Below are 1,153,433 nucleotides of genomic sequence, written 5' to 3'. Positions count from 1 at the left end.
TCTTCATAACACGGTGCTTAATTAAACACAAGGACATCTTTACTTCTACCAACTTGTATAACACGCAACAAATGCGAAGACAAATGATTGACGTCGTACCAAGGCTTGACGCACTGAATTGTAAATGATGTTGTCCACATTTGACATATGAAAATTCGAGGATGGAATTTTTAAAATGATGTTGATTTCGCTTTATTAAAACCCTTTATATGCACATATCCTGTTGCTAATTAGAGTATACCATTTAAAACCAAACCCAACAACATTTACGTACTACGGTGCACGAATTACATCTAAAGCGTGTATCAGCGTCCTCCGTTACACTGAAGTCAAGCTGTTCGTGAAGCGTTTAGCAATGCGCGTCCTTGCAAGGAAGTACCGAGTTAGACCGTGCTCCGATTTGTAACAAAATTTGGACGCAGGTGTATTTGTGACGGATATTCATCGAGCGACAAAACAGCTAAAATTCCGTCCGTGCCAATTTCAGGCAGCTCATCAGCTGCAACAACAGGATACGTCTGCAAGAATTCAGTATTGCCATTATTTAGTCTTTTGTGCGTGAAGGGATTCATGTGTATGAGTTAAGGTTGCGTTTTATATAAGAGTGTCCTCACGTATTTCCTCTCTTCGTGATACGGGGTAGGCTGACGCGTATTTTTAGCACACTTTCCTTTTCCTGTGAGGAATTCTCAGTACTTTTTCTCCATTCTGGGGACTCAGAGCGTAAAATGGGCCCATAGTGCAGAGATGTTACTTATACGTTCGTCGACATCTTTCATCTCACAAGCAGAATTGATAAAATTTGTATCGGAGGTCGACACGAAATTTGTACATATTTAATTTTGAACCATGTCTGTCCACTGTATAAGCCCTATTTTACATGAAGGCTGACAAACTGTCAACGTTTTCTCGTGATACAAAGTACAAGCGTAGATTCGTCTTGAAGCTTCGCGTTTTATTACCAGATATTTGGTTAAGTATTCCGATACGGGTAAAATTATTATTTTATTGTACGATTTCAATATAAAATTTAATCTGAATGCTTGCAGTGAACCGGTAACAATAGCGAACTGACGTAGGAGGTTTTGTAAAACAAATATTTGGAGCGAGGCATTACATGCTTTATCCAGTGCTTATCGGCTTTATGGTTCTTTTAGCGTCACACACACACACATACACGAGTAGATTACATGTTTGTTTCTCTGTCCGCTGTATGTGCCTGCAGAAAACTGCTGGTTGCCATGTATTTTGTTTTGAGGCAAATGGTCATTGCGTTATATTTGTGCCGCTAATATTTAATCTCGGTCACTAGATTAGGCTTTCAGAAAATCCGCATTTTCTGTTTGCGTGATGCAATCTTTGCGCGAAGTGTGCAGAAAGAATGTTTGATGGGAAGTTGCGTCGGTTCGAATGTTTTGACAAAATTTGTTATTGGAGCTTTACACTTGAAGTTGTCGGTCGATTTTTTTGTGGCCCATATCGATCCGTTTACACTTTACGTGAAGCTATTTCCTATTTTATAAAATTGATCTGTGAAAGTATACCGTAACACTAATAGGTACAGTACATGAGGCGAGTGTTGAAATCGGCCAGAGATGGGCTATAACAGCGTCGCATAGGGAAATGTCACCCGCACCCTAATCTGCATGGCTGTATCTCCCCCCTCCAAGTCACTATCCTGCGTGACCGGTTTCAAGACTGGCCTCACGTACTGGTTGTGATCTGTAACTGTCGAGCATTTTGGTATATTTATTCAACGGAATGCAAAGAAAAGTAATGTCTGTATGGTGGTCTTGATTAGCTTTGTCATCATTCACATTTGTGAGTTAGTGGCTGTTAATTAACTGCATCACAGCATGTCTTTATCGGCAGTAAACGAACATCCGGAATTAATAAAGATTGGAAATAAGTAGATAGATCTTTTTCCATTCTTGTTGAGCGCAGATACAAATCAGGCCTCTGAAAAAGAAATTCGTGAAATTGTTCACTGTGTTATTTCATTTTTAAAACCTCAGTTCTCTTTTTATTAATGTATGATATATGTCGACAACGGCCCTGCCAAAATCCTGACCATTGGACACCCTGCAATAACGCCGTGGTCGAGTTTAGTAGAATTTCGCTGCCACCATCTTGTCCAAACTTTGCTAGACATTCTGTACTAGCCCGGGCATGTTCAACTTGTATTCGGCCCAACCTATGTCTGTGTAACCTTCTCCGGAATCTGGGGCCGGGCAGGGCAGGGCTCGTCAAGACAGAGTTGCTATCTTACGTAACTGACTCATGATACACACTACATATGGAACAAGATAAACGGTACAGTAATATTTAAAATACTGCTTGGTTACTTTATCCTAACTTTACGTCATCTCTCACTATGCCCTGTGCCTACACTTCTAACCTGATTATCTAATCCAAAATCATTATAAATTCGGTGGTCATGGCTTGTAATTAATTATCTAATGATCTCAACAATCGTACCAAGTTCAGTGTTATAAATTATTAAGAGCACATCGTTTCTACGTGAAGTCATCGCAGTACGGCACATGAGAGGGACACGATTTACTATTTCCGACTTTTGGACTGAATTCCCGTGATTCTGGTCCATAGCGCCAGACTGGCGGGGCCTAGTCGGTTTTTCTCTTAACCACGTGAGATTCATGGCGGTCAAGACTATATTAAACCCTCCCTCTAATCCAAGTTTTTAATTAAACGTCGATTGGCTACACTTAAAATTTTTCATTGTCAGGACTTTTTCCATCGTATTTTCTTTAAATACACCGTCGTCAAAACCCTTTAGAACTGAGTCGATTGACTAGTTCAGCAGCTATAAATTTTAAATTGCATAAAATTAAAATAATGCGTCTTTAAACAACGAGTACTGTTTTCTGAGATGTTCCATCTTTAGAGTAGGGTTGAAGTCAACGTTACTGTAAAACGTTTATAACCACCTAAAAGGCTATATAGCATCACAACCCACGGGGTCATAATCGACAGTTGTATTTTTCTCCGTAAACTTACATAAATAGGTACGAACTTATTCTTTCACTCTGACGAACGAACAGAGATTGAGGCTTTGATTGGAAAGCTTCAAATGTTAATCGCAATTCGAAGACGTGTGATACGATAATGTTAGAATAAACGTTAGAGGGACAGGTTGCAAAGATGTTAATTGGATTTGACTGGTGATGGGATAGAATTGTGATCTTTCGAATACGATAGACTTAATTAGCCATCAGAAGTTAGGAATTCTTGACTAGCTGAGCAGCGACTGCTCAAGGAACCCTCTGCATCGTGCTTGTAGTGCCTGTAGAAGTGTATGTAACATGTAGTTTCGCATTGAAACGTTAATGAATGGTAAATATGATATCCTGTTCAGATATTTATAGTTGTGTTTCTGATCTAACTCTTGTCTCGGAGGATAGAATGAATCGTCCATGTTATTTGGAACAGTGAGCAATGCAGTGCTCTCTGCAAGTACTCATATATTAGCCACTTATGCAAATTAAATGTTTATCAATTATCAGAAAAATGATTTATCGTGTACGAAAACTCTGCACAACGTAAAAACCTTATGGATCTCCAGATAGAATGTTTGCTTTTATTAGCTGAAACTGAACACTGCTACTGTGTTACCTTTTTAATAACTACTTCCAGTTTGATAAAACTGTGTCGCATTACGTTCACGGACAACGTCCCTTATAACGAGGCATGGGAAAGCGAACGAAAAGACTCCTTAGTTCATATTGTACGCATGAGGAATGTGCCACGTTGGTTTACATACTTTTCAGCCCATGTATTCCTCACTTTATACCATTGATTGTCTGTTATTAGTTATAATTTTTGGTACATTTCAAATACGCAAGGCCGCGACTTCGACATAATGCTTGATGTTTGGGCTCACAGTAGTTCTCAAATGTCTTTTTTAACCTAAAATACTGTTTAAGTGGAGCGTGGTCTTCCGGGTTATGACACCGTGCACTCTTCTTGGTAGTTATCATTGTTACAGAAGAACCTGTCACTTCCTTCTTCAGGGTTATGTAGATGGATGGAGGTGAAAAGTTACTTCATCGAAACGTTAGAAACAACCAGGCAGCAGTTCATATTTTCACCACCGTTAAAACCTTAAATCATCGCCCCGATGATGGAGGCAGTATGACCTCTGAAGCGTTGGTTAAAATCGACCAGACTACACAGCGCAACAACCCAGAAGACAGAAATCTTCACCTTAAATCTCGTTTGTTTTAAAGTGATGTTTCGCGCATTATTATATAATTGTTTGCCAAATTCCAAGTCAAATAATGTGGTAATCATCTACTGTTGTACGTATCTCAGGGCCTGGATATTCATAGGTTTTAACCCTGTTTTCTTTCCTTATTCTTTATTTCTGTCTGTTTTTCTTCTGATATTTTTTCCCATTCTTTACTTCCTGTGTCAGTCTGTCTCACTCAGAGCTGTAGTATCTGCTCGAGGTTCTGTCGTCTTTGTCGGATGTCTACCGAGTCCCTTTAGCTGTAAGCTGTTTCTTTTTTGAGTGATGAAATCCTGAATCGAATGTACTCTAAAACGTCGTTCAGAAGTCCTTTGTCACTATGAGAGAGGTTAATTTCTGCCAAGTGTTTATGAGCGATACAAACATAACCAGTTGTGTACTGTGTCACATACCCCTAAATACATGTTTCCAGTGCAATTCTTTTACTCAGGGGTTGTGTTCGCTTCGTCTAAAAGGAATGAGAGATATTATATCTGCTTGTGTAACGCGTAATGACATGAATGCAAGAAAGACACTTCGTTGTTGTTTAGTACAAGTGAAGGATTGTCGTCACGCGAAATACAGTCGTTCTGATAAAACAATTTCTGTAATGAAATTACTGTTGAGCTTCACACTAACATTTCGCCTCCAGTTATCATGGCTACAGTCAAGGCAGTTTATTTCATAATGATAAATGAAGTTCAGGATTTTAAATAGTTTTATAGAAATAAGATGTGGTAACTTAGGAGTAATAAAGTTGTCAAGTACAGAGGTTATATAACGAATAGGTTCGTGTGTGTCAACCAAGGATAATAGTCGTCTGGCCAGAAACTAAACTGTTTATTCAACAGAACGCGTTGATGTACGACCTAGCCATTTAGTCATTAGCCAAAGTCTTTAAAAACTCACACGCAGGGCAACCACTGGCCTTTATCATGTACATTGCAGTAATGCTGTAAACTTGTATGCAGGAAGTACACTTTAATACCCAGATTTTTATTTTATCTCTAAATTAATAATGATCTCCAATGCAAATTTTAATCAAAAACGAAAAAGATTTACGGTTTTCAGAAATGCGCAGTACACTCTGATCATAAAACGGAGAGGAAGATGTGAGTTAAATAATGCAAACGTCGGCTAGAAACTGAACTAAAATACATTGAACCCGGAAAATGAAAAGGCTGAAAGCAAACTAAATTTACTGTCTCGTCGTCTTGGGCACTTCCTCTGCAGAACGGCCTGGGAGGGAAATTCGGCCAGTCTATGCGATTGATAAATCGACAAACGGACTTAACTAACCTTCCTTGCGAAATAAAGAAGGTTCGCTGAAAGTCATAACACAGACAACTTTATTATAACTAATAAAGTTAGCGCTTATTAGGAAAGCATAGGGATGCAGGGCGAATTGGTTAAGGATAGGTAATAGAAATCATTTGAAATGTCGTGAAATTCTTCTGCTTGAAAATAACAGCAACAAACCAGAATTATATTCATTGTACAATTACAGTAGATTAAATTTGGGATATGATGCAACAATTCACTTCAGAGCTGGTTCACCTCCATGCCCTGTTTTAAAACCTAAAGCTGATATATACAAAACTGTAATTTTGCATGGTCTTACTCCGAGGTGGAAGAACGTTTGTCGAGAGTGTTTGACAGCAGTGTTGAAGAGAATATTTGAACCTGAAAATAGTAATTACGTAACTGGAGGATGGAGTGTATTGCATAATAAGGAGCTTCATAATGTGTGCTTTTTACCAAATATTATTAGGGTGATTACTTGAAAAATCGTGATGTAGCACGAACGAGGAAGATGAGAAGTGTGTACCTGTTATTTAATGGGAGAAACTCGAGATCAGAAGCCACATCGGAGACGATTTTTTTGTTGGGAGAATTGTATTAATATGGGTCTTAGAAAAATAGATATGGTACAGTGTCGGGATTTTGTGAATACATGATGAAATTTATTAACCGGCTGAGTAGATACCACATTTCAAGACAGACCAGGTGACACAGGGTTAGATTGTTAATTATGGCCTTCTTCGTGGTATGACTACAAATTTAAGTAAGCCAATCACAACAGCCGATAGATTCCCTCCCCTTTCCGTCCCGTTACCAAGTTCTGGTTCTGTATTATTGCCTTCCTTTCATAAGTAATTGGGATCTGTCATTATAGTGAGATTGAATGTAGCAGGCGCCCACAGCATTTCTTACTGGTTTCAGTGGCATGTAACCTGTAGGTCAGTGTAAAAGGTGAAATAAATTTTGTTGCCAGTCTCTGTTGTTGCCACAGTCTGTATAGTTGTAAACCTCCAGCACTAGCGCCTTATTAATTGCCTCCACCATTAGCAGCTAGCTACCTTCATAATCAATCTTCAGTCGCAGCCACTACTGCTTCCGTGATTCAGACACCCAGAAAGTGCCTTTAAGTTTTCAACGCCTTACGTGCTTCGATGTTTGAGAAGATTGCTTTTATTGAATAGTGTTTTGTGTTCAGAATCTGTTCTTCTAATAAGCATAAAATGTGGTGCTTACAAACTGTGATCTCACTTATTTTAAACACTTCAAGGCGCAAACTTTATTTTTTAAGTGCATGATGGTTCAGTGAGAGTGTATGTGTTGAAAACACCCAAAATGGGTTTAACAGAGAGCTCGCCTATCGACCCTCCACCGGAATATACAAGTTTTAGTAAAACGCGTACTTACCGTCCTGTAAGGAACAATGCAGTCGAATTGTCAAGATCTTCATCCGCTCCAGCTGGCGTACTAACAACGCAGTCATCAAAATGTGGTACCACAAATTCTAAGATCGTTTCTTCGTCGTTGGCCGTAAAGTCACAGCTGTCGCAAGTAGCAAACGATGAAACAGCAAGAGTGGCTGTGTTAGCTGATGGTTCCTGCGCTTTCTTCAAAGTACAACGGAAGTTGCAATATACCAAACAAGGCTCGTCTGCGCAGAAAAGACTTCATCATCCGTCGATGCCATCGCCGTCCGATAAAGGTAGTGTACTGTCCTATTTTATAGACGTGCCCCGTGCCAACTAATTACGCAGTGGGTTTAATCGAAACCAATAACAAGAGGGTAGGGGTTAAAGGAACGTGTGGTTCAGTCAAGCAGGGACTGTGAGCCTAGTTCTTTACAGTCTGTACAGACTACAGATCTTTTAGGCTATTACCTCCAATGGCGAAGACATTTTCCGTCGCTCTTGTCTTCATTGTAACTACGTTGCTTGTGTGAGAAGATAGTACAAGCAATTTGTAGTTTATCTGTTTAGTTAAAAGAAATATTAATACAAATATGGCTGCCTTCTACGGTGTTACGGCGTGTAGTCTGGTAGAAGCTTCCTGACATTTCAACTGCTCACCATCCTGATGATGTAGTTAGCAGGAAACTATGAAACGTCGATAAACTTCTACTAGATTGCACGATGTAACATCCCAGAAGAAGCCCTCTTCAGATTCGTCGCCGGGACAACCTCAGATGTTGCTTAATAATAATTTTACTGGGTTCCGTTTGATAAGCGTAATAGCCTACTGCTGGAAGGTCGCCCTTGGGTCGTGATATCATTTGGGCTTGTGGGTCGGTATCAATATGGTGGATGAACATACTGCTTCCATCTCCAGCCCTGAAGATGGAGGCAGCACTTACCTTCAAAATGTTAGTACTCACCTAAATCCCTCATGGCGACGACCATCGATGTTTTCGCCACATGAGAACCCCAGAGCTTGTAACAACCTACTCACTGTTGCCTGTGAAGTGCCATAACGCATGTTGGTTAGTTTATTTCACTCCAAAAGATTATAAATGAAATGCATTGTTAATTTTTGTGCTAGCGTGCTGTAAAGATGTGGGTGTGTATTAGCCGGGTGTCCTGATAGTATCCTACCAGGAATTTGTACATTTTGATTTGTTCTTTCTTCCATTTCGTCATTACTCCAGGTGTTTATTTGCGCTTTCGTGTGATGGTCTCACCGCTTACGCAGGGTATGGAGTTTTAAATACTCTAAAGCGTCAGCGTAGCTGTAATACACATGGGGGGCTGCAAACTTCTGCTTCCAGAAACACGAACCTGACATTGTTGGTTAAGTAACTAGGAATAATTTAAAATTAATTTGGGCTCCGATTCATCTGTTGGCCTCATATCACATCGTATCGTGTTACGAACGTTTCATATTTATTTCTCAGAAACACTTCGTCAGAGCACAGAGATATGTGCAGCATGAAATGTAATTCCTTATTTTCGTTGTCGCTTAAAAGCGCCTGGATGTTGGACTCACCCGCCAAACTAACGTGCCAGAGAAGTTGTCGAATACGCACGGCGCATTGAAATCCGTCGTACCAAATGCCACAGCACGCGACTTCAGCCATCATGAAAGCTAACTTATTAGAAAGGCCAGTCTGTCGTTGTGCACTCTCAAACTGAAGAACAAAGAGGGAATATAATTTACTTACAAATGTCGATTATGAGATTTGAGATTTCAAGGCGGTGAAGATGATGTTGAAGATGGCTGTCATATGTGACACTGCGCCGTTTAGTCTGGCAGACGTTTGCCGACGTTTCAGCGTTGTACTCACCGTCGTGAGGACCTGAAATGTCATCGTATTTATATTGGTCTTCCGGGTGCATTACAGGGACGTTTTTACAATTTACCTCAGGTATCACTGTTCACTTGGATCTGATTGCAAACCGTAAGATGGAACTGCTCTGGTTCATAATCCCGCGAGGGACGTCATCTGCTTGGCTATTTTCACGTGTGGCCTCCCTGATTCAGAGGCAGTAGCACAGCTGTTGCTATATATGTTGTTTGTGTGTGTGACGAATGCAGCGAACAGACTACTTTATCCGAACTAAATCCTGTTACCAGTTCCTATAGATCTACATAAAATGTAATTATGTTGAAATATTAATTCAGGTGGTTCTGATGAAGGGAGGATAAAGATATTTTAGCGTGATGTGAAAATGGCCGAGTGTATAGCATTAAGACTTGGAGGTGGGGAGAACTATTTTGGTGTGACGCGGAGGGACACTAGTGCCAGTCCGAGCTAATGTTGGGCAGAGAGAACACAACGTTTGTAAAATTTGTAAGTGAAAGTCCATTGTTCATATTTTATAATGTTTCGTTCCTCGGCCGTTCTTCGTCTTTCAAAACCAAGTACGTGTGTGTATCTAGCGTACTGCCCAAGAGATCGTTGCTTCAAGGTGGCCTGCATTGTGGAGGGTATGTCAAGATTTGAGTTGATTTTTGCAGAGGAAACGTTCTGGGATATCGTCCATGTTGAAGCTGTCACTCAAACTTCCAGTACTACTGATTTTGATAATTACAATTTTAGATCCTTGATGTACGTATAAGATTTATACCGTAACAAGAACTTCGTCGCTTTTTCTTAATGCTGTATATGGAATGTGGTTTATAACAGAGTGGTCAGTAAGATTTGGCCATATTTCCAACATGGACATAAAATCTTGCACATTTTTTGTACTACCTTAGCATAAGGTATAACATTATTTTGAAACTGTGCTCCGTGTGGTGCAATTTTAGAATCACATAGACGTAGATGATTCGTTAAATTGACAGGATACGGACTGTGCCACCGGCGTTTGATTCCTGGGGGAATCGTTGTCTTTTGTTTTCTCTTTGTCAGCGCGTCCAGAACAGCTCTGGGGTCCACTCAGCTTCCTTTCGAGGGAGTGGCAGTGGTTTCCCCAGTTGCTGCCGGCCGAAGCGTGATGTTTCACTATCTATTGCCAAGGTGGATGTTACCTCTGTGCCCCTCTACACCCGTGTTTTTATACTGCAATTGCAATATCTCCACAGTGCGTTAATTTCAAACGCCTCGTGCACTACGTGCCCAGAGAAAAGTTACATCGGCTTCAGGAAGAAACAGTTCTGCTACATTCATACAGGTGGCACATTTTGTTCATTAAGTCGTGAGTAGCATGTGTGTGTGGAAATTTTTTGTCTCTCCGTTATATATAAATAGATGCAGGCATCATGACCGACGTTTCAGAGGTTGTAACTGCTCCCATCACCATCGCGGTCGTCATGATGATGGAAGCAGTAAGCAGCTCTGAAATGTCTCGATTCCTACCAGACTCCACGGCGCAATATCCCAGACGACAGTCATATTCATTCTCGCCGTGACAACCTGAAATGTTTCGAACGTATCCGCGTGCGTAAGGACGTTCGTATGCTGCTGTATATAAACACGTATCTCCAGAACGCTTCATTGCCGGATAGGTATCTCGCATAATGAAAATTTGAAGTCCAGCGTGATTTCCGCATGTACAAAAATGGGCGCAAGCGACGTCAGAGTTCGAGGATTCTAAATATAGGCACGAAGACACATGCCAGATGCTCTTCGTCTTTAATCTGACAGTACAGCTATCGCTGCAGAGAGCAAGGCCCTTAAGCCGTGGTGCTACGCTTCGAGAGGGAATGTTTAAAAAAAATATGCAACTTGCGTTGTGATAGTTTATTTCGGCTCAGGGTGTTTTGTGAAAGGAGTGCTGAAGAGTATGTTTGGTCCTAAGAAAGAGGAACTAACTCGGAGGATGGAGAAAGTTATACAACGAGGAGTCACGAAACTTCGCGATCGAGTGGTTAGCACTAACGTTTCATAGTCGGAGGTACCGGGTTGCAATGTCGTCTATGCTGGTTGAGGATTCTCATGTATTTCTTCAGTCCCTCCAGGAAAATTTCGGGATAGTACCTTCAACAAGGTCACGACCTCTTCCTTTCATATGTATATATATTGTTGGCTACCAACGGCGTCGTTAAATAAACCGTTAAGAAATTAATCATGAAGTTTAATAATTTATGCACTTTTTCCTCTCTGACTAAGGTGATTAAATGAAGGAAGGAAAGATTGACGGGAGACAAGAAATTCATACATAATTTTGATGTGCGATTTCGATTTTCGGGGATAAGCCGCGTCGAATGTTGAAGGTTGTCCAGCGTAATGTAAAATATTGCAGTCTTCTGCATTTTGGATGTTATTGGTTGGATGTTTTTGGATGCCCGAGGCCTCTTTTGAGAAAATGGTGGGTGGCGAGTGGAATGTGACAAAACATCTAGCGGAGTTTAGAAAGAAGCTTCCGTGTAATCGGTGACGAGCAGGTGGCTGAGGAAAGGAGGTGATACAAGAGTTTTCAAAGAGTCACGTGGTTGCGAGAAGATGTAATAGAGAACTATCTTTTTGAGGACTGAATGGTAGGAGACGAGGTGATGAAAGATATTTTGGTGATCCCTCTGAATTTGAAAGGTGTGGTGAGAAAGGTTTCGCGCTCAAAGTTTTAGACGCCTGTCCCATATAAGGCTTCTAAAGACACCCAACCAGTATATACAGTTGTCTTGATTTCCCATACTGTGGTGAGAATAAAATCATAAAATCCGTGTAAATGTTGCACCGATTGAAATTCGTACGTCACGTCACGCTGAAGAATGACTCGAAAATTGTGCAGCAAAATATCTCACTTGTAACTATATTCATTGTCATGTTTTAGACTGACTTGGCTATGGAAACAGATTTTGTTGACAGATATTGCTGTCATCATTTCATGCGACGAATTTGGTGTGGGGAGAAACCCCATGTTTTCGACTGTATTCTTGGAATTTGTTGGATTCTAAAATTCAGTACACATGCACTGTAATATGATCGTGTACGTGGATGATTTGAAGAAAAAGAGGACAAAGTATATTCGGAGTTTGGCACGGTAGCTGTACTTGAGCGACGACGAATAAACGGTTCGTATTTTGGATTGACAATGAGAAGGTTAATAATACCTGTAAGATCTAATCTTTCGGAACTTTAAAATATACCACACGACCGGCGAGTGCTTGTATGTGAATGTCGAGCCAGCTGAGCTCCGCGCCCATTGATAATTTCTATTTACGTGTTTGTGCCCCTGTTCCTGGCAACTTGTGCGTACTGATTTTTGCAGTGCTTACATTCACTGCGTGCGTCTGGCTGGAGCTTGCTAACGATGCATTTTATTTGTTCGATTCTGCTGTATTCCGATATATGAAGTACCATTAAACCTTGAAAGTAAGACAAGGTTTTTTTGTTGTGTTTTTCAACGTGTTAGCCAGGCTATCACGGTTAACATGAACATTATGCCCCTTGTTTATACGTATGTACGCGAAAACATCTCGTAAACGCACTGTCTTTATGTCCGTTTCTTGTCTTTGCATCTTCCGTAAGTCGATTAGACGTAGTTTGTTTTAAACATAAAAAGCTATATCTGCTTATAAGTATTCCGCCCACAGCAAGCAGATAAAATGTCGAATTAGCCATGTATCGAAATACCATGTCATGAACCTATATCGCAGTGTCTCCAAAACGTCGGTTTGGCATAATATTATGCTTAAATCTAAGTATGGCAAAGCGTTAACGCTAGAGGTTTATATTTTGTTAGTTGATTAGAATCTCATCAGATTATCGGCTATCCTGAGAGGTTCTTGGTGGGTTTCCTTAGTCTGTCTAGACGAACTCCTTTATAGTAATTTTGAGTAGGCCACGGTTGCCTCTTTCCATATTATTACGTCACCTCTCATGATTATTGTCTCTTCTTTCATGCTATATGATTTCTATAGTTTAAATAACACAAGAATTATCGATAAGTAGATATTTTTCATCTTGAAGAACATTCCCCACGTTTTAACCTAGTCGTCACTTTTAGAGCCAGATACAAATATTTTCATTGCATGACTTTAAGGCATCTTGAATTTCTGTTCTTATTTTGAAGTTAATTCCTTTTAATTTTACAGATGCTTTAATTAATATTTATGAGCACCTTTTGTTACTCCGTTTTCCTTTGTAGTGAGGCCCGATGTAACTTCATGTAATTTATCTTAGTGCGTAATGTGGGTTATGAAATGCACTCTTAGTCTCCTGTGCCCTGAATTCATTGTTCTACCCAGTATTATGGCCAAGATCACATTACGTTTTATGCGAAGTATATATAAAAGTGGGTGTGACTGACGGAACCTTGCGTAATGTAGTGTCCGGATACAGTCACTGACTTCGCTTAAAAATAAGAAGTTTCTAGGGGTTTATAAGTGAACGAAACCAAAATGGAATAACCGAACAGGTTGGAAGACGTAGCCGATTATAACGACGCCTGACCTATAGTCAAAACAGATTACTTGATGTCCTCCAACCGAATCCCAGGTGTTTTCAAACGGCACACGACCGCTTCCTTCCATTTCCTTGCTTCTTCATCATTCATTGGTATCACCTTGTCTTTTTAGATGTATGAACTGTGCACTTGAAACAGACTAAATGAAACAGGATTTGAGACTTTCGCAGCGAGTACAATAAATAATATCTTATCGGGCAATCAGCAGCGTTAGCTGGTTACCGTAGTAAACCGACGTTTCGGGAACAAACTCTGTCCCCATCTTCAGGCGACTTCGAGGATCCAGTCACATCAGAACCCTGAAGATGGGGACAGAGTTTGTTCCCGAAACGTCGGTTTACTACGGTAACCAGCTAACGCGGCTGATTGCCCGATGAGACTAAATGAAGCCGGATATCTCGACGTGTTGGTGCTCTCGTGTAATACGTATGTCAGGCGGCCAAGCCACAACATTTGAATGAGATTTGTCAAACGTTTGTCACGTAGAAGTTTTTTATTATTCAGTTCACATTTTTGAGTTCAGTGAGATGTTAAAGGGTTTTTCGATTTGTTTCTAATAGGTATTCGGGATCTATAGCGACGGAAAGAGGAGTTATATTCCATGAACCGTAGTCTGCTGACATTTCGTTGGCATTGCAGCATCCATTTTCATCTCCACGTGGAGATGATCTCCTTTATCTTCAGATGTAAACATATTTTAGGTAAATATAGTGATAGATTCTTTGTTTATTTAATGAAGCCCTGTTGATGGCATACATCACTGTCGTGCAGTACAGAGGGTGTATGAATTAGGAAGGATATGGGTGTGGCCTTGGCCTCTGTAGGCTTGTTCGCAACTAAAAGTTATGAAAATAAGTAGGATTTGAGGTTCTCGCGGCGGTGAGTATTAAGATGGCTGTCTTACATGTTGTAGTGCCGTGTAGTCTGGCAGAAGTCGTCCTGATGACGGAGGTAACAAGGGCCTTTGAAACGTTGGTAAATTTCTACCGGACTGCACGGCGCTACAGTCCAGAAGACAACCAACTTAGTTGTAAAAATGTTCGTATTAAATTTTCCGGCGTGTCTGTCTGTAATAACTCGAGAACGACAAGGGATTTTCACGAAGTTTCGTATTATGGAGTTTTACTAAAATTTGTCTGAACATTCTGATGTTTGTTAAAGTCAGACATCAATAATAGGCATTTTACATGAAGCCCACCTGCGTTTCTGCGCGGAATGGTGCCCGTGTTGACGGCATAACACATGCCGCAACAGTTAATAACGAACTAACAAGACATTCCACTATTGTTATATTTTACCATCGTTACCAAGATATGAACAGCGTTCTTTCAGTACTTTATGTAACAAAATTAAATCCTGGCTAACGCTCCGTATTTATCACACTATGCTTACATTCTATATGTTTTATTTAACGATGCTTCTTGAACTATATGTTATTTGGCATTGAATGAGACGTGACAGTTACGAAGATATTACCAAGCTTTGTTTTGTACCTTTCAACTTGACCTTTGCGCTCATATGTAACAAGCCTACGTATTGTAGGCTATATAATTGCATAGATTGGTACATGTAAGTATGCAATTTTATAAAATTCCTGTGAATTATAAATACATTTCTTACTTACGTTTAATCCGCTTGACAGGCACCCCTATAGCCTTCCTAATTCCCAACTTGTAATTAAACGCCGTTTACAGTGTTTAACCTCAATACAAGCCTTTCCGACGTAACTTGATTCCTATAACCTGTTACCAAACAGTGTTTATAAGATTTACAGACTGCTTAGTTCTCGAAGGCATTTGTTTACTATTTAGGAATTTTATAAAATGGCTGACCTGCAGACATTTCCCGTAAAATGTATTTGATTTTCATACACTAAAGCTTAGCTAAAGTTTCTTTGGACCAGCTGTTTTGTTTCAGCCCACTGTCACGCAGTTTAAAATGTTCATACCGAAATTTATTTATGTTTTATTATGTGATCGTATTTGGACGTAAATACGAAATGAAAGGAGGGTGTTGCAGCTTAAGTTAATGTACGAACCTGGCACATAATGCGTAGGCTTCGGTATTTAAATGTTAATTTCGCCTATTTAATTCGTGAACCTGCCAAACACAGACGACGGAGAAGTTGCCGCACAATCTAGGCGTTACAGAACTAAATCATATCTTCCTGACGGATTGAGGTCCGCCCAGCGTCATATCCAGTTGCTACTGGAAATTATTTTACTTGGGTGAAATGCCCGGACCGTAATTCTGTCACTAAACTCCAAATAATGTAGACATTAAGAATGCGTGGAGGTACCTTCACGTGCCTGTGCTTAAGAATGGAGCAACTTCACCTTCACCGCGTAAGAAAGCATCCCGCTTTGGTTTACGTCTTGCTCAGTGATCACGTAATTCCGTTAAATAGTGATGCAGTTATCTGTCGTTAATGAAACAGTAAGCTGAGTACGGACAGGAAAACCCTGAGTATAAATTTAAAGTAAACGGACATCTGAATCCCTTATTCCGTTGCCAATGACGTACGCTGCCAGATGGCGACACTGTAGACAAAGATGTCGCTGTGGGCAAGTGCATAACATTCTTGGTAAAGTGCCCGTACAGAATACCGTTTCTGCCAAGCATTGGACTTTCCTGAGGCTACTAAGTTCGTGTTGTTACAGTTTTAATCACTTGATGTTTCCTCTTTTTCTTCTCCTTCCAACAGGACTTTATTCAAACATGCATATTATGAAACTTCAGTTATACCTTTGTGATTTATCTGTAACCACAGAATTTGTGTTTTCGCATCTGCCGTTTATACTCGTTGGTTCCATGGGTTCAAGAGCTCATCTGTATGTGCTATCGTTAGCGTTGCTAAATAAATAATAACAAGATGGGTGAACCATTTAGAAGAAATGAGAATACACGATGCATGTGTGAAGTGTTATAAACATATGAACTGTTAGGATTAATACGATTAAAACCTATAAGGTATAGTTCTTCGAAACCGTAATAGTCACCACGCCAACAATGATTGCTTTCGTTAAGCATGCGAGAAGAATAATGTAATTGTTCGCGAAACTGGAATGTACATCTTATTTTATGTAGACAGCTGAGTTTTAGTTGCATAGGAACATGGTCCAGTGCATTATCAGATTGTTGGAAATCATGGATTCCGTGAGTAAATTTGCTGATACGTACGATGCAATGAGTATAGACACACTGACGATCATAAAACACTAGCTATTAAGTAAATTACTGGAGAGATTAGTGTCCATTCATAAATCAAGTTGCGTACCAGTAAAAGCTCTGCGTAATTAATTAATTAATTAATTAACCGTTAACATTTCCTGGCATATAGCTTTGCAGTCATGACCTCTTCTGTTACCTACATCTGATCTCACTCCTACATTCTGTCTCTCCTGTCGCGCGACATAGAGACGCCATAAAATAATATGACGGTGCTTGGCCCCGAAAAAAAGATACAGAGATTACTTTTGGTCAGAATCTTTTATCGATGTTTGTTCAACGTTCAGCAAAGCACATACAGGCGAATGCACATTCAATTGCTGCACACAGATATATGTGGTGCATTGATTATTGGTGCTTAACGACACTATATTAGTTTAAGAAATTATAGAAGCTGTTGTACTGGCTGTGAAGGTCATTTAGCTTTGGATGATCACGTACTGTGAAATTGAATGTATTAGGAAGGTTTTTTTTTTACTTGTTTAAAGGCATTATTCCATGACTGAATTGAAGGAACTGAGGAAAACTTCATTCAGGATAGCCGGTGTTCCAGCCGAGGATCGAATTGGGCACTTCTTATGTACAAGTGGGAAGCATTACCAATTCAACCAAATTGCTTGGAGGAGAAAATAGTATATTTTTTTTCAGTCATTGAGGGGTGGTCACATTTGGAGGCTTTAGAGATAAACTGTCCTCACAAAAAGTTTGTTATGGCTTTTTACAGCCCCTTTGTCCAGTGCTAGAAGAGAACATGAAAATACGCCATGAACACTTCTTTCTGCTTTATCTTTCGTTCATTATTCTTAATCATCCCACTGTTTCTCATTACATGTTGGTACTAATAGTAGCTGAACATGAAATCTGTGTGTAATCCAGTGATAGAAATTTACTTATGATACACACGCATGCACGTAAAAATAGGTCTTGTTGTGTCTGTGCCATGCATTCCAAATCTTGGCAGTAAATAGTAAATGTTCAGTTTCAGAATCTTGTAGCAATCCCTGGTATTCATGGGATAAGAAGCATGGTATGCTTCAAACCTTGGCAAGTTATGGTGGCAAGGAGAAAATCTGTTTCCTTATTAGGAATCAAATCCATGTCCACTCTGTAGCTAGTTACTTTACTAACCTAGCTATCCTGGTTTTCCAACATACACACACACACGTACACATGAATATACATGTGTACACCTCCGTAATGAAGTGGATGGAAATTATGAAGATTTCTGTCTTCTGGGCTGTTGCGCCGTGTAGTCTGGTCGATGTTTACCAACGTTTCAGAGGTCATACTGCCTCCGTCATCAGGGCGATTCTTAGTATGAAGAGTTCTGTCTTCTGGGTTGTTGCGCCGTGTAGTATGGTAGATGTTTACCAACGTTTCGGAGATCATACTGCCTCCGTCATCAGGGCGATGAGTATGAAGATTTCTGTCTTCTGGGTTGTTGCGCTGTGTAGTCTGGTCGATGTTAACCAACGTTTCAGAGGTCATACTGCCTCCGTCATCAGGGCGATGAGTATGAAGATTTCTGTCTTCTGGGTTGTTGCGCCGTGTAGTATGGTAGATGTTTACCAACGTTTCGGAGATCATACTGCCTCCGTCATCAGGGCGATGAGTATGAAGATTTCTGTCTTCTGGGTTGTTGCGCTGTGTAGTCTGGTCGATGTTAACCAACGTTTCAGAGGTCATACTGCCTCCGTCATCAGGACGATTCGCCCTGAATACGGAGGCAGTATGACCTCTGAAACGTTGGTAAACATCGACCAGACTACACAGCACAACAACCCAGAAGACAGAAATCTTCACACTCACCGCTGTGAAAACCTCAAATCTTACAATGGAAAGTATCCTAACAACTTGATTATCCACACAGGCGTATGTTGTCTTATGAATTGAAATTGTAATGGTACGTAGCATCAAGAAACGTTTCTTATTAGTGGCTAGATATTGATTGAGCACAGTAAAGTTAGAGCAGAGAATGCAGATATTTAATGGGGTGTGCTGAAAATTTATGTAAAATCTGCATTTATATGTTAAGTTTAAGTAACTGCTCCCTGCCCCAAGAGATAATGGACCCAGCTACATTCCATTGCCAAGAAGAAGATAAACAAAACTTGTTCATACATTTCTGTTTTCAGAATAAAGTTTTTCAACATTGGAAATTTTTATGATTCCATAATATGCATAAATGTAAGTTAGTATAAGTTTAAAGTTTTCTTTGTTATTAATTTTAGACAAAAGTAGATTTTACTCGTTTTACATTAATACGCTTCCCATTTGTTTTCATGGGTTTTATGACTTATAATATGAATTACATGTGTGAAGTTTATCATTTCAGACTGTCATTATACCTGTCATCCTCATTGTCAAAATTTGGTAAAGCTTGACTGCCGTGGCGAAAATGATGGCGAAACAGGAGGTGCCGCTTTACCAGATCCAGAATTGGAAAGTGTGGAACATGTGGTTCAGCTTGAGGAGATTTCCAATCCAAGTCTAGAACCTTTACTTCAGGAAGTTTCTTCAGAGGTGAATAGTGTCCCGAAATTTTTCAAGAAGGATATTTGGTTTCAGTAAATTCTTACCAGATTCTAAACCATGTCATCTTGGTAGCATAAAGAACCATTGTTTTGAAAACTCTGTTCTCATCTTCAGAGGTAATACATTTGAAATGCGATTTTCATATGTCAAATCATTTAGCGGTATTAGGATCTTAAGTGTTTAGACAGAAAACTTTTTGTTTCCATTAATACTAGAGAGAGAGAAAGTTTGTTTACATCACTGCAAAGAGAATTCATTACCATATTTAAATACCGAATTTTTGTTCCATGAGAATACCACAAAAGAGCCAGCTTTGCTCCTAGCAAACCATCTTAACGTCAACGAGTACTTTATATTCTTTCGTATTGGTGGGAGAAGTTCCCCGTGTTCATGTTTTAATATTTTTAAAAGACTAGTATTTATAACTATAACCACTTCACCACTTTAAAATTAGTTAACTACGTAAACTTGTAAAGTCACTCTTGTGTATTAGCACTGTATCACGGAAGTCTGTCTGTGTGACGCACTAGCATACTGCTGAACAGTTACCCTTGAAGCTAAAGTTTGGCCTACGGTGTGGGGGATTTAATCCCCTATTCTCATTGGATAAAGGTTAAGGTACAGAAGATAAAACTCCTTGCAGTCACAGGCCTCAAGAGCAATAATTAGGAAGGCCAGCTTCATACCCAGTCCATGGTGAAACAGGTCCCGATTGTTTATTGGGTTTGTATTATATCATTTCAGTTTTAGAGTTTTACTCATCTAAACTATTGGCAATTATTTATTGATTGTTTATGTAGGAGGATTCTGGATTAAACTTGAGAGTTAGCCACGAACATCTACAACATCTAATCACGGAATATAATGCTGCCAACCCTTCAGGTCCTGATATGACATTGGTAAGTAGTATCTGTTGTTTGAGCAATATTTAGCATCTATTTCGTAACAGAATTTACGTTTTCATGTCTTTATACTTTTCATTACCTCTAAATATGATGATAATGACTGCAATACATTTTTATCAAAGTCTTCACACCTGTTATCTCACATGTAATGCAGTTTGTTGTTAACACTATGTTTGAGTGAAATGTGTTTAGAATAGTCATTTAGTGAAAGTTTTTAATTCTCCGAAATATTGATTAAACATTATTCGTGTATATTTGTTTGTGTTGAGCAAAAAATTAAACCACATCCTCAGGTTGAGGATGGAGAAAATTACCTCTATATAAGAACATGGCTAAAAATATATTTAATAAACATCCCTCAGGTATTACCGCCCTAATGATCAAATCAAAACTAACTGTTGACAGGATACAATCTAATCGGGACCAACTCCTGACAAAATCCATTCTAAACAAGACCTATCGTACTCTTGGCTAGATTCTATCGAAACGAGACGTAGGTCCTGATATTCTCAAGTCGATATTTAATCGAAACGAACCCCCAACTCTGAACGGGATTCTGTCGAAACAAGACTGACTCTTGGCTGTGTTTAGTCTGATCGAAACTAACTCGCACAAGATCCAGTTTAAATGGGCGCAACTGCTGAAAAGATTCGAAAGTTTCTCTTGACAGGATCAGATTGAAATTGTTAATAACTCCGTACAAGATCCGATCTATTCGAAACTGGTTTTTGATAAGATCTAATTAAAACGGGCCTGGTTCGATACAAGATCTGATCATAACGGTTCGAATTTCGTCGTTGGCACCAGCTGTGACTAGTGGCTTCTTGAGATATTTTTCCTGGTTTTCCAAATGTATACCTCGTAATATAGCTTAATCGCTTTTATTCCAGTCGTTTCCCGTCCAAGTATATAATTATTCTTTCAGCGTAGCCGTTGACGATGTGGTTTGAAAATTAGGAGGTCGAGATCAAATGAAATCAATACAATTGCTGCACGAACAGTGGTACATGCTTGCAGAAAACCTTAAAATTGTTTTACAGGTCGTTAAAGAAATAGCTAGGCGTCGTTGCCTTTTAACATGGCCGTTGTACTGCGGTTATCAGTAACCGGAAGAGGATGCAGATGTGGCTTCATACCCTTCCGTTGTTTGTTAATGGCTTACGGAGGTGTACCACAGAACTTAATAAGGTTCAGTGCAATTTAACGCTAGATTAAGAGTGGGTCTGCGTCGGCTGTGTAGATGCGTGGTACTATCTTTCTTCTGCGTCTGACTGCTGGACATATCTACTGTCAGCGTAATTAATTCACAAAGTTAAGAAGAAGTATGTCACTTTTAAAGGCAGCGCTTTTGGAGAGAGGTTTAACTGTGCAGGATCTTCCGGACAATTTGTTTCTTGGAGACTGGGTGAGAATCAGTTCCGTATATATGATTTTATTTCCTGAAGTACTTTAAAATTAATAAAATAAAGATACTTTTTATTGTGTGGTTCAGTGGCTGATGTTGTGGCCGTAATGATGAAACTTAGAGTTTATAACGTGTAATTTCATAAGCAGCTGAATAACATCACGCACTTAAGGAAGATCTTGTACCATATAGTTAGTTACGTACATTTACAGATGAACGTCTAATCTCATCACCATAAACATGTATTTATAATAAATATTGTAAGGGGCCGTGTCTGTGGTCCCTCGACAAACAGAAACTTTGCATGGTATACAAGTCGGACAGAACTTATTTCCGACCCGTGCTTTCCTTAAGCTGTTTATCGTTAAGTTCTGCACTTGAGAATATAAATCTCTCATTAAAAAGGCAACTTATCGTGGTACATGTGGTCAATTTCTTTCAACCTGGAAATGCCTGTTTAACAGTTCCGGTATTTTTATTTGTAGGGCTCTATGTCTCTTAGAGGATTGTTTTATAACATGTTACGGAATTTAAAATAGAAAATGCTTTTTATATATATTTCATTCAGTTCTATAATAAAAGCTCCTTTTTGGGCAAAATTTGATTCCTGAGCCATGGTCAGGAATGCAACAAACATGAAGTTCGATATAGGACGGGGTTTCGAGAAACGCATTGCGTCTTAAAGGCGTCATCTGCATGTATATAGGTGGTGGAAAATTGTACACTGCATGAACAGTGTTATACAGCTGTCCCATTAGTCTGAAAGCATAGCCAGTGTTGGAATTTTGACACAGCTGTTGACGAAAGACACCTATTGCTCAATATATCCACCAGCTTCTGAAATTTATCGCCGACTGCGACCACCACACACTATAATTACTTCCACTTACACATCTTTACTCGGTGCCAGTAGTCAAAACCATAGATACCGTACTGAACTCAAAACTGTGACAAAGAGAAACCCTATATTGCCTATGGTTCCACTTTTATGGGATACTCTGTATAGAAGCACACATTGTAATAGAATACACACAATTGAATTTCACGAAACTAAATACGTAATGCTGTAAGCCTAATACGTGAAGAGACTCCAATGTATATGAATACATATGCATATGATGAACCCTGTTAGACGTTAAAATACTCTGCAGTCTTCCCGTTAGGAACACACACTTAGATCAATAAATTCCTGCATCTCGAAAACATGCAAATAAAGATTAATTTTTCTGTCTCCTATTCTCGCTGTCGTTCTTCACGGAAACATTTCCTCCCCGGATATTAGCCAACGAATTGCCGGTTAGCCACATACCGCTGAAAGAGACTATTTTTAGCGACCCTGTTTCTCCATACTTCTTAATACTTGTTTCTCAGTCTACTTAATGCCACTTTCTTATTTGTAGATAAATTCTAAAGCCCGTCTGTTACCTGTGGCAAGTCTTTACAGGGAATGAGATGCAGATGATAAGTTTAGCGCCATTTTAATTACACGAACAGTATCACGTAACGAATATAAATTGTGAAGCTAATCATTGTGTACTTTTCTCTCTTTTGTTTACTACAATCAGGTATTATTGGCAGATGCCTCAAAAATGAATAGTTAAATAGATACATTGGTTTGTATATCGTTACCTACATCATTGTCTTTGGAGTTGTTTTATTTCATCAGTTGAAATGCAATTGTCAAAAGAGATATTCAGAAAATAACTAGACGATTCAGTTCTTTTATTTGTTGTGTCTGCTTACAGGAAGAAGATGGCTCCACATTCCGAGGGTTTATCCGAGTACACATGAATTTGTGTCGGCCAATCAGTGTTGTGGCTGGTACACGCCCACCTTCCATTTATGATATTCTTAAAGATGATGAAACTCTGGAGAAAACCCTTACATCTTTCTATCTACCACGTGATACAGTGAAGGCTCTTCATGTTACAAGGTACTTTGGGTTATTCATCTTCTTCTTCTATGGCTCTGGTCCGTATTCGGTCCATGGCCTCCTCAATTCTCCTCTGTCCGAGGCTTTGATCGAGGTTTCGAAACATCTTCATTTTTACGGTTCAAGGTTGTTAGCCTTGCAACCAACCCCCAACCTGGAGGACCAGGGTACCAACCAACCAACCAAAAAGCTAACTGAGGGCGGAGGCCTGCGCAAGCGCAAGCATCGTCCCTACCTAGGTGACACCATTCCTGCGCTCAAGGCGCATTGCTGGAAATGGTAAACGGTCTTAATATAAAAAACGGAAATTTTGCTGACGCTAACTGGGTCCAGGGTACCTGTCGTAGTCTGACCTCTCCCCCTCAACCAATTTGGCTAGGGAGACCCTACCAGTAGCTATGCTACCGCCAGCATAGCTCTTGGGATCACTGTACCATTAAGTGAGGGGTTATTCATCTGTACTGTGCATTTGCGGACTTCTGTATCTATGTAAAGGTTAATTGTTGTAATCCAGCAAGTATTAACATATTACAACAAAATCGTTGTTCTTAGGCTCTAAGAAAAATGTTTGGATGCAGCGAAAATGAAGTTGCAGGAGAGTGGAGACAACTAAGTAACTAGGAGCTTAATGTATACTCTTCACTTAACATTGTTAGCATGGTTAAATCAAGAAGGATTAAGTGGGAAGGGCATATAACATGCATGGAAGAAAAGATAAATGTATAGAAAACTGCGAATGGAAATCCTCAGAGTAAGAGACCATTTGGTGAACTTTGTCATAGGTGGGAGAATAATATTAAAATAGGACTTCGAGAAATAGGTTGTGATGTAGGGTATAATGGTGTGAACTCAAATTAACTGTTTGTAGTTAGGGTCCATTGATAGGCCTTAAAACCTAAAATCAGTGCCATATATATAGTAAGTTGGTTGCTTGTTCTTATGTACTGATTGCTCAACCTTTCCATTACAAACCCTGATTGTATTCATTGCCTTAGTTGTCCTGAATTGATTGTTTCTTTCTTTTAGTGAAACAACCACACATGAAGTGATCAAAGCACTTCTAAAGAAATTCAAGGTGGTTGACAATCCCCGGAAATTTGCTTTGTATGAACGGCACTATGAACAAGGAGAAACTGCAAAAGGTGAGCAGCATTCCGAGGTTGCTACAAGATTTTAAATTTGTTATGAAATGTATTTCCACTCTATAATGATTAAAAATATATCTGTATTGTATGTATTTCTGGTATTTTTAATATCTCTATGTACATATGGAATCATATTTCAGCTCATTATGTGTCTCACAAATATATAAGTACGTAATAGTTTTGAAATATATTAATATTTCCATCTGTCTGCATGTAATGACAAGGATGACCACTGATTAAATATCATATTGTAATAATATGTCAGTCTTTAACTTGGTTCTTTGTCAAATATGGATTTATTACTCCCATGATAATTACAAATAATTATTCTCTATAAAACAGTTCTTTACAGTTATGGATTATAAATGTTGCTCATTCACTCTTCCACCTAGATTCTACTCTGACATTAAACATTCTGTTCTCATACACATACTGCTTCTGGTTGTTCGTCACGCAAATTTATTAAACTGCCTGTTCTTTTTGCCATCATGCTGTCAACTCATGACTCAGTCAATACTTGATTTACAACTGAACAAACGCAACCAACTTACTTGCTGATTTGTATAGTGGTCCTACTTGACTGAGACAGTTCGCAAATCTTCCACTGTTAGCTGAGAGAATTTTTGAATTTGCTGGAAGCAACCTACTGTGGGTGCAAAACTTCTTGCACAGGCCCAGGTGATGTAATGACAACTGGCTGATGCAGTCTGCAGCCTCCATAATGAATGTTTGCAAGAGTATTTTGTGTTCTGACTGAAATTTATTACTTAGTTGTAATTCTCATCTGAATTTGTAAATGTTTTTTATCATTTGACATGAAGGCCTTAAAATATTTACCACTGTCATAAACTGTTCACTAAAATTTGTAGCCCTTAATATTTTTATGTTAATTTAATTTTATTCATACAATGTTTTTTTTCTGTAGTGAGCGGATTTGAGGAATGTATTGGAGCACATTCACACTTCTGCTATTCGTTATATACTACTTTTTTAACTTACTCTTCACTCTAGTAAAGAGTGTGTGAAAATTGAAGGTTTCATCCTTCCATCTGTTTACATGTTTTCTTATCTCTAAAAGTACTCTGTGAAATTTAGTACTGAAAAAGTCCAAATTAATTCAGGATCCAGTTATTAATGATGGGAATCTTGTCAAAGTGTTGTAAAGATGCTGGGAATTTTTGACTCTTTATTAAAGACTGAGCACAGAAATGTTAATTAATAATGTAATGCAGAAGTAAACATTATAGAAATATCATAACATTTGCAAACAAGATAACTTACATTTGGCCCCTTGTCATTTATCATTTTGATTAAGATACTTCTTAAAGAGAACTTATTATGCAGTTGTTTGATATCTGAAACTGATTGCTAAATAATTTGTCATGGAAACAGTAGAAGTGAGATTAAATTTGTTTAGTTCCAAGAATAGACTAATATTTTTTCTGTTATTTTTCAGTCAAAATGCGTCGAATCGCTGAAAGTGAAAAGCCACTTGTTCTTGCACTTCGATGGAGTAGAGAAGAAAATTGCAACAAGATGTTTGTCCTTCAGGAAAATGAAACTGGTGACATATTGGTAATAGTTTTGCAGAATTTTACCCTTTTTTTCCTCAAGAACTGCTTGCTACATACATTCATAACAACATTTTATGGATTGTAAATGATAGCAAAAAACATTCACCAAATTTTAAAAGTACTGAACTGTGACTGCATAGACCACAACTTGCTAACATATTTTACTTCCACATAATGTTGAAAGTTCTTGTAGAATTATGTAGGTCTGTTATTTTTTTATTTCAAGTAATTGCAGTGGATTCCTTCATATTGTTATTTCAGTGGGAAGCATTTACTCTGCCAGAACTGAACAACTTTTTGCGCATCCTGGACCGGGAAGAAGAGGAGTACAAGAATATTGTGCGAAAGAAATATCAGTTTTTGGGAAGTAAAATTCAGGAAGCAATGGATAGACTGCAGTCAGTACAACAGCGGCACCGGGTCTCAAAGGTTCAAGGGGTTGGGGAAGGAAGTGGGGGCTCTTGAACATAGGCTGAAATACTTTTGCAATAGGATTTTCTTCTAGGCTGTTATCTACAAAGTAGGTAAATGTACCTACAAACACAATAGCTGACAAGCAATGTAACAATAGTGAGAAAATTTTAGTATTTTTAGCAAAGTGTAGGCAAGGGTACAAAGTCAGCAAATGTCAACATTTTATTATTTTGATATGACTAAGATGTAATGACCAATATTATTATACTGTGTTATATGTGGAAACTTTTCACATAAGAAGAAATTTTATATATATATTAGGAGAACATAATTTGTGCTGTTCATGTAATTTGTATTGCACACTCAAAGGCTAAAAGACTGGGTACTTTATTATTGTTACTGTGTTTGGAGAAACGCGACTTTTATTTAAAAGTGCGCACGTCTTGGAAATTTTGAAGCACCTGTTGATAATTTGTGTTCTTCCAGTGTATGTAGTAATCCTTTTTCCTTTGCTCACGTATAACATGTATGTTTGTTTACATCACTTAGATTTTGTTTCTTCAGGTTAGTGAAGTTCATTTGGATGTAATATAATTTCCCAATGCTTTTATATCTTTGAGTCACTGTTTGTGAAGGGAGAGTAGTTAGAAAAAATTTAATTGGGTTTTATTTTGTTAGCTTCCATTGTTGATAAATTCTTGTTGAAAACCAGATATAGTTTAGTAAGATGACTCATTAATAACAAAACTGTTGTCAATCGTGATACTTCCTAAAATTTGAATAGATGGTATGATTTAAATTCTTATTTACATACAAAATCCAGTTTTAACCATGTGATATCAAATTTATTTTTATTTCTTGTAGAACTAGGCCTTAAAATTCACTATAAGTTACGTTTATGTGTAAATTTTATTGGTTTGTGTGACCATTTGTGGTTGTCCATTGTTGTAACAATTTATTTTGCTTGTTGTAATTGTGTCAAGGTTTCATACAATTTGCATACTTTAAGAGATAAACCAGATTATGTGAATAACCAGAAAATAACAGGAAAATTCCTTCCCTGATTATTCACAATCCAAAATTAGTGAGATGAAATGAAGCGAATGGATTTGTTGTTTTTTGTTTCAGATCCTCTAACTCACTGTGAATAGTTTTGACATTTTCATTGTTTTGTATGTGAGATGAATGTATACTGGTCCTTCTTGTTTGTAAAAAAGTATTATTTTTTTAGGGAATGTAGACATTTGTACATTGTTAATCTATTTAGTGAATCATGTTATCTATATGGAGTTACATTAAATGGGATGTTGTGAAGGCTTTTTCCCTCAGATATACAATGCTGTTGAACAGATTAATCTATAATCAATGTTGACTTTTTTCCCCCATTGGTGTCAAGTACTAAAAGTTCCTATTGTGCATTCTTATCGTGGTTTCAAGTCATAAAATCAAGAGCACTGTGTTAAATTACTAGTAGTTTTATGAGAGAATATTTTGTGTCATTGTTTCAGCTGAGCATGCCTGCACCATGCAATGGGTTTCTGAAGGAAATACTGTGTTGTACCACATCTAAGACCCAATCTTACAGCATTGGCATGCATGATTTTATGTAGTGGCATAAATAACAGAAATACAAGGTAGGTCATTCTTGAATATGGGCCAATGCTGTAACTTAAAGACCCTCAGTGCTGTTCTAAAAGCAATATTTCATTTCTGTTTCTGTATAAATTTGAAAGGTAAGTTTAAAGGTCTAAAGTACTTGAAAGGCACTTTTTTATTTTGAAGGTTATCATTAAGTAATTGTATTTTAAAATATGCCATAATTAATTATACTCTTAAGTCTCACATTGTTGTCCATTGGCCTTGATAGCTGATGAGTAAGTAGTGCACAAATTAGGCTAGTGCCTTGAATATTGCCTAATAAAATGTTCCCTTTAGAAACGGTTTTAAATGGATGACTTTACATGTTCTCTGTTGTTAAATGACAAACTAGAAAGGAAAACTTCTCCGTAAGTGAACTGTTGTCAATTTTTTGATCATGAGTAATTCCTTGGACTCATCATTGCTAGATTTTAAAAAGTTTAGCATTTGTCTGAGTTTTCAGTGAAACCTGACTTCAGAAGCAATAATATAATATTGCTTATACAAGTTATAGGAAAGAACCAAAAGCTCAATAAATTTAGCCTTCTTGAAGATAAAAATCTTTTATTTTATGAATTTAGCGGTATAATGAGGGTAATTTTCCTTGTTACTGAGAGACAATTGGAACTTTATTTCATCTTCAGTCTGCAGAACTGGCAAATTTGGTTCTGTTCCCAGTTGTCATATCGTTTCCTCCCTCTCCTATATTCCTCTTATCTTCCCCTTTCAGATAATTTTTTATGTTGCTTGTAGCATTAAAACTGTTTACCACATATTACATTATCATCCTATTACATGCATTTCGATGTCTGAAGGATAGAAAACTCCATCATATAATGCAGCAATTTTTTATTTACTTACTGATATTAAGAGCGTACTCCGCAACAAGGAGTTCTGGCCAAAACTTACGAAACCCATTTTCCTTCTGCATAGACTCCCAGTGCTACAAATAATATTGGTTTGTTATTGTTATACTCATTTGCATAATGTAAGTTACCAGCATCTAACTTTCATCATTCTTTTGCTTTGATTGCAGGATGGATTTACCAAGTATTTCTGTTTCCTTTATTTATGGGTTAGTTAAGCAACAGAACAACACTGTGTCATTGATGTTCCATCTCCAACTCGTCTCCCTCTGTCATGGCTCTTATTGGCCAATCATCCAGCGCTGTCTGACCCAGTCCTCTATCTATCACTATATCATTTATCAACATCCTAACCACAGCCATTTATATTCTGAAGATGGGAGGAAGTATGTTCTTCCAGAATGTTAGTAGACCACTGCAAGACTATATACAATGCAACAATTCATATTCTTACCCAACTGTGTAATTTATATGAGTGATATTCCTTGATAATTCTTGCAGTCGGCTATATTGCCACTTTTATAAATAAGTGTGCAATAGACTCCTGATTACCCGGGAGCAGATTAACTGGGGTATATCTGGTTGAAATGAAAATTATAAATTAATTTAGAAAAATCTGTTTTAAAAGTTGGAACATTTAAAAAGAAAGGAATAAACAACATTGACATTATTCAACTTATTATCATAAGTCAATTGTCGCTAAGAACCTGAAGTTTTCGCAACCAACCCTGATAGTTGGGAGTCTACTGTAATGCAATAATGCGCTACTTCGATGGTGCAGCAATTCTTCCTTCCTTCTGACAGTTGATAGATTTGCAGACTTTTTATCTTCTCCTTTGGATCAGTTCTGCCAAAATCTGAGAGCACTTGGATACTTTCCGTTGTATCTCACCAAGTTGCTGGTAATTCCACACAGGTGTAATCAATTAGACCTACAATGTATATAAACATACTAAATAAGGGAAGTTAATGAAAAGGATATTGGCAAGGGTGTGGGAGTTTGTGGGGAGATGTATTTCAGACCAACATCAAAACATAAATAATCCAGTGATGAATAATTTACCAGTTGAAATCATATGTTTTAGTGTTCAGTATTTCTACTGGTATTGGGTAAAGGTGTCATCTAATCTTTGTGTGCACAAGAGACAATGGAAAGGTGCTCTCTTTTGGAGTACATTGTCTTTCTAAAAGTACCACATCATGGGAGATTGACACCAGCAACCAAAGGAGTAACAAATACCACAATCATACAAGGTACCTAATTATATATTAGGGCATTGTTGCATTAATGTGATCTGAAGTAATTGTTGAATAGCTATAACAAAATCAATAAGAATGAGAGTAGGAATGGCTATAACAATATGAATAATACAATAAAATAGCAATGATCTGTGGGCCCACTGTTTTTTTAAATGCAATAGACATACATACAAAGGTGGGCTTTTTAAGTATTCTTTGTCCAAATTAGAGCACAAACACTTAGAAAGCAGTAACAGTTTTGTTTATGGGTTAGGGGATAAGAATATAAAATAATAGTATGCACAGAAGTTGGTCGGTTTTTCCCATCGGTTGTCAGCGAGACTGATTAAAATATTGATTTAGTATGTCCCCAAAATGCTGACTCACAAAGGCTTGAACAGCTTTAGATTATTTATTTGCTTATATTTTGTACTGCTCTGAATGTAATCAGACCTGGGGGGGGGGGGGGTGTATACTGTGTATTTACTGTGTGGATTGAGCAATAGTTAAGTATCCCCATACGAGTTTCATATCTAGCTCGCTGAAGGTAGCAGCAAAGTGGTTAGCGCCTCTGGTTAGTATTCGGGGTCAAATGTCGGCTATTCTGACAGGTATTTCGAAGTTTCTTCAGTCTTTTCTGACATGCAGGTTACGCCAAACCGCTTCTTTCCATACCCTTTCCAACTCCTTGTATACCCTATCATTCGACGCTATATAATCTGAGCTACTGACAGCGTCCTTAATTTAAAAAAAAACTACATAAATATTCCAACCGACATCAATCTATGGAAAAAGGTTCTTGGATTGAAAGCGCCCCTTTCGTTCACGCAATCCTTGCCGAGGAGGTACATAATCTGTGCACAGCATCCAGTTCAGTTCGGTATTGTCCGTAGGTTCTGTTGGTAAGGAGCATGCGTCAAGTTGTTTTCAAAAAAGCACGATTGTGAAGTGGAAACGCCGTGTGTATTGCCTTGTTTTTAAATGTTTCAGACCAGGCCCACTTTCATAGAAAATATCCTGTGTTCATTCTTATTGAGTGGTTGATATTCGCGCTACCTACGCCAACCAATTACGTAAGTTCAGCCACTACATTTGATGTATTAGGTAGAGAGGAGTGCAGGCCTATGTGTTCTGTTTGAGGGGAAGATCAAGATTGATGTATGCGCTCCCCCCTCCCCCAATGCCCGCAATAAACAACCGAGCGATATATGAATACGCATAAAACAAAAATTTAGCTTATTCCAACCCAATTTATGTCCCCATTGGAAGTGGTTATAAACGTCACGACCTTTTCTTTCGGCCTAAGTAATTTTATGATGAAAAGGATCGTTTTGGTTAGGGTTGAAGTTTTCTTTCGCTTGTAACGAAGCAATATTAGAGTTTCAGAATCTTTCTGTTCCTCAAATACTTGTTAAATATGTGCTCAGTGGTTCACAACTTTTAGCCTTGTGATGGCATTGCCACACATTCCTGTTGCTTTTGTTTTTGATGTTGAAATTCTGAAGTTGTATTTATTGCATTTATATTTAAATGTTGTGCCAAAGTCTGAAATATGCATTTAAATTGTCAAATGGGTCAAGACTCCCTAGAAAAGGTTGGAAAGTATGTGTATCTTGCTGTTCTTATGAGTCAGGCAGTGTTTTTTTACAAAAGCTGTGGTAACAGAATCCTGCTGTTCAGCACTGATAACAGCAAAGTCATGATCGTGATATACGTAGTTCATATCGTCACAGCATTCTTTTAGTCATCCACTCATCTTGGTCTCTGAAGTTGGTGCTTTCCAAGAGATTTACTCCTACTGTAACTGCAAAATCATTTCTTGTTTCTTCCATCCATTCTGCGTGTTCAGAACATTTGTATCAAATGTTCCTCTCTTATAGATACAGAAGAGGAAAATGCTGGGATATATATTTCTTCTGGTACTTCTTGGCATACTTCATTTGCAAGGTGATGGTTAAACGTTTTATATATATATTTGTTGTTGTTAATTCTGTGAAGAATGGAAGATGTCCAAGGACCTTTGTAATTTGTACAGTATATAAATGTTGGGTAACTTAAATCAAGGATGTTAGAATGGGTATGCATGTAGCTCCGTTGGGAAGCATTAGTTATTTGAAAAAGCAAGAAACAGATTGCATATAACATTAAGAATTAAAAATGGATCTTAAAAAGTTCTAGGTGATGGGGATGTGAAGTAGACTGAATTTGAATTGGCTCAAGATAAGAATTGCCATTATTAGTAACTCTGTATAATTTAGGTCACCGATTTACTCTTTAAAATAAAGATGTCATGACTACAGTTTAAGGTGACTGAACTTTAAATCTGCAGGTTCTCAAGCCGTAAACTGCTACACATGTTCCTCATATAATGGAAGTGATGTGAACTGTGAAGACCCGTACAATCCCGCTATGTCGACATACACTGAAAAATGCATGGTACCTAAACAGGGCCACATAGGCACATTCCCAGCTAACTTCTGCATCAAAATTGTGGGAAAGAATGGTAAGTTAACCCTTTAATGTCTAATGAGGACAAGTCTTCAGGCTTTCACAATGGTTTGTACCTAATTTTTTTACCATTGTTGGGTGGACTTAGCAGTGTTGTGGTGGTTTTTCCACTATTCTGTAGCAAGGAACTATAAATATTGACATTAGGCCACTGTTTAGTCAGTTTGCCTCAAAGGAGAGTCACATTCTCTGAAGCGTTACCCAAGCAGTCCAATATGACACAATGTTCTCATCCAAAAATGGAGACAGGACTAAGATTAAATGATTTAACTGCTGACAAAGAGTAAAATAGTAGTTTTTCAGAACTATAGCCAATAATGATATAATAATATTTATTTGAGTGAGTCTTTCCGGTATAACAGTCGAGCAGCTCTCATGCCATGGATGCATTTTGTTCAGCTAAATTTCATCTAGGTTCTACTGTATCTTGACTACATTACAGTGGACACGTGGGAACTGATGGTGATTCGTGCCTGTGTCATGAAGACAATGGACACCCAATGTGGAGTGTTTCGCTATCAGGACTATACAATGACAGGCTGCATCCTTACTTGTGACTATGATGGTTGCAATATGGGGAGTCATGTTGGCCCTCACCTGCCACTTCTTGGGACTACAGTTATCTGGTTAATATTTAAATATTACACATAAGAAACTGTTCTCAGAGTTGAATCCCAGTGATTTTTACTGTTTTATTAAACTGTTCTTTTAATCACTTCTATGATACAGGATACTTTTTTTTAAATTATGGATATAATTGTTGTATAAAAACAGAGGTAAGTTGCCTTTTATTGTAGCTAAGAACCATTTGGTGTCATGTCCTTTTGAGTAACATATTCACATCAAAACATGTAAGCTATTAACAAACTTATACCAACACACAGTTGTACTGCAGTAGGTCTTGATGACATTTGTGATTGCAGTGATTCCCCCCCCCCCCCCCCCCCCATTTTTAATTAGACTGGTAAAGTAAATTTGTCCCTCATGCTTAACTAAGCACCACACTGTGCGGGGGAATGGAGGTATAGCTCCACTATTTCTTGACATCAGCACTAGATGGAGATTAGTAATCAGCTTCAGTCCACTTTGCCCCAGGGAAAGAACTCCCAGTTCCCACTGGATGGAAGGCTAGGTGGGTCCCAGACACAGTAACTAAGGGAAAAATTCTTTCTCCTGCTGGGAATCAAACTCTGGTTGTCAAGACTGTAGCCTAGTCATTGTTCTAATTGAGATTGCACTACTTTAAGAAGTATTTCACAGTATGTGTTGAAATGTATTTGTTTTGATAGTTCATTCTTTTCTCTCTATTCATGTTTGTAATTTCCTTCACAAATCTTCAGATAAAATAGATTAGACATATATTCATAACAGTTTTGTAATAGGTCAAACAAAATCTTGAATATGTAGGATTTGAGTTTTTCACGGCAGTGACTATGAAGATTGTTGTGCCGTGTAGTCTGGTAGAAGTTCACCAACGTTTCAGAGGTCCTTGCTGCCTCCACCATCAAGGTGATGTGTCATGGTGGTTATCACTTCTTCTTCTTATTCATGGAGTCTTGGGTTTGAGTCTTGAACCAGAGGGTGGCTGTCTTGATTGAGGACTCTCTTTGTTTTTCTTAGTCTACACCACACAAAATTCCATGGAACACAGTTCTATCCCATCAGCCAAACACTGTTTTGATCAACAACAAACATCGTAATCCTATCACTCAGGTAAGTGAAAGGATGGTATCTGTGAGAAAATTTTAAAATTCACTAAACATTTCTTCATGAGGCACTTCTTAAGATTGCAATAATTTACTTAAAACTCTGCATCCAAGCAGTAATAATAACATTTTGGTGGCTGTACTTTTACACACAAAAATTGCACTTCATGACATTCATTCCACTATTTGAGATGATTACTTTTAAAATAATTATGTTGGAATCACTGCTTAAGTGGTTAGTTTTAGTAGTTTAGTGTTATTATGAGATAATTTTCTTTGGACACTGCCCATTGTTTGCAGTTAACATTATGGTTATCTTGCATTTATAGGGTTGCCAACTACATTGTGTACATAAATATATATTTGTATATTATCCCATGTTTATAGTTTTTCTTGTGTGTTATATGAAATTTCAACATGTTAAGCCTTAAATCGTTTCATAAAGTTATATTATGTGAGAATGTAAACTGGACTGATATGAAATTTGAAGTTTTAATGGCTGTGAGGATGTTGATGATGTCCTTCTGGGTTTTGGCACCATGACTCAGGATTATGTAGATTAATTTAAGTAGGAAAGAATCTTCAGGTCAGACAGTCCTGTCCACAGCAAATAATATTCTGAACCAGAAGATCTGGCAGCCCCATGCATTCACATTTGTGCACGTAACCCATTCCTACATAGTTGTGAACATTAATTGTGCTATCACGACCTGTAATACAGCCTGGTTTCCAAGTATTTTGACCGTGTGCAGGAATGTGTAGAATGTATCAGACTGAGATCTGGACAGGTGGCTTTAAAATATCAGTATTCATATATGTAATTATGTATGTATTATATACCACTAGTTTCATAATGTTAATTTATATATTACTGTTATTTACATTTTTTCTTCGGGTGTTTTACAGTAATTACATGAATAATAGATTATCATACCAAATGTAAAACATTCCAGAATTACATTTCAAAGTCTGAGATACCAGTATAATTTTGTTTATACAATATATATTTGAAAAATATGGTTTATTACAGTTTTAAAACAGTATAACAAAATAACTTAAGTTGCATGGTTCTATATATATATAAAAACTACACAAGCACAGGATGATTGCAACAGTTGATGTACCACTTCAAAACAGCCATAAGAATATAAATTGGCTCCTTGTTCCCAATACTGACTGAGCACATTGGTTGGTAGAATAGATTATGTGGATTATGTATGTGTGTGTGTGTGTGTGTGTGTGTGTGTGTGTGTATATATATATATATATATATATATATATATATATATATATGCATGGATGCAAGTGCATGCATGCATGCACACACACACATACACACACACACACGTGCACGCTAATAGGCATTGCTGCTTACAGTTATCACAGTAAACTTATATTTAAGTTCCAACAAAGTAATCATCCCAAATCAGTGGTTTACATATATACATTTTTTTCAAAACTTTCATTGTTAATCAATTTTCATCCCATAAGTTGTCTCCTTATGACAGGAATATTACAGACCCACTATGGTCATAATGGCATCAGATGTGTTAACCTGTATAATAGAATACAGGATTTAAAGGCCCATATGATGGGGCTGCTAACTGGACTATAAATCCAGGGTTTAAAGGTTTAGCAGAATGCTGCAGTGACACATGGCCATTTGGACTGCCCATAAGCCATTGTGTGCAGCTGATAAAGTTTAAACTTGCAGAAAATTTTTAATTGTTTTACCCTTCAGTGTCATCCAATGTACATAGGATGCCTGTTGTTTTTTCACATGTTCATATCCATTATACACAGCAAATAAAGCACAGCTATAACTTCCATTTAATCTCTTGTAGTCACATAATTTTAATGGTTATTTTTGTTATAATACTTCAAAGAGTAAAATGTAGGGTTATGATTCATGTATGGCTAGTTGTTGTACATAGATCAATGAAATCATCTGATTCTCAGAGGCATTTACTATTTCATATGTTTGGTGGGACCATACATCAATTATTTATAGATTTCAAAAAAACCTATGACTCTGTGAAGAGAGAAGTGTTATATAATATTCTTATTGAATTTGGTATACCAAATAAGCTAGTGAGTCTAATAAAAATGTGCTTAAATGAAACCTGTAGCAAAATTCGAGTAGGTAAATATTTATCTGAGACATTCTTCATCAAGAACGGTCTAAAACAAGGAGATGATTTGTCTCCCTTGCTCTTTAACTTTGCGCTAGAATATGCTATCAGGAAAGTCCAAGATAGGCAGGAGGGTTTGCAATTGAACGGGACACATCAGCTATTGGCATATGCTGATGATGTTAATTTATTGGGGGATGATATGAATACAATAAAGAGGAATGCAGAAGTTTTACTAGAGGCTAGTAGACAGGAGGGGCTAGAAGTAAATTCAGAAAAAACTAAGTACATGTTAGTATCTCGTCATCAGAAGACAGGCAGGCAAAATTATCTTAGGGTAGCTAATAAGTCCTTTGAAAGGGTTACAAAGTTCAAATATCTGGGAACAGCAATAACAAATGAAAATGACACTCATGAGGAAGTTAGGAGGAGATTAAATTCTGGAAATGCTTGCTACTTCTCAGTTCAAAATATTTTGTCTTCCCATCTGATTTCTAAGAACCTGAAAATTAAAGTGTACAAAACAATACCAATCTTACCTGTTGTTTTGTATGGGTGTGAAACATGGTCTCTCACTCAGAGGAAGGAACACAGATTGCAGGTGTTTGAGAATAAGGTGTTGAGGAGGATATTTGGGCCTAGGAGAGAATATGATGGGGCATGGAGAAAACTGCATAATGATGAACTTAAAAATCTGTACTCCTCCCCGAGTATTGTCAGGGTGATTAAATCGAGAAGAATGAGATGGGCTGGGCATGTAGCGCGCATGGATGTGACAAGAGGTGTGCACCGGGTACTGGTTGGGAAACCTGAAGGGAAGAGACCGCTGGGGAGACCTAGACGTAGATGGGAGGATAATCTCAGGCGGGATCTATGGGAGATAGGAGTTGAAGGAAACTGGATTTTGTTTCCCAGGACAGGGTCCGGTGGAGGCCTTTGGGTTCGGTAAGCCATCTAGTTAGTTAGTTATATGTTTGGTCCACAGTTTTATGCTTTTGTGATGGTATTACCAATTACTAGAGGACTTTGTTATAATTATAAAATTTAAATCCCATACAGCATTGAAAGGTTAACAATTAATGTTATAAATAAAGTATTTCTGCAATTGATTGTCAGAGTTAAGTTTCTTCATTATTATGACACAGGATAAAGGTTTGGATTTTGGTAAGGCCAGTCACTGAGCATATTTATGTTTTGTGACATGAAATCTCTCACAGCCCAGAAACACAGAAGACATGAATACTGAAAATATTTAATGTCTACTGAATGGATAAGTTCTATTCAGTTCATACTAAGGTATTTCTAAATTTAGAAACCAATAAATATGTATAAAAATTGTCTTTGTAGTTCAGATGCAATTTGATATTACTTGCATTTTGTCTTTCCATCAAGCAGTTTTTTCCACAGATCAAACTGTTCATGAAACTTCACCATGTGTATACTTATTCCCTTTTGAATATTGCAGGCATTCATAGCTACACGTTTGTTTAGGAACTCATTTACATGTGTCCGTTTAATTTTCACATCCTGAGCCACTATTCCTGTTATGAAAACATCTTCCAGCTTGAGGTATGTCTTACCTAAGGCAGCGGTGTATAAATCGTGAATCACATCACCAGTCATGAGATATGCTGGGCCTGTGGTGAAGTCAGGGAAAGTGGCTGGTTGATATTGGTTGGGTGAAATATAATACTTGGATTTCTTGTTTCGGATAGGCTTCCACCTTTTCGCAAGGCGTCCAAAAATGGTTCGCTTATCCTTGGCATGTTTCTCTATGAAACTCAGCAGTTTAGGTATGTTTATGAACATGTCATCGTCTGTCTTAAGAATGAAGTTAATGTGATTGCAGTAATTGTCGACCCATTCCAGTAAGGACACTGTTTTAAGGGTTAGGTTGTTGTAGGAATCGAGGAAATGGCCACTTATCAGATCACCATAAAGTCTGTTTTCATCCCTCAGCTCCTGAACAAGCTGTGAATCCTTGCTAGAACCAAGAAGGAATGCTATGTTGAGATCACTGCGCTGCCTGTAGTGACCCCACGTCTGTCTGATGGCCATACGAGCATCTTTGTGACTGGGAGCAGATGTAATGGCTACTAGTAGTTGCATGTTTTTGCCCAGATCTGGGCAAAGTTCAACATTTGAGATATCATAACCAGACTCATATAAGTATTTGGTCAAGATCCCTTGTTCTGCTCGATCTGATGAGGTGGCGTTGCTGTTATTGGAAGCCGCGATGCTTGGAACCTGCTCCTTGGATGAGATTTTCTGAATTACTTGGTGGACTACTTGGTGAACTACTTGGTGAGTGGTCGTGTTGTTTGAGGGAGCCTCAGAAGCCACAGAGACAGCAGCTACACCAGGTACATATGCTGTGGTGTTTGCACCTTGTGTTGGTGCTGAAGAAATTGTCTCATTCCCTGCAGCAGGTACACTTTCAGAAGATGTTGCCAAATGTAACGTCATGAATGTACGTGCCGGAGCTGCAAACAAATTGTATGCAATTGAATTTAAATTTTTTTGTATAAATATCACAAAATTGTAGAATACTAATATTAGCATACAAAGTTGTCTGCTTTGGAATGGATTCCCTGTTAACAGTCATTGACTCGTAGACTTAGTCCTTTTGCAGAGAAATGTTCCTTTTCGTAAGAAAAGCATTCTGTTAATTTTCTTCCCATATTATTTTTAAATACTGGATTAAAATAAAGATTGATAGATTTATTTCATTACAGTTTTAGTTTTAGTCCACTTTTTGATGAATTTATGTTGATTCTTGCTTCTGTAAACAGGATACATTTATTGAAATTTGAACAGTAGATCTAGAAACAGGGACCGTGTCACTACACATTACAAAATGAGCAGATTTTGCTAGCAAAACTACATATTCATTCATGCATTAAAAAAATCCACATTATTAAATTGGTCTTGTGACAAAAATGGATAGATTTTGTGCTGTAGGAAATTGAAAGGTACGTGCCACTGACTGAATTCTGTTATCCATCTTACGTGGAGATTTGTTCTGCTTGAAAATGTTAAGTTTTGTTTCTGTCTATCATAGGGCCACAATTTTGAAATAGGCTTGTGCACAAAAAGAAAGTCTAGTTCAGTTTGTAATCTGAACACACAAGCCATTGCTTTTAGTTATATTTTCTGTGCATCACCTATAGTCAGGAATCTGTAAATAATTTTGAAAACTTTTTTCCCGCGACTGACAGAATTTATTATTATTATTCCCATATACGTATTCTCCTAATGTAAATTTTGTTGAAGTTTTTAGACAGAGTGACAACAATTACGTTTGATATTTCAGTAAATAAAAAAAGAAGAAAAATAGTATACTTTCACACTACCTGTATCAACTACATACATTAAACATTTATCATTGCTGCCTTAAGAGAAAAAGGCAGCTAGAAATGTTTGAAGATTACATTTGAAATTAAGGGTTTTGCCACCACTGCATGGGACATCCTCTGGTTGCGTGTGAAGGAGAAGGTTAGCCACAAATCTACTGAATAACCAGCCATGGACAGCTGACAAGGGGTGGTCATCTGGACTCACTGTCTCTTCGTACATGGTATATTGAATGTAGTAATGAACCTTCTGGCTGCATGAGAATCTGACCACTTGATGGTATGGCATGGTGCATAAGCATAAAGACAGACTTCCCTCTTTTTAAACAGTCTACATGAAAAATAACTGAAGATTTTATGACCATAAATTTTAAAATCCTAATTCAATATACTGTTAGAACATTTTGAGTAAGAAGAGACCCTAACTATGAGCCTATACTGATGACGAAACTTTCTGAAATTATGTTATTTGAAATATTAAATATAGATTTGTAACAGTCTGCAAAATATACATATCTTGGATGAGCTTCCCCAACATCTTCCTGCCTTGCTCTCTTAAATGTGGTCACTGCAGTTTGTGTTACCACACAATCATTATCATGTCAGTGCAGTTCCCTTGCCAGGGGAGGGACTTGATACTAATAAATCAGGATACGACTTCTAAGTTAAGTGTGGCATAATAAAAATTAAAAGTCGTCCGTTGACATTAAACATGCAAATACTAGCAGAGTACCGGCAGTGTTACAGCGGGGAAATTCGAGAAATTAATATATTTTGTATCAATATTTATTGCCCGAAAGCTCTCCATATGTCTGATCATTAGATACATATGCTGAATATCACAGAAAATTATTATTATTACTATCATCGTCATATCTAAACGCGACATCTTTAACGGGAATCGAATCAAGGAAAGTTTCTCGAGGGCGTGACCTTTGTTTCCTCGAATCAAACAACTTTGGTCCTAGCACCGTTCTTCTGTCATGCTAATTTCCAAATTACAGAAACCATCTTTACCGGGAATCGGACCTAGAACAGTTTTCTATTTTACTCTTTTTCTGTAATCTTCTCTTCGGAAAAGACATCTTTGGTCTTGGTGCCGTTCTGCTATCGTGCTTATTTTTTGAGTTACAGGAACCGCCCTCTCGAACTCAGGACGCTCTTCCGGCCTTTCTGTATTGTCTTCCTGGTCTCAAAGAATAAGCATGTCACGTTTGGTGCAAATCGGTTTATCCGTTCTCGAGCTGGAAGTGAACATACATACAAACCCACAATTTCAATTGGTATATATGTATGCAGAATGCAAAATAATACGTTCAGTCTGCATGGATATTTTATCATCAAAAATTGAACAATGAATCGATTTCAAGGACCACTAATCCGCACCTACGGATGATTTTTTTATATGCAGAGATTCGAACTGCTATTATGAACGCGCTTACAGAATTATCTCGTAATATTGACCTTATTTACTTTATCGAAAACAAAACTATCGATGCCCATTGACGATATATATCGATATGAGCTGTCTGAAGAATGATTAACGAAGCGTCTGTTCAGGAAGGAAGACGTGTTGAATTTTGTGATGTGCTTCAACCTTCAGATTATCGTATTAAGGATTGTCTCGGTAAGCAAAATCGAATAACGGTATATAGTTTGTAGATGTTTCAGTGAAACCACAATGGCTGCATTTTGTTTAAGGTCCTGTAAATGTCATTTAGTAAACTTTTCAGGAAAAAATTCTAATATCCCATAATACTAGTTACTTTTTAGTTTCTGTCTGCGAACTATGCAGTTAGGTGGTAACTACAGCTTCTTCGCATTCGGAAAGTATTGTATTCTAATCAATGAAGAACCCAATTAAATGCCAAGAAATAATGTTGACATTTTCGCATGTCTTAGTAGCATGAGCTTGGACACGATGAATAGATTCACTTTGTTAGCAGCATCAATATCGAAAAGGCAACCACGCGAATTTACAGAGCCATTTAGTGCAGGATACTGCAGGAAACATTAGACTTTTGTTAAGCTCGTTTTTCTTAAAAGGTTTAGAATATCAATAAAATTGTTTACGAATTTCCGTATCATGACGATAACTTACTGTGTCTGAACTATACTGTTGTGACATTGCTTAAACATAGGCCTGTATAAAAATTATGCTTGAAACATTTTTCATGTTAATTACAAATAATGATGACAAGAATAACATTGGAGTTTGTCAACTTCCAGAGAATTAGAATTGATTTTAGCTGAAATTCTGCATTAAGAACTAATAATATCTTACACTTATTTCTTTGTGATTGATGAGTGGACTGAAAATACACTTGGGTTCGTGTTTTTACACAGGCCTACATAGCAAAGTTACTGCACTATTTATTCTGTTTCGTGATGGGAAGTGTGTTGTTGCCTTAACCTCTAATAGCGTCTTGACTGCATTTCTAGAAAATGTTAACATTTGTTTGTTATTTATCTGTGGGAAATTATCGGAAGTAATTACTGCGACTCGGGGAGTTTTCCTCGTGTTGTAACGTGGAAATTCCAGTGAGACAGCTAAGGCAAACGTGTTCAACAGAAATGGGCTTGTAAATTTACCGTGTTTATACGTGTGCCCCGGACCTATTGACAGAAGTAATAATGGATGCGTAAATTCAAATGGGGCACTTCAAGAAACACTGAAGGCCCTTCATCTATATTGAAAGGAACATATGCAAGAGGAGTTACAAATACAGAATGGTTAAGCCACTCATGTAAGACGTAACAGCGTGTTTAAATCTGTACTGTGATTGCTATTCGATTACCACCCAACCGTTATAAATCTCTCTCCTGCAAATACTTCTCGAGTCCACGTTAAAATGTTGACTGCACTTTAACACGTGCAGTCAACATTAAAAAGCAGATAAATTCTTACCAGAGTAAGACTCAAAGAATAAAATGTTGGGAGGAAGTCAGGAGTGAGATCAAATGGATAAGGATATCATGAATCCTAATAATCCTAACGGAGACAAAGAAGAAAACCATTGTTCTTAGAAGACAGAGGGATGGGTTATTTAACAGACATCCGGTAACATTATGTCCTTAACATCATATATATAATGTAAAAGATCGCCATATGGTTAGCACCATTGCTTCGTATTGAGAAGCTCTGGGGTTCGATTCTAGGTCCAGAGGTCTTGACTGAGGTGGATTATAATTTTGCTCGGTAAAACACTCGCGGCGAGCGTAAGCCTCAAGTATCTGGCTAACAAAGCCTGGATGCATTTTATCTGATCGATTCTGCTGTGTTCCATTGTATGGAGTACCACTGAACCGCGAAAGAAATACAGTACTTTTTATTTTTCGTTTTTCAGTGTCAGCCGTGCTAACACGGTTAACATGAACGCTTTACCCCTATAGGCGGAAATATTAAGAGACAATTCGCAAAATTCGTAATTAAATACGACAGATGTGTTCACATTACGATTTGTTACAGATATGAAGACGAGTTTACATTAGACATTTCTGCCTCTGAAATTCACTTGCGAAAGTATGAATGGTAAACAAATAATGTTTTATAAGCAAATGGAATTTGCATTCTATGCGTGTGAAATGTTGCTTAAAACAAATCAGTACCCATGTTAATAATTGACAAGTTGGCGTTTTCGCTGGTAACACTCATGAAACATATGTACGATTAACCAACTAGCATATACTCATTCATGTATCTACAAGAATAACTAACAGTAAATTCCTTTATTGTGGGATTTTACTGCCTACGTTCATAGCAACAGGTCTTTAATTTTGTGAACGATATATCCCTTGGCCAACGTTACAGAAATTACCACTCACATACTTGTAGCTGAAATACTTGAATCTACTGCACTGCCACCAGTTAGAAAGTTAGTTGTGTGCCACGGTTTCTGATCTGTATAAGCCTTTTGGTACATATGTTGCTCAACGACTTATTTCATTACGACTACGTAGGCTTAAGCGTTATCGTATCATAATTTAAATTTTTAAAGCTAGTAATGGTAAGTTCGTATCTCGAAAATACCACGATTTACCATTACAAAAATTAACTGGTTAACGCTGTGGAAAGTAATACTAACTGTTTACGACGAGAATCATACGAAACCCATACATACAAAATGCTGTGATACTTGTGAAAGCAGATGGTATACATATAGTTATAACTCTGCTTTTCAGGATTAAATCTGTCGGATAACTAGGAGCCATATTTTAATCAGAATTCCTGGTTTAGGTCATCAAACCCAGAGTGTGTGTATTTCCATGGTGTTATGTAAGGATCCAAACTGTACGTACATCTCATATTGGAATAAACTACCATGTACAAAGACTTCAATGGCCTGCATATATTTAGAAGCCCTTCTTCGGTATGGTAACTGAAGTAAAAGTGTCATAAAATATTGGTGCTCTATTGTAGAGGCCTACCGGATGCTGCATTTAGCTGCAGGCTAATGTCCCCTTCACTGACCAACCCCATCTTCACTGATCGTGAGGTATACCCAGCCCACATGGTTGTCTGGATCTCGCGTTACGCTGTAGGCCCCCTTTACCAGTCATCTTCATCTAGAGCAGGGGTTCTCACTCTTTTTCGCTGGCGTACCACTAATTCTAATTTAACACGTTAAATATACCACTAACCAAATGCGTCCAGGGAAAATTTATTTCTGTTAATATTACCTTTTGATTTTCTTATTTAGTTCGCGTACCAATCAACATTGGCTCGCGTGCCATAGGTTGATAAACTCTGATCTAAGAGGCATAGCCTAAGCCACGCGCACAAACAGGACAGACATTTTAATGTAAAAGCGAAATTAACTGGAAATGTTAATAGCCGAAGACGTTCATTGACAGTTCTTGTCCAGTCCCCTATATCGGCCCTTTCGTTTCGTCTACGTCACTACCTTGGGGGATGGAACGAAAACGCATATACTACGTAAGCCAAAAACATTACCGACACAGGAACTGAGACAGTTCATAAGATATACTGCTGCTGGGAAATAATGCTTGCACTATGGACAGTGTATCTTTTTTGCCTTATAATTATAACGGACGTGGAACACGTAGATTCGTCCTGCATCGATATACCTGCATCCTCCCAGGCATTTCACATGGATGGGATGGACTCAGCCGTCCGCTCAGTTATTCTTTCGGCTCCATTGTTTGATTGTGCCTTATTATGTTAGTCATCCACTAATCAGTGACGTGTGATGCATTGAATAACGATAAAGAATAAGACTGGGAATTTTAATGAACTCTTTCCGCTTGTGTTTATGACATGCAGCTGACACTTCTGCACGCGATTATTTGAACATTATATAAATTATACTTAAGTCAGAACTGAAGTGTAAATCGATTAATCTTATAATAGGAAGCAATTATTTATTATAGTAATCGCATAAAGTTAGACATATCTATGACGTGCATCTTGCAACGTGTTAGAATCAAGTCGGGGGAAAAATAACAAACAAAATGCGTTTACTATGCATGGGATATGCAGTCGGTTAAGAGAATAATGTTTCGTGCAGCTCTTGTGCTTCATTATGACACTTCATATCGGATTTTATAGGTTAATGATATTCGTATATTGGTTTCTTGTTCAGTAACCACGTGTGGTTTTAATAAGTATGTTAAGCGTAAATCTTACGTTTACATCATTACTCGTTACCAAGACTCGTGATGCCTGGTTTCTTCTAAGGAAGATATTTAAATAAATTTAATCTGGTGGGTAGACTATCCGCATTGCATTTTCAGTAAAATCTCTTCGACAGAATGACAGGATAGTACATTTAAATAAACCGCGGTAATTTCAGTCCATATCCCTTTTGATTCATCATTCATTATCTCAGCTTATTTGAGGCTAAATTAATGAACTCCACGTAAAAGGTAATTCTTGAAAGATCGATAGTTATTCAGCTTAAACCAATGCTGGCGGATAATACTAAGATGTATATTGCACAAATAGGTCCTAATAACGGGCTTTGTGACCACTGTGTTTAACCTTCGTGTTCAGTAAAAGCAGGGATTTCTTTACCAGCTGAATAACTACCATCTGCTTAAGAAAATCTTCTACCGTAGAGTTAGTTACTTAGAGAATGAGAGGATAAATTTGAATTAAAATCTGAAAGGGATATGAAAGCAGTCGAATCGTATTTTAGGACACTAGTCCCGCATTTGCCAGCAGGTACTGATGAAACGCGTTGGGTTTTGCTAAGACGATTCTGTTCCAAAGAAAGATACATCATCCTGATAATTAATATAAAAATCACCTTTAAAACGTCTACCAGACTACACGACACAACTCAGAAGACAGCCAACTCCCGAGAATCACTGCAGTAGGTTGGGGCCTCATTTTCAACATTCCTAAATGTAGGACTGTTAGAAGGAAACACGTGGCAAGTCTGGCCAGACGAAACTAGCGCTGCTGTATAACATGGAAAATCTCTTCATGTCATCAGAACCGGATGTCCTTTAATAAAAGCTTGTTACGATAAGAGACGCAGCTCTAGACTCCGTCGCTTTGCGGAAGTGTTTGTTGGAAGGTCCAGGTTGAGATCTATAGGCTATTGGTTTCTGGGAAAAGAATGCACGACATGCTTCAGAAGGAGCTGGTTTCAAACCCACCCGATCCACTTGTAGGTGTCGTTGGTCACTGCACAGAGTCTTGGTGTGATATTAGATCCCATTCTATTGAAAGACTTTTTTGGACATTAGAAATAGTAGGACGGAAAATACTACGAAATAGGTAATAACAAGAGAATAGAGAAAAATCTGAGGAGGATCTTCAATATTTGTTTCGCCCAAATATTATTGCAGTGTCTGATCGAGAAAGATGTGCGGGGCATGTAGCACGTACGGGGGAATGATAAATGTTTTCAGGATTTTGAAAATGTCAGCCCTAAATGTAGAAGCAGTACGTTTCTCCTCTGATATATACTGCAAGCCCTCACGGCGTTACGATCCAGAAGAATAACAATTCTTTTTATGTAGTACGAATGTGTTACCTGGCGCCGTGGACTGGAACATTGTCGACGAGGCGTAGAATAAAGAGTATACCACTAAACACACCAACAAAGCTGCACACGCCAGAGGACGGAACACGCGCACCTGGTACGCCATGGGCTGAAAAATAAGGAAGATGTTGTATCGATATATATGATTATTCTGTATGAACCCCTTTGATGCTAGTTCTTAATTAACCTCTTGAAGTCGAAGTCAGTCTACATAATATGTAAGAACTAAGTCCGTACCTCAAAGAGAACACAAGACTTTACCATTACAATGATCAGCTTGTTAATGCTGTTTAAGGAAATGATCCCTGTTTACACTGAGAATTATACGAAACATACAAATGCAATATACAGTTACTGGTTGTTAAAGAAGCTGCTACCACTGGGATTTAAATGGTTAAAGAACTCTCTTCGGTTAGCATATTTATTTTCATGGTAACGTGTAATTTATATAGTTCAAAATCTATGGATAATAAATAAATGGCTCTCACTTCTCTTACAAACGCAAAATAAATCCGCACATCTACTCAGTTGACTCACGTCATCCTTTGTAAAAGTTCCAGCGCTCTGCATTGACGTCTTCTTAAAATAACCGGTGATCATTTTATAAAATCATGCACTGTCTTACACTGTCGGGACACTCGAACTGTAATCTTGAATTCCGCTGTTTTTATCCCCTTTGATGTCCTGTAATTACGTCTTACGGTTAACAGATGCCCCTTATCAGGAATTCTATTACATGTCTTAAAGATTAAATATCTCATAACCAAATCTGCGTCAGAATGTACTACTGGAACTAAATAGTAAAATAATAGGGATTTATAATAATTACAATAAATATTTTTGTGATAGGTGTGTTCCAGTTTGGCTTTCGTTACACCTAGAGCAACGAAAGACTTCCTTCATTTCATATTGTCAAAGTTATATAATCAAAGAAGGGATAGTATCTTGAAACAGGCCACGACATTTTCCTCTGCAGTATTCTACAATTACGTTTTCATCTCGCACTACATTAGAAATTTCTGAAATTGACTTTAAAATCTCTGACCACTAATCAACTAGTATTATTATCTACTGTGAAGAGGATGACTAATTTACTATAGAAATTCTGAAATTTTGGTTCTTAGAAATAATAAGTTCTGGAGGATACTTTATGCCAATTTAAAAATTACGTTTTTTAAACACTGTAATTTTTTATTTGTAGCCTGTTTCGCACAGTGCAGATGCACTGCATTTCGTTCCTTCCAGGAAGGAAATGATTTATGAAACGGCATTTAGAAGTCTAAATACTTGTACAAGAGGCAAAAAGGAGCGCCTGGAAGGAATATGCAAAGTGGAAAATCTGTAAAAGAATTGAGCATTTACGTTCGTGAATTCAGATTTTTTTGCATTATTTGTAACTGCACATTTTCAACACGAAAAGTTTCCATCTCCTTAGAGGCCGTCTTCCTCTCGGTTTCCTTCCTCTTAAATTATTTAACTACAGTTTTTCATCTTCATAAGTCAGTCTGCACAGTGTCCAATGGTAGGGAGGCTGTGAATAATGAATTGGAAAGGATGTGCATGGAAAGGAAATGCCGTGAAAAATTGATGTGCCATCAATGCATTTTCCTCGAAGGACTGGGGAAACTCGGTCAGACAGTCGACCTTCGGATCTGAAATTGAAACCCAGGCCTCCAGAATACGAAGTAGATCCCACCTGACCGCAACTTTCTATGACCTGTTAGAGTGGTTAAGTTTTTAAACGCCTAGTCTGGCACATCACAATAATTTAAAATGGTGATGCTGATATAATGGAACATTATGCAGATGTAAGAGAATGTATAGCGCGATCTGAGCTCTTGAAAGTCACCTCTGTATAAATAAAACCTTCAAAATACTAATCAACTGCAGGTTAACCTCGTCACTCAGACGTACTGACATAGAAACACACACCGAACATGTAATAGACGTGTGACGTAGTCTAAGTCAAGAAGACGTTTCACAAATCATTTAAAAGTAAATATATGCAATAATTAACAAACCTATCAATTAAGCTGTTTACGAGGTGCGATCGGAAAGTTTCAAGACTGCGCGTATAAAAACCCGTACACTTATCTCAGGTATTAAATTCATCCATCACCCTCGAAGTAGTTCCCCTGGAAGTGAACACAACGATCCCAGCGCCGCTGCCAAGCCTGGAAGCATCCCTGGAAATCTTTCTTTGTAAGCCTGTCAAGCACCATCTGCGATTCTGCCTGAATCTCTTGCCAAAGACTCGCCAAAACGGCTACGGAAACCTATGAAATGCTAAAGCAAGCATTTGGGGAGTCCGCAATGGGTCGTGCACATACTTTTGTGTGGCATTCACGTTTTAAAAATGGCCGAACCTCTGTCGATGATGACGAGCGTTCTGGACGACCATCTTCGAGCACAACGCCCGAAAATGTTACGAAGATTCGGCAGGCCATTCACGAAGATCGACGTTGTACCATCAACGACTTGTGCGACATTGTTGGGATAGGCTATGGGACCTGTCAGCTGATTCTAAAGGACGGAAGCGGCCGTCAAAGTGGCGCAACCACAACTGGCTGCTGCATCATGACAACGCGCCAGCGCACACCGCCCTCAAAGTTCGGCAGTTTTTGGCCTCAAACACCATGGCCGTCATCCCGCACCCTCCTTAGCTCCGTGTGACTTCTTCCTCTTCCCAAAGATGAAAATTCAGCTAAAGGGAAGGAGATTTGAGACGATAGAAGAGATTCAGGCAGAATCGCAGATGGTGCTTGACAGGCTGACAAAGAAAGATTTCCAGGGATGCTTCCAGGCTTGGCAGCGGCGCTGGGATCGTTGTGTTCACTCCCAGGGGAACTACTTCGAGGGTGATGGATGAATTTAATACCTGAGATAAGTGTACGGGTTTTTATACGCGCAGACTGGAAACTTTCCGATCGCACCTCGTATTTAAGCCACTGGCACTCGTAATGGAATAGGAAGATCTAGCCCCCTCCCCCCCCAAAAAAAAAAACGAAATTAATTTCAGTACCCTGTAGTCCTGTATGAAAACTTGGCTCAGATGTAGAGAATTGTAATTTTGCCTGTTTTGTGTGCTTTTGAAATTTGATCTCTCACTGTAATGAAATAATGTAACCTTAATTGATAATGTTACCGTAATAAAATTCAGATGAGTTAACTGCAGTGATTTGTCTTAATAAAGCACAGTATAGTTTTAATTAAACTGAAAGGAAGTTTTCGATTCATTTGTAACCATTCATTCTGAGAAGCATTTGCTCAACAGTTATAAGAAATGAATGTTTGCTCAGCTACGTGTAAGTTCACCTCTTTCCATTGGAACGTGCGAACAAGTTTAACTAGCTGACGTGTTATTAGTAGTATTAATTATCAGTCAGCGACATGATTGAGCCTGCTTCTTTCCACTTGTTAGTGATAAGAGGTCTCTATTTACATTTTGTTGTCATTGAGATTCTTCATTTAATGCAATTAAAGTACAACACGAGGAATGTCCTAATTTATATGAAGCTTCTAATTTTGTCTCATATATTGTGGTAGAAAAAAAATTGACAGTGGAACCACGGCTCCGGAGAATCTGACGTAAATACGTCTCTGTATTTAAATTATATTTAAGCAATAAATACAATGCAAGGAAGGTAGCTGAATGTAATGAAATGTAATGTCAAAATTATCTAGTCTACGACGCACTTCTTCTACAAGCGATTCACAGCTCAGCTCTTTCCGCAATAACGAAAGCGGATCGTTGACGGCAGTAATGTAACACAACAATGCCGAGTAAACAGATGACGTTTCCTAGGTAACATAACAATGCACGCAAGCTGACCTATGTTGTCGGTCCATATTTACACATTGTTGATATGGATCTTACACGTTAGGTAACAACAATGCCGAGTAAACACGACGTTCCATAGGTAACCATTGTTGTCGATTTGTTGATACTGATCTTACACATTTTCGTTCCACGTTTTCCTTTCACTTTTTTGCCGAATGACCCTTCCGTATAGACGTATTTACGTCAAAAGAAAGAAACGATGCTGGGAATAATGTTTAATTAAGTAATAAAATGCTACCGGCAAAGAATTTTCGTACTGTTCAGTATACAATTTGATAACAAAGAACTCGTAAAGACAATCATTGTTACAAGCACATTTGTGTGTAATTAGTGTAGCGTATAATTTTATGGAGATCTTAGATTACAGATGACGCTTCACTTCCCCTTTTTGGATGAATTTCTATGCAGGATGGAATAACAGGAAGAATGGAGTGGTTGCATGACATGGATAACGAGGGACAAAGCGTCCATGTTGATTGTGTTAGACCTGCTAATCTTTGAAAAACGAAGAATTAAGTCTTACTTTCGTGGTTTATTCTTACTTCAGAGAAGCAGAAGCGATCAGATGAAATGCATCATTATCCAGCTCGAGCAAGCCAAGTTTTGTCAGCTAGATGAGATTTAAGCTCTTAGCGAAGTGACAGTTTATTTTGCAAAAAAGTTATAAGACTGCGACGTTGCGAGAACCACCTGAAGTTGTTACCTGTTGTAATACTAATAATATCGTGCAACCAATCATACTATACTAGAGCAAAACGCTCCTTTCGGAGCTCTTTCTTGTTGAATAAGTTTTTCTACGTGTGTTGTTAATATGTTCTGGTTTATCAATGTAAGTCTTCCTTCGCTTTTCTTTACTTGTTAAATAGTTCTGATGTTTTAGTTCTTTACGTCGCTGTTCAGAGGCCAACTGTTCTTGGTCAGTCAACTTTCTACGTCCAGCTCCACCCTTGCAAATCTTCGTCTTAAAATCGATCATAAAGTCAGTTTTCGTAATCGTAATATATCGAATGAGTAGTATGACTTGAATGAGTAGTATGACTTGAATGAGTAGTATTGTTAGTATCAGTTTACCTTGTTGGTCTTGGTCTTCTTTCACTTTTCTTCACGTTCTTTACGTCGCAGTTCGGAGGCCAACTGTCAGTCAAATCTTCATTTTCAAAAATGCGATACGCTGCTTGTGGAGCAGTGATCGTGCGATTTGTAGTTGGTGATCTCGTCGTTGTGAAGCGTTATTTGATGACGTCATTTCTTGACGACAAATTTTTTGACGACGACAAATCACAAATTTTATAGTATATAAAAAAGAAGAAAGATAGGTGTATATGTGTGTATATACTCATATGTTATTGGTATTGGGTAAGAAAGACTTTGTCAATAAGAATCACGTACGAATTATAAGCCCTTCACACAGAACACCAAATATAGGTCTGTATTGCCATGTATGTATTCCGGTTAGATTGTCATTTACCATACATAGGTTTCTTCGTGTAAGCCATATACCACATATCTGAACAATGCAACTTTGAAACCGAATGCACGCGCAATCGGAGGGGAACAGTCCTGATAGCAGAGCCTGATTGACAACTATCTCGTTCAGCAAACATCATATGACATTCAGCGCTACGGAGGGTCTGATTTTTGGAATATATCAAGATGGTGCTCAGTGACGGGACGCTAGCAGTGTTACACTTTCGAATTTTATTGCCATATGTCTAGCATTATAATGTGTGTGTGTGTGTGTGAGAGAGAGAGAGAGAGAGAGAGATATGAAGCAATTGATCAGCTCAGTCACTAAAGTAAGGACTTGCCAATTCGATGGCTGGGGTTCGATTTCTAATACGGATGATGGAACCTTTCTCTTCAACACGTCCACAACGACCCTGGGATATTCTCAGTCTCCCATCCAGTGTGTACCATGAGTTATCTTTCCGGGGATAAATATGATCAGAGTTCTAGAAAAGTTAATATTCTCTCAGCTGCACGAGAATTACTTGCTATTTATGGAACGTGAAGGTGCACTACAGTATTCATGCGGGCTCGCCACAAGCCCCTGTCACGTGCCAGCTTAATCCAATCCACACGGTCATATCCTGTGTCTTTTAAGAAGTGCAAGGCCATCAAAGAGGACGCCTAACTCAATGTCGAAGCTTTATACACGTATAAAACAAATACAATTACATTTTTCGTAAGTGTTAATTTTTACATTTTTAGATAGAACACAGGACGGCAAGCGTTTCTGAACGGAACGCATTCTTCGAATTTAGTCTGTTCCTTAAATCTTTAGTGTATGTGGCTTTGATTTGTTACCGCCATTTGCAAATGTTTGAAGACACATTTATGACGAATTTTAACTATTTTTTTATTATCACTTCGTCCTGTGATGTCAGCGTTTATGTTTAGACCAATTTTCTTACAAGGCCAATGTCTTCCAGGCGATATTTTTTCTCCAAATAAATCATCATCAAATACGTTATATTTAGTTCCAAACCATTTGCATTGTCCGTCAGCTCATAAGTATTTGTATGAGTACTGAATGATTACGCGACTTTGCACTCCTTAATTTACACTACACTACTAGCCTCGTCCATTGCAGCTGCTAATTTGAATTCCCGTCTGGTTGAACAGAGCTCGGTCTTGCACAGATTTATTCCGTCACTGTCCACTTCCTGCAATTATAACTCCACTGACATATCGCAATGTCGTAACTGTGAAACGCAATCCACAAGATTTCTCAGGATACTCTGCCCCGGACATGTCGAACTCTTGTTTACTAATGGCCGCTTCGAAATGGGGCTTCTGTTCCGGTGGCCAACACTTTCACTAATTCCAAGCCTAAACTTAGGAAATCTATTTTTCGCTCCTCTATTGTCCCATAAAAGTAAAGTAAAGCTGTCCCACTATACGTCATGTAGCCGCTTGAGGGGAGAGGTGGTATCTATTATCCCACAAGCACGCGCAAATATGAGTTTAATTGAAACACATTTCCACTTCATTTAATAAAACATAAGACATTAATTTAAATTAAATATAAAAATCCGTAGGGTCCACGCAAATCGGGTCGGAAAAAACGTAGAGGGCCTCATGCGGATCGCGAGCCGCGAGTTTGGCATTCAATCTCTGTACGGATCTGACCACATTTGTTTGTTAGTGTATTGCTACTCGTTTCTTGTCTTTTTTACATTTTTTAAAGGAATGCTTTGCAAACAGTCTCATCATAAAATGATTAGTTATGTGTGGGGATTTGGAAAGTATGTGGAAGAAATTTGCCCGAAATTAACGAAGATGGAAACACGAAATGTCTCGAATACAAACCAGGCGTTTTAACCACTACCTCCAGTTAACTGTGGCAAATACGCCTATACTTCGAGTAATGGCTGCGAACTCCGACTGTGGTTTTCCGTGGTTAATCTCTCTAAACGCGAATGTCGAATTAGTAAGCCAAACTGAGCCACTGCAATTTCCTCTCCATCACATACATCATATTCGACGCCGCTGAATTTGTGCAATTGATAATAGCATGAGGAAATAAGGAGGAGACTAAATTCCGGAAATGCTCGCTACTCCTCAGTTCAGAATATTTTGATTTCTAAGACCTGAAGATAAAACATACAAAACAATAATTCTGCCTGTTGTTTTGTATGGGTGTGAAACATGGTCTCTCACTCTGAGGAAGGAACACAGATTGCAGCTGTTTGAGAACAGGGTATTGAGGAGGATATTTGGGCCCAGGAGAGAAGACGATGGGGCATGGTGAAAACTGCATAATGATGAGCTTAAAATTTGTATTCCTACCCCAGTATTGTTAGGGTGATTAAGTCGAGAAGAAAGATGGGCGGGCATGTAGCGCGCATAGATAGGACAAGAGGTGTGCCCCGGGTACTGGTTGGGAAACCTGAAGGGAAGAGACCGCTGGGGAGACCTAGACGTAGATGAGAGGATAATCTCAGACGGGATCTATGGGAGATAGGAGTTGAAGGAGACTGGATTTTGTTGGCCCATGACAGGGTCCGGTGGAGGGCTTTTGTTAATTCGGTGATGAACCTTCGGGTTCCGTAAGCCATCTAGTTAGTTAGTTAGATTATGGAGTTGTTAAAATGCTAATCAAGCCTGCTACAAGAGTATTTGTATCTCAGTCCGTGGACCTGCTACTGATGACTAACGGTTTCGTGGTTCTCATCAGGTTCTGCAAGAGTTTGCTTGAGTAAGATATTTAACAGGCCATGCCAGTTAAATTACACGATTTTCTCAATCCTGCCATTCGATGCTGTAGAATTATTTGATTAATAAAACATCATTACATATATAAAAAAAACAAATTCCTTGTTTCCCCACAGAGCAATGCAGCTTATCATTACCGTGGAATTTCTATTTCCACGGTCAACTACAGTGACTGGAGTCCGTTGTGGTTTTACCCAATTCGCACAGAACATTTGCATACCAGTTAAGAAGTCGTCTATTACGCAGTGTATTTCTATATGCGTCACCGGAACTTTGGATCCACGTTTAATAACAGGTAAGGATGAACAGCTGACAGTTGCTAATTGTATTTAGATATGTGAAAAGAAATCTGAATCAAATAAAATTCTAGTATCATAATTTTAGTACCACCAAGAAAAAGTAGTCACAACTTAATGGCTAAAAATGTCGCCTAGAAAATAAAATTGCAATTGACGTTAAAATAACAGAGCAAATGAGCGAGTTCAGTTTCCTTGCCTGTTGTATGTCTTGTTTATTGATAAAGATATCGAAAACATAGTTCCAAGACTTTAACCATAACTTAAACTCATTTTTAAAGGAAGCACATACTAAATTTTATAAATCAATGGCCTTCCTAACGCGTATATATGGATCTAAAACAAGTCAATCATGCCTTCGTATTCTGACATTATAAAAGCATGCATGAAACTTTAACTGGACTGAATCCTACTCTTTCACATTATCTTACGGCATACATTGTTATTTTCTATCCATTACCCTCTTTTCTGTGCCCGGGCATCCCAAGTGATCTTTTCCCTTGAGGATTTTCCGACAGATCCTTTGTAGACATTCGTAACCTTTCCCATCCGTGCCACGTACCCCGCCAATCATATCCCCCTTGAGTTGATCATCCTAATAATCGGTGAAGAGCTTCTCAATATTCAGTTTTCTCGAGTCTCCTAGCACTTCATTCTTCTTAGATCGAAACTTTCTCGTACGCACCCTCGTCTCAAATATCTGAGTTTGTGCCTTTCATTAAAGGACAGACACAAAGTTTTATATTCATACTGAACAACAGGTAAAGTATGGTTACCTTTACCTTAATATTTACGTTTTTATGAGACGGGGAGTATTCTGTTGACAAAACACAAACATACTGTTTTCTCTGTGTTTGCTTCCAGACAAACATTTGAACTAGCGTCTAAGAAAATTTTTTTCTATATGGTTATGTTTTAATTCAATAAATCAACACCAGATGTGTCCGATTCATACACGGTCCTTTCTGATTTTCTTGGATCGTCCTAAATGCGTGCTCTAAAGCAGTGGTATTCAACCTTTTTTTTGTTCGCGTACCCCCAGATATAATTCTCTTCAACTTTGTACCCCCAAAGTTGTTGGTGTATAATTCAAGTCATACATAGTATATAATCTACATCTAAAATCAATTAAATAAATTACATTAATGATTATTCAGTGTTTATCATAAAATACTATATATATTTTTAAATTTCACGTACCCCCTAAGATGTCTTCGCGTTCCCCCAGGGGTACGCGTACCCGAGGTTGAACACCACTGTTCTAAAGCAAAGCTAGGCAGCAATGACGATAATACACGTCATCCTTCCGGACCAGTCTGATTAGAAAAAGAATCAGACACAAATGTATATTTAATGTGTAAGTTACGAGCGTCACATTCATTCAAACACATTTTGATTGTCGTTCTACATTTTGACGACAGTGGTATATTTTCATTGTTATGGCGATTTATTTGGATTTTATCTTCTGTGGTTTAAAATGATGCATAAAACTCCGTCCTCGGGTAAGATAAGGTAAAATAAAGTTTTTTTTAGTGCTTCGTAACTAACCACTACGGGATATAAAACGAAGATCGAGAAAAAATCACCATTCGAACAGGATGCAGAGGTATGCGTGGTAGAAGTGAAGCTCCGAACAGTCTTAACCTCGGTATCAGATGGATGTAAAACATTTAAAGACCCATTAGATCAGTATTAAATGTTATATCACAGACAGATATGTCCAAATAAAATGTCATGACATTTAAATTAACCTAATCAGTTTCACGGGCTACCAACTAAATGAGAACGTGGTACAATTCATCTCTCCCGAGTCACTGGCTTTCTGGAAGTATTACCGAAAATTCCCGAAATCCGTCTAAACCAGTTTATCCTGTGAAAGACTTGAATTATTACTGAAACTTAAAGTAACAACATAAGAGCGACTGGTGTTTGTTAAGACCTAAACATTACTAAAGCAACAGTAGTCGCTGTCAGTCTAGATTACGTTACTTAGGTTATGCTTTAGTAATAATTACTACTTATAGTTTTGCCTAGGACGAAGCAGTTTGACGGATTTCGGGGTTATTTCCGGCAACACGCACAGACAGCAGACAGGGGCATTTCCCCACTGTACGAGGTGCGATCGGAAAGTTTCAAGACTGTGTCAATATCGTGTGAACCGATGATGATGACGAGCGTTCTGGACGACCATCTTCGAGCACAACGCCCGAAAATGTTACGAAGATTCGGCAGGCCATTCACGAAGATCGATGTCGTACCATCAACGACTTGTGCGACATTGTTGGGATAGGCTATGGGACCTGTCAGCTGATTCTAAAGGAAGAACTCCACATGCGACGCATCATGACAACGCGCCAGCGCACACCGCCCTCAAAGTTCAGCAGGTTTTGGCCTCAAACACCATGGCCGTCATCCCGCACCCTCCTAATTCGCCGTGTGACTTCTTCCTCTTCCCAAAGATGAAAATTCAGCTAAATGGAAGGAGATTTGAGGCGATAGAAGAGATTCAGGCAGAATCGCAGATGGTGCTTGACAGGCTGACAAAGAAAGATTTCCAGGGATGCTTCCAGGCTTTGCAGCGGCGCTGCGATCGTTGTGTTCACTCCCAGGGGAACTACTTCCAGGGTGATGGATGAATTTAATACCTGAGATAAGTGTACGGGTTTTTATAGGCGCAGTCTAGAAACTTTCCGATCGCACCTCGTACTGTAGTTCTTTCTCCAAAATCTGATAAATGCAGAATATGTGGTCACTAGCTGGTCACAGCGTGTAGTCTGGTAGATGATTCACAAGTACTTGCTGGTTCCATCATCCGGGCGCCCTGATGATGTAGACCTCAAGCAAATATGAAACATCGGTAAACTTTACCAGACCTACACGGCGTAACAACGCACAAAAGAGACATCTTCGGTAGTTGTTCTGTTACGTCGCAATTCACATTCAACACATCCAATAATTTTATCTGACGACAAGGAAAGGATACAAACTTAGTATGAACTTTACCTTTTGTATTTCGTAAAAAGTCCTTCTAGTTCATAACATACTGTGTTAAAAAATAATTGCAGAGTTTATTCGCCTTTCGGGCTTAAATCTTTTGAGATTTTTTTTATGTGTATGACCTAAAGGCTTCCTAGGTCGTTGCTTCTTGCATCTTCCTCTCTTTGCTTTGGTAATTCCGCTTAATGACTTGAATAACATGTTGATTCTTAATTCTTTTCACTGAATACTGTCAACATTTAACTCGACATTAAATTGCTTGCTAGAGGAAACAAACGGAAAAATGGCTTCAAATTTGCATGCCGATATGCTCACTTGAACACTTACATGCGCCTTCCAGTAAAAGGCTGACGCACTTGCTTGGAAAATTTACCGCGATATAGCCCGCCTATTCTTAGAACAGAATACAAACGAGCTTACCAGTGGCCTGAAACATAATTTGGTTTCAAGATGACTGACTTAGGAGATGTTGAGCCGTATAGACTTGTAGAAATTTACCGACTTTTCAGAGATGTTTGCTGCCCTGATGATGGAGGCAGCAAGCAGTGAACGTCGGTAAACTACCAGACAACACGGTGAAACTTCTTAGAGACAGTCATCTTCGTACTCGCCGATGTGAGAACCTGAAATCTCACAATTTGGTTTGTATGCCCAGTGGACGTTTTTCTTTTTTTGGGAAGGGGGGCAACTATTGTCGCGCTCCACTACCCGAGTCTGGACGAAATGCCGTCACTCCTCTTGTAGAAAACACGAGCACACGAGAAGAGTCGAACACAACATACCAACTAAGGATTTAAGCTTTTCCGTGTTGAATTTTAAAGGATATATTTTAAAATTTGTGTACAATTCCATTTTGTACGAAACGCTGTAAGATGACGGGTTATTTTTCAGCAACAGTGACACTTCTCGCTTGTAGGGTTCGAAATGTGAAGGGTTTTTAGACCGAGCCCAACTATGTCATGAGTTATATCTTAATTGCGTCATGCTTGTGTTCTTCAATACAATAATTTTATTCACCGTCTTTACACAAGCTTATAGATTGTTAAAATCACATAAAATTATAACATTTCAACATTTGATATTGTTACATTTTAAAATGACGACATGTTTCGATGTTCATTCCATCATCGTCAGGTCTATCAATCAAGATTAAAAACTGTTGCATCTGCTGCTCTGCGTATACTGATTTTGTTCTATCCGTTAGATTTTATTTGTTTAACCTCCAGGCTTCTTCCATTTAATTTTGAGGGCTGCGCCTGGATGCCTTAAATCTGCAAAATCTACCGTTCCGTAATATCGGACACGCACCTCACACACAACCCGGTATGTTATAATACTTTAAATATTTTGTGATTACTTTTCTTTTGCTTGTATTACGATATATTAAGTAATTCTTTAAAATTATTCCATTTCCTATGTCAGTAGCCAGGATCACGATATGAAAATTGATTTTGCAGATTTAAGGCATCCAGGCGCAGCCCTCAAAATTAAATGGAAGAAGCCTGGAGGTTAAACAAATAAAATCTAACGGATAGAACAAAATCAGTATACGCAGAGCAGCAGATGCAACAGTTTTTAATCTTGATTGATAGACCTGACGATGATGGAATGAACATCGAAACATGTCGTCATTTTAAAATGTAACAATATCAAATGTTGAAATGTTATAATTTTATGTGATTTTAACAATCTATAAGCTTGTGTAAAGACGGTGAATAAAATTATTGTATGTCATGAGTATAAGATGAGTGCAATTATAAATAACTTTTCTTTTGAAAAAAGAATGGCCGACGACGGATGGATGGCGAATTCTTCGTAATGTAATTTCCTCCGGTCAATTCATTGTATGGATTCGCAAATCCTTTCACATCCAAGACATTTGTGAGATTCCTTGAAATAGTTGACGGTTAACCTATCCTAAAACGTGGAAAATAACTCCGTTTTAATTTTCCACTTCTCAAGGTAAACTGCTGTAAGTTTGGAGACGGCCTTCAGCTCCGCGCACACAGCCGTGTCCAACTTACGAGCACAACGCATTGTCAACATCTGCGCACAAGAGGTCATGCGTTTTCTTACAATGATACACATAAACGCTTAATAAGAATAAGCCTACTGTTACCTCATTTTGGAATAGCTCAGGACTTAGAACCCTCTCTTCTAGTGGTCCTAGTATCCTCTTCCGCCATTGCAAATTCAGAATCATCATGTCCGATGAGCGCGAACCGGAGAAGCTATGTGTTATTCACGTTGTGTGCGGGCAGATGTAGGCCCCGTGTAATGCATTCACATTTGCTGCTAGATCGTTGGAATGGAGGTCACACACCTCTCTCCTACGCGTCCATTTATAAGCTTTGTAGAAAACACACCTTTCAATTAATTTTACTTTCTTATACAAGTTGCCAGTACGTAGAACGGAGTAAGAATTTTCATCCTATAAAAATCTACATCCCTTTTGAGGAACGATCACTATTTTATACACTCACAAACCCGAAATATAAATCCAATTTTCGAATGGTGTCCATTTATCACACCTGAAACTTCTAAATGGTTTAGAGTTCATCCATCCATCGGAACTGTGATCACGAGAAATTTACGACAAAATTTTCTCCGACACTTTCTAGAGGAACCATATGTTACATGATTCACACAAAAAACTTTAATTAAAATCAATGACCGTCTTCTGGGATGTTGGGTCGTGTAGTCTGGTAAAAGCTTACCGAAGTTTGAGAGGTGCTCACTGCTTCCATCATCAGGGCGATGAATATGATGACGGAGGCAGTATGACCTCTAAAACGTTGGTAAACATCTACCAGACTACACGGCGCAACAACCCAGAAGACAGAAATCTTCAAAATCATACTGTTATATGTTGCCAAATCCGGAGAGTTGTTTATGAACGTCCTGGTGTTACCGTAACGCTTTATGTGTGTATTCTGGTTGTACACGGTTCAAATCCCGATCGGTTTATCGGTTATCCAGATCAATGGTTTTCGTAGCTTTCTCCAGTCATCCGAAGTGAATGCTGGGATAGTACTTTCAAATAATCCCCGACAGGGTGCATCCAAACCCTTCGATTCAGATGATGTAATACAACCCGGATTGTTGGATTTTTTGAACCTATTTATTGTCTGATGTTTTATGACACGAATCCAGATCCAAAATGCTTGTCTACTCATTCTTTGTACGCTATATAACAACGGAAATTGAAATAACTTCGTTAAATAGCATGAGAATCAATCAAATGCAAGTTTCAAAGCTGCTTTGTGTTGAATACTGCTGATTAAAAAAAATAACTCCCCCCTCCCTTAAGTAAAATTCTAGATACGCTAGTGAGCAACTTTATTGTAACAAACGTTTACAGGCAGCTGCTGGCTGTGACAAGTTCACCTGCCAGGTAAATTATTGTTCTGGTTTTGTTTAGTCTGGAACCCGAGACAGGTGTGCCTTTGTGCGCAACTCTGCTGTGTTTTGGATAAACAGAATGTATTGGGATTACAGAAAATTAGGAATATCCTGTCTACTTCCTGCATTACGTAATGGACATGGCGAAAACGAAATGTTTACTCTTACTTTCTTACTTTCTGTCAATCAAATGTCCGGCAGAGGGAAATCCACAGTTGCACTGCCATTATACAACCTCGATTTACTAATCCTGAACGACACTTCTACTCTGTTGTTTATTTAATGACGATTTGTACAACTTCACGTAGTTTGTAGCTTCGAGTTTTGGATGACGATAACTTATGAAACTGTGGAATGAAACGGTCATAGTGTGTGTTGAGGCCAAATGAGAGTGAATAAAAAAATTAAAATAAATTAAGAATATATTCAAATTTCTTGAAATGCTTCTCTCCTTTTAAATGCTAATGGCACTAGCACACCTTCCTTTGGAGGGCCGCGATCCGCCGCAGAATGTGCGACAGAATCGGCGCATGCAAACGCACTTCATTGTTTTTTACCACCTGTTGGTACCTTTTATATATATGTACTTGCAGACGTACTAACGTTTAATTTTCTAAAAGAACGTCGTGCGGTGCATGATCGTATGACCTAGTTTAAAAGTAAATACGCCTTATCGTGGACCTGTATAACGACAACATTTGACTTCCTACCTTGAACACGTAGGTCGCATGCTTTCCGAAGAACAGCTGCAACGCTTTAAGCGCCACAGTAAAATCTGATGCGAAACTTCCCCTGTAATTTCAGAACTCTGAGCTTCCATATTGTTTATATAGGCTCTGCCATCGGGAAGGGTGTGGATTCTTTCCCTAGACGCCATTGGTTCTGGTCCGCCAGCCTGCTTGTTTGGTGGGCATCAGCGGCTGTTTCATCGGGGGCAAGGCTGCCACAGCTTTAAGCTGAAGAATCATCTACGTTCAAAATGCGCGACACGAACGACGGCGCTGAGATTTGACCGCTAATGCGCATCTATTGCCACGTGCCCTCGTCAGCCAATCAACAGTCACTTGCTGTACTCTCGCTTGGGTGGTCGGTATATAAAGTATCCAGTTACTCAGCGTGAAGCTGACTCCATCTTGTCAGTCCACGATGTTGCCAAAACGCAAGAACAAACTGTGGAATCGTGCGATATAAGCGTTGGAAATGTGGACAGAATTAGCAAGGACAACGTCGCAATTTGTCTCTCTCTCTCTCTCTCTCCCTTTCTCTGCGCGCCGCCCGACTTCGTTCGCGTCGGTAACTTTGATGCCGGAGGTTAAGAATGAGTGGAGCTTTCCCCCCTCCCGCTGTCTCAATTATAGCGTTGTACTTAGTCACAGAAGCAGCTGTACCGTTACCTAAAACCGACAGTTTCTATTACAGGAATTCCGTTTCTATATACCACAAGAACGGTAGCATACAAGTTGGAGTGTCGATAGCCATTCCTTTTGTCTGTGAATGAAATACTTGGGACAAAATCGTGCGCTTCGCCTACGCCAAAAGCTTACAGGTAGAAGAAAAACAAACGCATATTCTATGTGAACCAAAGACATAACTGACATAGGAACTGAGACAGCAAACTACAAAATACTGCGACTGGAAAGTAACGTTTGTAGTATGGACAGCATTTGCTTTCTTGTTTGCTATCTCTCCACCCTTCTGAAGCAAGACTAAAATGAGCGAGAAATCAGTTGGAAGACTGGTGTAAATGGGAGGAAAATACTAAAATTATTCTCGAGGAAATAAGTTAATTAATTAGTCTTGTGAATATGGTTAGAAACTTTTTGTTTCCATAAATACGGGAGCTGAGGGGCCATTAACTCTCTAGGAAGACTGTCCTCCACGGAGCTGATTACGTAGTTATCTCAGCCAATCCATTAGTTAGTTTATCAGGCCCTAACATTTTAGTGTTGCGATTAATCCTGTTAGAAAAATACATACTTCGAAACACAGTCTCGTTTCCAATTCAGCTTCGCCTGAAATGTATTCTCATTTATTTAATTCAGTTATACAAACAGAAAACTCGTGTCGCAGTAGCCCTACATACACTTAAAAGTAAGCGCTGGTATGAGTCACTGTAGCTCAGTCAGGAAAGCGGCTAACTACGGGCTTGAAGGCAGAAGGTTTCCTCTCTGCAGGAGTGGGGTCGTTTTATCACGTCCAGACCAGGTCTGGCGCTCAACCAGTCCTTCACGGTGCGCTGCGCGGACTCAGGGGCAACGTCTTACTTTTCTGTGCAGACTTCCATTAAATTCCGACGAATGGTTCATGACTTAAAAGACTCGACCGACGGTCAGATAGAAATGCGTGCCCCAAGGAGTTTTTAATTTTTGGATTGGCTAGAGTGAAATAAATATAAAATCTGCATTAATATTACGGATTATGAATTAAAGAGATGACGTTTCTACAGTGTGGCCCAATATAAAGCAGCTTAAAAGACGATAGTATCTCTGAATGAACATGAGGAGAATTACGGTGTTACTGCATCAACATTGTTAACATTCTTATGCTTGTTTTTCAGTTAATAGGATGCAAAACTGCGATGAATGAGTCTAAAAATGCTTCTATTGAGAGTCTCTGAAGTACAGCATTTTTCGAGGCTTTCAACAAACAAAATGTGTAGGATGTACGCGAATCATCACACGTAAATTTTAAAACATACTATGCTGCATTGTTTTGAAGCATAAGAAGTTGCTTTTAGTTTAAATTTCTCAAATGTATTATTATTATTATGGCATTTTTGGGGTAAAAAATGTAATTTTACAACTGTTCTGTATCCTACTTCAAGCTGTTTTATTCTGGGCCATATTCTGTATATGTCAACCTACATGTGCATTGTGTTATGCAAAGTAGAAAGCAATTTAGTATGTCGAAGTGAATGGTACTTAGCGAAATAAATCATTACAGGCGACTGAACTGGTGTTCGGTTAGTGATTCGAATGCAAAGTGTACAATAAATAAATGTTAATTAAATTGGGCAAGTTGATACAGGAAATTGAGAACAGTACAGGATATTGATAATTAAAGATAGTCGAAAGCTGTTATGAATTTGTCTTCACTGAACAAGGAGAAAGCAAGGTGGCCACGTATTCGGCAAAGGAAGCTGTAAAGATGACCAGAATGTTAATGCCAGACATCTGGAACACAGAACAGGTTCAGATGCTTGACAACATGTGAACGAATCGCAATATAAAATAGATTAGTTAATCAGATACGAAATTTCCTGTTTTAATACATTTCGTCAGAACGATAACTGAGTATGCGTTTTTATGTTCTTTCAGTTGATTTTTATGGTTGTAATACTTCTCCTTCTGTATGAAGAATAACGAATGGATATCCTCGTAAACTAATTTCTAAAACGAATATTTCGACTTAAGAGAGATTTAACTAATAAGTACAAAAGAAAATTGCAAAATTCTAAAATTCAAAATGTGTACACTTCAGCCATATTTATGTGGTGAATCGAAATATATCAGCAAGGTACAGACATACAACTTTTATTGCTTATCATAGAAGCATAATCACCAGGGGAAAGCGACACGCATGGCAGAATACTAAACGGATATTAACAAACACAGATAATACCAACATACAAAATAGTTCAGGGTTGTGTTAAATGGAGGACATTTGTGTTATGGTAACGAGCCTTCTGTCTTTATAACAACAAAAAATTAATGAATGTTGATTACCTGTCTATTATTGATCTTTACATTAAATTATTTTACACATGTTAGGTACCACACTCATTTTTCCACTAGTTTCTAACTGTATCAGTGCTGTCAATCATTTTATTGCTTCCTGTAAAAACATGACGCCTTTTCATACAAAGTCGGCGGCGTCAGATATGTGACAGCAGTGACGAAGCGTTCATGTCAACCGTGTTAGCCTGGCTAACACGGTTAACTCCCCTGGTTGACAGCATTTCCATTGAACTTTTTTTTCGAGGCAGTGCACAACGTTTAAATTAACGTTCGATCTTTGTCTAAGCACCAGGCTAAGCTAAATCTTAACATTGGCGCTAAATTCAGATGAATGGCCGGGTTCACGCTCCGGTTATTTTTCTCACGCGAATAAAACATCGAGTTCTAGACTGGGTCGGTTCCAGAGCCGATCTGGTCAAGGTGGCGAAGAATTACTGTCTCTGTTAGCAACCGACCGTCAGTCGCCCATTTAAGTGCATCAGGTAACTAATCTGAATTTTATTAAGTTACAACGGCCTTGTTGTTTATGCAGATGTAATGAGAGTTAACTCTACGTACATCCATAAAGGTGGCATCCAGGGCCTTAGGAAACCAAAGAAAGATGGAAACATACCAATAGAATTTATAAGAAATGTAAATTTAACCATATTACTTAACTCTGACATAATGAAGAGCTCCATAAGCTGTACTCACCAAATATAATTAAACATATCAAGTAAAGGAGGATGAGATGGGCAAGGCATGTAGCCTGCATGGGATAGAACAGGAATGTATATAGAGTTTTGGTGAACAAACCAGAAGAAAAGAGACCATTAGAAAGACCTAAACGTTGGTGAGAGGATAATATTAAAATTAATCTTAGATAAATATGACGGGGTGATATGGACTGGATTCTTTTAGCTCAGGACAGGAACCAATGGCGGGCTCTTGTGAACACGGTAATGAACATTCGGGTTCCATAAAATGTTGGGAATTTCTTAAGTGTCTGAGCGACTGTTGGCTTCTCAAGAAGGATTCGGCTCCATAGAGTAAGTACCTGACTGTAATTAATAAGATTTAGTAATATTTACATCCGCGGATGAAATGAGAGTGTGTGTTCTTTTGAAAAGAGGGTCTGGAAAACGAAAAAAAAGTTATCCAAAGCCATGACATAGCTTAAATTGTTGTACGCCATTGTAACGTAAGTTAACGCTTCTGTGGTGTATGAAAGCGTTGTTTGGATTTTATGATCAAGCAATCCGCACCACAGGTAGCCGAAGCTCTTGGGGCCTTGACCCTTGAGGAGGGGCCATGGACGACAGAGCTTGGCGTCTCTTTCTCAGGAAGAATTCCTAGACTGATAACTGACAGCTAAACAGTCTGTGAGCCATGTCCGAACGTGATTTCAACAAGTCAATAAACATCAGATAAGCGGAAGTAAGCACAGATATCGTACTTAAGGCATGCTCATAGAGAAGAGTTCAATAATATCATATCCTTTAAGATAGCAACAACGTGTGTAGAAACGTGCATTAACACCAACAGCGGTTGTGAACAAAACTGAATGCGTTCACTATCGATGTTTTTGTCAGCAGTGTTGACGAAACGAACACTCTACGTCCAAAACCACTTCTTTCATGCGAATTTGTTTGGTCCATATTAGTTGCAAGCTTCGGACACAATTTCAATTATATGATGAAAACGTCGGCAAACTTCTACCAGAGCGCTCCGCGCTGTAACCGGGAAGACAGGCATCTTTATACTCGCTGCCGTGAGAACCTGTAATCTCACGGAGGAAAAGAAGTTTGTTGCACACAATGTTTGCGTTCGCCTTGATCTGTACACAACTTTAAAAGTAATCTATCTTACTACGAGACCAGCAAGTGCCGGTCAGAAATGAAGCCCGACGTAGAACTGAGAGTTTGATATGTGCTGCTTTGTCAGTCTATCGCACACCTCATAGGGTGGTGAATGATGGGTTCGGAGCAAAGGTGTGATGATGCTGAACAAGGACGAACCGAAGAACTAGGACAAAACTCTCCAATAGTGCCAATTTGTCCACCACGAAACTCAAGTTAAGTCACCCGGGATTGAATCCTGGTCTCCACGGTGATGAACCAGCGTCTAAGCTACCTTCAACCACCCCAGAATTATACAAAAACTAGTGGAATACTGGCAGTTGCTTTATGTTGTAACGAACTTCGGTTGAGATTTTGGATTCTCACGGCGACGAGTATGAAGATGGCTGTCTTCTGGGTTGTTGCGCCGTGTAGTTTGATAGATATTTCTCGACGTCATCATCACTCTGATAATCTAGGCAGCAAGCTCCTCTGAAACGTCTGTCAATTTGTGTCAGACTACACGGAATACCATTCCAGAAGACAGCCATCTTCAAGAACGAATTCCTCATAACGTGAAAGCACCGAAATGTGAGAAGGAAAAATGAATGTTAATGTCAAAGTATAGACGTAGTTAACAAGCCACGAAATCTAATTACATGATTCATTAACTATTTAGTGGCTTCTGCTTGTGGGTGGAACAGCCATTATGGCTGCGTCTCAACTACTCGTGTGTTGAATGAATACGAAATAAGCGCAAGAACAAGTAGGTAATTGTTTGTCTCAAGAATGCGGGTTCGAATCCTGTCTGGCGTTAAAATTTTCAGTGTTAATATCGACAGGAGAGAAGATCTGTCAAAATATTGTGCCCCAAGATGCAGTGACTAACTCATATAAGCCTGTTCTAATTTTAACTAAACTTTACGTTGATCCTCAGATATTCGGATAAATTCCTCTGACAGTGTTCCATTTTGATTCATGCAAGAATTTCTTTACGCACTGTTCATTACATGGATGCAAAATGAATGTCTTCAGGCAGAAGGAAAAGATAGTTATTACATTTTCTTCTTCTAACTGTCTTGACAGAAAACTCACACAGAAATGTTAAAAGAAATAAGAATTTTTATTCGCAGATTGCTCAATTCGAGGGACGAAGCTTTAAACCCGTTTTAAAGATTAGATGAATAGTGATGACGTTTCGACGAGAAACTTAATTTAAGACCATGACAACAGAAGTCCTTACCGCCATGATTCAAGCAAGGTCTGCTTGAAAGGTTGTTACTCAACCTGTCAAGGAATTCCCAGCCATTTATGAAACCCGAAAGTTTATTGCCGCGAGATTCCACGTTCTCACGACGAAGAGTGAGAAGACTGTCTTCTGGTATGTTGTGGCGGGTAGTCTGGTAATCGCCCTGATGATGGAAGCCGTAAGCACCTTTAAAACATCGGTCAGTTTCAACATCCAACAAGACGGCTATAGCCATAAATTAAGTTCTTTTGCGTTAATTTTGGAGTTCTGTATGTCAAAAGAACATTTGCAGAGGGTAAATCATCATCATAAAATAACTACTTCTTTCTAGTTCTACTTTTGACCTTTGTGAAAGCGTTTTTCCCCAACAGAACGAATACAACAGTGCCCGTGAACAGTGGCTTCGTAATGACAAAATAACTCTTCTCGCCCTGATACTTCCGCAGAAATTTCTCTCTGAAAAGCGTTGTTCTTCGAGTTAAACTTATCGTGACAAAGAAACCAGCAGAATAAATGTATCAAACAAATAGCTATATAGAAGACAAACATAAAACAGATCTGCCATAGAACTGCAATTCCGTCATTAAGTTTTGGATTAATTACAACTTGTGTAACCGAAGGGTTGATAACCTGTGAGACCTGGGCGTGGTTGGGAGAGGAATGTCGAAATACATCTTGGGGAATGAAGGTGTGAAGTCTGGGAATGGATTAAATTTTACACCTCCATCATATTCTTAGTTGTTAAACCCATGATTTCAGGCAAAATTTTGGAATTTTACTTTATACATATGAAAAAGAAATCCTTTGTCTCTTTCTCAGTTTGAGAATCAGAAGCATTCTCTACCTATTGTCGACTTCATGTGAACCCTCAGCAAGTCGCTAAATTCTCCGCCTTTTATAGAACCAGAAGATTCATGAGACCTGCCACCAATCCCAGTCCTGATCCAGGTGAATCCAGTCTACACCCTCCAATCCTATTTCGCTACGTTCTGTTTTAATATAAACCTCACATCTGCTTCTAGGTCTTCCGGGTGTGTGGTGCCTCCAGGCTTCACAAACAGAATTTTATATTCATTTTTACCCCCCCCCCCCCCCCCCCCCCCCAATACGCGTTGTACTCCTCGTTATGCAGTTGTTTCAAGCCTCCTAACTCTTCATTCCTGTTCGGTGCAAATATTCTTCTAAGGACAATGTTCTCAAACCCCCTCAATCTGTGTTCTGCACTTAACGTCAGAGACAAGGTTTCTCACTAACTCAAAACAAGTAAAAATAAAATTAAATAGAAGGTTTCTTTAAAGAAATATTAGGATGGAAGTGGTTAAGCAAATTAATCATAGCAATTTCCGATGCATTACATTAAAATAAATTATCCAAAGGTACATCGATAATATGCAATATTATTCGGGTATACTATTAAAGTTTCCTTGTAAAACTAACTGGCAGCACAGTCGGTAACTTCGCGGAAAAGCACCACGTCCTAAACCGGTTCTCGTCACCCGCTCGACGATCAGCCATTCTCTGCTCCAACCAATTAAATGTTAGAAAAGTTGTATTTGCTTGAACAGCTTAAGATTTTTACAGATCGACCACTGCCATCTATCAATTGGAGCAATACGGGCTGCCTTTCGTAACAATGGATGCGCCAAGTTAATGTATCACTCTGCGAAACAGCTATTGCTCCAGACCTTTGCGTTCTGTGTTCATTCTCCAGCAGTGAGACTACGTTTCGTCCAGTCCTCAAAACTGTCTCCATTATTTCTGCTACCTCATAACTGTAGGTTACTTCTAGCGAGTTTAAAGTCAAGAAACAACAAAGAATTAATTAAAACAAGCGCAGGTGTTCATGTTGTGACGCTCCTATCTGTACTTACATTGACAGTTTGGTTATCCTGCACACTCTGAACCTGTCTCCATGCCTGCTAGCAGCCTGGCGAGCAAAGCATTCATCCTTCGTCCAGGTTCCTTGCGTTCATGTTATATCCTGTTCCTTCTTTCATATAAATACATTAGCACATAATATAGATTACTCCGAGACAAGGGATCAGTCCTTCCACTGCAAGTTCTGAGTCCCGCTAACATGCACACTGCCAGCCCAGCTTACACATCACTTCTCGCCAGCTAGCCAACAGCAACAGTAGGATGTAGCGGTTCGACTGCATGGTGGAGGGGACTAGGCAGAGGGGGAGTACGAGTTTCAAAAGGGCACTAGGAAGGAGTAGCCACAGCATGCAAGGCCATCTATCCAACTCCGAGAACACGTCAAGAATACAGGGGTATTAACCTTCTGTTCCATGAGGATTCCAACGTGAGGGGTGCTGTATCATGTGCGGACGAGGTTATTCCATCAAGGGCAGTAATGTTAAGACGTCGAAGGTATTTCACGGTTTCTTTAACACTTAAGTAAAAAAAAAAGTCTTGCATCGGTATTATGATGAAAATCTAATCTTCATTGGCATTTAAAGGATTTGATGTGACGATCTACGATATTTTTCTTCCCAAAACGAAACAAATGTTTGTGTTCGGTAGTTTACAGGAAAGAGTGGGGCAGCGGTAGCGAGGAACAGCATAAATTTAAATAATGGTGTCTTGTGTCGTAACTGAGATGCTCGACAACAAAATGGAATGAATGTGGAGTATAAAACACGGTATTTGTGAATACTAGGCCTATGTGGTAGTATTTTACCAACTTGTGTATTATTTGTGAAGTGCAATTACGCATACGTATGTATACTTACGAACCAAGCCTTCCGAGAATTAGTGAGTTGTGTAAATGTTAAATAATCATTACCACCTCTCGTAGAAAAAAGCTTCTTAAACTTTACTTTACTCGCTTTGTGAGATTTGAGGTTCTCTCGGCGGTGAGTATGGAGATGGCTGTCGTCTGTTGCGTCATATAGTCTGGTAGAAGTTTACCGACGTTCCAAGAGGTGTTTGATGCCTCAATTATCATTGTCCTGATGATGGAAGAAGCAAGCACCTCTGAAACGTCAGCAAACTTCCACCAGACTACACGGCGCTATATACAACCCAGAAGATGTATAAATTGTCTTCTTGCAAAGAACTTGCGTTGCTTTTATCGTTTCTTTAAATGTTGCTGTCATTTGTATTATTTTTGCCGAACTACGTCAATAGTAAACTTTAGTAGAAGGCTCTGTCTGCATTTTTAATTTGGTGACGCGGTCTGAGATCATAGTGAACCTTAATTTATTGGCCCACAATACAGTATATAGTCGAAGGAAAACATGATTACGAATTCTTACATTTCGCAGTGTGACATCTGCTGTAAATTACTTAGTTTCTTGAATCCGCTGTAAAGTGATCAAAATGCTTGAAATGATACTCGCTCTGTAGTTGCGTTGGTGTGGACAATGAGTTACCCAAGGAATGCAGCTGAATTTCAACGGACAAGTACCTAATCGCATGCTTAATATTAAAGTGCACGATCGTTTCATTGTCAGTTGAGTCTAACAAATATTTCTTTCATATATCTTCTATCCTACTTTCGACTTTGCAAATGACTTCGAACACTGACGAGGACAACCAAACATATTTATTAAGTGAGACTTTATTTTCTCACGTCAGCGATTATAAAAATTGCTGTCTTTTGGGTTGTTGAGCCGTGTAGGCTGGGAGGAGTTTGCCGACGTTTCAGAGGTGCTTGCTGCCTCCATAATCAGGGTGCGCCCTGAGACCGCAAGCACCACTGAAACGTCGGGTAAACTTCTCCCAGCCTACACGGCTCAACAACCCAAAAGACAGCTGTATTCAAACACATTTATAACGTCGCAGCATAGTTGGTTATCAGTCCTGTTTAATATTAGAGATGTTTTGATTTAGAATCTCTGTCCAAAAATTGGCTGTCCTTTCATAAGTTTCCTGAGATAAAATATAACGCAACGCCTTCCTCCCGAAAGTAAGGCTTTGAAAAATGAAGTTATTTCAGTGTTTCTCACACAGTCTGAGAAACACTGAAACATGTTGAATTATTTAATTTGCATTACTTAAATGTAGCCCATAATCTTCATTTAGTAATAACGCCCACACATTCTAAAGTAATTTTGACAATGATTTTCAATTAAAGTCTATTAACAGAAAATCACTCCTTTAAATATATGAACTTTATAAGTGAGATACAGCTTAAGATTAATAGTAATATTGGCGGTAAATTTGTCTCTGGTAAGAAACTCAGAAGTTTGGTTGTACTGGTATTCCTTAGAGGTGCTTCAAACTGTAAGTGTGAAAAGACGGGTAGTGACATTAGCTGAAGTGAACGTTCGAGTTATGTCATCGGATAGATGGTTTTCTGGTTTTACGTAGATCTATAATGTCAGACTCTTTACTTAAAAATGTAGTCTATCCTGGTGAACAAGGAAAATATGTTCAGTAGTTTATCAGTAATCTACATAAAATTTAATAATACCTTAACACTGTGAAGACAGTGGTATTTGTTCGCTGTAGTATGACTGTGTTGTGATTAACAAACAAATGGGTATTCAAGAACCTGTAGTCCACTGTTAGATGTTTATCAGTTATATCTTTGGATAATCTTCCATTAATTACATTAAATTATTTAGCTATGCTGTCATCAGCACAATAGAACCATGACAGTCAATAGTTACTCGCAAAATAAATTACAGTTGTATTAATTACGCGATCATTTACCAAGTAAAGAACGCATTTCTTCGTATTTCAAGCATCAGATGTTGTCCATGGCGCCAGTATGTATAAAGAAAAGTGAAGAAGAAAAAAAGGAAAACTCGTAATATATTGTCCTTCACTAAGGTAACCGGTTCTCGGGACGACGATGAAAGTATCTTTAATTAGAAGGAACTTCATAAACATTACAGTAAGAATATCCGGCCTCTTTAATGCTTCTAAGAACAAAGTTAGTTGAACTTGAATTCTAGATTCTGTTAGTTAATAGATACCTACTACCATAATCAGGTAGAGTAGTCCCCCAGTTAACGATAATAATAGGTTCCACAGAACCATCGTTAATTGAAATTATCATTAATCGAATATAGGATTATAGGGGTAGGAGAGAATTAATTTTCAGGGAGAGTGGAGATTGAGGTTTTATTAGAGGTGCTGGCTTCAGATATCGCTGGCTCATAAAATGTATCGCTGATTGGCTCAGGCCTGCTGACTCCATCAAGAAGCGCTCCGATTGGCCGAAATTGGAGGCCTTGTGATATCATGCACGTGTCGCTAATCGGAAATTTATCGCTAATACGTTAGAGTGGGGCCCTATGGGAGGGGATCGTTAATCGATGGCATCGTAAAATGCGAACCCGCTGCACTACTCTAATTTTGTTGTAAACCATCAGTTCAACATTAGTCCTTCAGGTGTTTCTTCGATAGATGCAATCTGCAGAAACACTGACGTCCTCAACAAAGACCGTCTGTCGCTTACTGATTTTTTTCTGTTGACATTTTATACACTTTCATTTAATTAATAAATAAACATTCTTTTATCCAGATTCTTTAGATGTTATTTTATCTACTTGGCCTCTGCATTTGTGTTATCTTTAGTTCTTATTGTACTCTGCCGTTCTATTTGTATTTTATTATATCTCGTCTCCTTTTATGCCTTCGTCAGGCTCATAAACAATGGAAATGTGTAATGCACTACGTACTTAAGTCTCCGTTAGTGTAAATAAAGAATTACTACACAGATAAAAATGAACGAACAAGTGGTTGCTCAGTTATTCTTTTTTCCACCTTAAAGAGAAAGATATCGCCTCCATCTTTACGGTGTAGCATCAAAACGTTGGTATTCAACCAAATGTAATTGGGAACCACCGGTTTACACTCAAGGAGTCCTCAAAAGTGCATATACTAACACGCTTTGCTGATGTGTCAGAGAAGTTGCCTACTACGGAAGGCGCTAACAATATAAACTGGATGAAACATCGGTTTTTAGACTAGCAGGGCGATTTCGCCCTGATGACGGCGGTAGTATGACCTCTGAAACGTCGGTAAACATCGACCAGACTACACAGCGCAACAACCCAGAAGACAGAAATCTTCATACTCACCGCTGTGAAAACCTCAAATCTTACAGAATATGCTTGCCTTACACAACATAACTTACGTCATATGACAGGACCTTGGATACCGACGCAGAGAGTCGTCACTCCTGTTGCCTTGTCGCCGGTTAGGGAATTCCACGTGATATTCAACGATACGTATCGAACGACCGGGCTTATTATTAGCTTTTGGGCAATAACAGTTGACATGAAATGCAAGAATTTGTTGAATTTCGCCGCTGTAACACTGTGGCACTCTGATATTAAACTTTACATCTTATAAATTACGAAACTGTTCTTTACGCGCTATGAAAAATTATTCCTTAACACATCCTCTTAGTTTTAGACATTTTCCTGGTTGTGAAAAGATCGGAAATTTCAAGTAAACTGTTTTCTCCCATCAGCAAATACTTGCGGAATTCAAAATTCCTCTTCAGAACCAATTGAAATGTTTAAAATTAAATGCCTCAAAATTATCAATAAACTTTATGCAGATTTTATTCTTGTTTTGTCAACTAACTATCCGACGATGATTGAGAGCCGTAAAAATATGCCAATGGCTTATACACATGAGAAACTTATATGTAGAATATAATATTGGACGTACATACAACGGAATAAATTTCTCTTGGCAACACAAAATTTCGAATTACAATCTCAGGTTACGACAACTTCCTGCCATTTACAATTTCGTGAGTAAATTTAGCTACTAATGAGCTGACAGAAACATTAAACTCAGATTTGTTGACTACTGTAATGAAAAGAGCTCCGAACTTGTCACCTTATATCAGGAAACTTTGGAAGTTTTCTTAGATAATTGAAGTTATCACAAGAACATTACCATGGGCGGGGAATTCATCGTCTTGTGGTACCCGACTTGGATCTAGACTATTATGACAGTTATTTTATGGTTCATTTTACCCATTCGATATCTCAAGCCTCAGCGATTCTGTTGACACGTCTCTGTCTGGACACTATTTATCCTTTTTTGTTTCGTTACGGTTAAGTTAGATTAGATTAGGTTAGATTAGACAAGGCAAAATTTCTTTGTCCCTCCAGACAAATTACTCTTAGTATTAATATAAGGCCATTACCACTTTGCGTTAAGTCTTTTCTTTTTCAACGTTAGAATGTAGCCTAATACACTCTTTTCATTCGATTTTGGATAAAATTCGCCAGTAGAGCGTCACTATATGACGTACGAATCGACCGACTTCAAAAATGTTATTTTAAAATGAAACCTTTCCTCCAGTCCACCGTAACGTTACGTGACCTGAATACATGATTTTCAATGCAGTTTCATTAAATTACCCAAATATTTTCCTGGACACTGAATATCAATGACTTGCATTTTTAGCCTTTCATAAGTGACGTGAATGTGTAAATTATAGCTTATACGTATTTTAGTCTTGTTAAACAATGTGGTATTTTTATTTCAAGTTTGCGCAAATGTTTAATCACAGTATCTCAGTGACACTTTCTTCAAAGCCTCAGATGTTTGGCTAATGAAGCATTCAGTATTGTTTTCCGCTTTCAACGATGGTCATGTAAGACACTTGATTATCATCACCTTTGCTTCTTAGTGTGTTCAGAGTCGATATTTGAACTGCGTCCTCTAATGAGAGGTTGCCTGTGAATGGTATGAAAGTAAACGGTCGTATACTGTTTTAAGGGGAGGCCAAGGTAAACTACGATTAGTGTATTGATAGCCGGACTACAGGACGAGAAGCGACATCAGGTTCTTCAGGGCACTAAGCAGCAATGCCATCAACTTAACAACTACATTCTTTGTATCTGTTTTACTGAGTTAAATTAGCCTAAAGGTATTAGCTATATTGTGTCTATCCAAAAAAAAATGTTATCTAATGGAACAATAAATTATATCTACGAAAAAATCGCTTCAACATTCTTCAGGGCAATCATTTAGATACGTACTTCAACTGTACAGTTCTTCAAAATAAATTGATCGAAATTACGGTAATTTCCCATCAACTATCTTCGTCTACTGCTTACGTGTCATGTGCAAAAAGTCTGGATCCATATAAACGTAATCAAGAAATTTAATGGTATTGTAAAATATAGATAAATTAAACCCATAAATCAGTTCTAAATTACACTGAAGTTTCATCGGTTTAAAATCCTGAGAATGTGTGCTGTAATAAGGAAAGAATGTTTAAGCCACTTAAACGGAATGCCATATAGATTGAGATTTCTATTTCATATACAGCGAAGCAACGCAGTACAAGTCTTGCAAATGATGATGCATATACTTTAATCATAGAATTGAAAACAAAAGTTTTATAAGCATGTTAAAAAAGTCATTTGGTAGTTTTAGTCTGTGTTGAGTTTCACTGTTTAAAAGAGTTGTAAAATTTTACAATTGATTAGACGGATGAAATGTTTATCCATGTCTTAAACTGAGCAATTTCTTTTATTTTTTGCCAATTTCTCAAAGAAAGAAAACTTACAAAAAATTATACCTGTTTAGTTTTAAGGAATTCTTGTCTTTGTTTCGTAATTTATTTAACATTAGCGTTTTGTTTTCGTGTAACTACGCATTCGATTAATACCAACAACTCATAATGGGTCTGTATTGTCTGTGTTCAAATGTGCGTCCGTTCCTATGACTATGTTACTTGTCTTTCAACTCCTGATATCTATTCCAAATTAATTTAATTTCATATGAGATACTTACATAAGAACATGTTAAGTCAACATCAACTATTTACTGATCGGCCAGTTAAAGCTGACACTTCACGCCTAAACCCAAATTATATACTCCATCTCCCTCTCTCATACATTAAAACTAACCGTACGCGTATATATCCTAAATTTAATTACCGATGTTAAATTTGACAAACGTATAGTCCCTGGTGCGGAAATGTAATAAATGTTTTGTGTTGCTTAAAAACATGTTTGGTGGATGTCTGTGGAACAACATTTAAAAATAGAGACAACAAATTATTAATACGTGAACTAATCCCATTGACGTAAACAAACGCATCACGCTACAAATACTTTCCGGATTACACTCGCGATTTCGTAAATGCGAGGATGTTCAAACAAAACAAGTAAAAACTAAGTGAAAGGTAAAGCAAGCAACACAACGAATCAGAAATACTGGATAGGAAGATACAAGGACGAAGGATGCTTTGTGTCATCGCATAAAATCCGAGAATGACTAGTAAAATGAACCAGCTCGTTTCTCAACAATTCGCAGCCATACGTTTTATGATGCAAGAAGCATTGACGAAATCTCTTAACCATGTTCACAATCATATTATGATGATCGTATGAGGTAAGAGTGAGGTCACATGTTAGCCTTAATTTCTTATAAGTAATATCACTGTTCCCTGTGCGTGAAGGACGTCGGGTTTTTGATAATCGCAGCTATTTCAAGATCACCTAAAAGTTTTTTGTTTTAGCGAAGGTGTACTAAAAGCTCACAGCAGTTCTTCGGGATTGTGTTCCTTACTGTCATAGAAATATAAGGATACTTTATGACGGCCATTCATTTACTGCAAAAAAGTGTGTGAACGAGGCTTGTTTCTTACCGACTATCGAAAAACTGTGGTTATCAAGAAGTTCATTATTTATTGTTTCTTACTTTCCAGTTACTCCTTTTGACTTCATTATATCCGTTTTGTGTTTAGGTTATTTGCTATTTGGATTTCTTATTCTTTCCATCATTGCTTTTTTGACATCTGTATAACTTTCTACCTTCTTAATCCCTTGTTTGTGAAAATTGTGTTCGCGTTTTATTCGTTTTTGGTTTATTTTTTATTTTAATTTGTGAATGTTTTATTGACAATATTTTACTTCCTTGGCATTTTCGGTCTTTTTTTATTTTGTAATTGTTTGTTTTATTTTTATGTTTTTGAATTTTTGTACATTATACATTTCTGATTTATTTTATTGTGCTATATTTATTCTATGTATTTAGGTGCTTTCTGTATGGGTGCAAATCTTGATATCTTGCGCTAAAGGAAGGGGTTTTCAAGATCATAATGATGAAATGAATATTTGAAACGAACAGACTGGAGGTAACTGTGAAATAATTTATAATTTTAAAGTATATAGAATGTGTGTTTTCTCTTTACTAAATATTATTAAGGTTATCAAATGAAGGGCATGTTGCACATAAGATAAAAGCACAATGGCTCTTAGTCAGAAAATCTGAATACGAAGAAAGAGCATCTGGGAGAGTAAGGCATAGATGGGAGTGGAACTTTCAAGAGACAGCGTCTGGGGTATATGTACTTGACTCATCTGGCTCAGAATAGACTCCAGTGGTGGTCTATTGTCAATACGGTAACACGCCTTCGTGTACCATAAAAGGTGGGAAAAGTATTTACGACCTGAGCAATTATTAGCTTCTCATGAAAGATTACGTTCCACAACGTTAGCTGTTTAGTGTTTTTGTGTGTCTGTCTCTTTGTTCAGAATAGGCAGTGGCTATTCAAAAGTCATCTAAGAAATTTCGTCTCCCTCAAGAAGAGTCAGAAATTTAAAAAATGCAATAAGAGTTCAAAAGTTATAACATCAAAAATATCAAGTAATAACAAGAAGTTGCATTCTTATATATTAAAGAAATCGAGACCAAGTTATACAATTTAAAATTAATTATATAAATAAAAACTTAAAAAGCAAATTTAATAAATCTAAGAAAATATAAAAACGTATTGCAGATTGCAGTTTTACTGACTGAGTCGCACTCCGATTGTCATCTGCAAAAGCCTGAATAGGATTTAGAAAATAGCTGTAGTCAGAAGGCGTAATGGCTATAATCGGTCGGTCTCTTGGGCAAGAATAACGAGAATGGGGGTTGGCATACGTTTTCATTCGTCTGATGAAATGTTTCGCTATCACGTACTAATTCTGGCCTTCCAATACATTTACACGTAATACCAATGACGATGGGTGATGGACGAATGTTAATTAAACCCTCGATGACGTCATAATTATAGATTCAGTCGTCTTGCAGAGAATACATCCTGTAATCACTGTAACGACAGTTCATGCAGGCATAAGACTATTTTCTTGACTTCATTTCCTGCTTTCCGAATCTATTTTTGGTTTTTTCTTGTTACCTTTATCTTCTCCCTTTCTCACTACTTTTCTGCGTCATTTCACAGGCGCCACGATTTAATGGTCCTTGGTCCCGTCTGCATGTGACGTTGGAAGCCCCAGTTCAGGCGTAAGAACGTAGCGTAGTTGCTAGCTCTTCTCTTGGACTGCAAACGTCGAAGCTTGCTATCGCAGGTTTGTGATGGTCAGAGATACACCAGCACTTCTAGCCGTGGTGTAATAACGGCAGGTGATCCATTCTCAAGCAGAGTTTTTGGCGATGTGCCTGTCAAACTGGAAAACACGCGAATGTCGGCCAATACTCTTTTAGGGGATTATAGGGATTATCAAACTACGACCCGACCATAGTTGTGAGTATTGCTGTTTTAACATTTTAGCATGAATTAACACATTTTATTCACTCGAAGTTGCATTTTTGGTTCTGTGCCAACAAGGAACAACAGAATTTCCTCAGCGTCCAGTTTTATCCGAAAAGTGTGGTCGGAGATGTTACGATATTTTATGTATTCTTGCGCCTTCAATTTAGATCATTAGCAACGTTTGGGTGCTGAGATCTTCAGAAATCTGCGTAGATTCACGTGAGGCAAATTCTGCATTGTCATAGTTCATGTACGAATTCTTCAAACCGTGTTGACTATCCAAATGTCTCCCAGAACATCTTTCTACATTTAAGCTATTACAGCGATTGCATGAGTATTTGCTGTTTCTTAAACAAATAACTGCAATTTTACTGCGAAAGCAAAAGCTTCCTTTTCAGCCACCATAGTTTCTCTGTGGCGTAGGATCTTGACACACATCGCTGTTAATTCTTGCGTTGAATTGTTAGAGGCACTGCCCATTTCTTGCTTATTTCCCGGTGCGCTGAAAATTCTGCTTCGAAACACTATAATAAACTAATTACCTAAAAGTTGCATGATTAAAAACCTTTCACTGTTACGTTATCAGAAATCACGGTCGAATGTTTAGCAGTGCCGCTTTGTATTAAGGAGATAACGGGTTCCAATCTCGGTACGTATATCGACTGTCATGGCCGAGGGTTCTGTGGTTTTACCCAGTCCATCCAGGAAAGTACTGAGATCGTTTGTTAAAACTGATCACAATTGTACACTTTTCAATTAAAATTTTACAGCCACCGTAACAATTATTATTCGATGCTATAATTGTGAACTGTGCAGATAAGAAAGCCTCATAACATGAGGGTTATTATGATCAGAATAAAATATTTCACCCTTTAAAAGAACATTGACAAGACCTCAAAACCAGATATTTTCTCAAGTATTGATATGGGAATTCAAGTGTTGAATTTGGCGTAATAATGTATATTTTTAATGGGAAAGTTATATTTTTAACAAATTAATTTAACCGGTGTCTCTCGCTATATAATAAAATCAATGTCTTGTACTGCAAATCGTAATGTTGATAGCAGGATATTTAAGAGGAATAAATTAACAACAGACTGGAGAAAACTGCACAGTCAGAAGCTCCGCGTGTTTCACTCTTCGTCAAATATTATTAGGATAATCAAATCAAGGAGAATGAGATGGGCAGGGCATACAGCGCGCATCAGGCAGTTGGGAAAGTCTGGAGAGAAGAAACAAATAGGAAGACCTGGGCGTATATTGGGGGATAATATTAAAATGGTTCTTAGAGTCGAAGGGTTTGGGAATGTAGATTGAATTCATCTGACTCAGAATAGAGATCGGAGGCGGGGTCATGTGAACACGGTAATGAATCTTTTGGTTCCAGAAAAGTCTGAGAATTTCTTGATTAGTTGAGCGTACCAATAGGTAGATCCTCAAGAAAGACGCTACTGCTGCGCCGTCCATTTCAGCGCCGGAAACCGTCTGGTCTGTCCAGCGGGTACTGAAACATGACATATAAAAGAGTTCTTCAATATTTTCATTTACTGGATTAGTTTACTTTCTAATTGTGTTCCGCTTCTCAGCTGGGCCAATCAAGCTCGTGTATGCTCCCAGTCCAGTCTTATAATTTGACCTTGTGGTCCAATTGCATCGTGACAGGAAGGTGGGGGACTGTTCGGTATAGAAAACTATTGGAAGTTTTATCACGTAACATATAATTTATTGCAGGGGGTGCAAAGTAGACCTACCTCCTTGTGGTGCACCCTGAGCAACGTCTCTGACGGCAAAGTGGTCTACAAGCTTGGCAAAAAAGGGCCAAAGATGAAATTCTATGTACCTGCCATTTGACATAAATAAATAAATAATTTATTGCAGTTGTTTAATTTGGTATATTTATGATTCATTGCATTTGCCTGAGTACATTTCTCGTTTTTTCCCTCTAAATAACTGCCAGTACCGAAAACATGTCTCCATTTCAGACTGATATTAAATTACTGAAAATGTTTAACATGGCATCTGTTTACTATATTTTTAAAGTATTAAGTCAATTTTGTTCAGATACACTTTTTCACTTGTAGGCAAAACCTTTCAAAATCTGGGCGCGCTCTATTGGATAGCGCACCAAACTGGGGCAAACACGAGAAAGTAATCCCATTCTGAACAAACACTATTTAGATATTTCAAGTTGAAATACAGTAGATTCCGGCTAATTAGGCCATCGGTTAATCTGGATAGCCGTTTATTTGGAACAAATCTTAAAGTACAAACCTTTTAAACTCTTTCGTATAATACCGGAATCCACTGTACTTAAAATGTGGCAGAAACATCCTGTAATATGCCTCGGGCTGCATAACGTGATACTGGTACCAAATACGGCCGCGTGTCGTCAAAACTGAGTTGGCCTTCCCGAGTCATTATTGGCCTTTACAAGTCTGAGCGCGTGTCTGTAAGTTTGAGATGTAATTAAGACCCTGAATGCGTCTTGTATGTCACCGAGAAGATTATCTCAGCAGCAGTGTGTGAACGTGCTTCGGTACTTCGAAACTTGTCTTAACTTTATTCTTTTCGTGGAAATCCCCAGTCCTTAGAGACGAATGATTGGATATAACCTTTAAACAGGCCACGATCTCCCTTTCTCTCATTCCAATGCATACATCGTAATCATCCCTAACACTGTGAACTTGGAGCTTGTCTAAATAATATTAAAGAATTCAGTCCGTACTGGAAAGAAAACGCAACACTTCATCGTAAGCATCTGCCCACTTCGTTCAACGTTGTGTAGAATCTGTACATTTGAAACGGCGGCAACAACATTCTTCGACAGGAATTCTTACCATGATTGCATCAGACATGAGGAAAAGAGTAGAATGCATTCATCGCTGAAGGCGGTTGACATTTCCAACGTTTAATATAACTTTTTTTTTGCAGGTTTCAATGTAATTAATTTTTTGACAAACAGGATATGTGTTAGGAGTGGGTTGCGTAACTTCTCGATAATCCTGTGTTCTGATATTTACTTAGTGATGGGGTTGGAAATAGAGATTAATTAAGATGAGCGGTCCACGACGTCACATTCTCGTCACAGTTGGTCTATTGCTTGGAATACATCAATTCGTTTGTACAGATTGAAATGACTGCTATGTCGACACTGCTTGTTGAAGTGAAACTCCATGATCACCGACGTACAAGTCACTGATTCGTACTTGGCTTGTGAAATGAGAGAAAAAAAGAGGAAAATAAATTGTTAGCGAATGACGAGGTGAAGGCGAGAGATGCGTGGAAGAGCCACGGGTAACCACACTGGTACGCGTATTACGTGTTCATGAAAACCTTCGAAGCTTGACCTTGTCTGTGGCCTTCAAATATTTCCTCAAAACAATGGCAGTTTGTGCGATCAGGCCTAACAAGCATCACATTCTGCCTCTCACAATCTCCGTCTTTCCAACTACTGAATTCTGCAGAGAATTAATATCACTTGCATTCAGATATTGGTTATATTTATCGAAACTTCATTTGGTTTGGGCGAAAGTAATTACTTCACGTCATTCGAAAAATCAGAGCCAAAAACTTTTTCTGAAAATTTCCCCATATGATTAAAAACCGTAAAAAACCAAACATCTAGGATACTGTCTTCTATGTCAGTGGTATTCAACCTGGGGTACGCGAATACATCTTAAGGGGTACGTGAAATTTAAAAAAATATATTATTTTATGATAAACACTGAATAATCAGTAATATAATTTATTTAATTTATTTTAGATGTAGATTATATACTATGTATAACTTGAATTATACACCAACAACTTTGGGGGTACAAAGTTGAAGAGAAATTTTATCTGGGGGTACGCGAACGAAAAAGGTTGAATACCACTGGTATACGTAGGTTGTAGCGTCATGTAGTTTGGTAGAGTTTACCGCCTTTTCAGAGGACCTTGTCGCATCATCTCTGACTACAACCAAGAAGACAGTCATCTTTATACTCAACGGCGTGAAAACATCAAACCCTACTCAAACAATCTATAGCATGCGTCTAGCAGAGGGTTGCAGGGATTTTTGTCTTTAATCTATCAGTCTATCCAGGCCGTCTCTAGGGTGTACTCAGACTCTAATACAAATGGATGCCGGATATAAAAATAAAGTAACGTGGAGCTATCATTCACCTTTGTTTAGTGCTGATGCTAAAACATTGAGAACTATATTATCCACTCCCCCGTACATTTCAAGAAGTGATGCTTGAGCATAGGAAAGACTGTGTCTCCTTTAATGTGTAATTGTGTAACTAAGTACTGAGATCATTAAAAAATATCGATGTTTCAACTCTGTATATGGTACCATAAAGAGAGATGTAAATACATTTTGATAGGTTACACAGATACACTTGTATATGCGTATGAACATTGTGTATGATTAGAGAAAAGTGGTGAAAAGATAATTACACTTTATGAAATTAGTTTTTGAGAATGTTGAAAGGTTGAGGTTATAAGACGAAAGAGCAAACTGAACGCACAGGAGAAAGAATAAGTACTTTCAGTTGAATAAGAGGACAGAAAATACGAAGAAGAATTGGACTGGCCGCATTCGAAAATGAAAGATCAAATTAATTAATGGGCTATTTATAGACGCTGTCAGTAACTCAGATTACAGATAGAACTTACAATGATGGGATGCTTTACGACCAGAGAATTGTGAAGAATGTGAAAGGAAGTCGTCGCGGCCTAATTTAAGGTATTTTCCCAGTATTTTCCTGGAGTGATTAAGGAAAATCACGTAAATAATGACAGAATAGCCTGTCTCCGGACCGAGATTGAAACCCCGGACCGCCCGAATACGAAACAGGATTGCTAGCTGCTGTAACTTCAGGTACGTTCACCCCAAAAGATGTATTTTAAGCTTTAGATAATATTAAAATATTATAAGTGATTAATGCCTTAACTATCGCCCGATTGCTGTAAATATGCATAAACATATCCGTAAGGGCCCCAAGTACAAAACACTGCTTATTTATAGACATTAACATATCAGATAATTATGACACTTTTCGTAAACACGGAGAGAAGAACTGATATATGACGGCCCACTTATAGTTGAAAGAATGTGGTATATCGGAAAGTAAATAATTGATTTCTTAACGTACGTAAATGTTGTGTTGTGGAAGTGAGGCTGTAGCTTTCTGTTCCGGTGGCAGGTGGTTCAAATCTCGACAACGTTACTGGCAGTTCTAAAGTTTTTTCGTGATTTTTCACATCTTGTTCAGATAAATTCCGCGACAGTATTTTGAAATGAGATACGATCGCCTCTTTCCGAATCCCTGTCTACTCATCAATTGTGGTTATTATCCTAGCACATTCCGCAGTTAAAAAACCGTCATTAAATAACCTACGAGCCGATGAAACAACATAGAACTGATGAAAATTAGTACTGGAGATGTGAAAGTCGACGTTACCCGATTTGAGTTCCCATAACCCAGTAGTAAAACGCATTAAAAATAAATAGAACAAGATAGGCTACAAATGTATGTAAAAAGGGGCTTATGACGTGAGAACATGCGCTGTTAATATTCCTTCATAATAAAAAGGTCAGCATCTAGCTAGATCAAGAAATATTAAACAGCTGGTCCAGAAAAGCAAATAGAAGCTGTTCTCAGCGGTTCAAGAGCGGCTGCTGAGAACAGAAGAAAGCCCTGACTTCGAACGGTCGCTGCAGGGCAGTGCGTATTGACAAGGGGTAGGCTACTATGCCTTTATTTATACATTTATTTAATTATTAATATGTATTTGCGTAGTCGGAACAGCTGAGTCAGTGACTCGACGAATAGCGTTCGATGCATATGAGCTGTAGAGATCTTCTCTGGGTCCCACTTATGAATGATCCTCTCCAATAAGTTCAGATTACTTTATACCTGGGAGTAAGTAAGCTGGAGACTTAAAGTGATCACTCACCTTGCATAGGCCTATCCGTAGTGTTAGTTCATCTGAAGCACACGAACTGCGTCTTGTAAGTTTAATAGTCTTTTCTTTTTTCATTACAAAACTTTGGGCTGCGAAACCTATTTCGAGATTCAAAATTTAAGTTGGCCTTCGCATATACTTCAGGAACTTATTCTATTTCTTTTTACTCCTGAAACACACGTGTCTACTTTTGCGGATGTCAGTCTGTAATATATATTATTATATTTAATTTGTCATACAGGCTATGTTCCTAAATAGTCTGCGGAAGGTGTATAACTACTTAGTAATGTATACTGACGATCTAAGGGAATTGTTATCAATATGACACTTTCAAAGTGCGTATCGAAAATACTGACTCCTTAAGAATACAACCTACTTCTGAGTTACAAGTCTCTCCTACTGCTCGCTAGCGCCAGATGGGGTGGGGGGCAGAGGGGAAGGAGAAGAATTTAAATTGCATATATGAAACTACTTACATTACTACTGGAAATAACTTTTTGAGAGAGACCACAAAGAGGGCAAATGAGGCGAAAATTGCAAACTAAGGATGTTTAACGAAATTAGTATCACTTAAAAGTCAAAGAGTGAAGGTACGCAGAATGCAAGAACATTGCACGCAATTTATTATAACTATTAACAATTTCCCCCAGTTTTGTTGAGATATTTTGTTTTTAATTCCACTCTCCTCCCACGTTTGTCTGGCTGAATCATTATTGATTTGGGAACAGATCTCTTGTAGGCCGACAGGAAAAACATTTAAATAAGGGATTTTCTATTTGACAAACTAATCCGAAAATGCCACAGATATGTTGTGAATCAGCTATATAGTAGCGAAGGAACTAATTAAAATTCCCAATTTATATAAACTACTTGGATTGTATCTAGCATACTTCAATTCAAACATTCCAATGTTATTACTTCGTTGCCCTGTTTAGCCGATTAGATCTCCGTATTTCACGTTGACCCCCATCAGCGCCATCGTGTTGAGTGGGCATTGTAAGCATCTTGGGGGGTGAACTTGGAGTATTATCGTTTCACCCGTGTTCGTGCCATGGGGGCCTCCATTCTCATGTGCACTGGTCGCATGTTTGCAAATGTGGTTTGAAGTGTGAGAGGTGGTGGTGTTACATTCCTCATGCGATAAAGTCCGTGCGCTTGTGCTAAGTTCTGCTGTAATAAGAAAGAATGTTTTATATGAATATTTCGTTCTTCAATATGGCGCAAAGCGAAACTGGGTTGTGGTGTCATGGGAGCTTGATATACTTGTCAAAGGCGTAGTCTTCATTATGTGAGTGTGACTGTTCAGTATTACGACATTTTCCTGTATTTTACGGGTATAGCTCATAAATATTTCCTGTTAATGTAGAAACCATGAGATTGTTATTATTTAATGTAGGCATTCTTGAGGTTAGGATGGGTTCATTTGATTTGCACCATGGACTATAGAAATTTCCTGCAGTTTCCATTGCTAACATTTAATGAACAGTGTAACTCTTATTGTATTTTATGTATTCAACGTTGCTATGAATGTGTACACATGTAATTTGCGCAATATGTTTTGATTTTATAAAGTCGTGTTTAGTTTTTTTCTGTTTCTTTACTGTTGTCACTCGGTTGATAGCTATCGTACTGAAATATGAACAAGGATCAGTTTTTGTTTGTTTCAATAGGCAAAACAGTAAAAGTACCATTGATTTTTTTTGTGATTTACGTATTGACGATGTCAGTAACCCAGACTATACAGTATCGAATGATTAAATGACTATTGAATTGTAAAGAATATGGTAGGAAGGGGTACTAATTTTAGGTACTACAGCGTCATTTTCCTGGAGGGGCAGTAGTTCATTATGTATAATTCCCCTTGTGAGAGGTGAATGAGAGAGTGGCATGTAGAAGAACCTGCACTGGATGTGTCAGGTCAAAAACCTAAAGCCATCTTTATTGATGGATAGTGCCTTAACCATAGAACCAAGACCTCTAGTAGTGAAGAACAAGATTCTGAGAATTACAGATTGAGTTGAATCTTTGGAGTTTTTTTACCATTTATTTGGTTATATATTATTTCTGATAAAATTAAATGTTATGTTCAAATTTCTCAGAACATACTAGTGCTTAATAGTTTTAAGGTAAATTTTCTGGATTGCTAAGTGTCTGTTAATTGATCCTAGGTGTTATGAGATTAGAAACTTGGACATCAGATTGTTGCAGCAACGAATGGAGTGTATGTTTCCTAGAAGAATGACATGAAATGGGTTGAAATATGGCAAGAAAAAGTAGTAAAATGCGTTCGTTTAATGTCGCTGTGGTGGGGCTGTCAGGCACTGAGAAGGATAAGGGCCAAGCAGGCGTGGGAAAATCCTGCCTGTGCAACAGGTTCATGGCAGCTCTAGCTGATGACTACAGCGTGGATCACATATCAGTTCTAAGTCAGGTAAGAAGTTGGGCTTCAGAGGGTTAAGATAAGTATAAATGGTTTACCTGGTCTAAAACCTGCTTGTTCTCTTTCAGACTGATTTCAGTGGCAGGGTTGTAAATAACGACCACTTTCTCTACTGGGGTGAAATTGCAAAGACATCAGAAGATGGCATGGAGTTTCTGTTTCAAGTAATAGAACAATCAGAATTTATAGATGATGCAACTTTTCAGCCTTTTAAAGGTTAGTAATAGATATTTTTGCTGTTCAGGTTATTTTTACTTACAGGGATTTTTTGTTGAGCAGTTGATAGTCATTTGATCAAGGAACTTTCTGGGTTTTTTTCCCTTTTTTGCAGAAGGTTCACCACAATGTTTTATTAGGTGTGTTCTATCTTCATGGACAACTTACATTTCTGCACCACATATTGAATATCTTGTAACTTGTAGCATACAACATAACACATTCTCATTTATTGTTTACTTACTTATTTAACAAGATTGGAAAGGCATTCTCTTTGGAGGTGTTCTTCATGCCTCATCATGTAGGTAATTGTTGCAATAATGCACAATGCAAGGTCACTTTGCAGCAGTGTTCAGTTGTCGACATTGTGCCATTGTTGCACTAACAAGTGTGAAGGCCACTGTTGAACAACAATATGATCCAATAAGGGTACCTTACTTTTCAATATTGCATATGTTTCGACAGTGGGACCCAAGGCACCGTTTTGCACAGAAGTGACGTCTTATCATTTTGGTTGCTACTGCCCCAGAAAATATGCTAGGCAGACAGACAGAGAGCCAGACATGGAGTCTTCACATCTCATTATATTTGAATTACTGAATTTCTGGACTTTCTCCATTATCTGGTATTCAAAAATTTATGAAAACTGGTTCTGTTTGTACGGTCAGGTGTAAGGATCTAATTTTAAAAATGCATGTTGTTTTAGAATATCTAGACAATGGACAAACTCCATTAAGTCAGTAATCTAGATTGCAATACACCATTGTCAAAAAACTTTATAATTGATTTCATTATTTTTTACAGGCAGTAAAATGGAACCATATGCAAAAAGATGTAGTGCAACAAAAATTACTTCTGCAGAGAAGCTTATGTATATCTGTAAAAATCAACTTGGTAAGTACGTAAATTCTCATATCCGTAATGGTTTTCAGATTTTATAGTTAAGTCATTGAGTTAATTTTGTAGCTGTTAATTGAAGTAAAGCAGTCATTATGAAGATTCACATTATGAAATTTTGCTGGTATGAACTTCTATAATGAGGTGTGCATCACCTAGTCAGTCGGTGAAACCAGGGAAAGTACACGAGTCAATTCACCCTACAGTTTGCTTGGATGTGCATTTTTGGAAAGATTTTTTTAGCAGTTTTGTTGTACTCTGTTAATCATGGCTGATAACAGGAAAAGTTCTTCAATTGTGGTTACTAAAGGAATGCTCTAGGAAGCCTATGACATGGAAATGAAGACTGAAATAATAACATATAATGGTGGTGGAATGTAAAATTGTGATATCAAATTCTCCTTCAAAAGGTCCTTCCAAATCCCACCCAATATGACCCTCCTCTCTGGTGAAGATGTAGATGATCTTGACAATCCTGGTGACCCCACAGTTCCATCACCATCATCTTCTCTTAAATTCCCATAAAATGTACTTCATTCCACCTCTTTGCCCTTGAATCACTAAAGCCAATGGAAGGCAAGGAGAATGTTTATTTTTCATTTGTTTACAGACCATATTTATATTTAAAAAGTTGTTTATTTTGTGTAGCATACATAATGTTCTGAAATGTTTCCATTGCTTTTATGTTTCATTTCAGGCAATGAAATTGTTGTTTTCTAATTTTTATGATCATTTTTTGTTATGTGGTAACGTAAGTGCAGGGGAATAGTGACTCGCTCTATGAACTTTTGCTTTACAAACTCACTTCAAGAACATAACTATTTTAATAGCAAGGACTACACGTATTTTATTGACTGATGATGTATCAAATGCATAGATTATATAGCGCAGAATGAGAGGTGAATTTGAAGCTTGCATACATGGATTGAAGTAAGTCAATTGCGCTTGATAATTATTTTTTATCATTAGTGAATATCGTTCCTTATGATTGCAGGTATCGAAAGAGAATATGAACAGAAACTCTTGCCAGATGGAAAGATAAGCATTGATGGATTTCTGTGTGTGTTCGATGTCAGTTCAGTACCTTCTAGAACTATAGAGAAACAAGTAGAAGCTGTCACAGCCATATTGAACAATCTAACAAAAACCAAGAAGCCAATTGTTCTCATCACTACCAAAAATGATGATGCAAATGAAACATATGTGAAAGAAGCTGAGAAACTTGTTGGTAAGAAAGAGTACAAAGGAGGAATACTATTGGTTGAAACCTCAGCCCATGAGAACATTAATGTAGATGTAGCCTTTATAGTGCTGGCTCAGTTGATTGATCGTACCAGAGGAAGAGCAAGGATTTTGCCATTTATTGAAGCAGCAAGGGTGAGGAAAGAGGTTTTAGACCACTCAACAGAAGCATTACAGTCATTGATACGTACTCAAGTGTCTGATTACAGAGCAACATGGAGTCTGACATCAAAGAAATTTTTCCAGCACAAAGAGTTCATGCACTTTGTTGAATTGTTTGGAATGGATAGCTCACAGAGGCTGTTCAAGAGACATCTGAAGAAACTACAGGATGAACATATTGCTAAAAAAATTCAAGCTTATATGGCTTTGCTTCCTGACATTCTTCAGGAGATGTTCCCTGATGTAACAGCACTGAGAGATTTGTAAGTTCTGTTTCTTCTTTGGGTTTCACCCATTTGTATATTCAGTAACTGTTGATTGTTCTAGTCACCTCCTTTAGATGTTTGCTTATTGATTTGTGAATTCATTCTAAATGCTCTCTTTGTCACCCCTTAGTATGTCACTTGTTCTGTGCATTATTACAATAATATTTATTCTCCCATTATTTGCATGTCTCCATACCACATGCTGACCACTCACCCCCATCTAGTGCCGAGGTCAAGAATGTGTATTAGCTATATCTCCACTCCCCCCAAGCGCCTACATGGCGTATAGTGGGACAGCTTTACTTTTTACTTTTACTCCATACCATCACATTTTATTTGATACCTTGTGCACAATGTTTCTTTTGTTTCCATTCATACTGTGCTTCATTTTGGGTGTGATTTATTTTTAACACTGAAATACAATAAGCAACTATTTTTGTTCAGGAGTTTTGGTAGAAGATGTGTTGTGACATTATATGTTGTTTAATTTATAAACTTGCACCTTTCTTTCTAGAAAGGCAGCATCAGTCAACTGTAATAATCACCTCCACTGAATAGAGGAAGTTAAATTTTGAAGTTACATTAAAGGCAAAGTTTCATTTTCTTTGTGTTTAAAAAATGTCTTTTTGTGTGTTCCCAGTTAAGCCCATTAATCTATGAAATAAATAAAAATGTGTGTAGCAATTTATATCTGTAATAGTGTTTACATTCTTAAGCACTTATTCTACCTGTTGTATAAATGAGTTCACCATAAAAGCTTTGTTCTGAAGATTAACAGCATTGCCTTTATTTTCAAATGCTTTGTGCAGGAAGACATAGTGCTTCATGTATAAGTTTAAGTTAACCATAAATTTCATTCCATTTCTGTAACCACAATTGTTTGTGTCATCTTACTGCCATTTCGATGTGTGAAAGTCTCACATATTTCACAGGTAAGTTTAGATGGGTTCATTTTTAGGTTTACATTCTACCATCAATCAGTTCAATTAAATATTTTTTCAGAGATTGGTCATCAGTTCAGTTGCGTATCAAAGAACACCCTGAGTTCATCCAGTATTTCTTTGAATGTCCTGAAGATGTTCCATGGACAGAATATGATCTTGATGAAGGGAATGAAACAAGAATTCCATATGAAGTTCTGGATACAAGTGAAGCAGAAAAGACATATAAAAGCCATGTTAGTGGTTTGCAGCAGGAACAGAAGAGATTAGAGTAAGTTTTATCATTAATTAACATTTTCATAATGAATTTTGAATAAAATATTGTCTTAACAGTTGACTTTCCTGTTGCTCACTTTCTTATATTTTTAAGCACTTAATTTAGTGCAAGGTTAGTTGTGATAATCCATTGTTGCTGATTTAACTTTTCATTGTCAAAACGCTGTAGTAACATAAATTTGCTAAAAAAAATTATTTCTGTATTGGAAATATAAGTATATGTAGTGTAATGAATCTAGAATTAACAGTTGTATATCTTATTTTCCTATTTGCTGCAGGTTACCTCAAAGGTATGTACAGGTTAAAATGTGTGGTTATTGTGAATATATACTACTTACTTTATTTCATATACTGTGAATTCTGGCAAAACTGTTTGTTATTAAATGTTCTCAAGTTGTTTAATTTATGCATGGACTAGTATTAATTATGGAGTGAAACCTTATTATGATATTCCCACTTACATAAAAACAATTATTATCATCATATGATTTTTCACGTTTATAAGTAATGATCATGCCTTTAGTTTTTAAAGTTTCTGTTTCAACCACCACTTTTTATAGACATGTAGGAGCACCTCCAAACATTTTGTGTTGCAGTGAACTAGCATTTATGCTAGGAAACAATTTTTCTCTCATAGTATTCAGAATTTATGGTCTCTAATGATAGTTCATTATAAAGGATGTTTACTAATGTTAAAGATCCATGAAAATTATATAAATTGGAAACAGAATTTGAAAAGCTTTGTAAAATTAATTAAATAAAATATACAGTATCATCTGGTACAGGGCATTGGGTGGTGGGCTGTTGTGAACATTGTAATGTATCTTCATGTTCTTTGAAAGGTTGGTTTTTTCATGACTAGTTGAGCATACTGTTTGCTTAAGAAGGACTCAGGTCATGGAGATAGTTAAGTTATATGTTGGCAGCATATATGCATACAAATTTCCCAGAAGTAATATGAGATTGTGACGTTGACGTAAATTAGTAATTGAAGTTATCTGACCACTGAAAATTGTAATTTATTATAGAGAATTTTGTGATCGAAGATTTGAACCGTCTAAGATAAGTTAAAAGTCTGTAGCACAGAATCCAGTTCAATTAAATTAAATTTGCATGCATGTATAAGTATGTCCATGACATGTTAAAATTCAGGCATATAAGTCCTTCCTTATTTTTATGACAAATTTTATTATTTTAGGGAAGAGTTTTTATATGTTTCAATATTAATAAAACTTTTCTTCTACATTCAGGTGGAAAAAGCAGTTCAAACAACTTTTGGAAGATACAGGTTATGTAACTCCTGGCAAAGCTTTATCAGAAGTTAGAGTTCTCTTCATGGGGAGGGAATGTTTTGAAGCCTTGTCAGAAATGGACTGTCAACAGATTTATGACCAGCATCAGAAGGATATAATAGACAAGGCAAAACATAATTTTCAGGTTAGTCAGATATGGAGTACAGTCTCACTTATTAACAGTTATTTTCTCTAGGTAGAGGTTTTGTTCAGGCGTCAAGACTGCTTTTCATAGCACTAAGCAAGTCAGTGTAATGTACTTCAGAACTGGGCATTTCACTGTGAGTGAAAATATACATGTCTTGGCTGTGCATTGGTTAATGTGTTCAAATGTGTATAAATGTTTTTAATCATGCATGATTGTGATACCGTTGATCAAGGTGACTACGTAAAATAAATTTCCCACAGGTAAGTCTCACTGGAACTATAGTTATTCAAAATTCAGTGAATTTCTCATTTTTAATTGGAACTTTTCATAGGATAGAGGACATAGACTGGTTTACAACTTCTTTGGGCAATAGTCTGATTATTATATGCATTCAACATTATGTAAAAATCTTTATAATTTTTATTTTATTTTGAATTATTGTTGGTTAATGTTGTTCTCTCACAATTAAAGATTTGTTAAATGGTACAGAAATATTTTGTTCTTATACAGGAATTATTATTGGAACATGCTGATCTGTTCTATCACTTCAAGAGCATTGCCCCTGAAGGTACAATAACACAGGATGATATTAAGGAGATAACAGATGCTTTGCAAGATGATTCAAGGTAAGTATTGTGATGTATTCTGATACTTGCATTTTGATACAACTTATTTCCATACTGAGTGAAGTGTATGCTATTCAATATGGCAATGGATGAGGTAATGAGAAGAATAACAGAAGGAGATAAGAAAATGGTGTGCCAGAAATTTCAAAGTGTAGTTAGAAGCTCTCAGACTTTTGGTCTGGTCAAGTCCTTTGGCTTTCCAGTCCATCCACTTACATGAAGTCAAAATGTCATGTGTGGCAAATATCAGTCCCTCGCAATGGTTCCAAGACTACAGATCCCTTCTGCTACACATAATCTTCTGCTATAAATAGTGGAATCTTTCTCATGGATATGTATACCTCAGAAATTATAGACAGGAGGCAGAAGTGACCAAAGTATGCACTACAAACAGTGATAATCATTAAACTGCCTATTTAAGATTCAGAGACAGTTTGCCATCTTAAAATGTTTATGCTAAGAAAATAAAAGATGCATCTCATAATGATATACATTTATTAAGCCTCACTGTAGCTGTTCTTTTTTTCCTTTTTCTTTCAGGTACAAGGCACTGGACAGAATAGATCAGGACAGAAAGCTCATGCTCTTCCAGCATTTGGGATTTGTCCACTGCCCGATAAGAGAACATTGTCCAGCTTTTCCCAACTGCATGGATGCACTCATTGAGCGAATACTACGCACAAGGGTTCACAGGTATGTTGATATTGAATAATATACTACAACTTAACATATTATTTATTGTAGGTATACTGATTGAGAAAACTTTGAAAGAAAGCATTCAGAGGGAGAAAATAAGATTTATAATCTGATGGCAGTGTTATTTTCTAAAATTTAATTTAATAAATACATTTTAGGAAGGGATTCAATAAATTTGAGCCACTGGATGCTATTTTAATTTAGCTTTCAAATAACATGATATTGTTTGTTATGTTCTTTTCAGGCCAAATTCATGGAATCATAACAGTCAATGGCGACTGAATTCTGACAATAATCGGTTGAATTTAGTTATCTTAGGAATTGATGGTCTTGCAGATGAATTAGCAAGTGAAATTCGGGTATGTATGTGTTTGACTTCGTTTCATTGCTACCAGCACCATTCAGCACTACACTCATTAACACAGTGTTTGAGTTTTATACTGAAAATATACAATATTAATTTACATATTTCAAAAATAAATGCTACAACATTATCATAAAATTTCCAAGTTGGTGCAGTAAGTAAACTTTGTTTTAATTTGATGATTTTTCACAGCTGTCAGTGTAGCTGACACCACATGAACAGGTAGATGTCCCACAGCCGTTAAAATATACAGATGGGTTGTTTGGTTAATTTGTATTACTACAACAGTACTTCAATATATGGTCAGGTGATATAACAAATTGTGGGATTTGAGGTTCTCACGGCAGTGAGTTTGAAGATGGATGTCTTCTGAGTTGTAGGGCCATGTGGTCCGATAGAAGTTTACCAATGTTTCATTGCCCTTATGATGGATGCAGCAAGAACATCTGAAATGCTGGTAAACGTCTATCAGACAACATGGCACTACAACCGAGAAGACAACCATCTTCACGATAAATTGTTTTATGTCCTCTTTTACAACTAACTCAGGTCTGAGTTATAGTATAATATTAAACTTTGTCTGGATTAATCTCTCTAAAGATAATGATGGCTGCAGCGACAAGGCCTGTCCTTTAGGAAATGATGATGATGAAAGATAATGACTAGTGACAGGTGCTTGTGAACATTGTATTGAACCTTGGAGTCCCATAAAAGGCAGAGAATTGCTTGACTAGCTGAGCAACTACTGTCTTGTCAAAAAAGGCTCTGCTCATTACAGTTACTTAAGATCTTCAAAACATTCCAATTAAGAATGTGTTAGTCACGCATATTCTATTTCTACATGGTTTCCTCCACTTCCTCACTCGTATAGTCATCAGTAGTCCATTCAGCTGCGTAAATTGTATTTTCAGGTTCAGTGTGATGAAGATGAATATGAATTAGACTGCCATCTCTATTCTCTTGACTACAGAATTATTGATGGAGATGTCAGTTTACCAGAAAATTCATTTAAAGGGACAGACTTTTTGCCAAATGGTGAGTTGATTTTGTTCTTGGTACTTAAAAAAAATTGAATAACTGACATTCTGAAAGGATTGGTACTGACAACTGAGATGAGATTGAAAATCATAGTATTTCATAAAATATTAAGAAATTATACATCATTAATTTGATTTTTTACTTGTTATTGTTTCCCTGAATGAAAAGACAGTTTTTTAGTAGGATTTGAGGTTCTCATGGCAGTGAGTATGAAGATAACTAAATGTTTTCTGGGTTGTAGTGGAGTGTAGTCTGGTATAAGCTTACAAGCATTTCACAGGTCCTTGTTGCCTCCGCAGTCCAGAAGGCAGCTATCTACATAGTTGTTTCGCCAAAGTTAATATCTTCCTTTTGATTTGTTCACAGGCTGTTTTTGTGTATATTCAAATCCAGAAGCATTTGAATATGTGAGAGATAGTCTTGAGAAAACATTATTGTCTAATTTAGAACAGGATGACAGATTACCTTTCCAAGGGTTACCTATTGTGATCTTGTTTCTCCCTGATCCATCTGTTGATGAAAGTGAGGTACTAAGACTTCGTGAGGAGGGACAGAGTCTGTCTGACAGGTATGTTGTACATTTTGACTGAAGACTGATAATATGTTGTACAAATTTGTACCTTAATACCCCATGACACGCATATGAAAAAAATTGTGATAATTCTACTTTAATTTCTGAAAGCTGGAATTGGAACAATATAATTAAATCACAGAGTTGTAGAAAAAATAAAATTTCCAATTGAGAAAAAATACATTTTTGTTTCCATATTTAACACTAAGCAGTTGTATAAAATGAAGAGCATTCAGTTTATGTACTAACATCTATCTACTAATTGCCATTCTCTTAAAAACTATAAATGTGCATGTTTATTAAAGTTTGTTACCTAGTTTTATCACAGCTGTCTTTTTAATTATGTTTAAATTCTACAATATACTCATTAGTCATGCTTATTTAATATGTAAATCGGGTAATTTAAACCTCAGGCATCGGATAGAATGTTTGTGTATACACATATACATATGTTACTAAATATTGCAGTCCAGTCAGGTCAGCATATCCTTGTGGCCAACTTTCAGCCCTGTTGTGTTTATTTCTTTGTATAACCTTTGAAAATTTCCTCTGTAGATTTTATGGTTGCAGACCTGAATGCAAAGAAACTCTTGGGTTTGACGCTCTTGTTATGGAAGGCCTTCTGGTGTGTTTGACCATGTTTCACTCACCTGGGGTGACTGACTATTTAACAAATACATTGTTTTTCTCTACTCTTTGTAAGGGACAAATCAGCACAAAGGAGGTCTGCTGATGAGCAGCAGTGGCTCAGTCATTTCAGAAGCATTGGCATCCAAACTTCATTGTTGCAAGTTTTCAGATTCCTTGCTAGTGTTGTAACCTCATTTCCTAATGGAGAAGAAAGGCTGGATTTGTATAGATAAGCTTGCAAATTAATATACATTATTCACGAGAAATTGATTCTTTGCCTGCAGATACATTTAATAAAACAATTCTCATTCACTGGAAACCAAAGTTCCACAGTGCCATATTTGGCAACACCATATTTTCTGTTTCCTTGATTCCTCCTGAAAAACACTTAGCAGCCAGCAGCATTTGAGTTCTGACGTGCATATCATTTCACAAATTTCAAGTTATTAGTTTACATATGCAAACTTTTACTTGAAGTTTAATGAAAAAGAACAAACGTGTTACATATTCACATGTGGCACCCAGCTGAGGAATTTATGGCATAATAGTTACATTTATACACTGAAGATAGTATGACTAGTAAGTGCATATGTTACATGCAGTCAGTGCATGTATATTTTATTTTTAAAAAAAATATTTTTAGTTTGCAGTGTCCCTTCATTGATGTCTCACTGGAAGATATTATTGATCCTGGACAGCGATTTTCATCAGCCTTAATAGCTGAAGCTATGGGACAGCTCATTCAGTGTATTCATCATCGGGCTGTTTTTCTTAATGTGAATCAGCCATATGTGGGCTCTGAACCAGACATTAGGTGAGATTATTTTTATGATTTTCAAGGGAAGAATCTCTATTTCTGGCCCTTTAAGATGAATAGCTGTTTGGTGACCATAACTAGATCTTGGCCATTGCCACATTTATGTTTAGTTCTATAGATCTCTAGATCAAAACCAGACAAAATATAATTCAAAATTTAATTGGAAAATACATTTTAAGAAATATCACCATTCTTTCTCTTATGGGTCCAGAAAATTTGTTCTTTGCAAGCAGCGATTTTGAGAGAGAATAATGTTACATTGAGTGTAGTGTACACAAGGGCAAAAAATGTTTGTGTAGAAAAATTACTGTTGGTATTTCTAATAATATTAACAATCTAATATTTTTATTTTAAAGTATCACACTATAATTGTCATATTAATGTCCAGTAATCAGTTGGCAATTTGTGTCTAACATTATTTTTGGTTGAATTAGATATACTTCTCAGAATTCTTGTGTGAATGTCTTTGGTAATGGCCTTACATTAGTACTTTTTTGTTTTTGGACTTTATCCATTGTCTTTTTTAGATCCTTAAAAATCTACTTTTTTTAATGATGGATCTCCCTTCAACTTCATGTGAAATGGCAAGACATTGAGTTCAGATTCAGTCACTTGACTCACCTATCCATGTTCTACCATGTCTGATGAAATATTATGATTTTGTTGTAGGATTATTATGTGTATGTTCTGTGGGGACCCATATTCTGTAGAAAATGTTTTGGGTCCTTTAATAAGTCACCAGTGTTGTTTCTTGAGTGGAGACCGAAGTATCATTCTGGAAACATTCCTTGATGACTCAAAGCGAAAGGTAGAAGTGATTGTCTCATCATTTCATGGTGCTAACGCTTTCCGAGAAGAATTGGTACATGGATTCATATTGGTGTATTCAGCCAAAAGAAGAGCATCACTTGCCACCCTGAAGTAAGTGTATTGTATCAGGGACAAAATGCAGTAGAACGTAGTTAAATTAAATGTTTCCTGCCATGCTTACTGTACTGTAATGTAATGATAAATACTTCTACAGTAAAACTGAAAATTGTTGGTAACCATTGATAGTCAGTACTAATGTTTTGTTAAAGTGTAATTTATATATAATTGTTGGAATGAAATAAATAATTATTTCTAGCTGCTATGTATTGACAATCATGCCATCCAACTTATGTAGCTCATTACTTGAATTGTTATAAAGAGCATTGGATATTCTATATGCATGAGCAACTTCTAAGCCAAACAAGATTTTTAATCCACTGTCCTGGTTTAAGAACACAGTTCAGAAATTTGTCATGCAAGTTGGAGTTTATGCATATTGTCATCAAGGATGATTGACAAGTAACTTCATCAAATGAATTTTCATATTAAGAGAATCATCAAATTACAGAGAAATTAATGGTATTTTAATTTTGTAAACAAAGTGTTTCAAACATGTCCAGCAGACTTAAATAATCTCAGGCTTGTGTATATTTTAAAATGATGAATAAACACTGCCCACCTGTATGTGTGTATGATTTTCACTGTACTCCATTAGGTAAGATATTTCTTAAAGAAATAAGGTGGGGGTGGAAGAAGAACTCTTGTTCATGAAATTGGTTGGTTCATTTTCACATACCCAACATGTGTTTTCCAAGAGTGATATTTGTTTTATGTGATTATTTTTCAGTGCATTTTCAATGAACATTCCTAATTTACCAATCCAAGTGTTGGCAGTGACAGACACAGGAGGTGCAAATGCTTTCTTCAGTAATGACTTGAGTCATCTTCTTATAACAGAAGGAAATGCCACAGCAGATCGCTTGAAAGCACATTTCATGACATCTGTATCATCATGTCAGCAGAAGAGTAAGTGCTGTGAGCAAGCAGTAATATATCTGGTGATGTCTGATGGTTTTTTTTATATACAAATCTTATTTAATAACACTCTTCTACAACTTATCTTTAATTCCTAATTGTAACATATACTACACATTCAGGTGCTTGAGCTGTGTCAAGGAGATAAAGCCTCTTAACTTTTATCATATCACACACTGATCGATTTTATGGGAAACTTCAGAGATATTGTTCTTACAAGGGGACCCAGTCATTTGTTACCCTGTGACTTCTTCTTGTTCTATGGCTCTCCGGTCCATATTCGGTCCATGGCCTCCTCAATTCTCCTTTGTCCGAGGCTTTGATTGAGGTTTCGAAACATCTTCCTTTTTACGGTGCAAGGTTGTTAGCCTTGAGACCAACCCCCAACCTGGAGGACCAGGGTACCTGTCTTAGTCTGACCTCTCCCCCTCAACCAATCTGGCTAGGGAGGCCCTACCAGTAGCTATGCTACCACCAGCATAGCTCTTGGGATCACTGAGGTACTCAAGCCCCACCACCATGACAAGGTGCAGGTACCATTAAGTGGGGGTTACCCTGTGACTTCCTAGCTAAAATATTAGGTGTTAGTTAACACTCCACTGTTTCTTTTTAATACACAATTTTGTCAGTTTCTTCACTGTTATTATGTAAGTCTCATGAAAGAAGTCATCTTTGGTTGTCTATGATAGCTCAGTTCACACATTTTCAGAATGTCAGTTCATATATGCAAATCTGTTTATTGATTTGGAAAACTGGAATCTACTTTTCTTTTGTAGCTGCATTTTACACACCTTTTTTCAAAGAAGTGTGGGAAAAAAAACCAGAAATAGAGCAAGCATTTCACATGGAAGAACCTATCAGTTTCAATACTTCTGGGAAGAGTACACTAGAAATGCCTGCACGACAACCAAGGCCACCTCCAAGGCATGAAAGTTATCATATAAAAGCAGGATCAAATGACGGGTAAGAGCTTTGAGGATGTTTCTGTTTTAAGGATTATGAAAAGGGAACTTTGTTCTTTCATAATCCTGTTATCAAGTGCATGTGTCTGTCTATCCCATGAATCAGTTACAGATATCACATTATATAAATTAATTAACAGATTTTCGTTAAAGTCTATATGATAATCATGCAGTTGTAAATCTTCACATCTATCCACATAAAACTTGTGAGGTATAAACAATACCTAGTGTGGTTCAGTGTAGGATCTTTAAATGTTGTATGGTGTTCCATTTATCACTGTATACAGCATTTAGTAGGATGTTTGTTTTAAAGTCAAGAATGATCTGAACTTAACTTACACAAGAACATACTCTTGTATCTGCTTAATAATAATGGCTGTACCTTCATCTCATGGGTCCCATAATAAATGCCCTTTCCTTTTATATGTAATAGAGACAGAGACAGCCACTTCTTCTTTATTATGCTGTCTCCTTTACAGGAGGTTGGTGACATATTATGAAGAGAAACCTTCCATCCTTTTATCTGACTGGGACCTGTTCATATGTGTTTTTAGGCAGGTGATACAGAAGTGGTTTGCCATTGCTTTCTTCTGTGTGTATGGCGTATGGAGTAATTGTTGGGATGCCACGGAGAAACTGGGGAAGCCCCGGAGGAAAACTCCGTATAGACAGCCACTTACATGACTTAAATGTTTCTGATCAGAGAGTAGACACTGAAGAAAATTCTTTGTTAAACCATTTTTGCAAGCCTTAAGGAAACCAACAGTGATGTATATTTTTAATCAGAAAATATTTACATTTCATTTTCAGTATTCTGCAGATTTGACATTTACTTGTGTTGAATTATTGCATTCTAGTAGTGGATCAGAAATTTATGATATCCAACCACATGATAGTCTTCTTGATGACATGGCTGAACTTCTGACAGCAACAATTCCTGAAGACAGGCTAACTAGCTCCAGTGATGAGAGCTATATTTACTCTGATGTGGAACTGAATGGTGATGACAACAGTGAACCACTAGTTAAACCAAGTGAAATAAAATCTAACAACAAATTGCATCATGGTAAGTATTTCAGATGTAGAATTTCATACAGAATTATATCTACATTGCTGTGATCTATAGATGTAATATTTACTGTACTTATCTGTCTTGACAGTAAAGAGAGGACGCAGAAGGAGAGTCAGGAATTAAAGAAGATGGTGAAAAGCAACAGAATGTGTTGTGGAAGCAGTTGAATTTGAATGACTGCTTGATTGTGGTTTATTCATTAAGATGTAACTTAGGATGAACCTGGGAAGCTCTGTTGAGTAAATCTGTATGCTAGTCCCACAAGGAACCATACTAAAAGGGCACCTTTAAAATATTTTTAAGTATGCTTCATACCATTGATACCCCAATTTTCGTACACTGATATTTGGACATTTTTGTCCTACAGTTTTTATTAAATAAAATTTTTTCATACTGCTTTGCTGTGATCTAAGTAGGTGTAGTTTTAACATATAAGTTTATTTAAAATGTGTACATTGTACATAAATTAGAGTCTAAAAGAGTTTTAACTTTTCCTTAGTGAGATATTTGTATTTCTGTTCAGTCATTAGATTCCTATAAATTGAGTGATGCAGACACTGTCACAGAACTGTGGGGTCTAGCAGGGATTACAAGAGTTATGGCAAATTCTCATTGGTGTTTAGAGTCAAAACTCATATGATTTTTCTAGTGAGTGTATAGCACAAAACCAGACATTGTTATGTGTAAACTTTTACTGCTGGAATGATGTTTATAGAATGGAATTCTGAGTCCTGGCTACAGCATTAGTCTACACACAGTGCCAGCTGGTCATGGCCAAAAATTGGCAACATAGTAGAATTTAGAGGAATGGCAAGTAAGTGTTCTCTTCACAACACAAGATGGAATCAACAAGAGCTGTGCTATAATAGTTTAATGTTTGTAGAGATGTCTTAATCCTGCAATAGCAATACCTTCCTAAGCCTATCTATTGACTGCTCTAGAATCTCTGTTGCTTTGAGTCCAATTATATGAATCAGACTGATTGCTTATCTTCAAGGTGATTAGTATCTTGTAATCTGTATATTTGTTACAGTTTATGAATCTCTGTGAAACAAAATACAGTTGCCATTAAAATTTCTAAACTTCTGTATACAAGTCTGTTACCAGAATGATGCTTCTTCATTAGGTAAATAGGTTTGCTTGTGTCTTTCACTTTATTTATGGATCTCAGGTGAAATTATGAAGTAATAATTAGATATCACTTAGCTAGTATCAAAAATCTGTGCTTTGTGCATGTGCTGCCACAAGATGTAAAGTTGTGCAGCATTCATTTACATGTGAATAATTCAGATACTTTTCACTAATTTTGGATGTAAATCAGTGTAACTACTGACTTTTAAGGCCGAAGTTTGCTTTTTGATGTTGTACTAGCACCATTTGTGGTTATTACTATGAAACGAGGACGTTCTAAAACATTTTTTGAGCATACATTTTACATTTGATCTCAGTGTGGACTTCATTACAGTGTCCCTGATTTGAATGTATTTGCACATAATAGTACTTTTATTTCCACATATCCGGAAGTACACACTCTCAATTACATTTTTCAAAACTATGTGGTATGTCTAAAATTATCAGTCAGTAATTTTGTTTCTTGTAATAATTGTAATGTTAATAGCTACAATTAAACAGTAGAATGACAATATGTAACTGAAAATTATAGTAATGTGATTGGGCTAAATTCCCGCTTTTTGTGAACCCAAGACATGGCATCCATCACTCATTACAGGTACAAGCATTTTTTTATATTACTGCCTTCACCCTGAGATGCATTGTACTCAAAGCTGTTTACTCCAGTGAATTAACTTTACCTGTGCCAGACTTAATTCTTGATGCCTGATAATGACTGTCCCATCATGATGTACAGAATTACCAGTGCTGTGTCCATACTTTGAGAAAGAAAATACCTAACAGCTTAAGTATGTCTATTTCACTGTAAGCTAGTATGCATGGATTACAGTTAACATGATACCTGTTTTATAAGAATTATGGCAAATGTTATATTTGTTAGTGTCATACACAATTTAAAATAAAGGTATTGAACTCCGGAGACTCAGTAATTTGTATATCCAGTATCCATTCACTGCCGTATAATATAAAAAATGTATTTTGTGTGAGTTTGGCACTCTTCTATTATTAAATGCTTTAAGATTGATTTCCTTGAAATATTTTTAGTGTCTCCTCCCCAAGACATTCTCACTTTATGTTGGTCATCAGATAACGAAGTCTCTTCATCTACCTTTATTTCGCCATAGCTTCTTCTCATAAATTCTTACTACATTCTTCCTTCTGTGTGACATCTTTCCTAACTTGTTCCCATCTTAATCTTGACCCCCCACATGGGCATTTCCCCTTTACTTTCATGTTCAATACCTTCTTTTAGAATTATCTCTTAATTCATTCTTACATGTCCATACCAACTGTCTTCAGACTTTATTTTCATAACTACACATTTATCTTTTACCATTTTGAAATTTGTGTTGCTTTGATTCAGCTCCCGCAAAACTGTTATCTGCGTGCTGCATTTTTGGTATGACACTTGCCCTTTAATCTTCATATCATTTTGTCCTTTAGCAGCATAAAGCAAAACACTCTAAACACCTGGAAACTTCCCAAGTTAGTCTGCTGCTCATGACCACACTGTTTTCACATCTGTTACATATGTTCTTCATTCCCTCTATTAGCATAATTTTACAGATTATATAACAGTTACAGAAGTACATAATAGCATATGTTAATAAGGTTAAAAGTTGTGTAGCTCATATCAATTAGATTGGTTGAAAATCAGTTGCTGTGAACTGCTAATGTAACTATTTGTACTGGTACGGATGAAAGCTATGGCAACTATGGCAATCAGATAATACAAATGTTTCACACCTGTAGCATATGTTGCAGTCACCATTTTATTTTAATATGTAAGTAATTAAGTGGTGTAAAACATGGAGATCCTTAGGGTTCCATACTTGGTTGTCTTCTTTTCATCTTCTATGTCAATGATCTGCCCCAAAGCATTAATTCTTAATCCACAGCCACACATTATACTGACTTTGAAACCAACAGTGCTAACATTTTTTATTCGAAAAGAATCAAACTGCCATCTGAACTCGTCTATTCTCTTCCCTGAATACTGATAAAAAAGTTATTCTGTCCCCTGCATTTATGAACTCCAGCATTCTCTGTACAATGTGCTAAAGTAAAGTAAAGTAAAGTTTGTCCCTCTATGTGCCATACAGGCGCTTGGGGTGAGAGGAGGTATAGCTCCTCTCTTTCTTGACCTCTGCACTAGATGGGGGTGAGTGGTCAGCATCACGCCCTGGCCGGCTTTACCCCCAGGAAAGGACCCCCGTTACCCATTGTAGAGGAGGCTAATGTATATTCATATTGTTACTGAGGACGATGTGGCAAATATCAACCAAATATCCGACTACCTTTGCAGTCTTGCGATACGAGCACGCAACCACCTGCACCTGTCTCACATTGCCCTTATTCAGCAATGTTATACTTTCCACCGTTTCTTAAGGCCTAAGGATAAGTTACCTTGTTCTTTATGTGACTACACGATTCGACGGAGCGGCCTGCGCGCGGAGGAGCCGTCCGCGTGGTCCTTCCGTCTCCGCGTCAGTTAATTCCATTGAACAACTTGTAACTTGCATAGTCAAGCGGACAACGTGCGACAGATCATTTCATTTGTGAAGAGTGCACTGTTCAGTCAACATGAATGTGAATATCGACACTTAATTGTTAATTATGGAGGTCGAATTTGGATTCCAGCTTTCCTATGAGTTCATCAAAGGATTTAATTGACATGCGAAAATAGTTAAATAACTTATCACTATCTTCACGCAAATCCATGTTTAATGTCGTGAAAGCACCTTTCAAACTTCTTTGAGCAATTATAGGATGTACATAATATCTTCTATTTTTCCGTTGTTTTTTCATTTTATATATGTGGTACACAGCGATTACTTTCAGTCTGTATCCATCCATTTTCTACGACAAATTGATGAACCTCCGCGGCACTGTGTAAACTTGACTATCCGCATGCGGAGAGCGGAGGACGGAGCGTCCGCTCGACTATGTAACGGGCCTAAAACTATTCACGACCGCCCTTGAATCTATGATGGCACCAGCATCTGCGCCATTTCTATTGGTGATTTTTACAGTTCATGGCGAAATATTGTGTTAGGCCCACTGCTCAACGAGTTACATGTACTTGTTTTGAAATAACTCACGTACTGAGCGCTGTTCTGTGATTTATCTTAAACCTTAAGCTTATAGTACAGAAGGCTTGAACTAACGACAACAATGAATAATCTCGCTGTAAGGGGCGTGTATGCCTTGACTTACAGGAGCAGGCTTCTGTTTACATATGATAAAATCGCTGTATTCATTTGGGCCGGAACTTTTTGAATCTATTTATTTTCATATATGTTTTAATTGAATGTAGTATGAGCAATTACAGCAAATATGGTGATGTGTAAATCAGTAATTACCTCATTCTAGTCAATAAAACAACCTTGGTTCCGAAGATTTCCGAATGGTACATGACGGTAATAATCTACAAGATTCAATCTTCTTATTTAGTAACCTTGGCGCTGCCCAGACAAAATGGCTGACTGTCGGCAATGTTGTTCGTTGGTTATATGAAAACTGTGCAGCTTCCATTGTGTCAAGTGTAAGTAGAAATAGAAGTATGTATGTTAATGGGGTTCAACGTTTTTGTTTTAATGATTGGACAAGGACACTTTTTAATATTAAATTATATTATTAATATCAATATTTTGGAACTGTGTATTAGGAAGGGTGATATTTTGTGGCACATATTGGAATTACTCAAATCTAGTTGACCAACCTTCTGGTCATTCTGTTTCATATTTTCCCGAATTGTTGCAACGGCCGTGGTTTTACATCGAGGTGTATGTCTAGTAGCAGTAAAGAGAACTTGATATTGTGTGCTTCACAAGCAGCAAGAGTATTATGTTTCATGTGTTTGGTTATGTAGCGTTATTACATTTGTAAACAGTGAGCAAGCGTATGGAGTATAAATTAATGGCATAAAGTTTTGTATTCGGTGTGTGTGTGTGTGCATGTGAGTGTTTTTTATTTTTTCAAGGATTTTGGCCATCTGTCAATTTCCAAAAAAGAATTGTTTGGTGTGATTGAGAGAGAGCATATTTTCTCCAGCAAAATTATTTAGATTTGTGATCAGAATACATAAAATACCTCTGACGTCGAATATATTTTTAAATACAAGAAATTATGAGTTTGTTGTAACTAATTTTTGTGCAATGTATGATTGCTTAATACAGTTACATGAGACTGCTATGATTTCTGGCTTTAAAATTAACAATTTTGCTTTTGTGTTACTTAAAAATTCTTTATAGTTTATGGTATTATGTAGCATGTTTATGCACATTTCTTATAAATGCAGAACACTTAATGAATGATTCATTTTGAGTCAGAAATATTGGAGGTTTGTTGCTGGTTATTCTAATTCGAGCAAAACCTTACTTCCATGTAAGCTCAAATAACCCATTGTCTCACAGACTAGAAGTAATAAGGTTGTGGGCTATTGCTAGTCTTGGAATTACAGACCTCCATGTTACAGTTCAGAAACTGCTCATATGAGGATCAATATTTTAACATGGAGGGAGTTTGGAAAGGTGCTACATGGTATGGTAATTTTCAGTGTCTGTTGTATATAGAGAAATGTTGTTTTGCATTGTATAGAAAATTAGTTTGACCAAAGTTGACTTTTTTAATGTCTGTAGCTACACAAAATTTCATATCATTACATTAATAACACTAATGTAATTTAATACAGGGATCTTAAATGACAGTTTTGAAAACAGTTGATATTATTAGCAATAAATTACAAAGTTGAGGTGGTATTATGTTTATAACAAATTTCATGAAAATTTGTCATTGTGGTTTGAAAGTACTCAAGTGACCCTCAGATATATGACATGCAATAAGCTTCCTCATAAAATAATGAAAGTAAGTTAAGCCAAATGGAATTGATGTTTCCTGTGCAGGGTGAATGGCATCATCAGGAGAGGTGGGAAGCTGTGACTGGGCTGCTCCACCAGCAAGAAGCTCAAGTCTTGTGTAGTTCAACAATCAAAGGTTTTCTAGGTAAGTTCAAAATGCTGTTTGTCTGACCCTTATCATTTTAACATTGTCTGTTACATGGAAATTCTAATTTTTATGTAGGAAGTACTGAATGGATGAGCTATTAGGCAGTGTTGATGTTAATTTTAATGTTATGTTGACATAAATACTATAAAAGATAAACTAAAACTAATAAAAACAGAAGCAAGTATATGTTTACAATACACTACAAAATTGTAGTAGAAGGTGAATATGAAATTTATTCTTATAGAATTTTATAAAGTACACACACTTGAGAATAACAGTAAAAGTAGCCTACTGGGAAAGACTAACAATGAGGAGTTTTCCTATTTTGTGTCTTTGCCTGATAATCATAGGGTGTGTAAGTCAAGGAGGATGAGATGCTAATGATGCCACGAAAGAAATCACAAATTTTTATAATAGATTATTGGTTTCTTTGTGCTTTCTGTCCTGGTCAGAATGAACTATTTAATACTATGTTTCCCATGCTGAAAGTTGTAATCATTATATGAGTAATTGTTTGGATTCAGATGGTCGTGGTGAGTGGTGGTTGGGTCAAATCTGTGGTCTATCCCAATTGTGGAGATGTGATAGCTACTACTAAGATGGCTGCCAAGGCTGTTCTCATCTGTCGGCCCAATTCTCATCCATTTCAGGTAATTAGTCCAATGTTAAAGTTTATTTTATAACTTGTTTGTGGTGTCTGTTGAAGATTTATAATACTCATATCAAGTAAATGTTGATCTTTTATGCATTTTTCAATTTCTTCCAGACATCTTATGGCAACATGTATCATCCTCACTGTTTTCTTGCAGATTAGTTCATGTACCATCAGCAGCTCATGCACAGAATATTTAATATCCTGCCTATGGCAAGTCTTACCTGCTGTAGTTAAGTAATGAAATACATTTCGTATAGTATGAATATTTCTTTCTGAGAGCCTCCATGCAATAAAATATTTTTTTTCTTAGACTCTATTTGTTCTAAGTACATCAGTCTTGTCCTTGGACTAACTTGACTGGGGTTACACATGTTGTTATGGGTTTTTTCATATCAGTTTTCTATAAAAAAGAAGTTGTAAATTGTTTTTATTGCTATGAGAAAAGTTATGAGATGCAGAAAACCAATAAGTATATATGCACAAAATTTTATGACAGTAGAATCTGTAGATGTTTAGAAAAAGAAAAATGTTTCTGAATATGACAAAATTAACATTGTGGAGATAGGGTTTACCAGCTCCCCATAATTGAAAACACTTATAAAATGGATGAAGTCTAACAGTGGGTCACACCATTATCAGAAACCTTCAAACTTCATGGATTGAGATGTTTGAAAAAAGAGTGGTGAGGAGAATATTTGGAACAAAGAGAGAAGAAGGGACACAAGGTTGCAGAAAATTGCATAATGAGGAAGTCCATAATTTGTAAGCCTGATAGAATGTTATTAAGAGGATTAAATAAAGGATAGTGAGATTAGTGGAACATATATATTGTAGAAATGGGAATTTTATACAGGATTTTGTCAGAAATACTGAAGGGAAAAGACCATTTGGGAGACCTAGGCATTGATGGGAAGATTATAATAAAGTTCGAAACAGGGTACTAAGGTATGTACTGGATTCATGTTAAGATGCAGTGGTGGGCTCCTGCAAACACTAATGAAACTTGTTTCCATAAAAGGTGTGCAATTTCTGGTTAAATTTTTCAAGAGGGAGTGTGCTCCATTGAATTAATCTGTTAGGAAATTTAAGTGCTTGTGGTTTACCTTCAGTGGAGTATATCAATACAGACCAGATTATCTGACCTAAACAGGACTGAAGGATGGCCAGGTGATTAAAAATGTTGGAGAATGTGGAAAACTAATGAAAAATATGAGGGAAAATATCAGCTCAATACTATTAATTTATGAAGAAAATATGACACAGTATCTAATGAAAAAATCTCACAAACAAAAATAATATTTAACATAATGTAAATTTGCAAATGAAAGCTTTTTTTTAAAGAAATTGGTAATGGGTATTTGTGTGGCACGTCAGATAATTTGGACTCTTCTGTATAAACTTGAAGTTGTATCTGCTTTGAATAAAAGTCCATTTAGAATATTCTGCTTTTTATCATTCATTCTCATTTTTGTTTTGCAGGAACGGTCACTGACTTTGGACCAGCCAGTAAAAATTGGACGTTCAGTGGCTCGGGCTCGAGCTGCTCCTAATAATGCCATCTTTGACTGCAAAGTGCTATCCCGTAACCATGCTTTGTTGTGGTACGAGAATGGAAAGGTATTAATTAAACTTAATTATTATGCAAATTTAGATATTCATTCCTTTGTATGTTTATATCCACTGTAAAGTAATAAAATTACTAAACCTGCCATGCATGGGTTGTAGTTAATGAAGGACAAATCTCACAGATAAAGTTGAGTTACCTCTATGCCAAAGTACGTGATCATGTAAGGGATCTGGATGCAAACCTTGATAGATTTTAGATTTTATGAGGTGGAAGTGAGTTAGCACATTTATTGCCTGGTTGGTATTGCCCTTGGGTAATAAAATCCAGGTTACGATTGATTATGAAGCTGAGGTGGCATGAGTATGTTTGTAAACGTTTCATAGGAGATGAAATTCTTTGCCTCTGCCAAATATTGAACTGTGATCATTTAGCTCATACCCACCCACTTCACTAACTGAGCTGATGCACTCATACTCATTATATGCTTTTAAGAAGTGAAGACCGTTGATTACTCTGGAAATGATTGAATGTCATGAGTGAGCAGTAAGCACTCGGTTTCATGTTTGATGTACAAATCTTGGTCTAGAGACTGGCTATCCTTACTGAGGTTTCTCCTCCCCCCCCCCCCCCCCCCCATGATTTTTCTCATTTCCTCCATGCAAATGTGCGGGTGATATCTTAGGCTATAACTGCTTCCTTTCATATTCTTTCCAGTTCATTATTTATTAAACATACTACCATTCGGAGTTGTATGTGGTATGAGCTGCTGACAGTGTTGTTAAATAAACCATAAATAAATCCTTAAAATGGGCAGTAAAATGGCATGTTCTGATGCACAAAATTTGAATTGTTTTTCCCGTGTTTTAAAAAATCTTTAATTGTTTTCTGATGCTCTTTGACTTTCTTGCGAAGATAAATTCTGTTTTCAGTGGAGATATTTGCAGTGCATTCGAATGACATCTAAATGACCTGAACTCCAGTCACTTTAAAATATTTTCCTTCTGCAAATGACAACAATACTTCCATTGTGACAATTAAATGGTTGCTTAAAATATATATATATATATATATATATATGTATAATACATATCAATGACTGTGGTCTGTGTATGAGTAGTATTGTTTATGGCTATATTTTATGATTGATACTTTGATTATGCCAACTACTGTGATATCTCTTAGTATTGTTTACCTTTTTCATTATCTATTAGTTCTTTTTTAGCTAGATACATTGTATAGTGTTGAATGTTAGTATGATTGCAAATTATAAATTGAAAAGGATGTGGAGGGAGTTGTGGTCAATTTTAAGGTACTGTGAAGGCATTTGCCTTAAGGGACTGAGGAAAATTTCATTGAGGATAGACAGCATTTGGGGCAAAATTCAAACCTAGGATTTTTCGAATATGAAGCAAGAGTGCTAATCATGTGATCACAGTGCTGCTGTTGTATTTCACATCATATGATCTGAAAGTATCAGACATGGATTATTTTATTTCGTCAGGTGTAAGTGGAAAATGTTTGACTGTACTGAAGCCTCTAACTTTACATTAAAGTCAAATACACATTAAGTTTCAAATGGTGTTTTGTTTGCATTATTTGGTCATTTAAAATATTATGTTAGAATACAGATTGTGGCAAGTACCTTATGGTTACTGTAGCATATTGTGCTAACAGTTTTACTTACAGGATACAAAAAGTAGCAATGGCACATTTGTCAACAATCAGCGGCTCAGTAAAGGGGCAGAAGAGTCACCACCTCGGGAAGTCTGTTCTGGAGATATTGTTCAGTTTGGAGTTGATGTTATGGAGAATTCGAGGAAAGGTGAGTTTGTACCTACGAAATGTGTGATAATGATTACAATTAAATTGTAGTTATACGCAGGTTATTTGTGGTTTTATGTTGCTGTTATTATTTGGTTGTTATTCTTTAAATTTTTTATAATGCTTGCCTGTGCTGGGCTTACTACTTTTGTCAAGCACTTGAATAAATAAAAGTAATGATGGTGGTGGTATTGTAGTAACCATAATATTATTGTTGTCATCACTATATCACATTTAAAACTTGCCAAGGCATGTGGTTATTGTTGAGAAACAGAATTAACACATTGATTATGCTCTATATATGGTGTCGTCTGCTTCTAGGAAGTATGTTCGCAGTTCATGCAGTAGTGGATGTGAAGACAAGCAAGGGTATAAGTGAATGTATTGAACATATTGTATACCAAATGATAAGTTTTATGATAAAGAAGAAGAGGTATTAATTTTTGTTAGGAGGGTGACAAAAGAATCTGCAGTCCATACTCAGTCAATTGATAAAACAATTTTTAAAATAAAATAGGGGCTAAATTTAGAAGAATATGTACATAAAATATCATCATTTAGACAAGACAGAAGTATAAGTAGCAGAACATTTTTTGGAATACCATGAATTTCAAATGCTTTTCCTGTAATTAATAAATAAAATGCATTTTGGTGTTCTTGTTGGCATATTTTTAGTGATAGGTGATCAAGAATGAACTGGTTTTGCTTTTATTATCATTATATCCAGACTATACTTTCAAAGTCATTTTGTTGAAGAATAGACGTCGGCCTTCTCACATTCTAAGTAGCCACTGCCAAAATGTCACAGGCAAATGCTTCATAATTTGAAGGTCCCAAATTCAGATCTAGACTGGCTACCTCAACTGTAGTTGTTGTGGTTTCCTCAGTCCTTCCAGGCACATGTCAGGATAATATCTTAAATTAAGACACGACTGCTTTTTTCACATCTTTTCCAGCTCAGTCATTCATTAGTCCTTTTACCATTTAATTCTATATAATCAAAGCTATTGACAGTTACTATGTAAACTGTGAATAATGTAAAATGAACATTCTTGTCGATTGACTTGTAATATTTATTGTAGTTATGTTTTACATAATTTTATTCTTAAGGTTTTATCCTTTTTTATTGTAGGTATATAAAAGTATCAATACAGGGTGTCAGAAACAGATAATCAGTTTTGTGACATAGTTATCATACCCCAAATTGCTACCCATTAACCAGCAAGGTGGGCTTACAATAACACTTGACTTTTGTTCATGAGGTTCCTATTTTTGACCTTGGCTGTGGCACCATTTATCTCGACTTAGTTGTGTTCTTTGGCCTTCATTTTTAATTCTTTGCTTGATTTATTTCCAATTTTACAAATCAAAGAATGAACAGACTTGTAAGGACAATATGAGTTTAAGAAGGCAGTCATCTTTATCCTGAATGACAAACAGAAAATAATGTTTCAGGTCATATTTGTTACTTATTGTTATGTAGTTTATAATAATGAAACAAATGTGAAAGAGCGTGGTAACAGTTCAGGAAGTTCTTGTTTCAGTGACACATGGCTGCATTGTTGCCACACTGAAGTTATATTTACCAGATGGCAAAGAAGCAAAGGCAAGGTAAGTCATGACATGTTTTTGTTGATGGAATTCAATGATTAATGTAGGTACATTCAATAATAGAAATCGGTGACAGAAATTCTCCTATTTTATGGAAAATGCAGTATTTCCCAATCTTTTTATACCTGTAACATACTTCTTATAGTTTTAAAATGGGAAGGTCTAGAAGGGTGTGGACCACCCCTCAAATGGCTATGTGGGTCTGAGGGTACATCCCCAGGAAAAGATGCTTATTAAGCCATATGAACAAGAACTGTATTTGGGATGAAATAACCAGGCTGACTTCATATATCATGACAATAAAAAGATCTGATAATATCCTACTTATATGTTGTTTATTAATGTTACTTTATGAGGAATAGTAATTGCAAAATATGTGGTTAATATTAAGTACATAGTAAAAAATGGCATGAGGGCATTGACAGCTTTGTTCCCAATAACGATACATTTTTGTCACAGAATAACATACAAATAAATTGCGTGACACACTTCTACTGTTCTCACTGCACACCAGTGTTCTTTGGTACACACTTTGGGAACCATTGTGTTTTTATGGGTATTACATGGAAATGGATGATTACACAGTTGTGGAGGGCTGATTTTAAGTGACTGACAATATGCACACTGTAATCATCTGAAACTGAAAGTGGTAGTCAAACCACTGTGAAGAGTTTGTAGGTTTTGCATGGAGGAAATTTCATATATGCATCATATTTGTTGTTGAATTTTCTCTCAGGCACTAACCCATATAAAATATGAAGAATTCCAATAGGGTAAATAATCAGCATTAGTGGTGTATTCAGTACGGATGACCAATGGAAGGTATACTGAAAGGTGTTTGATGTTTGTGTGTCTGAAATTTTAATAATTTCTTATATCTATGTTATATTCTTTTATTGACCGCAGGAAACAATGCAGTTGGAAATATTTGTCCTTGGAGAACATTAATTTTAAAAAATTCTAATTTAAAACTTAACAAAACCTACTGAATGTATTTATGTTGGGAATAGTACTATTGCTTTGAATTCAGGAGGCATGGATTTTGAGTCTCAGTTTGGAGATTGGCAATCCAGACTTTGAGGGGGATAGAGTGGTTTTCTTGAATTGAACTTGGGCAAATCCTAGTTTTTTAAAGTAAGTTGCAGCTATTTTCATGTTGTTTCTTATTTATAATCATCCTGGCATATGTGACCTCTGAAGTTAAATGAGCAATGTTAAGAAAACCAGTAAACCAAAGTTAGGATGGAAACCTATCTGAGCTGTGGTTAAATTAAGTAATCTCATTTGTAAAAGGTGAACTTTGCTTATCAAACATTTGCTGAAAGTGATTGTATGTGTTACAGTCCTTCCACATCTGTTGTCAGCTCAGTTGGGATGGTGCCATTAGAAGACCTGTATCAGCTGAACCAGTATCTGCAGGTAAGGAAGAGGCTGCTAGTGCTTGCCTGCACAATTGCTGTTCGGTTGTCTTCTAGCAATTCATATTCTGTATCTTAAATCCATCTTGATAAAAGAAGCTTAAGTTATCGTGTGTCAATTTCCCATGTGAATGATGTACTCAAATGAAAGCTTGTGAAGCAGTGTACATATTTGTGGCTTATATAACATTTCTTTATTGTGCACAGATTGAGTGCTTGTCCTGTATTTTTGTATGATGTAGGAGTAATGGATTATTTTAGTTTTCCAACTTGGGAACAGAATGTACATGAGTGGAAAGGTGTATTGCAGTGAAAGTTTCATATTTTTTAATTGTGTTCTTGTTAATTTATTGTAGATAAGTCTGTTGGTGCTGTCTTAATTGCACTACAAATGTAACATTACTAAGACTCAGAAATTATTTCCCTGTATTTCATTAAATATAAAATTGAAAATTATTTTAAATAAAAATTATAGATATTTCCAGTAACTGTATCTGTAGTTTGTGTCATGTACCAATTTTGTATGTGATCTTTCTTTTTTCTTATTCATCCCTCTTTTTTTAAATAAAGTTGGATTTGAGCTGAATATAAATTAAGGGTTGTATTGAGCTGAAACAAACTAATATTAAATTCACTTGGTGACTGACGTTTAATGTATCTCCCCCAGTACAAATTTAATTGAAAGCTGTTCATAATTTTGAGGTAAAATTTGTAATTACATGAATGGATGTACACATCATCCCATATATGCACTGTTTGTGTGAAGAATGTGTCATTATTTATAGACTGAGTATATTCTGTAGAACCGATAAAGAGAAGCTTGATACTTGAAGATGGTACTGTGTGTAGTGTGATGGCATGTATATTGAAATTATATCTGAACTTCATTACTTTTTTTTCCCGCGTGGTAAGTGACAGCTTGGATTATGTATTTAAATATGTCACTCATCCTGTGATGTCAGAGTGTGACTTATGCTAAGTAACAGTAGTATCTAATTGGAAGCAAAGTACACACTAAAGTGTAATCATTAGTTAGTTTTTAGGAACATGGTTTCTAGGTGTTGTTGGAAAAATTATGATTGTTATTGATGATTAGGTTAGTTCAACTGTGCTGGTTATTATAAGTGTCAACATACCAGAAGAATCAAAACTTGAAGTAACATAACCTAAATTCTGGTAGTTAAATTTTCTCCACACCAGATGAGTGTTTTATGTTGCAGTGATTTGATCAAATGCAGTGACTTAGTGGCATTTTTTTTTCCACACCAGACTGAATTGTCACATTTCCATGATTTGGTCACCAAGGTGTCTTTCAGAGAAATGGTGCAGTACATGGAAGTGAGGTTCCATTTCCACAGTTATGAAATGGGTCCTTGGCTCAGTGAATTCGTGGAACAAATAATAGTGCTGAATTTTAATATCTGTGGACGTTTTCCTTTAATTGAGTTATATGCTGTTGATTGTTGGAAGTGATTTTGAATCAACATCATTGAAGAGTGATTTCTATTTTGGGCTGAAGTCTTGAAAGCAGGAAGCGAAGTGTTCAGGAGTTATGAGGAGAAGAATGATCTTGACTACATGACATTTTCTTTTCTGTACCATATTTTTGGGCTTTTTTTGTATAGTATAAAATTTCTTTTTTTGTATAATGCCACATTATATGTGGAAGTGAGCCCCAGCTATAGATGTGATATTTATGTCACTCAGCCTTGCTCCTTTGCAGAGATGAGTGAAGATTTGAATGAAACATTTGGCTCTCACTGCGGATGTATGAAACCACAGATGAAACTAACCATGGAAGCTGAAATGGCCATTGGTGGTTGAAAGGTTAAATAGTGTTTACACTGATAATGCACCTGCTTTTACAGGTAGACATTCTGGCTGTGTATGTCTTCTGGAGAAATTTCTTTGCATCATGCTGATGAAATATTTTATAAACTACCAAGAAAACTTGTATGGTAAGTCTCTGGATATATACATGTTACATGAATGTAAATACAACAAGGAATCAACTTGAACTTCAAAACACTGTACTGCATTGGAATGAAACATACTGTGGAGGACTATATGTACAGTTCTGCTCCTGACTCTGAGTATTTGTCAGTGGTATATATTGTGTATGGAAACTACAACTGTCAGATTCTTATAAAAAGGAAATTACTCCAGGATGATGACGTTAGTGATGGAAGTGAAGGAATGCAAGAGAAAATGCTATTAAAATCTTTATGCTAGCACTCTTTTACTGAATCTGAAGATCTCTATTTCCAAGATAAACCAAAGATTATATGACAGAACTCTTGATGCATTTTGTGCAAGTGGAGATGCAGTTAAATGATTTGTTGTTATGTTGATAGGACAAAATATATAATTTGTCAGACACCATGGATCGAAGCCTTCAAATGAATCTGTGATTTTAATTGTTACAAGATTTGATTCGTTGATTTGTATTAATGAGGCCTGTTTTCCTTCATCAGAAGCAAGTGGCATACATTTTAACAATGCTGGCTGTACTAAACTGTATTTCCTTGTCTTGTTCAAAATACAAGGGGCAAGCAGTCTTCATGGCCCTTTGCATTTTATATGTATTTTCATGTGTAGTTCAATAGCTGTAATTGTAATATTTAATGAGTCCAGGCTTGTTTAGCAGATTATGAAGTATCTGATTTTGTTTTTGTTGAATGTGAAACAGTCACTGTGAGGGAAGAACAAATTTTGAAGATATTTAAAGGTTGAATGCTGAGGAGAATATTTGAACCCATGAGAGATAACTCACAGGAGATTGGAGGAAAGAGATGAGGAACTTCACAATTTGTGTGCTTCATCTAGTATAAGCAAGCAGTTTGTGATGGACAAGCATGTTGCATATATAAAGAAACAAGAAATGAACACAAAGTCTTTACTGAAAGAGATGCCTTAGTGGCCAGATGGTTAGAGAAGGGTCTTCTTTATTTTTTGTAATAACAATGAAGATAATTTAGATTTTGTAGCAAAGTTTTTTGAACAGTTGAATGTCTAACAATAACAAATTCATGTTTTTTTGTATGTATAACTGACATATTGGGAATCAGATAATTAGATCAGGGGTTTTCAACCTTTTCCAGATCTAAGGCTGTATTTATTCTTGATTATTGACTCACATGCCAAAAGGTTATAAATGAGGTAAATATTGGGTTGGTGCATAAGATCGTGGCATTTTTTCACATTTGAAAAACTTTTATTTTTTCCAAACAAATTCCACAAATCAATCAATTATGTATTCTCCGTCATTGTTCACGACCTCTTCCCAATATTTGACCACTTTTTCGATCTCACGCTTGAAGAAATCCTCTGGTTTGGCTGCAAAGAATTTATCCAGCCAATTTCAATTGATATATACATTGTGTAACTGTTCTAAATGTGTTCTTGCAGGAAGCCTTACAGAGAGAGCAGCTTCTGGAAAACAAACTGGCTACATTGCAGCGATTAGTTGAAACTACTCGTCAGGCATCAGATCTTGGTTGGAAAGCTCTTATAGATGAAGATCGTCTTTTATCACGTGTTGAAATTCTGGAAAATCAGTTACAGATGTATTCAAAAGTAAGATGAAATTGTATTGTTAGTCCTCTCCTTTTGACTGCACAGTACATACATTATGTGCATGTATGTGAAAACTCTTCATGAAACATGGTTTCATCAAATGGAAATAATTGCTGGGCTTGTAATCCTGGGATCCCGGGTTCGATTCCCGGTGGTGCCTGGATTTATAACTTGTGTTGGGCAAGGCCGTGGTCCAGGTATCAAGGAGTTTTCCTCCGGGGCTTTCCCGGTTTCTCCGTGGCATCCCAACAATTACTCCATTTTCATCATCATTAGGTACTAAGCACACAGAAGAAGGCAACGGCAAACCACTTCTACATCACTTGCCTAGGAAACATATGAACAGGTCCCAATCAGAGGGATCTTGTTCATAATGTCACCAGGGGTCGGCTCCGACCTGATGGTACAAAAGAAAATGTGAAAACTCTTCATGAAACATTGTTTCATCAAATGGAAATAAATAGAGAACTAATGATAAATTGTGAAATTAATTTCTTAATGCTAGTTTATTTTTCAAAAGAAATTCAATATTTTGGATTAAATTATATTCTACTTCACCTACAACCAGGATTTAATACTTTTGTATGTGACTCCTATACAGCTGACAATCCCACATTGGGTTTTGCAGTGTATTGAAAATATATCTTCAAATCCTCTTGAAATTTCAATACAGGTTTCGCATGTATGTAGACTGAACTGATTTGTTTGATACAAAGTAGTACCATAAGCTTTAACAGCATAATAGTTTTTTACTATGTGTTATTTCTGGAAACAAAACATAGCACACACAGTCTTGCAACTACTGCTGCTGGTTCTTTTTTTGGGTGGGGGGGGTAATAAATTCGTCTTTTGATAAAATTTAGTAACTAGTAGATTGACTGGTCATCTGGTTTGTGATGCCATGTTGAGTAGAACCTGATGATGGAGGCAGTGGGGTTTTCTAAAGCATTTCTAATTACCTGCAAGACCACACAGTGCTGCAACCCAGGAGACAACAGTTGACCTCTTCTCTGTCTTGAGAACCTCAAATCTCAGTTTTGAGCTAGTAGTTTGTAGCCAGAAAATGACAGGAGCTCTCCCTGCTATTGTTGTATTCATAGTTTTAATGGTTGTTTATAGTTGTAGTTCATTGCAGTATCTAGGTTAGGTTCTCTTTTAATCTTTGTCTCCCCTCCCTCCAAATTCACTGTAACCCAGAAATAGAATTAAAGGATTTGTTCACAAGTATTTCTTGCTGTTTTCTGAACCTTCAGTAAATTCACCAAGTTATAAAATTTAAGGGGAAGGTAAAAAATGTACAGATACTTTGCTAACTGAATAATTAACACACACATAATTCAGACAAAAATGTATGAACTTCCACATAAATTAAATAGTCTGCTCTAAAGTTCTGTGTATTTTTCTTTGAACCATATTATAGCACAGATGCAAATTAATGTTTAGAACTTTTTTTATGCTACTTAAATCTGATAGGGGATGTTCTAAGGCACACGTTTCTCTTCAGAACTTTGCAGAGGACAAGCTGCGAGAGGAGTTACGGAAATTACAGGAAGATAAGAGTCAGTACCAGGGTACTGCCAAGGAATCTCTTCGCAAGATGCTGCAAGAAAAGCTGGAAGCAGTACAGAAGATGCAGGATATTGAACGGTACTGACATTATGCCTATTATTTTATTGTAATTTCTTTCTAGAAGGTCATTTTGTCTTATTGACACAAAATTATGAATTACTGGATCATAAACTGAACAGTGAAGGAGGTGACCAGTCAGTTGGTGCAATGGTAATGAAAGAAAGTGTTGTCTTACTCAGAGAATTAGAATATAAGTAAGACATTTTATTCCAGATCTGACCTGTTGTCTGATGCATAAGTTTTTTATGTGTCTAGATGGTTCTTGCTAAATGCAGGAATATGTTTCTGTAGAACACAGTGGGCAAGCTTAGAATGTGTGGGTAGAGAAATTGGAAATGAATTTTGTGTATAAGATTTCATAAGGCAGTTTATTTTATGCATTTGACATAAATATGTTACGAACAATAATATGACTGGTAAAGTTAATTTTTTACTGTTAAAAGTGAGAAGTGCTGGTAGTTGCTGAAGAAGATGAAGTAAGAGAAGCAGAGGTAGGCTTATAGGAAATTGCTGCCAGTGGACTTGAAGCTACTTGACTAGACTGTTGCTGGCACCAACAGTATATAAGATAATATTTCCTATTTTTGTGTATACAAAGGTGATGGAGAGTAATACAGCATATAGTCAAAATTGTTTTGCACAGTTCCACATTAGGCAGTGATTAAAAGTCAGTGAGTGTGTTTGTCTTTGAAGATAAGTATGTTGGGGGGGGGGGGGAATTATAAAAGTATATCATGCAAAAAAGAACAGTGAACAAAGAGTTTTTTGAAAACAATTAATGATTAATAGAACTATTCAAAATGTTTTTATTAAAATTATTTTGCACAGTATGGGCTGCAGTGCCATTTCCTTTTCAGTTGTGGTCTGCAAATAGTCAAATACTTCTTATAAACTGATAGAAATGCTGCTTTCAGATCCAGATTTTTGATTTAGTTGTAATGGATGTATGAAACATGCTGTTTCCTCCTGTAGAAAGTTTGTGAATAGCTGCTCTCATCTATGTTATAGCATAACGTAAATTCATTATTATAGCAGTTGGGAATGGCTTAAAGTTGGTGTTTTACTGCTGTTAGACTTTTACTATGGCAGAATTATGGCAATGAAGTAATCTAATGTGCATTTTTTGTGAATACTGCGGTAGGACTCTGAGCAACACAGAGGATGAGTGTGCACACCTCAAGGAGCTGTGTGAGCGCAGCCAGCAGGACTTACAAGATCTTGCATTAAAATATAGTCTGCAGTTGCAGAAAGTAGAGGAACTCTCATCTAAACTACAGGTGAGTAGGTCGAAATGTTTGTCTTTATTTGAACTATTACATCCAGTATGCACATATATACTCAGGCATAAAGTAATATTTATAACAGCATTCCTGAAAGGTGGCTCTGCAGATAATATCGGTACCTTTTGTACAAGCAACACAGTCATCATCAGTTGATACTGCATGCTCATTTAACATTGTTGTAGGAAACAGAAGATCAGCATCGTGAAGTTTGTGAACGCTTAGAACAAGAAAAGCAAGAATTGCAGGCTAGATTACAAGAACAGCTGGAGGCAGAACGAGCATTGCAACTGCGTTTGGAAGCATTGCAGGTCGATGGAGATGTCACACAAAAACAACTGGCAGCCCTGCAGTCACATATCCATTCTCTGCAACCCAGTAATAATATTGACTCCAAAGTAGATCTTGACAGCTTTAAATCTACAGATTCAACAGGTGAGTTTCCTTTTTCAGCACTCCAGCTCTCCTAACCTCTCAGGCTTAACGGTGCTTTTTGTCACATTATTCTCTGATAGTGCACTGATTAAAGTAGCTCTGATTTCACTTTCAAGACAGAATAGTATAGTCAGTAAGTAAGTAGTCAGTAACTGACTATAAGCTGAATGATTGGTACATCGGTTTCTTCCAGGGACATAGAAACTATGATGCACTGTGTATTTCAATAATATTGTCATTTTCAGTTGCGTTTGTCCATACTGAGAGATCATGCTTGCATAATATTTAACTCTTCTTTGCAAAAAGATTAACTCTCTTTTAACTGGGTTGTGAAATAAAACCTATCACGTCTCAATCTGATAAATTGAATTTTGTCACTATAGCATTGAAATCTGTACTACTACAGTGAAACCTCGATGCATCGTTTTCGGCGGGGGTGGGAAATAAAAACGATAGATGCGGGAAAACGATAGATGCGGGAAAGCATTAAAAATTTAAAAAAAAAACAATGTTTCTCTTTCAAAGTTACTTCTTTTTACCAAAAAAGTCTTTAATGGACAACTGGTTTGTCGAAACTTTACGTTTTAGACCAAACAGAGTACTTTCCACGTTCAAAATGTTTTCCTCGTCACGTTCGCTAATATTATGGGCATAAAAGAACGACTTCACTTTTGCCAATGCAGCGTGTGCTTCGGCAAAACTCGGCACAGCTTCGGGCTCGCATTCGTCGTCTTCCTCACCGCTCCCACCCCCTTCGCGATCGTCACACAACTTATCAATCGTGTCGACTCCGCATGTAGCAAGCTCGCTGTCTACTGCCGCGTAGTCACCAAATTTAACCACGTCTTTCACGGCGCCAAATCTATTCCAGTCTTCGTGAAAGCCATCATGCTCATCCACACTGACGTTAGAGTCTGCTTCTGTGCGAAGTTCACACCCGTAGCCACCTTTGTGAAAACAATTCAGAACAGTTGGTTGGGAGACATGCCGCCAAGCTGCCACTGTGAAATGAATTGCTTGTAGCACGTCAATTTTCATGTTGACATCCTTCCCAGCATCCATTGCACATACAGCTGTTTGCACAAGGCGCTTTCTATACAACTGCTTGAAAGATTTTATGATGCCCAAATCAAGCGGTTGCAAGACGCTCGTGCAATTTGCTGGATACTGCACGACTTTCACATTTCGTAGAAATGTCGTGTCCTTCGGATGAGCGGCACAATTATCAACAAACAGCAAAATCTTTCTGCCTTGTGCGCCCATGGAGGCATCCAGAGAACTTAAAAACGCCGTAAAGATGTCTGTTGTCATCCAAGCCTTTTTGTTGGCGTGATATTTCACCGGAAGTTTTTTCATGTTTTTGAAACAACGCGGTTTTCGTGATTTTCCAACTACAATCGGAACCCGTTTGTCACTACCGTCACTGTTAACACACAGAAGAACAGTAATTCGGTGTTTTGCACGTATTCCCCCGTGGCAAGATTCACCTTTCAATGCCAGAGTCCTATCCGGGAGGGCGTTGTAGAAAAGTCCGGTCTCATCCGCATTATAAATGTCCCGCGGCTCATATCCCTCCAGCAGTGTTGGCAGTCTCTCGAGCCACAGCTCCGTTATTTCCACATCCACAGCAGCACTTTCGCCGGCTAACTTCTTGTAGACCATACCATGTCGTTCTTTAAACCTACTAATCCAGCCATTCGACGCTGAAAAATTTTCAATATTCAGTCTTGCGGCTATTGTCTTGGCTTTTCCCCGCAAGATGTTGCCATCAACAGGAATTCCTGAGGCCCGCGATTGCTGGTACCAAGTGAAGAGGACACTTTCTAGCTCACTGAAAGTTGATTTTCTTCCGGATTTCCTTTTTTTGCATGAATTACCGCACTTGTCAGTTTGTTTTCGGATTTCTTTCTTCTTTGCAACTATTGAATTTAAAGTAGATGGTGCTAATCCAAGGCGTTTAGCAATGTCGATTCTTTTTTCAAATGGATTCTTCTCCACTTCTTCTATGATTTTTAATCTTTCTTGAAGAGTTCTGACTTGCTTTAGTGGGCGAGACATGGTACAGGAATAATAACAAAATAATTAACAGGAGTAAGAGGAATAACAAAATATTTACGGGAACAACAACAAAAGTATAGACTGGAACAATAACAGGAAGAATGGAAGTACTGTTACTGCCGAACACGACGAAACGTAGCCGTAGAAGACACTGAACCACTGGAAACGAGATGAACCAGAAGAATGAAAAGTGCCGCCAGCCTTTCCTTTGTACTTGTAATAAAAGCATTTGTGAAGAAATTCACAGTGCACATGCCATTTGGCATCGCTGGAACGAAATATGAGTGCACCCTAATTAAAATCGTAAAATTTCTGACAATGAGCACCGCCATTCACTCCAACTATCACCCCTGCACCGCTGACCCCTCATTCCAAAAGGATCTGTGCTGGTTGGGCGACATAACAGGTTACCGCTACTGTGTATTCCAAAAACATTGTGCGTCTTTCGGTATTAATTTATCTCAAAACCCAGCATTTTAATTTCTCAGAAACGATCATTGCGGGAAAATTGTTGGCCGGGACTAAGATTTTTGAACGATCGATGCGATAAAACGATAGTTCGAGGAACGATAGAAGCGGGAAAATGTAACATTATTTTATATGGGATGTATTCGGGACCGAACAAAACGGACGATGCATCCGGGAAAACGATATTTCCGGGAACGATAGATAGAGGTTTCACTGTAATGTGAAAATAGTTTGATTGTGAGTTATCAGTTGTTTATAAGAACGTGCTTCAATAATATAATGCTTATGTACTTTACCAGAGACTCCTCTCTTGCTTTACATAGAAATAAATGTGATTCATGTCTGTAGTGAAAACTGGACTTGGGATGTACATGAAAATGGTTTTTCACTCCTTACAGCCACCCAGGTGGATATTATCTTGGAGCGAATTGAACCAGACAACATGAAAGAGGCTTTACAAAATACCCAAGATGAGATTGAGAATCTTCGATCTTTACTGAAGAAGTCTGAGGAGGAAATAAAGGAGAGTCATGCAAGAGTGGATGAACTCCACAGTGAGTGAAATCTGTTGTGTGCTTTTTGCATGGATTTCTTGCATTATTTAAGAGGAATGCAGCTGTAGACACTCCTGAATTAACGTGACTTTCTGAAACCAAAGTTGTAGGATTAACCAACTCCAATGAGCAAAGTTCTTCTTGAGAAGCTAATAGTTGCACATGCAGTTAAATTTCAGGTGTTTTATGGGCTCTTGACATATTTCTGTGTTCACCAGCATTCCCTTTGGTCCAGAATTATCTTTCTTAATATGTTGCAATAGGGTCTTCAGAATTTTAATTTATTTCTGTAATGTTTGTATTTATGTGCTGATATGTTAGTTTATGATGATTTATTATGACTCTTGGTTCATTAACCTTCATCTTACTAGCGTTCCCTGTCTGGGACGTAAGTTGTGTACTCAGCCCTACGAACGTTCCCGGTGCGGAACTCAAAACTTGCAACATTGTAAGTAGACTTGGCTACGTCTTTTGGCCTCTTTTAGGGGCTGCAAATATTGAATCACTCTCTCTAGGGTTCTGACAAGTTCAACATGAGCTGTCAACCCGGGAACTATAACCATAAACAGCAATAAACATTGTTATTGTCAAGTGGGTTTTGGCTTCATTTTCAGCCCCCCTAATCAAAGCTTCTCACATTCCTCGACATGATCTGTGAAAAGAATATGTATCCACTGAAGTGGGGGAAACAAATTTTTCTGTGTGGTCATTAGTTCACAACCATGGCTTCTACCATGTCTAATGAGCTTCCAAAGAAGAAAGTAATGTTACTAAGGCCTATATAGGCAATTATGATATTAACTGCATTTTTAAAAAACCCTATGTATTCTCTGTTCTATTCGAATAAATATGGCTTTTATTTCGTCAATTTATCATGTTTACTTTAGATAATATTAAAGTTTTCCGTAGAGCGTGCACAAAAGTTTAGAAACCTGCAAAAAACTCTGTAGGGCTACTACCACTTTGCCATTTAAATCCGCGTCGTTTAAAGGTTAAAAAATATTCAGATTAGGATCTATTATTTTTTATTGAAAAGAACTGGTTGGATGAATGCATAAGTGTTCAGGTGTCTGAATCGTTTATTGTATTGGTCTATGAACTGAAGGAGTTTGTTCTTGAGGTTTATCCTACTGACATTTATCCCTTATATTATATCTGTTTAGAAATCTGTCTATTCAGTTCAGGTTCTCACAGTGCTGACGATGTTGGTCTTCTGTGCGGCATTGCCATGTTTGCTTGTAGGTAGGTAACAAGCAGTCCCCACAGTGTTTGTACCAAGAAGATTAATACCAACAAACAATTTCTGATGTTAGTTGAAGAGAGATAGTGGCAGATTACCTACATATTTGGTGAGAAACACCCTTTTATTACCATGAGACACAGCACTGATATAGCATTACACAAGATTTTTATATCGTTCCACTGTATTTCATAACTAGAATCTTGAAACTTGACCTGCCTTACACAAACCCATCAGCAAACTGACCCCGATATTCCCTGAACTGTATGTCTGTAGGTGGTTTTTAATGAAAACTGAAAAATGGATAGACTACACGTGATGGGAGGAATGCTTTGCAAGTACTGTAGTGTAATTGGGATTATAAGTACCTGCATAACCAATTTTAGACATAATTATTTTGTGACATAATTCAGGTTAACACTTTTTGTAGTAAGTCTAGTACAGTAGATATGGCACTAAAGTGTTCAAATTCAATTAACTAAGTTTGTCAGTTTGGTAACATGTGACAATCTATTTCAGCACAACTTGAAGAATCCCGGAAGCAAGAAGACTCAAACTCTGAGCAAATTCGTGTGCTCCAAGAGCGATTAGAAGGACTAGAATTAGATTTGGAATTGGATCGAGTAGAGAATTGTCATGAAAATGGAGAATGTGATAGGAAACATGTAAGTTTCTTTTCTTTTTTCTTTCCCCCCCTTTTTTTCTTTCTTTTTTTGCAATGAACAATTAATTAGTAGCATGGTTAAAATTTCTTATTCATGTATTTGGTGTTTGGGATCCCCTCCATCTTCAGGGTAGAAGTAATATTTATTTATTTGTTTATTTAGGTAGTATCACATCTTATTTTTGCTGCTTGTGATTTACCAGTGCTTCACTTGTTTGAATGTGCACAGTTTTGTTTTGTGGATTGCATAGGATGATAGATGACACACAGAAACCAATTGTAAGTATTGTCACCACACAGAACACTCCACACTTGACCAGTCTCATACAAGAAGACTGTCGGCAAGCTAATGCACGTACCCTCTGAGGGACAAGTTTGAGAGAGTGCAATTGTTCAAGTTTCCATCACATCTGAAACTTGGTAGCATCTATAAGAAGATGGAAGAGTGTAATGTCACCGAATGATTTACATAACCACCTGCTTCTGGATCACCAATCCACATTAACAAACTTGGTGGGAATACTATAATGACATTTTTTTATTGCAGGTGTCCCTTGAGGCAGATTCCAATCATGCGAAGAAGCTGAAAGCTGACATTGCTAAACTGGAAGGTGAGGTTTATGAACCACTCCAAAATCAAAATGCATGATTATGGGTTTTAGCTGCTTTCTGGAAATAAGTGTAACCTTGTGGATACATTATGCTAGTGATTCTCAAGCATATGCCAACTAATTTCTAGTTACATAGAAGCTTGCGTGGAAGCATTGTCTGCAATTTGACATATGTGTATAAAGGCGTGTAATTTATAACAATTTATTTTTTTAAACTTTATGTTTAGAGTTATCTGAGGGACACATTAATTTAAATATAACTGACTGGAGGGCTTGGGGAACCCGAAGGTTCATCACCGAATTAACCAGAGCCCTCTACCAGTCCCTGTCCGGGGCCAGCAAAATCCAGTCGCCTTCAACTCCTATCTTTCATAGAATCTGCCTGATATTATCCTCCCATCTACATCTGTGTCTCCCCTCAGGCTTCCCAACTAATACCCAGTGCGCACCTTTTGCCCCATCCATGCATGCTCATCTCATTCTTCTTGACTTACTATTAAAGCAAAATTAAATTAAATCCTCATTTAGTGTTCCTTGGATTAAATTATTTTTCTCTTCATTAGCATTCAGTTTGTGTGGTTCCACTCCACATTGTCCTATATTACATTTTTCTCATTTTGATGATTTCTTCTGCTAGCCGTGTCAGGTAGCTGAATGGGGAAAACAGTGTTTCAAGAACAATCTTTGTCCATGTCCTTCGGTACCCTGATGGTTCTCAAAACGGTGTTTTCTCCATTCAACCACCTGACACAGCTGGTAGCCCAAGAAGAATTCATCATACTTAGTTGCCATGAAAGCTTTATAGACCATACTTTCCTCATTTTATTGTTCAAATCCACTGTCCCCTGGAAAAGTCCTGAAATTGTTATTTCTGCAAACAGATTTTGAAAATGTTTACACATTTATTTCTCACTGCATCCTTGTTCTGTTAGCAGAGATATTAATGTGGCACAGATGTCTGTGAATTGAAATGTAACCTAAAATTTCAACTGCAGTTACAATTTTTGGGATTGATGTAGCATGTTTTTCAAATCACTGTATACATATACAGTTTATTCAGAACTTTTCTTTGAAAATTAGAAAATTTGATTGTATAGCATTTTCATAATCAGCCTGCTGTGACTTGATAGAATACCATGGAGAATTGCTATAATTCCAGTTTTTTTGTTTTAAAAAGTATTATAAGTAATACAACAGTACTACAAAGTCTGATTACATGGATGATTAAAAGAATTAGCCCTGAAATGATTAAGAACAATGCAATTTTAATAATAATTATTAACAATGCTAATGATCCTTTTTGGAATCTGCTTCATGGGACATCTTCCCCACAACATGTAGATGCTGTAAGTTTTAAAGATTTATAAATCGTAATTTGTTATGTACCACCATAGTTCTAAAATCATTAAATATATTTATAACATTTCAATTAGAAGTATGATTGCTTACTTTCACCATAAAGCTTTTGTTGCTATGTTTGAGAATTGCTGGCTATAGTTTTTTGTTTTAGTTATACTCCTAGTTCTATGCCAAAGGTGGTGGGATATGCAATAACTTATGCATCCTCGCATTAGTTGGTTGAATGATTTTGAATCATGCTTGAAGTTTAGCAGTATGTTGGTTAAATTTTAATTTCAAGTCATTTCTTTCTGTAACACATTATTTATAAATATGTTTGAAATATTGTGCAAGTATTGCCCTGGTAGTAATCTGATTTGCCTGCAGTCTTTAGCAAGCTGTCATTGTAAACATTCCCTCATGTTACATTAACCAAAAATTATATTCTTGTTTACTGTCATCAGTTTACTCACATCAGTTTTACAATACATTTCTATGTCTGCCTTTTGTGGTTTTATTAGTACTGTTTTTAATAGGCTGCTTCCTCATCATTGGCATTTATTTTTTGTATTTGTATTATGTGGTGTGTTCCGGTATTGTTGCTACATTTTCAGCAGCTTCTACATCTATACATAACGTTTACAGTTGACTATCACTGACCCATATATTACTGCTTAAAACTTTGCATCTGGCCATTTGATTATCTAAATTAAATTCCTATTTCCAGGACAATGTCATTGGCTTTCTCCTATTCTTCTGACACATTCTAGTTTTTTGTTTAGGTTTACAGAGTTGACTGTGTAGTTCAATATGCTTCAATAATTTCTTCTTAATTGTAAAACTCTCCAATGTCAATTACCATAAATTTGTTTGGCTATTCTTGAAGTGTTTACTGCATACAGACAGGGTCAATATAATAGGCACATTTTTATATCTCTAAGTTGCAAATGTATCTAAATATTTTGACAAGCCTTTGTTGTGTTCATTATGTTTGTCTATACTGCTTTAATAAATGCATATTGTAATTTATACAGACTTTACTATCCTGGTCTTTGTTGTAAGTGTAATTCAAAACAAGTTCAAGCTGAGTCAGAATTATTTTTTTAATTAACTTGATAAAGAATTTACTTTTATGGACAGAGAAGTAAACTGCTGGTACATTTTTTTTCTGCCTGCATAGTGACACTCTTTAGATAAGTTGTATTAGCAGTAAAAATATTGTGTGACTTGAAATTAAACACTTCTTTATATTTGATATATAACTTAACAGTGCTGCATTGTGTAATGTGCTTGGTTGTGCATTAATATTGTTTGTATCTTTTGTAGAAACTCGTCATGAGTTGGAATTGTCTGTAGAGCATTACGTCTGCATGGTGATTATTTTAAAAGGTTTGGTTACATCACTCATGTTTGATCATGCTTTTGCTTTGTGCACAGAAAATTCACAGCTTTTAATTATAGGGGTGTGGGTACATTATATTTATATTCTCGATATAAGTTCCTATGTTGAAATGATAATTGATGGAAACACCTTTTTTTATTCATTCACTCATGGCCATTTTAGTGATTCATAATTTTTTATATTACTTTTTTTGCTAATTGTTACAGTATTCTGCATTCATTGTTCAAACATTTTCACAACAAAAGTATTTAATCAGTTTGTACAGTCTCTTGGATATAATTCTTTATTGTTGCATCATTCAGCATACAAAGAAGAAGTTTTGTGATTGTATCTTAACCTTTATTATATGGAAATTGTTGATTAAATCCCTGTATTATGGGACTATCAGCCAGACTGTAACTCTGGGGTTTAACATTTAGCTGGAGGCTGTTGCAGTATGTGGCACTGGACCACACATTAACCATTGTGCATGGTGGCTGATGAAAGTTATCCTTTCCTGTTTGTGCATTTCTGACATCACTTCTGCCAGATATAAAGTGAAAAAAGGGACACTTTTATATGCTTATGCATATAAACTTCTGCTTTCTACTGCATAAGAATTACTTAAAGAAATGTTAAATATTGTAAATAGCATTTAACACAATCATAATGTGGTAGACAATTTGGCAGTAAAAGACTTCCAGTGTAGGACCTGTACCAGAAAATGTGAATGTCTGAAACCTTCCGACAGAGCTTGAGAAATGGTTAACTTTGCAATCAGTTAATGAAAGGTAAGGTAACCAGTTTTTAGCATGAAATAAATTAATGCTTTGCTTGGTTTTTTCAGTTCCTAATATTTTAATGCATGTTATCGAAAATAGTACTACTTGAACAGGTGGTAGAATTGTTTAAATGTATATGTTCATTTGTAGTTTAATCAGTAAATGTTTATATTATTATGCATATCTATCTCTATTTCAGCCATGTCTCTGTTTAATATAAGTACTTATAGGTAAAAATATGTTGAACAGTGTATCCCATGTTTTATGTATTTATGGTCCTATTATAAGCCAGAAATTCATGCAACATGTGCACACTGCATTGTTACTTAGCAGTATACATTTTTCGTTTCCCTTTACTCCCTCCTTTTTAATTTACTCTTCCTAGCAGTCTTTTAAAGAATTCTGTTCACATTTTGTTGATGGTTGGCCTAGGTCAGTTATTTATCATTGAATTAATTCTCCATAGATACTTACCAGAAAGCACAGTATGTAACAAAATTATATGAAGAGAAACACATATGCAGACAAAATATTTTCTTGTAAAGTTATTTTTTGATTTGTACTTCTTTACTAAGCACTGTTTGCTTTTAGAGATTACTTTTCATTGGTTTTCATTCCATTTTCATGACAGAAGAACTTTTCCTGTAATAGCAGGTTTCCTTTTGTATGAGTTGTACTGTAATTAGATTAGAGTACTGACTGGGACTTTGATTATTTTCTTCATTTTATATCTTTGTGTTGTTGGTTCAGAAAGCTGTAAAACTAACAAAGTTACTACATTTATTAAAATAAGTTATTATTGATGTATAAATTGAACCTGCATTTCCATAAATAATGACATGATATAGTTGTGATGCATAGAATTGCTTGCGGAGTCTCGTGGCAAGAAGCGTGATGTTGAGGTCAAGCAGCAGCATTACCAACATGAATTAGATTGTGCCAAACTCAAAGTGAAGAAGACAACAGAGGAAGCTAACATGTTGAAGCAGCAGTTGCAGGTAAGTTGTTTTGGTTTATAAGATTTGGTTCTGAAATACTGTCTTCCCAATCACTTGTATTAGGCATTGCCAACTCTCAATCTTTCTTTCAAATGAATACATTTGTATTATGAAATGATATTTATTTTATTTTATTAAATATGCCATACAAAATATGAAATACCATGATCTTAGTTGCTATAGATGTAAATGGTTTGAATTTGTTGTAAGAATTACATTTGTAGTACTGTAGAAATAAATACAGTAGCCATCTTGTGTTAAAGGCTGCCCAGAAACAGATGCAGGAGAAGTCTGAATCAGTGACAAAATTACACGAACAAATGCACTGGCTTGAAACATCAGCAGATGAGGTGAAGTTTCAAGTATTACAGCTGCAAGAACGACTCCGAGACGAACAACAACGCTGTATTCAACATTCTGAGGAAGCTGAAGTATTACGGAGTATGTTGGTTTTCTGTTTAGTTATGGTTACAAAAAACATGTAACTTCTATGGAAACAAACATGAATGCATTCTGCCATCATCAGCTGATATGACAGGCTACATGCTCTGACTCTTTTCAATCTAGTTAAGTTGGCAAGAGCAAAATTCATTCAGTTTTTCCCAGATGTTAAACTGCGAGTGTGTTAAGTAGATGGTACCGACGACAATATCTGGACCTAAGAGGAAGTAAGTAACCAGTGGACAGGGCAAGAAGTGTGCATGTGATACTTTTATGCAAAAATACATAAGACTTGGAAGACTTAGACACAGAATAATAACATTAAACTGGATCTTATAAATATGGTTTGAAGTTGTGGAGTCTTCATTGTGCTACATCCTAGAAGACAGCCATCTTCCTTCTTATTTTAATATAAATTGATGAGAAAAATTTAATGGTTAGTAGCTGTGTTTGCTCAGTATAAATCTTGATTTTCAGATCAACTGATGGAAGCTCAACAGAGTGCGAAACAAAGCCGTAATGAAGCTGAGCAGATGAAAGATAGACTGAAAGCCATTCAAGAGGAACTGAAACGTCATTCTGGTAGTGAAGATAATAGAAGTCGCGAAGAATTGATCCAGATTAGAAAACGATGTGAAACACTGGTGGAAGATAATGCCAGGTGCACATCATTTTATTCTATGGTTTATTATTAGTGAACCTTATTGCATCTGGTTGAATGTCTTAAGTCAGTACCATATGCAATCATTTGTTGTGTATCAAGTGTGAATGTGTATTTTGGATCTTTGATTCTGAGTGTTACATGAAGTCAATCTGACTAGTTTCACATCTTAGATTGGGTCCTTCATGCGCTGAAATTTAGCCTTCTAATGTGGAGCACGTTCTGTCAATTCATTATCTGTTCTGCTTTAATTTGTTAACAGTAATTTATCCTGCTTTAACTTATAGCAACATTTGACTGCATTAGTTGAACTTTTTATGTTCTGAATTGTTGGCAGTGTAAATTTTTTCAAATTCTAAAGCTACAAACCTTCTTTTTTTAACCTAATAGTATTCTTTAATGTGTACATATCATTCTTTCTCTGAATAAATCTTTCTGTACCAAATTTATTTTCTCCATTTACATAGTGAAAGTTAATACTTTATTTGCAGTCACTGAATGCCAGTGTTACAGTCCCTATATAAGATCAGACATTACTGATTTGTGAACATTGTGTATATTAATACATGATCAGCATTCAAAGTCTAGCTGTACTTATGTTTCTTCATGACATGGGAATCAGTTATGATGTTTGACATTAATGTGGCAAAATTCAATACTTTGGAAAAGAGGTAGTTATGTAAAACATTTGTATCCCCATTCAGAGTAATTAAGGAACATGATCTCATAGTGAGGAACTTTGCATTTTACACTCATGTAATAGTCTTAGGATAGTTAAAGTGAAAACCTTAGGATAAGGGTTGATGTATGACTTAGGTGGGTAAGACAAGAAATGCATACCAAATTTTTATGAGGAAACTTATTAAAAAGCATTAACTTGGAGACAGGTTTGGGTGTGGGAGTATAATGTCAGTTTGAGAGTTCAGGAGATTGTAAAGCAAGTAATTTTCATAGGTGTCTTAGACTTGTTTTGTTAATAGAAGTATATTACCAGTGCCCAACCATATTCATCTGTTCGTTGTCAGTCTTGAAGTATTACAAGGTTTTCACTGTTCTGGGAAGACATAGTCCCTAGATATCACAGTGTGTCATTCCACATGTTACAGAGCTTGGATAATCGCAAAATGTTAGTGAAACTAAAATTACTGTTTTATTGTGTTGGTATTAAAAATAAAAAAAACTCTGTACTTTGCTTACTTAATACATTTATCTATGTGGAAGGGAACTGTGCAAAGTCAGACTTTCATGTGTAGGCTCCTTTGTTTCTTTATAGACCCTTAACAATCAGATCAAACATTTTGATTATAATGTTTATTTTTTACAGGCTAAAGGAGGAATACCATGCACTTGAGGAGCGGAACTTCATTCTAAATCGCAATTTGGAAGCTCGTATATTACAGGGTGACTCTGAAAGTACATCTTTAGAATTGAGTGAGTGCAGGATACAACGTGACCAAATTTTTCAGAATGTAAGTTGATGTTCTTGTATGTATTGTTTAATTTTTATGTTCAGTTTTGTGTACAGCATTATCATTTTGCCAGATATGAAGACTTTTAAAAGATATTGGATATTTTTTATAGGAAACCATATTATTTGTCATAAATAATACACATGCCCAAAATGTTGTGGAATTGATGTGTAGCTGCTAACATACAACACACAAAATTAATCCATTTTATTCTCGTTTTTTCTGAACTAAATTAAAGTCCCTTTAATGCCTTCAAAGTGTCTGGTTAGAATTGAAGTCCAAAATAATTATCAAAGTTTTAATTGTGTTCTATTTGGTCAGAATACTATCAAAGCTTGTCATTGATTCAATTACAGATTCCATTTTAATACTCTTGCCCCATCTCCTCAGATTTTGTAATAGCAGCTTTCCAAAAGATTTCTCAGCAAAGTACTTACTTTACCACTCAGGTGGTATTATAGAATATCATTGGTAATATTTAGAAGGAAGTCTTACTCTCTGCCAAAATTCTGACATGCACTGTCCTTAACAGTATAAATAAGAAGCTGGTGTCTCGTATCTTAGGTTGGTGTGCAGCTTTTTTGCATTCTTTGCACAAAGTGGATAAAATGAATTTATTGTGAGGAGGTTGTTTGTTCATTTGCATGTTTTGTATACATTCATTAATATGATTTACTTTCACTTAATACCTAGGTTAAAAATTCAAGGAGCTTTGGTTCTGTGCTCACTGTATGTCTCTTCTTTGTGTGTTATTTAAGCACATTTAATTTTGAATCTCTGATTATTCTTATAGTTTCTGTTGCCATGCTGGATAGTACATGGTAAAGTAGCACTTAATGCTTGTGTCAAGTATTATGACGAGTTTGGTAAATGCAGAATTTGTAACTTGGGTGTTTATTTTACAGCTTCATCATTTACAAGAAGAAATGGTGATTGTCAAAGAGTGTTATTCCCAGTGTAATGAAGCAAAAACACAGCTGACACAAGATTTGGTCTCATTGCAACAGGAATATTCCAATCTCATGAGCAGTTCTAGTATAGTAAGTAATAGCATTATTCATCTCCTCGAACATTACTTAATTTTTTAGAAACTTTTCTTTATGAAGGTAACAGGGATGTCTATGTGTTTATTTGGTATGCTGATATGAACCCTCGTCACAGTCGTAACAGAAATCTCATTGTACCATTGTGGTGTGTTCCACATGTGGCACAACTGGCTGGCTGTCAGATTTAAAAATACTTCTTCCATATCCTGTTTTACATATTTAAAAGATGATTACAACAGTTTATTCCACTGGTAAATTTGTACTTTTCATGTAGTCACCCATAATAAAGTCTTTGTGGATCAGGGTGTCTATTCCAGACATGCACATTGTGTCCAGTAACTGATTTTAAGTTTTCATGTTGATCCTACTTTTACGTGCTTGCATCATGTGGAAGTGGGCAGTGTTGCTGATGTTTCAAAGGAACATTCTATCTCATCATCAGGAGGATATGAGTGTTATGTATCTATTATTACTCACACAACATTCCACATATTAGCCCTGGTGATGAAGGCAGTATGTTCCTCTGAAACATCAACAATGTGATCCACTTCTATTTGATGCAACCTCCCAGAAGCACAATCAACTACATATTCACTGTCACTTCCACACCATCTTTAACCATAAGTTGTTACAAAATATGGTACTTTCTTGAACCTTCAAAGAGATGCTAATAAACAGTCCCCAATATCTCTTTACTTAACCTGCAAATTATTGATTACCACCTTTTTGGACTCAAAATGCTTAAGAGTAAGGGAATGAAAATTTAACTAGAAAAGAAGAAAATCTGTTATGAACAAGCTGAGTATTGTTATTTTCTCATGTTGAATAAATGATTTCCTTACTTTTCTTGCAGTACCATCCACTTTACGAGATCTGATAAATCAAGTTCCACTACTATACAAATGACACTTTCTCGTGTACACTGCACAGCCTTAGCAAATGCTCACATGGCCGTGTTTATTTTTATTATTATTATTATATTTTCTTATGTTCTGATTTTTATTGTTTCTCTTCCCAGGTACGTGTTAACTATGTTATACCCTTGTTTCTCGTTGCCCTGGCTGTGTGGTTGGCTTTGGTCCACTACACTTAACTTGTGGAATATCCTGTGCTTTTCTGTTGTTTCTTTTGATTGTTTTCAACAGTACTGCATTATAAATCTATCTTGAGATTTACTAGATGAAATCCCAAAGAAGGTAAATATTACCCAACAAGTATATGTACATTAAGGGCTGTGGTGAATGAAAGGGTGGTCCTCTAACACAGTTAAACTGCATGCACTTGATTAATTTATATTGCCTGAAAAGCACCTCTTGCATTGAACTATTGTCCTTGTTTAATGACTTGATACTGAGATTGATGGAAGTACGTTGAACTCTTCATTAGCACAGCTCTCAAGGAGTCAGAAAAATCTTAACTACAGAAGTATACAAAGTGTAAAACTAATTTGGCATATTTACTTGCTGTTCCTCTGTGTGGAAGCAGAAGTCTTTCTTAAATTCTAATCATATTGTTGATTTATATTGATTATTTTCAGGTTGTTCATGGATGTTGTGCAGTGAAATCTTGTCTTGTTAAGGCATATTAAACAGTATTAACTGTACTTTGTAATATTAAAGTTTCCTTTTTATATGGTTGAGGATTGTACTAAAATTTTTTGACTGTGTATTGAACATTTTAAAATTTTATTTCTTACAATTCTTTTTTTGGAATTATTATGTTCATTCACTCTCACTGTTAGTAAAAGTAAAGTTCACGCTGCCTTGAAGATGTTTGAGGCAATAAGGGTGTAGTTCCATACATAACCTCAGCACCAGAGTTGTATGTTCAACTTTATGTCCTGACCACTTTTCCTCCTAGGAAAGATTCCCAGATAACATTAGAATAAGGGGTTGGGTGCGCCCCACAGCAGGTCTGGGTGTGGTGGCAAACAGAAGAATCTCACCCCCTGCCAGAAATTGAACCCCAGTTGTCCAGCATTTGTGTGGTCACAATACTGACTGAGCTACCCTTCTTCCTTCTGGAATAAAGTAGTAGTGTATGTAGTCTCTTTGAGGTCTCGCATTAGTATTTTCCTTATGCTTTTCAGTGATATCCTCATCAATATCTTTATTCATACCTCTCACTTTGTAGTCTTGTGTGTTTATAGAAAAATTGTTATATGCAGTGTCCTGTGTGCAGTATGTAGTTCTTGCAAAAGGGACAGAAACTAAATCATTAAACTGAAGTACTTGACATAGAACTGATATATTAATATCTTGGATAGTTTAGTTCCTTCAGGTGAGGGGTGTGACAATATGAAACATATTATCAGGGTTATTTGGTTTTTGGACTCTTGTCCATTTTCCAAGGTTAAAATGCACATGGCGATTCAAAACGGTCTGTTTTCATCTTCAGGTGTATGGGGCAGGGGCACCTACTCTGTTGGGTCTGATAGAGAGGTAGTCTCAATCACTGGTGTTTAAGAGTTGCATTATGACCTTGCATCATGTAAGTGCATGCAGTAAAATTTATTTGAGGATATTAGTTTCTTTTTATATTTTGTTTACATTGGAAGGGTGCCATTTTGAATTTATATTCCTTTTCTAGAATAAACTTCTCCAAGTTCTTCATTTTATTTTTCCCTTCCAAGTTTAAGCCACACTTTACTTTTGTGTTGCAAATAGAGGATATTGTTTAGAATGAGAACATTGATTATAGATATACCATAGTAAACAACATTACAGTATGCCTGAAAAATGAGCAGGTGGTAACCAGTGTTTAAAGAAGATAACCATGTCAAGTTAAATGATTTTCAACTTCATACACAAAAAATGTGAGTTGAAAAATTAAAGTTGTCACCCCCTGTGCTATACATATGATAGGTCCAGTGGTAATTTTCTTTGGCCATCTTCAGTGTTGTTCAGTTCTTGCCCCAAAGAAAACAACTTGCCCCCTTCAGAAAAATCAGGTAGTTAATGGTGTTGAAGGAAATAATCACTGTTTATTTTTTCGATCATACAAAACCCATAAATACACACTGTGTGCTAAATGCATTCAGTGAATGTTGAATCTTGTGATATGCATAGGTATCATTGTATTGGAAAGGGTTACATTTTCGTGGCTAGTATCTTTCCAGTCTAAACCACAACCTATGAGAAATGAAATGAGTATCGTTACATCGTAGAGATAAGTGCAAAGTATGTTTAATTTGCATCCTGTTAACATATACAAGAAAACAAAGGGACTATATACAGCATATTCAGAGTGTTAAAAAACATTCTAAATATGTAGTAGAAAAATCATCAAGACATTCATAGACTTCAGTTTGAAAGCCAAGTGTCCCAAGTGCCAAGAGCAAGTAAAATTTTGTAACAAAACAGAGTGATTTATCTATAAGGAATGTTTTGTGTGTCTGAAGCATTGGTTTAAGGAGTAATTTTAGAACAGGATATCATGCACCAGCTACAGTGACTGTACTTTATTGTCTGAAGTCTTGTTTTATTTTGTTATCTGTTTCCTGTTCATTCAGATTTTGACTAAGTAACTTAAATGGTGCACGCCATGTAGGAGACTAGGGTTTGTTTACGTTGGATCTCAAATAAATATGTAGTGAACATATGAACTGGCCCAGGGAAGAGTCCAGTGATAGGATTTCTTTGATCATTATGATGGACATTAAGTTCCTTAAATAATTTTTTATTGTATTTTCAGTGAATATGTTTGTTGATATTTGGACCTAAGAGGGATTAAGTTGCAGGAGTCTGGAGAGAAATGCACTGTGAACAATTCTGTTATTTATACAATGCACCAGGTGTTATTAGGATGAACAACTCGTTTCATGCATGGGGAAGATGAGAAATGTGTACAAAATTTTGGCTGTAAAATCCGAGGGAAGAGATCACTTGGAACACCTAGGCATAGATTGGAGGGCAATATTAAAATGGGTCTTCAGGAAACGAAGCTTGAGGGTGTGGACTGGATTCTTCTGGCTCAGGATATTAACTGTTGGTATGCTTTTGTGGAAATGGTAATGGACCTTTGGGTTCTGTAAAAGGCAACGGTATTTCTTAGGTAGCTAAAGGCTGTGGTCTTCTTAAGAAGAACTCTGCTGCATGATGTTAAGTAGTTAGATTTTTAGTACAGGCATAGTCTGAAACACAAAGCTTAGTATTTGTGGAAGTAATGCAGTGTTATTAATCTGGTCTAGGTGATATGTTCTAATTTCCAGATGTAACAGCTTCACTTTGTCATTCATTGGTATTTTCAATAAAAAGTTTAGTTTGCAATCTTAACCAGCTTGATTTTTCAAAATACAACATATTCTTTAACACATTTGCATTAAAGATTTGTTTAGACACCAGTGTAGTACACTTCTCAGGATGCAGCATACAGTTAATACCACCATTTCTATTTGGAGAAGAAATCCTTATTGACAAACGATATGACTTTTTAAGTAGATTAGAATATGTTTAAAATATTTTCTTGATGATGTGTTAGGTAATTACTTGCCACTTTTTGTAATACAGAAACGTAATTTATTTCTAATTTTGTAAAAATGCCATGCTTCTGTATGGGTGCTGCAGGAATTTGAACTGCTGTATTTTAATTCTAATTTAATTTAAACATGCTTTAATATCTTTTAATAATACAAAAACATACTACTACTGGCTTTAGGAGCCAGGGTAGCTCAGTCAGTATTGTGTTTAATCATGGACTGAATGACTACATTTTGATCCTTGCTAGGGGCAAAGGATTTTTCTTCTAGCCTCTACATCCAGATCTGCTATTGGACCCACCCAGCCTCATATCCATTGGGTAGCAGGGGTCCTTTTCCCGGGGGTAAAATGCGGCTGTGGCATGACACTGACCACTCACCGCCTTACCCAAGGTCATGAATGAGTAGGAGCTGCACTTCCTGTCCTCCTAAGTGCCTTCATGGCATGAAAACTAACTTTAAAACTAAGGATTTGTAGGCCCATATTTATATGACCTTATATAATTAGTTTTGGGTGTTCACCTCACTGCTAAAATTTGTATGTCTAACATCAAATCACTCTGTATATTGGAAACACACCAAACTTCTTTTGATTTTTGGAGGAATAGATATGATAGGTATTGTGGACTCTAAAATTAAAAGTATCATTTATGCATGACCTGGTCATATAGCAGAATGTTGAGGTTCTAAACTCTGAAGAACAAGAGTTCATGTCTAGATAATGATGGAGAATTAAGTAAATATTGTCATGGATTAAAAACATTTTGGTGATCCACGTTATTTATCATTGTTGTGTCTTCTCAGCCTTCTTTGAACTTCATGAAACATTGAAAAACTTGTCTTTCAAAGATCCTCATCACCATAGGCTAGGATCTTTATAATTTCTTTTCCAAGTAATTTCTTAGCTAAGTGGTTAGCACTCTGTTTCATAATTAGGAGATCCCAGGTTTAAATCTTGGCCTGGAGACCAATTGTCATGACTAAGGTTTTTATGGATTTACTCATTTCCTCCAGGCAAATGCTGGGTTTATACATTAAATTAGACCATGACTGCTTTCTTACATATGTTTTCCAATGTATTATTTGTTAATAATCCCATTATTTGATGCTATATACTTTGAGCCACTGACGACAATGTTAAATGAATCATAAAAAAATAGACACAAAATTTAAGAAAAATTCTCACTTCTGAAATTCCTGTATATTTTTACAGCTACTGCACAAATAATAACAAATGCCACCACACAAAAACTTCAAACATTATTGCAAACTCTACAGTTCAATTGATCCATAGGTACATTTTCCATGGTCAACAGGTTACCAACACTGCCACACGACTTTAAACAGACTTAAAACACTTCAATCAGGATAAATATTGAATTTGAGTCTTATAACATTAATAAGGTTTTGTTGTGACTGGTGACAGAGTTAAACAGTTTATTAATTATAAATGAAAATATTTCTGTGTTTGTAATGATACAAACTGTTGTATTCTGGTAACGGCTATAAATCAAGGTTCAACAACTCAAGTAAGAAGAAAAGTCCTTGTTCCAATTTAATTAAATTTGCAACACATTCTAACCTTTTGCTTTAAGTAAAGAGCAGATAACAAACCAAAATTTGAAGTATGGAAAACTTCTGTGGGGCCATGTATCGTGGGCTTCGAGTCTTTCACATAGTAAAAAGAAACAGTGACAGGTTCTAGAATCACCTTTGTTTTTTTGGAGGTAAGAATGAACTTGGCTTTGAGGAAAAGCATATCTAAATCTATGTGAGTTTTGGTGCTTGTGCTCCTAATGTATATATACAGTTTTGAAAAATGTCAGTAGTGGGAAATGAAAATTAAAAATTTGGAAAAAGAAAATATTTGGAGAATTGCATTGCATGAAGACATCAGTAATGATGAGGTGATGAGTCATTTTTATATTGTAAGCATCACACTATTTAGTGAGTACAAGAAATTGACTCACTGCCACCTAGTGTATGAATGTATGGAGCATTGTCTCTACAATTCTTGATGTGAAGCTCATATTTTAAATTCTTGGCACTTAATGCAGGCCAGTGGTCAGCTTCTCTCTTTCAGGGATAGTGACGTGTGGTTCATGGGCTATGGGTTGCTGACATTTGCTTTTAATAGAGACATATTTCTTAACTTGCAGCAGTTGCGATACATGGGTAAAGTCATGCCAAACCCATGAAATTGAACAGATTCTCATATTTAATATGAAACTAATTAGTGTCAAGTTTTGCACTTCAGATGATTTTTCATCTGCCCAAGCCTCTTTTATTTCCATAGTTTTTCTGTATTTGAGTTTGTTTGTAACAGTGTACTACTGCTGATATCAACAGTGCAATCTCTTTCAGGTTTTATGGTGCTGTTTGGTGCCCTTAATCATCGTGTTCTTGGGAATAATAGTGATGTTTTATCCATCATTAGCCTTCATTACCGGTACTTCTGAGTCAGAACAGCCTCAGTGATTGAAAGTAATCCTGGTGAGAAGCTCGGTTTGTGTCAGTGTAATTTTGTTTCTCTCTCGAGTGATTTAAAATAAAAAGAAGTTCTACTGAAGATGAAAACTACAGGAATAAACAATCGGTCCATGCATGGGGATACTATGCCACTGAACTTGAATATATTATTTGTTGCTACAGTTTTCACATATTTATTGAGATTTTTCATTGTTATTGTTTATATAATGTAGAAATAACTTTTAATTTTTATATTTGTATAATAGTGAAGTGTCAAGTTCTCATGATGTAGTCATCCCACTGTGGTGGACCTTGATTATGAATATGGTGCAAGTAATGTGACTAAGATATAAATTACTGTGTGTGTTTATCATTCTGGATGTGAGATAATATTTTTTTAATTGTTACATACCAGGAGATGTCTGTTCAGGTTACCATTCTTTTTGTTACAGCAAGTAGCTCTGCTAATGTCGATTGTGGACAATCAACATTTTCACCACTGAAAGAACCTTAAATATCATGTAGCTGTACTAATATTCATTAGAGAAAGAAGCCAAAAGTAAAGGAGGGACAAATTGAAACACTTTCCAGAATGAAGATATTTTCTGAACAAGCCTATAGTTATGTTCTAAAACATTACAAACGGTCATATAAAGACTTCATTCTGGCAAGACTTTGAAACGTGTTTTTGTTGGTTTTTAATTCTTAAACCTTTCAGTTCCTGTATCACAGCTGATATGGCATTTAATTTATGCCTGCTCAGATGTCAAAACATATCTGACTTTCTAGTTTTCACTTTGCTCTAAAACTGTGCTATTTGTTTAGGAACATTTGAACTCTTAAGACTACCATACTCTCACCCAGCACATCCTTTGCATTGTAACAAAACCTACCCTGCATTTGTCAGTCATTTTATACTATTCTGAGTAAATGGTAGTGTTAAACAAAACTATTTTCCCTCCATATTGATACAGACTAAACAAAGTTTGGAAGTAAGTTGGTGTGGAAAGGGTCAATTTTATTAATTTTCTGTAATTTTGACCACCTGAGACCTGATTTGATTTCTCTACAGCTAGTGAAAATGGGTCTTGTTACTGTATTGCTTTCCAATATAATTGGCAGTGGAGCTTCAGTTTGACTGAAACTGGGGTGTTTCAATAAAAAAAAATATTTATTTTGTTTATTTATTGCTTGTTAACTTAGAGTTTTATAGCTTTTAATATTTTCATAATGTGTAATTTCAAATGCCAGATGCACTTGTGATGTTTTGTTAGAAGGCCTTCTCACAACTCATAGCATTAGGTGCTTAATGTAGGAATTAGAGAGATTATTCTATAATTAATAATGCCAAATTGATTAGTGATGCTAGATCTAATAATTTTTGCAGATGTTATAGGAATAATAGAGCATTCTTTTGTTGTGTGATGTTTTATGACTTGTCTTTTTTTTCCCCCATTCCTCCATACCAAATTTTTACAGCATCATATAATCTGTAGGAGTTTGTCTGTATAAGCTGTGCCTGAAATGGTAGTTGCTAGATGCAGTGGTACAATCCTCACTGTTTTAAATGGTAAACATTGTCGGATTAAAGTAATTTCTGCATCGAACAACTCAGCAACCTGTAGGAATAAATTTTCTTTATACATTGCCATCTGCAGGTAAGCTTCAGTGACATGCCACTGTAATAAAGTTCTTGGTGGCAGTATGTAAAGTTCAGCCATACAGTTCACACAAGAAACTGGTATAAGAAGCAATATTTTTGTGTCAGTTAAAATGTTTATTTCCTTTTTTGTGAAAGACATTGCACTGGACAAAATCTAGTTATCAGTTTATTGTTATGTGAATAATTCCAGGCACTGTACCTCCCAACAGTATTAGGTTTAAGGCCTAGCTAATTCACGTGGATGAAGTGTCACTGTGACAGATTTCCTCAGCATTTCCCTTTTATTTTTTTCTGTCACTACTGTTTTATATAATGTCCTTAGTTGCCTTACAGTGTCACCGAAAAGTATGTTGATGTCTCACCTTCCAAGCATTTACTAATTCTGATTCCCACATTTCTGCTTAATTTATTTCTTTACTAAGAAGCCTTTTAATCTTCTGTTCTGATAGTGTGGTACTTTGCAAATGAATAATATTTTATTGCATGTAATTATAATTATAGAATCACATGTACTTCTATTTGCTGTTCACATTAACTTTTCTTTTTCATTGTTAATAACTAACTGCATGGAGCAGAGTCCTTGAATAGTATATAGTTGCTCAACTGGTGAGGAAATTGCCCATCACTTAATGGAACCTGAAGGTTTTGTGTTCACAACACTACCCATTTTTTCATTTCTAAATGGAATTTGCAGACACTCAGCAAGATGAGTACCTGATATTCTTGCCATATTCAAGCATCTGTATCTTATAGGATGTAATTATTTAATTTATTCATTCATTTTGTTCAAGGGACCACTTACAATTATATATATCCTGGGCCAAAGTAAATATAAGAAGGCACAGGAATCATTGAAACTACAAAGTAAGCAAGTTCCTGCCTGTTACAGCACTGAGACACATTTAATAACTCCAGTTTTGAATAACACTGTCTTCTGGGATCCCAAACAAGGACACATTAAAAAGGTCTTATTACTTGTAAATATCTATTATTCTGTTGCTCATATTTTTCACAATAATATCCAAGGATTGTTAAAAGAAATTAAATATAAATATCAAAATAAGTTTCCTTTCTAGTTACATGATTCCATGTGCCCTCAGAAATTTATGCTGATTGCATGTATGAGACATACAAACCTCAAAGGATGCATTTTATATACAATGTTTATGGCAGTTAACTTTAAGGCATGCTACTAGTTTTCTTGTTAGGTGGTGTATAATATTAGAAAGCGACATTGTAAGGAAGGTGTTGTTAAACACTTGATTGTGTTCATAACAAGACAAGTGTATTCAAGTTTTTTTTATGGCTCTCCAGTCTGTATTCAGTCCATGGCCTCCTCAATTCTCCTCTTCCATTTGGCCCTCTGTTAGGTCCATCTGTCCGAGGCTTTGATTGAGGTTTCAAAACAAATTCCTTTTCGGTGCAAGATTGTTAGCCTTGCGACCAAATCCCAACCTGGAGGACCAGGGTACCTGTCTTAGTCTGACCTCTCCCCTTCGACCAATTTAGCTAGAGAGGCCCTACCAGTAGCTATGCTGCCGCCAGCATAGCTCTTGGGATCACTGAGTTACTCTAGCCCCACGGCCACAACAAGGTGCAGGTACCATTAAGTAGCGTATTCAACTACTGGTAATATTATCCATTTATCTTTACCAACATTTGAGTAATTGTCATAAAGAAGAATGTCAAATGCTGTTGTTTTCTGTAGTCACTGATTCACTCCCACCCCCCCTTCCTCTTTGTTTTTAACACCTGTGAAATCTTGTTCTTAGTTCAGATGTAGCAGTAGCAGTATATAACATTGAGTGAAGTCTTCTTGGGCAATCAACCATGTCAGGTGGACATAAAAAAGTGATGTTTTGGGAACTGTCTTGGTCCACATCATCAGGGGTCTGATCTGATGTGGACCAAGATGGTTCTTGAAACATCAATATTTTGGAACCACCTGATGTGGCTGATTGATTGCCCGAGAAGATTTCATAGGATTTAGTCACTGCAAAAGCTATGAATATATGGCATTTTTACATCTATTGGCAGTTTATGGCATTTTTGTTATACATTACATATCTTGAGTTTCATGTATGACAGTGCCATAATTGCTATTTATTGCAGCACACTTTGTCAGATATGAACAACCATGATCACACTTTGTCAACTTAGCTAGTGTCCGGGGGTAACAAAAACTGAAACTGTTGGTGATTATCACTCTCAGTATTGAGATTTCTGATAGTGTAGTGTGATATTTTCATTATTATAAATTCAGCATATTTACAGGAAATAGACCAGAATAACTTCTATTTTTTGTTTATGGAGAAAGTAAATATACAAGTAGTAAATTTACTTCGCACACACACACACACATACAAACCTTTTGCTGCAATATTCCTGTCCATACAGGAATACTTGAATAGACAATTTGACCTCTGTTTCCAGATAAAAACCCATGGTATAGACTTGCATTAAAATTGTTGTGTTTATTTTTTACATTTTGTGGACACCTGGATTAATATGTCATTGGTATGGGGTGAAGGGGTAAAAGGAAAATATTTGCTGTTGAAGTGTAGTTGCTTTAGATATCGATGTATTACCTGTAATTCAGCAAAACTAACACTTTAGCCTCAAGTTCATGTCCAAGTTGTGTATTTATACACACTTTAAAAAAAATTAAGTTATCCTGAGTTGTGAGGACTTCATGAAATTGTTTTTGATTTAGTGAACATTATGGCATATACCTCCATTTCATGGTACCCACAAATTTTGACATGCATTTTTTAAACATTTTACCTCAAAATCTCAGTATTTTAATTGATCATATTTAATTTTCTTGCATACTTTAGTGTGATTATATCTCTGAATTATGATGCATCTCATACATTAAGTGCCTTGTGTTAGGTTTTGTTGTGGCTGGCCTTTATGTTGGCTTGACTGTAAAGTAATATAAACAGTCTGTAGTGGCAATAACAAAGAATTTTAAGGGTAACCAGACATCGTATTTGTTACTGTGTGGCTGAGGAGTATCTGTTATGTTTGAAAATAATTTAAATATGCTCAATGAATTTGCCATATTTATTTTAATCTGAAGTTAATATTTGTTTGTATGATTTGTACGTTTCTGTTTCAGATATTTTATTTATTCATTTAACCTTGTGTATGACATTGTAATTAATTGTAATAATGTGTAAGCATGAACCAGTATACGTACAATAGGTGTCATTGAAATTGAAGAAAATATTTGTAACTTGAAGGAAAGGTGGTCATATTGGATCTGAGCTTTTAGTTTATACAGATTTCATCATAAGTCTGTGTTTAACATGATTTCAGGTTAAATGGGCAATATCAAGGCAGACAGCATATGCAGTCTTATGTGCAAATCTTAATGGGTTTTATGAGATTTGTTGATTTTGGAGCATACGTATTACATTTTTTATTGTATGTATTTCCATAAATATGAAAAAGATACAGAGAAAGATCATGGTGATTTCCAAGAAAACTGATTGCTATTATGTCATGTTTTGATCTCTCATAGTAATTTATACTTGAGAAGCATTGTTCTAATATGACCCTTTCTGCAGTTGAGACATAATGAATAAGTTTGTTTGTTGTTTGATTTACCAGTCTTTTTTTTTGGCTTGATTTATGTTAGATTACTAGGAAGTGGAGTTTTAATAAATGAACGGATTCTAGTCCTGAGGAAAATGGAATTTTATTGATAGGATATCTTGTCTAATATAAATAACCTACAATTTTCAGCCATACTATGATAATATATTAAACTATTAATCCCTTCTGTAATCACAAAAGGGACATTTTGTACATTTGTGTAATATAATTAAATGAATTAATGGTGTTATTTATTATGTTTTTTATGCTTGTTAACTGACCTTAGAACTGAGACCTTCTTGAGAAGATGCTACTTGTTCTACTAATTACAAAATTCTCCACGTTTTATGTATCCCGATGCTTTGTTACCGTGTTCATTGAGCCTTTTGCTTGATAAATGTCCCAAAGTAAAATAATATCCTTTGCTGTTTAACTATTTTTTGACATGCATTTAGAGATCTTCCTCAGTAGAAATAGTGTTGTGTAATGTAAATTATCTTTTGGCCTTGGTGGTCATCTAGGTTGTGATGTTACGGACTTCTAAGTCAGTGCCAACATTTTGGAGGAACATTCTGCCTGTTTTTTCATGGCATCTCATTTGTACAAGTTCATGTGTCATACAACATAAAGACCACCATGGACATATCCACTACCATAAGAACCTTGTAAAAATATTTATGAAGTGCTCACTAAACAAGGATCCCATTCATTTATAAAATATAAATTATGGTACTCTTATTCTGTATCCAGAAATTAAGAATGTCATTTGGGAAAGTTAATGGACCTGATTCATTCAGGAATATTTTTGAAGTTTTCTAGAAGTGTTGATTGGAAAATTGTGCAAAGATGACTATCGTCAATCAAGTTTTAGTAGACATGACCTTGATATACATTTTGCTTGTATTATGATCCATTTCCATAAATTTGTTAGCACTTTAGCACAAAGTCATAGTTCTTCAAGACAACGCATGCTGTTATGTACCCAGCACCAGTTCACTGACTGCATTGGAAGGCACTGTAACAGCTGGAGAGTCTGATTGTTCATATCTTAAGGCCTGTGAAGAAGGTGTTCCTGAGATGCTGATTTCAAACATTGAAATGTAGCAGGCTATGAGCAATGTGGAAATGTGTGTTACGGAAGATGGATTTGATGGATGGGTAGATGTAGGATTGACTAGTCATTGCCATGGAAGGGGCTATTAGGGAAATATCCATTCTTGTAGCATGAAAAGGAAGGTTGGGACAGGAGAGAGTACAGTGGTCTTACACAATCAGAAGACCAATGTTTTTGACAGCATGACGAAGACAGTTACTAATTACATTATATACTGGGCATCCCCCTTAAATGGTATGCTGTAAGATGTACGTGATTTGCTATTCATCATCTGTAATGCAACCATAACACTACATAATCATAGTAGTTGATACGGAGTCGTATAACCGAATGACAAACCAACCATAGCGAATGGAATTATTCCAGCATACAACTACTTTTAGCCCAGGATTTATTTGTCAAAAAAGTGTCCCGGTGCACTTGGATAAGCGTCAAACCACGAAAGGAAGTTGCGGTTCGCAATCTGCAAGCCAAAGTTCCTGTCAGTTGTGAGTACAGTGAATCAAGATCTGACAGTCAAAGCGTTCACATGCGAATTAGAATTCTTACGTATAACAATTCTGCCTTGTCAAATATGCGGCCCACTTAAGAGATCGGAAAATGTATTTTGCAGATCTCTCGCATCGAAACAAACTTTTTAAACACCTACCGAAAAACCAAATGAAGTTAACACGACATTCTTGCATAATTTTCTTGAATATTTCATTGCAAAAGACTAACATGTAGGTCTTATGAGTCCTCCCACGTTTGACATTGCCACAGTTAAATTAATAATTTTAAATTGCAAACAATACAAATTATTAACTCATCCTTGTCATATGACCAGGTTATTAGAATTCGTTGAAAAGGGGTATAAAAAAACTTACACAACAGCCAAGGAAAAGAAAATTGGCAATCTTCAAATCATTTGGACCTTGAACTGCCGATATTGCCAGTAGCCAAACTGATGACAGCATATTGCCAGCTGCAAAAGTAGGTATGTTGTCTACGATTTAGGCTATAGACCTGCTTGAATGATATGGTCTTCCAGTCACAGGTAACCTTACAGCATTCTGGCTTATCGCTCAACAAAGCATTTGACTTTTAGACCATTTTGGCAAAAGTGTGCTATATGATCCGTTTGGTGCAGTTCAAGCTTATTTATAGGTATCTGTGATGTTGGAAGTTTACCCGAGGCAGGATCTCATATTTTGTTCTGTTTGACCCTGTTGTTTAAAACAAATGCCTTTGGGGTTTTGCACACGGTCTCTGCTTTTCAGACATGATTTACACCGCAACTGATATGTTGAGCAGATTCCTGTAGCAGTAACGTATGAGACTTATTCAATAGGTGCAAGGTCCTTCAGGTAGATAATTTTGTTTTATCGATGTTGGTATTCTAGATTGTAATACCGCTTGGACTTGTAGGTAGACAGAAACAAACCCCGAAGTTGTAAGCAGTTCTTCCGAAACGTTGGATCAACCTATGGCGTCAGAAGATCAACATCGACAAACTTCAAATCTCGTTTAATTTTATTTGGATTACATCAGCAACACTCTGATTCTGTGGCATAGCCGGTACGTAATTTATGTAACTGTGTTACATTTCCAGTCCTGTTGAGACGTAGTGGGCGAAGTTTGCAGGTGATAATTTGCTCCAAACCTCGTTCACGCATGATTTTCTTTTACGATTCTTGGTAGTGTTTAAAATGTTTTCAAAGATAATATTATAGGCTACATTTTCAAATCCGTAGTGTATCATCCAGGTGTGTTATGTTAATTCTTGGTTTTTCTTGTTCGTCTCTTCACTAGTGGAAAGGAAAAGCAAGAATTACAGGCTACAGTGGAATAAGCTCATAATGTAATAAGTAAATGAAGGGCAAATAATTAGTGCATAAAGTAAATAAGTTTTAATTCTTTCTTACAGAGGCTGCTCATTAGTGATAAGTATATATATATATATATATATATATATGTGTGTGTGTGTGTGTGTGTGTGTGTGTGTGTGTGTTGATAGAAATTGTAATCGCAGCCTACATTGCGTCTTTAAAGAAGATGCTACTGCTCTCAGTACATCTTAGTAGAAGAAGTTGCCGAACAACAAGGAGAACCGCTGTATTCTGCCTGTAACTGCTGAGAGCAAGAATTTGGTGTTCAGCGTCTCCATTAGTCTTTATGAACATAATTAATGTACAAAACGTGTTAGTTGATAAGTAAATATTTCATTTCACAAACAACAAATTTTGCATTTACGATTTCCATATACGATAGTAATTTCACTCCTAGTCAAACATATTGATTGTTGTCTTCCTATCACATGGCTATCTGATCTGATACGGCACAGTAAACCCACTTAATTTCATGTTTCAATTTAGTGTCGCGTGGGTCTGGACCTCACTTCGTCAGAATACTTCTGTGTGTGCTTCCGACATTCTGGTTTCGAAGTTGTGAGAATAAATCTTATTTCATCACAGTGACAGGAAGTTTTGTGGTCACAGTACTCGATTTTCTCTAGGCTTCGCGACTTTGATTGCATACACTAACGAATTTGTACGAAAAACAGTTTCATCTTCTTTAATATCCACGCTTCACTGATAAATTCGCAGCCATATTTATTTTACACCTTGTCTGAGTAATCTGGTTCTTCCGCAAAAAATAAATGACGACATATAGCACCATAAGTGATGAGAAAGCGGACAATGTTCAGGATCTTTATAGGGATTTAGTTCCTCACACATTGCCATTTACGTATTAGTCGAGCCTATAATAATGAAACGTTTACTCGTTATTAAATAGAAAACGGGGCTCTTGATGCCTGCAGTCACAGATGTGAGATGACTTCGAAGACCAGTGTTTGTTTGACCTCTCAAAATTTAAAGTAAAACATCATTACATTTTGAATATTTATTTACACAGTAGCGTAGCATACTCCATACGTAAATGCACTCAGTAGGCATTTTAACAGAAAGTTTGTGGATAGATGTAGGAATTTCTCAGTTAATTTATAAACTTTCGATCTATAGTTTTAAGTCCCCATGGAGTAGCCAGTAATCATACTATTTTCGTAGTAGAGAGCTATTTACTTACACACATTTATTTTCTCTGATGCCTCGGTTGGTCTCTGCTCTGGAAACCACCCTACAGAATTCATTAAACAAAATTATTAACTGCCACCCAATTGTATGAGCCCCTAATTGGGACAGTTATTGGCCATGAAGTTCGTGCACAAACGTACATATCCTAGGCTTATTTCGCACGAAATGAGCTTGTAGATGCCACATTTCTTTTACATTATTCGCTTATATTCTTGTTAATGATGCCTATGAATTACTGAGAACCTGCATAACTGGACCTAAAGGTTACTCCTAAAACATAATAAATCTCATAAAGGTTTCTTCTTATTTCTTGCGTACCTCAATTCACATCAATGGTAAATATTATGTTACAAGAGACAAATTTATAGCACATGTTTAGAAATGTGAAAATTTATGAAACATAACTTAATTGATTACTCTTCATGTACAGGCATGAACCTGGGTTATTTAGTCTAATGCATCAAACAAAATCTTATAGCCCTATTACGCTGTGCCGCACTAGTCTAAGCATTCGATTTATATTCAGCAAGTCCGCACTAATTCCACTAGAGCTTGATTGGCCACTTTCATTTTTAGTGTCTTCCACTCCACCTCTTAGGGCCTAGGAATGTCAAATGGGCCAAACACGTTCCCTTATTATGGCTCATCGTTCCGTTACCAGAGAGAGGTTTACAAGCTTCACAGCTTTTTAAGTGTTTCGATAAACAGAATACGTATCACTATCATGTCATATTATTACTTTGATTTGTCAGTCGTCTGTTCTCTACGTATGTAAAATATTTACAGTATTGTGTTTAATTTGTATTGAACGATAAATTGATCAATATGTATTGACATAATATTGTTTCCTAGGAGTTTTTGCCAACGGTGACAGTTACCTACAGAGACCTATTATTCCATTCCGATGGTCATATTTATTTCTTTACCATTGTTGTTTCCTGGACCAGGTGGATGTTTCAGAATAATTTTACTCATCTCACCTTTATTGAACACACATATGCACATGATGTCAAGTTCGTAACACAAACGATGGCTATGCAGCTGAAGTAATGTCTTTATCTGAAACTTTGTCAATGAATAATTCCTACACCGAAGTGCTTACCATACATGGAATAAGAACCAGCCGCAAGTGAAAGCTGGCATTACTCACATGGGAGCAGACTGTCAGTTTTTCAGATACGAGCTTCAATTCCTTATTGGGACGTATTACTCGAAGAGGGGGTATATAGAATTAGGACATATGTACTCAGCGATCAAAGGCCGATTCACAGCACAAAGCATACGTAAATTAAATATTTCAGAACAGTTCGTATCGTGACATTAAAGAACATTCACAACACTCTGTGTACTTCATAAAAATAAAATGCTCTTTGATAACATCTGTTATAAAAATTATTGTTTCTGGTACCATAAATAAAAGATTAATTATTTTTATGATATCGAATTAGCTGAAACATATTTAATAATCATCTCAAAAGTAGTGGTACTGTAATTTCAGTGTTATGAAGTTTATTTCTGAATTAAAATTATCAAAAAGCAGTAACTGAAAATCTCTTTAAATGAGATCGCAAAGAAATATTGTCTCGCTTAAAGTTGTAATTTTCTTAATGCAATGGAGTTTTTAGAACATGAAAAGTTCTCGGAAGGTAACATTCCCTTTACTACGAAAGTTGTGAACCGACCTTAAAGAAGCAAAACACCCCCTCCACTTCTGTACTCTCTTGAAGGGGGGAAAACATTCTAGCTATTCTTAGCACAGACTGATCGGTGTAGCTCAGTCGAAAGCAAGACGGTGAGGGAGCAAGTTCAATAAGTATTGTTGTGAAAAAATAAATATACTCAAGTTTCATATCTAAGGCGCAATATTAAAGTGTTTGAATTTGTGCTTGATTTGCTGGTTGTATACTCTTCGGGCGCAGCAGACAGTAATTGTTGGATATCCTCACCAGGTTGCGTTTTTATCACTGCCGGAGATGTTGCGCATGAATGTCGTTTCACTAGGTCATAATTACGTAGGTCCGCTTAAAAGAAACGCGAGACATGGCTTCTTACATGGAATACAATGCTGCAATCTGAGAACAATAAATACCTTATGGGTTTTAATGCATTTTTTAGAAAATTATTTATTTTGTAGATATCTGAAATTCTATAAGTGAAATATTTTTAGAAAACGAGCTCCTGTTCGAGTGAATGATTCAGATTTTAGTATAGGCACTGTATCTTGGAAGAAGGATTTAATTGCGGAGTAGTATCCGAATTACACATTTATCATTGTCAGTTTAAGTTCAGGGTTTGAATTCCTTTCTGTTCTTTTTCATCATGTTCTTTCCAGTCTAGTAATACGCCAAGTAGTAGTAACAGCAATGCTATGAAGGTGGTTAAATTTCGTGCTTGTTGCATATTCTACAGGCGCAGCGCAGTGTGGTTCTTGGATTTCCTCACCAGGTGGAGTTTTTATCACACGTACATAATGAATAATAATAATGAAGCAGGAACAGAAAGTTGCAGTACAGATGATCAAGACGAGATGGTTGCTACGGAGCGTGAACTAGCAGAAGACGCGCAATGGAAACGTATTCAACAAAATACCTTTACTCGGTGGGCAAACGAGCATTTAAAAACGGTCAACAAGCACATCGGCAATTTGGAAACGGATCTATGTGACGGCTTACGACTTATAACCCTCATTGAAGTGTTATCAGGCAAAAGGCTACCAAAACATAATAAAAGGCCAACTTTCCGGTCACAAAAACTCGAGAATGTCTCCGTAGCACTAAAGTTCCTGGAGGATGATGAGTCTATACGAATCGTGAATATCGGTGAGTACACATGATATTGATCTTGACATTTCATGCAGCGCCAAGTAGGTTCCGATGCCGCGGTTTGCAAGCCACGTGGTCAGAAAGGTGGGGTCGGCAAAGTACCAAATACTGTAGAAGTGGCGCCTATTTTTGTAATGTTTTTGGTATCCTGCCATTGTTCTGGCAGGAGGCTAGTCGTGACTAAGCTGTAAGTTCTTACGGTTAGGGTAAGTGCCCCATTTTGGCAGGTCATTGGTTCGAATCTTAGGTTGTGTCCAACTGCTTAGCATATTTTGTAATTTGTACTGACACTCTTAATGGGCTCATGAAGTAAAATAATCGATATCCCACTTCTGATTTTTTTTTAAAATTTTTGCCACTGGCTTGTGACAGTACAAGTAAATACTTGAGGGCGTGGCTTTATGACCGTAGAGCATGTGATCGTTGTAACCGAAGTTGAAGCTTGGGGTAAATGATGTGTCGTTGTGCAGATAGCTTCATGTTTTTGCAATGCATGTCTTATTCGTTTGCTGCATGTAAACCAGAAACATTAATCGTGTTTCCCGGGATGTGTCTACTCACGCCGTATAAGAATTCACCTTCACTATATTACATTGTGATCTTATTATCTGCATTGTAGGTTATTAAATACAGGTTAGTTAAATATTCAAGGAAACTGGCTGGAGCCTGGAAAAGTACTCATGTATTTAAGAGCTTGCGTGTGAAGTTAAGCGTCGAATGGTAGTTTGTGTTCAAACTAATTTAGGATTTGCGTATAGCACTGAATGAACCGTTTTAATTTTGTTTGAAAAAGGTAATTTAATTCCGGTTTACTCTTAGTATGTCTTACAGTTACATAGTTTGGAGTTGCATACCACTGTTAACCTTACTTCTGGCATGTTACTGCCCCAGTGTCATAAGCTGTGCGTTGGTAGCTGGAGAGTTCTTTAGATATCGGTTTGAGTTATACTTGTGACCCGCTTTTTCGCGTTACTTCTTCCTGTAACATTGCCCAATCTCAAGCTGGCATAAATAGAAATTACACTACAATAAGGCAGCATTTTTTTTCAGGCACCAGTGGGTGTGATTTATTTTAAGGTTATGTTCACATTACTGGACTTTGGAGAGATTTGAACGAGTTGAAAGTGGGTGTAACCCTTGTGTGTAGTTTAAAAACTTAAAAATATAAAAGGGACTATTGAAAATGTGCAGTTGGAATCAATCGTTCAAGAGTTTACTGGGCAGCAGATTCTGTGACATTTAGTAGAACTACCCAACTGTAATTAAGCCATTAATTGAATATCCTAGCAACTTCTTTGTGGTGTATTCTATGGTTTAATTACCCATACGTATTTCCGAATGAATTATGTTATATTTTTTCTGTAATTCTTTGAAATTAACAAAATTATTTGTACATTGTTAGAAAAGAGATTAATGTGTGGGAAGAAGGGAATTTATGACAGAAGTACAGGGAGCTTTACAGTTGCATGCATTGTGTTGCCTGCTGGTAATTTGATTGAGATATACAGAATGCATTCTGATTTTCTCGTACAAGGTCTTCGTGTATAATATAACTGACAAGTTCCACAAATACCTTATGCCATTCACAAAACAAAGATAAACTGATTCACAAATATAATCTTTAAAACCGTTTGAAGCAGGTAAAATGTCACATTGGGTATTCAATAACAGTTACTCTTGTCAGTGGTGGTTCTTGTTTTTTGAGTTACTGCTTACAATTTTCTGTAAAGCAAACATGGCCATTTCTGCAAACTTTTCACAGGTTCATGCCAAATACTTCTTTACACATCTACCATTATTTTTCTAAGAACTCATAACCAAATTGGTCATGAATGTTTGAAAATGTTTCGTGAAAGTGTGGAGGGAAACTGTTAGAATTGAAGATGAGATGGGATGTGTTAGAAATTGCCTCCCATCATCAGGGTCTTGTGCCTCTACATTGTTGGTCAGTTTGTACCAGACTGCACGTTGCAATATCGCACAATACAGTCATCTTTATACTTGTCATGAGAACCTGAGATCTTACTAAATATTAGAAGGGTTTTCAGTCTCCATTAAAATGTTGGTATAATGCTGTAAGAAATTTGCAGACAACACTTTCCCCATTCTGTATTAAGCAGGATATAAAACACCTGACTCACAGTTTTGGAGTTTCCCACTTTGAATCATGACCAGGGGCAACCTTTTCCTTTTCTGGTTTTCCTTGTTTCTTTCAGGCAAATGCTGTGATAGTACTATATAATAGGCCACAGCAGCTTCCCTTCCTACCCATCATAGTCTGCCATTGCCTGCCATATCTTATCTGAAACTCTTAAATGTCAGCTGTTGGTATATTCTCATAAAGCAGGTACTTAATTGACCATAACAGTCTCTTAAATTTTTGCCATTTCATAATTTTGTCTTTTGCAGTAAGTGTGTGCACATGAAACTATAAGTGTAATTGATTAAATAATGAATTATTGTAGATTTAACTGTAAGAAAAAAATGTTAATATAAAAACGAATAGCAATTTATATTTCACCATACAAAATACACTGAAGATTCAAGACTTTAGGTTACTCTTGTTTTTTATGCTTGTATGAATATGGGTGTAGTGTATGTAGGTTAAATATTGTAACTCAGATTTATAACTATCTATCTAGATGGCTTACCGAACCCGGAGGTTCATCACCAAGCTCACCAAAGCCCTCCACAGGACCCTGTCCTGGGCAAACAAAATCCAGTCGCCTTCAACTCCTATCTCCCATAGATCCCGCCTGACATTATCCTCCCATCTACATCTAGGTCTCCCCAGTGGTCTCTTCCCCTCAGGCTTCCCAACCAATACCCGGTGCACACCTCTTGTCCCATACATGCACGCTACATGCCCCGCCCATCTAATCCTTCTCGACTTAATCACCCTGACAATATTGGGGGAGGAATACAAATTTTTAAGTTCATCATTATGCAGTGTTCTTCATACCCTAATGTCTTCTGTCCTAGGCCCAAATATCCTCCTCAACACCCTGTTCTCAAACACCTGCGATCTATATTCCTCGCTCAGAGTGAGAGACCATGTTTTACACCCATACAAAACAACAGGCAGAATTATTGTTTCCTATGTTTTATCTTCAGGTTCTTAGAAATCAGATGGGAAGACGGAATAAACTCAGTTTTGTACTTGATTTAATAGTAGCAGTTTACAGGCACAGGTTGATTTCTCCGCTGAGTCTGCATATTGTTGTTTGGGACTTTCATGTATCAACTGTAGTTTCGAGTTGTCATTGCGGAGGTCACATGACTATGTTTTTCACTATTGATACATATTTTCTAGTGGAAACACAATACTGTATGTGTGACAAGTTAATTCTCTGAAGCTCGTCTAAATAATATATAAGAATTCACCGCGTACTGTAAAGAAAACACAACACTTCACTATTACTCAGATCAACTGGTTAATGCTGTTTAGGGAAATTCAGTTTGGATTAAAATGATGCCAGTCTAAATTTGAACAGAATTAAATGTGTGATAACTGCAGGAAACAGTTAAACTGTAAATGTAGCTGACTTTGATAGATAAGATAAGATATATAACAGCAGCAGAGGTGACAGAAGGACTGTCAGGATTTTAGAATCAGAGCATTAGCACCTTAAAACAGGTCATGACTGCTTCTCTCCACTCCTTTCCCAATTCATGGTTGTTAAATATACCTCAGACAGTGGACAAATCTGACATAATGAGACAGGTGTAATATCAAATGTCAAAACGTTATTAACATTAATGTACATATTTCCCATCATTGTACAGGATGAATTGTAATGAACCTGTTTAATCTGGATCACCAGGTGTTTGGACAGATCTTAAGAGTTTGGCTCTTTTATACAGTTTTGTGTTATGACCTCACACCCCCTCATCCACCCCAGTGCCAACCCTAAATACACAAGAAATGCTGACTTGTGTGTTTTCAAGAATTTGAATTTAAAAAATCTCGTTGATGACCATGAAATTATTATTTTTTATTTGTAGATTTTATCTTCATGATTGAGATGTAGATGACATGATGACAAAATTAATAATATTTACAGTTAAATTTGGCTTTTCTGCAGATAGAATGGGTTTACCCTCAGACTGTTGGGGCGCAGGCATGACTCTGCCCTCCTTTGCCACAGTACAGTGTTGCCAGTTTGACTGTTGTGTGCATCCACTTGATGATTTTATGAAATTATATATTTTAGTCAACTGAGTTATTAATGTACATTCAGGTTAATGGCAACTGTGAAGAAGAATGTTTCAAATACGTAGTTGATTAGTACAGTTTGTCTTGGATTATATTTGGAATGAGCCAGGATAGTGCAGTAACATGATTGTCTATGGACTTGACAGTTTGATTCTTAGCAGTGGAAGGGATTTTCTTTTTACCATTACATTGAGATTGGCGTCTCCCTCTCCTCAAGGCGAAAGCATCTGGATAATGGAGTTGTCCATTCAGCTCCATCTGGTGTTAAGGTTAATGTGTGTGGCTTTGCTGCCACTTCTTAATGTGTCCTCGAGGTATGTTGCTCAAGCACAGTGCCAGCTGTAATTTTCTGTTTTCTTATTATTGAAACCTTGGCCTTCTAAGAACCTTCTTTATTAAAGTTGAATCTGAATACCACAGACGATGTTGTTATTATTATTACAATATTAGTTTCTTTGAATGTTACATTTCAGAAACTGAAATTTTCTGTTCCTGAACCACCTGATAGTTGAAACGCCATGTTTAAGAAAAACCTAAGGCAGTGGGCAACGTCCAGAATAGTAATTGTTTTAAAAAATTATGACACTTATCATTGGCATTCAGTTTGAAATCCTCCATCATTTCACAAAACTTAATGAATCTTAATTTGTTTCTGTTATTCACGTTCATATCAATGGAGTCAGACCATCCGCTCTCTATAAATTTCTGTGGAATTTGATATTGGACTTTAATATTAACCCTCAATCTGTATTTATGAGAAATGCATACAAAATTTTTGCTGGGAAGCCTGAAGGGAAGAGACCTCTCAAAATACGTAGGCGTGGATAGAACGATAATATTAACATTTATAAAAGGGGTGGGAGGGTGTGGACTGGATTCGTCCGGACTAGTGATCTCTTGCGAATACGTTAGTGAATCTTCTGGTTCCATAAAAACTGGGACATCTATTGAATAGCCGAGCGAACTGTGTTTTTTTGCTGTTCAGTTAGTTTTTCACAAAACCCACCTTTTGCATATTGAATCTGAAGTTTCGTTTGTTACAAGTGGAGGCTGTGTGGTGTAATACAGTCTCAAGGCTGTTGGGTTGGGACGGGTGTGATGCATTGCATGCCTGTGGATACACGCACGCGCTTTCACTCTGTCTGCATCAACTTCCCAATGCATTCAGTTGGTACAGGTCTGCATAAGTAGTGATATTTGAGGTACTTCTCGGCGTTGAAGATAATCTGATGTGGGTCTTCTCGGTTCCTGGGTTGTAACGCAGTGGGAGACTTACAGCGTTTAGGAAGGATATACTGTCTACCTCTCTGAGGCTGAAGTTCTGAAGATGGAGGCAATTTATTCGTCCAAAACTATGTGATCTATTTACAAATCCTCGCTCTGTTGCAACTACAGCTATAGTGACCTGGTACTGATATTGTTTGAATGAAATACTTTTGCTGTTATCAGGCGATAACCTTCAAGATTTTGTGCTGGAGTCTCTCGCCAATTCGCGTAGTTGTTCGCCGAAAAGGTATCTCAGTCGTTGAACTTCGCTGTGTCTTTCCAAATTAGAATTTATTATTAAAGGTTGTAAGAAAAATTAAAGTCGTTTTCTCACGAACATGATATATATCCGTATATTTGCCTGACTAATGCTTATATTTCTCCATAGTTTCCCCAACCAATAGTTAAGATACTTAGATGGCTGTCTTCTGGGTTGTAGCGCCGTGCATTAGCACTGTTAAAACGGAACCATGCCTTGTGCATGCCAGTGTTAATACTTTTTTTCTTTGCTTGGATAATAAATTGATGGAACTGATGTATTCATTCACGACAGTGGTCTTCATACTTTGTAGTTGCAGAACCCTGTCGGTCTCAAAAGCTAATGGTGATTATCATATTTTGTGATCATCTTGTTAAATTCACTCCGAAAGGCGTTCATATTAAGGTCACCGAATACAGCTAGTTTATATTTTTACACCATGAGTCGTTCGCTTGTCATGCCACCTATCACAACAAAACAAAAGAATTGCTTTGCCTTCAGTAATTGCAAAATTCTCCTAAAATGTATTTGCCTATCAATTTTAGTAAGATCGTTATTGCGTTATTGTTACATAAAATGAAATGACTTGTGAATTTTAGTCTTTCTTGCCTAGTTGATTATCAAATCGAAATTCCTTTTACAGCTGCAGGGTTTAATGAGGACTTCTATATTGAAGAAGACGTTAACGAGACGTTGGGTTAACTTATGAATGTGCCCAACATAAAAGAAGCGACGTTAACATATCTTGCCATGTAAGGAAACAGAGAAGCAAGGGCAATATACCCAGTTGTGTTTTATAAAATTTCAGGATATATGTAAAACGTGAAAATTTATAAAGTGGCGGGTGAAATGTTTTTAACTGCAGTGCATCCAAATGCAAATAGACCTGTTACAGTATCTGCAAGGTCAACACATTCTGCAAAGATCCCACATAAATCACTGACATCAAGAGAGCTAAGTGGGTACCATTATTTGTAGAACTTTTATAAATGTGTTTGTCAAACTGTCGTTTACCTTCCAGAGTACTAAGAACCGAGATATTTTTTCCAGTTGAGCGTTCTTCACGCTCTGTCGTGAGCGAAAACACCTTTGAGCCCGTCCTTGTCTGTCTATTGCGTTTTTCCTAGAAACTAGAAATTATGAATAGTTTAGAAATATGCAGGTGTGATAAATATTTACAAATGTGGCTTTGAAGACGTCACAAGCAGATAGAATTACTTGACATTACTGTCCGTAAGCTGTTAAGATTACTTTACAAATTTAACCACTTTTGACGTAATTAAAAGGGTACTCACTTTAGCCGTAACACAAATGACAAGTTAAACATAAACATAAACATAAACATGGTGTATTCCTGGTGTTCTAAATCTGTATCAGCCAGTCTGTCTTGTGTTTCTTGCCTGCAGCTTCTTTTAACGTATGCAATGAGAATGATTACCAGACATTTGAAAATATTTTAATGTCGTCGATGTTTGGCAGTACGTGTCTCTGTGAGGAACTGTCCAACTTAATGAAGAACTTCAAATCAAGCACTACAACACACTGACGAACACTTAAAGGGATGCATTCGAATTGCAGCAAGAGAAATTACACCTGATATTTAAATATTATTTAGTCATTAGTGGTGTAAAATGTCACACAAATGACGGATACTGTTAAAAAAGATTGTTGAGCAGGGCATGGATCTCTGTTTGCAAATATTACGCTTGATTACATAGAATTTAAGCAAACCGTTTCAAGTAGTTGTCCTTCTGTATAACCTTATGGCCCTCGAGTTTATAATAAAGGATGAGTGTGACCTCAGGTCTGGGCCATTTCATTGTTCCTTAGCCGCTCTGCACATTTCATAATAGGCAAAACCCTGCGTTTGTTATAAAATAATTCTCTGCAGATTCCAGGTCCTTTATTTTTATATTATATAGAAATATGTGGTGTGTGTATACACACATTAATTTTGAATTTCATATTCACAGCTATGATTAATGTTGATGGTCGAGATTCAAATCTCGGACCTTCCGAGTGGTAACATAACAACCGCCATCGTTGTCCCTTTGTTTCTTCACGTTGAACATAAGAGTATTACTTCAGAGCATGATCAATTCGCCACTAAGTTATTACTGTAGTAAATGAAACGTATTTTGTTTATGAATATTGAAATATCCCTTGCCCTGCTGAGTGTTTGAAATGGCACTGTGACGTAATTGGGTTAGGCCTATATAGTTCTGTACAAACTGGCAGACCCTTGGTACTTTTAATATGGCGTAGGTCTATAGATCAGTGTTCCGTTTCAAATGCCCTTTGATATACAGGTTTAGCTCGCTAGCCAGGGTTCATATTTAGCAAACGGACTTGGCCTTCGCCTCGGTTGTCTGTCATATGTCTCCCTGTCTGCACTCCAGACTGTTCATTTGTGATGCAGTGGTACAGTTCACTTTTTGACCTGAAGACCAGCGTGCATTTTAGGATACGTCTACCTCTAAATATGAACAAGAGGGCGAATGAAGATACTAATTATCACCACTTCCAGGGTATTGTTGTTGTTCAGATTATAAACAATTCTAAATTTTGATAAATATACAGTTGATTTCATTTGTGCTTATGTTCTGCTTATACATTGTTTCTGAAAATCGTATGAAAATTGCGATGAAAACAGTATTTTCTGTCCCGAAGCGTTTGCAAGTTTCTCAGAACTTCTACGTTTCTAATCGTGTCTACTTCTGCATTCATGCCCTAACTGGCATGCTGTGTAATGATGCTGCGCTCCTTACTTTTCTTCGGGGCGTCGGTGTACTCGGTACGAATGTCTGCCGGGTTACCCGAGTGAGGATGTTCGTGATTTTCTTCTTTCTCCAGACAAAACCCAGAATTATACCTTCAAATAAGCCGCGAACACTTCCTCCCACTTTTATATCTTATCGTTCATGTTCCTGTCATTGGACTTAAAAACATGAAAATGCACCGATTAAAAGATCTCAAAGTCATCAATTGCGTCGCCATCTTTGATGATTAGTGTTGTCTGTATCTTACTTAGATGGTAGAACTCCCTACATGGGGGATCAGTCAGTTGCAAGTTTTTTCTGCGTGAGAAGGGCAACGTAGAATTACGCGGAGAAAGTGCATGAAACGAATTAATGTGTGGAAAATTTAACCCAAATAATTTACCGGTTACGAGTCGTTATCATCGTAGAAAGGAGGGGAAGGACAACAGACATATTAGAATGGATTTCTGACAAATGGGGTGAATAGGTGCTTATTGGATTAAACTGGCCTAGCGCGTGCTTTTTTGATCATGGTGAGGAACACACAGGTTTCATGGTATAACATTTCTCCTGAGTAACTGTGGGCATGGCCTTTTGCACCTCGCTCGGCCAAAACTTGTTTTGGATTGCTTGAAAGGCGGGGGAGAGGTGCGAGGTGTATGTTATCTCTGTTCCAAAAATATCCACTGCCTGCGGACCCCCGTGTTTGTTTTTCATTCCGTGTTTCCAGTGGGTCAGGTACGGTACACACACAAGGCTTTGTCACGCGTGGTATACCACGGTAATAAGAAACGTTTCCTAAAATTGGATATTTTACCATTTTGATGAAGGAGGCAGTAAGTTCCTCAGAATAGTCGGTCAGTATTTACCAAACTACATGATGCAGCATTCAAGAAAACTGCTATTTCCTGACCAAAGTGCATGTGTCTAAGCAGACTTGTGGATGGAAACGACAAGGCTTCTCAGTTTTCTGGATTTGTTTTCCAGTGTGCACCTAAGATAAAACATTCTTATTTCTTATGCACGCAAGTTACCATAAAACGTTAATTACCGTTGCATAACTTTATGTATATTTCTGATCTGTTAATCGTTGTTTCAATGTATCCGTTTCGCAGTTTGTGTTAATTTTAGTGTACGTGTCAGTTTCTAAGTATGGAATCTTATTTATATCGTCACACTGCAGACACAGGCTCACTGTCTCGCAAATGACGAAACATTCAACAGCGACTAGCAGAGTGCAACGTATAAACTAGACTTCACTTTTCTGCGTGTTGTGTAACGTGGTTATTTCCTGGGCCGTACGGCATTTTCAATACACACATCTCTACGTTCGTACATTCGTCGAAAATCTTGAGTTATACATAGTTTATGTAAACTTTAGGTCATGTGCAGTTATTTCTAGGGGGCATATCGCTATACCGAATTATTTGGAATATGGAAGTAAAGGAACGATTTTAACAAATCGTAATTTCATTCACGATGAATGTAATAAGGTCGGTCTGAATTAAAGGAACGTTTGCCGTGTAAAAACGTGAATGTTAAAATGTACGGAACTATAATTTTACCTGTTAGTTTGTATGAGCATGAAACCCGGTTTTTCACGTTGAGGAAAGAACGAAAATTGAGGATATGTGAGAACAGAGTGTTTAGGAGAATGTCTGACCCTAAGAGCGATGCAGTGACAAGTGTGGAGAAAATTGCATAACCAGGACTCCATAATTTATTCTTTTCGCAGATATCATTAGTTATTAAATCAAGGAAGATCAGACAGGCGTACGTAGTTAGAGATCAGAAATGCATACAAAATTTTGGGTACGTGGTCTGAAGAAGAGTGACCACTCGGTAGGCCTGGGTGTATGATAGGATAATGGATCATAAAAAAACATGGTGGAAGGTTGTGGACTGGATTTATTTGTCTGGGGAAGGGGACGCTTGGTGGGTCCTTGTGAACAGGATAATGAACTTTCTGGTGTCATGAAGGTCAAGGAATTACTCGACTAGCTGATAGTACGTATTATCGCTTCAGAAGAGGAAGTCATGCAGTTCCTATCGAAGGTAAGCGGAAAGTCGAGGAGAGTGAGTGTTCGGTAGACTATTGTAGGTTGTTGAACGTAATAGGATGACTGTAAAATTTGTTCTCGTCTCCGTTTAGTTTAAATCAGTGGCTCCCAGACTTTCTTTACCCGAAACACTTTAAAATTTCCGAGGGTCCTGCTGGGCCACTTCGATATTCCTGTCTGTTTAAAAACTGCGAAGCTCTCGGCTATAGTAGATTCTAATTATGACGACGTATTTGGTAAAGTTCTAAATGTATTCCTCAAGTATCAATTGCTTGTTTGTGTATTTAGATATATGTGTTTCACAATTGTTTATATTCCCTGTTCCACAGACCACTGGTGGCTCGCGGGCCAGACTTTGGGAGTCTGTTGTTTGAAACATCCAGTAATTGAATGTGAGCGAAATAAGTATAGTTAGTTGTGAACTAATAATGCAATTATTACTATGACTAGAATAGGATCATCGAAGTTACGTGCTTTGATAGGTGGAATGTTGAGGCAAACACTGTTCTGAAACTGTCGATCGTATTAGCACAATAAATATCGTGTGTTGTATATTATAATGCCGTGAAAATCTCGTATGTGACCAAGTCAAAGTTTGTTACGTGTAAATGTATTGTGCTGCATTTCAGAATATAATTATCGACGTATATAATTCATTATCTTGCAGAAATTGAGAATAAATTTAACGTACTTAGTATCGGAATTATCTATGGCCGCTGCCTTTATTACAGCCGTCTGTGCAGTTATTCCAGAATGTCAATATAGTCAGCACCTGCGTTACGTAGATGAAGCCTCACCTTTGTTATACTCTGCTTTAATATCCTTAGTTATGTCGTCATGAATTCTTCTTCACAGCATATGACTCAGAAGAAATATTGTCGCTCGTTGTCACAGCTTCTATGGAATGCGTGCTCATGGCACGAAGAGATATACACTGCTTGATGTGTTAAGTACTAGTAATGACGATTCCTTCTGTCGTTAAGCTTACAGTTAAAAATTAAACGTAAAACTGAATTCGACGTCAATTACCTGTCCTCAGCTGACCAAGAAATTAACAGTTTTTAAGGTTCATTATATTTTTCATAATAGCCCGCCATTGGACACTGTTTCGGCCAAAGAGTCTTCAAGTCTAAGACCATTTGTGACGTGTCATTACTAGGCTTCATCAGCTGTGGGGGGATGGTTATCCCCGCACCTAAACCCCAAGCTGGAGGGTCTATCTTTCTATCAGATTTCCGTGGTTGTTTGTTTATTAATCATATTCGTAGCTACTTTCATATATGAAGGCCGTCTCTATTCACAGTATACCCCATGTAGTTTAAAAGTGTTATCAAACAAATCAGTTATCAGACTCATTTGGTTACCAGAACTTAATGCTATATTGGCTCTACTTTCTTTCATAAAGATATTTTCATGAAAGAATAACTTCTAGACGTGGTCTTTGTAACATTTGTTACACATGGAACATTTCTTGTATTTTGTCGTTACGTAAGCAATTAGCTTAATTTATCACCTGTCACTTAGCAATGCAGACGTTAAAGCTACAGTAATATTCGCATGTGGGTGCGAACCGTTGAATCATCCCCTGCAGAGTGCGTACACTCACTCACGGTAGGTCCTACTCTTGTGGCCAGAAACTCCTACTCCTCCATGGTTTTGTTACATTGAACCTCGTTACATTGCAGTCTTGGGAGCCGTGACTGAACTGCGTTTGACTGAACTGGTTTCTTGCACGTCTTGGGGTCATAGTGATGGGTGTGAGCAACCATCCGTGCCCCAAGCGGGATTGAAACACGCGTCCGATTTGGCGGAGACACGCATGAATGCGTGGGTGAACGGCAACCACAACAGTAACACTCTAATTTGATTTTTGTTGCCCTATTTATTGATTTGTGCCCGCTGATGTTGAACTGTGGTCTGAAACTACGTTTATTTATTAGTATATCTTTGAAGCCATTCAGAATTAAACCAATGAATCAGAGTTATTTATGGGAAGTCGAGTTAATCCATTATCAAAAAATTCCGTTTCCATCTATGCCCGCCTTTAGGCTGTATCCCGTCAGTTAAATTCAATCCGCACGCGTTATACTACATTAAGATCCATTTTAGCCTAACTCGGAAGTTCTTCTAAATATTTAATTCAGCCCAAACCTCAAAGAAAACACAACGTCACCGTAAAAAGATCATCTGGTTAATGCTGTTTAGGGAAATAATCGCTATTTACAGTGAGAATCATACAAAACCCATGCACACAGAACAAAAGAAATATCGTTAAAGTAACTGGTACATTTGGTTACCATAAGGTTGCAAGTTGTAAATATTACCCTCCCATCTACCCCGCAAGTTACGTCAACCCTTTTAGCTCCCCGACTATCTCTTCACCCCGTCTGTTCTAAAAGCCCCGCCCATTGCATCCTTCGTGATTTAATCTTCTTAATAATATTTGGCGAAGAGGAGGAATCATAAATCGATTCGTTGTGAAGTTTTCACCGTAATGTTATTTCTTTTGTCTTCAGTATTGTGTCGTAGTATCTGTTCTTTGTTTACATTTTCTCGAAGACGCAAGGTTTAACATCTTTCTATACCAGGTACTGTTTTGTGCAGTCTAATCACTGCGTTTTCGCACAGGAGACGGGAAGATATAAATATGATGAACATGTCCCGAATTTAATCTGCTCATAATTTTTGTGCGTACTTCCAGACTGAACTCCTTACCGGAGTTTGATAACATTTTCTGTGTTTGTCTTATTGTATCTTTTACTGTCAGTACTTTCATGAATTATCATCAGCACAAATTAACGGCACTTAATTTTTGTTCTGTTCGGGAGTTTGTTTCTTTTTTCTCTCTTTGTGCACAACCATGTTGACAAGTTTCCTGACGTGCATAATACAGTAATTAAAGTGTTGACGTGATACCGTTTGTCGTCATCGTCTGAATTAGCGTTCTTCCAACGTGATTATTTCATGGAGTGATTCACTTGGCTACTGACGTAATAGAATGTAATGCAGTTTTAAATGCCATGCCATTGCATACAATTTTCATTATTATTTTTACAGTTATTAGATATGAAATTTCTGGGTAGGGTTGCCATGTGTCATTACGCTCTCCCCAGGTATTACCAAGCGAAATGACAAGGCATCTCATCCTAAAGTGCTAACAGCTGTCTGTCACTTCCTGTATATTAGTCGTTTTTGTTAGGCATATACACAAAATGCCTTTATCTCCCCCCTCCCATTTTAAAATTTCCTTTTATGTTTAGTTCCGTTGTCTTCTTACTTTTGTTAGCGGGTTTATCTCCCTCAGCGTAATATCCTTTTGGTTTTTTTGCATTGCTGCTTTTATAATTTGTTTTTGTTCTCTCTTGTTTCTTCTTTTTATTTGTTTTGATTGGAACCACTAAAGGGATCTTAACAAAACTCACAAAGTGCATCCGGGCAGACTTTTATGTGCGGAAGCAACAACGTTGGTTATGTGAGGGGTTTGAAATGTTTGAATTTTGGTCTTCGAAAATTCAAAAGTTGGTGGCACGAGTCACAGATAGCCCCTGATTTACTGTTTTATTTGTTTCGGTAACCTATGCAAGTGGAGTAATTGTATGACGAGGAATTACGAGCGTGTTCTTGTTGGAACGTAGACTTCTTTTTCATTTCGCAGTTCTTGATTTTACAAAAAATATGGGCAAGTCTTTCAGATTTGTAAGTCACTTCATGATAAATTTAAGTACGTATGTGTTTACTATAATTGTCTTCTGATATTTATACGTCGGAATATTTGAAGTATTAAGTACGTTAGATTGCATGAGACTTAATTTTTTTCGACTCTCTTTGTGGAGTTAGGGACCGAAAGTTGTTATCACTTCTTCCCCCTGAATGTTAATAATAAATTATTCAATATATTTTGCAACGGTGTGAAATATGAAACTCAACGTTATTATTTGTGACTGAGTATATTTTGTAATTAGTTCAAGCATAAGATGAAACTTATATTTGAAACTTGGAAACAGAAATTAGTGACATTGGTAATAGCGATGGTGGTGGTTGTGATGATGATGCTGCTGATGATGTTATAGCAGTGTATATGAGGGTATCTCACCCCACTCCTTGTCGCAAATGAATTCGTACGGACTCCGTTTGTTGACTGAATCTGCCATGAACAATGAATCTCCGTTTGTGTATACAAGATTGTGTCGTCGTTCACTTCTTACACATGTAGTGACGAGTGTAGTATCTTTTGTTGGGCACAGTTTCCGTCGAAAATAGTATTATTACAAACAGATGAAAACGTGCAAAAGAAATAGGTGTACTGTTATTATAAATCTTATTTCCATATTGAAGTTCTAAAATGCCAAAAAAGAAAATTACAAATGTTGAGAACCTCTGGCTTAGAGGGACTGAGGGGAAGTTCCCCGCCCTGCGAATCAACTAGGTAGATTACACTCCGTGTTTCGTAAGTTTTTATATCCGCTGAGCGATTGTTTCATTATGCGAAAAGACTGCTTTCGTATTCCTCAATCTGCATTGGAATATTTCTCGTAGACTCACAGAAAGCTTCTTACGCCGCGATTCAAAGTAGCATGTGAATGTTCTGCTTCGGGCCTTCCAGGCCCGTGTAATTGTTCTCTGAGCATCACTCAACCTGCTGGCTCTAAGTTGTGTGTTCCATGTTAACATCTTGTGGCTTTTACCGTCTTCAGACAAAAGTGCCAATATCGAATCGGCGAATTGTGGCGTAAGCACAAAAATGTTAATGTAATTGCTCAACCTTTTGGTTCATTTCTGTCTTCTGGCCTCAGAATATTCCATTTATGCGGAAAACTCGGTTTAGTTCACTAAGAAATTGCGGCATTGTGCGTTAAACGAATCTCGTTTCTGATTGTTATACAAGTGTTATTGATGGGTGATAAGTAAATAAGGAGATACATTTGTCATTCACCTGAGATATAATTTGACTTGTCTATTACGGAAACCTGCCTCTGTAATCAGGTATTTTAAATCGATTTCTTTATCTAATTTATGGACTTGTTTCACAGATATTTTTAGTTATCTCATTTCTCTGTGGTTTCAGTTTTAATTGATGTAGTTACTTTCTGTGATAATGGATGATAGGGCGGGGTTATTGATGTCAGATCAACTTTACTCGGGTGAGCTTTTGGGTTCTCACGGCGACAAGTATGAAGATAATGCGTTGTGTATTCTAGCAGATATCCGACGTTTCAGAGGTGCTTACTGCCTTCATCATCAGGTCTACATTTTTTAAAATTTAAATTTCTCTCTTTTTATTTAATTTCTTTTACAAGTCATTTTTATTTGTTTAATCCCCCACTTTGTTCTTTAATTTGGTGTACTACGCGTTTCTGAGAAAACAAATGCAAAAGGCCTGTAGAAGAAACATTGGTCTTCTCAGACATTAATAAGGTTGTAGGAAACTGAATATATTCATGTCTCATCACCAGAGTGCAGGCCAAAGTCATAATATAAAATATTTTAAAGTTGTTATCTCACCCTGAAAGGGAAGAACGTGGGTATCAGAGACCAATGCGGTGAGGGGAATATTTGGACGTAGGGGGGAGGACGTAACGGGACGAACAAAGACGTTACATGGCGAGAATCTTCATCAGATAGGCCTAATATTGAATTGATTAGGCCAGTGACGATGACAGGGGTGTGGAACGAAGCCCCGCACATCGACACACAAGCTTTCAGTTGGAAACCTGAAAAAGAATACACCATTTGGGGTCATAGTTGGTAAGTTTGGCAAAATAATTGTTTTTAAATAGGGTTTGAGGATGTGGAGTAGATTAAAGTGGCAGGATAAGGTTAAGGTCCGGTGCTTTTGTGAAAATGGCAATGAACCTTCGAATTCATAAAATGCAGCGAAATGTTTGAGCAGCTGAGCGACTGTAAACTTCGCAAGGACTTTAATCATGAAGTTAATTAGTACACTCTTCTGGGCCAGAGTCGTAACTGGTCCCTTAGTCCCGTGAGTTTTGTACCGTATGCAGTTCTAGTACTGGAACGGGCAACATTGAAAGTGCAACCATTCCAGGAAGTGGTATTTCTTTTATCAGATGTTTAACAACTATTTCTTTTATTGACGCTGCCTTATCTACAAGATTTCAGGAAAGCGCGGTTTATTTCCTTGTCACTTCCAAGGTTGTTTCACCAGGAAACATTGTTTCATTTCGCTGGTCCTGATCTTCACAGGTCCCTGGAGCTTTTCTGATTTGCTTTCACTTTTACTTGCGCTTTAATCCTTCTATTTAAAGTGTTTCGTCAAATTAATTGTTGGGACTGAAGATGTGAAAGTAAATTTTCTGGCGATGAGGACATTTAATTTGATATTTGCAGTCGCACGTATTTTTAGATAATTATTTTGGGTTTTCTGAATTTTCAGTGGTTTGCGATAAGAAAGTGTTTAATAACAACTGAGAAATGATATTAAAACGGCGTCTTGTTCAAGGCTCCAGCTAGCCAAGCACTCTTCGTGAGCGTAAGCCACAACTAACTGGCTAACAATGCCTGGCTGACTGGATGTGGCTAACGATGCATTTTATCTGATCGATTCTGCTGTGTTTTAGTGTATGGGTATCACTGAACCACGAAAATAAGACTTATTTTTCGCTTTTCAATGTGTTAACCGGGATAACACGGCTAACGTGGTACTTTATATACAGGCAGAAACAAACTTAGCTGTTATTCCATTACATTTTTACACTGGTTAAATATCCAGAATTGGAATAGAATTAATTGAAACATATCATAATCCTCACAGTAGAAATAATTTCGCCTGGTCTTCGGAACGTTCACTTCCCGACTTTTATAAATGACCCATGTGTTGAGTGGCGTAAGGGGAAATAATATTTTTGAGTCCTGAAACGAATCCGGAGTTCATTTTGGGAAAGTGACCCATGGATTACTTAAAATATAGAGTCACTATCGTAGAACGAATAATTGCAACATTTTGAGAAAAACAATTTCAAAACACTGGTAAAACATTGATATCTCTGCCAATTGTACAAGCACGCCAAACACTTGAGCAATATGTGCAGCATTGCAGCATCCTTGGGTTAAAAATTGAAGAGAGGATGTTGACAGTACAGTACATTGACTTCTTGTGGAGGCCATGCACCCCACATTTATTTAGGCATTTTATGCATATCAGCACAAGGGTACACTTTATATCTTGTTCGTCCGTTGTCACAAGGTACAGAAATTTCTTTACCGATTAGCACCAAATCGTGTACATATTAGCGAACACTAGCCTTCCCCCATCCTGCAACTTTTCAGTATACCTCAAGGTCAGACGTCAGATGTTCACCATTACGAGTGAATGTTATCACATCTGTTTTTAGCTCATATATAGTGCACCACATAAGTCATCAGAGTCGCCAACGCAGTAAAACAATTTAAAATTACATAAATAAAATTGAATAGCTTGCATCAGACTATTTGTATGTACTCATACAGGATGTTAACAGTCTCATACCGTAGATAAATAGTTGCAAGTCTACAACATGCAGAGATTGGCAATATTATTATTTTTTGTGTAGATTGGTAGCACAGATTCATGACATTTAAATTGCTATTTACATGGTCTTAAATGAAAAATGGTGTTGTGTCCAGTACGTTTTGTCAGTTAGCATAAATTGAGGTAAATGTTTTGTTTTCTACTACATAAAACTTTTGGAACACTGTATAAAGATAAGACGTTTGTTCGTGGACCATAGAATTTAGATTTTTACATAGTTATGATAATAGGCTAAGGATGAGGTCTTCCCGTCAGGTTTTCTGACAAAAATTATGTACGCATTTCCCATCTCCCCCATGCGCGTTGTATGGCCCACCTGTTATCATTCAGATTGAAAAACTTTTCATTCCTTCTCTTCTTGTAGACACTAAAGCTAATATAATATGCAAATTTTATAATTTTAACTTCTACCAGACTACGTGGCACTGCAACCCAGAAGACAGCCATCTTTATATTCACCGCCGTGTAAGTTTTTTACACACTGAGAGACTGTGATTTGCAGAGATCACATAGTATTTTGTTAGGACAGTGATGAACTCAAGGACATTATGATCTTAAGGAAGTAGGTTGTTTTGGTGAGACGTGGCTGGACCTGGTGCAGAATTGTATCCGGTGACGGACTTTGGTATTAACGGCGTTGAACAATTTTCTGCTACCACAGGTTTAGTTTCACACTTTGAACACTGGAACGGGGTGAGTCGTCTGATGAATCAGGTCGATCACCGTGTCATTAGTTTAGAATACAAGAGTTGCGTATTTTAACTTTAGAGCACGTGTGTTGTGATATATATAACTGGAATTGGCACGCAACGACATACCGAACCCCCAAGTTCGTTACGTAATCAAGTTTGTATATTTGTTAGCGCTCTTGGATTTGATTCTTCTGTTTTTTCATCTCTAGTAAGGGGTGTCTTGTGATGTTAAGAAATTTCCACTCGTTTCTTTCGAGAAACTTTTCTCATACCGGTGTACGTACTCGCTGATGGCTCTGGATATGAATGGCTAGCTTCACGCACCTTTACCGTAGGAAAGAGGACCCCCCTCCATACAGTTAATAGATAATAGTAACCGTGGTGATGAATGGTATTTAACCAGATTTCTGTTTTGGTATTTTTTCCGCGCGTCCCCAAAATCACGCATTTTCAAGGTTAATTTATTTAGCAAAAAACCGTTTGGTTATGAACTTGCGTGGTTGTAAAGAGTTCGATGGACAGAGCGTGGCATTGACTTTATTTGCACAGTGACAAGGATGGGTAGCATGAGTCTGTGAATGTTATGTTGTAAACGACGGAGGCCTAGAGAAATCTTAATCGTAAATTACCGTAGTAAACCGACGTTTCGGGAACCAACTCTGTCCCCATCATACATACATCTTTATTACATTCCATGGATCCATAAGTTAGTCAGATGACAATAGGATGTAGAATAAGTCATAATAATACAATACATGTTATACAAATACAAGTAATATAAATGTCACAAAAATACAAACAAAGGATTCATATGAAGTAGAGATAAGTTACAAATAAATCCACCCATTATATACAATAGATAAATTAGGGTTCAGATGTGACTGGCTACCTCGGTAGTCGACGGGGAATTGTCTTGTCTTATATAAAGACAGTATTGCAACATTAATCCGAATGGACTGAGGAATACCACGAACTCTGTCAAGATGGCTGTTCCCCAGACAAGATTGTAACCAGATACGCTACTGACACGATTTACCATTGTGACATTTGATGGAATAATTAATTCCATTGAGACTCGAAGTTCTGAAGGCGGTGAAAGTGCCTATTATGCTCTTTTTGGATGTGACGCTGTGTAGTCTTGTAGGTTTTATCCAACGTTTCGGAGGAACGTTTCGCCTTTGTCTTCAGGGTGAAATTTATTATTGCTGGTTTAGAACGCTGTGGTAATTTTTGTGGCCAGTTACAAAAGGAATAACAAGGAATGTTTGTGATGTCATCAGCACACAGCATAGAATCGAAGTATTCCTATTTATACTTGAGTTTTATAAACTGCTTCTTTCAAAAGAAATAAATCATCTTCTGAGACACGACAATGCACTGTTTTGTGCCAATTATTCAGAAGTACAGTAGCATACTGCCTTCAAATTAGCAGCCTCAGGGTGACGTCACTAAGGGGACGTGGTAAGATAGGGGAATGTTCTGGTAGCTTATTTCCGTGCTGTGCGCACCATATCAAAAACATTTTTCTGCGGTCCATCGGACTAAACGTTTATATTTTGGATAGTGTTACTGTTTTTGGACTCACTGTATAAACAAACGAAGCCTTCCAAATCAAACCTGAGGACAGACAGCCTTACGGACGAGCGGTGAGTAAAGAATTCCCATCGATAGCAGAATGAACGTTTGTGACCTTATATGGCAGATAACACACAAATTTTGCGGACATTTGCAACAATTGATATAACAGTACGTTTTTATGATTTTAACGTAATTTATTTATTTTACAAATGGAATATGCGTCTGGAATGGGTTGCGTTACTTTTTGGTCACCTCTGTGTAAACTGTAGTGTGAACCAGTAGGTTAATAATACAGTAAATACATAAATGAGCACTTGCATTAGTAAATAAGAAGCAACGAAAGTGTTTGGTATGAAGGTATCTCATCTCATGAAAATTAAAATGGTAGCCAGTTGAGTTAACATCTCAAATATGACTGCATCCTTGGAATACTTGTGTGATGATGTGGTTATCAGAAGGACTTTGGAAAGTATTACACTAAAACGTAACCAAATAGAGTCTCGTTGTAAAGAGTGAAAAGCAGCATAAACCTTTGATAAAAGAATGCTGACAATTATTAGATCAAAGAAAGAAAGCTTGAGGTGGCTTCAGGATCGAAGCCAGATGAATGGAGATTATCTGAACAATAGAAAATGAGGAACTTCAGTAACAGAAATGGAAACATCTGTAAGAGCTTGAAATAAACGGCGATAACACGAATATGTACCTCGTATGAAGTCATAAATCAATTTAAGAAGGGCTAACAAAGCTCAGTCGGTATAGTGACTAGCTACGGGCTGGACGACCGGGGTTCGATCCCCGACGGGGGGCAGAGGATTTTTCCTCTAGCCTCTGCGTCCAGACCGGCTCTGGGGCCCACCCAGCCTCCTCTACAATGGGTACCGGGGTCCTTTCCCGGGGGTAAAGCCGGCCGGGTCGTGACGCTGACCACTCACCCCCATCTAGTGCCGAGGTCAAGAATGAGTAGGAGCTATACCTCCACTCACCCCAAGCGCCTACATAGCGTATAGTGGGACAAACTTTACTTTTTTTAACAACGTAGAACTAAGTTGTAAAAGATGATGCGATCTACTTCTAACTTATTTCGTCAATATTTTGAACCTGTAGAGTCACTTCAGTCGGCACGAGACGAACCATTTCAGACTGAAATACACCCAGCTGATCCGGCTGGCTAATTATTTAGGGGTTCGTATTGCTATTGAAAAGCTGAAGGACTCTGTTCCATGAAGTTTATACGAGTTCGTAAGTTACACATTGTGTTTAAGCACTTCTTATTCCAATCCGAGGTTTTTACATCCTGTTCGTACACATGGCAGGACTCACTACGTGAAAAGTTAGCAGTAAAATCTTTGCGTCCACAGAAGGACAACACAGAAAATTGCAGACTTCCATGTCTCGAGCAGACTCAAGCTGGTGATGTCGGTGTTCTACGTGATCGGAGACCACGCGCGCCTTGTACCCCACGGCTACCGATATAGAAGACTGCCACAGCAGATTTCAGTCCGATTTAGTATTCAGGCGAAGTAAGAATCTAATCCACCTTTGGGGTATATGTTACCTTGTTTCCGGAGTTCGTGAAAGTTCGTTCAGGTAACGCTCGTCTTCCATATGCCAAAATCTTTGGAATTCTGGATTGATGCTTCTGGAATGTGTAATGTGCTTAGTGCGCCAACAGGGTGAAAGTTGGCAGACTCTTGAACGTAAGGACAATGAATGACTGTAGATGCCTCCATCATCACAAAGTATTTTGCGGGGCGAGTATATTTAGCAAGAAGGAAGTTCTGATTTCCTGTCGGAGTAGAAAGAACGCCCACTGGAAGCAGGTGTGTTTAAAAAGTAATACATATACAACATTTCGTTGAATGGGAGAGGAACTAATTTTCTCCGTTGCAGTGTTGCGTCGCGTTCCATATGGCGTGACCGTGAATACATGTTTTAACCTTCCGGCTTTTTGCAAATGGCGCGTTTGCAGTGCGAAATAAATTTTATATATCGATCGGTTTTAAACTCAGAAAGTGGTTTATACGCAATAAATGTACGCTATTTTGTTATTCGAGACACCGTAGAAGTTTTCGTAACAAACAGAGCAAACTTCGTTAGTTATGGCGTGCATAAAATACGGTTCGTGGCCTTGAAGTGGCGAGAGAAATTCTTTCTGCCAGAAGCGGTTGTTATTTAATATCCATAAAGGAACCCGTTATCAATTTTTACTTTCTCGTACATAGTATCAAGAAGATATTGTAGTCGCACAAGCTAATAGTTACTCAGCAAGTGAAGAAACTTTGAAGATTGCTGTCTTCTGGGTTGTTGCGCCGTGTAGTCTGGTAGAAGTTTACCGACGTTTCACGATGAGTGATCGCCCTGATGTAGACAGCAAGGACGTCTGAAACGTCGGTAAACTTCTACCAGACTACATCGCGCAACAACCCAGAAGACAGCAATCTTCAGGCTTATCGTCGTGAAAACCTCAAGTCATACTGAAGAAACCTTAATTTTAAAACCCGGTGTTAGACGGACACAGTCTTCAGAGAACTAGAATGAATGAAAGTGAGTGAAGAGAAACCCAGCATTTTATGGAACCTCTAAGTCCTTTACCCTGTAAACATATACCCGCTCGGAAACTTTATACACATAAATATTTGGGGAATTACGTTTTATGAACAATATTTACGACGCTCCTTTCGAAAGTGAGTCCTGGCCGATGGTATATCACCCCCACTTCGGTTTCAATCTTTGGCCGGAGAACGGCTTAGGTTTTTGGTTGTTTTCCTCAGTCCCTTCACGTAAATATCACGATAATACCTTAAATTAGACTAGACCTCTTCCTTCCATATCCTTTCCAATTAAGAATTCATGAATCATATTATTCGACAGCGCCGTTGCATAAAACACAAATGAACCTTCACCCATATTTCTCTGTTGTCGAAACTCGTATGTTTTATATTCGAGACATGAGGTTCTTACAGAGATGGTGATATCGACTGTGGTCTTATAGGTGGTAACCAACATTCTGAGGAACGTGTCATCTTCATCATCGGTGAAGACAGTTGACATGTTTCATATTCATTTAGGTATTTGGTTTTATAGTGGTGGAAACAGTCAGAGAAAAAGTAACCTGTAGAAGTTGGCTGCCTGGCGCCTGGTTGGTTATACGTGGACACTCCGAGCCAGCCAGCCATTCCTGCAGACTAGTTACGGCGGTTGCAAGCAGTTCTTCGAACCCGAAGGAAGGCGCGGTAAAATGTAAAATGACGTAATGGACGTGACGTAACCTCATTCCTCTGCTTCAAGTGGCTGCGAGGCATGTTTGTCCGTTGCGTCGAAATACCGCCATTGTATTCCTTCAAAATTAAGATTCTGAACTGTAACATTTGTCACGGTAATGATAATCTGCTTCTTTATCAGATCCGTTAACATGAATTTGGAAACACGTGATTACCAAAAATGTGATGTCTGTGGCGGTGTAGTAGCTCGGGCGGCGAGACGCGGAGACCTTGGGCCAGTCCCGGTTAACGTCAAGTGAGATTTCAGTTTTATCTGGTTTTAAGTTATAGTTGATGTGAATGCGATGCTGTTGGAGTCCACGTGACGTTCGTAATTGTTATCCGTTCATTGTAATATTGCTCAATGAAAATATCAAATTGTGAATTTCCCACACTGTGCAGTTTCCTTCTGCCTCCTCTCAGTTCATTCCTCGTAGGTCCGAATATTGTCCTCGCCACCATGTTCTCAAACACCCTCAATCTGTGTTCGTTCTTGCTGATGTTTGTGTCTTCACGTAGCCATGTTGTTCCCTTAAAATGTTAAAGCGTTCTTGGGAAAATGTCTTAGAAGTCAGAACATGACCTGCATTCCTTTTACGTCTTGTGTCTTGCCATTCATCTTGATTTGGCAACGTGGTGCGGTTGCGGTAATATGTCTGACGTGTATCCGGGAGGTAGCCGGTTGTAATCTCGGCTGAGAGACCAGTTACTTTTTTTCCCCCCCACGATTACTTGAGGCCGCCATAATCTTGTCGTTTCCTTTGACTCCGGGAATTTCTGTAGTTGATTAATGGAGATTCGAACCAAGTGTTTCCGAGTACAAGTCTTGAATCGTTAGCGCTACTATAACCTTATCGATCAAAGTTTTCCTTTGTCGATCAGCCCAGTACCAAATTTTGTCACCAATAACATAACGCAACAAGGGGTTCAGAGGTTTGGCGAACGCCCGCCTTGCTCCGCCGGCATAACGTAATATCCTTTGACGTTCGCTGAAAAACCGAACAGGAGCAGAACAGGAGCAAATGCTACAGCAACATCGTCCACACGTGCGCATACGTTGTTACATTCCGGCAGAATGCTTAATGTGTGACTTGCCCAGACAAAAATAAGTGAATCAGGAGTTTGTAAATAGGCTAATATTTGTTTACCTTAGAAATTGTGTGAGAATGTGACAATGCCACTTTGAAATTTACAAAATGTAAATGTAAAATATTCCCTATGTGGACGTACTATTTATAAATGGACGCATCGTCTGGGAATCGTTCTGTTAAGTGTAGGGATCGAACATCGAGTTTGAGGTTCTGATCGTTTTCATTTGCCCAGGAAAATAGTGTGGTAGGAGTTAAAATTGTTGAAATAGCCTTTTTTGTCATTATTAAAAATTGAGCATTCACGGTCACAATTACTTTATCCTACTGGCCTGTACAGTTTAGAAAATGCCATTAAATAGAGTAATGAACTATTACGGCCTTTGGATCGAATACAGCGTGGATTAATTCGGCGAGTCCAGGCGACTGCGAGGTAAATTTGTACCCATTTCTGCTCTGGTCCTTCACTATACAAGGAATTTCCTTGTAATGGAACCGAAATATGCTTGATCGTAACCAAAGAAACCTATCATTAGCGTCTGTTTTGAATTACTCAAATTCACATCCGAACAGTCTGTTTATTTAAAGATCTGCTTTTATATTATCTTGTAGTCCAGCCCATACATTGGTTTCTCGAATGACGTATATGTTCCAAGGAAAATGTTATGTGAATTCCTTGTTTCTTCGTTAGATTCTGTATTACCCGGCCCATCTCATCACAGTTGATTACCGAACCAGTATTAGGTGGAGGTTATATCATATATGACATTCTTGAAAATGGCTGTCTCTGGGTTCTTTCGCCGTGTAGTCTGGTAGAAATTTACCGACGTCACAGAGGTGCTTTCTGCATCCATTATCCTCTGAAACGTCAGCTAACTTCTACCAGACTACACGGTGCAGTAACCCAGAAGACGACTATCTTCATACTCGCCGCCGTGAGAACCTCGAATCACATGTTATTTATTGGTGGTTATTCACTTCTTGCATAGCTCCTTTGTATGGCTGTAGGAATTTTCTCACCGCTGAAAGTCCCTCTCAAGTTGTTAGAACCGGAAAATTAGCACAGTCGAAATCACTGATCAAGTTCAATTCGAATTTTTTCTCAGTTTTATATAGCGTAGGTATTTTGAGTATATAAAATCAAGCAATATGCCAATATGCCATTAAGTGTAACCAGTTTGCGAGGTTCGTCGTCTTCCGGTTTCGGTTACGTCAAGTGATTTTGACGTTATGAAACGTCACTGGATGAAATTCTAAATAATTTATTTATTGGGCAGATACATATAGTTTATGCATAAGGAATTTTGTGGTACCTGTATTAAGGTAAGGTATTTATTCTTCAGTCTTAAAATAAATCCTGTATTGGTATTTGATTATGCTTACAGTATGCCACTGGGTAAAGAAACATTAAACATTGGGTTGTGCTGCCAATAAGTCAGCGGTACATAATCACAGAAACTGACACAGCTTAGTAAGAAATGAGTATCAAGAACGCGTAAAACTGGCCGGTGGAACCAGACTACTCTGGAGTCTCTGAGGAATGTAGTGTCTTGTGCTGAGGAGCACGAATTAAACCTGAATCGGCAGGTCTGGTAACCGTTCCGCTGGCAAAACACTTGTATGTATAGGATTGCTAGATAACTTGAGTTAGTTCTCAGGGACAACACGGTCTCCTTTTAGACTCTGTTTAATTAAAAATACAATATAAAATTAATCCCTGAATTCGACAACGTGATCTTTGGTCTTCTGTATCTGTTACCTTCAGCCTTCCTTCTGATGGCTGTCTTCTGGGTTGTTGAGCCGTGTGGTCTGGTAGACGTTTACCGACGTTTCAGAGGTACTTATTGCCCCCCATTTGGGCAATGAGGAGGAAATGTGAAGTAAAGATGAAATGGGTAGCTGTGAACGAAATTATACTTTGGAATTATGCGAACGTTGTGTTAAACTGCATTTCATTGTGTTTTTTCTACTACTATGCGTTCATTTTATGCATTTTTATCTGGGGAACTCTCCTGTAATATATTCATCTCGTCGTCCAGATGTAGGAACTCCATTTCAAAAAAGAGTACTCCAAATAGGAGCCAAGTGATGACGTTGCTTTGTTTCCATGGGTAGGCGTTGTACAGGTTTGGACACATTTCGTTGCTTTCAGTCTCTGCAGTTTCTCGTTACACCGTTTATATTTACAAATTTCTGAAGCTAAAGCCATGCTTTCAGTTTCAGCTGTGTGTAACTTAAGAAGAATGAACTCTTTGTTATAATACAATATTGACGATGTCACGTGATCCACTTTTACCGCGCTATTTTTAAGATCGCTAACGCAACCGACTCCGAAATCTCAAGGGCGGCTGCTTGCTGATGCTGTGGTTCCCGTGGGGGGGGGGAGGGGGGGGAAAGGTAGGAATTGTACCTGTGCGGAACAGTTGTCCTTCACATGAAATGGTGTCTTCATCCTAACCTAATTTCATATTGCAGCAGTGTGCAACCAAACCGTTTGGTTGGCCACTAGTGTAAATTCAGAAAACTTGACAGTACTTGGCGATCTTTACTGTTGTTAGTTAACCTTTGGCCCAAAGTACACAGTGAGAATGTATTCTTGTTACAGAATATTTGTGCCAAGAAACTGTGTATAATTTGAATCATGCCCAGAGCCATATTGGCTATCCCATACTTGTCTGACCGTTCGACGGTCATGATGTTTCATCGCCGAAACGATTCCACGGATATTTTGAAGTTGTCGATGTTCTGGGTTGTGACGCCGTGTGGACTTACAAGATTCACTTCGGTCCTAAAGATGGAAACAGTACGTTTCTCCGAAACGTTGGTATCTACCTGCAAGTCCACACGGATGTTTGGCTATAGGGCCTGAGGAAAGCCACGAAAAACCTCAGTTCGGAGAAAGCCGGTCTCCGGGTCGAGGACCTCCCGAATACGAGGCGATAGTTGTGTACACTCTGCCGCTACTTTCGGTGTATTTGCTTCCACGTCCCTTCTCAGTCATAATCCTATAGTTATCCTCACTGATCTCGTTTTATTTCATCAGTCGACACGGAATAGTCTAGTAACCAACCACGACAAGCAGACAACCGCGCCGCGTTTGTGCTGTGGTGACTGAGATGTGGAATCTAGTGAAGTTGGTCACGGGAGAGGGAGGGGTAATTTACTTAAGTCTCGTTTTATTACGGTCAGCGTTCCAAAAAAGGTCTAGGAGCTGATTTAATGCGAGCGATGAAACATCAGAACAACCATGTTAGAATGTCATTGAGCAACATAGCCTGATGCCCGGCAATGAAACAAAATGACGTTATCACAAAGGTGAGGTTTCTTAAACCCAAGAAAATATATTCATATTTGCAGCACTTCAGACTACGCTGTTAATGCCATGAACATGTGTTTCTAAACGTTTTGCACTTGGCACAAGAAAATAGTTAAGCCTACTATCTCACAACGTAAAAGGATACACAATTAAAATTTTACAAAGGAATATCCGCTCCTGTTTTGTTACATGGATGTGAGAATTGGGCATTTCAACAGAGCAGGGGGGAAAAATCAAACGACCGAAATTAAATTTCTAAGAAACGTTGCTGGTCGCACCCTACGAGATGAAATAATCTCGCCATTAGAAATGAACTACGGATATTCTGTAGGCGTGTAGGGGAGTGATTCGCAGACTGGAAACAGATGGACATGAATGAATTTACCCCGAGCAAGCTATGACTTGCAAATCTGTTTGGCGCAGAGTCGTGGAACAGCCTAGGAGAGGATGGTAGAGTGACTGCAGATTCATACATGATCGGAACAGACCTAGACGACGACGACGTCTCATGGCGTATCAGGTCACGGTGTGTTACAATGTTCTGTGTCCACGAGCGCGCACTCGCGTTATGTATGCATAGAAGAGGCGAAGGTTTACCGTCACTGTCTGGCTCTTCTTCAAACAGAGGAAGCATGAATTCCCTCCGGTCTTGGTTCGATGGCTGTGCGCACGGATAGATCTGCAATTCGCAAAGTAGGCTAATTAAAAAGGTGTTGGTTCCCAAACGAAATACAGCAATTCAATGACGTAAGAATCAACATTTATATTCTGAAAGACGTGGACTATGATGCAGTTTCCACACCCTGTTGCCTGCTATTAAACCTTGCAGTTCACTGAAAGCGAACAGGTCAAATCTCCTTCGTTCGAGAAGAGGTCTTTGAGCAGAGCCTCTCTGCAAACTGCTACTGTAATATGGTGCAGGAAAAACAATGCCATTTATGGCGAAGTAAGTACTGGAAGTAGGACATGCCGTGAAAGTGAGCCATGCTTGGCCTTGTATGGGAGATAACATGACTTAAGTGCGAAACGTGAGAAACTCACTGGGGCTGCTAGTCATTGAAACCTCTATTTTGGGGCAATGTCATGCATATTTCGAATTAGTGGTTCTTGGTTTGGTTCAGTTGCCGGTGATAGTTTAATTAGTGGGTTATGTAGTGTCAAATCCTAAGATAGTGCAGTGCCTAGTGAAATTTAGATTGGAGGGGATGTAGGATGCGATTGTAGCTGTGGCGAACGCTCCTGTCCAGAAGTGTTCCGCCAGACAGATAAAACTGGAGGAATGTAAAAGACGTGTTGTGCCATGTAACACAACAGGGCCGTAATGATAATAATATACATTAGGCATTAAAACAACAGAAAACTGGTACACACACTTACCTAAGTCGCTATGTGAACATGAAGATATAATAGTTCTGTGAAATTAAGTAGTACAGATGGGGAAATTATGGCAAGTAGGCCAGACGTAATAATTAAAAACAGGAACGGTAAAATATGTTTGCTGACAGGTGTATTAATACCATTGGATAGGAATGCACTACAGAAGGAGTCCGAAAATACATTAAAATGTAAAAATCTATGTATGGAAATTCAGAGAATGCGAAACGAAATCGTCATACTAGTAACCACAGGAATTATTAAGCAAAGGACTAAATAAAAGTCTGGAAATGATACCAGGAAAGAAGATGGCTGTCTGCTGGGTTGTAGCTCCGTCTAGTCTGGTAGATGTTTACCAGTATTTCGGAGGTCTTCTCTTTCTCCATCATCAGGGTGATGACTTCTGCCAGGCTACACGGCGCTGCTACCCAGAAGACAGCCATCTTCGTACGCACCGTCGTGCGAACCTCAAATCCTACTTCATAGCAGGAAAGCATTCAATAGATTGTGTTTAGGAAAACGCAGTAGGGACATTACACATAATAGGGAAAATGCTACAGGAACTTGAAGCGTGGGTGGTGGGGTTCGCCATTGGTTGAAGAGGAAAAGTACCAGGAAAACTGTGAAAAGAGAAGTAACTTTAGGACACCTGGAGAGTTGTGTGGTGAGATTATTGGGGAGATTTATTCGTATTGCATTTCCACACGACGTGGCATCAAGATCAGGATTCACCACTGGTAGTGAAGGTAAATCTCCACAGATTTAAACTTCGACACTAAATGAAGGTGAAAGGCCAGCTTCATTCTCCGGCCACTTACCCCAAGGGAAGGAGCCTTCGTTACTCACCTATTGGACCACAGAGCGGTCTATACAGATGGCGCAAAATTAATTATCCCATTTGAAATACCTACATATTTAATCTGTTCCTTTTGTTTTTTCGGAAATAAAGTAGAGGCTTCAGAAATTATGAACCCGTAAAACAGTCGTGACCCTGAAACGCCTTCGACTCAGAAGTTACGTGGCGGGATTTACGTACAACATAGCTCAATGAGGGTTTTATAGAAGCAACATTTTGTACAGCACTGAAAATATAACCACCACGTTAATTGAAATTTGTGTTTGTCTGGTTAGGTCTTTCCAGATCACTACTAGCCTATATCCTTCCAAATTTATGATTAATTATACTCTTTTTCTGCAAGTCTTTCGCAATAAACTGATACAATATGTATATTTCTGAAGCTGAAACTTTACAGAGGAGAATTTAAAGTGAAGAATTCGTGCTCTTCGCATGTTTGTATCTGTTTTTATGTGCACGCGTGCAGTTTTTGTGCTTGCACGTGTGGTAGATGCAACCAGTGAGCACGTTTTATGTCTGTGCACGTACATGTGTTTTTGTTCGTGTCTGTGTAATATAGGCTTCCGACTAATTGTATGCACGCAGGAAATGCTTTTTACTACGCGTAAATCAAACCTCGAAAGATACACCGGGGATTGCAGCCCCTTCCCCAGATCACTGGGTCTTTTGGTCCGGAAGCTATAGTTTTATTTTGTTTTGTGTGTACAAATAAAAACCTGGTGTGCATAAAATCAGTTACCCCGGAGTGTGATAAAGTGAAACAGTGCCCTAATCAGTGTCTACCATCAAACAAATGCAGGATTTTCACTGACTGTAATGATGGGCGATTGGAACCAAGACTGTGCAGATCGGTTCGTTTCCATTTCGTGGTTTGATGTCTCTCGACCGATCTTGAGAGCTTCGCGTTTGTACGCTTGTAGGTCTCGGATGTTGGAGAAGAAGACATGTATAATTAGAAACCAAAGTTATCTAAGTTTGATATCCGACGTTAGCTTTTATTGATTATTATTTTTTAAAACTGAGAGGTCAAGCGACATTGTATTTATTAATCAGTTTGCAACATAAAGTCAAGGCCCTCTGAGGTGGTTGTAATCTGAACAATCAGTTTCCGATAAAAAGATTAATTGGTAGGTAGTTCCTAAACGTGTCCACAGAATATATCATAATCTACTCTCTGGAAATACTTAAGTGTCTCGAGCGAAACCATTTCCCATCAGTGATTAGTGCGGGGACAGAGGTTCAATTTCGTTACCTCCAAACCAATGCAAAATTCCCGTTACCGCAGGATTCTCCTAGAATAAAAGGATGCAGACGCATTTTCAAGATTAACCACTGAAGTAGGTTTGAGATCCATTTTTTTTGCATGGGGGAAAATATTTACCGTTATTCATATATTAGTATTGTTAGTGCTTCTTCATAAATGGGACATCGTAATTTCGGACTCTGGGCTGGAGACCGGCAACTCTGGCGAAGGTTTCTTCTTGTGGTTTTCCTGTGCTGATAAAAAAAATTGTACCAACTAACTCCATGGAACAGAGTCCTTCTTGATAAGTTCGACTTGTCAAGAATTACCCCACATTGTATGGAACCGTTCGTTACCATATTCACAAGAGCCTGAACACAAGTCTCTGTCGTGAGCCAGATGGTTCCAGTCCATACCCCAAAACCTGATTTTTCAAGATCCATTTTAATATCATCTTCACCTATGCCTGGGTCTTCTGAGGGCCCTCCTCCCATCAAATCTTCCATCCAGAATTTTGCACGCATTTCTTATCTCTGTGCACGCTACATGCTCCACCCATCACATTCCTGCATATGATCATTCTGATATTTGTCAAAGAGTACACAATTTTAATGATGGTCCACCTTTGGAAACTTTTTCCAGTCTCAGCCTCCTGTCAATGTATCATCCAAATATTGTCCTAATCATCTCATTGTCAAACACCTTCAATTGGCCACCCCCGCACCACATAATGTGAGAGATCAGATTTCACACCCGCACAAAGCAACTCTTTGTTTTTATAGGGCAGATGGGAAACAAATGATTCTGAACTGCATGGTAGCGAGCATTTCCTGAATTTAATCTGATTGTAATTTCAGCATGAATGCAATTCCGATCTGTTAATGTCTTTCTAAAGTATTTGAACTTTGCAATATTTTCAAAGGATTAAGTAGCTGCCCTTATATATAGATTTTGTCGTTGTTTAGTGATGAGATGTGAATATGTTTCTAGTTTCCTCTGCATCTATTGCCAGACCAACTTACTAGCATCTGATCAAGCTTCTAAGTTTCTCTCTGTCATATTTATGTTTTCACCCAGTAAATTAACAGTATAAGCTTCTATCTTTATTTTCTTGGACCTTCCTGGTTACATATTCTAAAGCAAAGTTGTTTATTTATTTATTTATTTATTTCGTATCCAAATACACACCATTCAAAGTAGAAATCATTAAATAGAGTAATATTAATAACATAGAATCTAAGATTGGGCAAGCCAGGAGGTGATCCATTGTCTGTGTTTAAAGCAAAGTTAATAAGTCCGGATATAGTACCAGTACCTTAAAATAGACAAAATTGTTTCCATGTTCTTAGTTCATCATTCACAACCATCCTGCCATTTGATGCTACGTAATGTGTATATTTCGTTAAATAAATAAAAACATAAAAATATGTATAATGAATTGAAACATAATTTGATTTTTGCTTAGCTCTATGTGGATTTACATTTAATGTCGTGCATTTCATATTTCAGATTCAACAGATATTGTGGACTGCAAGTTAAAACTAATCCTTGGCCTGATATGGACTCTTATACTTCATTATTCCATTTCTATGCCCATGTGGGAGGGAGAAGATGAACCTCCATATGGTGAAGGAAAGGGTCCTACACCCAAACAGAGGTGGTTATTGTTAGAATTTTTAAGCCATTTCTATTATAGATATGCTTCTGTAGAGTGATAATGTTATGGAACGTTTATAGCCTTAAAACGATATAATTTGATGCTTTGAATCCCAATAAGTAAAGCTGTCCCGCTACACACCATGTAGGCGCTTGGGGGGAGTTGAGGTATAGCTCCTACTCTTTCTTGACCTCGGCACTAGATGGGGGTGAGTGGTCAGCATCACGCCCTGGCCGTGCTTTACCCCCGGGAAAGGACCCCGGTACCCATTGTAGAGGAGGCTGGGTGGGCCCCAGAGCCGGTCTGGACGCAGAGGCTAGAGGAAAAATCCTCTGCCCTGTCGGGGATCGAACCCCGATCGCCCAGCCCATAGCTAGTCACTATACTGACTGAGCTATCCCGGCTCTTGCTTTGAATCCCAATGGTAACTTTTTATCACACATGCTTCAACAATTAATAACTCTTCTTTTTGTGTTTATTGGTTTTGTATGAATCACTGCAGACAGGTGTTCCTAACTTAACATTAACTAGCTGATCTTTGTAATGATGAAGTGTTATATTTTCTTTGAAGTATGACTAAATCTATAAATATTTAGATGATCTGTGGCGTCAAAGGGTTAATGTGATTTTGGAATGAAAAATTGGAGGAAATTATTTCTGATGAAATGAAGTTTTTGTAATGACTAATGTTTTCTATATAGGAACACATTTCAGAACATTTGGGTAAATTAAAGAAATTAAAAAGAAAGAGAAGCAGATAAAAGATGAGCATGATGCAGAGTGGCATGTAAGGATCAGAGAAACTGTGATTTTATAAAATAATGAGAGATTAAGATAATAAGTGTTGTTTAAATGTTATTGTGTGTTTAGATTACTACATTGGATCCAAAGCAAAGTTCCGGATCTTCCCATTACAAACTTCACATCAGACTGGAATGATGGCAAAGCTGTTGGAGCATTGGTTGATGCTGTTGCACCAGGTATGAGATGGTTCTCTGTTTGTACCTCTCGCATTGCAAGCAATTCTGTAGTTACAGTTCCAGCAACATGCACTGCATGATCCTTCAATAAATTTGACACCATTTTTTCAACTCTGTAGCTGCATATGCTTTCTGCTTGTTCAGTAGGAGCTTGGTTATTCACTTTGAAGGGGGCGTTTAATCAGCGATTGCAAATATTTAAATTTTTGCTTGTAACAATACTGATAGAAGAGTTCTGTTGCAAGAAACAATGTATAATCATATTTTTACCAACTTCCCACAGGGAAATAATTGTTATTTTGTGTTAGAGATTTCCTTTATGTTGATTTGCATAGAAATGGTGCACATGCTTTTATGGAATATTTATCAGGCAGGTGCATAAGTGTGTGCTTTCTGCTAGGCTGATGTGGCCTGTTCTTCTTTATAATACAGTTTTATGCGTAATTGGAAATTTAATTACTGGTACACATGCTTAAGGTTTTTGATTTTATTTTTATGCTATTGCTTCATTAACCTTTTGGTTTGGAATTTAGAAGTCGCATCACTCAGGTCAGCCTCATGATCGTTACTGAGCTACTAGGTGATTATTTCTCTGGAGTGAATGTTTTACCAAGTTAACTGAAAATAGAGATGGAAGAAATGCAGTTTGTTCACTGATGTCCAAGTTTGATTTCCTAATTAATTTTTGTTTATTTTGAGTTAACACTTTGTTTAATCTTTGATAGGGCTTTGCCCAGATTGGCAAGACTGGAATCCAAAAGACTCTGTCCAAAATGCATCAGAGGCCATGGGTCTGGCAGATGATTGGTTGAACGTTAGACAGGTGAGGAATGAGATATCCCGAACCTTACAAACTCCTGCTGAAGAAGTTTATAGTTAGATTAATATTATACTTCTTTTCTCTTAATTATGCATTTTCTTTTATCCACACCCATAATTGTGACTTCTGTACACAGACTTAAAATCAGTATGTATTTCAATGTGTGTATCTGTAGTGCACTGCCTATTATTTCCATGTAATTTCTTTAGTTTTACTGCGTGTATAATAATATTGGAGGGTAATTATAAAACATACTTCATTGGATAACATGCAGCAGGATGGGAAATTTAAACTTTTTTATACTTATGAGGAAATTAATCTGGAATGGACTGAAATAGAATGCTTGTTCATTGTTAGCATGTTTTACATAGCACTGGTACACAGTTTTGTGTGTACATATTTGTATGATCTATTACAGTAGGTCCTCATGTTGGCACTTCTGTTTTATAAATTGCAGATGTAAACCAGTATTTTAGGTCAGCTATCTTAAAAAATCTCTTGAGTAGAAGGAAGATTGAATCAGGTCACTGAATTTTGTGAACAGTACAATTTGCAATGGAAAATTTAAGTTACTGAGTCTTAGAGTTGGAGTTCTTAATATTCGGTCTTAAAATTTTATGCATTAGACATGCCATTTGTATTCAGATCTTAAGCTTGAAATTCTGCTGTGGTGTGTGTTTGTCAGCTTTACTCCATTGAATGAAGTCATACAGTCTGTTCTTTTCTTATAGATCCTTTCACAGGCCAGAGATAAATTGTGGGGATTACTTTAATTTTGGTTATGTGTGATGAATGAACATAAAAAATATGTGAAAAAGTACATTAAAAACCATCAGCAGATTTTGTTAAACCCAAATATGAAGTTGTGAATCTGCAACAATCTGGTTTTTTGGGTCGTAAAAAGCACTGCTGCTGTTGAAATAGAAAATTCTCAGTTTAAAGTGCAGGTGTGTTTTGTGTTTTAAAAGACCAAAATTTTCTTTTTATGCATCTGACTTAATATTATTGAGACAATATTTCTGACTTCATTACTGTATCTATTTACAGTATCCATCGAATAAAATAAGTACATTTTGAATTCATACTTAATGTGTATAATAATGCTGACAGAAGAGATTTTATTGTAACAGTAGTATGTGTACCATAGGTTGAGAAACGCTGGTTTAGAATATACCATTACGAATGCACAAGAGAATGAAGAAGAACCAGAAGTGAATGGCCTGATTCAGATACATTAGTGGATTTTAGGGATGAGGAATTAGTGATTGAACTGGCTTAGAATAGGATCCATAGTTTGGCTTTTGTTGTGGATGAACCAATGGGTTCCATAATAGGTACAGTATTTAGTTTTGTGATGTGAAGAGTTCTGCAAAAATTATATGAGGATCAACAGTGAATTTAAAGTTGAAAAGTATATTCAATTCACTTTATTTTACAGACTTGTAGGCTTCCTTGAAACCTCCATTTCATTTGAAATCCTACAATTCAACCATCTGTTTGTGTGTAATTAATTTAGATTCATACTTCATTCAGGAGCTTTTATATGCTTTGGTTTTTAGTTAATCAAACCAGAAGAAATGGTGAATCCAAACATGGATGAAATGTCAATGATGACATACCTTTCTCAGTATCCAAGTGCAAAGTTGAAGCCTGGAGCACCCTTGCGACCTCGCACTAACCCCAACAGGTAAACTTTTAGTCCACATGTATGCTCTGAATTGTAATATTAATCTTATTTGGCATTACATAAACATGATAAAAGTTATGTAGGGGGAAGCATATTGTAAATAGGGGCTATTTGAGGAAGGTAATTATGTACAAGTTTCTAGTAATGCCATGTCCTCTTTTAATAGCCTCTGAAATTGTAAAATCAATGTAGTTCTGTCATATTTATGTATTGCAACATTGCTTTAATTACTGTTATACATTTACAGTCCCCTTTCCAGTTCTTTTTTATGATGACACCATTACTTATGTTTCAGATACTTTTTTATAATTTACATTGGTTGAATGTAAGACTGATTAGTATTATTTTATAACCAGTTATCAACTATACAAGGGTTTCGATGTTAACATTGTTGTGGATAGTAGTCACATACTGATAAAAAGATCTTCCATTTTAAAACTGTCGAGTCCTAAAAGTCAGATACATGAAGTATGAAAATTGTTATTTATAATTTTTGGAATAAATCACCTATGTGCTGGGTGATTTGATGTCTGTAATGGTAAGTGTTTAGATGTCCATTCAAAAGGCACTTGGATAAAATATTAACTGGGCTACCATCTATACTGACTAAAGATTTTTTAAGATTTTCTAAGATTTTCTACAGTGTACTTTTAAATCAGTGAAAACATACATATTATGTACTGAAGAGTCATGTTTTGGGTTAACACACCTTTAATTCACAAGTTTATTTATGTTAATTTGGAATGTCAGGTTTTCAGCATAACTAAATTCCTATCAGATTTGTATTTATGTGAAACACAGTATTTTGAAAATGCTGTGATTTGCAATATCTGTGTAGGTCTTCCCAGTAATGTAATACCACATGATCTTGAGTAAAATAAAATTGTTCCTGGACTTAAACTTTTACCCATGTTAGCACTTACACTGTCAGTGTTGTAATAAAATGTTGGTATTGAAAGAGAACCTTAGTTATTTTCACATAATTTCCATGTTGTTGATACTGAAATATAACTTGCTGTTGTTTCTTTTGCAATCCTGAACTGCAGCATTCCTCCACCTCGGTAAGTCAGCGCATGTTGTTGTGCTTATTGTAGGGATGGTGTGTAGGAACAGCGTCATTTGAATAACAATGTAGTTTCAATAAGTGTATGCAGTCAAGCTATATGTTTTGAACTGCCACTGCTTGACAACAAGAACAGTTGGCATTTCAGCTTTCTACCTTTAATATAAAATTGAATAATTCCCAAAATAAAACTTAATGTCTCAGTTTAATAGGACAGTTGTAAAATTTCTCTACATTGATCTTAACTCTCTTATAAAAACAAAAATGTTTTAAAAATATACTGCAATATAATTGGCAAAATTTGATATGAGTTTCAAAAATACATGATCAGTTGTAAATTAGTATTGAGAATTTATTTACTGCTGTAAAGATTTAGTTTGGATAGAATTTGGTAGGCACAGCTGTTGAGTAGGTACTTGAGACTCTTTCTGTCAGGACAAAGAAACTGGGATGTGAGAGGTCCCTTGACTCCATCTAGTATTCAGATTAAGAATGAATGGTATTTTACCTTCATGCCCTTATACACCTTTCTACCCTATTTAAAACCTCGTGAATCTCATTTGGAAGTGACAAGACGAGATGACGACACCCTGTTTTCTGTGTTCAGATTGGGGGGGGGGGGGGGGGAGATTAGGCTCTGGGATTATCGGGATGAGAAAGGAAGGGACTAAGCAGCATGCATTTTGCCTCATATTTCTACCCTTTCTTTTTTCCTTGCACAATAAATGCTTTATTTGGACTGACTTTATTTAATTCTGTTAAAAGATGTTAGCTGTGGTTCATATGATGTTTTAAAAGCTGCAGAGAATGTATATAGCATATTGAAGTTCTGAAGGACAATCAGAAGTGTGAGAATTAAAACTTTCTTCAAACTGATTTATTAGCAGTTTGATTGCTTCTTACACAGTTTTCATACCTGACGATAAAGTTGATATTTTTCTCTTAAATATTGGCGATCTGTCATGGTTCTTGTAAGGCAGCACTTCAGAATTTTAAGACGTGTTTGTTACAGATTAGTTTTAGGTGTGCATTGTGAAGCCAAATGGAATATGTGAATATGTGTGTGTGTTGTGGAGCCTCAGTGAATAACTTTGTTCCCTGTTTCATTGCTGGTTTCGCATATATGTTGGCTGTTTGAAACTGATGGTCATGAAACAAACATTTTTTTTCTAACACATTGTGCCAAAGTTTAGTTTTCATGCTCACATATATAATGCTTTGTGTAGCAAATATAAATTGCTGTTAGTATAGTCTCTTATATAAAAGACTGATATTGAATGTCCTTTATTCATGAAGTTTTAAATTTGTATCTTTAATACTGAGGTAGAAGAGGTAGTATTTGTGATGGTCAGTAACACGTGATCTGGGTTTATTACTCCGTTCTTGACTCTTGCCTTACTTCTAATCATACAAAATTTCTGTTTGGAATCTAATAGTTTATGTTACCTGAACTGTTTTGTTTGCATGGAAGGGACAGACCATTGTAGTACCTCCAGAGCCAGGTGAAATTTAATTTCAAATCAGTTGGTTAAATCTGCATATCATGAAAATTTGAGTTGCTTTTTGTTTAATTCAAATAGAGTTATCTAATCCAATTTTCTTGGAGAAATTTTGTTTTTTTTACATCATATCATTTAATTAACAATCAAGTGTAATTTAATCTAACAACTAACAGACTTGCCAAACAGCATATGTAATCTGCTGGAAGTTTTGAATTCCTTTCATGAATACTTTCTTCATTGAGTTGAAGGTTGAAAACATAACAATGCTGTTGTAATAGTGTAAAACAAGTGATGACTTTTTTTATGTTTTAATGTGGAACAGACTTGACAGCAGAGACTGAATATGCCCTAAATACTTTTACCATAGCTGCACTGACAGATACAGTGATTCATTCTTACTACCTACCGTTTATGGATTCCCCATATTTCTTTCAGTGACTTGATTTTATTGCTGCAGTTTGAGTTCAAGGTTAAATCTTTCCAGGACAGTATTGAATTATTACTTTAAAACAGTTTATTCTTATCTCTTCCTTAATCCTTCTAAATTTAATTTTTTTATATATGTCTTTTCATAAGAGGTGGTTTGCACCTTGTAGTAATATGGTTCATGGAAAGATTAATTATTTTATCTGTTTTCAAAATGTTTAGTAGAATGATAATATATAGGAAATAATATTTTAGAGATTTCCACTGCAAGAACAAGAACAAGAACTATAACAACAATGTTATGATGATGATGATACTTTCACATTAAAAATGTGATTTCTGTTGCATTTATTATGATGTCTGTGTACATCTTCCTTATATAGGTAATATGTATGTGGGTTCTCCTGGAGTTAGAACTTCTTTGTTTGTCTCTTATTTAACTTTTGATATGTCTAAAATATTTTTGTTATTTTTTGTTATTTGCCACTGAACACACCTATTTCTGTAATGCTGCAATAGGGTACGAGCATATGGTCCTGGAATTGAACCATCTGGCCCTGTGGTTGGAGCACCAGCAAACTTCACTGTTGAAACTTTTTCAGCTGGTAAAGGCAAAATTGATGTCACTGTGGAAAACCCTAATGGACAGCTGGAGCCTGTGAGTGCCTGTGATTAAATATTTTTTGTTTTGTACTCAATTTATTCTTATTTCTTCACCAAGTTGTTCTTTCTGTCACACTCATGTTTCTCACAAAACACCATGTCCTCTCATTTGCATTATATATATAAAGAATCACAATGTCATGCCCTTTTGTATTCACATCACAAATATTTCTATCTGGTATCTCGTTTCAGGTTACAGTGAAAAAGAATAATTGTGGGATGAAATTCATATTTCCCATACTTGGACTATGTGGTACACGATATTATTAGATAAATAGAGAACAGAAAAATTATAGTTTCCGTGTTCTGTTCACTATGTTTTTGGGATAGGCTGACAGAGACTTCAAACATGTAACTTAAAATTTTGATAAAAGGAGTTGAAATGTATTGCCATAATATTTATTCAGTATTTACTTCGGGAGATGTGGGAAATTGTTAATCCAACTGAGAATAAGTTATGTTATAACATGGAGGACATGTCATATCTAGATGCAGGTTGTGGAAGGTTAATATGTGATGAATAAAATGAAGTAAAATAATATGTGAAAGAGAGAAGTTTGTCTTGGAATGTAATTTTGAACATGCCTTTACATCATGAATTAACTTCAGAGTTATAATCAAAAATGTTATACATTCATTAGTCATATAGCTCTGATGTATTGTTCCATCTTAGCACATTTTCAATCCTTGAATTAATAGTCACAGTGGTATAATTTGATTGCTTTGTTTTAAGCATGGCCTATGTTGGGTGTAAGGAATTCTGTGGACTTTGTATTGTATGCCATTTTGTTGTCTGTCACATATTGTGTCAAATTATCAACAGAGTTTACAAAAAGTAATTGCTCTTTGAAAATGTTCTGTTTGTATAAAGTTTTCTGTAAGCAAAGAAAGAATATAGTAAGGAAAGGAAGGTATCAGTATTCCATTCCCATAACAGTTTATAACTAAGTTAATAAGGCACTGGTATTTGGTGACAATTTTAAAACTACTATAATGAGGCTTCCGCTTTAACTGTCTGTAGTTAATGTAGTGTTGATGTTAGTGTTAATACATGCTGATTTACTTTCAGGTTGATATTCGTTTCAATAAGGATCGTAATTTGACGTACAGTGTGTCATATGTTCCTCGTTTGGAAGGGAATCACAAAGTGTCTATAAAATTTGCTGGACGTGAAATACCGAAGTCACCTTATACTGTGTCTGTGGAAGGTCATGCAGGTGATCCAACCAAGGTTACAGCCTCAGGACCTGGTTTGCAGCCTGATGGTGTGATGATAAACCGGCCAACATACTTTGACATATCTACCAAGGGTAGGTAGTATTTGCAATTAAATGAAAGGTTCATGTTTGGCATCAGACATATTTATGATACATGTGTGTAATATTCCTTACGTGTTAGGGCGGTTTTGTTGAGAGTGACTACTGTGAAATAGCAAAGAATGATGATATTAATTCTCCCACAAAGGAGACTAATTTCATGTAGGTGTTATTGCTTTCAACTCCATTTACAGTGGCTTTGTTCCCCGAATTATTTTATGCTGGTTCTGTAGCTTGTGTTTGAAAGAATATTTTAGTCTGTCATGTAAACTGTCACAAGAAAGGACAAAATCAGTTGAAAAAACAAATTTGTCTTCAATTTTGCTTTACATATTTTAGTTTTTAACTTTTTCAGTGAAAATTTGATTTTATAACAATCTAGTAATATTAAGTGTGGGATTGCTAAAATTGTGTTCTGATATATTTTGTTGGCAGATGCTGGCCGTGGCGTTCCAGAAGTAATTATTCTTGACCCATCGGGTCACAAAAACACTGTGCCAGTGAAAGTGCGCCCTATTTCTCAAGATGTGTGGCGGTGTGAATATGTGTCCCCAGCCATTGGTTTGCATTCTGTGAATGTCTTCTTTGCAGGACAACCTATACCCAACAGTCCTTATGGTGTGCGAGTAGCTCCAGGTGTGTTTGATGAATTTATATTGTATTTCGGTGCTAAAATTAGAAACTTTAAGGTCAAACTGAATAAATATTGAGTTGTGAGTGTTGTCACACTTTGTTGGTCATAGTATATTCTCAGATGCTGCATAGCATTTTTTTAATGCCTAATATAAAGTCAATAATTTTTGTATGAAGCATTTTGTTTCGTATAGGTGAAACAAATATCTAGTGAAATAAAAAAATATCTGACTGTGACATTAAGCTTTCACGCCAGTTTTATTAATGGTAATGAAACTGAACTTGGGTGCTTCTACCATATAGAAATCAGTTAGCTGCTGGCTGACCTTTTAGGGGACCATACTGCTTCTATTATCAGTGCTGAACTGTAGACATTGTGACCTTCTCACTTCAGCCCTGATGTTAGAAGCATTATGGTCCCTTGATAGGTTGCCAACAAGCCAACTTCTACATAGTCAGTCACCAAATACAGGTTCAATAAATATATGAAACATTTTACTGTAATGCCTGTGGTGTGATTAGTTGATTAGTTTTGAAACAATAGAATTTGTGTGCAATGAATGAACATTAAGGTTTGTAAGGAATGCAGTTATGCAAAATATGTTTTTTCCATGGAATACATACTACACTACTCTTTCTGTTTCTCTTATGTTTAACAAAATGATGGTAACAAGCATTCACTTTATTAATGCATGGATCAATGCAGCTGGCTTTTTTGTTGAATTATAATATGGAAAGAGTTAATATCATTTGAAATTGATTATTTGATGGTGGTTTAGTTTTTGGCAATATTTGTTGCATTAAATTATATTTTTTGTCACATAATTATTTAAAACTAATTAGTAAAGCACATTGTAGGTGTATACATCGTGATAGAGCATGTCGTAAATCCAGAGCATTCTGTATAATGACTGTTTTGTGTCCCTAATGTACATAACATTTGTGTATTTCCTAATATGGCTGTCTTTTGGGTTGTAGTGCTATGTAGTCTGGTAGAAGTTTGGTGCTACAAGGCACTAGAATCCAGAAGACAGCCATATTTGTACTAACTGCCATGAGAGCCTCAAATTCTGCTGTGTATTTCCAGTTTGTTAACTCTTGCCTACTTGCACATTGGTTGGTGTTGGTCTCATATGCTTTAAGGACATATAATTACTTCTTGGGTTGATTATGCTGTGTTTTGTTGCTAGTATCGGATGCTAAGAAGGTTAGGGCCTCAGGCCGAGGTCTGCAACCCAGTGGAGTGCGAGTTGGTGATGTTGCTGATTTTAAGATTTACACAGAAGGAGCAGGAGAAGGCAGCCCAGAAGTTCGTGTTATTGGACCAGGTACATGCAGAGTGTGTTAAGTTTTGTAAAAGAAGCATTCAGTGTTGTCCAGATTGGTGCATACCATTTTGATGACAATTTCATCAGAAGGCAGCATTTCATGTACAAAGAAATTTTTATGAAGAAACATTCTTTTTTCTGTCACCAACTCATTCATTGAGATGTAGAGTTGCTGATAAAAGATCCTTCACTTTTTATTGTCAAAATAATTTACTTTATTTGTTGACTTATCACTCACCATCAAGAAGTGGGTAAGGTTTGAGAAAGTATATATTGATGTACTAGGATACTATGAAACCATTTAAAACTTTTTTTACTTTGAGTCTAGTCGAGTACCATTTCAATTCTTAAAGCTGTCCCATTATACACCATGTTGATGCTTGGGGGAGGTGGTGTAGCTCCTACTCATTATTAACAGCACTAGGTAGAGGTGAGTGGTCAGGGTCACACCCCGCCTGCGCTTTACTCCTGGGAATGGACCCTGGTACCCACAGGAGGCTGTGTGGGCCCCAGAGCTGGTCTGGTTCAAACTTTATATGTATTTCATTGAAGATAGATCAGATAAAAATGTTATATTGAAACTGATATTGTGTGTGATATATTTGTTTTTCATACTGTAGGCCTTTTTAAAGGCACTTAGTATATATTTATGAACATAAATAAACTTGAATGGACTGTCATCCATTCTTGTTAGCATTACTTGTTAATGCTTAGTCTTTATTGTCAAGTGGTCATATAAGTGACAGAATGAACTGTCTGGCGATGTGATTGGCAGGTCAGTAACATTATGTTTTACATCTTAACTGGCTGGTCTAGGTGGGGTGAATGAACCAGTGAAGGTTCGCAAGGTGGATGGTACAACATATGAAGCAGTCTACCATCCTCGCAAGGAAGGGCGGCATGTTGTGATGGTGACATTTGCTGGGCAGGAGATTCCACGATCACCATTTGATGTAAATGTAGGTCCCTACAAACAGACCAGGATTCGTGCATATGGACCAGGCTTGGCTGGTGGTGTAGTGGGTTACCCTGCACTCTTCACTGTAGAAACAAATGGAGAAACTGGAGCTCTTGGTATGTGGTGTCCTTATTCCCCAGCCTTTTTCTGAATTTTGTACTGCAATATTCTTATTTATTTTTTTCTTTTCCAATCTTTGGTCCTTTATATTTGCCATAAGATTCAAGGTAATGCTCTTTTTTTCAACCATGAACTGGCTCTTGAAAACAGAGGCACTTGATAATACGCTAGGTATGTTGAGAGAATAGACATACAACAGTAAACGCAGTGAACGAGCAACAAGGAAACACAAGACTAATGAGTGATTAAACATTTTGCAGATTTGAGTTTTATTTATGCCATACCATGCTGATGTATGTATAGAACTTTCATTGCTGTGACTGCTTGACATTGTCAGGACACTGCTAAGTCTTTTCTTCAGGCTTAGTCATAGTATATTGTGCAGAAAATTTTATTGAAATTATGGTGAGTAAAGTTCATTTAATGTTCGATACCCATCAAACTAAACAAATTGTTTTCAAACACTTGCAGTTTATATTATTTTTGACTTTGAAAGTAAATACTGAGCAACTGAAGTTGAAGTTAAATTCTGTTGACAGGATTTAGTATTGAGGGTCCATCACAAGCAAAGATTGACTGTCATGACAATGGTGATGGCTCTGCTGATGTGAGATATTATCCAACTGCACCTGGGGAGTATGCTGTGCACATCCTGTGTGACAATGAGGATATTCCAAAATCACCATACATATCTCAAATTCTTCCAAGTACAGACTACTACCCTGATAAGGTATGGTAGATGAAAATTAAAAAACTCATGTATTTCACATAATCCTTCATGCATGTAAGATGCTGTCAGGCTCATAATTAAAATTTTATTTAGCAAGTGCCATCTCAATGTGGTCATTTTTTTTATCTCAGTGTTCATTGTATGACATGGGAAATGAAGTAACATAGTATTCAAAATGTAAGTTTCCAAACTCACAGGAATTGAATACCTCAGTTTCACATTCTGGAATTATATTGTGGATATCATAGTAAATACTGAGGTTAGGGTTTAAAAGTTCAGTTATAAGAGCAATTAATATAAGGATCTCTTTGGTGCTTACTGGAACATATGTTTATATTTATATTAAGCACTTGCATATGCTACAAACAATCTTGTTGCGTTTTTCACAGGAATTTCCTTCTTTGCCTTTTATAAAAATGATACCATCTTGTGCTATTACTAAAGATTAAATTATAAGTATTGGACATAATCAGTGTTTAGGAATACAGGATTGTAAACATAAGTTTCATTTTGTTGATACTTACATATGATGTAGTTTTGATAGCTAGTGACTCACTCCACGGAGCATTGTCCTTGAGAAGTTAACATTTGCTCACATGGTTAATTCTCCACTTTTGTAGAATCTGTAGGTTTATTGTTGTTGTCATCATCATCATCATGAGAGCTGCCACTGGAACCCCTAGATGAAAATGTTTTAACTCAATGTTATCAATTTATGCTTGTAATTTTGGCTATCTATAAAGCTGCTTATAATTAATTACGTGCTATATACAAATTTATGTTCACAAAAGAGAAAATCAAATCTTCTTTTAACAGTTTTTTAATTACAAGAGATTTTGTGTGTTCATCATGTTTGTATTTTCCCAGACTAAAATATTTCCACATTGATACAGGTTGAGTGCTTTGGTCCTGGTGTGCAACGTGATGGAGTGAGCAAGGGCCAGCGAGCACAGTTTACAATCGACACACGGCATGCAGGATCAGCTCCTCTTGATGTCCAAGTCCTTGATGCCAATTGCAACAACATTGATGTGAATGTTCGTAGTAATGGTGATGGCACATATACTGCAGAGTACATTCCCAAGACTGGCTCACGACATACAGTGCAGGTAAATACAAATTTGTTCCCCTTCATATGCCTTGTCTTGTAACTGCAGGTCTAGTCATTGATAATTTTGGTGAGGAAACTTTATGGAGTGATGCAGCTTTTAAGACATGCGCATTTATATATATATATAGGTTAATTTGTTCTGCTTTTTCTGCCAGTCCAAAAGTACTGATTTTTAGCTTGTTTTCTTCACACTATATGTGAATGCAGTTGTATTATATGCTTTATGAATTTATAAATTTACCATAATCATTTTGAAAGATCATTAGCAGACAGATTAGTAGGCCTTGTGTGTTAAATTGGGATTTCCATTTAGAGTAATTTCTGAAATATCTAACCACTTCCTTGTGTGGTTAACACAACCTTTAAATAGTACATGAAGAATGTTAAAAATAAAATAAAAGTTATTCCAGTACTTAATTAAGCACATGCTATGAAAACATGAGGGAGTGGAAATATTCCTAATCATTTAAGCCGTGATATTAGAGTATTATAGAATGTTCAGATTATTTTGAATGACTTGAACTGCTATTACAGTGAATTTCTTTTAACTTAAAAAATGTATTTCTTAAACAAAATTTTGCTAAGATAGAAAATAGGTAGAAATGGATGTCTTATCATATGTAAATTATATTTCAAGATATCATCGCCATTATCTTCAACCACCTGAATCACTTATACTCTTTTTTTGGTTTTTATAAGAGTATAGTCACTTTTGAAGAAAACCCTATACTGTAATCACTGTGAAGTTTTAGTCTCTTTTCTCCCTAAATGTCACACCTAGAATATGCATCTTACTCTGTTTACGTATTCTCTGCCATTCCCTCTTTCTCTGACACAAGTCCCTCTACTGTTGATGTATCCTATTTTCTGCTGCAAATCAGCTGATCTTGTGCTGTACCATATTTGAAAGCTTATAGTTCATTTATTTGAGAAATTGATAACTTGTGAATGTGTAGAAAGCTGACGTTTTAGGCCTCATAACATGATAGACCTTTCTTCAGTTCCTATCACACTTGGGGGTTCAGTTCTGTGTAGGAGCCTCCAGCTGTCTCTGTCTGCCCATTCTTGCATTTTGTCTACCCTCCTCCAGTTATATCCTCTCCTGTCTGCAGCTGTCTTAACTTGGTCTGTCTGTCATGTACATAGTCTGCCCCTGGGTCTCCTGCCAATAATATTTTTGGTATTCTGTGCACATTCATTTTTTTAACATGTCCAAAGCATCTCAGTCTCCTTGTCAGCTTGTTTCTGTATTTTACTCATTTTTAGCTCTCCTCTAATGTGTGAGTTTCTAATTATATCTCTCATGGCTTTCCCTACTGTTATATTCAGGAATTTATCTCAGCTGCTTATAATATTTTATCATCCTCCCTCTTAGTACATGTTCATGTCTCTACTACATGTAATACTATCTTAGGCCTCATAACAAGGGCACATGCAACAAGTTAAATGAGAATCAATGTAAAGAAAATTTCATTGCTTAACTCTACAAAGCAGTTTGGTGGCTAGGAGAGTAGCTAAAATTGCTCTCCATGAAGGGAGTGTACAATTTGGCATCATTGAAATATGGGCATTGAAAATGTGAACAAAATCCAGTAGGATAACATGCTATGTTGGTTTAAAAAATTACATTGTAATGCTGTGTTTATTGTTAAAGAGTGGTCATTTGGTGTGTGGGGGGGGGGGGGGTGCAGTTTATGTAGGTAACTTAACCTTCAGGAAAACAGTATGTGATGATGATATCTCAGATTTGCTTTGTGTAAGATAAATAATGAATCTTTGGCTTCGAAAATATCAGTAAGTTGTTTGTTTCCCATAATTTAATTTTGGTCCATTCTATATGTTCTGTTAACATGTTCTGGTTCTCAAATGCAGGTGAATTATGGTGGTGTAGCAACGCACAACAGCCCACATCGAGTCTTTGTGTCAGAACCAGCTAATGCTGCGCAGGTACACATCTTTGGTCCAGGAGTGGAGAAAGGTGTGAAGTGCAATACAGAAACACACTTCAACATTGACTGCAGAGATGCAGGACAAGGTATATTATATTATGTGTGTGTGAGACCTCATTCTACCCTCCTTTGTCTTATACTGTGTATTTGATCACTTTCTTGCTCCAATCTCTCATTCCTTCTTCTCTTGCAACAACTAATGTATTATTATACTACACAAAGCATTTTTATATCTTCTTGAATAATTTTGTTAATAAGGTGACATCCAGATAGCACTGACTAATGAAAAGGGAACAGATGTTCCTCTTGCTGTCACTGACAATGAGGATGGAACGTTCACAGTTGACTACTGTGCACCAGCGCCTGGAAACTATACGCTGAATGTTTTGTATGGGGGAGTCACTGTACCTCGTTGTCCACTCAGAGTGTCTGTTCAGCCTCACGTTGATGTTTCTAAGATAAAGGTGGATGGCTTGGAACCAAGTAAGTTTCTTATAAATTATAATAATAATAATTGGATGGTTTGGCCTCTAGTCCTTGCAGTGATGCAGTTAGTACAGAACATTTAAAATATTCAATTAAAAGATTATCATTAAATTGTAAAAATATAATTTATGTAATATTACAATTGTACTTCATGTTGTGCTGAAAAGCTGCTGGAGACGGATTTCAGAAATTGTGTCTTAGATATCGGCCTGATGCTCGTTGTGTAGTTTAACAACAGGTTGTAAGCACTGATGTCTGTTACTTTTCTTGCAGTTTCTGTTTCTGAATTTTTTGAATTGTAGTTTATTTAATCTTTAGTCTCCTGTGGACTGTTACTTTGTAATTACAGTGTTGTCAAATAGAATATGCAAGGCACATTTAGTAAATTTATATATAATGATGCTACTTAGTAATGTGCTGTCATGTTGAAAAATAGTAATGTTTTGTACAGGGTTCAAAGTAATAATGTGGCTCAGTATAGTAGGTCTGGTTATACCTTGAAATTCTCACTTTTTATTGATGTGGGCTGGAGGAAATATTTAGCCAGCTAAGACAGCAGTGGTTTGTGAGCAAGGTTTTACTGAGTTTGATACCCAGAACAACAGAATGCTAGCTGTGGGATTGAGAATCTCTTCCTTTGTTCCTCATTAGTGTTCTAAGGGTGAAGTTTGAATGTGTTTGTAACAACTCATAAATTACTAAATTATGCATTTATAAATGTAAGTTGTGTTGCGTGATTTATGATTTGCCCAGTGATACATGGGACATAATATTTGTACTAGTATAATTATATGTCATAATTTTAGCTGGATTTTGGTGTTCTGTCCATTGGCACTGATGGAAATCTTGTTTGTAACTTATTCTTAAACAATATTATCTTCCTGTACATATAGTAGAATATCTATAGGATGAATCTTAGATATAATAATTTTTTTATATCAGATTTTATTTTGATCCCTTTTCAGTCACAGGCTTATTAAATACCAGATTTACAACTTCATAGTGTGTGTGTGTGTGTGTGTATACACACACACACACACACACACACACACACACACACACACACACACACACACATACATACATACATACACACACACACACACACACACACACACATATTTGATTCCCTGTGCTTTTACAATTTACCACACCATTTTCATGGGTACTGTAATAAATTATTAAGATATTTGAACATATTTCAAGTTGGAGAAAAGTTATTTGTGTAAGGTCTTTAAATGAAGAGTCTAATAGAAATGTTTGGTGATTGGCTGAGAAATTGTAAATTGCAGCTTTTAAATCTCTCCTGACATTTGGTGGTGAGAGTGTCATAAGTAGTACAGAGCAGGGTGAAAGATAGTTTGTTAATGAAGTTGTAATTTCATAGCTTGTGCAACTGCTAGTGCCTTAAATCTAAAATACTGAATATTCAGAAGACACATTAGTGGTTCAACTGATGACTAATGCAGACAGGTTACACTAGAGAAAACTCTTCAATTTATACAACTTTTTAATTTTTTTGAGAAATAATTTTTCAGTGTAGGTAACCCAGAGTAGTGCATGAAACTCTCCTAGTCAGTGATAGTATGTGGATGTGATTCCTAATTGTCACAGCCACATTAGTAAAGTGGCTTGTTTTGCATAGCGGCCCCCGTCAACAGTTTGCAGCAATTCCGAGTGATCACACAAGGTGCTGGTAAGGCAGATTTTGCTGTTGCAATAACTAGTCCTTCAGGAAGTCAAGTAAAGGCACATGTGATTCCAACACATGAAGGATTTCTGGTGAACTTTACACCCACGGAACTTGGTGAATACCTTCTCAGTATATCATTTGGTGGAGAGCCAGTGTCTCCAACGCCTTATCGTCTTGCGTGTACAACTGGCAGTGAACCTGGCAAAGTACATGCTTCAGGACCAGGATTAGCCCATGGCATTGTGGGTAAACCTGCAGAATTCCGCATTGACACAAGAGGTGCAGGACAAGGTGGTCTTGGTGTTACGGTGGAAGGACCGTGTGAAGCTGCCATAAACTGCAGAGACAATGGGGATGGGACATGTTCTGTTGCTTACCTGCCCACCGAGCCCGGAGACTATGGTATCAACATTACCTTCAATGAATGTCATATTCCGGGCTCACCGTTCCAGGCATTGGTGGTGCCAGACACAGATTTGAAGCGCATCAAAGTGTCTGGCAATGGCATTCAACCCCATGGTAATGATCACTGTGTGGCATGAAGAGTTTTTTTATTAACTGCCCACTGCTTGATCTGAATGCTAACAATGCTTCCATCTGCAGTGGTATTTGTGTTGTTTCATTTGTACACTCGTGAATTGTCTAAATTCTGACACATTGCACTCCATCCTAACAGCAGTCATAGCCAACGCCTAGCCTTCTCCCAATATACTTCATTTGTAGTATTGTTGGTGTCTGTACCTTTCCAAAATGAAAACATAAATCATTGAAACTGGCATTACAGTTTTTTTACATTTACACTTACTTTGTATTAATAAGTGTGTTTAGTGTATAGTTTGCCACTATCCAACATTTTTGGGGTGAGTGGCAAGTCACCCTTATGCATTTTGAATTAGGCATGTGTGTGAAATGAACTGATGGCTGATCACAGCATTGTGAAGTGTTTATAAGTTATCCAGAACCTCTAATGTAAGTTTTCTTTTACCCAAACTGTAGACATCTTGTACCCTATAGACTTATAATTTAGTTTCTGAGGTGACTAGACAAAATAATATTTTGGAACAGTTTTAGTTCTAGCATGAGAATAAATTTTTGCATTTTGGCATATGACTAATGAAATAACCACTTATTTATGACTTTGAAACCATTCACATGACTACAAGGAAGCAGATGTTGAATGAAGTATAGGCCTATCATTTTGTGTTCACTTGTGAACTTTAGCAGTAGCTACAGTATTATTATTATTATTATTATTATAAGTGCATATTTTAATCTAGTATTTCAGGCTGAAGTTGTGATTTTGAGAAGTAGCTACAGAATTTTTCCCTTTAATTTACACCTTTGCCCTAGTTTTGTAATATCTCGACTGAAAGTTGAAGTTAATTATCTTTAGTAATATTTGCAGGATTATTCAGTGTATTCCATTCTTGAATTTCTTGTAAGGTAGCCTTTGGCAGGTATTGTAAAATCTTGACTGAATGCTGAGACTATGTTACCTTTCAGCATAAAATACAGGGGTCACATAATTGGTCTTACAGCTGAAGCATAATCATCTTGTTCTGTGAATCAAGGACATTGCACTGTTGGTATAGTGTTTTCTGAAGCACTGGTGGTGAATCTAGGTTCAATACTTGAAGAATATTTGGCAGGTAGTACATGTTTGGAGCAGGGCTTTAATTCCATAGTCATTAATTTTGTCATTCAGTTTATTATTGTCCCAAATTGATTTGAAACAAAACCCTTGAATGATTCTTAGTGCTATTTGTTATGTGTTTTTGACTAGCATGGAAAAAGTTACATAACATTCCTCAATTCATTTTTATGTGTGTTTGCATCTTTGCATAGCATCTATTAAAATTGCTACAACCATTCATCCAACCATTCAGTCTTCACACTTTACTGAAACGAGTTGAGAATATCTGAATGAATTTTTATGAAATTTGATATTGGGGAATTTTAGTAAAATTTGCTTACACATTAGAATTTTGGCTAAAATCAGAATGCAATAATAGGCATTTGAAGACTGCATGAATTTCTTCATGCCAAAGTGACTGGGTAGGGAATCTTCAGGTTGAATGAAATGTATTGAATGACTGCTTTCTATCCATTTAAAAACTTAATTTGTGGGTGGATGATGAAATGGCTATTATGCTGTTTGAGAAATCGGGTGTTGTATTTATTATGTGATCTCAACTCTTATGACATTTGTTTTCATAAAACAGGGATGGCTATCTTCTTTGTATGTTAGGGATAATTTATCTGAACTGCAGTCAGAGGTCTGGGACTGAGTGAAGTAGTAGAATAAGGATACTGGCTCTTAGGTTTAGAGGTTTGTGCCCTCTTTCCTGCAAGGAAGAGGACGTTTGACATATGCAGCACCTAAGTGAAGAAGAAGCTGAAGGGAAAAATGTTAATTAGAGATAGTATTAGAAGAAAGTAAAAATAAATAGCAACCAGAACAGGTGAACTTACTTCAGAATTGTTTCAATATTTATCTAGTAAATTAAAATAGTGGCTAGTGGACAATTTTAATCAGTGTTCAGCCACAAGAATGGCGAACAGTATAATATTATCAATACTGAAAAAAGGAGATATAAATAAATGTGAGAATTATAGAGGCATCTGTCTTCTCAATATTACTTGTCACAAAATGCTAAAGTCATTATTACAAGTCTCTGAAGTATTGCAGAACACATCCTTGTGGATGAACAGATGGGCTTTAGGAAAGACAGATTGTGCAGTGACAATGTTTTTATACTAAAATTATTGAAAACCACTAAGACTCCCAAAAGGAAACGCATTCTATATGTAGAATATCTGAAAGCTTTTGATAAGGTTTGGAGAGAAAAATTGGTCGAAGTGTTTGAGGTCAGAGTACTTCACTACATTTAATTAGCCATAATGAATATGTACAAAGATTAAAACATACAAATCAAGAATAATCCATAATAAGATATATTAATTCAAGATTAATACAAGAGTGCAGTTTGTCATTTTTACTGTTTGACTTGTTTATTGATAATGTTAGACGATAAAAATGGGTTTTGAGTATTACAGGGACATTATGGCAGGGAGAGGTGATTGGTTGTAGTAAGTGGCATTTGAATTCTGCCCTCCTTTTCTATACCAATTGGCTCAATGTGAATAAGCTTTCCATGTTTATTGTTACCTGAAGCCTTGTTCAGGTTTTTATCTACTTCATAAATATATGTAATATATTGGAGAAAGTAAATTCACACATATAAGATTTATATTTTGTTCTATGCCATGTATCTGTTTTTATCTCGAAGTTATTCTCCTTTGTCTTGTTTTATGCCCGTTTTTACCTTTCAGACTTGTGGTTTTCATTCACATTTGACAAACAATCAGTAGCCCTCGAAAGCTGTAAGAGTTGGCTATCCTAGGATTAGTATATTACCATGCTTTGGCATGTGTTGACAGTGGTTTGTTTACTTAGGGTTAGAAATTACATTTTTGTCATGGCAAATTTCAGTTTTACTTTTGCATTAAATGAATGGCATGGAGTTGGAGTGTTGCTGATAGTAACAACTTTGCTGTGTGTTTGTGTATATTTCCACAAAACAAATGTCATTTATTTGTGTGTTGTTAATGCAAAGCAACTATTTCAAATTATATTTATGGACATTGTAACACTTCTTATGCATGCAGAGAATTATGATGTAGGGTTACATGACTGTTTATTTTGGCTCATATCAGGTTATCTTGTAACTATATTTTCATTTAGCTGTGAGTATTATAAATTTTAGGTTTTCTGTATAAAAGCTGAACAGATTTAATTGTGAAAACAAACTGCACTACTAGTATTGAATACTGAATCCGGAATGTAGGTTTATTTGTTTTTTATTTATGTATTGATGCTGTCAGTAGGTCAGAGTATATACTTTAAAATTTTATAATTAGCGAATAATTGATCGGAAAGTTGTGGAAGTGATCATGGCCAAATGTAACATACTTTCTTGGCATCTGTTTGGAGGGTCTGACCTCCCAAATATGAAACTGGAGTGCTAACCAGATAAGCCTGGTGTGTAATAATATGACAATATTAGAAACTTTTGTGTTGTCATTATCATTAAATAATGAATACTCAGTTTGTTATGTATCCAAATTTGCTCTTCAGGCTACTGCGTCTCTAAATCTGTAACTCCTATGTATGTACATGAATGTGTATAGCGGCTGGGAAAATGAACATATTAGCAGATGCTTTCCCACAACTTGAACCGTGAGGAACAGGGTTTAGGACTATGATCAAGGTTTTGCTAAAACGAAAGTGGAAATAGATGTTAAAATGTTGAGTGTGCCTGGAAGTAAATTATTTGTATAGATATTTTATTAGTCTGTGTGATTTATTGTCTTTCTATATATATTTCATTATATTTGCAAAAATTGGCTTCTGCCATGTTCAGTGCATATGAAAGCTCAATGTTAAGAGTGCAGTTTACATGGTGACCTTTCAGTTCTGTTGGGTCGTGTGTGAATATGAAGAACACTTGAGAATACTTCTCACCTGCACTGATGTAATGCAATGATATTGTTTATAGTGTATTTATATTTTGTGATTTAGTGCAATTTTTTGAGACCTGATTAGACCTTTCAGTTTCTGTGGTGCATGTTCTTATGTTTCTGTTATTAAGAATACTTTTGAAACGTTCATGTATAAGACAAGTGCATTTATTCTCTTTTCTCTGCTATATGCCTTCCCAGATCTGACATATTTTGAGGTCTCATATTCAGTTTGAAAATACCATATCAGCATTTTTGCATATTATGTAATGACAAATGAAACTTTACTGCCTGTCATTTTTTTATTATTGTTAATATGTACTATTAATACTACATTCACTAGGATTGTAATTAATTATGTAATGGTTACAGGTGTGTATGTTGATTCCCCCACGGACTTCGTTGTTGATTCACGTGCCATTGCCAAACGTGATGATGGAAAAGTTACATGTACCATTACTAATCCATCTGGAACCAAGACTGAAAATCTCATTACACCATTAGCAGATGGCACATACCGAATAAGTTACACTCCATTTGAAGAAGGTACGCATGCTTTTTTATTCAGGGAGATCTCTCATGGTGCAGGGATTGCATTTCTGGAAAACAGTATATGTTATGCAGTGTATTTATTCTGGGTTAAATACTATGTAGTATCTGAACACATGACCATATTATTTTGGAAACTTTTGAGAAACAATCCTGCTTCTACACCGAGAACACAAAACACAGCTCCTTATTTAGTTGGTCATGAAAGCCTATTATACATATATTGAAGGAATGGAATGGAATATTATTTTACCAAAAAATGTAACTTCCTCTGTTTATGAATTCATTTTGTTTAGTTATTTTCATGTTACTTGGATGAATGGAATAATTGTTTTGTCTTTCATTGTCTTAATTTCACGCTCTTAATATTATCTGTATAAATTAATTTGTGGTTAGGACGGCACACAATTGACATCTTGTATGATGGACTTCCAATTCCTGGCTCACCATTTGTGGTAAATGTGCGCAGAGGTTGTGATCCTAGCAAATGCAGGGCATTTGGTCCTGGTTTGGAGCATGGTTTGGTGGATCAAGCAAATGTGTTCACTGTTGAAACAAAAGGTGAGAATCAACAAAGGAATTTTATTGTCTTGAACTTTTTAATATCTGAATTAAGTTAAAGAATTGCATTAAAGATAAAGTATTCTTGACATGGACTATTAAATGGCACATTTATTTTCATGATGCCAGTAATACATCCTTAGATCATAATTTTTATTAGAAACACCATTAAACAGACTAGTAATATGAACTGGATGCCTACAGTGACACAAGGTTAATTAAAACACTACAGTGTAAAGAGATAATTAAGTGGAGAAAAAAAAAACAAAAAAACAAAAACAAACAGGCTCTGGCTGTTAGAACCTGAAATGTCTGTTAATTCCCCACATCCATAAAAAATTCGGATATACCAGATGGTGTCCGTTAAGTCCGAAATCCTTGAATTGAGGTCCATTAAATTGAGGGTTTACTGTATAAGTAAATTACTAGATGGATGGTTATGAATTGTGCTTTTATATTTACATTAGAGAACTTAGATTTGGATGTTTCTTTTATATTCTGGAATTTGCCTGGAGGGACAGAGAAAACAAGTACCTTGGTCAAGATAGTTAGGCTGTTGTCAAGATTTGAACAAGAGAAATCCAGATGTAAAATAGGAATACAACTCACTATACAGTGGCTTTTGAAGGTACAATTGATAAAATGTTTAAAATAGGTGCTGGCACTGGAGGTTTGGGTTTAGCTATTGAGGGTCCATCTGAGGCAAAAATGACATGCAAAGACAACCGTGATGGATCCTGCTCAGTGGAATATATTCCCACAGAACCAGGAGATTATGATGTCAGCATAAAGTTTGCTGATCAGCACATCCCCGGCTCTCCATTTAAGGTAAGGTATATCTATTAGGGATGTTGACCTCAACAACTTAGGCATGAATTTAACTTAATTTTAGTAAAATATGATATGCTATCTTTTCCGTTGTGTGTTTGGGATCAATCTTCTTATGGGTTGTAATGCCATGTAGTCTGTTAGATGTTTACTGTTTCAGAGGTCCTTGCTGTCTTATCATTATTGCACTGATGATGGAGGCAGTGAGGACCTCTAAAATGTTGGTAAACTTCTACCAAACTACATAGCACTACAACCCAGAAGACATCTTTAAGGATACAATATTATGGACATGTTGTGCATGGACAACAGTAAGATTTTTTTGAGTACATTAGTGGTGAAGGTAGCAAGTAAAGGCTGTCAGATCAAGAACTATGTGGATAGTCCAAATGAAGGTCTACAAAGTAGGTTGTTCATTAAGATTTATGAAAGAATATTTTGTTGGAATTTGTATGTAACATGATAGTATGCATTAACATTATGATTGGTGATATTATTTCAGGTTCCTGTGGATAAAACAGTGGATGCTTCTTCAGTCAAAGCATATGGACCTGGTTTGGATCCCAAGAAGTGTCGTGCAGGTACACCTGTAGCATTCAAAGTTGATGCAACTAAGTCTGGGAAGGCTGCATTGGGTGTTAATATTCAAACAGACAGAGGTATGTGAACACAGCTAGAAACTTTTTTTATATATTTCTTGTTTTGTGGTTGGAAGTTTGAACTGATATAATGTACATTGCACCTTCTCATGTAAAACATTTTACAACCACCACAATTATGCATAATCTAAATTAGCATTCAGTTATCAAATATGCAGTGATTGCTACATTTCAAATGCCATGTTTGTTTCCAGTATTCTGCTTGTCAAAGTTTTGACTTGTCTCTTACCCACACAGTTTCATAGGAAACATTGAAAGCAAAGTACACCATTTGAATCATAATGGGAAGACGCATATGTCATGAAAAGCTCTGTATGTCCATGTCAGGACAATGAGAAAGTTCACAGAATGGATGATTATCTAATATCTTCTGTCCCACTCTAAGCAGCTGACTGACTAGGTGGCATAGGGAACCCGAAGGTTCATAACCAGATTAACCAAAGCCCTCCACCGGTCCTTGTTCTGGTCCAGCAAAACCCATTTGCCTTCAACTCCTGTCTCCCATAGATCCTGTTTGATATACTCCCATCTTTGTCTAAGCAACTCTTTTCTCAATAATCTAGTTAAATTAACCAAGTTTAATTTGAAAACTACAAAAATACCAGTAGGCAGAATATGTGAATAGAAAGAATTTTTTAAATATTTTATATTTTCAGAATTTATGCATTTCTCTCTCACAGTACTCTTGTAACTCTCTGCTGGTACCAAAGTCTACCGTTGAAATCCAAGTCAGATCCATCCACTTCCCAGCCTCACAATGTGTTTCCCAAAAGGTAATCTTAATATTGTCCTTCCATCTCTGCCTCAGTCTCCCAAGTGGATGCGTTCAGTAGACTTCATCACCAGTATTCTACATACTTCTCTTGCCTCCCCTGTCCAAGGTACACATCCAGCCTATTTTGACTACTTTTACTTTATCACTTAAAGGTACCATATATGTATGTCCTGGAGATTTTCATTCTGTAATATTCTAAATTGTTCATTTCATTGCTCTCAGATCCATGTATTTTCCTGAGAGTTTTGTTTTACTTTCCTTTATGTATCAGTGTAACAACACTAATAACTGAGATTTTTCCAGTTATCTGTCATTTCTTTACATTGCGCAGACTTACCATTTAAGTTTAATGGTTTAGTTTTCTCAGTTCATGTGAGTTTATGTTGTGAACATTTGAAAACAAGGTGTGATATATTTTGCTTATCAGGGACTTTGGCACCAGAGGTCCGTGATAATGGTGATGGAACTTACGATGTCACCTATGTGCCACCTTCAGAGGGCAGCAGTGTCAAAGCAAAAATAACGTGGGATGGGAAGGATATCCCAAACAGGTATGTACTTAAGTTTCTTATCGCAGGATGCCCAGAATCTTGACACCTTTGCAATTTAATGTTATAAAAATAAAGTAATAGTGGGGTTTAATAAAACAATTTTGAAATGATATATGCATGTATCATTTGTAGATAGGTATTAAAGAAACATGGCTTTGAGGTGACCATAAGTCATCAGCTTGGTGAGAATTCTGCTGGTTGTACATTATGTAGACATTTTTTATGTTAGCATCATACCTTAAATCTGTTCTTAATACTTGTGTCCACAAACAGCATCTGGTATTATTCTGGGTACACAAATTTTGATATGTGATACATTGCCAGTTGTCTGTTTTTCCAAAAATTACTGAACCACACATTCTTACACCTTTTTTGTTTATATGAAAATATGAGCTGATTATTTTTGAATGAAAATAAGAGTAAATCAACTCTGTCTTATTGTTGGTAAAAACCATAAAAGAATATTATTATTTCACTTATGTGAATTGGATTTTTGATGTAAACATTGTCAAGATTTGTTAGGTAAATGAAACTAAACTTATTAATCAAGAAGATTAATGATCCTGACAACCAATTTTGAAACTTTGTTTACCTCAGGCTTTCATATTGTTAGAAAGGTTACAGTAGAGGTTTTAAGAAGTATGGCAATTTTCATTTGACAGCGTATATGCAGTTAAATTATTTTTTGTAAGAATTTGTCCCCCTTCTGTTCCAGCCCTTACCAACTGAAAGTCCGTCCAAGGGTGGAACCAGATCAGGTTAAAGTTGAGGGACCTGGTGTGTCAGGCAAGGGTGTTCCTGCATCCCTGCCTGCAGAATTCACCATTGACACAAGTCAGGCAGGCTATGGTGACCTTGAGGTTCAGGTGAAGGTGAGTAAATGGATTAAAATGTAGGTTTTGATATTTTCACAGCAATGAATAAGTGCACAAAAATATAATTTGTAGTGAAAAAGGTAATACAGTGAAACCTCGATGCATCGTTTTCGGCGGGGGTGGGAAATAAAAACGATGAATGCGGGAAAACGATAGATGCGGGAAAGCATTAAAAATTTAAAAAAAACAATGTTTCTCTTTCAAAGTTACTTCTTTTTACCAAAAAAGTCTTTAGTGGACAACTGGTTTGTCGAAACTTTACGTTTTAGACCAAACAGAGCACTTTCCACGTTCAAAGTGTTTTCCTCGTCACGTTCACTAATATTAAGCGCATAAAAGAACGACTTCACTTTCGCCAATGCAGCGTGTGCTTCGGCAAAACTCGGCAAAGCTTCGGGCTCGCATTCGTCGTCTCCCTCTTCCTCACCACTCCAACCCCCTTTGCGGACAATAACAGGAAGAATGGAAATACTATTACTGCCGAACTCAACGAAACGTAGCTGTAGAAGACCCTGAACCGCTGGAAACGAGATGAACCAGAAGAATGAAAAGTGCCGCCAGCCTTTCCTTTGTACTTGTAATAAAAGCATTTGTGAAGAAATTCACACTGCACATGCCATCTGGCATCGCTGGAACGAAATATGAGTGCACCCTAATTAAAATCGTAAAATTTCTGACAATGAGCACCGCCATTCACTCCAATATCACCCCTGCACCGCTGACCCTCATTCCAAAAGAATGTGCTGGTTGGGCGACATAACAGGTTACCGCTACTGCGTATTCCAAAAACATTGTGCGTCTTTCGGTATTAATTTATCTCAAAACCCAGCATTTTAATTTCTCAGAAACGATCATTGCGGGAAAATTGTGGGCCGGGACTAAGATTTTTGAACGATCGATGCGATAAAACGATAGTTCGAGGAACGATAGAAGCGGGAAAATGTAACATTATTTTATATGGGATGTATTCGGGACCGAACAAAACGGACGATGCATCCGGGAAAACGATAGTTCCGGGAATGATGGATAGAGGTTTCACTGTATTTGTGTTTGTGAAAACAATTAATATTTTTCAGGAATTTAATTTGTGGAATTAGGGACATTTTGTATATATTTTAAAAAGGAGTTTTATTATTAAACATAAATATACATATATTTTGGTTATGAAAACAGAATTACACAAATTGGATAATCTTATTCAGGGTCCTGATGGTTATCCCAGGAAAGTAAAGGTAGCGGACAATGGTGATGGAACATTTAAAGCTACCTACATTCCTGATGACTGTGGGCGATACAAAGTTAGTGTCAAGTATGGTGGAAAAGAAGTGCCACATTCTCCATTCCAGGTTCAAGCATTTGCAACTGGCAGTGTGAGTAAAATTTATACATATTTTTTTATATTTTATAAAGTTGTCTCTACTTCTTTTGAAGATCAGTGGTTTTGTTTGTGGATTTAGAATTCTCCATTGAAGAGAAAGCAAAGGAATTATTAAGACTTGTCATGTGTACTATGAAGTTAAAAAAACACTAGTATGGTATTTGGACAAATCTTATTGAAACTGATGTGTACAGAAGCTCATTGTGTTCCTAAACTAACATTATAATGGTCAGGATTTTCTCAATCATTTATGTCACCATCTCTTTGTTGGAGGTTAGTACTTGCTTCTTAATTTACTTCTATAATTTAAACTTTTGTTCTCAGAAGTCAGAATGGTCACTTAAAAATACCAAAATAATTCAAAGTATTTGTGAAATATAATATTTCTCCTCAACAGAGTTTTGTAAAATAACTAGTGTGAATCATTTGGAGTACCAGTATGTCATCTGTCATTGTTTAGAATGGCAGTGTTGGTAATGGCAATCAATATGTCTTCATGGCATGGTATGTAAGCACAGACACAATTGTATCTTACCTTTACATCAACATCTTCAGTTACATGATAAAGTTTACAGAACTCTTACAGATAGCAGAGAAAATTAGTTTCAAATAACAATCGTCTGTCTACTCCTAATATAATAGCTGATGTCATTACGCTTGTGTTTAAATAAATGTAACTGTTACATGGTAATACTGTTAAGCAGTTGTTAGTCTTAGGTTTGCATTAGTGACCATAAAACTGTATCTATTACGCATGGCTAACAATTGTTATGAACCAATGAACCACAGCGGCCCCCCCCCCCCCCATGTAGTTCTTGATGATTATTGCTGGTACCTGCACCTTGTTGTGGTGGTGGGGCTTGAGTACCTCAGTGACCCCAAGAGCTATGCTGGCGGTAGCATAGCTACTGGTAGGGCCTCCCTAGCCAGATTGGTTGAGGGGGAGAGGTCAGACTAAGACTGGTACCCTGGTCCTCCAGGTTGGGGGTTGGTCGCAAGGCTAACAACCTTGCACAGTAAAAAGGAAGATGTTTCGAAACCTCAACCTCGGACAGATGGACCTAACAGAAGGACCGAATGGAAGAGGAGAATTGAGGAGGCCATGGACCGAATACGGACCGGAGAGCCATAGAAGAAGAAGAAGAAAACGTGTCCAACAGGCCAGGATAATTATTATGAATGGTGAATAGGTAAGAATATGGCAGGGGATTGTTGTTGCCTGTTTCAGCTTTCTGTCCCTGGAAAGACGTAAGAAAATGACAAAAACCTCAGTCGAGATAGCTCCGAAGTTCAGAGTCCCACTGAAATTTGTATGTCGTGCTTTTAATTGTAAAGTGTCATATGGAAAGTATAGAAGCATGAAATGGAATGAATTGCTTTGCAGGCAGAGAAATGTCAGATCACAGAGGGTATTCAGCAAGCACTGACAAGTGGGGAAGAATACTGCATCACTGTGAACGCCAAGAATGCAGGCTACGGAGCAGTCACGTGCTGTATTCGTTCTACATCAGGAAGGTAAGTTTACCGATACCCGTAAATACAGACTGCGTGTTACCGAGTGTTTAGTATCTTGGATTCTGTTGACATGAAAAGAGAAACTGTCTTGATCAGGATATTGGGCGCTTGCTGAAGTTGAAAAAGTTAATTGTAACTTATAGGCGGCTCAGACTTGAGACTTAAAAACTACTACTCATGAAACAGTCAGGTTTTAAAGGCATCATGACACAATAAAGTCCTAATTATATGATTAAAACAATCCCTTATCATTCTCAGTTATGCCAACTGCATTTTTCAAGTATCCGCAGTTTCTCATGTATACCTAGTTTTGCCAACTCTGTCTACTATCTACTGTTGAAAAATTCTGGGGAAGTATGTGTTCTGGTCACTAAAAATGTTTTGATAATTTGTTTTGTCTCATTCTCAGTCCCCCAAGACAAATCCTAACGATACCACAAAATAGATGTGATTGCTTTCAGAGTTCCACGGTTCATAAAATTGTCATTTTGACATTGTTTAGAAGTGGAGAGACAAGCAGGATGACTTGTATGATGTTATTAAAACCAGATATTTTATTGTGTTTGCTATGGAGGATAAAGAGAAAACTTGGAGATTTTGGTGCGTAATACTTCCCCGTAACACTAACACCAGCACTGTGTGATGTGATGTCTGTGTTACTTGTGCTAAAATAAACGCTATTGGCTAGATGCCAGTTTTTTTGAACCCATGAAGTGTAGCATTCTCTGTCATAACTGGCGCCTTTCTTTTTTAATATCTCTCATGAACAGAATTTTTATGACTAAAAATAGCATAGCACTAGATCATGAAGTTGCTGTGGAGTGAACCTAAGCTTACTTCTAAGCGTAGGAGATTTTTTTCAGGATTTATGTCTTGGTATGTCTGGGTGTTAAGGAAAGTTGAGAGAATGATAAAGGATTTTTACAGATTGTGTGAAAGTACTTTTCTAGTCGCAGGATTCTCTTTTGAATACAAGTTGAAAATTTTTTGACCAGCTGGATAGCCTCAGTATTTGAAGGATTGTCTTCGTTAGTTAGTGTGAAGCTAAGTTGAAGTACTTTAGAATGGAAGCTATTGTAACTATCATTCATGATTGAATTGACAACAGATTCAATTTTGTCTAGATTATGTACTTGTTTTCTCTGAAGAAATTTAAAAACTGCTTTGATATTGTCTAGAAGTATAACAGCATGCGAGTCGACTAATGATGATGTTAAAACCAGCGTATGGGTAGGTCATATCGACTTCGTAATAAGACTAGTTTGTGTATGACAGACCTCCTTTTACCTGCAGACAGACAGAGTACCCTCCTACAGGCTGTACATACATTTCTTTTACCCAGATAATAGACTGTTCAAAAAAAATCTTCACATTACAGATGATGAATTTAAACCTTTTACTTTAAACACCAGAGCACTTACTGAGGAAGTAAAGGTGAAGCTTTGACCATATTACCATGGTGAGATACCGCCTTATATCCACAGACATGCTCAGAATCAAAGTCTGGTTGTACCGCATAATCAGTCACATTACTGACTGAGACAGTGGATAGTGTTCAGAGAACAGTTTCCCACAATGACAACCGAACATTGTCACAAACCTCCAGAACTTATGGGAATAGATTTCATTTTTTTTTTCGTGTCCAGTACACACCATTCAGCATGGTGTGCATTGGTGGTTAGCAGGATTCACGACCCATCAGTACATGGGTTCGATCGGGACCGCGACATTTAACGCTCCTGCTGTGACCCCCCTTTTTGCGAGATGATGAAAGTGGAGCAATTGTTGGGATGCGATGGAGAAACCGGGGAAACCCCGGAGGAAAAAACTGTGTTGCCTAGACCACGGCCTTGCCCAACACAAGTTGTAAATCTGAGCACCGCCGGGAATCGAACCCGGGACCCCGGTATTACAAGCCCAGCATTCTAACCGCTAGACCACCGTGGCGGTTAGAGCTTTCATGAACATGGCAATGAACAGTCAGGCCATTTTTTTGATTAGCTCATTAATTACCAACTGTTGAAGGATGGCTTTGCTGCATGGAGTTGCAGCAGCTGCAAATCTCTGAGACAGACAGATAAAGAGGGAGAAACCCAATTCTGACTGTGAAGACAACTGTAAATTAAATATAGGACACGTCACAGGAACCAGATTTACTTATAAAGTTGAGAATCTCTGTCACTCTACATGGAATTTGCTGGGCAAGTGTAACAGAATATTGCGACATCTGGCAACTGCGCAGGGAAAGCGCAAAGTGCATGGTTTGAAAGATAAATTTGATGTCTTTCAAACCGAAGAGTTTGGAAAGCCCATTTTCATCGCACAGTTGCCAAATGTTGTGATATTTATGTACAAGCATCTAAAGCTAAAGGGAACTGGTTTTAAAAATGGAACTGGTTGCTTGGGAAAAGTTGTACTGATGGGAACAGAGATTCCATCCGTACATTGGCGACGCTGATGGCGATTGTGGTTCTTCCACCATGTGCCAATTAAGTAGCCACTGTGTGTAACAAAGTCAACAACAATTCAGTTCAATTCTTTATTATAATGAGCTGACTGACAGGAGCCAATTACAGGTCAGAAAAGAAATAATGATGACTGTGATAACAACAACAACAACAAGTACAGAGGTGGTAGTACTGTCATTGGACTACTCAGCCATCAGCTGATAACTAATGATGGTGAAACTTAATTACTCCTTTGGATACAGATGATGATGGTGATAAATATTGGGAAACGGTAGTCAGTAGAAAATCTTTGATCTGTTGTGTGATTTATGTGTCTATAGAGACGTGCATAATGACATATATCTTTGAGACCCCCCTTCTTATGTTGCGTAATTGTTCAGATTACATTTGAGTTAAAAAGACCATTAAATCTAGGTTTCATAATATTTTTGCCGTGAAGTAGCGAAAATGTAGATGTATTGTGATTTAAGACCACATTACACAGTGTCTGAGAAGTAGATGAAACTGTACTGAAGACAAGGATTCAGTCATCATTGCCACAATAAACACAGCAGAAGAATGTCTGGAGTAAAAACTCCTGAACTGATGAGTCTTTTATAATACCGAATTAAAAGTTAATGTAAATTCTTATAGGTTTGAATAATTTCTTAAAACCAGGCCGCCACTGGCATAATAAGGGCGACGAGGTATAAAGATTGAGACGACCCCAGGCACTACCAAGATAGCAGCTCCTCGATCCCACGCCATGCTTCTCTTGCCTATTTATAATTCCACCGTTTCCCAGGCTTCCAAGAAATTTCTCTCCGTGTTCCATCGTGTGTGGGTGATTCGTAAGCGCGTTTCATGTGTATATAACGTATTCGTCTTGCTACTTATATACAGTAATGGAAATAATTTTGGTTGCGTTGAAAGTAATATGAAATACGCAGAGCGCGTGGACATACCAGAATTATTACAGAGTTTTATGCGGGACGCGGACTGATTTCAAAAGTCAAAATTCATCACTTTTCTCCGTTGTGTGCCTTTTAAAATTTGGGTGAACCGACCGGTTTGTACGATCACAGGTAATTTAATTGCGCTGAAGCAATTGTACTTGTTATTTCACACAAAATTTTCTGAGAGGATGATTTTGTGCTGTGAACTGGAGAGGACGGGAAGGCTTTGGTCCTGGTCTGTTCCTAGGAATTTTCGCTTGAAAGGAAGATAGTTGCAACGACTCGGAAGACAGTATTTTGATCTCTTAGACCAACTGTTCTGACTTTTGCTATTGGAATTTTCCCGCATTTCCTCAAGACTTGTGCCAGATAATTAAGGTACACTGTCTCTGTGCGTAAGCATCACGACAGAAGGCGTATGATGGAGTTGAGGCATTCTAGATCTCGGCACTAGATGGAGGTGCATAATCAGCGTCTCTTCCGGTATCCGTTGAATAAGAAACTGAAGGAGCCTAGAACCAGTTCGATCGTAGAGAAAAGTTCCTCCCTTGAATGAATTCTAACTCTGGTCGTCCAGCCCATAGTTAATTATTATTTTGGGTTGTTGTGCCTTGTAGTCTGGTAGATACCGACAGACGTTTCCTTGGATCTTACTGCCTCCATCATCAGGGTGATTCAGTCATCTTCATAAGGCCGTTTTGTTAACCGTAGGATGTGGAATCTGTGTTTGTCACACTTATTGTCAGTCTTCGGTTCTGAAGGAATAGTTATTTCTTGGAACCCTGCTACTGAGGTGCCAGTGTCTGTCTATCCCCCAGAGACTATTTGGCCGTTCTTCGTGATACGTTAGAGACTACGCCAACTGTATTTTTCTTATTTTCATGTCTTTTGCATTTCCAACATGGTGGCCTCAAGTGGAGACAACACTAGCGCGAGTAGCCTGAACGTTGGGTCTTTAAATTATGATGGCAGATATTGGTTGAAAAATATGCAGTTTCTGTTGACGTGTTTTTTTTAGGAAAACAGGAAATACCAATATGACGACCACGGAAAAATGTTATTTCAGCGACGATACTCGATAGACTGAAACAACATTCGGCTGAAAGCCCTTCATATAGACGTTGGTTTCTGTATTTCAACTGGAAATCAGCTTAGGACGTGTCATTGTCTAGATTAGGTCTAATAACAACGGATCGTTAAAGAATTGGCAAGGTGAGTTGTTAGACGGATTAATTTGCCTACAATTTCTTGTGCTGTTTTCTTGTTCTTTTTATGACAGTTAGTTGGTAAATCACCCGTATTCAGAAAGTGCCTGGTTTATGCCTCGATCCATGCCAGTTGCCCTTTCCGAGGTTTTCATGGTTGTTTTCAGTCGCCCTCAAAATCTTGAATATCATTGTAACGTAAAAGAATTGCAGACACTTGGATTGCCTTTCCTTTCCCATTTATCGTCATTGCATCACCCCATTATCTCACTTCGTCATCAGGTTATGGTGAATTTGTCATCAATTTAGACTTCCGACTGACTGGTTTAGTAATAGGGCCCTTTGTCATTGTCTCCGCTTAGACTATGGCCCGAGTTCTGACCGTGGCCCCATTTTGGCTGCAGTACTGATGGACAGATAGGTTTTCACCAGTGCCGTGTTCGTGCTGTTGGTCAGACCAGCCAGCATGGTCCTTGCTTGGGGATTCATCCACGATCCGCATTTCGTTGAACTGAAATAAGTAGTAGCTAAAACTGTAAAGTGCTCTAACGGTGGTGTTATATTGCTGGTTTTGTGGCCTTCACCCATCGTTTAATATTCCAAAACAAGACCTCGCGTTTCGCTATTAGGACGAGGGCGTTCAGAATAGGATTTTCACGTGAAGACGGGAGCAGAACCATCCCCCGAAACTTTGTATGTTGTTTTAGAATACTAAACGATGGGCGAAGTCCAGACAACCAACAGTGTTGAAAATAAGGTGGCTACTTTAATTGAAAATTTGTAACTTCAATCCCTGTTTTGAAATAATGTTTATTATTCTATAAAGACCTGTCTGATGTCGACTGAAGATTATTTTCCTTGAGTGTACCTCAACAGTTTCTGTGTGGCGCTGTTTAATTATAACTTGTATAGAACTCCCATTGTTGATGAGTTAGAAGTATTTCCAAGACGTGGTCTGGCTTAGGGTGGGCAATTATATACACAGGAGTTGGCACATCTTGGATTAAAACAACAGGTACGGTAGGGGTATTGTTGTTGCCAAATTTTAAAATCAGGTCCAAGCTACAAATCACTTTCGGGTCGTACCTCTTTTTTCTTGTCGTAACAGACATTTCAACTGGTAGCTCTGCGGTCTTAAAATACAGATGGGGGCGCATTTGTCCGCGATGGAAGCTGTGCCGAATAAACTAATCAGACCCCCCATTTTGTTTCGAAATCCGTAGGTTAGTAATGCTTCTAAAACATGTTTACTTCGGAACCACTTGGCGTAAAAACTACGCCACTACTCCGAAATGCGAGTAATCGCCCTGACGAAGAAGGCAGTAAGTACCTCTGAAACGTTGGCAAACTTCTGCCAAATTACACGGAGTTGCAACCCAGACTACAGTTATCTTCAGGATAAAACAAATACAGCACACATTAATGTCATCTGTGTGACGCTGAAACCAATCAGCAAATAAAATCTCATGCATGCACCAGTAATTGAAAATATCACTGAACGTTTTGTATGGGGACCAATTCAGAAAGCTGGAAACCGTGTTAGGCCGTTTATTTAAAATACACTGAAACGAATATATTATAGAATACGCTCATATATTATGTTCTAATTTAATGATTCGTGCTAATGATACGATGAAAAATACCTGAATTTTCTTATGGCTTGGAGTTTTAATTTTACGATTAGAATGCTTCAGAATCTTGCCACAAACTTCTCATCGTTCCGAGTATTTGTAAATGTTAAATTAGGTCTCGTGGTACATCGGCAAATCGGGTTTGTCAAGTCCGTCGTGTTATTCACCGGCACTGCTAATCGTATGGGAAGAATTTATCCTAATGTTAACTTTAAACGTGGACATTTTCTTGGTGTTCTTTGGCTGTTTATAATATTCAAATTATGTCAGCGCTTTAATCAGTTAATTATGCTATAAAAGCACATGCACTTCGGTTCTGTAGATCGTGTCCATGCCACTTTCCGTTAATTGCACACGTATGTTTTATGTATGTCTTTTGGATGTTGTGCCGTGTAGTCTGGTTGGAGTTTACTGACGTTTCAGAGGTGCTTGCTGCCTCCATCATTAGGCAGATCTGTACCTTCCCGTTGCGAACTCTGTGGTACGTAGCACGGTTGGGAAAGGGACACGGACGGATAAAGGAAGGGGCGAGAGATGAAGATAACACATCGTCATTCCCCTTTCAATCATACTGCCCCCTTAACACTAGTTAATGACTCACACTAGATTCAGTACACTAACGGAAACAGTTGTAGTCGAGAAGGACCATTAAATGTGCACAGTTGTTACTGTGTCAGTATTGCGAGTTATGTAATGTACAAATTAGAGGCCATGTCACTTGAAGTGATTGGACGAAATTATTCTGTAAATCAGGATTTTTGTGTGTTCGATACACTTGTCACGAACAGGAAGAACTGGCTTGTCTGCGTGTTTTAAGTAGAACTTTATCTCCCCTGAGTTTTTAAACAGAGGAAAACTGGCTGTGTGCACTGCTTTGTTCCCGACTGACATGTTTACAAATACTTAGAAGTCAGGGGTACTCTGTTATACGTACAGTGGGCTATCTCCACGGCTATCCACAATCCAACAGGAAGAAGTGAAGAATTTGTGATAAACGGCAATAAGAATGGGATTATGGCAGTTTTATTTTCAGAAGAAAAATGCTTTTATAATAAAGAGAAGTGAATTTGATGAAATAGTTTAAGATCATTAGTAGAAATGGTTAATTTTTGTGTTAATTTTATTGTTTGAATAATTCGAATTATATCTGCAGCTGAAAATATTGAAAACAAGTTAACTGTTTTATTTTCTTTAAAGTTGCTGTTAATCCTTTCGTGGGTTAAGTAATTTCGTCTCATCTTTTATGCCCCAAGGACACTTTGAAGTACCATCCTTTCATAACACCCATAGCATACTTATTACTCGTGGCGTGACTTATTTTAAGTGGATTCGTAAATATGTAGAATGTGTTCTGTTTCATTTTCTCTTTTATATTAAATTAAGGTAACAGAGTAATGAAATTAGCATTCAGAAGTTCCAAAAAAAGGGCCAGAGTATATTGCAGCGTGCTACTAGAGTGGCATATTAAGCTATACAGTAATCCCTCGGTTTACATGCAATCGATTAACGATTAACGATATTAATGCTTACATATTTATTTATTAAAATTGTGTGTTTATATGTTATAAACTATGTTTTTAGGGTGAAAAAATGCTAATTTCCTATCGTCTTGGAACGAATTTAGCAGATAACATGTATTTTCTATATTCATTTAACGATAATTTAAATTAATTATGGTTTTTGTGGAATCTTATCGTTAACCGAGGGACCATTTTTTTCTCTCGACTCTCATGTTTTGGTACAGTCGTAGTGGGATACACGCCTTTGCAGCGTAGAGCGACAGAGTATGGGATATAAACGGCGCTGGACAAATGTATGGAGAATATTCTTTCCAATAACAGTGAAAAGGCTGTGGGATGTTTATGGTAATTAATGATTGTAGCAGGTTTTCTGATGTTGATGTACCAGGTAGTGGGGTTCAAGGCGTGAGTATCGCGTTTCTGAACCAAATTTAAAACTAATTTAACAGCAACAATGCTTTGTCCTCCAACTTTAATGTAATTTTATATTATATTTATATACTTTCGCGAGGAATGTCGTCGTTCTTCACAACTTTACTGGAGGACCAAAGGTTGCGAATTGTGCACGCCAGTGAACGATAATTATCCACTCTTCAGAAAAACGAAGTTCCATCAGCTCACAAACTTTCTTACATAGACAGTATATTATTTTCATGTAGGCAAAACATAAGCTTATTTCTGTATCTGCTCATATTTCAACGCCTTTTAAGGCCTGGTAGAGAGTTTGTCATTGAGGTGCAGGATATTTTAAGACACACCTTTCATTACCTTTACAATGTCCCATAAATACTTACGTACTTCACTTATTGTTTAATTCTTGGTGTGTTTAACGACACTTTATGGGATACATGGTTTACATAGCGTCGGATGAGTGGAAGATTATAAAATGATTTGTGGGCAAAGAAGTGACTATGCCCTGTTTTTGCATAATATCACCTTCAACACATGTCTGAAACAGGAGTAATGTGTTCCGTGAAGAGGTTCGCCGTGACGCTTCGGCAACTTCTCCAACCCATTTGTCAAGCGTGTTGCATAACCGGTATCCGTTGGGGGTTTGTCAGAAGCAAGAACAATACACAACTACTACAATATAGATGCGAATCACATGTAGATTTCTAAGAAACTACTTTCGGAAGAATCCCAAATGTATTAGTCAGTATTTTAAGAACTGATACAGCTACTCTGTGCTTTGCAATTTTGAAGCATCTGCAGAAGTTTATATTTCGTGTGTGACAAAATTGTAGAATGCGATCTTCAGACAGCGTCGTCAAATCAGCCATAAATAAATAAGTATGCATTAAAAATATGCCGGTTACACAATTCGATACCACATGAGGAGGTTGGTACTGCGGTAACGGGTTGTATCCAAATAAATACAGACTGGAATAGGCCACGGCCGCAACATTCCCAGTTTGAGGTGTAATCTTTGGAGTACACTTAAATTCAAAAGGCGTTCTTTACGCCTCAGACGGACGGTGAAGTCAGCAAGTTGCTTCTTTGATAACCGCTGTTCAAAAAACTGTGGACTTATTTCACTCTCACTCGAAATGAATAAGAAATAGTGCAATGGTATAAAAGTGAACAGTGAATCCAAGGATCTCCCGCGATTACCACCTCGTCGCTGTGGGACGGTTTAGTACTCGATGAACCAGACGTCCATGCTAGGGAAGTCTCGTCAGTGACCAGCTTGCTAGCTAGCAGTCGGTTCTTAAAAATTACAGTGAACTGTGTTATAACCAAGTACAGTTTAGTTCTTAAGCGTATAGCTGATGGTCGGCGTGTTTTATTGGGCTACGAGGCAATACGTGTATTTGCCTACCAACCCAGAGCCTTTCTTTTAAGCTGCCAGCAGATGAAGTGCTTGGTTTTATGCCAGATTTCTGTGTGTCTGTTGACAAAACTTTCCATCCCGCTCATGTGACTATTATCCTCACTCGATTGGATTGAGGGACACTTACACTGCTCTGAGTCAGCGAATATCACGAACAGTCTGCTGAACGTTCCCCGAGTCCGTGTACACGAATTATATACTAATTCGATTTTAAGAGTAGATTATACGAAAAGGGTAGGGATAAATGTACTTGTGTATAGAGGGAAAAGTTTGTATTTGTTAGACCTGTTGGGATAATGTGATTCATGAGTCACTTTATATTCTCATGGCACCGAACCAAACAGAAGATGCGTTGGGAGTTTACCGCAAGTGACAGACAGTAAATTCGTGCACAATTATCAGAGGCAGACCTAACAGCTTTTAAGGCATAGAAGGTAATGGGAAGACGATATGAAGCTGGGTGTTAGGGAAGTAGGATGTAAGGATAGAAGGTGGCTGGAGCTGGCTCACGAAAAAGCGGTGTTGAATCTTTGTGTTGTCGTTGGTTAGCCACTCCGTAGACATAATGTTGTGTACAGTTTCCCTGATTTGGATTTTTTGTTACCTTCGGAGTATATAGCATCGAATGCGAAGTTTATTTGTTCGTAGATGTTTAATGATGGTGTATGGACTGCAGAGACGTGCGTGTTTTCGGATATACGGAAACCATATTTACCGGGGCCCGAACACAGGATAGATTATTCTGGATTGTGGCATTTGTCCCCGTAATCTCCTCTCCGAAACAAAAATTTTGTATTGGCTCTCTTGTTTTATCTTTACCGGGACTCGAATTCCAGGACAGATTTTTCGGGGTCATGAACTTCGTTCCTATAATCTCCTTGTCGAAGCAAGCAATTTTTGTCTTGGCGCCGTTGATCTCTCATGCCAAATTTCCGAGCTACAGAAATCACCCTCTCTGGGACTCGAACCCAGGACTCTTTTTCGGAGTTTTGACCGTACTAAAATCTCTTCTTGGTTTTAATAAATGCCAAGTTTGATGCAAATTGGTTTGTCCGTTCAAGAGCTTTAAGCGAAAGAAAACACACACACGTACAATTACATTTGTTCAAAGCTTTCAGAAGAAAGAGGGGAAACAGTCTGTGCAATGTCTGGTAGTTTCTTTGGGCATTTAGGACATGACATGGTATAATTTATTGACTGGTCGAAAATGAAGGACATGTTTTAATAGACTTTAAGGACACATAACAAAATTACGACTTTGTGATTGATTATATCGTGTATAATCTAATTAGAGTAAGCAGTAAAATATTCCAGCTTTGTGCAGATGCATCTACTAATATTTGTTTCAGTGATTTGGACATCGATATTGAAGACAATGGAGATGGAACGTTCAGCATCTATTACACAGTAAAGGACGCAGGTGACTACACCCTGAGTGTGAAATTTGGCGGCCAACCGGTACCCGGCGGCTTCTATATGTTCACTGTAAGTAGTGATTGCATTTACTATTCTTGTAGCGTACTCTGTGCTCAATTCAAGTGGAGCTTCTCAGCTGCTTGACTCATCAGTGCACATAATTTAAAAATTAAGGTGAAATTGGCCCCGTTGCTTATTCGACAGTTTCGCACCCATTCCGCTTTACCCTTGGGATAGAGGCCTCCTGGTTTCCATTGGATAGGAGTCTGGGTGGGTCCCAGAACCAGTCTGGACGCTGTGGCAAAGAGACGTGTGTCCCAGCCGACAATCGACTCAGGTCTATCAAATCGTAGCCTAGTCATGATGCTGACTGAGCTTCCCGGTTCCCATTTATGACTTAGATTTCCATGGTTTTTGTATTTAGTTTGTATTAACGAATCTGTCGAGAGTACAATTTACATCTTTATATGAAATACGAGTTCTATCTGATACATCTGAACCAGAATTAAATTAATTAAAATAATTTCAGAGTAAGCCTCTTGTACCAAGTCTGATCCAAATTCATTTAATTGTTCTGAAGATGAAACTTGGGAACGATCTGATGACCGAGGAACAAGAGGGAGTGCGCGATCTCGATATAATGCGAGATTTCAGGTTGTCATGGCGGCGAGTATGAAGATGACTGTCTTCTGTCATCAACCTGGTGATGGAGGCAGCAATCACCTCTGAAACGCCAGTAAATGGCTGCCATATACACGGCGCAACATCATGTAAAACGTTCTTCATTTCAGGTTAAGCATATACAGAGATTATCTTACTGTTTTAAGATTTTCTAAAGAAAATTAGGACTAATTGAAAACGACTTGAATTTCCTTAGTTTATTTGATGATATTACTAACCTTTACTGGTTATACAGCGTTGAATCTAAAACGTTATGAAGATGGTTCTTCTAGGTTGTAGCGCCGTGTAGTCTGGTAGAAGTTTACCAACGTTTCAGAGGCCCTTGCTGCTTCCATCATTAGGGCGATGAGTCTGATAGATGTAGCAAAGACGTCTTGAAACAGGATTTCAGACTTTCGCGGCAATCAGCCGCGTTAAATGGTTACCGTAGTAAACCGACGTTTCGGGAACAAATTCTGCCCCCTTCTTCAGGGTTCTGATGTGACTGGATCCTCGGAAGTCGCCTGTGTGACTGCCTGCTCGGCGGCTGATTACCCGAGAAGATTTTATTGACGTCTTGAAACGTTGGCAAACTTCTGCCAGACTACACGGCGTTACAACTCAAAATGGACTCAACGCCGTGAAAACTTCAAATCCTACTAAAACGTAATGGTTTTTGTACGATGAACGAATACGGATTTGAAAGGAAGCAACCGTGTCTGACGATGACGGAGGCAGTAAGACCTCTGAAACATCTGAAACGTTGGTTAACATCGACCAGACTACACAGCGCAACAGCCCAGAAGACAGAAATCTTCATACTCACCGCCGTGAAAACCTCAAATCTTACAAGCGACCCTGTCGTTTGCGTGAGGGACAAGAAACTAAAATGATTCGGGATGGACGGCATCTGTACCGAGATTCGAAACCAGTGCATTTCGAATTCGAAACAGGAGTGCTCTCAGTGGGATAACGTGAACGACCAAGTTAAATTTAGTTATATCTGAAGAAAAGAGATGTGTCCTTTTCGGTGTAGATTCTCGGAACTCCGCCTTGATTGGCAAGAAGAGTTTAATTTTGTGGGCGCTCTTGATGTTGCGCGTTTCATATGCCACAAAGTGTTTGAGGCGTAATTTTGTAATTAATGGGCCTTATGCATTTGGCCTAATTATAATGAACTCGCGTAAATTGATAGTGGTTTGTGAGAGGGGTACATAAATTTCAAGTGGCATGTTACAGTTGCTCTCAATCTGACCACGTGTGTGTCTTCCATTCACGCGTTAACGGGTGGAGGGGACGCGTCTGAGCCTAGGGTGGCCGGTTCATCGCGACGCCACGCCCCTGCAAGCGTCCCTGCCAGATTCCTTGCGCATATAAGGAGGGGGCTGCAGACGACGTATTCTCTCACACCCTCGTTCTGCCCCTTCTTTAATTCTTTTGTTGTCTTACCGGAAAAATTAAGGCGGGGGCCGTGTTGATTGTTGAGCAAGTAGTTGAACTTAGTTGATGTTGGATCCATGGTGGAAGAAGACAGTGAGTGGTGAACGACGAGAGATTTGACCCGATCATCGTTCCAGCGTTGAAGTAAGTAAAATGGACTGATTTCGAGTGTAGCATATAAATTTCCCGCCCCCCACTCTTCAGCCTTGCCACCGCCCTCCTGTCAGCAAGCTCATTTTAATAATGTAATTGACGGGCTGTGGCACAGCGTCCAACAGCCCACATAAATTTGATTATTTCGGTTTGTTTGCATAACGCTTCTGCTCTAAGCCTTCAGGTATTATGTTTTGTGTTACAGAATAGTAGTTGTGAATTGTTGACGATTTGGGAGTAACTTATCGTGGTGCTTGGGGTGCACTCGGTGTTGTTCTGGCTAGTAACCCCATGTGGACTTGTAGGTAGGGGTATTAACTTTTCAGACAAATATTTTGTCTCCATCTTCAACCTTGAAGATGGAGACGGATGATTGTATGCACCTACAAGCCCACACAGCGGTACTACGCAGAAGACCAACATCGATATTGTGATCTGTTAACATTTACTTGGATGGGTTGTGGAATATGACGGTACACTCGGTCAGGATGATGAGAATTTGCTCGTTCTCCGAGCTTTTAAGCTGACGGCGTAGTGCTTTGAACGGTAGAATTACAAGGAAACTGCACTGTAAGGTATATATTTGAAACGCTTAGCTCTGTTTGGTTTGTATATGTAGGTTTTATTTGGAAATTAGCTGACATTTCTTCGATAACCTTTTAGCCATGATTCTGTATTCGACCATATGGGCAGGGCTTAACAAACCCACGACAAATTAAGATCAGCGGGTGAAAACATTACGCACTTTCTTCTCTCAGCACATGTCGATCAGATTTGTATAACTGGCCTTGATGTAATAACCTCTGTTAATGCTACAGTAACGTATCTGAACGCGGGGATGTAGAAAAAAGATTTCTAGCAAAATACAATTCACTGGTTCTTGCACGTCACTGTGCAAATGGTCAGTCTTATTTTGAATGTTTCGACACGTGTTAAGTTTCCTCTCCACTGTGGGTGTCGGTTGTCAGTTGTTTATCGAAAACAGTTTTCTGCAATGAGAGTGTTGAGATTCTCACGCCGGTGAGGATGACGACGTCCTTCTGGGCTGTATCGTCATGTAGACTCGTAGTAACATGTTCTTCTGAAACTCTGCTAACTACCTACGAGTCTACACGGTGTCACAACCCAGAACAACTTCATCAGTAATCCATTATTTTTTCATGTATTGTGATGGTTAGGAGGTTTGTACGGAACGAACAGAAGTGGATACATGTGAAGGGAATGTCTTGGCGAATTGAGTCAAGATTTATTCGGGGGGGGGGGGATATGACAAAGTTCATTGTGTTACTGCTATTCCATCATCTCCCGTTGGTATAAAAGGTGTGGGATATTAAACCGAATGAAGAATGTACGGAGCAAAGCCACAGGCAGTGTTACGTAAGGAAACAGCACTTCAGACAAGCAGCAGGGACTGAAGGCAAACGAAAAATGAAATATGACCCACGTAGTCGTCAAACAGCCTGACGGCTCTGCCAAATTAAAGAACTCATTTTTACTCAGCGTGCCATAGTGAGTCCTTTGGCTCCACAAGAATTTGCAGGCAATTTTCTTTCCAACAGTTGCCTCTCTTTCCTTTCATGTCCTTTGACATTTACTATTTTTCATAATCTGATCTCTCGACGCTAATACACCGAGCTACTGATAGCATTGTTAAATAAACGCAAATAAATCAGGATCATATTCATGTACTTATTATTAGGATTTTTAGAAGAACCAGTAGACTATAATACGTAGGTGCAAATAACCTTTGAAGCGACGCGCCTTTAAGCCTACAAACAAGAAGAAATTGCTGATACACTGGAGCAGCGCATGCTTTCTTGTGTCCCATAAGAGTTTTAACAGATAATCTTCACGCCTTTTACCTTTTAGTTAACTATACCGAGTTACTCTTTTGCACATGCGACGGGAAACTTTCAACATGCGAAAGGCTTATCGCAAAGCCTGTATCTACGCATGGAAGTTGAATGAGGAAATACACCGACAGATATCCTTCATCTGACGGGTTTTGAAGCCAGGAAACCAATGATCGGGCGGTGAAAGACTGAGGCCTCTTACACCATAGTTTTAACTCTGGGTTAAAATTGATGGCCGGCATCATGGCATTTGACGATACCCGTCTTCTGGATTGTTACGCTATCATGATTGAGGCAGCAAGCACCCCTGAAACGTCGGTATACTTCTACCAGACTACACGGCCCAACAACCGACAAGGCAGACATCTTCGTAATCGCCCCTATGAGAACCTGAAGTCTCATCTTGACATTTCTCCACGGGTCGAAGTTGGACATCAACGTTTTTATAAATTTGTGTAATTCAGTAGTCACTCTGTCTCTTCATTTCTCAAAGCAAAACTGTGGCGTTGTAAAAGAAGGCCTGGTCGTTAAATTACGCGAAGTTGTGTATTTATAGGGCTGCGTAACTGGCCCTGTGATTTCCGCCAGACGTCTCGCCATGCGGGCTGGAGTTTGTGACCCTGTAATTCCAACTGGACAAAGTGCATTACTTTCCTCATACTTACCGTTGTTTACTAAGACCGAGAAATAATGCATGTTGCCCCATATTTCAGAGCTACCAGCCAGTCTTATGAGGATTTTTCACGTTTTGATTAACCGGAGTACGAACGGTATCTTAAAGTAAAAAATAGACCACGCCATAACATTCCTGATCCACAGTTTGAGTATATAATTTCTGAACGTTTGTAGTTGCAGCCGTTCATTCTACTAATGCACCACGGAGATGAATTTTCAAATCATAGTTGATTTTTCAGTATCAGCATACAGGCTACGCGTGGTGTAGCATGTGTTTAAAAGACGTAAACTTTGTAGTCTAATGAATTCATTTCCAGGAGGTGTTGATTATTTTGCTTCGAGATGTTGGATACAGAATCGCACCATACACATGCCTACTGACGCCATTTCAGAAATGCGAAAATTGTGGAGGAAAATGTGTATTATCTGCATTCTAAGGAAAACGTGTGTCGAGATACGCTTCGGTTAATGGAATCGAAGGTTTCCTAGTGTTGCGGTTAGCAAAAAGTGTGGGTCCACATTAGCTGTGTCATCTGCAGTGTGGCAGAGTAAAGAATGGTTTGAGTTCAAAGAATGCTGTAATGAGGATCGGATGAAATCGATAGATTAAGTGTAATTGAAGAATTGGGACTCACAAAGAACAGTCAGCGGAACAGAATAAAGATCACGTAATTAACCAAATGCAGTAACTAATGATTTACTTTGAAAGTAACACATTCTTATTCTTTAGAAAAGTGTGATATATTTTAAATAATTTAATTTGTAGTGCGTAAAAATCAGCTAATTGCAAATCGTAATAAACTCTTATTGTGTTGTTGAATGCCAGAAAGTCGTAGAATTAAGATTCTGTGATGTAATATTTTTAAACAATAGCTGTCTTGCAGTTGGGGTCTGAGTACTGCCACATTCCTTGTCTGTCCCTGTTCGTCACTTAGCTGCAGATTTATTATTACTCATTTCCTATTTTTGAAGTTGCAAGCGAATTGGCATTAGTTTTTCCGAAAACACTTCGTTGCAGTTGATGTTTGCGTAGGTTGCTTGTCTGGCACTGTTTCTGGTACTGCAACTCTCATTTTCTTTTGTCGTGTTTGGCGGATGAACCTGGGCGGATATCTCACCTTGGTTTATTCCAGCACAAACAGCCACTGTGATCAGTTTCAGAACAGGGTCAAATTTGTATTCCACTGAAATCACGATTTTTGATAGCAAAGCAAATTTTTATTAGTATATGAGGACGTTAAAGGGCACATCCTGATTAAACGAAATCATACCTGTAATCTTGTTTAATACAGGACGTTTTCTTGTCTATTATCAGGCTGAAGTTTATTTGTTTTTATTATTTTAAGTGGTTTTGTCTGTTGCCAATGAAACTTTTGCCAAGCGTTCTTTACCTTCATTTGCATCCTTTGTATTTTCTTCTCAAGATATTTGGCTGTAATTTGGCACGAATGAAGTCCTAATCTGAATTTACCTAAAGACTCTTTATCATTTACATAGGTTGGCCTATACAGCGTCGAATGATAGGGTGATTATGAACGATGGGTGGGGAAGTGGTCGTTGCATATTTTAAGGAAGCAACAGAAAAGTGTAAAGGCTGTCAGGATAGCCGAAATGTTTGAACATAATGCAGGAATGTTAATCAGTACACTACACTTTGTAAAATCTAATAGCCTAATCTTTTGAAAGTTTCGGTGTCTCGAGTTGTATTCCTCTCAGTATAACTACGGCGATTAGACTCGGCTTCTTATTGCGGGTCTTAGATTAAGTATAGAGCAGTCTATTTGGAATTTAAAGTGGATGATGTCGCTTTCCCCAGTGCTCCATACCATCGCCAGTGGGTTTTGCGATAGGCCGAATTAGCCAATACGTTATCACATCCTTCGCTTTTCAAAATTTATCATCGTGTTTTATATAGCCTATGTAGTTGGTAACGCGTCATTGAAGAACAAACGTATAATAAATTCTTCTCGGGCTACCAGCCGTGTTTTGGTGTTTTGTTCATTAAGCCACCTTACACGGCTGGTAGCTCGAGAAGAATTTATTATACATAGTCGCCGTGAAAGCTTCAGATCATACAAACCTCAGACGTGTAAACATATTGTTAAAAAATAATATTAAGTGATAAAACCTTAACTAAAACGTGCATGGTTATGAGAAGTTGTTACATGTGACTTGGAAGTGGTTGCCGACTTCTTAGACATGCTCATGATGTAGCTGTTGTCGCTATATTCGGGAACAGGATACTGATGGTTGTGCGTTATGAATCGCTCACCGAAATCTCTTAGCGCTACGTGGCAGAATGTTCTGTTTTGCGGGTGCTGTACTGTTAGGCAGCTTTTAGAGGTACTTCTAAAATTACGGAAGGAATAGAGGAAAGGAAGAACGGTGGTAAGAGGCGAAGGTACGAGAAACGTAATTATCAGTTGAATCTGTTTCGGTGTTTTCAGCAAGTTAAAAATATTTTCAGCGCATAAAATCGAAACATTCCGGAAGGAAGAGTGTTATAAAGCAGCTGGTAATTAATATTCTAGTGATTATGAAATGCTTTAAGTTGAATTTCAGTTTAGTTCAGAAAAGATATACGAGGTGCGATCGGAAAGTTTCAAGACTGCGTGTATAAAAACCCGTACACTTATCTCAGGTATTAAATTCATCCATCACCCTCGAAGTAGTTCCCCTGGGAGTGAACACAACGATCCCAGCGCCGCTGCCAAGCCTGGAAGCATCCCTGGAAATCTTTCTTTGTCAGCCTGTCAAGCACCATCTGCGATTCTGCCTGAATCTCTTCTGTCGTCTCAAATCTCCTTCCCTTTAGCTGAATTTTCATCTTTGGGAAGAGGAAGAAGTCACACGGAGCTTAGAAAGGAAGTTGAGGTCGGTTCTTGCAAGATCTTTGAGCTCCTGACAAACGAGAAGTCGATTCTGCTTCTGGTCCTCATACAGGATGCGTCGCATGTGGAGTTCTTCCTTTAGAATCAGCTGACAGGTCCCATAGCCTATCCCAACAATGTCGCACAAGTCGTTGATGGTACGACGTCGATCTTCGTGAATGGCCTGCCGAATCTTCGTAACATTTTCGGGCGTTGTGCTCGAAGATGGTCGTCCAGAACGCTCGTCATCATCGACAGAGGTTCGGCCATTTTTAAAACGTGAATGCCACACAAAAGTTTGTGCACGACCCATTGCGGACTCCCCAAATGCTTGCTTTAGCATTTCATAGGTTTCCGTAACCGTTTTGGCGAGTCTTTGGCAAAATTTGATGCACACGCCATTCCGAAATCGCAGGAGGGTCGGTGTAATGCACTACCAAAACGCCCGTAACTAAGAAACAAATGCTAATTCGATGATGCTGGCTGGCACACTGATTCACTATGAATGTAGGCCGCACCCCCTAGCGGCAGAAGCTCGTACTACATCCGGTTCGCCCTCTATTGACACAGTCTTGAAACTTTCCGATCGCACCTCGTATAACTGTACGATTAGATTTGTTGTTATATTTTCGCAGTTTTAGAGTGTCAACATTTATTTGTGGTTGAAATGTGAAAGATTCTGCCGCGTAAGTATTTCGCACTCTTGATACTAGCATTAGCACTGAGAATTCAATGGGAATACAAAGGTGCATTAATCTGGCAATCAAATTGGTCCATAACCAACCTGCCAACCTTTTTCCCCGGTTTAAAACATAATCTAAAAGAGTTGCATTCTCGCCAACAAAAATTACACATCACACAATATTTAGAGTTTTCGCTATTGAACGGTTTATGAATATACATAGTTTTCGTTTTAGGGACATGTTATTTTAGGTATGCTCGCGGGCATAATCTGCCAAAGGCAATGATAGGAATCTACCTTTCAGATGGAGTAATTCATACGGCACATTTTCTCCTACATCCCTGCAATAGGTGAACAGAGGGGCCCCTGGAATTTGACGTTAATTATTTGTTTTTATACAGTGTTGGGATTCGTTTGATAACATGAAACGTTATGACATAAGTAAATTGTGGCTAACAAGGCCCAGTGTTGAAAAATACAGAAATAAGAATAGGCCCTATTTAAAGTGTGGTGCGGTTACAAGAAGAGCGTTTATGGAAGGAGAGAAAAAATGGATAAGGCTTTGTTATGACAACCTACCCTAGTGAAATGATATATTTATTTCTGAATGATTAGGCCTACGCAAATTGTCATCTACACTATAATGGCGAGAACCATTGTTTTCGTTGGCAGACACAATCAAGCGAGATGAAATAAATAACATTTCGTATATGTGTTACCCGGGAATAGACACCTCTTGGTTTGTGCTGACATCTGACATTTTGATGCGATTCTACTGGAAACAAATTTAACACTCTTGACCTCGTCTGAATTTTATAGATGTAACGGTCAGATACGAATATGTGAGAGAGGTTTTGCGCATGGTCGAATTGAAACTTAAGTTACAGATGTTTCGGGATATTCCCGCTAGGGCATCACAACCCTCCTACTAACACTGTTGCTGGCGTCGTTTCTGCCATGAATGCGTCTCCCCCCCCTCAAAGGAGTATAACATAAACACATTGCACCGAGGACACGTTCGTCTGTACATTTATCCAAAATTACGTAACCGAATCAGATTACATTGTATTACGGCGTGCGACCGAATTTCTTACCCAATCGCTCCAATGTAAATCTTGTTTTACACGAAGCTCTGTTCAAATCTACAGTAAACTTTCTCTGAAACTTAGTAGTACAAACAGTTAATGCCTTGAAATAGGCTATGAACCCACTAAATACGAAAAGTTATAAGTGAAATTTTATTTCTGGTTAGTGTTACCAGATTTCTAGATGGACCGTCTGTAAACCACTACCAGATTACACGGCCCACCAAGGCAGAAGGCGGCCATCTTCGTATTCTCCGCCGTGAGAACCTAGAATATCATTCGTGTTATGCAGTTGGACAGTGTGTCGGATAAATTCGACATGGCGGAACAAACTGTTCTAGAACCTGGCACGAGATAGTAGCTGGTAATAGCAATTCAGTTGTGTGTCTTCTCACCGCAACATTAGTCTTGTCTCTTCTGTTATTTTTAAAAAAGCACCTGTATTTCTTAAAGTTTCTTTCTCCGTCTTTAAAAATTGCTGGCAGCTGACATTTTCAATGCCGTGGTAGATTTTCTGGAGAATTGTATCATAGGTATATGTATCACACATGCATAGTTGTCCTGGCTCATACGATTTCTTGTACAGGGCACACATGGCATTGAAGAAAGTTGAATCCAGAATGCTTACTTTACTGATGGATTCAGTATTGAGCAGGCTAACTTCAGCGGAATTTATGATGTGCCCGGTTCGAAGCAAAGTGCTTCATTGTCTGTACTGTTTGCCATATATTATTAAGATGATCAGATTGAAGACGAAACGGGCAAGATTCAGAGGACGAATGGGAAGGTGAGAAGTGCATACAACGTTGTTGTTGTTGTTGTTGTTCTGGATTTTTGCGCCGTGTGGATTTGTAGGTAAATGCCATTGTTTAGTCCCTGAAGATGGAGACAGTATGTTTCTTCGAAACGACATTTACGCATCTGCTTAAGAGTCTATACTCCCCCAAAACCCAGAAAAAAAACTTCAAATCTCTCACAATGCGTACAATATTTTGGTCAGAAAAGCTCAAGGGACTGGGCATAGATTCCATGGTAATATTAAAATGTGTGTTGAGTACATCGGGTGTGAAAGGGTGGACTGAATTAAACAAGCTGAAGACTATAAGTGACAGGAGTGCTGAATCACACAGTCATGCTATTCAAGACGTGCTAACTCGTCAGCGTTACCAGTACATGCGTAAAACATCTGATGGCTATTTATCAGATTAACCAACTCCATGGATGAGAATCCCTCTTGGGAAGCCAATAATACTCTCAGATAGTGAAGAAATTCCCCGAATTTTATGGATCCAGAGAAAGATGAACCCAATCCACACTCTCTAAACCTACTTCCCTACGATCAATTTTAATATTATCTTCCATGTACGCCTAGATATTCTGAGTGGTCTCTCTTTTCAGGATTTCCAACCAAAATATTGTACTCATTTTTAATTTCCGAACTACATGTCCTGCCCATCGTATCCTCTTTGATTTTGTCATAATATTAGTCGACGTTTCAGAGGTCCTTACATCATTGGACGTACTGTTTTCGAAAAGCCTGACGTGTGGATACTCCGGACATTGCGTATTCTTATCAGGAAAATAGAGAAAGAGAAGTGTGGCCTTTGGTAGGTGTTGAATCTTGCATTTCCGAACCCTAGATAAACGAAGAAACTAAGAAGCGTCTAAGGATAGTCGGTGTTCGGGCCGAGATTCGAATGGAGTTTTTCTTTGACACTGTGACTGGTCTGTCACCTCAATGCAATTTTCATGTTAATATCTGCGTTGTGCCAAGCGGGCGGGTTACTCGCGTCATTGCTAGTAGTGCACTGTCCCACTTGGATATATTAGCTGGTCTGGTGAGTAATAATATTTTTGCCTGTAAAATGTGCATACACTGAGATTTCGGTGTTGTTGGAAGTGTGCCGCGTGCTTACAAGGACTAATTCGCCGGTTTCAGGTTAAAGGGGCATAAGTCTTGGAAATTGAGGAAACGATAAACAGCTTTTGGGAAGTTCTCACAAACCATGCTTATTAAAGTTTTATTTATTTTAGAAATTATTATACAGTTTACACTAGACCATGAAACTGAACTGATGGTCTTGCTGAATTACAGGTAATATGAAATGCAGGCTGTAAAGAAGCAGCAGTTTTAGTTTTAGGTCTTAACCCCTTTATCCTGACACCGATGAGTTGTTGACAATATTTGCGTTGCTGTATTTTCGTGCAAGGTTTGACGTATGTCCTTTAATATCAAAGGTACAGTAATAAGAGTATCTTATTTTAGCTCATGTTGTACTTTTTTCTAATCAAGGTTGAGCAAAGCATACAACGCGGTTTATATAATGTGTTTCTCTCTAAGATTACGAGACGGAGGGTAAAATACTAAATTGTAAACAGTTTTGACTTTGCCATAGATAGATCTAATTTATAATATGTCGTGTAATTTATCTACGCCTTTCCACCTTCACGGAAGCATATGGAAGACGTGTCGTGGTCTGTTTTAAAGCACTGCTTTCCAAAGACGAAGCAGAAGTGCTAACCACGGTGCCATGACCCTTTCCCTAATTGTGCCCATGCACATAACTTGAGTGGATTGTGAAAGAAAGGCTAGGCAATGTAACCGTTCTTAAACTAAGTCGTGATAGTACGCAATTCGTGTTGTAGTCTGTTGAATGTTCTGCGTGTTTACAGCAACGCCTTCCAATCGCGGCAACTTCTCTTACACGTATGCAATGCGTGTAGTCTAAATATATGCGTGTTACTCTCTTATCTGCGGAACGTATGTGTTATTGTGAATTTTTGTTGTTCGTAACAAGCATAAAATTTAATTTTGTTAAGTCTAAATTCTGTATAGTTTTTCTACAGTAAATCCATTAGTATTTTATATCAGGATGAACTCCGGCAAGACCTGTTATAAATTACTTACATACTTCGCTCTTTGCATGCAAAGAGGGATCGACATGCCATTGATTTTTGTAGCGAAGTTTTTGAGTGGCGTGTGTTTAAAAGAATCGGGAGGGTATGAAGACATGTCTGGGCTTTACTTTGATTGCCAAGTCGGAACAAATGGGTTTAAGGGCAGAGCGCACAGGAATGTTGCATGGTTATTTAAACCATGGTCTTCTGGCTCGTTTTATGAGAAACGTTTCAAGGATTCTTTGTTGTTCAGTGAGAGTGATTAAGTCTTGGATTATGTAACTAGTGTTTTTCACCTTCACCATTTGTTTAATGTCGAATGGTATGATGAATGAATTGGTAAAGAAGAGGAGGGAAGCGGTCTTGGCGTATTTTATGTTATTTCAGCATATAAGCCTACTTAGAGAGACTGTGGTAGACCGCAAAAAAATATCAGGATAACCGGTCTCCGGGCTGAGATTGGAGTCTCAGTCCTTTCGAATACGAAGCAGTAATGTTAGTTTTATCATTAGTTGCCGTTCCACACACGAGTGCCGTACCAGTCGCATTTCCTAGGATAGAGGGACAGAGAATACGAAGTTTTTTTTGCGTGATTCTTGTTCTTAACCTAATGTTACTTAATGTAGTAAGTAAACTACATAGCCTTTATTGGTGTAAAATGGCAAGAATATGCCATATTATATACTAAGGAAGGATGTCAATCGACATAGGTTTATAGCGCTACATATTTATCGATTTATTTATGTTTTAAGATTATTTAAATCTAAATTTAGTTTATATATTTGGATGATTATTTAGTAATGGTTTGAAGCTGTGCGTGGGTCACTGAGAACAATTATTAAAGTCTTTTAACTGAAGTGCAGCAAAATTATTGAAGAGCTTGGTTTATCTGTTGGAAGAACATACAGGCGTAGATGATAACATATCGATCGGAATAAGGAAGCACACGATGAGTGGCTTCAGAATTTGCACCCGTCTCTTAATATTGTTTGAGTGACTGCATTGAGGAGAATGAGATGCACGAGAAATGTAACTGAAATAAATGGGAAGACGACGTTTGTACAACATTCGGATTGATATCCTGAGGGAAGAGACCTGCGCGTAGATGGAGTACAATTAAAATTTATCTTAGGGACGTAGATGCTGAAGGCACAGATGAAGATGACTGTCTTCTGGGTCGTTTCTCCGTGTAGTCTGGCAGAAGTTTACCGACGTTTCAGAGGTGCTTACTTTCTCATCACGGCGATCGTCCTGTTATGTGCAGTTTGTAGGTGCGTTTTGCAACTTTCGGTTTTGAACGCCTAAAATGTAAACACCTTTTAAGATTTTTGTAAAGGGCTCCAAAGTCCGGATGCGAGAGATGGAAGTGATTTTGACGTAAGAACTCAGGAAAAGATCTGGATTTTAGAGGATTGAAGTTGGAAATAAAGTAATTGAATGACGAAAAACCGCGTTGTGATTTGTACAGATCACGTGTTATTAACACAGTCAGCTGGAAATGGGTTGTGCTCAATACGCAGGTCGGATGGGGGAGACAGGAAATGCGCACAGAATTTTGGTGGGGCTGTAAAATCGGTCGTTTTCAAGTCGGGGGAGACTACAGTACTGGATTTTGGGAACTGTGATGAGAGGAAGGGACATGGTTCAGACTTGTGCTCAATAGTAGGCTTTAGTATTGGCGGTGTTTCCAGGTCGGTAGAGGGTTCTCAAGAAGGCAGGAAGATATCGGATGATCCAGGCATCGGGATGTGGAGGCGTCTCTTTCTGGTTATTACGGTGTCTGCTGCTTCCTGGGATGAACGAGACGCGCCACTACACTAATAATAATAAAATTTGTGTGTCGCTGTGAGTCATAAGTAGGTTATTAGCCTGTTCCTGGCGAGAGTGCTCCAGGACTTCAAACAGTCGCAGGAATTTTCTTATAGTAACTTACAGGCCTACTATTTAAATCACTGTTGGCTATTTCTCTACAGTTCAGTTTGTGATCTTTGGGATGTAACAACGTGTAGTCTTGTAGGTAGTTACCGACTTTTGGAGTAACATGCTGTCTCGTCTAAGCGTGGATGTATTATATCAACGAATAGGCCTATTCGTTAGGTGCAACATCTTGCATGCATGATGGAAACAAGAAAACAGTACACAGTTTTAGTTTATAGACTCCAAGGGAAGATGTCACTTGGGATATCCAGGCGTAGGTATGAGAATAATTTTAAAATGGATCCTGGAAAATAGAATATGAACTGAATCAAAATACCTCAGTGTAAAACATTAATTTCTCTAAGAACTCTGACCCATGGAAGTATTTATGTATATTAATAGTTTATGTATAGATCTAACAAACGCATTAAACTTTTTTCCGAACAGTACAAAATACTAGAAGGATATAATAAAATTAGAACATTGTCGTGTTATTGAAAGCATTTGTTTCCAGAATTGTTACATTGTCCAAAAGAAGTCGTCCTTGTCACGTATGGCCGCACAGATTTTGATGTAGTGTCTGGTAGGGATCACGGATATCCAAGTCATTAAACTCGTCTTGTGATGTAGACTGTGTCACATCATGAGTCGAAATGCCCCCCCTCACCACCGGACGATATTACTTACCCGAGCAACATTGCCAGGTGCATGCCAAGTTGAATGTTAATCGCGCAACCATGTAGAGAATGTTTGTGAGGAATGCTGGCCAAGTAGCCGTCCGTGTTCTGATTAATCGCAGTTTCAGTAGGAGAGCAGGTGGGATCATCGTAGGCGTCCGACCATATTTCCGCCCGAGCATCGGGTTTAAACCTTAATACTTAATGTCCCTTGGAGTTATTTTTAGGTCAGAAGGAAAAGCCAAGAATAGCGACCTCTCTAGTTTCCTCAGCTTGGTGCTAGAAGCTTACACTGGCGTCATAGTTGTTAGATATCAGGTCACGATATTTGTTAATAAACATTGTGACCAGCGGGTCAATTTATTTGTGTGCGTAGAAAGGAAAGGTCAAGGACACGAAGCTATGTACTCACCTTATAGTGACAGAATTAAGAAACACCACTCAGAAGGCGTAGGCCGGAACATGTATTAAAACGGATCTTGGTAGGGTAATGGGGTTGAAGGGTGTGAATTACATTCGTCTGGCTCAGGATAGAGATTGGAGGCGAGGACTTAACCGTAGTTGGTGTGTGCTAGTGACGGTGACTGAACGTGAAAATTAAATAAGACGTTTGTTTGTTCGATAATGATTAATTGCGAGACATAACCTTTGCTTGGACCAATGCTGTTTTCAAATTTATATGCTGGAATTATGAAATCAGAGCCTGAATGCTCTTAGAGTTAACATTCTTCATGTGAAATTTGAGGTTTTCATAACGGTGGCCATGTTTTTGATGTTCTTTTGGGTTCTGGCGCCGTGTGGAGTGGCCGGTAGATGTCATCGTTTCGGATAAGCGTACTGGCATCATCTTCAGGGCTGCAGCCCTGAAGATTAAATTAAAATTATAAATTCTCATCCTACGACAAACCATTCAAGAGGCATCATTTTATCGGACCGTAGTAAACCGAAGCATGCTAATGTTATTCCGGGTTTTGGCGCCGTGTTCACCCATCGGTACATGCCAGCGTTTTGGAGAAACATACTGTCTCCATCTTCAGAGCTTCAGCCCAGAAGATGGAGACATTGCGGTTCTCCGAAACGTTGGCATCTGCCGGCTAGTCCACACGGCGCCAGAACAAATAAGAACATAATTAATATACTTCTGAGCCTCATTGTTCGTCGGCTGTAGAGTTAGTTTTCACCCAGGGATTCGTTTGCTATTGAGACTGCCTAAATGGTTAGCAAAGTCAGCGATGGATCATTTAGAATAATCAGATCGAGAAAACGCAATACCCAATGTAGTGACATAGAAGCAGGGAATTGAACCTGATGATGGCCTCGTTGGACCGAAACATGTCGTTGAAGTTATTGCACATTCAACTGAGCATATGGTGTTCATGCTTTTCGATAATGTTCCGGCGTTCTTTGCTTTGGATCACGGATGTCTGTTAAGCAGCTCGTAATTAAAGAATTATGGCCTCCATGTGTTGGTTTTGGCTAAAGCCATTTGACCTCTGGCCTCATTAAATGGATTTTTTATATTTTGGAGTAGTTTAGTAAATTTATATTTATTTATTTTTCTCTATGTTTGGGGAGGTGCCTAGAAAATTATAAAGTTTAGTTGATTTAAACTGCAGAGAATGTGCCCATGACCTATTTTAAGATACTGTTCCGCAATTCACTTGGAGCGACGGAGGATGCCGCTGCCATATTTGGGGGAGGGGGAAGGCAAGGTTTAGAAGACTTCCCGAAATATTGTGAAACGTGGAAGAAGTTACGAAATTTGTTTAGAAGGGAGGTGTTGGGTGAGGTGTCAGGAATTTAGTTTATTTCGGATTCTTGGTACTGGCATTTATTTGTACCTTGACTTTTTGCCCTTAGTACCTCGCAATTCTTCTGGAGGACACAAGTCGTGTGCATCATTTATGGATGACGATTTAGATTATAGTGCTAAAGAACCTCATAAATCCTGATTGTAAAATACTATCGAACTGTAGACAGAGGAACTTAAGAGAGGATAAATCAAGTTCCTCATCTGATTTTTTCGATTATCCCCTTATTTCCTAAATTTAACTTGAATTTTGTAACTATGTAACATCCAGTATTAAAATTGTCACCATGGGCGCATAAATAGTTATAAGTATATTTGAGTTTGACAGTTTACTTTCTTCATAAACATATTAATTCCGCCATAATAGCAACCATGGATGGAACGTTACTGAGAGATGTATTGTAACATCGGGCTGGTTTTAGGATAGTACATTTACATTTTACACGTCACTTTATACCCAGGCTACCGTAACAGTAACTCATATCAAACCATTCCTCACTGCCTCCGCTGAAAAGTCGAACACGAAGTATAAAAGTAATTAGTTGTTGAGTGATTAATTTCAAGCCCCGGCTGAAGGATGCATCGCAGAAGACACCCGGGACTGAAATACAGAAGGGCTGGCTACTCATGTAAACATTGTTCGATGACAGACTTGTGGATGTGAACGATGGACATAGGTGGTGGGTAGGGTGTTAGCTGATTTGTTAATGGAATTATAGGTGCTCAATATAGTGTCTTTATCTCTATAAAATAAATATTAGACAGCAGGTCGTTATCATTTTAACCGTGTTAGCCACTTTAGCCTGGATAACACTTTCGGAAACGAAGATTACAAGATCTTGTGTCTTAATTTCGTGGTACAGTGGTACTCCTTACACTGGAACACAGCAGAACCAATCAGACAAAATGCATCGTTAGCCCGCTCTAGCCGGCTGGAGATCAGAGATCTAGCCTAATAGAATTAAACGTGAATCTGTTCAGTATGGATCAGGTTGACTGACATGAACATTAGCAGTCTCGTTATTATACACCAACTCGAAATTTAGACAAGTATTTCGTCTGTTGCATCTCTTCACTTTTATTCTTCTGTTTTATTTTTATATAATTATTTATGTGCACTCTTGTTTTCTTCTACATTTCTTGATTTTTTTATTCTTTAATTTCTCGTTTTTTTCTTTCTATCTGTTTTTACATCACGCTAACCACATTAATGTTTTGAGATTGGCAACTAAGTGTGCTGACAGCTTTCATCTGTCGGGTAGTCATTGTTCAGAGAATAGGCTTTTGTGAACGTTTTGTAGATCTTAGTAGTCCAAGTAGAATTCTCCTGCTGCTGCCATAGCAAAATTGGGCCTGAATTTGGCTACCCCTGGTCTAAGTATTTGACACTTAAGCTCAAACGGAAGTTTACGTGGTGTAACTTCATAACAGTCATAAAATGGCTTTGTACTAAAATTTACCAAAACTTTTAAAGCGTTGTATCATTTGCTTGGAAGAGACGCATTGTTTACGTCATACTTCCGTCACTCATAGGAGAGATCTCGACCCGCGTAAGCAGTAGAAAGCCACTGAATAATCAAGAAATAAACATGCTGATTATGCACAAAGATTAGAAGTAAAGTGAAACGGATCGTCAGCCGCTTATAGATTTAAAAATAAAGTAATTTCAACATGTTAGAATAAACTGGAATTTGTGACTGATGAGACAGTCGCAAGACACAACAGTACGAAGTAGGCATATTTTCCCGAACGTGATTCGGTGTGTGGTTTATGTTTGTATTCAAACTTAAAGGTATGTGAATACACAGACGAAATTTTGTTTTTATGATGTTGCGAGTTTATTCGGATATCGTAGTCCGAATTAGAAAGAGGAAATGTCTGATGGGAGACATTGCCATACTAGCAGATGGTGAAGGTGGAAATTGAAAATGCAAGAGTCTTACGATGAATCTTCAGCGTGCGTGAAGTAAACAGGTGATGAGTAATTGTTGAAGCATCTGGAAACGCATCAAAATAATTTGAAAAACATGAGGACTGCATCAGTGTTGTGTAGGAACTGTGGGTTGCATTTAGCTGTTTCTCTACGCGTGTGAGAGACGAGAGAACTTTCTAACTCAACAGCTACAGGAGCCGATTAAGGAAATAAAATAATACATCTCTTATTACATTCAATTCCTTCGAACCTATTTGTAATTTAGAATGAATACTGTTAATATCATTAATAGCTGTATCCGGTGATATTATGAAATATATCAAAGATTGAGGCCAGTAAATAACGAAAGACTGAAAAGTGTATTAACAACGCGCTACTACGAAGCTCTCGTAGCTTAGAATAAGATGTGAAGATAAATATTTGCAGTATATTTAGTTAGGATGGATAGATGAAGCTTACTTAGGGTTTTCCAGAATCTGCAGGTGTGTCTGAAACGGAATTCTGGAGGCATTTCGATAGTGATTATCATAGCAAATGAGTGTAATCGGTTATTGTCGTTATTATTAAATTTAATTTTAAAAGTGTTAAAAGCTGCAACTTTTTGAAGAATGTTTCGTCTTTTGTCTTCTGGTAGGGAGGGGGACATCTGTTCTGTCCGGTAGACCAAGTTACCGGACTCAACAGAGTAGGTTTCTCCTGCTTTACCTGAAGACTAAGGATTTTTTATGCATAAGACTTTTAAAAAGCTTTCAACGGACGACGAATAAAGCCCAAGATAAAGAAGCTAGTAATATATTACCATAGCCAAAGATATTCAGAGAAGAACTTTGATAAAGTGGAATTTGAGGAACGTGGCGTATTAAGACAGCAACAGGGGCTACGTCATAAAGTATGCCAGCAGAAGTCGGCACTAAAAAGCCGTTTGAAGAGGTTTACAGGAGACGATGCTGCCTGCAATTGGTCACATACCTAACTAGGAATAAGTTAATGGCTTACTGTGGACAGACCCAGAAGTGGTAGAATTATCTTGCTCGATTTAAACGTATATTATTATACTTATACATACATATCAACCGGTGATGTTGGAAGGTACTGATGGATACTACGACGACGACGACAACAACAACCACAACAATATTTATCACACGCCTGGAGTAGCTTCATGGTGCAGGCAATATCTTCCTTGGAATGTTAGCAGCTACAGAAGCTGGAGATAAGTCTTCTGGGTTGTTTCGCGTAATTGTGTTGTAGAAGTTTACTGACGTTTCAGAGGTGCTGCTGCCTCCATCAGCTTGGCGATGATCGCCCTGATGATAACATTTGCACAGTTTATGCTTTTTTTCTTTGTGGTATTTATTTTTTCCCGCAATAATTTAACATCGACGTTAGCATTTTGGTTCCCACCTTGGTTGCTTCTTGAAAATTCTTCAGCATGAGAGGACTTGCACTGTAAGAAATTGTGGTGATGCTGTGTGTTAGAAAAGTAGGTCTATTGACAAAGGCGTGTTATGATCTCCCCCCTTTCCATTGACGTATGGCGTATCAAAACAGCCTGGTGTTGCAGGCCGTACAGAACAGTCTCTTCTCGGTTGCCATGTTCAGCACTAGTGTTTTAATGATGAGCCGCGTCTTGGAGCCAAGCTTCCCGTGGAAGGGCCCCCCAAAACCGTTGTGCTGGAATTGCAAGGTTGGTTCTTTGTTAATTTGGCGAAGAATTAATGTGTAACGTTGATCTTGCGTTGTGTTAATGAAACAAAAATTTGGTTAGTTTAGCAAAGTTCATGAACTTTTGTGCCGCGTCGTGGCTTTGGAGTCTGTATTGTGTGTACGAAATAAACGTAGAGGAAATATGTGGGTTTATAGTTAAAGTTAATGCCTGAACGCAGTGTTATGAAGGCGTAGGGGAGGTGTGAGGGTTAACGCTCCAAGCTCTGCGGACCTCGACACTAGACTGGGTGAGTAGTCAGTCACCTTCGTGATTCACCCGCTTTATTCTCCCATTTACCCATTGGACTGGAAACAGAAACAGAAAGCTCTAGAGCTGGTCTAGACGTTGTAGCCGAAAACTGAAAGGCGGCATGCAGCTCGTAGCCAGTCTCCTATTGACTGATGCATTCTGGCTGCGGTATCAGGAAAACTATGTAACTTACTACATAGTTCTGTGTAGTGGTGATTATATTTTTTGGTTTTGTAGTAGTATATATATGTATGCATATATATACACATATAATTATGATTTAAATAACCTGCATTGCACTAAGATAATCTTATGTACACAGACATCAGATATAGTGTATATGGATCCTGTATTACACAAATCTTTCTCGTTTTTTTATATTCGTGTAGTTCATAAAGAAAGGGATATTTTTATTTCCTCCTTTTTTACATTTTCTTAGCACATTATTATATCCAAGAATATTCAGAGTTACGACTTAAAGCAGTCATGTGTGTGCCGATGTTCCTTCATTGTGCGTAAGCATAAATACAAAAAGAAAAAAAAATACAAACTATTCTATTAGATTTAGCAAAGAATCATATCTGAAGTTAATTTTTGCATGTGGAAGAATTAAAATTGGTAAACATATAGGCCTGAAATTGTTTATAATCTGATATACCGGCACTGAAGATTAGTTACAGCAAATAAGTATCGGAAAGGCTGGTGTTAGCTGCTGGTTTTATGATTAACATTTTGTACTAAAAGCTGATATCTGCAATAGTTTTTTGATTACCGAATAATTTCAGGTAGGATGGTTTTAGATTTATTGTTTACGTGAGACTTTCAAAAGAGAAGTAGCATACAGCAAGGCCTTCGAGAAAACTAATTATACCACGTTTTGTAATGAATAAATATCTATATGGAAGCCAAACAACCTTACAAATGAGCATCAAGCTCAGTTATTATTATCCTGAAATATATCTGCATGAAATACCCGAGCTTAAAAGTGAAATGTTGAAAATGGTCAGTTACATTTTAACAGATGAAGATATCTGTCCTGTGTGTTGCTGCACCGTAGTAGGTGTTGGCCGATGTTTCAGAGGAGCTTACTGCCTTCATCATCAGGGGGACTTATTACCTTGGTAATGGAGGCATAGATATTTATGTGTTAACGCTTCGCAGCTACCCTAATTAAACAAATATTTAGTAATGTTTCTTTTATTTTTATATACTGTTTTGTAACATTGTTTAATAAAATGTGTTTCAAGCGCTATAGATTTTCGCGAATATTCATGACGGGAAATGTGCTGGTATAATGTACAATAACTATAAAATAAGTGGAGGGAAACGACTTGGCACTGACGCATTCGTATTTTTGGACTCATTCACAAGCACTGAAATTTCTTTTTCGTTTGAATGCCGCGCCGTGTTAATCGTAACGTCAATGCAAACGATGAACTGAGACGATTTCAGAAGTCAGTGAACTTTGGATTATCCGAGGCATTTATGATGCTTCGTTAGATCGTCGACTTGGTCTACTTACCGCTGCACAAACAGAGTTTACTTGTATCATCCTGACACCAATGGTAAGAAGTGCAGTAAAATAAATTACGCGAGTGCGAACTAAAATATTTCTCACAATTTAAGGGCTAGAAAGTGCTGCGAGAATTTTAATATCCCACAACGAAGAAATAAAATGGTTTAATCCAGAATCCTGAGTCATTCGTGTTTCTGATTGAAGGAATGTGGTTAGTTTTTTTTAAAATTTAATTTGTAAAATTGTATTTGTTGAAGTGTGTTTACTCTCCATCACCCATTTGCTCTCAGAAGTTAAGATTCTGTTCAGAAACTTTTTCTCATATTGCCAACCGCGGCAATGAAATTGTTTAGCCAAGTGGAGTTCGTAGAATAGTCAGGAACGTAACCAGTATTTATTGATGCTTTGTTTATTAAATGACTTTTTCTGGTTAATTAATTCTGTAGCATCAGTTGAAAGACGATTGTGAATGAAGAGCTGGAGAAATGTGGAAAGAAGCGATCTTGGCTTTTTTGAAGGTGTTACTATCCTTGCAGTTTGTGGGAAGGATTAATGGAAATTATTAAAAACTATTGGGCTCTTACCACTCAGCTGCGACCTTTGATATCACCATTCTTATGGAAATTCATAAACTGTATTTTGGTAAGAGTCAATATATAAATCACTTTATAATAACATGCAGTTTGTTCGAGCTTTTTAACTTCAGAAAACTTTACGTTTATTGAAAGTTTTACGAAGAGCCACCTCTAAAGTCCCATTAATGGTGAGCGGGGACTTCACTTCTTCACACCTAATTTTATTCCCAGCCACATAATTACTAGTACGAAGACACTCGGCGGTTCGCCAGAAAAGCTTGGAAACCACTGCCTTACATGACAGCTTGTCTCAAAAGTCTCGTTTACACATTCTATTTTTATGACTTGAGAAAACACGGGAAAGAACACTCACTCGTCATAAGTGCAGAAGTTTTTTGTACTTGCATTGGGAACGAGTAATTATGGGAAATGCAACAGTGCAGATAAATGGATTAATGAGCCTCTTACTGAAATTAATATAATAGGACTCTCTTCTGGGTTGTAACTCCGTGTAGTCTAGTAGAAGTTTATGGACGTTTCAGAGGTGCTTGCTGTCTACATCATCAGGGTTATCTCCCACACTACACGACGCAACAACCCAGAAGGCAGACATTATCCTCGTAACCTTGAGAACCTGAAACAACGTTTCTCAGTTTCAAAGATTATTTGGTTTATGCTGTTTATTCTTCTGAGAATCATACGATACCACATGAGCAAAATACAGTTTATAAAATGGCGGTACATATATTTACCACTAGTTTAAAAGGGTTGAGATGGAATAGATTTTTATAGTTGTGGGTCGTTGGATTAGTCGAAAGGAGCCAAAGTCCAGCCTCGTATGATAGACTTGACAGCACTGAGCTTCTCTTTATGGGAAATTTGTTAAAGAAGAAGTGTCTCAGCCATGGTGTTCAAGAAATGTGAACAAACTGAAAGACATGATGGTGTCTAAAGCCATCAGAAACTCTAATCGATATGTTACTTCTTGTGTAAGTAAGAGTTAATGTTGACAGAATGAACACCCGGGAGCCACAGCGAAATGTAACTATAAAACTTTGGTTTTATCGCGGTGATGTGTAATTAATTATCGGTTCTTCAATGTCTTCTGATTTCCAATCACCACTCTATGTCATCTATCCTCCGTTCTTTCAGCCCTGAAGTTGGAGACAGTATGTTTCTCCGAAATGTTTGTATTACTTGCAAGTCCTTACGGCGTCAAGTCCTGGAACACCAGCATCAACATCTTCACTGCCGGGATAACCTGAAATCTCTTAATGTATTCTATGGATGTGTTCTATGTTGTTGCGCCGTGTAGTCCGGTAGAAGTTTACTGACGTTTCAGAGGTCCTTACTACCCCCATCTTCAGGACGATGACGGCGCAACAACCCAGAAGACAGCCATCTTCGGACTCATCGCCATGAAAACCTCAAATCCTACTTTTTCTACGTTTGATCGCTTGCTTTACTTATGTCGCGATGTGTATGCGAATTCTTGTTGTTAAATAAGAAATGAAGAGTTTTTAAGAGGAAGTGCTCGTTCTTAGTTGTGTGTAGGAATACCGAGTCTCGATTTACAGGGGACTGCGATGTGTAGTTTGTCTGGAGCTGACTCACTCCCATTCCGAGAACAGGCCCACGTGTTTATTATCTTTGGAATGCTGTACAGATCCCTGAAAATGCCGAAGTCCGTATATAACTTCCAAATCGTCTACTCATAGAAATGAACTGGTCTATAATGGTTCATTGACCTCTGGTGACTTAGTGTACGAATTATATACACGCGCGCACTCGCACACACCATATACACCGCTAAAATTAGGGAATTTGTGTGTGGACCTTCGGAATTTAATACCCATATTTTGTTTTTTGTATCCGTTTATCTCCCAGTTACATTATATGTGTAATTAACAATTAATTTACAAGCTTTAATGTTCACTGATTAAGTATATATCCAGTTACAAAAGCAACAAACTGTAGTGTAGGGAAGATGGTGTCCGTACAGTTGATTTAGAAATTTCTTGCTTATACGGAACCCGAAGTTTCACATAATCTTGCAGTTAGACTGTTCACTATCACAGAAGGCCTGAAGTCAATTTTTCTGTAGATGGCTTCCTCAATCATCAGGACGATCGCCCTGATGTTAGACGCAGCAAGGACATCTGTTACGTTGGTAAACTACATGGCGCTACAACACGGAAGACGGCCATCTTCGGACTTACCGCCGTGAAAACCTCAGATTCTACTTAATTCTTTTTAGTCCTCGCATTTACCCATAGGTCTCCCGTGACGTTCATAATAGTTCAAAATACCACATCTTAGTGTTTTCTTCCAAACTTTAATGAGAACGCGAGATTTCGGGTTTTCACGGCGGCGAGTATGAAGGAGCTGTCTTGTGGGTTGTTGCGTCGTGTAGTCTGGGCTTACTCATCGCCCTGATGATGGATGCAGCAAGCACTTCTGAAACGTCTGTGAACTTCTACTGGACTGCACGGCACAGTAACCAAGAAGACAGCTATTTTGAGTGAAAACGTTTAGAAAAACTTGTTTAACATGTAGGATATTTGCAGCCACCGAGATGAGTGTTCTTTAGGTATTCCTGGTTGGGCCCTCTAATCTCTGTGTTCGTAATGCATCGTGTTATGCGTTTGGATGCATCTGCTCCTAAACGCTTTTTCAATACACCGTTGTGTATTTATCCTGCGGGACGAATGTCAAGGAATGCTAAACGCGTGTCAACACAGTGACAGTGGATGGAGGTCGGTTTATCCCCCTCTGAAGCTCAGAACTTCTTGTTGAATGTAGACAATGTTAGCCGCTTCAGAGGTAGATGTATTGAAATTCCAAGAGTGCGCTTTTGTCTTAAATAACTTTTCGTTTTTGTTAAACAAAATAGATATGTGACAGTTGGCAAAGGTTTGAGGTGCTAATTACTGTCTGTTTTACATCGCTTAAAATCTGCACATTGTCTGTGGCTGATTGATTGCTTGCCAACTTTCATTCATTCTGTAACACATCACAATTTACACCCATCTTTTCTTGGCAGTTGTTGCGTCCTAGGTCCATTCATCTCTCTGGTCTTTGTCTTACGCAATATACAAAAAAGGCGTTTTTGTTGAGGTAGTTATTTCTTTGTTTATTGTGTCCCATTCGACTGTCTCTGTACCTTCTGAGATCTGAGTCTCTGACAGCGGTAAAGATGACGATGTTGTTTGAGGTTGTGACTCCGTGTAGACTCGTAGGTAGATAACCAACGATTCAGAGAAACATGGGAGATGCTGCCTCCATCTTCAGGGCTTTAACCAAAAGAGCATCATCGTCATCTCTGTGCCTTCACTGCTCAGACACCATTTAGTGATTAATTGAAGATTTCTGTCTTCTGGGTTGTGTGTCTGGTAGATATTTACCAACGTTTCAGAGGTCTTACTGAATCGCCCTGATGACGGAGGCAGTATGATCTCTGAAACGTTGATAAACATCTACCATGCAGCGCAACAACCCAGAAGACAGAAATCTTCATACTTACTGCTGTGAAAACCTCAAATCATACATAGTGATTAATTGTTGGTCCGACATGGATGGCGGTAAGTGTGCTTGAATAACAGAAACTTTAGAATGGAATTCAGTCTTGATTTTAGTACTTACGTTGTTTGGTCGGTTAATATAATTATTGGCGAAATATTTTATGTGTTCACATCGAACAAATATTTGCATCGGAAACGGATTTCACTTACGTTGAGGTCTCCGGTTTGAATCTTCGCGAGAATACAGGTTGCATTGACATGGTGATTTTCGTGACATTTTAACGTTTTGTCTTCATGCTGCCCATAATTTAATTCGATTCACACACCCCCACAGATATGTTTAGAAAAAGAGGTTTCTTTTAGGCGATGTTCTCTGAATTTGATTGCTAACAGGAAACTAGAACCGAAGTTGAAACACTTAATTTAGTAACATGACAAAATAAATAGAAACCACGCTGTCGAATGGATTGTCAGTATTGCATCGAACAGGAATTATGGAGCACCCTTTTCAATCCCGGTCAGGAACCGTATCAAATATATTTTAGTGGTTTTGTCCCTCAGCAATGAAAGTGCAAGGGTGTCTTTTTCACAAGCGAAACGACTTCATTGTCTAACACTACCTGGAATCACGTTCTTATTTAACTTTCCAGAATGAGTTTGGGGGTATATTTCCCGATTCTCTTGTGTCAAAGAAATCGACGGTATATCGTCCGGTAAACAAACTCTTTACCGGGTAAGAGTGAATGCATGCATCGCTGATCGCAGTGGACGTTTTCAACACTTCATATTTTTTTTCTGATTTCAATGTAATTTATTTTTTGACAAATAGAACATGTGCCAGGAATGGATTTCGTGAATTTTGATTATCCTGTACGTTAAACGCAGTGCAGAAAATTTAGTGACAGCATTCAACCGGTTTGGGCACCTTTACCTTCTGGTAATTCAGTGGTCTTTCAGGACGAAACTCACGTTTTGTTTACAGGCTGGATCAGAGGAATACGTGAAGCAGACGACAGTTACCAAGGATACGCGACACCCTGGTCAGCATCAGTACCGCCCAGTACAGTTGAATAACATCCCTCTACCTACCACCGGAGGACACGTCACGGGCAAGTAGTGATTTTAGCTTCCTCAACCTGTACAAACGTTTGCATGCACTTTGTACTTTCCCATGTTACACACATCGTAAATATCTTGCGTATTGACATGTAATGATATGTAATATTCAGCAGAGTCTGAAAATACTGAAGACTAACGAAAAAGACGAGGGTAAGTATCATATCAAGATATAACTCATTTTGCAGTATTGATAAATTACGAGGAAAATACAGTACTGAATCAAATTAACAAATCTCACAAAGAAAAATGACATTTTACATAATGTAAATTTATGCATGAAAGAGTTTTTTAAAAGAAATTAGTTATGGTAATTTGCTACTGAGTCTCATTCCTTTTCTTTGCGGCAAGGTGTCGGCAGCGCCTGAGCATTAGTAAGTCTGTGGCAATTGAGTACATAAAATGTAGAAGGCGCTTGATGTGGGAGTATGATTCATTCCCCTGCGTGCTGAGTTGACTGTTGATAAAGGGAGCGTTCCGACACGGCACGTCGGATAAAATTGAATATTTTTGTCAAATTTACTCAATCCAAATGGCGCGAAGTCTAATAATTTTCTGTCCTTTCGAATTTGCCCAACAGTATTATGCAGTCCCGCAGCTCACGCAAATGAGGAACACCAGCCGTAATAGGCCAGCAAATTATCATGCGAAGTAATGGATCATTGGGTCCATTTCAGCTAAACATCACAGTTAGCTGAAACACGTTTCACTGAATTTGACACCACGCGGTCAGAGTTTCTGCCTCACCATCAAGCCAGATATTTGCGGTTTTCCTCAGTCGTTCTTTCATATCATGAAACGCTCACTTGGCACTGCTTATTGACGATAACATTATCTGAGTTACGAACGAAACAGAGTCTATTAACAAATCTATCACAATTGGAGATATTTGAGGATAAATTTCGAAAGCGAACACAGGAAGCGTATGTTAAAATCAAAAGGAACAGAAATTTTGCTTTCCGTGGATTGTCTGAATTCGTTTTCACGAGTTACTCAGATAGCCATTAGTTCCCAGAATCGTTTCTCCGGGATTCCATAAACATCAGATACTTACGTGAATGGAGGCCAACCTATTTCATAACTCCCAATTTTTGGGGAGGATGGGGGAGGATGATGATGTCACGATTACGCAGGTCCCAGCGTGTGGCTGAAACGTCTGCCGTTATGGCTGAAGTGGCTGCCGGTCTGATTCAAATATTTCCCACACATTTTCTCACCGAGACAATTACAGCAGTAGATTAGGACATATTTTGGTAACATTTAAATCAGTTAGTTCGAAATGTTCATCGCAAGAATTATGCCCCCCCCCCCAAAAAAAAAACATCTCGTGTTGTTTTTGTTTATCTGATTAAATTGCGTTGCGCGAAGTACTGGATATTTTCGTTTCTCGTCGTAACACGTGAGATGCACTACGGGGAGACGTAAATAGTTGGACGTGAATGTTAAAGAGACGTTTCTCAATGCGCTGTAAACACCGACATTGATTCACCGTTCATTGATCAATCTCTGTACAAATGGCTGATTAATATTTGAACTCAGTCAATTTTTATGACTTTCATTAGTTTCTGGAATCGACATAGCACAGTATGAACATGGCTGGCTACGGTTTGGACGACAGTTCGATTCCCGTTGGGGATTTCTAGCCGCGTTCGCAACGTTGCAAAGCATCTATTACAATCGGTCTGTCTGTCTACGCGAACGCACCAGAACTGTTACGCTGTGCTTGCATTTCCTAACGTCTTCTCATCACTTCGAGATCGGGGTGTAGGTCCGTCCCCGGTGGCCACTGGAGGCTGTGCGAAGCGGATAGACCTGATTTTCATCAAGTGCCTTGGTTAAGAATGCATGGAGCTTTGTTCCATTATCCCCACACACACCTTTAGGGCGTGGCTCGTAACCACGGGTACAAATTTAGTTTGTTTTTTAAACTTCTTTTTGCATTGAATTGATTTTCATAACGCTATTTTCTTCTCTGTGGAAGTATGCTCCGTTACAGTTCACGTCTATAACATCAGATACACAGTTTCCGAAAATGCGTTTTTGTAGGCCAACCTCACTTTCGAAGGGCCCCAACGTATTAGACTCGCGGGTGAAGTGCGTTTAATGAAGATTGAAAAAGAACGGGGACTGCCTGATTTGAGGACCACAGGAAAGGGTGACTCACCAGAAAACCTCGTACAGGAAGTGAAGTGTCCATGAATCCGGGCCACATAAATCGGTTGCTGTCCCCGACACTTCTTCCTTCACTCCATGGGGTGGGAGGGGCTACGCGAGATCAGTAGGCAGGATGAGGTTGTGAGGTACGCTGGCGGCGTCGGTCAGTCCACGATGTACGGTTGGGACGAAACGAAAGGGCAACCACAAGCCTCGTGGAACGAGCTTAGTGGCCTCTACCGCGCCTTCCTCAAGACAGTGACAGTGAGTGAAGTAGATCGTGAAGAGAGACCTGTGTGTTACGTGTGTGTGCCCAGTAACGCCTCGGTAGTAGAGAAGACCATATTAGACTTTGTTCCAATTACTTTCCTTAGCTGCTTCTTTATCCAGACTCCTAAAGGTAATGCCAGTCGTCAGGGTGGTACATTCTGCATTGCTGTATCACTCTTTAGGCATGGCACCTTCGTTTTAGAACAGTGTAAAAATAATGGTTTCTGATAATGATAACATGAAACTCCCACATTTTATCATTCTGTGTCTCATAATAGCCTGCCTGTATTGCAAAGCCACTATATCCGTGTGCATTACACACTTTTGTTTCATGTGGCATTTTAGCATTTTGAAACTGCTGGATTAATGTATATAATTGACTATTGCTTTGAATAACTAAATACGTTCTAAGATTTGATTATGGTAACAGTAGAAAAGATGTGGAAATTTGGCAGAATTCAAGCTCTTGAAAACAGCAGTAATAATCGAAAGTCTTTTTATAATGAAAATGAAATGTTAAATTCGGGAAATGCTTGCTAATATTTAGTTCGTAAAATAAAATCATTGTCTTGTAATTTCACTTGTTGACCTGTATAAACTTGAAACATTCTGTCTCACTCAAAGAGAAGAACGTAAATTTAGGGTGTTTTCATAACAGAGTACTGCAGAGAAATATTTGGACTTACGTGAGATGAATTAACAAGGACTGGAGAGAACATTACCCTATTGGGACTTTCTTATCTTGTCTTCTTCATCTGATACTTTTGGTGTGGTTAAATCAAGAAAAGTGAGATGGGCAGGACATGTAGCACAGAGGGAGGAAATTGGAAGCCTATACCGGTACTGTATAAATTGTTGGGAAGCCTCTTTTGAGATCTGTATGTAGGAATAGTATTAAAATATATTATGGAGAAACAGGGTTTAAAAATCGTTTCGTACTTCTTAAATTGGGAGTCGCGGCCCCCAAGGAGCCGCCAGATATTTAAATATTTAAGAAAAATAAACTAGCTTGTTAAAAAATAGAATACAGTGGTATAGATAAACCAGTATAGAAATTCCCCATCTGTTTTGTTGCGACAGAAGATATTTTGATCGCCTTGCATTATCGGAGTTGCATCATTTTTACATGAAAAGGATTTGGTTTGATTTATTAATATTCAATAAACATGTTTGTTGTATATAATGAATAAATGTCTGTTGCTATCGAGTCCTAACTAGAATTTTTGTTATTGGGTCTGCAAAGCCTTAAAAAAATTTTGATCGGATTTGGGAATCCGCGGAATGAAAAAGTTCGAGCACTGGTTTTTTAATCAAGTATTTTCCATAAAAATCCTTTAATAATGAAGACCATATGTTTTTCAACACGGAAACACAGTGTGGTTTATGTGGAATTTCTAAACGTATTATATTCATTTAATTTGAGCCGAGTTAAAATCTTATTTCGCACTGTGGAACATTTCTCAGTAAAACGTTTAAGCCCCCTGAGAGTGATAGTTACTACCACTTCGCATCCCCTCCACCCCTCTCTCTGCAATATATTATTCTTCTTATTCCGGTTTAACAATGTTTCTACATTTTCCGGTACCCTTTACGGGTCCCCAACTTTTTATTAGTTGGTTTGATCTATAAACATTTTGGTAGGACTCCTTGGACGAGGGATCGGCCCGTCGCAAGGCCTCTACCTGTACACAGGACAGCACAACACAGAAAAACATTCATGGCTTGAGTGGGATTCGAACCCACCGTCCCCGCGACCAAGCGGCACAAGGCCTCTCTGCAATATCTAGTAACTAAAAAAATGTATATTTTGTACCGCGCCTCTTCATTGGCAGAGTCTGAATTCAAGGCAAAGAGCGTAACATTAAATGTCTTCAGCCAGAAACAGGGAGGTGAGTTTTATTTCTTGACTGTGATCCAGTTCCAAGTGCGTGCCTCATTTGTCGTAGCTCATAACGTTTCTGACGTCGGGTCGAATCTCGAAATCTCTCCTCTCGATTTTGTTTTTCATTCAAACAACTTGAGTGCAGGAATTCTGCATATTAGACACGATCATATTCTCAGTTTCACTCGTTTGCTGTTAATCTTCTGTGTGTTTATACATCTTTCATCACGTCCCCACGTAGTCGATGCCAGCGAGTTTGCCAGTACGGAGATCCACAGGCGTATTTTTCATATTATTATTTTCACGAAAATAAGTCGGTTATGGCCTATCAAGTTTATGCGAGGCCTCGTGTTTGATTCAGAAGACGGACAGACTGTCACATGTTACGAAGATGGACTGATTTCTTTCGGAATCTTGAAGGGATTCCAGAAAAAAAACATGAATGTAAATGTCCTTCGTGCGGGCAGATTTTTGCAGAACTGTGCTGAAAACTGTGTGTATGCTGTGGTTATTTTTTTTTATATAGGCCTGTATAATCCAAACGTACTTTCTTGCTCGCAGCAGGAAACACTTTTGTAAACTTAGTTACAATGAATCACTCAGAATGCGACTTTTGATAGATTCCCTCGGTGAACATAAACATCTTCTGTGCCTGGATTTATATAAACACAGACTTGGCTTTAGATTTGTCTTTGCCTGAAAGAGCTACAATGAAAAATTAAACTAACTGGGTGAAAAATTTAAGCGATTTCAGTTCGGTTTCATTTGGACGGTCTTAAAATATTCAGGGTTTTCCCACTTAATGAAATTTATGTTTTGCATCTAACATATTCTTATTCCTACCATACTTCAGAGGTGCCTTGATCGCTCAGTCATTACATTGGCTACGGACTAGAGGACGGGACTTAGAATCTCGACAAGGAGATTAGGACATTCCTCCTCATAAGAATCTAATTCATAGTGGCTGTGGGGCCCATATAACTCTTATACAAAATGAAGATGGCTGTCTTCTGGAAAGTCGCACTGTGTTGTTGTATGCGGATGGCAGGTTGGTATGTTGAAACAGACCACGACTGCCTCCTTCCAAATCCTTACGTACTCACAATTTATGATCATCTTGCCATATAATTTGGCGTGATTTACCCTCCACAGTTGAATAAGAGTCGTTACATTTAATATTAATACACTTCTCATGAAGCGACATTTCAAGAGCTTACCTTACCTGCCCGTCCAAGTGGCCATTACCGATATGTGAGATTTTCAAGACTGTGTGGATGATGATTTTCCTGTCACCAGTACGTCACTTATTTCCATAAAAACACGATTTATATTCCAGACACACAAGAGAGGCCCATATTTCGAAAGTTATTACTTTTCTTGAGTATCAACATGTTATAAACAGTAGTAACTATCATAACCACAGCAGATAACCTTCATGTCGTTTGAATGTTGTCATCTTGGGCATTAAAATTCATGGCTACATTTTTTGTGGAATTTATGGCACGAAGACGCTGAGTTAATTTTATCCCAGAATTTTAGACGGCGAAGACTACAAAAAATTCTTTTACGTTTTGTAAACTTACAGGTATATAGACACTTTTAACAACGCTTTCAAATATAACGTTTAGGAATTGAACGAAATGACTAGATGAAGTCAGATATATTTAATATATCTGGCGATACAGGCATAGTTCTGCCCTTGGACTAGGCCCTGGTATGTGAAACCTAAGTGCAAGTTCTAGCTGAGAGTTCACGTGATTCTGTTCCGAATTCTCTGGGTTTGGTTCAATATTTTATGAACGACGAGCATTATTTGTTACGCAGTGCACTAATAATGTCATAGTTCAGCAAACTAATTCATAGTCTTTGACATTTAATAATGCACAACGTTTCTGAAGCTGGCTCTACTTCCGTCATAAGATTAAACCATCCAAAGTAATGACCGGGGTCCATTGACAAGAACCATTTTCAAACTTTTATTTTCGAATTCGTCATTATAATGTACAGTTACTTAGTTAAGTCGAAATTCGCCAGCTTTTATGTTGCAAGGTCTTTCTTCAAAAGTTTATAGTTGCCTAATAAATCCAATAAAGTATCCATTTTATGGAACCCGAAAACACGGCACCATGTTTACAAAAGCCCATTGTATCATATCGTATGCCAGTTTAGCCCAGTCCACACCCTTATATCTTATTTCATGACTATCCATTCTAATATTGTCTTTTTGTGTCAGGTTCGTTGTATATTAATTTCTGGGTTTCCGGCTAATAATATGTGTGCATTCCTCATCATCCTGATGAGTGCTGAATTCCGTGACCGTCTCATCGTAACTGATTTAATCGCCCTAACAATATAGGCCTACCTGAAGTTTTTAAATGTGTAATTTTGTCATTCTCGTTCTGTGGTCCAAATTTTCTCAGGACTTCGTTCTCAAAGATTAACATTCCATGTTATTTCCTTATAGTTAGACATAACATATAAAGTAGTATGTAAAAGTTTCCGTGAAATCAACTACACTGGTCCTCTAATCCCCTCTGGACTCTCAGTGACACCCGGAAATCAGGAGAAAGCCATTTGAGTCACTGTTATATACCGCATGTGTACGTGCATTGGACTGAGAAAGTAGTCTCATATTGATGGGGGAACAGTATTTTCCGGCAGTTTTAGGAACCTCGATTTTGTGCTCTGTGCACTGCGAACATTAGTTTCATGTAACATATTCAGTTCCGCCTGTTGAATGAGCGGAATGACATTTGAGAATTTACACTGCTTAACAGTAATTGATGTTTAAAGCTAATGGGTTTTTTGTAGTAGTAGTATGTTTTAAAAGAGAGTTTACAATTTGGAACCCTAAGTGAGCCGCGTGTCTGCCCATCTGTCTACCACGTTATTGATCTATAAGCTTAGACTACAGATTAATTAACCGGTGAACGCGCGATCGTGTGTAAATGTCTACCTGCGTTACTACTGACAGTACCTTTCCTGTCTGTTGCGTGTTACTGATGAAGGAGGCTACAGTGGTAACTCTCTACACTTAGACATGGAAGTTTTATTTTGGTCCATACGAGTTTAAACATTGGAGCATAACGTGAAATATAAATCCGACCAAGGACAGCAGCGTTTGTTTTAAAACGTTATTGAGTGGTGTGAAAAAAAAAACGACTGCACGTCTTGGTATCCGTATTGTGATTTGACATGCAATAAATGAACAGTTGGCATAAGCTGGATCCTAAGGAATGAATTTGTAAAATATTTGTAGTCTGCTCTGAATAACGTTACCCACTTCCATCCAGTCTTGTGCTTGTTAAGTTATAATGTATAAAATCAGAATTTGCCTTTGTAGAAGCGATTTCGTTTTATTCTTTTAGATTTGTTTCGAAATTTCGTAATTGGGGTGAGGGGGATTCATTCACTCATCCAGCACCAACAAATTTCCAGACCTACTGCAAGGAGTACGTTTTGCCCCTACTTTAACAGCGGGACGTTACATGGTCTTGAGCTACTGAGAACCGTTAAGTAAATCACAAACAAACAAAAACTGTAAGATTTGAAGTTGTCACGGCGATGATTTGTTGTTGTTGTTGCGCCGCGTAGTCTGGTAGGGGTTTACCGACGTTTCAGAGCTATTTGTTACTTCCATCATCAGGGCGATTTGTAAGCCGGGCGCAAGGAATTGGTTTGAGACAGGATTGAACGTTGGCCAGGGTTCTGCCTTGTCCGATTGGTTTCCGTGATGGATGCTGCAAGCATCTTTGAAACGTCGGTAAACTGTAGGAGACTACAGAGCTCAATAAACCAGAAGACAGTCAACTTTTACATGTAGGATTTGAGGTTTTCACGACAGTGAGTCTGAAGATTGCTGTCTTCTGGAGGACAGCAGTCATCTTTTACATGCATTGTTTGTTTCCCCATTAATGCCATGCATCCACACCTTCCCACAGTGTTTTATATTAGTCGCCCTATCAATATTTGGTGTCCCCGTACTTCGATTGATATGAAGTTTATACAAGTACTGATGTGTAATAAGAGACTTTCACGATTTCAGAGTGCCATAGAGCCGAATTTTTCACATTTTTGCTAGAACTACAGGTTAGATTAGGCTAGAATTTGAGGGTATATTCTATTCCTGTGCAGTCGTTCTGCTCTTAATTATCTACATTTTTTTTCGGAACAGAAATATAACAGCAGGCCCTAATTAATTTTGAAATATAGTGTTATTTCTCAGTGGTAGATCTTCAACAGTTTGTTTAGAGTGAGTGATTTCAAGTGCAGTGCACTTGTACCTATGGTGTGAATTATTTAGACTATTCTTGAGTAAGAGGTGTCTTAGTAATATTATTGTTACTTTGTTCTGTTTATTGAACTTTCGTGCACAAAGTAGACCGCTGTTCTGGGCAGACAGAAATCCATTCAGGATTCCCCTTACTCTGTTCTCTGAGTTCACGTAAAGTTTAAACGCGACAGTCGGAGGAATAAAATTTGAGAATAAGTATAGGCGGGATAAAGTATTCCCTGGCACTTAACTAAGCGAGCACCACATCATGAAGATGTGGGGAATTATTAACCTCAGCACTGGACGATGACTGGTCAGCTTTACTCTCAGGGAAAGAGCCCCGTTAAATACTGGGTGGGCTCAAGGACCTGTCGTGACGCGGTAGTCACGAGAAGAACATCTGCCCTTGCCGTGAATCGAACCTCTGTCATCCATCCCACGGCTTATGCCGACTAAGATGGCTGCATCTTAAGACGGCCATCTTCGTACTAATCACCGTGATAACATCAGATCCTACTTCTCCAAACTAAATTTGTACACAGGCCTTTTGCAAATCAGACGAAGCAGTGTATCAGTTTGCAAACACTCGCTTCGGTTTGGCGCCACTCTGAAAACGTCAGTGAGTCGGGAGCATCTTCATGCCGCAGCTGCGGGTGGATGGATATTATGTACAAAGTAAACCTCATCGCGTTTTGCAAGTGGTGGTTGAACTGCGCTCGATGGATCCGGTCCAAGGAGCGGATTCAACGAGTCTTCGTCTCTTGGTGATTTACCAAAGAAAACAAACTAGCTGCAGGTTTGTCACAGAGACATGTAGCAACTGTGAAACGTCTCACTAATGAAATTGCATGCTCAGCCACGTTCCCTGTCGACAGGTCCTCGGATCAGATGTTGAGTCACCGGGAGGACTGGAACAGAGATATCGCCTCTGACGAGGTTTTCGTCTGTCTCTCCAGGAAAATTCCCCGAATATTAATACCGAAGAAGGTTCTGTAACTTGGCAAGTGTTTGTTTGGTTTGTGGTGACTTAGGCATTGTAGAATTATTTTCTTGGGATTTGTCCGTCGTCTAAACAATAAAACGTTTTTCAACATTCGAAAGCTGAATTCTGATTTCCTCGAAGTTCGAAGGTTTCTGATGATGTGTTATATTGTGTAAGATTTTTCTTTTGGCTTTGCTTTCGTGGAAAGCAGAATGCAGCTTTCGAAACGCTGTGAATTTTATAATTTAGACTGTGGACGAAGTCGAAATGAATCATTTTGTACAGTATATTGCGCTAGAAGATCTTATTTTCACCGATACGAGTATTATCAAACAATAAAGATATTCAGAACAGAAGTAATTGTTTTCCTAAACGATGTATCTCGTTCGTAGTATCCAAAGGACAAAAAGGGTTGCAGACAATTGCAATAAACGACAACACACTACGAATGTCCGGCCTGGTAACTTTCGTGAATTAATTAATTTGGCGTGTATAGCGTCATACCTTGGTCTCGTCACTCGCAGTTTTCAGTATCAGACTTTCAGCATGTGTACACAACGCAATGTCTGAGATTTGGAGTTGAGTGATGACTTAGACAAGCGAGTTGCAGGACCATGATCAAAGCTTATCCGTCAGATGATTTGTTTTGTAGGCTTAAGGCATTTTTTGGTCCGCAAACGAAGTGATGTCTGCTGGGTAAATTAGGCTTCTTGGTCCTTGGTAAAATTTACTTTTTGAGATTGTTTGGATTTTGCGAATTTCCGACTACAAAAGCAAACAGTCTCTTTTCTTTCGTGGTTTAGTGGAAGTCACACACAGCAAAACCGATAAGGTAAAGTACAATTTTAGCCAGCTGCTGGCATCCAGGCCTTGTTAGCCAGCTGATTGAGGCTTACACTCTTGTCGTTTAGATAAAAAGATTGTGTGACCCAGTAAGAGCTTGCATGTCTTCTGGAGTCACACCAGAATCCACGTGACTGCCCTGCGCCTGAATTCCTGTAGCCAGTTCTGGTGCAGACACTGAACCGCGTGTTTGGACCGCGGCCAAATTCTTGCATCTGATTTATGGCACTTATTGAAAGATGGTATGGATGGGAGCCTGTCGAACTGGAATGCAGTTTTCCTGCGTGCCGAGTTACGTACGACTCTTGGTGAAACGGAACAGTCCCTCATGACACTGCTTTGTTCCCAGCGGGTTAGCGCAACGGTGATACAGACTGTAGGCCGCGGATAGGCCATTCTGACTGAAGAGGATGTAGAATGTGTCAGTTCTTATAGGCAAACGCTAGGACAGTAGACCTATCTTCAAATAGACCATGATTGCTTCCTTCCACATCCTTCCCAGTTTATAATTTACAGTGAACTTACAATTACTCGGCAGTGCACAAATTTCAGCGGTTGATAGTGACTTAAATTAAGCTGATCAAATAAAAAAACCTTGTGACAAACGATTGTTTCAGTGGCCTTTAAAATTTTTTTAGGTTGTATAAACATTATGATCCTAGTACTTCCTGATACAGGCCTTATATATCCTATTATTGTAACGATTATGTTAGTAGGTTTAACAGTAATTAAATTCAGTTCAGTTCCTTTGTTGCAGTGTGCCTGTTACAAACACTGGTAGAAATATAAAACACCAATAAAATTACATAAGAAACAAATTGAAACCAAATTAAACCAATAAAACAGGCCTAATCAATCTCGACACTTTAACTAAAAACTTATTTTTGTAAAATTCCGAAGCCACTTTTTATGTAGTGATAGATTACAAATGTGCCTACGAATTTACTGCGAAATGTTTTAGTTACGATGAGTACGATTCTCGACAGGTGTCATTCTGTTATTTATCTAATAAGTACCGGAGGATTTTTCGGTGGTTTAAAGTGGTCGGAGCGTGATGCTGTTCACTCATTTCCCTTCTTCCGATGAACAGAATGCGTGGAACCACTATCTTCCCTACCTAAGCCTGACTTACAGTTGGAAGTAGTGTGCGTTGTAAGAGTTAGAATCCCTAATGGCGTGAGCAGGCAGCCTGCATGGTGTTCACAACATGAATCATTGTATAACATTTCCATTACACAGATGTGAGTGGCCTGTTGCCATTTTCATGCCTTCGATACGCAGTTAATCGATGGCCCCAGCGCCCGTGTGGACGTGGGCGAGAGAAATCTAAACGCCCTACATGGGCGAGATTTCATTTTTTCACGGCGACGTTTATGAAGATGGCTGTCTTTTGGGATATTGAGCCGTGTAATCTTCCTGATGATGGAAGCATTAAGCACCTGTGAAGGGTCGGCAAATTTATACAAGAGTACACGGCCAGCATCCCAGAACAGACATCTTTGCCCTTAGGAATCTGCTCCCAGCCGCCCACTCCGTAGATTGTTACTTTACTGGGGTAAAAGTATGAGTGCATATATTGACACTGTAAATGCTACGAACAAGATATATCGATTTGTGTGACATGAAAACAAACCTATTCCCTGACATTCTTAAGCTTACAATTTGTAGCATCCGACAAAATGAATTTTCAAGCTAGCATGCAAGTGTAAAACAAAAGGATACTACTTCCTGCTGGAAGTCTCAGCACGAGAAGGGTTAACCAAACACTTGGATGTCAGCATGACGATAACCAAACATTCCTCCCGTTAATCTGTTTTCATCACACCTTATTCATAGCAATAAGTTTACGAGGGCGCCCAACGGAGTGCTTACCAGAACAGTTTTCTTGCCACGTAGTTGCAGATATCAAGTTGAAACACATTGCCTGAAAATTTGAAGCGGTTTGCGTCTTTTACTCTCAACTGAGAAGTCCAGGCCACTGTAATAAAAAATACCTTCGCATTCATGCAGTGTTTTGTGCAAACTGCTGACCAATTGCAAGGTGTTCAGGGGAACTGAACTTATTCTTTTATTCCATAGACTTTACTAGGTGCATGGTATTGGAAAATATTGACCTAATATTATATTTCACGCACTATGAACTCTTTAATAAAGTTATTATTTCTTCTACTAGTGAAATGAAAATTGGCTGTATAGTCTTTTTAATTCTGGTGTTAGGCCTGCGCGTCGTTCATTAACAGGTGTTAAAACGCAACAGTGTAGTGAGAGTTTAGGTTCTCATGGCGGCGAGTATGAAGATGGACGTGTTCTAAGTTGTTGCGCCATGTAGTCTTGTAAAATATGCCTACGTTTCGGAGGTATCGCCCTGATGGAGGCAACAAACTCCTCTGAAACGCCGGTAAACTTCTACCAGACTACACGGTGCACCAACCCAGAAGAACCACTGTTTTTTGAGATGGTGATGGGTGAAAACTTGTACTTGAAGGAGACACGTGTTAAAGGCATACGTTTTATCGGTTAATCGATTCGTATGTTACTAACGACGCTGTATCAGCTGCAGAGTTGTTGCCTCCGTGGACACCAGCGAAAAGCGGTCGTGGCTTACTTCAGTGCATTGCATCGATACTCAATTGGAGGGACTGAGGAAGGCAAAACTTCAGTCAGGGTAGAATTGTCTTGGCAAGTCGCGAACAAGGAGTTAAATTTTTTGGCATTTGACATGGAGGAAAGAAACCAAGAATGACATGGAGCGCTCTTAATCAGAAGCTCCGAGGCGTATCACGATCCCTTAAAAAAAGATCCCCCACTTTTTAGTCTTATATAAACAACCCCCGATGTGTAAATCGATAACCCTTTTTTGTTGATATATTTTTGCCTTACGGAGATGATAGTTCCATTTCGTCTGGTGTAATTTCTGGTGAGTTCATTTGCACTTTGCTGAGGACAGGTTTGTGTCCTCCTTTAACCCAGTGTACTAAATTTAAACTTTGATAATGCTTTCGTCATGTGTAGCGATTTAAGTAAAGCAAAATCTCTTGATTATTTTTTTTTTAAATTTGACAGTTTTAATGCAAGCATTGGTCCCCCATTCATTAGCTAGCTAGTCAAAGAGGGCGTGCTGCAACTGTCAGTAAAAGTAAGAAATATGGCCCGTGGAGCATTAGTAGGCCTACATAAGACCATCGTCCCAAAATAACTATGATTTAAAAAGGAAAATAAATTTCGACGGGATTATGGGTTGGGTTGCTTCAGACTGGGGTAAGTTAGGAGGAACGAAGTAATTACTGTTTTTGCCAACGGCTTGCAGTGATGTCACAGTATATTTTCTGTTATCCCTACCTAAACAGATGAGACACATGATGCTTAATGTTCCAGAGTAAAAGTAACACACTCAGTCTGTGAAGCTGGCATTAATGTGGGAACATTGTATCATACAGTAATTGCAAGAGGGTCTCAGTGTTGTAGCACTGTGTAGTATGGTTGATATTGAGAGACGTTTCAGAGGAGCTTACTACCTCCATCATCAGTGTGATGAATCACCGGAATTTGCCCATAGAGACTGAAGAAATCCCCGAGAACTAGTCAGGATAGCGTGTGTCCGGCTAGATTTTAACCCGTGACCTCCCGAATATGAGGCAGTAATACTTATCACTCTGCCGTTACATTTCATACTTGTTTTGAAAGACGCAAAATAAATTCAGACAGTTTTTTCATCCATTTATTGTTTTCTAATAAAAATCCGAATGAAAATCTTCTTTTGTTTAATGTGCTTAGAGGAACTATAGCATCCTAAGGCTACTTGGCTCTTGTCTAAAACTTAAAAAAATGTACGTTGATGGTCATTGGATGTTTATCAGCTCGTAAACGTAGCACATTTGTCAGACCGAAGGAAACATAGTACATTAGTCATAAAATTGAGGAGACAACTTAGGTCATCTGTGTCCCATAGTATGCGTGCGTCATTCGATAGTGCGTATCGCTACGGCCACCGTTGTGGAGTGGTAAAAGTTTACCAGCGTTTCAGAGGCCCTTGCTGCCTCTATCATCAGGGCAATCAGAACAGCTTGTGCTGCAATTTATTACGGTGAAAAATTGTAAAAAAAAATTCGACACTCCTTTAACTTTGTTGACAAAAACCACTTTAATTCTGATTAGCTAAGTCATTATTTGTTTGTGAAAGGGTTGTAATTCGTCATTATTTTAAGATTTGTTTCTCTGAGAAATGACATCATATGATATAATAAACTCTCATATTAGGTAGAAACCAATTGGCCTGAAAAATAGATGAATAATCTGCTACAAACAGAGCAGCATAAATCATTAATATAAAGATGAGTTTAAAATTTACTATTTTGTGAGACTTCGGAGGGGGAATTTACAATTACTGGATTCAGTTATTATCCATTTTGGTATGTGATTTTAGTTTACAAACGGCCATAATACATATTTGTATTTTAACGCTGTTGTATGCACTATCCAACTTATGACTGCTTTATTTTGCAGCTGAAATAAAAATGCCAAGTGGAAACATAGATAAGCCAATCATTGAAGACAACCGGGATGGGACAGTAAGTGTCAAGTACGAGCCAAGAGAAGAAGGCCTGCATGAACTCTCAGTGAAATACAATGGGGAACATGTTCAAGGTGAGTTGAACCTTCCCAAGTGTTTGAGAGTGGACAAATGTGGTCTGTTACCATTCACTTCAAATGGCGAAACCAAGTAAGCATATCTGCTTCTGTTGAGGTTTTCATGATGATGAAGGCGTTAATTGTGGTGTTCTGGGTTGCAATGGATGCCACCTAGACTCTCTTGGAAGTTGCCTTTTTTATGGCTTGTCAGTCATCTTTCTTCCTTTATCTTCACTCTGCCTTTTGTTGAGTACTTGTACTAGTGCACATTTAGACAGAAGAGAGTGTGTGGTCTTGAAGTCATTTCAGGCATCCACATTAATTTTTTTATACTTATTTAATTTATGTGATAAAAATGTGTCTCTGTGCGCAGTAGGATGTTATGGTCAAAGAATGAGAACACAAGTCAAAGACACATATTGTTATATTTTGTGGTACATATGCAAATAAGAAAAATATTGTTGGACATTTTAAAATATCTTAATGCTTATGTTTGTAATAGGTTCACCATTCAAGTTTCATGTGGATTCCCTCAGTAGTGGCTATGTGACGGCATATGGACCAGGTCTTACTCATGGTGTTTGCGGTGAACCGTCCAACTTTACTATCTCAACGAAGGGGGCAGGAGCAGGTACCTATTAGCACATTCAAAATATTTAACACTCTTTTATGACATAATAGATTTCACAGTTGTCATTATTCTCCATCTGTTAGTGACCCATATTATAAAGAATAGTGTTAGTTTCAGTGAGATTTGTATAGGCCATATATGAAGGAAAAAGAGCCTAATATATAAATACACACACTCAGGCCTGTAATTTTTATGTGTTTGAAACTTCCTTATACTCCGGGAAGAATATACATTGAAGGTGTTGAGGACAGAGGGGTGATATGGGGCCCTTTTAATTGAAAATTGACCTTAAAACTTTGCATACCGTGTATTGTATTAGAATATAAAATAAGCAAACAAACGAACTATTAAACATTATAAAAAAGACACTAGTGCCATACACGTTTCAACCTCAAGAGGTCATCATCAGTGGCAACAGGGAAATTAATTCATTTAATCAAAATGGTTTAAAATTGGTCGAAACCATATTTAGACCAATTTTAAACCATTTCGATTAAATGAACTAATTTTCGTTGCCACTGATGATGACCTCTTGAGGTTGAAACGCAAATGACACTAGTGTCTTTTTTATAGTGTTAATAGTTTGTTTGTTTGCTTATTTTATATTAAAATTGATGATTATGAAATTATTGGAACCCCAGGATTTTATAGAAATAAGTTTGGAATCAGTGATCTAGAGTACTGAAATATGTTGCTGTTTCTTGGGATGTGGTTGCCAGAAATTTTTTTTTACTTTTTTTAGGTGGTTTGTCCCTGGCAGTTGAAGGTCCAAGCAAAGCAGAGATCAGCTGCCATGACAACAAAGATGGTACAGTATCAGTATCATATTTGCCAACAGCCCCTGGAGAATACAAAATCTCTGTCAAGTTTGGTGACAAGCATATTAAAGGCAGTCCTTACAATGCGAAGATAACAGGTAAGTTTTTAGTGTCTATGTCGTGTAAATTTGCACTAAATCAGCTCTTCAGATATGTGAGTTATTTGTACATATATCCTTTTGGTGCTTATAACTTTCATGTAAATTTCCATAGCTTTGGTGAATAGACACAGGAGAAAAAAATTGAATGTGTTTTTGAAGACAATTACTGGTTATATGCAAGTTTATCCAATCAAAGCTTCTATATCGTATGTATGTCGTTCACACCACAAAAATTAGTGTATAAATATCTCATGTCGCATGTTTGACTCATATTACCATCATCAGACATCATCATTTAACTTGTAAGATTTGAGGTTTTCACAGCGGTGAGTATGAAGATTTCTGTCTTCTGGGTTGTTGCGCTATATAGTCTGGTCGATGTTAACCAACGTTTCAGAGATCATACTGCCTCCGTCATCAGGGCGATGAATCGTTGGTTAACATCGACCAGACTACACAGCGCAACAACCCAGAAGACAGAAATCTTCATGATTTAACTTGTCAGTCAAGTATGTTAGCACATATTATAATTTTTGTTATTTACATACATAATTTGTCAAAGTCAGTACAGTTTTCTGTGTGGATAACTTTGTCAATTTTTTGGCTAAAAGTCTGCTGTGTATATATGTTCATCCTCATCATTGTTCCTAACATTTTCAATGCAGAGAACAGTGGTTTGTTATTGTGGTTGTCTTGATGTAAGTGCGTAGTCTCTGTTGCATGATTAAGTGAGGAAATCTTCATTTAAACAGGAGAAGGAAGGAAGAGGAACCAGATTTCAGTTGGCTCCTGCAGTGAAGTGTCATTCCCGGGAAAGGTTTCAGATGCAGACATCAGGTCACTGAATGCCTCAATCCAAGCACCAAGTGGACTAGAAGAGCCATGCTTCTTGAAACGGCTTCCAAATGGCAATATTGGTAACTCCATATTAAGCTATTTATGGTTTTATATTGTATGCACATTTGAATGTTAAATGAACATTTCTGGGAAGAAATATTACATCTGCTTTGCTTTAATTTAATACTCCATATTGTTGCTTTAAACAAGATATAGTGGAATTCTAGTACACCAAGAATTTACTCAACAGCTTGTAACCGTTTCTCTTCTTCTCTTGGGCGGCCTTGGGTCTGCGGCGATTTATAACCATCTCTTCTTCTGCTCTTGAGTAAAACGAGACATGAGACTCTTATGCTGGGTTTACAGGGTTAAATTAAAGATCGCCTCAACTGTGTCTTTTGGTATTTATTTGCAGGTGATTGTTGAATTAATTCCTCCGCAAGATATTAGCAGATGATGCAATTTTGTTTGTGAACAAAGTAGAGTGAATACACATATGCGTCCATGATAACCGACTAAGAATTTATATTGTTACAATTCGAGGACAAGCTTATACCAACTGATAACTGACAACTAACAACTTACAACTGCAACTCATCACTACCTAAAAGAAGTTTGTCTCTCAAATATATTAATTTCTCCCACTCATTCCAAAATCTGAATTTTGTAACATCATTGGTTCGACTTCCCGCTAAGTCAAAATAACCTTTGTCTGATTGGTTGGTTCAATATCCGAGGCCAACTGTGACAGTTTAGATTGCGTTGTGACGCTAGGTCACTTTTGCATAAACCAAATTAATGGGGGCTGACCTCCTAGGGGTGAAATACTGCAATGGCATGTCAAAGTATCCAGTTACAAGAAGTTTTGAACTTCTTGAATGTAGAATTTTCAAAAGGACAGCTGACAGTGATAAATATAGGCCTGTATTCCGCTGACCCTTCGCGACATGTGGAGGTGTGAATGTATTGAAAACGGAAACATTACTTCATCCTTGATGGGTGGTCATAGCCCAAGCCCGACCTCATGACTAGACGATTACATGCTTAAAAATTTTATACTATAACAAATAAAACCCAGAAGTATCATCCGTATTAACATAACTCTTTCTGTGGCTGTGTATTCTAGTGCTGTGTTGTGATTTCATTTTGAAATCTTGAAGTGAAAAACAACACAATACATAGCATGCACAATGAGAAGTGCTGCTGCTTTGTGAGTAGTTGTAACTAGAGGCTGGTTGAGAGGGATGGAAGACCCAGGGCAAGGAATGGTGCAGCTGTGCCAGGTTTTGCGTGGATTGCATATCTTTTGGAGACAAGACTAACTAAGACATCGTCATTGCTGGGAGAGCATACATACTTGGGTGATGAATTGTCTCGTTAGTAGTGAATACATGAAGCTGTCTTGACTACTGATGCTTGATTTCCACTCTGTTATTCAGGAATCTCATTTACTCCACGTGAGGTTGGAGAACACACTGTGTCTGTGAAGCGCCTTGGTAAACACATTGCCAACTCACCTTTCAAGATAAATGTTGGAGAAAGAGAGGTTGGAGATGCCAAGAAGGTGAAGGTGTCAGGATCAGCTCTGAAGGAAGGCAGTACACATGTTGACAACACATTCACTGTGGACACCCGAAATGCAGGTAGGTCATTCTAATACATATTTTATGGTGTACAATGTGTCCTGTTTAAGGTCACATATTTTCTCTTCATAGTAATCCAAAATATAACACGGTAAACATAAGCTACATGCTACTTCATTCAAGTGAAAAAATAAAACCACAGAGTGTTTTTCAAATTAGTTGCTTCCTGACCTGACATATTCATTCTGCTCACTTTATTTTCAGTTCTTTTCCATCCAATTTTGTCATTAAAGTATATTTATTTTCCCTGTTCTTTCTGTTCACTGAAATATCATGATGAGATTTACTGTTTTTTCTCAATCTCTAAAGGAAAATTCAAGGATGATATCTTCAGATAGGCTATAATTGCTTCCTCTTGCATCTTTCTGAAATTGTTATTCATAGTCATTACATAAATTATCATTTAGAACTATGTAACCAATTCATTTGTCACAGCACACATTATTGTTATACAAACGAAGAACTGAAGTAACATGCCTCTGTGCTTTATATTTTGCTGAAAGCTTTGGAACAGAATTCAAAGATCTCAAATTATAGTGAATCCTGTGTTTTGTTTTGCAGTGGATTTCCTAAATTAAGTGTGGATGTAAAATAAAGGATATAATTTTTAAATGCATATAGTATAACATTTGAATTGGTACCAGGGTTTTACAAAAGAGTGGAATGTGTAAGGTGGTACACTCTACGATAATTGAAGTTTTATAGAATGAGCAAGTAAAACCTCTGTATAATGAAGCTCTCTGAAACAAAATCTGTCTTATAAAGGTGATAACCAAGGTTTCTGAGAAAGATTATAACCTTTTTGCATAGAAATGCCTTAAGAATTGTTTAAAAGTTTGGGTTCTTGAATTTTGAACTGTCAAAATTTTATTGCACATACTAATTAAAGTCTTTGTTTGCTAAATGTTGATCATATGCTCCACCTGTTAATTCTTGGAATGCAGGTTATGGTGGTCTATCCCTTTCAATTGAGGGTCCTAGCAAGGCAGAGATCCAGTGCAAGGATAATGAAGATGGAACTCTGAACATCTCATATAAGCCCACAGAACCTGGTTACTACATTGTGAATCTCAAGTTTGCTGACCATCATGTTGATGGTTCACCCTACACTGTGAAGGTAGGCACTGATCTGTTTTGGCCAATAATAAACATTTTTGACTTATTTCCTTCACTTTAGCCTATTCATAAGCATAATATAAGACAGCTACAAAATGGAGGTTGGGCAAAAAACAACAACAGGAAAGTATTATGACATTGCAGTGATACAACAGAATGACTGCTAAAATAAACGTTGTGTGACCAGGTTGGTGGCGAAGGCTCAAACAGGCAACGGGAGAAAATCCAGCGTCAAAGAGAAGCTGTACCCATCACAGAAGTTGGCAGTGAGTGCAAGCTGACCTTCAAGATGCCAGGCAAGTGAACAGACTTTGACTTAGCATATAATATCCCTTAATGAATCACATGCTGTACATTCAAGGTAGGGCACTGCTCTTCAGATGAGTGAAAAATTGTACCTCTTGAGCAGGTCTCGTACTAAAGAGAATCTTTTGTCTTATTTGGATGACAACATTGTTAGCATGTTTCAGGAAAGTCTAAGCATTTGAAAAGATGTAGGTCTTTCAAATGAAGTTTTAAAATTATATCTGTGCTGTAAAACTGTTACAATAATTGGAAAAGGATGCTTAACAGTGAAAATTGGGTATATTTGTTATTAAATTATTTTTCCCCTCCCCTTTAGGAATCACATCATTTGACCTTTCTGCCACGGTGACATCGCCTGGAGGAGTGACTGAGGATGCTGAGATCAATGAGGTTGAAGATGGATTGTATGCTGTTCACTTTGTTCCAAAGGAACTGGGTGTTCACACAGTGTCAGTTAAATATAAGGAAGTGCATATACCAGGTACATGAACAGATAATCAGTTAATGTTTAATTTTAGTACAGTGGTAACTTAGATATGATTAGATTGATATTTATTCAGTGATGAAATTATTCTTGATAGAAATTGTAGGGGCTGCATGTCCAGCCCATTGTAACCTTCCTGAATACACTACAACCAAAATTTTGTATGCATTATTGGGAAACAAGACATATACAGTCTGTGTTGAAAACTTGATAGAAATGAGACTCCCAAGTTATAGACAGGAAGATAATGCAAAACTGCACATTGAGGAAGTAGCTCATGAGGACATAGTCTGGACTGCCTCGGTCATGTTCTGTGATGACTGATGGACGTTGTTTCCAAAGCAGCAAGTAATTGTTTGACCATTTATATTCCTGTTGACCATTCAAGGAATACTCTGTATCATGGGATTTGTTATGCAATTGAGACAGATCAGTTTTTGATGTGACTATTTGCAGGGTCGCCGTTCCAGTTCACTGTCGGTCCTCTTAAAGACGGGGGTGCACACCGTGTGCATGCGGGTGGTCCAGGTCTTGAACGGGGTGAACAGGGCCAACCCTGCGAATTCAATGTTTGGACTCGTGAGGCAGGAGCTGGTTCCCTTGCCATATCTGTTGAGGGTCCTAGCAAAGCAGGAATAGACTTCAAGGACCGAAAAGATGGTTCTTGCTACGTCAGTTACGTTGTCTCAGAGCCAGGTAAGTTTGCTCTTCTTACCTTCAGATTGTCCTTTAAAATCTTTGTTTGTCTTCTGTGTGTCTTTGTGTATGTGTGAGACATTATGAAATGTGATGCGTGATATTTCTATTTCTGAGGAAATTGGATTGGATTAAATAAGATCAGATTAGACAAGATTAGACTAAAGTAACAGAAAGTTAGGAGTATGTTTGATTGAACTGTCAAATTCAATTTTCCTGCAAATGTACGGGTAATTTAGTATTTTGGAATGTTAGTTTAATTTAGATGCCCTGTTCTTGTTGCACTGAACACTCATAAAAGATGTGGCAATTCAGACTTGTTGAAATGAAGTCACAGAATCTATGTATGGGGAAAGCATAGCTAAGGAGTCATCATACCCCTACTTAAACCTACCAGGTGATGAACGTCACTGTACGTAAAGTGTATCTGCATATTCGCTGTCATGCTTGAAACACAGCCTGATGCACCACCATGTTCAGTGTGACATGCACTGAAGCATTTGTGGGGTAATGGTGGTGTACAACAGCACACGGCATGTATGTACAGATCCACAGTGGGAAGTTTAGTAGGGAGACAGTGACTTCTAGGCCAGCCTGTATATGATAACTCCATTCAAAATAACTGTAAACTAGACATAAATGAAAGTTGAACAGATAGCGATAAAATGCTGCCACATTAGTCAAAACTGTTGTTCTGGGTGTTCTGGAACTTTTGCCACAAAGAAAGATTCTCAAGGAGAGTTGGAGGGTGTCACTTGGTAGCATGTATGATATAGTATATTTATACAAATCCACTGGTGAGTTAAGCTGCCTCATAAAATCAGACCCAAGGAAACAAACAATTGTAAGTGATACTGATCTGAAGATTAAAACTGCCATTTGGAGAAAGGTGCATAGTTTATATTTCAGCACTTCAGTACCAACAATTGCCAAAATTCTGGCTGCTGTTAATAATGATCTTGATATTCTAGTTTTATGAAGAATAACTTTTTATGAACTGATAAAGAGCCTAAATTTAAAATTTAATAAAATAAAAAGGAATAGCTATCGCCAAGAAAGAAATGGGAATGTGTTTTGGCATAGAAACTGTTTTTGAGACCTCAAACAGTGTTGCACATAAGGTTAAACTACCAGTTATTCAGACAAAACATAGGTTATGCAGGCCATATAATGGTAGATTTGGCAAGCCCTGGTGATAAACTCTTCTAAGAATTTGTCCTTCAGAGAACTTTTGACAGGTTCGAAAAATTTATCTGGGAAAGTAAACCAGTTAATTGTAGCTCACATTGGATGTGAACAGGGTTTGTTGTTCCGTATGTGTATGAATCACTTTTCATGAGTGATTTTAAAAGTGTCATCTGAACTTTGCTGGTAACTAAACTATAATGAAATGTGAAGGTGAAGAAATTGTTAAAAACGAATGAGCTCATATAGTCTCATTTAAAAGTTACATGGCTACAAAGACATTACATTTTAAAACTGGAATAAATGAAGGAGCTTCTGGAGAGAGCATTGTGTTGTTGAAACAGAAGAACCATTGATGATAGGGCAAGAAACAACTATTAGTCATCAGTGTTTGAGATGCTGATTCATTAAGTGATTGCATATAAAGACATAAAATTAATAATTAGATCAAACTTGATTCTATCCTTTAAATCCCCATAGACATATTCCTTCCTCTCTTGGCCAGTTTGTATGTAACTGGACAACACTGAAAGTCTTGTTACTGCTCGTACACAACGTCTCTATAATTATAAAGGGTTCTGATGAAGAAATAATACAATTTGTATTGCTGGATTTCTGGACTTTGTCTGTTGTCTGGTATTCCACATAGAACATAACATTTTGGAAAGTGGATGTCTTTCCACTCAGTAGTGTTGTGACCTGTTTGAAATGCTAAATGATGGTCAAGGTCCAGAAATCTGGTAATACAGATAATTTCTGTTTTGCTTTGCTAGCTGTAGGAGGTAGTAAGTAACACATTGGAATTTCATAACTATCACAGATATTGGTTCATTGTGAACTAAACTTTCAACTTATCAGACATGCTTCTACTTCTGTATTTACAATCAACCCATAGTTATTCCAAATAAAGCATAGTCAGACTATTTTAGCCACTGTCCATAGGACACTGGTTGAAATTAGCTCAATATTACTATTAATGTGAGTTCATAAAGTATCTTCATCATTGACAAGTTTCACACCCATACAAAACAACAGATTTTATATATTTTATTCTTTATATTTTTTAGGTAGGGGATGGGAACTGAATGTAATTTTCCAAATTTAATCTGCCTTTAATTTCTTCATAAATATAATTTTAAATTGTTAATGTCATTCCCAAATATTTGAATTTTGGGGGATTTCAATTCAATTCAATTCAATTAGTATGGAGGACGTTAATACACAAGAAAATTGCAACTAAATATATTATCATATTTGTAAAAATAATTTAAATCAATTAAGTAAATTATACTTTTATAGAATGTGAAGAAGTGTGACAATTTTCGTTTCAAATATATCCAAGCCCCTCCACACGACATTAGCAGCTGATGCGCATCTAGCAGAAGGACTGTTTTTGGTCAAAGGGCTAAAACTGAACATAGAAAAATCTCACAGATTCTGAGCAGGGATGCGGAGACCGACAGCTTCCAGAAGGGAAGCACAGCATTTAAAGCCGCAGTAAACCTGCACAAGGAACAGTGCATCACTACAATGCCTTCTCTTACGCAGGGTATGGAGTTTTAAATACTCTAAAGCGTCAGCTTAGCTGTAATGCACTTGGGGGAGGAAACGATAGTAGCAAAGGGCTGCAAACTTCTGCTGGATACATTCCAGTTTGTTTGCATCAGTAGTCATAATAGAATTCCAAGCGACCGAGGCATACTTGAGCTTGGATCTAACTAAGGTTACATATAACATATACAGGCAATTAGGAGGAGAGAACAAAAAGTTTAATGTGTGAACAAGACCCAGCAACTTAATACAGTGTGAAATTACGTGGTCAGCATGGTTGTGAAATCGGAGCTTAGAGTCGATAAATATTCCCAGGTCTTTAATAGTGTCGGTATGTGTTATAGAGGACTGAAAAAGTTTGTAATCAAAGATTAAAGTAGTGGTTTTCCTGAAAAAAGAAATTACTGTAGTTTTACTAATATTGAGTTTCATGAAGTTAACAGTGCACCAACTTTGTACAGAGTCAATGTTATTTTGAAGTTGATTGCATTCGTTAGGAGATTTAATGGCACAAAATATTTTGATATCATCAGCGAAAATGATTAATTACTTGGCATATGTCGTAAATAAACAAGTTGAAAAGTAGAGGACCCAAAACAGATCCCTGTGGAACTCCAGAGAGGACTACAAAAGGAGACGAAAGAGTTCCTTCTGTACTGACCTCCTTCCTAGTTCACTGAAGGAAGTCTTCTTCGGCAATCAGCCAACATTTTGAGAACTGTCTTGGTCTTCATCTTCATAGGTCCTTCATAGTGTCTAAAAGAGTGTTTTTACTGTGTGATATTATATTATTGTCTGATATTTTGGGAAATTCAAAATTAACAACATGGTATGCAAATATTATGATTTTATGAATATAACTGATGCATCATTTAACTTGACCTGAAAAATGTGTACAGTAACATGTTTCAGACATATTTGATTACAGTATAAGTGGTATTAAAAATCGTGCAAGTTTTGATTTTTGAAATTCCTAGTCTACCACACCAGTAATGAGTGTTTTTGTTACCTTTTCTAATACAGCTTGACCAAATCTGTCATATATGTTTACATTTCCTGATTATTCTTGAAATAGGCTGCAGTCTTTTCCTCCTGAATTGTTCTTAGTTCAATACATACCAGTCATCCAGCCATCTTAACTCATACTAAATAACCTCAGTGTTTTGTAATTTTCTCAGACAGTAACCCAGTTTCTTGTTGTCTTGAAGCCTCTGTCACATTTGTTCAAGTTCAATGAAGATGGCTTTCTCTTGACAGCTGTCTTGTATGCCGGTTGTCATCCTTTTAGTTAACATTGTCTTACATGTGTCCCAGTCTGTTTTTTTTAAATTTTTTTTACACTTAGTTGACTGTCGGCCAAGTAACGATCTGGACCCAGGAAGCAAGTAATTTTTTTATTGTGCTTCCGATATATGCCGTCAGTACCAATGGAAGGTTCCATTCCCAAAATACTAGTAGTTTTTCAAGACATTACTGCAGTTTAAGTAAGGGCTCCGAAATAGTTTCAACAGTGAGATTTAAATTACCACATATTGGACTAAAGACTCTACTGCCCAGCCTCGTCTAGAGAGTACTAGGTCTCTTTCCTGGGGTTAAAGCAGCCAGTACATGAAGCTCACCACTCACCTCCATGTACAAAGCATATAAAGAGGGTCAACTTTTATATTTAACCTGGTTTTGGGTGCTTGCACTGCTGATGATAGAGGCAGTATGGTCCCTGGAAAAATTGGCAGCAAGTGAACTTTAGCACCCCAAAATCTCCAGAATCTCCCAGAAATCTCTTAATATCTAATTGTAAATGAAATTCTAAAGTTCTGAATATGAAAATATTTAAAACCAAAGTTCTTGGTTTAGGGAACCTGTACCCCTTTGTGTATCTCCCCCCCCCCCCCCCCCCGCCAACTCTGTTAATACAGCTTTGTCATTGACACCTTATGTACAAACATTAAAAATAACGCAGAATTGTCCTCAATATTATTTACACAGTTCTGAGCAGGAGTTAATGGTGTGATACATTATGGTAAATGAACCCAATAAACTAACAAACATTTCATCTCATCAGATACCACAGACAGACCAGAATAACATTTTAATATAAACAGAGTGTGGGCTTGTTTATAAGGAGTTTCTGCGATTGTAGGAACTCAGGAGGGGGTGATTTGTCCTTGAATCCAGCAGCTTTATTTTAGCCTCAAACTTGATCTCACGTAATATTTTTTTTGTTTGGTTCAGGTAGTGTTAATGTGAGGGGTAAAGTTCCTTTCAGATTTTTTTTTAACTTTCATGGCACAGAGCCAAAAATTTAGCATACGCAATATTGTCAAAAAAGAAACTGTGCCAAGAATAATTTTCTCCAGTTTCTATATTTACATGCATGAGGATGGAGGTAAGTTGGCTATGAGCAGACAGTTGCCACACGAGTCGTGTGATGGGTGAGTGCAACAAAGCTCAGCCTTTCCGCACGTACAAAGTATGTCAGGAGATCCAGCTGGATAATACTCAGCCTCAAGGTAAATTTGTTTCTATTTCTGCTATTTGGATGTTGAAGGGTTGTTTTCATCCTGTGCAGTGCCTGTTTTCAATCAGTTTATCTCCCTGTGTGTCTGTATGTATGAAAGAACTGTAGAATGGCTGAGCAGATTTTCATATCTGATTTTATGGTGTTTTACCAACATTTGTTGACAAATTCTAATTTCAGTTAGAATTGGACAACAATAAGCAGCATTTTTTTACCTGAAGACATACATTTCTTTGTAATATCCAGGTGCCTTGGTTACCATGGTTACTTTGGTTAAAGGTAAAATACTCGTGAATATGCTAGACTTGTTCAGACTTATCTTGAATTTGGGCTTCACACTGCCTTAGTCCACTATTGTTTTACACATTTACTCATTGGATGCCCTCAGTGAAGGTCCTGAGGTGTGAGAAGATTGGGGAACTAGGACACAATAATGAACCAAATTGTATTAACTTGCTGTTTGTGTATGTCAATTGCACCTATGTGTGTGTATGACTATGAGTGAATATTTATATGTATTTGCAAAAGAAAATCACTTAAATTCCATATGGAATTGATTGTTAATTTCTCAAGGAAACTTGGTGGTGACAGAGCTGAAGTTTGGTACTAGATAAAATTCTAATATAAAATGATAATTTTTATCATATGTATATGTGTGTATCTTAATTTGTGACACAGTTATTTTAATGAGAATTAACATTAACGATAATGTGCAATAATAAAGCACAATAAACTGTGGCATATGTTGAAGGAAATGTGATACAGAAGAATAATAACTAACTAACTAACTAACTAGATGGCTTACCGAACCCGAAGGTTCATCACCGAATTAACCAAAGCCCTCCACCGGACCCTGTCCTGGGCCAACAAAATCCAGTTTCCTTCAACTCCTATCTCCCATAGATCCCGCCTGAGATTATCCTCCCATCTACGTCTAGGTCTCCCCAGCGGTCTCTTCCCTTCAGGTTTCCCAACCAGTACCCGGTGCACACCTCTTGTCCCATCCATGCGCGCTACATGTCCCGCCCATCTCACTCTTCTCGACTTAATCACCCTCACAATACTGGGGGAGCAGTACAGATTTTTAAGCTCGTCATTGTGCAGTTTTCTCCACGCCCCATCGTCTTCCCTCTTAGGCCCAAATATCCTCCTCAACACCCGATTCTCAAACACCTGCAATCTGTGTTCCTCCCTCTGAGTGAGAGACCATGTTTCGCACCCATACAAAACAACAGGCAAGATTATTGTTTTGTATACTTTAATTTTCAGGTTCTTAGAAATCAGACGGGAAGACAAAATATTTTGGACTGAGAAGTAGCAAGCATTTCCGGAATTTAGTCTCCTCCTAACTTCCTCACAAGTATCATTTTGATTTGTTATTGTTGTTCCCAAATATTTGAACTTTGTAACCCTTTCAAAGGATTTATTAGCTACCCTAAGATAATTTTGCCCGCCTGTCTTCTGATGACGAGATACTAACATGTACTTAGTTTTTTCTGAATTTACTTCCAGCCCCACTTGTCTACCAGCCTCTAGTAAAACTTCTGCGTTCCTCTTTATTGTATTTATATCGTCCCCCAATAAATTAACATCATCAGCATATGCCAATAGCTGATGTGTCCCGTTCAATTGCAAACCCTCCTGCCTACCTTGGACCTTCCTGATGGCGTATTCTAGCGCAAAGTTAAAGAGCAAGGGAGACAAAGCATCTCCTTGTTTTAGACCGTTCTTGATGAGGAATGTCTCAGATACATATTTACCTACTCGAATTTTGCTGCAGGTTTCATTTAAGCACATTTTTATTAGACCCACTAGCTTCTTTGGTATACCAAATTCAATAAGAATATTATATAGCACTTCTCTCTTCACAGAGTCATAGGCTTTTTTGAAATCTATAAATAACTGATGTTACAAAAATTAATTAATTTAATCATATCAAGGATAACATTTCACACTTTTAAATGTTTATGTTCTTTAACATTTTATTGGCTGTACATCACAACTTAAGCATGGTTACGTTGACCATGTGACTGTTACTGTTCAACCTCCCACTGCCAGTGGTCCCCATAGTACAGGGATTTAAATCCCTTATTCCTGAGTGATTATCCTTTTGAAGTGTAGTGGTAACTATATGTCCCACCTGGTTTAACAGTCAATAAGTTAGCATTTTTTATTTGTTTTTGTGTGATTCTCACTGTAAACATTAACAAAACTTAACACTTTGGAAGTATGTTTTGAAGTTTTTTAAAATGAAATTTAAAGAATTATACGACGGTCGCTCATTAAGTAATGCCCCACATTTTTTTCCTCAGAACATATTTATTCAAGATGGCTCAAATTTAGTGACAATATAAATCAATGTTTCCTTTACACATACTATTTTTCCACATAGTCCCCATCAACTTGTACGGTTTTACGCCAGCGTGGAACAAGAGCATGCATGCCTTGCCGGTACCAGCTCTTGTCCTGTTCACGTAGCCATGTCCTCACTGCTTGAATAACGCTCTCGTCATCTTCAAACCTTGTTCCGCGGATAGCATCTTTAAGTGGCCCAAAGAGATGGAGTCGGAGGGTGGATGGGGCAGCACCGTTCAACCAAATTTCGTGATTTCTTCCCGGGTTCTCGGACTTGTGTGAGGGCGTGCATTGTCGTGCAGGAGCAAAATTTCTGCTGGATGCTTGTGAGGCCGAACTCGTCGGAAACGCTTCTTGAGGGTTTCCAGGGTCATAATGTACGCGTCTGAATTGATGGTCGCACCTCTTGGCATCACATCCACAAGAATGACCCCATCACTGTCCCAAAAGACAGTCATCATGACTTTTCCGGCGGAGGGAGTTGTCTTGAATTTCTTCTTTCTCGGTGATTGAGGATGATGCCACTCCATTGACTGCCTCTTTGTCTCCGGCTCAAAGTGGTGTATCCAGGTTTCGTCACCTGTAATGATCCGGGACAGAAAGATCTCTCCCTCAGCATCAAAACGCTCCAACAATTCAGAAGAAATCGTTTTCCTTTGAATCCTGTGGTCTGCTGTGAGACTTCGTGGAACCCATCTTGCGCACACCTTCGAATATGCAAGATCCCGGATAATTGCAATTACACTTCCATTGCTGACTGAAAGCTGTTGGGCCAATTGTCGAATTGTGACGCGCCGATCCTCACGAATAATGGCATCCGCGCGGTTCAACATGTCTGGAGTGGTGGCTGTGGCAGGACGCCCAGAGCGCGGCAGATCACGGAACTCGGTTTCTTCACTTCCTGAAGCTTTAACTCTCTTAGCCCAGCGACCAACGGTGCTCCTATCGACTGCACAGCTTCCATACACAGCACACAAACGTTTATGAATGTTCACCACCGTTTCTTTTTCAGCAACAAAGAATTCAATTACAGCTCGTTGTTTGTAACGAGAGTCGTTCACAGACGCCATTTTAACAGTTCACTACAGCTCCGCTATCGGTTGGAATCATTTGAAACTCCGTACACGAACGCGGGAAACATCAAATCTCAAGCATGTAAAAGTGCACTTTTCTATCTTCATTATTGGCTGAGAAAAAAAATGTGGGGCATTACTTAATGAGCGACCCTCGTATATGAACCCAGAGAAGTTTTAACAGCCTGATCCATGATGGTGGTGATGATGTTTATATTTAGTATGAGAAACTTTCTTCCAAATGGCCAGGGTTTTTTTTCCCCCAGTTTTGGCTTGCTATCAGATGTAAAACTTTAAAAACAAATCTATTATTAGATAATTACTTTATTGGGACTAACCAAGGACTGGATAAGGACTTACGCACTGACATTTTGCTTTGAGTCAGTTTTTGCAGTACAAAGTTAGAGGTAGTGTGGGTGGACTGGCACTTGGCTGTCCATTGCATGGATATATGCACAGTTATTTTGGTCATGTGCTTCACTCTGGTTATTTATATCCCTGCTGTTACTCCACTGGAGAAAAAAAAATTGAAAGTGGCAAGTAGAACTGCAAAGCCAACAATAGAACTCAACAGTAAAGTAGAATAACTTAAAATTTGCATTCATTAGTGTTCCATTGACTGAAAGCTTTGCCTCGAATAGTCATCACTACTTGATGCACAAAGCACACATTAAGGTTTATGCATTGTTATGAGACAAAATCTTAGATGAATCCATATGAATGTTTGTGCATTGGTATTAGACAGAATCAGTAAACTGAGGGATTTATAAGTTACAATACTGTTATGATGATGTAATGGAATAGGAAGGAAATTGTACTTGGAAGAAAGAATTTTAATTTTTGTATGTAATTTATTTATAATCATATTTCTCCCATACAGACAACATTGTTTAGAATATTCATCATATCTTACATATTGGACAGCATGAACAAAGATGATTATAAATTGAATTGAGGTTGTTTTAAAACTATAGTAGTGCAGTATAAAATGTGCCTTTAGCGCTTTTGAAGTTTAGTGCTAGAACTGAAAGAGGTGTGACGGGATATGGAATTCATAGTTTATCCCCACAGGGAGACAAGGAATTGAAAGCAGTCCAGTGTTTTAGCTGGAAATATAATACACTATCATGTTGAATGACCTGTTTGTTGGAATTTTGAAACAGTGAAGTAGCAACTTAGTTCAAGTTATTTTTATCATTCTGCTGGAATTGCATAGAAAATGTGAAATATCTAGGATTTAACAGTCTTAAGCCAAAGCTTTCTAAATAATGTTTAAGAGAACAGTCCATACCTCAAAGAAAACAAAACACTTCTCCATTACAAAGATCAGTAAATTAATGTTGTGTAAGTAAATAATAATTTATTCTGACACTCATTTGAAACCAGTACATACACTCTGTGATAAAAATGTGGATTTTCTTCTTACTAAAGCAGATAGTAATTCGCTGATGCAGGATAGTGTTAATTAGGCAGTTTGGTTAGTATTTTGACCTATTGTGAGAAAACATTGGCCTATTTGAGATAGTACACACACACACACACACACACATGTGTTTACACATTCATTCCATGGATCCAGATGTTAGTCAGGCTGACTGTAGGATGTGAAATAAGCCATAAAATACAAAAAATACAAATCATTACGATTTAAAATATCGATTAGGTTTCACAAACGGTAAATGTTTAACATAAAATTATTAAAATGTTACATTAAATCCATATAAATGAAATGTCTGTTTCAGGTGAATATCGTGTGGGAATCAAATTCAATGACCAGCACATTCCCGACTCTCCTTACAAACTATTCATTTCCCCAGCAATGGGGGATGCACACAAACTGGAAGTGTTCCAGTTCCCAAATTCAGGTGTGCAAGCAGACAAGCCTGCAGCCTTCCTTGTGCGAAAGAATGGAGCTAAGGGAGAATTGGATGCTAAGGTACACATAATGGTTTAAAATGGAGAAAGTAGTTTTTAATTAAGCTAACCACTTCCCATGTTAATTATAGTTTTATCATCAAACGTTTGTTAATTAATATGAGGCCACATGTGTGTTACTGTGCCTGAAGTCAGTCTTTAGTTACACCTGGGTCAGAGACTTTTTTCAGAATTTGATATGGCAGCAGCACCAGATATTCCCTATCTAGCCTGCTTCAATTTGTAAAGGATATTTTGAAAGGATTCACACTCCTGGATTAAACTTCAAAGTGCTGTATAATATTTAAACTTTCATTGTACATGGCTGTTATAAAATCCTCTTGGGTGTTTGTCCATGTCAGTATTAAGTTGAAAAATATTTTGGAGACTAGCTCTCTGAAACTAGTCAAGATAGGAACAACATGTTAAGAAAGATGTCACACAGGTGAAGGAAGACCATGGGAATATACTGAGAAGAGGGGGTGGGAGTATGTGTGAAAAGACAAATATAGGTTGTCAGATGACCCACATAAAGTGGAAATGTTTTAGGAAGAAGAAATATAACTAATTGATTAATCAGTTATATTAAAACATTTACAATTTAAAGCTGATACTAATTTTTTGTTAAATGAATATTAAATGTGTTAGTTTAGTGAAAGTACTAAATATGTCCGCGTCTTTTGATCCAAAAATATGCTGTATATCATTAGATAAATTCAGATTGAAGTGCAAGTTTAAATGTATTGATCACCCAGATGATGAGATTTATTTTTATTATCACTTTGTGAAAAGTGGGAATAATGTGTATAGATGGCATGATGCGCTTCTGCCATAGGAAACATTTTCAGTTGGGCAGCATAGACAAAGACTGATTGGACTGTTGTTCTTTTGGATAGGACTTGGGGTAAAAATGTGAAATTATGACCACTGCAGAAAGTAGAAGTGACATAATTGAGTACAATTCTAACATATAATTTGTTTTGCTTTGTTTAGATTGTTTCACCATCTGGAATTGAGGATGATTGCTTCATCCAGTCGATAGATTCTGACACATACTCAGTACGGTTTATGCCTCGAGATAATGGTGTCAACAACATTTATGTTAAATTCAATGGTGTCCACATCCCGGGCTCACCATTCCGCATCAAGGTCGGCAAAGAGGACGCAGACCCAGCGGCAGTCAACGCACATGGAAATGGGTTGGGTGATGTGAAGACAGGTGAGTGGAAGAGGCACATTTCTTTAATGTATTTTTATATATTTGATCATAACAAACTGAAAATTCTACCTTTGAAGACTGTGGCTGAATATTCTCCAATTATAGTTGCTGCTGAATGAGCCCACTTTGTGCAGATCAGATATATCTTCCCCAATATGTAGGTCTACATTATTCTGCCAAGTTTTCTAGCAATTTGTAAAGTAAATAGCTCACCCAGTTTTAATTCAGTCCAGTATAATTAGTCTAGATTCACCAGCTTGAAAAGAATAATCTCTAGTTTACACATCTGTGATAATTAATGTGGTGATATTAATGAAAAGCTGCTAACAGAATGTGCTTACATTTGATGTGTTTTTACCTGCAGGTCAGAAGACAGATTTCCTGGTTGACACTTGTAATGCTGGTGCTGGAACACTGGCAGTGACAATTGATGGTCCGTCTAAGGTGTCAATGGATTGTACAGAAGTTGAGGAAGGGTATAAGGTGCGCTACACCCCTCTTGTGCCAGGAGACTACTTCATCAGTATCAAATACAATGGCTACCACATTGTGGGCTCACCTTTCAAGGTTTCCTGTACAGGTAAGATTTGCAAAATTAGTGCCATCACAGGCTGAATCTTACCTTCAGAACTCTGCCTAATTTTGTGGCTCAGTAAGAATGCAGAGTGATACCTAACACTTATGAGAATGCCATTGATAACAATTCTCAAATAGTTTGCCTTGTGTGTGCCATTCTGTATTGTGGCACCCTCATGGGTAAAGTTTATTAGTAAAGATATATAGGGCATACTTTGCAATTTTTTTGTAAATGATTAATTTTAGAGAATGAGGAGTCTGCATAAAGTTTTGTTTCTGAAACACATTACATGTAAAGCTACTTTGATCTCTGCTAATTCAGATATTAAATTACTGTTGGTGATCCTGATTTTCAAGAAACATAGATGAAATCATTCCTGTAGCTCTCTTCCATTACCTTCACACCTTATCTTGCTCTCTCCTTGCCCCACACCCCATATCCTATTTTCTGCCCCTCCCCATATCTCCCTGTATCTTTCTCAGTTACTCCTCTCCTTCTTCCTCTAGTCCTTTCACTTTTTCTAACTATATTTTCCTTTCTTTAGTAGCTCTGATGTCCTCCCCTCCTCTCACTGTCCAACACTCCCATCTGTTTCTATCTCTCCTAACTCTGTGTGTGAGTGTTTTTCCCCGTGCCTTCTTCACAGTCTTCATCCACCTTTCTCTTAGTCTCTGTCTCTCTTTCTCTGCACCTTACCAGCCATCTTAATCATGTTATACTCCACCTTCCCTTCTCTCAGAATTTCTTATCTGTCCCCGTCTATTCTTTCCCACATCTCCCCTTTCCCTTCTTCTTGCCCTCCCATCTCCCTGACTCCTTTATCTTACCTATTGTACTCTGTGTGCCCTTCTCATTCTTTCTTCCTGAATTCCTGTTTCTCAGCCTTTCCACCTATCTGTTCCCTATACAGGTTTTTGTCCCTTCTCCCTTACCCCTTTCCCATGACCCTCAGTGCCTCTGCCCTTTGCCTCCTCTCCCTCACCCTCACCCTATATCTTCTCCTAGATCCATTCTGTATCCTATGTAAATCTCCATTTCTCTCTTTCCACACATCATTCTCTCATCTTTCCCTACCTGTCAGTTTCCTCTTCCTTTATAAGAATTTTGTCAACCTATTATGTGGTTTTACAGGAGACGATCTGGCAGAGAGAGGAGCTCAAGAAACTTCATCTGTTGTCGTAGAAACTGTACAAAAGGTTTCCAAGAGCAAACAGGTAGGGCCTGTGCTTCCATTGTTCAAGTCAGATGCTTCAAAAGTGTCTAGCAAAGGCATGGGTCTCAAGAAGGCCTACCTCCAAAAGCAGAATATGTTCACCGTTCATGCAGGAGATGCCGGTAAGCTGTTATCACTGTATTGTGTGTATCATCTTCCTGTTTTGTAGATACTTATGGTGTTCCCTGCATATCTGGTCCCTGGATAGCATACCTTGCATCTATCCCAGAGATGCTACAGACAGGTTCGCATCTTACAAATGGGAGCCCTTTTTAGCTAGCTGGTCTGCAATTTCATTGCTATAAATCCCCATATGTCCAAGCACCTACAACAAATATACTTTGTTTCATTCAGCCAGTATCATCAGGGATTGATGGCAATCCCAGACCAATCTTTAGCTATTCCTGCAATTGGCAAGTGTTCTGATTGCAGCTTGACTGTCTGCTTAAAAAGGAACATAGGCCCTTCTAATATTCTCAGCAATACATGCCTGAAATACCTTAGTGTACCACTCTAGGCTGAAGCTAAATCTCTGCCTCATGCCATGGCCATACACTCCATTGGAGACTTAGACCCATGAATACACTAGATAAGCCTTCCTTTTCCTGTGGGTACAATGCCCCTTTCCTATTCACTTCTGTCAGGTAATTGGACTATGAATGGTATAAGGAATGCATATCACAGTACCATTCCTCATCTGTAAGTTGGGTTCCCTTGTCATTTCCCAAGGTTTGCTTATATGTCCATATCATAATGATTGCAGCCTCCATTGTTCTTTGCAACTGAATCTGTAGATTCCAGCCCAGGCATCATTCCACCTTAAAATGAAGAGAAGGGAGCCCCAGGAGGACCTCAGTTGCAGCAGTAGTAACCATATTCATGCAATTTTCTTAGCTTGGCCTGACTTATCTTAAGTTTCAGTCTTGGCCACCAAACAATGTCGGTATAAGTGACTGTCAGTCCCTTGTTCAACATCAGTTCAAAGTACTTGACTTCTGAGAACATTTATTTTGACTGATCAAAGACAGTTGGTTCCTTGAGAGTCTTCAGAACTCTCTTTTTGCTGATAAGTATTTCTCATACCTGCTACTCCAATGGCTTTTAAAATTGGTGGTGAATCTAAATGTATAAATTAATAAACTGAAATGCAAACAAATAACATTTGAAAACTATAATATAGGTATCTTACTACAGCCAGTTACTCATTGTTTACAGGAAACAACATTCTGTATGTGGGTGTGTATGGTCCCAAGAGCCCATGTGAAGAGGTGTTCATCAAACATATGGGACGCAACAATTATCAAGTAAACTATGTTGTGCGGGATCGAGGTGAATACATCGTCATTGTTAAGTGGGGAGATGATCATATCCCAGGCTCACCATTTAAAGTGGAGGTGTGATTTCCATCCATAGCATTTCCTACATTTTGACTAAGCAACAATATTAGCATCTTTATAGGATTTTGCATTAAAGGAAGGATTCCAGAGTATCACAGAAACTCAAATGGAAAAATGTAATTGTGGATTACACATAAGTTGGTGTTTTGAAGGAGTAGTATTTCATTTCAATATTTCAGCCACAATTTAGAGGAGTAGAAGTACTTGAAGGACTTTACTCATTTACATTCAAAACAACATTAAACAGTTCTTAGTTATGAAGTCCTGAGGGCCCTTTACTAGATAACAGATATCTGGCATCTTAAACTAGTCAGATTATATGAAGTGTAGCTGTGTGTTATATTTCTTTACTGTTATCCTGCTGTAAATTTAATGCCTTTCAAGGAACCTTGTTTGACCCTGTTTTAAAATTTTGTGCTACACAGTACATTAATTTAGTTTTCCAAACAATGGAATAAAGTGGCCAAAGAAACTATTTAGGTGTTCACCATTGGTAACTGAGTGCTGCATGTGTGACTTTTCCATGATATGTGAACTTGCAAGTATTGAATTTGAAACCACAGCGTGGCTTAGAATATGCTGATTTATTTTTGAACAGTTAACTGCAGAAACACAGAACATAACCAGACATTTGCAACAGTTTCTTAAGAAAGTCTTCCATGCATGAACTCGAAATCATTCCAAGGACCAACACTTGCCAGTTCCCAGCATGCGTTGAAGTAGAGACAGATCATTCCACCTGAGTTTCTGTGATATGCCATCCTGTTGTTTTAATATGATAAAAAGTGCCTTAAATTATTGATATAGTCATTTCCTGATAATCTGCAGCCAGAGTTGTCCTTGGCAAACATACACATGACATCCACCAATGAACTGATCATTTAACCGTAGTGCCTTGCAGCCAGCCTGTGCAGAATCTGTACAGTTCTCTTGGGCAGCATCAGTGGATATTTAAGGACCAGAAATCCTAGGTTCCTAGTGAATGGGAGTTTTAAATTTGAGTGACTTAAAGAAAAGTGAATTTATATTTTAAACTGCTTAACACTTGTTTTATCAAACCATACTGCATATAATTTGGACAGGTATTTTTATTACAAGTTGCTCAATATTTGTTATATAATACTCTGACAAAATTTACCTAATAAAAATATTGTGCTAGTGACTGGAAGGTATACACAAAAATAAGGCTTTAACTACAAGCAACTAATCACAGCAATGTGTAAAGTGAATAGCATTGCCCTTTTGGTTGGTCCAAAATACAGGTAGGTGCCATAAAATTTGCATGTTTGAGATATGTATATGCACTCTTTAATTGTTATACATTGAAGTACTATACAAGCACTGTTATCATTATGGAGTTGCAGGTATTGTGGTCATTTCATGTAGTCATGTGCATGCACCTGAGACAGACACAGAGAGACTTTTTTCCTCAATTTTATACAAATTATTTTTCATTATTTTCATTTGCTTGTTCGTGCTATCCAATTTCTTGCAGAGTCTGTTTTTGTTAGCAGTGGCGACATGGGAGTAACATCATATTATTAATTTGTGTGTCACTGTTAGGATCACATTGCCATATATTTAATTTACACTGCCCATACTAAAATTCTTTAAGAACATTTAAAATCATTCAGAATGATTGCTGAGTAATAAGCCTTATTTGTAATAAATGTATATGTAGGTTGAGTTCCATTTAACAAGTTAAGATTGCAAAATTTGTATGATTAAAACATGTGTAAGAAGCTACATTCATGCTCCAGATTCGAATGACAAGTAAAGTGTCATTTCCAGTCATTTTGAAATGTATTTTAATATAACTTTACTTTCTCAATTTTCTTGATGGAAGGGGGGAGGGGGGAAGTACCCAATCACCAGTCGCCACTGATTGTTACATATATTTTGTAGTTAGTATGATTCATGACAATTGTATTAGATGAGACCAATTTAAACTGTAGCTTGAAGCTTTTAACTGCAGAATTTATGTTAAAGTAAATAGCAAGTGCCTTACACTATGACAAAAGAAGTAAGTAATTCTGAGCAAAATTTTTATTAGATTGCAAGAAACTTGTAATTTTTCCTTTGTGGCTGTAGTTTATAATTAGTGTAATGTATTATAAAATAAATCCTGTACATATTTTCATTCATATGTTATTTTCTTACTTTGTGTTCTTCAGAGGTGCATAGTGCACAATCAACACTACTTTAGATTAGATTGAGGTTTTCATAGCAGTGAAAATGTTGATTTTGGTCTTCTGGGTAGTAATGCCATGTAGACTTGTAGGTAGATACCAACATTGTGGAGGAACATACTGTGTTTATCTTCAGGGTATTACAACCTAGAAAACCACATTGAAACTTTTCTATGATATAAACCAACAGAGCAACAGCATTGTTGTCCCCTTATTTTAAGAAAGTAACACACGGAAACATTTCACTAAAATTCACATTTTCTGCATTTTATAGTGATTTATGGCTTTCAGGTATTGGACGGGCCTACCCATTATTATGAGCAGAACAGATTGGTTGTATAGAACTGTGAGGACAGAACTTTTTCACCAACTATATACAGATTGCTGTCACCTAATTTCTTTATTTTGTTAACAAGTCATTTCAAAGGCAAAAACAAAAATTATTGCATATATGTGTCTACATACTGACAAATGGCGGAATATTGGCTATGCACAGCTGCCTAATACAGTGTTTTCTTTTCAATGAGTGGAACTATTTTATGTTGTAAAATCCTCCAAGTTTTCTTATGCCGGTGGCAGGCAGCATGTCCATAGTTGGCAGCCAACAGCAGCAGTTGATGGATTTCTGTCCCTGTCATTCCTTCAGACACAAATAAATGCACTATTGTGTGTCACCCTGTCCATGGTGCAAATCTCTAGTTGAGAGTCATCTTTATGCTATGTTCCCTAGGCACAGATGGACTACAACTGAACCACACTTGCAGCATGTTACCATCTAGCTTTGGACATGAACATGAGAAAGCCTCAGCATTGTTGCCAGTGATACAATAGAAATGTTCCAGTCTTGCCTTTGTGTTTTGAATCTCCTGTAGTTGACTGTAATTAATTAGTTTGTTTCATTTAATATGTATGGGGGTGGGGGATCCCCCCACAGAGTGGAATATTTCCTGTAGTGACTTGTAAACACACACATTACTTTCCTGTTTAGAAGCCAAAGAAAAATTTCCATTGGTGACTTTTACCTTAATGTACATTCACACACTAGCTGCTGTTCAGGATCAGCACCAGTATGCAGGCCACAAGCTGTACTCCTGCCCTTAACCGTTCTGCACTTGCTGCAAATACAGTAAAGAATGTACTGATCAAACATCATGGCATAGTGATTAGTACTCCTGTTTCAGGAACTCCCAGTAGACAGTTTTTCTCTGTTACTCCAGGCAGTTGCATATAATCAGCTGATAAAGTGTCATCATATAAGTAAAAGCCAAGAAATAAATCTAATTCTCAAAATTCAGTCCAGTTAATGTTATGTTTTATTTATATTGGATTTCATTTTGTTTGATGATCCTTTTGTTAATAACAAAAGCTATATTGTATAATAGGATGCTTATGATAAGGGAATAGAAGTAATGCCACTGTGCCCTGCTTTAAGCACAGAACATTAGAAATATGTGAAGCAGAATGTATTATGAGAGACGCTGAATAGTGTTGCAGTTTTCTGTTCCCACACTACTGTACTGTCAAAAGCCATTATGAATTGTACCTCCTGCTGCACTGATCAAATAAGGATTAATATATCTTGGAAGTATTATGCCATATCACAATCCAAATATAAAATTTGCAAAATTAATTGCTGTGCGATGAATTTACCTTGCATGAAGTGGATTTTTTTTGTGTGTGTGTTAATTGGTCACTGTATATTGCAAATATCACATCTAATCCTTTCACAGTTACAATGTCCTGACTGTTGGCCCATTTAAAAAATTCTTGCACTTCTTTTATGTCGTACTGGAGGGATAATTACAGCCGTAGAACCCAACACATCTTGTCTGCGTTTTAAACTAATAATACAAAGTCTTTAAAACTAATTTTTGTAAAAACCAATATAATGCAGCTAGAATTGTTTTATTTCCTACTTATCTACATCTGTTGTGTACCTTGTAGCAGAGGCATTAGAATTTTAATTTTGGCTGATGGATTCATCTGCTATAAGCTGTTTAGTAATAAAATGGTTGTGAAATGGTTAATAATCCCACAAAGAAAATTGACAACACATTTGAAGAAAGAGTGGTAAAAGCTACTATGTTATGTTAATTTGCCATTTTGGAAAAATGAAATATTGTTTATGAGGAATAGCTACAGTCAACAGCACTTCCATTAATCTGGATGAAGAGAGACTCACCAGGAGCAGGCACATCATAACGGATAAGGAAGGTCCAACGTTGTTGTTCCCACTGCTGAGAACCAAGCCTGGCCATGCATCGAAGTTTGAGCATCCTGTTGGGGAATGTGGTTTGAGTGGCAGGCATTCTAATCCCGGTAATGGCAACATCTAGGTTTGTAGATTTATCTTGGTTCAACCTTGCTTCCAATTCAGTAACAGCATAGTGTACAAGCCACTCTGCAGTCACCTGTAAGAATAATAATCATCTCATCACATTTTTTGTAAGATTTTATGACCAAACTTCTGATATAAAAATATCAGAATTAAATTTCAGAGGTATTCCTCTAAAGCAGTTACATTCAGTTAAAACAATAAACTAAAACAAAGAATAAAGAAAAATGTAAAAAAAAATTTATTTCTTGCAAAACAAGAAATAATTCAACATTAACATTTAGCTACAAAGGAAATATTATTAATGCAACCATCTGTAGTAGGTAAGAATGCAAAATGTTGTTCAAGGTAGATCACACACTATATGTGGACATTGTGTACTCCCTGTACAAGCTATTATTCTGGTCAAGGTATAGCCCTCCATACAAACTATTGAGAAGGGTGTCATTCTGGCTATAGAATAGACCTGCGTAAACGATAGTAAAGTGGCAATCTCTTCGGCAAGCTATAAAGGAGACTATCATACTGCCCATTCTATCGGACTGTGTGCGAGTTATGTAGCTTATAATTCTGGACATGGTATAGCACACTATAAGAACTGTTGGGGGGGGATCATTGTGATCATTGTTATAAAAAGTAAAGTGAAGGTAAAGGTAAAGGTATCCCTAGTCTTGAGAAGTCACTTGTCCCAAATCTTGAGAAGTTCTTGTCCCAAGTCTTGAGAAATACTTGTCCCAAGTCGTGAGAAGTCACTCGTCCCAAGTCTTGAGAGGTCACTCGTCCCAAGTCTTGAGAAGTCACTCGTCCCAAGTCTTGAGAAGTTCTTATCCCAAGTCTTGAGAAGTCACTTGTCCCAAGTCTTGAGAAGTTCTTATCCCAAGTCTTGAGAAGTCACTTGTCCCAAGTCTTGAGAAGTCACTCGTCCCAAGTCTTGAGAACTCACTCGTCCCAAGTTTTGAGAAGTTCTTGTCCAAAGTCTTGAGAAGTCACTTGTCCGAAGTCTTGAGAAGTTCTTGTCCCAAGTCTTGAGAAGTTCTTGCCCCAAGTCTTGAGAAGTCACTCGTCCCAAGTCTTGAGAAGTCACTCGTCCCAAGTCTTGAGAAGTTCTTGTCCCAAGTCTTGAGAAGTCACTTGTCCCAAGTCTTGAGAAGTTCTTGTCCCAAGTCTTGAGAAGTCACTCGTCCCAAGTCTTGAGAAGTCACTCGTCCCAAGTCTTGAGAAGTCACTTGTCCCAAGCCTTGAGAAGTTCTTGTCCCAAGTCTTTTCTGCTTGTTTAGGGCTGTGCCTCACTCGTCTTTGCTGAATTCAAAATTTTTTCGAAAATTCTTAGTTTTCATGGCGTTTCACGCCATTTGCAGCCGTTTTTAATTTTTTTAAAATTTCGAAAAATTTTGAAAATTTTCAAATGGGTACCCCTTTGAGAAATTTCAATTTTTTCGAAAAATCTAAAAACGTTGCAAATCGTCCAAAAAGCGCACAAAACTAAGATTTTTTGAAAATTTTCAACTTTTAATTTTTTTCCAAATTTTCCGAAAATTTTTGGTTTTGTGCGCATATCAGAAGGTTTGCAGCGTTTTTTGATTTTTCGAAAAATGTGAAAAATTTTCCTTCTAAATTTGACCTGTCCCATCCCTATCAGGACTAGACTCCCAAGTCTTGAGAAGTCACTTTTCCCAAGTATTGAGAAGTCCTTGTCCCAAGTCTTGAGAAGTTCTTGTCCCAAGTCTTGAGAAGTCACTTGTCCCAAGTCTTGAGAAGTCACTCGTCCCAAGTCTTGAGAAGTCACTCGTCCCAAGTTTTGAGAAGTTCTTGTCCCAAGTCTTGAGAAGTCACTTGTCCCAAGTCTTGAGAAGTTCTTGTCCCAAGTCTTGAGAAGTTCTTGTCCCAAGTCTTGAGAAGTCACTCGTCCCAAGTCTTGAGAAGTTCTTGTCCCAAGTCTTGAGAAGCCACTTGTCCCAAGTCTTGAGAAGTTCTTGTCCCAAGTCTGGAGAAGTTCTTGTCCCAAGTCTTGAGAAGTCACTCGTCCCAAGTCTTGAGAGGTCACTCGTCCAAAGTCTTGAGAAGTCACTCGTCCCAAGTCTTGTGAAGTTCTTGTCCCAAGTCTTGAGAAGTCACTTGTCCCAAGTCTTGAGAAGTTCTATTCCGAAGTCTTGAGAAATCACTTGTCCCAAGTATTGAGAAGTCACTCGTCCCAAGACTTGAGAAGTCACTTGTCCCAAGTCTTGAGAAGTTCTTGTCCCAAGTCTTGAGAAGTTCTTGTCCCGAGTCTTGAGAAGTCATTCGTCCCAAGTCTTGAGAAATCACTTGTCCCAAGACTTGAGAAGTCAATCGTCCCAAGTTTTGAGAAGTTCTTGTCCCAAGTCTTGAGAAGTCACTTGTCCCAAGTCTTGAGAAGTTCTTGTCCCAAGTCTTGAGAAGTTCTTGTCCCAAGTCTTGAGAAGTTCTTGTCCCAAGACTTGAGAAGTTCTTGTCCAGAGTCTTGAGAAGTCATTCGTCCCAAGTATTGAGAAGTCACTTGTCCCAAGTATTGAGAAGTCACTCGTCCCAAGACTTGAGAAGTCACTTGTCCCAAGTATTGAGAAGTTCTTGTAACACGTCTTGAGAAGTTCTTGTCCCAAGTATTGAGAAGTCACTCGTCCCAAGTCTTGAGAAGCGACTTGTCCCAAGTCTTGAGAAGTTCTTGTCCCAAGCATTGAGAAATCACTTGTCCCAAGTCTTGAGACGTTCTTGTCCCAAGTCTTGAGAAGTTCTTGACCCAAGTCTTGAGAAGTCACTCATCCCAAGTCTTGAGAGGTCACTCTTCCCAAGTCTTGAGAAGTCACTCGTCCCAAGTCTTGAGAAGTTCTTGTCCCAAGTCTTGAGAAGTAACTTGTCCCAAGTTTTGAGAATTCTTATCCCAAGTCTTGAGAAGTCACTTGTCCCAAGTCTTGAGAAGTCACTCTTCCCAAGTCTTGAGAAGTCACTTGTCCCAAGTCTTGAGAAGTTCTTGTCCCAAGTCTTGAGAAGTCACTCGTCCCAAGTCTTGAGAAATCACTCGTCCCAAGTCTTGAGTAGTTCTTGTCCCAAGTCTTGAGAAGTCACTTGTCCCAAGTCTTGAGAAGTTCTTGTCCCAAGTCTTGAGAAGTTCTTGTCTCAAGTCTTGAGAAGTCACTCGTCCCATGTCTTGAGAAGTCACTCGTCCCAAGTCTTGAGAAGTCACTCGTCCCAAGTCTTGAGAAGTCACTTGTCCCAAGTCTTGAGAAGTTCTTGTCTCAAGTCTTCTCTGCTTGTTTAGGGCTGTGCCTCACCCGTCTTTGCTGAATTCAAAATTCTTTCGAAAATTTCAAAAATTCTTTGTTTTCTTCGCGTTTCACGCCATTTGCAGACGTTTTTAATTTTTTTAAAATTTCGAAATACTTTGAAAATTCTCAAAGAAAAATTTCGATTTTTTCGAAAAATTTCGAAAAATCTAAAAACGTTGCAAATCGTCCAAAACGCGCACAAAACTAAGAATTTTTGAAAAATTTCAACTTTTGATTTTTTCCGAATTTTCCGAAAAATTTTGGTTTTGTGCGCATTTCAGAAGGTTTGCAGCGTTTTTTGATTTTTCGAAAAATTTGAAAATTTTTCGTTCTAAATTTGACCTGTCCTATCCCTATCAGGACTGCACGCCCAAGTATTGAGATGTCACTTGTCCCAAGTTTTGAGAAGTTCTTGTCTCAAGTCTTGAGAAGTCACTTGCCCAATTCTTGAGAAGTTTTTGTCCCAAGTCTTGAGAAGTCACTTGTCCCAAGTCTTGAGAAGGTCTTGTCCCAAGTCTTGAGAAGTTCTTGTCCCAAGTCTTGAGAAGTCACTCGTCCCAAGTCTTGAGAAGTCACTTGTCCCAAGTCTTGAGAAGTGCGTGTCCCAAGTCTTGAGAAGTTCTTGCCCCAAGTCTTGAGAAGTGCGTGTCCCAGGTCTTGAGAAGTGCGTGTCCCAAGTCTTGAGAAGTGCGTGTCCCAAGAATTGAGAAGTTCTAGTCCCAAGTCTTGAGAAGTTCTTGTCCCAGGTCTTGAGAAGTTCTTGTCCCAAGTCTTGAGAATTCACTCATCCCAAGTCTTCAGAAGTCACTCGTCCCAAGTCTTGAGAAATTCTTGTCCCAAGTCTTGTTAAGTCACTTGTCCCAAGTCTTGAGAAGTTCTTGTCCCAAGTCTTGAGAAGTTCTTGTCCCAAGTCTTGAGAAGTCACTCGTCCCAAGTCTTGAGAAGTCACTCGTCCCAAGTCTTGAGAAGTCACTCGTCACAAGTCTTGAGAAGTCACTTGTCCCAAGTCTAGAGAAGTTCTTGTCCCAAGTCTTCTCTGCTTGTTTAGGGCTGTGCCTCACCCGTCTTTGCTGAATTCAAAATGTTTTCGAATATTTCGAAAATTCTTTGTTTTCTTCGCGTTTCACGCCATTTGCAGACGTTTTTAATTTTTTTAAAATTTCGAAAAATTTTGAAAATTCTCAGAGGGGTACCCCTTTGAGAAATTTCAATTTTTTCGAAAAATTTCGAAAAATCTAAAAACGTTGCAAATCGTCCAAAAAGCGCAAAAAACTAGGAATTTTTGAAAAATTTCAACTTTTAATTTTTTTCCGAATTTTCCGAAAATTTTTGGTTTTGTGCGCATTTCAGAAGGTTTGCAGGGTTTTTTGATTTTTCGAAAAATTTGAAAATTTTTCCTTCTAAATTTGACCTGTCCTATCCCTATCAGGACTGGACGCCCAAGTCTTGAGATGTCACTTGTCCCAAGTCTTGAGAAGTTCTTGTCCCAAGTCTTGAGAAGTCACTCGTCCCAAGTCTTGAGAAATCACTCGTCCCAAGTCTTGAGAAATCACTCGTCCCAAGTCTTGAGAAGTCACTCGTCCCAAGTCTTGAGAAGTCACTTGTACCAAGTGTTGAGAAGTGCGTGTCCCATGTCTTGAGAAGTGCGTGTCCCAAGTCTTGAGAAGTGCGTGTCCCAAGTTTTGAGAAGTCACTTGTCGCAAGTCTTGAGAAGTCACTCGTCCCAAGTCTTGAGAAATCACTCGTCCCAAGTCTTGAAAAGTCACTCGTCCCAAGTCTTGAGAAGTCACTCGTCCCAAGTCTTGAGAAGTCACTCGTCCCAAGTCTTGAGAAGTCACTTGTCCCAAGTGTTGAGAAGTGCGTGTCCCAAGTCTTGAGAAGAGCGTGTCCCAAGTCTTGAGAAGTTCTTTTCCCAAGTCTTGAGAAGTTCTTGTCCCAAGTCTTGAGAAGTGCGTGTCCCATGTCTTGAGAAGTGCGTGTCCCAAGTCTTGAGAAATGCGTGTCCCAAGTCTTGAGAACTTCTTGTCCCAAGTCTTGAGAAGTTCTTGTCCCAAGTCTTGAGAAATCACTCGTCCCAAGTCTTGAGAAGTCACTCGTCTCAAGTCTTGAGAAGTCACTCGTCCCAAGTCTTGAGAAGTCACTCGTCCCAAGTCTTGAGAAGTTCTTGTCCCAAGTCTTGAAAAGTCGCTTGTCCCAAGTCTTGAGAAGTTCTTGTCCCAAGTCTTGAGAAGTCACTCGTCCCAAGTCTTGAGAAGTCACTTGTCCCAAGTCTTGAGAAGTTCTTGTCTCAAGTTTTCTCTGCTTCTTTAGGTTGTGCCTCAAACGTCTTTGCTGAATTCAAAATGTTTTCGAAAATTCTTTGTTTTCTTCGCGTTTCACGCCATTTGCAGAAGTTTTTAATTTTTTTAAAATTTCGAAAAATTTTGAAAATTCTCAGAGGGGTACCCCTTTGAGAAATTTCAATTTTTTCGAAAAATTTCGAAAAATCTAAAAACGTTGCAAATCGTCCAAAAAGCGCACAAAACTAAAAATATTTGAAAATTTTCAACTTTTAATTTTTTTCCGAATTTTCCGAAAATTTTTGGTTTTGTGCGCATTTCAGAAGGTTTGCAGCTTTTTTTGATTTTTCGAAAAATTTGAAAATTTTTCCTCCTAAATTTGACCTGTCCTATCCCTATCAGGACAGGACTCCCAAGTCTTGAGATGTCACTTGTCCCAAGTCTTGAGGAGTTCTTGTCGCAAGTCTTGAGAAGTCACTTGTCCCAAGTCTTGAGAAGTCACTCGACCCAAGTCTTGAGAAGTCACTCGTCCCAAGTCTTGAGAAGTTCTTGTCCCAAGTCTTATAAAGTCACTTGTCCCAAGTCTTGAGAAGTTCTTGTCCCAAGTCTTGAGAAGTCACTCGTCTCAAGTCTTGAGAAGTCACTCGTCCCAAGTCTTGAGAAGTCACTCGTCCGAAGTCTTGAGATTTCACTAGTCCCAAGTGTTGAGAAGTGCGTAACCCATGTCTTGAGAAGTGTGTGTTCCAAGTCTTGAGAAGTGCGTGTCCCAAGGCTTGAGAAGTTCTTGTCCCAAGTCTTGAGAAGTTCTATTCCCAAGTCTTGAGAAATCACTTGTCCCAAGTATTGAGAAGTCACTCGTCCCAAGACTTGAGAAGTCACTTGTCCCAAGTCTTGAGAAGTTCTTGTCCCAAGACTTGAGAAGTTCTTGTCCAGAGTCTTGAGAAGTCATTCGTCCCAAGTATTGAGAAGTCACTTGTCCCAAGTATTGAGAAGTCACTCGTCCCAAGACTTGAGAAGTCACTTGTCCCAAGTATTGAGAAGTTCTTGTAACAAGTCTTGAGAAGTTCTTGTCCCAAGTATTGAGAAGTCACTCGTCCCAAGTCTTGAGAAGCGACTTGTCCCAAGTCTTGAGAAGTTCTTGTCCCAAGCATTGAGAAGTCACTTGTCCCAAGTCTTGAGACGTTCTTGTCCCAAGTCTTGAGAAGTTCTTGACCCAAGTCTTGAGAAGTCACTCATCCCAAGTCTTGAGAGGTCACTCTTCCCAAGTCTTGAGAAGTCACTCGTCCCAAGTCTTGAGAAGTTCTTGTCCCAAGTCTTGAGAAGTAACTTGTCCCAAGTTTTGAGAATTCTTATCCCAAGTCTTGAGAAGTCACTTGTCCCAAGTCTTGAGAAGTCACTCTTCCCAAGTCTTGAGAAGTCACTTGTCCCAAGTCTTGAGAAGTTCTTGTCCCAAGTCTTGAGAAGTCACTCGTCCCAAGTCTTGAGAAATCACTCGTCCCAAGTCTTGAGAAGTTCTTGTCCCAAGTCTTGAGAAGTCACTTGTCCCAAGTCTTGAGAAGTTCTTGTCCCAAGTCTTGAGAAGTTCTTGTCCCAAGTCTTATAAAGTCACTTGTCCCAAGTCTTGAGAAGTTCTTGTCCCAAGTCTTGAGAAGTCACTCGTCTCAAGTCTTGAGAAGTCACTCGTCCCAAGTCTTGAGAAGTCACTCGTCCGAAGTCTTGAGATTTCACTAGTCCCAAGTGTTGAGAAGTGCGTATCCCATGTCTTGAGAAGTGTGTATCCCAAGTCTTGAGAAGTGCGTGTCCCAAGGCTTGAGAAGTTCTTGTCCCAAGTCTTGAGAAGTTCTTGTCCCAAGTCTTGAAAAGTGCATGTCCCATGTCTTGAGAAGTGCGTGTACCAAGTCTTGAGAAGTGCGTGTCCCAAGTCTTGAGAAGTTCTTGTCCCAAGTCTTGAAAAGTCGCTTGTCCCAAGTCTTGAGAAGTTCTTGTCCCAAGTCTTGAGAAGTCACTCGTCCCAAGTCTTGAGAAGTCACTCGTCCCAAGTCTTGAGAAGTCACTTGTCCCAAGTCTTGAGAAGTTCTTGTCTCAAGTTTTCTCTGCTTCTTTAGGTTGTGCCTCAAACGTCTTTGCTGAATTCAAAATGTTTTCGAAAATTTCGAAAATTCTTTGTTTTCTTCGCGTTTCACGCCATTTGCAGAAGTTTTTAATTTTTTTAAAATTTCGAAAAAATTTGAAAATTCTCAAAGGGGTACCCCTTTGAGAAATTTCAATTTTTTCGAAAAATTTCGAAAAATCTAAAAACGTTGCAAATCGTCCAAAAAGCGCACAAAACTAAGAATATTTGAAAATATTCAACTTTTAATTTTTTTCCGAATTTTCGGAAAATTTTTGGTTTTGTGCGCTTTTCTGAATGTTTGCAGCTTTTTTTGATTTTTCGAAAAATTTGAAAATTTTTCCTTCTAAATTTGACCTGTCCTATCCCTATCAGGACAGGAATCCCAAGTCTTGAGATGTCACTTGTCCCAAGTCTTAAGGAGTTCTTGTCGCAAGTCTTGAGAAGTCACTTGTCCCAAGTCTTGAGAGGTAACTCGTCCCAAGTCTTGAGAAGTCACTCGTCCCAAGTCTTGAGAAGTTCTTGTCCCAAGTCTTAAAAAGTCACTTGTCCCAAGTCTTGAGAAGTTCTTGTCCCAAGTCTTGACAAGTCACTCGTCTCAAGTCTTGAGAAGTCACTCGTCCCAAGTCTTGAGAAGTCACTCGTCCGAAGTCTTGAGATTTCACTAGTCCCAAGTGTTGAGAAGTGCGTATCCCATGTCTTGAGAAGTGCGTGTCCCAAGTCTTGAGAAGTGCGTGTCCCAAGGCTTGAGAAGTTCTTGTCCCAAGTCTTGAGAAGTTCTTGTCCCAAGTCTTGAAAAGTGTATGTCCCATGTCTTGAGAAGTGCGTGTCCCAAGTCTTGAGAAGTGCGTGTCCCAAGTCTTGAGAAGTTCTTGTCCCAAGTCTTGAGAATTTCTTGTCCCAAGTCTTAAGATGTCACTCGTCCCAAGTCTTGAGAAGTCACTCGTCCCAAGTCTTGAGAAGTCACTCGTCCCAAGTCTTGAGAAGTTCTTGTCCCAAGTCTTGAAAAGTCACTTGTCCCAAGTCTTGAGAAGTTCTTGTCCCAAGTCTTGAGAAGTCACTTGTCCCAAGTCTTGAGAAGTCACTCGTCCCAAGTCTTGAGAAATCACTCGTCCCAAGTCTTGAGAAGTCACTCGTCCCAAGTCTTGAGAAGTCACTCGTCCCAAGTCTTGAGAAGTCACTTGTCCCAAGTGTTAAGAAGTGCGTGTCCCATGTCTTGAGAAGTGCGTGTCCCAAGTCTTGAGAAGTGCGTGTCCCAAGTCTTGAGAAATGCGTGTCCCAAGTCTTGAGAACTTCTTGTCCCAAGTCTTGAGAAGTTCTTGTCCCAAGTCTTGAGAAGTCACTCGTCCCAAGTCTTGAGAAGTCACTCGTCTCAAGTCTTGAGAAGTCACTCGTCCCAAGTCTTGAGAAGTCACTCGTCTCAAGTCTTGAGAAGTTCTTGTCCCAAGTCTTGAGAAGTCACATGTCCCAAGTCTTGAGAAGTCACTCGTCTCAAGTCTTGAGAAGTCACTCGTCCCAAGTCTTGAGAAGTCACTCGTCCGAAGTCTTGAGATTTCACTAGTCCCAAGTGTTGAGAATTGCGTATCCCATGTCTTGAGAAGTGCGTGTCCCAAGTCTTGAGAAGTGCGTGTCCCAAGGCTTGAGAAGTTCTTGTCCCAAGTCTTGAGACGTTCTTGTCCCAAGTCTTGAAATGTGCATGACCCATGTCTTGAGAAGTGCGTGTCCCAAGTCTTGAGAAGTGCGTGTCCCAAGTCTTGAGAAGTTCTTGTCCCAAGTCTTGAGAATTTCTTGTCCCAAGTCTTAAGAAATCACTCGTCCCAAGTCTTGAGAAGTCACTCGTCCCATGTCTTGAGAAGTCACTTGTCCCAAGTCTTGAGAAGTCACTCGTCCCAAGTCTTGAGAAATAACTCGTCCCAAGTCTTGAGAAATCCCCCGTCCCAAGTCTTGAGAAGTCACTCGTCCCAAGCCTTGAGAAGTCACTTGTCCCAAGTGTTAAGAAGTGCGTGTCCCATGTCTTGAGAAGTGCGTGTCCCAAGTCTTGAGAAGTGCGTGTCCCAAGTCTTGAGAAGTTCTTTTCCCAAGTCTTGAGAAGTTCTTGTCCCAAGTCTTGAGAAGTGCGTGTGCCATGTCTTGAGAAGTGCGTGTCCCAAGTCTTGAGAAATGCGTGTCCCAAGTCTTGAGAATTCTTGTCCCAAGTCTTGAGAAGTCACTCGTCCCAAGTCTTGAGAAGTCACTCGTCCCAAGTCTTGAGAAGTCACTCGTCCCAAGTCTTGAGAAGTCACTCGTCTCAAGTCTTGAGAAGTTCTTGTCCCAAGTCTTGAAAAGTCGCTTGTCCCAAGTCTTGAGAAGTTCTTGTCCCAAGTCTTGAGAAGTCACTCGTCCCAAGTCTTGAGAAGTCACTCGTCCCAAGTCTTGAGAAGTCACTTGTCCCAAGTCTTGAGAAGTTCTTGTCTCAAGTTTTCTCTGCTTCTTTAGGGCTGTGCCTCAAACGTCTTTGCTGAATTCAAAATGTTTTCGAAATGTTTGAGAAATTTCAATTTTTTCGAAAAATTTCGAAAAATCTAAAAACGTTGCAAATCGTCCAAAAAGCGCACAAAACTAAGAATATTTGAAAATTTTCAACTTTTAATTTTTTTCCGAATTTTCCGAAAATTTTTGGTTTTGTGCGCATTTCAGAAGGTTTGCAGCTTTTTTTGATTTTTCGAAAAATTTGAAAATTTTTCCTTCTAAATTTGACCTGTCCTATCCCTATCAGGACAGGACTCCCAAGTCTTGAGATGTCACTTGTCCCAAGTCTTGAGGAGTTCTTGTCGCAAGTCTTGGGAAGTCACTTGTCCGAAGACTTGAGAGGTCACTCGTCCCAAGTCTTGAGAAGTCACTCGTCTCAAGTCTTGAGAAGTTCTTGTCCCAAGTCTTGAAAAGTCACTTGTCCCAAGTCTTGAGAAGTTCTTGTCCCAAGTCTTGAGAAGTCACTCTTCCCAAGTCTTGAGAAGTCACTCGTCTCAAGTCTTGAGAAGTTCTTGTCCCAAGTCTTGAAAAGTCACTTGTCCCAAGTGTTGAGAAGTGCGTATCCCATGTCTTGAGAAGTGCGTGTCCCAAGTCTTGAGAAGTGCGTGTCCCAAGGCTTGAGATGTTCTTGTCTCAAGTCTTGAGAAGTTCTTGTCCCAAGTCTTGAAAAGTGCATATCCCATGTCTTGAGAAGTGCGTGTCCCAAGTCTTGATAAGTGCGTGTCCCAAGTCTTGAGAAGTTCTTGTCCCAAGTCTTGAGAATTTCTTGTCCCAAGTCTTAAGAAGTCACTCGTCCCAAGTTTTGAGAAGTCACTCGTCCCAAGTCTTGAGAAGTCACTCGTCCCAAGTCTTGAGTTCTTGTCCCAAGTCTTGAAAAGTCACTTGTCCCAAGTCTTGAGAAGTTCTTGTCCCAAGTCTTGAGAAGTCACTTGTCCCAAGTCTTGAGAAGTCACTCGTCCAAAGTCTTGAGAAGTCACTTGTCCCAAGTCTTGAGAAGTTCTTGTCCTAAGTCTTGAGAAGTCACTTGTCCCAAGTCTTGAGAAGTCACTCGTCCCAAGTCTTGAGAAGTCACTCGTCCCAAGTCTTGAGAAGTCACTTGTCCCAAGTCTTGAGAAGTTCTTGTCCCAAGTCTTGAGAAATTCTTGTCCCAAGTCTTGAGAAGTCACTCGTCACAAGTCTTGAGAAGTCACTTGTCCCAAATCTTGAGAAGTTCTTGTCCCAAGTCTTGAGATGTCTCTTGTCCCAAGTTTTGAGTAGTTCTTGTCCCAAGTCTTTAGAAGTTCTTGTCCCAAGTCTTGAGAAGTCACTCGTCCCAAGCTTTGAGAAGTCACTCGTCCCAAGTCTTGAGAAGTCACTCGTCCCAAGTCTTGAGAAGTTCTTGTCCCAAGTCTTGAGAAGTCACTTCCCAAGTCTTGAGACGTTCTTGTCCCAAGTCTTGAGAAGTTCTTGCCCCAAGTCTTGAGAAGTCACTCGTCCCAAGTCTTGAGTACTTCTTGTCCCAAGTCTTGAGAAGTCACTCGTCCCAAGTCTTGAGACGTTCTTGTCCCAAGTCTTAAAAAGTCACTTGTCCCAAGTCTTGAGAAGTTCTTGTCCCAAGTCTTGAGAAGTCACTCGTCTCAAGTCTTGAGAAGTCACTCGTCCCAAGTCTTGAGAAGTCACTCGTCCGAAGTCTTGAGATTTCACTAGCCCCAAGTGTTGAGAAGTGCGTAACCCATGTCTTGAGAAGTGCGTGTCCCATGTCTTGAGAAGTGCGTATCCCAAGGCTTGAGAAGTTCTTGTCCCAATTTTTGAGAATTTCTTGTCCCAAGTCTTGAAAAGTGCATGTCCCATGTCTTGAGAAGTGCGTGTCCCAAGTCTTGAGAAGTGCGTGTCCCAAGTCTTGAGAATTTCTTGTCCCAAGTCTTGAGAATTTCTTGTCCCAAGTCTTAAGAAGTCACTCGTCCCAAGTCTTGAGAAGTCACTCGTCCCAAGTCTTGAGAAGTCACTCGTCTCAAGTCTTGAGAAGTTCTTGTCCCAAGTCTTGGAAAGTCACTTGTCCCAAGTCTTGAGAAGTTCTTGTCCCAAGTCTTGAGAAGTCACTTGTCCCAAGTCTTAAGAAGTCACTCGTCCCAAGTCTTGAGAAGTCACTCGTCCCAAGTCTTGAGAAATCACTTGTCCCAAGTCTTGAAAAGTCACTCGTCCCAAGTCTTGAGAAATCACTCGTCCCAAGTCTTGAGAAGTCACTCGTCCCAAGTCTTGAGAAGTCACTCGTCCCAAGTCTTGAGAAGTCACTTGTCCCAAGTGTTAAGAAGTGCGTGTCCCATGTCTTGAGAAGTGCGTGTCCCAAGTCTTGAGAAGTTCTTTTCCCAAGTCTTGAGAAGTTCTTGTCCCAAGTCTGAGAAGTGCGTGTCCCATGTCTTGAGAAGTGCGTGTCCCAAGTCTTGAGAAATGCGTGTCCCAAGTCTTGAGAAGTTCTTGTTCCAAGTCTTGAGAAGTTCTTGTCCCAAGTCTTGAGAAGTCACTCGTCCCAAGTCTTGAGAAGTCACTCGTCTCAAGTCTTTAGAAGTCACTCGTCCCAAGTCTTGAGAAGTCACTCGTCTCAAGTCTTGAGAAGTTCTTGTCCCAAGTCTTGAAAAGTCGCTTGTCCCAAGTCTTGAGAAGTTCTTGTCCCAAGTCTTGAGAAGTCACTCGTCCCAAGTCTTGAGAAGTCACTCGTCCCAAGTCTTGAGAAGTCACTTGTCCCAAGTCTTGAGAAGTTCTTGTCTCAAGTTTTCTCTGCTTCTTTAGGGCTGTGCCTCAAACGTCTTTGCTGAATTCAAAATGTTTTCGAAATGTTTGAGAAATTTCAATTTTTTCGAAAAATTTCGTAAAATCTAAAAACGTTGCAAATTTTCCAAAAAGCGCACAAAACTAAGAATATTTGAAAATTTTCAACTTTTAATTTTTTCCGAATTTTCCGAAAATTTTTGGTTTTGTGCGCATTTCAGAAGGTTTGCAGCATTTTTTGATTTTTCGAAAAATTTGAAAATTTTTCCTTCTAAATTTGACCTGTCCTATCGCTATCAGGACAGGACTCCCAAGTCTTGAGATGTCACTTGTCCCAAGTCTTGAGGAGTTCTTGTCGCAAGTATTGAGAAGTCACTTGTCCCAAGTCTTGAGAGGTCACTCGTCCCAAGTCTTGAGAAGTCACTCGTCCCAAGACTTGAGAAGTTCTTGTCCCAAGTCTTGAAAAGTCACTTGTCCCAACTCTTGAGAAATTCTTGTCCCAAGTCTTGAGAAGTCACTCGTCCCAAGTCTTGAGAAGTCACTCGTCCCAAGTCTTGAGAAGTCACTCGTCCGAAGTCTTGAGATTTCACTAGTCCCAAGTGTTCAGAAGTGCGTATCCCATGTCTTGAGAAGTGCGTGTCACAAGTCTTGAGAAGTGCGTGTCCCAAGGCTTGAGATGTTCTTGTCCCAAGTCTTGAGAAGTTCTTGTCCCAAGTCTTGAAAAGTGCATGTCCCATGTCTTGAGAAGTGCGTGTCCCAAGTCTTGATAAGTGCGTGTCCCAAGTCTTGAGAAGTTCTTGTCCCAAGTCTTGACAATTTCTTGTCCCAAGTCTTAAGAAGTCACTCGTCCCAAGTTTTGAGAAGTCACTCGTCCCAAGTCTTGAGAAGTCACTCGTCCCAAGTCTTGAGTTCTTGTCCCAAGTCTTGAAAAGTCACTTGTCCCAAGTCTTGAGAAGTTCTTGTCCCAAGTCTTGAGAAGTCACTTGTCCCAAGTCTTGAGAAGTCACTCGTCCAAAGTCTTGAGAAGTCACTTGTCCCAAGTCTTGAGAAGTTCTTGTCCTAAGTCTTGAGAAGTCACTTGTCCCAAGTCTTGAGAAGTCACTCGTCCCAAGTCTTGAGAAGTCACTTGTCCCAAGTCTTGAGAAGTCACTTGTCCCAAGTCTTGAGAAGTTCATGTCCCAAGTCTTCAGAAATTCTTGTCCCAAGTCTTGAGAAGTCACTCGTCACAAGTCTTGAGAAGTCACTTGTCCCAAGTCTTGAGAAGTTCTTGTCCCAAGTCTTGGGACGAGTGACTTCTCAAGACTTGGGACGAGTGACTTCTCAAGACTTGGGACCAGTGACTTTTCAAGACTTGGGACAAGAACTTCTCAAGACTTGCGACAAGTGACTTCTCAAGACATGGGACGAGTGACTTATCAAGACATGGGACAAGTGATTTCTCAAGACTTCGGACAAGAACTTCTCAAGACTTGGGACAAGTTACTTCTCAAGACTTGGGACAAGAACTTCTTAAGACTTGGGACGAGTGACTTCTCAAGACTTGGGACGAATGACTTCTCAAGGCTTGGACCAAGAACTTCTCAAGACTCTGGACAAGAACTTCTTAAGACTTGGGACAAGTGACTTCTCAAGACTTGGGACAAGAACTTCTCAAGACTTGGGACGATTGACTTCTCAAGACTTGGGACGAGTGACTTCTCAAGACTTGGGACGAGTGACTTCTCAAGACTTGGGACAAGAACTTCTCAAGACTTGGGACAAGAACTTCTCAAGACTTGAGACAAGTGACTTCTCAAGACTTGGGACAAGAACTTCTCAAGACTTGGGACAAGGATTTCTCAAGACTTGGGGCAAGTGACTTCTCAAGACTTGGGACGAGAACTTCTCAAGACTTGGGACGAGTGACTTCTCAAGACTTGAGACGAGTGACTTCTCAAGACTTGTGACGATTGACTTCTCAAGAATTGGGACGAGTGACTTCTCAAGACTTGGGAAAAGAACTTCTCAAGACTTGGGACAAGAACTTCTCAAGACTTGGGACAAGTGACTTCTCAAAACTTGGGACGAGTGACTTCTCAAGACTTGGGACAAGTGACTTCTAGAGACTTGGGAAAAGAACTTCTCAAGACTTGGGACAAGTGACTTCTCAAGACTTGGGACAAGAACTTCTCAAGACTTGGGACGAGAGACTTCTCAAGACTTGAGACGAGTGACCTCTCAAGACTTGGGACGAATCACTACTCAAGACTTGGGACAAGAACTTCTCAAGACTTGGGACAAGAACTTCTCAAGACTTGGGACAAGTTACTTCTCAAGACTTGGGGCAAGAACTTCTCAAGACTTGGGACGAGTGACTTCTCAAGGCTTGGGACAAGAACTTCTCAAGACTTGGGACAAGTGACTTCTCAAGACTTGGGACAAGAACTTCTCAAGACTTGGGACAAGAACTTCTCAAAACTTGGGACGATTGACTTCTCAAGACTTGGGACGAGTGACTTCTCAAGACTTGGGACAAGTGACTTCTCAGGGCTTGGGACATGAACTTCTCAAGACTTGGGACAACGACTTCTTAAGACTTGGGAAAAGAGACTTCTCAAGACTTGGGAGTCTAGTCCTGATAGGGATGGGACAGGTCAAATTTAGAAGAAAAATTTTTCAAATTTTTCGAAAAATCAAAAAACGCTGCAAACCTGAAAAGCGCACAAAACCAAAAAATTTCGGAAAATTCGGAAAAAATTAAAGTTGGAAATTTTCAAACATTCTTAGTTTTGTGCGCTTTTGGACGATTTGCAACGTTTTTAGATTTTTCGAAAAAATTGAAATTTCTCAAAATTTTCCGAAATTTTAAGAAAATTAAAAACGGTTGTAAGTGGCGTGAAAATCTAAGAAACTAAGAATTTTAGAAATTTTCGAAAAAATTTTGAATTCAGCAAAGACGGGTGAATCACAGCCCTAAACAAGCAGAGAAGACTTGGGACAGGAACTTCTCACGACTTGGGACAAGTGAATTCTCAAGAGTTAGGACGAGTGACTTCTCAAGACGTGGGACGAGTGACTTCTCAAGACTTGGGACGAGTGACTTCTCAAGACTTGGGACAAGAACTTCTGAAGACTTGGGACGAGTGACTTCTCAATACTTGGGACGAGTGACCTCTCAAGACTTGAGACGTGTGACTTCTCAAGACTTGGGACAAGAACTTTTCAAGACTTGGGACACGTACTTCTCAATACTTGGGACACGCACTTCTCAAGATATGGGACACGCACTTCTCAAGACTTGGGACAAGAACTTCTCAAGACTTGGGACAAGAACTTCTCAAGACTTGGGACACGCACTTCTCAAGACATGGGACACGCACTTCTCAAGACTTGGGAAAAGTGACTTCTCAAGACTTGGGACGAGTGACTTCTCAAGACTTGGGACGAGTGACTTCTCAAGACTTGGGACAAGAACTTCTCAAGACTTCGGACAAGTGACTTCTCAAGACTTGGGACGAGTGACATCTCAAGTCTTGGGACAAGTGACTTCTCAAGACTTGGGACAAATGACTATTCAAGACTTGGGACAATAACTTCTGAAGATTTGGGACGAGTGACTTCTCAAGACTTGAAACGAGTGACCTCTCAAGGCTTGGGACGAGTGACTTCTCAAGACTTGGGACAAGAACTTATCAAGACTTGGGACAAGAACTTCTCAAGACTTGGGAAAATTGACGTCTCATGACTTGGGACAAGAACTTCTCAAGACTTGGGACGAGTGACTTCTCAAGATTCGGGACGAATAATTTCTCAAGACTTGGGACAAGTGACTTCTGAAGACTTGGGACAAGTGACTTCTCAAGACTTGGGACAAGAACTTCTCAAGACTTGGGACAACTTCTCAAGACTTGGGACAAGTGACTTCTCATGACTTGGGAAAATTGACTTCTCAAGACTTGGGACAAGAAATTCTCAATACTTGGGACGAGTGACTTCACAAGATTTGGGACGAATAAATTCTCAAGACTTGGGAAAAGTGACTTCTCAAGACTTCGGACAAGTGACTTCTCAAGACTTGGGACAAGAACTTCTCAAGACATGGGACAAGATCTTCTCAAGACTTGGGACAAGAACTTCTCAAAATTTGGGACAATTGACTTCTCAAGACTTGGGACAAGAACTTCTCAAGACTTGGGACGAGTGACTTCTCAAGTCTTGAGACGAGTGACTTCTCAAGACTTTTGACGAGTGACTTATCAATACTTGGGACGAGTGACTTCTCAAGACTTGGGACAAGAACTTCTCAAGATTTGGGACAAGAACTTCTCAAGACTTGGGACAAGTGACTTCTCAAGACTTGGGACGAGTGACTTCTCAAGACTTGGGACAAGTGTCTTCTCAAGACTTGGGACAAGAACTTCTCAAGACTTGGGAGAAGTGACTTCTCAAGACTTGGGACAAGAACTTCTCAAGACTTGGGACAATTGACTTTTCAAGACTTGGGACAAGAACTTCTCAAGACTTGGGACGAGTGGCTTCTCAAGACTTTTGATAAGAACTTCTCAAGACTTGGGACATAAGCTTCTCAAGACTTGGGACAAGTGACTTTTCATGACTTGCGACAAGAACTTCTCAAGACGTGGGACAAGAACTTCTCAAGACTTGGGACAAGTGACTTCTCAAGACTTGGGACAAGAACTTCTCAAAACTTGGGACGAGTGACTTCTCAAGAATTGGGACAATTGACTTCTCAAGACTTGGGACAAGAACGTCTCAAGACTTGGGACAAGTGACTCCTCAAGACTTGGGACAAGAACTTCTGAAGACTTGGGACGAGTGACTTCTCAATACTTGGGACGAGTGACCTCTCAAGACTTGAGACGAGTGACTTCTCAAGACTTGGGACAAGAACTTCTCAAGACTTGGGAAAAGTGATTTCTCAAGACTTGGGACAAGAACTTCTCAAGACTTGGGACGTGTGACTTCTCAAGACTTGGGGCGATTGACTTCTCAAGACTTGGGACAATAACTTCTCAAGACTTGGGACAAGTGACGTCTCAAGACTTTGGACAAGAACTTCTCAAGACTTGGGACAAGAACTTCTCAAGACTTGGGACGAGTGACTTCTCAAGACTTGAAACGAGTGACTTCTCAAGACTTGGGACGAGTGACTTCTCAAGACTTGGGACGAGTGACTTCTCAAGACTTGGGACGTGTGACTTCTCAAGACTTGGGACAAGAACTTCTCAAGACTTGGGACAAGTGACTTCTCAAGACTTGGGACGAGTGACTTCTCAAGACTTTGGACATGTGACTTCTCAAGACTTGGGACAAGTGACTTCTCAAGCCGTGGGACAAGAACTTCTCAAGACTTGGGACGAGTGACCTCTCAAGACTTGGGACGAGTGACTTCTCAAGACTTGGGACAAGAACTTCTCAAGACTTGGGACAAGAACTTCTCAAGACTTGGGACAAGTGACTTCTCAAGACTAGGGTCAAGAACTTCTCAAGACTTGGGACGAGTGACTACTGAAGTCTTGGGACAAGTGACTTGTCAAGACTTGTGACAAGAACTTCTCAAGACTTGGGACAAGTGACTTCTCAAGACTTGGAACAAGAACTTCTCAAGACTTGAGACAATAGATTTCTCAAGACTTCGGACAAGAACTTCTCAAGACTTGGGACACGCACTTCTCAAGACATGGGACACGCACTTCTCAAGACTTGGGACAAGTGACTTCTCAAGACTTGGGACAAGTGACTTCTCAATACCTGGGTCAAGTGACTTCTCAAGACTTGGGACAACTGACTTCTCAAGACTTGAGACAAGTGACTTCTCAAGACTTGGGACAAGTGACTTTTCAAGACTTGTGACAAATGACTTCTCAAGACTTGGGATAAGTGACTTCTCAAGACTTGGGGCAAGTGACTTCTCAAGACTTGGGACAAATGACTTCTGACGACTTGAGACAAGTGACTTCTCAAGACTTGGGACGAGTGACTTCTCAAGACTTTTGATAAGAACTTCTCAAGACTTGGGACAAAAACTTCTCAAGACTTGGGACAAGTGACTTTTCATGACTTGGGACAAGAACTTCTCAAGACGTGAGACAAGAACTTCTCAAGACTTGGGACAAGTGACTTCTCAAGACTTGGGACAAGAACTTCTCAAAACTTGGGACGAGTGACTTCTCAAGACTTGGGACAAGTGACTTCTCAAGACTTGGGACAAGAACTTCTCAAGACTTGGGAAAAGTGACTTCTCAAGACTTGGGACAAGAACTTCTCAAGACTTGGGAAAAGTGATTTCTCAAGACTTGGGACAAGAACTTCTCAAGACTTGGGACGAGTGACTTCTCAAGACTTGGGGCGATTGACTTCTCAAGACTTGGGACAATAACTTCTCAAGACTTGGGACAAGTGACGTCTCAAAACTTTGGACAAGAACTTCTCAAGACTTGGGACAAGAACTTCTCAAGACTTGGGACGAGTGACTTCTCAAGACTTGAGACGAGTGACTTCTCAAGACTTGGGACGAGTGACTTCTCAAGACTTGGGACGAGTGACTTCTCAAGACTTGGGACGTGTGACTTCTCAAGACTTGGGACAAGAACTTCTCAAGACTTGGGACAAGTGACTTCTCAAGACTTGGGACGAGTGACTTCTCAAGACTTTGGACATGTGACTTCTCAAGACTTGGGACAAGTGACTTCTCAAGCCGTGGGACAAGAACTTCTCAAGACTTGGGACGAGTGACCTCTCAAGACTTGGGACGAGTGACTTCTCAAGACTTGGGACAAGAACTTCTCAAGACTTGGGACAAGAACTTCTCAAGACTTGGGACAAGTGACTTCTCAAGACTAGGGTCAAGAACTTCTCAAGACTTGGGACGAGTGACTTCTGAAGTCTTGGGACAAGTGACTTGTCAAGACTTGTGACAAGAACTTCTCAAGACTTGGGACAAGTGACTTCTCAAGACTTGGAACAAGAACTTCTCAAGACTTGAGACAATAGATTTCTCAAGACTTCGGACAAGAACTTCTCAAGACTTGGGACACGCACTTCTCAAGACATGGGACACGCACTTCTCAAGACTTGGGACAAGTGACTTCTCAAGACTTGGGACAAGTGACTTCTCAATACCTGGGTCAAGTGACTTCTCAAGACTTGGGACAACTGACTTCTCAAGACTTGAGACAAGTGACTTCTCAAGACTTGGGACAAGTGACTTTTCAAGACTTGTGACAAATGACTTCTCAAGACTTGGGATAAGTGACTTCTCAAGACTTGGGGCAAGTGACTTCTCAAGACTTGGGACAAATGACTTCTGACGACTTGAGACAAGTGACTTCTCAAGACTTGGGACGAGTGACTTCTCAAGACTTTTGATAAGAACTTCTCAAGACTTGGGACAAAAACTTCTCAAGACTTGGGACAAGTGACTTTTCATGACTTGGGACAAGAACTTCTCAAGACGTGAGACAAGAACTTCTCAAGACTTGGGACAAGTGACTTCTCAAGACTTGGGACAAGAACTTCTCAAAACTTGGGACGAGTGACTTCTCAAGACTTGGGACAAGTGACTTCTCAAGACTTGGGACAAGAACTTCTCAAGACTTGGGACAAGTGACTTCTCAAGACTTGGGACAAGAACTTCTCAAGTCTTGGGACGAGTGACTTCTCAATACTTGGGACGAGTGACCTCTCAAGACTTGGGACGAGTGACTTTTCAAGACTTGAGACAAGAACTTCTCAAGACTTGGGACAAGAACTTCTCAAGACTTGGGACAAGAACTTCTCAAGACTTGGGAAAAGTGACTTCTCAAGACGTGTTACAAGAACTTCTCAAGACTTGGGACGAGTGACTTCTCAAGACTTGGGACGATTGACTTCTCAAGACTTGGGACAAGGAATTCTCAAGACTTGGGACAAGTGACGTCTCAAGACTTGGGACAAGAACTTCTCAAGACTTGGGACAAGAACTTCTCAAGACTTGGGACAAGTGACTTCTCAAGGCTTGGGACAAGAACTTCTCAAGACTTGGGACGAGTGACTTCTCAAGACTTGAGACGAGTGACTTCTCAAGACTTGGGACGAGTGACTTCTCAAGACTTGGGACGAGTGGCTTCTCAAGACTTGGGACGAGTGACTTCTCAAGATTTGGGACAAGAACTTCTCAAGACTTGGGACAAGTGACTTCTCAAGACTTGGGACGAGTGACTTCTCAAGACTTGGGACATGTGACTTCTCAAGACTTGGGACAAGTGACTTCTCAAGCCGTGGGACAAGAACTTCTCAAGACTTGGGACGAGTGACCTCTCAAGACTTGGGACGAGTGACTTCTCAAGACTTGGGACAAGAACTTCTCAAGTCTTGGGACAAGAACTTCTCAAGACTTGGGACAAGTGACGTCTCAAGACTTGGGACAAGAACTTCTCAAGACTTGGGACAAGTGACTTGTCAGGGCTTGGGACGAGTGACTTCTCAAGACTTGAGACGAGGGACTTCTCAAGACTTGGGACGAGTGACTTCTCAAGACTTGGTACGAGTGACTTCTCAAGACTTGGGACGAGTGACTTCACAAGACATGGGACAGGAACTTCTCAAGACTTCGGACAAGTGACTTCTCAAGACTTGGGACGAGTGACTTCTCAAGACTTGGGACAAGTGACTTCTCAAGACTTGGGAGAAGAACTTCTCAAGACTTGGGACAAGTGACTTTTCAAGACTTGGGACAACAACTTCTGAAGATTTGGGACGAGTGACTTCTCAAGACTTGGGACGAGTGACCGCTGAAGGCTTGGGACGAGTGACATCTCAAGACTTGGGACAAGAACTTCTCAAGACTTGGGACAAGAACTTCTCAAGACTTGGGAAAATTGACGTCTCATGACTTGGGACAAGAACTTCTCAAGACTTGGGACGAGTGACTTCTCAAGATTTGGGACGAGTAACTTCTCAAGACTTGGGACAAGTGACTTCTCAAGACTTGGGACAAGTGACTTCTCAAGACTTGGGACAAGAACTTCTCAAGAATTGGGACAACAACTTCTCAAGACTTGGGACAAGTGACTTCTCAAGTCTTGGGTCAAGAACTTCTCAAGACTTGGGAAAATTGACTTCTCATGACTTGGGACAAGAACTTCTCAAGACTTGGGACGAGTGACTTCTCAAGATTTGGGACGAATAACTTCTCAAGACTTGGGACAAGTGACTTCTCAATACTTGGGACAAGTGACTTCTCAAGACTTGGGACAAGATCTTCTCAAGACTTGGGACAAGAACTTCTCAAGACTTGGGACAATTGACTTCTCAAGACTTGGGACAAGAACTTCTCAAGACTTGGGACGAGTGACTTCTCAAGTCTTGAGACGAGTGACTTCTCAAGACTTTTGACGAGTGACTTATCAATACTTGGGACGAGTGACTTCTCAAGACTTGGGACAAGAACTTCTCAAGACTTGGGACAAGAACTTCTCAAGACTTGGGACGAGTAACTTCTCAAGTCTTGAGACGAGAGACTTCTCAAGTCTTGGGTCAAGAACTTCTCAAGACTTAGGAAAATTGACTTCTCATGACTTGGGACAAGAACTTCTCAAGACTTGGGACGAGTGACTTCTCAAGATTTGGGACGAATAACTTCTCAAGACTTGGGACAAGTGACTTCTCAATACTTGGGACAAGTGACTTCTCAAGACTTGGGACAAGATCTTCTCAAGACTTGGGACAAGAACTTCTCAAGACTTGGGACAATTGACTTCTCAAGACTTGGGACAAGAACTTCTCAAGACTTGGGACGAGTGACTTCTCAAGTCTTGAGACGAGTGACTTCTCAAGACTTTTGACGAGTGACTTATCAATACTTGGGACGAGTGACTTCTCAAGACTTGGGACAAGAACTTCTCAAGACTTGGGACAAGAACTTCTCAAGACTTGGGACGAGTAACTTCTCAAGTCTTGAGACGAGAGACTTCTCAAGACTTTTGACGAGTGACTTATCAATACTTGGGACGAGTGACTTCTCAAGACTTGGGACAAGAACTTCTCAAGACTTGGGACAAGAACTTCTCAAGACTTGGGACAAGTGACTTCTCAAGACTTGGGACAAGAACTTCTCAAGACTTGGGACGAGTGACTTCTCAAGACTTGGGTCGAGTGACCTCTCAAGACTTGGGACGAGTGACTTCTCAAGACTTTTGATAAGAACATCTCAAGACGTGAGACAAGAACTTCTCAAGACTTGGGACAAGTGACTTCTCAAGACTTGGGACAAGAACTTCTCAAAACTTGGGACGAGTGACTTCTCAAGACTTGGGACAAGTGACTTCTCAAGACTTGGGACAAGAACTTCTCAAGACTTGGGACAAGTGACTTCTCAAGACTTGAAACAAGAACTTCTGAAGACTTGGGACGAGTGACTTCTCAATACTTGGGACGAGTGACCTCTCAAGACTTGGGACGAGTGACTTCTCAAGACTTGAGTCAAGAACTTCTCAAGACTTGGGACAAGAACTTCTCAAGACTTGGGACAAGAACTTCTCAAAACTTGGGAAAAGTGACTTCTCAAGACTTGGGACAAGAACTTCTCAAGACTTGGGACGACTGACTTCTCAAGACTTGGGACGATTGACTTCTCAAGACTTGGGACAAGAACTTCTCAAGACTTGGGACAAGTGACGTCTCAAGACTTGGGACAAGAACTTCTCAAGACTTGGGACAGGAACTTCTCAAGACTTGGGACAAGTGACTTCTCAAGGCTTGGGTCAAGAACTTCTCAAGACTTGGGACGAGTGACTTCTCAAGACTTGAGACTAGGTACTTCTCAAGACTTGGGACGAGTGACTTCTCAAGACTTGGGACGAGTGACTTCTTAAGACTTGGGACATGTGACTTCTCAAGACTTGGGACAAGTGACTTCTCAAGCCGTGGGACAAGAACTTCTCAAGACTTGGGACGAGTGACCTCTCAAGACTTGGGACGAGTGACTTCTCAAGACTTGGGACAAGAACTTCTCAAGTCTTGGGACAAGAACTTCTCAAGACTTGGGACAAGTGACTTCTCAAGACTAGGGTCAAGAACTTCTCAATACTTGGGACGAGTGACTTCTGAAGTCTTGGGACAAGTGACTTCTCAAGACTTGGGACAAGAACTTCTCAAGACTTGGGACAAGTGACTTCTCAAGACTTGGGACAAGAACTTCTCAAGACTTGGGACGAGTGACTTCTCAAGACTTGGGACAAGTGACTTCTCAAGACTTGGGACAAGAACTTCTCAAGACTTGGGACAAGTGACTTCTCAAGTCTTGGGACAAGAACTTCTGAAGACTTGGGACGAGTGACTTCTCAATACTTGGGACGAGTGACCTCTCAAGACTTGGGACGAGTGACTTCTCAAGACTTGAGACAAGAACTTCTCAAGACTTGGGACAAGAACTTCTCAAGACTTGGGACAAGAACTTCTCAAGACTTGGGAAAAGTGACTTCTCAAGACTTGGGACAAGAACTTCTCAAGTCTTGAGACGAGGGACTTCTCAAGACTTGGGACGAGTGACTTCTCAAGACTTGGGACGAGTGACTTCTCAAGACTTGGGACGAGTGACTTCTCAAGACTTGGGACAAGAACTTCTCAAGACTTGGGACAAGTGACTTCTCAAGACTTGGGACGAGTGACTTCTCAAGACTTGGGACATGTGTCTTCTCAAGACTTGGGACAAATGACTTCTCAAGCCGTGGGACAAGAACGTCTCAAGACTTGGGACGAGTGACCTCTCAAGACTTCGGACGAGTGACTTCTCAAGACTTGGGACAAGAACTTCTCAAGTCTTGGGACAAGAACTTCTCAAGACTTGGGACAAGTGACTTCTCAAGTCTAGGGTCAAGAACTTCTCAATACTTGGGACGAGTGACTTCTGAAGTCTTGGGACAAGTGACTTCTCAAGACTTGTGACAAGAACTTCTCAAGACTTGGGACAAGTGACTTCTCAAGACTTGGAACAAGAACTTCTCAAGACTTGTGACAATAGACTTCTCAAGACTTCGGACAAGAACTTCTCAAGACTTGGGACAAGAACTTCTCAAGACTTGGGACAAGTGACTTCTCAAGACTTGGGACAAGAACTTCTCAAGATTTTTTGACAAGAACTTCTCAAGACTTGGGACAAGTGACTTCTCAAGACTTGGGACAAGTGACTTCTCAATACCTGGGTCAAGTGACTTCTCAAGACTTGGGACAAGTGACTTCTCAAGACTTGAGACAAGTGACTTCTCAAGACTTGGGACAAGCGACTTTTCAAGACTTGTGACAAATGACTTCTCAAGACTTGGGACAAGTGACTTCTCAAGACTTGGGGCAAGTGACTTCTCAAGACTTGGGACAAATGACTTCTCACGACTTGGGAAAAGTGACTTCTCAAGACTTGGGACAAGTGACTTCTCAAGACTTGGGACAAGTGACTTCTCAAGACTTGGAACACGCACTTCTCAAGACTTGGGACAAGTGACTTCTGAAGTCATGGGACACTAACTTCTCAAGACTTGGAACAAGTGATTTCTCAAGACTTGGGACACGCATTTCTCAAGACTTGGGACAAGTGACTTCTGAAGACTTGGGACAAGTGACTTCTCAAGACTTGGGACTAGTGACTTCTCAAGACTTGTGACAAATGACTTCTCAAGACTTGGTACAAGTGACTTCTCAAAACTTGGGACTAGTGAGATCTCAAGTCTTGGGACACGCATTTCCCCAAGACTTGGGACAAGTGATTTCTCAAGACTTGGGACAAGTTACTTCTCAAGACTTTGGACAAGAACTTCTCAAGACTTGGGAAAAGTGATTTCTAAAGACTTGGGACAAGTGACTTCTCAAGACTTGGGACAAGTGACTTCTCAAGACTTGATACAAGTGACTACTCAAGACTTGGGAAACGTGACTTCTCAAGACTTTGGGACACGTGACTTCTCAAGACTTGGTACATGTGTCTTCTGAAGACTTGGGACATGTGACTTCTCAAGACTTGGGACATGTGACTTCTCAAGACTTGGGACAAGTGACATCTCAAAACTTGGGACACGAACTTCTCAGGACTTGGGACAAGTGACTTCTCAAGACTTGGAATACGCACTTCTCAAGACTTGGGACAATTGACTTCTCAAGACTTGGGACACGCACTTCTCAAGTCTTGGGACAAGTGACTTCTCAAGACTTGGGACAAGTGACTTCTCAAGACTTGGGACAAGTGACTTCTCAAGACTTGGGAAACGTGACTTCTCAAGACTTTGGGACACGTGACTTCTCAAGACTTGGTACAAGTGACTTCTGAAGACTTGGGACAAGTGACTTCTCAAGACTTGGGACATGTGACTTCTCAAGACTTGGGACAAGTGACTTCTCAAAACTTGTTACACGAACTTCTCAAGACTTGGGACAAGTGACTTCTCAAGACTTGGGACACGCACTTCTCAAGTCTTGGGACAAGTGACTTTTCAAGCCTTGGGACAAGTGACTTCTCAAGACTTGGTACAAGTGACTTCTCAAGACTTGTGACACGCACTTCTCAAGACTTGGGACAAGTGACTTCTCAAGTCTTGGGACAAGTGACTTCTCAAACTTGGGACATGTGACTTTCAGACAATTTCCAGCAATTTGTAATTTTTTGAAAATTTTGAATAAATTCAACATATTTTTTCTAAACACACTCCAATACATGCCTGCTAAACTCGGTGAATGTCTAACCTTGTCTCTGCCGGACTTGGCCTCTATCTCGCCCGGTTGCTGCCTGCCTCTGTGTCTGCACCAACCGTCCTCTGCAGGATTCGGACTCTGCCTTACGCGTTGTCTGCCACACCAGTGTTCTTAGAGGAGGCACGTAAGAGCCCTTCATGCAGAGACCGGTCCGTGCAGAGACCGAGTTAGGCACACACTGCATCCTTCAGAGACACTGTACGTCAGAAACTGTCCGACACAGACCGGTCCTACAAGGCATCAGGTGGTGGAAATTTTTGAAAAGTTTCAAAAATTTTAAAAAATCGAAGAATGCCTGAAAATGTTCAAAAAGCGCACAAACCCAAAAAAATTGAAAAATTTCAATTTCAAAATTTTCAAGTAATTTTGGTTTTGTGCGTTTTTCAGACAATTTCCAGCATTTTTTATTTTTCGAAAATTTTGAAAAAATTCAATATTTTCTTCTAAACACCGGGATGGTCACCAATCGTTCGAGATATAGGCCGAGTCCGGCAGAGACAGGATGACGCATTCACCGAGGCTGGCATGCAACTCTTGGGGAGAGTTTTGAAGAATAGTTGAAAATTTTTAAAATTTTAGAAATATCAATAAAATCTGGAGATTTTCTGAAAAGCGCACAAAACAATTTTTTTTAAATATTTGAAAAAAATTTATGTGGAATTTCTTAAAGAAAATGTGCGCTTTTTGGGAAATTTCCAGCTTTTTTCCCAACCAGTCCCTTCCAGAATCGGTCTCTGTCGAACACATTCTGTGCAATACCGTGTATCTGACGGACCCCGCCACTGCAACACTGCTATAAATTCTCTCTGTATGATACGAACTCTGCCGGTCCCTACTTGCAAAGCCCGAGCCCTCCAGTGACCGTGTGGCAGAAACCGAGTCCAGCTTAGATCGTATGAGGATGACACTAAGTGCGGCAGAGGCTGGGTGAGGTAGAGACCGAGACATGCAGAGACCAGGTGTGGTTTATCTGGGTCCCGTAGAGTTCGGTTCTGCTAGACATCGGTTAGGAAAATTATGAAATTTTTTCAAATTTTTCAAAAATAAAAAATTGTTAGAAACTGTCTGAATTGCGCTCAAAACAAAATAAAATCGAAAAATTTTGAAGTTGATATTTTTCAATTTTTTTAGTTTTTTGTGCTTTTTGGACAATTTACAGCATTTTTTAATTTTTCGAAAATTTTGAATTTTTTTCAAAAGTTTCCCTAACCGATATCTAGCAGAACCGAACTCTGCGAGACCCGGCTCTACCACACCTGGTCTCTACCTCACCCGGTCTTTGCCGGATTCAGTCTTATCGTTACACGATCTACACCGAACTCGGTTTCTGCCTCATACGGTCTCTGACGGGCTCGGTCTTTACAAGGAGGGCCCGACAGAGTTCGTGTCACAGAGAGAATACCTAGCAGAAACACTTCAAATTTTTCAAAAAATCAAAAGTTGCTGGAAACTGTCTGAACGGCGCACAAAACCAAATGGGGAGAATTTTGAAAATAAAATGAAATTTTTCAAAATTTTCAAAAAATCATAAAATGCTGCAAATTGTCCAAAACGGGCACAAAACCAAAAACTGTTGAAAATTTTCAACTTGTAAAAATTTCCATTATTTTCCTAAATTTCTGGTTTTATGCGCATTTTAGACAATTTCCAGAATTTTTTGATTTTTCGAAAATTTTTAAACAATTTTCAAAATTGCCCCATACGATCATCAGCAGAACACGTCTCTGGTTGTCTCTGTCCTGCCACAACCGGTCTATGCTAGACCCACAATCGGCCACATCCGGAGTATGCAAACATCGGTCTCTGCATCACCCGCACTTTGTCGGTCGCAGTCTGCATCACAACGACTCTGTCGGACTCGATGTCTGCCTCACCCGGTCTCTGCTGTACTAGTTCATCACAGAGAAGATCCCTCAGGGACACGGTAATACAGAGATCATATCGTGCAGAGACGGTTCCTTCAGAGAGAGGATGCGTGAGACACCGTGTCCAGCAAGTGTTCCGGGACAGAGCCTAGCAGGTTACGGTAGGAAAAGCACGTTCAGGCAGGGGACGGATGGGGAGAAATTTGAAAAATATTTGATATTTTTTAAAATTTTCAAAAAATCAAAAATCGCTGCAAATTGTCCAAAATGGGTACAAAACTGATAATTTTCAACTTGAAGAAAATGTCCATAATTTTCAAACAATTTTGGTTTTGTGCGCTTTTTAGACAATTTCCGGTATTTTTTTATTTTTCGAAAATTTTGAAAAATTTGAAGTTTTTTTCAAAATTATCCGGGTGTGGGAGAGGACGGGTATCGGCGAGGCCGTGTCATGGCGAGGCCGGGTCTCGGCGAGCCCGGTTCTTTGCACGGAGTTGTTCCGGTGGAGACCGAGTGCGGAGAATTTTGAAGAAAGTTTTCAAAATTTTCAAAATTTTCTAAAAATCAAAAATGTTGGCAAATGTTCAAAAAGCGCATAAAACTAAAAAATTAAAAATTGGAACTTCAATTTTTTTTTAAAAAAAATCAATATTTTACTTATTTTCGTTTCTGGGATGATATCAATAAGGCTAGGCAGGGAATGTGGCTCAGGTGGGGTGAACAAGGCGTTTGATGTGCTGAGCTGGGCATGTAGCTGGGTATTGAGCTGAACTTGACTGGGCATGGTGACAGCTGGGCATTGGGCTGGACCGGGCTAGGATAATATGGGGCTGGGGGTGTACTGGGCGAGGCAACTTGGTTCATTCAGAGAATGAAAATAGTACTGAACATAAGAAAGTTCTCTGATATTGGTTATAAGAAGGCCTACAACTGTCCATGAGACTCTGCAATGGTCCTTAAACTACTGCCTAACTTTCCTGTGACTTACCTGTTTGTCATTCATGTACCAAGTAATATTTGTTACTGGGTTTGAAGGAGGTGATGTACAGTTAGCTTCCACCATATCACCCTCCATGTATAATCCTCTCAGTCCCCTGATGTTTGGCTCGCCTGTAAGTCCGGTAGCTGAAATTTGAGAAAAGTTGGATTACCTGGGGTGCAGTGACATTGCTGCTCCAGGGGCAGGCAGTTAAGGGGTCTGTGGCTCAACCCAAATATTATGAAGCAAGTAATAGGAAATATCGTAACACATCAATGAAAAATTATTCATTCCCTTGTTAACAAAAACAGAAATGTTTCCTGTGATATGTATTTGCAATACATCTTAACAATATTATCAACTTTGTATATATACAAGAACATAAGCTCATGTATCTAAAATGCATTTCTAATTGTCGGACACCCATGTGTATTTGAATTGTCCACTTTAAGGGTTGGGTTTGCTTACTAACAATATCCTAAAAGCTACCAAATCTTGAATGTTTAAAATTATCTCCAAGCAGTCATTCTTTCTTTTTGTCCCACAAAATTTCAAAATATGAAAGAAATATCCAAAGAAACTCTAAAAACACTTCAGCTTATTTCCTCACTCCAAATACGAACCACAGTACCTCAGGGTTATTACTTCATCAAGATATTCCTAAAAAAAGATAAAATTATTAGTACTATTCCTCCGGGGGCTTCCCCGGTTTCTCCGTGGCATCCCAACAATTACTCCACTCACACACAGAAGAAGGCAATGGCAAACCACTTCTGATCATCTCTGCCAAGAATGTATATATGTATGAGCAGGTCCCTGTCAACCTGAAGAGGTTGGAAGGATCCTGTTCATAATATATGGACCTGTCGTCAGACAGAACACTACAAAAAAAATAAAAATACTATAACAGTATCAGTACTGTTTACATTTGTGTGTTCCACTTATTCCAGCTTAGTGTCTGACAGTCTTCAGAAATTCAGCGTGGTACAATACAATTAGAAGAGGACCTCTAAAAATACAAGCTAATATCCCGTATTACTTGAATCTTCTTCGTCGTACTGCCTCATGACTGAGACGTCGTGACCTCGTATTGCAGGGCCCGACGAATCTCCTGCCGCCATTCTTCCCTGTCCAGTGCTTTTGTAGTGGCGTCTCGGAGCGAATTTCCAGTGAGCACGCTCACTTGATCTATCCATCTCCCTGGGCATCTTCCTCTTGGCCTCTTACCCTGGACTTTGCCTTCCACGACCAGTTCTTCTAGGCCACTTTCTCTTCGCATAATGTGCCCCAAAAAAGCGCAGGATTCGGTCATAGATCTTGGAAGACCAGTGATGCTCTATTCTGAGCTCATTCAATATCGAGATGTTAGTTCGACGGGCAGTCCAGGGTATTGATAGTAATCTTCTCCAACACCACATTCTAAAGGCGTCTATGGGATCGCGGTCTTTTTATGCAGTCCACGACTCATCTCCATAATTAAATATTGAAAAGATCAAAGAGTCGACCAAGCGTTTTTTGGAGTTAATCATGATGCCTTTGTCTCTCCAGATCTTTGCCAGTTTGACCATGGATGTTTTGGCTATTATGATCCGCCTTTTAATTTCATCGGTGGAGCCACCTTTGTGAGCCCAAATATAAGAATTTCGAGACCACTTCGCAACCTGCGATGTGGCCTATTTCAGGTCTATTATTGTTTTGACGGTCTACAATCATGATTTTTGTTTTCCGTCTATTTAGGCGTAATCCTACGAGGTGCGATCAGAAAGTTTCAAGACTGTGTCAATAGAGGGCTAACCGGATGTAGTACGAGCTTCTGCCGCTAAGCGGTTGGGCCTATATTCATAGTGAATCAGTGTGCCAGCCGGCATCATCGAATTAGCATTTGTTTCTTAGTTACGGGCGTTTTGGTAGTGCATTACACCGACCCTCCTGCGATTTCGGAATGGCGGATTTTCATGAACAAATCAAATTTTGCCAAAGACTCGCCAAAACGGCTACGGAAACCTATGAAATACTAAAGCAAGCATTTGGGGAGTCCGCAATGGGTCGTGCACAAACTTTTGTGTGGCATTCACGTTTTAAAAATGGCCGAACCTCTGTCGATGTTGACGAGCGTTCTGGACGACCATCTTCGAGCACAACGCCCGAAAATGTTACGAAGATTCGGCAGGCCATTCACGAAGATCGACGTCGTACCATCAACGACTTGTGCGACATTGTTGGGATAGGCTATGGGACCTGTCAGCTGATTCTAAAGGAAGAACTCCACATGCGACGCATCGCAGCCAAGTTTGTGCCAAGGCTCCTGTCTGAGGACCAGAAGCAGAATCGACTTCTCGTTTGTCAGGAGCTCAAAGATCTTGCAAGAACCGACCCCAACTTCCTTTCTAAGGTTTCCTCTTCCCAAAGATGAAAATTCAGCTAAAGGGAAGGAGATTTGAGACGATAGAAGAGATTCAGGCAGAATCGCAGATGGTGCTTGACAGGCTGACAAAGAATGATTTACAGGGATGCTTCCAGGCTTGGCAGCGGCGCTGGGATCGTTGTGTTCACTCCCAGGGGAACTACTTCGAGGGTGATGGATGAATTTAATACCTGAGATAAGTGTACGGGTTTTTATAGGCGCAGTCTTGAAACTTTCTGATCGCACCTCGTACGTCATGACACTCGCTCTCCACCCTCTCCATCAATTCCACCAGATTCTCCATGGATATTGCTAACAACGTAGTGTCATCAGCGTATAGCAGATTGTTTATTTTGCTACCACCAATTAAAACGCCATTATCCCATCCATCCAGGATGATCCTCATAACATATTCACCGTATTTGTTAAACAACAACGGGGACAGGATACATCCCTGACGAACGCCGGCTTTGACTCAGAATGTTTTCGAGATCTTATCCTGTATTTTTACTACGGCCGCATTTGAATCTTATCAGTTTCGACAGGTGAGGAGAGAGACCCATGTACTCGTAAGCAAATATTCGCCAGAGATGGCTCCACTTCACGCAATCGAAGGCCTTTTCATAGTCCAAAAAGCACTGATAAACCGGAGTATTAAATTCCCTGGCCTTCTCGACTATTTGCCTTACATTTAAAAGTTGTTCTCTTATGCCTTTGCCTTTAACAAATCAGGTATCTGATGGTCTAAAAAGGTTTTTAAACAATTATGTAAGATCTGGAGCATGACTCCACTGGCGTGCGATATTAACGCTATTAAACTATAGTTCTCACACTTCCTCTTCGATCCTTTTTTATATATTGGAACAAAGATGGATTTTGTCCAATCTTCAGGTCATTTTCCTGTAATCCATATATTTTGGCATATTTTTAGGTTGATATCTATTCCTTTTAGCGATTTTGAAATGGCCACATTGATCACAAATTTTTCCAGGACAATATTACTTACCAATGACTGTCAGGGCTCCATGACTGGATACAGTGTAGAAAAAAGGTGCCTCTGTTGAAATTTCACACAAGTACATTCCAGAGCTGACCATCTGCACAGACTGAAGCAGGACCTCGTGGACATCTGAATGCGACAACTGCAACAAATTGTTATAAAAGATAAGATAGGCAGCGATGTTTGGGACAGAAACTGATTAATGATATCTGCATGCTTCTATTATTACTACTCAGCTTAAGGTGGTGTTAAGTTTTGACCAATATGGTCAAAATCACTTGGTAACTTTCCTGTAGGTACAGAACTCGTCTTTGTCGTAACAGCAACAGTTAACTACAGTTTTCATTGCTTTTGTCAGTCCCTCCAGAATAACAATTTTTATAGAACCATAATTGCTTCATTCCACAGACTCATGCTTCTCACAGTTAATAATCATGTCATTTTTTGTCCAAAAGTGTACGATCAATGCTGTTGATAAAGCATCATTAACCAGACTGAAAAGTTAATATTTCATCATTAAATAATATAATTGTTGTTTTCAAAATGAATGTATGAAAGGGTATGTGTTAAAATTATTACAGACTTGCATTAATAAGTTAATTTACTTGTTTATTTGTTTAATTAGCCGGGATAGCTCGGTCAGTATAGTGACTAGCTACGGGCTGGACGACCGGGGTTCGATCCCCGACGGGGGCAGAGGATTTTTCCTCTAGCCTCTGCGTCCAGACCGGCTCTGGGGCCCACCCAGCCTCCTCTACAATGGGTACCGGGGTCCTTTCCCGGGGGTAAAGCCGGCCGGGGCGTGATGCTGACCACTCACCCCCATCTAGTGCCGAGGTCAAGGAAGAGAGGAGCTATACCTCCACTCACCCCAAACGCCTACATGGCATATAGTGGGACAAACTTTACTTTTTATTTGTTTAATTAGTACCCTCTAGAAAATGAGACAGAAAAGAATTTTATGTTTAAAAAATAAAAGTATGAACATACTTTCCATATGAATGTCTTGATTTTTTTAAATGAATTAAGAAGTAAAACTGTTTCAAAGTACGCTGGACAACACAGCATATAAATTACGTAAAAAAGTCACCCTTAACAGTTTAGCAATCCAACCTCATAGTTAATGTGATGGATGAAATCACTCAGTTTTGTAGTTTCACGTTTAAAAGAAACAATATTATTTGGTATTTGTTTTAAAATTTAATCTCGGCAGGAAACAGAACATTTTTGTCTTGTCATTTTATCATCCAAACACTGGTATAAATAAAGAAAGGTGTAGCTACTTTTATACAATTTTAGACTGTCAGTGAATTACTGTCATACCATAAAAGTGTAATGAAACTTATTATTCAGAGAAAAATAATGGAGAATAGGAATTAAAATCAGTCAGAAATAGAATACTTACATTAACAGTAACTCCAGGCAGGGGAAAAGCCTGTGCAGGTGGAGTTTCCCCAGGAAGGTAGCGATAGAACTCTGATCCATCTTTGTACCACTTGACGGAATACAAAATAGCTGGAGGATGGAGCTCAAAATTGCATTTGAGTAAAACGTCTCTGTTTATTACTTCCTGTGCTGGGACATGCACTCCTACCAGTTCTATAAACTGACTTGGACCTGAAAGAAGAAAGAATGGAAATAACTAACACTAAGGAGCAGAATTTTTCTTGAGAAGCTGATTTTCTCTCAGCTAGAAAATAAATTCCCTGCACTGTATTAAACGTGAAGGTTCATCACCATGCCCAAGAGACCCCACTAGCAGTCCCTATTCTAAAATTCTGCATTTATAATATCAGACTGACTGTACAAAATACAGGAGAATAACACGACAGGGGTACTAAATGTATACTTTCATTATTATACACATTTCACAAAACGTGTACTAAAAGAACCTCGAAAGGAGGCACATATAAAGAAAAAGTACTGAAGAGAAACAAACCAGCAGCAGTTATACACTGACAGGGCCCATTATTCACGAGGCAATCTGTTCAGAAAAGAGCCGATTGATCAAATTGTCGACTTCAGTGCATATACGTCAAGTATTTAATACAATACAAAATATCGCTGGCGACGGCACGTTACAAAGTCGCGAACACACTTTTTCCTTCTATCATCTCCCTGGAAGCTTATTATATTTTATTTTGCGTTATTTTTCTAGTTTTTTCCTTCATTGTTTTTGCCCCAACCCCCGAATTTTGTAGTGGTTAAACCGACGATGATCATTGCAGCAGCTTCAATTTTGCGTATTTTCAACTAATGATAATAACAACTTACTTTATAAGGTACGACCTGCGGTCATGATGAAGGTTGCGCATGCCTGGTTTACACTATCTGTCTGCGTATTTCCATACTTTGACGTCAAGCTTCATTTAACACACTCCAGATATCTTTTAAATATTTTCGGTATTACACGCTAAAATGTCTTCTACCATTTTATGTGCATTTCCTGAGATGTTTATTGTTTAATTTTGCACGTATGCTAAAAGTGTAAATCTGTCATTAACGCCGAGAGCAACTTCATGATCCATAGTAATTTATTTCAAATTTTAATTTCTTATCAAACCGCCCAGGTACTTTTACTTTTAGCACTAACCTCTGGAAATTACTGCTGAAAAATATGGCAAAAATAGTGCTTCGCTTTCTCTACATGCATAATAATTGCTTTAATATAAAAAAACATAAATGTGACGTGCAAAACAGTTTTATTTCTGCTACGTTCTAGTGTAATACAGATTTTTAGTAAAAGTAGTTTCAATAAATTAAATTATATTAAATTGGACATGAAAACTTGCTACCAGCGGGTAACCAAAATCACAACAGGCATTGTTTCACATGTTTTGTATTTAAATTTATAGAAAATTAAACACGGTACCAAATGGTAACGAAATACATTTGGCTTTCAGCGGGTGTCTTGAGTTTTAAACATTTCTAACATAACTAATTTGATAAATACATAATTTTGAATTTCAGAGACTTGGCTAATAACAAATAACAACAAAATACTAATATTCATACTAATTTTAGATTCCTGAACTTTTGGATTCTATTTCAAAATCTCCGAGCGATAACTGCATGAACTACAAAAACTGAATGAACGACTGACTGGCCTATCAAGAGTAAATGAATGAGAGGTATCAACACGTTTTTCGTCATATTTAACTTGATTATCAAGATACATGTTTCCAACAAGTGGCAGAGTATTTAAAATCTAGACAAGAAAAGACGCTGGACATCTCTGGCCTGTATCTTTTCACTGACACTTTCGGATGATATTTACCTGTGGCGCAGTTTGCAGTGCATATTATCAATAACGAAATCAACAAATTCCTCTTCATATATTCACACGATATTAATCCGCGTTTAAAAATAAAGTTTGGCATTTCAATGCAGACAACTTATTTCAGCCATCACTATTAATTAAATCAACGCCAAAGATGCTTCAATTTTTGTAATAGAATTACATTCTCCCGAAATTATGGAAAGTTAAAATATAATCAAAAGATGCAATCCAATCACATCGAAGTAAATAAGAATAAAAGAATCTTAACCAAGAAAATTAGTAAAGAAATGTACAAGTTAACTTTAAATTCTAGCGTTAATGTTGAAAACACTTCCAGTTACACCTTTTTTGTTACATACGACACAGACGTCTGAACACTTCAATAAACACAACGTATGCAAATTGCATTTGACATGGGAAAAGGATGAAGAACTAATGCCATTTACAGATATAGCAAATTGGCTCTCTGCGCAGCTGCAACTCCGATAGGTTATACCGCAATACAGAGGCAGTCTTAAGTAATAGAACCACAAACTGTACTGATACTATATATAGGGCCTGTAGGAACCAAATGGGCCATTGTACTCGATTTATATGAACACAGAACTCTAAATATTACTGAGACTTTCGTTTTATTTATCTTAGTAAAGAATGTTCAGGAATCATGTGATAACAGCGGTGTACAGTAATATTCTCTTCATGTACAGTCTACTAGAGCAGAACATATACGTTTCAGACTATGCCTACTAAATGTAGTGCCTTCCTGAAACATCTTTCAACAATTCACATTTACTGTTCTTTTTGATTGGTGATTTTATTATCTAAGATTTGAATCCTCTTTTGCTAGCAGATAAGACTTCGGTTTGCCTGCGTGTGTGACACAGCGCACTGTATAAATATATTCCATTCTTCATTCAATATGTAACAAGTATTTGCTTCTGAGACAAGTCAAAGGCTTATTAGCTATGGCGATAAAATAACTAGAGAACTCCCTGATGATGGAGGCAGCAAGGACCTCTGAAACGATGGTAAACTTCTACCAGACTACACGGCGCTACATACCAAAAGACAAGCTATCTCGCCGCCATGAGAACCTCATGTCCTACTAAGAATAAGGTAAATTACAGGGGGTGGGTTTCTTATATCATTCGTCTGAACAACTAAGAAAAAAAAGGATAATTTGGCGAAATATGATTTTAATAAATGTGAAATACTCCAGAAGTGGCAATCTTCACACTGGCGTTCAAATCGGGACAGACGTTTTTATATTTATCACACAAAATTATAATTATAAACTATAAATTATAATTGGGGTGTAAGTAAAATGGCGTTGTGTGAGTGGAAAATGGTAACACGTTCCGTGAGTACGAGGTGCTAAAGGTAAGTAACCTGTTCTAGAGGGATGAATCACAGAGTACTACATAATTCCTCATCCGCTACTCTGGATATGTCACTATTACGGAACACTTTGTGAAAGTCGAGCACCTAGAGAAAAGGATTTTAAGTCTCCTTAATGAGAGATGACACGTTCTGAGTTATGAACAAGTTATAGCCTATAGACATCAATACAACTTGAATGGATATGAAGAGAAGCTGCAGTGGCTTATTTTAGAGTACTTTATAAAATAAAATAGCACAGTATAAGCAGTCTCAAAATTCGAACCAGGTACTGACTGAATTATACCATTCATTTAACCTGCTCGGTAAGTAATGAAAATTGTGTCTGTATTTACGTCGAGTTCTATATGCTCCTGGCCTTAATTTGATTAAAGAACTACCGGCATGTTAGGGCCCCACATTGCATGTGGTTTGTAAGGTTTCCATCGATTTCCACCCCCACCCGAAACTTTTTCCCAAACCTTCAACTTATTCCAACTGAACGTTACAGCAAACTAACTAGTTAGCACTTATTAGTATTCTCGTAGCTCAGGGTTCGAATCTTGTACCGCAGACAAACAAACCTGATATATCATGTATCAACTATATTTTATTAGTATCATGTCAAGAAGAGTATTGAGAATTTCCAAAAATTTAACCAACTAAGGCTACTGACTTTTAAGCTAACCTGCTCAGAATACTGATAAATCAAATATTGTTGGTTCAATAGATCACCAGCAGAAATCATTTAGTATAAAATGCAGTCATAGGATGATAATGAATGCTGAACTGGAAAGGCTGTTTATTTCATGACACTTTGTCAACTGCGTAAGTTCCAAATGGATACGACAAGATGATTAGGAATGATGTGGAATGAAGTAGCCATGGCCAATTTTAGGTAATATCCCAGCCTTCAAGGGCTGAGGAAAACCACAACAAATTGAATCAGGATATCTAGTCTTGGGGCTGAGGTTTACAGAATGAACTTTCCCAGTACAACTGAAATGCAATGCACAGTACAGTACACTGGCAAGGATGCACTGGGATGTGTTATTCTGTATGGGTATGAAACCTGGTCATCCTAACGGTAGAACAAAGACTGATATTGGTGTTGGAGAACAGGGTGATGAGAATATATGGACCTGAGAGAAAATAACAAGGGAATGGAGATAATTTCATAATTACAAGCTTCATAATTTGTAATCTTCACCAAATAGTATCAACGTGATGACATCCATGATTATGAGATGGGTGGGCATGCAATGATGCATGTTAGAGACGAAACATATTACAGTTTTCATTGGAAAACCTAAAGGGCAGGGACCATTTCATATCGCAAGGCACAGATGAGGGTATAAAATGAAGATCGATCTTAAGGAAAAATAAGGTAAGAGTATTTGGACTACATTTATATTGCTCAAGAAAAGGTCCGGTGATGGGATCTTGTGAACATAGTGATTAAACTTTGGGTTCCATAACAATAGTAGATTTTTTGACTGCGTGACTATTTGCTTCTTAAGGAGGACTCTGATCCATGGAGTCAGTATTGATGTAACTGATAATACTAGCATATAAATGTAACTTCAATATCACTATATAACCAAACAAATACAAATTAGATGTACAATTTAAGTTTTGGGGGATCAGCCACATCAAATGTTGAAAATTATCCAACTCACCCTAAAGATGACAACTGCAATATCTATCAAAATGTTTAAGAATTTTCAACTCTGTACATGGCTTATCCCCAAAAGCTGAAGTTTTACATTCCAGCCACAAAAACCTAATAACACAAAATACAAATTGGATTTGAACCCAAGCTACAGTAAATTTCAACAAATTGTCTCTGTAAACAAGTTGCTAGTACTGAGCAACTAAATCAACGAGAGTCGTGGCTAATGCCTCTAGACATGTTATTACCAACTTTTCTGACTACTCACCTCTGTAACGGTGAAGGAATCCAGTACTGTGTGGGGGTTCGTATGATGAGAACTCAGCTTTCTTCATGGTAGGATGATAATGGCTGAAAAAGAGAACCTACAGCTGAACATAATATAAGCCTTGTATTCCTTTCAATGACAAACTTTATGAACTGAAGGGAGAGAAAGGAACATGGAAAAATCTATACCAGATCACAATGGTCTGAAATCCAAGACCTCTGGCACAGGTCTTAAGAGATTTATAATCAAGTTACCCCATATACACTAGTGCAGTGGTCCCCAACGTGGCGCCCGCCAAGGCTTTTTTTGGGTGCCCGCGTTGTTACAGAAAGAGGTTATACTGAATAATGAAGGCCGTTCAACCATGAACATTATAAAATTAAAGCACAGATCTCGACTTACTGACGCCCATCTTGACGATTGTTTGCGAGCAGCAACATCATCCTACACTCCCAAATTTGAAAAACTGGCCGATGAAATGCAGTGTCAAACATCACACTAACTTCCCAATTGAGTAATAATAATTTTACTTATAAAACTACGTATTTTTGATTGCGTTGTTTCTTGTATCATTAAATGTTGTGTTGTTTTGTGTATTATTTGGTGTCCATATCTTATTTGTCCAGAGAAAAGAAAATTTGGCTTTGTTAATTGGTTGGTGCCCGCCACGATCTCATAAACTCTCAAATGTGCCCGTAGGCACAAAAAGGTTGGGGACCACTGCACTAGTGTATTAAGAATGTCAACCAAAGGTAGCATAAATATGATTTATTATTCCTAATATTTGGAACAATATCATATAACTGAAGCTATATAATAATGAAAACATTCTTGTAACTGATGGCAAAACTTCCATAAATTAAAGCTATCTGTTGTGAAAAATAATGTATTAAGGTATATAAGTTGTATATTATTTTAAAATGCAATTATTGAAATATATTACAATTCTTATACATCATACAGTAACTTACTACAGCAAAAGCAAAGTCTATAAAAATGTTCTACATGTTAGCCTTATCTTTTTACATGTCATTATTCTACCTCACAAAAGCATAAATCTAATAGTAATAGATGCCATCAGTTCAAGAAGTTGACACTTCTAAAAATATGTTGTTGCTTTTTTTAATTTCTAAAGTTGGACGGAGACAGACAAAATATAAGCATCTTTCTTATATGGATCAGTTATGGTGAATCATGCTTGAGCATTATCATCATTCTTGTTGCTGTTGTTTCTTAATTACTAAAGACATAACCTTAAAGTATATTATTCTCACCTGATTGTACAGGAAAATGTGCTCTGTAGGTAATTAAATTTACGAGAGAGAGACAAGGTATTTATGAAGCAAGAAAGCCTGGTCTAGTATTGTCAGTTCATAATAGAAGTTATCCTCACCATACATATTATAAAATAAAACACAAAGAAAAAAATTTGTGGTCAATTTTTATTTTTGTTAACTTTTTATGAACTCATGATTTCTTTGCATTTCACCATCACTGATTCATTATTAATATATAGCAAGTTATTGTAAATACATTCTATAAGCAATGTATCTCTGTTTTAAGCAAAAAAACAGTGTCACCAACTTTTGTTACCTCCATTTTAAACACAAAATTCCACCAGCTCTTCCTCTAAAATAAACCTTTAATAAAACTTTGAAATTTCAGTATATATATATATATATTTCACAATAAATTAAATAACTATTGCTAAATGAAGCAATAAATAAGAATTTTCAAATATTTATTTTAATAATCTATTGGTGACATAATTCATAATTTCATTCTGTCTTTTGTGTTCCTTATTTAAAATTCTTACATTATTTCATTTCATAAATTGTCAAGCGTCCCACAATCTATCTACATGGAAGTCTATTACACAATTAAATGGAAGTTCTTATATTGTTATGTGGCACAACTTCATGTGCCTCTTAATGTAGTTTGTAAATAATGTTATTTATATCGTGGGTGTGTGCATAAACAGTTAATAATGTAGAAATATAACTTTGTAGAAAATAAGGCGTAGCGTGAGCAGTTTTAGGCCAGCATAGTTTATCTTAATAGCTCTAATAAAGAGAATAAATAACATCTTCATTAAAGAAGAAAAGGCCAGAAATTGCATAGAGTAAAATACTGCCACTCAGAATCCTCAATCTGTCATGTATTGCTCTCAACATATAATACAGTAAATTAAGCTTCAAACTTGTCATATTTTCTTAATTATTTATTATGTCAGAAAATGTTGCTTTATTAGGTTTTTTGTCCTATAACTTACATGACACCTGTCACAAAAGATAGCAACCAGTATAAATTTTTGTATTGGCATAAACAAGCTATTTGCATTTCTTTTTTTCTTGTATTTCCTTTTCTATTTCAGAAAATACAACTGTAATTATTTAAATGTAATAACTATAATTATTTAACTTTTGAAAAGCAGACATTTAAATGGACAAGACAGTGATTGAGAATTTCAAGGACTCTAGACAAAAATGTCAGAATAAGAGTTAATGACTTACTTGCTAAAGGACTAGGCTGATTCATTTCACCTTTTATAGAGTAGATCTTCTGACCTGTTCCAATTCAGAATTACTCCTTAAATTATGAATCTGTTTTGTCATACGGTAGGACACCTTGGACAAGTGATCGGCCCAATGCAAGGCCTCCACTTATATGGGACAGCACACCACAGATGCGGACAGACATCCAAGCCTCAAATGGAATTTTAACCCATAATCCAAGTGTTCAAGCAATCAAAGCCCAAAACCTTAGACCACACAGCCACCACGATTGGAAATATCTTTACAGCATTAGTTGTTCCTGCCTAGGATAAGAAAATTTTATACAATTTTCACTACCAACTAATCTTTCTCTCCCACCTTACTGGTCTTGCAGTAGACCAGTCCTTAATTCATTCAAATGTATATCAGGCCACATTAATAATTGGAGTACTACTTCCAGAGTAGTGGGGTGACCTAGTTCAACAAGAAAACACTCTGGTAATAAAAAGTAAAAATTTCTGTCTTCCTCTTTTCATATAATTTTGTTGTAAAAATAATTACAGGCCTACTACAATATGTCCAAGATTTCTCTATGTTTTTTTTTTTCCATAAACAGTTGTTAACCCAGTTATTGATCTTTCTAACCTCCTGAATTACATAATATAAAATTGTTTCAGTGTGTCATGACTAATGTTTCCAAGCATAAATATTCTGTAATAGCATTTTTTCTGCAATGATCCTTCTCTCATATAAAAAATTTGCATAGAATTGTCCATTTCACATACTTTTGTTACAAAGGTTCAATGTATGTCCAATGGTTTTGTAATTTAAAGTTTGAAAACAACTTTTCCCCTTTAAATATATTAAAATAATATTTTACTGCAATTACAATTAATTTATTTTGTTACGGTCAATTTATGCAACAGCTACTCCAAGTTTGTCTTTCTTTGTGTTTGTTGCCTATTTTATTCCTTCCTATTGTCCATTTTATTTCATTCTGTTAATCTTCTCACAGAGACAAACACACAAAGATTCATGTGTATATGGTATCTGGCACATTATAACAAAACTGACTGTTACTGGGGTGGAAACATTACCACACCTCCCTTAATGCACATATTGGAGAGAAAATAATGGCAACAGATTTTAACTTTTTCTACTATATTTCCAACTATTATACCAGTTTGAAGTCTTTGTCAACAGGCAATGCTAAAAATCATGATGTCAGAAGTGTGGAAAATCTGAATTTTCACCAAAAATATAATTTTGTCATTAACCTGTGAGAAATACCATGATAGAACACAAATATGTGAACATGAAAAGGTAAGCTGTTTAGTAGGAAACCTGTTAAAAGAGTAAGCAGGATTCTATCTCCCTCCCCTGTGTGACCATGTTCAATCTGTCCATGTGTCTTGTATTCTTCTTCATTCTCAGGTCATCTTTGTATATAAGATACATACTTACCAATCCTCTCTAGATAAAACACCAGCATAATTTATAACAGCACTAATAAATCCACAGCAATTCTTCCTGCTGCCCACATCTATAATGGCAGGAACTTAATTCCTAGGCACTGTATGGGTAATGGGGTCATGTGCTATGTTGAGTTGCGTTTGTAGAATTTGTACAGATGGATCGGTATCCGGTCCCATCCACGCTTTTCCAGCATCCGGTCCAGGTCAAAGATTACTGCATCCAGAATCCTGTGTAGTTTCTCAGAGAATGGGTCCCTGTGACATGAAGATCAAGATTATCTTAACTAGCATAAAAACATATTTCTAAAATTCACTCTTTCATTATGTATGTGCTAAATAAATTGTACAAAACTTCATTGCTTATATGCAATATGCTATATGCTTATAGGCTGGATGACCAGGGTTCACTTATTGGCAAGTGTAGGACTTTTCTCTGAACCAATTGATACTGGAGGCTCCTTCTCCTGTGGTAAGGTGGCCAGAGTGTGAAGCTAGAAAACTCACGACAATCTAGTTTTGAAATTACAAATATATGGACTCTACTCCCACTCCTACTATACACCTTCATGGCATAATACTCAGACAAGTTTATCAATTTATAAACAAAAATATGTAGGCATTTATACTTTCAAATAATGGAAAAATATAGGGCAACTGGCAACTGTAAACATGTCCATTATAACAATGTCTAGAAAGTCATTTAATATGCTTTTGATTTCTGGAAAACAAAGGTAGGATGGTCACATCCTTCCACCCTACTTCCTTAAAATCAATTTTAATATTGTCCTTCTACCTAAGCCTATGTTTTCCAATCAAATTCCTGTTCACCTCTCATCTCCCCCATGCATACCATATGCCTTAGCCATCTAACCATCCTTAATTTGATCATCTTCATAATATTAAGTGAAGGATATAGATTACAAAACTAAAAACACCTGTACTTTGAGGTTAGCCAAGTTACAGGTCACAGATAAAGCCCATAATTAAAGACTGAGAGAATGAAATGTGCTGCTCTGTCAGGTTATCACACACCTTGTGGGGCAGTGACAAATAAATATAGAGTATGGTGAAATGATAATTAGGTAGGGGAAAACAGAGAACACTGCGAATTTGTACACCTGAATCTTACTTCAAGTCAGATGTGTATCAGATAGATACTAGATTTGAACAAATTCTTGGATGCCCTGCTTAGCAATATGAACGTCTATAGTAATCCTTAATATACACTATTTGATTAGTACTTTTTTCATACTTTGCTTTTTTCCTACTGTCTGTTTATCATTTGATATAAGTTTCGAGAACTACACTTTTATCAAGAAAGTTTTTTGTAATATAACAATATTCTTCTTAGTTATTGATGTTGTGGCTAATTCCTCCAGTTACACTCAATCCTCCAGGCCTTTTGCCTGCTTTGGTAATTGTGATCTGGGAAGAGTCCATTTCTGAAATTCGGTAATATATGAAGTAGATTGCACAAAAAGGCATATAGAAAAGTCTAAACTAAAACTGGCCAATCTCAAACCCAATATCACAGGCAGAGAATTCCAGTGCTTTACCCCTACAAAGAAGACCCCTGCCTAGCTCCTAATCCCCACATTTTAGTTGTTTTTAACTACCTGGTTTTGAAGAGTATTTGCTGTGAAGACTGTGGCCGCTTAAATGGGCCATCTATGTGATTCATGACACAGCCAATCCTCTGTTCATCCACAGAAATGCCTAAATAATCCAACAGCCTGCTAAGGTCATGATGTGGGTAAAGATGAAGCTTCTCAAAATGTAGGACCATGGCTTCATGCCCCCTGGTATAGTTAATCCATGTAGCAGCCAACTCCTTCCATACTACTGCCAACTGAGTAGCAAATCTCTCCCATTCTGTAGCAACAATATAGAAAGAATTGGAAATATGTTTCATTGTCTTATTTCATGCTAAGACATACAGTTTACGGTTGAAAAATTGCAGTTTATTCATTAACCATTTAACAAGTTGAATTTTGGAGTCATAATAAATATTATGTATAATCCCAATCTTTCACTGCGACTAAGTACAATAAATTCTTCTCAGGCTACCAGCCGTGTAAGGTGGCTTAATGAAGAAAACACTAACCATCTTCATCCTCGTCCTCAGAATAGCGGTAGAAGATCTCGTCGGTGCCTAATGTCTACCTGACCCAGTTTTATGTTATAGGCTGGATGTTAGCCAATAACACAAAACTGTGTCAGGTAGATACTGAGCACGGCAAACCAAAACACCTCCAACAGAAATCCCCACCAGACTGAGCAGCCAGTCCAATGTTCTTTGAAAAATTCAAGTTTTTAAACTAACTTCCTTCAAAAATATCCGGCTACATTACGAAACATGCTGCAGTAAACTGGATTTCTTAGAAAGTAATGGTTTCCTCTAAGATTTCAACATACACCATACTCCTGCCATCTCCAAGAATATTATAACATTACATAGCGCACAGCGCAATTACATAATGCAAGCCAACAAACATGCAAATATCAAACTGGCATTTATTCAATACTGATGCAAATAAAAGTTATGTGCCTAGCAGTGTGTCTCAGCTAGCAAGTTTACAAAAAAGCATGAAGAAGGACAAGATTCTGTTGAGAGATATCTAAAATTAAAGGACTCCAACATGAAACATCTTACTGTGCAACGTAAGTGATTCACTGAAAATTCTTGCATTGATATTGTTCTCACATATGACACACAGTAGTCTCTGTGAGTGTTACCTGGTCCTCTGAATCGACTGTGGGGAGCGAAACCTGTGTGACCTCCATATAAGAAATTTCGGTAGGATAGAAGAGCCTCATATGGGTTTCTCAGAAGTAGTATGCCCCGACCTTGAAACAGTTTCATTTCTGCTGTACGCTGAGCTAATCCTGCAGGAACCAAGCCGTCTAATGCAAAACCATGTGTCTTCTGCACCACTGTGCAGCCACAGTCTGGGGGGACAGCTTCGCCATAGAAACCTGTTGCAAATGCAAGAGAGATTCCAGCCAGTTACACAGGATGTGTATTAGTACTTTGTATTCAGTAGCACTGTACAAATTAACTATTCATCTATCAAATGTGTCTTGCAAATTAATGATGCAATTATGAATAAATTGTGAAAACTTTCTGGGATGTTATGTATTTTATGCTGGGCCACCTTCTTATGAATTTCTCGTAGCATTTAAACTCACTGCATGCCACATTTGACGTCAATCCATCCATCCATCCATTCACAAATTTCATGCATGGCCTGAAAGTCTAATTGAAGCTTTATGAGACATTGAAATATTATTTATTGTATTCCTTCAAATACTGCATGACAGATGCTTGAACTGTATCTTGAAATCTTCTTTAATTTCTGTAACACAAAGCAGATATGGTATTATGACATTCATTTATAGATGACAGTGACCTGTTAAGGACTTGCAGCATGCTGAAACACAAAACTTGGTTTTCAAATTAATCTAATTTTATTACGTTAGCTTAAGGAGTTTTTTACTTTACTGCTTTGGTTGTTCATCAATACAGATTTGCCAAAAATTAAAATCATGGTTGTCTTCACCATAGTTGTCAAAAGGAACAAGAAATATGTACAGCTACGTACCATTTGCTGACAAAATTTCTACTTTTAATTGTATAAGTAACTCTTTAAATATATTTTCACATGAAGAAAAACTGACATTCTGTAGAATGTTTCTTGCACCGCGTGAATCATGTAATGAACAGATAAACATTCTAAGACTACATTTCATATCCCCTTTCCATATCCGTTATGAAAGGTACAAGATAGGCATGCTTTCTGTGGCAGCCAGGCTCACCCTTAGCAAGAATTCATTCCTTTTTAAGAGGACTGGCATCCCAAAATGGCTGTATGTAACCAAAAACAAAAGTGTCCATATTGAATCATCAGCCATTATTCCTTAAAATATTGAAGAAAATGAAGTTTCTAAATGTTATAATTTGACGTTAATAAATGTTTTTTCTTTGTTCCCGTGAACACCTAGTCAGTGAAACCATGGTTTGACTTTGCCTGCATACCTTTACTTATAATCCTCCGATCAATGTAAACACTTCCAGTGAATATGCCAGATGCTGTTTCCAGAAGATAGCGTACCCAAGTGTTACCACTTCCAGGGAAGGAGACTAAAGCAGTCATGGGCAGTGATTTCTGTCTTGCAAAGTGGATGCGATAGCGACCGCATTCTTCAGAGTAAGGCCATGGAATGAACGTCTTTCTGTTTCTATCAACTTCTATGCCCACAGATAAACCTGCACATGTGAAACATCTCCAGTAATATTTTGTGTTAGAGTAGCCATTAGTCTGGTTTTTGTAATGGAGAATCTCCCATAATTATACAGACTGAAAATGCTAATATTACCTTAATTCACAAAGTAAAGATAAAAACACCTTGAAAGTCCTTCATTAAGTAGAAATTTTATAATTGAAAACAAATTTTGTATCAATTGAAAGGAAATAATTATAGATTCTGTGATCTTAGACAATAAACAAAAATATAAATACTAATAAAGGAAAGTAAATATATAGTAAGGATGTATACATTAATGTACTTAATTTAATTAATAATATTTAGCATAAGATGGAAAAGCTCATTAAAACAAGCATGAGAGAATTAGTTTAGTTTCTGGTAGGCCTATTACTTTCAATCACATATCTTTTTGTTCTTATGGTCAGGAAGCAAATGACATGTTACAATCAAGCAAACCTGGTATGTGTGGGTCCAACTGTGAATTGACGGTGTTGACGTCATTGTGTGTTGGCACTCTGAAATAAAATAAAATGTCTTAACATAATTTGTATTAAATTTTCATTCATCATCCAATGTATCGCTGTTGTTCTTAAGGGTTGCAACACTATGTGGTAATATTGGTTCATATGGAGAAACTGTCATCTTCTCCTTTTTCTTCAGGAAAATAATATATTTCTCAGAAATGTCAAGTATTTACCTGCAATTTCACACAGTTACAACCAAGAAGACCAACATCAATATCACCACTGTTAGATCTCAAATCTCACAAGATCAAATACCATGTATGGAGGCATCAAATGCCTCGACAACAGAATCATCAGACAGCCTTATCATACGGAAACAGGGGGTTTAATACCCATACTGCCCTTCCCGATCGGGCTGCCCGCCAGACTTTAATTGGGGGGTTAAGGGAGGTGTCAAAATGTACAAAAAAGAAAAGGCCACTTATGACGAAAACATTTGAGAAAGTTGTACAGCAAAACTTCTAGTCTGTCATTATTTTCTTGTGTTAGATAGAACTCTGTATGATGATCACGAAGCCATGTTACACGATGTGATGCGTGCTCCACAATGGCCCGCTAATGACATTACTGCCGTGGCTTAAAGGTCACATAGGGTCTTAAAGGTTAATTGATACTACTCCTACGCGCAACCAGCTGGACGGCGTACGAAGCGAAGAGCGGACGTAATTGTCAATTCGGCCACCATATACGTATATTATCATGAATAAATAAATACAAGACAGCCAGATTAAATTTGTTTCGAAGCTCTGTTACAAACTTTGAACATATTTAAAATTGAAAACTTCTTTCGCCCTAATTAAACGGATATAATGTCCCAAGAATTTTTCTATTTTAATAATATACCATCGTCATAAACCTTCAGATTTAATAGGGAAATAAATTTATTTCATATCCTGAATAAACTGCTTCCACATATTACTTTACAAATCCAACTACTAAAACTTCTTGCGTATTTTTTTAAAACACCCATATAAGAATGTTACTTACAACTGAGTGTGGCCAAGGCAACATTTTCCTCGCAATGTGGGCACAATAATTATCAATGCGACCAAGACTTCTATTTCTTGTATGCAGCCACACCAAACTTTTCTTGTTGATGTTTTGTTTTGCCATGACAGCAGCCACGATGACAAATCGCTGTCCTGTCCATACAAGCTGTCACGAAAACTTTTCACCTGAGAACCGCTCATCAAAATCTAGGTTCGATTAGATTAGAAGCGTTTGGTAGAGACAACTGTTAGATTTCAATGGCTGAAACTTTAAAATACATTTTACAAAAATCACGTTTATACGATAAACTAAATGTAAAGTTGTCCCTGAGCTTAAATAAACACCACGAAGACGTACGGGAAGTGTAGTACATGCGGTTGAATAGGTGCGAAGTTAGCTTCACGTCCCGGTTGCTTTACGTCCGAGGAAAGAGACCCAAATCGTTAGTCAACAAAGCCGACTACGACTGTTTTAGCCTTCATTAAATTTCGACCACTGCACATAAAATTCTGATAAGTTAAACTACATCGAGTCAAATGTTTGAAAACGCTTTTCCCTACGCAGTACGTATTAACGGATACGTCCAGGAGCACTCACCTGTAGTGTGGGGTAGTGTAGTGTCTAACAGCCCTCAGCATGGTTTCCTCCAGGTCAGGTGTTACCAACAACAGTACCAACATTCCCAGTACTGTTGCTGTCATCATAAGGAACAGCTGCATCACCTTCAGGAATGGACTCATGATGGCTGACAAAACATACGCGTGCATTAGTATGATCATTCATTCATAACATTCTTGGCATATATTTTTGCCTGCGTGTTTAAAGCTCCTGACCTCAACTCTATGCGTGGAACTGTGTTGAAATTATTTATTTATTTAACGAAGCGTTTTCAGTAGCTCAGATTACATAGCGTCGAATGTTGAAATTAAACAAGGTTAAAATATTATAGACGTCATCACACTAGGGTTGTTGTTGTTGTTATCATTATAATTATCGCTATCACCACTGCCATCATAATCACAACATTCTGCAAACTGCACGATTTAAACAGGTTAAGAGATTATTAAGAATCTTCCTAACAACATTATATGTTTAAAAATCACATCATTTTGAACCTAGTTCTGTGTTTTGCGTACAGAAGTATGTCACTTTCCTTGCTTAGGCGTTTTGTGTCAGTCCGTTTGCAAAAGAAAACCACACACCCGCCTTTAACGTTTCAAAGTAACCCGCTACTAACCTCTGTTTAAAATCCATTTTAATAATATCCTCTCATCGACATCTCAATTTCCCAAATAGTCTTCTGAATTGAAGATTTCGACTAGAATTTTGTACGAATTTCTCATCTCAAACGCGTGCTACTTGTCTCGCCCAGCACATCTTACTTCGTTTACATTGCACTATACCCAGTGACACTGACTGGATTGGGGTCCATGAGTCGAGTTGGACTGACAGCGCACACAGAGATAATTCCCTGTTCTTCCGAGAAACCAACTTCTATCTTCCACCCACAGTCACATCACTGATCGAACTGCCATAACTCTTCGATAAATAATGGAGAATGTTATATACTTTACACAGTGTTTAATTTAGAAGTTACATCCTTTAATGAAACTAATATATTACGTTAGACATATTTCCCTCAAACGACATACTTTTCACTAAATGAAGACAAATTGGGAGCAGGCATATGTCAGTATACCGTGCTAGATGACTGGGGTTCGATTTTCGGTAGTTGGAAAACTCCTACAGTCATGTATTATGGGCACTGATTACAAAATTAAGAGAATGTCGTTATTGTTGTTATTATTATTATTATTATTATTGATGCAGCACTCTAATAAAAAGAATTGAATTAAATTACCATTATCATCAAAATCTTTTCCATCCTGGCGATCAGACCCACATCTGCTACAAAATAACTGTTATGTAACATAAGTAAAAAACATTTTAGACTGCAGTTTTTTAACATTAAACTTTTTTAAAGCATTGTGATGTTCCGGGTTGTGACGCCGTGTGGATTGTCGATAACACCAATGTTTCGGATAAACGTGCTGTTTCCATCTTCACGGCTGTAGCATTTTTCGATATGGTGCGTATTTAAATAATTGTAAGGAAAGATTACTTACAAATATATCCATGCAGTAATAAGCCAATGAGGTATACAAAATTGCGAAATAAAGAATTTTGGAAAATAAAAAAAAGTCTGAGACAGGAGAAACACATCTTATACATATTGTAATTAAATTTAAAGTTAGAACTGTAGATTTTAAAATGTATTTTTTGTTGTTGCCCTTCAAAGTCCTTGAAATAAATATTTTTAAATTGGTTTATACATAATACTACATAAAACACACTTCGAATTTGTAATCAAAACACATATGTGGCGGTATTGTGGCTGTCCTCGGTAAAATATATTGTGTTTAACAACGAACCTCTTTTCTTAGAAATTCAGAGCTGACAAAATCAATAATTCCACATGCTGCTAACTGAAAGTGATTTATTCTCACGCCAAGCGAATACGTCACAACTGGGCGCAAAGAGTTAGCAAGCTGATCTCGACTGTATTAAGGAACTGGGAAGCAGCTACAAGAATACGGGACACACGCTGGCATACCAACATGTAGCACCTAGCATTTTGTATATTGAACAAATTCAGCGTTTGCTTTGTTCGTATAAATTAAGCAGACCATTGCGTTAGACAAGTGTGTGCAAATATTACGAGGAATCGCCTTTTATGTGGTGCATTCAGGATTCCGAAAGATCGCACATCAGTTTTCATTCTCCAACAACAGTCGACCCTAAGCCGAAACAAAATGACAAAAAACTGAGTCTAGACCTCGGAACAAAATTGTTAGCTTCATGATCCGACCTACTTTACCCCCCGAATAAGAGACCTCAGTACCCGTAAAACAGGAGTACTGTTGGCCACATGGAGGTCCCAGACGTGAACAAAAACCAACCAGCCAGCCCAGATAGTAGACAGTGAGTTATCCCGAATCATGTTTATATGACGTCACCAAACAGACTACATTTAACATTTCAAGTTACAATGATTCAGCATCAGGGGCAGAGCGTTTATGTTAACCGTGTTAGCTCGGCTAACACTATGAAAAATGAAAAATAAAGTCTTCAGTGTTATTTTAGTTTTTCAGTGATACTCCATACACACTGGAACACAGCAGAACCGATCGGATAAAGTGCATCGTTAGCCAGCTAGTTGAGGTTTACGCTCGACGCGAGCGTAAGAACGCTAACTACGCCTGGCTGGCTGTAACTGGCTAACGATGCACTTTATCCGATCGGTTCTGCTGTGTTGTTTTGTATGGAGTACATACCACTGGACCATGAAAGTTGATTTGTTATTTTACGTTTTCCAAAATGTTAGCAGGACTAACACGGTTAACATAAACGCTTCGCCCTTCTTCAGTATGTATTATCACCAAATCAAAATATTTCATGTGGCGGTCGTTTTTCTCAAAAGGCTTTAATAACAGTTTTTTTTCAATATCTATGGTCATACACATAGCCAACAAGTGTGACGCTAGACTCTTCCCTCTTCCCATGCAGCCTACACACTATGATGATGCAGACTGATGACAGCCAAGAGTTCCAGAACTGCGTATCCTTCCATGTAACGTCGTTGAAGAAAACGGGTCAATTGCTTTCAACAAAAAAACGTATTGATGCCCGTAACTGAATCATAGAACGGAGACCTCTTTAATTGAGTTTCGAAGGAGGAAATCAGCTCCTTCGGAATCCTAAAGTGGCTTGCCCTACTTGAAATAGTTTTCTACTCCTCAAATGTAACAAATTCTTTGACACGTATTCAAGTGTATGTAGTCTGAAGTCATTTAACCACGGAAACGCATATCACAACGTCTGTGTGATGTCAATGTATCGTTAAAGAGGCAACGCGTTCATTACGTATTATTTTCATAAACGTGATGATTTACAAATACAGAGTGTCCCAAAAATATTTACACACAACAGCAATTTTGGTAACTGCTTGTCTGTCAGTTTCTCACCGCTGTTAATTTAACTCGCGCAGTTAACGGAGATCATTGTGAACACCTACACTATATTCGCTAATACAATGAATGCCAATGCTGACGTATGATGATTTCGTTTATTAAAATGTCCTTATTTCATTCAACGAATATGTGTACATGTATATCTTTTTGGAACACTATAAACTTTTGTAGTAGGATTTAAGGTTCTCACGGTGGTGGGTATGAAGATGGCTGTCTTCCGGGTTGTAGCGCCGTGTAGTCTAGCAGAAGTTTACCGACGTTTCAGAGATGCTTACTGCCTCAATCATCAGAACTATCATATTGTCTCGTGAGTTTTCATGTGTCAGCGTTAGACTTACGAGCCAGTTCCGTACGTCTGCTTCGACGTTTTATACACTTCATTCTTAGATGACATTTGTTATTTAATTCCAAAACACTGTAGCACACACAGAGTGCCCGGTTTATCTGCGCTCTGAGAGCCGTAGAGCTGATATAAGAAAATGACTGTATATCTAGTTGTCAGTCAAATGGGATAATTTATATACGAGACTGAGTATAAGAAAAAGAAACAATATGAACGGATGGGATGACATAATAATTCGTGGAAGTTTACGTATCATCTAATGAATACACAATACACCATAACTCATACAAAAAAAACACGTATTTTTCTTCAGAAAATGTGTTCACGCGCTCATGTTCTCCATTATTCGGTGACAAACTTCGATATTATACACGATGTAAGGTTTTCACGGCGCTGTAAACTTAGATAGTGGTCTTCTGCGCAGTTGTTCAGCGCAGGCTTATAGATACGTATATACCAAAATTTCGGGCAAACATGCTACCTCACTCATTAAGGCTGAATTGAGGAGGATTAAGCCATCCTTCCTGGTTCTGCATTTAACCCTGTTACCAACCTATCAACATGCTAACCCTCCTCAGTTCAACCCTGCGCAATATCTCCTAAGGCTGCCATCTTCATGTAAGTATTATGTTCTCCGAAACGTTATTATAGAACGGGACGACACGGTGTAATAATCCAGAACCACTAACTAAACTCCCACAATTGTTCTGTGAGAGCAAATGCTATAACATAGCTTATGAATGCCGCAGAAACATGAGGCTAATGTACCGTCTCATATATGGAAAGTTTGAACTAGATGCTATAAATCCTCGTGGTTGCTATGCAGATTTCTTCAGTCATTTGTTCTAATACTCACAAATCTCACTTCCACTTCAAGAAACAGACTTTAATTCGGCAGAATGTGGTTCAGTTCCACCAGATTTTTTTGACAATCACGACTAAAGTCTTCAGTTATATTCGTCGGAACCTCTGAAAAGAATTTCATGTTTATAAATACACAAGAGAGTAGACGGACGCTTAATCGCTACATTACAAGAAAATGTTTTGATATGTGGGAGATTAAGTCGCTGGGAGATTGTACAAGTCATTTTGATATTTTAGGGCACCGGTAGTGAATCTCAAGAGTTTAAGATTGGCTGGACATATAACACGGATGGATGCGAAAATAAATAGGCACAGACTTTTGATAGAGAAACCTGTAGGAATGTTACCAGTTGGAAGACCAAAAATGCGATGCATGAATAATATTAAATGTATACTAAGTAAATCTATTCCGAGAATGGGAAGTGGATTAAGGTGGTCCAGAATCGTGTCGAGTGGTGGATTATGCGTTGGTGTTGAATCTTGGGAGTTTACTGATAGAGGGTTGCTTAATTAGATTAAACTGAAATTGAATTTATATTGGTTAATTGTAATTAATGTTGAGACAAAGTTACACAATTATAAACATAAAGGCCTCCATATATATCTGACTCTGTGGAATAATTTAAGGGAATTTAATAGTCGACTATTAGGCCTTAAAAGCATTCTGTCAATCTTAGCAGCGTTCAATTTAACAACATATACGGTCTCAACAAATAATTTCCATGTAATTATAATCTAAATATATATATTCTGAGTGTAAACATCACAAATGTTGATATATTCATATAACTGAGCCTAGATACTCATTAAACCTGATCGTAATTTTAAAATGTAAAATACATCACACAAATTTTAAACGCTTATACATATGATAAACATTATGAAATATTCACCAAATAACAAGGTTCAGCAATAAAACTGCCCTTTCTACCACATGATGCACATCATCCTCCATTGTACGACGGCAAAAATTTACGCTTGTGATACGAAACCAAAAACGCCATTAAACTTGAACACAAGATTCTACTCACTGTGATGCTGCTACGTGAGGGACCCTGAAACCATTGTTGTACCACGTGCGCCTGGACTGACGTACCTTACTCTGATGATGCGAGGGTTGTGCCAGGGGGCGCTCTGCCGCAATGCTCCCCCCCTCTCACCCTACTCCATCCCTCTACCCTCTTGGCAGGAACTTTGCTTTTGCTACTTTCTATTGATTCAGAAGCGACCCTCGCTGTACTATGGCCACGCAAACACAATTTCTCACTCCTTCTGCTGTTTCTTTATAACAGATTAACACAACACACGATCCACACATAACATTAGAATGTAATCTTAAGATACTGGAACCTTCGTTTAACGAAACCTTACGTTGTCATGGAGGCAAATGACGGCGGCAGTCATGCGTTATTCCGTTAGCCCATGTATAAAAGTTCATGTGTCATGATAAAGACTTCGTATTTTTTCGAATTAAAGCTGCAGATATCTGATTAGACACTTATTTCAGTAATGAATCAGATCACAGAGACAGAAAGTCTTCGATCCTTACACCGAGCAGGTTAATGTAGCGGTAACACTCTAGAACTGTATTTGGAAAAGTGCCCAGTTCGAATCTCGGCCAGACTGCCTCCTATCCTAATTGCATACTTTGTTATCTCTGTCTGTCTGTCTGTCTAGGAGAACGCCGGAACAGGGACTGCAAATAGGTCACAACTGCTTCTTTCAAAATCCTTACCTACATAGCATCCACATTTTTTTATTTCATTCAACGCAGTTTCATCTATGCAGATTAAAAAGAGTCGCTAAACAAATGATCAATATATCCTGCTATAAATAAATACTACACGAAGTGTGGTATGCAATGTTGCAAAATAAACTGATGGCACAAAGCGTATTAATACAACTGTTGGCTAAAACGCCCGACTTGCATTCAAAAGGTATTCGTATGGGCAATCAAATACACTGACAGGCGTTCGTTGGCTTTCTCACTCACTGAAGGAACAGTACATTCAAAAGGGTTAAAATCGCCACTTTCCGTACATTTTTAATAATCTTCCCGTATCATTCAATACTTAATTACATTTGCAGTTGCAACAACTTCGTCCAAAAGCCCGAGATCTACTAACATAGGCCATACACTAAGGAATAAATGTACCAACAGCAGCATTAAGCAGTGTTAATAACACAAACAAATGGAATGTGCAGGGTCTTTATTGAGGTTATAGCTGTTCAGCTTATACAGCATAACAACCCAGGATGTCATCTTCTTGTACACACCGACATAAGTTCAACTACTTTCCTTAACAGTTTGTTCTTAAACACCTCGAATAAACACTCTTCCCTCATTGTGAAAGACGAAGTTTCACATCCACACAAGCCAAATTATAAAATCTACAGAATAACTGTAACTTACGCCATCGAAGATAAGGTCAATTTTGCCTTTGAAGATACGATGGAATCCTAGCCTTCTGAAAGCACAGGAAACACGTTCTCTTGTGTCACCATGCTCTTAGACGCTTTCATTACCCCTTCCGTAAACATAATTATCATTTACATAGGTTTCTTGCTCCAATAAAAAAATACTACTTTCAAAATAAATTGTTCACACTCATTCCTTTCAAAACGATATTAATATCCCCACACCAGAATAAGCGTAGCAAGTTTTAGGCTGTAGAACAGTACTTTATTGACTGAAAAGTGAATGTTCCGTCAAATAAGTTGCAAGAATGATAATTTATGAAAGGGTAAGGTGGAAGATACTGTAAACAGCTACTACCGTGATTATAACTCATGCTTCCAGCTTCTCTCTTACCTTCATCTTCGGCCACCTGACATCAACCACACTATCAACTCGAACATGGTATTCACTGTACTATAACAGGCCTTATTAATCTTCACTTTCTCATGTCAAAGTTGTGGCTGAATGGTTATCACTCCATACTTCATTTCTGAGTCTCAGGTTTGAATCTAGATTCTGAGACCAGTTATCTTGAGCGATATATTTTTTCCCACGACCAATTATTTTGACTGAGGTACGTAGTTGTTTCCTCAAGTTCGTGTAGGCAAATACTTGGTTATTTCTTTAAAATAGGCTACGGCTTTTTCCATACACCTTTCCAATTCTTCGACCAATCAAAGCTATATAAATTTTGTAGTTGAACAGTGTCATAAAATAACACAAGAATCAAACTGCTCCCTGCTTTAGTACTGACCAAATATGAAGGAGTTCTAATCACATTTTGACACGTTTAATACCTCCACATCTAAGTTTCGAGTAGTGTCAGTTGTATAAATATTAGGGTAATCACGGATTATTTATGATGGCCCTTGGCTGGCACAAGTGCAGAAGGAAAGACAAAGAAGAGAAGGGGGAAATTAACACCAAGTTTCGATGCCAGTATCAAGTGTTACTCCTGGATAATATAATTCCTTCGAGAGCATAAACAAATTAAAATGGGTGAATAAATTGCAAGATGATAAGACAACACACAGAGGTTGTCACAAGACTACCGACCCTGGAAAAAACTATGATGAGAAATCAAGCGGGGCAAAATACAGGAAGTACAAATTTTATGCCAGACATATAGTCCGCAACTGTAATCTTGAGACCTGCGGGGTGAGGAAGTGGGGTGAAGGAGGAAAGATGGCATCTGCCTTTAACGCTACGGACTTACTGCATTCCTTGCAGGTCTTAAGATTACAAGACGATATTCCCCAGACTGTGCAACATTTTATTTATTATATTACACTGTACACAATATCCAATTCAACTAAACTTTATTTATAGCCACATTTAAATAGAAATGTGACTAATAAATAACAAGTTTTTACCACGGCTTCAATCAATACTGAACGCCAAGGACGTTCACGCTCCGGTTCGAAAGCGTGATTCCGATTTTCAACGGATACTTCGTAAGACTTTTCCACATAAATTTGACTTGATTTATAGACACAGCAGAATTTTTTTCATTCACCAGTGCTCCTCACATACAGAAATTTAGAAAACAATTAACAGTTTTCAAAGTTTGTGTAACAAAATATTCCGAACTTAGCTACTCAAATTAAGCAGTTCCTGCATGAGTTGAAAAAGACTTCTTTGGCTGAATTTCCACCTTGATTTTACTTCCACGAGCGAGCAAGCTGTGTTTAAAGATGAACGTGAAATCACATCCTGCGATAATCATCCCTGTCTGTTATAATATCCATAATCTCAAAAACCTACAACAGTCTAAAGTTAAAACATGTGGAATTACCTAAATTTAATCTATTTCAAAGGTATGATTCAATTTACTGCTCTTTGGCCGCTAGTTTTCGTTTTAGTGACTCTGGCATCTCAGGTGGTGGGGGTCGTGGCATACGCAGCCACACTTTCACCGCGTCATATATGAACCACTGAGCGGCTGTCAGAGTGCCGATCATAATGATCCTGGGAGCAAGACCCTTCCACAGACCTGTAAAATAAATAAAAGTAAATTACAATACATTACTTCAATTGCTTTTACGTTCAAAGCTCTGCCTATCATTTCTACAATATATTTATAGGTTTAATTTGTTTCTTCTCAATAAAGAGTATATATTTTCCAAATGATCATTTTGTAATGGTGACATGGTGTAGTTTTCTATCATTCAGATGATGAGTTTTGCCCTTGGAAGATGCCCACATTAATAATTTTCCAACAAAATTTAGCTTTCAGATTTTGAATAAAAAATTCAGTCAAGCTTCCTGGAGCTCTGATGGTCTTTCACTATGTGGGTGCAGCGAATCTTCACAGATCTGATGGGGCAATTCCAATTTTACAGTAAATGTCCTCTGTCCCAACTCATTTGAACAACTAAGTGACTAAAAATACAGAACAAAGAACTGCATAATAATTCAAGAGTTCCACATCTTACACGGTTGTTGCGGAGACATTGAGATCATTGTCAATCAACTACTACACAGTTTTTACACACATGAATTAAGAAAAATCAAATTACTCGGGGATTAATTTCGTAATTAAGCGGCAAGGACGGCCAAGCTCACAGCTGATAAATTCAAATTGGAAAAGTGAAGAATGGGTGTGGGAATGGAATAATATACAACTTTACAAATGTAAAATGTCATCTTACCAGCAAAGCCAAGTTTCTTTGCAGCCTCAAGAGCAGTAGAACCCTTCTCCTGGTTCAGTTTCGATACAACTGTGTCTGCAGGATGAGAAACAATCGCACAGAATACTCCAGCTATGTAGCCAGCAGCAAATGTTACCACTAGCTGTTCTGCCTTGCTACACTCATTACGGGGCTTTGGTACGACATACCTAAAAACAGAGGTTTCAATTTAAAGGATGTTAAATGGCAAAAATGTAAACTCTGCGATGCTTCCAACACGTGGTTAATGTAACACGAGTCATACGTAAATGATATGACGCACGATGAAATCTCTCATTTAATTTATTAACTTCCACAGAATATGCACTTTCTCTTATGTACCACATAGTGCAATGTATAGAATAAACTTCTGCCTGCTTTGCAAAAGTATCTTTATTGTGCAACCTTTTCATTTGAAATATTTTCTGGCCATCTAATTTTTAGAAGAAACCTTAGACATATGTTGATATAACTTTGTAATTTTTGCATTAGCTCTTTAGTGACTTTCCAAGTCTCACAGAAAGATTTTACGTTAGTATTGAAAATTCTCAATTTAGTATTTAGAGAGAATGAGTTTGATTTCCAAACAGATTTCAACTGGGCAAAAGCTCCTTTTGCCTTTTTAATTCTGTTTATATCTCATTTATAGTATAAAATATTAAAATGGTGAAAGACAAGCAGTATATTTGGCCCACAACATATATTAGCTGTACATGCGCAAATAACATACCTGTACAGTAACTCTACCGTCTTCTCAAAGCACGCAAACTTCATCATGGTGTAGGGAATCTGCCTCATCCAAAGGGGAACAAGTCCTTTGTAGAATCCATTCAGACCCTCATCTTTGTAAATTATTGGCATGGCAGCCCGTAGCGTACTAGCAAACCCAGGCTGCGTCTGAATTCGTACCTTAACAGCGATAACACAGACACTTAGTCACTAAAGAACTGACTTCCCAATGTCAATTCAACAGTGAAGATGGAGAGAGTATGCTTCTCTAAAAGTTGGCTTCGACCAGCCAGTCCGCATACTACAGCCAATAAAGAAGTTGGAACAGTCCTGTTTTCTGGGACAAGAACAGTAACAGTGAAAAATATTCCCTGCAGAAGAGAGCCACAAACAACAAAATGTAGCAAATGTTTTAAGAACACTCTGAAGATGGTGGCTAAAACAGAGGAGACTGCTATCCAAGTGCACCTGCTTGCAGCAAGAACACAGCCTACACCTGCCTACTCATCAGACCTCACGCCATGCAACTACGTAACCATCTCCCTGGAATGTTAACACTGGCGAATAACCGGAATACACAGCGACAAAAGGACTATGTTGAGACATGTTATTTGTACTATAAAGATACACACATTTTACAGGAAAAAGAAATGATTCAATTTGAATTACTTCTGTGCATATAAAACAAGTATCATATGCAATAGTTTCCTAAATTTTGATTTTTTGTGCGTGCGTCCAATACGTACCTTCGCTGCCTCCATGGGACTCAGGGCGATGTCTGCAAAGAATTCAGCGGATGCAGAAGCTGCTAGGTAAAGTGTTGTCCGCCATACGTATGAATTCTCCTCTCCCAGCAAATTAGAATAGAAAACTTTGAAGACCTCGTATAGACCAAACTTGAAAAGACCCTAAAACACGAAACGTAATATCAGATTTACCAATGCATAAGAATCTTTCTCATACATGCTAACTGAACTGTCATCTGTAATGCACATATTAAATGTCATGCAACAATACAGGTCCTTGGCCTGAACAAGTGGTTTGCTAATGCATTGGGGCTGGGGGGGTAAAACACTGTAATTCCACTATAGCCTTTATATAATTATTTACATCAAGACACTGACAGATACGAACTAATTTCTTATGTTAAGCGACATCCAGCTACAAAAAATGCAATCCTAATTAATCTGTCAATCAGTATTTATTCTATCCATAACTGAATCATGGGGTAGGACAGATAGAAGGTGTTGTAAACTAAGCATTTGTTTATAACTGTACTTTCACTGAATATCAGTTTTGTTAAGATTTATTGTGTGTCCCCAAACCTGCATAGAGTAGCCATAGAATGTTGGTGCCCATCCTTTAGCCAGGCCACGTGTTCCATCCTCCTGAATTGTTACCTGAAGAGCAAAGAAAAAGCAAACCTGTATTCTCAACAAAATTATTTACAATACATAAGCTCTGACAACTGCTTTTGTACTCATTTTTCCATCATCATTATCATCTACTACAGGGATTGGGCCTATTGGCCCATTCCGGGACAGTTGCTCAAGGCAACTTGTCCGTGTTAGTCTTGTAAGGTGCATTTGAGTAGTGCACAATTTCTGCTCAATCCTGATTTGACTGCCAGAGCCATCTAGCAGTGAATCAGGAGAGACTTGAGTGAGAAATGGCTGCTGAATTTTGCTTACGAAACATCTCGTATCATGCTTGTAAGGTTCTCTTACATGCCGTAAATCTGAAGGAAGTTGTGCTACAGATTTTTATCACCCATCCATCGACCTCAGCCGGGATCGAACCCGCGAATCTTGGGTCCAGTGGTGAGCATGCTAACCACTAGTCCACCGAGATCCTAAATGTTTAGTTTCCCTTACATTTCTCATGCCAAATGAGTTCAATCAGCATACAAATAGATGACTATTACCTGGTATATCCATTGTTATTTAAGTTTACATAAAAAAGAATGTTTATCATGAAAGCTGGTCAATGTCATGTGACCTCTTTCATTCATAGGCACTACCTTATCATCAAAAACTATAAAATGATTGGCATCCAGACCTATGATATAATACGGCATCAGTTTGTGCAGCCCTAAGATTTATAAAGAAATTCTGACCAAACTTGTGTAACACAGGTCATAATTTACAGCTGTAGGAAATTACTCAAGAATCATTCTTATTTATGAGGCAGAAGACCAAACTGTTTTGGAGACACTGTCCCACAGCTATTAATGGTTAGATTACAAATTTTAAACTAAACTTTACCTCAAAACTAACAAGTTACAATTAACTGACAACAGGAATTTTCAAAATTGATCTCTATCAAAATCTTTTTTCTTTCTCTGCTAATGTAACCTGAAGCACACTGTCAAATTATAAAATCATTCTGGAAGCATACAAATTGATGATTGCCACCACATCCACAAGACACTGTGCATCACACACAAAATAAAATCACACATTTCTTATAATACTAAAAACGTATCTAATTTAAACTTCCTCCTACCTACAGCTTATTTTGTTTCATGTTCTTGCAGTTTGAAGAAACAGGGAGAAAAAATCCATGCAGTAAACTGTGGGAATTAAAGATGTAAAAAAATGATTCTAGGATTATTTTATGAATTTCAACTACACTAAACAAAATGGAGAGAGAAACTATGAGCAGGGAAGGGTTCAGAAGGTGATAGTTATGGCGTATTTGAAAGTACTCTAAAGGTGCTTCAAAAACAGAGAAAAAAAATGAACTGAAAACAATGTCTCCAGTAAACATATGCACAGTTAATGCATCCAAGTGCAGACTGCAGTATCTGTTCACTGGGAAAGTTTCTCTAACACACCTATGACTCACAACTTCTGATGTACACAAACTAATTTGCCGAGCCCAAGAGCTCCAGAAGCGGATCTTATGATGTGTATCATGGCAAGTGTGGCTTGTGATAATAACAAACAAGTCATCACTAACCATCATATTAAAGCTACAGCAAAACCTCCATCTGGTACAACTTAAAACATTCAGATCTGGTTAATATTGTTCTAGAAACCTGGGTACATTCGGCAAAGGAGCACACCCAGTATCACTACATGCAAGTCTTTCACTCATTCCATCACACATTTCACAAATCATCTGACAGCAATGATGATTCTTAAGCCAAGTTTCCATGAATAATTCCCGTTATGTTACAATTAAGAATGATGTCTGACGTGTGCTATTTTCACCTCTGTCTACACTTAACAGATGGCACCACAGTACCTAATTCACAAAGTGGCAATGCTAATGCATGTAATGGTTTGGTTTTCAATTACTGTCAGGTTGATTAAGTCGAGAAGAATGAGATGGGCGGGGCACGTGGCGCGCATGGATGGGACAAGAGGTGTGCACTGGGTATTGGTTGGGAAGCCTGAGGGGAAGAGACCGCTGGGGAGACCTAGATGTAGATGGGAGGATAATGTCAGGCAGGATCTATGGGAGATAGGAGTTGAAGGCGACTGGATTTTGTTTGCCCAGGACAGGGTCCTGTGGAGGGCTTTGGTTAACTCGGTGATGAACCTTCGGGTTCGGTAAGCCATCTAGTTAGTTAGTTATCTTTCTGGGACACCTGTATAACAGCAATAATGAAGGTACTGAAAACTACATTCCCTTTTCTATGAATGCAGGCAGACGTTGAATCTCGGCTGGCCCTACTGCCATGTACACAGCAGTACAAATGTGGGCTCGACGTGCTGTACATGATTTGGCAACGTCTAAAAATATTCTGCTGTGCACAAAAGGTACATTATAAAACTCTTGTGCTGTACTTTAACACAATTCAAATGAAGAGAATGCATCAGAATAATTATGGAATGCTGTTAGCATAATGAGGATCCATTCTGGAGACATCATAATTGAGCACATGGTACTTGGGCACAAAAATCTATGAAGGCATGACGTAGTGTGAATACTTTCAACTGTTTTACATGTAATTTCTTTATAAAATGAAAATGTTAAAGAATGATCACATAATAGCAAAACTGATGATCAAAGAATTCATATCGGAGATCACAAATGTTTCTGAGAGAGATATTATGTTCTTTGCCCTAAAAGGGCCACACAGCAAAGAATATACTTACATATCTAAACTGATTCTTGACAACAGAATACCAAGTCTTTCTTTTTATTGCACCATTTCAGATGTCTTAATTTGATAAACCATAAATGAAATAGCAAGCTTTTCCAAATTTAGATAAGGATGAATATAAATTTCAAGTGGGAATTAATATAGGAGGCAGGGGTCTTGGCCAGATTTTATCTGATCAATAAAAGCCTTCAGGACAGCTTGTTCCTCAAACAGGAGACCTCTCATATATGAAGCAGGAAGTTGCAGACGGAGGTTTTGCCATTTACATTCACTATACTGCACACACAAACTCAGGAGAAAGTTTATACCTGGTCAAAATTACAACTATTCTTTATAAAATAGAAAATCAGTGACAACTCACCCTGAATCCCGTTACAATAGATCTGTACTTGGCAGGGTTAACCTGAATCCTGCATTTGACCAAATCTAGAGGGACAATGGCCGTATGAGTAATTCCACAGGAGAGAATTCCTCCCAGACCACATAGCGCAAAGTACTTTCTGGAGCCAAATTCACAGCTGTCTGAAAATAAATTTGTTAGGAAGAAATGAATAATATAAAATATTCATAAAAATAACCCCACACCTCAATCTTTAAGATGTTATCTACTATAAGACACATCTTGATTTAGTGATAGGTTTTCCGGAAGAAATGCATATATTGCAATAGGAATTATAAATATTCAAACATAATTATTTGTATTAATACTTTCAAAATCTTCTTTGTGTTTACTGCCCCATTATTTGTGTTATGGACAAGAAGACTTTCCTTGTGCTTTAGTCACACAACACAAATTTTCTATCATTGATTCATAGATGTCATCAAATGTGAGCTGCAACCCAATTTCTGAAATTTTAAAATGTGAAAAAAAGTGTCTTAAAATCAAGGAAATACGGTAATAAACATTTTTCCGTAAATGGTTCACCATACAAAATGTGAACAGGGGCACAAGAAGGAAGAGTTCTTCCAGTTCTGTTGGTTATAACATATAACCTGCTTTTCTGAAACAAAGCCAAATACTGCACTTAACAATGGCTACTGCAAATATTTTTACATTTTAAATGCTTCAAATGCATCAGTAAACAGAAAAGCCTAATTCTAAACTATTATGAAAGGCCCGACATAGACGAACAAATATGTTAAGTGGGCTAAAATTCTAAAAATTGGTCCAACAGCATATTAGGGCATTAAACAGATGGATTATATGTTCACAGTCCTCTTATTTCTTAACAGCATAAGGATTTTAAAGCACAAACTGAAGTCCACAAACATTCCCTTTTATTTTATTATTAATTGTGCAATATCAAAAGCCATGCGAGGGCAGTTACGAACAGACACTTCAAAAGATGGGAAATAAACAACCTTGGCATATAATTTACAGCTTTTGCACAACTGAATTATATAGTCTTCACATTCATGCAGCCAACTGCCCATAAAGCCTTAACAGAACCATGGCCTTTTTTAATTTACTAATCCATCAAGTGCCTTGAACAAAATAAGAAACCTCTCGGAACAGGCAGTTCCAACACTAGGATTACACCAAGGTATAACTGGCATATGAATTAGACATGCTCACCTGGTCTGTATTTCAACGAAACAAGTGGATAGCACCAAGCTATTACAATTTAATTCTTCTTAGTATACATTTGTTCCCATAGTCAAATCAGTGTCACAAAGGACCATGAAGAAACTGTGGAAGTATGTTTATATAGCACATTTTGACTCACCCATCATTGGTTCAATATCACAGTTCTGGGTTTAAGGAATGTGCATATTTTAGGATAGACTAGACCTATGACTGTACAGGAGCATTATGTTGTCTGTAAGTTTATTAATGCATATCTTTATACAAGATACAAATATTTCTTCACGACATATATGTAACATGTATTTATCGCCCTGATGACGGAGGCAGTATCACCTCTGAAACGTTGGTTAACATCAACTACATGGCGCAACAATCCAGAAGACAGAAATCTTCATATAGAGTAGAGTAGAGTTTATTTACATTCCATAGATCCTTCTTAGGACTCAACCAAAGGATGTAGAACATGTCATTTCATACAATATACATACACTTCAGAACTTTCAACACAAGTACAAGAACGTATTTCACATATCAATGTACATAAATTTCAGATTCTGCAATACAAGTATGAAAAATAATTTTACAAATTAATATACATAAACCTCAGTATTTTAAATATAAATACAAAACTTGCTTTACATATACGTAGTTTATGGATATAAAGCTTAAACATTTTCAGCAGAGATGAAATCATCTACAGAATAGGAGTGAGTAAAGAGGTAATCTTTCAATGCAGGCTTGAATACCTTATAATTTAGACTTTTAATTGTTGGTGGAAGATTATTAAATAACTTGATACCTGTATAGTACACTCCTTTCTGATATTTAGTAAAGTTAGCATTTGGCACATATAGATCATGTTTACATCTTGTATTTAAATTATGTACATCTGCATTTCTTTTAAATTTATCCATGTTTTCCACCACAAATGATAGCAAGCATAGTATAAATTCACTTGCAAGTGGAAGTATATTAAATTTACGAAATAATTTTCTACAAGATACCCTGTTTTTGACACCGGCCATTATTCTAATTATTTTCTTTTGCGTGTAAAAAACTTTATTACTGTCTGTTGAATTTCCCCAAAAGATTAATCCATATGACAATACAGAGTGAAAGTAAGCAAAGTAAACTAGCTTTAAAGTATCTATTGTCATGAGTGGTACGACTGTTCTCATGGCAAAGCATACAGAGCTTAATTTGGGAATAATATACTCAATGTGTTTCTTCCAATTTAAGGTATATATGTAACACATCACTACATGTTTGTGGCTGATTACACCATCTTCAGGAATTCATTTCTCACGCACTAATAATACACTCCTGAATACGCTGGGTAGTGGTTTCAATAAATTAGATTGCAATTACAATGTTTATTGTTTCTTCTTTTGTTAAAAGTCAAATGTTAAAACTAAAATGTTGATAAAGGTGAGATTAATGTAGCCAAAAGCACACAAGCTAAGTAATGAACGTAGGCATAAATCTCACATTAAAAAAATAATACCGTGCAGAAAATGGAAACCGAACATACCGCTCGAATTCCTTCAAATAAAATACCACGAAGCTCACTGCGTTATAGCTCTAAAACTACATACAAATTACTTTTTAGTAATCATCTACTAACCTCCTTTTTCAGTAGTAGCAGCAGCGGCCAATATACTTCTACCAGGCACCAAATTCTTATCCGAAGAGGACTCGCAATAAGCTACATGGAATGGATTTCCAAATGGATTGTTTTTAGCTGTTTCTAACATGGACTGCCACATTTTATACAGAATATAACCTGAAAAGTTTAAATATCATGATATATACATTATGAAACATTTAGAATGTACATACGTTATGTTCTCACGTTAAAAATCAAGACACTTCTCACCTACCTGCCCAATATGGCGAACAACCTTGGGAAAGGAAGACCTACTGGTTATGCCAGAACAGACCACTACAGTCATTTTCTTAAGCCAAGACCACTAAATACAATCACAGAAGAAAGTGCTGCCACCTACTTTCATACCTACGTTGACCATGTACTCTGTAAACGAATAACATGCAAATAGTGCGCAATTACTCCTCATCAAAAATTTCTATGAACTGAAAACGTTATATATATAATAATCCAAAGTCCATCTGTATCTCAGCGTTCTTGAATGACATCCTCATTGCAACTGGGTTGTTGCGCCATCTAGTTGAAGTTTATCGACGTTTCAGAGGTGCTTGCTGCCTCCATCATCACAGAACAAACCAGAAGAATCTTCGAACTCGCCGTTGTGAGAACCTCAGATCTAACAAGAAATACATAACAATCATTTAGTTACAAACTATGATATAGTCACCCTGTCCCTAGCAAATGTAGAGATAAAAGTGTGAAACTGCATGCGAATACAAATAAAAAAACTGATGGCCTACATGAAACAAAAATTCGATCGGATTATGCATTGCAAATCCGTTAGATGTAAAACCGCATATATTTGTAATACGCAGTTGGTGAGGGGTTGCTATACTGGACAGCAGAAGTTTAAAAAAATTCCGTCGTTATTTAGAGTAAAACAGTCAAACAATTTGTAAATATTATACAAAATTTGAAAGATCTATCTTCCCTTTCTGCAAACTTTCCTTTATGCCATCAATTGTTACTGTAATGAATAGAGTATACTTTACTTACATTCCACATATCCTTCATTGCACCAAGGCAAGGATATGGAACATTTCACAACAAAAATACAATTAATGCCAGAGGTCACATAGCAGGAAGGCACATTCAGACAAATTATGGTTTGTCTACATTTGCTCTCATTGTAGTATGATTCACTCCAATCAACTTCCATATGCTCAAATCTCATTAGACTGAATAATTATTAGGAATTTTGTTGGTGTAACAAGTCTTAAAAATACATACAAAACTACTGTTGATGATTATTTGCAAAAAATAAGACAGTTAAATCACTCAAAATGAAAATGTAAAATAAAGTGATGCAATGCATATTAAAAGGTCAGTTACATATTTTCTCAAATCTCAATTGTTTTGAATAATATGCAACACATGTACACCAAAATCTGATAATTGATGCAAAGATTTATGTTATTGTGGGAGTGCTGAAGTAACATCATGGTGACAACCACCATGTGTTGTATATACTGGACATAGTTATTACTTCTGTTAGGTACAATATCTTTTCATCTTTACTATATTAACTGACAGGGATCATAATCTGAGAATATATATACACTGGAATGTGAAAATGTTTAGGTTTCATCTTTCCTTGATGTTATAAAGACAGAGTGTGTACTTATAATATTCGAATGATAATTAGTATATACGTATAATGATGACAGACCATATTTAAACAAAGAAACTTGGTGTATGAATTATATTCATGTTGTTATAATGAAATGTAATTAACATTATTATAATTACTACTACTACTACTGTACAGCTTACCCATGCTTAATGAAATGTCACTATTATAAAATTAAATAAATGAGGTTATGTGTAGAGAAAAAACCAAGTGTCTCTTTATGCATACCAGCCGATTAATTCTGTCAAACAAAGAACAAAGATGACTGTGAAGTGTTAACAGGCACAGATTTCTAAGGTAATTGTGACTTACTTCAAAACACTGTTCTGGCAGTCATCTGGAGAGACTTGAGAAAGCAATAATAATAATAATAATTTATTTAATGAAAAACCTGTCACGATATAGAGTAGCCAACCCAATGTACACAATGCATTTCCCGAATACAAGTCTATGGCATCAATACTATATCAGCCTGTTAGATGCACTATAGTTGTAACTGCATAAGGCCTTATAATTACTGTAAAATACGGTTAACTGAACAGTTAATAATTGTTAATGCAGTTCTGTAAATGAAAGTAAAAGGTAAATCACGAAATATGGTGCAAACACATGGAAACATCTGTTTCTGTAATAATTATCACAGAATAACACAAGTTTTATAACACTTCATTTCAAAACAAAACTCTGTATTTAACTTCCATACAAACAAGTAAAATAGTTTTAAACACAATTCAAACAGTACAAATTATAAAATACAAAGTTAAAAAAATGGGAACTTATTACATAGTACAAGGAGTGAAACAAATAATTCATTAAATATAAGATGAGGAAGCCATCAAAAGATGACAACTGTGTGATGAACACAAATCACAATGAATTTGAAAGAAAATATATGACAAAAGAGTCCCCAAGATACGGGTGGTATTGCTTTTGTGGAAAATTGGGTGGAACATTTTATGTATCAAACAAAACAACAAATTAATGAAATATATAAACACAAACATGCAATAAAACTGCGGGGGGGGGGGGGGGGGGGAGCAAAACTGCTCCAGGAACTGTGTTGTGACATGAGGTGTATATAGGGGGTTAGCACTGCTGTGAAAATGCCAAGGAGTTTCATTTGGATAGCTTCCTGATAATGCAGTGTTGTGCAATAGTGATCTATATTTACAGCTGCCCCAAGTTCCAGAACCCAAGGAAAATGTCCTGAACATCCCAAACTGCTGTCATGCAGCCCTTCATACCAGGGTGAAGTGATGAACCCATGTTTCATCACTGATGACGGAACTAAGAAACTTTAAACATGGCAGCAGTAGCTATGGAATTTGTTAGAATGATGCACAAATTACACAAGTGAATGTTGTGTCCTGTGTGGAAGGCCAGATATGTGACAGCGTCAGGTTCCTGTGAGCACAAACATCTTCACTTGGTACACTACATCATATCATTCATGATATGCTGGGATATCACAAAATTGTTAGCAAGATGAGTACCTAAGCAAATGAGTGCAGAGCAGGTGTTGCAAATGGAACTCTCTACCACACACACCTTCAATGCCACTTGCATCATGGTCATTAAGGAAATTGTTATAGATATTTTGGGATGCAAAGGACATTCTCCTCATTCCAATTTCTTGAACCACAGGACAACTGATTGCAGAGTGCTACTAAGGCACATAAAGGAAGTCATCTGGAGAAAAGGATCTGTTTTTCTCATAGAGGAATTGATCCTGTTCTGTGACAATTACTCACAACACAACTCCTGGAGCAGTTTCATTGGCAGTGTTTTGCTCATCCACTATGCAGCTCAAACCTTGCACAGTAAATTCTACCTCTTTGAACCACCAAAGAAGCACTTCAGAGCAAAACATTATTGGTGTGATATGATGTAAACACCAGAGTATTCCAACATATTCAAATGCAAAGCCCTGATTTCTTCTCGGTGAAAACTGAAGAGGTGGCATATCACTGGGACAAATGTTTGAAGTGCTCCACAGTAAATATAGTATGTGGTAGGAGGGAGGATTTTCATATACTGTTCCTTCTCTTTTCAATGTCTATGTTGAAATAAAAAATGAGTGTAACACACTCTATGTTACCTACTGAACACCTGGCACTGTTGTCACATTACACGTTAACATTTTAGTTATACTTCATTGTTCTCTAATCAGCAATCCTGAGCTGTCACAGTCCTAAATATTAGGAACTATAAAAAAAATCCTTAATTTCAATAATATTAATAGTGTCTTTTTTAAATAATAAAACTCTTTATCTTTTTTTATGCTTTAGTATGCTTTCTGAACTTATTATCTTTCATAAGAAGGATGGATCAGACATGAGGTTTGAGTACAGAAATTTGAACACCCTAGGATAAATTTAATAACCCTTGTCAAAGGTTTCCGACACATTCTGCATCATCGGAACTGCACAAATACTGTTTCCTGCCGGTGCAGTCCTAAATCTTTCACTGCAATGGTCCCATCCATATCAGAGAGAACACGCCGTGGGAAGTTTATAACCATTTCATAATCTTTCTTGCAGAAGCCTTTGGAAGCAACATATAATGTGAGAGCCTGAAACAACAACGCATGATATTTTATTACAAAACAAGAACACTAAATTATTTAAAGTTCCATGCTAATTCCAATAACATACAGGATGTTTTGGAAATATGTACCTTCTTGCATGGAGTGGCATAAGGATGCCAGACACGGCTGAAAAATCTTAGCCAACCTCTGCCTGGAAATGCTTCATTATGGAGCTACAGCCATCTCATTTTCTAAGATAAGCAAGAATGAAACGAAATGTCGCAGGTTCGAATCCCAGCCTGGAGGCCAGCCATCATGAGGTTCTTTGATTTCCTCAGTCCCTTTAGGCAAATGTTGGAGTCAGTACCTTAAAATAGGCCATGACCAGTATATCTTTCCCAATTTATCACTCACAGTCATCAAACCATTAATGCAAAATTACATATGCAATTAAGAAAGCATTGTTAACAAACTGAGTACCAGCTACCTGACTCAACTATTCTGTCTGCTGCTCCAAGCCACATTTAACCCTTCAGTACTGGCTTCCATACCTGGTACAGAACTCAGTTTTGTCACATGATGCCAAACTCTATACATGGTAAATACCAGGAATACAGGGTTCAAATATCCAATGTCCACAGGTATGACATAATTTAAATAGTTGCCATCACTGAAGGGTTAAAGGGAAAACAACATTTTATCCCCCCCCCCAAAGGATAGGTGAACTCTTCATTATATAAGTTAATGTTTTCCATTCACCTGCTACTCAATCTGTCCTATGTTAAAATATTGTACTCAACACTCTTCTTCTTCTACTCATTCCTTTAGACTGACTGATAAAATTGCATGCCATAGGAAACAATAGATAAAATTATAACATAAAACTATGCCCATCAGAGTTCAGTGGTGTTGTATTCTGAAGGTGTTCTACTATTTTGGCAAACATTTCAATTGTCATCTTCAGAGTGAATGACCATGGAAGGGAAAGGGATCCCTTACATAGGTCTGTTTTTGTTGTGTCAAGTATTTGAACTCTGCCATAACTGCAAAGGATTTTTTACAGTTGTCTTGTACCATAATTCTGGTAATGAGACATGAATACATATTCAGTATTTTTGAACTCTATCAAATCATTTCAATTAAAACTTAAAAACAAATTTAATAAATGGTGTTTATTTATAGTTTGGAAGATATTTAAATATGAAGATAACAAAGTCACAAGTTGCTTCTCTCTACTGGAATTTAATGTAGGATTTTATGATTTTGTTTATTTAGTGATAATCCACGTAACAGAGTTATGCTATATAGACAATTATTATCTACCTTTATTACTTTGCTAATGCTGTATCATGATGTGTAATAATTTGTAAAGTCAATGGAATACATTATTTCTGAATACAAGAATGTTTATGCTGTGTATGTTACACTGATGATTTTATACCCTGACAAATCTCCAAAGTCTTCTCATTAAGCACAAGCAGCTCTGTTTTACTAAATGTTATATATATATATATATACACACACACACACACACACACACAAAGCTATTCTCACCCTAATTTGAGCAGATTCTGGAATAACTAGTTGTTCTCTTGTCCCATCAGGATAACGAAGAAGGAAGCTCATCTTCACTTCTGAAAAGATAATTAGCATAAGTAGACTTTGCATATGCTCACTGTTATTTGTGGACTTCAGATAACAGTATTACAATTTTTGAAGAAGCAAATGTAATATACATTATATTAATACATATATTTATTTTTCCAGTCTATACACAAAACTTGTTTTAAAATAATGTTAAAATTATTTATAACATTTACAATATAAATTGCATTATGTTATATTTTATGGCGCTTTTCTGTGTCGTATAATATTACATTTATCACAGCGCAATTAAGATACAAATACATTATATTGTTTATTTTATGATGCTGTAGGCAGATCACGCATTATCAAATCAAAAACCAATGCATTTGCCTGGAAGAAATGAATTAGAAACTCCAGGATTCATATCAGTCATATTAGAGAAGAAAGTGACTACTATACTAAGATCCAATCTTCAAAGATCCTTTATGCGCAAAAAATTATGTCAATTTTATTTTAGTTCCAGATGTTAATCTTTAAGATGAAATGGTTTAACTGCTATATAGTTTTCATCTTTGAAACATATTGCTGACACTGCTGCAAACCCAAGAACAAAGTTTCAAGATGCACACTCAAGGGTCAGCTACCTTACCAGTACTAATATTCCCCACAACAAGCTTTTAAAAGGAAGCTGTTAAATTTGTAAAGTGTCATAACTCATAAATGTTCAAATAATGTATGTTCTCTATCAATATATGGTGCCAGTAAATGATCATTTAATTAACTCAAGGGTTCTCTATATACTGGGTGCGGCAGAGGAAACGCATGTTTTTCGAATAGCTAGTACTAGGCGAGGAGGAGGGTGGGGGATTTCTGCCCCTTGCTAGTAGACAGCTTAGATGATGCAGTTTCAGTAGCCATGGCAACATGGACCCGCGAGCATCGGGTGTTTGTCGTTGAAAATTATATCAAAAGTAGTGAATCCGTAATTGCTGTTCATCTCCTCTTTCAGTGATATCCCTTGGCCGACTATTTTTTGTGGAGTTACCTCAAATCAAAGGTCTACAGAAACAAACCACGCAACATCCAGGAACTGAAAGATTCCATTCGCCAGGAAATCACTACTGTGGGGGAAGAAATGTTGGGAAGAGCAATGCAGAATTTTGAGGAGAGGCTGCAAGTGTGTACAGAAGGAAGGTGTCACCTGACAGACGTTATTTTTCGGAAGTGATTCAAAAATGTTCAACAAAAACTGCATTGTAAAACCTTTCTTTTTATGTAATTAAAATTTTTTAAGTTGAAAATCAACTGAGTTATTGTTATTTGAAAAACATGCATTTCCTCTGCCGCACCCGGTATTTAGTCTGTTAAGGACAGGTTATTGTGGTTTCAAAACACAAATCATGTAATAAATTTTCACTCATTCATTTAAATTAAGTACTTACCATCACCAGTCCCAAGGTATGACTTCCAACTTTCATCAGCAGTAGTTTTATCTTCATCTAAACTTGAACAGTCAACTTGATTTTTAATGGACTTATTGGACTTATCACTACTAGCTGAATCAGTTCCATTGACAATTTTCTCTACTAGTGATGCTTTAATTGCTGCTGCAATTTGATCATCCTCATTTGCATCCAACATGGATTTCTAAAATACAAATAAATTTAAATAACACTAAAATTTCGCAAAACCTACCACATTTATACAACTTAGTTCTTTAACACTTTCGCTGCCACCTATCTACGTGGATGGTTGATCCCAGGGTCAATTTGTGCCATGGAAATAGTTAAATGTTAAACAAGAGAAGAATACAATTCCTATGTAGCTGATTAATTTCTTCAGTTAAAATAATTTAATTTAGTTCACACTTTCCTCTGAGTTTCCTCCTTTCCATTCACCATTACTATTTGAGATTTTATCCCATGCTAATGTAACATTTTTTGCTCACAATTAGCCAAATCTGGAAGATATTTCACTGGACAGTCTGCATATAGTATAAATCAGTGGTATTCAACCTGGGGTACGCAAAGACATCTTAGGGGTATGTGAAATTTAAAAAAATATTATTTTATGATAAGCACTGAATAATCAGGGCCACATTTAATACATTATTTTGGATGTAATTTATTTAATTTATTTTAGATGTAGATTATATACTATGTATAACTTGAATTATACACCAAAACAACTTTGGGGGTACAAAGTTGAAGAGAAATTATATCTGGGGGTACTCGAACAAAAAAAGGTTGAATACCACTGGTATAAATTATATATTCTGCATTCACTACCTACATATTTTAGCATAAGATAAATGATATACACACGGCTAAGTCACAGTTCCAAGCTGAATGTAAATGGGTCATTAACTGTCACTACAGCAGCTAACCACACAATGGTACAAACATATAACAACGATAAATTTTAATAGGCATCTTGATATGTTACATGTAATGCTTAAAGTGGGGGTTTACTGAAACTTTCATAGAGCCTTTAGGTATCCTACAATATGAACTATTAAACCTATAACACACATTATATTTCAAGAAGTATAATTATTTCCAACTCTCTAAGTTAACATTATTTTGCAATATTGTACTTATTTGTACTATCTGAACATGTTCAGGCCCAAATTAAAATTCATCAGACTATTCCCACAGCCAAGCCAGGGAGTGCATGCAACATTTTTGAAATACAAATATCCCAATAAGACTTATTTTATATGTTGCCTTAAGTATTCTATTTCAATATTTGAACACTGAGCGCCATCCACTGACTGTGGAAAACAACAAGATTAAAAGCTAAATCCTACACCACACTGTAAATATACAACTGCAGGCATTTAACACAGAAAATTGCATTGGAAGTCTACTATGGGTCTGAATGTGTTGAAATCATCTATTTGTAAGAAGAGAACAGACTTACAGAATCTGAAGCAGGCACATCATATTCTGCTGGCGTGTGGGTAGCTGGTACAGAAGTAAAAGTCTCAGTCTTACAAATATTCTGAGAATTGGCAGTGTGTTTTAATGGCAGTGTTGCACTAGTGGAGGGTGAAGATGCCTGCCAGCAAAAAAAGCAATAACGTAGGTAAGTACACAAAATAAAATAACCCGAGAAAATAAAAAATGTATCGACTGAAGAATGTGTGGATGAAAACGGCGAAGACAATAAGAACTGTGAAGCATACAGTCCAGTCAACAAACACAGTTCTAGTAATTTCCCTTATTAAACTTTATCATCCATGCAGCACAATGAGAAACAGCTTACGTGTGGTCCAGCTGGAAGAGTGACAAACTAGTGTGCCTGTAAAACAACCCTTTACTTGAAGCCAGCCTCTAGACAGCTACGGCACTGGAATCTTTTCCACTGTCAATGTTGGTCTTCTGGGTTGTAACACCAGGGCTACAGCCCTGGAAATGGAGAAAGTATGTTTCTTCAAAATGCTGGTATCTACATAAAAGTCCACATGGTGTTGCAACGCAGATGACCAACATCAACATCTTCACCGCTGTGAGAACCCAAAATGTCCAATACACTAGAGAATTTAAAATACTTATGCATCAAAATTTCAAGACATTGTTTTAAAAATACAATAATTTATGCATATTACAAAATGAGAATGTATCACTGATATAGCACTTTGATCTTTAAACTTGTACTCTAGCAAAACAGCATGTCAAATGTGCAGCCAGATAAATGATTAAATAAAAAGAAGGAAATGTGTAGTACTTATTTAAACATGCAAAAAATAAAATGAAAGTGAATAACATATTTCCCATGTTAACAGCAGGGTTAACAGACATTTACACAAAGCATCAACAGAAGCAGAGTGGAAACCAAGAATCTGCCAGGTAGACAGTTACAAAACAGAAACAAAGATTAATCCACCTTGATTTTCAGAACTCAAATACTATAAGGGTTTTTAAAGAAGTGCCATACTACAGAATGCACTACAAGAAACCAGCACAAAGAAAGCTGGGATGTCATGGTTACACTGTACAGAGTATTTAGAAAAATAGAGAAGTTTGAAATGCACACCACTATGGAATGACTAGTGAGAAAAGACTAGGTCATCACCACTTTCTTCCACATCCTTTCTAATTTACTGTTCATATTCATCCTATTGCTAGACACTACAATCTGAGCTAATGACAATGATCTTAAATAAATCAAAATAAAAACAAATAACTTAAATTTTGCAGTGATACAGCTAATATCTTAGCTTTGAAACAACAGAGTTGTATATGCAATAAATGAACATACAAGCCAATGAGAAGTAACAAAGAACACACCATATTTACTCAATTTTATGACAACATTGACTGTGAGGCACACCCTTGATTTAATATTAGATTTTCAGGAAAACAATTTGTATATCACAACAGAAATTGCCAATATTCAACATAAAACTTCTTTGTATTAAAACTTTCACAATCTTTTTTGTTGCTGTCATTTGTTTATATAGGATTTGAGGCTTTCACAGTGGTGAGCCTGAAGATTACTGTCTTCTGGGTTATTGTGCGGTGTAGTCTGGTAGATTTCCACTGTTTCAGAGGTCATACTGTCTCCGTCATCAGGACGCCCTGATGACAGAGATAGTATGACCTCTGAAACGGTGGAAATCTACCAGACTACACGGTGCAACCCAGAAGACAGCAATCTTTTGTTTACTGTCCCATGACAATGTTGTGTTATGGACATGAAGATTTTCCTTGTGCTTTGGTCAAAGCATATAAATTTTTGATATAAATTCTTAGCCACCATCAAATGTAAGATGCACTCCATTTTCAGAAATTTTAAAATGTGAAAAAAGTCTCAATCAAGAAATTATACTACATTGGAGTGTTGATAGTGGTCTCTTGGGGTGCCATGTGGACTTGAAGGTAAGTACCCAACCCGTGCACAAGTCCAAACGGTTTCACAACTGAAGATTACAATCAACACCTTCACTGAAATTACAACCTCGAATCTCATACATTGGAGTAATTTTCTGCCTTTCAATCCCATGCAAAAAGTATAACAAATGTTTTAGGCAAACAGTGTATGATGTGAAAAGAATACTTTTACTATCTGAATTTCTTACCAAACCAGAAACAGATGGCTTATTTACAAGAGCCAATGGAATAGCATGGCTTGGTGGAGTTGAGTCAGTTTCAGTTTCTGCAGTGGTGGTCCCCGAAGGAGGTGAGATTTCAGGTACATTAACATGCCTAGATGATGTATGAACTAAGCCATTTGGAGCATCCTGAAAAGGATTTTAAAACTGAATTTGAGTAATCATCTGAAGAATTTCTTTACAATCAAATATCTCTTTTCAGCCATATTTCAAAACACAGTTGTCAATCAAATGTGCAGTAAACTCCCAATTATACAGGTTAATTATGTGGAGAAGACACACGAATAACTGAAAATAATTAATAATCTAAAATATTTTGTTTGGTGCTTTCACAGAACTACGCAAATTACTTTACTTCTTTTTTAACATAAATGGCATTTATTTTGAGAAATATTTTGTAGCAGTTGCTCTGAACTGTTTACACTCCTCACAGCAGTACAAATTTTATTCTCATCTTCTCCTGCCCTCTTCATCTCACTTTTGTTTTGCAGCATCACTGGCTGACTGTCATGCGGTGGAAGGCCACTTCACATGCATCACTTTGTAGTCATTATATCCTTGGGGTCAATATCATCAGGCTAGTCACTGGCTGGCAAGGGCACAGACAGAGCAGAGTAGGTGTGCTTCATGGAATAATTTGCATAAGTTGAGACTTGTGTAACCAGGTGAGAATCTGCATTGTTCGAACATACATTCTGTAGACCTCCCACAACAACCCAACCCCCCTCCAAATATGGCAGTAGAGCATGGAAATATGTAAAAAATTGCTTCACATCTGCATTTACGGGGGGGATTGTACACAGGTAATCTGCACATGAATAATCAGAAGTTTACTGAATTTAATACTGTTAGTTTAAATCTTAAATGACTAACCCCAAGAAGTCAAGCTTTTTGTCATATCAGTTATGTTCCACTAGAAGTAATAAGCAATAATGTTATTAGTAATTTATAAACAATATGATTATAACTAGTTCATACGTTGACTGTTAATAAGTACAATTTAAGTAAGTGTCTAGTCCTTCTAAAACTAAATATAAAATCTCAATAAATAAAACAAACCTCAGCTGCCAATGGAGAGACAGAGAGTTTGGCTCTCTTTTGGGGGTTTCTCATTGACTGTTGCCGACAAAGAAATTCCAGTAGAGTATCACAAAATGAAGACCCATCTATTTTATTCCACACTCTTAGACTTTCCCCTGTGCGTGGGTCTATAATTGCTACATATGGCCAATCTGACACACTGTAGAAAGCAGCATACCGTTGACCCTCAGCACTGTCTAAATATACCTGAAAAATCACACCCCTCTTCTAAAAGTCTCATATAATATATAATTTGAAACAAGGACATAACATTGAAAAAGTATACTTAATTAAGCAAGAAAACGAAATTGAAGACAATGAATTTAAGAAGCTTACCTGCCAAAAAATAAAATGCTCTTTGATGACAGTTTTGACGGCTTTGTTTGACCATATGTCACGATTTAGAATCTGACATGAGAACTCCAATACATTCTGCACATTGACCATGAGCCACTTCTGATGGGCTACTCCAGCATCTCTAGCCTGAAAATATTGAATGATCACTGGCATCTTCAAATGCATTCTCTGCATAAAATGCATACAACTAAAGCATAATATGGAGTCACATTTGTATGTCGATCCATATGACTTACCTCTGAAATTACCTAAAATAATCTGATGAACTCTGTTATTGTAGGTTTACACCACTGTTATTAGTAACATTTACTTTCGTTCATCTCAGTGCAATATACCTACTTTACATGAAACTTATAAATTATACAAAAATAGATATACGATAGAAAATAAAGTATTCTTAAGCTATTTGAAACATTTTTGTATGGTGTATTGCTAATAAAAATAAAAACAAAGTTACACATTCCTACATTACTAATTTGTAGAGTATTTGCTGCAAATATGACTCAATAATTCAGACAAAATGGAGAAGGCAAAATAAATTTAGAAAAATATTATATCTCAAATAATTTAATAAGAGCATAGTAGACAGAAATTCACAAAGAAATCATTTGAAAAATATTTTTATTCCTTTTCAGTACACATTTTCAGCCTTCTTCACATACGTGAACCTTACCTCCCATTATTGACAAAATTGACAGACTATGAGTATATCTGCAAATAGACTTCAGGGACATTGTTTTCAGCAATATTGTGGCAACATAGTGTAATTTTTGCATATTTACCTTGTAAACTATGACATAAAAGTAGGAAACATTATGTTCTTGCAGACTCTCATATCCTGTAGCACTTTTCCACATTTATGTACGAACTTGAATTAGCTCACTTCATCCTCATACAGTAAGTTCATTTTTAAGGGTTCACTTTTTGAAATATACAGTATCTGAAAATATGTACTAAACTAAAACCATTCTATTTTTAAATTCAAAAATTGGTCTTTTCACCCAAGGAATGTATCTCACATTTTGGAATGTTCCATGAAACATGAGATCCAATGGAGGACGGAACAAGTCTTCCAAACTTCTCTTCATTGGTGACACATTAGATCCTGTCATCATTTCTTCTTGCCGACCTACAAAAATAACAGAATTCCTTAAATACTCTCCACTATTACTCAGCACATAATATACAAATCTATCATTTGTCACTAAAACTTTGAAAGAACACACAAAATTATTCAAAATACATCTTCCAGTCATGAGGTTCTTGAGGACTGCTGCAGTTTACAGAACACAATCCTTTGACACCTACCAACAAGCATCAGCAATTACACATAATAAACTGACTACTCACTGGTTAGATAACAAATTATTTCCCATCTAGTGAACAGTCTTCAAGCATAATTGATCTGATAAAATAGTGTACATTTATTCTATAGAATGGTAAATTTATCGCATCCTGGAGTATCTAAGTTGTCGTATATGCATTACAGCACAGGAAGCCAGCAGGTGCCAGGAATTTAGAATCCATTTTTCCCTTCAAGTAAACTTACCTTATTTTGTACAAGACTCAAAGTGCTAACTCCCTGCCTCTAAAAATATTTCTCAACAAAATGGAGCTCTTGTTCTGAAATACCATCAATTTATCTTCAAATACTTTCTTTCGGCTCTTGCAATAAATGTGGCTTGTCAACGTGAATTTTGTCTTTTAGTGTCCCATATATACAAAAATCATGTGGCTTCAGATCCAGAGATCTAGGAAGACAAAATCAAAGACTTATAAACTGTTTGCCAAATACCACTTTCAGTACAGTCATTAAGAAATTTGCTGTGTGGGCCATAGCACTGTCTTGCATAAAGTAACAATACATTTTGTCTTCTTCAGTTAATTCACAAAAGAATGGTGTCAGAATTGAATATTTCTTTGAAAAACATGAGTCCTATACCAGACTCCAACTTTTAGGTAACACAAAGGAACTTCATAAACTGTAAACAGATTTTTGGCATACCAATATCTGTTATTCTAGCTGTTTACATTCCCATTTAAGGTAAACTATGCCTCACTAGAGGAAAACACAACTTCCAGATACAGAAAACCTGCTGAATACCAATTCTAGAAACCACATGCAATATCAGTTTCTTACTTCCCAGTCTTCAGTGAAGAGATCTTGCATCACACTAATTTCTCTTCAGTTAGAACATGGTGTTTTGTATTTTCCTTTGTCCAGCCTCTCATTCAAAATTTTTCTATTATTCTGTATATTGTTCAATTACATGACACTGTTGATGGAGTATATTTTTTACTAAACTTTCAACAACACTTTTTCCACATTACACACTCTGCAAAAGTATTGCAAATAAACACTCTCTTCAACTGAATGCATTTCACAAGCATACTAAAACTATGTGCTCTCTACAACAAATAAACAATGACAAAGCACAAGCCATTAATTTATATTCTGAGGCTTGGGAACACAATAATCTACTGCTTTGCAGCTGTAACAAGAATAAATGATAGGGAAATATGTCAGGAGGCACGAAATATTAAAATAACCCATGCACCTTTCGTGTACCACTGTGATTTTTAGAAACACTTATATAATGGACTCCATAATTTATACTCTTCACCAAACATTATGATGATGAGGTGAAGGAAGATTAAATGGAATACAGCAAGAATTCAAGATCAAAGGTCAACTTTGGTGACCTTGAAGCCAAAGTATGTTAAACTTATGCATAGGAAACATCATTGGACACTACATTTAATTCACTTTCACATGAACCAAAACTAAGTTCTCTAGCTCAAACACAGCCAAACATTTTCTTACCTTTAATCACTGGTCCTTATTGACTGAGTATGATGTTCTGAAATGCCTGTTTCTTTTAAGGCACAATATTTATACTCCCATTATTCATGGTTCATAACTGTATGCTTTGATTAAAAAAGAAAAACACACAAAGCTTTAAATATTTCATCTGTTTACGTATATTATAAACTTACGTGTTTCAACTTGGAAATCTCGGAATGAGTCAAACACAGAATGGACTGCTCTTTTTGTTCTGCTAGAGTTTCCCTGAAATCCTGCTGTGTCAACAAGTACCTCCTGCTGGGGTGGAATTGGGTCCCGAACATGACTAGAAGAAGATGCTCCATCTTGGTCCTCCAAGAACATGTTGACGGCCATTTCAACATTACCATTGTAAACTTCCAACATCTGTTCTGCAGCTTCCTTTGACGCCCCTATGAAAATAGTTGGACAAATATAAAAAACTGGGCCCTTTTATTACAACTACCTATCAAGAAGTTGTAAATAATATATTAATCACATCTTACACAAAACAAATTGTTTTATTAATTAAACTGGTAGCAACTACATAGTTACAAAATTAGTTATAAGCAACATGTTTTGACATAATAAATAAGGTACAAGCAATAACAAATTTTCTACTTTAACAAGATATATTGTAGGGCAGCCTAATTATGATATTATGCTGACACATGGTGCTCATAAATAATTCTGTTTATTTTAACTATACAAATATATTTACAGTTAAATAAAATTATTATATAGTAGTACATAAAATGTGATTAATGTATTATATGTAATATATAAGCCCATACCACAACAGAAAACTTCAAATTTAATACTAACTTTGTTACTTTTGAGTATTATGATATGTTTATAAGCACTCAGAAAATCCCTAATGTGCATACACCTTGGGAGGAAAATGGTGAATTCTCATAAATACATATGGCTTTCAATTGCCAATAGACGAATGGGTACATAGGTCTTGGTTATAAAGCTCAAAAATTTTAGATTATGACTGTAGGCCTCAGTCAGAGTAGTAGTGCCCTCAATGAGCCTTCATGGTTTTCCTTAGTCCCTCCAATTGCTTTCTGATAAACCACTTCTTTAATCATCCCTTCCATTCTGTCTTAATCAACCTGTCACTTAATTGTATTCATGTATGTAGTTAATAAAGCACTAATAAGCTAACTAAGGAAAAAAACTTCTTTTCTTCACCCCACACCTCTCTAAAAGAAAGTCAGTTGTTAAACATCACACTTCAATATTCAGCAAGGGGTCATAACATCGCAGAGCCACCATCCTTATCTAGTATGTGTTAACCTTATCATAGCACAGTGTAACACATTAATACTTTACAAATGAGGGGTGACTGTATGTACCAACTATATGAGATTTATGGTTTTCCTCAGCAACTCCAGGCAAATTCCAGGTAAGTACCTTAAATCAGGCCACAACCACTCTTACATCAATCCCAGTTTACCATTCACTATCATCCTCTCATTTGACACTATATATTCTTAGCTAAATATAGTATAAACAAATACAGGAACATTCAATAATTGAATACTGTCCACGGCGTATTTGTGGGTTTCATATGATTGAATAAACAGCAATACTTCTCTGAATAGCATTAATCAATTAATATTGGTAATGAAGACGTTGGTTTTTCTCTGAGGTATTAACAAAGTTTTAGAAATATTTAGAAGAGCTTCTGGCTTCAAACCGTTCAATCAGTAACCTCCTATGAAAATGTACAACGAAAACTAACATTACTATAAATGAAATTGGGAAGGATAAAAACAAATATTTAAATAGTCACGTTCCAAACATCATTAACTCGTTCACACGTTTGTTTATAAAATCATAAATCCAAATCGTTCATGCGGCAAAGTAACAATAGCAGTTGATGCAATCCATGTCAATGCAGCACGTAATATAATTCTTACCTGTTACAGTACAGAACTGTTCTATTGCAGTCTTTGATGGCTTCGAGCTTTTCGTGCTCGTAGCCATCTCGCTTTCGAAAACCGTGTATTTAATTCAAGCTGCCAAGCACTTACTACCAAAACATACACACACCGCCATGACACAACCTTCTTTACTCACATTAAATTCAACTACGCTTTCATGCTTTGTACTGAATTCATCGTGAATAGAACTCCGACTATTAGGTTACATAAATCGACGCTAGCGCTAAAGTGACAATTTTCGCATCTTTCAGTCCATGGAAAAAGTATCTGCATCTATCCCTTTAAAGACATTTTAAATGTACAGCAATCCCTTGTCAACGAACTTCATGGGTGAAGTTTCTGGAAACAATGGGGAAGGCAGGATTAGAGCTTCATGATAAATCTGAAAATAATGGAATAGTGGCAGCTGTTAACACTTTATAAAACATAAATTACCTGTTCCTAAACTAAACATATAAATAATAACATGCTTAATAATTATACCTGTACACGATAAGTACATTTATTACAATAAAGCAATCGCCAGCTTTTCAAATTTACGTGAGAGACATTAGATTGCTGGAACTTAATTCCGTGATGATGATCACGGCACAGACAGACGATACGGATGGTTGTACTAACCATTAGTGCAGGAGTCAGGTGGATACAGTAAACCGCAGTGGGTTGCAAAACGTATACAGCTGGGATACTACGAATAGCTGGAATCCGCAATTAACAGAACACCCACTGACGACCGGTTTCTCTTTTCGCAGTTTCAAATTTCACCACAGAACCATTGACATATCCTTGACTCGAGTGTGAAACCTTGTCCCTCTATTTCAATTCCTCATCACTGCTATTGGCAATCTGCAGTCCTTGGGCAGTATGTAGGCTTCACATTTTTTCTCTCTTCACTATTAAATATATCCTGTGCATGGTAACACTAGATACATTAGCCATCACATAAGGTAAAAAAATAAATAAAAGCAAATGAAATACTATAGCAATTAAATGGTATTACAGGCTTCAGTAGTAATGCATCAATGTAATGAAATGTTCTCTGCTTTTGAACATATCTACATCCTTAACAAAAATCTGTAACCTATTCTTACATTTTATCACTGTCACAACACAAGACTTTTGTTGCACCTAAACACACGAATTTTACAGTGTAATAAAACACCACTTTCATTTAAACAAATTCCAAAACAATGAATTCTAGTCTTAAATTTCAACAAAATATATTCACAATACTAGAGAGGAATGGATTCCTGAAATGTTAAGCAAAATAAATGTTTAAAATATTACACAAGAATATTCATAAATATCCTTACAAAAATAATATAGGTATGTTCTAGAAGTGGGGCTCCTAATGTTTATATTACAATGAAAAGACCACTTTTGAAACCAAGATGTCTTCAGGGTCACATTCTATTTTGTGTATGTGAAAGAGAATATTACATCACATAATGCAACAGACTTAAAACTGTAGGTAAAATACAGAGTTTTTATTGTGTGATTTGTACAGTATTTAACCTGAGCTAAAAACCCAATGATGCAGAGGATGACAATAAAAAGATTATCATCTTTTGTAGAACTTCAACTTCAGGTTACAGCTGTCACAAAGTATCTGACAAAATGTAAATGAAAATCACAATTTATATACTCCTGCTCAATGCCAGTGGTAGTAAGGGTGTCCAATGCAGCACCACCTATAGTACATAATTTTATACAAACTATTGCTAACTAGCAAGATTTCAGAATTTCAGTTTTATTCATCATTACAAATAAAAAAAGATTTTTCGCAAATACATCAGAAAATGTCAATCCATTGCCATGAGGCACAGAGCATTTGATTTGGGTCACACTTTGAAAACCCAGAGCTAGAAGAGACATTAAATGCAGAGAAATACAAATAATATGGGCTTATCTATGGAGATTACAATCAATGCATCCCATGTCTCAGTATATTATTTTTTTAAAATCACTTAATAAGGAAGCATTTTATGAGTCATCTTCAGTGGCTTCTCTCAATCCCTGATTCTCAACTTCCTGTAAGAGATATACACATAATTATTTTACTTAGTGTATAATATATCAAATATCTAAACACGCAAGATGGGTCTTATTTTTGAACGAAGAAATTTCATTGCAGGGCATTATTCTGCTAGGAAATCATTTACATTGTGGTTACAAGTTTTAAAGAAGTGTTTCTAAACACGTCAGTGTCAAAGTAACAGTCAATTGCCTAATCAGGATGTTCCATGAGACTAGCAATGTGTTGAACTGGAAAATACAATCATAGGTGCATGATTCTTAGCAAAAACAAGCTGGAAGAGACGAGGCTTGGTTTCCTGCAATCCCCTTCTCCTAAATCACCATGAAAACTGTCATATATTATAAAGTCGGGTTGCATTTTAATATGAACATCAAGTATAACTATGGAATATTAATTCATAACACATGAATATAATACTTCAAAAAGTGCCTTAACTGTTACAAATTTATGTGTAAATTCTATGATTATGAAATCTGCTACATTTCTAATTTCCATTCATGTGATAGCATAATTAACATACAAGGAAAAATTTGTTTGTATACATTACTAATGTGCATTAACTTTAAAAGCCAAAATGTGTCATATCCTGAATATCAAACATGCATTTATGGTAAGCAAAAACATTTAATTTCAGCACATGGTAATATGACAGTACTGAAGAATAGGTTAAACATCATTTGAATAAACAATTAAGAAAAGGGCATTGGACAGTAGGCAATAAAGAAGGAACAGAGGAAGTGTATGATTAGTTGTAAGAGAGGATGAACAGAAATTAAGATAGAATACAGGATGGATGAACACAGAGGAATAGAGAAAGTGGGGCAACATGGCAAAGAACTACTAAGGAAAATAACAAGTAGAGGAAAAATATTTTTCTTTATTAGGCTTTCTCTCAAACAAATGATCAAAAGTATCCATAATGCTGACTCATTGCCAAGATAATGGAGGCAGTAACTACCTCTGAAACATCAATCAGTATCTACCAGACTATACAATGCTCCATCCTAGAAGACAGCCAAGCCATCCTCACCACTGTTTTCCAAACGCAATGAAGATGAATGAATGAGCATTTACTGGAGCCCTGTTCTAGTTGGGAGAATCGCAGCTAGGAAGGTGAACCTACACCTTGATGAGACTCTGAACAATGGTGGTATTCATCATATTTAGAAATGTATTTTGCTTTATGAGAGGTCAGAGAAGGGAAAATTCCAAAAAGTCCAAATTGAGCCAGCCATCCTAAAACCCAACATCTTTTGCGTGGAGGTCATTTACCTTACTTTTAAAATGCCTGGAACCCTTCAATATTTAAAATAACAATTCTGATTTATTCAGACAGAATTTCACTCACCTCAACAACGCAGTCCATTACAGACGAATCATTTCCATCCGCACGCATACTAATGAAGTCCTGAGGAATACCATAATGAGCATGTGGATTTGGCAGGATTCCTGGATCTTCACCAAGAATCCGAAATTCTATTGTTGGAATCTCTGCATTCAGATTTCTTTCCTTTGCACACAGATCTCCCCAAGTGAAGAGCAGTGGCATTGTCCTTTTTGGGTTAAATAGACCAAAATCTATTATCTGTATTTTGTTGCTAGAATGTCTAACAACATCAAAAGTGTCTGAAAAACAGGTAGAGACATGTCACAACACATTCATTTAAATAAGCATATATATTAAATACAAAGTAGTTCAAACTACAATTTACAAGATACAGAGATATTGACTAATAAACTCGTTTAACATCAACACAAATCATTAATGCAGTTGCAGTGACAATTTCTAACTTAACAAACTGAACTGAAACTTGGAAACTAAACTCTAAATAACTTAACATAAATGTTAGTAGTGGCATTTCTTTGCACCAGAAGATATGCTTGTTATCATGACTTGGTATCTAGAGCCTTTCTGGGGAAAATTGGAGCTGGATATCCAACAAACAGCAAACATTCTTACTGCAACTTTCTTGTTATTTACCAATGCTTTCTAAACTGTTGCGATGTATGGTACAAATAGGAAACTTTGTAAGGTATTGACAATATGCCATACGTAACATAACTAACAAACTAACTAGAAGGATTACGGAATCCGAAGGTTCATCACCGAATAAACCAAAGCCCTCCACCGGACCCTGTCCTGGGCCAACAAAATCCAGTCACCTTCAACTCTTATCTCCCACAGATCCCGCCTTATATTATCCTCCTATCTATGTCTAGGTCTCCCCAGCACTCTCTTCCCCTCAGGCTTCTCAACCAATACCCGGTGCAACACCTCTTGCCCCATCCATGCACACTACATGCTCCACCCATCTCATTCTTCTTGACTTAATCACCCTCACAATATTGGGGGGGAGGGGGGGCATATAAATTTTTGAGCTCATCATTATGCAGTTTCCTCCATACCTCATCCTCATCTCTCCTAAACCAAAATATCCTCCTCAACACCCTATTCTAAAACATCTGCAATCTGTGTTCCTCCCTCTGAGTGAGAGACCATATTTTGCACCCATTCAAAACAACAGGCAAAATTATTGTTGTGTATATTTTAATCTTCAGATTCTTAGAAATAAGACAGGAAGAATAAATATTTTGAACTGAGAAGTAGCAAGCATTTCCAGAATTTTGTCTTCTCCTAACTTCCTCATGAATATGATTTTAATTTGTTATTGTTGTTCCCAAATATCAGAACTTTGTCACACTTTCAAAGGATTTATTAGTCACCCTAATATGATTTTGCCAGCCTGTCTGCTGATGGGATACAAAGACATACTTAGTTCTTTTCTGAATTTATTTCTAGCTCCACCTTTCTACAAGCTTGAACTAAAACTTCTTTATTGTATTTATATCGTTATCCAATAAATTAACATCATCAGCATATGCCAATAGCTGATGTATCCCATTCAATTGCAAACCCTCCTGCCTATCTTGGACTTTCCTGATGGTGTATTCTAGCGCAAAGTTAAAGAGCAATGCAGACAAAGCATCTCCTTGTTTTAGACCGTTCTTGATGGAAAATGAGTCAGATAAATATTTACCTACACAAATTTTAATACAGGTTTCATTTAAGCATACTTTTATTGGACTCACTAGCTTTTTTGGTATATCAAATTCAATAAGAATATTGTATAACACTTCTCTCTTATAGAGGCATAGGCTTTTTTGAAATGTATAAACAACTGATGTACTCCCATTTTTTCCCTAGTATCTGACGGATGCAAAAGATCTGATCAGCTGTTGATCTGTCATGTCTGAACCCACATTGATGATCCCCAATAATTTCATTCACATATGGAGTTAATCTCACCAGAAGAATGTGTGATAGAATTTTGTGAGGTCGATAGTAGAGAAATTCCTCGATAATTACCACACTCAGTATTGTCCCCCTTCTTATGAATAGGAATAATTATGGATTCCTTCAGTTGTGGTATGTCTTCCTTATCCCAAATTAACTGAATAAGCTTATGGATTCTCATATACAACTTTTTGCCACCTGCTGTAATTAATTCTGCCATCCGTAACACAACAGAACACAGTAAATTTAAAATGCTGCTAATAATTTCACTGCATATACAACATGTTAATATATTACAGCTCAACATATAGTTTGCAGCACAGAATTGGATTCAACACATTATTACTTACAGTTAGGTACAGGGAAATTTCCACTTATCTTTTCCTTGAAAAACTTGGCAATTTCTTCCATTATCTGGTATTTACTTTGAGCTAAGTGAACATAATATACTTTGTAGTCACGCTGAGAAATAGCTGTTAACAAAAGAAGACGCAAACATATACAGCTAATTATACCAACAGAGTTAATGTAAAAGTAAATAACAATTTCCAAATACATAGTACATAACTAATATAAACCCTAAGAACAAGCCATCAGTAAAAAATTGTTTTTACAGGTATGAAACCTAATCTTTTACTTTGGGGGAAGAACGTAAATTGTAAGTGTTTGGAAACAAAATGCTTAAGGAAATATTTGAAACCAACTAGGCTGAAGAAAGCAGAAAATTGTGTACATTACATTATAAGAAGACTCACATTTATGTAGATCATCTAGTGTATTCATAACAGTAAAATGTAGGGGACTACAGTGGTCTGAATTTTGGTGGAAAGACCTCTACAAGGACAGCCACTTTAAAAACTAAAAAGAAGATGGAAGGATAACATTAAGATACTGCTTCAGGAAATAGGCTAGGAGGGCAAAATGAGGGCACATAATTAATTTGGAATGTGTCCAACGGCAACAGTGGTTATTAGCAGTGTTGAACATTCACATTCAAAGAGCTGGTTGGCTACAGTACTGTAACACATCACTGAAAAGTACATATTCATCGTACCAATCAATTGCTGCTTGCATACAAAACAACGGAATTCATTTCCTGGGTCCATATTTTGCCATTTCCTGAGAACAATGCAGCTGTTCACACTTCTTGGAGGCTGCTGCTGCTGCGAAAGTGAAAGAAAAAGAATATATATTTCTGAGTACATACATAACTCGGAACACCTCTGATTGAAGTACAACTGGCATTAAATGTTTAACAGAATACTTACCATACTACACATCAAATCCTTTACAAGTAAATCAGAGCTCTTTAAGAGAAGATAAATATCCTCAATTGTCGTGCATTTCAAGGACTTTGTAGGTGTTATCCATGCAGCATCCTGTTAAAAAATGCAATGTAATGTGTTACAGAGATGCATAGATATGAATCATGATCATGAAATGATCAATATACAGGTTAAGTGAGATTTGAGGTTCTCACGGCGCTGATTATGAAGAGGACTTTCTTCTCGAATATTCCACCATGTAGACTGGTAGAAGTTTACAGGCATTTCAAAGGTGCTTGCAGCTTCCATCATCAAGGACATAAGTAATCATCAGCCTGATAATAGCGACAGAATAAACCTTTGTAACATTGGTAAACATCTATCAGACTTTATGGTTCAACAAATCAGACAACAGCCATCTTACCAAACATCACGGTAGAGTGGTTAACACTCCTGCTTCATATCTGGGAGGACGCGGATCAAAAAACCAACCCAGTTTTTTGTAGTTTTCCTCAGTCCCTCAAGGAAAATTCTGGGATATTACCTTAAATTAGGCCACAACCTCTTCTTTCCACATTCTTTCCAATTCATTATTCACCAACATTCTCTCATTCAACATTATATAGTCTGAGCTTCTGAAAAAGTGTCGTTAAATAAACTATAAATCAATAATAATAAATTAACAGCCATCTTAATACATGTTACTCAACAATATAACAACAGTAAGAGGGATTAAATAATAGGAATGAACTGTTAACAATGGTCTTGGAAGATAAATACGTAAGAATTTCGAGACATTCCATCATTTGCCTTGACAGACTGAGAAAAATTATGAAGTATCTCAGGATAGTAAGTAATGCAACTAATATTTCATCCCAGCACATCTAAATACAGAGCCAGGATAGCTCAGTCAGTATAGTGACTAGGTACGGGCCAGATGACTGGGGTTTGATCCCTGCATCCAGCACCCAGACTGGCTCTGGGGCCCTTCCAGCCTATCGAATGGGTACCAGGGTCCTTTCCCGGGCATAAAGGGTGGCCGGCGCATGATGCTGACCACTCACCCCCATCTAGTGCCAAGGTCAAGAAAGAGTAGAAGCTATACCACCACTCCGCGTGTAGCGGGATGGCTTTACTGCTTAGTATATTTCACTTATACGGTGAGATTATTTAATGGCTGTAAAACAATGTAACCAATGTGGTGACAATACATAGCAGAAAGGATATTCCATGTCACCAGCATGGCTGCAAATATCATCATTGCAGTATGAAAAAGAGGTTAAATGTGAAATTTCCTGTCATACCACTGGGGCACTCCAATTCAGCTTCATGAAAACTTCACCTCCAAGTTGGTTGATACCATCCTTCAGAGCTTTGCTGAATGCAGGAAAACTAGGTTGCTAAAATGGAAAAAGGAAAGTACAAGAGGTTAATAAAGAAGAGTGGACAAGTATACATGAAATAAAGAATGCATGCATAAATATATTCTTTAACTTTCCTTTGGCTAGGATGCACACGAACTTACAAGTGAATTTTGTTGAAGGATATCTGTTAGATTATCTTTTCATTTGGTAAAACTGAATTTTCCAGTAACAAATAAACCAAACCTGGCTATCAACAATTATTGCTGTTACAACAGCAGGAAGGAAATATGGGAGTACTGATACTCAAAAATGGATAAGATTCTAGCCATTATGGAATAGTCTGATGATGGGGTGAATTGGATGACAGGTTATAGATTTACTTTGATACTGCTTCCTAAAAATGTAGGAAAGCGAAAAAATTCAGTCTTTGGTATCCAGCAGAGAACAAAGAACGAATTAAAGAGTTAAGAACATAAATTATTATTTACCTTTACTTCAGAGGGAGCTTCTTCATCATGGTCAAAGTCCAGACAATCACCTTCATGATCAGAATATTTGTTTGAAGTACTACTACAGACTTCTACCGGAAGAACAAGAGTTGAGTCTTCTAACAAATAGCTGACAACATCTTTGCAGATTGAAATTATAATCGAATTTATAGTATGATCCTTGAAGACGGGATACCAGTTTTGAAATGAACATGCTTCCAAATCAGATGTCTGTATCAGCTGCAACAGTAAATATTAACTTCATGAATATGCTAAATATATGAAGCTGATAAAAGGGTGATTCTTCAGAAAATATTAGTTTTATTCTGCCACTTTATAAATTAAGCAAACTTGTCAAAGTGCCATAGGTTGAAGGTGTACGAGGTAAATCCCCTCATATTCTTAACCTTGACACTATGTTTCATGCTCTGGCTACTTTGCCACAGGGAATGAGATTACCAGTACACTACCATGTCTAGATTAATCCTTTCCATTCAAGAGAAGGCAATTTAAACCCTGTACTGCAAGACAGACTGACAGGCTTGAACTTCATGGTGAATGGTATGCAATATGGAACACATGTAAAGCTGCACTGCATATAAGATGCAATGCAAAGACAATAAAGATTAATTCTACTGCCTTACTAAAGGGTCCACAGACCTCTTTCTCAGGACATACTGAAAAAATATCTCACACTTTACAAGCATCATTTTTTAAATTCATATCAATACACCTCATAACTCATACCAAAATATGGTAAAACTTGTATAGAAATACAAAATCTGAACCATGATATAAAGAAATTTAAGCCTGCACTTAAAGCATATCTCCTATCTCACTCCTTCTCATCCACAGAAAAATTTATCTCGACCAAAAATTCTCAGCCATTAGAAATACATGTTCGCAATAGTGGATATGCTTTATTGAGTTATTATTTTTGTGGTAATACTGTAGTTGACTATAATTACTGTCATAACGATGTAATTTATATCTATCTTAGAAACAAGTATTGTATTTGTGCTATGACATATTCTACATCATTGGCTTGGGCCTATGAAGGATCCATGGAATGAAAATAAATTCTATTCTATTCTAATGATGTTTGTATGTTGTTCAGTATATATCAAGCACAGACACTACTAAATTCTTTGATATATTGCTATAAAACGTGTGTAACTGTGTCTGGGGATTCTCAATATATAAACAGGTTATAGAGCCACCTTTTGGTTAAATGGTAAAAACCATGACGATGATCATATATGTAACAGGTTACTGAATTTTACCATCAAATGATGGTAAATAAATGTCAGTAATTTTTTGTCCGTATTCCCTTCCATTTACGACTGTCAAAAGTTTCATTATCATACCAAATATCTTGATGTTACGTAGTTTAATTTTGAAAGTAACGGGTCAGAATCTTGACCAGAATAAAATTTTCGTGCATCTCAGTATCTAAACATACATCAATGCCGCTATTTTGATATCCTTTTCAACTCGTTTGAATTATCTACGCTACATAACCTATGCACATAACACAGCGAAACGTTCACATCTACAGCTTCCACCAGAACATCTCAATATAAAACAAAGAAATGTTATTCGACTATAAACTAAAACTGACATACGGACGTAATTGTAATCATTCCGGTTAATTTACCAATATGTAGCACGTACGCGTTATTTTAAAACGACGCTTGGTATGTCAATCTCTGAATTTACCATTTTGAAGTCTCACTATATGCACTCAAACAGCAATGACAACAGTTCACCACGGCATGCGAAATTTGGCTGAACGTATTAATCCTGTTTCCACTACTCAGCCTAGCTGGATCAACTGAAGAAACAATGTGCTAATGATACACTGCAAGAACTCAACTTCTAACTCGAGACGTCTGTGTCGATTTAATCGGCATCAGAACCCATAGCACAGGACGACAATAGGCAGCAATGCAGGTATACTGCGTTCCAGCGTTTTTGGCCGCTAAACTTTGTGAATTCGAACCTCGGAGCGAGTCATTTACCAGAAGTTTACTAGAAGGGATGGCAGCAGTCCGCGTACAGTACACACCAAATAAAATATCAACACGGTATGTAACACATGAAAGTCGATTTCACTACACTACACATCACTAGAAAATTAACACTGCAGAGAGTATTAAAAAATGTTATCTTCTTCATAACTCTTCGGTCCTCTTTCAATTCTTCCACTCATCCCAGACTACCGCTTTCTAACCTAACCTAACCTGCCGCAACATCATCTAACCTAGTTTTAAGTAACATAACGCAAACGTGCCGGAAAGTGACTTAATGACCACGAGTTCCCAAGCGTGACAAACAGTGACTGGCCGAGACGTAATGTATTGGCGTGATAAGATTTGGTCTTATCTGTCGAAATGTGACGGAGACTTAGAAAGCGTGACTAAGCGTGACAACGCGTAACTAAGGGTAACGTAATGTAACGGAGTGACGAGTTGTGGCCATAAGAGTCGAAACGTCACAAAAATTATCAAAACGTTACCTAACTTAAAAAAATGCACTAAAAAACTTAGTGACCACGCGTGACCAAGAGTGTCATTCTTAGACTTCGTGACCACCATGTATGTCGAAACGTGACGAAGATTTACAAAGCGTGAGTAGGCGTAACCAAATATAAAGGCGTGACGAGAGGTCACCATAAGCGTTAAAATACGACAAAGATTTGAAAACTGTGCCTAAGCGTGACCAAGTATGAGGCTTCTACACTGCTGCACTGACCGACGGAAACTCCTTCCTTCCTTCATTGAGTGGTCCGCATAATGGGCACTTCCTACAAGGTCAGTGGCCATAATCGGTAGATCCAGTTCTATTCACCATTACCAAAACATTCTACGCTCCATTAGATATCAACAAGAGTCGAAATTTTAGAATTTCGCCCGCCCGGCCCATTCCAACGGCTATTTGGCCTAAGCTCTAAGTTTAAGCTTCAAAAATGTTACCTATATCTTATAAGAACAACTTCCTTTTATTCGAAACGAATGAGACCAGCCTGTTTGAGTGTAAACCATTCCTTTGCAGAAAAAAATAAACTCCGCAAATGCTTGAAACGTTCTACAGTTTGAATGCCATCATTTGAACTATGCCCGAGCCTGAATGTTATCTGTGCTCCCAGGCTCGTGGGGACCTCTGCATTCATGTAGTTCTAGGAGGTTGTGACACCATGTCTTATAACGCTTCAGAGAAACATGGTCTCATTCTTCAGGGTTCAAGTGTATGTTTCCCCAAAATGATGTTGCGTACCTACAAGTCCACATGACATCACAACCCAGGACACTGACAACTTGACCACCATGAGAACCTCAAATCTCATTGCTCATACTGTTCAAACAACAGAAATGTTGATGTTCTTTTGGCAGTAAACATGTATATGGTGGTCTTTTGGCAAGAAATGCCCAGAAAATGGAGGCAACATGCTCCTCCAAAACTCAACATTGCATTACTGACCAGATGAACACCAATGGAGAAATATTTTAATAGCAGTACTGAGCAATGCATGCCAAGTTAAATGACAATACCAAAACCTGCTAAACAATGTGACACCTTTGCTCATACAGGTGGATCCTCTGAGACCCATCACACTATGTTGTGAGAACCTCAATCATGGATAGTCTACAGAGTATTCAGACTGTCAAGCAGCACAGAAACATAAAATCCATGGTGAAAGAGCATCCTTGTTTGACAATTCTGATTAGGAAATGCATGTTTAGATATATGAACAATCCTTCTTGAGAAGCTAACAGTGTGGTCAACTAGTCAAGAAATTCCAATTTATGGAACCCAAAAATTCATTACTGTCACAACAGCCCAACACTGATCCTTATCTTGAGCTAGATAAATCTAGTTCACACCCTTCAAATCAATTTCCCAAGGACAAATCTTAGTACTCATATTATCTCCTATATAAGTCTAGGTCTTCCGAGTGGTCTCTTCCCCTCAAGCTTTCCAACCAAAATGTTTTATGCATCTCATCTTCAAATGTATGCTATATGCCCAGCCATCTCACTTCTTGATTTGACCATTCTAATATTTGGTGGCAAGTACAAATTATGGAGTTCTTCATTATGACATAACCTCAATGCTCCCATTACACCAATCCTTTTACTAAAACGTTCTGTTATGCACTGTTCTCAAATATTCTTTAATATATGTTCATCCCTTAACATTGTGAGTACAGGTTTCATTCTCAAACAAAACATGTAAAATTACAGCTTTCTACACTTTAAACTTCACATATTTAGACATATGGAAAGACAACTGCGTGGTAAAAAGCATTCCCTAAATTAGCCTGCTCTTTCAATTTATTTGTAAATGCAATACTTATCATTGTTCGTAAATATTTAACCTCTGCAATATTTTCAAAGGATTTGCTACTTAGATTTCTCTAACAGTGATTCAATTTTTATATTTGTTTCTACCCAATAAAGTAACTTCAGTATAGACCAGAAGTTAATGTTTCATTCAACTCAAACACCTTTTTGTTTTCTTGGATCTTCCTGATGGCATATTCTAAAGCAAAGTTAGCAATGGTGATAAAACACCTCCCCCTTCCAAGGCAATCTAAATATGAAATGAATCAAACGCTTATGTGGCCTTACTGTATATACTTAAACATACCTTAATTAGCCAAATTCAGTTATGGGCTTTCCTGGTCTACATTAGCCTATGTGCTGTCCCATTAGTCATTTTAAAGGCACCCCACGGATCCTATTCTAAATGAACCAAGGATCAGATTTTACCTTTCCCACCATTAATTATACCTCTTTAGTATCTTCCCATTTTCAAATCAGAATTTTGTTACCAATCCAACTTTATTTAATAACTACCATAACAAAGGTAATGTTTCCTTTGCATTCCATTGGGGTCCAGTCATAAGTATTTATAGAGACCAAAAAATTAAGGTTATGAAAGAACAGATAATATAGTACAGGCCTCTAGACTTAGACACAGTTCTCTACGACAGTAACATTTATCTGCATGAAACTACTATACAGTCAAATGGACTTTTCTAAGTTTCTCAATTTCAATGTTCTGCATTTTAAAATGAAATCAATATAAATGCCATGGATCTTGACCCAGATTTACATTTCAATCAAGAACTACTTCATTCATGTATTTTGTTAAACATATGCTTACCTGTCTCCCTTGTTAAAAACTGATCAATTAAAAAAAAAAAAATGTTCTGAAAGAGATTACAAAAGGAAAATATGAGGTATCACTCAGCTGATGCACATGTTCTTCAGAGACAAAACTGAAGAAGATAGAAGTCATAAAGAAGAATAAAATACAGCACACCAACTCTTAAATAATTTATTTGCAAACTTCTGTGCAAGTTCATGATTCAGTACTTGACAAGTTTAGCAGTCTTTGAGAGCCAGCCAGTCCATCCCATGCACATCATGGCAACATCACAGATATATGACACATTTATTGGGCCACATCATGAACTGCTGCAGTAGCAAAGTAACCACAGTCCAACATGTACAAAGCACTTATTTACATTATGTACACAAAACACTCGTAGAATTTTGATAAACTGTGCTTTAGATAAGGCATTACGAGGTTATGGTTCAAGCAGCAAACCAAGGGTATCTACACGATTCTGGCAGCTCATTAAATGGACATACGGGCCATTTCACAGTTAATCGTAAGACAAACAGCTGGGGACAAGAAACATGCTGCATTCTGCATGGCTACCACTTTAATCTATTGTGAATGTTCTTCCACTCATTCTGATAAAATTAACATTCACTATATGGTGGCAAAACCACTGTTCTGGAATTATAAGGATCATGGTGATCTGGCTGCTGGAGATGACACACCACTGTCTCGCCATCCAGTACAGCCACTGTGCGGGCATTCTCACTAGAATATAAATAAGTGTTGGGGTTGGAAGGATGCCTGGAAATGTCAGTTGGCACTGGAAAACCAGCTGGGGATAGGCAATTGAAATCTACCTCTTCCAGGTCCCTATCCAGACCTGGGTGATAACGGGCATGGTCCTTGAGGCGGTGCTTGAATGCTGCATCCAAGTATGAATGGAAGTTCCGGTCAGTGACAGGACTGTAAGGAATAAGGGGATGATTATCCCCATAGCTACGTGATGACTGTCGACTCACATCACTCTGTCTCTTTCCATCTTCATCACTCATGTCAGATACCTGAATCTCACTCTGTTCAATCTCCTCGTACACTGGATCATCTTCTGGAGGCCCTGTGGGCAGAGCATCTGGGTGAGGATGAGAGTGGACATGTGCAAGAACATGTCCATGACCCTGTGGCCTTCCTTCTCGTATCTCAGTATAAGTGTGATTCCAAGGGCTGGTAGAACGTAGAAAATTGTTTGCCTTTTTGGCTGTGCGTGTTCCATGCTGTTGTGGTGCTGAACTCTCCCCATTCTGGCCCACTGAGGGATGTTCCTGTTCATGGTCCCGACAATAATGAGTCACACATTCACTGCCACTCAGGCCTACTCCTTTTTCTGTGACTGAGAGATCATTGGTGATGCCCTGTTGGTAATCTGGAGGCATGTAGGGCTGACGCCGCATGTCTTTGCTATTGTTCAGGCTCCGCAGATTATTTAGACTGTTCAGGGTGGTTGTATTGTGAGAACGTGGGGAATCCTCCTGCTCAGAACCTCCATGACCTGAATCTCGGCTGTATGACTTAAACGAAATGTTCTATAGGGAAAAAACAAAAAAATCCCATTAAACATATGCTGAAAATTATGTCTTGTAGCTAAACTACATCAACACACAAACATTTAGTACTTTATTAATTCTTTGACCTTACACAATTCATGTTTGTTCTTGGAAGTATTAATACCTAGTTCATATCAAAGTAGAAGTGTCTGTAAGGAGCACCTCATTATGGATTTTGTGAAAAATCTTTGTGGTAGGATCATGCAATGGCAGGAACTGCAATAAAAGTTTGTTACATACATCCATATTGATCTAGTCAGTAAACAAACAACTGCCACATTGTAGCAAGAATGAATGCATTTGTTTCCAATAATGGTGCAGAGAATTTCATATTGCTCTTTAACATTCATATTGTAACTATTTTTATGTCAGTATTATGCTGATCACAGCCTATGTAAAACATATTTATAGGCTGAAATTAAAATTTCTCAAGCCTCTGCAACGTACATCACAATTTAATAAATTTTCTACGCTCATTATGTTTAAAATTCGCACTCTGTGCTAGACTCATATGCAAGTGGCACCACTGTCAACAATCTTCTCATTGCTAGTAGAAGGAAGCTTGCTTAGTTGTTCTTGTTTAGTCAGTGGACATCATAAGTTGAGGGCTTTTATGTGTTTTATAGATGATGAAGTTGAGAGCACCCCAGATTTCAGAGGTTCTTTATTTTTCATTAAAAACAAATTGTGGATTATACAGAAAGTACACCACAGCACAAAATTTTAATTGTTTAATTTAATCAAAGGAGAGTTCCACTTTAATATGAGAAACACACCATAATCATAAGATAAGGCAACTAAGACCTGACTGTGAAAAGGAGACTGTTTTGACAGATAAGACTATGCTGAAGTGGACTGTCAGTTATTCATCAGCTGAGTATTACAAATTCTGAGGAGCAAATGGCTTTCATCTGCCATTTCTAGGGGTAACTTTATCTTATCTTCAAGGAAGCCTAGCCAATTAAAAAACTCTCAAACTGTGGGAGAAATAGCAATGAATGTGAATGATACCTGGCAGTGCCATGTTTTAAATTATGTAGTTAAAGTCCCACATGTTCTGTACTGTACTCTTTCCTTTGCACGTTATCTTGACAGAAACAAACAAGGTACAGTCCTTTCACTCTTGAGCAATTTTGCCACACAGAAACTCCTTAATCTATAAACATTACAACAAGAATGGAAGGCTGGGGCATGAGGACATAAAGTTGATGGACAGAAGATAGGAGGGAAGATGGATGAGACAGCTGAGAAGCAAGAAGTATATATTTAAATAAGTACAATTTAAGTATTTTAAGGTTGTGCTACACTGAAGAAAAACCCTACGTTGATAAGTAAAGTAACATACACACAGTCAGTAACAGTAGCAGAAAACAGGGTATGGCAATGAACGACAGTCTAACCTCCTTAAGCAACAGATTCATTTTGAAAATTACGTTTTGTTTCACAAACTGCTACAAATTTCTAACATGAATAACTTCAAATCTTGAACCACGAGCCACGTACAAACTATTCTGAAGTTTTTAAAAATCAATTAAGATGCAAAATTGTTCTTAATAATATACAAGTTCTTTCTTCATTCATTTAATAACACCATGCCAACTGCTTAGTTTATACAACACAGAATTATAAATGACAAGAGATTTTGTGTATGGTGAATCTGAAAGGAGTGGAAGGCAGCAACTGTGACCTCTTTTAAGGCAATGTCTTGGAATTAGTCTGGTTGCACTATATAAAACATGAAATATGCGAGTCAAGACATGACTATTATCTGAAACTTGAACATCCTGAACGAATAGCATGCATGCTAACCACTACTGTGAAGTTTGGTTCATGAATATATACTGTGCAACTTAAAGGTCTAGCACTATGTATGGATGAGTACCATAATATTAAAAAATGTAAGACCTTCATATGAAAATGGGTCCAAAAAAACCTCCTGTTCAAGTTGAAGCACTATATACTTCTGCTGCTTTTCATCTACATTGGTCAGAAGAGGCAACGAAGAAAGAGAGGTGTGGTGTGTTAAGACCATATGGCATACATAAACTCTCAGCAATATACTTCAGTATAAATACCACCAATGCTGTTTGTGGATTTGCTTTAAAGAATAAAAATTATAAATGTCATTTATTTGTATTAATGGCATCCAATGGAAATATTAAAAATAATGATAATATTAACAGACTACCTGCACTGGTACTGGAAATCAAATATACTTGGAAAGAATACAGTTTTACAAGTTTTAGTAGTATCATGTCTTTTACGTGAGAGTGAATGCTGAATTTTAACTAAAACACACCTCCAACAAACTGATTCTTCTGAAATGAGATTCCTGAGATCAGTGACAGATTGCAGAGGAATGGATACAAAGAGATACACAGATGTCTGACAAGAACTAAACATATCCATTCTAAGAGACAATGTAAAAGAATACCAACAGAACTACTTAGAACATATTTTAAGAATGCTAACTTATTGAATTCCTCAGCAGACATTTAACACCACCCTGAAGGAAGGAGAGAGGCTGACCATCAGAGAGATGGAAGGATCAATATGACTAATATGGAGATCTGAACAGGTCGAAAGACCTAAACCTTGCAGCTGATGATAATGAATGTTTATTCAGTCCAAGAATGGGCAGACATGCATATGTTTGATGAGAGCGTAAATTACAACAAAAAGGTCACAAGCATTTGGAGGGCATTTTAAGCACTTGTTATGACGCATATACAGAAACAAACAAAAGCAGACAACACATCAAAAATTTTGGAAAGGTAAAGAGGGCTGTAATTCACAAACTAAGAAAAAAATTCAGCAGGTCCAAATAACAAGTCTCATTACAGTTATATATTTTCTGGTTCATGTTGAATATGTGACTACCGAAGACCTTACAAATGACAAGCCTGAAACATATGACAGTACATGTTCTTTGTAATTTGTTTTATGTTAGATTCTGTTCTTGCAAAGCTAGGGATTAAATGGATTTTCCTACTAAACAGTTTAAACTAAAAGCTTAAGAATTGTAACAGACACACATTTTGGTGACAAAGAATATATACAAACAAATACACACAAAGTTACATTTCAAGAATGAACTCAGTATTTCATTATGACTAAAAGACAGAAATATAGGCTACAATAATTAGAATTCTAAAGCCAAGCATTACACAGGGCAAGGCATGTTCTATGGGAAGTATCAGAATGTATAACATTACATGAATCCAAGATTCTTATCTTTCATGCTTCTAGTTAACTGCCTATTTGGATAATTAATTTGTTTTGCTGTACCAGGATGAAGGATGATAATATTTATGATAGTACAGTAAAATCCCTCAAGTTGGACACTTTTAATTGAAACTAGCAAATATCCTATAATTTTACATGTCCTCAATACCCTATATCTTGGACACCCTTTTATCCTGGAACTTGGAAATCCCTTTTGTTGTAAGTTGGACAGGTTCATGCACTTCCCTTCAATACTTTTCAGGGAAATGTTTACAGTTATTTTGTTGTTTTGAATTTCTGACTGAGGAATGCCTTGTATCTGGAGTATTAGCTCAGGGTTGAGGGTGGGAGACATTGAACCCATCACTGGAATGCAGAGAGTGTGTTTAGTTATTCTTCTGTGAACCCTTCACTGGACTACAGTATTGCAGATACAATTCTAACTCCATCAGTACTATGCTTCCATATGAGTTCAAACTGTGTTTCCATTTGAGTTCAAACTGTGGTAACAGAAATGGGAAAATTTATGGAATTAACTTTAGAAAATTTCATTGATGTTGGAGTGTAATGTGCACTGCATTGGAGTGGGTTTCAAAATATTATTATAATTATCATCATCAATTCTTAATTCAAGTAAGCCTACAGTAGTTGGTTTATGTAAGTAAATGGATTACATTGTCATTACACCACAATCTGAAAGGATGATTTTTCCCTTAATCTTGGACACCTCTGTACGTTGGACAAATTTTTGTGGAAATGTAAGTGTCCAACTTAGAGAGGTTTTTACTGTATATGAAGAATGAAGTAAATGAGCAATGCAAGAACGTAACCACAATTATGATATGCACTGTAAAATACAAAATGATGCTACATGGTAGTCGATGAGCAGAAATTAACTCATGAAAGTCAAGTGTGTCTTATAGCCTGTTAGAGCATGTGAGAAGCACATTACAAGGCAAACTGATATGGTAAACCCAACCTAGCAAGGTTTCACACTAGAAAATGATACCTTACTAAACATGTTTACAATGCTCAATCATATCAGATTTGCTATGTGTAACTAAAGTAAAGATAATAAAAAAGAAAAACAATTTTGCACTTTGAATTGTACTGTACATACTCCATCCTGAAAATCTGGCACAGTAGTCTAAATACAAGCTGGTTCTGAGGTTAACACCATTGGCATTTTTATCACGGTTCATGAAGAGTGATAAAATTAACTGATGGTTGTAACTACATACATGGACTGAATCACCTTATAATTTGGTATTTCTTTCTGGAATCGAGACTAAAACCTGATGTGACAGTTTTATACTTTCCCTTCAGAATTCAGAATGCATCATCTAAAACTTCTACTGATCTCTAGAATCTTGTTGTGGCACTTACATAAAAAAACTAGATTAAGAAGTTATCCCCATATCTAAGGATGCCACTAATTCCCCACACAATAATACTGATTATCGATAACTTTGGTTATTTTTAATGTGGTGGTACTTGCAAGTTTTTCACAGATGTGTTATTATCCCACTGCATGTTATAAAATTAGGCTCTTATTATCTATTAAAATGGATCACATATTTAACCTATAAACTACGGGGATTTAAATGGCATAGTGGTAGCAGCCCTACAGAGTTTCTTTGCAGGTTTTTAAAATCTTGTGAACGCTCTACGGAAAACTTTAATATTATCTAAAGTAAACATGATAAATTGACAAAATAAAAGCCATATTGATTCGAATAGAACAGAGAATACATAGAGTTCTTTAAAAATGCAGTTAATATCTTAATTGCCTAAATAGGCCTTAGTAACTTTACTTTGTTCTTTTGAAGCTCATTCGATGTGGTTGTGAACTAATGATCACACAGAAAAATTTGTCTTCCCTACTTCAGTGGATACACATTATTCTCACCCATCATGCCGAGGAATGTGAGAAGCTTTGATTAGGGGCCTGAAAACAAAGCTGAAACCCACTTGACAATAACAATGTTTATTGCTGTTTATGGTTATACTTGACAGCTCAGGCTGACCTTGTAAAAACCCTAGAGAAAGTGATTCAATATTTGCAGCCCCTAAAATAGGCCAAAAGACATAGCCAAGTCTTCTTACAATGTTGCAAGTTTTGAGGTCCCCTCCGGGAATGTTCGTAGGACTGACTACAAAACTTACATTCCCAGGCTGGGAACGCTAGTAAGATAAAGGTTAACAAGCATTTGTATTGAAACACAAAATTTGTTTCATGCATTGAAGCAAGCAGTAGAATTCTAACCTACAAATTTCATTTCAACTCACTATTTGAAAGACTGAGTGATTATTACAGATTTTAGATTCAAGGCATTGTACACAATGTCTGAAAAAGAACTCTGGGGTTTCGATTGTAAATGGTTATTTACTGCATTAACACAGAATGTTGCATGTGATGAAGACTATTAAGGAAACTCATCAATGAAATTAAAAGAGAGCACTACTGACTGCCCTGCAGAAATAGTAATAATAATCCACTTTAGTGTACACTTGAGTCAGCATATCCAGAGGCATAGCAGCTATAGCCACTGTAATCCATCATCACAAGTTGATAACACACTGCATGTTTTCTTTATAGACAACTGGCACTAAAACTCTCAAAGCACCATCTAGCCGTTTACTTTTGTGTTTCCCCAGACGATGGCTTCATTTTCCAACAGGATGGCACTCGACCACATACCACAGAGTCCTGACTTAACACACATGGATTTTTTTGCCCTTCTGGGGCTTTTTGAAAGACACTGTCCACACAGAATAAGTGTAAAGTGTAGTCACTTTGCAATGACAGATTACTGAGGTAATCACTGGTGTAATTCTGGATATGCAAGTTCATGTGTGGACTGAAGTGGACTATAATTAGCAAGGCAGTGAACAAAGTTCACAATAAACTGCAACAAATCAACTCTTAAATTAGATAAGTTTCCCTAATAGTTTTTATCACATGTAACATTCTGCATTAATGCAGTAAATAAATATCTAAGACTGAAACCTCAGAGTTCTTTAAAAAGGACTAGGTTGATGATGACACAAGCTTTTACATTAGCACAATAATACAATATGTCCCATGAATGTATGACCCAATCTACCATCATTACCTCCCTCAGTAAAATTTACTGCTATAAATTCTACCTAGTTTCTGAATGTGTATTTGTAATTCCTCCATGTTTGTGGGAGTATCCAGAAATAGGGCATGAATTTTTCATTACCACAACCCATGTGATTCATTCATTATTTAAATCATCCTACCACAAATTATTTGACATGTAATCTTAAAAGATGATGCAGAATCATATAATAAATAAATATTTATTTCTTCTATTAGAAATTTATCCTGATGAATGTTTTGAATTATCATCATGTTATAAATATGTGGAATAATGAAAACATCGGCATATCTTCTATACAGACTGCAATACATTATACCGGGAGAAAAAACATTCAATAGTTATGAGAATGAATTAAATAATATTGTAGATGTTTATGTGGAACAGAGTCAGGGCAACACTATTTAACAAGCAATCACTTCAAAGTGTTACCAGTCCTGGTCAAATTATGTACAGAGTGTCAAACCGATTATAGACTAGGAATTCAATTCATGCACACATGAAGACGTTGTGTTTCCTCTAATTCTGAGTGTGCTAACTATATGGCAGCTTCAAGTAAATCATATTCTACTGGAAAAACAGAACACCACATGTATGTGCAGGAATCTCTGCCTACTGAAAGCATCATACACTACCTGAAACTGTCTAAAATATTTCATTACTAGCTGAAATTTTCCAGAGAGACAAAAATACATACTTTCTCATACTGCTTGTAGGTAAAATTCTTAAACTACCATCCTCTAAATCAGGGGTTCTTACCCTTTTTTGCTGGCATACCACTAATTCTAATTTAACAAAATAAATGTACCACTAACCAAATGCATTCAGGGACAATTTATTTATGTTAATATTATATTTTGATGCTCTTACTTAGTTCGCGTATCACTCAACATTGGCTCACGTACCACCAGTAGTATGTGCACCATAGGTTCAGAAACGCTGCATTAAATGATGCACATGAAATCTGAATTATATTACACCACAAGTGTAGCAGAAATCAACAAAGCCCAAATTGCCACCAATTATAATGTCACAGGAAAATTCAATTCAATAAATCCACACAGATTTCTTTAAACTCAAACTCACATCATAGAAATGGTCTTCCTGATCAAAAGCAGCATGAATGATCACTTCAGATATTCAGAATGGTCATACACACTGCAGTGATAACCTTGACCACACCAAGCCACAACCATCAGGAACATGCAGTGCCAACAGGCAGACAGCTAGCAAGCAGATGACGAAAGGAGCCAGGGTCTAATTAACAGGCAAGAGGCTGCGTTAATCCATAGGCTCACCTTCCAAATTAAAGGCTTATGAAGCGGTCCCCAGGTGGTAGCAGATTTGGGAAGGTTAGGGGGAGGTATACCGCGCCCACGGATATAAGGCAAGGTGGCAACACACACCTCGACTTCCTGGTCGGAGGGATTGGAGGTGGCGGTGCGACTACTAGTGCTAGTGCGATGGTTGGCTCGGATGAGCCCGGGGGCAGGCGCGGTGACCTGGCTGGATTTTCCGTGGCTGCTGCGTGAGCTCCACCCCCGCTGGAGGAAATACTGCAACAGCCAGACACACTCTGTCGTGACCTGTCATGACCCTCCACTACCTCTTCCGTTTTTCAATGGGTGCATGAAACATTCACCTCCCCAACATTCAGAACCAAAGCTCATGTTATTTTGTTAATGATGAAGCTAAGCAATCATATATTGTCTGATTCCAACAGCATACCTGACTGTTTCTTAGTATGACATGATGATAATATTATGTACAAAAATGAATTGAAGAAAAGGTAATCAATAAACCAAACCTTAGATTCTGAGCACAAATACTCTACATTAGTACTGCGTTACTGCAAGCCAGAGTGTGACTATCTATCATGCACGGCCACACAACGTTCACATGTCAATATGGTAGGATGAAGTGACTTTCCTTTATGGCAGGTGGTCTGTTAAGTTGTAAGGAAAGTCATGCATCCAAATAATCCTCCTGAGCACACTTCCTGGGAGGCAGAAGTTTGTTGTGATGAACACCATTGTTATGCAGTCCCATTTAGATTATTACTTATAATCACAACTCTTCTCCAGGATATACAATCCAACAAATATATGAACAAATAACAAAATTAACTAATGAACAGAATAAACAAATGTACTGTTAGATGACTAGGAAAGAAAGTGCTTAACCAATGGCTTAGCTAAAGCTATGTTAAGTGCTTCTACAAATAAGCCCCACCACACCAGAAAGGCAGGTTTGGACTGAGCTGGACTACCAGACCAGCTGCAGCCCAACATATGCCACGCCACCACACCTCAGCACCTGCACCTGCTGCAAAAGCCACACCACGTGTTAGTCAAAGCGAGCAAAAGGGTGAATAACCTGACTGTGTTCAGACCATCCAGAGCCCGACTGCTCTGCTTGCCAGAGACCAGAACGGCCGGATAACGGGATGCAGAATTACTTTTTGGCTCTACTATTCGTGTGTCACTGTCACTACTGTATGTTGCCGTAGCAAAAGTTAAATGACCACAATTGCCTTCAGAACATTTTGAGCTGTGATCTGGTTAACAATATCATATTATCGACACGTCTGAGTCACGCAATCAGCCATCATCGATGCTTTCCCCATCCGTCCGTTACAGGTGTACATTTTTGGAGTTTTGCATGCTTCATCCCCACACTGCTGGGCAGCATGGTCCTAGTACCTTGTGAAACTGTGTGTACCGAGCTAGTGATGGCCAGAGCTGGTGCCGGTGCATGTGGCTGTCGGTGGTGGTGTGTGAGGGGAGGACCCAGGGTCAAGCCTGGGGCTGCACAGCTGGTACCCACACTTGTCCCATGAGGTGAGAGAGCGGAGCTGTCTGTACTGTGGGAGTTGGGGGCAGAGGGATTCCCGTTGGAGCCCGCATACATACTCGAACGCCTCTCTTTGCCGTTCGAGTGTTTTGAACATCTCAGGCATTTAGGTAACCATGCATGCCTTCGGATAAATTTTCTATATTCTTTGCGAACCTAAAAAGAAAAGAAAAAGGAAAATAATAGCAAACTCAAACTGAAAGGAAAATAAAATGTAAATGCAAAATAAGGTAAGATCAAAAAACCATTCTGAGGGGTTGCAAATGGTAACCAAACATTCCCTGAGATAAATATCCAACAAACCAAGGAGGGAATTGGGTACTCCAGGCAAAATAGGAGAAAATCAAGTCTGGATTCCAACGGAAAATGATACTCACTTGGTAAAGAACAGTCATCTCAGGGAAGTTACAGTGTGCAACTGTTTTATTTACCATCATATTAAAATCTACAGTACAATGCAATGACTATCATTTACAAAATACTATAGTTTGATTTCTTTTGAAATGTGTTTTAGCTATTTACATTATATTTTCCTCTCCAACATATAAAGTTACAAGAGAGTTGTTGTATGTTCCAGGCCTAGAAGTCTTCTTACCTTCTCGTTCTGAACACAATGGAAAACAAAGATAAACAGTCCCTGCAAGCTATTCAACACAGTAAATATGTAAGCCATAATGACTGATTCTTCATTCAGATAGAGCAGACCGAATGTCCAGGTGAGTCCAAGCAGGAACACAAGTACAATGGCTCCCCTCAACCAAGCCCTGTAAACAAAAGCAAATACCAACCAATTAACATCAAAATGGCATACATAAATTGTCTTAGAATTAATTTCACATTGGCAGGAAACATTAATCAGCTCCACTGATTCAAGAATGCATTTTGGCTGTATTATCTGCAATTGTTAAATATCCATATTAGGGCCCATAAAATTCTTCCACTGTGATTTCTTATACAAATTCATGTATCAGTTATACACTCAATTTTCAATAACAGTAAAAAGTTGCAAACAAATATTAAATAATTTTTCAGTAGATAATATATGCATAAAAGACAATGCTTGAGTTTAATGATGATGGATAAAATTCACAATTTATAGCAATATTTATGTTTATTTGTAGTGAGGTAGTAGTCATGAGACTGAGGTTCCAAACAAAATAACTGAATCAGTGGAGCTTTCGTCAAATTTCTTGCCACATCTGTTCCTAAATATCAATATATGCTATTTATTGTTATAGTTCTGTGTCCACACTTTTTAGTTCACGAGTGACAACAGAAAATATGATGTGTTACCACGTTAATTCCCCTCGCCCCTCTTTTCCATCTAACTTCATACATATTTATCTAAGTCATATACTTATTTATAAGCTCCTTGAAGTAATATTATAAATGACCTACATCTTCACTTAGCCAAGCAGAAATATATTTAACCATTCCAAGCTGAAGCCCATCTAAGTAATATTTCAGAACTTAGCCTGTATCTCAAAGAAAACTCAATACTTCATCATTACAAAGATCAACTGGTTAACATGCTTTAAGGAAATAATCAGTTTACAGTGAGGATCATACAAAACCCATAAATACAAAATGAAGAGTTACTGAATGCTATTGCAGTGGGATATATAGTCACCATAAGATTTTAAAGGGTTATCATCCAGAACTGAGATTGCATAAAACTGAGTGGAGAACATGGTGACTGTAATAGATGCACTATTATGATATTCACATGTAAGTCATTAATTTTTACATAAGAAGTACAATATTCATCTGGCTCAATGAAATAACCAAACTATAGCAAACATCACTCACAATGTTGTATATTTTGCCAATCAAAATTACCACCAATTTATCACAGCATTTACTAGGCGTGTCATCAGAAGTAAGAGTCTTTTCCAAAGAACATTTTAAAAATATCGAAAAATTCTTTATGCTTCTTGGCGAGATGGACTGAAGTAACTCATCAGAGGAGAGTGACAAAAATGCAAGAAAAGTGGTACCAAATAATTTATCAATGAAAACTGGGTGGGAAAGTTAATCTTTAGTATCAGAACAAAAAAATTTCAACATAAACCCATTCCCTAAACCATATTCACAACCAGTTTACATTACAATACATTACTTCTGAAAGGGCCATTACAATATACCCTCCACCTTAGCCTTGCCGTTGGCCGGTATTCAGTATGCACTTTGGTTTCAGCCATCAAAACGTTTGTGCAGATCATAAAGTTTTAATGATACTAAAAGAACAGTATAAATCACGAGTTCCTAATTACACAATTTTCTTCATTCACCACTTCCTGAAGAGGAGTTAAAGTATGTTTCAAAATGGGCAAAGTTTCACTACAAGTTTAATTATATCATTCCTATTCCCATTCTTCATGAAAAAAATAATATATCTTCTCTAAATGTAACTGTATTATTAGAAATAATGTGGCAAAATTTAATAAATATTTTAAACAAACCTAAGAAGTGAAACTACTGAAAAACAAGTAGGCACCCATTTCCTACATATTTATCTTTGCAGCATTGAAAAAGAAAAAAAAATATCCATGCATAGAGACCATGATTTTATAAATAAAACTAAAACTTTAAGTAACGTAATAAAAGCAGAGAAATTAAACAATTTTCATAATTCAGTGTAAAAGAAACTTCACTAGTCAAAGGTGTGTAACACTACTGCAACACTTTCAAGTGTAAATTTGCATCATTTATACATGTAAAGGCAGACATCGACATCTAAGATTCAAGCAAACAAGCAAACAAAAATGTACTCAATTCAAATCTGTCATCTTAAAAAGTAATTTAAAATACTGATGCAGGTAAAGATGGAAACAAATGTAAAATTCCTGTTTAATATCAAGTAGCAATTTTTTGTTTCAAAGAAATTGCATCATGTCTTGTTGAATACAAAATCGTGGACTCTACCCATGCAGAACAAGTAGGAATCATGCACTGTAATAATTCCTCTTGTATAAAGAATTTGTTATTTAATTATTACAGCTGTTCTATTTACTAATGACTAACTACAAACTAAGTGAAGAAGAATAAAGTAATCTTACAGGTGTGACTGTAATTTGTTCTGAAGAGCATTTTCTTCCTTCCCACTATGCCATGCAAGAGAAGAAAAACAAAGAGTGTGTTATAAAAACCAGAACCCAGACCTCCATCACCACTGGATGTGACTGCTTGCGACAGATCAAACAATTACCATATTAAAACACAGGTCACACAGTTGCAATGGAGCATTAAACTAAGCACAAAAGTATTGAAACAAAAAACAATCACCACAAGGTAAATCACAACTTCATGGAAGTAATATAAAAAACAGAAGTGAAGGTCTGTGAAAGTGCAGTTGAACAGACAAGGCTGCGTCTCTTACAACAAAAATCACAATGTTAAAATTAGAATCAAGAATAAATTAACTGTGACTGCAACACATGAAAAAATGCTATCTGTTGAACTAGCAAACCAATACCAACCAACATCCGTAATGTTAACAAAATGTTACATTGAAAGTCAATCTGTTATTGCTACAACCTCATGCCCAGTAACAAAATAAAAGAAAAAATATATAAAAACACTTAAGGCACTTGCAATTTTAAAACAATTGAGAAACAGAAAATGTATTAGAAGTACACACAATGTGGAATACTTACCTAGCACTAGCAAGGCGGGAATGTTCCTTGCTTTTCATTGATGCTGATGCATTAGCATGACGACACATCATGTAAATTGCCATGCTCAAGAAGACTAGATTGGCCTGCAACATGAACATTAAATAATCATAACCCACAAAACAAACAAAGTCAACCTGTTTTGAGCTACAAGATACAAGCTTCTGATAAACAATTCCAAAATCACTGTTTGAACTTCTATTAATCTATTTTTACCTAAAAAATGCAATCTGAACCTCGTGTAAAATTATTGTTCATATATGTGAAAAGCATTATTATGTTTTTTCCCAGATTAACAGATCAAGAAAGGCCATGTTTATAAGAGAAAACTTTCCCGCAACAATACTTTCAAACACAGACTTATGCTCGGCCCATCATAACAGTCATTTCAACTGTGAAATGTTACTATGTGAACTGCAGCTTTTAAACAAGTTACCACTGCTACAAATGAAGTAATCAGTGCAGTGGTTAACATACCAGCAAAAGTGGTTATGAAGATTCCTGTCTTCTGGGTTGTTGCGCTGTGTAGTCTGGTTGATGTTAGCCAACGTTTCAGAGGTCATACTGCCCTGATGACGGAGGCAGTATGACCTCTGAAATGTTGGCTAACATCAACCGGACTACACAGCGCAACGACCCAGAAGACAGGAATCTTCATACTCACCGCTGTGAAAACCTCAAATCTTACAAAAGTGGTTATAGTAACAAAAAGAAGGTAATGGTGACATTTTCTAAACAAAAAGATGACAACCTTCCGGGATCTTGTACCTTGTTAATCTTGCAGAAGTTGACGAACATTCCAGAAGTGCATATGACCACCATCAGAATGCTTTAATTTTACCGAAGTTAAGCACACTATTTCACAATATGGTCCTTCATTATAGCCAGATACTCTTATGTTAAATGTAAATTTTGTATACAATTCTCTGTGTATAAGTACGGAAGTGTCTTACATTTGTATAATTTTATATTTGAACAGTGAACCAAGTATAGTCCATGACTGTAATCTTGAGACTTGCAAGGAATGCAGGAAGTCCGTAGCGTTAAAGACAGACGCTATATTTCCTCCTTCCTCCTTCACCCCACTTCCTTACCCTGCAAGTCTCAAGATTACAGTCTTGGACTGTTTGTAGATTATTAAGGGTTTTATTAACAATGATGCCAGTGGCTCACACTACATAGCACCAAATGACAGGATAACTAACAGATAACAATTTGGAGAAGATATGGAAGCAAGCAGCAGTTCTATTTTTACGACTGGAAACACCTGATAAATATTACAATCTTTTACATACCCTCATAACTCCTCAAATTAAGGAAATTTATTTAACTTGTCCTGCTAGTTGATTACTGGCTGTTGGCACCATGAACATTTAACATTTCATAGAAACAAGGTTTTATTTGAGGCCTATATAAATAAACTTACAAGTATCACAGCAATGACTGGTCCCACAAAACTAAATATGAAGAAGTTATCTGCTCGCAACCAACAGTATCGGTGAGTGCCGTAGCTGAACGGATCGACAACACAGGACACTGCTACAATTATGAGTGGTGCACCATAGGCGAAGATGTAGTACCATCGGATTCTTGACTTTTCTGCTTCAAACACTTCAATCAGCATCACGTAAAGCTGGAAGCCTGAAGCAAACTTTCACTGTTAGCAACATGCCTAAACAAGCTCATTAACTGTGGCAACAAGGTTATAATGGCCTTCGGAATGCTTCTTTTCCTGGATTAACTCTGGCAGAACACTGCACAGAAATACGTTAATTACTACAAAAACATCCTGCTTTTATCAGTTTATTTTAACTAATGGGACTACATAATCTGAGAAAAGGAAGTGTCACACATACCTTCTAGAAACATCCAAGCAAATGCACACAGGAAAAAGAAATGTAGCAGGCCAGCAACTATGCCACACACAATGGGCTTATCTGTCTGGCTGATGCCTGCAAGGAACAATACTTCTGCAACCAGCAGACATACACAAAGATTTTTGTGGATTGTCGTGCGATCAGACTGTAAAAAAGAAAAATAAAATCACACGGTAACTACATTAACTCAAAGTAGTTCAGAGCAAATTTGTTGCCAATTGCAAATGTGTTGATAGAACATAAAAGTATATTTTATACTGTTCTTTTTCTTTCTTCAGCATAACTACCTTAATCATAAATTAATTCTCAAAATTCAAGTAAATATTCATAAGTATTTAAAATAAGAAAGTATGTAATATGTGCTTTCAATAATTTACAGATGATTCACAGTCCTACTCGTGTGAAGAGAACAATTTTTTTTTTAAAAATCTTTCTCCGTTATCTATAAAAATGCATCCGTGCAAAAATTTACATATTCCATGAATTTGTCTGCTGGTCTGTATTTTTACACAAAATGGATTGGTACTCTTAGGGTGTAGTCTCAGTTAATAACTCAAAATATGTCGATTGTGAACTTTTTGATTGTGACACCATATTAACTTGTAGCTGGATGCCAACTTATAGTGGAAGATTGAGGCATGTTCAACTGAAACATAGGTCCCCATGTACAAATTAATACTGAGGAACATCAACCATCAACTTCTTCACTCCTGTCAGAACCTCAAATCTCTCATACTTAAAACGGAAGTTTAATAATACAAACTCCTCACTCACCTTCAAACTTCTGAACAACTGGAATGTGACAACGGCTAACAGAAGGCATACAACGGAAATGATGCAGCCAATGTATGTAATGATCTGCAGAGCCATCTGATGGGAAGGAGGGAGATATGTTGCATGGACGTCCATAAGTACGGCAAAATTAGTTAAATGGTCACACAAGCAGGTTGTATGAGTATGGTTTGTCATTTCTACATGGCAACCTTCATCTGACCACGCACTGCAAAAATATAACCAAAATGTGTTATTATGGCATCATACACTTTTAATTAAACTTGTCACATCAAAATGTCAGCCCTAAAGTTTGAAACATCAGCACCGCCATTCCATCCCTTACCTCATAGTATAGTCCCAGAAAACACAGGCAGGATTGCTAACATTCTCCGTGCGTAGATGACGAAGAGATAGACGGACGGGTTCAGAGAGTTGGATGTGCCTGCCCTTGCCAAGGGAGGCAGAGATCACTTTACTGTTCAATACTCGGGTCATGTTACGTGAAGGGCGGACCCCCGTAGTCACTTCACCATTCTCACCAACCACTACCACTGTTGATGGATCTGCCTGAGGCTGCAGGATTTCCTCCAGGCGGTCGAATGCCACAAACACAAGGCGAACAAATCCACCTTCACTATTCTCAAGTAGAGCTCCACGAGGAAGCTGCAGCCAATCCTGGCTCACTGGCCACTGTTCCAAAGTGGAAGATGAAGGGAACTGTTCCACTGCTACGTTGTGGGTCTCAACCACACGAACACTTAACACTGTAACAAATCATGCTCATTACTGCCGTCTTATAAAGAAAATCATAGGTATTCAAACAATATTTAAATGCATATACTGTACAAATTTAATTATTTCCGAACATCAGTCATTCTGGCATTGTTAATTATAGGTAAAACTCATCTGCAAAAGAATTGAAACAGTCACGAGCATTACATGCATATACACATAAACGCCTAATTTCTGTAGGAGTCCAAGGTGTAACTGAAGTCAGAAAGCTGAAATAAATAAAATTGATTCACTATGGAAGTGAAACCATTCATTTGCAAGAATACTTTGTAATACCACAAAGTGTAAAACAAATGTGGCAATATGACATCAACTTACATGTGCTGCACCTTGTTCCTCTGCTCTCCAATGTGCAAAATATTGAACTCTTTCTTGTCCTTTTGAATCATGAAATAAGATTCTATAATGAAGTCTCTACAACCAAATTATTATTCTTACCAAGCATGTTCTTTCAATCTATATTTCTTATTCTGTACAATCTGTACAGGCAGACCAGGTAAAATCTTAATTAATACACTTAAACTGTTATTAACGCACATTTTGCTGTTGGCAACACTTAAATAAATGAATTGAATTTATCTATACAATACTCTTCACCTGTGCAGGTGATCCAAGTATAAACTTCATTATTAGCAACAATTTGCATTAATCTTCTAGAATGTCTTCCAAATTTACTTTACTTCATTTGTATACGAGGCTGGCTTTCAAACAGTTCGTCTTTGTACGCAATTTCCTGTTGCGTTGCATTTCATTCTATTTCTAGCACTTTGAGGCAGTGAACAATTCTGAACCAGATGATTGGGAATAACGGGGCGAATGGTTTTGAAAGACAGCTGAGTGTTATCTGATTACCCTGGTCCTCCTGGTGGGGGGTTGGTCGCAAGGCTAACAACATTGCACCGTAAAAAGGAAGATGTTTCGAAACCTCAATCAAAGCTTCAGACAGACCGAATGGAAGAGGAGAACTGAGGAGGCCATGGACCGAAGAGCCATAGAAGAAGAAGAAAAATAATTCTGAAGGAAGGGTACTGCACAATGTGGCAACAGCAAACAAATGTTTATTACTTACGTATATTCCTCACAGCCTGAGTGACAGTCTTCTCCCTGATCACTGTGTCGGCCAAGAGGAACGCATTTTCCTCCAGACCCATCAGAAGTGAGGTAGCTACCCTCATCTGTTCTTTGTAACTTAAGTCTCTCCATGATGGATGCTGAGATTCATCAAGTAAATTACTCCCTGTTTTCACAACACCATACAATAGTTCTGTCACAATAGCCTCTCTTTGTCTTGGATCTGGGAATGTTTCTATATCAACAGACATCTTCTGTGCCATCTTCTTGATGATCTTCGTTGTTGTCATCATGTCTCCGCCGTACAGAGTCTTGCTACTGGTCACCTGGGACAAGTCATTGGCAATGCTGATTATGGAGTCTCCCTCTTCGACGCGAGACTCGAGACTGGTAAGCCACACTGAACGACACTCACTCAGGTCAGGCGAGTGTGGCAACCAGACAGGTGGAAGAGAGGTAGAGGACATGGACCCAGAACCTGATGCGGGAGCAGACAAACGTCCTGGTGATTGAGTCACACAGCGCCACCTTGCCAGACCTGTAGCACCACCAGGACATGGCTGAACATTTACTTCTCCTGCTCGTGTCCAGTTCCAATATAAATTTCTAGCCAACATGGGACTGCACAGCTGAAGAAAATCATTTTCTTGAAACCACGTCACGCTTGGTGACGGCACGTATTCAAATACCGCTGTGCTGGACGCTGTGGAGTGAAGAATGCCAGTTTTTTTAAAAAGAATGATGCTATAACAATTCAAATGTCAAGAAGTCCTTCCTGATACGTAACTGTAAATATTCATAAAAAGCAGTTGACATAAATTTTTGTAATAATTTTTTTATCATAGAAAGTGAGAGGTAAAGTTTGAGAGAATGAATGTGGTGAGAGAAAATACCTTCAAGTATTAACAGATGCAAATATATCTGAGAAATATGAAAAAGACAAAAGCAAGAAATGAGAAGTATCTGTAACAGCATGTGATGTACCTGTTGTCCTGTGGGTTGTCTTCCAGGCTAGGGTTACTGTAGATGCAGTTACAGTAGTCATGCCCCCCAGAGGTGGTGGTTGTGTTTCTGTGACAGCCTGTCTGGATGCGCCTTCTGATGCTACTACAGGAAGTGGAACCCTCGTGCTAGATGATCCAGGTGCCTGTGTGGCAACACTACTTGTTGCTGTAGTAGTGACGGGTGGACCGTCTAGGGTGCTGGGTGATTTTTGTGGTGGCGGTGGCCGAAGAGTGGCTGACTTGCCTGTGCTCCACACACTTGGCTGAGAAGTGGTCAGCCACGGTGGACTTGGACGACTGGTTGTTGTGGTCGATGATGCTGCAATGATGTTAAAGTAAACTTTTCTTCATTATCTACAATTAGTTTTGACATTCAATATAACCAATCAATTATAAAAGAAATTAATATTCCCAAGTGCAGAAGAATAACAAGATATTAACAGCCACTTGAATATCACTCTCCTTTCACCAATTAACAAGCCCCTTGAATACAAGCAGAATACAGATCTAATTAAGTTTGTTTGTTCCAAATTAGAAATTTAAATTCGATACTTCTATTTTTCTTCCATATGTTAAAATAGTGTAGTTGCGTCATATTGTGATTTATTAAATTAAAATAATAACAATTTTACACCTGATGATGGTTTAATAAAACCGAAACATGTTGTAAATCGATTATTCGATATGGAACACAATTATATTTTAATTATTTTAATTATCTTATTTTAAATACATTGTGATTTGACGGAATAACCAAATAATTTAATTTTAATTCCATATGTTAAAAATCCAGAACTCTTGTACAAAACCATCCAAAGTATCTGCATGCCACAGAACCCGCCAAGGCAAAATTTTGATTTTAGTAACTGGGTGACTGTGTGGTTTGCCAAACAGAGCATAATCCAGTGGCCACAAGAAACCAAGAGATTTTAAAGTGCAGGCCAGAAACATACAAACTCTGAAAAATTAATTAACTATTACAAAGCTGAAGAACCTGAATCTTCACTTAATAATAACAGAAATTACAAACAGATTTACAGGTGGTTTGAGACATGAAACTATACAGTCAGAAAGTAAATACTGAAAATTCTGTTTGCCATAACACAGCATCAAAAAAAATTTAATCTAATTTTATTAACACTGCAGTGATAACATGAATATTTACAAATCTTTGCAAAATGACCATAAAAATACACATTGAAATTATATTGATTTTAGACATTTTCAAAACCAAAGTCATGTTATTCCACCATTTTAACATTTCATTTACCCAAACTGATAACATGCTGGCCATGCTTTTCTTCCACAGAAATGCAACAATTTCAAATGTCCCAGAATAAATACCAACGTCACGACCCATCAGTACATGGGTTCGACAGGGACCGCGACATTTAACGCTCCTGCTGTGACCCCCTTTTTTTACGCGATGATGATGAAAGTGAAGTAATTATTGGGATGCCACGGAGAAACCCCGGAGGAAAACTCCGTGATGCCTGGACCACGGCCTTGTCCAACACCAGTTGTAAATCTGAGCACCGCCGGGAATCGAACCCGGGACGTTATTAATGTTCACTAGTAAGGTTGTTGGGGGGGAAAAGTTATTAAAGTTTCACAGTGATATTCTTTAGTATTTAAACATTTTTGGTAGTTTTTGGCCGGTGGAGAAGCTGGCGGACGGGCCTACTCTGTGTACCTGAGGTGGCACGGTCAGCGTATTTCTTTTGTTTGGGCGTTCAGTCCGAGACTCGCTCCTAGCCTTCCCCTTGAAAATTCCACCGGCCAAAAACTACTTCGCCGACTATACTTCTATACCGATATACCTCATAAAATTGGGTTTTTCGCTTTGAAATTGTTGCTGTGTAGTACATGTTCTATGGCCCTTCAGTCTTTGCGCTTTTCACAGATCCATTCACGTGATATTGCATTAACAGACAACATGCCATGCCCTTGTTTGTTGACCCACACTGATTAAGCAACCTCATTTTCATTACCATACTGAAAGATTAACCATACCTGGCATACATTGATAGTGTGCCTCTAAATATTTAAGAGTGCCCGGGCATGGATCACCAAACAAACTTGTGCTCGCAAGAATGCTGCAATTCTGCTGCTGGCTACATCTGGTAATAAAAATAGAAAACACTAATCCTATGAATATTTCACACCAATTGCACCAAACGCAATGATGTGCCCTGGTTGTGGACTAGGTTCGGGAACCGTCTAGCAGCAATTTCTCATTTAGGAGACAGTCTTGTTTTCACTGTGGGAACTACAAAACAAAACACACTGCAGAGCAGTACATTTCTGAAAAATTAACTTGACCATTAAGCACAAGAACACAAATCAGAATGCGTTTTAGTCGTTGTTTTGAGCATGTCTTAATAGAAGAGAAAGAATAAGAACAGGCCAAAATTAATGGCTGCCCTTGTGCCACAAAGGTTTATAAGCAGGACCCCTCAACTCAACCTCAGTGCAATACTGAGCAAAGTGGTCAGATCCATGCTTCGGCTATTTCTGTCTTACACAAGTCCGGGTTAGGTCCTACAGCTATCTGGATATTGTGATCAGAAAAAATTCCTGCCATCTCTTTACTGAAATATTGCATCTACTTGCCTATTGGTAGAGAAACTTAAAAATGTAATTTCACAATCAAATGGCCCTAATCTTGGCTAATTGCGCGTGAAGGTTGTGGTTAGGTACCTGAAGAAACTGCAGACTATGGAGTTCGCAAATCTGTGCTGTTATTATTATGTCTATCAATTTGGTAAATACCACTTTAAAAAGGTCAAAAATGTGAGAGATGATACACGAAAAAAAATTTAGTTTGCTGCTAGGGGTCATACCGAACTCATTCTACACCATAATTTGAAGTCGCGCCATATCGCAAAAGTTCACAAAATGTTTCTCACAGTGCGCCGATTTGCCGAGTGTGTCGCTTCTCCGCTGGACAGTGCTGCCACCTGGCAAGTGTTTCAACATTACAGCGACATTGTCAAACAGCATCATATTGCAAGCTGTCCGGGTCAAGAAGCGAGCTAGTATGGAGAGCGACACAAGGAACAAAGGAGTTTGGTAGCAGCCGCTATCTAGCGGCAAACCCACGAAACGAAGGCCAGGTTTTAGGTGCATTGTTCCCCTGGTGATGCCTGATCTCACCCTCTCTGCCCTAGGCATGGTATAGTGCAATGCAACAGCTGGCGTCTCTAGGACGCTCAAGCAACTAGTTTTCTGGTCCACAGGACCGGAAAAGGAATGCAAAAAGTAAAAGGGTGCAATCGGCATTATCGAGAAATAAAAAGGCAATAATCGACTTTGTATCGAAACATGAGAAACATGGCGACATGACACACTTCGCGTCGACTTATGTATCTTAAATTGGAGGACCAACCTAGCATGCAGTTATAATGCACTTCAATGTATTTGTGAGTGTCGGGACACGCATCCTCGAAAACTGCACTGCTGACAGGCACACTGCAGTTGGACATTGAACCACATCTGAAATAAAAATGGAAATTTTCTCCAACTAAAAAATAGAAAGAAAACAAAAAAAAACTATATACAAAAAACCGTATGCAGGTTTGGTGGTACACTGCACAATTTCGGAACTTCGGGGGTTGAAATTAAAGAAAAAAAATAAGTACGTTTATTTGGCTTTTCTTGGGGGGTGGGGGGGAGAAGAACGCATAGTATTCCTTATTGTGGTAGCTGTGTATTTACATCCAAGGCCAGAACTCAATCCAAGTGCTATAGTTTCAGGCAATATGCTAGTGGATTAATCGTTGTGTGCGCACAGCAACTATTTTACTTCAATATTTCTTTAAAAATATACAGTTAATAACAATAGTGATTATTTATCTACTGTTAATTTAAAAGAATAACAAATTATTATTAATCTACGTAAATTTAAAACAATACGATAATACTGTAAATCCTGACACGTGTATTTACTACACTCCCACAATATTATTTTATCTCCTACTGTTTAATTTACGTCTTTCTGAACCACTTTCTCCGAAATTATGAGTTGGCATATGCCGACATGCACAGCTTAAATTTCACGTGCACAGTTGGAGAATAAGCAAAGATGCATGGCCGAGTTAAGGAAAGCTCCAACCGTATTAATAGAAACACACATTTCTCTACAATGAATGCTAACCCTTCTAAAACGCATCATGTGAAACGAAGTGTCACTATGACGCCTTCCCGTTAGTAACAACGGCAAAACACAAGTTCTCATAGAGGAATGCACACATTAAAAAGAAAGAGGTCTCAAACACAAGACAAAACAGAGAAGCCAAAGAAACATTCAGGTAAACGCAAGAGCGGATGAGCGAGACAAGAACAAATTCAAAGTTGGGGGAAAAAATAAATAAAATAAAGGTCTTTACAAAGTCCCCACGTCGTCTTGACAACGACTCGTACTTCCATGTCCACTGCAATATTTGCCCTTCGAGGATTCGTGTCTTATGCACTGCACAAACTTACATTTATATCTGTAGATGCCAAGCAGGGCACATCATTGATTCGCAATTGATAACAAGAATAAATATTAATATATTACACTTGCTGTAACATAATAAAAATTCACTGATTAAAACACAATGGATTCGACCTTGCTTTCCGTGTTCTATTGCTGTTGTACTTTGTTTCCACTGTAAATGCAATTGCAATCATTCAGGAAGAACGTTTCACGTGTGGGTAACACACAAACCCGCTCTCTCTAACCCCAACTACTTTCAGCTGCAGGTTGACATGAATTTTAATATCTGTGGGGAGCACTGCACTGAAATATTACTTCGGGCCATCGTTAAATCGAATGCACAAGCTTCTATCGTAAGTTATGGAGAAAAACATAATTAAGGCGTTACAAAATGCATTACAGAACATTTGAGGTCTCAAACCACAGTTCGAAAGCTCTTACACAATAGTAGAGCACTGGGATAAACAATCACAGTGGAAACAATGTATGGTCGATACAATAAGGGACCAGGGATATATAGGGCTTCAGTCATGCATTCAGTACTATCAATTATCAAAGTCAAAGCACACAATACATGTTACACTACACACAAGCACAAAACGCAAAGTACAGTTTCAGCTAAGAGGTCAGCACAGGAAATGACAGAATCGAAAATAAACAAAACACAGTGAAAAGGGTCCAAAGTAACGTTTAAAATTGTAAATCCCGGAAGAACGTAGAGGTAACAAACATTTACACGGGATTCCGCCAAATTTAACCACGCGGATACGCGCAGCTCTAGTATGGTTTACGAATGAAATGGACTTTGTAACCAGCCTCCAAATATTAAACTGGATCACCTTGATATTGAAGGCAATAAGTACCTCTGAAACGTTGCTCAATTTATAATACACTACACGACGCAGCATCCGAAATGAGAACCATCTAAACGTTTAACTGCATCTTCGGGACGTTTCATATCTCATTCTTCTGCTGTCACAAAAGTTGTAATAAATACGAATTTGAATACATTCAGTTTTTACTGAATTGTACCAGTTCTACACCTAGAACATAACAAACACTACAAGTTAAATGCGAGATACTACAGCCTTTGCAGTTTTGATTATATACGATGCGACTGGAGTTTTTAAAATACAAATTAATTTTAAATATAACCCTTATATGAGTGTGTTAACTCAGGATGAACACATCTGATACAGCGAGAGAATTTCCTACAAAGGCGCGTGAGAGGCTTCCCTTCACTGACACAATTAACCCTTTAAAGCCTAGTGGTAATTACTTGTACCAGTGAACAATCACTAAATCTTCATTTTGTATTTACAGGTTTCGTATGATTCTCAGCGTAAACAGAGATTATTTCCTCAAACAGCATTAATCAGTTTATCTTGCAATGGTGAAGTGTTGTCTTTGCGGTATGACTTAGCTCCTAAATATTTACACGAGCTTCGGTTTCAAAGGAAGCTGCAAGAACACTCTTTTAAATCACATGTCCCTTTTTTTATAATTTAAAATAGGGGTTGTGACCTTTCTCCAGACTCACTATTACTTACAGAATGCCGGGTTGCAATGTTATGAATGAGGGCAATTTATTGAAACACCATAGCAATTTTTACACGTGATACTAAACAGACCCACTACTGCGAACAGGTGCCCATATTACTCAGATATTTTAAAAAATATTCAGTCATTAGTTACATATTTAATACTGCTTTTCTTTAGCAATCCTCCAAGGATTCGCATGCAGTCCATTCCAAGTGTCCATCAATGAAACACGTAATAAGCGCTGGACAGATGCCCACTGGGATGGATATTGCTAAATGCTACATGGTTTCTGCCAAATACTGACGACACTGACAAGACGTCTTTCCTCGCAGGTCATCAGGTAACTATTTTTCATCACACAGCAACACATTACAAAAATTTAAGCGGACCGCACGTGGTTCTTGGGTTGAAAATCTCTGATTTAAAGACCTACATGTGTACTCATACAACCTGATTATCAGGCAAGTTAACAACGCTCTGTCAGATACTAAGTGTTATTTATTTATAATTTATATAACGACGATTTTTCAGTAACTCGGACTATACAGCGTCGCGATAGTGAATAATGAACTGTAAAGGATAAGGAAGGAAGCGGCTGTAGTCTAATTTAAGGTACTATCGCAGTATTTGCCTAGAGGGACTGAGAAAAAAACCAAAACAACACGAGTCCGGATATCCAGGCCGAAATTTGAACCCGGGACTTCCCGAATACGGTGTAGTACTGTTAACCACGTGACCAAGACGTTCGGTTTTCAGGGAGTGAGTGCACCCTGCATAAATTCATGTAGTCCACACACAGTACATTAATGTTGAGACCCTACAGGGCCTTAGAAGGCGTTGCATTGGCTGAAACGGGTGACAGGCACTAGGGGGCTCAAAAACCAATGCAGAATTTGGAATGGAAACAACAAAAACTGTTGATACGGCACGATGGGGGTGGTTCTTATTCCTCCTCTGTTTCGCATAATCCACAAAGTTCATTAGCCTCATTTTAACATAAAAATTATCTCATCTATTATTAACGAATTCTTAAAAATAATGAACATTTTTTTCTTGGTATTCATCGCAAAATGGCGCCACATCACGCTTAGGATTATCATTTGCTGCAATCTAAATATTATCCTATGAGAAAACCACAGCGAGGCGGAATGTCTGTAATAACAAAAGGCTCGGGCCCTAGTTGCGCCCTTAGGGACGCATGTGAAATTAATCTCATCACCGAGGATGGAAGGGCTGAACCACTTTTCCTCCATAACGAAAACTCCAACTGCATGCAAAATAACTCACGTCTCTTCACTGCTCTGTGGATAGAAATAAAAGTTTTCAGCTGATTTCTGCTGATTCGAATGTCACAGAAAAAAAATACAGAAAAGGACGGGAAGACACATAATAATCATACGAAATTTTCAACTGCATCCAAGAATATCACAGTATTTAATCACACACCGTTCCTTCTGAAACTTGCTTATAAGTTAGGGGGACGAAGTTATCATACGGTGAAATGATCAAGCTGTAAGATGCCTGATTTTTATTTGGAACACCCTGATACCGAATTCTGGGACTTGCTAAACTGATATAGTTTTGCTCTTTTACTAAAAGCCTTATTACCTCTTCAAAGGCAGAGAGCGGGACACATTTTCAATGCCTTATTAGTAAATTCACTCGTAAGCTGTGCCTATGAAATGCCTACAGAGTTACACCGGGCATCGGTCAAGTTAACTATTATGATCACTCCGTTTAACATACCATTTTTTTTCAGTACGTATATACGGATCTGAAGAAAATGGAATAATAAATGTATTTGAACATTACAGTTCGTATTTCGCAAACGCCAGCATATCGTTATTTTCTGTCCTTTTCAGCAACTGTCACACCGCTCAAAGTATCCATTACCCACAATGCGTCTGTATCTTTTTAAACAGCGTGTTTGGCAGACGGCGTATAATAGAATTTTCACGTTCAGCAAAATTGATCACATTTATTTCGACGCGTATAATCGAATCCGCGTTGGGGAAAAAAAACCTGCGTCGGAGTAAGGTTTACTGTAGTTCAAATCGTATAATAACGTTAATCATCTGCTTTCAAAGTAACAGTACATTGAGATGTGTCACGTGACCTGGACCGTGTGCCGCATAAGACAATGCACGAATTCGGTTCAAAGTCACTACTTCCGCGTCACGAAACTACACCTCGCTCACTGGTGGTGCCAGCAGATCAAGAGGATTCCTCCTGGCTAACTGCGGTGAACAAGAAGCTTTGAACCCAATACGAAGCCCTTTACAGAGACCACGCAGGCTACGATAATTTAACAACAGATGCCTCTTGCAACACCATTCAACGACTACAGACGTAGTTTCCATGTCAGTGTTTTAAGCACGTTGCTTATGGAAATTACAAGTACAGATGTATCACCAGAGTCTAAATTATGACAACTCGACCACCGGACAATAACGAAATGTTATCCTTAAAAACAGCAAAGCAGCCCCTGCTAAGAAAATATTTTTCATGCTTACTAATGAGGAATGCTTTTTTCCATGATTTCTATTTTCTCTTGAGGCATCTGTTGCTTATAAGGTCGTGTACCATACCTGAACCGAGTTACAGGCGAAGCCAACATTACAGACACACCATGTCAGTAAGTTCCAACTCTCAATTCATCTCTGGTCCGGTTTTTATTAAATTTTGTACAACAGCCTTACTGAAAATTACAGACATAAAAACTGGGATCCTATGTGCCCGCTGGAACTCAAGACTTTGAGGCTTGAGTAAATATTTTTATCTACGTCGTCTGTTCAAACATATTTCAGTTACAGTTACAGATTTAGAAATAAACATTTCAAGTTCTGCACATATTTTACGTACAATGTGAAAATTATAAAGATAAGCACCGACAACAGTGATGAATTATGGTAAATGAGCACGTTTACACTTGACTTATATAATATCGTATAATTATTATCCAAATATCATGTCATTTTACTCGGTGTTTAAATTCTGCGTTAGAATCAAACTTAACGCATCCTACGACTGATTGCTGGGGACGATAAATTTTATTATTACTTTAAACGTTTTTTTTTCTAAATATATACTTATTGCCATCATTATCAAGACTTCAGTAGTTCGTAAACGGCCGAAAAGCCTGGAGAAGTGTTTGTTTACAAACAAAGGGGTAAAACTCCTTAGTAAACTGACAGTTACAAAACAGCTGACTAACTTTAGAAAATAAAAATAAATTACAACGTGCCGCCATTTTCGTCATCACATGATGTATTTAGTATATACAAAATGGATACCAGCAAGCCCTAACAAATGCAGGAACAAAATCCACAACTCGTACACCATAACAACATAAATAGGACATTTACAATAAATCAACCAATCCTATAAGCCAATATCGTATTAAACAGAACACAAAGGGCATGAAAGTAACATATAAAATATCAGAAAGGGAAATTATATAAAATAGTACACTACAATACAGATATTGCATTTAATCTGCACATTGCATGCTTAATTTTAATTCTAATCCGTAAAAGGGTATACGTTCATAAAAATATCGCTAGAATTATGAAAAGCTAATGACTTTTATATTTAATTGACATGATTAATTAAATATATAAAATATTTATAAACTAAAAATAACGACAGCTTAAATCAACAGGAAATTGTAAATATGAACGTGGTCTCATGACCTACTAAATTTTTAAATTTACAGAATTACGAGGCATCGAAACTTGCTGCTTCGCGTTAAAGCTCGGAAGTGGCTTTCGTAACGAATGTATAATAGTTTAAATTTTGAGAATCAAGTAAACAGAAAGGACTGACCTTCCTAATTGTAATAAGAAAGTGCAAAAATCCAGAATAGTACAGGGTACAAAACGTCTGCCTCCAGTATTTGGTACAGCATCCGCCACACCGAAAAAGAAGTCTTAAAAAAAGATCCTCGTAAACGCGTGTAGTCAAAGTCGTACCGACGTAAACCGAAAACGCCCGTACTTTGAACACCACTAGTAAACCTAAAAGGAATGAGGGCAAAATTTGCTCCTAGTGAACACTTCGGGGGCCAACAGACGGTACCTGCTGTGAAGAACCCGCAGTGATTTTGGAGACATGCAGTTGACACTCCAGTCCGTGTTGCCGTGATCGTTGCAGATCGTGATCGAAAAGCGTCCGTAGTTGGCACGTATCAGGTGGATCAGCTCGCCATCATTGCACTCGATCTTCAAAGTCTTGCCCTCGCAGGCATACACTGTATCGTAGCGCGGTTGTTCTGCAACATAAAACAAACTCGGAGTGAGTGTGGTGCCATCGTGTGGCTTAAGGCACAAGTAGGCCTATACGGGCGAAACAAGAGCGTCAAATTGTGCAGCCTAAATAAACTTGTAATTATACTATTCTATGACACTGTATAAACTGATAATTAGCCTACAGGCCACATCAAATGACGGGCCAGAGTGACTAGAAATTAATAATTACAGAAGAACAACGATTTATGTTTGTAAAGCTCTGTTAAAATACAGAATTTGGCAACAGCCATCCGGCTTTAGTACCTTGTAAGAGGATGACAAATTTCGTAATGTTAAGTTAGGTTAAAAACTTAAAATTGGGGAGATGTGACAGATACAGAAATTGCTGCGGTCCATACTTCAAGACTCATCTGTCTGTATATAATAAGTGTCTGTTGGTGATCATTTCCTGTTAAGGGACGTTTGTTCCTTATGTCCACGAGGTGCGATCGGAAAGTTTCCAGACTGTGTCAATAGCGGGCGAACCGGAGCGATCGGAAAGTTTCCAGACTGTGTCAATAGAGGGCGAACCGGATGTAGTACGAGCTTCTGCCGCTATGGGGTGCGGCCTACATTCATAGTGAATCAGTGTGCCAGCCGGCATCATCGAATTAGCATTTGTTTCTTAGTTACGGGCGTTTTGGTAGTGCATTACACCGACCCTCCTGCGATTTCGGAATGGCGGATTTTCATGAACAAATCAAATTTTGCCAAAGACTCGCCAAAACGGCTACGGAAACCTATTAAATGCTAAAGCAAGCATTTGGGGAGTCCGCAATGGGTCGTGCACAAACTTTTGTGAGGCATTCACGTTTTAAAAATGGCCGAACCTCTGTCGATGATGACGAGCGTTCTGGACGACCATCTTCGAGCACAACGCCCGAAAATGTTACGAAGATTCGGCAGGCCATTCACGAAGATCGACGTCGTACCATCAACGACTTGTGCGACATTGGTGGGATAGGCTATGGGACCTGTCAGCTGATTCTAAAGGAAGAACTCCACATGCGACGCATCATGACAACGCGCCAGCGCACACCGCCCTCAAAGTTCGGCAGTTTTTGGCCTCAAACACCATGGCCGTCATCCCGCACCCTCCTTATTCGCCGTGTGACTTCTTCCTCTTCCCAAAGATGAAAATTCAGCTAAAGGGAAGGAGATTTGAGACGATAGAAGAGATTCAGGCAGAATCTCAGATGGTGCTTGACAGGCTGACAAAGAAAGATTTCCAGGGATGCTTCCAGGCTTGGCAGCGGCGCTGGGATCGTTGTGTTCACTCCCAGGGGAACTACTTCGAGGGTGATGGATGAATTTAATACCTGAGATAAGTGTACGGGTTTTTATAGGCGCAGTCTAGAAACTTTCCGATCGCACCTCGTATGTATGTATTCACTTATTCAGATTTCCCCCGTCATACTCGACAAGCAATTTACAGGTTTTTCTATAAAATACGGAGATAAGTAAAGGGGTCTTACCTCAAGGAATGCTATAAATACTTTTTGCCACGACTGATTAGATCGAAGCTAAAAGTACATAAGTGCCAGCGTCGATTATATCGATCCATCGTACCAGACATGGCGCCATTTTGAACTGTTACTTGCAACTAGTCTTGGTGGTATGGGTAAGAACGTTCAAATCAAAACGACACTTACAAGTTAATAAAACCCTCTCGGGCTGTCAGCCGTCCCAATTACCATGGATATGGAATCAGATGATGTGGGCGGAATGGTTCTCGAAACGTTTGTTTCTTTCGACTACCTGACGTGGCTGACGATTAGAGAGGATTTTATTGACTCAGGTCGTCGCGAAAGCTTCAATACTTCCTTTAACATTCAGAGTCTCGGTATGATGGCACTAAACAGCGAAGTAATACGGAATAGTTTGTCTTTGTATCATTACTACAATGTGTTGCAAATTTACATTTAAAAAATACACCAGGCACGCAATACTGTAATTTAAAAGGGTTGGTTCAATTAAATTCAACGCAGGTGAAAGCAACGAAACATAACCTGAATTCGGCCTCACATAAGCAAAGGGTGATGAAAAATTATTACGGACTCAGCAATACAAACATAGCTATGTTATACCTTAAGCACTGTATTCGTTTTGATGACAACACTTCAAGCTCTTTCCTCGTGGATGTGGGTCGCTTCAACCACAATTATAAATAATGCTCCAAACGCGAGCCACTACTAATTTGTGGGTGGTTGTGAACTCCTACGCATGAAATTATACCTGACACTGGTATGCATACTGTAGGCAGTTCAAATTTTGCTTTAGCTTCCGGTAATGGTGGTATTTCTATTGCAGACGGCAAAAACTCTTTGAAGCTACTCACTGTGGAATTTTCCAGAAACATACTGTACAAAAATATAGTTTTTGTAAATTTATTATTATCAACTGACACGTAGTTTTTATATTAATCTGTTAACATAAACATAATTACAAATGTATTTAATTATTTGCAGCCAATGTAAATACGCTGTCCGTAACTTGGACTACAAAACTGAAAATGTAAAAGAGGGTGGTTAAATATGCTTTGTAAGTTGCAATCAAATAACCACCAAGACCAGTCTTCAGATTGGAAGTTCGAAATCGAACGGGCCAAAGTGGCACGTAGCAAAGAAACGAGTACTTCCCGAACATATTAATCGGCCGAATAAATAAGTAAACAAGCAGAGTGGTCAGTCAAATGGCAGTGATAATTTCGTGGGAAATTGTTTTTGGTTCATAAAAATCGGGATGTTTAAAAATAAGACAACTATTCCGTTTCAAAATACGACTTCCGACACGTCGTTACGTGAGGTTAACTATGTTTGATAGCAATTTGTTTGGCCGTCAATGGATTGACGTTCTTTTCGACATTCATGTAGCTTAATCAAATCATTCAAAAGATGTTGCCGGGAGTCACAGACAAATATATTACAATCCCAAGGGAAATTATTTCAGATTCTGAGCGGCATTCATTCCATAATCCGTGTCTCTCTTTTTCTGGTCCGAACATCAAGAGACATGAATCAACATTTCTGTCTTCTGGGTTGTTGCGCTGTGTAGTCTGGTCGATGTCTACCAACGTTTCAGAGGTCATACTGCCTCCGTCATCAGGGCGATGAGTATGAAGATTTCTGTCTTCTGGGTTGTTGCGATGATTCGCCCTGATGACGGAGGCAGTATGGCCTCTGAAACGTTGGTAGACATCGACCAGACTACACAGCGCAACAACCCAGAAGACAGGAATCTTCATACTCACCGCTGCGAAAACCTCAAATCATACATAGACATGGATCAGTTTTACAAATTACTCCGATATGGAAGTACGAGGCGGTGATTACAGGAAGACGCAGTCTGGCTGCTTAATCCATCGGCCTGTGACGCACACGGGGCTGAGGAAAATGAAATGGATGTTCGGCGATGTGTGCATGAGTCACTAAACGGCCGAATTCGATGACGCGTCAGCACGTCACTGTGCACGAATGAGTGCATAAGCTAATGTATGGCAAACTCACACTTCCTTGTAATTTGAATTCCATTTTAAGGTTATTTTCACCCTGGAAAATGTTGCGCACGAATGGATTAATGACACCATTACCAAATGCTATATTTGGAGCAATACTGGCCTACAAAGTGGGAGGGAACGGGGTTCCCACCCACTCATCTCTCGAGAGTTAACGCTAATATTAACATTTACTCAACACTCTCAATCCAAGTTCTTGCGAGTAGCTTTAATACCAAGACATATCTGACATCACAGTAATATTGTTAATTCTGATTTAAGTACTTTTCTTCTCTGATGTACATTAGTAGCCGTAATGGATTTTGTCTGTTGGGTTGAGTAAACTAATTGTCTTCAGTGCTGGGTCCTCAAGAAACTCAAGCTTTTGGCAATATTACATTTCCATTAAAGTGATTGTTTCTGGAAAGGCGTCCTATCAGATAAAAGAGAAAAGAAAACCAGTCCCTCCTCGCCTAATATATTCACCAGATTGCCTGGCAAGGATGTTATCGTGGTTTTCCTCTGAACGTTCGACGAATGCCCGGATTAAAATAGCCTATGAAAAATCCCTCCTACATCATTCAAAGATCAACGGATGAGACGAAGAGTTATAACGTACTGCAAAGGACTGGGCTCACTGGCATCTTCGAAGTTACTGTTCCACTGTTCGCCTAGCACTGAAGAAAACCACGCAAAGTCGGGGTAGCCAATCTCAAGTACACCTGCGTGCTTCCCAAATGTGTCAATTCCGTTACCACGAAGATAACTTGCTCGATCATTTGGCCGTTAATGTCAGAGACTGCGTGCACAAAATAACATGTCTTACCACTTCCTGGACTCGGCCAACACGTCCAGGGAACATAAAACCACGGTAATTTCGCCATCAGAAGCATCACAACACAATCGAATTTCCCAATTGGCCTAACTAGGCTCTCCACTCGGCTTCCAGTAATATTACGATGTAATTAACATCGTCAAACGACTAATTGAATGAGAACATGCAATGCGTTCATCATGTAGCGTACGCCCTAAGGAGAGAAGGATGTGGTTTTAGAATACAGGTAATCATTTTATGGCGGCAAAGCCGGTTTCTTTAAAAAAAATTTAGCCAGGCTACTCGATGACTATTTTTTTTTAATATTTACATTATCCAAATGTAACAGAAATGATGAACAAGAAATACGCCTAATATTGTATGCGAGCGTCACATCGTGGATTTAGTAATGGTGTCTCCACACTACAAGAAGTACAATTTACAAATCAATACATTCATTTAATTTCACACTATTGGGAGATATAATATGTTGGTAGATGTTTGAAGAACGAAATGAGTTATTTTGGAATATCTAACTGTCTTTGAAACAATTCAACACTTTAACTGTGCCTTCAAAAGCCATGTTGTCCTTCATGCTAAAACTGGCACGCATCTGTCTCATTTTGAGTTTCTTCCTGATATGTTAAACCTGTCCTGCACATGTCAGAACTACGAAGCGATATTTGGACGTAACTGGCGGATTTGTAGTAAAGAAAAAAATAAAAAAATTTGCACGTCTGTCCAAGACTGATCATTTGAGGGCAGCATTACCGCTTCATTTAAAACTTCAAAAGATTAATGTGTATCACTCAATATTTACATTGCACCTGAGAATTCGTTCATCCAGTTTAAAATATTTTATATACATACCAGAAATAAAGAGCATAAATAAAACATGTATAAAACAATTTAAACAGAAAATGATAAGTAATCCCGTTTCCTTACGTACAAATTCATGAATTCTGAAACTCTCGTTTCCTTCTGACTAGAATCCTGCAACAGCTTGAAGTGCACCACTGGTCGACATCTTGAGGCCTGCGTACTTGATACAAAGAAATGTTTAGTATGCAAAGTAGCTACTTTCTTTTCAAGGCTCCATTTGTTCTGAGGAAGATGTAGGAGAAGAATAGAACAGAAATAAAGAAAGAAGGAAGATAATAATGAGAAACCCATCTTCATAAAGCCAAGAACAACACCCCAGGTCCCATTTATGACAACTCAACACGCCTTAGCCTATAATCATCCCTTAGACCTCAGAATGACACGTACATAAAAGAAAATAAAAATTAATTTACATATTTCAGTTTCTGGGGCTTAGAAGGGACACTTGGCAATAGAAGACTATGAAATGAATAAAATAGGCAGTTACGGAAATGTTTAATCTTGCTTTCATAATGAATGTTACTTACGAACCTCACTGTTGTTCAAAACTGCCTGAACTTTGAAGATGGCTGTCTTCCGAGAAGTTGTACTCTGTTGTAGGGTAGAAGTTTACCGAAGCCGCGCAGCGGCTAATTCATCACCCTGATAATGGAGGCAGCAAGCACCTCTAGAAAGTCAGGAAACTTATACCAGACTACACGGCGCGACATCCCAAAAGACATTCATCTTCATACTGGCTGCCGTGAGGCCCAGAAATCTCACTTGCTTGAACTTCAATTTTCACGCATTCCTTACGCCTACATGCCTATGTTACCGGTTGTAATTTTATCCTGTCTTTGGTAACGCGATATGAACATATACTTGGTTTCTCTGCGTTTATTTCTAGACAATCGCTCCATGTTTTCCCTCTTGTTACACACGCGCATATATCGTTTGTTTAACGACACAGGAACTACATAGCGTCATAACGCGGGTTATTAGAAATTGTGTGGAAGGGAGAGTTAGTTTGTCTGCTGGAACCGAGGAAAACACCAAAGTCTGCCTACTGTAGCTAGGTCATGCACGAATATTAAAGGCGGTATCCATTACACTGCGACGTTAGTTTGCTGGGTGTTCCTCACGCTTTAGCGCGAGCGAAGAACACCTTATGGGCCCGTCCATCCCTGCATCTCTGTTCGTCTACCGCATTTTTCCTAGGGGGTATGCAACCTGGATGATTATGAGTCACTGCTGCGTAACAAAGTGAACATGATGTTATTGATTTCCTGGCATTGGCTTTGCCGGGTTAAAAACCCTTTGCCTCTACCTTCCGAGGTTAGATGATCCAGGCCTCGAGAGGATCTGGACTGCCCTCGAGCGGGTTTGTAAACCACAAGGCTAGGCCGCTTTCAGGGCACCCCCAGGTAATGCCCCAACGCCTAATCCAAACCAAGATTATTTAACCCCTGGGCTTTACTACCCAGGCCCATAGTTGGTGACCCCAGCGATTTGCCCCATGGGCAACCTCTCCCCTACCTTGGCCACGAAGTTTGGGCAACCTATGCTTCCACTATTCTGGCTGCAATATTACTGCAAGAAAGACTGTTGCGGAACAATGGCCTTGGATCACATCAGTGCAACAGTAATCTACGTGATGTGGCGTGAAGGATACCTTTGGAATGACAGTGTACTAAAAAAAGCACACCTTTCCAACCTTGCTTCTTATATCCTGCTCTTTAAACCATCTGATTTATTGCACTTTTATAATAATGCTATTTTGTTTGAAATGTATTTTAGTAACATGTCTCGGAAATTAATTCCATCCCGATTTCATTGAGTTAGTTCTAATCCATTCCGACCAAAATTATACTTTATGATGGTAAACTAAAATCAATCTTTTTACCCACAAGAAATATCAGAGACAATTCCCGAAGGCTGGTACACAGGGCTGCCAACGAATCTAAAACCCCGGAAATATTTATACCTGAGTGAAGATTCTTTTTCATCTCTGATTTTGGAAGGTATCTTCTTTACTTCTAATAGGCCGCACGCCACTACGGCAGTCTAAATTAACGTTATTATGGAAAGCAGTGCATTAAAGCTATTCAAAATGGAGAAACCACAATGCGTCTGCAGTGAAAAATGAAACTATCATACGATTCAATGTGACTACGAGATAGCAACTCAGATTATCCGAGCAATACGTCACTTTCTTACTGGAAAAGGGCGGTGGGCAGATTGCCTATCTGCGAGAAGTGAGACAACGCACTGACCCCTTCTGGAGACATTCGCTGGACGCTCGACTTACCGCCTGCAGAGTGCAGTCGTTTGTTTTCATCAAAGGATCGCCCTGTAATTGAAAGTTAGTGCTTTTTGTGTTTTTAATGCGTGGGTTGGTGATATATTTATTTATTTAGAATTTGGTAGCTGGTTAATCCGAAGAAAGATCAAATAAATTTGTTGCATTTTTCTTAAAACATTCCCGCAATGCAGCGGGCATATACAGAAATACGGATTATTTAAGTGTCCAGTACGTAACCGCCGATACTAAGATTGTTCATGTTGAGCTGCAGAATTTCCAGAGTACCAAATTTCAGATACTTCTGTTAAAGAATTCTAAGCTAACACAAGACTTGCATATTGAATGCACTCGAAGCTTAAGTAAAGTTGCAGAAAGAAATAATATTAATAACAACCATAACAAGAAAGTGGTTTGTCAGATGAACGCGGTTTAGCGAATTAGACGGACGAAAACCGACATCAAAACCAGGAATCGAACTCCTAAATCCCCGCTGAAGCCTAGTTAATGTATATGCGTCATGGCTGAGTGGATATATGTATGTTCAATTAGGTCGCTAATGTAACGGAATGGACTAAAAGGCTTCTGAAATAATCGATACAAGTAAACAAACTTATAGTCTCATATTACTAGTTATAGGGCAAACAGGTTTGGTGGGAAATTGATACGTGTGTTAAAAATCAAGTTCCAAGCGTCGTTGGACCCTGCAGGTTAATTGGTAAGCGACAGATAAGAAATGACAGAATTCTAACGATGTAGCGGAGTCCTGACAACTGAAATAAATTGCAACAATTTACTTCTTAATTCTTACGACAGAGAAAAAAAGAAAGGAATGTGACAAAGTACTGGCCAATTCATTGACGAATATTTAAAATAACTATAAGCTACTACAGATAATTATTGTCTAGCGGTTAGAACGCTGGCCTTGTATTCCTGGAGTCTCGAATTCGATTCCCGGCGGTGCCCGAATTTATAACTTGTGTTGGGCAAGGCCGTGGTCTAGGCAACACGGAGTTTTCCTCCGGGGGCTTCCCCGGTTTCTCCGTGGCATCCCAACAATTACTCCATTCACACACAGAAGAAGGCAATGGCAAACCACTTCTGGATCATCTGCTAAGAACGTATATGAACAGGTCCCAGTCCCAGTCCGAGAAAAGGATGGAATTATCCTGTTCATATGGACCTGTCGTCAGACAGAACACTAAATAATAACACCGAAGAGATAAAACGTAGTAAGGAATGGCAGGAAAACCTTTGCCATTTTCACGATAGTGATCATTTCCTGAGCGCGTGATGATTGAGATGCAACGGGATCTTACTACGTTATGACTGAATGATTATTAATATTAATAATATTAATGATAAGTGAATAAAATCTTCTCGGGCAATCAGCCGCGGTAACCAGTTAACGCGGCTGATTGTCCGAGAAGATTTTATTAATTGTACTGGCCGCGAAATTCTCAAATCCTATAATTATAAGTGATTAGTGATGCGGGGGGGGGGGGGGGAGACAAGTGACATGCCTGAGGAAAACAAGCGGAGATACGAACGCGATCTGAATCAGCAGAACGAAGCCGTGGCCCATTTCACGTTTCTAACCTTCCACCTGAGAGCCCAATGGGCAGCAGAAATAGAAGTTGTGGCAATGAATGGTACTGCAATGGGTAAAGTTCTTGACGTACATTCGATAATTAAACCATTCGAATATCGGCCGAGTTGCTAGATATTTGTAAAATTCCTCAGTCTCGCCCTGTGAATGACTACACACAGGCTGCATCATTATTGCGTATTAATTGGTCTGCGTTACTTAACCTGTGCAGTCGAAACAGCGATGTGAAGAAACTTGTGAATCAACTCAGTTAATCTCTGAAGTTTGTTGCCTAAGATTTAGAAAGAAAAGATCATTTCAACAAATACTGAACCTTTTATCGACTACTTACTTATCTTCCGCGCTGCTGCTTACCAAAAAGTTTTCTCGAAAGTCTGACATGAAGTTAGTCACGGCAAACGATATCGTACAACTGAGATGGCCAAGTTCGTGTGTTCGAGGGTCGTTTCATACAGATTAAAATTTGTAACTGCATTAAGATGGCTGTCTTCTGGGGTTGAAACACCGTGCAGAAGTTTACAGGCGTTACAACCCAGAAGACTGCCATCTTCGTACTCGCTGCCATGAGAACCTCAAATCCTACATTGTAATTGCGGTGCTCGAATTTTAGTACAACACTAAAACCATGGATTTCGCGGGGTGGGGACGGGCGTAGTAGTATGATAGAAACAGAGCAGGATGTGTGCTGAAAATCTAACTTATGCCTGTCTACACACAACCACTGATAAGAATGATAACTTATCTCCTTTAAAACCCCTGCTTCATAAACTCACATATCCCACTGTTCCGAATCTACTGCTCATTTAATTTGATACCGGCTACGATAAAAAAATCTTCATTTTGCACGGCATTAAATGTATGATGACTGAATTTCTGTTAAGCTAGGGCAAATCACAACATTGCAGCAATATGAAGTGTTTTCGTGTGATGTTGATTTGGGACAAAACACACTGTAGGGTAGCATGTAGTTAATGTTGAGTAAATTAATACTGAAACATACAAGGTCTGATCTATCGGAACCCTGGACGCACCAAGCAGTGCGTGATGCTACACGTGACTGGGATGCACTTAAAAAACTCGGGCACCCAAAGTTCTCCTCAGAACGTCTTGTGTGCAGATTTCTGCAGTCCACAGGGAAGCACGCAACTATTTATGTCGAGGTTAAACGTCACGAACGGTCCAGCCGGCAACAGGAGAGGTGCAGTGGGGAGGCGGTTTAGCCATATAAAGTTAACATGGTTGCTACTAACGCTATTACGATGTTAAAATAACAACCGGCCCATTTTAATGTCTGTTACGCGTTAAAACTGAATAAGCTGTAAGCGATATGCAACCAACCTACAAAATTTGAGCCACTGCTACAACAAAATTAAGATTTCTTCTTCCTAATAAATATTCAGTGTAAACTTCCGCAGCTCAACGCATATAACATGTCGGTGGACTCTTCCAAATTATGAATATTTTAAAATATTTAGATGGCATAGATTAGACGCCCAGACCACACTTTCTTACAACGAAGTTCTCGTTTCAATCCTTGGACAATCCGTAAGAAGGATCTGAGGTTTTCACGGCGGTGAGTTTGAAGATGGCTGTCTTCTGGGTTGTATCGCCGTGTAGTCTGGTAGAAGTTTATTGGAGTTTCATAGGTCCTTGCTGCCTCCATCATCAGAATCGCCCTAATGAAGGAAATGTTTCCAACAAACGTATTTCAAAATGTGTCAGTGCACTGGCATACATTTTCTACAGTCACAATGTGGATATTTAAATTTTATTTTACTTTGTGCCCTACACTGTGTCGTATTAGTTTGGAGACGTAAACGGTAGGTACTGGAACCTACTACTTCCATCTTCAGAGCTTCTACCCTACGTGCACTCTCTGTAGACAAACGAGGACCTGACTAAATTAACACGATACAGAGGTTATTTATTAACTTGACATCTATAATTTTATGGCGATTGGTCCCTGGGTTATTTAACGATGTTGTACAACTGCAATGGTTACTTAGCGTCAAATAAGATGAAAGGGCGTTTATGTATGGAGGCTAAGGCTGTGAGGAAGCGGTCAATGCCCCCTCAAACCAATCACGATAATTGGTGTCAATACTGGGATACAAACTGAATACCCCTTAAAATACAAGCCAAACTTTTTGAGCAGAACGGATTTTCAAACCCCAGAGCGTTACTTCCCTTGAAAACTTGGAATTATAATCTATTGTGTAGAATGATTCTAATATTATAGGAGATCTTTAACACCTGTCTGGGAGAAAACATTTCAGGTCTCTGACTTCATTTTGCCTGTTTTACGAGATGGTTCCAAGTAAAAGAGATTCTTTGAAAGTGACAACGTAATAAGACCAATTCACCTTCTACAATAGTCAATATTTTCTTCAGGCTATCCGATACGAGAAAGGTGGAAATTTTATGAAACAGAAGAGTACAGAACTCGTAACAAACGATGATGATATGGCTGAAAAGTGAAAACGATATTCGCTGCCTATCCTATTGCAATTTTTTCAAGTAATTGAGTTTCTTAACCGAGACTAGTACAACTGAAAGGTTTAAAAGAGCTTAATCGGGTTAAGTTGCGCGTATGGTTACTGAATTTCTAGAGACACTAATAGTGACGGTTACAGATCTGCAGACAGCCTGTAAAAGACCTGCGTTGTAACGAAACCAGCTCTTAGCTTAATTACCAACTAATTACCATAAAACATTTAACACTAAGGCTATAGCAGTACAAGAAGATACCGAAAGAACGATTAGATTTCTTATAAACCAGAACAGAAATAACCAGGGGCAGAGACTTTACTCCAAACTATAATTATAACAGAAGACAGCGACTGAAGCTAGGGGGAACGATTTTAAAATAACAAAACTGTTACATCAGATGAGAGAACTTGGTGTATTTAACGATGTTTAGGAAACTGAATTGACCGGACTGCGAATGATAAACTGTGAACGATGCGGACAGAAGCGGTTATGGCTGGACGGTACAAGGAAAAACCACGAACACAATACAGAAAAGTGTTCACGGGACGGAAATGGAGCCCAGGAAATCTCGACTACAAGCACGATGCTAACTTTAACATCGTGATAACTGGCTTATTAATGCACCTGACTATTCTCGGCGGTTAAACCAATAATAAAACAGACACAATACATAGTAAGAAACTCACTCCTGGTACAGATATCATTCTACTGGTTGGTTCTATACAGGTGGCCACACAACAGCCCGCCATTACACCCTATGCTTAGATGAGTCCACTTCATGCCCGAGAAAACCATTTCTTTACAATACATTTTAATATTACCCTTTCATTTGCGTCTTGTCTCCCGAAGGTTCCATCAAAATTATGCATACAATTCATGTTTTTTTCATCAATAAGCCTCCTCCATGTCAGGCACATCACAATCCACTTGATTTAATCGTTCTATAAATATTAGAAATTACATTAAGGGGCGCAAATAATTAAAATTTTACACATTATAAATGGACTTTCTCGTGGAACTAATCCCTATATATGACCACATAAAACACATTTATGACGTAGGAACTTGCTAGTCCTACACCTTACACGCAAAGAATGTCCACTTCGTCCCCTCCCATATTTAATGAGTTAAATAAGAAGACACGAATGAAATAAAGCCGAATAGTTATTAATCACATTTAGAAAATGACTCAAAATTAACGAAGAGGAGACTTTATGTTTAAAAAAAGAGTGTAAATCTTCATTCCAATGAAGTTCGCATTAGATTCCACATACGTTCTTCGTTACTTTGCATATATAATATCCTCATGTCCACGTATATTACACACTACGCATATAATGCAACTGCAACTCAATTATTATAAAGTCGGCCACACTATACAGATAAGAAAGAAATTTTTTAATTAAATATTCACCGTAATGAAAAATCTTTCAATGAACAATTTTAGATTTTATGGAGGCAACTAACTGTTGTAAGATAGGTCCCTTCTTTTTAGAAATATATAAAAACTACGTTCCCACAGACCGTTCGGTTTTTGCAAGATAATTAAGCTTAAAATAACAAGAAAACGAAAGAAATTAATTACACATAGACCTTAAATTAAGAATCGTAACAGGAGTTGTACATGATATTCCATCACAATGATTCCTTTGAAACCGAAGCACATCTAGTATCTGAATTCAGTTCGTACCTCAAAGAAAACACAGCTCTTCATCATTACATCAATTTGTTAATGCCGTTTTAGAAAACCCTGTTTTCACCAAGAATCATAAATATAAAATGCACAGTTACTAACTGTTAATCAGGCAGTACATACAGTTACCGCAGGGTATTAAAGAGTTAGAATCAAAGTAGAATTTCTTGAATAGACGCTAGGGTTGCGTCACGTCGGTTCATGTATATATGATTCAAAAAGAGACTATGACAAATTTCGGAAGTTGTAGTTATGACTTAAGGCCTGGGACTAGTGGCTACAATGACGTAGCTTGGGGGGGGGGGGGGGGGCTGCCTGGACGACGAGAAACCTGAGAATTTGCATTTTGATAGCCTATAAATCGCAGTCGGGTACGCCGACACCTGGAAATGACATCTGTAGGGCGGTCTCGGTACCGACACCTCCTGGCCACCCCCCCTTCACACACACATATGAAAACATGGCATGTGTATGAATGAGGTAGCTTCCTTCACAAAAATTTAATATAAGAAAACTTGAATCCTTATGTATTGTAAAGCCTGTAGAAGTAGGTTCATATGAAAAGGGTATCCGATCATAAAGGCGTCTGAAGATGCCTTCTTCTTATCTCGGCGGCACACAATCATGACGTATTGGGAAGGAAACTAATTTAACAAAATAGTCCCATCAGACTGCCGCTCAGTCAATACAGTGACTAGACACAATTCTGGACCCACTTAGCCTCCAATCCAGTGGATGCAAGGGATTGTTTCCCCGGGGTAAAGCGAACGGAACGTGAAGCTAGCCATTCGCCTGCATCTTGTCCAATTGATATTTACAGCTGCTCACAGGAGGTGCACATATTTCATGAACAGCCTTCTGGCATAAAGACCCGGACATCCAACGTTACTCACAACGAATACAGTAAGAAAGAAGCTTTCCAATGTTACCTATAAAAATTGCCTCAAATATTCCATAGTGTCATCTCACGTTATCAGTGACTGGCTATGTGTTTGGACGACTGGAGTTCGATTCCCATCAGGGGCAGGGCCAACGCGTCTAGACTGGTTCTGGGGCCAATCCAGCCGGGGGCTCTTGCTCAGAGTTAAAGCAACTGGCCTCAATCTACTGTCGAGATTAAGAACAAGTGAAACAATACCTCCACTCGCCTAAACGTCTTCATGGCGTAAAACTGAACACAGCACATGGACGACCACCATTTTGTAATGTTACAAATCTTCTGCAATCAGCATGGAGTAAGCTACTACTGAAAGCAATGGACGTTGGGTTCAAATAAACATGAAATAAAGAATTTTCTTGGATGCTGGGCCGTGTAGTCTGGTAGAAATTAACCGACGATTCAGGGGTGCCTACTGCCCTGATGATGAAGGAGATAAGTACCTCTAAACCGCAAGTCAATTTCTATCAGACTACAAGGTGCAACATCACAGAAGACAGTCATCTGCATAGACGTCGCTGTGAGAACTCTGAAATGATTTCAGAGATCCAAAATAACAGTGGTCGTTCAAGGCACTACACTAGTACTGGGGTTCGCGTTTTCCCATGTTATGTTAATAATGGCGGACGCCTTACAACGAGCTACCGTCCGTTAAGTTCTTAAAAAAACAGGAACACTTCTAATCCAATGTGATAAAATTATTTTTGGGAAAAGGCTAAAATCAAATCAAAAATTTCAACTCTGTTCCTACATAGGCCTAAGCTTGTCAGAAAAGGATAGATTGTCATAATACTCACTAGCAGACGCACGCTTATAATATGCCCTTACATAAATATCAAGCATAAATTAATACATCGATTAGTTAATTAACCATATCAAAAAAATTATCACCTGGTATTATTTTACGCAAAAATGTCTTAATAATATTATATAATTTTGAAATCATACGTTAGAAACCAATTCACTTGACGCCAGTTTTGTTCTCAACTCACAAGTTCGTACGATTTCTGGGTTTCCAGTGTTCAATACATAATGCACAAAGCACAAAGGTAGCGAAATACACAACGGTATGACATTCATACAGTTTCATAAATACTATTCAGTTAACGTGTAGGTACAGTATGAACGTCAACATCTGCATCATGGGCGAACAAACAAGGTTCGGCTTTAAGGTGTTCAAAGAAAATACCTTTATCCCTCGGGGTTCCATTTAACAAATTTGGCCTCCTGCCTTACATTTGGCAACGATCATAATGTACAATAAACTACTACGAACCAAAGTAATAATGAACAAATATCAACAATTCTGATAAAAAGCTGATAAGCAATAATAATCTATAAATATTAAACAGAATTATTCCATAAGATGGCTGCCTTCTGTGTTGTAGCACCGTGTAGTTTGGTAGAAGTATGCCAACGTTTCAGAGGCCCTGGAGGCAGCAAAAACCTCTGAAACGTTGGTAAACGTCTACCACATTACACAAGGGCTACCACCCAGGAAATAGCCATCTTCGTACACACCTCAAACCTTCCTAGAATTATTCCTTTTTGATTGTGCTATTACGCTTCAGAAATTAATGCTATCAGGCGTCATGAAGCCGAGTTATGTAAGTAGGCAGCATCATTTTAGTCCATTACATTGCTAACGCACAATTCCCTGCTATTAGCTGGCTGAATTTTAAGCAGCACTTAGTCTAATAGAAAACAAAAAAATAGCAACTCTTGCAATAATCCCCCTCCCATCATCAAAAACTTTTTGGACTGGAGAAGCTAACGAGGGAACGCGCAATTACAATTACAAAGTTACATTTTAAAAGATGGCTTCATTTTTGGTTCAGCTTTTCAAACGAAACTGTAGAGGCGAAGTGTATTCTAAAACGTAGGGCAGATATTTTCCAGATGCGACACTCATTAGTCACGATTACACATTGCAGATACAACTCTACAGCTGCAGTGTTTATCATATTACAAATATCACACTGCGTAGTCCAATATGCTTCCTTGCATTTCATAAAATATTAACTACGTCAAAAAATATGTTATTATGAGAGTCTTAGATTTTCACGAGATACACAGCGCGTCCACTGACAAAGTTAAACGCAACTGCCACTTCCCGGCTCTTGGCAAGAACTGTATGATTCACCGACAATAGGTAGCAGCGATTACCGCTAAAATTATTCACACAACTATACAGCTACGTCTTACATCGTGTTAAGGACTAGTTATTGTTGTGTGTGGGAGTACGGATCGATACACTGTTGAACACTGTTTTTTCCTGTATTAATGATATGAGAAATGTTATGCTAGAAGGTTTAGAAGAAAATTTCGTGTATATTGAGTCACTTCTGGATAAGAAACTTGCTAAGAAACGCTCTGTGCTTATTTATTATTTAGTGTTCTGTCTGACGACAGGTCCATATGAACAGGATCCTTCCATCCTTTTCTCGGACTGGGACCTGTTCATATACGTTCTTGGCAGATGATCCAGAAGTGGTTTGCCATTGCCTTCTTCTGTGTGTATGGAGTATGTAGTAATTGTTGGGATGCCACGGAGAAACCGGGGAAGCCCCAGGAGGAAAACTCCGTGTTGCCTAGACCACGGCCTTGCCCAACACAAGTTATAAATTCGGGCACCGCCGGGAATCGAACCCGAGACCCCAGGATTACAAGGCCAGCGTTCTAGCCGCTAGACCACCGTGGCAGTTGCTCTGTGCTTACTGAAGAAAAATTAAAAGGGGGCAGGATATAAAAACGTCAAAGCGACCGATAAATTTCAAACTTCGGCTGTACAAGGAGACTGCAGTTCACGCCTTGCAACCACGTCTAGCAGGATTAATTTCTGCAACTCCGTTTTTGCAGTCAGTTCATGACGACGAAGTTGGCACTAATTTTATTTCTGTTATTTGCCGATGAAGCCTGGTTTTTCCTGTACGAACATATTTCATTCCTAAATAATCGGTACTGCAGTTCAATGCACGAAGTTACTATTCATGACGTATTTCAGCCTATCTAAACGATATAGGAAGAGGGTGTTGTAAGGAGCCAGCGTTTTCAGAACACTTACAGGAAAGTTTTTTTTTCATGGTGCAATAATTGAATAGTATCGGGAAAGTCTTGTAGCGCTTGGCAGTGAGTCATACAATTCCTGCCGGAAGCCAGGAAGTGATATTTACGTTTAACTTTGTCAGTGGACGCACTATAAATTATATGTTTTGAAATGTCACGGAACTTTAAAAGCAATGTCACCGGTTTATTTAGTAATTGCCGAGATGGAACGGAAATGCAGACGCAACCTCACAAATCGCCCTCATGATGGAAGCAGCAAGGACCTCAGTAAATTTCTACTAGACCACACGGCGCAAGAACCCAGAAACACTTAAAATCCACACATTTTGGGGCGCCCACCTCCGTCAAGATACCAACAACAAAGAAACAAGTCAACGAACAGAATTAATTTTGGAGCCAGTGGAAAAGTCGTGTAGTTATGATCCAACGACTTACGTAAGCCACAAATACACTTCCTAGCCCACTTGGGAATATCGAACCTAGAAACTAGGGGTATTATTTTGACCATTTCCATCGGTCAGTAAGTCTACGAGCACAAATGAAATTTATAGGCCTCTGAAGAACGCGTACGTTCAGCAAGTAAACCGTGAAACACTCGTTAGCTAAGAGTCCTGTTCCTTTACTCTCTTTTCAGCTTCTTCAGAGAGTTTTTGAAAAGCTGAGCGAACGAGTCATCCAAATAAAATGAAAGTAAATAAGGCGTGACTCTTGTTAGGTTTCGTTCCTTAAAACCAGGTCAATGGCACCTGTGGGCCTTCCAGCTCGTGCCCCTTCGTTTCAAGCTGGAATACGAAAACACACTAACAAACGGAATCTGTCTGCATAATAACCAGGTGTTGGTTGGTGATCATTTGCATTTGTTAAGGGATTTTGGGCCTTATGGAATAATATTCTTGAATATGTCTGCTGTCACAACCGTTGTCATAGTAATGCTGTTAGGTGATTTTGGGCCTTACGAGATGACACTTAAGACTCCGTGTTTTTACTACTTTAGGGTTTCCCGACATTACTGAGGGAACAATTAGTAGCAAATTAAAATATTTAATGCTTCCCGAGATGTTTTCATGCCCAATTTCATACTTAAAGTTCAAATGCACTTCCAACTGGGAGGAATCATGTGAATGATGTCGACTGTACACTGAAACAATCGTGGCGTATCTTAAGGTGTCGTTCCTACATTCGCACACGGGAGAAATTTCATCACGACATCCAGCACTCTGATTCAAAATCGAACCAAGGACCTCCAGAATACGGGACAGTAATACTAGCTACAGGATCACGATGAGCTATGCTTGGTCCTCTCAACGCACTTGGTGATACAGGACGATCGAAAAGTCACGCAACCCATTCCTGACGCATGTCACATTTGTCAAAAACGAATTATATTGAAATCAAAAGAAAAAAGTTACATTAAGTATAGGAAACGTCAACAGCGTCCAACGATGCATGCATTCACTCTTTTCCTCATGTTTAATTTCATCCAGTGAATAGTTCCTATGTCACAGATAATGTTCACCAGATGAAATACTGTCAATTTGTTGTCACAGGATAATCGGGAAACGTATTCCTAAACTCATTTTGGCGCGTAAAGCAGGCCGCTATACCAGGCAGTGTTCGAGAATGAATACTCCATGTACTTGTGAAAAAGACATCCCTGCACTTCGACTGCAAGACAACTGATAGACAGGCGCGAGCAGGTCACAACATGTCGTGACCTGGTGGGCTTTGTAGTCACAGCTAAGTGTTTAATAATCAAATCGATTTGTGTTGAATTACAACCACCAATAAATACTTTAACATGGGTTGTGTGAATTTTCTATCATCCTGTAGTATACTCTACATTTCTGTTGCCACCTGTATGCAGATAAAGAATATTATGAACTTGACATTGTACTGAACGATTACTATCCATCGGGGGTAGGAAGTTACACGCGTAAGCGCTCCATAGAAAACGAAATCTAAATAGGAATGATAAAAGTTAGACTCGACCCGCAACCTACAAGGCCCACGCAACTAGCAAAGTACTGAGAAAAGTCCACTGAGACTGGGAGGGTAAGTGGGAACTCGTCAAAGTTCAGAGTTCTTTCGGCGGCGTGTTAAAAAACTGAAAAGTCCGTAGGAAGAACGCAAAACAAAATCACATGGCTGCTTCACCCTCCACTGCAGCTCGCAGAATACAACTGACAGAAGAAAGCCTACAAATAATCCATAATAAGGATTCATTTGCAGCAAGCAACCCTATTAAAGATGAAACGGATATTTCTATATTCAACCGCACCCCACATGTTTCTTTCAGTCCCACCACAAAAGCCCCGCGTTGGACGCCGTATCCAGTGACTTTTCATTAGTTCGAAGCATCATCGTTCGCCATATGCCGTCAATGCCGGGAAGCGCCACAAATTCTACCCGACATTCCAAATTACTCTAGCATGACGCATTCAACGCGCCATCCTACGAGATGATGCGATAAAATTTAGCGAGTTTTCCAGACTGCTACATAATGTGAAAAACTACTATCAATAATACCTATTCGTTCTTATCGTCCCGTAGTTAACATCCGTCTTTTTACGGCAGAACTCAATGCTACGGAGTTCCGATATTCACTTGGCCAAGTAATTCGGTGTTTCATCTCTGCCAACACAGAAGTCCAGAACTGGACTCTATACCACCTCAAAATTACCTTGCGTTGCTCGGAAGTCAAGCGAAACTTCGCCATTTTGTATCACGATCTGAATCATGCGTGAGGGATTAAAGTTTTTAAATACGACCAACACCATCTGTTACGCGCATGCCACACTTTAAATTCGAGTTCCACTATGAATACGTTAACAGATATTCTTTATTAAAATATGTATACATGAAAAAATACGTATGTTTTTCTTTGGGGTTACATATGGAACCACCCCGTTACGAAGTAGTTACCGCTACTTTTAACACTGGTGTTCCAAGTTCTAAAAGGAATTCACGTAAGCCTGCACTGAATGTTGGTGGGCAAGTCACTCGGGTTATCACATTCATCCCTCTTCAAGTGGTGCGTAGTGATAGATGCCAGTGGCCCTCATATTTCATTCTGAAACAAGCTCAGCGAGAGAGAGAGAGAGAGTATATGGAACAGCGTGAAGCGAGATTCGGGATGGAATGTAAGAGGGTTGAGTAGACACACAGAAAGGCTAAATTCGGGTGCAAGTCATAAAGAGAGAATAAAATAATGAGAGTGGAATGCGAAAAGTAATACAGGTCTATGACTCAGTACTTACATGGAGACTAATGGAGACAATGCGAAGGGAAATATCGAACATTATACCAATGTTCGATTCGAAATACGGAGTAATGGGTGTGTGGGGAGGGATAATAGGGGAAATGAATATTATGGAGTTTTTCCATTGCGCATATGCAGGATGAGTCACAATTAGGTCCCGATATGAACAAATTATAACTCTTAAATGAAATTCCGACAGTCGTACTGAGCACAAATATGATGTGCTTCGTATCAAACCCAAGTTTTGTTAATTCCAGTTACGGTTTCTTTAAATCAAGATCTAATTATAGCTCATTCTGTAGTATATTTCTATTCTCTGGAGAGAGAAAAACCACGCTGGAAATCCCAGCACTGAATTTTGGCGAGGCAATGACTTATGTAAATACCGCGCTCCCGAAATCCTAGGTCGGTATGACGAAAAGGTTAATGGCCCACTGTGTACTAATGGCAGGACTGACTCCTGGGCGCAAGAAGGACGAATGGAGGTTTATCCAATGAGCACATTCAAGGAATTATCCCCGTTGTACAGGAAATGCGGTGTCCTGGGAGAAATTCGTCTGTCCGACGTTGGTCTTCTGAGTGAGCACTGACGCCACGTGAACTTGTAGGGCGATGTCAACGTTCCGGAGGAATATACGAACTACTTCGATCTTGACGGAACTAATAGAGATAGTACTTTCATCTGAAATGTTGGCAATTCAGTGTTACAACCCAAAATATCAATATCAGGATCTTCAACGTCACGAAAACCTCAAATATGAAGGCACGAACAAGTCCTTGGCCCTTCCTCCCCCTTACCAAATACGAAATCCGTGGCTCAGAAACATCTACTTACGCTCTGTACACCCCTGGTGTTTGATAACACGCCGTCGTTGTGAGAAAATGTAAAATCAGTTATTATAAATTGAGTTGATGTTTAAGCTCGTCTTTTGTTTTTAGCCGGCCGAACAATCCGGTATTTTCTGTTACGTGACCGTCCTTCGGCCCAATTTAGGGCGGATCATAATCTGGTATCTATATACAATTTATTTTACAAGTGTTGCAGTAAGGATACAACCAGAATGCTATGAAATAGATTAACAATTATGAATCTCTTCACCGTGTAACTTTCCCCGAGTCCTTAGTTACGTCAACTCCAAATACTTCCTAAGCATACAGCGACTCTTTTTTATTTACCTTATGACAGTTTAAATACGGCAAAAAAGAAGAAAAAAGGAAAGAAAATCGAAATGCAAGCCACAACTAATTTCCCGATTAAAATGCCTTTACTGTCCGTTACTACGACACTGCAGGCACCCGACACGATAAAAAGGAGCAGGAGGAGGGCTCGTTGGTCAATAGCATCGCTGCTGGTGAAGGAGAGAGAGGGGGGACTCGAAACTTCCTTGGAAGACCCGCACGGACGACCCTAACCGAATATGCATCACGATCGTTTCACTCCACGAACTTCTTTCTTGCTTTCAGGTATGTTTTTCCTTTCGTGCCTCTTCTATTTTTGTACCTCGCCTTTCCTTCCTTGTTTTCTGTGCCATTTTCTTTTGCAATGCAAAAGACTTTTACACGGTCTTTCCAGTGATGCATGAAAATTCAGTTGGGAGAACGAAGGTGCCGGTAGGTGTCTGACCCGGAAGCTACAAGAGAAATACACAACATTTACACATGAGTAGGTGTCGCCCGTTAAACACATCTGTAGGTGTGGGCAATGGGAATGGAGGAATTGGTGTAGAACTTCCTTCCCGATGCCTGCCTACACAAAGCCACCTTCTTCAGAGACTTAACAGGCCGCTATAGTGTAATATCAAATGCTCAATAAATATTGCGCAAATATGTTTTTATAATAGCGACTTCTACGGATAACCACGCTCGAAAACGGGTGCCAGAAGGGCATGGTTAGGTATTCTGGCGTTAACTGTTGGTGCTAAAAAAAGATAAGAAAATGTGGATGAAAAAGGCCATTCCCGCTAAGCAAACACTTCCTGATTTTCTTTTTGCAACTAGGCAAGCATTTCAACATCTGAAATTTAACACCACAGCGGTACTTGAAACAATGAGCGGAACACCCCTGTTCTCTTGATGTGCCCGCCATGATGAGACTTACAACCGATGAGATGATGCAAAATATTCCCATTCGACAATGAGAAAAAAACTTATGCAAGTCTATTTTCACTATATATTTCAAACTCATCAGCGTTTCTTCAGCCATTTTGCAAATCTTAAACACTGCTACTACTTCACTAATTTTAACTGCGCAAATCCAAATATTCTACAATTAATAATGATTGTGTAGGTGCGCCTTTACAGGTCCTCGTCCTTATTTGACAGGGATCTGCAGTAATAATAAGCCTTATTAAGCAAGCATCACGCTGTGCTGTTCACTAACATTATCGTCTTCGGATGGGTACGACCGCGCTGAGAGGTTAAGAGTATTCGCGAAGACATCTGGCGCCAAAATCGGCGCGTGGAAAGTCTCCAATTCGCATTCGCCTGATAAGACTGAGAAAAACCATAAATTAGTGTGTCATGCATTCTAAATTAATCTGTTCGAATCTATATTTAAAGTCCTTTATGTTTTCTTCAAAACGTCAAAGTTAAATTGTGAGTAGCTGGTTATAAGGTTACGTTGGACGTTATACCAGCTGAGCAGCAAATTATGTATGGCAGGATTATAATTGAGAAGGCAGATATATTGAAAGAAGCAAGAATGAGAAATGTTTCAACTGTGAACTACGAGTCAATGGCGATGCCTACTATTATGCGTTCTTTGCATATGGGGAGTTCAATGAAATTTTGAATTCGATGTCCACACTAAAAGTTGTCTGCAAATTTAACCTAATATCTTTCGGCTTCTCTACAACCCAAACTGGTTCCTAAGATCTCTCTACAAAATTCCACAGTGACATAAAACATATATCCCACTCAGATAGATTATTAAGGACAGCTTCCGCTGTGATGGATATTTAAATACAGAAAACTGCAGTGTGAGTAGCTCTACAAGAAAATGTTACATAAGGCATAAAAACCAGAAAAGAACTAATTTCGAAAATATGTTGCCTATATCTTAAAAAAAACAATGTACAATAAAAATGTAAACCAAAAGTCAAATACAATACTTTTGTTAGTCCAGTACAAAACTCGCACTGCAGTTTCGCAGCTTCTGGGTGGTACTAATTCCAGACGGCGGGCGAGCACCTATTTGGCCAAGTTCGTTTTTTCTAACAACCTCAACACAACCGTTTCACAACTACTCAGAAATGAGACCACCAATCTCGCCAAGAATGACCCGACTTCTAATCCATTTTTTATCGGCCGGGCACAAACTCAAGATTGTTTCCATATCTAGCGCTGAAGTTTAAACTAACACATGCCTTCTCATACCATTAAAAGCAAAAGGACTCTTCATCATCCATCACGAAGTTTACAAAGAAATTTCTTTTCCTTCGAATGCTTAAATATCTATGAAGACGTCAGAAGAAATTACACAATTCAGAGATATATTTATATGCAAACGGCGTAACCACATACGAAATTTGCAAAAATGCAGGGGATGTGTAATGTCCCGTCACGGGATCTTCATGTAAAGAATTTATTCTTATTTATTATTTCCTCAAATGACTGCACTCCGGTTGCTATTTTTAAAATCCAGTGACACGGAGAATCGACCCACATTCCTTCACTACTAATGATTCATCTCAAAAACGCCATTTTGTATGATATCATTGAAGCAATATACACGGAATGATTCCCATATGTAAAATGGAAAAGCCCGACAGAGACGCCCACTCTCTGTGATAAACATGGCTGCTGTCGCAATGACTAATTTAATTTCAGTTCACAAGATGGCAGAGTAGATCAAATCAGGTTATGTTGCTACCTACGAACAACTATGGTATTTGCGAGGATATAGCTAGCAATAAACGTAATCTATAAACAGAAAACAATTTCCCATTTTCAACGTTTGTATCAATTGAATGTCTTCGGCAACTGTTCTATGTTTGCTGGTTGAAAGTTTTCAGATTTAAGGATGACTAAGTTCACTTACCAAATCAGAGAAGTTGATAAATTGTTTCCTTTCTACCAGTTTAACCCTGTTCACATCATCAAAACCTAATAGTCACTTTACAATAATTAGGCACTAAAATTTGTTTATAATTTCTTTCTCCTTAATTTCATCTCTGAAGGCAAAGCATATTCTTTAAACTGCATGAGTGGTATCGTCATGTGAGTGTCGAAGATTTTGGTTTGCAGCAAGTTCTCTTTAACTGATAGGTTATTCTGTAAGAGATGAGGTTACAGGTTCAACTCCCCTTGAAATAACTGGAACAAGGCAAGACGTGAACTTCGTTATTAAAGGAATTGAGAAGACTGAGAAGAATGCAGAAGGACAATATTAAAAATGGATTTCTGTGAATGGGAAGAGGATAGTACTGGAGATTGCAGTCTTCTGGGTTATTGCGCCCTGATGATGGAGGTAGAAAATACCTCTGAAACGTCGGTAAACTTCTACCAGACTACACGGCGCAACAACGAGAAGACAGCAATCTTCAGACTCACCGCCGTGAAAACCTAAAATCCTACAGGATAGTACTCGCTACGAAATCTACGGCTAAGCTAATAGGAAATTACATGCAGTTTCACTTAAAAGCACCCTTCATTAATTCAGTTTGAGACTTACTACAAAGTATAACTGTACTCCACTGTCTGCAAAAAACGGCTGCACATTTCCAAATCCCGAATTAAAGGATTCCATTATCCTTCATTCGATGTTACAGCATATCCAAGATAGCTGAGACTTACCTGAAACAAAATAAAATAAATGTTAGCAACGAGGAATTCAGGCAATCAGCATCACACAGTTATTCGATACATAAATGCTGGGAGTTTATGACCTCATGTGCCTTACGCTATTTGCTAGGAATGTCATGTCGCTGACGATAACAGACCGTAATGCATATTCAGTTATAAAAGAAACTTCCTGTACATCAGTTCTGATGATTCATGCTGAAATCATGGACTAATATATTGTATTAACAAACTGCTGTCATTGCAAAACGTCCAGTCCTAGACAACAAAATGCAGATTTAACAGAAGCGTGGTCTAAAACATTAACAGACTCATGCGAGAAAGCTTTACACGGCGGTCAGGAATGTGATGCCTTCTCTTCCTCCAAACCTATATAACCCCCCTCCTGGCATAGCCAATCCAGTCCTGAAGATGGAGACCGTATGTTTCTCCGAAACGTTAACTACTGACGACTCCAAAGCACAGAATGTCACCGCCATGCACAGTATTTGGCCCCCTCACACCTTGATTTTAGGGTTCGATCCGCGTCCGGCTGTAGATTTTGTCAGTAGCTTTCGTGCAATTTTGTGCATGTAGAGACGTTAAGGCAAGCTGATTCTGTCAGTCTAAGCAAGGAAGGAACCGTATGGATCAGGCCGTTGAACCACAGAGAAATAAGAAGAAGGCATACAACCAGAATGCATGTTTAGAAACGTGTTTTCATCATGTCACTTAACAAATTGAAGTACATTTTTAGAGAAGTTCTGACCAACTACGTGGCAAAGAATCTCTCCTGAACCGCTTTCAGCTATCCAGATGTTCAAGCAAATCCCTGCTTTCTATGGAACTTGAAGTTTCATCACAATATTTACAATGTAACATCGTAATTCAGTAGCAGAACTAATTTTATGTAAATTAAAGTACACGAGAAACTAAAAAATCAACACCCAAATTAAATGCCGTTTAACGAAAATGAATTTGCCAAAAAGAAAAAGAGAATGTAACATGTTATGAATCAGCGTTGTGGCCCCGTGCAATGCCTTTATAAAAGACAACAAATCTTAAATCTCGGCCCGGAGACCAGCTATCCTAAGCTTCGTCGTATTTTTCTCTGTCCCGCCAGGAAAACGCCGTGATAGTACCTTAAATTAGACCACGGCCGCTTCCTACCACATACTTTCCAATTCATTATTCACAATCAACCTCTCATTCGACGAACTGTAAATAAATACTTATACGTCTACGCCACGATGCACAAAGCAACTATAATTATTCGGCAAATAGCCGATTACTGGCTTACTTAACGGCGCCTAGGTCATTAGAGTTGAAGAGCAGAATTATTTATGAACAGTGGGTTAATAGGATGTTGAAACAAGCTATCGTGGCATATTTTAAAGTATCATCCTTGTATGAAAGGGCTGAGGAAACTGGAGAAAACATCAAGAGTATACCCTGCTTCGGACCTTCCAAATGCGGGGTCTTAACCACTCAACTTCGGTACATAACTCAGCTGGTGAGTGGATTAACTGGTTACTGATTATTTTCATCTACCGAGTAATCTTGTAAGGCGCGCTAATTTATTCGAGTAACAAAATTACCAAAATATACTACAGGGCCTTCTTCTTTATTACGCTGTCTCCTTTACAGGAGGTTGGCGACATATTGTGAACAGGATCCTTCCATCCTTTTCTCGGACTGGGACCTGTTCATATACGTTCTTGGCAGATGATCCAGAAGTGGTTTGCCATTGCCTTCTTCTGTGTGTGAATGGAGTAATTGTTGGGATGCCACGGAGAAACCGGGGAAGCCCCCGGAGGAAAACTCCGTGTTGCCTAGACCACGGCCTTGCCCAACACAAGTTATAAATTCGGGCACCGCCGGGAATCGAACCCGAGACCCCAGGATTACAAGGCCAGCGTGGCGGTACTACAGGCATAGAAACTTCGTCCTTCGAGATCAGCCAGTGCTGGGTCAAAGCCCCTAACCGAGGACGGAGGGTCCTGCTTGATCAGGAAAATCGCACACCTCACGGGGATGTGATAGACGAGTATGGAGCCGTGGTGGAATTACGATTAACTGAGGGAAACCGAAGAAATCGGACAAAACCTGTCCCCGTGCCACTACAACGAATCGCCTTGAAGTCACTCGGGTATAATGCCGGGTCTCCGTGGTTGAAAAGCCAGCACTAGGCGCATCGCCGCTATATACGACTAATCAGGTATTTTTCAATATCTTATTTCCATTAATTACAACCCAGCTATTTTAATTCTTCCGTCGATAACTTCCATTGTCGGTCTCTTTTCGTTCTGCGCAATTCAAAATCACCTTCAAGCAATTCTCCTACTTTCAAACTTGCAAAACTTATTTATTAATCACTAGGCCCATGCCAGGAGCTGTTTAGATCTCTTTGTATAACTTACTTTGTGAATTGCAATGTCGATTAAACCTAGCCAACAGGGCCTAATATGCGGGTCTATTTATGTCAGAACTCCTAGTTCGCAACAACAGAACGCGAACGACTGTTTGTAGCGTGCCAGCGAGCAACTGAATGCATATGATTTACCATGACCTCTCACCTTATGGTCGCAATAATTTGTGACCTCAGAGCGACAGAAACTAAGCAAATGTAATATTAACAATGCATATCCAAGTCTCTGTTAAAGCTGTCATTTACCAAATTCCCAAAAGAGTGTGCATGACTTCCAGATCATCCTTAGCTACAGTATGATATACATTTTTAACGTGAATTCACTACTGTAACTCCACATACAAACCGCTTCAGACTTTACAACACTTTTATATTGCCTCTCCATCTTTTTAACAGGTCTCAGAGGTAGTTTGGTGAATAAAACAAAGAAGTCTTCCAGAACAAAGGGTAGGTGCAAGACTCTCTTCTTACAGCACAATGCAATCAGTCTGTTGGGTTTGTTCTGGAAGAAATTCAAATCAAACAACGAAAACTTCATTCCACTGAGAAAAGAACTATTCTATTCCAACTGGAGGCCAGAAAGAGGTCTGCTCTGTTCGCACAGAGTCGGCTTTAGCCCTATTTTATTTCTGTTTCAGCCAAAAGCCAAGGTTTCTTTCCAGTCGGTCAAAGTGAATGACTGAATAATACACTCTTCTTTCCACAACACTCACATTATATCGTACGTAACAATCTTCTCGCGTCATCAGACTCTTAAACAATTTCGACAGCTGATGCGGTGTAATAGCGTGGCGTATTACCTTCACCATGCACAGATGTTAATACGAAAGTATTTTAATTCTTCATGAGGCGAAGTGAGTAATTGTGGAAATCTGAGAAGCTTCCCCTGTTCCGCCAAACGAGCTCCTGGGCGTTATCTATACTACTCCTGATTTCAATAGTTACTATGTAAGAACTGCCAGAAATTAACTAATCCTTTCAGTCTGACACACAAATTACATTGCAACAGCTCACTTACCCCATTACGGCAATTATTTGGTGTCAATTTGAAAACTTGCAATTTATTTAGCATTTACCCAAGTAAAATTTATAATGATGTAAGCCGGTAGATGAGTAGACAAGAATTAATATGAGTTTCTGAGTGTTTAACAATAGCCAGGGCAGACGAGGTCTTAAGCACTTCGATTAACACCCACATGAAAACCCCCCTAAACGTTTACTCTACATACGAGGTGCGATCGGAAAGTTTCTAGACTGCGCGTATAAAAACCCGTACACTTATCTCAGGTATTAAATTCATCCATCACCCTCGAAGTAATTCCCCTGGGAGTGAACACAACGATCCCAGCGCCGCTGCCAAGCCTGGAAGCATCCCTGGAAATCTTTCTTTGTCAGCCTGTCAAGCACCATCTGCGATTCTGCCTGAATCTCTTCTATCGTCTCAAATCTCTTTCCCTTTAGCTGAATTTTCATCTTTGGGAAGAGGAAGAAGTCACACGGAGCTTAGAAAGGAAGTTGGGGTCGGTTCTTGCAAGATCTTTGAGCTCCTGACAAACGAGAAGTCGATTCTGCTTCTGGTCCTCAGACAGGAGCCTTGGCACAAACTTGGCTGCGATGCGTCGCATGTGGAGTTCTTCCTTTAGAATCAGCTGACAGGTCCCATAGCCTATCCCAACAATGTCGCACAAGTCGTTGATGGTACGACGTCGATCTTCGTGAATGGCCTGCCGAATCTTCGTAACATTTTCGGGCGTTGTGCTCGAAGATGGTCGTCCAGAACGCTCGTCATCATCGACAGAGGTTCGGAGATTTTTAAAACGTGAATGCCACACAAAAGTTTGTGCACGACCCATTGCGGACTCCCCAAATGCTTGCTTTAGCATTTCATAGGTTTCCGTAGCCGTTTTGGCGAGTCTTTGGCAAAATTTGATGCACACGCCATTCCGAAATCGCAGGAGGGTCGGTGTAATGCACTACCAAAACGCCCGTAACTAAGAAACAAATGCTAATTCGATGATACCGGCTGGCACACTGATTCACTATGAATGTAGGCCGCACCCTCTAGCGGCAAAAGCTCGTACTACATCCGGTTCGCCCTCTATTGACACAGTCTCGAAACTTTCCGATCGCACCTCGTATATGTGCTCCTTGGACACTCTTCAACACGATCTCATACCAAAATCTGGAAAGTGTGGAGCTGTACCTCCGCGGCAATACGTGATATTTTGGTACAGGGTCAACTTATCGAGTAAAGGCGACAAACCTTAAGGCTGAATATATAAACCCATGAAAAGGACTATTTTGTACGTTTCAAGGGACTGGCGTGAGCCAGTGCTATACCACACCGCAGACGAATGCAGGCTTCTGAGCATATACTCGATAATAAACACATTCATCTCTATCAGCAGGGGGAAGAGAGGGTATTTAATGTGGGACTACGAGGGTTGAGGGTATATGCGATGGTGGAGTATTGGAGAATGGGGGTAAATGAGCTGGATATTGTAGTCGTTTACAGACGGAGATGGAAAACTACTATTATGGCTGCAAATGCATTGTGCATAATAAATAAAATCCTGTCAAATGCTTTTACATGTAGACTACTTTCTGGCTTCAACGATAGTCCTTCTAAGCTGCAAGAAAAGATGAGGCGACAGAGCGATTTATTAATCGCGGGGCTTGACACTTCACCTCTCGATTTCCTCCAGTCGAAAGTGACGACAATTTCATCAAACGAATTATGTAGTTTAAACGCCATGACAAGTTGCACTTGAAGGTTCTACTGTGTGATCTTAATAGTCAGTCTCTGTAGGCATTCTGTTCGTTGTTCGATTATCAATGAATCTGTGTCAACTACCGTGATATTTGTAACATAGAATAAGGCACGGTACGATGACAAGCGAATGACGAGCTGCGGGAAATGTGAAAAGAACAGACAGCTTTGAATCTTGTCTAAATGATACTTAAGAATGGAGTTCGTAACCCAAAGAAAACACTTCATAGTTTCAAAAAAAAAAATTGTTATAGAATGTTAATTCAACTGGTGGTGAAGGTGCTACCACAGGCCCCGACATTTTCTTCGACAGACTGAGAAAAACCATGATAACCTCATTAACTAGTCCTCGACTTTCCGTTGTTAAACTTTTACTTCTCAAAAAGCTATGAACGCGTATCGCATTCATCAGACACTGTATGGAAACACGAGGGCACCTAACGCTGGCTGCATTTGAAATAAGGCAAAGATAACATGGAAGAGTTAACTATAATGGAAAGTGTAGAACCTATTGAAAAATTTGGCATCCAGAATACCGAAGCCTACTTCATAAACGTGGCCTGCAAATGTGTAGTATGTAGTGAATTGTTTTTAGATAAACTCAAATGGTGGGTTTTGTGCTGGTAACAAACATTCAGTTTCCATAGCGATAAAAAGTACTGAAAAGTAGAGCATGGTCTTGTTAAATACCCTCTAGTATGGAGTTGTGGAATAAAAACAAAACAAATAGGTAGCAGTAATGTGTGTACGTTATTTGAATGTGAATTCATGAACAAATCTTGCAGATTCTTTTTTTGTGATTTATGAAATCTGGAACGTTAGGCCAGGTATTTTCTGCAGACCTAGAAATACACTAATTAGGAGCCAGGAAGAAATTCGAAAGGATTAAAAATATGGTTAAACGCCGTGGTCCATATTACACACGGGCGCATCACGTCTTGTGAATAAGGACTGGCAGATCGCGGCGTGTTCGTTCATGTTAATCAGGACGCGATACGTTATCGATTTTAAACAGGCTTCGACTTCTTTGTGAAGACCCAATTCATCGTTCAGCACAAGTGTGTGAAAAAGTGTTGCAACGACTGTCATAAAGGGAGCCTACACGATGGTTTCACATTACCAATTACGCCAATGTAAATTTTCCATACTTTTCTACCTGTGACCGGAGTAGTTTCCGGTTTAGCCGTTAGATGAAGTTGAAATCTACGAATCATAACTGCAAGCTGCGAATCTGGAAAAATTGTCATACAGGAACACGAAATGGAAAAGTTTCAGAACAATACTCGGCGCCACTTTGAAACTGTATTGCAATGGCGACCCACTGCCCAAAGAACATGCAGCCTCGTGTACACAAACCCTCGCCAATCGCGGACTTCAAAAATCCACGGTTTTACATTTGTTATCAGTTATGACATCCGTGGTGTTTGATTATAAGTATCTGCGGTTTTTATTTGTGTACACACGGAAAGAAAAGGTTGCTTAGTACCAAGAGATGCTGGAGGAATGCCAATAATGGCATCCAAAATCAATTCTATCGCTTCCAGGTTACTACTAGATCAGTCTTTTTATGAAGTCTTTTATGTTTCATGTTAATGTTATTTGGCCTGCATATTTCTTTGCCTTTGCTGAACGACGGAGGCAGTATGACCTCTGAAACGTTGGTAGACATCGACCAGACTACACAGCGCAACAACCCAGAAGGCAGAAATCTACACACTCACCGCTGTGAAAACCTCAAATCTTACAAACTGATGGCTGTTAACAGCGGTCGAGGTGTCCATTGCGCTCAATTTCCCATAAGGCCTTGGTCTTGCCAATTGCGGTATTTTTAAGCAACGAAACCACCGCTGTTGCGACAAATTTCTGCAACTTAAAATATATGAACGATTCTATGAGCACGTTATCAATCAGAGTTAAGCAAAAGTACCAGAAACTGTAGAAACATCACCACTAATAATCATTTCCTTGTGGTTAGAAAAAGTATTACAAAATGTTCAGATAATACCAGAAAAAGCAGTTACCCTGAGTTCGGGTCCAACTGTCCGATCACGGATAGTAATATGTTGCATGAATCGATTACCGCATAGCATCCGTCCAGCTTCATTCGATAAATGGCTTTATCTTGTGCTGATGAACAGATGGCTGACACTGACATTTAGATGGTCTATCTACCCATGCAATATCCTGACCCCTGACACAGCTTGCACGCTGGGCCGCAAGCCCGTTCCATCTCCATTTACAGTTTTCTGTATTCTGACCCACACAATAAAAAAGTTGGCTATATTGCGCTTTCGTGACAAATGAGTTTCAATTCTTGCCCGTAGGTTTTAGCGGCTGGAGTTCAATGTATTAACGCCGGCTTTAGGGTGAAAGTAGCATCGAATGTTTGGTGTTAACCAACGTTTCGACAAAATGAATTCCAACTTTACAATGAGCTTTATTCTCATATTCATTTCATTAATAGCCTCTAAACACATAGACGCGGTGAAATACGTTTAGGGGCATTTGTAAAAATGCCCAAGCCTCGTCTGTTTGTCCACTTTTATTAATATTTTCATGTTCAACTTCATCTCCACATAGCTTTCCCACTGATGTCGGTTTTTCAAGCAATTTTAGAGACAGGAGTAAGCTATGCCAAGAATTGTCGGTTTAAATTCAAGTCTCCGCACTTCAACGGATATATTTCCTACGCAATAAAATAATATAAAGGACAATTCAGAGTGGATACAGCGACGTATTCAGGAGCGACAATGTAGCTTCAAGAATGATGATTTAAAATGTACTCAGACGTGTCGGTTTCTGGTGACATAATTAGGCCCCCCTACTTCCAATATGTACGGCACACTAGAAGAGTGGGACCGCTTTGAACACCACCTACGGCCAAATTGCAGGGCAGCAGGCTCCAAATTCGAAACTTTTAACGATTGTGAGAATGTCGAGGAGCAAGAGAGTAAGGGGCTGACGGAATATTCCGGAGGAACGATAGAACGGGGGATCCGGGAGAATTATAAGAATGCACTGGGGCGGGGGGGGAAGCTCCCAAAAGAACGACAGAGTGGGAGATCCTGAGGATTATAAGATTGGATTATGGGGGGGAGGGGGGGGTTGCTACCCAAAAGAACGAAAGTGTCAGGGATCCGGGAGAATTATAAAAATGGACTGGGGAGTACCTAAACGAACGACAGAGCGGGGGGATCATGAAGAATTATAAGCTTGTATTATGGGGGGTTACCCATAAGAATGACAGAGAGGGGGAAGAGTGTAATAATTGAGAGGCGATCCTGTAGGTACCCAAAAGAACAAATGGGAGTTTCGGGAGAATGATAAGAAGAAGGAGCGTCATAACAACGGCATTTTATAAAGTACGGGAATGTTCGAGAGAGCATGAGGTCATGAAGCGTTCATAAAGGACAATGAGTGGAAATCGGAAACAAAACTGTCATGGGGGAGGGTAATAATGAAACAGAACGTCGGTGTTAGGAAAAACATGGCTACCTTAAACTGCGTTCAAAATAGCAGCTGTACTGCTAGATATGAAAACAAATCACGTAGCAGAGCAATACCTGATTAAATACATGGAAAAGTAAATGATATATAATAAGGATCTAATAGCATAATACTTGCTGATATAATAGACATAATATGTAGCAGGTGTGTGTATAATAAGGGGAGTTGGCCTGGACGGAGCACAGAACTGAGTCACTCAGATGATTCATGACGTTCAAGTGGTACAGATGCAATTACTATGATCAGGAGACAGATGCAGTCAACAAGTTCACAGTTCTCAATTGGAGTCAAACGACAGGATCATGCAAAGGAGTCCGGCGAGCACAACAACCTTTTACATAAAACGACTTTACTCACACTGGCGACTGATCGACAGCTCATGAACCAACGCAATGTCCTCTCACTTAACGCTGATGGTTGATACTTCATATTCTACGTGTACCCAGTTCGAACTCTGTAACTGGGTTAACACTGGTAATCTTTAGTGTGGATTTAGGCAATAGGAACAGCTCCTTTACAGTACCTGCTTACCCGTCACGTAGCTACCACAAACACTTAACAGTCTAAACCATAAATACGAGCCCATTTATTCGCCCATACATCAATCAACCCATCTCATTCATCGCGCCTGACGTGAAAGTTTACAGTTTATCTTAGCATGTTCAACGTTGATGGAAGAGAACACGTGTGCCTCCCTCTCTTAAAAATATCAATGCTCTTTACTTCAGGTCTGCTCAGTTATTTTCGTTCCGTGGAATGATTACTAGTAGGAAGACGGGTGTGTGCTTAATGTCCCGATCAGAACTATGGATGCATATCCGCGCTTCTACACGTTAGTGGTCAACGGGAGAAGGGAATAGGGATAGGTTGTTGAAACGTAGCAAATACGAGTGGTCTAATTAACAATTTATTAATATAACAGCAACAAGGGTTTCATTCAATCAGTGCTCATAAATGGAAAATATGAACCAGAAAATGATTGTTACGAGGCGTCTCATTTTAGCACTTAAAGGGCTGATGCCTACAGTGATGTTAAGAAATATGGTAAAATTATCAGTTGCGTTGATGAGACACTTCAGCTTACTAACACCCACAATCTTAAATTCGGACACTGGGCTTATAAACATTGGCGACGGGAATATGAGGGCCTAATTTGGATGAGACGTACGGAATATACGAACACCACGAACAAACGTTTTATTGTTTCATTTCAATTATAATTAGAAACGGCAGGGTTCGTGATTAAGGAAACACTTGCATGGTTTGTCTACATGCATAATGAAATTTAACTTTCCTAGCGTTTTTAATCAAGCCGAGAAATGAAATTCTGAATATTCTAATGGCCGGAAGAAACAGCTGAAGGCTGAGTAGTGGCTCAGTTAGTTAAAGCAAATTTCTGCGGTACTCCAATTCAGAAAGACCCAGCTTTTGCACTTGCATGAGTTTGATATTATCAATTACTACTGCATTGTTCGCAACGTGTACGATTGTCAACACTACGTACAGAATAAGACAGTGAGATGTACTTGCATTTCTCTGCTTCTCTTCGCTACTTGGGCAAGAAATTAACTCCTCTGTTTCCTTTCTACACCTTTTTACGACACAGCACATTTAATCGGGTCCTTGAAACCAACTGCAGGAAAGCCTAAGATTTTATACCACAAAAAACTTCTCTACTGGACTTCGTCTTAGATACCAGAACCCAAATCATCATCATAATTTTGCTGCAGGGTTTCTTCTTGGACATCGCCCATTGTCAAAACCAAAAAATATAATTACATTTACAGTTCGGTTCACGTTCATAAATTCACAGAGCCCACTGCATGCTAAAATACCTTCACCGTCGACTCTGAACCAAAAAACAAAACGACATCTATGGACTATGGCTTCTAAGAACCAAATGCGCCAACCCCTATCATAAAGATGACACAGAGTACGAAGCTTTGGTAACATAATAATTGTTAAGCAAAAACATAAGTATTTCGAAGAGAAAAACCTGCCCCAGTGCCATTTTACCAATCAGAAATCTCACATTGACTGACGTTGCACCTCCACAAAAAGTTACCTCCTGACCAGTCGAACGGAGCAGATCGTAACAAGGTTATCTACAATGCTAGTTTAACGCTACCTCTAATCCTATTTCCCTAGTCTTTGGTTAGGGTGTACGTAATGAACCGAATAAACACAAAGACCGATACACAACGCGTTAAACAAAGGCAGTGTGCAACTGCTTCCTTCGCAATCCTCTCCTACTTACTTACCTTCAATTATTATTGCACAGTCTCATTCGAAAGTGAAAGCGTCGTTAAATAACCAAAGAAATGATACATTCAGACATAATATTTATAAATGTGTTCAGCATTTTTATTTTAGTGATCAAGTTAATATAAGATAAATTCAAAACTTCAGACTTCGGAGGTGAGGCGCGTCAAATATGGGAAGTTGTCCAACATTTCGGCAAACATTTCAATCGCCATCTTCAGGGTGAGTATGTAGGTGGGCGTTTTCTTAAGCCTTATATAGGGCAGGCAATACTGCATGTTTTATACACTGAACTCCAGCCAAGAAAACCTAAGGACAAGAACAAAAACGCAAGCATTTGCTGCTTTTTAACTCGAATTATTTCAATTAACTGGTTTCTGAACCAGAACCTAATAAAATATCACTAAAGTACCGTACAGCAAAAACTAATTTTCGCTTCCTGGTGTTTTTTCCCTTCTTTTTCCCTGAAGATAGATGCAACATTGTTCATTCGGCGAAACAAATTAAGAATAAACAAATACTGGAAACAACCGTTCAATTCATCTAGCAAAAAAAGATTAAAAATGGAGCAATATACTTGCAAAAGCATTCAGTGTCAACAAGTGAAGAATCCATATTTACACGATCAACAGCGAGTAATTGGCTTCAAAACGCACATGTCAGAAGGGGCAGCTGCGTAGTTCAATGCGATAACGTAATAACATTCAATTAATGGTCCAAGAAACCGCAATGAAGCACGGCTTTGCGCCGAGCATGTCCAACTCGAGAAATCAATTCCCTTCCTGTCGTTTATCCAGTCACTCTCTCCATTCGTATCCTGCCACAGTACTTTAAAGAGGGGGGGGGGGGGGGGGGGCTTACAGTGCGCTTCGAACTGTAATTAATGCTGGAGCATGTTTATGTCTTTGTTTAAAGTGATAAACCGTATGTGGCCACCCTATCGTAACGATGCAAACTATAAAATGTTTGACACACACACAGTTCTGCATAAATCCCAGTGGCCAGGTTCCCATGGCGCCTAAATTTGTCGTCAGAGAGCCCTGAATGTCTGCATATTACGTATAACAGTTTTGTATATTTGTGTATTAGTACATAACATTTTCAAATTCGTGTAATGGAGGAACATTCATAATATGGTTTTAGTCTTATCTGCGAAAACAACGGCGATTTCATGACATAATATTTCAAAAATATTACTTCCACCAAAAAACTGCCCGCATAAAATAATATAAAAACATTTTACCGAAGTGGAAGAACGTAGCATAAAAATTAAAATCATTAACTTATCTTCGCTTAATCACGAAAACTGGTAACTTTGAATTATACTTTTATCTGCATTGAATTATTAATAATTTATTCCACATCTTATTGTCAGCAGACTAACTTATCTACACACGGAATGTAATAAAGAAATATATATGCATGAATGTTAGCAATTAAATACGCGGTATAGAAGTAAATATAAAAAGATGGATATGGACGAATAAACAGTCGTTTGTTTCAGAGCATTGTTTCCACAAAGCATCACATAAACATACAAATTGAGGAATGTTGAGTAACAAAAAATTAATATCATTACTTGTCTTCGTCTAATTAAAGAATATGATACTGACACTATTTTATGTACCAGAAACTCAAATATGAATTTATCTCCAGATTATAACAACAAAATACACTTTTCTTAACAGCTTTGAAAAAGCAACAACTCTTATAATACTATGCCTTAAAGCCCAAAACCCCTTACAGCAAATAATCACCACACCATGGCGCCGGTTAAAATAATACACATTTATAAATATTACCACATAAGGCCCGAAATACCTTAACAACAGTAAATGTGCACCAACAGGTAGTAACATCACAAAAGAAAAGTGACTGAAATTGACAAAATTATGTAAGGCACAAGAATTCACAATAAAGCAGCAAATGCATTTCAAGGTTGTGCAAAAATGAATTTACTCCCCTCGTACTTGCACAAAGCATAATCAATCAGACATGCAGAGCGTAAACGATTGTATTCGCAGTACTTCGCATACAAACGCGTTCCAAATGACTTTTTAAATCAAATGGCAAGCCCGCTGCACACGCGGTTATGCAAAGAGTGCGTATAAATCGAACGGCACTATACGCATGCACGCACAGCCTAGAAATAGGCCTATACATACATGAGCGAATATAGTATTTTATTTCGGATGAGTGTTCCTTCAATAATCAGCTGACAAAGATTACTTACATTATATTAGGACTACACATCAGCTCACAAACAAAATGTTGATGTAAGTGATTGATAAATTCATCAAAAAATCAATATTTTCTAAATGAATTTCTATCAAACGAAGCTTCTCACTCAAACAACAAATGTAATGAGACCTTCACACAGCCCTCTCCCCGACTTCGAAGTACGGCCCTTATCATTTTATACGAAGCGTTGGAATTCAAAGCACAACACCTCACAAACTTACACACGAAACATCAAAATTCGGTGCAGAAAACACACACACATACACCTGACCTGGGTATTACAGAGAACGGGCTAGTTCTTTGAATTATTCCTCTTGTCAGTTCGTATTACAAAATTCAGTATTAACACAACAGACAGATTACATATGTGTATTTTGGATGTGATATAACTTATTTAAAAAGGCAGCCACATCCTTCCATTTTGCTCGTCATTTTTCTCGCTGTTTATGGCGAAGTCGTGCTGAAATATTGCACTGTATCCGGGTGCACTTCCTTCTTCAACTTCCCTGTCCAACCCCATTAATAATTCCACCACCAAACTTACTCTTCTGTGTGGCAACATCTACATTTCATGCAAACACGGAGCTCAGTCTGTAAATGTTCGCTAAAAAATAAGAAGAACGGTCTGGCATAACTGTAACTTTATTTCCATCACTGTATTCTGCGAATATATAGTCCAACAACTCACGAGCCTAGTTTCCATTTCTCTCTCACTATGTGTAAAAATTTGCATAAACTTTCGGTGAACTGGGGCGTCTCTACATATTCTTTCATCTTCTACTTATCAGGACGCGACTAATCAGTAAGTAAAACAACCAATTTACCACCAAAATGACTAAGACTCCACTTAACGCGGAAGACGACGTTAGATAAAAAGTTATCTTTAATACGAAATCAAAAGACTGGCATATCAAGAGGAGGAAAGCAACGTTTACAGACGCATCTGAATCAACAGCGCCATAATGCATCAACTTCATGCGGGTCTCATGTGTAACCGATTAACCAACTCCCTGATGATGAAAACCAAAGACTCATCATTAAGAATAAAGCCGGAAGATCCTGAAATATTAGAATCCAGTCCACATCCTCAAACAATGTTTATACAAGATCAATTTTAATATTGTCATCTATCACTTTACCGGTTTCCTAGGACACCGCTTACCAACAAGTTACGCAGAAAAAAATATTGTGCGCATTTCTTGTTTAACCCATCGTACAGACAAAGAAAACATATCATCATAATTCGTTCAGCTATCCTAACAATACAAATCTATTTCAAATTCTTAGTTTAAATGTTTCAAACACTGTAATTTACGTTCTGCTTCAACAGAAGTCTTGTATAAAAATAGTACTGGAGCAGTTATTTTGTATTAATCACTGATGTTGCGAGACGTAGACTGGATGAAAACATTCTGTATTGTGCAACTCCTGAGCAGTCCTAGATTTATATTTTATTTATTAATCGCATGAACATTTAATACTGTTTTTACCAAGTGTTTACATCATGAAGCACTATAAATAGGGTCAGATGATACACGCCCACAAGCGCAAATTAACCCAGCACTCGACACACGTTCTAGTCTGACGTGTTCAAAATCTGCCGATGTGAAATACCTTCACTTACAAGGTTCGGCTAATGCAACAAAAAAAGCTTTTGTTGGTTCAACAATGGCGGACTACGCAGGTTTTGTTTCAGGATCCATAGAACGAATGCCACACAGTTCTCCGTGTTCTCCGTCGTATTGGTTTTGTTTGGAAGGAGGAAATAGAAGATAGCCATGAATCAGCCCACAACAATGGGAGAAATTACATTCTCACGGCCATGCTACTCTCCGACATCCGGGGCAACGAACACTTTGCTCGCATTACAATTCCTAAATCAATATCTGATACTGTCTCCATTTTACCTCAAATCTACAACTAAAGTTACAGAAAGACCCAACCAAAACACAACACATACAAACGGGGCACTATCAGAACGTCAGACAGTCGTATTCGTTCCTTGCTATTCTTCTGAATTACCACTTCCGAATTTATAACTTGTGTTGGGCAAGGCCGTGGTCTAGGCAACACGGAGTTTTCCTCCGGGGGCTTCCCCGGTTTCTCCGTGGCATCCCAATAATTACTCCATTCACACACAGAAGAAGGCAATGGCAAACCACTTCTGGATCATCTGCCAAGAACGTACATGAACAGGTCCCAGTCCGAGAAAAGGATGGAAGGATCCTGTTCATATGGACTTGTCGTCAGACAGAACACTAAATAAAAAAATAAATACACAATCCTTACCAATTCACAAACGCTATCAGTCTCTCGTGAAAGATGTTTCTGCAAGTGACACTACACCCATCTACCTGACACAGTTTCAAGCACAAAAATTCACTCGTGAAGCAACTATACCTTTGGTTTTTGAACATTTACATTTTTCACGCCTACATACAATTCAAGTTTTCACTGGCTACAAATAATCATGTGACAATTCAGATTATTCAACAAACAAAAAATAAGGTACATGATTATCCGGATGCAAACACCACATGAAAATAAAATCATCTATCGGATTAATAATTCCATTCACTGACAGTTGTTAAAGGTTATAAAACCAAGGGTCTACATTTAGACTGTTCCCGTTACAACGATATCTTTATTCGTAGCTTGGCATACCTACAACAAAAATAATGCTAAGAATTTTATGCAATTTTGTACACAGGCCAAATTAAACATCACACCATTCTGTAAATATTAGCAACTAATCTCATTAATAATTTATTCCTTTATAAATGTGAAAAACTGAAACTAAACACCGGTAATTTCGTATCATACGCAGACCTCAACGTGTGACGTGTTAAAAATTATTTTTCACGAGATACCAATATGGCGAACGCGCGAAAGTATAAATGCTCGTTATATTTATAGCCTCATAATAAAACAAAACACAAGGAAATATATAAGTTTCGAAGATAATGTTAGGCCGTACGGGAAATAAACGGAACACTAGAGAGAATTACAGAATTAGAAATCATACAATTTAAATTCTCTTCGCTCATAAGTCCTAAGTAATTAAATACGGAAGGATGAGATTACTGGGACACCTGACACGCACTGGGGAACAACACAAATACAATTTCTGCTGGAAACCAGCCACCCCAGAACAGACATTACTCAAACCTGGAAAATGACGAGTGTGTTTAAATAAAAGCCACAGAAATAATATGGATGTGGAACGAAACATAATTCAAAATGTCCAATGATGGTATTCTGCGAAGATTCTGACTGCCTTTCGGGATCTGCGAGAGCACAACAGTTCTTGACTGGTTGTACACCCTCGGTTACAAACATCTTTTTTCATCCAGTTTATCTTCGTGGGTTTCCACTGTGGAAACAGCCACATGTGATCTCGTGGCCTCGCTGAGATCACACCCATCTGGCCAACAAAGATAACATGTTATCTCTAGTTCTCTCGCACGCAACAGCTCAGCTGTTAACCGTCAAAGGACGAAAATTATAATGCACTTTTTGTGGGAATAAACTGTCTTTCGTGAAAACTGCCTGTTCTTGTGCGTATGTTAGCCCCGCGCTGGGCATAATTTATAATACGGTCAAATTTTTCTAAGGAAGTTGCGAGATGCGACAGGCGGAAATGCGCAGTGCGCGGAAACCAGTAACGCGTGCAAGATTTCAATTAAGGTGGATGGAGCTGGTGTGTTGAAAACATTGAAAAACATACATCTGACTTCACACATTCACAAACAAACTACGCTGTTGTCCGTTCGTAACTAGATCATAATTCTTTAATTACGTGTTAATATACGTATTTTTCGTAGTCCTTGTGGCGAGAACATTGGTCCATAACGCTATTCTCTCTAAATACGACAGCGGTCACATTTCTGAGATGTTAAAATATCAAACTTCTTCAAACGTTCACCTCATCACGCTCTGTGCAAACCGGAAGACGACAGCTACTCCACTCCATGAAGGCTTGTGGAGGACATGAACGTATAACTATACAAACTGTCAAATTCGAGTCTACTAGACAGCGGCCCTTTAGGCAAGAAGATAGTTCACTTATCGCTTTCCGTGCAAATATCTTAATTGGTTTGTGTACCTATAAATGTTACGGCATAAGGAAAATGTTGCAATACTATTTTCACACGTTTTGTTTAAAAAAAATTAATAGACAACTCAGAACGTGATGTTGCACAAGAATCTTATAACGGAATACCAAGTAAAACACAGGTCACGGTCACAACTCAATACAGAGATACTTTCAAGCCCAAATACAAGCCGTTATTAATTTAAAAAATAATAATCTAGCTTCTGTCAACTAATTACAAATGAAAATAATTGGCCGGCACCTAAAAACATACACAGCATCTTACTTAAACATATCTTGCCCGCTGTAACATTCGCAGAGAGGGTATTCGGGGGGGGGGGGGCATTTATATCTGTTGTCATGTGCCAATAGAACTGCGGGTATTAACGAATAGGCTTAGTGCATTAGTAGTGATAGGGACACCCTCTGACAGGTACCCTAATTCATTTTCATTTAGCGAATGCAACAAAATTTGACACAGAAAACACAACAGCAAATAATATGTGACTATAACATCCACTGAAATTCCCCTGCACAGATTCACTGTCATAAATTTTGTACTAAAAACGTACAAGAACCAACAGTAATCTCACAAACTACAGCAGATACGCGACAAATCGAACATAGCTATGATGTTAACATAACGCAGGAATGAAATGCGCAGATATAATCAAATAAAAGCCATTAAAATGTGTCAGATATTCTGTTATGTACGGAAGCATAAATAACGAATACCCCTTCTTTCTCTGAACACATAAATAACAGCTGTACCCTTTAGCCATATGGCTGTGGGTATGTCCCGGGTCTGGGTCTGAGGGGGGAAACAGCAAAAAGAGAGAATGTGCCTGAAAGGAGGCACTGATGAACCAAAATAGTGCTTGAACCATTTTGTGAAGACCTTTTAACACAGAGTGGGGTTCTATTTAAAACATCTTATTTAGCATGAAACATGGCAATTCAAAAACTTGAAGTGTTAACAGCAAAAAGGTCTATTGTTACCTTCGGTGGAACCACACTTAACCAGATGGCTGGCTGGCCTTTCATCCAAGAACGGCGATAAGTATGCAGTCATACGGAAAGTTATTATTTATATATTATCCGGTGTTTTGTATGACTACAAGACTAGGTCTTTTTATCCTTCGTGAAGTTTACTCACTGCAAGGATTTGAACAGAAAGAGTTACTGAACTACCGAGACCTATGAGCGATTAACGAACACGTGGTTACATTAATCAAACAAATGAAGTTACAATGCAATTTGGTTTTTTTTCCCCGTTTTAATTTTTTTTGTGGGAATGCACCACGAAATATGGATACATCAAAATGGGTCTTATGGACGTGGCTGCGGTAAGGTGGGTTTGTTCTGAATTGGCCCGAAATTTGGTTTAGCTGACTTTGGCTCCACGTTCTAATTAAAAATTGCCTAATTATTCAATAATTTAGACCACTTATTTTTCCAAAAAAATTCAGATTTCGAAATTAAAACCGCACAAAACTTAATCCAACTTCTACATCTCCGCTTCATCCAACCGCCACATCTCCTGTGATGATCACGACCATGATGGTAACACCGAGCAGACTGGAGTGACGGTGACGTTCTAAGACTATTTTCAACAGAAATCTCGGCCGAGTTTCTTCGTGGTTTCCCTCAGTCCGGATGTCATAAAGCAGGCAGCGACTGCTCCTTCCCATTCCTGACCATCGTCCAACGTCACATGAAACTACATAACTTACGTACGCCCGCAGACACCTTGGTGCCCTCGGAAGCGTTTTCGGGTGCCCCAGAAACTCTAAGATTGGCAAACCTTGATTTATGTAGCTGAAAAGCTGTCGTAAGCACCATTACAACAACAAAGGGTGGAGAAAGCTCGTGTCTAAAGTTTGCAAATGCATGTGACATATTTGCTGTACTGAAACATGTTTCACTTGCACATTCTTTAGCGGGGGGAAATTCTATTCATTTCTGGTACGCAAACGATCACAGTCTGCAGCACTTATGGATATACTGCAGTACTTGAAGTTGTAGGCCAATAGAAACTTTCTACAATGATGAAGAAGAAGAAGCAGAAGGGGGCGGGGGAAGAAACTTTTACTGGCGCATGAATCGTTCACAACCAAAGACGAAAGCAAACTAGCAAGAAAAAAGTCGTTGTGCTGAATTTTAAAGTCGTTTAAAACTGTGCAGAATGCGGCAGTAAAACGTTCAACAACACGGCCGGAGTGGAACATTATATTTCCACCAGCTGTAATTAGCTCAACTTCAATAGCAATCACCAAAAAAACTGGCCTATGCGTTAAAACAAGTAGGATATTCCGCCACTGACATGACTTTACACTCCCATAAGATGTCCCATAGATTCATTATCAGCAAGTATGATTTCAGACATCCCATCTACGTCTAGGTCTACCGAACGATCCCTTCCCTTCGGGTTTTCTAACCAAATTCTTTGGCAAAGGAATGATTACATACCGGATATTGGCCTCGCGCAAAGATTCTAGTACCAACATCTTCGAAATGCTTTTCCAATCCGTCCAGTGTTTACTGGCACCAACAGAGTGAACCCACTGAGACATTATAAAGTTTGGAATTACTCCACCAACACTTGAAATAATTGTAAAATTTTCCCACAATTTACTAACTTTAACTACGCAACGTCACACCTCTACGCAATCCAGGCTTCGATATGTAAAGATGAAAACAGAAACACTCAACCCTGCTCGCCCAAGAAACCAGGTAGAGACAGAGCTTTCATTTCATGTAGTAAAAAGTCCAACAGTCGTCAAGGGTAACGGGTTTGGCCAATCACGTTGATTCAATATGGGGGAAACGTACGAGACTCCCTATCCCTAGTGATTACTCCGCAAACTGGTTGCGCGATGTGTTTGCTGTACGAATTACACGGTCCAACACTGGCAGGTCGCTCCTGGTTGCCTCTTAACACAGGAATTCCAAATATTGTTTCCACTTACTTTCCAAAAGTAAATGTTGTAATATAATGCCTTAAACCTTCACTAATGCAGGTTTTAAATTTTGGCATGGGCTCCACCTGATCAGAACACAGAAACTGCAATAGCGCTCCGAGCTTAAATTGGAAAAAAATTATAATTAAATGTTTTAATCAAATTCCAGCAAATTTAATTCTAAGCTTACACAGATGAATATTCACTTCGCTACCTGTACTAAATATATAGGCGTTGGGTGTGTGTCGCTTGTCTGACTAGGATTCCCCTACGCGTATGTGCGAGACTGGTTGGGGATTCTCCATACCGATTCCTCAATTGAGATTAGCCACTTGATGATTCTCCACCAAGTCACGCGTGCAGAAATACCCGTGGGCCTCCCTTTGAAGTTACCGTCATTTTTGTCCGATTTAAACTAAAGTTGTGTTACGATATACGTTTGTTAAACCTCCCAACGTGAATTAAAATCAGTTCAGCCGTTCTCGGGAAGTTAAAGACGGGCAGAAATACAAACATGAAAAGCAAAACCCCGATTTGCAAAACCTTAGTCTGTACAGGCTTCTTGAAATTAGAAACCTTTATTTCAGTTTCGCCTACCCACAGACGAAACACACGCTACACGATGACAAAAAATGGAAGGGAACCTAAGTATTGTCTTCTAACGTGCCATCTTAGAAGCCGAAACGACGATGAAGTAAAATGAAATGTCAAACAACGCAAGTTAATCCACTACAATGTAAATAATTTCAGACAAAAACTGTACATCGTAATTATAGCCTAACTAAGTTTGAAATTATAATGCGTCAGTAAACATTTACAAGAACCTTGGGGAGGTAACACTAACTGGAACCAGCATGGTTTTCTGTGGTCCTTTGAGGTTGCTATAGCAGTCAGACAACCACGAACTGACCACTTGCCAGGATTGAGGCGCGCCCTTTGGGTCGGGAGCCCAAACTCTGTTCTTAATCGGGTTTGTCACACCAACAGCCAAGGCTCGTCTTGTATTCATCTATTCAAATGAGCAGGACACTGCAGATGTTGGTGGCATGCGCAAAACCACGAGGGAACTCTACCCCCTAATCAAGAGTTTCAAACTATCCCACACTTTAGCAGCAGACATGCAAAATGCCGCAAGGCTTCTCAGAAATGGCCAACGGCCTACTTGTTTCCAGCATCTAGATATACAACGTAAGCACACCACCAAGAGCACACCTGTCGATTTCGGACTACTTTCCTTCGTTGACCATGTGACACTAATAAATTTCTTTAACCAATTCAATTGCTCTCAAAAAATATGCTGTTCTCGCGGCGGGAAAGAAGTTGATGTTAGTCTTCTGGGTTTTAACGCCGTGTGAACTTCAAGACTGATACCAACGTTTCGGAGGAATACACCTCCTCCAACTTCTCAGCACTGAAGATCGCGGCAGAACGTTCCTGCAAAACGCTGGTATCAACCTGGAAGTATACAAGGCGTTACAACCCAGATGAAAATTCCTTGGCACGATTCGCTGTCTTGTGTGTGCGTTTTTGCTACAACTAGGCGACCCCTGCGACCCGACATCACTGCTGGAACGCAAACCGAGGTCTAATGCTAAAACGCAATGTTACAAAAATGTGAACCTAGGTCACTGCTGCAACATTGGCCATGAATACTGTTGTTGCATTTACTGTTCCCATGGTTTCCATGCTGACGTCAACCCCAATGAAGTATTTCGGTGTACTCCGAGGCGTACGCAGTTCCAACCAAAGTTACTGCTGTAATGACGAACGGATCCTTCCCCATCTCTTCTTATTCACTGTAATTATCAGTCAGTCACTGGACGCCACATAATCTCTGCAGCACGTGAAGCTCACTAACGCCAAACGTATTACGTGCAACATCACCATCACACCCTTTCGCTGGCTGACCACTACAGCTTCCGTAACTGACATTCCCTGCGCCGTCTTGTACTTCAGGCAGTTCACTTCATGCCATTGGCGCACAGCTGTTTCAGTTTGTGTGATGCCCCCGGAAACAAGAGAGTAGCTAAGAAGACTCCAGTCTCCATCACAGCCACGTAAGTTAACTGGCGGAAATTAATAAAACCAGAGTGAAGGGGAGAGAAACATAAACTACACTACAATTCTGCTACGTCATCCGACATCCTACGACGGCATGAGTCTGGCAGCATTAAGAGCTTGAAACCGGCTCTCTTATATTCTAGCATTATCTACGTCTACGAACTGTAACTTTTGTAAAATTTTCTTTTGTTAACCCTATCTCACAGAGTAGTTACTAGGAATATTACTTTATATTCAGTTGGTCCAGGGTTCCAATCTTGGCCGTGGAAGCTGTTGTCCAAACTGGGGTATTTTGTTACTTCCTTTCTTTTAGATCAGTATTCTGAAGTTGGCAACGGTAGGCTGTTTCCCATCTACATCCTTCCCACTTCAGAAACCACATCACGTGTTTCGACTCTCTACACCTTACTTTAACCAATTTAGAACGCGTCACTAAACAAATCAACAGACTGAATAAAAATATCTACTACTCGTGGACTATCATTAATTAACTCCATGGAGCACAGCCCTTGATAATCAAATAGTGTACACAGCCAGTCAAGTTCCCCGCCTTTCGCGAAAGGCGAAAGTTCATTATCGTATTCACAAAAGCCCGCCAACTATATCTTCCTGTAGCTGATAAATCCAACCCTATTTCTTGAGGATTCATTTTAATATTTTCCATCTACGCTTAGGTTTTCGGAGTAGGCTCTTCCCTTGAGGCTTTTCAACTAAAATTTTGTAAGCATTTTACATCTCCCCCACGTGCGATACACACCCCACACGTCCCGCCTTCCTGGATTTGACCATCCTAATATTATTTGGTGGAGAGTACGAATTATGGAGCTCCTCGACACGTAGGTTTCTTCAACTCCCGTCAATTCACTCCTCTTAGGTCCAAACATTTTCGTAACATCCTGTTCTCAAGACCTTGCCTTAGAGAAGAAGAGGTCAAACCAGCCTTACTCAAACCCTGCGTGCAGTTCTGCCTAATTCCAAATCATTCCCCAAAGTTGTAGTCTTTATTTAAGCAGGGATTCATTTCTACATGCATGAAGGGCAGACCGATCAGACACCGTAACATTTTTACTTCAGAATTTTCTAGCTAAGTCACAGGTAACGATTTCAAAGGCATTACGTGATGGCTCCAATGCCACCAGTTTTCCTCAGCCCCGTCAGTAAAGAGTTCGGATTATTTGCTGCTTATTTAACGACGCTGTCAGCACCGCAGATGAATGATGTCGAATGACAGGATTATAAATTAATAGGGAATTACAAGCTTTATGGTAATGTCGGCTACTGGTGCAGCGTTTGACTAGAGGAACGGAGGAAATTCATGAAAATCTGTGAGCATAGGCGGTCTCGGTGTCTAGATTCAAACCTAGAACCTCCGGAAGAAGATGGAGGAAAAATGTAGTGTAGTAACGTCAACGCAGTTTCAGTTACTGGGAACGGAAACCAGTCTCATTTGATGAGCGCGATTTACAACGTTTGAGTCGTACACATTCCAGTTTTGACGAAGGCCCGGTGACATATTTCTTCTTGCCAAAGAAACGACAGATGGGGTCTGATTTCCAGGCGTAAGAGAATATGCTCAAATGCTCGCATTACACGTGTTCTATCGCCTTTTTCCTGTAGACGGAAGCCGTAGCGTTCTTTTTACGGTGGCGGCAAACACCAAGCTTATTATTTTATGTATTATAGTGCTATAATCACATAATAAGAGTAGTTTTAAATATCATTACGCCATGTGGTTGTAAAAATCGATTCAACAAAAGCGTCGCTTTCTTTACCTCCAATCTATACGGCAGACGCCAGCCGCCATTCTTTGAAATTACATACACCATTCAATTTAATTCCACTTTCGTTAAGGTAGGCCTAAATGGCTTGATGGTTGTGCCGGTGTACAGCTAAAATAAAGCCCATCATGATTCTTTACCACTAGAAACCGGTGTTTTCAAACACTTGCGGTTGGGAGGATCGGGGGTGAGGGGCACGGCGAGGTGAAATAAGCCCGCGGCAGGCCCGCTCGCTTTCTGTTCCTACCACTCAATTATGGCTCCCCCTTGCTAATCTATGTAGGCGAGCGAGAGAGGAACATGGCCGAACAATGACGACCAAACTCGAGCAGCCAATGAGAAGAACAAGCTCAGGTGTGAATGCCGGCCGGTCAACCCCAGCTGCCACCAGTGTTGCCACAACACACATTCCGGTGAGGTCACCCGACGTGGTATTTGTGCACGAAGATCGCAGTGCACTCGTCAACAAAGACATCAACTGCACAGTTCTCAATGGAATGTCGTCTCCAACAGCAACAATGGAATGTAGCAGACATTTCTGGGGCCGAACGCCATGTAACCTGGGGAAAGAATTCAACCAATGGAACGGCGACTTGACCCACGAATTGTAAACCACATTAACACAGTTGTTGAAGACCTCAACACGTTTTAACAAGCAATGTGACAACAGCTGGAAGACAAACTAGCAAAGAAAATGTAATCTTCATTCTGCAACTCCGACAGGTGGAATGTACGTTTAGCAATTAGAACAGACACTGGTATGTTGATTTTTCAATTCGAACACTTAACAGAATGTTCACTCTGAAAGTCGAACACAGATGATGGAATTCCCGCTCTGAAACCCAAACAGACAACTGAATATACGTACGTATCCTCACATATACAGCAAAACCTCGCTAGGTTGGACACTTACAGATCAACAAAAATGTGTCCAACTTACAGAGGTGTCCAATTTAAAGGGAGAAATCGTCCTTTCAGATTGTGGTGTAATGAAAATGTAATCTATTTACTTACATAAACCAACTACTGTAAGCTTACTTGAATTAAGAGATGATGATGATGATAATAATCATCATCATCATCTTTTGAAACCCACTCCCATGCACTGCACATTACATTCCAACCACAATTAAATTATCTAAAGTTAATTCCATAAATTTTCCCATTTCTCTCAACGCAGTTAGAACTCAAATGGAAGCATAGTAGTGATGGAGTTAAGTGAGTCCGAACCGAAGATGATTGTCTTCTAGATTGTAGTCTGCAGAAGTTTGCCAACGTTTCAGCGGCCCTTGCAGTGGTGATAGTGATGATGGTTGTGGAAACAGAAGGTGATCGATTTACCTTCAACAAAATTTATTATTTGTGAATTCAAGCCGCGACTAAGCTTACAATGCCACGTTGTCTAAAAGTGCCGTACCAGGGTACAGTGTAGGCCTAAGTTTGAGTTTGTTTTGAGAAATAAACAAGAATTGCATTTTATTACTGGCATTCGTAAATATTCTGCGAACGTCGTTGCAATCCTCTTCTGGAACTGCCTTACAAATATTAAAGAGCGCATATGTGAGGATTTTGTGTTTGCGGCAAACAGTTAAACGCGATGCTGGACATGTCTTGCAAAATGCTCTCATAGGCCATCTGTTTTCCTAATCGTGAAACGGTAGTTTAATAAGCTAATGAAACATTCTCTGAAATGCAAATCAGTTATCCGTAAACACGCGCATGTATATATGCTGACTGCCACGATGCGTAACGGAAAAAAAAAAGACTTACGAGCGTAAATTAAAAACCGAAAAATTGATTCTTTGCGCAAAAACTTTTTGGGTTCCGTAAGCCGTTCTTACAAGTTTGGCAATACTTAACATCTCTTATGAAGGGCTTCAAATGTGACTTCTTGGACCTAACTACAAATGTCTTTTTTAAGCTTATGTCATACATGTGATTACTACGCGAACCAAAAAAACTGTGTGAGAAAAAGGTCCTGAGGAATACGTTTGGGTCTAGGACTGAATCTCTTCCCCTAATACTGGCATGGCAATTACATAAAGACGGCTGAATTTGGGGAGACATACTGCATAAAAAAGAAATCATGGTACACATACAGGATTCTTGTCGTGGAACACACTGGCGCAGACAGAGCACGCAATCAAAGTAGAGAAAAGGGTGTGTGGAGACGAGCTAGAATCAACTGGCTTAATAAAGAAAACAATGAAGAGATTTTGTGAATTTTGTTGCCGCTCTCTGGGTTCTATAAATCAAGACATTTCTTGGCTAACTTTTAATAAAAAAAATCCTATACCAGAGTCAACTGACTTACTGAATAACAGATGAATTCTAGTACGAAAATATCCCAGTATTTCCGTCAAGCACAATAAAGACAATTATTATTTTAACATGCGGTCATAATAAGTGTATTTATACGTTAGGAAGCGACATGTTTCAGCCTAGTGTGTGACAAATCTCAAAAAATGACGAAACTATACAAATTTCGTTGTGGCTGCAGTAAAACCTAGAAGAATGTCGTCAGCATACAACGATCTATGGGGTTAAAATGCATTTAAAATAACACGTTACATATTACGATAAAAGGCTGGATCCAAGTTACATCTTTCACAGTACAGATAATAATTTCTCTTGCAGTAGGTCTATATTTCCGCCTGACCACTTGATTCAACACAAAAAACATCTCTTTCACTGCCTATTCTACTATCATGCCATTTTTACATCGAATTTAAGTTTCTTTCGAATGCCACGCTAAAAAGCGTTTCGGTTTGGTCTGGTGTTCAGGCAGTGTTCGTGAACGGCAAAATCAATTCGCAGATAAAATTTGAGTTATCAGTAAAAAAAATAGTTACATTCACAGTCCTGTTTATGACGTTTTGACAAACATATGATTGATTTTTTTGTCTATAAAGCTTCATAAACAGTTGGGCCTATACTGCTCCATCGCTGTTGGTTCAAACCCTCACACGACAAGTGAAGGTGACACACAGTGGTCTCGGGGATCACAAACACGTGACTCCCGTGGGATTCCTAATGAGTACGGTTGGTAACTGAATCATTATTTATTCCGGTACTGAAGACTCATCATATTTTTGGTTCCAATGAGCAGTTTGGCACAGGGTACCAGGATGTATCAGCTGCCCGCAAACCGAATCAATGGTCCCAAGCACCGCACAACGACGTCGTATGGTGAAGTGGATGAATATTTCCACGCATTTATAAACTCTGCGCTAGATGGAGGGGAGTGATCGACTTTGTGCTCACGGTACCCACTGGAAGGTATGAGGCCGGCTGGACCCCAGAACCGGTCCGGATGTTCTGACGAAGAGAAAAAACCCTACCCCGTCAGTTCACAGCCTAGTATCCATCCTCGCCGAAGTACAAGAATAAACTCTTGCAGTTGATACAGTGTCGATATGGAGTTGTTCTACGGACACACAGAACGCAATGATATCGTTCTTCTAACGTGGAACACATTGGTAAGAGTGTTCCATTTCGTTTCAGAGCGGGGCTTATCAAATTGTATTCAAGCAGCGGACAGCGACCGGGTCCCGGATTGCTTTATGCGTAAACTATTTCATATGCTACATCTTCTAATTGCCTATTTGTCGCTTTTAAGCACAGCTTCACTAGGCAGGTCAATCACGGACTTTTATTTTGAATAAGTATAATTTTTGCCAATTTAAACTGTTTCATACGCCTTTGTCCAAAACCTTTACTTTCGGATCTTCAATATAAGTGACATAAGTATCTCCGATTTTAATGGCGTTAAATGCAAAACTAACTGAATACGTGATACTGTCCACGCCATTTATCTCGGTGTCTTAATAAATTGGGGGGGGGGGCGAGGAGGGAGGGAAATTAGTATGAGACGCTGTGCAGATGCTCTGCTCAGTACTATCGTTAAAATTAATACTCATCCGGGGAAGCGTACAAATGTAATGGAGCGAACACCACTGCAGAGAATATTATTTGATTGATCGACAAATACCCGCCTTGCCGTCCCATTGTACTATAAACCAAGCCGTAAGGAGTTCATCCAAAATCGCTGATATGGCGTGCAAGCGCCGAGTAAACTCCCCCAAAACATTCTGATGTTTTACCTGACTATAAAGTAAATAACTGAGAACATCTAACAGCTGCTTTTCAGAATTGGTCATAAAGACTGAAATTCCAGATACTTAAAAAAGGGGTAATACAAATTTCGCCACAACGTTAAACTCATATAAACCAAATATAGGGCAAGCAATTTAGGAAAGCCTGATGAGACTTCACTTAAACGACTACCTATGCATTACAAATTCATTCCGCGTGCTAGTCACAGTCTGGTGCAAAGCCAGAACAAGAGAACTCTTCGCTGTAAGCTGCGCCAAAGTCTAGCGTACAAGAGGAAATTGAAGTGAGGGAGAAATTTTACTATGGATAAAAATGTATCCTGCATCATATCGCTCCTTCTTTATTCCCACGAGATGGCAGGCAGATCGTCCTACCCTCCCTCAAACCCCATGAGACTGTGCTATGAATCAGCATCTCCTCCCTCTACCATCCCGTCATGGTACCAACCCCAGACTTCACCACGGATTATAGCTCCTCTTTTCCAACTTCCAATAATTGATAACTTGGGGTTTCACTTTATTACCATCATCCACCCTGGGATCAACAGAATCTAACTGGACTTGCCACTACGAAAAATTTACAACCAAACTATCTGAAAAGATTCCACGTCTGGTTTATGTGCTTGTTTATTCGGGTTACTTAAAGACATTACGACCAACTGTCGGTGTCTTCAAGACACTGCGACCAACTGGCGGCATTTTTTCTAATGGGTACCGAGGGACTAATTCTTCGGGCATCACGCCGAAGCGTGAAGCTGACTGACCATTCACATCCTTACATCGTTGAAGTCTACAATTTGTGCAGTCGTAGTTCATGCTCCCTGCAAGCTTCTGCAGACACAGAGGAAGATTTACCTACCTTCACCTTACCGGGAAGGGCGACGCTGAAATGCTGTAGTACAGCCCTCTTATCAACTTTTACCTTCTCATACATGAACATGGAAAGCGTGCTATGATCACAAGAAACAAAAGAATAAGCACGTACGAAAAGATAAACACTCTGACGAAAATACGTTCTGGGGCCAGTAATACATGCAGACACAGAACTGCTTCTTCAAGATCTAAAGCTGAATGTGGCCCACTCCAAATTTAATTTCATGTGCGCCTTACCTTCCTGAGGAAAACAATCTGAGATTGCATATAGACTATATGGGGGCCGAGAACAAACAAGCACAACGAAAGATTAACCCTTCAAAAGCCAGTCGTGGTTACAAAAACCATCTGTTTTAATGTTCAATAACCCCTCTGTGTGTATTTCTGGGTTTTGTATAGTTCTCGGAATAAACAGTGATGGTTTCCCTACACAAACCACTTCATCTTAGTATGGACAGGGGTTGTTTTCTTTGCGGTACGGACTAAATTCTTGAATATTTATACGAGCTTCGGCTTCAAAGGGTTAGATTTTCCGAAAATCCATCAGATATGGGGGTAACTGCAAACACAGCTTTGCTGCCTCCGTCATCAGGGCGATTCTCCCAGATGATGGAGGCAGCAAGCACCTCTCAAACGTCAGCATACTTCCACCAGACTACATGGCGGATTAACCCGAAAGACAACGCCTTCTCAGGAACACCCGTTCAGAACAGAATACTCTGGATCCAAGAATCGAAACATGTACCACCCTGATTCGAGGTGGGAGTGCTAACCACTACAGACTTAATACGCGATGACATTTTTCATTGTAACGTCTGTATTCATCAATATAAATGATCCAGATATTCCTGGCTAAAATCAAGGTGAGGTGGTGAGGCAACTAATTGCAGATAACATTACAGCTAACGGCAAGTTTGAGGTGCTTCGTTTATAATTCACGCAAATTAGCTTGGGCTTTCAAAGTTGAAGTCTCAGTGCTTCTGAAACTGCTTTGCATGCAATTAGAGTTATTACTGCTTTTCCAAAACTTTTTGCCGGGGTGTTATTATTTAAATCTAGTACGAAGCACAAAACGTAAGACGGGTACCGTGTCGCAGAGATGGCAGCATTACTGCGTATCTCCTCACAACGATTGAACCGCTTAGGAGGTCCGATTACGTCTGTTCCTTCTTCATCGCTTGGCCGCAGCAGCCATGTTGCAGCGAGCGAGAGAACTCCTAAGAACCGGTTCGTTCCTTCCTTCGTGTACACAACAACTGTGAAATCCATCTCCAACGTTGCCATCAAGATGTTTCCTCCCAGTCAGAAAAATAACCATCCGACGTTGTTGCCGTGATCAACTCACAAAGTCATCCAACTCGGCTGGTTTTATACATCTGTAATTCAAACTCTGGAATCCAACTGGAAACGAGTACATTGCTGTTACAGCAGACACTTTTGATGATCGAAACTACGCTCAGTGTTTTTGACTTCGTGGTTTTCGCGGCTGGATTTCATACGCAACTCCGGCTTTCGGTGATGAGCCACGTCGAATGTTGAAACTTATCCAACGTTTCGGCAAACGATGCAGTTTCCATCTTCAAGGTACATATACACTAGCAAAGCGTTTTTAAAAGCCTGATACAGGGCAAGTAATAGACGAGAGGGCTGTTCGCTCTTCCACTCTACCAAACATACGTCACATTCCTACTCGCGTCTGTCACATGCAAAAAGCTTGGAAACGTGGGGGTTATACAGGCTTCATCTAGCACAGGGGTTGACAACCTTTTCATCAGCGCTATTCATGTTACGGCAGCAGAGAAAAAAAGTCTTGGACAGTTGGCAAAACTTAACCAACTTAAAGATCACAGTTGGTATTCACCTGAAAACTGACATCAGCTGTATTACTCCATACAACTGAGTTTGGTGTAAAGGCATCTGTTCACTTTGACACAGTATTGATTTCAAGTCAGTGTTAAATTTTATAAAACTACAGTTATAAATAACACAGCAATTTTCATATGGTTTGAACAACAGAACAATCTATTATACGAGGGTCGCTCATTAAGTAATGCCCCACATTTTTTTTCTCAGCCAATAATGAAGATAGAAAAGTGTACTTTTACATGCTTGAGATTTGATGTTTCCCGCGTTCGTGTACGGAGTTTCAAATGATTCCAACCGATAGCGGAGCTGTAGTGAACTGTTAAAATGGCGTCTGTGAACGACTCTCGTTACAAGCAACGAGCTGTAATTGAATTCCTTGTTGCTGAAAAAGAAACGGTGGTGAACATTCATAAACGTTTGTGTGCTGTGTATGGAAGCTGTGCAGTCGATAGGAGCACCGTTGGTCGCTGGGCTAAGAGAGTTAAAGCTTCAGGAAGTGAAGAAACCGAGCTCCGTGATCTGCCGCGCTCTGGGCGTCCTGCCACAGCCACCACTCCAGACATGTTGAACCGCGCGGATGCCATTATTCGTGAGGATCGGCGCATCACAACTCGACAATTGGCCCAACAGCTTTCAGTCAGCAATGGAAGTGTGATTGCAATTATCCAGGCTCTCGCATATTCGAAGGTGTGCGCAAGATGGGTTCCACGAAGTCTCACAGCAGACCACAGGATTCAAAGGAAAACGATTTCTTCTGAATTGTTGGAGCGTTTTGATGCTGAGGGAGAGGTCTTTCTGTCCCGGATCATTACAGGTGACGAAACCTGGATACACCATTTTGAGCCAGAGACAAAAAGGCAGTCAATGGAGTGGCATCATCCTCAATCACCGAGAAAGAAGAAATTCAAGACAACTCCCTCCGCCGGAAAAGTCATGATGACTGTCTTTTGGGACAGTGATGGGGTCATTCTTGTGGATGTGATGCCAAGAGGTGCGACCATCAATTCAGACGCGTACATCAGGACCCTGAAAACCCTCAAGAAGCGTTTTCGACGAGTTCGGCCTCACAAGCATCCAGCAGAAATTTTGCTCCTGCACGACAATGCACGCCCTCACACAAGTCTGAGAACCCGGGAAGAAATCACCAAATTGGGTTGGACGGTGCTGCCCCATCCACCCTCCGACTTTCATCTCTTTGGGCCACTCAAAGATGCTATCCGCGGAACAAGATTTGAAGATGACGAGAGCGTGATTCAAGCAGTGAGGACATGGCTACGTGCACAGGACAAGAGCTGGAACCGGCAAGGCATGCACGCACTTGTTCCACGATGGCGTAAAGCCGTACAAGTTGATGGGGACTATGTGGAAAAATAGTATGTGTAAAGGAAACATTGATTTATATTGTCACTAAATTTGAGCCATCTTGAATAAATATGTTCTGAGGAAAAAAATGTGGGGCATTACTTAATGAGCGACCCTCGTACTTTTATGAAAAGGTTCCAAGGGCCACAGGTTGCCGGCCTCTCGTGTAGTCAACACGAACACCAAATTTCTTGCATGACAGCCAAATTCTTTTAATGGTTCGTCACAGTGAAACGATAATGTTGAGTACCGACTACAGCTGGTTGGTCTCAAAATTAATGCTTTATTTTTAATTTCTGGATTACAGCGTGTCTTTCGAGATCGTCTGCAACAGACCTAATTTATAAGTACGATTAAACAGTCCCCAGAACATTACCGTGCCGAGGCCAACCCTGATAGGTGGACCAAGACAATTTATACCGCATTTAAACAAGCTGAATTACCATGTGATGTTACTTACGGCCAAAAAATGGGTAGGATGACCATAAAAGGCGAGATGGAAAAGATGAGTGACGAAACAATCGTGTCCCGGCAAGTGCTTGGAAAGACAGAGGAATCCTCCAGTCAGCCATAGATGGAATTCGAACTAGGTGCCTCTTGAATACGAGTCACGAGCGTTACTGCTACTCCAACTGGCCCTGAGACCAAGTCAGATATGCACGCAGAAGTTAAAGTGCTCAGCTTCACGTTCTGTTCGCCTTTACTACTGGATACAGTTAAGTGGGTCCGGGAATTTGCTGTCGAAATGCGTCTCCGAGGAACAGGACAACGAAATTGTCTAAACCTTGAAAACTCCGGCCAGGATAACGGTTACAGACCAATGTACATTTCGTCCTTCGAGGATGTGCCGCGTCGAATTCCGTACTTTTCCATCGTTTTGGCAAACACTGCAGTTACCATCTTCAGCGAAAACATATACTGGGGGCTTTTAGGAAGCCTCACAGAGCAGGCAGGAGGTGACGGGTGGGTGTGAAGGGCCTTACCACGTGGCCCAATTTCTTTCATCGCCTCTCTTCTTCAACCGCGTGCGAGTTATCGATTGGACACCACCCGGATCCTCTGTCCCACCAATCAGGTCCTTCGCATAACACTGGCCACCTACTGCTTTATAAGGCTTCCTACAACCTCCTATATACATTCACCCTGAAGATGGCGACAGCAATGTTTACCAAAACCTGCAACTGATCCCCGAAAGCCGAAACTGCACACCGATACAGAACAATTACACCATGCTTCTAATTCTATTCACAATTCCTAACGCATTTACCTATGCATGAAAAGCCTCAGACCCAATCTGGACAAGTCGTCTTCTTTCATGAAACAGAACGAGGTTCGCTAACCCTCCGGCCGGAATTACCCACTACACAGAGACCTACTTTCGTAAAGCTATCTAGGATTTCCAGTCAACAATCCAACTCCTGTCGTGATAGGTGCATTGGTAATTCTCTTTCAAAATGATAACACATGGGGAGCTCAATGTAGCCTGTAATTAGAGTAGGCATTCACATGGCACGACACGGCTTATAAACCTCCTCCCTGGATAGCATTTTCCTTTTAGAACCGAGCGGTTTGATTGAGTAGTAATGCGCCTGACTAATTCGAGAAAAACCCGGTTTGAACCCGGCCAAAGACCGGGTACCGGAATAAATCTTCCTCATTCCCTATACGTACTCTGCGAATGACGATCTAATTCTTCTCCTGATGTAACAGCCAATGTCCGTCACGCTTGACTGTACATGTGCCATTCGTGCAAGGCGGAATAAAAAACTAAAATGAAGTTCTGATGGTGGCGTCTATGGTGAAGTCTAACGGAGTCTGCGTTTGGCGAAAGTTTGGTTTCAATTGGACTATATTATGCGTGAATTTTATAAATGTACTTGCAATACGATTTTCAAATACAATTGTGCAATAAACTGCATTATTATCCAACATTAGAAAGGTCAATTCCGGTAAACTTTGAGGGGTCAAACTCAATAGTCTTGAAATAAACAATGACGGTATTCTTCCATGTCTTAACCCGTCTCACTGTTCATTATTTGTTCATTACTTTGAGCCCAACTTCACGGCATGGGTTCAAACATCGGCTTCGTATTCCACAGCTCCCTGAAAACAAATTAGCGAAAAGTGCCGCAATGAATTAAAAATGACTTAAACCACGCCACATACACTAACTTTCACATTCCCTCCAATATATTGTTCATTTTTGCTAGATACAATAACGCACGTCCTTCACAAAGCACGCCATTAAGTACATAAATAGAAAACATGCCTGCAGAAGCTAGAGAACTGCAAAAATATGTTAATCCTTTTAAACACGAAACTAATCTAAATATACGAGGCGCGTCCACAAAGTAAGTTTCCCACTCGTCCCACAGCTAGCAAACCTTATATTGCGCGAAGCGACTGTGCGTACGTGATAGAGCAAAGACGTAGCATGGCGCATGCACTAACGGCACTTCCCGCGTTCTCACAGTAGCATCGTTGCAGCTGTTGAAGATGGAGGTTCTTATTTCAGCTCCCGCCGACTGTGAAGTGCGGTCAGTGATAACGCTAGGCCGCACACCGCTCGACGGACAGCAAGTCTCCTGCAGGAGTTCAGCTGGGAGGTGTTTAATCATCCACCCTACAGCCCGGACCTCGCTCCCAGTGATTTCCATCTTTTCCTACACCTCAAGAAATTCCTGTCCGGTCAGCGTCAGCGTTTTGAGAATGACAGAGAGGCGGAGATGGTTGTCACACAGTGGTTCCAATCCCAGGCGGCAGACTTCTACGACACAGGTATTCAAAAGTTGGTCCCACGGTATGACCAATGTCTCAATTCCGGTGGCGAATATGTTGAAAAATAGCTGGACACTTGCTGTATCTGTTGCAATAAATATTTACATGAAATTGTGTTTTGTTTCTGTAAACGGCCCCAGGGAAACTTACTTTGTGGACGAGCCTCGTATAAAAAACTAAGTTCCTACCGCAAAGAAAACATAACGCGTCTCCATAACAAAGATCAATTTCATCATGCTGTTTCGGGAAACAACAGCGTTTATTTCTAAAATCATACTAAATCTAATAACACATACGCTGGAAACAAAATACAGAGATAATGATTCGTAAACCCAGTGGTACACGAGCTTTGAACGGTTAAAATAGGCCCATATATCTTCCTGCCGCATTCCTTCACATTCATTCACAATCATCCGATAACTCAAGCCTGTCAATATCGAAACAATTTTATAATATAAACTTGTATGAGGCGCATTACTAAAGGGACAACAGACGAGTAATTGGTTATCACAGAGTACGAAACGAAGACATTTTACTACAATTACAACTCATATTTAAGGAGATAATTATTGTTATCGACTTTAATCAATTGACTCAAACTAAGAACATGGATTGCAGGGCCCACGTGCAATATTCTGACCTTCCGACTCTAAAATGATTTCTAAAAATTATAAAAGGGAATTCTGTGGTTTTTCGTAGGTCTGTTAACATTTATTAACTCCGTACAACGTGGAATTTTTTAATAATCAAGGGGGGTGTACGACACAGCGGACTTGGCGGACCTTTTGTTCAAACAACCCTCGCTTAACTCAATCGCCGATGCAAACCTCAAAGCTTGAAACATGGTGCTAAAATAACAGCACACGAAGAAGAAAGCGCTTCAGAATCTGTGCTCGCTCCACGGTTGAGGCGGCTTGCATTCCAACGGCGCTGCTACCTTTGTTCCGAGCTGACTTTACTATCAAGTTTACCTTCCAACATGAACCAGTCGGGTCTTCGTTCCGTCCTACCAGACAGCAACCTTGACAGGGGGAGAGGGGACACAGAAACATCATGAAGGCAAGGAAGAATGTTACTTGCGCCATCTTGAATCCAGTTTCACTTCAGTTTTACTTCAATCAAAACAAAGCGGATAACAGGCATGCGGGTCCAAACCTGTGTAGACATTCACAGGGATGTATTTTGCTGCTGGTCTTTTGTCTTTGTGGCACAAAGATTTAACAGAATATGTTTTAGAATGTGTACTAAGTAATTAACGTTGAATTCATGCATTCTGTTGCGAGTACATAAATATAAATACTGTTTTCGTCAGATTGTTCGACTGAATATAACCTTGTAAGATTTGTTTTCACAGCGGTGAGTATGAAGATTCCTGTCTTCTGGGTTGTTGCGATTCATCGCCCTGATGACGGATGCAGTATGATCTCCGAAACGTTGGTAAACAACTACCATACTACACGGCGCAATAACCCAGAAGACAGAAATCTGAATATTCATCGCCCTGATGACGGATGCAGTATGATCTCCGAAACGTTGGTAAACAACTACCATACTACACGGCGCAACAACCCAGAAGATAGAAATCTGAATATTCATCGCCCTGATGACGGAGGCAGTATGATCTCCGAAACGTTGGTAAACCAACTACCATACTACACGGCGCAACAACCCAGAAGACAGAAATCTTCATACTAAGAATCGCCCTGATGACGGAGGCAGTATGATCTCCGAAACGTTGGTAAACAACTACCATACTACACGGCGCAACAACCCAGAAGACAGAAATCTTCATACTAAGAATCGCCTTGATGACGGAGGCAGTATGATCTTCGAAACGTTGGTAAACAACTACCATACTACACGGCGCAACAACCCAGAAGACAGAAATCTGAATATAACCTTATTTTTATGGGCCACATGTTTTAGTCACTGACCATCTTCATGCTGTAATTATACGGAAAATTATACGGAACATTATAACCAAACGTAGCATGCACGTTTACGTCAAAATACAGGTAGTAGTTTCTGGTTCAGATTATTTCATTTATAAATGTTTTTAATTTAACTACCTCCACAATTTTACATTCTGTTGTGGGCATTGTTTATGTATGTGCAGATAACTGTTATATTTCCATCATACATAACAAATATATCAATTTATCGACAAACTGGCACATCCACGTAAAAAAACATGTGGTTATGTCAATAAATCGAACAAATTGCAGTGTGCCATGGAAATATAATTACTTGTGTATTGCGAGACAGATGATGTGCCAGCAATGCCATCCAGACACTTTGAACTACATTTCGATTTGCGTTCAGTTGCAACAACTTCAGCCCTGAAAATGAAAACCACGTTTCTCCACAAAGATAGGATCTACCTACAAGTCTATATGGTGTCAAAACTAAGATCATCATTCTCATCGCCGTAAAAACCTAAAATCCGACAAAATTTTGTTATAAAATACTTAGTTGTGTAGGAACTAACATTTGTTTCGGAACACAATTGACTTATTTTTCCTTTGCTTCGTTCAATTATTGTGTCTATTGCAGAAGAAGTTTTAACTGCGTACACTTCAGGTATTTCATCCGTAGGCCCTATGTGGTTGTGATTGTATTGTTTATACGTAGTTTCATTTCTGGAAAAACTTCCTGCAGGCCTATTCCTGTCCTTCGCGACGTAAGAGAAAGGCAAGCATCTCATTGCAAAACAATGATCAGTGACCATGCCAATGAGTTTATATCACCGACAGAAGCAAAAGTGAAAGGCACACTTCACGTGTGAGTCAATGCTTCTTATGGTAATAAGCGGCTTCTTTTATGCACTTCTAGATTCCTACAATCTCAACAACCTTGCATAGTCAAGCCATAAAATATCTAATCGCAACGCAAGAGGTTTTCCTGTCCCTACATTCTAATTTAATACCTTGAAAATGCCCCCAGCGGACGACAGTGCGTCGGATCACGAAGGAGAAAATTCTATGTCCTTTGGCTGTGGGGCGAGATAATCCTTTCAGTTTCTGCAACGTAAGCCAAGCGTGTTACTACGCTGTCCGCCTCTTGTACCCTGTGTTTCAAAACCACACAAATGGAAGAAACATTGCTGAAACCATAGTCTTGTCTATACACAGTGAAGCAATCTTCATGATGTCATCCGAACGTAAAAGCCGACAAGGAATTTGTGGTGGGAACACAATCAGGACAGTACAACAAAACCTCGTCTAATATCTACGTAGGTATGATTTTGAAACTGTTCAAATTTCTCTGGGGTTTGAGAATCTCACGGCGGTGAAGAAGTCGATATTTTGTCAGTGTTTAAACGCCGTGTGGATCTGTGGGTAGATACCATCGGAGGAAAACGGGGCTGACGATGGGAGCAGTATTTTCCTCCGAAACGTTGGTATCCAGACATAAGTCCACACGGCGTTGAAATGCAGAAGACCAACATTGTTGGAACTTTTATTTTGTAGATTAAACATTACCTACTGTGCCACAATAGATAACACATTGTCGTTTGCAAAGTAGACCTACCTGAGAACTCTGAATATTCAGAAATGGAATTCACGATGAATAATAATGAAATCAATACCGAGTTAATAAATTCGAGAAATGACTGTTATATTCCTGTCCTATGGATTTCGGGGGGCTCTTTCTTGGCGAGTAAAATGGCCGAGGGTGCAGGATGAGTGGCATTTCTATTTTCACATCAGCTACTTGCCTTCATGTCGTCACGTTCAACTTACGTAGTTCATAGGTCCTCGTTATAGAAAGTAAATGCTTCAAGAGTTCTGTCTTCTGGGTTGTTGCGCTGTGTAGTCTGGTCGATGTTAACCAACGTTTCAGAGGTCATACTGCCTCCGTCATCAGGGCGTTGGTTAACATCGACCAGACTACACAGCGCAACAACCCTGAAGACCGAAATCTTCATACTCACCGCTGTGAAAACCTCAAATCGTACAAGTAAACGCTTATAAATACTCTACACCATGAACATCTGATAAATCGTCCAGCATGTACAGGACTGTAAGAGTGTATTTTTCTTTTTAAAAATCTTCGGGGCTCGCCAGAACATGAGAAATATTTTTCGTTACAAGTAACATTTCGTCTCAGCTGATGCACAAACCAAAGTGATTTACCCCAAACCCTGATGCTAATTAAAAGTTCGTTCAAGTCCAACACATAGCAAACATAACTTGTTTTCAAATAAGCATTAACGCAATGTCGTTAAGGAATTTACGAACTAACCAGGACATCATCAACTTCAGAACATGTTCCTCCGGAGCGTTGCTAACCACGTACAGAGCTATATGGTGTCAGAAACCACAATCCACATAATATGTAAAATTGTTCTTTTGACCTCTGCCCATCATATAAATTATAACATAACAAAACTATAACGTGTGGGGTGCTGGATTCTGCGGAAGCAGACGTTGTAGTGTTATTATTTTATAATTCAGACAATGGACAGAGTAGAAAAAACAAATTTACACGTAACACACAGTATACAAAAAACCTTCAGACTTCCACAATCCACATGTTCGCCATGAAGAAGTTAAACCTCAGTAACAGCTTTGTTATCCAATGTTCGTAACAAAAAGTGGACTAGGTGTTTCGAAATTCGATTCTGGTCACTGACGTAGATGTACTGCAGTACAAGCCAATGGAATTCTGTTGTTAAATCCCACAGCTTCAAGACCTGTCAGCTGCTGCCCGCAAGATGTACTCTGTCGTTTGGGTTGGCGTACCTAGCTTGGAATTCGTCCAACGTCTACATAAAAATCAATACAGATTTATCTATCGTGAGCTTCGGAATTTTTATTTTAATTCGTGTCTTGACTGGGACCAGTCTAAAGAATGAATTTCTCTACACCGGTCCCTCTCGCGTGCGGAAGGCAGCAAAGAGAAATACGAACTTCCAAACAGGCCATCAAATTCTTTGTCTGCATGAATGCTGTTTCTAAACATACAACTGAATTTCACGCATTAAAACATTCCATTTTTCTTTGGGGGCTACAAACAGGCTTCATAAATCGTGAAATAACAAGAAATACACGAAGTGAAGTCTACATTAAAGCAGGCATATCAGAGCTGAGATTTTCAGACTCAATGATTGCTGAAAACTAATGAGAACACTGATAAAGGAATAAGAAAATACAAAAATTTTCTTATAAAACTGTGACCAAAGACAACACAACCTGACATAAAATAAGAAACAGCGCTACTTTGGCTTTACACAAATACTGCAACCGGTATAAATGTTACACAGCTGTTCACATCTTCGTCCGAAACGTCGGCAGCCATACTCCATCAGAGAAATATAACACTGCAGGTTATCAGAATATTACGGCCAGGAACGATGATTCCAGTCAACAAATTCAAAGTTGAAGAAGAATATGTTTGTGCAAGATTTACAGCCATCTCCGAGCCTTGACCTTTCTGGAATCTTCTGCAAGATATTTTAGCCTTTTACGACATTTGGCAGGACTCCTTAGGCGTGGAAGGGGGAGGAGAGGTGTCGGTCCTTCGAGAGACCTCTTCTCAACTTTCGTTAATAGCTTCTGCGTATTTATATCTAAAGAATGGAAACTGTATGTTGATTGTTCGTTTAAGTACAAGTTACTGCCTCTGTGGCAAAGTACTTTGTCGGTTAATTCAAAGATTAAGTCCATTGAGCGATTAAACAACTGAGTTCAAGAACCCTACCGTATACTCAAAGGAAAAAAGTAAATGGCCAACAAACCGCCAGCTACTTTTCATATTTACTTCAAAATTAAAAATAAGTGCTGAATACAATGAATTCAGATGACTTCAAAGACTGTTTAGTAGTGATATCTGATTACTGTTACAAACGATCAGATTCCATAACAGGGAATTTAACGATTAGTTGAAAAGTTATCAACTGTCAAGGAAGATTTTTGTCTGAGAGATTTAAGGTTCTCACGTCGACGAGTATGAAGAGCGAAATGACCCTGATGATGGAGGCAATAAGCATTTCTCAAACATCGGCCAATATCTAGCAAGACTGAAGTTGACAGCCATCTTCAACATTATGTCTGTACCATAGAGCCTCTTGTCTTCAACTTTAAGAGACGCGTTGCAGCGTATTGGGACAGGCCCAACTGCGGGCAACTAAGGCTCTGAATGAAGTCTTTGGGGTGCGCATCACACTGTCTCTTCTGTCTGTTCAAGAAACCTCACCTTTTACTTTTTTCCATCTCTTTATCCTACTACGAAGATCCTGCCAAATGTCTGTTTGCCGTTCAGTCAAGCGAATCGCCCGCAAGGTACACTCATGTTCGCGTTAAAGCTGCTATGCGGCCGTCAATAAGTGAACGGAATAATTAGCATCTCGAAATCGAAAGGAAATGAACCCATGTTTCAATTCATGGCAATCTATCGTGCCTCTAAATTAGTATTAAAGCAACCTCTTTGAATTTCTGTGAAGCAAATAACTTTTCAAACACGGGTATGTTTTTTGTGAAAGGATTATTATTAATCCATTACGAGTAAATTGTTCATTCTTCCCACACACACAAAAGCCTGTTTCAATGTCATAATTATATTCACACACACAACCTCTGTACCTAAACATTGCGTTTTGATCGAGAACTGCTTTCGATTGCACATGCTTTTTGTGCATCCTTTTCACCAAGTGCGTGAAGTGAATGTATAATGGAGAGGTTGTGTTACTTCGTCTGCATTTTTAATCTCCGAAACCACTTAACAGCTTTCGATTACACTTCGCACAAATGTTGTAGGGTTTCTATCTGTACACTAAAGCCACTTCTTCACATAAATTCAAACTGCTGACTTACTTACGCTAACCAGATTTCTGCAAAATGGTTAGTCACATAAAAGAAAAAGAATCTAATTAAAAAAGTTTACCTGTGATTGAAAATGAGCTGGGATAGCTCAGTCAGTATAGTGACTAGCTACGGGCTGGACGGCCGGGGTTCGATCCCCGACGGGGGCAGAGGATTTTTCCTCTAGCCTCTGCGTCCAGATCGGTTCTGGGGCCCACCCAGCCTCCTCTACAATGGGTACCGGGGTCCTTTCCCGGGGGTAAAGCCGGCCGGGGCTTGATGCCGACCACTCACCCCCATCTAGTGCCGAGGTCAAAGAAGAGAGGAGCTATACTTCCACTCACCCCAAACGCCTCCATGGCGTATAGTGGGACAAACTTTACTTTACCTGTGATTGAAATATATTTCAATGTAATATGTATGCAAAAATAAACACAGAGGTAAAGAGGAAAGCATACGAAATTTAGTCGAAAATCTCCCAAGAGAAGGCACTATCAGCGAGGCTTGTGCCTAGATATAAGGATAATATTAAAAATGGAGCTGAAAGGAATATGTCAAGATATGTGATACACTCCTGTCGGTGAACAAAGTAATAAGCATTCGGGTCCTTTTCTGACTAGCTAAGCGACTGAAAGTTTCTCAAGGTCTGCTCAGTGGAGTTAATGTAAGTTTCTCAGGTCGTGGAGGGAGTAGCAAATATAACAACATGCACAACTGCGAGAATAAGACATGGTTTGGACCGAAATGGTAGATTTCAGGTACTGTGTCTTAACCCTTTGCAGTCCCTTTCAAATACCACCACGGCTCTCTGCTGGTCTATTTAAATGCCACTACGCTGTATACATTCAACTACTATTATGAACTGTTTTGATTTTCTATTTAACTTGTATAAAACGGAAGAAACTTAGCTAAATATGGTGAAAATATGTTCTGACAGGATCACAGTTCCTCTTGTTTGAATACAGACCGTGTGAAATATTTTTCACGGACTGTACCACTGTCTCCAGCAGTTGTGTAATAAGTGTTTCCTTTCTGCTTCCTGTCGTTCGGTAATAAAGCAAGTCCGTCAGTAGATATGACAATGGCGACGTCTAAACATCTTATTGCATGCAGATATACGATATGCAAGCATTGGATTTCATATTATCAGAGCTATGTTTCCTTTCTAATTGTGTCCGAAAGATCAAGACCACGTTCAACACCAGGAAAGTGAATCCCAACACGAAGTGCAAACGATGAAGTCACTACACATAAAAAATGCTTGATAAGAAGACGCATATGTCAGTGGTAGATTGCTCTATGCGCCAAAAATAATTTAAAAATATAATTTTCAACTGGGAATATGGGATATTTGTTTAATAACTTTGTCAGATATAAAATACTTCTATTCTAAGTAAATATGACAAAACACTTGGTACGGAATCCTGGCTTCCTTCGACACGTGTCAGAATAAAACGACTTTTCTCTCCGGCCTCCTTTCAGTATTATAAGGTACACAAATCTTAACAGAAAAACTAGGATAGAACTAGTACACAGAAGAATGCTAGAACGAAATGCAGACATTGTTTGCTAGCCTCAGTTTGACACCAGATCACGTAGAGAAATTCTTAATATACGTGGCGGACTCAGTCCGCAGTCTGACCGGAACTCGGATATTTAAATGTCGGACTCATCCGACAAAGACCGCAAAGGGTTAATGTAAGTTGGGCTTGTTGCCATGACTACTGAATGAAATCCGTCTGACGGGGATGAATTGTGGGACAGCGCATTTAACACGCGGTTCCGTTGATCGTTTGCGCCACTAAATACTTCGCTTCAGTCGAGATCTGTGATAAATCTGTCAAAGCAACTACAGAAGTTCCGCATTTTCTTGTGGTGTAGTCTGGTATGAGTCTTGCTTTATCTCGGATCTCTCCACAGTAGCCGCTCTATTTCCGCACCAACTGGCGCGCAGATGTTACTATACGCATAACACACTGCTTTGTCGAAAGCAACCGGTCCTAGAGCTGGGACGAATGAGACAGATCTAAACAACTTCATCTACACAGAATCTTTATACTATTTCATGTCTCCAAAATGGGGTCCTATAATTGGTGCTGTGTTTAGCAAGCGCCATTTGCTTTAGGGTTTATAAAAAGCAATCCTCTACCAACTTACATCTCGCACCGGGAACAGTATGCTTGCCTAACATCAGTGAAATCACCAAGATACACAAGTGGTCACATTTGGGTTTTCGCGGCGGCGAACTTGAGTCATTTTCTTCTGGACGTTGGCGCCGTGTAGACAAGTATAGGTAGATGTCAACGTTTCGGGGAAACATATTGTCTCCAACTTAGTATTTGATGTTATCAGGGCGGAGAGTAAGATGATAGCCGTCTCCTGTGCTGTACCGACGTGCAGTCTGCTAGTTTACCAGCGTTTAAGAGGTCCTTGCTGCCTCCATCATCAAGGCGATGGAGGCAAGTAAACTTCTACAGGAGTACACGACGCTACAACTCAGAAGACAGCCATCAAAAGAAGCAAGCTGAAAACAAACTACGAAATACCATTTAAAATTCAGTGTGTGAACGTGTGAGAAACATATTAGAACTCTCATGATCGACTGTTAATCAGTACGCGTGATCGATTAATCAGATTAGATGCACACTCATAGATCATTGGGTCTGAACATAGAATGCGATACTTTGATCGAACAGTACGCACACGTGCCATGACCATGGTACGAATGGGAATGTAGTCATAAAATCTATCAGCAGATGTTTACGACGTCTGATTGGAAAGCGTCTTCCAATAAATTTTACACGAGACCTCTGTGTTTGTGGGCGGGTGAGTCTTACGTTATGGCGGAAATGGTTGCCAGTCAGATTAAAATAAAACAAGAAATAATGAGCAACCAATGGGGCTGTATTATCGTTCGCAACAGACACTTCACACGAACACCTATATACCTTGAAAATATCTGTCTTCTGGGTTGTTGCGCTGTGTGGTCGATGTACACGGCGCAACAACTCAGAAGACAGAAATCTTCAAATCTTGCCCTATATACCTTCCTGGGAGTATCTCCCGCACACCTCAAAAACTATCACAAACAAACACTGCAGAGAATAAAGAAACGCATATTTTATTCCCAGTCACTTTTTTCCGAGTAACTTATGTTTTAGAGACAACTAAACAAAAGGAAATGTGTTACCTAACTTTATATAACTAGGGAACCTTAGTGCTGGTTCGGATTAAATTTGATATTTTAGGTCCTTGCTCGTCGCGCCATCTGTTTCGCTGCATTCATAACACAACATTAAAAGTTAGCAATCACGAATTGAAAATGTAGAAGCAGAACAAAGCGAGCACGCCACAAATGTTACGCTACGCATACATTTACTACCATGTTTAATATCCCGAAATGATTCCCGATGGGCTATTATTTCAAATAGTAATAGAATATTTCATATAATAATAGTTGTATATCGGAAACTTGTAATCCCTCTATCTGTAGAAGCAACTTTAGGGTCAGCTGGCTACTTCCATAGCGCGTATAATCGATTCCTGTTGTTTCATCGTCTACTCTCCCCTCATGCAATGTGAAAGTAATTAAGGTTATCTTTGAACACGCATATTACCACTATATGCCCTAATCTAAGTCTTGCAATCACCCGTGTAATACAGGACAACACTTTATACCATGCTCACGAAGTGGGACCGCATGCTGTATACGAACCATGAATCGTGGGATGTCGACCAGAAGCCCTCGGGCCGCATCTGCACGTCGTTGTCGTTTCAGCGACCTACGTACATCCGTTATATATACGTCGCCATAAATAACTACTATATCAATAATTTGGGAATCTACAAATCGTCTATGAAGGCGAATACAATCCTCTTCTAGGCCTTCCTCAGATAGGGAAAGCGGATAAGAATCTGTATATTCAGATATACATTTGTGATCCAACTGTCCTGACACTACCCTTTCATGTATCCAAATTTAAGAAACGCATTTACAACGTAAGATGTCAACTGACAGACAAGCGGCCACAAAAATTGCTGGTGTGTATACATCATTTTGGGGCATACACTATTTACTGATCCAATCCCGACCCGAAAACCGACAGCGTTTATCTGGAGGACTACAGATATTTCAGACAATTCAGACACTCGCTAAAGACCCAAACATTCTCAACGCTAAACTTTTTGCCGTGCGAGAGTATCGAGGTTCTACAGACAGCTTAAGAACGTAAAACAAAAAGGGCATATCGCCCAATACACAAATACTAAGTACCAAATATATGGCTTACGAAAGTGTTTCTACGAGTAAAAGAAACATCAACAGGAATAGCGGCCGTAAGTAACCTTAACTTGTAACAATCAATTTGATGTAATGATAAGGAATCCGGTGCCATATTCCAGGTTAAGGTGCCGTGAAATCATATAAGTAGTTACCGACGTTTCTGAGAAACCTGAAGATTGAGGGCAACCTGAGAGGTACCCTACAGATGTAGGCAGAATGTTCCAGCGAAACGTTTGTAACCACCTGCATGACTACCACAATAAGGCAATGTAAAGTTTCACAACACTGAAAGGCACTGGTTTTTGGTACAGAGACTGTGATTAGTTCAGAAATGTTCTTAAGAACAATAATTAAAATATAAGAAATAGACTATGCTGAATGCTAAAATTTAAACTACTTTCCATTACGAGTACAAACAACGATAATCATAAAATTTATATCTTCAGTACCGAATGGTCGCTCACCGGGGTTCGATCCCCAACGGGAGCAGAGGATTTTTCCTCTGGCCTTTGCGTCCAGACCGGCTCTGGGGCCCACCCAGCCTCCTATCCAAAGGCTACCGGGGGTCCTTCCCCCAGGGGTAAAGCGCGGCCGGGGCGTGACGTGACTGCTCATCCCCATCTAGCTCCGAGGTCAAGAACGAACACTGCCCCAAGGTGACTTCACGGTGTGTACCTGAGGAAGCTCTACTTTTTACTTAAAAATAACCAATTCTACTTTTTAAATATAGTTATTCTTCTAGTCCTGTACGGAAATAAAATCTTTCAGATCAGTTGCACGGGTACATTTTTTTCCCCGGTTTTATTTCGAGCCGAAAACGGAACATTTTCTATATTTAAATGCATCATAAAATCATTGTCAGCTTGATTTTTATGCATAGAACTTTTCGAAGTGGAAAATATAAATCGTTCAAAATTATGTCGGTTTACTCAATTTTAAAAAGTATGTATTCTAATAAAGTTTACATTCAAGACGCCTACTTTAAGTCGCAGGATATGGACTTAATGCGTTACCAATTTTGCATCTATACAAGAACACAAGGGGAAAATTTTTCCAAAGCATATTCCTCTTTCAGTTCGTGGGGACATCTGACGGAGACACGTGGTAACAAAATGCCATCGAAATAATTATTCTCTGAAACAGGCTTAAACTGCGGGCCATTCGGTTCTCAACACTTTTATAGCCAATCCTTCCGTTTTCAAGCATAAGTAACATTAGCTGCGTAGTAATTAAACTAATTCGTGTTCATTAGTACGACGAAGTCGGCAAGTACAACGGACAAATTCTACGGCACTGGAATAACTCTCTGATTAAGCGTTACAAATTAACTGTTTGAAGGACGCCTGTTGCAAAAGTAATTAATTCAATGTATAAAATAAGACTAAGTTGCATGTTCTCGCACTGATAAAAAGAACAGCTAAAATTACTTGCTACGCGACTACAAAAGTCGTTGAAATTTTAAAGGAAAGTTCTTGAATTCAGTCCGACCAAATACACGCTAATCGGGAGATACGCAATTCAATGACACGAACTTGGCATCACTGAAAGGTTTCATATGCATTGTAATGTAGTATAGGCCTATAGTCCTGTAACTGCGACTAGAAACAAGAGGTCAAGTCGTCTTGTCACATTCAACACTGAACACCACTAACACGGCTCCATATTTTGAAGAATTGTCGGACATTGAAATGAGCTAATCGCTAATCACCTGGGGGTATAATCTTTGGTTTATCTGCAGTTCTGGAAACTACCCGAGCATCCAGTCTTTCGGTTTGTGTGCAGTTTAAACTGAATCAATTACAAACAGGGCTTTGAGATGAAGTGGCCGGCCGTGGCTTTGGAGGTAGAAGTTCAGTCTTGGAAGGACCAAACAAACACTTGAGGCAGGTCAGCGGAAGATTTGAAGTGCATACCTCCCTAACATAAGCGAGACACGTTCCGCTGAAATAACCTGCATGATTCAGATCAATGTTTCGTTTTATTTGTGTAGACATGTCTGAACTGACCAATCCGAGTCATGTAATAAGAAACATGAAGGGGCAGACGAACAAAAGGTAAAGAGAACCTCATTAAAATGAAGCCACGAATGGCTAATTGATTTCTGCTCGGTATCCAATGGCGTGTTGCTTTTAATTTCATGTTCAATGCAGTCAAAAGTTCCGAACCAGTGTACTGATATAGGTCATCAACGTTCCAACGCTAATTATAGACTAATCAAACTTCGTCACCATTTCACCATGATTAAAGTAGTTATAAATACAATAATAAAATACTCGCCTCGAACCTAATGAATTATCTAACTCAGTTACACCAACTAATAGCAACTACGCTTTCCGATCTGGTATTAGTACTACTACAAAAAAGAACGCCGCGTAATGCGAACTTAATGAAAAGTCACAAGCTTGCTTCGGAACTTTCAAAAGGCTGGTTGGTGTGTGCAGCCTAAACATTCCACCTCTCCAGATTTAAACCTAAATTTATTTAACATGATGCAGAAAAAATATTACAGAGTGTTAAAGGCCAAAAGTCATCTTAACAGATGTACCTGACGAAACCACTCTTTTATAACATGCAACGTATTACAGGTGAACATGCAATAGGCCATCTTCTGACATGGGAAGAAACGGCGAACTTTCCGTAAAACGCATGCTTCTTTTCCTCCAAAATGAAATTAAATACTTCCATAGAAAATCACGACACATCATCTATATTATTCCTGATACAGAGGAATCTAACAAATTATTGAACGTAAATGTGAAACAAGGTCGCGCTGCAATTAGGGACAGGGTATTCTAAACGTTTGTTTTAATAAAAACTGTCTGCGATTTCGGGCGTAAATTTCGCCGCTTTAGAATACATCACTGCAAGAGAAAAACATGCTTATAAGAAAAAAACACAACACAACAGAGTACTGATTATACGGATAATCGAGAAACACGGTTAATGCAAATTATATTTTATAAAAACTATCATCACCCATGTAAGAAAAAACTTACACATATCTGTACATAGAAACACACGCATTCACACTGAAAAATATGTCTAAAATACTAAACATTCTTTCTCGAAGTCATTTTATGAGAAAATCAGCAATTTTTGTTTTATTTGTCTACTTTTTGTTCATTTATTTTTCATACGTACCCATAAATTTGTAGGCGCTCAACATAATCAACGTCGTCTTGGTTTTCGATGAAGTAATGTTTCAATAGCTCAGCCGAAAAAAAAAACGAGTTTTGCATATTAGAGACAAGCTGAGACCACGGATAATCGACGCTCTACAGTATAACCATCTAAAACGTTGTTTAAGGGCTTTCATATTGTCATCTGGGTTGCGACACCGTGCAGTCAAACAGAAGCTGTAAAATGTTTTAATTAAAGGAAAGAAAATAACACGGTTAAAAAGAATATAAAATAAGCAAACAAACTATTTATTTTATATTCTAATACACTACACGGTTAAAAAGGCTGATGTTTAAAAAATTGGTAGAAAAAATAACTGTGTCAAAATCACCCCCAGGCGCCAAAGTACTCTGAATATACAACACGGGCCTGAATTACTTGTTTGAATGGTTTTCAATTCCAATGTACAGCTTTCAGTGAAACAGCTGTGAGGGTTAGGGGGTGAGTCGGGTGAACACAATTTGTCCCTGTGTTTAAAATGCAGTTTCAAAAGAAAACAACCCTTTCATGGGTCTACTTGCCAACAAACCCGAACAACTCCATAACATTCACGGAGGTTATAATCAAAACTCTGTCAAATGTATGAAAGCAAACGCCGTTAAACATAATTTAATCAATTTAGATAATCGCTGCAGCTATAATCCCGGTTTTATGACGCCAAAAATGGAGTAAGGTTGCAACCAAACGAGACGAACATTGTTAGCATTACTTTGGGATAATATGGAAACTTTTTCATGCTCTCTTGTCCTTATGACAGAGATATGTTTGGTTCGGAATGCATCAGACGTCATGACATCTTGTCCACTTGCATTCCTCTGGTGAACAAAAACAGCTGTTGTACTTCAAAACTGTACAAGAATCCAGTACATACAAAAACACCTTACATATGTCGTGTAGTCAGACATAAGATACTCTTGAGTACTGAATTTGTCAGGAGGTCATGATTTGTAACAACCATCTATCAAATTAAAACGATGTAACAAAACAATTACAAATCTTAAGACGTATTTCACATAAGCGATCACATGCTGTCGTCCATTCTTAGCTATTGAGTAATTCTAATCGTCCCACGACTACGGTAATGCACGGTCCAATACAATATACACGGTTGGGTGACTCTGGACTTATTAATAGGGGATGAAGAGGTAAACTATTGTGGCCTATTTCAGTTAATTATCCTGCTATTTTGCTCAACAGATTGAGAGAAACCAAGACATATTTTACGACAGTCGGCTCCAAGCTGGGAATCAAATATATTAAAATTGTTCAAGTATAAATCAGTCCAAATTACACTGCTGTGTACGTATAATTGGCCTCAAAATAACTCAAAACTTGAAGACCGTCTTAAAAACATACGTGGGAGAGAGGGGAAAACCACGAAGCGACAGCACATCTTTGTATACTATCGGACGTGAAATTATAACGTTTAGTCTGTAGAAGTAGCGCGTTCTGGTTAAGTAGTGTTCCTATATTGCTAGCATTTTATAGTTCCTTTAATTCATAAAATACGACGTACTGCAAGTCAGTGTATCATATTACCACCGACTGCGTTGAAATTAAAGGCGAGAAAAAAAATTTCAGTTACACTGTACATTCTCAGACCGACGTCTGGCTTGTTGCTCCCTCCTACCCTGTCCATATTCCCTTCCAATTTTCTGCGACGTAGTCCAAGCTCGGAGTTATTTTGCGTCCACTCCACCACAATAGCAAAGCAGTTCCACATTTAATAATACCAATATAAACTTTCCTTACTTCAAATTCGAAGCTGGCTGTACGACTTCATTAAAATTAAACACGAGGTGAAAAAGAAATGTTCTGATCTGTCCACAGACGCGTCCTAACTCTTATCGAGCAGGTGGTTATCCGGATTCGTGTAAGAGAGTTACTCCATCTCCTCCTGGTGCACGGAATGGATTCTAAGGTGCCTCTAAAGGGTCTGTACTATCAAGTGTCACTTGTTTCACCTTCCGTCTCCTACACCATAAAGCGTTATGCTAATGAACGGTGGTACTTATACTCCAGTGTGGATGTACTTGTTTTAAACAAACAAAATCTGAGTTACACTCACAACAAGACCTGCATGTCTTACCAGCAACGAGATTCGCACATTTTTTACGACAGTACAGCCACAACAAACTCGTAACATTATGAGTGCTTCTTATAAGAGGCATTATGATTATTGCATCACAAATACTTTAACTACTCCCGTCACGGTAAGCTGAGAAAATCGAGAAACTTCTAGCTGTCTCTCTCTCACACACACAAATATTCGTACGTGGATACCAATAATCTGTCATTAGTACGATCCTGATTAGTTCCATTAGTACTAACTAGTGCCCTAAGATTTACCTTAATGTTATCGTCCGATGTTAATCTCGGTCTTACAAGTAGCGTGTTCTCTCCCTCTAAGAGCTTTCCCAACAAAAAATTCGTCTTTCCTTTCTCACCATCCTTGCTGCATAACCAACATAACGCAACCATCTCGATACTACAGATCTAACATCAGGTGACGAAGTTCGTCGGAAGTATTGTCCTCAGTTCCCTAATTACTTCAGCCCTCTTAGGCCCATATATTATATAACGCGCCTGTGTGAATTGAAGACTTAGATGTCTCAGACACTGAGGCAGAATTATAAATGACGGGTGCTTTAACACAGGATGATACTGACTTCTAGGATTAACACCCCAAAACATGGGTACTGAAATAAGAATGTTAATTACAGATTTCAATTTGTGCAACTAGACGAACAAATAAATGCAGAGAGCTGACTTGCTATCGTTAGCCACGACGTAAAACGCCAATACCTGTTTCTCAGTGCAATTCCCCTTCCCCGTTTTAACTTTACATCCAATTTCTTATTCCCCTGAATAGTAATGCTTTGACTTGAGTTGCGTGTTTCGACGTCACAGTAGCATCGATTTTATATTCCACCTTGGGACACGGTTTTCCACCACCTCTGAATTTCTCGCCTTACCTTCCTCTTTGATGTATCAATGAGTCACCATGTAAATGTAAATGGTGAATGGAACAGAAGCAGCCGAAATAAAGAGGGTTCATTTTTTAAAGTGATTTTTGTTGTATGAATTTTAAAAGTGATTTTTTTGTATGAATATGAGACTTGTCACCTGCAACAGATCAATGGAAAACGATATAATTACTGAAACCGGCTTTCATTTGGGACGACGGAGGGAGACAGTCAAATCTGAGGTTAGGTATCATGTCTCGGAAATTCGGAGTTTCCTTCTACACCTACCACAGTCACTATAAACCTCAGACTCGACAGCAACACGTAGGCAAATAATATTCCTGTGTAAATGGTTTAGCACCAGTTTCGAACACAATACGGATCATAAAACAACAAAATCACAAACAAAAATGGCGGTTCTTTTAAGCAGGCAGACACACAGTCAACATTTTCGTAATGTATTAAATGCGTGAAAATTGTTCTTCCATTTCGCGGTGTGCGTCTGTGTTTATACGGTACAGTTCACTTCCCATTATCTAGCGCCATCTTGTTAAGCAGTTAATCAATTAATACATAATTCACGGAGCCACTAGAATTACCAGCTGCTCTGTGCCAGTCTCTGTAAGGAAAACATACACACTTCTCCAAGAAAATATCGCGCCATCAACGAGACAAATGACATAACAATTTAGAAACTCATTGTATGGCATGTAAAACTGTTTCCACAAGTTGTCAAGCGTATCTAGAAATATCAATACCATGCGTGTGCAAATGGGTATGGAGATAAATCATAACAAGCCTAAAAATCTTATTATACCTCATTTGTCAAAATTTATATAAGTAGGCCCATGGTACCGATGTGAACCTCCAGCGCTATGAATATGGCTGTCTTCTGGGCTAAAGCGCCGTATATTCAGTCTAATAGACGTTTACCATCGTTTCAGAGTTCCTCGTTACCTTCATCAACAGGGCGATGGAGGCAGCAAGGACCTCTGACACGTTATTAAACTTCTACCAGAATATATGGCACTACAACCCAGAAGACAGCCATATTCGTACTCACAGCCGCGAGAACATCAAATTCTACCTCCAGCGCTAAATCTGATAACTTTCATATGATGAAAATGTATAGTTAATATAGATCCCTCAACTGCATATTGCAAATTTAATTTGAAGACATATAGTACGTAAAACGGAATTCCTCTACTGGCGAAAATATTCAACTCCCATCTCGATTAATATTATCGATACAGTTTCTCAGTATCTAAATTTACGACAATTCGCGCAAGTTAAAAAATCCACACACAGGGTTTGAACTCAAAAATAACAAATAATAACCTTTTCCGCTGCTGCTGTTAAAGTATTTTGGGCCTTATATATTAATATTTATGAATGTGTGTGTTTTCATTACAGTTACCATTGTAACCGTTAAGGGATTTTGGTCTTTATGGGATAATATTATTACAGTTGCCATGGTAATGCTGTTTTGGGAGCCCCGCTATGAGCACGTATTACAACACAGCACAGTTATTATACATAACCTCAATATAAGATCATATTTAAGACTGCGGTATATAAAATTGGATTATATTATTGAATTAAGCACTGGTAGGTAATGTGATTTTTGTTTCATACCACTTAGTTTTAATTCTGATACGCTGCTTTGTGGGGGAAAAATACAATGAAACAAAGACCTTTCATTCGTCCATGGTCTACTAGGACCTACATATACAAAAAACAGCAAGACAGTTTCCTACGTGTTAACGCTTCGCAGCTTTCGTAATTAAGGACAGATAACTGATTATTTCTAATTTTTATTCGCTGTTTTCTTACAGTCTTTAATACAAATGTGTTTTAAGTACTACAATATTTTAGATTTGCCGTCATTCTTGACGGTAAAATTTCTAATCTCTACATGACTTATTACGTTTGCGAAATGGCACTTTTCAAATTGGTATTACTTGTTCTACGGCTGATTAACATTCACATTCTGCATTTAAAGCTATTTGTCCGGGTGAATTTAAAATTGTTTACTGACAACCGACTCACGAAATAGTTTTATGCCCGGGAATTCTCGTTACGAATACCGAACACTAAAAATGCAGTGCGCATTTTTATTTGAGTAATTTTGTTTCCCTTCCAAAACTAAAGCAAAATCTCTGATTCAAGACTGGCACGCAAATTCGACATAAATATCGACAATTGCGTCTTGCTCTCGGCCGTGTGCCAACTCGGGCCATTTAGCAGTCCGATGAGATTGTCTTGTGAAGTCATTAGCGTTGGCTGCGTCATATTGTGAACACAGAAAAGAGGCTACGTTCCAAGGAAATGCAGAACTATTCACTGTATCACGCGCAAATTAGTGTGATTTAAGATCTCTTCATCACAAAGATATGTCTGAATTCACTCCGACTGATTAAATAAATATAAAAAAATACCTACGAAAGTCTTTCTTGGAACGTCAAATATCTAGTCAATTTATAACTTCAATCAATAATAAACCTAAATTAGTGTATTTAAAACTAATAAATATTTTCGTATACTTTTAAAAATAGTTCCGTAAAAAATTTGTGGTAAGAATAAATTTCTGGACTTAAATCGAAAAATAAAACGACAAAAGGCATAGTTTTCAAAGAAACAAGTCAAAGCACAGAGGAGTCCTGGCCGAAATATCGGCGGGTCTTTTAGACACGGTCGTAATGGTGATCCAAATCGAAAGAAACGACCCGCGAGAGTGGACTGTAGTGCCCACACCAAGAGTCCTCAAGAATATCTTGATAAAGAATTGCAGATGCTACCACAACAGTTGTAAACGGAACGATCCAGTTCGTCGATTCGGGTCGGAAATGGTACAAATGCTTGTGGGGGTACACGGGACCGACTAAACCGCCCAGTGGGGATTCAAACCGATTTGACAAAACCAACCAGTTTTGGAAGATAAAACGAACACAGAAAAACTTTCAAATCTGATCAATTTCTCCACCATGAAACCTCCATCTTCTGGACCCGTTCGTTCGCGAACGACGCACGTCCAGTGACTAAACTTGTATTTTGTTTAGACGCCAAGCCTTACGTCTACGTCGGCGAAAATGCGTACGTTTAAAGGTGTTTGAAACGCAGTACAATGTTCTGAAGATAAATCGGAACAGCTGTCAACAAAACATTGAATTTGTCATTTTGACTCATGTCTGAAAGCGTCATATCTCCGAATCGAAGAACAAGGAACTTTAAAATGTAATGGGCGTCTGAAAGATAATATTCTACTGCTCCAAATGAAAAAAAAAATTGCATATCAACAGCACTATCAACTCGACGGTCGAGGACGCTCCCTGATCTCAAAGCTTCCATCACTATAGTTCCATATTTACAGTACACGGCATCGTTAATTGATTAGGTTCGGTTCCTAAGTACACAATGACACGCATTAAAGCAAGCATATGACAGACAATGGATGAGTTAACTTCCATAATTCTTCTATTTAAAATACGCCATATCAAAGAGTAATTTACATGATTGATTGACGTCATTAAGGGTATAAAATTCAAGCCACGACTAAGGAATGAAGGGAGACGGACAATTCTCGGTTTGTCAGTGATATATGGAGCTGTGATGAGAAATCGCTAAGTTTGTGGATACGTTCTGCATAGTAGGAGGAGTAAGGGGATATTAGCATGACAACATGTCGCCGTTCGCACATTCCAAGCAGTTCCGTGATCTTGGTAAGAACGTGTTTCAACTTCACTGCTGTACTTTGCAACTGCTACACGCAGGAAGTTATAACATAAACATGCTTTCTGCGGAACACTTATTCTGCCCCTGCCTAAGACACCCCACACGACGTGGTGACGAACAGCCCTGCACTATGCGAGAGATAAGGTTTCTTCGGCAGAGAGTTTTTCTGGAACATATGCCTTTAATGAAGTTCTCACGGCAACGAGAATGGAGATGACTGTCTTATGGGATGCAATACCGTGTAGTCTGGCTGAAATTAAAGGACGTTTCAGAGGAGGCAGTAATCTGCTCTGAAACGTCGGTCGATGACTAGCACATGGCATCCCAGAAGAGAGCCATCTTTACCTTCCTTGTGTCTTTAAAATGCACATAGTGTATTAATATCCTGACGCTACATCGTCAATCAATATGTGACAGGCACTTACCTAGATTTCTGGCGACAGCAATGACCGTGGTGAGACCCAGAAGCAGCAGAAGTGTAGTGTACTGGGAGGTGTGCAGCTCCATGTCGGCTGCCTTCGTCACCGCCCTGCCTCCACTCACAGCTCCCCTATGAACGGAAAAGAAACATCGAATTGTACATCTTCATCAACATTTCCGCGGTCACTGTGCAGATATCTGAGTCTGTGTATGGTGTCTGACATCGGGACACTACCACGCCTCTGAACGATAGTGCGAATCGAACTGATAAAACATCTTTTGACAAAAATGTGAACTACAATTCTAATACCACTTTTAGGGCAGTGCTATTCAACCTTTTTTGTTCGCGTACCCCCAAAGTTGTTGGTGTATAATTCAAGTTACAAATAGTATATAATCTACATCTAAAATAAATTACATAAATTATATTACTGATTGTTCAGTGTTTATCTTTTTTTTTTTCATTTCACGTACCCCCTAAGATGTCTTCGCGTACCCCAGGTTGAAAACCACTGTTCTAGGGTGTTGCACCGTGTTGTATGCTAAATACGCACCACGTTTCAGAAGAGATCACAACCTCTATCACAGTGACGATGAGAAAACATCGACATCATGATGGATGCAGTAAGAACCTCTGAAATGTCGGCCAATATCTACGGTACTGCACAGTGCAACATCCCCGAAGACAGCCGAGTTCATATTTGTCGCCGTGAGAACCTGATATCTTCACAAATTCGAAGTCTTCGTCAACAGATGGCATTAATACCTTGACACAAATACATCGCCCTAGAGAGCAAGAATTGTCATATTTTCAATTAACTGGCCATGACATTCGTAGCGCGCAGGAAATAAGATTTCTTCGCTAAGATCAGTGTGGAACACCATGCAGAAACGCAAATAGCTACTTGAACGAGAATGTAGTAAGACATTTGTTTTGTTTTTTTTAATTTAAATATGTTGTAAAATCCTGGCGCTTGGGGAGGGGGGACAGCAAAGTGAAAGGGTTAAAACTCACTGCGTGAACTTCACATTAAAACCCTCAATAAACTCGGACAAAGCAAGAAGTGTATAGGACAAAGTACTTAGGTCACCGATCATGCAGTGTAATATAACTTCTGGTATTATGAAATCAGCTGAAATGTAATTATTTACAAGTTTGTGAAAACAGCTGATTCATTGTGGCAGGCAACAGCTGATTCATTGTGGCAGTAATTCGTTCAAAATTAAATCATATATAAATATTTGTAAAAGTACGTAATTACATGTAAGATTTGAGGTTTTCACAGCGGTGAGTATAAAGATTTCTGTCTTCTGGGTTGTTGCGCTGTGCAGTCTGGTCGATGTTTACCAACGTTTCAGAGGTCATACTGCCTCCGTCATCAGGGTGATTCTGCCCTGATGACGGAGGCAGTATGACCTCTGAAACGTTGGTAAACATCGACCAGACTACACGGCGCAACAACCCAGAAGACAAAAATCTTCATGCTCATCGCCCTGATGACGGAGGCAGTATGACCTCTGAAACATTGGTTAACATCGACCAGACTACACAGCGCAACAACCCAGAAGACAGAAATCTTCATACTCATCGCCCTGATGACGGAGGCAGTATGACCTCTGAAACGTTGGTAAACATCGACCAGACTACACAGCGCAACAACCCAGAAGACAGAAATCTTCATACGTAATTACAGTTGACTGTCATACATTCACTGAACCATTTACTCCCCTATCTGTATTAGCGCCGGAACATAAACAAATAATGAATTGTTAAGGACAGGGACTATTACAGCATTTTACCGCGATGACTGACGTCACGAATCACCTGTCAACACATTCTGGATCTCGGTATCGGGATTCAAATCTCGAACCTTCTCCAAACGAAGCAATAGCATTGACCACTACGCTGCAACGCTCAGTACAGGCCTATAATTTTTATTCGCATTACGTTGTATCGAAGACGCACGAGTAAATGATTAACAAATATGTACTAAAACTACCGATTACAGAACAAGTTTCGCCGCATATTTTTCAGTGTGTATCAGGCTTAGACGTAATTTAATTAAAAGTGTATTTCTGTAACCATCGACATTCATCGACTCGCATACCTATAACACTTACACAGTACGTGACACTGACGCTTTAAAGCCGCGTATTTTCAACCTTAATTACCTAGTTTCCAGACAAGCCAGTGCTGGAAGAACGTTTCTGTCTACGTGTAATATGCTTAAAATTCTTTTATACACTCAAGCTAGTATAAAATTATATATTAGCATAAACAGTATACATTTCCAGTTCATATCTACCCATTTAACTAAATTACAAAATGTATATTTTAGTGCGATATAACCATCTATCCGACTAATAACTTACGCATTCAATGATACCATTCGGCACCATCTCAGCCAGCTATTTTATACCTTAAACGTGTTTCGGATCCATATTATTACAAGCATCTCACCTACTAGCAAATTTATTTAGTACTAACTTTCAAGTAAGTTTTCTACAAATATTTTTCATACAAGGTGCCAGAAGAAAAAAAGGTCTTCTTTGTCAGAGATATTCCGAAAAAGCTGCGAAAATCCAGACAGCTAGTTCATCACATTTTTTGGAACTTGTGAATTAATATTATACAAAGCAGAAATTAGTCAAATAAATCGATTGGAGAAAAATTTGGCCTACTGATCTCCAAGGACCGCGACAGTAGGGAAACATATAACACCCTCCCCAGAGTAATCAACTGAATTAGTTGAAGATTTCTGTCTTCTGGGTCGTTGCGCTTTGTAGTCTGGTCGATGTTAACCAACGTTTCAGAGGTCATACTGCCTCCGTCATCTGGGCGTTGGTTAACATCGACCAGACTACACAGCGCAACAACCCAGAAGACGGAAATCTTCATACTCTGATGACGGAGGCAGTATGACCTCTGAAACGTTGGTAAACATCGACCAGACTACACAGCGCAACAACCCAGAAGACAGAAATCTTCATACTCATCGCCCTGATGACGGAGGCAGTATGACCTGTGAAACGTTGGTAAACATCGACCAGACTACACAGCGCAACAACACAGAAGAAAGAAATCTTCATACTCACAGCTGTGAAAACCTCAAATCTTACAACTGAATTATAACAGTTGCTACATTTCCCTTGATATTTTACCTCTAGTACGTTCCTTTGTTCTGAGCGTTTAACCGAAATTTGTTCTCCCAAAAAATTAAAAGACATTCCACACAAAGTAACCAATAGTCAGTTGTATTCAGTTCTAAAAGTCAATTTTAATATTTCTGTGAAGACGAATTCTGTGATAATTTGCTCTGACTGAAACGTTTGCAGGGAGTGGCGCAAACTTTGCGTTCATAACAACTTAGTACTTTGCCGTATTCCTTAATACTGCCGTGTTAAAATGTTCTTCAAACAATTTTAAAAGAATTATTTTACGAGTCTGTCCCCGACTTGACACAAGTTATTCAGATACTATGAATTACTTCTGTGCCGTGGCCACGATAAAGAAAAACGCTGTTTTAATTGCACTATCTGATGTTCCAGTCGTGTCCACTGCGTTGAGCACGAGGACAAACTGACAGAAATTGTGGGTCTGTATTACTGGAACAGCGTTAAGTCTGAAGTGAGATTAAGAGAATACGAGCGTAGCAATGCAACCGAAAAACATCGCTCGTTCAAATTCACACGCCCCTTTAAAGCCCAACGTTTCTCGGTCGATTAAATTAAATTCACAGCACATGCAGTTCACATCTAAAGAACACATGGCAATGTACGATGAAATTGGGCTATTTTAACCCTTTAAATCAGAGTTGTAAGTAAATGTACCAGCTGCTTTAACGACCAAAACTCTGAATTTTGTATATGTGTGTTTTGTGTCGTTCTCACTCTGTACACGGAATATTTCCTTAAACAGCATTAAAAAACTGGATGTCTACAATGGTGAAATGTTTTATTTGGTTTCTAAGAGGCGATTGACAAAATTATACAAGGGCCCTACACTATGTGTTAATCAATGCCTGCGTTTCAAGGAATGAAACTAAAAATCTGCAATTTTCATAAAGTACACTTCAAGGCCCAATAACACCCGCTCAACATTCCCATAACACATGAAGCAAAGCTGTTCAGCTGTGCAGACCTCCCACCGAGTGGAAGAAGGTTCAAGAATACCAGAAACAGTGTGGAATTCTATCTGGGGCTGGTTCTTCCAGCTCTGCCGGAGATTCCTACTTCCTGACTCATCAACATTCACTATACAGACTCAGTAGCCTATAACATTGTGTCGTTGTCTGTACGCGTGTTATCTCGGTTTATTTAACGACCCTCTGTCAATAAGCTGCTTCACAGAATCGAATGGTGTGTGAGTGATGAGGAATAAAACTGATACGGCTATCTTCTGGGTTGTTGCGCGGCGTAGTCTGGTGACGTTTACCACTGTTTCAGAGTTGCTTGCCGCCACTATCATCTGGGCGATGAGCAGGCTATGCGAGGGCTTACTCATCACCCTGATGACGGAAGCAACAATAGCCTCTGAAACGGCAGTAACTGTCTACCAACCTAGAAGGCAGCCATCGCCTTTAAGGGTAAAAGACAGAAGTACAACGTAAAACGGTAATTTGCATCCACAGCAATAAAACATGGAAGCAATATACATTGTTTGTAATAAATAATCTAATTTGCTACCTACGGAATTTAAAAATACCGAAACAGCTTCAGCAGTCGATATGAATATGTTATCACTACAACGATGTCTTGGGTATGAACACGGAAGTCGATATCGATTGGCATCCTGTCGGACTTGAACCAATTACAGCCGTACCGTATCAAAAAAATTTGTGGTTGGGGGGGGATCCTCCAGTCACAACTATCTGGAAAATTTCCTTTCATTTCATCCCGATAATTTCAGGTCGTAAATGTTGCTTTGGATTACAGCGTACGTTTGGGAGAATCTGTTTTTGTCCGCCATTCCACTGCCAAAACAATGTGACCAACTGCACAGCACGCGCAAACTTCAAGCTGCTGTAGCCATCTCTGGTTTTATTTCTACGCATGCAGCACAAAAAAGGATTCGAACATTTCAAACGACTGTATCGACTAGAACAATCGCGACTCTGATTTCTGAGCTCAGTAGCATACTAGCTTATCCTTTCCACTCATTCAATCCTCTTATTTCCTTTCCCAACGTTTCTTCAGCTCTTTCTTTAAACATTCCATTGCTTCGTTATATGACATGCCTTTCAGTAAGCCCAGTTCTTTATATTCGTAGTCTAAAAAGAAACACGAAGATTATATTACTCTCCGGATGGGTTTCTTAGCTCTTTTACACAAAGGTAGTGACTAAATAACAGAATTTTGAAAGTTTTCTGCTAATTCTCTTTTGTCTCTTACAAATTCGACTTGCCCCTCGCTGGCACGCGGCTCATTTACGGCATGTTACATAAATAGTTTTGCTACCCCTACACTAGCTCCTGGTTGGGCCCAATCTGATTGCATGGTAAGGTAGTATTAATCACCCCAACTTGACGGTTTCAATCCCACCCCTCCAGCACACTCCACCAACCGCAACTTCTGCGTCTCCTCATTGGCTGTCGATTCAAAAGAAAATTAAAAAGTAATAATATAAGCGGACGGGACTAAAGACGATCGATTGTGTGTACGAATGTGGGCATCATTCGAGAGAATACAAACTTAAAATCAGACACACATTCAATTTACATTTCTTATTCAGATTATTCAGAGTATTTCAATGCGTGATGCAAACAATATGGACAATGAACTATGAAAATCGCAGGCCTCGAAGTGATTGTGAGCAACATACCCTTTAGAAGATTTCTGAATGAATCGCCCTGATGACGGAGGCAGTATGACCTCTGAAACGTTGGTTAACATCGACCAGATTACACGGCGCAACAACCCAGAAGACAGAAATCTTCATACTCACCGCTGTGAAAACCTCAAAACACACCCTTTGCTTCTTGAATTATGGAAACCAAGAGCATATCTATAAGATTAGGAATTGCAGTTTCGTCCTCTCGTGCTTTTTGTGGTGAAAATTAGAAATCCTCAAAATTCTCAAGGTCTGTTGAAATGAGCTCCTAATTCCCTAACACAAAGCCGTTGTATGCTAATTAAAGCACAGCGTTTTTCTCACAAGCCTTATGGATGCTCGAACATAAGTTTCGCATACTGCGTCTAGAGATTTATATAAAGAAAGGCATTCCAAACTGACGCTCCCAAGTACGAAGTTTGCACAGCCGAAGTGTCAACATTTTTTGTAGGGAATCAGGAAGTACGACCTGTGAAACATTCGCCAATGACACAATCCTGGCAAAACGTTTCATGCAAATTCAACCATTATTCAAAGGCTAGCACAGAAAAGTACGAAAGTGCGTAACAATACAACAAGGCTCCAAGTTATATAACTCCACGTACCAGGATCTTCCTTGATAAAACGTCATTCAGATCGCTAATAAATTCATCATGCCTCTTAGTGAACCCGAAGGTTCATAGACTTATTTACAGGAAATTGTCATTAAACTCTTGAGTCAGATAAATTCATTCCACATTCTTAAACGCTATTTCTTCAAATTAATTCTGGTATTTATCAAAGGCTCCCAAAAGGTAATTGCCTTCAGGTTTACCGATTAAAATTGTGTACGTATTTTACATCGTTCTCGCATGCCAATTCATCTCATCAGCCTTTGTTTTGTCGCCCTATTAATATTTACCTACTTATAAATAAGGACAGCGTGCTCTTAATGCAGAATGAACCATTCAAATCGCACCCTAACAACGTACTACGGCACAAAAATATCAGAAGCAGTATCAACCCCGTGTAACAGACTCTGCCAACCTCTCCCGCGACGTGAATCAAGGTCTCCCTTATTGTTAGGCCGCTGCTCACGCCAATTGCGCAAAACCTCTGTAGGTACGAACAAGGTATATTCACGAGCAGAACGTGTGTTCATTCTCGAAAGTTAACTTGCATCGCAATCTTTTGCTACTGTTTGTGAAGCAATTAACAGTGCGTGGCCTGTAACAGAGGTGCCATATAAGTCGACAATACACCAACTGGTAACAATATTTTCGGGCACGGGAAATGTTTCTCTGTGACAATTGTTCATCGAACGATAAAACACTTATATTAAGGATGTTCGTGCAGTATTTAGGGCCGTGTTTTATATAAAACGTTCTGTATTACCTAAGAATGCAACTGCATCGCGATCCATACAGTTTCACGGCTCATAACTCAAAGTCCCTTCGAGAAACACGGGTTTACAGTCTGCATAAGAACGTAGTTCCATTGCCCACATGCGAGACTGCACCCTGAACTTTTGACTAATGTAAAGGCGACACACTACTGTATGGGGCAGGACAAAACAGTTCCAAATGTGAAAGACAAACTATTTCTTCCACAAAGTCCATTCACAACCGACGTTTGCGATTTTTTTTTCCCACGGCGAAACAATGGAAGTCATTTATACGGGATGGGGGAGACCCAGCAGCTCACAAGCGAAGAAGAAAGAGAGACTGCATCAATCAGACTCACGTACAGGGACGAAAATGGGGGTCGCATCCCCAGTCTCAAAAAGGGGAGAGTACTTAAGGACACTCAGCACCCAAAAAATAAGCAACTACAAAGTTTTAATAAGCTCCTTGAAAACAGAGTGAGAACAGTGCATATGTATAATTTTCTACACGTATAATTATTTCATATCATATATATAAAATTTTATTCTGGTGGAATATATCCAGACACAAAATATTTGCAGGCCAGTGTCATATATGTCTCCAAAGTATAACATTTTAATAACGGAAATTCATTGCCAGTTCAAATGGAACTTTGGACACGATTATGAAGAATATCAAACGACGTATTCAGAGAAAATTGGGTTTACAAACTTCTATTTTGGATTACATGAAAATGAAACAATTATAAGACATGGTCATGTCGCATAAACGGCGGACAACTGATGTCCGAGACAAGTGCAGAAGTGTTTACCACCAAGGAGGGCAAAAGGAAGGCCGAGAGATAAGTGAAAGGAGGGAATCCACAATCCAGCGACAGAGAGAAAGAAAGAAAGAGGAACGAGTGGAAACATATACAATAAAACGCGACAAATTTACTTGCAATTCTTTCACTCCTGCACAGAAATACGAAAGTAACCGAAACAAGAAACTTACGATGAAAAATTTGGAGCGTATCGAGACACACGATTTCAGCGGAAAAGTTTTTCAAACATAACAATGACCAGCTTTTGAACCAGTAGAATGTATTCGCACTAATGCTGATTTGTAAGAAAAATATACGATCCAGTCATCGCTAGGTAGAAGTATGTAGGCCTACAATATTACTGAAGCCATCACAGATATTACACCCGGCTCCTGATATCCCATGTACTGAAACATCATGACCCTGATGATGGAGGCAGCAAGCTTCTCTAAAACGTCGGTGAACTTCAATTATGTATGATTTGAGGTTATCACAGCGGTGAGTATGAAGATTTCTGTCTTCTTGGTTGTTGCGCCGTGTAGTATGGTAGATGTTTACCAACATATTATACTACACGACTACACAACCCTGAAGACAGACATCTTCGGATTCGCCTCCGAGAGAACCTGAAATCTCGCATGGTATGAAAACGTGACAGAAAAAAGGGCAGACATGATGCCCTGAAGCTAAAGCAAAAGTGCAAAGGAAACAGTACCATCAACCTTCCTTCGTAAGTTTATCCAAATAAGAAGCTACAGTGCTTGAAAGACGGTCCACAGTTCTCCTGGCCGTAGTTCAGCCTTTAGACACCCTGATGGAAAGAATCGGGATTCGAATCGCGTGATCGAAGCCACCTTCCGGTCGATGGACTGATGAAGTGGTTACGAGGATTATGGAGTGAGAGTTGTAGCGCTCATCACATTAACACGAGCGCCACGTACTATGAGCTGACGCCATGTTCAATTTCTCTAATGCACCTGCAACGATTTTCACTTCACCTAATAAATAAAGTGTGAGTTAACAGGACACACTCAAAATTGGACGAATGTAATAACAGGTCCACCACAATTTTTCTGCAAACACTTCGCCATGTGTTCTAGGCAGTCTGACACTAAACATAACCACCGTGGATCATCGGGAGCTGAGATTTTCAACATTTAATGCAAATTACCACATACAATCCCCGCAACGAAACTACGCACTTCAGCTACGTCAATGAAAGAGGAAAGGGAAGATGGAAAGTGGTAGAAAGACGGCGAAAAGTCCGTCTGAAAATGTTCAGTGTTAACTGAAAACATATTTTCCCCCTTTTAATTTCGACATGATCTGTGGTATTTTTACGCACTGTCCTTAACACTACACTGTATTTTGTGAACCAAAAGAACTACAAAACAAGAAATGCAGGCACACACCTTAACTCGCGCGCGCTACTTCTACACCCTGAACGTAATAATTTCACATCGGATGGCATACAAAGAAGGATTGAGTTTATCTCTCCTCGTGTGTTATCGCCTCGCGATCATCCCCTTCCAACCACCCGTCATCCTGGCTAGGAGTCAAGTTGCGGACACTGCACCAACCGTCACGTAGAACTACTTTCTCCTCATATAAAACTGCACACGCACGATACATTAGATTCCTTTTCGTGTACGTCCAGACGGACCGCCACCCTCGTCCCTGCCACCCCCACCTGGCTGGAAGTGCTCAGTCATTGATAATCATGTATTTACCACACTAATCCAATGGTAACACACTTCTTTTACAGATAGGTGATGTAGGATATCTATGAATATTTGGTAAAGGCGTGAACACATCAAAATTGTATTCACGAGAGACCAAATTCAAAGAATGCTTGGTATCACACAGCTCAGTCTACCGTCTTCCGGTCTGCTATAGGATGCTTAAGAAAACACTTTATCCTAAGACGGATGAAATGATAGGCTGGGGAAAACTGCATAATTCGTATTCTTCGCCAAATACTGTATTATTGGGGTGATGAAATCAAGGATGAGATGGGTGAGACATGTAGCGCACACGGGAGAGTTGAGAAATGCGTACAAAATTCTGACTGGAAGACCTAGACGTAGGTGGAAGGAAAACATCAAAACAGATACAAAAATGATTTGGGGTGTGGAGTGGATCCATCTGGCTGATGATCTAGACCAGTGACGGGCTCTAGTGAACATGATAATGGAGCTCAGGGTATCATAAAAAGCGAAGAATTTCTTGACTAGCTGAGCACACAACTATCTTATAAAAAAGGACTCTGTTCCATGGATTTAGTCCATTTATCTATGTATGTATGTATGTGGGCTTCAACGTGTACGAATCCTGCAAACAGAAACGCTGAGAAATGGACACTAAAGATACTTATGACAAAGCACGACATGAAGAGCAGTCAAATGCTCCTGTTTCAATATCAAATGTTCGTCAGAGAGCAAGGGATCCCAAACAGACCGAATCACACAGCGAACAGCAAGCGGTTTTTAAATGGCAGAATGAAGGTAACGAACAGAACTAGGAAACTCAGAATGAAGTCTTACAGTGTGATTTCAGAAGTAGGAAAATTGAACGTACGATTACATATCCTCCACTGAATGCCTCCCAGCATCTCTGAAACACAGTGAAACAACAGACTGTAACTGATAACGGTGTTATGTCAGAGAGGATTTCGAGTGTAAAACACGAACACAGGCACCTAGCAACTCCCTTCTAGCCCACGTGTGATCCCTAGGTCACTTCATACCGAGCTAGTTCGCCCCCACACCTGTGCATCAGCATTCCTTTAGTCTGGATCCGTACACGTAAAGGAGCTTGTCGTACACTCCGTTCTTAAGCCCCTGACCAGATTGAAGACACTAGCAGAACCGTTGTGAACACACAGCTGGACAGAATTCAGTATGATTCTCTACATCAGGGGTTGTCAACTTTTCCCAGACCTGGGAATACATTAACTCTTTCTTATCGGCCCGCGGGGAGTTAGTTTATAAATACAACGATTTATTGAAAGACTATGCAAGTTCGTTAAAAACAGCCTACTTCTATTATTGCAGATAGGTTCAGATTTTTCTAAACAATTATTCTTTAGTAAGATCAGGCATTATTTAGAGATTTGACGCTGTTTTTGCTTACGTGATCTTTCAGTATGAAGTTAACTTCGGTTGCTGTCACTGGCTTGTCTGTCAATACAGACGCATAGCAGTTCTTGATTTAACGTCATTCATTAAACTAAACGGTTGATCACAGCGATGGGTACTTCCAAATACTGACATTAACAAGACATGTTTTCTGATAATCAAGTAACTATATTTCATCACACGGAAAGACAGTCCTTAAAAATCCACTCAGGTCGCACAGGGGAAGACGTTAAACATTTCCTGCACGCTGCTCAGTCAATAGCCAAACTTCGAGTGACTGCAGACGATACAAATTACAAGTAAATCTATTCCAAAAGTAAAACAAGAGTATTATTTGTGCTTTACGTTTCAAGAACTAAAAGATAAAACATGTAATGAGGTGGTTTAATTTCTTTTCATCACATAGCATAAAAAACTAAACTTCACTTCTTCAGTTTCCTAAACCAGTGGTGTTCAACCTGGGGTACACGAAGACATCTTAAGGGGTACGTGAAATTTAAAAAATATATATTATTTTATGATAAACACTGAATAATCAGTAATTTACTTTATTTTAGATGTAGATTATATACTATGTATGACTTGAATTATACACCAACAACTTTGGGGGTACAAAAGTTGAAGAGAAATTATACCTGGGGGTATTTTATTTATTTATTTAGTGTTCTGTCTGACGACAGGTCCATATGAACAGGATCCTTCCATCCTTTTCTCGGACTGGGACCTGTTCATGTACGTTCTTGGCAGATGATGCAGAAGTGGTTTGCCATTGCCTTCTTCTGTGTGTGAATGAAGTAATTGTTGGGATGCCACGGAGAAACCGGGGAAGCCCCCGGAGGAAAACTCCGTGTTGCCTAGACCACGGCCTTGCCCAAAAGTAGTTATAAATTCGGGCACCGCCGGGAATCGAACCCGAGACCCCAGGATTACAAGGCCAGCGTTCTAACCGCTAGACCACCGTGGCTATCTGGGGGTACGCGAACAAAAGAGGTTGAATACCACTGTCCTAATCCATAACTGGGTAATGTCTACGCGTAGTACACTGTAAACAAATAAATGAAAAGGGCTACCTACTCAGAATGTTTACCAAGAACAGAAACTGACACTGCGATATATATTTTAATCATCAATTTCGCCACTGTTGGAGAACAGTGAACTTCAACTGTAAATATTCATCACAACGCAACATTCCAGCAAAAACTACGTACATACCGATTCCATATTACACGTATGAGGACTGAGAATTGTACAGTAAATTTAATTTGGTAACTCGTCTACATGTACTACTGACACTGCAGTCAATTAACACAGCAATAAACTACAGACATTTTATACGTTTCTTTGTAATGCTGTATGTTTAGTGAGTCGGCATGTTATATGATTGTGCGCTCACGCAAAACAGATTTGAGCATTCAACTGATTCAAGACCCAGGCTACTGATATGACAGACTGCAGGGTGTCCCACTTAACATGGGATTCGCCAGAACAGAAGGCCACAGCAGCAGCGAGGGAACTGACGGGAAATGTGACAGTCGCGGCGCAAGACAGCCGTTGCATGCTAGTGGATGCGTTCCGACTTACGTGGGACTCCCTGTTCTAGCTGCAGGCACAGCGATCTATCAACTGGCACTTACAAAAGTAATAACAGGACATTCTAACCCGACTATTTTTGTGACGGTAACTCCGCCTTCAGCACGTAGGAATGTATCTTCTACTCAAATCACAAGTACAGGTGATTCCCGTTCCAAGTCTTATTACGAAAAGCATAATCTACAACGGAAAACAGGAAATCAGGAGAATGGATAGACGCATCACATAAAAATGAGATGCTGGAGTATGGAACAACAAACATACTCACGGAAGGAAAGCATACATACAAGTGTGTGAAAGTACCATTCAAAAATGTCTCGGTCTACACATCAGGTATGCAGGGAAAATAACTGTAATGCTACACGATAAAACTGTGGCAAACCGTGTAGAATTTGACAGAGGACCAAATGTTAATCTCCAAACGAGTCGCTAGAACTCATGACGCAGGCATACTTTACAATGTCACTTGCCGTTTACGTGCTTAGTATACGAGGTAAGAAACTGTAAGCATAGATAAAAAAATTTGGTGCGTTCTTCTGAATTTGATCCTCGCCTTTTGCAAACGGGTACAATGGCCAGACCTGTCTGGAGTCAACGACCTTTGCGGGACGGGGTTCCTGACGCCGGTCAGGATGAGCCACGACGTTACGACAAAATTTCCGTCGCGGTTACCCACGATCGGCCGAGGATTCCCAGCTACTGTCAACCATGGCGACCAAACAACATGAGGATCCCCCACCTACTTCCTATAGCGCAGAACATGCATGTAGGTCTTCAACCAAAGTGCCAGTTTTTGTTGTCCGACTCGAACTTTTTAGATTTCATGAAAATTACTTCAGATTGCATGGGTGAGTTTTTGGACCTTGTCAATTATCTAATGTTATAAAAAAGGCAACGTTTCGATGGCCAGATCTGTCCTCGTCTTCAGGTGTAGTGAAGGGGGCACCTACTCTCCGGGGCCCGCAGACGATGGACAAGGTACAAAAACCCAACAATCCTGACTGTATTACATCATGGACAGACCCTTCAGAATCGATTTCAGACGTTCTCGAGTTGTGACGACACGTGGGCGGACGGACAGCGAGGAACAGAAAGACACACAGGCAAGCAGGCACACAGACTAGTGAACCTAACAGGCGTACATTTGCAATTTCAAAGTGCGGACTGCTTTTATGTGCCCAGATGCACGTCACTGCCCTATTAACGGGTGTGATCATCTTCACACTACTGCTTACGCATAAATCCCCTCGTCTCCGTCATATACCAAGCCTGAAATCATTTTGCGGAGGTCCTTACAGAACTCGTCAGCACACTTCTTCAAGCGAATCAAAATTTAATAACTGAGAGTTACATTTCTTCCACAATATAAGCAGTTGCATCAGACCAAATACGGAGTGTACAGCACATTTTCCAATGTTGCTAGCACTGTTTACATTTTGTGGAAAAAATCGTACCGTTAAATCGCAAAATCGACCAAAAATTTCGTCTTGTCTTTCATTCCCGACATTTCCCCTTTCGTTTTGTTCAACGATGACCTGGACTATCACACTAGAGATCTGGTATTTTGTTTCAGAGTCGTACTGAAACACCCAAATCTCAGCATCAGCTATAATTTTCTTGAAACTATCTAATTGTTCAAAGTCCCATATTTGCGATCGAGCACTCGGCCAAACAAAGCATATATTAACAACCACAAAACGAAGTTAACCCCAACGAATATTTGACATAGCTGCTGAGTCATACCATTATGGGATACAGCACGTGCCAACTTACCAGTGATGCCAACTGCTCAACATAAACAACACCAGTCTGCAGAGGAAATGGGCAAAAGTACAGTACACATGCTGAAAGAACATGGAGCGGCGACAATATATATATCACGTCACATCAAAAATGTTAAACCGACACACACGATTTATCCGCAACGCAATCTCAACGTTTATTCAAGCGTCAAACTAATTTCCAAGAGTTCTACTGTTCGAACCTAGAACAGGCTAGCTTTACGCCCATCATCGTTTATGTGTCTCCAAGGTCTCAAAGACTATCATACCTAACGTCGCTGCTTTGTAGTCTGGAGGTCCCAGACTTTATCATCGACCCCGAGGCCTGCTACCCAGAGGCTTTCGTGGTTTTCCTTATTCCCTCCATATGATATACACAAATACATAAAACACACATCACTGATCAGCGGTATACCCCCTCCCCCAGCTGTCTGTGTTTCGCAACATATGTTACAAGATAATGACACATATGACCAAGGATCATCGTAAATGTAAACGGAAAGGAAGCAGTAACAACACTAACCTATTTGACAATAAAGCCAAGCCCACTTGGTACCTTTAAAACGTCAACGTTCTTTCACTTTCAAGCTGAGTCTATGCTACACCGTTCACTTAGGAAATTTTCAAGTACGTCGGAATGAAACGCTTACAAAAACCTGAGGGGAAGACGAAAAATGTTTCAATTAAACACAAAACAACCTTCTCTAATGATTCGAAGGCAAATTTACACTTAATTTACATAAAACTGTCAAATGTGTCAGTAGTTTTAAATTATTTAGCAACTAATTCTAGTTAATAACCAACAAATGCCTTAAACGTCCAATTATTTTGCTTTCCTGTGGGTGATAATGACCACAGGAGACAAAAAGTTACCTCAACATGTCGTCGATACCGATAGGATACATCACCAGCATTTAATCAACATATTTTCGGAGGGATAAAGCAGAATAACTGAGGAATTTTTTACATAACCCGAAAGAAATTTCATTCTAAAAATGAGACGAGAGTCCTTACGCACCTAACCTAAAAGGATTCACAGCTGCTGCTACAGCGAAACGAAAGAATACCGCTTAGCAAATCGAACTGCTAGACACGAACCATGAGAACGAGGGGAAGACGATGAGGAAGAAGTCAAATTCACTCTGGAATAGAAATAGTGCAAGCTGTATATACGGGGAGATGGTGAGTTTACGAAAACGAAGCGTGAAGTGTGACACCTAATATTTATTTACCTGCTGCGTCGTAACAAGCAAGTCACAGGGCGTGTCGTACGTATTGTTCCTCCTACACTGGGCGTCTATCCACGTTTCAAATTCCCCTTTAAAACACAATTCCATTCCATCGTGTAACGAGTTGGATTTCAGAGTCGTGTCCTTACAATGCCACATGGGTGACTGGTCAATAATGTCAACTTCACACATGGAAGTAAATAACAACTTCACTTCCCAATCAGAAATTCTGCAATACTAAAAGTACACGAGTCAGTCGAGGTTAGGACACCTGTCTTCAAACAGGCCTACCAACTCCCGGCCAAGACACTACTACGTACGGTCTTCACAATAAAATAATTATTTCAACACACCTGAGGAAAATCATAGGACTCGTATAATTTCCTTCGCCACATCATATCAGTATTTGAGATCGTAATACTAATTATTTACAGGCCTTGGCCGTTCCTCTGTTGATAGTGTTACTATTCGCGACAAAAAAACTATTTACCTTCCTGCGATATCAATAATACCTTTACAAAGTCAAAGTACTCCAAAGTTACAATTAACTGTAACTGATTGTAACTATGTAAGTTTCAACATCGTTCTGTCTAATAATTTTCTTCCCCTGATGATGCAATCCGGGCCAAAATAGCTCGACTATGAGTGTCCGGCCATTCGATAGCACCAGTCCCACCTTGAAATAGAGAACACGGCTCCAAAATGCTATATTCAGTCCTTTCGTTACGAAGATCTGCTCATACTTTTACAATAAAGCTCATACCTTCTCCTTCGCTCGTCCGAAATCTTCCGAGCAAAATCGAACACGTGCTAAAGAAAATTCAAAACACAGGACGGGACGTAGCAGTTGTACGTCAGTAAACCCAGGGGAAATATTTGATTCAGTTCGCCTTGAGGTGTACTTCGGTGAGCATTTTTATAGCGCATGTAATAATCGGTTTCAATTGTTTGTAAGTTTCGTTTCAGACAACAAAGTTCTTTATTCTTAATTCATGGCCAATTTTTCGGCTGTTCGGGGACGCTGCCCCCAACCATAACACTGTGTTTGTGGAAAACACCGACTCACTTTACGAACTATCTCGTAACTTCTCGTAAGAACAGGAAATGAATGCCTGAATAGTCCCGCAGATTTAAATGTGGTTAGTCTCAATTTTCGATTTAAAATCTCTGATGTATCGACCAACACTTTTATGAATTATAAACAAATACAACGACAAGACTCCAATACAGTCTGGCGGCAACCAGAATTGTGCCAAATCTCAAAAATGCTAATGCAGCACATAAAGGTTATGACGAGAAAAAGATCATATGAACAAAACCAAACGAGAAAGACACGTCCCGTTTAGAAGCACCTCGTAAGATGGGTTTGTATGACCCACGCATTCATAACTTATTACATGGGAGTGGTCGGCTTAACGCTGCGGCAAACTTAGCCCCTCATTAAAAACTATTTGAGCGAGTTTAGACTTTAAAAGTTTAAAAACACCAGACACAAATTTGCCTTCTAACTTTTACCATCCTGGACGGCTTCAAGGTCTCAGGCACAGGTATAAGAGGACGTTAAAAAGATCTTAAGATAATTACAGGTTTAACGATGTGGTGTGGATCCATGTGGTTCAGAATAGGGACCAGTGCAAGTACCTTGTGATCACTGTAATGGACCCTCAGGGTCAATACAAGGCCCAGAACTTGACTACATAAACGACTGCTGCATACCAAAGACTCCGTTTAGTCAGACCGCAGTAGTCAGAGCCACTGCATGCAAATCCAAAGCCATATTTTAACACAATCTCGAAATTTTTTCTTAAGAGATGGTGAGAGCCTAACAGCTGTCAAGGACGCTAAGGAACAGCATCCACTACGAAAAAACTACGATTTCTTGATAGTAAGATCTCAAAACGAAAGCGCCATAATGATAAATTCACAGTTAAAATTATAACCTGTTTTCCTAATAACTAAAATTAGAAATTGTGGTCCGAGAAAGTAATAAGTACCTAAATGTCTCTGACCTGTCTTAAAACACCCGGTATAGTTGCTGTTTTGGGAAAAGTAGACCACGTATTAAAATCACAATCTGCGTCACAAATACTAAGATTTAATTTCCTTACTGAACCGTTCAGGAGACAACGAACTTATATAACTTTGCAATATTGTACTAATTTCTTTTTCATTTCAAACAATGCAGCAAAGCAACAAAATATTTCATACACAGAGCTAAAGCTTTTAAAATATGTTACAACTTAAGTGCTGAAATATAAAACTTGCAATGTTCATTACTTTTCGTCATGAAACCTAAATGTTTTCGCGGGCACGTTAGGAGCAGTTCTCCACATAAGGTCGGTCTGGCAGATTTGCAACAAGTTCAAAAGCTCTCTACCAGACAGTAGATTCATGAGCTCCAACATGAAAGTCGTGATAAAACTACAACAGAACATAGCCTAAACTGTTTCCTGAGCCGAATCCCTTGTCCTAAGTACAACAATTCAACTCTTTTAAAGTGAAGCTCGTCCAAACTATACGCCAGTTTAAAAATTCAGGCCGTACGTCAAAGAAAACAACACTTTTCCATTATGAATAACAGTCTGGTAAATCACGCTAAAGGACATATTCGCTGTTTACAATGAGAATCAGAAGACAATTGTAAATACAGTCTGCAAACAAAACTCAAGATTACTGAGTGGTACGTATAGTTGCCAATGGATTTTAATGGGATGACAAAGTGTGTAGTGTGTAGAATATCGAATTTGGGCTCAGAGTTCATTACACGTTGCAATAAAACAAAAGGTCGCATAGAAATGCTCGTACAGAAATGAACAGATTTCAGTCCCTGACTACAAGGTGGGCAGGTGGCAGGATGGTAGTGACATCGGGCTATGTGTTTACCATACAATGCTTTGGCTGGGCGTAGGGTGACATTAGAGCCAGTCACTCAAGGCTCTGTCTCACTCTTGATTCCTTGTTGGTTGGGTATAACATTAACAAGAGAATACATAATAAGATCCTTACTGTGGACTGCAAGCCAACTCCTATGAATACCCAATGTCACATTAAAGAGCACTGTATCGACTTCTGCTCAAATCTCGAATTTGATTACAAACTGGCTGATAAGACTTATTCACAATTCATATTCGCCTGAAGAATATTTATTCAAGTCCTTACTTACGCGTGATTTAATTTTGTATTAAAATGAAGCAGCTGTTAACCAACTATAGCATCTAACATATTAATATATCGCATATGTTATAGAAAAAATACCTGGAGAATACATTTCGGAGTGAAAAACTACATAACTGATTACACGAACAATTTTCTACATTAATTTTTAAGTTTTCATTTAAGCCAGAAAGACCCCGGTTAATCCGCCATTCTGAATAATCGGGAGTATATTGTACAGGGCTGCAGATGTTAATGTACGGAAAGTTCGTGTGAATTACGACAAAAGCAAGTTGTCAGTCACATTTTATCCTGACGAACCAGTTGTTAGCGTTTCGTGCCAATCAAATTTGTCTCTACGTGTAAATTACTTCAATGCTTGCTAAATGTATGATAAAGAAAAAGTTACTTGAACATACACTGACAATATTATTTTGAGTATGTGACCAAGGACTAGCATCATAATGAGTCAATAGTGAAACGTCTCCTCTTTATCGTCTTTTACGGGAGCAGCCATGTTGTGTCAAATATGCAAAAGAAATCATTATCGCGTCCTCTGTAATGAATTGGCGGCCACATACGACTGGTAACGCCATGCCAACATTTTCAAAATTGCAGAGAGTAATCCCTTCGACATTCTCTGTGCGCACATCAAGTTTCATTCAAAGACATAGCTTAAAACATTTTGTATACGTAACAGATTAAGCAACTCATCAAGATCTCCATTTGTAACGCTATCTGGCGCAGATTTATACTTTAAACTTGACCTTTCTTAAAGCAGGATTTTAGATGAACCAATGCTTAACAGATATATAATTCAGAAGACTGTAACAATCCGCCAGTGAAGTGACTACGATGGGCTGGCAGACACGGGTTCTACTATCACTAAAAAATAATCCTCGTTCTCACCAAATTTAGACGAGACCTGGCCCCTTTTTATCCTCACACCAGATGAATATATGGATTAAAGCAACCGAAGCATGGAGGTAAGAACTCACATCCGTCTAGTGCCAAAGTCTATAATGCATAGTTTTGCACCCACGGCCCAAAAACAGGTTTGTGACGCGGTGGCTAGAAAAAAGGGGCGACTTTACATATGTCTTTCATAATACGCCGGTAACTTCGGTTGGCAATGGAAACTTAAATTATTGTCTACGGTATGAAAAGAACTGAAATATGAGACATGATATACCCTTAAAATGCGACAAGTAGCAACAACTCTAGAAAGCTCGCAACTTGCAAGCATCCCCAACTCATGAATCACATAGCTGTCATGATCCAAGTCCCCAAACTTTTTAGACTTCAACCGGATATTCATATACGTCACGGCAAACCCCGATTCACTCCCACACAATCTTCAACTTTTCCCATCGCAAGACTCCTAGTACATTCTGAAACGTCGCGAACGTTGCCTGCATTTCCAAAAGCGTCAAAACATATATCATGCAACAGAAAAACTTCTGCATTCGCAGATTTAGGGCTCCTTTTCAGTTTTTATCCGTCCAACGTCGCTTGTACTGCCGAGAAACCCCCTGAAATGAAATGTACATTGCTGGGTCGGAAGGATGCCAGTTTTTTGACTGTTTAGGAACTCGGTGTAGTTTATGTCGAAAAGCGTTTCTCTTTAAAGATGGCAGTCTTCTGGGATTTTACCCTGAAGGTTCATCGCCGTTCCTAAAAGAACCCGCAATTGGAAATATTTCTCGCAGAAGTATATCTGTCATTATTTAAGTGTGTCCCTTCTAAAATATATCCCGTGTGACATAAACGCCTGAGTAAACACAAAGTTCACTTTGTTCATCCAAGGGTGCGCCGTTCATAGCACTGGCGTACGAATTTTGCCATCACCTTTATGAAGGGTTTTCAACATCAGCACTAGGAATCGAAACGATGAAACATAAGAAAACTTGGAATAAAATAGTACAGCCGTCGGAATTCGAACCGGACTCCTGCGTCCGTAGCACACCCAGATGCTTAATCGAATGAACCAGTTTGGACATAGAATTCAGAAAAATGGGGACTTTCTACACATTTTCTGTGCAGAAAACCTAGAACACCTTAGTCTTATGAATCTCCTAATGAGATGATGCCCAACATTGAAAATTTACTGATAAAATCATAGCTGACGTAATAACCGGTAACACGGTGTTACGTCATTAAACATAGGTCAATGTTCTCAAAGGATAGCGCCACACGCGCGAACGGACGGACGAGCGTAAAAACACACAGCCTACACCTGTATTTGAAGAGCGGGGAGGAGTTGTGTTGTTCCGTTGATTGTCACAATACACAAAACTACAAAACACAACGTAAAAAAACGTAATTTGGAAAATGTCAAATTACGGCATCGAACAGCTTAGCTCAGGCGACAACGGAACTGACATGTATTCGGGGGGCTCCCGGTTTGAAGATGGCTGTCTTCTGGGTTGTAGCGTCGTGTAGTCTGGCAGAAGTTAAACAACGATGCCCTGATGATGTAGGCAGAGTGAACCTCTGAAACGTTGGTAAACTACCAGACTACTCGGCGCAACAACCCTGAAGACACCCATCCTCAGTGTTGTCCCTTTTCTTTCTGGTGTGTCTACAAATTTAAAAAGCTTTATAATGAAGTTGGAGCCCTTACTCGCACGATAAGGAAAAACCCAAAACGTGACAGACTGACTTCTCCTCCAAGCAGTTTTTCTTCGTTTCACATATTTCAAGAACAACTTCATTCTGACATCCCTTTTCCGCCCCAAAAATTCTCTTTCGTGAATACCACTCTCTCAAATGCTACAGCAATCTGATATGATGGCCTTAATTTTCGACTCGCTATATCAATAAACAAAACATTGAAAATATTAACAGACTTCTCATTCCTTTCTATTGGCTTTTCACAAACACCGACATTTCAAACGCTCTCAGGTCCATTGCCTAAAACAATAAATGTTCTTTGTCAAATATCATTACGTCATATGATTATAAGAGCGTCAGGTTGGGCAACATTTTCATAAAGACCAGATAAATTTTCATTCTTCATAAACAGCCCATCAATACAGACGAATGTAATGAGAAATATAAATGTCCCTTTTGATATGTAATCCAAATAAAACTGCAAAATGTTAACTGAAATTCCAAAATGCTTCAACGACCATTGGTCTCCGTTTTGAGCTCTTACACAAATCCAGCGCTTCACAAAACAGATACTGTCAATCTTTATAAATCTACGAGGCCGAAGTTCATATAAATAATATTTAAAAATTCAGTCCGTACAGCAAAGAAAACATTTAATAACTACTTAGTGGTACTCAGGGAAATAATCGCTGTTTACAGTGAATCATAACCAGACACACAAATACATTCTGTGGCCAAAATGCAAAGTCAAACATGAAAGCAAGTGGCATACAGAATTACTACAAGGTTTTAAAGGGTTCAACTCTATACTTCTGTATCATATTTGCGTATATGAGTACGCATGACAGACTACCTGCAAACGTCATACGAAGCACAAAACAAAGGTTTCTACACGTATTACAGCATTTAGTCCAATCTATTTGAACATTACTCTGCGGTACTGCAGCAATTGCTGGGATAATTGAGTGCAAATTAAACATGTTAAAGTGTATATAAATTGTAAATTCCTAAGGATAATGAAGTTTGGTGATATTTCTGGTTCTCACGGCAGATATTATGACGTTGTCTTCTGGGGTGTTGGGCCGTGGAGTTTGGTGAAGACTGCCGATATATCAGAGGTATGTAGCTCAGTCGGTATAGTGACTGGCTACGGAGTGGGCGACCGGGGGTTCGATCCCGAAGGGGGCAGAGGTTGTTTCCTCTAGCCTCTGCGTCCAGACCGGCTCTGGGGCCCACCCAGCCTCCTCTACAATGGGTACCGGGGTCCTTTCCCGGGGGTAAAGCCGGCTGGGGCGTGATGCTGACCACTCACCCCCATCTATTGACGAGGTCAAGGAAGAGAGGAGCTATACCTCCACTCACCCCAAACGCCTACATGCCGTATAGTGGGACAAACTTTACTTTTACTTTACGTGTTGGCTCTATCACCAGCATCGTCCTGATGATGGAGGCAGCAAGTACCTTGAAACGTCTTCTACCAGACTACAATGCGCTAGGTGCTACACAGCCCAGAAGACAGCCATCCTCGTTTCCCAGTCTTGTAACTGCTCGAACCACGGACTTTATTAAGAGTATACGCACAAACATCAGGACGTTCAAAATAATTTAAACGACTTTTACACCCTTGAGAGACTTCCTTAATGTATCAACTCTACAAATGCTTTCTTCCGTTCCCACAATCATGTATCATTTGTAAGAGTCATTTTTCTGGACAAGACGCGACGTTTGTTATAATGAAACGAAGCACTGACGTCAAACAGCTTTCTATTTTATTATCTTTTTTTCCCGACTATGTGCATAGCAACCGAGCTGACGAAGTCCAGAACATATTTTCTAGCCGCGCTGACCGATATCAGTGACCCCGAATGAAACAAACAGGCTTAAGATTGCAGCAAGGTTTTATCGAAGGCAAATAATATTCCCAGCAGTAGTAGACTCTCAACAAAACTCTGAATCATGTACGCCAGTTTGTAGTACACGTATTTTTGAAATGCAGACAAATATATTGCAGTAATAATAATTACGCTCTACAAAACAATGTATAAGAGTCATAACAAAATTTCCCTCCTACACGACAGCTAACATACTTCAGTTTCAATAGTAGACCTTTGAAGAGAAGTGTTTTATATTTGGTGCAAACTTTTTGTGCAATAAGTCAATTTAAGAGAATCAAATAGCAAAGTTACATTGCAGTTTCAAGTAAAGTAGGTTTTATACCTACTTTAAGGACATGTTTCGCCCTTAGTGCAGGCCCCAATATAAAACTTAATAAAATTCTATTCTAAAGCGTTCTGACGATGATGTATTGCGATCTGAATCATCAAGTTTTGGAGTTTTTGAATACGAGACAATGGACAATATCCAAAAAAACACAGTAATCCAAGCTGATAAAATTCATTCCCATATTTCAGATACGAAACAAGTGAACGGAGAGATAGCAAAGAATTTGATGAAATAAAATTCTACAAACGAAAATGGTCACAGAATGTCGTTTCATTCAGACACCGTCAATAATGTAGAAAAAGGAGGCTTAAAATTATTATTATTATTGGTATAACAACAAAGACACGGGTTACATACAACACGAAGCGATGGGGCAATTTTTTCTTCTGTTCCGAGAACTCTCTTAAGAATATTGGCGGCGCAGATGAGAACATCTTTTGTAGTTCAAAACATGTTGCCTGCTGTTGAATCGAAAGGTTTTAGGCTGTGGTGAATGTTTCTTGGAATTGTCCATGTTGCTGTCATTATCAATTGTACGATTTGGGCGTCATGTTGTTACCATATTTCTTTCAACTTCATCTGCAACGTCTTGTACATCTGAAGTTGTTCATTAAATTCTTGTTCCAAGTACCCTTAACATCAGGATAGAGATGTCAATCAATAAACGTCTTCTTTCTACCTTCCCTTTAAGAACAATGTCTGATCTACTGTTTGGTCCTATGTATATATATCATAATAGGACCGTATTTGGGGCGGGGGGGGGGGGGCTTTGAGGGTTCAAACCCCTCCGAAGTGTCATAGTCGACATGAAAAAGCGACGAAGATTTGATGACGAAGTGGATTTTTTTTGCCAACGTCACAATGTAATCTAAAACCAATGCAATAAGCAGTTTTAATCGATTTTATACACCCCCCCCCCCCCCCCACCAATCCAAGAAATTAAATCCCAGAAAGGTTGGCTAGAATACAGATTTCGAAGTGTCAACATATTTCATGAAATCAGATCATTAAGGGCACATCTTTCGATCTCGGCGTCGGCGGACGTGCTAAAACCTTCTGTATGCATGAGATTTATCAATTTTAAATTGTTCTAATTTTTTTCTGTGCAAAAGTTTCATATGCTGAGCTAGTAAGCTATTTTATCACGTTTTCAGCGTCAAGGTGTGATAAAAGGGGTCAAAGAAGATAATGTTTCGTTTAATTTTTGCCTTGAACTTCCTTTATACATAATAGCTTTAAGCAGGATTTTAAATTAACAGTATTTGTTAGAAGAAGTTTGTGATTTTAGAACCCGTGTTCTTGATGTGTGATATTAAATGTTAAAAACATACAAAATTGATCACAAGCGGAAACAAATCGAACTCAGGCCTATAAATGTGTACTAGAACACACTCTTAAGCAATCGTATGTTCCCATAAAGCATTCAGCCGATTGGATCTCGACGAATTTAGCTGTTATCCATTGTAGAAAGGCAGACAGATATCTTGTCCAGATAATAAATAATATACTGGGCATGCAAATAACATTTGCAATGATAAAATTGTCCCTGGTACTAAGTAATAACGTCATGAATGTCTAAGGGCTACTAAAGGTACAGCTTCAATTTCTTTTGACCTCGGTCAGACAGCCTCATGCACCGGCCGCTTTACCCCCGTGGAAAGGACATCCTGTATCCGTTGAATGAAGGGCAAGTTGACCCCCAAAGCCGGTCTGGGCACGAAGGCAGAGAGTAAATATTTTGTTAGATTTGAGGTTTTCGCAGCAGTGAGTATGAAGATTTCTTTCTTCTGGGTTGTTGCGTTGTGCAGTCTGGTTGATGTTAACCAACGCCCTGATGACGGAGGCAGTATGACCTCTGAAACGTTGGTTAACATCGACCATACTACACAGCGCAACAACCCAGAAGACCGAAATCTTCAGTAAATATTTTGTCAATGTCGGGAATCGAACTCAATTCGTCAGACGCGTAGTCTGTCACCGAATACCGTTCGGTCACACGGAATCAGAAGCAGAAATTTTTGGGTGACACTGGGTAGGCCTACAGCTCCGATAGAAATTCCTTTTGTGTCAAGTTTTGAAAAGAGTTTCATCCATCATTCCCCTCCTTTTACGTCGAAGGCTTTGCAACCTGAAATAGTTCTGCAGTCCGTCCCCAAAACACATCTCTTGTTGTTCTTGTCTGCTCATCCAATGTGTATTTTCTTTTCCTGATAAGAGACTCGACATTCCAGAAAGATTATGGCAATGAAACAACGTCCGATCTGTATGAAAATGGTTTACCATTACGATGTGTTAAAATCTATTCCTTGTTCTATGGGTGTGGCATCTTTCTTTATTATCTACAGACTTCTTTCTACAGAAGATAAAAACACTCGACAGTGACTGTGCGTTGTTCTAGTAAGACTTTCCAAACTAGCCTTCCATCCTGATGACATCCAGTCACCGCTTCTACAATGACCGCATTTGGTCAAGCAAATTTAAACCCTTTAAGATGAAATTTTTTTTAGAATTCAGTCTCTACTGCAAAGAAAACACCATTACAATAATTAATTCGTAATGGAAATAATCGTTGTTTGCTATGTGAATCATACGAAACCCACATAAACAAAAGTCCGAGATACTGATTGTTAAATCAAGAGGTGTATATAGTTCCCACTGCGTTGAAAAAGGGTTAAACAATTCAATTTCAGTTTATGAAGGAAAATATCTAGAACTTCTTGCTTGGTCTGCTCTTTTCGTCACAAAACATTCAAACTTGCGAACTGTTAAACTAGGTCAAAAACGTACTGAGTTGATAGAAACAAAGTTTCTATTTGTCTCAGTTCTACAGATTTCGCCTTCCGAAACGGAATACTACGGATACCACTAACTCAATCACGCCACGAACCTAGTATGCTGGCAAAGTGCTGGCTGGCAGACAAGTTTTTGGTATGAAAATCACATTGTCATAGTTCGCATGTAATCCCGGTTATTCAAACTCGGATAAATGAAGCACTCAACTCCGACTCAGTCAAACCGAATCCCCACACCCTCTCCTCCAATCAAAGTGTCTCCTGCCCTCAGAATTTCAAGACACAGCCCTCAAGCCCCAACTCAGTCGTACCAACTTTCATGCAGAGCGTCTATTTCTTTTTGCAAGACTGAATGAGACGGGGGGGGGGGAAGGGGGAGAGAGAGCACATTATTCAAAACCACTATCACAGAAATTATACCCCAGCTTCATAAACAGAGCCAGAGTCCCACTGCTTCTCTCATATTTCCGACAAAGGTCCAACCTTCTAGCTTTTCTGTGTAATTTTCACAGGTTCCGACGTTTTTGTGCAAAAGGTCTTTTCTGAAACCCGGTTAACCAACCCCAAGGAGCAGAAGACTTCTTGATAAGCTGACAGTATGCTCAGCTAGTCAACAAATTCGAGCCTTTTACGGAACCCATAGGTTCAACACTATGTCCACAACAATCCTACAAAGGGCCTCTACTCTGAGGCACATTAATTCGATTCACACCCAGCCACCTTATTTCGATAACACTCGTTTTAATATTTCCCTCCCATCTACGACAAAGTCCTCCGAGCTGTCGCTTCTAAATCCATGGAGCAGGGTATCCCGAAGGTCAGTCAGTGTCTACCACACTACAAGGCGTAGCATCCTAGAAGACAGCCATCTTAGAAGACTATCCAATGCATTGAACACTATTAATTCATATCTCTATCCCCCAAAACATTCTCAAACTTGGCGAGTAAGTTACTGAACGCGAATCAAATGTTTCAACACAGAAGTGTAACCCTCAGGAGTTCCGACTAAATACTTAAAAGTTCATATCTTACTCCAAACAAAACAAGACGCTTTACCGGCACAGGGATTAATTGCTTAACGGTGTTTAACGAAATAGCTGTTGTTTATTTCGATGGCAATACGAAGCCCATAACACACTGTGAGAAAAATTCAGTGAAGACTTCGAAAATGCTACAGAAGTTGTTATAGTTTACGTTTGTGTTTAAAGGGTTAACAAATACCAACATTCTTTCTTCGTCCAGTGGCATCGAAAGAGCGACGTACATGATTTATGATAATTTCACCACTGCGATATGTCTCCCCGAGGAGATTTTAGACATTTCGTAACCAAATAAGTTTTTATGGTGAGGGGTTAGCCCCGCGCCCAAACCCCAAGCTGGAGGACCACCCATTGTCGACTGTCCGCGACCGCTTATTCAACATATTCACAGCTACCCTCCATATCTGAAGACCTTCTCCATCCGCAACCTGAGGACGCACCAAGACGTGGTGACAAGAACCCGGGCTGATTCTTGGGAAGATATAAGTCGATGGAGCGAAATGGATGCAGCTAGTGCGGGATACAGTGAAGAACCTTTGGGTTCCATAAAGAAAGTGGGCTATTCTTTGACAAGCCGAGTGTACAATCGACTTTTCAAATAATATCCTGTACCACAGAGTGGGTGAGTGATGGGTCTCCCCGCACCAAAAGAATGTAGACTAACCTGTCCGCTTAACCCTTACGATGTCACTAAATAATACACCATACAAACTATGCATTCTGGTCAATTTCTCGGTGTGATCGTCAACAAATCACAAGTTATTCAGCAGAAATCGTGTCCGGCTGAATCCTTCGTTTCCAGTACATTCTAATTCCACTTTCCTTCGTGCGGCGTTCGCTGTACCTACTTAGCGCTTAAATCCCGTTCTTTTCGTACAGCTTCAATCAGTCGCACTCACCTCAAGATACGATCCAGTTCGCAACATTCACATGACAACAATGTAAAACGAGAACAGACATCCATTTCCCGAGCTGGATTCCAACCAGCTACCCCAGCGCTCGAAGGACCAAAGAGAAATCGAGACCTGACTGCAGGGACCAACATCCCTGTGAAAACTGGCTAAACCGATACAAGAAATGATTATTTTGTGCGTTTCAGTTACACCTACCTTCTGGATTTCTGGACACATTAAGTGACGAACTATTTTGTTTCGGATACACCTGTCTTTTGGCTTCCCCCCCCCCCCTTCTGGTTACAAGCGTCTGCTGCATTTTCCGCGCTGCACGCATTCTGGTAGAAGCACATATAAAAAAGTAAGAGGAAAACAAAACGGCAGCTTTTATGCGATAAGCGACTTGGTTAAGCAGAAAACCCAGCGAGTCGGATCGCCCTGCAAGACCGACATACCTACGTTCTTATCGATCGATGTGTTGCCGCCGGCTGCTTGGTTCCGCGATGCGCCAACTCAGCCAGCGACATCGCAGCATTTTTCGTTCCAAACAAATTGTATACTACGAGCAACAACACGCCGTAAAGAGGTACAAACAGGCCACACTGACGCCAGGAACGTAATTGGTAATTATAATTTTATTTTAACCGTTTGCCAGCCATAACATCGAATGAGCTCTGGTTCATGCGCCTAGATCCGGTATGGCCGATGCTTAGAGACTGGTTCGCGTTGCACTGCCAAGGCACTTTTATGAAAATCCTGTTAGGTTTTTTTTTATTCTACACAGAATCCACTTCGTGTCTGGGCGTAATTTACGATGGTTAAGTAGAGACGGGGATGACAACCAATAGGTTGGTCGATTATCTACGTAATAAACTGTACTGTTCATTAAGTTTCCAAAACATCCCCTGAAATCAAATCCCAGACAGCCTGCGGTACAAAATTCGGAAATGAGTGTTATTGCAGTTTTATACACAAAATTTAACCATCATATTTGGTCGTGTGTGCGCGTGCGCAGAAAGAAAACCCAAACAGAAAGCGTGGAAGGCCAAAGTTTTACGTCGATGGTCGAGCTCTGAGGCAACTATTCAATTACGACACTGACTGCTGTTCAGACTTTCCCGCTGCTGCTGATGCATTTACCGTTAACGTTTCATGTAAATTTCGAACGTTCCGAAACGAATATTCCCGGAATCCGTGAACCGCTGACGCGAATATGTAAACTTTACGACGTGTCTAACACCAATAACTCAGATGATTTGGAGTTAAGTTCTTAATTCTGTGATAGCCACAAGTCCCGCCAGTCTCTTTCTCCTCGGCTTCATAATTTTAATATCTGGAGAAGAGTGTAAATTAATATACTCATTATCAAGTATTGTCGTCAACATTTCATTCCCCAACACTCTCAGCCCCTTTTCCTATATTGTACCAGACCAGTTTCCCACTCATGCAAAACATGAGTTATATAGTTCAAATTTATATTTTTTTCCTTAAAGTTTTCAGATAAGCTAGACCAAAAGATTATAATCTGAAAAGTGGCAAGCATTTTCCGAATCTTAAACATTTAATTTCTTCTGTAAATGTAATTATTAACTCACCACCTTTCACCAATATTTGAACATCGCCACATTTTCGAAGAAAAAAAAGGCTATCTACTTTGACTTATCCTCAGTATGCTGACGAGCCATGAACATATATACTTAGTTATCTGAGTTAACTTCTAGACCAACCTCCTTATTACCTCAAAGAGAGCTTCTGTGTCTGTGTTTGCACTCAATAAATCAAAAATATCAACGCGGACCAGAAGCTGATGTTTCCCATTTAATTCCAGTCCCTCCTTGTTCCCTCTAACCATCTTAAAGGCGTTTTCCAAAGCGAAGTTGGAAAGCTAAGGAGGAAACGCATCTGACAAAATAGAGACAATGTTTTTTTCGAAGCTTTGGTATCTATAGTGGGCGCAGTAGTTTTTGGCCGGTGGAATTTTCAAGGGGAAGGCTAGGAGCGAGTCACTAACTGCACCGAGCAGCGAGTCTCGGACTGAACGCCCAAATAAAACAAATACACTGACCGCGCCACCTCAGGTACACAGAGTAGCTCGTCCGCCAGCTTCTCCACCGGCCAAAAAATACTGCGCCGACTATACTACAGGCTTCGTTTAAACACATTCCGATTAGTTGTCACGGGTAACCGAATTCAATGACCTGACACAGATTATGGAAAAGACTGTCGATGTACCCATACATTACACACGATTAATGACGCCAGATTATTACAGGTTTTGGGCTGTAGTTCCTGTTCGCCTTATACTCGTGAACTATTGTGATTCAGACAATATCTCTATAAAATAAAAAAAGATGGTAACATTTAAAATACACACAACATAAAATAAAACAAATTTCTACGTGGCTACAACATATGGCTACGTCTAAATATTTTCTAAATTATCCAATATTTACTACACCACCCAAGAATTCATATAACCGTTCATGATTTCCAGTTTACATCAAATATTAACTTGGTAGATGAATTTAGCAAAATCAAAGTTACAGGAAGACTCAGAATACAGAATCAAAATCCGTGAATCCAGAATGGAATTATTACAAGCAAACACACTGCAATTATAAAACGACGTACACTCTCTAAACTGATTCAAAGTTATATCGAATACGCTAAAAAAAATTAACAAAAACGTAACTATGAACGAATAAGTGTAGAATTTTTTTACTTGATACAAAATATTTAAGCTAATCGAATAAGATATAAAACTTGAATATGGTGAGTTATTCCCCTTCCGGGAGACTACTTTGGCGGAAGAATCTAACGCTCCTTCCGCCAAGTAGAGCCGAACCATCAACGCCAAACTCCGCTTCACGGCTACACTGTATAAAGTTCTGATACGTGCACGTGCAAGACTATACACGTGTGTAGAGTAAGGCGAATGACAAGAAAGCCTGCATTCATTGAAGTACAAACACACGGATTTTAAGTGCATTATATACATTACATCGTGAGCTTTCGGTTCTCAAATGTTTTAAACCTAATTAATCCTTCCGAATGACGGAGCAATTTCAAGTACAAAGTAACAGGACAGATTATGTGATGCCTAGTAAATCGAACTGTAATGGAGAAGTCAACAAGTTAACCAGATGCGTTAAATAATTATAAAAAGAAAGAATGTTTCATTTTCAAAAGGCACGTAAAATAATTTCATCAGGAATTACAGCGACGCTGCTCGTCACAATGAAAATCCACCGCAGATGTGACAGAAGCAAGAGTGAAATTCAAACAGACTCAGCATATCCATGGGCTGACAAGCCCCCCCCCCCCCCCCCCCGGGGGGGGGGGGGCTTTAGAAGCATGCATAATCCTGTGGTAAGCGCATGTCGCGTGAGTTGTTTACAAAAATCTCTCGCATGAAAGATGATACGCGGCTACATCCCCTGTCTAGCGTTCCAAGATCACAGAAGTACACGAAAATCGTCTGTAGAAGACACGACATCTTAAGCTACAAGTACACGTGCACCGAAAACAAAATCTACTCTGAAAAGGAACTAACGCACGGAAAATTTTTGTCACGCATTTCGACAAAAAAAAATCGAAATTGTTTCAGAGGATTCCTTTAGATGTCACACGAAGCCTGATTATCTTCAAATTGTCTCTTTTTCCGAATGAATTGTATAGCTTAAAACCGACAACCGAAGTTAACAGACATAAAACACCTTATCCATGATTCTATTTACTTAAACAAATTAACCAATCCTCTCCTTAAATCCTAAAATGTTAACAACACTTATACCAACGCAGATCCCGGATCAATAGCCCATCCTCAACATCATTTTTGCTATATGTAGTATAATATATTCATCCCACCTTTTACGAAACGTCAACATTCAACAAATCTGTAATTTCGTACTTCCTCCAGCCGAGAAGCTCAGCGTTAAAACACACGACATGACAAGTTTTCCTTTAATACAACAGACCAAACGAAAACAACGGGTTATATCTACATAGAAATTCTGCCAAGATTTAATTTAACCCCCTCCCCAATACTTTTCCATGAGAACAAAAAAAAATTCTGTAAAAACGTGTAGACACGTCGAATTTTTAAATGTATTCCCAAATCATATTTGGTTCAAGAGATCTCAAGTTTAGAACTGTAATGTTATAGTCACACAATTTCACATTAAAAATAGAGTGAAGTATTCTGCCTTTATATGGTCATAACGCAAATTACTTGTGGATCCCATCAGAGTTGAACAGATCTGACACAACGCGGCTCAGTAACGGGAAGCTCAAAGTAAATTAACGCCATATAAAGAAAACTTGACAATTCCCTTCCAACACCAATTACTGAATGTTCTCTCTGCAGGAGACACGCCAACTACAACTCTCCTATCCGTGATAAACTTCACACTTTACGAAATATTACGTTTGAAGGACGCATAAAAGAAGCCTGTTTTGTGGGATCTGATCGGTCGTTACGTCCATTACGTTCACACATACGAAAAATGGGAATGAACATTCGATACGAAGGGCCTCGATGAAGATGTCATTACGATTTTATACAAAATCCATAAAACTCAACCCACGTTCCAAGCAACACGGCAATTTGCATACCAACTGCATGTACATTATTCTTGGCTTCATAATACAGGCTTAAACACGTATTTGCATTTTTTACTGTGCACAGTTTACTGCAAAACACTAGAAGCACACAAAACTATCCATATAATCAAGATTTAATAAACATTAACTTCGTAAGAAAAAAAGGCTCACATGAAATAACAACACGCAAAAGGATAGCGCCCATCATACATCAAAACATATAAAATACAAAACAAAAACAATGTTTTCATCGTATTTTACGTCGATCATTATAATTTGTGTGAATAATCACAATATGTGCCTAACTTAAAATTTCAATCACCAGCACATGTATTAACCATGTTGCATGGAACACGACTTTGTGTAAATAATTTACAATTCTTCATAAATAATTTAAAAGTTGTGATTAATACTCGTCTCCCAAGTTGTAGTGGAAATTTAAATTTGTTCAGTGAAACGTGTGTATTTTCCTGGTAAGAAACAAACGGTGGATCGAATCTCGCCTTGTTTAGGCCTACTCTGTAAATCTCAGGTACGAGAGGGCACAAACCGCCTGGTTTCCAGCCGCCAGCGCTCAACGCTCGGCCCGCAAAGCTTCGCGTCCGGCATCGCGACAGACGCGGTTACATCCGATACTGCCACCGAGGCTACTCACGGCAAACATTACTAAAAGTCACAAGGAAGTTTTAAAAATAAAAATCTGCATCAATGCAATTTGTCCACCAACCTTGGTACACCCACTACGTCACCAGAAAAGTGGCATACCTGATTTCTGGTAAAACAGCGACCAACACCTATGGCGACCGACGACACACTGCTGTACACAACACAGTACACACACACAAGGACAGAAACACACACATTGCTTACTTCATACCTACACCTTTCACTCTTTGCTACTGATGCACCGAGTTTCTGTTGGCCTAGTCATCCTAGGTAGGTTCCGAAAATCCGATCCGCAAGGAGTTCCATATAAAGAACTACTTCACTATTTCTGGTCTATCGGTTTCCCGCACACTCAATTAACTCCCTTGTTCACACGTCGAGTACTTCTTGGAGTTTCAAAATCCCACAACACAGAACACAAAACACTAATTCGGGGCAGTCTCGATGCATCCAACACTCTTTTCGAGCACAACTTTTTTTTAAACACAACCAACATCTACAAGCTGATGTGTGGTCCCCACAAATCGGTGTCTCAAACCTTAATGGATATCCGTAGTTCCAAGTCACAGTGAAGATGAGATAACGGCCTCTCCAACACCAATAAAAGAGAAAACATGTAAGAGGAATTTGGTGTAGCCGCAATAACAACACAACCCTAACCGAACGACATACAGTCTCCAACTGGCCAAGCTAAGCTCTCGGCTTTACTTTTACTGGAACTGGAGTACGTCAGGAGAGGCGAGTCCTCAGTGTCGGCCGACAGAGGTCCTCAGCGTTCCGTTCGGAGTCTGCGTTCTACGATGTTGCCAATTTTAGTGTGCATCGAAGGGCGAATAGTGAGGAAAAGGTGATAAAGTTATGATGCACTGTGAAGTTCGTAAGTTCAACCCTCCCCATTCCCTGCCATGCTATAAGACACACACTTGTGTAAATTCGCTGCTCGCATGTTAATCTAGCAACCGGAATGTCTCACTGCTGACGAGCAGACAAGTACTCCATCGCATGTTTCTGGCATGAAAAAGAAACCTCTGTATTATTTTATTGTATCATCAACATCATTCCGCTTTCTAGCCATCTGGCATGACTTTTTTGACGTAAATACGTCTATATTGAAGGGTCATTCGGCAAAAAGGGGAACGAAAAAGCGAAACGAAAAAGTGTAACCTGGTTACCTAGGAAACGTCGTGTTTACTCGGCATTATTGTTACCTATACAACATTACATTTCATTACATTACTTTACATTACATTCAGCTACCACAGACCCATCTTAAGCGTAACTAATTCAAGTTAAATAAGCAAAGTCTTAATCCAACTTATGTCAATTGTAAAGCGGGTATAAAGGAAATATTTAGAATAAAGCCAATATATAAACTTCCTTTCCGTAAAGACGTATTTACGTCAAATTCTCCGGAACCGTGGTTCCACTATTACTTTTTCTTTTTAAATTGTTAATCCTTAAACACTATTCGACTACACGGCGCTACAACTCTGAAGACAGCCATCTACAATACTGTGACCTTCCTAAAAATATACTAAGTGGAAAACACTACAAAATAAATTAAGAAACACAAACCGCACTGGCTGGTAAAACACGTATAAATTTTGGAATATGTATCAGAAGTTCTGTTTCCGGTGAGGTGAGATTTTTCTTAATTTTTAAATCTGAAATGGATCTGCTTCCTGTACAATGTGCACCAAGAATAAAGTGGCTGGAACGTGGAGCTCCTCACATTAATCAGGAGTCACAGAATTCTCCGCAGGGTCTGGCACTGCGTGATAGCAGTTGAAAGTAGTAATGTAAGACATACTTGCAACTTATTTTGCCTGAATGTAAATTAATTACTGGTGGTGTTGGAGAAGAATAGAGAAGATCAGGTGGACGGATCGAGTGACCAACGAAGAAGTATTGAGGAGAGTCCACGAGCAAAGAAACATTCTGCAGGCGATTACACGACGGAAAGCTAACTGGCTGGGACATATTATGAGAAGGAATGGGTTACTGAGTGATATCATCGAAGGCCAGGTTGAAGGAAAGCGAGGACTGGGAAGAAGACTGATACAGCTAACCGACGACCTTAAACAAGGAAAGAAGATGACGTTCCAGGAATTAAAGCGAGAAGCCGAGAATAGGGACAACTGGAGAGCTCGTTTTGGGCAGAGCAATGGACTTGTAAGACAGAACACTTAATAATAATAATAATAATAATAATAATATAGATGGCACTGTTGGCAGTCATCAGGGGCCAGCAACAATGCCGACAATCGACGAAGGACTTTTTGTATTTCATCGTACATAAAATTCATCAAATTTTGGGCCAGAATAAAGAATCATCACACAAAATGAAAAATGAAACCACTTATATAGCATCAGGGCCTTTACCAGTACCACATGACGTCATCTAATAAATGACGGTGTCACAAAGTCAATGTCCTTGACCACAGATCCACTGCGTTAGTAACGGAAATGGATCCAGTGCTCAGAATACTGAATTAAAAATTATTATTTTCATTAACAGTAATTGAAAACAAGCTGAACACATGGATCTACAGCTCTGTTTCCACTTTTAGGGCATGATTGTGAGGCTGTTTCTTTTATTAGTCGATATTGTCTCAGCTAGGTCCTAAATAAAGACAAAGAAGCATTTGTGTCTTTCTTTAGCAACTGTTCCATCACGTGTTTGGAAAGACTTTCAAAAACCAAGGCAGATCTCAGTTCAGTCGGTTCCACGTCCGGGATTCGAACGAGGTAGGTCCAGAATATGATGTATAAGTTACACCCAGTTATAATAACACGCTCGTTCTAACACTCTTTCCATCAGATTTTTTAAATTGGGCCTTATGGCCTATTCCAATTATGAAATAGGCTACTTGTTTAAACTCTTAAAGGGGAAGTATTGTTGGATCTGAGGTTGTCACAGGTTGTAGCGCCGTGTAGTCTGGTAGAAGTTGAACATCGTTTCAGAGGTCCTTGCTATCTCCATCGCCCTCATGATGGAGGCAGCAAGTACCTCTAATGCGCTAGTAACTTTTTAGCAGATTATACGGTGTTACAACCCAGAAGAGAGTCATCTTCATCGGTGAAAATATTTTGAAAAGCTGAGTGGACAGGCAGTGGTCTCATCGTGTTCTAAGCAAAAAAAAAGACAAATATAGTCGGCCTTAGTATTCAACATCGCCTAAGTACATTTTTAAGTGTACTAAGGTTCATTAACGACGCATTGTAAGTAAACGAAAAGAGAGAGAATTTGGAAGACGTTTCGAGGAATCTTTGAAGACTTTATACCGGCACTGGCTTAGAGAACCACGAAACAAATCAGACCGGATAACCGGATCTAGGCCGAGATTAGATCTTGGTACAGTCTGAAAATGTGGTAGGCTAGAAGACAACTTAATTACGAAATGTGCAGTATAGATCATACTTCAACTCAACTACCAGAAACTAAGTCTTTTGGCGTACTATGAGTCAGAATTAATTCTTTCGTACATTTAGTTGGTCTAGCGGTTAGAACGCTGCCCTTGTAATCCTGGGGTCTCGGGTTCGATTCCCGGCGGTACCCGAATTTATAACTTGTGTTGGGCAAGGCCGTGGTCTAGGCAACACGGAGTTTTCCTCCAGGGGCTTCCCCGGTTTCTCCGTGGCATCCCAACAATTACTACATACTCCACACACACAGAAGAAGGCAATGGCAAACCACTTCTGGATCATCTGCCAAGAACGTATATGAACAGGTCCCAGTCCGAGAAAAGGATGGAAGGATCCTGTTCATATGGACCTGTCGTCAGACAGAACACTAAATAAATATAAATAAAACATTCAGTTAGGTTTCATCGCAACCGCTGTATTCGATATGGGTGTTTAATTTGTCGCATTCATAAATTACAAGATGGTTTCACAGGTTAAAAATATTTTAGAAACATAATATGCATTTCACATCCCACACATGCTCATTTTAATTTCAATTCTATGTAGACAATGCTACTACAAATGAAAGAAAGGTGTTTCTGCCTACATAAATTATATGCAGAAAAGCGACGGGAAGCCTTATACGGGAGATCAGCCATCACGAGACTTCTAAAGACACAATAGAGGGAACAAAGATCAATGCGGACAAAAATTCGTTGACCAAAGTATTATAGATTAGGACCCAAGTTACAGTGCACAGCTAGTCGGAGCAAGGTGTTGGTCCGGGCAGTCATGAAGAAGGACGCAGTAGCATTCTAAACTGTTTAAAAGATAAAAATACAATATATTGAAATTCATCTAATATTAAAATGTTTTAAGGTCCAGATAATATATTATATCAATATAACAATTCACAGAAAGTCTCAATGGAGAAAACATTAATTTAATTTAATTTAATTTAATTCAATTCCATGATTTCACTGTCGCTCTAACACAGTTTTAACTTGATGCCGTCGAACGCCTAACGTTCGGGGATAATGTCAGAGCTCTGAAATTTACATTGTATTACAGCGAATTCCAGACAAGCGAACATTTCGTCATTGAAGGGATCTAATTTATGTAGTGCAATTCACCGTCCTTTCTTTGGAATCCTATTAGCAAGCTGCGTGTGGCTGTCAACTGTTTGTCTCTTGATTCAAGTACAGGAATTTATATGACAGATACTAATTGACAAATTTCTCTCTGGCAGTAGATATAAAAGTTTACCTTCACTCCGTCACTGATTCGAACAAAAATCAACTTTCACGTCACCGATCGCAGTGGATCAGACGTTTCCACTTCTGATTCTCATTGAGGGGGTTCCCATTTCAATATGTCAGATATTCTGAGGTCTTTCGTGGGTTTCCTCAGTTCATCTTCGAAAGTGTTTGATTGTGCCCTAAAAGGGCGAAACTGCTTCCTCCCACACATTTCCCATGTCATCATCAACTATCCTGTTCCCATTCAATGATGCATATAATCTGTGCAACCAAGAAAGCAGCGTCATTAACACATTCCGTGCTATGGTGCAGATATCTCGTTCAGAATCTGCGCCTGTTTCTACCGTCAATATTACCAGAGGCTCTTTCCCAGGGGGTACACCTCCATCTAGTGCCGAAATTAAGAATGCGTCGGGCCACAGTCTACTTACCACCCCCATACGTCTTCATCGTTTGGTGCTTAATTAAGCATCAGGGAAAACCCAACCGTCGGATCTTCGTGTTTGATATATGAATGAAGACAAACTCTCCTTCCATTTGTCGACAACTGAAGGTATTTCTAGCTTTCCATTTAAGCCTATATAAATTAGTAGACAACAAACTAACCCAGAAACATAACAGCAGAGGAAATAAAAGTCGAAGATAACAGTCTTCTGGGTCACTGCGCCATGTAGTCTAATAAAAATTTTCTGACGTTTCAGAGGTTGTTTCTGCCTCCATCATCAGGGTCGCTTTGATGATGTGGGCAGCGAGCACTTGCGAAAATCCCGCAAACATCTACGAAAGTACAAGACACAACAACCCATAAAATAACCATCTTCAAACTCTCCGTCACGAGAAAATGAAATCTCACAAAATAAGAGATGTTTTAAGAATTAAACTCCAAACATAAACTTTTAAACACTCACACGTACATAGACATGTGCATATAGACACACTAATAAATCCATTCTCTAACAGAATAGTTTGGACAAATAATTTCTATCATTAAAAATTAGACATTAGCAAAAACGTAAGTAAGCTCTTCAGGCATTTATATTACTAAGCACAGTATTTAATTGGTGGGCACATTAACCTCATGTTTTAAATCTGTAAAAGCCACTGTCGTATCCTGTTTCTTTTCTTATCAGAGCTGAAGCAAGTTTCAAACGTACCATTTTAAATTTTTAATGGACGTTGGTCACTCTGGGTTTAATCCGGTGCGTGGATGCGATTGTGAGCTTCCATGGTATTAACCTGTAATTGTGTGAGAACCGAAATCTGTAGCCTTCTGGTGTCACGGTGGAACCTGTTATTTAGTAAAGGTTAGCATTCTCCTCACCCTCTAGGCAAACCCTCACACTTCATGAAGAGAAACAATAATAAGAGGCACACAAGCAGTCCTTTGGGATTATACACGTGTGTAACCACAAACCATGTTAGAAGCACGTTAAACACACAAAGAAAACAGTCCAGACTGCGCAGAGCTTTTAATCACAGAAGCATACTGCTGCATTACGATCTTCTGTGTGACTAATTTCCGCGAATGTTACGCAATGCGACAAGTTCTGTACAAATGCCATATATTACAATTCTGTCTACTTTCCTGCCACGCTTTCTTCTGGTTTCTGCTGTTTGGCTTTGGTATCTTCCCAGCTTTTGAGGCATTCATCCCTAGCTGTTGAAGATTTTCTAAATTATACTTTCTATCTCAAAGAAAACAACGCGTCTCCATTACGAAGATAACCGGTTAATAAAGTTTAAAGAAATATGTAAGATTTGAGGTTTTCACAGCGGTGAGTGTGAAGATTTCTGTCTTCTGGGTTGTTGCGCTGTGTAGTATGGTCGATGTTAACCAACGTTTCGGAGGTCATACTGCCTCCGTCATCAGAAATCTTCATACCAAGAATCGCCCTGATGACGGAGGCAGTATGACCTCTGAAACTTTGGTAAACATCGACCAGACTACACGGCGCAACAACCCAGAAGACAGAAATCTTCATACTCATCGCCCTGATGATGGAGGCAGTATGACCCCTGAAACGTTGGTTAACATCTACCAGACTACACAGCGCAACAACCCAGAAGACAGAAATCTTCATACTCATCGCCATGATGACGGAGGCAGTATGACCTTTGAAACGTTGGCTAACATCGACCAGACTACACAGCGCAACAACCCAGAAGACAGAAATCTTCATACTCACCGCCCTGATGACGGAGGCAGTATGACCTCTGAAACGTTGGTTAACATCGACCAGACTACACAGCGCAACAACCCAGAAGACAGAAATCTTCATACTCACCGCCCTGATGACGGAGGCAGTATGACCTCTGAAACGTTGGTTAACATCGACCAGACTACACAGCGCAACAACCCAGAAGACAGAAATCTTCATACTCATCGCCCTGATGACGGAGGCAGTATGACTTCTGAAACGTTGGTAAACATCGACCATACTACACAGCGCAACAACCCTGAAGACAGAAATCTTCATCGCCCTGATGACGGAGGCAGTATGACCTCTGAAACGTTGGTTAACATTGACCAGACTACACAGCGCAACAACCCAGAAGACAGAAATCTTTAAAGAAATAATTATACTCCGAGAATCATAAGAAATACATAAATAAAAATGAAAACTACTGATTATTAAAACAGGTGAAACAAACTGTTACCATCTGGTTTTAAGACAAATCAAATACTGACTAGAGGGATAAGAAATTAATCCTTTCTAGGTCAGATTTCTGTAAGGCCTGCAAGGTAGGAAAGTAGAGTGAAGTAAAAATAAATCAGTACGTCTTATACTATGACGTTGCAAGGAGTAATACTGGTGTCTCGACATGGTGTTTTCAAAAGTTATGGCGTTAAAGTCACTGATCGAACTCAAAATTTCCTGTGCCTCTGACACGTACATAACAATAATGTTAGATAAATAGAAAACACACTAATTATAATAAATTATGGTGAAGACAGAACATTTCGGAAGTGCGAGAAAATTTTAATCGATCGATAACAAGATTCACAACAACAACAAACACGTCATTAACAGGTGTTGACATTTGCATCGTCAGGGAGAAATGTTTACCCGCATATCCAAGATGGCTGTGTTCTGGGATTTCGCGCTGTGTAGTCTGGTCTGATCATCGCTCTGATGATGGAGGCAGTAAGAACATCTGGAACGTCGGTGAATATATACCAGACGATAGGGTGCAACATCCCAGAAGACTGCCATCTTCAGACCCACAACCTTGAAAACCTCAAATCCTACTCTTTACGTAAGAAGTAGTTTTCGAAATAACAGACAGTCAATAACTAAGTCACCTGGACTATAATTGAACCTGTAAGATTTAAAATGCGTTGAAGACGACTTTTATTTTGATTATATGGATCAGACAAGGAGCCGGTTGGAACAGTATGGAAGTCATTTGCCCAGATATTTTCTTAAAGCAGCTGTCAGAGACTTTGCAAGTACATGGACCAAAAGCTAATCACACCGCCCTAAACACTCTGTCTCATTCATTAGCTTCGCAGTTTAACGGCCCTTGGTACCGCCTGCGTGTGAAGCAATAAGTCTCAGGTCGAGCGTAAGACTGTAATACTGTTGTCAGGTCATCATTTGAACTCCAAACGTGGAAGCTTGGAGTCTTAGATACGTAGCGGTCACAGTTGAAAAACACACCAACAGGTGTGGTGTCTGGCGGCAAGTAATTCACCCGCAAGTCGAGCAACTTAGGAAGGCTACTATCAAACACGTGACTGACGATCAGCACTGAGGTGGACAGAGCTACGCACTGATTCGAGAGACATCGAATCGCGTCGCGACCACAAATGTTGGCGAGTTCCTTGCTTCACCTTTCCGACACGTTTAATTACTTAATCACCCTCTTTATAGTTAGATTGTAGGCTCAACGGGTTACGTCATTCTGAACGTAATGCTAAATAAATAAAACCCAGAACCCCTTAACTTGCCTAAGACTACGTTATACAAAGCAAAACTCAAAGTAAAATCCGATTTCACGACTAGAATTTGTACAGGATCGACATATTTAGAACGAGCGCTATTAAACTGCTTAGAAAGCAGCAGAATAATGTACTGCAGATGCTGGATTACTCAGCAATAAATGTCTCTAAACATATGAACCTCGAGCCGAGGTAATATTTTCAGAACAGGATTTTATGCATGAACTTCGTAGTGGGGTGGTCCCCAGTGTCTTCGGACTTCTCAGACGCGAGAGCTCCAAGCGAAATATCAGACCACGATGGGGGCAAATGCCATAAATGATGTTGCTGCGTTGTACTGTAACGCACAGAGTGCAATGCGGAATGCTGCAGAGTGACACGTGTTTCAATTGTTTCACTCCGTCACCCATGAAAGAACTCACTGTCAACGGTCTGCAGCTGCAGATTAATGTTGCGCCACTTCCAGACAAAAGGATCCCATATGGTAACTTCCGCCTTCAGGCGCAACAACTGTCGATATTGCGAATTTCTTTATATTCTCTGAATTGGTAACCATCACACTGGAACCCTTCTTTCTTTAAACAGTTCCAATTGCTCGTTTACATTTAAATTAATCTTTGCTAACAATTTATTTATATTTGGGAGTATTCAAGGGTAATTTTGTGGATATATACAACCAATGTTACTTGTATTATGTTCCGACATCGATTGCGTAAACTTTTTATTACGATAATGATTATTGTGCTAAATTAATGACAAACCACTGAACACGTCTGTAAGGAAAATCGATTGCAATTTCCTATTTTATAGCTCACATTTGGACAGCACATTTATTGTTAGGGAATAAATTAATGACGAATGACTGCAGAGTAGGGTAAAAGTATGCAAGACTGTTAGATGTTTTTACTTACACTATGTTGTACAATGGACAATGTAAAACGTAATGTTGCTAAAAGGAGTCTGCTACTGTCACAACAGACATTTAGAGAATCGCAGTTATTTCGCCCCTAAACTCTTAGGAAAATTTAGAGGAATGTTTAAATCACTTGTGATGTGTAGCTACCAACCCGTCTCGTGAATGGGAGCTAAGAATAGTTTAAGATGGGCAGACTGCCTAAATAGCTGAACGCATTCATATTCGTCCGCGTTACAAAACAAACCACGTGTTTATTTAGAACTTCGGATCCTTGTGGTGTCTTAACAGTAGAGCTCCAGACTGGTATTTACGGGCACCTTATTCAAGCTCAGGAGCCGAAAGACCTTACTGGCGACACTGTGACTATGAGTTAACGGGTTCACTTCCCGACACGTGCCGACCAACTCCATGACCCACAAAAGTCGTGTACCGGTGCTCCTTTTCCATTTTGGATTGGTTGGAGAATGAAGCTGATCCCTTATCTAGTGCAGAGATACAGAACAGTGAAGCTATGCATCTGTGTCCTTAATGACAAAGTAGATATTTGGAGACACTAAACATGAATTATTTACTTAAACAGCATTAACCAGTTAATCTTTATACTGGAGAAGTGTGGTGTTTTCTCTGAGGTACGGGCTGAATTCTTACACTATTTAGACAGGATTCGACTTTAATGGGGATAATTGCATACTTTGCATCGACCTCAACCGACACGATTATGAATGATGATATGTAAAGGAAGCAGGAAGTCACGGTCTGCCTATTGTAAAGTACTACTGGGAGATCCTGGCGGGACTAAGGAAACCTCCGATAAGCATCCTTCAAGACAGCTGGTCTCTGGGTCGTGATTCAAGACGGGATTTCCCGAATACGATTCTACACAGCGACGTGGCGGTGATATTCACACCCTCAAAATGCAAGCGAAAAAATTCTTGTGTGTTGAAAATTATTGATGTCGCGTACGGCTGGCGTGTTACCTGAGGCACTACGCCGATGAAATTGGGGCAGGTGCAGAAGAACCTGGGACAAGTAGGATTTGAAGTTTTCGCGGCGGTGAGTCTGAAGATGGCTGTCTTCTGGGTTGTTCCGGCGTGTAATCTGGCAGAAGTTTACCGGTCTCCGTTTTGAGTTTTCGATAAATAAACGAAATAGCAGAGATAAAAGTAAATAACATTTAAAATAAATGTTTATTCATTGCAGTGATGGTAGTAGCGATGATAGTATAAAGTACGTGAATTGTATTGGAATTCGCTCCACTTTCTTTTGTTAATTAGAAGGAAAGAATGCACTAATAAATCTTTTGTTTAAAACATACGCCTATATCTTTACAACGCCCGCGATCTATTGCTACGCTCATGCGGACAATAATTACCGTAACGCTAGAATATTATATGCATGATATGGTACAGTTAGGAGCATTCAGAATGCAAAGGTGGAAACTGTGTGTATTTTATACGGATTACTGCTTCATAGTCTCGTTAGTTCCTCATACAAATTCTAGGCTCTTCTGAAGTGAACTGATCCGAGTACAGAGCCTGCAAGCTGCTTCCTGAGTGTAGCATCTTGAGATAATCAGCGAAAACCTTGCTGACAGGCGACAGATGCACTTCTCATTATTCTAACTACTTTACACTTCGCGTGTCACATTCGTTATAACTTATTGCTTTTGAACAGGCTCTGCACTTCAAGCTTATTATTATTATTATTATAATAATTGTTGGCTTCTTGAAATTGGCAAACACTTAAATAAATGAATTAAATTATTATTATTTATGTGTTACAGATTAGGCCCCTTACGATGCGTTTGCTTCAGAATGGAAGTTAAATCCTGAATGTAATTAGAAACATCACCAGCACCATCAGCAATCACCATTATCAATAACGACACAGAAGAAATGCACTAATTTCGGGGAGTCTGAAACCAGTTTCAGAATTCGTACAGTTTCGCTTCTTTTATTACATCTTAAGACGCAAGGCAGCCTATTGCATTCCGTACGCAGTTCGTTATGATCTATTTCTATTAATGTTCTCATTTGTATTATTCCTGATGCTGTCGTCATTGCCAGCCATCATCATTATCATTATCACCGCAGTATTTATTTATAGTTTGTTTAACGACTTCAGTAGATCACGAGACACAGCGTCGAATAAAACGAAGGCAGTTGATAACTAATTGGAAAGGACACGGAAAGAAGCAGTAATGGCCTAATTTAAAGAACTATCACCGCATTTGCCTGGAGAAAGTTAGAAAAACCATGAAAAACCTCAAACCGGTCTCCGAGCCGAGATTTGGATCTGGGACCTCCAAAATACAAATTAGGAGTGATAATCACTCGTTCGGGCACATATATCATATACGCCTATATGTCATAGATATTATAAAGCAGGTTGAATTGAAATATATTTCTAGTAGTACATGACAAAAAACTACTTTGTTTATAAACATTGTGGAAATAACTTGAATAAACAAATATTATATATACACACATCCCTGAGACTGACCATCCTCATTGATGACTTTCGTGGTCTTTCTCCGTCCCTCCAGGCAAATGACGGAGGTCATGACCACTTCTTTTCACATCCTTTCCAATTCTTCATCACCCTATCACCCGGCGCTGAGCCTGACAGCGTCGTTAAAAACAGCAAATAAACAAGAAACGCACAATGAAATACAAGCGACAGCGGATACTCACAACAGACCGCATTCTTGTATTGTAGAAGTTCGAATTAGATTGGGTACGGTCATTCTGACTGAGAATTTCGCGTTCATCGCAGAGGACAGTATTTAAAGGCTCCATCTTCTGCTCAACTTCGAAGAGAGAAAGATACTTTTACAGCAAAATATGCTGTCCTCTTCAAGCACGTAAATACTCGTGTAAGTGACAGCAACGAAGGAGGTGCAGACCAGTCCAAGCTGAAAGTGGATTCTAACTTCAGCTTTATTATATATCTGTCCCTTGACACTGTCGTCTGTTTTAGTAGCACTAGCCAATTTTACAGCCTCAACAAGTTCCTGTTTTATCTCAGAAGTATTTCTTCACTCTTCTTCCCATCCACTTATATGTTTACTAGCAGGCCTATAAGGACCACTGAAAATTCGACGGAAAGTTATTTGTTACATAATCTGTACTGTTCTAGTATAAACACTCAATACAATTTAGTTATACAGTTAAGCTTTAAAAGGTAATACGAAACTCCGAATAGTTAACATTACATTAATACATGACTGTGAAATCCTTCAAGTGTTTCTCAGATGACCCTTCCTGGTAAGATATAATGATGCCATAATAATTCGCAAACTAAAAAGGCGACGTTTCGGAGCACATACCAGCCAGTCCACACGGTGTCACAACCTAGACTGCCGGTTTGCCGACGTTTTGAAAACCCTATTAACATCACCAAGAATATGAAGAAAACTTAAGTTCTCCGAAACGTCGAGAATCCAACCAAAACTCTGTATCGATCAAACAAGAATGGAAACAAGATGAGCTGTCATGAAAGCCTTAAACTGTATCTATATCTCCAAGTTATCTGGACCAATCAACTGGCATAATCGAATAAAGACGAAGTTAATATTCACTGCTGCTAGTAACAGGGAAAATATGAAGATGAAATAAGGAAGTCGAATTTCCATAATCTACATGAATATTTCATGCACAATCATCAAAGCGTGAGAACAAATTAAGTCCTTCATCAATGCAGAAGCGAGAGCAACACAACATTACATGCCAAAGACAACATTTTTTCTTCGTGTTATTATAGGTAGCCATCCGCCAATTTGAGCATTCAACTAAGTGTATCAGTAATAATGTAAAAATAACAAGGAAAGTTCGAGTTATTTTTAAATGATATCTTGGACAGAATTCAGCAGTCTTGTGAAAACTGAAAACTGTCACTCAAGAGTCAGTAATGAGGTGAATGTATAAAGCCTATCTGTTGTGTCCACCGGATAAAACTAATCTCAATCCCCGGAGTTTTACATATTACAGAGAGTAAACTAAGGCTTCCACGAATACACGCTATGCTTTGAAGTTTGAAAGGAATATGAAAAGTTTATGTAATGTATCTGGCACGGTTTGTTTACTCTTTGAAAGATTTATAGGACTACATACGCTGATCTCACTGTCATTAATCTCCTAATACGTTCATTGAATTTCTTTTGCTGACGAAATCCCTCTAAGGATAACAAATCTTTTGCATCTGTTTGTGAATTCGTCCTTGCCGTGTAGAGACGCCCAAAGAAAGTTGGAGGTTTCGACAGCTGTCCCTTCCGAGGTAATCTCTGGGTACACAGGCGGTACATTAGATCCCACATTACAACCATAAACATTTCATAATGACAAAACAAAATTTAATATCAACTAAGCGTCATATCAGAAGTTTTAACACGGGTGAATATTTCGATGTTCAATGACGCCGTGTGGACTTGTAGGTAGGTACCAACATCTCGGAGGAACAAATGTATTGCAATGATGGCAACATGTTTGATTTGAGGTTTTCACAGCAGTGAGTATGAAGATTTCTGTCTTCTTGGTTGTTGCGCTGTACGCAATGAATTGCCCTAATGACGGAGGCAGTATGACCTCTGAAACGTTGGTAAACATCGACCAGACTACACAGCGCAACAACCCAGAAGACAGAAATCTTCGAGGCAACCTGTTCCTCCGAAACGTTGGTATCTACCTACAAGTCCATGTGGCGTTACGACCCAGAAGATCAATAAATACAGCAAAGCGTTATATAAGCAGAATCGGTGATACTGACATTCCAGGCTTTGCCACAGAAATCGCTGACTCAGGGCAACTTACGTGCAAAGTTTTACACGATTTCCATCTTATTGCAGATGCGCATACAATTCCATGATAAAATGTATCTTCATATCTAGTCTATTGTTATTTATATATGTCACGACGCTGATAACAAAACATAATCTGATCCAATAGCGTGCTACCGCATGACCAATCGGTGCCCGGCCGTGGAGTTGACGACTCGCCTTACCACTTACCTTTACCGTTATAAATTTATTTGCTGTATGTTATTTAAATATGCTGTGTGAAGTGTAATTTTACGCGGTGTTAGAGGGGAAATTGTATGAAAAGTTTAGTGTCATAAATAGACTTACGAACCACATTACATAATTTCAGCGACGTAATTTAAGGGCCCAGTGCTGAAAAGACGTGGTTTCACTTAACCGGACTTTTTTAAAACAACAAAAACCTAGTTAAAAATGCAGATACTTCCTTAAAGCCGCAACACTGAGTGCAACAGTGTAACTAAGGACTTGAGTTGCGCGTTTGCTTCGCCAATTCATGAGACGATTTGTTCGCACTGGACCTTCCAACTGCTAACGACGACTGAGGCCGGAATCAGACTTCAAATAATGAAATGATAATAAAACGTTTGCTTTCTTGGTATCACAGATTTCGCTTTTTCAATGGAGATTGTAGGACCGGGATTCACATTTTCCCTCCTACTGTTTCTTCGCCCTTTCACTGATCCTATTAGCAAGAAAGTTGTATGTATTGATGAAAGCTGATTTAGCCAACCGAGGCTACATTCATCTGTTTTATCACTAATTAGTACCTAAGCTATTTCATACTTAGTCGCAATTTTAATAGCATGCAGTTTCTGAAACTTTACTGTAAGTTCTTAATTCTAATGAACACCAGTCAGCGTATTTATTTCTTTAGCTGAAGATCAGAATACAAGACGAAAGTAAATGTATCGATACTCGTATTAGTTTACAAAGCCTGTTTTTATACTTCCCAAACCTTTTTCACTGCATGCCTCATTATATTACGTAATTAGTGTTCATATTCCTTTAATAGGAGCCCAGATACAGTATCAAAATAAATTGTAGGCCAAATATAGCCTAGGCCTAAGAAAGATGATGGTTACTTAAAAAAATATTTTATTACACAGATTTACGTATCACCTTTATTCTTTATTGCTTTATCAACAAATATTGTTAACTATATTTTGATTTAATCTTTGTCGATCCAGAATCGTATTTGGATTTTTCATCATTATGATAAAATAATTAAAAAATAAACAGACTGAATTGAAAGGAAATTATCGAGACTACATCTATAACGCGTCCTTCAGTTATTATTTTGTAGCTGAAGCATTTTCAAAAAATATTTGAGTTAGAAGCAATTTTTGGAGCTCTTGAGAATCGCTTCTCCGGATTTAGGTAAGTCCAGGTATACCGTTATAGTGGATTTTGCAATGGGGAGAAGGGGGGTGTCAGTCAACAGAACAACTCGTAAAGCGTGAGATCAACAGGTAACGAAAACAGGACAGAGACCTATGCCTCCGGGATTCCAATCTTCTGGTCGCACAGACAGGCAACTATGCGTATGAATATGCGTACTCCTGTTGGCGTAACAACTTTGACGTAAATTTATGTCTGTAAATCATTGTGCAGTGTCCTAAATAACTCGGTTTACGGTGACTATTCTAACTAGCAAACTACAGTGGCTTAACCAGCGTAAATAAGACCGAACGTCAGGACGATTAATGGAAAAGCAGGTTAAGCGGGAGTTTACGTTCCTCGCTTGGAGAAACGAGGAGCATATACAAAGTTAAAAAATATTATCACTGGGATTTACTAAGCATAACATACTAGTCTCATATAGGATTTGAGACTTTCGCGGCGCGTAGGCTACAATCAATAAAATCTTCTCGGGCAATCAGCCGCAAAAACTGGTTACCGTAGTAAACCAAAGTTTCGGGAACCCACTCTGTCCCCCATCATCAGGGTTCTAAAGTGACACAGATTTTATTGATAATAGTATCATCTATAAACGTGTTTAATAATAATGTAACTTACGTTATTAAATTTAATCATTAAAATGATCCGCCAGTTTCTTATGGTTCTCGTTTTGTCTTCTAAAGTTATTAAGACGATTATCATATTTCTAATTATAGAACTCGAAGATTTATAACCGTCACTGCAAAGGCCAGTCATTGAACTTCACCTGAGACACTTAAAGCCGTTCCTCATCCTCGAATTTTAAATGAAAATTTCCAATAAAAATTGTTCCTGTCGTCTAAGCTGCATGACATTCCCACAATCAACATTGTCTTTTTAATTATCATAATGTGATAAATGCAATTATAGGCGAAGTACACAAAGACAAAAGGATACCCATTTCTGCATATCTTCCTTGCTGTTGGTCACTTTTTCTCAAGTACACTCGTAAACTATGTTCAAAAATTTTCGGTCTCTATTCTTGCCCAAGAGTGGGTACAAGTTGCACATACATAGACACAATTATGAAGATAACTGCCTTCTGGGTTGTTGCGCAGTGTAGTCTGACAGAATATTACAGACGTTTCAGAGGTGCTTCCTGTCTGCATCTTCAGGGCGATGAGATACCAGACTACATGGTGCAACAGCCCAGAAGACAGCCATCTCCAGACTCAACGCCCTGAAATTTCACCTAGAATTGTATGAGTCTGTCAACATATTTCTAGTTGCTTTTTGATAATGAGTATAGTAAAATACGATATTCCGAACTTAATAAAACAATGCTCTGCTACTAATACCGTAATGAGCGCAATTTTTATGTGTTCTTATTATATCCAACCTTACAAACAATGCCACAATCGCAAAATTTAAAAAGAAACTTTTATCCCTTCATTATTCTGTTCACGTAGTATAAACACAAGCCTATACTATATCAACATTCGCATCCAAAATAACTGAAGCATAATACAAAGACGAACGTGTTAAAAACAGAATGGGTCAAAGAGCACATTAGACTAATATTTACCAAAACTTACATCGACAGTCCGTACCAATTCTTGCTAGACATGTCTGTACATAAGTTTCCTCTTCAACAAAGCGTAACGCTGCGTGGGACATCAACTCACCCACAACCTCATTAATTAGCACACTTTCTCACTGATCTGAATACACTACATCTTGAAGCATTTTATTGACGGCTTAGATACAGCGCAACGACTTTAGAAAAGAAATAAAATGTATTTTTCTTGTCAAAAGCATAGACCATGAAGCATGAAATTTTGGTTGTCTTCAATGCCAGATCTTAAGGGACGAGAGAGAGAGCGACAAAACAGCCAGAACAAGAGCGAAGAGAGGGAAGTGAGAAGATCAAAATGCTTGCTTAGACTGTACATCTGCATGAGAGGCTTTGAGGAGACAAGCCATAACAAGCCGTAGATAAAGCAAACACTGTTGACAGATCAACAGACATTCCTTGTTTGCTACTGACACAACTGACTTGTTTAGCCTCGAGATAGACTTTACAGACTGGTCACAGGCGCAATTATAAGAACACCAACTTAGAGCTTCACCAAATTCTTAAATCACGAGTAAATTTCCCGACAAGAATTTCATCAAAATCTAAAGTAGTAAACATAACATAGTTATATTCTACTATACGGTACAAAATCCCTTACCGGCATTACCATGGCAACGGTTATAACCACACACACACACACATTAATAAATATTATCCCACAAGACCCAAAATCCTTTAACAGCAAGCAAACAACGCTTGTTCAAGACAGATATCAACAAAAGTTGCGGTCTAATGGCTAACGCTACTGCCCCATATGTGGAAGGTCAATGGTTCGAATTTTTTGCTTAATGGCCACCTATCCTGGCTGTGGATTTCGTGGTTTTATTCATCATTTACAATCAGTGTACAAATTGTCGGGGTCGAGTGTTTCGCACTGCCGTTTCGTATTCGAAAGGTCCAGGGTTTAAATCTCGTCCCGAGACCTATAATTACTGATGTTTTTCTTGGTTCTCATCAGTCTCTGTGATGATGATGAAAATAATCCCCACAACGTGCTCTTACTCATCCTGAGATTTAAAGAATAAAACAGAAGTTTCTCACTTCCTTACCCCATCCGTTCTTTGCCTACAATTTCTCTTCTGCAATATTAAAGACATTTTAAGACGTGAGAAACTTGTTTTCTGGCTGTGAGGACTTCTTCGGTTTCCATCGACGTAACTCAGTTTGTGACGGACGAACAAACCTCTTCATTTCAAAACACTGCTCTTTGAGCAGACGTCCTTGTTCGTGAACTGTTAACACTACCGGGCCAAAAATATATGTATCGGAACCTGTGATATGTAAACTTACAGAACAAAACCACTTTATCCATTATCTTCTGGATTGTTACGCAGCGTAGTGTTTGACTATGTGCCAAAGTTTCATTAGGTCCTGATAATGGAGGCAGTACGTTCCTGTAAAACGTTAGCACACAGCCAAAATACTTACACGGCTGAAAAACACAGATTATCGACACTCGCTTCGTCATGAAAGCTTCAAAACTTACAAAACAAGTTTGTTCGACATATGCCGAGAATGACTCATATCCGGGGGTCTTAAGAATGAATCTCGAGAGCTGGCTATGCTAATCGAGGTTTGAAAATGTTCAAGGTGAATACATCGAACTCCACAACCGGAATAAAGTGACATTCATTATTACGCTAACAAGCATTACAGCAAATGTGGAAGAGATAAAGTTGTATAATCAATCAACCAATGACCGAGATTCTCTGCTTATTAAACTTCCAGCGGATACACAGAATTGAAAGAGTCTCCTTATCTCGATGATACCCACCAAAAACGTCACAATCTTTAGAAGAGAAACTGAATAGTTAAAACGAAATAAAAATATTCCTAAGTGATTATTCGTGTTATAACGAAGTAACAAGTGAATATATACGCTTTGTCAATTACAGAGTCTGTAATTTGTTTCCGTACAAGACATCTTGCTTATTAGCAACTGCCATACGCGGGTTTTCTTCACGTTGAGTTCAACTAAATCATCAATACAAACCCACGCCATTTCGGTTACACAGATTTTTAAAAAATAAGACGCATAATTCTGTTACATGTCAATAACGATACCGATATTGTCTCCCAAAATTATTATTATTATGTATGCAAGGACCGAATATCTCTATTGCATGATCTAGTGACAGGAGAGAATAGCCTACACCAGGAAATATGCAAAGAGGATTACATAGACACTTCAAACTCAATACATAACTGTTACTGTAAAATACTAAATATTAAATCGAATGGATCGTCCAATATGAACACAGATAAAACAATATCAAAATACCAGTGATCACAGAACACAGATGATGATGACAAAACTGTCAGATTGGTAAAACATCAGCACGGAAATGTACCATGACAGCGGGCGGTGGTCATAGCAATAATCTTAATGTGATGGAATGCAGTGAATTAAGTATCAGCATTTATGGACGACAAAGATTCTGCTGAAACATCACATATTTGCACACACAGCTGCAACAACTACCGGATATTGCAGTGTTAAGTCAAATATGGAATCTGTAATAAACACATTTCAGATATTCAACGTTTACTTGAGGGAAATAATGGGGCCTAAGACCACTTACACAGTTCTACATTTCGTAAGATGACACACGAAGAAATAGCACCAAGTCTAAATACAACTATGAAAAATGGCGATAAATACCAGCGTACTTGCACTTAAATTAACTTCGGTCCTTTAATCGTACACGTGTAATACCTATTTATTTTAAATTTAAATAAATAGAATGCTTCAGTAACAAACTCTGCTTCATGAGTTAACCTTATACACAAATCCAAGAACAAATCATGACAGCATTATTAATGGTTCCTACGAAATTTATTAAATCAAGGACATAAGAAAAGCTGTACACCGGATTAGTCCCAACGTTAGGCCAATATCTGACGCAATTATATTCCACGCTTTAATTTATTATGAGATTAAAAAAGTATATTACGTACTGTAGACTTCGGAACTTCATACCATGTCTTTATAGTGGAGTTATGATTTAAACACGTGATATTAACAATTCACAAATCTAGAGAGAGAATGTTACACTCGATACAAGGAAATTGGATATCCTGTTAGAATGTATATTAAAAAAACTATTTGTGGTATTGGTAATTTGACTGAACTAACACTCATGCAACATATTTCGAATATTCAAATCGCTAATACCAAAGCCTACCTGTGAACCAGTTCAGTCCAGTCTAAGTCTGAATGGTTCCGGAAATGGTGTATTTTTTATATATATAAAATTGATCTTTTCGACTTTGTCCATCGTCATACAATACAAATTAACAAAAAGTTTCGGAAGCCAAAGAGGCTTAAAACAGTTTTACACATCAATCCTATTCACATTATCACAATTATTATCTCTACGACAATTTTAATATTATCCGCACAATTCCTTTCCTTAAAAATCATGTATGTATTTTCGTTTTTCTTCAGTCCTAGCTACATGACCAGTCCGTCATAAACACAACCCTGGCAATAATAAGAGAGAATTAAGGCCGTTATGAAATATTCAGTCCTGGGGGATTCCAAACAAATGCTGCCGTGTCTCCGAAAGCCTGACATAGCCATCAGACGAAAGTGCACGGGCAGCAAACAGCTGCGGCTCGGGACTTTGTAATTTAATATTGTTTTGCGCATGCATGAAACATTATTCTTCCATTAGTCACACTTTCGATAATAAACGGCTTCTTCTAGACTTCCTGCTTCTTGATATTACCGCCTTCAAATAGAATCCCCCACAAGTCAAGGTAAGCAATTCTGCATCCCTATAGGTCACCGGAAGTGTCGCTCAGTGGTGAAACAAAAATTGCACGCAACATTTTAGCTTTGAAATCACACGAGAAGAGACAAATGGGGACTGAATTGAATTCCTTAACAAAGTCCTGGGTTTGAATCATTTCGTTAAATAGGAACGCCATGACATAAATAATCGTCACCCTTGCGTCATTATTTGTTTGTTTGTACCGACATTTTCAACAATTACTCAGTCTTCGTTTCAAAACAAAGGAAAATGAAGGAACTAGAATGATACTGTTCACACTTTCACGATCAAAACGAGACTTCAGCGCGTCGTTGGTTTACTACTTCATAACATTTGTAAGAACGTATTCGATATGATGCTGTGCGGCGTAATTGTAATTAATTAAAATAATGTTAATTTGAAAAACAAATGATAATTAGAAGATTTCTGTCTTCTGGGTTGTTGCGCTGTGTAAACATCTACCAGACTACACAGCGCAACAACTCAGTAGACAGAAATCTTCATATTCACCGCTGTGAAAACCTCAAATCATACAAATGACAATTAAACGCAATGTGGTCCAAAACGACAAGAACAAAGAGAATTCAGTGAGAGAATATGTTCTGACGTCGACGACCATCAAGATCTCAGTCTTCTGGGATGTCGCACAGTGCAATCTGGTAGATATTGACCGACGTTTCAGAGCGACGAGTCACTCATCACAGTAATGACTGACATAGTACGCTCCTCTGAAACGTCGGCCAATATCTACCATACTACAAGGTGCATCATCTCAAAAGACAGCCATCTTAAATTTACTTATTTTTATTGTAAGGACAGATTATATTATGTTGCTTCGTTCCATAGTTTTCTATATTGCTTACAGATATTTATCAGTGTCTATTAAACAACAGAGTACCTTGCTTATAATATATTAAGGATCAAACATAATATAGCTATTTGATCATAATCGGTGCCATAATAGAAGACGCGTTTGATTATTAACTTCTAGTCTCTTTGGGTCCTAAATTGTTTGCAATTCTGTAAAGTATAATGCAGTTTAGAGACAAGGATGTGACAGAAAATCTGCTGAATACTTCTTTGTGCTCTGGTCGTTTCAAATTATTTTCCGTAATAAAGCGAATCACTCGTACGTACGTATATTCAATACGACCGACGGCCAGTGTACACTTTCAAACTTGGCAGAACATTTTGTGTTACATTATGTCGCATTTCTGCGCTTAATTTCAACGTCTATGCACAAATCAGTCATTGCTTCCTATGACGAATACATTTTCCGCCCTGAATGAATATAACCATGATATGCTTTAAATTGGCGTCTGAAAAACTAAACCTATCGCAAGTGATAAGAACGTTTGTTATCACCCTAAGGCAGTGTCCATGTTTTCGTTAAATATAATAACATGTAACAGGCCCGGTGTAATATATGTCGATACCAGTTACCAATATTAAATTTCATTAGCGTTAAAAATGCTAATATATGCATCATAAAAATATTTAATTTCATATAAGCAGCTAATTGTATTTCACATTCCATTGGTTGTTTTCAAAACATGTCACCACATCAAGGCGCGTACTGAGGTTCCACACGGAAGAGACGGCCTACAGACACGGAGGGTCGCTGCGAATGTACTGAATAATTAGTAGCGGATTTCCGAAAAGGATGGGTGGTATTCGTACTTGGAGATCGGGCGAGGGCTAACATCTCTCCACCTCAAAAGAAACGACACGGTACGAACTGTTACAAAGGGCCAAAGACTTAGCGGGTTGTGAACACGGTAATAAACCTTCAGGTCCCATAAAAGCGACGAATTTCTTGACTAACTGAGCGAGATATAAACTTCTCAAGGACTATGAGCAATGGAGTTTGTTAGTGGAGGACATACCAGAGGCGTGTTCTATTTAAAAAAAAAATTATAAAAATATATTTCGTTATAAATATCTGCTTTAAAAAAAGAGAACTTTCTGTGCGGTATGATAACAAAATATGTCTTTACAACTTCAGTACACTCTAAAACAGTTTTAAAAAGTTACTGCTTTATCGTCAACTATGATTTGACAAGAACGAGAAACGTATTTAACGGGCGAGCTTTCAAAAATATATCTGGAACAAGATTATGAAATACGAAGAAGAGTGACAGATTTCCCAACGTCACTCAGTCCTTTGAATAAGTAGAAAATGTGCGCGTAATTAATATTGAAGCCTTAATGGGTCGGAGACAGAACTGCATCTATAGTATACGCAATCGATCTCATCTCCCGTCAGGAAAGAGTTAGAAACGAGCAGTGATACCAAGTAAGTTGTTACCATACCACAACTTAGAAAGAGCGATGCGAGCGGTTTATATACCAACACTGCAGAGGAAATACCAAGAGAACAGCAGCATAGCCACAAGCTAAGGCAAGCTTTGTCATTCGTCAAGCGTTGTCATAGACACTCATAATACAGGATCCTCTAAAGTAGTGATATTCAACCTGGGGTACGCGTACCCCCGGGGGTACGCAAAGACATCTTAGGGGGTACGTGAAATTTAAAATATATATATATTATTTTACGATAAACACTGAATAATCAGTAATATAATTTATTTAATTTATTTTAGATGTAGATTATATACTATGTATAACTTGAATTATACACCAACAACTTTGGGGGTACAAAGTTGAAGAGAAATTATATCTGGGGGTACGCGAACAAAAAACGGTTGAATAAAACTGCTCTAAAGCATCTTCCCCTCCCAAAACACACACACAACCGCAAGTTCGTACGGCCCATTCTGCAGCAGATGGCTTGAGTCTTCCCTCCCAGTCATTTGGGCACTGCAGTAAGAAGGAAATCATACGTTTGACTCTAATTACTCCATTGTTTTCCTCAGACGCACCAGGTCGATCTTGAGATGTCACATAAAAGGGATTACGAAAGTTTTTAAGGTAGTATTTCACTGTTGACAGCACACCTCTGTTCTACTTCCGAATGCAAAACTTCCTCATTTAGACGAATTACGGATTCAAAATGCGTTCGTTTGTTGTCCTCGGAGTCAAAATGGAGGAGAGAGTCAGTGGGTCTGCGCGGCAGCTTCTGCCGTAGCCGCGGATATGATATTGATGTTCTTCATGATTATAAATAAAAACGCTGATATGTGAAAGCGCGTATAACGAGAGTGACCTGTGTTTACATGACGACGTTCGGTCACCTGCATGCATTATAGAGCATCGACTGGGTAAAAAAGCAGTTGTCAATGGTGAATTGATGAGGGTGTACATGGAATTTCTGTGTTATATTTAAGCACACTGCCGGAACTGCATCGTAGGACTGAGCAAAGCCCAATTAACATAGGACTGACATTATAAACCGTAATCTCTTGAACATGTAGTGGAAGTCCCAAAACACATAACCTAAATGTCAGTTCATATGTGTGAAACTATCGATAACTGCAGTCTTCGATAATTTTGTAACATAATTGAAACTCGAATGCTGATAAATGCGGCTTTGAAATAAAATACTTTCCCAGATCACGAGAACTAGTTCAATGACTGCTTATTATTATTATTTAGTGTTCTGTCTGACGACAGGTCCATATGAACAGGATCCTTCCATCCTGTTCTCGGACTGGGACCTGTTCATATACGTTCTTGGCAGATGATCCAGAAGTGGTTTGCCATTGCCTTCTTCTGTGTGTATGGAGTATGTAGTAATTGTTGGGATGCCACGGAGAAACCGGGGAAGCCCCCGTAGGAAAACTCCGTGCTTCCTAGACCACGGCCTTGCCCAACACAAATTATAAATTCGGGCACCGCCGGGAATCGAACCCGAGACCCCAGGATTACAAGGCCAGCGTTCTAACCGCTAGACCACCGTGGCTGTCAATGATTGCTACACAAATGCAATTGCAGACTGTCCAGGAACAAGGCTCACCAATACGGTCACGAAATACATCTAGATTCTGAAGGGTTCTGACAATGGTGCAATACAATTTGCATTGTTGGTTTTTTTTAACCTTGTCATAAAATACACAACGCTTCGAGGACTGGATCTGTTCTCGTCTTCAGGCGGGGTGAGGTCCATTAGACCGAGCACTGGATCCAGTGACTGAGACGAGGAAAGACCCAATCCTCGAAACGTCGTGTATTTTGTAACATTAGACGATGGACAAGGTCCAAAATCCCAACATTCCACATAAAATACGTCCTCTAAAATTTGGAATTAAATATTTTACATTACACTAATTTACGTAACTCTTTAAATCCAGTGGTAACTACATATATGTACCACTTAATTTAACAATAAATAACCCTGCATTTTGCCCACAGAGTGTTTTTTTTTTAAGATAAGTTTTCATAATTCGAGTTTAACGGTTCACATGCAGTCACAATAAAAATATGAACCAGAAAATCCAAGGATTTTGATTGAAATTTTATAATTGAATTTTTAATGGATACCGCTTTATATATTACATTGTAACGGTGCATGCCACAGCCATAAATTATTTTCTCATGATATAACCATAATCAGTTACATTATAACAATTTCAGTGTAATTTGAGGTATCAAATTGAAAATAACATTAATGTTTGCTCGTTTAATGAGCCTCGCGATTGTTTGCTTTACAATTCAATTACAACGGTTTTCCAGCAACACAATGAATGTTATCATGAGCCAACAGAACGCAACTCTACACAGCTCCTTTTGATCCGTGGCCTCTTAATGCTTTTTATTTGGTTAGAATTGAGGAGGAGTTGACTTCTTGCTGCAGTTCAGTTTGGTGCACCTGTCTGCGTTAATGATGCCGTCCTGCAGTGCAGGTGACGCGAAGCGTGCTTCTTACAAATCTCGATTGCCCCCTTGGCCCTCACCCCCGGGCTTGCTAATTACCATTCCCTAGTCACAGGGAAACCAACAAGCAAATCGTCTTCTCACTAAACCAGTGAGAACAAAACTTCAGCCTTAGAATTTGCATTGGTTACGGAAATCTTTGAGCCAAGGAAGAATATTGGAATTTGCGTATTATATCACGTTCTTTGCGGTTAGGTTTTGTGTGTACGTGCATCGGAACGTTTGGGGTCTGTGCCCTGCAGGCAGATTTCTGTGATATACTATTTCTTGGATTGTTTGCCTCACACTTTCACGGCGAGATTGCGGTAACAATAAGGGATGTTAAGAGGAGCTAAATTATGATTTAGTGATAACTTTCCAGGCATCCTTCGGGGTAATTTTATACCAAATGAAGACATGTGAAATTTAAGAACATACAACAGAATTTTCTTACGCATAAAATTGATTTTTATTTTTAGTATTGCTATTATATGCTGGAGCATGACTCAGCTGTCTGGAATTGTAATAAAATAGTACCCAGAAAATATAAAAAATATTTATGCGACGCCATTTCGATCATTTATTAATTATTTTAGGGAAAAAAGTCATTCTGTTCTTGTCACAGTTAACTTTCTTCTATTTACTAAAATAACATTTTCATATAATTATTCTTAGTTATAGCAGATCAGAGTATACAAGACGAGCATGGCATGTACCGATACATAGATATCAACCAATCGAGTATCAAAATCGATCAGTGGACATATCGAAATGGACCAGTGCGTATATCAATATCGTACAGGCGATATATGAAATCGACGAGTCCATATACCAATAACGACTTGCCGATATATCAATGAAGGTCAATATGAACGGCGAAAGGAATGACTGGCGACAATCAATCAGACATTGTACTCATGAAGTGTTCTGCATGTTAAACGCGTAAAGAATGCCTAAGAAGAAAGCCCAGATGAAGCAGCACACTTAGGTGAGTGGGTGCATCTGGCACGCAAGTTACGTGATAAACTCTTATTGAACAGCAAATAGATGCAATGTGAATAGCACGTCTACCGGCCTGCCTGCCATATAACGCCTTCAGAAAAACTTTTCCACACTTTACAGGATGGTGGTAACTAGGCGTACCACCTGCTTTAACGTTTAGATACTCGGCATGTTACCCACGTAGTTCTTTATGAAGTTCATTTGGTTTTAAAACATACAGCAAAAAGTTTACTGAACAGCATTAAAACAATGAACTTTGTAGATGTGATGCAGTGTGTTTCCTTGGAGGCAGAAACCGAATTATTAAATACTTCTAGATTTCATCTGTTCATTAAAAAGTAAACATGGTACTTGTTAATGACTAGATGAAAATTATTTGTATCATTTCGAAATCACAGTACATACTTCGCAAAAATAATGAGTTAATCTAAATGATTCCCGTACCATTAAAAATAAATATTGAACAGAACTATGTTGTTGTTGTTGTTGTTGTTACAGGTAAAACTGATATTGGAAATACTAAATGGATCAAAATTAGTCAAGAGCTACTGCATATACATAGACCTATTAGAAAACACGTCAACATTTTCAAATATACCTACGGATGTAAATCGGGTAAGGATTGGCTTTCTCCATTTTTTAAAAAAAATGTACAAACTGATTAATTTCGGTACCCACGTGCAACTACAGCAGCAGCAAAGCAACCGCACGAAACGTCCGATAGGTAATCAGGAGAGCGGGGGCAGCTCTATGGACACAATCAGTCGACCGACCTGCCTCAGAACGCCACCATTTCGGAGGAACTGCAGTCCGTCTGGGAACTTTATCTTTCTTTCTTTTTAGATTGGGGGGGGGGGGGGGGCGAGCGAGAGAGAGAGAGGAGATTACAGATTTACCCTGTTCTAGAATTATGACGACGTGGAAGTGCAGATCGCAATTCTGTCTGCTCCCACACCAGAAATTAAAACTGCCACTCTCCTCTACAAGTAACTGAGCATCCCGAGATTCGATGTTCTTCTTAGTTTTGCCGCCGTCTAGACTCGTTGGTGGATGCCAACGTTTCGGAGATACATACTGCCTCCATCTTCAAGGCTGACAGTATGTTTCTCGAAACGTTGCCAGATATTACGAGTCTACACGGCGCCAAGATCCGCCAGGAAAACTTCAAATCTCACATCCTACGGCGCCTCCTGTTTCGTATTCTTACGTCCACACATGGAATATCAAGCGGAGCTCAGCTGTATTATTCCTTCCTTGGTTTTCCTTTATCATTTTGGGTCAAAACGAAGGAAATACCGTCCTGAGTTCAATTCCTGATGACGTTTCCTGTAAGCCAGAAACTAAATCCGACAGAAGACTGGCGCCTAGACCAAAGATTGGTTTCGAAAAAGAGAGTACAGATTACCGAATGATTTTCCCAGTAAAGATGATATCTGTAGCTCGGATACTACGCACGACAGAACATCGGAGTCAAATCAAAATTGTCTGTGTCGAAGAGAAAATAAAAGAAGAAGCAAGAAGCTTAGTGTCCTATTGCTTAATTATTATAGATTACAAAAAGACTGCACATTGGAGTTAGTTTGTTAGTTAGTTACTGAATGACTGGTCAGCTTCGCTTCAGTCATCGTGGTTCAAACTCTGTGGCCAGTACTACTACAGACTTAACTAGAGACTGACACATACGTACGTCCAATTAATTATTGTTACGCATGAGTGGCAGGGAAAGACGCTTTGGTTTAAGAATTTGTAAAATTTCACAATTATATACAAAATAATCGGCGTCATAATTAACATTGTTTTATGTAAATGAAACGAATGCCTCTTATTAACTCGACTATACCACTCTTGCTACAACAATCCGATATCGAAATGCTGAAGCTGGCTTTAATGCTGTATGAAATATTTTCGAAGAAATATGCAGGGCATCGTTGTTATTTATTTAACAAGGATCAATGGATAATTTGGTTTGTGACTGTGGACAAACTGTAGCTCTGATAGAGCACGCGTTATTTTAAACTCAGGACGGCAAAAAGTTACCGGAACACAAGAAACCAGATCGAGTGCAACAAACCGCATTTTTACCTTCTATTAATGCAGGCGTACCAATCCAAGTCGCGTGGAACTTTCTCAACGCCAACACCCAATGGCGGCCGCTCCTGCTTCATACTCGGCAGGTCCCGGGTATAAATCTCGGCCCGAAGATAAATTATCCGGAAACTTTTCGTTCTTATCCTCACTCTCCCCAGGAAGTGTCTCAAATTAGGCTACGAGCGCTTCCTTGGACATCTTTTCTAATTAATGATTCGTTAATCACTCTATCATTCGGTATTATATTGTCTGAGCTAACAACAGAGTCGTTAAATAAACCACAAATAGATCCGAAGTGATGCACATTTCCCAAATGTGTTTTTTTACTATGTTATATGCTTTCCTGGCCTCCGTGTTAATTTTATATAAGTAAAGATATACTTTAGCATACGAAAATCAATTGTTTCACAATTAATCACAATAAAGATCTTCCGAAACGTTAGTATCTACTTAAAAATCCACGCGGCGTTACAGCCCAGAAGACCAACATCGATGTATCACATTTTGCACATACAAAAGAATTTGAATGTTTCAGTCGAAAATGAGAAATATATAACTGTGGTATTTGCTAGAAGATAGTTTATTGGTTCTTAGTGAAATTTAAGACTCCTTGTTTTTATAAAACTAGAAAGGCCTTGTGGTCGGGACAGGGGTATGATAATTAGTCAGTCAGTTGATCGGATGATTCGTCCTTTGTAGACTACACGATGCAGCGATCCACAAGACAGCAGTCTTCATACTCGCCACTGTAAGAATCTGAACTATTACTTCGTTCATATTGTTCCGTTATAATTTTCACTTTGCGTAAATCAATATATCGTGTTTGTGTTTCGTTAAACGTACGTCAAATTGAAAAAATAAAATTAAAATAAGATTAATAGATCTGAATGACTCAAAACATTTTATATCCTGGGAGAACCAGTATACAGGACACCCTCTCTCCGGGGGACACAGAATAACTACGAAGGAAGACTTGTCTGGAAACCTGGAGGGGCAATCCTCTTGCTTCCAACGGACCACCCAGCGTTACACTGATACTCAAGGCATCAATAATTTCTTTTCTTGGCAAGGTTAATAATATTAAGGCGAATTCTGAACCTCGGAATGCGCATTATAGATTCCAGTCCTCCCCTACGGAAAAATACAAACAAGACAAAGCGATTCCTGTTTAACAAGCGTAAATGAGACAAAACGGTAAAAAGGTTAATCGAAAAGCTGGTTAAATCGGATGCACATTCTTCACTTGGAAACATAACAGATAAATAAAAGGTACTTATAAAAAATGCAGTATATAGTGAAAGATTATCACTGGCATTACTTATACGTATACACCATTATTTAATTTCAGTCGTTCAGTTTTATAAATAAAGAGTGCACATTATTAAAAAAAATTAAGTGACTCAAACAAGAAACCCACAAAGCGACGTATATTGGTGGCAGTCTGAAATACTAATAATAATGCCACGTTTATAAAAACGTATTCTGTCGTGTCGGGAGATCAGAGACTCCAGGAGAAAAGGAAGTTAAATTAGAGAACCCGTTCAGGAAGAGTCCACTGTATTCCTTGCTTGGCCTGTATGTTGGGCACAGAGAATGCACCCGGTCCCTGAAATCACATCTTCCCACTCTTACTTCCAGAAAAGTTCTTGTCACTTTACAAACGTTCCAGCATGAACAGTAATAAAAGAGACGTCCTCACGTCTGGACTGGGGCACTAAAGTTTTCCGACGAAGCAGACGTACAATGGACTTTTCGCTCTTTATTTTTATTTTTTTACTTTCTGAGATACTGTAACGAATAAATCATGTTTAAAATGAAAAAGTTTGGCCTTCGGTGTCGAGTATTGAGATTCACCAACGTTTCGACAAGCGTTGCAGTTGCCATATTTAGGGTGGATTTGGCAAACGTTTTATGAAGGCACAATCAAATCCAACTCGCCAACTACTCGCCACCCTATATGAGGCTACCAAGTTCGTTCAACTACGACAGATTCGACCTGAATACGGCAAACGCAATGTTTGACGAAACGTTGGGTAGTACTTAATATTCGATGCGGTTCAACCGCTAAGTTACAGAAGTTACACATGAACTCCAGCTGCAAAAACCAAATAGTGAGAATGTTTATAAATGACAATGAATACTGAACGGTGGGCCTAAATCCCATATAGACCCCTTCTTCCTTATTTAACGTCAGTTTCTCTCTCTGTAATGTCGATGTACTGAATATCCATACTGCTAAAACGTGCTATTTCTATATCTAGTGCAGACAGAATCGATCAGGTGTAGAGGAACTGCACTGCTTTGAGACAGGCTATTCTTACTTCACTTAATTACAGCTACACCGTATTGAAAACGTTTAAAATTAAATGGCTTAACGCTTAATGAGACGTCAAGTCGTGTAAAATTCCTCTGTTTTGTACATTTAATAAATTATGCTTGAACTCCATGTAGGGAACGACATTTTCAGATAGCAGTTTACAGTTCTGGGGTTATAACGATGTTCTGCTGTTCGGCAAACGTTCCACATTTATTGAAGACACCGAGCAGAGTAGGAAGAGACTGCATTGTATTCTTATAATGCCTGCTTTGCACATGTTGAGAGATCCAATCTTGCGGCGATCAAAATTTAGAAACACTGGCTTCTACCTTTTATGCATTCTTTTCACGATGTACATAAAATTAATTTATTTAGGGCTGATCATGTATATCTGATAGAGCGTCTTATCTGTCGGCACAACTTAACTCGAGAACAGATCAACGTATTTGGATGAAATTTGATATGGACGTTATGCCACTGGGGACTACCCTAAAATCGTACTTTTCAATTTCTGACAATTGGTAATACCAACGACGGGCGACAAAACTTCTGAGGTGGGATCTACACTAGCGCCTTACAGCAGGGCCGTAAAATTATGTATGGTTTTTGATTTCTGGGAAATAAAAAATTCTGGAACAGCAAGTCTTTATAAAGTGCGACTCAGTGCGTAGGACAGCAGTACGCTATCTTAGAATAAAAGCGCCTTATAACACAGCGGTATTGATTTATGATACTTATCGGAGGTATTAACACCATAAGATTTGTATAGTTTGAAACTAAACCTGTCTAAGTACGACAACGGACGTAATCTTTATTAATAATTCAGAATTGTCTATGAACGCATTCTTGGGTTGCACCTCTCCAATCTTGTAAGAGGACAAGAAAAAATTAAAATTAGGCTGCAACTTTGATTACTTTAGGCTTCGGACAAGACCACTGGTACTTTATCACAATGCTAGGTGGACATTTTAATTCTGTTAATACCGGAGGTGTTGAGCCTTTTTCATGCAACATATTTTTACCGTTCATATAATAACCCCTACATGTATGTGTTTTTCTGTCTGGCTTGCAACATAATGTATAACCTCCTAGATACAGGAATTGTAAAAATAATCCAAAACGAAGAACACAGTGCGTGTAGCAAGAGTGTTCATTAAAATAATGCAATATTCTGGAAGCAGAAATCAACAGATGCAGAACTTTTATCAGTTCAGTGGTAGACCTACTGTGTAAGAAAGTTTCTTTGATTCCTTAACTTCTTAAAATATAAGTAGGCCTATATATTTTATAAGTAAATTCAATACATAAACACAGTACATTATTTGTAAAGGATCTTCTAGCAGTATATCCTAATTTAAAATTGAGAACGGAATTTATAGCAGTTCAGAATTTGTTCTGTTTTCTTAAACGGCAGACATTTATTCAAATAGGTAAAAGCAGCTAACGAGCAGAGAGTATAATAATATGGCTTCTGTTGTGAACATGTTGAAACAGATACTTTTATTAAATTACAATCACAAATAAGAATAAAGCTCTGAAGAAATTTTCTTGGAATCTTTTCTTATCATTCATGTCAAAAACTGTTTAAAATTCACCACGAAAAAAAAATTCCGTAATTTCTTGTATTGAACCTTTGTTTTATTTAAAATTCGTCTGAGTGTCAGATGTGCGCGTAGCATCTGCTAAGGTTAGCTTCTCCCAGAAACGCATAACGGATTCTTTATTACTTCTGTTTCGTACGGTCCCACTTGTCTGAACCCGCTACAACTGATCAACATTCAAACAACAATTATGATAAATTCCGTTAATGTACTCACAGCAGAGGTTGAAGATAAGTTTGCAGCCACTGACCACCTCCTGAAAAACAACAAAACATTAATATTTAACTCTTTAGCAGAAGATATGTTATTAAAACAGATAATTTTCATGTTTTCACGGCTTAGAGTATGAAGATGGCTGTCTTCTGAGTTGCAGCGTCGCAGTCTGGCAGAACTTTACCGACGTTTCAGAGATGCTTGCTACCTCCATCATCAGAACGATTGAAAGGTTGGTAAATTTCTACTTCTTACTCAGCGCAACAACCCAGAAGACAGCCATCTTCACTGTACATCTCTGGTGAGCCCTGTCGCTCGATGTTAGAGCTGTGTATGAGCCGACATTATCCGCTTGTATAAATCTTTCTAAACGTGTATCACTGTTTTCACCAATACTGTAAAACTGACTTACGTACATGCATTTGTTATAATCTGCTCGAGAACACGCGTTCCATTATTACTGTGATATGATACTGACATTGTGTTAAATTACGTGCGTCTACGTGGCACAAAAAGCATGCAATTTCGTGACGGATATTATAGCTACAAATATTTCTCATTTAATGTTGACGCCACTTGGGTATCCGTTCGTTTGTTACTCGAGATAGGAATTTCTGGAACAGCTAATTTAGCATGGATATCACTTGATCTGCAAAGGGCTTTCCGGACCGAGATGGAGCAGCTTATAGGGAATACATGTTCAACCCTTCTACCACCGCACTTGCCAGCTGGGGGACAATGCGCTTATCTTAACATGGCTATAAAAATTGCATTCTCATTGTCTCTCCCTGCACTCAATTATTCAAGCAACCCATTAATCACCAAAGCTTTTGGATTGCAGCTTTGTCTAACCAGGCTTCTTAACCTTCTCGCTTGTCACGTTAGATACATTGTACACCGCTCTCTTACTTGTTGTGTAATAACTAATTAATTACGCAGATGGGATGACAAATTTCATCCGATTATGAGCGCGAGCCAACTTGTATAGTGGATGGTAAGCTTTCCAGAATTATGTACAACAGATAGCGTCTCTTAAACATGACAAAGTCGTCAACTTGAGCTCTACAATAATTTATTCCGCGAATCTAAGGACCGCAGTGGCGTACCACGTTTCCAGTCTCTGGGTTTATAGCAACAGCAAGTATCATTCGCAATACGTAAAACATAAATGAAAGCAACTACATGGATCAGAGTCCATCTTGAGAAGCAGATATTCGCAATGGTAGTCAACAGATTCCCCGTCTCTTTTACATAGAAGTCTAACGATCATTATTGTAAATACGACTGCCTTCTACTTATGCTGCGCTACGTAACCCTGTATAAACTGACCGACGTTTCGGAGAACTTATTATCTCCATCATTAGGGCCCTGAAGATGGAGGCAGTTCATAACTCTGAAGCGTTTCTCATTTTCTGCCAGAAAACAGCCAACTTCATATCGTCGCCGTGAGAACCTGATATTTTACGTTGTCGTCTTCATAAGAAACTACCACTGAAAGAACTAAATCCACTCCACACCTTGCCATCCTACTTCCCTAAGACCATTTTAACACGACAATCTATATCCCTTCTTCCAAAACCTCCACCCAAATTTTCTAAAGAAGTCATAAATAATATAAGAATTAAAATCAAAATAAATCACATATAAAGAAGTATTAATCATACATCAATTAAAATAAACCTTTTAACATCAGCCGACACTGTCCCTAACACTCGGTAAACACAGCCTCGTTTCTGAAGCTACATTGCTCCTTGTGAAAGTGCCAGTGTTATGACGAAAGGTTTGTTTAGGAAAAGGGCCTATGTTATAATAAGTAATAAACTTATTATCTTATTACTTATAAACTTATGAGCACCCTGACGATGGAGACAGCAAGGACCTTTGAAACGTCAGTTAATTTCTACCAGACTACATTACGCAACAACCCAGAAGACAGCCTTCTTCATAATCGCTGCCATGGGCACCTGAAATCCCATTCAATACGAGTGGTGTTTAATAGAATTCGTAAATATTAAATGTTATAAATATAAAATAGTATATTTTTCTATGATACATTTCTTCAACTCATAACACATAACTTCATTTTGTACAGTGAACCGTTGAGAAGACAATCACTGGGTCGCACCGTGAACAAAGTGGACACGTTCACACACAGTTTATATCCCAAAGACTTAGAAGGGTTACGTGGCGAAAAACGGAACTATTCATTCAACACGAAGTAATGGTAGGCAGCCTCATACATGAGATCGCTAACGCAGATAACCACTGACCCCAGCGAGATTATATCTAAGATAAATTTGAATTCTATCCTGCCGTCTACGTCCAATTATTTCAAGATTTTTTGTTTCCAGGTGTTTCCGATTAAGTCTTTGCATGCATTCTGTACACATCACTCATCCCATCCGTTAAGATTACAAATTATGAAACTTTCTTCATAACCACGTTGCTTCCTTTTTCCTAATTCAAAGTGTTCTCCCCTGAATTCAATAATTTAATAACTCCAGTTTGTATCGCCGAACCGCGTGTTAGGTCTGGACGACTGTCCTCAGCCCAATGCACCGGTTCACCTTGACTCCCACTCCGAAACAAGAAACACGAGATTTCAATTACACGCCTAGTGCAGATGCCTCTCAGCACATCTTCGAGTGCTTCAGCCTGACTGTGCGTCGCGTTCTAATTCTTACGACAGACTATGTGTATCAGTATTTCTCAAATAGTGGATCGTCGTTGCGAGACATCGCTGCGTTATATCAGTAACAGAGATTATTAAGGGTCAAATAAGATAGAGAGTCTGTCGCTCATCTAAAACTCTCGCTTTATTTGGCTAGAATAAAGGAAAAGCATCTTCCTTGTTTAAAAGAATGTATGTGTAACTCTGAAATAAAAACTATATCAGCAGTTGTACAAAGTTGTGAGACGGAAGCTTATAAACCCAAAGGCGCGTTTTTCCTTCGAATTCACTAATCTGACGAAATTATCAGGAAAAAAAGGCAGCAGGTGCGTGTGTCGCGAAATTCTCTCGCCTGTTTTGCATAAAGCTGCACACACGCTAACCGCAAACGACTGTAGAACACCGCGGTCTGCATCCAGGGGAAAAAATAAAACTTCTGTTACTCAATTTCATTCCTTTAATTTTTAGATTATTTTCTTCGTTTCATATTCTTTGGAAGTTCGTTCCCTGTATTCCTTCCTTCAGTCATCTCTTCCCTTTGTCTCTCGCGTATCCATTACCTTCTCGTTCTTAACTCGGCTTGAGGCCACGACAGGTCACCATTCATCATCACCTCATTCTGCCTTATACAGCTTAGTACTTCAACAGGTCACACAGCTTCGCCAAATAATCCAGTGCCCCAAACATTATTATACGATCACAGAATCTTACGTTCCTAGGAAAATTGCAAAATCACCGAAAATTTATTTCCGCTCAGGACGCTGATTTAGGCTGAAACGATCCATTGTCGTCGAACTACTTGTAATCGGCACAGATCAGCAGTGCACAACAGTTGGGTAGTTAAAAAGGTTAAGTTAAAACGTAAAAGAAACGAAGACACATTTAAAATGTTAATACCTAGAGAGCTCATACTTAAAAACATTTTCAAATATAAAAACAATTGAATTCAACATGCTAACAGCACGCAAAAAGACAGACTTCAAAAACTATTAAAGAATTATAAATCGCACGTGGATTAAGAAACCAAGGACAAACGACGACCTCTGAAGAAACTTGTTGACTACTGAGGACGGAACGGGTCAACTAGTTGCCCAGATCTTTGACTGCTACATGATAATGATACTGATGATGATGATGGTAATGCTGCTTCTGCAAATTGCCGCTGTACCAAACAGTAAACAGCCTCAATTAGCAAATAATCATTATAATTTGCTTTCTCAGTGAAAAGCCGACTTTACGAAGCTCATTTAACGTAAACAGTTTAAAATATTGAACTACAAACAAAGACATGAAAACAATTTAAGAATCATTCTGAAGTTATGAAAGTTATGTGGGTGAGCGAGTTCACTCCTGCACTAAGCTAACTCTGTCCTCCCTGTGTAAAGTGTACTGTACCTGGACTCTACAGACCTAAACAAACTACAAACGTATTAACAACCTGGGAGAAACAGATGGCTGCAGGGTTGCTCTAGTAGCCCAGCTAGCTATCTCTAAAAGGATTACAGCCGTCGGTCTGTGTATATCGACACGTCTCTCTGTGGTGGCTCTGTCTGTCGCATGTCTTTTTTCGTTACGGAAAATGTAGGCATACCGTCTACCATCAGGAAAATCATTTGCCATTGTTTAATCGATCACAGCTTGAGATTAATATCTTATTCGCTGATGAATCCAAACAACATTTTCAAGAATAAAACCAGTCAAAAGGTACAGAATTCCGTCAGCGATGCCTTCGCACAAATATTGGTTTTTAGTTTAAAAGTATTTTTAGCCAAATTGTCTTTTGTTGTAGGTTTTACCATTATTTCAGGCGAAACACAAATAACTTTGAAGGGACTGTTATTGGTTTTAAGGAAAGAATTATATCTTTCTAACTTTCGTTCTTTTAATCTGGCTCTGGTGTTAAGTTGTTCGTAAGGCAAAGGCCTGTAAGTTGTTTGGGGTTGGCGTGAAGAATAAAACTGGACAAAGTGAAAACCGATGTATTTGGGTTTGACACAGCAAGAAGTGTATCCTGGAAACGAGCATAATCTGTGTTACGGTAAAAGTGTTTAAAAAAAATAAAATGAAATTTAAATGATTTTTAAAGACGTCTTAAATTTTCTTAGAAACTGACATCGAGAACCTAGGACGTTCTGCTTCGTACATTTTCACCAAGAACATTTTCGTTTTTAAAACTCGAACTATAGGAAGGAATATTTGTCGCTGGGTTAGGAAGAAAACACTTCAAACAATATCGCTCCAATATATCTATGACTCTGTATAAGTAGGTGTCGCTTGATCATTTGCTGTTAAGGAATATTCTGCTTCATCCTACAATATCCATGAATGCGTGTGTTATAACCGTTGCCAACGTAATGCTGTTAAGAGATTTTGGGCCTTATGTGATAAAGTTATATGTGGTTACTACTTCAGACCTTCTTGTCATTCTTGACGGGAAATTTACTAGTTATATTCATAGTACCACTTCGCTTTCGTCACTAGTTACCGTGTTAGTTACCCAATACATTTAACAATGAAATCGAGACAAACAACATGGAAGTGTTCGCTCTCTATACCCACACACAACAACACACATATTATTGCTGCAAAGTAAACAGCTTTGTTACTGAGCCAATGCAAAGACGATAGCTCTCCTAAGTAAACTAAGCTGAGGTCACACTGCTTCCTAATGTATTTCGTCTCCTGAGTTTCTAGGTTCATAAGTAATTTCATGACGCTGTATAAACTGCAGGTGCTGTTAGGTTCGTCTGAAATAAGAGTGCGGTTATGCGGGACATCTGTCGAGTATCGAACGAGGCCAGATCCAACTTGCTTGGTCTTCTGGAATTATTCTGAATAAACTGTCTGATGCATAAAATGGAAATGTAAACTGTGACAACCGACACAATACTTCAACTTAGAAATTCGTTTCATGCTTGACCGTTAGTCTTCTGTCTGATCTAAGATAGCGTGCAGTCTCGTCTAAAACTGGTAAAGAATTCACAATCCCTAGTATTTATATAATGTATGAGAGAGCGTGATTATAAAGTTTATTTTTTGGGGGGCTGAAATAGTTCATTTAAATATTAATGCTCCTTAAATTTTAAAATTTCTGTATGAATAATTTAAGAACAAATAACAAGAAAGAATTATAAATTTCTTTCTTATAGAGAGGCGACACATATGTCTACGAAACAAGCATAACCGTAATCAACATTACCATCATTAACTATGCAGGATTAAGCTTAATGCCACAGTCAAAGTATCTCCACAGTTTCCTACATTCACAATCCCAGTTTTCATTACATTAGCCACATTAGGACTGAAATTTCAATGTTTCGGATCGGGTATAATAAAACGGTGACTTCTTTCTGTCGTGTGTGGCACAGTCGTGAGAGTTAACGGAGATATCTAACTGCGTAAGATTTGAGGTTTTCACAGCGGTGAGTATGAAGATTTCTGTCTTCTGGGTTGTTGCGCTGTGTAGTCTGGTCGATGTTAACCAACGTTTCAGAGGTCATACTGCCTCCATCATCAGGGCGATTCATCAGGCAGTATGACCTCTGAAACGTTGGTTAACATCGACCAGACCCAGAAGACAGAAATCTTCATATCTAACTGTCTTTAGATCCTTAGCACATTCCATCAGTCCCCTAACTTTGAATTGTATTTTAAGTACCAACTACGAGCTGAAACTAGACCCTATATGAAATGAAGAACATGTAACAAGCAGGCCGTCCGATTTACAACACGCCGGGTAAAACAGGAAATTCTGGGAAGAACGTATAACGCCTACTACCCTGCTAATGCTTCAATTTGGTTCAGTTTTGGATGTTATGTTAGTGATCCATATCTGTACACAGTTTGCACGCGGGAGTAGCGAATATTCAGACTTATTTAAAGTCGTCAAATTTAACCTCAATGTTGCCCACTATCCCGTAGTTGTAATTATTAACACAGGCCTAAAGAAGTTGTATGCGAAATTTTTAGATATGTTTAAGATCTGTCTCTATACCTTTAGAGCTTAAAAAAGAACTTCCGACCACAAAGCTTTAATTCTAATCGTTACTCCCGGGCGCTCGTCAGACACAGTTCCGAACTAATGGGACTGTACAGGTAGTTTGTTAAATATATGAGCCTATAATTACAGCAGCATTAATTCACGAAGACGCCAGTTCTAAAATATCTGATTTATATGATGGGTATTAAACTAAATATGGCTAGAGGCATCTTATACCCTCGGTACTTAATCCCAATAACGTGTCAAATATGACGTCTTTTTGGGGCGTCGCGAATAACAGATTTATATAAAAGAGATAAGCTGTAATGCGTGCAGCTGTAAGCATCAACATTAATACCATTAAAGCAACTGATTACATATTTGCGTCATAAAATATTTTCGTAAAATCAAATATGAAAACATGCCCGGGATTGAATCCTAGACACACCACCGCCCAGGGAAGAAAATTCTTGAATTACTTAAAGCTTTTTAATCTGCGAACGTTACATAATATAGAATGATAATGCACAATCGCATTACCATTTTACATTACGCAAATAATTCAAGAATTTTTCAGGGAAACAAACTTTGCTTATTCGTGATTATATTGACCCGAAAGGGTTGAAAGGAGAGTAGTGATTCCTGTTACCTTTTTATGGTGTCAACCATTTAATGTACTATTCTGAAGAGAGTACACAGCGCTCCAAAGAGCATTAGTGAGCAAATTAACGTACTAATTGTGTTGAGAGATCAATAACAGAGAGAAGTTCCCAGACAGTAATAAATACTGCAAAGGTACTGAAACGTTCTATGTGTGTTTCAGCCGATTAAGTTAACAAGCTTTTCGGTTAATTTTCAAAATTAGTGCGTAAAAGTATTTTCAGTTTAATTACAGAGAAAGTCGTAAATTTCATTGAACTCCAAGTTAAATATTTGGAAGAGGATTCATTAAGAGTTCACTATGATAATTAACGCCCAAACGCAAAATTTGAAGCTCCTATTCAAAACTTCCTGTTGTGGTGTAGATCCTGAGTCACACATGCTACGGTTGTTTGCGTTTATTGCAGAAAGTACCATCAAAGTAGCTTGTATGGGGATGTGCACACAACGCTTCGCCGAAGATCTCATAATGTGAGACACGATGTAGTAAACAAAGATGTTAAAATCTGTTGTAAACATGACATGGAAAGTGTTGATCATCCTCACTTTATTACTTTTTAACATAACAGCTTCATACCTACAGTCCACGACTGTAATCTTGAGACTTGCAAGGAATGCAGAAAGTCCTCCTTCACCCCACTTCCTCATCCCGCGAGTCTCAAGATTACAGTCGTGGTCTGTACCTCCAGGAGTTTACACAGCATCACGTATAATGTCATATTGTTTTTTATGTCGTAAACACTAATTATCCCAATAAAATTATCACGTTAAGAAAAACCGGCCTTTACCATTGTAAAAACTCTCAAGTTATTGCTACGACTGGCGGATGACATTACGCGTGATAGCCAAGTTAAGAGTACTTAAAGGTGGGAAATTAAATCAGTCGGCGCCAAGTAACCTTCAAAAGTATGAAAACACTTCCGAGTTTCTGAAACGTAATCTAAATATCTGTGCCGAGGATCGAACCCAGACTTTCACTTCCTTTACTTAATTATCACGCAAAGCAGTTAGTAACGTAACTTAACTGGAATGAAAAGTAACTTATATCACGTGTTCCTCACTTATGAAGCATTACCAATCAATGCTCCAGCACGTTCAGAATTCGTAAGAAATTAAAGCCTATATTAATTTAAATATACGAAACGTTTAAAATTCTTCAGATAGACAGAATAATACGAAAGAGGCAGTGAAAAGGGAGATAAAACGAGAAAAAACGAAAAGTTCAATAGGCAAATTACATATTAAGCTTTAGAATTCAATTCTTCGTTTTACAACGGTCCGATTTACGACATTTACACTGTCATCAGCAGATCGAGTCAGGAAGCAGAAATTTGCAATATACGACTCATGTTCCGAAATGTATAATGTATAATGGCCAAAGTAACGAAGTAGGACCAATGACAGTGTGATTATTTTACTGAAATGCATCAACTGATAAGATTATATTGTAGAACACCGGTACCGTAATGCGTCAAGCCAGCACTTTCCTGGCATGCCTGGGGCAAACGGGAAAGCCCTCGACAACAACAGATGTTCCCGGACTGGATTCAAAGCTTACCTCTGAAATTCGAGTAAAATTAGTTTCTGTTGTGCCAACCAGATCGGTAGAGAATGCGTTGATGCTTACCTCCACGCTCTCCAATAAGATCATGCAAGATCTAAGCACTGCCTTCTTTTTATGGCATGAATTCATTCCTCATTAGATATTTCTTTTTACAAATCCCACAACACGGCCCCCACTATTCCTATCAAATTTCTCCTCGTGCGCAAGTCAGTAGCCATTTCTAAAATAATGGACAGTGTAATTCAGTGCACGAGATTCGCAGACACGGGCCACAGTACAAAACTTCAAGGACATAAAATACAGATGTCATCATTTGTAGCCAGTATACAGTTCAATGATGTGACGTTGAATACAACCATAAAATAATAATTGATAATTATATAAAATAAAAAGAATAAGAGCTAAGTAGTCTCAGTGTATTAAAAAATGTGGATCCTATATCGTCTTTAAAAGATATGAAGATTAAAGTATACAAAATAACTTACATAAAATTATTTCGCGTTGCGGGTCACTTTCTCAGTTTCAGCGTTTTGTTCAGACAGGCCAATCCTACAGCACTTCCCCTCACCCGTATCATACCGGCCAGGAATAAAAACTTAAAAGCACTGGGATAACTCTAAACTGATCAGAAAGTGTCTAAAAATGCAGAAAATTAACCTGCTGATTAGTTTGTTCCGCAAGAGCTTACAAACACAAGCATATTTGTACAAACGAAGTGTCTCTATTACCTTCTACCCAATTCTCTACTGCAATACTTCAAGGGTCGTGTCAATTGCGTACACAATTACGAGATTAACCTGGCCTGACCAGCTGTCTGCCCCATCTATCAAGTTCAATTCAGGTTTGAAGGACTCTTCATGAATAGTAAAGTAGTTCTCACGTGGTCAAACTGTCGTTTATTGTCTCGCTGACAACAGTTTTGTAAATGCTTCCCATGTTCAAGTATCCTGTTAGAAACGGAACGCAATTGGGTTATCCAGAATCACATATTTTTCAACGCCTCTACAAGCAAAATCCAAAATCCAAGCCACAATTCATGAGGTAACGTGAACTGTTTTAATCACACGATCGCATCTGATAATACTTTGTTTCGGTAGCCAAATTAGACACGTGCCTTGAAATTTCTCTGCCAATATTAGCTTCTATTTATTGCTTTCAACCATGCATGTTACCTAACAATTCCGTGTTATATTCGTAATTTAATTATCCTAATTACATTACGTCTACAGGAGGCATACAGACTATAAAGTTTCTTATTAAAATATGTTCTCCGTTTGACAGAATAACGTATTTATTCGGCTTGGCTGAACAGTTGAGCACAGCGATAACGCGTGCGACATGGTTTGGTTGAATATCGGCTAACAGTCGGAAGAACAAAATCTAAACGTTTTCCGCATTATGAGAATGGAAACGTACGGAAAACGAGCCAGTTTATGGTTATTAAGTTGCAGTATGTACTTATGTAGTTTTATTATTTCAGTATGTAAAACTGTTAACAGTTACGTAAATAAAACTACAGTGTCGTTCGCATTCATAATGTTTGATTCTTTCAGCACAAAAACCCTGGTATCGTTAAGCTGTAGGTTTTTTTAAATCATTATTATGTGGTAATTAAATCAACTGTTTGCGTGTGTAGTCTCAGATTAGTCTTGCCCCAGTTTACCATTTCCGGAATTTATTCACAAAGCTGCGTGATTTATAAAAAAAACGTTCCTGAGTCCGCGCCGTGTCGTCTCGTCAACCACACAATCTCTGCTCTGGTCTTTGACACGTGTTCAAACACGTTTCCCACATGTCAGACTTTATGTTTAACTTTTCAAGTGGACTGGTGACGACGGAATAATACATATTCAAAAACCGACATGGACAAGGGTGAATTATTATAAGAAGTTCTATATGCGTAGGATAACTAAGGGTGGCTTATGGGGAGGGAGTATCTATGTGTCAGCATTTTGTTTGTTTGCTTGTTTACAGGTTCATTACGCGTCTGAGTGGTATTTTGAACAGACGGGCTGTCAGCCTAGCGATGGCTGAAGAAAGGAATCAGTTTTTTTATGACAGTAAGTGAAGAATTTTACTTCCGCCCTTCGTAATATATAATAGCGATAATGATAATAATGGCCGGTGGAGTAACCTACAGCCTCATCTGGAATCTGAACCATGGTAAGGTAAATGAGAAGAATGATGATAGATTCAAAAGCAATGGGTAAATTTAATGAATTTTTACGGAATTTTAAATGTAAGGGCTGCAGTGTGTCTTCTGGCGTGAATTTCAAGTCAAGTCATATTGATGCGTACCTAGCAGCAAGGTAAAATATTTTCCTGAGTGTTTCGTTAAAGCTCTCAAGATAATTGAAATATTTTAATTTCAGAATTTTGACCCCTACGAAGCAAACGTTATCTTTGTTTATGTTTGTTTTTTCCTCTTATACAAAAAAAAAAACCTGCCAACGTTTATTTCAACTTGGTAATTTCCTTAGAATTTTCGAGTTAAGCATTCACATCGGGTTTACAATATGAAGCTCGTATTAGATAAAATTAAATTAACAGCAAAAGGGTGTAAAACAATGCAGGTGTTTCTGGTTATTTGTTAAAAATAATATGAATAACATTAAACAGACAACTTAGAGTTAACCACTACCATTTTAATGTTTTCAGGATAGTTTATAATGAAGTTACAAAAAAAGCGACTGTTTGCTCTGCCATTTTATTTACCTGTCTGTCCGCAAGTAAACACGAAAACGGCTGAACAGAATTCTAATAAGTCTTAAAACTGGGGAGAGTCACTAAAATTTGTTGACACGTTCAAATTTTAATTGAAATCGAAAAAAAAAATACACGAAGACGTACTGACCGTAACGAAACATGTTTCGAACAAACGGCGCAGAGAAAAATAAACAATGTACATTTTCCTAGACTTGGTAATTAGGTAAAAAAGCAAAAATGATGTTGTGCCATCACCTAATTCGTACGAGCTGAAATTATTTTAGAAACATTTTATATTGGAGTTAGAGCCTGATTTATATTATTTATAAGAGAGCATCGAGTGTTACTGTTCAAAAATTAGAATCTAAAGGGAATGGCATCGCAGAGGTTACGCGGATTCCATACAGAGCAACTTGTTCTGACTCCTTCTTGAAGAAGTTAACGATTTCACCTAAGTGACAAATGTTGATTCATTACAACAACAAGAAGGTAGTATGTCTACTGTATGATGCATGCGTAATACACACGACGTTTCGGCAGTTGGCTGTACTTCCGTCTTCAAGTGACCTGTTTAATTTGAGATATATTTACGTATACTTAATTTATTACCGTTTTCTATCTTTATGTTAGTCGAATGAGTGTGAAACGTGGTCAGAATTTGTATTAAAGTTGCCAGCGGTTTATATTTTAAAAAATAAAGATATGTAGGTATAACGACTACCAATCATCCAAATACGGAAGTTCAGCCAACACCAACTACTTTGTATAGGCCTGTAATAAATACAGAATTTTCCAAAAATATTTATACACATTATAATATGGAGTATCAACCTTATTATCGATCTCACCGCTTTAAACTTTGTGCCACGAAGTTAACGGCGGCCTGAAGACCTACACTAGATTCACTATTTCACTAAATGCCAATGATGACTTATGTAATGGTTTACTTTATTAAAATGCCTTCATTTTATTAACTTTGTGTGTGCACACATCTTTTTAACATTCTCTATGTATAAAAAATTTAAACTTTAATTCTCACTGAACGGTGCGCAGTTAAATATAACATATCTATTCCTTTACCACGATAAATTTAAAAGTAGACAAACAATAAACGTCCCAGGTTGACTTGTACAAATAACAGGAAATAATAAAATATGTATGAAGAGAAAACAAAGGTTAATATAAGATTAAGTGGTCTAAGAAGAAGTTTCGAAGTGAAGCAGCAGACTAAATAAAAACTACAGTGGTCAGAGTCTAACTCAGAACTGCAAACATTGATTTTAGAATCTTACTCCTAATATCCGAGACAAAATGCCTAAAGAAAGAAAGGAAGTGACTTGATGCAGAATTTTTTTTGAAAATCTGCTTGTTCAACGTCTCCATGTTAGTGGTTTCAGTGGCCTGCATATGCCTACTCATTTTAAACAGTCGGAACTGAAGGCGATGTCTGAAACTTTTCCCACGGGTTTTCGATTGATTTCATAAATAGCTTATCCCTAGACTTCTGAGCTATTGTTCCGGTGCTCCTGCATAGAACCTAACTTTGCACGCACACATATACACAATGTAAAAACTGGATCTCGTATTCCTAAAACCCTCTGTTTATTAATAAATGAGAGAGAATAAAGTGCGATAAGATATTATAAGTTTCTCAGTAAAATTCAGATACAAGACAGGCTGATTACCGCTGTTCTAGTAAGACCAGTGTCTGCTAATAATTCCATCTTTTGTATTTAACAATTTAGAAAAGAAACATTTTGGTAACAGCCAAAGTCTTCTGAAGCACAAATTTATATTACAGGTATTATCATGAATTAACTTGCAATTTAACAGAAAACAGGCTAGACGGAATGGAATTAAGTAGCTCCAACTTGAAGATGGTTGTCTTCTGGGTTGTAGCGCCGTGTAGTCTGGTTCTTCGTGAGGACCTCAATTCCTACTTGGCTCTAATTTACCCAGAATTCATTTTCTCGCAAAGTATCTGGAAGTAAAACAGCCACTGCGTCCAAGCACATTGATACTCATCTCAGTGTGTGATGAAATGAGATTTCAGCGCTGGTGTGGGGGGCAAGCGAAGCTTAAGCGGAATGGTTATTTAATGTATTTTAAACTAGGAAAAGATGCCTCTATTAAATAATCAAGCCGACAAATATGAAATGAAATTTAAAAAAAATAATACTGAAACAGAATCCCTCAGCCAGTGAACTTCACATAGGTTTTATGATGACAAAGTTGATTGTATTTAAACCAGCTTTAATATTTGCGTCCTGTTGTGTTACGTTGGCATGTTTATGTTACGTTATAAATCTGTTATGCCGAATATTTCTTGAGGGCCTGATGGTGTTCAGCGTGTCAGAACAGTCTCTGTGTTTTACGAAAAATGGAATTTAGTTGTGTTTGTAAAAGCCTGACTTTTGTTATATTTTATTATGCTTTGATATGTTAGTCATGTGTGTAAAATAAGTACTGAAAAAGAAACTAAACTACTGAGCAAGTTAAGCTTGCTATTCATAATATTTGCCATGCAAGGGAAATTATTCTCTTTGTGGTGTAGCAATGGGGAATTATCTCAAGGCTGCCGTGCTGGCAATGATAAATTAACATGCACAAATCATAACGTGGAGAAACGTACGTGAAGCTTATCTGTACGTATATACTCGTGCATACAGACGGCTCAAAACTGTAACGAAAAATTTGTTTGGTGGTAGCAATTTTCATTCGTATACTGAGAATCCCGGGTTCGGATCTTGACTCAGAGACATAATATCCTGACTGAGGCTTTCCTTGGTCCTTGAAGGCCAATTCTGGGAAAGTACTTTGAGATATGTCACGATCGCTGACACAATCCTCCGAATTCATCATTCACAATCATTCTACCACTCAATGATACACAAACGATGCTCTGAAATATGTCATTACAGAGACCAAGAATTTATCAATCAATAGACCTAGCAACTGAAGTCGATGTTCGGTAAAACTGAAAAGAAGTACACAATTCCTTGACTGTACTTAAAGTACTCTTGTGTAATAATTTATAGGCAGGAGTATTTTGAAGTGTTCATACTCATTAAGTGGTTTCTTGCCTCTAAGTCGTCACTTGGCACAGTTAAAGTCGGAATGCAAAATACTGTTTTCCTCTGCCTTCACATTGCTGAATTATGGGTTAACTTCTGTAATTTGGAGGCAAATCGAGTAGAAATTCCACCACTTGCTTTTTTCCTGGTTACTTCATACAAGAGGAGAACTTATCACAAACATGGTTGTCTTCTGCGTTAGAGCGTCGTGTAGTCTGGTAGACGTTTATCAAAGTTTCAGAGGCCCTTGGTGCCTCCATCATCAGGGGGCTACAACCCAGAAGACATCCATCTTCGTACTCACCACGGTGAATGTCTCAAATTCAATCACCATCGCGTCTTAAAAATGCTCTGGTCGCCCTGCATCTCAGGTAGAACAAAACTGTTCTTAACACTTCTCAAAATAATGTACCGTGTTCAAATTTTGTCTGAAGGGAGCAGGTAGTTCAGAAGCAACATTAAAGTAGCCGAAAGAAAATAAGCCAAATACAAGAACATAGTAGTCGAGAAATTCTCAGTCACAATCTACATCATGAACTTGGTCAAGACTGTTCCTTCATACACATTTGCAGTTCGCCACATATAGACCTAATACCTCCATACTAAACAAGCCTTTCAGTTTATAAAGACGTGTCATTACAACCCACGAACCGACCAACTTAAGTCAACAGGTTTCCTGCGATTGGAAGAGATAAGAATAAACTTTCTTCTTCTTGTCTCCAAGGGTTAGGAAGTCTATTCCTTCCACCATACTCAAAAACCTCGTCCAGCGTCAATGTGTTCCCTTTAGGAATGAAGATTAACTGAGTATTGTTAAAAAATATGCTTACCGTAGTTCATCTGCTGGCAGCTACAGCTTTGGGTGTAATTTCTACTTCACACTTCATCCCGTACCATTATAGTTCCACGCGATGTTCATCCAACTGTCTACATTTATTCTATCTGCATGGTCTGTCCCTCTATCCCCATGAGCTGTAGTCCTTAAACTATGGATAAATATCGGTCTACAATGTAGGCCTATACAATATGTACTTTTTCTTAACCGCGTATACCCAGAAGTCTGTTTTCCGTGGTGTTGCGCAGATACTGACCGAAATTTCAGAGTTACTTGTTGCTCATCGTCCTGATGATGGTGGAAATAAGTTCCTTCGAAAAGTCTCTCAATATTTACCTGACTACAGCTTCCTAGAAGACAGCATATATCAAGTTATAGATCTTAAAAGTTTTCATTTCTGTTGCATATTTTTTTTTCCTTTTTGTGACATCACACTCGAATGTTAATTTCGTATTTTATTACTGTTTTAAGGAATATTTAGTATCAGTTGACCAACAGACGTTACTAGCATTAGCTGGCATCAGTCCATCGAAAGGCGCCTACCACTCAAATACGACACACAAAAAGCGAACATCTGTGTACCAGAAACGATTCGAATACGCGATCTCAGCAAGCGAGTGGTCTGAATACCACACAGTCCCCGATATCGGGTAGTTTAAAAATTTCTACCAGAATTTTATTTTAATGGCAACAAATCTTAGATGTCAGTTAAAGAAACTGAAAAAGAAATTAAAATATTTAAGCCTGAGATCTGGCAATCCCCACACGAGAAATGCAATGTCTATTAATTTATACAGCGATCCATTTCCGCCCAAGATAGGCGCGGAGATTGAATATAATTGTGCTCGCTCCTTTCACATGGGGCAGAGTTTTCAAACTTGTTTTTCTTCTTCGTTCTCAATACTGTAGATTGGCACCGGGGCAGACAAATATTTCTACACCTCTGTCTCTCTCTTCTCTCTTCCTACCTCTCCCTCTCCTATCTCCAACTAATCTTTCAGTTTCGTCTGTAACACGCAAATACACTTAAAAAAGTAAACCTAATGTCTCTTGGACACTTTGAACTGACAGTTCAAAATTCATGGAATGCTAACAGAGAACACCTGTCCCCTGCAAGTAGTCGACAAGCCACAGACACGATTGGATTCATCTGGAGCACAGACGATGTGAAACACACAAATAATGAAGGCCAACAGTGGACACAGTCCAAGCAAATTGTTAAGAAACAAGAAAATATCAAATTCCGATGTCTACGTGTCTAGCGCAAACGGAGTGAGACAAAAACTGGACACTGTTCGCCAACCGAAACTAATACAAACTTGCAGCTTCAGTAATTAAAAATGTAATTAAGTCTGACTTTATTACAACATATTATTATTAACCATTTGTCACTGTATATACGGGCTGAATCACACAATGCATTATTATGTAAAAATTTCAGTAACTATTAAGTGTCTGGTTATTTATAACGAAAATGCTAATGCAGCTGATGTGACTGTCCTACAAATTTCACCAAGTCCAGACACTAATGACAGTGTAGGCCTAATTAATTAACGCCACCAACAAACACTAACGCTCGCACTTAAGAGATGACCAAGCAAATATGAAGTAAAAACTACCTCATTAAAGGCCTTTCTGGCCACCTGATATATTCGCTGTCCTAAACGCAGTTTTCAGGGTTTTTTTTTTTTTGCTCGTTTCGGCTGTCGTCTGTGTCAGCGTTCCTCAACATTTTTGGTACGGTGGACGCTCTCCTCAAAATTATCTCATATACTTCGATTAAACAGAATATAAACTAACTAGAATTTAGATGTCATGTCTTTACTCGAATGTGTAAGTGAAGAACGCGATAGAAAAACTTACAATTCGCAGCAGTGTATCAACGAAATAAAAAAGTGGAATCTACTCGGCCACATCGTGATCATCTCAGGCACAACTTGTGAACTTCCAGGAGACCTCGGACCTCCAGTTGAGGAACACTGGTCTAGACCAGTGTTATTCAACCTTTTTTGTTCGCGTAATCACAGATATAATTTCTCTTCAACTTTGTACCCCCAAAGTTGTTGGTGTATAATTCAAGTTATACATATTATATAATCTACATCTAAAATAAGTCAAATAAATTACATTACTGATTCTTCAGTGTTTATCATAAAATAATATATACATTTTTTTTAAATTTCACGTACCCCCTAAGATGTCTTCGCGTACCCCAGGTTGAATACCACTGGTCTAGACCACTGATGGTACTAATGCATTATAAAATTTCGATCCAGATGACATTATTATCATCACTTTATATAGTCAAGGCTTCCAATCATACAGTTGAAAATCTTGTACACAGAAATTAAAAATGGCGTAATTTTAATTGCTGTTGAAGTGACAACGTTGAGACCTTCTGCCCCTCATGCGTCGTCTCTCATTGGCCCATTCCCTTAGCCTTCCCCTCCTCCAGTACCAGAGAGTCCCTCCGCTTGTCATCATCGCAACTTCAGCCCTGAAGGTGGAGACAGCATGTTTCCCCGAAATGTTGGCATCCACCGACGCGTCTATAAGGCGCCAAGGCACAGCAGGACGGCACCACGAGGAAGGTCTATATTTAGTTTATCAAACTAAAATGTAGGATGTATCTGTTAAGTGATTGTTTTGTGGTAAATACATCTTCGATCACACGTGAATGTGAAGGTTGTGACTGAATTCGGACAATGGATGTATGGCTCGGTGACTCTGCAAGTGATTAAACATCCAAGTTTAAGGTTTTTGGAGACAGAACTTCGTGTGACGCGGGACCGCGTCTAGACTTCCAGAACGTGCACGTGGGTTTGCGACAGTGTGTTTTGTAACAATCGTCCTTCCCTGCTAACACGCCGTTCTAAAAAGCCATCTTTACCGTCTTCTAATTCCTGTGTCTTGCTTTGGATGAGAGATTATCGGCCTCCACAGCAGTATTAAAAACGAAAATATCCACAAACCATTACTGAGCCAAATTACTTTCAAGACCTTCCGCCGGTACAGACAGGGTAGCTTTAGTTATAACATACTGTAATTACTACGGCTTAGTGCATAATCTCTACTTTCTGAAAGCTGTCAGAGATAACGTCAAAATACCGCTCAGTCGCCATGTTTGTAATGTTTACCTCATAAAAACAGTTTCATGCTATGTTTTATGATTTATCACCATGCCACATTTCACCTGCATAGTTACAATGATTCATTAGTTATATCTATCAAACAGAGAAGTAAAAAAGTAAATAGGTTCACAGATTTCTCCCTGTAACCATGTTGTTATTTTTTTCAACAAATGATATCTTCACAAATTATTGATATTTTTAGGGTACATGAACACACGAAATTTTAGGTCTGTACAATGCGCTCACTATGACTAGAAGCGTGGATGACGTCACGGCTAGTGTGCCACTCGCTGCCCGCCTGTGGTTGCATGCTTATGACCTGAGCTAAAAACATTTGCCACTTACTTGTAGCTCCATAAGTTGCAATAATGTAACGTGGCGAACTTAGGGACAAAGATTTTTCTGCAATAATAGTGAGACAGACAAAAAAACTCATACTCAGTACTCTATTATTGATGGTAGCTAAATAAAAAGTATGAATCAGGAATTATGTCCATACCAATTTCCATTAAAATTAACCATAAAATTTACGAAACGCGGGCAAAAATTTTACACAGTAAAGACGTTCGTAAATGTAAAAAAAAAAACATAAATTTTAGATCATATTATTTTCTGTATAGTGAATGCAAAATAACACTGAGTTTTGTTGATCGTTACAAATACACACGTGGGTGGGAGGGAGGGGAACACCGCGAATCCATAATACAAACGAAGAGATACTAGCCCAGTCTTTTTTTTTTTGTATACTATCGGATGTAAAATTATTACGTTTAGGCTGTTAAGCAACACGTGGTGCGGTTACGACGTGTGCCTACATTGCTTCCACTTTATATTTCCTTTTGTCCACAAAATGCACAGTCGTGTAAATGTCACTGTATCTCAAAATACCATCGATTGTGTCGAAATTAAAAGGAAAAAATGTTTTCACGAAAACTCTCAATCCTCAAACAGACTCTATTCCGTCCTGCTGTCCCTTGCCCCTTCCATATTTCCTTCCGTTTATATTGTAACGTTGATCAAGCTCGGAGTTATTTTGCGTCCACTGTATGGTACAGTATTAGCTGAGCTAAAACTGATAGTGCCATCTTCCATGTCAGCAATTTTATAATGCTAGAGACGGCGATCATGTTCTTTAGTAGGGTAATATGGAATCCAAGTTAGCAGACTTATAAGCAGCTGAGGTCGTATGGCGAATTCAAGAAGCTTCTTAAAATTAATCACGGAAAAGAAAATTCTCGGTCATGGTCACTAAATAAAGCTATATCGGGAAGGAAAGTGGGCTTGTGGTCCCCTTTTCGTTTAAAAACGGTGGGCTCAGCAGCAGCAGAGCGAAGAGAACACAGTACATGGCAAAATGAAACATGGTATATCCGATGAACATTATTTTCCACAAGACAGATGACAGCACTAGCATCACAACACATTCCACGCAGTTGGACGTAACACGTTTGCTTAGTGGTGTGAATACACACACGAAACAGTCATGGAAAACAATAAGCCGTCACGATTATAATCAATTAATCGGACCGGTAACTCTTTTAGTTCTTAGTGGCTGATTACTTTCTTTAGTCGACTGAACACACGACTTTATGCAATAATTTTTAACTATCAATGCAAAGCTGAACCTTATATCTAACTTAGACAAGTCATCTAATATTATCAAGGCAGATAAGTCAGTATAGTGACGGGCTGGACGACCGGGGTTCGATCCCCGACGGGGGCAGAGGATTTTTCCTCTAGCCTCTGCGTCCAGACCGGCTCTGGGGCCCATCCAGCCTCCTCTACAATGGGTACCGGGGTCCTTTCCCGGGGGTAAAGCCGGCCGGGGCGTGATGCCGACCACTCACCCCCATCTAGTGCCGAGGTCAAAGAAGAGAGGAGCTATACCTCCACTCACCCCAAACGCCTAAATGGCGTATAGTGGGACAAACTTTACTTTACTTAGTAGGGGAGGACGGGGGAATTGCGGTCAGTAAATTATCTGACGGATGCTTTCAGCTAATTCTGCCACCTAGTGTTTGTTCATTATATTAAAAGTGAATTACGCCAGTTGCGTGTGGCTCTGTTACCGAGACAAGTTAAAAATGTTCGTTTTGTTATGAAATTTTTTATTTTTTTAATTTTTATATTGTTTCTCTTTAGCGACCAAAATTTACCCATTCTCCCCTAAATATCTAGTATATGAACTGGAATTGGGACATAAGAAATTCAAACAGAATTTTGGTCGTAAAAATCATTTTTGATCGCGGAAATATGGTTGGAGATGAGAGAATAGCGTTAAAATGTGTCGTGATGGAACCTTCTCTTGTGGTTTTGGTTCCACAGTGCGTGTTCTAGTGCAGGTCTGTTAAGTTTTCCCCTTTCAGCTTGATTAATTTACAGCTACCATGTACTACAATTCTCAATTCTGAGCTTTAGCCGTCATACCATTCCATCGTCTCTAAGATAACTGATAAAGTATCAAAATTAATAATTTACTTTATGACTAAAGCTATCATTTACTGTTTTAATTAGCTGTTATTTGATTGGCATCCTACAACTCATTATCTATTCATTCACAGATCAAAGTATGAAAGGCAGCACGTTAATTGTGACATTTTATTCGGACGGCAAACTATTAGCTACCTTGTGTTTCAAAATTAAGAATATCCAAAGAAATTTAAATGTCAAGAATCCCATATATTTATCCATATTTCTGGAACAGAAATATCATATTAACAGAAAAACTATCACGAACTGGGTTACTGGTCACAAACATAGAATATTCTTTAGCTAAATCAATAAAATTACCTGACAGTCTAGCACTTCACGAAATTCTGTAAACGTTGCATAAATCATTTGCAAACTCTGATCAGAACTCAGTCTCGGCTCCCAAAATATTCATGGTCATTAAGACCTATGGCACCACAACATCCATGAGCCTTACATATCCCACATAATCAATTATAGCTAACCTAACGTTAGTCACGAATGTTAGCACAAACTTAATGACACCGCACACCAAGTTTCTATTTCTTATGAGATCCCACTGACCCTCGCGCTCAAGTAATTAGTACAGCTGTTTTGTATTTGAGAAGTATCTGGTTCAACTATCTGCACTGAGACGAGCTATTGTGACCGAAAAATTTCGTTGTTTTCCTCAGTCCTTCGGTAAATGCCACGACTCTTTCCTTCAACATTTTTTCCAATTCATTAGTCGTGCTATCATTCGAAGCGAAATATTCTGGGAAACCGACAGCATCATTAAATAAACTACAAACAGATAAACTTCACTGGTGCCAATGTGGCACGTATACTTAATTATAAGATGTTATTTAATGTAGACTTCTGCCAATTCTTGTAATGTTAGATCTTTGAAAAAAATCATTATAATTTAATATATTTTATGTACAATGTAAAAAATAAATGAAATTTAATACGATATAAATATCGCGCAAAATGAATATTTACTCTACAAATGAAAATACCCCTGGACGTAAGCAGGTGTGACGTGCAGACAAAGCGATCACCATTCTCAAACAAATTCAGAACACGTTTCCTCACTGTACATGAACTACTTGATGTATGTGTCAATGCTGTAACGGATTACTGCAACAAGATAGGCTAATCAGTTTACAGAGCAGTGCATCGCCACACTTCCCCACACAGCTATTGCAGGCACTGGAGCTGTACTTTGTGATAAGTTTCAGCTACTGGAGGCACTCCCTCGTTTTGTTAAATTCCCTTCATCCTTCCTTCATCATTTCCGTTTCTATTGCACTTTTAATCTCATTTCCAGCAGCTCTGGCTGACGAAGTTATGTGCGTTCTCAACGGACACGTGAGGAGTTATATAAAGTGAGCACATGTCTAATTATATTTAATACTTTCGTTGCTGAAATAAAATTTTTCATAATTCCGTCCTCTTCATACTACTTGAGAAAATTTACATGTTATTACATGAAATTATTTGTATAAATTTAACGACGTACAGTCAACTGTTTAAGTTATGAGTATAATAATGGAACATGAGAAAATTATTACAAATTTCAAATTAGGAGGAACTGTGCGTAGTGTATACAGGCAGATATTTGAGTGAAGGAACTGGTAGAAACGTCAATCACGATTTCTGGATCCTTACAGCTGTTTAATACCTGCAAGCTTTCGGTTAAAGTGGTCTTGTGTATTATGGTCCTACTGAATTCTGTTGACGCAAAAACAGAACTCACCAGAGACGTTTCATTTTATCTTAAGATGATTCTTAAGCCAACATTCGCTGGATAAGTACAAAATACACATTAAAATACCATACAACTAGCGGGACCTAACTGTACGATTAGACCCAAAAAGCATTCAACTATGAAGTCCATGAAAGTATTTTTTTGAGATGATGAATGTCACACACACACACACACAAAGGAAACAAATCCTACTTTTAAGGGGTTTCTTGACGTGTTCACATAATCCCGCCTCTGTATTATATCCTGAGCCAGATTAAATAAAATCCTAAATCCCACGCCATACTTGTTTAAGATCAACTTTAATATGACTTTCCCAGACTGAGGTTTTACTTCGGGACCTCCCGGTTACCAAGTAGGAGCGTTAATCAATCGACCACGCTTAAAAACAAATTACAACACAAAAGGTATGATACCTGTGTTATGAAGATAAATTTCAATGTTCGTTATTACTTTTCCAATGGCAAATAATAGTCTCGTTAGTACGAATTTTTCTATTGCACAAATACTGTTGTCACTTCTCTTTATTTCTGTTTGTACTATGCCTGCCTCTTATTGCAACTCAAGAACCACGACTTACTCTTTAATATGTACCATGCATCTTTGTGAAACGTTCCACAGTTTTGCTTCTGGTGGTAAGCCATGTTGGCGTTTGAGGGGGGTGGAGCAATGGTTGAGAAAACCACTGATGGATTATATTTAACTTCTCACGGTCAGTTTTGTCATGAAACAGACTACCTTTCATTGCTGTGGATTTCAAAGAAGTGAAAGACCTCGCGCCTATATAAAAACAACTAGTAAAACAATTTATTATAAATTATTGTCTCGGTGCCTAAGCACTCCACCACAAAGACGTAGGGAGAGCAGAAGTATGGCTCCATGTATTCTTAATCTCGTCATAAGACAGGAGAATTTTCGGCTTCAAGAAGCGGCTGCTTTATCCCTGATAAAAAGCCAATAACCATTGAACTTTATAAGGGAATCTGGTGCCTATGAACCAAGTTCTGGAATGTGGTCGTTACTCTGTAAAAAAATTTTGCTTTACGTGTGTGAGCAACTGACACTATCAAAATCAATACCGAAGCGAGCAACCCGCTGAACTACCTCAGCCCCTCTCACCAGCGCCAGTGTTACCTCTTTCAGCCCTTCTTCACATCTCCTATCTGCCACCCTAGCGGTTATTTCACGGTTGAGCAAACGCCTGTTCCTACAGAACGCCCATTCGCATGATGCTTTCTCACCCAATGGACTTGTCCAAACCATGAACCAGCTATTACCAAAAGATATAAGCTCCGTTTTACAGATAGTGAAGTTGGCGGCTCGAGTGATTGAGGTCAGCGTTTTCGTACAGCAAACTGACGTGTCATTAACACACTGGAAACACAGGACACCAGAAATATCTGTTTACATTCTGCGCAAACACAAGCAATTCACCTTTCAACTGAAGACTCTTACAGTAGTACAAGTTTTGGGGAGAAATCTCTGCGGGTGAGTCTGTTGAATATAAACAACTAAATAGATGAAGATTTCTGTCTTCTGGGTTGTTGCGCTGTGTAGTCTGGTCGATGTTTACCAACGTTTCAGAGGTCGCCCTGATAACGGTGGCAGTATGACCTCTGAAACGTTGGTAGACATCGACCATACTACACAGAGCAACAACCCAGAAGACAGAAATCTTCATACTCATCGCCCTGATGACGGAGGCAGTATGACCTCTGAAACGTTGGTTAACATCGACCAGACTACACAGCGCAACAACCCAGAAGACAGAGTAGTGCTAGGGTATTACTGTTAAAAATGTCCAGAAGTCATAAATTATAATTTACAGAACAGTTTAATGGATTAACAACATTTTGGAACGGGAAAGTAGCAAAAAAAGTAAATGTAAAGTTGGAAACTATTCTGTAATAAAACTGTGGCATATTCTGAGATGCGTAATTAAGAAAAACAACAAGAACATTTCCTGGAGCACTGCCAAATCTTAAAGATAATTCATAATCTAGTCCGTAGGTAACAGAGAACACTTCACCACTACATATATTAACTGGTTAACGCAGTTTAAGGATATAATCACTGTTTACAGTGAAACTCATACGCGACGCATAAATACAAAATAGTTACTGACTGTTAAAGCAGATGGGACCGAGTTGATTACAAACATCACAAGATGACAAAACAGCGCAGAACAAGACGTAACCGCTGTTACCACAGAAACGCGTTAATTAAAAATGTCTCGGTACCTCCCCCCATCCCCCGGTTACATCTCACTGTCAATCCCACTGACCGGAAATCAAGAAGGAAATGTCAAGAACAGTGACGTAGTGACGATGCTAACCGACCCGTGTTCGTTCCAATTAAACACGGATGGTCTGTTACAGAAATAATGATCGAGTCCGGAAGGAGACGTAATGATAAAGCTACTATTTAATGGCGCCTTCTTAACGACGCTTGATGTGAGGCAAGTTGCCGATTCCCGTCCCAAGCGGGAATACCATGCCTCTGGTATGTCGAAAATATACACGAGACCGAAGCCAACATCTGATTTTATGAGAATGTCAACGAAAGAGAAGGCCTGATTTCATGGCTGACTACAGGCATTGCCTATCGTGTTTCGTTGCTTTGATAAAGTCACTTGCAGCAAAATCTCCAAGCCACCTGCTCATCGCTCCCATAAGGTTGTAAAAAAACCCACCCTTCATCACGTCTTATCCCTTCTAGAATGGATGAGTTTTTTTATCTCTATCCATGATACACGTAATGCAGTATACGGTAACTGGCAGATGCAACCACTTCTCACCACGTATCAACTTACAAGGTTCCACACTTTCCATAATCATTTTAGAAATTATCTTTTCCGTTTTTTAATGACGTTGTGTCAACTTCAGAGGTTATACGGCTAAGAATATAAACCGACAGGATGATGTATTCCGAAAGAAGTCAAAGGACTAGGTTGTAGATTATCCTAAGTTGCTGTCCCGATGTTTAAACGCTCGGGCAAATCACCCAGTTAAGGAACTCATGAATGACAGATTTTCTGCGTCCTGAAGATGTAACCTTTCGCACTCAACTTACTTCCCAGCCAGCTTAAACTAACTTTCTAACAAGTACACAAATTTACATGTTCGTACATTGCTGTACAAAGATAACATAAGAGAGAGAGAAATCTGGCAAAATATACACCAAGCAAGTCATATCTCTGAAATCAGAAAGCCAGTGGAGTAAAATACGTGGCGGGAGTCCTCCCCCCCTTCCGTAAGTCTAGTGACTCCCGTGGGGAATGGTTACCAAGCACCAGGTTCAGGAGACGAACGGAAACGAAATGCGCCTCATGAACATCCCCAGTGTAGAATACGTCGTGGCTTTACTCAGTCGTTCTTTCTGACTTCCTTTCTTTCTTGTTTTTTAACACAAAAGAGAAACGCTAATTGAGTGCAGCTCACAACCATTTGCTTCTTTTTACTCGAAACTAGCTCTTAACTTCTCTTTCCATATAAATTAATTTTGTAATTCATGCCTAGAGCCTTCAGAGTTCGAATTAAACGCGTTAAAACGAGATTATATAATTCAGTGTCAACGACAGAATTCCACGTAGCGATATATGATACAAGGAAAAGAATAGTCAGATTACAAATACATTTTACAACACGCCATTAACCTGAAACAACACTGCAACAATCTCCATTTTAAGCGAAACCAAAACACAGATCTAACAATTAGTATTGATGGTCTTCCATCGTCTGTCAACTCCTACATTTTTAACTCTCATGACAGAACCCATTAGCTCTGAATAACAAAACATAATTCGAAGTGTTTTTTTTTAAATACGGGAATATTTTAATGCGTCCGACTGCCTTCATCCAAGCTGATCCACACATCACCCTGCCCAGTGTCCCACTAACGACATATAAGAGAACTACTTTGTATTTCAGATAGAATATACGTAACTTGACTCAAAAAGAAATGCATGTGGCAGCTTCAGGAACTAATGATTTGTTGCCAGGCCACGTAAGCCGATAAGCTGTACATACTGTTCCCCTTTGCCTTCTCCTCTCCCCCTAAGCGCCACATTGGCAGCGCCCTCAAGCGAAAGTGCACTCCCTGTTCATACAGACATTATACTAATAATCCGCTTTGTATTTCTGTCGAATCCTGACAACATTAAGACACTGTAATGTTTCACATTTGTTTATGCAAAACAGGTTGCATGGCTAGCCGGATATTTTACGACACTCAATCATCTGCTGAGGTTATGTACCATCGAATGAGATGACGCAGCCCAGAATGGGAATAACTGGCCATGCCTACTTTAAAGTGATCGATGAAATGCCTGAGGAAAACCAAGAAAAACAGCGGGGGAGTCTGATCTTGGCAGAGAGGACAAGAACGAGAAGTACTGAGTTTGCAGCTCAGCGGCTTAATATGGCGCAACCAACAAGAATCCACAAGTTTCTTCCAATGTCGGTAATGGCCTTAGTTTACACAATACATGCCTTTGTTTTCCTTCTATCCAGAAGTTAGTGACGTAGGTGAAACGCACAGTTTAGACCGGGCTATTGTACGAAGAAGAACGGAAACAACAAAATGGAACTGGCTGCCCTGCAGTCGCATCATATGAAACAGACTGAGTAACAAAGCACTATATATTTTCATAAGTTTACCCTAAGACCCACGTAAGAGCGTCCATGTGCTCTATTTTACGTGTTTTCACAAAGCCATGTTTCACGACCTAAAATATTTTGAGATCAACAGTATTAGGAAACATGCCACAGGCAATCTTTACCAATTTATGAAAAGTATTCTTTTGACGTCTTCCGTTAAGCTGCATTAAACCAGACGTGCTTCTGAGAAAACAAACGAGGAAAACGAGCCATAATAAAACTATTACAAAAAACTAATATTCATTTGTGTGTGAAATTTTAAAAGAGCACAATCCGTGGACTACTTTGAGCGGGAGGCTACTTGTGATGGAACAATAAAATAAACTCTTTCGCCCTGTTGGTCTGTCAGCCCATCGGTCTATTTCAGCTACGCCTCTGTAGCCCTCTGTTCTCGCAGAAGTGACGTCGTGTCTGTCTTATGCCTGTTCATCATCAATCCTCCCCATAGTCCAAACACATCAAACACATTGCATTTAACGCCATATTCCTTTCTTCTTTCACACAGAACCTTTGTCCGACGAACGTACACAAATTGACACTCCGTTTAGAAAATGTAATTCAGAGAAAAAACTTGAAACAGATATAGTCTGGTTACTGTGACTTTCGTGGAGTGTCAAGATATCAAACACTTCTTCCACATTAAAAACACACTCCCACACTTTACCCATAGTCGACGTTTATATTTCAATTTTTTCAAGTAATGTTGAGTAGTAGATCAGTTGATCTGTAAGTGTAATGGTTCTCTATCAAATATGTAGGTTTTTTGCGCAGAGTAGTAGGGGAGGAAGGGGAAATGGCGGTCAGGCAATTTTCTGACGAGCGGTACCAGATAGATGCTTCAAACTGGTGCTGATCGCTAGTGCTTCATTCAGTGAAGTGCAACAGCGAATTCCGCCATTTGCTTCTGGTGCAGTTACCGAGATAGTTGTATGTGTCTGTTTTGTGCTCCAGTGATCTAACAGACTTAAGGTCATTGAAGACTTCTATCTTAACATTCTGTTAGAATTTGTACGTTCAAATTATTTAGACGTGTACACATTTTGTAAGCTAAGATATATGCCTATTACTTACTAATAAACACATTTTATTCACTCATTATCTTATTTACTTCAGTGACATCTTGAAGCTCAAATAGTGACCGTCATTACCCCTAAGGGTGGGGGAATACCGGTCAAAGCTACTTCTTCAGTTATCTTTTCCTAGAGAGTTCTTGTTACGTTCAACGTATTTTATACTGCACACTTATGAAGTAGACCCTTTAGACTAATGCCAGTTTATATAAGTTTCAACTTAGAGTATAATTTTCGTTTCATCTAGCTTTTCCCTTAAGTGACCGCCATTTACCCATTCTCGCCTTTGCATTTGAAAAGACAGGAAAGGAATATTAAGTTTTCAGTTAGTAATGTTCCTCCAATTGCAAAGGCGTCTAATGGCATACGAAAATTGCGATGAATATTGAGTAGGTGAAAATTGTAAAGGAAACGGCCCCTGTCTATTTGCCTAAAAACACACGGTGAAGCTACGAGAACTTCATTCAAGATATCCTGTTAGCCAGTCTACCGTAAGTGAGATTTCAGGTTCTCACGAGTATGAAGAAGATTGTCTTCTGGGATATTGCACCGTGTAGTCTGGTATAAGTGACTGACGTTACAGTAATTTTTGCTGCCTTCAGCATCAGGGTAATCATCTCATCTGGAACTTCTCTATGGGGAGTCTCATCGACCTGATGTTAAAAGCACATGAATTACAGTGACTTGTTCATATTTTTATACGTAAGATACTAACTAACTAACTAGATGGCTTACCGAACCCGAAGGTTCATCACCGAATTAACCAAAGCCCTCCACCGGACCCTGTCCTGGGCCAACAAAATCCAGTTTCCTTCAACTCCTATCTCCCATAGATCCCGCCTGAGATTATCCTCCCATCTACGTCTAGGTCTCCCCAGCGGTCTCTTCCCTTCAGGTTTCCCAACCAGTACCCTGTGCACACCTCTTGTCCCATCCATGCGCGCTACATGTCCCGCCCATCTCACTCTTCTCGACTTAATCACCCTCACAATACTGGGGGAGCAGTACAGATTTTTAAGCTCGTCATTGTGCAGTTTTCTCCACGCCCCATCGTCTTCCCTCTTAGGCCCAAATATCCTCCTCAACACCCGATTCTCAAACACCTGCAATCTGTGTTCCTCCCTCTGAGTGAGAGACCATGTTTCGCACCCATACAAAACAACAGGCAAGATTATTGTTTTGTATACTTTAATTTTCAGGTTCTTAGAAATCAGACGGGAAGACAAAATATTTTGGACTGAGAAGTAGCAAGCATTTCCGGAATTTAGTCTCCTCCTAACTTCCTCACAAGTATCATTTTGATTTGTTATTGTTGTTCCCAAATATTTGAGCTTTGTAACCCTTTCAAAGGATTTATTAGCCACCCTAAGATAATTTTGCCCGCCTGTCTTCTGATGACGAGATACTAACATGTACTTAGTTTTTTCTGAATTTACTTCCAACCCCACTTGTCTACCAGCCTCTAGTGATCCGAGGCTTGGTTGATTTTTTCGTAACACATATTTTTTTAAAGGTGAAAGGTTGTTAGCCCTACACCCAACCCCCAACCTGGAGGACCAGGGTATCACTCTTAGTCTAGCGCATCTCCTTAGACCTGTCCGGCTTGGGTGACCCTACCATGAGCCGAAGCTCAGGCCGGCATAGCCCTAAGGGTCATTTGAGCACGCAAGCCTCCTCACCCGGCAGATTGCCTTCGACAAGGTGGTGATACCTTCGAGAAGGATACGTAAGATAAGATTATATTAATAGAAAAAGAGTTGCAGTTTAATTCTGTAATGTTTCAAGTTTGGTACAGCACCCATCCTCGGATGGATAACTTCGTTTAAAGCATGTGCGTATACAATAATTCAAAATAAAAATGAAACCCACAGCTCACTTTCAAACTGCATGCCATCAGCATTTCAGACTAAGTGAAGACGATTTTATGCGACCACAAGGAGATTCTGCAATCTGACAGCGAAACTGAAATGCTTCTGGTGCGCCCCCTCGACAGAGCACATGCAAACTTCCCTGTGAATCTGTGATTCTCTCCTCACACAGCAATTACCGGCGAAGCATCATTACACAAGTGAGAATTTCCTTAGTAACTTCTGCGCCTCGTCGCGTCGGTCCGAAGTCAATCGAAAAGCAGCAATGGGTAGAAAGTGAAGAACACTTGGAAAGGAGTTTAAAGTGGGAAGAGATGATAAAAAAGCGAACGAGAATAGAGCCTTGGCGTGTGACTGCAGCAGAAGGAAAAGAATTCCTCATGAATAGGAGACAACACCCTTGTTCAAACACGGCGCTATTACCACAAAGACAAAATCCTGTCAGCCGATGCAAGGACAAGAGAATGGAATACAAGGTAATTTTCAGAGGAAATGGAAAGAAATAAAATGGAAAAATTAAAGTAGAAAGGTATTAGAAACAAAATAAGGAGACAATCACAATGTAACTGGGGGAAGGGGTGAGGAAGAAGAGAGAAACAGTGAGATAAAAGAGACTAGAGAAAAACAGTGTGTGAGGAAAGAATGTAGAAGAAGCGAAAGGAATATAAAACACACAAAAATAAAGAAGGCAGTAAAGAAATTAAAACTATAGGGGGGAAAAAAAGACGGAAAGTAAAATCTGTTTGTAAGGTTTCTCGGGCCAGAAGTGGCACTTGTAACATGAACCGTGGAAGAGGAGAATAAGGAGACAAATGAAAACACAAGAGCGCACTGCAGCACACTACAAAGTAAAAGTAGACACCTCCACTACATCCGTCACAAGATCTTGTTTGATATGTGCAGAATACACTTCTGAATCAGTGTAACAATATAATAACATTCAACGTTTTTTCTACAAAAGTAAATCAATTTGCATTATTTGATTCGGACGCTGAATGTAAAACCACCCTTTTTTCCCATGCTGATTGGGATGTGACCAAACTAATCATTTACTTTGGGCTGAAACTGCGCACGACAACTCTGTATTGTTTTTTGTGGCATTTTACGTGAGATAAGCTTGTCAATGGAAGACAGGAAACAATACGGTTTAAAATCCGTAGAGGTGGCCACAATGCACTGCAAAACACAGATCTTTATGCAATGCTGACACCTTAGGTCATACAGAATGTTAAAATAACGCAGTGTTACCACACACAAAGAACGCCATTTACTTCTTCTCTAAATAATTTCCTACGTATTAAGCAGGCGAACTATACTTTTATAAAACCGAGCAATCACGTTGAAAAATAAATCATATAAAAATAGCAGGGCGGATTATCTGACCCTTTGAAGCCCATGATGCAAATTAACGATATGTAAAAATTCAGTCCGTACCACAAGGAAAACAACAGTTCTCCATTACAAAGGCCAGCGATCAATGTTTTTTTAAGAAAACAATAACTGCTGGCTCTAAGAATGACACAAAACCCAGAAATACGCTCTTTGGGAAAAATTCAGACTATTTTATTATAAAAGTAGGTAGTACATACAATTTGTATTGGGCGTTAATGCGGTTCATCGCTTAGAAAAAGACATTTCACAAAGAATAATCAGGCGATTTTCGTGTAAGTAAAGAAATTATAATCCAAACATGAATGGACCTACAGGTAAAGCTAAGTGTACGACTATTTTAGTCAGAACAGCGGTACATATTAACGCAACACTAATAAATAATTTGTAAATGTGCCAAAATATAAGTGTATTTATTTGTAAACAACAAAGAATAAAAATACTAACAAAAAAAGTCTCGTTCCAAGTCAGGCGTAAGTTTTTTCGAGAGATCTGTTAAGTTCGATTTCAGATTTATGCAAAACATGGGTGCGGTCCACTGTTTGAGTAACACTGAGTCTACTGCATGACAACAAACAGCAGAGTCCTCGTTACTCTTCTCGTATGAACTGGAATACATCTTCACAGGTGGCCTGAGTTTCCCTGCTTTCACGTAATTACGTTTCTTTGAAAGCAAATGGTAACAGCCTTCTGCATTAGTTGGCACTTACGAGAGGACGAGGATGGCAGGCAACAGCCTTCGACGGGACCCTGCCAGAGACAAAACAACTGCTGTTTACAAACTACTGTCTCATCCAAGGAACGTAAAATGAGGGTAGGTTCAATGGCCAGAGGGGGGGTTTGGGGAGGAAGCAAAGAAAACTTTAGGATTATTACTACTCTGTAATTACGACAGTCAAGAAAAGTAAAGGGAAGTTTAAGGCTGTACTTGCGCCTGTGGTGACCCAAGGGAAGGCAACCCGAAGCCCGCGAGCTGTTTTTTCGATAGAACAAATAACAATGTTGTAGTCGTAAATCAATAACGTTAAAATCGCGCAATTGCGTAAACGTACATTTTTCCGTTGTTAAAAACATATGAAGTTTAATAGAACGATACGAAAATTACTGTGTTATTAATAACTGAAATCTTACAAAACTAGCAATAAATTGAAATCACAGATGTTTGAAAGCCAACAATTTGTTTAGAATTAACTCAAAATGTGGGGGAAAACACAGCTATTGTCTGTTTTCGAGTGAAAACCTAAACTAAGTTAAACAGTTTCGCTACTTTCTACGACACTGTTAATTTTTCCTATAGCCCTCGACAAAGACCATCGCCCTAATGATATACGCAGAAAGGACCTCTGAAACGTCCGTACACCTCTACCACATTACACGGCGCAAGAAACCCACTTATCTGAAACGTTAAAATCTAAAAGCAAAGATTGCTTGAAGCTGCTAGGGCGCTTTCTGCTTTATTTGACTCGCTCAGTGAAGTAGCATAATAACAAGATAATCGAATTTTATAAATTTAAAATAAATTAATAGTCACAAAAGTTTAAATGTACTACAGTGTACATATTCAAGCAAGACAAATAGCACCTTTTTAAACTTTCTTGCGAAGAAACGCACATTTCAATTTCTTTTATAGGCCAATGCATTACTCTCTTCCCCTGAATTGCATCAAACACTCGGAATTTTCTTGAAAGCTTTTAAAATAAACAAATTTAATGGCACTTCCTCACAAAAGAGAAGAATACGGTAAACAACGGGCCATAATTAAGTTACTTACTATAACAATAGTTAATTACTACACAAATTGAAATTTTGATTTTAAACCCCACACCAGTCTTTATCAAATCATACGCATTAAGTAGATTTAATTTTGAGTACCGGATGTACGTAATATTGCTGTCGCCTCAAATATTCCTACCCGAAACAAATATTGGTCATTCTCTTAAACAACATTAACCAGCCGATCTTTGTAATGAGGAAGTGTTGTATTCTCTTTGAGGTAATAAATGAATATCTGCATCAAAATTTCACCCCAAAGCCAAAATCAAAATTTAAAATTGCTCAACTTCACGCCTTACTCCATTTCTCATCTCTTTACTTTCTCCACTTTCAAAGGCCTTTCACTCACAATCTATGCCCCGCCCCAATTGTAGTGTCTATCGCCACTCACCACTTTCCCTTTTCGCTTTCTCTCTCTTCGGCTTTTACACTTCTCCCCCACAATTTTCTCTCTCCTCCTACTCTTTTACTTGTCTTCCCAACTCACTCTCTATCTCTTCGGCTTCAATGGAATAAGAACTGGAGAATTTGTATAGGCCTCAGCAGGGTCGTAGCCTATTTTAACGTACTATCTCAGAACCCACAGGCATGGATTGAAAAAAAATATATATAAAAACTCGCAATTAGAATAACCCATTCCCGTACCGACTTTGATATTCGACGCCGGGACTCCAGAATATAAAGCAGGTAACTAGCGACTCGACACTGGATTTTGGTTCGCGTAAAATAACCTGCTGGTTTGGACAATACGCAGAATGGGGAAACTTCTCTCCGCTCTTAAATTTTTAAAATTATCTTTAATATCTGCACCTCCTTTTGTTCTGTACGTGATAATTAGGAAGCGTGTTGTGAGGGCGGCCTACCTCCCCGCGCAGCGACATCATTGTCTGGCGTAGTTAACTCTTTACGGGCACCGAAGCGAAGCTCTTTTGTTGCTTGGGCTGAAATAGTCGAAAGGAGGATTAAAATACAGCACAGTTTTCAGAACAATTGGAAGGAATGGGAGAATTAAAAGTTCTTACTGCGATACATATTTTGTTTCCTTCACACTCACATTGTTCCCGGAGGTTTGAATATGGTTCATACAGATTACTCTTTTTCCCGATCCAATACACACGAATCACACACAGAATAACTTTGCGTCTCAACTTTTAGTGTACGAAGGCGCATGAAGAGGGCTCTGAACATTAACAGACGCCGGCAACTCACGATCCAGTCTGCTTAATTGCAGATAAAACATCACAGAGACTAAGTAGGCCATAGAATTACTTTATACTTCATTCGAGATACGGACATGCATGTGCCTTCTTCACGGCTGCAATTACGGAAATGAGTTAAGTAATAAAACACGCTTACTGTTAAACAAATTATAGGCTACGTATTACTATTTATTCGATATATCAATGAGACTAGTTACGTAAATTGAAATGTGTTTAAATATAATCTATAGTAAAGTACGTGTATGTGAACACTTGTCTGGTGCATTTTTTATTTATAATGGTCTGAAACGAGGAGATGCTTTATCACCATTACTTTTAAACTTTGCTTTAGAATATGCCATCAGGAAAGTCTAAGAAAATAAACTGAATGAGACATATCAGCATCTGATCTACGCTGATAATGTTAATTTACTGGATGAAAAAATAAATATCACAAATACAATATACAGAAACAGTATCAGATGCTACTAAGGAAACTGGTCTACAAATAAACGCAGAAAAAAACAAGTATATGTTCGCGTTCCGTCACAAGACAGACGACAAAATCAACATATAAAGGTAGTTAATAAATTCTTTAAAAATGTAGTGAAGTTAAAATATTTTGAACAACGGTTACAATCGCATAAGAATTAAGAACACAATAAACTCGGGGAATGACTGATACCACACAGTTATAAACCTCTGGTCTTGCTGTCTGCTATATAAACAAAACTAAATAGTAATTTAAAAATTCCTGTTCACACACACACTCGCGGAATAGGTATCGCACGTCAGAAGTCACGCGCACAACATATGACGTGTGTACTGGGACTTTTTAATCACCCTGTGTAATTTTGCCTGTTGTTTTCTATGGGTGTGAAACCTGGTCTGGTCGCTCACGTTAAGAGAACACAGACTGAGAGTACTTGGGAACAGGGTGTTATGAAAGACTTCTCTGTGGACTTCGTCACTCTGTTACTTATTTCGATACATTCAAGATTAAATGACTGAACGTTCTTAAGATCATCAAACAATGTCGTAAGAAATAATTTTGTTTCTATTTTGATGGCGGTGATCCTAAAGAGAACCAGAATTCGATCAAAGAACGAGAAACTTTGTCGTTTCCCCCAGTTAACTCCTGCAGTGCCAGAGGTACTCAGCCTACAAGGAGATGATATGAAAAGAATACCCTTAACTGTTACCAGCTGTTGATTGCCGTGAAATAAATTAGCTAAGTTTAAATATTAAGGAAAGCAATGTTTTAGAAGACAGCAAAAGATAATTTAAGTGATACGGGAGGAAAATGAAGTACTAGTGGAAAAACAATAAGATAAAATGCATAAGAAACAAACGTTCGGAGAATTTACTGGAGTGAAGAGAAAAGGGGGCTTACGGGGAGAAGAGACAGTGTACGATATTGTTGCACTTTACTCGACATTATGTACTTTGATGAAAAAGGAAACCTGTCCCTAAAGGGTAATGCTACCCTTTCGTGCATTCTGTTCAAGCAGACATATTCTCAACTTTGAGTCGAGAAGCGTTTTCCGATATTTCATGAGCCCTACGTGTATTGAATAAACAACTTCTTAGAAGATTTTTCGCTTAATGCTTCGAGTACACGGCGTTCTAAAGCAGACATTTCACATAAATCAAAACTCTGGGGGTCAGGACTGAAGCTGCAAGACAATTATATGATTATTTGTAGAATTTTTAGAACGTAAAATGTCGCACCTGTATGTATGCTTTTAAAAGTCAATCTTAAGCTAAACTAATGTAATGTGATTTCGTGTATGAAGTATACAAAGTGAACGCATAAACGGGGAACTATATTCGTGGTCATTAATTATTTCCGAAGTCACTTCACGCAGTTCGATTATAGGGCACAGGGTGCATGGAGCCTTTCTACAAGTTGCTGGGTCAGATTAACTTCTGTTCGTAAATGCCCACCGTAAGGTGTACTTTACACGTCGCTCAAATCAAAATTAATCAAATTTCCGAAATGCATCTGTTATGTCTGACATTTGTCCAGAAGTTTTTAAACATGTTTCTTATGAAGATGGCTGTGTTCTGAGTTGTAGTGCCGCGTGGTCAGATAGAAGTTTACCGATACTTCAGAGGTATTTGCTGTTTTTATCATCAAGGCGATGACCCTTGAAACAATGGTAAAGTGCTATCATACTGCACGGAGTTACAAGCCAGAAGACAGCCATACTCAAAACGACAACACCTAAACCAGTTAGCTTTCATTCTTAAACATTGTTTTTACATTTAGAAGCAACCATAAAGACGACTGTCCTTTATAATGTTGCGCCATGTAGTCTGGCGTACGTTTATAAACTTTTCATAGGTGCTTACTGTCTCCATCATCAGTGCATCGCAGCAAACGCCACTTGAACGTCGGTAAATTTCTGCCAGACGACACGGTGCAACATTCCGGAAGACAGACTCCTTGGTACTCACCACTGAGAAAACATGGAATCTCGCCTAGTAACTACCATGAATTAATAACTTCTAAATTATCCCGCGACATTAAAATTGTGACCCTCGCTGACCCGGCGTGTCAGCAGAGAACTTAAGGTAATATTTGAAAACTATGGAACTTTAAACCTGCCAGCTCGTCTACACACAGTGTCTGCCTTGCCAGTAATTCGTTCCATTGATTAATGTAGAACTGTTTTCGAATAAGACTAAAACCAAATTGACTAACAGCCTTTTTGTAGTTGCTTCAAGACTTGCCTTCCGGTGGAATATAGATTTATAATTTTCAAACACAGACATTCGTAGACAGAAATCCTTAAGACAATGAAATCAGGTTCTCTTGTGGATCATAAAGTACTTCAACATCAATTACTGCAGACGACAGTAGACAATCCAAACGTCAGTTATCCGTCTGTCAATATCAGGAAGATTAATTGTCAGAATTTAATTCGGTCGTCTTCTCGCGGATTAAGCCCTCGGGGTACTTCCGACTCTGAATTAATTTCATATCAACGAATCCAGTGAAGACACGCGACAGAACTGGGAAACTCTTAACATTACAGAATAACCATGAAAAAAGCAAATAAATATTCTTGCTCCGAACAAGATTTGAAGCTGTGACTTTATGTGTACACGTGAACTAATACAGAGAGGAAATCGGTTGTGTTTCTTGGGAAAGAAACTTATTATTCTCAAAAAGAAGTAAAAACACATTTCAAATATATTTATTATTATCTCCAGTGTCACACAGTGAGGATACTCACTATAAAACATAAATTAAAATGTTGTGTGTATATCCTATACACATAATTATTTATTTTAGTAAAAGTAAAAAGTAAAGTTTGTCCCACTATACGCCATGTAGGCGTTTGGGGTGAGTGGAGGTATAGCTCCTCTCTTCCTTGACCTCGGCACTAGATGGGGGTGAGTGGTCAGCATCACGCCCCGGCCGGCTTTACCTCCGAGAAAGGACCCCGGTACCCATTGTAGAGGAGGCTGGGTGGGCCCCAGAGCCGGTCTGGACGCAGGGGCTAGAGGAAAAAATCCTCTGCCCCCGTCGGGGATCGAACCCCGGTCGTCCAGCCCGTAGCTAGTCACTATACAGACTGAGCTATCCCAGCTCATATTTATTTTAGTATCTGATAGATAAAAGAACAAATCGATGCCTTGAAAAACTCTACACCTCTAGATATTTAAACCTTCCAAATACAAAGCACTGACTGCAGAATTTTTACAGATAAACCAATAATATTTCCGTCGTTCTGAGTTAAAGTTACCGTGACAATTACCAAAATGTCTGGCAAGTTACAGTGATTTTCGAGTAAGCCTACAAGTCCTACATTTCTAATTTATAAATTACTCGTTTGGATCTAAATTCTTTACGAGGCCTGTGTATGGACATTGAATAATTTTGTCACAGCTCGCTTGGCTAATTACATTTTGGTGCAAGCTATAAATAAAATAGGCCCACTCATATAGAACATTCAGAGAAAGAATTATGGTTATGAAAATATTTGCAGTTTATTATGAGAAAAAAAACGTATAAGTACGTGTTACGGATTAAGTAATGAATTGTCTAACTTAAAACACGTCACATGTCCATGAGTCGTCATAATCCGAAAAACCACCATGTACATCTTCACCGCTTTGAGATCCTAATATGTGTTTTATTTGTTACTGAGTGCAGGATTCGAATGTTTTCCTCTGGGCCTAATCTAAAACTCATACCTAGGCGAGGGGCACAGAAGCAATGTGTGTATGGAAGTCAATGGTTTGAATCTCAGGCAAGGCATCTGAAAATAGACCGTGTCTATTTTCTATTTCATCAAACACGATTATTCTGTCATATCTGAAGCTTGGAGTTGATACAACATCGATAAATAACCCATAGATAAATAAAGTAATTAAACTATCGTAACTGACAGATCTTCACTCATTCTATCACTAAAACGAAGTAAATTTTAAATAAAAAGTTTTAATTGGACTCTTATTTGTAAATCAAGTTAAAAGGAAACTCATTATAAAGTCTTTTACACAGAAACAACAACTCCACGTTCTCCGATTCCGTAAACATCTCTCTTCTATCTTATTGACGTCTACGACTTTCTTACAAGCGCCGACTCGTCTAGTCCTTTAAGACACGCCTCAGTCTTTGTGTATTTAATTACGATTACATTATTCTAACTTCAAGGAACGCCTTCCATATTCAGAAATGACACAGTTTCGTGTGAACGAGTTCATTTGTTATTTTAAAATTTTACCTCCGAACAAATACATCTTCAAAAGCTTGGCTTTTCACTCGTTCCTTTCATGGGTCCAATACCTAGTCTCAATTAATTATATAAAGCATGTGAATATATAACTCCATGATTAATTCTGCATATAATTCTCAATACTATGGGACATTCTTCAACACACCTTTACTCATCAGTAACATATTATTAGAAAATACAATTAAAAGTATTTTTCAAATCCTTTCTCAAACATTACCAACAAAAGCTTACTCACAAGCCTACAACTGATAGCAATAAACTTAGAAACAAACAAAGACACCAGAGAATCAAAGAAACATGAAGGTGCTGAAAGGAAACAGCAAATCCTGTACAAACTGGTTTTGTAATCTGATATTTTGAGATCGAATTTCAACAAACAAATCCATTTAATTTAATTAAGTGTTGAGGTATGATAAGACATAATATGACACCATTTATTACTAAACTAATACAAGAAGTGAGAGAAGACGGTGCTTCAGCCTGTAGATTATAAACTGATCTTATAAACAGGGGGGGGGGGGGGGGGGGGGGGGGCTTACTTCAAGAAGATGAACTTCTAACTCAAGATTATGACTCTTGCTGTCGTGTTCATGCTGTGATGAGCAAGAACTCTAGAGATTATATATGCCAGAAAGTGATCTTGTCTTTCTAATTTTGTAAACTTCACCATTATATTCTTGGGGTTATAACACAATATAATGCTAAGCCTCTAATGCTAACTACTATTCACACAAGCAGCAGAAGTCCTTATATTAGGATTAATCAATCGAAAGACTACTATAATGAAAATTACAAATATTCGACCACGTTTCGAGGTAGTCCATTGCACCAGATCTAGTGAAATCTGTGACAAGAAACAATCCTAAAGCGTGTAATGAAACCCCAAGTTTCCGAAGAATGTTTAAAGTAAGAAGACAATACTTCGAAATTTGACATACCGAGTGTCTCTGTTAAAAAGTCCAAGTCAGATTTAAATCACTAAGTTTTGGAAGAATGTTGTAAGTAAGAAAGAAATACTTTGAAGTTTGATATTTTTTTTGTTACTCAATCGAAATTGTATCTAAAAAACAGGATAAACTCCCTTCCTTAGAACATTATTCTTTATATTAACCACCGCAACTCCTTCCATGTGACCTTTTACCATACCTTATTTGATTATCCTAACAATGCCTGGTTAGGTGTCTGAATCAGAAAACCCCTTGTCATGCAACTCCCTAAGGTTTCCATTTACTTTTCACTCGAAGTCCTAATATCGCATTACCAGAAAAAAGAAAGAATAGTTCTATCAATGATCGAAACTGATCTGTAAATATACAAAAAACTACTGTAATCAAGCAGCTTTACTTAAATGTATTTTAAACTTCCCTACACATGTAAACGTCTAACTACTTGTATCGAAGATAAAACTACGTTACGTATATTCAGAAGTACAAATTCTCGGAAAGAAAACGAAAAGCAAAACAATTTTATAAACTGTAACCTGTAACAACTAGTGGTGTTTTTTCCAATATTAACTACATCAGCGGAAATGTGCCTTTAATTTTAGTAATCATTTAACACGAAAATACACTGTTTCCCACAGTCTGAATTTGATAATGAATAAAACGTAGATGTAACTAACCTGGACCTACATATATTATAAATTGTATTTTTAAAGGCTACACAAAATGATAGCCTTCGTCAACACGCGGTGCTAACATTTTCCACTGACATCGCCATGTGCAACTAAAACTGTAATTAGGCCGAACCAAATTAGAGAATGGCAGAAGAACAGAAACAAAGTGATTTGGCCCACAAACATTTTCGTTGTAACCTAACCTACGAAACACCAGACCGACACACAAATGCGTGCGACGTGATCGTGGAAGGACAATACACAGCACACTGCTCCCTCTTATTCCATGCAGACGCTGCCTGGTTACAGAGGAACCTGACCGTGATAAAGTTAAAATAAGAAACGAATAGTGTCTATCTGAGCGGAGAATTGACTCGACCTTGCAGTCGTCACGTCATGCTAAATTCTAACCAAAAACATTAATCCTTACCAAAAATTTTCCCACTGTTGACGTAATCTGCATTTTATTTTATACTATGGGCGTGTTGCCAGTGACCTGCGTAACTAACTCCCCGGTAGCAGAATCCGCAGATTCAATACCAACAACTCCAAAGCTCGCCACCGGCCACGATCCAGAGCCAACTCCATCCATTTGCAATCCTCACAGCCCACCTTCCTAAGATCTACAGTAATGTTATCATCCCATCTCCTTCTTGGACTGCTCAGTGGTCGTTTTCCAAAAGGATTCACTACCAAAATTCTGTATTTATCACTTGCCTCCCTCCCCATGCGAGCTACATGTCCAGCCCGTCGAAGTCTCCTAGATTTCACTATCCTCAGTATGCTAGGTGACCCGTACAATTCACGCAGCTCCTATTATTATAAATTATTTTAACTATAAAATACTAAAAATACAAGACTGAGACGAAATACTAAAAAGTTAGAAAACTAATAGAGAACTGAAGGTAAGCCGATATTTATTTTCTCCGTAAAACGGCTATGCGCTGAATACTATTGTTTGAAGGTCGAATCAATTATCCGCTCAGACAGACAGCCCACCGCTTCTTATAAAACGGAATAAACTGAACAATTGGTAAAACATTGTAAAATGGAATAAAAACAGAGGCCTAACTGCAAAATTCTGAGGTGATTTCGTAAGAAATGGAAACGAGTCTTTGACATGGCGGAAAGGTGTCCAGGTGTAAGTTGCTGCAGAAATAAGATGTATTCGTTGAACGCTTTCTGTGTAACGTGTGTTTTTGTGTAATATTGAACTGAAAAGAACATAAAACTGGGGACGCAAGGAGAGAACGAAATTCAGAAGAAGAAAAAAGGTGTGCTCGGTTGAAAAAGTGAACGATGCATTGTGCGAAAGTGCAGGATGAAGGAAACCTTCCGCTTTCGGACAAAACAGCCTGTCTCGTGTGGTTAATTTATATCCCTAGAAAAATCCGTATTGTACTGGGAGGGGGGCCTTTTCCAGGGAGCAGGTACTAACCAGTACGCGCTCCAGAAGCTCCGCTCCGCTCTGCTCTACTCAGTTCTTTTCAGATCCGTCCCCAATTTTGTAGGAGCAAACCATTACATTTAAAATCTAGTTGAGAATTGCTTACAAAATGTTGGTTTAAAACACTGAAGGGAAAAGCCCAGCGGGAAGACCTAAAAATAGATGGAAGTATAATATTCAAGTGTACCTTACGATTATGGAGTAGAACGTTGACTCAAGACCAGTGGCAGGCTCTTGTGAGAACGGTAATTAAGCTTCTGTTTCTACAAAGGGCGAGGATTTCTTCACTATCCGACACTATGACCTCCTGAAGAAGGAGTCCGCTTCATGGAGAATGTTTTAGTTTGGTGCGGGAACACTTACACAGCCACACATATTGCTGAGGGTGCATATACATTTATTTTAGCCACTACAACCCTTACATTTACAGAATATCAGACTTGCAACTCTTAATATTGTTCATTTGAGCTTCGATGTACATTTAAATGAGGGTGATGAAAGATTCCCGGGTTAAAAGCCGCGTCAGGTGGCTGAATGGTGAATAAACCATATCTTCTGCCAACGTTCAGAGAACAATATATCTGCATCAGCGAGCGAGCATCAAAGAATCGGATGTGTTACCCAGCAGCCCTGAGGATGAGAGCAGAGATTGTTCTCGAAACGTTGGCAGAAGATATGGTTTATTCACCATTCAGCCACCTGACGTGGCTTGTAACCCGAGAGCCTTTCATCAACTTCAGTCGCCGCAAAAGCTTCACTTTATATATTTAAATGAGGTGTTAGCAATTTTTATGACAATGTAATGTAAATTCCGGTTGAGATAACTAACCACTTTTACTTATTTTTGTTTTTCTTCGTCTTCATGAGAATTGATATGTTTACGTAGACATTCTAAAGTAGTTTAAAAGTACATACAGCAAAGAACTGAACTGAAACTCTGAACTAGGACTATAATAAACAAAGCAGAATTTGCATAATGCCACTATAAACAAATTCCCACAACTGGAAAATAATTTGTTCTCTCACCAGAAGCCATTCTTTCAGTGTAATCCAAAAACCATTAAAACCTAAAAAAGCACCTTCCACATTGAAATATTTTCATTATTCATGGTGAGTAAATACCAATATGTTGTAACAGAATGGACTTTCAGTTACGACAGTGTTGCAAGTAAAAACGTTGCATTTATGCAAAGTGCTTTTCGTAATCACGGTTGGTAGTAACAGATGCAGAATTACATTTGCTGATCATCCAACAGGAAAGCTTAATTTCCATATAAATCAGCTAGAAAAGCAAAAGTTAATTGATTTATCCAAAAGGTCATTACCCTATAATTTCGTTCCCACAACGGTTTGTTTTTAAGTTCCAAGTAAAAATTAGCAATTAATAATAATAATATTAACAATATCAATAGGAATTATAATATCCATAACAATACAAATAAGAAGTTTTCCTTAGCCCATTTCACAGCACAGTGGTAAATATGTGACCCACACCAGCTGCCCATAGACTAAATGTATGGATTGTCCATAATTCTCTGAATACACAAGGATTATTTCCCTAAACAAACAAACTGATCTTCTAATAAAAATGTATCGTGTTTTCTTTTAGGTAGGAAATGGATTTTTATATTTACATGAACTCTGTGCTTCAGAAAGCTAATAGCCTTCATGGTGACTTATTCTGGACACTTTAAATTGTATGAAGGCAGCTCAACCGGTAGGAACAAATAGAATCACAGTGGGACAATTATGATGTTGCCAAATGGACGAAGAAAACGAGCTAAACTGAACTGCGCATGTAGTCACCTTAAATTAATTAATACCGTAATGAATGTTTATCAAACTTAGTTAAAACCCATTTATTCAACTTGCTTTCACGTTTGTCCAAATAAAATCAGAAGCCAGTTTAAACAGCTTTCTTTGGCAGAGATACGTCCAAGAACGTATTTATGTTCTTACGTAGAGTAGTAGTTAAAATTATTCGATCGAAATTAAAACTGAAATGGTTCAATAATTTTTCGTAAAAGTCTGCAATTAAAATCGGGTTAGCATTTGTCGAGTTGATTCATATGTACGGCAGACGACGATCACGTGCTACAACAGCGGTGCATAAACACACCTAACTTATTCCACCACGGAGTAGAATACGAACTTGACGATCGGGGTTTGATTTCATCAACGTGTCCAAATCATTTACGGGTCCACCCAGATTTAAATTCAGTAAAAGAAAAAGGGGTCCTTTTCCCGGGGTAAAGTGGCCGAGGCCTGAAAATTATTACTCACCTTCATCTAGAGGCCAGTTTAAGAGTGTGTGGAGCTACACTTATATTAACCCATACATCTTGATGGTCTTGTGTTTAATTTCGCACATGGGACAAGTTTTATCTTTGTATGACTGCAAAAACACAGCCTATATGGCTTTTCGAATAGAATACTGACGATCCTTATAATAGTACGATAAAACCGCGGATATTCGAAAACGCGGATAACTAAAGTGCGTATAACGATGGTTACCAGTACAGAGGCTCTACTTTCATGATGAAAATAAAATCCCACTTTCGCTGCAACTGGGATTCGACTACAAAAAAGGGGAGACACAGACTGGAGATTGGACAGCCAAGCATCAGCAGTCTTTCTGAATAGGCCTGTATCTTCTAGAACGGTTTAAACAGGCAACGCGTCTCATTTATCATCCCTCAGAGTCAAAAACGACATAATGTATATCAATGATGGTAGTGTGTTTACACGTGCAGTTGAGGCTCGCCGGGTTTCAAAAGAACAATAGTAGCGATTATCCTACCAGATAAAATACAGCCACCGTATAAGTACTTCTGCTGACGAGCTAGTCTAGGTGTGACAATGACATTATAACATAATATCAAGGCGTATTAAACAAGTGAACAAAGGGGACAACCATTTATTATTTATAATTTGATGTTTGGTTACTACTGCTAAGCACACACATGAATTAGTGTTCCTTTTTTAATCTCCACAATGGAATATGAAATGGTACTTGGTTACAGAGAACTGAAAGTTCTTTGGGCAGAAAACAAGAAAGGCTTACAAAACCGGAACCAAAATCAGACTGCACTATTACCATATCGGCATATGGGAACGGTTTGAAGCCAGGCGTGTGTCACCGAACCTCAACAACACAAAGACTTACTTTTTACCTTGCAATTCATTAAAAATATCTTGAGGGCACATTCTCAATAAGGGAAATGATCTAGATAGGTTGTCTTGATAGATGATATAGCTTGGTTATCTGTTTTTTATATTTCTTTAACGTTTTATATTTATATTAGTGTTCCCTAGGTGGATTATTTGTTTTTATTTATATTTCTTCATTTATTTTGCTTTGTGTTAATATTGTTTCTATTTTGGGTTTGCCTGTATTTGGCTGTTATATTTAATACTGTACATATATAAGTTTAGTTAATCTGTTTGTGTACTATTTTTCATTATTATTTCATTATTATTGTATGTATTATCAGTGTTTGCCTGTTATCGGCTTCTTGCTGTTGGCAAACACGTAAATAAATTAATTTAATTTAATTCAATTGAATATCTTTTCATAATTTACCGAACGACATAACACGTTAGTTCTGTTTTGGAGAACACAATTTATGAGTAAAAATAAAGCGCATATATAATAAATTTAAGAGATATTTACACAAAATCAGAAAAATTACAAAATGTGGTGAGATAAATGCTATATAAAATAATATTCAGCTCTTAATCAGTGTAAAATAATAGTGTGTACCGGAAAGAGACAGTACACCGTAAAACCACGTGTTAAACGGTGATCTGTTTTAATGTAACTTGTATTTCTAAATGAACTCAACTCAAATTTAAGTTAAGCGAATTACATAGCAGTAACGCGTGTGAATCGGTTTGGGATGCACTCTCTCCCAGCTTCGAATTTCATTTGTATCACAGAATTCGCATGGTTCTTCAGTCTTTCCAGAATAATGATGCAACCGCATCTTAAAACAGAACACGGTCGACACTTGAGGTTCACACGGCTGTGAAGATGGCGATAGTGGTCTTCTGCCCATTAACGCTGCGTGTATTTGTAGGCAGATGCCGTCATTTAGGAAGAACATACTGCCTCCTTCTTCAGGGCTTTACAACCTAACAGACCAACACAGACACTGGTCGCTTTTAGTTGAATACTTCACTGTTAATAACCCATTCTCGCCTTAAATAGACTACTTTATAAGCTTCGCAGCTGCAACGTAAACTTAGCCAATACTAAATGCACATACATTCACAGAATTCATAAGTACAGTATCATGTTAGCTGGACTAAGGAAGACCGTCATAAATTAGAAGAATATTAAACTAAATAACAACCCAAAAGCAATACATTGGTAATACACCAACATACCTAACTACATGAAGCACAGTTATTTTCAACAAGGTAGGTTCTGACATCAAGAAATTCTTCGCCTAGAACCTCTCTTAAGATCCACATTGATACTGTGTCCCATCAACGCTTACGTCTCCGAACTGGTTATTTTTTTTCAGAATTTCCGACCAAAATTGTGTACGAATTTCTCATTGTCCGCTTGCTCGCTACATCGCCGCACCCATATAATCCTCGTCTATATGATCAATATTAATAATTGGTGAAGAGACCAAATTATGGAGCTTCGCACTATAAGATTTATTTTCCATCCAGTATGTGCAAACACAGCCACGGTGGTCTAGCGGTTAGAACGCTGGCCTTGTAATCCTGGGGTCTCGGGTTCGATTCCCGGCGGTGCCCGAATTTATAACTTGTGTTGGGCAAGGCCTTGGTCTAGGTAACACGGAGTTTTCCTCCGGGGGCTTCCCCTGTTTCTCCGTGGCATCCCGACAATTACTCCACTCACACACAGAAGAAGGCAATGGCAAACCACTTCTGGATCATCTGCCAAGAACGTATATGAACAGGTCCCAGTCCCAGTCCGAGAAAAGGATGGAAGGATCCTGTTCATATGGACCTGTCGTCAGACAGAACACTAAATAATAATAATAATAATGTGCAAACACAAGGCTCAAATAAAATACCGATCTGAACGTCTGCTATCACTGTACTTCACAGTACGCTTCGCAATTGCTACAAGGTTCCTACAGACGATTGAAACAACCGGCTGTCTAGGCCCTTGAGGCCAATACACTCAGCTCGAGACACAAAGCTGGGGGCCGGGGGACTTCTATACGTTATTCTTGGCCATTTCATAAAGCGCTCCGTAGGACAACCCTTTCATCTACATTCACCGTTCTGTAAAGAAACTCAAGTGGCGAAAAAAGTACTGGGTCTGACCTGTGGCACATTTTCAGCTGTTTTGTGCTATTATTTTGTCACACAACATTTACCTTTACTAAAGATGTATCTCACAGCGAAAGCAGGGGAGAAACCCTACACGGATTCTTTGTCTGGACTCAGACATAATACACACATTTCGTATTTGGATGGGATGTGCTTTCTTCTCTCTCTTCGGCTGATTTTCTTTCCTACCAGTGCTCTTTAATTCCTATTCTCAACAGGAACTCCATTTGCCAACTCAACCTCTTACTTAGCGCAGCGGGAGACCAGATTTCGCTACCTCTGTCGGTGGATATCAGAATTACTTCTCTGTTACTCCATCGTTTAATCTTTTAAAGCTAAGCTCATCCAAATAAGCAAGATTTAAAAACTCTCTCTTCCTCAAAGAAAATACTCCTACATTACAAATATAAGGTGGTTAATGCTGTTCTAAGAAATAATCGCTGTTCACTCTGATAATCATATGAAACCCATAAAGTATACTCTGTTGGGGAAAAAATCAGAGTTATTGACTGTGAAAGCAGGTGATATACAGTTACCACTAGTTAATTGGTCGGCAAAATGAGTTATCGCACCATGGAAACCATAATTTTAAAGACTCGGTGATTATACAGTGGTGAAGAATAGAAACAAATGGGCCGTGGCCTACTAGTATGAAATTTCCCTCGAGGAACAGACCGAAACACTGTCAGTAGCCTGTAGCCGTCGGTATCAATCGAGATTGGTATCTAGCACTTCCAGAATGTTCTACTTTAATCTGAGTGGGGAGAAATTTCCGATGGCCCTAATGGGTGAGGTATTTTTATCAATGAAACAATAGGAGTTCTGGTTTCTAATCATATTCAGGCCAAAAGATGACTGTCTTCTGGAATGTGACGCCGTGAGTAACTCGTCGCCCTGATAATGAAGGCAGCAAGTACCTCTGAAACATTGGTAAATTTCTACCAGACTACACTGCGCTGCAACCCAGAAGACAGCCTTCTTAGGACTTACAGCTGTGAAAACCTCAAATCCTGCTACTCAGGCAATCTATCTGCACTGTAATGTAAGTCACCTTACGATATGCCGATTCCCAAGCAAAAGGCCGGACAACTACCCGAATAGGAATTAGAAATCCCTTACAACTAGAAGATGTTGCTGGAGAGAAATGAAGTTGTGAGCCCTAGGCAATTACAAACGAGCTGCCATCGGGACGGCTTCTCCTGAACCTCGTTAGGCAAACAACGGTAAGCTTCCCTGCCAGTCAAAACAACGAAAGTCGGTTTTGAAATAACCTGTCACGTACAGTAGTCGGGACGAAACTGTACGCTCCACGCACGTTAGATGTAAATGTCAAGGGGGTGGGAGTAGTATCAGGTAATCGAGCACACACTGCTCTGTCCAAACTGTAAACATTGTTTCTCAGCCGTCCTAGGCAGTGTTTTTGGTTTACACAGTATCTCTGCGTTTGTTTTCCTTCTACCCGCAATCCAATGACAGGCGAAACGCACAGTTTTGCTCCTTACTGCTGTAAAAAAAAAACTAGACAGTATTCATCGTATCCGTTATTTTGGTCTTTTTTCTTAGCTTCAAGAAGCTGTCCCTGCCATTGCTTCCTCACGGTTCGATAAATCCAAAGATCAAATCAAGAGACAGTCCATCTTGACTTCAAGCTATCGTTTCACTTCATCGAAAGCAACACTGTCGACTTGTATTAGGAAGGATTTCAGGCCTATTTTGAATTTCGGGACGGAGAAGTTTATTCCGAATTTCTTTCACGATTTCCTCTATCCTTACAGCAGAACATCCGCTTCAGAACTTCAAACAGGCCACTAACGCCCCCTTTCTAAATACCCGTCTTATTTGACGTCACATAACCTCTGCAGCTAGAAAGTTTCCTTTAAGAACACATTGATCATTCCGAAAATACCAATCGTAGCGGCCGAGTGCTTACTACTTTCCTTTCTTATGTGCGAAAACCGGCTATTCTGACTTTTTTGTATTCTTTCTCGGTGCCTCTCTAGAGCCCAGGCAAATGCCAGAATATGACCTTAAATACCGTTTACTCCCATAACCATTCCATTTCATTATTCATTAATGCTCATATCATATGTGGTCTGAGCTACACCGAAAGCATCGCTAGTAACCATAAATAAAATGTTCCAAAACAAATGGTGGTATTTGTATGATTCGAGGTTTTCACAGCGGTGAGTATAAAGATTTCTGTCTTCTGGGTTGTTGCTCTGTGTAGTCTGATAGGTGTTTACCAACGTTTCAGAGGTCATACTGCCTCCGTCATCAGGGCGATGAATTTTCCCTTCAGGTGTTTCTGAGTTCCTTGCTGCCTCCATCATCAGGGCGTCGGCTAGAGACAGCAAGGGCCTCTGAAACGTTAATAAACTTCTATCCGTCTACACGGCGCTACAACCCAGAAGACAGCCATCTTCAGACTCACCGCTGTGAAAACCTCAGTTGCTACTAAGTACATACAGAGTGCAATCAGTTACAGAACCCTGGTATTCGTGTCGTTTACAATTTACTATCGAAACAACCAAATGTAAACATCAGATGCTGTGTAATCAGTTGGCTCTTTATGAAATGTTGCCGAGTTGTCTCGTCAGCAGAGTCTCTTGAATGAAAGGTGATATACCTGTGCTGCACAGCCAGGTTTTACCTTCATTTCACTTTTCGACAAGGGTTTCTAGAACTGTCCCATCCCTTCATTGAAAGGATCGGAGACACTGTAGGTCAGTGGGTTAAACCCGAAGAAGTTCTCATAAAAGTTTTAAAAGCTGTAATCTGTCATCAGTAAACTTTCCATTTTAAGGTACCACGTGACTATTCCTAGGATAGGATGTTGAAATTTTATTACTTTTATAGTGTATTTGTGAGAAATGTATACACAGAAACACCTGAAGGGAGAAGCCAATTAGGAACAAGTAGATATTTCTGTATGTACTTGTTTAACAACGTTCATCGAACAATTGAGTTGTGTTCTCTATAGAAGGTTGTGTTCGTCTAGCACCGAAGTACATACTCTACTCGTATAAAGAATTAATGTAATCTGTGTGAGGAAGCAAAGCGGTAAGCAAGTCGCCATTAGTTAAGAACTGTATACGAAACTTTTGGTTTGAATTCAAGTTTTTACGGTTATATAGGACCTACGTCAGTGTAGGTCTCCTGGATGCTAACACCATGCATAATTAAAAGACGTTCCGGAGACACCAGTGCTTCATCTTCAGTGCACTTGAACGTAGGGCATAATGCGAAACAGGTTACCTGCATTTAAGTTCCCCATAAACGTCGAAAGCTTGTACCAATTATATGCGGTGTTACAACCTCTGAGGTTTCACTGTTCGAAAGATATCACTTGGCAGACCGAGACGTAGCCGGGAAGGTAAATTTAAAACATACTACAGGGAAGGAAATGTTGAATGAACTGGCAGGCGTCCAATACAACGAATATGCAAGATTTGAGGTTCTTGGGGCGGTGAGTACAAAGATGGCTGTCTTTAGGGTTGTGGCACCGCGTAGTCTACTAGAAGTTTACCAACATTTCAGAGGTCCTTGCTGACTCCATCATGGGGGTCGCCCTGATAATGGAATGTTTCCAACAAACGTATTTCAAAACGTTTCAGTACACTGGCGTACCAGGGCGATCAGTGTCTTAAGACTCGCGGTTCTTGCAGCGGTGAAGATGTCGATGATGGTCCTCTCGGTTGCAACGCCGTGTGGATTTGTACGTAGCTTATTTAGTTTCGGAGGAAGATACCGCACGCGCAAATTATCTTGAGAGCTATAACTCGGCCTGTCCGTCTACATCAAGCTCGCGCGAGCAGGCATTCTACTGTCTGTTAAGAAAACATTAGTATAGTATTGTAACATTACTATTAATTATCTCCTTCTTCGATTTACTTTGTTATACATGTTCGTCCTGGTGTTACATATTGCTGACGTGTGTCACCGGTTACAATACTGTGAGCAAGTGGTCGAAAAATCGGAGAGGAGCAAATGTTTCCTACCACAATTGTACAGAAACCTTATTGCGTCCAACTGGCTAACAAGAACCTTTCTCTTCAATATTTTCTCCATCTTCAGCCCTGAAGATAGAGATAGAATGTTTCTTCGAAGCTTTAGTATCTACCTGTAAGTCCATACGGCATTACTACCCAGAAGAACATCGACAGTTCACTCTTGTTTTCATCTTCACGATTTCCTTCTCTGAGATACCCACGTTAAAATGAACCCTTGTATTCACTGCTGGTCTATTTTTATCCTGACTTCTCTGCACTGAAATCGAAATTATTTTATAACTGGCAGTAAATTTAAATTCCACGGGTCTGGTGGCAGATGTCTCGGCCTGGTGACACATTACTGTGTATTGATTACAAGAGTATCCCAATAAACAGAACCCAGGGGGGACTGACTAGCCACCAGTTAATGGTACTTGTGTGTTTATGGTGGGGATGTGACTGGGTAGATTGTTTTATTACCAACTTGAGTGGTAACTGAGGGCTCAGGAAAGTAGGCCAAATGGGTACTCCATTGCTATTTGTGTGGGAAGAAGAAGAAGAAGAAGAAGAAGAAAGAAAGAATGTTCCTTTGTGAACTGAAGACACGTGACATAAAAGTACATAATACCTATACCTAAGTTCACAAGATCCCTGACCGAGGGGAGGGTGACCAATAATGTGGACAATACAGACCCACGTACCAGCTACGGCTCGTCAACATTGTATTTCTGTGCAAACATCTAAATTTTAAACTGTCCTTTCCTTGAACAGCGCTTTACAGAAATTGTTTTTGTTATGGCTGAAAACAAATTCCGTGACCGGGCGGTTGCAGGCGAAGTAAATAGTGGGATCCCAGGTTCGATTACTGCTCGGATCACGAATGTTTGTCCACATACTCCTGCGTTTTCCAATGACGACAGTTGCCTTACGCTAGACTTATCTGCCATCTAATGAACGCAACTTGCTGCAGTAATAGAATGCAGAAAATTTCTAGCATTAAAGTAGGCAACGATTAGAATCACGCAGTGCTGGGAAGAGGAAAATACTATACGACTGGTGGACTTATTTTTCTACCGATTTTGGTCTTCTGAGTTGTGACGCCGTGAAGTCTCGTAGGTGGTTGCCAACGTTCTTTCGAAACCACATATAAGATTTCATGGCGTCACTACCCTACCCAGAAGACCACAATCGACATTTTCACAGCAGTAAGAACTTCAGATCTCATAATTATCTTCTTCTTATTCTGGTCACAAAAGTCAGGTAAATAAATTACATGTTTTGACCTGAAGCTTGTAACCGTCCAATGGTCTCCACGTCGTCGTGTTCCGACGGGTAGGTATTTACAAAGTTTTAAAATTAATCCTCCACTTATCAAAATACAACTCCGCTAAATACGTCACTAAAAAGCAAGCATTATTCTTAGGATCGAATGTCATCTATTACATTAAACGATGTCAATAAATTGATGCTGAAACCGGTAATCCTGATGGCTACGTCGTTCTTCTAAATAAATGTTGATGTCGGATAATTATTTAGCAAGGGAGAAATGAAAAGAGTTTGCTTTAATTTTATAAACACAACGCCAAAGGATTCGACTCTTGTTGTGTTCTGTTACTAGTCTACAAATGTTTCACATACGCTTTAATCTTGCGCCATTTTGGGCGTTTGACATTTCTTTCATCTTCCATTTCGATCACAGAATACATTATAAAATGAACATACGTCGAAAGACTTAAACTAGTGGTCGGTAATCATTTACGGAAGAAGAATCCATTGTTGGGATATTCTTACGAAAAGGACTGGCACTTTAGAAACCCGAGTTTGTATTCCTATTAATATTGCTATCTGACGCTACAGAGAGATTTTACACCGGTCTGGGTGGACGCTAGAGCCGATCTAAACGTGATCGCAAAGAGACAAATCCTGCCGGGAATCGAACTCCGGCCATTCAACCCGGAAGATAACAATGTCGGCTAGTTTCTTTCAGAATACTAATTCGTCAAGCGGGTTGTTGGGTGGTCTCGAAGTCTTGACCACGCAAATGGGAATCTAGAGCCACAAAAGATTTCAGAGGCTTTTATGTGGTTTGCAATACTTCCAACCATTTCAGCAATAAACCGTGCAAGTCTTAATGTGGTCATAAACCTCGTAAATATAAATGATTTCATTATAACAAAATATTGCCTCTACCGAAATAGAGATTAGGCAGGCTACGAGAGATGGGTGAATCCCCGAGCTTCGGTGATATTAATTATGCATCATCATACGGTGGCTCACACATTTTAATTTCACGGTTTCTGATCCCGTGAGCTGCACCTTTTAATCACGGTGATGCAATGCCAACGTCTCGTCTGAAATAAAGCATTATAAATGCCAGCACAGGTATAATAAGGGACACCATGACACTCGCATTTAACACTGAACTCACAAAACATTTATGAAACACCTACAAAAAATTTATTTCTAATATCGACTTTACAAGCCTTTAGTACCGGTCAACAAAATGAATTGTAAATGTAATTACTTTTAATCGTGTCAGCCACATATTATTTTTAAACTTCTACTGGTGGCGAAGCTAGGCCAATAAATTACCTGTTTCGGCCTCAAGATTGTATCAGCAAACTAGTCTCTTAATGGTTGTCCATTTCGTCGTCTTCCGACGGGTAGATAGTCTAAGAGTTGTTTTCGATGTCCTTCTAACACGATATAACCAGTTTTGTTTATACCGCGCTAATTTCTTTCCAATTGTGTCAATGTCCAGTTAGTCTAAATATCTTCATTTCTCTTGTGTTCTCGTAATAAAGTTTATCTTCCTGCGCACACGACGAATTTTATATCTGCTTTCATTGTTTTCTCATATCCCTTAGTTACAATACTTAGATTATATTGGAAAAGAAAAGTAATGGAATGTCTAAAATACTGCATAATTTCACTCGAGACTGTCTTTGCACTACATTTCTCTTTGTAACATTGTTCAGAAGTTCTTACATCTGGTAACCAGCATTTGTTTTTTTTAAGTTAGGCCCTTTTCTGTCCCTATGAAGTGGCACATCCCAAAATGTGAACGTTTTTACTTCAATGATAAATATGGGAATATTACTGTTTGTTTATAAAATAAATACATAATATAAGCCTAGGGTGTTTTAGTTTTATCCCTCAAAAATACTTTTAAAACACCAAAATATAATATTTCAATTATTTATGTATCTTAAAATTGTTGTTTTGGCGGATAAAACTAAAATACCTTGCTGAATAATACAAAGTTATGTCAGAGATCAAATATATAGCCCTAGGGATTGAAAAAATAATTTCTATAAATAAGTACGCTTTTCAACGGTACACTGTAAGTGTGCCAAGAGGAATCTGCATTACAAAACTATATTATAGGACGCAATATATCATAATTTTTCTATTCAAAGTCGAAAGAAAACATTGAAATTAGCAATTCCATATGACATCTATGGGCATCATGGAATAAGCTCCATTTCATCAAAATATGAGCAATATTTTCTAAATTCTATTTATTTTATTTTCAACGGAATCTATTTAATATTGATTAAATAAGTCATTTACATTGACTGTATGTTCTGAATGCTCATTTGGAAAGCAGCGTAGAATGAAAGGATTTACATATACGTTGGCAAAGATGTAATTAATACCACAGGGTGGGTGGGAAGTAAGTAGGCATTGAGAAATGGTTATAACCTCTATATTTCCAATGCAAAGCGATTATTTAATGCCTATTTACTTCCCACCCACTCTGTATATTTGTCGAGATTTGTAATCCTGAAGATGTTATCAGATCTCATATTTTGACGAAATAGAAGATATTAATAGCATTTTAAGACCATAATAACGGAGGACAGATTATGTCACGTTAAATATCTGCATTAAATGCATAATCATCAAAATAATAAATAGAAGGTAAATTATAAAAATAGTGTATGTTCATATGTTACAAAAGTACAGAATAAATGGCGAGGAACAATATTAAAATGAAAGAAGGAATGTCTTAAATAAAAAATAATCGATGATTATTTAAAAATAACAACACGCGCAGACAGTATCTAGAAATCATGCCTGTTATTTAACAATTATGTTTTTACCTTTAAATTGTATTAGAAACTTTATATTATATTAAAAAGTGCGACTTTTCTCTTCGCCACAATGCCAAGATCGTCTTTGGGGCCCACCCAACTTCCTGTCCCATGAATACTGCAGTTATCTCTTCCATACCAAGACGGCAGGAGCGTGAAGATAAAGAATCAGTTGAACCTCGTATCTCTCTACTCCCTAAACGTCTACGTGGCGTGTAACTTAATTAAGCACCAGCACAACTTTGAAGTAAATCTTATGTAAATTATGGTTCATTTAACATAAAATTAAAATGTCAATAAATATCGTATAAGTGGGCGGTAGTATATCATGTGCAAAATGGGAAAAATTAGGAATTCAGAGTGCGCGGTTTTTACTAGTTCGTAGCGGTGAATGTTGACAATGAATGTAATCGATACGAAACTGGTCAACGATATCGATCAGTGAACTCACCAAAATGACTGGTCAGTCGGAAACTGCACAGCGTTTGGCCTTCTAAAGTACAGTTTACAGACAGAGATGACAAAGTAATATAAAAAAAGGGCAGTGATCAGGAAAGCCAATCCGACAGATGGAAAATCCTACTTATTTACACGAATTCTGTAGTTATGCTCCAACTGATTACACGCAAATCAGCTACCGGTCATCGTCCTGTGAACTTTAATAAAAGGAAAACTGCGCTTGATATAGCTGGCTGGTCAAAGTGAACGACGGGCAAATCTTTGAAACTGAGATCCACATCCAATCAGTCACCTAACTGATCCGTCGATTCTGATTCGTTCGTTGGTGAGTCGTTTGTCACCGTCACATCACTAGTATAAATGCGATTAGTTTATCTAATTAATAGAAACTGTTTGGTTATCTGCATGACGTCCTCCACATGATAAAAATATTTCCATATTCTTGGGGCTTAATAATGTTTGAACAAACTTTTGAATTATTATCAATAAAGAGACTGAACGCACCCTGATATTTCTCAATGAAACCCAAGTGAAGGAAACTGAGAGAAAGTCTTAAGAGCAAAGACGTTAAGACAGAGTTGATTAAAATTCAGACGAAAGTGACAAACTGTGCTTCTTGTGGATCAAGAGCTGAGTACTCACCCAGAATCCGATGTGAGACAGTCTGCGGCGAGTGGCAGAAGGAAGTCACATGAAGCTTATTATGACGTGCCCTGTAAAAGCAAACAATTTCGTTGTTAACGAAACACAAATACTTTTGCCATATTTAACTTACTAGTATACAAAATGAAGGTACGTCTGTGAATTTCAGCCATAACCTGGGATCGGATGGTCCGACCTTAATCACATGACGAGATGTATAAGACAAACTCCACAACTGCCTCTGCTCTTGATTAAACACTGTGCCATGTTTAATTACGTACTACATGCCACTAAGACATAGTGGAAGTTGAGTTTAGCTCCACGCATTCTTAAACGTGGCGCGGGATGGAGGTGAGTGGTTTGCATCATGCCCCGGGCACTTTATCCTCAGTACCTCTTTTTGTGGCCCCACAGCAGGTCTGAACACGATTGCGGGAACAAAATCCTCTGTCCCTGCGGTCGTCCATCCTGCAGTCCAGCTCAAACACTGACTGACCGCTCCTGAGGTCAATTGGAGTCAACTAACAGAATGGACACAGGCCTAAAATTCCACAGATGGATTCGAATCCACAACAATGCTTAGTCCGAGGCACTTGTGACACTGATAGTGTCAGTTTACTCACGTTTTAGCATTACCTGAAAATATGAATGGAACCGAACTCCTGGAAGACCTATATATGTAGACTGGAATTACTGACTCAGGAAAGAGCCAACTACTGGTGGATTCTTCGGAAAATGACAATAAACTTTCCAGTTGCATGACAGGCGGCTAATTTATCGACTACCTGAGCTACTGTTAGCTTCTCAAAGATACTCTGCTGCATGTAGGTATTAAAGATCAGAAACTCAGAAGAAAAAACTATATTCACATAAGATATCAAAATTCCTATAGTGCAAATTCATCAGTTACAAAAGCGGAGAATGGCAAATGTTTATAAAATCGACCAGAAACGAAACTCTCTTGAATATTCGATAACGGAATGCAAATGTGCACCTATTTGAATTTTAATTAGTGACCATGGTAATATGGAAGATGTACAAGCTTACCCCACAACTTTCTTGCAAGGATTATAGAGGCGACATTACGAACGAGGGAAATTTTCCACTTTTATTTGTACAACACTGGAATGCGTAAAATATTTGAATCCATTTAGTTGGGTACTTTCTTGTTTGGATAGTTTGTTAATTATAAAGTAAGTACAGACAATACGTTAGTCAGATATATATATATATATATCATAGAATTCGCCTAGAATAACTGAGAAAACCTAAAACTTCTGTTACGAAAACCATTCTACAAAGTTTGCCTAGCGACCTACAAAACGCAAACAAGAAATTCCGCGCGCCAGCTTTGTCAAAAAAGGGGTGAGACCATCCAGCATAAGTATAGGAATGGAAATTCTGAATGTGACAATTTACACATGGGATTTGAATTTCCAGGTTTTGCTGGTGTCCGTAGGTAATTTAAAATTTTGTTCGCACATTTGTTCAGGAGTTTTTGGGCTGGATGACACACTGATGTAAAGAGGAAGGCAAATCAAACAGACGCTGCTGTGTGCACAGCCCCCCCCCCCCCTCAGCCGCCATTCCAACTGCTGATGGCCTTAGCAATCCATAAACGTTGTAGAAGCCATTTTCGTGCGTACTGAAGATTCCAAACGTAGCCAATGTCGGAAGATTTCAGATCACTTAATAACTGTCAAGTGCTATAAATCAGTATTTGAGGAAATGCTCCGATGTATTGATTGTTGTTCTTCTCCTCCTTGAAGTGTTCCCATATTCATGCGATATCTACAGCTGCTGATAACTCCATCCCAATTCCTTCAAATTCCTTTCTTCCTTCCATCTGTTTATAAATTCCTGTAACTGCTGCTTCTGCGTTCTCCAGATGGTGTTCAATGCATTAGTCGTTATGACTAGGCACATACCCATGGTTTTAACAAAGGGACACTAATGTTAAATATCTCAAACTGCACACTTATCGCTTTATATTCGCATACCACATTTCAAGTTCATAACGTGTGTCATGAATATGAAGCATGCAAGCAAGGAAAACGCATGTTAACAAAATTATTGGCTTTATACAATATATAGATTTAATTTATCACATAGGTCAGCAAAAGGGCATTCTTATTAAAGTAAAAGTATCAATAAATTCAATATTTAAAAAATATTTCAGTAGTAAATCGCTAGAATTTAAGTAATTATTTATTTTAGTCACCTAAACCCAGCGCCATAACTTCATTCAGTGTCACACAATAAGTTCTTTAAAGGCTGACAAGTTTTTCCCTTCCTAACCCATCTACTTAACAACATTAATAAAATGCACGTGCCCGTCTGTATCTCTCTCCCCTTATTTAGTAATGCATATAATATTAATGATAGAAATAGATTGATTTTGATATTCAGCATGTCATTCATGGGCACCTTCAATTTCGTACTTTTAAATTCTTCATAAACGATACAAATATTACGGTCGTAAACATTTCTGAGATGGTGCAACATCAGTGCCATTGAACATATAGTTATAAAATTGTAAGCGGCAAATAAATTTTAATGAAAAGGGAAACACTTTTATTAGAACAACATCTCCATCTTCATCCCTAAAGAAGAAGATGGTATGTTTCTCCGAAACATTCGCATCTACCGACGAGTCCGCACGGCATCAAAACCCAGGAAATCATCACTGTAAAAGGTGTGAAAACGTAAAATCTCACATTTTAGTATGACAGATTAAAAATGAAAAGAACTACGTGACTCACAAGAGAAGTTTTGCGGTCTGTCGAACAGTGTAACTGCACGTGTACGTTTGTATGGTTACGTATCATTACACACTAAAAATGTTGTATGACAGGCCGACTTAAGAGCAACGACTTGGGCTGTGGGAAAAGTAAAATTATAACATCGTTTTCAAATTCGGAGTTATCGAATCGAACTCGTGATTCTAGCGTTGGAAAGGCCAAAGACTATGCGCGCCACTGATCAGTTAGCTGCTTTATCAAATCTTTCATTGTCACCCGGAAATGAGCTACGCCAGACTTTAATGTCCGGCATTTACATGTGACGGGTCTCAGGAAGCAGAGCAGACCCGAGAAATTTAGATGAAAGGGGGGGGGGGGGGTATGTGTAACACTGCCACACACGGTCATCACCTCGGTAATAAGAGTTGGAGTGGTATATCTTTTTCACCAGGAGTGTTACATACAATGAATACAAAGCAAACAGAGAGAAAGAAAGAACAAGCCACACAGGTTACATGCTTGTAGGACCTACTGTCTCTTTAACGAGTACACGATGTCAGATGCCATTAGAACAATGGTGTAAAACCTGTAGAGGAGCAGACAGCCCGTTGTTACGGGAGCACCGAGTGTAACAAGTCACTTAGGCGTGGTGAACCCTTTCGCTGTCTGTGCCAGATTTACATCAAACGTCACTTACCAACTGGAAGTGTGGCGAAACATCCACGTCGTCCCAGAAACGCCTCGTAAATTTCCTACGTATTTTTAGAACATTTTCAAAACCTAGCTTGTTCCTACTTCGTTTGTCAGACGGCTTCTTAAATCTTAATTAACATTATTCTCGGACAAATATGATACAATATTGTGAATAAACCATTCCCCGTCTAATTTAAACAAAGTTTTTATAGTAGCTGACAACATAAAATGACTGTACTTCTAGGGGTACATATAAGTGGACACTGTTTCGACTCTGCGTGTTACGACAGTTTCTTACATATCCATTCACATTCATAATTCACAGAATTTCTTCCGTTCGATGCTACATAATCCATATATAATAATAGCGAAAGCACAGTTGAACATGATTTGAGGTTAGGCAGCAAGGACCTCTGAATAAGGTCTATAAAACTATCTTTACTCTGATACCAATCAAATGCTGTGGCAAAGATAAAGCCCCTAACTTGTGACTGTGAATATGATAAAAGCACCGCCTTGTCATGGTTACCACACGTCTCGCGGGTCATTGAGAGATACGCAGGTCTATGGAGTCACGGTGAGATGATTACCAGAATAAAAGATACACGAAGAAATCGGAGAAAAATCTGCTACAGTGCCACTTTGTCCACCACGAATATCACTTGAAGTCGCCCGGGTTAATCTCGTTCTCGGCACAGATACGCCACCGTCTTGCCACCAGAGCTACGACACGGCCTTAGGTGTATATAATTACAGTTAAACTTCATTGTATACACGCATTTAGAGATCTGAAGCTGATGGACCACCACAGTATAATAATAGAATTTCTTAATATGATACAAAACAAACGGACGGCTTCAAAGACAGTCGCGTGATCTGTTGGAACAGGACTCTGGTACCATGGCAGCACCAAACGGGGATAAAGAAAACCGGTTTCAAGCATCGCCTTTCTCATTCGCTCTACAATAAAAAATCTAAATAAAATCATCTCAAATAACTGCCAATCAGGTATTGGATCACATAAGGATACTCTTACAAATGATTTATTGACTTTTCGATTACCACGCGAGACAGTATCCCACCAACAAGGCACATTTGCGAAATCGCACTTTGTATTAAGCATAATTAACACGTTTAACTGTATATACTTGTACAATCTACAAACAATTGTTTACAATACGCTGTAACCAGGGAGAAATAAATAAGAACTATAAAGCGACACGTAGAAGTTCGCAATATCAGGTCTTAAAAACTGTACAAATAATTACAGCAACAAAGTTCAAAGCCTAATTGTTTAGATGATATTACGACACATCCTGAAGATGGAGGTAACATGTTTGAAACGTTGGTAAGAACATGCAAGATCGCAGGGTGTCACAACCCAAAATATCACCATGTCAGTTTCAACTATAACTTCAATTCCCTATTTTTGGAATTAATTTAACCACAATGACATGAAGTATCACGCTGTTTCTGAGCAATTTTGTTACTGAAACATTTACGACGTTTTTCCCCCCTGAATAATGTGTGCGTGATATGCTGATATTTGTCTTCTACGAAACAGATGTGCACTGCCTTTGGCTAGCTTTCGAGAGGGAATCCATAGTGAAAAGTTTTGATGGTATGACAAAAAGGCGCTAAGTCATGCACGTATGTATGCCACAGGGAGTAGTGCTGGAAACCTTTTCTTTACACTAACAAAAGCGTACAACAGCATGGCTCGCTTATTGTCCGCAATGTACCCTAAGTCTACGCGGAACCAACATGCTGGCACTTCTCACATTTGAAATCCCACAGCTCTGCGGGAAAGCATATAGACACTTCTTGTATGTCTTGCAAAGTTCCCTGTAACACGGGGAAAGTTTTCATGATTATCATTAATATAATTTAATGCAAAGAACAGAAATAATAACTGTCCGAATCTGAGTATCCGAAATATTTTATATCCCAGTATTACCGGACAGCCGGATAAGTAAATGACTAGATGGTCAGACACATACTTTAGCTTATAGATCGATTGGTATCGAGGCACACATATTGAAAGATAAATATTAATGTATATAAGTGGATACTGAAGCAACAGGAACGCAGATGAAAGATAGGTAAAAAAGAGATTAATAGACAAGACAAGACAGTACTGGTAAAAAAAACAGATTTCAGATATTATACAGATAGATCGTGAGACAGTATAAGATGGAATGACACGAAAATTCTGAATTCTACTCTCCAGTCGTCTGGGATCAAAAATCGAACCTGTTAGTGAAGTTAAGAAGTTTCAGCCGAGAATCGAACCTGTGACTCCGTTAAGTTTCAACACCACAAAATTAAAAGCCAGCCGCTAGGGCTGGTCCTGAACACAAAATATTTATTTCAGCCACATTTTATTATTATCATCCTATTTCTGTCTCCATATTATATGTGGTCACTTTCAAACAGACTTCATCACAAAAAGGAATTTTGCTGCCATAACCAAATTGTGCATTTTATCGTGGTCTAGTGGTTAGCGTACTAGGTCCCATACGAATCAGATAGACGTTGACTTAACAACTGTGCGTTCACTTCCTACAGTCCGTGCAACAAAAGCGTAAGAAACGAAACACAACTCAGATTATAATGTCTTTTCAAATCTTCATCAAAGTCTTAAGCAGACTATCATTATCGATAGCAGAAAGGTGTCACGAGTTAGTGTAAGTTGTAATTATGTTGCTGTTGGCAGAAACTCTCCTTCCTGCCTTTAGAAGGCTGTGTATACCGATATGATACAAAACAGACATTCAAACACGGAGAGAGGACAAGGAGAAAAAGATGGATGCCTGTGAGAAAAGGAAAGGAAAACAGAGATGTAAAGAATGAGAGGGTACCACGGGAAATGAAATATACTGATTCTCTTAAGGAAAGTTTTTATCCCGAGACCAAGTTTTTCTCCCGGCATCATTTCATGCTATAATTTTCGCTAATAGGGTCGTTAAGCTGAGACTTTGCCGAGCGAAATTTCTTGTTACAATGCCACTCTAGCGTGCGTGCGTGCCTTCTTAGGCTCACTTGTCTTAGTTGCGCACACTGCCTCAACGAAACCTCAAAGTCAACTCGAAACTGTTCCCGAGGATAATGAACTGTAAATGGAAGGGCAAAGCAGAGTACCTGCACTTGTTTTGTGTACCGAGTAGGTTAACTCAGCGCGAACTATGGGCCCAAAATATACATAAATAAAAGCCAATGGGAGAGCGAGGGTTTTCAAAAGTTTTAGCCACATTCTGATGCAGGAGGGTTGGGGGGGGGGGGGGGGGGGGTCCGTGAACATTCTAGCAAATGAGTATATATATCGTACTTCATCTTAAATAAAGCACATTCGTACGTCTGAACACGGCACACGCGAGCAAAAAAATTGTACATTCAAAATAACAAAAACGTGATATGTCGCTCTCCGTCAAAAGCAAGCAGGAAGCAAATAGCGTGTTAACAGTCGAGATTTTGCTAACATCTCACCTCGGGAGGTCAAGTAGCCCCTCCACCGCTCAAGCTTTCCACTTGCACATGCGCAATCTGACGGATAATGTAAGCCTGAACGAGGTGGCTAACATAATGTTCCGTCCCTGATAACTAATTTTCGTATTATTAAAACGGTCACTGTCGCTGTGTATCATTATCTCCTTCTCTCAATTCTGGGAATTGAAAAATTAAGAAGAGATTTAACAAATTGCAAACGTTTGTGAAGAAATAATTTATCTCCGAGCCCGAAAAAGTTGTACAAAGTCTTGGCCAACTGAGATAAAATCTGTTATTTCAAGGACTTTTTTCCATGGAGTTAGCTAACTTACGTATTTTTCAACCTTGTGGTGATTAATTCGTACGCCGTATAATAATAAATTGGTCACCATATTTCTAAAAGAAGGTCTATTTGTTTAACTAATTAATTTAGTACGTACCGGCTTCATTATTTTAAAGGCACTATTAACGACTGAGATTCTTACACATGCTTAGTAATATCGTAGGGAAAATGTAAGTTATTGTGTGGCTGCCTGTCTGTATGAGTTCAAGAACATTTGGAATCGCTGTCCGAACAGACACATGTGAAATGTTCTCTGCAATGGAAACGAATTTGCAACAGAGAATTGTGTGTGTCCAATAAAACTTGTATCGAGGCAAACATGAAGTCAACACACAACAGTTTTCTCTAGTACAGTATTCAATTAAATTACAACTATTTGTTAACCTCTCATGCAGTTGGGGGGGGGGGTGTTTTCAGCTTCACGCGATTAAGAACCAAAATGTGTTTTCCACGCCTACATGAGACTCGCGTAATGGGGGAACGACGATATTGGTGATTATATAAAAGGAACACATTTCCAGCAACACTTGGTCCCATGTGGGGCATGAGTCAAGCCTCGTTCCACACAGGGGAAAGGGTCGTTGTTATCCTCAGTCCCTTCAAACGACTGTCTGAATAAGACTTCATACAGACCACGAGCCCTTTTTCCATATTTTTACTTACTCATCATTCACGATTATCCTCCTAGTTCTTCCGACTTTATTAACCTACGTAGCTGTAGGACTGTCGTTAAATAACCTAAGACTCACACATTGAGTCTTGTCACCCTACAAACATCTTATGTTCCCTAAATAGTCTATCCTAAGTTGAGACGGACGGAACTTATAGAACGTATGGGGAAAATGAGAAATGCGTACAAGAATTTTAGTCGGAAAACCTGAAAGAAAAGAAGAACTTGGAAGACCTGGGCAGAAATGGGAGGGCAGTAGACTGAATAAATCCGTTTAAAAATTAAACCACAAAATATTGGCCTTGAAGAAACGCAGAGAAAATATTTTAAGTGAGCTTTCAAGTTCTCATGGCGATGATTATGAAAATGGATGTCTTCTGGAATGTTGCGCCGTGTAGTCATGCAGATGCTGACCGTTTCAGAGAAGCTTACAGACTCCTTCATCAGGGAAATCGTCAGAAGACTGTCATTAAAATGTTCTATACAGCCACGCAATAGGTTCAGTAGAATAAAACTAATGTCTTTATGCAATGTATTGTTCTCTATCAACAACGGAATCTTATTTGCAATAAATTATCAATACGAAACGGGAATACAAATTGGCAAAGAGAGCATTTAACCGTTCGTCTGATCCTCTTTGCCGTTTTAAAGTGACCAGTACAGCTCTGGACAGAGTGCAAATACCACGAGCCTGCAATTTAACAAGCAGCATGCCTCAGCCCGTGTTACCACTTAAGGGACAAAATTGATCAGATCTAAAGCTTTCTAACCGTTCTTCTCGAAGCAATAAGGTTTTGCTACTGTTACAGTTATCTTTAGTGTTGTTAAATATTTTCCAAATCTGTTTTCATCAAGAACCCCTTGAGATAACGCTGTCTCTTATCGTACCATCTTGGTTCCAACATATACCTCTAACTGTACCGGTAATCAAGCTTGAATATTGCAAATAACTGTCCCTGGTATTACATTACGAAGGCGTTCCGTGAATATCTTACATTACATCCTCAATATGTGGATGTCTGTGAAATTCCTCACTGTCTACAGGCAAATGTTTACATGCAATAAATGGCCTGAAATAGCTCCCTTAATAATAAGTGGCGCCTACAGTACGTATAGTATTGTGATGGTTCTAGAAGATGGTAAGCGACAAAACTGCAGTGGCATGAAAATATTTTTCTGCAAGTGAAATGACTATCTCTGCAATAACGTTAATATTTTGTTATAAAAACTAAACATTGTTATAAATACCGGTATCTTAATTTGAGACGAATAAAAAAGTTACAGTGGAACCGCGGTTCCAGATTATTTGACGTAAATACGTCTATACGGAATGGAATTTTATATATTGGCTTTATTCTAAATATTTCCTTTATACATGCTTTACAATTGCGTAAAGTTTGATTAAGACATTGCTTATTTAACTTGAATTAGTTACGCTTAAGATGGGTCTGTGGTAGATGAATGTAATGTAAAGTAATGTATTTTAATGTAATGTAATGAAATGTAATGTAACGTTTCCTAGGTAACAACAATGCTGAGTAAACAGATGACGTTTCCTAGGTAACAATAATGCCGAGTAAACAGATGACGTTTCCTAGGTAACAACAATTCCGAGTAAACACGACGTTCCCTAGGTACACTTCTTACACTTTTTCGTTTCCCTTTTTCGTTACACTTTTTTGCCGAAAGACCCTTCCTTATAGACGTATTTACGTCAAAATAAAATAATTATGGCTGTAACTATATCAATACTTCGGTCTGGCGAACTTTAATCTCTGCATTATTGATTAACAAACAACAAATTTATTTTCACTTGAATAATAAACACGACATTCAAGTCTGAAATCAGGAACAGTAGATTTATAAGAACGCACAAAGATTTCTCTTCAGAATACCAGGAACGAAAAGAGGAAATTATTGTCATCGATAATAAGACGCATTAACGTGAAACGTGACCTTCGTTAGGCGAAGAACACAGATTCAAAGTTTTTGAGAACACGCTACTTTGGACAAGAGGGAATAAGTGACCGGATGCCGGAGAAAACTGCGTAATGATAAGCTCCATAATTCGTACTCTTTGCCGTATATTACTGAGGTGACTAAATCAAGGAGGATGAGATAGATGGAGCACGCAGTGATCGTGGGAGAGGTGAGATACGCGTACAAAATTTTCGTTCGAAATCCTGAATGAAAGAGGCCACTCGGAAGATCAGAAGATGGAGAGATTATGTTCCTCCGAAACCCGGTACCCACCTAGAAGTCCAGAATTCGTCGTAGCCCAGAACACTATAATCGCCATTCGAAATTTTGCTTCGATGACAGGAAAGAAAAGCGAATGAAGTAGTTAATCGTTTAACTAAGCAAATAAAACAACACCAATTTTAAAATGTACCATCAAATATTATGAAATGCATTTGTTTAGCTGGTTTGTAAAGAACACTGGAATTTACAATTCAAAACTGCAGTATGCGTTATCATTTCATAGACAAATATATTTACACGTTACATTAAAAATCGAGCCCCAGAAATATGTAAATGCTGGCCTATGCATTAAGCTTTTAAAGCCAAGTGAAAAATACAAGTAAGTGCGTGGTAGCATTTCGCTAAACACAATAAACTACAAAATAGCGAGACCTAACGAAGTCCGATCGACATTGCCAATTTAGTACAACAGTAGTCTGATTCACCTAATGTTAGTCAAGTTGTTAGCTTTAGTGGGGCAGCTTCCCTCGGTAGCCACCCCTCTTAACACAGTAATATTGCAGTACTCACATTGGTACCGTGTGCGGTGTCAGTGGGGAATCACGCGGCACAGAGAGCGGAAGGGAATATCATTTCCTGAGCGTGGGGAATTTGTGTTTTCCCCGGAATCACCATGCACAAGCCAATCGCTTTCATGACTTTCAGAACAAAGGCATATGTGACGGATATGATACAACCCAGCACATGACATAGCCTCTTCCTTGAGCAGTTAACAGATATTTGGGCAGTCAAGAAGTTTACTTCTTCTATGTAAACAGGAAGTTCGTCACCCTCCTTTCAAAATCGAGTTCCTGAGCTTAATCCTGAAGGGGGTATACCTGATCTACCTTCACCATTCCCTGATAATGTACTATTATTATGAAGATTTCTGTCTTCTGGTTTGTTGCGCTCTGTAGTCTGGTCGATGTTTACCAACGTTTCAGAGGTCATACTGCCTCCGTCATCAGGGCGATGAGTATGAAGATTTCTGTCTTCTGGGTTGTTGCGCTGTGTAGTCTAGTCGATGTTTACCAACGTTTCAGAGGTCATACTGCCTTCGTCATCTGAATTCAAACTGTCTCTGGGGCCCACCTAGCCCCCATCCAATGGGTATCCGTGGCCCTTTTCCCGATTACATAAAATATGGTAATAACGAGATGGGAGTTTACAGACTTTTCAAAGGTGCTTAATGTCTCCATCTTCAGGGTGATTTTCTAATTTGATCATCTCCAGGCCTAATATTATGCACATGATAATCGCAAGGCTTTACGTTATGTAGAGTAATAACATTCAAAGCTATAAATAAACAAATAAGATGTCTTTAAGCCTTACTGGATATCAAGTTTTGTAATAACCTGAAATTTAAAATTATGAATAACAATTAAAATTAATTTTTAATCGTCTTAATCATTTGATTGTATTGAACGAAATCAAGGATTTTCAGAATGAGGAAACTATGGGACTATAATTAATCATAAGACTTTACTTCTATCCAAAAAGTACACTAAACATTAGTCCAACTGACAAACAAGCAGCAATTCACCTAATATTCTTTATTTATTTGGACTGGAATAAAATGCCTCCATACATGATGGGCATTTTGTGAACAGGCTAATGACTCTTCCACTTCCATAAGAGCCGGGAATATTTTGACCACCTATCAGCTTTTGAAAGAATGATCCTGTACAATGTGGTTAGTTAGTTATGGAATGAAGAATATTTTCCAAATGAATGTACGTCATTTCACCAGGACCCCATTGTGTTTCAAGCTATGGCTGGTAAGACGACAGAACAATGCGTGTCGCCGTTGTCCTGTCAGATGTAATGGCGGAGTCTGTCCATAACTCAGGATCCATTAAGAGGCTAGGAGTAACCATGCCTGAATGCCAAAGAGTCACTGTCGTATTTCCTGTGAAATAATTGTAATGTTCGGTTTGTTACTTCAAAGTAGGAAGAATGAAGGAATAATTAACTTTGTAACAAACGGCTAAATACATTAATAAACAAATATAAATACACGACACCTTAAAGTACAGAGGTGACTGTCTCATATTTATTCACAATTCAAAATGCCGCGTTCACTGCACACATACCCGAAAGCGGAAATTATAAAACACTTCCAGTTCAGATGCCTCGCGAAGGTTAGTTACGAGATTTAATTTAACTATTAAGGACAGGAAGTAAGATTTAAATTTAGGGAAAGTGGTGTTTGGAAATACATTGACAGCAGTCATATTCTGTTACATACACTTTCAAATCATGTGTGCTGTTAATCACCACTACAAAGATTAACTACTGACTTTATTTAAGAAATTCGGTTAATAGCTGTTAATACTTACAATCATACGGGACTCATAAATAATAAGTTCCGTTAGCAGATGGCAGAATTACATAAGGTGGTACACGTAGTTACCCCTTGTCTTTACAGGGATAACTTGAAGAAGCCAAAGTATAATGAAAATTGAGTCAAGATGTTCTGTTTCAGGAGGAAAAGGTCGAAAGCTAGTTAGACGCTGGTGATTAGTTCAGCATCGTTGTAGGCTTCGGGACTTAGGTTCTGTGGAAGAGCACGGAAGCGCAATATGCAAAGAGAATTGTTCTCTCTCTCCCCCAGTTACAAGCTTTTATTTCTAACAATATCACAAACAGTTGTTTGGAGCAATTTAATTTCCCCCCAGCTGGCGGCAGCAGACGGTAAAACACCCATATTATTTCTACTGTGTCCCCCACCCCTCAGAAAACCTAACTTTTCCAGATGGAAAACAACGAACCTAAAAAAAAGTAACAATATTTCCTCATGCATCGCTTTAAAGGCAAAGGACATAGCCAGTGCCTTTCGCTAGGTAGGACTTTTCAGTTCAACAGGCAAGCATTGCCAGACACGGAGTTATTAAAAGTTATGATTAAATTTATGCTCTTTTCACATATTCTGCGGATCCTTATTACAGATGACATGGAAAAGAGAAACTCTACTGATATTGAAATGGCATTCTCTGAAACCAGGCTTACTGCAGAGCTACTGAACTACCATTACTACTAGAACGTTCCTGTTGAAATTAAAAAAAGTTATTGATCGGAAGAACACATTACAAGTTTTCTGCACATAATGCATTTACGCGGTGTAGTATTGTATTATATTTAAGATATTAAAACTGTCCACCTCTGTACATCAACAAACACTGTTCTCTACGAGGTTCTGAAGATATAGATGTTCATCTTCTGGGTTGTTACTCTCTCTTTTAAAAAATGTGACATCTTCCCTCCGAGTGAGAGCCTATGTTTAACAACCATACAAAATCACGATAGAATTACAGATCTATGAATTTTAACCCGATAAGAATAGCTCCAAATCTGAATCCAACGGACTCTACAGGCCCCTTCTAACATTAATATAAATATCTTCCTAAAGTATGTTCATAACGCATTTTTGCATTGTAGGGCCTAAGATTTTCCCTCAATTCACGTCAACCTTGAACATGGAGGTTTAGTTTCCTCCTAAACGTTGGTATACAACCAAAACACTAAACGCGCAACAGCCCAGAACATCACAATCAAAATATATTTATCTTATGAAACTACTTTTATTAACCGATAATTCCGGCACAATGGACTTGCAAACAGAAGCCAACAGAATTTTCTCCCTCACACGGAATATCTGAAACCATGAACCACGAAGACTACCATTTGTTTTATAATTTAAAGTTTCACATTTCGCTGAGAGGTTTAAGAAGAGGGAGGAGGTTCTGGAAAAAGTAGGCGTAGCGTATTGTAAAGTTATGTTCAATTTTCCAGCTTCCCATTCCGCTGTCACCGCCTACTAAAAATGGGACGCAACTCGTTCCCTTCCTTATTAACAGCGGGAGAGGGAGTGAGGTAGAGAGGTGTACGTAGTTCTAACCCTGGGGTAGCAATAAACAACAGACTTCATCTCCTATAGAAATCCGGGCGGCGAAATCGCTACCTTATACCAAAGGTCTCGAGTCTGATAACTGAAATCTACATAGCTTACTGTCGCAACAAATGTGTTCAAATGTCCCTTTCTAGAGAATGGATTGGGTTTCCCTTTCTCAAATCGACCGTTTTTTGCTTACATTACTGTCGAGGACATGCATTTGTTGCAGCGTCTTTGAATCGTGTTATACGAGTACTTTGTTTTTTGGCTTAACTGCATAGATCAAATTGCCCGGTGTATGCGATTCATGTATTTCGGTTGCCTATCTTTTAAGATAAAGCTATAGTATTTTCAAGGCGAGAATGAGGAAACGTTTCAAGATAGCCTGTTGCAGGGCAAAGATTCGAACCCGTAAGTTTTCCGAACAGAAAATGGCAGGACAGATGATAACGAAAATACTCGGTAAGACGTCAGGGGAGTGAGTGGAAATTTCATAAATATTACCAGAGACTTATTCCGCACCATCTGTAATCCGCACACAAGAAATATGTCACATATCATATCATATCATACCTTATCATATGTACATATTTTTTCATGTAGAATTATGTATCAAGTCATGTCATATTGTATCACTGTGTCATACCATACATTGTGACCATTATTTATTTATTTATTTGTAGTGTTCTGTCTGATGACAGGTCCATATGAACAGGATCCTTCCATTCTTTTCTCGGACTGGGACCTGTTCATATACGTTCTTGGCAGATGATACAGAAGTGGTTTGCCATTGGCTTCTTCTGTGTGTGAATGGAGTAATTGTTGGGATGCCACGGAGAAACCGGGGAAGCCCCCGGAGGAAAACTCCGTGTTGCCTAGACCACGATCTTGCCCAACACAAGTTATAAATTCGGGCACCGCCGGGAATCGAACCCGAGACCCCAGGATTACAAGGCCAGCGTTCTAACCGCTAGACCACCGTGGCAGATATTGTGACCATATCATACATATATTGGCCAATCATGTAATTTTGTATAATATACATATATCTTACCGTACAACACATCACAAACACGTTTATGATCTTAAATGGTGGAGGCAGGAAAAATATTTCTACTGTATGTCGTGAACACCAACTCCACTGAGCAGACAGTCCTTCTAGAGTCACTTATAACGGCCCAGCTAGTCAAGGCATTCCACTCGCCCCCCTTTTAAAAATAAAACTCAGAATTTCATTACCGTGTTTACAACAGCCCATCACTTGTCGACGTCTTTCGTCAGCCAGCTGAATACAAACACCACGCTTACACCTTGTTTGCTTGCTGGAACGCTTACAATACACACCGTTAATTGATGTCTCCTTTGAAAGGTACGTTGTGAAGTGTGATGATCCAACAGGCATGCTATACGTCACTTTCAGATTTCTCGTCAAATTTCGCTACATAAAAAAAAAGGTTTCGGGATATAATATGAAAACTTAAATTACACGACATCAGATCCCTGATGATGAAAACCGAGACGGCTCTCGAAACGTCGGATTTTACGACCACCTAACTAGGCTGATTGCTCGTGAAGACTTCGTTTAATTTAGTCCCAGCTAAAGTAAAAGATTATTAAGCAAATTAAATTTTAACTTTCAATCAGGTCACAAAATACAATTAGCAAAATATAAACTTATTACAGTGTTGGGGAGAAAACTGACTTTCGTGTGTCGAATTCGTAAAATCATTAATACTGTCAATTTAACCAGAAAATAAATTATTTTGTGACAGTCCTTATATAAATGACGCTGCGAAGCTCATATATACGCAGGCTTAGTGAAATTTTATATATTGTATCAAAAATTCTGTCCCAAATTTGTACGATTTTCTATGAAGGAGGATGCACATTGCAGTGCAGTAAGGGCTTAAATCTAAATGCACCCTCTAACATAACTATTAGCATTAATTTAAAAAGCTATTAATGCTACCACTGAAATTTTGGCACTACCAAATTCTTACAACGCTTCGAAAAAACCCACAGCGAATGGAGAAGAGACATACAGATGCAACATTTGTCTGTAGGGATGAAGAATATATCAGAATATTTACACATTTGCATCGATACATGAGATAAATTGTAAATGAAATGTTTTGAGTTTGTTTTACATAAAATATAAGCATCCTGTAAAATTTCATCCCCTCAAGGCGGCGGGTATGAAGATGGCTGTCTTCTGGGGTGTATGCCGTGTGAGGATACAGGCTTCTTTTATCATTTATTGGCGATTTTCATGTAGATTTTTGTCCTTTTCTCTCTTTTTGTTGGTGTTGTATCTATCTGTATTTTTACAATTTATTTTCAGTGGAAGTTCTGTGCTAAAATTGTTTCTTTCCTCAAATCCATTGTACTTACGTGAACGTTTTAGAACACCTAAATGTCCATACCACGCAAGTGTGGACCAGGCTTAAGACAAACACACCAGCGAACTGTCTGAAGAATATACACTTCCTATACATGAATCCTTCGATGTTCTATAGCTTCTTTTAAAGACTCGGTGATATTTCATGTGTTTCTGGACAACCTCTAACAGGCTACATCCATGACAGAGGCATTTATTACAATTCTACGCAGTTTATAATTCGTAATAACGATACTTTTAACTGTATTCAATAACCCTTGTAAACAAGGTGTGGAACGTTCTACAATGTATTCTGTGCTATATAAATAGTAGCAGTCACTGTTTGGAATGTGTTCTCAGTATTGCTTTTATGTTGATTCCTGCAGTAAAGGAGTGCAGTAGACAGCAGAATAACTGAAGAGTGGCCATAAATTCAAATCAGTAGAAGTCAACACAGGCTGAAAGCAAGCCTTCTGTAATGGTGGTACACACAACACTGATTAAACTGTGGCCTTTCGCTTTCCTTCCTGCAATACGAGAGACTTTGCTCTTGTATATACAAGAGAAATGTTTTGAAAATAAACTTTCTTCGAGTATTCGTATTACTCAATGGGCCCATTTATAGTGAAATTATATTATTCTTTTTGTACCAGTAGACTTTTGCAATGCATCCAGTTTTATATGGCTGTCAACTTTCCATGTACTTGAGGAAAATTTGAAGGCAATGTCTCAAAATAGGCGCTGACCACTTACTCTCAAATATTCTCCACCTTGTCGTTTAAAATTATTCGCGTTTCTTAGTTAATGCTAAATGAACTCTGGAGCTGACAGTCGTCATGTAACGAACATGTCTTAGGCTTCATATTCTTTAACTCTCCATTCAGATCCTCGTGTGCCTCGAGTATTTTTACATCACGAAGTGTTCTTTACCGTCAACGTGTCGATCTCAAATTTTTCACCACGCTGTTTTTTTCCCCAGTGGCCACGTACTCCACACTTTTCCAACTGTTCTTCATTTGTTTCATGTGTATTTTACCTCTCATTTTTTTTTCAAACGTCGGTATTTTCATCTCAATTCGTTATTTATCACTTAGAAACGTTTTCTTCTATTCTCCACATATTCTACACTTTGTCACATGTTCTTAATTTACCCTTGTATTATCCTCTTGGCATCACATTCTTCAAAGCAAATTTATTCATTGAGCCAAAATTTTTCACTCGCTATGCATATCCTTAGTTGGTCACGTGTTATTCGCCTGCCAATAAATTCTCGTGGCAGTGAGTTCTTCGGCAGACAAGTAGGCATATTCTATCAGTTGCTTCTTACGCAACATTAATTTTCATGTTCTTCAACCAAATTACTTTCCTGTTCAATGTGTATTTCTCAATACAAACTTTTTCTTGAAAATGATAACGCCGTGCGGTAGAAGTTTACAAAATTTTCAGAGGACATCTCTGCCTTTATCAACAGCCGATGATGGAAGCAGCACGCCTCTAAACTCAGAAGACAGTCATTTTCATATTCGCTGCAGTGTGAACCCCAAATCAAACTTTTCTGGTTTAAATACAAATTCTATAATGTTAACAGGTGCGTATTCTTCGGATTTATTAATGTTCTAACTGGACACTAAATACAAGAAATCTGCTATGAGACACTGAGACATGCAGGAATTCAGATACAACAGAATGCAGTCCCCCATTCACAATACTCTTTTGTGCCATACGACCAATTCGCTTTTCATAAACATTCCCAAATTATATTCGAAAAAGAGGCATGCCATTCAGCAAGACAAACGAAATCACGATACGCTTGTAAACTGAAACCGTGTTTGCAGCGAAGGCTTTCTGTACATGGACCAGCACAAATTGCGACTCGGGCAGATCCCTTTGTGAGCTAGCAATTATTCCTTTGTGTAATGCACAAGGTCAAGAACACTCTGAAGTTTGTAATGCGAGAGCTACACAGCTCACACTTCGTGTTATGGGCTAGAAGGGCTGCCAATTAATATTTACAGGGATTTATCTCACTGCTACAGACCGAACGGCTCCACTTTTACGACGCAAAGCGCCCATGGAAACTTCTGTTAAATCAGACACAACATCCGATATAAGCAGTAACAAACACTGATGACACAACTTTATACACAGATTCAACCATTCAAAGCAGTATTTAGTTAATAGACGTTCAGTGCATTTTGTTCACAGAGTGTATGTATTGGTTTCATACTATACTCAGAATAAACAGAAGGTTTTTTCTTTAGGGCTGTTGATGGAGGCAGCAAGCACATCTGAAACGTCGGCAAAATTCTATCAGAATACACGGCGCAACATCCCAGAAGACAGTCATCTCTTATTATTTTCACGATGCACTTAAGTGATATGTTCTGTTATAATCATGTTTAACTCGCAATGAAAATGAAGTGTTATAGCCATTATATGGGACATAAGTTATCACGGCAGCGAATATCAAGGTGGCTCTTCCGGGTTGTTACGCCGTGAATTCATGTATTGTTAAAACATTGTCACTACTTTAATTGTACGCAAGTAACAGTGATAAAGGGAAAATGATAGTTCCGTAACAAATGTAGAAACACGAATGAGACTGGAACCAGATGAATGCATAAAATTCCTGCCAAGAAAACGCAATACCCAGGGGACTAGCCAACTTCATGAGCGACGTCCATCCATCTGTCTGTTCTGGTTCCATGTCTCTGGCAGAACAACGACCCCTATGTCATTCGTGAGCGAAAATGTTGCAAATTGTGTGCCAGAGATTTATATCTAAATCCTTCAACTGTTTGTAAGAGGAGTGGTCATTATTAAGGCAGCAGTTCCCAAACTTAACTCAGCCATGCTCCTCCCCCCAAGCTTTAGGATGCAAAACAAAATTTTAATTCTGATGTTTTCGTCTGCACTTAAACCAGTTTCCACAGCAACAAGACAAAAATTACTACAAAGACGATAATGAATAATATAAATAATAACAATGCAAGTTTGACAAACAGCATCAAGTAAAATGCACATAAATTTGCACGAAACATATCGTAAATATGCAAACAGGATCGCACGCCTATTTAGTAGACTACATTATAGCAGGAAGTTTGTCACTGGCTACCATAGACTACAAAAGAAGACACAAAATATAACCAAGCAGATCTGCAGATATTCCGAAGAGAATATATATATATATATATATATAAACAAATTCACCACAAACTCTTTTGTAAAAATTAAGGGGTATTTTATTGACCACTAATACTAAAATTAAATCGAAAGCCAGACGTAACCCTAATTAGAAGACAGGGTAAGAGTAGGGACATATTAAATGACAATCTAAAATAGAAATACTAAGAAAAATGAATAAAATGTGCACTCCCAACAGAATAAATAAAGCAAATGTGGCATGAAAATCAAATAGGCAATATATACTGTTTCAATACACTTGAATCATCAGAAAGAATCTCCACAGAAGCATCGAACGTCTGGAGCCGGCAAAGAACACGCAGATTCAAATTAAAAACGAAAGCTGGTTCACACGTAAATTTGTAACCGATTACAACAAATGACAATGAATATATCTGTATTTTAGGTAGAACTTAATCAATGCCTTTCACATACGAATGACTGATATAAATTTGTTAAGCATTTATTGTAAAACAGTACACTGTGTGCCCATCATTAAACCAAATTTAGCGGGTAATATCAACAAAAATAAGCAGCAAGGATGCGGAGGCAAGAAATATATACGGAATTTTTGGAAACAACATTAGTTCTAAAGTTTTTATAGACATGCAGACCAAAGTATTTCGAGAAATAAACACATGGTTGGGTGTTTCGATATCGATTCCACGGTATCTTCACCTGCACAATGCTCACAAATAATAGAAACCAAAATTCAACTACAACTTTTTATTAGTCATGCGACCTTCCTATTACATAAGATTGATTTCAGCAAACCTGATCTAGATGGGGCCCCGCAGAGGATTCACATGACTAAATCAACGGGGCTTCGGTAGGTGATGTAAAGTACAGATGCAGCTTTCCGATGGACAAGCTTTTGACAGAACAGAGCAGAATTCTATGCAAATTGTTGCGAGCACAAAGCCCTTTCGATTCCAAGCAGATCTGCGGACTCGAAAGACATGATTAAACTGCACAAGTCTCCAGAGAGGATTTATCGGAGTCCCTCTTCAAAAACACCCCTCTATCACAAAAGGCAACAAAGGAATCTGAAAACATGACGATGCTAGTACACTCCCATTCAAGGAGAAACAACAGAGTACGACTGCTTATTACAAACGTCTTTTGAGAGAGCAGCTGCATCTAGTTTACAGAAGCGTAGATGGTAGGAAAATATTAAAACAGTCCGCAAAAAAATAGAAAACGTAGAGATTAAAGCTTACAAAAATATAATTTTACGCTGTTTTTTTTAAAGGAATGAGGCTTGATAAGGGAAGAAATTCAATCAGAAAATACGTCCAGGTGGAAAATCCTCAAGAAAAGACACCACTTGTGAGACAGGTGTAAACGGTGGGGAGGTAATACTAAAGAGTACTTTAAATGAAATAACGTGTGACGAAGTGAACTAGACTCATCTGGATCAAAATAGAGCCAACAGCTTGTTCTTGTGAACACGGAAATAAGAGTTTTGGGATCCATAACAGGCGGGGAATTTATTGATTAGCTGAGCGATTATAAGCGAATAAATACATCTATATATACGTTGTTTAACGGCATTAATGTTTGCTAAAATTAAAAAGATGGGAGAGTGAACAGTCGCTTTTGCCGAGAACCAGATAATCAAGAAGAGTATCACTAAACTGAATTCTCACGATAGCCAAACAAAGCCATTAAACCGCATATTCAGGAAGAGACAGGTATTAAACTGGGCACTAGTAAACAGACAAAGCAATTTCACAGGATATCCACGGATACAATCATTAAACAGTATATTTACAAATCGGGCATTCACGAACCGAGACAGGCTTTCAACCGCATACTCACGAACAGACCCACACCCTTCCTAAATCGTCATTTGTAGTTGTATCTACCCTTTAATGTTAACAAAATCTTTGTAGTTAAAAATCATCCTTAAACAATCCAAAAACGCAAGAATTTGCAGAAGTGCCTATATCTGCCATCTCTTGAGTTAACTTTCACTTTCGTCTAAAGATATGATGTCCACAAAATACGAAGGTTCAGTACCTTGCATCGGGTTCAATCCAAGGACCTTCTAACGCGCAGACGATATATGGCAGCCAGTTCTACAGTTAATATTTGGTTAGTTCACATACGCTGGTTTGGAAACCAAGCTAATAAACATGTAATTCTCGAAAGGCCAACCAGAGTTCTGCAGAGTGGCCCGCAAATCGTCGCTTGACAACACGTTTCTTTCTTTATTCAGTATTAATCAAACGGCAACATTCCTAATTTTAATTAGGCTTTCAGTTTCTTCGAACAACGAAGTTCGCCCTATGGAATGTGCCAACTTTAGCATTTCACTTTGCTCTGTTGTGATGTGACGACTTTATTAAACTTGTGTGTTGGGAAATAATAATACCAATCCAGAAGCTGGTTTTTATATACAATTCTTTAGAATCTTTTCCTTGGAATGTACTTTTAAAACGTTCTCAACAAAAACGTCTGCAAGGCTGAACACGCTTCACATCGTCAAACAGGATCCATTCCAACAGGAGTCACTAATTTAGCTCAGGGTTGACCAAATAATTGCCTTCTGTCCCATAATTCTTGAACCTTTGTCACACAAATATTCACTAACACAAAAAGGTTTCCAGTATTGGCTCAACAAAGCAGAAGCGTGATCGAACTGTCGCAGGCTTTCATAACAGCCATCCTTTTTCGTTTGCAATCTACTGTCACCACTAACCAACCAACCGAAAAACTGAGCCCAGTCCTGCGCAAGCGCAAGACCTCGTCCCTTCCCTACGGGTAGCATGATTTATAGCTCTATTCTAGTCAAGAAATTCTTTTCTTTATGAAAGATATTAGTTCATAGCGTGCTCAAAAGAGAATACGACTAAAATTCTGGGCAAGTAGAACCTTGTCAGCAACCTAATATTTCCATAAGATCCATTTTAATATTATCCTTAAGCAACAATACTGCTTTCCACCCACTCTTGGAAAGTATTCGACCAAACTGGACGTAACACAAAGTTTATATTTCAAATGGACAAACTGCATGCAAACCTACGAAATTTCCAGCGGGATCCATCAGTGCTTTACAGCTGGAGATGAATGGAAGTGCCCCTGGGACTCATTGTGATTGAATACAGCTGTCACGATCTGCTATGTAACGTTCATACCCACAAGCAATGGCAATTCCGAGAATGTTAGTTCATCCATAGTTGTTGCAATAAATAACAATATTTTATTAAAAAAACTGTCCATGCCCCAAAACCAGTAACATGCCTAATCAGAGACAAAACCCACAATTCTGGACCAAGGGCATGAGAATATGCTATTTGGTAACAGCTTTCGTTCACATCTTGGGGCGGTCGGTGATCGATAAGTATGAAGTAACTAGCGAAATCCAAGTTGACGGGAATAAAACTTTTATGTATTGAACAGTAACATAATTTATTGTACCATTATCTCTGCAAATCGCATTTAAAGCACAAGATTTATAAAATACCTTTATAAAGTAAACTGTATGTGAAAACATCTACGGCGACCGAACCCAGATTCATTTCAGGCGCACCGAACAAAACCGACCGCATGACTGCAGATCCCACAACGCGCCACCACAGACGAGTTAACACTTCTTGCTACTTGGGTAGCAAAGTTCAGTAATTAATTTCAATCTTTTCTCGTCGCTCGAACAGCGTACTCCTACATTTAAGTGTGATGGACATTGACGCCTAACCTAACGTAACCTCTTCTAACCAAACCAAACTTAACAAAGTAAACCTTCCTCAGCTAACCTTACCTTACCTTACCTTACCTTACCTTACCTAACCTAACCTAACCAAATAACACAGCCCAATTTTTCCTGGGCGTTGTCTACGCGGGGTGTGCGCTCGGTTTGCGTGTGTTCCGCCTGTGATCAAAGACAACGTGTGTTATCTAAGCTTAATCTGAGACAAATATTTATCTGAGCGTGATGTGTTACCTGAGAGTGGTCAATGCATGTAGTGCGCGTGATCTAAGCAAAAGCCTGGATAAAACAACTCCAGTACCTCCTTAATCATAATTTTATCGTTTTGTTCCATAACAATGTTCATTACTTATTTAGGATAGCGAATTCCCCTCATGGCTTTACGTTGTCTAAGATTGTTTGGCTGCGTTCCACATAACATTTTAAGTAAAAACTCTTTTATTTTCCTTCATTTGGGACAAGATAAAATTTACAACAGTATCTTGAACTGAAAGTTTCCATGGAAGTCACGGTAAATACAAAGTCCTCCGTACTTAATTAAGCACCCCGCCATGAAGCCGTGGCTCCTCGTTCATAACACCGGCATTGGACTGAGCTCGGTAATCAGATTCACGTTTCGGCCAACTTTACTCCTACAGGATATACAATCAGTGTTAAATGGACTGAAAACTCAGTGAACACCAAAAGTTGTCCTGGACTACTTGTATAATCAGGGTTACGTTAAATACAGTTTACTTTGAGCAAAGATGTCCAAGGAATTACACTGTTGAACCGTACAGTGTGTATGTATATATATATATATATATATATATATATATATATATGACACTAAGAATCAAATGAGAAATTTATGTGGAAACATTCAGTGGAAAGGAATCTATTTAAACGTTTATCAGGTGTGACCACAATAAGAGCACAGAAGAATCTTCACTTACCGTAATATAAAATATGATCTTATTTCGAGGTTATGTATAATAACTGCGCTGCGTAGCCGTACATGCACATAGTAGACCTCCGTTAACAGCGTTACCACGACAACGGTTATAATATTATTATTGAAAGCACAAAATCCCTTCACGGGAAATGATCACCATACCATGGGAACGGGTATAACAACGCAAACATTCATAAATACATTCATGTTATCACATTCGGCCCAAACACAGCTTGTATTATTTCAGACCTCGGTCCATACATCTAAGGAAATACGCGTCTCCATTACGAATATCAGCTGATTAATGCTTCCCATAGAAATAATCATATTTCCACTGAGAATCACATAAAACCTATACATACAAAATGCACAGTTGCCAATTGTTAAAACAGGTGGTATACATAGTTACCACTGGACTATAAAAGATGAACGTGCCATGATTTTTAAATTATTAATGCAATTATATATATATATATAAATTAAATGTTGGTCTAGTACATAGTACTATTAAAACAAGTTTTCTTTATCTCAATCTCTTATGCGCTACTTCTGCGTGTATTTTTATTACGTAGATCGATAAAGCCTGCGGATATGTGTACATGAATGCGTGTTACTATGTGCGCGAACGATTTTAAATAGAACTCCTGACCTGCAACAAGCAACAATTCTGTTGACCGACATCTCCCTTCTTAACCCCCTACGTTGACACTCATCGAACGTCGTAGTGGTTGGCAGTCTCACCTCGTAAATGAGAAATTGCGGGTTCATAACCGTCCTCACAAAAGCCAGTCACTAGTTCCTGTTCTGAGCCACATGAATCCAATCCAAAATCTACCTCCAAAAGATCCGTATTAATATTATCCTGTTGTATACGCCAGGGTCTTCCAAGTGTTCTCTTCTATTCGAGAAGAGAACGAGAAAAGCTATTTTTAGAAAATGACAATTCAGCGTTGTGGAATACGAGACAGAGAAGCCAAATTCTTATTGTTCTTCATTTAAAATAGGCGGGTGGGAGGAGAGAGGGGTTGTTACCTAGCACTTTCCTTCCCCAAAGCACCCTCTTAATAGCAGCCCCCTTAATAGCCAACTCGGCTTGATGTCATTTGAGAAATTGACTTTTTGCCATGAGTCAGATTAGACATATGTCCAACAGTTAAACCGTGCGTCAGTTGCTTGTACGCGTCTCTACCAATTAAACTGATGCATGTGTATGGCTTATCAAACATTTATGGAACGTAATCTCATATCTGCATCTCTAGAAACACGAAATATGGCGTCATCAGCGGAGGAATATTGCGGGCCATTTTCATAAGCCTGCGTCAGATTTTCAGCTGTTTACACAAATCACTGAATGGATTATAATGATTATTCTTCTTCACAAATATAGCTGTAACATAAAGCACAATTTCTACTAGAAGCGTGAAGAAGCTAAATGCTGAGCATAAAGCAAAAACATTTGAATCAGTACAAAAATGTTGATAGACAAGACAGCTTGTCAGACAGAGCCATGCTACAAAAGACGCAAACATACCTTGTGGCCATTATATATAATATTAAAGTTATAGTATGTATACACCACGGGACAAAGTTCTTGAAATTCTAATAGTCGCTTAGAAATACTTCGTCCTTAATAAAACCCAAAGGTTCATGTTCACGAGAGCTCAGAAATACACCAAACAACGAAACATGCTTACTGTATTTGAAGCAATAAAGAGGTTTTGATCTTGTCGGGTGAAACTTAAAATTCCATAAAAGAAAATGTAATGACTAGCTGAGCGACTAGCAGTTTCTCAAGAAGGACTTTTTTTTTGTTAGAACTGATTTAGAGAGGTGTAACAACGTTCAAAGTAGGCACTATACCGGAACGATAACAACTAATTTTACCTCCAGGCCGGAGATAAAGATCCTGACACGAATTAAACATTAAATTAATTATTTCTGCTATAAGTGAAGTGTCATTGGAAAGAAACATGGAGTGTTTCAATATGGTACTGGTAGACGGACAAGTATACTCGGGATAACCCTGCTTCGATAACAGTCGAGACATGAAATTATCGATGGATAGATTTACCCAGTACGTACCCCATTTACGTCTGTCTACTTCCTTTGATATGACTCCCTCACTTGATCATTCAAGTTATGCAGTCATTAATCACAGACAAATAACTGTAATCGTTAACCGAACATCACTGAGTAGTGTACTGTGTGTACGAATTGATAGGGACAGCACCTCAATGCAATCACAAGACTGCGTGATTTCAATACTGATCTTATCCAGGTTTGCCTTCGATGGCTATCTGGCGCGCGAGGGCAATCTTTTTACCACCGGTCGGAGTGCGTTTCATTAGCACAGAACCCATACCCTACTGCTGTTTCAGACTAAATAATAATTAGCTACATAACATATTCTTCAGTCGCGACCGACGCAAGCCAATTTGTAGGAATGCATTCGTCTCACGTAATGGCAACTCTGACGCGTGTTGAGTCAGGGGAAATCATGAATTTACGTCGTCAAGGAAATTCACAAATACAGATCTTACGAGATGCCTCTATCGGTCTCAATTCAATCCGGAGAAATCCGAAATTCAGTGATGGTTATTTATTGATTCTGCGGCTTTCTTCCTTTCTTGATTTAATTCATTAATACAAAATTTATATGTCAAATTAAATATAATTATTATGAATTATGACAGCGAAAATGAATTGAAACAAGCGCTTATGATCTATTTTAAAAATACATCCCAGGATTTCCCTGATGCGATTAAAGAAACCAGCGATGAACCTCAATACAGCGAAACCTTTCACAGAATCGAGAAACTTCATAGAATGTGGGTGTTGGAGAACAGGATGTTGTGTAGAGCATTTGGTTCAGCGATATAAGAAATAACAGGAGAACGGAGAAAGTGCACGAAGAGCTTCGTAATTGTTATTCTTCACCAAATAAGTTACCCGCAGGGACAGAATAGCAGAAGACAGGATGGGTATGACACAATACTCGTAGCTGGATGGGAAGTAGGCTTTCAAGAACTTAGTCGGAAAATCTGAAGCTACGAGACAATTCGGGAGACTAAACTCTTGATGGTAGGATAATATTAAAATTGTTCTTAGAATAGGCTTTGATGTTACAGGTCCGATGACGGATTATAAGAACACGATAACGAATGTCGGATTCCATGAAAAGACCTTCTCATGAAGGACTGTACTCCATGCATTTACCTCGAATTCTCAAGTTTCAAGTGAACAGCACAAGGATGTACGTATTAATCGATTTGCAATCGGCAGTTCTATGATTTAATCCATTTTATAACACGATTATTTGATTGAACAGTGACATACCTAAAATTTCCTGAACTGCACTAAAATTCTGGAACATTGTTATTGTTATAGGATAACAGCAAAGCTCTGAATGACAATAAGAGCTGACTTTGCAAAATACGGTTCAGAACACATATTGCAACATATTTTCATAATAGCATTAAAATAGATAGAACCGATATATTGTTCCATTCTCCACACATTACCCTAGCTTTGTTTCGCTCTTTGTTATTACGAAATCTCTCTATAGAAACTAAACATGGACTGTTTTATTCCATCAGATTCACTTACGCGCATGAATTGTTACAAATGCAGTTTTATTAAAGCCATAAGCAAACAAGTGCCGTTATGACTGCGCGCGTATGTGCACGAGCCATTACTTTCGAACGCCATCATTACACTGGGCGTGAGAGCAGGAATTGATATTTGTAGGGGGTGGGGATTGATTTGAAACCGGACATTTCGATTTGAATGGTAACGAAGAGTCTGATTTTCATTTTTACTTCCTTAGTTTGTTGTATGATAATGATTGGGGATTGGATTTGTTCATTTCGGCAGCACACAATGTTTTTATTTTAGGATCTGAGGTTTTCACAGTGGCGAGCAAGAAGATGAATGTCTTCTGGGTTCTATCGTCGTTTAGTCTAGTAGACGTTTACCCAATTTTCAAGGGTACGTGCTGTCTCTATCAACGGTAAACTGATACCAGGAGACAACATCTTCATGTTCATGTTTCATTTTTAAACAGCATGGTTTAAATGTTGAAGTGCTCTAATCTAGCCCCATACTTGAGACATTCTTTAAGTGTTTTAAGTGATTACTTTCTAGATAAATGTGAATCAATACGACAATTTCGGTATTGTGGGATTTGTGGTATATACGTCTACAAATTTTGACATTTCGTCCATGTTTTTTCACGAACTGACCGCATAATTCCTATAACGTAAGTCAGTCTAACATTCCTGTTTATTCTCATCCAATGATACGTAAGTTACGTTGATGAATTTTAGTATCTGGGAGGGAGATTTGCACTGAGCTTTACTGGAAAATTAGTAACTTGTATTTTTCGAAGGCAGTACAGGATCCGAATATTAGAAGTACCCTGACTGACAGTTTTCGTGGTTTTACTCCGTGTTTGAATAAGATATTAGTCAGAATGCAGAAAAACATAATTTTTGTATTGTACTTCGTTAAATGTACTAGATATTGGTCAAAAATGTTTTAGAAGTACACATCTCAATAAGACAGGCCTATAAGTTGTATATCTTCTTAGTATGTTTACCACAACGGACTGCTTTTCAGTAATTCCCATTGAGCTTAATGGAAAGGCTGATCCATACAGAGAGCAAAAGGTTCAGGTTAAAACAAAATAAGGCTAAAAACATTCAGTGTTGCAATAACAAATTGAATATACGTACGCCGAGTACTTCGGTAAACATGCAGACGGACGAACAAATACGCCATCCTCTGTGTATATCCTGCACTTCAAGCAAACAATGTCCCAGACATGAAGCACACCACAAGCCCTTTTTAACTGAAGAATAAAATAAAAAATATATATGTATCGAATTTGTAAGAAATGGCTAAAATACTTGTAAGTCTGCAAAAAAAGCCCAGAATGTTACAAGATTTAATAATTTTTATGGACGTGGTTAATGGAAATTCTTCTGGCTAGCGGTCGATTTCTGGAGCACAAATCAATACCACAGTGTTACAAATTGCCTCCAAAGGATCAATACATGTTAATTCATTCATGGAAAGTAAACGCTGAAATGCCTCGGATATCGAAGAGAGCTTTTCTCTCTCCGAGTCATTTTACAAATTAACACGTTCAGAATATTAACATTGAATGGTTTCACAGCAACAGCAGCAATTCTCTGTTGCTTTAAATACAAAGCGCGAGACTGGAAACAACCCTAAGTATTATTTTATTCAAGAAGCAAGTTTCGCGCTATTCCCATCTCTTGTTACATTACAATAATTTACCTTAGATTCTTCGTCACACAACTTCCAAAATATCAATGTCGATCAAAAATTAAATGAAACTCACTTGTTCATCTTAAATTGTAATTGATCCTAAAGTTATCTGACAGTACCGTTTCTACTGCACAAGTTATATAAGCGTTCAGTGAAATGGGTTAAGATTAGAAAGAGGAGATTCTAGCAATTTCGAGGATCCGTTCCAGTATTTGTCCAGAGGGGCTGAAGAAAAAAGAAAGTGAAAAAAAGTAAAAGTCAACTGTAAGATTTGAGGTTTTCACAGCGGTGAGTATGAAGATTTCTGTCTTCTGGGTTGTTGCGCTGTGTAGTCTGGTCGATGTTTACCAACGTTTCAGAGGTCATACTGCCTCCGTCATCAGGGCGATTCATCGCAGACTACACAGCGCAACAACCCTGAAGACAGAAGTCTTCATACTCACCGCTGTGAAAACTTCGCCCTGATGACGGAGTCAGTATGACCTCTGGTAAATTCGACCAGACTACACAGCGCAACAACCCAGTAGACAGAAATATTCATGCTTGTTCCTCTGTGAACTTAACACTGATCAGATTCTAAAATATACATTTGCCTGCCTGTATGAATTCTCATACTGCATACATAGAAGAATCGACACATTTTGGGTGAAACATTTAAACTGTTTCACTTATTACAAATACGTATACCTATAAAAACGCAACCTAATGCTTAAGATTCTCGTTAAAGGGAAACAAAAGTTTTGTCTTCTAACATTAAAGCAACATTTTACACGGCGAGTAAGAAGTAACTTTACAGTTCTGGAGGCCTGTAAACATTTAATGTCATTACACATAATAAATTACAAGTCACTGTAACACAGTTAAGACACGCTAGGTTTAATACCACAACCACGACGCGGCACACAGCCCATGGTATTCGATCTATCCCCTCACGCGACATTCATATTTATTGATAAGTTCTTTCCAGAAAGTTTTCTTTTGACAAAACTGCCAAAAAAACGAGTTAATTGTTTTCAAGTCAGGTGAACACGAAGACCAAGCTCCACCTTGACTCAATACTGTCCATGGAACTGATAATCCATAAATTTGTGTACTCGTATGATAATATCAAGGCATAGTGTCTCCTTGAGGGAACAATCTTAGCTGATCGTCATCTCTGATTCACACGATAACAAATGCAAGCACATCGAGGTACACTATTGCAGCGATATTTCTTTCCTAGTACAAAAATTTAATTAACAAAAAGAAAGAGTAGTGTTATAATACTACGTAAATACATACACACATTTCTTTTACAACTTGTTATAAGAAATACGTTTCATCAGAGTTTTATCAAGAGACTGACACCTCGAGTCTGGATTCCAATCTTCCGGCTTTCATTCATGCATTTATATCTGGAGCTCATCGTATGAAATTGCCAGATTTAGGTGTCTGAACAAGAGTCTACAGCACCCTGAACATGGCTTCGTTATCATTTGTGGGGGTTTTCGTAACCGTGTCTGAGTCTGTCCATGTCGAATAAGTATGTACATATTCTAAGTGCAAATGAATTCACTTCTTTCCGTTAATACCTGTCTTAAGTAGATATCTTACACGTTTCCGTTTCATACAAAAAAAGCACCATCTCAATACGCTATTTGAATATCGTACTTTTTATGCCTTGCAACTGAACAATTCCGAGATATCTGCCGGAATATTCCTTGAATCAAGTCACAATTATTGGTCATCACTTGCAATAAACCCTTCTTTACAAGGCGTCTCTTATCAGTCTGTATTGAATCACATTTTACTCCTAACTGCATTTTAATATTCTGACTAAATTCAGTAGTGATACTTGGTGTGTGTAATCGTCCTCTAAAATTTGCATATAAATTAATTACCTTTGTATAAAAGTGGTTGACTGCTCTCCTCTGATGCTTTGATCTTAAAATTTATATCTCTCATTGCCTGACGTTTCGCTAAATTTATGAAGACATGTGCAGAACTAAAGGGGGCTGAAATAATATAATTTGAATTCTATTTCAATCTTGATGTTCGTTAATGGTCCCTGATCTCAATTTTATCTTTCCGTTGAGATATACGACACTGAAGATGGTTGTCTGCCACCATGATGCAGCTAGCACTTTCCTCCGAAATGTCAGACAATATCTACCAGACTACATGCAGCAATATCCCAGAAGACAGCCATATTCATACTCGTCGACGTTTGAATTTCAAATCTCATATACAAAACTGTTCTCTGTTGCCTCATTGAAAACTATAAAACTCTATTATATGTGCATGTTCTCTGTAAGCTTGCTACGATCTCAAGAAAGACTGAAGAAATGGATAATGCAGTATACATAAGGATCATTTGTTTTTCATCGGTTGATTTACAAAAACTGAATCAACAATAATATCTCCGCAATATATCCTAAGTTACTGGTACTACAGCGTACAAAACACTGATTGTCATTTGATGGCCATGAGTCAATTTCTAGGAATATTTCAGCAAGAGGCTATTGAAATTAACTGCCCTAAAGCAGCCTTTTTGTACACTGATCGTTATAGAGAGAACAGAACTTAATGCTCTTTCCTACAGGCTAACTTGCAATCTACTTTGAGAGAGAACTCCATAAAACCGTGTGATACAAGAACACCAAAAATGGACGGCGATTTGCAATCGAAGGTTAATATGAGGTGCTGAATTAATTAAACATCTAACATTGCTCATAAACTGTGGAATAATCTGGATTACCCAAAAGTACAAGTCAATATCATGCATACATAATAGCTACTAGGTTATAATAATTCACTTTATGGAACAGAATAATTCTTATGAATTTGATCTTAAAGGGGAATATTAGCCTACAATTTGGAATCAATGATTTAATAACGACAAAACAGAGTCTGATTGTACGGAACTGCCGCTTTTTAATGTTCTGGGAATCATATTAAATATTTATTTCGCCGAAATGAGGTTTCAAAAGAATGGCAGAAAGTAATGTGTGTGTGTGCGTACAAGCATGCGTCTATGAGTGACTAAGTGACAGAATTTACGGGATCCCCAGATCAAAAATGTGAAGACCTGGAATGAGAGTAAACCGCAATTTGGAATACACGCCTACATATTTTCGAAAAAAAATTACTTCCTTCTTTCTTTGAATGCGCTTCGGTGCCCATTTATCTAATCAGCGCCACAGATAAACCAAGCATCGCCAAAATTATTATTTTTTATTAAACTAATACATTTTTCAAGGTATAGACAAAATAATGGCCTTGCTTCTTCCTCATGGCGCTTGCAGCTATTACACTGTGGCCTGCTGATGGATTTACAGGTTGTCAAACCAACTGTTAGACGAGATTTCAGGTTCTCACGGCGGCGAGAATGAAGACGACTGTCTTCTGGAGTGTTGCGCCCTGTAGCGTTGTAAACATTTAACGACGTTTCGGAAGTACTTGCTACTACCATCACAAGGGCGATAATGAAGGCAGTGAGTACATGTGAAATGTCGGTAAACTTCTATCAGACTACAATGGACAACTACATGAATATTGTAGTGTTTTTCAGTGTTTTACACTTTGATAGTGGCGACCATTAATTCCTCACGTCACGGAATCTATTTTCTATCAGTTGCAATTAGCATCAGCATCAGAGCAAGCACACATAGGCAAATGCCGAAAATGTTTACGGGTCTAATGATCCCCTGATCCGATCCCTATGGCTCGCTGGTGGCCTAATGCCTTGTTCCAAACTCTCTGGAAAGGACAAGAGTCGGAAGTGTCAAATGCCACATTCAACTTACATGAAAAAACAATTTGATTTGTCAGGTGCGGATCAGACACATGACGGCGTTGTTTGCCTTAAAGTACGTGATAATTTAATTCTTATACCGGCCTAAAATTCTATTTTTCAGGTTTCCTTTGCCCTCATCTCTGTATTCGCTTTGTACATCTATAATTTTATCCAGTCTTAAAAATGCTCTTTCTTCCGGGAAATTTTACTTTTTCTTTGTCCGTCACCATGTAAAAATATACGAAAAGGTTCCGACAAGTTAAAAGAGTACGCCATTTCATTTCCAAAATCAGATTTTAAGATTCATTACTACTAAACGTCACTGAAACAAAGACTGCCGTTCTCAAATTCTTTATGTGTATTTTTGAACTGTAAAAAACATTTCGGAAGCTACGACAACCATTCTGTAGATAAGCTGATTTAATTTGCAGTTCAGCTGTGTAGTATACGATCCTGGGGTGTTCTCAGTTTTAATTTTTCGTGCTCTGAAGTACCATAGCTCTAGCACACCCCACTTTTTACAGTTTCATTTACAGAATTGTAAAATGTTCTTTTTAGACTACATGTTTCGACTGTACTCAGTCATCAAGACGTCCGTAAATTATAAGTAGCTTACAAGTTTTTTTCATTATAAAATGTTTTTACTAAAATCTTTAAAATTCTGAAGAAAAAACAACAGAAAAAGTATGTAATTTGCGTAGGCGTTGTTGTAATCTCGTGCCGTTGTTACAACTGCTCTGTTGTTTTGATTGTTACGTGTCTGTACAATTTTGTGCTGATGGTTCAGCATCGTGTAGTGGTAACTGTGTACAGTTGAAACATGTAGTCTAACAAAAAAGACACATTTCACAATACTGTAAAAGACGTGAAAAGTTGGTGTGTAAATATCACAGAGCCTCCAAACTAGAAAAGTTTCAGTTCAGTCGCGATGTTAATGATGATTGGTAAAGGCTGACACATGACGAACTTTATGAAAGAGGAGACAGTATTTTCTCTTCGATTTATTAAATTAATAGAATACATAAATCTCTGTACCAATTGCCATTAGCATCACGAGAGACCTTGAGCTAAAAGTTCAATTTAATCATGTCGCTAGAATGAACGCATTGTTCTGGTGTCATCGAAGAAGAGGGCATCTCCAAAGGGCCACAATCACCATCAATTTAGTAATGTAACTGAGGGTAGCTGGGTGCTTCCATTCACGACTACTATTCAGAAGAAAACACAGAGGATCTGCTTGGCTTGTGTTCAACGATCAATCGCTTGATAGCAATATTAAATCACTATTACTTCTGTTAGCTTGCCCAACCAACTGCTCTTTTTTTTTGGTGGGGGTTGCAAAAAACTCAGTAAATTACATTAACCCCTCACTCAGTATCTTTCACAAATTGTGTTGCTCTGATAGGGTACAGCAGTCGGAAATGTGTATGCTCTAATTTTAAATTGAAACTCCCCACCACTGCCAATACGAATAACAGCTCTTTATCCACATGGGACCAGCAAGTAGATTGCTAAAACAAGTTGTTAAACAGTTATTATTAAAATAGAAGCTCAGCTTGAAAGGGGGAAATAAGAGAGACAAAGATTGTGATTACGAAACAAGGGGTGGCTATAATTTATCTTCCAGCATGCCATATTTAGATTCTCAACAGGCGTCTCTCTACAGGAGAATCATGTCTCAGCCCCTACTTACATGCACAGCTACTTATGAGATTCAGCGTAATAAACGACAGCTTTTGGCAATCCTAACAACTATACTAAAAACAATTACTTAGGAATACTTTGTGTAAAGACCACGTGTAGGTTTTACATTTAGATGTACTAAAGCTCTCCATAGTTCTCTGCTGCAGTGCAGTTTATAGTAGTGTACATAACAAACCAAACGTTAAGAGCTATGTTATCGATAGAGACAGTACAACTATTTGTCAGTACCTGTGAATACCAACAGGGTCGTTCACTCCCAACCCTCCTGTGAGCGAACGTCATGTCCAAACTTACAGCGATGGACCTATAGACGTCCGTGTGGATACAACACACAATGGAACACAGATAATTCAAAAGCAGCTTTTTACTATGAACCTTCTACACGAATACTAAAATCAAAAAGCAAAACTTTTGCCACGTTTTGTTTTAAGGTAACAGAATAACTGTTATGGGTCTTCCACGCCTGATGAATGTCTAAAAACAGCTCACCGTAAGAAAAATACACGTAAGCCTACAATAAAATCTATTCCTATACATTATTTTGTGAATAGGCCTATTTGACCTAAATTAACGAAAGAGGCAGTATCAATCGAATTTTCGTGAAACGCATTTAATAAACACGTATCTTGTAAGGAATAAAATATTTCATCCGTTGCTATATATAAATTATCTATGTAAAAGTTATTTTCTATTCGACTTGGGTCGTATTTAAAGACGAAAATTAAAGACTTTACTTTCAAGTTCAAATAAAGTAATTTACAAAGTTCTAAGTAACATCCAGATTCATATTTTGTAACTACGTCCTACTACGGTTACAAAAGTTTCCTAAAAAATTCACAAAAAGGGTTGAGTTTAAACGCGTGGCTTGCATTCAAGGCACCTGACATACAAATACAGGTCTAAATGCCTATAATGTTTTCTCTACACTTCGCTTAACACTTTAAAACTAAATGGTAACTATATCAGTCATCTGTCTTAATAATCAGCAACGTGGCATTTTGTATCCCTGGACTTGAAAAGATCCTTTATGTAAACAACTATTATTTCCTAAAACAGCATTAATCAATCAGCTGATCTTTCTTATGGTGAAAAGTTGTGTTTTCTTTTCGGCACGGACTGAATTACTAAATATTATTAAGGCAAACTTTGGGTTTAACGGGTTAAAACACGCAAATAAATTCTGCAGAAATAGCAATAAACTCCATTGCCTACTCAGATGGCGCAACTTTTGTGTCAATGTATTCAGTTCCTGCTTCTTCTGTCCCACTTGTAGACAATCGCCCTGATGCCGGAAAGAATAAGCAACTCTGAAACGTCGGTATCCTTCTATCAACCAGACTACATAGCGAAACGTCCGAGAAGGCAGCCATATTTGAACGGGCCACTGTGAGAACCTCACCCAGTAACGCCAAAGTTTAGGTAACAAAATTTCTTAAAAACCCTGCAACTTTAATTAAGATTTAATATTTTGCAGGAAGTTAAAAACATGTTGCTGGTGTAAAGACCATATTAGGCATTTGACAGCAACAGCAAATGAAACATTTATCCACTTGGACGTACATACTTACAAATTTTATATGACGCGTTCGTTTTGCGCGATATATTTATAAATATTGTGACAGTGTAAATATTTGTCATTAAGCCACCGAACGTAGCTGTGCAGCGGTTAGAACATCTGCTTCGTTTTTGGAAGGTCCCGGATTCAAATATCGGCACGAAGATCGGGTTTTTTGGTTAGGTTTTCGGTGGTTTTATTTAGGTCATACATCCAAGCGACGGGGAAGTGCCTTAAATTAGGCCACGAATTCTACTTTCCATATTCTTTTTAATTAATTTATCATGGTATCATTCGAAGCTATGTAGTTTGAGACAGTGAAAACGTCGTTAAACAAAATAGAATTAAGACATTATGGCTGAAGGTTTTCATGTATTGGGAATCCACATTAATGAGACTCAAGCACCAAATCAGATCATTACATGAAGAGGCTAATTATAAATTATACTTCTATACCACATTTGCTATATAGCTGGGATGAATTAAGACGTAATTTAAAGTCGTATTTTTATTCTATAGCTTCCTTTTACTGTTTATACAATACGACGAATATTTGCTGCTTATAGCCAGCAAGTTAAAGAATTTGTTGTGAAATTGAACTTCAAGCACAATCATATTACCACTGCACTACAGTTTAATATATATTCGAGACACGTTGCTGTAAGTGGTTTTGGGGCACGGGATTATGTCTAATTTATGTGCCTAATAGCGACAGTAAAGGTAAACTCAGCATCGAGGTATTTTCTTAGGGAATCTTCTTGCTGTTCTATTTCGCAGTTCAACATGGAGCAGAGTCCTTCTTGAGAGGCTAACAGTACGTTCAGCCAGTCAAAACATTCCCAGCCCTTTATGGAAGTCGAATGTTGATTACTGTGTTGACGAGAGCCCGTCACTGTCCCCAGCACCTCTACATTTAACGACGTGCTGGCAAGTGGTTACCCCCTGTTAACTCCAAATCTATAGGACCACCCCTTGTCGGCCGCCCGAGTCTGCTTATTCATTATAGTTGCAGCTACCCTCCATATCTGAAGGCATTAACAAACAAGAATTCCGTTGCAAAGCTATTCATAGTTTTCGTGCAAATCGAAGCACAATTTCCTTGGACTAATAAGTGTTCGCAGTACCATAATCATATTAAATTGCCCTTAAATCATACAAGTGAAAAAATCCAACTATACTATAAGCAATTAATGTAAAGAAGGAGGAACTGTTAATGTTCTCCCACGTACCTGAATTACTTACTACAAAGTGCTTCCAATCGGCACCGTTCAAAGTAAAGAGAAGCTTCTACCCAGCCCTCACCGATGTTACTGAAACTTGGTGATATTGTCTCACAAGTACAGAGCCTCATTGCAAGCGAAAATTTTCGCTTGCAATGAGATACTTATCAAACGTCCCCAACGAATCCATCGGTCTTCCGCTCCTGAAGTTCAGGGTCCATAGTTCGGCCCAGAGACAGGTTATCATGACTGAGTTGTTCGTAAGTTTCCTGGGTTCGTCCAGCCACATGCTGAGTTAGTACATTAAAGTAAGCCACGGCCACGTCCTGTCACATCCTTTCCAAGTCATTATTCTTTAATAATTCTACCATCCAATGCTATATATGTCCTGTAGTCTGAACTACTGAGAACATACGAAAATAAACCATAAATAAAATTAATAAATAAATTAAAAGAAATCTGAAGTTTTCTGGTGCGAATGTTAAGAAGATTAAATTATAATACATTTCCGCATAAACTAACTTTCAGAACAGAATTCACGACTGAATCAGACAGACAGAACTTTTACCTAATGACGGAACGTTACTTTCAGCCCCCACCCCGCAAAAGAAAAAGGAAAGTATCCCAGAATATATACCAGGTTAAAAGCAAACATTCATCACAAAATTTAGCCTTAAATGTCAAATCCGTCGGAATACTAAAATATACCACTCATCGTCCTGATGATGGAGGCAGTAAAGACCTCTGAAACGTCGGTAACTTCTACCAGACTACACGACGCAACAACCCCGAATACAGCTGTTTTTAAAATGTACCACGTCACTGGCTAATGCTTTTAATACTTCAATACTGGGGAGAAGCAACGGATGCTGTGAAGTTGTAGCGACTCAGCCGCCTTTAACACAGGCAACACTCAAACCATCGGTCCACTTCCTTTTGTGAGAAAACAAACGCAACGAGGGCTGCGAAGAGAATTCACGTCAGCTACGAGACAAAAGCGAGACAGACAGACAGAGAGAGAGAGAGAGAGAGATGGCGCGGATAAAGGAGACTGCTGAAAGGCACGAAATGGTCCAAGTGCCAGACTGAAAGAAAAATTGAACCAAAGAGGTCGTTTTACAAGAAATAAGAAAAGGTGGTTACAAGAAAATCATCAAGTAGCCTTAAAAGAATGCTTCTCTGAAACATATAGTCAAATCAAACGTAGCTGATTCAGAAGGCGAGGTATGTGCCATAGAAAACCGATAATTTCGTAAGAAATATCTGCAGTAAGTGAACATATGAAGAGACGAAACAAGATTACGTTTGAAACTGATAAAATCATCGTATGTAATGAAGAATGAATCACACCACTATCAGAACACGTCTGTATGTGTAATTTTATAGCATGAGGGGAATGTGGTACATAAAAGTTCAGGTTTCAAAGAAAATTTGAATTTCGAGGGTGGCGACCATAGTTATTTTCCAGACGGCCATCTGTCGGGAATCTAGGACTGGCCTCATATGTGATTAGTATGACTGTCAGCAGAGTAAATAATTACCTACTAAACTGATCAAACAAGCGACCGAGTCACCAAACAACCATTTCGTAATAGAAACCTTTCCATGTGTGGTGGATGTTCACACACTTATCCAAGAAATTCCTTACTGCTATGGAACTCGGAAGGTTGACACCCTTCTCACAAACGCCTGCCTGAACCGAGACAATCAAGTTAACGTCTCCAAAATTCCCCAAACCTACGTTTCAGTCCTATAGCACTTTTTACGAGATTTATGAACCAAAATGTTGTAGAAATATCCCGATTTCTCTTCCGTGCTACATGTCTCACTAATCTAATCATACTTGGTGAGACTTGAGGTTCTCGTGGCGTTAAGCATAAAAATAGCCGACTTCCGAGTAGTAGTAGCTGCCTCCGTCATCAGGGCAATAAATCACTACATGGTGTTACAACTCACAAGATAGCCACGCTCCTAATATTTTACAACCTTGCATCATCTGATATCGCTTACTTCGTTTTGGCAAGATCGCTGCCTTTCACATTACTCCTTTTTCCGTCTTCACAACCCTAACACCATTCGAAGCCGTTCCTCTGCTAGACGCAATGCAACGCAAAAAGCATTTTAATGAATACGAAACAAACGATTCTATATGGACATTGTGATGGTGATGGAAGAGGATTATATTTTCCTGTAGACGAAAACTCGGGACAAGTAGTGTTAAGTCTAGTTCAAAATGTAGCCAAAACATGTAAGAATCTACCACACGGGCGAGGGTACATTTTTTCATCCGACAGACAGTTAACTGAGCTGAGACTTAAGACACACTATACACGGGCAAAGAAACATGCGGTGTGAATGGGGAAAGGGTTTAAGTACGGGATGGGCTCGGCTTCTGAGAAAGATGGTAGAAACTATAAATTATCAGAACATTTTGAAGTGGCCTCCTGAAGTCAGGCAAAGTTTTAGGTGAATAAAATTAAAATTTGTTTTAGAAAATTGGATTTGATGATGAGTAGTAAACTACGTTGGTTCAAGTTGAAAATCAGTGTCGAAATTTTATCAATCCCAAACCTTCGCGTTTGTTAGTTCAGGAATTATCCCGAAGATGAGGAACCGATTCTCAGATCACGGTGTTTCCTATCCTTGGACCAAGAAGCGTTTTTCCGTTTGACACAGAAACCAAGAAAACCCTCCTGACACTTCTTAAACCAACAACCAGTTCTCGTTATCCTTAACAAAACATATAGAGACATGACAAACTACCAAAGTATTTTCTCAATAATAAATTTCTTTAAAATGTGGAAAAATTACTATAGAGTTGCATATTATTTTAAATTTTCTCCCACAAAGGATTGTAGACACAAATTTTACAATGAAAACTCACATTTTACGGTAGGAAAATAAGTCAATAGCATGCGGGGTGCTTGTACGTAAAGCAAATGACGAGATAAGAATCACTATATTGTTCCAAAACCTTTAGAGTAATAAGAATAATTGAGTTTGTAGTGACTACTAATAAATTAACAAATAATTTTGTGGGCCTGGTAACAAGTAGTCTCGGGCCGGATGTCGTCCGCGGGCCACTAAGTGTATCATTTTTGTTCATAGGGCCAGAGAAGAGTAATTAAGAAGAAATAATTACATGCAGACCAAATTAAGTTCGATACGTTTAAGCACTGAAACAACAGAATATCAGACCGTACTTGTTAAGTTACATTAACCCGCATTGGTCGTAAAACAGAATGTAATATCTACAGAATTATATAATAGATTGCGTGGAATATTTCGTGTCTCCAGAGACGTGTAATTTCCGAACCGATATCCAATTAACAACCAGAACCATTAATTACAAAATGTAGCTTTAGAGTTTGTTTAAATTCTTACCACCACAATTACAGTCTCCGGGGAATTACTGACGGCTCGAATCTAGTCATCTGTAACCAAGACAGTTGCAACGTTTAAAGCTTCATTAAAGGACTGTAAATCAAGAATACTCTGTCAGTACGCGAACAGTTCATCATATTGGATGACATTCTAAATGTCTTCAGCGTTAATAATTACAGACAGAATGCATATTATAAGGGCCGTCAAAGCAAAGTTTCACCACGTGTTATTGTTCATCTATGGTGGTTCAAAGAAATTACGACTCTGTTCTATAAAACAGGCATTTCAATGCTCTGAAAATTGTCGACAGCTAATCAACCTATTTATTAGTCGTGTTCATTACGAATGGATTTTAAAACGTTCCATTTCACTTCTGTAGATGATAATAAATAAAATAGTGCAATAAGTGAATTTACTACAAGGGATAAAGTGTGTCTTAGAACAAAGACAGGACAACGCCTCTTCTGCTACGTTTAAATACACAGATAGAAGGAACTTGCAGAATCATTCCCATGACAGAAGTATTTAAGTAAACACTTATAATATTCAATTAGTACGATTACAGGTTCTTATGGCGTCATGTAAGAAGATGTCTGTATTCTGTATTGTAGTGCCGTGTAGTCTCAGAAATTTATCGACGTATCAGAAGTAGTTGGTGTCTCCACTCATCGTCATGATTATGGAGGCAGTAAAATATGAAATTTAAGTAATCAAATTATAGTAATTACAGCTTATGCAATCTACAAGTAGAGGTGTGTGCAGTAATTTACTTCTAACAGTGTTAATAAATAATTCTTACTTTAGCAATACTTTTAAACTAAAATGCCATGTAGTTTCAAAAAATATATAATATATAAATAATATTTATTGTAATACGTAATTCATCTTGAAATTTGAGCTGTCAAGCGTAACAGAGAGATTCAAATCAGGCTAACAACCTCAGAAGCTGATATGTTAAGATATTAAGCCATTTAAATCACTAAAATCTGAAGCGACATCACGCCATAAAGTAAGGAGTTACATCGAAGTATCTTGGAACGACAAAAGAGCAGAAAAGGTGTTTCGTTTTTCTGAACAGAGTTGCTCTGTTTTGTCCTTGACATTGATCGCTTTATCGGAGATTTTACTGGCGATGCCAGCCAGCGGCCAAGTTGGGGAAAAAGAAATAACAGGACGGAAAGAATGTTTCGGAACTGGAAACACAAAGAAGGGCCAGTGTTTCCCACAAGTCGTTTTCCAAGTTATTACTTCATGAGATCTGTCCATAAAATATTATTTCTGAAATATGAAGGAAGGAACTTTCAGTCTGTTTTACAGTTACAGAAATGTGTCGAAATTAGTGCTTTCAGCTTCGTCATTTCAGCTTCAAAAGAACCCTCGTTAGCCACTTAAAACATTTAAGTAAGGAGAACTATGGTACAGTTTTACCTGGAAGTTGTTCAAGAACTTATCGCTTTTATGGAACTCGAAGGTTCATTACATGTTCACAAATATTCACCACTGGAACGTATAACGAGTTACTTAAACTCAAACCACACATTCACACCCCATTTCTCTAGAATATGTTTTAATATTACGCTGTCCCACTAAAATTTTGTATGCATTTCTTATATTCCCCATGCGTGATACGGGTTTCACTTGTCTTATCCTTCTCAATTTAACTAGAACTATAATACATTACACTGTGACAAAAATTTATATTATTATATTACGAACGTCGTATTACCTGTTGGGAATGATACATTTATCTTATATAACATTTTGTTTCAAAAAACTTTAAAAATTTTCCCACCCTTGCTGGCTTAGTTCTCCAGGAAAATAAAATTATAACTCGTCCGATGCTTTAATGTTTTACTAGATAACATAAAATCTACAAGTAACACTAATAACTGTCTACTTATCAACAAACACAGACTAGTGAATTCCTCAAATCACAGTGAAGGAGATATTTACTCATAAATCCAATGTAGAATTATGACGACAGACTAATGCAAATATAACACCTTAATTTAACTGTACTAGGATAGTGCATATTAATGCGAGAGTGTACTACATTAACACATGCTACATTAGAAAGTTATTCATAGCTGTGTTTCACTTCAAAGGGTCCAGAAATGAGTGGAGTTTAAGAATATCTGAATTTATTACAGAATAAACGTTTTCTTACAAGAGACACTTTATCGCCATTCCTTTTCAACTTCGCTTTAGAATACCCACTACCAAGATTCAAAAGAATCAACAAGGAATTGAACTGCGTGGATTACATCAGCTTCTAGTCTAAACTAAAGTTAATTTATTGGGCGAAAACATAAACAAACGAAGCCTAAATAAAACAAAAACCTGAATCAGACGACAGTAAGGAAGTTGTCTGGAAATATACACAGACAAAACAAGCTCCTGTTGATGCCTCGTCACAAAAATGTAATGTAAAGATACAGTATCTAATAAATCGCTTTATCGTCTGGTTTGTAACGCAGTTGAACTTGCACGTAGATACTAACTTTTAGTTATCTGGAACAGACAGTAACAATTCAAAATCACATTCACGATGACATCAAGACTTATCTTAATTCCGGGAATATTTGCTAACACTCAGTTCAAGGCGGCCTGTCCTTCAGCTTACTATATAAGAATCGAAGCATTAAAATGAACAGAATTGTAATATTACCGGTTGTTTTTATTGGCGTGAAACTTAATCATTCACCCAAAGAGGACATTCACTAACGAAATATGAAAATGGGGTGCTGATAATATCTGCGAGCTTGGGTTGCGTCAGAGTAATAGGCGAAGGGAATAAGTGAAGTTAAAATATGAATGATGCTCGGAGATATCTTGCGACAAGTATAAAGGAAGGCAGAGGAAAGTTACATAATTAGGAGTGCCGTAAATTTCAATCCTAAAACAATATTATTTTTATTGTCAACATGGCATGCCCGGTCCTCAGGTTGCGTTTGGAGAAGGCTGCCTCCATATAACGAAGATGGCTGAGAAAATACTGGATGAGTCGCGGATAGTCGACAAGGGGTGTAACTCTAGTTTGGGAGACCGATGAGGAGTTAAAATCCGGCATGTTACGAAATGTTACACAGGGTCACGGATTTGGGATCAGATTACTCATCGCCATGACGACGGAGACAGCAAGCACTTCTGAAACCTCGGTATATTTCTACAAGATCACACGGCGCAACACCCTAGAAGAAAGTTATCTTGGTCTTAATGGGTGTGAGAACGTGAACTAGATTCATCTGGCTATGGGAAAGATCAAGTATCAAACTGTTGTGATGATTAAAATTTAAATTCCATAAGTTATTTGTCAGCTGAGCCGCTGACGATTTCTGAAGGAAAATCTTGTTCACTCGAAATATGCAAGGAACTGAAGATACTTAACTGCCGTATGGACAGACTACACAGCAGCAATTTACACTACAAGTCCGTTTGTGGTTTAAGATCTGAACGACCACTCAAAAGACCCCTTTAACATTAAACTAAACTGATTCATAAACAACAAACGAGCTTAATCAAAATTCAACAAGTCACTGCTCCAGAAGCGGAACATACAAGCAGTAATTTGTGTGTGTTGCTGTCGATTAATTCGACATGTGATTTATTTGTAATCACAATGTGAGTCTATACTGATTCAATATTGATTTCAAGTTGAATCTCGATCAAGTAACGTTTATATTTTAAAGTGCATACTAAGTGACACGTAAGTTCATATATTTTAATAAAATATACATTGGGAAACAACAGAAAACTGCGTGGTACAAATTTCTGTTATGTTCACAGACCAGCGTGTCCGATTTAATAAAATACAACTTATTTCGTCCACGTTAACTACAACAAAGTAAACACTTGTACAGTTTTATTACAGTTCCCTTCTGAAAAAGACACGCGAAATGAGTCAGTGAAATATTCTGCTCGGCAATTTTTTAATGTTCAGATGCTTCTTGGAGCGTTTCTGTCGTCATATTTTCTGCATGGAGTCGTAATAGTAATGTAATTTATTATTATTAATGTTATGATCACTACTAAAGTTAAACTTCTACTCACAGCAATCATTGAGATCTTGTTCTTCAACCCATTCACCTAACTACACCCACCCATCCGTCTAAACACCCACTGATCCATCCATCCGGATTGCTAAATGCCAATTCATAAAGTGGAAAAAGGAAACAACAGATTGTAATCTAAAATGACACAGTAAGTGGGTTCTGAAAAGCGTTAACTTCTGCCGCCATGCCATGGGTATTCGATCACTCGTTCATTGAAATGAGAAACAAAGACCCTGACCCCGTCAAAGTTCAAATTTCCACAAAAAAGAGCATTATTATAATTTAAAACGCAGTTCGCCATTTACCCATTCTGGTTTCATAAGGGTCTTTTGTAAAGTTGTAAAATGTGCCTCATAAGCTGCTCCACGCTTTGATATTCTGAATTATAAACATAATTTCTCTATAAAAGTTGCTGTTTAAACAGTTTTGTAGCTGATACCTTACTTAGAGAACACGTACTGGAACATAGCCAGAAAAATTGTTTTGAACATGGATGTCTTCTGAGTTATTGCGCCGTGTAATCTGGTAGAAGTTTACTGACGTTTCAGAAATGCTTCAGAGCGATCTACCTGATGATGGAAGCATTAATATCCGAAACGTCGGTTAACCCCTACAGGACTACACGCTGAACAACCCCAAAGGTAGCCATCTTCATACACGTCACCGTGATAACCTCAAATCTCACATACTTTTTATAACTCTTGGCTGAACTAAGTATTAACTTTACAGTGACCACAAGAATAACCCATTTTTAGGCTGGTAGATATGTATATGAATTTATTTTGTTTTATTTGAAGAGCAGAAAGATTTAAACTATTACCTGAGAACAACCCCACTTTTAAAAAAATGACAAACAACATAAATTTCGAGGAAGACTGGCTTAAAGTTCTGCTGACAATGCAACATAATCCAACTCAAGAAGTGAAAATACAAAGCATTAGATCGGTTTAGATTAGGTTAGATTATTAAATTGCTGTTCATAAACTGAAGATAAACTGGGATCTGTTACAAAGCAAATCCAAATTATTTAGGAACCAAGAATGTATTTGGGTAGCAGAGAAACGAAAAGCAGGTTACTACTTGACAAGACCACCGAATGAAATACTCACACCTCTTACATACATTCACCTTTACTTGGTTTGCAATACATTCTACAAGTACATCTTATTCACATATTGCTTTACCAAATGCATGCGATTTATTTTCGACACTATAAAATAACTACTCACAAACGACTTTCAGGAAACGTGTTGCTCTGATAGTAGTATGACTTCACTAAAAGTAAGCGTTCATAGTCATAAAACCTCCTCTGCTCTGCCGTTTTAAAAATATTCATTTACTTTTCAATCAAACATTGGTTTTTCAATTTGTGAAATGGCAAATATATAGATGTACGTTTATGAAAGGAATAGTGTAATCAAATCATAACACGGACAGCCTAAACAAAACAAACAAAAAATGCAATACGGATATTAATAAGCGAAAGTGGAACAAATCTCCATCACTACGAATAGCCCAGAGCCGTTCCAAAGCACAACTAAAACATGTGTTTACAACTATCTTGCCCGTATATCGTATCACTTTCATTTCTGCATGTGACCTTTACTGACTGATGAAATGCACAGCGGCGCACTGGGAGGTATGGGATGTTGCAACTTGAGCACTTACAGGTAACACCGATTATTGCGTACACTTGTCACTTCAATTTCAACTAATGTGCCTCGCCTCACCCCCCCCCCCCGTCTCCTCAATTTATACGCGAGAGATGCAGGATGTGTAATTACTGTGACATACATTCGCCTTACCTTGGTTGCCAGGCTGACGACTGCCCCAAACCATCATCATATTCTGACCTAAAACAAAGAAGAAACTGTTGTTAAAGGCTGAAGCACACTTAAGTCATCGAGGTCTTAAACGAGGCCTGAAGTTGAAACTTCAGGTTTAATTCGGGGACATATAGGGAATAAGTCAGTATTGATCTTGTGGATAGTAACGCCGTATGGACCTGTAGATAGGAAATAACGTGTCGGAGAAAGACTGCAATTTCAGCGCTGAAGATGGACGCAATATATTACTCCGAAACGTGAGATTCCATTTAAATGTCCACACGGCAAACAGCATGCTTTGAATTAGCAGTATTCCATATCTGGTAAACCACTGGACCATGCAGTTCTGTGCAATAAGCTCCCTCATCCATCGTGGTTTTGTTTGGCCTCTGTAGCCCGAAGAAGCGAATGGAAGACGGTCCGCTTCTCGCAAGTCCCTCATCGTATATCAAAGTTAGCCTTGGAAGACAAATCTTCAATGACCCAGTCTCTCTGTACCAGAATCCCTTACCATAGGGGCCCTTTTTCACTTTGACCAACATAATCACGGACGTCTTCTTGTAGCCTCAGTCGTTTCACAAGACATCGGTTCGTATTTCCTTCTGTGTCTGAGAAACAGTATCACGAGATTTTCATCTCAAAGGATTCTCTCTCACACTCAGACCTCCCCCCCCCCCCCCGGAAGCACAGCGACATCTACCGCGGGAGATATACAACCAGAGAGATATTTCCAATGGGCTGTAACACTACAGGCCTACGTGCACAGCATCCAGAAAGCAGGCAATTCCATTATCAGAAATTAAACTTTGTAATACGGAGGTGCGTTTCAAAATAAAAATATTTGCTGCAGGCATTATTAATATTTTTTTCAACATTCTGAAATACACTATATTAATTAAATGTCCACACCAATCAACTCCTAACATTTTAATACCTTACATTAAACTACTTATGAGCCGGGATGGCTCAGTCAGTATAGTGACTAGCTACGGGCTGGACGACCGGGGTTCGATCCCCGACGGAGACAGAGGATTTTTCCTCTAGCCTCTTCGTCCAGACCGGCTCTGGGGCCCACCCAGCCTCCTCTACAATGGGTACCGGGGTCCTTTCCCGGGGGTAAAGCCGGCCGGGGCGTGATGCTGACCACTCACCCCCATCTAGTGCCGAGGTCAAGGAAGAGAGGAGCTATACCTCCTCTCACCCCAAACGCCTACATGGCGTATAGTGGGACAAACTTTACTTTACTTTACATTAAACTACTTAGCACCAACTTCTGATGCAGCAATTTTGCGGAAATATTGATCCTTATAAATAATTAAAACGTTTTGTAGCATAGGTGTAGGTTACAGCTTAAACAACTCTGACTGTTCCATGCATAAGTACCTTTAAAGTAGGCAGGATAGTGTTTAGAGAAATAATATTTGGCAGTAAATATAACAAAATAAACCTGAGTGGCAAATAAACCGCAAATACTGAGAGCTACCGAAACACAATGGTGCATTACATAACGCGATATTTAAAAGGAGAGGGATTTAGTACAACCATCTTTATTATCACATCAAAATCAAATAAAAAGCCAAAAGTAGACAATTTTTTGGATGACACAAATCTATAGACGTAAACGGCAGTCGATTATGATCAGTAAAAATGTTTTTTGAACTTTGCCCGTTGTCTAAATCAGTGGTATTCAACCTTTTTTGTTCGCGTACCCCCAGATATAATTTCTCTTAAACTTTGTACCCCCAAAGTTGTTGGTGTATAAATCAAGTTATACATAGTATATAATCTACATCTAAAATAAATTAAATAAATTACATCCAAAAATAATGTATTAAATCTGGCCCTGATTATTCAGTGCTGATCATAAGATAATTTTTTTTAAATTTCACGTACCCCCTAAGATGTCTTCGCGTACCCCAGGTTCAATACCACTAGTCTAAATTACAAAGAGAACTAAAAATACAACTTTTGGAAGCTGGATCATCTTCCGTCTTCAGGTAATAAGGAATGGACAGAAACCATAGCTACTGGGTCCCCTAACGAAGCTAGCCTCAGACCCGGACAAAGATCCGGATTTTCTGACATTGTATTTGTATTTCTACTTGTAATTTAGAGATGAACGAAGTAAAAAAATAATACGGATTGTAACACTCAAACGTCAGAAACCTCCAGACTCTATCTAAACTCGATTAATTACGGAAAACCTGCATTTTCAACTACAAAGGGCGGAGTTCTTCAACCTTCTTAATCACTCAAATTGAATTCACTACTGGTACATATCGTTTCCTATTATTTTGAATACTTTATTAAACGACACTGTATCAACTGTATATGTTATAGACAGTGAAGCACTATGGGGGGGGGGGGGGGGTCTGTGGAAAGAAGTGGTCATATCTCTCGCCCAGTATTCTAACCGAGGACATTAAGAATATAAAATATAACAAGTAAGTTGTGACATAAAATTTTCTATACTTTAAATACGACTGGAAATATGCAGAACATTCTCACAGTATAACAATGAAGTAAAACCTCACTCTAACGTGATACAGACGCATGCTTTACAGTTTTTGACCCTGTCTTTAAGTTTAGAAACAAGTGTAATTCTGACAGATGTAGTCAGAAATACAGATACAGTAAAGAAATGTTTCTTTTCAGAAATTATTCAACAAAACAGCATCCCACTTCAAATATAACAAATTAGACAACTCCTGACTAAAAACTCTGGCATTTAGGCACACGATCGCCTGTTCCTGTGGTAAAATGTACACCAACCAAATGGGCCGTAATGTCTCCACAAATATTTCTGCGCACATCAGAGACACAAGACTAAAGAAACAGCGACAAGCGAAAGAAGAACACTCCACAGAAACTAAACACGGTATCGACTTCAGCAGAACAGAAGTCTTAGCCAACATCCGGCCCTACCTTCCCGGCATCATCAGGGAAGCCACTGAAATAACAAAAGAAACCACAGCTTCAACCGTGAAGACGGATGCAGACTAAGTAAAGTTCGGCCTCGTCTCTTTTCCTCCAAGCCTTCTACTCAACTTCCTCCTGCAATACCACCAGCTAAACTTACCTGTGCAGACGGACGAAGTATGTGCACGCTTGGTTTAATCTACTCCTTTCACTTCTTCCTTATATCATTTAGAACGTTCTTCCTTCTGAGCCACCTCCCTCTTTTGCCTCTTTCTTCTATCGCCTTTCTATTCTACTCCTGAACTCCTTTTGTCTTCTCCTTTCTACGAGATACTAGATACCCGTGGTTGCTAAAATCTAGGTATTCATCACTTCTAATCACGTGAGCGCTAAAACTTTCATCACCTCTTCGAATCGCGTGTACACTAGAAACTTTCTTCATCACTTCTTCTCCTAATCACGAGTACCAAAACTTTCTTCATCGCTAATTCTTCTAATCACGTGTGTGCTAGAAACTTTCTCCTACTCACGTTGAGTACCAAAAGTTTCTTTATCGTCTCTTCTAATCACGTGTAGGTTAAAATTCTTTTCATAATCTCTTTTCGTCAATTACATGATCACTACCTATTAGACAGCACCCAGTTCCTTCGTCCAATTACGTCCTTCGCCACCCACCTACCGCTCTCTTCCAGATCTATTACAAGGGCTTCCCAAACCCTCCCAGAGATATTCATCCTGAAGAATTAACTGTTTTGCCGAAACGCTGAAAAACTTTCAACATTCGATGATAAGGCTCATCCTGAAAGCCGAAGTTATATTTTTCATGGTCTTCACATAGTCCACCATATTCACACACTGTTCTTAGAAATTTATAACGACGTCAGGGGCCTGGAGAAAATAGGGGAAGGCAAATTACAGTTTACCAACTAGTTAAATAATTATCACATATAAACCTGTGGCCCATCATAGTGTCCGCACGGTCTAAAAAGCAAATTATCGTGAACTACTCCAACACTGGGAACAGGGGTTAGAACTTTACAGCCTCCACCTAGAGGGCGATATTTTCCTCCAAAACTTTTGTAATCCGCCCACAAGACACAACTCAGCAGGTCGCAATCCACAAGTTGTCTGTTATTTACACGGCTCAAGTTTAAAAACTCAGTTCGAAGAAACAAGGGGCTAATTAGTTTACACTGTGCATGTGGGCTCGTGGCGTAGCACTCACTCACACTTGTCACCTGTGTGCTTCATATCCCAGTGTAAGAATATAATCTGAGTAGATTAACACACTGTTAACAGTCTATTTTCGATACAGCAATAAAAATATAAATCAATGTCGGCTTACTGTCTCGATGTGACGATGTGACATGCCACAAGTACGTTGAGATCACCAGGCAATCTGTACACTCTACTAAACAAGAAAGACACCTCATCTGAACAGTCACACACGTCTCATACCGTCAATCCATGTCCACGTCTCCACACATCGTACCTGAATACTGACAATCCCTAAAATTCCATGTGTGAGATACCTAGTTTCTGGCCACATATGAAGATCCTAGTCATGATTTTTGACATTCCTTTGTCTAAAGTAAATATACAGTAATTATACAGGACCGGAGGTATAGATTACCGCACTTTTAACCTCATTACTAGAAGGAGGTAAATGGTCAGCTTCATGTCCATATATTTCTTACTCCGGTGCAAAAGCCTCGACGCCCATTAGACGGGAAGCTGGAGATGGGAGCCCATAGCTGAGTTAACCTGGCGTCTGAAGTAGATATAGAGTCGTTAAATAGCCAACTATATCGCCCAAACATATTAAAATATAGTCTTATTGGTCAATATACCAAAAGAGTCTTAAGGACCTGTTATGACCTTGAAATATGTTTGGTCACAACAACAACGTGACAATGCTCTTTGAAGCGGTAATTCGACTTCAAAATGTTAGGGGCTTGGGTACAAAAACCACAAATATAGTCAATTGAATAAAATTTTTGGATATTATCCATCGTCTAGTAAATATAAAACGTAAAACGACGTTTCGGAGATGGGACTCTATCTCCGTCTTCAGGTTCCTACACAATTGGGCCCACTAGATAGAGCTAATCCCTATCTCCGGAGATAGGGATTAGCTCGTCGTTTTACGTTTTATATTTACTAGACGATGGATAATATCCAAAAATTTTATTCAATTGACTCTTCACCATTGTCAAGAAGTTTTAGATTTCAAATACAGTTTTATTTATTATTGCTCTTTTCAAAGCACGTTGTTTGCGGCAATATTAAAGAAAATCAATAGCTTCCAACGTGGAACTTGAACCACAAATAGTCTGAAAACTTTAAAGTGTTAACGTCTCAAATAATTTGTACAGAATCGATGGCATGCAATCGATTATTTCAAACATTTCTCAACGCCACGGTGTAGTAATTTTCACAGTAGATTCCAAGACTGCGTTCTGGGCCAATATTTGGACTACAAACACGTCTGCCCTAACCTCAGCAAACCAAGCATTGGAGACAAAGCTCGTGTGTTAGGTATTCTGTTGGACGTAAAAAAGGATTCAAGTGGTGGAGGAAACCAAAGAAAAGCTGCTTTCAGAATTACCGACGACGAGAAACTGCTAACAACAGAGCCCTGACTGACTAAATAATTGACTAGTAGGGCACTAAACGACAATATATCTACTGCAGAAGCTACTTAAGTTGATAGCTTGTTTGAAATGAAGAAGCAGGTAAGAATGACAGAAAATGGCTGGGAAAATCACAAACAGACGTTAAGTTAAAAACAGTTATCAAATTGTAGATGATATGGCCGAGATATGAACGTCGTATCACTTGAATGCAAGTCACATGTGTTTTCGCGGATCTATGCTATCAGACAGTCTTGAAATGATTGGGAAAAGGCAACGATATTGTGTATAGAAAAATTAATTATACTAGCGTTACGTAAATTAGTTACATTGCTATCAATGTCTTCGTTATTTTTTATTTTCTGTTTATTTATTAAGACACATAGTCGAATTATTACGACAATTTACAGATTCTCATATTTCTTATCTTCCTCAGGTTGAAAAAATTATTCTGTTCTCTAAATTTTGTGTTCTTCACTCACAGTGAGAGACCGATAAAACTCAAGCGTTACGATTTACAAACTATACCTTATCCTACGTTTTTCTAAATAGAACAAGAAGATAAAATATTACGTACTAAATGACGACGTGCATCTTCTGAGTTTATTATACGCTTTCCTTAATCATAAATAAAATGTCTGTATGTTAATGTTTCTGTAACTCCCACTTAATCTTTACCATATATCCTTCAAGACAATAGGGCAGGAAATTCGTTCGAGTCAAGGACATTCTGATGTCGAATCAACTCACGGCGTCTAACATTCATGAGGTACAGAGGAAGGACTAAATGAAGAAATGATAAAACGAACGAAGGAATATAATACGGAATTTAAATAAGATAGGGAAGGAAATTAGAAACTAAAATAAAATAAAGATATGAACGGGTGAGGCAAATAGAATGTTGAGAGGGAGGAGAATAAATACAAGTAAAGGAATTACCAAATAAGAAAAATTAAATGAAGCGAAGATTACGAAAGAGTGAATGAAGAAGTGAAAAGAAATGGTGGGAAAATATTGAGCCAGTGGGGGTAGAGAGGAGATGAGAAGGAATAGGGGAAAAGGGAAACTGATAAAAAAAACAAAGCTCTAAAATAAAGGTAAACGGTTCCTTGATAAATTATTATAGAATAATTATAGTATTACAGGACCTTATGGTGACGTGGTAAATATATGTTTTAATATTTAAATTTAATTAATGCAATGTAAAATATTCTGATACGCTATTCCTAGTTACAGCAGAATTAACTGCAAGTTCTGCGAAAAAGTTTAATCCTGCTATAACTGTCACAATTCGAAAGCCATTACAGTACTGTGAATGAATAACTTACATGCGTACTTAAAATACTGACTGAATATGAGAACGAGCTAATCCACAGTGTGATGCTGTTGTTTTATCAAACCAATACTAATATGCTGTGACGCAATACTCACATATAGGGGCATTATTAATATGAATGATGCATCGCAAATAAAGGGATAATGGTGCTCTCAACTAATAAAGTGCTTAAGCAACATCAATTAATATGAAACTGATATTGAACTATTAACAGTAGTTATCGCTAGAGGCAAATAAAAAATTATCTAGCTTCTATGCATTCTTTAAAAAACATGGGTTTAAATATTTCACAATTCAGAGTGAATAGTTTTGTTATACAGGTTTATTTATTGACTGTTAATTTATTAAATGACACTATTTCAACTGTCTGTATATATAGTGTCTAATATCAGAATGACAAATGATTAATCGGAAAAGATGTAAAAAAGGAAGTGGTTGAGGCTTATTTTAACACACTTCTTAATTTCCATGATGATTCTGAAAAAAAATACGTGAAACACTGATTTGAATATCCGTTCTTCGGGCCCAGATTCAAAACTGGGACCTTCCAAGAACGAAACTGGAATGGCTGAATGCCGTGAATTCCTATTATCGTTGACTTGCGGAGCTAACCTGTGTCGGTTCGTTGTGTTTCTGGTAAAAAGCGATCAATAAAACTTATTAAACTTCATCCCTTATCAGCTGGTTGAAACTGGATTACGTAGAAGTTGACGTTATCACGAATATGGGTGTCTTCTGAGTTGTATCGCCGTGTAGTCTGGTAGAAGTTAACGAACGTATCAGAGGTACTTGCAGCCTCCACCATCGGAACCTCTAAAAGTTTGGTAAACTTCTACCAGAATACACGGCGATACATAACAGCAGAGGAGCATCTTTAAACATGAATTAGCTTTCCTCCAGGATGGCACACAAATGGATCAGTTTCTTTATGTTCTTTCCACAATCCGATTTATTCATTTGAACGCATCATCATGTAGATTAGGATACTAAACTAAGAGGCAGGCTAACATTGTTTGGACAAGACATCTCAATAGCTCACACATATGGGAGATATCCGCAGCGGCTAGATTTGTACGGAGCTGAACGCAAAGCCAGCACCCTCAAAAAGTGTTGCGGACAGCACATGCAGGCATATCCGTCTTCACGACAGTCTAAAACGTCACGAGTAGAGACGTCAAACCCATCTCCCCAAAACGACACATTACAAAACGAATTTCCAGCAATACTGGAAAGTGAGCCACTGAACAGCAGCACTCCAAGCGACGTAAACATAAAGCATTGTTACAAAGTTTTCCTCCAAAGAGAAGCGTTATTTACCATTGTTCTGCGTTACTCTATGTAACGCGTTTAATTCATTTGCTCATTTTCACTTTGGTAAACCCTTTAAAATGGGTCTAAACGCGCATAAAGTGATGATGCAGTGCGTTCTGAGTGAACTAGGGAGACAAGTCTTATTGTAAGGCTCGACGTTTTTTTCTTTTCCAGGGTGAAGTGTCTGGAAATATACAACGCCGGACTTCAACCGTAGCCCGAATGACTCTAACGACTATTTGGTAGCAAACTGGAGCACACTTAAAAATACTAAAAACATTACGTCTGAAAGTAATTTAATATTAAGACTTAAGGGCAAGATCAGAAATTATTAGATCATTTTACTGATTCCAATATTCTTTAACGACGCTTTCCAACTGAATGTGTTACTCAGCGAATAATAAACTGGACAGAATGTGGAAGGAAGAGGTTGTGGGTTATTTTAATTTACTGTCCTAATATTTGCATGGTGTGACTGAGGAAACCGTATATTTTCGTGGAACAGAGAGACTAAGCTTACGTCTTTTACTGCCGGGTCTTCCTTTCATCGCGATAAGGAGCGCCATGAAGAAGGCATCGTCTTCAACGCACAGCGACTGAAAATGCCTCATGCCTCTCGGTACCCAGACAAACGAACAACACATTATTATTATTACGCACCAACAATAATATTTATTTTGTGTTCAAAATTTACAGTATTCTTTACTTCAAGGAGGTTACTTATATAATACCACATGAGTAAATGGAGTATTCGAGGAACAAACGTTACGTTAAGGAACAAAAACAGAGCCGAATTTAAATGTTACTAGTTAGGAATTATTTTTAAAAAACATATAATCCGGTGAAACTGTTCCAACATTGCACACTGAATATTTCTTACAAAATAACAAATACAACACGCGTTATTAATGATCGTAACTGAATATAATTAGTGCATAATGTGTCAGACCTAGGTCCAGTATCTACAAAGTCAAAAATTGCTGAGTTTAAATCTGTTTCGTGTTTAACAACACGTGGTTTTCTTTTGAATTGACAATTAGTATTTTTAATATTCTTCCTGCGGTATTTTTTAAAGAAATTAAATCACCGGGATGCAAGTTAAGTAAATTTGCAACTTCCACTCATATCCGAATATGATTCTCATTTACTGAAACTTTTATTCGGCACATGGAAGAACGAATGAATTCAAAAGTTATTTAATTTTGCTTTACTTCAGCGGAAGCGTGGTCTGTTACTTTAAGGAAAGCGCTTAAATTAAAACTGTTTGAAAACAAAATGATCAGTAAAACTTTCGTGCCAACAACCGATGAAGATTTACGATAGCGTGTATTAACAAATACGAAATTTCGTGATTTGTTTATATCACCTGATCGTGTCAAAAGAGTGAAACCTAGGAAAATGCGACTAACTGGATTTGTAGTTACGAAGAAGACGACAAGAAATGTACAGGCATACGGAACATCTTGAAAGACGCAGAAGGAAACACGAGGATAATATTAAAATGGATTTAGGGCGATAGGTTGTGAAGATGGGAAATGTATGAAACGACTCTGGTATCGTGTCCTATAGTGGGCTTAGGTATTAATAGTGTTGAAGTTCAGGGTTAAGATACCAGCGTGTCAGATTCCTTGAAAACTACGATCTTAACATAGTACCTGACGTGAAGCACAAGTAGGCTACAAGCCACCCAAAAGAAGAAACAAATAACACGGTCCGCTAGCCTGTCAGCCTGACTAAAGTTTGGGATCGGTAGATGTATACAAAATTCTAAATATATTTTTTGTTCCTCAATAATAATACGTGAAACACACAAATGGTTACAACCGGCAGGAAGTCTTCAGTGTGTTTATATTCCTAAGCTTGAAAACATAAAGACAAGTTTTTTCTTCTTTCAGCCAGTGTAACCACACGTTAAGCCAGGGATGAGGAACCCCTGGCTGGAACCTTTTATCAGGCCAAGTTCCAACATTAAGGATACGTCATACCCATACACTCTAGATTGTTCAACAGTCCGGCTCACTGCCTTACAAGTCGTCGTTCATATTACATTTCAGTATTAGTTTCTAAGAAAACATCTAAACGAAAATGCTAGTAGTCCTCCGTGTAAGAAATGAATACATTTTCTCTAACCTATACACGAAGAAATAATAAATAAACTTTTTTCACACAGAAATCGCAAACATATGGTTCCCGGTCGTTGATCCACGAGAATTAACGGTCGTGGTTTTACGAACTAAACTAAAAAAATACAAAATACAGGTCTACAAGCGGCAAAATGATAATGACAGGAGAAAACAGAAGTACTCGGGGAAGAACTGCCCCATATGCCACTTTTACCACCACGGCTCCCACATGGAATAATCTGGTCGCCAAGCTAGGCCTCTGCGGAAAGAAGCCGGCGACAGATAACCTCAGCCATGGCACGGTCTCTGCGGACACTCACTAAACTAATTCGTAAAATTATATTTTAATTGGATGGCTGTCCCCTGGGTTGTAGCGTCGATGAGTCGCCCTAATGATGGAGGCAGGAAAGACCTCTGAAACGCTGGTAACTTCTACAAGACTTCACGGTGCTACAACCCAGAAGACAGACATCTTCAGACTCATCATCCTGAGAACCTCAAATCTTTCTTATATTTTAATTGGCTGAGGTTCATAATAATTACACAAAACAGACTCAATCTGTTTCGTCTTTCGGCTACCATTCGTTGAGGGGGTGGGGGTGGAGTTGCATACCTGGGGACCAAGAGCAAGCCAATTCGTTAAACAGTTTAGTGTGTGTGTGTGCGTGCGTGCGTGCGTGCGTGCAGGGACTGGTGTCTGCTTATCCGAAGCAAACAAGTGAGACCAGTACAACAAATATTTGGATGTTCCAGCACTAGACAGAAGAGTGTTGTGGAGGGCGGGAAAGCGTGCAAGCATGTACCGGAAGAACCCGACGAAGGAAGCCACGTCACACCCGGACGCACGCCACATCGAGTTCTCCCGAGTCAATTAAATACTAACAATAGCTCTAATTACCTATAGAACAGCGATTCTGCAAGGCGTCTTCAGAAGTTACAACATTACAATCCACCTACTTGGTTGTTTAATAACGTTTTTAAACTACCCACTTTTGTTGTGTCAAATCTATCGATATAATAAACAAATGTTTGTTGGTTATCATATTTAAAATCATTAGTAGATTGCACGCAATAAAAAAAACATAAGAGCAAGATTTATTAATTGATTAATACCTGCACATCTTATTAAGAAAACAAACGAGAGATTCGTAATCTCATGTAGTATACAGATTACGATTCACAAGAATGAACATAATGCATGAAAGTACGTTTTAAACAGTTTTCTTTCCGCTGTTCCAAATACAAATGTAAATTTCTTTCCGTACATACTTTTTGTCAAGAACAATGACATCGTATATTCAAAATCACATAATCCTCCTCCATAATTTAACTAAATCTAAAATTATAAATGCACAATCCAAATTTATAATGCACGATATTCATTTCCGGAAGTAAATTCACGGGGGGGGGGGGGGGAAGCTGAAGATTAGCCTAGGGTGCCATATACCCCAGCGTCGGCCATGACCCGCCATTTCATTTATTAACCAGGGCACTGACATCAGAGTTCTCGCGTAGATAACTATTAGCCTTGTCGGAATGCACTAGTAAAGTGACTGGCTACGGGATATATCTCCACGCCCTCTACATGCTTAGATGACGTAGAGTTAGACGGAGAGGCAAGGTGCGCGCTGTTAATCGTACGTTATACTTTTTGTTCTTATTTCATTGCAATTCTAAACGAGGTAAGATTTATTATCGCCCCGATAATGGAGGCAGTAAGCACCCCTGACACATCGGTCAGCTTCTATCACACAACAAGACGCAACATCCCAAAGGAGTCATTGTCGTCGAGGTTCCAAGCATTGGATGTCTTTTATTAAAATAAAGTAACACTGGACCTTCTCTTTCAGGAAACTAACAATCCGAAAAAGAAATTCGAAGTTTCAAAACCATTAAGAAAACAAGTCTGCAGTTTTACATTATGCTGAACTACTAAATCCTGTTTACATTCTCCAAATACAATCTGTCAACAGTCCTTTATAGCTGAAACTCGTCTAAACAATATTTAAGAATTCAATTCGTACCGCAAAGAAAACGCAACACTTCACTATTTCAGAGATAGATTTCTTTCTCATCTCCGTTAGAACCTCAAATCTTACAAATTCTTGACGCTTTTTAAGAAAATAACGCCTGTTGGCATACAGAACAAAACACATAAAAAGTGTCGACAATGATTGTTAAAGCAGCTGGGACATGTAGCTGATACTAGGCTTTAAAAGCTTAAGCTACGATATATTTATAGAACGGTCGTTAGCTATCGAAACCCATTCTAAGGTTATTACTTTACATACACGAACTACATGTCAGAACAGTCATAATGTCCTTCATTTGTCTAAATTATCAGTAAAACGAGAGTTGTAATACTCCAGACGACAATAGTTACACGACCGGCCTGTCTTTTTTTCAACATTTAATTCTTCGTCTTGGCTTACGTATGTATGATTGGGTGACCAGACAAATGAACGCACGATAAAACCGCACACGAAAATTGCGCACAGAATTAGTCAATGAAATAAATGTCCTCGAAAAGCAGGCATCCAATTTTCCACTTCGATGTGTGTTATACGTAGGTACGGAACCCGCAACTATTAGTGTGTGTTTACAGTATTCAATTCTGAAAATAATTTTGTTACTAAACAGTAATTACAAACAGGCGTTCCGCCTACAGCTATCAATATTTATTGCATAGCAAATTTCTCAATTAGTTGCGTGTTAACCTGCACTTCGCTTATCCTACCCTTCATGGTCCTATCTGAGTTAAATAACCGAGTGTAGTGTACAATAACATGAAAATATAAAACAATAACAGAATAGCAATTTAAACTGCATACTAATGGTTTATAACTATCAAATTAACAGCAACACTGCAATTACACGCTGTAATAGTTCTTGTAATTTGTGGCAAGTATGACCTACCAGGTCAAGGAAGGCTAGGAGATATATTATTTTAAACTCAGGAAATACGGAAAACGACCACACGCAAAAGTGATTCAAGTCCGTTCATAGATCAAAATGAATATATCCAGTAAGAAGCTGTGCAAATAACCTCGACAATTATAGTTTTATTGCTACCAAGTTTTCTATGTAAAAGACTTAAATTTCTTGATGAGGGCTCTTTAGAACTTAGCGAACGTAGAAGAATATGTATGGATCACAGGGGAACTTTTCTTTGTATAATTTGAGGTTTTCACAGCGGTGAGTATGAAGATTTCTGTCTTCTGGGTTGTTGCGCTGTGTAGTCTGGTCGATGTTTAACAACGTTTCAGAGGTCATACTGCCTCCGTCATCAGGGCGATGAGTATGAAGATTTCTGTCTTCTGGGTTGTTGCGCTGTGTAGTATGGTCGATGTTTACCAACGTTTCAGAGGTCATACTGCCTCCGTCATCAGGGCGATTCATCACCCTGATGACAGCGCAACAACCCAGAAGACAGAAATCTTCGGAACTTTTCTTGTTAGAGGTTCTGTCTTTCTGTAAGCTTGTAACATACCCACTAATCTTCAGACAGAAGCATTAAGACATTTTGGATCGTAAAACACGATGCGGTGAAAATGTTAAAGTTGTGGACAAAAACAATGGAGATGCAGACGAAGGCTTTAAAAATAACACATGCTCAGCAGCGTCATTCATCGTAATCCGAACCCAGTAATATTAGTAGGGCGAGTACATCTATGAGAAAGGAAAGGGCAGGGCGTGTAGTACGCATGTGTATGATAGAAATGCATATAAAATTGTGGCTCTCGGATCGTATTCTACTATACTCAAAATTATTTTTATTACTTGCAATTGCAGGTATTATGTTACTAACATTACATTTCTGGGAATAACACTAACTTGTCTAGGCCTACAGATTTTACCCGCTCGTACTCTAAATTTGTGGCACAGCACCTTAAAGTCTCGCACAGTTGCCATGTCCAAAAATGTAAACTTATAAAAAAAAATTAAACAGAATTTGTTGATGAGATCTACGCTAAATTACAAATGCCTAGCTCTAAATTCTCCATTGATTATCGCCATTAAACAGTTTCGAAGAAACCTACTGACTCCATCTTCAGGGTTGTAGACTATTACACACGGCTTTACAAGCAAGAGGAGAAGGAACGATAATCGATATCTTCATCGCTGTGAGAACTTCGCGTCTCGCATCTACAGATTCCACGCAGCCGCCATGTTATTGTTGTATATTCTACAAGAACTGCATTCTTAGGGCACAAAAATTGCATATTTATTTCAGAGAACAGTTACCATACATTATTTAAAGACCCTACATTAAATGATGTTAGTGTAGCTCCCACCTCATAAGATCGTGCGTGCATCAGTATGCTAGTACTGAGAGCAGGAAACTGAAGTGTAGATTTCGCCGACAATCGCATAAAAGTAATGTAAAACTTCCTGATATTTGGCCGATCTGCTGAAGATTTTAAAGGGGACACACAGACAAATACAGCACGGTGATCTCAAAATATTGTTTGCTCTTAGAAAAGAAAGCATATTTAAGCTTCTCATGTCTCATATTTATTTTACTTAATATTGCGATCAGAATTTCACAAAATAAAACATTCATTTTTAAATAAATTCATGTGTAATACCACCAAACAATCAACGAAATTCTATAAAATAAATAACTATTTTTACTGTATGGAGTAACTTAAATAGAAATTGGTGAATTGTGTAAGAAAGGAAAATGCTATGAGTTCCAATCCACGTCTTTCTGAAGCAAGTTATTTCCGTTCCTTCGTCTTCTAAACTTCCAAAGCATTTAAACTATCGGACTATTTCATATATTCTCCCCATTTTCTATACTATTACCTCTACAATTCATTCTATTTTGTCACAAAAACCACACATTCTCTTACCCGGTGGCGGAAATTACACGATAAAAGTTTCCCAACTAGAGGAGATTGATTTCCCGTCAGTGATTTCCATTTCAGAGATTTAATATTCAAGGCAGTCAGTTTTATAACTATGTACTGTAGCTATAGACAGACACATAGCCTGGGTCCGTCTATTGTGATTCCCGCTAAATGACTGAGATATTAATTTTAAATACAAGAGCGATACAGAGACAGAGACTTTTTGAAAGCAGAGACTATGAAGGGAATCAGCTACTCAGTGGCCACATCTACGTACCGCGTCCTAAAACAAAAGCAATTCACGTTAGACTTGAGATTCTCAAGGTGATGAGGATGGAGATGACGATCTTCTGAGTTCTGGAGTCGTGTAGACTCGTCGGTACATCATCGTCAAAAGTAGTCTTCTAATGAATTTCACAAGTTTCTTTTTAAATTCTTTACGCTTAAATATGGTTCAAAGGCAGTAAGCATGTTATTACATAAGTTTAAAAATTTTCATGAAAATTTTACATTACGTGCGTAATCTACGTGACATGTTGGGGCAGTCGTGCCTGTTCGCATGATTCATGTCTGAAAGTAGTGAAAGAATTTTTATTAAATTCAGTAGTGGCGGTAACAATACAAATTCTAATGTTAATTTTATTTTGTTTCTTATCGGTCCCCTGCGTCATATGAAGCTGGAACAAAAAAAAATGCAGTGGTCTAAAAACAACTCATCGTACAAACAATGAATTCTGACAAAAAGTGGATCACACTGAACTCTGAAAATAATATTCCAAGAATTTTTACAACTTGTAGCTATATATGATAAAATAAAAAGGAGGTAATTTGTGATTATGCAGTATGGTGTCTTGTCGATGCTTGTATTCTGTACTGCAACGCTGTGTAGACTTGAAGGTAGATGCACAAGTTTCCGAGAAGTATACTGTCTACGTCTTCAGTCCTGAAACTTTGCATCCATATTTAGGGCTGGTTACGGAGATAGTATGATCCTACGAAACGTTGGTATCCACCTACAAGTCCACACGGCGTTAAAACCCTGATCAATATCGACCTCATACATACATCGATCACCAAATGCTTCGTAGAGCTATTCGAGATTTCTCGTATTTTAATGTCAGCCGCGAGACCGGATATAGTGAGATTATAAGTGATTATATTAAATATTTTAAACCAAATACTGGGATAGTACCTTATACACACGACGATCGATTTATTCCACATATTATCCAACACAACGTTCCCACATCAGTTTACAATTCAACGCTACGTAGCTTATTCAGTTGAAGACGGGTCGTTAAATAAACATGAATCAAGCGATGACACATCGATCGACATTACATAACAGCTACATAATAGTTGAAACGACTGCGTTAATGGAAGATATGTCACTCTTACAGCTCGTCACTTCAAAAATATTAATTCAAAGCTAATTTCGGATGCTTGGCTTCAATGTTTGGTTTATTTAACGATGCTGTCAGTAGGCCAGTTTGTATAATAAAGATGTCCCACTCTCTCAATGGTTTAATACTGAGATCATGCATTAAAACACTTCATCATTTGCGATAAAACTTATCATTTTCATAAGTACAGTTAGAACCAGAAACATTTAAAAAATCACAAGCAGGGTTACCAACAACGAAAACGAGATCTTTTACGTTTCTACGGCGGGGAATATGAACATGTCTTTCAGGGATGTGGCGCCGTGTACCAGAGTGGAAATTTAATGAAGTTCAGAGGTACCTACTGCCTCCATCATCAGTGCGAAGACATTAAGCTCCTCAGAAACATCGGTTAATTTCTAAGGCGCAACATCCCAGAAGAGAATAAAATCTTCTCGGGCGATCAGCCTCGTCAAATGGTTAAAAGACGAAACCGACGTTTCAGAAGGCCATCTGTGTCCCCATCATCAGTGTTCTGATGCGACTGATCGCCCAAGAAGATTTTATTGAGTTACATCGCCGCGAAAGCTTCAAGTCATATATCTCAGAAGAGAGTCATCTTCATTTTCAACGAAACTTTGAAATGTAATATTTGGAGACGTATCGAACTGCAGAATGAAAAATAGAAACTTGGTAGCTCTATTTAATGTATCCTAATTTTCAGATCCCTCAATGTATCATTGTCACTCGGTGAGATATTTCATCAAATGTTTACAGTCATCACTCACCTGCGACGATACGCAAATATTAGGCCAGCCACTTCGTTCCACACAACCACGTAGGCCCACAATATATGACGCGCCGGGAATAATATCTACAAAATAAATAAAACATCTCACCGTTGTATTTGCTGAGTCTGCACGCGTCAGTCCCACATTCACCCACACGATAACTGAAATTCTCTTTTAAATAAATGGACCGTATTCTGTTTCTAGGTAACCCAAGGCGCCCTCTCATCACTGAAAATTTGGTTCTCTTTGAAGTCGGACTGACAGTTCAGTTACATTACACACCACGATTTCATGTAATGAACTGCGTGCACTAGTACTGATCCTATATGCCACCTGCGAAATGAAAGACCGATAATTAGTGACAGGTGGAAATTTCCTGTGTAAAGTGAAGCACTTTCCGAGAAATGTAATATCGTTTTTGAAAGTCAAATTCGAGACAGGCACAGGAAACTGACAAAGTTATTACGATTACTAACATTTTGAAAAAAAGAAGAAAATACTGTGATATTTCATCGCTAGGTGTCTTATTTACTTACAGTTTATTTAACAAAGCCTTTTGATTACCTCGGGCTATATAACGTCGGACGAGAAAATGATACTAAGCAGTGAATTGGAAAGGATGTGGCCCTGGTTTAAGGTACTGTCCCGGCACCACGAAAACCTCGTCAGCTTATAACATCTCTGGGCCGAGATGTAAACCCCGGACCTCCCAAATACGAAGCAGGAGAGTTACGCACTCGACCATGACGTTCGGTGCGTATTATAAAAATCTACAAACACGTAACACGTCTAGGCAGCTACGTGTTTCGAATTTCGGTCGGAGCTTGGTATGTTGTCCTCTGCGGCTTGTTTTAGTCCCAAGCGTGTGTGGCGGAAAACAGCCTTGTAACTAGCAACGTCAAGCTCCTCGCGCAATGCACAGTAAATCGGTCATAGTCTCAACTAACTGGGCAATAAAACAAACCCGGAAATGATACAGTGTTACAATATCCCAGAAGACAGTCACCAACAAACTCGCTGCAGTCTGAACCTAAAATCTTACCGGTAAGACAAAGCACATTAACTTCTTTGGCGTCCGCAAACGTGCGCTCCACGACTGGGTTGCGCTGTACTGTTTGATAACCGCGTGACCCATATAACTGCTGGGGCTAATAGGGCGTTATATACACAGACACAAATGAAGCCCTCCTGGCCCCACGTGGGCTGTTTTCACATATCAAACATGCACAAAGCACAAAATAGGCTTACAACCAACAGTGCGACATACAACGTCACAACCAAATTGCTTTTGCTATATAAAACCTTTTGTCAACTGAGTCTACTAATTTGCTGGATCTAAAGTCACGCTGTTAACATAAAGCCACGGTCAGCAATCAAGATTTTAATGGAAAATACATATCTCTACTCTTGAAAGCTGGCAAATTGAAAAGCACTAGACCTCCCAGTAATTAACACTGATTACGGGCTTAAATTCGCTGTATTAAAACAAATCGATCAGGAAGAACATACTTCATGTCTCATATTTTTCGCAAGGAACCAATTAAAGGTTTTTTTTTTAATTCTGTAGCGTATTACAGTCTTGCCCGAAAGCCTACGCAGAGAATGACAAATGATTTTCAGAAGCTGAAACTCGTATGAATAGTATCTAAGAATTCAGTCCGTACCGCAAAGGAAACAACTCTTCACCATTACAAACATCAACTTGTTGATGCTGTTAAGGAAATAATGACTGTATACAACGAGAATCATACGAAACCCATGTATACAAAACGAATAGTCATTGATTCGATAAAATCTTCTCTGGCAACAATCCTTGTCACTTGTGGACAAAAACCAAACGTTACAGAGGACATCACCGCCTCCATCATCAGGGGGAATATCCATTGATGATGGAGATGACACGGCTTGTTGCCCAAGTAGATTTTATCGAGCTCTGTCGCCGCGAAACCTTCAAGTCTTATTTATATACGAGTCACTGATTGTTGAAGCAGGAGAGAGATATAGTTACCATTAGGCTTTAGCTGAAATGGGAAAAGGGTGGGGGAACATTGTGTCATAACTGATTTAGATATGTTCTGATAATTATATTGGATAAATGTTGGCACAGAAATAATTCACACAAAAAATCCGGGGACTTGTTTAAAAGTTGTACCGCTTTTAGAAACTTTTACAAATATTACTTGCTTCTAACAATCCAAATATAACACAAGAACAAGGATTAACTTAGCACGGCGATTTTAAAGTTACGGAGGATTAACGATTACACCAGACGATGCCTTTCTATGCCCTAATTATCTTTCTACGTCAGCACAATAAATCATCTTGAGCTCCTTTACAGTAATCAAACAGCAGTATATTCCTTCTGCGCAAAAGATATTTATTACTTGTAAGATTTGAGGTTTTCACAACGGTGAGTATGAAGATTTCTGTCTTCTGGGTTGTTGCGCTGTGTAGTATGGTCGATGTTTACCAACGTTTCAGAGGTCATACTGCCTCCGTCATCAGGGCGATGAATCTATTTATTACTTAATCATAATTATAGGTGGCGTCTACTGTATATTGATGTACAGTCACTCGTTCATCTGAGAATCTGATTTGCACTATCTCTCGTACAATGTTCCGCTGCGTTACGTAAATCTTCTGCTATCTCGCAAACTAGTTGACTTGGAGGGACAATTTAAGTGGAATTTTATTCTTGAATGTACGGCGATAATGAAGACATTACGAAATACTTTCCAATTGATTTCTGTTCGAGTCAAGACGGCTGTTAAAACGTTAATGTTAAGACAATTTATTTACGACATAAACGAGTCTTCGCCCTGGTACGAACGCAACTCATATCAAAGTGGATCAATTCAGTAATAAGTACGAAGCCATTGCGCCTGATTGTATTGTGTCATACTTCAAGACTGTGGTTTTATTAAAGATAAAGTATAAAGTTTCCCCTGCGCCTAAGCACCAGGCCACGAAGACACATTACAAGATGGTGGCGAGTGGCCAGCTACACACCATAGTCGACTTTTGGAGGAAAAATTGCTCGGTTACTATGTGCCGTAGCAGTACAATATCCCCATCATATATTCGGAACACAACGTTCAGAAACCTTGGAGCCGATGTACGAACTTTCGAATATACCGTGAACACACAAGCGTAATAGAAGTCCATCTATTTCTTTCCAAAGAAAGAAAGCGAAAACAAGAAAAAGTTAAATAAGCCTTCAGTTCATTCTTCCGCCAACACACATGATTTATGTACCGTACAGGACTAAATTCATTATGCAAACATAATTTTGGTAGGAAGACACGAAGGAAAGAGATAAGTTGGAATTGGACGATAATACAGAGAGTTCCACGCAATCTGGAACGCAGTTACTAGCCATGCTTCGACAATTTCCTGCGCGTTTCCCTGTAGTTCGCTGCTGCTGAAGCATGTTGCGCTGACGGGTTCCACGTTACATGGGACACTCTGTGTTAACACACTGCTGCCAGGACGACATACTCACGTCCCACCGCCTGGAAATGTAACATTTTGTTTTGATGCAGTTCGCTTTTCATCGTTTCTTTCCTGTGATTACACACATAACACGCGTGTGATCATTCGCCGTACCCAGTTTCATATACCATGGGAATACTTTCGATGTTTGTTTCCATGAGTTGAGCTACCAGAAATTTAGTTCTGAAGTTGCGTACATAAGAAATTGTTGCAGTACGCACAAGATGCAGCGTGTCAGGTAACAGTGTATTAAGCGGGCTGTTTCCAATCATATCAAATCAAAAGCAGTATTAGCAGTTTTCCTGGACACCAATGAATAATTTTGTGTCTGGAAATTTTTAAAATGTAGTTTCAGAGTTAGACTTTTCTTCAAGTGTTGTATTTTTTTTTAAAAAAATACAGTGTTACAGGGACTATTTAAGCTACGTCTTTCTGGGTCTCGGTGTATTTAAATTGATGCTGAATAAACAGAATTTGATAGTATAACCCGGATTCATGTAGCGTACCTTCGTGAGCACAGTAATGAAAATCGGGTTCCATAAAACGCAAGCGATTTATTGCCTAGCTGAGCAACTAATAGCTTCTCAAGAATGACTGTGCACCGAGCAGATAGTGTATTCGCTGGCGCTAGTAGTATTCTCATATTATAAGGAAGCGAGAACAGAAAACATCGTATTATTTTGAACAGCAGCAGAAAAAGCTTTCTTTCAGTTCCAGTGACACAATTGAGAAAACAAATCTAATAGATCAGGAAAAAGAAACACTCGTTTCAAACACAACGGCGTGGAATGAAAACAACGCGGCTGACATCTCACGTAGCGGCGGTGAAACAAGTTCCACGCGGCAACAGGCAAGCCGCTGTTTAAAAAATAACCGTCATTCACATCGCAGGAAAGGTACAAGTAGACGAACAATTTTACCTGCACCTATAGAGCCCACAGATACAAGTTAAACGGCAATTTAGACGATCTTTATTTGTTTTACGACGTCTCATTTTAATTCACACCGATTTCACGACAGTGGGCTTTCATAATGGTGCATTTAGTTTCTGTAATAGGTCCAAGAATCACTATTTTTACTTCACACTCTTGAAGGCACGCAGAGAGAGAGAGAGAGATGTTCAAGATAAAAAATGTTCGGATGAACATCTATTTGTGTGGAAAGAGAACACGCCTTGTATTTCTTTCAATTCTTTAAAACACGGACATAAATCGATTACCGTATTTCCTCGATTTCAAGACGTACCCTTGGTTTAGTAATAGGTTTTCAGGGAGAAAAGTACGTATTTTACAACAGGAATTGTCGATATTCAAACATAAACCGTCGTTGTATTAACACTTTCGGGATCTTCTGTGTTTACCGTCCCATTACTAGTTTAATGGACATGAAGATTTTACTTACGCCGTAGTCATACAATTTTTCGATATCGATTCTTAGTCACCATCTAATGCAAGACGCACCCCGACTTCAGAAATTTTAAAATGTGAATATAGTGCGTCTTAAAATCAAAGAAATAACGGTACATGTCAGCTACGTGTTACCAAAATAAGTACTTAACAATTTGTAGGCATCTTCACATTATTTCAGTGTTAATAACTTTCTTTTTCCTGATCATACGCACTCAAACATCGCAATAATGTAACAAGAGAACACCAATTCCAACCAATTCATATTAGTCTACAGTCTACCACAGGCTAGTTCCTTACAGCCATTTTAATATTACATTTCTACTTACGTCTTTCCCATCAAATTTGTGACGTTCTTACTGACTCAGATATGCAAAAAAAAAAAAAAAAAAAAAAAAGATTATAAGGTTTATTATTGTGAAAAATTTATTTCCGAGTAGGTTGGCGTGCCCGTCAGACATCTGGGTTTCATCGACAGGTACTGGACTCAAATCACGGTCGGGGCACGTGCTATTCAAACTTGCGCTTTTCGTAGTTTTATTCAGTTCCTTTACGAAAATGCCAAAACGACACTAAATTACTTCTGCAAATAACACAGACTAGTTAAAGCGTAGGAAAAAACTTTCAATTGAAATACATAAGAGAATGTCGTATTTTTTACGTCGTTAAGACTCTGGCCTATATGATACGATGCAGTGAACTAGAAAGACTTATTAATTAGTCATATACACGCTAGAAATAAAATGAAATGAAATGAAAGAAAAACGCTAAAATAAACCTATTCGGGAAAATAACACAGATATAAAAAAACAGATATTCAGATATGCCCATTTCCCATAGAAAATTAGTTTTATTTCTCAAATCCCGTACAATCATTTACAGTCTATAGATTCAAGCATCCGACAACCATAATTCATTCCCGTTAAACCGTAACTGTCTCAGAATTAATCGCAAAATATTCGAAACGCACATAACAACAGTTTATTGGGCCTACATAAAACAGTATTATATGTGTAAAGTTAATGTTTTGTTCTGTAACAGATTACGTTCATATTAAACATCAAATGTTGATATGGGTTGAGAGTTGTAATGTTGCTTTATTAACACTGCTTACCACAACGAAATTTTTATAAAACTTTTAGAACTTCGAAGTGACTAAATATTCAGAACAGAAGTCGAAGAGACGAATCTAACCATATGATGCTATAGATAGGAATAAAATACGAAAATCACGAACTACATCTAAACATATAGGAAGATCATCTCATAAATTCTGTCGATGTCACCTGTAAAATTTTTTAGCTTTAACCTTCATCTAAGTTAAATGTGTAATGGAAATCGAACGATATTAATCGCATTCGACTCAACAACAACTACAAGAGGATAAGTAGGAATAAATACGCGGTAACACGTGAAATGCGAAAGCCCCCACTATGTAACATCTCAACATGGAGCGATAAAACCACATGTGTCCTTTACGTGAGCTTCGTGCAAACAGAACAGGCACAAGACTAGAATCAATATCACACTATGGAACGTACAGCATAACATATGACAAAGAGGGAATTATTAAAAATTATAGTTGTATTTCCATTTTAAAACTTCTCCTGGCATTCAACCAATTATCACTGGGGTGTCTATTAGTATAAACTGAAAACAACATTCTACAGTAATCATTTATTTTCACAGGTGTCGACAAAACACGTACTGTCAACAGTTATTCAAGTATCTACACCCGAAATAACAACTCAGATACGTGCCAAGAGAACGGTGTCTGAAAATAATGCATTGGCGCTCATTTCAAGCAGTAAGAAATTTGTGGATCCTATTCTTATCAGTTTAATAATGGAGTCATTTAGAACAGTGGTATTTTTTTGTTCGCGTGCCCCCAGACATAATTTCTCTTCAACTTTGTACCCCCAAAGTTGTTGGTGTATAATTCAAGTTATACATAGTATATAATCTACATCTAAAATAAATTAAATAAATTACATCACTGATTATTCAGTGTTTATCATAAAATAATATATATATTTAATTCCACGTACCCCTTAAGATGTCTTCGCGTACCCCAGGTTGAATACCACTGATTTAGAACATATGAAGTCAAAATTTTCCTTCCTGATACTGCTAATGAAGACATTCTTTTTGTCTTAAAAACATTACTTCCGTGTGTACATAACAAAACGTGAAACAAGAAAAAACCTGAATCGCTTGCACTTTTTTAATCAACGTGTTTCATTTGTAAAGTCAGAGACATTTCTTGAAATATTCTCACAAACGAAAATATTTATGTTCCCTCATTTTATCACTCTCGGCTAGAAAGTTAAGTTTCTTGTAAACAGATTTTCAAGGCACCGCTTGACAGAAGATAGAACAATTTTATATTTTTACGAGTTTTCTACTATTTCTATCCTCCATTTAGGTTTAGTTGGATGTTCGCACGTAATTCCGTTGCTGTTGGGAGGCTGTATCTACAGACGGAATGCAGAATAATTAGAGAAGATGAGATGATCGTAAATAAAGAAGTGAGAGTGATATGTAAATAAGTGATCGGAACAACATGTATAAGGAAAGTGTGCAGTGGCGGATTCTTGAGAACAAGGTTTTGCACCTACGGGTTCGGTAAAAGGCGGGGAATTTACTGACGAGCTGAATGACTAAGTCATCTTTAATCTTCACAAACAAAATACAGGCCTGTACGCCTGCAATAAATGTTCTTACGGCTATCTTCAGAGTTGTAACGCCTCCATCATCAGGGCGCTGAGTACTCATCTTCCTGATAATGGAAACGTTGGTAAACTTCTATGTGTCCACACGGCGCCATACCCCCAGAAGACAGCCATCTCAGAACGTAACCCTGTATTGAAAATATTCTGAGACATTTCGTCGAAAGCCAAAAGAAAAGAAAGGAATAATGGGTCTATATAAAGACGAGAACACATAAATTAAGAAATGCAGTATAACACTAAAACATTTTTATGCTGTCTAAATGAGCCTAGACGTTTATTATGAACTTATACGAGGGCTGTACACTACAAGAATCCTGCGTGGCACGGAGTAGGAAAATATGTAAGCTGATACTTTATATTCCATAATTTCTGTTCCTGTTTCGATCAGTTATCTGTTATCGCCAACATGTTCGGTTAGCTTATATATCCAAATAAAATAGACAAGGACAATCAGACTTGTGTTGTTTAATGAAATACAATCGGCAGCGAGAGACCGCATTAAAAGACGTAACTTGAGAACTGTAGGTATCGATCTCACTGTAAAGTTAAGTAGGGAGTGTGACACTGTTAAAATTTATCGTTCCTTCTTTGTGAGCTACAGACTTTTATAGCTGCGGGGTTATAAACGAGTATCGGAGACCTGACGCGCTTATTTACAACACAGAAACATGCAATCGTTGCTTCACGCCAAACTCGGAGCCATGTGACCGCGTCTTATCAGAATATCCATATCCAACAAAGTACCTGCAAGGAATCTGAGGAACGATTGTATCGAGGTCTTCAGATTTTATGTCTGTTTCGTGCAAAATTTACAAAATTAACTTGTGTGTGTGAATCAACATGCTTAAAATCAGAGACAAATGAACGGACTTCTATAAAATTTAGTGTTCGCGATTTACAGGAGAAGTTTTCGAAAGGTGCTATCTGCTCGCTAATAAGAGACTGTTGAGAACGACATGCTGAAAACTAACAAAAACATTTTAATGCAATATTGTGCCAATGGTGTATTTTAGTTTATCTTAAAACCCTTTTCATCTGCACTAATTATAAATGGTACAATGGTAGAATAAATGCAAAAAGGATGTGTCGAAAAAGTATTACATTTTAAGATAGTATCAACATTTAAATGAAATTAATGAGACAATCCAAGGATTAATTCAATCAGAATATTCTACATTCTAACCCGATACCTTCTAAATATAAAAGCGGAATGACAATCACCTCGAGGCGATTCAAACTATTTTTATCAAGCGTTTGTTAGTCCTGTTTATTTCCCATAAGCCCTCGTATTCTGGAGTTCACACCTGCAGTACAGTATTACGGGTTGGTTATATCAGATAGCTATGATCGTATTTGCCAATTAATTAACCAAGCCTGTCATTGTGTACATACGAACTAACACACATAACAGGACACTGATGCTATTTAAGCAAAACAGATACAGATAATCAAACATCACTGGCGCACGGCCGAGGAGTAACTGAGCTATTTTTAATAAGATAGCGACTCTCGTAATGGACTCGGATGCAATCTTAAATACACAACAAGCTCTTAAAAACTTTATGGAGCTAAAAATAATCTCTGAGATTTTACTGTTTCATTTTGATAACGCGCGGTCGATGCAGCTGAATATTCAGTGGTTTTGGATGAGTCCACTGATTAGGGAACGGGTTGTGCAAGCTAGCAAAGTTATTCAGCTCATTTTATAAGCTTTTTATTAAGATACGCATAAAACAGCTTCCCTCACACACCATGCACTTCTCCTACTTACTTCTCCTCACGCGCAACTAAGATATCTATACTAAAAATCAGAAAATATAGTAACAAAATTATTGAATGAATTTTAATAGTTGACATTTTATTCCAAAGCAAGTCCGTAATATAAATACAAATATTTCAAAATAATAGCAAATTGTTGCCCGACAAGCTACTTTGAATTTCATCCAGCATCGTTTCACAATCAACAGAGTTGTTACTCAAACGGGCAGATTCTCGCAGCCGTCCAAGTACGCCAATTGATTAAAAGTTGCAATTTTCTGCATTAATACGTCAAGGAATAAAGCAATGATAACTGATTTAAATACAACGTGCTTTAAAAATGGCAACTCCTTCTTAACTCCTGCAGCAAAAAGCTTTGTAACTTCAGTTAAGTGGTTAATCTGCTACACTTACAGACAATTTTACTATGAGCCGAAAGAAAATATCGTGTACTCCGGTAGATACTGATCGACGTTTCAGCTGCCTCCATCAACCCGATGACGAAGGCAATAAACACCTCCGAAACGTCAGTCAGTATCTACCAGATTAGACTGTTACACACCCAAGGAGATAGCTTCTTCATACCAGTCGCCCCAAGAATCACAAATTTCGCCCAATAAAGAGTATTTGGTTGATTATTAATTGTATAGCATCTTTCGTCGAATTACTATCATTCATTTAAGTCAGGATTAGCTTTCTCCAACAAAGAAGAAATCCTTCAGGGGTATATGAGAAAAGATACCGGTATTTCAAACGACAATTCTGTTTCGCCGGAAACGTTAAGCTGATTCCATCTACGTGTATTAAGGCTTAACAAGGAAGACTGCGGGGACTAGAGTGAACTATCATTTATGGGACTTATGGTGTCAGTAGTTCCATTTGTTGAGAAAGCTTTGAAGTTAAAACTACGCGGCGGAGACGTTTTCTGATTATTATACGTTAGTATTAGCCCGAGTTCAATGATTTTCTGGTTAGTACATGCTACGTACATTATAGTGTATATTTTGATTCTCCTGTAAGCCGTTTACGACAATATTTTAATACAACTCAAATAAATCGGATAAAAGTATTACGTTTTTTATGTCACACATTTTATCATAAACGGTACAATGCTTGGTCTTTTTTACATTTATTTCTGTTGTCCTCGAAGCTCGCTCTGTTTATGAATCGAAATATAAACAAAACATCATACAGTATAAATCAAATGTTCAACACTGCCAACAGCAATTCCACCACTGGACATTATATTGATAATTTCTTCTTCCTTTTCGGGTACGGTATATCTGTAAAATCCATTTTAATACTGTATTTTTGCTTTCTTTGCCTTCAAAGTGACAGCTTTGTAGGAGATTTTCCTAGATAAATTCTGTATGAATTTATTGTGTCTCCAATTCGAGTTACGTTTCTTCCCCTTACTACCTTACTACTTCAATAATACTTAAAAGTGGCCTGCTTCAATCAATCTGATTCTCGTGGTTCCATATATCCTTCTTCCTTCGAACCACGTAAGGTTCCCGATTATCTGGGTTGGTTCAGAAACATATTTTACCGGATAATAGAAACTGTCAAAAATGAAAAAATAACATGAAAATACGTACGTTTATTTACAGACATCCATTACTTAAATCCTGAAACATTTACCAATAACATAAAGGTTTTTATATACAATTTAATATAGTGTACAGCAACTATTAAAAATTCCAACGGATGGTAATAACGTTATGTTTTCATGAACTTCACGTCTCATCACCAACTGATGTATGTTAATAAGTTAAATAGCGTGTCGTTGTTGTATTAATTCCCTTATTTTTAAAAGTTCTAACCTTTACAGCAAATTTTATAAATTCATTTTTAATTTTCTTTTAAACCACACAGATTCCGGTTAATCCACAACCCCGATAAGCGGCGGTCTACTGTACAGCAACCATTTCATGTTCACCCCCTTGTAGGCCTAATGTACGTTCTTTCAGAGTAAGAAACCACAGTTTGCAAACTTGCAGTTGATACGGCCTCATTTAGTAACCTATGAACCATCGAAAATACCACGTTTAACAACGATAACGCCAGCTAATGCTAATGTTATTAAAATGAATCTATGCTATTAGCGTGGATTAGATTCAGTCGGTTTGTGTGAGAGCCAAACGTAATTATACTGTATTAAGCAGCTTTCATGTATTATACGGTTTGTGTGTTTAAACTTAGTCGTACCCTTTGCATGAAAATCTGTTTCATGTTCACCGCGCTCCCACGAAAATCCTGTAGCAGGAATGCTGAAATTTCGCCTGACGGCAAAGAAAGACGTGACTGTATAAGAACTTTGTGTCTTTTTAGGATTTCTTAACCTTTACGTTTGTACTGCAGACAACATATAACCTAGAGTCAGATGAAAAAAAATGATAATTAGGATTTAGTTATTTATCAGTATCGTCTGATTCTCAGAGTAAACAGCTTCAATCAGTTGACCTATGTAAAGGTACAGTGTTGCGGTTTGAGGTACAGACTGGATTATTAAATATTATTTACAACAGCTTGAATCCCGTTAGTGTAAGTACATCCCAAAGTTAGACTTCTTGAGGCTCTGTTTACCATTTCCAGGGATGCGTTTTATACGCAGAAATGGTTTAATCCAGCAAGAGACGATGACTTGCCCCCGTGTAAGGCTCCGCCCTTAATTAACATTTTGGTTCGTTGGGTTTCAAAGGGTTAACGTAGATCGTATTATTTTGAAACAAGTTTCTAAAGAAGAAACACAAGAACATGCAACTAAACCTTGTAGAAACATAAAACACGGAGAGGATGATCATGTTTCATTAACACGAAAGTGTACAAAATTATGATGTAAACATTTCTAACACATTCTTAATAATTGTTGGAAACTTTAAGTACTTAGAAACTACAGTAACTAACCAAAATTAATAGAGAATACTTACATTTTCTCATCTCTATGGGCCAAAATCTTCCTTTAACCATTCAGACGTTTAACTGAGAGATTTCTGGGGAAAACTATTTGTCTAAAATCAAACACTTTGGGAATCAAAAAGAACCCTTTCCAGCATATGAACCAGTGAAAACTTCTTGACATTCATTTTCTGTGCCAATGCATCCGTATCAATAAGAACAGAAGAAATGGACATAATTATTTTTTCTTCGCTTGAAAAATACAAAAGTATAAGCAGAAAAACACGTATATTTCAGAACTCATCTTCTAGACTAATGCGGTTCTAGCCGGAATGGTATTACCCCCTTATGCCCGCAGGTTTAACGCAAATAAGATAACAACACTAATTAAAAGTGACCCATTTTAGACTAATACAGTTTATCCTAGAAATTTCTTAATTAGTTTCCTACTGTCAGAGAACTCGCAAGTTATCATTGTGTCCACAAAATCTCGCTATGAGCACTTGAATCCAACCCACATTTTATAAATTTTGGAGATGTAAAATGTGAATATATCGACAACGTAACTGGTTCAGAATAGAATTTAAGACAGTGGCCTTCTGTGAATGCAATAGTGAAAACTCGGATGCCGTAAAATTAGGAAATGACTTGGCTATCCAAAACACTGTCAAGTGGCGAGGGGGCGCTCTGTGCCATGCAGTCAGAGGACTCCAGCAATCGCAGTCATTGTTCCATGACTGAATGTCCAAGCAGGCAGAAGTGCACCCCAAAGTGCCCTAAGCAACAAACGAAATGCACCCCGCCAAACTCATCACATGTACCAGGTTAAATAAGCAGCGTAATAAGAGAGGGAACTGCTGGTTTGCTTGACAAAGCAAATACATTCTGGAAGTCCCATTACCTAGGCAATTGGATTTTGAGACGCCAGCTGATGCATGGCTTACACGGTACAATCTGGGCAAATGTAAATGCAACATTTTACAAGAGTTTCATATACTATCCAGGGCAGTTACTGCAACCAACATAAATATTTTTCATGAAACGCCCGGATTACAAAAGCTCAATTTAAATCAGTATCACATCAGCTGACTTTACTGGAATTACTTCAGCTACGTCACTATAGACCAGTATACAGAAACGTTTTCAATATGTAAAATTGTCCTTTTGGACTTGACAATCGTTTAAATATAAAAATTACAACGTTTCGAAAGTTCGATTCTTATTCCGCTTTCAGGATGAAAGGCCTATCTGTTGGGGCCCCTGGTTAAGCTAGCCTCAAGTTTCCCCCCTTCTTACCTGAAGATGGAAGAAAAATCCAGTTTGAGACAGGCTGTAGTTGTATTATCTTATAATTCAGACGATGGATGACGTACAAAAGAACCATTTTACATATCTTACCGCACCGGTATCAGAAACCTTCAGACTTTGAGGAAAGGTTTCATTTTGGTGCCAATTGCAAGCCTTAGAAATGGCCAATCAACTATAGATCAGATAAAATACCTCTAATTTATTAAATCAGGAAAGAGGAAGGAAGTAAATAAATACTATGTGTGAGATGTTCCTCGCGTGGTTTTCTCTCTGAGGAGCGTCAAGTTGTCACGTGGTCAGAGACAAGTGCTGTTTAGTGAGACCCTTACGACAGTGATGGAATAAAACCGACTGCTTCGACCCTCGTCCTGATAATGGAGGGCTGCGAGCATCGAAGTATTGTTTCCATGCTGCTGCACACGTAGATTATTTACCAATCGACCCGTCCACTACACAAGCTGCTTAAGTAAAACGTAATCCATCTGCGTAACAAGCCACAGAGGATTGCATTATTCTCACCATCAACAAAGAATCGTTTTATAATCTCGGTTGAAAACTGTGTAGGCCTATGTGTTCGAATATGCGTTTCTGAGGGATTATTTTCCATGATTTTAAGCGATCGGATTTGTGATGTGAGAAAGCACACGACTCGCTATCAAGAAGTACGTGGTTCGATTCCAACCGGACCGGAGCTGAATAACAAATCACACAGTAGTCTGCAATCTAGTCTGTTCACTATTGAATGTAACAGCCACAAGTACATCAGCTATATATATATACACACACATACCGAATTGAAATATTGTAAATGGCATAATAATATTAAAATTAAAGTGGTAACGTTTTTAGCAAAGCTATGTTATATCACTTATTTCCAATTAAAAATCATTATACATTAATTAATAGACTCAAGAAAATATTGCATAAGCTTATCTGGACTATAAACTGGGCCAGATGAATCCAGCTCACACCCTCACACCCTAATTCTTCCCGTCACGTTTTCGGCTAAAATTTTGTATGCATTTATACCAATTCATTAAATAAAAACCTCAATGCAGCTGTGTTTCCACATTGATCAGACAGGAAAAAACAGACAAATACGTTCGAAAATTTTATTATACTTAGCCCTCTGAAGCCGAAACGACCCTAATACTTTTTAAGAACTTAGTCCGCACAGTAAAGAAACCACAACCCATCTCCATTACAAAGATAAATGTGTTAATACTGCTTGAAGAAATAATCGCTGTTTGCGCCAAGATTCATAAGAAACCCATAAATGCAAAATGAAGAGTTGTTTGTTGTTGAAGCAGGTGGAAAACTCAGTTACCACTGGGCTTTAAAGGGTTGAATTATCAAGACAAAACTGCGATGAGCTACAGACTATTTCGATAGAGCGTGCTTGTTACAGCTCACCGCATTTTCTCTCCACATAAGTTTTAAGAAGCTAATAATACGAAACAACCCCATTTTAAAACCCGTAACTCACTTTCCATAGCATCACGGAAGAAATTAAATTAGGAAGATATTTGTATTGAGGCCCATATCTTACTGAGAAGAAAAGTTAATGAAATCTTCTGTTTCCCAACTCTACGGCCGCCAGAACTACACAGAAGCACTCAGAGGCCGATAGCACGCGTGCATCGATTCACTTAACTCCAAATTGCAATTAGTCTTGCCTGGGAGGACCATCGACCTTATTAAACGAAATCTTTCCCTCTTAAATTGCATCACACATGTCGTCAATCGAGTTGCCTTCCATCAAGCGACTCACTTTCCAAATAGCCGAATCTGTGTGTTCCCAGAACAAGCCCTGCGACACAGCGAAACACACCCCATAGCAAATATTTCATGTTTCAGAATCCTACGTTTTCATTATTTCTATTAACTCGTCCGTTGTTTTATTCAGAATATAATAGTACGTCATTCTACAGTACATTTAAGAAAAACACATAAATATGCAGCCTACGAGGTGCGATCGAAAGGTTTCCAGACTGCGCGTATAAAAACCCGTACACTTATCTCAGGTATTAAATTCATCCATCACCCTCGAAGTAGTTCCCCTGGGAGTGAACACAACGATCCCAGCGCCGCTGCCAAGCCTGGGAGCATCCCTGGAAATCTTTCTTTGTCAGCCTGTCAAGCACCATCTGCGATTCTGCCTGAATCTCTTCTATCGTCTCAAATCTCCTTCCCTTTAGCTGAATTTTCATCTTTGGGAAGAGGAAGAAGTCACACGGAGCTTAGAAAGGAAGTTGGGGTCGGTTCTTGCAAGATCTTTGAGCTACTGACAAACGAGAAGTCGATTCTGCTTCTGGTCCTCAGACAGGATGCGTCGCATGTGGAGTTCTTCCTTTAGAATCAGCTGACAGATCCCATAGCCTATCCCAACAATGTCGCACAAGTCGTTGAAGGTACGATGTCGATCTTCGTGAATGGCCTGCCGAATCTTCGTAACATTTTCGGGCGTTGTGCTCGAAGATGGTCGTCCAGAACGCTCGTCATCATCGACAGAGGTTCGGCCATTTTTAAAACGTGAATGCCACACAAAAGTTTGTGCACGACCCATTGCGGACTCCCCAAATGCTTGCTTTAGCATTTCATAGGTTTCCATAGCCGTTTTGGCGAGTCTTTGGCAAAATTTGATGCACACGCCATTCCGAAATCGCAGGAGGGTCGGTGTAATGCACTACCAAAACGCCCGTAACTAAGAAACAAATGCTAATTCGATGATGCCGGCTGGCACACTGATTCACTATGAATGTAGGCCGCATCCCCTAGCGGCAGAAGCTCGTACTACATCCGGTTCGCCCTCTATTGACACAGTCTTTAAACTTTCCGATCGCACCTCGTATATTGGAGACATCATTTGGTGTTTTCTCATAAGTATTTCCGTATTACTTTGCCACGAATATGGCAATAATTCCCAGACCCCAGTACTACAAGCATGCGAGTGTTCTGATAATCATTTCCGATGCGCGAACAATTATGCTGGTGGGTGGCCCACAATTCGGGAATAAGTTATTCTCACACAAAGACATAAATAACTTTCGTAGTTAGAAATACCTATATACCACCTACTTTTATACAGAGGAAGAAACTGTGAGATTATAAGAAATGTATTCGTTAAAGATACAGAATCTATCTGTAGCCGAGATCTGCGGTTCTCATGGCACTGAAAATGACGTCGTTGGTCTTCTAGGCTGAAAAGCCGTGTGGACTACTATGGATCCCAACTGAGGATGGAAACAGTATATTTCTCTGAAATGTTGGTATCTGCCTGCAAGTCTACAAGGCGTATCAACCCAGAAGACCAACATCGACATTTATGTATTCTCCATTCCCTAGATAATTCCGTAATAAGTCTACAACAAAAATGCTGTGTGCCCTTGTAACTTCCCTGCAACCTCAAAATCCTACAGCGTACAAACCACAGAGTTTCAAGCTACATTCAAAAGAGCAGACATCTGCAAACTGTTTGTACTGTCGACTCGACATATTGTCGAATTGATTTCAACCAAACAAATAAACAAAATTAATTTAATGCAACAGTGTCATTCCAGTGTAATCCAGACCGTGGAAGTGACTTTACTGACTCGCATTATTTGTGGTTTATCTCAGAGCCTTGATAAGACGAAGAAGAATTTCTGAATGCTGATGCGGATGTTTGCAATCTGGAGATACCACGTTCGAACACAGACCAGAACACTGGTTACGTTTATCAAGATATTCTGTGTTCTTTCTCCATAACTGCAGGCGAATATCGTCCAAACGATCTTTTCCATTCAGGCTGTTCAATCTAAATTTTGTGCGTGTTTTCACCTCCCCTTGAATGCTGAATGCCTCGCCGATCTCATTCTCCTCCACTTGATCTATCTTAGTTAATATCTGGTGAACATCTTGCAAAGCTTATCACCACAAAATTATCTCTCTTAATTTAATCCGTCTTAGCCTCAAATATAATGCTCAGCAATCAGTTCTCGAATACCCTCAATCTGTGTTCTTCCTTTAATGTAAGAGATCAAGTTCCACCCTCATACAAAACAACAGGTAATGGTAACTTATGACTTGCGAATTACCAGTTAAAGTACCCGAATGCGGGTCCAAACTTTACTTATTTCTCGTTACACCACCACACTCTTGAGACTGAAACGCCAAACTCCACGAGACTTTTGGTATCTGTTCGCATTGCGTAATTTTAATTTCTTCTACACGGATGTTCTAAAAGTTGGAGAAGACAAGAAGAAACAAAAGCAGCAAGAAAGGAATATTATATGTTTTCCGTTGCTTTATTTTCATCGTTCATAAAATCACCAAATATTAAAAGGTTCAAACACGTATCCGAGAAGCAGACCATAGACAACTCAACTGAGTCATGAATAATTTACCGATGAACCTGAATTACCCACTGAGTTTATGTAGCGTCAAAAGTCAAACGTCAGCTTGAGGACGGGTGTGAACAGCAACACCACGAGCAGTGAGTGACTCCTCATGAACGTGGGTGCGTTTGATGTGGTCTGCTCTGACCAGAAGAACTGCTGTGCGTCCATAATGCCAATGTCACTTCGTCTGAGCCATGTCACAGCAGCACATCCATCGCAAATATTTCGCGTCGGTTCAGTAATCGGGAAGCACACCAACTTTCTGGAACCCCGGTCGGGGAACGGCTTTCCTGAGCGGCGTTTTCCTTGGTTTACCTCAGCCCGGGCAGACGAATGTGTTAATGAAACAAGACATGTCCATTATGACCATCTTTTTCTGTTCAACAACGCAAATCCCACGGTATCTCTCTCCAATCGACGCCTCATGACCTCGGCAGTCGAAACAGCGTCGTAAAATACAGAAATAAACAAAACGTTGGAAGTTTCAGAACGTATACTATACAAGCAAGCAGCCCCACGTTTATATGAATTATAGTGGCTTAACGATGTAATGTGTCATAACGCAATATTTTCAAAAAAGTACTCCTATGGCAGAAACAATAGCGCATCCAGGAGGAGAAACATTCATGTAAGACTTGAGGTTCTCACAGCGGTGAGTATGAAGATATCCGTCTTCTGGGTTATTGCGCTGTGTAGTCTGGTCGATGTTAACCAACGTTTCAGAGGTCATACTGCCTCCGTCATCAGGCCTGATGACGGAGGCAGTATGACCTCTGAAACGTTGGTTAACATCGACCAGACTACACAGCGCAATAACCCAGAAGACGGATATCTTCAGAAACATTCATATCTGACACGAATACAGTAAGTTAAAGGTGGCAATACATTTACCAATAACAACAAAAGTTTTAAGACACGTTCTGATATGGCAAACTCTGTAGCTAGGCGAAAATCAACAGAACAAAAATCCATAAATTACCATTCTAGCGCAAGTAACGACGTTCTATGAACCGCGTATATCTAATGGGAGAATGTGTGAGAATAATGTGAAACGAAGTAGTTGTGACCTATCTTTTGGAACTATCCTAATATTTGCCCTGGAGGGATTGAGGGACACTACGAAACACCGCTGCAAGTATCAGACTCCATCCACACCCTCCGAATAGGTATCAGGAATCTAAACAGTCCAAGAGTGTAATCTCCTTCGATCAGTCAAGACGACGCCGCACACAGTTCGATAATCGTTCCGGAATAGACGTACTAATGCAACACTATCTGTGTCATTATTCTTGAAAGACGGAGTTGAAACCTTGGTCAAAAATATAAAAAAAAACACAATTCGTATTGTAAATGGCCTAGTGGTTTTTCGGATTTGTTCATGGCATTGACTCACTCGAAGAAGTCTGTGGATCACCCTCAAAAGCCACAAAGAGCTGAGTCTTCACGACTAACCATTGTGTTTTAAAGAAACATCACATCTAGATGGCACAACGTATTTATCACAATAGTTAAAAAGAATGACTGTTCCAAGTCAATGATTATGATACAGCACAATATTATTGCCAGATACGACAGGTCACGTGATGTAGATGGGATGGGACGCCGTGCGGCTCAAATCCCAATTAGTTGTAAAGAAAAATGTTGAGTAACTCACTTCTCTCGAAACTGCCCTTCTATGTTTCGCACTTTGTGCAGCTGTAACCTTCAATAAGGGCTCTTTTCCCACCAGCTGCCAATACAGTCACTTAAATATATGCCTTAAGAGATACGCTTTCAGTTCTACACTCACAAAACCACAATGACGAAATATGTGACACAATTAACGATTAATTATGGACAGTATTACCACGAGTTACACTTTTCTGCATGACAACTATTCTTTATACGCTTGAAGCAGATAAATTCAAGCTGCATATAAATTATTCGCGATAGTGACCCAGCGTACCTATATGTGGATCTACGTTTATAACTGTGAGGTTATTAATTTCTCACTTTTCTTCACTGTGGTTTCTTATACCGTAGTTGCCAGCCGTCTTGCGATCCGTGCACCCTACATCCTAGGCCACACTCGATTCGGCACGGTCAGGTAAAGATTCGGAGCGGCCTGGTGATGTGACAGCCATTTCAAAAACATTGAATGATATAGTTACTCACTGTAAATAACTATATTGCATCTTCCTTTACGCGAGTCACCTGTCACAGGCGACTTTCGACGTATCCAGTCACATCAGAACCCTGATGATGAGGACAGAGTTAGTTCCCAAAACGTCGGTTCACTTCGGTAACCAGTTGACGCGGCTGATTGCCCGAGAAGATTTTATTATATGTGTAAGCAGTTTATATATAAGCACGCATGTGCGTATGAATTTGTGTGCATGCACAGAGTAATTATTTTTAATAAAATTAGTTGATTCGATTTGTTTCTTAAACACACAACTTTAAAGTGTAACAGATTTCGCATCTGTCCAATTACGTCACGTAACGCACAGCACAGGAGCCAGGAACTTAATTTCGATCGACAATTCTTTTCTTTTTTTTCGACGAAATCAATGAAAACCAGTATGGCCGACACGTAAATATTTGCAACTTTAATGCTCTGAAACCTAAACTCGTTAAAATAGTACTGAATAATTCAGTCCGTACCGCAAAGAAAACACCACGCTTAGCCAATACAAAGATTAACTTGTTAATGTTGTTTAATGAAATAAACGCCGTTCACAATGGCACACGAAACCCATAAATACAAAAGAAAGACGGGTTGATTTCTTAAGCACGTGGAACATAAATTTACAATTGGGCTTTAAACGGTTAATGTGGGAAGGTGACGTACATGGGTGTTTTGAAATACTGCGACAACTCGGTGTGAGATCGTAAGAGACGTACTGAAAGATCTGACGGCGAAAGGTTGAGACAGTCCACAATCGCTTATCCCAACACCCTAGTTTATAATACAACCACCCCATGAACCCTAAACCGCTGAGATAAGAACTAAGCATCTGACATACTGCGGTATTACAATAGAATAATCAGTCATTTACGACGATTGAAAGTTTCACTACTCTTTGTTCAACGTTGCAACAGCACTGACCCGAATTGGCCGATGCTGAATATCTTCACACGTAACAATTAAACACGGTTATAGCCACAGGCAAGCGAGCGCAGTAGACCACAGCAATCCGCAGAGAAACAAGGAACAGCTTGGAATCGATCAACAGCTTAATAATGATCAATTCTGTGGTTACATACAGCAAACCGTAACGTATGATTGGTCTGTATCAACACCAGAGTAAAAGTAAAATAGGAGAATAGGGAAAATTAGATAATACGATGCTTCATACAATGAATATGTGTGAATGAAAAGGGAATATGTCACAAAAACCAAACTATTGGCAAGGTGGGAAAACCGGTTTAGAATGTTTCAGACAGTTGAGAAAATCGAGCAACATTATTTCTGAAGACGTAATTAGCGATATCGACATACTTAAATTCTGTTGCTGTTTTTTTAATTTTTTACTAGCACATAATCGTGTCATTTGTCTCTCACATGTGCCCTTTCCACACATTTTGCAGACGTAACTGGTTTATATTTTAAAAAAGTCTACGATTACTAAATATCATTTATATTGAAGATTTCTGTCTTCTGGGTTGTTGCGCTTTGTAGTCTGGTCGATGTTAACCAACGTTTCTGAGGTCATACTGCCTCCGTCATCAGGGCGATCATCGCCCTGATGACGGAGGCAGTATGACCTCTGAAACGTTGGTTAACATCGATCAGACTACACAGCGCAACAACCCAGAAGACAGAAATCTTCATACTAATCGCCCTGATGACGGAGGCAGTATGACCTCTGAAACGTTGGTTAACATCGATCAGACTACACAGCGCAACAACCCAGAAGACAGAAATCTTCATACTCATCGCCCTGATGACGGAGGCAGTATGACCTCTGAAACGTTGGTAAACATCTACCAGACTACACGACGCAATAACCCAGAAGACAGAAATCTTCATACTCATCGCCCTGATGATGGAGGCAGTGTGACCTCTGAAACGTTGGTTAACATCGACCAGACTACACAGCGCAACAACCCAGAAGACAGACTCATCGCCCTGATGATGGAGGCAGTATGACCTCTGAAACGTTGGTAAACATCGATAAAACTACACAGCGCAACAACCCAGAAGACAGAAATCTTCATACTCACCGCTGTGAAAACCTCAAATCTTACATCATTTATATTATTTTTCAGAATTACCACATATAAGTTTCAATTAACATTTCAGACTAGTCTCCGTTTTCATCCCAATATCTTATTCGTCCTGGTCTGCTTTATCGGTTGTCTCCATGCTAGAACAGAATTCCAGAAATGATAGAGATCAATATATTTCATGACCTGTTTGGTGTCCATCTTTTTCACATTTGCCGGGCACGAGCCATTAGGGAAGACATTTTATTTTGATAGGTAGGATGTTTTACATTGGACATAAAAACACTGAAGTTACTTATGATGAAAATATCAAAAAATCAGTGAAGTTTGTGCTGATGATATGTCTTTGATATTGTGAGCTATATTCACATATGTAGTACTGTGAAATGTAAGAAATAAGTTCCTGGGCACTGGGATAAATTTTTTTTGAGAAATTTTGCCCACCAACGCTTATAATCTATTGAAGTCATTGCACAACATTATCTAAAACTTTACGTGTTTTTCTTGATTGCTTAATCAACTTGTGCTATTCTTCCAGTGTATACACCCTATTTATTTTGTCTAGAACTTTCTTCATAAGTCAAAAGTCCCTGTCAGAGTCCTCTGAGATGGAAGTTTTGAAAGGATTTGTTGTATCTGCCATTAGCGGCTAACAAGAGCACGGTTTCTGTTTTGGACAAAACACCTTCAGAAAAACATGCAGTTCCTTAACAGTATCAGATGCTTGGACAGTGACGTAATAGTACAACCAGAAGTAAATGCCTTCTCACACTATCTGTAAAATAATTACCGACTATATGAAGCCTGATTTGAATTGTATAGGTGCTGTTTTCATACAAGTTCATGGGTCTACATTAAAAGAACTATATTTAATAAAAACAGCATTTTGAAAAAAATACTGACATAAGCCCTTTTCATTCCCAAGCATTCAATTCTTCACGTAATAACGTTAGGGTGACTAAAGATTCCCGTGCTAAGTACGTGATATTATTTATTGCTTAAGTTTCTTCTCACCTCAATTCCTTTGGCGTTAGTATCTGGGAAAAGAAATCCAGAATGCGCACTACGTGTGGGTTTTCACTCACGGAAATGATGTCACCGTGGAAATGTTCGAAGGAAAATACGTTCTCTTCAAAAGGGCGAGATATTCAGCTAACAAGTATGGGAAAAATACGACTAGGAAATGGACACTAAACATTAGTTTAAAAGCGTCACGCGAAAACTTCAGAGCAGGGCCTAAATGTGAGCATAACATGTGTGCTCTTCTCTATACAGACCTTACGACGTGTCAGATGCCTGAAGGATTCAGTGTTTCGGAATGAATTCGAATCGAAACAGATCAACTGAGGAAGATAATTATAATTGTTAATGCGAAAATTGTTCTTTAGCCCTGAAGATGGAGAGAGTATGTTTGGTTTATATTTATTTGCAGAGACACTATAAAACTAAAACAAACTTATAAAATGCTTTATTACATATTATATGATAGAATTAGCATAAAGTGGGATTTCTTTTCTGAAGAGAGTGACACACGAAGGTAAGTCGCCTAACATACTACACATTTCTATTAACATTCACATATGACTTATACTATTGGCATGACTGCTGGTTTCTTCGTCACAAATTATTTATCTTGCGGGTCTGCTTAAAATTTCCCTCAGCCGATCGTATATCTACAGGAGTCTGAGCTCGTAATGACGGATTATGAAAGCAAATGAAGTGCATTAACTGACAACTATTACTGATATTACTCTCATAAGAATCTCTTCAGAAAATAAAGATGCAACAGTAAACATTTCTCGTGAAGAAAGTTTCGCTAGGCTAAAACAAACACCGCAAAACAATTCGACAACGCCCTTCTGCTTGGAAAGTATCCAGCTGATGAAGCGGTATTCGAAATTTACATTACGGAACAATCTGAAAAAGTCGCGTCCTCCTTTACCATATGAGAAAGATTACCAACTGCGAGCAGGTAAAGATACAGCTGAGATAAAACAAATAACAGCACATTGGAGTGAGAGTTTGTTCCCATTCTATAGAGTCGCTGATCGCTTGTTGCGATTTTCCGCAGTGCCTCTAGGCTAATGCCTACATACGCCTAAAAATATGGCATATTTTCTTCTTCCTTTCAGACGTAAGAATAATTATTCCACTACCATAGTTCAGAATGTGCGAGTGCTTGTAAGTCCGCTTTCACATTCCATTCTTCCAATGACAGAGCGTAATTGACAATTCGTGGTGATACTCAAAGACGGACCGTCGCTGTGCAGTGGGTAGCACTGCATCCAGTAGAGCCAAGGTTCGAAACTCGGTCCTGAAACCGCCTGAGACTCTTTGTGTTTTTCCTCCGTCTCGCCACGTTACAAATTTCATGGGCTCAGTGTACTAAGTGCGCTAAGAGTTTCTGGCAGACTTATATTAAGACGTAACTCAAGTTAATGTTGTGATATTCCAGGTTTTCAAGGCGGCGATTATAAATATGGTCGTCTATTGGGTTGTTCCGGCGTGCAGTTTGGTAAATGTCTACTTTACTATGCGGTGCAGAAACCCAGAAGATAACTATCTTCAAGTTAATTCTTGTTTCTTTGGTCATTTTATCTACTGCCATTTATTAACTGCAAGATTTTTCAACGTTAGATGGTGCAATAAGTAAAGAAAACGGAGGGTGATACAAAGCTATTCCGACATTTTCATGACAAGCCACAAGAAAACCTCATAACTAGATCGCTCCAAATAGGAATTCAAGGCATTGCAAGGCAGCTGCATCACATACTCTGTCCGCTTTATAAAACACGTTTAAAGAGATTTTTTAAGGTAACTTTATATTGAAGATTTCTGTCTTCTGGGTTGTTGCGATTCATCGTCCTGATGACGGAGGCAGTATGACCTCTGAAACGTTGGTAAACATCGACCATACTACACAGTGCAACAACCCAGAAGAAAGAAATCTTCATACTCACCGCTGTGAAAACCTCAAATCTTACATAACTTTATATTGCAAGAATAGTTGGCGAAATTTCAATTTGCTTCCTCTGGAGGGCATATCATGTTCAGGGACGTCGTTAATGCTAAAGCAGCGGGTTCCGAGAGGCTGGAATGCAGCTTCAGGGAAGGTAATTGGACGTGTTATCTCACATTTCAAGTAGACTGCTGACTAACACGTTGCTGAAATGATAAAATCAAAGTTGCTCACCTCTAACAATGAAAGGGTGGGAGTTTCGCAATGGCGCGTTTCTGAATGATAAAACCAACTTAACCATCAGATTCTCACGGCGGTGGGTCCGAAGCCGGCTATTTTCTCGGACATTGCGTCGTGTAGTCCGGTCGATAATGAAGAGTTTAGTGTCTCGGAAACGTCAGTAAATGTCTACCAGACTACCCGCTGCAATGTCCCAGAAGACAGCGAAATTTTTCCTGTCACTTTATCTGCTCGAAATTGCTGTGGGTATTATGAGTTTATATTATACGCGTAATTTGTATATATTTCCAGTTACGTATCAAGAATGGAGTGCTACATACACACCTCACGGTTTACTTTCAGAAGGAACGCTGATTAATCACTGTGGCTATTCATACAACTCTACTAATTAAGTACGAATATTTATTTTAATTTACTGAAAGTAAAAGTATGCATCTTTAATTTCTTTAGCAACATTAATTCTGTAACATCATTATTGGGAGCATGAATATTTAGCCTATATAAACAAATGTAACATTAAAGCTGTCTACAGAAAGAGCATAAGTTTTGAATCCAAAGTGGGGAAACTTAAGAATAAAAATTAATACAAAAATTGATGTTATTAAAAGAACACTGCGGCTCGCCTTATCCTATTCCCTTAAAAACCATTTAAATATTATAATTCCATGTAGGTCCAGGTAGGTCTTTATAGGTCTTCCATATGATCACCTACTTCACATTGTTCATCTCCTGAAAGCGTCTCACATGTCCTGCTCGTCTGATCCTCGAGATGACAATTCCAATAATATCTGGTGAAAAGTAAAAATTACGAAGTTTTCTTATCATCCTCTTATTTGTTCCAGCTTAAGTTCAAACATTTTCCTCAGTGATCTGTTCTCTAACATCCTCAATCGCTTTTCTTCCCATAATGCAAAGGACCAAGTTTCAAGCCCATAAAAGCGTGTAAAATTATAATCCTGCACATTTTAAACTTTACTCAGATTTTGAAAAACTGTAAGCGACATATTTCGTGTCGGAAGGGGGTAGGGTTGGAGAGACAGGCGGCCCATCCACAAACTATTTACTCCCGAAAAGTTTCTAGAAACACATCAAAGTGCTATGAACCGTGCGAGAAACACAGCCCTGGAGTATTATTGTATTGATTCCTGTCCCCCTTTCACTTTTGGATAAATAACTGACGCGATCCCCAAGCAACCTGCGTCATTTTTGCTTCATAATGGTCTTGATCCTCAATATGTTCAAGATCTCCTCATGGAGTGGAATGAAGAAATAGAAGAAGGAATGAATGAATGAAGGCAGATAGGCAGTTTCAGAGGCTGTAGTACGGTCTAGAAGTAATGGATAGAACGGATAATTTTCAATGTTCATAACTACAGTGAGGCAAGTGGAAAGGTTTATTAAATGCGTAAGGCGACCTCTTAAAGCGGCTGGAAAGTAAAGTGGGTCGAGGGAACTAACGTATCAGAGTTAACACCAAGCATTACATGCCAGTTCAGAGGTCAAGCAACAATCTCCTCCAATGTGTGACGTAAGTGGCCTCTCAAACTTCGTTTGTTTCTTCACAATTCGATTAATCGCAATTGTTCAAATATTTTTAAATATTTTACATTACATACACAAACAGCGATATTTAGCTTTACCAACTACGAATAAAGTGGATGAGATGTTACAGTTTGTTAAAACTTTCTATCTTTAATTCGAAGGTACGAATGATAACTAAGCTTATAATGATGATGATGGAAACTGTTGAAGAGTATACAATCTCAAGCTCTTCGTTAGACCGATTCAATTTTCTTCAAGTTATTTCCCCTCTTTTAATTATTACCCAAATATTCTCATCAGCACCCTCCACTCTGGAGACCAAGCTTCACACCCAGAAAGAACAATGTCATCCACAAATATTTTCCAGATATGTGGCACGTAACTATAGATAAAAAATATGCTTTTTTGGCAAATGTGTAGAGCATAAAGCAGTAATTGATTATATTTTACAAAACAAGACAGTCTGGGGGGGGGGGGTGACATTAAATATGCAATTTTTACATAAGTAAGTTAGAAAAAAGATTTTGACGAAGGGAACAAGAGCATAATTTGTAAGTCTGACTGAAACTGAGATTGTGTTAACTTTCGAACCACCGAATCGAAACGAAACTCGTCCGGCATGTCTTACAATCAGAGTGCATAAGGTACAGACTGTCCATTAGAAAGTTGATACGAACAAAACGTTGCGTACTGCCAGGCCCACCATCTTGTTCAGAGGTTAGGGTCGATCCAGGTCCCGGCAGGGAGCAGTAGAAAGTGAAATCGAGCTAATAGCACTGCAGATTAAATTTGCAACTAGGAAACAAAACAAATAATAAAATAACCAATAATACGTATCGTCTGTCTTATCCAGGTCACATGTTGAAATGCCAAAAGGTAAAGATGTTTGCCTTTGATGATATTAATATATGGACAACGTAGAAAAGCAACTTTCGCTGCGATCAGAGGCGACCTCACTAACCCCAGTGATAGCCTCAACGCATAACGCGATCATGTCATGTGAAAGGCAAATTACCCACACACATAAAAGTTACACACAGTGTAACCGACATGAAGTGTTTTCTGTCTTCTCCAGCTTGCATAAGTCATGTTATTTGCATCATCTGCCGCGTTCACACAATCCGCCTTCAATTACGGGCATCACGCAGGGGAAAGTCTCTTTGCTATTTCCAACAAACGTTGCGATGCAATGGTTACTAAAATTTCTTCGCCTTCTGGAAGTCCTGGGTTCACGTGTAATTAAGCCCGGGGACATATCTTTGCGGTGTTCCAAATTATGGGAAAGAAAATCTTTCTTCAACACACTTTAAAACTTATCATTAATAGAGTTTTCAGGTTCTTATGGAGGCGAGTATGAAGATGGCTGCCTTCCGGGATGATGCACCGTGTATTATTACAGAAGTCTACCGACGTTTCAGAGGTGCTTATTGCCTCCATCATCAGGAACACTCACTGTCCTTGTAGAATGAGTGTCCCTAAAGATGGAGGCAGTAAGCACCTCCAAAACTCGGTAAACTTCTGACAGACTACATGGCGTATCATCCCAGGAAACAGACATCCTCTAATTACGAATACCGTATTTATTTTGCTACAAAGGACAACAGTAGGGTGTTTTTAAAGTATCCCACGTGGCGGTACACTAAAATACACGTGTGGGTGTATTTACGTAGATACGTACATATGCATGTGTATACCTATAAACTATGCACATATTATTCTTTATATTTCATTATACTTTGTGTTTATATTTTTTACATCCATTTCAGTTCACAAAAAATATTTATGGCATTAACATTTCAGAAACGAGCGATAAATGACAAGATGACAGTCATAAAACGTTAAGATTAAGATGGCTAGGCCTATTATACTAAACAAAGACGCAGTAACAAATATGAATGGAAATGGAAAATAATTCAAACATAACGTCTGAAAGGCGTAATTAAAACAGGACAATAAAAACTATATGAAGGCAATAACAGTTTAACAAAGAAACGGCAACACTGGCCGACGAGACGATAAAACAGGGCTGACCAAGACCTCACTTTGTGAACTACTATTAACACATATATAAAAACGCATTAAAAATGTCGCGACACATAGCTAAGCGACATTAAACCAGACCTTTGTCAAAGTGCGGTCAGTGAGCTGGTTGAATTTTCTGGACTTGTTTTACTAAAAAATGTTAACAAAAAGACTGAACTTTAAACCTAGAGATATAATGTCTATATTTTATTTTGTTTCTACCTTGCTTTGAAGTAAAAGACAGGCAATCCACGAGGTCCATGTGCACCGCTGGACTGATTCGAGGAATAAAAAATTTACGTATTATAAACAGCGTATTAGCGAACACTATATAGGTCTACACGCGAATACGTTTGTTTTCAAAAACGTCAAAACATTTTTGTTTTTAAGAGGTAGTCGATGGAACAATCTGAATGCAGCTAGCTCAGGACAGGGTCCGGTGGCGGGCTTTTGCAAGCACGGTGATGAACCTTCGTGTTCCATAAAGAAAGTGGGCTATTCTTTGATAAGCCGAGTATACAATCGACTTTTCAAAACAATTTTCTGCACCATTGAGTGAGTGAATGATCACCAGCCCCCCCAAAAAACTACATGTATGACTTACATATTACTTGTAGAGCAACTTAATTTTTTTTTCCAAATCAGATTTAAATCTGGTTAAATTTGTGGCAGTAGCCAACTTATAAATTAATTGTTGCACATTCAAACGGGAGCATCAGTGTAATTTCATCGGGAAAATACGAGGCTAGAATGTGACTGGATAACTAGCTTCAGTCAATCGATTCTGAGTTTGCAAGTTTCGCACGGATACAGATTGGTCACGGTAGAAAGTTTATTCTTTTTTCTTTCTTTCTGTCCCGCTCATAATGCAGACTACCTTTCAGTTCTACATCAAGAGACGAATTCGCTTCATACGGTACTTATTAAAATTACGTATCCAATTTTAAAATCGATCAGGATCATAGTCTAATTCTTTTCACGACAAAACAAAGTTTTATTAATGCTATTGCCAATGAGCTTTCTCCTTGCGGTGTTCAAAATAAGGCCAGTTTATACTTTAAGTCTTTTCAAGTAACTCACCTACTACACACTTTGCTATCTGGTTTTAGGTCAATTTCTTCGGGAAGTATGGCTCTTCAGCACGTATATTCTTACCTGCAACAAAGAGAATAACAAGTGATTTCACCATAAAAAATTACTATCTTAAAATAACCGTGTTTGTTCCCGTAACTTCCCTCATCTTCTCAGACAATTTTAATTCAAGGACATAGAAGAGATATACCTAACATATTTTGACTATCAACTGACTGGTTCTAAGTCTTTTCCAGCTACAAGTTTAACAGCACCAAACTATATTTGTACGATTTCATGACTGGTAATTACAAAAGGATCCAGAAGAAGACTTTGGTCCATATTTGAAGTTATTATCCCAGCGTACATCTGGAGAGATTAACCATTTTTGAGAGCGGTGGTAACTATATGTACCACCTGTTAAAACATTTAAAAAAATCTGCATTTATCCCACTGGGTGTATTTATGAGTGTTGTACGATTCTCAGAATAAACACAATTTACCTACACAATACTCAACAATATGTGTAACAGTGAAGCGCTGTGTTTTCTTGGAGGTACGTAGATATTAACTTTTAAAACACTTTTACATAATTTGCATGATTCAAAGGGTAAAGAGATATTACAAAATGAACGGAATCAGGGCAGCCGTTAACATGGACAAGATTCGAACTGAGTGCCTCTCAGATGCAATTAAAACGCGTTACCGTCCCGCTAGACTCATTTGATCATTTCTTACGCACTTGAGAAGAGGGCCAGAGGAAAACCACAATGGAGTGAATCTCGAGAGGTCACATTTAACACACGACCATGGTTGGTTGTTGTAATGGAGATTTTCACATAATTAATATCTTATGACCTCGTTTAGAAACAACTAGAAATGTATTTTAATCATTCCAGTACGTGCAGTTTACGAATACAAGTACAAATTTCACCGATTTATTGACGTGTATAACATCGAATTCTAAGCGATGGTAAACAGCACTTAAGAAGTGTTCCAAGAAAATTACTTCGTGTCTCCAGCATTATAAATGGTAGTTTACTAATGGTTCCACCTGCTGCGTCCGATTCAGGACGAAACACACGAAGGGTGTTTTTATTTCAACTTCCTCCCCTATGACATATTTGAGGCGATGTGAAAAAAGTATAATTTTTTTTGTTACATTCAATTAGAGAATAACCATTTGGAGATAAAGTGACGAAGAATTACATAGGCATAATTATTCACCTTTTAATATACTTAATAAAATGTTGTTTACTTATTTTCCAACTCCCTCCCCACCCAAAATTTGTAAACTCACTACCCTTCAGAAGATCTATTTAATTACGACTCTTAGGCCTTGAAAAGTGTAATAATACAACACGAGAAACAAAACATTTTATTTAAATGAGGGTCCTAGTGGAATTACACGCCTATTAAAAGCAATAGAATTCCTATTAATTTATCCCACTGTACATCAGTCCACCGTATTGAAAGCACGTCCGTGAAGGAGTTTAGTTTCAGATATTAATACATTTTGTAAATACTTCAGGGGCACTTACTGAGGTCTACCTACGAGGTGCGGCCCGGGAACAATTGATCTACTAAGCCCTCGTCTCCCCCCCAAACTCGAAAAGCACTGTTGTCAAGTCTTCTTAACCTGAACTGCCAAAGCGCAGAAGAATTACACAGAATTCAGTGTATCCGAATGTGTAAAGTACTCAAAACCAAAACGGGATAGCCACTTAAAACATATTCTAAGGCAAGATCTACACCGAAGCAGCAGGCAACATGCGACAATGAGTGACACCAAACTAACCATATTATTAAATTGTGAATTTGTCGGTGAATGAAATGATCATTGCATAACACACACTGTCACTTGCACCAAATACATAATTCATTGTTCTTCAGCCGCCTTATTTCGCAGATATAGCAGGAAGTTGCTTTCGACACCTATCGACTGTCACTAAGTGATCGCTGTAAACGAGATATCTCTAACGTTCTGGTGTAATCCTACCTTAACAATATAATACAGAACTCTCCTCTCATCCTGTCTCTTATCTTTCTTCGCTTTCTTTCGCTTCTTTATCAATCATTCTATTATCCTTTATCATTAAAACATCATCGATAGTGTAGCAGATGTTCTCGATAGTAAATGAAATATCGTACGAATATTAACTTAATGTGTAAATGAATGGTGAACTCTTTCCAGTGGATTAAACCACTGATAAATTTTAACGCGGATATAAATATAGAAATATAAGTAAAGAAATACAATTCCAAATGATTTAACGCGTAACATCTAATAACAATTTCAAATTCCGATTTAAACGACTTTAGAGGGATAAATTAAATTCTACTGATGTTTACATTTCATTTATAAGACGCAGAAAGAAACATTTTGATTGCCCGATAACACTAGTCAACTTTTAGCTATGGAACTATTTAATTAACTGCAATGTCACATTACATAATAACTACAGTGATATTTACCATACTTTCAAGTAAGAGCACATAACGAGTTTAGGGAAGTTCTTTCAGGATAATTGAACATCAATACAAACAACTTTCATGTTAACTTTGCTCTAAAGAGCTCAAGAGTGCATTAAGTACGCAATTTTTCAGAACTGTCATGTACCCACCAACAGCAGTAGGAGCAGCACCATACTGCCCTGCATTACTTCTGGGTGAAAGCGTTATCGATTCAACGCGAATTTATCGACTATTGTCAGCTGTTATGATTCCGACGTAAACCGAACACGGATTTATGACTGATTCAATGAAAATTCTTTGAACCTATGGAACTTTAAGAAGTGGAGAATGTATGACAAGGAGGTTGGTAATTTGTTTAGACAGGCTAGTACAGTTAGGGTAATTAAACAAAGTCAGTCAAAATTAGCTGAACATTTAGCTCGGAAGGGAGAGATAAAATGCATCAGACTTTGACACAAACAAGCATTTAAAAGCAGCCATTTCGAAAAAGGAAATCTATTGTTAATACTAAGATGAATGGATAAGATGGAAAATTAGAACAAAGCACAAAAAAATTTGAACTAAAAAAAGATAACGTCAAAAGTACTAAGATAACCGTATAATGTGGAATCTTCACATAGCATTACCATGGCAATTAAACTGTGAATCTGATGATTGAGAATTGAAGTACGCATGGGGGGGGGGGGGGGGGAAAGAGAAATTCGCAAAACAAAATATTAGGTAAGAAACCATTAAAGGGAATGATTATTCGGGACGTGTAATCTTAGACAAAAATATACAATGGATTGTAGAGGGACCGTGTTTAAAAACGTAGACTGGACCCGGCTATTTTGGGATAGGGTTCATTAACACGCTATTGTGAATACCATAATGAACATTTGGGCTTCACAGAAGTAAAGAAGTTTCGAACATGCTCAATAACTATTAAACTGTAATGAAGTACCTTGTAAGTTACATAGCGAAACAGGTTCTGAGGGCTGAGATGTGCTCAGAACCACGCCCACTGGTGGGCTTTGGTGTTTGCGGTGCTGATTATTTGAGTTTTATTACTAGAGATTTAATTTAGATTAACTAATAATCACAAGCAAAATTAGTTAAGGACAAAAACTATTATCAATAAAAATATCATACTCAATAACTTGAAAATCTGTGAAAAGGTAACCACAGACATTTAGTTCGATTTCTATGAATTTTAAGTAAACGGTTTGTAAATTAATCAGATTACGAGTATTTGATTACTCGAAATGTTTTAAACAGATTAAATGCTGAATGGGAAGAACACAATGTTTAACAAATTTTAGTCAAAACAAGTTTCTGTATGAGAAAGCTTCCAAAGCCATAACCAGTGTTTGAAATAACAACGTGGTTATTAGCAGGCAGAAATGAGGACGGCGATGCTGCTGCTAAATTTTCCAATCTTTAATCACTGAATATCAAAGAAACGGATGAAACAGGCTTCCGACAAAATAAAAGCGCTACAGTCTTTTTCGTTTATTATCGTTTAATAACATGTTCGTGTTCATTAAACCACAAACTTGCGCCATTAATGTCAATCACATGAAAACAACTTGGAGGACAGCGGTCATATGTAACACACTGGTTAAACACCAATCAGACGAAGAGAACTTCAACACACACAACTTACACATTCACAATTTTTTGTTATTATCGTTATTATTATTATTATTATTATTATTATTAAAACGAGTAACAGCCTATCGTCCTCTTATCTACTCCTAGGGCTCCCAAATGACCGTTTCCCTTTAAGAAACCCAACGAAAATCACTTATGAACATATCCTCCCCCCACGATTGCTACATGTCCCGAAAATCTCATCTCCCTGATTTTCATCACCCTAATAAAATCTGGAGAATATCACAAATTACGGAGCTTCTAATCATGTAATTTGCTCCATTCTCCTATTTCTTCCTTTCTCTTAGGTCCAAGTAATCTCAACACCAGTTTTCCTCTCTAAAATCATCAACCCATGTCCTCTCTTTAGTGTCAGTGTCGAAGTTTCAAGCATCAGCTTGACGCAGCACGTATAACTGTTATTATTTGTATTATAATTTTCAAAATTTTAGATACGAGACAGTTCACGCACCGAAATATAACACAAAACGGATAAATGAAGAAGAGATAATTTTCTTTTCCAAATTTACAAAATGTATCTTTTCCTGCGATGAAATGCACTCCGTTTATGTAGTCCAAGATTTTTCTTACAGCTTGTACCCAAACATAGTGGTCTTGATGTAGGCAAAAGCTGTCAGAAAATATCGTATCATAATCATCCAAGAAAATTAGGAAAGGAAAAGTAATGGAATCCGTAAACAATGTTTCGGCTTACACCAGACGAAGATGAATTTTGGCGAATAATCAGGACGAGAATAACACTGAAATTAAACAAATAAATATTAGAGTTAAATGGGTTAAAAACTAACAAATGTCAAACGAGGCTGAACATTCTAACACAGCAAACTGAAGAAAGTGAATAGAAGAGAGATCATCGGGATACTGGGATCACACACGTAGCCGAAGTCCAGCTATGAAGCATGCATGAAACAGGCACGAGATAGCCAAGTTATATAATAGAATGGCGAGATGCACTTTCACTAGTTACTTTCTACTGAGAATGCTTTCGCATCATTCAGTACTGTCTGTCTACGGAATGTTTTTTTAAAATTACAACTAATGTTAACACTAAAATTATTTTTATATAAAACAACCTAATTTAGCTTACGAACAGTATGTGCGATACCCTGAAGATTACGTCAGAGTAGGAACTAATTGGACTGATAATAAGAATTGCAACTGATTAGCATTAGATGTTGTTTTATATCACACGAACATAAGTGAAGTTGCATGGAATTCGGTATAAAGCTAGTTTGAGTATACATTCTACATTTGTAATAAGTTTTTTGAACTTACTGAGAGTCATGAATAACAAGTGCTGCTTAGTGAGCTTCATGTGAACACAAATAAATCAGTCACAAAAAGTTATTTTAATAATTTCTTTGGCTGGAAACTAGGTACAGCCTTCTTCATCACCCCGATTTTCGTTAAAATGAAATGTATTGGAAAATAACATTTCCTATTTATTATAACAATATTTTTAATATATATTGACATACCCGCTGATAAAAATATTGTTAACATAATCCTTTATATCAGTGGCGAATTCCGGTCTGGACAGTATGAGACGCCTGACTACTAAAACTGGACGAAATAAGATTTTGTACTATAAAACAACAGCTACATAATAACTATAATAATAATAATAACAATTATTTATAATAATAATTCAATTCTTTATAATAAAAATAATATAACACCCTTGTACTGTGGTGCTCTTCTTGCGATGTTTAATAATACTGCATTTTCGCACGTCTAGACCACGATCAGCCACTGTACACACACACACACACGGTAATCAATGTTGTGTTGGCCTACGGTAAGGTGCACTGTTTCATAATTTACATCCTCTGAACACAAACTATAAGTTATATTTATGTTGATAACGAAGGAAGAAAGAAGATTATGTTTCTATTTATACAATACACAAAAGTATGCTGCAATTACAGTTTACATCTGCCTGTTCATTATCACGGCTCTGCAGGGATCGTTTTATGCATTAACGGTTGCCAAGAAAGTAAACATGGGCGGAAAAAGAACGCTTTTAGCACTACAAAAAGCCTGCTATATCGTCTAGCTCAGTGGTATTCAACCTTTTTTGTTCGCGTACCCCAGATATAATTTTTCTTCAACTTTGTACCCCAAAGTTGTTGGTGTATAATTCAAGTTATACATAGTATATAATCTACATCTAAAATAAATTAAATAAATTACATCCAAAATAATTATTAAATCTGTCCCTGATTATTCAGTGTTTATCATAGAATAATATTTTTATTAAATTTCACGTACCCCTTAAGATGTCTTCGCGTACCCCCGGGGGTACGCGTACCCCAGGTTGAATACCACTGGTCTAGCTTACAGCCGTATGAAAACGAAGAAATCTAAATGAAATAATTTAATATATAAGACGACCACATTATGAGTTACTTACTGAATACATTTTTCTAGTCATACAAGTGACACAAAACTAATAGTTCAGACTACAATTCAGACTTTTAAAGGGTTCAAACTTTATGCTTCGTCTCGATGAACCTGCATCATAATGTATATTAAGTTATTTCCTTTTGAAACTGACATTAACCTTTTACGACCGCTTAAATACAGCAATGAATTCCCCTGGTGTGAGCGACTTCAGCGTCCATGAGGTGAAACAGGGTTTCACACTCAAAGTTCTATCCTTAACCTGCTTTCTTAGTACAGTCTTCTCGAATCTGAACACCTCCTTCACTTACAAAGAAGAAGTCCAGGAGTTTCGTTACGTCATTTTCTGCGGCGACCAGTTCTAGGCTCACGATTATCCAAGAAAATGACTTTCATTGCGTCCCAGGAAAATTAAAATACGGAATTACCCATAGACACAGTAACATAAATCAATGGAAAAATATCCTTGGTTACAACAGATAACAGGTCGGTCTGAACCTGAAATTGCTTATTTTTTAGCCTGCTTCTTTCATTCTATAAGGAGTGTGGGCCCACCCATCACACACGACACAGCATTTCCTACGTTATTTAGCAACATTTTAACAACTATTCATTTTAATCATAACGATGTAAATAATGGGCGAATAGTAAAAAGTATTACTAGAATATAATGAAATTACAAGTAAATTTCCCGGTTCACTTGTGTTATCAATAAAAGAACAGTACAAACAGAACAAATGATCTGGAACTAAAATTAAGCTCGCCAGAGTTCAGATGTTAAACATGAACGTTGTAAATGTTTCTGCATGGAAACACCGACTTCTTCATATGCGGCTGGTAACTATAGATGCTCTTTGCATAAAAAAATATGTGGTCATCGTGTGATCCACACACCGGATGCCACAAGCCTAGCAATTTTATGTGATTTGCATCTGCGTGCTAGTATGGGATTCGTATGCACCTTGAAATACCCACTGTAAGTCTGGAAAGTATGCAAGAATGCAAGATTTAAAGAATGTAAGCAAGTCTGAAAAGATTTGAAATCTATTTAAACCAATAAAACAAGGAATTCTTACTAGAATGTGTTGCGTTGCAGTGGTCATCATCGTATGTAAGGACCAGAATAGCCCAAGTGGTAACACAGCTAAATTTTTTCGGTAGGTAACAAGTCTACAAATCTAGACCGACGAACCAGGTATCTTGGCTGGAGTTTTTCTTGTATTTTATCCACTCCCTCCAGTGACCACAAGTGTCTACTTCGTCATTTTTAACAGTTCACCACAAAATAATCCTAGTCTTATTCAGCACTAAATAACCTCTGTAGCGGTGAGATCCAAAGAACCTAAACCTCTTCTTAAGTGTTTCTCAGCATTTCCAGAGTGGCGGTACGTTAACACATGATGCAGTGCATTACAGACCATATTACTGTACCGCTAAGTACGTATGCACGCATACTCGATATTTTATTCTTCGATACTTCGTTACTATACTTTTCATTGTCTTTGCAACACGACTCTTACTTCAATCCATTGAAGCCAAAGCTGGTCTAAATAATATTTAAGAATTCAATCCGTACCTCAAGAAAACAGAACTCTCAACCATTATAAAGATAAATTGTTTAATGCTGTTAATGAAAATATGTCTGTTTACAATGAACATTATGCAATGTTGCAAATTAGAGCAAATGTTTATATAATTCATTTTCCTAATGTAACGATGTTCAATATACAGAGTTAATTCTACGATAAACCACTTTAGCAGGTTACCGTCCTCCCCCGGAATGTATTGTCAACATACAGATGAAGGGCGCCTCATCTGAGGTGGTGCAACTACAGGGATCAAGATGGAGACAGTACGCCCCAAGTTGGCATTTACCTGCAAGTCCACACGGCGTGACAACCCACAAGACCAACATCGACAACCTCACCGCCTTGAGAACCTCAAATGCCATGTGTCACATCTCATGAACAAGCTGATTTGTAACCACTGCACTGTAACAAGTCTTCAAGAACGCTAGATGACAAACAAAACTGAACCGGTGGGAGAGGAGAGGAGGAAATTCGACCTCTCGAAACTGCTCTTGTTGTGTATTGGAAGAAAGCAGTGAATCGTAACGATTTACTCCTCAGGTCATTTTATTGTCTTTGAGGCTGGGGTAAAAATGCTGTGTCAACTATCAAGGTTGTTTATAGTTGAAACTATGTAAATGAAAAGACGGCATTCAATAGCTGATTGATCGAGTGTTTCTTGGCTCGTTTAACAACACTTTTTCAACTGCATAACTTATGTAGTGACGAATGGTAAGTAGATTTTTGAATTATAAATTGCAGAGGTAATGCAAAGTGGTGTGGCCTGTTTGAAAGTATAATTCCGTCATTTTCTAGATAAGCTGAGTAAAATAACAAAAGCTCTTTGCCAGGACGATTGATAAGGAATGACGCCATAATTTTTACCTTTACCTTCCAAAATACATCGTAATATGATAACCCAGATTTGTATGGACTTTCAATTTTGAACTTTATTCTGTTTCTAACAGGGCTGTAGAGTAGGTACTAAAACCTACGACTCCTTCACAAAAGCTCAATGTGTATTAATAAGGGTAAACATGCTAAAATGTTAAATGACACCATAAGAGACTTCATCACCACCACGTGAATCATCAGCCTACTTTTCAGAATAATAACCTGTATTTAAATATACGTCTTATGGTTTTTGCAGACATCGGTTGATTTGTGGACAGTTTGTATTCTTAAGGTACCGGAGCCAAAGTTACAAAGCATGTGGCTCAACATGATGTTAAATCTCCATAAGCGTGAGGCCGTCAGCTGCTCACATGGAATAGAAATTTTTCTTAAGATTTATATCGAGGTCGGAGTCGATACATTTTTACGAACTCAGACTCCAAATAAAATTGCTTCCGAATCCGAGGCCTGGTCGTGTATGTGACATGACCTTGATTTGTAGGCGACCTCAACGATACGTGAGTATGTTCACCAAGATATATATATGTTTCTTCAGAATTAAGTGTCGGTAAAATTCGTTTTCTAATAACCTTGAACTTTAATGACATAATACGTGACAACATACCTATCCCGTAATAACTAAAGCGAAAACGATCAAAAAACCTAACCACAATACGTAACGTGAGGGACCAAAACATAACTTAACAAATCCCACTCAAACCTAACCTAACACAACGCAACGTAACCCAACCTAACCTAACCTCACCTCAACTAACAAAACTTAAACTAACCGAACTTCACATTCTCAAGTAGCCCCCTCATTTGGAATGTAATTGCCCTGACTTATGAATGAAGTTTATCTATAAGTGCCTTCACACTAACATAATTACGGCCACTCAGTTTAATAAAGTTAGGTAGATATAAGACAGTAAAATTGTTCTTGAAATTTGCTTCAAAAAATTTAAAGGAATATATTCCTCAAAACTTTGGACTTATCTTCTGATGATCTTGAGGTGACAAAGACCTATCCATGACCTCAAACTGAGAAGAATATAGTCATTCAGGTTCCTACAAATCGGCAGAAATATGCGTTTGAAAAAAATTACTTTCGAATCACCTTGAATAATTTAAAAGCCTCTCTCTGGAAAACTCAGGGACTTATATTGTTGTGACCATGACGGTGACCTGTGCGTGACCTCAAACGGACATAAATATGGTCACTCTGAACCTTGCAGATCGGTAGAATTATGCGTTTAAAAAATGGCCACTTAGGCCCTTTGGACAATTTAGGCCCTATGGGCCACTTTGGCCCTCTGGGCCATTTAGTCAAACACTGCATTCACCGTTTTCAAAGTAGGTAAACGTGGGGTTAGTTCAGAAGGCGTTATACAGGGCAGGCACTGGATGGCGAGATAATTTTGTAATTATAATGTTTTAATGTAATTATATCTGTGCAATAAACATAACATTCAACTTTGTGTTGCGTGACTTTTGTCACATCCCTTACTTCATAGATATTTACGTCGAAATTGAAAGAACTCGTTACTAAGTATTGAATTCTTATTTACAGATGTCAATAACGCATCGACTTTAACGACGCTCTTCACCTTCTTTGTACGCAATAAACAACTTGGAAAGGAAGCGCAATTTATCTGAAGCTAAACCTGAATCAGGAAAACGACTACGAGACATTAAGTGAGAGGGCCGGGGGGAGGGGGGGGTGTAATTCGGTTTGCCTGTAGCAGACTTCTTTTAAGGATTATTGATTGTTCGATTGCCTTGCGAAACCCTTATAAATTGATGAGGTTATACCAGGTGGCACAAAAAGTTTAAACACAAATATTAACGAATGAAACTCATATCGGTTTAAGGTGTGTGGATCAATCTACGTGTGTGTACTAAAGGATTTATTCAGTTCCGCTTTCTCGTTACACAGAAAAATATTTTCATCTTGAATGTTAAAATTTTGTATTTTACTTATAATTCAATCACTTTCTTTCATCAGAATTTTATGCTGAATAGGGCCACCTATGATGAAGGAACAAAAAGGCCAGCTTCCGAAACGTCGGTGTTCTAACCATGACGACGGAAAAGTCTGTAAAATTATAATTATGTTGATGAAAGATAATGTATTTTTTTCGAGCTTTTTCGTCCGTATTCAAAGCAAAGTTCAGGAAGTTGGGTCGGTCATATTCGTTAGTGAGAGGTTTCTTGAATAACCTGACACTTTACTTATTTAGCCTGTAACACACGCTTGAGATTAAATGCGCTTGGAAGCTCTGGCTGAGAGCAGTGAGAGGTGAGTGAGTGGTGGGGAGCCTTGTTAATTTTCATAACGTGAAGCTAAAATTCTCGAATACTGTGCTTATTAAAGCTTCCAAGAAGGCAGAATGAGTGGCTCAAGAATCTCATGCCTCTTGAGGTACATACCTGCACTCTAAATCTCGTGATATCAGTAAATTTCTCACGCACGCTATTTTAATCTGTCTGGTAGAAAATTTACAACGCCTAGATACCTTTCTCTTTCCGTCTATGAAAGATCGTCCATTAAGTGTGTACCTACATGCACTTACAGGATGAAGGCATTTTAATATAATGCTACAGTTATAATAAATTAAATTATATAGGTCTGTATGTTTGTGTGTAACTACAACCGGTTCAGAACCAAGTCATTTCTAATTATTATTACATTTAAATAAGCTATGTATTTCTGAACAGAGACAGATAACAATGAATTTGTTTCTTATGTAAGCCTACAATCTATATTTAGTGAAATTAATTATCAGATATGAAAAAAATCATTTTTCGTAATTTGTGATATGGAGCCCAGAGGAGGATATAAAAAACAGAACCAGGGCAAACGCTCTTAAAGTTACGCACTTCCCACAATGCATTATAAATATATTTGAAAGCTCTATTTACCGGTTTCAGGGAAAAAATAGTCATATTATCAATGAATAAGCAATTATCTACTAGGCTTTACCAAAGGATAGAAGACGGAGTACGGGCCGTGATACAGAGCCCCCACCGGGAATTGAACCCCTTCCGAATACCTTACAGCCAGTCATTTTAAATACTTATCCCGGTTCTAGAAATTTATTTGGGTAAACTAAACGAAGCAAATAACTCGGTGGTATATAGTCTTCCTTACAGCATTATATAGGATACTTCAAATTGATCAAGAAATTATGCAATTTTTTAAATCCAAAAGTTAATTTCCGTGCTCACAAAATCCCGTTACTGAGCTCTGCCTTGAGGAAACTTAATAAAGTCCACACCTTCCTTCCTAAGATTCATTTTAATATCATCTCACTTAGGCCTCACGAACTAAGTACGTATCTAGATATACAGGCCTACAGAACGAAATAATTAACTCACCCATCGACTAGCATTAGTCAAGAAACTTGCTGTCAACAAACTCGAAGATTCGTCAGCGTTACGAGGAAAACCCTCGTGAACCTTATGAATAATTTTAATGTAATCAACCGACATATGTCTCGATATCGCTAAATGTCTAACATCATGCAATTTAATACCATCCATTCGTGCTACACTTCTCGCCATTTCAGTCAACCCTTCACAAAGTCCGGTGGTTACCGTATGTACTACCTACTTTAACACACATAACTCCTTACATTTAGGCCACAGAATGTGTTTACACGTTTGTGTGATTCTCAGCATAAATATCAATTATTTCGATAAACCTGATATTTTTAATGGATAAGTAATGTGTTTTATTTTCAGCAGAAAATGGATTTTTAAATATTTGTTAGATGAGATTCGACAAGAGCCAACCACGCTAGCAATATTTCTTTGGTACATGTTACCACCACATAATTAAACACAGCTGAGGAAAAACATATACAGATTAACTACAAGAGCAATTTTGGTACAGGATCCAAAGAATACGTAGTCAATTCGTTGCTGCCCTACTTCGAAAATCTCTGCTGAATTATTTCCTTCATCCACATACGAAATTGCAATCTGTTCACGGAGTCAAGTGCCAAGCGTTGCTTTAGTTGCAGTCTCTGTGTGCTTCCACACTCTTGGAAATAGGAAGAGAGAGAGAGAGAGAGAGAGAGAGAGAGAGAGAGAGAGAGAGAGAGAGTAGCATGAGGGTGTGAGGTGTGATCATCTCATCAATATTCCAGGAGTGGCCGAGTCCAGATCCGGCAGATTGAGAGCACAGGGCTGTCACACCACTTCGTGGTCAGTCCTGAATATACCTCTGCTAATTACAGTCCGCAACTACCTCGTTAAGATCTAACGCGTTTCCATACATCTATACAGAATGAGTTACCTCAACGGCAAAGCCTCTGACTTGCATTACGCAAATATCGAGTTCGAATCTTAGTTGTGTAAACGGATGTCTTGACCAGAGGATTTTCAGTGCTTTTTCTGTCACTCTCAGCTTATCCATTAAAATCAGTCGTAAATTATTCATTCTGAATCCCGCCTGATAAAACCTAATAATATGAGTTTTTAGGCTCTCAGGGCGTCAAGTATGAAGACGAATGTCTTTTGGGATGTAGCGTTATGTAGAACGGTGGAAGGTAACCGATGATCCAAAGGTTCTTACTGCCTCCGGGGTGATCATCGCCCTGACGAAGGAGGCATCACTAAAACGTCGGCAATTTTTTTTCCAGTCACTACAAGCTCATGTGTTTTCTCTACTTCCCAAGGTTTTAGAAAGTTATGATTCTCGTCTCGTCTGTGTATGTGCAAGTGCCACGAATACTACTGATTCATTACCTTACCGTAAAATGTAAGTTTTCCACGTAAAAGCTGTGCCAGATACAAGCGGTTCGCGGAGAAAATTTTGAAATAATATGTACCTCTATTATAATTTGTTATCTGATCATATACTGTGGTAATTTGTCATACCAGTATTATGAAAGACAACGAAAAGTGGCTGCCAGTTTCCAAAAGTAGAGCCAGAAGGATTTTCCTGGTCATTGGGTAGAACGAGAAACTTCTTGTCCCGAGGGAATAAGAAAGTTGAAACGCCATGGTTTATTGCGAAGTGTTTCAACTTCAAAACTTTTTGAGATTTTTTACGCCATACAGCCATATGGAGAAGTGGACGTATACCTGCACGCATTCTTAACATCGGTAGTAGGTGGATGTGAGTATTTATCTTCACAACATGGTCATCTTACCCCTGAGGAAGGCAAACCAGTACCCACTGGACAGAAGGGTGTGTGGGCCCCGGAGCAGAGGCGCAGGTTGTAGTCAATTAATTATGTGCATCAGTGTTATCTGTCCCGTGCGAGTCACGACCGAGAAACCGAACCTCGGCGCGCTTCGAATCAGGTACAATGTTACGTCACACCCGAACACAAACTGCTGATACTTGATCGAAGTTTTTTAAATATTCATTTTCTAGCCACAATAAAACAACGAAAATTGCTGTCTTCTGGATAGTTGCACAGCGTGGTCTGATAGAGTGAAAGACGTTTCAGAAGTGCTTACAGCTTCCTTCATCAGGGTCAGGGTTTCAAATCTCCGAACGCAGCAAAGAGTAGATTCCTCATAGAGACTTACGAAGTGATATTTCAGATTCTCACGTAGGCGGATATAAAGATGATTGTCTTCTGTGACGTAGTCTTTCAGAACTTTATTGACGTTTTAAATCAAAACAGCGTTTAAACTTCGCATATTCAAAGCATTTTGGTTTACTATGCATGACTGCTGAGTATGGATTAATACTAACTTTGCTGTATGAAGCCAAAATATACTAACACACAAGCTAAGACTGATATTTGCCATTTTATAACTCTTTTAACATAGCAGAGTATTTTCCACCATTGGAGTTCGTCGTCATTATAACAGTTCTGTTCGTACGTCATTCTGAGTCTAGAGATATGAACTATGTTTTCTCTGGATAGGGCTACCAAATTTCTTACGCAAAGTATAATTTAAATTATGCCATTACAACTCTTACGGTCGTTAATAATTCAACACTGTAGAAGATACTGAAGGTAAACGAAGTCACCTTCTATGCGGCTTATCACGTACATAGCAAGATAAGGTTTAATTAAAAAACTTGTGCGCATTACTGGTTGAACAACATCGGTCACTGCTGCAGTCTCCTATGATAGAAACTAAGTTACTGTTGGTGAAGTGTTAGAACAGCCAGCCAGACGTCAGGTCAACAGACACACGGCACAAAAGCATGACTTTTCTCTTTTAGATTGGAAGTTTTAGAGATGTGAGGAAGAGAGGGAAGTCCTGTGGGATAAAAGGGACAGGCGGGGTGGGTGGGGAACAGTCAGCAAAGGGGACAAAGCGACAAGATGGTGGTCGATTCCCCAATTCGGACACGAAGCTGAGCCATCAAACACCTCGCCGCACGAATCAAGTCCCGGAGGAACAGTTCCGGCACCTAGATTCTCTTATTACACCTGTCATGGTCCAAACCTACCACTGACGGAAGAAACTGTCTACCTCAGCCAGGGGTGAACAAAGTTGCTCGTATTATCAACACCTCCACTCCCTGACCACAAAGGAATTAGTATACTTGTTTGGTTTATTTGACGATGCTGTAAGTAGGTCAGACCTCCTCGAATGATAGGATGATTAATAAATAGTAACTTGGAAAGGATGTGGAACTAAGCAGCAATGGCATTTGCCTGGAGAGAGTGGAAAAAGAAAACATGAAAAGAATGTCTTGTTCAAGTCGTCGGGACGCGATCTGAACCAAAGACTTTTCGAATACGAATCAGGGGTTCTAACCACAAGACCGTGACGTTAGATTTTATACACATTTTAATTAGATTCGATGCTTGAAACGTTAACAAACTGATGAAAAGTGATGCGTCCCTGTGTAAAGTGATACTAAGTGCCAAACAGCTAACATGAAGAAGGAAATATATTACCAGTCGGCATTGCAATAGCACATTTTCCAGCCCTGTTATAATGCAGAACCCAATGTGACCAACGAAACAGCCCCACGTGCTTTTTAACACTGGCCGATCACATCCCTTCCATGGCCGCAGAAGAATGACAAATAATCAAGGTACCCGCCAAAATTATGAAGTTTATTCACATAAAGTTTCACAACGCCTCCTATAACCGCCAGCTAGCTTAATAAAACACGTTATTCTGTAATGTTTCAGACATTAACTGTTACTACCGTACAAACACGGGGAGATGGTTCTAAGTAAACTACTCAGGTCTTCCAGTCCAATGATGCATTTCGTTTCAGACCTGCACACAGGACGTTTTACACACGGTTTGGCCATAAATACAATTTTCTGAAGGAAAGAAGGCAATTTAAAATCATTCTGCAGATGTATGTAATATTTACAGAATATTATACATTTGTGAAGTACCAAGAACGGTACCTCTTCGGTACGACGGGTTTAAGTTGTTCTTTCCGTGGGACTTAATTCTCACTGGTCCCAAGATCACGTCTTTGCTACGTTCAGTTAGTTTTACACAGGTTTCAAGTTAGTAACAATTTATTAATGTGGTATTTTGACGTAACAAATATACCAAAAGAAATATTTCAAAGCTTCAAAGCAATTAATCCATTTATTTTGCTATCACCTGCTCTTAAATTATTAAATATTTTATCCATAACGATAGAAATCAATTTCATTAGCTTCTTACATTATGTCGACAGAACATCTGAAGAAGAGAAAGACCACTACAACAGATGAATTTTGGGGCAGTTGCAAGCAGGAAACAATAATATCATTAGGTTACATAAGCAACTTCATAGAGGCAAAGGAAATTGAAGAAAATTTTAAAGAAGTTACATATACAGAGATACTGTTAGACATTCTTAATAATCTTTTACTGTTCTGACTATAAATTACACCTGCCAGAGTGTTAAGTGTCTGCGATAAGATTTCTTCGTCATGAACTTTCAAACACTTTATTTCGACATTAAAAGTACTATTATATCCGCATAAATTACTGTTGATTTCATCTGAGTAAAGCAGAAGGTATTTTTAAGAAACGGAAAGTCCCAACGGTTGCTTCGAATACCGAACTTTTCAATTTGTGGTATGTAAATTTTTGAAGTGAAACAGACGCGCTACTGCGGACGTAACTGATCTATGACAACAACGGGCACTTTACTGGTATATTTCCGATGCGAGCATTACATAGCGATTAAACTGATCAAGATATTTCCTGCCGATATGGAAATCAAACGTTCATAAACGTGACGTAATTACCAATTAATAAGTTTATGTTGCCTGAAATACTTAATAATAACTGACTCCGTGATGCGGAGCCCATCTTGAAAACCTGGCAGTTGCTCAGCTGTTAAAGAGAATCTCTACTGGTACGTAATCTTTGTTAAATTAATCCAGTCTACACCCTACCACCCTATTTATTTAATGAGCCGGTCTGGACGCGGTGGTGAATATAAAAACTCTCGTCATAAAATCGTCATGGGCAGTCAGCCGTGTCAACGTGGAATTAAAAATCAACTGACCCTGATGATGGAAACAAGTGCTAGTATCCGGAACGTTGATTTCCAACTCAACATTGGCACAGCTGATCGCCATAGAGGATATCACAGCATTAATGCGACATGAAAGTTTCAGATCTTACACAGAAAAAAAGAATTATTTCTATCGGGAATCCAACCCCGGCCGCCCAGCCTTGGGCCAATTACTTTATTGACTGAGCTATCCTGGGTCATACTAAACAATGAGGTTATAAACTTTGCACAGCCCTGATTTCCCGACATGTTCATTACCCAGGCCCACCCCAAGGGGATCAGAAACTGTGGGTCACGACCCTCGAAACGAGTCAAGCGAAAGAAAGGTTCCCATGGGGAACGACCTCAACTATGCACTAACGCACAATTTGTGAGAATCAGGGATGAGGGCAAGGAATATCACCCACAGGGGGTCACTTTCACAGTTGCGTAAGCGACATTCAATCCTAAATACAGAGCCTCTGTTTACATCCCCTAAACTTGGTTAGGTAACACCTTACTGGGATTAGATCAAACCGATACAACGTTACGAACCTTTAGGACAAGGTCTGCAACTAGAGGGCGAGAACCCGAAACATAAGTTCTCGTGCTTTCTTCGTAACATTACATTTCAAGAGTGTAACTTAAGGAGACGTTTCTCCTTTATCAACTAGCGAGCCGCGACAAACGCGTTAAAGCAGATTTAACAACGCCCCACAAAATGTGGCAGTAACACTGACAGCTTGTTCGACCATGTTCCGCCATTTAACCGCCGTGTAACAGTGCTTGTTGGTTTTAAATTTTTAATGCGCCTCGCACAATCAACATATTTATTTCTAATACATTTATGCTTGTTACAACAGCCATTTATTCTATTTCCTAAAATGTTAACCAACTCTTTAAAGCCCTTTGATAGGTACATGTAACTTGTGTTTTAAAAATAACTAAATCTGGATTTTAAATTTTAACACTTTCGTATGTTTCTCAGTATAACAACGATAATTTCCTTAAACTGCATTAATAAATTGATCTTTATAATGGCGAAGAGTTCATTTTCACACCAACCATTAAGTTCAAAATTGTATGACGTACTGGTATAAGTGGTTCGCCACTAAAAAGTTTAAAACGTCCATTCAAAAGCAGACATAATCACCAATAATGAATTTAATACTAAACAGAAGCCCTGAATTAAGACAGGGCAGTCTGAAAGCACGAATATGAAGGCAGGCTGTCCTTGAAGGTCACACCAGCCGGTTCCGGCCATTATAAAATCTGTTTATCGCCTTAGTCTCGCCTTTTTTACTATACAGCCTAAAACTGACATTTCTACGTCTAGTAACATATTTGATTTTGCGCTTTGAAAGCGTGTTGCCTTAGGTTACGGACTGTTGTCGTTTGGGGCAACACCAAAAGAGGTTCATTATCATGTAGCATATGCACCATTTAAATATTATCCTCCCACCTACATCTAGGTCTCCAAAATGGCCTTTTTCCCGTCAGGTTTCCGAATTAAAATACGTATGTACTGTATTTCCTCAATTTTTGTACGGTAGTGACGTCAATCTGTGTATATCTCATTATGTAATTTAATTTATTCAACTGTTTCCTTTTTTATAGGCCCATATATTCTTCCCTTGTAGCGGGCGACTACGTTCGCACCAATTTTAAATAAGAGGAGAAAACTGTCTCTCTCGTAATTATAATAGTAATCAGGTTATCAGATACGCTCCCACAAAAGAGTCACCTACAGCAAGCATTAACTTGAGTTTTAAAGTAACCTACGCCTGTAACAAATAAGTGATATTATTTCCATGACTGCTGTATCACTTACAGATGGGTTTTGGAAGCACCTCCTCGTCTCACAGATCACTGTTTTGCTCACAGCGAGATCCAATACTGGTGGACAAGGCTAGGAAATTGCACTGAGAAATCAGTTGAAGGCAACAGGATTATACAATCGCTTTCACGTCTTCGAATGGAAATTAATATCTCTGGGAGCCAGGAAGACCTTTCACGGTTCAATGTGTGCAAATCCAAATGCAGCTCCTTATACCTTTTCCTGCTGCTGCGTTCTATCAACGGTTTTTATGACTACGAGAAAGTTGCGAAGAACTAAAATCTCGTTCACAAAGAAGCTAATACGAGACTTTTGACTCTGTTTAGAAGAAGGAACTAGATGAACTGAAACTTCAATCTAAAGAACGTGTAATATGATAACATCTTACTATATGCATTAACTTAAATTACTCGGTGAAAGAAATGGCACAGAGAGTTACATTAAATGAGGAAAGATGTAATTTAAAATGCCGAGTTTTAGAATGAATAAAGAGTTTTAAATTCTTAAATTTCTAGTTGGTTTCTCAACATGATTAAGCATTTCAGGAAGTTCGGAGATTACACTTTGAAAAGCATCATAGTTGCTTGTTTTATCTTATTATTCCAAACTGCGCTTTCGTGTATCAGATACTCAAATTGTAGGCAATACTTAATTTAATATATTAAACTGCACCTTTAAGCTTGGTGGTAAATTTTTTAACCACTTGTTCTATCATCCAATAGCTCTGCATTTCGCCCGAACAGCGTTTTAGATGTTCTCTGTGTTTAAAATTGGTAATTAAAATGTGACAAAATGTCTAAAGGAAGACTTCAACATGACCATAAGCTAAACAGCTAAATTGCATATATATTTATTTGTTTGAATCTTATCCGAAATGCATAATATTTTCCAGATTACAATTCAAAATTTTGATTTATATTCAACTGTAATTAGAGGAATTTAATCAGCATGAAGTATACTTTTAGTTGAAAGCGCTAGTGTTTTGTTTTCGTCGGTAGTTGGATTCTTTAAGGGCGGAGGTTCATTACCGTCTGTATAGTTCATGAACTGTGCGCATTTCAGATATGCTTAAGTATTACCTCTGTTGTCTTAGACCTGATTACTCTCCACAAACATTTTTTTCTAGTGTTTCCATGTTCTAGCTCTGTGCTACTTAACTTCATCCTACGCATCTATTATAAGCTTGCGTCACCTGGCAACAAATCATTTCTGTGGGCAGACCCTACCAAATGTACAGCGCAGCCTAAAGCCAAAGGCCACCTTAAAGTAACAGATATATAAGCAATACTCGCAAATTTATTCCGTCGTAATTTCGATTAATACACTTCAGTACGAAATTACAATGTAACTAGAAATTTGCCCGTTAAGAATGACGGGAAAATTTAAAGTTCATCTTAGAAAAACACATTTTTGTCGAAAGTGGATACGAGCCACACAGTCAGCAGCCTTGATAATGAGGACAGAGATGGTCCTCCAAACGTCGGCCATTAATCAACATCTAACACGGCTGATAGCCCGAGAAGACTTTATTAATGAAAGCCGCCATGAAAGCTTCACATCATATATTAAAGAAAGCGTTTCTTACAAAACAAAAAAACATTAACAATTATTAGAAAACTTTTTCGTAGTATCAGCTTAATAAACATAAATAAGTAACTTGTAGACTTGCTTCTGTTATGTGTAGTATTACAAATGAATGCGCTTGTGTAACAAACGGCGAGCCTACGCGCATAAATAAGACGTACAACGTAAAGTGTATTCTGCAGTAGTTACTCCAGTTTCCAGTTAATAGAGTCATATATTTATATAAGTTTTGCGATAAAGACTGGGAAAGGATCTTTTCCATGTGAATCCAGTATACAATAAATTAATGTCCCGATTGTTTCTTTGCTATCCCCGTCTTTTTATTCGTTCTATGATGATCCATTGATCAAGTACGTTTCCAATCCTTAGGGCTACATTTTAAAGTTTTTGCATGCCCACTGCAGACTATAAATGGAGTTGTAGCCAGCTAGCTGGTCGACAGATCATCGCATTCCCTTACTTCTAAACTACTTCCCACGATTGTACTGCTGAATCCTATGCTACAGGAAGTCATTTCAGTTCTTTCTTGTGCAACAATTAACAAGTATGTGCCTTGCTTGATAACGCAGCTAAATGCAGGGCAATTACGTATCAACACGAGGCACGTATCGTGACGTGTTTTATAACAAAGGCATTCATTCGTTTGGTGTTTAAACTCCTCAGACCCTGGGACACACAGCAGATTGTCAAAGGTCGGCTGACTGACTACATAAGTCTTGCTACTCAACTCAGAGCTTCAACACAACAGTAAAGCATATCCTCTTATCATCCTTCTATAATCTTAATTTCCTTATTTTTCTGTAATGTCCTCAGTACATGTTAACGAGATCTACTGTTTTCAGGAGCTGGAAGCAAAACTTTGAAAACTGATATGATTGCGTTTAAAATAAGGGTGCAAGTTTCAAAGAAGTTACAATGAATAATGTTAAACATGTATAACAAACACTATTAACATAAGTATGTTAGTCCTTCAGAACATGACATCCACTTAGCTAGTCAAGACACTCCCACCCTTTTCTGGAATGCAATAGACCAGAACTCTTTTCATAAGAACCCTTCTCAGGACTCTGTCCTGCCAGTTGAAAGGAGTCTACACCTTCGTATTCTATTCAGTAAGATTCACGTTAATATTTATACTTGAAGACAAGCCTCAATACACTAGTTAGTGTCCATAACATAGACTAACAAACACATTTCACTTGACAAGTTTCAATTTTCGTCTTCATTGCAATGAAACTGAAATATCTCGCGTAGTCATCCTACTGTCATTTTAGGTTTCCCTAAACAAATTTTCTCCAATTCACGTGTTATATTTTCCAACGTCTAACACATAATTCAACATTTTATAAACTATATTAAATAGTGATAGTATTGTTCTCACAAACGAATTCTAACGATTGCTATTTGATACGGCAGATTTCAAACAAATGAAAAGCACAGAGTAAGTAACCTCTGATGGTATAATATTCACATCGAGTTTCACTAAAATAGGTCAATTAATATCAATTATATTGATGTTTGCAAGTAAATCAGGAGATGGAAAGAAAGTACTGGCGTTTGAAGACAGTTCATATGAAGGAAATCTGCTTTATATGAGCCTTCTAAACTAGGTCAGATATATCGCGAAGCAGCAAAATAATTGTTGAAATATAAATAGTACTCATTTCAATAAAACACTAGCCAAATTGCCCAATACTGGCTCTGTATTTTCTTAAAATAAAGTACACTAAACCCGTTTATTTGTTTTGACTACATTATGAACTAATATTGCTGTTAGTAAAAACAGACGTAATCAAAAATTCCCATAAATTGTACTAAAATTTTCAAAATATTCATTATAGCAATATGCAAATACATACGCTGTTGACAACATTATGTGTGTAGGGTGTTCTATGGAGTGTACTTGTTTTTATTGTATGTATTTTGTTGTAATTGTGTAGTGTAAGGACCACTGCCACCGGGTGCAAGTCCAATTGCAGTAAAAAAAATAATAATAATTAACGCTGTTTGGCGCGACAGTGATTGCATTAAAAGGTTATCAAACAACAAAACACGCATACAATCGCCTAGCAACCAGAGTAAATCAAAAGGAATGTGACAACCGAACGGAAGGATTCTACACAGAGAGTGCCATTTTAAAAGAAACTCTTTGACAGTCGTACATTACGGTACAAAAATCAAGCCAGAGGCAGGCACAACTCGTGTGACAGACTATGTCAACTTCCCCCGTCACACAAGTCAGGGTCACTCTGGTTGCTAGGCCGCTGCGCACGTCAAACGGAGATGACTTAAAAAGGAAGCCACCATCCTGACATGTCCATTCTAATTCACCACACGGTACCCATCATCCCCTTATCTAATTTAACGCTTCGTAAAGTCTGTAATTGACACAGCGTCGTTAAACAACCTAAAATGTTAACTGGCATCGGAGTAAACGTAGGATTTTCTATACTTTGCGATTTATTCCTCTGAACACTAAACAAAGAAAAGGTTATAAAATGCTAGACCCCTTTGTAGATAAAACACCCTTGGCGAGAAATCTGGAAGCTCCGAGCGCTTAAACTGAACTCCGTGGATTTCTAAACACATTCAACTAATCTTCATTTATATTTTCGTGCAGACACTTTAACTCCGTCGGCAAACATCAACAAACCATTCTTCAGAGTATATGTGCATTTGGCTTAATGTTACTACATAAAAACGCTTAAAACGGCTTCACGACTGAACATGGAAAAAATAATTTCTCTGAAACGTTGGCATCTACCTACAAGTCCACACGGCGTTACAGCTCAGTAGACCAACATCGGCATCACAGTGAATAACATCAAAATTCCAGAACCTAAACCGAATTAATTTTTTAAGTTCTTAAACGTGTTCATTTATACCTTCATATGCATTTATTAAACTAAACAGCCTTTACATGAAATAAAAATGATAGACTTGCCAACATATTAACATGAAATATAAACGACAAAAATTGGAACAAAGTATATTGTGAATATCTGATCCCTGAGAGCAGAAAATCATTCATATTAGATGAAAAGGTCTATACGCATTTTCAAGCTCAGTATACATAAATATGCAAGCTTACACAGGCCCACATTATCTGGATCAGAACCATGTACTTCGCGATAGTAATATAAGGTAACTAAAGGGAATATGGCTATGCCTAAAGAATTTTACTTTTTATCATACTAAAACGGTTTTAAAACAAATAATATACGCACCAACCATAGGACAGAAAAAAAAATATTTTCTGTAAGTAATGCTTTTCGCCACATTATCTGCATAGTGCTAATTTATGACTAAACAAAATGTTCCGTCTGAAGAATATAAAGCAATGAATTAAAACATACAAATTTCTATATATTATTAAGATTTATTTTACGTATTTACCCGGAAAGTAACAACAATTTGCAGCCTATTTGCCATCGTCTTAAATGCAGCCGGGCTTGTCCATGATATATAATTGTAGTAGTACATCTTTGTGTTTGTCAAAATAATCTTTGGCAATAAATAGGTTTACCTTTTGGAACGTGCGGGATTAATGGTTTGTAATTTTCTTGCAACAACTGTGGGATTCCACGCAAAAAAAAAACTTTGAAACCAATAACGTTGGCCACATAACCTGAACTTTACATATTTCTTTTTATTTCTGCCAAAAACAGATCTAGGAAAGAATTACACGAAATCCAGTTAAAATATGAACACAAAGAAATTGCCACTTCGATTTAGCAAATTATTAAATTTATTAAGTAGGGTTTTTAGGTTCTCAAGGCGGTGAGTACGAAGATGGCTGGCTGTCTTCTAGGTTGTAACGCCGTGTAGCCTGGTAAAAGTTTAAGAATAAAGCTACTATTTACTACGCATTACTTATGTTCTGAAAGTTTCATGTACGTTCTTTCCTTTCTCATCCTGACTCTTAAATTTCGTCTGATATCACGCAGCGCTTCGCAGTTGACAATTGTCTCACTTAACATGGCCGACGTTTGTAACCTAATATCGCTGATTTCTGTTGACAATCTGTGAAAGGAAACTATGCACACAGGTAACTAAACTTTACAGACTAATTTATACTAGTCTCTGTAAACAGACGAAAACATCAAAAGGAAAAAAATTATCTCAAGTTATCATCCGAACTTTTACTTCTAGGTTTAATGAAGAGACAAAGCGCCAATGCGCTAGGTAAGCTCGAAAGGGCAAACGCAATTTTCGCTTTGCCATACCGATTTCAGCCAAGAGAAATAAAGTTTACATTACATATCAGAAGTCCAAAAGGCTTCAACCTCATTGTAAACAGACAATGGAGGGGGCAGCCTGACAGTGGTAGCCAACATAACACCGGAATGCAACGCATTTAATTAGACAGCATTACTACTGGGTTGGGCTAGTCTACTGAAAATTTAAAGCAATCATTACCACAGAGCGGTTTCATTTCTTTCAACTGAAAACTAATGAGTCTCCGAAATCCAATGAAACAGAATTTATTACGCGGAGAACGGTATTTCAGTGCGAACACACTGATTCCTAATTTGCAAACATATATAATATCTTTATTGTTAATTCTACTAACATTCTATACGTGATTTCCTGTGTATGTAGCAACACTTTGCCACTGAAGTAATCGTGACCTGTCTTTAGCGTACCATCTGTGTGATTGGAGGGACGGAGTAAAATAACGGAAACAATCCGTGATACAGGTATTACAAGTTACGACAATGATGTAAAATTTTTAATCGCACTTTTTTCAACATTCAATTGCTCTTAAAGTACGAAAATGTTCAAAATTCATTGATCACTACATTTTCTTCTTAGATAAACAAAACAGGGCACTGAAAGACACGCACGTGGAATTACATTAAACATACAGGTCTATCTATTAAGTAATATTTCTCACTACATTTATTAAAAGTATCTACATGCTTAAGATGTAAAAGACATTCAAGACATAGGTCAACACGAACGACAAAATTAATATTCAACAAATGCACATATGATTGTTTTATAAGCCTTGTTACTAACTAATATTTCCTGCTTATGTTCATTAAACCATGAAATACAATTTTGTGGTCATACGTAGATATTTAATGTAGGACAATATAATGCAGCATACACAATTTTGCGACTTTCATAACAATTTGAAATAAAAACAGTTAACGTTAGTGATTCCATAAGGCATTCCCAGGGTAGAAGCAAGATTTAAGGTTTGCGTAGGTAATCAAATATATTTGTGCCGGCCCTTAGCTTTCGCTTTATAATACTCTTTTAAGAATATTTAACTTACACTGTTACCAAATTGCATGATGATTTTTTTTATATCGCACACATTACTATATTTTCAGACATTTTGGGGAACGAAGGTGTTGGAGTGGATGAAGGTTTACAGTACCAGGCAGGCTTGTCAACTTAGCTCACTTATCTTCCATAGAGAAACGTTGTGTGATATATGCAGGATGATCATCATATAAAGGTAATAGGCCAGTGAATAATTCAAACAAAATTAAAAAAATTCCATAGCAAGAGTCTTTGATTATATCTCCCGTCTATCTATCGGAACACGAACGTGATAGATGACGCTGTTTTATTAACAAATTTTAATTTCCAGCTATTTCAATATCGCATGATGACTTTTAAACAAAGAAAACTCTCTGGTAACGTCCTTTGATAAAACGTCCAAACCAAATGACGTTTCATTCTTTCTTTTGCACTCTTCCACTCATTTCAAGTCTCCTCAGCATGGTAAACAGCCTATCATCACATGGTGTACGGCAGCTCTGTACTTTGAAGCTACATGAGGCAACAAGGGAACAGACATTCATTTCTATTGAGTGATTTATTGATTCTTGATCGAACGCCTCAACTGCAGAGATTATGACCGTTTTAGACAGCGTGACTGTGATTGAACAATTGAAATGAACCAAAACAGAAGTGGTTATGGCCTTTCTGAAGGTAGAGCTACTATTACAACAAATTTTTACTGACACAATGAGAAAAATCATAAAATCTCTAATCAGGACATCCAGTATCTGGGCCAAAATTCGGACCAAGGACTCCCCAATTCAAAACGTACACCAACAGACGGTGATAGTAAGAGCAATTTATTAAACGATGGGCCAATGCCGGGTGTACGTACAACTACAAGGCTGTTTAGAAATAAAATTTCTTAACAAAATCAATAAACACGCAATGAAAAGTATATTGGGCACATTATGTTAAAAAATATCATTTTCACTCAAATCCTATTTTTAAAATGTTTATTTTGAAATCTTAGTAAGGCTTAAAGTGGGATTAACTTCACAGTTCTACATACATTCTCGACTGTTCTATGCAGTGCCCACGGAAAGAAAGAAAGGAACGTTACGTTTTTAAAAATTTCTGGTGGCTAACAAAAAATGTTAAAATTGGTCTTCACTTAAATTTTTATTAAAAACTAATAAATGACAAAATATATTCATTCATAAGTACAAGTAAAGAACAAATATCAAGTATTTACAAACGCAAAATATTTTCATCCGGATAATATTCTTGCGGGTAAATTGCAACAGAATGCTGTAAACAACTAGAGATTATACAATCAGTGATCCGTTGCCTCGCAGTGATGTGCCAGCCAGCACTTGTCTTACGTGCAGATGATGAAGATTCTTTACCACTACAGCAAATCGATAATTTAGGTCATATGCAGCAAAGTGTGGCACCAGAGTCATTGAATTTGTACACAGGTATCTAAGTTGGACCATCCATTTTACAAGATCCTGAACCAGTACCAAAAACATCTCACCCTCACAAACCATCTCGTAAGATTCATCTTATTGCTATCCTTCCAGCTGCTTCTCAGCCTTGTAAATGAATGCATCCAAAAGGCTTTCCCATAACAATTCTCTACAAATTTCTTGTCTGTCCCATTACAGCTACAAGTCCAGCCAATCGTAGCTTTCTAGAATTCAATTACACATTTGAACGTGCTAACATAAGAGCTACAGAACAAAATACAGAGTCAGCACATGGAGATAAAAAACAACATAAAACAAGTAAAAACTAAACAAAATACGTATAATCAATTTAAACACCTTCTTGTACCCAGAGAATATCCTCAAAGGGAACAATGTTTTTGGTAAAAATGTCGACAAATCTGCATGTCATTTGCAGCAAAGACGGACCTAGCCCAAGGAGTATGTCTTAATTCACTGCTCACGCTGAAAACAGAAAATTCTCTCACTTGCTTTGTAGACACATGAATACTAACCATGTCCATTATGTAATGACAATTTATTTTGCCCTTGAAAACATAAATAAGGCATAAAGAATCGAATCTCGTCTCGTATAAAGTGTTCTAAAATTTAGAAGTGAATCGTAATTACGTAAAATATCAGACGCAGAAAACTCAAACTGTCAAATTTTAGAGTCTTATTTAACGAAATAAGAGGAAAGTGACCTGTCTTTGTTTTTTGTAATATCAGTAATAAACTGACACCACAGCAACCTCTGACGACGTACAAAACGTGGCAAGGAACATAATGCGAAACTTGGAGAAGCCTTTCCAACTCTGATTTTAAAATCTTTTCATTATCATATGATAGCTGTTAAATATTACGCGCTTGTAGTATTATGACTTTTGAAAGCCTCTATCTCCTTTTCTTCATCTTTAGACATTGCATCTTCTAATTTAACAGATTATATTATAGGCTAAGAATATACGAATACAGAAGGTAGGCTTACTTTAAATTCTGTCAAGAAAATTCAACCACCGAAAGAGTCCCAGAAGAAGAGTGTTCTGTCCCTAGTTAGAGGACATCAAAATGCAGACCCTGACACACGGCTTCGTGATAAAAATGTAGTAAAAGCAGGCGCCAATACACAGTATTTCAAATCGCAGTGCCTAGACGCAGGCAGTGATCCAAAATGCCCTGTACATACAAGATAAGGAAGAGAGGAAAAGTTAAGCAACGCATTGTGAAGTGCAATACAAGTGTGTGAGAATAGACTTGAAAACATTATTTTTCAGCTGTTGTTAATCTGGCTTGAAATGGAGAGCCTATTAACTTTAATACACGAAAATATTTATCAGAATGTCATTAGTCACCGAATCTAAAATTATTAGTATTTCAAAAGTGAATACGAATAAACAAACTGCATAAGACGACTAACAAGATAAGTCTCATTCGGTTTATAGTTTAAGGGAGAAACAGCGACAGGAATGAATTATGAAATTCCGTCACTAAATTCTACGAGGGATAGAAATTCACATTACCAAAGGCACTACTAAATTTATTCACTAAACCAGAGCAATGAACCCGAAATCTTTTTAAAGATGATAGTCACTCAACCGACCATTTTCTCACCTTTAACTGAAACCGAAGATTCAATAACGAGTTTACAGCAGCCCGTCAATGAAACCTGTCCGACAAATATTTGCAGGAAAAACGAATTAATAGAGCAAATGTGAATTCTCATGTTGAGTGTGCGCGTGATTACAAGAAAGCAACGGTGTACCTAATGAAAGTATTAAAGAAAAGGACACAACAAAATTAATTGTAACCAGTATTAACGAACAAAAATTATTTAACTTGAGAGCTGATGTGTCTACGCAGAAAGCATAAAGCCTACTTTCGAATTGCACACATTTTCAATGCTATAAATCTCGCTGTATAAGTAATTTAGCTCATGGGTTGGTGTTTTGGTGTTGTGTGCAGATGGTCAAACGATCGAACCCCAGTCTAGTTAGTTTTTTCATTCCTTTCAATTGTAACATTTTTTAATGTTATCATTACTATCACAATTTGAGCAGGAGTACGTTTTTCTAATAGAAAAGCATATTAAGTACAGATTCTGTCCACGTTAAATTTGTTAACACAGCTTCAAAGACTGGTTACGTCACCATATTTGAAATTTGCCTTCTAAACGACATGTCCGGCAAAATTTTAATCATGTTTACATGTCTAGCGTCAGTAATTTATTAGTTATTGACACCAAAGCGGAAGCAAAATACATATTTCATGCACCAGCCACGCTGTTGTTGTATATGCTACAAAACCAAATTACCGTACTTTTCACAGATCTATTACCATGCATCATTTCAGAAGCCTACCTCCAGTGGCGCTAGTGTTACATCCGTCTCAGTAAGTTTGGAAAGTGCCCGTTAGAGCGGCCTTCAAAAGCATAACGTTCATACCAAATTTAGTGAAAATTTGTAATTAGGTACAAAATTTAAAGGGGGACACTTATAGACACAAACAGACAGAATGTTTATTTTTTCCTTAAGATAGGAAATAAAGCTAAAAAGTCCTATTTACGGAGGGAAGAAGACAAAATAATGCTCGCAATAAAACTGAAATCTATATATGGATCTCGCGTCACAGTTTAAAACAGCGATTCCCAAGTAATTACAAAAACAAAACAAGAATTTGTGGTTCTCACGACCGTGAGTACAAAAATGGCTGTCTTCTGGGATGTAGCGCAGTCTACTCTGGTGACGGAGGCAGCGTGGGCCTCTGAAACGTTTGTAAACTTCTACCAAACTACACGGTGCTGCAACCCCGAAGACAGCCATTTTCGTATACTCTTCGATACCTACAAAGTACTTTAAATTTGCATTAGAAACAAATTATTTATCAATGAAGTATCTGATGCAAGTTATGACCCTTAGGAGAGAAGAGATAATATTGCCTCTGACAACTCGGTCGTGCCCCTTATAGGCATAACTTCCACACGGCTGTATTGTATAATCTGTATTGTTCACCATGACTATAAGACTCCAACTGCTCATCATGCTTTTCATTGAAACAGCACTGTCATGACCCTCCCAATAATTTAATGACTTTCTATCGCTGAAATAATCCGTTCATGGTTCGTTCAATGTTACAGCAACGTTTAGTGAGGTTATTATCAACATTCATGCAATGAATACCAAGCCATTCATTGATAACTATACAGGATATAATTTCAACTGGCCATAACTGTCATGAATTCATATTTGTAATTCCCGTATATTAAATCAAAATTTCAATTCATTTTCATTATACAATGGAGGTAGAATTTATATACAATTTATTCGCAGACGTAAGTGATCATAATAATTGCATTGAGCTGATTACAAATGAAAAAGTGGTACTTATAGATACGAGAAAACAACTTAGCACGTGGTTGACGTCAAAATTCTAGAAACTATATGGTAATTCTACTACTTATTCGAAACACACTGGTTTCAAGAAGTGGACCAATTAAAAAAAAAAACTAAATATTAAAAACAAAAACAGCACTTCGCTTAACTCACTTCAAGGACTCTAGTGCACGACTTGAACAGTTCTCCACAACTGAAACCTGAGATAAAGTATCAAGATTACAGTCGCGAACATTACACAAGTTCTTAAGACATCAAAACAGTCACTACCGTTTCGTATCGAATTCTTCATTACAGCAGTTGAAGATATATATATAAATAAAGCAGGAAAATAATCTGAGAGAGATAATACTATTAAATTTACACTCAGTATATTGAAGACAAACATTCACAGGAAAAATATCAATTGTATACAGAATTTTAAAGACACCAATATTTGCAGTTCGACAGAAAATGTTCACCACTACGAATAATCATTATTGTCCACTTGCTTACATAGGCCTATACGCAGAACATTTTTATATAAATAAAATACAATATGTTTAAGATGCGAAGCCTACAGTAATCCCACCCCTTTCTCATATTTGTAATATCGTAATACTGCAGACTGGGCTGTTACACCGTACTAAACTTTTAAAAATAATCGTATCAGATTCCAAATTTATACATCTAGTATCCACTTCAAAGTATTAGGACTACACATAAAATGTTCGAAAGTTAAGCTTCTTTTCCAATTAAATTATGTTCGCTCTCTTATGTATTCCAATGTATGATTTAATCTTTCTTTCAAGCAGATTAAATTTGTTTACTATTAGTAAAGGTGTTCAGAGGGGAATTCCGTGCACATCACCACCCCTACCCCAAAATATCTGTGACGGTATAAAAAATAAAGTGTCCTAATTTAATTAAGCACGTAAGGTATATTGTAAAGGAACAAATATTTATATTACAAGTATATATGTTATTTTAACAAACGAGTCGTAGAAAATAATTTTTATAATCATGTGTCCAGATTGCCACTAATAATAGTTTAAAACTGCGTACTGTTAAGTTTCGTTAACGTTATATTTCACCCGCTTAATGTATTAGACAGTCATGAGTAACAAGTGTAGATGAGTCGATTTTGAACAAATTCATGATTAACCACTCAAATGGCGGTTCTTCTACAAAGAAAACTACTCCGATTTCAATTAATATATTTCTGGGTTTATTTAACGACATTTGTGAAGCATAAGTGCTCACCATTGCACCGCGATTTTAACTTATTGCTTGCAGGTGCGGACCTCATTCTTCGCTACAGAACTGCAACATGTATTTCGGCGTTATATGAAATATTTGTGGGTCGGCCGACTACAAACCGGTTTGTAGAGAGGAACCAGACTTGTACCAGGGAGCCAACTCGAACATGCACATACATCTAAACGCACATCTTGCATCAGAATCGGAAAAAAAAAAACAGATTCAATGCCGCCAGGCCCCAAGTTATTAATCCCTCTGCAACAGGTCAAAATTCTAGGTAGGTACCGGTGTTCTCTATAACCATTCTGAATCCTAATTGATGCCAATCACATTCGTGGCCTTCAGTGTGTCAAGGTACTTTGTAACAAAGTTTCTTCTATCAGCACTCTGTAATTTGTTTATGTATATCCCACATTAGGCCTGTTACAGTTTATAATGTAGTAAACTTGTGCATACTGGTCAAATTTCATGTTTTTACAGTGACGAGAAATGAAGATGGCTCTTCTAGGATGCTGCGTCGTGTAGTCTGTTTGATTACCGACGTTTCAGAGGTTTCTGCTAACTCAATTACAAGGGCATAAAGTACCTCTGAAATGTCGGGAAACTTTACCACACGGCGTAACATCCCACAATACGGTAACCTTCTCTCGTGTATGTTGGTCACTTGTAGCTACTACAAAAAGCAGACAGATACAAATTTTTACGCGTTCTTTGAACGAAATACACACATATATATCAGGTCCGCCTGCATGGATTTTACATCGACAAAACCACAACAACAAAAATCAATAAAATTTAGCATTACCACTGTAAATTATTGACTGAATTTCGTTAGAGTTCGCATCGGTCAAATTTAAATCCCACGAAACATGAAGCTGAAACTTAAATCTGCCTCTCGACTTCTGAGAAAATGTGTGATGAATATTAAAAACCAGGCAAAAATACTGACTGAACAGCATTCCAACACGATAAACCTTAATTGAATTCAGTCACTAATTTAGTTCAGTCTCTCTTCAGGTTTCATATACACTACTCGTTAGCTACCGTCGGCATCACTTATCTTGGCGTCTGACAGAAAGAGACTGGAAAGGAGGTTCATCTGGTAAGCTCTGCTCAGGGTTGTCGTCCAAAATAACATCTTCGCCATGAGCGGAGTACACGCCTAACAACGGAGCCAACACCACCGCGCACTGCCGTCCCGTTGCATAAACCAGGCCGTAACGATCGGAGACAAAATCACAATTATGGAGTACAGGCACCAAGTAAACTGGCGCAAACAATATCTGGCATCGGATTCAACCACAGCGGAGGAACAGCCCGGGCAGTTCGTATTGCAATAACAGGTTTCTGTCAGTTATGAAAGAGCATTAAGGCCAGCCAGGTATACAAAGCAAGAAAGAACTACCATTAAAATAATCCACTTTTAAGTTTCTTTCCGTTCCACCAAGTTTTACAATGAGAAAATATGTGTATTTTTTTTAGTCTTTTTTAAAAATAAAAGTAGAAATGTGAAGTCTTACGTTGAGACCAGAGTTTATAAAATGTCTCAAAAACAACCAGAGCTGGCACTTAGTTAAGCCCCCGAACTTTAAACGAACGTGCAACTAATTGCTTTATTTTGGACTAATCAATGGTCAGTTGAAATTTTATATGAAAAACGATTCAAAAGATGGCTTTTGAGTCATTTGATACTTTTATGTTCTTTCAAATGCTGATAACATCAGAATATCATACACATTTCCTTAAAAACTTGCGTTTACAACTTCTACGATAGCGCCCGGCCACTATTCACAACTTCTATGCGAGCACAAACAAAAATTCAAGCCTATGAAACAGCATATTTGTACTTTTTCCTAAACAGATCATAATATTGTGAGATGATGAATACACCCTAGCTGGACGTCCAAGATCTTCGCTGCTATATGAATGAGGCGATTGTGGAAAACAACTTTTCGATGTGATTCATACCGAATTTCGGACTGCAAGAAGAAACGTTAAGTTCAAAAAAGCTAGTTTCGAGTGTCTAACACCAAGGAAGACATTTAATTTTCACTCATTTGATTACATGGTAAAGACACATTCTCTGAATGGACGAGATTTATTTAATTGTCCTTTAACGATGTCTTTGTACGTTGTATCTTCACAAAACTTGAAGGTTACAAAAATTAAAAACAACAATTTAATTCCCTTTATCTGCCAGCGCAAATTAATTAAATAAACAAACAGCCAGTGAAAAATTGCTTGCACTTTGTATAGTAATTTTTTTAATGTTAAAAAAAGATGCAAAAGTCAGCGTTATAGTTCTCTGTACATTTCTCTACTACCACTGACATTCATATAGGCGTGCATACTTTCATGTCAAGCTTTATGAAATACACGTTTAACTTACAACAGCGCTTAATTTTAAATTTCGCTAGCAACGTACATATGCAAAATACTGACATTCTTGTCACTCATGTTGGACAACAAAATTTAACCTGATAAGCTTAGCGTGGTACAATTTAAAATATGTACCAATTAGAACACCGAATTAGTTTTAAACTCTAAATCCATGCAGCAAATAGTCGCTTATCTTGTCATGGAGATCACGTTTTTATGAAATCATAAAATTCATTACCGTGCTTACTAGAGCTCGCCACTGGACGCTATCCACAACGTAAATTTATTACAAAGTGGAAAAGAGTGTTAGAGACTAAAATACATAACTTTCACAAGACAAACTTTCTACTATTATCAGGCAAAACATTGTGCTTTTTTCAGTGACTTACCCGATTAAGTTAATAAAAACTGCAGATGGTAAAGCGAAATTCCATGTTTTGCAAATTTAACGATGTTCTATACATACAGGTACCTCTCATTACACGCGCTTTCGGTATCCACGTTTTTACACATCTGAGGTTTTATTTCAGTAACTTAAGTAGCATCAGTACCCTACGCAGATGCAGCGCTGGCCCTCTGAACTGCGCGCGCAGTTTCGCCGACTCGCCTAAATATTTCGGCTACGGAGACAACAAATTAATGCTTCCCATGGCGTACTACTAAAAAAATTGACGGGCATTTATACGTTTCCCGTTTTACGCGCTTTCAAGATACGCGGCGATTCACACAGACACAAGCCACGCGCACATAAATGTATCTTATTACTGCTTCTTTCTTTTACTTTGCAACAAGAAATTTTAGATTTATCATAACCGAATAGTAATTATTCATCATGCTATAGGCTATATATTAGTCTATGTGTGAAAGTATAATTAACTCTCAGGCAATAACCAGAATGTACAACACCTCTAAATGCAATCCTGGCGGCTTGACCAGCCACTTCCAACCAATGGGTGTATTTCTGCAACTTTGCTTGCGACCGCACCTAAAAACGGCTACGCCTTTAAACTTTTAGTATATAAGTGTGACTTATAGTCTGACCTCTGTAGCTTGCACTTCCACGATTATGACTATGAGAAACTCAAAACCAAGGTCAGATCCTGTATGTCCTCTACCTGCATGTATTATGAAGGCGACCTTGAAGTATTTTAGGGACACGTAACGGCAAGGGCATCCTGAAAGCTGCTTTTCGTGTTTTAGAGAATAAAACAAGAGTTCGATAATAACAACAATAATAAAAAAGTGCTGGAAAAAGAGCAGTATATACAACGACATGATCTTGTGTGTACTCAGTTACATTTTAACATATGCAGGAAAGTAGGGATAAAGATAGGGAAAAAGAATTGGTATGAACACATCCCGAAGGCAGCTGAGACAAGTCAGGATAACCAAAACAACTATTTTGTGGAAGCAAATGGACCTTGTCTCTTAATTGGTATAGCAATACCAACACATAAAAACGTAATTAAGAAGAAAGCGGCGAATATCTTGAAATACAAAGTCCTTCTCATTGAAATACAACGAATGTGGAAAGTAAAAATTAAAATAATTCTAATAAATATAGGAGCAACTGGAACTGTCTCCAAGTCACTCTGAAAATATTTGGCCAACATCCCGGGTGAACACGACATTAGGGGACTTCAGAAAACCGCCATTCTAGGATCATCATACATCATTCGAAAGACCCTGTTGTAAAATATATAGTCGTCCCTCACATGAAATGCATGTAACACGTATTAAAAACAAAATGTATTTCGGAAATAGCTGCTGCACTATGTACCTCAGGGGCAAGGTTTGTCTGTGGTACATAGAAGTAAATACCCTGTAAAATGTTGAGTAGATGGAATAATAATAATAATAATAATAATAATACCGCCATTTTGGGAACTTCAAACATAATCCGAAAGACGCTTTCATAAAATAAAATTATATAATACATGTGGCACTTGCTAAGAACAATATGTATCCCGGAAATAGCTCCTGCCCTATGTACCTCAGGGGCAAGGTTTGTCTTAGGTACATACCCTGTAAAATAGTGAATAAATGGAATAAGAATAAGACGATTGGCCGTCTTGTTGTTGACGTCTGTCTGCAGAGCATGCCGAATGCATCTTCTGTCGGCATGTAAACACTATGCCAGCCACCTGAGGCACTTTTACGGCATTGATAAGACCCCGTTTTGCTATAGGTCCCTGTGGACACCGGGTCCTTTCATAACGACAAATGAAAAATTTATTGGGTCTCTTCTTTCCCCACTAACAGGCAGTTAACAGCTACCAAGCCTGACATCGTTCTCATCGATGTCTCTTAACGCACTATTTATGTCACCGAGTTTTCGGCTCCGGCTGAAACAAAACGTAGCTGTGAAGGAGACTGAGAAACGGACAGAGTATCAAGACAATGTGTTTCAGCTAAGACAGCTGTATCCAGGATTTACTGTCAAATTAGTGGTCCTCATAATCAGAGTTCTTGGAGGAGTCAAGCCGTCACTGTTGGCTAACATTAAGCTTATTCCAGTAAGCCAGCCTAACACTGAAGCAACTGATTCACAACAACAACAGCAACAACAACAATAATAATAAAATGCCAATGCATTGTCTTATTTCATGAATTAATCTCGGATTCAATTTTACAAATTTGTAAGATATAAATGCAGGAAATGATTATTTATGAATATTTACTTTTGTCCTAAACCTTTTAGTAATATATTACGAATAAGTTCTGCCCAATGGATGTGAACACACACAGACACTTCGAGAATGTCTCTTGAATTTGCTGGAGCGCAAACTGAGATTTCAAGGCACTGTCATCTTGCTTCTATCTAATAAAGTGGGCGTAAGTCATTTATACGGGGGTGGTGCTTCTCCTGCTATAAAACCTGTCAGGTGGTAAAGTAAAGGTACTTAGCAGCAAAATCTTAGCTCGTATGCAAGAACATAAAAATGTCGCTTTATGATTTCAACCGGAGAGACAGAAACTTGTTGGATATAATTTTAACAAGAAATGGCACGGCCATACTCTATAAAGTCGCAATAATGCTGTAGCAAATTTCTAACTTAGGTTTTACTGCACTGAAGACTGTAGGCTCAAATCAAGATATCCTTCATCATTGTTTGCTGCTGTTAGTTTCAGTCAAGGAAGACAGGTATGAAACCCGAATCATTTTCACCTGAGTACCATTAGAAATATTAATTTATATATGCAATTAGAACAGCAGCCAGTACGTTTAAATATGTCTGTTATCTGCCGTAATAATAGCTACACTTTGTTAAAGGATGCACGTATACCGTTCGGAAATTTTAATGTCTGATTTTAATTTCTTTTCAACAAACAAAAATGCGTAATCATCTCAAAAAAATCTGGTAGAACTGGTACGTTATCTTAAAAATGTCGTGCTATAATAGGTCACTCGAATGATAGGTACATATACGTATTTTAAATTCCTACATTTAAGTATTCAACATGGCGACAGAGCGAAATCCAAAGTACGAGCAAACTCATCTTCACAGAACATAGAAGACAATAATCGAAATTTCACGTTATACATTTATCTTGTGACCACAGTTGTCCTGAAAATGGTACCATAGTAATTGTAACTTTAAAATAGGTATTAAACTCTATATTGAGTAAGTGATTGATTATTTAGCTATGCTGTGTCAACAATTGATGTTATTTAGCAAATCCTGTACTAGAGACAACTGAAAATAAACAGTTGACTTTGTGACAGAAATAAAAACGGGGAAACTTTCCACTTCATGCAGTCTCATGAACCGATTTGAAACTGAAGTATTTCTAATGGAATAACTATAGCAAATACAATAAAACAACAAAACATTATATTATACATTTAACAGGGTTCGTAATGTACTCGGAATACAACTACTGAAGGATATAAAGTGAAATTAAATGGAAACTACCTTTGTTTTCGTCACAGTCCGCCATTCATTCGGCATACTATTATGTCCCCATCGCGGACAAGGTTATTGAATTTAACAGCTACATGGTGTGCCTGCAGCACATCTGCACAGCAGAACTGCTGTGTGAATACGACGCCATTAAAGAACTCATTAATGCATAGCAAGGAAATCAGTGGGGGGGAGGGGGGGCCTAAGAAAAAAAGTACAAGATGATGCAAATAAATAATAAATGCCGAAGAAAGACTAACAAAGCTCTATACGAATAACTGTATAATTAAAATCCAGATAAAAACTAAAACATTTTTCATACGGATGACTATGTTATCAAAAAATACTTCTTAAAACTATTTAAAAATTAGTTTTATGTTTGCTTTACAAAATTCTGCTCGTAATACATCGACCAAACTTAAGGTATGATTTTAAACTAACTAAGTAAATCTAAAAGTATACGTCCTCAGACACTGAGATGTATCAATTTTAAAACTGGTATCAGGAAACATGAATGTCTTCCTGTGATTCCAATGGAGACTTGTAAATTGTTGTAAAAATTCGGACAAAACAATACTATATAGCCATGGAGGAAAAACAGGCAAATTCTCACTTTAAAGGCTAATTTTTGCAATTACTTCGTTCGGGATTCCATTAGCAAGCCGCAAGTCCCAATCCATTTATTTATCCCCTACAGAATCTGAAACATTTTCGTAAAATTCGATAAGAACAACACGACTACGCTCTGTACAGAGATAAGTAACTTGGAATCGAACCTGATATTGAAGATTTCTGTCTTCTGGGTTGTTGCGCCGTGTAGTCTGGTCGAAGTTAACCAACGTTTAGAGGTCATACTGCGATTCATCGTCCTGATGACGAAGGCAGTATGACCTCTGAAACGTTGGTAAACATCGACCAGACTACACGGCGCAACAACCCAGAAGACAGAAATCTTCAGACTCACCGCTGTGAAAACCTCAAATCTTACGAACCTGATATTAATTACTGGAATGTATTGTTGACATACAGGTATGGAGGTAACGAGTAGTGTTCCTCATTTAATACGTTCAGCTAAATATTCTATTATATGTCCCATTTTGTATTATAAAACTTTTAATGTAACGCGCAATGGAAAGCGTGTTTCTACTCCGTGTGGTACAGCGCCCAGCATGATTTGCGTGCCATATTTTGCACTTCATTTAATATAAGGGCAGTATTATAGACAGAAATAAGATTTTCTATACAGAGACAAAAGGCTGGATCGTTAATAAAAATCAATCTGGATCAAATGCAGAAGTATTAAAAACACTTACACAAGGATTTGGATTTCACTTTTACTGAGCGGAGTGTAAGTATAACCACTACGTAACGTCATGCGAGTTTTCACTCTTTAAAGATCTGTGGTTAACTGTATTTAGCACTGGATTTAAAAATTAATGAAGCAGCATTTTATATTTACGTGTTTCGTACGGGTAAATAGAGATTGTTTCCTCAAACAGCGTTAACAAGATGATCTCCAGTTCAGTTACTATTGTGAATAAGCCAGTGAAGATTGGGAAGAGATACGTCCTGAATACAAAGCAGAAGATATAAAACAACGCTCTGTCAACTACAAAAACTGTATTGACAGTTTGTTAACACTTTAGATTCACAGGTTTAGTATAAAAAATTACCAAACCACGCCAATTCATCTTCTGGTCATTAACAATGTATGACCGATGACTTTTATGACATGTTACAGGAAATCCTGCAAATACCATCTGTGATTATCGATTTGTTCGGATAATCGAACATAATTAAATATAATATAATTAACTTCAGCTTCTACTATCCAGACCAATTGGACACAGATATGGAATACTGATAGGATCGAACAACAAATTAGCCTAATTAGATACGCATTCACAATTTCCCTTTATTTTAATTCTGAATACGTTCACAAAACATACTGTGGTGTAACAGAGTAAATCAGAATAAATCATTTGTAGTATTTTATTTAAGCTCGTACATTCGACGTTCTGACACGTGACAACTGGGTAATAAACTCTCTGTTAATTTACTCACAAGCCACTTATGTCAAATAATTCTCTGACTTCAGAGGCCAAAAGTTCAAAACCACGCATATAAAATCTTTATATTCGAAAATGCCTTCAAGGAATACTTTACTTCCTTTGCGATAAAACAGCAATGTGCAGATCACAGTGACCGAGGTATTAATGAGCGTACAGTCTTGAACTGCTCGAAAACTGGGGTCTCAAAATCGAATTCCTGTTGAGGAATCTATGTTCGCGTTGTCCTGTGTATGCAGAGGCCTTAAAACGGGTCGATCTTCCGCCAAAGAAGTCCTAAACAGATTTATAAAAAGGATATGGCTGTACTCATCGCCCTGATGATGTAGGCACAAAGGACCTCTGAAACGTTGGTAAACTTCTACCATACGACATGGCATTACAACTCAGAAGACAACTATCTTCGTTCTCACTACCGTGAGAACCTCAAATCCTATGTGAAACATCTAATGTTAACAGTAAAATATACGACAAAAGAAAATTTACACTGGTTATCTGAATATGCCCTTTTGTGTAAAATATAATAAACCTTATACATATTCGGACTTGTATGCGAACAGTTAATTAGTTTACTCGTCAGTAATTCAATATTCTACTAAAATGTCCGGTAAAATAAAACATCGAACAAAACAAAACACACGCTCACTAAACGTCTGACACAACACAGTGATGTAATATCATGTCGCTAAAATGAAATGCAATATTTATTTGAACGTAGTACCCAATATTTTGGGTAGATCATTTAATAAGACTGAAAGTCACATGCACGAAAGTTACTTATTCTTTTAAATCAATATTCGTTAACTTATAGAACGAAAGCATTGTCTCAGTGGTTTACAAGCATTCGATTTAAATGCACCCCATCTACAAATATAACACACTAACAAGTCAATCGATTCTAGAAGAAACTTATAGTAATTCATTACATGCAATCTTCTAGTTCATTAATTTACAATTTACTAACGCAATAAGTAGAAATCATGTTTTTTTTGTAATTTTACCAATTATAAACAATTTAATCAATATTTTGTATAACCATATCTAATTAAAATAAAATGTATATACGACTTGTTGCATTATAATTAAAATGCAAATTTAGACATTTAATGCTTGTGGTAATACCATAACACGGATTTATATCACGAAAATGTAATTGATTTTCCACCGGTTGATAATTTTGATACCTTAATTCAATTTTACAACCAATGTTTGGATACTTCTGTTTGAAGCTCAGATCAGTATCACTGTTCCGGACGTGAATTGAAACAATTCTTTCAGTCACAAATAAATTCCATCGTTTAACTTCTAACGTGCATTGAATACACTGTAGCAAAATTTTCGTCTAAATCCGAAAACAAATATTTGTGGGTGCATCAAACTCTCCCAAACAAACCGACAACAACAATTCCTGGTCCACCAAACTGTCGGTGCAAGCAGATTCACACGTCACCACACGGCAGTCATCCATGCTATGAATTGTTTAGCTGGTTCACTGCATTTGATGTAAATATTGATTGTCAGTGTGGGGATGGCACTGAAAACCATCAGCAATGCAATATAGGGTTCGACATTACTTATTTACCGACAAGCGAGAGGGTTCAACATCAAACAGGGGAGATGGCCGAACAATGTTCATCAAAGTCCCGAACCGAGTTAATCATCCGTGGACGACGACAGCTTTGCATCAATCTGAGGGCAAGTGACATTTTGGTCACCGAGTGAGCAAAAGGTACAACACCGAACGCAAACAAGAGCATGCTTGAGATAACAAGACCTGCCATACGACAAAGAAGAACGTTTCTATATGCGGAATTAAACATAATACTTTCACAGCGTGTCTTATATGTCACACTCATGTAATCCGGGATAATGATAATAAAACAAAAACAGTGCAATGCATTATGAAATACAGTTTTAACACGAAAATATATTGTTACAAGCATGGAAAAAAAAATCCATAAATCTGGTTACCTAAACATTAATTTATAACCGACGAACAAAAATAACGTATTTGTTCTCCACGAATAACGTAATACTACACGCGATCGCCCTGATGACGGAGGCAGTATGACCTCTGAAACGTTGGTAAACATCGACCTGACTACATGGCGCAACAATCCAGAAGACGGAAATCTTCATACTCACAGCTGTGAAAACCTCAAATCTTACAAATTTAATGCTGTTAGTAGTACAGATTCTGTCTCATCACCCAGAACTCAACCACTAAACACAGCTAAAGAAGTAAAGCTGTCCCACTATACGCCATATAGACGCTTGGGGGAGAGAAGGTAAAGATCCTACTCATTCTTGACCTCGGCACTAGATGGGGTGAGTGGTCAGCATCACGCCCAGGCCGTGCTATACCCCCGGGAAAGGACTCCGGTACCCATTGGATAGGAGGCTGGGTGGAAACACAGCTAAACTAGAATTAAAATAAAATGACACAAAAAACTGACGACTCACGTAAACTTAAGTTACCCAGACGGTGCCTCCACGTTTGTGGTAAACGAAAACCACAAATGCGGATGTTAAAATCAAATACAAGCTTTCAAGACCACAAGGGGAAAAGTTGACACTTCACAACGTAAATTAAATTCTTCGCTGATTTATGTTGCTTGTTTACTTTCCTAATTTGCCCTCACTAATATTAGATAATATAATTTATTTTATTTCTATCTGTGTAAATAAAGTTTGCTTTTATTAATAACCGACTGCAGAGTTTCGAAAACTGCGCTCTTATCCTTACAATTCCTAAACGCAAAATTTACGTACGTAACTGAAAATGCCAAGTGTATAAAAGAGTTGTCGTAATAAATGTAAAAGCAGCACCATTATAAAACAAATAATTTCTATTCTGACGTGTATAATAATAATGCAAATCTTTCACTGTATTGTTTGCTCATGTTTTCCGTCTACAGCCCAAGTATCAGCATCTAACTGCAATAAAAAGTTAAATTATAAACTGGCCAAGATAAAACCACCAAGGCCTACTTTACGCTACCGTACTATCTAAGCATTTGCATAGAAAGACTAAAGAAAACCAAGAACGCCATTAATCACAGCCAGCTTCCGAATTGAGAAGTTAAATTAAGGAAATCCTAAACAACACAATCGAGACATGTCTATGATAATGCATTAGTTGTAATAATTACTTGCAATATATTACAGCTCCTGAAATACTATGTTTAAATACAACATTCAAAGGCTCTGAATCAACAGATGTGCATGCCAACGTTAAACCTACAGTAGAAGCAGATAAAGATATACTACTCACAATTAAAAGCCATATGGTAACCATATATACCAGCTATTTTAACGAAAAACAACTCTGCCTCTTTGTAATGATGGGTTTTGTATGATTCTCAGTATAATCAAGAATTACTCCCTTTAATAGCGTTAAACAAAGCATTCTTTGTAATGGGTAAGTCTTGAGTTTCCTTCGCGGTACATGGACGAGCTTGGGCTTCAAAGAGTTAAATAATTTGCATTGTATTATAAGGAAAGCTAAAAACACTGTCATCGTATCGAACCCGGATCGACGAGGTCACCAATTTCTTAGATCATCGTTAAAATGAAACAACTTCTGTTCCTGGTTGGGGTTATCTTAATGACATGTTGATTACTTATTTATTTATAGCTTTAACACATATTCTCCAATATTACGTGAATCATTACGTATTAGCAGTTAAAACATACAACTTTTTAATTTCCCCAAAAGTATTCTGCAAATCTTCTAACACCGTTAATAAACACCGTAGCAGAAAACCGCGCCTAAAATGTTACCAAGCTATTTCGAATTAAGGCTTAAGAGAGTGTGTTCAATAAATTATGTGCAGTTCTGCACACATATATTGTGTTTCGATGTCGGATACTAGAAATAGACTAGTCCTCGTATTTATGGGTTTTCCTCGGAGTTGTTTCATTTGTTCTACCATTCTAAACCTTTCGTTAATTGTAAAACCACCATCAAATATCAAACAGAATAGTTACTAATGTCTTTGGTGACATTGTTCTTAAAACTGCTTTGGCTATCGGATATGAAATCTTCTGAACAATTCTTATTACGTACGTCTTTAATATTAACTACAGTTTTGGTAGAATATTGGCCTCATATAACCTGCACTTTATTCTGAAAATATATTTCTAAGAAATGTATTTCCTGAGTAAATAAAAGTAAACATAGAATGTAAGTGCACTAGGTATACTGCAAAGGAAAGTGGTTGGCTTAAGTAACACAGCATCACATGTTTAACCAATAGGCCTACCTTAAAGCATGAAGGCGATGTGACCTCAATTCTTGCTGAGCAGTGAGGTGGAGGTCACAGGTCACTGATCAGTAAATTCTCCTCTAGTTCCATTCCCAGAAACCTACACAGCAAAAACATTAATTTGCTAACAGGGGTATAGTACGACAGTAATAAAATATCGTAAGTTATTACAAATTGCTACAATAGAAAATACCTGATGATGGAGGCAGTATGACCTCTGAAACGTTGGTTAACATCGACCCGACTACACAGCGCAACAACCCAGAAGACAGAAATCTTCACAGAATTTTTACTCTGTTTAATTCTTATTTAGACGTTTCACTGAGAACATTTCAAGTAAGAGAGTCCATTTTTCTCAGAAATAAATTTTGACTAACAGTAAATTTAAGTTTCAAGAGTAAAAATTTATTACATTATATTTTGTTACAAAATATAATCGCTTCGAAATTTCGTCGTCATTCTTTAAACATTAAATTGCCTGTAATTAAGTAGGCAATTCAAAATATACCTATAATAACAATCTGTGTACCAACTTTCAACTTTCTACTTAAACTAAGTTCTGAAAAAGAAATATAAAGTTCATAAACAAAGGTAAGAAATATCAGAGTAACTAAGTATGTTCTGACTGGCAATTTCCTCCGCTAGGTAAATACATTTAAAACAACACGAGAGGTCAATAATTACATTTTGTGTGTCAGGAAAGCTGAAGAATACACACAGTTATTTAAAGCATGTTTACCTACGACTACATCTAAAGTCGACTTAAATTAGCCTATATTGCGTGTTTAAACTAAATCTTAGGCCTAATAAATACGACAACGATCCGCGTCGAAGTTACAGATGTGACACAAAACAGTACCTGAAACACGTTCTTAGTACGTATCATACAATTTTAAAAATTTGTACTTTCCAGGTAACGCTACCAGGGAAATGCCGATATGCTACCTTAAATTAGGTCACGATCTGTTTCTTCCAAAGCCCTTCCAACTCATTATTCAGTTATCCTATCATTAAATTGCAATTAGCAGTGTCGTTAAATAAACAAAGATGACTGTCTTCTGGGCTGTAGTACCGTGTAATCTGGTAAAGTTTACCAACGTTTCGGAGGTCCTTTTTACCTCCATCAACAGGGAGCTAGAACAGAAAACAGTCATCTTCGTACTCACCGCCGAAACAACGTATTAAAATTTAATCTTCATCACTGTCAGAAAAATATTTTTTTTTTTGTGATTGAAATTAAAGTTTTCAATTCTTTAATACACGTGCGGTTACCGTTATAAAAATAGAAATTCTCATAATGGGTAAATACGCCAATATCAGAGAACGTCCTTTCATTTAAATGTTTATACAAAAATTATCATAAATTTTAAATCACCATTTCAGATAGCGGCACTTCAATGAGGAATTTTTTAAGACGCACAATGACCGTTCCAGCTGGGAAATTCCATACAATTTCAAATTAGGTTGTAGAATGTGCGAGTGGGAATGATGTAGAAAGTTACCCATAACCATGTTAAGTAGAACGGTCAGTACAGAATAATTTCCAAATTAGCTTCAACCGGGAAATGAAAAAAAAATATTTTTTTGTAATTATTTCTCTGATGTGAAAACTGACCACCGATCCCTGTAGTAAATTTGTTTAGATAAGTAAACGGTCATAACATTCAGTGTAATTGCGTGTATGCCATTTGGGCCTAGTCCACATTTTTGTAGTACCTTCTTTCTTAGTATTCTCTATTTTAGCTTGTACATCTTAGAAGAGATTTCCGCGAGTACAAAATTGACATCTGACATCTATGGTCCACGAAAGTATCAAACTATTAAAATACACGAAAATGTAGCACGGTAATTTGTAAGTAATAACGATCACTACTAATACTTACATTATAAGAAACTCGTACGTCAAAGTTCATATATACGTTCATGATACGAATAAAGCGGCCACTGTTCGCTAGATTAGCTCAATAAAACTGTTCTGTCAGATGCACACGTTTGGTTAAAACAGAGGAAATGAAAGATTTCCATGCTTTCATAACACTTATCACACACCTTGTAATTTCATAACGGTTCAAGTTCAGTGTTCAACAACATCACTCACTGTTTATAAAAAGAAATTTACAAATGAATTGAAAACAAAATGGTACTGCGAGCTGCTATTCACACAGCCAACAGCAAAGCAGTTTGGCGGGCATGCAAGGTCTCGTGGCAGCAGACGGCTTCGTTATGCAGACCGACCAATGGCGCAGCGCGCGTTTCAGCTGGCACAGTTTATTAGGAGGGGGTGTCAGGCAGTTACCTGAGATGCGTACGAGCAAATTACTACCATAGAAACAAACATTAGCTCTTTGATATCTCGTTCGAAATTATCCCACGTTGTCCAATTGTAGTAGTAGCTGAATCAGTTGTTGCAACAGGGTAGTGAATACAGTGATACTTACAGTCCAATACCTTCCTCTTACATCGGAAAGGAGTTGAATGTCTAAAAATATACTTGGTATGTTTTGTTTGTTACTTTTCCAACTGAAACACCGTTTCAGATGAAACAATCAGTTGGTTAATTAAAACGAAAAATCGACAAATATTTTACTGTAATGACATAATAAAATTTATTAAATACGTAATTAATAATTGTATTTATTCAATTTAATTGGGCTTTAACTATAGAGATATTCTGGCCGTTACCAAGAGTTTCGGCGATAATTTCCCTGTCCACTATCTTCAGTTCCTATAGACGTCATAGTTTTCTTTTCTTTGACACTAGGACCATACCGCTCTGAATCGACCCAGTCTCTTTTTATTGGTATTCTGACATTGAGTGATTGATTCTTGGATCACTGTGTAGGTTATAGTTCTAAAAACTGCCGAATGGCAAAAGGATTGCGAATGAATTAAAATATGTGGAAGAGCATTGTTGAAGCCTATTCCAGCATTTTTAGAAGAATGTAGGAACCCTTAGAACGACTTCAGTCAACGTAGCCATATCTGAGAAGAATCGAAATGGGGGCCTTCCAAATACGAAGCAAAAATGTTAAAAATTCAACAGTGACTTTCTGTATTTTTATTTGTTTTTGCATTTAACTGATATTCTTCTACTTTTGTAATATTATGTGCTTCCTGCGTCTTACAACCTTCTTAGAAATCGTTATATACCTCGTACACGTCCATTAGCCGAAAACAATTTTGTTTTGAGTTGCTTGTTCGTAAATGACACTGAACGAAAATCTTAAAACCTTGCATACCGTGTAGTGTATTTGGAATATAAAATGCGCATACAAACAACTGTTTACACTATGTACGATACTAATGCCAAACGCGTTTCGGCCTCAAGAGGTCATCATCAGTGGCACAAAAAAGTTAATAAGTTAATTCGTATAATATAAATCAAAAGATCATGGTTTTAGGAGAGCATAAAGGTAAGTTCTTTACAAAAACCATATTTAGTAACAATTCACTGGCTGTTAGTTACACAGGAGTTGGTGTATTGGGCACTTAGCTGTTAGTTATGGTTATAGTGTCGTAGTGCGGACCGATCATGGTGTGTTCATGTGCAGAGCGTGGCCATCTTCGACTGTCCTCATGATTAAGATTTTAAAATTTTATAAAAAAAAACTGTAGGAACAATTTACTTTTTATTTATATTAGATGATTTTAACTGCTACTACCACATGACAGCATTCATGCAAAGAGGAGAAGAAAATAAGAAAGTAGATAAAAAAATAGAAGAGGAAAAAGAACAAGAGAAAACCGGAAGAAGAAATGAATGAAAAGAAGGCTGGAATTCTAACACTCAACGCAGATGTTATTTTCCTTCCATACAAGTAATGATCAAATCTTAGTGTGGAATAACGTCGCTTGTTAAGTTAGGTCAGTAGCCCTCGCAGAGCGACAGAGAGGCAGAGACAACGCACCCCATAGCAAGTGCGACAGCTCTGATATTCTGCCCCATAATGAGCACGACAAGAGTCACTTCTACAGACTTCGATTGAAGTGTGCTTTATTCGCATCGTACTCTTTAGGTATTACAATTCCTTAAGGATATTCCTTTTATACTAGTTTACTTCATACACTCAAGATTAGAACATAACAAGTTCTAAACACCAGTCGTCGACGTATTTCATACTAAGAAAATAACTGAAGTGCAAAGTCAAAGGTTACAGAGTGGAAATAAGATTACTTACAGTAAACACAACGGAATACAAAACAGCCCTCTGTAACAAACTCGAACATTTTTCTCATGCCTTTGAATACTAAACTAAGCACACGAGACGTAAGTAACAAAGACAGTGCTGTAGTATTCAATTATCCAATGTTAAATATTCTAAATATATAAATTACAGAAACATAAAGAATTGTTTACACTTACACAGAGACATATTCAATTGCTTAATAACTCATTTTAAGCTTTCTTAGTGATTCGTCATTGATATTGAACCCGTTTTAGATGTTGGCACCAATATAAGTTGGCTTGTCTGCGTTTCAGATGGCCATATTGCCTTTTTAAACAGGGCTGACGTGAGGAATTTCGTTATCGGGAAGAAGTCGCCATCAGAAACATCGGATATAAGTCAAATTCTGTACTGTACCAGCATCCAGAAACAAATTTACTACCAATATTCAAAATTAAGTTACCAATTATACAATGTTATAATTGGCTTATGCTGAATAAGTATTGTAATTTTTCAACTTGTTTCGTGATTTGGGGGGGGGGGGGGTCAGATATTGTTTGAAATCAGGAAAACATTTGGATATCGAATAAACAAAGTGTCTGGGTTGGTCTCGGTGTCCCAGTACATATTACTGTACTTTCAACTTCGCCAGCCTGATAGCACACTATAATATTCATTCACTGTCATTTGTTTCGTCACAACTTATATTTATAATTTATATATTATTATTATTATGTATTATACTTCGCAGAACAAAAATAGATTTGCAATACTTTTGGAACGATACAGATACATAGGCGTAATGAAATGTTAAAAATACAGAGACAGCATTAGTACCAGCTAATAAAAAGGAAATCAGTACTGAAAAAGATTTTATTTTGTGAAATATTGAAATAAACTGGATTAGAAATGTCACAGAGAACTTAAAGCATCACGGCAAACACCCTGAGAAACATTGAGCTATTGTCCAAGCACGTCTTGAGATATGAAGAAAACAACAAACAGTTTGAATCATGGAAACAGTTCGATTCAGAATCTTTCGAGTCATACGAAATACTGAGTATCAACATACCGGCATCTCTTTAAACTTTTTGATGTATGTACTAACCTAATAATTATCTGTTTCTGTAAATCGCTCCTTTTACTTAGAAATAAATGTTTCTATATAATTCTGATAATTCTGCAATCCATAAACTTGAAATGTAAACGCATAAAAACACGGACATAATATGAGGTTAATGACGTCATCATGCAAATGTATTTCGCTAATGGCTTTTTGAGAGCCATTTTTATCGCAGTTAAAGTTTTGGGATTCATTATAAAATAGAGCGAAGAATAGATTAAGAACATCCAGTTATGATTATCATAGTGCCTCGTCTGCTTTATAAAACACTACAATTAACATGCAGTTATTTTGTATAAATCTGAAAATCTGGTTTCAAAGAACAGAAAGCTTTGAAATATGTGCCAAGAAATATAAACGGATCCAAGGTAATATTGTAATCAGTTCTAGTTGCAACCGACATTGATTACAATACTATGGTGGCTTTGTATGACAAATTTTTAGTCTCAGATGTATTTATCGAAAAATCAGATTGGTTTTTGACCCCTCGGACAGGGTTTGAACCCTACTCGAGCATAATATAGACTATGTCCTCGTTCTTTTATGCTGTCCTATGTACGTAGGGAGTTTATACTTGACCTGGAATTTTGATCATAAAGTATCAATATATCGTATTGTGCCACGGTGGTCTAGCGGTTAGTTGTAATCCTGGGGTCTCGGGTTCGATTCCCGGCGGTACCCGAATTTATAACTTCTGTTGGGCAAGGCCGTGGTCTAGGAAGCACGGAGTTTTCCTCCGGGGGCTTCCCCGGTTTCTCCGTGGCATCCCAACAATTACTCAATTCACACACAGAAGAAGGCAATGGCAAACCACTTCTGGATCATCTGCCAAGAACGTATATGAACAGGTCCCAGTCCGAGAAAAGGAAGGAAGGATCCTGTTCATATGGACCTGTCGTCAGACAGAACACTAAATAAATATATCGTATTACCATGTTTATATAGGGCACTTTCCCCAAGGTACTTCCTAAATGTAAGTCTACCAATTATTCCATTATTTCCGTATATACATTTTTACGACTATAAATCGGGAAATAATTAAAATTCCGTACCAAATTTGAACCACCCTCCTGTCTACAAGCCTCCACATGAGCCAATGACACCACATCCAAAGAAGTCATGAAAGAACGAAGAACTTCCATTTAAAAAAACTCAAAATAAATGCGCCAGATTTGAAGTAAAACGTAGGCTTGAAGGGAATCTTTTGAATATTATTATCTTCACTTGTCTGTGCAGTTCTTTGTAGTCACCTTCTAAAATGGGTCCCATGGAATTCCTTTTTGCTTAATTTTCCTTTCCTTCCCAGGTCAACGAAGTATAATTTATGAAGAGGAGATTGGTCGATCAATATGGCCAATAAACGGGAGCTCAAATTTGAGAGGGGGGGTTGATTATTCGTTACCACATTGCAGCGCGCTCTGTGCCCCAGAACAGTGATAGTGAAGTAGGAGGCTGGATTTGAAATGTGTAACCATCACGGCAGAAATAAGCTAGTTGCAGACAAGCAACAAAATGCACTCTAGACTTGATACAAATAACTGTAAAACCTACGCGTAAATACGCTCCGAAATTTAATTGACCAAGTGTTGAATTACAAACTAAATAAGACACACTTCTTCTTCTTCTTAAAGTGCCTATCCGTTCCGGATGTTGGCGATCAGCGTAGCAATTTGAGCTTTACTGGCTGCTACTCGCAACAGCCCTCCAGTGGACATCGAGGACCAAGTTTTTAGGTTCCGAAACCAGGCGATTCTTGGCCTGCAAAACACACTAGTCAGTCCGAATACAGCAACTGAAATGAAGTAATTCATTCTTACCTTCAAATACATGAACAGCTCCATTTAAGTATTAGTGTTTACATATGTTCAAATGTAATTTATTCCTATACAATTATTACATAAATGTGATTAAGTGTTTTGTAATTATTTAAAAAGGGAATACCAGCTGACAAATACAATTATTCCTTAAAAGAAATTTGTTAAAATACATTATCAGTGTTATTATTATATTAACACTCTCTTCCTGTGTATATGTTCATGAGACAGGATAAATCTTATTTCTGAGGGTAATAATAACAATCCGAATCCTAGTTTTATTATTGATCAACCGCTGAGCTCACTCCTAACTTCAAAAATACAAATGGATCTAATTTCTAATTTAAATTTTTGCTGTTCTAAAATTTGAGCACAAAAACATATGTAATTAGGTTCTATGTCTATCGGCCTTGTCAATCCAAAACAAATTTCCTGGCAGAAGGGACTTCACGCGTGTCACAGCTGTGTTCTCTTTTCCAAAGGACATTTAAGACATTTTAAAAACTAGGTTTTAGTTTAAAAACGTTTGTCAAATTCTTAGTATTCCTGAAATCTGTACTTTGAATTCATAATTCTAACTTCATAGTTGTTAGAAACGGATTCAAACAAACATATTCAGTAGCTTCAATTTTAAAATTAAAATGTATTTATCAAATTTCGTAACAATCTTTTCTTGAATAATTTTCATATCAGTCGGACAAGTTAGTATTAACTCTAATCAACCCAATCTTTTTTCAAGACAGAAGTAAATCTGTTCTGTACAAGATGTGAGGTCCTCAAGGCGACGGGAATAAAGATGGCCGAGATGCGTATATCTATTAGACTGCGCGACATATCTCATAGAAGTCAGCCATCAATTTTATGTTAAAAAGAAAGCTCACAATGGATTTATCTTGTTTAAAACTAAAAATATTCGGTATAAAATGGAGACAGACGGTAGAAAATCTTTAATTTAACTCCTATTAAAATAAATATGTAGTATTCAGCATTTAAATATTCCAATACTGAAACCATTAAGTAATAATCAATTAATGTCACAGGTTAAAATAAAATAGTGGCATTCACCTGAAAACTTCCTGTTGTGGAAATGTAGACCGTACTCAATCACCACACATTGAAATTCGACATGCAAAATGTGTTTCATGACAGCTGGCAGTTCTTAAACATTAAGTCAGATAATTCTGTTTCAGGTAAACAGTTTGGGTCATCACCCATCACTTGAATAAGCCGGGTATTGTGCGGAGTTGCTGACTACAACAAACTGTAGGAGTACACACAGATAAAGTCCTGAGCCGACGACACAATGCTATTCGAGACATGCAGTTCTCAAAATTAGTTGTTTCTGGCCTGGATCGACTTAGTCACGTACCCGTTCAGCTCACTGTAATGGACTTCGGACATATAAGTCTTTCTGACTTAAACATTTCACAGTCAATAGCACATAATATATTTTTCTTTACAATTCATTGCCATCAATAGCAAATGCTAATAGTTTCAAGCATGGAAGCACAGAATTGTGAAACATTGTAAACATTAATAGAAAATCCCGTCTAATTCTGGTCTCCCTTCACGCCACTTTTCAAACAATCTGTTCACTGTCTCTTCACTTGAACAACATGTTTCGAACCAAGGCGACCATCATCAGGTTCAATTCCCTGCTTGTATGTTATTGCACTAAGTATCTCCTCTCCGATGTCCAGAAATAAAGACAAAATTAAATATTAAAACATTTTGAATTTTTAGCTAAGTTGGCTAAAAGTCAAAATGCCAAAATTGATTGTTTTTAATAGCTTTTAGCACAGCCTGGCAAGTCCCGGTGTTTTCTTCTGAGCTATATTTGTTCCGGTGCGTAGAAGCTTCAGCTGAACAACAACAGCAATTCAAAATTCATTTATTCATGTGCTAGACAACAGCCAAACAAGGCCAATTACAGCCAATAATAATAATAATCGAAATAAATATCTGACAGGTCTTTATATGTATAATACATGAGCTCAAACTCAGACGGTTTAACCTGACGAGCAGATGCGCAAAGCGACATGCGCGGGACGTGACTAAACAGAGTGTGTGTGTGTGTGGTGAGTTATGGAATCAGGGATCCTTCCCGTATCCTCAGCCAATATGAGAAATCCATTGTACAGAAGAATGCACCCACTTGAATACAGATTAACGTTCGTCAGTCATACCCCTAAGGCTTGCTTCCCATCAAATGAAAACTTTCAGTTTTACATTGCAATTCTGCTACTAAAACGCAGAGCGTGGTGCAATTTATAATGAGTTTGAATATTAGGTTAATATTCAACACTGGCGTTCCCGTCGCACACAACAAAGCGCGCTGTTTTATTAACGAGACAAGAATAACTTTATTCAATTATCGGCTGTAAGATAAAAAATGGCGCGTCATAATTTTGGGTGTTCTACTTATCATGTAAAACTCGCTCTCTACGTGATGACGAAACTTGGTATACGAAAACACATTTAAGAAATAGGCACTTGATGACGATTGCTTAATGTGTCATAAGGGCAGTTGTGACAGGGGTTACAACAGACTTCATATGTTACCGATGTATAAAAATTGTTTAGATTAAGAGGGGTCACATCCTAGGAAATTTGAAGCCAGTTCCGTACTCTGTTTTAGGTCCATTTTAACATGTTCCTATAATTATTATTTCAGAATTAATTCTTGGTCTGTGTGTCTACTCCGTGAATGTTGGCGGCAGACGGCCAAAAACACCCCAGCGTGGACCGCTCCTCATTTACAAACTTTACGACAACGATGGCGGTAATCAGTTCTCAGCTGCACGGCCATGTTAACTCATGTATGATTTAAGCATTTATAGGGAAGACATATCCTGCAATTTTGTTTGGTTCATTTATTTGTTATTTAATTACGGCTTATCAAATACAGTAGTTACACCCCTAATGTACATCTGAATGGGCTGAAAGAGTCACTGTGTAGTGAAAAGGAAGGGAATAGTATGGAGGCAGTCTTCCCTCAGTTCCTCAGCTCTCACGAACCGAACCACGGTCGTCCAATTCGCACCTCGTTTTTTTATTTAATGCGATTTATTAACTGATTTCGTTTATTCACTACCAACCTACATCGCGATGCAGAGAACAGGACCAATGTGACACCTGACTGAAAAGAACAGTCAAGACTGTTCATTATGAAAGGGTTTGGAAATAATTTGAACGTCGACGCTGATTAACATTCCTGCTTCATATATGGGAGGTCTCGGATTCAAATCTCGTTTCAAAGACATATAATCCTGAGGTTTTTCGTTGTCTTATTCTGTCACGCCAGGCAAATTCCCGGACAGAATCTTAAATTGAACCACGACTTGTGTAATCATTGTAGTTGATAACGGGTTGATAAATACCCCCTCCCAAAAAATAAAGAAATAAAAACAGGGGCAAACTTTGACCTCTGAAGATCTTCATTCTTTTATACAGCAGAACTAATTTACAGGCCCTCATGATACCGCATGATACTAAAAGTTTAAATAACTGTGGAAACATGTTAGAGGCCTACATCAAAAGAGGTATAGAAGCTTCTAGTTGTGGGTGTAATTTGTTTTAAATGTTACGTGTACCTTGTAAAGAGAAGAAATCTCCCATCATACTTTGATTACTGTGATGGTCTACACAAGTAACGCATCTAACACTGGAATACATATTTTGTTAATCTCCCTTGTACGTGTTGTGTGGCTTGGGGAGAAAGAAGTACAGAAAATTGCTCACTCGGGTCTAATTAATCTTGATCCCTGTGATGTGGTGTATTCCTATCCATAAACTGCACCCTGCCTTTCAAACTACTAGCTTCCACGTGGTTTGGGGAATGAGGAGCCCTTTGTTTTTACCTCAGGGGTGATATTAAAAAGGACATTTAAGAAGGTTTTGCTGGGTCTCTCTTGAATTCAACACAATGGCCCCAGATGGCATTGTAGCATGAACCTTTTAACAAGTAACTGCCTACACCTAGCATACACGGATTAGCAAAAGGAAAAAATGTAAGTCTCTCTGTCTAGCGGATGAAACGTGCACAAGTTATTATTATTACTAATATTATTAACGGTAAAATTGCCTACAGGCATGTACATCGCTCCATGAAGACGAGTGGTGGGGCATAAAAAATACAGCTGCATATATTCTAGACCTAGACTGTAGGTGGAAATGATTGGTCACCATCCTAGCCTTATTATCCCCGGGGATATGACCCACAGTACCCATTAGATAGGATGATGAATGGGACCCAGAGCCGGCCTGAACGCGGTGGCAAATACTGCCCTCGTCAGGGATAGAACCCGAGCGTCGACAGCCCTTAGCAGTTTACTGAGCTACACCAATTAATTTATATTATTATAAATTTCCCTAAAGAATTATAATAAAATCGGATGATGTGTTCAAAACATATTTTTATTGAAAAGTGTAACAAAGCAGGATGTAATAATTAAAACAATAACATATTTGTTTAATTACGAAAGCTGCGAAGCGCTTACATGCAAACACATATTTTACCGCGTTCAATGGAAGAATATGTACACAGTAGATCATGGATGAGTGAACATCCTGAACTTTTCCACCAACTTTCATATAAAACTTAAGAATTAAGTAATGCTCTTTCACAAACATTCAGTTAATTACTTGTTATCGCTTAGTTAAAGAATATAATAAGACAACGCAGAACAATGTCAAATATGGTTTCATAGCTATGTTATAATAACTGTACTGCGCTTTACCTAAGCACACAGTAGGCCACTGAATAACTGTGTATGAAATATGCTGAACAGAAGCTATGGAAGATGGAGACATTATTGTAATGAGATATTTTTGTTTAAAAAATTCTGTGTTATCAAATACACAAAACAATAGAACCCATAGTGCAGGATATTCCTTTAAACGTTACCAGTTACTCAGTTGCTAAATAAATTTCCTGGTTTCACGAAACGCTAAGCTTAATGACATTAGGTAAAATGTGTACCACCGCGGCTCTTCATTACAGGAGTTTCCATTAGATCCCGCCAAAGTCCGAGGCCCAAACGTGTTAGTTCTGTTAGTTTAAGTTGGGGGGTTGTTACCGCCCGCCCAACCTCTGGGTTGGAGAACCTACCCTTGCCAGGTGCTTTCATCCTTCCACTTGTGTGGTACTTACGTACTTTCTTTCAACCGCGTTCCGCACGAACTGTGTCCCACCCACAAAACAGAAGACTGCTATCACTGACCACTGCAAACTTGCCTCAGCCGAATCGATGACGGACTCAAATTTCGTTATACCACTCCACGGAAACACCTTTACACGGCATGGATTCCATTCGCGGTCAAGCCTCCTTCAAATGCACAAGAACATAACCATCACGTGACACATGAAAGTGCAGCAGCTAACATTCCTTCTTCATATTCGGGTATCTTAACAGCGGGTTTCGTCTTACTCCTCAGTTATTTCAAGGAAACAACAGCAAAGAGGTCGTATCCTTCCCGATTCAGCTTTCATGATCATGGTAGCAGTCTACACTACGTACAACATTCAGTCGACAAAGCGTCGTCACATAATTTCACGTTTTAAAGCCGCGGAAAGACTTCATCGCCCTACTGCAGTCAACAGAACAGCGTGAAGGATTGTTGCAAAACGCAGTGATGTAGTATTTGAAATTACTATCCCAGTATTTTGCCTGGAGTACCAAATAAAATCTCCAAGAAAATGTCTGATTGAATAATTTGCAAGTTAACGACGCTGTCTCATCTCGGAAAGTCATGGAGCGGTGGAAGAAACGAGAAGTCACCTTGACCTGAGATTAAGAAAAAATTCGTAGGAAGGCGGCGACGATATCTTTCAAGTACTATTCAGAAATTCGCCTGGAGCAACTAGGGAAACACAGAAAAACTTATAACAAATATCTCGGTCGAGGTTCGAACGGGAAGGGTAATTACAGCGAATTTCAGCTGTACCACAAGTTTCCTCCGTGCTCACGAGAGTTAGAATTCACCCTATCACAGAAAGGTGTTTCGATTCAAGTAATAAGAAGTTATGAAAGAACTTTCGACGCCATCTACGCTTCTATAGCTTCAATTTGAAGAGCCGAGCAGTGATTATAAATTAATAATCATACTAGTTAGCAAAGAGTTATTCCTCTACTTAATGCCCCCTAGCAAATTCACTCAATATGAATGTTGTCAGACACAAACTCAGAAGTTTGTTCCTTCGCCGTATCAGTATGGAAGTATTTCATATAATACGTACACTAAATTCAACAATCTTAGCTACACTGGCTCGCTGAACGGATCTTAATCAGCTGTTGTAATTTCAACTACAGTTGAATTTATGAAATTGGCTGTCTTTTGGGTTGTGCGCCGTGAAATATGATAGAATTTTACGGGTGATGACAGCTATAATGATGGAAGGAACAAACATCTCTGAAACGTAGGTAAACGTCTACCAGAATACATGCCGCAAAGACCCAGAAGACACTCACCCCCGTGAGAACCTCAAATCTCACTCAATTGAATTTATATTGGGAAAAATTTCAGGATTCTCCAATACGTGTCACTAAGTCGTGGAATTGGTTCCGCCAACCGTAGTGATATTAATGAAAGGAAATGAAGGTACGGACTTGTGTTTACTTTTGGACATCTTAGTTCGCTCCAGATAATTTAAGACAGTAATTTATGTAAGTGTGTACAAGCACGGGGAAATGCATATTGAATTTCTGTCAGAAATCTTCAAAAGAGGGTGCAGCATTGAATGGGAGGGCAATATTAAAATTGATTTACAGAAGTACGGTAAGAAGGTGTGGACCAGATAACAGCGAATCAGGATGGAAACCAATAAAACTCAAGATAAGGCCTATCCAGTGTAGGGTCTCAGCTGTCAGTTGCTTAAGAATATGCTGTAGTATATAATTAGTTTGGTGGATACATTTAGTTAGGTGGATAGGTTAGCTGAAAATCGAAAGCATCTTTAATACAGAAAAGCAGTTTTCGACTTCGTATCACATCGACTGTGACGTGAATTCTGCTGCTCGTGCTCCGTTCCTCTCTCAGACATTGAAACTCATTTGAATCAATTGAATCCAGTCTTGAATTTCAGGTTTCCAATCTCAATAGATAGAAATAATGGAAGACGAAGACGAGAGCGAGGGGAAGTGGTGAGTCGCGGGGACCCCGTACGACCTTCATCCTTACGATGAACGTGGGAAACAAAAACGGACAGGAAAGAAGAGAAATGACGAGGATGAAAGATGTTTATAGAATGAAAAGACGGACTAACAGAAGACATAACAAAACAGGTTGTTCAATAAACAGGAGTAAACACGCCTCATCTGTATTCTGTTCCCGCATCTTTGCACTGCGTCACGCAGAGTCGACACTGCGACGCGTTGCGTTATGCTTTCCTTCCTGACGACAGAGCTACGTAAAGGAAAGGGTGATGGTCTATTTTACTTATTTTTTGCTGTGACTGTGAGGGGCGTAAGATCAAGAGCCTATACGTTACATAACAACTGTAAGTCAGGCAGAGAATTAATCTTACGTGTCACAAATCTCTGGGGAAAGAAAAATCTGTACACATCAATGGCGGTTACTGGAAACAGAATCCCTAGATCCTGGTCAGATGCTGTGCGGCAAAACTAATCACGTCCTTAGGTGTTCAGTCTGACAGAATAGAAGTCGTTGTTAACTTTAGGGCCTACCATTAGGGAAGCAACTGAAATAACAAAACAACCCCAGAACTTCAAACGTGAAGTCGGATACAGATTAAGCAAAGCACGGCTTAACATCTTCCCCCCCCCCCCCAGACATCCACCAAACCACTTCCTCCAGTAAACAACCACTGAACTTCCCTTCCTGACAACTTGACGCTCAAGAAAACTTCTCACTACCTCATTCCTGACCACGTGGCAACCAAAAACTTAACCACGTGGTCGCTAGAACGGCTTCATCACTTCCTTTCCCAATCACATGGTCACAAAAAACTTCTTTATTTCTCTTCGTCACCACTTGTCCTTACCGCGTGGCCCTTAAAAGTTTTTAATCACCTCTATTTACCAACCATGTGCTTGCTACTGGTAGTGACCGGACAGCAGTCCGCCCCTCTGTCACCACGAGCAGTTCATTCTCACCCCATTGCCCTTCGTAAAAAAAACCCAACACACATTCACCTTGAAATTTGGAAGGCCACCCCTTGTCGGCCGCCAGCGACGTTTATGCCCTCCATCTCGATTCCGCCTTCACCATCTGCCACAAGGTATTAGCATCTGATGAACGAATCTGCCCACGGAGTTGGTTTATTAACGTGGCATGATTGTTATATGAATTCGAGACGCATATATTCCGTCCTTACAACGAGACGTTATTGCAATCAGCGAATGACGAAATAAACCTCCCGACACGCCGCCGTGGTGACACAGCTGTTCTTACTAAGGACCTGTTTACATACCTCAGATATATCTCACGCACTACAAAAGCGTCTACAAATGGTAGTTGATGTCAGCGCCACAATCCATTGCTGTCTCTAAAGAAACTTGAGTGGGGGAATGCAAGGAAGTAATGAAATCTCCTTCATGCATCTATCATGCCAGTGCGTACCACAATGCGACCCACCACAGTTTTCAAGACAAACCTCCCACCGTAACTAATGGGCTGTACTTCGCGTGTTATGTTCTCTTGCACATTATAACCTACCCCAGTCCGCCAAACCTTAACGTTTCATTCTTTTCACTTTTATCAAACACCCAAATAACATTCACTCCCACTTTAACCCCAGCAGACTCTTTTCCTTGTCTATTCTTCGTATTCAATCATCAACTTTTCACTTACCGTATATTTTATGAAAAGCTGAGGTCTTTTTTGGGATAACGAAATGCACCCACAGCACAGAAAATGTGCCCAAGTAACTCCAGCCTCTGTTTTCGGAACAAAAGCAACGCAACATACGCCCCACCGACATAATGACAGCTGTAAATTATGTCCTTGTTGAAGACTTTTGTCCTTGTGTCACTTTCAATAATAAACGTGAATTGTGATAATAAAAATATGAAAGATAATTGCCATGAAATAGCAGGGATGCAGAGAACATGCATAGCTGAAGGATAGATCAAGTTTACTCATAACTCGTTCATTTCCATACATACCTGTTACTACTTATTCGTAACGACTTTCATGGCGGCAGTGAAGACAAAATATTCGCAGTGGAAGAACGTTATGCATGATGTTATTTAATTTTGTTAGGTTAGGGGCGTACGAGGTTATTTTCATTTATGAGGATATGAGTATTCAGTGCTATGGGCATTACGAATAATGAATTTGCAGCAGTAAAAGTAGTTGATCGTGCACAACTTTAAGGTGGTATCCTAACATTTACCGTCAGGAACCCCGCCAGGTTTGCCCATTTACTGCGCTGAACTTCTAAATATCTAAACGCAACCCAAAACTAAAATCTCTTTCGATATATCGATCATTATTTCTTGAATATATGCTGTTCTATCGACAGAGTTTCCGATAAACAATTGTATGAAAAGTATGTTCGTGTATTTTGATGTAACTTGTGGAAGGTTTTAAAATTAAGTTGCATTTCTCTCTTTTGTTTTGTTAATAAGAATACAAAAAGGCAAGAATGAATTAATAAGTCTTGTGTTGAAGAGATACGCTTATGTGAGATTTCAGGTTCTCATGGCGGCTAGTGTGAACATGGTTGTCTTATGGCTTTCTGAGCCATAAAGTTTGATAGAAGTTAACCAAACTTTCAGAATTGCTCGCTGCCTTTATGGTGAGGGCTATCGCCCAAAATACAACGACCTTCATACACTCATATTATTCTATTATCTGGAGTATGATTTTTTAAAAAAAAAACGACCACCTACAAACCGATACTTGTATACTATACAGATACATTACTGTGCAGGTTAAAATACTACACTAGCTCCTGCATTCCTTAATCGGAATGTAATATCTGGAATAATGCGTATCCTGTAATTACCCACAGTCAAGCTATCGCTAATTCCCTGCCTCAAATAAAATCCTAGATTCTGCCGGAGCTAAACGAGACGTGGAACTGTTTTTATTACCTATGTGTACTCAACCCCTGCACAATACGGCACAGATTAGCCGTATAATTTAATTGCGTTCTATGGCAAATAGGAAGGATTAAGCATACATTTTGTATGTTTTTTTGTAACTTTTTCCAATAAATGCTGACTGACAGTTTCACAAATATTCTTGCCACTCTTCTCCAATGAATATTCATTCAGACTAGATGTTTGCGATTTTCATGTCTGATTCCGGGATACCATAGCGATAAAGTCAACTCCAGAGTCCTATCCAGTAACTAAAAGCCGAAGTTCATACCCATGCATAAGATTTAAACACACATTATATTATTATGTTATTAAATCTAGGGTAAGCGTGAAGCCCGTCGATCAGGTCCTGTTCTGTTCATTTATGTCATTAATTAATCGTTAGGCAACTGTTAAATCGAAATACTAATTACATTATAGGAAAAGGAGTATGCATGTTTAATAATTTCATGGCAATTATGTAATCGAAACGTACAAATAAAAGGAATATAGGGACAGAGTGACCCAAGAAGATGTATACGCATTATAATACGGAATATTAACCTTAAGTATAAACATCTTTTTGGGACATTCTATATATTCCAATCACGTAATTTATGAATTTATTTTTGGTTTATGTTACCACGCCGTCAAGAGCCCAGCATCCCACACTGTATGACATCAAATGACAGGACGACTGACGAATTTGAGAAGACATAAAAGGAAAAGGTGGCAGTTTAATTCAAAGTACCACTCCGACATTATTCGGAAGGAAGTGAGGAATGCCACATAAGCCTTTCAGGATAGCCGGTCTTCGTCCTGTACTTTAAGTGGCGATCTCTCAAATACGAAGCAGGAATACTAACCACTCAACTGCAACTTTCGGTGATACATGATTTTCACATTTACAAAGAAACTAGTAAATTGACCGCCAAAATTGACGGGAAATCTAAGTAGTAAGTACACATAATTATATTGTCCCATAAGGCCCAAAATCCCTTAACAGATTTGCCATGGCTATGGTTATAACAATACACATATTCATAAGTATCGCATAAGGTCCAAAATCCCTTAACAGCAAATGATCACAACCAACCAAGCTATCAACCAACGCTTGCTTACTTATTATACAGGCAGATTTCATTTACCACGCTACATTCATTTCAGTTTGAGGGAGACCTAATTTATGTCACTAATCGAACCGCACAATTGACAGAAGGAAAAATGCAAAATTATGTTTAAAAAAAATTTGTTTTGGACGATGTAAAGCGAATTGAAATGGCTTGTGATTGTACTGCCTCTCGGTTACACAGCAACACCTGTCATGTCGTAATCATGTAAATTTTCGTCATACCACATTTGAATTCTTATTTTGTTATTATTTCTTCTGGGAACCGTTTGATGAGCAGAGAAATTAGATCTATCTAAGTTTACATAACCACTCACCATGGCATCTGACAGATCTGATGAATATATGATTCTTGTCTCTCTTGAGGCGTTAACAATTGTTCAGTCGCTGAAGAAGTATCATTATTTTATAAACCGTATGGTTCTTCACAGTTTATAGAAGCCCTGTTCTCAGGAATTTCAACCGACTTCATGTCTTTACACTATATTTTTAAATATCTTTGATTATCTTCCGTCTATACGCAGGGCAGGATTTCGCATGAAAACCGTTAGCCTATTTACACACTTGTTTTAAGCATGCATTTTGCATGTGAATTCCAACTATATTTTCTTTCTTTAATTATTCTAAAAAGTAGGATTAAGATTAGGTCTACATATTTTAAGGTCCTCGACAAGTATTCTCTTGAACACTTTGTTCTCTCTTCAGTGTCAGATCAATTTTCACTTAAAATACAGTTTCATATATTTTAATGTTTAGGGCTTTGGAGGCGAAATAAAAAAGATACAAAATTCTGAACTGAATTATAACAGTAATTTCCCGAATGTAATCTGACCTTAATTTCATCAGTCATTCAGTCACTGATAAATGTATTAAATGATCACAATGGCCTGTAATTTCGAATAATGCAGGTTCCGGAAATGCCTAGATTTAGTGTTGGCGCATTTAACATGTCAATCCACTGCCTGACAGACAGGAGTGTCGCTGATATTGGTGACGAGGAACGATGCAGATAATTGCAGAATGAGGGGAGGAAAATGAAGGGGAATTGAACCCGGGAATGGCCGCAATTAAAGCGGGAATTTAATGATTTTCGTAACAGACACAAACTCACAGCGCACAACAGAAGCTCAAGTAGAGTCGAAACAAAACACGTTATGAGTACACACAAAAATAAACAACAAGAAGTAGTTTGATCTGAGGTTTTCACAGCGGTGAGTATGAAGATTTCTGTCTTCTGGATTGTTGCGCTGACCAGACTACACAGCGCAACAACCCAGAAGACAGAAATATTCATACTCATCGCCCTGATAACGGAGGCAGTATGACCTCTGAAACGTTGGTAAACATCGACCAGACTACACAGCGCAACAACCCAGGAGACAGAAATCTTCATACTCTTCGCCCTGATGACGGAGGCAGTATGACCTCTGAAACGTTGGTAAACATCGACCAGACTACACAGCGCAACAACCCAGGAGACAGAAATCTTCATACTCTTCGCCCTGATGACGGAGGCAGTATGACCTCTGAAACGTTGGTAAACATCGACCAGACTACACAGCGCAACAACCCAGGAGACAGAAATCTTCATACTCTTCGCCCTGATGACGGAGGCAGTATGACCTCTGAAACGTTGGTAAACATCGACCAGACTACACAGCGCAACAACCCAGGAGACAGAAATCTTCATACTAAGAATCGCCCTGATGACGGAGGCAGTAAGATCTTGAAACGTTGGTTAGCATCGACCAGACTATACAGCGCAACAACCCAGAAGACAGAAATCTTCATACTCATCGCCCTGATGACGGAGGCAGTATGACCTCTGAAACGTTGGTAAACATCGACCAGACTACACAGCGCAACAACTCAGAAGACAGAAATCTTCAACAAGAAATAGGTTAAAACAGATCATAACAGAAAAGACACGTGAGACAAGGAGCAAATAATTAAAACATGGAAATATAAGGGGTTGACACGATTCATTGGATCTCAAAACAATTTTGTATGCATTTCTCATCTCCCTTATGCGTGCTACATGTCCCGCCCAATTAATCCTCCGATATTTTATCCTTCTAACAATATTAGGCCAAGAGAATTATAAGTTTTTAAATTTCGCAAAATGTGACTTATAAATCATCATCCTACTTTCCCCGTCTTGAGTAGACCAATAAATATTCTTCTCATCACTTTTACTCAAATAACCCCAGTCTGCTCTTCCTTTAACGCGACACAGCAAGATTCACACATCAAAAAACTACCACTAAAATTCGTAGTTCTGTACAGTTAATCCCTATTTGTTAGCAAGACCGACGAAAGATTCCAAACTTAATGGTTAATTACGAAGAATGGGAGGAAATAAGATGGATGTCTTCTGAGGTGCTGCGTCGTGTAGTCTGGTAGATACTTACCGACGTTTCAGAGGTTTAAACAGCCTTCATCATCAAGGCGATTATCGATCTGAAAATGGAGGCAGTAAGTACCTCTGAAAATTCGGCAACTTTCTACCAGACTTTACGAAGCAACATTCCAGAAGACAGTCATTGTCATACTTGTTACAGTAAAAAACTGAAATCTCACCTAAGAAAGATGAAAATTTGAAATGTTTTGAGATGTCTTCTTCATTTTCAGAGAATAAAATAAATAAGAGGTCACGCAGAAGAGTGAATATTCGTAGTTCTGCAGACAGGGACATGTACTGTCTGTCGGTTGTTATTAATATCTTGGGCTTAATTAAAAGTCTTTATTAATATCGGCAAAACTTCCATGCTTGAGTCGGAATGAAGGCGTTGGCCTGAACAGCTACACCTACTCCCAGTCCATCAATTCCCTCCCTTCCCCTCAATTTATCTCGAAATAGAACAATGAAATTCCTCAGCAATATTGCATTTTTAAACAATCTGAAATGTCTAACAGACGTGTGCATCCTCATCCGATTAATATAAAAATTAAAAATAATTGTATTTGTAGACCCACGGATTTATGTCTGATATCAGGCACAATTTATATAAAAAAACTAGTAACCCGTAAAGAAGTAAGAGATACATACATTTAGAAACTCGGAAGAATATTATATTTACGGAATTCGTAATTAACGTCATGTTATACAATCGTCCTTAAGTGATGAAAAATTCGTTAGTGCCACGGTAAAGTGGTATAAATAGTAAAAGTTCCGGAAACGAAAAAAAACATTTGTGACGGTTATCACAAATACTGTTTATTACTTAAAAATAATTATGACTACACAATTTAATCATAAACATAAGTCTGTAGCGATAGTTGTTTTAAATGACAAGTAATATGATGTATAGTCGGTTGTAATTTCTGAACTTATACCCCTTTATAATAAAACCTATAATTATTCTGCTAGTCATGAAGTCACTGACAATATTTCATGTTCTCATGGCGGTGAGTATGAAGACGACTGTGTTCTTTGTGAGATGTTACGCCGCACAGTCTAGTGCCTAGTACAAATTAACAGACGTTTCACAGTCGCTTGCTGTTTCCATCGCCCTAAAAGACAACACAGAACGCAGTCATCGTCATAGAATTTGATTCTAAGAAAGTACCCGATGATACCTCTGAATTTATGTTACATGGGTAGGATGGAAATAAATGGTTTACCAACGTTTCGGAAATCTTCAGTCAGACTACACGGCGCTGAAACCAAGACAGTCATCTTCTTACTTACTGCTGTGAGAATCTAAAGTAAAGATTGGGTAGGAAGCGGTCGTATCGAACTTGAAGTTACCATCCCGGTATTTTCTTGTGAGTGATTGAGGAAAATCACAGAATTCCTTGGTCAGTTCGGGTGGTAAACAGGCTAATGTTAGAAATGGATTCTTCCAGAAGACAGACCTAGGATATTACCAGTATTTTAATGTTTTCATAATCTTCTTCACATACTTTACACAATATCTGTCCATAAACCATGATACAATCTTGTCATTGAGGATCAATATATAGTAAGTTGTCGAAAATACATTCGAAATTAATTTATTATTATTATTGTAAAGAATTGAATTATCCGTAAGTTGCCATTTGGCTGTTAATGCAGCACGCTCCAATTGAGCTTAATATTATTATTTTTATTATCATTCCTATTATTAATAATTAGCTTTATAAGGAAATAGGAATTAAAATTAACAAAAACAAATGTTCTACAATACAACCGATAAAACAGAAATAACTGATAATGATGATTGCCTTACAAAAAATCAGAGAATTTTGTATGTCCATCAGTCCTTCAGCTTGTTTTTTGAATTTGTCTTTTAGTATTTACGTTTTGTTCGGTATGTGCCCCCTTTTAGTCAATCCTCTCACTGAATGACGGGTTAAATTAATACGTAAAGCAACACGAACCCTGTAAGAACAGACACAATAATATACTCATAACACCTACATTTAGCATGTCGGAAGTCAAATTTTAACACCGAATGAAGCTTGAACAGACCCAGCTACATCGCTGGCTATCACGACCTGCAACAGCTGTCGTTCCTAACGCACAACTGTTTCTTCAGATAAAAGAATACTTAGTTGGAAGGTCCAAGTATAATTTCTGTGGCTCATAGAATTTGAAACGATTTATGAGCGTCGTGTGTTCATTAAAATTGTTTCGAAAATTTTCACTTATTGAGATCTGAGGTTTTCAGGGAGGAAGGTACAAATGTTGCTCTGGGTTGTGGTGGAAAAAACCAACTTCGGCTTTCGGGTTAGAGCCGCGTCGAATGTTTGGTTAAAACCAACGTTTCGGCAAACAAAGCAATTGCCGTTTTCAAGTTGAGTAAAACATACTATGGAAGTCGTCATATTAAATTTTCAGTCGCTGATAAACTCTTGAACTGTTAGAACCATACCACTAAAACAGCCTCCAAATTCAGCGATATTCTCTGCATATTGATTATAATATAGAGCGTTTAATAGTGGAATACATAAAAAATTCACTATAAAAGCAAATCATTATCTTGCAAACAGTAACACGGAGTTTCTCAGCCGCCATAAATCAATCGATTTCCATTCACGGGTTAACAGAATACATTTTAAGTAAATGCATAAGACGACTAAGTAAAGTTTCACCCCTGGTTCTCATATGCGCGTGTCTGTCGCTCGCAGAAAAGAGAGAAATGAGATTTGATACAGAACAAAGTGCTGTGGAAGAAATATGGGAATAATAAATTACTTAAGTCTGGCGACACGTGTTACAGCACGTATTCTTCACTCGGTATAGTTACGGTGAGGTATAAAATGTGATGGTAATGCATTCGGATGGGAGAAGATTACAAATATAGACAAAATTTTAATACGATAAGCTCGAGGCAAGAAAGCTATTTGAGAGACCTTGTCGTAGATGGTGGTTAATATTAAAATTGATCGTGTTGAACTAGGGTGTGAAGTTGTGGTGTAGATTTATCAGGTTCTGAAACGAGATCAATTGATGCCGTTTGTGAAGCTCATGTTCCCTGGAATCATTGTAATTCATGCCCAGCCGAATAGCCACAACTGCTCACTCCGCTTCAATTATTTATGAATCTGAGTAATTAAACAACTCGTTGGAAAGCGTGTCAACACAACGTCCGCCTGAGAGGTATATGTAGCGGTCTGCATCTTCCATCACACGCAGGAGGTCACGGGATCGATCTCTTGACGGACACCGGACATCGTTCAAAACTTCCCAATGTTTATCCAGTCCATAAGGACAAAGAAGATTATCCACACCCTTTCCAATTCATCATTCTGTAATTCGATCGGATAATAAAGCCTACGCGACTGACAAAGAGTCGTTAATTAATAAAAAGCAAATTAAATAAATGTTTACAGTACAAGTACAAAGCTTACAAAAGGCATCGTTAAACACTGTTATGTCCAGTGCAGGTAGTTGTCCTGACCGGTATTTCCATTTTCCGTTTGTCTTTCGGCCAACGTTTCATTTTTATTCTTATTAGCTAATTAGTGATAAATTCCTTATTATAACACTCTTTATGCCACCGAGGGCGTAGGCCGCCATTCCGTGATCTCCACACCAGGGACTTGCAGGTGCCCCGGGCCATACTAAATATTCAAGGGGAGAGCCACATACATATAAATGCGTGAATAGCCAGCTGGTGCCCATCCAGTTTCACTTCGACACGAAACATCACTTATATCAAAATTAGTCGTAAATACTGGTATTATGCAGCAGAAGGTGAGGCTAAGAGCAGGTTGCTCTGCAAGAATAAAATCTGAATTACTTGCTCACGAAAACCAAGAACACCAATTGTCTAATATGTACATTTATTTTATTTTTGTTCAGAGAACAGTTACATTTCTATGGCACTCCTCGTCAGAACTACCGAAGGCCCCTGCCGTTAATACGACATACTCACTGCTGTTTTACTCTTCCGTCATAATCATAATCACAAAGTTTATGCAAAAACGTTTAATCAGTTGCTACAGTTAAAAATTAAATCCGTAGCGTAACAGCTCCAGAGAGCCAAAGCCGACTGCTGGCCTCACGTTCACATGCCTAAGCAGAGGTGAACGATCATCCAACCAGATATAAGGTGACGTGTGGTCAGCACGACGAACCCCCAGCCATTGCTAACCTTCTTGACAGTTATTAGCATAAAAATGGCACAGAAGTATAGCTTCTGACACATCTGACAAGCAATTTGTTCGAATCTGAGCCTACAATGCAGCAAAAGATAGAGCATCACAACATAACATAACCAAATCTAACATAACCTATCCTAATCTACGCTAATACAAACCATTCTAACTCAACCTAACCTAACACAACCTAACCTAACGCAACGTAAGCTAAGTTAATCTAGCCTGGAGTTTTGGAAGGCTATAAATCTGGAATGCCTGAAACCTGGTACGCTGGAAAAACAGGACATGGTAATACGAGACCCCGGAAAGCCTGGATGTTGGAAACACAGGACGCTAGAAACACTTGATGCTGGAAATACGGAACTGTGGAAGCACCGGACGATGCAAACACGAGACGCTGGATAAAAAGGACGCTGGAAACACGAGTCGATGAAAATACGGGACACTCAAAACGCGGGACGCCGGACTCATTTTACGTTGGAAATAAAGGACGCTGGAAATCTGAAACACTCTGAACCTAAATCGCTAGAATGCTAGAAACCTGGGGACGTGGAAAAATGGAAAGACGGAAACCTCAACCAACCTAACCTGATATTACCTGAAGTAACTAACCGTACTGTTTGAAGGCCCATGATGACTACACGCACAGCATTTAAAATATTACCTCGGCATCTCTGTAACTGAACTGAACCATTTATACACAAAGCATATAAATGGTTTCATTTAGTTCTCACAGTATACGGTATTGTGTTGCCTAAACATCGTTGAACGACTGATTTATGTAATGTAGATGCAATGTGTTTCTTGGCGGCACGAAGCAATTTTTAAATACTGTTTCCATACCATACGTGCCTTTATTAAACCGTCACAATACAACTTGTCAGAACGTGTGAACTTTGTTTATTTTATGATTTTCGACGCTTCGAACTTCAAACACTTTCATCTTATAGGGCTCATTATTAAAAGAAGATCTAATAAAATATTTACAAGTTAAACAAAACTAGAAAAACGCCAAATTTGAAATAATCTACATGCGTACTCTACTCCAAACATTCTCCAGCTTACAGATTACAAAACTTTCTGCAACTTTAGATTACTCAGTCTGTATCAAATAATTGTCATAATATTGGTAGAATTTTTGTTTGAATTCAAGGCGAATCTGAATTAGGCCTTACCAGTATCCTTGTAGTATTATTCCCATCTTACAGTAAGAAATCAGTAGGCCTGTTTGTAAAAGTTTGTTTCACTACAATACGTCCAACTCCTGCACTTATACTTATTTTTTATTCTTCATTCTTTCACCACGAAACCTATCCGAGATCTACGACTGAGTGAGGTTAGCAGATGCTGTCCGTCTCAACCTTTCCTCCAACTTCTGATAACAAGGTATGTGCTGTAATTTGAAGGTTCCAGAATAGCGTTTGAAGAACAGGAATTCCACTGTATTTTAAACTCGCACTAGCCAGAGAATTTAATTGATTTCAAAGACAGTCTAGTTATTTCAAGAAACATTTCAGGGCGTCACTTTTGGAACTTATGTGTACGCCGGGAAAATTAAGCTTACATAGTTCTGAAATTCCAGTGAAACAGTTGGTATATTTGTAACATTACATTTCGTAATAGTGAGAAAATGCAAATTCTGCAAAAACAAATACAGTATCTACAGAACAAAAGCTAGTAACTACGTCTGTCTTGACTCGGGACCCAAATTAACAATTACCTTTTTCATAACGATTTTAATTGAATACTATTAAAGATGTAGATATAATTATATTATTGTAGTTAGGTGCCGAATATTCAGCGCACTTTCCTTATTTAACAAGAAGATATATTCGTTCACGATGTAAGCAGATTGCATGCTTCAAGGTCACGGAAAAGTACAACGTTACAACACAAACAGGAGAGAGCAAATGAGTGAAGACAGTTCAGAACTCGCAGCTTAATAAAACTAGCAACTTTTTGCTGGTGACTTAGAACAGCGCGGTAAGGGGGAATCCATCCGTCGCTGTAACGGCTGCTATAGTGTGAGCAACACGGTATTTAAGGTCACCTCACTGTCTTAAATTTCAAATTTCTACCGTCTGCAATGTTAATATGAAGGCCATGCAACTTCCTGAAGTGAAAGCCACAGCTGATAGACCATTAAAATGGTTTAGGTTGTAATTCTTTAGAATTAATTATGCACAACAGATCGCAGACGGTGGAGATACCAGGGTAATTAATGTTCCTTCCCTTACTCATTTATTGTCATTAATTAATTAATTGCAAGATATATGACGATATTAATTTAATTCACTGACTAGCTCAAAATTATATTTAACCACCCTATGCAATAAACAGATCAACGGAATAGAATAGTACAAATGGCAATATTACTTCTTATATTCAAAAATCTATGGGTCCCATGTTCCTATTAGCGATGAAGTTTTGTTTATCGATATGTTTATGATATCACGCGGCGACAAATTTTGGTCGTTCGGAGTGATTCTAAATGGACTCAGCAGGCCTCAGACAATCAGCGATGTCTTTTACGGGGGCTTGGATCTCAGCTGTTTGCCTTTCAGCGTCTGATGTGCGATGCTTTTGGAAACATCTCTCTCGAATTTCCTATATTGGATTTACGATATTTAAATTAACGATGGTTTTCGTGGACCAAATTATTGTCGTTAACCTAGCGACCACGTAGACTACAACCTTGTCAAACAGTCTTCATGGAAGGAATGGATCTTGGATATGGATATACACAAGAGTGGGAGTTATAATATCAACTGATCCTTTTTCTGGACGCCAGAATCAGGAACTAAAATGTTCCTTTGACTATTACAAACGACCCTTCGAAAGTGGAGAGTGAATTGGGCGTAATCAAACGGGATTGAGGTGCGAAATGTTCCATTAGCTTCGAGGACTTGCATCACTTCTCCCTCATATGTACAAGTCGTCAAATCCAATTTTACGGGACTTGATTGGATTATCATCCAGTCTGCTACAGCATCCTGCGAATCAATACCAGAGCCATGGCAGGCTCCATCATGTTTTCTGTAGCTGTGTATTTGTTTTGCTGAATGTTGGCATTTTAGGTAGAAAGAAAATGTTTACACCGGATAAAACACTAATTAAAATAAGAGGTTATGAGACAACTTATGACCCAACTTTCCTATGTTTTCAGGACGGGTGACACGCTGTATTTACATTAGTACACTACAAGCAGTGTTATAACTTACATTACCGAATAATTGTCAAATACAGCCTCAAAGTTGTGCAAAACGACATGATTGTAACTTGTAACCTACTCCCTACAACAACTAAAACAATTAATTACTCACTCAGCTGACCAAGAAATCCCCTGACTTTAAGGAATACGAATACCATTCACAAACCCTGCGGCAAGCTCCTTCCAAAATTAATACTTTCTCGTATCTAGCAAACTCATTCAGACTTAATGCATAGTCGTTAAGTACTTTCAGAAAATCGATCCAAGAAGGATGTATTATACGTATAACTTACTAAATCCAGACAGAAGAGCCCTTCTCGAGAACCAGTCAAAAAAATTTCCGAAGATTAATTACAGTGTTAACAAGATCACGTCATCGGTCCCTATCCAAGATGCCATACATACTCTAATATGATCCAGTTTAATATTATTCTTCTATCTCATCTTTCCCGTGAGCGTTAACACACTTTTCTATATTTGATGATATACAGCTAATAACATAAGTATTTGTAGCTTAAATGCGTCATGTTTGTGTTGATTAAGTATATATTTATTTTCACAGTCTATACACAAACGTTGTAATTAAAAGATGTTGTTAAAATTATATAATATTAAAACATTATGTAGTATAAAATATTATATTTTGGCGCTTTTTATCGTAGATACGATTCTACATTATTTAGCGCTTTTTTACGACATGTTTCGATGGATAAGACCTCATCTTCAGGTTTATATCAATTTTATAATATTTTAAAATTATTAGATATTTTTATACAATGTATTATAATGATCTGTGGTTTGTTTGTAGATTTTTCATTTTCATGATGAGTTGTTTGTTTGTAGTCAGACGTTTATTTTCAAGATGTGTTGTGCGGAGTGACTTACGTCTGATAGCTGGTGAGGATAGATTATATAATTTTAACAACATCTTTTAATTACAACGTTTGTGTATAGACTGTGAAAATAAATATATACTTAAACATAAGTATTAATTTATTTTATTTTGAATCTCAAGTTAGTCAGTTAAATGGAGCTACCAAACTAAATTATATAATATTAATACTGGAAATTCTATTAACAGCGGATCCTCCTCCTCCTCGTCTTCTTGTGTATCTACGACATCCTCAACTTTTATATTGACGAACTGGTTTCCATCATGAGAAGATGTGACACGTGTTTCATTGTATGAACCAGGTGCAACTTTTGGTAAATCACAGCAGTTCTCAGGTTCAGCCATTTTTATGGAAAATGGCGGTGGTACGCAAAGCTCGTCAAAATTCTTAAATACGACATTTATGTGACAATGGTGAGAGTTACACGGCCTGTAAGGTTCTTAAATTTTCTAACTAGTCGCCTACGTCTAGAAAATTTTCCTGAAGTACTTCCAACGTATTAGAATCCTTATTTTTATATTCATGTTTTAAGCATTCTATCCCTGTATGCGTAACAAGCAGGGCAACCTCGTCCATATACTTTCCTCTCTGCCTGCTGCTTCTTTCGAATTACAGACACCTTGTCTGAATTTGACGAAAAAATAGTGGCACTGCAGTCTAAATCAACCATTCATTTATCCCCTGAAATACGTTTCAGAAAAAAAGTTTATTTATTTCCATTTCGTCTCTCATCCATTCCTTTCGTTATTTCCTGCAGTATATTTCCCTTTGATTCTGCCTCCCCTTTCGTCTGCTGTCCTCACCGCTTCTTTATTTTTTTATCTTAGGAAACTGCTTAAAAGAACTTGAATATTGGAACAGACTATATTCTGCTACGCTGTTTCCATCAATGTGTGATGAAAACTCTTTCTATACCTACTCAGAATATTGATTTCGAAAAGTAATTTCACTCCGCGATCTGAGTTATACAAACATGGTAATCTTCTGCAATTACAACCGGCTCAGTTCGTAGTGAGATTGCAAGCCACGCTTTACGCTATCATCGTCTATAATATTCTGCTTGCTTGCCTGATGTCAGGCACCCGTGAAAGAAAATACTCAAATAAGAGTAGCACGATATGAAAACCCCAAAAGTTTAATATTGAGGCCAAACTACTGCGTGATATATGGGATTCGAGAGCGTTTTCTATTGCAACAAAAATGCTGGCCTTTGACCGTATGAAGAATAAACTGTTTGTTCAGAGGACAAGCATAACCAGGCCGTGGGTGTGGGTGGGTGTGTGCCACCCAATTAAATAAAGCCTGCACAGTCCAGCTCGGAATGTTTACGCAGCGAACACAAAGGACAACATGTGTTAAGTGTCGATGTTGGTATTCTGAATTGTAAGCCGTGTGAATTTGTATGTAGATACCAACGTTTCAGAGAAACACACTGCCTCCAATTTCAGGTGAAGATATAGGTTCTTAGAATATCAACATCAATATCTTCACCACTGTGAGAACCTTAAACCTTACAATTGTGAGATATGAGGTTCTGGGCCGTAGCGCCGTGGTCTGGTACAAATTTACCGATGTTTCGCAAGTCCTTGCTGCCTCCATCATCATGGTTCATCAGCTTCTAGATCAGTTCACACAATTTCGTACTTTAACAGTACATGGTTATATTTCAAAAGTTGATAGTGATTCATCATGAAATGACAAAGATTAATGAAGCCCAAGATTCATCAGAGTGCGCACAAAACCCCCAGCAACTGAATTCAATTCATATACTGAAATCGATTTGCATTAGATTTATTCTCGCATTTAATCACAGATCACCAAGACTTCTGTTCTTTTGAGGCGTTTCATACTCCCTTTTAACACTTTAAATCTGAGTGGTAACTATATGTCCCACCTACTTTAACAATCAATAACTCCGTGTTGTCACTTCTTCAATTTGTATGGTTCTCACTCTAAACAGGGATTATTTACTTGAACAGAATCAACCAGTTCACCTTTGTAATGGTAAATTATATTGTTCTCTTTGAGGTACGGGCTACATTCTTAAATATTAATGAGATGGATTTCAGCTTCAAAGGATGACGTAAATTAATGTATTTGTTTACTGTAGTTGTAAAACGGAAATGAAAGTAAGGTAAATACAGCATTGAGCATAATGAGATTATGGATATTTCCAACAGAAATGCTTCTCAGATATGAATATTTTTAAGACGACCTAGTTGAGAATTAATATAAAAATACAGGACAATTAAATAGCTTGAAGGATTAATATGTACAATGACGTACAACCATGACTTCAAACTAAATTTTACCTCACGTCTATCAGGAACATGAAGAGAAACATAAATACATAGGTAATAACTTCGTGACAGAGATCATTCATGTATTTATTACTGTTTTTCGCGACGCTGAAAACAATATGATTAGTGAAATGTTACTTGGAAGGAATGTAGAAGGAAGGAGACGTAGTCTATTTTAAGGCACTAACTATACAGATATTTGCCTGGAGGGACTGAGGAAAACCACAAAAAGTTACAGTCAGGAGAGCGGATCTTTAGACCGAGATTGGAAACTGGGATCTTCGTAATATGAAGCAGGAGTGATAACCACTAGGCGAGTTTACTAAAAAGAAAGATCCATACTGAGGAAAAACACGTCAGATTTCAGCTAATACGTTTGACTGACACAGAGTGTGGTAATATGGCTTGATTTTGTGAACATGGTTTTAGATCTTCAAATTTGCCAGGGAAATCCTTGGTTGTTTGAATAAATGTAAACTATTCAAGCAAGATCGTGTGACATTCACATTATTAAATATTAACGTGGTTATTATATTTAAAATCACATTTTTATGATAAAAAGTAAAATACGTAAAAACACTGAAAATATCCAACATGATACTTTCATACTAAGCACTAGTTTCGTATGAACAAGTTCAAAATCAAATATGGAATTAATTAAAATTATTTCGGGGAACAGAAATTTAATTTCGTGCTCTTGGGAAAAGGCGAAAGAATCCGAACTCCTGTTTACCGTAATTTTGCTTTGGGACTTAATTTTACACTCTATTTCAAGTTATTAACTTAGTGGTTCTAAACCTATTTACGGTGCAAGATAAAACAGGCAACCATTAACATGCAATTTGCACTGTTTTAAACGCAATTAAATCCATCTCCTACGAGATGAGTTCTGCTAACATGTTTCCAGGTGTGTGTGACCGACCAGCGATTCCTGACAACGGAAGTGACTGTAAGCCAACTACAGTACTGGGGAAATTAAAACTTCTTTAAATCATTGCTTCGCAAGCAATGGTCCGCGGACCTGTGTTGTCCTATTCCTGAATATATATAAGAAACTTTTTAAACCATTCATACTACAATATAAATTTTCATTATAATAAATTTACAGCAGTAAATATTTCTTAAATGGGACTGTACAACATGGCAATTGGTTTATATGACTGAAACATACACTTGACTGTACTGTCCTTATAAAATAAGGGAAGTCGGCTAAAATTGGGTTTATAAAACTACATAAAAGTAAAGGTGAATAAGTGAAAGCAATCATTACTTTTTACCCAAAAACAGTCGAAAAAATGCCGTTACCAGAACACAAGACGACTTTTCTAATGGATCAATCACAACCTTACTTTATAATTCATCAATAAATTCTGTCGTCAGAATCCTTTAACGCTTCCCATTTACAAAGTCATATAACAACATCTAGGCAACTTGAAATTGCCATTAAAAGGCACGGAATTCTGAAAAAAAGGTTTCGGCAAATTGAAAGCAGAGTGCCACATGCACCTTTCCTAACGACGATACATCAACTACAGCGATGATTCAGCGCTGATTTAAATTAAAGGAAGACATCAAGGATCCTAAAAGAATAGACTTATTTAAATGCGAAATTTTAGAATTAACTTGGGAGCGAGCAGGTTGCGTCCGATGGCAGATAAACGGATTTGCCTTCTGGAGATACCTGGTTCGGACATTGGCCACGAAAGTGACTAACAGTAACTGCAGTCCCTTCCGGCTAACACGGGGACACGCCTTAAAATTACATCGTACATACTTTCTTTCTGCAAAATCTCTCCCAAGTTTTATATTTGACACTGTATGAACTTTTAGATTAATACAGGAACGTTAAATATACAACTAGACAACAGCAATTTGCGTAGAGTGACGAACGAAAAATACGAAAATCCTTATATATAACAACATCCCGTGTCCTCGTACGAAGTTTGAATATGACAACAACAAATAAACAAATTGCTACTGCACAGTGTGCTTTTTTGATGCAGTAACACCCGCGCCGATTTTAAACGATAGCGCTTACAGTTCAATTAAATATTTTTAAGAACACCGTTATTTGAAAGTTTTGTCTCTCTCTATAAGCAAAAGACTGCAATAGCGAAATTACAAAATGCGGACAAATTTACTAAATCTCTCTAAAATATAATCTTGATTTATCGGAAACCTATATTCTGTTGTCTCGAGGATTAGTGTGAAATTAAATTTAAAATTTATCTCTAATAAAAGGAATTAGGATTAGAAATGTACATGGACTTAAAGAAAATCAGTCTACTCAAACAGAGTAGCATCTACTTTCTGGTGAAGGCCAACCTGCACTGTAAAGTTAAGCGTTTCAAACTTCATTCGTAAATATAAATTTTTACTGATATTGCGAATTATAAATGCATTTGTGCTGCTCAGTTACGTTACGACCCATTGTTAATTCTTATTAGGCTTGTACTGAATACACTGATTTGTAGGTGGGTGTCAAAACTCAACACCACAACACCTCTTTATTTCTAGACTGTTATATGCGTGACATATAAGCGTACGTATAGGCTAATTGAATCGAGTCGCACATTTCTATTAACAACTTGACTAGCTTTCATTCTCTAGGGCAAATAGCCAAACCACTGTTGTTATGCGACCATAAAACACAAGTGTCAAATCAGTGAAAGGAAGTGTCATTTGACAAGAACACGTTGAAAATGCAAGCACGTAATTAGTGACGCCAGTTTACAGAAATATATACGCAATATTTGAATGTATCCATCAGAGACTGGGAGGAAAGGGAGCGTGGTGGGGGGTGGAGGGGGCTGTTTAACACTGACAAACTAGGCCACACAGTCAGACATTACGTAGACTCCAAGTACAGGAACAAAATGTAATTTGTTTTCAGCACGCTAAATAGATTGTTGGTGATAAACTAAAAAAAAGACGTCATGTTACAGGCTTACGTTCGCGCTGAAAAGCAGTACAGTATTTTATTACGCGCACTAGAACGTACAGAGTTAAATTATGGAAATGTTTAAAAAAACTAATTAATGATTCAAGGCAAAAGTTCATCTAAATAATAGTAAAGTATTTTGTCCGTACCACAAAGAAAACACCACAACTCACCATCAAAAGATTAACTGGTAAATACTTTTTACGGAAATAATCGATCTATATAATACGAGAATCAAATGAAAAACATAAACAGGAAATTATGAGTTCTTGATTACTAAAGTAGACGGTACATACAATTCCCCACTGAGATTTAAAAAGTTAAAAATATCTACATAAATGACACACGTCCTCAAATCAACTACAATTACTGAGGCATACAAGATATAAAACACTGGGTATTCATAGACAAGAGAAATAGAATTTAGCATGTAAGCAGATTATACGGAAATGTTAAACATAATATCAAGAAATACAACTCATAAAAACGAAGGGTGTTTCAAAAACATTGTATTACCGACAGTTTTGAAAACTTGACGATAATATTTAGAGTAAAAACGATGTTGTAAACAAATCCAGACGTTTCGGAGGAGCCTGGCGTCTTATTATTCAGTATAGGAGAAGAACGGTGACAGAAATTTCCGTTAAGTAATCTATGAAGTTGATACAACACTTCCAAATAAAATATGAACCAATCTAGTCATAAGGTTCAACAGGAACTGAAAACAGGTCAAGCGAGCAATTCACTCTGGCTCTTCACACCTCGTACTCACCTTATCTGCCTCGTTAGTCTCCACAATCCTGGCAGCAAAGCATCACAGAATCAATCGAAGCACGAACCGCGCATAATCGAAGTTTATAAAGCTCGTTCCTTACGCTCGTGGCGATGCGTTGGAGCTTCGACAAAGGCATGACAAAGGGATGGATGAAATGACACGGTTGGACGAAATTCCCTTTGAGCAACAAGAAACACTGCTCTTTACAATATCTCTCGAATCAGGTCCGATGTTTTAGATCTCGTGAGTTGAAGTGGGCAAAAATACAACAAACCTTGTTTGCAAATGTCCCGCATGCTAAAACATACAAACTTCTCTCATAGCGTACTCCGACAAATAATGCAACGAACAAACTCACTCACTCTCTGAAACAGAGTAGAGGGTACGAACCAATGACAACGACTAAGATATCGGCTAACACCGTGGTTACTGGGGCTTTCAGTCTTCACAAGTGAATCCACCCGGGCGTACTTACCGAGGACGGCTGTTACTACTCGCCATTTGTAACTCTCGATATAAATTTGGCACCAGGCAGTCTTGGTGTGGAGTCGATGTTCCCATGTGCAGCTGATGGATATTAAGTTGACGAAAACATTCTGTGCTGTTACGAATCTCTAAATTTCATTTACGTAACACCAAACAACTTTACCCTGAACAAGTTCAACACAACTCACATCTTCAAACCCTTATTAAACTGAGTCACTTCAACACAACATATATACCTATTATTGTTACCAATGCCATTATAAAAGGCTCTTTAAATATGAAGAATCTGATTCTCTCTTATATTAATACAATGTTACCTTCGCATCACGTGTCCTCTTTACGATTTTTTTGATAATTTTCCATTCTTTCGTATGTACAAAACTTTCTCTTCAGCACTCCGATCGTTCATAATTCGTATTATTTATCGGAAGTTCTCGGACTGGTTCCCTGTTATAATTCTATCCGAGGTTTCTAAAATCGATCATTGGTCACTCTGCAGCGTCTTATTTCAGTGCTTAAAGGCTCAGGCTGATCGTCTCAGCATAGGACGTCGTATCAGTAAGATGGATAACAGGGCAAGACATACAAATATAGAACCAAAGAATCAATTATACATAAGATCAGTTAGGTGTTAAACCAGTCAGATATTAATTAAAACGTAAATGAAATTTATATTGAAAATTTCAAAAGCAAATCCAATTTTGTTTGCCAGGAAACATAGGCAGGTCGTTTGATTGCGTTTTTTTGTCATTATTTGCTCTCGGAGGTTATTTATCTTCATCATAACTAAACCGATCCGCTGAACGTTCAGGAAGTTGCAATTGAATGACCACCAAAGCAACGCGATATTTACTCTTGCCAATAGAAACTTTGTAATTCCTCTTTGAAGCGCTTGTTCATTAAAGAATTAACATTTTCCGTGCAATATATCTCAGCTTGAAAATTTCATTGTGTTAATTTTTGAGTTTCGACACAAACCCGTACACTCTTTTATACGAAACTGTGTTTTATTTTGGACAAAAATATCAACTCCGCAACGTAAATGTAACCTACAGAAACCAGAAATAAATATTTATTAGACTAAGCGAATGAATCAACAAAATCTTCTCGGGCAATCAGCCGCGTTAACTAGTTACCGTTAACGAGGCTGATTGCCCGAGAAGATTTTATTGATTGTACTCACCGCGAAAGTCTCAAATCCTACAAGTTAATGAACTTGACAAGAAACCAGATCAGCAATAGTCATAACAAAACTCATATACATTAAGTACCTGAGCAGCTGATAGTCTGAAGGTTTCTGTGCTTTATAATCCTTAAAAGTAATATTTCGGACTTTCTTCGTCGTCTATATTTCGATAAAATTACAGCGCTGTGGAAGGAGGATCTTCTCCCACCTTAAGGTGAAAAAAAAATGGATGTGCAGAATCCCTAGTTTCAGATCTGAGACTAGCTCAACCAGGGGGCACAACAGGTACGCGTTCTGTCCTTTCCCTTTATTTTCCTGAAGATGGAAGAAGATTCAGCTTCTGAAACGTAATTTTATTCAGAATAAGACAGCGGACAATGTGCAGAATACTACTTACACAGGTAAGAAGCAAACAGGGGCTCAGTTAGTAAATTTTCCTTGAATCCGAATGTTTATTACAATATACGCAAGAACGCATCACCGATCCATATCCTGAGACAGGAGAATCTAATCCATATACTTCCATTTCCACATGATCTATTTTAATATTATTCTCCCATCTTCGCCTAGTTGTTTCCAGCGATCTCTACAGTTCAGTTTTTCTATCGAAAATTTTATATTCGTTTTTCATCTTCCCCATTCGTCTAACGTCCGTTCATTCCAATCTCCGTGATGTGATTTCTGACAGGTAAATTCGCCTCCATCATCAGGGCTTCACTGAGTCCATCAGTTAATCGGTCCATCAATCATTAATTTATTTATTCGATTGGTCTTTCAGTTACTCAGCCCGCTAAACAAACAACAAAAAAGTTAGTTAAATTACTCCGTTTATTAATCACTTATTCAATTTCTTGGCCAGTCTGTGAGTAAGATTTTATGTCTTTTAATTACAGAATATTAAGAAATGTTTGTATAATTCACGAAGCCGCTGTCTTTTCTTTGCAGACACCTTCATAAATTCAATTCTACAGCTGCCTTTCCCTGAAGCCCTCGATCAGAAAGTATTCCTCTTATTTGTAACTAATTTAAACTTGTCTGGGAACAGCTGCATCATTTCCTTTTCTTTCCTTTCCTTTCACGGCATCTTTCAGAAGCCTTCTGCACTTTCTTCTCGCCTCTGAGAAATCGGGATGCCCGTTGACTACTGTCTGCACTGTACTCATGCATACACCTTAGGGAGTAAAGCTGAAACTCTGTGGCAAGATGCTCTGTTTGTGTTCTCCACCATTCCTGTACTTGCGGATATAAACGTGTTTACGCAATGATATTGTATGGGTTATTCAGCGTTGAGGAATAACGTTTTAGAGACAAGTGGATTCGGTTTTACGCAGGTTCAATACAAAATCATATCCTTTCACTCTTTTAATGCAAGTTTATAGAAACTTAATAAACGCAAAACATGCATTTGAATTTCTGTCGATTCTTCGAAGTTTAAATTTTACTGAGATTCTTAAATTTTAATTGTTTTTGTGCATAATAATATTATGACTATATTATTATTATCCCACCTATTCACCACTTTATGGGGTATGTACTTCCACGTACCCGAGACAGACCTTGTCCCTAAGGTACATAGGGCAGCAGCTATTTCAGGGATACATATTGTTTTTAGCAAGTGCTACATGTATTATATAATTTTATTTTATGAAAGCGTTATTATTATTATTATTATTAATAATTCAAGATTATTATCTTAAAAATGTTGATACAAGATTGTTGTTATTCTTGTTATTTACAATTACTTAAGACAGACTTATTATCATTAAACTTTTTATAATTTATAATACATGATCAGCATCAATATCTGCTGTCTCTCAAATAATATCCCGCTCAAGCAAATATGAATGCATCATCTATCTTACGGGACGCTGCTGCTGTGTTTTAATTGGCATGTGCCCAGTTTTCAGCTCACTGGTTGAGATAAAAGCAATCATACACAGTTTTAACCGGCAATCCGTTATTCAAGTGCAACCCTTATCATTTCTGGGTCAAGATTCCGTGAAAGACGTAGTGCAACATGTGCGAAAGAGATAATTTGGAGACGCAAACTCTTAATGTTAGTTCATAGACCCACTGAGTGATTTTCCATTATACAGCACTTGTTCAGAAGTTTCGACCAAAACGGTGAACAGGTTCACTCAGACTATACTTCAGATGTTGCACATCTTCGTTGTAAATGGTATTTTGTTATGTGCATTAAGATTTAAATTTGTCGATTATAAAATAGTGGGTAACTATAGTAACATAATCCACTGGTGGTGTTAAAATAATGGATTATGGTATGGTGGCATTGTTATTATGTTGATTTTGTTCTTGTAAACTGGTAAGTTGTTTGTTTCGTGATCTATTTCAGAAACAATGTTTTTCATATTCTATTGTTCGGTATCTGTTTGGATTATCTTGCCAGTGTTAATGAGTTATTTGGTGACGATAACACATATTGTGAAAAAAATTAATTAGAAAATATTTAACAAAAAGAGACCTATATCAGGAAACATGTGAATGGACCAAGTGAAACAACAACAAAGTTACAGGTCCACGATTGTTCATTGACAGACTATGATAATTATTATAAATGAAAGACGTCCATGGAAGGAATCTAAATTGCGACGAGAAATTCCGACCTATGACACAAGGTAGCTGAAGAGATACTGTTTGCTGGAAACGTCTAGACAGAAATTGTGAAGACATTTTAGAATGATTGCACGTAATTAGGATATAAATTAAGACTACGAAAAACCGGAGGAAGATAGAGGGAATTATGAAAATAAAACAAGAAGAGTTTTTTGAACAAAACGAAAGGATTTCAGGAATTCATTGTTTATCACATTATCGTTACTTACTTTATGCAGTATAGAATATATAGGTAAAGCCTATAAAGACTCGAAATATGAACATGGAACGACAGTAAAAGAATATTTTATGAGACACAAATAGAAACTTGAACAACCTTAGTTGGATACTCAAAGAAACGAAAGACAAATATTGACAGAAGTGAGAAACATACCGTCTGAAGACGTTAGACTACTATAGCAAAGGTACAGGAAGCAATGCAGATCGAGTGGTCAAACACAGCAAGAGGTTATGACCTACAGAGAGAAGAATAAGGAGGGCAAAGAGACACCGGAAGTAAGGTTTTGGGGTCGGTACAGGCAAGAAGCCGACTAATCCGTAAAGACAACCAATCTTGCGAAACTTATGTTCGTACGGAAGTTCTGTTGCCTATCCACTGTATCAAAATATATGTATATTCATCTTTCATCACTTCTCGAAAATTACTGCTTAATCGATTGATCGATTGTAATAAGGCAGTTCTTTCAGGGTGTGAATCACCTGCCTTTCCACAACACGCCCATACAGTCATACACTAATAGCAATCAAAATTTAATTGCAGTTTAGACCCCTCCACCCTCGAAGGTAATATTTATTATCAACTAAACAAGAGCTATCAGCCACTCAGTTCCCTTAGTCAATCCACGCTGAACTCAACCTGTTATAAATGACAGGAACCAGCATTCATTTAACAGTGATGCTAATCTTGATTTGATAAGTTTATCGCATCACCTCTGCAAACGAGGTCACGCCCACTAAACTATCGTAAACTTATAATTTAAAGCGACTGGAACTTGCCGTGGAGAAATAACGTTAATTTGAAAGGCGCGCGGTTCGGATCTCGGGAGGAATAGCTACTGCTCTGACTGGGCATTTTCGGGATTTCCACAAGTCACATAAAACAGACTATTACTGCTTCAAATTCAGTACACTCAACCACAGGTAATCGTTTGATCTTGTAGGATTTTAGGTTTTCATGACGGTGAGTGTGAAGATGACTGTCTTCTGGGTTGTTGTACCGTCATCGTCCTGATGATGGGGGTAGCAAGGACCTCTGAAACGTCGGTATACTTCTACCAGACTACACGTCGCAACAACCCAGAAGACAGCGATCATCCTCATTTGACCTTCTCTTCTTCGTGCCTACGTGACACTTGTCAATTAAAATTCGCCGTTAAATAAACAGGAAAGAAGAATATGGTCTATTTAAAATATATTCTTCGCAGTTCCTGGAAGGACAGTTAAAAAGATAAATATTCCTGTCACTAGGATCTAACTCCAGGTAGGGATTCCAACTGTGGGATTTGTGATGTCACATTCTTTCGTTTTTAGACACTAATTTCAATGTTAAGCAAAGAACTGTCTTTTATCTGTCAGGTGCGAGGTTAAAGTTAAGGATGTTTTATAGAAATCAGGAATCAGTACGCATTTTAAAGCTACGAACCAGCCGATAACCTGCAGCGTTACAGCCAAATCCTTGGGGTGCATTTTACTGGCATTTAAAGCTTAGAATTAAGCAGTATTGAATCTAGAAAGAATAACATAGTTTATACAACAAATCAGAATACATTTTGTTTAATTTCGAAACGGAATTACATTCACACCCATATAAAATTTTATATTCAGTGAAAACTGTCAATTCCATATTCTAGGAGAACAATTTTCCATTCATCTAAAGTACGAGCAATACTTGCACATTGAGACGAAATCTAAACATGAAAATGGCTGTCCCGTGGGATGTTGCAATGTGTACTCTATTATAAACAAATTGACGTTTCAAAGGTACTTACTACCTCCATCATCAGAAAAATCGTCACCCTGATGACGGAGGCAGTAAGCACCTCTAAACGTAGGTCAATTGCAACAAGAATAAAAGGCGAAACATCCCACAAGACAATCAGTGAGAATCTGAAATCTCACACGGCGTAGAAAGGATAGTTGAGCGGTGTTAAGGGTAGGTTAGGCTAGCTTCGGTTATGTTAGTTAAAGGTAATACAGGCCTATATTTAACGAGTATAAAAATAACAAGGCAATGCAGAATATTTGAATAGCGAACAACAGCGATACGATGTTCCTTTCGACGATTACGAACAATAAGATTCTTGTGGATTATCTCCTAATCACGCATTTTCTTTCAGTGACGGACAAATTTTCACAATAATCAAGATTGTCGTTATCTGTTGATATATTTCAGAATGAAGATTGCTGTCTTCTGGGCTTTTGCGCTGTGGTAGATGTCCACCATCTACCAGACTCATCGCCGTGAAAACCTCAAATCCTACACAGATTTCAGAATGGTAGTTTACATTTAACGAAGACAATTATCAAACTGACTTACCGCCAATTTTGCCGTAAAAAGACATGCAGCGAACACAGATGCGTGTCGTGGCAATGAAATTATTAAAATGAGATTAATTAAAATTTGGGTGCTATATCTGTTACCGATACTTTAATGTGCCACGTATTAAATATAGGGCATATGAAATGTTTGGTAGTTAAATAACCAGGCCACCAGTCTTACACTCAGGTTCTGAAATTAATTTTTGCCCTTTCAAATCCAATCTTCTCAGCAAAGAGACTTAGTTAATTGAATTGTGCAGAGTAAAAAAGCATCCAGAATTAAAAATCACAATCCTGCTACTTTCAACAAAGGAAAGCGAGCCGAACAATGTCATACCTAGAAGTGAGAATGAAAGTATTGTGTAAAAATGTCGCGCCCTCTTGTCATTGTGTTTTATTTCGCATTTGTACTATTTTCTTCGTGAAGAATTGAAACGCGTCGCTCCTGTCCATCCATTAAGGGTGACAGGGTGAGCATTACAAAAACGTCCCCTACAAACGGAGCGAATGAAGTGGTTTTTGTGATCATTTGTACGCAGTCAGGTACAAGGCCCGGGGTTAGCGCAAAAATCAGTCTGTCTCTATTACGAACAAGTAATCCGAGTTACCCCTTGAAGAAGGATGATAAAGAGGCCGATGGTGCTTCTAGACACCAGTGCCTCTGGCTCGAAGCTGACAGAGAAAATGCCCGGCTTTGACAGCCACGCCAACGGCGGATTTCCACCGAAGTAGCATAATGTATCTATGATGAACAATATGGTCAAAATGTGATTCACTGATAATTAACCCTCTGTAACCGAAGCTCATCTAAATAATTTTTAGAATTCAGACCCTATCGCAAAGGAAACAGAACGCTTCATCATTACGAAGATCATCTGGTTAATGATGTTTAGGGACATGATCCCTGTTTAAATTAAGAAAGAAACATAACCCAGAAATACAAAATGCAGTTTTTATAATAAGTTGAAACAGCTGGTATATATAATTACCATTCAGCTTTACAAGGCTAATCTGGTCGTGTAGGATTTTAACCTTTCACGACAAATTAAGCAACAGGGCTAAGCACTCTTTAGTCGTTTGGCTAAAAACAAAGGCAATATTTTCCTCCGAAAATTTAGTACTCATATACAGGTCAAAAACTATGGGAACTCTTAAGACCACCGCTTTTATATTTACTCCAGTCGCTTATACCGTTCTACAACAATACGCCCTCAAACTTCTACGAACAGATTGTAGAAGACACGAAAGTTACAGGTTAAGAGCACATCTGACTTTAACTTTCATAAGCGAAAATGTACAAAAAGGATTACGACATTTCTATGAGGATCAGGAGGTTATAACTTTTCGTATGTCGGAATCAGGCGCTGTAGATGCAACTATGGTAGGTTCTAGTGGAGGTAATCCGAAAGAAACTTTCCACACAGCAACATCCAACATAACAAATCTATAATATATTGACCTGGGAGTGAACCCAGGTCTCAGCTGTGAGAAACCTACATCCACCTGCCGAAGACATGGCACAGCTGCAATTTTAAATTGCTGCTACTAATGATCAGAATAAACAGGCATACGGTTTATCCGGTTGAACCTGAAAACGAAACAAGACACACAGAGGCGCTGTGTGCATTATACACCTGAACTTTGTAAGAAGACGAATATGGACTGAGGTGAGACCTAGGCCGCCATTATGAGAGAGGACGGCCTGTAATTACAGGAATTCAACTTCTAGGTGTAATTGTTTCGCCCTGGTGGGGGGAGGGGGATATTCTGACCCCCGCCAGACAGCTTCCGTCCACTAGCTCCGTGAAATCATCTGTCTCTCTCTCTCTCCCTCTAACCCCTCAAAACATAAAACTTTCTTTCCTTGTTCCTTCAGTCGTTCCATATACCTCTTCTTAACCATTCTTCTTTTCTTCTCTCCCTCTCTGACATTGCAGTGTTGCCTTTTACTGAATCATTAGTTGGCCACCGACATCAGTCGGCTTGGCTCTTTTACATTGTAGACCGCGAATATCAAATGCGACGTTTTCTGTGTCGTTTATAGCATTTCATGACGAATATGGCTGCGATCGTCCTGATGATGGAGGTAACAAGTCCCTGTGAAACGTCGGTAAATCTGTACCAAATAATACGGTGAAACATCATAGAAAGCAGTCTTAAATGCTCACGTTGAATTTAAGAAATATTTTGTTGATTAAGTTATAAATAATGGAACAGAACAGTGTTCTTAATGTTTCTGATAGTAGTATCTGACTCTCTTGGTTTTGGTGTATGAGGAAGATCCCATGTTTGTTCCAAACTGGGTACAGCTGTTACGCTAAAAACATTTGCAATCCAGACGTAAGGGGACTGGGCGGTACATAGAGAGAATCGGTAAATTTAATTCTCCGGCAGTTTCTGCTCTAAATGAAACAGTCCCGTGGTGTGGTATAATTTACAAAGCCGGAAATCGAATCTTGAAATAACAAAATAAATTACAGCTCAATTTTATCCAGAGTTAAGTTTAGAATAAATTGCTGTTAAACGAATACAAGCAAAAGAGAAACTGGAAATACGAAACAAAAGCTGAGAAGTAAAATTTTGTTAATTATTTTAAATAATGCCATATAATGAGGGTATTTCGGAGCCACATCGATGTTTTATTATTATGTTTACTATGAGTCGACACTTTCTCAAATACGTAAGTCGAAAGAGAGGAAAATTTTGAATCACGAATTTAAAAAATATTGAAGGAAGCAGTCGTTATCTGCATTTCGTAAGAATTTTCTGTAGAGACTAAGGAAACCCACGAGAAGTCTCTATCAGGATGCTGTCATGCAGACCTAGAATCAAAGTCAGAATACGAGGCAGGAATGCCTACCTGCTTTTATTCCCCTCGAAAGTGGTTTTCCAACAAATCTTCTGCTGTATTTCTTCCCCTGTGTGCTACATATACTTCCCATCTCATCCTTCTTGATTTAATTACCGTAAATACCTATATGAAAACGACAAAGATATTTAAGTATAATTATAAACCTTATCTTTTCGTTCAACTAAACACGAATATTCAAAATTTAAAGTAGCTATTCCAGTCGTCAATCAACAGTCTGGTTTAATATTTAATTTTAATTTGATATTCTAACTGAACGCAATTTGTACGTAAGGTTGTCAAGTAACATACAAAAGGTAAAGGGAGTGTGTCTAATTTAGGGTCAGAGGATAAAGTATTTCTTTTAATAAAGACCGCAAAGTTTTGCTTTGCTACCTAAAATATAACAACCTTTATTGGACTATAATTAAATTTAGTTTGTGCCTCAGGCCTTAAAATGAAATCAATGCGTGACACTTCTATGACCACTCATTACCACACACACTACATATTAAAACTGTCCTGGCTTTGTTACCTTTATTCTGTCCACGAAGTAATATTGATTAGCTCACTGCAAAGTAATTATAGGCATAAAATTAATTTCATCAGTTCCACTCTGTTATAATGGAACCAGTTTAAACCACCCGGGGATCGCAGGGCCAGTAATCGAAATCAGAATTACTTACAGGTGACTCTCGTTATACGCGGGGGTTGCGTTCCTGTAATTCGCCGCGTATAACGAAAACACGTAAAACGAGAAACGTATAACAATCTTACGGTGCCCATTAACACTCCTCACAATACTAAAATACGACAGCACAAATGCAAAAACGCGGTAACGAAAACGTGTATAATGAGATTCACCTGTATTCGTGGTGGTACAGCCACTAATTGATGATTTATATTGAAATAAAAGGCAGCCATAATTTTCTAATATATTTTTGCGATTTCCCACTCTACAGAGTGATTCAGAAGATCATATGCAGTACGAAGTAATTCAAAAGTCCCTAAAGACCCTAGATGACGCATATTACGTGTGTGTCACTTGACTGTATGACCTTAACGTTTACTCTTCCTAAACCACCTGCAGTTTAATGGATTAAAGTTCAGTAAACTAAGACACAAATAAACAAATTCAACGATCGTGGTCTGAAGTTATGATTTAATGACATAAATAAAGCGGTGGATATGTCAATCAGCGTAAGATTCCAGTCAAAAACTTCAAAAGACTAGCGGCCGATTTATCTGCACAGATATTTCGTTTTCGTCTTTAAAAACTCAGGAGAAATAAAAATTGGTGTATCATCGCAAAGTCACAAGCATGGCTGCGATGTAAATAACATTCAATACAGAAATCGCATTGCTATGTCAGCAGTGAAAAAATCTGCTTAAAAGCTTAATTTTGCCCACCACACTCGACTTACAGCATTATGTGCGAGTCACCAATAAGAGGAGGGGTTAGCAATAATTCAGAGGGTGGAGTTATTGCCAGTTTTCTCGATTTTTGGGGAAGAAATTGAACAGCAGATGTTGACCAAAAATTATCATAGTTATTAAGAGTATAATATCTGATATTTGAGTTAATGACCCAAACCGCAAGCAATCACCATTTGTTACCATGTACGACTGTTTACGATCATATGATTTTCAGACTCTAGTGAGAGTCAAAGAAATGTTATATTATTTTAAAAGCTAATAGAGCTCCAAGGTTCGTATTCGGACTATGATTTAGATTTCACACAGGCCTATTCGGTTCGTAAATATGAAATAAATATCATGCAGGTTGGCCCAATCTGTGTCATTCACTATACTTTTAGTTTAATGGCTTTAATTAAAAAAACTTTTATACTCCCAAATAGCTATCAATTACAACAACCCATAGGCCTAAAATTCTAGAAACATTCTACCAGATATTTTAAGTGGGTACGAATTATAATTTTTAAGACTGTAAAATTGTTCTGAAGACATATATTTATTTTTCCAGTCTATACACAAAACTTGTTTTAAAATAATGTTGTTTAAAATTTATAACATTTACAATATAAATTGCATTATGTTATATTTTATGGCGCTTTCTGTGTCGTATAATATTACATCTTTCCAGCGCTTTTGATTTTTGACGACATGTTTCGATGTTTACCACATCATCTTCAGGCTTATCAATACATACATTTTAAAAACTATTGTACATTTTTGTGCATTGCATTTATTGATTTTTAATTTTCTGTCTTCATCTTGATTTGGAGTATGCATTTAGATGTTCATTATCGAGTTATATTGTGATGTATCGCACGTCCGATATCAAGAGACGATAAACTGCAACTGAAGACGTTTGGCCTATTCTAAATAGTAACTGACTCAATGGAGCAGCTAAGTTCTTGGCCAAATGACAATCCCAGATACTAGGAGTGTTCTATGGAATTCGTGGCTCATGAAATCTGTGTTCGCAACAGTCCGCCACTGGACGGAATCACGAGCCACATGGCTGATCAATTTCCTACCCTCATGCACTATTTCTCTACAATTTCTTTCCATAATATTCTTCCGCCTACTTCCAGGTCTTTACATCCCCACAGAAATATCTTCTTTATAAAAGGTCCATTGTTTGAAGATGGCTGTGTTCTGGCCTGTATTGTCTTGTAGTCTGGTAGAAGTTTACCAACGTTTCAGAGGACCTGATGATGGAGGCAGCAAGGATCTTTGAAACGTTCGCAGTCTTCAGTCAGACTACACGGAGATACAACTCAGAAGATAGCCATCTTCGTAGGCAACACCTGAGGACCTCAGATCCTATTTAGTTCACTTTTGTATCTAAATGAAGTAAGAATGTCTCTATTATCACAGATCTGCAAAATGAGGCTGTTGTAATTCACGAGAAACGCAAATAATAAGCCTTTACTCAGGGATAGAGCCAAATTACAATTCGGCTGAGAGTGATTATAGCTTTCGTCTGTATTAGTATGTGGAAGTACATTATTTTTGAGTTTACCACACAAAACTTTTATTACTTTGTGTTCCTATTCTAGAAACAGTAAAAGTTAAAAAAATATCTTTCTACACTGATTGCGCCCAAATTTTGATCAGTGGAGTACCAGTAACTGAAGTTGAGTTTGAGTATTGAGGTTCAGTTGGGTCATATTTTTTTATCAGGAAACAAAACCTATACAAAATCATGAACAAAAAATTCCTTGCGCGTAAACAATTTACTCCAATTATTTGTTACAAACTGATACTGCCTTTACACAGAAGCACTTTGATTTAAGAAGTTAAGTTTAATTATGTACTTGATCGCTATTTATAAAAACAACAAGTTTTATGGAAAAAGCTCATTAAGTAAAATATCTGTATCAGTAACTATTGATAATGTATGCGAAGCTTTTTTCGATTTGTTTACAATGAGTCTTCTTGATAAATAATTATATTCATGAATAAATAACTATACGTATGTTTAGAACAGTTTAAAGTTTAATCAAAAACAATTAGACCAAAAATGAAATTCATCTGCCTCTTCTTATATATTCAAAATACCCAATCTTTTAAAAAAATCATTTAAAATTAAATAATTGCAGGCAGAAAAACATCAGAACATGGCGAAGCTGACGTTGAACATCAGTGTAGTAGCTTTGTGGCTGGTTCTTCAAGTCTGTTGTAGCAACATATACTAACGCAGCAAACAGCAGACAACTCTGTTCCTGAATTCGAGTGACGTCACTTTATTGTTGCTGTAGGTGAAGGTTCTACGAGAGAGGCCACGAGAGAGGAACAGAGGTGTTATAGAATAACGGTCCAGGCCCACCAAAGAATTTTCTCCTCTCCCATTTGTAAATTAAAGGGGGAGGAGAATAAATCAAAATGCAGACAAGAAAATTGAGGTAAAATAACACCCACAATGAATATGTAACGCCAGGATGATGCTTCAAGCGTCTGCTGCTTTTGAATGTGCGGTATAGCAGCAAGATACGCTGAACGCAAGACAAAAAGAAATGAAGTGAGAAAAAAGAGAACAAGAAACTTGGTCAGACATGAAGAATCCGAGTAGGGATGGAGACGGATGTCTGACAGTTTCGAAACTCAACATAATTACTCAACGACGCATTATATTGAACTTCAGTGCTCAAGTGGAGAGCATGAACTGCAAACCGAATTTGACGTAGCCTGTATCGATTGTGTCCCGTGTTACTGCATGACGCTTTATCAACTGAATCGGTTACATAGCGTCAAATGCGAGAATTACCGAGTTAGAAAGGAAGCTGTGATGCCTATTTTTAAGAAAGCTTACGATTCCACTATTAGAGCAAAGGGGCTGAGGAAAATCACGACAATCTCATTCAGGATAATTTATCCCCAGCTCCGAAGGCAGACTTCCTGAATATGAAGCAGGTTACCTGTCCACTACAAGACACCACAAGACATTCGATCGTAATAACTAGCAAACGACGTGCTTCCTCAAGAGATGTCATTTCAAAGTAATTTCTGAGGCGGTTCGCTGTGTCTGCTTCCGTACTTTAACATACTTCTGGGTTAATAATGCTGTAAAGTAAAAAAAAGTAAAGCTTTATCCCTACACGCCATGTAGATGTTTGGGGGGAGAGAAGGTATAGCTCCTACTCACTCTTAACTTCGGCACTAGATGGGGGTGAGTAGTCAGCAGCACGCAACTAAAAATTTTAGTAGGCTGTGATGAGATGTGAGGATAATCCTGCGTGGTAAATTGCAAATACTCAGCACATGGCGGAGGTATTCAACTATAAGATATTGTTCCGAAAAAATCCAGGAGACAATTATTTGGTTCCTAATTTATTTAACGGAATATTCTCAACTGAATGGGTTAGAATATACTATATTATCGAATGAAAGCATATTTGTGAATGAGTCGGGAAGGAATTGGAGAAAAGTCCTGGCCTATTACAGTGCACTAATATCCGAATATTTTCGTGGTGAGGACTTGAGGAAAAACAAGAAACACTTCAGTCTGTCCTTTGATACCCCAGCTTGAAACTGCAATAAAATATATTTCAGTAGAGATAAACCACGACGGAGTTGGTTTTCTTGTAGACAAATGCGGGCGAATCTCCTGAGCACTTTCCACTTCGCCATGAACGGGACCAAATGTGTGGAAAGAAACGGCATTATGAAACACTTACGCTGCTGTCAAAATAATTTAGAAGCCGCCTCCGGTCATATAGCTGCATGTGTGGTCGGCAGACTGCTTAGACCTGTTCTAATAAGCACGAGCGAAAGTAAAGTGCAACTTCTTTTATTAACGCGGGTACATTACAACAGATTTACAGTTTTTCAGCGTAGAGATACACGGAAGAATTCCATATTTTGTTCTATGCCTGTGTCTTAACGTGTATGTGTATATATACACTCCCATGGAATAATTTTGCACGAACTGTGCTAACCTCAATATCAATATCAAGAAATGCCATTTCTTATTCCAAAGTCCCTCAACAGGTGCACCCCCACATGGTTTTTGGTGTCCCGTGAATTTTTATAAGAAATTGAATATTCCCACGTTATAGTTATAAAATAATATAATAATTAGAATTTGTAATACACTCCACACACACATACGAACTGGTTAATCATTTACATTTTTATATAGCGTATGTAATGCTTTGTTTTGTATTCTTACATGGCAAATACTTGCATTGAGCTGCATATTTATGGTCATATAGACGCCGTACGCCCTTTCCGTGAGCCGACATTTTGTGGTGTGTCGTTGTGTCTTTCACAAATTAGGGTATGCCGCTAATGAAAAAAGGTTGCGGAACACTGTCTCATTATTGTGATTCAGCGATTCTAACTGTGGTAATTTGAGGTGACAGCTATATTCAATCCATATTGTAATTATAACGATATGTATTAAAATGAAAGGAATGACGTTTTCTTTGTTAAGAAATATCTCGAATCGAACCACTGGCTTATTTAGATCTAAACATCTGTTATTTGATTGTGCCAAAAGTGTAAATTAACTTCGCGGCCATCTTGAAATGTCAAGAACATACTCGGCGTGAGTTTCAAGAGTGTAAATTGTAGAGTTTAATATGTTTTTACGAAAATATTTATATTATTCCTAAAACGACCACGTCAAATATTTTCAATTTGTTGATTTAACATTGTAATTAATCACACAACATGTGTTTTAACAGTAGAGTAAAATTGATCTACAAATTAAAAGCTATTCTTGATTTATATCACAACCAATTTTGAACATGAATGACTGTAAATGAAGTAATAGAAGGGGTATAGAAATTAGATACCGTAACCCATTTTAATAAGTACTGCTATAATAGCATTTGCCTATACGGACTGAGAAAAAACACGAACAACTGGAGTCAAGGTAGATAATATGTGAACGTAAAATTAAAATCTGGAAACCCTCCCCCCATTACAGAGAAGTCTTGTTAACGATTACATTAGAATTCAGTCCAGTACTAATTCAGCACAAACCATTTTAGGTTTGATCAGAAGTATCAAGATAATGACACAACATTTCTGAGGTTATTTTATCAAAATTAAATGTAAGGAAAACTGTAGTCAGTTGAAGCCCTTATCGAAATGTACCAGTGTAAGCAACACACAAAGTCACACAACGCACCATTAACACAAGTTAAAGTACAAATTAAATGACTTATAACTTTTGATTCAGGCCACATATTCGAAAAAATAACCCAGACTTATACCCGTTGATTTTCATTTATGGAGCTACGCTAAGGACAAAGTTTATGTTCCTCCTCTGTCACAGTCCTTAGGAGAACGGAGGGACAGAATCCGCGATACAGTAATGAGTGTTGATAAAGATATGTTACGTAGAGTGTGGAACGAGATAAACTTCACCCGTGGATGCCATATCGAACACCTATGAAAAATAACATTGGACCACTGTTGTGGAGAAATTAAATTTTGCAGTATGTGGCCTGAATAAAAAGTTATGTCTTTTATTTTTTACATTTATTTGTGGTCTCTCTATATTACGTAACTAATAAGATTATTTACGCAGGATCTAACGTTTTGAACAATATAAAATTGTCTGTTCTGCAAACACAGGCTTACTAAAAATTATCAATAATGTTTTGGTGGGGCAGGACCATCCAGGCGGAAACAATTATCCAAAAAAATATCTGCTCAGATGGTAAAATAACTATCTTTTATCACGCAAAGCGTTGCCAAACTTGGCTAAGTTTAGGATTATTTCCTTCTTAATTCTTTGTAGCTCCCACATCGTTTCAACTCTTTCGACTCCCATTAACCTCTGCAGATGATACACAGTGCTTAAACAACATACGAGCAAGCTGTAGCTGAACTCTGAGATCGTCTACTACCGCCTCTAGTCAAAGAACTGAATGTCCTTGAAAAGCAAGAATCCAGTCACGAATGCTAGGAAACTACCGTTAAGTTTGATTGAAGGTAGTCACAGAATACAAGTCATCATTACTGCATTCGATTAGCACGGAACTAATTGACAAATGCGAAATGCAATAAATATTAATTAGCTGTAAGCGTTTCAAATTATGAAGAAATACGGAACGAATGTCTTGTAACGAAACTGGTTTTGAAATTATTTACAAGAAGAAAATATCATGCCATAAATTGAAAATATGAGTATGCTGTGTTCCTACATGAGCCGTAGGAAGATGTTAGTCATGTTTTTGGCTGTTCCGTTTATTCAATGATGTTTTTCAACTCCATGGGTGTTTGCATTGTTCGTGAATCCAAAGAATATATATTTATGTTTGTTTATATTACATTCCATGACGTTAAGATTTACTTTTATCAATTCAGAAAGTTATATTGATTGAAGGTGGCTGTTTTGTGAGTTGTTGCCCTGGTGATGAAGGCAGCAAGTGCCTCTGATATGTCGGTAAAGTTCTACCAGACTATACGGCGCGACACCCTAGAAGACAGGCATCTTCATACCCGAATTGTCAGAACCTGAAATCTCGTCGGTATATTAATTGGTTCGTACATCACTCAACGATATACCGTGTTTTCATTGCGGTACGGGCCAAATTCTTAAATATTATTTAGATGAGCTTCGACTTCAGAGAGTAAATTTGGTTCTGCAAATTCTTTTCTGTATTTTGAACTTGTCTGAATAATGAAATAAAATGTATACCCGTAACTGAAAACGTCTTCACTGCTTTAATATATTTACTGACGTACAGATGTGTTATCTTCCATTTCGAACTCGCTCGTTCTAACAAATTTAAGCAGCAAACATGTCAAAATTGCGTTTCCTTTCGATGTTGTATGCGGCCCGACACAATTATTGAATCAAACTCAATGTGTGGCCCAAAATTTAATAAATTTTAAGTTTCAGACATATATGAAATAGGTACTTGTGTACCGCTGGTTTATATTTTAATTAAATAAAGTGGAAATGAGTTGAAATTAAATTTAAATTTGCGCGTGCTTGTGGGAAAATAGAGAAACTAAATATTATATTATATAATATATATATATATATATATATATATATACACATACACGTTAAGCTTCCGTCTGGTATATTAAAAGTAGGTGGTTAAGATTTGCCCACCCAAGTGAGATCGCCCCTTAAACAGTCACTTCTGTAAAACTTAGACAATCGTGTATGCTTCGCAGGTGGAGAGAAATGCATACAAAATTTTAATGGGGCAACATGAAGGGAAGAGACCACTCGGTAGACCCAGGTGTAAATGGAAGGATAATATCAAACTCTTTATAAGAAACAATGTGGAATGTGTAGACTGCACGTCTGTTTCGGGATAGAGGCCCGTAGCGGGCTGATAAGAACGCAGTAATGAATCTTCAGGTTCTTTAAAAGATGGGATACTTCTTTGTTATGTCAGCGAGTGTCAGCTTCTCCAGTGCAAATCTGGCGTATACATATATTTATAAGAAATGTATGTAAGGTGGCAATCTCCCTTGCTTTCTCATTCCGATCTCTGCCTCTGCTCTATACGTCGGCCGTTGGCCGCATTACCCACTGCATCGGAGAACACCCCCTCCATTTTCCTATCCTGGTTTGGACATGCTTCAAGAAATCTTTTCTCTTCTCTCGTTCAATCAGCCGGATCAGAAAGGAGGGTGGATGCTTGACTGACTCCCATTATGACGAAATCCATCCCCATCCACAGTGTTCTCACAGTCCCACAATGCATATTGGAAGAATTTTAGTTTGGAGAAGGGGGCAAAGCCTACGGAAAATGCACAAAAGGATCTCTCCCGAATATGGAAACCCGGATTTGTTCTGTCAATATTAGAATGGCTTTTCTCATAATGAAAGAAAGTTGTTTCAAATAGGCCAGTATAAAGGCTAACAAATTTGGCTGTTGTGAATTACATATAAGACTACCGTACATGATATATTCGTAAACTATTTAATTTTAACACGGGTGGCTCAGGGGTGACCAACTTATAAAAACGTGACGTCACATGACTACAGTAGAGGGGCTTTACGAGGAGATAATAAAATTATCTGCTCCTGCGTTCATCACCGTCTTTACAAAACCTGTTATTGAACACTGCTGAGTTATTTAAATCATTCACTTCACGTATTCACAGCCAATTTCATTACGTCCTGTTGCAACAGTAGACTATGCGTTTATCTACTTCACGGCCTCTTAAACTGAGATTCTGAGACCACTATTCTGCATTCATTTATCATGTTAACCGCTGGTGATACGCAACGGTATTAAGTTTATCCAACAATATTAAGTCTTCATTTACTTGTGGTTTATTTACGATACTATCAGTAGCTCAACAACAGTTACGGCAGCGAATGATGAACTGGAAAGAACACAGAAAAAAGCGATCGTGTCCGAAATTATAATTCTATTCCGGAATTTGCCTGCAGAGAGAGTAAAAAAAAATACTAAGAATAGCAATCATTATGTCAGGTCTCCGAGCCGGAAATTGAACCCGGAATCTTCCGAATATTAAACAGGATTCCAAATCACTTTACCAGGACATTCGGTCTCTTCCTTAGTTAATTTCCTCCTATAATTTATTACTTTATCTCTTTTAGACCTAAATAACTTCTGTCTCCGTCAACCTTAATTATTTCTTCGCATTTGATTTTATTCTACATAAAAATAGCATGTCTTTAAACAAGTCTGTATTTGTGATTAAATTTTGTGAAGCCTTGCAACTGATTGCTTTTTGGGCTGATCGAAACTACGCTGGACAACACTCCATTGCAATTTACGAGGTAATCCCTTTTATGATTTATTTTCTTTGTGTATATACTACAACATAAGAGGTTCAACTACAATTCTCAATAGGTTATAAAAAAATCCCGCACACATAATGAAGTTACCAGGAAACATTTAGAAAAGTCTTTGATGCGATAGTACAGCTCAAAGTGATGCAATTTGAAGGACAACACAAAATTATCTTTGTACTCTGCAATTTGAACAGTCTGTGGTTTGTGGGAATCGATTTAAAAGTGTGGATTGGCATCACTGTGCTGTACAGTGTACATATAAAGATGAGAACTGGCATCGCTGTACTCCACAGAGTAGCTTACATTTAAACCACCGACAGCTATTTTAAGGGGAATAGATTCACTGATATAGCGAAACAGTTTCAAAATGTGTACACTTCTTCTGGTAACTTACTGTTAAAAAAATGGAGAATGTGACTCGAGAAGACAAATCAAATATCGGGAAAAATTAATAAATGAAATTCTTTTGGCTGAAGAACCTCGAAGTACCTCACAGACGAAGGCGGAGGTATTCAAAGGGATTAGGTAAAGATTATTAATGTGAGAAATGCAATGATATGGCTCAGGAAATGATCCAGTGGTGGACTACTGTTTTGCAGTTAAAGGAATCACTTGTTTCTCCGATAGTCTGCAAAGTATATTTTAAAATACTTAACAACAAAATTACCAAGTAATATACAAATGTTGGTGCGTTTGGTTGGCAACCCTGTCTCATTTCTTCATAATTTGTAGTGGAATCACTGCCAGTTCCGTTATACTGTACACCCCTACTCCTCTCTAAAAGTAGCTAATTATAGACTCATCTTCGGAGCACGAGAAGATATAAAACGTTGACTCTGCGGGTAGACGACCGAGTCAAGACTGTTTAAATATTACTGCCAATGTGGAGGAGACGCCACTACCTAAATGTAGGTTATGTTAGTTTGATTTGAATTTTAAGTTTCGTTTCCACGTCTTTCAACCATGGATAGGACAATCAGGATAAACTGCGCATTAGAGTTGATTTCAATCTAATGAATCCAAAAACACACCGTGCGTCTGGTCAAAGCGTCGAGGTCTCTGTTCGTGCCTCATCACAGACTCTTAATCTCAGAAAATATCTGCACATGATGGTGAACTACTTTTTCCTTCATATTTCACACAGTCTGTTTAATCAGCTCAACACGCTGGTGAAAAACCAAATCAAGTTTATTCAAGTGTTAATTTTCTCTATAAACCACGTAAAATTGCACAGATATTATAATCACTTACTAATACTTTATAAATAACTCCATGAAGCAGTGTCCTTCTTAAGTCGCTAACGAAACGCTCAACTAGGAAACAAATTTTCAGCCGTTTATGGATTCCAAAGACTCATTACTGAGTTAACAATATCTCGCTACCGTCCTTATACCGAGCCAGATAAATCCATTCTACGCCTCAAATCCAAGATTTATTTTAACATTATCCTCCCATCTATGCTTAGATCTTCGTTCTCCTTGTTCTTATCATCATAATGTACTGTATATGATAAAAAAACTATAGACCACTTCACTGTTCAATTTTTCCCGAAATTTAGTTTCATACTTCTGTGCAAAAAGGAAGTCCACTGTATATATGAAAGACTGTTACAGCGAAAATGGAGCCATGCCGTGTTGTGGTTTTAAGCAAGAGTGTGAATTTTAAACACGTTTTTGTGGTGTTTCGAAAGTTTGTTAAATTGGAACGACGTAGTTTTTGCACTATACACTTCGATTAGTGCATACCATCTACTACATTACTTTTATAACTCTTTGCAATAAGGTTTGTATTGCTTTAAATATGAGACCATTTACATATGTCATGACTTCAGTTTACGTTTGGTTCTTGCGATATGATCAGCTTTGAAGCAATGAATAAAGATTTGAAATAAATGGATGTAAAGACAATGCGATAAGCAAAATAGAAACAAAAAATAACATTATCATTCTCAACGCCGTGAAAACCTTAAATCTTACATATTCCAAGAAGCTTCTGGACCAAAATTCGGTACGCATTTCTTAGTCTGTACATCGTAGTCACACACCAATCCCATCATAACCCCCCTGAGCTTCAATATCTTAACAACGTTATTAACCCTACACACATAACAATGTCTTTCAAGTAATAACAAGTTTGGAAAGCGTACTTTTTGGAGCACACTAAAATTACAAATTATGCTGCATCACGTGCGATGACATCAGAAGGGCAACCAAGGGCATAAGAAATGCAATAATATTTTTCCGGGTTATTGTTACAATGTAAAACAAGGCAAAGATAGCCAAACTTTACAATGCGGAGAAGGATTCGACAGACAGGCAGACATAGACGGGCCCATAATGTGTTCTTAGCTTACCTAAGAAAGCCCAGTATCTCATATTTGCAACAGGGACGTCTTTGTCTCATGTAATGGTCATTATAATGTCTTGTGATAATGATCCAGGTTAATAATGGATGCGGAAAGAAAGAAGCTGATATAACGTGTTATTAAAGGGGTAACGGGCTGTTGTCGGGCACACTGCCACGAAACAGGGGCGACATATAAGAAAAAGGCGGCGAATTTATGACTGGAGATCTTGGGATGCGAACATTTTTAAAAATGAAGAAAGCATTAATGCATAAGCACATGGTACAATTTAGAGTGCTGGTTTTTAAAACGAAGTTAGTGTGTGTGTGTGTGTGTGTGTGTGTGTTAAACAATTTCCGTGACGTACTGCTATGAAGAATCTGCTGAGTGCTTCCAAGCCTTCTAATAATGCAATTATTCATGTCTAGGTTTTTCTTACCTTCAAAAACGTAGCAATTTTGCATAACCTCAGTATTTATATGTTTACAGAAAGACAAAAAATATGATCGGGAGCGGACTAACAAAACTTAAATCCCCGAGCAAATTTTAATATTAAGATCGGAGGAAGAATGTTTTCGAAAGAGTGTTAAAAGCTTAGCCTGTGTCCAAACACCACAATATGACGGCGTTTTCAACAAATACGTAAACTTCAAAGCATTCTTTATCTCAACACTACATGGATGTGAGCAATTACTTTCATGCTCTGGCCATCTTATGCCCGGAAACGAACCTCATTATCCTTTCTATAGTAAATTGACTGGACCACACAGGTGGAATTTTTTTCTCCCGAGAATCGAAGTCCAGTCGTCCAGTCTGCAGCCAGTCACTGAGCCGTATTTTCCTGCCCAGGGTATGACCCTTGAAAATTGACAGGAAGAAATGTCCTTGTGTTGAACAGTAATCAAGTTTATTGAATCACTGGTTCTGAAATCCTCACTGAAAGTACAACGTTTATAAAATTTGTTTATAAACTAAATTAAACGAGAAAACATCTTCACGGCGACTTAATCTAGATTCCTATCAAAAGCATCAACACAAAACCGACCGATTGACAACAGACTCCCACTAAACGCAGACTCCGCCATGCCTCACCATAGGCGCCACCACTGATTCCTTGCCATTTCCTGTTGCCAGGGTCGCCACCGTTACAAATTAAATCAAATTTAGATCCTCATCGTACAAACGGCACCCTCGTACAGCCAAGAATGACAGATAATGGCTAATATACAGTAGGAGTAGATTGGCGTATTTATTGTTTAACTAAGGACGCTATCAATACTGCGAATTATGTAACGTTGAATGATACGATGATTAGTGAATGGTGAATTGGAAAGGTCGTGGTCGTAGCGTAATTTAAGTTACTTTTTCCGGCATTTACTTGGTAGAACTGAGAAAAATCACGAACATACTCAGTCAGGGTAACCTTTCTCCGTGCGAAGATCTCAAATACAAAGCAGGAATTCTAAACACGCGGCCAAGAATTTCGGTCATCACTGGGCTGACACGGCTCACTAAATGAAAGACGTAGAAAAACCCGATAAAGGAAAAAAGAGAATCAGAGAAGGATGGGGAATAATATGTGTAAGCCTACCTCCGTCTTCCGGAACTCATTCACGTACAGTTTGGAAAAATGTCAACATCTCTCACATAAGAATCCAGAATCTTGTGGTATGTTGTATTTTCTATCAGCCATTACACTTGGCTCATGCAGTTCAAGACACTGTTCGCTCTCATATGCAGCGATACAAGGTAGCTTAAAGGTAGCTTAAATTATGTGAATAGGACAATAAAACATTGAATTCCATAAAAGACAAATATTTTGAATCACACTGTAACATTTAGTTTTTCAGGAAACACTTTGCACATTGAAAGCAACTATTTATTTTTATTTAGTGTTCTGTCTGACGACAGGTCCATATGAACAGGATCCTTCCATCCTTTTCTCGGACTGGGACCTGTTCATATACGTTCTTGGCAGATGATCCAGAAGTGGTTTGCCATTGCCTTCTTCTGTGTGTGAATGGAGTAATTGTTGGGATGCCACGCAGAAACCGGGGAAGCCCCCGGAGGAAAACTCCGTGATGCCTAGACCACGGCCATGCCCAACACAAGTTATAAATTCGGGCACAGCCGGGAATCGAACCCGAGATCCCAGGATTACAAGGCCAGCGTTCTAACCGCTAGACCACCGTGTCTGAAAGCAACTAATGAGAATTAAAATATAAAACTGTAGTTTTACTCGTTGTTTCTTACGTGTGTAAATACATTTCCTTACATTAAGGGAAACAGAGACTGAGGGTGTCTAAGAAGAATGCATTTAAGAGAGAATTTAGACCCTAAAGCTACAGGAGGCGGGAGAAAACTGCATAATATCTTGATTAATAATGTGCACCTTTCTCCAAATACTATTAGAATAATGAAATCAAGGAAGATGCGATGGGCGGATCATGTAGCAGGTATGGGGAGATAAGAAATGCGTACAAAATTCTTGTTAATAACCTTGAAAAAGTAGGCATTCATGGAATGATAATATTAAAATATATATTACGGCAATTGGGTTTAGAAGTTGCGTTCTAGGTTCATCTGCTTCAGGACAGCAACCGGTGGCGAGATCTATTGGTTCCACAAAGTGAGGTAAATTTCTTGACTAGCTGAGCGTACTATCACCGTCTTAGGGACTCCGTTCCATGGGGTTAGTTACTTCAAGAAAATAAAATCCTCTTATATTAAGTTGCATTTATAAAACTTTACGTAGGATCTGTACATGTATTCCGGCTCATAACACGTGTGCCTGTTTTCGGATACCCAAAGGAATCTGTTGTGCCATTTATCCTCGAAGAAGTGCTCATATGTCCACTTTTACTATGAAGCCCTTATCAATTCACAGCCACAATCTCCACAATATCTTTATTGCCACCATAAACTGTACAGAGAAGAGCATGACATAAAATTTTATGACCAATCAATCAGCCTTTCTGTAGAGTCGCTTTCCATATCACGTAGAAAGAAAACACTGCTAATTTACAAGTATAAAGCCCCAGTCATTATTGACCTTGGAAAGATCTAAAATTAAGTGTACTAGGAATCTCATTAAATGTTGTTATATTCCATTGCTAATGACTCTCCACATTTTACAGGCTTTCATTTCTATGAAACAAATATCTGAAGTTGCAGAATGAAGGTAACTGTTATTTTACACCTCATTTTCCTTGCGGGCTATAATTATTAAAGAGCTGATAGCTTTCTTGTTGTAATTCAATTTTTTGTTATTAGTGTGCTGTATCAACAGCCAGAAGGCCAATTTCAGAAACAACACAAGAACACTATAATAAATATATAAGGTAACAACAAAGATAATATGAAAATACAATAGTACAGAGGATGTTAAGACACAAAAAATTGCTATGCATTTGACCTCAGCGGATTCCGAATTTTTATAAAACTATGAATCATTTTCTACATATTTACGACTCTTTGTACGGGTAATCAGTCTTTCGGACCACAACACAACACAGATTACCGCACATCCACAATTTTTGGGAGGGAATGTAACTGTCAATATAAACGTCATACAATTTGGCACAAAACAATTTTCCAAAGATGCAACAAACTAAATCTACACATAATTCATCCAATGTTATTCCTGCTTCACCGCTAAGCACTCAGAAGCACAATGGTATTGTTAATAACAGTCACAAATCCAAGTTGAACCGTCTTCCACTGGATGATGTTTATATAGAAAATCGGTCAATTACTGTCTGTGAAGTTGGCTGTCTTATAGGTTGCAGCGCCGTGTGACCTGGTAGCTGATTACCGACGTTTCAAAGGCCCTTGCTGCCTCCATCATCAGGCCGAGCAGCTGTTAGCGGGTTATTGTAAACAAGGCAATGAAATTTTGGATATCAGCAAGGGCTGAGAATTTCTTGGCATAGTTGAGCTTAATAACATATTCTCAAAATAGTACTATGTTCCACGCAATTAGTTGTTTGGTAGGTTACTTAAATGTACTGTAATCCAGTATCTGGACTAAATGAGTAATTAAAAGCATCTTTCAATTTACGATCGTTAAATTGTAGAATTTTCATGTCGGAATTATTAAATAATTATAATTTCTCTTACTTTCACATCGAGATGGTTATCCTACACCGATCAATATAATTTATTTACAACATTCTATTTGAATGTGGCAGAAATCAGTAGTCAGAAAATATGGAAACGTAATAGGATTTGAGGTTCTCACGGCTGTAAGTACGAAGATCTCTTTTATGGGTTGCACCGCCCTGTAATCTGGTAGACGCTGACAAACGTTTCAGAGGTCTTTGCTGTACTCATATCGCGTTGATGATGATGATGGCAACAAGGATCTCCTAAACGTCAGTATTCTGCTGTATGTACAGTAAATTTAGCGTTAGTACGGTAGACTATTTGTTGTAATATGATAGTTATTCTCCTACAACTGAGTATAAACCGCGTGCAAGAATTTTTCTATTTTTATGTAAATTTCGAGAAGAGTTACCGTACATGGCGTGTTCATTTTACCGCCGATCAACAACCGCTCCTGGACGGGTTTCTGTTTCTTCATCTACGATTCTTTCGTTCTGCGAAACGTCCCTTACACAAACCATTACAAAATTAACCTGAAACGATCTGCAAACTCTGTCTCAGTGCATATAACCGCAATGTAAACTCATAATCTGTTACTAAGAAAAGAGAATTATTGTATGTTCGCTTACACCTTGAAATGTTTTTGTTATTTCGCAGTTCCAACAACCTCATTTTATTTGGGTTGTTTAACAGCAAACAAGAACAAATTAAGACCACTCGTCCATCAGCCTGTCATAGTAAGACGTTTCTTACAACACACGCGCCAGTGTAATGACTTGATCTATTTCGTTTCCATAAGATTATGCGGAAAGAATAAAGATCACAGTATCAGTTGATTCGACCTCTCGAGGCGTAAATAAGACCTCGAACTGACAAGCCGAATGGGGGCAACAACCTCTCTCTAGAAGACTGGCTTGTTTTCTCCTGTTTTCTTCCAGACATGAACGAAAGAGCTGATTACAACACCGGTCGGCTTCTACGTAATTTAATAACGTTGTATGAACTGCAGCGGCTATTTAGCGTATATGCAAACGAAAGAATTAATACGTATGATGACATGGAACGGACCAGTAATGGAATTTGTCATGTCTAAAAAAGCATTCGCCTGGAATGACCGAGATAAACCATCGAATATTGCAGGTAGAATATACGAGCCGAGTCCCTCCTAGTAGAATACAGACGTGCTAACCATTATGAAAAAGAGAAACGAAGGGAAACGAGAAAGAATTAAGTAAGAAAAGGTATTAAGAGCAGAGATCTGAAAGGAAAGAAGGAAACAAAATAAAATAAAATGAATATTTCTTCGTAAGTGTGGTTTCATAATTTTTGCACTACAAACTGGCAACCTGTTCTCCTGTTCTGTCACTATTCAACATTCAGTCAATATCGCAAACGGCTATTAATGTACAGCGTTTCATGTACAAAATGGACGATATGCTAACCGCTGATATAAAGCTAACAGCGTATTGTAAGATTTGAGGTTTTCACAGAAGTGAGTATGAAGATTTATTTCTTCTGGGATTTATCGCCCTGATGACGGAGGCAGTATGACCTCTGAAACGTTGGTAAACATCGACCAGACCACACAGCGCAACAACCCAGAAGACAGAAATCATTAACAACATATTCCTCACGTGCCTAAGTTTTAACGAACGCCAATTATAAATGCTTTGTTACGGCTGCAATGAACATTAAGGAATAGAATAAGAAAGCTGGTTTTCTGAAATCTATAAACACATTTTTGTGTTCACATAATCAACCACTGGAGCGGAAGTGGTACATCATAAGTTTGGGGCTATATTATTTTCGTATTGGAAGCTTTTATTTATATTTTACTGTCATAAGAAAAACGGCAAGTCCTTTGTTAAGATGTCCTTCGCCGAGGCTGCTGCTTCACGTTTCTTCGCCCCTTCCTTGCTTCGAAATATGATCTAGTCGACAGGACGAGTAGCACAGCTATGGTATATAATAAATATAATATAGACGTTTGGGCTGGGGATTCAGTTTACCTCACAAAAAGCCTTCGTTTCTACCTAACGCCCTATTCAATTCCAGAATCAAGCTCTCCGCCTACGAAAAACTCCTGTCAACAGAAAAATCTCGTATCATTATTTATGACGCGGCTGGCATTCTTTTCGTTGAAACATTTGTGTTGTCAGTAGGCAAGTAGGAAGTGCCTTCATATGGAATAACAGCAACACGGTTTCGTGTTTCCGTCGGAAGGAAGCCAGCGTCATTCCTTTACTCTGAATGCATCACTTTACTCGTTTGCAAGCCACAGTGTCATAAGCAACAAGTAACGTACATGCAGACTGTGGCAATGGAAAAAGTATGCCGATAAAAATGTACTGAATAATAATCAAGGTTATGATTCAGTAATCAGGTTTCACACATGCTCTATCACGGGGCCCAACAGAGCAAGCCTATATGATGTGAAGCTTTCACGGCAGCTTTCATTAATAAAGTCTTCTCGGGCTATCATCCGTGTTAGTTGGTGAAATGAGGACAGAGATGGTCCTCGAAACGTCGGAAATTGATCACCAACTAACACGGCTGATAGCCCGAGAAGACTTTATTAGAGCAAGCCTACTTCCTCACATCTGCCACCTGATTACTAAAATGGAATAAATCTCGAAACGTTTCGGTTTTGGTTTTGGAAGTAATATTCGGGCCATTGATGGAGTCCAACTGAATAAATGTAGACAAGGTCAGTTGTATCACGATTAGCTTGTATGCTGGGACCAGCCAAGTTCGAATTTAGACCACGCTATGGGTAATGTTTTCAGAAATTTCAATGATAGTATTTTCAAACAGGCAATGGCATCTTCGCTCTCAAATATTTCCTGTTAAATATTCATAATCTCCTCACCTCTTCTCACCTCTAACACTTATAAATGTTTTGTTAATTTACGAATAAACATTATTCTGTCACGAATCCGAGGTACAAAAGAAAACAGAGACATAGGAAGGATAGCAGAGAAGCAGAAACAAAGTAAAATTGGTGGGGGAGAAGTGAAGAGACACTTCGATTTCTGGAGGGGGGGGGGGGGGAGGAGGAACAGCATCTTATAGTTAGAAGGTCCCCAGGAAATGCCCGCTCGTCCTTCTGGTAAGGATAGAGTAAGAGTGAAGTCGTTAGGGCGATAATTAGTGACAGTTTGCTAGCAGATACGGCGGAATTTTTATGTGTTTGTTAGAGAATGCCGCAGCTATAATTTGGAAAGTTATGTGAGTAATTAACTTAGTGATATTCACTGTAAGGGGATACATTTTGATTAATTTAAATCGGTAGGGCTGCATTAGGAGTATGCAGTGGCAACTTGGAACTTGGAAATCATATCAGCATTTGTATAAAGACAGAAGGAAACCATGACAACCTGTGTCCCAAAAAAACCTGAGTTCCGACGGGTCGACAGAGAGGGTTTTCTTATCCTTCAGTCCGTACCGCGAAGAAAACACCACACTTCTCCATTACAAAGATCAGTCTGTTTCCGCTCTTTAAAGAAACAATTCCTGTTTCGATTGAGAATCATACGAAATACATACAAATGCAGATATACTGATATTAAATCAGGTGGTACATATATTTATCACTAGTCTTTAAAGTGGTCACTTTCTTTCTAGTCTTTTTCGATTCATCACCCACAAAGAAGAAGACAAATCAGTGAAGCAGACAAAGAAACTCAAGTGACAACGTTTCAAAAGGAGGTCATCAGGAGATGTCAGACAGCTGACTGCGACCTACTTATCGTAACATTTATTACAACTGTGCGTACGGCAAGGGTCACTCATTACAATTGCTTCTTTTTCTCCCTTTGAAACAATTTAGATGCCGGTGTTATTCGTTCTTACACTTTTAACATAAAAGACTAAGTTGCGGGTTCGTGAAACTTAATTACGCTTGACTTTGAAGATGCTAGTAACACAGCCAGTAAAATGTTTTAGATCCAAACGTTCGAGGTTCGATTACCAGTACCGGCAGGTTTTCTTTCTTTTAAGCTACAATGGTTCTGGAACCTGTTCATATTCAATGAATAACGACGACACTTTTCCCGGGTGTGAATGGCCGGGGCGTGAAGCTGACTATTTACTTACATTCAATGCCCAAGCCTAGAATGTATGAACATAAATTTCTATTTCCCTATAGGCCTACGTCTTTGTGATGTGGTCAGTAATTCTCAGTACGAAGCATCAAGCTGCTACATAGAAATTCCTAGTATCAGTAACTTCCGTTTAAGTGTAACGGCAAATATATTACCCGAAACAGACAGCACAAACATTGTTCACATTTGAACACTTCTTCCCCTCTGTATAAATAAACCTATTTGTATATGCAATGTGAATATTCCTTCAAATGTTTTGTTATGCAGTCCCTTTGCACGCTATTACTTGAAAACATTAGTCTTCATTTTGTACTACCGCAATGTTTTTTCTTCATAGCTTCATTTATTTCTTTATTTTTCTTGTTTCCTTCGTCCTATGCATAAGACCATACCTATATTTCAGAACGTGACAGTACTCCATTACAATGTTCTCACAAAGGCTGTATACAATCAAACCAGCAACTGGCTTTTAGTCGGTTAATGCACAGCATACATCACGTAACGCTATATTTCCATGAAAAGCGCTTGAAAGAAGACAAGCACAAGAGACTTTAATATATTGTGAGGTACTACGTAATAAAAAACTCGAAATCATTAATCATTTATTCCGTAGTGTAAATATTTGTCACCTGCGTACGCAACGTTTTCTCAACCGGTAGGTTACTCTTCACATCACAGTTATTAACTGGCTGACAACTGAATTATTTGAATGAAATCAATCCCTTCATCTTTGCAGAAAGCGATAAGTCACACAAAGCTGTTAACATATTAAGACTGGTTCTGGGACACATCGAGTTTGTTTTCAGCGTCAGTAAACAAAAATTCATAGCAAATAGGAATTTAAAAACACAACCACTTCATATGTCATACACATTATGAGTGGCGGTCTAGGCGAATCAGGAATTGGAAACTGCAGATAAAATGGAAAACCTACGTGTCATATTCTCGAAAGAGGAAGTTACATAATAAAAATCCACTAGGGAAAAGTTAAGGACAGGAAAACAGGTTGTGACGCCGTATAGACTTGAAGGTGGGAACCAACTTTTTGGAGAAAGATAAGTCAGTACCTCCATCTTTAGAGCTAAACCCCACAGAAGACCACCATCGATATTTTCAGCGCCATACGAGCCTAAAATATAAAACAATTTTTATAGGCTGTAATTGCTTTTGACACTAATACAGCATTTATTCTACGCAATTTTTTCTCAGACACGTTCAGAAATTGTAAAGTTGACTACGCTTTCCACGAATAAAATTAGAAATGACATTGTAAGAATAGGAGACAGGCACTTGTTCGTTAAAAACAAAACTTACATTTCCCTCGATGAAATACACTGTCACTGAACTTCCATCTGAGCCTAGAAAAATATGTTGTGAGGATAGGTTGTAATGGAACTACCTCTATATTGTGTCCAATGATGAATTTTCCAGCTGCGGCACCTGAGGATTATTCTATCTACGTTGAATACTCACAGTTTAGAGTAAAATTGCCTGTCATAACACCACAGTACGGAACAAGCTACTCTCCCACGTAAAATTCCGTTTCTATGATGCAGAACTAAACCTGTATACATAATCCTTACAATTGTTTCGCCCCCTTTCATGTGAATTCAATCATCAGTGTGGCTCCATGAAGATTTGGAAGCATTTGCAGTTTCAGTTTATCTCCATACTCCCACATACACCATCATTTGTGTGTGCTCTTAGCTTAGACATAGGTAAATGATTCCATTACGCAGGCATGCATCCGGTGGGGATCGTGTCTGAACGCTGAAGCGACAAGTTAATGCGTCCGTTCTTATTCTATTGACGAAAGCTAAAGCCAGTTCAATAATCATATCTATCAAGAACCACTTCACGCCACGCTAAATCCCTAACAATTTAAATTATACTACCTATATATCTCACACATTAGGCCCTACTAGCCCTTCTAATTTCTATTCGTGATTTTTAAACCGTAAAAGTTATACAGGGTGTACCATTTAAACCGCAACCCAAAATAAACCACGTTCTAAGCAGGAAAATGAAAATTAAAAAGAGGGTAAAATTTAGGAGGGCCATGACACTAGAGTCAAAGTCGCCCTGGTTGCTAGGTCTCTGCGCAGAATCTGTGCAGGTGCTGCTGACAATGAAGCGATAACAATACACTCACTGGTAACAACATTTCGGGACACACGATATAGGATACTCGTCCGGTGGCGAACAATGTTGCCGGGCTACTGGTCCGTATCTTGATAAAGATGAATCCAGTCCAAATCTTAGTACTCTGTTCCTGATATATTTATTATTATTCCATCCACGCCTATGTTACTCAAGTAGTCTTTTCCATTCACTCTTGTTGACTAAAAATGTGTAGAACTATACGTTTCTCACATTCGCCATGCATGCTCTATGTCTCACAAATCTCATAATACTTCATTATAAAGCTCTTCATTATATAAACCGCAATATCTCAAAACTCTTGTGAGTTGGTTAGTAGCATGCCGTGAAGTTTCAATATATCCTCCACATTTATAAACTTGCCTAAGGACTGTCTGTTATGCAGGATAAAAAATTTGACCTTGACAGTACGGACCCACGAAGGAGTCCGATCGGTAAAAATCTGTGGCTAAAAACTAATCAGTTGAAACACATTTATTAAAAGGTTACATTATGCAGCTTTAAATCCTTATAATTTTGACAGAATCCACATGTCTCCCCCCCCCCCACACACAACGTTCTTCGACATTGCCAAGGTCAAAGTTTTTCTCCTGACACCCTACGGGGGACATCGAGAAATTCAAATTAGGTTAGTAATTTTATTTTACATTCAGGGACCCTGAGAATGGGAGGTAGAAAGGACTCCCGTCCCTCCCAGCAAAATCCAATGCTAACCTTCAGGATTCACAGATGCCACTTTGCAACAAGACTGTCGAGATAAGATTGTAGTGCACTTTCTTTCTCTTGTAACAGATGATTCAATGAAACTTTTAGTAAAATTACTTTCAATACATTCAATTTAATTTGCAGCGTTTTATTTATGTTACTAAAATATATTATTTGATTACTGGAAGAATATTTATGTAACCCAGTACTGGCAACGGGCGTAGAATTTTATTTCCCCATTCCATAACAGCTGAAAAGTCGCCCCCTTGGGCTTGCATATGACAAAGAGCGTGTTTGGCTTCCCGGGGTTAAATGTACACCAGATGAAGTCTTAGCAGTAAACAAGTCCATAATACACGCATGTAGCAATGCGTATTTTTTACACTGGTAGCTGCAATATTATATAAATGGAAGTTATCGCAAGATAAATGTATCCGATATGTAAAAATGACATCGTTAATTCTGATTACGTGCACGTAGTACGTATTTCTGCTTGTCGTCGAGGGCATTGACCCAGTGTTCTGAACATGCGCAACGCAACAGAACGAAATAAAAAAGAAATAAATAGATAAAGACAGCAGGAAGGAAGGAAGAAAAAGTAGGCCTATAATATAATCTTCAGAATATCTTGTACATAATTAATGTGACTTTGCATCTTTCGATCTCTGTTTAAGGCAAACAAATGGAATTATTTCGCCAAGAGAACTCTAATATCGCGAAGGTGTCCCGTTCTTCAGCTCAGAGGAACTCGCGCCGAGGAATACAATGTGTTGTACCATACCTTTGCCTACAACCGCAATGAGATGATAGAAAGGCCCCGAAGATTCTAACATTCTCTAGAGTCTAGACACAACACTACACAACAGTTGTACCCCTCCGCCGACGAGCAACGACTTTCCACCAGGGAAATCAAACCAGTTACATTCTCCTAACATACGAAACAACTACCGGAAGCGGTCTCTCAGTCTTCTGCTGGAATTGGACCAAATGATGTGGATAATCACGAATAACAATAAGTTCTTTATGACTCTCACCTTAAGACATTCTATATTATGACCTGCTTATCATTATAATCGCAGTAAATATTCGTTTATAGCAGTGGTATTCAACCTTTTTTGTTCGCGTACCCCCAGATATAATTTCTCTTCAACTTTGTACCCCCAAAGTTGTTGGTGTATAATTCAAGTTATACACAGTATATAATCTACATCTAAAATAAATTAAATAAATTACATTACTGATTATTCAGTGATTATCATAAAATAAAATATATATTTTTTAAATTTCACGTACCCCCTAAGATGTCTTCGCTTACCCCCGGGGGTACGCGTACCCTAGGTTGAAAACCGCTGGTTTATAGCACGCAGCACAACGAAAGGATAAAAATCTATACTTTTAAACTTGAGCAGTTATATTTGACGGTGAAGTGTTAAAAATTTAATCAAGAAATTCATTTTGTTTACAGTCATCGCTGGACCTGTGACATCTCACACACTGCAAACAGAAATTAATCAGACTCTTTTCAGATCCTGGGCTCCCAAACAGTTGACTCATTCCGCAGATAAAACAGAATAAAATTACCGAGTTTCAAAATAATCTAAGCAGTTAAATTATAAGTAAAGGCGAAGGGAACATAAAGTTGATGTTGCAAGATGTCTGTCTTCTGATCTAGAGGCATGAGAGAACGGTAAGGGACTCCTAAACGGATCTCAGCAGTTGGCGTCCACACAGCCATCATTACACTATTTCACGTCAGTAATTCACCACGATGGAATGCTTGACCTCAAGTGGAATGTGACGGGCACATTCTTATAAAGAATCCAGGCTACATTTCAAATGTGTTTACCGAAGGTTTAGAGTTTAGACTGCCTGCCAAAATGAACCTTCGAGAAGTTGACAGTAGCAGACAAGTGATGATCGATTCTTCTCCAGCTAATGTAATAGGCCAGTTTCATAGCATTTTCACGAACGTTTTGAAAGCCACTGTCGACACGTAAAATACAGGTTAGTTTTATCGGATTTAATATGGCGGCCGTATATTGAAATCTTGACTTAGGATTAAAATTGAGGATTATGGTCTTATGAGTGGTGACGACTCGTAATTCTGTAAGCGGAATAAGTCAGAAGGCAATGATATTAAAAGATGTGGGTGAGACGTCCCACCGAAACGCTGGTAACCGCTCACTAAACTACGTGACGTGACAGGCCAGAAGAATACGATACAGATTACCCATGTATGCCTATTACTCATTTACATACGTTATCACTGATATACGACAATTACACACCAAACTCGACAATTATCAACGTATTGGCACAGATAATTAAAGGTTTCTCATTTGCTATCCTGTCTTGCATTAAATATCATCGTCACTGTCATGAGCATGCCATGCGTTCCGGACTGGTGGCGAATAAAATATCACTTGTAGCACAGTTATTTAACAGCTTACTTTCTTTCCTTCTGTAGTTTTAAATTTCCAAGTATTGCAATTCTCCAGTTACGTATTTCCATCATTCTAATATTTCGAAATACATTCCTTGAAATATTTGCGAGCTTCTAACTTCAAGGAGTTTCTTGCCTGATTGAAAACGAACTTCAGTCAGGGAATCACTTCATAAGCCCCCCTTCTTAGCAGATGAGGCCTGGCCAAACAGGTGTTTATAGCTCAATAAACTTAAGGGTGCAACGGAATTGCTAGCACTCACAACACACTCATTTACGACAGAACTCTGATAGTACTGAATCCGTCCACACACAAGCGCGACTTTAATATCCGTCCCATACACAGGAGACTATAAAATATTCTTCTATTACAATTCCTAGGATTTAAAGAAGCACATGTCCAGTGTTTGGTGTTTGTCATCGTAGCTCCTACATGCTCAAATTGAGCATACGACTTAAGACGCGTGAAAATAAAGAAGAAGTGCTGATCAGAAGATTTAAATACGGTAATGAATAATTAATACGATATTAAACGACTACGTAACTAAGTAACCGACTGCCATACCTAATTTATTAACAGCTCAGCTAATTAAATAACGGACAAATTTAATTAACTTTAGGTGACTATTAAATTCACTATGTAAGCAAGTAATTAATTACTGGACTATAAAATAAACTGATCAATTAACTGATTAACCAATTAGATAACTAACCAGCAAAGTAACTGACAAACTAGCTAATTCATTAAGTAACTGAGTAGGCCTAACTATCTAAGTATTTGACTAATACAGCAAATGAGTGATGAACTAGTTAACGGATAACCTAATTTAGTGTCCAATTAATTAAATTATTAATTAATTAATAAATCTACTACCTGGCCAACTTCTTAAACACTCACTGAATAAATATTCAATCCACCAAATAATAAGGCTAATTAAGCTTACGTAAATAATATTAAAATTTTAAGTTCCCAACAAATCGTCCTTCTGAACTATCCTGAGTCAGTTCAATTCAGTCCACATCAGACCGGGGGCCTGAGATCTAACTCACCTCAAACTGCCCCAAAAGTGGAATCCGAATTTGATCCAAATTGTTACTTAGTTAATTTTCAACTAAACTAAATTATTCTTTAAGTTTCTTTGTACTAAGTACACAGTTTTCTTCATTCGTTTTGTAGGCCTTTGTATATGTTACCGGCAATACCCGAAATCCGTCTAAAATAGTCTGTCCTAGGTAAAACTAGAACACCTAACGCAGCCTAAACTAAACTAACTCCTAACAGTGAGAGGAATTTCTGATATTGCCTCGGACAAACCAGTTTAGATGGATTTAGAGTATTTCCGATAACATACACACATGGTTATAGACGTCGCTTTAATTGGTAATACGCTACTAATATGTAAGACTAGCTACATTTAGAAGACGACAAACGTATTTGTTTTTGAATAACGTTGAAACATACTAGTGCCCGTTAAACTAGAATGCGCCACTGACTAAAATTCTACAGGCCCGAGTTTCTGTAAGTGATAAGAGAATTTTCGTGTTGATGTGGCCGTACGTACAATGGCTGTGACGTGCGATATATCATCCTCCGACTCTGTTCCGGAGGAGGCAATCCTGCAACAGTTTTCGTTGTTCGGGACTTTCTCTTCTTCAACTAGATATATCTCACTAATTACCCATCATTAGTATTAATTATTTCAAGCCACTTATCACAAATAAAGACAGGAATTTGTAACACAACGTGGTAAACACAAGTATAAAGATCGAGGGATTCTACTGTTAACTGCGAAACATGGGCTGATTGTATGTAAATGTCGGTATCTAAACAGAAAAGCTACGACGGATTTGAAAGTTTGTGACTATCTGTACTATTAAAACAACAAACTTCTTTTACATTATCAGTCGTACTAATTTAATTTAAAAAACGACATTTCGGAGACTGGAATTTGTCCTCATACAAAAAACTACTCTGTTGAGCCCAAGTGATAAAGCTACTCGTCGACTTATTTTTACAAAAGCTAAGGTTCTAATCGATTTTGCAACCTAACCTAAATAGCTTTTTTGCCGTCTAAAATGCTCGTCGCATGGAAAATGCTGTTCATGGTAACATTTTTTTTCCAGATATCATGGTTCAGATTAAAGCAGCTTGAAGTAAGCCGATATGTTAGTTAAATTTAGGCAGTTAAAGAAAAAATGTGGCAGAACCTTCTTGCTGAATCGTGCCTTCTATCAGATGAAACATTAATAATTATATTCCGAATGGTGATAGCAGACAGATTAATTCTCGCAAAAAAGGGCAAATTTCATGAATATGGAGAGGAGATGTTTTCGATATCTGATGCTGAACTATAATGGTACATGGACTAGTAATTCTTTCTGAGTTCAAACCAAGTAAATTTATACAAATACCAATTCTGACATTGTTCTATTGGAGATGCGTGTTTTATATACACAACATTTTGGGCATTTCTTACATTCGTCGTGATTATACTGACAATTTTTTAAATCTAACCTGTGACCTTCTGAAACCTAGCCGACAGACAACCCAAGCGCACATTTAATTGGTTCTTAATTTAAATATTATTAGCTATAGAATCTTCTAAATATTAGGTTAGTACACTAACCACCTGTTCCAATAAGAAAGGAAGTTTCTGTTAACACACTTTGCCAGATTCAGACATGTAACTTTGAATTTAAGTCAGTGTTGATTTTAAAATATGTCGAGAATCCAATTATCTATATTGAACGATTATTATGGACGTTGTACTAAGCAGATTATGATGAGACTTATAAAGAACACGAGGAAGTGCACAGTTCTTTGTTAGTTGGATCCACTGTTAAAGGCGAGATGTAGTAGGGACGATAACATGAAAATTGGCTTTAGGAAAATTGGTTGCTATGATGTGAATTAGACTCAGTTGGTGCAGGGAAGGATTCAGCAACTGGGTTTTTGTTGCGGTTAATAACTTCCGGGGTCCATAATATCAGGAATTAGCTATACGCTACCGTGCAGTCGCTCCGTGCATAAAGGAAAATTCGATCTTGCCGTTAATAGTCCCACACGCCATGTTATAGATCACAGAATAATGGTGTCAATTTTTATTATATGCAGCCCAGATGTTGACCTCGCACACTTACGTAAGATATGTATTGGTATATCATTATAATCACTAACATATACGTAGTACATATTTGTCTGTCTTAAGTAACAAACTAAGTAACTAATAAGTCAAACCGTTAAGTAACAAACTAAGTAGGAACCAAGTCATTATCTATGTAATTAACTGGCCGACTGAAAAATTTATTTCTACTGGGATCTGAATGTGGCCAAAGCGGCTATTGAACTCAAAGGATTATTAATTGTGTTTACAGAAGGAGTTTACTGTTTCTGGGCTTTTCCTTCCAAGTGCATGAACAGAAATTATAAGAAAACGTGCCAAATATAACATATTTTATTATTGTTTAAGTTAATTACTATATGAACATTATGTAGAACATTATCCTTTGTTGAGGCCTGTTTAATAAAAACGACATTTCGGGAGTTCATTCTATTCCCGTCTTCAGGTAAATGGATGTGATGATATTGACACTTTTATTATCATTAACATTCGGGCCCGACCTCAGGAGCCTTCGAATGACAGCTGACCACTAGACCACTGGGCAGCATTTAAAAGGCCCTGATTCCATTACGAACGTAGTCACTAATAATTATAATAATTCAATAAAATTCGTTATTTATTTTAATGTGCTGCGTCAACAGGCGAACGGTCATTTACAAACACAGCATAAAAATGCTTTTACAAAACTAATGATGTTCTCAAATTAATTACAAACAAATCATAATAAAATTATATAATTATGCTGAACAAAAAAATTATACAAGAAGCTCTTAACACTAGAACAGAAATATTTTAATATGTCAAGCGAAACAAATGTTTACTCTGTTCGTCAATATTTCTGCAAACGGTGTAATATGAGGTTGAATACCACTGCTCTAAGTGACTTCCAGCTGAGCCCGAGTAGATCAGAAGTTCGGCATTCGCGCTGACAGTTTTCCGCGACAGATAAAATAATTTAAATAGAATTTAAAGCCGGGTGGACAGCTGATTAAAATTCACTCAAGCTGCATAAATTCGACCTTGCGTTGACAGTCTGACTGTGGCCATATTCATGACGTGTCAAGACCCTGACCCTATAAGGTACATATGGGGGAGGAGGCAGAATAGCACGTGGACACACGGGTCACCCGACTGCACTGTAAACTTTCAATTACACAAAGCAAAGAAACACTGCAGCGTAATATAACAAAACAGTTCTTGTTCGCCGAAGTCTGGCCTGGAATTAGCGCAAGATGGCGCTTGGAGTCGCGTGTAGTGACTTCATATTCGGGACACAAATGTACGCCGGTCGGACACAAATTTCTGCTTTGAGGCCGCGCCTCGCTGGCTAGATGGCTCCACCTATTTCCGGCGACGAATAAAATAAGCTCCACCCATTTTCCTCTTATTTTTACCTCTTAGTTTTCATGTGAAAGTTCGTTTCGTGACACTACATAAACCACTGACGTCACCATCACACCACTAACTGCAGAGGTGTCATGTTCTCATGCAATTTGCTCTGACGGAATGGAGAATGCAATTTTAAAAATGAAACAAATCAACAAACTTGTCCATGAGAATAACTGCATCGCTCTGAAACGATTTGTAACACTGATATTTTCTGAAACGCTTCTGGGTTACTCACTGAAAATTGCTCGCGTCTTTGTTAAGTTTCGAAGTTGCTGTAATGGCTGCTGAAACTTCGTACTGTGTAGAAAAGCGTAGGACTCGCGTTTATGAGGGTCATTCTATTCTAGTCAACACCGAAACGATGGCAGCTGAGCCCCAGATTGACACATTTTGAACACATAAGTACAACAAACAACTGGTGCATGTACTCACCACCGAAATCGGCTACTCCAGGTTACTCCCTCTTGTAGGAAACAATTTCCATTCTTCTTTCTTTTGAAGAATGACTTATGCAGTTTTGAAGTACTGAAACAGAAGATTTGGGGTTGAAACGTTTGGGTAGAACTGGAAGAAGTGGTCAAAAATATATACTAACAAAAATAAAACACTGCTTGAGAAGATAATATTAAAAAATAAAATAAAAATAATAATTCGGGATTTTCACGGCGATGTGAATACGGATAGTGTATGTTCAGGACTGAATACAGAGACATTCCTTCGAAAGGTTGGTACACAGCGCAGCAACACAAAGACCATATTTTAGGACACACTATATGGGGATGTCACGTAGGTTGAGCTTAATTAGCATACGTTCCAGTTGTCGGCTTTTACGGTGACGCTGATAAACTTCAAGTTTCCATAAGAGAAAGCCAATTTCTAGAACAGTTGAGTGTCTACTGCTAGGAGAATACTCTCCAACAACCAAGTGGTTAGTTACGTTTAATTAGTCGCTCAGTTATTAACTTAGTTACTTTGATAGTTATAACAGTTATTTATTTATTTAGTGTTCTGTCTGACGACAGGTCCATATGAACAGGATCCTTCCATCCTTTTCTCGGACTGGGACCTGTTCATGTACGTTCTTGGCAGATGATGCAGAAGTGGTTTGCCATTGCCTTCTTCTGTGTGTGAATGGAGTAATTGTTGGGATGCCACGGAGAAACCGGGGAAGCCCCCAGAGGAAAACTCCGTGTTGCCTAGACCACGGCCTTGCCCAACACAAGTTATAAATTCGGGCACCGCCGGGAATCGAACCCGAGACTCCAGGATTACAAGGCCAGCGTTCTAACCGCTAGACCATCGTGGCTACGTTATAACAGTTATACTTCTTTAAATTTAACTGATAAATGTTTTCAGTTTTCCCTGACTGTAAATTTTACAAAAGTTTGATATAACTAAAAGCCATTAGTATATTTATATTTTAGTATTCACATTCGTTTTAAAGCCATTCTCAATGCCTCCCGTATATAACATTGTTTTATTTATCTACAAATTAAAGTTTACATTTTATGTATTATGAAAATCATAACAGTCCATATAAATGTTGTTTACGTGTAGCTGATAGGCTATCCAATTAAATAAGCAGTGAGGAAAACTGCTGTGTAGATCGTAACGGGCAGCCACTCTAAAAAAACAACGAAAAAGTGTTTATGGTATAAACTTTAAAAAAAATCAGCTAAAATAATCAGCTACATAAGCTGAGAAGCAAATATTTCGTTACCTGGACAATGCGTTATTCGTCTATTATGAAACAAGGTCTTGGCAATGATTAAAAGCGATGCTCAGTTATAACAAACTTCGACACTTGATGCTGCTATCTCCTTCCTTTATTGCCAAAACTACTCATAACATTACCGTAATTAACGAAGAGGTCGAATATCGACACCACTTCCTTCCAAAAAATACTTCGAATTCATGAGCTATATTTTGTGCAATATCTAACATAAGCAATTTAAAAAGAGTTTAAAATAACTGAATAATAAATTAACCTATTCATAAAGATAATCGCGGTTGGCAGGTACTCAGCCTGTCTTATATGTGGTGGGCAACAAAATATTTTCCTTATTTGAAATCGAACTCTGGTCATCCAGTGTGTATGTCTGACTAACTGAAATAACGCATTGTGCAGGTATAAAATATGAGTGTCAAAATGTAGGAATGTAAAAAAAAATACTATTATGCCCAATGACAGAAAAATACTTCATGTCCGGAATATAAAGACCTGTCACTGGTGGTTTTCAGTCATAAACAGGCTAATGTACGAGAACTGAACAGTAAAATGTCATATAACCGAGAAGTTATTCGCGAATGTCACTATTCAGAACATAACTTCATAACAATGACCAAATTTCGAGCTGCCATTTCACGCAACATGTGCGACATTTTATTCACTTAGAGGCCTCGACGTAACTGACTAATCGTCTAATCAGAAACTAATTTATTCAAGTTTGATACTGGCCACATTAATGTTTCTTCTCGTAAATATTGAGGCTGAGTACAGGCTCACATGATCATTTAAGCTTGTTCTTTGTGCTTTATTAGTTGCCTGGTGAAGATGACAAAATATTAGAAAAATATCCGTGTCTGAATTGCTGGCATTGCATCGGATACCAAAATTTTCACACGCAAATTATTAAGACCTGAGACGCGCACATTTAAACAATGAAATTTCGTAAATTAAAATACTTATTAACGAAATATTAAAGGCGCCTGCTGTTGTCCTAGTCCATGTTGTGGTTTAGACAGATTAGATACTTTAATATCATTAATATTACTAGTAAATATACGAGGTCTGTAGTTCTAATGGCCGTGAACATGTCGATTTTGTTCAATTCTAAAGAGTTTTGACGACGGTAGTTTACACTTAAAATTATTCATTGTCAGGACTTTTTTCCAACGTCTGTTCTTTAAAACCACGACGTTTCGGAGGCTGGTTTTGTCTCCGTCTTCAGGTGAGAGGTACCTACTCTGTTGGGTCCCTTAGATAGAGCTAGTCTCTATCACTGTCCAGTGAAGACGGACACAGAATCAGCCTCCGAAACGTCTTGGTTTTAAAGAAAATACGATGGAAAAAGTCCTGATAATGAATAATTTTAAATGTCGATGTTGGTTTTTTGGGTTGTACTCCGTGTGGACATGTAGACAGACACCAAAGTTCGGTACACTATGTACAAACTTCTCAATTCAACTTCTAATCACTAAGCTGTGATGGGTATTATTAAATTTAAATACTTCTCCTGATTGCCATGTTGTCATCTTCAGGTTTCTTATAAAGCTCCTTAATGAAAGTTTCATATTATTTTAAAGTCTGGCTGCCAGTCTCAGTAATTCGGGGGTATACCACTACGATAAAAATTAATTCAACTTTTTTGACATATTTCATGTGACAGCAGCTTGCCAGTTACCGGCAAAAAATTCCACGACGAGGTTCTTGAAGCATGTTGCCACATGGAAGATTATCAACGTTTTTGGTCAACCGTTCTCCTCTTGTCGCCTGCCATACGGAGGCTTTTTGAAAGTGTTTTTTTTTATTTCAAGCGATATTGCTGTCTAAATTATCTCCCTTAACTAAAAGTTTCTTTTTATTTTCGTTATATAAAATTAACTACAGGGGGAAAAAAATGTTGAATTAGCTACAGGAAAGCAGAAGGAATATTTGTATTTAGAGAAATGTGTCTCAAACAGAGAGCCCTATTGCATCCGACATATCCAGATGCAATCTGTAATTGAAAAAACCTGTGTCTTCAAGTGAAATACAGGAAACTTTTGAATCTGCACACGGAAATAACATTCAGAATGGGAATGTTTTAAAAAGTGTGGATACTGGAACTCAAACTAGCTGCCGAGCTTATGAGGTATTACTGAGCTTGTACCTCGTTCTGTGGCAATATTAACGGATGCTGACTGAAAGAACAATGCTCAGCTTCAAAGCGAAGAAATATGAATGAAACACAAACCCTCGTATTTATAATTCTTTAGAAAGATTACTGTCTTCTTGGACGCTGCGCTGCGCTGTGTTTTGTCTCGTAGAAACAGACAGCCATATGTTTCAGAGGTGGTTAATGTCTCCAACATCAGGTGACGATGGCCCTTATGATGGAGCCAATAAGAACCTCTGAAGATTTGTTAATTTCTACGGGAATATAAGACTCAATGCTCCAAAGACAGTCATATTCATATTTGAGCTATGAGAACAATGCTATGGGCCAGTTTAATCAAATTCAGTTCTTCACACTATATTACGTGAATAATTATTTTTCTATAAAAAAATTATATAATGTTCCCTGTCATCCCAGACTAAACGTAATTATCTGAGTTCTGTTCGGACTCTGTTACCAAGAAAGCCAAATACACAAACAAAGCAAACAGAAGCAAAACATGTATACGTGCAGTTGTTGCGTCAGATTGTGCAATTCAACGTATTAAGGGTTAAAATAACGCACATTTGACAGATATTGTGTTTATAAGTTGCAGAGGGATTTCATTTTCGTACTTTCTTAGAGTTCAAATCATTGTCATTCGTGTTCCTGAAAGCCCTCTATCAGACCGACAACAGCAACAAGTTCTGTTTAATATTGCACTAATGCAACAATGTGCGAATTTTTTTTTACAAATTATTAACTTTAATATTAAGTGACATTTACGGTACTCACGGCTGCGAATATGAAGATGACTGTCTTCTGTTATGTTGCGCCGTGTATTCCTGTAGAAATTTACCGACGTTTCAGAGGTGCTTGCTGCCGTTATCAACCCATCGCCCTGATAATGGAGGAAACAAGCACCTCTGAAACGTCGGTAAATTTCTACAGGAATACACGGAGCAACATAACAGAAGACAGTCATCTTCCTGCTCGATATTACGTAACAAAATTTATCTTACGTATATGACTTCGAAAAAAAAAATAAGCCTCTGTCACAGATTGAGCTACAAGAAGTACGTTTCGTCCTCTTGCCTTAATGAAAACTTTTTATCTGCGAGTATAATCCTTAGTTATTGCAAATTTATAATTTTTTTAAAATTTATAAATTCAGCTTATTTTTTCATAAATGCGTTTCCCTTGATTAGCTACCAGTTTTTTTCGAGGTGTGCAGATGTAACGAGATTCTACTTGCACATATCAACAGACCAAACTTCGATTCCATACCTGTCAGATTTGTTTTCTTTAATCTTCTCCCCCAAAACGTACTTGCTTCGTTGTTACCTGTTCATTAAATCCACGCAAAACCCACACTTGCACGGGGAAAGTTGACAGAAAAGAGAAATTTTTGGCTATATCACAGAAATAATTAATATTTGGTGAAATCAAAATAACAAGCAATGTGACTGAGCGACATCTAGAGGAAAAGTGGGAAAATCCTAAACCAAACGAAAGAGCAGGCGATTTCGTCTTGTGAGCTGTGAGTGACACGTGGTTAGGCGCTGGTAACTGAACACGTTCAACCGGAAACGCCTCTGGCAAAATTCGAACACGCAACCGAAAGAACAGCAACCCCCCCCCCCCCCTCTCACGCCAAGGATTTCGAAATAGGAACAACCGGTGCTACTGTCCATCGTCTAACTAATTCAGTAACAAATGTTCTTTGAGCAGTGGATTGCTTTCCACCTGGTAATGGAATTTCCTATCACAGAACATAAAAGTTCATTACAAGAATCACAATGAGCGGTTAGTATTCCAGCTTTGTATTTGGAAGGGCTCTGGTTCAAATATCGACCTGGAAGTCTGTTATCCTGACTGAGGTTATTCCTGTTTTCCCTCAATCCAGTTTGACAAAAGCCAAAATAGTACCTTAAATTAGGTATGAACCGCTTTCTTTGACAGCTATTCAATATTAATTGATCTCAATTATTCCAACCTCAACTAATCTACTGACGGCGTCATAAAATAACCAACAAAGAAATAAATAAAAGATCTTCAGAACATTCTGTTGAGTATTTTGGCGTTGAAACAGTTAGTTCAGTGCTTAGATTGCATTCACCATGAAATGTAATCCCTGTGAAGTAACAGAAAATACAGACAGTGATTTGGTGGCGATCTGAATAAAACTTTGCTTTCAAACAATTGTATCAGCGCAGTGAGTCACATCACAGAGCCTGGATCGAGCATCACAATTCATTATTTTATAATTTCTTAACCAAAATGTTAATTTCTATCCAGAAGTGTTTATATCGTTCGATTGTACACTGGAGTTATACATTTTAGTCTGCCTGACAAAATGGCATTACCAGCTTTAAAGTGAGATAAAGCGATATTGTTCACACACGCAATCTCATCATTAGGACAACTGGTGCTGTTATTCTAAAAAAAAATAATGACGTCAAAGTTTCTTTTTTGTAAATATATAACTACTGAAGAGCTACATCCATAATATTATGGCTCCATAATTTGAAGTTCCAGGTTGAGCATTCATAGAATTAAACAAATCTTTCTTTAAAGATAGTTATTTTGGCTATTACTTACATTTTAAGATTTTAGCCTTTTAATTCTACGTTTCAACTTCCATTTTTGATCCCTTTCGTGGCGTTACCGTCCGTCCTTGGGTTCATCGCCATTTTACAAAGATAAAAACAGGGCAAAGAAAGATTATATTAAGATTTCTGTCTTCTGGGTTGTTGCGCTGTGTAGTATGGTAGATGTTTACCAACGTTTCAGAGGTCATACTGCCTCCGTCATCGCCCTGATGACGAAGGCAGTATGACCTCTGAAACGTTAGTAAACATCGACCAGACTACACAGCGCAACAACCCAGAAGACAGAAATTTTCATACTCATCGCCCTGATGACGGAGGCAGTATGACCTCTGAAACGTTGGTAAACATCCACCAGACTACACAGCACAACAACCCAGAAGACAGAAATCTTCATACTGATCGCCCTGATGACGGAGGCAGTATGACCTCCGAAACGTTGGTTAACATCGACCAGACTACACAGCGCAAAAACCCAGAAGACAGAAATCTTCATACTAAGAATCGCCCTGATGACGGAGGCAGTATGACCTCCGAAACGTTGGTTAACATCGACCAGACTACACAGCGCAAAAACCCAGAAGACAGAAATCTTCATACTGATCGCCCTGATGACGGAGGCAGTATGACCTCCGAAACGTTGGTTAACATCGACCAGACTACACAGCGCAAAAACCCAGAAGACAGAAATCTTCATACTAAGAATCGCCCTGATGACGGAGGCAGTATGACCTCCGAAACGTTGGTTAACATCGACCAGACTACACAGCGCAAAAACCCAGAAGACAGAAATCTTCATATTCATCGCCCTGATGACGGAGGCAGTATGACCTCTGAAACGTTGGTAAACATCGACCAGACTACACAGCGCAAAAACCCAGAAGACAGAAATCTTCATACTCAGGGCTGTGTTAACCTTAATTCATACAACGATTATATACTTTTAGAACGGAAGGTAGAAAGTTTGCAGAAAAGTGAAATAGGTTGCAAAATATGTCTCGACTTTTGAGAGAAATATTAGAACAACTTATGCCAACTGATGATCTGTGATGAGACCGTGTTAGTTGTCGACTATACAACGCTGATTAACTGAAAGGATAAATGCTTTTGATGGCTGGTAATAAGGTGTATTGCCAGACATTTTAAAAAATCTCTTCAACCGAAACACATTTCCGTTAAATGAAATCGTTATCACCTTCATAAATTGTTATTTTTCGCTCCACTAACATTACATCTCTTTTTTGTTTCTACGGCTGAAGTAGACGCTTGACCAAATATGATTTAACCCAATCAAATGCAGAAGCGAAAAATAATAAATGGAGACGAATCTACATCACTAAGTTATTCAGTGGCGGTTTAATTTTCTACATTTCTAAAGCAGTTCCTCTCTCTCTAGTCCGTGTTTTAATAGGTCCGGTCCTTATTTTTAACGCTTCAAATCGTATTCTTCATTTAGAAAGCGTCCTTTTAGAATTTAAATGGGCGGTGGAATATTTTTAGGAAAAAGAAAATGATTCTTGGAAAAAGCAATGGAATAAGCCCAACTGGAATACCTAGACGTTCTTAGACGAGATAAAATGGATTGAATTGGTTCAGGGTGTACAATAGCGAGTTCTGATTCGACGGTAATGAGCTTCGAGTTTTGTAGAAGCAAGGAATATCTTTAATCATCTAGTATCGACAGCTCAAGGAATTCCTGGACGTGGAGAGTTACTTTTCCAAGAAACATACTTCCTAATATGCTAATAAGATGCTTGAAAGTCCGAAGTACAGGGCGTACCCACATCATCCACTTTTTCCAATGTATCCAATGTGTTAAGTAGAGTCTGGTCACCTCAAATTGATTTTCAATAAGTTATCCAAATCGTCCATACCTTGAAGTACGGAGAAGCAGAATTCCACCGTCTAATAACGAGACCACAGGAGCTCATTTCTCACTGAAACGAGATTTAACGCACATTCTGCGGGTATCCGTCAACAACAGAGCTCCGTAACTCAACAAAAACCATTCTGGCATGCAGTGTTGGATCGTTAAAGTATAAAACACTTCAAGTTTATATCCATCCACCCTCAGATGGTATTTAACACATATAATTATTTCCGGTTTGAGGCTTTATGTCGGTCTGATTTTTTAGTAAATTGTTAGATTTGACTTGTAGAAGGCAGTTACGTTTCTGCGAAACGTCGATACCCAATAGGCTCAATGATAACTTCTGTGTATCCACGTCAGCTCCTTCTGCAAACCACGTAAAGAATTTGTGATGATTCATCAACTTCAATTCTTTTATAGACATGAATTTATTCAGTGCTGTTCTATAATTTTCAGAATCTGACATTTCATGTTCGCCTGTGTCCAGGTAAATGATTAGTGTTTTAGGACATGAATTTTCTTTCAGATTTAATCAACATATAGTGAGATTTATAAAATGCTCTACGGATTACAATCGTTAATATGTTACTCATTTCACTTGTTTTAACAGAACTTCTTACTTCATTGCTGCTAAAAGGAAATGCATTTAATTTTTACAGCACAATCTCCCTAATCCAGGTACAAATTTCAGTAAAATAGAATAAATTAAAAGTAACAGCGCGAAGAATAAAACTAAATTCCAGAGCCAAGTTCTCGAATGCGTTAAATATCGTATACTTGTTGAACACAGAATGGAAAATATTTCGTGAAAACGCAAAACACAGATGGACCAACGAAATTCACTTTACTCAGATGTTCATTAGCATATTTTATAAGACTGTTACTAAACTTAAAAATGAGTTGCGAATGATTTTAAATGAAGCATAACAAAGGACATTTAAGAAACTGATTACTGCCAGTTAAAACCTACTATCCCAGCTTTCACTCCGAAGTAACGAATAAAACCACGAACACTCGGGCAAACAACCTACTACGTGATTCAAACCCAGTACGCCCGACGTAGGACCAGCGTTTTGCAACTCAGGGAATTATATCGAATTCTTACTTTAATTATTTCTGTTTCGACTTCCTCACATTTCTTAAACTTCACAGGTAAGAAAATGCTGTAGAACGACAAGAAGAAAGGATGCTGCCATGACGTATTTTCAGGTACTAGCCTAGTAGTTGCCTACAGGAAGTGAGGAAATGCACAAGAGTCCTTGACCTGTAAAACGATCACAGGGACAACATTTTAACTCGGGACATCCCGAATACGAAGCAGAAATGTTCTTTCATGAAACTGAGTTCAAAGTATATAACTTCGATTTAGTGAGATAAACATTGACTATTTACGAAGAAGTATTAGAAAGTTTTCTGAAAGTCCTCTAATCCATTTGGAGGTAAATATCGCCAGTTGCCTGCAGCAGGGTTTGTTTACGTTGCTTTCCCATCTTATCGTTGGCAATATATATATATATATATATATATATATATATATATATATACACACACACATATATACACACACACACACACACACACAGTTGACCAGCATCATCTAGCAAGAACTTCCTTGACTGCCTTCACTAACAGGATCATTCCGTACTTTGTTGAAACCCATACGGGACGAAGTAACAGACACCTCGAAAACGTCGGTAATCTTCTACAAGATTACATGGTGCAACATCCCTGAAGACAATCATCGTCTAATACGTCGCGTTCCAAAACGGCAATTCATTCAAGCGCTGATCATATTGAATGTTTCGAAACGTTTTAAACATGGCACCTTCCTGCTGAACTGATATATACATTTTGAGAAAGAACTGAATGCACTGAAAAATACTAATGACAATGAAATAACTTTCTGTGAGTGTATGTTTGTAACAGGACGTAAAAACATTTTGGCCACTAATCACTTAAACAAGAAGCTGTACATAAAATTGTTCAGAACACATTTTTACAATGTAATATATATTACTACAACAGCTCACTCGCTTGCTACCGGGTTAACTCATACATTTTGATACACTTAATCGATTGCATCTCATCATAACAATATTCACCACTTACTAGCCGTGATATTTCCCATCACTGAATTGCCATGGTATGTAATCGTTTCAGCTTCTCATTCGACGCTAACTGAACTATCGAGTATATATAGAGCCGAAAAATAACAATCAGAGACACAATATAACAAATCTCTGGTGCAGGAAACTGGCTCGTGTAATCTTAAAACTTTGCATACCGTGTATTGTATTAGAATATAAAATAAGCAAACAAACTATTAAACACTATAAAAAAGACACTAGTGCCATACGCGTTTCAGCCTCAAGAGTGGCACTACTGTCTTTTTTATAGTGTTTAACAGTTTGTTTGTTTGCTTATTTTATATTCTGGCTCGTGTAAGCATTTCTTCTTTCTGGATCTAGAGATTAATGATTACGTTTTTTTAAATAAGATAATTCAACTACACAAGTTAAAGAATTGTGTCACAAGAGATTTTAAAATGATGCTCAGTGTGTGAAAGCAAACTGGATGGAAGTATCTGTCAGATAATTCAAGTTAATTTGCTCACACTTCCCTGAGGCTCTAAAGCAAACCACAGACACTGACGAATATGAAGAAGACTGTCTTTCGGACTATTTGGCTACTTTTTAATACGTTTCAGAGGTGTGTACTGTCTCCATCACCAGGGCAATAAGGCACCAGACCGTATCTTACGTAGATTACAATACGTATAATATTAAGTGGAAATTATTTTCAAGAAACAACCTTAAGTGTAAGGTTACAGTCCGTCTACACAATTTTTCATTATACTTAAAATGTTTATTAAGAATCCACTACGTATTTAGACCTTAATTGGTCCACTTCAGGTAGTTCTCAAAACTAATACATACGACTGCTTATTTCTACACATATTTTCTATTCTCGATTATTCACTGAATATTTATTGTGGACTGCTTACTGACAAATTAGCATCATATCTATTAGTTTACTGAAAACCACCTGAAGATGACCAATTAAAGTCGAAACCTACAGAGGGTTCTTGAAAAATATTGAAAATGTAACAGAGAACTGTTGTGTACACGACATGTCCAACCAACGTACAACATACAACAGGTCGCATCCCTTAAAACAACCTTAAGCGCATTTAAAATAGGAACTATAACTATCACTTAATATGACAGGAATAAAATGCAATGTTTACATCGTAGAGATAAAATATGTGTCAATAATGTCCCACCAAGCACAATCGTTAAAGTGACACGATTAGGCAGTTGAGGTTTCCACAAGCAGTCCCCTGCTTCAATACGATCGTCAGCATCGGGACGGCTGGTTGGGCGCACATCGGATAGCTGTATTCAGAAGGAAGGTCCTACATGCTTTAATGCACCCCTAGCTGTCTGCTACCCGAATCATCTGACTTGAAATGAAATAGCTCGGAAGGCTATCACAAAAGATTGATTCCTTTCTAGGAAGAGATGCATCAGCCACGGATTCACTCTACAGAGACCGAATCTTCACCCTGGCGCACTAATCCTTCCTTGCGAATGCTGAGTCCTGCCTCAAGACGGAGTGACAACTTTCTTACGTCACTACATGATCAATCCAGACTGATCGATTTTAATATATCTATTATATTCGATTGCAGATAATCTCATAAAATACAGCCCCCTTAAATAGTTATTGAAAGCAGTATAAGTTTAGATTTTGTGTGTTTATTTTTAAGCTGATGAACTTTCAAGTTGCCCACTGTGATAGATTTGCTTTAATCAAAATTTATTTTAAGAATTTATCAGAACAGCGCTGTGTGCTGTCGGTGTGCTCTTTTTAATTCTGAACATTTTATGATCATTCTGGTCTAAATAAACAATTGGTAACGACGTCATTCATACTGTAAATAAAATGCGTCATCTGTTCCGTGATTTGCCGCAATACGATATACCTACTATAAATTTTAAACTAGAGTGGTGTATTCCCTTCTTCAATAAAGTTCATTTTGTTAGATTGGTTTGCGTCATAATGTACCTTATTGAACACACAATTAGGATCTGGCTACTTCATGCACACATTTTGTCAAAATGACGCACTAAATTTGATGCGAAACCGTATCGGACGATTTACTACTCTGTCATCCCATTTCCGTTACACGGCACTGAGAATTTTATCGTCACTTTCCAAAGATTCATACAATGGCTGTGCGGCTGACCCGTAATATGGAGACTCTCAGATTGAGGGCATATCAGGAAAAAATATGCGGAAATCAGACAAAGAAACAAGATATCTGGGAAAAGCTACACACGTGTGAAACAAAACTTCATAATTGGAGCCCATCATCTAAATTGTTAAGATCAGGGAGGTACAAATTTTTTATTCCCTCGAACTAAGAATAAATTTTCCGTTGGATTCAAATACCAAGAAACTCCTTCTGACACTATTTTCAAAAACTAATAGCCAGTTTTCGTTAACAAAATTAATTCATTAACGACAAACTGCCATAATAATATGTTTAAATGTGCAGTTACATATTATTTTGAATGTCCTCCTCCAAGAACTTATATCCTATATAACTTTTACCTTTAAAACCTATATTTTAGGGCAAGGTTTTAAATTTAATAGAATGTGTGACACTTACACGTAAAGCAGCAGACGGCATAAGAATAATAATTTCGTTCCAAATCCTTTGAAGTAAAGAAAATAAATAAACTTGTAGCAACTAGTAACAAATTAAATAATTTCACGGTCCTGGTTATAAGCAGTCTCTAGCCGGATATGGTTCGCGTACCGAAGTTTTATCACGCTACTTAATTAATAAATGAGAATGCACGGGAATAACCTAATAAAGATGAAGCGACAGGGCAGAGGAGCTCCATAATATGTACCCTTCACCAAATATTACTATTATAATAATTAAACCAAAGACAGTGAATTGGCAGGACATGTAGTGCGCATGCGGGAGAAAAACACTACAAATCAACTTTTGGTTGGAAAGCCTAAGGGAAAGAGAACACTTGGAAGACAAAGGCGTAGACTGGAGGATAACATCAAAACAAGTCTTAGATAAACAGTGTAGGAATACTTTAATCGCGAGTTCATTTAGGCACAATATGGCTTAAACCAATACAATAAAATGAACTCTATTGAAAAAGCCTCTAATATGAAATTCGTAATATGTACATCGCAACAAATCATGTAACAGATGTTAGGGAGGTTACTGGCGCTGTGTACATTATGAATGAAGCTGTTGAAACTGTTTATTATACAGCGGAGTCGTCATGAAACGAGCAGAATTGTTGTTACAATGGGGTGAGACTGCGTGGTAAATCTGACATCTAAAGTACCCTCTGCATATCGAAAATTGACTCCGTCAAAACGATCAACCTAAAATTCCAGCCAACAAAAGCGTGACTTCTACGTTACGTTATGTAGGTAAGGTATTCATAAATTAATTTTAATTCTGTGCTTTTGTCACGTGATTAATTAGGAATTTGTTCTTATTAAAATTACTATATCGCCGCCATTCGCCTTTAGGGCCTGACATGTAAAGTAAATGTTTTAAGACAGTTCTTGTCTAAGAATTTGTTATTTTTTGTGCACTGAAAAGCAATACCAGACCCATCTACTCTGGAACCTGTGGCATACTTTTACCATGTGTCGCCGAATAAATCTTCAAAATTCAGTTTCATACAGGCGCAAATAGGCACAGATACTGATACACCTCTAAACTCTCTCTCTCTCTCTCTCTCTCTGAGAGAGGCTGAAGAAAGCCACACGTCAGACAAGCAGATCCTGCCGGGATTCGAATCGGATAATTAGAAATGATACGCTGATATGCTTTAGTCTATTGATTTCGAAGACCCTGTAGGGTCTCTGGACTGTCAATACCAAGAACGGGTCCCTTTAATGTGGCATCTCTCTTACAGGTTATGCGAGCCGTTGGCTTGGTCAGACCCCTTAATTATGTCCATTAAACACAGGGAAGAACTCTTTCATTAATACAGGAGCTGGTGGTACAGGAGTGCAGCTACTGTTGCCTTGTAATTTGGATGCCGCCCGCGAAGTTGCCCTTCAAGGCCTATTCCCCCCGCCTCCCTCTACAAGCCGAAAACCCCTGGGGCAAACCCCGATATGTGCCCTCGGAGGCTCCTTCGTTGCAAGACATGCAACTGTTTTGTAGCATAACGAATACGTACAAAAAGAAACCGATATTCAAACCGTTAGAGCGATAACATTTCCGGCATTGTTAAATCAGCCTTCCCGCTTATCACTTGGAAACTACTGCACTCTGTTGATTAACTGTCATGGCAGAAGAGATAATGACGCATTCAGGTTACGTGATTAATGAGAGCTAAAATCAGGTTTAGAAACGATAGTAAGTATTCTGTTTATGGTAAATTACTGAATTACATTTACAGTGAATGTGTCTTCAGTTAAAACAACCTCTGGAAGCATCCAAAGAAAACTGTGTACTGTATGAAGGCATAGTGCAAGAGAGACTGAAATATGGAACCCGAAGGGAGTAGAATGTTCCTGCAATTTACTCAAATAAAATAAAGGATTCTAAACTGGTCTATAATCAGGATATTTAGGCCTACATTCTAATCGTAAAGTAGTCTTCCGCCGAAGTAACTGGGATCATGAAAACCCTGATGATGGGGACAGAGTTTGTTCCCGAAACGTCGGTTTACTACGGTAACCAGTTGACGCGGCTGATTGCCCGAGAAGATTTTATTGATTGTACTCGCCGAGAGAGTCTCAAATCTTATAAATTTTCTTCTGCAAATTTATTTGGAAATTATTAATTTTAACAGTGCGTCGCCAACAGGTCCAATTAAGGCACGCTTACTTTTAATTTTAAGATTATTTTAACTTTCACACTAAGCCTAACATGGGCAGAAACGTAATTTTCGCGTATGTCACACTGCCTTTCAGAGGAATTGAAAGGACCAATTCATGAAAAGGAGTTTCGCGAAAAGTGTCAGAGAAGATAGGAAGTCTCTGAACTCAGTATCAGAAAATGATAGTTTCTTGGAATTCGCAGTCATCCTATATTCTACAAACACATCACTAAATTTCAGGAACTGTGTCTGTTCAATTACTTAGTCCAGTGATTACGACTAGCTCTTTCTAGCGGACTCATCTGAGAATGTAACCTGAAGACGGAAGCAAACACAGTTTACGAAACGTAGTGATGTATGTGTTTGTAGAATATATGACGGTGGAAAAAATAAACAAACCCATCAATACTGACTGAAATATACCCTTAAAATTGTGTGATTATAGGTTATCAAGACTGCGACTATGAAGATGGCTGTCTTCGGGGTTGTTGCACCGTGTAGTCTTGTAGTTTTATAGACGTTTCAGAGCTGTTAGCTGCCTCCATCATCAAGGCGAGCAAGCATCTCTGAAACGTCTGTAAACTTCTGCCCCACAACACGGCGCAACCATCCAGAAGACAGCCATCTTCAACCTTTGACACTGTTAAAAAAATACGCACATATAAACCTTAAATTCAATGTTAACGGCCAGTTATTGAAACAATGAAAGCAGGCCTTTTTGTTTCATCAATAATGTCCAGAGGACAGAACTTCGGACTGTCACACGAAGGAGAGGGTCGCTGACGTTAAGAAACCACTACGTCATCGCACAGACATAATCATCCAGAGTGTCTTTGCTTGCGAACAACCAGACTGCTTGTCTGACGCCGTAAGGTATCGGTTGGCATGGGAATTTGCTAGACAATAGACCCATTACGGTGAAGATATCAAAACAACTGTCAATTCGCCCTTCTCGATAGCTATCTACATCATTAGTGTCTGCATATGAATAGTAACAATGGTACTGCAACATATCCTTGTAATGACACTGCAAGTTGAAGAGCGTAACAGATTTTGAGAAGGTACTTCAAAATATAGCGAACATTGAACCGTGAATGTGCAAGCTACGAACTGAATAGCAACAGTTAGATTTTCAGGGACAAAATAAATGAAACTAAATTTACTTGCTGTTTTATAAAGGAGTTAAACATGGCCTTCGAACAAAATTCTGAGGAAAGTCTTCAGACCTGAGGAAGGCGCTAATAAGGGAACAGAGAAAATACATAATTTGTATTCTTCGCTAGATATTATTAGGGAAATCAGATAAAGGAGTATTAGATGGGTGGGACATGTAACACGTATAAGTGGAACTGCAAAATCGATTTTAGTCTGAAAACTTGAATAGAAGAGGCAGTTGTGTGACTTGATGGTAGATGGGAGACTATTGGTTATTAAAAACTGATCTAAAACCAAGTTTGAGGGTATGGATTAAATTCAACTAACTCTCGATTCGGCCTAGTGGCGAACTCTTGTTAGCAATGTACGTAGTAAAGTTTTGGGTTCCATAAAAGTAAATATTTTTTACTAACTAAATGGCTGTCTGTTTCTGAAGAAAAACTTTGGTTCTTGCAGCTTGTTACAGATACACACACAAACATTCCTGAAGATAACTGTCTTCTGGGATGTGAGCCGTGTAGTCTGGTTGGAGTTTACGGACGTTTCAGAGGTCCTTGTATTTAAACTACAAAGCGCATCATCCCAGAAGACAGCCATCGTCATACTCACAGCCGTGAGAAACTGAAATCTCAACAGGTGCTTTCTTTAACTTCAGTCAGATAAGTGTAATGTAACAATTATACAATATCTTAGATTAGGAGAAACTTCAGCGTTTACGTAACTTATCGGTGGCAAAGTAAATTAACGGAAGAAAAGTTCGTGTGGAAATGTACGTCGGAAGCAGCAAGCAAGAACTATATAATTTACATTTAAAATTTTGCTTTGTAAATTTCTTGGAAAGCCACGCACTGGAAGACCTAGAAGCAGCTGGAAGAATAACATTAAGATGGTGCTGATGAAGAAGGGATAGGAGATTAACTAGACTCCGGATCATGTAGAATGTCGGGATTTGGTTATTGAACTGTATTGGTGCTAGGATATTGGAATTTACTACAACAGAAACAGAAAAAAGAACAGGTTGTAGCGAATTGAACAGGATTAGAGTTGCGTTAAACAGAGTTCTGCAGCGAGATTTGTTGTAAAAGACACAGACCTCGTTCGGGGAATTCCTTCAATGACTACTCAAATATTAAGCTGTCGCATTTCAGCAATGCGTCTATCAACGTAGTATCTTTGTATGTAAATAAATCTGTTTCTCATGTTAGTACATCACGTATGTCCTACCCAAAACATTCTAGTTCAAACACTTTAATATTTTTGATACATATGAATAATTCTTAGCATATTTAACGATTATGTTTCAACTGAAGATGTTAGGCGAATGCGGTGACATCGGAGGAAGATTGTAAACAACAAATAAGTGACGATTAAAAAATGGCAGCGATATGCTTAATGGTGATATTCTATAATTGAAAAGTAGTGTTAAGATACACCAAAGAAGGAAAGAGTTTTCGGTAATTTAACATGGATTCGAACCGCGTACACCACCGCACGAATACGTTCTACATATCCTTAATATTTTGTAATTTTACGCACTGCCTTGTAAATTAACACTCGCAATATCCAAATTTCTTCCTTTATATTTTGTTTTAAATGCCAGTACATGAACTGTGACTACCACGGTGGTCTAGCGATTAGAACTCTGGCTTTGTAATCCTGGGATCTCGGGTTAGATTCCCGGCGGTGCCCGAATTTATAACTTGTGTTGGGCAAGGCCGTGGTCTAGGCAACATCTGGATCATCTGCAAAGAACGTATATGAACAGATCCCAGTCCGAGAAAAGGATGGAAGGATCCTGTTCATATGGACCTGTCGTCAGACAGAACACTAAATAAATAACATCAACTGTATAATTTCGAAAAAACTGAAACTCGCCACAAATAGCCCTCAATTTCCAGAGCGTGATTCGAACTCCGGAAAGCGTTGATGGGACTGCAGTAACGTTTTTTTACCACTCACTTAACTTATTACTTCGGTATTCTGCAATCCATTACTACATTCCCATCCGACTGTAACAATATGATAATCATAGGTTGCTACTGTATTAAAAAATCTCCACACAATATTGAGATAAAATTTCACCCGCCCGTGACACACATATTTTAATTATACTGCGTACAGTATTTGTTTTGCTAATCAGGTGATGCATCATAGACTATGACGAGATATGTTACATTTCAATAAATAATACATTGGTCACGAATAGATCACACGACTACAGAAATAGTTAATTTGGCTCTTCAGTGTAAACAATCTGTGTTAGGATATCAATCAAAAGTGTCAATAATTTGTTGGTATATCAAAATCATATTAATTAGTTGCCACAGACCACAGATAACACATTTCAACCACTGGCTGTGCAGAATGTCCGACAACATTCAATTGTCTGATCCATTCCTGAATACGGTTTCCTTCTTTTAACGAGCATTCAAATAATTTAATTTAATTAAAGCAGCAAAGAAACGTACATCTATGTCAAAATTAATAACACATTAAATTTAGGGATTGTTTTTCACTATTCACTTCATAATACTTTATCGTCCCACACCTTGACCAAAACCTAACGATAAAAATATAAAATCATCTCCTAATAACTTATTATTAGAATTATGATATGTAGGACACTGACGGGATCCAAATGGGAAAGATTAAATGTGTATCAACCTTCGAGCCTGACTTTGAAGAAAGTACATAGATTTATTTTTAGGGCTGAAGAGAATATTCAGATGTAAGGTAGAGAGTGCAACAGAGGCATGAAGATAATTCTATGAGTAGACAAAATTTCTTACTTCGTGCTTATTATTTAAAATTACTAGGGGCTTATGATGGGGGATATTCAACACGTGCGGAAAATCGGAAATTGGCAGGAAACTTTAGCCCGGAAAGCCAAACGGAGACATCACTCAGGAGATATACACGTAGATGAGAGGATAATATTAAAATTGGTCCAGAAACAGTGTTTCAACGGGCCAAGAATGACCACTGGATATATAATTAGTTAAGGTAAAATGAACGTATATTAGATAATAAATTTTGCGACATTACTGTCCAAACTAATAGCGTATTACGACCTTGTTTTACCACCAACAAGAAAGCCTCTTCAGTTACATGGATGTGTGACTCACGAATTGGAATTGCAGAAGAAAGCGACAACGGCCAATTTTATCGGTCTTCTACCAGGATGTGTGTAAATGAACTTGGTAAGACGTCATGGCAGCTAGACTCCGGGCGTACGAAAGCTGCAGCCTCAGGAATGCCACACGTTAGTGCTAAATACTCCATCACGATGTTCGGTTCAATGTCTTTGAAATAACATGTGTATCGTTTGTTGATTCTGTCAATAACGTACACTTAGGGTCATAATAAATCTTCCCGGCTGTGCAACGCTACCCTTTCGCTCCGCTATCCCTTCCACAAGCAAAATCTCTTTGGTAAGAATGCTACACTGAGAACGTGGAAAGAAAAATTAATGAAACGTTGTATGTCTGTGGAAAAGTACGAAAACTACACGCGTTACACTGCCAAACAGCCTCAATAATTAATGGTCAGCCAAACGGGAAGGTACCCGGGCCTTACTGCAAGTGACTATAAAACAGATATAAGAGTAGAGGCTAGAGGAACAAATATTTGCAAACAGACCACCTACAAATTAAGAAATTATTATATAAATTACAGTTTTCATTGCACCGAGAAACTTCTGAGTAAATAAAATAATTTGGAGTGATTTCTAGGAATGCTGACATTCTTTTTCGATATCGCATTAACAAAGGCTTTTGGATTATCCCAGGTGACCACTTACCTCAATATAATGCCAACGACAACAAATAATGGAAGTGTGTCACCAAATCACGGGCAAATATTGCTTTAAAACTTTACCCATCATTTCCTCTCGTGTGTAGTTCTCGTAAGAAAACTTCACGTGCTTAACTGTGTATCATGTTCTAGGTTAAATGTTAAAGTCACAAGCAAGTAACTTGTGAGCGGAAACAGACATTACGAACTCGCTGGCCTTCACGTTTTCGTTTTCGTACTGTATCAGAAGAATTATTATTTGTTTTAAGAAGTTGTTAAAATGAGTTTCGTCTTTGTATCACGGAAGAAAATTTATCTCTCTTTCACACAAATTAAAACTTGTTCGTTTTTGTGCATGACGAAATAAGGCTCACAGAAAAATCTTCTGCCATTTCTTTGTTCTAGAACAGTGTTTCTGAACAGTTTTCAAAAGCCTTGTAACTTGGTTGCAGACAGAAACTTAACATGTGTCTTTTCAATGAAGATTTCATTTTTATCTCAAAGTAGACTTGCATCTAATCATGTAATGTAAACACGACAAGATAGTAACAGCTATATTTCACATTCATTTTAAACATCCTTATTTATTCCATGTTTGACAGCATATCAAATACATCTCACGTCTCTCTTGATGAGGCTTCACGGACTCCCTGGGGGTATATATGTCCTCTTCGCCTGCTCTAGAAGAAAGAACAGACGCAGGCGAAAAGCCTTCTGCTAGACTAATGTTAAATGTTTTTATTTGGCGACATAGTACAATCACGTACGCACGACGACATTTCAATCGGAGCGCTCTTGCGGAGAAACTGGAAACTTAACGTCCCGATAGGAAAATTTCCACAAAATAAACACGCATCGAGTCGCTTATGGGCACGGGCAAGATCATAAGATAATGCTTACATAAAAGAGTACATGCCACTTTAAAACATGATAAATAAGAATTATCGAGATATAAAACTGATTTGATTCTGCAGTAAAATTACTTAACATGTCCGATGGATGAACTACAGCAGACTACCGATTATCTGGGGGCGGATTAACCGAGGTCTAGCTAGTTTAAACGAAAATTAAAAATTAATTTAGAAAAAGGAATAAACAGAACAGTGACATATTATATAAGGAAAATTAATTGTTGCTAGAACCTGAAGTTTACGTCAACGGAACGTTATAATAACCGTTTAATCCCATATACGTTCGTTTACAACTGTTACTGTAATTTATCAACGCTGTATTAAATTTTCCATAAACCCCTTCCTGTCACAAGAAAGTCTTTAAAAAATTGAGTAGTGTTCGTCTAAACAAAATTACATATTTGTTACTTTTGAGTGTTTTTCTTTCATTTTTTGCGGATTGCCAAGGGTTTAGATTATCTGGGAAAATATACTTCCCATCCTAACTGGACAATCGGTAATCTACTGTACGAACTTACATCCCACTGTTAACTGTACTAATCGTTCAAGGAAGCATTCCATCCAATTCCACACCGCCTTTACAGCATAATAAGTGCATTTAAAATAATATGTACAGTTCTAACCCAACACTATAAACTTAATGAACATGATTTCTAATTATCATGTCTCTTCTAATAAAAGTCTCTATAATTTTACCTTGTAAATTTCAGTAATTTGGAAATTATTATATCCTATAAAAGTCTAATTGATATACTCTGTCAAGGGCCAGAAAGCTGCATGTTTGTTAGCCAAACACATTTCATTGTAACAGAGATTTTATACGCGCACGCGGTAAAACTTTTATTGGACGGACAACTACAGAGATCAGAATGGTTTCATTTCAATAGCCAGCGACATCGACTACAATGGTCGTTGCTTTGGTTTACCTCTAAGCACTGTTTTAAGTTATGCAAAGGCAAATAATATAGGCCCACACCGTACGGGCAACAAAACAAGTTCATCACATGCAAGGAGGGGCAGCTAAGGGGAACGAGAGGGGGCAGAGGTGGAGTTTTAGCCCAGAACCTGCTATCATACCCCCTCCCCTCCTAGCACATTAATACCACGGAGCGGTGTCTTTGATCAGCAACTCACGACAGGCCTTTGTGATATATATCGTAAAAATGCCGAAGTCAGGCCTCAGCTGTTGAAGGGCTAAAGCCGGCCGACCGTCTGCACACAACTCCACGTTGCTTAGCACGTTGCTCCGCTGACGAAAACAAATACCAACAGATTTCACAGTGCCAAATACCTCATGTACCCATCATTTTGCAGTCTCGGTATAACAGATGAGGTGGCGTTTGAAAACATTCCATGCACGTTAGACAATCGTTTCCTTTAAGTGAAACTAATTCGTGCTAGTGTTTTTTCATCAGGCTGTTGTGAGGTACTGAATTAACAATGACATAATCGCGAACAGATATTTACTTGAAATAGCCAGAATTAGCCCTTTAAAGCCCAATAATAGTTATAAGTACCACCGGCTTCAAATATCAGCAATGCTTCTTTTTCTATTTATGAATTTCATATCATCTTCACCATGCACAATGATTATTTCACTTAACGGCATTAACTAGTCGATGTTTGCAATGGTGGAGTGTTGTTTTCTTTATGGTACGGAATGAATTCTTATACGTATATTATTCAGACACGATTAGCTGCAAAGGGTTAAAAGTATTTCACTTTTGATTTATTTACAGCATATAATGATGAAAATAATATTCCATTTCTTTAAATCTCGATTAGAGAGGAAAGCGGGCTGGTTAATCTATTCCTGTAAACCAATTATTAAAATAAAACAGCTACATTATTTGTGAATATTATGTTTAAAGTACCCAAAGCTTTAAAATACTGGTAAGTCATCCAGAATTATTACGCATCATGATTACAGTATCATCCCAGAATAAAAAGCATTATGATAAAATGTTGGAAAATTAAATTTAAGGCGAAGAGTAAACATTAAATTTAAGTAAATTTAAACCTTAATGGCAAAAGAAGTCTGGTTTCATGAAAGATTTTATTTTAATACTGTGTGTTGTTTTGTCAGAGACTTTCCCTCACCTTCTTGATCTGGACTGCAAAATCAAGTACTTTATACTTGTAAAGATTTCCATTTGTTAACATGGCAAAGAAGTTGAAGTTCAAAGCTGATATACACCATTAGATAAAGCTAGCATTAACATAATCAGCTGCCCTGTAATTTTACATTTTTCCCCTTCATAGGCACTGGGATGTTTGAACCACGACCAGAGGTTGTATACAGTTTCTGAATTGGAGCTTCATTCTACTCCTTAGTTTTCTCTTAGCCTCCGGAATTATTCGTAATCGTGTGTGTCATTTTAGGAAGCTTCTCTTTTGAATCCGTTTTACATGCTGTCACCAACTTTTTCGACAACTGGTTTGAAGTCAGCAGTCTAGACTACTGGCTATTTATTCTCTTTTGTTTCTATGGTATACTTAAGCAGGTTCGTTTGAAAGTAAACGTAGATAAAACAAAGTACATGTTCATGTCTCGTCACGAAAGTTCAGGATAAAATCATAATACATTCCTCGAATATATGGAGGAGTTCCAGTTCTTGGGAACGACATTAAGAAGGTAGAATTGCATTCATGAAAAATTATCTGTAGACTAATTTCGTAATATGGCTGTTACCATCTACTGCTATCGATAAAATAAAGATAAAAGTAATTTTGTGCGTTGTTCTGTATGAGAGTGAAATTTCCCGTCTCTCGTATTAAAGACGAACATAGGCTGAGGTAGAAGGAGAACAGGGTGCTAAGAATATTCGTACCTAAGAGAGAGGAAGTAACAGCAGGCTCAGAAAACTGCATAATGATGCGCTACATAGTTTGCACCTGTCAGCAAATGTCGTGAGGTAATCCGCTCACGAGAATCTGACGGAGAATGAAACTCGCATGGGGGGAAATGAGAAACGAATTCACTATTTGGTTGCCAAGCCTGAAAGGAAGAGACCACTCGAAGAGACAGACGTAGACAGAAGGGCAATATTGGAGCGCATCTTAAGAAAACAGGGTTGGAGTAATGAACTTTCGAGATCCACGAAGGTGTAAAATATCTTGACTGTAGGCGATCGACTGCTGGCTTCTTATGAAGGAATCTATTTTACAAAGTAAGTTGTATTCTGCCTTGTTAAGTATATTCATAGTCGTAATGTAAGATGTGAGATGCGTGTGGTTTATGTTCTACTACTAATTCTGTATCGAAACATAATAGTCTTTAACGCAGTAATACACAAATGTATTATGCACGTGTAAACGTTTGCCTATATACGAAATGTAAAATTTTCTCAATGGGATTTCATGATCTCACGGCGGCTAATATGAAGATAACTGTCTTCTGGAATGTTTCGCGATGTTTACCGACGATTCAGCTTACAATTTTCATCACCAGGGCGATGAGAGACTTATTTCCACCATAATGGTGGCAGTGAGCACCTCAAAGTTGGTAAAGTTCTACCAAGATTACACGGCGTTATAATCCAGAAGACAGCCATCTTCGTACTCACCGCTGTGAAAAAGTCAAATCCTGTATAAAATGCAATACTTTAACAGCGAACCTCCGGTGATATTTTCCGTCACGTGAGAATATTACCCCTGAAGGAGGAGGCCGATCACCCGATAAAACTTCTTTGCCTTTCGTCTACGTGCAAACTTCTGATCTTATAATTCAGCACTGAGTATTTTTGATGTTATCCGCCAGTAGGCTTAAAACCGCAACGGAACGCAGTTCAGAACAATTACGTTCAAATTAATAATAGAAAAATAATGGACAAACTATACGTCCCTTTTCCTGGTGGTCACGATGGGCAATTAAATGCTGGGACAGGCAATAATAGAGTATGTCCATCTCACACATGCCAGCCGGAAGCGTGTCTTTCATTAAGAGGCTATTGTTCCAGCCCACCTGAGCGCTGAGCGCGTGGGTGGGCTCCGACGAGACAGGGTCCAGGAGGTCTCTGCCCCTTCGCTGCTTTGACATCATATCAAAATAGAAACATCTGTAACCTTGCAGTATCTTAAGTACAATATATCTCCCGCCCACCCCTCAATGACGCTACTATTTTAAAATATGATATTATTCTACCAATGACAAAACAACAGGATCAAACAACAAATTACCTTGTACTGGAACCAGAAAGTTCAATGACCCTAATACAAAAGTCCATCACGGAAAACGAGTCTCCAGTTTCCACCCTTATAATACACCTTCTGGATCAGAGAACAGTGGGTAATCTCTCGACTAACTAAACGCACTATTAGTTTCATAAGAAGGGCTCTTTTTCTTGAAGCCGGTAAAGTATTTCGGTAGTTTAATACGGACGATCTGCGTCACTGATATCTTGCCAGACTCCATACCTAGAGACAATGGACCATTAGTTCTCGGTATCAACTGAAGAATGCATACACACTTCGCGCGATCGCCATCTTCTTATCTTACATCAGTCTAGACAAAACGTTGACCTTACTCTTCTAAAGACTGAAAGTCGATATGTTAACAAACATCCGTTTCCCCTTACGTCCATCCGTGTCGACGGGTCATTCTGCAGAGAGAAAAGAAGTCCCTTGATCCTCCCAAAGGTGCGAGCATCGGCCAACATGTGCACGTGAACCGTAAAATAATATAATTTCTCCGCTTTTATAAGATTTGTATATCAGTACAGTATGTTCGTGTGAACGTATGCATGCATGTAGACCCAAATATGTAGTCTCCATGGATGTATCTGCCACTCAGACACACGTTAAATGGCCCAATGGTAAGGAACGGGTTCGCTGTTCAGCCATGTGCGAACATGCCTGTTGCGTGGAGCAAATATTCACCAATGACAACAAAGAGGCGGCCTCTGGACTGGTATCTGCGTGTGTAGTCGCAGGAAACAGCCATGTGAAGATGCAACTAAGTGACACATGTCAGGTCGGCCAACTGCTTGGGAAGACATGTTTCTGGAACTCATGCATACCTTCTTGCCACTTCAACGGAATCACAATACATTATCGTCTGTTGTACAACGCAACTGTGAACAATTTTAAGTATAAATAACCTAAGTTCTCAAATTGCCTCAATAAAAATGTTGCCTATAAGTATAGGCTTATTCAGAAAATGAAAACGGTAGGATTTTAAAGTAAACTAAAACTGTGTTCCTTAAATTTTCCTTCTTTTCTCACCAAACGTCCTTCTTTTGTCCTTCAGTTAATTTCTTTCTATGGTATCGGGTGTAGTTAAGAGTTTGAGTCCCATACTGAATTTGGCCCTCATTTATTGCAGCTAAAAATTAAGAAGATTTCTGTCTTCTGGGTTGTTGCGCTGTGTAGTATGGTAGATGTGGATGATTCATCGTCCTGATGACGGAGGCAGTATGACCTCTGAAACGTTGGTAAACATCTACCAGACTACACAGCGCAACAACCCAGAAGACAGAAATCTTCATACTAAGAATCGCCCTGATGACGGAGGCAGTATGACCTCTGAAACGTTTGTAAACATCAACCAGACTACACAGCGCAACAACCCAGAAAACAGAAATCTTCAGACTCACCGCTGTGAAAACCTCAAATCTTACAGCTAAAATTTAAATTTGTTTTTTGGTTAAATACAGCACAGATGCATATATTACACAACCATGAATTCTAATGTCGACAAAGATAACTAACACCAGAGATATCAGTCTAAACTGCAGAGATGCATCATTTAGTTGTTCTTGTATTTTGTTAAATAAACGTTCTATCGTGAAGTGTCTGAAACACGATTTAGACATCTTACTGAATATGACTAATTTGAAGCCATGTCTGTCCAGTTTTGCAAATAACAATACAGCGAAATTATTAATTTAAATTTCCTTTCTAGTTTGCAGCAAATAAACTACGAACAAGTAGCGGTTAAACGCCTCATCTGTATGCGGTAGGTAACCACTGGATCACATCGTGATCAATTAATGGTGATTAAAGATGTTACTACGGTTTAAAATTGACTCATAAAATTAATAAGGGAATAAGGTGAAGTCTGAACATCGTGCGTTGAGACCGGATGACAGGATTGGCGGTGGGCGAGTGCAAATGTGGCACAACATTTCGCCCCAACGATCATAAATCGCCTCCAGCCGAACATTTATTTTAACACTTTCAATGCTACGAACAATATACATCGCTGTGAAATATAGTCTTCGTTCCTATACAGCTCTTTATGTCGTATTATGAGTGGACAGACTCGTTAGATAACGGTTTGCAAAATCCCAAAACTACACTATTAAGTCATTATATAAATACAGGAATGAAGCAGACTATTCTACTGAAATTTTCAGCATAGAAAGGGTGAGAAGTTTATGAAGTGTAACACAGAAATTAGCACGACAGACTCAGACCACCCACGAACACTCAAGACGTGCCTGCATTGATGTCCTGTGTTTGTCTGCAGGGCTCAGAGTGAAATAACTTCCAATGCACCCTCTAAAGAGAAGAAATGCGAAAATGGTTAAGTAATGATTGAATGGCATTTTACTTAACAATCCTGATCCAACTACTTATTAAACACAATATCGAGGAATCATATCAACAAATAACAATAAAGGTACGTTATCAGATCTTATGATTTGTGATGATAGTTTATTATTAAAATAGCATACTTCTAGGACTTCATTCATCGTTCTAATTTAAGTATAAACGACGTTTCGGAAACCTAAATATGTCTCCGGAGGAAACAAGGATTAGCTCTATCAATTGGGCCCAACAAAATAACTCCTATTAGCCTCCTACCGAATCCCTTGATCAGTTGAACAACTGCACACTCTTCGAGGTAGAATCCAAAGTGGAGTTGAATGACAGAAATAGAGGGAGATAACGGAATCACTGCTTGGTTACAATTGTTGCAATGCAAAATGAATAAGAAAGATGTGATAATCAGAGTCAGTATCGCAGATAAAACAAAGCTTGTCACTAACGACATCTATGAAGAATTGAAAGAGAATTTTGTGCTGAGTACGGAAGACAGCTAACATGCCTGTGTGACATGATTCAGAGTTAACATCCCTAATCACTTGATCATGAGGACGTCTGCCGACGGCTTACGTCAGCATCCTGTTCGCATAGTCAACCAAACGTCACACATCGAGCTACAAGACATGGTTCCCATATTAAATGAAGTCCCTTTGCAAAGAATTTAAAATTCAGTGGCAGAATGCACAACTTGTGGGTTCAAATATAGGAGGGGATTGGTAATGTATTCTCTTCCTGTGTGATACAAATTAGCTACTAGTTAAAGTTAACGCCCTTTCTTTAGGAAGGTTCAGTACATTTCTGATAGTCTGGTCTAAAATTTTTATTTGGATCTCGAACTGTCTGACTGACTGTCGCAGGACATAGAGACGTCCTTTAATACTTAAGCAACGTCCGATTTCAAGTTACAACTGAAGGAAAGAATCATCATTGTTATTTAATAACACCTTAACAACCAGACCAATTTTTGAAATACAGGCTCTTGTTTAAAAAAAAAGAACAAATTACAAGCATATGAAAGAAGAATTAACTTGACATTAAATGACGTAAAGTAGGTGGAAAAATTATAAACGTACGTCATATAACGAGCAAAATCAAACGTTGAATCTATTGGATAGTCTACACGGTGCAAAAACATACGAGAACAATTACGCAATCTAAATATGTAATAATTACCAATACTGACACAAATATTACAAACAAATATAAAATATGGTTTAAATAATTTCATTCAGAGATACACGTATGTGTATAATTTCAGGTACTCCGAAGATTAGATTACAATTCCTGAAAATGCAGTATTAGACACCTGATTTACATAAAATGTTTTAAGGGCACGATTAGTGCAAATTAATAAGAATGTAAGATGAAGTAGTAGTAGTTTATGTTTCATAACTTAGGCGTAAACACAAAGACAAGACTAGAAATATTGAATTCCCTATGATTTGAAATGCACGTAGGTCCAGCCAAAACATACTAATATACTTTATATTTTAAAGATTATGTGACAGCCTAAAAACAATTAGGTTTTCACGGCGGAAGAAATGACGATCTGGATCTTCCGCGTTGTGATAACTTGTGGTCTTGTATGTGGTTACCAACGTTTCCGAGATAACGTATCACGTGGCGATGCGTTACTTCCAAGCGTTGGTAACCATCTAAAGAACTACAAGGCGTCAGTAACGAGAAGACGACGATCGATTGTGCAAAAATGGTTCACGGTGTGCTTTCGCAATTGTGACACTGAACATAAAATACCCACTGCCGGTTCAACCACTAGCAAAACTAAGCGGTCGCCTGGGGCGGAAAAAATTTGGAACGGAGAGTTGCAAAGGAGCGGTGAATAAACAATGAAGGAGAAATAGCATAAAATACAAAATAACAAGTCTGAAATACACAGGGTAAAACAGAGAAAAATAATACATTAGCGTTCCCGTTAAGGGCTTCGTTAAATGCGGCCAACAAAATTTGGCATCTTGTACAAACATTTGATGGCTCTGTGGTGAAGTCAACAGTGTGGCCAGTACTGACAAACAGATTATCTCGTGAATTAGTACCTTTATTGTCAATTGCACGACAGATCTTGTGTTAATAGTTTCCGTTTCGCTTTTGTTCAAGAACAAATTTCTTTGAACTTCTTTAGAGATTATATATACACAGAGTAACTGGTAAGTAATATTATCATTTCTAATTTAAAATAAATTTTTCTGTCACAAAGACCTGGAAGTTCGTGGTGTGCCCAACCGCTTTGTCAACAGGGCATGAAACTGCTCAAACACTGACCTGAAGGAACGTGTTCTTACATTTACTTCATTTAAAACGTGTAAAAAATTCTAAATTCTGTTGCGTATTTCCTATATTTTGTGTAAAGTGTAGAACAATTGCAATACATATTCAGTATCATATTATTCTCCTTTACGTTTGAACTAAATATGAAATTATAAATTCAGAATTTTTGTTCAGAAGTTGACTGCACGGGGAGCAAGGCTGAAGAATCTTCTATGGCAGCGCTCTGCAAACGCGGTGTCGCATATTTTTATAACAAATTGTATATTAACTTTTTATAGCTATAAAAAGCCATATCTTATCTTTCGTAATTACAATTCGTAATAAACACACAAGTTCATCATCGACAGTTTTATTCAACATGTGTTTCTTTTTTATTTATATGCGGGGATTCTTAGGTATGTAGGACAAGGTTTTATATGTCGATACACATTAACAGTCACGGAATGTTTCGTAATAACTTGTAAGGTGAATTTCTGTGGTGTGTTGACACGTGTCTTTGACAAATTAGGATGTGCCGCGGGTGAAGAAAGTTTGCGTAACTCTGGCCTAGGGCGCCAAATACCCTAGCGCCGGACCTAAAAATACCTGGCATATTCCTTCACTAACTGCGTGGAAGTTTGGAAGTTTCAACTCCCATCAAGACAGACACTGTAGGGCTATTAGAAATGGTGCGAAGCAGCTCAGTCGATACAGATACTAGACGAGGGTTTGACGATGGAATTCGATTTCTGGTTCCTGTAGCAGCAAGAAACTTCCTCTATGCTCTAAGCCTGCATCAGCTCTGGGTCCACAAGGTCTTCAACAGGCTGAAGACAGCTCCTGGGAAATGAAGCTGCCGAGGTGTTAAGTTCCGACGCCTGGAATCCATGGATCTTTACCTCCACGCCTCTTATACAAGTCCAATGCACAGTGCTCAGGCAAGATGCGACCTTACAGTGTAATTGTGGTGGTGAAGGCAGGATAAGTATTCGAACACGACCATCATCAGTCTATGCCTTAAGTGAACTGCAGCAGATGTCACACCAAGTGATGAATAACTAAAAGCCCTCGGACTGGACCAATTTTCTCAGCTTTCCAGAAGTTAGAGGCGTTAGCTGTCTAACTGGGGACAAAGGGTAAAGGGAACTGGTATATGAAGATTGGTATTCAAACCCTGGTTCAACTGGACCATAGCATAGCATAAGAATGTTTGCAGAAACATTGTAGCAAATTTAATACAGAAATAAAAGTAAAAGAAAATGTGAATTTATAAAACAGATCACTGGAGACTGGTTCGCTAGAATTAGAAATATCATACACACAAACAATATCTACGTGATTGGGGCAGCTAATACCTACGAAACGTCGGAAGGATTCTACCACACTATTATACAAGACAAAACATCCCAGAAGGCAGAATTATCATACTCGTGGCCCTGAGAGCCTAAAATCTCTCCCAATACCAACACAACCAATGTTACCTTGTCTATTCTGAAAATTGCCCAAAAGCAGTGTCGCATTTTTTCTATTTTTTTATCACATTTATGAACCTAAACCCAACAAGCGATAAAAATAGTGTTAAATAGTTCTGAAAGTTATGATTATTCTACAGCTTTTTATTACTTCGTCTATATAAATATTAACGACCAATATATTCGTAACCGCCGTAAGCATTTACTAGAGGTAATTATAAATTATCAGAGTCATGACTTTTTACCACACAAACTGGTCTGCACAGAGAGACATACAAAGCTGTGTTTCAAAAACAAGCAAAATTATACAATCGACGACACAGACTATTGTTGATCATTTCGGCAGAATCATGAAACATTGTCGCCCTCGGCTCAAGACATGCAGCTTGTTTTTGTGAATGTTCGACTTTTGAGTAATAACGCAGTGCGGACTTATAGAAGATATCAACGTTTCGGAGAAACATATATCAGTCCGGAAACTGGAGGCAGTATATTTAACCGAAACGTTGGTACCTGCCCCAAGCCCACATGACTTTATTTCCCAGACGATCAACGTTGACACCTTGACCGCCGAGAATACTTAAAACATCAAACCCTTTTCTTTAATATTAATGTCATGTTCTTTTAAGTCACTTGCATTTGGTTGTTTCCACATTTCGATTTTCCAAAAATATTCACCAGTCCTAACACTATCAAGACAGACGTTTTGCATAATTTCCAAGGCGGGACGTCCTTCTGATTGGCTCAACAGCCCTCATTTTTATTAAATAAATACATCGACATTCAATTTACTTCTAAAAAAGGAAAAAAATTATTACAACGTTGATTTCTTTCTTTAAAATCGGAAATAAGCATGCAACTTAAAATGGTTTAAAGCCGGGCACTGTGTCCCTTTCTGCTATAAGCTTTGAAGTTACTCACCCTGGCTCAAAGATTTCGTGGGGTGCTACTTGTTTTATTTACGCGGGCGAAGTGGAACTTCGGGGTGTGATGTGAAGAAAAAGCATTACTGTTAACAGGCTTTAAACTTAATGAAAATTACTCTAAATCCCTGTAAAATACAAGTTTAACAATTCAATAAACATCGCACTAGTGGAATAATAAACATAGCTTCAATAGGACAGGGGTATCAGACTGAACTGGGAAGATATGGAAATTACTTTTAATGAAGGCGAAATTACGCATTTAAAATATGCGCCAAGAAAGCAGACGACTTCACGCTCGTTTCATTGAACGCGAACAGTTGCCAAATTTCTTGTCAAGTACTGAGTGTCAGGTATGTCGAACTGCTGAGGATACTGTTCAATCTCAAATTTCAGCACGGAAAATAAAAAAATGTGCAAAATTGCATTGTTATTTAGGCCAATTACACAAATTAGGACGCCATAAAAAAAGATTCGAAAGCTGTATACATGTTTTATTTTTACGTTATTTGTCATTTTTTACGCATCACTGTTGTCGGACTTCGTTAATTACAGACAAAAATCTGCTTTTGCCAAGGCAGGAAAACGTAAGAATGTTTCGCAAGAAAGTTGTACAGAGTACTCAGTAAGATCTATAGTTTGCATTTCACAAAATATTTTTTTTTAAAAAATGTAATTCGATTCGAGCTTGAAGCATAGATTATTAGATACTACACTTTACAAATGCGAATCAATATTATATTCGATCGGCAAAATTTTAGTGTACACCTGCAACACGAAATTCAATCGAAATTTAACATCCGAACGGAAAGACAAGACCACCCCATCTTGCGTTTATTTTATGCATTTCGCGTAGAAACCATCTAATTAAAAGTAGGCGAAAGCTTTGGAAACATTCACGTCAGTGTTGTTGATTTAGCGTTCAAGATTTATAAACAAAATAAAAATTTCAATCGTTAAAATAACAGACATTTTGAAAATCCGATCAAACGTAGTAGTTTCGCCTAACGGGAAGTAAAAAGAAACTATTGCAGTTAAAAGAAGATATATAATTTCGAATTAAATTTTAAATAACATAGCTTCTTGTATCAATAAAACTTTCTGGATGTAAAGAACATCATCCACTGTTTGCAATGAACGCATTCAATGTATGAGCATGCCACTAGGTGGGTTGTAGGATTAAAAAAAATACTCTGACGAAACATGATAATTATGCTCTGTGGTTTCACCGAAGCAAACGAGAGGCAGTTTCAAAATAAGTTTGAACAAATCCACCTTCCATTTTATGCGAGGTAAAAGCAGTTTACAATGCCTTCTTGTCTGTACAAAAGCAAAGTTGAAGACCAACGCCTGGTGTAGACAGTGGACAGAGTAACACGGGCGTTCTTGTGTAGCCCACGAATCTATGTTGAGAACGCCATGTTTGTCAGACAAAGGTTACGGAGAATGTAAGGATGTACTTGCAAATGAAGATTTCAAACGTTGCAGTGTCCAGAGAGAGGAATTTTCTTCAGAAATTTTCGCTGGTGTTGACAGTTTAGATTTTTGTACCAGTAAATTCCCAAAATTGTAAAAATTCTAATTTCTCTACATTCTCAAATTCTTTAGGAGATAAAAACAGCATTTAAAGTAACTAACTGCTAGCCAGAAACGTCACAAGATTCACTGTGAGCAGGAGAACATAAACGCATCTACTTAGCCAAGCATTTCAATTTAATTAACACAAATTCAAATCCCAAACTATTTTGTGTCACGACAATTTCCGACGGTACACCATGACGTTTCTCTAACATTTATGACTTCCCACTCAAACAGGAAATGTTAATAACAAAGACCAAAATAGATATTAACGTACATTCTGAAGGATCCCTGTTTGAATCTCGATTAACCTGATGTCAGTTACTCTTCGCTAAATGCCTTTGGTAGCACATTATACACTCCAACCACAGTAATTTGAAATGTTAATTACTTTCCAAATTTCGAAGGATGGCCCTTCCTTCATCTTCAGGTGGAACGGTCGGATCTGGTAGATTGAGCATATCTCTCACATTCCTTCTTGGATAATTTTAGTAAAATGGCTTAAAATATGCCACGACACTTTCTAGTAATGTGTTTAACCACCCCCTTCTAACTCAAAATATACCAACCAATACTAAGCATCGATTCAATGCCTGTGCACATTTCATTCTAGTATTTTAAAGAGAGAAATGGGAGGATTAAAAAGTAACGTTTCAAGCGGTTTGCGCTGTAAGTACCTCTGTAGCAATGCCATTTGCATGTGAACAAATTTAAACAAATACCCCGCAGTTCCAAAAATGGTGGGGTGGGGAAGGGGAGGTTGTCGCTGTGACATGTAGCTACAACATTACAGTTTGTGCACAGACTTTTTGTCTCATACCATACTTAAGCCAACGCGTATGTAGAAAGAGAGGCAACAGTCAGGGGGAAAAGAACAGAATGCATAAATAATGAAGGAAAAGAAACATTAAAGTACAAAGTTAAATAAATACACCCAACAGAGTTTGTATACGATTAAAAAAAGATGTTTATCGTAAGTTTTTAACAAGGCGCATGTGATGGCTTCTCTAATACAGAACACATGTCACACATTTATATAAACTAGCTACATTCAAATTTAGCATCCAACCAACAACAAAATCCAAGGCTTCGTACCGCGGCCCCCAAAATACAAATAGCTACGGTATTAAGATTGGTTTCCGATATAACTGTCTTAATTTTTCATCGGCTTCAAGTACAATCGACTTCAAATATAACCGAGTGGGTAAATCGTGTACACGACATCAGGTTTAACAGTTGAAAAGGCATAGTTGGCTTCAGGTATAACGAAATTATTGAGTCATGAAAACATTACGATGATTTGATAACGAAGTATGAGATGGGAAGAGACTACTCGTAAGAAGTAGGCGGTAACGGGAGGATAATATTAATATGGATCTTAAGAAAATAGGGTGGGAAGAGGAGGACTGCATTCAAGTGGCTCAGGATAGGGACCGACTGCGAGCTCTTGTAAAAATGGTTACAGACCTTCGGGTTCCGTAAAAGGTGGAGCAAGACTGAGCGACTGTCAGCTTCTCAAGAAAAACATTGACCTCTGGCGTTAAAATTATGAGAATGGCTTTAGGCACTCTGGTGTCCAATTTGCGATTGGCTTCAAGCAGGCCTGTAACGGGGTGTCTGAGTTGTGTGTTTGGCTTCAGGTTTAGCGAAGTTCCAAACCTGTGGTTTACTTCAGGCATGATGAGGTGACAAATCCATTTCCGTTTGTATAGCTTCATATATAAGGGCTAAGCTATGTTTACTCGGATATATCAAACAGAAAATATGACACACCTTCAGGTTTTGACAGACAGGAAAAGCAGTTGACGTCCGGCTTAATCCAGAAGTTACGGGAATGTTCAGCATGGCACAGTTACGTGGCATCAGATTAATTATTGCGTGATCAGTAACGAAACATCTGAAAATGTTACCAACTGGCCACAGCTATGACAATGAGCCCATGAAAACGATGCAGTCAGATATTCCCGCTGTCATGTTGACTGTGAGTGAGGGACCCTCAGTGCCTGCACGGCGTGAGCAAGTCAGGTAGGGACTGTTCCATCACGACAGGCCATTATGTATAGAGCAGAACAGAATCTATTAGCTATTTATTCAGTTAACTAGGGACGGCCTTGCTCACGTAAAAACATTACGACTGCCGGCTTTGTGTGATTGACATGTACATTATTTTTATTTGTGAGGACCTGTGCTTTGTTCACAATGATCCCCAATTAAAACTGATGACGTGAGGTTTTCTTCTTGTTTATCATCCAACGGTTTGCAAACCAGAAGACTTTTCAATCGGCAAGATAAAGCAGGGGTGTCAAAACTATGCATCATTAACATCGGATAAGGAACTAGTGAAAACTTATTCAAGCAGAAATGAAATATTGGTTAAAATCCCCACATCCTATTCGTACGGCCTTTAGTTTACATCTAGCTGACAGACACGCTTTCCAGATTAAGGGACTTTATGATTTCACTCAGTCCCTCCAAGGAAATTCATCGGCCTGGTGACGGAGGCAGTGTGACCTCTGAAGAGTGGGTAAACATCTACCATATACAGCGCAACAACCCAGAAGACAGAAATCTTCATACTCATCGCCCTGATGATGGAGGCAGTATGGCCTCTGAAACGTTGGTTAACATCGACCAGACTACACAGCGCAACAACCCGGAAGACAGAAATCTTCATACTCATCGCCCTGATGACGGAGGCAGTATGACCTCTGAAACGTTGGTAGACATCGACCAGACTACACAGCGCAACAAACCAGAAGACAGAAATCTTCATACTCACCGCTGTGAAAACCTCAAATCTTATAAATAAATAATGGTTGGATGGAAGAAAGATAGTGCAACTCAAACCTACAAAAATCTGTAAATGAGAAATACGATTTACATACCATGAATATATAACTATTTAAAATTTTAAAGCACTTAATACAAAAGGGTGGAACTGAAAGTGGCATGCAGTTCAGATTTACACAACCCTAGCTCTAGATGCTTCATTACACAAGTTAGCGTCACTGGGTTCTTAGGACGATTTATGCATAGTATAATAGAAATCCTGGCGGTGGTGGGTGAGCTTCAGACCGTGGCACGAACTACATACGCGTGTAATCAGTTCCAAATGCGGATTGTTAACGAAAATGACTTCAACATTTTGGTTCAGTCGACAGACGTAAATTGTGTCTAATCATACAGTTAGTTATTAGATTATTTTACAGTACTGTATCAACTTCTGATGTTATGTACCGTCCAATCGGCTACGGTAAAACGACTAAATAAAGAATTGGGAGCACACGGTAGCGGCCTACTTTAAGAAATAATGCAGCCATTTCCTAGGTGTACTCACAAAATCACAAGTGTTCGAACCGGGTACATGCAAAATGTAAGTCAGACGCTTTACCAATTAGTAAATTCTTTCAGTGATAAGGGACAACAGACCTTGTACGAGGGTCGCTCATTAAGTAATGCCCCACATTTTTTTTCTCAGCCAATAATGAAGATAGAAAAGTGTACTTTTACATGCTTGAGATTTGATGTTTCCCGCGTTCGTGTACGGAGTTTCAAATGATTCCAACCGATAGCGGAGCTGTAGTGAACTGTTAAAATGGCGTCTGTGAACGACTCTCGTTACAAGCAACGAGCTGTAATTGAATTCCTTGTTGCTGAAAAAGAAACGGTGGTGAACATTCATAAACGTTTGTGTGCTGTGTATGGAAGCTGTGCAGTCGATAGGAGCACTGTTGGTCGCTGGGCTAAGAGAGTTAAAGCTTCAGGAAGTGAAGAAACCGAGCTCCGTGATCTGCCGCGCTCTGGGCGTCCTGCCACAGCCACCACTCCAGACATGTTGAACCGCGCGGATGCCATTATTCGTGAGGATCGGCGCATCACAACTCGACAATTGGCCCAACAGCTTTCAGTCAGCAATGGAAGTGTGATTGCAATTATCCAGGCTCTCGCATATTCGAAGGTGTGCGCAAGATGGGTTCCACGAAGTCTCACAGCAGACCACAGGATTCAAAGGAAAACGATTTCTTCTGAATTGTTGGAGCGTTTTGATGCTGAGGGAGAGGTCTTTCTGTCCCGGATCATTACAGGTGACGAAACCTGGATACACCACTTTGAGCCAGAGACAAAAAGGCAGTCAATGGAGTGGCATCATCCTCAATCACCGAGAAAGAAGAAATTCAAGACAACTCCCTCCGCCGGAAAAGTCATGATGACTGTCTTTTGGGACAGTGATGGGGTCATTCTTGTGGATGTGATGCCAAGAGGTGCGACCATCAATTCAGACGCGTACATCAGGACCCTGAAAACCCTCAAGAAGCGTTTTCGACGAGTTCGGCCTCACAAGCATCCAGCAGAAATTTTGCTCCTGCACGACAATGCACGCCCTCACACAAGTCTGAGAACCCGGGAAGAAATCACCAAATTGGGTTGGACGGTGCTACCCCATCCACCCTACAGTCCAGATCTGGCACCCTCCGACTTCCATCTCTTTGGGCCACTTAAAGATGCTATCCGCGGAACAAGATTTGAAGATGACGAGAGCGTGATTCAAGCAGTGAGGACATGGCTACGTGCACAGGACAAGAGCTGGTACCGGCAAGGCATGCATGCACTTGTTCCACGCTGGCGTAAAACCGTACAAGTTGATGGGGACTATGTGGAAAAATAGTATGTGTAAAGGAAACATTGATTTATATTGTCACTAAATTTGAGCCATCTTGAATAAATATGTTCTGAGGAAAAAAATGTGGGGCATTACTTAATGAGCGACCCTCGTACTTTTAACTGAGGTTTTCAATGCCATAAAATCGAACAACAGATGATACTGGTAACTGAGACGTATTGCAGTAAAATAGTTTACGGTCGGCCTATGCTACAAGATACATTTTAAAGAGAACAGCAAAATAGACTATGTAACATTCCAACCCGAATTTTCAACGCCAGTAATATCAAAGCCAAACACACGACACGATCTTGAGCCGGTTTCATCCAACTTCCATCTTAATAACACACGTCCCTAAGATTCACATTTTGTACACCCATATCCGTCTCGGTATTTCTAGATTCATTTGTAAGTGGTTTTCCGACCAAATTCCACATTATTCATTTATCCGAGATACTTCACTTACTCCTCTTTTTATAAACACGAATTTGCTGCAGAAAATACTTATAAAAGATAATATTGTTGAACAGGTCTCTAGGTTTTTAATACATTGCCACCTACTGTGGAGGTTAAGAAAGAATTAAACCATACCTCTATTATTATTATTTATTTACTGTTCTGTCTGACGACAGGTCCATATGAACAGGATCCTTCCATCCTTTTCTCGGACTGGGACCTGTTCATATACGTTCTTGGCAGATGATCCAGAAGTGGTTTGCCATTGCCTTCTTCTGTGTGTGAATGGAGTAATTGTTGGGATGCCACGGAGAAACCGGGGAAGCCCCCGGAGGAAAACTCCGTGTTGCCTAGACCACGGCCTTGCCCAACACAAGTTACAAATTCGGGCACAGCCGGGAATCGAACCCGAGACCCCAGGATTACAAGGCCAGCGTTCTAACCGCTAGACCACCGTTCTTGCAAAGTTGAATAGATTTGTCGCATTGAAACATCAAAGCGGCATATGCAGTAGACACTAGGTCCTTGATTTACAGTGAAACGAAGAAAAAACGTCTTGAAACATACAAAAGATTTTGTTTTTATAATTTTAATTTAAAGTTCTATATGCTTAGCTGGTTTAGTAATTAGCTGTGTTATTACACAAAATAACTGTTTAATTCCTTACAATCCAGAGTGTAGAAAAACAGGGATTTTTAAAAGAAGAATGCCAACAGTTATTACAAATATCCGAAACATTCCTTTGAATGCACTTAAGTTTCCTAAGAAATAAAACAAAATACTGCTTTGCATTCACATATACTAGGGTCCCCTCCCTCCCCTTGTGATCAAGACAATATTCCTTAGACATGAAGATTTGACAAGCTTCCAGCATGCTAGCCGCACTGGGCAGGACTGGATTACACACTTTTGCTTTTAACAAAATGTTTTATTCATCCTAATTACGATAATGCGAACTGTGAAATTCATCTAACCATCCATTATTTACAACTGCTGAAAGAGTAATGATTTTACTTTTCAAATCTGATAATATTATTGACAACTTTGTTTATATGAAACGTAACACGTTCAAAATAATGAGCTGAATTAATTTTGCACATTTGCGTGTTATGTAGAAAACGATATATTTTATTCGAATAGTTTTGTATCAGCCAAAACACGTTTTGGAAACTGAGAGGTCGATGATGAAGAAAAATACGTAGGTGAGAATTCAGGTTCTCGCGGCAACGAATATGAAGATAACTTCTCGGTTGTATTGCCATGTAATCTGGTAGAAGTTTACCGACGTTTCAGAGGTGCTTGCTGCCTCCACCATCAGGCCAATGAGAAAGATGGCCGCGAGGAATTGGTCGAACAAGACAGAACATTTATGGAGGAAGCAAGCACCTCTGAAACGTCGGTAAAGTCTGCCAAAGTACACGGCCCAACAACCCCTATATTACCGATCCATAGGCACAGCTCGGTGTGTCCCCCTTCCTCCCCGAAGACGAAGGGAGATCCATCCTTCGAAACGAAGTAATTTTTTAGGTTTTAAAAGCAGATAACAGATAAACTCCAACGAAAAACAATGGTAATGTAATACCGTCCCAAAAAAAATCAGAGAAGAACATTTTTGTAGGTGATTACGGCTGATAATACACAGGACATTTCTCAACACACAGAAACTTACCTTACCTTAAGAACTTCGAGATACAGGGAAACCTCGGTGTACGTGATGATGGTGTCGTTCGTTTACTAAGACATAATATTGCATCATCACAGAAACATCAAATGCCGAGGTCAAAGTTCGGGTGACATGAAGGAGCCGAATGTATCTGACGTATTGACGCAATAACACTTGTCAGTCTGCAGGACAGCGCGACCTTCACGTTCCAGTTTCACTGTTTTCACGCAACTTACCACAAAATCTTAACACATTAAGCGGCATATTAATGTTCATCATCATGATCGCCTTGGAAAGTATCTGTAAGCCTATAACAGATAAACATTTTTGTTTTCTGTTGCAGGGGATCCGATGTTATTGGGCGGACATCCTGATCGCTTTGCTGTAACGGCATCTCGTGTTACACGGTGCTGTCTCGAGATAAATTTAAAATATCGTACATATGTAATATTAACAACTGGACATGCCTTGATACTAATGTATTTTATTCAAGGTTCATTAGCGTCTTAACGAGGGCTTGCCACGGAAGTCTGTCAAGATCGCGGCATCTCAGTGTCTAACTCACGACTTTCCACATCCGTCATTTTGTTATCACCGCTCGCAGGATATTCAAAAGTATATTTTTGAAGTCGTGCAGAGTAGCACAACCCCCACGTCAAATTTCATCCAAATCCGTCCAGTGGTTCTCGAATCGACTGGACGGACGGACGGACGGACGGACGGACAGACATGACCAACCCGTAATGCGTTCTCGTTATGCACTTCGTGCAACAAAGGCATAAAAATTAGCAGCTTCAACTGTAACAGGACCATGGCAGGGTCTCTGTTGATAGTGATAATTGCGATGATAATGGTTTATTCTATTGACCAACGTACAGTTTAAAGCCTCGTCCGACGCACAGTGAATTCAGGGATCATGGTTTGGAATCCCTGGTTAATTGTATGTATTTTCCATTACCATTAATCATTCTGTTCACGTGAATAATACCAGCTTGTTCCGGGCTCTGCAGTGGGGATAAAAATGAAACAATTACAGGAAGTAATTTACAGGACTCAGCGAACTAACTCAAAAAATCCTGATAAATTTTCCTGAGAGGTTTCACGTTCTCACGGCGACGAGAATGAAAACGGCTGTCTTTTGAGATTTTGCGTCGTGTGGTCTGGTAGACACTGACAAATGCTTCAGAGTCGCTTACTGCCTTCACCATCAGGGCGATGAGTCGCCCAAAGTCAAACTTTTGACCTCAGCGTCTTTGGTATCTCACGTTTATCTCCGTGTCCTCTCTTCTGGTCATTACCTTCGTCGTCAGTATCATAAAGACAAGATAAAATTTCAGCCGTAAGAGTGCTGTAATTTAAAATTCGTATCACTTCCGTCATAACTGTGATTCGATAACCCTAGTGATGGAGACTGTAAGCACCTCCGAAACGTCAGTCAAAATCTACCAGTTACATGGTGAAAAATTTCACAAGACAGCCACATTTCAGTATTAATCTTCAGGATGAGTAGGTTGCTTGGATTTTTAGAAGCCTTATTGCATAGCCTGTTATCCCGCCCCTTCAGTCAAATCCGTCTTATCTCACTCTCCATCCACAACCTGTCCTATATAATGCCTCAAAAAAGCGCAACCAACATTCAGCTTGAATATGGTAACTACAATGTTTGCCGAAACGTCGGATAACCTATAACCTTGAAGAATCGACGCGTCTCATCGCCGAAAGCCTAAGTTATAAAGAATAGATGATACAACTCTTAGATTTTGTTGAAACTTAAAATTTCAGCAAGCCTTAGTAATTAATAAAGACAGAATGCTATGTTCACCCCAACGACTTCTGCCTTTAATGAAGCATTTAGCTCTCTAATTCTCTAATGTGTCGCTTTGCTGAAATATTAATGTGGGGGTCCAAGTTTACTTCCTTGAGAGGCGTGAAATAAGAGTTGTGAGCGATAACCTTTAACCCCTAACCCATGTATTGAACAACTTTGCCCTCGTCACCCTTCTACAGTCCTCACAAGACAGGCTTCTCCCCCCTCGTGACTCCAAATAGAAGTAAAATTAACCAGAGTCAAATAAAAATATTCATAACTCTTTCACATAAGATTAAACAAGACAGGAAGGTTAAAAATAACTATTAACTCCGATTCTCTAAGGTTCAGTTTCCTTAATGATGCTGTATCAACTGAAAAGCATAATATTACATATTGCGATTGCTGTGTATAATAAACTGAGAGAGAAAGACAGAACTGTCATTCTCCAGACTGTGACCTCGCCTGTAAACGACTGTACGTGGCATTTAGATTCTACTCTCAGTTGTTCGGTAATTCTAGCATTACTTTGATGATCCGAAAATCTATATCTTGCAAAATCTCTGCCGACTTCATTCTAATGTCTTTTGTTAACATCTAACATTCGTATCCACACGAGTGGTGAATGCTTCGGTCTGGCTAGCAGTGAACAGCCACATCATTAAAATTGGAGAGATAGAAAATAAATTATTTACTTCATAGCAAAGCAGCGGAATAATAATAAAAAATAATTATTTAGTCCAATATGTTGACAAAACAGTTACACGAACCAATTACAGAATCGGAACAGGGTAAAATACAAGGAACAAGAAACAACAAATGTAAAAACTAAAGTAAATAAGCCGACATATACAAATATAAATACCTCATCGTATCGAGAAGGTGTCCTCAAAGCAAATAATGTTATTGCGAAAAATGTCACGTCATCTACTGCAATAACGTGCCTAAGTGAAGAATCTGGTCTCTTATATCAAGAGAATGAATAACATATTCGAGGACAGGTGAGAGAAGAATATTTGGACTTGGAGGTATAAAGTGACGTTACAGTGAAAAATCTGCATAATCAGGAGTTTCGTCGCTTGTACTCTTCACAAATAGGATGATCAAATCAAGGAGGATGAGATAGACACGGCATCGGGGAAATGAGAAATGCGTACAAAGTTTTGGTTAGAAAGTCTGAACGGAAGAGACCACTCAGAAGACCGAGGCGTAAATGAGAGGATAATATTAAAGTTGATCTTTCTGAAATGGTTTTGCGGGTGTGGACTTCATTAACCTGGTTCAGAATAGGTCTCTTGTGAACTCGGTAATGAAACTTAAGATTCCATATAATGCGAGGCATTTCTTGACTAGATGTGTGAGCGACTCTCAGCTTCTCAATACGGACTCAGCTCCATGGAGTTAGTTGCTGTAAATAATTTATCGACGTGGTGTCACTCCTGGGGGGCGAGAGGGAATATAATAATAATGTATTTCCGTTCGACATGACTTCTAGACCAGGAATCGTCATTGATTCATACAAACACAAAGCACAGATATGAATTTACTACTCAGAATTTCAGGTGTTCAGATTATTCCAATTCTAAATCTATAAATTAGTGTAGTACTATGTCCCAAAAGTTACGCACTTGAAATTTGAGGGCAATAATTTTGTTAGTGTGGGAGAGAAATTTCAATTTACTGTGCTCAGTAGTAACAGTAGTCTCTCTACAGCTAGTCCGTGGTCTTCGGCAAATTGTTTGTGTAAGACGTTTTCGACAGATCAGCGTGTTTATTCTGATCATCATTTTAGTAGGCAGTCTTATCAAGCAGTTAAACAGGCATATCAGATGCACTTTTCTGAAGATGCTGTACCAAATAAGTTTACTATTTTTAGATTCTTTAACGTTTCCGAGAAACTGGATCCACCAATGTTTAACGACGCACAGTTTGTTACGTCTACAACAGGATGGGGAACATTTTCAACATATGCTGTAATTACAACCTTGATATTTAATTATAATTTAATATGTGTAATAAATACGACATTCAGCTTTGGGTTGCGTGACTTACTTTTTACCACTAAATAAATGCCAAGATTTAATCGTCATTAATAGAAAAGCGTTGAAATTTAACTCAGGACTCTTTATCTCTTACGTACAAATAAACACGAATCAGAAACAATATATATAAGTTTGGAAGGATTCGAACACGGGATCTCCCAGAGACAAAATATTAACTTTACATCCTTCGTATGTTCCCATACTTATCTTCACACAAACAGGACTTACGTCAAGTTGCCAGAATCATGTCACTATGGGTCTGGTTTATTTCTTGACACCTCTCAATTTGACCAGTTTATATATGCTGGAGCCACTAATCACTCACCCGGCTTGTTTAGTCTACTGGAATGTGTACTTTGTGTGAGCCCGGTCCAAAAGTTCCAGCCTGCATCAGAGTTTAGAGTCTCTCCCTGCTCCCACTGCGTAAAGTGTACTAGAGACAAGGTCCCCAGCCCATAGGATGTTTAAAAATGTAGTTCTTGTACCAGTTCGGTAACTTCTTGGTACGTAACTGAAACCTAATAAGATACCCACATTATACGTGGGCCTTACTCATGTATGCAACGTGTATTTTTGTCTGAAATTGGAACCGGTCCCACAGGCTGTTAAGAATCTGAGTTTCCATATCATGAACATAAGTCTAAAAATTCGGTACGTCCCTTTCCAATAAAACTAGTTAGGCTAATTACAATGTGTTTAAATTAAACCTATATTTAAGTACGTGTAGGTAAACACCTGTCTGACACTTTTTTTCTGTTTGGAAGGGCCCAAAAGATGGAAGTGTTTTATCACCATTAATTATCGACTTTGCTTTATAATACGCCAAAAGAAAGGTCCGAGAAAACAAGGAGGGATTAGAATTGAATAGGACAAATCAGCTTGTAGTCTATGCTAATAATATTAATTTGTTGGGCGGTAATATATAAAAAAGTTCAGGTGCTGTATGAAATGTTAATAACAAAGTTGATCTAGAAGTAAACGCAGAGAAAACTAAGTACGTTTTAACATGAGATTTGGGATTCTCATTGTGGTGAAGACGATGATGATGATGATGATGATGGTCTTCTGGGTTGATCGCTGTGTGGGCTTGTAGACTGATACCGACATTTTGGAGGAACATACTGCCTCATCTTCACCCTCTAAAACGATAGCGTCTCGTACCTACAAGTCCACACGTCGTCACAACGCAGACGAACATCGACAACACGATTTCTGTTTATAAAGTCTTTTTTTTTCTTAGCTGTCGCTCAGAGTTACATGCTTGAAGGTTTATATTGCTGCTGTATACATGAACAGCATTTAAAGCCAAGGAAAAACATGTCTAACGTACGTGTAATGTGACAGGATCAGTAACTGCTGTTTTCTGTTATCGTCACATAACTAATTACCAGACTGCTTATCTAGCTGACCATCTAAACAAATAGCCATGTAAGCAATTGAATGATACAGTGTTACTTGATAACTTCGTGAGAAACAGTCTTAATTGAGCAGATGTTACTTGAATAATTGTTATATGTACTTATTTGAGCAGTTGGTTTGGAGTGTTAACTTGAGCAGATGGTCTAAAACAGAATTACTTGAACAGTTGTTATGAAATAGAATCTTACTTGAGCAGTTGGAGTTTATTAAAAAAAATCCCTTTGTATATTAGCCTACAATTCATCACGAAATTCACAAACGTCCGTCACTGAGACCCGAAAACAACCTATTTCAATCTGCACCTTATTTCTCTAACGCAAGGTTCATCTTAATATCATCCTTCATCTGCATCCTGACCTACACTCTCCACATGGCCTTCATATACTACAACTCTGTAAGCGTGTACAGTTGCCATGACATGTCCTGTACAAATAGGCAACTTTCATTTAATATTTACATCCATGCCATGAGAGGGATTCAAACACACAACCCCTGTGTCCAAGCGGCCAAGACTCACGCCTGAGACCACGCGGAAAATAAGATGGCTGATGCAAATCTTTACGAAGCAGAAACAGCAACTTGCTACAGCAATGAATAACAGCAGGAAATTCGCAAAGAATTCGGTCACCACCAAAAGTACGCAACATGGAATTGATACACAAACGGAATGTGAGGAAAGTTTTGAAGTGCAAATACGTAAATTGGAGAGAGAGAGAGAGAGAGAGAGAGAGAGAGAGAGAGAGAGAGAGAGAGAGAACGGAACCTGCTTGACTAGACTCGTCTTGAACAGAGGGAACTTACCTACAGCAATTTCAGAGATCAAAGCCATTAACTGATATAGTCAATTAATACCATTATAAAATCCTATCCTGTAATTATAATGGCAAACTTGACTTCGGGTGTGATCTCTAATTAAGAATCAATTAAGCTTCAAATATATTTTAAAGTTCACAAAAAACTGCATATGTATGTATAATTAAAGATTAATGGCTAAGAAAATTAAAGTTTTATATTTCAGTGGCGGGTTTTAAACACATAATTCTGTCACAACTTTATAAAAGGGCTCACTTGTCTTTACCTTTGATGAATGTTAAGTAGGCGAGATTTCGGATTCTCACAGCGAGAAGTACGAAGCGCGAATGTATTTTGGTGTCAGATGTCCTAAAACAAAGTCGAAACATATTTACGGTGGTGAAAGATTTCCATATGTTCATAGGGGGGGGGGGGGGGGGGTTGAGTTGACACCTTCGTCACGACATTTAAGTCCACCTGACTTCCTTCATCGAGAGTCAGCGTCATGTCCCGGTAAAGGACCTCCTGTACTCATACGATGGGAGGCTGGGTGGGTCCCAGAGCAGTGTAACGGATGCAACGGATAAAAAAAAATCTTTCGTTCCTGCCGGGGTTTGAACCTCGGTTGTACAACCCTTAGTCGGACACTTCACTGACTGAGTTACCCAGACCCAGTTCTTAAGTGTTTTAATTTTACGATTAACTTAAATTCTTCGACAAATAAATAACCATGCAGACAGAGCCTTGCCGCCATATCTGACTGACATAGAAATTTGACGTAATAAATTATACTGCTTTTCAATCATTCAACGTTTTGTTATTTCGGAGAAACAAGAGTTCCAGTTAAAGTTGGAGTTCTTCGAATTTTAATTCCCATTAGGCTGCCACAAAATTTTGTGTACTAATTAAATTTTAGGCATACAATTATTAAAATCAACATGCCACTCTGTATTTTATTTTACCCTCAGTAAAAGTATCGAGTTCATAAACGATTGTGGTTTTAACTTAACGACAGTTCTGATGGGGCAGTAGCTCAATCCAATGTTAATATCTGACTGGATATGAACCGCTACACAAAAGCAAATTCATAAATAAGTTGTTTCATATCAAAGTATCCGACATCATTTAATGTGTGTATATCAGATAACAGAACAAAACTGTATGCAATACATTATATTCACAACAGAATATTAAATCGCTTTACACGTCAGGTTTTATCCGCAAAATGAAGCTACCGTCTTTTAACAAACGACCACATGCTCTGTCTATTAAACTTGAAGCAAAATATCTACGAGCGTGAGCTACGTCTCAGTAGACGGGAAGCAAGGCCCAAGTTATGCGCTACTCGTGCCCCTCCCTCCCGGGACCAAAACTGGCTACCCACCGTGCGTATCTGTAACGAGTAACAAAGCTCGAAGATATCTTGCGACAAGTACACATTATTGTTATCATCTCTTCTTGGCTTTCCATACGTTGATTTCTGTAGTAAGGCTCAGTCTTATGGTAATCTATTTAAGAACCCCGTTTAACTCACTGATTATGTACGTAGCATCAAATGATGTGAGACGCTAGTGGTTTGTCTGAAGGCATTATTTTGTTCAGAGACCAAATGTACAAAACAAGGAATTCAACTAACTTAACCTAACCTAACCTAAACTTATGGTAGCAATCAAAAGTTTTAGCAACTCTAAAATCGACCACTCCTATCCAAACAAAATAAAAAGAACACTGAGGTCAGACAGAGTGTAAAAAGTCTCCGTCATTACTTACCAAGTTTAAAAGAGGGATTCCCAAAGTGCGGCCCGTCGATATGTTTTATGCAGAACAAATTCAGTTTTGTAATCATGCAACACTCTGTGGGCCTGAAATGAAAAAAAAATCAGCTTAAATTATTGTATAATTGACAGTAAATATTTAATAAATTTAATAAAAATTGTTAAAATAAAACTTAATGATAAGCCTACTTGGTCCCGCGCCGTAGCCGCGCGGTCTGAGGTGTCATGCTTCGGACCGGCGATACGGAATGCGCGCTGGTTCGAGTCTCGGCGGAGAAGAAATTTTCTCATGAGCTTTCGACAAGTGTATGGGACCGGTGCCAACCCAGCATCGTGAGGAAATTGGGGAGCTACAATGAGTAGCGTAATCCGGTCAGGAAAGCTAGCAATGGGGTTCGTCGTGCTGACCACACGTCACCCTACATCTGGTTGGATGATCGTTCACCTCTGCTTAGGCATGTGAACGTGAGGCCAGCAGCCAGCTAGTCGGCTTTGGATCTCAGCGGGCTGTTACGCCACGGATTATTATAGGCCTACTTGAACATGTTTGCGACTGCAAGTTAGCAGAATTCATAACAAAAAATGTTTAATAAATTGTCTTCATATATATATATATATATATATATATATATATGTGCGTTTCCTGTGCAGATAAGAAAGGGGGACCGCTGATTTAATCTCCCTCTTTCTTGTGTCCGCTGACCCATTCCTTTCAGAAGGTAATACTAACCATGGACAGAGAAGCTATTCTGATTTATTGTTCAAGCAAATTTAAGCCTATCAAGCCGCTAACATGTTCTATAAACAAATGTCAGGTAATTTTGGTGTCGTTGTTCGCGTATGACATATGTTATCACGTGCCCTGTCGTTTTACAAACGAATGTACAATACAGCGGATATGTTAACTGATGAGCATTAAAATATTAAATACCACAACATGTATAATCGGAACAATAAGTTGACGAGCCATGTAGAATTATATCCATGTCTACAAATCATAGGCAAACACATATTTCTCAATTACGTTCTTCCTTTATTATTCACGTGATATTAAAATAGAATGGCGAATATTTATGGTGGGTGAACAACCCAAGTTTTTGCATCCTTGAAGACCGCTTCCCCATACTGTGTCCGGGAGGATAATGAAAATTAATCGAGGCACTTAGGCGAGCCCAATGGTTGACACAACCCATAATTTTGTTTGGAATGTAATGGAATGTTTTTTTAAACGAATAGTTTTAAGAATATAATATGATTAAGTATCCGTGTACAAGTTCGGACTCACAACTACTAAGAAAGACGTGAAAATCAAAACTTATAGCATTTACCCGCGGTTTGATTTATAGTTCATTATCTTCCATAACTTTCTGCTGGATTTAAGAAGAAATAAATTGTCACATTGACAACAGAAAGCTAAATATCCAGCTGTAGTGGACAATTTTAAATCTTTAGGAAAGAGTGATAAATAAATCGATTTAGAACGATGACCCTAATGATGGAGGTAGCAAACGCCTCTGAAACGCCGGTTTACGGTAATTCCAACTTCTCTTTCTCCACATTCTCATAAGAGCGACAACCGATCAAAAGGGACCGAGAGTGAATCTGTGGAAACTAAGATGCTGTGTGAGGTTAAGCTCCTTAAATTATGTTTATTTAGTGTTTACACATTTTCTCCAGCATTTCTCCCAGTGCAGGAATAACGTCTGAGACTCAATTTCTAAACTCTACAAAGGCCATTCAATTGCATTATGAGCAAATGTTTTCATATCGAAACATTATTTTGCATTTCAAGTTCGTTATAGAGGGGACGCAACGTATCTCCGAGCTCAGTTGACCGTTCGCTCGTATACATGTCGGAGAGAGGGAAAGACCGAGTGAGGTAACCTAATATTTCCTTGTATACTAATGTGAAATTATTACGTTTAGGCTGTAGGAGTAATGTGTACGAAGTAAGGCGTGTGCCATCAGCTCGGAGTTATTTTGCGTCTTCTGTAAACTAAAGGCACTTAAGAATCAGGTCTGTCGCGTTGAGAGGCTGTCTCCTTTGCGGATAACTGTGATTTGCTACGAGCTGTTGCCACTTAACGGGCTCAATTTATGCATTCGTTCACGGCACACTACATCACGGGAAAGCATCAACACTTGTAAACAGAAATATTGCTGACTTGTCTGTTCTTGTGAAACGAATCTTGGTAATCTATGAAAACAATAACCGCTACTGATTTCTCTGAAGACGTGCTTGTCTGGTTGCGGCAAGACAAGGCATTCCCACTGTTACACTCGCCGTTTAGTTTCGTGGTTATAACTGATAACTTTACATCAACTGAAAAGTTTATGGCGCTGACCTTCATATTTTTTTAACATTTAACGCAGATGGATTGTTCTGCACCATCCGATATGTTTGCGATGACATGTTACTTCAAGTTCAAACCTGCTTACATCCGTTATATCGCTACATTACAGCGCGTCAGAGTGAGTAGACTTAACGACGTCTCTGGCAAAGTTTTTAACTCAATATGATTTCAGTATTAATACTCTTTATTGTGACATTAATCTTTCTACCGTCTTACGTTTTATTATTTCTGGAAGAATCTCTAAACATCTGTACAGACTTCAGTCACTTTCTCAGATGTCAATAAAACGATGCAGTCAATACCAAAGGCGCTCTGGATATCGGGAAATTGGGGACACATTTAAGAACGTCTTTTTATCGAAATATGCCATTGTAATGTGTACGAATACAAAAAAAATATATCCTTCCTATACGGCAATGAAGACACGAAGTTGAAATCGCTGTATTTATGTTATAAGATGTTACTGTACACACAAATGCACTCGCATATACTGTGCGCCGTCTGTGACACAGTACGATATAACAGAAAAAATGTATATGTGTGCATATTACGTTCTAATGCTAACTGAACAAGTTCTTCCTTCACCTTTTTCCCTTTAGAATCACCAAAACAGACTGACTTGTAAATTCGTCAAACAGCCTATATAATAAAAGTTGCATATTTTAACAATAATCTGAACTTAAAAATTCTTATCGCTGCCACGTACCCATTCTTAATATAAACCATGCTTGGAGGTTTTGTGATATTTCACACTTATCTCATTATTTCCTGTCAATTTATTTTCTGTCACAGACGTGTTGTTTATTATTCCCTACTAAGCCCAATAACATTCAGAAAATAACAGTAGCCTAGTGTCAATTCATTCTAATTTTATTTCCTATTTATTATTTTTTCTGCACAAAATTCACTCAACAATATGTCAAGTCCGGTACTTAGTCTGTTAAGAAATTATATTTTTACTTGAATAGATCTTCACAACGAAAGGCACGAAACCTAAAATCCTGCATCCGGATTCTGAAACCCCAGAAATGTAACTGTTGAGTGGACATGTTACTTCAGTATCTAATTTTGCAAGCGTCCTGTATCCCCTTAGACAAGCTGTTCCCACCCCTTTGTATTCTGCTCATACAGATTAACGTCATTTTCCAGTTACAGAGTCGTGGGACAGGATCATAGTGTTCAAAAATAAATTACTTTATGCGTTGACAGTGTGTAATGATATCATAATGATAAATATTTAATTCATACTAAAGCATAAAACGTAACTGTAAGCTACAAACAAATATGCAGATCCAATCTGAAAACTCTGTTTTCATATTCCTGTTTCTCATCGGTTAGGGTAAATCGAATATCGTTATGGCTTCGGGCAGGGGTTTAGTTTTAATCTGCGTCATAATATGCCAGCCATGCAAAATACGCTGCCCGCGGAACGTTGGTGTCAAGAAATATCACCTTATGCGCCCCCTCCCCTCATTTCAAAGACGTAATGTTTAAATCCAAAATCACAATAATCCCTATCCCACTTTTATTGGTGATACAGCTATTAAATTATTTTCATTCAGAACGTATAAATAATTTATTTAACACGAATTATTCATGAGACATAGATAATTTCGTCCCAGTTCATGAATTTTAAAATTCACCTGGAAGCATGCACACTACAGCACAAAATCATAATACAACGATACTACTGTATGGGTGTGAAACTTGGTCTCATATTAAGGAAAGGACACAGACTGACGGTGTTTTACAACATAGCGGTGCTATTTGGATATGAAAGGAATAAATTTACAAAAGACTGGAGTAAAATACATAATGATGAGCTTCATTATTTGTTCTTCTCAACAAATATCAAGATGATAAAATCAAATAAAATGAGATGGGAGGGGCATGAAGCACTCATGGCTAACGTCAGAAATGCTTAAAATATTTTGTTTGGGAAGCCTGGAAGAAAGGTGCCGCTTTGAAGATCTAGACGTAGATCGGAGAATAATATTAAAACTGATCTTAAAAAACAGGATGGAAGGGTGTGTTCTTCTTTCATGTGGCACAGGAAACGGACCTATACCTATACATAAGTCACTTCTCTCAAGATGTCACGGAGTGAGACACTAAGATAGAAAACTATTAGGCACCTTGTTTCTTACTAAACAAAGTTCATATTTTATTGTTAACGTTTTCCATTTACATAGAACGTCAATTTTGTACATCAATGAAATTTTACCGTTTCATTAACGTGTCAAACAGGTTAGGATTACACTGCCCCAAAAGATTTTCTTTGATTATTGTACAACGATGCTTTACGAACTCCTCAAAGAGAATAACTTAACTTGCACGACCTAAATTTACTAAACACGATACAATGACTGGCAGCAGCATTATGCCAAATCAATGTATCCTGTATTCATAACGGAAACTTAAAAATAATATGTTACCATCTGACTTGTCCAAAAGGCAAAGACAATCTAGAATAATTAAGTTACTCACAAAATACTTATTTAAACAATCCCAATACACAACTCAGATCTAAAACCACACCTAAGCCTGCAAGAGATTTGAGGTTCTCACGGAAGTGAAGACGTTGATGTTCTTTTGGGTCGAACGCCGTGTGGACTCGCAGTTAGATTCCATCGTTTCGACTGAACATACTGAACCCATCTTCAGAACGGCGTTACGACACGGAACAACATTTCGTACTTCGGCGTATATCCGATAATTTGTTTTTCATAAGACATTTTACCTTCATCCACACAGCCACAGCCTGATAAAATCTCTCCCAGCTTCAGCTTCACATATTGTTTCTTAAACGAAGACCGTAAGCCTACAATGAAAACATAAACCGAAATTATGAAACTGGTAAATGTTACTAAACAAACCACAGGATATTTCAGATTCTTAAGGCGTCGAGTTTTAAAATCATTGCTGTCTTCTGGGTTTTAGCGTTGTGTGGTCCGGTAAAGATTTACAAACGTTCCAGAGGTCCTTGCTGCCTCCATCATCAGGGCGATGACCCAGAAGACAACCATTTTCGTACTCACCGCCGCAGAAAACAAAAATCCTACTGAGCATACAGATCGTCATCTTTTGGGTTGTTACGCTGTGTGGACTCGTAGACGTTTCTGAGGTTTTTTCTGCCACCATTTTCAGGGCGACAGCCCTCACAGGGGCATAATTCCATGCTATCTTCACACACCGTACTCAAGATTTCTGTGGTCGTTCTATCGCATAAACACTGCAGTCAGAATATCAGCCCTTCGGTTCTCATATATTAGTTTTAAAACATCAAATGTGAAATCGTAATTAATCATTCTAATGTCGGCCACATTATTAATTATGTTTACGTGACTGCCTGAAAATGATTATTTCTGAGTTTCAGTCTACCCCCGGTGTTTTGTTTACAGATATGAACACACGTACTTGCTTACAAACAAACAAACAAACACACTCATCGTCTCGTTATAACATGAAGCCGGGTCATACTCATAGAAAAACGGATGCATGAAACCGTTTGTACGTAATAAGTTTCATGCAAACAGTTTCTTGATGATTAACACGCATGAAAACTACTAGATTTTCTCAGTCTCAATCATATCATCATACGACCAGCGTGTTTTGCTTGTTACTTAATATTTCAACATAAATTTGTAGAAAAACGTTTTAATACAGTTCCGTTGTATTGTAAACTTTCTCATTGCATATCCCAGATCAATTTAAGGGCATATGTAAAGAAATGTGAATAACTTATTTACAAAATAACACTTCCACTGAAGATGAAATAAAACTGTCAAAATCGTGAATGCAATCAAATTGGGCTTATTATCAGAACAGTCAAAACGTTTCTGTATGTATACACTTTCTGTATACATGACGCAAAATATCTGCGAGAGTGGGCTACGTAACAGGAAGAAGGGAACGGAAGATAGATACCAAAGATGACTGGCCGCTAGCACATTAAAACAGTCAATGAAGCTCGGAGATACCTTGCGGGAACTATATTAGCTTTAATCAGACTGTGACGTCACGTTCCCGCAAACAATAAGTGATTCGCCTTTTTCCCACGCTGCAATTTTGTGTCGCAACAGTTGGAAATCAATCCTTTTATATTACGCTTTGTGACTTCCAATCTCAAACAACGGCATTGTTTTATGAAACGATATCTTCCAGTTTTTGAAACTGATTCAATGTATGCGTTTTCCTCTGTGTAATGCCCGACTCTGCTACTGTTTCGTATTCCTCATGGGCAAATATTTGATGAAGACAGCGCAGAAAGGAAAGACGGAAATACTGTGTACACTTAATGAGAGATGTAAAGGTAAAATTAATGGAGTTATTTATGGAAGAAAGCGCGTCACAGACTTAAATAATTGACTATGCTTACAGTAGTGTGTGACGGTCAGAATATTATTAAATCAATAAAGTCACCACAGGAAACGTGAATGATAATTATATGTGTGGTCAAGCGTAGGTATGATTAATCACTATATAATTTAGTATAAATCTATAAAATGCTTTCCTACCTATTTAACTTGAGACCTTCTTATTTTAATGATAACTTTCGGGGAATATAACAACGTAATATGTTCTCATACATCCGCTGAATTATTGCATAATTGAACAACGAAACATCATCTGTGACTATATTAGGATATTTATAACTGCATACCTACGCGCTGTCTGATGGAAGAAAGGTGAAACGTGAATTAGGAGTAATGTGGAAACGATGTAAAGGAGCGGTCGTATCCGAAGACTGGAAGGACTGAAAAAAATAACGAGAAACATCCGTCAGAACAGCCTTCCTCCGGGCCGAAAATTGAACTCGGCACTGCCCGAATAAAACCACTGTCGATCACTTAACCGCCACGTATGATGAAAGGTTCCTCACAATGTTCTTCATTCCTTTCTCCATAAATGTTCTCACTTAATTCCGGAGAAAAGATTTTTTTTTAACTTTGGCACCGAATTTATTACAAACATTTCAAAGCTTTATTTATTTAAACCTAAATTAAGGGCACGGAGTGGGTCTCTGTACTTTGAATAATAAAGTTTAATTCGTACAATTATTAAACACTGACAGAGGCTATTAATTTGGTGTTGTCTTTTGAAGACAAATAAATACCAGATTATATCATCCTCAGTGTAGTGATACAGCTGACACCCAGTAAGGTAATTATTTCGAGTGTAATTATGTGACTTTTCACAGCTGTCAAAGCACGCCAGTGTTGAAAATACTTTTATATTATTTGTTTTGTGAAAGATATACGATTGCTGTCCGCGACAGAACATCGGTAACTGTACGACGCATTCAACGTTTAGTTTATGTATCTTGAAATATAATTGGTTCACAAAAATTCAGAAACAACAAATCTTTTTTGACATTTAGTAGTATCCCTTGCACGAGAGATGAGCGTCTACATGTATAAAAGAACAATGGGGAGCACGGAGAAAGGCGGTCAAATCTTGTGCAGGATTCGAACCCACGATTTCGACCTTCAAGAACTTCTCTTAGATTCTGACATTTATATAGTTGCATTCAAGTTTCGAGTATTCCCGTCCACGTGAAATGTGTCTCATCGCTCCCCAGATGCCGTTTACCTGCGAGGGATGTTGAAGAGGAAATGCCATGTTAAATGATCCTAAGGGAAAAGTCTTCTAAATAAAGAAAATCTTTAAGGTCAAGGAGCTTCCGCCACGTGACTGCTTCCTTCTTTCCGTACAAATAAATGTGTGTGTAAGATAAAAATAGCGCCACGGAACTATCAATAAAATACTGAGTACAGCCATACTTGACTTGCTGAAACGTCTGTACACTTCTTCCAAAATACACGGCACATTACCCCGCAAAATAACCATCTTTATATTTACCGCCGTAAAAACTGAAATCTGAACATACGCACGTGAATTTCCTCGTCGAATAGAGAGATGCAGACACTTTAAGACAGAGCAACACTATAACCGCACGCACAAGCGAGGAAATCAACATCACTGCTACAGGATGTCAAATCTAAATGCACCCACCCATTCCAATGAGCTAAGAGTTGTGAAAGAAATATTTTCTGTAGTGTAAAAATCGCTTGGGAACTTTTTCAGATATTTTATTTTTCCCGAATTATAATTTTTCGTCTTAATAAAACGTTTAACAATGCCTTGTCAAGTAATGGTTGAAGCCAGGCACCCAGCGTGATTGATTTCAATTCAGGAGATTCACAAATATATACAGACGCGGGTTGTTTTGACTAAAAAACCCCGCGTTTCATCTCGCCTTTGGTTGTTCAAACAGATCCTCGGTAAAATTAATAGATGGACGGATTCACGAAACGACCTTGAATCAATATCGACTGAGAGTGGTTACCAAATTACTCGCTGACTTAAATAACATTTCTGTTTATTTTGACAAGTGTAAAATACAAATAAAAGCAAGCGAAGTGTTCTACTTATGTTAATCAGATTTCATTAAGTTCCGGTCGTGTGCTTAGGAATCTTATATTAACTCCTGTATCTATGAAGTTCCAGTCTGTTAGAAAGAATGTAAGAAAACATTAAGAAGTTTATCTTGGCACCAAATAATTTACAGCAACAACGTGCAGCCTTTCTTTAAATATACGGGATTACAAGAAGTTCAGAAATTGAATTTACTACAAAACGATGCCTCGCTCTGGTGGAGAAAATTTATTTTCCAGCTTGAAAAGTAGTAATTCGTAACATCTAATTATATTAACGGATATATTTCAATATTATCAATATTTAAAATTGATTTTAATATGCTGGCATTCTATTTTCACCTATCTTATATAATTCCAAGATTTAAACGTAATATCAAATCCTTCTCAATTTAAAGGCTGAATCGTTGCCATACGTAGATAGACATGTAATTGCTTTAAAATAATCTTACTACGTAAGGACTGTCAACAGAGACAGACTTTGAAGATTTCTGATTTCAGAAATCTTCATACTTACCGCTGTGAAAACCTCTAATCATACAGTGACAGACTTTATTTTTAAGAATTTAAAGCCGCGAACAACAAATTTGTAATTTGTCGATGAAGACTTAGGCACAATTTTTCAAGTCGTATTTGCATAAACGAGGTTTATTGCATCTTGAAGTTGAAAATAGCATAAATAAATTCTCGTCTACGTTTCATTTGGGCGTTAATATCCGATTCTAATTCAAGAAAAAATTGGTGCGAACAGTGCGTGTTGTACTGGGAATTAAAGGTGGCACCTTCCGGTTAGCATATACGTTCACGTGGATGACTGTCTTCTGGCTTGTAGAACGTATAGTCTGGTACAAGTTTACCAATGTTTTACAGGTTGTTACTGCTTCCGTCATCAGGGAGATAAGTCGTCCTGGTGCCTCTATCATCAAGGCGACTCATCGCTCTGATAATGGAGGAACGTGGGCCTCTGAAACGTCGGTAAACTTCTACCAAACTACAGAAGACAGCCATCCACATAAACATATCTGTGAGCACCCCAAATCCTGCTCATATTTACGTGATTTCATACCGTAAAGCCAAATAACTTTCCCTCGAACGCTCATAAATTCAGATTCAGAAACAAGTTCGGTAAATATCACTAATTTATATGCAATTAGTTGACTGTAACAAAGATAGTCCAAGCATTCCATATCAAACGGTTAATGGACTGAGTGTTGAATCACGCACTTGGCGTTATGAGATTTTTATGTTCGAAAATAAAGCCGTAATAGTTTAACATTTTTATTAATTTACAACGCCGGGGACTTGAATCGTTCAACATAATTAAACTCTTGAAACATAACAGAATCATGCTGTAGGAAACCAGCAATGTGACTAAAATGACGGACTGCGGTTAAATATCTACAGAGCAGGGTCTGGTGATAAATTAACAACGCGCCCAGCTAGTCAACAAATTCTTCCGCTTTCGTGGACCTCGACGGTCCACAACTGCTCGCCACAGATCCTTAACCTGAACCACAAGAATTTCCACGAGATCTGTTTTAATATTATTTTTCCCACGTACGCCCAGGCCTTCCGAGTGGGCTCTCCCTTCATTATTTCCAACAAAAATTCAGTACGTCCACTCACTTTTGAACTCCCCATGCATGCTACATGCCGCGACCATTTTATACCCCTTGATCCGATCATCCTAATAACACACTGTTATATTTTAGTCTCATATTAATTGGGTTAAAAAGAAAACTTTGATTATTACATCTACTACCTAAACAAATCACAAGTATGGATCCGTACTTCCATGCCAATTAAATTTCATTTAGTAGGCGGATATAGCTGGACGTTTCCGTGTAAGCCCATTAAAGAAACACCTGAAGACACATAAATGTTGAAATAACTAACTAACTAGATGACTTACTGAACCCGAAGGTTCATCACCGAATTAACCAAAGCTCTCCACCGGACCCTGACCTGGGTCAACAAAATCCAGTCTCCTTCAACTCCTATCTCCCATAGATCCCGCCTGAGATTATCCTCCCATCTACGTCTAGGTCTCCCCAGCGGTCTCTTCTCCTCAGGCTTCCCAACCAGTACCCGGTGCACACCTCTTGTCCCATCCATGCGCGCTACATGCCCAGCCCATCTCAGTCTTCTCGACTTAATCACCCTGACAATATTGGGGGAGGAGTACAGATTGAAATAAGAACCTCAAATCTCACAATCGATATTTTGAACTATCTATAGCTCTTTGAATACGGAACTAAAATTCAAACCTTCACAGTACATACAATGAGGGGTCATTCTTGAGAATTTTGGAAGACTACATGAATTGAAAACGGGGGGGGGGGGGGGGTGCTGAGCAGAGCTAAACATAAAAGAGCACCTAATACAAAACTTGTGTGTTGACTGCGGTTAGCTTTTGAATGTCTTCGGACACGTAGCCTAACAAGACGAGATAAGATACGTCACAGAAACGAACCCGGCTACCCTGCAACTGAAGCCAGGTATCTACAATATTTAAAAAAAAGCAGAAAACAAAGCACAGTTCATACAAGTGTGTGGATTTACGCGACTTGGAGCAATGTCATCCACAGCGCGATGGTCCATGACAGATATTGCTAACAAAATGCTTGTTGGGTTTTTAAACGTCAGTTTCACAGAATTCAAATTCCTGTCTACCTTCAGCTTGTTCCAAGCTAATGCCGCACAGGAGGCATCCATTTTTCAAAGGGAAAATGTTCATAAAACACGTAAATGCCTAATGGAAGATATGAAGCTATTTTATAGCTTCGTAGGAATTGATCTGAATTATCAAATGGAGACGAATTTTTCAGGATTGATTAAATGTCGGCGTTTTTATGGTGAGAACGGGTGGGCTTGAATGTTGCATTCAGCGATAATAATGACCAAGGCTTCGTGTACTTATAGGATATGAGAAATCAAGGTTCATTAACCATTTATCATTGAAGGGCGGCACGCAATAGCTGTGCATCCAGAATTATTCCCTCGAAACATCTGAAGCAGCGAGGCTAGCTCTAGCAGGGGGCCCAACCCTGGTTCCCCCTTTTTTACTTGAAGACGGAAGCAGAATCCGGCTTCCAGAATGCAGTTGTTTTATCATTTTATAATCTGGACAATAGAAAAAGTCCAAAAGAATTTTACATATATATAAATCTACTCATTACATTAAAGCAATTGTTTCAGCGACTGCGCACAGATCTCTGGGAAAACTATGGGTCCCCTGACACCAAGGCCTTCTTATATCAGGTCCATAAGTATGTAGAGCACACAGTGGACCTCATACCAAGAAGCGTATTAGTCACTAAATCGGTAAGTTACCTGTTGGATGTTAGCCCGGCTAACATTTTCAAGAACAAAACAAAGTCTTCTGTCTTTAACGTTTTAAGCCGTAGTTCATCTAAATAGTAGGACTGCATAAAACTTCAGTTCATACCTAATAGAAAACACAACGCTTCTCAAATATAAAAAAACAATTGGTTATTTTTTTAAGGAAAAATCACTGTTTATTTTAGAAATATTGAAACCCCTATATGAATTCCATGGGAAAAATACACAGTTAATTTATGTTAAATCAAGTGGTAAATATAGTTACCACTGCTTAGAAGCTGTGGAAGACTAGTGCACCGACGTGGAAGTTTTAAAACTCAAAGAGTTCATCTTCCACGTCATCTTGCTTCGGGCATTGAAACCACGCAGTTTAGGACAAACAATCACAATGAATTGAGTTTTGATAAGAAGCAGGAGCTGAAGAAAAGACGAAAAGAAGAAATAAAGGGAGAAAACATTATAAATCGCGTGTCATCCGCCAGGAGAAGAAGCCCTTCCTATTTCACTCCGTCGTTAATAACATGAAGAGCGTAATCCATTTCCTAGAATCCAAGCAGAGAGAGGACTAGACTGTATTGAGATTCTTGAATGGATAACAATGAGACATTACATTTTTTCCTCTCTTCCCCGTTTATATTATTACTACTACACAGACTAGGGAAACACAGATAATAGCTGCTGGAGAACATTTTTCAAGGAGAAAATGCACCTAACAAGACAAAATCAACAACAACAAAATACACGGAGCGTTCACAGATTAGCGTCTTCTTAGTAAATTATTGCCTTCCATACGATGAGACATGAATTCTGCTACTGACGCTTAGCACTTTTAAAGAGCATATATATATCATAATTAATCAGTGGACAGGATTTTATGATATTAAGGAGAGAATACTTTACTCATTCTACGACACGGGTAGACCCTACACAGTATGAGATATAAAATAATCCTTTCTAAGACCGCATATGCAAAACTTATGAGCCTTGTAAAAGCTGAAACGAGAATCGGAAATTCAATGTCAGGGATTCTAAAGAAAAGACATAATCAAGATATTATGTAAATACTCAGTTCCTACATGCAGGAAGCGTGTTAGGATTAACAGATTAGTATTTTGCAACTACCGGTTTATTATATGTATTCTTCGTCGATTACTTGATCAATAAAGAAGAATTACTGAACCCTAAAGCGTTATTACAAGATTAACAAAACAGTGTCGACTACAAAGAATAAGCGTATATAGCTTAGATAAATTGTAACAAACGAGACGTTTTTAAGTCATTCTGACTTTAACCAAGTACGGCCGCACTACTTCCGAGACTCCAAACGCGTATTTCTCAAGCTATTTATCAGTTCGAATCTGCAGAATTATAATGCACTCGGTTCCACACTATGGTTCTATTTAAAAGTTTGTTGAACAAACGGACTGTATGAAGACAAAAAATTGTTCCTGTCAATGAAATAGGGACTTGGTCTATGGACCATCAAAGTAGTAAACTTCATTACGGGCATCGTGAAGTACACGATTCAAATTCCAATGCGGGTTTTAACCGTTTACCCCAGTCACTCTGACAAATTCCAGGACATTAAAGTGAAATATGTTAAATCAAGTACCACATCTTATTTCATGCTAATAAATTCAGCATTTGATACAACGTTGTATAATAAGATCAAAATCTGGAATTTTGCGTAGTTCTTTATGTTGAATACGGAATTAGCACCGTGCCTCTTGAATATCGATTAACTCAAATTTGTAGGTGCTTAAAAATCATTGAGACGAGCAATTTTCGAAGTTTAATTTAATGATTACTTCTTTTTAAGTATTCGCGTAATGTCAAAACAAAATATGAAAACTTGGCGTCTTCCTTGCTACTATAAGAATGTGAAATTTTCTTGTCTCTCAGTATACATGATTTAAATTTCATTTTTCATCCTTCTATGCAGGAAAATTTAGAATTTCAGCTTATACGAACACCACAGTCTTTGATAGTTTTATTCATGTCCTATATCCGACCGAGACTTCTGCGTCCCATGTGAAGCAGCATTATAAAAAAAAATATTATCATTATTTATTACTTAAAACCTTAAAGTCGTAACATTTTAAGTGCAAACAAATATATGAATCTGTATACAGAACTTCTGTAACTCTGCTCAATGCTGAAATTACAGACAATTCTCTAGATAATTACGTACCAGGCATTTATTTCAAAAATTAGGCCTACAATGCACCATGGCAGGCGAGAAAAGTCGAAAACACGGTATAATTCAGAAATGAATCCTCCAGTTTTCGGTTTCTTTTTGTGACCGATTCACACTTTTCAAAACACCTTGAATAGCATTGTGATATTCCCATGCAGATTTACTCAAGAACTATTAAGACCAGCACGGCATAAGAAGATAAAGTATGTTAAAGAAAACTCTATCTCAACCCGCTCAATCATTTCTTTACAACGTATCTTACAATATGATGACGATGGAAATAATAATGTATATTAGAATATATGTAAGATTTTAACAAATTTACACTAATAAACAGCATTAAGTAAGCTAGCCCTTTGAAGCCAAACCTCATCTAAATTACTAACCTGTCAAACCGAAACAGTTACGGTACTTCCGAATTCGAGAACAATGATGGTCACTAGAAATTCGTGATTCATCCACGGCAAGTTTCTTCCAAAGTGGAAGCCTGGGATTCATTTAGAGGTAAAGATTGTCAGAAATTACGCCTTCACAACTACTATCAAAAGGTCTCCAGAGGCCAACAAACTCTTACGTAGCGGGAAATGGAGGCACCTTCCCAGAAGGGAAAACCACAACAGCGTCCTGAAATGATGGAAGATGTTTTATGCACTTCCCCACTACTTATGAGTCAGTTTTTAAATGACATGTAGTGTCATCCGTATATGACAACAACAATAAAAATAAAACCAACAAACTCATCGCTGATAATAATATGGCTATTCTGAGTAAGGATAAAACAGAATCTGAAGTTCCATATACAAAACATCTTGACGTATCACAGGGAGAAAAAGAATGTCAATTATGAACGTTTCTCTAAGGAATTACGAATCTGGCTGTTGGGAAAGGTCGAAACAGTGACATTTAATAAACCGTCATTTTGACACCGGGGATGAAGTTCCAGGTTGCACGGGAATTACACTAGAAGGGTGACCGCAGTGTTACTGTGGGTGAAATTCGACAAATATCTTCATTACGAATCCTTACCGTCCGGAAGCTTATCACAGGCCTCATAATTCGATACGTAACGTTTAATGTCAGACGAAAAATGTTTATCCCTAAACCCAAGAAAATTTATCTTTAGGTATCGTCTACAGTAAGTGGTTACAAAGATTAAAACAGACTAGGTTGTTGCGTCGTATAGTCTCACTGTTGTTTCAGATATGTTTGTTGCTTCTATCATCAGGGCGATGAATGAGGAACGGGAGAATTCAGAGGAAAAGTCTCTGTAGTTTAATCTTAAAACCAGAAACTAACTGACCTGGGAATGAACCGGAACTTTAGCGGCGACAACTCGCCTTCCTTAAACAGGATCTATTGACATCGACGTATTGTGGAGTTTCATATGATGTGAAGCTTTCACGGCGGCTTTCATTAATAAAGTCTTCTCGGGCTATCAGCCGTGTTAGATGTTGATTAATCTCCGACGTTTCGAGGACCATATCTGTCCTCATTTTCAAGGCTGTAGTTGACTGTGGCTCGTAGCGCGATTCCTCGAAACGTCAGCGATTAATCAACATCTAACACAGCTGATAGCCCGAGAAGACTTTATTAATAATTGTGTAGTTTCTTTGGAATTTACAACGAATAGCAGTGAAAACAGTTTCCAAGGGAATGTTTCGCTTATCACAACTCTCGGTTCGAATAATGAAAGTTATTTCATTGCAGGTGTTATAACAGAAGGACGTTCCGGATTTAGCTACCATCACCGCTGCAGCATTCTGACACTGGGTACGCTATTATCAAGCCTCACTGCTATCCCAGGAGATGGATGTCCCAGTCGTTCCGAGTCTGCGATCATCATTTGTAACATCTTCTGTCTCCGCAGGGGACTAAAAAGAGGACGCTCCTCGTTTGAGGTTTCTATGCAGAACACGTTGGTAAAATGACGAACGAATAATGTGAATGAAGTGTGTATCTTCTGTCAATGTTGTTCTCGGTTGTGACTTGTGGGTACATTCAAACGTTTCGGAGAAATATACTGCTTCTGTCTTCAGGTATCATATCTCATGAGTCTGTCTTCTGTCTCGAATCCCGCTAGATTTTTCAGTAATAAAACAACTAGACGTGTTTAAATAAAAATTTTATACTGATGTCCGCACTGAAAGTTCTCAATTATACAACAAATGTAAATTTGAAGCATACTGGTAAACTGCAATGCCTGTTTTATATATTAAGCTTAAATTCAAAAGCGGTTACATTTGGATTCTCAAAATGGTTCACTGTTTTAAATAATTAGGAAGCCTACAAAAAACTAAAACGTAAATTTAAACTACAATATTTTTCGTTCGGTTTGTTGTTAGCCAGCTGATTGAGGCTTACGCTCGTGGCAAGCATAACAAATTTAGCAATGCCTAGCTGGCTAACGATGCATCTTATCTGAGTGGTTCTGCTGTATTACAGTGTACAGGATTACAACTGATCCACAAGGGTACAAGAAGATATTTTATTTTTCGTTTTTCTAAGTGTTATCGGACTAACGCGTTTAACGTAAACACTCAATCCCTGTAAAATACGACAGTCTGTAGGGAAGACCCGCGCTTAAGGTGGAATACAGACCAGGCAGGGCTTTGGTACCTCACACATTGGCAAGGAAAGATAAAATCATGTGGAAACAATGGTGCAGGATTCAGCACGTCCAGACAAAGCGACATGGCACGGACGGCCTGCGTCTTACAATCAGAACATCGCTGCAAAAGAATAGTTCCGTAACTCTGTCGCAATTGACAGCTACTGTACACAGAACTTCTACAGGTTTCACAGCTTTGGTTGGCCCTAAGGTCTTCTTAGATTCAGAACTAATTATGAAGAATTGCATTCTTCAGAAATTTTGTTGTGCCCTCCGGCGGGCATTGGTCGGTGCCCCTAGTGGAATTCGAACCTGCGATTCCATTGTTTAAGCGGTCCAAGACCACTGTACTGGATGTATGCTTATTTAGATGGTCAGCAGACTTCTTAATTATAGCATTCACAGCATCGAAACACGAATTTCATACATGACAGCATTTTTATTTTGATTCACCCGACAATTATTCCAAATTACAATTATTTCCATCCGGCAATGAAACCATTTCCACTCTTCCAACATCATTCCCTTGTTTCGTTTCGTTTTTGTTTCTTGCATCAGAGTCATTTAAAAACCTAGGACAATAGGCAGCTGACTTCATAGGACAAACCTCACGAATTGTTTAGTTGCTTTGAACTCAGGCATGCAATTTCGTCACGTATTTTCTGCGCCCTCTTTGGTGACATGCACTGTGGGCTCTATCATCACTACATTACCGCGTGTTTTCAAAATGCGTCACCTGCTTATTAACTTTACCCGACGAATGCTAGGATAAAGAAACAAGCACCATCGCCTAACCCAACCCATCACGAAATGTACCATTGTGTCACATTTGTACGGATGTGTTCTTGCGACCTTCTTTTAGCGCCCAATAACGTTCTGGAATGCCATTAGAACAAAAGTAAAGGTGTATTTGTACCTAGGAGCAATTATACGAAGGCGTGCAGCTTCACACATTCCGAACATCGGTGCGATACTTCATAATGTCCATACAGTGGATGTCAATTCGAATAATTCTGAAGAATAACATCGACGTCTTAACCACCGTTAGAACGTAGAATCTTATCACTTGCTTCATTGTGAAGTATGAGGTGCGATCGGAAAGTTTCAAGACTGTGTCAATAGCGGGCGAACCGGACGTAGTACGAGCTTCTGCCGTTAGGGGGTGCGACCTACATTCATAGTGAATCAGTGTGCCAGCCAGCATCATCGAATTAGCATTTGTTTCTTAGTTACGGGCGTTTTGGTAGTGCATTACACCGACCCTCCTGCGATTTCGGAATGGCGTGTGCATCAAATTTTGCCAAAGACTCGCCAAAACGGCTAAGGAAACCTATGAAATGCTAAAGCAAGCATTTGGGGAGTCCGCAATGGGTCGTGCACAAACTTTCACGTTTTAAAATGACCGAACCTCTGTCGATGATGACGAGCGTTCTGGACGACCATCTTCGAGCACAATGCCCGAAAATGTTACGAAGATTCGGCAGGTCATTCACGAAGATCGACGTCGTACCATCAACGACTTGTGCGACATTGTTGGGATAGGCTATGGGACCTGTCAGCTGATTCTAAAGGAAGAACTCCACATGCGACGCATCATGACAACGCGCCAGCGCACACCGCCCTCAAAGTTCGGCAGTTTTTGGCCTCAAACACCATGGCCGTCATCCCGCACCCTCCTTATTAGCCGGATTTAGCTCCGTGTGACTTCTTCCTCTTCCCAAAGATGAAAATTCAGCTAAATTGAAGGGGATTTGAGACGATAGAAGAGATTCAGGCAGAAACGCAGATGGTGCTTGACAGGCTGACAAAGAAAGATTTCCAGGGACGCTTCCAGGCTTGGCAGCGGCGCTGGGATCGTTGTGTTCACTCCCAGGGGAACTACTTCGAGGGTGATAGATGAATTTAATACCTTAGATAAGTGTACGGGTTTTTATAGGCGCAGTCTGGAAACTTTCCGATCGCACCTCGTACGTGACACGGTTCTAATGTTAGAACGTCTTGATAAGGGGACCAGACCACCGGAAGTGCTCAGAACAGATACATTCAACTAAGTGACATTTCCGTTCTGTCCTTGCAGGTGTTCGCTGTTGTTAAGAAGAACTTATCCCTATGACGCCACGGTCTGCATGTGTCTATAAATCACTATGATGTAACTGGGCCTCAGGCTCAAGAGACGAAACACACCACATTAAAATGTATTATATAATACTTTTTATCATCAGCAACAGCAGAATTTTTAGCAGTACCAGTAGTCGCAGTAAATAAACTACATGAAACAGAGCCATTTTGAAATTCTAATAGTTTCCCAGCTGATCAATGAATTCTCTGTCTTTCATGAAACTCAAGGGTTCACAGAAAATTGCATTGACATCAACTGGCTGTCACGGATCGGGCCCCTCTTCACATCCGGATTCAGAATTACTTCTGAAAGGGTTAACTCGCTACAAACATTATATTCAAATAAAAATATCCAAAAAGATTCTACAATACAAACGTAGTTGCATGTCTACAACATGCAGATATTGGAAATATGACAGTTGTTTACTGTTGACATTGTGTTAAATGCAAAACGAACATATTTCCAATACTTTATTATAAATAAATCCTAGTAAATGTTTTGTTTTCTGCTGTAAACAAACTTTTTGAACACTCTGTACCATGGAACGAGACACTGTCCATAGCATGGCGTCTACCTATTATTAACAGCTGTACCCTGAATGGGACTCGAACCAGAGATCGCAAGAGTTCTAGAGGTGGTAAACTATACAGAGTGGTCATTATTTTTGACTGTTGTTTATTATAACATTCTACTGACTTTATCATTTTCAGTAGCAGCAATAGCAACTGAATCTCTATTTGCTCATAAGAATAAAGGAACCAATTGTATATAAAAAGCGTGTGGTGGATTTACATAAGAAATACATATGACAGATGTTAATAATCTGACCACACGGCCATTTACATAGAAATTGCTTTAGACGACTGTTATAGCAATCGTGTGGATGCAAATTGACGGAAATCAGGCACCTTCTTCCTTCTGATTGAATACTCGAAATTCTCTGCCTTAGTGGGTGGGGTGAGAAAAGAATATATACACCTGTGGCAATATTTTTCTCGGTCTTTCAATTGGCTGTTTATTACGAGGTCTCCCCATAACATTTCTGCATATATTCCTTGTCTTAACCGTTATAGCTAAATGCCCTGTAAATTATTGTATCCTTGCAGTACTAGGTGGCAAGAAAATATAATTAACTTACGATATTCCTAGTTATGTACATGAATTTCTCGCTTCATAATTATGTTCAATTTAATTACAATTTTACTGGAAATGAGACAAACTCATCCTCTTTGGAGGAAAATGAAACAGTAGATGTTCAAATTTATTTATTTTGTTAAATTCAATTAATATCTCGGAGAAATCATAATTATTCTCCATTACAAACAGGAAGGTATTAATGTTATTTACGGAAACAATACTCTGTGGCCCGTATAAAACCAATAAGTAAATAAACAACCCACTCTTTGATCAAAACGCAAAACTCCTGAATCCTAAACCAGGTGGTACACATAGGCTACTTACCACAGTGCTTTAGAGGGTTAACCACCATTTTGTATAATATAAAATAATAAGTTATTATATTTTGATTACAGAACAACCCATGACGTTAGTGCTCGACTATTCCGTGGTCTGTGAACTACATACTACATCAGCCATTCCCCGTCTAACGTGGTCTTTCTCTCTGACTCTGGTGATGAAGAACCTAGCTGCGTTGAATGAATGCCCAACACAGCAGGGGGTCTCCCGCTCTAAAACTTGCTCCAAGGCCCCGTGATGCAGTCTCAATCCACCGCCTTCATCATCACCAGTTCATTCCCTTTGTTGATGCGAAACTCTAGTCATAAACTACCTCCACCTATTTCATGCACGCGTCAAAGAATCGTTGCCTTTCCCATGCTTCTACGGAGATTTTAAGCAAATAACTCATATTCGGACCACACGTAGGCTATACTCAGCGTTAAGAACCACGCCGTTGAGGAACAAGGGTGTGTGAAGACGACGCTCGAAGAATTGCACACCTCAGCAGTAGATGGCGGTAAGTGATTAGTATCACGCTCCAGTCGCTTTATCTCAGGGAAAATGTCTGACGTCATCTGTGACTCCCACTTTCTGTCTGCCCCTCGTATGTTTTAACGCCTTCATTGTGTGATCTAATATAACACAACCTAGAATATTAAATATACAAAGTAGGATATTTCAAAGACCTGTTATTCCTAATTCCTTGGCACAGGGTCTTTCTTACAACACTGAAAGTTATTCATTTTGGCAACATATATCCCCGTCCTCTATCACTTATCGGTTCAGAACTGCATAAACGTCTGCACTGGATTCTACGTTGAGCCTTCTGAATCAAATACACACTTTTACACCATTTTCTTAGATCAATTTTAGGATTGTCGTAACACCTGAGACTAGGTTTTTTTTAACGAGAAAAGCTGTCTGCATTTCTGATGTTATCTACCCATGTTGCATGTTGCAGCTATCTCATTATGTTATACGTTGTATGGTATTATATAAATATCAGAGACCGAAGTTTTAAGCCATTCTTGTTTCACCCGTGCGAACACGTTTCTTGCACCTCATTATGTTTTATTTATATGTGAAAACGTGGAAACTACACACGTGGCAATGCTTGTTAGCACAACCTCGCTTCCCCGTCGCAAGCAATTGACGTCAGACTGACATTGTCATTTTAGTGGACAAAAACAATCAATCAATATGACGTCTCCATTAGGGTTTCAATCCCTCCAGCAAGCGCGGGGATCTCTGAATTGATTACCATCTCATAGGCTCGGGAGTCAAATATCATCTCCAGCTCCCCATTACATATCCCGGGTCACTGCTATCGGAAATGCAAAGGAAGGAAAGCCTTTAATATATCAGGTGTGCCCGAACTTGATCACAGAAGTGGTCACATAGAAATTTTCAAATTACGCAGAGGATTAAAAGACAAAACAAAAGAGAGGCAAGTACAGAGGCCTCTTACATTAGTAGACGGATGGAACCACAAATCTCAGTTCCTACAAAAGAATGGTAAAATTATAGCTCGAGATGAACCAACGTTTCCTTCCCAATCCACATCTAAGTATAAGTACATTCTCACAGTCGGTGCAGCCTTGCATTTAATCTACAGACTGATGATTCTTACTTTCATGTTCCTTCGTTCTTAAAAGTTCGGTGATATTTAAGTTGAGGGTGAAGGGTGACAAACGACCTGCAAACATAAATTTCTTATCCGTTATTACGCTAGGTTTTAAATGTCGCTGAACGTTGTCCTAAAATTAATTATACATCCGTATTATTAAAACGGTTCAATGTCGATACACAATCAGTGCACCAAGTTGTGGCGGAAATACATCAAAACAGTGATAACTGCGTCGGTTGCAGCATTTCTTAATCCTAGCGGCACAGCCGGCAAATGTCCTTGGTGTATTACACAGTGCACGCCGAGAAGAATACAGCCGGTAGACGCCGCGGTCAATTTCAAAACACTATACCCTAATTCCTGTACGTAACTTCAGGAAAACAACGACAAACTCTCTTCAGAATTCCGGTCTTGTGTTCATAAGTCAATCAGTTGTCATATCAAATACACCACGACAACGGGTAAGACAAAAACACTTTTACGCGAATAAAGAACCCTGGAGACTGGGTGGGACCCAGAGCCGATCTGAATGTGTTGGCGAAAAGAATAATTTCTGCCCCCTGTCGGGAATCGAAACCCTAGTCGTCCATCACATAGTCAGCTAGTTCGTTTATTAAAGCAAACAAACGTAACGTTACAGAACTTCTGACAAGAATAAACATGGCGGACTTGGTCCGTGACATAACTCTGATCTCGGACATTACGGTGTCATCGCTTATGCTATGTAAACTATAAACTGTGAACGATCGATTTCTCCGCAGGGAATCGCTGTCCGGGGGTAATCTTTCCGGACTGTGACAACTTGTCCCATTCCAACCGTCGAAATGTGGGATGAAGATGACAGAGCGTCCCTCCACGCGCTCGGTTTCAAGGAAGTGGAGGTTCGATTTCATCCACTCGCCTTACATTCTGTCTACCCGAAGTAACTGTCCCTCAGGAAGACTAAGGCAAGATGATTAGCATACGTCACTCACAAATTCATGAATATAACGACAGACTCAATCCACCTGTCATCCGACACCACAGATTTCTGTAGTATGTTCGCTTCTTAACTCAGTAACTTCTGTTTTACGTTACCTTACGAATATGAAGACAATTCTGATGAAGTATCAACAATACATTTGTCCCATTCTATGAAATGACTGCATATGGATTCTTGTTCTTTAATATAAAAGAAAATTCCGGACCAAATCAATGAAAGTGGGTTTTAGTTATTGATTCCTTCTAGGATATTTTTGTAATGCTGGAAGCAGTCGGAGTATTTTACCTCATCTCGATCGTCTGCTGTATGATTAAGTACGTTACTTATGCGAGAAACGCACAATGAAGTAAACAAGTAAACGATACCTCAAGTAAGAGAACTGGAGTTGATTTTATTACAGAAGCAATGTATCTACGTTACGGCGCTCCACTGATACATCTTTAATTAGAACCGTTGCCTGCAAACTACACGAACTGTATTTTAGGTTCTTTCTTTAATTTATCTCAAATTACTTAGAAAATGTTCCATAACAGAATCACAGATTTATAAATAAAGACATTTTATTTCTTGGACTTTACTATGTTCTTCCGAGTGGCAGTTGATGTCTTTTGGACTAACCTGGATCAACGCCACCCACTACAAATTTTACCGTAAATGGTCACTTACCGTTGAACCAGAATACTGTAATTTATCCTGTTATAAAAAATGGTTTACAAGCATAAGACTTTTCTGTCGAGAAAGTTCAGGACAAGAGAACACAACCAGAATGTCTGAACTTAAAAGTGTAGATAATACAAAGATGTAACTAGACTATGGAGATGTGAACTGACTGGTTAATATTTCGAAGGAATCAGGTCAATTAGAACATTTATAAACGCAAGACGTTCAGATGTTAGCTTACGTCATGAAAATATTTGGACCTCAGAGACTTCTTGAACCGACAGATGGCAATTACATACACAGAAATGTCAAGGCGACATTATACAGCCTGCAGGTAACCCTAGTTTTAGAGGGGGATCGCGCCCCTGCAAAAATCGAAAAAGCATAAAACGGAAGACTGATAAATGCCAATGTATTATTTGAATGATACAAGTATCAGAAGTCTCAAATAATTTTCCATAGCCGATTTAGAAATGTGTTGGTATTTTAAATGCATAGATGCATGTTTTGTCCTGCCACACCCATCTCTATCCGCACTCGTAATCTTTCTACCACAACTTATTCCACGCTACGTAACGTCAACAGCTGAAAATACCTAGAAGTACTCTTCTCAAATCCAGAGAAGCAATTACTCCTATTGTTGAACCCTCGGCTTCATTTTACGTATTTTCTTCTTGCCTGTTTGTTTTAACACAGTTAAACCACAACGCGCATGTGTTCTGGACAAACTGAACTAGCACTCGACTCAAATTACAACGGGTAATTAATTACTGAATTAAAACTGAATATAAGCTTTGGGGGGGATTGAAAAATATATAATTTCCATTTTAAAATTAGTTAATACAAAACATTATAAATCCCTTCGTATATTTATCCGCTAAATAATATATGTAAGAATTGTTAAGTTGAGCACGTAAATATAAAATTAAGTTCCACATAGTCGTAAATAGTAGTATCTTAGAACACATCCCATTTGGTATCAATAATGTCATTTTAAAACTAGACTGGAAAATTGCAACCCGTATCGGAATACGCACAGGCCTTCTCTGCAGTCTCTGAATTCGGAAGGCCCTAGACGACATCCAACGGCTACCGGGTGATCCTTTCCCCGGGCGGAAACCACTCATCCACTTCTAGTGACGAGGTTGAGAATGAGTAGAAGCTATACTCCTCTCTTCCTGAGCGCCTACATGGCTCGTAGCAGGATAGCTTTACTTAATAATCTTGCAATGTATTGATATATAAAATCATGCATTCAAACAAAACTGTTTACACCTGAAAACACACTTAGTGCCAAGCTACAATAGTTTTCACAGAAGACAAACATTACATCAATTACTAAACACAACCTGAATCCATTACAAACGTCACTTTGTTCATGCTGTTTAAGGAAATAGCCTCCGTTTACTCAAAGAATCATAAGAAATCCAAAACACAAAATGAAGTGTTATGACTGTTAACGCGTTTTGTACAATTGTTTCCACTAGGCTTTAAAGAGTTAATGTGTAAGACAAGTTCAATTATTGATTCTATTCATAATTTCTGAATTATGAATGTATTGTAGCTCATCGTAAAACGTAACGTATTCTACATCAATAAACTGGCGGTGTGGGCAGCATCCTTCTGTCAGCCACGTAGCTCGCAACCAGATGTTCTTCAGACAGGACTTTATAGTATTAAAATATGCAGATACACAGCATATGTGTGTGGGTATGGGTGTGTGAATAAGAAGAATGAAGTTTATTATAAGCCTGGTGCTAGCCTCGCCATTTATGAAGACTACTTTATCCCCTGACCTTTATATTTTCTTTTATACACTGAATGAAAGCTTAAGTTGCCTTCTTTTGTAGCCGACTTCAGTTGCAGTGACACCTAAATGAATGGGATTTATTTCAACAAGAAGAAATACTTTGCAGACAAAGTATATATTCGTATCAAACTGTCAGCGCAAGATGAATGTCTCGCCGTCTTCGTTCGAAACATCTAGAGATAAAAATATATAGGGTTAAACAATTTTTATTTCTTCTGTTTGTCTGTATAGAATAGGTCGGCGCTTCTTAACCGGAATACCACGACATTTCGAAATCAAATTCGTTTCTGCACGTTCAGCAACAGACGATAAGGCGTGGTAATAAACAGCTGTTCTATAACCAGATCGGTCTGTTATTTTGTTTCTTTGTTAAATTTCGGTATCTTTATTTATATCTAACGGAATAACACTCAGGGGCGCTGCTAACACAGTGAACGCGATTTATTGCGATTTAAATTGCATATCGTTTGTTGTCTGCGCATACCGCGTTGTGACTTGTGACTTCATCATAAAAGATGAATTTCTATGCATACACTCAATTGTACACATTTTAACAGCCCCTGTCTTGGTATTTGGCTAGCACTTTTGGACAAGTCACCTTGTTACTCGTCATTTATTAATTCTTCGTAAAATTATGTAAATGTTATTTACTTTAACTGTATTGGTTGGGAAGCCTGAGGGGAAGAGACCGCTGGGGAGACCTAGACGTAGATGGGAGGATAATGTCAGGCGGGATCTATGGGAGATAGGAGTTGAAGGAGACTGGATTTTGTTGGCCCAGGACAGGGTCTGGTGATGAACCTTCGGGTTCGGTAAGCCACCTAGTTAGTTAGTTAGTTAGTTAGTATGACTAAAAACATAATTAAGTGTGAAGAACAATATGTCTACACACAGAACATTTCAATAATAAATTGTCTTATCTGCCGTGAGATACTGTCTGTTCTTTAGTGTGCCTTCAGATGGGGAATTTTCAGAAACACTGGGCTGTGTTTCGGGTTAATATAGGCAGCACCAGGGACTTTCAAATCAGTAGTTATTATTTTAAAAAGATCCCATAGTAATAAGATACTCGTTGATCGAGAGACACAGAAGGAAGGAATGTTTAAAATGTACAAATTTGCGGCCGCACCAAATCGGTTTTATGGATCAACAAGCTAAGCTGAGCTTCGACAAAGCGCAAAAAGCCTGAACAAGGCGTAGAAATGAGAGCAATGGCTGTAGTTGTAAGCGTGCAGATACGCGAAAAAGATATAATAATATCGATATTACTTCGTAGCAAAATTAAGACGGTTGAGACCTGTAGCAAGGATGGAAAGTTCCCGTAATCAAAGTTTCCGACTACTTTCTTTGAAGCTCAAAGTAAAACATACCCGGGGCGTACAGTGAAAGAGAAGTTTGACGGCGATTTCTGTCAAGTGATGATCTTAACGAGCCATTCAGAAAACAGCTAGATTACCATTACTCCGCTACCAGTCAAGTGCTGTGTCAGAGATGAAGCCCTGACATAGGATCAACATTACGAAACTGCGCTCCTGTGCTGAGCTACAGCACACCACGTGGGACGGTGACCGATGAGTATGGAGCAATGCTGGAATGATGAAAAGCGGACAAAAGCAGAACAACTCGGAGAGAAATCTGTTCAGTGTGCCGATTCGTCCACCACAACTCTCACTCGAAGTCCTTCGGGACCGAAATGTTGTTTCCAAGGCGAGATTCCAGCGGTCTACCCGCCTGAGCTACGGAACAGCCTCAATCGACAAGTGACTTCAAATTATAGAAATTGAATTATGAAGATATTTTCAGTTCGTGGTAGTTGAAAGTTGCTTTAATGCATTTCTACGCGCATTGGGGGGGGGGGGGGGGCGGGGATAGGTACATGCAACATTTTGATCGGAAAGTCTGAAGAGAAGACAGCGTGCTCGAAGACCTAGGGATAAGACATGAAATATTATTAAAATGGATCTTATGGAAATAGATTAGAAGGTGGAGATTGGATTAATATGGCTCAGGATTAAGGCCAGTGTCGGGCTCTTGTGAACAAGGTAATGAACCTTCGCGTTCCATAAAAGCCGGGAATTTTTCTGATTAGCTAAACACAGAATTAGCTTTCCAAGAAGGACTCTATTCCATGGAGTTATTATCTCTAGAGTTGTAACAATCCTGCATACAGATGCATATATTTGTACGAGTGCACATCATTAAAACGTCCAATTCCTGGGTGAGCTGAGGTGCAGCACACCAAGAATATTCTATGGGGTCCGTATATGGAGCACAATTTTTCTTGCTGCTTCCTTGGAAGATGTGAATTTTATTGACGATCTGGAAGAACGCCATTCGCAAGACAAGACAAACAGCCTGAATACTTTTTCACGAAAACGTGAATTCGGGAAATATTGGACTTTTACTTCCCTTCCTAAAGACAGTTCGGCTTGTCGTATCCGTCAATGTCTGATATCCCCAAATAACAATTGCAACGACTGAAGGACCTCGACAAAACTTGGTACGAACATTATGTCATTGAAGGTTACTCCATTTCCATGCCATCATACATTCAACCGTTTGAAATCGAAGTTCCTCTAAGTAATATTTAAGAAATCAATTAGTAACTCAATTTAAAGAACACGTCTCCCCTACAAAGATAATCTGGTTTCTTCTTTTAATACAACTTATTCCGATAATGATAAGAGGCCCGTCAACATATTTGTGAGCAAAATGTACAGAGTTACAGCTGGTGGTACGTATAGCTACCGCCATGTTTTAATGGATTAAATCGCTATCATAAATAACATCAACGTGGCGACTGTACAGTTCTAAATTCATATTTGTTGTTCTCAGGTTTTCGGGTCTAGAGTTCCACGTGTGATTTCGTCTTTCTGCATTGAGCCGAGTAGAATTTGATAGTTATCCAACGTTTCGGCAAGGACTGTAGTTAATTTGCAGTGATGAGAATTTTTAGAAGTCTGACTTTCAATGTCTTCATTCTTAAGTATTACTTTAAACTTTCCCGACAATACATGAAATTCTTATCATTCCAGATGTGCTTAAAGGTTTCTGAAAGTTAATGCAGTTTTCGTACTACCACACGCACAGACTCGTGTATGAAAACGTATTTCACTTTGAAGATTTCTGTCTTCTGGGTTGTTGCGCTGAGTAGTCTGGTCGATGTTTACCAACGTTTCAGAGGTCATACTGCCTCCGTCATCAGGGCGATGAGTATGAAGATTTCTGTCTTCTGGGTTGTTGCGCTGAGTAGTCTGGTCGATGTTTACCAACGTTTCAGAGGTCATACTGCCTCCGTCATCAGGGCGATGAATCATCTTCATACTCACCGCTGTGAAAACCTCAAATCTTACGTAGTTCACTTTCATTTTACGTCAAAAGAAAGCTTTCCCCTGCGAAGTTATGCTGATGATACATGATTAAGCGGCTATGAATTTAACGCCTTATATTAAGCCACTCATCGATACATAATACAAAGATCGTGAATGCTACAAAACAATGAATTATGTTACATTGCTATGAAATACAACAACCCGGATTCACAAAATGTTTTATGATACACGGTGTAAAGTTGTCTAGTTTTAAATATTGACAATTTTTTTTAGTTGATTAGTTCCTTTCTATGTGTTCTTCACGCTCTAGCGTCGGCGAAGATCTACTTAAGAACCTGCCCAGGTCCGTCTGTCTTCCTGTTGCGTTCTTCCTACGCGATAGGTAAAAGGCATGATTAGGAGCCATTGTCGCGCACAAATTACCAGTTATTCTGGCGGCCAACGCCAACAAACACATTCCATTGCATGTAAGCTGTTTCACGTTAAAATTTGCTTAGTTTTATACCATGTACGTGCCTGCAATTATATTTTAAACTCATTCACACTGTCAGTGTTGTCTTCTACGGGCATGTAATCGAGTAGAGGACATAGCCCCAAACCCCCAATCCCTAAAGGTTCATTAGTAACAATCTGAAACGCTGTTTGTGCCGTACAGAGGAAACAATCAAAACTTTTGTCAGACTGTAACAGTTTTGTTTATATGTAGAAAGACGTTGAGAGTATTTCTACTAGTTTCTTGTGATTCGTGTTATTTTTCTTAATGTCTTCATGGACTAGGTAAATTGATACATGTACGAGCCTCAAAATCGTTATTATTTACAATTGCTTACATTGCGTCTTGTCTTCATTAGGTTAGATTTCGGACACAACGAAGTGTCTAAACATTCAACATGAAAACTTTCTAATGGGAAATTTAAAAGTGGAGACGACGGCAACTTTGTTTGTTTGTTTTCTTTTATAAATAATTGAGACAGGTATTACTGTGTCTTGTGTCGCAGATATTTGTTTTCTTGGTCTACATAACGCAACTTAACTACAGAGTTTAAAGCAATTGTAAAAGATGAAATAATTAATACGATTAAAGCGAAATGTGATAAACGTATGTCAAAACAACTGTGAAATTTTAAAGAAGCGTTTGATGTCCGTTTTAATATACTATTTCGATAATTACCTGCAGCACGAAAGCAACAAAAGTCTTCAAAATAGCCGAGAGTCGAAATAAGTACCTTTGAAATACGAAGCAGAGTTATAACGAATATGGCGCGACAGCCCGTTACAAAAAACAAGGCTCCCGTCGCTCTATCCTAATCAAACTCTCGCTTCGTATAATAATATAATTATTATATTGGTGTATGAGTTACACTAGGAAGGGCAGGCCATTCGCAATTAGACGTTCCACCAGCAGTTACCAGTTTGTGACTTTTATGTGGCTCTGAATTAGAGATTAACTAGGGTTTTCGAGCGTATTGGTTTACAATAAATAATTAAAGCTTACTGCAACCACTGGTGTAATTTTAACGGCCTGATATTACTTTCAGTCATCAATTTTGTAGGAATTATATATACTGCAGTCCAAACAAACCAAGCATGGAGACCAAATACAAAATCTTCCTCACATCAAATTATTTAAAACTGATTATAGCAAATTCCGTTCTGCTTCCTATCAGATAGATAGAGCCTACAAAAGTAAAGTGGCCTACAATTCTTTGTACCACGGTTTGTTCGTACAAAACTTCATCGGCTCTACACAATATTCAAAATTTATGTAGAATCAAATGAAAGATTATGATGACTTCTATGGAAAAAGCACTGGTTTCCAGAAACTGAGTTCCGGGTATAATTACCTTCACTTCCTCACATTCTTCAATAAGCATACCATTCCTATTTCCTATTATCTGAAGATTTCACGGCTATCTAGCATAATAAATTCTTCTCGGGCTACCAGTCGTATCAGAAAACACCAACATTTCGAGAACCATCTTCGTCCTCGTCCTCAGGATCAGGGACCATGAGGACAATGAAACGTTGGTGTTTTCTTCATTAAGCAACCTTACACGGCTGGTTGCCCGATAAAAAAATATTATACTATTCCTAGTCACTGACCATAACAGTCTTAGTAAACCGAAAATTAACTGAGAGCAATTAATACAACAGAGAATACACTGCCACTACAATAAAAACACAAAAGGAAGGGGAGATACCGGACAAAGTTTGAAATCTAACTAAAATGAACGAGATATTTTACATTTCTCAGTACCTACAGGCAAATGCTGGGATAGTACCTAAATACGCCTCGGCCATTTTCTACCACATTCTCCAATTAACGATTATTAATCTTGTTGACACTGTACAATGTGACTGTGCACTTTAAAACAGGCCCGTTAAAAGTCGTAAGAAATAATTTAGGGTTTAGGAACAGTAAAATGATCTAATAAAGTACTCTAATATCCTAAAGATAATTCTAGTCGTGGTGATGGTAATGACGGAGAACCAATTAACATTTAACGTTATTAGATGATACACCGTTGTTAAATGCGTTATAAAATGGAACTTGTGTGAGAAAATTGCGAAGAACCAACAGAAAGGAGAAAATGTAAGAAACAGATGTTAAACCTATTAAGTCAAAACTTATCATTTGGAAGATAAACTGTTTAATAATTTTTTTAAGGAAATAACTGCTGTTTACTTCGAGAATAATATTAGAACCCATAAACACAAAATGCTCTGTTACTGATTGTTAAAGCAGGTGGGACATATATTTACCACTGGCCCTAAACTAAGGGTTCAAGTAAGTAAAACCCATCAGAGAACGTATTGAGGTTTCAACCAGAAGGCACCGAGAACAATCAATTACAAATTGCAGAGATCATTAAGTTAATTCAGCATGTAAATGGAATCATGTTAGCGAGCACAGATGTGGTCTTATGTACATGTAACTGGTGAAAAAGTTTGTATAAATGGGTGGCATTCAGAAAATGGAAGTGTAATACCAGTGAGTCATGCCCCACCATCTTCAGTACGTAGGACTTAAATTCGTTCATTCACTCATTAAGTAATAAATATTTAATTCTGAACGACTCGTATTCCTATTATTGATGTGAAAAGTATAAGGTAACATAAAACACAAGTAAGCGGCAGATTTGTAAGGTACTTCCGTGTTAACGACTCAAGATGAAGAAATATAACAGGCGTTGGAGAGGAATAACATTTTTATACACGCGGTCAGACGCAGTTTGGGTCTTCGATTCACATTACTCCTTCTTTGCCCTTCGATCTCTTTTTGTTCCACTTCTGTTTATCCTCCTATCTTATCAGATATACGATCCCACATTCCGCTTTGTTCACCATTTATGGCAATAAAAAACTGAAACTTGGCCGGTCCAGCGTCTCGTTCCGACTGATTTCCTCCATTACCGGAGCCCGTCCCAACAAAGTGACCCCTGATCAATACACGAGATGAACGAAAGGAACAACCATCCACCAAACCGGACAGGAGGAAAACAGTCGATTGTTCTGAAAGAAGGACCAAGAACTCGCACGCTCTTCAAGAAGAGACGCAAGACAAAACAGTGAAGAACTCCCGAGACGTGGGAAGGAGGAGGAGGTCAGAGTAAAGGAAGGAAGAAATAATTAGTGGAGATTCATGGACAGATCCTTAAATTAAAAGCACAACAGAAAACAACATCCTGCCGTGATACGGGAGACGAAAGAGGGCATGACACATATCTTGTGGTTCGGAAATACCAGAGTATAGTTAAGCCTATGCCATTCATATCACATATTAATACGAATAAAATGAGTAAATATAACTTTAAAATAGATAAAAAATACTTCATGAGATATTTGTGGCTGTGTTTGTTCTCCAAAAAAATTAAATTAATTGTATTTCTGGACATACTTCCAACTCTTTTTAAATACGTCACAGGACATATGAAGCCATGTTCCTTTTGGCGAGATTTATAAGAAACTTGACAGTTAAAAATTCGTTTTGGAGAATATAGACTCAGTATAGTAAGTAACAGGCTTCAATTTGCAAGTTTCTTTTCTGAATGTAATGTGAGAACAGCTGAAAACAAAACCCCCTCGAGTCTGCGGGTAATATGGTGGGAAGCCAGGAGAGATAAAATACAAGAAAGAAATGTAAGTGTACGAAAAGGAGCTAACTTTGTTTAATTATATTGAAAAAGTTTACAGAGTAAAATACGTTTATAAGATGAATGAGATATAACATGAACTTGAAAGGCAATAACTTTAATAAACGTGGCATTCGAGTTCTGGTTACTGTGTAAAAGCGCAAAATACATGTTTCCATCTTACGAACAATATTCTTTCATCTTCTTAGAGACTAAGTTAGGTAAATAGAAAATGCATGTTAACTATATTCATGTAGTACCTGGTTCGAATCTCCGATAGGCAAACTTGCAAACCCCCAGCTGAGAAAGATTGCTTTAGACAAATGCAAGAACAGGGTCTTAAAACAGGCCACAGCCGCTTATGAGAAAAGCAGAGAAATTTGGTCGAAACATCTCAAGCCAGAGAAAGAAAAAGAATAATACTGAAACCTCCCGATTCCCGAGTTGTAACACGCGCATCGACAGATATTCATGGCGAAGGTCAGTACAACCTTTAGTTCAAAGAAGCCTAAAAACTCATACTTCAAAATATAAGATTTTAGGTTTTAGCAAAACGGAGGTGAATATGTTCAAATAGTCTTCAAGGTAGTGCCGTCGTGTTGATTAGTCAGCCCCGAAAATTGAGGCATTATTTTCTGCCGAAACGCTGGTATCCACCTATTAGTCAACAAGGCGTCACAACCAAGAGGACCGCCATGAACGACTTGCAGGAAATTTTTCGAAAGCATTTGAAAAATGGTTACAGTGTTTCTATTCGAATCGTCTTAATTTCAGCATGTTTTGAATCGCTTCAATAATCCCTGTGCCTAAACTCCGGACATCATACAATTTCAGTAGAACTAAGCCGTTCATATAGATTCCTAATCTATGAATGTGATTGAAATAAACATAGTTTTCAAACTGTTCATATGGACCGGTTTTCAAAGTTTCAGGCTCATTTACCTGCTTCAAAAGTAACTACATTTGTCTATAAACTTCTGAACTACAAAGTATATCAATTTGAAACGTTGTTTGAATGCGATATTTCGCTTTTATGTCCGTGACCGCATTATTACCCTCGTCGCTTTATTACTGAATTTGAAGAAATCAGCTGTAACTTTACGGCACAACTCCCTTTAATGCTGCTTATAACTTTAGTAAACAGATCGATTGCAAAGTCCCATAGATTCATGAAGTTTACAGAGATGGTAAATTAATTCGATCGTCTTTTGACAACGCTGAACTAACTTAAAATTTTCTTTACCCTAGGACAATTCGTAAGAATGATCTCCAATCGAGCGACGGGAAGAACGTACAAGAAGTTGTCGTAGTTAATTTGAAGATGAAGATTTCTGTATTCCGGGTTGTTGCGCTATGTAGTCTGGTAGATGTATACCAACGTTTCGGAGGTCATACTGCCTCCGTCATCAGGGCGATGAATCGACCAGACTACACAGCGCAACAACCCAGAAGACAGAAATCTTCATACTCATCGACCTGATGACGGAGGCAGTATGACCTCCAAAACGTTGGTAAACATCGACCAGACTACACAGCGCAACAACCCGGAAGACAGAAATCTTCATACTCTGATGACGGAGGCAGTATGACCTCTGAAACGTTGGTTAACATCGACCAGACTACACAGCGCAACAACCCAGAAGACAGAAATCTTCATACTCTGATGACGGAGGCAGTATGACCTCTGAAACGTTGATTAACATCGACCAGACTACACAGCGCAACAACCCAGAAGACAGAAATCTTCATACTCTGATGACGGAGGCAGTATGACCTCTGAAACGTTGGTAAACATCGACCAGACTACACAGCGCAACAACCCAGAAGACAGAAATCTTCATACTCACCGCTGTGAAAACCTCAAATCACACATAATTCGAAGATGCTTATTCATCTCCATATTCTTCGCTTTCATCTTCATCACACTGTTTGTGTCCTCTAATCTTCTTTTTCAAACCTTCCTGATCCTCAAGCGCTTCCTTCTCCTGTCTCCTTTTCTTGACATTTTCTTTGTCCTCCTACGCAGTCTTACTCCTCTTGGCACTACAGCCAAGTACTGGCCTCTTCTATTGAAGCGGTCTTCCAGAAACATTAAGACAAACTGCAGTATGTCTTAGATGGTTGATAAAACCATCGCAGAGTCCCTATCATCACAGAACAAAAGAAAATACAGACGCTCAGAAAGCGCTCCACGGACACTGCTATGCGAAGGTGCAGCCTCAATTATTTTTCTGCAGAACCAAATCTTAACACGACACCTTCAGTTAACGTAGCTAGCATTCGATGTAGGTGAGCTTACTTCACAAATGCAAGGAATATATAATATCTATTGACTGATCTGAAGATTTTGTTATCGATTTAATCGCGTTGTTCTCACATTCGTTGAGACTAATCAACTACTTCACGGAGCAGATTCTCTGGGAAGCTGATAGTCGCTCAGGAAGTTCAGAAACAATTTCGTTTTTATTTAACCAGAAGGTTCAATGCCGTGTTTATAAAAGCCCACACATGAGCTCATAAATTAATTAGTTGTTTGAGATTCATTTTAGTAGTAGGATTTGCGGTTCTCAAGGGCTGTGAATACGAAGATGGCTGACTCCTTGGTTGTAGCCTCCATCAACAAAGCAATATCGTCCTAAAAATTGAGGCAGCAAGGACCTCTAAAACGTTGGTAAAATTCTACTAGACTACATGGCGCTACATTTCAGGAGACATCCATATTAATTTTTATAGTGTCCTATCTTTTACACCTAGGCCTTCTAAGTGGTCCCTTAATATAACATTTTAAAAAATCTTACATTTATTGTTTTAATGTGCAACTGCTCTTCCCATTAAAGTTTGTTGCCGTGCTAGTATAAGATCAATTTTAATATTATCCTCCCAGTGCTTTGCAAGTCTCCAATCGGTCTTCTTATTTGAGATTTACGAAACAAATTTAGTATACATATTCCGTGTGAAACCTCATGCTTTCTACATGCCCTGCCAGTCTCATCATCTTGATATCATCACAGCACACACTAAAAAAATGTCGCTTGCGGGCAAAGGCTGTAAACCTTCAAATCATTCTCAACATCGGCACCAGATGGGGGTAAGTGGTTAGCGTCACGCCCCGGCCGAGCTTTACCCCGGGGAAATGACCCCGGTATCCACTGGAAAGGCGGTTGAGTGGGCCCCAAAACCGGTACGGACGCAGAGGCTAGAGGAAAAATCCTCTACCCCTGTCGGGGATCGAAACCCAGTCAATTCCGTAGTCAGCCACTACTGACCGAACTACACCGGCTCCCAACCTCTAACACAATGTGGTCCAACCAGAATATTGTTACATTTTTCTTGTAAATATTCCCAGTGTTCTGAAGACGCAGATGTTAATTTCATGGGTTCTAATGCCTTGTGTATAAGAACCAGTGTTTTGGGGGAACACACTACCTCCATCTTCACTCTCTTAAACGTTGTTATCTACCTACGAGTCAACACAGTGTTACAACCCAGAAGGCCTACATCGACAATAAAAATCAGAATGAATAGGTAATAAGACACCCAATCGAGCATGCTATTGTGCGTGATACTGATGTGTGCACTATGTGAAAGAGTAAAAGTTAGTTAAGTAATTGTGGCCTACACTGAACATAAACTCGACTCGAAACTGCTAACCTTCTCATTACACCAGGGCATATATCCGTACGGCGTCAAACTTTTACGATGTCAAAAGCAATGTCCTATGAGAACGGTACAAGGAGCGTAACTTATGTTTAACACTAGACTTCAACAGAGCTCAGTGGCGGGCTGGTATCGAAATACCTGTAAATGTAATACAAAATATCTGGCCCGTTACAAACTGGCTTTCCCAAGAATTTGTGTGGAGCGTTGATTAATTAATTCCTGCTCAGGTAAGAACTCGTGCAATTAAATTAGTCACACAAAGCAACTTTGCGTGTGACTTCTATTGCGTAAGTCTTCGTGACCGTTAGACCTTCCTTGTGATTTCCCTAAGTCCACATATAAATTTGTTGCGATAGCAAATAAGTGACTTCTTTGGTACCTTAATCTCGTATCCTCCGTTTTCCTTCATAATTTATATCCATCTCCTTCCCCGCTTTCTCCCTAATTTCTTTTCCAGCCCCGTTATTTTAACATTTCCGCCATGCGTATCATAAATACGTATAAAAGCTTCCTAATGATAGCAACATTTCGGAATAAAAGTATTTCCATCCAGCTTCTTTAGTGAGAAATTCTATTCCATTCCATACAAGTGTCCCCTCTGTTCTCATAAGCAAACATCAAACTTGGTTTAGCGCAGTACAAAATGCAGGCAGCATTGTTCCCATAAACATTTCATGGGAATTTCAAAGCGGGAAGGATGCTTCCCACCAGCTATCAAGCGGAATGGGGGAAAGATAATATGGAACTTAAGCTGTAGTCAGCAGGCATCAATTATTACTGAAACTAGAGTGAAATATAATGTACCACTGACGGCCCTCAGGACTAAACAAATTACGCAGGACATAAATTAAACAGGTATATAGCGTCATATGGTATGACGATGATAAATTATTGTAGACGGTATAAAGTGGCTGTGGCGAATTTTAAGACAATGTCCCCAAAATTTCAATTAATATATCTAATCTCATTATTAATTAAAATGGCGAAAAATTTCGAAAGACGAATCAAGACTTTAAAACATTCCATGTGATATTAGAGGCAGACCTAGATCTCATAACGAAAACGACCAACATAAGCGCCCCTCGGAAGCATAACCGAATTAATTACCCGGATGCCCGTTTCAATCCTGCGCCATTGAACATGGAGACGTGTTGCTGGCACGCCTCTGACATCGAGTCAGGCGAACTGAAAACCCGGTATGGAGTCCAGACGTTTCATACGGTTATTGCTTTTCAAGACCATATACAAACATTTTGTGAGCATACCGGGCTTAGATCCCGCGATTTAACAGCATGTAACACAGTTCCTCACAAACCTAAGACGCTGACACTCATCCCAGAGCTCGCTCCGGGCATCCTACATCCAGCTGCTGCACCTCCAGGGAAAACTATATGTTAGCCCACCGTTTCGGTGCAATACACGTATAAAACAATTGCTCACGAAGGGAAACTACAGGGGTCGAGAGGAGAGGGAATCACTGAGCATTCCGATCATTGAAAAGCAAGCGAAAAGGCCTTTCGTTTCAGCTGACATCTGTTTTACCGAGCTTCAATTGTTTTACTGCTGCTATGGTTACAAGACACAATAATGTAGTTTGGGCAGTTGTAATAATTTGTCGACAAATGTAAAAGTGTTACACTTTTATTATTTGAAATCATAGAATAAAAAATATTACATCATTGTTTACTCTGTATTGTTGTGTTGGTATATTGGCTTCAACAATCCCCTTCCGTTATTACCCATAGTATTTTAACAGACAATACGTCTTTATCGAATAATATATCGAAGATTGGCAAGGGTGGAGTTGGACGTAGAAAGTTGACTGACCAAGAACAGTTGGCCTCTGAACAGCGACGTAAAGAACTAAAACATCAGACCTTTGAACAGCGACGTAAAGAAGTAGAATATGAGATAGAGACAGCGCTCCGGAAGGAGCGCGTTGCTCTAGTAATCAATAATTCTTAATTTCAAGTACAGAGTTCTTACTGCCTTCACATGATTCTTATACTAAACACATCATTTTTCCTCAAAGAGCACAAAAAATAGTCTTTGAAAGGGAGACACATCCTATTGTATTTGAAGTAGAAACTCAATTAAAAATATTAACATTTTCAGATAAACTTCTGCTTTAAAGGGGAACAAATATATAGGCATACGTCCTACTTGAGAAGCTAAAAGTCTCTCAAACAGTGAAGAAATTCCCCGCCCTTAATGCAACGCTAATCCTCCAACGGTCCTTACCTTGACACTCTTGAATCCAGCCCACACCCTGCCGCACAATTTCCTTCAGATTCATTTTAATATTATCCTTTCGTATAAGACTGGACCTTGCTAGTCGCCCCCTTCCTTCTGGTTTCCAGCACATAATTCTATAGGAATTAATCACCTCTCTTTTCCGAAATAAAGAATACAAATGTTTGCGTAAAAGAAAGACTATCCTGTAACGAAGGAGCGAACCAGTTAACCAACTATAAGATACTGGGTCGTCCTGGTTATTCAGTGGCTCAAGGAATTGCCTTTTTTATGGAAGCCGGATCTTTATCACTGCGATTACAAAAGAGCGCCCGACTCCCGTCCTAAAGCAGGTCAATGCAGTTCACATCTTTATTAAATAAAGAAACAAAGAAAAAATATGTTCCACAAGCATAAAATTGTGGAATGAAAATTTTGCCCCTGACAATTCGTTAACTTCGCAACGAACTAGTGACAAGCTTTTCAACACACCTGTTTCATGAATAATGGATTTTGTCGGAAAAACTACAAGTTCTGACGAGGAATGCGTGTGTAATTATTATAAATATTCTCGCGGCCGTTTGCTTTGTGAAGCTCCCTGCTGCGAAATAATGCGTTTCCTGGTTTCGAATTGCGACTCTGAGAGTGAAGTGCACTCTTTTTTCCTTCGGTAACTTGAATACTTTCTTACCAACTCATAGCGCAGGCCTTCGAATGCCACATAAACACAAACCGCTTAATATTTAACAAGATGGCGACAGCTGTGATAGTAACGGTTATGGCTGGTGGGAACTTATGAGTGAGGCAGTGGTTTCGGCGTATTTCTGAGCACTGTCCTTTTAACGTCTAGGCAAACTAGGAGGTGTCCTGGGGCGGCGAAATTCGGGGAGCGGCAAGAAACTGACTGAATAAAAAAGAGAATTGCGGAAAATGCAATACAAGCGTCTAGACATAGAAATAAAAAAAACATTATAAATGTATGTTCGTGTTATGTCGCCAACAATACTTGATACTGTATTAAATACTTGATGAATACGCAGTGAATTAGGCAGTGTGACCAGTCGGCACATTTCCTGACAAAGGGACTGCCTTTGGTCGGCATTGTCAGTACAAAAACACATCTTGTGCTAATAGGTTCTACTTCGCTGTAGTTTAGAAAAATGTTTTTCTTTGTATTTATTTTCTTTAGAGGTTACTTCTATAAACATTAACCAGTATGCAATGTTATCATTCGCAATTAAAAAGGAAGTTTTCTGTCGCAAAGAACTAGGAGTTTGTCGTCTGCACATTCGCCTTGTCAACAGAATACGAAACTCTACAAACACTGATCTAAAGAATCTTGTTTCTGCATTTGCTAAATTTAAAACGCAGGGAATAAAATTCTAAATTCGAATTGCATTTCTTCTAGTATATATTTTGTGTAAAGCGCAGAATAATGACAAGAAAACTCCAGTGTCATATTAAAATCCTTAATCATTTAAAACAATCTAAAAGAAACATGATTTTTATTCATACTAATGTACAATATACATTTCAGGAATTGGGCTTCTAGGTACAAACAACCCAAGCCACATTCTGGATAATCGATTTCCCTATCGAGCAAAGCCTAAAATCGACTGCAAATAAGAATTATCATGACCAATAATAGGATTAACAAACGCGCAGTCCTAAAAAAAATACCAGTTACTGTACTCGTAGTACCAAAATTCACCATATTATTTTGATTACGACCATTGAGGATGGAAGAAATGGCACCCAGATTATACGGGGTTAGCTACGAATATGTTGACTTAACAATTGCGGATAGATGACAGAAGGCGGGTCTCCAGCATAGGGGTTCAGCGACGGGCTGATATCACTCATTGTAAAAGGTCTATTCTTTAGAAATGTTACAAGAGGTCTCAGACGAGGACGTATTTTGACGTAAATACGCCTATATTGAAGGGTCATCCGGCAAAAAAGGGAAACGAAAAAGTGTAACCTGGTTACCTAGGAAACGTCGTGTTTACTCGGCATTGTTGTCACCCAGGAAACGTCAATTGTTTACTCGGCATTGTTGTTACCTATAAAACATTTCAATACCTTACCTTACCTTACCTTACATTACATTACCTTACATTAAATTACCTTACCTTACCTTACATTACATTAGATTTCATTACATTACATTACTTTACATTACATTCAGCTACCACAGACCCATCTTAAGCGTAACTAATTCAAGTTAAATAAGCAAAGTCTTAATCAAACTTTACTCAATTGTAGAGCGGGTATAAAGGAAATATTTAGAATAAAGCCAATATATAAACTTCCTTTCCGTAAGGACGTATTTACGTCTAATTCTCCGGAACCGTGGTTCCACTATCACTTTTTTAACACGTCTTACGTACTGCTGTGAATTCTGAGCTCACATATTAAGGGATAAACACAGATTAAGGGTATAGGATTTGAGACATTCGCGGCTAGTACATTCAATAAAATCTTCTCGGGCAATCAACCGCGTTAACTGGTTATCGTAGTACACCGACGTTTCGGAAACAAACTCTGTCCCTGTAACAGGCGACTTCCGAGGTATCCAGTCGCATCAGAACCCTGATGATGGGGAGAGAGTTAGTTCCCGAAACGTCGGTTTACTACGGCAACCAGTTAACGCGGCTGATTGCCCGAGAAGATTTTATTGACAGATTAAGGGTGCTTAAGGGCTACATGCTAAGAGGGATACTTTGACATAATAGAAAAAAGTGACAGGAGAGTAAAAATTACATAATGAGTAGCTTCATCAACTGTACTTTTCAGTATACATGACCAGAGTGATAAATTAAAGACATGAAATCGGCGGGACATGTAGCATGAATTGAGATGAGAACTGCACAAAATTTTATAGGTCCATGCCAACGTTTCGGAGAAACATGCTGGATATATCTTCAGGGTTGAAGCCATAAGCCATTAGAAAACTTTGAGTCGGAAATCCTGAAGAACAGATGTAACTTGGGACACCTAGAAGCAGACGGGACAATAATATTGAAATGCAAATTGAAGGATCATTATTTGAGGGCATATAATTAATTCAGTTGGCTCATAGTAAGGTACAGAGGCAGGCTGTTATAAACACGTTAATATACCTTCGGATTACGCAACAGAAAGGGGGTGTCTTGAATACATGGACGTTAATTAACTTTTTAAGATAGCTCGTGCTCAGTGGCTTAGCATTTCAGCAAATACTATGGATATTCTCTTAAAATGCTGGAAGTATAAAATATTAATCGCTCCAGATAAATTGCCTTCAAGAAAATATATGTTAATATAGCTATGTTAATGAGAGAGGATAATGCAAGGGCAGAAGTCTGAGTTCTTGCAACGAAATATTACAGCATTACTGATGAAAATCTTTATAGTTTGAATTTGAACAGTAACATGATAACCAATATTTTCCTGGAGTCAGTATCATGGTTTGGAATCTGGCATTTGTCCGTTCAATGAATTAGGCTGTGCGAACTCGAATTTCTGTTTGGGTAAATAAAAGGACCAAATACATTTTAACTAATCCAAATCGTATCTGAAAAACTTGGTGCACGATACATAGCTCATGCGTGAAAGCTGATAGAGAAAATGATTTCACGTAACACTGAGTTGAAACAGGCCAAATCTTTGCCGATATAAAATAGGCTTATCCAAAAAAATGTGGAGCCTACGGAAAATTGAGTTTCGCGGATGAATCCAATATTCCACGAGCAGTCGGAGTCAAAATGAAGATGTCGCCCTGTCCCAAGATTTTCACCCTCTGTTGCTCACCCTAGCTGGCCATCAGAAGTGACCCCTCCCCGTACCATCCTAGATCAATTGGGGGGGGGGGGGGTCCTTCAGAAATCACTTGTCCAAAGAGCAGTAATGTTTCCAGTAAGGTAGCAGCTCCTATCTCTTTCCACGGATGGCGATAAATTAGATCAAGACTCGTCACAGCCAAATGGCACAGCAAATGTTTTGTGTGACAGTGGCGGTTTGCTTGTAGACATCGGCGACATCTCATGAATATTTTACCTTCCGGGTAACTGAAGTTCAGCAAGGCCAATCACTCATAGCACGCAAGGTCATCAGCCCCAACGTTAATAAGGAAGATCTCAAGGTCATCGCGTTAAGGTTTATTACGAAGCGTAGTTCCAAAACTAGGACCATTTAGAAGAGAATGTATGATGACGCAAGGTTCATTGAAATGCGCTCATGCGGGAGATAGTGGTGGTAGTGTCTTCAGGTCAGAAGCCAAATAAGAACCAGGAGACATATTTAACCCACTCGAAGTCATGCCACAATTATGGAAATTAGGCGGTTCCGTTAATTCATTAATTTTAATGGTAGATAAATTCTGCGCTTAAGGACCAAAGGCATACCACATGATGTCATGTCCTTCAATTTCTTTCATTAGTTCTTGTTCTCAGATTTTCGAGGCTTGAATTCAATAAATAACTTCGGTTTTCGAGGTTGTTCCGCGTCTAATGTCGAGAAATAGTTTAAGAAATAAATTTAAACGGCCTATTTGGAAAGCAACCCGAATGAATAATTTCAAGTTTCTGATTTTACTATTTATTTAACACATAATACGTTAATAATATTCCCGAAAAATTGTAACAGGTTGATTATCCGATCAGTATATTAACAAACAAAAGTTCTTGCTCTGCAATAATAAAGTTATTTTGCTCACTGCTGCAGAGAATGACCGGAGTGCGAACTACGCAAACGCCACTGCTCTGATTTAAGGTTCACGGTGGACTGTGCTGGACCCCGGGACAACTATCTTTCCACAAACTGGGCACAACTAACTGTTTGCTCTGCTCATTTCTGCATTCAAATCCCATGTTTTGACTTGTGACGAGGGGCATTTCGAGATGGCAAGTTCTTGTACCAGTAATCAGTTTTCCCAAAGCGGATCTGTACCTACGTCTCCTCTTATCCCATTTACGCGTTTTCAACACCCCAAACGTAGTTACTTTCACAGTCCCTTCATGCTGAATAATGACGTTACAATTTGAAAAATTATGTCACAGAAGATGACTTTTATTTTTGATTTTTTGATGATCATGTATACAAGAATTTATAACCTGGTAAACAGACCTACTGACTTTAGCAATTATAAAAATATGGCAATTGTTCTGACGATGGAGGCAGCAAGAACCTCTGAAATGTTGGTAAACTTCTACCAGAATACAAGTCGCAACATATCAGAAAACAATAATCTTCATACTCGCCACCGTGAGAACCTGAAATCTCACAAAGTTTTGGGGATGTTTCATATCAAAGGAACAAAAAATAAAATAAGCTAACATGGGAACTGAAAAAGTTGACAAACTCTAGAGCTATATGTACATATTTCATTTAACATCCAATAAGCTTATGGTAGTTAAATTCGTAAGGAGTAGTTTGACATGTAACCACTTACAAAATAAGAAATATATTTAATACTTTTGCCGAAAAAAAAAACAAAAATGGAGCAGAGAAGTTGAAAAAAAATACAGCAACCATAAATCTTATAGAAATGGATTTTGAAGACGTAAACTGAAATGAGTAGTCTCGGGATACAGTCAAATTGGCTGATTTTGTTAATAAGGAAAAGTAACTTATAGTTCCATCAAAAATAAAATTCATTGGCCAATCAGCTTCACACTGAATATCCTGCACAATGGCATTAGATGGTAGAATAAAATACTGAGTTTAATTAGATAATGCGAATTTGACTTGTAATTTTTAAATATCTTTTTAATCTTCAGATTATTACGGCATGGAATTCAAAACTTCAACAACCTTATATCAGCTTCGCAGATATCTACGAAGCTCACTTAACTCCAGAACGATATTCATGCATCATATCACCAAAATTTCAATCCCGTATATAAAATTTTACTTAACAAGTTTAAAAAAGAAGAATTTGAGTTATGTGGGTTATAGCGTCGTGTAGTCTTCTGGTAGTAAATCGCCCTGATGATTGAGGCAGCACGGACATTTGAAACGTCTGTAAACTTCCACCAGACTACACGGTGAAACAATCTACAAGGCAGCCATCTTCCATGTATAGAATACACTGATCTTCCTTTTCATTGACGACTATGGCCATGTGTTGAGTGGCCTCTTTCCTCTCAAAACTCTAGCCCCTTACATGACTAAGATAAAAAATTACATTCGATAAAATTAGGCCAATCACGTTTTATTGTTAATTTCATTTTCCTGATATGAAAGGCTAAAGGAAGGTAATCGACCGAGATTCAACCCAGGCGCCTCCGAATAAAATCGAGGAGCGTTGCTGTCTCCACACTAACCCATTACGTAAGAAATATATACCCACAATAATTGCATAGTTTTAATAATGAGTCCAGATGTGAACAGCTTAACACAATACAACTGCAGTATTTTTCTTCTGAAATTAAAAATGGAGAAAACAAGGAAACACCCGCTCAAAATTACGGCCTCCACACTCCATAGAGTTTAAGATGAGTCGTTCAAATGGTACCACCCTACGTTAAAAATACTATCCTGGAATCTCCTCAAATTTAAGTTCTGTGACTGCGTAAAACAGAAAAACACCGTGAAACCAACGGAAAAGTTTCGATGAATAAAAACGTCGCTTATTCCTACGATCGATTCTATGACTTCTCAAATATTACGCAGTTTACAGAAACACTTAATAATGGCAATTCATTGAAATGGTAGCCTTGATTTCCAGAAGGTCATGTGTTCGAGCCTATGTCACCAGTAATATTAAAAATAAAAATATAACAAATTTGACCATTGTAAGACTCAAAAACATTCTACTGTCGAAAAGCTTTAGAGATTCACAGATTACTTCACAGGTTCACATTAGTCAAATACCAGTATCCTGCATTTTGAGATTTCAGCTTTACTAAGTTTACAGTAGGGATGGTGCCTCCTCATGGCATAATTGCCATCAGTGACCAGTAGGGACGCTAAGGTTCAAAGTTCTGTGGCATTGCGACCGTACATTTTCCACGTCTTCGTCCATTTAATTAAATATCACCTTCTGCTTGGTCATATGGCCTACTGTGTATCATTAGGTAAGACAGAGGAAGCAGTGCCTTATACATATCTATTTAAATCATACACGTTTGGCGCGGTACATTTTATTATGGTGTCAAAGATAATCTACACTTTGAAGCCCAGTGGTAACTCTGTTTACCACCTGCTTAACAATAAATATTTAATTCTGCTGAATGTATTTATAGGTTTCATATAATTTTCAGAATAAACAGGTATAATTTTCTTAACACACTGCACCAGATAATTTACGCAAATGAGGTGTCATTTGTTTCAACAACCGCGCTGTTTTATGAGCAGTTGTTGAAGAGTCTTAAAGAATGAGAATTTCAAGAGGAAAAATAAAATGTTTGGAAAGAGACAGAAGTACAAAAGAATCTAATTGAAATTGACGGTATTTGTTCATACATGATCCAAATGGAAAAAAACCCCTCGGAAGTCAATTACAAACTGCAAAAAAGGGGAGACAATTTTGAACTTTACGGACGACTAGTACGTCGTATTAAGGAAATTTCCGTGAACATGCCCAACCGATCTGTTCCTACAGCTAAAATACAGTTCAGATGATTCAAAAGACAGTCCCACACAGAGAAAGGTCACAAGAGAAACTGGTAAGGCGAGAACTGGTAATACGTCACAGCAATGAAACATGAGCGACCAAGCGCAATCGACCAGCCAACCTATTCGAACAGTACGTGTGGCCTCCAAAGAGTGAGATAGCAGAAAAAAAACTCGGGTAATATATTTTGACGTAATCAGTGATTTTTCCGTAAATCTTAACCGGTAACTTACTAATGGTTACAAAACGAAATGAAACGGTCTTTTGCCTTCAACTGTTTTAGAGGCTACCAAACCTTAATCGAACATTTACTAATTTCTTTATTTTAAACTTTATACATCCGTTGAAGAATTTTTTTAAAAAAAAAACACTCTCAATTAACGATGTAAGGAGACCAAAAAAAATGGAAGATAATATCTTCGCCGAAGAACTTCAGAGAAAAACTTCGTCACGTAAGTTTATATGGCGTAAAATTCTCTTCACAGTCCCAGGGAGTTATATATAAAGTACCTTCAGTGGTGGCCAGAAGATCTGAATTCTTTTGCTCACCCGAAATGACAAATTTTCCTCTTGAGAGAATATCATCCCACCTCCCTACTTAATTTTGAAGTATGACGGGGCCATTTCGAAGGTGTTTATCTGCGCGCTATGTTCTCCATCTAACTTTACCTCTCTCTCTCTCTCTCTCACACACACACACACACTTGCATACACACAAAGTAAGTAATTAGAATTTAAACACGGTCTACCGCTCGTCTACATGATTTGAAGAAAACTGTCTAATGGAATTTTAGAGGAACTTAATATTAAAAATGACGTTTATTACTCATTTATGAGAAGTTCAGAGGAGATCCTAGGTAATTCTGGCGTGCTTTTTATTGTGGTAATGATAAAGAGCCTGCTGTCGGTACTTATCACCATTTCTGTGATACGTATCGCCTCCACCTTCAGAGTGAAGTCAGTTCCTTGTTCCTCCTAAACGTCGACAGCCACTTACAAGACAACATGATGTCACAACCCAGAACACAACTGACATCTTTATCACGAAAATTAAACTGTCGCTATAACACGTGCAGCATGTTTGTAACTTCACACACATCATTCCACCACCGTGGTTTGGACCTTAGTTCGTGCTGATTATAATTGTCATCATATTAATAGAACGTGTGTTCTTATCTGTTTTTGATACTGGGGATATCAAATATATTTTATCGATCAACGTCGCCTTACAGTGGGGTACATTCTCGTTTAGTACTCAGAATTCTTCGATTCAAATCACGAACGGAGCAGAGGCTATCCCCACTGAAAATCTTCATTGTTCGTTCAAACACTCGAGGCAAATGTCTGGGGAGTGCAGTAACTAAGCCTTTCCTTTAAGTAGCAATACTTCACACAGATCAACACGGAAATTTCCGTTCCCAGAACCAGCGTTCGAGGTGGAAGGCACAATCTCGTCACGTTCCTGAAGATGGGGTCATCACACACGATTGGCGCCGTACGTGAGCCGTCTGTTAGTATTCGCGAAAGAACGATTTTCATTTGAAAAAGGTGTAAATAGGGGCCGAGAGTTCATGTTATCTGTGTCAGCAGTGTTAGCCCGGCTAACATTTTCAAGAGGTAAAAATCAAAATCTTGTCTTACTTTCCTAGTTCACTGGTGTGTCATACAATGGAACACAGCATAACTGATCAGACAAAATGGTCTTAGCCAGCTCGAGCAGGCCAATTGTCGTTAGCTGAGGCATGTGCACTTGGTCATTTAGGATAATTTTCAGAAACAAAAGCCCTCTTATTTCCAAACCAAGTACAGATCATGTATGTAGTACTAGACTGTTCCTCAATCACATAATACTATCAAACGTAGCAGAAATCCTGCGTAAAATATATAACAGAATGCGTTTAAGAATGAAATGTTACAAAGACTGTAACATTTGTCAATATATAATAAACTGTTTACCACAGAAAATCAGCCTAAAATCATCGGTTATATCAGATTATGTAACACCTAGCAAAATCTAGGTGGGATTTAATGTTTTCGCGCGGCGTAGAATCCGAATATAACCGTCTTCTAGCAGAATATATAAGTTAGCTTGTCCAGAGAAGTTAAATTCAGTTTATTGTAAACGATTTATGAATTGAGAAAGTTTAACATCTGAGGATATGATCGTCAACGTTGGCTATGCATCTTTTCGTTGTCTACTATATATTTCTGGAGCCGATAGATACAGTGTTTACTGACAAAGTTTAACGCAAATGTCACTTCCCGGCTCCCGGCTTGAACTGCCGCCAGTCGGACAGCTGCGTTCAACTTTATCAGTGAACGCACTGTAATAAGAGGGCCTCATTCAAATTGGCTGTGGCTGTAGCAGTGGGTCTACGGCTTTTCGAAGGGTCCTAACAAGAACTGGGGTGCACAAAGAAAAATATCAGTGGCCTGAGTGTCTGGGTCTACTGACGCTGTCCCCCACAGGTCAATACCAAAGAACGTAGTAAGAAATATACTCAGCCACCGCTTAGTGGTTTTATATTTAATTGTGACTTATTAAGCCCAACGGCCCACTGAGAGTCGTGTTTAAGTATTAATACTTGTCCGGGATACTCAAATTGGACCCGAACGCGAGACTGTACATTTGTAAACCTGGCGAATAAATGCACAACTGTTGCCAATTATAAACTATAAAAGCCATGCACATGGAATCTCCACGGCCCAGCGCAATTTCACAATGGACTCGAGTCTACTGATTTAGAGCTCAGGTTTTCAATTGACGTGTAATTGAAGAAATATACGAACTCTTCCCGTTTTCATGTTGCCCACGTTAGTGCATTTTATATAACCGGCCAGACCTGTTCTAGGTAAACTGTTAATGGACGCTGCTTTATTATAGACCTTATAACATAATTTATAAACAAAAGAAAAAGAATAAACAAACGTGTGCACGTTCCATGGTATTAAAGCTTAGAAATGTTTACTTTTTAGTTGGTATATAGGTATTTTAACGATTTACAGAAACATTTCAAATAAACGCAGATAACCTTTATGTACTAACATCAGTGAATATCAAAAATTAATTTTATGTAGTGGAACTAAATTATTAAATAATCTTCCACCTACTATTAAAAGTCTGAATCACGACATAAAATAAATTAAGCTAAGACTAAAGAGTATTTTATATCTCAGTCCCATTACTTAGAAGAATTTACTTTAAGTAATAATTCTCAAATGTTATAAGTACTAAGGGGTCCGCAGTGGCCGCGCGGTCTGAGGCGTGGGCCTTGTGCCGCTTGGTCGCTGGGACCGTGGGTTCGAATTCCACTCAATCCATGGATGTCTGTCCACGTTTTTCTGTGTTGTGCTGTCCTGTGTACAGGCTTGCGACGGGCCGATCCCTCGCCCAAGGAGTCCTACCGAATGCCTATAGATCAAGCCAACGTATGGAAGCCGCAGTGCTCAGGCACTTGAAGAACGGGTCGTTCCCAGTATCCCAGTATAAGTACTTATAAGTAGATGGCTGTCTTCTGCGTTGTTGCGCCGTGTAGTCTGAAAGAAGACAGCCATCTTCAGACTTACAGCCGTGAAAACCTTAAAACCTACATAATTATTAGTAATAATGTCTATACTCTCTTGTATAATTAGTACACTGTAAACAACTGCTAAAAATATGTATTTGTAATTGTATCAGAAAGAAGTATCGTATTTTTGCTATGCTTAGCTTAGGCCTATAAAGGATCTATGAAATATGAATAAATTGTAACCTATTCTATTTAACTTCTACAGCTCGATCTCCTTCTGAGGAAAAAGCAGGTGTTTTACAGCAAAGTGGTAAGGAAAATATTTTGTGGCCCAAAGGAGATGAAGAACCAAGCCTCTGGATAAATGTAATGCTTATGTACCAATGGCATGTGTGTATGCGCGCGAGACTAAACCTGCCTAAGCGCTAAAAAAACTCAATTATTTCCTGTGTGTAAACGCCCTTAATGAGACCTCAGCTTTGTGATCCTTCGTCTTGGAGTTTAACTGTACTAACCTAAAACAATGACGATGTAAATTATAAAACAAACTAGGAGACTGTGTTTCATTTTCACACTAGTATTATATTATGTGAATCTCCTTAAGCTACACTCTTCTTCTTCTTCTTCTTAATTTTCACGGATTCTATAAGTTCCATGGTCACTTCTGATTCAGAAGTACTAATCCTCAGATATTTAGCAGAACTCTTTGGGTACAAGCCTTCCATACGACAATACGGAAAACGCTTTCATCTAGAGTATAATCCTTTTAGTTATTACGTTACTATGGCTGTCGAAATCTTTGCCAATCATAAATCGTTGAGTGTCTGTTTTAAAACTGTTTTTTCCATAAATTAATCTCGCAATTTCAGGTCTGTATTAATTTGTCAGGTGTAGGCAGTATGTTTCTCCAAAACCTCGGTATCTGCCTAAAAGATCGAACAGCGTTTAGACACAGGACACCAACTTCGTCATGTTCACACATCCGCTTCGAAGAAACACATTTTCTCCATATTAAGCCCTGAAGATGGAGACATCGTGTTTCTCCGAAATGTTGGTATCCTCCTACTAGTCGTCTATGGTACCACAATCCAGAAGAACGACATCGTTAGATTAATATCCCATTATGTGCCTGCTGCATGGCATTCTCATCTGCAACGACTCCCAACTAGCTTGTTCGTCCCTACTTGACATGCTCCCTCTTGGACCAGCCACTGACATTTGAGGGCTGCACCAGGTCAGAAATTCTACGACTTTCTAGGGCCTACCACTATAATCTGTGTTCATATCTGACGTTGGGTTTACATTCTTGGACTGAGTTAATGAGTGCATGCGTCGGAAATCTTAAAGTCCCATATATCATTCATCAGATACGAACTGAAGACAGCTCAGTAGGATAAGAGGTTTTCAGGGCGATGAGTCCGAAGATGGCTGTCTTCTAGGTTGTAGCAACAACCCAGAAGACAGCTATCATCTGAAGACGGCTCAATCAAATTTTATTAAAATTTAAGATTGTCAGACAATATAAAGGTTCCCCAATTATTTCACGGATTTTACAATGCAGATGTAATCATCAGGTGAGTCAAAAAACTTAACAAGGTTGATCCCATTATTAATAGTAGAGGTCTATAGTGCCTCTCCGTATGCAATAAATAATTCTGTTCTATATCGACGAATATTTTATGGAATTTAACTTCTAAAAATGTACAGAATGTCCCAAAAGATGTATACTTACATTAAATGAATGAAACAAAGATACTTTAAGAAACTGAACCATTACATACGTCAGCATTAGCACTCAGTAAATTAGCGTATCTTGTGTAGGTGTTTATAATGACCAGAGTTAACTTCGTGGCGCAGTTGACAGCGATGCACAACTGACTGACAAGCAGCCACCAAAGTTGCTGTTGTGTATAGTTTTTTGTTGTTGTTGTTGTTGTTGTTGACATTCTGCATTTATTTGTGCCCAACAGTTCCATCATTCTTGTATAATCACCATGCTAAAGTTACGTTAGGAGTAACATTTATAAACTTCCTGTTGGACAATTATCTCCCTTTTCTCGTACTTCCTCTTCGTTAGTTTGAATGTTCCTTTTATAATTTATCTTCTTAAGTTTCTCCGTCAGAAGATTTACGCATTCTTTAAGGCAAGCACTCTAATTTTACTTTAACACATAACCTACGACTTCTTTTGCATGTCAGACTGTAAATACGTGTAATGCCATTTAGGTGTTGTACAGAGAAACAAAAATATGCAAAAATTAACATAAATTAGCAACATAATAAAGTTAAAAATGTGAAGCTGTCTCTTATGCATAACTAAGCATCACGCCATGCTCTTTTTTCGTTATCTGATCGGATTTTCAGTAACGTCTGTCATTAGAGCCTCTTGTTCCACTCCTGTGTTCAATCGACTGGGCCCGGCTAAAGCAATGTCCAAATTACTACAAGGACAGCTGTCACCTCTATTCTTGCTTCTACGCTATTGAAGTTACATAAAACTGATGGCCCAGCAAACAGTAGCACATACATGCAGGCCAGCTCATTGAAAAATAACATGTGTTAAAACAACTGCTTGCTACGAACCTTTCGTCGGCCCGTAAAACTCGACTCCGATCCCTATTGTACTGTGGCACGCACATGCAGGCTATGCCTCGGCAATAAATAGTTACAAAATGGTTCAATCACTTGTAAGGAGAGTTCGTGCGTCTTTTTAAACTTTAGATGTCAAAAATAATAGGGGTAGTCCTTTGGAATTCATACGGTTATTTGATACGTTAAACAATTATAAATGGTCCCATAATAATATTTTATCTACCGATCCCTTCCACATCCTCTAAATTCATCATTCACAAATCACCCTGACATTCGACACAACAACGCAAACTAGACAGTTAAAATAGCATCGTTAAATGAATCAATTAAACACAGCGGATGAGAAAGATTACTGTGCTCCAAACCGATACAGTTTAAGAATAAACGAGAGTTTTAAGAGTCCCTGAGCTTCATTAAGACACAAACAAGAGTGGAGGCAAAAGCCCACGTATTCAAAAATTTGACACTAGATGGAGGTAACTAGCCAGCTGGAAGCCTCAGGCGCTGTACGCGCGAGAAAAGCCTCCAGTATCTGCAGGATGGAATGTGAGAATGACTCACACAGTGCGTGCCTATACATAGCAGCCAAGAGAAAAATCCCTCCGCCAGTCGGGAAAAGAACTTCGCTCTTCCAACCCGTAGCCAGTCTCTCTGATAAGAGGATGGACAGATAAGGAACAATGAAACCTAACCTAACCTGTGTACGCCGCCTTGGACCGCCCTTCAACTACGATATCGAATTCGATTTCCGGCCAAGGTTGGATGAACATCCACGTTTTCCTGTGAATGTAAGAACGACGGGCCGATCCCCCATCTAAGGAGCTGGGCTGAATATCGAACAGATTAGACGAAACACAGTCCTCTTTATGGGTACGTGAAATGGCAGAAGACGAGTGACTGAGAGAAAAGAAGAGGATTAAGAACGAAAATAATATTATTAGTGCGTTATCACTAAAGTCTTCGACGTGAAGTGTCCTGGATAAAAAGTACCGAAGATGGAAAGATCTGTAAGTGTCAGCAGTACCTAGACTAGGTCCAATACGGTCACGCTGACTGCAGTCATTTACAGTTGCTCGTATACATTAGAAGCCTTTGCCATCGCTGAGGCTTCATCATTATTTGGTTAAAGCTCGCTTATAACCCTCAGCATGCAAGACTAGTCACTTCCATTTTTAAGTAAAACAAAACAAAAGAAAACCAATGAAATAAAACACTATTATAATGAAAAGTCTTGATGCTTGTGAGCGGCTTCATACATGCAAGCATGTGAATAAAATAAATCAGGTAGGCAACTTTGCAGAGAGCCACAAATCAAGCAGCAGGGACTTGAAGCCCACACCCTGCGGCCGACACAGCGGGGGGAATCCGAAACAACGCAACATCAATCCATCCGTCTCACTGGCCAGCGAACTGACCAGAGATCGTGGCCAATGTAAGTAACACAGTACAGAAGCCTACATTCGCCGTGTTGGGCTAATGAATCGAAAGTTATCGTCTAACAGCAAACAGTCTGAAAACCGAGTTTCAATTCTCAGCAGCGGGCAGACTGTTATAGTGGCCACGCTCCAGAATTTTAGGCGACAGGTATCGGGTTCGAATCTCATCTGGGTTGCTGGCTATCCTGACTGAGCTTTTCCGCAGTTTCTTTCGGTATCTCCATGTACAAGCCAGTTCCTATCTCTAAATAGGCAATTACCGTCTCCTTAAAAATCATTACAACACTGTTCGGCTCCCTATTGAAACTTAAACAGCGTCGTTAAATAGCGCAAGAATCAGTCGAAGCAAGACGTGACGTTCTCACGGAGTTGAGTTCCTGATGATGGAGGCAGTAAGCACATCTGAAACGTCGGTAAATGTCAACCAGACTACACGACTCTCGAACCCAGGACACAGCTATCATCATACTTTCTGCCGTGGGAACATGAAATCTCAGATATAATTTGTATTTACGCTTCTAACAAAATTCATTATAATGGTACTGAGTCTCACTCAAAATTTGAATAGACTATAAACCTAAAAAAAGTGCACTTGATAAATGCCAATACCTGGACAGGACTATTATAAGCGACTAACCCAGTCATTATTTGGGTAGATATAACGCAAGCAAATATATCTAAATAACGAGGTCTTCACGGCTTTATAGTTGCCTTAAGTAAGTAAATGCCCGTACCATTTGTTGTAAGAAATTAGGAAGAATAAAAAAAACTGTTAAAATTTGTATGCTCTGGAGTTTTCACGGCGACCAAGTATAATAAATTCTCCTCGGACTACTAGCCATGTCAGGTGGTTAAAATTTGCCCAACATTTCTGCCGCCACGCAAGTATATTTACTATAGTATCAAGAAAAAGAATATTTCTTACCTTCAGATGAAGATGGCGGCGACCCAACTTTTCTGCAACAATACAGAGAAGAAATTATGAACCAGCTAAAGCTCACAAACTCATGCAAACTCCGCTTTAAACACTTTTGAACACATATCATTAAAATTAACTCTCCTAGAATCTATTAATATCTAAGTTATTAGTTATTTTACTTATAAAAAATGTAAACTCTCATCTAAAAACATGAATTAACAAAAATCAGCCTCTATTCTTACAAGGAAGTCAACACAGAAAATACAAAGTCTTAATAACATGGCGTTTTAACAACGATAGTAAAGTGAATATAAAATGAGTACTCCTTCAGATTCGTCATTCTCACAATCTACCTACAACATTTAAATCGACACTACATAACTTCAGTAACAGATACAGCGTCATCACACAACAACAAAACCATCAAACATCAACACGTAACCCCAACGTTGTTCTGTTGTTTTGAGTATTTCTGACCACTAAAGTTGTAACAAAATTAGAAAGATTTTAGTCTCTACTTCAGCAAATCGTATTCCAGAGTCATTAATCAAGATAAAGTGATATTTCATCTCGGACAGTCGAATGATTAGCACAAGAATAATGCTGAGATCAGTCGATATTTCAGAAGGCATTATTAATCACCAGCAAAATGAACCTGAAGATACAACTCAATCCGAATGTTTGGATTTGTTCATTCGTATCTAGGTCCGATCACACACGAGTCCAAAACTACTAAGATTTGGTACTTAGCAAAATTAACCAACTGGGTATTGCATAATTTCAGGCATGATCCGGTGACATATTTTGAGAATAAAATTAGGGGAAAACTATAAATAAACACAGCTGTTATTTGTATCAGATTATTTCGCCCTTTATACGCTACGGACGACAGATCAGTTTAAAATCACTGGCCTTGTTTGCTCGGAATATTTAATGTCTGATAGTATCAATGATCAGAACAGGGTCTATTAGTTTGTGAGTTACTAATTAACATAAAAGTATAAAAGGAAGACATTTAAGCTTACAGGAAATCAACCACTCGAGACATGCCACACGAAGTAAACTAATGAAAGAAAGATACGAGTTGTGGCTGTGAACGTATTTTAGGACTTTTCTTCTGGAGGAAATGATTAAAATCACACAGCAGCCGACCTCGCTGTGCATTTTTACAAGTAAATCGCCAAATTCGTAGTAAAATTTAGTAATACAATGTTTCTACTAAGAAACCAGGAAGGTTAAAAATATGTACATAGGCTTATGATGAAAAGTTTCACAATTGGTACGCCTACAATTTTTCAAAAATTACTAGGGTGATCAAATCAAGGGGTGAGATGAACAAAATATGATGCACACATTGGGGGTGGGGGAAAGAGATAGAAAGAGATATGAGAACAACTTCAACATCGAGAAATTTAAAGGAAAGAAACCACTTGGTAAACCTAGACATAGGTGGGAGTATAATATTTTAAAGTGCACATTACACAAATAACATGTGAGGTGTGACAAGCATTGAACTGGCTCAGGAAAGGTTTCACTAAACCCTGTAATGAACCTTCTACTTCCATGTCTCTGTGGAACCGGACTTCTGAGCAGGACCTTTGTCCGTCCCCCCAGGAGATATAAGTAAATACAGAGCATCGACGGGATGATACTGACAGGGGAAAACCGAAGAACTCAGAGAAGCCTGTCCCAGTACCAACTTGGCCGCAATGAATTCCGCGAAGATGGTTCAGAAGACGGTGATTAACCACCTGAGACAGCCTGCTGACTGAATCTGGTCCTGACACGACGTACCTACGAGCTGCAGTCGGAAGTCACTCGCCACGATCCAGTGAACAAATTCTCTCTTTCTGCATGCATCGTACTCAACGGAAAGAAGGAAGGAAGAATGAATGAAGCCAACACATGGTTAATCGGTTCTCTTCGTATGGGATTACCAGGATCGCTCTGTATTATGCTGTCTTTGTATTGGCTCTGCAGGAAATTCTCGGAGCTCTAGTATTTGGGCTCGCAGCAACACAACATGCCTTGTCTTACTCCTCTGGGTACTGACTGCCGGCCTTACTGTTGTTTCTCTCATTGTCAGAGCAACAGACATCTCGAACTTGAATTTTTTATTCACTTTCCTTTTCTGCCCTAATTGCATCCGTCTCTATCCATCCCTTTACCTGTGCGTGATCCTAGGCCATCCCTACCTCTCTTTCTAATTCTGTGTCGGTCCATTTCAATTAATTCTTTCTCCATTTCTCATTATCTTTCTGTATTTATGACAGAGCATTGGTATCCCAGGTGGTAGAGATTATCAGATCCAAACAACCAGAAATAAAAAGTTGTCTGTCTTCTGCGATGTTTAATCGTATATTATCGTAGAAACTGACCGACGTTTCAGAGGTACTTGCTGTCTGTGTCAAACTACGATGACAGAGGGAGTAAATTCCAATGAAACGTCGGTAAATATCTTCAAGACTAGAAGATGTCAATCTTCATACTGAAGTTTTGTTTTCCGAATTCTTATCATCGTCGTTGTTTATTCATTTAGCAACTTTGCAAAGTGGTTGTGTCTACGGCGTGTGTGTCTGTGTGGACGGAGAATCACCACCCGGGGAATTCCCAGCCAACCGGCCATTCACGCGGGACATTATCCGTTATGACGTAATCACTAGCCAAATACACGCAAAGGTTATCGCCAACAACAAACTTTGACGGCACAGGTGGCATACGCAAAGGTCAAAGACCAAATTGAGGCGGGGCCAGAATTTTCCCTCTGTACTTACGTTTCCGAACTTGTCCTTTGATGAAGATTTCTGTCTTCTGGGTTATTGCGCTGTGTAGTCTGGTCGATGTTAACCAACGTTTCAGAGGTCATACTGCCTCCGTCATCAGGGCCCTGATGACGGAGGCAGTATGACCTCTGAAACGTTGGTTAACATCGACCAGACTACACAGCGCAATAACCCAGAAGACAGAAATCTTCATATTCACCGCTGTGAGAACCTCAAGTCTTACATTGTCCTTTGATTCTTTTATCTGCACAGATAACCAAAGTTAGCAGGATACGAGGTTTTCACGGCAGCAAGTCCGAAGATGGCTGCCTTCTGGGTTGTAGCATCGTGTAGACTCGTCGGCGAGACAGTATATTTCTCCGAAATGTTGGCATGTACCGACGAGTATACACGGCACCAAAACCCGTAAGAACGTCATTCTCAATCTCAAAATGCACGTGGTGGTCCTAGTCAAGTGAGATTGGCTTTGGCATTGCACTTTTTAAGAAAGAAACCACGAATCTTTTGGAAACAGAGCCACTTTCCGAAACGTCGTAGTTTCTTCTTTTTTTAAACAAGGACGATAGAAAAAGTCCAGACAATCAATAATTTTTAAGTGTAATCGACCATCGTCAAAATCCTTTAGACTTGAATTACATTAAGGGTTAACAATCCATGTCTAGACGGAATTCCGTACACCTATTGGCACCTAATATTAGCGTTAATTCACCCATTGGTATCACTGTCTTATAGGCTAACCTAACTGATGTACCCCTTTCACTGTTCGACAACGGAATAAATACTCCATCCTGACCACCTCCATCTAGCGACGGCGTTAATAATGCGTGAAACTACAAAGTCGACTCGCTCACACATCTGCACGGCGCTGTGCTTAGTAAGTACCACAGACGTGTTCATTTTAAGTAACTGTCCCCACACAAAAACATTTATAAATTAATGCCCTATGAAATCATTTACCAGATGTTTTGGCGTTTGCTTTGCTGCGCGACTTGTTTTGGAAATACTAGTCCATCTTTAGGTCAGCAAGTAAACTGTTCTAAGTGTCAAGATTAAGAATGAGTCTTACAAATAAATGTAAAACATAAAAAACAAAAGAATACGAAATGCAATAATTAAATTTTCCTTACGATAAAAGTAGCTGTCTTTGTTAAAATTTAAATTAAATGTATAAAAGCTTATAAAATAACCTAATAGTAGAGACAACATAACCTTTTACTAAAAATTTGTTTAATAATTCTGACAGCCGTGATAGGAAGGTTAGGTGATCACAAATTTCCTGCTTTTACAGAGAATAGAGATCACGAAGGTCCAAACAATGAACTGACCAGAAGATCGCGCCACATGTGCAGCCCAACTTAACCTCACACAAAAGTCCGTGAGAATGTGACGGTCACGACAGTAAACACTTGAATTGTCTTCCGGTTACGACACCGTGCAGTCTTATCAGTGAAGAAACATGGCCTCAAAGTCAGGTTTTGCGGAAATGCAATATCATTAAATCCTCCCCTCTCAAAAGAACGATGCTAGCACATTTAATAATGACACATTATAATTATTACTCTATTATATATTATTAACATGTATTTTACATTACTCCAATTTTAACGGTCCGGAGGCACACTACTAGTCACACCGGATCATTCGACGTCTTGTAAATATTTTACCAATGTTTCTCAGAAAACTAAAGCTTCAGGGATTAACCTACAAAACTACACGGCGTCATAGACAAGAATTCACTAACCATCGGCAAGCAGGTAAGTGAGAAACGCAAGTTATGAAGCCCTTTGAGTACTGTAATTAAACCTATATATAGGAATAAATAAATACATCTGAACGTAATATTAATTTACCCCTAATTTGTTTTACATTACCTTATTTAATGGAGCTATCAAAACATAGTAAAAACCATGTCAAAGTAAAACAAAGTGTCTTCATTTACTCGAATGTGGTGGAAGTATGTCTCTTTACAGGTTCTGAAGAAACATTTGTTTTATCTTCTCGCTTCGGTAGAAAAAAGTGCACAAACTTTTAGTCGGAAAACCTAAAGGGAACAGATCAGTTAAAGAACATAAGTTTAGATACGAGAATAATATTAAAATGGATCTTTAATTATCGGTTCTGCGAGTGCGAACTGAAATATGTTTCTCAGGCAATTGTGAATACGATAGTGTTGCATAAAACGAAGGGTATGTGTTGGTTTACCTGAGTAACCATCAGCTTCTTAGGAAGTCAACACGATGGGGAAAATATTTGGTTCCGTCTACACAACTTTATTCTATCAGTCTGACTATTCACATTAATTTTCTTTACATTTTCCGCAACATGTTTTGGTCTTAAATTCAAACCACCTTTTCTCCTTTATTTTCGACCTGAGACAAAATATGAACTATAATAATAATTAGACTTTAATGTCAGGAAATCTAACCTACGTGCCCGATGTCTTCTCTCTTCACTACATTCCAAAAACAGTGTTCAAGAACTCGCCAGTGCTTAGAATGTACGTAACAATACTGCAGTGAAATATCAGAAACTTTATTTCATTTTGCCATTTGTTCAGAATTTGAACTGTTGAAGTCCGTTTTCACGTCCTCAACCTTGTGAGAACATAAATTCCTTCTGTCCGTTTCTCACGTTGTCATCATCGTTCGAGTGTCACATTCTGAAAACTTTGTTTAGACCTAGGAGAAATTAAATTGTTGATAACATCAACTAATTTAGCGGAAATTGCCGAGAAACGTAGAAATAATCGTGACGCAGTAGTGATTCAGCATCCAACAAATTAAGAAAATGATAATATGCTAACATGTCTAAAACGTATAATAATACATCGCGGTTTCCTTAATAGCTTTCAGTGTAAGTGGAACATGAACATTTTTACATATAAATGGAGCAAAATCAGTAGTTTTACAAGCCGGGTAACATCTGCTTCTTGGAGTGAATATTCTTAATCGTGCTCAGATCGTGCTTGGTAGCTCACGACAAGCTTCTGAGTCACGCAATCGGTAGGGCGGGTATTCATTCCGCGCAAAAGCATGCAATGCTGTGAAGTTTTCCAAATTTCTGTAAAATAAGGACGAAATTTTCAAACGCAGCGGGCCGAGTGGACAGCCAGCACTCCTTCGTATTCGAAAGGTCTCGTGTTCTAATCTCGGGCTGAATGAAGATCACATATCCTGGCGTTTTCGTGGATTTCCTTAGTTCATCCAGATAAGTGTTGGAATAGTATCTTAAATCAGCCCACGACTGCGTCCTTACACATCCTTTAAAATTTATTAACCATTATGTTATTAGACGCTTACAAAGTGAACTACTGACAGCGGCATTGAGTGAACGAGAAATAAATAAATAAATAAATAACAATAAATAGCATAATTCATTGGATATGTTACGGCAGTTAGAAGCATTACTGATTTTCTTCAGGCAGAAGAATAGGACATACAATTTTTATGGACTGATATCACGAAAATGTGAATTATTTATGTCACTATAAACGAATAAATCAGTCAGAGGGCTGGTCACTCACTAATAAATGCACACTTCAACACCAAGAAACCTCTCAGAGAGCAATAGTTCACAAGTGGACTATAGTGCTTGAGAAGAAGAAGAAGAAGAAGAAGAAGAAGAAGAAGAAGAAGAAGTGGTGGTGCATAAATTGAGGGTGTCTGAGAATAAATTGAGGATGAAAATGTCTGGACGAGATTTCAGGTTCTCACGGTTGCGATTATGAAGGTTACCATCTTCTGGGTTGTTGCGCTGTGTAGTCTGGCAGAATCCTACCGACGTTTCAGAAGTTTTTACTGCCTCCATTATCACGGCAGAACGTCGGAAGAAAGGTACCAGACTACAAGCCGGAACATTCCAGAAGACAGTCTTCGACATAATTGATATTGTTCGTCTTACGAATAAGCGAATCATCAGAGGAGTTACGTCTTCGTGAAAAATTTCGCCGTTGTCAGGTTTCGTTACTGCCGACAAATAAATCGCGGCAATGAGACCCGTGAAAGTGGCCGCCTCTGCAGTCGGGCCACCTGCATTGCTAGGGAACCGTTAAAGGCTATTAATTTATACATGGACAACCGTCTATAATATGACCACCTGCCTAAGTTGAATTACGGCCATCCAGCTGGTAGGTCTAGCCTACATATCATTTGATTTTCAGATGCAAACGCTCGCCACTTCATCACAACTTGCTACGCAACAAAGCAGCCTGACAAATCCACTGAGGTGTTCGATACTTAAATCCTCGTATGTCATACTGACACATACAAATTACATAATAATTAGAAGAATGTATGGTCTTCATTTGTTTTATTAACCCTCAACCTATACATTATACACTTCTAATTTATAAAAATGGTAGCTGTTTTCCGGGTTGTAGCGCCGTGTGGTCTGGTAGAAGTTTAGCAACGTTTTAGAGGTTCTTGCTGCCTCCATAATCAGGACGACGTGTCCCTAGACGGCGCCACAACCCAGAAGAAAATCTTAAATCCTATTTAATATATAAAGTTATGTGCTACTCTAGCATTGTCAAACAACATATTCAAACTATGCAGAAAATTCATAAAATGAGTAGTAGACTACAACAGAATCTCGATTATCCGAGTTGGCTGAGAAACGTATCTCCCTTTATAACCGGAACTCAGGATAATCCGAAAAAATGGAATAAAACACGCAAATACATAAGTTTATTAACAGACATACACTACTTAAATTTTTTTAAATTTACAAAAACGAAAGGATTTCATGTAATGTTTAATACGGTACATAAAACCTATTTTTAAAAAAGTATTACAACGGACATTAATAACGTTCTGTTGTTGTAAACTTCAAGTTTTAGCAAGAATAGATTTATGTTAATACGTTAAATAATGTCAATTATTTATTCCTTTTTTTAAAACGTTCTAACTTTTACAACAGATTTTTAATTAATTTCTTATTTTCGTTTTAACGAGATAGACCCGGGTTAATCCACTCCGGATAATCAGGAGTCTACTGAACAAGGGGAAAACGTGCAAGGAGAAAAAAAGGAATAAAGAAAAAGGGTATGAAAGAAGTTAAGAAACATAAGAAAGTAAAAGAAACAAAACGCATGTAAAGAAGAATATAAAAATGTATGGACTGCAAAGCTCATACAAAGTCAAAGACAGCTTCATAAAAACCGCCATAAATCTTTGAAAGAAAGGGATTTGGAAGGAAGCGGTGGTGGCTTTTTTTGAAGAATCAGTAATTTTTTTGGATCTGGGAAATAACCGTCAGATTTATCGAACGCCGCGACAAACCCTAGAACTAGACACCTGGCCCACCGTTCTCGAACATTCGCTTGGGATTACTCTGTCTCTCAGAAGCTACGCGTAGGCTCGCAACTCTTACTGGAATTAACAGGGCCTGCAGACTTGCGATCCCTAGACTTGCTAACTGCTCCAGTGACGTTACTTTGTGTATTTCTGATTCAGACAACAGAATGAAGATGATGAAAATATGTCTTTGAATACATAAAAGCATAAGGAAAGACTGTTCCCATTCTTCTATTATCAATGTTTCTCATTCACTGATGGATGTCTCGGGCTCTGTAAAATACCAGGCCTCTCTGATGCTGAAAGCGAAGGAATTCTTTGCACTGCACAGCGACTACATACCTCAGTAATACACACATTTAGAAGTAAATTGTGGCATATACCAATCTACAATCTATTCGATATCAGCTCCTTTACCATCCCTTTATCTTCATAGCGAATTCTACGACTCAGAAATTAAAATAGCTGAACTTCGGATGCAATGGCTGAGTTTGGTAAAAGTAGTGTTGAAACTTCGGTATTATTTGCAAGAAGTGAATAAATTTAAGTCATTATTAGATGTTCCGTGTGTTACATTCTTTTCTTAATGTGTCAAAGTAAAGCTAAAAAATCCCTCAGATTTTCTCATATATTAACATAAATCATTCCTTAAAACAGTCCACACAGAATCTCAAAGGATTACAGCATATATTATTATTGTTATTAAACCGGATTTAGAAATGGAAACTGGAATGAATAAGCTACGGACAGAGTCCGGTGTCGGACCTTTGTCAACACATTTATAAAGATGACGTGTCTTGTACGATGTTGCTCCGTATAGTCTGGTAGACGTTCACCAACTTTTCAGAGGCGCTTCTGCCTCCACAAACAGGGCTTTAAAGATGTCAACTGTGGCCTTTTGTTCTCCAACGCCGTTTAGCCTTGTAAGTGGTTACCAACGTCTGGAGGAACGCATGGCTTCCATCTTCAGAGTAGGCCGCCCTGACGATGGAAGACATACGTTCCTTCGTAACTTTAGTAACGATCTTCAAGGCTTTACGCGGCGGCGTCACATCTCAGAAGTTCGTAATCAACCTGTTGACGGAGGCAGTATGACCTCTGAAACGTTGGTAAACTTCTACCAGACTACACAGCGCGACAACCCAGAAGACAGAAATCTCTACATTTTTACTATGATTGGATACTTTGAAACTGGTGTTCAGATGAGATTCGAAGCACATGGCACAGACATTTACAAAAGAATGTTATTTTGAGCACCAACCCGTAACTCCGACGGATACCAAACCCACAAAACAACACACATTACCTCCGAAGCGGTTCTCAACTGAAGCCCGCAGATCTCAGTTTTGAATGTTGTCAATATGCAATCATGCTGTTGAAACGTAATTCAACATTCCTTCTTCAGCGCAGCAGGTTATAACCGCATGATCCTTAGGTTCTCCTTTTGTGCCTTATTCGTCTCTGTGTTTCATACTTCTACGAAGCTCATCCCAACAACTCAATCAAGATACTTATGCTGGGTGCACGATCATACTATACGTTAAGAATTTTAAATATGAACACAGTCGGGGCTGCATGTTAGATCGCATGAGTTGTGATGCTTCTGAGCTTTCTATCTTGAAAAATTAATGTGTTGCTACACTAAAGAAGATAGTGCATTTAATTCTGAAACTTCATGAATGACATATTCAATTATTTTATCAAGCATCCCTCTGTCAGTGATACTTATCCATAAAACTACTCATTATGTACAGCAGGATGTGATACGTGTGGACCAGAAAACTTGCAAAAATTAGAGACTTTGTTATTTGAATTTTCAGTATCTCATGGAGGCGAGTATGAAGTGGTTGTCATATGGGAGATCATCGCCTTGATGATCAAGACAAGATACGTCATTGCCTACTAAACAATAACAACGATCTTTAGAGATAACTTTTGACTCTCGAACAGGATAACATAAAATGACGTTAAACTAAAAACAATAATAATAATAATGTTATACATGAGAAATTATATCAAACCTCCACAACTCTGTAGGCTAATCTAAAAGTTGATTACCCTAAGTACAGCCAAGAGTAGCAGATGACAGGCGATTTGCAACACTAAGAATAATACGAAACCCATACGCGCTGTAGGCAAAGTGGAAAATTATTCGTTAAAGTATTTGGTATATAGATTTGCAAGTGGACCATGAAGGGTTAAGTCTTAATTGAAGTTTTAACATTTCCTTACGGCAATTAAAGTAGCTTACATTTCTAGAAGTCGAATCCGATTTACTGCTATGGTAACATAAAATTACGCTTTTCTTCATAAATACACTAACCTTTCTTCCAGTTTAGCGTCGTTTTTCTGAACCGATAATGTTAAAAATTGCGGCTTTTTAACTAAGGTAAGAGACAGAATAAAATAACAACAGAAAGACTTCAACAGCGCACATAAACCGCTTACCGCATTTCCATTAAGTAGCATCTTAGTTCATAAAATGTTGACCAGAATATCATCAATAACGTGTACGCTAATTCTTTACAAACTCAAGAGACTTATTACAACGGTAATCAAGTGATACCACATTTTCGAACAATGTATATTTTACTAGCGCTACAAATAGTATTGGAAACCATTTTATATTTACTTCAGAACGCAATTTTGCAGCGGCAAATGGAATGTTGTCAAATTACATTCCACTCCAACACTCCAGTGCAGTGTATTTTTATTTGCGTTTCTTCAACCAATAGTTTAGTATATGACCCGTCAAAGTAGACGGGAATCAACCTATTTTTTTTTAAGATCTCATTAAAATTTATGCAATTTCTTCATAAAGTAAATAACATGTGAAAACGTCTTCATTGCGACTGAAGCCAGATTTTTACCAAATGAAGCAACACAAAACAGACCCCCTGAATCCAGACTGTCGTCAAACGCGCACTCCACTAGACCCCTCCATTATCCCGAACATACACTCGTTTGCATTTCTTGCTATCAGAGTCACCACAGTCAAAACCTTATTTAAACTCTTCCCTTATTGCACGAACGGCATACTCGTCCAGTCCAGCATGACGAATATTGACTATCAATATTAAGTGTCGATTCTCTCAGTCGTCGATACAACTCAGCGTCGAATCATAAGATGATTAACGAATAATGGATTTTAAATATATGTTAGGAAGCGGTCGTGGCCTAATTTAAGATACTATCTCAGCAAATACCTATCGAGATTGGGGAAAATAGGAAGGAGAGTTCTGTCAGGGTAGTCGGTGTCCGGGCCGAAATTGGAACCTGCGTCGTCCGGACTACGAAACAGCTCGACTGCTACGTCGATCGTGACATGTATCGATAACCGAGGTAAGTATTAAAGGCATTCACATTCGATGCTGCGCATTTCTGTTTTCCGAAGAATCACACAGACCGCAACACATAAATGTGAGTGTTTGTGCATGGGTCGGTTTTAAGTCTCTTCAACGTCAAAGGCTATTCGCGCGTTAATAAAATCCAAGTTAAAATATCTTTCATGTTCCCGGTTTAAGATTAGATAAACCGTGCTTATGTCAGACTGAGACAGATTGTTGGTACAACTATAAAATGGGGTGAATAAAGTCAGGAAAGTTAAAAGTTGAAATAGAGTCAACAATACCTTAGGCTGTGTAAGGACCTGTAAATGTGGTTCTAAATAACACAACAAAAACAACGAGGTTTAAAAAGAAAAACATAATCCGAGGATTTATAAAGTAAATAATAGATCCACGAATATCATAAAACTACAAATATAATTTCTATATTACAGTAATTCAAACATTCTTATCACTTCGAATAGGTTAATTTTAAAGTTAGGGTGAACAAATGACCTCCGACAACATTACTTAAATGCCAGGCTTTATTAAAATCGAATGTTTGTTTCAACAGTTTCTAAAGTGGCATGCACCCACAATTCTACAGACAGCATAAATCACCCTACAAAGTCCTCCTTCCTCTCATAAATGAGTAAAATCATGCTGTAATCTAAAGCCACAGTAGGAACCAGAGCATTCAATCCGTTACTTCGGCAGTGGTTAGAGCGACTGTATGAGTGATCCTTCAGAGAAATGCTACCTTGATAGCGTGTCCTGGAATGCAACAAGGAGTGCCAATTAAATCGGTCAACTTTTTCCGGAATCTATCTCTAAAACGTTAGTTAGTCGCATTCTGGGTGGGCCACGGCTCTCCGATGGTATCTGCCTGCTCATTTCTACCTGCCTCTCCAACCAAGGCCTCGCTTCGTAATTACACACGGACACAAAAATTCAGAGGAATGACAATTAGCCTATTGTTAAACAATAGAAGGTAGGAGTAAAACATTATGTGTACGACATCATTTTATGACTCACAATTTGATAGGTTTCAGAGGAAATGACAAACAATTTTGTATTCAGCATTTAATATGTCATCACAGCGTTTGTCCTTTATTTACTGGCAAACATCCCTTCTAAACACGAAAGCAAATAATCATTGTTGTCAAACACTAGTTCTACATAACACGGACAGTCAGGATTGCGAGACATCGAAGGGCTTCAAACAGTTAAGAAACTGCTCTAGATTTTTCATTAGAGATTCCAGAATTAACTAACAGTTATTATTATTATTTCTGGAACATCTTTATTTCACTTTCAAATTACCCTGGCTCCTTACCCTTTCCGAATTGGCCCCATCTTAACAGGACTTATCGTACTTGAAACAATCTGATTAATGAGTACACGAAGTTTAGAAACTACTTCCGAACCATTCTGTATAACGAAAATTATTAGTTGTCCATAAAACATGACAGTAAACATCAACTAATTGCTGTATTTTACATGGGTTACCAATACATTAAAAATACTAAAAGCTTGCGGTCTGGGCTGGCCATTAGCCTGTTCAACAGGCGAAACAAGCAATAAAGAACTGTATTTTGGGTTTAAGATTAATTTATTCATAGGTTACTTGGCGATATTTGTAAACATAGTGCAATAAGAATAGGTTAAATTCTAGGAATAAAATTGTTGATAAAATATTTACGAATAAGTGGGATGGGAAGCGATATGAAGCACATCAATAATTTTAAAAAAAATTGCACGGGATGGAAATGATACGATGGTACTGGAACAAAACGGTCAGGTCCACTAGATACCAGTCGTTAAAAGCGAAAAGCAAACCTGACTTCACACTGAATTAAGTGTGATGTTGAAACACTGAAACCTTTCCTCAAACATGTTTTAAACTTCTGCATGAGTTACCTGAAAATTCTCATTTTGTCGGACTTCATAGGCATAGTCTACGGTCTACCGTGTAAATGCATTTACTTCTACTCAACGGAGCAGACGGTTGTTTACACAGGTTTCATAATTAGGCACAGATAAGCGATGATTTTAATCTTCATATGCTGCTTTGTTGCGCGTTTAAGAAAAAAAGTTGAATTATACTGGTTTGGATTTTTCCGTCGTCTTTGACGGAATATATATATATATATATATATATACACATGAGGGGATGAATGTGCACTGCCACTCGCTCTATTCAGAACGTTTTTCGACATGTGTTTCCAAACAAACAACTTTAAATGTAAAATACATTACATATAAAAGGAAAATGTTTGTTCTAGATCTTCACAAATAAATACATAATTCTTGGTGTATTATGGACAAACACTTAGACGGGGGTAAGAGAAGGCTACGCGGCCGATACGTCTTTTATCGTAATTTTACAAAACGCGAAGACAAAAAGAAGATACGTTTGAAATTTTCACGGTGGTGCAGATTCGGACTGTGGTAAATCTAGTTCAACACAGAAGACTACCGATTATCCGGGTTAGTTGCGAAATACATTTTCTCGGATCAATGAAACCCCGAATAATCTGCACAAATAAAACAAAAAACACGCAAATGTGACACAAACGTAAGATTATTTACAGACATACACTACTTAAATTGTTAAAGATTTGCTAGCAACAGAAATTATTTTATTTAACGATTGACACAATTCAACCAACCATTTAAAAAAATGATTCTAACGTTTAGTAATAACTTTCTATTGTCGTAAATGTCAGGCTTTTAGCAACAACTGCTTTATGATAATACATTAAATAATATTTAATCCGCCCCCGAATGATAATATGGAGTCTACTGCAATTACTACTGTGAATTCAAAGGCAAAAGATAGTTATCTCCAAATTATTTGGAGTTTCCACATGTCATTTCAGGCTACTTTAAAAACATGTACTGGTCTCTCCTCTTTAAGAAGATTCTTGGTAGGTCACTTTTACTCTTTACGGCACAAATTCCGTAAGCTAGGACGGAATCTGATGGACGAAGAATACGAACAACGAAGGAAATGCAACAGATCAAAGAAGATAATCAGATGTCTAAATGTCATTGTTCTATATCCCACCATTACACACCGAATATGAAGTAAATTATGTCACTTTCCTGACAAAACATGCAGCTTATTAAAAGGCAAAAATAACAGGGCGTCTAGAAACCGTGACTAAATACCAATCTTTGAAATTCCAAAGCTTCGAATCGCCCACCTGCCCACCCAAGTGCCTGAAAACCATGCCCACTAGCCCACAAAAATCCCCCGCTGCCCACCCAAGAGTCTGCCAGGCGCTTAAGCTGGCCTTCGTTCAAGAGACGCAAACTCGAAGCCAGAACCATAATTAGGGCCCGGTTCCCTTTCATCTCCCCAGGAGAGCCACTCACGCACAAGGAAACAAAATAATTACAAAGCAACTAATCATCAAGTACAAATATAAATCGTTCAAGATGGGAAGAAAGACTTTCTCGTGTTTGTAAATTTCAAGATTATCTTGTAGTGTGACAGACGTTTGCCAGTGTTTCAGAGGAACTTACTGTCTCTTAATCAGGGCGATGAGTAAAGATCGCCCTGATGAGAGAGGCAGCAATGACCTTTGAAACGTCGGGAAACTTCTACCAGACTACACGGAGCAACAAACCAGCCATCTTCATACTCGCCGCCATGAAAACCTGAGATCTCACGACATAACTTAGGTAACTGTTCACGCCGAGTTTGGCTTGTCAGTCACTACCTGCAATAAACTTCTTGCCTACGTGACATTTACGCTGTACGCATTTTCACCAAGCACAGCCTAAAAGCGCAGAAGCACGTATTTGTCACCTGGATTATATATTTTAAACGCTTTATACAATTTATAAAACTATGCCATCTGCAATGAGGGCTTTTGGAGTAATTTATAGAAATATTAGAAGCTACCAGTTCGGTCAGATGTTTCTGTTGATGGGCTTTCCGTGTCGAGTCTTAGAGCAATATTGTCAGATTTCTATCACATGAATATTCTACCATTAAGACAGACGGAGAGAAATGGAGGACCATTAGTGTTTGTCAGTTCTGACTACCTCGCCTTGACAAACGGTGGCATATGCTTGTTTGTTATCGTTCTTTGCGGGAAGCTAACACAGCAACAGCCAGTTTCTCCCAGCAAGGCAGTTACAGACGATTAGAACTCGTGCCTCAAATTAGGAAGATCTCGGGTCTTCTTTGTCTTGAGGTCGGTTATACTAAAGTTTCTGTGTTTCCTCAGTCCTACCAGGCAAATGCTTGTACATTACCTTAAAACCAGATACGACAGCTTTCCGATCTTCTCAAAATAAATGTTATAGATTGTATGTTAGTTATACAAATGAGAAACATTTCGTGTACTTACGGGGAGTTTGTGAGCCCCAAACAATAAAATTTTGTACATATCCAATTATGAGTTTTTTATCTTCTAGCGTTTTTCATAGTAATATATAATTTTTCTAAAAGACTAACTGAATCTTAGAAAAAATTATAAAATCCGTGTAAACTCTCTTGCATGTGTCAGAAACGGTTAACACCACTGTCTCAAAATTTAAATAAAATTAATTTTACTAGCATAAATGTAGCCCAGGGAAATATTTGGACCTACGAATAATAAAGCAAAGTAGTAGTTTAGGACTTACATAACGAGAAAGTTTGTCGGTTACAGCCTGCAGGTCAACTGGTATTGCTAGGGCAGTATAATCTATTAAGCTAGTATGGGCTGTACAAGTTGGTAAGATGGCAGATGCAAGAAATGTATATAGCCTACAGAATTATGTTGGTAAAACCAACAAAAAATACGAAGATAGCGGCCTTCAGAGAAACTGCGCTATGTTGTCTCTTGACTGACAAGACGTTTCAGAGTTTAGACCTGATTATGGAGGCACTACGTACCTCTGAAACGTCGGTCAACTTCTACGAGGCTACACGGCTTAATAACTCTGAACGCTGTCATTTTTATACTCGCCACCATGAGAACCAGAAATCTAGCAACTAAAATTACTGCCATCTGGAAGATGGAAAAGGATACGAGACGACAACATTAAGATGGATGTTGGGTAAATATTTTGTGAGAACAGAAAGTGGATAGAAGTGACGCAAGATCATATTTTAATGGCGTGCTTTGATATCAACGACGTAGGATCATGAGGTTCTGCTGTCAGAAAGTTGGTTACGCGTTGGGGTTGCAACTGTCCAAATACAAGTTATAAGAAATGGCTTATATTAAGAATGTTTCTTTATAAGATGAATGAAAAAGTTTTTTGTGTTGGGATGGTAATCCTGATGGTAATGCATCAGTATACTTCCTTCTCTCCCATTTTCTTGTGGAAAACATCTCGATGAGTTGTGTACGGCTTCCTGCTTAGTACAGGAAAAGAGAGAAGTAAAGAGAGACCGAGAAAATAAGAAGCCGCGTGTCGCCAGCTTTGTACAATAAATTACGCGGAGACGGATGATTGGTCTCGTTTCCATTTTTACACCCCCCCCCCCCCCAGTTTTATTTGAACTAGTTTCGTTATTAAATATTAAAGACAAGGCAACATCGATAAGGAATGCACTAACAGAGGAGTTTAAAATAGCCTACCTGTTATGACAACAGAATGGTTAGATTTTGAATCAACGTTTGCCACGCTGTTTAGATATTTTCCAGTAAAGACAGTTCCTTCCTCAAAATCCACCTTAAAGTTCAGCTACCAAGGCGAAACGTTCCTCAGAAACATTTGTAAACAGATGAAGGATTACATGGCATCACCACCCAGACAACGACATTTTTCCTGCCACAAAAACCCACTAATTCCATTATTTTAAACCAACTTGTTACATTACAAGTCTATAAACCTCAAAGAATAGTATGTACATATACACAATAATAAGAAATGTTCGATTTGTGACTATTTCTTGGTATTAAGAGATTTTGTAATATGACAATATTTATTAACGTGTGTGTTGTTACTGTCTTTACGTTGGTATGGTCATTATTTGCTGTTAAGGGATTTTGGACTTTATGGGATAATATTGTAACCGTTGCCATGGTCATTTTCTTAAGGGTGTAAGATTTGAGGTTTTCACAGTGGTGAGTATGAAGATTTCTGTCTTCTGAATCGCCCTGATGACGGAGGCAGTATGACCTCTGAAACGTTGGTAAACATCCACCATACTACACAGCGCAACAACCAAGAAGACAGAAATCTTCTTAAGGGTGGTCTGTATGTAATACAACACAGCATATTTGACACTTCGGTACATGAAACGTATATAATAAGAAATATTGATTACATTTGCTGCTTTTAAGGGATCCATGGCATGCTGTGTGCATGTACTTCTAGATGTTTACGTGTTAACGCTTGTAGCTTCCTGTTAAACCAATAACAAATAAGAGGCATTTGGTGTACAAGGTCTACATAGGAGATGGGTCTTAATGTTGATTATTCTGGGATCTCGGAGGTAGGCCTAATGAAACAGCCTAACCAACATTCCCTCTTATGTAGCCGCTAGTCAATAGTCTTCCGTGCAATTTCCTGCTTCTCACTGCAGTGAATTGTTATCATCTCTTTAATGCCGCTGATTATGGTACAACGTCAGAAGAGTTTCTAGTCTATTTGACCACCTTCAGTTCATTTTCTGTAGGTCTACACATTCCATTGACAGCTGTTATGCGGATATACACTGAGTTATTGAACCTACAGGTCTCGTAAGTTAAAGTTTATTGAAAATATTAAAATAAAAACATTAAATGCGAATTAGCAGCGTCTGTACAAAGAGACTCAGTTAAGATGTTCATGTTTCACTCTGCGAAATATAAATATCAATACTCTGCAAACAATGACAAAGTAAGTTGAATTAAATAAATATGAAAACGAAAATTAAAATAGGTTGTAGAGCCATATAGTCTAGTAGAAATTTACCGACGTTTCAGAGGTTCTTACTGCCTCCATAATCAAGATGACTGCCCTGACTACGAGGCCTAGCAACCTAGAAGACAGCCATCTTCATATTGGCTGCAGTGAGACCTCGAAATCTCATCTACATGTTCCCAACGACATATTCACTTACCACTCAATACTTCAAGAGAGGAAATGTTTTTAGAATGAATAGTAGCCCTTGCATGTTCCCTTCAAAGCTGTGCAAGGTAATATAGGATAATGGACGACACCTTTTGGGCTGGTTCCTTCATGCAGTGGTGCCAGGAGGAGTGGCAATCATATGTTGAGGAATTCGGGTGGGGAGGGGGGGGGGGGGATCAAAATATTCCACATTTTTTATCTTCATCTTCTCCACGAAACGGACCGGCCGAACCAGTTCATGTCCGTCCCCTCCACCTTCCTATGTGTTCCCCTTCCCCCGCTCGTCAATAATTTTCGCCCCCCACCTTCTTATTTTCTTGGGCTCCAGTCGGCCGTCACCGTGTCAAAACAAGTGAAAGGGGTCCCGCCTCTAAGGGTCAGCACAAATTACAGGTTACTGCTAATTCCAGTCGCCCCCCTCTGAACTCATACCCCCCCCCCCTCCCAATGCTTGATCCACCACCACAGAAGTGAAAGAATACCAAGACTGAACAATTCTGATACAAATTAGCTTCGAACCCACAATGTAGCACATGTTAGAGGACAAACATACGAAATACAATCTGGATTACTGACTTATTAGAGATGACTGTCTTCTGGGTTGTTGCGCAGTGTAGTCTGGTAGAAGTTCACCGACATTTCAGAGGTCCTTGCTGCCTCCATCATCAGGGCAGTCGCCCTGACGATGGAGGCAACGCAACAACCCAGAAGACAGCCATCTTCAGATTCACCGTCGTGAAAATCTCAAATCCTACATGAAATTTTGGAATTTGTCCATCGTCCGTTATTCTAAATAAAAAATATAATAAAAAAGTTTCTATGACCTTATCTGTCTTCGTCCTCAGGTGCAAGGACGAGTGGCACGCAATAGGTCTCAAAGTCCAAAAAATCAGTCAGAAACCTTTAGAATCGCTAAGAAACACAAATACATTTATAACAAGAAGGTAAAACCGGTGTTGTGTAAAAACATGTTTATAAACAGTTATGAAAATAATTCTGTTAAAAAATTAAAATTAACAAATAAAGAGCACGTCTTCAGACCTAACGGCAGTATCTGAAAATTGCCGTCTGCCTCTTTACTTAAATTCTGTTCCGAAATCTCCTTCAGTGATTCTGTTCTTAAATATGCCCATACAATACAGTACTTAATGACACTGCGTGTAATACGTACTTTATCTGCAATCGTCAACATACGAAAATTATCCCCAACAACGACATGTAGCTATATCTCGTAGTTATTTTTCACACGGTGACTGTAATATAATATACATACAAACCAAATTCGATGTTACAGCAAAATTTGCGAGATTTTGTAATTTCGATAGCTACTGGCATTTCGGGTATTTCCTTCTTTGTGAATTTTAATTTTAAAACAAACATTTCAGTTTCTTGTAAATAAATATATGATCACAGCGTGGGTAAACCCTACATCTGATAAGTAAACTTTGTAATTCACATCAATAGATAACCAATGCTACAGATCCCTATAAGAATATATGACGTATGGGTCTGTCGCACAATTAAATATGGAGGTCAACAAACAGTAATTTAATTTAATTTAATTTCTACGGAAGTGGATAAAAACTGGGATACTACGAAGGTACAAATTTTATATAATTTTAAGCGCCGAAGGTAACAAATGTAACCCGTCGTAAGTTATAACTTCATCGTTTTCTGAGCCCCTATAATTATAGGAAGACTCAGAAAACGATGAAAATGGCAGGGGGCAGCCGATATTCGAACCGAGTAGTTGCAAATATAAGTCCGTCGTACAATAAAGCGTTAACCTTTCTTGGGTTAACAAATCTACAATAGTGATTGCGAGAAAGTGTTCTATCTTTGTTGCAACATACCATCCTTATTATAATATAAATAACAAAAGCTACAGACTCTCGGTAGTTTTCGCTCGAGTCTAAACAACTACTTATTACGTATTTGTTTAAATCTTGTCAGTCTAATCAGAATAAAATTCCTATTAATATTAAAATATTACTATAATTAACATTTAAAAATTTAAAATATATTAAAATTATGTTCTCTATCGAAATGTTCGATTTACATTACATCGAACATTTCGATAGAGAACATCATTTTAATATATTTTAAATTTTTAAATGTTAATTATAGTAATATTTTAATATTTAATAGGAATTTTATTCTGATTAGACTGACAAGATTTAAACAAATATATATTTATCACAATATGACGCAACTTTATCATCTCATACTTATTACGTGCCTGAATTCATTAATATCCAAGTTGTAAGCAGTGAAAGTAATATAACTAGTGCAATTAGTCAGACATGTATATTGTAGGGATCGGTCTCCAAATATCAGTAATACAAGGAGTTAACTGTTTTAATGCCTCGATTTTATTTACATATTTGGGCATGATGATCCTCTATTGTTTCTTTCCATATCGCGCGGACATCAAAAATTTGCATTTGGCCAGTTTGACATGAACAAGAAGGATAGAAAAATGTAAGGTCACACAAACAAAAATTGTGTTGTTCTAGTGGCCTGTGAACATAGCATTTATTTGATGCTGTCAAGGTAAATACTACACTTGTACCCTTTCTCCAAAATGAATTAATACTTTCAATACACAGGCCTACATAAATATTTATAAAATATGAAATTATCAACGCAAATATTTTGGTCAAAAACTAAAAAAAGCTTACTGTCAATATGACGAAATGGCTCACTATCAGTGGCCACTGCCTCTCTCTCTTATTCCATCGTAATTCCATTTTGAACAAAATAGGCCATTTGGCAACAATGAACATCCGTCAGCGCATTCAGGAGGCCTAATATCAATTTAATGAGACGCTTTTTAAAGTTGTATTTTCATTTGTATGAAATAAGCGTATCAGTTAATTGAATTTCCACACAAAAGCGACAGACGAGTTTATTATTGCATTTATGAATGGGCAACGTTACATCACTGAACACAGAATTCTATTAACAAAAAAAAAAGCGGATTTTAAACAATAATGGACTTGAATCGAATATAGGCAAGATCCAAAGCAATGTTTTTTAAGCGTTTCTCAAAATCAGAACATGGAAAACTCAAGCCTGTTAGGGAAACAAGCCCATTATTCCCTTATCGGTTTTGGACATTAGACAAAGGTGAGAGATTTGAGATTCTCACGGTGGCAAGAATGAAGATGCCTTTCTGCTGTGTTGATGTGCCGCGCGATTCCTAGTTAATTGGGCAGTGATTTCTATAATCGCTGGCCATTACAAGTAAGTTCTTACGCGGCAGTTACTGGAGGGCAGGGAAGAGGAATCAGTCGTCTAAGTGTCGTGGGGTAGCCAGGAAATCAAGACTCCATTACAACCCAAGAATCAGCTGGCTCGCTGACACAATACAGTCTTCAATGAAATAAAGTAAAGCTTTACAGAAGGAAAAACAAAGAAAAATAAATATCATTCTACCCAGTACTCATATTAATCTCGTTTCATTAGAGAATCTATGAGTATTCTAAGTAGGATCTGAGGTTCTCACGGGGACGAGAACGAAGATGGCGGTCTTCTGGATTGTGGCGCCGTGTAGACCGGTAGGAGTTCACCGACGTTTCAGAGGTCCTTGCTGCCTCCATCACCAGGACGATTCTACCAGACTACACGGAGGTACTACCCAAAAGACAGCCATCTTCGTTATTAGTATCCTGTTGCAAGAGCTTAGATTATAAAATTTTAATATCATTAATAAGTACTTAAATAAAACACACAACGCACTACTTTAAACAAATCAAACAGTGAAGATTTCCGTCTTCTGGGTTGTTGCGCTGTGTAGTCTGGTCGATGTTAACCATCGCCCTGATAACGGAGGCAGTATGACCTCTGAAACGTTGGCTAACATCGACCAGACTACACAGCGCAACAACCCAGAAGACAGAAATCTTCATACTCACAGCTGTGAAAACCTCAAATCTTCCAAATCAAACAGTGCACACACTTGCGTTCTTTGTTTGATATTTTTGTAGCTGATTATCAGATTACTTTCCTAAATACAAAGTTTGGCAATCAAACCATATGCTAGAAATATCATACTAAAGTTTCTTAGTCATTTGTTTCCCCAAAAGTGCTGAATGCCCTGTCTATCCATCCCACTACATCTAATCACCCGAGTAATACTTAGAGCGACAGTTTACCGACGTTTCAGAGGCACTTGCTGCCTCTTACTTCAGGGCAATAATCAGACAACACGGTACAACATCCGAGAAGACAGTCATCTATATACAAGTTGGTTACATTTCAAACAATGATTTTTAAACGTATTGTCATAGAGTTTCACAATAACGGATATGAACTGTTCAGAGGACCCCATAAATCAATTAAGCACTATTATTACATGTTATCAGACTACATGGCTGCGTAAGGAAACTGCACTGCAGCTAATCAAATCAAATCAAATCACGCTGAATCAGCAGCAGAAATCCGGAAACAAAAACAACGCTGCTCCCTCAACCCCCCCCCCCCCCCAAACTGCGCCGTACCCTTTTACCATTCATTACCTACACATCCCTTCGTTTCAGAACTACCACCCCCTCTAACAAGGTTAGGTTTAGAGAAAGTTTTTGGTCTTATGCAAATTGTAGGGGCTCGGATATCCGGGCTTGCGTAGGCCTGTGTCAATACTAAGCCTGCATCACGAATACAAAAGCCTGCTCGGTTTAAAGCTGTGGTAGTTTTACACGGGACTCCCTTCCGTCGGCTCATGCTAGACCACTTTATAATATTCAGAGAAATGGTGCAAATTAAATGCAGTTACCGGTAGATTTTTTTCATCTGAATGGCCACGAATTGAGAAATAGTTCGTTACTGTGAACAGTATTGGCTTATTTTCCTCCCCCAAAATTACTAATAGGCCAGTTTTTCACCAATAAGACTATGGATTCATTATTGATTAATGCTTCTTTACTACTGTTCACAATTAATTTTTTAATTGTTCCTGTAATATTTTAAACTGAAGAAGTTTAAAGGAGACATTACTCTGCTATTGTCGAGAAAAAGGGACAGGGATACTGAACTAGCAAACTACGTTTCACTTCATTCCCATAAAAATAGGATTTTAAGCGAATACAATAAGTTTCTTTGTTATTCTGGTTATTCCGCGGATAACTAACTAACTAACTAGATGGCTTAACGAACCCGAAAGTTCATCACCGAATTAACCAAAGCTCTCCACCGAACCCTGTCCTGGAGCAACAAAATCCAGTCTCCTTCAATTCTAAAAATTGCATTGTCATTTGAGGCGGTATAATTCAAAACAAATGACAACACAGGCATCACTTTTTAAAAATTGATGAAGTGTTATGATCGAACAGTAAAATTAAAATTGTCCCTGGTACTTCACCAAGTACCACGCAGACAAATTTGGAGAAGAGGTATAAATAACAATCGAAGTCACATTAATATTGCATCTGACGTTTCATGTAATGCTGTGCCTCGAGATAATTCAAAATTCAGTATTTCACCTAAGATATTCTCAATTTTGATCAACGCCATGCGGACACAAAGTATTCATCACGCCTGTCTATACGTCAGTCTGTATGTATAGGAAGATCTGTCTCCTGGGTTGTAGCGAGGTGTAATCCGGCCAAAGCTTACCAACGTGACTCAAAAAATAAGACTATAGAGCCCTAATACTTTTTAAAATGTTGCGGTGTACTTCTAAAAAGACTTAAACTAACACACCTAAAACTTCTTCATTTTGAAGACTATTGCACCTACAGGGTTGATTTGAGGGAACTGAAATATCTTGACAAGATGTTAAGAAAAGCCACGTCAGTGGAAATACGTGCAAAGAAAAGTAGATTACTTCTGCTGTGTTCATGATATTAATTAAAAAAAGAAACAAAGTGTCTACTTTATAAATTACTTATTTAAAGTACCCCAGGACGTGAAAGAAGCACATTTATATATAAATTCAGATATCTATTTACCACGTTATAGAATCGTAACTGAATGTAAATTGCACACATTCATGTTCTACAACAAGTTAACAGGGAAATGTCAGTCTATGGTGGTATGTACATATCAGTATTCTGTTACACATAAAATAATTACTAGCTGTTTGCTGCAATGTCACTTTATGCTCTAACTTTGACCCCACAGTAACACCGGTAAAGTTGGTTTAACGACATCTGAAGCATTTCTAGCCACAGCGTTAACTAAAAATTTGCATCATTACTCACACTTTCTTTTACAGCCTCAGTTTAATAGAAAGGACCATTCATTGAAACACTACTCTTCCAAATTACACACAGAATTGTATTGCTAGAATCTAATATTAGCATCGGTTTGAATTACTACATATTCTTCCCTCGTAATGTACCAAAGTCGAACTCCTTAGAATTACGTGTCTAAATGTCAACGTCCAAGTATTCGTATTAGCGCCAGTTAATAATATTTTAAAACATATTACTATTAGCACATAAGTGACACTAAACGTGCGCTAGAGCCAATGAAAGTTGTTAAATTTGTTTTAACACCTCAGCTAATTTTAAAGCATTTACATTACACCCGAAAAATGTAAAAAGCCAATACATTTTGATATAATCCAACCTATGTGTAGCAACATTTGAAGATGAAACAACACGTTTCTTTGAATCATATTTATAACGTCAAGGATGATGGTTTTGCACGCTGTAATTAGACGGTTCACTGTCATATACGTCAGCTGTAATACATTTTTGAACATCTTTGGAATTGATAGGACGCCCTGAAAGCGGCATCAAACCACGCTATACGTAACTGGATTAATTCCTGGATCATCGTCAGACTGAAGTTCAATAATCAACTGTAAAACGTCGGCCAAACTGAACGAGACTACACGGCGCAATATTCCAGAACACTTCACACTTGGCGCCGTGAGAACATGAAATGTCAATTAACTGTTTTAATTTCACAGTCATAATTCGCGTTTGCAGGAGTTAACTTATTACAAATTATTACAAAATAAAATGAGAATAATGACATTAACATTGTATTTTAAACAAAACATCAGAGTGAGCTGAATTTCTGTTCACTCTGTGGAAGCCATTTCGTGTTCTGTACAAGAAAAGGCAAAAAGACCCTCAGTGTAAGTCGAGTTAATGGACCAGGTAAATGACGGCCCCAGCTTAGATAAATACACGACTGGCACACAGGTAAGTCCCAGCGCTGATAGCAGGAATCAGGTTGATGACCGGAGCACCTCTGTAGCAACAAAAGCATCCAAAATCTTCAGATAAAACCGGCTACATTCCTGTTCCATTTTAAAGTGGAACAATTCTCTTCGAATGCGACTAAATGATATTTTGTGAATTAAATGTGTTTCTACTGTACCCTGCACTTTAATATATAGTTTTGTTCCTTTTATACAAGTATGCCACAAACTTCATTAAAGTATGATCCCGTTTAATATCTAATAAACGTTAATTGGATCTTCAGGCCTAAAAGATCAGAATGTACGTATATTTTATTGTAACTACAAAATGTTTTTTTATAAAATGTCACAATTTGAGTTGTAAGAGAAATTTCATTGTGTTTATGCACAACCCTGCGTCTTATTCGAAGAGAATTCAGTGTCGAATCCGAACCGAGAGACCGGCTATCCAGACACATTTTTCGTAATCTTACACAGACCTCGTATGCTAATTCTGGGACTCTACCTAGAAATGAACAAAAAAAAGTTTATCTTCCATTTTATTCGAACTCGAAACTTTTCGTGTAAAACTCTTCGTTTCGACTTTGATCATCGTCTAAATTACAAAACTAAAATCACAGAATTCCTAAAGCTGGATTCTGCTTACGTCAACATGAAAATATGGGGGGAGGACGAGGACAGAAAACCTATCTGTTCGGACCCCTTAGAGACACAGGTCTGGGACCAGCTGTCTTCTTTCCCCAGTTTATCTGATAGCGAAAGCAAAATCCAGCTTTCGAAACGTTAATTTTATAATGTTATAATTTAGAGCAGCGTTTCTCAACCTATGGTACGCGTACCACTGGTAGTACGCGAGCCAATGTTGAGTGGTACGCGAACTAAGAAAGAAAATCAAAATTTAATATTAACATAAATAACAGTTTTCCCTAAACGCATTTGCTTAGTGGTACATTCAATGTGTTAAATTAGAATAAGTGGTACGCCAGCGAAAAAGGTTGAGAATCACTGATACAGAGGATGGACACGTTTAAAAGAACAATTTTGCACCATCGTCTAAGAACTTTAATCTTCGTAACTTATCGTTCCAGGCTACATAAATTCTTAAGTTGGTAGTAGAATATAAATAAAATATTAATAAGTAGCCAATATTCGGTGAAATTTCACGATCCATTCAAGTGCATTTCTTTTTATTAATCCTGGGAAACCGGTCTAGGAACATGAAGCACTAGGACCACCACTCTTTCGTGTAGATGGGAAGACAGATGAAGCCAAAGTTTGCAACATTCAATTAACATGCCGAATGTTGGGTAGACGTTTCTGCGTAGCCCCTCCTGAACGAGACATGCGTGACAAAGTCAATTAAATTGGACTAATGGGCCAGCAAAATGGAATATTTGTCTGTCGGCTCACTTTGCCGCGTGCTGCAACACCAGGCTTCGCTGTGGCAGGCGTGGAAAGAGAAGCCCCTGCGAAGTTACATTCAAAACCTTACAATGTAATTAGCCTGACACAACAGACGAATCTCTATAATAAGAATGTCATTTAACGGAGTTCGAAGGTTTCCGCCGATGGTGCGTTTCACAGTGTTAAAACGATATTTTGGGATTTATCCATCGCATGGATTTTCTAAAATTACATCGTTTCGGAAGTTTGAATCTACTTCCGTCACCAGGTGAAAACATATAGCAGGAAAACCTGCTCACCCCCTGGCTGAGTTGGTCTCAATTCTAAACCAGGTCCTTAAGCCATCGAACTAACTATACAGACAGCAAGCAACTCTGAAACGTCGGTAAACCACCACGCAACATCCCAGAAGACAGACATCTCCAAACTCGCAGCCGTGAGAACATGAAATCTCACCTTTTACAGGACAGCTCGAAAAATCTATACGTCGAAAGACGCTCACTCCTACGGTGAGTAATACCGGGCACCAGGTGAACTAAAGCCAAGAGGGATGAAGTCTGTAAATTGGAAGGAAAGGGATGGCACTGTGTCACCAGTAACGTTTATTTCTGCCAGCTCTAATCATATCTTGAAATTTAACCGAGTTACAGCGACGATTTTAACGACAAGGTTTTGCAAATATTCTATATTTCTGAGAGTCTCTAACATGCAAAAGTCGAATCCGGATTCGTCGCAGATATTAAAATAAAATGTTGTAAAAATTTCTCTACACAAACGTCTTACGAATTTAACGTGGGCCAATAAAGAATGACTAATTTAAATTCAGTCTAATTCTTGTTTTAACCTAATTACATTATTAATAGTAAACGTCAAAAATGCAGAACGAGTTTCGCGCTGTCAAACCCAAAGCATATTGTCCTAACATTAATTACCAACATGTTATAACAAACATAAAATAAATTACGCCAGGTTTTTTGAAACCATTCGTAGAAGTCTTATGACATATAAAGATGTCATATGTGAAATTACAATAACTTCAATACTGTAGATAGAAATAATATGTTTCTTCTGAAAGCTACGAGTCCAAAGGGTATCAAAACATAAAATAACAAAATCGACATACAATCGTAATGTGCGTTACCATGACCGCACAAAAATATTTCACACTGCCGGACTAAAAAATAGTTTTAATTTTTATAACAGAACTTATGTTTGTAAGTCTCCTTACAAACATCAATAACAGAACAACACTTCCACATCCTGGTTATACTTACAGAAATCATTAAATTGTTCCAGTTATTGCTAACAGAGTTCCAATAGCTCCATAGAGCTTAATTCTATATTAACTTTTAAATACTCCAAAAAATAATTAAAGTTTAAAAATTTTACCATAAATAAAAAATGAATGCAATAAACTCAAACAAAATTAGTGTACCTTTCTTTTCAAGTCTTCACGGCGTCTATGCTAATAATATTTTTATAAATATTTGCACGTGGATAACAAACTAACAACACAGTGAATATGACTGTCTTCTGGGATGTTATATCCTAATGAAGGATGCAGTAAGCTCCTCTGAAACGTCTGTCAATGTCCACCAGACTAAAACGCGTAACATCCCTGGACACACCGATATTCATGCTCGTTACCGTGAACACCACAAATCTCTCCAAACAAGATGCTCAGTGGCGAAGTGCTTTCTTCGCATTCTGAAGCACCTGGTTCCTATCTAGATCATGCAATCATTATATTCTGGCAACGACGTCTAAGCAAATGGCTGGCATAAGATTTTGAAAACATAAACTTACATTCCACAGTACCATAATTCATTTATATGGTGGTCTAGCGGTTAGAACGCTGGCCTTGTAATCCTGGGGTCTCGGGTTCGATTCCCGGCGGTGCCCGAATTTATAACTTGTGTTGGGCAAGGCCGTGGTCTAGGCAACACGGAGTTTTACTTCGGGGGCTTCCCCGGTTTCTCCGTGGCATCCCAACAACTACTCCATTCACACACAGAAGAAGGCAATGGCAAACCACTTCTGGATCATCTGCCAAGAACGTATATGAACAGGTCCCAGTCCGAGAAAAGGATGGAAGGATCCTGTTCATATGGACCTGTCGTCAGACAGAACACTAAATAAATAATAAGACATGCAACTGATATAGTGTCGTTAGTAAAATTAGATAAAGCGTATGCAAATATCAGAATGTTTTACACGAGTGACGTTAAATGGCCCCGTTAAGATGGATACCCCCCGGGACAGAATGTAATTGCAAATGAATAATGAAAGATGCAAACTTCAAATCACACAAAGGAAATTACATACATTCACGACTTCTTCGCATTATTTTATCTCTGAAAAGTGCCTGCAGATGCATTAAAAGTTGGAACTGATATGAAGCGATGACTTGCCGGAACAAAACTCCGGAAATTGAAACAGTGCCTGCACTATGGAGAATGGAAATAAATGTCATCATTCGATAAGTGACAACGGCTTCGGTTTGGAATTATAATTCAGAGCTCACTAAATATAAGACATCCATATATCGCATACTGATAGCGTATTGGATTCAATTATACTTACTTCGTAGTTACTTTAAACTAATTAAGCATGCCGGTATGCAACCACAGAGTATAAATTACAGTTTCAATTTCTGAATGAGACAAGAAAGTCGTTTGTTAAAATCTTATATACTTTATATAACAATCGTGTCCGTTAGCCGCAAAGAAACAAAACACAAAATACAGCACTCCTAAAATTTTGTAGTCGAAGTTTCTGCGTTTTTTAATCGAGTTTCATAAACATAGCACATTTTATAACAACTTTTTATTGTTCTGATGTTCAGCAACCAGTACATGCCGCAATATGAGTTTCTGCAGCGGGCACTTGGGACTGCACTGAGTAACGGGAGTCATGAATATGGTAATCTGGTCAAGAGAGGTAGTCTAAGCCAGAGACGGCGAGCCACATCAAAAGTGATTTAACAAGAGAAAATGGAACGATATGACAATAATACGTACAGAGCTGTTCAAGCAGTGTTGGAACACGAGTTTAAATATGTATTAGAAGTACGAGATGTCATAATGGAAGCATCAACGTCTCCACTTTATCAGAATCGAGTAATGCGGCTGTAATTGAAGCATAAAACTTGCCAATATCAGTCGAAATATGTTGGCTGCCTGGTTCACGAATCTATGTGGGGGTCTGTCTTTGCGACTGTCTACCATTAATCTGAGGACTGGTAACAAATGAACGAGACGTCATGTCAGTGAGCTAATGACTGTTTCAGTGTTTTGTCTGAGTAGCTGATAATGTAGTAATGAACAAGTATTTGGAAACGCCAATAAGAAATTAAGAGAAAAATAAGTTCGGCATCAGAAGCTTTTATTTTTTGCGTCCTATAAAAACGTAATGATTAAAAATATACAAAGCTGTCACTCTAATTGTTTTGTACAGACGTAAAACTTGGTAGCTAAAACCGAGATAAGAACATAGACTGGACCCGATGGTTAACTACCCACCACTGAGCAAGGTGAATTCAGTTCTCACTCTCCCCCACTATTTCTCTAAGATCCATTTTAATATTATATTCGCATCTACGAATAGTTTTCTGAACAGTCGCTTCAAGCCTTATAGGAGATCTTTTGTAGGCATTTCTCAAATATCCCACGCGCGCTACGTGCCTCACCCATCTCATATACCTGGGTGGATCAACCTTATAATATTTAACACAGACTAAAAATTACGCGTTTTCTCCAGCTTTTTGCCATTTCATCCCCTTTAGGTACAAGCATTTTCCTAAGCACCCTTCAACTGCCACTGAATGGTTAACACGAGAATAATTTCCTGGTGTGATATGAGGCAGACGATGGTTAGGGCAGTTATACACGTGCCAAGGTAAAACTTGTCGCAAAATATCTCTGAGCTTTGTTGACCGTCACAAATATACATGCTCACATGAAGCGACATCTCATAAGGCGTCTTGTCCGCCTTTACATCTCCCCTTTCCGACTTACTGTGACGTAGCTCATACTTGCAGATTCTTGCGTCCACTATGCACAGCACTGAATGAGATATGCTATGTTTATGAATGATGAATACTGAAAGAAATTAAAGAAGCCGCCGTAACCCATTAAAAGGCCAGTTTATTGTTCGTGAATCCGCCCGGAGGTGCAAAGTCAAGGTAATGGTTTAGACAATGTCAATGAGCTGGCCGGAATTCGAACCAATTACATTCCGAGTGCAAGACAGAAGCATTTCCGCCCAAACACAGGTTTGGATATAGCTATTAGTTGGTTCTTCAGCTATTTTACAGTGCTGTATCATGTGTTGAAACCACGTAGTACCGAAACAGGCATTAGGCCTATTTTATAATCGCGACTTTAAGATAAAGTAAGAAGCTGTTCTAAATTACTTATACGTAATCTATAGACATTTTGATGGACCTACTAAAGGAACCACGAGAACAAGAAATTCGAATTTGGGACCTTGAGAAAGGGGTCATACATTTTACCGGTCGTTTGACTAGCTCGGTCCTTAATGGTGGACTGTCACAGTAATTTCGATTAGGTGTCCATGTTTGACCGTTCTTGTGCTGGGGGCGCCGGTAGAAGATCTGTTAGCTCCAACTGAACGAAGAACCGGCAGAATTACTATTAATGGATAGAACTGGTGCCCCCTGGGGGGAGGTATTGTTCCTGGAATGAGCCGTAAGGAGATTACTGAATGATTCAATGCAAAACATAAGACGAGCACACACTTAGCTTTCGTTTTTCCAGTAGGTGAATACCTGTTCAAAAGACTAAGTACTTTACAGTCAGACCAGCAGCTATGAAAAAGTTCCTGACCAAAAGTTAACGAAAATACATTTGATAATATAACATATATTATGTAACAAAGCTACAACCAACAACTAAACAGAATTGAAAAAATAATTAAACATTTCTGATTTTTATTAAATAGGTCAAAGGATCAAAGCCAGTGGCGGTAATTTAAGAAAGAATTGGGAATAGTCTACCTGTGACTGACTCTACATGAGCTTATTAAACACAAATAAAATAACTGCATATAAAAAATTAACGATTCTGACCATATCAATAAAGACGTAATAAACACTAGACCCAAAATTCTGTATATTGTTTCGAACACGGGTGACAACCTTTTCAACACCGCAGCTCGCATTGGCTATCCACATCTCTGCCGAGGCTCACAGAATAAAATCAATGTCATTGTATTTCCTTAACTTTACAAGTATAACTGGTATTTGCCTGAAAACGGATACAAACTGCATTTCTCCACAAAACTGGGTTTCCTATTCAGAAGTTGTTTATTGGCTTTCAAACAGTTTTGGTATCAAGTCATTGTTAATTTTATAAAACTTCAATCAGCAATTTTCTAACTGTTTTTTGACAGTTTTCGTGTGATTTGGACAACGTAACAATGCACCTTTATGTAATAACACGGTTTATTGTTATAGGCTTGTTATTTCATTAATATTTTAGCGATTATTTGCTCTTATGCTGAAATAATAACCTTAGGTAGGTACTTCCCAAATCATGTCACGGGCCACATAAAAATTACAAGAAGGTTGCCGACTCATGACTTAGATGAATAATTCAAACACGACATATGTAATTCCTTATTGGTATGTCAAGTTTTATCAATTGTCCTGTTACGATGCTTGGAAATAATTGAACACTGAATCTTAATATCGAAGTCGACTGAAAAAAAAATTGAAATTCCCTGACTGACTACACTACTTGATCAAGTTAAACTTACATACCAAGTTGTTGATCTAACTCTTAGGGGTTCTTAAGGTGTTATATTATTACGTTTCGAATCCCATTATGATATGAGATATGATCGTAGGAGGATGACAGAGTTTATGAAAAATAACCTACTTCTAGTAATATTACAGCACTCCCCTAGAGCAACTGAGGAAAATTACTATTTTACTGTCCACAGACACGTTAGCTTTAACGGCTGTGATAGAGGCCTAAGATCCCACATACAAATTTCACGAAGAGGGCCGAACTAGTGTAGCAATGCATTAAAGGACGAAACAAGGGACTTTGCAGTACAAACAGCTGATTTGCTTAAAGTTTTCTGCCAGAAACTTTCACTGTTGTCTGTGTTAAATAAAACACGACGCTAATAAAAGAGAAGGAAAGGAAATGAGAAAAAATAAAGAAACGTAATTTTAGTTATGTTCTTTATGCAACCGACTTGACGTATAAGAGCTCATATTTTTGAATATACAGTTCACTAAATATTCTTTTAGCTTCTGTTTTAAAATTGTTTTGTGTATCAATTATTAATTATGGCCACACGCAATTCAACGTGTTCTACCGAAACGTTTGACTAAACGGAAAAAAAAGGTTTGATGTATTTTCAAGACCATACCAATTGTCTCATTACGTATGGAAAATTCTTTCTTATCCTATAATCACTTCCGTTCCAGACAGAAATTTGTTATCGATATGTATCACTTCAGTCACTGACTTCATCCTTCGTCATGAAGAGATGGCAGGACTACATCGAGTCTCAGAAATGAAGGTTGCTGCTGATGATAATAGGAGATTAATATTTCATCTTATTCGAAAACATCTTGATTCCATGTATACCCGAATTACCGGAAAAGCGAGCCACATTTACTTTAGATTGGCACTCCATCCATCTGCAAATTCACGTTATTTTACAGAACCTGGCCGTTAATCTGTCAATCAGGAAAGTAACAAGTGAAAAGAGATGCAGCACAGTATTTCTGGCTTCATTCCCAGGAAATCCTCTACATGAAAGGAATGCAAAGCATTGCGTCTCTGAAACGTCGGTAAACCTCTACCAGACCACACGGCGCAACAGAACGGAAGATAGTCGTGTTCAACAAAACTTTACTTATTCATACTCTGACTAATGAATTACTCCGACACTTCAGTGTTTCTACAAACACTTGCATTCTAAAACTCGTGGTTATTTCTGCGTATGAATGGTTTATGTTTTTGGCACAGCAATTAGAGAGGTTTAAATAAACGCACTCCCTTAAATAGTACATGCCCAAAATTGGTATGAACTAACCAATGTTGTAAAAGTGTTGTGTGGGACGTACTCTAACTGCGACCAAACTAATCGGGATTGAAGTTTTAATACGGTTGGAAGTGTGTTTTCCACTGAGTAAATTATTGGAGTTGTTTAGTTTAAGTGCTCAGAGCTGGCAGGCTGTTACTTCAAAGGCATATCTCACTAACACAGTCGCTTCATTTCCTGAGCCCAAACACAATGCAGCACAATTAAACGAGTCAATGCTTTGCAAATTTGGATCACAAGGGTTTTTATTGCTGTCTGTGTGTGTGTCCATTTAGACAGTTTGCAAACGTCTCTATACAATTAAACTCGTCATATAACACTGTAGTAGGATAATGAGATTCTTCCTCAAACTGACATCACATCTAAATTAAATTATATACTTCGATGGTCAGCCAATTTTGTTTTCGTAAATCATTAAACGAACTCTTCTACAGCACAGATTTTCAGTACCACGTATATTACCTTGCTTATTTATTCTCGTCACTTATATTCTTGGTTTATTTAACAACACTGTTGATAGTTGAATGCAGTATTAAATAGTTGGATGATTATTAGTGAATAATGAATTTGGAATGATAGGACTAAAGAAAATAACAGCTGGTCTCCTGGCCGAGATCTAAACCTTCGAACTCCAGCATACGAAGCCGGAATGTACCCATTCGACTACGAAAATTCGTTTCTTGTCTTGTTAATATTTTTAACTAACGTAGGATATAATGAAAAAGAATGATGTCACGTCAGATTATATAAAGTAACCGAAAGAATTCCGGAATTATTAATAATACTGTTAAGAAAGATGACTTGTATTCTGGGTTGCTGCACCGTGTGGCGTGGTCCTAGTTGCTATCGACGTCTTAAAGCCGCTTCCTTCCTCTATCATCAGGAAAACAAGTACTTCTGAAACGTCGGTGAACTTCTAGCAGACTACATGGCGGAAAGACAAGTACATTAATGGAACCACAAATCTCACATAGCTAAAACAGTGAAAGCGAACACGATAACAACAATCGATAACACAAAATTTCTCCCCTCGATGCCTTATTTTCAGCGTATGGTGCAGCACAGGTAAGCCTAAAGTGAATAGATTTTTCCAGTTTGCAGAAAATGCTGTAACTTGTATAGGCTGGGTAATACGAATCTTTCTAGAGCGCTTAAAGCACAGTCACAATTTTGTCCGCCACCAACATTAAAGCTCAATAACGTTGCGTTTTATTCACAGACTGAATGTACAGATTTTCTACGATTCCCAAATTAACAGAGATTGTTTCCCGAACAGAAGTGATCAACTATTCTTTGCAACAAATAAGCGCTGTTCTCTTTGAGGCAGAAGCTGTATACTTACGAATTATTTAGTCAGATCCCGTGCTTAGACAGGTTACAATGTCTCTGATAGCATGTTATTAACGTCTGTAAAATATACATGAAATGTACAAAAGTTTAACGCCCTAAGGTATACAGGCCTTATACTATGATAAGAAACAACTACCATAGGCTCAGAGTCTCATCATTTACCGCAGGATTTATATTATTAACACATTTATAAACTACCTTTAAGATTCCGGTTTCTCATGGAATCGCCCTGATGATGGAGGTAGTAAACATCTCTGAAATTTCTGTTAATATACACTTCGCAACGTCTCAGAAGACAGCCATCTTCATACCTCAAATATTTATGCCATCTTTCATAGTCTATACGATTACTCAAACAATGACTTCTGTTAGTTTGAACACCTCATATTTTGTTTGTTTCTCTGTTTCTTTCTATTTTCTGTTTAGTAGTACTTGAAAAATACAGCCTAAATGTCAGTACTGACCTTAAATTTGTATTTATTAGACATAAAAGTAATACAAGTTCCAAAAATTTGTATCGCAAAATCATTCTTCCATGCACTCACACGTATTCATTAATTAATACACCCACTGACATCTCTGAACTGAAAATCCTATTTCACGGAATTAATCAAACGTATTTAATCGATGCTATATTATATTTGAAAACGCCTAGGAAAGCGTGAAGTTAGCTTCAATGGCCACATTTGTTTTGATCCTCAGCGAGCCCTTCGCGTGCGAGCGAAACACACACAGAAACATGGACGTACTTGGGAATGTCACACCCAGAAGGGTAGCACAGACAACTAACCCTTATCCACCGCCCCTAAATGTAACCGACATGTGAATCCATATCTCCATCAACCCTTCTGTTTCCACAATTTTCCACTCGTGCATCCACTCCAACGTTTCAACCGAAGCTAAATATCCAAATCCCTTTCATTCTAAACCCCCCTTTAAACTAACCCCCCATATTATTAATCCCTATTCATATAGGTACCATTCATTCATCACCGTATCTTCTATATGGCTAATGATAATGTTTGAAGGCACGGGGCAGAAAGACTAACCGATAATTTATAAGACGTAATTAATTTAGTCCAGTGACTTCCATCCAAAGGCCGCCGACGTCATTGATGAGTCACTTTAAAATAGAGAGCGTCATCAGGGACATCCATCGCCCAAAAGATGGAGGCAGCAAGGACCTCTGAAACGTCGGTAAACTTCTACCAGTCTACACGGCACAAAATTCCAGAAGACAACCAACAATATCTTAATCTTTCTGATTTCAGAAAATAAAATCGATGACAGGGTAAATCTGACATCACCTTTACCAACTGGAATTATATATGATACTTCATACTTCCCATAACTTCAACTTCCAAACAGATTAGACCTAGATAACACACATCCAGATGTTCGCAGATAATCATTTTAAAAACAATGACAAAAATATAGACATCGTTCCCTTTTATTTTTACCGTAGGATAAACATAAATTTAAGAAAATTAAAATTTGTTAGTAGGTAATTATAAGTCCATATATAAATTTAAATATGTTTTAGCTGTTGTTTTCCTAGTTAAATATGTTTTTGGTAAATTCGTGTGATAAGGTCACCTTTCTTATTAATAATTATATCAACGTGTGGCGTTTTGTCGACAGTGATTTCACATTTAATTATTAGCGACAGAGTGGCTGGACTCGCTGCAAAGTTTTCTGTTCGTCGACGTATAAACGCCTGTTCTAAGCACACTAATTTACCTGCAATTACTTTACAGCACTGAAATACCACACGGGAGACCGTGGCGTTTTATTTTAAGTAAGTAATACGGAATATTTATTCACTGAGTTAACTTAGTGTTAATTTCTTTTTTATTTTCTCACTTGGGTGTATTTATTTCAATAGAGAGGTTTATTATGACGCTGTCATTAATTTATATTCCATATCGATGGAAAATAATATTTAGGAAACTCCACAGAAAAGGGCTTTCAGTACAGTTCAAAGTGTAAGATTTGAGTTTTTCACGGCGGTAAGTCTGAAGATGGCTGTCTTCTGGGTTGTTGTGACCTGATGATAAAGGCAGCAAGGACCTCTGACACGTCGGTAAACGTCTACCACACCACACGGGCGCAACGACCCAGAAGACAGCTATCTTCAATTCAAAGTGATTTAGAGGGAACTTTCTTCACCACAAACTTAACACAGCCGCCTAGTAAAATTAGGCAACGTGAATTTATGCATTCAGTGCTTCCAACGTTAGAAATAATATAGTTTATTTACGTTATCATCTGCACTAAGTACGTTACAGATTGTGCTAATTTACGTTCCGTAAAGAATTAAAAAGATCATCCAATCCGACATAAAATTTTGAAACGTACACACGTTTGTACTCAACGCAACTGCCGAGTAGGCGTATGACATGAGCATAACATAAATATACGTATCAAATGTTTCACTATCGTTAAGGGACATTGGACATATAATCAATGTTTCCGGCTTGACTTAATTTTCAATCTGATTCGCCTCTGACAAACTTTCGGGCATAAATATGAATTTTTAAAACACTGTACTTCATTTTGCAAAGTAAAATGCTAAACTTTTTGTTCTTTTATAGCGAAGGGAAAGTGTTCAAAACTTTAAACCTAAATATTTATTCGTTCATACGTTATTCAACGACGTCACATTAGCTTACGACACTGTGAAACATAGAATGACGGATGGGAAATGTTACGAACGGCGAAAAGTACAATTGTTAGGGCTTCATCTATTGAATGTAGAAATTCTGGAATATCTCTGAAGAGAAAGTTTCACTTGGATTATATACGCACGACTTTTCATGCGACTAAGTGACACGATCTACCGCAGAGCTAACACGCTCAGTAAACAATCGAATTCAACCAAAAGGCCTCGCGAATTAACAAGGTCGCCTACAACAATGTAAAATGAATGAGATTAAATTCTACTGAAATTCGACTAGCAGTTCTGGAGGTGAGGAACACGGATTACATGACTGGAAGTTATACACCCTGCTTATCTCCTAACTTAGTTCACTGCCAAGCGACAAAATCATCACAATAGTAGTTACTATTATACAGATTTTATAAGTACTTAAAAATAAGACAATATAAAGTACAAATGACAAGGAATGAAAACAATAAAAAATATTCCCATCGGAATTTCAACGGGCCTTTTATACTAGTTAGTACAAGATACGCAATAATTAATTAAAACAGTTCCTTCTTTATACATCGCCGAATTTATCCTATAAACTATCTCAGCTGAACAGGATCTTTCATTTATCATCAAACGAGTTCTGATACATGAACTGACAAAGCGGTGGGTCCGCGAACCGCGGTCTCACGATAAAAAGATGACTCTCCGAGTGTTCATTTGCATTTCAATTCAACTGCAATCGATCGACGGCCTGTGTTGGAGCTCATGAAAAGTTTAGCCTCTAAACTTGCAGACAGTGGCATATGCAATCTATTAGAGGGTCCGAAAAATACACACACACACACACACAAACGAGAGGAGGAGTGTAAAGGAGCAGGCTACTCCATTTTTAAGTAAGTAAGCTATACAGATTTAAAGTTAAGTTTACTTTTAAACTCTGCATTGTTCTTCATAACGTATTCATCTCTGTGTATCCTATTTCTGACAGCTATTCAAAGCTATTAATTATACTGAAAACAAAATAAAGAATAACAAAAATTTGTGACAAATTTGAGTTACCGATATTAGTGAAAATTTACGTGATATGCCACAAACAGAATTTTATAAAATTATATTTGGGCTTCCTGTAGAGGTTGAAGTACAGCACAAATAGAACGGGCCTTTCAAATTGTTATCTACAAGTTTCGTATGGGTGTCAAACAGACGGAGAATTTCTTGACTAGCTGAGTGATTAATAGGTTCTCAAGAAGGGCTCTCAAAGACAAAACCAGACATGTACTACCAAATGCCATCGGAATTTAAAGAATGGTTTGGGGCATGAAATATGAAAGCATAAAGGAGTTCTAGCCATATATTTCTCTGGAGCACCAGTACTGAAGATTCTACGCAGAATAAGAACAGTGGCTACTAAGTAGTTAAATGCATAGCAAACCAAGCTTCAAGACAGAAAAGACACAAAAACCTGTAGCAGGATTTCAGTTGTGATTACCTGCCGAGAAAATAAATGAATGTTCACAATCCATACGAAGTGGATTGAAGCCGGCTTTATCGAATACAATATGAACAAGCAACATTTAACTGTACGGGCATGAGAGAAAATTAGGTTTGACAATCTAAGGTTTTAACACACGAGTTCCATTAGGACCCTGATACGGCGACAAATTTCAGGAAAGAAAGTTTTAATGGCTCATGCACACGCGGCGAGCGTAACAAAGGTAAAAACGCCTCGCTGGCTTCAGCTGTCTTGACGATGATGCATTTTATCTGATCAGTTCTGCTGTACTCCAGTGCATGAAGTACCAACGCAGGACGAAACCAAGACAAATTACTTTTTTTTTTAAAGTCTTAGCCGGGCAAACACGGTTAACATGAACGCAGCACACTAATAATAAAAAAATTAGTTGGACTGAACCAAATTATTATTAATTATTAATATTAACAAGGAGTATATTTTGCTTAGGCATTTTATCTGGCCCATTCACTTGCAATGAACAGTTGAACTGAGGAAATTATTGTATTTAAATATTTCCCTTTTGTCCATATTTTGGGTTTTTCATTTTGTAAGTTTTATTTAGTGTTAATATTTTATCTTGTATGTTACTTATGTATTGTTTTATAATTTAAATGATTTAATTTAATTATTATATTACTTAGGCATATTATTTAGCTCATTTCTTGTGAATTATTATGCAATAAATGAACTGAATTACTATTACTATTAATATGGTACATTTATATATTTAGTTTCGTTTGTTTTTGTATTTGTAATGTTTTACTTTTATTATTATTATTATTATTATTATATTTTATCCTGTACTGTTGTCAGTGCTTGGCTGTTATTGGCCTTATTTGGCTGTTGTCAAGCACTTAAATAAATGAAGTGAATTGAACTATTATTAAGGCAATTACAGATTTGTGTGTGTACTACTTAACTTCTACTAATATCGGTAAACACAGTCATACAAAAGACTCCGCAGAAAGATATAACGAAGACAGGCCTGCATGCCACTTCAGCAAGACAGGCATCAGTGACTCTGGACACCTGTAAAAATATATGTGCATTGTGGTGTCATCAACCAACAATGTGGTGACTTCGATGTCAACTGCTTCGGTAGTTCGAGAAAAGTTACAGATTCCGTCACAGTAATAATAACACTGAATACATGATAGATCGGTTCTTAAACTAGCGGTAGGACGGATGGACAGGTTTCACTTTCTGGAATGCAAATACATCGAGAGGCAATGGAAATAAGTACACGGAAAGATAAAATATTAAAATACACGCATACACAAATGGATCATTCCAACTAATAATAATAACACCAACAACAACAACAACAACAACAACAACAACAACAACGTTGTGCTGGCAAAGTTAACAAAAACGTAGTTCCCAAGTTGACCGCAGGCGGTGAGGCAGCAGCGTCATTATTTACATAACACCTCTCTGAGACTTTAAGAAATGATGCAAATGGAAACAAGTTTTTTTTTCTTTACAGCAAATGGTCCCCGAATTTTTTCTTATCTAATGTTTGGAAGCAAAACAATGAACAACTAGGGATATGTTAACTACAAAACTATGTTAAAGTGTTTCATTCGCTTTCGGACAAAGTAAGCAAAAAAGGAAAAGTACTGTGTTTTATGTACCACTTTACAGCAAATCTAATCTGTGGGTCGTTCTTCTGTCTTCAGATCCATTTAAACTTGTGTGATTTGTATCATTGTTTCTTTATGCGTCACATTTCGAGTGCATTGCCCTTCCAGACTATAGCAGTAAGACAAGCTACTTCTGAGCCCAGAATTTTTGGATATAAGGATGAAGTGGAGGATGGAGAATGTGGCACAAGGAGGCGCTTCGTGGTTTGTAAGGCAACTTACTAATCTCTCAGAAGTAAAATGAAGTTAACATGAAACTGCGGATCTTTTAGCGTCACTATAAATGTATGACCAAACCTTAGTATTGAACATCCGGTATTCCGAATGATACACTACAGATACACACATTTCTAATCTTTCACAATGTAAACCCTGACATTACTTCGTCTCTTGTAATCAGTTCTTGTGCATGAATACAGATATTTCATAAACGTACGTGCAACTACGCGAGCGATTAACATCAGAAATTGAAGATTGCTGTCTTCTGTTGAATGAGTTGTAACAACCAGAAAATGAACGTAATGTGTTGTACACTTAATATTTAGTAAGTCTGCTTTGCTATTCTTCCTTGAATTTACGTAAAACTAAAAGTTGCTACCACACATGAAAATTAACTGGGTCTGTTCACAGGCAAGCACATGAATAGAATACGTTACAGCTTCAGGAAAACAATACAGAACGAGTGTAGAAGGGTCACAGGCAGATATAAAAAGAATAAATATAAGTAAAACCTTGTTTCAGAGTATTATGTAACTTGCGATCTGATAATGCTGACCAGTCAGTAATAATGTAAAGACAAAAACACAAAAAATATTGCATCCTACTTTATTATAATTACGAATGTCTTAACTTTTCCCTTTTATTCTTTCCTTCCTTCCTTCTCTCCCACCATTTCTTCAGAAAATGTCTCGTTCTCTGGGGGTAAACAATACAACTTTTTTCCTTCTCTTTGAAAAAAAGTTGTTCCGAAGTCCTCTGGGACATGGACTATACGTACAAGCAAACGAAGAAGATAGCTGGAAAGAAATGTAATTGAGTGAAAATAAAAGGTGAAGGAAAAAATGGTGAGAACTTGTTCCTGGGTGGCGTATTGAAAAACTTTAAGACGATGTCGGTATAGAAGCAAACAGAAATATGTCAGCAAAGGTAGATACAATTACTTAATTGCAAGGTGACATTTGGCTTTTAGATTCAATCTAGAAATGTATTTTTCCTTCATTCTCTACTCACAGGTGTTAAGAGAGTTTTCAGATTAAATTATATGGCATTCCCTCAAATCGTGACAAACCAATGACCTGCGCGTGTTGAAAAAGACCCTCCTGTCGTCTTTCCAATGGAGTTTAGCAGATTATCACTTCCCATACGTGATTTTAAAAAACACAGTGTGCTACTATGAAAAGACTTATTACACTTTGAAACGTGCTTCATTGTCTCGGTCTTAGATTACGTAACGATACTACTTCAACTGCGGTGTTTATACAACGCAGAATAAAATGGGAAATTATCACCAATGGTGAGAAGAAATTATTTTGACAGAAGAAGGTTATTTGATAGAGTTATCCAGGCATGGAAAGGCAGAGAAAAATCACGTTAACACATCGATCAGGACAGCCGGGAGTCGAGGATAACAATTAGGGTATTTTCCGAATATACACCGAACTGAAAAAAAGCTTTGAGTGTGAAGTAGGGCTAATGGACTCTGCGTATGCGTATTTTCAGTGTCGTACACCCAGTAGCTAGTTTTTTAAGTTGGCCCATTCTGCAAAGCTCTTTTATAAACGCTGTAGCATGATTCTCAAGCTATCCCATGCGTACTACAAGCTCAGCCTATACTTGCATCGTATCTACTATAACAAAGTAAAATGATACCTTAGAAATTCTTTACTGTGTAAATATTTTACGTTCTGTGTAGTTTATCTCCTTTAAAACAAAATAATTCCCCCGTCACTTCATCATGAATCACTTTCTTTTTTGCGTAACTTTACGAACCAAATGAGAAACTGAAAGAAGTTACGATTCCATACTTTCAATCACTGCTTTCGAGGAAAACGTAACAGAATGAATTTCGCCTTCGTTGAAATGACGCAGTTGGTCGTTTGTAGTCAGTTACACCTCTTGAGTAATGACGTAACAGAAATTGAGAAAGATCACGAGGACAAATCACAGCGTAGATGACAAATTAAAAACTATTTTTTCTGAATAACGGAACGTTTATGCAATATGAGTGTACCTCAATAAATTGGCGCGCTCATCACCCCAGTTCGTGAAGTATAACAAATTGAAAATTGGAAATCTGATAACTCGATAGTGTTCGATTAGCCGATGGTCTCGAACTATAATTAAAGGCCCTGGAAGAGGTACACCAATCAGTTTTCTAGTAGAGCACTGGAATTATATTTGTTTTAATAATCATCATGTAGAAAAATCAAAATATCTATCCGTTCAGTCGTCCGAGCCAAACAGTATTATATAGTACTGACTTTCCAAACACGAACATTAAATATTTTCAAGAATTATTTATTAATATTTAAAATAAAATAATTCCTTTTGTATAATTTACATCTTAATTCTCCTAAAGCCATAGTTGTGCAATTTCTAAGTTCATATGTATTAAGAGTCGAATGACCCTATGTATTATACAGCAAGAAAGTCAGGAACATAACATGATTATAAGTTGATTTTATTGAGACAAAAATAAGTCATCCTTCAAAAGCTAATAATCATTCAGTTAGTCAAGAACTTCCCCGTCGAATGTGAAACCCTAAGGTTCATTACCGAATCCACAGCGTCCCTAGAAGACTTTTGTCCACTCTCACGTACTTTTTCCGACGAGCCATCTTAACATCATCGTCCCAGTTACACCTACTTCTCCAAAGTCCTTCGCTTTCAGGGTTTCCAATTAAAATTTCACAAACATTTCTGCTTTCAAAATGAGCATCAATAACATATTCCTTGACTTAATATACTTGTTGAAAAAATTTATGACGTTGAAGATGGCTGTCTTCTGGATAGGTGATCTGATGATGGAGGCAACACGGACCTCTGAAACGTCGGTATATCCTACCAGACTACAGGGCGCAACAACCCAGAAGACAGCCGTCTTCCGACTCACCGCCGTGAAAACCCCGAATCCTACAAGTTATGAAGTTTTATGCAATTTCTCACATCTCCCTTTCCTTCCTTTATCTTAGGTCAAACAGTAGAATATTAACGAACACAACTGAAGGGATCGTTTGTTAGAAATGTCAGTGAACCAAGAGTTTCAGTCATCATAATCTAAGATGACAGCTGGTTCACAGAAGCAGAGGTGATGTGACCAATTCTGGAAATGTAACGAGTCAACTAAGCTCGACGCTTGGAGTTCCTGATGATATAATGATGAGAATATTTGTTTCCGTGGGTGCAACATTTTATTTCCATTATCGGTCCCTGAACTTATTTTACAGCCCTCGGTTCAAGTTGACATTCCTCTGTTTACTATAACTACTCGCCACACTTCCTCATATTGACAGTGGAACAAAATCCTCTCAACGAGCCATCACTGATAACGAAAGTAATTTCCCACAGCACGTCCAGTCGCCTTATCGGCCTCACTAGTAAACAGACCAAAAATCCACGAGTATCACTTGGTATATATTTGTAAACTTTATCTAAGTCTGGTGTTTTGTTGACCTGAAGAATGAAAATATATTTCCATCTGACTACTTCCGTCTTCAGAATTAAAGATGCTGCAACTCTATACAGGCATACCTCGTTTTATTGCGCTTCGTAGATATTGAAGGTCTATCGGCGCCATTTTTCCAACAGCATGTGCTCACTTCGTGTCTCCGTGCCACATTTTGGTAATTCTCGCAATGTTTTTTTTTAGACATAATGCTATTGCACACTTAATAGACTACATTATAGTGCAAACATAACTTTTACATGCACTGGGAAACCAAAAAATTCGTGTGACTCGCTTTATTGCTGTGGTCTGGTACCTAACCAGAAATATCTCCGAGGAATGCCTGTATATGCTCAGCACACGAGACTCTCGAAGTAAGTAATTTCAGCGTATTCTTTTATTTGTTACAACCAATGTTTCATTTAATGACGCTGTCAACATATCCGACTGCACACAAATGGCGTCGTATGATCGGATGATTAGTGAATGATAAACCGGAAACGATGCGGAAGGAAACGGCCGCAAGTACCTATCCCGACATTTTCCTGGAAGAACTGAGGAAAACCAGTAAAAACCTCAGTCAGAATATATAATGTTTCAGGACCGAGTATTAAATCCGGGATATCACAAATAAGAAACACGTGCGCTAACCACTCGACCATAAAATTAGGACATTATTATCGAAGGAAATAATAAAATGGCAGAAATAAGTGTTCGATGAATCGATTCACTGAAACAAGTCAATTGTACAGTAGTGGTTTGTCTCTTTTCCTTATTCCGATTTCTCGTCTTATGTCCTTTGGCCTGTTTCGAGTCAACATTAATTTTCAAAACTAAAATCCATAGATGTTTGGTATTAGGTCTTCACTAAATCCGGCTTGGCTGAATCCTTTAAAACCTAAACAGCCTACATACCGGCTGTTGTCAATGGGGAGAACATTGTGGCCTAATTCAAGATACTCTGCCGGCATTTGCCTGAAGGACTGAGGCAAATCCCGAAAAACCTCATCTAGGAAAACCTGTCTCCAAACCGAGATCCAAACGCGGGACCACCAGATTACGAAACAAGAACGCTAAACACTCGGCTGCGACGTTCGTGAAGTTAATACATCCAGAATTCTTTGCCATAACAAATGGCGCACATGCAATAATTGGGGTTTTAATTAGTCTTCATTCAAACTGGGAATTAACTTTTAACAAACAATCGTCATGCTCCTGTCTTTTAATTTTAACCCTGTTTGCATACCTAACAACCATTCTAAGATCTCCCATCCTCCCCACAACCGCATTTGTAAACCTGCCTGATGCTTATTCAATCACAGACCATTTCAACTTTCCATACGAAAGCTGTTTCACGTCACCAAGACATCCTATACTTATTTTGAGTTGCTTATGTACGTATTCCAGTAAACAGTAGCAATGCCAGTCACGTAACAAATAAATACGTCGAACATGAGTGAACAAAACACTTTCACATCAAGAAAAGTAACAAATGCTTCCCTAATCACAGATATCCTCCAGTACTGTGAAGCGATAAACCTGTGTCCTGCGGTCAACGCTGTTGTCAGTGAAACATCAGTGTTGTTCAGCGTCTCGTACCTGTCACGTTTGCGAAGTGCAGTCTAATGCCCTACAAATTATGAAACGAAATCAAAGAACCTACTACACGTTTTCTACAGTCGTAACACTGCAACCTACACGTACACTGTGCACGCAGGCTTGATGTGGTTTCGTTTCAAAAATACTACGTATTTATGGAGTACAAATGCACTGATTCTAAAGTCACAGACATTTTAACTGTACTTGCTAAATGTTTGATAATTCAATAACCGGACTGATGCTTTCCCGAAGGAAGTGGCAACACCGTTGAACTGTTCGGTTTATACTTTACGGTGGGGGTGAGACCGCACGATTCAGCTGTTCTATCACAGTCGTTTGGTCGAAGATTGTCCTGTAGTTTTTCAAAACAACAACTTGGTCAGGCAAATAGGCGTAACAATTTAGACACTGACATCACTCCCATGGTTTGTCCCCGTTTGAATAAGACTTGGAGATTTTCGAATAAATGTTACGACAGTACTAAAAAGATTTTAAGAAACTCATTTTCACTAAAGTTTCCGCGCTTGGCAGGGCCTTTGAAAGGCGTGTATGAAGTATGACGACGAAAACTACGAAAGTAACCACGCTCGCTCAAGTTTAGGGACAATATAGATTACTTTTCTTTTTACAGAATCAGTCCGGTTATTTAACTGTCAGACCTTGTGTGTGTGCAATGCTGTTCTAATTAGAATCCAACCCACACTGTGGATGTTATAATGCCACGGTATCATGGATTGTAATCTCAAAGCAAAGGCACAAGTTACACGGCACGTTAAGCTTCGAAACTCCAGTCAGATGAATTTATATTGGCTTTTAGATTCCTTGTTCTACGACCACATCCAGTTCCTACCTTATTTCGCCTTTCGTTCTACACTAACATGTCTTCCAGAAAGAATAGAACCACGAAGTATCGACTCACCAGTCACCAGTTTTCTCTGTTGAATGAGCTCACTAGACACAGCAACTCAGTACGCAACCAATACAGGAACATGACACGGAAAAGGGTTGTTTTAATTTTGTTCCCGCACATTATTTAAGAGACGAAAATTTGAATCTGAAGACTCAATAATATCTCAAACTGACCTTTTGCACTCTTTTATAAAATACTAAAATTTACTTTAATGTTCCACTAGATACGTTCTTTCATTTAGACACAACACCATTTCGCGTTTAAGCTGTCAAGAGTAAACAAGTCTCACAAATCTGTGCTACCAACCTAAACAAAAATAATAGCCATGTTGCCATATTTGCGTGTTGTAGACTTACAGCTACATATCTACTGAAAATACACTTTTGAATACCTATATGTTAATTCTTCTGAAACTATTTCTGACTTCAAAATAATGACTTATGTGCATTAGTTGCAAATTAAAGTAAAATTAATTTAGGTTACTATTGATACATTATACACATGCAGTTTATCCAGCTATTAGCCGAGGCTGATAATTTTTATATGATTATAAATAATGTTTAAATTTTCAATAATATAACTATAAAAACCTTCACATAGTTTTATCCCTTCATTAAATAATACGTTCACTGACATAAACACTGATTTTTAAACCTCTCTATTAAGAGAATTTTTAAGTACATCGAAATTCCGGTATGCTACCCTCATCAGCTGAGGTATATTTAATATGCTTTATGTTTCTGAAGTTGACAGTCTTCGTACTTGGATAATCTAGCAGTTACCATAAATATTTAGACTTCAAGTGCAAATTCAATCCAGCTTGGTGAATCCCTAAAATGCGCACAATAAAAATGTGCCGTGAAAATATACATATCATAAATGAAAACATACTCGTAGAACCCGTACGAAAATCTGTGTAGAAGCAAACGTAGAGAAAACTAAATATATGTTCACGTTTCGTCACCAGACTGCTGGACAAAAAAATAAATCAGGGAAATGCTTGCTAACATGCAGGTAAGAATCTTTTGCGTCTCCATCCGCCATCTAAAAACACAAGGATTAAATTACCCAAAACTATTATTTTAGTTATTATTTTGTATAGGTGTTATACCTGGTCTTCCAAATTATGAGACTTAGGGTGTTTGAGAGCAGGGCGCTTAGGAGAATATTTGGTCGTAAGGAGGGTTAAATGATAGGAAGACGGTGAAAACAACTCCACATGTTTTACTGTAGCCTGAGATAGCCTCAAACAGAGAGAGCCTTTCTGTCCCTTTCCCCCTTTTATACCTGAAGACGGAAGCAGAATCAGCTTTCGAAACGTGGTAGTTTCATAAAGTTTTGTTTTTGATAATGGACAAAGTCCGAAAGAACAATTTTACATACTGAACATTTTTATAGCAACAACGTACGAATCAATATCACATGAATGCCCTCAACGAATTTTTACATGTAGGATTATGAAGCACAGATATTAATACCATGATATGAGTAACAAAGCTTGCATGTAATTGCCAAACCATTTCTAGTTTTTAGCATCCTCTCTTTCCCTCCCTCTGAGAGGGAGGATTATTCTTCATCCCCCGACACTAACCGACATTGATTCCATTTAGCCCTTCTTTCCATGTTCTATGTTACATGAAACTTCAGAGGAAAGTGGCAGTACGTTGATACGGTTATGAAATTGAAAGTTAAAAAGTTTAGGAGAGAAGTGAATATCCACGGTTGGCCAACACCACTAATAACATAACTAAGTGAAGTTCACTAGTTTCTCAAATGCTATGTGATACGTACATTCTTACTCACTTAGATCATAACATTCCGCAATGGAAAGTAACACATATTTATGAACACGTCACTTATCGCCAAGTGATGACGACATTCGCTAGTGACCAAAGAAAGTCACACCTTGCCTCTCATGCTACTAATTGTAAGTGGAATTGCTTCTCGCGAATTAGACATTTGGGAATTCTGACTATAAAATACGAGACTCCTACGTACAGAGTACTCAAGGCAAGAAGTATGTGACTTTACGGAAATGGGTGACAAATTGGAGAATAGCTATTGCAGAACATTTACACCAATCGCGCTAAGAATCGAACCTTCATTTGTTTCAACCATCATGTTTTTCTTCATATATTTCTAACTTCAATAATTTCTCCTTTTCCCACCAACCGATCTTCTTACCTTTTTACTTCATTCCATCTTATTTATGTTTATATTTCCTTTAAATAAATCAAGGTACAAAGTAATTGACGTCAGTCGATGTTAATTACTATTTCTCAGAATTCTACTAAAGAATAAATGCTTTGAAAAGCCACAGTTTATGACATTCGTTGTTCAGAGTAGAAATATGGGCCTCTGTTTGTATATTACAACTTTCATTTCAGTTATAAACTGAAAATATACTGAACGTATATGCCTATTTGCAGGTGCTTACAAGAACACTGGTAATTGTGTTAGAAAGTACGCGAATCTTTTTCGAAGAATGGAAATGGCTGTCTTCTGGGATATTGCGTCGTATAGTCTAATAAATACCAGCCGACGTTTCAAAGTTGTTTAAAGTCTCTGAAACGTCAGTCAATATCTACCAGACTACACAGCGCAACAACCCAGAAGACAGAAATCTTCATACTCATCGCCCTGATGACGGAGGCAGTATGACCTCAGAAACGTTGGTTAGCATCGACCAGACTACACAGCGCAACAACCCAGAAGACAGAAATCTTCATACTCATCGCCCTGATGACGGAGGCAGTATGACCTCTGAAACGTTGGTTAGCATCGACCAGACTACACAGCGCAACAACCCAGAAGACAGAAATCTTCATACTCATCGCCCTGATAATGGAGGCAGTATGACCTCTGAAACGTTGGTAAACATCGACCAGACTACACAGCGCAACAACCCAGAAGACAGAAATCTTCTTACTCTTCGCCCTGATAATGGAGGCAGTATGACCTCTGAAACGTTGGTAAACATCGACCAGACTACACAGCGCAACAACCCAGAAGACAGATATCTTCATACTCACTGCTGTGAAAACCTCAAATCATACACAGATGAGAAAGACTTGTTACATAAACTAAGAACATGTATATAATCTGATAACATACAATTTGTTGGATCACGTTCAAACAGCGCGCGACAATTTAAATAATTGTTTAAATTAAATTAATTTCGTCATCTTAGAGTGCGCGTGAGGCAATTGACTGCCACTACTGGCAGCACTTGTCACAGCCCTATAATCTCTGTTAAGTCCATTCAGTCACCCATATCTGTAGTGGTCGCTCATACTGTGTCTCATCCATTCAACAAAGCACCAGGTACTATAATATCGCATTGTTTCGTAAATTTGATGAGTGCGTTGGAACAATGCTTATGCGCGAAGTGGTTTACACGGCAACTTTTCTGTAATGTCAATGAATTTTGCAAATCGAATTAACCATTTCACAGCTACATATTTTGAATACTAAAAATTTAGTTTCAGTAAGTCAAAATTTAGTCAACTGTCGAATATGTTTAAATCAGAAATTGAATTACGCATTACAGCACTAATTATAGACAGTTAAGATCTATTGTATTAGCTTCTGCTTTTAATTTCAAAATAATGTTCTTCTCTCCTGTTATGGTAAGTATAGCACTTGTCAAAAGTCAGAACTGAATTCGTTTAAGAAATACGTTCCATCTACAGGCTATTAAGTTAGTTTCAGGAAATTTCCAAGCAATATTTCTGTGTCCAAATGGGAAGAGTATCAACGAGTGGACACGCATCAAATCTACAATAAAAACGTAGCTCCTGTGTACAGAGGTGAATTAAATTTAATATATGAATAAACTTTTACTATAAAGTTAATTGTCTCTTTCGAAGCGCGGGGGGGGGGGGGGGGGCAGCATACTGTCTGATATGACAGCCGTTCAACGATATAGCACAAAATAGCTTAGTTTATTTAAAGGAGACTTGAAGTAATCAGTATTCAACGTAAAAACTTCTCTCGCAAAGTGATAAAACTTTGTTAGTTTCACTTCTTAAACCCTGTCGCCTGTGCTTCAGAAATATGTTGAACGTTAAGATGTTAATGGACTGTAAATCTGCTGTAATTATGCAGGAATTTTCCATAAAGCATTCATGTATATGAGCTAGTTCTTATTTTTAGGGTATGGTGTCTGATACTGTAAATAATTTATCCAATATATTTACATATTACGTACAAGAAAATACCACTGGCTAAAACTGCACGTCTCTCCCACGAATACAAAATTATAAGTAAAGCTCGATGTTATAAGTTTATGTCAATATTCATACTCAGTTCATACAGTTATTTTATATAGCACACATATATTTTACCCTAATAAGTTCAATATTATTCAAATGTCTGTTACTATACACAATTTCAAGACCCAACATGAATATTTATTTTCCTTGTGATGTTCTCGTCTCAAAGACTGGTATAATTTATGGCACAGATGAAAAAGAATGAAGATGTATTACACTCCAGTGACAGATTCTACGTAAAATTTTGTATTTACTCTTTCAAGTCAAAGTTCATCTAAACAACATTAATTATTAGGTCCGTACCGCAAAGAAAACACATATCTTCACCGTTACAAAGATCAACTGGTTAATTTCGTTTAAAGAAACAGTCCGTTTCGGCTGATAACAATACAAGACAGATACAAAATGCAGATTACTGATTGTTGAAGCGGGTGGCAGATACAGATTACACTGGGCTTTAAAGAGTTAAAAAGGACGATTTAATTTATAATATTTGCATCCTTAACTAATAAGGCGACTGAACGCCAGCCACATACAGATTTGGGGAAGACGGAAACATAACACGAAGCACCTTGTTACAGTTATGATCTGTGTTTTCGAGATGATGTCCATGCAGCATCCGCCATATCACTCCGAAATGATTATATTTTCCTAATTAAACAATCTGGACACGTCCTGTTGTCAGAAGTTGCCTGCGTTCTCATGCAAAAGAGCAACTCGAATGAGGGGTGAGGTACACGTACATACAAGGGTTGACTTCAGCGAAATGGGGTAGAACTCAGTCACCAGTGTCAGCTACTCCATCCAATGCATATTAACGTGAGGCAGGGTCCACAGTTGGCGCAAGAACACGACTTAGTACGTACGATTTAAAATAAAAGAGACATCGTTCTTTCTTTCTTAGATAATGCCTTCATCGTGGATTTGACACGCGCATAACAATAAATGCTTAATTGCTGAATATTCGATTATACACGGTCTGCCAAACGCGCTTAAGTAGCATACGACAAATACCACATTTGTTAGCACAGCTGAATCATCCATCGCACAGAGTGGCCCAAAATGTACTTACGAAGTCAGAACTCAAATTTCTCTGCAACGAGCGATTATAAACTCTGCTGTAGTACTGCAGTGTTCAAGCCATTTGTTTATTACAAATAATAAACGTATTTCACAACGCCTCTGCTGAATGCAATATGACAGTTCAATGTGACAACCTTGGCCCTGACAAGATAGCTGGATAACTCAAACAAGTTAACTTAAATACAAAACATATTAAGCCCTCATTGTGCGCAAAAGATTTATGTTACAAATGGCTGATTCCCGGTTTATTTAACGATGCACTTTAAACCACATAGATTACAGAGTCTTGAATGATATGGAGTCTGTAAATAAATCTGGAAGGACGTTGAAGCACGCAGTAGTGACCATTTTTGGGGACATTAAACCAGAATGACTTTACAGTACTGAGAGAAATCTCAGTCAGGATAGCCGATAGTTCGACTAGATTAGAACCCGGGTTTGAGTAGGAAATTGGAATGCTAACCACTCTACGGCGACGTTCGGTTTTATTTTGCGAATATTACAAAAAATATGTATGTACATGTTTGTGTGCGTGCGTGTGTTTATGACAGCCGCGTGTGAAAACATTTATGTGGCAACTAGGCTGGTCATTCTTATGAATCTACAAATATTGGCCGAGGCAACCGAAAAATAACATTTCCGTGACTACACACACACACAGACAGACAGATAGACACCAACAACCTTTAACAAAGATTTAACCTAAATATTTTTTTAATTTCGTAATAGAGAAAATTATAAAACCTTCCGAAATGCCTACTAACAATCATGTGACACTTTACGGATGAAAATACAGAATAGAAACTAACATATTTTGTCGTAAAATCTTACACGTATTAAAAGTGTGTAGAAATAGTCTATTACTACCTTATATCACATGGGAAGGGGCAAATGAGATCAATGTCATGCTGTTTACAATCATTTAGAGGCTAGCGTTATGTGACCTTCGTAAACGTGTTCCACGCATCCCGAGCCATTTATTATAGAATCAGCTGACGAGCTGCCATTGTTTCTTGGTCCACGCCTGACTCCGCGAATACTGCTCACTGTACGTCTTCTCTCTCTGACGTACGCACACGGAGAGGGCAATGACTTTACCTTCGATTATCGACGCTAATCGAGAGTCGAGGGTAGAGACAAAGTAACACGTTCACTGTTTTCTATGCTTGTTATGTCTTTCAATCAACTTTATTTCCTTCTACACTCAAGTACTACGTAACAGAATGAACAGAAAAATAAATTAAACACGGAACGTTATATGTTAATTTGCTTTATTTTAAATATATTTAATACAGATTGAAAAATTGACATCTGCGCTACTTGCAGCAAGACTGGGAGTAAATTGGAGTCATCGCATAAGTTTTTTCCTCCCCTCTTGCTATCCATATAGCCTTCCCCTCTTTCTGTGAAGTTGCTCAAGCCTGCAGATGTTTTGCATAAAGTTTAATAAGATTTTCTGGCCGTTTTCCGTCGTTTCAACCAGATCCTCCAGGTATTTACGTGCTACAATTTTATGATCGCCATCTAAACAAGATGGCGATCATAAAATTGAGGTATCCAAAGGACAGGAATGGGAATTTCGTGGCCTACGTGCAAGGCCCTGTGTTACGACTCCCGTGTTCGATAAACCAGCGCGACTTGTTTGAATGTCTTTCCCTTATTTTAATTCTGAATCCGTGATTCCGATAAGCTTATGGCCCCCCTCTGACAGACAACAATTTCATCTTCATATGGAGCAATTCGCAAATAGGGCATCCCTTCGTATGAATGCAACCGACAAGAAGGCGGATTAATACCTTCACCCCCCGCATGGCGGGTGCAGACCGGGTGGTCGAAGACCACGTATGGAGAAATAAACGGCGAATAACAAGGTGAAACCGGACACAAAATATGAGACACGCAACGAATCACGGATCTGTGGTAGTTCCACAGAGTAAGTCTGTAACAATAATACCCCAGGCTTGTACTCGAGAGCTACCCAGTTCGAATCTCGACTAGACTTCCCAATAACCGGCGTTTATGACTTAGCGATAAAGTATTGAAAGAGATGACGATCGCTTTCATTACACAATCTTCTAAACTCGCCGTTTACAACAACCTTCTCGTGTAACTCGCAAAACAGACGACTAAACCTACTGTGTACTGTCTTTTTCCGTGTAGTGTGGTAGAATTTTGCCAACGTTTCAGAAGGTCTTGCTGCCTCCAAACATCTTAAATCCTAATTACTTAGGATTTCGATTTGTCTTCTGGTTTATGACGCTGTGTAGTTTGTGGGCGATTACCAACATTCTTTAGGAAACATCGGTAACTACATAACCACCTATAAATCTACACGCAGTCACAATCCAGACAACCCATTTCAGAAAGCAGATGACTTAAGACTACAGGGCACACACTTTTCAGGAACTGAAATAGGACTACAGTAATCCCAATGGCAGCCATTTTTTTCTCTCGAAATCTTAGTTTCTTTTACTCATCATTTCCTTCAGTTTTGAAGCATATCAAAAACACATTCTGGAGGAGGGGGGTCTCGTAGTGTCATTATGCCGGTCAGGTCTGCCGAGGTGGGACCAGTTTATGAAGAAGTGTGATTTATTGTTCGTTAGCAAGTAACACGGCGAAGCAGCCCAGGCCACGCCTGTATCTCAGGGCCACAGTCTCTTATTATAACGCCGAATAGTTTAAAGCTGAAAATCGAAACCTTTAACAATAGCGGTCTCTGCTCTCATTACAACGGATTTATATCAAATAAGTTAAAACTATGTTCTTCTTCAGGTTATAACGCTGTGTTGACTTTACGTTGATATCAACGTATCGGAGGAACATATTACCGCCATCTTCTGAGCTGAGGTCCACACAGTGTTACAACCCGAAAAAAAATCTACATTTTCATTGAAAATGTCAAATGAGATAAGTTGTCCTAGCAGGAAAGCATCACGCCATGAGGAAATAGTCAAATGCCAGGGCCGCTGTACCCTCAGGAAAGTACCCCGTACCCACTGGATATCAGGCTGTGCTCGTCCCACAGTCAGACCGAATGTAACGCCTGTTCTAGGAAGTCGAACCCCGGCCGTCTTGACAGTATATGGTCACTAACGATAAATATAGGTCCAATATACCGACAATATTTTACAAATATTTCGTATTTTACTGTTAAAGAGAATAAGGTGTGTTGCAATAGATTGGATAAGAGTGGCTCGGGGCAAGAACTGGTAAATGGTTCTTGTGAAGGAGGTAATATGCTTGGCAGCCTGGGTGACTATCAGATTATCAGTATGTCCTTTGTTCTACGCAGTTAGACACAATACAATCTCCTCTGAGGTCACAGTTAGTTTACAGACGTTACAGATCTCACGATTTCTCATAACATTCCAAAGTTTTTAAAACTGTATGACCTTTAAATTCTCACGATCTTGAAGATGTTGATACTGGTCTTATAGGTAGTTAACACGATGTGAATTTTTACGTACACACCGAAGATTTGGATAAACTACCTTCACCATCGGGATTGTACTTGGTTCGTTCCGAGCTTGAACATTTTCTCAGTTAACAAAATATCATATCGAGTTCAATTTTACGCTTGTTTGAGGTATTTATTTAAATGAACGTTATGTCATAAGAGGAAAAACGGAATAACGTAATATTGCTGTCTGCTTTTATAAAGACGCAAAACGTTTCCTTTCTGATCATCCATTTAGAACTTGTATAATAACTCTGCAACCTACGTTTCACATAATGTTGGACATTCGACCCTGTTGCTCTGAATAGGTACTGACGATCCGAGCTAAGTAAAGTTTGTCGCACGCGCGCGCGAAGCGAAGGCTGAGTTGTGGATGAAAATATACAAAAAGAGCTGAGAACTTTAAACTTGTGCGAACCCTAAAGAGACGAAAATCACATAAGCAGTCCTTTTCTGTAAAAGTTGGCACCACTTGAAATGTTGTGTTTTCATGACGTACTCTTTATCCAAACAAAAGTCTGTTGTACAAAAGGCTCTACGTGTTAGTGGAATCGCTTTAGAATAGCCATTTTGTTGAGCAGAGAGGGAATTCACTGTCGCTGACACGAAAACGCGTCTCCACAACATAGAGTCGTCAAGATGGGAGGAACTGCAACCATTTCAGAGATACAAGAAGGTTTCGAAGCAAAAAAAGAAGTCTTTTTGTGTGTATTATGGCCAATCAAACTACCCAAAAGTCATTTTCAAGAGAAACTTAGGAGCTATAAAAGAACAATTGCCAAACTTTTGGATTTTCAGAAAGCCCCATGCCTTTCGTGTAGTCTGCAGTGCTAGCCGCACTGGTTGTAACTCCCCTCCGAGGGAAATGTGACTTATAAACAATGCGGTCACATTCTGAAGAACGATTTCATTGCAGTTTATGAGACTTTCTTGCCGCATGACCTTTCTTCTCGCGAGGGGAGAATGTTCGGGTTACTTCGCACTGCATTTCCTTCTACTTCCCCCCTTCTTTTGCTCTTGCGATGAATTTTTGTTTTAATTCATCTTCACAGTTTTATTTCTGTTTCCCTTCTCTTTCTACTCCGAATGACATTTTCTTCTTTTGGCTGCAAAACGTCCATTCTGCCAACTTCCATCACAGTTATTCAAAACAGGGTTTCCTGATAAAAACAATCCCAATCTCTATTCGTGAAAGATTATGAACTGCAGCATTTCCATAGTTTCAGCAATCACCCCTACGCTAGTCTTGGCAGCAGCAGTATCATAACAACAACAACGTCAAATGATACCGAAACATCTCAGCGAGAGCTGCTTGATGCAGACATATTTCATATATAAGACATAAAACATTAGCTTGATAATATTCTATTTCACAAACACGTCATAAGGTTCTAAACAGTTGTCTGTAACCCATGATCTTATTAAATTACCTACAAATCATGTAATTTAGTTATAAAAACATAAGAACCACTAAAATACTTCCATACTTCCACCACACTACACGGCGCAAAAACCCAGAAGACAGCCATCTTAATACTCGTCGCCGTGAAAACAGAAATCTCACATTAAAGCTAATTTCCTGCACCCTTCCTATGATTCATATCTGACGCATAATTAGAGCACTGTGTCATCCGACATCGGAAGGCGAAGTCTTAAAGTGGCATATTCAAAGTCTTCGTTTACAGATAAGAAACTTTATTCTTTCTCCAAATATTCTCGTAGTGGTGCTAGACTTGTATACTATTTATTATATTAAACTAATCGCACTGTATATCATACATTAGTCACTGGAAATGTTAATTGGACCGACGAAAGCTGTGGCCGTAACTTGAGAGAGGGTGAGTTGTTTAATTAGAGTTATTTAAAACAGATACATTCTATTAGTGTCACTCCACTTCATGCGTTACGGTACAACGTTCAAGTTGTCAGAACAGAAAGATAAGATGCAACTTCGTAATGGATGAGTAACGATTAAAGTGAAATTATCGTACCAAGATGCACACATGGTTAACCATCACTTCCTACATAAAAATTCAATTCCGAATAATCAGTTTATGTTCTTATATAAAATTCCATAACTACATTATGAGAATCTGGTCTGTGCTCAATTAATAAATTAGGATTATGCACTAATTACGCATGACTGAAGGCCCAAATTATTTGAATTCCACAGCAGCCAAATGCAACTGCGTAATTTAACCCACATCCGACTACAGTAAATTTCAAAATCCCGACAGACTCCAATTGGTTTGCTAATTAGTAATTACTGTGCACATCCATGCATTAGTATATGTTGTTAATTAATTCTGTGTTTGTATGTGCGTGTCATAGAAACAACACGTATTTTAACAAAATACAGAGAAGACAGGTGAATTATTTCGGCCAGTGTAGTTGCGATGGTCAGGTGTGAGTCACCCTGTTTAGGATTTTGGTGTATTTTTACCACAGTAAGTCAACTAACGTTTTTGTCTTGTAATTTAATAAATATTCAAATAACATATACTTTCCCGTTTTTGTTCTGTGCTTAGGCCTCCAGGCATATTTGACAAACCTGACCTCTGACTTCCTCAAAGTTGTGGCTAGGAACCTAAATTTTAAATGACAGCACTCACAGATCGGAGATTCCATTTTGTCCCTATAACGTATTACAGTGACGATTAAAACAATGGCCAACAGAAGGGTCACTCAGGTTTAAGTGTGATTCGAAATATGGTGAAGTCTAAATTGTGTGAATTAGGGCGTACCATAGGTTGATAAACGCTGGTGTAAATTATAAAATCACAAGTTTCGAAAACTAGATTCTGCTTTTAACATCAGAAAAAAATTTGAAGGGGCTTTGTTGGGTTACTTGCACTAGGTCCGTCAAGAGGCCCAACAGATGCGTTTTCTGCTTTATTCCCATTTTTACCTGACCACAAAAGCAGGCTCCAGCTTTCGAAACAAGAAATTTTATGACTTTATAATTTAGACAAAGTTCAGAAAAACAATTTTACATACATTAATTTTTTCTTGTAGCTGGGTACTAAGTAAGCATGTCGAAGGATTCTCTTCAGAATATAAGTACTTATGCAGAGCAGTAAGAGGTCCTGTAGACGTTAAAAGTTACAAAGCAGAGTTAGAGGGAAGGAGACGAGAGATCAAGAGAGATGGGATGCTGCAAAAGTGATTTAGTATCTGTCTCTAACAATGGATCTTAATGCTAGCATGAGGCTGCTCTGTTTTAGGGCATTATTCATAACTGATTTACACTGCTTCAGGATTACAGGAAGGGGTAAAATAATACGTTGCTACGGTCTTCTGCCCCCCCCCCCCCCACCTCACATTTCCGCAGCAAAACTGCATTTTTAGTCAAATACGTGATGGTAAATTAAAGTAAACATTATGATGTAAAACTTCCGTCTGTTTCAGTGGAAATATTCTGCTAGCAGAAGCATTCTTACATACGTTATTACATTAATACCACGTCTTTGTACCCATTAATTTCAGCAACTGCTGACTATAAATTCTCCTTCTCCGAAAAATTTCAAAATTACTCAAAACCGCAAACGAATATACATTTACATTTTGAATTATCCGTGAAGAAACTAGAAATAAGGTTGCAAGCGGAGTCTAAGTTAGGACACGGTAAACATGGATGCTATTCCTTCGCTGACAACGAGTCTTAAAACCAGATATCTCTACGGTTTCTGATACTGAAAGTTATGCAGGAACAAAACAGTGACCACTGGGAACTAGTTGAAGCAAAACAAAGTCAACGTACCAATAGTGGGAGCATAACGGAGATAAGATACTGCTGGTAAAAAAGATAACGGAGATATTTTACCACTCATTGGAGAATAACGGGGATTAGGTACCAATGTAGGATCATAACTAAACTAAGGCACCACAGGCATAGGAGAATAGGTAGCAATGGTGGGAGCATAACGCAGGTTATGTATCACTGCGGGGAGCTTAGCAAACATATCGAGCCACTGGACTCGCATAAAATATATAAGGAACCATTACGGGAGTTGATTAAAATATTGGACCTTTATGACAGTATAAGAAAAGGTGCCATTGCAGAAGCAGACCCTGCAAATAAATAGAGGTACTTGCGAAATATAAGAATAACAAGGGACCTTAAGTGGAGAAAACGAAGTGGCCACTAGGTGGGCATAACGAAGATGAAGGACCAGCGGTAAATACAACGAAAATGCTGACAGAAGAGTGTAACGAACAGAAAGAACCACTACGGTGGTAAGACGGAGGTACATAAAAAGCGCATTGTGTGAGTATAACGTTAATAAAGCTTAAAATGAAAAAGAAGATAATTACGTTTAGAATATGCGCTAGTGAAGTTTTATAAGTAAACTTCTTGCATTTCAGCATATAACGACCTGAACTCGATCCAAACGCGTGCGCCCCCTGAAGATGGAGGCAGCAAGGATCTCTGAAACGTCGGTAAACTTCTACAAGACTAAACAGCTCAACAACACAGAAGACAGCCATCTTCAGACTCACCGCAGTGAAAACCTCAAATCCAAATCGAACGCATATTTGCATCAATCTGTGAAGCATATCTGAGTAATCCAGTTAGGTGGATATTAAATCGGCGTTAAACAACAAACAATAGAATTAGTGACATAGTCATGACGTCAGACTGTCAACTATCTAAACGTTATTCCATATGGATTACCTGAAAATCAAAACCATGTTTTCTGTCCATCTTGATTTAGTACTTCAACAACAATAACCGATTTTCAACTGGTCTATCCGATTTAGTATCAGCTGTAACACAGTTACATCACAAGAATCGTGGGCATAATGTATGAGAAGAATCGACAGGAACAAAAAAACAGACCACAGTCTGACTGACAGCAACAAGGTGCAAAAATGCAAATTCTAGACAAAATTTCACACACAGACTCAGCTGCTGGTCATACAATTAATTCAGAAACTCAAGAAAAGGCTACAAATCAATGCCTGTCAATTCAACAATTTATAATATAACATCAACTGGGTATACGAGAACTTTCATCTGTGATGGAAAGGACGGAACGTGAATGCAACCTCATCTCCATACAGTTCTAAGGTTAAGAATGCGTGGAACTATCACCTTCGTACGTCTTCATCACGTGGTGCTTGGTTAAGCATTAGGAACGTCACCTCATAATTTTAAACTATCATACCGAAAGGCCGTGCCAGCGAATTTGAACCTCAACACATCACAATAGAATTCTGACGCCTGTATATTTTTGACAACCATTCGTACGAATTGAATCGGTTAGTAGAAGAAGGGCCGAAGAACATATTTAAGTCAGACGATACTCAGTCAGATACAGACAGCCAGCCTCTGGAAGACGTATGTACATGTGACCGACAACCTTCCAAGTCAGTGGAAGTTGTCCGAGCGTATTGGACATGCGGACGTGGAACAAGTCGGCAGGTGCTCTCAACTAATGGAAACTAACAATTACAGCACCTCTGAGCTGCCATTACTATGGCAGCAGTAATTACGCGCAAGAACCTGTTCTAAGGCACTCCAGGTCAAACGCCAGCCTACACTCTTCAACTTTTTTCCCTACTAATATCACAAATAAAAGTCTGTGGGTGTTCGCTGAGGTAGCATGGGCCGAAGGTGATTTAAGCAAAATCACGGAATACCTTACTGGTTTAAAGTTCTTTTGATAACCCTCGCCACTGCTTTTAGTCCTTCGCACACTGGCACGCACTGAATTACTAATGCAACGTGCTGTATCTGATTCAGCTGATCATGAGTTCATTATCTTTAGCAGCCTATTTACATGTACAAAACGGGAATGTATGGTATCCCATACAGATTCCTACAGTGGTTTCTTCGTCTTCTGCTTTGTTTGTCTTTCTCCTTCCCCATTTCTTAGTATCATCATCATCTTTTTGTCACCAAACACTAAGACAGGGAGTTAATAATCTTGCTCTGTACTTGAGAGTTACGGGTTCAAATGTCGGCTCAGAGACTGGCTAGGCAGACTAAAGTCCTCTATGATTTTCCTCAATCCCTCCAGACAAATACTGGGATAATACCTTACAATAGATCATCACTGCTTCCTTACATATTTTCCATTTCCTTCTCATTAAGTGTCTTATCATTCAAATGACGTGCTGACAACATCGTTAAATAAGGTTTACGTGCTCACAACAGTCGTCACGAAACCTATCCTGAGATAGCTGAATGCAGGATACAAACCACACCCTATTTATCTAAGGTACATTTTATTATTATTCTTTCATTCACGCCTAGGTATTCCAAGTTGTCTCTTTCCTTTAGGTTTTCGGCTAAATGTATTTCTCTTCTCACCTTTAAGAAACATCCCACCCAATTTTTCCTCCTGGGATAGTTCTGCATGTTTTAAGTCAGTGTACAAGACAGAAATATAGATTATAAGGGAAAGGTAGCAAGTAACTTACTCCCTGAATTTAAACACCTCAACCCTGAAGATGAAGGCAGAATATTTATCTAGAACCTTGGTTTGCAAGCAGTACACTACACGGTGGAAAAAGTCTAGAAAACCACTACAAAATTAATACCACTACGTCTTCTGGGGTCGTGAAACTGTAAATTATTACTTGTATTTGCTAAGGATATGAGAAAATAACAGACAAATTCGCTGCAATACACGTTCTGAAGTTTTGCCACTAAAACTTCCCCCGTATTTATTCTGTTTCTCTCTGAGCACGTCATTTCTACACCCAAACGTCTAAATCGAGCTTCACAGGGAGTGTGCCATTAGCAAAGTTTCGGAGCCCGTACGAAGAGGTTAATTCAGAGAGACTGCATCTAAAATTATATTGGCGTTCGGGACTTCAGAGGAGATACGGCAGGAACAAGTGTTTCTGAAAGCGTTGTCTCCCGAAACGCAGATGTGCAACGGTCATTGATTAGACGGACTTCTGAACGTCTGCATATGAAGGAAAGCTAATTTGGTCAGTGAAGGGAGATGAGAACGCGCATAATACTCTTCCCCGCTACACGAATTGATTGTCTTCCCGCTGGGATGAAGATGAAGTCGGAAATTGAAATGTTTTGTCTTTGTTAACTTCGACAAACATGAATGAAGTCGATAACAAACGCCTGATTCAGTGTTCAAGACTTCAAAGCGCCCTGTCTTCGATATTTAAAGTGATATCAAAATGAAGTCAGAACACGCTTGTTCGAAACGTTCGTCATCCCAGAATAAATATAGAAGATGCAGTTCTAAAACATATTGAAGAAACTACCTTCGTGTTACTTTATCCATCTGTGAGTACAGTGTAGCAGAAATTATGAATTAATGATTTTAAAAAGTAGTCGGTTTATAAGAAACTTATGGTTGATACAGATTATTTAATGGAATAATCTTAAGGCAGTTAAATATACCTGAAAAACAATGATTAAATTATATACTATGGCAGTTTTCTGTTATTCTTATGGGGATAGAATCTGGCTTCACATTCTAAAAGAAGAAGCTACATGGAGCGGGTATGGAAAAAGTAATACGAACAATATTTTGACATGAGAAAAATTAAGTAACAGGAGAAACGAGAAAACTCTAGGATACTTTGTATCGAATATTTGGACTTGTAGGTAAAATGAGAAATACACACCACATTTTAATAGTAAAATACCAATTAATGAGCCCACGTGCAGTATCTGGGAGCAGAACGGAAAATATTATTAAATGGATCTTCCACAAACAGGGTTCTAAATCCCAAACTTAGAATGACAAAACTTCATGAGAATTGAAAAGAAATTTAAGAATCCTGAAAGCTGGAATTTTTTGATTCGGTGTCAACCTTTCAAGAAGCATTAAGTTAGAGAAAATGTTTTTCTTTAAGCGATCCACAAAAACCATAAGTCACAAACCGTCTCGAGTCTTTCCATCAACACGTTCTGCGTTCGGATTTCAGTTGGATGCATCCTTTAAAATTTACCAAGACGGCATTTTGATCAGGAAGATCTTCCTTTGTTTCATACATTTGTAGTATTCTGAAAACGGTTAGCCTAACAGTCAAGAGATGGCAGAACAGGTTTCTCTTCAAGGATCAAAGATGCACAGGTTACGAAGACATGTACAGTCAGTCCTCGCTGTACGAAGATTCACATTAAGGAATTTCACCTGACGAATTTTCATAATGAAGCTCAAATACTCTTATTGGCTCGTCATCCGAACAAAGGCGACACGTGCTAACAAAAACACAGAAGAAATGCCAAGACAAAACATTTTTATTTCACACTGTTGTCTTAAATATTCTCTGTATCATCTGATATGTTTCCGTTGTATGCTCGTTTCAGGCAACAGAATTGTAGATGTCTAATTATTAGTAATTTGTTCGAAAATTTGGGAACGTGACCCCCAGTAAAACACTGCCCTTTTGAAAAGTATCGACTAGCTTTACGAACTCTCTCCAGAAACATTGACTATACGTAAAAACAGTGACTGCCTGTAACTCGTTTGTGACATACAAAGCGTTAAATCTCTCCTGCTTTCGGTCAACATAAAATTCAGGTATCTCCCTGATGATGCAGGCAGCAAGGGCCTCTAAAAAGCTGATAAACTTCTACCAGACTACACGGCGTTACAAACCAGAACACACCCGTCTTCGAACACGCCGCCGCGAGGACCTCAAATCCTGTTTATATTCTAATGCTACACTCTAGGTTTGGCTCGCCACTCTGTCTACACCGGCTCTGGGGCCTACCGAACAGAAACTCTTTCTTCGGGGTCCAAATAAGTGTGTGGAGATTTTCCTCCCCATTCCCACACTCCTTAATGACCTTAATGGAACATTTTACTTTAACTGCTGCAGTATTTAAAATAACACTTAACATGGCACGAAGATTATTATGAAAGGTAAAATGGTGGTCTAAATTTTCGTTTTTAGAATTACAACGTTTCGATAACTGGATCCTGCTTTCGTCATGACGTAGAAAGGGGAACAGGCTGAAGCCAGCTCAATCAGGAGGCCAACGAATCAGATGACAAAACAGAAACCTGCTTTCTAAACATTGTAATTTCGTAATTATTTAATTTAGATAACGGGCAAAGCCAGAAAGAACATATTTACATATCAAACCTATGCAGCAGAGAAATCGTAGTTAGATAAATAAAAACAAACTGAACACTCGATAATGATACCCGTTTCTGGCGAATATTTAATCCGTGCGTCACACGAATGTTAAAACGTAAAACGTTAACGCTGATAATGTATTAACATGCATCAGACCTATACATTCGAAACACGGATATAACCTCTTCAGTACATAAAATTAACAAACCAAGCAACAATAACGATTTGCTTTTATTTCAAATAAAATTGCAGCACGAATCACAGGCAGGGAATTGCAATTTCTGTCACTGGGCATTCCGCCGCTGCCCTTGTTTTGTTTACGTCACCAATCCCCTCTCTTCCTGTCACTTCAATAGAGCTCAAAGCTTGCCGCTATCACATTCATTCAGATTACAGATGTCCTCGTGTGTTAATAATCAGCTATACTCGGAAATACCGCCCCTTCATTGGAGTCTTCTGAAAGCTACGCGATCAAACGCGAGGTTTTATGCAGCGAACAGTCACCTCTGTCGTTTTTATTGTCTTTGTTCATACCCACTGATACTGAAACTCCTTTAGGCACATTTACGTTACGTACACAAAGAGCACTTGAAGAGAACAACAGATATGACGATATTAGACCTTGGAAACAACGTCGAATAAAATACAACGGAGTTACACTTTCAGCTTCGCAGACACATAGGTAACAAGAAATGTATACAGAATTTTGGTAGAAACATCTCGGAAGAAGATTATGGACACTTAGGCGTAGTTCGAGCGACTATAAAAATGTAAGATTTGAGTTTTTCACAGCGGTGATTATGAAGATTTCTGTCTTCTAGGTTGTCGCGCTGTGTAGTCTGGTCGATGTTAACCAACGTTTCAGAGGTCATACTGCCTCCATCGTCAGGGCGATGAGTATGAAGATTTCTGTCTTCTAGGTTGTCGCGCAGTGTAGTATGGTCGATGTTTACCAACGTTTAGGAGGTCATACTGCCTCCATCATCAGGGCGATGAGTATGAAGATTTCTGTCTTCTGGGTTGTTGCGCTGTGTAGTCTGGTCGATGTTTACCAACGTTTCGGAGGTCATACTGCCTCCATCATCAGGGCGATGAGTATGAAGATTTCTGTCTTCTGGGTTGTTGCGCTGTGTAGTCTGGTCGATGTTTACCAACGTTTCAGAGGTCATACTGCCTCCATCATCAGGGCGATGAGTATGAAGATTTCTGTCTTCTGGGTTGATGCGCTGTGTAGTCTGGTTGATGTTAGCCAACGTTTCAGAGGTCGTACTGCCTCCGTCATCAGGGCGATTCATACTACACGGCGCAACAACCCAGAGTAGAGAAATCTTGATAATAATCATTCTCTAATGATAAATGCATAAAGACATCAGCTGGGCTGAAATGGTTCAGAACAGGGTCCTCGATACGTTCCCGTCATTCCCATTTGTGGCAATGAAACTTTTCTCCTCCACCATTCAGTTATTAGGGTGCACCCATTCCCATGTTCAATTGCAGGCCCCTATTTATTATACTTTTGAGTGAAGGCGACGGACGTTAGAAGCCGTCCACGATCTACGTTGACAACAGACAGACACACAGCCCGAGAAACCACGCGACTTTGTAGGTCAAAAGAAACAAACAAACTGAAATTCGCGCCGGGTGATTTGTTGCGATTTCAGATGAAGAGGCAATCTTTGACGACTTCTGGAAACTCTTGTTGTAGTCTGAATGGACTCGATAGGCTAAAAAGTAAAACCAAATGAACTGGAACTCGCCGGCTGACATGTGCTACGGTCCTAATAAAGTTGAAACATGAGTGATGTTCTGACCTTTAGAAACTATTTTGTTATGCATAGGAAATCTATAAAATCTTATGAAAACATCGATATCGGCTTTTGTTACAGAAATTCCAGTGTCTAAGATGTCAACGTCGCGTTGCTTACAACGTATGCAACGATTTCATGACCTGATAGAACAAGACTTTCTGGTAGCAGAAATCAATCTGCTTGTCATATTGTTCAAGGGATCCGGCGTAAAGTCGTTGAGACTCCTGGCCTTATTAGGGAGGTTCGGAGTTTAAGTCTTGGCTGGGAGGTTTTTCGTAATTTTGACATTCCATGTGCGGGAATGGTGGACTAAGAACTTAACAGTTGTCATCACCACTTCCTTCCACGTTCTTTCCCATTCATTACTCACAGTGTTCATCCAGTTGTAATGCAAGAAGCTGAAAAATAATCTCTAATCAAAATGAGAAATAAAATATTTCTGCAGGGCACATTGGCTTCCTTCTTGCGTTATAATAAATTCGATTTGCTCTCGACGAATCTTTTCTTTAATGATTTGCGTAGTCTTCCATGTATAGTTAATATTTATCTGTCACCTCCTGCCGTCGAATCCATTGATTCTCAATAATCGTCAGAGGAAACCCTCATTACTAAAGCAAACTGCAAGTCTATCACGTGAGCGAATTCTTCTCATAAAACGAAAATATGTATCCCTTTGTGGGATTTCAGGTTCTCAAAGCGGTTAAGATGTCTTTGTTGATCTTCTGGGTTGCAATGTCGTCTGCTTACACCTTCAGCAATGTAGTTGGAGACCGTACGTCCCTCCGAAACGTTGACATCTACCTGCAAGTCCATACGGCGTAACCTACCCCGAAGACCAATACTGATTAATGTATTTCTTGTCTTCGTTAGTTAGTTTAATCTTCGACTTCTTAAACCTTTGTCGTCTTTCGCTACTCATTAGCGTATCGACGGTAAAAGTGACGAAGACTCCAAAAGTCGCTTCGATGACAATGGTGATATTAATACCTATTTATGATCTGAATGTATCTGTGGATAATAAAGCGTAACTGCTTGTGGAAGGTTTATGCGAAATTTACAACAAAAGTAATTTCCAACGTAACACACGAAAAACAAGCAGCACTTCAATAATGACGAATCATTAGCTCCGAAACGCTCAACACACTACAAAGGGTAGCTTAAATTTAGCCACAGACAAATGACACTGGATTTGCTTAAATGAATTAACCTTTCGCCTGATGATTTAATTTGCATAAGCTGCTGGCCGCAAGTTTGGATTCTGGTTGTTTATCGATTGTTTGAGTATTTAATGTCGATGACTCAACTACACTTACATAAAGTTATATAGAGTCAAAATGAAGGACTGCTGTGAATGGAACAGAAAATGTGTGTGTGTGTGTGTGTGTGTGTGTGTGTGTGTATATATATATATATATATATAGAGAGAGAGAGAGAGAGAGAGAGAGAGAGAGAGAGAGAGACTTGGATGGAAACATTGCATCAATGGAACAAATCATTTACAAGGCTTCGGTGTAGAAAGGAAGATAATATTAATTGATTTTGACATGATTAAGAACTTGAAGTATAAGGTGTAAAGGCTGGCTTTTGTGAATATGGTCATGAAGCCCCTGGATTAATATAAGGAGGCAATCCGATTAAAGGTTCCCAAGTCCTCTACAAAGATGTTGCAAGATGGCGTGATTTAGTTACTGGAGCACAGGATTATGAATTTCAGGTATGTAAGGTGCACTGGATATGGAAGGATCCTGACCTATTTTAGGATACTACCCTGTAAACATGCCTGGAATGCCTGCAGAAACGCACGAGAAACCGCAGTCAACCTCGCCCTTAAATGTTAGCGATTAAATTAACTGTATTTTTACCTCGACTTTCGGGGAATGGCCTCGTCGAAATGCCAAAGGCTTTTCAATACACACTCACCCTGAAGATATCAACTGCAATATATGCCGAAAAGATGAAAACCCTTCAGCATTAGAAGCGGCTTATTCCCGGAAGCCGAAGTCATACAGCTTCAGTAAGAAAAAACCACTGATTCTGATGTCGAAACTCAGCTGCATACGTTTCTAACGCAATTCAGACTTGTTAGGGCTTCAGTTAATCTGCCAAGTAATGACGTACGCTTCGTTGTGGTACTCTTGGGGCCGTGACGGCCAAAAGTAATTCCAAATGCATAAATACGCGTAGCCCACACAATACTGGTGGGATGCTGCGGAATGCTCTTAACTTATTCGCGATTCTTAACATCAAAACGAAAAATAAATCTTCCCAAAGTCATTTATGATTAAATTTTTACAGAAGAGTAACTTAAGAAAGAAGGCAAAGGTCACAGATCAGGCAGAGAAGCAACGTAAGTAAATTATAATTCGACTAAACTGATGTTTCCTACTGTCCTTTTAAATTATTTAACATTTAGAACAATAAATTTTTAAACAATATAAAACTCAGCAAACTGTCTTTGCACAGAATTCCCTCTAATATGTGTCTCAACATAAATATTATTTTGACATTTAACACCGACAACTATCACTTCCTTCCACATCCTTTCCTATTCATTATTCACTGTCATCCTCTCATTTAATGCTTTATAGCCTGGGTCACTCAAAGCGGCCTTAAATAAACTACAAATAAAACAAACAAAAATAAATACAAATCTTCATGTCGATTCTCTTCTTAAAATTATGCAGGTTCAAAAGAAACCTTCATAAATTTTTGGTGTTTCAACGTACAAAATTAAAAGTTTATTCCGTTATCAGACAAAACAGGAGCACTCAAACTGCTCATAGATCTATATTTCGCGCGACTGCCATGTTACCACGTTCGGCTTTAATGAAAAGAAACTTTTGGCTTTCAAACATTTAAAATGCAATTAATAACATGACATTTTATAAATGTATTCCTGGCTGTCCCTATTTTTCGATACATACCAGACATTTCCGCGACCGATAAACCGCAGAAGCTGAATTTACACGGGCATTAGTAAACTGTCCGTCAAGGAAGACGGGGAAATCTAAAGTTGAAAACACACGCAGTCATAGATGTTGTTGCATAAGGCCCAAAATCCCTTAACAGCACTACCATGACAGAGACTGCAACAACACACATGCATAAATATTATTCATTAGGCAAAAATTCCCTTAAGAGCAAATTTAGTTCAACAAGTACCTACTAAAATAAACTCCGCGGCCTACATTACTTAAACTTTAAATATGAGATAAATAACTGTGATGATTACGCGACAATATTATTTACTTATATATTATTTCTTCTTTCAAATACCCAGCTTTTAATATTGTTATAGTTTCATAGATTTGTTTCGCCACAATAAGTAATTTAGGATTTTTTAGTGTCAAAGATTGGCATTAGCCTAAGTCCCTTCAACTAATTGAGATTAGTGAACACATTTACTCAAGCACATACACTGTTAACTTCCTCGTGTTTGTACACAGCAATCAAGTCGCCTGACCAGTTGGACAAGATCTTCAAATAACGCCAACTCTTTTAGAGGCGCATGCGCATATCGATAGTAACAAAAGACTAACTCTTCAAAGTGAGTTTTACATGAAAAGATGAACCAAATCATCTTGTCAGATACGTTTGTAGAGTTACAAAACAAAGTACAGATTTCATATTTTCAATTTCACAGTTAAGAAACACTTCTCTGAGACGAAGTTCGTCTTAATATCAAAAGTTCAGTCCGTACCGCAAAGAAAACACGACACTTCACCAATACAAAGATCAACGCTTTAATGCTGTTTAAGAAAATAATTCCTGTTTTGAGAATTATGTGAACACAATGAATACAAAATGACGAGTTACTAATTGCTGACGCTTTAAAAGGCCAATACTTTAAATTAATATTTTATATAAAATTACAGGAAAGAAAGGCTAAAGACGGCCGTACCTCTGCTCAGGCTGTTAGACGATGGATTATTACGGAAACCCGGCTATGATCCCAGATGAACAAGATTTTTCGTCGTTGACAACTTAGCCCTAGGGCAGACGTTTCTCAGTTCTTAGACTTTCCCTTGCTAAACATCAGCCCAACATTGCTCTGTGATTGTCTGTCAGCTCCCCACGAGGTGTGGGTCAGCCCTGAAAAAAGCAGTACATTATCATACTTTCGGTCCTAAGTTAGGGGCTTCATCCCCGGCCCTACACTTAACCGGTCTCGGAATACAAATAAATTTTTAGTCTTTAACAGGACTGTTATCAATGTCGGGTCCTACGACTGCTTGTTAGAATCCCTCTTTATGGTTATCGTCGATTCCCACTCTCGAGACTGTCATTTGTAATGTCAACCGTGTGGTTACAAAGTACAGACCAACCCATAAGAAGTCAGTTGCAATGACCGGAATACAAACGCTCTCTGCAATACACACCACACGTCAGTGACCAGTGGAGGGAAAAGCGTAGTAGCCCACGGTCACTTCCTCCCACTATCTTTAACCATCCCATCATTTGACGCTAATCAGTCTGAGCTATAAAATAAACCAGAAAATGACCAAAATTTTAATAAAAGATAAATCAAAACAAAAGTAACAAGTCACTGTTATTTTCTTAGTTAACCTCGAAAGATTACAGAGGCAACAAATTATATCGAACTTTATTCCGGACAGACCTTCCTCCTGACAAGATTCGAACAGGTTGCCTCTCGAATGCAATAAGTGTTACCGCTAAATTTAACCCCCTCTGTAAGGAGTTTGTTAAAATGTCTTCAACTACAAACGTATCCTGTTTCATTTACCCCTCATGCTAAAGACGACCGTTGTTTGTCAGACTTTCTTTTTCTGTGAAGAATGTGAGGAGAAGAGCTCAGTGATGTCGTTTCATTCGAGAGAAGCTTAATTATGGATCCTCGCATTGTGCTCCATGACTGCAGCAGTCTCTCGCGGGACTTGTTCATTTGGCGGGCAACAATGTCATATCAAAGCTCGTACGCATGCTGCAATGAAGTACTGATCCTTAAACCGTGTTCGGGAACTCCCAAGAAAGAGAGACCTATCTGTTAGAGGCTGGACAAGCAGAAGATGGGATGCAGCGCGTATCTTGGCTGTGATAGTAAACATACAGCGCCCCTGTCCCTAAATAACATATCGTCAAGGCGTGCGGAAGGAATGGAGGTGAATATTCAGGCATTTTTAGTATCACGAAGTGAAAAGATTATAGAATTTAAATACTGGAAAATTCTCACTTCGCTGTGTATCTTATATATGATATCCCTGGCTTCTGAACCGATCTTACGCTCATGTTTAATAAAATTGGAAAGGTATACTCTTTGGAGTACACTGAAATTCAAGAAGGGTTCTTCAAGCCACAACATGGGTGTTAACATTATCCAATTACTAACTTATAACAGGACTCAAAGGAACTGTGAATTTTGGTCATTATTGGTCAAAAAGACAACAAAGGCAACAATTTAATCCAGTTGTAACGCGTCACAACAATGACCTCTGTTAAAATTGTTGAAACAATGTTACTACAATAAACTTGGTTCCCACTACCGCGTAATAATGTGTTCAATGACCTAGGTTAGAATTATTGCAACAGTGTTTCCAACAATGACCACGGCTCGCTTTTTATTTTAAACATTGCGACACAATCTAATCATCAGTAATTTTTCTTAAGAAGAAGAAGCTGGCAATGTATCCTCGTACACTGCCTGCTTCTTAGGAAATACGCTACAGACAGTGTTATTCTCACATGCTACAGCATGAAAAACACCTAGAAACTAAGAATAAATTATGAGTACATTGTGTGTCTCAAAATTTCGTTCAAAAACCAAGTTTGTGGATTAAAATTAAATTCTGTATATCATACTGTACGTCTACATTCAATTTCCAGAGTTTTCAGATTTGAAACTATAATTGTTCTGGAAATAAAATGACAGGAGTTTAAGGCTGACAGCTAACACATGACAATATACAGCATGTCCCGCGATTAAGAACAAGTGAAGTTTAACCACCACGCCCACTGTTCGGTTTCATGTCGTGATATTTGTCAGTAATAGTTCTACGTAACACAAGAACATGATTTGGTATTCTAATTTATTATGTATTAATTTTGTGGATACAGAAAGTTTAAAATGTAGGTTATTCATCTTCACCATATCTTATTTTGGTATTTACATTTTGCTATTAACAGTAAATAGTTCTGATACACTTTTATTTGACTAACAAAAACAGGAGAAACACGTGCGTTTTCAAGCGTGTAAGAACAGAACACATATGGAAGGGGGAGGCATGACCGTCTCTTTACCTCAATGTTTCATATCCAGAAATATTCGATGTAGTCTGTTTCAATTAAAGTTAATGTTAAGCTATCATTATAATCAAAGTTTTATGCTTTAGCTAAAGATTAATATGAATTTAACACATTTTTCAAAAACGTCTAATCGCATAAAAAATTATCACGACATTAAAATTCAGTCCTCGTTTTGATCCTTAATTTGTGTCTGAAACATTTCTTCACGTGAATAAGAAACAATTTCTGACTTTATACACTGTGATATATGTATACAGATGGTAGCAAGAGTTTCGTACCAAGATTAAATTAACATTAAAGGCAGCGAAGTGTGTAAAGATAGCAAAGAACGCCTTCGAAAGATAAGCTTAATCCACTGGATTACATCTTCCCATTCTTTTCAGCTACGTTATGGAACACATATACATGGATAAAGCTGAAATCTATCCAGTTATTTGGGGGTGTTTGTGGAATGAAAGCAAAACTCTGTTGGAACATTCTCATGAAAAACTACTGATCCCCACGAAAGCGGATCGGACACGCCGTTCGTAGTGTGTATTTGTCTTATAAAACAATTTCCATCTTCTGTCTCCTTGTTGCAATAACAGAATGAAATTCAAAAAAACACGTCTGCAGTAAAACCCCTGCCAGGCAGTTGCTGTGCCAAGCCCCCACTGTTCCAAACTGTTCGCAGGATGGACAATGGATTAATCACGCAATTACCAGCTCATTATCATACAATGAGATCCTAGACCATCGCAACAACCATGCCGGTCGGCTCATTAATCTGCTGATGGAACAGATTCCGTTACGCGAGAACTGGCCTCGGAGTATACAATTTCCATTGCTTCCGACAAGCTGGTGAGAAGGTTTCAAAATTAGTTCCCAGAGTTTCAAAAACCGGCGGAATTTTATTTGTCTGCTGTGATTCGAATTAAAAAACACGAGAGAACTGTCTCTTATTTATTTACTGTCTTTAAGTTTTCGCGGCCGACGATGAATGTACTAAATCCGATTTCATTACCTTGAAAATGGCAACTGCAATGTTTGCCGGAACGCTGGAACCCAAAAGCAGAAACTCTTTACTTATCTGTGGTTTATTAACAAGACTGTCAGCACCTCAGACCCTAAATCAATTACGTCAACTACCATCCTCACAACCTATCTCCTTGAAGCTCCATCTTAATATTATCCTCCATTTCTTGGACGAATGTCTTCCTATCCGAAAATACCATAAAGGAAAGATTTTACGTTGTATTTGAAAGCAGGAACCCGTATTTTATTACAGTTATCGTCATTCATGTAAGCAAAAAAGGAACTTAAACATACATGTGTACAGAATCATATGTAGGCTGTGGAATGAGCCAAAACATTATCTGACATTTGCAGGGCTGTGAATGGAGTCCATATTAAGTTATACTAACACACAATCATTTTACTTACCTCCGTGCCGTGTTGCCATTAAGAGTTTCTGTTTTGTTCACGATAGAACCCATGCAATGCAGTGACTCACTCATAATTAAAACTTGGTGTGATATTAAGTGCTTGAGTTTTCTTATCTGCTTTGTTTTCTGTCCGCTGTTTCGACAAATATTAAGTTAGAAAACCCAGAAGTTCTTTCTCAAGATCTTTGTACTGAAAGATGTGTTTCTTTAATATTAAAGCACTGAAACGCGATGTGTTACAATTGCAAAGTAACTTCAACGTCACTGAAATACAGAAACATGAACTGATTCCTCCTGATGTATAATGTTTATGTAAGGGCACTTTATCAGCTGCATGGGTCTTATGGCATCTAATGGAAAGATGACAAGATGTTGAATTGAAAAGTTATGGAAATTTTTTAGCATTTGCTTCTGGAGACTGGCGGAAAATGCCTGTCCAGATTAATGGCCTCTAGGCCAAAAATCGAACCTGGAAACTCCCGAAAGAAAAGCAGTTTTACTAAGAGCTGAACCACCACATTCTATCGAAATGTTATCAAAGCTTATCTGTTTATATCCACATAAGGACGTCTGAGTGACTTGTAAGTGATATATGACAAACTTGTCAACGCTTGTGATTACAACTCAGATACTGAGAAGTGAGTGACTTGAAAATGATATATGATTTAAAACTGTCAATGAAATTCCAATGTGTCAACGACGTTGGTTGAGTGGGCATGGACAGATTTTCAAACTTTCCGATCGTTACTGTAGCATCAAAACTGGCCAGCTTTGGTTTGGGACATGTCAAGTAGCTGTCAAAGCCTCTGATCACTCGCTGTTCAAACACTGAAATCTTGTCTTCGTCGTGCCAGCAGGGTATCTAAGTTCGTTGCTGCTACAAGCAAATGTGCGCAAGTTCAGGTGGGCCGTGCTTCTATTGATTGTGGTAACGCTTGTAGTGGTTTCGGGGTAGGATACGCGAAGTATGGGACATAAAAGGCGAGGCGAGGACAAGGGGGTGCTACGTTTAATTGGAGCCCGGAGTGCATGTATTGAGCCCGAGAAGGAAGTACGCCCAAAGTTATTGCATACTCCATTCCTGACAAGGAGTTGGTGTTCCCAGGCATGTTGTAGTTTTGGGAATTAGGTACAATGCCAACAACACACTAACTCATGCTTACATTTTCTCCCTCAGATTTTACGGATTAGAAAATTAATATTCATATTATTTATGCTTCTATGACGCTGTAGCAGTTGTTAAGATTAATTACGTAAACAATTAATTAATTACTGTATTATAAAGAAATCATAAAATCCACAGATAATTGTACTCAAAAATTCTATTTGTGATCTGAAGATGGATTAATAAGACTAACTATTAATCAGAACTACATATTACTATAATAAATAAGAAACCAGTTAACGTAAATTTTAAACCACTGAATCATAAAACCCGATCTCTTAATTACACCTTATCATATCTAAAGCGAATTTGTCAAATAGGCTAACAGAAGTTTGTGACTGTTGTATCTTCGCACAATGTTTACGCGATTTTGTATCTGAAAGTTCTAGGCCTTGCTCCCGCAGGTATCTGCTGAGAAACTCGGCTTGATTCCTCACAGAACAACTAATTGAGGTTTTCCGTGATTTTCCCAATCCCTTCATACGAATACTCGGACAGCACATTAGAATAAATCATACCCGACTCTCTCCAAATCTTGTGATATCATCATTAACGATTATCTTGAAATAGCATACGACGTAATTTGCTGTGCTGCGTAAGAACAAAATATGATTTAAATTCTTCACTCTTCATTTATGGTATGTTTTAAATTTCTCACTATACAATATTTTATTTCTCCATATATTATTTTGTTCTATCTCTAACTCATTAATATTCATTTAGTCTTTATATTATTTATATTATTATTTAATTTACAGACCGATAGAAAAAACCACTGCAAAACGTTTCACCCACACAAGATCACGTTAAGCGCGACATACATTACGAAACGACCTTGAATGCGATATTAAAGTACAATAGGTCTGGAAGAGGAAAACTTTATGATATTTGATGGACATCTGACGAAGGATTGCCCTTAGGATATTACATTTGAGTTTATGTGGATTATACACCTGAAGATGGTTCATTTAGAACCGAAACATGTAGTGTAAAAGGTGATGCTCTGATGTAAATCGAACATTTCGATAGAGAGCATCATTTTAATATATTTAAATATTTAAATGTTAATTGTAGTAATATTTTAATATTTAATAATAATATTTTATTGTGATTTGACTGATAAAATTGAGCAAGTATATCTTCACTGAGAGTAAAGACATGTAAATGAAGAAAGAAGAAAGCAAGGAAAAATGGAATTACGTAGAAAGTAAATAACATTAATTAAGATAACAAGAAAATAAGGAATAATGATGATAAGTTGGAAGAATACGTAAGAATGTGGAATACGGAGATAAGAGTGCGTATCTTTAAAATATTATTTGTGGTACTCCATTGCTTATTCTCACTTATTTCAGCCCCAATTGTACATCACGTCTGTACGTAAACATCTGCTTCATTGACATTCTGTGAAATAGATGAAGTACTACATGAACTACTGAACTGTCCTGGGAATGCAACGCTCCCTCAGACGATAAACTTCAAGTTTGTTCTCAGAGGAATGAATGCACGAGTGGGAGCAATAGAGTGGCAAGAAAGAAGAGGCTGAAAGGGAATGGCAAAGAGACGATACAGAGGTCTGAATTAGTGTTGGTGATTGTCTGAGGGGCATGGTAAAGCGAGTGGCAATTTACAAGCTTGCTGTTAATATTTCTGACAGTAATTGGAATTAAGCTCAGAGTACTGCATGAGACCCAAATTTTGCAGTTCTGACTCGTGGTGAACTATGTTACACTGCATCTGATCACATTTGTGTATTACTCATAAATTTCACATGTCTTGACATCGATTTATGATACTTCTACGCATTCTTACAGAACGTCGAGGTCGAATGGTTACCATTCGTGCTTCGTACTTGAGAGGTTCCGGGTTCTATTTCAGACCGGAAGGAAAGGACTGTTTCTTTCCATAGTCTTTCCAATCCGTAAATTACATTCGACATTTCTTACACGGACAACTGAGAAAGCGACTTTAAATGTAACAATAATTGAGTATTCAGTGTTGCGCTAAGCGTATAAAATGTGTGCGTTAAGTTTGCCACTTTGTTTCTCCTCCAGAGTTATATTCGATTCCGCTGAAGGCTGAAACTATAAACGACAGAAAAACGCCACCTGCACCAGAGTTGTTCGTTTCAAAGAGGAGATTACAGATAAAAAGACCAGAAGCCCGAAAAATTATCCCGGGTTCGATTCCCAGTGAAGATGTTTTCTGTACCTCAGAAACTAAGCACAAGAGAATATTGGCGTCATGGCAAAATTTGTACGTTTTGGACACGAGACTCCAAGAACTTAGGCCACAAATCTGAAAAATTGTTCTGGGCTCGAGTCACCTTAAAGATACTGGGTTTCTTATTAAATTTGTCTATAACATTTAACGATATGTTACCCTCGGGATGACACATGCTAATCTACGACGACAGACTTTGCGATGCCGACACAAGACGCCATCGTTTGCGCAGATAAGCGTAGGAATGCCACGATTCATGAAGCTAACAAACCGATATCCCGTGCATACCTGAAATGCAGCCATTCCTTGTTTCAGTGACGGATTTTACGAAGAAGTCCCATACTACAGAAAAATAAAAAGCCGGATTCAACATTTTCTTGTGTCTATTGCCAACTATTTTACTAACTATAGGGCATAATCCTTGATGACAAGTTGATATCCTTCAGGTAGCCAAAAAATTCACTTATTTCATACAATCAGCAGTTCAATTATCGTGTTCGCAGCATCTCAAATAAACAAGAGTAGTAAACCGCAAGGTATTTTCGAGCTTCGCTATATTCGCAAATACAGACGTTGATGGCCAGCCAGCCGAGGTACGAGGAGGATGGAGTAGCGAGAGCACAAAGGCGTCTTGCTGTCCCTCCACTCTTACTATGACGTAGCTGAGACTCGCAGATATTTTTCGTCCAGTATACAGACCGAACAAAACAACAGACAATCTATGAAAGTGGAGGTAAGCATTTGTATGTCGTCCGGGAATCAAATTCGCGAACCCCGAGAAAAGCGATCCTAGACAGCGCGGCTAAAAATTAAGATTTAAGGAATAGCATTTACGAATTCCAGTTGGAGGTGAAAGTGTTCTTCCACGAGTTTCGTGTTAAACCCTCTCTTACATATTTGTTATTTAAATGGGGTATAATTGGTTCTGTCATTCACAGCATTTGCTTGAGGCACAGAATATAGAGCTGGTCGTACAAATTGTCTTCGGAACGGAATACCACCGCAGATGACCACTCATCCTTTATGTAAATGAGTACATCGTTTTATGTTCGAGATTTAATACATTTTGTCAAATCAGGAAAACATTAATTTTAAGACACGCATTAATTACATAATCATATATATTTGCATATTCCGTTTAGTACAGTCACGCTATTTTAATGGAGAAAGCAATATATATTCTTGTCAAGAACAGGACCCCTAAGTTTCAAAGCAAATTTTAACATTTCCTTAATGAAAATTTCACAATGTAGCCAGTTCACGGCAAGAATTTAAAGAAGGTACTTCCCAAATGTGATTGTGACTCTTCACCGCCAACCAGTTCTGTCAGAAACTCTGAAGGCTGTCACTGAGAGGATTAACAAGCAACATCCGCCACTGACGTCTGGAGACCTCTGGTCTGTAACAGATCTGAGAAACCGGTCCTGTGCGCACAGCGGGAGGAGCCACCGAGGTATGAGCATGTCACCCAATCACTGCACATTTTAATCAGTAACAGTAAACGAATACACATAACATGTTTACGAAATTAATAAGGAAAATCTAACTGCATTAAAACAGCGGAAGAGCTCATGTTTAAAAATAAATATTTCTTAAAAATTCCAGCCCTGCAACTTCCCAATTTCCATCATCCATTAGCAACAAATATTATCCCTATGATGGAGGCAGCAAACACCCATAAAACGTCGATTAACTTCTACCAGACTAAGATGGCTTTCTTATGGGTTGCAGGGCCGTGTAGTATGGAAAGTGATCAATGGCGATTTTAAAACATTTGGAAAGCACATGAGATCTGCAGTTGCTAAATTATAAAGAAATTCGGGTAACCACAAAACACACCAGGTACCTGTTAAGAACGGAACAGGGATAAGCCCGAATACACGTCTTAATACTTGCAGCAGGTTCGACTGTGTTTGTTCCTGCGTAAGAATTCCCACGCGCGCACCAGGTCGTCGTAGGATGCGTCCATCGGTTGGAATTTTCATCTAAATAGGAGCCTGCCCGTACTCCGAATCAGATTCCCCTCGCGACATTGCCAGGGGGCGAATGTCCAATTAAAAACTTAGCTGCCCTGAATTACTGATATGAACTGCACTTTCCAGGCAGCGCTACCCTTCACAGCCCGCATTTATAATCCACATCCAAAACAGACATCGTCCCCACTCATTCCAGGAATTCTTTACTTATCCTGAATTCATATGTTTGTCTGCTTGTTCAATCCTGTGATGAACAAGCATTTTAGCTTCATTTTAGGTTATAACAATAAAAGTCGTATTTTACTTAATGCACTAACGTTATATTTTCAACTGCATAAATTGTTAATTTTAGTGACAGACATAAATTTTTACAGCCTATAATTTTAACTTTATTACAGAAGTTATTCAATGAGAAGATTGGTATTGTTCATCACAAACTTCCCAATAAGTGGGATTTTTAAGTATTAATTTGTTTATTTATACTTCCTTAATATTTAACAGTATCGCAAAATGGTTCAATCCTTTAAAAACCAAATTATTAGTGTCTGAAATTTATTTGAACACGGTGAACGTGAGACCAACACATTCCATAAAACTCTTATGAAAATACAGGTTAAAATGATACACTCTGTTATTTCTACAGGTTTACATTCATTATCTAATTTATTTTCTCTGGAGTTGAACACCTTCATTCGACTTGAAATTTAATTTAATATGGACCACATTAAAGCAAAAAGTACGGTGTTTAAACCGCTGCTAATAACGATAAATAAGTCTTAATTGCCTCAGAATTACCAAAACACATTAAACTTTTGCATGAAACTTAGGTAAATTGTAGTAACACAAAATCACAACTACGCTAAATTATTATAATATGTCATTACATATTATCGACTGAGGTCTAATTGATATACGGCATTTTTGTTATTAGTGACGACGGTTGAGGTCAAAACTAAAGACACGAATAAAGTCTAGTCTCGAAGCGTCGCGAGAGTATGAAATCGATAATACCAGACACATATTAGCATAACGAATTAACCATTGCCATAGACGCTTTATGTTCGCAATGAAGGATCAAACGACGGACGTCTGGTTCCTGACGCAGAACACCTCCGAGTTTCTGTCTGGTGAGAATTCAAGCCGTTTGTATGTTCTTTAATAACAAATGAGAGTCTTCCACATAAAATACGTGAACGTCTGTAGTTCCCATGCAACGCAAACCAAACACTTTATTTCTCTCCAAGAAACAGAGCAATAATTCTGAATGAAATGCAATGTGCTGGATGTGTGCAAGATGCAAGGGAAAGCGACGAGGGTATGAGTGTATATTCCTTCCTCTTTGCGTCCGTTTGGCAAAATAAATGGAGAGAGATGAAACAGAACCACATTATAAATTCTAACACATGCATTTCACGTCGAAGAAGAACTTTCCAACCGATTCATCATATAGAAGCAAACGTAGGGGTGGGGTGGAATGGAGGATGCCTCAAACAATGGCGCACATTCGCACAATGATTTTGTTTAACTCGTGTGCTACAAGTATACAAATTTAAATTTGTCTGTCAGCGATGAACGTACAAGCAGAATAAAACGCCTCGTATACCTCAAGTGATATTAAATGTCTATAGAAACACACAAAGTGAGCAGAAAAACACGAATATCATCATACTGGTCGTAGAACAAACCTTCGCGTTATTAAATCAGAAGCTATCACAATATTAAGCAACGCGCAAGAACAATTAACTAATGTAGATGAATGCCGTATTTTAAGCGCTTCAAATATCTTTACTGCCTCCATCTTCAAGGCGAAGCTAAACAAACTCCAAATATTATAGATACATGGTATTAGACGTTCATTTCTTAAGGGATATTTGATGTAAACGACGTTTCAGAGTTGATTCTACTCCCGTCTTCATGTGACTGGCTGTTATGATACTGATTATTATGATTATTATTAGAAACTATCAGGGTCAAACACGGAACCTTTTGAATTGTAGCGTACAAGCTTAACATTTAAAATATCTGGGGTTCGATGATGATTATAATAATAATAACTTATCATGGCCACCAATCACCCTAAAACGGTAGTAAAATCTATTCCCTAAATGTTGTTCCCCAAATATACCTCAGACAATGAACAATGTCCAACATATCCTAAGTATTTGGAATGAATTAGCCATCGTTACAAACCTTTTGAGAATCATAAGATAAAAGTTTGTAATTACTGAGTAGAAATCCTCAACACAGGCGAACGAATATTTTCAGAAAATATGTTATTTTCGTAAAACGTTCAACGATCCTTCTAAATTTCTACTTGTATTTCGCTATAAACTCAGCCAAAAGACACAAACGTCTTTTGAAAACAACATTCTTACGCAGAGCTCTTCGAGACATTATTACGTCAAACCACGTGTTCGTTCTTCATACCCTGCACGTCGTATCCCGCATGAGACAGAAGAATTATCAATAAAGATTTGGACAACTTTTATAATGGAGGACAATAAGACTCAAAATGATCTCTAACAAAAAGGAGTAGGTGGAAGATAACGAACAGTAATCAAAGCGAATAAGAAATATAAAAAGGGTAGAAGTAGAAACGACTGAGATGCACACAATAATACTGAACAGAAGAATAAGGTAAGGAAGAGAACGCAAACGAAATCGAAAGAATAGAAGAAGTGGGAAAAGAAGATTGGGATGAATATGTTTGCCGACTGCAACTAAAGACAAGACGCATGCATGGGCTGGTAACACAGCGATGTAATTATAGTGCAGACATGCAATAATCATACCCCTACCTTCATCAAAGAAGAAAGGTGCTTATTTATTTACGATAGATTCCAAGCATCAAGCTTCATTTCTGTGTGAAAATCGTGCTGCAATTTTTGTTCTTAACGTGTCATTACGGAGGAACGTACTTGAACGTGCATAAATACGTCACTCAAATTGAAGCCAATACTATCAGACCACTACGACTATTAGTACTAGCTGATTTTTTTACTAATATGAGCGAACTCCTTGAGAATGCGTACCAATGTCTCTCATCATATTTCAAAGTAACTAGCGAACTAGTTCATGTCTTCGTTAAGGAACTGATAAATCATTCAGCTTATCAATAAAATCGTCTTTCATTGAGTTACAGGGCCCAAACTCTCCTCACCGTTCCTACAAATCTCGTTAATAGATCGAGTTAATAACATTTTGTCCAATAAATAATATATAGGCTTAATTTAAAACAATAAACGAACTCCATGAAACAGGGTCCTTCTTGAGGAGCCAATAGCACACTCAGCTAATCAAGACATTCCGCACCTTTTATTAAATCCAAAGTTTTATTACAGTGTTCAAAAAATCTATACCAGTCCCTATCCTGAGCCAGATAAATCCAATTCACATTCCCCAAGCCCTATCTCACTAAGATTCATTTTAATATTAGTCTCCCGTCTACGCATAGATTCTCAGAATGATATCTCCCCTTTAAGATTTCCAAACAAAATTTTGTGCTCATTTATCGTCTCCCCATGCCCGCTACACGTGCCGCCCATGTCACCCCCCCTGCTCATCATAATAAAATTTTGAGAAGGATAAATATTATACATTACGTAGTTTCCTCCTTATTTTTAGCCTTAGCTCCAAATATTTTCCTCAGTACCCTATTTAAAAAACCTTCAGTAAGATATTTGATTTACACCCATGCAAAACAACAGATAATATAATTTTTTGTATAGTTTAATCTTTACATTTTTAGATAGCAGAAGGAAAACAAAAATTCTGAACCACATGACAGCAAGCAGAATTTAATCTTTTCCTGAAATCTTCATGAATGTAGGCCTACTCATATTTGCATTAATTTCGGAACAACATATCTCTTCATTCTATCGGTCAGAAGTACGAATCATAAGACTACTTATACGCATGATGTTTCTTTAATCTCCTCTACCCTCTTTGTACAGAATATCGCTCTCTTATTAGCATAAAACTTACATTAAAGTGATCATGGGCAGGAAAGACGCTTGGCTCCTGAAGAGACAAAAACCATTTCGCTGTACTTACCCTGAAAAAAATAAGAAAGTATTTCTGTTAGAAATTATTTAATGACGGACCTACTTATTTTATCATATGGCGTGTGATAAAGAGTACTGTGGACATTATAAGCTATTTATTTCTCAATAGTAATAATAATAATTTGTGCATAATAAACATTGTGCTTGGTGTTCTTCTGTGTTTTATTGCCATATTTACTTATTCAATTCTGCTGCAAAATTCTTTCAGACATAAAATAACTGTTTACAAACAGAATTGTGAACATTGACAGATGCGAAAAGCAACACTAGAAGTATGATTTGAGGTTTTCACAGCGGTGAGTATGAAGATTTCTGTCTTCTGGGTTGTTGCGCTGTGTAGTCTGGTCGATGTTTACCAATGTTTCAGAGGTCATACTGCCTCCGTCATCAGGGCAATCGCCTCTCTAATTTTTTTATTTTATAACATATTTAATCACCTTTTGTTCGTTACTTATTTAATCATTATTCCAATTGGTTTGTCTGTGTCTCGGCGGTAGTTCCTAAAAGCATGTTTATATGTACAAAAAGTTTACAAACTTTGTGGACCCAATTTCAGCTTCTGTTCGAACACAATCGATTGAACGTAACAACGAAGATCTTAGAAATTTTGTGCGGAATTGTTTCTGTATAGAAATTACTGCCTTGCTGGCGGAGTCGCGGTAGAGCCACCGTAGCTTCTGTAATACCTCACGACAGTTTGTAGAGGTTTATGTAACCGCAGATTTGCGAAGGGAAATCATTAGCTTAGTCATGAAATGGTGTAATTGATTGCCCTAATAAACTGAGAGGAATAGAACTGGTTAGTCATACTGTTCACTTGCCATATGGTAATAATTTCCATAATTAATTGGTGACCATTTACTTATCATTACAGACTCTCATCCCATGAATTATGCACTCCGCAATATCTCATTGCCAACATATCCTGTAATTAGCAAATCCGTTAGATGTATATACATTTATGAATTTTATGATATGCTACGCTTTAAGTTTAACTGGATATTCTCATATATTCTCGTATATTACAAAACAACAATATAAAATAAGTCAGATTTACTTTTATTATGAATAGATGCATAGAATGTTTGACATCTTAATTTACTCACTTTCTTCCGTGGGTCTATATTAAGTTGACATTTTAGGCTGATTTTTGAAGCCCGGTTTGTGCGGCAATCAATGGTGTGTGTACTAAATAATATATTTGTGGATATGCACGAAACTTGTTCAATATTCGTTATACTGGAAACTATATCGCCCGTCCGCCAATTACGACTTTTAAGATTCTCTCTGCTTTCAAGGATTCGAAAACCAAAATCGAGAAAACTATCTAAACGAAAGGTGCATTAGAAACTGATCGACGTAAGGTACTCAGTTTTTATTGTAAATATTTTTGTTTCACACATCCTACGAAATTTATAAAGTGCAATATATTAAGAACTATATGCGAAGAAATACGCTGAATTTCGAGGGAAAAACAATATAATTAACACAACTCAAATGTGCAGTGCATGTGCTGAGATGTACTTGTGAAAAACTAACCTTGTTAGTCTCTAGTAGCGTAACACCAAAGGCGAGAAAAACTTATAGACTACGCGTTAAGTCTAATACAGATTAAACGGATTCTTCGTTTTGTACAATAAACAACAAATAATAAATGCTCAGATGTGGTGATTTTCCGTTGGATTTTTGAACTTACGATAGACAGAGCCTATCTGAAAACCGCAAACATGGATTGGGTCGTGGAGTGTAGATATACAGATATTATTCCTTACAAAATAAATGAGAGAAAGCTATGCACCGCTCGAAATGCATGATTGTATTTCAAAATGTCATATCAAACGTTAATTGAACAGCTGATTACTGATGTTCCGTTTTGTGATTGTGGGCTCCAATATTAAACTACGCTTCAACGTGGCGTATACTGCATCGGGCTTCAATTCGTCCTGACAATTAAATGACATACTTTTTACCACGGTCATTTTCAATTAATGTTCTTAAAACACAACTGCAATTTTATAGCTTAAGGCAGGGATATCCAACAGCTATTCGACAGACGAATTTTTGGTAGACGCTTTAACTTTCTGAAGCCACATGAGAGAGAAGAGAATGCGAAGAAGTGGCGAGAGACTGCATTTAGCGAGGGGGGTGGGTCAATTTACGGCTATAAATATTCCCAAACAACGCCCGTTCGCCCTTTTGGTAAAGCAGATTGACGAGAAAGTAAGAAGTTAAGCATTATTAGTGTATTAGTGCGCCATTTTGAATTTTGCTATTAATGTTGGGAGGGCGGCATTTGGTAAAATTTTTATATAAACATGGAGAACTTTCCGAGAGTAGAATTTCATTGTGCTACATTCTGCGGACATGTTTACGAACTATCAACCGATTCATTTGTTTGTCGGAAATTGATTGTTCAGAGATCTGTATAAATCGAGGCAGCTTTGACTTTGCAACATATCAATGTATGTAAAGTACCACCTACAATACGAATGCGTTGAAATGTCTCTTGACATGCTATTTTTAATAGAAAATAATTAATAAAGGTACCATCCTTTTTAACTTATTTGACGACCCTTGGAAGGACTTGGAAGGGTGTTGATTTTGGCATGTTTCAAGAAACGTCCCTGGTTACTGAGTAAAACAGCAGAAACTCTAGTCGCTATAGCTGAGATACGAATATAGAACCTCCTTATCACGAAACAAAATATATCACCACTGAATTACGATATTTCGTTCACATATTGTTCTCCGTGAGTGGGACAAGACACAATCATGAGATTCGAACCCTGTTTAGTGAGTTAGGAAGCCCCGGAGCAAGCAGTTTCTGTCTCACCTGTGGACGTGGTGGAGTCACTACTAAAGAAGGTATTAAAAAAAGATGATTACTTCTGGTCCAGGAAAGAAAGAGAAAGACATGAGAGGAGACCACCCAAGATTCCAACTCTAGCTCAGGGCTTCATTGAGGCCTTTCCTCGGCGTACTGCTACTGATCTCATACGTCAGGGTTGTCCACCTGTTTAACCCAAGACGAATTCACATACACACAAACATTCGTGGTCCAAGCTCTTATTTAACTGAAATAGGAAGTAATGTATAATGTAAAAACGACGTTTCGGAAACTGAATCTGTTTCCATTCTCAGCCGAACGTATGGGGAGTACATACTCAGTTTGGTCCGTTTTAAAAAACTAATCTCCATCACTAGAACATCACAGTCCGTCATCCAAAGCTGTTCTATTCAGAGTACTATAATAGACAACTGACGAAGTCCAGAAAATAAATAATACTAACCATAATATACCATCTCAGAACCACTGATTTGGACTGAAGTGGCTTCGAATCGCGCTTCTGAATGGTGATCAGTGGCTAGGTTTTATTGTATATAAGACAATGAACCGACTTATAAAACACTTCACGGCTCTAGCAAACGCGAACAGTCGAATGGGTTCTTTTGTGAATGAATAAAAACTAACAATGCTATTAACGTCTGTCAGGATCGCCTTAATAGCTTTCAAATCCCGTGGGCAGTGCATCACAAATTTGGTACAGTAATACAGCCGTATTATGTCATTACAAAGTCGTCAATTTTACAGCTCCCCGCCATCTTCTTTAAAAGGGTACCTTTAAAGCGCTGCTGTAAAGTCCTTTTTTTTGTGGATAATGTTTATTTCTGGAGTAAGAAAGATTATTACGGGATTAAAGGACAAATTACTTTACACTGTTCAAGAACTAAAGTGATATTATACAATCAGGCCACAAGTGTTAATCTAAATCTATATTCTTTATTATAACTTTCTCTAGAAGTTTAGTTGATGGATTCTTATGGTTAATTTTTGATTTTAAACATGTATGATTTGAGGTTTTCGCAGCGGTGAGTATGAAGATTTCTGTCTTCTGGGTTGTTGCGCTGTGTAGTCTGGTAGATATTTACCAACGTTTCAGAGGTCATACTGCCTCCGTCATCAGGGCGACAACATTAACCAGACTACACAGCGCAACAACCCAGAAGAGAGAAATCTTTATTTTAAACATAATCGAATAAAATGGGAAGATGTTTGAGTGGCTAAGGACTTGAACGGTGGCGGTCACGGTCTGTCTGAAGACACTATTAAAGCATTCGTGGAGCGTGATTGAATGAGACAACAAATACCTGAGACAGGGCAGCCGACGTCTTGGTTGAGATTCTAAGTGGACACACACGAATAAAAATCTACAACATTTATTTTTAACCAAGTCGTTCGCTTTCTTTACGAGTTCTCTGTCCGAAATGGAACCGAGTTCTTCCAGAATAGGAAATATTTTAATAAGATCGATTCTAAAATCTGTTACCAAGATACCTGTTACCGCTCAATAATTACTTGATCCTTATGATGCCCAATTTTTTTGAATCAATTATTCCATTCATTCACCGGTAAGGACAATTTGATGGTAAATAGCGAGTGATAATTTACACAAAATCTTTTAAATATACTGCTTAGGAATTTATCCTACAAATATACAAAACAGTGAATTAATTTGAAATTACATTAAATGGCTAAATATAAAAAAACATTTAAAGACTGCAAAATAAATACCTGTTAAATGTCAGAAAGCTTCTATATAATTATATCACATCTATAACCTAACTGTCTCTACATTTTATAATTCATAAAGGAAAATCTCAATTTTTTAAGTTAAAATTTAATTAAATTTTCCACTCCCTGCAAATGTATAGGTTACAATTTCAGCATCGTCTGATATTTTATATTAAATCTAAACACGAAACAACATAAACTAGAACAAATTCAGCTAAAGAAATTAGGCCTATCTTGAAATACAGATGTAACAACATCAGTGTATTCGTTGAGGTACGTGACTTTTTAACGTATACGTCGTCATGGTTGTTTTTTATTCAATATAATAACGCGACATTAATCAAGAAAAATAAACCTGATAAGAAAGCTGACCTTTGCAGTGTACTTCTTACACTGTTTTGCTGAATTCCTGAGAGCTGGAAACAGCGAGAAAAGATCCAGTAGCCTCCTACAGCTTTTGAAAAACAAACTCCTTCCTCTTGTAATTAAATTGTATTGATTCCTCTTCAGTAATTTTATCCCAGTACTGTTGATATCTGTTTTTCAGTACGTAAAACAACCAAACCGTATCAAATTTTCCGTTAGCGTTGCCAGACTGGTTTCACAATAACGTTTCATAAACTCAAGACAGATTTACTACGTGGCTGTTTTTTGCACCTTTAAAAATGAATAAAACTGTCATCTGGGATTTAGCGCCGTGTAGTGCGGTACAATTTTTCCGACGTTTCAGAGGTCTTTACCATCCCAGGAGATAGTCATTTTCATACATGAAGCCGTGAAAACTCGCTATCTTACAGTATAAAAATGGACATGAAATCCCGCTAGTTCTGCCTATCGAACACCTCAGAATCAATGACATTTTAGCATGGAGCAGTTTAACAATGGAGTGTAGACTGTCAGGAAACCTAAGTACCTATACTTTGATAAAAATCCTTGTGTGCCATTTTCCGTCACAAATTATACGTGGACAGCCCTGATATTGGACCCAGGGTTCCGTAATGAAAAGTTATGTTTCTTACTTGATTTAACGTTTCCTCAGCATACTTTATAATCTATCTAGTGAAATGGACAGAGATTGTTAATGTGAAGGTAATTAATAACCTATCAAAATTAATCCTCCTTAATTTCATGGTCGCAAGCATATCCGAACTTAGACTGCTCTTAATTTTCTGGTAAATGTAATTCTGATCTGTTAACGTTGTTCCAAATATTTTAACTTTGCAACACTTTCAAAGTGCTTTGTCTTGTGGTTTTTTTCCTGTCATCTGGTGACAAGATCCCGGGGTGATAAAATGGGGACTTTTGTCACAGAGGTTCTGTCCATACGCAATTACTGGAGAGACAAAGGGGACGTGCGATTATGAGCACACGTTGATTGGCTAAGTTACAAGTATGAGGCAAGGAAGAAGACAAGAAAAAGATAACAGAAAAGAATTTGGTGGTGGATATAGGAACACCCCCATCAGAGCCAAAAATAAAACGACAAGTGGGATAGAACAAAAATCTGTGGTCCTTTGGAACGGGATGTGAAGAATGGCCACTCAACCGGCAGCACAAGTGTAACGATATTGTTCCCAAGTATTTCTAATCTTGAGAGTTTTATCTATATATCCCTTCGCCCTTCTTCTTTATCAAGTTATAGGGATTCCACTCGTAGGTTCTCTCTCCAGCTAAACTGCCAAAGGAATGGACCACTTTGGCGGGGAATGGGAATTCAGTGGTATGAGGACAGGAGACTCGTGTGGAAGGAATGCTTAGTTGCCCAGTAGTCCACCAGATAGCTCTGTCTCCTCACCCACACAAACCTAACCTTCCTGACCTCACTGAAAGTTCTAGAGGAACAGAAAAACCGATAATTACCACAAGCTGGAATAGAAAGTGTAAGTGGATGGAAATGGAGAGGAGAAAGGACAGAGGATCTATTCAGACGCACTGACAGATGGGATGCTGACGGAAATGGGGCTTATTTCGGGAGTATGCCAGCGAAACAGGAGCGTCAGGATTTTTCTTCGGCTATCACGAATTAGGTCCTTTTCCCTGTTACCTATTTCAGAGCTGCTCAAGGTCTGGGGCAGTTCGAACACTGGGTTCTCGTGTTTGAATCCTGCTCAGGGGTTAGACGTATGTGGACGTACTTTTGTGTATGAGTAAGTCTATTTTAAGGGAGTGTCTGAGTAAATAATTGCAGTCAGTAAATTAGTCACTCAATCAAAAAATTACTCACAAAGTCACTAAGTCACTAATAGATAGTAAATAATAGATTTATTTTTGTTTCATTACATGTCATCAAGTGAATTAATAAGACCGTCAGGAGTAAATCAGGCAGGCGTCTATATTCGTTATATGTCATCAAGTCGGACAGAGATATCTACGGATTGACAGACAATCATTCTGGAAATTTGTGCCAGTCAGTCAGTTATTCAAAGAAGTCACTTGCAGGGAATCATGCCAGTCAATCAATCATTACGTTCGTCATTCAGTATTGATCTCAATCATCCAGTCAGCTTATCTTTCAGTTAGACATATCAGTCACTCAGTTGATTAATTTGTTGTCAGTTATGACGCCAATTTCTAAAAAAGCAGGAAACGTAGCGGGTTTATTGTGCGACATAGGAACGGAAGGGAGAAGTACCCCGTTCTGTGGCTAAGCTGATATTAAAAATTTAAGCAACAGGAACTTCGTGCCAGCCGCAATTTTAACTTTTAATGGCGTCCTCTAATTCGACTTAATTATTTACTTCATTGCATCAATAATTCACCATTAATATTATAACTAACTGGGGATAGGTGAAAAGAGGGAAAAATAAAATTCTGCTTCACCTGCAGTGCGAAGTTCCTTGGAAAAGCGTGACTTAAACATTCGTTACATGTACAGTATCAGTTACCTTAAATTCCAAACGTATAGTGACTTAAAGAAATGAACAAGCTTCACTGACGGCTTGGAATTTTACGAAATTATTTACAAACTGATCTCTAGTCGATAATAAAGTAACTATGTTCCCATTGCGTAAAAGAAGAATTCATTATGAGAAAGGTGATTCCATTCCTAAACAAGGTCTTAAACTTACAATTCAATTGAATAATTTCGATAAAATTTGTTTCCGAAGTTCTATAAGGAACGTTTTAGACAGAAAGTAGTTTTGATTAAAAAATTGTTCCAATTTATAGTTTGTCTCCTAACTTTCTGTAATTTAATTTGTATAAAGCCAGCCATGAGCAAACCCACTCATAAAAACAGAGTAAAGTATTAATGTATTTTCTTCACACAGAATTTGGCAATATGGTATTGAAACTCAGAATAGAAAAATAATACTCTCAAATTATTCACGCATGTCAAACGGTTCATCGCCCTAACGACGGAGGCAGCATGACCTCTGAAACGTTTGTAAACATCTACCAGACTACACAGCGCAAGAACCCAGAAGACAGAAATCTTCATACTAAGAATCGCCCTGATGACGGAGGCAGTATGACCTCTGAAACGTTTGTAAACATCGACCAGACTACACAGCGCAACAACCCAGAAGACAGAAATCTTCATAATCACCGCTGTGAAAACCTCAAATCTGACATGGTTCTCAATTAACTTAGCTCTTTTTAGTGCAAATTAATACAATTTTGCAGCTTTATTCTAGTGAAAGAAGTGCAGATTTTGTATGTTCTCAATCATTAGTGTTATTTAACAACATCGTGCAGAGACTTCTCGAGAAGCTAATCATTACTTAGCAGGTGAGAATTTTCCGTGTTCACGAGAACCCGCCACAAGACACCTTTTTAGGCTGTTTTAATCCACTCACCATCATTTATAACTTTTGCCTACCATTTTAATAGTATCCTCCAATCCACATCTAATAATCTCTTCCTTCCCTTCTAAATTATTGCTTAAATCTCTCACCTTTTTTGGCCTCGTGCTACGCCAGTGCCATTTTATTTGATTTTAATCATTTAACATTTGGTGGTGTCACTAAACTGTCCTGCTACGTGCAATGGAGGAGCTTGGGAGAGGAGAATTACCTCCCAGTGAGTGGTCAGCGTCATGCCCCGACAGCGGTTTTTTTCCCGGGTAAAGGACCACCGGTTCCCACTAGATATAAGGCTTAGTAGGACCCATGACCGGTCTTGTCCCTGTCAGGGATTGAACCCCGACAGAACTATCCCAGCTTAATTGTGGAGTATATATTATAAACTAAGCAATATAGTTTCCATTCTTAAAATTTCATAAACTTATAATAAAACAAGTATAATTATAAGCCTGTATACTTTAATTCTTTTGTTTCAGTTGGAAGTTCTAGAGTTTAAATTATTCTGTTAAACTTCAGAAGATATTAATTTATGCAACACTCCTAACTTCTCTGGTATGTTATAACAACTGACTTATAACCTAAGCTCTTATTATTAAAAACGTGTCACTTCCTAAACAATTACGACTTATTAAGTACTTTAACCTGAAACACATGAATTAGAATTTCTTGTTTATTATCGGTGAAATCCACAATTGGCCTGATAGAAAAATAGTATTTAAATACAAGACTAGAACACATTCTAGAATCAGCCACGCGTAAAGCAGTAAGGTTTGTGTGCTTACGAGTTCGCGTATGTGACGTGCAGTTAGTTCGCCTTTTTAAAGTATGGTCGAATGCAGTGACATTCACGGCCAGCCAATTAGATGCAGTCCTTCATGAGGGAGAGATTTTCGAGATTTTGGGGAAATCATTGTTGGGTAATGGAAAATCCTTGCACTAGTCACTCTCATTGTAATTCAACATTTAAAAGCTCACTGGGCAGTTACTTCTTCAAAACCAATACTCTGCAGCAAGGCACTGGAATGGAATGAATGCCAAGTTTACACAGTTTTATTCATTAACGACCGTCCATTACACCAGAACCGGGAAAATCTATCTATGGTCGGGGTGAGGGGGTGGGGGTGGGGTGAGAAGTGAACTCAGAAACAAATACAATACGTTAAAAATTAAACAAGTTAGTTTCTTGACATAGTAAGCACTAAATGTCATAAAGAACATTTTCAAAACTGCTACAAAAAGGTATTTTTGTACATTTTCAAATATAAATCTCTTTTTCGTATTTCATTGAAACTGCGTTTCCAGAACATCTACATCCACGAGCAAATACTTCAAATTTAAAGCCATACAATGAAGTCACTTCAATTCGATCAAAAGAATAAAATGGCGGACATGTCTATGTAATGAGTAAAGTTTTCGCGGCAAATTGGGAACTGGACACGGGCGTAGCGATTATGCGTTAGCCCAACTAAAATTTGAAAAACGACAAATGTCTTGTGTTGCTTTCGTGGTTCAGTGATAAAGCATCGCTAACTAGCTGCAACCAGCCAAACGTTGTTAGCCAGTTAGTTGCGGCTTACAGTTGCAGCGAGCGTAAGAACGCTAAAAACACCTGGGTGGCTGCAGCTGGCAAATGATGCTTTATCACTGAACCACGAAAGCAACACAAGACATTTGTCGTTTTTCAAATTTTAGTTGGGCTAACAAAGCTAATACGATTAACAGAAACTCTCCATCCCCCCTGATATTAAACTATTAATCTCCGGAAATCGGCGGAGTTGATATTGAATAAATCTCCGACGTTTCGGAGAGTGTCTGTCGTCATCTGTACCTGATGGCTGAATGCCTGATATGATTTCCTTACATGGATATGTAACGCACGTAATATGTTGGGTCTAAGCAGTATTGGAAACAATGCAAGGAAAAGGTTTTTAAAAGAAATACTCTCTTCCTTTTAAGGCAAGTCCACATTAGAGTTAATTAAGTGTGCTGATGAAGTTTTCTCATTAGCAATTAAAGTATACACATTTGTTTAAAAGGTTTGTTACTATTCTTTGAACACTCTGTCCAGAGCAAATCCTAGTTTCTGAATTTCAAATTAAAATCTGGAAAGAAACAGTTATAAGTCCTGAATTCTTTATTTAAACCACTGAGTTAATTACCCTATAGCGATAATTCTGTAGAATAATGCGACGTCATTAAATTATTATCACAAAATAAATACAAACTGAGCCTTTTTAAGCTTTAACTAGCTCCATGTTTCAAGATTCATGGTGGAAAGCTGACAGTTGTTTATCTGATTGCAAAATTTCAGAGAACAAAAAGGTTTACTTCTACGTCCACAACTACACACTACACTGATACAGTTCACATCATCAAAAGCTATTTCTTTGAGAAGTAAAGCAAAGTAGAGCTGCCCCACTATAGTAGGCGCTTTCGGAGAGGTATTCCAGAAGTCCCGTGTTCCAATTCTGGCTATAAGGTTTTTCGTTATCTTCAGCATTTCCAGACAAATAGTACCACCATATAAATAAAATAAATAAAATGTGCGAATTTGTGGCTGACAGAAACAGACATTCAGTTTACACGGATAAGTGATGTAATCTCGTATGTGCTAACTTGTGCGTTAATAATCATTAATCACTTAATTATTTAGTCAGTGAACCGATGAAGATGGCAGGTAACGACAACCAAAGCTTCACTTCGACCACAAAATTACGGTCGTATCTTTCGTGCTAAGAGGGCATTGTTCTCTGTCAAAAACACTCCACTCACCCCCACCAACACCCAGCAGGCACGCGTCTTACTGCGCAGTCCAGTAAATACGGGGTGGAGTAGGGAGGGTTGAAACCAGACATGAAATATCACAATTCACGTAGACAATGGCAGCAGGGAGTGTGACGTAACCCTAATCAAGGCCTGGATGACGTACGAGACGGCATTCGGTCTATTTTTGTACGAGCAATCAGGTGCCACGTGCATTCCCGTACAAATTTTCGGGTTCGGAATTGACAGAGTTCTTTTTTCGGAAAACTATTTGTCTGTTCCCTCCGTTCATTCGTGCAATATACACTAACTAAGTGGTTCTCGTTAAACTTTCTATGAACACCATGCAGATGGAGGCTAGTTCCTCTTGTTACGTTCCACCTCACTGACATCAAGAATACCCCAAGGTGATATTCGAAGTTCTCAGGCGGCGAGAAACAACATGACTATGTTCTCGGCCACTGAGCATTGTAGTCTGGTAGAAGCTTATTGATGTGTGAAGGCGGTCGCCCTGTTAACGGAGGCAGTTTGCACCTCTGAAACGTCTGTAAAACTTTTACCAGACTACACGGCGCAACAACCCAGAAGACAGAAATCATCAAAAATACTCAACATTGTAGCTGCGAGAAGAACATGTGAGAAGGAAAGAAACAAAAACATCTTTAAAACTTGCATGCATAAAGGACTTAAAAGACACGTCCTTTTATGTACGAGGAAAGACGTTTCGTCACAACGTCCAGACCGGCCGTGGGGCCCATAAAACCTCCTGCGAAATGCGTACCGAGGCGCCTTCTTTAGCGATGCGGACTTCAGAGATTATTGAGAGCTACGAAGGTAGAAAGACACACAATTTGGATGTTACAGGATGATAGGATACTGGGTTGCCTGATGAAAAAGTAGTGCTATAGAAGATTCAACGAGGATCTCAGTCCTAACAACGATCTTTCAATAAAGAACGAACAAGTAACGGTACAGAGTCAGTTAACGTCAAATTCAGGATCGGAGGTGTTGAGATTCAATTCGTAACGCCGAAAAATGTATAGATGATAAGACGCACTAAAGATATAACATATTTTAAATAAGCTATTAATAATCTTCCCGTCTACTTGGCAACCATAACAACATAATACGGTTCATTACTTTACACTTGGGAGTCCACACTTGGAATTTCGGTAAGGAGACGAATTATCCTTACAGTGGTCACTAACGATTTTATTCTCTTTAGGAAAATGTCCATACAGTAACTTTAAATAGGTCACAATAATATTCATATGAATTTTATATACTCACCATTTATGATCATGAACTGGGATAGCTCATACAGTATAGTGACGGGCTGGACGGCCGGGGTTCGATCCCCGACGGGGGCAGAGGATTTTTCCTCTAGCCTCTGCGTCCAGACCGGCTCTGGGGCCCACCCAGCCTCCTCTACAATGGGTACCGGGGTCCTTTCCCCGGGGGGTAAAGCCGGCCGGGGCGTGATGCTGACCACTCACCCCCATCTAGTGCCGAGGTCAAAGAAGAGAGGAGCTATACCTCCACTCACCCCAAACGCCTACATGGCGTATAGTGGGACAAACTTTACTTTACTTTTACCATTCATGATCACGCTGTATAACCCCTGCAGTTAAAACAGCGTCGTTAGTTAACCTACAGTCAGCCAATCTCTTTCGCCGCATGATTACACTGGCTATCAAGAGAACTGTAATTAAAACTTTCTTTAAAATTATGTTACATTCAATATTATTGTTTTTCTGTATGAATCCAACGTTTATTATACTATATTATACGTTATATGACTCGGTCGTCTTCAGGTGAAAATACCTACTCTGTTGGGTCCACTAGAAGCAGATATTTCCAATCTATAGATTTTTCCAAGACCTAGAATTATCCCCTTCTAGAGAAACCAACAGAGTAGGTCTTATCGCCTGAAGACTAGGTCAGAGACAGCCCCTGAAACGTCGTGACTTCATTTCAGTATACAAAACGATATACGTATTTAGTACATAAAAGCAATACTAATGAATATCAACAGAATTTCCAATGACAAACTGCGGTTTGTACCACGAATCTTGGTTGCAGCTGATATTCCATTTTATCTCGCATGGTTTACCGACTTAATGGAGATCATCTGAGGGTCTACACGACTTCGTTCTGCATAAAGAACTACGGACATAGGAGTTGGCAATTTCTGGGATAAAGGGAGAAACGCATTAATTAAAACGGGGGAAAAAATCTTAATGCCATAGCATTAATAATTTCTACGTAAAGTGTTCTCAGCGTTTTCGTAAAATTTCAGCGATCGTCTATCAAGCGATACTGGGCGGGAGGGAGGGCGAAAGCTGCCCCCATTTGGCCCTTCTAATTGCGCAATTGCTGCTCAAAATCGTCGCTTGCGAACGGGAAATATTGCTAAAACACTGGAAATTCCGCGTGCAGGAAAAAAATCTGTTAACAGCCGTAGCAAACAGCGGGCACGGCTGTAAAGATACTCGTCCTGAAAGATCCGTTAATTGCTTACAGCTATTAAAACCTAGTAACAAATAATATTAATTATGCACAAGAATGAGCAAGGCACCACCAAATTGTAGGAAGTACGGGGCTTTGCTTCGCACCTGAGCACTCCATGCGTGACTTCACTTTGCACAAGAGCCACGGGGGACTTAACGTAAATAGCGCAGGGGTATACAGTACCGGGCCTACCAATTACTCCCTAAACCCTATAACAACATAACGATAGGCATCACATAAAGTAATATATAAAAAATAAAATATAAAGTAACTAATAATATTACATTATTATCGTTAACTGAGTATACTTTAGTAATTAGATAAGCCTGATAATAAACTTATATTTAAAACATTGAAACAGAAATTAATGACAATGGTAGTAGCAGTTACTGTCGACAATGGTGTTACAACAGTGGCCATGAAGCAGCCTCGTCCAACTCCTTGCTGCAGATAAATTCCTACGGACTCCGTTTGTCAACAGTCAGCTAGGAACAGTAAATATCTACGTTTGCGTGAGGAAGGTCCAGTGTCGCTCAATTCTTACACAAATCGTCTTGAGTGCAGTGACCATGTTTGGAAACAATTTCGGTTCAAATAAAGAATTATTCTTAGTGGTGCCTCTACAAAAGGACAGATTTGGTACAAGAAAACATGTTAGTAAAAAATACTTAAAACAGGTAAACTCTTATTGTAAATTTTTGTTCCGTATTCTAATTTTAGTGTCCCGCAAAAAGAAAAATCCCACGTGTCGCGAGCACCAAAAGGTTGATCACTGTTTCAGTTAATCTCCTCAGCGAGTAATATGGCGAATATTTTTTTTGGTTTCGTATAAGACCGGATGTGGTTCTCGAACCGTGAACTGCTTCTGTGTTTATAACCTGATTAAATTTAATCTGTCACTACCATTTCTCATCTCGAATTTCCCTAAAATTCGTAACTCCTTTGCTGCATAAACTAGCCTGCTCTTAAAATGTGACTACACAAATTCGCTTCCAGTAGGCGTCTCCAGTTATTGAAGCAGCAAAATAATGCGAAGTATGTATTCGTGTTACTTCAGAGAACAAAATGCCGAGTTTCTATCTAGGTGACACCATAATTCTATCCCGAGAAAGAGAGACTTTTGCTTTGACTGACGTATGTAATAAATTCGTTTTCCAAATCAAATAGTGGCGTACCTCCGATATGCAGACCACATACTTCAACGTATTGTTTGAAAATGTGCTGATATAGTAGACGGATTGGGTTTTCATTCTGGTAGACGACAAAATAATACCTCATATGGCTAAACCCAAATTCCTGAAGAGAAATCATACTAAAATTCCAACGTCACGTTCACATCATTTCAACTCAGTATAGTATTTCATGATAAAACTGACTGAATACGCGACAATCGAAATTATTACCATTCCATTAAATGTAGTTCTGCATACACTTTGATCTTGTTTAGCAAGCGGGACATTTTCAGAAAAAACGAAAAGTAACCGAGTGGCGCTGAACGGGGTTATTTTATTATTGCAGAAATGGAGATGCGTAACTGATACTGTACTTTGTAAACTGTCTGCAGTGTTTAGGGGCTCCTCGATTTTAAGAAGCACCCTTGATTTAGTAACAGGTTTACAGAAACACGTATTTTGCAACAGGAATTGCAGATATTCAAACGTAATTCTTTGTATTAATACTTTTAGAATCTTCTTTATTGCTATCTTTTTGTATTTGCCGTACCATGACTAGTTTAATGGATATGAAAATTTTACTTTCGCTGTAGTCATACAATATAATTTTTCGACACTATCAAATACAGGGCGCGCCCCTATTTTAGAAATTTTAAAATCGAAAAAAAGGCAATATAAGTTTTTAGCTAATGTATTTATATTGATAACAGTCACAAATATTAAAGTTAATTTACTGGTTTCAACACCGACAACTCTTTCAGTTCTTGATATTTCTATTATATATTATGGATTATATATCTGAATTTTTAAACCAAGTAAGGCTGAGAAAATCAGAGTTTCCATGTCACATGTAAGTAAGAACGTACTAAATGTTATTTATAAAGCGGCCCCATACGCCGATCAGGCACAAAAGAAAACGAGGAACAAAGTGTTCTTGTTCGTAACATTTAAATTAGGCTTACATATTCTCAATTTACTGTACTCTTTTGTATGTATCTATACTTCAAGACGAAACAGCGTCATAACGAAATTATTGCAGCGAGATCAGAAAGTGTTTGATTGCTGTCTCTGGGATTTTTTTGAAACTTGAAGATGGCTGTCTTCTGGATTGTAAAGCCGTGAATTCTGACCTGATGATGGAGGCAGCAGGTATCTCTAAAACACTGGCTGACTCAATATGAAACACCCATACCGGCGATCCTGAGATGTTTCGTGGTTTTCTACAGTCACAGCAGAAATTTTTTTGATAGGATCATTTAAAATAGGGTAGTATCACCAGCTTTATTATACACCACTACCAACTCACAATTCATAATCATGGCTCATTTCATAATCAATGCTTTATGATCTACAAAACTGCCATGATGTAATAAAATAAGGAGGAACATTTTGTGTATCAAAATCTGAATGATATTTGAAGGACCACGTAAAATAAAATTGCCAGTGAGTTACCGACTATTCTGTTCGCTTAATGGTGCGTAGGGAGGTCGGTTATAATATTTAATAACTATTGCTTACGTATTAAGTTAAATAACATTTACGAGAAAATTCTTTACATCATTTCAATTGTGTTATTATATATTATACATTTGAAAATTTATCGGCTTAAATTTCAAACTCGGTTTATAGGTTTCATGACCCGTAGAACTAAATTTGACTATATCGCAGATTTAAAGGGAATTAATGTATACAACGTCCGTCAATTCACAATGCAGTAAATTGGGATATCCAGTTGCAGGCATAAATGTAATGCCCTATTTCGTAAATTATTCCCCACTGTTGATATTCTTCAGCCTGTCTAATGTTAATACTACCAAATTAACCATAGTAAATACTGGTTATTTTCAGCGTAAGAACCAACTGTTTAGATACTGTAAACTTTTTATTGCTGAAATCTACTTATATTTCTTAATTAACTATTATACACAATATAATTACGAAAGGACATAACATGAACATAATTAACAACGAAAGTTGTAAACATTTTGAAGAAACGTAAACCTGCACATACTGCGTACACAATCAAGTATCTAAGAACAATTCACAGTCCATTTCACTTTAATGCATGCAAGACAGAAACAAGGTTTGAGGGAGACACGGGGTGGAATAGCGAAAGAATGTTCAGTCTTTTGATACTGTCAATAATATTTCAAACACTTAGATATCATGCGGTTCAAAGTCACGAAGGTCTAACATCTCATACATAGAAACAGAAGAGTGAAACATCCTGGAGACAGTTTCTGATAAATGTCTGCAAAACTCGGTGCAAAGCCACTGAATACAATCACATTTTCCTAATATTTAAAACTGCCATCAACAATTCCAACATAGTGGTCGTGCGAATTTCTGAGGTGGGAGCTGCGCTAAAGGCAGCAGAAAACAAGCTGGTGGGCGAAAGAGTTGCGTGGTAACACTCACTGTCAGGTGTCCGACCGAATTGTTATTTGTAATGATTGTCTTCACTCGAATGCAAGATGTTTCGAAGCAGCAATGTTAAATAAAGTTCGTGGTGTTTGAATTACGTCGATGTGAAAACACACTGTCAGCGAGGGGAAATCGAATTGAATAAATACACGATAATCAATAATGTAAAGATTGGAAAGGCGTACTCTTTGGTTTACACTGACATTCCAAAGGTGTTATTCACGCCACAACAAACGAGTTGACGAAGGGCAACCAAGGAGTAACAAATCCAATACCGATTACCAAAATCACTGTTCCAATGTTGTTATCCGGGGTTATTTTCGCAACACTGTCAGCCAATATATCCTGTTCACAGTATTAAAACAACAGAAAGTTCCCAGAAAAAGATGACAGACATGGACTGACCCATCAGTCTTTCTACGCTCACTCTAGAACGTGCAGAACCTAACTAAAACCTCCTATTAACAACAATCTCTTGGTAGTTTGGGTAATATTTTTAACTTTAAAACCACTCTCGCATCACAGTCGTATAGCTGTATCTCCCTCACCCGCAGTCTTTCTTTATCCTGTAAACTAAACTCGATGTAACGCACATGCGCATAAAAGTTATGACCAAAGCAACTAGATGCCGGTTCATTACCGTTAGCAACACCAGACGAGCAGCTGAGCCTTGCTTGGACGCCGACAGTACATCGTCCACTTCAGGTCGCAAGTGTTAAGTATAAAATAATCCTACACAATTTATATCGCGAAGAAATTTCACCCTAAATTGTTTCTAATTATATCACCTACGCGAGTGGAGGACTGCAAAGTATAACGAGACACAACGCAGTCATTACCCTAATCCCCATTACCACGTACCAAAACCCTAATCCCTAAAATCCTCCAAAGCTAACAGAAGATTCATATAAAGTCACGTTACATTTTAAAGAGAAAACCGGTCACGAAATATCGATAAGTTAATGGTTCCGGAAAGTCGCCGATTTCCGTATAAATTACATCAATGCGCAACGGAAGAGGAGAGATCAAATTTCTGTTGAAATAACGACATCTGGTATGTTTATTCATCGCCTAAGATTCTTGTCTGCCAAAATCGAAAGTGACGACACATAAATTAGTACAAATAACTACTTATTTGATCAAAAGCATTGCTCTCAGATTCTTGCTACCGATATTTTTAATGCGCCTCGAGCTTAAGGTAGCACCTCAAATCAGGCATGGGTAGTGCAGTTTCATAAAAATTGACATACGTTTTAGAGTTGCTTGTCGCCTCCATCATATGCAAATCATATAATGGAAAAGGTAAGCATTACTTGACAATCTTGCGCAACCGCAGAGGTTACAAAGGGCGGCTATAAAATTGCAGTATATTTGTGGATCATGAGTTCTACGTTTTTAGGAAAGTACTGGCATATTTGAATATACTGACCCAACAGTCGCAAGGCGGCATCCAACAAAACTATGAGCGGTGTTACGTACCACATTCACTTCCTCGATGTTTACTTGGAAGGACAATCTACGAGCATGTAAGCAGTCTGTCAATACAGTTGGTATAAAAATTGTACTTTCTAACCTGTCAAACAAAATTAATTTATGTCACTGCATAGTTTATCTCGAGGGGCTCTATTGATTCCAAAGTACACAGTGTTTCTTGGAAAATTATATAATTTCTCATCTGATCAAGAAATTCCTCGCTTTCATGAGAATCGGAAAAATCTTCAACGCTACTGAGCCAAATAAACTCAGTTCTCAAAATTTTGTATATACATCTCATTTCCCTAATATGTGTCCCACTCATCTCATCTTCCATTTAATCATTTTAATAATATAACACGATTACAAATTACGAATCCCCTCATTATATACAATTTTATTCCTCATAATGTTACTATTTTTTTGTATAAATATTTTTAAGTTCACTGTTCTCAAATGCTCTGGCTGTACAACCTGTCGTAAGCTCTGTGACATTTAGGACTAGGCTAGGAATTGGACTTCGAATGCCTTCGGTTCGGGCGATCCATTAACAGGGAAATAGTTGAGTTTTGGAGGTTCACCTACACCAATTACAGTTTAACTGCCTTAAAATAAAAGCAAACGCAATTAATTCTGCACAATTCGTCTCAGTTCTTTTTAATATTAGAAAATTTATTTACAAAACATGGGCTATAAATTTCTGCAGGTAATCTGAGGGACGCCATACAAACATTCCTACATTTTTATTGTAATTATTCTTCTATTTATATACCTTAATAATCACCTTCCACGTCATTAAATGGCCTCAGAATCGATCAGACCCATAGAACTACTAAAATAAAACTCTCACACACACACACACACACACACACACACACACACACACACACACATATATATATATATATACAGGGTGAGTCAGAAGATTGTTTACAAACTAGGTGTGCGTGTTCCAGGATCAAAAATAAGAAAAAATGTTCCTATCAACATGTGGTCGCAAATGTCTCATTTTCGAAATAATAGCCTATATATATATATATATATATATATATATATATATATATATATATATATATTTGCAACACTCTGTACTTCAATTATTATAGTACACTTCTGTAACCAATCAAAAGCCCCCTCAATTGTCACATGCATAGTTGTGACCCCGATATGAGCAGACCCTTGCTTGATACAGTCAGCCTACGTTTGGTTTAGGCCTGACTAGGACACAGATCGAAGTATCGACCCGTTCATCCTGTTGCTTATGGCTCCAGATATGGTCTTCCACAAATCCTGACCTCTACCTGGCGACCGAGGGTTAAGTTATGAATAGATATTTCAGATGGGGCCACCAACAGAACAGATTCCCCACTTCACCCACGAAGATAGGACGGTCTCTTGCTTCGAGGAACATAGTGTTCCAGTTAAGTGACTAGAACTCTACCTTCTTATTCATGAGATCTCATGTTCGAACTTCGACCCGAAAACTGGCTACACTGACAGGCAGTATTTGTGGTTTCCCCATTCTCTTTAGGCAAACACTAGGCCAGCAACTTAAAAGCCAAAATTCGGGACCGCTTCCTTCTGTATCCCTTAAAATTCATTCACCACTTACCTCCTATTCGACGCTATGGGTGTAAATACTCTGATACGAAACAGTCGTTAAATTAAATAAGAAACGACAACACATTTGATAAAAGTAAATTAAACTTTGTATAAAACAAAGTGCTCAGATACTCTATATTTCCATATTAATCTTTTAGAAAATAAATTATAAATGAATCTGTTTTCAAGTGTACTGTTATGAAAAATTTAGTGAATACAGAAAACCCGTAACTAAGTGTACACCAAATTTCAAGACTAGATTTAGAAAAATCTATCCAAATACAACATATTAACACTCTGTAGATGGGACTTTATTTCCACAGCCCTGCACATTTCTCGTACTGTATTAGTACATGGCCTACCTATTAAATTATACGAGTAAATTCAACGAAAGACAAGCCATTTTGTTCTTCAACCATGAGCAACTTTACAGACATTTCCATTCAAATGAAACTCTCTGCCTCAATTTTGATTTCAACTGAATTGTTTGGTAAACACGTCATTCGTTAATTAAACAAAGCACGCTGTGAGTAATGAGCGTAATTAGGCCAGACCATTAGCCACATCGGCTTATAATTAGGCCTACACAACAATCCTGATGCTCGGTACTAAATGTGTTTACGACATATCGGAAATAGCATCAAAATACACTAGTGTAAACTGTTGTCTCAATAACTGGTTTATAAATTCATATACTTAAACAAAATTCCAGATGGAGCAAGTTGATAGGATAAATACTATTTCTAAGATACAGAGTCAAATGATTTCGTGACAATGTGATTTGAGGTTTTCACGCCGGTGATGACAATCCTATTTTGGGTTTTGGAGCCGCGCAGACTCACCGATAGAAGCCGACCCTTCAGAGCAAAATACTATCTCAATCTTCAGGGTTTATGCCAGAGTCTACACCTACCAAAGCCCAGAAGAATATCATAATCCTTACCGCCGTGAATAGCGAACCTCTATAGGAAGGAAACGCTGCATAATGCCCATTCGCTGCAGGGTTCATAGACACGGCAATGGGGTCAGAATAACGCGGTTCAGCGAGGAAGAAATTATTTAATATTAGAAAGTTTTGATACTCAATTTAAAGAAGCTGTATAATTAATTCTTCACACGGCAGAACTCACAGTTAAACTATTAAATCCATTGTCGAAGTTGCTAATGCGTGGAACCAGTCCCACTTTCGCTCGCTCGTACGTCGTCATCAAATTTATTTTCACAATTTAATCATATTTTCTTAAGATATATTTTAATACTATTCACCCATCTACGATACACCCTTCTAATTAGCCGTTTCCTTTAGATTTCTCAATATAAACTAAAAATGAATTTCTTTTTTTAAAGCCTTCTCGGTTGTTGCACTGTGTAGTCCTCTGACTGTATATTAACGTTTCAGAGAAGCAAAATGCCTCCATATTAAGACCTGAAGTCACATTGTTTATTAATTTATATTTGTTAACAATAAAAGAGTATTTTGAGTCAATTCAATTCAGTCTCCCTTCGCAAAACATCGTTTTCTATGGTACCTTATGATACAATCTTTCCATTTATGTAAGTAGAATCCTATAGGTTTCCAACAAAATCATCCCTTGAATTTTCCCAATCAGAATTTTATATGCTATGAATTTAAAAACACATTTAAATAAACCAATAAAAACGTGTTTATTGAATCAAAAATACAGATAAAAATTTAACCTGGGGATAGAATAAAGTTTGGTTATGAAAATCAAGTTACGAGCTTTCTTTTTCAAAATTAACAATAATATTCTTCTTTTTTTCCGGTTTAACAATGTTTTATACATTTTCCGGTACCCTTTACGGATCCCCAACCTTTTTCAGTTGGCTTAATCTATGGACATTCGGTAGGACTCCTTGGAAGGGGGATCGGCCAGTCGCAAGGCCTCTACCTGTACACAGGACAACACAACACAGAAAAACATCCATGGCTTGAGTGGGATTCGACCCACGGTCCCTGTGATCTCGCGGCCACTGCGGACCCCTTAACACTAATATTAAACCCTATTATTTCAACAATTTATCAGCGGATTCATAATAACCACTCACATAACCTCAAGGTTAAGGGAAGCATAATCAGTGAATCACAGTATCGAATCTTGGGTACGGCATTTCTTTTCCAGATTTGTTGCGTCTGTATCCCAGCTTCTACTGGAATCACCAATTCTGACCTACTTAGTAGTTTATCGGGCTTCTTAAGCACACCATTCACCTGCATCCCAGGGGAGAGCATTGCACGCCATATTGCATTCAACTGATAGTTCCTGCGGGATTTCAGTTAATAGCTACTTCTTCGTGTAACCCTCCTTACCCGTAGGAAGGTGAAATGTTTACTGCGAACAAGAAAAGAATAAAGGAGCCTGTTTAAAAAGATACGTTTTAAAAGTATATGCTGTAGGGATTTACAAATCTGTGAAACACGAGTATAATTTTAAAACAAAGAACAGAACCTGTTGCCTTGCAATCAAGAAGTTATAAATTTAATTATTCCCCTCCTACTCAGGTCTCTCGCAGAGAGTAGCGTGGGTAGAGGAAGACTAGGCAATGGTCCCGGTTCCAAGAAAATCAATTAACAAAGGCTTCAACACATTAGATGCATTAATAAATAAAAATATGCAGTTAACGTGACACAGTAATGCACTTTTTCTGCTATATGAAACACCTCTTTACGTCGTGTCTTAACATTTCGGGAGGTGGAAGGTTAAAACAGTAAACCCATTTACATCTGCACACTTGGGAGGGAGAAAGAAATACTAAAATTAACAAAAAATATACTAACACTTCAAAAAACCCCACTAGTGCTAGAGTTTAACTTAAAATAAAATATTCTCAAATAAGTCTTTAAAAATGTTGTGTATGCATTATGAAAAATGTACTAATGTATTAAGACAACCATGGAGCAAAATATTTCTTGGGAAGCAAACAGCTGTTCAGCTGGTCAAGGCATTCTCAACCTACCATGAAACACAAAGGCTAATTTTCGTCTTCTCAAAAGCCCGCCATTGCACCCTATTCTAAGCCAGACGAAGGCAGTCCACATCATCACATCCATTTTTAAAGGTTAATTACTTTACTTGTAGTTTTCAGATTTACAACTAAATTTTGTAAGCTTTTTTATCATCTCTCTCATTTCGACACAAGCTACCTATCTTACTCGCCTCGATTTGATCAGTCAAAAAACACCTGTTGAAAACGCGTAAACATGTCTTAATTTCTTGGTGATACACACCGACAAGCTTTAATCTGCAGTCCCCGTAATCAAAATGGGTCGGCGAGTCAGTGAAAATTACACGATTACAACATACGCTCAAAGTATCCCCCCCCCCCCCCGAACGCGTATACATATTTAACCCAATGGAATTCATCTTTGTGTTGGGTAACTTTTGGAACACTCTTACTGTACTAATACTTAGATTGTCAGAATAGGCCTACCTGCAATTAAGCCAAGGGCTATTCCCTGTAAAGTCCTCGTGATTTACTTATATTCATTTTCACTTTACAATCTAAGCTAATTAATCCCTACCAATGTTACATGCCCCGTTAAACTACGTATATATAATCAGTATTCAGCCGAGGGACTGATGAGCATAATCCTACACCGTATACATATTATATGCAGCGGAATGATTATTTGTGTTGTAGTTGCAGGAAAGCTTGGAGGGATATAAAGGCTATGTGAGATGGTTAGGCTGTGAGGATGTAGACTAGATTAAGCTGGCTCATGTTACCAGTGATGAAACGTGATGCCTGACATATAGCGAAAGGCCGATGGCTCACATACGCAGCGGAGTGATGGCCTTTACTATTATTTGAGGACACGCATTGAAGAAATTTAGGCTATTTCCAATGGAGGATTTTGGTACTGAACCTTGAGGTTCTTAGACTTACTTTTAGGCCGGGAGTACACCAAAGCAACTGTAAACTGGAACTCAGCTTCAACTACAGTCCACAGATCAGGAGAAAAGCCCTGGTAGGAATGCGATATACGCGCATGCGCAAGATTTCGCGGTAAGTGACGAGCTGCTACTAGCCAACCTAAAAGCATTCGTTCCACAACCACTGAAGGAACAACAGACAAAAGGCTTTCATAAACATGGCGCAGTGTGCACTTGGCAAAACCTACCTTAAAAGCAACGCAACTGGAGGTAAAAGTTAGAAACTCAACTGAGAAGCAATTCGGCACATCAGTTTCATGTGAATTTAGTTCCAGTCTAATTATACAGCTCATTACGGAAAAGAAATATCTTGAAGAAATAAATATTTGATTAATTTTCAATTAATTAACCGAACAGGAACCTTGCAGCCCCCCAATTTTCTAGGTGAGTTAGGACTGGCCTTGCGTGATACAGAATTGCCCAGGAAATAAAGAAGAAAACAAGGCATAAACGGGGTGAATCCAGTTCCTCATCTAGCCATTCTTCTTTCTCCTTATTCCTCCACCAGATAATCACTAGATCAACATTAGGTAGGAAGCATCACGTATCGTGAGAGAGAACTTCTGAATGAATACAATTTCCTTCCTCAATGTAGACGCATTCAAGAAGCAACTGGTTTTTCGCTGAAAAATGGGAGTAGCTGAAGATGAGTTGCTGTTTCCAGTTGCCTCGGTGTACACCCGGCCCAACGCAAAGCTGTAAATACACTGAACGACATTAAAATTTCAGAGTGCAACCGAGAATTCATTTAATATTAAGCAACTCCGGTACCTTTAGTTCGCAACGTCTTCTTTATCTTGCACGCCAGCTGCAACGAGGGTTCATTATTTCAATTCTCAGCTGCAGCATCAAAGTTTTTATACTTCACCTCATCTCGAAAGGGCCACTTAGTCTTACTCTTACGCTGAACACTTCTTTTAATTTGAGTATATTTTACAAGGTTTTTATAGGCAATATATAACCTGGTGCAAAATTCTTGGTTTTAATAGAAAATGTAGACCTTTCTACTTATGCAGTTAATTATTATAGTCTCGAAGAATACTTCATTAATGCCATGTACTTATAGACACTGCAAAACCTCCTTAGCCATTCTTAATCCAATATTTCACGAAAATTCGGCACAGTTTTCATTGTTACGTTAAGTATACTCAAGCACCGAACTCAGGAAGTTGACAATATATAATCTGCGCTACTGAGTACGTAGATATACACATGATAAATGCAATAAATACGTTGAACAGGACAGGAATTTAATATATTTCCTTAGTCTTTCTCAAGTGCACATTTTTATGACGTCCAATGGGCGTCATAAAACCACAACAACTCCTTTTTAGAAGCTCTTTTCGCTTTAGCGCATGCAGAAAACACGTCATGGGCCCGTCCATTTCTGTCGCGAGTTGTGTGACGTTATTACGACCCTGATCTTGGTGCACATTGCTGCAACAATAACCTTGATGCACACTCCTGAAACAGTGACCATCGTTCAATGTTGCAACAATATCCTTGGGTCTTATTGTTGAAAAAGTAACCTTGGATGATTCTTCTGCAACAGTGACCTTGAATACCACTATTTCTTCTAACATCTACGGAATATGTTACTCGGGCGACTGTTCTTGTGGAACATAATCATTCACCTTCTGGTCTTTATCGTCTTTATCATTAAGCCTAAATATAGAATATATATATTGTTTTAGGAACTAATGTTAAGAAATATATCCTAGTGTGTCAGTCTGAAAGAACAGGTAAGGATTGGAACTGTCTCGGAACAAAGTGCTGACGAGAATATTTGGGCTTAAGGAAAACCGTATGTCAACTCTGTTGTTCTGTTTAACAAATTTTTACCAACTGACGAGGTCATTTAGTGTCAAACACTATGATGATACGTCAATTATAAATTTTGAATTATTTTGAAGCAGTCATGCTGTTTACAAAGATTCTATCCTGCCATTTGGTCGAAAGGACTGAGGAAAACCATAAAAGTCCTCAATCAAGATCACAAGAATTTATCATAGGGAAAACTGGAGAGCTCTGTTTGGGCAGAGCAATGGACCTGTCATAAGACAGAACACTGAATAATAATAATAATAGTATCGGATAGAGAAGTGAAAACTTGGGAGCTTCATAATACTAAGACTTGTTCAGGCACACGAAAGACGAGACAACAGAAGAGCAGAGTAATTAATGATAATATTCGAACATTATACTCGTCATCTAAAATTTCTGGTGATAAAAAACGACAAGACGGACAATAAGGATAGCGCACATGCTGAAAACAAAATATGCAGAGACAATTCTAGTAGCAATTGTAAATTTCGGACGACTTTTTAAAAAATATCTTAGAGCTATAGGATGATGCGAAAACGTGTAATAGCCTAACTAGCACAGAAAATGTCCAATAGCTTCTTTATGTGAATTGGGTTCCGCAAAAACAGCGAATTTCTTGTAGGTCATTCTTTTGTGAGGCATTAGGCACTCTCAAGAAGACTCTTGTATGAACACTAGGAGAAACGAGCACTTGATAACTACAAAGGTTTTAATTTCTTAAAGAGATACGTAAAATCATCTTTCTGCTGTAACAGTCAGAAAGTTTCAAATATGAATCAGCTCAAGTTCCAACTAATGATACAAACTCTCGCGTAAGAGCACCTCGCACTTATAACTGAGTCATCAGGATTTCCTGTTACGTTCATATAAACGTGACTTCGAACGAAATTAAGAGTCAGAAATAAATGACGCTCATATAGGGGATTGCAAAGGAGATCGACAAGTGCCATTCAAAAGAAATTTATTAGTTAAATCTGTAACATCCCTCAAGTAACTAAAGTTAAAAATATGAATTTCGGTTTCTTTTCTCTGTACACACTGTCACACAATCACATTGCACTGAACATCTTTCAGCTAAAATGGTCTTTACAACAATTTCCGGTCTTCATGCACAGAATTTATTTTATTTAACGTGCACTATGTGGACGTTACAATTTTGTTTTAGCTAACGGATTGTGATGTTATTATTATTATTATTTATTTTTTCGCAAGTTTTCCTGGTACTTACCTCTTAAACCAATGATGAAATTCACCACTCAGGCTTCAAGTTTCAAATTATAGCACTTTAATTATTATGTGTCATATCCTAGCACGGCTTTTTTTTTGCAGCGAATCTGCTTAATACTTTCCTGGTATTGTTTCCAGAATATTCTTTAGTCCTTTAGTGCCTCTAACGATTGCCGGTATGGAAAAAGCATTTTATGTCCCACATTCGCTAAATTTCTATACCTAAATTTTTATTTTAGTTAATTTTCAGTCTGTTTCTCTATTATTATCCCACCTATTCACCACTTCATGGGGTATGTACTTCCACGTACCCGAGACAGACCTTGTCCCTAAGGTACATAGGGCAGCAGCTATTTCCGGGATCCATATTGTTTTTAGCAAGTGCTACATGTATTATATAATTTTATTTTATGACAGCTTATTATTATTATTATTATTCCATCTACTCACCATTTTACAGGGTATTTACTTCTATGTACCAGAGACAAACCTTGCCCCTGAGGTACATAGTGCAGCAGCTATTTCCGAAATACATTTTGTTTTTAATACGTGTTATATGTATTATACAGTTTTATTGTGAGGGACGACTATATATTTTACATCAGGGTCTTTCGAATGATGTATGATGATCCTAGAATGGCGGTTTTCAGAAGTACCCTAATGTCGTGTTCGCCCGGGATGTTGGCCAAATATTTTCAGAGTGACTTGGAGACAGTTCCAGTTGCTCCTATAATTATTGGAATTACTTTTATCTTTACTTTCTACATTATATTGCTACACTATGTTGCAGGGCATCTGTCTGAGGCAGAATCAAACCTAGTCTTTATCAAAACACATTTTGACTTCACCGGGATCCCATCCCATGACTGCATGCGTACGAGTCTATTCACCTATCACCGAGTTAACTAATTAGGATCAAATTTAAGCTAGTGTATCAAGCAGTCTCTATTTCGATGGTCAAAAACTAAATTGTTTCCTACTATCCTACAGTCGTTTCAGTCACAGAAATGCAATATTTGAAACGGAGTCTGACATAGTATGTCTCACGAGATAATGTAAACCCTATAAGGGTCCGGGATGAAGGAAGCAAAGATAATGGTTAGTTTGAAAGCAAAACGGGAATACGTTGACGACCCCAGTGGCTAAATGTCGGTGAAAGGAACATCGATATAAGATTTGAGGTTATCACGCCGATGAAGTTATCGATTGTGGTTTTCTGGGTTCTGATGCCGTGTGATCTTGCATTCTACCCTAAAGATGGTGACAATGAGTTTCTTTAAAATGCTGATAACCACCTACAAACTATACGGCGTCAGAACACAACAGACAACAAATGACAATGGAATATCCAGTACAAATTAGTCAAAGGTACAAGAATAACTGCTTAACCCGTGGTAAGATCTCCTTCATGCTACTGCAGACTTTAACCCTCGGTAGTAGTTTATTCGGCATTAAATATTCTAACTCGCTGTAGTTGGGATTTGAGGTTCACAAGGTGATAAAGATATTGGTTGGTCTTCGTGGTTGCAACGCCGTGTGGACGTGGAAGTAGACAAGAACGTTTCGGAGCAATTACGAAAATAGAAAGAGTATGTTTCTCTGAAACGATGGTGGATGCCTCCAAGTCCACGTGGCGTTACAACCCCAAAGACCGACATCTTCACTGCAGAGTCTTCTGAGTATATCATGTCGAAGCAGTGAACAGTACCTACATCCGTCTACACAGATGTACTGCAAGTGCAATTAGTGTAAGTGTAATACCAGACTGCGACGAATTGTGCTTTACTGTGAATAAAGCTAGCATTTTCGAATTGATGATAATCGGTAAAAATTACCTAAATGTGGGGCGTGGTGATCTCGAATGCCTACACATCCTAGTCACATGTACATATTTCCTGTATTTTAAGACACACTTTATGAACATTTTAAATTTTATAAAGTCTGGTTGTTCTTACTAAATCTACCATGACAGTTCTTTTAATTATTTACTCAATTCTTTCAAGAAAATTTTGGGACAGTTTCTTAAAATAAGTTATGACTCCTTTCCTTTACGTCCTCCAAAATTTATCATTCATTATAGCCCTGTCATTCTATGCTACAAAACGTACACCGCACGCAAATACTTGTTAAATACTGAATAATCAATTCTGTTTCATACCACTTGAGATTTTCGTCGTCTTTGTAGAACGCTGAATAAAACAGCAATTTAAAATATCTATGCCAATCAAGTCCCTTTGCTTTTTAGTGCATGACATCGATTCTGCGTAACACGGGTAATAAAAATACCGCCAACGGAATTAATAAAGAAGACACGCTCACTCCGTCCGAACGACGCAACAGCATCACGACGAATGTACTGGTGGAGTCGGATCGTCGTCGACTTGAAGCCAGAGTGCCACTGTTGCATTTAACTGTCTCACAGCCTCACGACTAATGGAAGTGTCTTTTTCTTCTTCCCATTCTAAGCGGCGAAACGTAATCTTTCTGGCTCATTAGGTTAATGCGGGGGTAGTTCCGAATCATCCCTTACCCGCCATACCCCCACTTTCTATCACAGATATTCTTATTTTTACCCCAACTACTCAGCCACCAAGTTACTGTTCGGTCCCTGCCACAAGCAAACACAAAACTATCTTCCTCATGCCATATTCCTTAAGCAGAAATACGCGTACTTGGAATATGGATCAACCAGTGACAGAAATCAACTGAGTCGATGAACACGCGAATTTTCTGCAATAGTGTGAGGTGAACAGCAAAGCATGAACGAAAGGAATGTGACTAACTCCTTACAACACAGTCCTTGTTAAAAAGGTAATAGTTGCTCATGTAGACAACAATTACTCGGTCTTTTATGGAATCCAAAATTTCATTACCAGGTTCACATAAAATTCCACTGCTTCACACTGATCAAAAAATTATCCGTTGCACATACGACCATCCTAATTCTTAAAGGCTCATTTTAATATTATCTTCCAATTTACACCTACGTCCTCCATATGGCCTCTTTCCTTCAGGTTTCTCTATCATTTATTTCTCACATTTTCCTCTGCCTACTATATGTCCCACTTACCTCATCCTTCTTGATTTGATAAAGTTATAATTTCACAAAGGCCATCCGGTATGTTTTCGACAATGGCGTATGCGGTCTTGGAGCTAATGAGAGACAGTTTCCGTCTCTGTTACGAACAGAATTCCAGCCGCCCAGCCCAAAGTCATCTACTAAATGAGTCATACCTAGAAATACCTTAATTCTATATTAAGTCCTTATTAAAATGGTTCCACAGTCATAGCGCCGTGAAGTCTGGTAGAAGTTAACCAACGTTTCAGAGGTCGCCAAAATTCAGCCATCTTCGTACTCACCGCTGTGAGAACCTCAAATCCTACTGGTATTAGACGTTACCATGAACTTACAAACGAACTTAATAGTGATTTTACACACAATATAACTAATTTTTATTATGCAAATCCTGTGATAATCGACATTTGTTTGAATCGTACAGAGTTAGCGTACATACATGGCTCTCCCCGAAAATAAAAAACAGGTGGACAATTTATGAACCATTCAAGCTAATAGGACTTCGTCCTTCCGATACATTTTTGTAAATAATTCACATAAAATTGCTCTATGACGGAGTTTCTCGGACTTTGGGAGCGGCAGACCTTGGTGAAGGCTCAAAACGAAATGCGGGCGTGTCCATCTTTTTTTTAAATCCCTGAGTGAAGGATTTGGTCACCCCTTCGTGTGTCTACATGATAGGTATGTTATTGTGGTACCACACGATCGCTGTACTGCCTCACTGAACGCGTTATCGATTCCCGATACCTTCACCTTCCTTTGCCTGTCTCCTGGTGCTAATCCACGCTCTGAGAACACTGCTCAGTCAGTGATAAAAGTAAATGGCGAGATTTTCCTCAGTCTCTCTCACAGCTATAATTTATTTGACATGTATTCAGGTTTTATGTTGGCATCTTTGCCTGGTTATGATCACATTCTTCCAGTCCTTATCCATGCTACATTTTCTGCTTAATTCTAGGCTACACAGACTCTGCTACTGAAAGTGTCGGTAGTTGAATGACGTAATAATAATAATAATAATAATAACCCTTATTCTTTATTTAAAACGCTAGAAATGTTTCTTAATATTTTTGTCAGCGGGGGTGGGCGTCTTCAGACTCAAAAGACTTACGGGATTCCAGAACGTAATTATGGTCGAAATTACAAAAAGGATGTGTCAAATGACAATCTCTGACTGTAGAGGAATTATTGACAGAAACTTCTGCATATTATCTTTCCGTCAACTCTCAGATTATGACATTTATCTTCACTCGCCCCACCCTAAAACTTAAACATTATAATCGAACTGTATTTGTCGTCTGTGGGGAAGTTGTACATAAGAAAGATGAAACAAAGGACTGGATAAAATTAGGTAATGAGGAGTTTGAAAATGTGTACTCTTCATTTGCAGGATTAAGAAATCGTTAGCTTTTTATTAGCTCAGGAAGAAAACTGAACAGTAATGCGTGCTCATTCGTCGAATATTTCTTACTCTTAGTTCAGTGGTGATTCTAAAGTTTGCAATGCGCCGAATGAGAAGACTTTTCTGACAGGAAACTGTCATGCTGTATTTTAAAATACCACTGTGAAAGGGATGAGAAAACTCATAAACAATTTGCAAGTAAAGCAGAATTACAGGCCCAGAAATACGCAGGCACGAAAAACTAGGGATAAGAAAGAAAATTGTTTTCTGGGATGTTGCGTCCTGTAATCTGGGAGAAGACTACAGACGTTTTAGAGGTACTTTCTGCTTCCATCGTCTGAGCGAAAACATCCCAGAAGAAATCAATCTACAAAAAAATTCACCTAGTCACAAACCTTCAAATTTAATTCATAAAACAAGTAGCATATAAGCTATTTCCTCATAAAATAAAGATAAACATTCTATTCCTTGATGTAACAGCCCTAGGCTTCTTTGCTTCCAGAGGGATACTGGTCTTTGATATCTAAAACACACATAATGACAATGACAACAATGAATTCAATTTGAAAGACGAAAATTCTTATTAGTACACACAAATATTTTCATCCCCGATCAATTACGTCAACCCTGATAAACCTGTCTCTCTGAAAAGCCAGTGGTTGAAAGTGATGGCTCGTTTAGCCGAAGACGTATGCCTGGTTACCATAAATTTAGCCAGAATAACGTGAGATCCCAGTATAGCAGCCAGGACCAAACAGTGAGCTTCACCACGTCACTATCTTGCGATAAAAAACATATCACAAACTGTGCAAACCAAAGATAATACCGACATAGGATATGAGACAGGGATGTACGAAGAACTGCCTCTGGTAAATTATGTTTTATGATACGGGCATGATATGCTTCCTTATCTGCTACCTTTCGGGTTCCCCGTCCCGTTTACTTCTAATCGTCCTCGAACGCACAGATTCGCCTCGATTACAGTATATGATCTGACAGTATTTGAATGGTACTCAAAAGTGCGTAATGAACTCCTTCTTTCAAAAGTCGGAGCGGACAGACAGAGGGAGCAGACATTGTCAAGTTGATTGTAGATTCTACCGCATTTGCCGTCTTATTTTCATACAAATGCCTCGTCATTTTGGGAATCAGAAACAGCACTGGCATGATCTGCGATGGCTGAATATCCATTCATACTCAGTCTCCCAGGGGAATTCCGGAGATACAACCATAAATATGAATTCCGTCGCTCAGTGGAAATCCAGACGTTCACTGATATTTGATGAATATCATGGGTGATTAATGCTTTTTTCTGCGGCCATAAATCTCAAGCTGAACTCTTATTTCAATCAGCAAAACACATAAATATAGAAACACATGAGAATGTAACGGGCTATATTATTCTATGAACTACATGTCAGAGTAATCATTTTCCAGTTCCCTGAGGAATCTCCAGTTATTTTAAGCGTACCAAAATATAGGGATAACAGTTCAGTTTCATAATATATCATATAAATGTAATTCTGTTTTTGCTGCGAAAATCATGAATAGAAATAAAGTAATTAAAGTAGATATGAGAGTTGCCAATGTAACATTTCAGAGTGCATCGTCCAGTGGCTCATCTAGTGTTTTTAAAATGTAACAGAGTTAAGTATATGAAGCTTTAATCCCAAGGTTCAGTGATTTAGCTTCAGTCAAATGAAACAGAACTAAAAAGAAGCAGTGGCTTTCAAGCTATGCACAAACACCTTTTACAACCACTTCCTCCTTAATACCAATATTTTATTTCTAAATATTTCCAGCCCAAAATTATACAGAACTGTAAATTATAAATACATTAAAGATCAAGTCTGAAAGCTCACTCAGTACAGCGACAGTCTAAGGATGATAATGTGAGTGACAGAGAGAATCAAGAATTTTTTTTAGCAACAGGTTCTTTTTCGGTGGTTGATGGTTATTTATCTGTTCAAGAAATTCTCTCTTATTGCTGAACCTGTGGTTCATCGCCGTATTCACAAAATCCCGTATTTGTACTGTACCCTAAAAAGCAAAACAATCCTACCCAGTTCAGTCCTTACCAATACATATTTCAACATTCCTTCTCAATATGATTCCACCATTTATACTTATGTCTCACAACCGATATTTTTCACTGAGGTTTCCAAACCAATGTATTGTATGCGTAAATTTCTCGTCTCCCTTTTTTTCACTAGACCATTTCGTTGTTCTTCACTTAATAACATTACAAATATTAGGCGAAGAAAACCTATAAGGAATAAATATAACACAGGTCTATAAAAGTATGTGAATAAGGAAATATCTTTCTTAGAAAGTTTATTTCCGCACACACAGAAACTAAGTTTAGTTCCTAGACCACCGTCTGTAGCGCGAACTTTTGCACTTAGTCGTAATTTTGCTTGTCTCCCTTACCCCAAGCTTTCGCTTCCACTAGTGTCATTTACCAGCGTCTTACAACTTCAACATTAGATCAATTTACTGTTCCGTACACAAGTTTACTTTCGGGAAGTGACGATAAAAAGTGCATTTCCTTCAGTGGTAATAAAAAAATAGTTCTGTGAAAATTTTACTTAATTCCATTATAAGACTAATACCAGGGTCAGACGCCAGACAGTCACAACAGCGCCATGAAGCAGGGGGCTTAAAAGAAGCATGGCTGACTGTAGAGAGGGAGACGACTTTGTTAATCGGAGTAATGGGTAGCAGTTTTGCAGGGGGAACTACGATTTCAGGATTTACTGTCTCAATAATATATTCAAGACTAATATTTTTCAAGTTTTAAAAAAATAAACTAATAACAAATCAAAATATTTCACATTTCAGTACTTTGTCAGCTTTCATGCTGGTGTTTCTGAATAACAAATCATGATGGAAACAGACACACTAATTTAATTTTAAAGAGATACAAATTAAGTATTTGTACTTAAAATCAACCTCCAAGAATGTTCATATCAGAAGAAATACGTTGATTTATATTAGGTATATCTCGAAAGAGGCTGTATACTTCACTTAGGATCCAAAAGGATATATATATATATATCGGATATAGAAGAATTCATATATTCATATTTATATATAAATAAATATTTGCTTATTTCTTAAGCCAAGATTAATAAAATTCTCTTGGGCTATCAGCCGTGTCCAATGGCAAAAACTTGCCGACGTTTCTGAGACTATCTTTGTCCCCATCATCAGGGCGCCTGACCAGCCAAAGTATACTAATATTTAACAAAACAGAGCAAGAAGTTCATGACTAAGTCTCATTCTACATGCCGAAGATTTATCAGGCCTGTAACCTGACTGTTTTTTTAACTTTTGATGATTTAGATTTTGCTGAGAGACAGCTGACACTGACTCAAAACATTTTCATGGTTTTCTTCAGCCTCCTAAAGGAACGCATTTCGAAATAAGCTCACAACAAATCCTTTCACAATTTGATCCACCGAAACAGCAAGCACGTTACTGTCACAGTCTAGCATGTAACAGCATAGCGTACTTTTTTGTTAGTATTGTTTTCGGGAAGTCTAGCCCAAGTTAACTGTACAGTCTATGATGGTATATTCCTTCACGTAACTCGGGTACGTGCAATCTGAAGAATTACACAGATTAAGAATTTTCTTCGCTCAAATATTTTAGTCCGGAAAATTGGATTTTAATCCGAAGTGATTTAACAGTGTCGGCACACCCACACATACATACATCTACACATGAATTTATCCGCGTTTTAAATTTCCGCATATTTCCTGTAAAATTAAATTTAAAAAAAGTCCTCTTATCTCTTAGTTTTCAGCGTTGCAAATAATTTTATTTATTCCTAGTTGATAAAACCGTGTTGTGATGAAGTGTTTTTAGTACGTTTCTAAAAGTCTGGCTTTATCCAATTTCACATTGGCCTTTTACAGATGAAGACAGATTCTCCGAAACGTCGGCAAACCATCCCTCCAAAACACGATGTCATAACTCAAGAACAGAAACAAGGTACGTTCTATTTATTTAAAAATCGAAACACAACAATATTATCAGGAGATAAGTAAATTAAACTCGTGGCCACACTTGCAATTTATGGTTCTGGTTTGTCCCATGATACATGTGACCACCACACCCAACACACACATTGAATAGGGTAGTAGCGGTGATGACAGTACGACTTTTGTATAGGCCTAGAAAGGAGGAAAGACTAATATTTTTTCGATAAAATATGGCGGAATTTACACAGAGGAAATAAAGACACGTCTTAGGATATTTTATTCCCAAACAAGATTCGAATCTGGTTTATCCCTCATAAAAATCCCACATTGCTATATGCAATTTTAGAATAGCAGAATTTAGTGAACAAGAAAACTTTCCAGAGCAGCGGGGATTTTCTTCCGACTACGACACTTAGAACGATGAATCTTATGACTCCGTTCTCATAGCAACAGACAACTATTCGCTTGAGAATGCAAGAATCATACTAGCAACATTCCAAGGATCGTACTGATATGATTGAGCCGACTGAACACTTCATGTTAATCAACGAATCTCAAACGTACGCTGTCATCATCTACGTAGAGTCGCCATTTTTACGATCCCTCCAGAGTTCACAGCCAGCCGCCTCGAAATAGCATTAGCCGACATTCACGTGTCTGCCAGTCGCGTTTCCAGTCGTACTTCTGATATGCGAGCTCTGTTCCACTGCCTCAACACAATACGACCTTTGCTGGAGCTCAGCTGAAGAGCTGGTTACGTTGCTCTATTCTTCCACTCGTGCTGCGGCTTGCTACGTCATGTCACACGGAAGGCGGGGTCAGGAATCATTAAATTGCGATAATGATTTAGTTAACACAAGTGGTGGAGTTTCCATACAACACGTCGAGAGTCAAATATATTAAACACCGATAACGTCTTACGAAAAACAAATTAATACAACCCCGGATGCGAACTTAACTTCTCCTTGAATTTGTCGAAAGTTTAACAAACATTTTCAGCTGCTATCTACAAAGAAAAAAGTCTACTTTCAGTTGTAAATGAAAAGAAATGGCATCAAAAACCTTCATAAACAACTGTGTGATAAATATCAAAAATATACGAGTCTCGCAGAACGGAATTTCACAAAAGGTACTTTAAAACCAAGCCTTTGCATTTATCGCTAGCATCTGTTGTAATAACAATAAAAGAATCTCGTTAATTCATAACAAAAGTTGTTTTGACGAAACGCGTCATTATTAAACTTACGGTGTCAACATGGATATAATCATACTTTCTCATCTAACGACCTAACTATTTTATGCAAATTCAAAAGCATCAAAGCTGTCGGTTGAGTCCATTATTCAATAGACGCGTCTGTGAATGATCTCCAAGGAAGGAAGGGCTCTCTGCCTGAAAGATACAACAAAAGATTTCTGTATGATTAAGGACTAAATGCACTTGAAGCACGAAACGGAGGCAGCACACGGACTAAATTCATACATAACTATTCCTTAATTCATCAGATTTATTTCATCATACTCCCAACTATATTCCAGTCTCCATACTGTAACTTCCCTATACGTTTCCCCGACAACATTTAGTTTCTGATTTTTATTTATTTCGTTCAGTTACATTACTCCTATGATGAAACTAGCGATGTATATAACCCGTTAAATTTGACGGGAACGGCCGTTTTCTGTGTTAAACAGTAATATAATTTATTGAAGAATTATCTTTTCAAATCGCATTGAAAGCACAAACTGTATCAAATTTATACATATTCGTCAGTCTCCGGGCGAGATTTGAACCCTGTACCTCTCGTATGCGAAGTAGATGCTTAAAACACTCTGTGTTGAGTGTTTCAGTCAGCCATTTATTATTATTTTTCTGGAAACAATAAGGAAGACCACGAAAATCCTGGCCAGGATTCCATAATTGACGGAAATTCGAACCAGGTGCTTCTAGGAAAGAAATCTAGCCACTTCCACAGAACTGAGCTTCCAATTCTCTAACCAAACTACAATGTATCCAATCAAGCTTAAGCAACGTAACTAATCTAGGTCTGTGTTGACAATAAATGAGAAATAGTTATCAGCCTGGCAACAGGCACCATGTGAAGAGGCTTCAGGCACGGATACTGAAAAGCAGCGAGTTGCATTCACGAACCGAACAATGAAACATCGCCCAATTATAAAACGCACCCACCTTCCCATTAAGTCTGTAAAAGTTATGGATATCGTTTGTGTCATGATATTAAACTTGTACAGCAAGCAGCCCTGTAACAAAATAATTGGTTTTGAGACCAGTGGCATTTGTTTCTGCATTAAATAATGTTTCTGTACACCAGTATCACTGTCGAACACTGCCATCTTCACAACGGTCAGTGTTTTGAAATCAGAAGAACTACAGAATGCACAGTCAGATGAAATTCAAGCTAAAACATGACAGTCGTGAGCTTGTAAACAGATTAAACATGTTTCACATATTCTAATACAAGATTCTTTGTTTATTTCTTGTGTTTCTTTTTATTTAACGTTTTCTTTCCTTCCTACTTTATGTTTTATTTATTCCTTATATCTTCTTCTATGACTCTTCTCCTTCTCCTTTTCCTTTAATTCCTTATTCCTTAAATTCCCCTTGCTATGTTCCTTTATTCTTTCCTTTCTGCTTGTGCCTATATTTTCTTCATTTTCCGTTCTAAAGGCATTAAGGTGTAAGGGTGTGGACAGGATTCGACTGGCTCAGGATAGCGTCCAATGGTAGGCCACAGAGAGCTTTCGTGTTCCATAGAAGCCAGGTAATATCCAGATTAGCAACTATTAACTTTTCGACGCAGAATGTGTTTCATGGATTTAGTTTCTAATAATTCGTCAACTTATAACCCTACAGCACGGAAAATGGTCAAAAACATTTTCTCATCAATCTCTGCAATTACCACATTTTTCATATTCTAATTACGTTCTGGTTTCGTGTCACAAAACTGGCGTTCTTCACTACTGAAATAAAATGCTGTATTAATGTAGGGACTGCTGTAGAAATGAATTTAATGTAGTCACCCAGCAACGCGGAACGACACAAAATGAAACGTAATGCCGACAGCAAGGCGTGTGATTTATTTAACGTCATAATAACATCGTCTCTCTAAGTTCTTAGTTGAGCGAAGAAGTCAGTAGGTTGAAGGTGAATAGGCAATGAAACGGTTGGTTTACGCCCTGATGTTCACATAACTCAAATCTAAAACACTCAACGACCTAAGTTATAATTTACATTTAATATTATTTTTAATATCAAGGAAGTATGTGGACACTCGCAAAGTTTATGAAGATACTGAGTAACTCCACCATACATTTACTAAGTAATAAGCATCAGATAACATGGGTCTCAAACTTTACTGCCCAGTTTACAGTTATCCTCAATTTTTCAGATACTTCACCGTCCGACATACAGCAACTACTCAAAACCTCGAATTTATAAAAACTGACATCTTAAACTTCAATTTGCTTAGGCTGCAAAATTAAACTTTTTGCTTCCCACCTGACGGGAAAAATTAGGTTTTCGAGAAGTCACCCGAATAAGAATTAAGGGTCAAAGGGTTCAAGTCCTAAAATCACAGAAAACAAAAACAAATCTTCAGAAAAGCCTAATACATCAGATTTACTAAGTTTTAAAAAAACCATACAAATATAAATACACACATTAATCGTGGATTTCCTCCACACAAGACGTAGTGATCACATCGCTTTAAGTCGAGTTCTTCAACTCTAATTGCGACAGTTATGCCGTGATGAAACTACTTCTTTAATCTACGGATTTCCTGTGCTTCTGAAGCGAAACTTGTACACAAACGCCTCAGCCTCTTCAGTTAGGCTGCAGAATTTTCTCCACACCAGGCATAACAGCTTTACCGCCATGGCACGGTATAATTTCTCGTCTTTATTAACGGTACCACCCGAACGTCATTGTCGAGTGGTTAACACTCCTGATTCGTACTCGAAATGATCCGGGCTCAAATATGGGCCTGGAGGGAGGTAACCCTAGGTTTCTTTGTGGTTTTGCCCAATCCGCATTAGTACCTTTAATTAGGCCACGACCTCTTCCTTTTCGGGTCATTATTCACTATCATCCTCTACTGTTACTAAAAAGACGTAAAAGAATCTACATGAAAACGGCATGCACCACATAAGAATGAAGCCGACAAAACAAAAGTTTGTGCTCAGGCACTCACGATTCACTTTTTCCCAGTAGGTAGGTAAGTAAGTCAGTCAGTTAAAAATTCGAGACAAAGATTCATATAAGCTAACAAGAAAACGTTTTTGATAATATTAATAATTTTAAAGTGTTTAAGAAATGTCCCTTTCCATTAAGTAAGCCTGTGTTATTTGACGTCGTCATATCAACTGCACCTTAAACAGTACAGCCTTCTACGTGTATTCATAGAATGTGATACAAATCATCCAATTACTCTGCAATATGACACCTCTAAAACTGATGAAGCTCCTTTTATTAACTTGAAGCATATGAACGGCTACTTCAACACAGTTCGAAAATGATTGATCGAAAGCCATTTAACAAAATTGTATCAGGTGGTGTGATTAAGTGGAATCAACGGGGATGGTGATATTATGAGCGCACTGGGGAGTTAAGTGAGATCAATGAAAAGGGATAAGAAACTGTGAGAAAACCACAGCTGTTTGCTGTATAAATTAATCTTACATTGAAATGCCACGTGATCCGCCATTAGAAGGGTTTTTATTTTCATGTCTCTGAAGAGAGGTTGAATTCCTTCTTATGTACTCATTAGAATAGACGTTCTTAGGTAGAACATTAAAATACACATTTTTCAATAACATCTGTATTTTCTGATTATGCCTTATTGGTCCTTAAGTTGCATAACGAAGCTAAATTAACAGACGTGCACTGCTGATCTAACATTATTAGGACGATGAAATCAATGACATAAGCTGAACCAAAATTATAACACAGATGTAGAATACACTTTTTCTGTTGTAGTACGCCTTTCCACTAGGTTCGGCAGTACAGCGCAGTTTGTTTCTAAGAAGTTAATTTCTTACCAGACTTTTATTTCATGTGTAATTTCTTGAGACAAAACACCACGCTTTCTTAGTTCGCTATTTGGCAGAGAAGTTTTGATCATAACGCAAAGGCGATGGACTCTCTCGTCCACAACAGGAAACGTGATAATATAAAGCACTTAATACAAAGGAAAAACATAATGACCTAAATTAAGTTACCCCGGCATTTACCTGAAGAGGCTGAGAAAAACCAATGTAAGCACAGTCTATTTCTGTGCCGAGATCTGAACCTGAGACTTAAATGCGATGCAGGAGTGTTAAACTACTTGGCCGCGACAGCTGAATTTTATGCGACGTCCTTTACAGTTGTGGGCACGAGATTTTAAAGGGATAAATGACACTTAACGGCACTCAAAGTTGTCTGTCTCTTTTCCTCTTTAGATAAATATACAAAGGTAAGAAATCACGGCGTTTAGGGGCCAATATATCAATACCTGCTGAAGTAAAATAACAAAACCTGAAAGGGGGAGAATCTGATGATGGAGGCAGTAAGTTCCTCTGAATCGCTGGTAAATTTCTACCAGACTGCACCGAGCCACATTCCAGAAGACAATCATCTTCACTCGAGCAGTAAATTGAAAATCCAGGACCGGCTTCTTCCACATCTTAACCAACATATTTTAAAATTAAAGATCCAAGTAAGGATCATCTCGTCACCTTCTGCATAATTATTCCCCCATCATAATCCAGAGAAACTAGACTCTTTCATTTATAAAACGTTATTAAATTACCTGCTCGCTGTACGTGAAATATTAATGTAGTGTAGTGTTCCACGCGTCTGTCAGTTTGTGTATCCCAACATTTGCCATTGTAAATGGGAACACGTACTTTGTGCTTTGCATTTCTGAGGTAACACAGGTCGCTTTACAGGATAATCGTAAATTGGGGGCACGAATACTGCTCTGCTCTAAACCTCAACATAATTCACATGGACAATGTGCTCCATACTATGTATCCCAGCTTAGAGTAAAACACAGAGGCTCTAAATGTACCCATATGTGAGGTTTATACAGTACCAATGCTTTCCTACCCGTGGTCTGACGACACAAAGTGGCTCGCGACCTGACATTCAACAGATCTTTCTGAAGATTTAGCATTGTTTTAAGTTACTAAAACGTAAAGCTTCATAGCATCCCCAAAAATACAGAGACCTAAACACGTTTTTATAGTCACAAAACAAAAATACAGACATCGAAATGAAATTTTACATTGATATGCACTAAGAATTTGCCCTGTTAAGTATTGTTTCGCCCAGCTATCATACAGAACGTACCATTTCAAACATAGCCTAACAATCACATACTATGGTACAAGAAAAGGAAAGCAGAAGTGGTTCCATCCCCTAATAATAGGGTATCGTAACCTCCCCTGTGACACTCGGGTCAAAGTGTCTCTTGTTGCTAGGCCGCTGCTCCTGTAAAATTCGCAAACGCTCTGCAGGTGCAAACATGATGTATCCACGAGCAGAAAGTGTGCTCATTTTCGAAAAATATTTCTCACCGATATCGTTTGTTGTTCGTGAAGCATTTATCGATGAGTAATCTGACGAGGAAGTATCGAATAAGACAGTACACTGACTGGTAACAAGATTTCGGGTAGAGAAGTGTTTACGACAGGAAACATGGCCGGCTTCAGACACAGCTGAGAGATCAGACTCTCCGCAACATTAGAGTAACAGAAAAAAAAAGTCGTTTGTCTATTTATATTGATTTTACCGAATCTTACAAACACTGTTGTAGTTGGAATCGCGTTTCAAATGAAACGCTCTGTATATGGTATTCTCTTGTTAACAACAACGACTGGACTTCGTTCAGCGATTGATCAACGTAAGTGGTTTCTTTAGTGCTGCTGGAAAAGTGAGGATGTGAAAGAGGATGGAAAAATGGAACTGAAATTGAACCACTAACAGGTTTAAACATTCCAGGATTTCTCTCGAGAAGGCGGATGTAAGAGGGCATGACGTGCTCGGTGTTACGGGCCTTCACGTGATAAAACATTACATTCTCGTGAGACTGGTGTCTGTAAATCCAATGTTCGTCTCATCCTGTGCAAAACGAAGCAAAAACCATTCTTACCGAAACTGACACATGCCACGAACAAATATTATTCACATCGTCTGCCCTCATTTTGTGAATGATTTTTAAACCTGAGTACCGTAACAGAAAGCAATTTTTAAAATGTAATAGTCTAATCCGATTAAGTGTACTTTCGGACATAATAGTACTATAAATTAGCACAAGTTTGTGAACTGAGATGAACAAATTCCACACCTGACAACAGAACAGTGGCTGCCTTCTGTGTTCCAGAAGAATCACTGGATCTTCCTTTGTTGTTTCAAGAGACTTGTCATTGATAGTTCATGCATACAAATATTGCAACAGAAATTTATGCCGTTCACTAACAATATATACACCAACACAAGGTAAGATTTTCAGCTGGAGCAAGATTGCATTGTTGACGTAAAGGTCTTAGGCCCTAAACTACGTTACGCATCAGTGGTCCCATAATAAATTAAACAAACATAACAACGATTTTTTAAGTTGAAGATGTCTTCTTGGACCTTGCATCGTGTTGTCTCGAAGAAATCAACACTTCAGAGGTGCTTACTACCTCCATCAACAGATATATTAACGTGATGATGGAAGCAGTAAAGCCCTTTGAAAAGTCAGTCAGATTCTACAAGACTTCGCCGGCCATATCCCGGAAGACAATCACTTCATACTCGTAGCCATGAGAAACTAAAATCTCACATACTTATAAGTTATGAAATTTTAAAAGAACAACTGAAGGCTTTAGAATAAAACAAACATTTAGTTTTCTGAGGCTTCGTACACTGTGAAAATCTAAACTGTAGATTCCTGAGGACTGCTGACCAGACATAACAAACTTCAACTTAAGTGTTATAAAGAACAGCTACTGTGTTTGCTGGAGTTGTTGAAAAATGAGTCTCATTTTGCCTTGTATCTATGTGACCAGCAGCGTCTATCAGCATGCCAATATCTATATTACGTAGCCAAAAAATGCATTGACGCTAATGGTGGGTATTTTGACCAGGAGATTTTAAAGTCAATTTCAAAAAGTATGCTTCAATTTTAAATAAATACGCGAACAAACTGCCTATTCATTTTCAGGGACACTAGATGGATAATATTCAAGTAGGCTGATGTGTATAACGTTCTGTAATTGAAAGAAAGGTGAAGTGCTTAGCCTCAAGTCACCATAAAAAAAGCCAGTTTTGTGCAGTGATGGATTTCTGAAGAATACAGGCATAAAAACATCTCTGTTTCCTTGTCTTTTTTTCCTTTCGCTTATTATTATTATTATCCCATATATTCACCACTTTATGGGGTATGTACTTCCACGTACCCGAGACAGATCTTGTCCCTAAGGTACATAGGGCAGCAGCTATTTCAGGGATACATATTGTTTTTAGCAAGTGCCACATGTATTATATAATTTTATTTTATAAAATATTATTATTATTCTATATATTTTTCATTTATTATCATCATCCTCTTCAATATTCTTACTCCTCTCTCTCTGTCCAGTGTCCTGGCCAACACAATTTTGCTTTCAAATTCCAGGGTGCTTCACCATGCACAGACCGGACGTGCTGGCTACACAACCGCCAGATACTCTTTCCCCAGGGGCTAAAGAGGCTGGAACTTGAACATTAACACTCACCTCCATCTAATAACGAGACGTATACAATGCTTGGTCTTTACCCCTTCCCAAAAACGTCACCACGAAATGTTGCCCAAGCGCGGAGTCAACTTGACCTTTACTCTTACCAACTGAGGCATTAATATCCATACTTGTCTCCACTACATTAAACAGAGCTTAACTATAGCCTAGTCAAAATATCAAATATTCTTGGGTACTATAAGCCATACTTTGAGTATCACGTAACCTTTTGATTCGCAATTTAATTGTTTCCTCTTCTAGTTCCATACCTCCTATGTGCTGTTATTACTAATGATCTCGACAATGGTAATTCAGCTGCTTTATGTAACAGTGAGCAGTTTGAGTGGGGGACATCGTAATCGATTCATACAGTTCGAGGAAACTGAAGGGCTACAAATGGACATGATTAAATGAACAGGTGAACGGTTTTAATGCGAGTGTGGGAGCAACCCCTCATGCCCAATATGATGAAATGGAGAGTCAGCAACCGGAGAACTTGACGTTTGGTTTTGAAATGGCATCAAGAATGAAAATACAGTCTATGAAACTAATAATTCTCGAAATGTCTGTGAAATTACTGACTGAATATGAGCATATGATATTGGATAATGCCCATTCTTCGGGAAATTATTTGTATACATTTGGTATATTAAATACAAGTACTTCGGAAAATGGACAAATCAAAACATAGTATTCCTAAAAGTCTACGAAACACTCACCATTTCATTTGTTTTACTGTAGAACGTTACGATATTCTAATAGTTCCTCACTATCACATAATCTACAATATACGAGAGGTTAATTATGCTGCATTAGTGTTTGTGTATGAGGATAAAGTGGTTAGCAGTTCATGCTAAAAAAACGAGAAACATTGTTTCCAATTGCCCAATTTCTTTAGTGTCTTACTGCGTAAAAGCACGGGCGTCTTATCATGTCTTGTTAATCAGCCTGATTGTGAATTAAAACTTGTTATGAAAATGTACAAAGAGAAAAAGTAATTTTAGTTTAACAGATAGCATAGAAATGGAAAAGGATAACGATTGTGTGTATAAAGCGCAGGGTTTTTAAAGATTTCAATGATAATTAAGAATTCAGTCCGCGCCTCCATTACAAAGAACAATTGGTTAATGTAGTTTAAGGAAATAATCCCTGTTTACGTTACAATCATACTAAATTCATAAATATAAAACGCAGTGGTTTTTTTAGAGCACGTTGCAAAGTTAATACCAATGAACGTGAAAGGGTTAATGTACTATTCCAGTAACCAAATGAAGCGGTTAAAGAGACGAAAATTATAATTTTTCGAAAACCCGGACGAGAATTCACAATCTATATCAATCTCTTCATTCCGGACTCAACTCTCTTGATTGCATCTTCAGTTTTTGTGGTTCACCTTATCAGCACGTGCGAGAGATTTATTATCATTTCAGACTGAAGCATAACATGTCGTAAACTTCCTTTCTCTTCATAGCCATAAATAACTGATGTTAAATATACAGTTAATTTCAAGTTCGGAGTCTTCCTTAAGACGACTGAAAGAGAAATAAAAAATCATCAATCTCTATTTTGTAACTAAACCCAAACTTCGTTACGTCAAAGAAATTATTAAACGTGCTTGGATTTAATAATATAAGGCAGACTACACATTGCTAAATCGCTAGAATATGAATCCACTTCGGATCAAGTATAAATTGCTATTATAACTTTCAAACGTACCAATCGTCTGATACGGATAAAATTTCAGTACAATTAGTCCAAGCAGTAAGTACGGGACGCACAGACTCATTCAATATATTTCGCATTAAAGAATGTAATAAAATTCCTCAGGTAAGGCAATCTGTCTCCAGAAACAACATCGAACCAGCGACCTCCTTCCCTATCCCCCTCCCTAAAATCAAACGTTTGATGAAGATGCTTTATTACATTCTTCCTGTGAACTGCTAACATGCCAAGACCCTAAGACAAGACGCAATAAAATAAGTAGTGTATCTGCTGATTAATTTGATTGAATACTGAAGATTATAAAGTTGCAAATTTGGAGATACAATTACACAGAATGTTCTTATGTCACAACGCACTTAGACACTTTATAAACCCTTACTAAATTTCTCTGCTAACGATGATAAGAGGCAACTCATCACGTTATTTAGTGCGTGTGATACTGGTGACAGTAGACTACCTTTGACGAGAATTCGAAATTTACGGCAGGAGAGCTTTCCTAGAACTCCTTTATTAGTTTGACTAATTAATTTATGCGTTAATTTTACATCCCACACGCCTAATGTAAGGAGATGAAATATTAGAGGATGACGAAGAATGACGAAGCGAGAAAGCGAGGAGAGTGGAGTAGTGTAAAGACTGAACACTGAAATTATTATATTCGGTTCGAATTTGGACCGAGCTAAGGCCTGTTTCTATCAAGTACTTTCTGAGTTTTATGTTAATTTCTCCAGTCACTTCCTGGACATTACCTTGACATAAGCAACGATCACCTCAATGTATACCCATCGCATGTATATGTTAGTTCGTTGGTTTGGGAAAATGCTTATATTAAGTAGTAAAATGAGATATAGTTAAGACTAATTTACTTTATAGATTGAAAGGTATGATGCATGAGACCGCTATTGTACCATTTCAGAACCAATAAAAATAATGGAAAATCTCAGTCAGAGGATTTGAACCACATATCTGCTCAATATCACAGTTATGCAAACCAAATTGGTTGTAACACTTTATCCTCAGGATAGACTAATATCGGAGTTTATTTAACGATTGCAAATATGAAACGTACGATCTTAGTAAGCCGTTAGGACCACAGTGAAAGTAACAGTGTGATACACATAAACAAGTGCATGGAAGTCTCCAGGCGAAATGAATTGCAAAACAGTTGCAGTAAAGTTTCGCTAGAAGTGTCACAGATTTTATGCTTGTATCAGAAATAAACTGGAAAAGTTGAGCCTTAACTTATCTCAGCTTTCAAAGCAAACGGAATTCAAGCTGTAGTGTCCTTTGAAGTGCAATACTTTATTCGCGAACATTCTGTTTCTTACGTTCAAGGTGGAGCTGTTAGAAGAACACGTCATACCTAAAGCAGCTCTCCTACACCAGCGAAGTATAACGTGCTAATAAATTCGAGATGAATTCCATATACAATGTCCTCGGCCACCTCTCTTCATCCAATCCCTCTACACCTTTCTATCTCTTTCTAGATGTAATAATCGTAAAAATGAAAGTTTTTCAAGCGCTACGCCATAAAGGTGTCTACGGGATTTGGAGGCAAAGCTCCCTTGACACTAACTAAAGGAGAGTTATCAGCATTACACTGCAATACAATGACGATTATTGTGGTCTGCATTGTGACGCCATATCGCATAATGAGTGCTTACTAACGATTCAGACAAAAGTATCGCTTCCATCTTCAAGGTGAACCTCAAATTTACAACACAATGTAATGAGAGTAAGTTTTCTTTTGAGTTCCTTAAATAAAATAATGAGTACAAACTTAAGTAAAGAATATTCGTTTTGAAAACTTGCATAATAAGTCGAAGTTACAAAGCCACAAGAAAAAAAAATTGACGAAGAATATAACAGAAAAATTCTTCCAGATCCTTGCACGAGGAGTCAGACATCAGGATTTTACAAATGCGAATATGAAAATGTCAGCCTTCTGGAACATTGCCGTGTATTCTCATAAGCGTTGACCGACGTTTCAGAGGTGCCTATTGCTTCCATCATCAAGGCGACAGCGTACAATACGTCAATTAAACCTACGAGAGATAAGGTGTGAATTGTAGGAAGTAGAGTCACGAAGAACCGAACAATTCACACATAAACACTGTTGAGGCAGGCATTCACAGACATTACGGTGGCCAGTTGTATGTGCCTGGGGATGACAAAAGAAATGCACACAAAATTCTGAAAAATGTACCTTGAACAGTGAACAAGGGATAGGATGATGATGTTATCTCATAATAAGGCAACGGCAAATCTGTCCCTGCGTCTAAGCACCACTCTGAGAAGACGCATATGAAAGCGGAGGTAAAGCTCTGTGCTAATGGAGATAAATGGTCAGCTTCTAGCTCCAGATATTTTAAACCCACCCAAAGAGACTCTAGTACCCACTGGATAGGAGCATTTGTGGGACGCAGAGGCGGTCTGCGAGGATTGGAGAATAAAAAAATCGCTGGTCCGGGAATCGAATACCGATCGTCCAGTCCATAGATAATTGACAAGAAAAGTTACGTATACATGAAGAAGGAGTCACAACTGAAAGAAATACTGATGGAAATATTTGGTGTTGATGTCAACACACTGATGAACAGAGAACATGGATTTTAAAGAGTTCTGTAAAGAAACTTGAAGTTGATCAGGGCGATTCATCGCCCTGATGACGGAGGCAGTATGGCCTCTTAAACGTTGGTAAACATCTACCAGACTACACAGCGCAACAACCCAGAAGACAGAAATCTTCATACTCATCGCCCTGATGACGGAGGCAGTATGACCTCTGAAACGTTTGTAAACATCGACCAGACTACACAGCGCAACAACCCAGAAGACAGACTCATCGCCCTGATGACGGAGGCAGTATGACCTCTTAAACGTTGGTAAACATCTACCAGACTACACAGCGCAACAACCCAGAAGACAGAAATCTTCATACTCATCGCCCTGATGACGGAGGCAGTATGACCTCTGAAACGTTTGTAAACATCGACCAGACTACACAGCACAACAACCCAGAAGACAGAAATCTTCATACTCACCGCAGTGAAAACCTCAAATCTTACAAACTTGAAGTAGGCTGGAATTGTAGCAAGCATAGATATTTTTGTGTCGATGCCTCACGAAATAAGAACAGGGTTTGCGTAGTTGGGATAATTATGTGCAACCGAAACTTGGCAATTCGATTTAGACGCCAGCATTCATTGGTCATAAATCGCAACGTTCTCCAATCCACGGAGTTAATAACTTTCTTATTGACGCTACGGTATCTGCCACTAACTTACAAGGTCCAGCTGTGGTTCGTCGTATCGATACATTTTGCGCCGTTGCAGACGACAACGGAAAGCAGAGCTTTCTTTTCACGAAACTTTGAACAAGCTTCTGGTTGTTATCTCGAGTTAGTTCCTACTGCCGGGGATGTAGTCGAGTTATTTTATCGTTAACAGTTAGGATAGTTTTCCTCGTTCTTTCCTAACGTATCTTTTTCGTCTCTCTCCAGCTGGCTACACAAGAAGTTGCTAGAGATACTTCCGAAGAAGAAAAGCTCAATTTTATCTGAAAAAGCGTCCTTTACAGTTCTCTATCCACGCTTGATTTATACCAGTGTTTTCCTTAAAACAGTAGAACTAGACTAGTAAATCTCTTGCGGCTTGCAATAAAACCTAGTAAAGAGCGATGCCTCATTATCTTCTCGTCTTATACAAAAGGAACTAAAGCAAACAACACAAAACTGGCCCACGATTAATTTAAAAAACGGAAATAGCACAATAAGATTTATATACTTTACTTTTGTACTAGTAACTAAATTACCAACGAAAAACGGACATAAGAGAAAATTTTAAATATTCTAAATAAATTCTAAAATATCAGAAAGCACAAAAGCAACTGGTTACTACGAATGCAGCAAATAAAGATAAATAAACTACCGCGCAAGCAATGGAATATTAACCATTTAGGCAAGAAAGTTCGGCTAGCCCGAAGAAAATATGGAGAGATACATTTCACACAGCCGCCGTGGTATTCGGAGTTGTGAACCCGCTACTCCGTAACGCTGGTAGTCACTTAAGAAGCCACATGGCATCACTCCCCGTCTCAAAATAAAAAAGTCACGATGCACAGCATCGACGCAGCGAGAATATCAAATCTCAGATTGACATAGCAGTTTATTTAAGAGAAGGCATACTGCTGCTTAGTTCACATAATGAGAAAATATAAAAATGTTTCTGCTGTTCTGTACAGAACTTGACCTTTCCTTATATGAAGGGCAGATTCTAAATGTATCCAGTTCGAATACCGTTAACTGATAGGTTATCACAACAGATTATACACATTTTATCCTTTTAGAAAAACTCCAGAATAATGTCTTGCACACAAAAGACTTGAAGCTTTCGCGGCAACTAAATGAAATTAAATCTTATCGACCGACTAGTAACCCAATAAGATTTTATTTCATTGTATACATATTTCAAAAGTCATCAAGAATTGTCTTCGTATCTTCATCTCTTACCCACTTCCTTCCTGCCTAATGGTAGTAAAAGTAAAAGTAAAGTTTGTCTCACTATACGCCATGTAGGCGCTTGGGGGTGAGTGGAGGTATAGCTCCTCTCTTCCTTGACCTCGGCACTAGATGGGGGTGAGTGGTCAGCCCCGGCCGGCTTTACCCCCGGGAAAGGACCCCGGTACCCATTGGATATGAGGCTGGGTGGGCCCCAGAGCCGGTCTGGACGCAGAGGCTAGAGGAGAAATCCTCTGCCCCGTCGGGGATCGAACCCCTTTCGTCCAGCCCGTAGCTAGTCACTATACTGACTGAGCTATCCCGGCTCATTGCCTAATGGTAGTAGCAATGTAAAATATAATATTAATCCATGATCAGTATCAGTCACATGACACCCACGTACAAACACAGACATGAACAAAGATGGCTGTCTTCTAGGATGCAGAGCCGTGATTTCTGGTAGAAGTATAATAACGTTTCATGCTTCTATGGTGCCATCGCCCTGATGATAGAAGTTGGTAAACGTCCACCAGACTACAAGGCGCTATATTCCAGAAGATAACCTTCTTCGGACTCAATACCGTGAGAACCTCAAATTCTACTATAATCATAAGCACTATACTACTGTAGTAGGGACTTTATTTCAACATTTTTGACAGGAATGTTCCTTCCCAGACAAATTTCATGAATAGAACCAGTGAATGTTTAAGTGGGCCATTCTCCATTAAATATTTTGCTGTTACCGTTACTGCGTTATGAAGTCTCCGCTTGGTACAAGTAATATTACATTGATTTCAGCGCACTTTTCCCTGGATATGACAAATCTTTTCGTAAATGCTTGTGTCTACTTAATTCAAAATCCATTTGAGATAAGTTTTACTACAAATCGTCATCTTCAAGTTCGCCCTTAGGCTGTTGTTTTAGTACGTACAAGAAAATAACCCCTGGTCGGCTTATTTTACGTGCTGAGCGCGACTGTCGTCAAGGCAACAGTGACCTTTCTCCAGAATTATGGTCAGAGCATTTTATTATTCCCATTTCTCTCCGCTTTATGAGTTATGGATTCCAGAAACGACCAAGCCTGTGTCAGCTCCGGAATCAAGCAACGTATGACAGTCGTTCGCGTGTTGTTCTGTGATAAGCCACATTACAGATATATTTCTTGCATGATTACCCATTTTCCCCCCTTTACTCTTAGTTACTGGGAGCAAAGTCTTGCCAGTATTCGACTCTGTTATTTTATCTGTTACTTTGTACTCACGGAAGTGTCTAGTACAAAACTGAAAATAATTCACGAGATTTCAGGTTCTTACGGGTCTTCTGGGATCTCGCGACGTGTGGTCTGGTATAATTTTACAGACGTTTCAATAGTTCTTGTTTGATGATTGTCCTAATGATGATGGCAGCAAGGACCTCTGAAACGTTGGTAAACTTCTACCAGACTACACGGCACTATAACCCAGAAGACAGAAATCTTAAAGCCAATTCATCAACGACGGGCACGTCACTATGATAAAAGCAGATGTAGGCCTATTGCACTCTAAAACCAGTCTTATAAGTGGTTAGCACAGTTGTAACCTTTTCAGGAGACACCGGTTATAATATCGATTGAGGACCGGCTAAATTATCTAAGGCTTTTCGTTATTCTCACAAGGGATCAGATTTGTTACCCAGAAACCCTGAGGATGAGAACAGAGATTATTCTCAAAACGTTGGCAGAAGATATGGTTTATTTACCATTCAGCCACCTGATGCGGCTTGGAACACAAGAGTCTTTCATCAACTTCAATCGGCTCGAAAGCTTCACTTTATATAAGCTTTATAAATCTTAAAACATTGAAAAATCATCACGTTTCAGAGAATAAATGTTATTTCGTCATTAGGTAAAAAATAAGAAGACTCTTGGACTGGATCGACAGAATAGGTGCCTTCCTCTCATCTCACCTGAAGACCTGAAGATCACAAACTTCGAAACGTAATTATCTTTTTTAAGATTTTATAATTTATTAGAGTTTTTAAAAATATGACGTATATAAAGTCCAAAAGAAAGAGTGTTCCTACAGTTTATTTGCTACTTGGAAAATCCAGAGTATTAAGCGGAAGAAATAAAGAAGCGAATATTGGCTTTAACATTTATAGAAAAGTGTATCATACCTTCAAGAATTCTGTGCACAGGAAGGAGACGAGATGAGGTCTCATATTAGGACATTTCGTCGCTGGGTTATTGTGTCGGTTTTTACTGGTACATTCAACTTCGCATCTCCTGCATGGCTTGGCCCGACGCCTAGAGACGCCTTGAGGTCGTCACGTTTTGAGCTTTCCTATCCTCGCCATTCGAAAAGTTTCGTGACGGCGGGGGAGGGGGGGCAGACGTGATAACACATAATACATCCTGCAGCCCTAGGGAGAGAGAAGGGAGTCGATAGAGGATTCAGTGTGGATTGACGTCAGGGGCGGGGGTGAGTATAGCATAGTGGCGCCTGGCGTCTGCCTGAAGGCGTCAGGATAACGAGGACGCTAATCAAGACCAAGAGTTACATTACTGCTAGGGAATTAAAAAGCATTTTAAGAAATGGAAATGCAGGATTTGAGGTTCTCACGGCGGTGAGTATGAAGATGACTGTCTTCTGGTTTGTAGCGCCTTGTAGCAGCAAGCACCACTAAAGCGTCAGTAAACTTCTACCATACTACACGGCGCTAACCAGAATCTCCAGAATCTTCAGATGGTTCTGAATTATAATGGAAAAATATAGGACTAAACAAAAAGGTTTATCCTTGCTTCATAACGTAACCCTTCACATCTGTAACTTGTAGATATGTCACTTGAAGCGAGAAAATTGTGGTAACTGCGTGAAAAAGATTTCGTGGAAAAAGATAATTATTTTCTTAAGAAGAATTTCAGAACTGGTACAAAATAAAGACCGCCTCGGACACAACGCAGGACGTTATGTTATTAAATTATCTGGCAAGTCAAGATATCGGCGTCATTTGTAATACGTACAGCGACCGTGCAAACTTACTAGGTCAGTAAAAGACTGGTGTCATTGATATAATGTGCAAAGTTTTTGATACTTCAAAAGAAAATGTGGGCATTTACACTGTGGTTTTTCGATAACAAATTAGGGTGTAAATAATATAAAATTTTGACAATACTAAGTAACAAAGCACTAATAGATTTTATAAATTACAGCGTCTAAAGCTTCGAAAACGTAAGACTCGTGGTGCAAAGACAGGCTGATTTTAATACCAAATTTTGAATACGCCTACCAATTTCAAAACAATCACAGATGAATGCAGAATGTAATATGGCAAAGGCCATTATTTTAAGCATCCAAACAGTCTACGATACGTATTCACACTTGCAGATTATCGAAATAACTGTACTCTGTTAACATTACATAAACCACTGACACATTCAGGCAACTGACTGCAGAAATTCACCACTAAAAGTGGCTTTCCTTTTGATCAAAGTTTTCAATTCCTAGTTGGTTTTAAAATGTAATCCATTTTCCTTCTTCACATTTGGAACTCCAACTCCACTTTCATTCTTACATGCAATTCAGAGTCCTTTGCTTTTACTTACAGAACGGATACATTTATTCATACCATTTTGGTCTTATGAAAGGCTATTAGCAGAAACCATCCCTAGCTTAAGTACTACGGATATCAATACAAATATGTACTCGAATAAAGTATAAATAAATTATCGAAGATTAATTATTTGCTATATATTATATGTAACTAGGTATTTTTGCTTCTTAATATGTGCTACACGCATTATACAGATTTCGTGTGACATTATCATTATTATCAACATCATATTAACTTCAGCCTTTTCAGGTTCACTTTCGGACTCAGCCGAACTCGCAGAAATTACGTTCGGGCCAGATGCTGGACGCACAGCAATGCCAACATATCAAAATACAAATTTCCCCTGTGATCTGTCATGCGTTAATTGAGGTCACCTATCTAATAATCTCAGTTCGACATTCGGTGTAAGCCTACTTACTACTTTCCATTACAGTGTGTCGGACCGAACGCTGCAGGTTTTAAGCAAAACAAACTCAACTGGATTTAGCGTCAAATCATATGAAACCTGAATGGTTAACACAAAAACCATTTTTATTGCATTAGCCTGAATTTAGCAGGTGTTGTGACAGGAGAATCTTTTGTTTCGACCTCGCATTCGGAACCACACAATGCACCAAGAAAACATCGAGTATTTCAATAACTGATAATTGCAATTACTATAAATTAAAACCACGGTCTTTTCAACTTAAGGAAATCGAGAAAGTTCTTGTTGTCACTGTCATATTTAGACCAAAGCTCTGAGAAGAACAGAGTTCATGGTAATGGTGCGTCACGCTGCGCACTTGTTCGTCGATAAATTATTTGAATGACGTTGTCACTCAAAGCAAAAATAAGAAACTCCATTATTCTTCATCAACAGAAAGTGCGGTTGAATTTTTTATTGAAATATGCTTTCAGGACGACGACTTTTCAAATATGACGCAAGTCATATTTCGATTTAAAATACAGAAACTTACGAAACGGTGTTCGTCAAATGTATTTTAACTTACGTTGTAAAGATATCAGACAATTTCATAGCCAGCAGCTGACAGACTTTGTGGTTATGCGTTCCACGTATTTTCTGCGAATAATATAACTTTGATAAACAACTAACCTAAGAACTAAATAAACTATTTGTTGTACAAAATCCTTTTTTAAGTTTACATTTACCACCTGGTGAAGAAATTTCCGCCTCTAGTGAAACGCGAAGTTTCACTGCCGTGCTTCCATTTGCCAGCCGTTGGACATTTCCGCATCAATTAAATTCAATCCACATCCTAACACCCTACATCCCAAAGATTTATTGTAATATTCTCTTCCAACCTTCGCCTAGATCTCGCAACTGGACTTTCATTAGATATTTTCCGGCTAAAATGTTGCATATATTTCCCACATTCCGATGCATGCTGTACGTTTTGCCCTCATCCTCACTAATTTATGAATATCAGTAATATTGGGAACAGACTATTAAGCTTCATATTATGTACTGAAATGATGCCAAATTATAAACTTCCTTATTTTTGTCGGTTCAAAAGTGTGCCCAGAAATTTCGCTTACCTGTTCGTCTATTAAACGACAGTGCTATTAGCAAGACATGCAGCAACCATGAAGAAAGTCTAGACTATATACGCCAAGCCTGTAACAGGACACAGTGTGTGATACGGGTGATTTAATATCTTTCACTTATCACACCAGACGGTAGAATGTTCTATTTTATATGCGTTGCTACATTTAAGCAGCTTTCATAACTATGTAACAGTTGAAATAACGTCCTATAATCCAATGAAACGCGACATATAGTTTTAAAAATTGTTTATTTACTTCAAACGTGGAAAGAATGTAAACCATAAAGGCAACGCATTAAATCCCGTCACAAATTATTATAATAACAGCTGTGGGAACTTCCCAGGTGACTAATAATGAAGTCATTCAATGAAGGTTCATTAAAATTTGTAACAGTACAGAACATATACTGTTAAGACACTTCCTGATACTATAAATCTTTGGTTCTCCGTAATAAATTCTTAAGTCAATATCAGCTATGTCTGACTTAAGGTTTCTTATTAAACGCCAAATAAACAACAGAAGAATTACAGCACATCGGATGACAATAACCGAATACCTGCAGGCTTCCTAAAACATTTTTAAGGTAGAACCTGTCTACTAAACTTTAATGAAATATCGTATGTTGACAAGAATGCCTGCAGTACTAAGACATATAACGACATTAAATTTCTGTGTGTAATTGGGAAAATATTTACTTTATGAAGCCTAGCATGATTTAATTTCTCCCCTACTCATACTAAATGAACATCTTAGCCAAATTTCATTCGTCAAGGAAAAGAAATAAAGGGCTTAAGAGATCACCACGATCTCTGTGTTTGTCTAGATGTCTCAACTTTCAGCCAGTTGAACCAATTGATCATACGTATACTTGAAAATTTTGTATGAAATTCTTTTTATAACTTACTCGTGAGCAAACAATTACGAACATGGAGACAGTGCAAAACTATACGTATCAGACAAATTTAACATTAAAAAAAATTCCACTGACCAAAACGCTGTCCCCCAAAATAAAATAACAATAACAACAATTTGCAACATAATTATTCCTGCTCTTCAAAGCAATAACAAAATATAATAGCAACTGGATTCGATCGTATGATCATCTGCAGGACACTAGCATTATAATCCATGAGCTAAATTACATTTCCTTTTGTTGGATTATAAACATAAATTACCCAAATGTGTTATTAACAACATACCTCGAAATGTATATAACAGGAGAGCACGTTCGTGAATTTATCTAAGAACTTGCTTACTATTAAGCCTATAACTTAACAGACAAAATTCAGTTACTCAAACTTAATCTCCCACTTTATGATTGTGTGATGTCTACTTATATTAAAACAAATGGAGATCGTTTCACATTATTGAACTGAAATCACTTAATTTTTTCAATCTGAAACACATGTTAGTAGTTGCCTCACTGTAACTTTGACCTGAAAAAGAAAAGTGTTCGTTCTCGACAACAGGGGGCCGATATCCTTCTAAAATCAGATACGATTCTAACAAAGTCACTGCAACTCCTGATGTGACATCAATAATAGTTATGCTGCGACAAATTAAGTTAATCAGTGACTCGGCTGAGGTGACTTAAGGTAGGAGCGACTATAAAAAGCACGTTCTGCCACTAGGACCATAATAACCGACGTGAGAAGAAACATGTAACTGATTATAATTTTAGCGCCTTTAAAATTCTGAACTGTTCTGTTAAGTGCTATAAATAAAAGTAGAATTTCATTAAAAAATTGAATACTGCTAGATGTTTCATTTTGTAAGTGGGTCATTTTATTTGAAATTCCAGTTGGCCTCAGATGTATATACCGAGCAATATGTTCATATTTTAAAATCAAAAACTGACATAACGTGAAATACAGTTTATAGATGTGTGCTAAGCCAAATCCAGCCACAATAAATGGGAGTGGACACAATATTTAACGTCAGTATTCATACAGCCTCAACAATTACAGCAAACATTATTCAGCTATAGCCACAAATTTCACACTTCTGGTGAATTCATACACCAAATGTAACTTTAGCATCCCAATACACAAAATATCTGGTACTGTACTAATTACTCCCTCATCCCAAAACCGTATTTAAAACCCACACCTCTCCACATGCTTCACGTGACCCTAGGAAACAGTTGAGGTCAACATCGTTCATCAAGTTGATACAGCCATTTCAGGCCCCAATTACACGCCCAAACAAGCTATTAACATTCGAAATATCGGAGCCATTTGTTTCAAGAGAACCCCACAGGATCAGCAGTGTGTCTAGTTACAGACTGCTCCGACAGGTTGTCCCACCAGTGCCTAACCATGTTCCGAGTTTGCAAATAACTCTTGACATCCTCTGATTTTCTTGTGGGAGTTCGGTTAGGTTCTGCCTCCATATTAAATAGAGGATCAATTATGTGTACAAATGTTAGTGTCAGCAAACTATTCATTATTACACAGTTTATATATACAAAATAAGTATTTAGTAAGATCCGAGATTTTCACAATTCTTTAGTTAAATATGGCTGTCTTCCGGGTCGTAGCGCCGTTTAACTTCAGCACCAACTTAAAACAAAATAAAAAAATTTTAAGCCGCCGAGAAAGCTTCAAATTATATATTAACTTAAAACTTTTCTGAGTTGCTAAATATTTAACAAAATACAAAAACATTACCGAATCTGTGCTGTGTGATTAGGTTTGCAAAAGAGATTTGTATGCGCAATGAACAAGAAGATCACTTAAGCGCTTAAATACAAACAAACACATTTGGAAAACATCTGTACTCCACAATTTTTAGCTCCTTACTACTTTCCCCTCGCCCCCAGAGATCGGTTTTCGGTCTAAAACAGATCTTATTTTCTCGTGGCTAGCCATGAATAAATGGCACAAAATAAACTGCGTCATTAGCTCAAACGTCAATCAATCCTGACTGTGAAGCAAACCGTGGACCAACTTCGTGTTCCCACATTTATTTCGAAAACAAAATCAGCAAGTCTCTTGATCCCGGTTTTCTTCTTACGACGTGCGAATTTCCGCATCGCAGTCTGCCTGCTATTCGATATTTCATTTGGATAAAATTTATGGCAGACAGAACGCGTAACCAACTCCACTATGGGCCACAGAGACTTCCTAATAATATGAAACTTATGCAGTCGGTCAAGACATTTAATGTTTTATGAAACTCGAATACCAATCACTGTGTTTTCAAAATTCCGCCACTTTTACACGTACTTATGTCTACTCAGTATTTTTTTAAGACATTTCTCAAAAATCTATTTTAATTTATCCTCCCATGCACACCAAATCTCTCGAGTACTCTCATTCTCCATACACATTACTACAAGCGTTTCTTGTTTCACACATGCGTATTACATATCTCGCTCATTCAATGTATCTGTATTTAAAGATACAAGAAATTAGTATTAGACAAGCACATATTCTAATTTTCCTCTTATGTCATTTCCTAAATATCCCTTTTAACCTTTCTTCCCTAATAATGATGATAAATATACTCTAAAGTTGAGATTCAAATAAAGGAAACTTACGAACTACGTTTCTTTGGCTTGGGTCTACGAGATCTAATCTCGTCCTTCTATTTATGCAGCCCACAAAACCTCCAGAAGGCAGAACTCAACTCGTGTCTTTTAAATAATTAAAGTAAGTGATTGATTATTTGTTTCTTTGTCAAATGCATATGTTATGTATTGTCAAATGACGGGTTGATTGTGAATGATGTTTTAGAGAGGACTTTCAGAAGCCGATATTTCCCTACTTTAAGAGATTATCACATCATTTGCCTGAAAGGATAAACGGAAACCACGAAAAACCTCTATCTTTGCGTTTTCGAGGCTGGAGTTAAATATAAAACTTCGAAATTCAAGGATGAGCCGCGTCGAATGTTGAAAGTTATCCAACGTTTTGGTTATCATAGTCTTCTTCTTCTTCTTCTTCTTCTTTTGTAACCCCTTCTCCTCACCACGTGCCCTTAAAAGAAACTTTTCATCTCCTCTTTTCTTCATTATCGCCAATTGGATATCAGCCCGCTGTCCCAATAAAATCCGTCTTATCTCACTCGCCGCCTACTGCCTGCTCTATATAAGGCTTCCAAAAACACAAGCCAACATATTCGCTCTAAAGATGACAACTGTAAATTCTGGTTAAATTTCAACATTCGTCGCTGTTCTTCTCCAAAAACGAAAATTTTACACAAGAAATATGTCAACACGGTTGGCCCGTGGTACAAAGATGGCTGTCTTCAAACTCACCACCTTGAAAACCTCAAATCCTACAGGGTACGAAGTGTTCCGACAAAGCATCCGGTATCAATTTGTTATCAATGAGCCCACTATAAATCCAGGACGCCATCTCACGCCGAACAAGTCTTCAGGTAATTTATAGATTCTCCTCCTCAAACTCGGTATAAACGTTATGCCATATGGGGAGCAGGGATTTGACGGAAAATAGAATGCATGAATATTTATTGTCTTCCGCGCATAAAAGCCCGTTCAGTACTTCGCTTCCCGGAATTTGTCTCCAGAAGGTGGGCCTACATTTCTGTCGCAAATGGGAAAGAATTAAACGCAACCGTTGGCAAAACATGCGCAGAATACTCGTAAAATAATGGACTAAAGACAAAAAGAAGCATTACAAAAACAGGAAGTAAAGACACTGAAAATGTAGCTTAGTGCAGTAACAGTGTACGAACGTTCGGTTTTCACTTGGATTATAAACACACAATGGTTGTGTATTGCATGTCATGTTTTATGGAATTAATTCCATACAGCAGAATCATTCTTCACAAACTGACAGTCATTTAACTAGTAAAACGATTCTCCATTTTTATGAGTCCCAAAGGTTTATTCCCCCAAAGTCTACCACTGACCCCGCACTGAATTACATTAATTCAATTTACAACCTCACATCTTATTTCTTAAAAATTTATTCTAAAATTACTTATCGATAGGTCTTCAAAGTCGTATATTTCCTACAGGTTTCCGACTAAAATCCCGGACGCATTTCTTATCTTCCCTATGTGTGCTACATATCTCACCGAACTCATCCTTCTCGATTTTATCACAGTATTTTAGCAAACGGAAAGCTGTCTGAAACGGACAAATGTTCTTCCTTTCCGCTATAAGCATATATTAGTGTATTCAGTGACAAATTACAGAGAATTTTTAGCGAATTATTTCTTTAAATTGCAATAACAAGTAATGGTACAGTTTGCGTTTCCTTTGCGGTAACGACTGGTTTATTAGACGACATTTAGACAAGCTTCAGCTTCCAAATGGTTAAGAATTCACACCAATGGGCAGTTACTGCAATGTTCTAGATAAAACACAAGAGACTTGGTTCAAACTACATTGTGTTTTCTTGTAGAACGAAATAAACTTTTCCCAAATGAATTTATTAATCTGGCATTCAACATTACATCCCCTGCGATACGCCCTGCCCCTTCTAACGAAATTACGAAATCATGGCACACGGTTAGTCCCAAACGAACACAGAAATTATCGACAACTAGGGCCCTGGAAACCCAAACGCGGCTGCGACTGCATTTCAACTACAGTCTCATTCTCCAGTGCGTTTGTGTAATTAACGTATACACGATATGTACTGTACGTAGGCCTATAACCTACCTATGTGAGCGAGTGTGTATGTATTCTACTTCCAATGTAGATAAAAGCAACTTAATCTTTCATATATAACGAAGATTCTTAAACTGCGTGTATTATAAAAGATGTAGAAAAATAAGAATATTGTTTCAATTATGAAAAGAAAGGATTTGGAAATAAGTGATCATGACTAATTTTAAGATACAGTATCTTAAAATCTGCCAGGAAAGACTGAGGAAAACAACGAAAAGTCTTAGGATAGGCTGCGAGCCAAGATTCAAATCAAGAACCTCCCGAATACGAAATACCTGGTGCGATTTCAGGTTCATACGGTGGCGAGTATCAAGTGACTTCTGGGATATTTACCACTTCCGAAACATCGGTAAACGTCTACCAGACTACACGACGCAACATCTCAGAAGACTGATAACCACTTGAGCGTGGCGTCCGAGATATGCAAATAATGTGTGTGTGTGTGCAATCATGTATAACAACTGAAGGACCTGTCACCCTTCTGTGACATGTATGATATATTCCTATCTTGCTTTCACACGCTCATAAATTGATTAAATTTCTTGGATTATGACCTGAAATTTCAATATAAGTAACAGAAAACCCCACCTCTGAATTAAGGCCTTTTAATCAACATTACGGAAAACCATCTCTCTGAGATCTGATTAAACATTACTGTCTTATTTCCGCCTCGGCCTTCAAAACGTTTAATTTACATGAAATTGCCGTAAGTATATTTCCGTAAGCGTTTCTCATATCTACCATCAGTGCTACATGTCTAACAAATCGTAAATTTGATTGAACTTCCCTAATAGCAGTAGCAGAAGAGGATGTCTTCATATGACGAAATTCCTCGCTGTTAGACAGGAAGCCATGTCGCCACCAGAGTTGGTTTGGGCGACTGGCAAACAGGAAAGCACTACTCTTGCTGAGAATCGAACTCAGGTCGTCCAGCATGCAGACAGTCAATGCCTTAGTAACCGACTTACTCACCGACTTCGTTTTACACCCAAAAACGCTTGTTCAAATTCTAACATACTCGCGCAATGATTGTAAAGTCAGTTTTGCTGACATAACACTCATATGCCTCTCTGGACCGCCCATTTCTTGTTTAACAAAGGATGGTCACACAATAACCCCAAACATCGTGCAAGTAAACCAATGACAAAAATCTGACTGAAACGAAAATACAAACATAAGAGCATGTCTTTAGTGATGTCAAAACATGAGAATATGGAGCCTAGTCGGATGTTCTCTGCAGCTAGGAGACCAGGAACAAGAGCTCACTACCCGCCCATTCCTGTGGGATTTGTGATGTGGATCTACTGCACGTTTGACTGTTTCCCATTTCTTTCAATCTGCATCTTCTCCTTTCACCAAAGATATAGACGTATAAGCGTAACGTGTACCGAAAAAAATGCCGGAAAACTTGTTGCTTTCTAATTTAATAATTATTACCATCTTCGAGAATGAGTTAGGATAGCTCAGTCAGTATAGTGACTAGCTACGGGTTGGACGACCGAGGTTCGATCCCCGACGGGGGCAGAGGATTTTTCCTCTAGCCTCTGCGTCAAGACCGGCTCTGGGGCCCACCCAGCCTCCTCTACAATGGGTACCGGGGTCCTTTCCAGGGGGTAAAGCCGGCCGGGGCGTGATGCTGACCACTCACCCCCATCTAGTGCCGAGGTCAAGGAAGAGAGGAGCTATACCTCCACTCACCCCAAACGCCTACATGGCGTATAGTGGGACAAACTTTACTTTACTTTTACCATCTTCGAGACGACAATTATGATTGTCGTCTCGAAGATGGTAGTTCTCTGTGCTGTTGCGTCGCGTAGCCTGGTATAAACGAACTAACGTTTCAGAGGCACTATTCAAAAATTCAATGACAATTAATTCAATTCGAATCAAAATTAGAGCTGTGAAAATATTACATTTATCATATTAAAATAAATTTTTGCGCAGTTTCAATTCGCTAGTCCTCTTTAACGTGGTGAATGGCGTAGCGTGTGATCAGACGTTAACGTCCGGCATGACAAGACACAGCCAGCTAACTGACAATCTTGGAACACGGCGAATCATTGCCACCATTAGCTCTCGTTTTGTTCCCTTGCTGGATGGAACAATGAAGAACTTTTTGTCCATATTGGAGGTCCCCAGGTACACGCTGGAACAGGGTAACTGTGCACGTGACAGAGTGATGGGGTGAGTACACCCACAAAGACCGGGTGATAACTGAACAGCTCCCTTGCAGTGCCAAAGAACTCTCCCCCCCGCACACCGACTTCCACCATCCCCTTACCATCGAGTCCATTAATCTCCATGGGCTTTCGATAGAATTGGTTGGAAGCAAGAGGTAAGACTTCGTAGTTTCCATCTAGCGTTCTCTATTGTGATCCTTCCAATCGATTTGTGAGCCAAGTTGATCCATATTATCAACCAACAGTCATATCCACAATTGCTGCGTCCTTTCCATTGTCACTCTAAACAATGGTCTGGATCGATCCATTCCTTTATCAAACTGAGTCAGCACTGCCATTCTATCCCTCCTCGAAACTTTGCACATTTACTGAAGCATTTCATGAAGTCTTATTAGGGTACTCAGTACAGAACAGGACGGAATCTAGCTGGTTGGTTTGTTTGTATACACCAGAAGGGAGCAACGTGAACTTAAACTAGGGGAAGAAAATTAACATCAAATGATATACGCGGTAATAGGAAAGAATCGGGCCCACAAGAAAATCTGGTTAATTTTGAAGAAGAAATGCCATTTGTAGAGAAACTAAAATAGAGTGGATATGAGTGATGATTTAGAAAATTAAAAAAAATATATAATTTCTGAATTTAAAACAGGAAGTACATTTAAGTTGAAGATGGCTGTCTCCTAGGTTGTCTGGTAAAGTTTATAGACGTTTCAGAGGTTCTTGCTGCCTCCATAGTCAAGTTGATCATCGAACCCAACCCACATCGAGTGCTATTTATTATAACGGCCGAAGTTCATCAACGGCGAGAATGAGAGAAGTTTAAATGCAAACACCAGTAAGTTAAGCATTTTCAATCTTAAAATTTAAAGCCTACAGCGTCATTACAGAACAACCATAATGTTTCTACTGCGACTTGCTGACGATAATAAAAAAAATAATTAAAAAATATATACGGAAAAATATTCACGTAATTAATGATTGATACGGTCATACACACTAATAATTTAATGTTAAGATAAACAAATCTAGGTCACGTAAGCTGGGTGAAACATGAAGAACGAGCCATTAAGCACATACACAGAGACGTAAAATAAATTTGTGTACATTTTTATTAATCTCGAAAGACGAGACCAGTTGGGGGGGGCATGCAGGTAGTTTGGATGGTGAAGATACAAAATGGACTGAACTATCTCAGGACACGATTCAATTATATGCTTTTCTGAACATTTATGAACTTCGGATTTTATAAAAGTATTTCAAACGTTATGAACTGCTAATTTAACGGTTGATTTTTGAGATCTTGTACACACTCAGATTCATAATGAATTAGCTCATTTATGTAGCTTTCCCACACATGAGAATGATAATAAGTGGTGTGTTGCTTAATGACGTTAATTAATTACCGAAAGTTTCAGGCGTCGTCAATGATGGGAAGAACAGCTGAGCTAGCAGGTAACGCAGCCAAATTTCCGGTACGAAACCCACACGAACTAACGGGCAATCGGAACGAATCTGATTAGTGCTTCGTGGCTAATTGCGATTAATGACATGTATGTGTAGGTGATGGTAGTGGTGGGGGGGGGGGGGGGGGAGGTGTGATGAAATAAGGCCGGCAGTGTGAGGCAAGCGAGAGAAAGCTCAACAGAATCTGCGACAAAATGACTGAAGAGTTGTTCTACGAAGCATGATTTATATTTGGATTAAATCCTTCCTTCTCCGATTATTTAATCCTTAAAGCCTAGCGGTAAGTATTCGCACCACCTACTTCAACAGTTACCACTATCTCTTAGTTTTGTATTTGTGGGTTTTGTATGAGTCTCACTGTAAACAGAGATCACATGCTTAAACAGCGTCAATCAGACGATATTTGTAATTGATAAGTTTTGTGTTGTCTTTGTGGTACGGACTGAATTATTAAATATTATCCAAACTTCAGCTTTAAAGAATTATCTTCATTTGACCCACAAGTTTTTGTTTCCAATTAGTTTTTGGGGAGCTGCAATTTACGTTCTTCTATTGAATTAAGATACCATGTTTAACAACCATGTGCCTCCTGCGTTGATTAAATATATGCATGTATGTTCTAGTTTTCGCTATCCTTTGTGATTTGGAAAATTAGAGACAATAATAAATGTGAACTACAGACATTTATTTCTTAAATTAATTCTTTAGTTTTTCATCAACGTAACTTGCTTTACTCTGTCGCTCGAGATATTCACAAGTTGAACATTTTAAAATACTTTATAACTTATAATTGTAGGGGAGACCAGGGCACGATGAAACAAATTTCAAATTTGATTCTTTTCTGAGCTAGCGGTTAAACTAAAACTCGAAATTCACATTAATCACGTATATTCCGTGGACATATACAAAAAATAAATACCATACAACAGAATTTAAGCAATAACATCACAACAATATTATTTGAATGCACTGCTACTTGTGAATGTTGCAACATTCAATCTGTAGCAACTTGATGTGTATATATAATTCATCTACCGCTGTTTGGATTATGCAGAACCTAAACATGCCCCAGTTTTACATAAATTTGTGAATGGAAAATAGTGCATTTCCTTCTTATAAATAACGTCCTTCTATTGCAGACACAAATAGCGTGATACGTTGTTGTTTCAACGAAGTACTTTAGTCGTTATAACATTTAAAATACATTTCGAAACAAAATAAACTGGGTTACTTTACAGTAAGCGCAGGTTAGTTCTGACACATATTGCGGCCTACCTCAACGTTACGTTTGTAGAATAAACAGATAGCTTTAAAAAATGACAGGCGAGTGGAGAGAGGAAAAACCCGTGAATTATAACTACAGTGAACACATTTCTCGACAAGTAAGAAAACGATGTTATATGAAACACGGACAAGCTAATCGGCATTCAAAAGAAAAACTAAAATTTATTGACCACAAGTTTCGCCTAGAAAACTGTCAGAAAAATAACGAACGCAACAAAGGTAAAGTTCGACTAAGCGCTGTCGGAATTACTGTAATGCTAGCTTATATTTCAGGTTCTCATGCAGAATATGAAGAAGATCTAAGATCATGCGCAGTGTAATCTGGCAGACGTTTACCGACGTTTCAGAGGCGTTTGCTGCCACTCATGCGATATCCCAAAGAAACGTTAGGCTTCTAAAATCATTCTTGCATTTTTTTTACAAGTTTTTGGGCGAACAATCGTCGCACGGGAGACTGAAATACGTTTCGCTTGCAAATTTTCAATTTATAAAGGCAACAAAATATAATGGATGGATTTCGTAATGGTAATGATTCATTTACTGCGTGTGGAATTTAGTATAAATGAAGTGATTTGATCTCTCCGATAGATGGCATAGTAGACTCTAAAGAGAGTTAGCGTCTGAAACACACTCCGTGGAGCAGATTCTCCATCGTGAGAAGCCCAGTTAATCAAAATATTTCCGTCTTGTATGGAATCAAAAGGTTCATGACAGCCTACCTATCCTAAGCCAGATGAATCCAGATGGCTGTCTTCTGGATTGTTACACGATACTCAGCGTCCTAATAAACAAGTAGCAAGCATATGTGAAACGTCGGTGAACTTTTACCAGACTATACAACGCAACAACCCAGAAGACAACCAAATTCATACTCAACTCCGCGATAACCTAAAATATCACCAAATTAATCCAGTCCACACTCTCCATACACATATCCCTAAGCTCCATTTAATATTATCTTAAGACGGCTGTCTACTGAGTTTCTGCGCCGTGTGGTCCAGTAGAAGTTTACCGACGTTTCATATGTCCCTGCTGCCTCCATCATCAGAGCAATAAGTGAGCACAGGAGACAGTCATCTCCAGATTCACCGCCTTGAAAACCTCAAATCCTTCATACATGATCTTCCCATTTACTCCTAGGTCTTCCTAGTGGTCACTTCTCTTCAGGCTTTCCTATGAAAATGTATTTCTCAAGCCGCTCATGCTGAAATTGTAATCGGTGATTCCTGACACCGTCACAGCATCTGTACAATAAATTCTGTGGTAGCAATGTTGTTTGTGAAGTGATGGTACGTGTTGCTGCGTTGTGTTGTATGAAGTTGAACACAACATTGTTCTTCGGGTGTGGGGAGGGGGTGCCTGCAGGCACGTTTCTAGTATGTGCAGTGGCTGTAGAGCAGTCGTTCATTTTGTTGTCCCGCCAAAGCCAACTGTTTCGTTATTGCACTACGCTACATTGGGTGAGTGGATGGACCAATGGACCAAACATCCATGGGGCAACTGTACTCTCGTGTATAAAGTACAGCCAGCTCGGAAACGTCAAGTGCTACCATTTGGCCCCAGTTCCTTATCGATCAACTTCTCTTTCAAATCTGCAACTGAAAACCCAAATTCGCGCCCGACTCTAGAAACTAAACACTTAAGAGATGGTTTGCAGCCTCTGCAAAGTGAACCCCTAATAATACACCATAATAAATATTCAATATACCGTTTTATGCTCCCTTTGCAAATTCTGAAGCGTGCTTAAAATCATTTCCATGTTTTAATTAATTAAAACATTCACTATTAGTATGTTACTTGTAACATTCTTAAAAACAGTATTTAATATCGCTCACGTGTTTGTAAAAAAACAGTTTTTCCTTACAAATTCAACTTAAATGAATTCACAAGGATTTTCAATTCGCTTCGTAGTCCCTTTCTTGTTATTTCCAATTTACTTTTTTAGAATTGTAACACGTAAAAGGACTGTGACGTTATAAAATTTAAAAAAATTTAATTTATAATCGAAGTCTTAAGGTTAATGAGAATGGTGCGTTATAATGTGTAAACTGTTCTTTGGCGTCTGTGCACTGTTAAAATTATAAAATCATAAAATTTCAACGTTTCGAAAGCTGGATCCTCTTTTCGTCATCAAGCAAAAAAGGGGAAAAAATGACCCCTTGAAGATGAGCCTCAGACTTGGTCAAGATCCAAGTTTGTACACTTAAGTTAGTTTTAGTCCGATAAAATAGCTGAGTTAAGTTACTTTAGTTAGCTCGATTATTTTGCTTGTAAACAAATGACTTAATAAGTCTGTTAAGACAGAATAGCGAACTATGTTCAATATAACTAATAATTGATTTAGATCCCAAGTTTGTACTTGGATAACAATTTTCTAATAGTACAGTATTATAAATGTTGTGATGTGCGTTTCAAAAGCAGATCAGTAGCAACATGTGACATATAATAATGAGCAGCTAAAGCAGTTGGTGAGAAGCGAGAAGGAAGTTTGACCAACTTGAGTGACAAATATAATAAAGGAATACAAAAGCAAGTGTACAACAGTGGAACACCTGCACAATTTTAAGAACTATACTACGAGGAAAACAGAGAAGATCTCTTTGGCCGATGTAGGTGATTTAACGACGCGGCATGTCATCTACACAGATTACCAAGCATCAAATTGAACGTGTAAATCATTATAAATGGTGTGATGGTTGGTTTCTGGTTGCTTTCGACGCTATAACAGCTACAGATGTCATATACAGCGAGTGACTTTTATGAACACTGGACGATGTTGACAGGGTAATATGATAACTGGTAATGATAAATACAAGCAAGAAACATATGAATAAAGACGTCTAATACAAAGGAAGGTTCATAAGTTTACGAAACCGAAACGTCTACTGGCAAGTCAACGTCAAACACACCAAAATAAACGGATCTTGGACACAACCGGGCTATGATCGCCGCTAACACCTCTGAAACGTCGGTAATCCAACAACCCAGAAGACAGCCATATTAAAAAAAACGTAAAATTAGAGTAAGTCTTTAGATTATTAGAAAAAATGTCACAGGCAGTAACAAAAGTTTGAAAACTGTGGCAGCAAGCAGTTTTCGATCATTATTTCGAGAAAGAACGTCTCTTGTTTCCCTGCATTATGCGCGACGCTTAGGAGACGCTGGAGGCTAAATATCCCGACTTGTATACCTGTCAGCATACATCACACATTACACGTCACGAAAACACACATTTCTTCTAAATAAAAAAAATCCACGTCTCACTTGAAACCGCAGAAAAGGAATTCAACTTTTCACGATCTACAATGTGTGTACCAAGCATGATTCGATGTGGAAAATAACGTCATCGAATACTGGGTAATACCCTGGTATTCTGGATGAGTTTCATCTTTTGCTCTCTGTACACGACTCATTACTGATTCTTAGTAATACGCGTTTTAGTTGGTATTGGATATACAACACTGAATGGTGAAACGACTGTCAAAAATTAATTGGGAGGGTTTTGTAAGAAAACTGTACTTTCTATTTGAGGGTAAGGAATAAACGATAAAAGTGCCAATTTGTTAAAAATCGATGTTTCAGGGACCAGCTCCATTGATTGACGTAACCGTTAATCAATACAGTACCAAAAAATACGATCTGATCGGTAAAATCCTGATGACGGGGATAGAACTGGTTCCTGAAACGTCGATTTTTAAAATAGTTGATGTGGCTGATAGTCCGGGAAGATTTGATAAATGTCAGTCGCCATAAAAGCTTTGATATCATACAACTGAGAAAAGACCAAAATATATATGCAAACCGGTATATTACATTAGTTTTCCCAGTTTGTTACAACGCAGTTTCATACCTTGAGAGAACACAAAGTACGAGTGTTTGAAAACAAAGGGCCCAGGAAAACATATGAACACGAGAGGGATTAAAATCATGCACCTCAGATACTACGTGTATGATGAAGGAATGCCAGTGGCGGCTTCAGGAACTAATGCTATTACCAAGTGACGTAAGCTGATAGGATTTTCATAATATACACTCCGCACAGTAAGGAAGTGAGCCATCATTTTTTTGTATCCCTGCAGTCAGCACAGAGCTAGAGAATGGAAACACTGAAGAAATAATTAGCACGGACTGTAATTAAAAGTGAAGGAAAGAAGGTAATACCTAACCTAATCTAACATAACCTAAATGCGCAATGCTGGGTCTTACGTCAATAAACCAGACAGCTAATTAGTCCGAAAATGAGTTAATTGATGATGACACCCCTGAGCCACCAACAAGTTAACATAATTGAAACTGCAGGTTCGGTAATTTCAATGAGGTTCAGTCTTAAGGCCAGGCATTGTACGAGTAACATGCAAGTGCCTCTTCTGAGATCCAATGCGGTCATTGTGGAGTCTGCTGATTTTCACTTTTATATGGACCGCCTTATGCTTACAGATCTCAGCATATTAATAACATAATATTCCAGCCTAGACGTCGTTATATGAATGTATTTCATTGTTCTGTTACTCAGCTGCGTAGAGCGACAGACATACAAAGAATCAAAGGATACAGTGTCTTCAAACAGAAGAAACTGTTAATGAATGAACTTATTTGTTTCTTTGTTTGCATACATTAACAAACAAGTGAAGTTCAGAAACAAGGAAATAAAGAGATGGAAGGAATGAAATACAAAAAACAGAGAAATATTTATCCATGAGGGTCCTTGGAGCTTACAACCGTAGCAGACCTTATTGAATTATGTTTCCGAGAAAGCTTTCTGCCCTGCGTGGTCGTTCTAGCCCCTCCAAATGTCTATACACCGATTTTGTGCGTATACATTTCTTTCCTTTTATTTTCCAAGTCACAGAAGTTGAAATGCTGGAACTATGACACGGTTTATACAAACACGCAGGTCGCTTTGTTTACACAAAGAATTACCAATTCAAAATATTTCCCAGACGTGCGAAGGTACATTTGCTTATCAAAAAGTGAAAGTGGATTTCGTTGTGAATTTTACACTTGTTTGCTACCGATTCGCCACGGTTCAGGGTACACGAATAAATCTTGCCCTTGGATTTTTTCCACTGGGTTCCAGTGGGAAACTTCGGCTTGTGGAATAAGCCGCGTCAAATGTTGAAAGTTATCCAACGTTTCGGCAAACATTCCAGTTGCAATCTTTTACAGTTGCTTATATAAGACTCTCAAGAAATGCACAACCAACACTTTCACCCTGAAGATGGCAAATGCATTATGTGTCGAAAAATTTGATAATTTTCGTCATTCGACGCCGGTCATCCCCAAAAGCTGAAGTTTTATTTTCACGATAAAAGTTTCATAGGCGTACGGTTACCCAGGGACGAACGTAACCTCGGTCAATTTATATCAGCACTTAATATTGAAGGTATAAATACCACTATGTCTAAGCGCGGTGGCTTTATGGCGTATAGAGGGCGTGGGGGGTCATTTGATTATCTAGCCATGTGAGATTTAATGTTATCACGGTGATGAATATGTTGATGTTGGCCTTCTGGGCTGTAACGCCGTGTGGACGTTTAGGTATATATCAAAGTACCCTGCAGATGGAAACAGTATGTTTGTCTGAAACTTTGATATCTACCTGCAGGTTCCCACGGCATCAAGATCAACGTCTACAGTTGCTCAGTAGGTAAGACACTAACAAGGTCACTCTGGCTCTAATATTTCTAATTAGCTGGAATAATTAAAATGTATTCAGTCAGTTCTCTGTCACCTAATCATCGATTCTTCGTGCGTACAAATTTAATATTAATGACGTAAACAAATATTGTACGTTGACTCAGCTACCCGTTGAATAAACGGGAGTAAGGTTGAATTGCAGTTGTTTTTAAAAGACTTTTATCACAGAACGGAATGTATTGATTAAATCTCGGATTCACTGCACATTATGAGCACAAAACACAGGCGTAAATTTGAGACAGGCCGATAAATTAGCCACCGGAAATTTTATGTAGCTCATTTGAGCTAAGGCAGTAACTTTGTTGTAGGTAGGAACGATGATATGAGTTTCAGTGGCGTGCAAACAAACGGAAGAAATTAGACGGCTATTGGCTACTTTAAACTTTCAGAGTTGCTATAAATTCTCGTGGTACCTGTACATTTTAAAAGGTACAAAAAAGTAAAAGAGAATCAGATGAAAAAAGCAAAGAAAGAAACAAAGGAAGAACGTGTATTGCAGTGCGATTATATGAATCGCAATCTTTAGAGACGTAAGTTTATATTCATATAAATCAGTTCTATATTCATGTAGGAATATGATATATTAATATCTGAAACCGTACCTGTAGTAACCATTAATTCCGTTGCACAGTCACTTCATGATCAAAGTAAATTTTCTCATTATTTTGCTTCGTATCCTGTCTGTCTGCCTCGTATCGTGTTGTTTTATTGTGTTCCGATATATTGTATTTCCGTTTTTTTCACATCGTCTGCATACTGTATTTCATATTCTACTTAATACGGAATTCATATTTTCTCCCATTGTTCTTCTCTGAGAACATTTTCAAACGTCAGACCAGAAAATGGACGCCTACCACAAATAAAACGAGAAATCAATGACCCAAATTTGTTGTTATTAAATATGTAAGTTATTTGAATTATATGAAACGTCCCTTTCGTCTCTATTGAGCTACACATGTCGACACAAATGACAGCAATTTGAAGCAGCATTTGCCTTCCTCTATCCTTCGTAGTCCTTGATCCGATAACCTTAGTTCTTGATCCCTGGGCAATTTAAGTCTCTTCTATCAACAGTAGAGGATGTCTGGGTCTGTGTGCTATGCACAAGAGGAAACTAAGAATAAAGTCCTGGAACAACTTACGATACTATCCCAACATCCTCCTAAAAAGACTGGGCCAAATTACGACAAGCTTCAGCGAGTAATTTGGCCGTAATTTACCCACAATCCCCCCCCCCCCCCCCCAGAATACAAGCCCAGTGAGGTGCCACTTGAGCTTATACTTGACACAAAAAATCTGGGAGCCTGAGCTAAGTCACAGTCGGTGGGGAAATGAAGATGGAAAGAGTATGAGGGGAGCAGGACGCCTCAGACACCATGGCTTCCCCTCGCTCCCCGTACCTGTTGGCTGGCCACAACGTGTGTATTTGTAATGGCAAACGAAGCTCGGAGATATCTTGCGACAAGTGTACTTGCTCTGTTAACTCCTATTTAGTATTTATAGGTTAAACCTGTGGACCGAAACTGGATTAGAGAAGGTCCGCAACAGATAATAAGCAAACTGTCAAAGGAAAACAGAGAACCCATTAGCAAGAAATGACTGATATGTAGAATAAGTAAGTGGGTCTATTTAAATTTCAAAAGTTCCCTCATGTAACATTGCATTTTGTGTTCTGGTTACTGATTTATGCAGATATCATTATCTGTAATAAATCACGAGATCATACGTACGTTTTATATCTCATCATACATTAAATGCAAATTATGTTGTTGCTATAAATTGTTAAATTCCCCTTTACAAAATGTATTTTTGTTATATTTCAATTGTAAATATTTGCATTTGCACGAGTTATTAAAGCACTCCTTCGAGCCATACGGTTAAAATCAAGGAAATATGGCCCATGAAATATACTAGTTTGTAACATTCAATCAGTGACTTTAGAAACCTTTCCCACTGAATCGATATTCCTCTGCAACAATCTTTACCAAATTTGAAACGTTTACGTACCCTTTCTAGTATCTCTGCCTTATCGGTTGCATCAGAATCATTTAATTCGCAAACGGTCAAAGCACATTATGTTTAAAATTTAAGTGCAAACTAGAGAAAGGTTATGATACAAGATCAACTTTATCTTGTCAATTAATTTGCTCTTTTCTTTGTATTAGACTTCACCTGACAACGGACAGAAATCCGAGACAATTTTAAGTGATATATTTTTGCCGTGAACCCCTCAAAATCCTTTCACGTACCAGCGGCGGTACGCTCACCACACTTTGGGAAACAATGCCCTACAATATTCCCTTAATGTTGAAATTAAGACATTTATACGACTAAAATCCTTTTACATATCAATTATATGTTAAAAAGTCAATCACTGGGGGTCGAAGCCCCTTCCAAGCAGCCTCGTATATAACAAATTTATAAGGACAGGAAATCTTTATACGACATAAAACGTTTATTATCCTATACTACTAGTAGGATAAATGTGATATGTTAGTATACATTTATGTTCTTGCTACTGTTGTCGTAAACAAGTCGGTTTATGAAAAAGACTGTACGCCACTGCATACAGCAGTTTCGCTTCTCGCCTGGTACAGTGTGATACTGTTCCATACAATAGCGGCGCACATTTCTGTTAGGGGGGTTCAGATTGACGATAACAGAGCACAATGTGACAGTTCATAAGAACTGTGAACGGATGCCTGCACCACTGGATGCAACAACAAAATTAACTTCTGTTAATCAGTTCTGAAAGTGATTTTGTATCCGGAACGCACGTCTTTAGTTTCCTACCTGCAACGAAATCAACCTTACCATTTTGTGTTCTATTTCTCGTTCTTGTGGTACAAGAGAAGTGAGTACGATTACAAACGTAAAATGTGGCGACAAATATTGAACAATGCCGAAGGAAACGGCTCCAACTTGTGGAACGAAAATCCCGTGACAGCTTACCTTGGCAGACAACCCTTTATGTGGCAACAGAAGGAGAAGAAGACATGGAGTGACCAGGAAAAAGAAGGAGGGAACAATCTCATTCTCCTCACAAATCGATTTTCTACCCAGTCTCTGTTATCAGAGAAGACCGCACAACACAAAGTGACCGAACTCCAATTCTGTGGTTTATTTCCATAGGTACAGTAAATGTTATTCACGTTACAAAATTAATTCCCTTCGAAACTAGTTGTATGAAACATGGTACGAGGTACTTACAAATCACTGATCATTATACTGAAAGACCAAGTTTCATGACCACGCAAATTATTGAATAAATTAATTTGTATTGTGAATTTGTCCTGAATTCTGCTGAACACTTCTCGTTTACTTCGACACAACCGATCCTTATCTGCGTCAGAAATAATGCACATTTCCTCTTTCAGGACGGTACTGCTCACTCTCGCTGTTCGCGAGAATCACGTAGATTTTCAGAGTGGTCTCTTTCCTTCAGGCTTCCAAACAAACATTCTGTACACACTTGTTATATCGCCCATGCGCTATTCCTCTGAATCCATTTTAATATTATCTTAACAACTAGCACCTATATCTTCCATCTGATGTCTTCCCTTCAGGTTGTGTTAAATGCATTTCCCATCTTAAATATGCGTGCTGCATGGCCTACACCTCCACTATCCTTTGATTTAATCACCATAAAATGCAATTTATACAATTCGAATTAGTTAATGTAAGTATGTTTTCTCTTTCACGCGTTGAAGATATGTTTCCCATTACTTTAACATAATAGAAAAACATATTATATAGAATCCAAAGTTGCAACAAATTATCACCGTCTTAAATCAAAACAATTGCGAAGTTTAAAACGGGACAACAAAAATTAATATTCGGTGAACCCCAGCGTCTGTCTATTCCTTACAAAATCTTCCCAGTCATTATACTAATCGACGGTACATAACTTACGTAGCTGATAGAATCTCATTAAACAGTCCAAGATCAAAAAAATTAATGACTGAAAAAGAACATGTAAGAACGGCAATGGCCTATTTTAAGCTCTAATTCGAAAACTGAATACTAAATTATAAACAGATCTTTATACCTAAAACAAAAATTGTCAGGTGATCGATTAAGGGCTCTTGTTACTGCATTTTAGGTTTAGCACTGAAGACGGCAGAAGATTAGCTCCGTTGCTGGTCATTTGCTTTGAAAGTTTTCTTTTAACTAAATTTAGTGTTGTTATTACGTGGATGTTTCTATGTTGACTAATTCCGTCCTGATTTGCGACGTGTGGAGGAATGTGAGCCACGATAAATGGATGAGACAAAACGTGTTATTTACAGACACTACGTAAAAGTAGGCACGATTTATTTAGGGAACCTCTTCTTTCAGACCACATTAATTTAAGCAAAATTTTAACACGTGAAAGTTCTACTTTAATACAGGCAGGAATTTCAAGGCGTAACTTTAACACGCAGCAAGAAGAGATTAGATCATATTCTCTGCGTTAGTAAGCCTTTTCAGTTATACCAACATTACTTTTAAAATAAACTAAAATTGCTGCTGTCTTGTCCACAGATATTCAACTCTGCTATTACTCGTACATGCAAGTGGCAGTATTTACCTGCCAGTAAGACATCTTAAATCAACAGTACGTAAACTGATTCATAACAAATTAAGAAGGACTAAAACATCAGAGGAGCAAGAAACCACCAATCATTTCGTCGGGATAGCTCAGTCAGTAAAGTGGACAAACGGGGTTCGACCCCCGAGAGGGGGCAAAAAATTGTTCTTCAAGCCTCTGCGTCCATACTGACACCGGAGACCATTCCACTTCCTATTCAAATGGGTACAGGTGGTCCTTTCCGTGGGGGTAAATCGTGACGCTAACCATTCACCCAAATTTAGTGCCGAGGTGAAGGACGAAGCTGCCCTTCATTTCCGCCCAAGCGCCTTCATGGCCTTCGCTTTTCCAATCATTTCAGCGTCAAAAATGAAAGGAGTACGAAAAATGTAACACGCTATTCTACCCCTCTGTAATGGCGTGTTTAATTAATTAAAGCCATTCATTAAAAACTTAAGGTAGGCAAGTATTAAACTAAAACCAACTCTGTAGAACTCGAAAGCCGAACGCCGTTAATAAGAAAGCCCGCCATTAGAAATGATCCCGAGCTGGATCCATCCAACTTTCACCTTCCCAACGTTTTCCTTCGTAACCATCTTAACTCACTGGCATAATTTTGCGGCTACAGCACGTCCGTAAGTTCGATGGCTGTAAAAAGTCATCGTAAGAAAGTCAAAATAATTTAATTATTGGACAATAATTATTATCAACTTGTTAGCAATGGATTTGAGAATTTACTTTCTAATATTTCAGTTAATTTCATATAAATACTTTGACCAGACATGTAGAGCAAAATGCAAGTGAGTTAATGGCTTCGTCCCATCTCTGTAGTGGATTTCACAGTTCCCACTTTCAAAAACGTTAACCTACCAAATTTCTGCACGAATTTCTTCTCCGCTTACTTGTCCAGTCCACGACAATTTCCTTGATTTTCCTACAATTACTTGGAGACTTCAATAAATGATCACTTTTTATTTAACGTCCCATCTTACATCCAAAATACATTCCCGAGAAAGCATTAAATCCTCGGCTAGGTTGATCCACATATTCAAATTTGTTGTAACTTTCATAAAGTGTGAACTTTATTTCTGTAATTAATTGATAGCCCTTCGTTCTAACTCTACCCTTCTCTCGCCCGTTGTTTAGTAAATTATTATCTTTTTGTGGACATATGATTAATCTATAGAAATCGGACTCTCCACTCTCATTCTCCTCATCCTTATCCTTAACACCTTAAATTATAGGCCCGTATTCTGTTCATGTCCGGGGATACCGACTAGTTCTCTTTACTACAACGTCCAGATCGCCTCTGGGGCCCACCCCGAGTCCTATAAAATTGGTACTGGGGTTATTTACTTGGGTGTAAGGCGGCCGGGGCGTGAAGCTAATAAATTACCTCCAGCTAGTGCCGATATATGGTAAACTATCAATGGTTCATCAAAAATGGCTCTCTTCTGAATGATCATTCGTCGCCCTGATGGTGGAGGCAGCAAGGACCTCTGAAACGTTCGTAAACTTCTACCAGACTACACGGCGTTACAACTCAGAAACCTCAAGACCTACCAATGGCTTATCACCTCTGCAATTCGACCCCTGATCACTGACGCCTCAATTTAAAATACGACTGGTAGACATAGTAGGTATTCAAACCCAGGTTCTAGTAGCAGCGGTGTGCACAGATGTTACGAAGTTACATTAGCCACGACATCGAATATGACGTGAAGCGGTGGAGTTCGACAGCCACCCACAAGCTAATAAAGTATACTAGGAAAAATTAACTCCTCAGAATTTCTAGTTAGTTCAGAAACTCACCATCTGATCCAGATTTTTCCAGGGTGTAATGCACAGTCCATAAGTGACCCGCGGGCTTCGTTCATGTAGTACGAGGAACAGCTGGGATAAAAAATTTAAAAAAAATTAGTAACAATCTAAATTAAGTACAGTAGCAAGGAGAGAAAAAAATCACGAAATGGTCCGCCAAGGCCCTCAGCATTTTTCAAGGAGCCCGGAAAAAAGTTAGAGCGGGCACCACTGGTCCAGTCTATTTCCCAAAACACCAAAGATAAAATATGCATTTCAAAATGTGTACGTACAACATGGTAAAATACTTTAAAATAGTTTGAAAATTTCATAAATGTTGAATTAGCGTAATGTTCATTTTAAGTTGATCTTCACGTTCACGTTTGAATCCTGAAAACAAACATCTTAATCATTAACATATGTTTAAATTAATTTAATAACATGTTATTATACAAAAAGCAATAAAAAAGGGCATCCCGAGATAATGAATTAAATTCCGTTTTCGACTCTTTCCCAACGGCGGAGGGAAATTCATGGCGATTTGAATGGGGTTGGCTAATATTCAAGCTACATCCCAAACCTATAGCAAAGTACCCAGGGCACAGAACTCTTGTTGCAAATATCTAGATTTCAATTTCAACGTAAGAGTACTCTGATTTTATTTTATTTTAAATTCTGTTACGTGTTTAACACATAGTAAGTTTCCGGTAGGAACTTCATGGCTTACCACCAAGCACTACAAAATCTTCCCGAAACGAGTTAGGGTTGATAAAACGATTTAACGACACTGTTTCATCTGCAGAGATAACAGGCGTCGAATAAAATGAAAAGATGATCATGAATAATGAGTGTATGTGTCTCGAACAAAGATGTAATGGATTGTTTCACGGCACTACCGCATCATTCGCTTGGAGGTACTGAGAAAAACAGCGAAAACGCCAGGATACCCGATAACCTGACCGGGATTCGAATCGGGTAGCTCTTCGAGGAAATGTCACTCCCTTTTAGCAATAACAAGTATACACTTTCCATGATTACTACAGAATTATTTGTGTCTTGTTGTCGGGGCATGAACTTTTATTGTTCTTGTAATTGTTACAAATGGATGAGACTGTCCCTGTGGAAATAGGCCTCTAAAGGGCACGTTGTCCATTACCCCGACGATATATGACTAAATATGCAATAATGGTGGAATTATACCAACAGGAAATCCTAAAGACTAGGACAGAAACCCGTCGCAGTGTCATTTGTCCACCCCAAATCTCACGAGGACTGACTTGGACGTAAACTCGGGTCCCCGCGGCGAAAAGCCGGCGACGTCCAACAGCCTGAGGTAAGGCACGACCGAGCACCGCGTATACCGAAGTGCCTGTCGCATGTGCTAAAATAATTACGACAATAATTAGCACTCACAAGGCAGAAGCAGAGTAGCAAACGTGTGCTGCTAAGATAGTAACATTTGCTGCGATGCTCACTCATATTTCTGGGGAATTGCATTTCCTACAGCAAAAGTCTTCTACCTACTCATTTTTGTTCCTTTTTTGTCATAGTAAGATCTATGCTTCGCATCGAAATTAGGCTACCTGAACAACGCGGCCGACAGTGTCATTAACAGATCAGACTTAGGACGTCGTTCATACAACGAAAGTAAAATAAAGCCAAAATTGCTTGACTAGTCATTCAGCAGAATAGCCATCGTTATTACCACAGTTTTAATACGCAAGAAAGAAAGCACGAAAACGTATTTCATTTCCCCTTGACGCACTTTAAATTGATTTCAATGTAATTTACATGAAAATCAACTCCTAGTTTACCTACAGTCCATGATGGCAAGCATCCAAAGTGCTAGCTGGAGTGATGTTAAAGGGGGGGGGGGGGGGGGGAAGATGTATAGAGCCTCCTTGTCAAAAAATTTGCATTATTCCAATTTCTTTTCATCAATATCTATGTATGAGTTTTCAACTAAAAAGAAAGAAAATGAATAACTATTACGACACATTTGTTCGTTTAAAGTAAACCGCAAAGTCATGAAATAATGTCTCCAACTGCAACATAAATCCATACACAAGCACAGGCCCCCCTCCGTTTCCCCCCTCATTTATTCAAAAATCAAATTCATTCTTCAAAATTAGTTATCTATAAATAGTTATTGTTATATAACTTAAACATTTTGTCAATCTTTCATACATGTAGAAGTACTTTAAAATGTTATCATAGTCTTAACGTAGTACACGTCAAAGGTCATCGTAAGTGTCTAAAGTGGTCGAAAATCGAAGAAAATGGGCTGGAATAGAATTTTGGGGCAGTTCTTCATAATGTATTTCTTACCTCCTGAAAGGTGAGTCGAACATAAAAATTAAAATGACTGTCCCGTTCCTCAAAGATTACATATATAAATTCTAATGTTCGTTACAGGTGCTTCAAAAATGTGTCTTAAAAATATACGTTCTAAACAAATGTCGAATATAAATATCGAAGAGAAGTGAATTTGCTAATCGTACTATTTCATGAAGAGTGAGGAAAGTGACGAATGTATTCAGGTCCTCAAGGCGACGAGTATGAAGACGTCTGTCTTCTTGGTAATTGCACCATGTAGTCTGGTAGAATTGGCAGACTTTTCAGAGGACCGTTCTGTTTCCATTATCCCTGATGCTGGAAGCAATAAGTTCCTCTAAAATGTCGTTCAATATCTAACAGACTGCAAGTAGAAACATCCAAGAAGACATTTGAATAAAAATATCCAAGAAAATTTTTATTCAAATGACTCACCATCGTCACGAACTTTTAGATTTGATATCCCAGAAGACAGCAATTTTCTGAGAATTTTGAATTTGTTAGTTGGAAAACAGGATACTTAGAACTATATTAAAAAGAAACTTACATTCTAGACGACGATACATGGGCAAATAACAGAATATAATCTGTAGATCGGGAATAGCTCCGTCTACAGGATGCAACGGTGCAGGTGTCCCTTCGCTCTCTTCTTACGTGAAGACAAAGGAAGATCCATCCTTCGAAATTTAGTGAATTCTAAGGTTTTATGCCAGACTAGATAAAGTCGAAAATAAAAAAAAGTTAGAAAAGTTCAACAAAATTCTTTGCCTAAGGAAGACACGCCGATTCATTTACGTCATTCATCTCAAAGATCAAAGTAGGTCACAATGCAGTTGTCGACATTCATATTAACATTTGAATAAAACACATTTCATTCAGTTTCTTTAAGCTACCTACAATAGCACACGGGACATTTTTTATCTGTAGCTTGCCGATTCTGGAAGCAAATCCGGCGACTGTTATTTGTTGGCGAGTCGCCTACGTTGTATCTGAGCGTGTTCGCACTCCCAGATTCCTCAGCCCGACTCATCCATCAGCCCGACAATTAGGCTACAGGCTGCAGACAACGGAATAGCGGTGTCGCACTAGGATACCTTTAAGTGGTAGGTCACAAACTCCAATGAAAGGTCACGAAAGGTCTGAAAGAACACTTTGGGGTCAGGACAAACAAAAAGTTATGCTGGATCAGTTCCAAATGTGTTGCGTTTACAAGCTTGTTCAAAGTGGCACGCAGACAGACCTTTGCTTTGTGACTATTGATGTAAACGGAGCTGTGACTCAGAAAAATAATAAGATTTCTTTCACATTTATTGTTGGCTGAAGGTCCTTATATCGAGCTCAGGAACACAGTATCAAAGCTGCGTTACTAGTCGTCAGACTCTCATAGTGCGGAACTTGGTTAGTGACCCGATAGGATATTTTCTTACACACCTCTCGACTCGTTAATCATAACCACCTTATAATATCGACGCCACAAAACATTAGTAGTTTATACAAAGTAACGAACTTACTACCACCAAGGTAGTGGCCTGCTTAACAGATGGCCGTTAAATTCTTTGCATTCAAAAAACTAGAAATCAATTCTTACGGTTCTGCCACTGGAATCAGTCAGTCCTGAGTCAAACAATTTCATTTCACGTCTATAAAACATATTTTTGTGACATCCATTTTGTTACTGTACTCCCATATATCCATTTTCTCACACTGTTTCTTTCTTTGAGAATTTCCAACCATAAATGCGTCCTTTAATATCCGGTCCAGCTCATTCATCTTGATTTAAGAATCATAATTAGATGGAGAATAAAATATCTCTTTCATTAATTTCACATTTAATTTCTCTTAGTTTCAAATATTCTCCTCAGACAATTTCAATCTGCCTACATTCTTCCTTCAGAAAGAAAATTCCAATTTCAAGTAACATCCACATAAAAGATGTAAAATTATAGCTGTATTTTAATGCTTACGTTTATAGAGAGGAAGAAGTAAGATAAAAGATTCAGCAGTTGCTACAACGTAATTTGATAACAGAAATAACAAAAATTAGTGCTCTGAAGAGGTGCACGATCTCCAAATCGAGAAGCGTGAATGCTATCTCTAACTACTTCCTGGGGAGGAAGATAAGTTACAACATCGCAACACAACAAGTTCTCAGGACTATCATTATTCTTCGGTGCTCCTACTCTTTTGTGCGGCCATAGACGTCACGGAGGACTAAGAAGAAGACAAGAAAAGAAAGTAAACATTTCGAAATGGCCCTACATTCTACAGCAAACAGAAATTTTTATCTACACCATATATTTTCGAAGTTAAATGTACCATATTATGGAAGGTGACAAAATTCTTGAAAAGTGTAAATGTTTCAGGGGCTTGGCGGGAACAGTGTGACGTTTGTACGTGCGACACACCAGAGACCTAATGTGCAGGGTGTTTCGAAAATAGCAAAACACACCGACAATACGTGAACGGGCCTTGGTTGAAATCTTTGACCGGAGACCGACTATCGTTACTGAGGTTTCTCGTGGATTTTCTCAGTCCTTCGAGATAATGCTAGATTAGTTTCGTTAAAATGTGCCATATTTTTCCTTCTCCATCACTTAAATAATCTCCTAAAACGACATTACAGGCCTACAATACGCAGTTTCAAAACACAATTAATTAAAGAAATGTGCTGTAAGACTCTCAAACTTATAATCAACAGAGGTTCTCACAGCGGTGAACACGAAGATGGCTGTCCTCTGGGTAGTTGAGCCGTGTAGTTTGGTGGACGTTTACCAATGTTTCAGAGGTCCTTGCTGTCTCATCGCATTAATGATGGAGGCAGCACGGGCCTCTGAAACATTGACAAACTTCTACCAATCTACTGTGCGCTACAACCTTTGAGAAAGCCATCTTCGTTATCTACAACTTTTACATAAATATGCACGTAAGTTAATACAGTGCATTCAATTATCTAGGAACGAACATATTCTTATGTTGTCTTAACTATATATAATTATTATTATAATAAAATTAAATAAATTTATTGTTATCCTGTTTCTGGGGATGGTGAATTAAGCCTATACGTACCCTGGCGTTTTCCCTTCAAGAAACAGAGGCGGTATGATGAATCCACACTTCAGGCAGGAACAACCACAAGTCCAGAAATCTATTTTGTATCCTGTTTCGAGAATTATAAATGACTGTGGAGGAAGCTGACGGACGGCAGAAGGGACTTACAGATTAATGTGGGATTCCGATTATGCTGAGGGCCTGTAACTATATCTATCGCAAGCCGTTTCTGGAAAGTGTTTTTAACTTTTTTAATTTCATGGTAATTATCGTAAACTATGCTTTGCATGATTTTATGTGAATATGTTTCCTTTCCTTTATTAAGTGGCTGTGGTTAAAATTTTAGCGTTCAGATGTATATTTATAAAATAACTGAACTTATGCTTACTTTGTTAAGGTAGTTTAATGACATGAATTTCAGCTTAAAGTTTCGATAGATGGTAAGAAAACTTAAATCAAACGCTATTTGTTCAGAGTAGACGTACTTAGATTTACTCAGCGAGAAATCTAGTTCGTAGCACAGAAAACGTTAAACCACATAATGTGGGAAAAATTTAATCAAATATAAGCACGGTCTGTACACCGAGTCTTATGTGTATGTGATATTAGCTGCGTTACAATTCCGCTTGGTTTTCCGTACTACGGAAATTTTAAGAAGCAGACTGCATTCCAGCAAAATACAATTTCCTCGAAAATAACAATGAAGTTGTAGTAGACTTTTTACTGCTAGTAGCAGCAGCAAGTTTCGGAAGTAAATGGGTCGTTAAAGAAAATGCGTACACTGTCATTTAATTTTTGGAGTTGACAATAAAATCTGTTGCCAGTCCCCAAGTAATAAGAAGAAAAATAATGAAAAAACTTCATTCAAGTCACCACCACTATCATCAGACTCCGCCCCAAGTAATGTTCATGGGTGCAAAATAGCTATGTAAAAAAGTGTTAACATTAATTCTAACAAAAACAGGCCATAACAAGGAAGCAAATTACATTTGGTGCCTTATTAACACTGACACGACTCAAAAGGGATAATAAATGCGATACTACTTCCAAAAACAAAATCGAAAGAAAATAATCCATTTGCATTTATTAAAATACAAGAACCACAAAATCCCTTCCATGCCAAGATGTACCGGTTTCGAGTTTCGGCCAAAGAAATGGTTATTCTGACTAACAAGGTGAGATGGCTTTAAAACACAATCAGAGCCTCCTCCTCTGGTCCATACTATCTAACAGTAGCAGTTGACACATCATCATTATATAACCCACACAGTTTTCTCTACCATAACACGTCGGTCCCACATTTGGAAAACCGAACAACGACCAAGAACACATTTATATTCAGATTCTACCCTAACTGGGTCTCGAACGAGGAATCACCTATAGCAAAATTAGGCCTACTCGTAGTTCCCCTCATTCACTCCAATCAAACTACTGCCAGTCCAATATACAGAAGCAGGCCACGACAGATTATTTCTAAGGCCGTTCTAATCCTTATTCCATTCGACGCTTCATCATAATTAAGATGTCATATTCAAGACAGAGGATACTGATCTTCCGAAACGTCGACTAACAACCCATCATAACACAATGCTACCGTTCAAGAATAAAAACAAATCGCCTTGGCTGAAGAATTAAGAAGTTGGTAGTGTTCCATCTCCAGACAGTTTTCTCTTGTTTAGTTCAATCATAAAATATAGTCACAAAATTTGAGACGTGCAGTTATCCAGCGAGCCTCTAATCTGTCATTCTCATATTTTTCCAGTATTACCTTGAGCTCACATCTTTATGGTTATTACTATTTATTCTGATAAAAAACAAATATCCTAAGCTTTATCACCGATTTAATCCTTATTCATCTCCCTGATTACGGTGGCAGCAAACACCTCTGAAACGTCAGTAAACTACGAGACTATACGGCATAATAACCCGGAAGACAACCATCGAGATGTATAAGGACCTTCGGCGATTGTGCTGGCAGCAAGGCACAGCATTTTTCATTTCACCCATCCGTACTAATTGACCAACCCATCTAATCTTCATTGGTTTAATCGGCTGAACGATTAAATCAAGTACAATAATATGCAGAGCGGAATTTCGCTACAGCCATCGGTTTCTGCACCCGATAAATTTCCAGTGAAGATGGAGATGTAGCGCGGAGCTGTCAGGATTTGATCCGCAGAACTACTGTGGTGAGGGCTGAATGCGCTCACCCTAGTGAGCTCGCACACCCTCACCCCACTGGGTCGATATCTGTCTCATGTTTTATGGAACAAGGCAGTGCTAGAATTTTTTACACCAACTGACTGGTGGCTGTTTCTCAACAGACTAGAGCACGTTACATTTTGAGCAGGCAAGAGAAAAAAAAGTTTACCTTTCATGTACCTCTTTTAGTTTTTTACTCGCCTGTGGTTCTCTGCTAAACTTCACTTCAGGACCTAAAGGTCTTTATATTTTCGCAAACAACTTTTGCAGCGTGGATCAAAGTGTAAAGAACACAGTTTGAGACGTGCTTCTGCATTATTTGAGAGTTTGAGAATTAGCTAGTATAATTAAATGTGCTTTCACCACTTGTTACAAGATAAACTATTTTTTCAATCTCTCTTTACAACTTCACGTTCTAACTCAAATTTTAGCAGATTACTCACTAAAGTTTAACGATATGGAAGCTAATGCTTTAGACCTATATGGACTGTAACAAATGTTTTAAAATCTATTATTAACCGACAGGTATAATTATATGGCGCTTGGTAATATAACATTCAGGTGTTTTGACAGAAGCGAAATATGACCAATTAAAAATTAAAATAGTTTATTTATTAGTGAATAAACGGAGTACACCTCTACAGAAATATTATAATTCTAACTCATTTATTGCTAAATATTAACATCAGTGTTTGCAGGTACTAGCAGCTATTTTGAGAAGAAAAACAGCAAATTGTATATAATACTGTGTTAACTTCCCTGGATCATCAGTTTCTCACTTAAAACAGACGGATGCGCCCTAGTGATAGAGGTAGCAAGGCTCTCTGAAACGTCGGTAAACTTCTATCAGACAAACCGGTGGAAATATTTCATAACACAGTCATCATATCGCTGCCGTGAGAAATGTCACTTTTACATTCTTTCAAATTCATCATTTGCAAACACACAGTTTCCACATGAGGCTATATATAACCCTACAGATGAAAATATAGCGTTAAATAACCCAAGAATTAAGAACCCCGGAATCTCCAGCAGTCACCACACTGGTTGAGCTAACGCAGCGCCTCGACTAGCTTGTAGCAAGGATTCCTGGTGAAAGCCGCTTTTTTTAATTAGCCGTAGGAACGCAACTTGTATTCACCTCCTGCTTCTTGAGCCTTATTCCTCGCGGCATATAATCCTCGGTCATTAAGAGTCACGTCTGATTACACACCCTTCTTCCATCATGGCACAACTAGCAATATTTAAACAGGAACTCCCAAGTCTTCATTTTGCACTGACAGCCACTCTACAAAGGCGGGGCAGGTACAGTAATAAAGCTGGCATATTACACCCCAGCCCACACAAGTATGACTGTTTTAAACCCTTATTAAAACTGTTTCTCTGTGCAGTCAGTAGTAACCTGCTACTGAACCACGCGCTCATAAAGGTCCCGACATCCTTCCGAATTCCGTGGAAGACTCTTACTTTCAAGATTCGGGGCCTTACGGACTGTTCCCACCCAAAATTAATCCTGAATTCATAAACTAACACTTGTGTAGAAAAAAGAGACACAATGTATTCGAACCAACGATTGTACTGTTCGAAGGATTTTGTACCATACACGCTTTAAATTTCGTGGCCACTGCGAACGTCGTTACCATTATCATCAGTAACATCGACAGCAATCTTAAGAACTCCCTTGAAGTGCAGAGTATTTAATTGTCTGTCCGAAGGACTAAGACAATTGCCGATTCACTGCAAAGTACCAATATAAGGCAGGACATTGTCCATTGTCTGGGGAATACTTCACACACACACAACGTTTAAAGAGAAGGTTGCACTCTTAAGTCTTCAGACGAATGGTTACGCTGACAAAATGTTATTACCACAGGAGAAGCGAAACTTTTTTCAGAAGTTACACAAATCCCTAGGCGGGGGGGGGATTATCGTGAAAATGCTGTCATTTCAGTACGTACATGGTACTTTATCTTACACGATGCACAATCACAGGTCACAACACGGTACGCACGCACGCGTAAGACAAAGGTTAAGAGATAAATGTGATGCAACGATGAGGCTCATCACCCTGAAGATGGTCGCAGCGAGCACCTCTGAAACGTCGGGCAACTTCTATTGGACTACACGGCCCACTGGCTTCCGAACCAAAATTGTATACCCGTTCCTAATTTCTCTTTGCATGCTACATGCACGTAAATCCCATCCTCCTTCATCATACTAATAATATTTGCTAAGTAATGCTAATTATGAAGATCAAAATCTTTTGATTTATAGATCTTTTGAGCTTCGTGGTAGAAACCAGAGTCAAATGGAAAAGAAAGATCGTGCAGTAAATGATCATGAAACAACATGATATTGCAGGGAACCTAGCATATTGCAGACAGACTCATACAAAGTCCCCATATATTGCACACTGACTAATTAAGCGCCCCCCTCCCCCACAGTACATTTCCAGCGCGTAATCCTGGTTTGATCTACAGCCAATGTTTCATATACAAATTAATATTGCTTTCTATTCACCGTCTCTTTTTGCTGGATTTCACTAGCCTCCAATGCACCGTTTTCGGTGTAAAAGAAATCCTTACAGAGCCATGAAGTGTGTGACGAATAAATGACTGCACCATATCGTTAGAGACAAAAAACAGAAAATAAAACAAAGAGACCAACTACAAATAGAGGATTTAGGAATAGACAATTAGGCCCAATTCTGCAGTTTCCAATTATTATGAAGATAATCAATACTTCATATCACACACACCGCCGAGCCATTGTTATTATCAATTTTCTAGCAATCCAAATTAAACGAAGCATAAGAAAATGTGTTTATACGTTGCTTAATTTTTGGTACATTCTGAATACATACTTAAAGTACCTACATGTCCCCTTATCAGGTTATAATTACAGCACATATTTGTTTAATAACACTGAACTACTGCAAAACTTCTAAGAGGTGCTAAAAAGGCAAATGTTCGAACCGAGGATTAGCCGACTAGCTAAGCTGCTCAATGCAGTAATGACTAATTTAAAATCGCTGTATGAATACATTTATTACAATATGACGGACTGTACGAGTGTTGAACGTGACGCGATTATGTTGCTCTTATGTGTTTTGGCGTCATATAGACTCGTAGGTACATGTCAACGTTTCGGAGAAACATACTGTCTCCATCATCAGGGCGTATGTGTTAGCAAGCTAGCTGCCTGGCTACCTGGAGATGACTAATGACACATTTTATCTAATCGGTTATGATACACTGCAGCGTACCATAAAAGTAGGAGAGACTATTTTAAATTTTTAGTTTTTTCAAAATGTCAGCCGGGATAACATGGCTAACACTGTTAACATGAATGTTCCGCCCCTATAAAAACCACCGAAACGATTCGGAACTGCAACACGACACTCATGAACGCTGGTTCTTGGCTCCACCGAGATGGTGCTCAGGGTTTATAAAGGCGTTGCTGTAATTTCTACACCTAACCGGAAGTGAACTAAGTTATAGTAGGCCTGTAAATTAAAAAAATAAATAAACGCTCAAACTCCTACCAGCCAGTTTTAAACACCATGCCATCTACTCAGAACACAGAGACACTCAGTTCAACTTAAGGGACATGACTATTCAGAACAGTCGGAATTGCAGAGCCCTGCAATTATTTCTAACACATCACAGCGCGTAACAGAAATAAGTAAAAAATCTTTGAAGATAAAATTAGCATTACCATATAAAAATGTAATAGATAACTGATAAGCACACCCGTTCCGTTGTGGCAAGGTACAGAGTTCGACTCTATGGCCGGATACGTTTTATTAATTTTATCAGCCGGTCTCCCGCTGATCACGACAGCTTCCTTCTACATCCTTTCCAATTAATTATTCATAATTACTCAAATATTAGATGCTACATAGCCTGCATAGTTAAAAATAGTCGCAAAATAACCCATTAATTATCAAAACAATGCAAAGGCAGTACTGAAATGGTCGACGAAAATGTTTTCAGAAATTCTGGAAAGTATAACTGAATTTGAAACACAATAAAGGAGTTAGTACTGACAATTAACTGGGCTTTATCCGTCGCCCTATATTCTATAAATATAAAACTACGTTTCGGAAACTGGACCTACTCCCGAAACGCTGTGTTGTTTGTAAAGTATAGGACGATGGATAAAGTCTAGAAAACTATCAATACTGTAATACGCCATCGACAATACCATTTAGGACTGTTGCTAGCAAGTAGTTTGCAGTCTGAATGACGCCATGATTCATGTAGTATGGCTATGTGATCTTGCCGCCAAACGATTTCAAAATATTAGCGGAAGGAGACTTTACAGTGATCCAGCAGCAACAGAGATTTTTCTCTTAACGCAAATGGCTTATCACTGATCGTACAAATTCGGTTTCAAACCAAGAGGTACGTCATTCAAGCGTTGAAACCACAGACGGAAATTCCATGCTGGTACACTTGAATCACCGGGATTTTCAATGTTTACAGATGGATAGTTTCAGCTTGTAACTACGAATCCTTTCAGAGAACAGAAACAGAATGGGCCTCTCTTTGTTCTATTTTATGTCAGCTTTGTTGAATGCGTAAGACCCACTGCTTTGTTTGGCAACAGTATGTAGTGTATAGTCGGTGCAGTAGTTTTTGACCAGTGGAATTTTCAAGGGGAAAGCTAAGAGCGAGTCTCTTTTGCCTTAGTATAATGCTGACTGCACCGAGGAGCTTATCGAACTGAACGCCCAAAAAAAAGAAATACACTGACCGTGCCACCTCAGGTACACAGAGTAGGCCCGTCCGCCAGCTTCTCCACCGGCCAAAAACTACTGCGCCGACTATACTGTAGTGCTGTTTCGTCACATAGAGCCTTTCATCAGCGAACTTGCTACCTTCATTGAAAATACATGGAATTTTAGAAAAAAAATCTCTGCTGATTTATAGTCACCCAGATTAACCTTCAGTAGTAGCAGCCAGTAAAGCTCTAATTACTATGCTGATCGCCAACATCCGTATCTGATAGGCACTTTAAGAAGAAGAAGACTAGTATGACATCCCATGACAAACATTCCATCTCCAAAGCAACCTTTAAAACGTACCATCTTCACCCATTACTTTCTTCGAAACTACACCATCTATAGAAACTCCTTCACTACGATTTTTACAGTACAACACTAGTCCACACCAATATTTCCTCAAAGTACTTTTATCTCTCTTTGCGTCCATGGTATGTCTTTTACGGAGTCAAGGCATTAACGTAATTTGTCTTCTTTCGGTTAGGTTAGGTTAAGTTAGGTCAGGTTAGTTCCATCTGGTATTCCGCATTCGCAGAATCAACTAGCATTTTGAAGACGGTATCACCTCGAGGCAGTAAGCAGGCTACACGGCGCTACAACTCAGAAGACAGAAATTTTGATACTCACTGCCGTGACAACCTCAAATCTCAATTGTGTTTTCCCTTAATTTTAAGTCTATCGGCAATTTGTTTTTGTTTATTTCCCCCCCCCCCCGCAAACTTACTGATGGATGGTTAGTCGATTATCAAATTGCCAAGAATATGAAACTCATTTTTTTAAAAATATGGCTATTGTTAATTCAGCGTTGTTTCTGAATTATAGGAGATTGAACAAGCAGAAATATTAGGACAGTTAAATGACGTCATCTGTACACATTCCTGTTTCGTGCAACTAAAATATGTTGCTGTAGAAAGGTTTAAGCTGTTTCAATACTATAAATACATAGCAAAGCAACAGAATATAATTAGATATTACAACCACTTATAGAAGGGCTGGAAACAGACTTTATCCTCTAAACTTGTCACTACTTGTAATCAGAGTATGTAGCACACGACACGACATCGCGCTAAATGATAGAGTAAAAACAGCGTTGGATAAGAGGAAGAATAAGGTCGTGGACTAATTTAAGGAACTATCAAGGCCTGGAAGAACTGAGGAAACCCAAGAAAAATCTCGATGAGGATAGCCAGAATCCGGGCTCACATTTGAAGACGGAACCAAACCTGAAAATTAAACAACCGATTTAAAGGGCATGATCGTACTGACGGTGTAACGTGGCGCGTTATATGTCTGGCGCACTACAGGACCATATCGATAAATGGTATGTGCACATAAATGTATTTTCAAACTGACCTAAATATACCGTTCAAAGTATAGGCCTATACTCAAAATAGCCTGTGTCTTGCATGTGGCAAGATAAAATAAACCGCACTTTGCGAGTTCTACAATTACAGTTTCTTACGCTTCTAGTATGTTGCCGATGGAATAGCGGTCTTAGGTCACTTCCGTCAGGATTGGTGATTCGAATCCCGTTTAGAACTTGGAAGATGTCCACTTTGCAGGAGGCCAAGGCCAAAATGAAGTTTCGTTAAGGTAAAGAACTATGATTTAGGGCGACATTAAGAGTGAAAAAGCCGTATTTAAGGCATATTTTACAAACTCTGTCATTTTACATTTTAACTTTCTTTCAAAATAGCTTTACCATTAATTGATTCTTATATTTTGTTAAAACGATGACACAAAACGTGCTTACTTTTTACGGGTGACAGTCACCCAGTCATTAAATTCAACGGCATTTACGGGGTCAGATGTCTCATCGCCGTGTTAATTAAAGCGCGCTCTTAGAACCCAACCTGGTCAAATTAACAACATTTCAACCCAGTTCACAACCTGTTTAACAACGCCTCTTCTTCTGGAACTACAGATACGGGGCGAAGGCCACTAATAAAGGCACTTCGTTTTGAGATGCAAAAAACCAAGTTCTTTGAAATATCGACATATTAGCCAGCCACAATATGGTGTCATCATCCGAAGCCTGAAACACTAATAGCTCCAAACCACCGTAAACCAGAACACAGGCCTATATTTCTCTGAGACCTATTTTAATATTATATTTCTGTCTATATCTAGGTTTTCCAAGTATTATTTTTTCCTAATTCCCACGTTTCAAAGCCATGATAGTTAATACGTAAATAATGTTTTACTGCCACTTTTATAAAAAAATAATTATTTATATATTTAGAGGTATATAATGTATGATACGGCCTCAAATCCCGGGGAAGAAATGGGAAACATAATGATGCTTGAAGCGATAACATGACAAAGATGATGAAGACAATATCGATCCGAGTGGGCGAGCCAATTGAAACGACCAACATCCATCTCGCCCCACCTGCCAGCCTGTGGTAACACGGTTCTCAGAATGAGACCAATAATTAAACTTTGTGTTCACCTCGGATCAACCTTCGTGAGCCGGGCCATCGGGCTTCCTGCCCAACACAACTAAAAAGTATATTACGTGGACTCACGCGCTCTATTCGATCGCTTCTTTCAACGGCTGGAAGCCGGATAACCTGAAATTTCCTCAGTCCTCTAGTGGTGATTACAGTAGGAAATACGACGCCCATATGAACGGCGAAGTTAATAAAGTAAACGGGCAGAGCTGTTTCTACGAGTAAGAACCACGCTCTGAAGACACTTTGGGAGCGTCAGGGTAAAGATCCAATCAATCTACAGCTCGTAGCTAGATGGAGGTGAGCGGTTAACTTCACGTTCCAGCCGCATTATCTGCAGAGAAGGAGCAGAATGTACGAGTGAGAGAAATCGTTCAGGTAGTGAAGCAATTCCCACATTTAATAGTACCCGAAAGTGAGAACATTTATTCCGGAGGAATATTTTGAAGAAATTCAAAGGAATTTTATAACATCGGTCCAAAAACAAGTAACGCTGTTCAAATACACTTCCGTCACTTCATAGGCAAACCAAAATTTTCAGTCAAATGCTGTTTAAAAGTAAAAACATATTTCCGCGTCTTCTCTAAAATTTTGAAGGGAGTTTAAGTTCCTCCTCTGAATACGATCAGCCAAGTATTTAACTAATAAACAGCCCAGCCATGGGACTTAGCTTTACCTAAACTAATCTAAAGCAAACTAAGTACCCTCAGTTCAGAGTATTTCTTGAGGAGTGGAGAGCTACGCGCCTGATAATTAAATTTCCTCCTTTTATGGATCCCGAAAGTATACCATTATGTTCACTCTTAAACATACTACACATTTTCACAAACTACTTGTGTAAGATCAACTAAAGCATTATGTTATCATCTATATCTAATACGCCTAGGTCTCCCATATGGTCTCTTTTCTCAGGTTTCAAAAAAAAATGTTTACGTACCGCCTCACTACTTCCGTTTTCTGTACAATATCTGACAAATACAGAATATCTTATCAATTGACAAAGTGGTTGTCTTCTGAGTTGTAATCTGGCAGAACGTTGGGCGATGACTGTCATCGCTCTGATGATGGAGACAGTAAGGACCTCTGAAACACGGCGCTACAACCCAGAAGACAGCCATCTTCGTACTCACCACCATGAGAATCTAAAATCCTACTTATCAGTAGACATTCTTATATTCCAAAACGTACGTGTATTGTACCGAATTGTCATCACAAAAAAATTTCCTTAAAATCTGAAGTTAACAACTATGACGCAGACACAACAGCGAGATCGTTGCGTGCGGAGCCATTTGGTAAAATGTCGTTAAATTCACATGGAACCAAGTTCGTCCAGTGTTAATGAGAAAGGCTGAGAGTTCTCACATGTGATGCAGACCACTGTGAATCTCATCCCAGACTGGCCAAAGGACTAGGAGGGGAATCTCTCCAAGTGAGCATTTCCGGGATCCCTTCAGGCAATTATAAGAGAGGGTGAGTTTGGGGCTGTAGGCGGAACAATTGTTATAACCATTGATCGTCGTATCAGGGAATGTTATTAATGTCCATTTTATCCCTAGACATCTACCCTCCATCATATTCTTCGCTCTTTCCATTTATTCAGTGTCCACAGCTGTTGAGGTTCCGGAGATCTTTTCAGGCGACACGCACGTCATCGCGATGAAAGAAACTGCAGTGGGAAGCCGTTAAATATGAGGCAAATAAAATGTGATGAAGTCTGGCGTTTCAGGATTAAACACAACCCCCAGCAGAAAACCAGGAGATCATGAAAAGTGCGACAGACATTAAGATATCGATTTTAAACAAGCTTATTCTGGATAGAACAAAATTCGTAATCTTCTTTAAACATCACGATCTGTTTACAGAGGCTTGGACACTGTGACCGTGGGTTCGAATCCCACTCAACCCATGGATGTTCGTTGTGCTGTCCTGTGTACAGGTAGGGGCCTTGCGACGGGCCGATCCCTCGTCCAAGGAGTCCTACCAAAATGTCTATAGATCAAAGCCAACGAATATTTGGATCCACAGTGCTCAGGCACTTGAAGTTAAGAAAGTATGAACAGAGTACAGGTGACTCTCATTAAACACGGGAGCAACTTTCCTGCTTATCGCCGAGTACATTAAAAACGGGAAACTTATAACAATAATCATTTTGTTGTTAAACTAGCGCCAGAATTATTTTATGCTAAGCTCATTATGTGCAACACATTCCCCGATAAGCTTAGAGAATGTTTGACGCAGGTAATAAACAGGCTTTGAAATTTGGATCACGGATAGAATATTGATGCTTCTCGTAACACTGAAATAAACCCACGGATACAGGAAAACGCGGATAGCGAAAGCGCACATAGCGAGTCATTCGTCATCTGTTCATACTATCGCCCAGATAATCAATAAACTGCCAACAATTCATAGAACCCGCCAACACGAGAACCTGTCTCTAGCATTTCGTACCATACGGGATATTTTTAGGGTAAAGAGTAGTTAGCACCTTGGCCAGTCTGTCGACCAAAACAGATGGTAAAATACAAGTGCAATCTATGCCCACTATCTTTCCGATACTTCAGATAAGAACATATCAATGCAGTCTAGCCGCGGATTAGGACCGTAGTTCAAAGCAGAAGTTGGAAAAGATTTAATATTCTGACTAAAGTCGTAAACTATGTGGGTTCAATCACACAGGACTAGCTGGAATTTTGCCCCCCTTCTTATAGGAATAATTAATTAAGAATATGTAACGACCATTTACTTTTCAATCATAACCATGTCCGTTTTGCAAGATCCCTTGCACTTTGCACAGTCCCGATAACGGATGTCTTAACCATACTATGCACTCAATATCAGCAAAAATCCTGAAGTCGCAACCTTTTCAACTAGCAGACTATTATTTTTTATGTTATAGAAAATACAAGTTGTAAAAGTTTCCTTTTTAATTTAAGCTACGTGTAATTTATTAAACAAACATTAAACTGATGATCGTTTTCTTCTGGGTTTTGGCGCCGTGTAGACTCGTCGGTAGACGATAACCCTGATGATGGAGAAAGTATGTTCCTCCGAGTCTAAACAGCGCCAAAATTCAGAAGATCGTCATCATTCTCACCGCAGTGAAACTTCAAATGTCAAGAATTAAATTCGCCTTAAAATACAGTGTAAACCCCTACAGTATTTTCCATCGAAATCGCTTGAGTAGTTTTGCAAATAAAATACGTAAGGAATAGAAACTGTGACTCCTATGCAGTGCGATACACTTGGCGAGCTTTGCAATAGCATAATCGTATATGAAATAAATAACCGTCAAGGCATGTGACGTATTCAAAATCGCAAACAACGCATTTCGAAAATACACACAGCTATCAGATTTGGCGTAACTCAAAATAACGAAGAACATTTATCCTGTAGCAACACATGTCATCTGTCTCATTATAATACCAAATATAGGACCGGCGTTCTTTATCCATCTGAAGATTCAAAGCGTTTTAAGGCATTTCTCTTGCCGGATGCTTGGTCATTGTCTAGTTTTACAGTAAATAATAATCACTGTTGATGGCTTAGAACATGCATTACACTACAAATTAAAATAAATGGAAATGGGCAATTCAGAATACGACGTGGAGGATGAGTGGCGTCGGAGGAGGTACAAACTCCATTCTCTCCTCATGTAAACTGCAGACGCCTTCCCGCCTCGTCAACAAGTAACATGTGAGGGATGATGGGAGGGGTTAATCTGCTGGGTGGCTGTACTGCAGTAACACTCCCATACTCTTCCTGAATCAAGCTACACACACCTACGGAATATGGATCTGTCCGGATGCAGATTACAGAGTGGATGCTCCCGACAATAGGCCTACAGTCGTAAGGCAAATAACAGGACAACTTCTGCTCGATTATTACTTTCACCCGTCCAAAATATATTTTAAGTTCTAAACTAAAACTGACTTTCAAAAATAAATACATCTTTTTAGAATTTCTTATAACTACAGTGCCGTTCAAGGAAAAATAAAGACAAGATGCCCAATGCAAAACAACCACCCCATACACGAGAATAGGGACTTGGCAGCAAAGCTCCACATATTCTTGACTTTGGAACTGGGTGGAAGTGTATGTTCATCTTCACGCTTCGTTCACCTTAACATTAACGATTAGCTTCCAGTATCATACTGACAGAAGGCTGGAGACAAAACGTTGTGTTAACACTATTCATTCATAAACGGGAAGTCCTGGTTACAACTCGCAATCAAACGGCAGGCTAACCTAAACAAAGTTATCGTGGTTTTTCGCAGGCCAGGCCCGCCAAGCAAATAATAGGGTAAAACTTCCACACCTTACCAAATTCCCTGTTCACAATCACAACACCACGCAACGCACATACGAACATTCACTGTAATACCAGTATTTATTACTGTTGCAGTAATTTGCTGAAAGGCATTACGCTTAACACAAATTCTAAATTAAAAGGTAAGGTAAAGATATCTCTCTGCTTAATTAAACAGCACACCATAAAGACGCATGGGAGAGCGGAGGTACAGCTTCACACACTCCTAACCTCAGCACTCAATGCGGGTGAGGATGAGCTGCATTCCTCAACAGCTTTGCCCCTGAAAATAGCTCCTGATCCCAACTGGATGGGCTCCATATCCGGTCTAGATGTTATGGCTAAGAGAAAAATTCCTTACAGGAATCCACCCCCGGTCGTCAAGACGAAGTCTAGTCACTATACTAACTGAGCTACATTGGATCGTCTGCATCAACTACTAACGGCAGTTCTGTGCTGATAATCGTGGTCGTAAATAAAGGAGTGTGATGCGAAAGGAATTACGGGGGAAACAGCAGATATACAGGAACGTGTCCCCGTGTACAAAGTGGGAATGGACCAACGCGAAGAAAGAATTTCCATTGAAAAGCCGGGGCGATGTCAGGGTGAGACGAACAATTGTAGACAGCCGAGTGCTGCGAGGGAGATTTTCAACGACCTTTCGCACGGCGCGAGTGGTCATCGGCAGACACTAAAGAGGTACACTTCTAACGCCTCCGTGACGCCTCTCAGAGTTAAAGTAATGTGGAACCTCAAGTTCCAGTACCGCCATAATAGAATTTCTCTGCTGAATACCAAGTAACTAACCGTAGAAAGCGCCCTTTTCCATGGGACAGCTGCTTCTTGGGAATATTCACCTTGTCATCAATTTTCCTGTTATACTAGTAAAAGGTACAACTTCTGACAAAAGGGAATAACTTCTCAGTTCACTGAACTCTCTTACACAAGCATGAATACAAATATTTGCTTTTATAATAATGTACACCAGTTGAAATATATAATCTAAATAAAGAGAGAGGACTTTCAGGTCTTAAATTACACACATGTAGTATTTAACAACGCAGAGTTAAAATAACCTTAAACTTTACATTTAATCGTTTTTAAGATTGCATAATTTTCGTATAACTCACAGGAAAAAAATTTTAAGTGTTCAATCAAATTTAAATTTTTACAGCATCCCTGTTTGTCTTCTGCATCTCTTTCTCCCACATTCTCTATCTTCTCCAATTTCCAGCGACATAATGAAGAAAACGTAACCCCCCTTTACACCTAAACTTGGCTCCGGTTTCGATTGTTTTTTCCGGAGCACAACGACCACACAGCAGGTTCCACCAGCGCCGCTACAATGCACCGACGAATAAAACCGCTGAAAGAGGAAATGAAGAGCAAACACCGCCGATGAGGTCGTGCTCTTTGGGTGTGCACACTCAGGTCCTTTCAGACCTTTAACAAGGTTAATTGGGTATCTGGGTGTCGTAAGAGACTCTCATTCACACAGGTCTGGGCATGTGAAAGCGACGTGTGAACTGCTTCTTTCCACATCACATCACTTCATAAATAAGATACATTTTCCGCCAACACTTCATGCTATAAAATTCGATCTCCAGAACCTCACTAAAGCAGTTCGCGGGTCAAGTACCCACGTCATACACATGTCTCTGTTACATTTCAACATTACTTGGAAATAATAAATTCTTCTCGGGCTACCAGCCGTGTAAGGTGGCTTAATGAAGGAAGGAAACACCAACGTTTCGACCTGACCCTGAGGTCGAGGACGAAGATGGTTCTCAAAACGTTGGTGTTTTCTAAAGAAATCTTCAGATCATACATGTCTACGAAACCTTGGTGTTAGGTAAAAAAACAAATTTGTAGCAGTTATTTATATAATAATAACTAGAAAGTAAATCCAATAATTATGGGAGCAACGGGAACTGTCTCCAAGTCACTTAAAAAATATTTGGCCAACATCCCGGGCGTACACAACATTAGAGAACTTCGGAAAACTGCCATTTTAGGATCTTCATACATCATTCGAAACACTCTCATGTAAGATATAGTCATCGCTCACATGAAATGCGTGTAACACGTATTAAAAACAAAATGTATTTGATAAATAGCTGCTGCACTATGTACCTCAGGGGCAAGGTTTGTCTCAGGTACATACCCTGTAAAATAGTGAATAGATGGAATAATAATAATAAAAATAAATTATAGATAATAAAATAAAATGATAATAAATGTATTTTGCTGCATACGTGCGATGTCATAAGACGATGTCTATATTCCACACAAAATACCAATGACAAATAAATAAAACGCTTGCATAAAAGTTCACTGTAAAACTGAGGAATAATTGAACTCATTTAAATTCAATTATTTATTTTAAAGTCCTAACTTAACAGCTACAACTATCAATAGTTAATCAAACTAATCTTGCAGGGACCGAATACTAGCATAGGTATTGTAAGGAACTATTGATACGGCATTATCACACTATAAACGACATTTAAAAATATAAGATATCGGCCTATCAAAATGCCAGTGTGAACACCTATAAAGCAAGTTCTAATACTACAAATTATCTGACACTTTAATTACTTTCAAACAAGAGATAAAGCAAGAATTAAAATATAATAAAAACATGTTAGTAAAAGATTTGGAAATACATTGCTTTTGAAACAATTTTTTTTTCATGAAGTGAAAATTGTCTCTCATATTTTTAATGTAATAAATGACCGAATAATAATTTCGAATGCCATTTGACACAAACATTTGCATTTACGTTACGAACAACAAATTCCAATACCAAGGCCTAAACGGCAGAATATGTTATTGTTCCGCAACAATGTGTTCCGAGAACGATCCTAAGAAGACGCGACCGACAGATATACATGGAAGGGCTTATAAATTGTTTTTGCTCACGCTGGAGCGTGAAGAACACGGAAAAAGCGACGTTGTATCAACCTACAAACTTGCTATTCTACGAGTACACTTAGTTTTTGTTCGTCTTCTGAACGTCTTTCTGTATTGTAGGTACCGTTGGATTCAAGTATTGATCTACATCACAAGGGGATGGTAAAAATTGGGAGAGGGCTGCAACCCCTAAGAAAACAATCTCTTTTAAGGTGGCATCGTATAAGGGTATGGTGTGAGGGGAGTATAAAGCGGAATGGTGGAGAAATCCACAGTGCCCCATGGCGTATAAGGAACAACGCAATGTCGATGTTTCAGTTCAATGCCATCACTTCATGACATACAGACTTCCTATGTTATTGTCCTGTGAGATTACTCTACCTGTCTGCACAAAATCAGAAGAGTGTTATAAAATTTGTTACCAGTGGTTGCAGGTATAAAATGTTTCTCACAAAATTCACACAGTAATAAAGCTACATTATTACTAACATTGAGCTACGTAGTTTCGATGATGCAAATACATTTTTGTCAATTTATTTTCGAGATCTGATGTTAACACAACTAATTTTATCGTTAATAATTACGCCATCAACGGAAATGGCACTTACTTAAAGGGTAAATGTGTTATAAACAGATTAAAAAATAAATTAATACGAAATGCATATAGAAAATCTATATTATACTAATATTTCAGTAAAATTCTACAAGTGCAAATATAAAATTTGTAGCAGGAACTGACTGTGGCCGACTGCAAATAGTAATCGGTGTAGATATGTTTATAAATGCTAAAGGAAAATAAGCATTTATTTGACAGAACAATACTTACTGCAAACCACACATTAGGAAATAAATATTTACAAAAAGCCAACTATTAATATCTGAAAATCTTATTCGATGACCTATTTGTTTTCTCGAGCCATCTTCTGTCCACCATCCCTCGTAAGTCTCTTCGCTTTATCCTCGACACTACGGGACCAAGAGGCCCTTTGTTACAATTTTATGACAATGTTCGTCCGCATAAAAAATATTATACTTTCATTTATCCAGTGTGGGGGATGAACTAAGATATAAAGATCCCGAGATAAGGGAACCTTGTTCGTAGCAGGAACTAAAATACCAGCTCACGAATAATTTATAAATGAACATTATTTATAGCGAACGTCATGAAAGAATCCAAGTTCCTTGGCGGAATATAAATTCAAACCTTAAAATAAATTCATAAATAAAAGTTACTTTTTAACCGTCGTCTGACCTAAAAACTCCTGTCAAAATCTACGATATAAAATCTTTCATCAGACGAGTCATATTCTTTTTAAGCGTACAGTGAACTGTCTGGCTGGCTCGAACTGCCTAAGATACATTTTGTCTTATCGGGTGTTTTGTTCTAGGGCGATCTCCCTGATGATTGAGGCAGCAAACACCTCTGAAACGTCGGTGAAATTCTACCAGGCTACATGAACAATATCCGAGAAAACAGTCACCTTGAACCGGATACAATCTTTCATTTTACTGCGTTAAATATTCACAGCAGCTAGTTAATTCCAAAAGTTGTAGTTCTTAATTTGGCCCATATTTCCTGTCATTTATTAATTTTTGGTGATAAAATGCTTGTTATAATTCCGGTAAATTTTAATTTTACCTTTCTCCAAGATATGGGCTAAAATTTAACAGTGTGTCGAGGCCCCAAAATTAATTTCGACCAACAACTTCCACAGTAGACGTCGATACCAGATTTCATCCAAATTCGTTCCGTAGTCTCGGATATTATACACGCGAACAGAAAAGAAAACACTGCTTTCCTATTACACCGTCATCGCGTAAATATAGTTTTTATTTAGTGTTCTGTCTGACGACAGGTCCATATGAACAGGATCCTTCCATCCTTTGCTCGGACTGGGACCTGTTCATTTACGTTCTTGGCAGATGATCTAGAAGTGGTTTGCTATTGCCTTCTTCAGTGTGTGAATGGAGTAATTGTTGGGATGCCACGGAGAAACCGGGGAAGCCCCAGGAGGAAAACTCAGTGTTGCCTAGACCACGGCCTTGCCCAACACAAGTTATAAATTCGGGCACCGCCGAGACCCCAGGATTACAAGGCCAGCGTTCTAACCGCTAGACCACCGTGGCTTGTAAATATAGTACAAAACGGTTTTTTCTTTATTTGCTTCGACATTTACACTAACGTCAGCAGGTGATTCGAATTATGTTTGTACACACACAAACACACTGCGCTAACACAACGTGCAGAACAAAAAGCGAAGTTTCCTCTCCTGTAGGGTAGACGAAAGCAGAAGAGTTTTCATCCAGCCCCCCCCCCCCTTCTCTCCCCCCGTTCCCCACTGCTATACACGCGCCATTTCTGTGTTAAGCGCTGAGGGTAAGAATGCAACCTAACAAGCATGGCTTCCCTCCGCAACACGTAAAGACGTTCACAGCTCTTCTCACTGCGAAGGTCTGTTCACACCGTCACATTATGTCTACAGCAACAACACACATTTTATTACTTTGTTACACGACGTTTCAGCATCAACAAAGTCATACCGTTACACCGTTTACATAAAATAGTATGATAGCTGCGATTAGTAAGTTCTGGAATGGATGTGGGAGAATGCAGTGGTCTATTTTATACATTATTGTTTAATTTAACAACACTTATTTAAGACTGAGATTTTCACGGCAAACAACTCTCGCGCGTTTGCCTCAAGTCGCTGAAAAATTACACGAAGGACAATCGAGATAGCCCGTAACCGTACTGGTATTCGAACCAAGTAGTCTACTTCCCGAATACAAAGAAGCAGTGTTAATATTGCACTGAGGGAACCTTCTTTATTTCAAAGATATTATACCACACAACGGGTACGAACATTAGCACACTAAATTGTTTTTTATGATATGCAATTGGTCATCGCGCGGCCGTCATGATGGCAACTTCTATTAAAGAAATATCCCTGTCTTATTTCTACTCTGCTGCTATCATCAAGTAGCTGGTTCCTGGCACCTGTTTACAGAAAAAAATGAATATTTCTGTAACCTCTAGTTCAGGGGTTCTCACCCATTTTCGCTGGCATACCACTAATTATAATTTAACACATTAAATGTACCACTAACGAAATTCGTTCAGGAAAAACTTATTTATGTTAATATTATCTTTTGATTTTCTTACTTAGTTCGCGTACCACTCAACATTGGCTCGCGTACCATAGGTTGAGAAACGCTGCTCTAGTACATTCCTATCTTTCTTTTCTATCAGCGTTGAGTCGTATGACACAGTTGGTATTACAAATTTTCCATTTTTAAGCGACACTTTCCGTATTCCTCAACTTTAATTACTATCTGCTTTGTGATTGACTGAATGATCCATTCTAAAATTTATTTCAGATTTGTCTTCGGACTTGGTTTCTCGAAAATTATGCTCTTTGGGCGACTGAAACGAGTGTTGTGAATCGGCCTTAAGATTTGGTGTTAGCGGATTTTTTCAACCGTCCTTACCCTACCTTCAAAACTCCAACCCTCTCTCTAACTCTCCTCATTATTTTCAATGTCTTTTCGTTGGGGGAAAAAACACAGCAGGAATGTTTACATAAGATGATCCAGGCAAGAAACCGATGTAAGCCATATTTAATGCAATTCCCATTCCTACTAACTTCTGTCGACTCCTCCTGAATCGTCCCCCTTCCACTTGACGAAATCGCACTTTCAACCCCTCACCCCCAAATATCTTTCACCGCTAACCGTATATATGTCTGGTTCAAACACATACAATATTCAAACACTGAAGCATGTATGACTTTCCGCAACCCTTGCAAGGGGCAGGTTTACTTTCTCTAGGTTGTTCCTTGACTTGGGCTAGAAGGAAGTGCAGGCGTTTAGAGTCCCTGAAAGGCCCTCTAATTGATTAAAACCACAGCAAAGGCATCGCTCTACCCACGTTTGAGTAAAGCCCACGTTGGGCTATCAAATCTATTTCAAATTTTCCTTCTAAATAAGCTTTTGCCACAAGGAAGAGCATTTAATAGACCTAAATGAATACTAATGATACTTTTGTAGTCTATCAGCGTCGTTAACATTCTTTGTTGAAATCTGCAAATCAAATTTAAACTTTTCTGGGCGACTTAACTATCTAAGTGTGTAAATAATTAACTCTATAGTAAATTATCTTCCTTGAGTAGCGGAGAAATACTGAGCATGTACAGAAATTCCCTGATTTTGTGCAACGTGAAGTTAATTGTCCTATTAACAAAATCCCACTTTGTCATTAACCAGTTCAATTTGGCTTCAATGACCATAAACTTTCCCTCTAAGATCTATTTTAATATTATTCTCCCACTAAGCCCTGTGACGTATTACCTTTAGGCAGTCCAATTAAAATTAACATTTATTTCTTTCCTTTATATTCCATCCATCTCTTTGGCTTATGATTTTTCTGCATGATGCACATGAAATTAACGCACATAGGGCTGGTGATGTATGTCTGTCCACATTATTTAACTCGAAAAGTGTTAGATGGATTCGGATTGAGTCTGGTATGGACGTTATGCCACTGGGTATTACCCTAAAATCGTACTTTTCAGTTTCTTACAATCGGTAATACAAACAAATTTGTGGCCGCCATTTGTATTAGGGCCATACACTGATGTATCGTTACCGGTGTAGATTTTCCTTGTTGTAATCATTCTTTGTATAACGTGAAATAACAACATTGCGGCTGTACGAAGAAACAAGTTTTGAATATGAATCTGTCCTATAACCCTTTTCCAGAATTTGCAAAAACTCGTGTGTATTCCGGTATGGAATACATCTTTCCAGTTCTGTTCATCCTATCAGTGTCTGGATAGGAGTCCAAATTTTGAATAATCAAATACGATATTCTAATTTATCAAGGATTTACCTCTTTCTTAGGTCCAAAAATTCACCTCAGCACTTCGTCTTCAAAGGCGGTTAGTCAACACATGCTCTTTTGTCAGGAAACGAGTTATCAGAGTAAATCAGGCTAATCTCTAATTTAAATGTTTTAATCTTTATTTTTCACACTTCGAAACTCCAAAATGCACCAGGCAACAGATTTTATTATGACAAGTGTAGTGCAAGGAACTTACTACATGCGAGAGCTTATTTCTTTGCACTCAGCCTGCTTCCGTAAGGTTCAAAGTTGATTGACAGCTCACAGATGATGGCTTGACACTATCAACCAACTATGTGTATGTTGACGTGGAATATGCGCCAAGGAGAGCTCCGAGGTCACATTTAGCCTTTCATTATCCAACACTCTTCGCGCCCCCCCCCCTTCACATTCAGCATAATTGGTGGCTTCAGACCTTCACGAGTCCTAACGAGATTCATCAGCGCTCATGCAGCCCAAATCTGTCGCTGACAAACTCGAAGTTTAATGATTCTTGGCATGATATAATTACAACGTCAAAAGACGAATGTGACCTGACAGAAATTGGCTTCGTTTTTTATTCAAAATCTGCTGTGTTCAGCCAATAACCTCCACATTTCCTTTATTCTGTGTAATTTGAATCCTATATTTTCCCCCCAGAAAATTAATTTACACTGGATGCTCATACTGATCATTCAACCACTCTGTACCGTTATTTCACGATCAAATTAAGGGCAGATTACATTATTGAATAGTTTAACTTACTAACAAACTATGAATTAAAATATTAAAGCAAGGCGAGAGAAGAGCTATAACTGATCAACATGTTAATTGTTGCATCTGCATTACTGAACACGGATCGTATTTAGGTTGGATACATTCAGACTCTATTTTAACAATTATGTCAAAACAACTGTTTTGTGTATACATGAGTGTCAACAATGTTCAATAACACTGAACGCATAGCTATAACATTTAATGCAATTACATTCTGTATTATTGTTGTATTGTATCAACAGCCAGATTGTCAATTACAACACAGCAAAAAAGAAACAAAATTAATAAATAGGACTGGAGGTGAGCACGAAGATGACTATCTTCTGAGTTATATCGCCGTCCATCATCGGAGCGATAAGTGATTCATTACCCTGATGATGGAAGCAGTAAAGTCCTCTGAAACTTTGGCAATCTTCTATGAGACTACACGGTGCTACAACCTAGGTAACAGCCATGAAAAATAATAAATACAACAAAAAACAATAATAAAGTTATCTAGAAACTTCATGATTATAAAGAAAATTATAAAAACAATTGTTATAACAAGAAGCTCCATATTTTGTCTGGGAGACTGACAGGTCATTTAATACTTATGAAATGACAAAATCACTGGCCAAAATAATTTTAGTTGGAAAACGTGAAGGAAATAGATAATTTGTTAGACCTAGGCACAGATGGTAGAATGTTAAAATGCATCTGAAACAGCCAGAGGTAAAGAGATTTTCTGGATTCAAGTGACTATGAACAGAGTCCTCTGACGGGTTTCTGAGAACACGATAATGAATTTCAAGGTACAGAAAGGGCACGGAATTCTATTACCACTTAAATAACTATCACAACCCGGACACATGCTTATAGGGACTGAGGAAAACCCACGAAAACCTGTCAATATAGTCAATATCTGGGCCTGCCCGAATACAAAAATAGGAGTGATTATCTTCCGAGAGCGACGTTTTATAAGTTCGATATTCGAATCAATTAACATTTATGAACACATACATTCTCTTAAAAATTACTACTAAGCAAGTTCGATATTTAAATCATCAACCGTTCATAATGTTCACACCCGAATGATTACTTGTCTCATGTTTAAAATTTTAAACATTTCAGAACGAAACTAATGAACCAGTGACTGATTCATCCTCAGTATTCAGTTATCGCAAGCAATCATCCAACCCACGGCAATCTGTCTCTTCAATTACAGCAAGTAATTAATTTTATACGCATAGGTCAGCAGTGAGAGATCCCAATTCAATTCCTCCTGGACGTACAAATATTTACTCGTTTTATTTTTAATTAATTGAAGCGATAAAAAGCATTGGCATAAAAATGAACAGTTTATAATTCGTAATGGAAATGGAGAACGCATGAGCGCAGAACGGTTCGGGATTGGCTGTTTATAAATTTACTGCTTCTGTACGATAAATAGAACCGACTTTCCATTAACTATACTGCATGTTTGATAGTCACGTAGAACCAAGTTTAAAATTGCATTTGGTATGATGTGAACTTTCATATGAAGCCCTTAAAGAGGAAAGGAAGATGAATTCCCTGTAGAGAACGTCACCTGCAGACAAATCAGTGTTTCTCGGTAGGGGATGGTAACAATTAAACTGCAAATACTGAGAAGACTGACGTTTTCATGTTGAGCAGTATATAACAATGCGAGTGCAGAGGTTTCCATCGCCTGTTCTTTAAAACCACGACGTTTCGGAGGCTGGTTCTGTCTCCGTCTTCAGGTGAGAGGTACCTACTCTGTTGGGTTCCTTAGATAGAGCTTTCCAGTGACAGAGACTAGCTCTATCTAAGGGACCCAACAGAGTAGGCACCTCTCACCTGAAGACGAAGACAGAACCAGCCTCCGAAACGTCGTGGTTTTAAAGAACAGACGACGGAAAAAGTCCTAACAATGAATAATTTTAAGAGAATGGAGACGTCTAGCGAGACGTTGATAACAATGCATTGTGAAACAGACCATGGAACAACAAACCTTAGTAGGTAAAACTCATTTAGGCTTCCGTATCATACATATATGAGCTTCACATATCAGCAATTAAACAGCTCTGAATCATAATTCTTTTTAAAATCTTTAAAGCATTTGCTCGTTCTCGTTTCGTCTTTAAGGCGTCGACGTTCGATAAAATTGTCATGGGATTACAATAAACTGGAATGCACCAAATTAAATTCGCTCGGTCACTGCCTTTAAGTATTGGCCGCCGATAGGAAACGTCGCCTCAGAACGTCGAGCAGACGATTGACAAACACGATCTTCTCATTACGTTACGCACTGAAGTGTCGCTTGGCGTATTGCGTTACTCGAATTTAGTTTACTGGGTCTTCGGTTGATTAATGTACGGAATGCGAATTAAACCTCGTGCGCTATCGAATGAGGTGGGGCAGTTGGCCACTTGGGGGCGCGGAGAAATCACGGGACATCTGATCATACATTAGTAACGGTTACGAGATAACTAGAATGCTGACCGCCCCTGCCGACAGGCCTCACCCCATGCACAGAGCGCACGTTCTCACACAGAACTTCAGCTACAATACACAATCGCCAGCGATGAAAATCAAACTTGAGTACAGCGGCTTCAGACACTGGACACACAATTACAGGACTAGAGGTCAAGACACCGAATGATAGGCAGATAGAAAAAGACAAGAGGTGAACAAAGAGAAAGGTAAAGAAAAGAGAAAGAAGAATGTTCCAGTTGTAATTCTGTATATTATTTCTGAAACACTAAATACTAGTACATGTTCTGTCATACTGTTCTTAGAAAATAGTTACTTGTAAGAATAATACTGGAAGATAACATTAATATAAATAAGCGAAAGGGGTAGCCTGACTGATAGCGGGATTTCGTAGTACCATTTAAACCTCTGAGTAGGCTCTATTATTACCACAATTAGTCTAAATAACTATTTAAAATCCGGGTTATGCGCCAACAAAATACCTGGTATTTCTGTTACAAACACCAGTTAATGAATGACAGGAAAGCAATTCTTATTATTCCAAATACTAAACAAAACCCATATATAGGCAAACATTGTAAAGACAAAATTATACGTTCTTGGACACTGAAAATCGTGGTACACATAGTTACCACTTTATCCTTAAAGCAGTGGCTTTCAACGTTTCATGATTCACGTAATGGTAAGCATTCCCTGTGTCAAGATGTACAGAAGAATAATAGTCGACTATTATTAGCACATCTAAACATGATGACATTTCAATTTCTCATGACGGCGAGTTCGAAGATGGCTATCTTCTGGAATGTTGCACAGTGCAGTCTGGTGGAGGTCAGCAAAGTTTCAAAGATGCTTGCTGCCTTCATCATCAGGGTTATGAGGGCACTTAACGACCGAGGCAGCAAACAAGCTTACACCATCGGTAAACCTCTACTAAGACTACACAGTGCAGCAACCCAGAAGGCAGTCATCTTCACATGATTGTTTTGAATACAAAAATTACCTTTCTCATGTGATAACAGAAACGAAGAGAAGCTATAACTACAGATAACACGACGAACATCCTCAATTCAAAATTACGCCAGATGTAGACGGAACATGGTTTGACAAACACTGCCCTAAAGGTTTAACCTCTGTAAGCACAAACTCTGATGCTGTTCATTACGACGTTTCTGAATTTACTTTAAGTAACAAACACGAATGCTAATATACGAATGTGGTATTGTTAAATCACTCGACTTTGCTTTGGACCAATTAGACCATGACTGCCGGAACGCGGTCTTGTTAATTGACACAACGAGTTAAAAGAACAGGAGGAGATGTTTTAAATGAAGCCCTTCTAACTGAACAAGTGAAATAAAGACAGGAAGAAAGTTACGAGACCTCGTTACAAACCATCTCGAGGCTCCAACCAGTACTACTAAAGCATAATTCGATTATTTGCTGGAAAATTAGAAGCGTCCTCTTCTAGTGGAAAATTGAAGTCGGAAAGAGAGAGAGAGAGAGAGAGAGTTTAGGTAGGCGTAACGCGAGAGAGAGTTAGGGGGTGTGGAGGAGGATTTAGTACAGTAGAGTTCATTTGCCTAGATGCCTCCCTCCCCTCTCCTCATGCTGCATAATAAGTCTCAGTTACAAATGCAACCTCGTTGAGTCGCTATAAGACTTTACACAGTGTTCCACTTCAGCAATTAATATAAGTTATTTTAGACACCAAAGTTGCTCTCAGATTTCGGAATTAACACCTGTCTACAAAATGTAAAAGCAGTGTATTTAGAAGTACTTTTCAGGCTTTCGGAAGTGTCGACGTACTAAAATCAAACATCTAACAACAACGCAGAGTTGTAATTACGAATCTTATGGATAAACAATGTTCACATGTTTCCAGATTTTTTATAATAACTCCATTGCATTACGGTTCATTGAAAAATGTAACACGTTAACAACATTTTAGGAATTGCCACAATTCAGACGGCTAGACGCTGACTCCCCACTCAGAAGGTCCTGATTCGAGACTGGGAATCTTCAAATTATATTCGTGTCGGACACAGTGACCATTTTTGTAGTTCCAAGATGAAGTCTTTTAACAGGCATTTTTTGTAAATGCGTTTGAAATTACCGTGATACGCATTGGCTCCTCGCTGTTGGCAAACACTTTAATAAATGAATTATTGTTATTATTATTATAGTTATTTTATATATTTATGATTTAATTCTGAATAATTTAAATTTCAGAACATTTTATGTAAGATATCTTGATGCTTTATTTATTAATGTTTTCAAGGGCCAACCATCATGGGCATTGTTATTTGTGTGCCTACAAGACAAATAAATATAATATACTTTCAGCCTAAATAGTGCATTAAGACACAATCCTTCAGCTAGGTACGTCACTGCTGCAAATTAGAGATGAAATTTTTTACAATTTATTAAAAAAAATCTTTCGAGGAGGCTTTTATACAGCATTTCGATTCAATAAAGTGTTTAGATCGAATAAATGCATTTAGTTTAGTCTTTTTCCATTTGTTTGTTTGTTTGTTTGTTTACTGTGTTTTCTATTTGTTTTGTGCTGACTGTAAATGGGTCTGGTGCATTTCAGTTAGCAACAAAGAAGTTTTTCTTATAACCACAAACAAAATCTACGATTGGAGTCCGAACACGGGACAATCCGGTCACAATCAACAATAAAAGGGCACACCACATCCGACCCTTTGCGCAGTGCAAATTGTGGTGTGTGTGTGTATGAAGGAGACTTGCAATTCGCATAATACAGGAAGCCACTTGATCGAAAGTCGCCAGCTAATATGTAATTAGCATGGTTAAAACTGAAGTCCATCCATTAAACACATTAACAAGAAACACTGCAACACGCAACAGGCAACAGGCACTTCCGAAAACCTGCGTATATGTACCACAGCCAAGACACTGAGTTGACGGCTTAAAACTTCCCGACATGTTATTTCAACAGCACTGCATCTGAAATTCATCAGTTGGTTTCTCGGTTTATTTAATGACGCTTTCTTAACCGCACATCTATGTGCGGAGGGTTCACGTTAGCCGTGTTAGCCCGGCTAACACTTCGAAAAACAAATAAATATAAACTTGAACATCTGTGCACTGTAACACAGAGAACAGATCAGATAAAACGCATCTTCAGCAACTCCAGAAAGGCAAGTGTGTGTTCAGGTACGGATTAGATTTTCCAGTCTTGTTAATCTGGTTCAGCTGTGATGTGAATATAGTTCCGGAACCGGGCGTGGATGTTAATTAATAAATCCGGGGTTAAACGGATTACATTTAAATATTGATTTCGACTTCACCAAGAGTCCTTCAGCTGCGTTCCACAATCTTCCGTTAAAGAGGAAGAAACCGAAACCTTGTTCCAGAAAAAACTGCGTTGCAGTGGCCAACATATTTTGTTCTACGTAGATTATCTTTTGGTCATAATTTTACCATATGATTTGCATAATTGTGAAACACCGCCTCTTACGTTGACAGAAGAAATTAAGTTAAAAAATGTGCTTAAAATTATTCATTGTCAGGACTTTTTCCATCGTGTGTTCTTTAAAACCACGACGTTTCGGAGGCCGGTTCTGTCTCCTTCTTCAGGTGAGAGGTACCTACTCTGAGAATGAATAATTTTAAGTGTGAACTACCGTCGTCAAAACCCTTTAGAATTTAATTTAGAAATGTGGCCAACAAAATATTTAGACTTCAATGAAGACTTAAAATCATGAAATGAGAAAAGAAGGACGAACTAAGTACGATACAGAATGAATATCTGCGACCATGATTCATTACAATGTTTTTTACAGAAGCTGTACACAATCAAAACAACAACTGGCACTTAGTCCGTTAATGCACATCATACATTGCGCCAGCGCTATATTATCATAAGTCCCTGAAAGGAGACCAGCACAAGAGACTTTAGACACCATAACAAAATGAACAAATGCATCGAGGGCACCAGACATTCGCCCTATATACAACGTACCAAATGCTCTTAGATCAGTTTACGATCAACCTAACATTGAATTTTTTAAATGTCGCCACTTCGATGACTGTGGGGGAAACGGAAGATAATATAAAAATTAAACTTAATCGGTTACTTATCGATTAAGCCACGAGATAGGCAGGTCTACCGGTAGGCCTGTGATTCTGAGACCAAGAGCCTGGCTTTCCGTTCCGTGTACGAATAATTCATATAAATATATGTTAATAGATATCGCAGAAACGTAGCTTCTTTGACTGACGGATAACTTACAAATAGACCAGTGTTTCGTGATGCAGTTCACAAGCTTCCTGAATGGAGCGGCCTAATTCTCTTACATTTCAGCACTAGAAAGAACAAAACGCGACTTGTTTTTTAACCCCGAAGAACTAAACAATGTGCAATATTTTCACGAAGATTACTTCGAGGGTCTGACGTCAGAGAAGAAAGAAGGTACAGAGAGCGTCGGTCCAGAGGACTTGAGCGCTCTTCAAAAGCGTCTTTCTTTTTCCCCCCTTTGAATGCGCTAGAGAGTATCAAGTCCCATTGTGTAACGCTTTTGTCTGAAAACAAAAGAAGCCTCTCGATGAGCTATCCTCACACACACACACACACACAGTTCACTCATACTTTTACGCGTCAACTCAATTCTGCCATTATTGATTACAGGTACTGATCCTTCTGAAATACATAAAACAACACACGAAAACAATCATATTACTAAAAGTACATTGGAATTATTTACATTTGTTTCGACCATTTCAGATCTGAATCAAAATTGTTTTACGAAATATTGGCAGCACGACACAGCTCGCGTAAGACAATAACTCTTTTCTTGTTGTGTGAAAAACACAACAAAAGATTGCAGTCAATAAATCAGCGGTTCCCAAACATTTTCAGTTCGCGAAGCATATGGACGTCATAGAACTTTCTGCAGAATCCAATAAAAAGCTTGTTTTATGACGTCGTTCGAATGCGGAACAGGCATAATATAATTAATGAAAATGTCAAGTTATATTAAGCTCTGCGCGTCTCGAAAATATCAGTAGCTAAATTTTAAATTGGGAAGAGATGACCATTACTCGTTTCCAGAGTCTGAACACTTTGGTACATCTCGCGGAGCACAGTTTTTCCACTAAAGCATAGTTTCGGAAAAATTGCAATAAATTGTAGAATTCATCATTAATATTTGGCTTGTGGCTTAGGCAAGATTTTGCATTTTTCATAAAATGCCACCCACACCTGCACACTACTGGCGCAAAACATTTTTCGACACGATTCCTACAGTGACGTAAGTGGACCTTGAAAGATGACTGCTGAGATTTTGCACCGCGTAGTCTCGTAGAAACTGGACGACGTTTCAGAGGTTCTTACTGCCATCTTCATCAGCTAGCAAATCTGAATTGTCCGTTCATTTCTAAAAGAAAAACAGTGCAACATCCCAGAAGCCAGTTAATCACCTTCATACTCGCGACCGTGATACGTTGTGCCACTGAGTGGACTTTAGATTCCATCTATAGTTTGATATCCATCCACAGTGGGCACGCTCTTTCAAAACACCAAGAACTTTTAATTACGCTGAAACAATAGCGGTTGTTGGTGTAATGAAAATATATTTAGCTTGAGAAGCTCACCGACGTTTCAGACGTGCTTGTTGCTTGAGGCAGCCTCATGATGGAGGGAGCAGACATCTACCAGACAACACAGCACAACCATCCAGAATAAAGCCATTTGGATTCCGTTTGCTCAGAATACGATCCACTCTATTGGTTTTTGAGAACCCAGTAAAGGACATTCAACTTAAAAAATAAATGAAGGAAAGGAATTTTTAGCCAGCTGAGCAACCATTAGCTTCTCTAGAATGACTGTGTGTTTCCGATCACCGCAGTTCTGTTCGCTAAACGCAACAGATTCCACGTCACAAATTCGAACGGATGAATGCAAATCATCAGTTCCATGCGCTGCCACAGGACGTGAACAGATGGGCAGTGTAACATTCCCTGTATTGACGTATGTAGTTTTGCACCAGCTCGGTATAGTGTCCGTACTGCTTCGCGTTACACAGCATTCTGATTCTATAAAAGCAATAACCTGTTCTAAACCCAGAATGAATACTCGTATATCATGTTCCACTCACCGTTAATAGTCCCAGAATTTGATATATTGCCGTGTATTAAGAAAATAACCAATCAAAATAGTAATATTTGTGATAAATCAATAAAATAAATCCTTGCCACTGTTCAAATGTTTGTGTTTCAGTTCCCTGGTAGATCTTTCAGAGCTTAATTATTTTATACCACATGGACAAAAATAAATTCAATTCTAAGTGCAGGGTTTACCTTGAGCAATTCATAGTAATTCAACTGGTCAATAGTATTACATATTTTAATGGAACTCCAAGGTTCATTATACCTTTCACAAAAGACAAAAGACCGCCTGAGAAGTTCATTACTACTCATGATACATTTAAAATGTATCCTCCGATTTGGCATAAGAATGCTACGTATCTCACTGCTTTGAGGATGTTCAACCAAAAATTCATACACTTTTCTTCTTTCCCTACACATTCAAAATGCCCCGTCCACTGCATCGTCCATGAGTTTATCACTATGAAAACACTAGATGACAAAAACAAATTTGGAAGCTACTCGTACAATTTACATCAAATTCGATCAACGGCAGTCTAGGGAATTGTTAGACGTAAATAAATAATTGCTAACTTTCACACACAAACAGTTTTCAGCACTCATGGTTAATTGTAGTGTAAATTGTTTACGTCACTTTGCAAAAAAATAATCATGTACCTCTCTATATAAACGGATCAGTCAGTGAACTTGTACGTTTAAAATAGCTGTTAAATGTGTTTTGACAACGAGCTTTGTACAATGTTTCTGTAGTAACAGCTGTGTAACACACAATTTAAAATTCTACTAGACAAAATAATAGAGCTATTTATAAACCGATAACTCGTTAATCTGATGCCGTATGTTTTGAACACAAAAGAATAAACCCGTATTTGCGCATGACCGATAATTATATTTGGGGAGAAGGGGGTGGAAGATTTATACAGGCAATATGGGAATATCAAAGAAACAGCTGGTTATTTATTCGAAATTATTCTCTATTCCCTATTCAATTTTGTGACCTGCTTTCCGCAAGTGATCAATTTTTGGTCTTTTACACTAAGCGACAGTTTCGTACGGAAGAGCTTTTACTGAATTCTGTAGACGTCATACGACAGTTATAACTACCAGCCTACTTTACTTATATAAAGTAAAGTTTTTTGAAATCCAGGGACTATACTTCGTCTAATGGAATCGGAAAATGATCGTGAGTTGTGAGTAGGTAGGCATAAACATTAAGAAAAATAATATCGTAGCTTATTTTAAATACCAGAATATGAGATTTACTTGAAAGGCTTCGAAAAAACCACTAAAAATCTCAGTCGGCAACATTCACACATTCATATTTTATTGACTTAGTGACTGATAAGCTGAAAAACTATCTGACCGCCTGATATGTAACGATATTGGATCTATTACCGAGATTACTAATGTCAATAGTCAAAGTTATCAAATTAGAATCAACTGAAACCTACTGTTCCCTACAGATCTGATGACAAATGTCACTAATGGCGATATTCATTATGCAGTAGCCGTGAAAGGTCAGTGACGGAAAGACGGGTTTCAGTTCTGGTCAGAGGCGCTGGAAATATTTATTTTCAGATAGCCAAGCTGCCTCCTGCACAATCCGTATCCAGGGCACTCCCTCTAGAGATAACAACGGCCGGAGTGTAAAGCCGACGTTGATTTTCTGGAGACGATAATATTGTATCTGCTTACAAGTCCACATTGTGTCAAAAACCCAAAATACCAATATCGAAATCGTCAAAGCTGTGAGAACCTCAACTCTTAACCTCCACCTATTGTCGACAACGAGAATGTGTGGAATTGCGAAACTACACGTCCACATCTTTTGCACAGTCGTAACTTTCACTTTTATCCAATCCAGAAACACAATCCAAAAACACAGGTAATTATTTATTGAGTTTTTAAATTCCTTATGATCCCCAAAGTCCCTACATCATCCGTATTTACCAAGAAAGTAACTTCAAACCCACAGTTCATTTCCACTTTTAAGATAGCAACAACGGTTAAAATGACTGCGAATTTAAATCTCTGAACGTTTTGTGTTGTTTTGTCAATGATCCCAAAAACAATACAACAATTTGAAGAAAAGTTAATTTCAACAAGAATTTCAGGTACTTATTTTGGGCACAGACCTAATATAATTGAAGTAATCAATTAATTCACTGTCTCTTACGTGAGTGTACAAGAGGGAATCCATAAAGAATTATTCTGCAACATTTTCATAAGTTATAACTCCCATTAAAACACAATCTAGGCCATGGATAAGCTTGTGTGACTGATTCCAACACTAACCTCGTTTCATTACAAATGTTTTTGCATATGGCGCATTATATTTACATCGTAGATATAACAATCTCTGTAAAAATAAATAACATTTACCAAATACGAATGGCAATATGTTCAAATTAAAAAAACCTTTTGTTTTGTATATTTTCATATCAGGCATACCCTCGAATGTATCGTGGTCGTTCAATCCCAGAATGCCTCACGTGTTTATCTGAATGTGGACTAAACCATGGTATAACGTATGAGGATAACTACGGCGATAAGCAGGAGACAAAAACCGAGCACAAACATTCAAGCCCTGGGTTACCATACGGTTCGCTCATCCTAAGACCGCCTAAAACCGCTGGACCACTGGCTTTGGTACCTCCTCCAGCTCCTTAATTTTCACTTTACTACTTGTATTATGTCAACTGACATCTCATTCACGTTCTCACTTTATTCTCTTCTTTGCTTTACTCCCATGTCTCCAACACTTTCAATATTTCATTATTGTTTTCCTCTTAATCGGCCTTTTCATCCTCCATCTTTGGCTCATATTCTTCATTCTTTTTCACCTCTAAATCATCTTCTTAGTTTCCTTTCCTCGTGCGTGGCTGTCTAAGGAACCCATATCCCGAAATTCAGTGAATATTATCTTTTCAACTTAGCCTCACCTAATCGCCCAAATTATAATCCTCGTAACACGCAGGCGGCTGGCTCATAGCACAAAGATTATGAAGTGGACATAAATCAGTTTTACGTGCAGGATTTTGAAAGGTGTGAGAATTGAATTTAAAAAAAGCGGCGAAAGGTATGAGAAACGTGGAGGAAACATGCGAAATAACTCAGATCTTGCTGAAATGTTACTGCGGATAAAGGACAAGTTTGCAAACTACACAATATACTAACAAGCCATTAGCTATGCGTCATAGTTCGTCAAACTATCAAGTACGTACCCATGAAGTAACAAAGGAACGAAATACAGCGAACGATAAACCCATAAAACTAAGAAACTGTATGTACGGGAAGGGCATCTTAAAATTAAACTCTGCCACAGATTCCTTAAACTAACTATATCATCTGTTTAAGACCGAATCTCAGTATTGTCATAGTGCTTAAGTCGAGAAGAATGAGATGGGCTGGGCATGTAGCGCGCACGGATGGGACAAGAGGTGTGCACCGGGTACTGGTTGGGAAGCCTGAGGGGAAGAGACCGCTGGGGAGACCTAGACGTAGATGGGAGGATAATATCAGGCGGGATCTATGGGAGATAGGAGTTGAAGGAGACTGGATTTTGTTGGCCCAGGACAGGGACCGGTGGGGGGCTTTGGTTAATTCGGTGATGAACCTTCGGTTACCGTATGCCATCTAGTTAGTTAGAATCATATCTGACATAAGTAAACTCAGTGAGCGAAATGCATGGTTACTGACAGTTTCTCGGACTTATGTCGGTCTTAATCACTTATAGTTTTCTTTTTGCACACGCAATGTCCATAGACTTACACACAGCTAGAATGTGAAATAAGATACAGGAGGTTTCTTTAAACACCATCCTCTTACAAATATATAGTGTTGATGACAGGCAAAAAAAAATTGTAACACTGAAAGAATTATGACTTCAGTATCTACGAAACCTCAAGCAAATAATAAACAAAAATGCTTACATCTGCAGTAATTTGCATCTCTCTTCAATGATGGGCTATAGAAAATACAACCCCTGACAATCCACAGTTAAACTTACA

The 1,153,433-nt window shown here is 38.2% G+C and overlaps 12 protein-coding genes across 71 annotated transcripts in view; 5 read left to right on the top strand and 7 right to left on the bottom strand.

The window, feature by feature from the left end:
* The window catches only part of LOC110828224 (ras association domain-containing protein 1), a 39,746-nt gene extending 11,881 nt beyond the window's left edge, over nt 1-27,865 (top strand). For 2 of the 6 annotated variants that reach the window (XM_022060741.2, XM_087356114.1), the window contains exons 7-12: nt 18,953-19,140; nt 19,953-20,051; nt 23,208-23,395; nt 24,422-24,537; nt 25,997-26,115; nt 26,376-27,865. In XM_022060741.2, coding sequence (XP_021916433.2) covers nt 18,953-19,140; nt 19,953-20,051; nt 23,208-23,395; nt 24,422-24,537; nt 25,997-26,115; nt 26,376-26,579 — 914 coding nt within the window. In that variant the 3' untranslated portion in view covers nt 26,580-27,865. Of the gene's footprint in view, nt 1-4,796; nt 7,251-18,952; nt 19,141-19,952; nt 20,052-23,207; nt 23,396-24,421; nt 24,538-25,996; nt 26,116-26,375 lie in introns of those variants that run through there. The other 4 variants (XM_022060744.2, XM_022060742.2, XM_022060743.2 and 1 more) reach the window with 4 other exon arrangements.
* Nucleotides 27,866-30,055: 2,190 nt separating this feature from the next.
* Nucleotides 30,056-37,726, top strand: LOC110828225 (uncharacterized). The gene is made up of 5 exons (XM_022060745.2): nt 30,056-30,286; nt 31,262-31,344; nt 32,152-32,218; nt 32,601-32,774; nt 33,222-37,726. Exons 1-5 carry the CDS (start codon nt 30,181-30,183, stop codon nt 33,428-33,430), a joined length of 639 nt encoding a protein of 212 aa, XP_021916437.1. The 5' UTR covers nt 30,056-30,180; the 3' UTR covers nt 33,431-37,726.
* Nucleotides 37,727-37,853: 127 nt separating this feature from the next.
* LOC110828234 (beta-1,3-galactosyltransferase 5) lies at nt 37,854-70,684 on the bottom strand. Of its 6 annotated transcripts, XM_022060769.2 has the most exons (5): nt 70,412-70,684; nt 68,535-68,726; nt 47,521-47,667; nt 46,975-47,092; nt 37,854-39,100 (listed from the first exon to the last, which is right to left on the bottom strand). In XM_022060769.2, exons 3-5 carry the CDS (start codon nt 47,581-47,583, stop codon nt 37,983-37,985), a joined length of 1,299 nt encoding a protein of 432 aa, XP_021916461.1. In that variant the 5' UTR covers nt 47,584-47,667; nt 68,535-68,726; nt 70,412-70,684; the 3' UTR covers nt 37,854-37,982. The 6 variants fall into 6 exon arrangements, with proteins under 6 accessions (XP_021916461.1, XP_021916463.1, XP_021916460.1 ...); XM_022060771.2 differs by lacking the exon at nt 47,521-47,667; XM_022060768.2 differs by lacking the exon at nt 68,535-68,726.
* On the top strand, nt 41,518-104,519 carry RhoGAPp190 (Rho GTPase-activating protein 190). 6 transcript variants are annotated; one of them, XM_087356104.1, is made up of 19 exons: nt 41,518-41,597; nt 55,159-55,337; nt 88,137-88,399; nt 88,477-88,624; nt 89,429-89,518; nt 90,516-91,188; nt 92,194-92,403; nt 93,659-93,845; nt 94,359-94,474; nt 95,015-95,167; nt 95,415-95,529; nt 96,446-96,569; nt 96,939-97,140; nt 98,417-98,587; nt 99,260-99,511; nt 100,248-100,426; nt 101,212-101,398; nt 102,255-102,463; nt 102,558-104,519. In XM_087356104.1, exons 3-19 carry the CDS (start codon nt 88,229-88,231, stop codon nt 102,590-102,592), a joined length of 3,222 nt encoding a protein of 1,073 aa, XP_087212230.1. In that variant the 5' UTR covers nt 41,518-41,597; nt 55,159-55,337; nt 88,137-88,228; the 3' UTR covers nt 102,593-104,519. The 6 variants fall into 6 exon arrangements, with proteins under 6 accessions (XP_087212230.1, XP_087212231.1, XP_087212234.1 ...); XM_087356105.1 differs by lacking the exon at nt 55,159-55,337 and having other exon boundaries at nt 41,543-41,597; XM_087356108.1 differs by lacking the exons at nt 41,518-41,597; nt 55,159-55,337 and adding an exon at nt 86,999-87,256 and having other exon boundaries at nt 103,185-104,519.
* Nucleotides 104,520-106,505: 1,986 nt separating this feature from the next.
* LOC110828233 (uncharacterized) lies at nt 106,506-148,769 on the top strand. Of its 6 annotated transcripts, XR_002542598.2 has the most exons (22): nt 106,517-107,144; nt 108,505-108,604; nt 109,132-109,257; nt 110,742-110,879; nt 112,504-112,651; nt 114,183-114,261; nt 115,605-115,680; nt 119,088-119,255; nt 120,760-120,902; nt 122,026-122,161; nt 122,350-122,599; nt 125,524-125,679; nt 127,439-127,584; nt 128,131-128,194; nt 130,859-130,921; nt 132,557-132,693; nt 132,957-133,134; nt 133,612-133,795; nt 135,120-135,264; nt 136,170-136,304; nt 137,329-137,506; nt 143,152-148,769. XR_002542598.2 is itself a non-coding variant. In XM_022060765.2 (21 exons), the coding sequence occupies exons 3-21, from the start codon at nt 109,132-109,134 to the stop codon at nt 143,263-143,265; spliced, it is 2,574 nt and encodes an 857-aa protein (XP_021916457.1). In that variant the 5' UTR covers nt 106,506-107,144; nt 108,505-108,604; the 3' UTR covers nt 143,266-148,769. The 6 variants fall into 6 exon arrangements, 5 of the variants coding, with proteins under 5 accessions (XP_021916457.1, XP_021916455.1, XP_021916456.1 ...); XM_022060765.2 differs by lacking the exon at nt 137,329-137,506 and having other exon boundaries at nt 106,506-107,144; nt 112,516-112,651; XM_022060763.2 differs by lacking the exon at nt 137,329-137,506 and having other exon boundaries at nt 106,512-107,144.
* A 2,303-nt stretch (nt 148,770-151,072) lies between these two features.
* cher (filamin A protein cher) lies at nt 151,073-295,512 on the top strand. Of its 8 annotated transcripts, none has more exons than XM_022060777.2 (41): nt 151,073-151,190; nt 155,117-155,526; nt 188,537-188,684; nt 189,555-189,664; nt 190,390-190,487; nt 192,044-192,171; nt 193,218-193,232; nt 195,682-195,820; nt 196,895-197,135; nt 197,577-197,777; nt 198,965-199,102; nt 199,919-200,176; nt 200,720-200,910; nt 201,804-202,019; nt 203,894-204,056; nt 204,229-204,453; nt 206,102-206,668; nt 211,043-211,216; nt 211,616-211,780; nt 212,436-212,608; nt 213,111-213,267; nt 214,470-214,593; nt 215,309-215,465; nt 216,671-216,838; nt 218,231-218,361; nt 229,301-229,436; nt 256,572-256,698; nt 271,613-271,753; nt 272,241-272,369; nt 273,112-273,285; nt 274,041-274,205; nt 275,565-275,768; nt 276,713-276,885; nt 277,072-277,180; nt 277,507-277,671; nt 278,131-278,370; nt 288,795-288,988; nt 289,960-290,185; nt 290,550-290,765; nt 291,894-292,097; nt 293,191-295,512. In XM_022060777.2, exons 2-41 carry the CDS (start codon nt 155,178-155,180, stop codon nt 293,373-293,375), a joined length of 7,224 nt encoding a protein of 2,407 aa, XP_021916469.1. In that variant the 5' UTR covers nt 151,073-151,190; nt 155,117-155,177; the 3' UTR covers nt 293,376-295,512. The 8 variants fall into 8 exon arrangements, with proteins under 8 accessions (XP_021916469.1, XP_021916468.1, XP_021916471.1 ...); XM_022060776.2 differs by lacking the exon at nt 151,073-151,190 and adding an exon at nt 154,487-154,656; XM_022060779.2 differs by lacking the exons at nt 151,073-151,190; nt 193,218-193,232 and adding an exon at nt 154,487-154,656.
* Nucleotides 295,231-340,038, bottom strand: LOC110840059 (uncharacterized). Of its 3 annotated transcripts, none has more exons than XM_087355786.1 (7): nt 339,927-340,038; nt 337,384-337,466; nt 332,192-332,403; nt 330,793-330,928; nt 327,392-327,528; nt 297,744-297,972; nt 295,231-296,676 (listed from the first exon to the last, which is right to left on the bottom strand). In XM_087355786.1, the coding sequence occupies exons 2-7, from the start codon at nt 337,448-337,450 to the stop codon at nt 296,603-296,605; spliced, it is 855 nt and encodes a 284-aa protein (XP_087211912.1). In that variant the 5' UTR covers nt 337,451-337,466; nt 339,927-340,038; the 3' UTR covers nt 295,231-296,602. The 3 variants fall into 3 exon arrangements, with proteins under 3 accessions (XP_087211912.1, XP_087211911.1, XP_087211910.1); XM_087355785.1 differs by having other exon boundaries at nt 339,897-340,035; XM_087355784.1 differs by lacking the exons at nt 337,384-337,466; nt 339,927-340,038 and adding an exon at nt 334,064-334,438.
* On the bottom strand, nt 338,137-355,952 carry LOC110840056 (sialate:O-sulfotransferase 1). 8 transcript variants are annotated; one of them, XM_087355778.1, is made up of 10 exons: nt 355,184-355,952; nt 353,403-353,652; nt 352,364-352,474; nt 347,731-347,878; nt 347,131-347,298; nt 346,076-346,134; nt 345,390-345,620; nt 344,090-344,329; nt 342,970-343,225; nt 338,137-341,608 (listed from the first exon to the last, which is right to left on the bottom strand). In XM_087355778.1, the coding sequence occupies exons 4-10, from the start codon at nt 347,871-347,873 to the stop codon at nt 341,476-341,478; spliced, it is 1,230 nt and encodes a 409-aa protein (XP_087211904.1). In that variant the 5' UTR covers nt 347,874-347,878; nt 352,364-352,474; nt 353,403-353,652; nt 355,184-355,952; the 3' UTR covers nt 338,137-341,475. The 8 variants fall into 8 exon arrangements, with proteins under 8 accessions (XP_087211904.1, XP_021940464.1, XP_087211908.1 ...); XM_022084772.2 differs by having other exon boundaries at nt 352,364-352,476; nt 353,403-353,610; XM_087355782.1 differs by lacking the exon at nt 347,131-347,298 and having other exon boundaries at nt 352,364-352,476.
* Nucleotides 355,953-356,088: 136 nt separating this feature from the next.
* On the bottom strand, nt 356,089-365,940 carry LOC110840057 (solute carrier family 25 member 3). Its single transcript, XM_022084778.2, has 8 exons — nt 365,810-365,940; nt 365,554-365,712; nt 362,703-362,863; nt 359,553-359,627; nt 358,974-359,135; nt 358,229-358,407; nt 357,481-357,668; nt 356,089-356,822 (listed from the first exon to the last, which is right to left on the bottom strand). The coding sequence occupies exons 2-8, from the start codon at nt 365,693-365,695 to the stop codon at nt 356,659-356,661; spliced, it is 1,071 nt and encodes a 356-aa protein (XP_021940470.2). The 5' UTR covers nt 365,696-365,712; nt 365,810-365,940; the 3' UTR covers nt 356,089-356,658.
* Nucleotides 365,941-367,890: 1,950 nt separating this feature from the next.
* On the bottom strand, nt 367,891-384,005 carry LOC110840054 (UBX domain-containing protein 7). 8 transcript variants are annotated; one of them, XR_002546737.2, is made up of 12 exons: nt 383,290-384,005; nt 382,645-383,050; nt 380,890-381,129; nt 378,912-379,021; nt 377,872-378,018; nt 377,515-377,742; nt 376,423-376,584; nt 374,262-374,399; nt 372,782-372,986; nt 371,307-371,386; nt 369,902-370,093; nt 369,586-369,797 (listed from the first exon to the last, which is right to left on the bottom strand). XR_002546737.2 is itself a non-coding variant. In XM_022084762.2 (11 exons), exons 2-11 carry the CDS (start codon nt 382,709-382,711, stop codon nt 369,639-369,641), a joined length of 1,536 nt encoding a protein of 511 aa, XP_021940454.1. In that variant the 5' UTR covers nt 382,712-383,050; nt 383,290-384,005; the 3' UTR covers nt 367,891-369,638. The 8 variants fall into 8 exon arrangements, 7 of the variants coding, with proteins under 7 accessions (XP_021940454.1, XP_021940457.1, XP_021940455.1 ...); XM_022084762.2 differs by lacking the exon at nt 369,902-370,093 and having other exon boundaries at nt 367,891-369,797; XM_022084765.2 differs by lacking the exon at nt 369,902-370,093 and having other exon boundaries at nt 367,891-369,797; nt 382,805-383,050.
* A 135-nt stretch (nt 384,006-384,140) lies between these two features.
* Nucleotides 384,141-393,180, bottom strand: LOC110840058 (translation initiation factor eIF2 assembly protein). 2 transcript variants are annotated; one of them, XM_022084779.2, is made up of 8 exons: nt 392,838-393,180; nt 391,119-391,358; nt 390,571-390,666; nt 389,270-389,380; nt 389,056-389,164; nt 388,352-388,474; nt 386,055-386,332; nt 384,141-384,699 (listed from the first exon to the last, which is right to left on the bottom strand). In XM_022084779.2, the coding sequence occupies exons 1-8, from the start codon at nt 392,838-392,840 to the stop codon at nt 384,652-384,654; spliced, it is 1,008 nt and encodes a 335-aa protein (XP_021940471.1). In that variant the 5' UTR covers nt 392,841-393,180; the 3' UTR covers nt 384,141-384,651. The 2 variants fall into 2 exon arrangements, with proteins under 2 accessions (XP_021940471.1, XP_087211909.1); XM_087355783.1 differs by lacking the exon at nt 392,838-393,180 and adding an exon at nt 392,744-392,776.
* Nucleotides 393,181-396,447: 3,267 nt separating this feature from the next.
* LOC110840060 (Calcium-independent receptor for alpha-latrotoxin) lies at nt 396,448-847,297 on the bottom strand. Of its 16 annotated transcripts, none has more exons than XM_087356023.1 (20): nt 847,283-847,297; nt 771,587-771,689; nt 679,377-679,424; nt 632,318-632,388; nt 575,212-575,251; nt 508,338-508,462; nt 426,347-426,539; nt 418,261-418,367; nt 416,228-416,566; nt 415,242-415,946; nt 413,724-414,144; nt 413,381-413,606; nt 412,586-412,751; nt 412,156-412,370; nt 410,712-410,815; nt 410,115-410,159; nt 407,651-407,819; nt 406,924-407,211; nt 405,501-405,758; nt 396,448-397,831 (listed from the first exon to the last, which is right to left on the bottom strand). In XM_087356023.1, the coding sequence occupies exons 6-20, from the start codon at nt 508,417-508,419 to the stop codon at nt 396,893-396,895; spliced, it is 4,257 nt and encodes a 1,418-aa protein (XP_087212149.1). In that variant the 5' UTR covers nt 508,420-508,462; nt 575,212-575,251; nt 632,318-632,388; nt 679,377-679,424; nt 771,587-771,689; nt 847,283-847,297; the 3' UTR covers nt 396,448-396,892. The 16 variants fall into 16 exon arrangements, with proteins under 16 accessions (XP_087212149.1, XP_021940477.2, XP_021940478.2 ...); XM_022084785.2 differs by lacking the exon at nt 847,283-847,297 and adding an exon at nt 773,473-773,793; XM_022084786.2 differs by lacking the exon at nt 847,283-847,297 and adding an exon at nt 773,639-773,793.
* Between the last annotated feature and the right edge of the window lie 306,136 nt (nt 847,298-1,153,433).

This window comes from Zootermopsis nevadensis, unplaced genomic scaffold (assembly GCF_977971745.1).
Source record: "Zootermopsis nevadensis isolate Lab colony 2312 unplaced genomic scaffold, Znev_1.0 Znev_ptg000025l, whole genome shotgun sequence".
Lineage (NCBI taxonomy): Eukaryota > Metazoa > Arthropoda > Insecta > Blattodea > Termopsidae > Zootermopsis > Zootermopsis nevadensis.
The sequence above is the reverse complement of the archived record's forward strand: the minus strand, read 5'-3'. Positions and strand labels throughout refer to the sequence as shown.

Bases quoted from the DNA above. Each gene is read 5' to 3' on its own strand.
- LOC110828234 (XM_022060769.2), bottom strand. From the start codon at position 47,583: ATGATCACCGGTTATTTTAAGAAGACGTCAATGCAGAGCGCTGGAACT. The intron at 47,093-47,520 runs GTGAGTCAACTG...CTTATTTTTCAG, and splicing joins GAACTTTTACAAAGGATGAC to CCCATGGCGTACCAGGTGCG. The intron at 39,101-46,974 runs GTAACACATTCG...ATTTGTTTGCAG, and splicing joins GTTCCAGTCCACGGCGCCAG to CTCCGGCACGTACATTCATG.
- LOC110840060 (XM_022084782.2), bottom strand. The intron at 410,816-412,155 runs GTAAGTTTATTT...TTCATGTTGCAG, and splicing joins CAGTCATTGCTGTGATACTT to GCCAATCTAGTCTTCTTGAG. The intron at 410,160-410,711 runs GTAAGTATTCCA...TGCATGGCATAG, and splicing joins TCCCGCCTTGCTAGTGCTAG to TGGGAAGGAAGAAAATGCTC.
- LOC110840059 (XM_087355784.1), bottom strand. From the start codon at position 334,166: ATGCCAAACTTTATTTTTAAACGCGGATTAATATCGTGTGAATATATG. The intron at 330,929-332,191 runs GTAAGTATTCTA...AATTTGTTGCAG, and splicing joins TGCCTGGAGTTACTGTTAAT to TTGTCGCATTCAGATGTCCA. The intron at 297,973-327,391 runs GTAAGTCACAGG...TTATTCTTACAG, and splicing joins GGTACATGAATGACAAACAG to GTGACTGCAGAGTGGCTTGT.
- LOC110840057 (XM_022084778.2), bottom strand. From the start codon at position 365,695: ATGTGGCAGTCCATGTTAGAAACAGCTAAAAACAATCCATTTGGAAAT. The intron at 359,136-359,552 runs GTTTGGGGACAC...TTCGTGTTTTAG, and splicing joins TCTATGGCTACTCTATGCAG to GGTCTTTTCAAGTTTGGTCT. The intron at 356,823-357,480 runs GTAAGATGACAT...TTTATTTTACAG, and splicing joins AAAGAAACTTGGCTTTGCTG to GTCTGTGGAAGGGTCTTGCT.
- RhoGAPp190 (XM_087356104.1), top strand. From the start codon at position 88,229: ATGGCAAGAAAAAGTAGTAAAATGCGTTCGTTTAATGTCGCTGTGGTG. The intron at 99,512-100,247 runs GTAAGTGTATTG...ATTATTTTTCAG, and splicing joins GCATCACTTGCCACCCTGAA to TGCATTTTCAATGAACATTC. The intron at 102,464-102,557 runs GTAAGTATTTCA...CTGTCTTGACAG, and splicing joins TAACAACAAATTGCATCATG to TAAAGAGAGGACGCAGAAGG.
- LOC110840058 (XM_087355783.1), bottom strand. The intron at 389,165-389,269 runs GTAAGTATTCTG...TCACTTTCGCAG, and splicing joins AGGATTTGATGTGTAGTATG to CAGCAGCAGCCTCCAAGAAG. The intron at 386,333-388,351 runs GTAAGTAATAAT...CCTGTTTTTCAG, and splicing joins AAATTTCCCTGTACCTAACT to ACACTTTTGATGTTGTTAGA.
- LOC110840056 (XM_087355778.1), bottom strand. From the start codon at position 347,873: ATGAGTCCATTCCTGAAGGTGATGCAGCTGTTCCTTATGATGACAGCA. The intron at 346,135-347,130 runs GTAAGTAACATT...ATTTTATTTCAG, and splicing joins TGCCTTGGCCACACTCAGTT to AGTGCCAACACACAATGACG. The intron at 345,621-346,075 runs GTTTGCTTGATT...TCACATGTGCAG, and splicing joins GTTGGACCCACACATACCAG to GTTTATCTGTGGGCATAGAA.
- LOC110828225 (XM_022060745.2), top strand. From the start codon at position 30,181: ATGGAAAGGTGCTCTCTTTTGGAGTACATTGTCTTTCTAAAAGTACCA. The intron at 30,287-31,261 runs GTACCTAATTAT...TAAATGTTTCAG, and splicing joins AAATACCACAATCATACAAG to ACCAGGCCCACTTTCATAGA. The intron at 31,345-32,151 runs GTAAGTTCAGCC...CCTCTCTTATAG, and splicing joins TACCTACGCCAACCAATTAC to ATACAGAAGAGGAAAATGCT.
- LOC110828233 (XM_022060763.2), top strand. From the start codon at position 109,132: ATGGTCGTGGTGAGTGGTGGTTGGGTCAAATCTGTGGTCTATCCCAAT. The intron at 115,681-119,087 runs GTAAGGAAGAGG...GTGTTCTTGCAG, and splicing joins AGCTGAACCAGTATCTGCAG to GAAGCCTTACAGAGAGAGCA. The intron at 125,680-127,438 runs GTGAGTGAAATC...AATCTATTTCAG, and splicing joins AAGAGTGGATGAACTCCACA to CACAACTTGAAGAATCCCGG.
- cher (XM_022060777.2), top strand. From the start codon at position 155,178: ATGAATAATAATAATGAAGCAGGAACAGAAAGTTGCAGTACAGATGAT. The intron at 206,669-211,042 runs GTAATGATCACT...TAATGGTTACAG, and splicing joins CAATGGCATTCAACCCCATG to GTGTGTATGTTGATTCCCCC. The intron at 212,609-213,110 runs GTAAGGTATATC...ATATTATTTCAG, and splicing joins TCCCCGGCTCTCCATTTAAG to GTTCCTGTGGATAAAACAGT.
- LOC110840054 (XM_022084762.2), bottom strand. From the start codon at position 382,711: ATGGCTACGAGCACGAAAAGCTCGAAGCCATCAAAGACTGCAATAGAA. The intron at 381,130-382,644 runs GTAAGAATTATA...CTATTTTCATAG, and splicing joins ACAGTTCTGTACTGTAACAG to GGGCGTCAAAGGAAGCTGCA. The intron at 374,400-376,422 runs GTAAGAAATTCA...TTTTGCTGGCAG, and splicing joins AGCCATCTGTTTCTGGTTTG to GCATCTTCACCCTCCACTAG.